The sequence below is a fragment of the Lineus longissimus genome, chromosome 6, assembly GCF_910592395.1.
Source record: "Lineus longissimus chromosome 6, tnLinLong1.2, whole genome shotgun sequence".
Classification (NCBI taxonomy): domain Eukaryota; kingdom Metazoa; phylum Nemertea; class Pilidiophora; order Heteronemertea; family Lineidae; genus Lineus; species Lineus longissimus.
In genome coordinates, this window is record NC_088313.1 from 4,620,328 (window position 1) to 5,753,643 (window position 1,133,316).

The following is a 1,133,316-nucleotide window of genomic DNA, read 5'->3' on the forward strand; positions in this document are numbered from 1 at the left end:
GGAGTTATATCGCAGCCGATGCACCAAAGCGGCGCAAGTTAGCTGTGCATATCGTCAGCCCCAACTAACGAGTCTGAGGCAGCAAAGACCGAGAATGACGAGGAGTTTAAAAAAATGTCCTAGGATAGAATGCCCGGGAAACAAAGGCTTCTATTATGCGCTTCAATCTCTGAGCTATTGAATCAGGGTCTCTATAGAACAATATTACAGAATACAATAGGGCCGGACACTTTTTCTAGGGGAGCATTTGTTACTGTTACAACGGCAATAATCTTTACCCTGTACCAACACAAAGGAGGTAAGAATAGCACTTAGCCAGTGCTTTGTATGGTCTATCATCGAGTTCGGACTTGCCCTCTGCCAGGTTACTGAATGGACTAATGGCGGGCCATTATGTGATGTATGAGAAAACGATTTATTGAATATAATATTTCAGAAAAGTGCAATGTGCAAAAAAATTTCTTTGGAGTACTGGGCAATATAAATGGTGCCATTTACAGCCTGCGATCTTATTTCAAGATCCAGTGATTCTACATTGTTTTATTTGCGTTTTCATGAGATGTGTCAGAATTTGAGATACGCGACCAAGTTTACTGCCTGTGCACATGTGAGAGTATATCTTTCCGCCCCTGAAAAACCTAGAAATCGATGTGAGTTCCTATACTATATTATATATATATATATTATATATTATATTCGATCCAAGAATGACCTAAATTCTGTGAGTTGATATTATTCAAAATGAAAAAGTCCAAAGTAATGTTTGCAAATCAAATAACTAACATTCCTGGCGGTATCTTGGCTCGGCGGGCTTTTTCCATCCAATTAGCGATTGTTTTCGTTCAACTTCGGATTGCCGCAGCATTCACCGATTTCCTACTCCATGAGGTATCTTTCGAGTTCTTCCTTTATCAGAGATAGATACTTTTCGGCCAGTTCATCGGACACAAACATCTTACTGTATGAGAGTTCCCAGTGAAACAGAGACGAAGAATTGAGACGATGAATGTCGTGAATAAACATAGTGGATCCCGTGGTACCAGTTATCAACTCTACCTCGTCTAAACTAACTTTTCCTTTTCCGGGAGAATTGGGCAATTTCCCGAAATTTGATATGTAGAATAGATCCTGTGCTGGGTAACCATCGTCACGATAATACGCTTGCCGGTCCGACATAAATTTCTTATGGAACTCGTTGTATCCCTTAATACTTCCCAGAGTCGGTTCGGGATCGGCTGTAAGTTCCCGAGTTTCTTTATGGATGGAGGCTGCGAGCTTCCAGAGTGCCTCTTTACTATTACAACTCGCCATTTTTGCCGGAATTATTATGTGGTTAGTGAATTCAGCTACCCAGACACCGGCGTGGGACCCAGGGAGTTTCGGTTTCGCATAAGGCCGCATGTCTGCCGCGAAGGGGGATTGCAGTGACCACCCCTGGTCAGAGAGGAGCCCTAAATCAATTTGCAACCTGTACAATGCCATTGCATGTGCAGCAACGCAAACACTGTTCAATGAAACATTATGTTGGGCCACCTCGTGCAGCAGTTGTGAATTCTGCTCCTTGTCCAAAACGAAACCTGTTATTCCCGAACAGGGTTGTGGGTGACTCGGCTTATGCATCTCAAGAAGTTTAATCAAAAGGTCTTTGTGAGTATTCCAGTCATTAGGCTTTAGATTGTTAGATCTGCTATCTGGATACTGATCTAAAAGGTCTTCGCGAACAGGAAGCATAGGCAGACTTTCTATGTTATCATCTCCGTCTTGAAGCAAGGCCTTTTCTAGAAAGTAAGCTAGATCAGTGAGCACATTCGCTTTCAGTGTCTTTCCGTCAAACGCACATGTTTGAGCGGCGATAATGACCGGATAGAGAAATCCACGGTCAGAAGTTTCAGGCGTAAGGACTTTAAATCGCATAAGCAGTTGCCCGTACGTAAATCTGTTTTGTTCCGCTCTTGCGATAACGGCTCTCCGATCCGAGGTCTGGAGAATCTCATAGTTAGGTGCATCGGCAACTTCGGCGAAATAGTTCTCACCATCCTTCAAGGTAACAACCAGGCGAAAGACTGCGTGTCGTTTCTGTAAGTTCTCAAACGCTTTCTTCATCTGTTCCGGAGTCAACTCCATCTCCGATCTAAAGACGGCACAACAACAGAAAGTGGACCATCCGTTCTCGCGTCCAGTTTCAAAAAGGAAATTTTCATAATTCCCGAGTTTCCGCCCGATTTTTGGTTCCAGACTGTCGTTACGTCGGTTGTTATTGGCTGTGGAACTCGCTAATAGACGAGCGGGAACGACTTGAGGTCTACGAGTTATATGCTGTCTCATGTTAACCTTAAACCCTAGCGGAGCCCATCTTGTGAAAGAGGTGGACGTCTTTGCCATCTTGGACATTGAACGAAACATTGCGGCAGGGTCCTGAAAAGAAAATATAACAAAATACAAGCCGATCGGCGTCAGGTTCACAATGGGATTGGTTTATAGGGCCCAGGCCACTGAAACTCGGCCTGAGTAAAGAAAAAAGGACAACAACAGAGCAACTCCCTTCTCAAACCCAAATGTCATAAAGTTTTCAGGAAATGTGTTATGGTGTACTTATTTCGTTTATGGCTACTGAATTATATGGTGAACGGTTAGTTAGACACTGGTAATTTAGACAACGGTAATTTAGACAAAGTGAATTAGACAACGGTATTCTAGACAATGATTATTTTAGATAATGGTAAATTAGGCAATGGTAATCTAGACAATGGTCGTTTTAGACAATGGTAAACTAGACACAGCGATAGTTAAATTAGACAATCCAATATCAAAGATTAGGGAAGATCTTCATTTTGGGAGTTGCATGATCTAAGGCCTATCATCACAAATTTGATTAATTGACTAATTTTTTATTGACTGTTATTTCTCAGGTAATTAAATTTAACACCTTCATAACAAGTTTTGCTTGGGTAATTGTGAAATTTTGCTTGGTGCAATTAAACTGCAATTGTAATCCCTATGGTTTTAGAGATGTATGGGAAAACCAGGGTGTAGCGAACGAGAAAGTGTTCTTGAGTGCCTTTAAACAGAGAGTGTATGATTGTTACCAATAATCATGGGAGATGGAAAGTCGAGGAATGAGTAGATTGAATTTGTTAGTAGAAACGAAAACTAGCTATGTTCTCTCAAATTATCTGAATGTTGTAAAAGACGAGAAACTTAGAATAGCTTTAACAAGGCTTAGATGCTCTGCACATAAGTTATATATTGAGAGTGGTAGGTGGCATAAGCCAAGACCTATACCTAGAGAAGCAAGAATATGTAAATTCTGCGACCTAAATGATCTCGAGGATGAATATCATGCTTGTCTTAGGTGTCCTTTGTATAATGATCTAAGAACCAAATGGATCCCGAGATTCTATAGAACTAGACCCAGTGTGTGTAAGTTTATTGAATTACTTAATTCGGACAATAAGAAAGTTTGCACTAATCTGGGAAACTTTGTATATCATTTGTTTAGAAGACGAGATAGCCTAAATTGATGGTGTATGTATCCTCACGCTGCCAAAATGATGTAACACACTTAATTACCTTGTACTCCTGTACTTTAGGCCGACAGGCCTTATAGTGTAATGAATAAATAAAATAAATAATAATCAGGGCCTACTATGTCCCCTTAGTCGAGAAGGGTGCTGATGCTTTGGGATACTCGCCATCTCCACGCATCACCATTATTGACTTTGAAGCTGCCGATCTGTCAGCTCTGCGAAATGTGCTTGGAGAAGACACTCAGGTCCGTCGGTGTTTCTACCATCTTTTACCCGAGTACATGGCGAAAAATACAAGCCTGACGATCATGCCAGCTCCAAAAATGAACATCTTTCCTAATCTTTGATATATTGGATTTGAACCTCTTCAAATTGTCAAATTTACCTATCCTTGTGTCTAGATTACCATTGTCTAATTAACTGTTGTCGAGAATAACCATTGTCTAATTTACTTTGTCTAAATTACTGTTGTCTAATTTACCGGTGTCTACTTAAACATTAACCTGGATTCGAATTACACATGCATATGTGACGCTGGTGGGCGCTGTTTAGGAGGACTGATAACGGAAAAAACAAAGGTAGATCCGCGGCATACTCATAGAAGTATTACGAAAATCAATGACGCGATTCAAAGAATTAATTTTTCGACGTCGAAATTATCCTCAAAAATAAGAAATGACTATACAAAACGTGCACACATGAATTAATCCTTGCGGCGCCGAATTTCCCAATTTGATGTCATCCCCAGTACAAATTCAATACATACCCTTTGTACAATTAAAATAGGGAGGGCGATATTTGCTCCAAGTTCAGCAAGTACGCTATCGTTTCAATAATCGAGTGTTCCAGTGTAATGTCACTACGTCCTTTTAAATGCAGTAATAAAGGACGCATATGTTTCATTATACTTGAAATATGCAGACAATAAATATCCAATGAATATAATCAAAATACTTGATATAACACTAACAGCAGATGGCGTCAACTATGCCATGTATTTTGAAAATGATGACTTGACTTATAAATTGTTGAAGTATATTTTTCAATGTTGAGATAAATTTGACAGAGTTGCAAGATTTTTTGCGTGTTGAAATAATTCCTAGGTCATGTGACTTTGTTTGGTCACGTGAATGTTGTTAGATTTTTCAGTGTTGAACAAAAAAAATGTTGCGAGATATTTTTGAAAGATGTTGGATGATTTTTTTGAAATTGTTGAACCATAATTTTGAAATTGTTGATATGTATTTTTGAAAAATGTTGCATGAATTTTTGAAATGTTGGATCATAATTTGAAATTGTTGAGATGTATTTTTGAAATTGTTGAACCATAATTTTGAAATTGTTGAGATGTAATTTTTTTAAGTGTTGCACGAATTTTTTTAAATTGTTGAACAATAGTTTTGAAATTGTTGCCACGTATTTGAAAATGATGACTTGACTTATAAATTGTTGAAGTATATTTTTCAATGTTGACATAAATTTGACAGAGTTGCACGATATTTTTGCGTGTTGAATTAATTCCGGTTTGGCTTGCCCGAGTCAACAGCTGTGATTGTGATTTCATTGCTATGATGATTTTTAGGTACAGTACAACCTCTCTATTGCGGACACCAATTGGACTTGGCGTTGGTGTCCATAATGCAGTGGTGTCCTTATCACATTGGGTGCTGAGCGTTTTTTCGCATTTTCGTCCGTTTGCTGAGGTTACACCCTTTTTTACTGTTTTTCAAAGAATTGATAAAAATAATAAAGATTTCTTCCTGGAACTTACTGTGTTGTTTCATGATGGAGATCTTCGTCATTCAGTACCCTAGCGTATATGTCATGGAGTGGCGGATATCTCCATTATTCAGCACCCAAGGTGTTTATAGGGAGATTATGCCATTATTGTCCGAAAAGTGGATTCATGTGTATTAACATGTTAGCCATGAACCCTGCATATTTACATATTCCATTTAAGTGCAAATATTAACGACATTTTGAATTCAAATTATTTAAGATTACTTTATTGTAGTACCTTATGGTATTTCTAGTCCAGCTAGGTCATATTAATTTGCCGACATTGATTAATGCAGGTTGTGTTCACACGCTACATACTGCATAGACAACGTACATCCTTAATTAGTTGTATAAAAGCATTTTATCCACCGACATATGTATTTTGAAATGTGCCGAAAGTGACTGTCGAAAACATGGCGAAACACCCAGGCTTCTACATATTAAGTACTTAACTGAAATTTAGCCCCATCTGATCCCCTCCCACCCATGGCCATGTTGGTTCCTGGTATGGATTACCAAGCCAAACCATTGTCCTCACAAGAGCGATAACACAAGATCGGGTAATGCACACAGTACAGTAGAACCTCCCTTAGTCGACACCTCTCTAATAAGGACACCCTCTCTATTAAGGACACTGGTTTTAGTTCCGAATTGGTTGTTACCATTCAATTTTACCTCTCTGATCAGGACACCTCTCTATTGAGGACAGTACTTTTCAGTCCCAAGGGTGTCCTTAATAGAGAGGTTCTACTGTATTTATCAAGATGCGAGAGATACAGATATTGCTATTGTGTTGTGTTGTTTTATAATATTATCAAATTCTCTTTCGCGTTAGTATACTATAGCTGCCCATAGCCCATTGATGTACAATGAAGCCCCCCTCCATCACTGCTATAATGGGCGTAGAGGTGTTTCTTATACTAGAATTTTAAAGACAGACCTTCTCCAGATACCACTTGGTGGAAGGCACTCGAGATGTCCGCTGTATGCAGTGATGCATTTCACCACTCGACCCAGATAACTCTCTGAATGTCATACTTTCAGAATCTGCTCCAGTGTATAAATTGACATGGTTTATTTTTCTTTGCAGCCTGTTCAGATAGAGAATGTACCAGCCTTCAAGCGTACTCTTGGATTGTTTCCCCTCCCCAAGCCACACATGGTTATAGGCGAGTCCTTCTGTAAGGCAAAGCTCTGAGAAGAACATGGAGCGTTTTTCGGTCAGGAAACAAATTCAGACACAAAGTGAAAATCGAAAGAGAAACCTGAAATAGATGACTAGGGCGGCCTTATGTCCCAAAATATCTTATTTCTGGCAGGGTTGGCGCTGGGATTTAATAGGCTAGCCACAGGCAATAATTGAGGAAATAAGTGAAATTGACACCAACATTTGTCTCTGTGGCTAAATGAAAAATTGAAAAAGAGAAGAATTTGACACATTTCTTTCACATTTCCAGTATCGGTGGCAAATTAGAATTTTGACCTGGCGCATGCCCTGTCTAGTATGGACATGTGGCAGTTTTGACCACTGTTTTTCCAGAATTTTGATAACTTTACATAGTTATAACTTTACACTGAAGTTTTGAATGTCTGTAGTTACTTGAAAGTTAATGGATAGCCTATTAGTTTGTGTGTGATTACAAAAAAAATAGGCTTGGTTGATGTATAATGAATGGTAGTTGTTCGGTAATTGTAACCCTGAAAATGTTGGTGGCAGTTGATGAAGCCAATGGCCTTCATCTGCTAAATAATGGAGCCTGAAATTGTCGGTGTGGGTCGGGAGTCTTGAATGCCACACTTTATACACCTTTCCAGAAATGGGGCGCCGAGTGTCCAAAATAGTGATGTCATAAGGTGAAACTAGGCCTTATGGTGGAGGGACAAACGAGATAGTCATGGTTGACCAACACACTGGAATGCCTTTAATGACGGACAAGGAGGAAAAAGTTAGTTCCAATGCAAGCCACCAATTGGGAAGCATGTATATGTGCAGGGCATTGTTCAATGCATTTACTATAGCGGGGCCTGGTTGGTCAAGTTTTGTCGCTGATACTGGTATTTTCTCTTAACTTATATAAAGTCTATTGACCTGGCACCAAGTAAAATTGGTGCCAGCCTTTGTTACAAAACCAACGCTGGCACCAAACAACTGAGCCCTGAACTGTCTATAAATCTTTTTTTCTGGATAGCTTTGTCTCGTTTTTTGTTATGGTTTCTGTCAAATGTATCTGAGGGTTCATGGCTTTGTATTTCTCAGTTTTGGGCGGAAATAATTAAGGGGCTTTCAAGGTGTTCTTCATGAGGTTGATCTCCTGCACATGATTCTGTTAGCAAAAATATATAAGGCGAGCTTGTACATTTTTAGCTCAGCTGACTAAGTCAGCCGAGCTTGTCAAATAAGTTGTTCAGTGGCGTCCGTCTGTCCATCCATCCATCCGTCCGTCCGTCCGTCCGTCCGTCCGTCCGTCCGTCCGTCCGTCCGTCCGTCCGTCCGTCCGTCCGTCCGTCCGTCCGTCCGTCCGTCCGTCCGTCCGTCCGTCCGTCCGTCCGTCCGTCCGTTAAACACATGGTGCACATTTTGTAACCGTAAGACCTAGAGACTTCAATTTTGCATTTCTGGATACTTCTGGTAAAACTCTACTTTCAAAACAAAATTTGTCGCCATTCGACCTACTTCCTGCGAGCGAGAGTGCATGAAGGAAACTGGCCTATATCGGCCTAGGAGCAGCAGAATTAGTCGAAATATGCTCTAATATTATGATAAAATTCTTGAAAATCTATTTTATTGAGAAAAAGTTCAAAATTTTAACAGGAGAGGGCGCTACCTGCCTTTTAATTATTTCTGCCGATTCAAATTCCCGCCCGATGACGTCAGCCATCAATGAAGTCTCCTATTTGCCAGTTCTCAAAACATGGCAGCTACACAACAAAAGCAGTAGCTCCAGGAATAAATCACTGTTCACTTCAGCTTCGTAATCGATTGTACCCCCACTTTATTGTGTTTTGTGTGGTGTTCCTATTCAATCAACGATGTAAGGCCTTATTATGTTGGTTTTAATTGAGAAGGTGCATTATAAGCGGCGTACGAAATACCGAAGCGGAGACAAAATGGCGGCATGTTGTTTACGCCATGTGCAATAATCTTATTTGGAACTCAATGACACTCAAGTACCCAATTTTCTGCTTAAAAAGGAGTCTGGTAGGCGATATGATCACTAGTTCGTTTCAGTGGTAGTCATAAGGTCTTTAGGGACTACTTTCAATCTTATTTGGAACTCAATGACACTCAAGTACCCAATTTTCTGCTTAAAAAGGAGTCTGGTAGGCGATATTATCACTAGTTCGTTTCAGTGGTAGTCATAAGGTCTTTAGGGACTACTTTCAGAAATTAGTTCTTGAAAATTTGGCCACATTTCTGTGAAAACGATATCGGAAGTGCATGCTCTGTTCGCGATGACATCGCCGATGTATTTTGAAGTGGAGAATTCCCACAGTATGTGCAGTGAATCGGCATGATTCTGTTCGCCTATTAAGTTTTAGTTCTACGATTCTTTCATGAGTAAAAAGTAGACATTCTAAGCAATACAATAATGTCACTCCCATAAAAATTGATTGGAAATTGAGGGAGCTACGGCATTCTGTTCGGCAACTGGCAGCGCTGAAAAAATATATTGCATACTGTACAATACCAAATGGCACATTTTAAAAAGCGCTCATTGGACAACGTAGGGAATCACCAGAAATGACGTCATCGCTGGTCTAAATAGAAAACTACGGTGGCGCAGTAGAGCACAAGAAAAGGTTTAGCATTAACTTCGTCATGCAAGCTTCAGCAACAAAACGATTTCTCATGAATGATTTATTTGATCATCATCAGCTTGTTTCCCCTGATAGAAAAAAAAATGATTTACAATTTCAATCAAAGTTTTCTATTTTGTGTATAGTCACATGTTATTTAACTGGCAAGGAGCCAAGCAGTTTTGAATATTCGCGGGAAAATACTTCGTACTTGTAAACGAGGCTATGACAATGAGTATCCTCATTCATGGCATAAACTTCATGTTTCGGTAAATATTTTCATACGATGATTTCACCCGAATTATGGTCAGGATTGAGGAATGAACAGTGGCATAATTATGTCAACCAAAAACATTGGTACCGTAGTGAACGCAAACGGATATCAAATACCATGGAGCATGCCATTTTCATGCATAATGAACTAAACACCGGGAAGCTATTAATGATATTAACTCAGCTGAGCGCCAGGCCCTTGGGCCTCTTGTTGCTATTAGTATCAGTCATGTTATATCAACCTGCCTAACACCAATTGTGTAAAGTGCTGCAGCGTCCAATAAAGATCAAGTCTGTTTGATTTTAACCACAGCTGTCTGCAGACAAGTGGGCCTTTTATCACTCATTGCAGTAGTAATCATAATTTAGATACAAACTGATCTTCTCTGGAGCACGTCAGGCGGTGACCGTCAGTTATGTCACAGGTCATATGGGCTGTGTAGTATGTCATATGGGCTGTGTCATAGGTCATATGGGCTGTGTCACAGGTCATAATGGGCTGTGTCACAGGTCATATGGGCTGTGTCACAGGTCATATGGGCTGTGTCACAGGTCATAATGGGCTGTGTCACAGGTCATATTGGCTGTGTCACAGGTCATATGGGCTGTGTCACAGGTCATATGGGCTGTGTCACAGGTCATAATGGGCTGTGTCACAGGTCATAATGGGCTGTGCCACAGGTCATATGGGCTGTGTCACAGGTCATATGGGCTGTGTCACAGGTCATATGGGCTGTGTCACAGGTCATATGGGCTGTGTCACAGGTCATAATGGGCTGTGTCACAGGTCAATGGGCTGTGTCACAGGCCATATGGGCTGTGTCATAGGTCATATGGGCTGTGTCACATCCCTAAACTCATGAAGCTTGACTTGTTAAACAGGACAAAGTGTCTTCTACGTATATGTTACTCTGTTCTCATATTGATTATCATGTAAAATATTGGAAGTATATCAACTTCAGTCCTACCCAGACTCGACCATGTAAGAAAAATTGTTATAATCTTTTATTTACAATTATTCTGTTATTTGATTTTAGTTGATTGTACAGTTCTGTTTTCTTTTGTGAATCTATTGGCGGGTCTAGAAATGTTAGATTGACTATATGATGTCAATAAGGGTAATGTTCCGTGACACATTGACCTGGATTTGTCCGTTATTGGCTCGATGTCAAGTGTAAACTATAAGTCGTGGTTTACATATGATTCATGTTGTTATTTCTCACGATTCACGAGTCACAAGGCACTTGTCACACACACGTTTGTTATATTGGCTTGAACACATGATGTGACAGAAGGATAACGACGACGAAAAGTGACATCATAAATCCCATTCAGCCTACTCTTTGGACATGTAGCATGTGACAATGTGAACTATAGTCGTATTTCCACCCATCAAATCCCCCATGTCTTTTGCGCTTACACCTATGAATTGCCGTGTCTAAATAGACCCGTGTGTCAAATCCCCGTGTCTATTAGGCACCTATTCCATAGAGCTATACCCTATACTATACTATACGCGAACAATAGTTTCATGGTCATGCACCCTTTGTGAAGCCATTGTTCGCGTATAGTGTAGTATACCGTATACCTCTATGGGGAACCATGAAACTATTGTTCGCGTATAGTATAGTATAGGGTATAGCTCTATGGAATAGGTGCCTTAGGCACCTTCCCCATAGAGGTATACGGTATACTACATTATACGCGAACAATGGCTTCACAAAGGGTGCATGACCATAAAACTATTGTTCGCGTATAGTATGGTATAGGGTATAGCTCTATGGAATAGGTGCCTTAGCCCCATCGAGCTCGATGGGGCTAATCAGGGGCTAATTTAGACGGGCGACAGATGGCGCGGTGGAACTACGACTTTAATGTAAATCAAGGGTTTACACTGGATTTACATATGATTCACATTATTACTCATTGTGATTCTACATGTAACAACGTGAGCTCTACGTGTATTCAGCCTAATTCAACCATGTACAGACCTTGACATCTCTTGATTACAACCAAATTCCCCATGAACCTGGGAAGCTATTAAGTAGCTCCAATTGCCTCCTAAAATTGTCATGGCTGGACCTTAATATTACTTTAGTCTGGTGTACTGATAACTCTATGTTCTGTCTCTGTCTTAGGTGGGTAATTTTACACTCGCTGTCATTAGCGAGGTTAAGATCGACCCGGACTCCGAGAATGTGGTGATTGCATTCAGTCTCCGACATCATCAGTTCAATGAGGTTACTCAATTTAAGACCAATGGAATGCGGGTCTTCAAATCGTAAGTGTCTTCTGACTATGATTTACTTGTACTTCCCACAGCAGTGAATATATATGCAACTGCAAATGTTCTTTGTGACTTCCGAGACTGACTTGGCATTCTTCTCCATTCTGGTTCTCGGAGTCAGGGCTGATCTTAACCTCCCAGTATTATGCTTGTCTTGTCAAAAATAAGAACAAAGGAATCAAATTAGTTCAAGGTTCATTATGTTCTATTTAGCTGTCTTATCTTATATGAAATAACAGTAGAATCTGATGAGGTGGTTAGGTTAGAAAGGTAATGGAGTATTTCTGTTTGCCTCCTAAACTGCAGTGATTGGGTGTAACTCTGCAGTCATGCGGAAGTGTTCTGTCTTTGTCTTGGGTGGTTTTCTTTCCGTTAACGTTACATAAGAGAGGTTGCACACCGTCCCAACTCCCATTGCTGACTCCAATTTCAAGTTGGAGTGGTTAAGGGAGTCAAAGAGCAGGTTGCGTTCATCCCATGAGAAGCGACTTGGAATGGCAAACTTTTGTCAACGTAATTGCATTTGTCCATGCCGCCACGTGTCAACAAAAGATGAGTTGCATAAAAACTTCCAAAATGAGGCAAATGGGAAGCGGTAGCGCAGTGGAAGAGAGTTGGCCTCATGATCAGGAGGTCGTGGATTCGACTCCAGGCCGAGTCACTGCTTGGTTCCCCTACTGGTCGAGTTCAAGTGAGCGCCTTGTGGTCATTGGGAAACCCCTGATTGATTTCTGTGGAGACTGGCGTAATAATGTGATATCCCACAGCGCTTTAACAGTTTCATTACCGAGGAGTTTATAAAAATCCGGGACATTATTATGATTATTATATGACGCATCAGGCAATGGGTTGGAGTCGGAAATCGCTTCAATGCTCAAGCTGTTTTCACAGGAAGTCTTGTCAACTGATGACAGAATATGCGAAAAGGGAGCCGCCTCAGAGTGGGAGGGTGTACAACCTCTGTATTATAATTGTCTTGACAAATAAGAAAATAACAACTCAATCAAATTATCAACTAGTTTTGCACAACTTCTTCCCGATTTCTCATATCTGCATGCATAATTCTCGAATACTGTATCTAGATTTCAGTTGTTCTCCATCTTGAAGTCCATGTCAGTAGACAGTGGACTGTATTTTAAATAACCTTTAACTTCTATAGTGTTATGTCTTATATTTGCATTCTACATGTATATCAAAATAACAGAGAATCTCATCTCCTGTTTAGAACATATCCAACTTGAATTTAATCGGTTTTTTTCTTGCCTATCAAAATGAAGTAAAACAATATAAATATACAGTAGAACCTCTCTTAGCGGACACCTCTCAATTAAGGACACTAGTTTTGGTCCCAAATTGATTGTTTCCATTCAATTTGACCTCTCTAATCAGGACACCTCTCTATTAAGGACAGCACTTGTCAGTCCAGTGGGTATTCTTAATAGAGAGGTTCTACTGTATATGGGTTAATACCTCTGCCACATTTCACCTTTTCCGTCCTAAATCATCAATCAATTGCGGCAATTTTAAACAAAATGAGTCCTGAGGAAAAGCTGACTTTGCTCATTATTGGCTCTTTAGACAATATGTTTGCGAGTTTTACTGAAGGAGGAAACCAGGCAAACCGTAGGAAACCTATGCTGTCGAAGAGACGCTTTGTCCATCATATGAGTACTTGGGAATCAAATTGAGGGTGCCAATGTTTTCATTGCGCGACTTCGACAGCCCTTAAAAAACGCCAATTGATTGGTCAGTGAACGGGCATTTAAAATTGATTACCAAATCGACGAAAAAACTTTTATTGCTTGTCCTATTCCTCAAAAGCGTTCTTGTTCATTGCCTCTTGATTGAGCGCTTCAGGTTGTAAAATGAAATCACCCGATACGATGTTCATGTGGCGACTTGTCGACGCTGAGTTGAGTGGATGTCATTGTGGGTGTGAAGAAAATGTGAAAGGAAACAAAAGAATATAATAATAAAAAATGTGTGAAAAAATAATGCCTTTTTTCATTTCTGTCATCTCGGGATATAATGTTGCTATGTCGAACAATGGACTTCTGGTGAGACTAGAGTATGGATGTAAACACTGATGGTAAGCCTGAATCAAATGCCTTTTTGCCTCAATTTTTGATCAGGAAAAGCGCTGGGATGTCCAATACATCTTCACGTGATCCTGGTTTGACCACCCCGGAGAATCGAAACTCTGAACTTGGAGCGTGCTAAATCCAGGTCCGGAATCATCTCGTATTCCTGAAGGCCGAGTGCCTTGATGGTGTGTCTAGGAACACAATGGGTGATTTCAAATCAGTTTTTAGATTTAGTTTTAAAACTAAATGGAACACTAAAACCCTTGATTAAGCCAGCATTGAAATGAAGTGGGTTTTATTTTCATCCTATTTTAAAGTCGGTGTTTGTTGGTGTTAGCATTATGCCCGGTTTTAGCTTAAAACTAAGGGATGGTTTTAGTGTCAAAAACTAACACCGGGACTAAAACTAAAACTCTTTACAACACCAGAAATGAAATCAGTTCTGGTGTTAGTTTTGACACTCAGATTTAGCATTATCCTATTTCAAATTAGGTTTTAGCTTCACACTGAAACCAATTGGAACACCGAGGTCTGATCTTAATCCCAGCTCGGTGTTATATTTGGTAGATTTGTAGTGCATTTTGTATTACCAATAAAACTATCACCTTAGGCATTAACACCGAGTGGATTTCAAAGTTGGTGTTGGTGTTAAGGAAAAAAAAGTCATGTTGTTCGTACCATTTCAAGAAGTAGTTGCTAGTATTTTGAACGCTGATGGGAATGATGATGGACGTGAAAGAAGATGACCAAATTTATATAGATCGGAAGCGGTTACAATAGGGAAACAACAGTAACAACGACAACAACATGCATGTTTGGTTTTTCCAAGGTTTTATCTCTGTACATTTTGGTGTTAGTTTTACCTGCAGAATAAAACTTATTCTTAGTTTCAGCCCAGGTTTTAGGTGTTTAGATAAAACCAGGTGTTGGTGTTAAACTAAAACCTCGAATTTGTCTTATCCAGACATAGGTTTTTAGGGGTAGCAATTAAGAATAAAACTGACACTAACACCCAACACTAAAACCAAAACCAACTTTGAAATCACCCAATGCCCCTCCCTTCAAAGAGACCCAATAAAATTCTGATTTAACGTGTGCAGTCAGATCTGGAGGGAATAATATGATAGTTGAAGTTTCACAATTAAGGCTCCAATAAGTGCTGTCCATGCTTGTTTTACAATCGTTTTCTTCCTCTCGCCGCCTTAGCAGAGATATGGTGCTTGAAATCAGTCCATAGTAGGCCCAGTATCTTTAGATCCAAATGTATATGTAATAGGCGTTATCGACCGATTTGCGCTATCGATTGATCGCGCAGCGCCATCTCTGGATCTGTCGTTTGTGCAAGCATCGGTCGATGGCTCAGCGCGATCTACCGATGGGTTGTATAATGGATACTGGGATTGGACAGGAGTGCGTGATGAGGGCCGTGCGTGGGTCTGCATGCGAGATGTGCTCGAGGGGCGGGGTAGGGGGTTAAAGTAGCGCCGCTGATTACTGAACACAGCATTCATTATGTGAGTGAGAAGATATCACTTTAATCAAAGGAGCGCCGCTGATTACTGAACACAGAATTCATTATGTGAGTGAGAAGATATCACTTTAATCAAAGGAGCGCCGCTGATTACTGAACACAGAATTCATTATGTGAGTGAGAAGATATCACTTTAAACAAAGGGGTGCCACAGCTGACTGATTACTTAACAAAGCAAAGATATCACGTTAAAAAAGCTAAAAACGACCTTGCAACTTGCAGTTATCTTCTTCTTTATTCTTGAAATTACCTTTTTTAATTTTTTTTTAAAATGCAGCAATTTATATTCATTTCATAAGAGTTGCCACGGGCACACAATCAGAATCTTGACTGAAAAGACCTCACATACAATGTAGAATAGGAAGCATGCCATGCAGTTCCGTCTTGTCTCATTTGCATCGGGGAAGGTATGCCATATCAATACCTCCATCCATGCCGTAGGGGGTAAAGTTGGGGCCAAAATACTCGTGCAATGTCAATACTCGTCAGGAGGACCATTCGTCGTTCGCGCAGCTCCATCGATCGATGCTTGCGCTATCTATCGATGCCCGCGCTAATTACCGATCCGTAGAAAGCGCAGCGCTATCGCTCGATGGCGCAGATCCACTGACAGCGCATAACATATACATGTACACATCAATTAAATACATGTACAGTACTCCCATATTGTGGTATGCCATGGGAGAGTCATTTTCCGGTATGCGAGGACACTTTTGTGAGACTCGGAATTCAGGAATATGAGAAAACTCGGAACATGGATTTGCTGTGTTACGCCCATCGTTCAAGAATTTCATGCCGACTTAATATCGGTGGTGAATATCAGTCCTGAAAGGCCTGAACTCACTGTCGCCTTTTTTACGCGGCGTTCGACGTTGCGTTAAAACGCCGCGATTAGCGCCACAAATGGTATCCCTTGAATTCCATAGATGTGTTACCACTTGGGCGAAGCGACAAAATACCTTGTTTCGACGCGGCGTTCCACGCGCTCGGGCAAAAGTACGTTGCAAAATTAGCAACCGAAGCGTATAATCGCCGCGAATTATAACATCACCGTGGGGTCTCGTGATATAAATTGTAAGGTTGACAGAGGTTTAAATTGTGGTACTAAGATAGGCATTTGTCACTGCAGTGCCGCGCCGGTACATGTGTGCAGTTAGGAATTGTCTCCCAAACCCATTGGCACCATGTCTTCAGACCTGATAGAGAGATTGATAATTCAAATCGAAAAACATCCTTCGATTTATGACAAATCCTTGTCAGAATATAAAGATGTTGACAAGAAGGAAGGTATCTGAAGAAAAACATTGCCTACGCTTTCTTTTTCTTTTCGCATACAGGTATGACACCATGATTTCGGCAAAATCCGAATCAGAGTCAGACATTGTTGCAACACGTCTGTGCCAGCTGTTTGGTATGGAAAGTCTACACCCTTGTCTGCACCCTTTCACCGCCAGCGATTATACGCTTCAGTGAGAACAGGTTACGAAATCTCTGTCGCAACGTTTTCCCGTCGCGTGAAATCGCAGCGTTTTTTCCAAGGCGTCAAAACGCGACAGTGAGTTCAAGCCTTTAGTGTTGTCGCGACATGGACGTGTGGGAAAGGAAGGGGATGCATGGAGACTACCGCTAAGTAACAACCCTTCCGACGGCCGATCAGGGGGAGTTATCGGCGGTGAAGGATGGATATACGCACAACGACGGTGGATCGTCATTATATAAATATTGCCCGCCACGGAGTGTAACATGCCGAATGTCGTCACGCCGGGAGACAGGGCAAAATGTCTACCGGCTGGATCGGGCAACATTGCGAATACCACACTGTCACGTGTGTCAGCCAATCATATTCACTGAATCTCACTTGAGGTATGAGATCTGTAATTGTTTCTCCAAGGTGTTAACATTCATGATGAATATTTAGTGGTTTGAAGACCCTGCACTCAGCACACAGCATCGCTCCTGGAAAGAACAGACAGTTTCATCTTGCAAGACACTCCTAGCCCTCACTACGGATATTTCAAAAGACCGACGCTGTAACACCCTGCTGAGATAACTGGTTTTATCTGCAGACAAGTAATCTATTTGTCACTCATCGCAGTGATAATTGTTGCAGCGACAAAAGTCATCATTTTGCGGAGCACATTGGCCTCTGGACCAGGCCGCCTCTTACTGTTTTCGAAAGGTGTGCGATAATGTTGTACCACAATGTTGTCCTTGAAATGACATAAAACTGACAACAGAAGGTTGTATTATAGAAGCTTTATTAGTATAACAAGATATTCTTGATGATTCAGAATTAATTTTGCATCCTATGCGTACCATACTTAATATCGCATCGGTTCACTCTTCTTTAAGGTTCAAAAACGTCGATAACGAGAGTATTAAAAGTATGTATTTGGGTAAAAGCACTATACACATGGATAATGAATGGGCAATCTAAGTTGAGTTGAAGCTAAATATCTTTTTCCCAAATTATAGAACATGAATGGATTTCATTTTAAATTTCTTCAGTGCTCCTTTTAGGATTTTGGAGCTGCGCCGCGGTTTCCAGGAGCTTGTATCTGCTGCAACACCTATGTACCCATGACAACATGAAGATTCTGATTGGAAAGTGACCGTCGAGTGGTTAAATCTGAATCACCCGACACGTTGTCACAGCTATGTCGCAGGTCGTCGTCATTAAAATTGGTAGTTTGCGGACGACATTTGCCTCTACGACTTGCAAATACTTTTGAAACACTCCTTTACCAACAGCAGATACAATGTATGTCAATATGTATAGAGAATATACCAAAAAAGCATATTTGTGTTATATGTTCATATGTGTAATCCATATTTACAAACCTCAATCACTACAATAATGGACGTAGAGCTGAAATAGTTTGTCACACATCTCCGTCAGTTCAGATCGGATGACCTCGAAACTTTTCCGGAAAGTCGTGGTTGATATGGAGATGGTCCTCGCCGGGTTAAATGGGTAAACTTTGCAGTGATCTCGGAGAAATAGCATTTTTGTTCTTTCTTTATATGGGCATACTTATTAACTTAAGGGGCCATTTCAGCAGGTTTGATTTTCATATGGGGCCATCTATTGAATCAAAAGTGTGGAATTATACAAAAATAAGCCGGGAAAGTATTGGGGCCACTATATGTTTTAAGCATTCATACATCACCGCAATTTTCCCCCTTTATTTTGGTCGTACTCTTTCACCTTACGTTGTTAATCGCTCTTAATTTTTCGAAGTACCGTATGGGAATTCATCACGTGATACACGTCACATAATAACAAACCCGCCTCACCCGACCCAAGCACTGGGCGCAAAGTAGCGCACAGCTCCCTATATGAATACACGTGACAAATATAAAATATAATATAAAATCCCGATTAACATTTCTTTACTGCGATAAAAACAGGCTAACCACTGCAGATTAACAAGTAAGTGAGTGTTCCGCAACGAGTGGAGTCCGTGCGGAAGATGTCGAAAAAACCCTAGGCGAACTACTTCCTCCGTCTGGTGCTGCCACCAACTGTGCTCGCGGCATTTGTTGTACTAAGTTCGTAACTTTTTCCGGTCACAACCCCTCAGACCAATCAACCCATATCACCCAGATTGTCCCAATCATCAAAATCAAGACAACATCACAACCCCCAGACATATCGTTTCATTTCACCCAAATTGCCCCAACCCCACAGTAAGCCAACACCATAAAACAACCCGCGCCACGGGTATTATGCTAGTAGCCTTAATAAACAGCTTGCATTGACAGCAATGACTATTCACAAAAACTTCTGCCTCGTCTCTTTCGAGACGTTCTTCACCCTGGAGAATGAATTCCCCTGATTACCGAGCATCTTATCAGGTCTTCCAACTCACAGAGCAGACTCCCCTTGATAGTGCTTGTTGAGGCCTGGGAGAATGGCTGCCTCATCAGAAAAACATCCAAAATGTGCACTCCTTAGTCAATTTTCTAAAATAAACTGTGTCCATCCGGTGACATGGACAATACGTCATCAATTTCACTAAATTTCGAGGTATAAAATTAACCAGCGGGTCTGCACTGTAGTGCACGCACAAAATCCATCCATGCATATACATGTACATGTATTTCACAATTTGTTCGCTTGCCATAGGTCAAACCAGCAGTGCATTTTTCTCTTTATGCAAATCATGCCTAAAGAAGCTTACCGCCAGGTGAACACAAAAATATTTTGTTGAAAGACCCAACAACGCAGTTTTTCTAACTTGATTAAATAAATTGTCCTTTACCAGGACAGGCAAGCTCGGGCAACTGGAAGGCCTGATAAGATGCTCGGCAATTTGGGGAATTGATTGTCCAGGGCTGCCGACAGCAGATATAAGTAAAAGAAGCAGAACATGCCAATGCAGAGAATATACCAAAAAATCACACATGTGTAATATTATATGTGTAATCCACATTTACAAATCTCAAAAGCCTTAATAAACAGCTTCACATTAATATCTTGCATTGACAACTAATGACTCGAATTCTTGAACAGCTGAAGAAGTTTTCTACACAACTTGCCAAATAATCAGAGCAAGACAACTTTAATAGGGGTGAGCATTCATCTGATTCTTCTTGTTTGAGTGGTTTATATGAAATGAAGTTGGGATACAAAAGTAAGCTGTATAGAGTGTAATTATTCTGAAGAACTTCAGAATCATGAAAAAGTTAATGTATGCCCGTGTTATTTCAAATGACGTCGAGGTAGAACATCTTCGAACTCTCACAAAGGTTGATGTTATGAAGTTCTATAAGGTGAGTAGGTTCCTGACATCTTTGTCAAGAATCACTTATTCATTAAAGAAACTACATGGACTACATTATCAGGACATTGGTCATTGAAAGTGTCTTTACACTTAAGGCTCTATCATGGCACTTGTAAAAGGGTGATCAGTTTCCAGGCTGTGGTCTTTAGACTTCGGGCTCTATCATGGCGTTTTGGATCACTGTAGGGGAGTCTATGCAACACGCTGTGTCCGTCGTCGTCGTCGTCATTGTCTGTATCCTGTTTAAAAAACAGTGGCACGATTCTTAACCGCTAGAGCTCTAAACTTAACTTTATACACTGGACCCCTCAGGTCAGGTGACCTCAGACAATGAAGTTTGGTCTGATCTGATTCTCGATGTTTCGGCGGACGAAAAGCCGAACGAAAAATATAATTTTATGATAAGTATAAATACCTTGAACGAATACTTGTTGCCAGCTCTACACGTCACTTGACATGATGACGTACCATCAAGGAATGGATTTTTTTCTCTTGCGATTAGGCGAACCACCAAACCAAACAAGGGCAATAATTATATAAGATTGTTTATGATGTTTAAATTTTGGTTCGAAGAACCGTTTATTATAAGCCCCCCTTTAGGAGGGGCTCTTTAGATACACGTGTGTGCGGGAGTATATAATGTAAATGAAGTGAAATAAAGAGAGTAACTATTGTATATCCAACAAACAATTTTTTTTGGTTTTTCAAAATGGCGCTGAATAAATAAATCAGACCAGTCGTAGCGCTGAATTATAAATCAGACCAGTTGTAACAGGTTACGAGAACATCTAATTTAAATCTTCATGGGAATTCGCTACATATGCCTAAGAAATTGGCCAATTATATTTTTTTTTTATTAGAGAAATATCCGTCCTAAATAATGACAGAAAAGGGTGGTTTATTTCAATTTTGTGTGGACATGGTCGAGGTCACGTGACATAAACAAAACAATCGCACACACACCCGTCCAAAAAAGGCACTTTAAGAAAAACAAATACGTTTTTCCTGCTTAAAACCACACTGACGACTAAGTTATTTTAGTCTACTACCCAAATCTGAAGTATCAAAATGAATTACAAACTAGAACTAGCTCTATTTAGCAAAAGTTGCGTGAGCCACATTCTGAACCCTAGCGGCCAATAATTAAACTACTTTCAGCCGTCTGCTCCGGTCTCGTTAGGGAGTTTTTCCCAAATGTACGCGATGATGACGTGCCCCATTAACAGGACGTAACATCTATTTTAAAATGCGTTTCCAAAGTGAATGCATGAGGACAATCCATTTAAGTGTCGTATATCACTGGAAACGCCCGATTCCCGTGAATAAGGACAATCACAACGTATTACATTACCAAAACAAAAATGTGTCGGAAGGAACTATATGGATGGTCCCATCGCACCCCCCCCCCCCTCCAGCAGTATGACACAGAAGGGCTAGTTGACTGTCCACCGGGGGGGGTTTGGGGGGAGCTTCCCCCCAACGCACTGGTAAAAACCTATGTCGACGGAGGGGGGTTTGGGGGGTGTCCCCCCATTGTAACAGATGTAGTTGTTAGAGCTTGCACTTAACATATGCTCGTAGGGGGGTTCGGGGGAGCTCCCCCGACCTAAAGGGGGGCTCACTAAGTCCTTGACTTTACATATTATGGCACTATAGTGTTGTAAAATGAACGAACTTTAACTTTAGACAAGTGCAAGCAATCATAAACTCGATTGCCGAACTATAACTAACGTGATGTAACGAGATACCAACATAATTCTTTTTGGCTTTTTACTTTTGGAATATTAATGATATATATTGGATTAACCAAAATGGCTTCTAATACTAAGTAATATGCAAGGCCAACTAGCAATTGTCTACCACAGAGAAGGGCGTCCTGGAACGGACAGACTGCGTTGCTCACGCTCAACCATCTGGGATGCAATTCACGGAGACAGTGCACTACCTGCGTCTTCTTTTGAACCGACGGATCAACTATTGACTATTGAGATTGACGAAAACCTCTCTGGCTGCAAGCAGCTAATGATTTAATAATAGATTGACGTGGTAACTTTGGATGTTCGTATCAATGTATGGCACTTGTATTTTTATATCAGTGTATAGTAAGCCGGCTTACGAATAAAACTTGTCTTAGTTTGTTGTATAAAATATGGCTGACCGGAAGTTGAAAGACTGATCATAAACATGGCGGTCAATACGATTATTATTATTATGGCATGTATGGTGGCGAAAGTCAGGTGAGCAAAATCGGCCAAATTCGGTCTCACCGACACCGGAACGTTAACACAGCCCTATAGTGGTTCGCCTTGTCTTTATGCCGGCCTTCCGAACTTCCCGGCTGCGCTGGGGCGTCAAAACTGTTCTTTTCTTCAAGAGCGGTTCCACTCGATGTTCACCCTCGTAGATCTCTGGTAAGAAGGGCCGTGTTGGTGCTTCTCGCCGAAAAATGACCCTACTTTCGGTCATCTGATCGAACTTCGTTATTCAGCGTAGTTCGCCACGCCACCGCCTCGTCTACGGCGTGTCTCATAAGAAAGGCCCGAACGGGAAAAATGGCGGACTACTTATCGCCAATATATTCTCCCCGTGACCGAACTACACGGCTGACTATACTCCTCTACTCCACTGGGTTGATACCAAGCGGTACCAACTTCGTGATGGGACGGGTGTAAATATTTCCTTGTACCTTCACCGTCACTTTTCGGACATGGCCGTCCTGACCCGGAAGATCAGTCTCCCGGCTGTTTTCTTTAGACTCCGGGCTCTATCATGGCGTCTGTGACTTGTGTGATGTCTTATAAAGTAATCGTCTTTCCTCTTCTAGAGTTATGTCGCAGCCGATGCACCAAAGCGGCGCAAGTTAGATGTGCATATCGAATCGTCAGCCCCAGCTGACGAGTCTGAGGCAGCAAAGACCGAGAATGACGAGGAGGATCCTGCCAAGGACGGTGTTTAAAATGTCCTAGGATAGAATGCCCGGGAAACAAAGGATTCTATTATGCGCTTCAATCTCTGAGCTATTGACGGTCAGGGTCAGGGTCACAATATTGCAGAATACAATAGGGCCGGACACTTTTTCTAGGGGGGCATTTGTTACTGTTACAACGGCAATAATCTTTTATCCTGTACCAAACACTAAAGGGGGTTAGAATAGCACTTAGCCAGTGCTTTGTATGGTCTTTCATCGAGTTCGGACTTGCCCTCTACCAGGTTTCTGAATGGAATAATGGCGGGCCATTATGAGATGTATGAGAAAACGATTTATTGAATATAATATTTCAGAAAAGTGCAATGTGCAAAAAAAATTTCTCTCTTTGGAGTACTGGGCAATATAAATGGTGCCATTTACAGCCTGCGATCTTATTTCAAGATCCAGTGATTCTACATTGTTTTATTTGCGTTTTCATGAGATTTGTCAGAATTTGAGACACGCGACCAAGTTTACGTGAGAGTATATCTTTCCGCCCCTGAAAAACCTAGAAATCGATGTGAGTTCCTATACTATATTACATATACATATATATATTATGTATTATATTCGATCCAAGAATGACCTAAATTCTGTGAGTTGATATTATTCAAAATGAAAAAGTCCAAAGTAATGTTTGCAAATCAAATAACTAACATTCCTGGCGGTATCTTGGCTCGGCGGGCTTTTTCCATCCAATTGGTGATTGTTTTCGTTTAACTTCGGATTGCCGCAGCATCCACCGATTTCCTACTCCATGAGGTATCTTTCCAGTTCTTCCTTTATCAGAGATAGATACTTTTCGGCCAGTTCATCTGACACAAACATCTTACTGTATGAGAGTTCCCAGTGAAACAGAGACGAAGAATTGAGACGATGAATGTCGACGTGAAGCGCCATTTTGAAAAACAAAAAAAATTGTTTGTAGGTATACAATAGTTACTCTCGTTATTTCTCATCATTATACTCCCGCACACGCGTGTATCTTAAGAGCCCCTCCTAAGAAGGGGGGCTTAATAATAGATTGACGTGGTAACTTTGGATGTTCGTATCAACGTATGGCACTTGTATTTTTATATCAGTGTATAGTAAGCCGGCTTACGAATAAAACTTGTCTTAGTTTGTTGTATAAAATATGGCTGACCGGAAGTTGAAAGACTGATCATAAACATGGCGGTCAATACGATTATTATTATTATGGCATGTATGGTGGCGAAAGTCAGGTGAGCAAAATCGGCCAAATTCGAACTCACCGACACCGGAACGTTAACACAGCCCTATAGTGGTTCGCCTGGCTTTATGCCGGCCTTCCGAACTTCCCGGCTGCGCTGGGGCGTCAAAACTGTTATTTTCTTCAAGAGCGGTTCCACTCGATGTTCATCCTCGTAGATCTCTGGTAAGAAGGGCCGTGTTGGTGCTTCTCGCCGAAAAAAGACCCTACTTGATATGATCGAACTTCGTTATTCAGCGTAGATCGCCACGCCACCGCCTCGTCTACGACGTGTCTCATAAGAAAGGCCCGAACGGGAAAAATGGCGGACTACTTATCGCCAAAACATTCTCCCCCGTGACCGAACTATCGTTCACAAGTCTACACGGCTGTCTATACTCCTCTACTCCACTGGGTTGATACCAAGCGGTACCAACTTCGTGATGGGACGGGTGTAAATATTTCCTTGTACCTTCACCTTCACTTTTCGGACATGGCCGTGCTGACCCGGAAGATCAGTCTCCCGGCTGTTTTCTTTAGACTTCGGGCTCTCTCAAAGCCTTTGTAACAGGATGATCAGTCTCCAATCCGGTCATTTATCTATACTTACCCTAATTTATTTCATACCTTCTAAGTTTTATGGCCAGCTGTCTGTGACTTGTGTGATGTCTCATAAAGTAATCGTCTTTCCTCTTCTGGAGTTATATCGCAGCCGATGCACCAAAGCGGCGCAAGTTAGCTGTGCATATCGTCAGCCCCAACTAACGACTCTGAGGCAGCAAAGACCGAGAATGACGAGGAGTTTAAAAAAATGTCCTAGGATAGAATGCCCGGGAAACAAAGGCTTCTATTATGCGCTTCAATCTCTGAGCTATTGAATCAGGGTCTCTATGGAACAATATTACAGAATACAATAGGGCCGGACACTTTTTCTAGGGGAGCATTTGTTACTGTTACCACGGCAATAATCTTTACCCTGTACCAACACAAAGGAGGTAAGAATAGCACTTAGCCAGTGCTTTGTATGGTCTATCATCGAGTTCGGACTTGCCCTCTGCCAGGTTACTGAATGGACTAATGGCGGGCCATTATGAGATGTATGAGAAAACGATTTATTGAATATAATATTTCAGAAAAGTGCAATGTGCAAAAAAATTTCTTTGGAGTACTGGGCAATATAAATGGTGCCATTTACAGCCTGCGATCTTATTTCAAGATCCAGTGATTCTACATTGTTTTATTTGCGTTTTCATGAGATGTGTCAGAATTTGAGATACGCGACCAAGTTTACTGCCTGTGCACATGTGAGAGTATATCTTTCCGCCCCTGAAAAACCTAGAAATCGATGTGAGTTCCTATACTATATTATATATATATATATTATATATTATATTCGATCCAAGAATGACCTAAATTCTGTGAGTTGATATTATTCAAAATGAAAAAGTCCAAAGTAATGTTTGCAAATCAAATAACTAACATTCCTGGCGGTATCTTGGCTCGGCGGGCTTTTTCCATCCAATTAGCGATTGTTTTCGTTCAACTTCGGATTGCCGCAGCATTCACCGATTTCCTACTCCATGAGGTATCTTTCGAGTTCTTCCTTTATCAGAGATAGATACTTTTCGGCCAGTTCATCTGACACAAACATCTTACTGTATGAGAGTTCCCAGTGAAACAGAGACGAAGAATTGAGACGATGAATGTCGTGAATAAACATAGTGGATCCCGTGGTACCAGTTATCAACTCTACCTCGTCTAAACTAACTTTTCCTTTTCCGGGAGAATTTGGCATTTTCCCGAAATTTGATATGTAGAACAGGTCCTGTGCTGGGTAACCAACGTCACGGTAATGCGCTTGCCGGTCCGACATAAATTTATTATAGAACTCGTTGTTTTCTTTTATACTCCCCAGAATTGTTTCGGGATCGACTGTAAGTTCCCGGGTTTCTTTCTGGATGGAGGCTGCGAGCTTCCAGAGAGCCTCTTTACTATTACAACTCGCCATTTTTGCCGGAATTATTATGTTGTTAGTGAACTCAGCTACCCAGACACCGCAGTGGGACTCCGGGAGTTTAGGTTTCGCATAAGGCCGCATGTCTGCCGCGTAGGGGGATTGCAGAGACCACCCCTGGTCAGAGAGGAGCCCTAAATCAATTTGCAACCTGTACAATGCCATTGCATGTGCAGCAACGCATACACTGTTCAATGAAACATTATGTTGGGCCACCTCGTGCAGAAGTTGTGAATTCTGCTCCTTGTCCAAAACGAAACCTGTTATTCCCGAACAGGGTTGTGGGTGACTCGGCTTATGCATCTCAAGAAGTTTAATCATAAGATCTTTGTTAGTATTCCAGTCGCTAGGCTTTAGATTGTTAGAACTGCTATCTGGATACTGATCTAAAATGTCTTCACGAACAGGAAGCATAGGCAGACTTTCTATGTTATCATCTCCGTCTTGAAGCAAGGCCTTTTCTAGAAAGTAAGCTAGATCAGCGAGCACATTCGCTTTCAGTGTCTTTCCGTCAAACGCGCATGTTTGAATACTGATAATGACCGGATAGAGAAATCCCCGGTCAGAAGTTTCAGGCGTAAGGAGTTTAGCTCGCATAAGCAGCTGCCCGTACGTAAATCTGTTTTGTTCCGCTCTTGCTATAACGGCTCTCCGATCCGAGGTCTGGAGAATCTCATAGTTAGGTGCATCGGCAACTTCGGTTAAATAGTTCTCACCATCCTTCAAGGTGACAACCAGGCGCAAGGCTGCGTGTCGTTTCTGTAAGTTCTCAAACGCTTTCCTTATCTGTTCCGGCGTCAACTCCATCTCCGATCTAAAGACGGCACAACAACTGAAAGTGGACCATCCGTTCTCGCGTCCAGTTTCAAAAAGGTAATTTTCGTAATTCCCGAGTTTCCGCACGATTTTTGGTTCCAGCCTGTTGTTACGTCGGTTGTTATTGGCTACGGAATTCGCTAATAGACGAGCGGGAACGGCTTGAGGTCTACGAGTTATATGCTGTCTCATGTTAACCTGAAACCCTAGCGGAGCCCATCTTGTGAAAGAGGTGGACGTCTTTGCTATCTTGGACATTAAACGAAACATTGCGGCAGTGTCCTGAAAAGAAAATATAACAAAATACAAGCCGATCGACGTCAGGTTCACAATGGGATTGGTTTTTAGGCCACAGGCCACTGAAACTCGGCCTGAGTCAAGACAAAAGGACAACAAGAGGCCCAAGGGCCTGGCGCTCAGCTGAAATGGATAGGTGAAGGCAAGGGCCAAGTGTGTGTCGGTACCGTTATTATGAGGCAACGTGAAGCTATAACGTCTAGCACGCAGAAGTGCTGATGCAAAAGACCTTCTTGCTATATCAGTGCATGCTGAAGTACTGAGTTGACGTCACCCTGGTATTATGACGTAAAGTCATTTCTATTGCCGTTGCAGTAGTGGGGTGTGTGATGACGTCAAGGAGTTGTGTGGTGACGTCAAAGAGTGGAGTCCTTGTCTTCATGCAGCGTAGGTGGAACTAATAACATGCACATGGACACAAGGTACATAATTATTACAGTGTATTTTGTGAGGTGGGGCCTGGTGCTTTACAATGGTCAAATGAACCGACTGTTGTCTGGACATTTATGAAGTGGATGCAGCCAAATGTTTGGGACGGTCTTTTTTGTATGTGAAGAAAAGAAGATAAAGAGTTGGTTAACAAAATGAACTTTATTGGTACGGCAGATATTTGATGCCTTTCGGCAGATATTTGAAGCGCCTTGCGGCAGATATTTGATAACGCTCTCCGGGAATGGAAAGCAGTAAAACGAGTAAGCACACCTTACTCTGAATGTGGGAACAGCAAGTGCTTTCCTGGACTTGAAATGTGCCAACGACTCCTCTTGCAATAACCAACAACAGTTGATCTGTAAAAAAGAGAAGAGAAATTAACACTGACTGAATAAAAAAGGGTGACATAGACGGGGAAATGTACACCACCGGATACAGTCTGTGCTTGATCAGGCATCGGTCAGATGATATCCTGAACAGGGCATCTATGGAAGCAAATCCAGAAAGAGACTTAACCTTCGAAGGGCACACTTATTACTCAGTGAAAAGTCATCCTGTGGGCTGTTTTCCAATTCAAAATAAAAGTGTAACCTCTTTAAATTAGTCTCACAGACTGAACCATAACACTCAACAGCCAACCGTGCCCACATGATGTGAGCCGAGAGCTGGGCTTAAAGATGAGCGAGTGGTGTACTACATTTTGAAAATTGTCTATCGTCTACGACATGTGACAGAACAGGATCTAGTGGACTTAATGATGAGGTACTATCAAATAAGGTGTCCATCAAATGAATCATGAGGGCCTGTTGAGTTATACTCTAAGCCTGTCCTATAGGGCTTGGCTATGGTTTTTGTCTTTTTTACAGCTACAGTACAGCCATGCACAGCGCAGTGTACAGACAGTACAGGATTGCAAACCAAAAACATGAGCATTGCTGCGTAACGAAACTGCAGTGGGATTCATACTACGATGTCATAATGTGACTTTCAAAATAATTGTAAACAAACGTAAATGGCGAAATTTGTTGCAAAATTGCCAGGACCGTAGCCAAAATGGCCGACGGCGAATTCTCCGGTCGCTAGCGCAGTCCATAAACAAGCATCAATTTTACCAACTTTGGGCGCAAGCTTGGTCATCAAAGTTACAGAACTGTTAGAAATACATCCAAACAACATATATATACAGTTAAAAGTGCATAAAAATCCCGTTTCAACCTCCGGGCGCTACCTTTTTTTCTCCGCCAGACGCCGGGCCCTACCGGTCGTTATTTAGTGCGACCGCCACCAGAGTGTTTATCACGATCTTTCGCCGTTTTAATTGCGCGTTTTAGGCAGATTAATCAATTATTACATGCATGCATTATATATCACCGAAATGATAATTGCGTAGGCTATTTGAAACTAAGTTCAGATATTATTTTTGATCTTTGAATTGAATTTAGGCGAGTGATTTTTGACACCCGGTCGACATATCAGGACTTGCAAAATTCACGCGAGATCGCTTGCTTCATCGGCACGTTTGAAAACCGAATTTCACAAATTCTACAAATATTTATCACATACCATATGTATCACCACAAAGGTAACTCTCTAGACTATTTGAAACCAAGTTCAGATACTTATTTTCACAAAAATTCGAAGCTATGCAAGCGATTTTTCAGCAGACTTCCCTCGCTTGAGTTTCGGAAGAATGTTCCATATCGCGCTAAGCTGACGACTGCTGACCATGACAGGCGTGCATTGGACTGGTACAGGTTGGAACTGAACATTGAATATGCTGGTGGTGACGCTTTCTGATGAGAAGTTGGTCGTGACTGATGCAGTATCCTTGGACTTGTCCACAGCATCGTTCAATCATTGCTCTCTGAGCTGCCTTGATTCTGTACTTACCCAAATACTAAGACCAAATGCCTCTTGACTGTGCTTTAAGAGAGACTGGCGCCATGCCTAGAGATATGACTGACCCCTATTGGCAAATTTGTATGACTTTATCTTGCCTACCTCGCTGCTGCCTATAGTCTCCCTTTAACTGCGGAACACTTCAAAGTCGATAAAATGCCATGTTCCACCTTTTAATGTGTTCAGACCGCCATTTTCAAAATAATCAAGTCAGGACACTGCCTTCTAGTCTCATAATAAATTTTGCTTTCCTCAATGATAACATTTCTTCTTCTTCAATGCTTTCATCATTCCAAACTTCTCCTCCTCTGACTTTTACAGGGGTACAGTCATGGCAATCAAAACCCAAATACTGAGACCAAATGCCTGTTGACTGTGCTTTAAGAGAGACTGGCGCCATGCCTAGTCTCTCTTAAAGCACAGTCAACAGACACCAACCCCCTCAGACTCAGAAACCACAAACGCCCAACCCTTCCTGCTACCTTAATACTTCTGGATTACCATTGTCTAAAATAACCATTGTCTAGATTATCGTTAATATACAAACTTCACACCTGCTACGTCTAATCGTTGATGTCCGTAATGTAGAGGCGTCCTTAATAGGGAGGTTATGCCATTATTGTCCAAAACGTGGATTCATGTGTATGAACACGGGGTCGTGAAGCCTACGTATTACACATTCCATTTTAATTTTGATTATCTATTTCAAATAATTTGGTGCCATTTATATGCGAACTTGAAATTACTTTATCGTAATACCTTATGGCATTTCTGGTGGCGGTCATATTAATTAGCCAACAATGATATATGCAGGTTGTGTTCGTACGCTACATACTCATAGACAGCGTACATCTTTAATTAGTTGTAGTTAACACTACACATCAAGCTTTATTCTTTGCAATTAGAGCACAAGGGGACAAACCACTCAATGAGCTGCAATTAATGTTAGAATATACAGTAGCTTGGCAATGTGATGCACAGTGAAGATAATTAATCGAAACATTCGGTTTTAATGAGGAGAGCAACGGACATCCAGTTCACTCCATCCTGTAATTAACTGAACACAGTGTCTAATTATGTTCATCAAATACGCAAACTTCACACTGTAAGGTCTAATCGACTAATGATTTCCATCTGCTGCGAGACTCGCTGCACCTTTGCAGATATGGTAGCCTTCTACCGAAGCAGCCCGTTACCAAATGACGACCATCACTCGTCAAATTTCATCGCCTCATGGCCAGCCACGAATGACTTCCATGTGATGCGAAACTCGCTACAACACCAAAGCACAGTGTAGCGCCTGTAAAGTGTACAGGAAGGTATACACAAATACGGCGATACTTACTAACAGCTCTGCACAAGCTCTGCACACCTCGGCGAACACACAATGAATGAAAAATGATCACTCGCTCGAGGGGTTTAAATACACTCAGGGTGTGGCAAAGTACATGTCATGCCAGCAGTGCTACAGAGTGAGCTAAACTGAACAGTTCGGAAAGATTGCGTCTAGGTAATAATTTTGACCAATGGAAATAAATTAGGTTCGCTTTTCGTCACACTTGAATACCCTCGATAAAACTGTCTGAGGCCGACAATTCTATTGAAATTCCCGATTGTTGGGATATACGTATCATAATTGGCATTATCATATAGCTCAATAAAAATGCTTTGCTTGATGAAGCCAGTTTTGCGAATAACGTTCTTTAAGACGAGTATGAAGGACAAATGCAACCAAAAAAACTTATCAAAGTGATTTTTGTCCGTCGTTGCTTGAAAGTTTGGTCCCTGCCAACGTACTGCCGAAGGTCTCTTGGAGTTTTCCTGGTTGCCTCCTAAAATTGCAGTGGTTGGGTGCAAATTTGCAGTCATACAGATGTGTTCTGTCTCTGTCCTAGGTGGTTTTCTTTCCGTTATCATTACATGAGAGGGGTTGCACAGCGCCTCAGCTCCCATTCCGACTCCTAGTTCAAGTGGGAGTGGTTAAAGGTAGTCGAAGAGCAGATTGCACTCTTCCCCATGAGAAGCGGTTTGGAAGTTGAGTTGAAGCTAAATATTTTTTTTCCCCAAATTATAGAACATGAATGGATTTCATTTTAAATTTCTTCAGTGCTCCTTTTAGGATTTTGGAGCTTCGCCGCGGTTACCAGGAGCTTGTATCTGCTGCAATACCGATGTACCCATGACAACATGAAGATTCTGATTTGAAAGTGACCGCCGAGTGGTTAAATCATAATCACTCGTCACGTTGTCACAGCTATGTCGCAGGTCGTCGTAATTAAAATTGGCCGGTCGTTTGCGGACGACATTTGCCTCTCCGACTTGCAAATGCTTTTGGAACACTCCTCTACCAACAGCAGATACAGCAGATACAATGTACAAGAAACTTAACATGTCAATATGTATAGAGAACATACCAAAAAAAACACATTTGTGTTATATGTTCATATATGTAATCCACATTTACAAACCTCAATAGCCTTAATAAACAACTTACATTGACAGCAATGGCTATTTACAAAAACTTCAGCCTGGTCTCTTTCCAGACGTTCTTCACCATTGAGGATGAGTTTTCCAAATTGCCGTGCATCTTATCAGGTCTTCCAACTCACCGAGCAGACTCCCCTGGATAGTGCTTGTTGAGGCCTGGGAGAATGGCTGCCTCATAAGAAAAACATCCAAAATGTGCACTCCTTAGTAAATTTTCTAAAATAAACTGTGTCCATCTGGTGACATGGACAATATGTCATCAAATGCACTAAATTTCGAGGTATAAAATTAACCAGTGGGTCTGCTCTGTAGTGCACGCACAAAATCCATCCATGCATATATTTTACAATTTGTTCGCTTTCCATAGGTCAAACCAGCAGTGCATTTTTCTCTTTATGCAAATCATGCCTAAAGAAGCTTACCGCCAGTTCAACACAACACACTCTTTGAATGACCCAACAACACAGTTTTTCTAACTTGATTAAATAAATTGTCATTTCCCAGGACAGGCAAGCTCGGGCAACTGGAAGGCCTGATAAGATGCTCGGCAATTTGGGGAATTGATTCTCCAGGGCTGCCGACAGCAGATACAAGTAAAAGAAACAGAACACGTCAACACAGAGAATATACAAAAAAGCACACATGTGTAATAATAATAATGTTATGTGTAATCCACATTTACAAATCTCAAAAGCCTTAATAAACAGCTTCACATTTATATCTTGCATTGACAACTAATGACACGAATTCTTGAACAGCCGAAGAAGTTGTCTACACAACATGCCAAATACTGGTCAGAGATATCTTCAGAGCAATACAACTTTAATAGGGGTGAGCATGGCAGAACTGGTCTTTCACCACATAGACGTTTTGGTAGTAAACCTTGTCTACCCAATGCAGAGCTTTTGTTGGGCCTCCAAATTATGCAATCTTTTGTTGGAAAGGTTGCTCATTTTCTCAGACTAGCAAAATGTAACTTACAACTAAAAAGCAGCGTGTATTTGCGGTAAGAGAGTGGTTGAGAACTGGAAGTCTCTAGCAAGTAGCATATGCATTTGGTGCGATCAACCGTGAGATTAAATTGCCACCAACGTCCCCTGACCTCAGCCCCTGTGATTTTTTTTGTGGGGACATCTTGAGAACCAAGTTAACAAGTCGCCTCCACAATATATCAATGACCAACGTGCCAGAATCGTCGCTGCAGTTGAGACCTCAAGAGGACACAGAGACGTAATCAGGAATGCATTGAGAGCAATGAGAACCATAGCTAATGTTTGTGTTGAAGGCGAGCGAGCTTCCAGAGTGCCTCTTTACTATTACAACTCGCCATTTTTGCCGGAATTATTATGTGGTTAGTGAACTCAGCTACCCAGACACCGCAGTGGGACTCCGGGAGTTTAGGTTTCGCATAAGGCCGCATGTCTGCCGCGAAGGGGGATTGCAGTGACCACCCCTGGTCAGAGAGGAGCCCTAAATCAATTTGCAACCTGTACAATGCCATTGCATGTGCAGCAACGCAAACACTGTTCAATGAAACATTATGTTGGGCCACCTCGTGCAGCAGTTGTGAATTCTGCTCCTTGTCCAAAACGAAACCTGTTATTCCCGAACAGGGTTGTGGGTGACTCGGCTTATGCATCTCAAGAAGTTTAATCAAAAGGTCTTTGTGAGTAGTCCAGTCGTTAGGCTTTAGATTGTTAGATCTGCTATCTGGATACTGATCTAAAATGTCTTCGCGAACGGGAAGCATAGGCTGACTTTCTATGTTATCATCTCCGTCTTGAAGCAAGGCCTTTTCCAGAAAGTAAGCTAGATCAGCGAGCACATTCACTTTCAGTGCCTTTCCGTCAAACGCGCATGTTTGAATACCGATAATGACCGGATAGAGAAATCCCCGGTCAGAAGTTTCAGGCGTAAGGACATTAAATCGCATAAGCAGTTGCCCGTACGTAAATCTGTTTTGTTCCGCTCTTGCTATAACGGCTCTCCGATCCGAGGTCTGGAGAATCTCATAGTAAGGTGCATCGGCAACTTCGGCGAAGTAGTTCTCACCATCCTTCAAGGTGACAACCAGGCGCAAGGCTGCGTGTCGTTTCTGTAAGTTCTCAAACGCTTTCCTTATCTGTTCCGGAGTCAACTCCATCTCCGATCTAAAGACGGCACAACAACAGAAAGTGGACCATCCGTTCTCGCGTCCAGTTTCAAAAAGGTAATTTTCGTAATTCCCGAGTTTCCGCACGATTTTTGGTTCCAGCCTGTTGTTACGTCGGTTGTTATTGGCTACGGAACTCGCTAATAGACGAGCTGGAACGGCTTGAGGTCTACGCGTTATAGGCTGTCTCATGTTAACCTGAAACCCTAGCGGAGCCCATCTTGTGAAAGAGGTGAACGTCTTTGCTATCTTGGACATTAAACGAAACATTGCGGCAGTGTCCTGAAAAGAAAATATAGCAAAATACAAGCCGAACGGCGTCAGGTTCACAATGGGATTGGTTTATAGGGCCCAGGCCACTGAAACTCGGCCTGAGTGAAGACAAAAGGACAAACACAACAGAGCAACTCCCTTCTAAAACCCAAATGTCATGAAGTTTTCAGGAAATGTGTTATGGTGTACTTATTTCGTTCATGGCTACTGATGGTATACGGTAAGTTAGACACCGGTAAATTAGACAACGATGATTTAGACACAGTAAATTAGACAACGGTAATCTAGACAATGGTCATTTTAGACAATGGTAAATTAGACAATGGTAAACTAGACACAAGGATAGGTAAATTAGACAATTGAAGAGGTTGTTCACCTCTTTAAATCCAATATCAAATATTAGGAAAGATGTTCATTTTGGGAGTTGGCATGATCTTAGGCCTATCAGCACAAATTCGACTAATTGACTGTTATTACTCAGGTAATTAAATTTAACACCTTCATAACAAATTTTGATTGGGTAGTTGTGCAATTTTGCTTGGTGCAATTAAACTGCAATTATAATCCCTATAATCATGGCCTACCATGTCCCCTTAGTCGAGAAATGTTCCGATGCTTTGGGATACTCGCCATCTCCACGCATCACCATTATTGACTTTGAAGCTGCCGACCTGTCAGCTCTGCGAAATGTGCTTGGAGAAGACACTCAGGTCCGTGGGTGTTTCTACCATCTTTTACCCCATTACAGAAAATACAAGCCTGACGAGCATGCCAACTCCAAAAATGAACAACTTTCCTAATCTTTTGTGACCGCGACATATTATGGGCGGGCAGGCGCCCCATAGATTGGAGCAAGGTGCGCAGGTCCGCGGAGTGATACTTTCTTCTTAAAGCCGGCGCGAAACTGTTTCTATTAGGTTTGTGTGTAATTAAAGCCCGTTGTCCGATTCAAGACGTCCCCTCATGAATACCCACAGCAGGAAAGCGTGGCGGAATATGAAAACTTCACACTGGCGCCCAACACATGAAGCAAAAAAACTGAATGCTAGTTCAGAAAAAGGGGGTTTTGTGATCGAATTTTCGGAGGCATTTTGATACACATGCAAACACACTGCAGTGCAAGCACTGCCGGACGCAATTGTGCATTTGTTTCGGCCCAAATCAAATAAGATATATTCGTAAATAATGATTGCATGCATATTACCAAGGCACTATAACTTAGGGGTTGCCAAGTTATTTGATCAGCTGCTTGGCTATGTTTTGGTCCTAAAGACACTGTTTTGGTAGGGTTTTTCCACCGACAGTGACGGTCACGTGATCTCGCACACTCCACGGTGTATGGGGTGCTGATCAGGTATTTATATTCATTAGTTGTTGCATCTATTTCTAAAAAACAGACATGGCAGCGGCACGCCCGAAACTCAATGTTTTTTCAGGGGGTCCTCCGAGGATTTTGTGATGTGGTTAAAGAGGTATGAACTCTTTCACCCCCCTGTACCTAACGATGCGGCCGTTGCGGTTCAGAGACGTCATCAGACGTTGCCTCTATTTCTAACCGGTCGAGCCTTCATGACGTATGATACCCTGCCCGCTGCGACCAAGGCTGACTATAACCTGACAAAGCAAGCCCTGAGGGACAGACTCGACCCTCAGGAACATGCCCTCCTGCGCCGCCAGGAGTTTATGACCCTGGTTCGTAAGTCTGATGAGGCAATCTCAGCATTCGAACTAAGGGTAATACGTAAGGCGGCTACGGCTTTTCCCCAAGTCCAGAGGGATCTCCTGTGTAAGGAGCAATTTATGAGAGGGGTCGAAGAGGCAGAACTCCAACTGCACCTTCTTACACACAACCCGGCCACACTCACAGGCGCTGTCCAGCTGGCGGAGCAGTACCTCCAGGTCCGTAAGGTCGGCCTTCCCCAACCGGGGCCTGAGGCCGCCGTCTGCCGAGTACGAGACCAAGAGGATGAAGGGGTTCCCTCTCCTCAAGGACAAATTGGCGAGATGGATGCCCTACGCCAGGACGTAAAGAAGTTAACCGAACAAGTTCAGAGTATGATGCTGCAGCAGCAAGGACGTGGACGTGGCCGTGCACGAGGCAGCCGAATGGAAAGCAGTAAAACGAGTAAGCACACCTTACTCTGAATGTGGGAACAGCAAGTGCTTTCCTGGACTTGAAATGTGCCAACGACTCCTCTTGCAATAACCAACAACAGTTGATCTGTAAAAAAGAGAAGAGAAATTAACACTGACTGAATAAAAAAGGGTGACATAGACGGGGAAATGTACACCACCGGATACAGTCTGTGCTTGATCAGGCATCGGTCAGATGATATCCTGAACAGGGCATCTATGGAAGCAAATCCAGAAAGAGACTTAACCTTCGAAGGGCACACTTATTACTCAGTGAAAAGTCATCCTGTGGGCTGTTTTCTAATTCAAAATAAAAGTGTAACCTCTTTAAATTAGTCTCACAGACTGAACCATAACACTCAACAGCCAACCGTGCCCACATGATGTGAGCCGAGAGCTGGGCTTAAAGATGAGCGAGTGGTGTACTACATTTTGAAAATTGTCTATCGTCTACGACATGTGACAGAACAGGATCTAGTGGACTTAATGATGAGGTACTATCAAATAAGGTGTCCATCAAATGAATCATGAGGGCCTGTTGAGTTATACTCTAAGCCTGTCCTATAGGGCTTGGCTATGGTTTTTGTCTTTTTTACAGCTACAGTACAGCCATGCACAGCGCAGTGTACAGACAGTACAGGATTGCAAACCAAAAACATGAGCATTGCTGCGTAACGAAACTGCAGTGGGATTCATACTACGATGTCATAATGTGACTTTCAAAATAATTGTAAACAAACGTAAATGGCGAAATTTGTTGCAAAATTGCCAGGACCGTAGCCAAAATGGCCGACGGCGAATTCTCCGGTCGCTAGCGCAGTCCATAAACAAGCATCAATTTTACCAACTTTGGGCGCAAGCTTGGTCATCAAAGTTACAGAACTGTTAGAAATACATCCAAACAACATATATATACAGTTAAAAGTGCATAAAAATCCCGTTTCAACCTCCGGGCGCTACCTTTTTTTCTCCGCCAGACGCCGGGCCCTACCGGTCGTTATTTAGTGCGACCGCCACCAGAGTGTTTATCACGATCTTTCGCCGTTTTAATTGCGCGTTTTAGGCAGATTAATCAATTATTACATGCATGCACTATATATCACCGAAATGATAATTGCGTAGGCTATTTGAAACTAAGTTCAGATATTATTTTTGATCTTTGAATTGAATTTAGGCGAGTGATTTTTGACACCCGGTCGACATATCAGGACTTGCAAAATTCACGCGAGATCGCTTGCTTCATCGGCACGTTTGAAAACCGAATTTCACAAATTCTACAAATATTTATCACATACCATATGTATCACCACAAAGGTAACTCTCTAGACTATTTGAAACCAAGTTCAGATACTTATTTTCACAAAAATTCGAAGCTATGCAAGCGATTTTTCAGCAGACTTCCCTCGCTTGAGTTTCGGAAGAATGTTCCATATCGCGCTAAGCTGACGACTGCTGACCATGACAGGCGTGCATTGGACTGGTACAGGTTGGAACTGAACATTGAATATGCTGGTGGTGACGCTTTCTGATGAGAAGTTGGTCGTGACTGATGCAGTATCCTTGGACTTGTCCACAGCATCGTTCAATCATTGCTCTCTGAGCTGCCTTGATTCTGTACTTACCCAAATACTAAGACCAAATGCCTCTTGACTGTGCTTTAAGAGAGACTGGCGCCATGCCTAGAGATATGACTGACCCCTATTGGCAAATTTGTATGACTTTATCTTGCCTACCTCGCTGCTGCCTATAGTCTCCCTTTAACTGCGGAACACTTCAAAGTCGATAAAATGCCATGTTCCACCTTTTAATGTGTTCAGACCGCCATTTTCAAAATAATCAAGTCAGGACACTGCCTTCTAGTCTCATAATAAATTTTGCTTTCCTCAATGATAACATTTCTTCTTCTTCAATGCTTTCATCATTCCAAACTTCTCCTCCTCTGACTTTTACAGGGGTACAGTCATGGCAATCAAAACCCAAATACTGAGACCAAATGCCTGTTGACTGTGCTTTAAAGCTCTGTACACACTGACAACATTTTGGGAAACATGTTGGCCAACATGTTGTCCAGGTGCGATGTTATCGAAAATTTTGCCCTGTATACACATGACAACATTCGACAACATGTTGGGCAACTTGTTGTCGAATGTTTCCGAGAAATGAGGATTTTTGAGGGAATATTTTTGAGGGAAATTCATAAACAATCGAAGATTCCAAGAAAAGAAGATGTATTGTCGGTGGCTCTGCCATAATTTTACGTATCCTGATTGAAAGACGGCGAAGAAGACGTAAAGATGAGAAAATCCGCGTTTTATAACAGCCGAGAAACGAGTGTGGACAAGACCATGGATTTATATGAGACACCAGCATGGGGCAAATTTTGTAGCTATTTCTAGAATAGCAGCTTTCTTTTTGTTCTTGTCTTTATATTCCCTGGATGTTACATCCCATAAACAGGCACAACTTTCTCATACTGCAATAAGTTGTTCAACTTCACTCATTAACCATTCCTTGCTTGAGGCTGCCATTTTGACTACATCACATGGCTTAAGGTAGATCATGTGATTTGTGGCCTATTTCTGATTGGATAAAACTCGACAACATCATTAGCATCTCGGCAACAAAATTGATTTTGTATTATTTCGACAACATTTGAGCAACATTTGGCCAACATGTTACCGAATGTTTCTGAACTGTACACACTGCCAACATTTTCGATAACATCGCACCTGGACAACATGTTGGCCAACATGTTTCCCAAAATGTTGTCAGTGTGTACAGAGCTTTAGAGAGACTGGCGCCATGCCTAGTCTCTCTTAAAGCACAGTCAACAGACACCAACCCCCTCAGACTCAGAAACCACAAACGCCCAACCCTTCCTGCTACCTTAATACTTCTGGATTACCATTGTCTAAAATAACCATTGTCTAGATTATCGTTAATATACAAACTTCACACCTGCTACGTCTAATCGTTGATGTCCGTAATGTAGAGGCGTCCTTAATAGGGAGGTTATGCCATTATTGTCCAAAACGTGGATTCATGTGTATGAACACGGGGTCGTGAAGCCTACGTATTACACATTCCATTTTAATTTTGATTATCTATTTCAAATAATTTGGTGCCATTTATATGCGAACTTGAAATTACTTTATCGTAATATCTTATGGCATTTCTGGTGGCGGTCATATTAATTAGCCAACAATGATATATGCAGGTTGTGTTCGTACGCTACATACTCATAGACAGCGTACATCTTTAATTAGTTGTAGTTAACACTACACATCAAGCTTTATTCTTTGCAATTAGAGCACAAGGGGACAAACCACTCAATGAGCTGCAATTAATGTTAGAATATACAGTAGCTTGGCAATGTGATGCACAGTGAAGATAATTAATCGAAACATTCGGTTTTAATGAGGAGAGCAACGGACATCCAGTTCACTCCATCCTGTAATTAACTGAACACAGTGTCTAATTATGTTCATCAAATACGCAAACTTCACACTGTAAGGTCTAATCGACTAATGATTTCCATCTGCTGCGAGACTCGCTGCACCTTTGCAGATATGGTAGCCTTCTACCGAAGCAGCCCGTTACCAAATGACGACCATCACTCGTCAAATTTCATCGCCTCATGGCCAGCCACGAATGACTTCCATGTGATGCGAAACTCGCTACAACACCAAAGCACAGTGTAGCGCCTGTAAAGTGTACAGGAAGGTATACACAAATACGGCGATACTTACTAACAGCTCTGCACAAGCTCTGCACACCTCGGCGAACACACAATGAATGAAAAATGATCACTCGCTCGAGGGGTTTAAATACACTCAGGGTGTGGCAAAGTACATGCCATGCCAGCAGTGCTACAGAGTGAGCTAAACTGAACAGTTCGGAAAGATTGCGTCTAGGTAATAATTTTGACCAATGGAAATAAATTAGGTTCGCTTTTCGTCACACTTGAATACCCTCGATAAAACTGTCTGAGGCCTACAATTCTATTGAAATTCCCGATTGTTGGGATATACGTATCATAATTGGCATTATCATATAGCTCAATAAAAATGCTTTGCTTGATGAAGCCAGTTTTGCGAATAACGTTCTTTAAGACGAGTATGAAGGACAAATGCAACCAAAAAAACTTATCAAAGTGATTTTTGTCCGTCGTTGCTTGAAAGTTTGGTCCCTGCCAACGTACTGCCGAAGGTCTCTTGGAGTTTTCCTGGTTGCCTCCTAAAATTGCAGTGGTTGGGTGCAAATTTGCAGTCATACAGATGTGTTCTGTCTCTGTCCTAGGTGGTTTTCTTTCCGTTATCATTACATGAGAGGGGTTGCACAGCGCCTCAGCTCCCATTCCGACTCCTAGTTCAAGTGGGAGTGGTTAAAGGTAGTCGAAGAGCAGATTGCACTCTTCCCCATGAGAAGCGGTTTGGAAGTTGAGTTGAAGCTAAATATTTTTTTTCCCCAAATTATAGAACATGAATGGATTTCATTTTAAATTTCTTCTGTGCTCCTTTTAGGATTTTGGAGCTTCGCCGCGGTTACCAGGAGCTTGTATCTGCTGCAATACCGATGTACCCATGACAACATGAAGATTCTGATTTGAAAGTGACCGCCGAGTGGTTAAATCATAATCACTCGTCACGTTGTCACAGCTATGTCGCAGGTCGTCGTAATTAAAATTGGCCGGTCGTTTGCGGACGACATTTGCCTCTCCGACTTGCAAATGCTTTTGGAACACTCCTCTACCAACAGCAGATACAGCAGATACAATGTACAAGAAACTTAACATGTCAATATGTATAGAGAACATACCAAAAAAAACACATTTGTGTTATATGTTCATATATGTAATCCACATTTACAAACCTCAATAGCCTAAATAAACAACTTACATTGACAGCAATGGCTATTTACAAAAACTTCAGCCTGGTCTCTTTCCAGACGTTCTTCACCATTGAGGATGAGTTTTCCAAATTGCCGTGCATCTTATCAGGTCTTCCAACTCACCGAGCAGACTCCCCTGGATAGTGCTTGTTGAGGCCTGGGAGAATGGCTGCCTCATAAGAAAAACATCCAAAATGTGCACTCCTTAGTAAATTTTCTAAAATAAACTGTGTCCATCTGGTGACATGGACAATATGTCATCAAATGCACTAAATTTCGAGGTATAAAATTAACCAGTGGGTCTGCTCTGTAGTGCACGCACAAAATCCATCCATGCATATATTTTACAATTTGTTCGCTTTCCATAGGTCAAACCAGCAGTGCATTTTTCTCTTTATGCAAATCATGCCTAAAGAAGCTTACCGCCAGTTCAACACAACACACTCTTTGAATGACCCAACAACACAGTTTTTCTAACTTGATTAAATAAATTGTCATTTCCCAGGACAGGCAAGCTCGGGCAACTGGAAGGCCTGATAAGATGCTCGGCAATTTGGGGAATTGATTCTCCAGGGCTGCCGACAGCAGATACAAGTAAAAGAAACAGAACACGTCAACACAGAGAATATACAAAAAAGCACACATGTGTAATAATAATAATGTTATGTGTAATCCACATTTACAAATCTCAAAAGCCTTAATAAACAGCTTCACATTTATATCTTGCATTGACAACTAATGACACGAATTCTTGAACAGCCGAAGAAGTTGTCTACACAACATGCCAAATACTGGTCAGAGATATCTTCAGAGCAATACAACTTTAATAGGGGTGAGCATGGCAGAACTGGTCTTTCACCACATAGACGTTTTGGTAGTAAACCTTGTCTACCCAATGCAGAGCTTTTGTTGGGCCTCCAAATTATGCAATCTTTTGTTGGAAAGGTTGCTCATTTTCTCAGACTAGCAAAATGTAACTTACAACTAAAAAGCAGCGTGTATTTGCGGTAAGAGAGTGGTTGAGAACTGGAAGTCTCTAGCAAGTAGCATATGCATTTGGTGCGATCAACCGTGAGATTAAATTGCCACCAACGTCCCCTGACCTCAGCCCCTGTGATTTTTTTTGTGGGGACATCTTGAGAACCAAGTTAACAAGTCGCCTCCACAATATATCAATGACCAACGTGCCAGAATCGTCGCTGCAGTTGAGACCTCAAGAGGACACAGAGACGTAATCAGGAATGCATTGAGAGCAATGAGAACCATAGCTAATGTTTGTGTTGAAAGGAATGAGGGGCATGTCGAAGGACACTGGAGTAAGGTTCAGACAGGAATAAGCACCCAGATGTTAAAACATTGAATAAAATCTTTGCTAAGGACACACTAGTCTTTCTTTTTTGTCGGAGTTCCACTGCGGTAAATCTAGTGCAAGACCAGTTCTGCCAGGGTTCATTGAACTGCTTAGTTCTCAGTCATCCGTGACAGTAAATTGGACTACATGATGTCCTAAGAAAGAGGACATCATTAGGTAATAAATGGTGGTTGCCAATTTCCAAAATATTAAGCCATGTCCAGGATATTAACAAATTAATCTCGGTTTCCTTTTTTTGAAACACCCTATACTATTCGATCCAAAATTGACCTGAATTCTATGAATTGATATCATTCAAAATAAAAAGTAATGTTTGCATATCAAATAACTAACATGCTAACTATGCTACATGCTACATGCTAACTATTACTAGCACGGCAGGCATTTTAAGCATTTTCGCCTCGGTTTTAGTCAACATTTTAGCTCCACCCAATTGGTGATTGTTATCGTTTGACTTCAGATTGCCGCAGCATCCACCGATTTACTACTCCATGAGGTATCTTTCGAGTTCTTCCTTTATCAGAGATAGATACTTTTCGGCCAGTTCATCGGACACAAGCATCTTGCTGTATGAGAGTTCCCAGTGAAACAGAGACGAAGAATTGAGACGATGAATGTCGTGAATAAAGATAGTGGATCCCGTGGTACCAGTTATCAACTCTACCTCGTCTAAACTAACTTTTCCTTTTCCGGGAGAATTGGGCAATTTCCCGAAATTTGATATGTAGAACAGATCCTGTGCTGGGTAACCATCGTCACGATAATACGCTTGCCGGTCCGACATAAATTTCTTATGGAACTCGTTCCATCCCTTAATACTTCCCAGAGTCGGTTCGGGATCGGCTGTAAGTTCCCGGGTTTCTTTCTGGATGGAGGCGGCGAGCTTCCAGAGTGCCTCTTTACTATTACAACTCGCCATTTTTGCCGGAATTATTATGTGGTTAGTGAACTCAGCTACCCAGACACCGCAGTGGGACTCCGGGAGTTTAGGTTTCGCATAAGGCCGCATGTCTGCCGCGAAGGGGGATTGCAGTGACCACCCCTGGTCAGAGAGGAGCCCTAAATCAATTTGCAACCTGTACAATGCCATTGCATGTGCAGCAACGCAAACACTGTTCAATGAAACATTATGTTGGGCCACCTCGTGCAGCAGTTGTGAATTCTGCTCCTTGTCCAAAACGAAACCTGTTATTCCCGAACAGGGTTGTGGGTGACTCGGCTTATGCATCTCAAGAAGTTTAATCAAAAGGTCTTTGTGAGTAGTCCAGTCGTTAGGCTTTAGATTGTTAGATCTGCTATCTGGATACTGATCTAAAATGTCTTCGCGAACGGGAAGCATAGGCTGACTTTCTATGTTATCATCTCCGTCTTGAAGCAAGGCCTTTTCCAGAAAGTAAGCTAGATCAGCGAGCACATTCACTTTCAGTGCCTTTCCGTCAAACGCGCATGTTTGAATACCGATAATGACCGGATAGAGAAATCCCCGGTCAGAAGTTTCAGGCGTAAGGACATTAAATCGCATAAGCAGTTGCCCGTACGTAAATCTGTTTTGTTCCGCTCTTGCTATAACGGCTCTCCGATCCGAGGTCTGGAGAATCTCATAGTAAGGTGCATCGGCAACTTCGGCGAAGTAGTTCTCACCATCCTTCAAGGTGACAACCAGGCGCAAGGCTGCGTGTCGTTTCTGTAAGTTCTCAAACGCTTTCCTTATCTGTTCCGGAGTCAACTCCATCTCCGATCTAAAGACGGCACAACAACAGAAAGTGGACCATCCGTTCTCGCGTCCAGTTTCAAAAAGGTAATTTTCGTAATTCCCGAGTTTCCGCACGATTTTTGGTTCCAGCCTGTTGTTACGTCGGTTGTTATTGGCTACGGAACTCGCTAATAGACGAGCTGGAACGGCTTGAGGTCTACGCGTTATAGGCTGTCTCATGTTAACCTGAAACCCTAGCGGAGCCCATCTTGTGAAAGAGGTGGACGTCTTTGCTATCTTGGACATTAAACGAAACATTGCGGCAGTGTCCTGAAAAGAAAATATAGCAAAATACAAGCCGAACGGCGTCAGGTTCACAATGGGATTGGTTTATAGGGCCCAGGCCACTGAAACTCGGCCTGAGTGAAGACAAAAGGACAAACACAACAGAGCAACTCCCTTCTAAAACCCAAATGTCATGAAGTTTTCAGGAAATGTGTTATGGTGTACTTATTTCGTTCATGGCTACTGATGGTATACGGTAAGTTAGACACCGGTAAATTAGACAACGATGATTTAGACACAGTAAATTAGACAACGGTAATCTAGACAATGGTCATTTTAGACAATGGTAAATTAGACAATGGTAAACTAGACACAAGGATAGGTAAATTAGACAATTGAAGAGGTTGTTCACCTCTTTAAATCCAATATCAAATATTAGGAAAGATGTTCATTTTGGGAGTTGGCATGATCTTAGGCCTATCAGCACAAATTCGACTAATTGACTGTTATTACTCAGGTAATTAAATTTAACACCTTCATAACAAATTTTGATTGGGTAGTTGTGCAATTTTGCTTGGTGCAATTGAACTGCAATTATAATCCCTATAATCATGGCCTACCATGTCCCCTTAGTCGAGAAATGTTCCGATGCTTTGGGATACTCGCCATCTCCACGCATCACCATTATTGACTTTGAAGCTGCCGACCTGTCAGCTCTGCGAAATGTGCTTGGAGAAGACACTCAGGTCCGTGGGTGTTTCTACCATCTTTTACCCCATTACAGAAAATACAAGCCTGACGAGCATGCCAACTCCAAAAATGAACAACTTTCCTAATCTTTTGTGACCGCGACATATTATGGGCGGGCAGGCGCCCCATAGATTGGAGCAAGGTGCGCAGGTCCGCGGAGTGATACTTTCTTCTTAAAGCCGGCGCGAAACTGTTTCTATTAGGTTTGTGTGTAATTAAAGCCCGTTGTCCGATTCAAGACGTCCCCTCATGAATACCCACAGCAGGAAAGCGTGGCGGAATATGAAAACTTCACACTGGCGCCCAACACATGAAGCAAAAAAACTGAATGCTAGTTCAGAAAAAGGGGGTTTTGTGATCGAATTTTCGGAGGCATTTTGATACACATGCAAACACACTGCAGTGCAAGCACTGCCGGACGCAATTGTGCATTTGTTTCGGCCCAAATCAAATAAGATATATTCGTAAATAATGATTGCATGCATATTACCAAGGCACTATAACTTAGGGGTTGCCAAGTTATTTGATCAGCTGCTTGGCTATGTTTTGGTCCTAAAGACACTGTTTTGGTAGGGTTTTTCCACCGACAGTGACGGTCACGTGATCTCGCACACTCCACGGTGTATGGGGTGCTGATCAGGTATTTATATTCATTAGTTGTTGCATCTATTTCTAAAAAACAGACATGGCAGCGGCACGCCCGAAACTCAATGTTTTTTCAGGGGGTCCTCCGAGGATTTTGTGATGTGGTTAAAGAGGTATGAACTCTTTCACCCCCCTGTACCTAACGATGCGGCCGTTGCGGTTCAGAGACGTCATCAGACGTTGCCTCTATTTCTAACCGGTCGAGCCTTCATGACGTATGATACCCTGCCCGCTGCGACCAAGGCTGACTATAACCTGACAAAGCAAGCCCTGAGGGACAGACTCGACCCTCAGGAACATGCCCTCCTGCGCCGCCAGGAGTTTATGACCCTGGTTCGTAAGTCTGATGAGGCAATCTCAGCATTCGAACTAAGGGTAATACGTAAGGCGGCTACGGCTTTTCCCCAAGTCCAGAGGGATCTCCTGTGTAAGGAGCAATTTATGAGAGGGGTCGAAGAGGCAGAACTCCAACTGCACCTTCTTACACACAACCCGGCCACACTCACAGGCGCTGTCCAGCTGGCGGAGCAGTACCTCCAGGTCCGTAAGGTCGGCCTTCCCCAACCGGGGCCTGAGGCCGCCGTCTGCCGAGTACGAGACCAAGAGGATGAAGGGGTTCCCTCTCCTCAAGGACAAATTGGCGAGATGGATGCCCTACGCCAGGACGTAAAGAAGTTAACCGAACAAGTTCAGAGTATGATGCTGCAGCAGCAAGGACGTGGACGTGGCCGTGCACGAGGCAGCCGAGGTAGTCGTCGGGGCAGAGGTGGTCGAGGACAGGATCGGCAGACACAGGGACGGCAGCCCGACCACCACGACTACGGTTCGCATGATCGTAGATACCATGACGACGGCAACTCAAGAAGTAAAGGAGCTCAGGCAAGGGGTTCCCTGCCTGATGCTCAACCCAATGGGCAGCATAATGACCGCTTCAATGGACACTGCTATAACTGTGGCCAGTACGGCCATAGGAGTGCTGACTGCTGGCAACCCCGGCAGTCGGAAAACTAATCTGTGCTGCTGATGAGGGTCGGCCGGCAGCCCGGTGTAACATCTGTGGTTGTTTCCCATGTGTCAGTGTTTCCAAACAATAGGCAGCTAGAGAGACCACGACTTTTCAAAAGGGGTGATACACAGAAAAACTTGTCAATCTATTTTTGAGCGTTCCCAAACAATGAGGGGAAACACTCAAAAACAGAAACACTCAAAAACATTACACCGGCATACCAAAAAGACTCAACAAATTATCCCCAGGGTTTTAGTGAGTGTTGGAGATCGGCAAGTCCCCATGTTGTTCGACACAGGTGCTGACATCTCACTTATGCGTGACGACGTATGGAGCTTGTATCCCCCAGATGAGAGAGGGCCGTTGGCCCCACGGTCAACAGCGATCTGTTCCGTGTCTGGAGACATGTTACCCGTTCAAGGACTGTCTAAAGTCCCAGTCATCCTAGGAGCCCTACGGTTACAACACTCTTTTCGAGTGGTGAGAGGCATAGATAGCCCTATCATTTTGGGATGGGACTTCATGCTTGAGTATGCCATGACTGTGAACCCTCAGAGAAAGGAGGTCACCATCCAGGGTGTCCCTTTCCCACTGCTTGAAGCGGCAAGATTGCCAAATGTCATCACGGCTAAAGCCCTCAAGTCAACAACGATCCCGGGAAGGGCTGAGGTGATCATCCAAGCCTATTTGCCGTATGGCCCCGAATTTCCAAATTTGAGCTATGAGGGTATTCTAGAACCGAACAATCCGTCAGGATTGGTCGTCTCGCTGATAGCAGCGACAGTGGAAAACTCCCTGATACCTGTTCGTATTATGAATCCGGAGTTCGAACCTTTAGAAATCGCCAAAGGGATTTGCCTTGGAGATTTCCATTGCCTGGCTGGAGACCAAGCCAATGTGGTGCGACGAACGTATGAGCTGATGGAGGAATTCCAGCTCGAAGAGCGAGAAGAAAGAGCTGAGGCAGTCGACAGTGAAGGGGTTCCCTCCGTCGATCTGTCTGGTTGCAAGCTCAAGAAGGGGCAAATGCCACGTTTGAAAACCCTGCTGAAGAAATATAACAACGTATTCAGCAAGACTCCAAAAGACAGAGGCCTCACGGACCTGGTGGAGCACCGTATCGATACGGGAGACGCACGGCCAATCAAGCAAGCAGCTCGTCGACAACCCTTCAACGTGAGAGACGAAATGGAGGAGCAAGTTGGCGACATGCTTAAGGATGGGGTCGTGGAGCCCTGCTCCGGCCCATGGTCGTCCCCAGTGGTCCTGGTGAGGAAGAAATCAGGAGCGTTCCGGTTCTGTGTTGATTACAGAAAGTTAAATGCCGTCACCAGAAAGGATGCTCGTCCGCTCCCTAGAATTGATGATTCGTTGGCGTCAATGTCTGGCGCGGCTTATTTCAGCAACCTAGATCTGACCAGTGGCTACTGGCAGGTCCCTGTAAACAAGGATCATTAGGGACAAGACAGTGTTTTCAGTGGGTAACAATCTGTACCGATTTACTCGGTTACCATTTGGTCTCTGTAACGCCCCGCCACTTTTCCAACGGATGATGGAACTGGCATTTGCTGGGATGAGCTGGAGAGTGATGCTGACTTACCTCGATGATCTGGCGATTTTCACCAAGACCTTCGATGAACATCTTGAAGTGCTTGAGGAGGTTTTCAAGAGACTGCAAAAGGCAGGGTTGAAGCTTCAGCCAAGTAAATGTCACTTGTGTAGGGATCAGATCATCTTTCTTGGACACCACGTGAGTCAGAAGGGAATCAAACCGGACCCGAATAATATTCAGAAGGTCCAAGACTGGCCTGTGCCGGAAACGGTCAAGCAGGTCCAAAGTTTTGTAGGTCTGGCCTCCTACTACCGTAGATTTGTAGAGGGATTTGCAAAGATTGCTAAACCCCTGATCCAGCTAACGGAGAAAAACACACCCTTTGTGTGGGAGGCAGCCTGCCAGGAGAGTTTTGAGACGCTGAAACAGAGATTGATATCACCGCCAATTGTGGGATTTCCAAGATGGGGTGAACCATTTATCCTTCACACCGATTTTGCGGTTGGATGTGTTCTTAGCCAGATCCAAGAAGGTGAGGAGCGCGCTATCTCCTACCATAGCAAAGCCCTCGGCGCCACAGAAAGAAACTGGTGCACGTATGACAAGGAGTTGTGGGCAATTGTCTGGGGTCTCTGGCAAACCCACATCTACTTGTACGGCTCGCAGTTCACCATAGAGACAAATCACAAGCCGTTACTGCAGCGAACCAAACTGCGCTGGGATGCGGACGTCACCCAAAAGAGGACCCGGTGGATGAACGAGCTCAGTACGTGGGGAGACGTAGAGATTAAATACCGTCCATGAGTCGACGCCACCCTGTGCAGACCAATGAGAAACTGGGGGATGTTATAAAGGCATTATTTGCCTCCCCTCCAAAGGATGATTCACTGGGGGATTTATCTCCAAAGGAGCCCAGATCTCCAGTGACTGACATTGACAAGGTAGCAAGGTTGACAAAGTCAGGGGTTCCCGCTTGTCCACCTCTTACCACAGGCGAGGGTGTTAGAGTAACTTTGCTTACACAATCTGCGGATCCGACCCGACCCGTGGAATCAATCCAGACTCAGCAGGAGTTGGACCCAACCATATCTCAAGTGTACCGATGGGTCACAACCACTGATAGGCCCGATTGGGATGCCGTCAAGGACGAAGGACGAGACCTACGGACCTATTGGCGAACGTTTGAGGATTTGGTAATTAAGGACGCCATTTTGTTAAAAAAGTGGACCCCTCCCAAGAAGAAACGAGTTATACTCCAGCAAATCGTGCCACCTGGACTGAGAGCTCAGATACTCGAAGAAGTCCACGCAGGTGTAACCTCAGCACACACTTCGGGAGGCGCAAGACACTGGCTAAAATGAAGGATCGGTTCTTTTGGCCAGGGCTAGTAACTGATGTGGAGGATTTCTGTCGCACATGCCCTCAGTGCGTTGCTCGGGCTAAACCCAATCCCAAGTTGAAAGCACCTTTACAGAGCATCTCGGCGACCACTCCTATGCAGTTAGTTGCGACGGATATCACCGAATTACCAGTCACACCCAGGGGTTTCCGGTACTGTCTGGTAATAGGTGATCATTTCATGAAATATGTGAACTTGTACGCAATGAAGGACCAAACGGCTAAAACTGTTGCCGACATTATCTTTCGTCAGTATGTGTGCCAGCATGGGATGCCTGAATCCATCCATTCTGATCAAGGGCGACAGTACGAGGCCGACGTTGTTCAGGAGTTGTGCACCATGCTCGGAATTGAGAAAACCAGGACAACTCCATACCATCCGGAAGGGAACGGTATGACTGAGAGGTTTAACGAGACTCTGAAGAACCAGATAGCCAAAGTAACAACAGAGCATGGCAAAGATTGGGATCTCCACTTGGGTCCCGTTCAGTTAGCGTACAATTCCAGTGTACATGAAACCACAGGGCTGACCCCGTTCTTCTTGAACCATGGAAGAGAACCACGCCTTCCAGCGGACGTGGTATACGGCTGTCCCTCACAGGACTACTGGAAGTCCGCTGGGGCATATTCGAGGAGTGTCCTCCAGGAGCTCCAAGACGCGTTCAAGGAGGCTAGACAAACGGCGGTTGTCAGCCAGGACCGTCAGAAAAAGGTCTACGACAAATGGGCACGGCACCACCCATACCAGGTGGGTGATAAAGTGTGGCTCCACACCCCAGTCTCCAAGGATCGACACAGGAAGTTGGCCTTGCCCTGGATTGGGCCATACATAATAGTGAAGCGGATGCAGGCGTCGAACGGGTTACCTGGAGTAACATACCGGATCCAGAGTGAGGATCCGACGAAAAGACTGCGCATCGTCGTGCATCATAATCGCTTGAAACCGTGCGTGCCACCAAGGATTCCAAGACCGTTGGTGGACAAGGACCTCGCCGATCCACCAGAGGAAATTATGCCCAAGACCGTTGCACCCCTGCCTCGCCGACACTATCAACCTTTGGGGCCTCTGGTCCCAAGAGGGGGAGGAGGTGGCATTGCGATACCTGCTGCGCCTGTACCGCACCCACCAGCACTCCCACAGGCCCAGGTAGACCGCGGTCATGTAGGAGGGGAACCTGGGGACGTCGAGGGTTTACCCGACGATGCCCAGGCTCCCGACGAGCAAGGACTTGCTGGTGCCCAAGAACCTGACGCTGACATGGGGTTACCTGCAGCTCAGCCTTTTGAGGCACCCATAGAAGAAACTGAAAGAGACGAAATGGAACTAGGAGTTCCCGACAATGCTCTGCTTCCCCAGGAGATACCTGCTGATGCTGCCGGAGAAGATGACATTGTCGAGGACGAACTGAGCGATGGTGAGTTATTAGCATTGCTTGACGCTGACCGACAAGAGGAGGACAATGATCCTGAACCGGCAGCGGAGTTTTTTTATGCTCATGATCAACTCCCTCGTGATTTGGAGGATGGTGCCGATTTGCAGCGTGACCAGCCGGAGGCTGATCTAATTCTGCCAGATGAAAGGGAGGATGCAGCGCCGGAACCGACAGTCACTAGAGGCGGACGTTCAACAAAGACGCCGACTTACCTCCAGGATTACGTCAGGAATGTGAACTTACGTTGGACTTATTTATAGGAAGTGCCAGCTGGATGTATACGAACATCTTTTAGTTTTTAGTGATTCTGTCAGGAATTAAGTGATTTTTACTTTAAGAGACTACTTCTGCGCCGCATGTTACGACCTATACTTTGGACATACTAGTATACGGTCTAATGTCTCTCGTGTTCAGAAAATGACTGAAATTGTAGCCGTGCTGCGCTACCCATAATGTATCCGAATTCAATGAGAGTGAATTCCTCTTCAGAGACTTATAGGACTGATGCCTCCTACATGTGTTTTGCATATCCAAACGTATTTGACTCCAGTAAAATGTGTGGCTATAACTCCCCAGAGACTAATGGACTGATATGGTTGAGCACACGAATTTCCGTAGTTTAGTTACATAGTTAAAGTTTTTTGATTTTATAAAATTCTGGATTAATAGGCGCTACGTGCTTAACTAGCTCGAGCTACTTCGTTATCTCAAGTAACATAGGTTAAATTGTCAACTCCTCCACCTGCTCGGAATTTTGGGAGCTGCCAGCGCCTATTTTTTAGTAACTATGGTACGGTACCTGGGTTTCTCTGGTATAACCCACCGCCTAGTCTCATCAGCCGGAGGCTTGACTTAGCGGGTGATTGGCTCTCCGTGCTTGGCCAGCACGTGGATTTGAGCCTAAGCCCTCATGCAGATCTGCGGAGAGGAACATATATTGTAATATTGTCGATGTGGGGCACATCTCCTCAAAGGAGGGACGTATGTGACGGTGACATATTATGGGCGGGCAGGCGCCCCATAGATTGGAGCAAGGTGCGCAGGTCCGCGGAGTGATACTTTCTTCTTAAAGCCGGTGCGAAACTGTCTACTGTTTCTGTTAGGTTTGTGTGTAATTAAAGCCCGTTGTCCGATTCAAGACTTCCCCTCATGAATACCCACAGCAGGAGAGCGTGGCGGAATATGCCAACTTCACACTTTGATATTGGATTTGAACCTCTTCAAATTGTCTAATTTACCTATCCTCGTGTCTAGATTACCATTGTCTAATTAACCATTGTCTAAAACGACCATTGTCTAGATTACCATTGTCTAATTTACCATTATCTAAAATAATTATTGGCTAGATTACCTTTGTCTAATTTACTTCGTCTAGATTACTGTTGTCTAATTTACCGGTGTCTAACTTACCTGGATTCGAATTATATATAAAGCTGGTGGACACTGTTTAGGAGGACTGGTAACGGAAAAAAACAAAGGCAGATCCGCGGCGCACTCATGGAAGTATTACGAAAATCAATGAGTGCACCGAAAATCAATGACGCAATTCAAAGAATAAATTTATCCTCAAAAATAAGAAATGAATTACAATAACCATACAAAACGTGCACATAATTAATCCTTTCGGCGCCAAAATTTTGCGGCGAAAGTCCCCGAATTAATACATACCCTTTGTACGATGAAAATCGGAGGGCGTTATTTGTTCCGAATTCAGCAAGTAAGCTATCGTTTCAATAATCGAGTGTTCCAGCGCAATGTCACTACGTCCTTTTATAGTTGCAGTGAATAGCCAATGAATAAAATCAAAATACTTGATATAACAGCAGATGGCGGCAACAGCTTTGATGATTTCATTGATATGATGATTTTTAGGTACACGTAATAAAAAATGTGTGAAAAAGTAACGCCTTGTTTTCATTTCTGTCATCTAGGGACATTACGTTGGTACATGTTTATCGAACAATGGACTTCTGGTGATACTGAAGTATGGATGCATAAACACTGATGTAAGCCTGAATCTACTGCCTTTTTATCTCCTCAAATTTTGATCAGGAAAAGCGCTGTGCATGGGATGTCCAATACATCTTTCAAGTCATCATGATTTCTCACGGTTTAAATTAACCACCCCGGAAAATCTAAATTCTGAACTTGGGGCATGACGCAAGGTGGATTCCGCGGTGACGTCACGGCTTTTCCAAGATGGCGCTGCAGATTGTAAACAAACTCGATGAGACAAGACCACAATTGATTTTTTAAGCCTTTTAGCAGTTAAATTGTCAATGTTTGACCGCGACGCATCAAATACTGCGTGGGGTTGTGAATCTGAAATTTTGATATGATATTCCGGACAGTCGGGCAAGTAAATGGTGAAAAATAAACTGATAGTTGACCACGGAATTTTTTTGATAATCGACAAATTAGACAGACATTGATATTTCCACTCTTTTCAGCCAACTGGCAGAAAAATCTCAAAACACGCCCCCTATTACCCAATTAGCAAAATTCGAAATTAATTTTTTCATCAATAGTGGTCTTGTCTCCAATGAGACAAGACCACTAATGAATATTCATAGGTTGGAGGGTCGAGGCCTATCAATTAGACGAGTGCATGTTTTTAACTCTCAAGTACATATTTAGAGAGGTATTGAAAAAATATTTGTTGTGGCAAGTCTACAGATATAAATAAATTATTTGATGAAAAAATTAATTTCGAATTTTGCTAATTGGGAAATAATTAAAAAAGATATGGTGCTTGAAATCAGTCCATAGCAGGTCCAGTATCTTTAGATTCAAATGTATACACATCAGTTAAATACTCCCATATTGTGGTATGGGAGAGTCATTTCCCGGTATGCGTGGACAATATTGTGAGACTCGGAATTCAGGAATATGAGAAAACTCGGAACCTAGATTTGCTGTGTTACGCCCATCGTTCAGGAATTGCATGCCTTTTTACTGAATATCGGTGGTGAATATCAGTTCTTAAGTCTCCTCCTTTCAACGCCGACACCAAGGGCCAGAAAATTCGTCGGACGCTCCATCACAAATGGGTGGCCAATCAAATTGCGCGACATAAAGTAATTGAATGGCGGCCTGAATATAGGCCTATTAGTGCCAACCTAAGGATTGACTTACCCTTCTTCTATACAATATGCACTGTGCATTTGGGTCAGGTCAGCATCCCTGAAACCGTTACTCATTGAACACCTGGTCTTCAATTATGATGGCTTTCAGGGTAGTTGATAAAGTATGGAATTAGTGAAACCTTGGAAACACTGATAAACCTTGTAATATTCAATGTAAACCATGGAATCACTGCGCAAATAGCGCGGGAAATCGGGTGCGTTCCTTCCACGATTTATACCCTCCCAACTGACAGTCTCGTCCCAGCTGACTTTATTGATAGCAATTTGCCAGTTAGTTCAGAAGCCAACATTTTTAATGTGGAGGATGACGTCATCAATTGGCAATGCGCTGTGGTCGTTAAAATATTTTATTTCTCTTCAATGGAAGCAAAAATTAGTTTTTATGATTGTTTTGTATTCCATAGACGATAAAGTATTATGCTCGGTACTAGATGCACGAGATCATAGGACAAACACATACGTGAATAAAAAAACCGCTTAGAACTGGTGACGTCACAAAGATCTCTGCATCCCTCGATGCGTACTGGAAGATGTAAGAAATCGCTCACGGCGAAGGAAATTTTCATCCGCAAACTTCGGTAATAAGACCCCCTTTAGGAGGGGCTCTTAAGATACACGTGTGTGCGGGAGTATATAGTGAATGATTAGAAATAAAGAGAGTAACTATTGTATATCCTACAAACAATTTTTTTTGGTAAATTTCTGAATTAACTCCGTTGAGTTTACCGATTTCTCCGCGATCTTCCGGTGGTGGTTGCTATCCCATTGGTTGAAATTAAGTTAAATTAAATTAAAATCTTCATGGGAATTCGCTACATCATATGCCTAAGAAATTGGCCAATTATATTAATATTTTTATTAGAGAAATATCCGTCCTAAATAATGACAGAAAAGGGTGGTTTATTTCAATTTTGTGTCGACATGGTCGAGGTCACGTGACATAAAAACAAAACAATCGCACACACCCGTCCAAAAAAAGCACTTTAAGAAAAATAAATACGTTTTTCCAGCTTAAAACCACACTGACGACTAAGTTATATTGGTCTACTGCCCAAATCCGAAGTATCAAAATGAATCACAAACTAGAACTAGCTCTATTTAGCTATAGTTGCGTGAAAAATTCGGGTGAGCGACGTACATTCTGTACCCTAGCGGCCAATAAATAAACTACTTTCAGCCGTCTGCTCCGGTCTCGTTAGGGAGTTTTTCCCAAATGTACGCGATGATGACGTGCCCCATTAACAGGACGTGACATCTATTTTAAAATGCGTTTCCAAAGTGAATGCATGAGGACAATCCATTTAAGTGTCGTATATCACTGGAAACGCCCGATTCCCGTGAATAAGGACAATCACAAAGTATTACATTAATTACCAAAAAAAAAATGTGTCGGAAGGAACTATATGGATGGTCCCATCGCACCCCCCCTCCAGCAGTATGACACAGAAGGGCTGGTTGACTGTCCACCGGGGGGGTTTGGGGGGAGCTTCCCCCCAACGCACTGGTAAAAACCTATGTCGACGGAGGGGGGTTTGGGGGGTGTCCCCCCATTGTAACAGCTGTAGTTGTTAGAGCTTGCACTTAACATATGCTCGTAGGGGGGTTCGGGGGAGCTCCCCCGACCTAAAGGGGGGCTCACTAAGTCCTTGACTTTACATATTAAGCCCCCCTTTAGGAGGGGCTCTTAAGATACACGTGTGTGTGGGAGTATATACTGATTTGATGAGAAATAAAGAGAGTAAATATTGTATATCCTACAAACAATTTTTTTTGGTATTTTTCTGAATTAACTCCGTTGAGTTTACCGATTTCTCCGCGATCTTCCGGTGGTGGTTGCTATCCCATTGATTGAAATTAATTTAAATTAATTTTAATCTTCATGGGAATTCGCTACATCATATGCCTAAGAAATTGGCCAATTATATTAATATTTTTATTAGAGAAATATCCGTCCTAAATAATGACAGAAAAGGGTGGTTTATTTCAATTTTGTGTCGACATGATCGAGGTCACGTGACATAAAAACAAAACAATCGCACACACCCGTCCAAAAAAGGCACTTTAAGAAAAACAAATACGTTTTTCCAGCTTAAAACCACACTGACGACTAAGTTATATTGGTCTTCTGCCCAAATCTGAAGTATCAAAATGAATCACAAACTAGAACTAGCTCTATTTAGCAAAAGTTGCGTGAAAAATTCGGGTGAGCGACATTCTGCACCCTAGCGGCCAATAAGTAAACTACTTTCAGCCGTCTGCTCCGGTCTCGTTAGGGAGTTTTTCCCAAATGTACGCGATGATGACGTGCCCCATTAACAGGACGTAACATCTATTTTAAAATGCGTTTCCAAAGTGAATGCATGAGGACAACCTATTTGTGTCGTATATCACTGGAAACGCCCGATTCCCGTGAATAAGGACAATCACAATGTATTACATTACCAAAACAAAAATGTGTCGGAAGGAACTATATGGATGGTCCCATCGCACCCCCCCTCCAGCAGTATGACACAGAAGGGCTAGTTGACTGTCCACCGGGGGGGTTTGGGGGGAGCTTCCCCCCAACGCACTGGTAAAAACCTATGTCGACGGAGGGGGGTTTGGGGGGGTGTCCCCCCATTGTAACAGCTGTAGTTGTTAGAGCTTGCACTTAACATATGCTCGTAGGGGGGTTCGGGGGAGCTCCCCCGACCTAAAGGGGGGCTCACTAAGTCCTTGACTTTACATATTAAACATACATGACTAGGCTTCTTTTATTCATCGTTTGTTATAAAATATCAGTCAATCATAGACAATTAGGCCTAGACATAGTCGTCAACCTTATCCATGCATAATGCATGACAGGCCCCAACTTCCCAAGCAACTCGTCTGATCGAAAAGGCCCCGCGTGGTGGTGGCGTATTTATAAGCGGAGCGCTATTGGTCCATATTATGGGTGTGTGGTGGGCGTGTCTTCCCATATCTGGGAGATCAGTACTGTACACTGGAGGCGAGGTACAACTGGGTTGTTTTAAAATATAGACTATTGAATCGGATATGCGACAGATTTCTAAATTACCATAAAATTCCGATCTGATCATGTAAGAATAAGCTCCAAATGTTGATTCGTAACCACGTTAGGTTCGAATGGCATTATTTCATGTTTTTATGCATTTTAAGGAGTGTTTCCAAGGTTTATCAGACGTGTGGAAAAGGAAGGAAATGCATGGAGATTACCGCTAAGGTAACGGCCCTTCCGACGGCCGATCAGGGGGAGTTATCGGCGGTGAAGGATGGATATACGCACAACAACGGTGGATCGGGATTATATAAATATTGCCGCCACAGAGTGCCACATGCCGTCACGCCGGGAGACATGGCAAAATGTCTACCGGCTTGCCGTGAGCGGGCAGCGAAATTTTTTCTGCAGGATGCTTCTGCCACAGTGTACATCTGACAGCCAATCACAATTGGCGCGATCTTTGGCGTCACACTGTTTATTTATGCATGATAATGCAAATACAATGGACGATACCGAGTCGCATGCCGAGTGCCACTTCAACTGTGAATGTGACAATAGTTCATTGTCTGACCCCAATTATGCTCAACTCAAGGTTTGTGTGTCGTAGTGTTTAGGAATGAATTGCACAGATTCATTGTAAAATTGATGATATTATGCGTACAAAAGAGGCATCAGCTGATCTGATCGCTACATTGCAGTGCATGCATTGATTTGTGAAATTTTAAGGGGCAGTGTGTATCCGATGTCTCGCGATTTGTGAAATTTTAAGGGGCAGTGACACTGACAGTGTTGCCAATGTTGATAATTATTAAAGGGACAGTGTATCCGATGTCTGGCGATTTGTGAAATTTTAAGGGGCAGTGACACTGACAGTGTTGCCAATGTTGATAATTATTAAAGGGACAGTGTATCCGATGTCTGCTGTTGATTTTGGTAGTTTGAACATTGTTGAAGGGCCATTGTATAAAACACATTTTGACAAGCAAACAAAATAAATTGAATGGTGGCGTCACCTATGCATATACAGCAGAACTAGTTACACGGTTGACAGATAAACATTCAACCTCGGCTATTTTGCCGAGCACAGTGCGCCTTTAACAGACAAGTCCAATAAATACAGTCCACTCGACAATGAAAATACATGTTAAGATACTGCAAATAAATATATTTTAGCTAATATACTCCTCTAACCATTTGCTAACTTGTTCTTTCCAAGATTATCAGAACACGTGGCATTGTTGACATTATTGCGCCATGTGGAAAGATGATGTCAACAAAGACACGTGCTTGCCTTGAATTCTGATTGGCTGTCAGATGTACACTATGCCAGAAGTATCCTGCAGAAAAAAATTTCGCGAGCGGGCAACATTGCGAATACTAGACGGTCACGTGACGTGTGTCAGCCAATCATATTCACGGAATCTCACTTGAGTTATGAGATCAGGAATTGTTTCTCCAAGGTGTTTTAACACCTTGGAGAAACAATTCATGATTTTCATCAAAACATTCATGATTTTCATCTTGGTCCGAGAAAGAAGATTTGGCGTAGAGCAAGGGCAAGAATATGTAGTGGTCTGAAGACCCTGAACTCCTGATTAACACATACGGCGGGCAGAAAATGCATGCTGCATACCGTCTGTTCTCATGATTCAATAGAATCTAAGGTCTGGAATTAGGGGACCATATCAGCAGTTGCTTTCAGCCAACTTCTGTATTAAAATTAAGATCTGGAATTAGGGGACCATCTCAACAGTTGCCATGTGATTTTCACACTAAAAAATAAGAGGCCATTTCAGGTATATGCCAAACGGTAGAACAAAGATTATCTAGGCCGTTGTGCAAACAGGCTTTGCGATACACCAGGAGTTGGGGTGTAGGCCTAAATTCCTTTAACTGTGAACCAAGTGCATCCACTGGCACGCTACATGTATGTGTGACTCGCAAGGATTTAGCACGTAGGGCCTACATGATGCTAATCAGCTAGGATGTATCTTGTGACCAGGACTGTAGTAATAAACATTTGCCTGAAAACATTTTTTATTTGGCCTAACAGCACCTGTTTAGAATGTCAAAGAGGCCGGTATTTTCACTTAACATCAAGAGACAGAGGAGAACTGTCAAGGTGGGTGTTTGATATACAATGGTTTTCTGTTCCCTGGGTTTCTTCATTCTGTTATTTTTTATTATATTAACCCATGTCATTCAGCTCTTTTTATCATGAAATGCTGCCTTTGAAACGAACCCAACCTTGCCGGCCAATCAATTACCAGGCGCACGAGGCACAACAGGCCGATACAATATACATGTTCTGTATTAAGTACGTCATCTGTCATGCACACCCAAAAAAATCTTCCTGCAAGATGATTCACAGGTAATTCAAATATAAGAAAACAAACTTTGAAAAAAAGTTGGCGCAAAGCAACTACTGATATGGTCCCCTAATTCCAAACCTTAGATTCTATTGACTCATGAGAAAACCCCCAGTCTGCAGACGGTATGCAGCATGCATTTTCTGCCCCGTGATTAACACATAGCATCTCTCCTGGAAGGAAGACAGTTTCATCTTGCAAGACACTCCTATAGCCCTCACTGCAGATATTTCAAATAACCGACACTGTAACCCCCTGCCAGAGATAACTGGTTTTACCTGTAGACAAGTGATCTCTTTGTCACTCATCGCAGTGATAATTGTTACAGCGACAAACGTCATCATTTTGCGAGGCACATTAGCCACTGGACCAGGCCGCCTCTTGCTGTTTTCGAAAGGTGTGCGGGAATGTGGTACCACAATGTTGTCCTTGAAATGACACAAAACTGACAATAGAATGTTTTATTATAGAAGCTTTATTAGTACATGTATAACAAGATATGATAACCAGAGTATTAAAAGTATTTTGGTGAAAGGACTATACACATGGATAATGAAGGGGCAATCTAAGTTGAGTTGAAGCTAAATATCTTTTTCCCAAATTATAGAACATGAATGGATTTCATTTTAAATTTCTTCTAAGCTCCTCTTAGGATTTTGGAGCTGCGCCGCGGTTACCTGCAGCTTGTGTCTGCCGCAACTCCAATGTACCCAACATGACGATTCTGATTGGAAAGTGACCATCAACTGGTTAAATCGGAATCACTCTTCACGTTGGCACAGCTATGTCGCAGGTTGTCGTGATTAAAATTGGTCGTTTGCGGACGACATTTGCCTCTCCGATTTGCAAATTCTTTTTGAACACTCCTTTACCCCCAGCGGATACAATGTATGTCAATATGTATAGAAAATATACCAAAAAAAGCACATTTATGTTATATGTTCAGATGTGTAATCCACATTTACAAACCTCAATAGCCTTCATAAACAGCTTGAATGACTATTTACAAAAAACTCTGCCTGGTCTCTTTCGAGACGTTCTTCACCCTGGAGAATGAATTCCCCAGATGCTCGGCAATTTGGGGAATTGATTCTCCAGGGGTGCCGACAGCAGATATAAAGTAAAAGAAGCAGAACACGTCAATACAGAGAATATACCAAAAAAGCACATTTGTGTAATATAATCTTATGTGTAATCCACATTTACAAATCTCAAAAGCCTTAATAAACAGCTTTTATATCTTGCATTGACAGTAAATGACTATTTACAAAAACTTCAGCTTGGTTTTTTTCGTCTCGTTCTTTAAAAAGTTTGGGCGTGTCTTTTACGAACTACAGTTGAGACTATCATCCTGACATCACACTTTACGTCCTGAAACCTACATGTATCGTGGACCTCAGATGAGCTGCTAAATCAGTACCACAACCAGAGCAATCTTGGTTTGGAAAGGCACTGTTAAACTTAAAGACCTGCCTGTGTCTCATGCTGACTGTGTGGTTTGGACAATCAGCCTCTTGACCACTAGCTGAGAGTCCGGCCATTGGACCAAAGTGGCCTCATACCAAAACAATATGCATAGACCTTAAAGGGGTATGCCGTTCGTAATTACTTGTGGTCCCTTTAAATAGAAATCCACTAATACACAATGCCGTAGTGCAGTTATTGTGAATGTAAGTTTGGTATTTATAGTAATTCTATATCGGTTTACACAACAGCAAAGTTGAAATTTATATTTAGTATGTATTTTCACAATTGGACATTTTAAAATTCAATTACAAATTCAAAATTTTTAACGAACGGCGTCGGCCTTTAATAAGGAGTTAGTACAAAAGCACATACATGTATGAGTAACATAATATTGTCTGTATTCATTGGTCGAATGCAAAGTTTCTACATGGGTACATACTTAAAAGGGAGACTATAGGTGAGGACAGAGAAGTCAGGTAGGCGGTCTCTAGGTGACTGATATGCGTAGTTAGGATACTTGGTCTGGTTTGGCATTGTGGTAAAGCGTGTCAGTGCATTCTGTTTAGGTATTGAGACACCAGCCAGTGACATCGTGTAACCTAATACAGTGGAACCTCCCTTCGCGGACACCTCTCTATCAAGGACAGTGCATTTGGTCCCAAAGTGATTGTTTCCATTGAAATGAACCCCTGTAATCAGGACACCTCTCAATTCAGGACAGCATTTGTCAGTCCCAAGGGTGTCCTTAATAGAGAGATTCTACTGTATAACCAAATTAACTCCTGCCGATAGTCTCCCCTTAAATCTTAATCCTGTAAATTGCAAAATCAATAACCAGTACAAAACAATGAGTGCTTAAAGTAATGATATATATTTGTATACAAAGTGCCAATAACCAGAATCCACTCCAACCAGTATTAACCTCTTGAATCCCAAAACTTGAAAATCCCGGGATCCCAGGGTGGTCACGTGGTTGCGAAATTGGGTCTGACTTTCACGATGTATAGCGCCCGCAAACAACCGCCAGAGTCTGGTACCGAGGCGCCATCTACCCAGGTATGCTCTAACTGACCCTACTGTACATCAAACATGCTAAAACAAGCAATAAACTAGCGTCCCAGCTCAAGGGAATGAAAATATCACGGAGACCGACTGGTCGGTCACCGGGATTCAAGAGGTTAAGGTTGGAAACCCAAACATGGCCATTGTCCATTTCTTCATTATTTATTCAAGAAGTCAATGGCAGCTTTGACGCACCGACCAGTGGCGACGTCTAGTGCGCTAACTTTGATCTCGGTGTCGCCAAACAGCATTCTCGCTTGGATTTCCCTCCGCTTCGGGAGCGTCTGATACTGAGTGTCCGTCAAATCTAAGATGAGCGTTCCGCAAATCTTGACGCCACGATCCGTGATGAATTCCGCGTTCTCTCGATCGGTGCAATAGATGTTGATGACGCTTTGCTTCTGACCCGATTTTGCTGGCGTGTAGCTACGTAGGACTGTGTCTCCGAGCGCGATTGCTTGATTCACGCAGACAAACTTATCAAAGATGTCTGTGCACCATTCGACTTTGTCTCGCTTAACGAGTTTTTCCTTTGGGTGCTTTTTGTTGTTGTAACGATTTAGCACACCGACACCATAGGTCAGGCGAGATTTGCGGAGGCTTACGATGGTTGGGTCAAGTCCAAAGAGTACTGCACCTGAAGATTAAAGGCAGAAAATCTACGTAGAATTCTGATGTTTCTTTTCAAATCCCACCTGAGGACTATTTTGAGAATTTGTGGAATTGTCCGAAGAATTGTTTCCTGATACAAAATGGCTACAATCAGAATCTGCTGATCAAAAGCCTTTCTAACAAAACTTCAACAAAAATAAGGTCTCCAGCTGCTGTTCATGTCCATTGTATTTTCGTGAGTCTCTGGTAAATACAAATTAACATTTCCGCAGAGCAGTTATCGTGAATGCAAATTCGCTGAAATTTTGCATTTATAGTGTTTTTACATGTTTATATAACGTCTACACCACAGCTTACCAGTTGTTGAAATTCATAATCATAAACTATTTAAACAATTGAATATTTTCATTTTCAATTTCAAGTTCAATTTCAAAATTTTTGAATGAAAAAATTTTATGTGTCCTGTTCAGATTTGTCAATCAGGCATGTTATAGAAAACCGTTATCAAAATTAAATTAAACTGACCTTTCAGGATTGTTAGGCCCATGTCTTGGGGAATAATCAGCTTCACAATGTGGCCAAACTCTTTCCTCAGGGCGTGCTGTAAAATTGGGGATTCTGCAAAACCTCCCACCAGGAACACATACTGCGTACCTAAAGAAATGTAGAAAAGTTCATGTCAAATCTGGAGTAAGATACAAATTCCTCGTGTGTTCCAAAATCTCATGGTAAATTTCAACGATTTTCATGAATAATGGGGGGGGGGTCTTGTTCACCCCCTCCCCTGGATCTGTGCCGGAGTATGTGCATAATATGCCTTTAGCACAACATTTGGGGAAGCAAAAATGTATACCGTTCGTAATTACTTGTGGTCCAGTCAAATAGAAATCCACTAATACACAATGCCGTAGTGCAGTTATTGTGAATACAAATTTGTTTAAACTTGGTATTCATAGTATTTGTATATCAGTCTACACAACGGCAATGCTGAAATTTATATCTGGTACGTATTTCCGCAATTGGACATTTTCAAATTCAATTACAAATTCAACATTTTTAACAAACGGCGTAGGCCTTTAGGGTTGAACATTACAAAGTCTGCAGGATGTACCTTTAGCGTCGGGGTGATTAAGGACTCGTCCGACGGCTTCCATAATCTTCTCAAGCGTTGGCTGAAACAGTCGCCGCATCGTCTCTGGGTTCAAACGCAGCATCCCCTGCGATGACCAACGCACGTCCTTGTCGTTATACTTCTCGTTGTAGCGTCGGACGGCGACGTCAACGGGACAACCCTGTGAATGTGGAAGCATCCGTCTCAGTGTCTGGGTGAGAGCCTGAAACAGGCCAAGTAGGCCTGTCAGTGCATTTGTTAGATGATGGGGGAGGTTAGGGCAGTGATAGGTTTGTTTCGTTTGAAGACAGATTGGAAAATGATTAAAGGGGTATACTGTTCGTAATTACTTGTGGTCCAGTTAAGTAGAAATCCACTAATACACAATGCCGTAGTGCAGTTATTTTGAATACAAATTTGTTTAAACTTGGTATTCATAGTATCTGTATATCAGTCTACACAACGGCAATGTTGAAATTTATATTTAGTATGTATTTCCGCAATAGGACATTTTAAAATTCAATTATATATTCAAATTTTTTAACGAACAGCGTAGACCTTTAAAGTTAAAATATCAAAGTAAACTCATTGTGGAATAAGGTGTACAGTCCAAATCACAAGTAACATCCCAGCGCGTAGGTTGAGCGTAATATATACGTGAAACAGAGATATGAGCACGTCACTGGTGTAATTGGCATGCAAGTTGGCACGTATGGGGGATGTCAATTGTGATTAGGACTGTATCAACGATAATTAAAGAAGGTGGTGGTTAATACACGTCTTTCCCCCCCCCCCCCCCCCCATTCACGGATGTCCCAGATCGTAGATCAAGTTTGCCTGTTTGTTAACACCTCTGTAGGCCTTTTTATGTTCCAATGTATTATAGTCACTTTAACCTGAACTCGAGAAAACAAAATCCAGGACAAAAAATCATTTACAAACCTTCGACTTCTTGTAGTAATCAATGAAGGAAAATGGAAGCGATACGTTTAGAGGATTCTCTTTGAATGGGCTGGCAGCTCTCTTGCGGGACTCGAAAGCAATCATCAGGTCCACGAATCCAGCGGGACGCTTGCACTTGAACTGATCAACGAAATCTTGACCGAATATCCTGATGAGAAGTCTCTCAAACTCTTGGTCAACCCCTGCATTAGATAGAGAGGTGTGTTCATGTATATTAAGTTTGAAGAATCAGCACTAAAGGGGAATGCCTTTCGTATTCAAAAATTAGAAATGCAGTTTTAGCAATGCCACTGTGCTGCTATCATCCATGCAAATTTGTTGAAACTTGGTAGACATAGTATTTCATTTCTGTCAACCCAACGGCAATGTAGAAATTTAGATTCAGTATAACAGTCCAAATCACAAGTAACATCCCAGCGCGTAGGTCGAGCGTAATATACGTGAAACACAGAGATATAAGCATTGGTGTCATTGGTGTCATTGGCATGCAAGTCGGCACGTATGGTGGATGTCAATTGGATAAGGACTGTATCAACGATAATTAAAGGAGGTGGTGGTTATTACACATCTCCCCCCCCCCCCCCCATATAACAGAATTAGGTATTTTCGGATTCAATTGCAAGTTTTAGATTTTTAACAAATGGTACAGGCCTTTAAAATGCAGACACTTATTTTGTTGTGATTTAGGCAAGACTTTTGATAGAACGCTGGCCTTGTGAGCGAGAAGTCGTAGGTTCAAATCTCAGCACTGTTTACAACAATTTCTTCTTCTTCTTCAGCATTCGTCCTGCGCTTGAAGGTGATTTTCTCCAGGGAGTATTCCTCCTCCAAGGTGGGATGAGCGTTTATGCGTGACACTACGGTTATGCGCCAATTGGGTTTTTTAGCCTTAAGTGAATCCGACTTTGGTGAGAGGTTGAGTCCATGCAAGCTACTCATGTTTTTCACTTGGTGGGGTCTTTAACCTGCCCTGGCATAGACACCAGTATAACCTTGGTTTTAAGTCTCATTCGAAGGACTGTGAAGAGCCAGGAATTTTATTTTCTTGAACAAGCCTCACCGGTTCATCCAGAAAGACAATCCTGGGTTCTCCCCGGGATCGAACCCAGGCCCTGTTGCGTGGTAGCCAGCAGTGTTAACCACTAGGCTTTGAAGCTCCCCATGACAATTTCATAACTGATATCGGGTGTCTAGAAAACTAAGACCTAAGACCTAAGACACTGGATACTATGAAACTAAAACCCACTAGGAAAATGATGAAATTTAAGAGGTTCCTATAATGCCTTCTTCTCATGTCTGACAGCAATGCACCAGGGTTGAGATGAACCTGTCCACTGCTGCTTGGTCAAATAATTAACCAAAGCTGAGATGGTGGTGGTTGGGTTGGGAGGGCTGGGAGGGGGTGGGGTAGTATTGCCCCTTAGCTATCCCTAAACACTTCCACTGCTGGTTCAGAAATGATGGAGATATCTTACCAACAGATCCATGTGGTCCTCCTGTAGCTTTGTGGAGTTCTCGAAGCTTTCCGGCACTCTCATCCAGCTGATGCACAGTGATATCCACTGTTCCTCCACCACAATCGACAACCATGTAACAGGTGCCTGAAAGTTACAAAAAACTTATGTTAACTATTTGAAACAAATTCTGAACCAATAGACCTAATTATTTGTTCTCTCAGCATACAGTAGAACCTCCCTGAGCGGACACCTCTCTATTAAGGACACTAGTTTTGGTCCCAAATTGGGTGTTTCCATTCAATCTAACCTCTCTAATCAGGACACCTCTCTATTAAGGACAGCACTTGTCAGTCCCGAGGGTGTCCTTAGTAGAGAGGTTCTACTGTACATGTTAGTGTCGCAACTGTGTCATGCCACCCATTCGTCAACTAACTACGCCAAACATACATTGCTTATCTTGATGGGGACGTCCGCACCAATCACAAGGCTATATAAAGCAATCCTCCATTTCCATTTTCAAACTTTATACTATGGAAATTAAGTGTCAACTTTCAGAAATTACAAGTTTAGGTCATGAAAAATCACCTGAGGAGATGCTTAATCATGACTCGGCAGTCCCCGATCACCATTCCCACTGTGTATTACTTCTCAAAAATGAATTATGGCAATATCAAGAATTGATAATTTTATTAATTCTTCTTGCTAATGTGCATAGTAAGGGGATCTAGGTCTGGATATCACCAAAAACACAGTATTTAAGTAATGTGTTTTTGACATCACCCTTCTATCCTTTGTCTGGTGTGAAAAGTGATTCTATTGATATCATAACAGATGAGAATTGCCTCGGTTCTCGAGTAAAATAAGTGCATATATGTATGTGAGGCAATCTAAATGTTACTTGGAGACGAGATTGATTGATTGATTGATTGATTGAGTGACTGTTTAATGGACGAGGTCCCGCCTACACTGATTCCAGGAGTTTCAGGCCAGCCAGCCCGTAGAATGGCTTAAAATAGTGCATGGGGGTCAAGGTGAGAGGAAGACATGCATAATGAAAATGAGGATAAAGGATAAGAAGCACTCAAAAATCTTTACAAACCTCGAACAATATTTTCTACCCGTTCTCCCTGTATTTTGCTTATATCATATTTGGCATAGTGGGTTAGATCTGAAAATAGCCCAAACCAGGACAGATATGGTAATTAAGCTTGAGAAAGGACTGGTGAAGCAGAGCTATGATATAACAGAAAGGCATGTTTAGTAAGAAAATGCATGGACATTTCAAAACATCTGAATAGATATCAGTCGCATATCAGTTGGTATAAGCAATATACAATTTGGTCATACATGTACTTCTATTGGCAAGAATAAAGCAAGATTAGGATCTTTGATAGAATGAGTCAAATGGATGACAAGATTCTTCATTAGAATAACAAAACTCTTTGATAGAAGACAGATTATTTGATAGAATGACACCATTCTTTGATAGAGTGACACCATTCATTGATAGAATGACACCATTCTTTCAGAGATTGACTGATTCTTTGATAGAATGACACCATTCTTTGATAGAATGACACCATTCTTTGACAGAATGGCACCATTCTTAAATAGAACGAATGATTCTTTGATAGAATGACACCATTCTTTGATAGAATGGCAGATTCTTTCATAGAATGACACCATTCTTTAATAGAATGAATGATTCTTTGATAGAATGACACCATTCTTTAATAGAATGAATGATTCTTTGATAGAGTGACACCATTCTTTGATAGAATGAATGATTCTTTGATAGAATGACACCACTCTTTCATAGAATGACACCATTTTTTCATAGAGTGGCAAGATTCTTTGATAGAATGACACCATTCTTTCATAGAATGAATGATTCTTCGATAGAATGACACCATTCTTTGATAGAATGAATGATTCTTTGATCGAATGACACCATTCTTTGACGGAATGGCAAGATTCTTTCATAGAATGACACCATTCTTTCATAAAATGACACCATTCTTTCATAGAATGAATGATTCTTTGATAGAATAAAATAGTACTCTGACAGACTTGCAAAGATTCAAACATCGTTTCAAATGCCACAATGATGATAATGACTGATTGCGGGGTGGTTAAGATATTATAAATAGTTCAGGATCAGGGTCTAAGATGACAAGAAAGCAGAAAATTTACATTTTTTACAAGTAGGAGTTGATATACCCTTCCCATGCACGTTGATAGGCTGCCTAAATTGTCCAACTCAGAGAAAGAGAGTATTAGGAGAGAACATTTTAGAGTGTTAAGGCCTGATTCCACTAGGGACTCTACCGCTGCTTGAAACTATGCTCAGCCCCAGTAGTACTTGACAATTCAAATTGGTAGGAAGTGAAAGTCTCATCAAAAGATGTGAAATGCACCAGCCAGTCATTTTCAATACTGCAACAGGGATCACAGGGCAGGAAAATGCCCTAGTGGAGACAGGCCTGACATCCATTGTGCCTGCAGTATTGAACGAAAAACTACCTTGTCGCAACTCCTCACAAACAAAGTCCATATTCATCGGCTCCTGGTTATCTTTTCTTGGCGATAGAGGGCGCTTCACAGGGGCCTCCGGTACAAGTTGATACATGCGTAGTCTGCGGCAGTAAATGGAGGCAGCCTCCGGTTCCAGGGCAATGAGGATCTGGTCGGGGAATTCAGGGTTCGCTATCCCTGCCTGAAAACGGAGGTGCATATATGAGAGTCAAAGGAGAAATTGAAATGTACATAAAAGCAATCGTCTGTCAGCTAGAGTATGATCCGAAGACACTATCATGATCAGCAACTAATTCTTTCCATAACTATGCAAAGAATTAGTTGTTTCAATACCTTATAGGCAGCCTGCCTCATGAACTGTTTGGCTGGTTGCTTCCAGATTGCTGGCACTGTGATCACCCATCGCACGTCCTCGTTAAGTATCTTAATCGTCGACTGGTCGCTCAGTTCCTGGAGAGCGTGCTCCTTGAAGAACATCAAGGAATGGGCAAAGACATTCACGGCTGGGACCTCCTTTCCATTGCTCGCGGGAATCATGGTTTTTTCATTCAATTCCTGGAAAATAAGTTACACAACTATTGTCTGAGTCAGATTATTTTATGAGAGGTGGGAGAGGGGGCGCCTGGTGATTCAACGTCTCGTTACAATAAAGGCACCGATATGAAATTAAGCCCTATCAAAATACAGAAGAACCTCTCTATTAAGGACACCCTCGGGACTGACAAGTGCTGTCCTTAATAGAGAGGTGTCCTGATTAGAGAGGTCAAATTGAATGAAAACAACCAATTTGGGACCAAAACTAGTGTCCTTAATAGAGAGGTTGCCCTTAATAGGGAGGTGTCTGCTAAGGGAGGTTCCACTGTATAATGAATTGCTTTTCCTGAATCCTGCTGAAATAATGGTATTCATCCCAATCCTGACAATATTTCAGCCCAACAGCATCCCAAAGAAGACCATTCCCTCTCTCATTACAACATGCAGTAGAACCTCTCTATTATGGACACCTTCGGGACTGACAAATGATGTCCTTAATAGAGAGGTGTCCTGATTAGAGAGGTTAAATTGAATGGAAAGTATCAATTTGGGACCAAAAATAGTTTCCATAATAGAGAGGTTGTCCTTAACAGAGAGGTGTCCGCTAAGGGAGGTTCCACTGTACATGTATAACACTTAACATATTATCATTATTTAGAAGGTTTTTTTCAACAAGGCTATTACTTGAAGACAAAATTAGCACTACACAATGGCTGATGTATGACATGTCCCCAATCCACAATTGATGGAGTACTATGCCCCCCCCCCCCCCCCATCCCCCATAACAAGATGCAGCAGAAGTGATTCGCACTCCAGCCTCTGATTGATTTTATGGTATCGCAAATCCAAAATCACAGAATGAAAGGGTTAACAACAATCAAAGTGTTAAAACACTACATTGAGGAAATGCACAATAAGTATAGGATGCTTATCTCTTCCAACACTCAAGGATGTACTGATACAGTTTCTTTCACCATATCAACCCAGATATCATTGTTAGAAAGTCAAGATATAACCTCGCCCTTTGTCTGACATTATCAGGTCCAGATCACATTGGTGGAATTCCAATTCCTACCAATGATGATATCATGTAGAAATGGTATACTTTGCAAAAATAGATTGCTTTGCCCTTTGGTATGCAAACTCATCTTGAGCTGCAATGTTTGAATAAAATAGCCAATGCATTCAGTCATTTAATAGTCACCAAATGTATGACTTAGGATTACATCACTGCCAGCAAGCTGAAGGATAAACTGACAATCTTAATGGCAGATAGCTATCTGCCATTAAGGGTTAGCTATCCCTGCCTGAAAACGGAGGTGCATATATGAGAGTTGAAGGAGAAATTGAAATGTACATAAAGCAATCGTCTGTCAGCTAGAGTATGATCCGAAGACACTATCATGATCAGCAATGACCATATAATGTCGTACTAAACTTAATAGGGAAAATCTCAGCTTTAAAGAGGGACAATAGGCAGGAGGAGAGGGGCTAATTTGGCCATCTTCAAGTGACTATAGGGTGCTTCCGAGATCCAGATTTAGAATGGAACAATCTCAGGGAATCCATGCATTGACATATGATTGAGAGTAAAGAATATTTTGACCAACTGTCTGTATGGCCACTGCACATAGGGTTCTACAGTTCCAAACTAGAGTGGTTGGGCTTGCCAACTTTATCGGCATAGTATAAAGTGGTTGTCCAACAAGTTGCTGTCATGCACTTAATGAGGAACCGGCGCGATTTATCCGCCGCGTGGCGATGCAATCGATCATACCAAAACTCTCCATTTCCAATGCATTATCATGTTATTTCTGAGCCCGAAAACGATCGCTTATTTTCGACCGATTTCGGCGACGTTTGCATCTTCCTGTTTTAAATCTATTGAGCTATCAGTTTCTTTAAGATAATTTTGCGGAAAATATGCGCGATGCTAGTTATTGGGCACGTTTTCTGTTGTTGAAATGCTGTGCAAAAATGTACGCAATGGTTTCCCGTGATTGACCTCATGCAACGTCAACAGACCAGAAAATGACGTCATGGCGTCAGAAGGTACGATCGATTGTGGCGCCGCCACTGGCAGTTATCTTAACGCCGGTTCCTCATTAGTATTGCAACAACTTTTTGCACTTAAAGCAACCAATATGTAGTTTTCCAAGGAATACCAAAAACCTGGTTAATGTTCTGTTTATTTTAGATTAGAACAACATCATTGTTTCTCTTAGAACTAAATGAAGAATTAGAATGAGGTCATTTACCCATTAAAAGCACAGACAGGCACTTTTTATCTCAGCAAAGTGTGATAATTATTGCATCCTACAAAAATTGGTTGTCTGCGGGGTCATCCCAACCTGCAACAAATGTCAAATCCAGCAATGACCACTTTTACCAACAGACAAGAAATCTTATCTCTCCATGCATCAACAGTAATGATTATTGCCAGTTGCGGTGATAAAAATTGCCTGTTTGCGGGGCACTTTGTGAAGAGAATCTACTCACCGGGTTGTGGTGGAGGAGCATCTTGAACTTCTCAAAATACAACCATTTCTTTGCCTCCTGGGGGTCAAGGTCATGGAAATGATCCCGGGCAGAAAATCCAAACGAGTGGAACCTTTCGTCGGGCGAAAGAAGAAGCGTCGTTGGTGTCTTCTGATTTATCACACCAGGGTCGCCACCTTCCCATTTACGCATCATGTGAACACTTGACGGATCCCTTGTAAAACTGAACGCGTATCCGCTATAGGTTGTTCCGAAATCGATGGCCACGACAACAAAATGTCCATGTTGGCGAGCTGGGTCTGAACTTAGCCCCGAATCGACTGAACTTTGACTACTGAGGGCTATTGCACTGTCCAAGGTGTCGATAGCATTGTGGATTTCCAAGCTGACGTTTGACGAGTTTGGAGACGGTCGTCGCAACACACTAGACGGATTAAACGAGCCGTTTGTTCTGATTGGTGAGCGCGGTGACCGTGCACCGTACAAACTGGTATCGGTGGAGGATGACCCCGTAGGACTGTACCGCCAATCCCCAGCTGTCATACCAGTTAAAGTGACACGCAGTGATGGATCACTGTCCGCATATGTCATATCCTCCATATGCCGGGGATGGCTAATGTCCCCAGTCGATTTAACATCATAACGATTCATCTTTTTGGCGTCCAAAGTCTGCGATTTATGACTTGGTGAGACTTTACGTAATCCAGTGAAGACGTCCCTCGTACCGGTAAACAAATTTGAAACCCCTGACTTTGGCCTCTGGGCCTTTGAAGGAACTATCTTGTCCTCCTTAACAACAGCAGATTTATCTGGTGTACTTCTCAATTTCAAACCCTCAAGAGATGCCTCTCTGCCCAACTTTTCAAAATATCGAAACGCCTCCCTTTTCTGCTCTTCCCGGTCAATACTATCATTCAAATTATCCTTCCTCGGCGATGTGGATTTATTCACAGCATCCACCTCCACGATAATCTTGCTCGTCGTGCGATCAATCTTTGTCACAACCTTCTCAGTGTCTTTGTCTTCAGTGCTGTCTATCTTCACAACCGTTTCAGTCCTCGTCTCGCACTCATTCCCATCATCCCCAACGATTTTCTCCGTCGTCACAATCTTTTCGTCGCCGTCCCATTCAGTCACCATCTGTTTGGTTGTCACAATGGTCTCTTCGTCACAACCATCAGCACTGACAATCGTCTCCGCTGTCACAATTGTCTCACCGTTGGAACAATCTGTCACAACCTCTTCAAGAGTTAGTGTCTTCGCGTCTTCTTCTCTTGTTGTTATCTCAATCTCTACAGTTGCGTCTTTCTCTGCAGTTTTTGTCGCAGTCTCTACTGTTTTTATCTTTTCATCGTCTTCACCACTGGCTCTGTCATGCACCACGCCAACTTGACCTGTAAGAAAATCAAGAACAAAGGTTACAAATATATCATAGCTTGATATAAAACATGCCTCATTAAGCATCTCAAAAATTCACATTCTACGAAACACAGTAGCTCCTTTTGATATACTTGTACAAAGCTTCTGGCAAGGAACTAAGACTTGATATCAACTCATACAAGTTCCTTTCAGTATAACTTTGCCAAAAAGTCCTGAACACAATATATCCACTCGAATATAACATGGAATGAAACATGGTAGCTCACATTCAATGTACAACAGCTTCCGGCAAAGTTAGTTCGAAACAATATTATCATAGACCTTTGAATTTATTTCAGTTTAACTTTGTAAAAAATCCCAGTACATAGTATGGCGAGTCACATGTAACATATACAATGAACTGCTGAATCCTTGCACCTGAACTTGATCTGAATTTGATAGAAAACATGTATTGCCTCTATGTGTAAGATTATGACCTTTTCTGGCATGAAACATTCCATCACGAATCAAAATGGCAGGAGGGCAAGATAAGGCGTCATTGGGATGGTGGTCGGTGTAACTCAAACTTGTATTGAGCTAATATTGTGATGTTGTTAAGGAGGAAGGGCTGCAAATGAAGTCATTTAATGTTTGGCTTTGTCCACTCCTTCAACCACATACAGTGTTGTTGTTGAGACTTTAAATGGTTTGACAATACTTTGTCAACTAGGAGGCAGTGGTATTTTTCTGGATGCCTTATGAATGCCCAAAAATGACAATCAGGATTTGGGATAGAGGAAAGTTTCCCTGGTGAAAATTGAGAAGTTACACCCAAAATATGGGTCTTAACCGGAAATATATTCTGTGCCAATGAGTCACCCCAGCATCCAGGGACTAATTTGTCCCTAAATAGGTTACCACAACATGGTGCTGCAAGTCTGGGCCATCATCAAAATTGTGTCTCCATCCTAAAACTAAAAATGTCAATTAATTCTCTCCAAAGTTAGGAATCGACCTTTTCGAAGAAGTTTGTTTGGGCACTGACCAGTCATGTGTTTCACTAAGAACAAAGGGTCACCTTGGCTTATGGCATTGTCGGAAGTCGGTTTTAAAATACTTAGGTGTTCTGACGTGTTCTGAGTGTGCGCATTTGATTTTTTGGGGCTCTTGATTCGTCTTCTTCACAAAGGCCTACTGGCTACAATGACACGGAGCCAACTTCAGCCTTGGTACAAATGCTGTCTAATCTCCCTAAAAGAGCCTGTATCAGTGAGGAGAGATGTTGACCCAACCAGGTTTAAATTAAGGCCGGGTCTATTTGGCAAGCCGCTCGCCGAACAGGCATCTTTTTTTGTCCTGTTTGGAGAGCCGCTTGCCAGACAGCACTAAAAAGCCACCCTGTTCGGCCAGCCGGGCTTGCCTAACAGGTAAAAATCTACCCTGTTTGGCGAGCTGGAGACTTTACTTTAATATTAATGAGTTCGGCTCTCCATTCAGGACAAGAAAAAGTCGCTGTTTGGTAAGCCGGGCTTGCCAAATAGTCACTTCCTTAAATTAAACCTTACCATTGATATTCCAAACACAAAAAAAGACAAGTACAGATGTCTAAACTGCTTGAAAGATGCAAGCATGCAGTCTTTGTTGTCAAGGCACTGGTTGAAAGCGCTTACAACATTGTATAGGCTGGACACCATGTGTTTTCCCTTCAGAGACAAAGTGAGAATATATACACAAGTCCAAATAAACCAAGGCAGAATGAGTCAGCTGTACTCTAATGCCCCACCCACTACCCTTTACTAGGCCTATACAATGTCCCTTTGATAATGTGAAAGAAACAGTACAGTAGGCTGAAAGGTTCTAAAGATTTTCAAACCACAGGGTTGAACATTAGACATATACATTATGTACACACATGCATCTGGTTATGAATTACCAAGTTCCTTTTTATAGGACTAAACTGGGTTTCGGATACACCACACCCTACAAAGGTGACAAAAAATCATGATCAAAGACCTGATAAAAAATGTATAGGCCTATTAAGGACATGATGTCAATTTCATTGGTGGATTTTTGGTGGATTGTTGGTAATATATATATATATAAAGTGTTATTCTCAATGAGACATTATGTTACTCGAGTTTCATTTTACCAAAACTTCACATTTCACGAAGACAAAAATTCAACAAATACCCCATTTTTCATAAAATCTTCTCAAACTAATGAAGTGATTTATTAGATTAATATCAAAATTCAATAACTCACCATTGTCAATGACAAGAACATCCATGCTTTATATACTCCTCAAGAGAACAATAGAAAACAATGAACGTTATCCCGTTTTGAGGTCCCAAGCCAGACTGATCTTCAACACATGCTTAAGATCAAACCGTCATTACAATTTCACTTGGCACACTAAGAAAATATATTTGTATCATAAATTAGTTCGCATTAATCAAAGATATTAGGTTACGAAAATATCACATTTTTATCTGGCAGGAGCAGGCCTATCCGAATTTTTTCCAAGTTGAGATTGTAGGCCTATGTACTGCATCATGACATAAGACACAGCACACTGATACTCAACCCTTACTATGCGTGGTCCAGAGTTCAAGTTTTGACATGAATGTTTAAAGGATGGCTTCGCTAACTGATTCTATCATCCTCTTTAGGTGGTTTTTGGTTTGCTTTCCTTCAAGCAACACGCTAAACCCAAAACAGCATCCTTCGCATGAGGTGTAAAACCTGGCCAAAAACAGGTCAGAAGTCCGATGAACCCAATACAGGGGAATGTCCCTTAAGACATTGTCTATTAAAGGTTGAGGCTGTTCATAAAAATGTTGAATTTGTAATTGAATATGAAAATTTTCAATTACATAAATACATACCAAATATAAATTTCAGCATCGTCTTTCTGTAGACAGATATACAGCAGAACCTCTCTATTAAGGACACCTTCGGGACTGGCAAGTGCTGTCCTTAATAGAGAGTTGTCCTGATTAGAGAGGTCAAATTGAATAGAAACTACCAATTTAGGACCAAAACTAGTGTCCTTATTAAATAGAGAGGTTGTCCTGATTAGAGAGGTGTCCGCTAAAGTAGGTTCAACTGCACAAATACTATGAATACCAAGTTTAAACAAATCTGTATTCACAATAACTGCACCACGGCATTGTGTATTGGTGGATTTCTATTTAACTGGACCACAAGTAATCACGAACGGTGTAGCCCTTAAGGACACCCTCTCAATTAATTAAGGACCATTTTCCTGGACCCAATTGGTTGTTTCCATTTAATACACTATCTTATCTTTCCTCGAGCCTGGCTAGTCTCAAGGTTGTCCTCGACAGAGCAGTTCCACTGCCTATATTGCTTTTTGGGTTCACTGCAACAGACGTTTAACAAATGGCATTGTTTTTTCAACCTCCCTGCAGCAGCCATCATATGTTATCACTCAGATGTTTTGAATTCCAAGTACCGGTATGATCTAATTATCATCACAATCACATGGTAACATATATAATGTTATGCATCTTATGCATGGATATTAAGTCAAACATGCCTGTATACATGATTTTCTATTGGTAATATGCTGTTCATTAAAATTTTGAATTTGGAATTGAATTTTAAAATGTCCAATTGCGGAAATACTTACTGAATATCGATTTCAACATTACCGTTGTCTAGACTGATATATAAATACTATGAATACCAAGTTTCAACACATTTGTACACATAATAACTGCACTACGGCATTGTGTATAGTGGATTTCTATTTAACTGGACCACAAGTAATCACGAACGGTGTACCCCTTAAGGACACCCTCTCAATTAATTAAGGACCATTTTTCTGGACCCAGTTGGTTGTTTCCATTTAATACACTATCTTATCTTTCCTCGAGCCTGGTTAGTCTCAAGGTTGTCCTCGACAGAGCAGTTCCACTGCCTATATTGCTTTTTGGGTTCACTGCAACAGACGTTTAACAAATGACATTGTTTTTTCAACCTCCCTGCAGCAGCCATCATATGTTATCACTCAGATGTTTTGAATTCCAAGTACCGGTATGATCTAATTATCATCACAATCACATGGTAACATATATAATGTTATGCATCTTATGCATGGATATTAAGTCAAACATGCCTGTATACATGATTTTCTATTGGTAATATGCTTTTTATTAAAATTTTGAATTTGTAATAGAATTTTTAAAATGTCCACCTGCGGAAATAGGTAAAAAATAAATTTCAACATTGCCGTTGTGTAGACTGATATACAAATACTATGAATACCAAGTTTCAACAAATTTGTATTCATAATAACTGCACTACGGCATTGTGTATTAGTGGATTTCTATTTACCTGGACCACAAGTAATTGCGAACGGTGTACCCCTTTAAGGTTTAATAGGCTGTGCAAAACAGCCAAGTTAGTTGCATTGTAACTCTTTATAGAGGTACGCCTTTCATTTAGATATATTCTGTGTTGGTCCAACTACAGTAGAACCTCTATATTAAAGGGAACTGGAACCGCCGAGCGATTTATTCAACTTTTCGACTTTCACCGCCCGAGAAAGTCAAACTTCCAACTTCCTATTCGAGTTCAGATTTGTAGCTCCGCCCCCAGTGCCCGAGCATGCGCAGTTCAATTTGTTATTATTGAGAATCATGTGAGAATCACGTGAGTCATGCGATCTTTCATTCATGAGTTTTCGTAGTAAATTCCATAGTAGTGACATCACTCAATGATTGACAGCTAGGCGCCTTTTTTCATTCATGCCTCGTTCTGATCACCCGATACGCGGGAAATGAAAACGAGGTCATACGAACTGGCTTGGCGGTTCCAGTTCCCTTTAAGGACACCCACAGGACTGACAAGTGCTGTACATAATAGAGAGGTGTCTTGATTAGAGAGGTCAAATTGAATGGAAGACCCAATTGGGGACCAAAACTAGTGTCCTTATTAGAGTAGGTGTCCTTAATAGAGAGGTGTCTGCTAAAGGAGGTTCTACTGTATATCTATTTCCTATTTCAAATACGAGACGACATGCATGCATATTCTTGCGTAATCTGTGAATAATTGGTGCGTGTATCAATTTTCCCGATCACTGCATGTTTATTTACGGTAAAAGCTCTGGGTTTATTATATCATTATGATAATACTAGGTTGGTGTATTGTTTCAATGACACTGTGAATCTGCCAAAAATTGCAAGTTTTCTCTGGTGCCAGCACTGCAATGGTGTGCATCATTTTCATGGAAACGACCACCAGAGTGTGAACAAATGGCGTATACACCCTTTAAAGGGAGGCAGGCAAGATAAAGTTACACAAAGCCGCCAATAGGGGTCTCTCACATCTCACAGTAGGTGGAAATGATTCATTCTTGCAAGAGGAATATATTTAGTGCCGAATCTGACATGACCAAGGGCCCTTACTGTGTATATTAGTCACCCTGAAGATGGCCAAATTAGCCCCTCTCCTCCTGCCTATAGTCCCCCTTTAAAACAGATTGCACAAGACAAACATAACACTTCTCATTTGCAAAATAATTGGAAAAAGTTGTCATTAATTTTACATTGTCATTATCATAACACCGAAATGAGTTTAAGGTTCACGCCATTTGTTATTTCTCGTGGTCCAGAAAAATAGAAAAGCAGTTATACACAATACCGTAGAGCAGTTATTATGTGCATGACTTGCTATAACTTGGTATTTTAGTATTTATAGTATTTGTATCAACTATCTACACAATGGCAAATTTAAAATTCATATTTACTACATGTACATGTACGTGCTTACGCAATTTGAAATTTACAAATTCATTTACAAATTTCAAATTTTCAACGAACTGCGTAGGGCTTTAAGAATGACTGTGCACATTTTTAATGCCCTTGTTACATTTTTACCCGCCTCATTCATAAAATGTATACAACTCGACCAGGTCAATCTGGATTAAAGGTCACAAAGCTAGGACACCAGACGGGCCACCAGCCAATCACGAACCAAAGAACCACAGATCCCAATTCCCAACCACTTCTCTGGTGACCAATATCAGCCAATTACTGACTAGTGGCATGTGTCCCCACTGCCGTCAACAATAATGTGACACAAACATTATAACGGTTTTTCCCAGTAAACGCGCCAAAATTTGTGAAAACTGCACACATCATTTCCAGCTATTTCTTTATGCGCATGTAATAATCTCGATACTTTACGACGAAATATCACTATAATTCTTACTATAATTCATTCATACAACTTGTATCAGGAATGCAACGTTGATGTATAATCAACCTGACAAAAACACGGATCGAGTGGGTTGGATTTGTATAGTGCTGCCTCCTGTATTTTTTTATGCAAACCAGTAAGAATGAAATTACCGCAAATAGCGCAAATACAGTAGAACCTCTACGCCCTCGGACTGACATGTGCTGTCCTTAGTAAAGAAGTGTCCTGATAAAAGAGGTCAAAATGAAAGGAAAGCACCAATTTGGGACAAAAACTAGTGTCCTTAATAGAGAGGTTTTCGCTAAAGTAGGTTCCATTGTATTTCAAGTAGAGCCAAGGTTAACCCCAATATGTTGGATGTGATGCATTTTGCGATTTGAGATGAAATATTTCATCTGTTCTTGTCGTGAGAAATGAAATCGCATCATTCATCCATATCGAGCTATTTTGCCCTGAAAATACACTGTTGTGTTGAGATTCATCCTGGCATGAAATGATATCCCCCAAATGCCAAAAGCATAATACAGTACTAGTGGAACCTCTGTTAGCAGACACCTCTCTATTAAGGACATTAGTTTTGGTCCCAAATTGGTTGTTTCCATTCAATTTGACCTCTCTAATCAGGACACCTCCCTATTAAGGACAGCACTTGTCATTCCCGATGGTGTGCTTAATAGAGAGGTTCTACTGTACAAATATACCAAAATACATGTACATGTACAAATATACCAAAATACATGTACATGTACTTTCAATGCGTCTATATAACACCATTGTGCCCCTAAATATGTCTTTGTAATTATGCCATTTCCAAAATCTAATTTCCATAATTACAAGATTTCAAACATTTACGCCGGGCCCTGAAGGATGAATACCAAGGAAGAAACTCAGTATGCAAAGAGCCATAGAATTAACTTTGGCACATCCTACATTATTAGAGAAATACAACGGCCAACCAAGTTCTGAGAACTTGTGTTAAGGGATCACTTTTCTGTTTCAGAATTTGTTACAGAAAATTCGTCCTTGGGGAGTGGTTCCCATGGACAGTTTTGTAAGATCGTGGAAACTTTCGAACCAACAATCACTGAACTTAACAGTGAGACGTATTGATAAGGGAGGTCAGATAGAATGGCATCACCCAATTACGGACCAAGACTAGTGTCCTTATTAGAGAGGTGTCCGCGAAGGGAGGCTCCACTGTACAACAGTAGAGTTGGCAAAAAAAACTCTCAACATACTCCGATACCAGACCATTTCAATATTATTGCAGTAAGTTCCCAACATAGCTATCTCAGGCAATTACTTTGTGATGTGCTACTTGAACCCAGTCATTCTCAATCGTACAATCTGATAATTACAGGGAAGAGGGTGAAGTAGTTTTGTTTTCTTGCTGGTTCAATGGGGTCAGCATTCCATACCTCTGATTGACAGAACAATTAGATTAGCATAAATGTGGCAACTCCTTTGTGGTTCATGTTTCTGTGAATTACTGTTATTTGTTACCAATGTGAAATCTTGAGACTATTTTTTAAAACATCAATTGTAAGTTGTTTTCAGTTTTTGTAATCTTTGTCAAAACTCTTGTCTCCCATATGGATTCGTCCTCAAAATATCAGGGTTAGTTGCATGCTCCTCCCCTCGCACATGTTACATGAGCTTGGTCAGTGGCACCTGGTGTTGCCCTGAAGTTCAGGATGATATGGATTCAGAGAAGATCATGGAAGTGTGATGGCGCATACAGTGAAAACGGCGGTGGATTGACTGGGTCAATCATGGCAAACTTGTGTCAAAACATCTCGACAGTTTCGACTGTTAAAATTAAGCTCTGCATTTCAGTATTGGTATCCAATGTCGGCACAAGATGGCGCATTCAGAAAAAGGGTTAAAGGGGGACTATAGGCAGGAGCAGTGGGGTTAAATTGGTCATCTTCGGGTGACTAATGTAAGGGCACTGGGTCATGCTAGATTCAGCTCTTAATATATTCATTGTACAAGCCTGAATAGTTTTGACGTACTGCGAGGTGGGAGAGACCCCTATTGGCGACATTGTGTAACTTTATCTTGCTTTCCTAGCAGCTGCCTATAGTGTCCCTTTAACAGACTTTCACAAAAAGTTCAAAAATATTACATAGTTTTGATAATAAACTCAATTGGCAATGATGGAAATTGAAGATAATTTTTCAAGTAGGTGAAAGTTCAGCAACAATACATACTATAAGATAAATAAAGTACATAGACTACATAGATTTAATGTTGATATTGAATGGTTTTATATGCATTAGCAGGTTACAGATGGAATACTGGAATATTAGAAAGGAGAGGGGCCTGTGGCTGCACAACACATCCTAATAATACTGCAACGGGCTTCCCCTAGGCCTAGTACTAGAAATGTTACACCTTCATATGTAACTTAACAACATCCGAGAAAAGGGAGCTATGACAAACTTTAGTGGAACCCTTTGGTAGACCAGTGTCATTATTCAATAAAAAGATCTTTATACCTGCCCACTTGAACAATTTGAACATCATGCCGACCCTTTGAACTGTTCACATCTCTTAGAGTTGTCAAGTGTGGGTTTTACCTTTAAAGATTTCTATTGAAATTACTGCAGGCGCTCAAATAAATTAGCAAGGACTCTGTGTTCTTTGCTTATTTTTTTTCTGAAATGAAGATGGATGGACTTCTTGTTTCAAAAGGACGCTCATCAACCAAAAGATGACAGTGATGACCACGAAGTTTTTTGGGGGATCGTCTCAAAATACTTAAACATAGCTTAACTTTTTGAGAAGATCCCTATCCAACCATATACAGTTGCAGTTGAAACACTCTATTAGGACACCCTTGGACTGATAAATACTCTCCTCAATATGGAGATGTCCTGATAACCAAAATGTATAAAAACACCCCTTTATAGGGACCAAAATCACTGTCCTTCCAACAGTGGTGTCCCTAAAGGGTGGTTCTACTGACACTATGTGTACAGGAACTGCCAAATCACAATTTAGTAAATATAGTAAAGAACTAATGTGCTACAGCACACTTGCTTCATGTCTGATGATATTTTTGGGCAATGTCACTGTGAGGCAAAAAGGAAATGTGCTAAAATGTGATAGTGAGGCTACAAGCAAATGTGACACAATGTGATTGTGAGGCAATATGAAAATGTGACACAATGTGATTGTGAGGCAATAAACAAATGTGACACAATGTGATGGTAAGGCAATATGCAAATGTGACAAAATGTGATTGTGAGGCAATAAGCAAATGTGACACAATCTGATTATGAAGCAATATGCAAATGTGACACAATGTGATTGTGAGGCAATAAGCAAATGTGACACAATCTGATTATGAGGCAATATGTAAATATGACACAATGTGATAGTGAGGCAATAAGCAAATGTGACACAATGTGATTATAAAGCAATATGCAAATGTGACACAATGTGATTGTGAGGAAAATAAGCAAATGTGACACAATCTGATTATGAGGCAATATGCAAATGTGACACAATGTGATTGTGAGGCAATATGCAAATGTGCTACAATGTGATGAATCAGCTATAATGGGCTGCCACTTGATTGTGACACAATGAAAAAAATGTTGCCACCTGATGGTGATACAAACAAATATGATGGCATTTGACTGTCACTCAATAGACATATGTGCTGCCACTTGATTGTGATACAACAGCATGTGCTGCCACTTGGTTGTGGCACAACAGCATGTGCTGCCACTTGGTTATGACACAATTAGCAAATGTGCTGCCAGTTGGTTGTGACACAATAAGCAAATGTGCTGCCACTTGATTGTGACACAGCAGCGTGTGCTGCTACTAGGTTGTGACACAATAAGCAAATGTGCTGCCACTTGGTTGTGACACAACAGCGTGTGCTCCCACTTGGTTATGGCACAATTAGCAAATGTGCTGCCAGTTGGTTGTGACACAATAAGCAAATGTGCTGCCACTTGATTGTGACACAACAGCGTGTGCTGCTACTAGGCTGTGACACAATAAGCAAATGTGCTGCCACTTGGTTGTGACACAACAGCGTGTGCTCCCACTTGGTTATGGCACAATTAGCAAATGTGCTGCCAGTTGGTTGTGACACAATAAGCAAATGTGCTGCCACTTGATTGTGACACAACAGCGTGTGCTGCTACTAGGTTGTGACACAATTAGCAAATGTGCTGCCATGTGACACAAATAGCAAGTGTGCTACCACTTGGTTGTGAGACAACAGCAAATGCTGCTACTTGGTTGTGACAAAAATAAGCAAATGTGCAGCGGATGCTAGTGTCCTAAGCAATATGTTGTAAATTATTTTACCTTGCTTACAATTAACCCTTCGCTTTGGTTCTCTGTCGTAGTGCGGGGAGATGGTCAATGGCCCACACGACACTGTTGAAATTCGTTTCCGTTGATTCGTCGAATTGACCCCAAGACGAGAAGGGTATGCTTGCCAAACATTGTCACCAATTTTCACCACGTTTTCCTGTTCTTTGTTTATGTACATGAAGATACTTGTATGGACCGGCTGCAACTGAATGTTTAACTTACTTTCAAATTTCGGGAGTTCGCTCACTTTTTCAACATCTCCAAGACTTACAGAACGCGGTCTCTGGGATTTGGCTGTGGTCTTGCAGTCAGTAGGAGCCAAGCTCGGCGGTAGGCTAAACCTCAGTTTTTTGGGCGAAACAGTAATTGTGGCATTATCCAGGTCCTTTTCACTAACTTCTGGCAGTGCCCTCAATTGTTGCTCCACAGTAAAGTCCTCTTCAGTGTGATGCAGCCTCCTAGTATCTGGTTTAACTTGCACTTCGTCCTGATATCTTACAGATCCAACCAACACAGAATCACTTCGATCCTCTATTCTTATTTCCCTCTCAATTTCACTTATCTCACTTTTCCAAAGACCTTCAATGTGACCTGTCTCCCTATTTTCACTTTTCTGCTGAACCTCACATTTGTCCCTTACTTCAAATATCCCATGCTCCAAACCATTCTTCCTTATTTTAACTTCCCCCTGGATCTCACTGTTGTCCTTTATTTCACCTTGCTGCAGAACTGGAACTGTCTTCCTTGTGTCACCTTCCCAACAACCTGGAACTGTCTTCCTTGTGTCACCTTCCCAATGAACTAAATTATCAGGATCTTTTATTTCACATTTCCCCTTAATAGGCCCAGTCTCCTTTATTTCATCTCTCCTATGAAAAGGATCCGTCTCCCCTTCTCCTTTCTCAATTCTTTTAACTGGACCTGTCTCCTTGTCACCTTTCCTCTGAACCCTCTCAGGCACCCTCTTATATTTCTGCTCAATGCCACATTCCCTTAAACATCCAACTTGAAAACTCTTCTCCTCCTCCCTTTCCTTTGATGTTCCACTCTTGATACCCTGAATCTCAGAATCGAACTGGTCCTGAAAAGAGGGCGTGTCCACACTGCTCTCCTTCAACTGATCAAAGAGATCCCCCTCAAAAATCCTCGACTTCGACACCCTGCTCTTCTTAGGGCCCGAGGCCTGATCCTGCGGTGGTGTATAACTTGAAGGTAGAGTCTTAGTACGGGCAGAGCTCGGGTCCTTCCGATGGAAACTGCTCTGGAAACGCCTCGGACACGTGGAGCTCCCATAGTCACACTGAAATGACTGGTACAGAGCATCACCGGGAGGGAAAGGGTTAAAATCGTCCGTTGTAACTCGGTAATGTTCAGGACTCACCGCTTTACTCATAGACGCTGCTCTCTTAACGTGATATTTTCTCCTTGATAACATTGTTGATGATAGCATATACACAGTCGAGAGCAAGTTGTAACTAACTGTCAACTCCGTGCATGAGAGTGTAGTTGACTATCGTCTGCTAACAAAAAGAGAAACGTAAGGGATTAGGATTTGAGAGATCAAACGGTCAACTCCTTGCACTTTCTTATTTCCTCTTCTTCTTCAGTTCTGCTTTTAGTCATCCTCTGACATCAATTCTACTGCACTTCTCAAGCAATTCTTTTCTTGTTCTGGTTCTTCTTCCTGCTTCAATTAATTTGCCTTTTTCAAATCTTTCTTGTTCAGTTCTGTCTTCAAAGTATTCTTCCTCAATTCCCATCTCCGTCAAATCATCATCTGTCCTTCAATTCTATCCTTCAAATCTGTCCTTGCTCATCGGTCCTTCAATTCTTTCTTTGCTCAATTCTGTTCCCTTCAAATCTGTCCTTGCCTAATTCTGTCCTTGCTCAATTCTATCTTTTAATTCTATCCTTCACATCTGTCCTTGCTCTATTCTGTCCTTCAAATCTGTCCTTGCTCAATTCTATCCTTCAAATCTGTCCTTGCTCAATTCTCTCCTTCAAATAATGTCCTTGCTCATTCTGTCCTTCAAATCGGTCCTTGTTCAATTCTGTCCTTCAAACCAGTCTCTGCAAATCTGTCTAATCCTGTCTTCTTCAAACCTGTCCTACATCAGTTCCTGCCTCCTTCAAAACTGTCTTCCTCTTTATCCGTCCTTCCTTCTTCAATTCTGTCGTCGCTCACTCCTGTTTGCCACAATCATATCTTCCTCAAATCTGTCCTTCCTCTGTCTTCTTCAAATGTTTTCTTCTTAAATCGAAATTTGCTACGATCGTGTCACATTTTCTTCACCAGTTCCTGTCACCTTCAAACCTGTCTTCTTCAAATATGCTCCTTTTTAATCTTGTGTTCTATAATTCTGCCTACTGTAAAGTTGCCTTTCCTCAATTCTGTCCCCTCCAAATATGTCGTCTTAAAATTTTTCGTCGCTCAATCCTGTCTCCTTCAAATTGCGAAAGGACATCTCTGATGGAGACAGGAAGGAGACCGCTTTGAAGGAGACGAGATTGAAGGAGACACAATTGAGGAAGAACCGATTTGAAGGCGACAGATTTGAAGGAGACATGTGTTCAGACATGGTTGTGGCAAACAGGATTGAGCGACGACAGGTTTGGAGGAGACAGAGGATTCTGTCCTTCCGATCTGTTAGTTCCATATTCTTATTAGAGATGGCGACACTGATTCGCAAATAACATGGCGGACGATGTTATGTTGATATTCCAAATGAAGTCTAAATTTCGCCGAAAAATACCACATTTGATCCTATTTTTTGCGTATTTCTTTTTATTTGTGTGTTTATTGACATTAGTAGACAGTGCTGGATTGTGTAGTCCCTCAAATTGTGTTCATGGGGAGTGTAACAATGACACTTGCGTTTGCTCTCCGGGCTGGATGGGGAAATCTTGCGATGCCTGCGGCGGAAGAGCGAAGTGAGTCAAAAAATTGGAATTTAAATCTCATTTGTCTGCCCAGTACATTCTATGTTGTACAACATATTTGAGTTTAACCTTAAATTGTACCTTTTGGGTCTTAAGTTTGGTAAAATCGCCTGCAGAAGTTGAGAAATTTAGAGTGATAGCTAAGAGGATACACTGTTTCAAATGTACTGGGATTGATGTGTATAAATGTATGTGGAATACAGAACAATGCATGTGGAATACACAACATGAAGCCAGTTTATCAAATTGATGCAAGAATTTATTCCAGCCTTACGTTTCATATGAAATAAATGTAATCGGTGGTACTCGGACAAAAATCCGTGATAGTAGGCCGGTTGACGCCCTGATATACCGGTACGAGTACCTGGAAATTGATTACGCACCAGTCCTTGCAGGAAGCTGTGATATAAGAGCCACAACAAACCAAACAAGCATCAGGCCCAGGACGGGATATGTACTAGAATGTCCACTGTATGCAGTATTAGTGATGTCTTATCATGAAACATCCCAAGATGCTTTTACATAAGCAACAAGGGTGTCACTGTTTGGAAAAAAAATGTCTTTGCTTCTTATTCCAGGTTGACCTCTTCCTCTGGCTTCATATCAGACGGTGCTTCCAACTACACTGTAAATGTCAAATGCACGTGGCTCCTTGACACGGGCAGGCCAAACAGCACACTCAGACTTCGGCTCCACGAGTTTGCTACTGAATGTGGCTGGGATCATCTCTATATTTATGATGGATCGTCAGTATTTGATCCCCTTCTTGCTGTATATAGGTAAGTTGGCTGTTTGAAAAAAGTTTTGTAGTCTTAAAATGACTAAAAACGTACAGTAGAACCTCTGTATTAAGGACACCCTTGGGACTGACAAGTGCTGTCCTTAATAGAGAGGTGTCTGGATAAGAGAGGTCAAATTGAATGGAAACAACCAATTTTGCACCAAAACTAGTGTCCTTCATAAGAGAGGGTGTTCTTAATAGAGAGGTGTCTGCATAGGGAGGTTCCACTCTTCTAACGTTGCTCTGCTTCACTGAAACTGAGACTAGAGAGCTTTGACCGTGGTGAGCAGAAGTTGGAACGAAATTTCGACCTTTTGTATCCTGTTACTGTAGTTACACATGTGCATAGCAAACTCTGCTACGGAACTCATTCATGTACATGCGTATCCCGGTACAAAATCGGGATACAGTGGAACCTCCCTTAGCGGACACCTCTCTATTAAGGGCAACCTCTCTAAGGACACTAGTTTTGGTCCCAAGTGGTAGTATCCATTCAATTTGACCTCTCTGATCAGGACACCTCTCTGATCAGGACACCTCTCTATTATGGACAGCACTTGTCACTGTCGGTCCCGAGGTTGTCCTTTTAATAGAGAGGTTCTACTGTATTTCTTTACTTCTGCTGGTCATGGCACAGATCCAATACCCTCATAGGAGTACAGTGATCTTTCCTATAACGTACATTGTGGGACAAATTCATAATTAATGGCAGTAGAATTTCACTGACTCTGACATGGAAAACTGACAAATGTTAGTGCATGAGACGAGTCCCTTGGGCCAAGAACGAGATGACTTTGGTCTGGAGATACTACAAATAAAAGTATTTAGTTGGCCTCCGAAGTGACAAAATAAGAAAGAGATGGCTAGCAAAAAAACGATGCTCTGGATGGAAGCTGAATTGACATGAATTCACTGTGCATGAGGGTCCCCTTGGTGTGATTAATGCTAATGGACTCCCTGACATTGACAATGAAATTAGCGTGGAATCCTATTGTCTGATTACCATTTTATCCAAAAATGACAGTTTGATTGGTTAATGGCTTCGACTTATATTTTTAAATAGGTAGTAAACCAGGAAGTTTTTTCAAATAATTCAGTCACCGGTCTTGGCATACTTGGAAAATCGCAATTTAAGTCTGCCTGTCGTTTACAATGTGACTGCCTTGTACAATCAGGAAGACGTAGAGGTGTTTTTTTTAAATCTAGATTTGACCTGTGCAAGTCACTATTCTTTTCGATGCAATATCCTTGACTTTGACCTGCTACTTGAAATTGAATTCTGACCACTTTAAATTTCAGTTTTATGGGCATTGTCAAATGTTTTATGGGCATTGTCAAATGTCTATTTTGCAATATTTGCTGCTCATGAAAGCCCTGATAACTTTCAATGAATGTCCCAATTTCATCTGAATACATTACATGTATGCCCTGGACTTGTGTATGAAGGTGGTTGACGTATATGAATGATACTGATACACATCTGTTGGCCATAAATCAAAACCCCTTTGTCATATTTGAGGCCATTCTATATGACATGCATGAGGAAAGTCTACTCATAATGTCTTGTGTATGATGATGCAGCATAATCTATTTTGTAATATTTTTAATCGTAATCATTTTGACATTGTGGGTGAACCACAGTCAATTATCTTACATTGTGTTGGCAATGGTCCTTGGCAACGGCAACAGTGTGTGATTCTGTGACGTTTGTGGTGTGTATGTACTATTAGGTTTAAACGTAACACGGCAAATAATTTAAAATTTCGTCGATCGATTTTTAATCCCGTCCATCAATCAATATCGCCATGTCAGGCCGAATGATACTGCCATGACTTTGCATTGGTCGATTTAGACTTTAGGTCATTGTCAATTGGCATCTTGCCAATTATATTTTGTTCAGCTGGTCTTCCTTCTTCACCAGCTGGTCTTCCTTCTTCACAAACAGTCCATTAATTTTCATTAAGCCTCTTCGGAGTCATATTGGCGCATAAGGCATCCACTCGAGCTCACCATCTCCCCCATCCTGAGCCAATGTGGTGATGTTGTCCCATGTCATTCCATTCCAAACCAGTCCTCCAAGATATTTTTCTTGAAAAGGGTGAAATATGTAGTTGCCGATAGGGCGACCTTGCTAGGTACTCAAAGTAGTTGCCCACCATGAAATTAGCGGGTAACGGGACCGATGCTAAAACCAAATCTTGGTGTGTGAACAGTCTTTTAAATTTTTACAAGACTATTTTTAGTTCTTGGAAGATCTTTTAACAAAGGGAGTTAAAACCAATTGTTATCAACAAGCAGCCGAACTGAGGTGCATGTTGGGGGGTGATGGTGTTCTTCTGGTGACCGAAATAAGCAGTATCATAAAGGAGTGTGTGTTAATTGTCTTTTCCTTAGACTAAGGCAATGAGTCCGAATAGGGACCAGCTACTGCTGTAATTCCACTGAGCAGTTTAAGAGCCAAATCAATGCCGATCAAGTTTGACCGTGTTTTTTTTCTTCTCACTCCTTTCAGTGGCCTTATACGCAAGAAATCTGCAAACGACAGCGCACCTCTTCCTGAAGTCAAAGCGACCTCTGGGCGCGCCTACTTGTACTTCTACAGCGACGCGGCATATAACATGAGTGGATTCAACATATCTTATTCGTAAGTATTACACCATGTACAAAAACGTGTCAACGTGTGATGTGTCGTAAAAAAGATGAGCCAACTCCATCCAGCTTGTCATTGGCAACATTGTTGATTTTTTTTTTCATATGCATGTACTTAATCACGTTGATGACAAACATTTATTGAAGAATTGTCTGAAAATGTTTCCTTCATCACCTTGTTGATCAAAGTTGTAACAGAAATATCCTGGTCATTCTTTGGTATTTATTATTTGTTTATTTAGTTTTACATGTAGCTCAAATATATTTGATTTGCTCAGTGAATCAGTGACTCAGTCTAGAATTTGTTTTGAAAGTTGACAAAAACAAGTCCACAAATACATCTACATGTTCATGTAGCTGAAGGTGGGACACTGACTAGGCACGATTCAAAAAGAGGTCAAGTCTATTCAAAGAATGTCATATTGTATTTTCAGAGGCCTTATGATATATAAAAATCATACGAGTGTCGCTATATTTAACAATTTCTAAAGTGGCTATTTCAATAACACATTGATTTTCACTCATTTGTATACCAGTCAGCCGACACAAGCAGTGCCAGGTAGTGCAGTGTCAACGTCAGTGTCAGTCGTGGCTCAGGTCCCAAATTTGATTTCCTCATGACAGAATACAGTGGAACCTCCCTTAGCAGACACCTCTCTATTAAGGACTAGCTCTCTATGAGGGACACTAGTTTTGGTCCCAAAATGGCAGTTTCCATTCAATTTGGCCTCTCTAATCAGGACACCTCTCTATTAAGGACAGCACTTGTCAGTCCCTGTTAGTCCCGAGGGTATCCTTAGTAGAGAGGTTCTACTGTACTTCTACTGTGTAATTGAGTTGGCATCTCACTTCTGCCCGAAATCATCAAATAATAGAGTTGTTTTTTTTCGTGAAATGGATAATAGAGAGCTTAATACATGCTCCTGGCTCAATATGATAATTTCAAATATTTTTTAAGGAAAACAAGTAAAATCTTGTGACACTGATTCTGTGTTCTAGGCTGTATACACAATGTAGCCTGCACCAAAGTTATCTATTACCCTCATTTAAATCAAGTTCTCTCAGACAAAATGAAAACGTGTTTGATTTATTTCAGTGTCAATACTTGCCCACTAAACTGTTCAAATAACGGCGTTTGTAACAATGCAAAAGGAGAGTGTGCTTGTCATGTCAATTTCAACGGACCGTCATGTGATATACCCAACTGCCCACACAGCTGTGCACCGAATGGGAACTGCGTGGATGGGAAGTGCCACTGTAAAACAGGCTTCACAGGTAAGGTTCAGCTCCAAAATCGCCCGAGTGCCGAAATTAAAAAATTTCAGACACTGGAATTGATCAATTGCCACCATATTGGATGTCAGCATCCTGTGATTCAGGGTTTTGTTAATCCTACGTCATAAACTGTGGTGTCGCCAGTTCAGACTGTAAATCTTATTCAGGCCGAATTAGTGCCACTTTTTAGCTCACCTCTTAGCAGAGGTGAGCTTATCCCATACCGTGGCGTCCGTCGTCGTCGTCGTCCGACGTCCGTTAGCAGGGCACGTTTCGTAACTGTTAGAGCTATTGAGTTGAAACTTGGTACACATGTACCCTTATGTAATGACACCTGGGAGACCAAGTTTCGGTCCGATTCGTTTCATGGTTTGGCCACAAGGGGGCCAAACGTTAAAAGTGAAAATATGCAATATCTCCCTTAATAGTAGTCGGGAAATTTTGAAAAAAATATGGTAGGTACTTCTAGCAAAGGTGCATCATATATCCTCCGGGTTTTTGATTTGACCTCCTTTTCAAGGTCACAGAGGTCAAATGGTGTAAATTGGCCGTTAGGATGTAACGATGGCACGTTTCTAAACTGCAATGACTATTGATACCAAATATGGTACACATTTACCCCTTAGTCAGGTGATCTCAGGGACCAAAGTTTGGTCCAATATGATTCACCACTTGACCACCAGGGGACAAAATCCAAAAACCTTAAAAATGTGATTATTCCTTAACTTCTTGCCCGATTGCCACCAATTTGATATCATGGGTACATCTAACCACCATACAGTATATGTCACACAGGTTTTTAATTTGACCTTCTTGTCAAGGTCACAGAGGTCAAATGGCATAAATTCGCCATCAGGCCGTAACTATGGCACGTTTCTTAACTGCAATGCCTATTGATCACAAATTAAGTACACATGTACCCCTTGGTCAGGTGATCTCAGGTACCGAAGTTTGGTGCGATCTGATTTGCCGTTTGGCCTCCAGGGAGGGGGCCAAATCCTAAATTCTTCAAAATGCCATTATACCTAGTAATGACTTGCCCGATTGGCACCAATTTTATATCATAGGTACATCTAATTCTAACAACCATTCAATGTGTCACCCGGGTCTTCTTTGATTTGACCTACTTTTCAAGGTCACAGAGGTCGAATGTACTGTAAATTGGCCATTTTGGGGAAATTGTAATTGCTTGGACCTACATCAAACCTAACACTACATGACACAATACCATGCTCTTTATCCATCTTTCCTCCACACGAGGTGAGCACAATGGCCCTGGCCATTTCATTCTGATAAAACGTTATATTTTATTAAAAAATAACAAAATACGATCTTTATAAATAAAATTTGACACTTGCTAGTGGGTTTTAAGATGATTGACGGAGAACTACAAATGCAGCGTAGGGCATCGCAAGCTTTGTTGTGATGCGATAGCCTCACAGCAAACAGAAAGATTCTTTCCCGATCTCCATCCACGGTACTGGCACTGCTTTTCAAGATCCAGATGGCAGCACCAGTACTAAAAGTTACACTTCCAGTGCATTTTCCATTAAAATTAAGTTTTGTTGATTTTCTCCCTAAAACTCATCAAAATAGAATTAAGGACCAATAAAACAACATTGTTGGTGCTATTTCTCCATGTAGAGTAATTAAGGGATGAAATATTTAATAATCTTTGACCCGAGAAATGGCTTTCTCATGACAACCATGATCCACTTGCCTGCAGGGCCCCCTATTGGCAGGTATTGTTGTGAAGGTTCCTTAATGGGTGATATGAATAAAGACTAGCAAATGCCTCTCTCAAAAACTCCATGTACATTTACACTAGGCCTTTCTGTATAAAATAGAAGTAAAAGCATTTGCTAGTCTTTATTCATATCACCCATTGACTTCCGTTCTTTTCCTTTCAGGCATCGGCTGCAATATTTCCTCCGAGGATGGCTCATGGTCTATGGCGCCTTCTCATCCCCTAGGGCCAGGTGGGCGGGCGTCACACAAGTCTGTCATCGACGGCACATGGATTTATGTCATAGGTGGCTATGATCTCAGCATGACAGGTCAAATGGACATATCAAGGTACAGAGGCAAAATGTCAAAATTATTTGAAGCAAAAAAGTTATCGCTGTTCATCCGGGAGGGGCTTGATGAAAGTGGCATCGCGTTGTAAATTTTGGAGGCAAACGCAAGCTTAGAAAGCTCAGAAATTTCACCTCTATTACATCATACATGTTATAGACCATCGGATTATCTAACGTTGATCGGTGAGTACAGAATCATGTGTGCAATAATAAATATCTGACATCTCTTATTTCAACGTGACTTGATAAGGTGATATGATGAGACTAATTCTTGGCCATGGGGTGTGTGCACTGCCTGGATGGGGAAGGAAAAATGTTTCATGAATGTAATTCCATCATTGTGGGCAGTGTTGACTGACCATTAGAAACTCATATTATACTGCCCCATATGATTCTACAGCAGATGTCTAATTTTCTTGCCCAAGTTGAGAGAACTGCCCAGGACAGGAGAAATCCCGTTGGCAATCTGTGCTCCACTTGGAGTAACAGGGTCTTATTCTAAGAAACCTATTGTCTTGTTTTTGCAACAGATAGGAAGCCAGGATGTTAGTGTGACCACTGCCTGGGGAGTTTCCAAGATGTTAGTGTGACCACTGCCTTGGGAGTGTAACAGATGTGAATTCTTGTCAAAAAAATGATAAGTCATCCTAATTTTAAATTTCAGGTTCCATGTGATAGACCAGCGATGGGAAAATGTGAGGACTATTGGGGAATTACCAGCCGCGAGATACGGTCACTCAGTTGTCTTATACAAGGTAGGCCTTTTAGTTCTTAGTATAGGCACATTTAGAAGGGTGTTGTGCCCTGTCACCCTTGAGGTGGCGCTAGTGTGCCCTTTTTAATTCCAAAATAATGCCCTACCCCCTAAAAACAGGCCAACCGCCTTCAACCCAGGCAGAATGGCTCAACCTCGACAAAGGTTCTAAGGAGAGGAATTTGTAAACAATGTTTGAAAGATAAATCTGGGCCCCGTCTGAGAAACAACAAAGCACTACCATTACAGGTGGGTAAGGAATCTCCTGCGACCTTACCTTTAAACATGTTAAATGATGATGATGATGATGAAGGATGATGAAGACAATCATGGATATGTCCCCCTCAACCTGTGATAACCAGAGGGAGACGTTATTTGCGTCAACTGTAGATGCTGTCCCAATTGGATTGTTGAAACTTCTGGCCAGCTTTCATTAAAATATTAATGTAAATACCATTACTGAGGTTTATTTCGTCCTTTTTAGAACAAGATCTACATGTTCGGTGGCGATGTGCTGACAGTGAACATCACTAATGAATTATGGGTATTTGACGTTCCGGCAAATACTGCAACGCCAATCTTGCCCGTCGCTTGGTCGCTGATCAATTCTTCCAGTGCAGATTTGCTTCCAATTGGCGTGGTCGGTCACACTGCTCATGTTGTTAATGATACGATGTATGTCATATTTGGATATAGTTCCTTGCTCGGATACACGAATACTGTCCAGGAGTATCGACTAGGTGAGTTTGTTTCCGCTCATTTTGTTTGCAGTATCCTTGTCCCGGCTCCCATCTCCTCCCTTCCAGCACACCGGGCAAGCCCTGAGGTCTCCTGAGGAACCCCAAGTATCACTTGGGAGACTGGAGTTGCAGGAGCTTCCTTGTCCAAGCAGACAGGCTTTGGAATCAGCGTGGTGTTGAAAATCATACGGCTAAACCTGTTGCCATATGACTAAGACTGTTGCCATATGGCTAAGACTTGCCATATGACTAAGACTGTCGCCTTATGGCTAAGACTGTTGCCATTTTCACCCACCTGTTCAGAGGATGTTTTCAGGCACCCCATTGGGGCAATTTTTAAAATTTTGCGCTATAGAAATTTAAATTAATTTCAGTCCTTGCTTGATCAGTTAGCACCAGTAGATGATAAACTTTATCTTAAAATTCTAAAAGTAAAAGCAGACAGTCAACCTTACTCATGTGCATATCATTTTATATTGAGAATAGTGGAACTTTCCTTGGTGGGCATCTCTGTTAGGAGGACACCCTCTCTATAAGGGACACTTAGTTTGGTCCCAAATTTCCACTCACTTTGACCCCTAATCAGGGGGACTATAGCCAGGAGCAGAGGGGCTAATTTGGCCTTCTTCAGGTGACTCATATACACAGTAAGAGTCCTGGGTCATGTCAGATGGAGCACTAAATATATTCATCGTACAAGCGTGAATCATTTTGACGTACTGTGAGACGTGAGAGACCTCTAGTGGCGAATTCGTGTTACTTTATCTTGCCTGCCTAACCGCTGCCTATATTGTCCCTTCAAGGACAAAACTTTTCAGTCCAGAGGTTGTCCTTATTAGAGAGGTTCTACTAATATATGACAACATGTTGTTATTATTTCCAGATGACCAGAAGTGGAGTCTTGCTCAAACCACTGGCGCTATTGTGAAAGGAGGCTACGCCCACTCCAGTGTTTACGACCTCACCACCGAGGCATTCTATGTTCACGCTGGTTACCTCTCGGGTAGTACCAACCACTATGTCCTGGCAGATACACTTTACTCCTATCAGCCAAAAAAGCGGAAATGGTAAGTTTTTTTTGCCAGATTCGTTACTCAGTCCTAGGAAAACCGCAACCATAAAGCAGTCCATTGCAAGCAAACTTGACCTAGAAACATGTTACTCAGTCCTAGGAAAACCGCAACCATAAAGCAGTCCATTGCAAGCAAACTTGACCTAGAAACATGTTACTCAGTCCTAGGAAAACCGCAACCATAAAGCAGTCCATTGCAAGCCAACTTGACCTGGAAACATGTTACTCAGTCCTAGGAAAACCGCAACCATAAAGCAGTCCATTGCAAGCAAACTTGACCTAGAAACATGTTACTCAGTCCTAGGAAAACTGCAACCATAAAGCAGTATATTGCAAGCAAACTTGACCTAGAAACATATGCATAGCTTCGTCTTGGCAGTGCTGATTTCGAGCTACTGGAATTCAGTAGGTTGATCTAGTTTCGGTTGACCAGACTACCTGTGTGTGCTCCAATGCCTCATGCCAACAGTGGTGTGATCAAGTCAGCATGTGACGGGGACAGACTGCTGTTGAAACTTCCTATGACAGTACTGTTACTCTTTCTTCTCTAATTTCAAGTTCAATACATGTAGTTCTTCTACTTGCATTCCTCATTCAACAAGGATGAGAGAAACTACCAGTTTTTGGAGGATTTCCGTGTACCCCCTTCTAAAAAGAGCCTGACGGTCAATATTCTTGCTTTCATGATTGCATGCCATGTACAAATCCTCAAAGACTGTTCTTAAAGTTCTGCATCAAATCAAGTTTGATCGAAATTGAAGCACTAAGTCCAGAGATATAGCAAATTAACTGTTTTGTTTACATGTTATGTCACAGCCTTGGTTTGGTTTCTAAGTAAGGTCAGCAGAAATCGGAAGCTCTAAGACACAGCTCTCAATAGAATAGCTCAGGGCCTGGTCACACAGTTGGTGTTAGCAGCTAAATATTGGCATTATTCCCAGCGCTAATATTGGACAGAAGAAGATACGCTTAGTGGAGCTAATAAATTCAATGCTGGTGTTTATCTCTAATGCTGATTGAGCAACTACGTGTAGGCCCAAAAGTATTTTGTGATGTGCATTCTTAACATTGTTCATATTGTTTCCAGGACGATTCTACACAGCAGTGGCCAGGTCAAGTATCTCCACAGCATCTTGAGCAACTGGGGTCCAAGTCTCAAAAGTATTCGGTGGTGTGCATTCTAATTCCTTTGTAATATTGTTTCCAGGACGATTCTGCACAGTAGTGGCCAGTTCAAGTATCTCCACAGCATCTTGAGCAACTGGGCCCAAGTCTCAAAAGTATTCGGTGGTGTGCATTCTAATTCCTTTGTAATATTTTTTCCAGGACAATTCTGCACAGCAGTGGCCAGTTTAAGTATCTCCACAGCGCTGCAATGATCGGTGATGTGATGCTGGTCTACGGAGGCAACCCACACAATGACACGCACAAAAGCTCTGGAGCAAAATGTTACTCAAGTGATTTCATGGCGTATGACATAAGTGAGTACGGCTTTTGGGTAACAAGTTATTAAAAGATGTATTACATAACCATAATTATTGTTGTGTCAACACACTAACTCTTGACGAAGATTGTTTTTGTCTGACCAGGATGTTAACCCCTTAACTGACACCGTCGCCGAATTGCGACGAGTGCCTATGCGTTATTTACCATTGAGTTTCATTGAAAAGAACGTCTGCTATGCAGTTTCCCCGCTTACTGATAGATGTCGTAAAGGTGATCGTTTCTACGGCGGTTTTGAGTAATCTTACTCTTCTTGGTTTCAAGCTACAGTCTTTTAAAAACAGCTTATCGGAAAATTTTTAAAAATATTCGACAGTTAAAGGGTTACAAGGTCTTTTGTGATAAGATGTTGAAACAACAATGATCTGTAAAGTAGTTTCTCATCGATTTAAAGGGACAATGTAGGCAGCCAAGATAAAGTTACACAAAGTCGCCAATAGGGGTCTCTCACATCTGACAGTACGTTGAAGTGATTCACGCTTGTCCTTAATAGAGAGGTGTCCGCTAAGTGAGGTTCCACTATACATCAATTAAGTTTACATTCTCAAAGAATTCTATTCATATCAGTTATCATTTCTGTCTTTCAGAATGTGATAAGTGGCACTTTCTTCCCAATCCTAAACTCCCTCAAGATGTCTCCCGGTTTGGTCACACGGCTGATGTCTACCAGGGAAAGTGAGTAAAAAATGTACTTTGTTATTAAAGTGAACTTCATACGAGCAACACAATGCCCTTACTGCGCCTCAGTGGGTATCAAATCAATTGATGCATCATCAAGTCATATGCAAGTTTCTGGTCGGAACCCCGAACCTTGCTAGCTATATTGTCCACATGTTCTTCAGGCCGAATTTAGCGTACTGATCTTCACTGGACTTGAAAACAGGAAATAAAAAGGTTCATTTTCACCACCCGAGAAAATGTAAAAAGCAGGCTGAATCATTGGTGTGCGAAATCCCCTTAAACTTGTTTCAAAATTATTTGACAGATTTGAAAAGTGGGCAGAAGGATACATAAGGTTAATCTTTATTCAGTGCTTTTCAGCAATATTCTTAACGTTGTTTATGCTCAGTGTTTTTGGTCTTTTTTCAGGACAAGCCGACAGATGTATGTATTTGGTGGTTTCAATGGGGTCATGCTGAACGATGTCCTGGTATATACCCCAGGTAAGCTTGCTTATTATTTTTTATTTATTTATGGAAGTCAGCATGACAAGTCTGTCAATATTATTGATAAAAATTCTAAAATACCTTGGTAACGTTAAGTCAACTTTTAAATGGAAAATGCATAAGCCTCGTTCTGAGAGCGGAGTGTTTTGGACACGCAACCAAGATGCTCTACCAAAGTTCCCTCGGGTTGCACTAAAATGTGGAAACCATGCACACAGCTCACTTCAGAAGTTTGAGGCTCTCAAAACACTGCTTCAAACACAAATCAGCCAAGGAAGCATCAACCACCCTAAGTTTTTTAATGAGCACTACACATATTTGCTTAGAAAAACGCTCCAAATAGCCCATTTGCGCGGATTTTAGCATCACTTGAGCGAGCCGATCCGGACTTCCTATACGCGCTGCCGTAACATAATGTAAACAACGGCGCTACCGGCGCTCCGGGCAGGCGATGGATGGAATTTGCAAAATTCGCACATATTCAAGTTATTTCGTGGCCTATCTTTTTAAGTTTGAGGTATTTTAGAATAGAAATTGAACCCTCGGCTTCGGACCTTGGTATAGTTACCAAGACACTCTCGGGTGGAGCTAAAATTTCGTCCAAACCCTCGCCTATCGGCTCGGGTTTGGACTGTATTTTAGCTCCACCCGAGAGTGTCTTGGTAACTCAACCAAGGTCCTCCGCCTCGGGTTCAATTCCTTAATTTAAGGTGCTTCAGTTAAACATTTGAACAACACACAGGGTGAATTCAACTTGAATCGTAGCATCTCAAAAGGTTGATGTCGTGTGATAAAGAAGAGATAATGGCAATGGTCTAGTGACTCGGGTGTATAGGCTATAGGTGTCAAAGGGTCCTTGGTACAAACCCCACTGTCAGCGTGAAACTCTGGGTGGGTCTCTTTGTATGTCTTGCCTCCCTTCCCCAGGAGAAACCAATTCAAGATAAACAAAGTCAGAATTATTGGCTGTTCTCCTCTTTAATTTCTAATGAAACTTTCATATCAATTTCCAGGCAACTGCCACCTATATGTCACTGAAGAAACATGTCTCGCAGCCCTCCCCGGCCAGAGCTGCGTGTGGGTCCAAGACCAGGGGTGCATGACCAAGACAGAGGCTCATGAACTCATTGGGAAGTCCATCACTCTTGATGATGTCAGTGAACGCACGTGTACACCACACAAAGGTAAAGCCAGATATTAACCCTTTGGCTGCGGCAGCCATTTTCAGCCAGCGCCGCCATGCGCTGACAGGTGTACCAATAATAAACACTGGAGCTAACTTTTAACTGAACGGTCGAAACCGTTCGAAAGTGTCACCATCAACATACAGTAGAACCTCTCTATTAAGGACACCCTCGGGACTGACAAGTGTTGTCCTTAATACAGGGGTGTACTGATTAGAGAGGTCAAATTGAATGGAAACACCCAATTTGGGACCACGACTAGTGTCCTTGATAGAGAGGGTGTCCTTAATAGAGAGGTGTCAGCTAAGGGAGGTTATACTGTAATACAACATCGACACACCACACTTCAGAAGGCCAAAGCCAACTTTGGACAATGGCATAAGCGACTGTGACCCTTTGTTCCAGGTAAAAGGCATGATTGGTCAGCGCCCAAACGAACTTCGTCGAAAAATCGTCCGTTGAAAATCATTTAACATCATCCTCGGGACAACAATGATGGAAAATGAGATGCGTCACTTGATCATGTTGATGACGTCTTATCTCCATTTCGTGAAATGCAATGGGTGTAGCTATTCAGAAAAGAACTAGTTAACTTTCTTGATAGAAATTAAGCTTGTTTTGACGTCTGATGATATTTTGTTTGCAGAGGACCTCAGTGACATCTGCCAGTATAGCACATGCCCTAGTTGTGTGACTACCACTTATCAATGTAACTGGTGCGACAGCCGGTGTTCCCATACGAAATGCAACAAGGATGAGGTGAGTTGGAGAAGATTCCAAATTGTTTGCTGCAACAGAAATCTTCCTTGAAGGCCCACGGAGGTGTGGATTTGAAGTCTCCAGAGGAGCATCAAGCTACCGATAGGAATCAAGATTGAAAACCTGTAGATGAAATAAAATTTTTAACTTTTAACTTTTCTGATCATAGCACTGTTCATTTTCAGGTGAAGACACTTGAGCAATGCCCAGCAAATGTCAGCCACAACTGCAGTATGCTGCACCAGTGCTCAGCCTGCCAGATAGAAAAGAACTGCAAGTGGGGCCACAAAGAAAAAAGCTGCATCTATGTCGGTCAGTATAATTCTTTTTCCGCATTCGGGTCTTAGTGAGAGTAACATTATTTAAATCCATGGGTCTAGACAACATTAACTGTTCACTGCAGGTCTTTGTCGTAAGCCCAGATGACTGCACATCTGCTTCAATTTTGTTGTCAGATCACATACACTGTGTCTGCCGTGCACACCCAGTACATTCCACACCTTAATAATAATAATACAGTGGAACCCCGGTAACACGACCACTCATGGGACCGTGGTCGGAGTGGTCGTGTTACCGGGGTGGTCGCGTTACCGGGTTGGGAATCCCCAGACGAAATACATGATTATTTTTCCCGCCAAAATTGCCGACTGCATGGCGTGTGTACGCTGTACTACCATAGCAACGCTGCCTGATTGAGATGATGCACGCTCCAAAGTTCTGTTATCATGCCTCGCAAGAACAGTTCGTCGATAAAATTACATGTTACATTCTCAGAATGAGTTAGAAAAGGTAATTTTGTAACTCATTTTATCCACAAAGTTTCATTATCTGCCCGACGTGACGCATTTGCGGGCAATTTGGTGAATCATCCTCCATGTACCCGACTGTTTGTGACGATTGAAGTAAACTTGTCGTATGATTCCACGTGAATGATGAGTTGAGTAATGCTACAGTTTTAATCAAATCTATTTTCAGTCAAAATATTTAAAGAAATATAAAATGATACTGTAGTAAATCAACCAAGTTCTCCATATCATAAAACATTCAAACGTCTCGCAAGCTTGTTATTGTCATAAGTGTGGTCTTCAAACTACCCGCCGTTTATTATAAGTTCATATGCAAATCACGTAAATCACATGATTTTGCTGCTGCTGCTGAGTGCGCATGTCTGGTACTGAACTGGCTCAGTGATGAAAACAAACCATGAAAACGTTAGAAAAAGGAAGTTTATTTATTCATTTACACTTATACAATTGATCATACCTGCAAAATCACATTGTATTTTTTGTTTTCATATGTATTCCCATGGCCATTGTCCCCGTCTCAACAAAGCTTGGCAGCGAGGTGCTAATTACTATGCCGCGGTCGCGACCGATTACGGCAATTAGGCCTGGTGGTCGGGTTAGCGGGGTTGATTTTCAGTTTGGGACCGGCCAAGCCAGTGGTCGCGGTCGGGGTACCGGGGTGGTCGTCTTAGCGGGGGTCTCTTAATGGTAATTAGAGAGGAAACCATTCGGGACCGGAGAATCGTGGTCGCGTTAGCGGGGTGGTCGCGTTACCGGGGTGGTCGCCAACCGGGGTTCCACTGTAATAATAATAATATTCATTAAATTAGAGTGCTACAATAACGAATAAAATCATTTCCTAAGCACTTTACAAAAGATAATATATATATAAAGACGTAAAATAAGTGTGACAGAAATAGAAGAAGTAGATTTTAGTACATTATAAAATACAATTTTTGATAAAAAAGTTTACTAGACATTACTAAAACATTTTATAAAAAATTGTCTGCTGGTGTGCTCCATCTTTTTAAGTTTTCGAAGTTCATATCGTGTTTTCAGTAACACCTTGGGTGCCCAATGACGCAACTCTATGTCATCAATCCCCAACTATTCGGTGCTTCTTGACGTCGATCCTCATTGTCAGACAGGCGGTCCAATCAACTGTGCCAGTCTTTTCCTTGAAACGATGTAAAATACGCAAACTTCATCTGATCAGCTAACCCTCAACCTACAGGTTTTCCTTACTTCATCATTCTCTGTGTGGATTGAAGAAATGGGGAGGGTTTGGGGTTCCGTTGGGGAATGAGGATATTTTGTGAAAGTTCACCCTGTTTGAAGATAATTTCGAAGATAACAGACACACTCTCCTCAAGGAAATAAACTTCTTCTTTTCCGAAAACTTGATTTCTGATTCTCAATTCTTATTCCTCAATTTGAATCGAGCCATTTCTATTTCATTTTATCAGTTACAAAAATGTAGATAATGACACCTACTGTATTCCTTTTGCAGCCAAGGATGACCATTATAATGACATCGAGCTGCTTCTCGAGCTTGAAACCAACACCTTACAAGGTGATGGCACTGCCCTCTATCTGATACTCACTTGAACTACACCAAACAGGCCTGTCGTTGGGTTTCATGACTTGTCCAATCCACCTTATTTTACTAATAAGTGTTTTTTGAGGGTTGTCCATAGGCCCAACCATTTTGGCTGGAAAACTTGAATTCCTAAAGCAATCGGAACTCTTTCAAAACAAAGCGAATACCAATTTCGAGGGTGGGAGTCTGTTCTTTGTTTTACAGAGAACAGCCTCCCAGGCTTTAAATGGGCATTCACCTCATTTTGCAGGAGTTCTAATGGCTTTAGGATTTCAAGCTCCAGCCAAAATGGTGGTCCCCATGGTCATCCCTTTACATATACTTGGGTTTGTCAAAGTAACTGTACCATTGCCAAGAAATCCTAAAAACATATTGATTTTTAGCTTGATAAAATTTCTCTTTATCACGAGCAAAAAGCATTAACTTTGTAAACATATCGTATTGTCACATGAGGTGTAGTTCCTCAGTACACTGACAGACGGAGGTGCCCTGAAAATCTCAGCTGACGTACATACCAGACTTTCTTCGAGGTCATTTTTGGAGAGAAATGAAATCACATAACCATTTTGAAATTTGCCTTTGAGAGTGCAAGCTGAATAGTACCAAGGTGGTGTTGTGGCGATTTCGCTTCTAGAAACGTACAGACGGGCCTGATCTGGTGTATTAAGAATAGACTTGTTTGGTTCTACTCGCAATTTCCTCTTAAGAGAAAGATGTTGTGCTATGAATTTGAACAAAACAAGTCTAGATCTGTCGTGAAAATGTGTTAAGGTTATCTGAAGCAGACTTCTAGCTCATTCCCTCGACTCTTTCTCGAGTCAGAATTCGATCCCATTTTATAGTAAAATATCATACCATTGCTTTGATGGAAATTTGCACGACAAAATATGAATGAGTCAAAATTCACTAAGGGTTGACATAGGTACCACCATTTTGGCTAGAACTTGAAATCCTAATGCAGTTCCAGTAGAACCTCTCTATCAAGGGTAACCCCTCGGGACTGACGAGTGCTGTCCTTAATAGAGCGGTGTCCTGATTAGAGAGGTCAAATTGAATGGAAACTCCCAATTTGGGACCAAAACTAGTGTCCTTAATAGAGAGGTTGTCCTTAATAGAGAGGTGTCCGCTAATTGAAGTTCCACTGTATAAGTCTTTCCACATGTTCAAAACGAAGTGAATGACTATTTGAAGGGTTGGAGTTCTTTGTTTTCCAGGTAAGAGCCTCCCAGGCTTCAAATGGGCATTCGCTTCCCTTTTGAAGGTGTTCTGTTGATTTCGGATTTCAAGCTCTAGCCAAAATTGTGATGCCTGTAGTCAACACTCAGTGCGCGCCCCTATTCGAACTAGAATCTGTCTTCACGCATGCTAAGTCTTAGCTAATGCATGTTTATTGATATTTATTTGTTTCCGCAATTGACAATTGTCATGCTGTTATCAAGTAGGTAGCGCCCCCTTCCACTAATCAGCAAGGGCCAATCTGTACTGATGATGTTGATGATGCAACCTCGCTATCTTTGTGCAGACATTTAACAACCCTGTTGATGACTAGCTTTCGTTTCAGTGTGTTGTTATGTTACGTTCTGCTGTGTTCATATATTATATTATGTTATGTTACTATTATGTTATGTTATGCTATTACTTGCCTTCCTAAACTTACCAACACAGGGTACTGGGTTAGAAGTAAAGTTTGTTTATTATTAAAAGTGTCACCCCTAATGAAAGGGCCAGCCAGGTTTGGCTTGCAAGAAGATCTTTACTCCCAGACTCCTATCTCTAATGCAAGGCGCCTGGCAAGAAGGCAGTTAGTACCCATTTACTAGTATAGTTTGCGGCTAACCAATTGTCCATTTTGTAACGAGTTACCCACGGGCTTGGAACCTTCGACCTTCCATTCACGAGGCAGAAACCTCAAACACTTTCACAGTAATGATTGTCTGACCTCTTTGGATGAAAAAGACACTTAGATTTGGCGATTCCTTATCTGAATAATCTGTTCCTATTTTAGGTCTTATAGAATATTAGTTGATGTCATCTGCTTACTTTAGTTGTCTGAACACTGAGTTGACGTCATCTACTTACTCTGGTTGTCTAAACACTGAATTGACGTCATCTACTTGCTCTAGTTGTCTGAACACTTGAGTTGACGTCACCTACTTTACTCTAGTTATCTGAACACTGAGTTGACATCATCTACTCACTAGTTGTCTGAACACTAGGTTGACGTCACCTTCTTACTCTAGTTGTCTGAACATTAAGTTGACGTCACCTACTTTACTCTAGTTGTCTGAACACTGAGTTGACATCATCTACTTGCTCTAGTTGTCTGAACACTGAGTTGACGTCATCTACTTACTCTAGTTGTCTGAACACTGAGTTGACGTCATCTACTTACTCTAGTTGTCTAAACACTGAGTTGACGTCATCTACTTACTCTAGTTGTCTGAACACTGTGTTGACATCATCTACTTACTCTAGTTGTCTGAACACTGAGTTGACGTCATCTACTTACTCTAGTTGTCTGAACACTGAGTTGACGTCATCTACTTACTCTAGTTGTCTGAACACTGAGTTGACGTCATCTACTTACTCTAGTTGTCTGAACACTGAGTTGACGTCATCTACTTGCTCTAGTTGTCTGAACACTGAGTTGACGTCATCTACTTACTCTAGTTGTCTGAACACTAAACAGAGGCCCGTATTCTCTACATAAGGGACGATACTTTGCTTTACCCTCTGCCTTTAAGGGATTTTTAGCCTTTCGAGGCCTTCCTGCACTATTAGTGAGATCATTTTACTACTTGTATGATCATTTAGATTGGCCCACTCATGACACAAGGTCCCGGTTCCCTTCAATAAAGAATGATTTCTTACTCTATCCAGGTGAAGGCAGTGGTATAAAACTTGATAAAACTTATAGTCAAACCTGCCCACCAAGCTGTGAGGTTAACACAGGATGTGAAGCCTGTACTAATGCCGGTTGTATGTGGTGTGCCAGCCAGGGGACTTGCGTGGGCTCAAATGCCTATGTGGCTACCTTCCCCTATGGCCAGTGCTTGGAGTGGACGACGCTGATCTCGAAGTGCTCTGGTAAGTTATGCCTACCCTTTTCATGTTTCAGTGTCTTAGACGTCATATCGTTATGTCATATTACCCGATTTTCACAGGGAATTGTGTCGTCACCCTGGCTAATGAGACAGCAATAGCGTTGTTTTTAGAGGTACATGTAGTTATGGTACACATGTATCAGCTCTCCCTTTGTCTGTTTCTTAAATTTGAATTTAAAGGAATTAAACCCAATGCATTGGGAATTTGTTCACTGAGATGCCGCATACCTCACTGGCGACTGAATCAGGAGCCTGTAGGGGTCAAAACCTTGTAAAAGTGTTTTTGTGAAAGAGGGAGTAAGATATCCAATCTTGAAGAGACCATGGGATCACTGTGCCCACTCTGTGGATCCCTTCTCCTTCTTTAACCCTTTATGGATATTTTATGTTTAACCCCTTACTGACCGGCCTTGATTCTGTGGCCTGTGAGCTGTAAATGATTTTAGTGAAAGTTAAATGCAATGAATTTTTGAACAGTGTTGATGTTGATTTAAAATTTCTGTCATGTCGGTGCCAATAGGCGGCAGCAGTTACTTCGTGATGGCTGTACTGTGGTACATTTGCCTTTAAGTATCATCATCTGATTTAAAAGATGAGTAATGCAAATCCCTGGTGATTCAACATGTTCACTGGTATCATATAAACTCTCTCCAGACACCCGATGTGAGGATGCCAGAATGTGTGAAGACTGCTTGAAGAATCCCATGTGTGGTTGGTGTTCCGATGGCAGTGACACCGGTCTAGGAAAATGCCACCAGGGCGGCGATAAAGGACCCTACAGCAAGAATACTGGCGGTGTTATGACCCTCAACCAGACCATGTGCCCGAACCGAAGGTGGCATTTCACCGAGTGTCCCGTTTGCCAGTGTAATGGTCACAGTACTTGCTACCCGGGGACAGATACCTGTGTCAACTGTGTGGATCTCACTCAAGGTAACAACATTTTGGGAGTGAGCTGAAGACAGTCACTGGACTAATAAGCCCAGAAGATCAATGTACCGGAGCACTATTGATTGATGCCAAGAAAGACTTTCGGGAAAAATCTGTGCGATCATGACGAATTTGCGACAGACACACAGTGTATAAGTTTGATGTAAAACTGGACACACGCGAGAATATAATTATCATCATTATCATTATGATTTCCTCCCAGTTTGATATCGTTTTCAAAATTTCAGGTGACAAGTGTCAGGAATGTCAAGATTGGTATTATGGAACAGCGACCAACGGTGGCAACTGCACCAGTAAGTTGACTGATTTTCTGACTCCGCCAAACATAATATTAAGCGTATTCTCTGCCTACAGTCCTAATCACAATGGACATCCCTTAAATTGCGTCAGTAGCGCATCACTAACTTGCTACCTACCATGTGTGAAATGTCGCGCGCAATCCCCGTGGAACTGAATCACTAGGGTGGTTTACCAGGGACATCGATCCGGATCAGACTCGACTGGTCTGCCGTCTAAACGTGCACGGATGTGATCTGGTCTGGTCTGGTCTGGTCTGGTCTGGTCTGGTCTGGTCTGGTCTGGTCTGGTCTGGTCTGGTCTGGTCTGGTCTGGTCTGGTCTGGTCTGGTTTGATGTACATACTTACATGTACGTCTTTCAGGATGCCGTGAGTGATGTGATCTGGTCTGGTCTGGTCTGGTCTGATTTGGTTTGATGTACATACTTACATGTACATCATTCATGACGCTGTGAGTGATGTGATCTGGTCTGGTCTGGTCTGGTCTGATTTGGTTTGGTACCAAGGAAACAGCCCTATTGTAAAAACATATTAAAAGATAAATCAGTGGGCTACACTTATCATAACTTAGCTCAGATAAGACTCTGGGAGGTGTGTCAATTTCACCCCCGAATGCTGTAGGTATATGTATTAACATAAAAAACTTGTTTACCATATATTGGGTGTTTAGACAATGTGGACAAAATCATCAATTATGACTCAACATTCCGTAATTGTCATTTACCACTGGTTGAACAAAAGCCAGACCTCAAAAGATAAAAGGCTATAACTTTCTGTCGTCGCAGCCCCAGGCTATTCTGATCGACTTATTTTCCGATGTGTTTTCCCTGCCTTAAGTTTCGGGTGTCAGGATGTGTAATCGTGGAAATTGTGGCTACACCCAAACGGTGAAATCACATGGTTGTAATCAATATTGATGTCAGGCCACACCGATTGAATTGTCTGTTTCCCTTTGTAAGTTCTGCACCTTAAGATTCAACTCTTAATTCGCTGGAGTTATACCAGTAGTGTAAAATGTGAAAAGCAGGGTGGGTAGTGTCAGGGGTGCTGTCTAAGAGTGACCCACACAGGAGAAATATTTGACAGTTTATCAGTGTTTCTCTGTTGGAGGTTGTCGTTTTTTTACATTGATACATTCCTCCACTGAATGGTGAGAAACTTAAAAATTATTACCGTTGAAGTGGTATTGATTGTATCGAATTGTAGTTATTCATGAATATCTTGTCAGTCATAATTTTGTCTGAGTCCTCAGATGTGCAAAAAGCACCAGGCAGATCTGAATTGAACATTTTCTGTGGAATATTTCAATTGGCTAAAAATGCATTCTTTAGGACTTCAGAAAATGTGTTCATGGAATTTTTCTATATTTTCGAATAATATAAGGATTGTTTATTTCAATTAAATGGATATGATTTCTCTTCTGTATAGTGTCTTCTTTGTAAAGGAATCGATTGATCATCAACGATTTAAATTATCAGATAAACTACAGTTAAAAAGCTGACATGAGTAGAGTCAGCAGTGATGTGACAATGGGTGATATGAATAAAGACTAGCAAATGCTTTTATCTAAAACTCCATGTACATTTACACAAGGCCTTTCTGTACAAAACTGAAGTAAAAGCATTTGCTCGATTTTATTCATATCAGCAAATGTTTGGTTGAATTTTTTGTCCTTTCATTCAGAACTCAAATGAAACTCTGATTGGAATTTAAAATTGGATTGAACAAAGACAAGGCATTTCAATGAGAAGAGAGGATAGTGATGTGACAATAAAAATCCTATTTATTCTATCATGACTTGGGTAAAATTGGATCAAGTCTCATGACTGCAATCGTCACTGACATCTCTAATGTGACTGGGTATGAAATGAACACGGGGCCAGGTCCACATCACATGATCATGGACCCAGACGAGGAAGAAATGTACCACTTCGGACGCTATCGTACTCTTGGTTGCTATATTCATTACTGTGTCTATTTGAATTTAACTTATTCAGGTGAGGTCTATATTCAGTACAGCTTGTGACATAAAAAAACTAGCTAATTTATACACTTTATACATTTTATACACAGATATGTCAAACTTTTGACCTCTCTGATGATTGTGACCCGTCACAGCAAAACCAGGCACATGTTGCTCTGAGCTTGGCAGGTTGAGACGGACTGGTTGTTCATTTCACTGTTGTCTGCCTCATGTGAAATCTGAGTACATCATTTTTTTCCGCTTCTCCTATTAAGGTCATATAGGTTCATCGTCTGAGCGACATATACCTCGTTTTTCAATGACGGGTCACAAATGCCAAAAACACGCTCCAAAACAGGTGATCAGTGGCATAGAGGATAGAGCACCAGCTCTTGATCAGGAGACTAGGGGGTTGACTGTGGCAAGGGCCACAGTTGTTTCATCTCCGTGTCCTCGAGCAAGACACCCCAGGATTATAAATAGGCCCCAGTTCTTTTTCAGAAATGTTCATGAATGCGAAAAATGAAGCTGCGCGAAAATCATATGACATGAGGCGCAGTATTTCACGGTTTTTATTTCAGATTATGCACATTTTAACATTTTCATCTGCTTTAAGATCTTAAGCATCTTTCTGTGTCTTTCAGTGTGCGAGTGCAACGACCAGGCTGATACATGCGACCGCTTCTCGGGAAAATGTAACTGCAGGACCAAGGGAGTCATTGGCAACAAATGCAACCTGTAAGTCTATAATGACAGTACCTCCCTATTAGGGACACCCTAGGACTGACAAAGTCAGTCGTCAATGGAGAGATGTCCTGATTACAAATGTCAACTTCAATGAAAATGACCAAATTGGGACCATGTCCTTCAAAGGGGGACTACAGGCTGTCGGACCCCGGAGAGGGACTAATTTGCCACTTCAAATGACTAATATACACAGTGAGGGCCCTGGGTCATGTCATACTTGCACTGAATACTCGCTCGTGCAAGCGTGAATCACTTCGACCTACTGTGAGATGTGAGAGACCCCTATTGGCGGCTTTGTGTAACTTTATCTTGCCTGCCTAGCTGCTGCCTATATTGTCCCTTTAAGAAGTTTCCTAAAAACTTTTTAAAAAAGATTTTTACGTCGATATTGACTCTGTTAAGCTAAACATGGTCACTTAAAGCGAACTGGAACCGCCGAGCGATTTATTCAACTTTTCGACTTTCACCGCCCGAGAAAGTCGAGTTCAGATTTGTAGCTCCGCCCCCAGTGCCCGAGCATGCGCAGTTCAATTTGTTATTATTGAGAATCATGTGAGAATCACGTGAGTCATGCGATCTTTCATTCATGAATTTTCGTAGTAAATTCCATAGTAGTGACGTCACTGGATGATTGACAGCTAGGCGCCATGTTTCATTCATGCCTCGTTCTGATCACCCGATACGCGGGAAATGAAAACGAGGTCATACGAACTGCCTTGGCGGTTCCAGTTCGCTTTAAGGTAAAGATACAGTAAAGCCTCTCTATTAAGGACACCCTCGGGACTGACAAGTGCTGTCCTTAATAGAGAGGTGTCCTGATTTTTACATCGATATTGACTCTGTTAAGCTAAACTTGGTCACTTAAAAAGAAGAAGGTAAAGATAGAGTAAAACCTCTCTATTAAGGACACCCTCGGGACTGTCCTTAATAGAGAGGTGCTGTCCTTAATAGAGAGGTGTCCTGATTAGAGAGGTCAAATTGAATGGAAACGACCATTCGGGACCAAAACTAGTGTCGTTAATAGAGAGGTGTCCGCTAAGGGAGGTGCCACTGTATAAGGCGTTTCAATGTCTTTTCAGTTGCAACGAAGAAGAGAAGTACTATGGAAATCCAAGAGGAGGCACGTGTTATTGTAAGTTGATATCATCGCATTTCCTCCTCTAAGAACCAAAAGTCTGTTCATATTTCTTTCACCCCACTTCGTTGATGTTCAATCAAGGTTCAAATAATCAAATCCTCATCCTTGTGTCCAACAAATGTTAAAAAACCTAGGATTAATATCGAGAAATCCTCGTCAGAAAATTTTCCTTGTGATACCAGCTTATTTCCCAGTGAGGATTATTTGCACTGAGCTATTTTTTAGGGTTTTTTAGGTAAACGCTATTGTCTGAGAATGATTTTCCAGTGATCTCTGGGGTTCAGACAGTCTATCAACAGTACTGTGTAAACACAATTCCTTTCCAATTGACACTGTTTTATGTCTGATCAAAAATGTTTTTGTATTAAATGAAAGTAGGCCAATTGTTGAAAAATTGCTGGGACATCTTGATTGAATTCCTAATATGATTATATATTTCCGTTCATGTTAATTGGCACATGATGTAAAAAGAGTGTTGACATTTTATACTCAGTGGGAGAGCAGTTAGCCAGTGACTACACTTGAAACAGTCTTTGGGAATACAGTACAGATCTAGATTTAAAAATAAGGCAAGATTTCAATTTGAAATTTCAAGTTGTCGTGCATGTAGCTTGCACGATCTTGAACTTAGTTCAAAATGAAATCGTCTTTTTCAGCTTTTGGATTTTCAGTGTTTGGGACTTCCAATCAAATCTTCAGCCCTTCTCGAGAAATTGACGTCACTCATTAGTTCTTCTTTGCCTCCACATAGCATGCCGTCGTGCTGTGCAGACAGGCAATTTTTATCACCGCAACCTGTGACATAGCCATCATGACAATTGATACATTGCAAACATTTGGTAGTTTGTAGTATGCAGCTGCAGTTTTTGGTCATTGGTCAATTTGTCTCAAAAATATTTATTCAATTCCTCTCCTTTTTCAGACAACTTGGCCACAGATTATCAATTCACATTCAACCTGTCCAAGAAGGATGATCGACATCTCACTCATATTAACTTTCTGAATATTCCTCACACGGTAAGTTTCCATCATTTGTGACCCGTCACAGCAAACCAGGCGCATGTCGCTCTGAGCTTGGCAGGTTGAGACGGACTGTTTATTCATTTATCTATTGTCTGCCTTTTGTGAAATATGAGCACATCAATTTCTTCCATTCCATTATCTCCTGGTGACATTTAGGCTCATCTTCTGTGCGACATGTGCCTGGTTTTGCTGTGACGGGTCACATTTATCATATCGATCGTTTTGACCAGGCCTATTTTGGCCTGTTGTTTGTGGCAATCCGCGTGTGCAGTTTGCTGGTGCATCGCAGTTTGCTACTGTGCATCCCCAAGCTCGAGGCATCCAAGTGACGATTCTAGTGGGATTGGATCTATCAACATCATCATCATGCCCAGCAGCCATGCAAACATTTTCACAACCCTGAGCTATTGACAATTGGTGATATGAATAAAGACTAGCAAATGCTTTTATCTAAATCTCCATGTACATTTACACTAGGCCTTCCTGTACAAAACCGGAGTAAAAGCATTTGCTAGTCTTTATTCATATCACCCATTGAGACACCATACCATTCTATCCTAAGCAAGACAGACCAGGTTTGTGGTGTTCAGTCCTGTCCAGTTCTTTACGTCTTCCATCCATGTTCACTTGGGCCGACCACGTCAGTGGTTTTCATGAATACAGTGTAACCTCCCTTAGTGGACACCTGTCTAATAAGGACACCCTCTTTATTAAGGACGCTAATTTTGGTCCCAAATTGGTTGTCTCCATTCAATTTGACCTCTCTAATCAGGACACCTCTATAAATACAGTGGAACCTCCCTTAGCGGACACCACTCTATTAAGGACAACCTCTCTATTAAGGACACTAGGTTTGGTCCCAAATTGGCTGTTTCCATTCAATTTGACCTCTCTAATCAGGACACCTGTCTATTAAGGACAGCACTTGTCAGTCCCAAGGGTGTTCTTAATAGAGAGGTTCTACTTTATAAAGACAGTGTAATTGTCAGTCCCGAGGGTGTCCTTTATAGAGAGGTTCTTCTGTTGCTTTATTTGCCATCAGTCCATCAAGGATCTTTGCATTTATGTCATCCTTCTTTCCTACACTTCTTTCCTTGTGTTTTCAGCCTGACCGTGATGTCGATTTCAGTATTAACTGTTCTGATGATGCTATGCTGAATGTTACTGTCAAAACAAGTAAGTCTCTCTGAAACTTATCCAAGAATAACCTAGTAGAATCTTCTTCAGTCTTTTCTAAGGGATTTTCAGTCAAACTAGTGTCACTTTTGAGTGAATTACTGAGGTGTTCCAACAGAAATATGATTTGCTTATCCGTGTATACAAGTTAGACTTAAACTCATGATGTCAAAAAGCAGATTGTACACAGAAACGGGGTTGGGGTTGACTTGACGGGATGCATCTCCAACTTGGCAGGAGGGAGTGTAATTTTGCCCCCCCCCCGACCGAAAAGCTAGCTATGCCCCTGTGTTATGAATGTATGAAAACCTCCATTTGTCCCTAATGTGATTTACTCCCCCTCCTCTGGTATGTAAGGTCACAGTTTTCTTTGATTATTACAGAGGATGATCCGGTGGAACACGTCATCATCAGCGACAAGCGATGCTACTTTTTGAAAGCCAAGTTTTCCCACTCGCAGTATTCCTTTGGCTCAGAGAAAAACACGACGTTTTTTGTTTATATTTACAATTTCAAAACTCCTGTTACTGTTAAGGTAAGTCAAGTTCCGCTTTTGAATAGTCCGGTGTTTTCGAAGTTATTTCAGCAGCTCCTTTAATTATTTAAAGGGGGACTATAGGTAGGATCTAGAGATTTGAATAGGCCATCTTCGGATGACGAATATACACCGTAAGGGCGCTGGGTCATTTTTGATTCCGCACTAGATATATTCCTCATACAAGCGTGAATAGTTTCAACGCACTTTGAGATAGAAGAGACCCCTATTGGCAACTACATTCAACTTTATCTTACTTCATTTTCAGATTTCATTTTCACAGTTTCCAAAAATTGACCTCATACAATTTTTTGTGACATTCTTTAGGTAAGTCTGTTTTGAAATTGCATAACTATTGTATGGTTTAAGTTTCTGAAACACCTTTGGTGCATAGCATAGCACACATTGTATAAAGCACTGTGCCTCGTTTTCATGGCAGCGGTCGTGGTTGGGCAGCCATTACTTCTTAGGTTGGTACAAAATATGGAAGTAAGTAAAAAAAGGCAGTCAAAGTCACGTTACAGTGTTTGTTTTGAGGTGTTTTAGAATAGACATTCACGCTTCATTGTCGGTACTTGCCGTTAAAAAAATTCTGCCTGGGTGGGGCAGCCATTTCCCCAAAAAAAGTTGGCTCGGTTTTAGCCAACATTTTATCTCCACCCCTGCGCATCCAGTCCGTCATCACTTCCTCAACAAACTACATTTTCGAAAAAAAATATTCGGCAGTTAAAGAGTTACGTAGCTTTCCTATATCTTTTGAGGCCTACAAGACTATAGAATAGGCATTGTGTTTTCTATCATTGATAATATGTGACCCGTCACAGCAAAACCAGGTGCATGTCGCTCTGAGCTTGGCAGGTTGAGATGGACTGTTTGTTCATTTCTCTATTGTCTGCCTTTTGTGAAATATGAGTACATCAATTACTACCATTATCTCCTGGTGACATTTAGGCTCATCTTCTGTGCGACCTGCGCCTCGTTTTGCTGTGACGGGTCACATATAGTATTCGTTGGATATTGTTATCACTACTTTTTCCCCTTCAGTTGTTTTCTCTCTCTGCTGCTCATTGCCGCCCTCTTTTGGAAGGTCAAGCAAAGGTATGATGCGTACATCCGACGTCAGGTAAGCAGTCTTGTCCAAACATTTTACAATTTGCCATCCCCGATTCTACAGCACTGCGCAGACAGGCAAGTTTTGTCGCTGCAACCTGCATCAGAGCTAAGACAATGTGACAAATGTGGTTGTGATGCGTTTCTGATTGGTTATAAATTGCAATTGCTTGTCGTGTTGTCATTACTTAGTCGCTGCGACTAAAACTTGTCTGCGCGATTCTTTGGTGCGACTGTCTCCAGCGACGGACAGAAATATGTGTATTCACTTCACCTTCCCAACTGAGTCATAATATGCGAAAATGAAGTTGACTAAAGACTTTGCATTCTGTGCTCCAAATTTTGGCAAAAGAATTTTCCTTTATAAAGTGCATTTCTGTTTGTCAGATGTCGTTAGCCTCATAGCATAATTGCCTAACTCATATTAATTTTGAAGGTTTTGAGAAAAATTAAAGAACCATTTTTTTAGACAACGCTTAGGAAATTTTTATTCGAACTTTAACAAAAACTTATAACAGATGTCTCAAAATTTTTAAAACCACTAAATAAGTAAACAATGCTTGAATAACACAGAAAAGTGACATAGACATAAAATTTTCACATTTTGGCCAAAATATGACTTAGGCAATTATGCTATGAGGCTATCGATGTGATATTCTTCTGCAGGGATGATGTCCTCATCCAACAGTTATGATGATGTCAGTAATAAGTTTTGAGCAAAAGTCCCAGACCAATTCTATGATGTCGCAATTGCAAAACTCTTCTGCTTGAAATACAGAAGAAATACAATGCGAATCTATCTGACGTGATCTTGTCTTTGTTTCAGCGTATGATTGTCGAGATGGAGCGTATGGTAAGCCGTCCATTTTCCAAAACATTGCTTGAAGTTCGTCAGTCTACTGACGACTCGGATGATAAAAAGGAACCTCCTGATATCAGGCGGAGGAAAAAGGTAGGCTTCATCCTCATGTTCCCGATTGAGCCTAACAACCGCGGCAGGACTGTTCCCTCGGTAGTGAAACGAAAGACCGCCTTCATTGCTGCTTCCAAGGGGATTTGAGGGGAGCTTTATCGAGTCTCTGGCACCACAGGCTCCTCAGTTGCATCAAAAACTCACCGTTTAAGGCAGTGTGCGCCCAAATTGGGGTTGCCAAAATAACAAGACCAAAAGTTGATTTTGTCTGTCTTGAAGTGTTTTCTGTAGGTACAAGTGGTCAAATCTGCTCTCAAACAGCTTAAAATGACATCAGACGTCAAGTTAGTCTCATGATGATGTAAAAAGGCCAATTTTTGTGCGAAAGACCAATGTTTTTCCACACAGAATTGTGTGATGGCATCGTGACCCAGGTCTGTGCTCTGTTGCCGAGTCAACCAGCATCACAGGAGCACAGGCCCGGTATCCACCAAAATAATAGATACAATGTTTTAAAGTAACTATCGGTTTCCTTTCCAGCTTTCTGATCATCCTAGTGCTATTGCTATTGAGCCTCTCCACAGCCAAAAGGCTGCCGTTCTTTCTGTGATATTACAGCTCCCAACTGGAGATGAGCAATTCCCACCGCCGAATCAGAGCGGTCTGTATATAGCTAGTGCGTTAGTTTCTTTAGGTAAGTGTAAATGCCTTCATGGAAATCTGACGTTTATATACGTCAAACGTACTAATTTGTTGCTAGAAGTTTGACGTTGAATAACGTCACATCTTATGACTTGGGGAAGTGGAAAACTATAAAATTTTGTGGCTACAGTGTTTCATTTTTATAAGGAAATATAATTAGCCTCATTAAGTGTGAATGCCTTCATGGAAATCTGACGTTTATCTACATCAAACGTACTAATTGGTTGCTAGAAGTTTGACGTTGAATAACGTCACATCTTATGACTTGGGGAAGTGGAAGACCATCAAATTTTGTGGCTACAGTGTTGAATTTTTATAACAAATTATAATTGGCCTCATTAAGTGTGAATGCCTTCCTGGAAATCTGACGTTTATCTACGTCAAACGTACTAATTGGTTGCTAGAAGTTTGACGTTGAATAACGTCACATGTTATGACTTGGGGAAAACCATCATATTTTGTGGATACAATGTTTCATTTTTATAATGAATTATAATTAGCTTCATTTTGGCCGCTGAGGTTTTGGTGAGATAACCATAACCTCCACTGCACTCACTTCAAATGTGACGTTAGAGGCAAAATTGATTTATGAGACAGATTCATAATTGTGAAATCCAAATTGGTACAATCGAATGGCTCTTGAATGAACTTAGTGTTGAACATCTGGCCGAATCCGGATGACGTCGGCAACATCCATGGCCAACAATGAGCAAGACAATTCCTGGTAGAGTTTTGTGATGCAGAAACAAAAATTTGAAGAAGATAGATTTTTCCAACTTTGCTTCTGATATGAATAGACTCTTTAGACTGTACCTGCTGTTGAACCTATGTGGATCTTCCAGGTCTTGTACATTACCTCTAAAATACGATTTACATACTTTCTCTTTGTTCTTTCAGGACATAATCGAAAGCAAAGCTTTGATAAATCTACAGATAAATTGAAACGAAAGTATGCTCCACGCTCTAATATGGACACATGTATATAGTACCAGCAATATAGCCGCCTAGTGCCTGGAGGCTACATTTTATCCACCTGTATTTAGATGCTCCTAATGTCGTCTGCTTTGTGTCACTTATATTTTCCTACTTTTATGGCTATTATTGTAAAGTGTTTTTCAGATAGATCTGGCCAAAGGTACAGTAGAACCTCTCTATTAAGGACACCCTCGGGAGTGACAAGTGCTGTCCTCAATAGATAGGTGTCCTGATTGGAGAGGTCGAATTGAATGGAAACTGCCAATTTGGGACAAAAACTAGTGTCCTTCATAGAGAGGTTGTCCTTGATAGAGAGGTTGTCCTTAATAGAGAGGTTGTCCTTAATGGAGAGGTGTCTGCTTAGGGAGGTTCCACTCTACTTTGCTGACCTCTTATCACTAAAATAATTGTGTGATCACAAATAGGAATGTTACACAGCCCTGGTCATATTGACAGGCTTAAGTTGACAACATGAAAGAGCATTGGTTTGGCCTTCCCTGAAAGAGCATTGCTTTGGCCTACCCTAAGGATAATCTGGTGTTGTGCAACACCACTATCTTTTGGTAAACGTGATCTGGTCACATTCCCGAGTAACTGAGTACCTTAGGCCAAAACGATATGAAAAACACTATAGCCAAGCTTTAGAACTTATTGAAACTCAGCCGAACATTTTTATCCAAATTTCTTTATACAGAGGTAATGAAAACTATCATTTGCTTCTGACAGAATGAATGGAGGGGATAGTGTCCTTGCTGTGATCATGTGGTTTTCTTATCAAGATTGCAACAGCACAATTTTTCTTGAACTAGAGGCTTTTTTCAGAAGAAAATGTCCACATCCTTTCGGTTCGCAGGATGAAACCTAACTTGCATCTCATTTGCAAAAGCGAACCTTTTAAGAAATCTGCCGAGTAGTTTTTGCACAGCAGCTCAAAAGGACGTGGACCTTTAAATTCTGAAAAAGCCTTTCGGGTTAAATCACCTGATTGAGTTTGGAAATCCCTTGTTTCTCGTGTCCCCTTGTTGAATGATATCTCCAGACATTTGTGACCCGTCACAGCAAAGCAGCCCCATGTCGCTCTGAGCTTGGCAGGTGAGATGGACTGTTTGTTCATTTCTCTGTTGTCTGCCTTTTGTGAAATAAGAGCACATCAATTTCTTCCATTATCTCCTGGTGTCATTCAGGCTCATCTTCTGTGCGACATGCGCCTGGTTTTGCTGTGACGGCTCACATTTATAAGTTTAATATTTAATAAATACGCTTATCTCTTAACCAGGCCATTTTACTCGAACTCACAAAGATGAAAAGACTTTTGAACGGAAAGTTACACGATGAATGAAGAATTTAGGCTGCGTCTGTAAATGCTTTATGACTGTTCCGTTGTGATTGTAGAAAGATGTTCGTCGTTCCTTCAGAATAGCTGAAAATGTGAGGTTGAAACTGAAAGAATTCCAAAATTGCCAAACTGATGTAATTATATTTATTTTCTGGGCTTGTCTGCCAAGTATGTTGTGGGGTCGGCTAAAGAAAGGCATCATTGATTGTGTGTGAGCAGGAAATCGGGTCGCAGCAGTAATTATATCAGGCTACTCTTTGTTTCTACCTAAACCTGCAGATATTTTCTGATATGTCATGTTCTCCAATAGATCTGACTGCCTTCTTGTATGTAGCTTACTGTCCTTGTCTATAAAAACATCTTTGAGCTTGTACAGTAGATTTCTAAGCTTGAAATATTTGCGAACATTTAAGGGATGACAACTTTGCATACATGTGCTTGACCATTAAGTTGGAGCTAAGGGGTCATAACGGTTTCAAGGCATTTAAAGCATGGAATTTGGCAGAAGTTTTCTGCTGTGTGTATTTACGGTGGTGTTATTGTGTGAAAGGTGATTAATTTGATGTGTATTTTAATAATTAGCGGAAGTTTGAAGGAACTGCATGTAAAAAGGAGAAATATTCGGTTTGGGAATTTCAGAAAGCAAGGCAAAAAAAAGAAATCATTGAAGGGTTTCAACATCTTGTAATTTAAAATGTGCTTTTAGGTTTCAGTTAAACAGAGGGGATTTTGCTCTATGTTACTGGTAGTAAATGGCCTGGAATACCGATGATGTACTTCCATTGAGATTTAATCCGTCAACAGTTTTAAGAAAATATCGATATGAACATATCACAATTTGAAAAAAATTGTGAATGTAGACCCTAAATAGTGTGGGCTATTCAATTAAATTATCTCTTGGTTCGGTCAGCACATGCCTTTGAACTTGTTTTCGTAAAATTTTAATTTTGGCTCCAGTTTAGTTTTGTCATGATGTACTGTCTGGGCAGAGCCTAGAAGAAGGGTACACTTGTACATTGTGAATACAATTGTCGTGTAGGATCTCTGGTAGAAAGGCGCGGGGTAGTTGATAAGGCAGTGGTTAAGTATGAAAGACTACACTCACTTTGGCTGTTCACGCCCAATACTTACTTACTTAATCCTTTTTTGAGCCATATTGCACATAAGGCATCCACTCGAGCTCACCATCTCCCCCTATCCTGGGCCAATGTGGTCTTCTCGAGTTTCAGTTTCCATCACGTTTGATTATTTTTACACGGCAGGGTTGTTGACCCTACGGGCAACCCCCAACCTGGAGGACCAGGAAACCTTTTTTGTCTGATCCCTCCCTCCCAGCCTGTTTGACATGGTGGACCTGTCAGGACCGAACTCCACTCCCTCTGGGTTCACGGGGTACACAAGCCATTGCACCGCCACACGGTATGGACTCACTGCAACAGCCAATACACACCCAATACTAATAGTAAATTTCCAACACTATTTCCACTATCATTGAATGCTTAATCTTTGGTCAAGTCGGGGGCCGTGGAAAGCTTGTGCCAAAAATGTAGTAAGTGTGGTGAGAATAGCCAAAGTGAGGCTTTCAAGGCAAAATCAATGCCAGGTTATCACATTCGAGGGACAACTTGAGCATGAGATGGGCCGGTTTTTCATGCAAATAGAGCCTCCAGTAGGATGGCGACTTATCAAAACAGGATCGTTGAATAATCCTCAAACTGTAATAGAGGCAATGCCAAAACGAAATTATCCTTGGCCTATCCGAAATATGCAAGCTATGTCAAAAACCAACTCACAACAAATGCAAAAATCATTACCGGTACTAGTGATCAGCAATTAGTGCGGTGCCTCATCAGGTCGCACATTGCCAATTTAACCTCTTGGTCACCTCAATCCCATGCCCAATTTGTCTCTTTAAGTGTTCATTTGAATGCCAAAGTAAGCCCTACTCTTTTCTTTCATCACTGATATCATTCGGAGTGTTCCAACATGCTTATTTTTCAAGGTGTCCATCAACCTGTTCAATCCTTAATTCTTTGAAGCCGGTCTGCTTGTCTGAGATGAGCAGTGACATTACCCATTGAATGTAGATCAGAATTAAAAAGTATTAAAGACTGGAAAAATATCTATGGTATTTGCTTGATCAAATATGTATCAATCGTATTTCTTCAGGTGGTTTTTCACAGCTTTCGGGAAACTAAATTGACTCCATTTTGCCAATCTAAGTAACACTAGAACACATTCAAAATCCACAAAATGGTATCTTAGGACGTTGTAACCTTTGGTCTCAATGGCCTCTGAACAACACATGGAAGTAACTTTTTCGTTGTTTGAAAGAATTCTGGTGTTATTTAGATTGTCAAATTGTAACACTATAGTTTCACCTTAACCTGTATGGATTCTGGCTCAGTAAGCAGGGTTTGTGATTGATCATCTTAAAGTAAAATCATTTTGGTGGGCCTTGCATGATATCCATGTTAAGAACTCTGTTCAGAGGTGTACATATTGTTAATTGATGCAGAGATATTTATGAATAACTTTTGTGATGAACCCTTTTATAAATCAAATAATAAATCCCATTTTGTGTAAAAAAGTTCCTCTTTGTCCCTACTCCAGACGACCAAATTCTGAAAGGCAGGGGACCATTCCTCCTGTTTCACCAGCCACACGATGTTAAAGACAGGGTATTACTCATCAAGCTACACCAGCCACCAGTTGTGAAAGACAGGCGACCAAGGTTTAAATGCTATGGACCATGTCACCTGCTTCACCAGCCACAGGTTATGAAAGGCTGGCGACCAAATTCCAAAAGGACAGGGGACCATTCCTCCTGTTACACCAGTCACACGATGTGAAAGACAGAGGACCACTCATCCAGCTACACCAGCAACCAGCTGTGAAAACAGGCGACCAAGGTTTAAATGCTATGGACCATGTCACCTGCTTCACCAGCCACAGGTTGTGAAAGACAGGCGACCAAATTTCTGCTATCAGCCACAGGTTGTGAAAGAGGGGAACATTCCTCCTGCTACGCCAGCCGCACACTATGAAAGACGGGACCACTTATCCAGCTACACCAACCACCAGTTGTGAAAGACATGCGACCGAATTCTAAAAGACAGGGGACTATTCCCTCTGCTACACCAGCCGTCATTTGTAAGAGACAGGCGACCAAGTTGTACCACGACAGGGGCCATTCCTCCTACTTTACCAGTCACAGGTAGTGAAAGACAAGAGACCAAGTTCCAAAAGGCAGGGTACCATGCTTCCTGTTACACCAGCCACACGATGTGAAAGACAGAGGACCATTCATCCAGCTACACCAGCCACCAGCTGTGAAAGACATGCGACCAAGGTTTCAAAGCTATGGACCATGTCACCTGCTTCACCACTTACAGGTTGTGAAAGACTGACAACCAAATTCTAAAAGAACAGGGGACCATTCCTCCTGTTACACCAGCCACACTTTGTGAAAGACAGGGGACCACTCATCAAGCTACACCAGCCACCAGTTGTGAAAGACAGGCGACCAAGGTTTAAATGCTATGGACCATGTCACCTGCTTCACCAGCCACAGGTTGTCAAAGACAGGCGACCAAATTCTGGGACCATTCCTCCTGTTACACCAGCCACACGATGTGAAAGACAGGGGACCACTCATCCAGCTACGCCAGCCACCAGTTGTGAAAGACAGGCGACCAAGGTTTTAAAGCTATGGACCATGTCACCTGCTTCACCACCCACAGGTTGTGAAAGTCAGGCGACCAAATTCTAAAAGGACAGGGGACCATTCCTCCTGTTACACCAGCCACACGATGTGAAAGACAGAGGACCATTCATCCAGCTACACCAGCCACCAGCTGTGAAAGACATGCGACCAAGGTTTCAAAGCTATGGACCATTTCACCTGCTTCACCACTTACAGGTTGTGAAAGACTGGCAACCAAATTCTAAAAGAACAGGGGACCATTCCTCCTGTTACACCAGCCACACTTTGTGAAAGACAGGGGACCACTCATCAAGCTACACCAGCCACCAGTTGTGAAAGACAGGCGACCAAGGTTTAAATGCTATGGACCATGTCACCTGCTTCACCAGCCACAGGTTGTGAAAGACAGGCGACCAAATTCTAAAAGGACAGGGGACCATTCCTCCTGTTACACCAGCCACACGATGTGAAAGACAGGGGACCACTCATCCAGCTACACCAGCCACCAGTTGCGAAAGACAGGCGACCAAGGTTTTAAAGCTATGGACCATGTCACCTGCTTCACCACCCACAGGTTGTGAAAGTCAGGCGACCAAATTCTAAAAGGACAGGGGACCATTCCTCCTGTTACACCAGCCACACGATGTGAAAGACAGAGGACCATTCATCCAGCTACACCAGCCACCAGCTGTGAAAGACATGCGACCAAGGTTTCAAAGCTATGGACCATTTCACCTGCTTCACCACTTACAGGTTGTGAAAGACTGGCAACCAAATTCTAAAAGAACATGGGACCATTCCTCCTGTTACACCAGCCACACTTTGTGAAAGACAGGGGACCACTCATCAAGCTACACCAGCCACCAGTTGTGAAAGACAGGCGACCAAGGTTTAAATGCTATGGACCATGTCACCTGCTTCACCAGCCACAGGTTGTGAAAGACAGGCGACCAAATTCTAAAAGGACAGGGGACCATTCCTCCTGTTACACCAGCCACACGATGTGAAAGACAGGGGACCACTCATCCAGCTACACCAGCCACCAGTTGTGAAAGACAGGCGACCAAGGTTTTAAAGCTATGGACCATGTCACCTGCTTCACCAGCCACAGGTTGTGAAAGACAGGCGACCAAATTCTAAAAGGACAGGGGACCATTCCTCCTGTTACACCAGCCACACGATGTGAAAGACAGAGGACCATTCATCCAGCTACACCAGCCACCAGCTGTGAAAGACATGCGACCAAGGTTTCAAAGCTATGGACCATTTCACCTGCTTCACCACTTACAGGTTGTGAAAGACTGGCAACCAAATTCTAAAAGAACAGGGGACCATTCCTCCTGTTACACCAGCCACACTTTGTGAAAGACAGGGGACCACTCATCAAGCTACACCAGCCACCAGTTGTGAAAGACAGGCGACCAAGGTTTAAATGCTATGGACCATGTCACCTGCTTCACCAGCCACAGGTTGTGAAAGACAGGCGACCAAATTCTAAAAGGACAGGGGACCATTCCTCCTGTTACACCAGCCACACGATGTGAAAGACAGGGGACCACTCATCCAGCTACACCAGCCACCAGTTGTGAAAGACAGGCGACCAAGGTTTAAATGCTATGGACCATGTCACCTGCTTTACCAGCCACGGGTTGTGAAAGACAGGCGACCAAATTCAAAAGGACAGGGGACCATTCCTCCTGTTACACCAGCCACACGATGTGAAAGACAGGGGACCACTCATCCAGCTACACCAGCCACCAGTTGTGAAAGACAGGCGACCAAGGTTTTAAAGCTATGGACCATGTCACCTGCTTCACCACCCACAGGTTATGAAAGACTGGCGCCCAAATTCTAAGAGAACAGGGGACCATTCCTCCTGTTACACCAGCCACACTTTGTGAAAGACAGGGGACTACTCGTCCAGCTACAAGAGCCATCGGTTGTGAAAGACAGGCAACTGAGCTGTAAAGGACATGGATCCTGAGTCCTGCTTCACCAGCCACAGGTTGTGAAAGACAGGCGACCAAATTCTTATTACATAAACTTAGCCTTTACGGTCTTACTGACTCTGCTCTAAATCTCATGAAAACTTATATATCCAACAGACGTCAATATGTTGATTTCTCTGGTTACACCTCCGACCATGCTGTCATTAAAACGGGTGTACCCCAAGGGTCGATCTTAGGGCCTCTCCTTTTTACCATTTACATCAATGATCTAAACAAAGCAAGTAAATTCTTCAATTTTATAATGTTTGCGGACGATACAACTTCACTTAGCGAATTACATTCTTTCTCTACCAAGGTAAACCACATATTAAACACCGAGCTATTAAACATAGCAAACTGGTTAAAAGCAAATAAATTATCTTTAAATATCTCAAAAACTAAATTTATGATCTTTGAACGAACACACAAAATTTTTAATGGCATCCTAGATTGTCATGTCTTGATCCTTGGAAGATATCAGATTTAGGAACTATAGATGGATTTCATAACAACAATAAACTGGTTTATTGGTGATTATACCGGAAGTTGTGACAAGCCCAAGATGGCTACAATACAAGCACATTTGTGCGACCACTACTGATATTATTATACAGGGTGTAACATAACACAGTATCCAACATTCCTCACCCCCAGAAGATGCCAGTCCATGATACGTGAGCTTGATCAAAACCTAATAACACTGTAACTGGAAACCCACTGACTAGGATAAGTCTATACACATAGTCTCTAAATAATCCAATTGTCTATAGGATTTGATTTACACTCGAATGTGCTAACACTATATTCAGTACACAGCAAATCTGCTCACTGCTGGAGGTAAGTATAATTATCTGGAATACCAACACTACAATTACTCAGTTATAAACGATTGCTTAACTCAACTGAACAATAATGAAAATGGAACACACAATATCCATATGCAATTACAAGTTCAACATAAGAATGATTAGGTACTCATATTGAATGAATGTCAAGAGCCACACTCGCAGCAGAATTAACAAAGGATTGACATACTAAGGCAGCGATCCGCCTACACCTTAGACGCCTATTGATTAGCGCTACAGGTCAAGCCTATCTGGCGGATGGCTGACCCGACTGGACCTACGAAGAGGTTGCTGTGGCGGTCCAGCAGATGGCGAAGGTGGGGCAACTACTGGTGGAGTAGCAGCCTGCGGTGTCCTAGTGACCACAGAATCGGAATCTCTCGAATTTCCCTGAATTTCCTCCCGTTGTGGAATGGGCACAACCTGCGGTGGTTGTGTCTCGTGTTCAACCGATGTGTCCTCCTGTGCCTCGTTGAGACGTATAGCATCCTGATGGCGGCGCCACACGCGACCATCCTTCAAACGAATAGTGTATGATACCGGTCCTGATCTTGATGTGATGCGTCCCGGATACCAGTTCAGACCACGATCAGCAAAGTTCTTAGCGAAAACTGCGTCACCAACGCTAAATTCCCTGGCTTTAGCCTTCGTATCATGACGCGATTTCATGGCAGTTTGACCACGTAACACAGATGATGACAGGTCTGGTACTGCCAAATCCAATCTAGAGCGAAGCTGACGATGCATGAGGAGCTCACATGGTGCCATGCCAGTGGTAGCATGGGGCGTTATACGATAACGGAAAAGAACCTCCAGGAGACGAGATTCCAGCGATTGCGATTTCGAAGACTTTGACAGTCCACTCTTGATAGTCTGAACAGCGCGTTCAGCGAGCCCATTACTGGCCGGGTGATAGGGTGCTGTGAAGATATGACGTATTCCGTTACTCTTGCAGAAGTCCCGGAACTCTTGACTAGTGAAATTCGAACCATTGTCCGAAACGATAATATGCGGTAATCCGTGCACTGCAAATGTTGCTTTCAGTTTGCCAATAGTGTTCAACGACGTTGCAGAGTTGAGCACATGAGCATCGATATACTTGGTATGTGCGTCTGCAATGATGAGAATCATTTTTCCCTCATATGGTCCAGCGAAATCGATATGAAGACGGAACCATGGTTTACCAGGCCATTCCCATGGGTGAAGCGGAGCGGCGGTTGGTTTCTTCACATGCTGTTGACAACTCTGACAATCTTTCACTTTCTGCTCAATGTCCTCATCCAAGTTTGGCCACCAGATATATGATCGAGCCAGTTTTTTCATCCTGACCATGCCTGGATGTGCCAAGTGCAACTCCTCCAGGAGCTGACGATGACCTTGTGGAGGCACGATGACCCGAGCACCCCACAAGATACAACCTTCGTGTAGAGTTAGTTCATTTCTACGATAGAAATATGGCTGATATTGCTTATCAACCCGCTTAGGCCATCCTGAAAGGATGAACTTTCGAACATTGGCCAACACAGGATGTCTGTTGGTCCAGGTGGCGATCATGGTGTGCGTAACGACAGTGGTGTCAATCTGATCCAATGCATGAATGAACTCTGCCGGTGGTGGAGAAGCTGGTTCAAGATTTAAAGTTTCTGTCCCTGTGCGCAGTCTATCGAACTCATCCTGACTCACAATGGTTTTTGAAGCCCCGGTGTCGACTTCAAACGTTATGTTCACGCCATTGATTATAGCATCGACGGTATATGGCGTGATAGGCGACTCTGCCCATGCCTGCTTTCTACGCTTAGGGAACTTGTTTGGATCCTCGGACTCCGTATTGAATAAGTTGTAAGTGTCCTCCCAAGGCCGGTTCTGATTATTGCTGTAACCGTACGTATCGTCATCACCAACATGATGCTGCTTGTGCCTTTGGCTGAATCTCGGTTTTGCTGATTGACCAGCCTGAGTTCCCTGTTTTGCCTGTTTCGATTTCCGGCAAACCCTAGCATAATGGTTCATGATACCACAGTTATTGCAGCTTTTCCCCTTTGCAGGGCATTCGTTCTCATGAGGGTACGGTCCCCCAAACAAGCCACAAGTTAAGTCTTTCGACTTCGGTTTTGCTTTGGGTACAAACTTTTTTGGTTTCGATCGATTGTTCTGTGACTCCACTTTCTTGATAACGGTTTCGTGTCCATCAACCATAGCCTTGGCCTGAACCCCGCTAGCCTCTCTAGCCCTAGCATAGGCTAAGAGTTGCTGTAAGGTGAGGTTGGGGTCCCGCAAAGCCTTTTGACGAACTTCAGAGTCACGACAAGTTTGTACGATCTGCGATTTAATCTCACGATCCACATCATGAAACTCACAATGAATGCTCAGTTTTCGGAGCCGAACATGATACTGGTCAGTCGATTCATCCGGCTTTGGCCGAGCCTGACGAAAGCTGTAGGTTTCGAATTCAACGTTCTTGGCTGGTTGAAAATATGCTTTGATTGCATTCTTGCACGCAGCGTAATCATCAGCAGCGCCTCGATCAGGGATATTTTCGAATATCGTGAACAGTTCCTCGCCCACACAGTGCAACAACATTGCCCTCTGGCGGATTTGATTGGTGATATTGGTTGCAACTAAAAAGTTATCAAAACGCTTGGTATATTGCTCCCAACGGGAGGCTGCCGTTTCTTTAGGCTCAAGAGGGAAATGTTCCAACTCTGCAAGCTTGGGTTTTATCGACATGATGATTGAAAGGTTATCCCGAAGCTACGATACGATGCACTGCACTGGCCGATACGATGTATGATGATGTGCGCAGAGCAACCGAGCAGGGTTCTGCCCCGATTCTACCTCGATTTATGCACAGATACACGCGAGATACCGCTTACGAAGTGATGTTGCCGAAAGTTAGTTTACCCTCGTCGCCAAATGTCATGTCTTGATCCTTGGAAGATATCAGATTTAGGAACTATAGATGGATTTCATAACAACAATAAACTGGTTTATTGGTGATTATACCGGAAGTTGTGACAAGCCCAAGATGGCTACAATACAAGCACATTTGTGCGACCACTACTGATATTATTATACAGGGTGTAACATAACACAGTATCCAACATAGATTTACAAATTGAAGGCACGAAACTCGAATGTGTTGAATCGTTTAACTTCCTTGGATTACTTATAAATAAGGATCTTACTTGGACTTCACATATAAATCATATTTCAAAAAAAATATCAAGGGCAACCGGCATTATCAATTACTTAAAACATTTTATTCCACAGAAAATTCTAATAACGATTTACCACTCTCTTATCTCTGCTCATCTCAACTATCAAATATTATCTTGGGGCTATGATCACAACGAAATTTTAAAATTACAAAAGAAAGCTATTCGTGCCATTACTCTCAGTCATCCTATTAGTCACACTGACCCTTTATTCATAAAGCTGAAACTACTCAAACTACCGGACTTACACAAATTAATTGAAATAAAATTTCTCTATAGATTTTTAAAAAAGGATTTACCAGTGTACTTCATGCACAATTTTTTCTCATTTAACAGTGATCTTCATAACTATCCCACAAGAATTAATGATAAATTTAAAATACCAAATGTAAGACACGAATATGCCAAAATGACACCACGATACAGTTTAACTAAATTATATAATTCTCTCTCAAAACAAACTCTAAACAAACTCCACTCAAATTTTAGCTTAAAATCCTTTTCAACATACTACAAAAATGAAATTTTGGGTTCCTATAATAAAAAGTGCCAAATTCGCAACTGCTATGTTTGCGACATTCGTTAAACTTTTTTCGTCTTATAACTGTTATTACTCACTCCTTCACTGTAAAATAGAACTGTCTTGTAAATTAAATTGTAAATCCTGTATATAATAATTAACATTGTACTACATGTAATTCATAAGGGAGCAGGCATTAAGCGGCCAATCTGGTCTTGTTCTGCTCCCGACCACAATCAATATCATGTATTTCATTAATGCACCTTGTAAATTTTGTTGGTCGAATAAATATTCATATTCATATTCATATTCATATTCTAAAAGACAGTGAAACAAGGGGTCCCTGTCCGTGGATAAGACCGTTTTGATTGAGCGTGACGTCATTACTGTTTCTTTACCGTTGCATTATCCTGACATTCTTGAAGAAAGAGGACCATTCCCGTACAAACCAGCAGCCAGTTGTAAGAGACAGGTGACCGAATTCTAAAAGACAAGGGACCATTCTCATTCCTCTTGTTTTACCAGCCATAGGTTCTGAAAGACAGGAGACCAAATTCCAAAACATGCTTCCTGGAAACTAGCCTTAAGTTGTGAAAGACATGCGACTAAATCAACAAGACAGGAACAATTCCTCCTGCTACACCAGCCGCACGCAGTAAGGCACTGGCGACCACGTTAAAACAAAACAGGAGCCATCTCTACTGCTCTACCAGCCACAGCTTGTGAAAGACAGGCGACCAAATTCTCAACGGCAAGGGACCATTCCTCCTGCTACACCACCCGCACGATGTCAAATATAGGAGCCCACTCATCCAGCTACACCAGTCACAAGTAGTGAAAGGTAAGCGACCAAGTCGTAAAAGACAAGGACCATGTCTCCTGCTTCACCAGCCACGGGTTGTGGAAAACAGGCGACTAAGTTCTACAAGAGAGGGAACCATTCTTCCTACTTCACCAGCCGCTATTTAAGAAAGACAGAGGACCACTCATCCAACTGCACCAGCCATCGCCTGTGAAAGACAGGCGACAAAGTTGTAAAAGACATGGACCACGTCTCCTGGAGACCAAATTCTAATAGGCAGGGGACCATTCCTCCTGCTTATATTTACACCAGCCGCCGGTTGTGATGAGAGACAGATCACGAAGTTGTAAAAGACTCTCATAACAGGCGTCTGGTGTATAAGAAGTGATGGCATCCTGCCTTTTAAACCTGTTTGAAATTGTCTTTCACAACTTGTACTTGGAGAAGCAGGAATCGTGGTGTAGTCGCCTGTCATTTGCAATTTGGCGGCCTGTCTCTTACAGCCGGCAGCTGTCCCTGTCTTTTAGAATTCGGTCGCCTGTCTTTCACAACTAGTGGCTGGTGTAGCTGGATGAGTGGTCCCGTCTTTCACTTGGTGCAGCTGGTGTAGCAGGAGGAATGATCCCCTGCCTTTTTGAATTCGGTCCCCAGCCTTTCACAACCGGTTACTGGTGTAGTTGGATGAGTGGTCCCCTGTCTTTCACATTGTACGGCTGGTGTAGCAGGAGAAATGGTCCCTTGTCTTTTTAGAAGTTGGTTGCCTGTCTTTCACAACCTGTGGCTGATGAAGCAGAGGAAGAATGGCCTACTCTCTTTAAAACTTGGTCGCCTGTCTTTCACAATCGGTGACTGGTGTAGCAGAATGAGTGCTCCCCTGTCTGTCGCAACTTGTGGCTGGTGTAGAAGGAGGAATGATCCCCTTTATTTTGGTCGCCCGTGTTTCACAACTTGCGGCTGGTGTAGCAGGAAGCATGGTACCCTGCCTTTTGGAACTTGGTCTCTTGTCTTTCACAACCTGTGACTGGTAAAGTAGGAGGAATGGCCCCTGTCGTGGTACAACTTGGTCGCCTGTCTCTTACAACTGACGGCTGGTGTAGCAGAGGGAATAGACCCCTGTCTTTTAGAATTCGGTCGCATGTCTTTCACAACTGGTGGTTGGTGTAGCTGGATAAGTGGTCCCGTCTTTCATAGTGTGCGGCTGGTGTAGCAGGAGGAATGTTCCCCTCTTTCACAACCTGTGGCTGATAGCAGAAACTTGGTTGTCTGTCTTTCACAACCGGTGACTGTTGTAGCAGGATGAGTGGCCCCTGTCTTTCGCAATTCGCGGCTGGTGTAGAAGGAGAAATGATCCCCAGTCTTTTGGTCGCCTGTCTTTCACAACTTGCGGCTTGTGTAGCAGGAAGCACGGTAAGCTGCCTTTTGGAACTTGGTCTCTTGTCTTTCACAACCTGTGACTGGTAAAGTAGGAGGAACGGCCCCTGTTTTATTACAACTTGCTCGCCTATCTCTTACAACTGGCGGCTGGTGTAACAGGGGGAATAGTCCCCTGTCTTTCAGAATTCGGTCGCCTGTCTTTCACAACTGGTGGTTGGTGTAGCTGGATGAGTGGTCCCCTGTCTTGTAGAATTTGGTCGCCAGCCTTTCACAACCCGTGGCTGGTAGATGAGGAGACATGGTCCATGCCTTTTACAACTTGGTCGTCTGTCTTTCACAATCAGCAGCTGGTGTAATAGGAAGTATGGCCCCCTGTCTTTCACGACTCGGGGCTGGTGTAGCAGGACGAATAGTTCCCTGTGTTTCAGAATTTGTTCGCCTGTCTTTCACAAGCGGTGGCTGGTGAAGCTCATCTTGCGCCTGGTGAAGCAAGATGAATGTCCTCCTACCTTTTAAAACTTAGTCGCCTGTCTCTCACAACCGGCAGCGGCTGGTGTAGCTCGATGAGTGATCCCAAGTCTTTCGCAACTTACAGCAGATGATGCAGGAAGAATTCTTTGTCGCCTGTCTTTCACAACCCGTGGCTGTTAAAGCAGGAGGAATGGCCCCTGTTTTTTTTTCAGCTTAGACGCCTGTCTCTTACAACTGGCGGTTGGTGCAGCAGGAGGAATGGCCACCTATCTTTCCCAACCGGGTCGCCTGTCTTTCACAATCGGTGTCTGGTGTGGCTGAATGAGTACTGTCATTCACATCATCCGGCTGGTGTAGCAGGAGGAATAGTCTCCTTTCTCTCCCAACTTGTCGCCTGCCTCTCGCAACTGGTAGCTGGTGGAGAAGAAGGATCAATTCTTGTATTCTACATCAACTTGGTCGCCTGTTTCTCACAACTGGCTGCAGGTGTAGTGGGAGTGCTGGGGTATTAATGTGATGCAATGCTGTTCCTTTAGTACCTGACAACAATCGCTGTCTCAGGTGCTCTGGTTGTTAAGCAGTACTTGAGAGCTACTGAGTGCTATGAAAGAGAAGCTCGTGGGATGGTCAGATATGGAATGTTACCAGAGACCAGATACTGGTCCTATCCGGACAGCAGTCAGGACCCGAGGACTTGATAGTCACATCCAGCACTACATCAACATTGGCTGATATGAATAAAGTCTAGCAAATGCTTTTACTTCAATTTTGTACAGAAAGGTGTAGTGTAAATGTACATGGAGTTTTAGATAAAAGCATTTGCTAGTCATTATTCATATCAACCAATATTTCTCGAGTTATGTTGGCACTTCAGTCCCGAATATGGCAACTGCCTTGCCATCTCTGGTGCATTGAGACCGTCCTCGAATGGATCACCTCCAGACGGGCATGACCATTGGCTCTCACCTGCTGATTGCCACTGCCATCTGAAGGATCCGCTCCAGTGAGAAGTCGAGGGCATCACGAAAGATTGGCACCTCCCCATACTGGTACATGAGAGACCCAAGGTCAAGCTCTTGAACCCACCATGATTTCCGATGGTGATTCGGACAAGACACCTCAAAGGGTTTAGAAGAAAGCAATGGAGCGAAAAATATCTCTCAAACACAATGACTTTTATTTCTTTTCATCTACAGATTCAATAGCAGGTGTTTCATGAGGAAAATAATCGCTAATTCAACACGCCACAAGGCACTACTTGGCTCAAGAGACCTTTAGAACATCATCACAAAAGGACTTGCAACTATCAAATGCAATATGTGCCACATCAAATAGATTGCCAATTTAAATAGATGCATTTCGTCCAGGTCCAGTGCCTGAATGGTACTACAGACACAATGGATTTGTGACCTAACAAATGGCTAATACATGTATGACTTATTATAAGGCATAACACAGAGGGTTATCTAACAATGCTTCAGGATTTCTCAATCAAAAATGCCACAGTTTGACACCTAAAATTCTTATCAGTACCCTAATAAATGCACATTTTAAACTATGTTCAAAGATAAATATGACATTATACTGGTCTCTTTTAAATGCAGCTCTAAATATTTCATTTCAAAGTTGTGAAAATGTAAACTTGATTTCATGTACCGATAATGATTTCGGAGATCAGCAGGAAAGTCAAGTTATTTGAAAGTTTTGAACGCAAAGACAAGTGCCTTAAATTAGCATTAGCACACAGGACTGGTTAAGCTAGGAGTACACAGAGAGAAATGTCTGCAAGATTATGCCACAAAGGTCTTAAAAATCTTATATCATTGACTAAAAGAAGGTTTGTTGTGTTCCTTATTCTGTAAAAGTCATTTGGGACATACATGTAATCTCGCAGCCCTATATCTATGTGTGCTCCGGGCTTTAAATTAAAAAATATTGAAGGCTTCAAAGAGTAAAGTGGAAAGTGACATTTTACTTGAAAACGAAAGACACTTTCTTTGTAATTTGTCCTTGATATTTATACAAGAATCAAGTAAGGGTTCAATCTTATCTACCCTTGCCAGAGTTTATAATATGCAGAAAAGCTAATTGTCATGGTTTGGTTGAATAATTTGGTTATAAGCAAGGGAGAACCAGACTCAGATCTGTATTGATCTGGGGTCTAATCCAGTGACAGCTGTATTTAGACAAATCCTTGAAGCCAACAAAAAGAAGACTCTCACTACCATAAAACAAAAATAAAATATCTAAATTACTAACTAATCTCATCTGAATCTGACTATTTCTAATACAGCAGGTGCTCTGTAGTTACAATGATATACGTGGAAGACTACGTCACAGCATGTCCCAAAATGAAAGTATTGCAGATGACATCTTCTGTTGACCTGTTCACATTGCAATTTGGTAGAAAGTCAACAAACCATCCAACTACCACCCTTTCTTGTTGAATTTAAGCAGAACTGGAGGCTTGGAAGTCTGTCACTCTGAAATGACTTACAAGGGGACACACTGAGTGGAGGCATGAATATTTAAAATGATGTGTCCAGGTAGCTGAAGTGTTCATTGCAGCCAAATACTGACAAATTTTCCAAGCTATTTTAGGCGTGTTATAATTGCTTTGCAATTTCTTCGTGAAATTAATTAATACAGTTAGTATCTTAGAGATAAATGATGAAATTTTGGCAAAGTTATCAAAATCTCACCACTAAATAGGACACTTGTAGCTACCTGAATCATGCCATTTATACATTATGCTTATTGTTAATAATTTGGAATGCATCGCTTGGTTAAATAAAACATTTACAATAACAGGCTCTTTCTTTTGACAACAATTCTAACACAAAGAAGTCACACTCTTTCACCATTAATAATCAATATTAAACAATATTTATCTTTTTCTCTGATAGACTTACTAAACTTCTATGCATAGTAACAACAATAACCATTTCTTATACTACTTTACTCTTTCCATGTCAGAGCACACACTAAACAACTCGGGGTGCATGTGCATCTGCACTAAACTCTGTCATCTAAGTACAGCATGGGCACTAGGGCTCAGACAAGCATGGTTTATGAGGCTCTGAACTCGGGGTGCATGTGCATCTGCACTATACTCTGTCATCTAAGTGCAGCATGGGCACTAGGGCTCAGACAAGCATGGTTTATGAGGCTCTGAACTCGGGGTGCATGTGCATCTGCACTAAACTCTGTCATCTAAGTACAGCATGGGCACTAGGGCTCAGACAAGCATGGTTTATGAGGCTCTGAACTCGGGGTGCATGTGCATCTGCACTAAACTCTGTCATCTAAGTACAGCATGGGCACTAGGGCTCAGACAAGCATGGTTTATGAGGCTCTGAACTCGAGGTGCATGTGCATCTGCACTGAACTCTGTCATCTAAGTACAGCATGGGCACTAGGGCTCAGACAAGCATGATTTACGAGGCTCCGATTAAATCTGCCCCTAAGTACGTAAGGAATTGTAACGGTACCTTCTTGTGATGTGACATACAGTACATGTACATGTACAGACATTTGACTACCAAAATGCTTGACATAGCGAACAATGATGATTACCAATGGATGACTCCAAGTTGGTTTTTAGCCCACAAGGTTTTTCCTTTTTTCTAAAAGGCATCTTTGGGGAGTATGTTGCATAATATCAAGAATTTAAAAAGACTATGATAAGAAACTTTATGAATTCTTGATATTATGAGTCTGTGCAGTCAAAATCCAGGAAAGCAAATTCCCAAACATCATCTAATATTTTCTCCTTTCTGAGGACAGACCAGCTCGGCAAGTTGGAATGCCTAGCTGATTGTCTGCAAGCTGGGGCATCATTCTCCAGGGTGACTCTAAAATGATATTTAAATCGCACTATAAATCTCATTGGACAATGCCAATTACTTCAACAGTAAGTGCTCTGTAAAAATATTAATAACAGTAACATTGATAAGGTGCGGACGCCTTTGAGAAAACAAGGAGAAACTTTGTGCGCTATAAAACTGTCAGAAATCCAAATAATCAGCTTTACAAAGGTTATTTACAGCTTGGATTTGAGTCCGAGAAGAAAAATGCCTTAAAGGGGACTATAGGCAGGAGGAGAGGGGCTAATTTTGCCATCTTCAAGTGACTAGTATACAAGGCAAGGATTGGTCATGTCAGACTGAGCACTGAATATATCCCTCGTACAAGCGTGAATCATTTTGACCTACTGTGAGATGTGAGAGACCCCTATTGGCAGCTTTGTGTAACTTTATCTTGCCTGCCTAGCTGCTGCCTCTATTGTCCCTTTAACAAAGAAGCGTTGAACACGCATAGTATATTTAAGCTTGATTAAAATAAGTTCTCTTTGTGGTCTTATAAAAATACATGTATATGGACACCAAAGCAATGACTAGAAGTGTCCAGTTTATCAACACAAAGGACTTCAGAACCATACACAATACGTTCAACATTGCACTTTCATGTTTGAGGTGTATGGTCTAATTAAATGTAATCAAGAAGAGTATTTGATATAGCACATACCCTTTCAGGACGACTCACGCAAAATTGCGAGCACCGCAATACCTCCGTTTTGGACGAGTCTCGCAGAAATGCGAGATCAATGATCTTTTCACTACATCGGTTTTCCAGTCATTTCTAATGCCGATCTGCATTTTTTAACTGCTCCAAGGGGATTCCCGACATCCTGGGGAATACCCTTTCTATTCATGCCAACTTCATAGCGATTCTTGCAAAGCTGGTATTTTGCTTTCAAAAACTTTCGATTTTGGACGAAAAAACTTGAAAAATATCCAGTCCAGAGAGGAGGTTTAGGAAACAAATATTCAGTCCTGGAAGGGTTAAGCTCTAGACTTTTCATTCTGAAAAACTACAAAAGCGTGCGGGGTACAGCCTTGGGACTTTTGCTTTTATTCAATCACAGGGACCCCTTGGAACATACACAAGCATCAATAGCTCACTACATGTTCTGTTATGATAAAAAATGTCGAAAAATTTTCAATCACTTTCAGTAAGATTCTTAAAACTATGAAGACATTTTTCTCAAAATGGTAAAAACGGATATTTACCACTTCTAACTTTGCCATTTTTGTTAAAATGCTAAAAACTTATCTATTTCGCTTTGTGAAATACTTTATATGATTTTCTCAAAATTCGATATTGTATAAATCTCACACTGAAAATCGTTGAACAGTTTGACAGCTAATCCAATGTGACCTCTATGACACTCTCTCACAGAGAGATGTTTTACAACAAACAAATCTATGTGACAGTATATGATATAGGATAATTACAATCACACAGATAGTACATGATCACACCTTACCGCTTCTAAAAATACTTGCGTAACGAATTAGAACTATGATTTCACGAGTTGTCATACAAAGTACATTCAGTTTTATCAAGATATGATTTTCCATCATACAGTGACAAATTTTTACATAATTTCCAGTAGTTTCTTTATAAAAATCAATATCCAAGTAGTTTTTCAGAAAAAAATAAGCAATGGAAGATCATTTTGAATGGAATTAAAATACATGTACATTTTACGCTATTTTAAGCCAAGCCTTAGCCACCCAGGCACCAAAAATTGTAATGCTGAAAGTGAGTTCGCTGTGGTTGAGGGACAGGTCATGTGGACAATTTTTTACTACAGCTTTTCGTTTTATTTCAGACTAGACAGGCCACATGGTCATTAGCAACTCAGTGGCCAAGGCTGACATAAACAGCGGGTGTATAAATGTCAAGGTTCATGATAATGCTGTATTATTGGTGGACTGACATGGAAGTGCTGGAATGCTGCAGTTAGGCAGGAATGTATTCGGTGACGCCCTCTTTGGTGATGAGCTGAACCAGACTACCGTTGGCGGGCCTCTCCTCGTTACCACTCCACTTCAGGAGCAACCTGTTGACAAATTCAAGGAATGAGCATTTAGCGATGGTGGTCCAATTTTTTTATTGTATACTAGGTTGAGTTTGAAGATAAACAAATGAATCAAAACCATTTTTGATTTTTATGACCTTCTTCGGATGGATTGAGGTCGAGGTGACAAAATTTTCAATGTTTAAAGGGGTACACTGTTTGTAATTACTTGTGGTCCAGGTAATTATAAATCCACTAATACACAATGCCGTAGTGCAGTTATTATGAATGCAAATTTGTTGAAACTTGGTATTCATAGTATTTGTATATCAGTCTACACAACGGCAATGTTGAAATTTATATTCAGTATGGACATTTTTAAATTCAATTACAAATACAAAATTTTAACGAACAGCATAGGCCTTTAAGCAACAAATTCAGAATTCAAGAGATAAATCATAAAAAAAGAAAATCAAACTTTTAGCCTTTTCATTTTCCAATTTTTCATAACTCATTTTAGGCGTTTCATAATTTATCTAAGGCCTTATCATTCAGAGTAAAAATTTCATTGATTTTTTTCTATTTTGTTGGAGCTGTCTTCGCTTCAACTTCTCTTCAAACAAACTTACTCTGCAACGGTCTCCAACCTCGTCCAGGCGGAATGGTCTGCATTTGGCATGAATTTGCGGTTCATTGGGGTGTCAAGTGTTACTCTGAAACAAGATATATATCAACATTGAAAAGGACGAAACAATGTCTTTAAAAAAAGGAAAAACTGTTTTACACTAAAAAGCAAAATTGTGACTCGCTCTACCAAAACTAGGCGCTTGTCGCATCTGAACTCGACAGGTTGATACGGACTTGTTGTTCATTTCCCTATTGTAGACCTTTTGTGAAATGTGACCAAATCAGTTTGTAATAGATTTCACAAAAGGTCTACAATAGGGAAATCAACAACAAGTCCGTATCAACCTGTCGAGTTCAGATGCGACAAGCGCCTAGGTTTGGTAGAGCGGGTCACAATTATCCTTTCTAAACATGCTCTTGGGGCAATACCAAGGGACCAAGAGCAGAAATAAAAAACACAGCTATTACAGCAATTTATGCTCTATAGGTAAATAGCCCATTTCATTAGAAAAATGGCATTCAGGTTGTTTGGGTTTTCACACAAAAAATGTGGAAGTTGAACAAAACACGGTATTTTATCAGAAACAATCCAAAAATACTTATTTTACCGGAATTGACAAATTTCATCGTGTTCTTATAGCATGTATTTTTTTCACCATACGGCATGTAAATATAAGTAGTAGCACTTACTTTGAGCATGTCTAAAATATATCCAAAGGAGGTTATGCAATTAGGTGCTTGTCCAGACTTGTCCAATAAAGTATGGTACTCAAAGTACATAAATACCCTAATAAGTACCCTTGAATGTACTCAAACTGTTTACAGATATTCTTAGAAAAGTACAAATCTTAGAAAACGTAAGTGCAAAGGAACTTTAGAATTTTTTTTGGAACGATAATAGATAACATCGGATCTTTACTCACGGAAGAATTGCTGCCACGAATGAATTGGCAGGCATCCCACTCTTATCCTCGGCCAAACTCTTCACCAACTGGTGAACTGCTGCCTTGGCCATACCATAACCGATCATCCCCGGTGTTCCCTTGACGGCTGGCTGAGCACCGGGAAGAACCAGGGTACCACCCTCCTTCAGGAACTTGTGCGCGAGTCTGGCAGAGATGGTCGACGGCCAGACGCTCTGCTTCCACATGGCATCTGCATTCTTTATCATGGCTGAAATAAATTATGAACATAGTACAGTGGAACCTCGCTTAGCGGACACCTCTATATTAAGGACACCCTCTCTATTAAGGACACCCTCTCTATTAAGGACACCCTCTCTATTAAGGACACCCTCTCTATTAAGGACACCCTCTCTATTAAGGACACCCTCTCTATTAAGGACACCCTCTCTATTAAGGACAACCTCTCTATTAAGGACACTAGTTTTGGTCCATTCAATTTGACCTTTCTTATCAGGACACCTCTTTATTTATTAAGGACAGCATATGACACTGACAGTCCGAAGGGTGTCCTTATTAGTGAGATTCTACTGTATGACATGCAAGGGAAGGATAAAATCCGAACCAAACTCTCATGTTACATCATACTCCCTTTCTAGAATATAAGCCCATGACCTTTTTGGATAGCAGTTTCTGTTTGTAACCAATATCAGTTCATTTCAAACAGACTTTGACTTTCTATGGTTGGGCATATAACAGTGTTCAGGTAGCCAGTAACAGTCTAACTCATGTGAATTTCTATCCCGGCCTAGCGTGATATGTCTATATACATAATTGGTCAAGTTTCCATCACGAATCCCCCCATTATTCATTATGATATCAAAAAAGTACTTCACAGAGTTTGAGGTTATGAGATTACATGTAGCCAATAAGAAATAATGGATACCTTTATTGGCTGCACTTCCTCCAGCCCATCCTCCTGCAACACAGAGAATTGCATCAACTTTTTCATCCTTCAAGGACTCCTCCACATCCTTTTCAACAGCTGCCTCCTGGTCGGTCCATGACAAGTCGCGCTGGACAACGAAGTTGGCATGGGCTTCTTCATTAGGAACCAAATCCAGACTACCAACCCACTGAAACGAAAAGGAATTTTTTTCTACTTTAGTGATGTCAATGAATCAGTCCACTCATCTGAGAAGGCCACTGGGCACTGGCTGGATACACTTACACTACAGTTACACCATCTCCTCAGACCTAAGGTCAGGACAACAAAACAACTTTGCAATATGTCTTCACGGTCAAATACGCCAGACAATTTCTCAATGAGCCAATGTATCTTCCCTCACAGCAAGGACAAGAAGCGGAACACCCCAGCCCAGCATGCAAGGAGTAAGCATCCATCATCATTCCATGACCATGCACTGCTAACGTTGCGCGATAAATATTGCATTGTATCGGCTATCGCCACTTCTGTGTAACTTATATCGCCATTTACATCATAACCTCAATTCCTATTAAAAAATGGTGATATAGCAATTCTATACAGCAAGTGGTGACATAAGTATTCTCACGACGTGGCGATACAATATCGCGCAACATTACTGCCATCGGCGTTGGGAACGTCATCATTGTGACCAGACGGCGGATTGTTTCCAGTTGACACGGCAGGTGGACATGAAGTGAGGGCACTACTGTTCTGACAGTTTAAGTTACGAAAGTTTAGAATCCCCGATCACACCCCAAAATGAAACGGCCAGGGGCCATTGTGCTCACCGTATACATCTTTTAGTAGGCAGGATCATGCTTAGTTTAGAGGTGAATATGGTGAACACAATCAGGCATGAAGACTTTTTTTAGATGTGTATTGATGTCAAGTAATAAGACAGGGCAGTATATATAAGTTTATGATCCAACCAATAATTGTCTATGACATCAACAAGATCAATATCGTGTGATTGCTAAGAGTCCCTGCAATAAAAAATTCATCGAAAAAAAGTCATTAATAAGCAAGATATTGCATGTCCTACTTTTTCAGTTTTGACCCCCTGGTGGCCAAATCAAGAATCAGATGAGGCCAAAATTCGGTGTCAGAGATTATCTGATGTAGGGGGTTACATGTACCAACTTTCAAGTTCATAGCTTCAGCAGTTAAGAAACGTGCCATAGTTACACTCTAATGGCCAATTTACGCCATTTGACCTCTGTGACCTAGAAAAGGAGGTCAAATCCAAAAATCGTAGGACATGTGGTGTATCCTTGCTAGAAGTCCCTGCCATAAAAATTTTATCGAAAACAATTCACTCAAATAAGCAAGATATTGCACTTCTTCCTTTTTCCATTATGGCCCCCTGGTGGCCGAATAAAGAATCAGATCAGGCCAAAATTCGGCATCAAAGGTTATCTGATGTAGGGGGTTATATGCACCAAGTTTCAAGTTCATAGCTTTACTGGTTAAGAAACGTGCCATAGTTTACACTCCAACGGCCAATTTACGCCATATGACCTCTGTGACCTTGAAAAGTAGGTCAAATTGAAAACCCGTAAGACATGTGATGTATTCTTCCTAAGAGTACCTACCATAAAAATTTTATCGAAAACAAGTCACTTATAAGCGATATATCACACTTTTTAGATATCCACTTTTGGCCCCCTGGTGGCAAAGTTGAGAATCAGATCAAACTGAAATTCAGCACCAGAGGCTATGTGATATAGGGGGTTATATGTACCAAGTTTCAAGTTCATAGCTTTAGTGGTTAAGAAACGTGCTATAGTTTACACTCTAACGGCCAATTTACGCCATATGACCTCTGTGAACTTGAAAAGTAGGTCAAATTAAAAACCCGTATGATATAGGATGTATATTTGCTATGAGTACCTACAACGCAAGTTTCATCGAAAACAAGTCACTAATAAGCGAGATATCACACTTTTTAGATATCGACATTTGGCCCCCTGGTGGCCAAGTTGAGAATCAGATCGGACCGAAATTTAGTGTCAGAGGTCACCTGACCTAGGGGGTGCTGTGTACAAAGTTTTAAGTTCATAGCCCTAGCGGTTAAGAAACGTGCCACTGTTTTTTAAATAGGATACGACGACGGACGACGGACACTGCGGTATTACATAAGACTCCCCTACGGTGAGCCAAAAATCAAGAAAATGTAAGATACAAGTCAGAAAAGACAAAAGGGAAAAGATAAAAAATAATAAAATAAAAAAATATTTTTGGCCGTCCCTGACCGGGGTTTGAACTCACGACCTTTGGATTGCCACAACACGAAAAACACAAAACATGCAATTTCGGCCATATCTGTGTCTGCGTTGTGACCTCTGTGACCTCGACAAGTAGGTCAAATTAAAAACCCATATGATATATGATGTATCCTTGCTATGAGTACCTACCACAAAAGTTTTATCGAAAACAAGTCATCAGTAAGCGAGATATCACACTTTTTAGATATCCACATTCGACCCCCTGGTGGCCAAATTGAGAATCAGATCGGACCGATATTCAGCACAAGAGGTTATCTGATATAGGGGGTTATATGTACCAAGTTTCAAGTTCATAGCTGTTGCGGTTGAGAAACGTGCCATAGTTACACTGAAACAGCCAATTTACGCCATTTGACCTCTGTGACCTTGAAAAGTAGGTCAAATTAAAAACCCGTATGATATATGATGTATCCTTGCTATGAGTACCTACCACAAAAATTTCATTCCAAACAAGTCATTAATAAGCGAGATATCACACTTTTTAGATATCTACATTCGGCCCCCTGGTGGCCAAATTAAGAATCAGATCGGATCGAAATTTAGTGTCACAGGTCATCTGACCAAGGGAGTCCTGTGTACAAAGTTACAAGTTCATAGGCTTAGCGGTTAAGAAACGTGCCACTGTTTTTGAAACAGGATACGACGACGACGACGGACGACGACAGACGACGACGGACGACGGACACTGCGGTATTGTAAAGACTCCCCTACGGTGAGCCAAAAAGGTCATCGGTTCACTAACCAAGCACCACTGTTCAATGGATTTATAGTTGAATGCGATCAAACTACGTTATTTCCGATCGGGGATTCTAAAGTTTAGCCTAAGTTACTTCTACATGATAGTGGTGCAAACAGAGGAAATCTTCCTCTGCTAATTAATCCCCACATTTCTCAAATACGTTTAAAACGCGCCCCCTGTGGTTGAAATATGGAACTAGCGTGAGCACTTCCGCACTTTCGAGGGCCGCAACCGACAGATGGGCGGTCACATAGCGGAAAAGTAAGGTAAATTAGATGAAGTGTTGTTCTATGAGTACTTACCCAGTTTTTGGCTTTGAATAGATCAACCAATTTGGAGCCAAGCGCTCCTTTTCCACCATAAACCAACACTCGACCGGCAATGGAAGCCATTTTGCAAATTAATGACCGGAAGTGATAAAAATTGAGAAATAAAATGCTTTAAAAAATTAATTTTTAATTGATTATCTGATTAATGGTCAATTTATGATATAATCTACCATATACATGAGGCATCTTTCTAAATAGATAGTTAGTTTTCAAGATTTTTAGTCACGTATTTGCGATATTGATCCGTGAAATGTCGAGATTTCATCATGACGTCATGCAGGGTCTTCCTTATTTCCAAGACGTGCATGAACAGCTTATTTGTTCGTTATTTTCTTAGTTTTTGAGGTTGATGAAATTACCAGAGGCTTGATGATAGCTTGTGTTAATACCACGGATCATTGCAGTCGGACAAATTTTCTTGTAAATCATTCAGGGAGCCTAGGATGTCCCGTCATGAAGGTTGGATTCTTCAGATTTTTTCACTATCATGGCTGCCAACTGCTGTACATTTTGGCATTTTTGTACAGCACTACACTTACAGGGCTGTCTACACACCTTGGCCCTTTCTCCATTTCACCCCCATGGAAATCATAAATATTTTCTTTATTTATCTATTTTGGTATATGTGAGTTGTAAATTATGTTACAAGCTTATCATCAACAAACTTGTTTATCTTATCTCCAACAATCAAAGATTTTTTAAAAGTGGTGAAAACCGACATGACGGATGACGGAAACTAGGCACGCGAACTGAAGACACGAAGCAGAGTGAATGAAACATCATGACATGTCCCACCAAGATTGTCACCTAGATTTCTTACGGATATGCGCAGTAGCTCCAAATGCGAGTTGCTCCAAGTCCAAACAGACCAAAAGGTGGCTGGTGAAAACAATCTGTACGACATGAATGATGATATTGGGCATAAGATGAAGCTTGGAGGAATTATACTTCCTCCAAGGATGAAGACAGGTCAGATATTTTTTTGCGGTTTCATGAATGTGCTGTCAAAAAAGAACCAGTGGTGTCAGTAGCTCATTTGTCATCAATCCCATATCTGAGTTTTGTTGTGAATCTGTTTCAGGTGTCAGCTGCGATTCCTGTTTGAAAGGCAACTTTCGAGGGAAGCGATACAAATGTTTGATCTGTTATGACTATGATCTCTGTGCCTCTTGTTACGAGTCTGGTGCCACTACAACAAGACATTCAACTGATCATCCAATGCAGTGTATATTAACTAGGACCGATTTCGGTAAGGAATACGCCCTTTTGCGAAAGCAAATTTGACAAGACTTGCCCCTAAATGGAGCCTTATGCTGACTGTTGGCAAAAGACATGCCAGGGACACAGAATTTGGAGAAGACCGCCCACATGAACATCGAATAAATTCTTTCTGAAATCAGCGCAGACGTGTTCTTTCACCACTCTTATTTCTCCCCAGTCAATCCATGTTATCATCATTGTAACCTGACATTGTATCTGGATGCTAATCATCTTTCATTTCATTTCAGATTTATATTATGGTGGCGAAGGGTTAACCCCTGAGCAGCCGCAGTCATTTACCTGCCCGTACTGTGGTAAGATGGGCTTTACGGAGGCATCTCTGCAGGAGCATGTGGCAGCTGAACATGCAGACTCTTCTGTGGAAGTGGTAAGTCGCTGTTACTGCATGTTTGCTCTCCTGCTAGCTTGGCGAACCGAACTGAAATGACGAAGTCAATCGGAGAGATGCAGACAGTTCCATTTCAGCTACATTCTCCGAGTCATCAGCCAGGACATGTCAATAGCTCAGCACACAATGACAATAGAAGCCCTCACGCCAGGTGGAGGAGGCCACTGAAGGCCACAACAAACAAGCAGCAAGCAAAAGACCGCATAGTCGCACACCACATGATCTTTTTTTCGTTGTGCCTATATTTAGGTTTGTTTGGGCCCGAAATGACTTCCTCCGCCTGGTTTAAAAAGGGTCTATGTGAATGGAGTTCTGAAACTGGGCCAGGAATTCATTCCACACCGTGATGGTCGTAAAATATTGAAAATTGATCTTCGAATTGCTTACTGACTGTGACTGACAGAATTTTCAATTCAGTCATGAAATCATTCAAGAATTTAGTAGCGTATTTTATACCACCCCACTGGTGGAGTGTTTTCTCATCTTGTTATGTAAATCTTTTAGGTGTGTCCAGTGTGCGCATCTTTGCCTGGTGGGGATCCAAACCATGTCACGGATGACTTCGCTGCCCACTTAACAATAGAGCATAGAGCCCCACGAGATTTCGATGAGGCATCAGGTATCCGGCATATGCGGCGGGTACCCCATTCTGGTCGAGGGGTTGGAGGGATGAGGGCGAGAAGGTCCAATATGCATTTTTCCTCTGCGAGCTCGGCACTAACTGGTCTTTCACCTAGTAGTAGAGAAAGCATGGATCCAATAGCGGGTACGTTTTGTTGACTTGCTGATCATAACATTCTTATTCCAAGTTTTGAACCGAGGCGTATGTTAGTTCTTCCATTTGATAAGTTTAAAGTATTGATTATTATCAGCAATTGCAAATGGAGCTGGAGTTCGAAAGTCACAAAATATGTGTACATGTCTGGGATAGGCTGTCCTGTAGTGCAAAGTCCATCAGATAGTCTCCAGTTGTGAAGTTCAAAACTGATTACAAAATCTAGGCCATGAAGCAGTGGATTTTTAAAGACAGTGACAATAAATTGCCTGCAGAAATTCAGCAGTTCACAGTCATCTTATTATCAAAACTGCTACATTTTCCGGAGAGGTACAAATGTGGAGGACTGTGTTCAGTTGCAGAAGAATCTTAGTTTAGCAAGTTTTTTGTTCCCTTCCAGAGCTACTCTCCCAGTTATCTAGTGTAAGAAGTCGAGCAGCTGCTGCTCAGAGTGTCTCATCACAGTTACAGCAATTAGAAATGCAGTTACAATCCACACGGTAAGCTGATAAAATAGTATTAACTGAGCTAATAAACTGATCTAAATGTCACATCTTGAAGGGCAGGTTTATACTTTCGACTAGAATTGGAGGACACCCTGGCATCATTTGTGACCCGTCACAGCAAAACCAGGCGCATGTCACACAGAAGATGAGCCTAAATGACACCAGGAGATAATAGAAGAAATTGATGTGCTCATATTTCACAAAAGGTAGACAATAGTGAAATGAACAATCAGTCTGTCTCAACCTGCAAGCTCAGAGCGACATGCGACTGGTTTTGCTGTAACGGGTCACATTTGCCTGTGATACTGTCGATTCCAGTTTTCCATTATTAGCTCACCTCTTAGCAGAGGTGAGCTTATCCCATACCGTGGCGTCCGTCGTCGTCGTCGTCGTCCGTCGTCCGTTAGCAGGGCACGTTTCGTAACTGTTAGAGCTATTGAGTTGAAACTTGGTACACATGTACCCTTATGTAATGACACCTTGGAAACCAAGTTTCGGTCCGATTCGTTTCATGGTTTGGCCACTAGGGGGCCCAACGTTAAAAGTGAAAATATGCAATATCTCCCTTAATAGTAGTCGGGAAATTTTGAAAAAAATACGGTAGGTACTTCTAGCAAAGGTGCATCATATATCCTCCGGGTTTTTGATTTGACCTCCTTTTCAAGGTCACAGAGGTCAAATGGTGTAAATTGGCCGTTAGGATGTAACGATGGCACGTTTCTAAACTGCAATGACTATTGATACCAAATTTGGTACACATTTACCCCTTAGTCAGGTGATCTCAGGGACCGAAGTTTGGTCCAATATGATTCACCACTTGACCACCAGGGGGCAAAATCCAAAAACCTTAAAAATGTGATTATTCCTTAACTTCTTGCCCGATTGCCACCAATTTGATATCATGGATACATCTAACCACCATACAGTATATGTCACGCAGGTTTTTAATTTGACCTTCTTGTCAAGGTCACAGAGGTCAAATGGCATAAATTCGCCGTTAGGCCGTAACTATGGCACGTTTCTTAACTGCAATGACTATTGATCACAAATTAAGTACACATGTACCCCTTGGTCAGGTGATCTCAGGTACCGAAGTTTGGTGCGATCTGATTTGCCGTTTGGCCTCCAGGGAGGGGGCCAAATCCTAAATTCTTCAAAATGCCATTATTCCTAGTAATGACTTGCCCGATTGGCACCAATTTTATATCATAGGTACATATAATTCTAACAACCATTCAATGTGTCACCAGGGTCTTCTTTGATTTGACCTACTTTTCAAGGTCACATAGGTCGAATGTACTGTAAATTGGCCATTTTGGGGAAATTGTAATTGCTTGGACCTACATCAAACCTAACACTACATGACACAATACCATGCTCTTTATCCATCTTTCCTCCACATGAGGTGAGCACAATGGCCCTGGCCATTTCATAAGCAAAACATATGTGGAAAACCAAAAAGGTTCCTGATTTTTATTAGAATATGTTTTAACATTATCACTTGTATACAGTGGAACCTCTCTATTACGGACACCCTCAGGACTGACAAGTGATGTCCTTAATAGATAGGTGTCTTGATTAGAGAGGTCAAATTGAAGGAAAACCTCCAATTTGGGACCAAGAGTAGTGTCCTTAATAGAGAGGTTGTCCTTATTAGAGAGGTGTCTGCTAGGGGAGGTTCTACTGTACTTGGAATGGTCCCTGGTCATGGCACCTCATTTGATTTTACTTATTTCATTAAATTCTGTTTCTTTATTATTTTATGTTTTCCTTGGATTTCCTTTCTAAAGAAAGACCTGGTTGATATAATTTTTTGTGGTGTACTATCTTTGTGTATACTGCTAATTTCATGTCTTGTGTGTAAGAATAAGATGTTTGTACTAAAATGGCTATTGATAAATCTTTTCTTTTGCTTTTTAGAGACAAAAATCAGAACAGGTATGTCCTTTCTCGATTCTATGTCGGTTTTTTCCTTAAACAAAATGTGTACATGTACAAAAAAGGAAATGGCATTAGCCCCTCCTACTAGCATACATTTTGTACGCTTTTAAAAATGTTGAACCACCCTGTATGTGATCATAGCATTGGAATCTTGTCCTAGGCTAGCCAGGTGGTTCCTACGTTTGACAGTGCTCAAGTGTAGTACATGGTGACTTAGTTCATCTCAAACAAAATGTCAAGGGACCCATGTTTTGGTGGAGTACTTACCGTAATGGTAGGAACTCCATGAATTTTTCTGAGTACTTTTAAACTTTAAAAAAAAAATTTAACAAATTGTTTTGCCCGATACTACAATGTACTACGCCTGGACGGAACCGCAACGAAGTTGTGATTGCTTTTCCTGAAGTTGTGAAATCTAATACTTACAAGTCGCTTTTTAAAAACGTTTTTTACCGACTATCTATTTTGATGTTGTGTTGCCTCTGTGCATGTATGTGTGAAATATTTTGTGGCTGAAAAAATTCATAATTACTTTAGTTGTGTACATACTGTTATTAGCAGACTGTGACACACTTTTCAGTTTACTACTGCCAGTTTATTGAGGAGGGGGTGGGGCTGTGTTTTGTTTTAGTGCTCAGGCGAATCTAAGTTTCTCTTAAACGTTGCATAGACCCTTTTGCATAGATCCGTCAAACTTTTGTACTGACAATCTTAACATTTTTGATTTGTCTCTAAAATTTCATGGAGTTTAATATCATTTTAGCCAGGTACTTCCTTGAGATTTTGTTACAAAACATACTTAAGCTAAGTTGAAGTTCCCCTGTTTGAAGATAGGTTTCTGCACCATTTCTTTAAGTTTCCCATAATGATTAGTCTAAGGTTCTTGTGATGATCATTTTGTATAAATAGCGAAATAAGTTTTTTAACCCATGGAACACTCTGTACCAAGATCTTTACATACTCAAAGTTCTCGGCAATTTTTATACAAAAAGGGAGGAGCACCCCTCTTAAAAATATTTTCCAAATTCACCCTCCTCTTGGACCCCCCCCCCCCCCTTTGATTTTGTAATGATTCTCTATTTGGAGCACCCCTCTTAAATTACTGAATACTGTAACCCCTCTTAAAAATAAAATTCCCACCTATGAGTATGACTGGTACTGTTTTCAGTGGAAAATTAGCCCTTTCCACCCCTCATATAGAAATTTCGGTGGAGGACACGGATACTATACTAGTTAATTACTACTGCATTCCAGTAAAATGTTCACCTCTTACTTCTGGGACTCACAGAAGTTTCTAAAGACTTACTTTTTTGGTGATTTGGTGCATCGCAAAATCCACCCAAATAAACGAATTCGAAGAAGTTTGTTTTGGCGCTGACCAGTCATGTGTGTCATCTTGAACAAAAGATCGCAAAAAATTGTCTCTCGGCATTGTCCGAAGTCAGCTTAGGCCTTCTGACTTGTTCTGAGTGTGTGCATTTGATTTGTTTTGGCACTGATTTGTCTTCTTTGAATGCGTCTATTAAAAAAACCGCTCTATGAAAGTTTTGCATTCTAGAGAACTAATTTTCTGTCGGATTGCACTTGCAGACAGCAGTTGGAAAGGTTACCACGCGGCCAAGTTGAGGCTGCCCGGCCTAATTCTAGTGGAGCCACGGCCTCTGTAGAACTTCCAAGCACTAGGAATACTTCGAATTCGAATTCACAGTTTTTGTTATCGAGGTAGGTTTTAAGCGAGTAGTTTTTATGGACATTGCCAGGCCACTTGGGTGGTGTGGTACTGGGAGGTACTGCTGCCCTCTACTTCCAGACCATCCTCTTGCAAACGCGACGCGACTTCTCCTTACGCATGTTTCCGAGGGAGTAAGTATGTATCGCGCGAAATGGCCTGATATTGTCAGGATGCTTCCAGACTGAAAACGATTGCAGCTATACCCACATCAAGGTCAACTTATTAATATCCATCCCTTCTGGTGAAGACTGAAGGGAATAGTCACCAATGAGTCAAAAAATACTTAGAAAATACTAAGGTCCATAGAAGTATGGCTATACACCTTTCCAGAAAAGGGGGCGCTGAGTGTCCGAAATAGTGATGTAATAAGGGGAAACTAGGCCTCATGGTGGAGGGACAAAGGAGATAGTCATGGTTGACCAACACACTTGAATGCCTTTAATGACGGACAAGGGGGAAAAAGTTAGTTCCAATGCAAGCCACCAATTTCGGGAAGCATGTATAAGCACTGTTGTTGAACTGTTGCATTATTACAAAAGTATACTTAGTATAATAGTACAGTAGAACCTCTCTATTAAGGACACCCTCGGGACTGACAAGTGCTGTCCTTCACAGAGAGTTGCCCTGATTAGAGAGGTCAAATTGAATGCCAATTTGGGACCAAAACTAGTGTCCTTAATAGTGAGGTTGTCCTTATATTATAGAGGCTAAGGGAAGTCCCACTGTATGTCTATATCTTTCGACACATCATCAATATTGTTAAAATTCATATTCTGTTCGCATTTACAAAAAAATTACAAAAATTTCAAATTTTTAACCATCGGTGCAGCCAACCTAGAACTGATTTCAGTTTATCTCTGTTGTTATGGGAATTGATGCTTGCTTTCAAAATTTCAAGTCGTCCTTGCAATTAACGGTTCGTCTTTTCTTCCTCAGAATAACGGAATCAACTCTGTCAGACAGCGAACAACAAGCTTTAGATATGGAGCGGGCCGACCGTAGCCTGTTCGTTCAGGAGATACTTCTTTCAACATTGTCGGAAAAGCTTCAACTCAGCAGTGATGATAGTGACGAAGACCTCCACCAGGGGTCACTGGGACTGTTTAATAGTGATAGGATATCGCATGACCATAGAAAAAAGGACAATAGAAAAAAGAACATGGTTAAACATGTAGGCGTAGATAATAAAAAATCGGACAAGGAGCCGCCTCCCCACTAACAATTAGTGATCAGGCTGGGCCATGGTTTGAAGTCGACAAACTGTGCTAGGTAGAAGCCTTTATATAGTGTTTATGTAGTAGGTGTACGTATCCTGAATTGGATTTGGAAAACCTAAAGGGGCTACTGTGGGATGCTAGCCACTGGGTCGCGACCCATGACTGCGGTGGTTTTGGACTCATGAATGACACTACGATGTTGATTTCTCTATAGCGTGGGTCAGTGCAGATATGATTTAACTCTTCAAAAGTTCTATGAATGAAATGGGGTGGCCGGCTTTGTTCTCATTGACATAGCATACTTCTCTGATCCCCACAACTGACTTGGCGTTAGACGGGGTGACACTGACCCAAAGTGGGGTGACATTGACCCACACAGTTTCCCCTTACAGCTTGAGTTGAACCATACATGGTGAATCTTTTATTTCAACTGAATCACTGTAGGAAGATATATTGAAAGATAACTCAGTTGGCTAAAGATAGTCCGGCCTAAATAATATTTTGGGAGGTGGGGCAAAGTCACCCCAGGGCCACTGTCACCCCACTGATGGTACATGTAATTGTAAGCACTGATGTCACGTACGTGTATCTTCAGGGTTCTCGGATCATGTCATTGGAAGAGGTTTTATAACCCCTTTTATAACCCCTTTTATTTCAGGACGATTAAATTGATTTGTAAAAAGTTACACTTTGCTCAATCTCTGGCCCAGAAAGGTTGAACTAATTGTCCTAAATTGATCCTGTTTCGGTTGCTTCGATTTTGTGATGTATTATTGAAATGTCAGATCATTCTAATTATTTCTTTTGAGTCCTTTTTGACATTTGTGTGTATAGTTGTTTAATTGTGGATGGTTGCGAAATTAATATTAACCCTTTAGTAATGTAATTCATGCACCAATCAATAAAAGTGCAAAGAAAACTACTGTGTAAATATTGCATTGGCTTCTCTCGTAATTTGGCCTCTGGAAAATATGGTTCCTATTTCCATGTGTCAATGTACAAGTAAGGGCACTCAGGAAAACCAGATCGTTCTGAAAGTAACATCTATATTTTCCAAAAGAACCTGATCTCTTGAGTCTTCATTTCTTAAAAAATTACCCTGTTCAATTTCAAGTCAACTCCCTCTCCGAGAGTATCAGATTGCATGAGTGATTATCAGGCTTTAGAAGTTCTCTACCAACAAGATTCTACTCATTTACCCCTGAAATCCTAAAAAAAGCAAGGCACTCTTACAATGTTTTAGTTAACAAACTGGTCTGTTCCTTGTTCCTGACCTACATCGGTGGACAGATCAGATGATGAACCAAATCAGCCATGAGGACCTCTAAATTTAAACCAAATGTTCCCTATTTGTTGAAAGGGCCACCTTTTGCCAGTACCTAACATTAATTCGTTTTGACATTACTGCACAGAAATTTCTTTGTAGAGCACAGGCATAAACAGGGTGTTTAGCAGTGTGAACAGCCCCCCCCCCCCATCGCAAAAAAATCCTTAGATGTTTGGAGAGTGCCTCTCCTTTGGGCAAAACAACCTCCCCTATAGAAAGCCTAGCTATGCCTATGTGCAGGCACTTGCCCTTTCCTTGTGTCTAGAATCAACTAATCTAAGAGATCATATAATATTCACATCGTCTAGTAAATATCCGAGAGTGTCGCATTGTTGACATATAACTGTTGTTTCGAAGTATTTAATTTCAAAAATTGTTCTAAAATATGCTGATTTCTCTTCAGACCTTTGACAACATATGTGGTCATTTCCTGCTAGAAACCTTGTGAACTAAAATGATATAGCATGAATATATCAGTGTAGCCTGGTTCTGTATTGTCTCATAACATGGCTAAGTGACATTGTCTACATTAATGGGATAACTGCGTACCCCATCTGTGCTCTCAATTGCACTCAATATACATTGTTAACCCTTTCAGGATGAGTCTTGCAAAATTGCGAGCACCGCAATACCAAGTTTATGGACCAGTCTCGCAGAAATGCGAGATCGACGATCTTTTCACATCCGTTTTCCAGTCATTTCTAATGCCGATCTGCATTTTTTAACTGCTCCAAGGGGATTCCCGACATCCTGGGGAACACCCTTTCTATTCATGCCAACTTCATAGCGATTCGTGCAAAGCCGATACTTTGCTTTCAAAAACTTTCAATGTTGGCGAAAAAACTTAAAAAATATCCAGTCCAGAGCAGAGGTTTAGGAAAAGAATATTCAGTCCTGAAAGGGTTAAAGGATGGTTAGTGCACCCAAAAAAGGTTTGGTTTTGGTTTTTGACCCTCCAAGAGCATTTTCTGATATCACCGGATAGCATCCTGAATCAAGCATTTGCGTCACCACTAGCGGGAGGCACAAAACCATGACAGATTCGATCAATTGTCCAAATTCGAAGCTACTTGCCTGGGCTTCTGACCTCAGTATCGCTGTAGCAGAACTAGAGCGAGGGTGGGGACCAGACAAAAACAGCACCTAGTCGGAAAATGTCAAGGTTTTTGGTGAGTGAATTCGCGATCTCAAAACATTGCGGGTTAAGATGCTGGATAGAGACACTGAATGTAAACTGGAAGAAACAAGTTTAATTTGATGTGTTCATTTTCTCGCACGATAACAAAATACATGAAGCTCGCTTGAACTATGATTGAAAAATCTGGACATGTTTCGATCGATTAATTGATGGTGTTGCCAATGATGAAAATGATAATATTGATTTTTTTCTGCAAGTTTCTAATTTTTTGCTGTTGATATGGTTAAAGACATTTCGGAGTAAAAAACATTAAAATAGGTTTCTGCGTCAGCTTGTGGCAGATCCACTCACAGATCAACTTGGTTGACCTTGACCCGTCTGTCTTATTTTGTCACAACTAGTCCCTGATATTTGCAATTTGAATTTCAAATGTAGATAGTAGAATTTGCATTTTGTTTCTGAGATTATCATAGTTTCATGAATTTTGTTCACAAAGAAATGTCTGAAGATAGGCATGTTCTTATTGGTAGCTTGTGTTGGACATCCTAAACAGTGTCCACAAGTTTAAAGTTGGGTATAAAGTCATTAAAATGAAATTTAGTACTCGTAAATGAAATAAGAAGACCATTCAACACATGTACTGAAAATTTTATAACATTTGAGTGTATGAAAAGGAAATTTTATTATAAAAACGTTGGCCATCCTAAACATTGTCCACAAGTTTAAAGTTGGGTATAAAGTCATTAAAATGAAATTTAGTACTCGTAAATGAAATAAGAAGATCATTCAACACATGTACTGAAAATTTTATAACATTTGGGTGTATGAAAAGGAAATTTTATTATAAAAACGTAAGACTCCTATGGTCTTGGCAAGCCCTATCATTTCCTCGAGGTTGCAACCAAAATGGCAGCCGACAGGCTGGTTGACCTTGATACATTCTACAGACAAACCACTTGCTCATCTCACATACAAATGTTATGAAATGCTCGGGTAATGTGGAAAATGTCCTGCTTATTTCATTTATGACAACTAGTTATTATTTTGGACTTTAAACTTAAGATGACCCTCTTGTGTCTTGTAAATAAAGCTTGCATCTGTGGCCTAATCAACTGCACATTTTGCATCAAATGGAAATTAATAATTGGGCACATGCTGATTTTTTGAAGATGTGAAAAACTTACTGTTGGGTAACGAAAATCGATAATTGGGCATTACTGATTCTCTTAACAAATGTCGCAAATGGAAATCAGTAATTGGGCATTTGCATTTGCTGATTCTTGAAGATGTTCAAAACTTTCTGTTTGGAAATGGCTACAGCTCATTAAAGCCCTGCTCTACTGAGCTGAGAGAATCTGTATTTTGCACGATGTGGTATACTTGTGCTTGCTGGCAAAGTCGTAAAATCAAATTGAACAATTTTTTGGGTTGATGTAATCAAAAAGGAATTTGTATTTCCAGTTGAAAAGACGATGGGCACCACATATTATGGGGACTGTGGTCTTGCGTAGTTGTAGTTGTTTTGGCTACCAGTATCACCTGCAGCACTGAGGTTGTGACGCGAGGCACATTTTGCGAAGGCGACGAGTTCAACTGTACAGGTAGCAAGGACATCTGGTTGCCCTGCGAGAAACTGAAAACTGCCTAAGTTTTGCTGGTGTTTTATTTTTGTGGATGGGCAAGTCATTTGGATTTGGAAAAATAAAAATTGCAAACAATCCTTTGAATAAAAAAAATAAGAAATTACCTATGAATCCATCAAACTAAATATTGGAAATTATTTTCCAGTTATGAGGCAAATCACAAGAAATTTGGCGGTTGACAGTCTAGGGTCATCAAAACACCAAGCCAACTGCCGCCAAGAATGTGCCCTCATCACTCTCTTGTGTCTCTACCATCAAATTCACAACCTTGTCTCATGAATTTAAGTGGCCTTTTCAGAATCAAGAGTCCAGGCTATTCAGTCGGTGTTGGCAGTTGTAATGGCATTAATGCTACTGATACAAGTGAAATTTACTGAAAGAGTTGCTCAGTTGAGCTGACTCTGGTGTTGGTCTCTCATGTCGATTGCGCAACTGGGCCCTGTTTTCATAATGTAGATTAAAGCTTGTGTCTTGTAATATATATTGGCAACTGGTGTGCTAATCCTGCTATGTTTGATTCTTTTTGTACATGTAAACTTGCATTCGTGTAACAGTAATCAGTAACCTATAGAGTGTGTATCAGACTTGTAAGATTTGGTCCCAATGCACCGTCTTGTCTTAGCCTCCTTTGATATGCAAGTTTGATTCTGTTCATGGATATTTTAAAACTGTAATATTTTGTACAAAATTTCAAATGTTATACTTGTACAGGGAGACATCGTCTGGCTTTGGAACCAGAAAAGTTCTGTTGACACTATATTGAAAAATTATTAAAACAGTGTTAAATGCATAAAGAACTTCTTTGCTATTTTTATATTTTATGGGTACTACTTGGTGTGTACTAGTCATTTCAAGATTCAGTGTCGGACTCAGTACATCGAAGGGAGACTATTGCACCTAGAAGTACCCTACATGTCCCGCTTAGTAAAAAATATTTTTAGGATTCTCAAATTTGACCAACTTGCCCAAATACGTATACATAGACGAAACCGTCTTTCAGATATAAACCACAATCAAAGTGCCCTCACAGGATGCTTTATCTCCAGTATGAATCCCTCCCTCCGATGACTTGGGGCGCTGAATTTTTCTCGCTGCCCTTGGAACAGGGCATGGGGACTGTGGCCATCTTGTTCCCTGTCGCCGAGTTGAGGAAAACCCAGGACTGGCACCATGGAACAAGAAATCTTGTCCCATGATGCGACGACTTGAGTGATTTGTTTTAGGTCGTTGCAGCGACTTGAGCGATAATTTTTTTCTAGGTCACCGCGTTGGGAACAAAAATCTTGATCCATTTATGGAGTGAAAGGCCCTGATGTTCAGGATGGATGGATTACGGACCTCAACAGGGACAGGCTGTATTTAGCGCTGGGGGGAGGGGGGCAGCAGATTTGGGCCTTTTATGCGACGGAAGGTGGTGTTCTGCCTTCCATAGGACCAACTGACCCCTCCCCTCATAATTATACAAGTCCATTTGTTTTTCCCAGACTGGTGATCTATTTTGGGGTTTGCATATTTTATGATAATGAACAAACTCCCTCGTTTGGTTCAGTTCACTGAAGAATAGTTTAAGTCGCCACTAAGCAAAGCTAGTGTTTTTATTGATTTGCGATACGAGGAAAATTTATTTCCATAATAAAACAAAATTATTTGATCATTAAAACCTAATCTTGATGTTTAAACTTCCTAAGCATGGAACTCATTTATTTCCTTCTGAAGCCTATTCATGGGCTATTTTAACCTTATCCGATTGGCTATGTCAATGAATAGCCAATTAAAGATGGCCGCGACCATTTGCAGACAATGTTCCCGAATTTTTCGGCAAAATGTATCAAAATTTGCCAATAAAACCCAATATATACAGCAGAATAGTGCATATTTCAAACAATCCAAAGTGTGTCTATCTAATCACACAAATAAATTCGTACCAAAAGCTTTCAAATGGAAGCAATATGCAAGTTTGCTTGGGATCGGAGCCGGTTTGGGGATTTTTTTGCAGCGCCATCTAGTCTCCTCTGAAGTACTGGCAGCTGAGCCTGTGGATGATGACACCAGCTTACCCCCTTCAAAGAGACTCAACTTTATTGCTGATGTGGTGGAAAAGGCTGCACCATCGGTCTGCTACTTAGAGATTCGTGGACCGTAAGAAAGAGTTTTGCTTTTATTGTTTCTTCCTTCCCGATCGATAGATATCCTCACAACCACTGTGACTGTACCACCAGTCGCCAGTCAGAGTTGGTTGTTTGAAGCCAATAACTAAGGCCACAATAAACAAAAGAACACATGTTGACTTGTTTGCTGCTGGTTTTTTGTGTCCTTCAACGGCTTTCCTCGGAGTCTGACTCTGACTGATGATTCTTGTATCACAATATTGAGCATAATCAGATAATGTACAATACGATGTAGAACAGAGATCAGCGTGTTAATCCAAACATGCCAAAAGAGCCTGACGGATAGTTTTGTCTGTGTCGGACAGAATGATAGATTTTGCAACCTACAACCTTAAATGAGATAGGCGTACTATCACAAGAGCCGTGCATCCCTCTGGTAAATGGATGTTAGGTTAAGAATGTATAATACTGTACTTCAATTTTCTATTCATTGTTTTGAATTATGTTAAATTTCTTTGAAAATTAGCGTTTAAAACCTTGGTGTTTTTTGATTGAAAAGCGTCCTCTTGATGTTTTATCAAAAGTGGTAAGTCTATGTTCAAATTAATCTTGATATTGATCTTTGCAGGCATCCCCTCAGCAGACAAATGACAACTCTTTCAAATGGTTCTGGATTCATTATTCGAGAGGATGGCCTTATTTTGACCAACGCTCACGTAGTTGCGCCTAAACAAAAACATAACCTCAAGCTGACAGTGGTTCTCGGTGATGGAAGGAAGTTTGATGGGGTTATTCAAGCCTTTGATCCAGTAACTGATTTGGCAACAATAAAAATCAAAGCTGTAAGTTTCCCGTATCTGGCGTCTCTTCTTGAAATGACATGCTTCGCCTAATAGTCTCATAGTGTTGTAGCTAGGGCAGAAAAAACCATGCGGACAGAAAGGGCAGCTTCCAGCTTCAAAAGGAAATGCATTGGCCATTGATGTCAGGTTTACCTTTGTTATTTATATCATATTTTGCTCCCTTAAAGCACCTTATATATCACTGCCACTTTATTTTACCATAATTGTATTACGACCAATTTCATTCAGTTTTACCTTGAATTAAATGGTAACTCGTGTCAAATTTCACCATATAATGTTTTAGCTGTTTTTGACAAATGACTACGTCACTTTCTCATAAATCGGTAAGGTTTTCGAATCGAAATGCACATTTTCTAGAAATTGATGGTTTAATCCCGCCCGGACAGCTCGCTTCGATGCCGTTTTCGTTGATGACGTCACAACATGAACATTTTCGCGGTCGCGGTGGTTTACATTCAGCGATTTTATAATAAATCTAATCAAAAATGGAAAATTTGAGCTTTACATTTGTGATCAACAATTAAAAACGGACGTATTTCCGCAAAGTTGTCAATCACATCATAGTATCACTGTAAATCTGCTCACTTTTTTTCTATAATCCATCTGAATTTTTAGTTATACCTCTTTGCAGAGTGGATTGCCTGTCCTAAAACTTGCTTCGTCTTCAAACATCCGACCAGGCGAATGGGTTGTGGCAATGGGAAGTCCATTGTCCTTGAGTAACACGGTCACTTGTGGTATAGTCAGCTCGATAAACCGTGGCTCGAAAGAATTGGGTATACAGAACAAGGATATGGAGTATATTCAGACTGATGCTGTTATAAATGTAAGTCAGAATAGCTGTGTACTATCAAAGATAGACTGGCTTATAATATACTCTAGTCTAAAACCTCGAATTCAAGGTCTGAGGCTCCGCCCCCCCCCCCCCATTCATTACAATGGTTTTGAATGGGGATGGGCCAATAATAAGTCGGGTATTATTCTTCAAATGGAGTCGCATGTGTTATATCATAATCACACTCTGATCTTGGCTGACATTGACAGTGAAATGAAATCAACATCACTGGTTATGGTAGGCCCATTTCTTCTAATACATATGTAGAAGCAACCCATTGTGTCGATTCTTTAGAATATTCGATTCTTTAGAATATATTCATATATTATTATTAGAATCTTTACAATATCTTTGATATTAGGGAAAACTAAATTCATCATGACTTGCTCCTTGAAACCTCGAGGTTTTAGAATCCCTCCATTGTAATGAATAGGGGCGGAGCCTCCGACCTTAGCTTCTATTCAAGGTTTTAGAGTATTTTTTGTACAATCCCATGCAGCACCCGGTAGTGTTATGGCTGATGAAATGACAAAATCATTCTAAACCATCAGTTAATCGGTCCGTTACCTCCCCTCATTGGTGTAACTGAGTCCGGATCGGCGGAGTGGATCCAAGGCTTGAGAGTCAAGATGGATGAAATGACAGTTAGAAAACTAATCAAAACTAATATGTGACGACCACGGCAAAATGGGTCGCATGTTGCACAGAAGATGAGCCTAAAATGACACCAGGGCATAATAGAAGAAATTGATACACTCAGATTTCACAAAAGGCAGACAATAGTGAAATGAACAATCAGTCTGTCTCAACCTGTCAAACTCGAAGCAACATCCGACTCATTTTGCTGTGGTGGGTCACATATTTCAATTGATACTGGTAGTGCGAATGAAACATCTATCTCTGTATTGAGAGAGAAGTAAAACATATGGCAGTTTAGGGTGTTTCACTTCTGTCATTCAATGCTAATCACCTACTTCATTCGCCTGTACACTGAAGATTGAATCAATTCTCTCTAAAACACTTCTGGACATCACTTTGTAGATGTCCGTTTTATGTGACACATTTATGTCATCCAACTTGGCAATTGTAATCACATCCGTCATGTCTTCTTTCAGTTTGGAAATTCTGGTGGTCCTTTAGTCAATTTGGTGAGTGTTGCATGGTATGTAGTATGTAGTACAGTGGAACCTCCCTTAGCAGACACCTCTCTATTAATAGTAGATACGCTAGCTAGTGCTGGTTTCCTGTTACCAGGACACCTCTCTATTAAGGACAACCTCTCTATTAAGGACACTAGTTTTGGTCCCAAATTGGTAGTTTCTATTCAATTTGACCTCTCTAATCAGGACACCTCTCTATTAAGGACAGCACTTGCCAGTCCCGAAGGTGTCCTTAATAGAGAGGTTCTACTGTATGTGGTATAGAAACTTAATCCATTTTTGGACCAAGACTAGTGTCCTTAATAGAGAGGTGTCCGCTAAGGGAGGTTCCACTGTAATAATGGCTATATTAATGAGAAAATCATTTTGGTTGCAAATGCGAGGCTAGGATCATTAAAAAACATACTCCAAAGCCGACCGGGTAATTGTTGCTCAAGAGCCCCAAACGGTTAGGACAAAACATTTACGAATGGATTTTTTATCCTATCAATTTCAGGATGGTGAAGCAATAGGTATCAACACAATGAAAGTAACGACTGGTATCTCGTTCGCTATACCTTCCGACTATGCAAAACAGTTCCTGGATAAAGCCGAGATTCTTGAGAAAAGGAGTAAGTTTTATGGCCTACAAAATGGCTTGCTTGTTCATTTTTGATACGCGTAAGACGTTCCAATATCAGAATTTTGTGGTTGTGGTTTTTCTGGTTGAACCTAATACATTTTTGTAAGTTAACATCTTTCTGGCACTGCTAGATTAACCCAGTACTTGGACTTTGTTCCTTCAAATGAGTGAGGTAAGAACTAAGTTACTACTAAGTCAATATCTTGGCGTTCAGAATTGTCAAACAAAAGTGTAATTTTGCTTCTCCTTAGCCATCTATTTACTTTATATGGTTCCTACAGAAGCAGGCCTATGTCTCTGATAAACCTGGTCTCTCTTAATCCCCAGAGCTTTGTCTCCATTGATGCTTGTTTTGGCTATGTGGCCAGTTTCTCAGTGTCCCAGAGTGGATAGTTCTGGAGTACATGGTAATGTGTGATCTTGTGCATTAAAGGGACAATATAGGCAGCAGCTAGGCAGGCAAGATAAAGTTACACAAAGTCGCCAATAGGGGTCTCTCACATTTCACAATACGTTGAAATGATCTAACAATACGTTGAAATGATTAACGCTTGTACGAGCAATATATTTAGTGCTGAATCTGACATGACCCAGGGCCCTTACTGTGTATATTAGTCACCTGAAGATGGCCACATTAGCCCCTCTCCTCCTGCCTATAGTCCCCCTTTAATGGGCACCTTCCAAGTTTTGCCTGAAGCCTCCACTGGCCTGTCCCGAGACAAAGGTGGTGGTTGCCTCTCTACTATCCATGTAATTTTGCTAAATACCCCAATGACAGAGATTGTGCCTTCGTGTGAAGTGCACTAAAAGGATTCTGTTTTCATATTTTCTTTCAGTTGCAGCTAGAGGATCAGGATGGTTTGGTTCGAGTAAACCAGCAGAGCCAAAGCGACGTTACATGGGTGTGACGATGCTGACCTTGACCCCAAGCATTGTCAGCGAGCTCCGGATGAGGATGACCTTTCCGTCTGTTGAGTCTGGGGTGTTGGTCCACAAGGTTGTGGTTGGTTCGCCAGCATATCAGTAAGTCTTCATTTAACCATTCGAACAAACCTCAAACTAAACAGTACCCATTGGAACAAAACATCCCACTGCCGTATTGATAATATTATTCACAATTAATCTCATCAAAGGTGCAGTTTTTAAAACGCTTTTCATCAGAGTACATTCTCACTACTGCATGTATCATAGACATTACTCGGTCAATCAATCAAAATCAATCAATCTGTCAGTTAAACTAAAGTATGGATCCTCAGGGTGCCGGACTCCACAAAAGTGATCTACGACACCTTACAATGATTAAAGGCCTACGCCGTTCGTTAAAAAATTTGAATTTGTAATTGAATTTAAAAATGTCCAATTGCGAAAATACGCACAAAATTATATATTTGAACATTGCCGTTGTGTAGACTGATATACAAATACTATGAATACCAAGTTTCAACAAATTTGTATTCATAATAACTGCACTATGGCATTGTGTATTAGTGGATTTCTATTTAACTGGACCACAAGTAATTACGAACGGTGTACCCCTTCATGATGCCTCAAGAAGACAGACATCCTCACGATTGGTCTTAAAGTGAAAACTTGGGGATGAGATATCTTGGTTATTCGTACAAAAATGGCTTCCTTCCAGTCGGAAGCAGGATTATTGAAAAATCATCGATTGAACTGCAATAAACAACACACTTTGAATGGCATGTAATCAAAGGCCTGTCTGAAATTCAAATGCCCTGCCCAAAACTACCTCGCAACACTGACGAAGAATCATCGTCATAAAAACTCAGTATTAGCGTGATACTTCAAGTAGCAGCAGTGCGTGGAGGCAAGCAGAGGGATTATCCTCCTTGCTGGGTTCATTCCGAGCCCAAGGTGTCCCTTTTTTGATGGATTTGCCTTTTTTTCAGCGGTGGTGTTCGTCCAGGTGACGTCATCGTGAAAGTTAATGGGAATCCTGTAAAATCAGCCACAGACATTTACAAGGCTGTGGAGTCGTCGCAGGACTTGGATCTGACAGTGCACCGTGGCGATGCAACAGTCAATTTGACCGTTGAGCCCGAAGATGTGGAATGAGATTCAAAGAATTGATATCAAGCAGTCAAGGACACTTGCCGCATCGGGAGGTAACCGTCTGATCAGGAGGTCAGATCCGCCCGATGCGGAATATTTTTGAATTAAAACCAAGTCACAATTGTTTCGAGTAGCATTTATTTCTGTCAAAAATTGTGTATGTACAGTTTGGGTGATTGTTTTGTTGTCTTTTTTATACAATAATGTGCTTCTTAATATATTTGTGTCATTTAACAACTGCCTTTCTTCACTTTGTCTGAACTCTTTGTATCTTTTCTAACCGGCAATGTGTTTTTATATTCACCTATAAGATTTACATGTACTAAAATAATTGCAGCTGACCTATTTAATATGATAATCATCTTACATATAAGTTCTAATATTCAAACAATGAATCATTTTTCCATTATGCATGTACACACAAGTAAACCGTGAATTCCTTGCACATTTCGAAACATTTCAAAACTGAATTCGCTAAAACGAATTCACCATCTCATAAACATACTGGGTAGAAATACATTTTCAGCGTCCTATTATGCAGTGTCAATACTTGCATTGTATTATCACTTTAAAGTTAGCCAATCAGTACTACATCCTTCCAAGCACTGTTGTGGTGATAATGGCAACAATGAGGGTTAACACTACAATGTTCGTACAGTGGAACCTCCCTTAGCGGACACCTCTCTATTAAGGACAATCTCTCTATTAAGGACACTAGTTTTGGTCCAAAAGTGGTTGTTTCCATTCAATTTGACCTCTCTAATCAGGACACCTCTCTATCAAGGACAGCACCTGTCAGTCCCGAGGGTGTCCTTAATAGGGAGGTTCTACCGCATCATCAGTCGAAAGAATTACCAGTCTGTGCTTGTACATCCTCACAAACAATGCGTGTTTGTACTTCTACATCCTCACAAACAATTTTTTTTTTGTACTACACATCCTCACAAACAATGTTTTTTTTGTACTACACATCCTCACAAATAATGTTTGTTTGTACTTCTACATCCTCACAATGTTTGTTTGTACTTCTACATCCTCACAAATAATGTTTGTTTGTACTTCTACATCCTCACAAACAATGTTGTCGTGATAATAACCACAATAATTGTGAACACCACAAACATGATGCGATCAAACACAGTAGCGATGTAAATCCACCTGGCACGGGCACTTGTCGGATTGGGCGTGGCGTTCCCCTCGGAATCCATCAAAGCGAAGGTGTCCGTCTTCGCCGAAGCTGTCGAAACGCACATGATTTTGCCAATTCCGCTGCAAGCCTGAAATGATGATGAAGGGAATTGTTTTAAAACCTTTCAATTCGAAGGTTTTGAACCTGTTTAAAATGCCTTGCAACACACCGGTACTTTTGGTCCAGAGCGTCATGTCGCATGCTACGGTGAACTGATACACCCGTCCTGACGCAATGTATTATGTCATGACGCGTTACAATTAACTGCTTGACGTTATGTTATCTCAACGAATGACTCCGTAAAAAATGCTAGCAAACTCTGGTATGTCCCATCACAAAGTGGTTAAAAATGTCTTGATAATCTATTATGGAATGATTACCATCCAAATTCAAGGTTGTCCAAGGTTGTTCAAATTCAAGCTTGTCCAATGTTGTTCGAGTTTGCTGTACCATTGGTAAGTTACTTTGGACATTCTACCAACTGTTTGCGTACATATTTGGATGCATTTTAGGAGCTTCCCTTGGCAGTAACTCCTTTCCTACGCTAGGGCGTTCATTCAATATTTGCAGATTTTGTAATGAAATTGCATGATTAGTACTGAATGTAAATTTTAACATTTCATTATGTAGACAGATATACAAATACAGTGGAACCTCTGTTAGTGGACACCTCTCTATTAAGGACAACCTCTCTATTAAGGACAACCTCTCTATTAAGGACAACCTCTCTATTAAGGACAACCTCTCTATTAAGGACAACCTCTCTATTAAGGACACTAGTTTTGGTCCCAAATTGGTTGTTTCCATTCAATTTGACCTCTCTAATCAGGATACCTCTATTCAGGACAGCACTTGTCAGTCCCATGGGTGTCCTTAATAGAGATTTTCTACTGTACTACAAATACTAAGCAATTTGCATGCAGAGTAACTGCAATACTCTTTCACCAGTCTCCTCCACTGTCTCATTACAGAGACTGGTACTTGACGGCATTTTCCTTGTCATGAATTTGGGGGCGTCGGCTTCCGGTGTCCAGTCATTGTCCATTCCCAAAGATGGGTAACCTCGAGCCAGGTGAATAACCTGGAACACCAGAGCGCTCAGTATCGACAGTGCATCCACTGTATGCACTGAAAATGTATGGCTCGGCTCAGGTGAATCAGCGAGGCCTCCTACGGTCCAGGTTACCTTGACTGAGTAACTGCACAATGGCATTGTGTATAACTGCATTTCTATTTTCCTGGCCCATCAGTAAATACGAACGATGTACCCCTTTAATCTTTCAGTATTTACCTGAAATATGCTGCTGGGCGGGGCCATTGTGCACCCGATGAAAATGTTGTTGATCAAGGTGGTGATGAAGAGTGAAATGCCAACCATGATGAAACTAATAACATAATAGTAAACTGAAACAATACAAAGAGATTAAGATAGACATTATTTGAAACCAAGAACATCATTTTTTAACCCTTTCACTACTGCAGATATTCTGAAGTGTACTATGCCCCTGACTAGGGCTACCTGGATCCAAACTTGGCTTAGGAAACGTTTCATTGTAAAATAGCAGCATTGCCCAATCTTAGGGACGAGGTCTGCTCAAAAAGCACTACAACCTGTGCATTTCTGACCATTGCTCCATTTATAAACCTGGATGGTGTATAGCAGGTTATACAAAAATGCCTGCCTAGAGTCTCACGCTGACCGGGGGGGGGGTTCAGCCAGCAAACTCTCGACCGCTGGCTGCAGTCGCAGCCACCAGGCCACAGCGACTCCATGTTGTCATTGACTGTTCACTATGACCGAGGGCTTTTAGAAAACCTTACCCAAAATTGGCATCAGCGTAGTGTAGAGAAACTCTTCAAGGAAAGCAATCATTATCAGAAGACATAACATGATGCAAAAACCTGCAAGGCAATTATACTATCTTTAGTGGGTAGGTCCTCTTATCATGTACCTGAGTGAGTGATCATCTGAGAGTGTTGTTCTAAATTTGCCAAAAAATATTTGAAATTGTTCATGAAATGTTGAACATTTAAAAAAGTCTTTGTGATTGACCAGGATTTTGTGTAAAGCTCTTTTTCTAATTGCTGGATCCATCCCTGGCTCTTGTGTACCCCCACATCAAATCATAAATCACCAGGGTTTTATTATAGTTTGGTGTTCTTGAGCTGATATCGATGTGTCAAAAAGACCTGGTGGTCACTGAGCTGCCAAAAGTCGTGTGAAATACACCAAGAACTAAAGAAAACTTATAGAAACCCCTGTGTTCCTCAACTTAAAGGGACAACTTGGGCACGAGATATGTTGGTTGTCCATACAAAAATGACTTCCAGCTGGGCCGTAACTTCTCCTAAGGGGACAACTGAAACCCACTAAACTGCACTGGTAAATAGAACATGAGTGTATTCGTAGGCCCGTCTGAAATTTGCAAGTCATGTCCAAAACAGTCTTGCAATACAGACACCCAGTGGTAAGAAATATTTGGTCAGATTCAAAGATTATGGTCTGGTGGTATGGTCTGGTGATAAATGTAAGTATTTCATTTTGGTCCGGTGATCCACCAGACCAAAATGGGCAGTGGAGAACACCGACTTAAATGACACCTACCCAGGGAGGTCTTGTCTCCAGTTCCATGAGGCATTAGGAAGACCAGTGGTATCAGGAAGGCCAGCAAGATCCCTGGTCCACAGTCCAATAGAAAAACTCCATTCCTCTTCAGAATGATTTTGTACGTTATGTCCGGGTAGGGTTCCTCACAGCATGGGTAGCGTTTCACGTGCTTTGTTGCTGGTGCATCTAGGATTGTCCATTGGCTGTCCGCTACATAGTCACTGAAGTCCATTTTCTCTTTGGCATCAAAGAAGACCAGATCAAGCTGAAAAGTAATGGAAATGACAAATTTGGTAATAAAATCAGTGTCCTTAAAGGGGGACTATAGGCAGGAGCAGAGGGGCTAATTTGGCCATCTTCAGGGTGACTAATATACACAGTAAGGGCCCTATGTCATGTCAGATTCAACACTCAATATATTCCTCGTACAAGTGTTAATCATTTCGATGTACTGTGAGATATAATGACTTCATGTAACTTGATCTTGCCTGCCTAGCTGCTGCCTATATTGTCCCTTTAATAGAATGTGTCTTGTTTTTACATCAGTGTTTGCTATTAGGGAGATCCCATTCCACCAGTATCAATCAGTACTAGAATTATATGATTATACTAATATCAGTACCATGCCGACTAATCGGCGGTGAATATCAGTCCTAAAGTCTCCTCCTTTCACCGCCGACACAAAGGGCCAGAAAATCAGTCGGACGCACCATCATAAACGGGTGGCCAATCAAATTGCTCGACACAAAGCAATTGAATGATGGTCTGAATTGATAGTGCCAACCTCCGGATCAGGTTACCCTTCTTCAATACAACATGCAGTGTGTATTTGGGTCAGGTCAGCATCCCTGGAACCGTTACTCATTGAACACCTGGTCTTCAATTACGATGGCTTTCAGTGCATGTCTCGTGCGACAACCACGAGTGAGTGTAATGTAAGTGTTGTCGCGACATGGACGTATGGAAGGAAGGGAATGCAGGGAGACGACCGCTAAGGTAACAGCCCTTCCGACGGCCGATCAGGGGGAATTATCGGTGGTGAAGGATGGATATACGCACAATGACGGTGGATCGGCATGTATCAGAACACACTATTGGTAGCATTTTAGTTAAGACTGCTTCCTCCTTTTTGATTCATACCTTGAAACCATCGAAGCTCCAGGACCCAAACTTGAAATGACATATCTGTTTGTCCCATGGGAAATACGTCAAGTCCATGGTGCAGCTGGCTTTGAAGAACATGTGTGGGATGTACAAGACGTTACCATTACTCACAACGATGGCATTTGTGTCCTCTAGGACCGGATTCATGCTCTGGGGTTCAGCACTGAAATGTTAAAGAAAACCAATCGAGAAACGCTTATCAAAAGTTATGAACGACCCGGCCAAAATCTGCGACGAACTTTTGAAAGGCACTCCCTTTAATTTCTTGCCAGGAAAAGTAACTATGAAAGGTCATATTTCAACTAGTCCTTGTTCAATTATCAAAATTTCACTATCTTACTATTCACAGTCGAGCCATCAAGTTCTTAGTGGACTTGATCTAGTTCTTAGTTGAATTGCGTGTTTCAAGTTTATAGTTGAACATTGAAATTCATAGTTGTGAGCTGTCAAGTTCATAAGTGAACTGTACATGTCCAGTTCGTAGTTGAACTATCAAGTTTTTAGTTGAACTATATCTAGTATCAATTTAGGATCTTCAGGAAATGGAATGTTACGCAATGTTCCGCAAAATACCACTATACCTAGAAATAAATACAGTAGAACCTCTCTATTAAGGACACCCTCGGGACTGATATGTGATGTCCTTAATAGAGAGGTGTCCTGATTAGAGAGGTCAAATAGAATGGAAACAGCCAATTTGGGACCATACCTAGTGTCCTTAATAGAGAGGTGTCAGCTAAGGGAGGTTCCACTGTAGTATTTTTGCAGAACAAACAGTTCACGCTGTGATCTCTTGTAATGACACCACAGTTGAGAAAATGTCCTAAGGCACGCTTGTTATACAACTTCAATAGAGTTAGAGACATGACAGACCATCGGATGTGATAGCCCTGGCCCTATGACCTGTTTTTATACTTCAACAGCTGAGAAAATAGCCTTGTCAACTCTTGTTCTGCTACTACAGCTCGGGACTTCTTCTCATTCCCCCACAACCGGGTAACCGGCCCTGGGGCCCACCTCTTGGGGACCTTCATCTTGACATACCATGACAGCTGGGTAGCAGCCTCTGGAACCATCATTGAATTGTCACTGAGAACCCAACTTGAACTTCAGGCCAACATTCGGTACTATCCGAGGGACAGGCCTTGTAACCTCTTGTCATGCCACCAGCCGAGGGACAGGCCTTGTAGCCCCTTTAATGTCACCAGCCGAGGGACAGGCCTAGTAACCTCTTCTTATGGCACTACAGCCTTGGGACAGGCCATGTGACATCTTATTATGCCTACTTATCAATCTCAGAAGCGAAATTGGCTTTATTCCGCAACATACTGTTACTTTTCATTACCACACTGACCGTGAGGCCTGGTATTTGGCTAGAGTGAAAAACAAACTGCATCTCTGGATGAGTCTGCGTTAAAGACATGCAGTCAAGTGAAAGGCCCCAATACTTGCCTGTTGTAAAGTGTGATATCTGGTCTCCAGATCTTGTCCCACCGAATCCGGATGTGGTCGACCCCGTCATATTTCGCTGGATCCCACAGAAACCTCTTGTCCACCCAGGCCTGCGGGGAAAAGCAACAAGTATAAAGGCCAGCACGAAATTGATGTGAGGGTGTAGGGGGGGGGGGGTGGGGGTGCTGTAGACCCCTTCCGTTTTGGAAAAATCTTTGAAATTTACCGGAAAATCCTTTGAACTGAAATAGATTATCTTACAGTGTGGTTTCTATTCCTTTCACTGCTGAAGGTGAATCAGAGTTTTTCAATAAATGTTTGAAAGACTAGTGGTGTAATGGAAAGTAGCCTTAGACATCTTTTTTATACGAAAGCCCAGAAGGCTCGTTCAATATTCAATATATCCAACAAATTTTGAAGTTTGAATTTTGAACTATGCTCTTCTCTGAATTCAAAATTCAAAATTCGAAATTCGAAATTTGAAAATACTTCTGAAAGCAACAAAGAATTGACAACCCTTCATTATAAATTAACTAATTTTTAAAATATTGAAATATTGAATTTTGAATTTTGAAGTCAACCAATTGTGCGACTTCAAAATTCAAAATTCAAAATTCAAAAATTTCATATTTTGAATTTACCTAGTTCTTCCAATGAAAATTCACCATCTTTTATAAAAAAACACGAACGACTTTTCACCACTGTACACAGTTATCTTCGTTGCTGCCATTTTATGCTGCAGTTGAGGCTCAGAGTAATGCCCCTATACTCCAGTGGTACCTCATGAGATCAATATTGTACAATTTTGAATTTTGAATTTTAAGTGGCACAATTGGTTGAATTCAAAATTCAAAGTTCAGTATTTGTTAAATTTTGAATTTTGAAGTCAAAGAAGAAGAGCATAGTACAAAATTCCGATTTCAACATTTGCTGAATTTTGAATTTTGAAGTAAAAAAAATAGCATTGTCCAAATTCAAAATTAAATTTGTTGAATTTTGAATTTTAAAGTCACAGAAGAACATAGTTCAAAATTCAAACTTCAATATTTGTTGAATTTTGAATTTTGAATATTGAATGAGCCTTCTGGGCTTTCGTATTTTTATGGCCAAATGTTAAAATCCCGTCGAGTCGGATGTTCTGGTCATAATGCAGGCCTGTTCAAATGCGGCATCCAGGTCCTTCAATAAAGTCGGAATACTTTGTATCATGTGTCTTTCGTATACTCGGGATTAGTCACGTCGCGGCATCCGACTCTTTTAATCACTGGATGTAGGCCTAATAGGTTAGACAGGACTGTTATACGTCATTTGATATTGCTCTTCATACTTACGTATCGCATCCAGCTGTTCAATGCAATCGATTCTTCCCTTGCATTCTGCAATCATAATTGGTTTAAAAGGTGATTACCTTGTTATTCTACATACCATTTTCACAAGATAGGCCTATAGTGTCCAAAGTCAAAACAATAAGGCGTATGTAACGTTCAGCTGGGTCCGGTTTATTTAAATCTCTCAACCACAACATTCCTTTGGATAGAGCCGCCAAATCATTAGATTTGACCCAGATCTACATGCAGTAAAACGTAAAATCCGCAGTTAGAATGAAACCGGATCTCTATCGAACGTAAAATCCGCCGTTAACCAAACCGGATCTATCTAGTCTTTAAGTACTCTATTAAGATCTAGTAGAACGTAACATCCGCCGCTTGAAATGAAACATTACCGGTACAGCGTGTTGTTTTGATCAGGTGGGAAAAATGTAATTTTTATATTTAAATATTCGGGGGCATAAAAATACATGCATAAAGTCACTTAAATGCCATTTGTTCTGGGACTCGTTTTCTTGGTAGATCGCAATTGAACCTATTTATTGACAAGAACAACGGATCACCCGCATCGCATCGCGCACTCCGAAGATTCCGTTGGCTAGATTTGCAATGCATAAATGGCTCCTTTACCTCATGCAACTCACCATCTTGACGACAGATATCGCTGCCAATCCAATTTTTACGGTAACTGTTTCAGATAAATTAGACACAGGTCGTATCCCTCTGTCATAATTCTTGAGCAGATCGGCCAAGAGACGGTGTTCAGCGTTGAAATACTCTTGCTGCTTTGGGGCCATCGTCGGTGGAACTGTCGCGCCTTGAACTTTCAGAAATAAGGAAAAACGTGTTGTATCGGCTTCATATTCACATTAGCGTCGAATATAATAACTCTAAAAGTGTGTTTTTCCCGCCATGTACATATTCTTGAAAACTATTCCTGGGCCCCCTAATAAAAAAAACCTACTACATGTACATGTTCATGTACTACTACTACTATACGTTTCTGTGAAATCCCCACTTTGATGAAAACCGCTCAACAAAATGTGACCTCGTGCACTCACTACACTCCGGAGACGATCAGTGTGACGAAATGTACTGCCCCGGGAGTCTATCTCGCACACACGGACTCCAGAGGTCCCATGTTGTACATTTCATTTCATCAAAGTCACATATATTTATAATTTACTGCAGCCATACAGGTCTGCTACTTCGTATGCAACGTTGCGAATTGCTGCGCCCGGCAATCATTAGTCTGCATGAGACCGGATTAACAGTCAAACATTTATCTAGATCAAAGACGATAATGTAAAGGTAGTTTACATAAAACTTGAAATCTTTAGCTCGAAAATAAAATGTCTTCCGTCCATTGCAACGCCCCCTTCCCCGGCTATCGATGGCCATCCGATCCAGTCTCTTCCAAAAGTCTATCAATAAACTTGGTATCGGATAAGGTCACAATGGTCTCCGTATTAAACGGCAAAATTTGTCACCTACCTTGGTTTGAACAAAAAATTGACACTGTCAGAAAACAAAGCAAAAGAAACCGAGGAAGTGATTGAACAACCATGTTTGCTGCCGGGCTACGGACATGTATATGCTATTCTACATCAGCGTTATAAAATTATCGCCTTGGCCCAGTTCTTCAATTGGGTTGGTGACATTTGATCTGAGCTTGGAAGACACCAACTACTTCAGCATCATCTGTGTTAACCCTTGCCTCATATCGTTGTTTAGGCTCCGTTTTTATGGCAATGGTGGTAAATGATATCGGTAAGGGTAAGCAACTCCAGGCTAATAGATGTAAGCCATCAATAGGCCCATCATTAACCACATTAGGGCCTACTTATAATTTTATAGATGTCACAGGCGTTTAATACTCTTCTACGTTTTGGCGAGGGCGTTGTTTTGAAACGACATCGCGAGTTACTGGCTGAATTAAAAACCGTTTTAGTTGAGCTATAACCAGCCCATCCGATAGGGGGTATGCAAAACTCGCCCTGTCTCCTGATATTTGCTATCTAGGTTCACAACGGAGGTTCCATAAGGCATAAGAGGCTATAATCATGGTCCAGCTGAAGTTATATTGCATCGTAAACTCGAAAAAACTCACGTGGCAAAGCCGTTGGTTGGTAATTGCCAATTTGGGGTTGGGGAGTTGGCAGAGTAACTGAAATGAGATTAATTTTTTTAATTTGTGAAATGAATTTCGATAGTCGGGCCTACAAGGGGCGTAGCTAACTTTTTGGGTGGGGGTGGGAGAGGGATGGCACCATTCGATATTTTTCGGCAAAACTTACGGTTAAAAACACATTTTGTGGTGATTTCTGGGGGGCATTCTCCCCCTGCCCCCCTCTTCCCGCTAGCTACGTCCCTGATTACGGTACCATTAAAACCCATCATTATGATAGATTTATGATAACCTTCTCTGGTACACGGCAACTTGTTTTTGCTTGAAACTCGGACACTCCGCCATCGCGGTGAGAGTATAGACACTGTATTTCACGGTGAGGCGCGGTCCACGCAGTTTAGTTGTAATGACGTTCCCGCGCTTGCAAAGTTAAAACTCGATGCACCGTGTATTAAACCGTCATGACCGTGGTTCGGCTTTTCATCCTGAGCGCGAATAAAGACCTACATATTATACAGGCTCCTAACTCGACGCCATGCTCCAAACAACATAATATTCAAGCAACAGAACGCCTCATCGCATTGCTTTATCACTGCGCCGAATTATAAGTGGAAGAGAGCTCCACCTTTCTAACCTGATGGGACTCCGTACACCTCCACTTCGCACAATGTCAGGGGTTGCCTCCTTGACTGGACAACTGCAACATACCGGCCTTGCTTCACACAAGGGAAGGTGACCACCGCTCCCTGTTGGATGGCGCCATTCTTGTGAAGACAAACCTCGGACGGGCTGTAAGCAAGCTTTTTGCCTGTTACTGGGACCGTGTCCGTCACCACGATGTCAAAGTTTTGTAATCTACTCCCTGAAAGTGATGAAGACATGGCAACTTGTATTATTGCATATGACAATATGTCGTCTATCTGTATAAGCAAGAAGTTTTAAAGACAAGTCTTTCTTAATTCTTGGTATCAAGTTTATATATGTTTTATCTGTAACAGCCCTATTATTGGGATCAAAAGTAATAAATTGAACATGAAATTGCCAAAGTCACATCTGAAGGTGCCAAAGTTTATTCGAAGGGGCGTACATGGCAACCTGCTGCCTTTAACTTAACTATAGGCACAGACAGAATCGACGCGGGCCGACTGATTCGATCAATAGGTTTTTCGAGAACTATGGACTGCATGGCCGGAGGAACGATGTCAAGACGAAACAGTGGTGAAATGTCGATGACCTAAACATTCGCGACAACCGCTGTGCCCTGAAAGTATGTTGCAGTCGTCAAACGCTAAGGAAAAGAAGGCAGCCGACGACCACGCCGATGTTGATTCTAAATCAACAACAGTACGAATCAAAAGTATAAGGGTTTGTTTCCAGCAGATGAGCCAACGCTTATGCATACTGTACCTACCGCAGCAGTCTCCGCGATTATAAAGCACAACCGATGAGACTGCCGTCTCCCTCTCGAGGTCCACCGACCACCAGTTATTGTTTCGGATGTCCGACGCATCGCTGCTTGTGTGCGTACAGCCAGATGCGTGGTACACCTGTCCTCGATTCCCATCAACTGCATTGCTAGATTTGCCATGATTAACATTCGCGTCATCGAATTGCTGTGTCGGTTTTTTCAGGGCAAGATTGTTAGCATGTGGCACTGCAGTAAGACAGTAAGCAGAAAGAATGCAATAGAACCTCTCTTTTAAGAACACCTTGGGACTGACCAATGTTGTCATTTATATACGTGTCCCGTTTACAGATGGACCAAAAAAGAATCGGGTTCTTGGTGTCCGCTATAAAAGAGAGGTACCACATTCATATTTTGTGACAATTCGAATTGGATACATCATATACCACCGCACGTTTCTCACGCTTTGAATCGGCGGTCCTCGGTCACTGCAGTTATCAACGTATTACATCAGGAATGTAAATTAAAGGATTTGGACCTCCAGAACTACAATTTAAAATCCCCCCCCCCCCCCCTCCCGAAATAGTGCCCTGCATCCCCTATATTACCAGATAACAGAATTTTATATCCCAGAGCTGATTTCCTTCCACACATCGGCTTTTATCTTTTTCATTTTCTTACCCGTTTGCGGAATCATATGATCGAAGACTTCTACCTCGCAGAGGGTAAGAAATAGCTTCCTTGGTTGGACGACAGCCACATATTGTCCGGTGAGGTTCGTACATGCATATCTGGCGATGCCGCCTTGTGGGACAGGAAGACCCTGGTGGGCGCACACCTCGTCCAGGGCGTACACAAACTTCTGGCCCGGAGTGGGTTCTTGATTTGTCACAACGATATCGAAATTAGCTAACCGATTGCCTGAAACAGATGTGTATCAATGTCATCATTATTAGGGAGGATTCCGCGTTCCGCTCTGCCCCGATGGATGTGATATACGTCCCACCCTGCCCCGATGGAAGTGATATACGTCCCGCCCTTCCCTGATGGAAGTGATATACGTCCCACCTTGCCCCGATGGAAGTGATATACGTCCCGCCCCGTCCTGCCCCGATGGAAGTGATATACGTCCCGCCCTGCCCCGATGGAAGTTATATACGTCCCGCCCCGTCCTGCCCCGATGGAAGTGATATACGTCCCACCCTGCCCTGATGGAAGTGGTATACGTCCCACCCTGCCCCGATGGAAGTGATATTCGTCCCACCCTACTGGAAGTGATATACGTATTTGGTCACTCCCTGCTATGGAAGTTATGTCTCCAGTCTCCAGATGGAAGTGATGTACGTCCCTAGTCACGCCCTGCCTAGATGGAAGTGACATACAACCCTGGTCACGCCAGAATTCTTTACAACGACAATGGCTGATTTGTTTGCGAAAAGTCACCCACTTGGACATTGCAGATGCGATGTGAGGAGACGGACGGGAGAACACCTGGATGTTAAGGGAAAAGGAAACCGACCGATGAAATGAATGTACACCTCCGGGGCGACAGGCGACTGATCGCCATCTTGATGTACGTTTCTACAAGAGTGTACCGTAATTAATAAGTGGCTGACTGCAACTAACTTTCCTTTTGAATAATATTAGTATTCTGATCTTACCGCAGCAGTCCGCTCGGTTGTATAAAACAACGCGCATGATCACCGTTTCTTCCCCAAGGTCAACTGCCCACCAGTTATTATTGCTGCTATCCGACCGGTCTGCATTGGTATGGGTGCAGCTGTTTGAGGAGTAGAACATATCCCTATTGCCATCAACTGCGCGGGACGCAGCAGCATTGTAAAACGTGTCAAACTGTAGAGTTCGCTTTTTAAGGGCGAGATTCGCAGCTGTAAAGGAATGTAATCGCGTTATTTTCCGTCAGCACTCTGTCATCTGCGGACAAAACTGCGAACTGCGCCTGGTTGTGCAACTATAATACATTAAAGACAATATACCTCAGTTGAACAGTGCCTTAAGTCACAAGAATCCAATACAATTGTTTATGTATGGTCCTCGTTTTCGAAGGGGACGAATTGTGCCTGGTTGTTCCTTTCGGTATAGAGCACGTCGAAGACAAAACGTGCGTAAGTCATGGTTGAGTAGAAACTCGGCAAATCATGAAAGATATTTGCAACCCGGCCGTTATAAATGACAAAATATACGCAATATCATGGCCTATACCTTGCTCTCGGACATCGACCTCGACCTCACATAACTCCAGAACTCCCCCGTTTGTTCTCCTCTGAATGCCGACATATCTACCGACCGTCTCGTTGCAAGATAGGGTGTAAACCTGGCCGTCCGTCGAGCTGCCGCTCTGGCTGTAGCAGATCTGACCACCAGCAGCCGCGAAAAATCCTGTCGGGGGTTGAGCCGTGGCGACGATCAAATCCCAATCAGCAAAAAGGTTGCCTTGAAGATAAAACTTCATCGTGTGAATGATAAAGGCTCCTCATAAGATATTGCCAATACGAAAAAAATACTTGATAAGAATAATCATGATATTCCATTTCTGCCGTGGTATGGGGTACTGTCAGTCTCCCTTTTTTTTTATCACCATCCAAAGACGAATTTGAATTACACTCTGGACGCAGTCCCACACGAGGCAGTATCGAAGAGGATGACGAAATGGGCTTCTCCGGGAGTCTTAATTTATATAGGCTAATATGTAAGTAAGTAAATGTCGACCAACCGGTCTTCAGTTTTTTTTGTGTACTTGGACAGAATGTTCCGGGCACAGCTGAGGAATACCTCTGAGGTGATGAAGGGCGCCGGAATGAAGATCATGGACTCCGTTGGTCCTTTAATCCGTCGCGTCACCATGCAATTAAAGGTGGCACTACACAGTGTCAAGGGCAGCGTCAAGTAGGCCCCGGGCAATCGACACGAGGTAGTTTTTCAGTTCCTGCTGAGGCCTACTCGTACATCACAGGCACCATAATCTGTACATTTCTGGGTTCGTATGAATCCAGAGAAGAAGTCTACAGCATTTTCATTGCATTTAATTCATAAGTGCACCGATAGGTGGCGCAACCTTTGACACCACTTGGATCCTGAAAATGGTAAATAATTGACCAAGAAATGGCATGATGTGCGCGATCTTCAAACGGGCCTCAATCGCTTCAAAATGAATGATTTGGGAATGCCATTACCACCGGCAGATAGCCAAATGCATCTAGATTCTTTATTTGATATGAAAACATGGGGTCATCTCGGCTTTTTTTTCGCTATATGGCCTAGAATTTGGACGAGCATAATTGACACTCGCACAACTACCCCCAACCTCGCGTGGCAAATTGAAGGTATGCTACATATTGAGGCCAAACTGGGGATTGAGACCCGCTTCAAATGGCACAGATTCTAGGCTCATAAAATCGCCAAAGATCCCTCTGCACATAGAAACTAAGACGAGGGCGTCAAAGTAAATAGTATTTGGAACAGGGTGGATCCATTCATGGACATGGAAACGGCCTCCGTCTTAAGAACTACATTTCTTTGGGGGGGGGGGGGAACGGACCCCGTCCCCACTGTGTAGTGCCACCTAAGGGCGGACACTCTTCCCAGGGGGTGGGGACTTTTAAGACTCGGACGTTTTCACCTGCTGTCCTTGCCGACGTTGCACACCGCGACCATACGGGTCCCTTCATTTTAGTTCAAAGTTAGCGGCATGATTGGTTTTGATTCTTACCATTACCTTCACCTCTGGCCACAATCTCCACCTCCCTGATCGGGTAATCCCTGAGCAAGTCCACATACCACCAGTGTTTTCCGGGCTCGTCAGGGACGGTGACGGCGCATGATGCATGTTGGTATAAGAGCGGACTTCTATTTCCGTCCACGGCCTTCCAGGACTCTCCCCTACTGTTGGTTGAACTCTGCTCAGTCGGTTTGTTCAATGCAATGTTACCTAAAATAACGGGTATTTAATTCGGTGATATATTTTGTAGATTGATGCAAAGAGAGTGCTAATAAATCCTCTCTTTTTGTAAGATGGGACATTTCACTGCAAAATCAACTCATATATTTTATACGAGGTCTGTGACGACATAATATGTCGTCACAGACCTAGTAAATCAGTCTGTTTAAGTTTTGACCAAAATGGACCAAAAAATAAAGCGTCCAAAGAAAGAAATAACCATTTTCCCAAAACAACCATGCTTCCAGTCAGAGTAGTCCTAGCTACACTAAACAATGATAGTATATATTAAGCACGGTATAATTTGTCAATACACGATTCTGATAAGACCACACAAGGATTTTATTTTTTATTCCAAATCCTACGTAGGGTCCTCTTTATTCTACAAATGAAGTGTAAACACTCAGGTCCCTTTGGCAATTTAGTTATAAGCAATAGCGCAATGCTTCACGGGGTGTTTACATGTAGGTAGAGTACCTTTAATAAAAACAAAAGAAAACAGTTTTCCGCTGTCAAGTGATATTGTCTAAGATGTGTACTTTTATTCTAGCATAAAGGATATTTGATGAATTGAAATATTGTGATAAAATGCTCAAAAGCCCTGTCGTGCCTTGATATTGCCTGGAATGGCCCGACTTGAGGATTCACTTAACGTTATGGGGGGGGGGGGGGGACAACTGGTTTTTCAGTTGATGAGCAGGGTATGATTTCTGTCCTCAGAGTGATGGCATTCCTACATGGCTGGTATTTGCCAGCCAACACAAAATAGTTCCAACCCCGAACCAATATGGGAGCATTACTCCCTCTGGATAGGATGCTGTTCATATGCATGCCGTCGTCATCAATCAAGAGGAATCGGAGATTGCCCGATCGTTTCCGATCATTACCGAATGGAATCATCTCCAATGCGATATGTGCCGGTGCTGGTGATGCCGACGCTGTTTCATGCCGTTATCCCCAAAGGGAATCGGAGACTTGATTGTTTCAATCTTTGTCAAATTCTCGCCTCGATTTTGTTGAAACCATGCACTGTCAGATAAATGACTATGTTTTCCTGAACAAGAATATATATGCTATTTTGCCTAGATATCATTCATCTTTGGAGAAAAAAATGGTGGGGTACGCTAACTGATCGGCAAAGCCGCGGCGATTCATTAAACGACGAAAACCAGGCGAGATCGACAAAAATGCCTTATCATTATAGCTCTAAAATCGTTATTTTTCAATCAATTTCAAAATTTAAAAGAGCTATTTGTGACAGATATACATTTGTTGGCGAACTGTTTCGTTCCCAAAAGCAACCCTGCACAATATTTTACCTTTTATTTCTTTAGTGGGTAGGAAATATGGCTCGAGATACACAAACTGAATGGCTTATCCCAAGGGTCACCTGGCCAATCTTGATAAAATGGACCCATAGAAAGTGCTCGAAATGGGAGTCCTTGCGGAAAAATCACCGAAAAATCATCGAGGGCAGAGAAACGTGATGGCGGAATGAAAATTGAAGCGAAATGATGTAATCCGGTAAGACTTGCCCGGTCTAAGGGACCCCCGTCGCCGGATGGCTCGATTTCTTTAGGCCACTGCGTCGGCCTATTTTGACTGCAAAACCAGAGTCTTTCAAATGAATTTATTTGAAAGACTCTGGCGAAACCTGATTTTCGAGGGGCGTTTTAGCTTTGTGGATTTCGCGAATATGACAGATTCGCAAAAATAAAAATTGCGAAAATCCTATTTTGATTAGAAAATTACGCGAATTGAAAATAAATTAGCGCGAAGATTTTCAGGTAGTATTTCGCATGATGTCCCAAACACTTCCCTCAAAGAGTGAACTCAACCGCCGGAAGGCTTGTTTATCTTTCCCCAGTGTGTCTGTGTTTCTAGTTGCATGGGAAACACTGAAAACAGATTGGAATCATTCCTTTGAACGCTGCAGAGAATTTTCCTGTTAGAATAATAAGATCTGGTGACTTTCGCTGGAATAATATTTATTGGATGAACATTTTTCAACACGATCCGGAAAATGTCTCGAGGGCGGATGATTGATATTGGCTCACAGTATTTATGTTTGAAAATACACGCATTATTGGTACTTTGCCATTTTCGCGATTGGCACTGAGCGAAAACAAATTTGACCTAGTTTGACTCAAAAACAATAGAGAGGTTGCGCGTTACGACTCCGAACGTAACTTTACTCAACTTGTAATTGCATTCGTTATCCCTGCCTGACCTATTCAATTCAACTGAGTTGATAAAGACGTTATAAAGACTTGTTTCTATTGATACTTCAATATTACAAATCGCTAAATAGCATTTGTAGAGAGGTAAGCGTTAAAGTGCCGTGCTACTTTCAAATCAGTTGTTCGAATGTATACATTCTTTACATTTTTGAATTGAGCAGAAACTGATTCTTATCATAATGTTGTTCAATAAGTGTACTGTTTTGTGCCATTCACAATGTTTACTACACAGGAAGATGGAATAAAAACCATGCATGAGGCAAACTGCTGATAGTATATACTATATGTATACATGTATATTGGGGTTTAGAAGCTGACCCTAAATTAGATTGACCAGAATTTATCACAACCAAATTCCAGTGACCGAGGTTGGGCAAATATAATCTTTTCAAAAAAAATTTTTAATGCCGTTTTGGGCTTCCGTGGTCGGTCAATCAGAGATAGGCCCATTGGTTTGCAATTGTCCACAAGTTATTAACTTGCGTTAAACGTTAAACGTTCGTTAAACGCAAGTGACCACACTCCACAGAATATATGAACAGCTCCTAGAGGCAGTGGAGGGAATTACGTGAATTACAATAACAAAAGTTGTATCGGGCGGTCGGCAAGCGATATTTTCAGATTTTTATTACAAGTTTTCTCTTTGATGGAGGGATAAACATGTATTTGACAAATTCTTTTTTTGTAAAATATAGCCATCAGTGCATTCCAGATCCCAACGATCGTGTTTTATTAAATATTTTGACGGCAATAGGCACTATTCAGAAAATTGTAAACCGATGCCTTTTAGGGCATTAATTTGTTTATACCAATTAAATGGAATGTATTTTTGGAAAAAACGGATCGTCAGCATGCACCTGTACGCACCATGCCTTGATGTGCGAGTCCAAATCTGAAACGGATGTGTCGCATCGTGAAGTCTGTAGGATTGTTCAAAACTCAAATTCTAATTAAAAGCTTAGCTCTATTCTAATCGGTCAAATTGATATTTTTTATGCAAATGGGAAGATAAACGTTGGAACTAAAACATACATTGAAATAAATAGATAGATACCCTTTTGTGAGTAATATGTTATAGATATTTTCATTGGAAGCGCACACTATAGATGTGTCATAGGTTTTAGAAACATCAAATGTAGGCCTTCCAGCTCTGGGAAACAATGACACTGGGTCAAGAGTCTATAGACTCTATCCCATAAAAAGTGAAAGTAACTGAGTACACAAACGTTTTGTTGACATTGTGCAGACTGGGACTGAGTCGGCAAAAACAGACCAGGTTACATTACTTATTGTATTCAGTTGAAAGAAATTGTTTTTTCCCGGCCAACTTTAACTATACGTCTGATGCTGAAAACAAAGGAATAATGTTAAGCCGCTATAGGTTTTGTGTTGTCACACAGCCAAGCTCACATTAATATCAACGCCGTCTCCCAAATTATACACAGAATTCATGCCATTTTAGCATTGTCAGAAATCTTGCTTTCTATAATCATGCATTATAGCAGGAGACAGTGTGAATACGAACGTTTTCTATCATGACGATTTGTCTATTTCAAAAGCTCTTACAAATGAAAACTGCAATAAAAGGTTTTTTAAATTTTTCTTTTAAACGGCTAATTAGATGATGAAAAACAGTATTTTTCAATCACGCCCCTGCCATGATGAGTGACAAGCAAACAATATATCCCTGACAGTATGCTAAAAACCACGCGTTGAATTTGGTGCATAAGTTTAAGATATCGCATGATAGGTCGCAGGTGTTGATATCAATATGCGCAAAAGGCATTATTAGAATGATGGCTCAAAGATTGCATAATTCTTCCAAACCCCTCGCCCTCCCCAAAGAAAAAAAGTTGGTGTGATCACTCACCCGATGTTGGTGTTAGCAGCAAGACCAAACAGAGCGAAAACGATAAAAATTTCGGAGACATCTCGTTGGCTTACAGGCCTGACGTCTCAGATCGGATGTTGAGCTGGTCTGCGGGACGCGAGGCCAAGAAGTGAGATCTTGATTCCGCCTTCTGGCCTATTTCCTAAGAATAATGTCAATGTCCTACTGCGCGGGGATAGACGAGAACTTTATTGTGCTAATACGCACTGAAGTTCTGTTGTGTGGACATATACAAATACATATGTAGCCTACTTCAAATGGTCCACTTCAAATGCCATGGCGGGTCCAGAAATTAGGCAAAGGGGCAGAGTCCCACCTAAAGAGAGGACCGAAGCTGCGATCTTGGGAACGAGGGGATCTGGGGACCGCACCCAGAAAAATGGACACTTATAGGGTAATGTGCCAACGCGTTTTCCTGGTATCCTGAGAGCTAAAATTTAATATACAATATGCAGTTCTTTTCTTCTTTGGTATAGAGGCACCTTTAAAAATCGTCAGTTGATCTCCACCAAAAAGGGGCACTCACATGCACCTCTTGTGCTACAGGTATTCCATTTGGTGCGAGCGTTCATAACGTTCATAAAAGAAGTGCCAGTGTGGCAATAGGAATGCAGTCTGAGGTCGAAAGCGCCGTCCAACAAGAGATCATGGTCAATTAAAGGGCCGGCAAGTTGGACATGAGATACTATATATTTTGGTTGTTCCTAGGAAAATGGCTTCCAGCTGGGCCGTGACTCCTCCAAACGGGATCACTGAAAACCCGCTAAACTGCACTAGTAAATAGAACATCCGCCTACCTGAAATTCGCAAGATAGTTCAGAATAGCCAAATGCCGCGTTTTGTCACAAATTCACCTTAATTCTGCAGAATAATGCAAGTATGTAAGTCTGATAAGCGATGGTCAAGATGACATCAACCCTGAATGAATGTCAATTCGAAGAATATTGCGCGCCTGTCATGCATTAGGCCTATTATATATAATAGGCTAATTTTCACTGACCAGAAGGATTAAACCAGGCACTTGCAGCGCAGGGTTACCCTTTGCTCATTGAGTAAATTTGGCATGGAAACTGAAATTGGAATTCAATTTGAATTATGAATAGGCTACCTGTCCCTGTGGTTTTCAATATAAGCTTACGGGTCCTCTCAATATTTTTTGGTGAAAAAAACCGGAATCTCAGGACGACTTTTTACTGGTCAAAGCTTGTTCAAGTTTGTCTTATTGGTTTGAGAGCAAATGTAAATCAATGTAAAAATTCATTCTCAAGCTTTGGGCCATAGCGAACAACAAAAGTTCAACTGCTCATTAAATATGCCCGCAAATATAATATTTTGAATTTCGGCGTCGGTGACGTCACTATGAATATTCATTAGCTACACCATTTGTACACACTACACACGGCTCACCAAAAAGTTACTTCCTGGTTCCGGTTTCATCAAAGTTTTAGTTTTTTAAATATTCTATTTTTGAAGGGCAAATGGCCATGGGCGGCTGCTCCGAATGTAGGGAGTGGGAAAGGAAATATGAAGCAGTTGAAAAAGAATTTAGATATGTGAAAAACCTCGCAAACAAAGGTATAAACAGGGTTTGAATCTGGCGGCTGCAAAACAGTCCGACTGTGATGCATGTGTGTGATGTATACAAATACACTGTAGTGTAGCTAGATACACATACAGGGTGTTACAAATTCATGGGGCTGTTGCAAAGTTAAATGAAATTTTGTTTAAAGTGACTTAGGCCTACTAAATGAGTATCATTGTGGATCTATAGAGAGCTCTGAGAATTTGTTTAATAGATAGGCATATCATTATCAATTATAATATCAATTATCATGAACACATGATGAACATTCAACTTCCCCCTTTTCTACCGCATTGAAACACAGGGCCAGGGGGGGTCATCCTGGCACTAGTCGTTCAATATACTCCGCCTCTCGATATTTTATATACGACGTAGGAGTAAAAAAAAGAAGCCTGATGTCAGTCAGGGGGGGAGGGGGGCACTGTCACTCACTCAGTACCTGCTTTTGCGCCTCTGGCTCTGCTAGTGAAGGCCATTCCCATGTCAGCCATGATGACCTTTTTTGTTCTTGATAAACAAATTCTTGTTTTCCGGTTAACATTCAGTCTAATTCGCAGTACTTAATGTTTATTCAAGGCCAGCCCCCCCCCACACACTCAGTCAAGCGGGGCCAGAGTTGCAGTGCTTGTACCCATAATTCAAAATGACCCGCCAGCTGTCTCTGTAACTTTCTTTAGACGGTTCTGCTGGAAGTCATTTTCGAAGGAAAAATACATAGGGCCTACTGCCTGTCCCTTTAAACACCTTTATTACTACAATGTTACAGTAGCTGCTAATGGTATGAATCTTGGAAAAGTAGATCACATGGTGGTATTTGGAAAGAAAATGCACCTCTTTTGAAAAGATGCAATGAGTTATTCTGAAAAAGTACCTCTTTTTTCATGGCTGCTTTCCTATTTCAGGTGTAATTGAGCATGAAGATTTGTTCTCGAAGTACGAGGAAAATAAAAGACAGGTAAATTAAAAAGTTACTCAAAGTCTTCAATAGGGGGACTCTCCTATCTCACAGTATATCAAAACTATTGAGGCTTGTGCGAAATACGTAATAATCACGGAATCGAACACAATCAATTCCGAACTACAGTGTACTTATAATTGGCCATGTATAATTAGCGGAATGAGCGGAATAAACGGAGTGAGCGGATTCCGAGCTGTAGCCTTGGTTTCATGTCAGTGTAGTTCCGCTGACTTTCTCTAGATGGCGTTAGGCTACCTACCATCCGCAGGCCGGTAATACAGCTCCGCGCACGGCTACCGACTGAACTAAACTGATCCTGCAGACCAGTTTTCGTGCCCTCGTTGCGAGTTGTGGCTTAACGACTGTAAAAAGCGATTTTCAAATAATCTTTGTGGCGTATCGAACAAATTATAGCTTAATCAATTATTTAAGTTCCATTTTATATGAAATTATATCATATTTTGTACAGAATCCGCTCATTCTGCTTATTCCGCTCATTCCGCTAATTATACATGGCCCTTATAATTCACCATAAGTCCATAAGTTTGACCCCATAGCCCCTTTTGCCTATAGTCCCCCGAGTCATTGTTAACATATGAGTATTTCTTCCAGTATGATGAGTTGTGCCAGACACTGGAGCAGAAGGACAGGGATATTGAAAAGCTTAGAAACAGTGAGTGTTTAGAAATAACGGGCAGATACAGTAGAACCTCTCTATTAAGGTCACCGTCAGGACTGGCAAGTGCTGTCCTTGATAGAGAGGTGTCCTGATTAGAGAGGTCAAATTGAATAGAAACTTCCAATTTGGGACCTAAACTAGTGTCCTTGATAGAGAGGGTGCCTCAATAGAGAGGTGTCCGCTAAGGGAGGTTCCACTGTATTGTGAAAATTTTTGTTGTGAAATGGATACAAGACCAGTCTTCTTACATGCGATTGGCAGTTACACATATGTAAATATTATGAAATGTTTTAAAAATCACACTTTTTGGGGTACCAAACACCACGGGGGGGGGGGGGGGGCACTTGTGTTTCATGGATGCAGTAATGCATCAGCTAACTCTATAGGCCGGCTCTAACCACTGCATAATCATCATTTCAGTTATTCAACCATTTGTGGCCGACTTCCGAGAGTTAGAAGTGAAGGCCGAAATCCAAACTGCATTGAGGCAAGATGCAGAGAACTATGCTCGTAAGGTAAGATCATCAGCATCAGCAGAGATGCAATCACAGACACAACCATCATCTCTCACAATCATAGGATGTATTTTGAGCATAATTCAAGCTCAAAGGATGTATTTTGAACTTTGAAGCTCAAAATAAGAATCGAGCTTAGAATCTGACTCATTACAGTAGAACCTTTCTATTAAGGACACCCTCGGGACTAACAAGTTCTGTCCTTAATAGAGAGGTGTCCTGATAAGAGAGGTTAAATTGAATGAAAACAGCCAATTTGGGACCAGAACTAGTGTCCTTAATAGAGAGGTGTCCGCTAAGGGAGGTTCCACTGTATTTATAATTCAGAACATGAATTAGCATAATGGATCCCTTCATCAAAGGATTTTACTGGATGCAACTTATTGCTTTAAGTGTCCTTTATTGCTCATAGTGATCTTCTGAGTCGTGCTTTGTATGAGAGCACCATAATCCTTTACAATCTTGTCATTGAATTTCAGGCTCACAAGCAGTACATGGACATTAAACGTAAAAGTTTGAACATGTGTCAGAAGTTTCAACTCTCGGCGGCTTCCATTGATGTTGATATTGATGCGGAGCCAGAGGCAGAGGTGGACAGAAGTGTGGCTGCTTTACAAGAGCGCATTGAAGGTACGCATGGATTCAATCTTCTCCTTCAGGGTTTCCTCTGCACTTGGAGGTGATTTTCTCCAGGGAGTATTCCTTCTCCAAGGCAGGATGAGCGTATGCGTGACAATTGGGGTTTCGGTCTTGTGAATCTGACTTCTGTGAGAGGTTGAGTCCACGAAAGCTACTCATATTTCTCACTTGGCGGGCTTTAACCTGCCATGGCATAGACACCAGAAACAAGGAACCTTGGTTTTAAGTCTCATTCGAAGGACTGTGAAGAGCCAGGAATTTTAGTTCTTTGAACAAGCCTCACCGGTTCATCCAGAAATACAATCCTGGGTTCTCCCCAGGATCAAACCTGGTCCCTATCGAACCTGGTCCCTTTTGAGTTGTAGCCAACAGTGTTAACCACTAGACTATGAAGCTCCTTTAGCATGGGTTAAAAAGTGTTTCACTTGCTCCAGACCTGTGGTCCACTACACTTATGTGACTGTAAAATGACAAATTTTCGAGTTTGTCTTTTGCCATATACGAAAATTCAAGAAAAGTTAGTAAAATGGATGTTTCTTTTTGGCAAATTGTTATTTTTTCTTTAAAAAATGTTTTTCGCACGAACATACAGCTTAGCAAAATGCAAGCTCCTCCCAAGCAGTGTTTGTTGAGAAAACCAAACCGCCAGTGATATATCAATTTCAATATATCCCATATTTTGTACCAACCCTAGCAGTAATACAGTAGAACCTCTCTATTAAGGACACCCTCGTGACTGACAAGTGCTGTCCTTAGAGGTAAAAATGAATGTAAATGACCTATTTGGGACCAAAACTCATGTCCTTAATAGAGAGGGTGTCCTTAATAGAGAGAGTGTCCTTAATAGAGAGGGTGTCCTTAATACAGAGGGTGTCCTTAATAGAGAGGGTGTCCTTAATACAGAGGGTGTCCTTAATAGAGAGGGTGTCCTTAATAGAGAGGGTGTCCTTAATAGAGAGGGTGTCCTTAATAGAGAGGGTGTCCTTAATAGAGAGGTGTCCGCTAAGGGAGGTTCTACTGTAGTTGCTAAATGTCAAAATGAGGCACAGTGGACATGTAGTGCATCATGCACTGTGAACTGTGGTTCATTGTGTTCAAGGTGTTTTAGAACATCTCATTGGGTTTTCAACCAATGTTGATCGTTGTTACAGATCTTGAGGAGACTGTGGAAGATCTCGCAAGTCAACTGGACCGGTGCAAGGAGGAGAGGGATGATGCGATTTGTAACGGTAAAACTTACGAGGATGAGGTGAGGACCGGTTAGCGTCATGGGAGGAAATAAAAGAATGCACTGAGGTTGCCTGTCTAAGCTATGGGCTGTATGACCCCCCTTCCCCATCTGCTGAGTGTTGTTAGTGACTTCAGGATGAGTCATCTTTGTCCGAAGGGGATAAGATGTACTGAAACCGCAGTTATTTGGCTCAGTTTAACCTGCCGGTCATGGAGGATTCTCTTTACGGCGGTGGTTGGTGCATTGGCCTCAAATCTGGAAATTAAGCTGCGTTGAGCGTGGTCTTGAACTATACAAGACATGACTGAGCATTGAAATATCTTAATTTTTAGTAACTGTGGGGTAATGCTTTCTCAAGTTGTTGTCATTCTTCATCGTCTGCTTTCAGAATTTTTGAGATGCACGCTTGACAGTCAGTCTGTTTTCAGTTACGAGGTTGGTCGTCTGAGAGAGTTCTGGCATAGACCTCTGTAGTTTTATAGTCAGCGTGGTGTCCTTTGGCCAGTTTTCCTCTCTTTTTCTTCGTAAGGGAGCAGGTCTGGCAGACATGAGCTAACAGATGGATACAGGAATTTTTTGTAAATCTACCGATGAGCACGGATTTTGGTTGTTTTTCTTGAGATGCACATGTTTTTACAGGACTCTCCCAGGCACCACTGCTCGATAAGTTGGAAGGCCAGCCTAAGATAGCCTAGATGTAGATGAGATTCTTTGAACTGATTCTCCAGGGGGATTGATTGTCCTATAAGTTCATCTTAAAAACTTGCTATGTTTAAATTTCAGTGTAACTCATTAAAAAGACAGAAAGCTGAGGTTGGTGAAGAGTTGACAAATTATCAAAAGATGACAGATAGCTTTAAAAGAGGTAAGCAGTTAGAAAAGAAAATGATATTGATAGAGAAATTAGTAACAGAGTATTGGTTGGGAATAAGGCCACATAAAAAAGATTACTTGTTTAGCATCCCCGCCTGACCTGAGAAAAATGGCCGACCTGGAAATTTTTTTTTTTTTCTCCAAAATTTGTCAAAATAAAACCTTAAAATGTGCATTCATCGGCTGACGAGTTTTAAAAAGTCTAATTCCAGCAAAGTTTTAAAAAATATTCATGATTTGATATGTTCTTCTTTCTGAAATTAAAACCCTGGTTTGACTCGGTCCGACTCCGCCCTCTGGTATGCCTTCTATCTAAAAAAAACAACAACAAAAAAGCCCCCTCCCTACCTTGAAAAATTGGAAGAGGTGGACACTAAACAAGTGATTTTTTTATGTGGCCTAAACCTTAGCATTTTGGACTGTCAGAGAGGTGCATTGGAAAATACCCTTTTTAACACGTTTTCTATTCGATGCGCCCCTTGAACTATGTCCAAGTTTGGGTCTGACCTTTTGATAATATTATCCTGTTTCGCCTAGATCTGGGCTATTTAGAATCAGAAAGTAAAATAGGTCATCACGACCTGGATTTTGAGTAAAATAGGCCTAAGTGTGAAAATCCAGGGTTTCAGAAAACAATGGCTTGTTTCAGTGCGAACAGGTCATTAAACTGAACTGTCTGTATCTGGAAGTATAAAATAAATCATTTTTCAAAATATTTATAAGTAAGCTATTCAGACTTATCTCAGGACACACCTATACCCCAAGCTGTATTATTATAGACCCCACATACAACAAATGTGGGGTCTATATTGAGATTACTAGGAGAAGGTACTAGGCTTCTGCATTCTTCCCAGGTTATATTATGGAGGTAGTCCAGCAAAACTGCTATTTCAACTGAAAAACTGTCACCCCTGTCCCATCAAACTAAACTCGATCTAGTGCACCTGGCAAAGATTTTTTCGAAATTCGGATAATTTTGATGACTTTGAAGCGTTTTTATGCGCCGATTTTCTGATTTGCTTTCAAATCTCCGACACGATTCTGTCAATCACACGTATATTAGCATAAGCTCCGCCCCGTAATGGTGACGTCATATCCTCATGCATCATGGCGGCGGTATCTGTTTGCCGAAGTGGTGAGCTGTCGAGTATTTTGAGCAAAGAACGACGGTTGACATGGTTGAATGAAGGAATAAAATAAAGGAATAGCCTTAAATGCTTATCGATGATCCACCCTGCCCATCTGAAAGGGTTAGGGTGCAGTTTAAATGTTACTGAGCGTGTGATTTTGAGAAAGCGCGAGCGTGTTTGTCCGGAAATAGATCATCCGCGAAACGGAATAGACTTCACTCCTCCATACGTGTACTGTGTGGGCCCGTGGGGGCTATCAAATTTGCTGACAAGCAAATTTCAAATTTCTAGTTTCAATACAAGTCTAAAAAAATACCCGTAGTTAAAAAGGATGCTTCTCTTATTGATACATGTACCTGGTTTACTCCAACCTCATCATCATCAACCTCTTCAAATGGTGGTATTGCCTCTAACACATGTCTAATACACTGTACAGCATGGACATGAAAAGAAGCACAAAATCATCATCAAATTTCACACCAATATGACTTTTTTTCAGTATCTTTTCTTGCGCTCGAAGAAATCACTGAACTGACGAAGAAATATGACATCGAGAAGACGTTTAGGGAAGAGGCATTGCAATTAGCACAAGGGGTAAGGAGGTCTTTGTTTAAGGGATTCATACCAAACTTTCAGTGTTGGTTTTTTCACCAAGTACCCCAGGGGTTGATCTTAAATGTGGGCCAAAACTGAGGGGCACTTTGCCGAGGTTTTGGGCAAAATGGCGTCTCCTCCCTCGCAGTGCTTGGTGAGACAACCAATACCAAAATTTAGGCCTCAATTTCGATTCTAAAACTCTTCGAACTAAACATCGATAAAGATTGTGACTGCCTCCATATTTTGCTACCCATAACTGCTGCCAGCAAAGTGAGATGCATAAAACACTGTGAATAGTAGTGATGCGTTGTAACCAAGGGGTTTAAGAATGTACGTTTTAAGAAGGCACATCCCCTCCCCTTGTACAAAGGTGTACGCTCAGCAGTACAACTCCCTCTTAGTACGTATGCACAGAGATTGTCAGAGTAGTGAAAACACTCAAATTACAGTAGAACCTCTCTATTATGGACACCCTTTGGACTGACAAGTGCCATCCGTTAGTAGAGAGGTGTCCTGATTAGGGAGGTCAAATTGAATGGAAACACCCAATATGGGACCAAAACCAGTGTCCTTATTAAAGAGGGTGTCCTTAATAGAGAGGTGTCCGCTAAGGGAGGTTCTACTGTATGTCGCATGGCGCTATCTCTGGACACGTTGCAAAGCTTTGTGTACTTATTGGCAACGCATGACTAAAAATGCTGTCAATTTTGTGAAAACCATTTTCCTACTGATATGGGGAATATCCAATGTGTTTTGATGACCAATTGGTCAACAGTGCGTCACAGTTGATAATGGACCAGATGAAGAGGTGTGTCAACGTGAAGAAGCATGTCTTGAGACTTTTCCTTCGTTGCATGCCTCATGCTTCAGTCCCGTAGTGGAGCAGTTACGACAACAACATTTGCTGTAGAGAATGCTTGCATTCAGCACCAAAATCATTGCGATGTTTATGTTGAACACGCGTCTGACACTCTGGTGTTTATGTTGAACACGTGTCTGACACTCTGGTGTTTATGTTGAACACGTGTCTGACACTCTGATGTTTATGTTGAACACGTGTCTGACACTCTGGTGTTTATGTTGAACACCGTCTGACACTCTGGTGTTTATGTTGAACACGTGTCTGACACTCTGATGTTTATGTTGAACACGTGTCTGACACTGGTGTTTATGTTGAAGACGCGTCGGACGCTTGGACTCTCGACTAGTGGTCAAGAGATCGCGGGTTCAATCCCCGCTGACGGCGGGAGACTGTAGGCAGGCCTCTTTGTCGTACGTGCCTCTCCACACCCAGGTGTATCAATGGGGACCGGTCAGAAATACTCGGATTGTAGAGCTGGTGGAGCAGCTCATCTGAGGTCTACTGAAAGGTTCGGATGATAACCTTATATCGTACATGTAGTTGATAACAGACTATAAACCTGACACTTTAACTTTTTTTTACCGTGATGATTTTCACATCTCTTGCATAGCTCCAAAAAGAGAAGAAGATCATCCAGCACCAAAGCCAAGCAGTCATGGCCTCTGCGTTCTCGGATGTGAAACTGCGGAATGCGCTGTTGCAAGTTGAGGACAAGACGCGTGAGAATGAAACGATGAGGGGAGATTATGACAAAAAGGTAGGAAAGGGGACCAGTGGTGACTATTGGGGTTGTGTTGGCTGTTTCATGCCAAGAAAGCCAATATCAAAGTGGCTTTGTGGCCCTTAGCCTCAAATCTAGCCTGGCAACTGGTACAAGTTGGGAATAGGTGTATGATTTTTAATTTTCAATGATTTTCTTTGATATGACGTACATGTACATGTATTAACTGTTGACTTTGAGTTTAATTCTATTTTGTTCTTGGAAGTATGATTTGATTTTCGAAATTCAATGATGAATAAGTGTAGCCAGGGCCGAGTCCCCGGGGAGGAAATAAACAGCAGTGGCTGTATAATTTAATGAATATTCAATACATGTTTTAAAGAGAAAAGAGGTTAGACATCTACAGGGTAATGAAAAAGAAACTTGGAAAACCTTTCGCTTTACGAGCCACCAAGCAACTCCTCTATAAGTTAAGCTGTGCGAGCAACAATTCTGTTGACTGTCGGGGTTAAAAATATTGAGAATGCCAATCACAATATCCAGCATGGGTTCCGCTGGGTCGTTTTTTCTTTAGCCCAATTTGCCAAGAAGATGGTATTTCCTTGTATGTTGCCATTTTAGATGAGAAATCCATTGTAAATTTTGGAGCCATTTCATTTATCCAGTAGCCAAATTATTAAAAAAATAGCAAATGGCTCCTTTTTGCTACTGCTGGCAGAAACCCTGATCCAGCAAGACATGTTGCTATTTTTAGTGCATCTTTTTTACTTCAGATTAGAGAATTAGAGAAAAAATGTTCCGAGTCTTTGACGCAAGAGAAGATAGCGCATCTCGAACGCTGCATTGAGGTTAACGAATTGGAGATAGAGCGTCTCAATAAAAGCATCAGTGAGCAAAAGAAGAAGATTGAAACAATGGACCACGATAGTAAGTGACCTCATACCTCAAGTGAGATGCCATGAATATGATTGGCTGACACACGTCACGTGACCGTGTGGTATTCGCAATGTTGCCCGCTCCAGCCGGTCGACGTTTCGCCATGTCTCCCGGTGTGACGACATTCGGCATGTTACACTCCGTGGCGGGCAATATTTATATTATATGCCAAGAGTGTGTGGTTTCTCGTTGCAAAATTGACAATGATACGTTACTGCCAAATACACACTGACATCACGAGCATTCCTGTCGAGTTTTGATCTCATATTATAAGTTGATATGTGCCGCGACCAGTGTTTTCTCCGACGTCGGTATCTACGTAAATAGCCGATATCAGCTGACGCGCCATCTTCTGGCTGATGGTGAAACTAGTGTGTCCGCCGCACCTGGTGTTTCTATTGCCTGAATAAGTGTAGGCCTATTCTTGAAATAAACAATGACTTTTGGTACGAGATAATAAATATTGCCCTACACGTCGGGTAATATTTATATAATGTGGGCCGTTTGCCAATTAAAAAGCTGTGATTTCTGACAAAATTTCATGGGCGAAGTAAAAATGCTCTTATCATGGCCAATGATGAGGTATAAATAACATCACATGATAATAAATTGCCTACAAGAATTAGAAAACGTTAACTGAACATTATGACATACGGACTTAATCATGAGAATATCCATGCGTTTTCTCGCAGTGAGTGATGAATGACCGCTGTGGTGTAGTGGCAGGGACTCTGGACTAGCGGTTAAGAGCTCCCTGGTTCGATCCCCACTGTCGGCGCGATTCTGTAGGCAGGTCTCTTTGTCTTGCTTGCGTCTCTGCACCCAGGTTTATCAGTCGGTACCAGTCAGAAATGCTCAGTGTGTAGAGCTGGTGGAGCAGCTCAGTGGAGGTCGACTGAAAGGTTACCAGACAGACCGGGGTTAATGTGTAAAGTCGGATGATTACCTATATCGTAGTTGATATCACTATAAACCGAAAAATATAACTTTAAACTTTTTTTAAACGTTGCACTTACTAATTGAGAGACTTTGATTAAACAAGGTTGGCACTGGGATTAGCAAAGTGAAGAAATTAGTGAAAGTGACACCCAAATTGACCAAAATTTGTCTCTGTGGCTAAAGGAAAAATTAAAAAAGAGAAGAATTTGACACATTTCTTTCCCATTTCCAGTATCGGTGGCAAATTAGAATTTGACCCAGCGCACACCCTGGATTTTATAGTTTTCTCTACAATACAACTGTCCAATCTCGTTTAACCTTCTTTTTCAGAGCGCTGTCTCCAGGAAAGGCTTGACATGTCTAATAAGATGAATCTTGGGGCAGCTCCTCCGCCGCCCCCTCCACCGCCTCCAATCAAGGCACCTGTGTAAGTGAAGTTCAATTCCATAGAGTCAGTAGATAGCATTTAACCCCTTGAGGACGGGTTTCTTTTCACGTCATTATATTGATTATATTGTCACATGAAATACGTCTGGTAGTTAAATCGGTAGTTCAAGGGCAAAAAATTACCTACGATAGAACCTCTCTATTAAGGACACCCTCTGGACTGACAAGGACTGTCCTTAATAGAGATTAGAATGATCAAATTGAATGGAAACAACCAGTGTCCTTTATAGTGTCCTTTATAGAGAGGTTTTCCTTAATAGAGAGGTGTCCGCTATGGGAGGTTTTACTGTATTTGTGACCGGAACTAGTGTCATTAACAGAGTGGGTGTCCTTCAACAGGTGTCTGCTAAGAGAGGTTCCGCTTATCAGTTGTGGTGATAATACAAAAATAGGCCTCTATTACCAAATTCTATTTCAGAAAATTCACCCTCTTCGGTCATAAAAAAAAGGTGCAAGCAGGAGCTGCTGCCGTAGATGCAAAGAAGAGTAAGCAAGATTTTTTTTGATATGATGTTAACAATCGTCTACTGATTGATTTCTGTAGTGCTATAGAACCTCTCTATTTTCATGCATGCAAATTAGCTGAAACTTGGCATTTATAATACCGGTATTTGTATTTCTTGTCTACACAACAGCAATGCAGAAATACTGTAGTATGTGCAAATTCATGTGATTGGAAATTTTCAAATTTAATTACAAATTACAAATGTTTAACGAACGGTGTTGGCATTGAAGGTCCCTAGAGGTACAGTAGAACCTCTCTATTAAGGACACCTTCGGGACTGACTAGTGCTGTCCTTAATAGAGAGGTGTCCTGATTAGAGAGGTCAAATTGAATAGAAACTACCAATTTGGGACCAAAACTGGTGTCCTTAATAGAGAGGTTGTCCTTAATAGAGAGGTGTCCGCTAAGGGAGGTTCCACTGTACATTGCAACGAGGTTCGACTGGACAAACTGTTCCAGAAGGAGACCCACAGCGGCGGATGTAGGATTGTGGGAAAGGTGGAGCCGCTGATCTTAAAGGCACAGCATGAACACAATGGAGCACTATTCTTAAGCATTTCACTCACTAGAAAAACCTAATTTTTTTCCGGGTTGGAAGAAAATTGGGGGGTCTGGGTCGGGTCGGGTCGCCCCCCCCCCCCTTAAATCCGCCCCTGATCCAACAAACATAACTACATTTGCTGTGTATGTCTCACAATGCCGTTGTGTATTTATTAGGCATACTAATTTGCTGAAACAGTCTGGTTGTTTGAAAGCATTTTAGCTCATAACATGACATGTTGTTTATGCACGTGCAGTGATGTACATGAAACAACATGTCTACATGATATTAAAGGTTCATGCTTTCTGATAACCGGGCCATGAAGTTTTAGTATTTGTTTATTTCATTATGCTTCTAGAGGTGGCAGTGAAGGGAAATGAGAATTATGATAAAGCTCTGGAAGAACTCATGAAGAGGATCAAAGAGAGGGCTCAGAAAGAGGAGGGCAGGTCTACTAGCTTGGTAAGAAAGGGGATGAGACATCCCGATTTTTTGAGGATTTCTGTTTTTCCCCTCTTGAAAGCTTTTGCTACCGCACCCGGCTATTACCGGGTCTGTACGATGTGTACTACTGGCCCGCAGTCGTCTTTTCTGCTAAATTTTCCCAAATTCTGTTGTTCAACCATCTTTGATTGGTTATCCAGGATGAAATGAGGTGGCAGCACTGCATTTAACTCAACACACACCTTCAGCGTGTACAATTACTAGCGCGGCGCTTGCGCGAGTAATGGCCAGTGCATTTTTTGGTACCCATCAAGGTCACTTCGATCATCTGACAAGAACCTCCTATCTGTGCCGCGTTCAAAGACTACATCATTTGGTGGGCGTGCCTTCAGTTTTCTGGCTCCCCAACTGTGGAACTCTCTAAGCTGTAATCTACGGGACACTCAGTCACTCCTTGCTTTCAGGAACACTCTAAAGACGGTCCTATTTCAGAAGTAATTTGCTCGCTAGGGGGCGCACTCGAACAGTTTAATTGCTGGATTTGAGCGCCTTACAAGTTTTTATTGTATTGTATTGTATTGTACTGCCACCTCATCTCGCGCCAGGCCGAAGTGAGCGACCCTGCAAGCGGGTTACTTAGACATAAAAAGTAGGCCTAAGATACCCAGAAACAACGCCAATTAATAGCCAAGGTAATCAGCTTTACAAAAATGTATGGTTTTATCAATCAAGGAGGCATAATGAAGGAGCTACAATATCTTGAAGTATTTTTACGTTATTTTGCATAAAACTGGTAAAAAATCTCAGTACATAGCGAGTAAGAGAGCTGGTCATCCAGTACATCGGGCGCCATGATAGCCTCCTTACCATTGCCAAGAAGAGAAAGCTGAGATGGTGCGGCCACGTCACCAGAGCCAAGGGAACGCTAGCCATTACCATCCTGCAGGGCACAGTAGAGGGGAACCAACGCGGCCGACCAAAGAGAATTTGGATAGACGATGTGAAGGACTGGACCGGAAGGAAGACCAGTGACCTGATCCGCCTCGCTGAAGACAGAACCATATGGTCCCGAATCGTCGATAAAACAGGGTCGCCCCCAATGGCCGCATGGCTGCGGGATATGATGATGATGATGATGATGACATAGCGTTACATTGGCCTCAGGAGCGAAGGGGTTAACGTATCCAGTTGATAATTTTCTCCATTTTCAGGATGCTTTAGTAAATAAAGACAAGAAGAGGAATTCACGGGTTGCCGAGATCAACAATGTTCTGGTGAGTCACCTTTTTTCAGTGTGTACACGTTGTGGCAGTGAGTGGTGATGGGTGCTTTTATTTCAGTTCTTGCCAAATTTGCCATTTCTTTGCCATCTACTGAAAAAAGAAACGCTGCCTTTTCTCTACACATGATGCAAATCATGCCTGACAAAGCTTATTAGTGAACGAAGACAACTTAATTTAGCTGAAAGACTATCACATGGACTTTTTAGTAGTAGTCCTTTAGTAGTAGACTATCACATGGCCTTTTTAATAGTGTTCGTGGCCAGAGTACCCTGGGTCGTTTTAAAACTGCACTAAAAACTCATATTTTTAAGAAATTCTTTTGAATCCTTTGCAGGTTTTCTTTAGTAATGACTTTTATTCTATCATGTATTAATGTTATGTTTTATTATAAATTGTAAAGCGCTTAGAAGTTTTAACAACGTTAAGCGCTATAAAAATGTTTTTAATAATAATAATAATAGTTTTTCCAACATTGTTGAAAAACCTTATCCTTTCGATGACAGGCTTACTCGGCAAGTTGGAGAAGGCCTGCCAGATTCTCAGCAATCTTGGGAACTTGGTGTGACTGATACCAAATTCCAATTATTCTGTTGCAGCATAGCTTGGGCCCTTCAAAACACCCGACCCGATCCCGCCCGGTAGTAGCGCAAGAGAAGACTGAGGTGATGACCGATTTTGAAAAGAAAATGAGTCAAAGAAAGAAGATAAGTGATGCTGGTCTGGTGCATGGGGTAGAAAACTAGTTCTAGGGATAAGAAATTTCCAATCTTTGGAGCATTTTCGTTTTTCCCATCCTAGAAATGCCGGAAAGGGCTTAAATCCAGAATGGAAATCGAAAGATCTGAATGCTCTTTAATCATGTAGGCACTGTTTGGTGCACTGAGAATAATTGAGTAGGGTTTATAAAGTAAACAGTGCTGCTCATAGCAGATCTGGTCAGGTATTGGATGATAAATACAGTAGAACCTCTCTATTAAGGACACCCTCGAGACTGACAAGTGCTGTCCTAATAGAGAGGTCAAATTGAATGGAAACAAAAAATTTGAGGCCAAAACTTGTGTCCTTAATAGAGAGGTTGTCCTTAATAGGGAGGTGTCCGCTAAGGGAGGTTCCACTGTACTGCCTGTAATAAATTGTTGGTGCTGATGATCTGTTGTGGACGGCTCTCACAACTACAGGTTCCTGGACTGTATATCATTCGGAAATGTTATGCCTGCATCATTTTGGGCTCTGGAGCTCAAATGACTTGTTGGATTCCTTTGAAGATTGATCTTTGGTTCAGAAAAAAACAGGATGTCGGGGTATTGGAATTTCGGTGCAAAAATAAATTCTTCAGCGAGGCCTAATGGTCATTCATTGGGTCATCTGGATAGGCCATATTTTCTTTCTAGGTATTTTTGATTCATTCTTGGTACATAAGTAGATGGACACAAAAAAAAATAACATGAAGACTACACCCCGATTGGTCTAGAAATGAACCATACAGAGTGAAAATGTCAAAATCCAACGCACTACGTCCTTGACGAATACATACAAAAATTCATTGCCATGGTTACTGACATTTAAAAATTCTATTTGCTTTTGAACCCCAGATCAATCAAAACCAAACTCCAGAGAAATCCCACCAGTAGTTTGCACTCCAGAGCCCGAATCAATCACACATGACATATACGCTGGACTATGATTAGATATAGAATGACCACTTTTTCATTGCGGCCATATTATTGTTATTCAAATTTTCAACATATCGTTAGGGGTCTCTCCTATCACAGAGTACATCAAAACTACTTGTGTTCATTGTACAAGTAATATATTTATTGCCAAATTACACCCCAAATCTTCTAAGTATGTGAATTTGTCGTCCGAAGATTTGACCTCCTCACTCCTGCCTATAGCCCCCCTTTGATAAATGTCTTCAATCTGGTGCATATTTATGTCATTCATGATTTGTTAGTTTATATAGTTTGGTAGTTTAGAGATTTGACAAAATAAAATCCACTGGCCCTCAGTTTGAGAGCTCAGTCTTTGTGTTTGCATTGTTAAAGGCCTAAGCCGTTCGTTAAAAATTTTGAATTTGTAATTGAATTTAAAAATGTCCAATTGCGAAAATACATACTCAATATAAATTTCAACATTGCCGTTGTGTAGACTGATATACAAATACTATGAATACCAAGTTTCAACAAATTTGTATTCATAATAACTGCACTACGGCATTTTGTATTAGTGGATTTCTATTTAACTGGACCACAAGTACATTTGTAATTACGAACGGTGTACCCCTTTAAGTCAGTTTAACTAATAGATGAAAATATATTCGTATGCTGTTCTGTAGAGGCTAAGAACTCCTTATGTACACTATATATGAAATTCTTTTAAAGCTGTGGACAATTTTCATTTTGATTTTGGCTCTGGGGTTGTTTATTTGACGGCCTCCTTTCTTGGCCGGGATTTCATCCATCCCGTTTAGGCCCCTAGTGAAAAAGTCTATCTGTGATACATTGTACATGTATAAGATCTGATAGTGTTCTCTGCACCAATTCAAAAAACGGCAGAGCACCCACCTTCAAAATGTTATTTAGCAATTTCCCCCTTCGACTTCCCCCCCCCCAAAAAAAAATTCAGATTGTGTAAAGGTTTTTCCATTGGAGCTACCCTCTTAAATCTCACTCCCACCCCTTTTGAAATTCCCACCAATGTTTCCTACAAAAAATCAGTCTTCTTCACCCATGGAGAACACTTGGTCTTCTGCCAACTTGTAGAATCAATAGAGAAAAGATTACTCTCCTGTGACTAAGTGTTCGTTTTATTTGTAAGTACAGTAGAACCTCTCTATTAAGGACACCCTCAGGACTGACAGGTGCAGCTGTCCTTGATAGAGAGGTGTCCTGATTAGAGAGGTCAAATTGAATGGAAAGTAGCAATTTTGGACAAAAACTAGTGTCCTTAATAGAGAGGTTGTCCCTAATAGAGAGGTGTCCGCTAAGGGAGGTTCCACTGTAACTGTTGTTAGTATAGTAAGAATTTGAAGTGTGAACTGTGAAATATGAACCGTTTATAAATCCAACCTAAGTTGATCTGCAGTATATTAATAGAACTTCTCTGTTAAGGACACCCTCGGACTGACAAGTGTTGTCTCTAATAGAGAGGTGCCCTGATTAGAGAGGTCAAATTGGAAGGAAACAACCAATTTGGGACCATAACTAGTGTCCTTGATGATAATAATAATAGTAATAATTATAATTATAATAATTATAAATTTATATAACACCGCTTTTAATCAAGTTGTCAGCGGTGATTTACATACATATAAAACCAATTTACCTAATTAAACGTTGACAATCTTCAAACATTAGTACCGGTAGTTAAAAGGTGTTAGAAGTCCTTATGAAAATATCATTTATAAAGATAAGTTTTGATCCTTTTTTATAAAGCTGCCATAGTATTAGTATTGCACGATCTTATATCTGCTGGGAGATTGTTCCCAGAGCTGTGGGGCGCTGACACTGTGAGCCCCGTCTCCAGCAGTCTTCTTCTTGGACTTGCACCAAGTGAGTCTGGGAGCCGTACCTGCCCTGGTAATTGTATGTGTGGAAAGAAGCGGCTGTCGATGATAGGCAGGGCCACCACCGTACGCAGCCCTGAAAGCAATAGTTGAAAGTTTGGACTCTATTCTGGTGCGGACTGGAAGCCAGTGAAGTTACCGCAGGACAGGTGTTGAATGGTCCCTCTTTTTTGTGTTGAGGACCAGCCGTGCTGCTTTGTTATGAATTTTCTGTAATCGATTGAGTTGATAGAGATTTTTCCGCTAAGGGCGTCTCCACTTTAAATGATGAGACCGGTTTCTCATACTTTTTGTATGAAGTGCATTGTCCTTTGCTACCTATATTTTGTATTCATGCTTTTTCACATGTATACATTCTATGTGATATTACAGAATATTTATACATAGCAGTTTAAGAGAGGTGCAGCAATATATATTTTCATATTATGTATTTTATTAGAGTCTTTTAAAAATGAATTACATGTCTAATGTTCAAATTTAAAATGTTGTTAATTTGGAGCTCTCTGGAAAGAGTTTCCATTCAGGAATTTTGTTGTGGGAAAAAGACCATTATTTGATGCAAGTTTTAGACAAAAAAACAACCTACGATAAGACAGGTTGACAATTGCTAACTGAATCGTACAAAAGTATGTGGTAAGATGACTCCGTTGGCTAAAGTATGTTCAATGTGTACAAGGGTAAGGCAGGCCCTCGGGGAATTGGCATGATATTTACCTAATGTTCGAACACTATTCTCCCACAGAGAAACTGGCTTAAGGAATTGATAACAAACTGGAGGTTTTGGTTGTGTGACCAAACACCGCAAGGTTGGAGCTAAAATGTCAACCAAAACCCAGGTGGAAGCGAAGGTTTTCCCAACTGACAGCTCCACAGACTGGTGTTTTTTGAGACACCCAATACCGACATTTAGGTATCAATTTCTTTTCAAAAACACTTTAACTATACAATGAAATGCGATTTTGACTCTGATTTTCACTGCCTCCATATTTTGCACCAACCCAAGCGGTTATGGTTGCCGGACCATAACCCCTACTGTCAAAACGAGATGCAGTGGACGCATAGTGCATTATACATTGTTGACTGTGGTACATAGTATCAATCAAGGTGTTTTAGAAATCAGCATTGAAATTTGGTGATTGAATCAATATTGCTAATACAAATTGTCAATTCAAAATTACAATCCTCTAAGCAAATGTTTGTTTTGATATGTTTTTTTTTGTTCCTTTCATTGTAATTGTAGGACATTTCAATAAATTCTGTTATTTCATAATGATGTCTTACATTTTTGATTTGTCTCGCATCATCACCTAATATCTAGCCCTCGGCATTCCTAGGCCCCCTTCCCCCAAAAAGCACAGGCTCTTATTGGGAAAATTGCAATAGTGTGTCCATTTGGTCAGACAGAGATATGTTGTGACGATGTCTCCAGGACCTTGACACTCTTCAGATCCTTTTCTGAGACATCCTGTATGGCCAAAAAGATGCTCCATTGAAACGTTTGGCCATATGGAGTGACAGAGCATGGTTGTGACGATGTCTTCAGTCCCTCGAGGCTCTACAGATCATTTTTGAGACATCCTGTACATAGCACAGATTATTACAATAGTGTATCTGTTAACTGGTGTGCATGGGATAGGCTGAGAGCATGACTTCATGCCTGGCATGGCATGGAGACATCACAGACACATCCTTTCTGATACATCCTGTATAGCAAGGAAGATTGCAACATTATGCCTCGCCCTCTCAGCTGATTCTTATGACAAGGACAATTGTAACAATATGGCAAACTGATCAGACAGGGCTAGGTTGTGATGTTGTCTTCATGTCTGATCGTTCAGATACATTTTAGAGACATCCTGTATATTGGCTGTGACGATGTCTTTCAACCCCTGGGGCTACTTTCTTTTCGAGATATCCTGTAAAGAACAAGGCTGAATAACACATACATGTAGTTTGATTTCGCGGACAACATACCCGACGGAAAGCCCTGGCACGAGAATAGCAAGACTCTCTCCCAAGTCCCGTCTCCCCGAGAAGAGACAAATAGAAAATAGCCGATTGGGTAGGTAAAATTCAAAACATGCATCATCTCCACCATCTGTAGCTGCCACGCACTTAAGAAGAATCACATCCACCATTTGTGACCTGTCACAGCAAAAAAGAAGGCGCATGTGGCTCTGAGCTTGGCAGGTTGAGACGGACTGTTTGTTCATTTCTCTACTGTCTGCCTTTTGTGAAATATGAGCACATCAATTTCTTCCATTATCTCCTGGTGTCACTTAGGCTCATCTTCTGTGCGAAATGTGCCTGGTTTTGCTGTGACGGGTCACATATATCACACCATCGGAGACAGTAACAACAGGTTAAACGGTAGGTAACAAACATTGAAGACAATTAATCACATTCGTCACATTAGTCCAGCATCAAAAGCTTTCGGTAAACGATGATGAAGACAGATGATATGAATTGCACCACAGCTCAGATACAGCAATAACAGGTGTAAAGTGAACAACACCCAAGTCGATCATATCAATTGCATCACGGCCTGGAGATAGACTTCTATGCAATGCATTTCGTCATCGTGATGATCTTTTCTGATCAAGCCCGACGACAGGACGCGGCCGCTCCATTGCGGAGAGTACCTGGAGACGGCCATGTCGATTTAACGGAATTGACGGACTCAACGGAAACAATGCTAACACTGCATAAAATCGCTTGACAATTAAAGAATGTTATTACTAACAATAAATACAACATTCCCAGGCTATTAGGATGTTATAAATCGCTATAGTTATCGAGAAGTAAATTTTTACAAGCCGGTCCGGGGATCAATTTACTTCTCGATAACTATAGCGATTTATAACACTCTAATACCCTAATGTTGTATTTATTGTTAGTAATAACATTCTTTAATTGTCACGCGATTGTATGCAGTTTTAGCATTGTTTCCGTAGAGTTTCCGTTGATTCCGTCGATCCCGTTAAATCGACATGGCCCCTGGAAACAAAACAGGCTGTAGGTGCCAATCACATTTGTTCCCACATCACAGCCCTGGCCGAAGACAAAAACTACAGGCAGAAGGTCCAGGTGTGACATAGCGGATCTACAGAAGGTTGTTGTCGATCGTGGCTCTCGGGCTGTGATGTGTTGGTTGAATTCGTCTTCAATGTCGTTCAACTACAACCTGTTCGTCGTTTCTCTAGGCTTTGGTGCATTAGGTCTTCTTCTTCGTAGCGTTCACCTCATACAGTCAATCCTGTTCGTCGGATGTACTCAGTCATCCTCGGCAATTCCACCCAGTCGCCATACAGTTGATCCTGCATGTTGGCACAATTTAGCCAGATTTATGTGGGCTTTGTGCAGAGGGCAGTCCCGTAGCACGTGGGTCGTTGTCATCGGTCCCGTATTGCAAGAACATTGGACGCCGGTGTCTCCTATTTTGTACTTGTGGAATAGGTGCTACCGCATCCTGTTATATGCCCGCTTCTCAGTCTGAAGATGGTGTCCTGTTCTGCCCTTGTCAGCTGATGATAGCTCTTCTGTCCGTCATGGTCCGGATGGTTCTGCTTCCATGCCTTCTTGTATGCTACTTTGACGTTGCATTTGGCATTGGGTAATATTGTTTTGTTCCATTTGACCTCAGGTGAGATTGTTGTTTTGAATGTCGAAGACAGTTGATGACGCCTCAGGACTCTGACGTGGTTGATGACAATCGTCACGATTGAGGACAGTGTAGCTGGCCTGTTGCACTTGCTGTCTCTGTCTTGTGCTATGGATGTGATTCATGCTGTGTTTGCACCAATGCCTGGCGTGATATCTATGGTTGTGCCAGCCTGCAGTTGCTGTGCATGTGCTGTAGGTGGTTGAGACTTGTCCTCAATGTGGTCAGCACAATCACCTATTGTTGCGTCCTCATGGGATGTCTTGTGGTGATGGGACGGGTCTCTAATGTGGCCTGTTCATGTCGGGCTGTGTTGGTGTGTTTGTGATACGGCTAGACGTGGACCACACCAAAGACTGGTTACCGTTTTCAATGCTGTCACCTACAACACCTTTTTGCTATCCCTTAAAGGGGGACTATAGGCAGGAGCAGAGGGGCTAATTTGGCCATCTTGAGGTGACTAATATACACAGTAAGGGCCCCGGGTCATGTCAAATGGAACACTAAATATATTCCTCGTACAAGGGTGAATCATTTTGACTTACTGTGAGACGTGAGAGACTCCTATTAGTGGCTTTGTGTAACTTTATCTTGCCTGCCTCGGATGTGATTCGTCTTCAATGTCATTCACCACTTTGTCTCTTTTGTGGTTTACTTTCAGAAGGTGGATGCAATCGTCTTCAGTGTTGTCCACCTACAACAGCATGCTATTGATGCAACGGCTTGAAGACAAATCATCGCATTAGCCGGGTGACAACGATAACAGTTCTCAGGTCGGACATAATCACATCAAAAGCATTTGTTGTCTTAATCATCAGCTGCGCACATTCTGGATATTCTGATATTAAAGAAAGAAGAGTTCTTTTGTCTCAATTAGTTCATTTATTAGTACAAGTAGGCCAAGACTGGCTTGTAATGTCATAAAACAAACAGGAGAACCTCTCTATTAAGGACACCCTCATGACTGACAAGTGCTGTCCTTAATAGAGAGGTGTCCTGATTAGAGAGGTCAAGTTGAATGGAAACAACCTATTTGGGACCAAAACTAGTGTCCATAATGGAGAGGTTGTCCTTAATAGAGAGGTTGTCCTTAATAGAGAGGTTGTCCTTAATAGAGAGGTTGTCCTTAATAGAGAGGTTTTCCTTAATAGAGAGGTTTTCCTTAATAGAGGTGGTCGCTAAGGGTGGTTCCACTGTATATCCAAAACTAATGCATCGTTTTCTCTGCAGTTTTCAAAAAGAATTCGAAATGATGAACCTTTTTAAAGGTTTTTTTAGAAGGTCAATGATATGATGAAGTACTTTCTGCATTCACATCCCTGCAATGTTGTATAATTGCCAAACAAAATGTGACAATATCCTGAAAATCGCATTGAATATGTTCATTAAGTATCGTATGACGTAAGTGTTGATATTAAGTAGCCCCTTAATGTAGCACCCTCATTCCAAAAAGGAAATTGCATGAATGGTATCAAGAGTTGATAAAGACTAGTCGTTATTATCACTTGATGCAAGTATGGGTTAAAGATTCTCTTATCTATACTTGCAACACACAGAAAAAGTCAATGGAAGATACGATAGGGAAGTCAATAGTACTGTAAGTGCCTTAGCCGTTACTGCCTTGAGGTATAAAAGGGGTCTTCAAACCCCATTCGAATAAGCCCAAAAAGTGCATATTTTTGGGATGTTAAAATGTACCGAACTACTTCCCGTTCCTTGACCAATTAGCCGAGCTGAGCACTATGACCATTGTTGTGACAGAAAGACTTACATGTTACATCCTTATCCCATGGCTGTGTAGCACGGAATGATACTCTGTTGAATTACTTAACATTCGTCCCAAATTGATCTTCCAAGACAAAGTCACAACCAGAATTCAGGCTAGATCTTAATACCAAGCTGGCAGTCCTTGGTTGTCCTATCAAGACTGCCGAGTCTACACCGAAAATGTCGACATATAAATGAGGCATCAGCTGAGGGTTTTGGACATAATTTGACGTCTAACAGAGCGGCCTTGATTAGACAAACAAGGACCAACAGAGAGGTACTAATTTCCATTCTAAAATGGATCATAGAGACATGCTTCATAAAAAATTAACCAAGTTGTCTTTGGTTGTGACACCAAAGACCACTGCAATCAAATCAAGACGTAATATTGCTTTCCATTAAAAAGATTGATTTCCATTACAAACGTTGTTTTCCATTACAAAGATTGCTTTCCATAACAAACTTTGCTTTCCATTACAAACATTGTTTTCCATTACAAAGATTGCTTTCCATAACAAACTTTGCTTTCCATTACAAACATTGTTTTCCATTACAAACATTGCTTTCCATTACAAACATTGCTTTCCATAACAACATTGCTTTCCATTACAAAGATTGCTTTCCATTACAAACATTGTTTTCCATTACAAACATTGCTTTCCATTACAAACATCACTTTCCATTACAAACATTACTTTCCATTACAAACATTGCTTCCCATCAAAACATTGCTTTCCATACAAACATTGCTTTTCATTACAAAAATTGCTTTCCATTACAAACATTGCTAATGTGGCCAACACCTTTTGGAACTGAGAGCACAACACGTAAATAAACTTGTATTGGAAGGTGAAACCATTAAATTTATTTAACACCCTTCCCTAGAAATCCAGGTACTATAAACTGTGTTTTATTTTCACTTTTTTTGTGAATACACTGTCAAGTATGAACTTAAAATAACAAAGCTGGAAAATTATATCTGTTATTCATACAAACAATCAAATTATGGCAGCAGATGTGATAATTCAGTTTACCGCCAATTGAAAACGAGCAAATCAGCCAAATTTTAGCTTTGCGAACATTTCATTGTTTACATTAATTCAAAACAGACAAGACAGCTACATAATGCAAATCAAATCAACATAGGGCTATTTTTGAGATTTCTAACAAACAGGTAACATCATTTTCAAACCTGCCTAGGCGTAATACTGTATACACGAAAATATTTGCGGCCTTTTATTTCACCGTTTTGCAAAATTGCTGATTTTGGGTACTCTAAAGCACAATCACAACGCTGTTAAAAGTACAGTACAGTAGAACCTCCCTTAGCGGACACCTCTCTCTTAAGGACACTAGTTTTGGTCCCAAATAGGTTGTTTCCTTTCAATTCGACCTCTCTAATCAGGACACTTCTCTATTAAGGACAGCACTTGTCAGTCCCGAGGGAGTCCTTAATAGAGAGGTTCTAATGTATGTAGGTTGTGACACTTTTGAATTAGATTTTCTTTTCGCTGCCATATTTTCTTGTGATTGTCTGTGAAGGTGGAAAAATGCGAAAATAAAAGGCATGTGCATTTTTCCGAGTTGACACATAGGCAGTGGAGTCAGGAAGAATGAAATAATATAAACATGACAAAAATATTCAACAGAACTTACGGTGATAATCTGTCTCGAAGAAGACACTTTTTCAATTGATCAACTTATAAAAATTCTTTTTGAACAACATGATTACCAAATAACAAAATCTACAATAAGGAACACTAGATTAATAATCACACAGTGAAGAGATAAACCTATTCACTCAAAAGGATAACTATTATGAATATGCAAGTTTCTAAAAGCTGATGCAGATTTTTTGATACACACAGTAGTCAAGAAACCCAGCATTCAGATTTTCTGCAACACTCAGTAGTCAAGAAACCCAGCATTCAAAGAGCTAACAACAACACAAATTATGTTAGTGAAAATACTACTATGACTGTCATTAAGTATGAAGCAAATAAATCATAACAATTAAATTATTTACAAATATATGAAAGGTTATTTTTTTTGATTAATTTCATTCAACAAAAGTACAAACAATAAATAGATAATTCATGAATTAAAGGGGGACTATAGGCAGGTGCAGAGGGGCTAATTTGGCCATCTACATGTGACTAATTTACACAGTAAGAGCCCTTGGTCATGTCAGATTCAGCACTAAATATATTCCTCATACAAGCGTGAATCATTTCGACTTACTGTGAGATGTGAGAGACCCCTATTGGCGACCTTTTTGTGACTTTATCTTGCCTGCCAAGCTGCTGCCTATATTGTCCCTTTAATTCAGGTGTGGATGCTGTTTATACATGTAAATGTAAATGATGTCTTATATAGCACATGTTCCAAGAAAGGTCCTGCTCACAAGCGCTTTTTCACAAATAACACTCTTGAAAGAGCAGGGTCTTCAGCCCTGTCTTAAAACCGAGGATTGAATCGCATTCACGTAGTGAACAGTCCAGACAGTTCCACAGTCTACTGGCCTGGACCGCGAAGGTCCGACCCCAAAAAGTATCGAGGCTATAGCGTGGTACAGCTGAAGGATCAATTTCTCATGCTAAAGGGACAACACAAATTGAGTGTAAGATATGTTGCTTTCATATGAAAATGGATTCCAGCTGGCCCATGACTTCTCCACACTAGATCTCTGAAACCCACTAAACGGTAATAAGCAGTGTACTGGAACAGAATGTACAGTGGAACCTCCCTTAGCGGACAACCTCTCTATTAAGGACACTAGTTTTGGTCCCAAATAGGTTGCTTCCATTCAATTTGACCTATCTAATCAGGACACCTCTCTATTAAGGACAGCACTTGTCAGTCCTAAGAGTGTCCTTAATAGAGAGGTTCTACTCTATATCTAGAGGCCTCCCTGACTTTCGCAAGCTAAGTACAAAACTGATGGGCAATTAAACGCAAGTCATTTATTTGAGGCCATCTTTAATGTGATAGATACTTCACGTAGTGGCAAATATCACCATCATCAATGAAAGCATCATGGTCCAAAATTGGACCTTTGCCTTATAGAATTTGCTGAGCGGCGCATGGGTCAGCAAATGGTGTAGGTAAGGCCATGGGAATGATTAATCCGGTTTACCGTCTGAGATATCAAAAAAGATGATGAGGCTTTTTTTCATTTTTCATTATTCATTATCAGTTTACAGTCTGATTTACTGGTCAAAACACGTGATTCGCGGGCAAGTTCCAGCGAATGGAAATCGGGTCAGTCATCAATATGAGGCATTGAAAAAATGTCATTATTATGGTGTGACCCTACCCTGTCACGTTTTAATGTGTTTTTCAATCAGTTTAGGTAAAGATGAACCACTGGAAAAAGATTGTTTGAATAAAAAATAATGGCAGCAATAAAAGAAATAGCTTTTTTCAAAAATAATGACAAATTTGAAGTATGCTCTGAACTCATGCGGGAGGTGGACGGTAAACCGGATTAATTACAGTGGAACCTCCCTTAGCGGACACCTCTCTAATAAGGACAACCTCTCTATTAAGGATACTTGTTTTGGTCCCAAATTGATTATTTCCATTCAATTTGACCTCTCTAATCAGGACACCTCACTATTAAGGACAGCACATGTCAGTCCCATGGGTGTCCTTAATAGAGAGGTTCTGCTGTGTTCCCATGGCCTAATGCTCCATTGAGTTTTTACAAGTGATAGTGTAGGAACAGATGCTATGGGTGTAGTGGTGCAGACAGGAGGGGTGATGCTAGGTGTTTTAATAAACGTGTGACTTGGCAAGGTTCGCATGGGAGCCAGAACATTTACCTGACATGGGTATTATCCTCCTGGCAAGCCCAAGTGACTGAATGAATGAATGAATATAAGAATTTCTATAGCGCCTGAATTAAAAGAAAAACTTAAATTCTCAGGCGCTTTACAAAGCAAAACACTCCCTGAAAAGGTGTTGTTTCAGGAGAGTTTTGAAAATGTCTATGGAACCAGCAAGCCTGATGTTGGAAGGTAGCTGGGTTAGTGCGAGGGACCACCAAAGTTGGAGCAATAACAGAGCGGAGATGGTAGGTGGAATGGTGCCTCAGTCTGACCATATCACACAGGTACGCAGGTGCGACTCCATGTATTGCCTTATATGTAAATAAAAGCACTTTGAAAACAATCCTGTATTTAACAGGAAGCCAATGGAGTCGCATGAGAACCGGTGTGATACGATCAAACCACGGTTTACCCTTTGGCTACCCTTGACACGGGAGCAGCAGAGGAATTGAACCCTGCACCGCAGACCCATGGAGCAGTGCAGACATTGTTTACTTTTTTCGATTTACGACGAGTCACAGTGCTTGAAGATTTGAACAATAACAAAGGCCTATCATTTACTAGATGCTTTCACATCATCAGAAAAGAGGTAGAAATAACCAAATACAGTAGAACCTCTCTATTAAGGACACCCTCGGGACTGACAAGTGTTGTCCTTAATAGAGAGGTGTCCTGATTAGAGAGGTCAAATTGAAGGAAACAACCACTTTGGTGGCAAAAGGCATGTCCTTAATAGAGAGGTTGCCCTTAATAGAGCGGTGTCCGCTAAGGGAGGTTCCACCTTATAGAAATAAGTTGCGTCTCTAAAATTTGTGAAATAAAGTTATTTCGATCTGATGTGGAGACCTATTTTTGGAACAATTATTATTTAACAAACAAACAATCACTCAAGCAATTATATGTATATAATACCAAATACAAACATCACCCAAACGTTGGCACGTGATTTAAACTATGGAAGGTGTAGGTGTGGTCAGTGCATGAAATTAATGGCCTCGCTTCAAAAATTGCAACAAAAGCATTTATTTGAGATTCAAATTGCAACTTTAAACCGGAGATAGCTTTTTAAAATTTGAACTTCTGCGTGATCCACTGCAATTACAAAACCTTGTAGTTGCGTTTTAGAGAAAGAGAGACACCTTAAGTTAAAGACAGACAAAGAGTGAATTATAATGACAATTGTTAGGATTTTCTAACGAGCTTCACAGCGAAAAAAAAATTATTTGGCAAAAGTAGCCAAAAAAGGAAAGGAAATCCTCTAATACATGTAACTAATCCCTCTTCTCTTTGACCATAATATTTCTAGTATATGTAGTAGAAAAATATTTCTCTGTATTGAACATGATAAAAGAGGTTCTGAAAACATTCATGCAACAAACAAAATTCAAAAAAAATATCAACACATTTTGGACAGCACGTTGTGAATAAATAATACACAGCCCAGCTTACATTTACAGTAGAACCTCTCTATTAAGGACACCCTCGGGACTGACAAGTGCTGTCCTTAATAGAGAGGTGTCCTGATTAGAGGATTCTAATTGAATGGAAACAACCTATTTGGGACAGTGGAACCTCCCTAAGTTGACACCTCTCTAATAAGGACAACCTCTCTATTAAGGACACTAGTTTTGTTTCCGAATCGGTTGTTTCCATTCAATTTGACCTCTCTCATCAGGACACCTCCCTATTAGGGACAGTACTCGTCAGTCGCGAGGGTGTCCTTAATAGAGAGATTCTACTGTATGATTGTCTGCAACGAGCTCCTCAGTAGCTGCTCGGACACACAGGTGGATGTAAATAGCCGAAAACGTTCAGTTCAAAAAGGCACGAGACTGCTGTGATGATGATGTACATGAACATGAGGACGACACCGTATGGCTTTGTCAGCCTCCAGCGATTGAGGTGGGTGGCGATGAGGAGGAAGACTACGGTCGATAGCAGCGTCACAGAGGCATAAATCAGACCTGCAACAGAATAAAACAATTTTGTTATGAGGCCGAGGTGAGAGAGAGCTCGGCCAATATCATCAAGTGTGTAGCACATAGGCACACAAACAATTGCTGGTCAGGCAGAGTTTTGGGTCATGTCAGTGGACCCTGTTCGACTTACAACCTCCCCCCTCCCCGAAAGCCTACAGGTATAATTTAAAGCACTGTATCCCCAGAAGCATACGACTTTTAGGTTTAAGTTATTGACCTGCACATATCAAGTCCAGAAAGACGATCAATTTGACCCGGGAGCTCCTGCCTAAAGTCCCCCTTAGAGGAGTACGCCGTTCGTAATTACTTGTGGTCCAGTTAAATAGAAATCCACTAATACACAATGCCGTAGTGCAGTTATTGTGAATACAAATTTGTAGAAACTTTGTATTTATAGCACTTGTATATCTGTCTACAGAAAGGCAATGCTGAAATTTATATTTAGCATGTAATTTTCAAATTCAATTGCAAATTCAAATTTTTTAACAAGTGGCATAGGCCTTTAATGTAAATTTCAAGCAACTGACTCAGATGACCTAGAATTTGGTCCGTTGTCCTATTCTCCTTCCTCTCTCAGGAAGCATGGCGTCATGGACATCAACACTCCAAGCATATTACACCCGTACTCCCCAATTGTTGAACTTACCAGCACTATACACTCGTACAGGCACCCCTGGTTGTGTCACTGATGTCCTCAACACCCACGGCAGACCAAGACAGAGAAGAATGTCAAATACGTTACTTCCGATGGCATTGGAAACGGCCATGTCACCAAAACCTGAAATGACATAAAATATTAAAAGGGCATAAACAGTGCATAAAATGCAGCTCAGTTTTAAAGATTTTCCCAAAAAAGGGGTCGTTTGCTATCCCGACCACCTTTCCTACACCTGTGCTATCTGTCAAATTGCCTAGCTCTCTCCTTCACGCCGTTCGTTAAAAACTTTGAATTTGTAATTGAATTTAAAAATGTCCAATTGCGGAAATACACACTAAATATAAATGTCAACATTGCCTTTGTGTGGACTGATATACAAATACTATGAATACCAAGTTTCAACAATTTTGTATTCATAATAACTGCACTACGGCATTGTGTATTAGTGGATTTCTATTTAACTGGACCACAAGTAATTACGAATGGCGTACCCCTTTAAAGACTTGAGTCAACAATAAAAGCAGTTCAGGCTGAGGAAAGTTAGCCTGAAATTCACTCCTTGATCACCATCGACACAGGTAGAGGTTCTCATAGTGCATCAGTCTTATGCATTATGGTATCATGCATTTATAGTAGCTACTCGGATTAGTCCTGTTGTCACCTGGCTATGATTCCCTGCCTTTAGCCACCCTGAAGAATCACTTGGCCATCTGACCATGATTCTTATCTTAATCATTCCTAATCTGTTTATAAATAGCTGCGCTTACACCACGAAATATTGGTGGACCAATTGCACGTACACCACCACATTGCCGCGACAAATTGGTTCTGCAATCCATTGCCGATACAAATTGCCGGGCGAATTTGTCCCACCAAGCTTGACGGTCCAAATTCGCCCGGCTTGTTAAAAGCTCGGCTTTGTCGTGGTGTACGTGCAAATGGATCGGCAATTAGCTAGTTAGATGGGTCGGCGACAGGCGGCGCTTTCGAAATGGCGCTTTCTGCTTATTGTTTGCGCGCCATCTGTAGCCGGATTTTATAACTAGCTGCAGCGCTGGTGTACACGCTAGGTGGATTTTCGATGGTGCGGCATTGGTTCGCGAACCAAGATTGGTGGTCCATTTTCAGGTGGTGTACGTGCGGCTTATGTCAAATTCGTGTTTGACCCTCTAGGGGTCCTAGATTAGGGGGTGAAGGAGAGAGCTAGGCTATTTGATAGTTAGCACATGCGTAGGAAAGGGTGGTCGGGATAGCAAACGACCCCTTTTTTGGGAAAATCTTTGAAACTGACTGTGGAAATCCTTCTAGCTGAAAGACATCTTTACAATTTGTCTGAAAAATTTTAAATTTTCGAAAGAATTTCTCTCTCTGGGAAACAACCTCCCCTCTATAGAAATAGATGTGCTGACTTTGCCTTTGATACACAGCCATATGAACGGACAACTTCATCTAATTCATCACTCCGATTTATACTAGTAGGTGTCTACGGCCAACTGTATGGCATGTCACCCACATTTGCGATGTTTTCAAGGTAGGCCTTCCAATTTACCGAGCAGTGGTGCCTGAAAGGGCCTTGGGGAATGTGTGAATCACAAGAAAAAACAGCCAAATGTGCGCTCACTGGTAAAATAACCTGTGTCCATTGGTAACTTGGACGCTTGGACATAATATGCATCAAAATTTGTGACAAATTGACCACCAGGTTTCTTTATAGTAAAAGCACATAAGCAGTCATGCAAACTTTGAAATTTGTTTGCTATAAACCTCTGGTGCCTTTTTCTCTATATGTGACCCATAATGGCAAAATGGGTCGCATGTCGCACAGAAGATGAGCCTAAAATGACACCAGGACATAATAGAAGAAATTGATACACTCAGATTTCACAAAAGGCAGACAATAGTGAAATGAACAACCAGTCCGTCTCAACCTGTCAGGCTCGAAGCCACATGCAACTCATTTTGCTGTGGTGTGTCAGATATGTGATGCAATTCATGCTTGAAGAACGTTATTAGCAGATGAGTACAACGTTATTTTATTGGGGGACTCCAACAACACATTTGTGACTTGCTCTACCAAAACTTGGCGCTTGTCGCATCTGAACTCGACAGGTTGATACGGACTTGTTGTTCATTTCCCTATTGTAGACCTTTTGTGAAATCTATTACAAACTGATTTGGTCACATTTCACAAAAGGTCTACAATAGGGAAATGAACAACAAATCCGTATCAACCTGTCAAGTTCAGATGCGACAAGCGCCTAGTTTTGGTAGAGCGGGTCACATTTTTTCCAACATTATTGAAAAAAATTTCAGGTCGGCTCGGCAAGTTGGAAGACCTGCCCCATTCTCGTCAAGCTGGGGTACCAATTCTCCACGGTGTTAATTAACTGCGCACACTGTCGGAAACACATCTTATGACTGACCTTTAAATGTTACCAGCAGTGAACAAGAAAGCAACAGATTAGTCTCAAAATAGCCAAGAGACGAGTCAACAGACAAAATCTGCTGATGAGTCAGGAATAATTAATTCAAACCATCACAGAGTACACCTACTCAAATTAGGCCACAGCTATTTACATGTATTCCGCAATGTGATGTTTTTTATACCAAAGGAAAGTGCGCTGACAATGACATGGTGTTGTTGACAACATGTTATGCCATTTTATAGTCTTGTGAGGGATTTGTTTTCATTTTTCCCCTCGTGTTCTATCCAACTTCCAAGGTGTTAAATTGGTGCGGCCTTATAGTAAACGAAACTAGCTAGGTTTCGAACTCCTGAGGACTGCAAGAGCCCCCCTGCACAATTTCCTCTTGGTCAAGTAATCTCTTATTACCAATGGACACCACCATTTGAAGAAAGAGGCAGCCGGTCTGGAATTGGAGACCGTTGAAATTTTCCTCCGATGAAAAAATGAAGTGAAACATTGAGAATACATGTACTTACCATCCTTGACAACAATAAGACTCGCAATGGCGTCGGGAACACTCACGCCTGCTGCCACGAAGGTCAAGGCCATCACAGTGTCGGGAATATTTAATGTGTAACCTGAAAATGTGAGGAGTAAATCAAGCTTAAAGGGGGACTATAGTAGTAGAACTTAGTTGAGCTGCTCATCAACCTGAGCAATTCCAACCTGAACCCATTTTACCTCTTGGGTGTAGTCGGACAAAAAGACCTGCCAGAGTCTCGTAACGTTACGTCACAGACACAACAGTGCAATACCCAGTCAGGGCCATGCAGCAGCGGCCATAGTTTCGCTGGTACCCTATCTACTACTCGGAGGTTTGCTGCAGCACGTGTATTTGGCGGTATGCGGTAAAAAAAGCAATGGAAAAAAGACAATGGAAAAAAAAGCCTGGTAAAAAAGACAACAGGTAAAAAAGGCAACAGTAAAAAAGGCAACGGAAAAAAAGATAACAGGTAAAAAAAGCAACGGTAAAAAAGACAACGGAAAAACCATACTTTATCTAAATTTGGTTACGCTATGAGCGAAATATCTGGCCAGAAATATCTATGGTGATACCACTTGAATGATTTAAGCCCGTTACCCGTTGTCTTTTTTACCTAGATGGTTGCCTTTTTCCGTTGCTTTTTTTACCTGTTGTCTTTTTTTCCGTTGTCTTTTTTACCCGTTGTCTTTTTTACCGTTGTCTTTTTTACCGGGCTTTTTTTCCTGTTGCCTTTTTTCCGTTGCTTTTTTTACCTAGATTCGTATTTGGCTGGCTATTCAGCACCTCAGAGCTGGAGCGTGCTTTTAGACATTGCAATTTACAATGCAAAGATTGAACTGTTCAGAAAGCTGTCCACTACCTTGAAATAGAAACTGTTCCTCGGTCAACATTATGCTCTCCTTACCTATAATTGTCATCATCCACACCATAACATAAGAAAAGCCCGATATCCACACGAGTGACATCGTGAAGGTCACCACGTACCACCGCGTCCATCTCGCCTTCCGACAATCCGGTATCGTAAAAAACATGCAAATTGTCAATGGTAACGAGATTATCCACATAAATTTTTTATAGCACCCGTCAGGAATAGAAAGTGGTGAACTCGGCTCATCCTTGCCTTCTGATGATTTCACTGTAACGAAAGAGATACGGATGATTAGATTAAGCAGGATGTGGAGGTGGAGAGGGCTATAAGATTTCATTCATATTGAGAAGACATCTCCAATGTAGTCATTGGCTTCGTTATTACTGGCGTCGTAACCCTACTGGATTTCTGCTGGAGGAAGGGAGTCCACTATAGGCTACTGTCCACCTATGTGGGATATTTTACTTGCCCTGTCATAGACACTCAGGTACAAGGGACCAGGGCTTGACCGACCCTGGAATATTCAAAACCTGTGTTGTGGACAGCTGGGAATTTTAGTTCCTTGAAAGCCACATTGATTCATCCAGGCATACAGTATCATGGGTTCTCCCGTGGTCAAGCCTTGGCCTGGTTGCATGGTAGAAGCCTCTAGTGTTAACCACTAGGAGGCTATGAAGTTACACATTGTAATTTCATAAATATGCATATTTTAGCATGGCACAAAACCGTTATCTGCTTTCTGGGCTAACTTTCATTGAGATTTTATTTCCATTGTCTCCACTCACATAAATAGTATGAGTACATGGATGTCTACAGCTCATACAGTCCATATCACAAATGACATCCATCCTGCTTCGCGTCATTGCCGTTCATCGTCCGGGCGAGTCGCGCGTCAATGACCCACCATATTTTGCGTATTTTAAGTGCAACCCACATGTACGCGATAGTTACGTGTGACGTACATGTACTTCACGCGATAGTTACGTGTGACGTATATGTACGTACTGGGTAGCGCGTCAATGACGGCCATTGACGTGATTTTAGGAATGACAATTGTGATTTGGACTGTAGCTCACCAGGTGCTTTATCAGTGCAGCGTTGCTCCTCAGTCCTAAAGCCTCTAGGAGGAAAAGACTTTGGAACATCGACGAAGCTCGGCATGATGGCTCACAGACCAAGCTTGCTGTAGAAGCTCATGCATTATTAGTACAGTGGAACCTCCCATAGCCGACACCTCTCTAATAAGGACAACCTCTTTATTAAGGACACTTGTATTGGTCCCAAATTGATTGTTTCCATTCAATTTGACCTCTCTAATCAGGACACCTCTCTATTAAGGACAGCACTTGTCAGTCCCATGGGTGTCCTTAATAGAGAGGTTCTACTGAACAGTGGAATCTCCCTTAGCAGACAATTCTCTATTGAGAACTCCTGTCTTTATTAACGACACAAGTTTCTGACACAAATTTGACCTCTCTAATCAGGACACCTCTCTATATTCGGAAGCACTTGTCAGGACAGAGGGTGTCCTCAATAGAGAGGTTCGTCTAAAGTATGTCCATTGAGTCCCAATAATGATAGAAAATTCAATCCACCATCTCTCACATTTAACTCAATCAATAATTCTTGTCACCAATCTATTGCACAGTTATAGAAAAAATATATTAGCAACCTACCCAATTCATTTTTGCTATAGTGCCCATTAGGCAAATAACCACATGATTTATTCACTTCTAATTGATACAAGGCCATTGCTTTCCACATAAAAATACATACTCATGCTAACAATACAATTATGAATGCATCAATGGAACAACTCTTGCAATGTAAAAAGAGCAATCACCAATTGTGGTATTTTGCACATTCTCGATTTGAATGGCATATTAACTGAGAAGCATGAATCAATTGAGCTGTTTCATAGCCCACTGGTTATTATAACACATGCACTGCTGTTTAACACACAATAGAGAGTTGGAGATTGGCAACTTATAGCAAAACTTATACGTAAACAGTTGAACCACCCTTAGCGGACACCTCTCTATTAAGGACAACCTCTCTATTAAGGACTCTAGTTTTTGTCCCAAATTGGTTGTTTCCATTCAATGTGACCACTCTAATCAGGACACCTCTCTTAAGGACAGCATTTGTCAGTTCTGAGGGTGTCGTTAATAGAGAAGTTCTACTGTACTTAAACTTTTGCCAAATACAGTAGAACCTCTCTATTAATGACACCCTCGGGACTGACAAGTGCTGTCCTTAATAGAGAGGTGTCCTCAAACTTTCCTCGGCCCATGAAACAGTAGAAACTGTACCAAGAAATATTAAGATGCTACACTCGTCGCGCTGCAAATTTAAGGAAAAAAGCTTGATCATACATTAGTAGCTTAGCATTCGTACAGCAGCCATTTAATAGCGGTCAGTCAATCATGCTGCTTTTCTTTTAGCCAATACCGTTTGAACTTTACAATTGTCGTAGATGTGCATCATTCCTATAAAACTAAAGTGGATACTGGTCTTTGTGCCGACCTATCAAAAATTTCAGCCCTATGGCCGGGATATCTCGGCAGGATGTTCATGTTCAAATCTCTTACGGCCGAGATATCTCGGCGGGCTCAATAGTCAAAGAAACATCGTTGATTGACAATCCCAAGCGATCGCCACGCCATCTGCAGCCGTTCTACATGAAACAGCTAGATCAGCAGACAATATTTAGTGTATAGAGTTGTTCATAGATGGTGTGTCGAGCATTAAGTGGGATTGCCAATGTATACTTTTACGGTTGAAAAAATCACCCAAGCTGTGGGCACTGCACGATCAAATAATTACCCAGGGCTGAAAGAGTTAAATCAAAGATGTTTTATAGTACCGGTACCTGAACTGAAAGAAGATCTAGGTATGAGCATGCACGCCATGAAGTTTGTCGATTTCTCTGCAGTCTATATAAATGAGCTTTAAAGGGATATGCCGTTCCTAATTACTGGTGGTCCAGGAAAATAGAAATGCAGTTATACACAATGCCATAGTGCAGTTATTATGCATAAGAAGATGCTGAAACTTGGTACAGTGTACAGTGGAACCTCCCTTAGAAGACACCTCTCTAATAAGGACAACCTCTCTATTAAGGACACTTGTTTTGGTCCCAAATTGATTATTTCCATTCAATTTGACCTCTCTAATCAGGACACCTCTCTATTAAGGACAGCACTTGTCAGTCCCGAGGGTGTCCTTAATAGAGGTTCTACTGTATTTGTACATCTGTCGACGCAACCGCAATGCTGAAATTTGTATCTAGTACATATTCATTTTTTACACAATTGGAAATTTTCAAATTTAAACGCAAATTTCAAATTTTCAACGAACAGCGTAAACCGTTAAAGACTTCAATTTGAACACTCTATACTAAGTTCAATGCATACTGTATGTACTGAGCCTGTTGTCAACACTAGGCATTAGATTGTGTTCTGGGAGCAACTCATCTTTTGTCAACAGTCTGGGTCAAGGGCCTAACTTATAGATTCAAGCCTCCCACTATATACCATACTGCTACGGGAACATCTAGGCCTAATACAGGCACAATTTTCGACAACAGCTTGTACGGATGACACGATACAAGGCTTATAAACCGCTTGTTCAATGTAAAATAAGTCTTTGATTGTGTATACTATACATGCTTCCCGAAATTGGTGGCTCGCATTGGAACTAACTTTTTCCCCCTTGTCCGTCATTAAAGGCATTCAAGTGTGTTGGTCAACCATGACTATCTCCTTTGTCCCTCTCCACTATAAGGCCTAGTTTCCCCTTATGATATCACTATTTCGGACACTCAGCGCCCCATTTCTGGAAAGGGGTATAGGCTGCAGCTACTCTTACAATGATCCCTAATGCATTATGCATACAAACTACTGGCTTTTCTTACAACGATCATTTACACCTTTTGGCCTTAATTTTCACCCTTATGTTTACCCTGACCCTGACCCTGACCCTTTAATACACCCAGCACTAACCCTAACCCTAACCCTTCTCTTACATTAATCTTAACTCCCCATTAAATCTTCAGTTTACTGTCTAACTGAATTTAAATTTTCCTGGAGCACCAGTAATTACAAAAGGGCGTATCACTTTTAGGACGAATTCAGACTTTTTATCATAATGTGTGCAGTCAGTTTGAGCTACACATTACAGAAAGAAGATTAAGGCGAAAAATATGACCGGCGACTGTGGTCACCAAGAGATAAGCCCTCAAAAATCATTGATTTTGTTCCGTTTCCAGCACATTGCCGCATTTTTATGACTTCCTCATAAATGACGACATTCCAAGCTATCGTTTGGTATTCGGCTGGTTAACATGTTCTAAAGGAAGTTTCCGGACAATTTTGAGCTGGAACTCCCGTTTTCGAAAATAAGAAATTTCAATTTTCTATTTTTCGACCAAAAGATACAGAATTTCAAGTAGATTTGTGTAAAATTTTATTGCCTGCACATCAATTTCAATACTAGCAGAAACAAAAAAGCTTTTAAAAAAAGGCTTTTTGGAGATTATTTCCACGGAATTTGTAAAAAATTACACGTTTCAGCACAATTTTACAGGAATTTACCCAAAAATAGAGCTAGCTATACACATGAAACTCACACATTCTGAAACTATAGGAAATCCTCTATGAACATTCCTACTACTCCAAAATAATTGGAAAACTCCTTCTTGTCTCTACAAGCCTTCAAAAATAGGTATGTAGAAAATTTGAAATTCCCGATTCTGGGTTTCCCCTAAGGGGGGTATTTCCATTCAGGCTTGACCCCAAAGGGTCAACTATCAAAGCAACAGTTAACTACATGAAACATTTAATTGCCTGCATTCCAGCTACTATACCTTTCGATGCGGCAGATGTAAAAATATCCCAATGACGTTCGGTTCACCTCGATAGCATGTCATTTCCCACATAAATGGTACGATAATTCATCAGCACTGATGCACTGACACACTCTGGGAACATGAGTTTCATCTCAATATCATAGATTGTGACAATTTTGAATATATTTTATATATTTTGACCCATTCAGATAAAAGTAAACTCAACTGCCCAGTTTTGGTATTCACAAGATGGCGCGGGCCAAAAAATGCCTGCCGCAGCGAAGGGTTGAAATATTTGCAAAGACATACGGTGGTACAGACAGTCGAAATGCACTCAAATTCTTCAATACCCAAGAAGACGAGAATTATACTAGTTTTACTCAGAGCAGGCCATGCAATCTTACCCCCTTGATGAAAATGACCATCCTCCTCCTCTGAAATTCAATAGCATATGTTAACCTAAAGGAATGGGTGGCTTTTTATTGCAGTATGTCTGTTATTCCTCTCATTCATCAGTAAACTATCTTTCTGAACGTGTGCGGTGCTTTTCCAATTTTGTTTCAGCTCTTAGATCAGTTCGGCAAACGTCAAAATTCGGCAGCGATGCCGTTCGAGGAATCCCCCGTTGCTGTTAACGGCAACGGTTGCTTTATACGGCATCCCTCGGATGCCTCACGCGGCATCCCTCAGCTTCGGGATAACTTCGGGGCCGAGCGCTGCCGATCGGGGGTTCCATTATAGATTAATAGGGGGCAGCTGGTATTGATCTAAATATTTACCCAAGGAAATGTAAGTCTATCCACGCATTTTTGAAAATTCTCAATTTTCAGAATGGCCTCCACTGAAATGTGGCGTCAAACCAACTGATGGAGGTTCAATTCTAATACACTTACTCAAATACAGCTAATTAATACGACCTGTCCCATGTCCCCGTCTTGTAAGCTCTGGCTCAGCAGACGACATGTACTGCAGAATATTCTGGCGCAAATTTGTGTGTAACATATGTGTTTTTCAATTCATTTCAGCAGTAACCAAAATGAAACGGCCAGGGGCCATTGTGCTCACCGTATACATCTTTTAGTAGGCAGGATCATGCTTAGTTTAGAGGTGAATATGGTGAACACAATCAGGCATGAAGACTTTTTTTTAGATGTGTATTGATGTCAAGTAATAAGACAGGGCAGTATATATAAGTTTATGATCCAACCAATAATTGTCTATGACATCAACAAGATCAATATCGTGTGATTGCTAAGAGTCCCTGCAATAAAAAATTCATCGAAAAAAAGTCATTAATAAGCAAGATATTGCACATCCTACTTTTTCAGTTTTGACCCCCTGGTGGCCAAATCAAGAATCAGATGAGGCCAAAATTCGGTGTCAGAGATTATCTGATGTAGGGGGTTACATGTACCAACTTTCAAGTTCATAGCTTCAGCAGTTAAGAAACGTGCCATAGTTACACTCTAATGGCCAATTTACGCCATTTGACCTCTGTGACCTAGAAAAGGAGGTCAAATCCAAAAATCGTAGGACATGTGGTGTATCCTTGCTAGAAGTCCCTGCCATAAAAATTTTATCGAAAACAATTCACTCAAATAAGCAAGATCTTGCACTTCTTCCTTTTTCCATTATGGCCCCCTGGTGGCCGAATAAAGAATCAGATCAGGCCAAAATTCGGCATCAAAGGTTATCTGATGTAGGGGGTTATATGCACCAAGTTTCAAGTTCATAGCTTTACTGGTTAAGAAACGTGCCATAGTTTACACTCCAACGGCCAATTTACGCCATATGACCTCTGTGACCTTGAAAAGTAGGTCAAATTGAAAACCCGTAAGACATGTGATGTATTCTTCCTAAGAGTACCTACCATAAAAATTTTATCGAAAACAAGTCACTTATAAGCGAGATATCACACTTTAGATATCCACTTTTGGCCCCCTGGTGGCAAAGTTGAGAATCAGATCAAACTGAAATTCAGCACCAGAGGCTATGTGATATAGGGGGTTATATGTACCAAGTTTCAAGTTCATAGCTTTAGTGGTTAAGAAACGTGCCATAGTTTACACTCTAACGGCCAATTTACGCCATATGACCTCTGTGAACTTGAAAAGTAGGTCAAATTAAAAACCCGTATGATATAAGATGTATATTTGCTATGAGTACCTACAACACAAGTTTCATCGAAAACAAGTCACTAATAAGCGAGATATCACACTTTTTAGATATCGACATTTGGCCCCCTGGTGGCCAAGTTGAGAATCAGATCGGACCGAAATTCAGTGTCAGAGGTCACCTGACCTAGGGGGTGCTGTGTACAAAGTTTTAAGTTCATAGCCCTAGCGGTTAAGAAACGTGCCACTGTTTTTTAAATAGGATACGACGACGGACGACGGACGACGACGACGGACGACGGACACTGCGGTATTACATAAGACTCCCCTACAGTGAGTCAAAAATCAAGAAAATGTAAGATACAAGTCAGAAAAGACAAAAGGGAAAAGATAAAAAATAATAAAATAAAAAAATATTTTTGGCCGTCCCTGACTGGGGTTTGAACTCACGACCTTTGGATTGCCACAACACGAAAAACACAAAACATGCAATTTCGGCCATATCTGTGTCTGCGTTGTGACCTCTGTGACCTCGACAAGTAGGTCAAATTATAAACCCATATGATATATGATGTATCCTTGCTATGAGTACCTACCACAAAAGTTTTATCGAAAACAAGTCATCAATAAGCGAGATATCACACTTTTTAGATATCCACATTCGACCCCCTGGTGGCCAAATTGAGAATCAGATCGGACCGATATTCAGCACAGGAGGTTATCTGATATAGGGGGTTATATGTACCAAGTTTCAAGTTCATAGCTGTGGCGGTTGAGAAACGTGCCATAGTTACGCTGAAACAGCCAATTTATGCCATTTGACCTCTGCAACCTTGAAAAGTAGGTCAAATTAAAAAATTGTACGATATATGATGTATCCTTGCTATGAGTACCCACCACGAAAGTTTTATTGAAAACAAGTTATTGATAAGCGAATTATCACACTTTTTAGGTATCCACATTCGGCCCCCTGGTGGCCAAGTTGAGAATCAGATCAGACTGAAATTCAGCACCAGAGGTTATCTGGTATAGGGGGTTATATGTATTAAGTTTCAAGTTCATAGCTGTGGAGGTTGAAAAACGTGCCATAGTTACACTGAAACAGCCAATTTATGCCATTTGACCTCTGTGACCTTGAAAAGTAGGTCAAATTAAAAACCCGTATGATATATGATGTATCCTTGCTATGAGTACCTACCACAAAAATTTTATTCCAAACAAGTCATTAATAAGCGAGATATCACACTTTTTAGATATCTACATTCGGCCCCCTGGTGGCCAAATTAAGAATCAGATCGGACCGAAATTTAGTGTCACAGGTCATCTGACCAAGGGAGTCCTGTGTACAAAGTTACAAGTTCATAGGCTTAGCGGTTAAGAAACGTGCCACTGTTTTTGAAACAGGATACGACGACGACGACGGACGACGACAGACGACGACGGACGACGGACACTGCGGTATTGTAAAGACTCCCCTACGGTGAGCCAAAAACGGAATTAATCGAACGATGCTCACATGATTTTCAATGCTGTGGTGTCAATTTTCACCGGAAGTGTCACTTTACGGCAACGGTTGCCTCAGACAGCATCGCTGCCGAATTTTGACGTTTGCCGAACTGAGATAGAAGAAAAACGTGTTATTCATTATTACTAGTACGCACAAGACCTGGCGCGAAAGACCTTGCCCGCCACGTGAGTGCATGCCATGATTCGAGTTCACGTCACCCATCAAGCGCCATCAGCATGACGTCGGAAAAATCGATATCAGCACCAAGACGTCACAGGGTAGATCCAAACTCCAGGAAACGCCTTACTAGTGCATCGTTCCACGTGGAAAGGGTCGACGTATGGAGAGCTAACTCAGGTCAAATCGTAGTCAACATCGAAAAAGCGTGATAATTCAGTCAGATTTTGATTTTTTCCTTTTTTGTGCAATATGTTGATGGAAACTACTTATGTAGAATAGGAGGTGACTGGGCAGCCGACAGCGGCTTGTTGTATTCGACTCGATGACACGACGACGCGATGACTCGATGACGCGATCCGGTTGGAATCTTTTTAAAGAATATCACTGCTTGGACTGTAATTTATACATAGAATCATAAGTGGAGGAAAATAAAAAAGAACCGATCATTACCAACCCCTTTCCAGCTGTTTTCACCGTATCTAATCCGACCATTTTTCGTTTCCTACAAGTTCGCATTTTTGATAAAACCATGCGCCATGTTGCTATACAAGCCACTGGTATCTTACCGTCAATACAGCTAATACACCTAAATATAGCTGGTTCAGATCAACCTCCTACCCAGGTTCTTTACGAGCAGAAATTCCAATGTTAAAATGACACGCGATTTCCTGGAGACAAGGTTGGCTCTGGATATCCGTTCAGCACGGCAATATTAAATGTCCTATACACCTTTCCAGAAATGGGGCGCTGAGTGTCCGAAATAGTGATGTCATAAGGGGAAACTAGGCCTGTGGTGGAGGGACAAAGGAGATAGTCATGGTTGACCAACACACTTGAATGCCTTTAATGACGGACAAGGGGGAAAAAGTTAGTTCCAATGCAAGCCACCAATTTAGGAAAGCATGTATAGGGGCTGATGTATGGGGGGGGGGGGGGCAGATGTCAAGGGACAGAAGAGGGACTGAGTGACTGAGTCTAAAAAACTGTACATATGCGAAATTCCGATTCTTGACAGACTACCACATGACATCTGACATTGGCCACTAGAAGCTTGTTTGTCAATTAAATCTCCGGTCATTTTGCGTGCTATGAAACTTCCACGAGTCCTTTAAATATCAAAATCAATCGCGGGGACCAATCTTCAGTGGCCATCGCTGGGGGGGGGGGGGGCACATCCTTCCACATACCGTAGCTGGGTATGTGAAGGCCGAGCTAAAACCTCTGCTGTTGCAGCGGTAGCCCGGAGACCAGGATCATGGGATTCCGTATTTTAGCAAAATCCATAGCAACGATCGCGTCATCGAGCCATCGCGTCGTCGAGTCATCGAGTCGAATACCACAAGCCGCCGACAGCTTGGTAATTCTGCCCTTGATAATGCCACTGGTCCTTTAAGGAACTGATCCCGAGCTTGAGGTTGGTTGTTTCACCAAACAATGCTTGGGAGGAGCTCAGTTTTGGTTGACATTTTAGTTCCACCCCATGCAATGCAGCAGTGTCTGCTGAGACAACCGAAACCGACAACTAGGACATTAGTTTATACTTGATAAAAAATATTTGGTGTGGAAATGAAAAGTAGGAGGAAACCCAAGACGTCATAGGAAACCTATGATGTATCCCATGAGTGTACCGGGACTGAACAGAAATCGAACCTAGGACTGACCAGAAATCAAACCCGGGACTGACCAGAAATCAAACCCGGGACTGACCAGAAATCAAACCCGGGACTGACCAGAAATCAAACCCGGGACTGACCAGAAAGCAAACCCGGCACCTCATTGGTCATCCTCAACAGCATCCATCAGCATCCACCAGGTTTAAAGTCGGGTATAAAGTCATCAAAATAAAATTTAGTAGCCATATACGTAATAAGTACGCCATAAAACACATTTCCCGAAAATTTCATGACATTTGGGTGTAAGATGAGGGAGATGTTGTCATATTTCGTTTAAGACCCTTAGATTTTATTTTGATAATAAATGATTACCGTTGTATGACCAACTCGGCCTGGGTTATAAATCATTGGTTTATTGGCATAAGTTTTTCTTATATTTTGTTTGTTTTTTGTTGGTATATATAGGCCTACTATGTATTCATTCCTGTTGGAAATTTGAAGAAAATTCATTGGGATTTGAAGGAGAAATCCATGAAATAACGGCGGCGAGTGTGGGAATGTCGCGGTAGCACTCCAAATGCACATTCATGACTGTGATTTCATGGATTTCTCCTCCAAATCTCGATGAATTCTCTTCAAATTTTCACCAGGAATGAATAAATAGTAGGCCTATATATATAGCATATAGCAACAAAAAAAAACAATATAAGGAAAACTTATGCCAATAAACCAATGATTTATAACCCAGGCCGAGTTGGTAATAGGCCGAGTTGCCCCGTAACCCTTTAAATATGCTCTTAAACCTGGTGGACGCTGTCTAGTGTGACCTGACTGTAACATCCAAAGTCATCAACCTGTATACCTAATTACTCTTACCCCTAATGGGTAAATAGCCCAGCCCAAGTATCAGGCTCTGAACCAACTAACACTCGGTAATGAAAGAAACAACCAATCAGCACACAGCTGTATCGATCTAAGATTACCACAGGGCCTAGGGCAGGGGCCTAGTAACCAGGTGCTCATCAGAAAGTTCATAAAAGGGGTCAAACAGCTTAACAGATAGATATTAGTTGCGCGTACACCACGAAATATTGGTGGACCAATTGCACGTACACCACCACATTGCCGCGACAAATTTGTTCGGCAATCCATTGCCGGTACAAATTGCCGGGCCAATTTGTCCCATCAAGCTTGATGGTCCAAATTCGCCCGGCTTGTTAAAAGCTCGGCTTTGTCGTGGTGTACGCGCAAATGGATCGGCAATTAGCTAGTTAGATGGTTCGGCGACAGGCGGCACTTTCGAAATGGCGCTTTCTGCTAATTGTTTGCGCGCCATCTGTTGCCGGATTTTATAACTAGCTGCAGCGCTGGTGTACGCGCTTGGTGGATTTTCGATGGTGCGGCATTGGTTCGCAAACCAAGATTGGTGGTCCATTTTCAGGTGGTGTACGTGCGGCTATTATAAAACAATGGAAAGGATCAATTAAGAAGAAAGGTGTTAAACTCACAGCGGGTAACGATCCTGGGTGTCTGGGTTTGCCGACAGCCAGAGAGAAACACAGAATAATAATCATCGCCACAATACAAAAGACAAAACTCATAAACGATTGCCAATAAAAGCTAGGCGAGATCTATTAATCAATCTTTGAGTGCCACCGGCAAATAACACGATCAATCATCAAATAATACACAGCAAGTACAATATGACACAAATACAAATTTGATTCAAGATGGTTTAACTGAGGACCCTTTTTCATCATTTTGTATAGCTTAAAGGGTAATTCTTACAACGAGAATGCCCTTCCCGCACCTGATGTAATGCATGTCATTTGCAGTGGATATGGGGAGAACTGTTTCTGGCTAGTTTCACCAGTTTTGATTCCAATGTGCTCAATGGCACAAAAGACAATTACCGGTACCATGTCTAAGTATAGCATTCTGGTTATAAAGTTGACTGAATTTCAGGGTTATTGAAGAGTGCACATGTGACATGGAAATTGGTTGACATCTGTCAAACAGTTTAGGAGTAATAGGACTTCGTTGGATTTTCAAGATGGCGGCCTGGGGGCCATATTTGTCGTAGGATTTGACTAAAAATTAGGGATATTGATAAGAATACATAGATACATAATCACATGAAGTTTGGTTGCAATCCAATCATTAGTTTCGGAATAGAACTTTGTTTAATTTTCAAGATGGCCGCCTGGCGGCCATATTGGTCAATTGATTTGACTGACAATCAGGGTTGTGGTAGAAAGTACATAGATATACAATCACTTGAAATTTGGTTGCAATCCGACTTTGTTTAATTTTCAAGATGGCCGCCTGGTGGCCATATTTGAAGTCCGAGCGGAACAAATTTTTGGCGTAGAATAGAGGGTCTCTAGATACATGTCCTCACAAGTTTAGAACCTTCTAACTCAAATAGAAACGAAACGTGCCACCAATCGGTGATTTAGTGAACTTTGACCTCTGTGACCTTGAAAAATAGGTCAACTCAAAAAACCCGGGTGATATGTCATTTAACCTTATTAGTTACACCCACCATAAAAAATCGTCACTCTACGTACAACCATTAGCTTCAAAAAGGCAAAAGCCAATTTCCAAGATGGCCACCTGGAGGCCAGAAAGTAGGTCATATCGCGAAGAAGAAAAATATATCTGGGCATATTGCCTAAAGCTACCATCACACCAAGTTTTAGCCATCTAGCCCTAGCGGTGACGAAACGTGCTCCGCTAACAGACGACGACGGACGCGACTGTGTCAAGCTCCCCAGAGGTGAGCTAAAAAGTAGGCAGAATCGTTGGTGTGCGAAATTGCCTTTAACCTCTTAAGTACCGCCGACGACAAGTCGGTCGTTCTCAGATAAGGTTTTTTACCAGCGACCGACAAGTCGGTCGCAAATGAATTTGTTTCTCTCGAGCCTGGTACGTTGAACTATTGCTTGTTTTACCGTGTTTGATGTTCGTTAGGGCCAGTTAGACCTTTGTCTGGATAGATGGCGCCCCGGTTCCGGGTTTTGGCGGCTGTATGCCAGCTCTATACACAGTTATATACAGTGCAAGTCAAACCAATTTTACCGCGTGGTGAAACATTTTCGATCCGTAATCGATATGCAACCTATCACCTGTTGATCAGACCTATCAATAATTGATTCTTTGTTCAGGAAGGAATAAAAGAAGTCATAGTTTACCAAAAAAATCATTGTTTTATTATGAAAATCACAAAAATCAAAAAAACAATCAATCGATATTGGTAATTGATCACCAATTTACAGATAAGAGCTAGCAACCAATACCAATCGATAGCCCCATCTTTCCCCTTTCTGAAAATGTATACTTTATTGGGTCTATCTCCAAAGACTTCGTTGCTACGGATTTTACAAACAAACTACATCAAATCTTGAAAAATGCAAAAAATACCCTGGTATTCTGGGGACATTTAGCCCTATTACTGAAGAGGTTAAGGACAAAAGTCATTGAACTTGTCAGCTCCTAAATGGCCAGGTTGTGACCATACATAACTCAAGGTCCCAGAAGGCTAAATTTGTTAATATTACATTTCAAGAAGCTCACCTTCGACTCTGAAGTGATCTGTTTCTTCATTCTGTTCTGGCCGTTGACTTTCATCCAATAATGGAACACTGACACCATTTGACTCTTTTTCGGGGATGTCTAGAGAGAAAAGAAAGGAGTGATAAAGGAGTGAAAAACGATATGATATAGACTAATTGAAAAAATCAGTACAATGAAAAGTATATACAGTAGAACCCCCCTTATAGTGGACACCTCTCTATTAAGGACACCCTCTCTATTAAGGACACCCTCTCTATTAAGGACATCCTCTCTATCAAAGACACCGTCTCAATTAATGACACTAGTTTTGGTCCCAAATTAGGTGTTTCCATTCAATTTGACCTCTTTAATCAGGACACCTCTCTAATAAGGACAGCACTTGTCAATCCCAAGGGTGCCTTAATAGAGAGGTTCTACTGTATATGAATTTTGATATTTCCTCTCACACCTTTGACATAACATTTTTTCACACCATGCACATTATATATTAAGCAAGCCAAACCAAAACTTTGACCATGAATATACTCGCAATAGATTTCCTTAAAGAGTAAGTAGAAAGCCTTTAAAATTGTTTGAATATAATATAGCCGCGAGGCATTAACTCGATATATCACAACTGACCAAATTTCCCTGCCGAAATATTGCCACATGACCTATATCGGGGATTTAAATCGGCTGTTCAAGGGGCAAATATCTCGGCGCCAAGAACAGACGTCGGTCATGTTTTGGAAAATAACGTCATACCATGTACAATCTGAGGACGTCCTCGTGTTGCCTACAGGTCGGGTACTTGCGAAATTTGCGCACCCGGCACAATAGAGGTTGATATGACGTAACATACCATTTTGCTGCATCATATGATGTAAATGGTGGCCTCCATGAACCAGTGCGGGTTTTTTGGCAGGAATGGCCAGCCAAACGTAAATGAGTCCATAGAAGTCATATACGACCTGTTATCCGCTCAGAAGTTTCTGGGTCGTTTTAAATGCTCGCTGTGACTGCAGTAATGAAAAGCAGTGTGGCTCTAATCTACTTACTCTTAGATAAAAAGGTTCAACTTTCAGAGCTTTTAGTAAACACCAGTAAACTTCCCTTGGCATCCGGCTATGGTGGTTCAGGCACAAATCCAGGAGTCAGTGCATCACACTCAAATACTGGTCTATTTGAGTCAAAGATTTCTTCAAACTTTCAAAAATTTCATGGTAAATTTCAACAATTTTTCAAAACTTCTGAAATTTCATGGTCAATTTCTGACTTGAGGGTGTGTGCACACTTTGCATCCCTCTTGTATCAACTCCAGTGGAACCAAGTAACTAAGTGAACTACGCACTGGTCTGACACAACATTTTAACATCAAGTAGGTAAACAAGATCAGAGCTACACTGCAACTCAATTGAGCAAATGTCAAATCATGTGACTAACATTGCTAAAATGATCCCTGTATCAAAAACCTCAGCAAATTTCAAATCATGTGGCGATGCAACATCACTATAATGATACCTGCATCAAACTCATTCATCCTGACCAAGTAAGCCATGTTTGCTAAGCCATTAATTGGATCAATTTTCTGAGCTTTTAGCAAATAGACTTCCATCCACATCGTGTATGCGGTGGTCGACTGGAGTCTAAGCAATAACACGTTCAAATGACTAGACGAAACCTTTTGACATCTTGCAGATAGGCAATTAGCATATTTCACATATTTCACATGATGTAATGCCTTTTATTGTTTTAAAACCATATTTATTAGGTTTCATTGCCTCTAAGTCCATTGGGTTAGACTCATAAATTGTCACAAAAGGAGAATTTTTGACAAAAATTACTAATATCAAGATTTCTTAGAAAATCGGCAAAAATTGGTGACTAATTAACATATTACCCACGATCCAACATATTTTTTCTCGTCAAGAATGGTTTCATTGATTTCCTTGATACTGAAAACATATGATTAGACACCTTGATTGACTAATTTGGATGATTTTGGACAAAAATAATTGTTTCCTTATATTTGGCTACTAATTAGCATAAATTAGCATATTTGACCCCTTCCCCTATTTGGATTCATTGAGATTTTTAGTATGGTGTTTAGGGGGTCATTCCTGAATGAATACAGGTGGAATCGTTTCTTTTGCAATTTGTGGTGGGTCAACCTGCTAATTTGACTGGCCTAATACTGATTCATATTTTTGACGTGGCAATGCGATGAGATGCGACCAGCTTGGCCTGTGTGACCATTGTGTGACCTAATACTGATTCAAGGTAAAATCTATTGCAGAAGCATTTATGTGTAGCTGATAACCACAACCACTGGGTCCAACCCATTCATCACATCCATGCAAGTCATGTTTGCCAAGCAATAAAATTGAATCAATTTTCTGAGCTCTTAGCAAATTTATGGACCTCTATCTGCATCGTGCCATGTGGTCGTTGATTGGAAACCAAACTAACTACATGTATATGTACACAACATACTGCACGTGATGGGATAAAGCAATTACATTTGGCAGCATGATTCTTGACTCGGGTTTAAATTCCTATCAGCGTAAAGCTTTGTGTCAACTACAGGGCCAAAGTGGGAAATTGTGCAGCTCTCACGAGAAAGCATGTTAGCTTAACATCATGTTGACATGTTTTTTCATGTACAGTAGAACCTCTCTTAGCGGACAACTCTCTATTAAGGACACCCTCTCTATTAAGGACACTAGTTTCGGTCCCAAATTGGTTGTTTCCATTCAATTTGACCTCTCTAATCAGGACAGCACTTGCCAGTCCCGAGGGTGCCCTTAATAGAGAGGTTCTATTGTAAATGTAAGCTGGGCTATAATTACCTGAGGATCGAACAGCTCAGGGTTCTGTAGCATTAAGCAGCTAAGGGTATCACTCTCCCTTGAAAGGATGCTAGTCCATCGCAGGCTAACATCTCAGGCAAGTCTCACACCCACTTTAACACCTGGGTGGAGTACAGTAGAACCTCTCTATTAAGGACACCCTCGGGACTGGCAAGTACTGTCCTTAATAGAGAGGTGTCCTGATTAGAGAGGTCAAATTGAATGGAAACAACCATTTTGGGATCGAAACTAGTGTCCTTAATAGAGAGGTGTCCGTTAAGGGAGGTTCTACTGTAGCATTATGTGCCTTGTTCAAGGACACAAAAATAAAACAGCGTCGATCCTTCCGAGAGTCAAACCCACCACCTCCTGAGTATGAACCCAGCACCTTAACTGCTCACTCGCGGCCACCTCGTACCTACCCTCTGGAGATTCGTCTGAGCTGCCATCCATATCTAATTGTGTATGCGGTACTTTTTGTCGAGGTCCATTCCCATTGTGATTAATCATCGGCATATGATGCGCTTCTTCCTTTTTACGCACAGGACAACACGTAAATGTCGCCACCATAAATTTTTCTAAGCGTGGATTGAAGAACATGAGGATGATGTAGAGGAAGTACAGGATCAGAAGGGCCCAAGCTTCATACCTGCAACCAGAAGACAGGTCCATTCAATCAAGCCGAAACGGTAGATGTCGTCCTGGGTATACCTAAACACTACCCAGGACCAACCTGGATAATCCTAAAAATTACCCAGGATCGTCCTGGGTAATTTTTAGCACACTAAACATGACCCAGTTTGAAACTCGCGCATTTTTTCAACCTGCGGGTGAGGTCGAAATTGGTATGTTTTCAGTGCAGGAAGACACGAAATCATGTGCTCTGGCGACATTCATGACATTGATCTGTTTTGCCCCCTCGCGGAGTTTAAATTCACCACTCACGACTTCAATCAATTTCTTTTTAATTTCTCTGCCTTTAGATATTGGCCTCTCTAGCGACGGGATTGATGCTCAATATGCTTTTAAATCATCAACAGAAACTTCGACAGCCACTTCGATAAATGTTATAAATTCGTGCACTGCAAAAAAGCTAAAGTACCGTTTTCAAGAACCTCGCCCCGCAGGTTGAAAAAATGCGCGAATTTCAAACTGGGTAACGTTTAGTGTCCTAAAAGTTACCCAGGACGATCCTGGGTAACTTTTACCTGGGTAACTTTTACCCAGGTTGGTATTGTTTAGGTATACCCAGGATGACATCTACTGATTCAGCTTCAATCAAAGAGAGAACAGGTATACATCCCGACAACATTCTCCTCCCAGCCCGACAGCAAGAATTGGGAAAATGTTCTCAAAAACTTATCTGGGATCTGAGAGCACTTAAAAATCTACAGACTATACTAATCGAGAAATCAGTTATTTCTGGCCTTACGGTTTACTGTTTCAAATGCCAGCCCAATCAGCAGGGGAGTGCTAGATATCTCTATTATTTACAACGTCAACTTACCACTGGACATATTCATCATATATTGATACGGTTAAGGCAATGATGCTAATCAAATAAAATATGCTATCCCTGAAAAGTGGCCACCAGTGCAGATACACTACCTGAAAAGACACAGACATACAAAAACATAAGCCGCACGTACACCACCTGAAAATGGACCACCAATCTTGGTTCGCGAACCAATGCCGCACCATCGAAAATCCACCTAGCGCGTACACCAGCACTGCAGCTAGTTATAAAATCCGGCAACAGATGGCGCGCAAACAATAAGCAGAAAGCGCCATTTCGAAAGCGCCGCCTGTTGCCGAACCATCTAACTAGCTAATTGCCGATCCATTAGCGCGTACACCACAACAAAGCCGAGCTTTTAACAAGCCGGGCGAATTTGGACCATCAAGCTTGATGGGACAAATTCGCCCGGTACAAATTTGTATCGGCAATGGATTGCCGAACCAATTTGTCGCGGCAATGTGGTGGTGTACGTGCAATTGGTCCACCAATATTTCGTGGTGTACGCGCAGCTATAGAATTAGAGGGAAATATGGAGTGTTGTAATGTCAAAATGGCAAAGCTGTATTATGCAGACACAATGCCAAAATGGGGTGGATGATGATGACATAAGAATACAAGACTCCAGTCCTCCTATTTCCGGACTCCATTTTTGTCTGGGGTGGGGTGGTGAAAGGTGTTCAACTCTCAACTCAAGGGTCATGGGTTCAAACCCTGGGCTGGTGACCCTGTTGTAATTGTCATGACAGGTCGGGCTCCAGTGAATGCTGAAGAGAGTAACGGCTGTTACTTGAGCCGAATCAGTAGATGTCGTCCTGTCGACAGATGGTACCCAGGTTCGAGATCGACTGGACAATAAGCACCCTGGGTGCCATTACACTAGACAAACAGCACCCAGTTTCTTCTTCTACACTTTTTCTATACCTACAACCGAGGTTGGCCCCACGCTCACGGAGGTCACGTGTCACGATAACCATCAAGAAAAATACGCAGCAAATTCATTCATTAATCATTTTGTCATCACACAATTTTCATTCTCTGAATATATCCCTCCTACATACCCTTTCTGAATAAATCATCCGAAATGTGCTTTCAAAGACCTATAGGCCTAAACGCATTTTTTTCTGTTTATCTGTTCTTTTTATTTCGCGCACTGCTAATGCCGCAAGTACCACGGCACGAGATAAAACGAGATTGCAAGAAACGTCCTCGTCCCTAAGATCCGTAAGCCAGGCAAAAAGAAGCTGGGTGCTGTTTGTCTAGTGTAATGGCACCCAGGGTGCTTATTGTCCAGTCGATCTCGAACCTGGGTACCATTTGTCTGCACCCAGGACAACATCCACCCTTTCAGCGTAACTGCAAGATGTCTGTAACGACACCATGCTCCCAGCCATCTGCTAGAAAGGAAGCATCAAATTCATATCTGCACCAAAAGGTGTGCAGGTCAATTACTACAAACCTGCATTAAAAATGAGAAGCCCACATATTCTGTTTTCATAACAATATCTCATACTGAGTCTTCACAGGATCAATATCCAGATCATATCCGCCAGGATTTTATATCTTATTCATAACAATTGTGATTGCAAATTATCCATAGGGGGCATGCAGTGATGCATGTCTGGGAACCATGCTGCCAGGCATTAGGAGGCCATGTAGAATTAGCGGAATGAGCGGAATATGTGGAATAAGTGGAATGAGCGGATTCTGGACTTCAATCACCTGGAAAAGCCAGTATTTGTCTCGATGATCGTCGCCATGCCTGAACTCTGAAGACGAAAGGAGGTACGGTAATACAGCGCTGAGTACGGCTACCGACTGAACTAAACTGTCCCTACAGACCAGTTTTCATGCCCTCATTGCGAGTCATGGCTTAACAACTGTAAAAAGCGATATTCAAATAATCTTTGTGGCGTATCGAATAAATTAAAACTTAATGAATTCATTAAGTTCAATTTTGTATGAAATTATATCATATTTTGTACAGAATCCGCTCATTCAGCTACTTCCACATGGCCGCATTAGGATGCTTGATGGACAAGCTGTAGCCCGATTAAAAAGGGGCAACATGGGTGTGGGATTTTAGCCAGGAGGATAATATCCGTACTTGCCACCATGTACCGCCACCTGTGGTATCAGGCAAATGCTGATCTCGAAATATTATTTTCAGCAGTGTTACGAAGCAGTTTTTCACACAGCCTGTGAATTTCAGGCAGGCCCAGGTTCACCCTCACTGCATTGTTACTGCAGCTCAATGATTTTTCAATTTTCCTGCTTGGAGAAATCGCGGTCCAGCCGGAAGCTTAAGTTATCAGCCTGATGCAGTTTCTACATGTCGTCAACAGTATCGTCATGCACTCATTGTCAGAAGTCATACCTTGAACAACCTGTACCAGTATGTGGCAAACTACAGTAGAGCCTCTCTATTAAGGACAACCTCTGGACTGACAAATGCTGTCCTTAATAGAGAGGTGTCCTGATCAGAGAGGTTGAATTCAATGGAACCAACCACTTTGGGACCGAAACTACTGTCCTTAATAGAGAGGTTGTCCTTAATACAGAGGTGACCATTAAGAGAGGTTTCACTGTATAAAGATACCTTTGCTTCCATTTTGCTTTTATACACAAAAATTGAATGACATCTTACTGAATCCCATGGTGCAGCTGTTTGCCTGGGCCCCCAGTTGTTCAAAGGTACAAACGACTTTTGAGCAGGAATTTTAGGTACATTTTTAACGCACGGGAAAAAGTACGGTAAACGGGGGCTGAATCGGCTGTAGTAATGGCAAAGTCCGCTTTAAGCTTGAGTTATCGAAGGCTCTTTCTTGAATTGCATGTCCCCCGCTGCAAGTTTGTTTCATTTCGTAATAAGTACACAAAAACACTTCAACAGAATGTTTGACAGCATAAAATCGATGTCAATTGAAGAATCAAAACGTTAGGACCATGTTTATTGTGTTATAGACCCTTTGCAATGACGTCACGATGTCGGCCATGTTGGGGGCCAGATATAACATGATGACGTCGGCTTTCTTCTTTTCAGGACTTCGCGTCATGACTTGCGCAAAGCGTCACAACATAGCGTAGCGCTCTTGACCGCACTGTTCGCGGCCATCTTGGGGGGCAATGTGACGCATATTGCAAAGCGTCTATACCACCAATCTGAACATAAACTCTTCAAAGTGTGTGAAGTAATCGGAACAGCTATCCTTCCCAGCAGATTGCACTGGTTTTTTCTCAGGGTTTTGTATACGAGGTAGGCGTATAGCAAAAACCTGATCTCAGGATGTTAAAGGGGTACCATGTTTGTAAATACAATTTCAAATTTTGGGCGAGTGGTCTATGCCTTTAAAGACAGTGTGTCATTCATGTCATTGGCAGAGGATGGACCTTTACCCTTTTTGACAGCACAAGTTATTTGACATTTACATGAATTTCGTTTACATTAATTTCACCATTTATCATTAGTTTATCATTAGCAGTTTATCATTAGTAGTTTATCATTAGTAGTTTATCGTTAGTAGAGGATTTTCAAACAAGATATTTAAATGGCCGCGACCTGCAATTATTCCTGATGTGCCAACAAAAAATCTCTCATCTGCAGACAATACTAGTAATCGCTGAGTTTAATATTAATTGCAGGTCCCTGTTAAATCACCGGTCGCAAGCACCTGGGATGACCATTGCAAACAAGCGATTTTGTTGCATGTAATAATGACTGCAGGCCGAAGTGATTTAAATCACTCGTTTGCTCTTAAGGAGTTTTTATAAACAAGAACTTTTGATAAATGAATCGACTCACCATTCCAGCAAATAGTGCACAGACACTTATCACAAACATGATGTTAAAAATAGCAGAGCCGACCACTGCGCCAAGGCCTATATCGTCCTGAAAAGACAGTCACGTTTTGAGAATTAACATACATAATACCAGCAAATTACCAAGAATGAAGAAAATTATGCTCTTTAGTACAGTGGTACCTCTCTACTAAGGACACCCTCGGGACTCACAAGTGCTGTCCGTAATAGAGAGGTGTCCTGATCAAAGAGGTCAAATTGAGTGGAAAAAAACAATTTGGGACAAAAACTAGTGTTCTTAATTGAGAGGTTGTCCTTAATAGAGAGGTTTATAAGGGTAGATTGATGAGAAAGGGAGATTTTTCTGGTCGTTATTCATGATACACTTTTTTGTTTCCTAATTCATAATTCCAATTTACTTTATACTTCTTCTCGGTTAAATGCATTGATAAAATTGGGTTAAGATGCCAATTGACGGTTCAGATGGCTTGGGAAGACAACCTGTACTAGTAGGCATGGCCAAAGGTACTGACTTTTGAGTGTTACTGTTCTGAGGCGGCAGTGAAAAACTCGTTATAATTTTCATAACATCATTCATGCAAATGCCACAATGTTATGACCCAATATCAGAATAATGGTACCATATGCTCACAATGGGCCTGAAATTACAGAAATAAGCAGTAATGATAATGGCAATGGCTTTTTCATTGCTGCATATAATCAATGTTTTATCACTAATTGTTGTAACCGTCAAACTGTTTAGGGAAGTGATACCACTATACAATAAGCATTGGAGCAAAGGAATAAACGGACTTGCCCCTGCTGACATTTCCAGCTGAGACAAGACCACTAATGAATATTCATAGGTTAGAGGGTCGAGGCCTATCAATTAGACGAGTGCATGTTTTTAACTCTCAAGTACATATTTGGAGAGGTACTGAAAAAATATTTGTTGTGGCAAGTCTACAGATATAAAGAAATTATTTGATGAAAAAATTTATTTCGAATTTTGCTAACTTGGTAATAGGGGGCGTGTTTTGAGATTTTTCTGCCAGTTGGCTGAAAAGAGTGGAAATATCAATGTCTGTCTAATTTGTCGATTATCAAAAAATTTCCGTGGTCAACTACCAGTTTATTTTTCACCATTTACTTGCCCGACTGTCCGGAATATCATACAGCAGTATTTGATGCGTCGCAGTCAAACATTGACAATTTAACTGCTAAAAGGCTTAAAAAATCAATTGTGGTCTTGTCTCAGCTCCTCCCATCCTGTGACTCCAGGGCAATTCCTGAGCCGCCAAAGCTGCAGCCTTGAGGACTGCCCTAGAGACACAGAAAGAGGAGATTGAAAGAGAAGAAAAGTTACAGAGAATAGGGTTGGAAGAGTCGAAACGAAGAGCACAAGAAGAGGCCGCGGAAAAGACCAGGAGGGCAGAGGCGGAAGCCAGACTTGTCACGATGCGGTGAGAGATCGACCACCAGAAGATGGTAAAAGAACTGGGAATGGAAGAAGCGCGACTCCAGGTGTATGATGAGAATTGTAGGTGTCCAAATCCAATTATGGGGCCAATCGTGTATCAAACGTCACCGCCGATCACCACAGTACAGACTGACGAATTCAACATTCCAAGGAGAACTATGGAGCCGCCGCCAGCCCATTCCCACTAGCCGGAACTATTGCCAAAAGGTACCAGATGTGATGTACACAAATCAAGATAGGAGACAGCCACCTCAGAGACGGAACCTAAAACTAAGGGAGAGCCCACACCACCCTCAAGATCAGAGGCTGCTACATTCATGCTGACCCCAAAGAGCGACTACGTAGCATGGTTTGGAATAAGCTTGTGTTGACATTCAAAATGTTAAAGGGAACTGACACTGCCCAGCGGTTTAGCCAACCTCTTCGACTTTCACCGCCCGAGAAAGTCAAACTTCCAACTTCCTGTTCGAGTTCAGATTTGTAGCTCCGCCCCCCAGTGCCCGAGCATGCGCAGTTCAATTTGTTATTATTGAGAATCATGTCGAAAGTTCGCGTAATGGGGCGACCAAAAAAGGTCTTAAAAGCCGATCAGCGGCTATGGATTTCACGTGAGACGCTGGCGATATGGAAAGTAATACGGAAGGAGTTGAATTTGAAGACAAATGATGAAGTTGCCCAACATTTGGCCGACTTGTACTCCGAGAAAACAGCCGTGAGTCATGAGATCTTTCATTCATGAGTTTTCGTAGTACATGTAAATTCCATAGTAGTGACGTCACTCAATGATTGACAGCTAGGCGCCATATTTCATTCATGCCTCGTTCTGATCACCCGATACGCGGGAAATGAAAACGAACTGGCTGGGCGGTGTCAGTTCCCTTTAAGAAGATTGTTGCCATTTTCAGGCGAGGGCTAAAACCCACCTGTCATTCCTGTTCAGAAACCGTTTTCGAACCGCATGAGAACAATTTTTGGATTTTGCTGTGTACAAATGTCAATTTCATACACTCATTTCAACTTGCAGTTCAAGTCATCATCAATCACCATGTCCTATTTGTCAGAACCAATCAAATCAGTAGTAATTAGTTCCTGAACTTAGCACACCTCAACTTATATTTAACCTTTCAATCATGTCCCTGCAATCCCAGATTTGATGACTGGCATCACGCCGGGAATGATTTTCCAATTTTCTTTTGGTGGCACAGTGAGTTCAGTGGAACAGTAGGCAGTGATTTGAAGTTTCATGCATTGTAACAACAATTCTCCAACAAAGATATTTGACTCTGACACAAAACTTTTTTCTTTGGTGCGAGGGATATAAATCATTCTCCAATGCCGTCAAACAGATAGGAATCCGTCATTTCAATGTCAAAATGAGTAGGATTAATCCACATTGCTGAAAACATTGCAGTGTTCATATTACTTTAGCTGTTGTTCATGTTTACCTGTTCCAGAGGTAGTGTTGTATAATAGTTATCTGGTCTACATCTTACAAATTTGCGTAACCTCTCTAATGTGTATTTACCAACTTTGCACTTAGTGATCTCCCGCCTTTTCTTGTTATTCTTGAACCTTTGTCATTGAGGCCATTGAGGTCGTTTCTATGACAACGCATGTGCACCATCCATTCAATCATAATTTAATCAATTAATAGTTTGCCTTGTGATTGGCCAGGGACTACTTTCTTTCATAATCCACCAATCACAGAGTAGCTTGGTCACGTGGTGACGCCCCACTTTTGAGGTGCGGGGCTTCTAAAAATCACTTGCCTGGGACACAAGCGGATGGTAACAACTCGTTGATTTTCTGTGCTATCCTTCAGAGTTCCCCAAGTCAGGGGTTCGTTTTCTTGAACCTTTAGCCGTGTCGTAAATCAAGTACTGAAACATTTACCCTCTGTATGCCAGCTGGCATACCCTAGACGATGTAACACGTAATGGAGAAATAAACGTATAAAAGACATATCTGTGTTCTGGTTCAACTGCTGATCATCACGTGGATGTTCTAACAATCTTTCGCAGGAGACACTCACTCGATGGAATATAACAGTAGTTTACACAAAAATGTCATTGGCGATGTTTTACATTTTTACCACTCAGCAAGGGTTAACCCCTTCCCTACCAAGGTCAGTGGTATGATGTGTCCCACAACAGCGCCATCTACGTGTTACAACGGGCATTACCTAGTTACAATGAGTCATGTAATATAGCCCAACTGCACCATCGGCAAACGAAAAATAAAGCTACCACACTCTTGAGACTCTCGTAATACCAAGCTGAAACAGTACACTATACCACAGTTTCTACTGAAATCTTCTTTAACATGTATAGTAGAACCTCTCTTAGCGGACACCTCTCTATTAAGGACACCCTCCCTATTAAGGACATCCTCTCTATCAAGGCCACCCTCTCTATTAAGGACATACTCTCTATTAAGGACACTAGTTTTGGTCCCAAATTGTGTGTTTCCATTCAAATCAACCTCTGTAATCAGGACACCTCTTTATTAGGGACAGCTTTTGTCAGTCCCGAGGGTGTCCCTAATAGAGAGGTTCTACAGTATGTCCTCTCTTACATTATACCAGACATCATTTTCGTGTACAACATATTGTTTATAAGGGTAGTGAAGGTGTAAACAACTTGTTCTTGGCCTTAGGGAAAAGATGCATAGAAAAACAATCGTTAGATCCAGTTTATCTTTTCTTTCAGCTCACCTTTGCAATGAACACCCCTATCACAGCTGTTGCAAGTTCTGGTGCCGAGCTGCCTGCAGCCATGAATGTGGCCCCTGCTACATCGGACTGGAGGTCAAGCGCTGAAAGTAAACGAATCATGAATTAAAGTCAGTTTTTTTCTTGGCCTGGTCATTAGGGTGGGGTCCCCTCTATCGCATTCTGAACCATCAGAGGTAATCAGACTGTTACCTCCCCGTCATTGGTGTAACGGAGTCCGGGTCGGCGGAGTGGACCCAAAACTTGAGGGTCAAGATGCTATACCGCAGAGAGCAGTGATCCTTCCGAAAGTCAAACTGACATGAACCTCCTTTTCCTAATTGAGACCTACTCCAGCAAAAGCAGGCATTTGGAGATGACTCCAGCCCACACATTATGCGATAGCAGACTTCTTTGAAAATTAGACACAGGATACATCAGCACTCTCAGACTCCCTAATTAATTGATGGTGAACCCAAGCTTACAATGATGTACCCAGCATCACGTGGCTACAAAATTATTCTCGACACGACACCCATGATCAAAGTGAATTACGAGTAACCCACCCAGTGACCATGGCCTTTCATATCTCTTTCCATAACATATTGATACAAATCATCCACTTTACTAACAATAAGCGCCATTTGTAGCAATGGAGACTGCATATTACCAAATATTGGCTCGTTTTATCGTCTATTATCTTTGCAGTATTGGATGTGATCAAGTCATTTGCCGCAGGCGTACCCTGCCTTACTATGATAAATGAAAGGATGGGCCATCCTGAACCTCATGGTCTAAACCTAGCTTGGATATAGCCCATGAAATACATCCTGAGGAAATCAGAGGTTAGACGAGACTTTTTTTATTTGTTGGTGTTCGGATCCGCCGACCTCCCGATGTCCGAAATAAGAAAAAAAATAAAATTTTTATATCTAGCCAGTCTCGGATCCGCAGTAGATATTATGACGAGAACCAGTCTATTGTTATGATTCTGACTGCTGACTGTTCAATGTGTGAAAATGCACTACCTTTTTTAGGAACATTTTTTATTTTTATCCTTCCCTCCGACTTTGAGAAATCCTATCATTTTTTCAAGACCATGAAATCTTTGAAAAAAAACACTTTTTTTGTTTTTGTTTTTCGTCCTCCTCAAAAATATATTCCTCCAAAAATCCGAGCACCAACTAATAAAAAAGTCTCGCTTTAATGTTCCCTTCTCCGGCCGTGCACACAAATCCTGAGACATTTGCCTTCATTTGGTGAAGTACAGACGTACATCACCTTTAAGTCAGCACCGAAATTAAACTATCAACCTCGGTTCTTGTAACGTACTTCTATGATTTGTATGAATGAAAACCGCACTCAGATCTCTTAGAATCGAGGTTGCAGTGCACACCTCGAAGGAGACGCGGCTCTCGCGTTGTCGGCATGATCAAATGCGAGTCATTCTCCAAAGCAGCGATAACGTTCAAGCATACTGTAGGACTACTATCACTACTAACCACTGCACCGGAGAATGAATGCCAGTTTGGTTATCGTTCTTGAAAATCCTAGACTCAAATGTAAGCGACGCTCTGCTCGGGCCCACTTACTTCTGCGCTGGCACTTAACCAAATGACGGCAAATGTCTCCGGGGTTTGTGTGCAGGGCCAGAGAAGTGAACATTAACCCCTTTCCTCAGGATGATGAAATATTCCATTGTAATTTCTGTTTTTTCCAGTTTCATGCACACCTGAACTTAGTGTGCCGTGCATACAACAGTACTCAGGTAGCCAGTAACACACATCAATTCCTATGCTAGCCTCACCGAAAATGGTTCTTCATTTTTGGCCAAGTTTCCATTGCCAAAGCTCCCTTATTATTCATCCAATCAGAAAAATTCTTCTCAGAGTTTGAGATTATGATCTTCTCTCGAAGACGTAGCCTTTGAAAAAGATATAAGTCGTAGTTCCACCTATCATAAAACCCTGTGTTTTTTCAAGACCCGTGTCTTCGCCGTGTGTCAAAAAACCTGGGGCGCACTTATTCGTGGTGTTAGATAATGGTTAATAGAACCGGCGACAGGTGTGCTGTAGGTATGGAGCTCGCCTGTGTTTCTTTCCCGTTGGAGGGGGCGCAATACCGAGGCAACAACACCGCGCCACCTGTCGCCGGATCTTAGAACTTGCAATTGCCGTGTCTATTCAGATTCCACCTATCAAAAAACCCAGTTGAACACGGGTCTAAATTAGCCCCCGAATCGCCCCATCTAGCTCGATGGGGCTAGTAGACACGGGGATTTGACACACGGGTCTATTTAGACACGGCAATTCATAATAGGTGTAAGCGCAAAAGACACGGGGATTTGATAGGTGGAAGTACGACTATAGGGTCCAGGGGCCCTATGCCAAGGTTTTAATCTTGATATGATGCAAAAACCTTGGTACTCAAGATGGGATGGGCATCATACACAACATGGTTGTCTTGTATTATAAAGTAGACTGCCAATGTTCCTTGGTAAGACACAGAAGTTGTTTCCATGCCCTCACATCACCATGATGAAAATGAAATAAGGACACCCTATCTGATGATACAATGACTTTGGTTCCAAATTGGCTATTTCTACGCAATTTGACCTCAGTAATCAGGACATCTCTCTATAAAGGACAGCATTACATCGAACTCAATGGAATTTGTAATTGAATATGAAAGTTTCCAATTGTGTTAATACATACACAATATAAATTTCAACACTGCCATTGTGTGGACAGATATCGAAATACTATTATACGACGTTTCAGCTAAGTTGCATGTATGATAACTATTCGTGGCAAGTTGTGTATTTCTGTTTTCCTGACCATTATACAGTACAACCTCCCTTAGTGGACACCTCTCTATTAAGGACACTAGTTCTGGTCCCAAATTAGTTGTTTCCATTCAATTTGACCTCTCTTATCAGGACGTACACCTCTCTGTTAAGGACAGCATTTGTCAGTCCCGAGGTGTCCTTAATAGACAGGTTCTACTGTATATATGAATGGCGTACCGCTTTTAGCCACAAAATTACGTCAAAACTCCATTTAAAGAGTTAAAAGAAATGACCACAAATTAATGGACCTGGCACTTGCCAGTGGAGGAGATGAGATTTGCGTCGGAACACACCAGCTCTGGACAATTTATAGGATAAATTAATCTCCAGACTACAATTGATGTATAAAGCTCGTTGATAAGAAAATCAGATCAAGAATTACAGTGGAACGTCTTATTGGACAAGTGAATAGGACAAGACTTGAATCTGTCCTTCTCTTTCCATTGATCGGTGGGGGCATAAGTGGCCGAGTTATAATCAAGTATGGTAGGACCCCTCTTAAAGGACACCCTTGAGACTGAGAAGTCCTGTCCTTAATAGAGAGGTGTCTGCTAAGGGAGGTTCCACTGTGTTAACCTGGCATGCTCTCAACCTGTTGCTCAAAGACAACAAACCGAACAGCATCAAGATAGTCGAGATACCTGATGTGCATACAGTCCGCACACATGATATCATCCCACCTGGGAATCAGAGTAGGTTTGCTGGCTTGAAAATGTTTCGATAAGGATCATGTATTTATCATGTTTTAAAACAGAACAGGGCACTCAATAACACTATACACCACAATCTAACGGTGTGTGCGCCCAAATTAGAGAGGTCAGAATTTGAAAATAATCGACACTCCTTCAAAAATCAGAAATGTCTCATCCGCGATACTCACCGTCACTAATCCTCTCCAAAGAAGGAACAAAATAATCATCACAGGCAAGGGCAAGGGCCAAGAACATGTATAACGTCAAAACCACATGTATAGTCAAACCGCCTTTTTGGCGCTGGTCCTTCGTCATGAGACCCTTAGGAAACTGTTCAATGGCGGGTGGGGTACAATTTGGCAAGTTGTAGAGCAAATGTCTTGATTTGAAGCCGAATTCTGAAAATAGAAATCAGACAAAGAGAACATTAGCAACAGAGTTCAGTTGAACATGTATCAAATCAATATTTAAATACAACAATGATGAGAAAATCGCTCCCTGACAGGCCTGAAAAACAAGTACTGTACTCTGTGAGGCCAGGCTTTTTTTATTCCATGTTTCGTGGATCCGCCAATGGTGATTTTTGGGAAATGAAAAACAAAATTTTTTAATTTGTTCTCTGCCCGCCGATGTACAAAGCCAATTTCACCATGACATTTTTTTATTTGTATTCATATTTTTTCTCTGCCATATGCCATTGTTTCTGTGTCACATCAGCTGTGTGTCTTCAACTGATGATGTTGGTCTATTTATTTTGCCAACACATGGTCCATTGGTATGATACTGATTTGAAGTGGTCAACCGGATGGTCCATGTATAACAAAATAGTGAGTCAATAAATATAGTTAGTCAATAACTTTTTTTTAGAAAAAGTTTTTACATGTATTTCTACAGAGGAACCTCCCTTAGCGGACACCTCTCTCATAAGGACAACCTCTCTATTAAGGACACTTTTTTTGGTCCCAAATTGATTATTTCCATTCAATTTCACCTCTCTAATCAGGACACCTCTTTATTAGGGATAGCACTTGTCAGTCCAGAGGGTGTCCTTAATAGAAGGGTTCTACTGTATTTCTATTTTCGACTTGCATCATCTGTGCATTTTCTCCGAGAAAACAAAAACAGCCTAAACAAATAATTTTTTTCAATTTTTTTCCTCTCTCCGGTTCTGATTCTTCAGAAGAGATGTCCGAGAAACAAGGAATAAAAGAAGCTGGCCGGAGATAGAAAGAATTATAGATGATTGCAAGGGCGTAATGGAGCAACGACGTAGGGTCGCACACACAGGAGGGTGCCAAGTGGGGGCGAATTCCGGCAGAGAGTGGAGAACTCGCATCCCCAGGTGAAACCACCTTGGTGATGAAACGTGGTGGTCGGACTCAGGGACTGGGAATCATATATTACACCACAAAGTGACATAGGGTTGCCTCTCTTTCAGAAAATTCTTGGAGACTGATACTAGGAGAGGGCAGCAGCGAGACTGCGCCATTATGGTTGCCAAAGATTATCATTTTACAGTAGAACCTCTCTATTAGGTACACCCTCGGGACTGACAAGTGCTGTCCTTAATAGAGAGGTGTCCTGATTAGAGAGGTCAAATTGAATGGAAACAACCAATTTAGGACCAAAACTGATGTCCTTCATAAGACTAAGAGAGGTTGTCCTTGATAAAGAGGTGTCCGCTAAGGGAGGTGCCACTGTATATAAAGTTTCATGCCTACTCAAAAATTCAAGACTATACATGTGGATTGAAACACATGGTCCATGGCATCTAACTGTACGTAACCTAGTGCTGGACTGTTACATGTAGAAAGCTGGGAATATTCTCACAGTGTTGGAGAGGTGTTATTTCATCAGTACATTTGTGTACCCAACACACTTTGAATTCAAGACAAGCTGCTACTTCAGTAGGGCCATAAACCAATGTTTATTCGCTTCAGGCACCACTAAGAAAGCCTCGAGCATGCGTTCTGGTAGTGGTACAGGTGTTTCAGTGCAAGCGCAGTTGGTTTCCCCATATAGGGAATTATTTAAAAATTCCTTTAGTCAAAATATGTTCATTGTGACCCATGACGCTAAGAATAACAGTAAAAGTGAACTTTTTCAAATTTCAAGACCCGTTCCTCTGTCAAATAACTTATAGACGAATTCGAAGAAGACGAATCAGCGCCAAAACAAATCAAATGCGCACACTCAGAACACGTCAGAAGGCCTAAGCCGACTTTTGACAATGCCTATGAGACAAGGCCATCCTTTGTTCAAAGTGAAACGCATGACTGGTCAGTGCCAAAACAAACTTCTCCCAATTCGTCTATTACCAGATGACATGTCGGACAGAGTGTTACTCTGTGATCAACTCCATGATTGAATGGCGCCTCACAAAGACAAACCCTAACTGTAGAAAGGAACAACGAACAACAGAACACCTAGGATGAGACCTCATCACTGTTATAATTCTTTTCTGCTGGTTTGCTGTGGCCCTCATTGGCTTCCTCAGACTGGTGCGATGTCAATCACGGAGTTGCTGATCCAATTGGAATGCAAAAAAATCCTGCGAATTGCATAATGCAATAGGCCCTTTCCCAGATACGCCGGTACCACCTAGGGTCGGGAAAACAAACCATCTTTACAATAACGTTTCACGGGCAAACACGCCTATGGGAAAGGGCCTATGGCGCGCGGACGGGTAAGGCAGTCACATAATGACGTCGTTACACGACTGCATAGGAGTTCGAACATCACGGGACCACACAACTTACCACTATCTCTCGAAAGAAGGTTCCCCACATCCTTGAGGATGCTGGGGTGAAATTGATGGTCAACAGCATTTTGGACAGAATCAGGATCAGCAACAAAATATTCCCACACAAGAACACAACATAATCCGACACCTAAAATGACTCCTTGGACCTTCCGAGCCCCTTTCCTATTCATTCTAAGCATTGTCTAAGATCATTCTCCCCATGAACCCCAGTGTCGGCAGGATTATGACAGCTAGCTCCACAAGAACCAGGAAGTGACTTTAATTCCACGTTGTTCTGTTTATCAATGGACTTCGTCAATCATCTTCAGGGATGTCCATTTTGGACAATTCTTGCAGGGTGGAAAGCTAGTTGATGCCAAAACTTGAATCTTCCAAATAATGTTTAAATGAGAATAAACTAGACACATTTCATAGTTCAGCCTTGAACAATTGAATAATTTTTGAAATTTATACAATTTAATGAAAAACATTTACTCTGCTTGTAATGCACAATTACACTAATTGACTCCTACCCTACAAATTGTGGGATAACCCAGTTTAGTTTAATCAATTACCGCATGGTGCGCTAACTTGCGCAGAACCAATGCGCAATCGTCCTAGCTACGAAAATAACAATATGGCGGTCGTGTTCTCAAAATTTGACAGTTTTTGTCAAAAAAGGATTGCTGTAAGCCGCAAGTTATGAATTAGGCCTCATATACGGGATTCGGTGACTTCTGCACCATCATATATCATGTAAGATTTAACTTTCAAACGTGTGGTTGCTTGATTCAATAAAAAGTATCATCTGCTGAAATATGTTGTCTGACAAACGAATAGGACCTAGCCAGCCCTTAACTTGGCTAAGAGCTAGGCCTAGGCCTAGATCGGAATAGGGCCTAGGCCTACTTCGATAATCAAGGTAGCCTAGCCTGCTCATTGTCATGTCGGACTATTAAGTGCATCTGCTTGCTGTTGGTTGTCCTTTAAACGTCGGTTAAAAGTATTGGCACTTTGGTGGATGGGACCAATAGGGTAGGCTACCTATGCGTATAACTGATAGGTAATTAGTAGGCCTAATAGTGCTACCTGCATGCTAGGCCTAGGCCCTAATCATCATGCATGTGCTGTCTTGTCTTGGACTTGGACTTCTGTGTCATGACTGTGTGTCCTTGACCTTGTGACTCCGATATCTGACACTCACTGTGACTGATTGTGACAGTCACAGTGACAGATGTGAGAAAAATTGATCGAGAGAAAAAATATGAGTGTTCACCGCTGGATCTGCCTCCTGACCTTGTAGTTGTAGAGAGTACATATCATCAGCATTGCGGGGTCGTTATTTATCTGAAGCTAGTATCAGTATCACAATCACCTCTCAGTCAGTCTCGTTAGTTGCACGATCTGTAGTGTACTGTAAGGTCAGGTCAGAGTCGAGCCCTTATGCAGGGCTTCATTTTAATCTATAGTGACTAGTCACTGCTCCAATGGCAGTCCATGCCCTCCGAAATGGCCGTCATGCCCTCTCAAATCTTCTTTCATATTACAATCCTTTAAGAATGGCTCTGAAGGTGAAATCGGTGCCTTAATAATTTTCTAATTCAGACCTGCTTAATATTCATTGGTGTGTTTATACCATCATCATAATGATAATGCCCATTCTCCTTTCAGAAAAAAATGGAAAACTTAAAGCATCCCCAACTGTTCCCTTGTGCCTCGAGAGTACAGATTCCTCACGTCGGGGCAGACGAGCGAGACTACCATGATGCTACGGTTCTTCCGGAAGTAATCCGCCTTAAGGGAAGAAGGTTCCATGCTGATGTAACAGATGGCTATCTAAAGAATGTCAGTGAGAGTTTGGCTTTTGATGAAGATGTTGTCAGGGATCGTTGTTTTCATCTCTTGCCCTACAGTGATAAGTATTTCCTCGAAGCAGTTGATCCTTCAAGTGTCGTCAAACCTCGGCCTAAACCCACTGGACCTACTGGACGCTGTGACAAGAGGGGAACTGATAATAGACACATGCCATGCCATATAAAAAAGACAGTTGCTCATAAATTGAAACCTATGCGGAGAAGAATTATGGAAAGGGCTGTTCAAATGCACAAAGATGCCATGTTGAAGGAATTCCAAGAATCTGTTGAGCAAGTTGAAGATACCATCGTCAAACCGTCTGCTTTTTTGACTGAGGTTAAGGACGCGGTGCAGTTGACGAAGAAGAAGCCTAAAAGGAAGGTGGACTGGGATGACGTCTTGATATCGAGGTTGAGTAGGAATACAGCGCAGTGGCTCGTGCACCACAAAATGTCTCCGTACGATCCAAAGTATCAGAAGTTTGAGCGGTTGTTGCACGATTGGTATGGCGAGGCAACGAATACTGAACTTGTCCGAGATAGTGTGAGTGAGGCTGACTTTGCCTTGCCCAAGAAGAAGGACGAGAAGACGAAAGCTGATGAGAAAAGTCCTTGGAAAGCAAAGAAAGAACAAGAGTAAGTATGATAAGATGTCATGTCATAGATGCACACTATGTCTGAGGTCTTACAAGTTACATATTTCACCCTGGAGAATCAAAATACTGACCTCCGGGCAATTCGTGCCGAGTCCGGATTCTGTGTCATCTGGTATTCCTGAGTTCCGAGTCTCACGATTGGTCGTCTTGGAAAACAGCGCTCCTTTCCTTCAAATCAAAGACGTGATAAAGTTCTTATTCAACTTGTGCATTCAGATCTTGGGGAACACAATAGTTGAAGTTTCATATCAAAGGCTGCATCTAAAGGGCTACAAAAAAGGAAAAGCTTTTGTTTTTCATGCTTGCTTATTGATCTTTTGCTTCGTCACGCCGTCTTAGCAGAGATAAGGTATTTGAAATCAGTCCATAGCAGGTCAAGTATCTCAAGATCTGAATGTATGCATCAGTTGAATACTACTATACAGTAGAACCTCCCTTAGCGGACACCTCTCTAATAAGGACACCCTCTCTATTAAGGACACTGGCTTTGGTCCCAAATTGGTTGTTACCATTCAATTTTACCTCTCTGATCAGGACACCTCTCTATTAAGAACAGTACTTTTCAGTCCCAAGGGTGTCCTTTTAATAGAGAGGTTTTTATTAAGGTATGCCATGAGAGAGCCTTTTTTTTTAAGGAATATACCGAGGGACTCGGAACTCAGGAATACCAGATGACTCGGAATCTGGACTTGGCACGAATTGCCCGGTGTTCAGGATTTTGATTCTGCGGGTTGTATAAATGGTCGACACTGACTGCAGGTGAAATTTTTGAAAAATACTATATTTCTCATTACATTTGAATTAACATTCGCAGGGTCATGCCTCGTGATTTAATCTGATTGAATATTTAGCAGAGATTTTCTTAATATACATGAACCGGCAAATGTTATTTGAAAACTTCATAATAGTAATACATATATGATGAATATGGTAATAAATATTACTGTAGTGCCATAACATCTGTGTGTTCTGTTAAATCCAGATGGCAATCCCATTTTCAGAGAGAACTGACAATTATCAGCTCACACTCACAGCAGGTGGCTTTTACATTGTATAGCCTGTAGATTCATGATTTTTTATAACAAATCCAGTCACATTTAACGCGATCTATCACTAATGTCAAACCTTGGGAGCCCGAGGAGAATCAACTTGTGCGATCAGTTGACTCGGGGACACTGGCAGTATTCTTATTTTATCATGCATTATATCGCAACCTGGCCTCGAAATGTCTTTGTCTTCTGATGATCAAATTGGAAGAAACTTGCCTTGCCGGTGCGACAGGCTGAATTAAAAAAAAATTATTGGTTGAACACTTGGACAAGGCTACTTCTCTTCTTGACTTAGGCCTACCGATGAATATTGATAATGTGCATGTTGGCTTGCCTAAGAAAAAAAAGATGCTTTGTTTGAAGATACTGATCATTCTGATTGTTTCTTCTAGATTACTTGAACAAATTCGCATGCAGGCAAGAGATTCAGACCGACCGACAGATCCATATTCTGACGACACTTCAGCTGCATTCTATCGTCTCCCAACTGGTATCAGGAAGCAACAAAAATACAAGGATAAGGTAGAAGCAGGTCAGTGTCATGGTGGCTGATTCAAATCGTGGACATCTCCAAACAGGATCATTGAAAAATCAATAAACTGCATCATAAACTGTACTAGAACAGAATGTGCCCGTAGGCTAACCTAAAATGTGACCCGCTCTACCAAAACTAGGCGCTTGTCGCATCTGAACTTGACAGGTTGATACGGATTTGTTGTTCATTTCCCTATTGTAGACCTTTTGTGAAATGTGACCAAATCAGTTTGTAATAGATTTCACAAAAGGTCTACAATAGGGAAATGAACAACAAGTCCGTATGAACCTGTCAAGTTCAGATGCGACAAGCGCCTAGTTTTGGTAGAGCGGGTCACAAATAGGCAAGTCAGATTCAAACTGCCTTGCAGTACTAGTGAAAATCATTTATAAGTGGTCAACATTAGTGTGGTATTGCTGCAGTGCATGTGATGGCACTTGGTGTTGAGTTGGCACATTTTCCCCCTGGCCATTTCAATCCATTCATGAGAAAATCATCATCTTTAGTATCACTCTTTGCTTTGTCTGACCTGTATGTCAATTTCAATGTGAATTTCACTCTTTTCGTGTCCTCTGGTTCACATGATCCATCAAGGCCTAATCATTACTCATATCCATCTTTGTTGTGAAATTGAAAATATGAAAATAGTGCAATTTTCAAATTCAATTACTAATTTCAAATTTGCAATTAAGGGCATAGACCTTTAACTTTGATGCCACAGCGGTGTTCTCTGTAACCCTGTGGTTTACATGATCCATCAGGGCCTATCATAACTCATATCCATCTTTGTCGTAAAATTGAAAATATAAAAATAGTGCAAATCAATTTTAAAGATTATTGACTTTGCTGTTCTTAGGTTTCTCTGAAAGTGATCTAAAATCTGGTAGGTGGCCTGGCAACTTAGGTTGAACTGAAGTCATTTCTATCCATAGTTTTCGTAAAAATGTCATGATATGAAAAGGAGAAGTCCCTAGAACTTCTGTCGGTCATGAATTACCGGCTGAGCTCCTGCAGAAAGAGAAGTTCTTAAACAAGTGGTATGCTGTTCATAAATTACTGGTGGTCCGGGAAATAGGAATGCAGTTTTACACAATGACGTAGCGCCATTATTATACATACAAATTTGCTGAAACTTGGTATTCATAGTACATGTATTTGTATATCTATATACACACCAGCTATGTTGAAATTTATATTCTCTACATATTTCTACAATTGGCAATTTTCAAATTCAATAACTAAGTTCAAATTTGCAATGAACGGCATAGACCTTTAACTTTGATGCCACCGTGTAACCCTGTGGTGCTGTCTATATGGTCTGCTGTAGGTTTAATAGTAGTTCCAGCGACTTCTTCTTTTAACTAAATGATGACAAATGATTACATCAATAGAGATGTTGAAAGTTGGCTGCACTACAGTTTTGATAGAAACTCGTCACCGGTATTGGTTATGGTAGATTTATGCACTGTATGAAGCAGAAAAGTTTCAACTTGATTTCAGTCAATGAATAGTTAAATCTGGTTGTTCACTGTACATGTTTTTGCACTGCGTCTTTCAGCTTGGGGAAGAGGTACCGTATAATTCTACTCATCTAGAATTCAAGCCTAATTGCTTCCTTTAATTTAAAGGGGGACTATAGGCTGGAGCAGAGGGGCTAATTTGGCCATCTTCAGGTGACTTATATACACAGTAAGAGCCCTGGGGTAATGTCAGATTCAGGACTAAATGTATTCCTCGTACAAGCGTGAATCATTTCGGCGTACTGTGAGACGTGAGGGACCCCTATTGGCGACTTCGTGTAACTTTATCTTGCCTGACTAGCTGCTGCCTATATTGTCCCTTTAAATTTGATCGAGATTGTCCAAACATTTGAACAATCTCTGTTGTAATGGTAACTGCTAGATCTGGCAATTTTTTATTGGTAGGTAGTGGTACCTGGGTGTAAACAAGCATGGATTTCAATGAGGACAACATTACCGGCACTGGCGGTACACACCAGTAGTTTAACGGTCCCATACCCACCGGGTACACAATAAATTTCCTGCCCACAATTTGTCAATATCACAAAAGTTTCGGTATCGTATTGGACTGATGACTACTATTACTTTTATTAACTACCACCTGTTGGCAATAAAGTCCCTCATGCTAGTACAGTAGAACCTCTCTATTAAGGACACCCTTGGGACTGACAAGTGCTGTCCTTGATAGAGAGGTGTCCTGATTGGAGAGGTCAAATTGAATGGAAACAACCAATTTGGGACCAAAACTAATGTCCTTAATAGAGAGGTTGTCCTTAATAGAGAAGTGTCCACTAAGAGTGGTTCTACTGTAATTCCATGCTTTTGTAGATGAGCTTCAACAATATTCTAGTCTTTTTTTCAGTGATGTGAATGACCTGTAAACTAATTTTCTGGATATTTGTTTAACTATATACAGTAGAACCCCTCTATTAAGGACACTCTCGGGATTGACTGGTGCTGTCCTTGATAGAGAGGTGTCCGGAGTAGAGAGGTCAAATTGAATGGAAACACCCGATTTGGGACAACTATTGTCCTTAATAGAGAGGGTGTCCTTAATAGAGAGGTGGTTCTTTCTACTGTACATGTACATGTAGTTATTAAATGCTTATTCCCAATATCAAATTCACCAATTAGTAATGATACACGTATTCCTAACATTATTAGGCCTACATTGTATAGATTATAGCTTAATAGCTTAATCTCTCATCGTCAAGAAATGTACATGCAACTAGGGCCGGAATATCATTTTGATTGAAAATGATTAATGAGATATTCAACACAATTTTCCTCTGACTTCAGATTTGAAGGGTCACTCACTGCAAGAACTCGGTAATAAAGGGGTACGCCGTTCGTAATTACTTGTGGTCCAGTTAAATAGAAATCCACTAATACACAATGCCGTAGTGCAGTTATTATGAATACAAATTTGTTTAAACTTGGTATTCATAGTATTTGTATATCGGTCTACACAACAGCAATGTTGAAATTTATATTTAGCATGTATTTTAATACGTAATTGAAAATTTTCAAATTACAAATTACAAATTCAAATTTTTTAACGAGCAGTGTAGGCCTTCAGCCAACATTTTGGTTCAAAAACCCGTTTTTTGTTTGCATTTACTGGGTCGCACAAGTACCGGTCAAATTTATAAATGTAGGGAAACTTAATCCCAGTGAAATTGCTGTTTATGGGGAATTTTCCTCATCTCAAAACTGATTACTTGTCAATGTCAGTAGAGCAATGCCTTTGATTTCAGTCAATCGAGGGCAGTCTGACAGAACAAAATGATACCAATAACTCAATTTCGTCAAAAATTTTGGTAAGTGGGTTGGTGCACTGAACCTTTCATTTGTCTAAGAGACACATTCTAATTCAATCTTTCGACTTTTGTTTTTAGGTGCTATCAACAAGACCGCCCATGCGATCGAAGTCAAACCACGCCAGTTCTCGCCACCTCCCACTCTTCGTGACCACATGAATGAGCACATCGGGGACAAAGCACTCGATACCGACAACTTATTTCAACAGGAAAGGCTCACAGGTAGGTTGAGTCTACAATGCTTAAAGGGGTAGTTACGACGAATCCATTGTTGTGTCACAACTTGCTAGCTCTTTTAGCTGGTACCGCGTTTAGTCGTGTGACGTCATTTACGTCATCAGCAGCAGACTTTATCATAGCGTTGCTTGCAGAGGCCTTAAAAGGATACACGCCATCTACTGTACAGGGATTTATAAAAAGGGTATACCGTTCGTAATTACTTGTGGTCCAGTTAAATAGAAATCCACTAATACACAATGCCGTAGTGCAGTTATTGTGAATACAAATTTGTTTAAACTTGGTATTCATAGTATTTGTATATCAGTCTACACAACGACAATGTTGAAATTTATATTTAGTACGTATTTCCGCAATTGGACATTTTTAAATTCAATTACAAATTCAAAATTTTTAACGAACGGCGTAGGCCTTTACAGAAGTCTTTTCAAAAAGACTTTTTCGGAAGATTTCAAGTCAACCCATTCAGCAATGACCTAACAATATGATTTTATGTTACCCTGGTTTCGGGTTACTAATCCTTTCGTCACTGACTAAAAATAATGTGGAATCAAGGATATCGTGGATTCTGAATTTGCCAAGGTGCACCTGCTCGGGTGGTTCTGTGACCCTAAGGGCTGGCTGGAGTCCTGGCTCCTGCCAGACAGGTCTGAGGCAAGGGTCCAGATCAGTTGGATCGGGCATTGGTGAAGACATTCAAGAATGCAGCCCCTCCACATTTGCTGGGCATATTCGGCAGTTATGGGCCAACAACTCATACAGAAGTGAGTTTTGTAGTACAGCCCAAAAATTGAAATTTAAGTCTACTTCTTCTCCTGTTTGTTACTAGTGTGTATTGCTGCAGTTTCTACTAAAGCACAATGCCAGTGCATGCATATCAGTCCAGTCCTTTACTGGCTTTAGTCAAGCCCCGGTCCCTTCAGCCAAGAAATGCTCTAATTTGAGTTTATTTTTCAGGTAAAAATCAGATCCACAATCTCGATGGACCCGATGACATCATCCTGATGGAGACGAACAATAAATACAGGAAGCATCTCCAGCAGCAATATCCTCAGGAGCCAGAAGGATGGTACAGCGAAGGAGAGGATGATAAAAAGATTGATGCCAAGAAGAAAGACGAGAAGAAGGGCGGGAAACGCATCGAGAAGGGGCTTCATCGGTGGAGGGAGCTACCAGAGTTGATTGACGTAAGAAATGCTCTTTGTAACCTTGGGCAAGACGGTTAACTGCAAATGCCAAGTTGAGTTTAACATACTCAGATATTCCTTTCTGTATCGCTTTCTGTTTCAGAATTCTTGCACCAAATCTTGTAGATCTTAAGCAAACCACTTTCAGAACAATTTGTATCTTTGCTGCCTTTTTCAGGAGAGTGCTGATGTGCTCTACAAACTAGGTCCAGGGAATGAGATCGACTATCAGAAGATATCAGACCCATCCACGAGAAAGAAGGCAAGAAGCAATTTGTCTCTGGTTAAAATCAGTAAGTACATGCACATGGATCTCAATTCTGTTCATAATTTTTTCTGCACCTGACCTCCAAAATGTCACATTGGAGAACACATGCCCCTGTGAAATTCGAGTAGAAATTGTCGGCAAAAGCCAGGATTTTCCAGCTAATTCCAAAGCCAAGGATTTTTCCTTGCCAGAAGGTTGCAGTCCAAACCGGATTCGAACCCACAACCCACTGGTTGACATGACAAGTACAGTAGAACCTCTCTATTAAGGACACCCTTGGGACTGACAAGTGCTGTCCTTAATAGAGGTGTCCTGATTAGAGAGGTCAAATTGAATGGAAACAACCAACTTGGGACCAAAACTAGTGTCCTTAATAGAGAGGTCGTCCTTAATAGAGAGGTGTCCTGATCAGAGAGGTCAAATTGAATGGAAACAACCAACTTGGGACCAAAACTAGTGTCTTTAATAGAGAGGTTGTCCTTAATAGAGAGGTGTCCTGATTAGAGAGGTCAAATTGAATGGAAACAACCAACTTGGGACCAAAACTAGTGTCCTTAATAGAGAGGTCGTCCTTAATAGAGAGGTGTCCGCTAAGAGAGGTTCTACTGTACTTCGACTGAGCTAAAGGGAATCGCCGGCAAGCTCGAACTTGTAGTAGTGTCTCAGTATTCTTAAGCCGAGGACAGACTACCGTCTATTGCTCACCAAGATCAAAAACAGATGTAGGGTCACCTGGCAAGTCACTCTTGCTGGCCTCAACAACTGTGCGTTCATACCAATGTCAGGCCCAGACAGTTTTAGCTACCTGTACCTGTCTGTGCATTGCATAATCATCATGATCATCTGATGCACAGCTTACTTATGAGACCCATTGCTGTCTTTGCTCCTGATTAATCAGGTATATACCTGTAGTTTTATAGGCCCATGGACATTCTCAAAACAGCCAACCATCTTCAAAGTACGGGTTTACATGTCAAAAACATATAATCGGAACTCCACCTTGAAATGTAGACTCAAATAGCTAAAAAAGCTGGTGCCTAGTAACATGAATTCATTTTTTCTTGGTGTAAAGGGCTTGAAAGAGTTAAAAACAAAACCTCTTGTTTACATTTTCCTTGCTCGAAACAGTTGGTGAACCATTCACACACGACAATTCTACCTGAAGTAGCCCCCCTGTGGTGGCAATCTTGGCGAAAATATAGAACTCCCCACCAACTCACCAAGACTGGGTGAGAGTATCTAATTTCATTGGCCAAGTGAATTGCCGGACCGTTCACATATGACAAGACATCTGCAGTCAATTAAATTAATCACCATTGGCCAATTTTTCTTGGTAGTCTGTCCTCGGCTTTACACACAACAAAGTCAATTTGAACCTATTTCAAATTGTTGTCTAATCATCGACAATGTATACATATTTATGATAGCTTTATTACAATGAGAATTAAATAACAGCTGTAGGTGAGAGATTTTCATTTGAAATATTTAGCTTTGTCATCAGCAGCTGCTTCAAATTAAGATGTACATATCATATTGTAATGAATCGAATAACATAGATCTACATGTAAATTGATAAATAACGGGGTAAACAATTTGATTGTATAAATCACTTGATTTCATCTCAAGTGTAGAATTGCACTTCCCTGTGGATGTGGTGATAACACTTACTATCAGTCCAGGTTTCGCATTTGAAACATTTAAGACCCACTCAATTCAGTCAATTGCACTTCCCTGTGGATGTGGTGATAACACTTACTATCAGTCCACGTTTCGCATTTGTCAATTCAATTCAATTCAGTCAAATATTTGAACATTTAATTCGAATTAGGAAATTTCGAATTGTGTTCATGTAGCCTTTTAGAACCTAAATCTATAGCCTTGTTTTGACCACAGAAGTTTTAGTGAGACAGCCATAACCTCTTGGGCTGGTATAAAATGATTCTTGATGAATTATGCCAAGGATATATCAAGTTCGAGGTGTTTAGATGATAGAAGTTGATATCTCAAACACAGGTGGCAATATCATTTCTCCCTACTTTGGTTTTTGCATATATTTTAGCTCCACCCTCAGTCATAGTGTTAAAAACAGCCAAAACAGTAGAACCTCTCTATTAAGGACACCCTTGGGACTGACAAACGCTGTCCTTAATAGAGAGGTGTCCTGATTAGAGGGGTCAAATTGAATGGAAACAACCAATTTGGGTCTAGAACTGGTGTCCTTAATAGAGAGGTTGTCCATAATAGAGAGGTGTCCGCTAAGGGAGGTTCCACTGTACCTCAAGTTTGGCATCGGTTCTCTAATTGAAAATCAAAGGATTCAGATTAAGTCGAAAAAAATGTCAACCGTAAAATTTATTTTGTTGTTCATTTTTCAGTCGATGACTGGAGAGGCAAGTGGTTTCTGAATCAACGATTTGCCGATGCGACCACATCTGACCTCATACGCGACATGGGCGATATCCATTCACATATACGACTGAAAGCCATCATGACTGTCGCCAGGGCAGCTGATTACCGCCCTCCGCCGGAGATGGGGATAAATTTGGAGAAAACGGACGAGATCGACTTCATTGAACAGCTTCCCGATAGGCTGGTCAAGGCAATACGATGTCTCCTCACTGATGATCATCCGAGGGTCCGTCTTGCTGCTGCCATTACGCTCTTCACTATCAAGAAACCTCATCCAAAGGTACATTATATTCAGGGGCGAAACATTTCCAATTTTTGGTGGATTAACGGCTTAATTTGACAACAGAAATTAAAAGATCTCGGCCGCAGCTCTACGTAGAAATTTGATGTTTTTCGGGATTGGACAAAAAGTAATCATTTGATTTAGAATGTACATGAAGTTTAAGTTTAATATCATTATTCAGAACCTTAAAAATTCCAATCAAAATTTCATTTCCAGACTACTCCAAAACCACATTTTCAAATCATGCATCTTTCAGCCTTGACTACCACTCGTACAGTGGAACCTCCCTAATAGTGGACACCTCTCTATTAAGGACAACCTCTCTATTAAGGACAACCTTTCTATTAAGGACAACCTTTCTATTAAGGACAACCTCTCTATTAAGGACAACCTCTGTATTAAGGACACTAGGTTTGGTCCCAAATTGGTACCTTCCATTAAATTTGACCTCTATAATCAGGACACCTCTCTATTAGGGACAGCACTTGCCAGTCCCAAGTGGGTCCTTAATAGAGAGGTTCTACTGTACTTAGTAAATCTCTAACTCGACCATTTTTAGGCAGAGGAGTTGTTACGTACAGCCCTCAGAAGCAACAGTACCGTTGACCGATGGGCGGCTTCTCAGTGCCTAGCACACTGTGGGGTGTGTGACTCGGAAGTGGCGGGGGAGCTTATCAATCAGTTGATGACGTCCGAAGATGCGATCCGTCATGAGCAGGCCACGCATCTTCTGGCTTTGCTAAGCCAAGATATCGCTAACTCAGTGAGTACATTGTATCAATATCTGAAGAAAAAAACCCTCAATGACTGTAACTCGTTGGGGGGGGGGACTATAAGCACTAGATAGGGGGTTAAATTTGTGGTCTTTATGTGACTAATAATGCAAGGTTAGGAGACTTGGATTTATGAATGATAAATATATTCCTGGTGCAGGTGTGAAGATTTCAATATCTGTGTGTACAGAGAGACACCTATTGGCGATTTTGTATAAATTAATATTGCCTACCTGGCTGCAGTGCTTAGTCTCTCTTAAAGGAATGGACGGCTTTTTAATAATTCCAATGGTCCTTTAAACAAAAGTGTGCGAATTCAACCATTATATATCATAAAATATATTGACGTTTAAGTCAAATGACATTTTTATACTTTTCAAATCAATCCAGCTTGACCACCTCCATCTAAATGTGAAATAATAGAGACACATTTCAGAGAGTTTTCAAATTTTTTTCAGCAACTTGTTTACTCGATGTTGGCTGAACAGCTCAACAGCAGCAGCTGGCGTCACAAGGTGATTGCCTGTAAAGCCATCCCTGTCCTTAATGGAACTATAAATAAGGTAAATATGAAGAACATGAATCGAGCATCCGATGGAGTATTACCTGAGACCACATTTAAAAAATATTTATTTGATTACGAATCCGCTGGGGGTCATTTTCTGAAAAGCGGAGAAAAAAAAGTCCAGACGACTGTTTTTGACGCTTTTTTTTCTTCTCCCAGTCCCAGACCATAAAATAGTGAGAAATGAAAAAAATATTTCCCGACGACCAATTTCAACCAATTTAAATTTTTTGGGGTCCCCTTGTTTGATCAGAGACATGGTTTTATTTTATTTCCCCCGCCCCACATAGATTTTGCGTCTGATGGAAAAAATGTTATTCCCGCCCCACAAAGGTTTTGAGATTGAAGAAAAATATGTTTTTATATTTTTTAAAATTCCGCCCCACCCACTTAGGTTTTGGATCTGAAGTTTTGTAATCCAACTTATCAAAAAAGTGTGGCCTAAATATGAAGAATATGAAGTTAGGATCTGGTAGTAGTATTATCTTTGTAAACATTAAATGAGGAGGGGCCATGCAGTGGCAGAGTGGTTAGAACGCCAGGTCCAGGTTCGACACTTGAATGGATCAGCACTGTTACATCTTTGTGTCCTTGGGCAAGGCAATTAATCCCACTTGCTTCTCGCCACCTTGGAGTAGGTGGGTGCCAGGCTTGCCTGGGAAGTTAATTTGTAATAGTCCAGCACCCTATCCCGGGGGAGTGATACACCTAGTTGCTTTATGCTGTGGAAACTGGGATATACTCTGGCCGGATGAGTCCAGCAATAACCATAGCAATAGCCCATTAAACTTAACATTTAATTTCTTTTAGTTTAATATGATTCTTTATTTAAAGGGTAACTCGTGTCAAATTTCACCATATAATGTTTTAGCTGTTTTTGACAAATGACTATGTCACTTTCTCATAAATCGGTAAGGTTTTCGAATCGAAATGCACATTTTCGAGAAATTGATGGTTTAATCCCGCCCGGATGGCTCGCTTCCATGCCGTTGAAATTGCGCTACGCCGACGACGTTTTCGTTGATGACGTCACAACATGAACATTTTCACGAAGCGGTGGTTTACATTCAGCGATTTTGTAAAAAATCTAATCAAAAATGGAAAATTTGAGCTTTACATTTGTGATCAACAATTAAAAACGGACGTATTTCCGCAAAGTTGTAAATCACATCATAGTATCTCTTTAACTTCTATATCAAATTACACAGTGATAAACTTCTCAGGGCTGAAGCAAACCATTAGTAGCCCTGGGAATTTCAAATGGTGCACAGTGTCCGCCTAGATGAATTTGGGCAGAGGTGGGGAAATATCATCCCCAGGGCCAATTCACCCCACATTACGGTGCACAATACTTTCAGGACATAGCCCACAAGCTTGCTGAAGTCATGTGGTATGACTGGCATGGTGAGGTAAAGAAAGCTGCTGCCCAGTGTCTTGGGAAGACAGGTCACGGCAAGGAGGTCCACGATGACCTACAGGAGCGCATCATAAAGGGTGGAGAAAGAGTTCGCGCCGATGCTATTGGTCGTCTCGGGCATTTAGGTAAGAATACTTCGCTGCCAAGTTGTAACTCGCTCTACCAAAACTAGGCGCTTGTCGCATCTGAACTTGACAGGTTGATACGAACTTGTTGTTCATTTCCCTATTGTAGACCTTTTGTGAAATCTATTACAAACTGATTTGGTCACATTTCACAAAAGGTCTACAATAGGGAAATGAACAACAAGTCCGTATCAACCTGTCAAGTTCAGATGCGACAAATGCCTAGTTTTGGTAGAGCGGGTCACAGTTGCTCAATCGGTGTTAAAAAAACACAAGCTGAGCGTTATCACTTTCATTTACAGTCGTAAGTTACTGCTAACCCAGACTGAAGAACCGAGTCCTGTAATATTCGTCATCAATTTGACATCATGGCCGTGGACGGGACAATTTCTGCATTGTAGGCCTACTAGACACCAATGCGTAAACCAAGCGATATGAATGTTTCAGTCAGTACTAATCTAGTGGCATTTATTGGCAGAGATAATATGTGACGCGCCATGACAAAACAAGTCGCATGTCGCTCCGACCTTGACAAGTTGAGACGGACTGGTTGTTCATTTCACTGTTGTCAGCCTTTTGTGACATCTGAGTAGATCAATTTCTTCTATTATTTCCTGGTGTTATCTAAGGCTCATCTTCTGTGCGACGTGCAACTCATTTTGTTGTGGTGGGTCACATATATTCAACCAATTATAGACTTTTCGTGAATGTTTTGTCCGCATAATTGGAGCTCTGGAGGGCAAACTACTGGATTTCTTTAAAGTTTGGTTCTATATTAATCTTGGCTTCGATTTTTTTTAGGTATTATGACAGCAAAACTCTTGCCGATCTTCCTGAGGTGTTTTGAGGACAGCTACGTGTCCGTGAGAGAACAATGTTGCATAACATGTAGCAATCTAAAGATAAAGGACGACGCCGTGCTCTCTAAATTGGTGGATCTCGCCAGCTTTGATCCGATATGGAAAGTCAAGGCGTTAGCTTTGCAGGGTAAGCATCAAGGAGGGTTACTGCTAGAGGGTACCTTTGACGGACCCCAAAGAAGACAACAGGCTATGCGATGTCAATAATTCAAAATGCCATCTTGTTTTTGTTCTTGGGTCAAGATCTGAACCTCCAAATGTCTAACACTTATCCTGTGCAAAGTTGACTTCCGGAGGCCTATTTTGACTTTTGAATTTCAAGCTGTTTAATTTAATTTGTTCCTTCTTTATAAACTAGAGGACCACACCTATGCGTATCTGATCATCGTCATGACTGAATAAATCATTGCATTGTCATAATATTTGTCACTTAAAGGCAGCAGCCAGGCAGCCGAGATAAAGTTACACGATGTCATTAATAGGGTCTCTCACATCTCACAGTACGTTGAAATGATTCACGCTTGTACGAGGAATATATTTAGTGCTGAATCTGACATGACCCAGGGCCCTTACTGTGTATATGAGTCACCTGAAGATGGCCAAATTAGCCCCTCTACTCCTATCTATAAAGGCTCTTCACATCTGACGTCACAACGTGACGTTTTGACGCCCACCTGCCAATGCATTTCCTTTACGTCCTGACTACGTGCGACGGCCAGTATGGCAGTGCAAAACAATTGGCAACGTCATCATGTGACGTCAGTGAAGAATCTCTATAGTCCCCTTTAATGCAAAGGTCTTTTAATTATTTGGCCATTCAGATACATGTACGTAGTTGTCTTTTCATTTCAGCTCTTGGTAAAATTGATGTACTAAACGACGAGATTCGGGAATGCTTGCTGTGGGCCCTGCGTTATGAAACTGAGGCGGCAGTGCGGGCCGAGGCATGTCACGCCATCACCGCCCTTGACATGCGTGAGGAGGAGACGGCAGAGATACTGCAAGAGAGATACCTTGTCGAGTGTAGTCAGCTGGTCAAAGAGTACGTACAGTGGAACCTCCCTTAGCGGACACCTGTCTATTAAGGACAACCTCTCTATTAAGGACACTAGTTTTGGTACCAAAATGGTGGTTTTCATTCAATTTGACCGCTCTAATCAGGACACCTCTCTATTAAGGACAGCACTTGTCAGTCCCAAGGGTGTCCTTAATAGAGCGGTTCTACTGTATTTGAATGTTGCATTTCGACTAAACACAGGGATGTCCCTTAAGTCAATTGCCATTCATTACATTGCTTTAATTTGATGACTGACACACCTGTTAAACAATAAAGGTCGTTTTCCAAGGCCTGGTCATTTTGCTAAGTGAATAAAACAAGATTCCTTCCCTTTTACTAGGGAAAGACCCAAAGGGAGAAACTAGAGCAAGCTTGTTATTTAGGCCTACTTATCCTCCTCAGTCAAAGTGCAGTCTTTAGATGCAAAATACCCTGTGCACAGTTGAAATTTGAAAAAGCAAATATCTGATCGCTATAATTTATTTCCTCAGTATTATGATGATGTTCTGTTTCTCTTGCAGGGAAATCACTGAAGCTCTGAAAATGTTTGACATCAGCCCAACTGAAGACATGGACACAGTCGCCCAGATTAAGGAGGAGGTCCGCAAGCTCTGCACGCGAAACAACATCTGTGCTCAGATCACTACTAATGAACAAAATGAAGAACATGAAGAGAACTTGAAGAGGTTGATCCACCGGCCGAAATCTGGCGAGAAGGTAATTTGATAATGTGGATTACCTCGCTTAACTTTGATGATAAGATGAAGTCGTTTTGATGGGAACGGCTCGACGGGATGAAAACCAGTCTAGGAGAAGGAACTATCTATACATGCTTCCCGAAATTGGTGGCTTGCATTGGAACTAACTTTTTCCCCCTTGTCCGTCATTAAAGGCATTCAAGTGTGTTGGTCAACCATGACTATATCCTTTGTCCCTCCACCATAAGGCCTAGTTTCCCCTTATGACATCACTATTTCGGACACTCGGCGCCCCATTTCTGGAAAGGTGTATACCAGCATTTGTGAACTGTGAAGTCAGTAGATGCAATAATTCGAGACATTTCCATCAACAGAGTGAATATAAGCTTGTTATCATTGAACTCGATAGGGATATCATTCATGTAAATGTCAAATTATTGCCCTGAGAGAAATCCTCTGGTGGGTTTAGCTGTGCCTTGTATACTGGATGGTCCATAGGCCCTGATTGTAGCTGAATGCAGCCTATATACAATGTAGCCAGTCTCGACTGTTACATGTAGCACTGTGTATAGTAGAACCTCCCTTAGCGGACACCTCTCTATAAAGGACACCCTCTCTACTAAGGACACTAGTTTTGGTCCCAAATTGGTTGTTGCAATTCAATTTGACCTCTCTAATCAGGACACCTCTCCATTAAGGACAGCACTTGTCCACCCCGAGGGTGTCCTTAATAAAGAGGTTCTACTGTATATTCATAGCTATTCCCAATATTCTTAGCGTTTATCTTATCTCCTTTGTTCTGATTTTCAGAAGGACGATTCTCAATCAGCAACCGCAACATCAGGCAGCACAGGCAGCACAGGCAGCCCAAGTTACAAAGTGCGCTCCGCAGGAAGTAGAACACCCGAAAGCATTCGAGAGGGCAACGTCTTCACGCCAACTGCAGAAAACGAGTTGGAAGCCATCTTGGAAAAAGACGAAACCATAGAATCGGAACCGAGCAAGTCACCTATGTCGCCACTTGATGTTGACGAGCCTGAAGTATTTGGAAGGGAGACGCGGTCAAGGGAGACCAAGTCACGTCCGTTAACGACCTCAACAGAAATGACAATTTCGGAGACACCAACTGATGGTGCCGATTACTCGGACTCCGAGTCACTCTATCGGCCATTTTCTGGCGTTTCCACATCAGGGAAGTCGCACGACTCTGACCAACAGGTTGATCCTGACAGGCAGAGCAGCAAACTTCAGTTCGTTCAGTCCTACATTGAAGCCGGGACGCCCGGTGGTTTTGGGCGGCGTTCGAGATTTTTGTCGTCTTTGACACCTAGGGGTTCCACGAGGGAACGGAATACCCCAAAGAAGACTGTGTTACACTTTCGTTATGATATGGAGAATGTGGATAGTTTGGTAGGGATAGATCTGTCTGACCCAAACGCACCGCAGAAAACTCCAACACCTACCAAGGCAGGAAAACCTGCAATGATTGATCGAAGTCTCCCCAGATTTGATCCTGGGGCGGCTGATGAGATTGTTCAAGTTGACAGTGAGGGTTCTAGTGTGCCGTCCAGCGTAGATGATCCGAGTGAGGTCATAGCCGAACCACAGAATGACATCGATGAACTCATTGCTGATGTTGTTCTTCGTGCAGTGGAGAGTTTGCAAGACAGTAATGCAGCATCAGAGGATATGAATGCTGGGGAGAAATCTGAACTGGAACAAATTCAGTTCGATCAACAGACAAGAGCATTAGAAACTGAATCGAATGAGGCATCCGAATTGAAATCGGACGAGAAACCATCCGAAACAATGGATGCTCCACCATCCGACACAAAAATGGATGGAAATTCTGACACTGGTTCTGCTGTAGAAGTTGGAGACGAAAATGGCACACTGGTTGAAGGGATTGGAGAGGGTATGAGTCAATCTGATGGGGACGCTTGTCTGTCAGAGTCGAAGAAAGACAGAGAGTCAACGAGGCGTGTCCCAGAAAGATTGAAATCTGAGATTACTGTGATTCTTGAAGATACCGAGGGTAAAACCGACATCATTGTGTAGGTTGTTTCAGAAAGAATCTACTCATGTGTCTGTCCTTTTTAAATATATCTATCTGTAACATGTAACTGTAAGTGCCTTGAGAATGAGATGTTGATAATTTAGGGATCGTGACAGAAGATATTGATATTTTTGTTTCTGATCTTTTTGAATTGTGCCTGAAATATTTTGACATCTTTATGTCTTTTGATTAAAAAATCTGCAGCTTAAACCATATCCGTCCTAAATTAATGATAGAATAGAAACATTAAATTATGTCGTGCAGCGATATGTTTGAATGGTAAGTGCTTTATGAAGAGCTTAATTTTGTATATTTGTTTTATTTTTTAGTGTATATTTTGTAAATACATATATTAAACATAAAAATAATATCTTGTACAAAACAGGAGTACGTAAATTGAATAAATGGAGACAATTTAATGTAAATTTAAGATTTGATTCGTCATTTTATGTTCAGACTACAGAGACCGTCATGAAGAGAAACTATGGGACATCAAGTTTTGCAGAACTTACTGAAACTGGAAGCAGTACAGGTAATCACTGGTAGAAGAACTGTTGTGTGCAGAATGCAAGTTTGGTCGATTATCATCACACTAATAACATAAGTGCCTAAATCATTTTTTGTACTTTTCAGAAATTAAAGAAAACCTATTCAAATTTTCAAAAACTTGTGTTTATTTTCAATTTACCTTACAAAAGTACTTAATAACAGTACAAAAATGATACGATAACTGATTTTGCCAAATGTGGCTTACATAAGGCCTGAACTGACATAGGCATAAATGCAACTAACAGTAATTTGACATAGGCACTTTCCATCATTGACTTGGGCATTTTCCCATGGACGTAATGATACATAGGCAGTTGTGCATGTGGAATATTACCTGTCGCAGAAAAATGCCAGTGTCCGAGAGAAAAATGCCTATGTCAAAAGCTTGAGTTAGGCGAAAATGCTTTTTCTAGGTAATCAGCTTTGTGATTGGTTGTTTGACTTATGCATATAGTTCAGATTGTGTGGCTTACTATGGGGAGCCATTTCTTTAAAAAATCTCGATTTGGCCAAAAATTGAGTTAGGCACTTGTGTTTTAGTAGTCCTTGGTATAGGTGGCGAAGGCCCTCTTGCTTGGTTATGGTCCAGAGTCATTCCAGTCCTTGCATTGTGATAAGATCGGTAAAACCTCTCCATTAAACGTCATATGTGACCCGTTCCAGCAAAACCAGTCGCATGTCGCTCTGAGCTTGGCATGTTGAGACAGACGGACGGTTTGTTCATTTCACTATTGTCAATTTGACCTCTAATCAGGGCACCTCTATATTAAGGACAGCACTTGTCAGTCCCGAGGGTGTCCTTAATAGAGAGGTTCTACTGTACACCAATTCAATATATATTATCAGTACAGAGTCCAGGCAATTATTGAACCACCTGCAATGGACACATCCACCAGGAAGACCTCCTTATCAAGGACAGCACTAGTCAGTCCCAAGGGTGTCCTTAATAGAGAGGTTCTACTGTACCTTTGTACAAGACAGATCAAGGTTAAAAAAACCACTCAGAAAGTCTCACATTGTCATCGATAATTTTATTTCATATTTTAAACAATTATTATTTAATAATATTATCATAGTATACTTGAGCCAAATAAAAGCACAGGCATTGTATAAATCACTTAAAGGGACAATATTGGCAACAGCTAGGCAGGCAAAATAAAGTTACAGAAAGTCGCCAATAGGGGTCTCTCACATCTCACGATACGTTGAAATGATCTAACAATATGTTGAAATGATTCACGCTTGTACAAGCAACATATTTAGTGCTGAATCTGATATGACCCAGGACCCTTACTGTGTATATTAGTCACCTGAAGATGGCCAAATTAGCCCTTCTGCTCCTGCCTATAGTCCCCCTTTAACACAAGGTTCCCCGGAAGACAACTGTGTCAAAAGTCTAAAACATGCGGAGAAATCGTCCTGTATCATGACCAGGCCTCTACCTGATATCGTTTCGTCTTTTCCAAATCCTTGACGTATCTCTCAGCTTCGTCCTCAGTCATTGATCCTTCTTTCATGATCACTTGCTGCATTATTGCCTTCACGTCATCTGGCATCCTCTTGGCATTGCTGAAAAGTGACAAAGTTTAATAGATGGTTTGCGAAAATACAGTGGAACCTCTCTACTACGGACACTTGTCTGTGCTGTCCTTAATAGAGAGGTGTCCTGATTAGATGGGTCAAATTGAAGGGAAACCTCCAATTTGGGACCAAAAGTAGTGTACTTCATAGAGATGTTGTCTCTAATAGAGAGGTGTACGCTATTAAAGGGAGGTTCCACTGTATTTTTTGGTCATCTTTTTAGATCAATATGAGACTTTCCTTAATTGAGAGGTGTCCTGATTAGATGGGTCAAATTGAAGGAAACCTCCAATTTGGGACCAAAAGTAGTGTCCTTCATGGAGAGGTTGTTCTTAATAGAGAGGTGTACACTAAGGGAGGTTCCACTGTATTTTTTGGTCATCTTTTTAGATCAATATGAGACTTTCCTTAATAGAGAGGTGTCCTGATTAGATGGGTCAAATTGAAGGGAAACCTCTAATTTGGGACCAAAAGTAATGTAATTCATAGAGAGGTTGTCCTTAATAGAGAGGTGTACGCTATAGGGAGGTTCCACTATATTTTTCGGTCATCTTTTTAATCGCCTTTCCACAGGTACCTGAAGTTTACCACAACATAAAATTAAAGTTAAAGTTTTTAGGGTTTATAGTCTGATATCAACTACAATATAGGTTATAATCCGACTTAACACTTCAACCCCGATCTGTCCTGAAACCTTTCAGTAGACCACAGATGAGCTGCTCAACCAGCGCTATAATCTGTGCATTTCTGACCGGTACCCATTTATACACCTGGGTGCAGAGAGGCAAGTAAGACAGAGAGACCAGCCTACAGTCTCACACCGACAGTGGGGATCAAACCCGGGACCTCCTGACCGCTGGTCGTGAGTCCAAGCCACTACACCACAGCGGCTCCCTGTACATGTAAAGTAACAAGAGACAAACTTATTCAATAGTTTGCAAATCTCTAACCTGGAAATTGTGTTGGGGGCCAAAAGTAGATTGAAGAAAAACGAAATTTTGAAGAAATCGCCCCAGTGGTTTTTGCACAGCGGTCCAAAAGAAAGGTGACATTTATTTATAAAAAGCCTATAAGCCATACAGTGCACCAACAACAAAGAATTGGACCCTGCATCTTACCCTGCAACAAAGAACCAAGCTTTTTGATTCTCAATCAGATCCCAGATGAGACCAGCCTGTTCGAGTATCCTGTCCTGGACGTAGATTTTCTCCTCTTGGTCACGAGAAAATGCTGTGAACACCCTGAGGAGGCCGCCATCTATCGAAGGTTCCCACTCTGAGGAGCAATAGAAGTCCTTGGTGGCGCTCCGACAGCCAAAGAATAGCACCAAACCCCCATGGTCCCTGGAAACACGATCTTGAATGAAACTTCTGAACGGAGCAAGCCCAGTGCCTGGAAAAAAGCCAACCAGACATAAAAATACAGGTTGTTTGAGCAGAATGAGTAATAGCTCAAGCTTTTGGAAATATAGGTTCACAGCAATCCAGATTTTTGGAACAACGCGTGGCCGGAGTCTGTTCCTCCTCACTGGTCCATTGATACTCCTAACTTACTTTCCAAATACTAAGTCCAAATTTCGTCAGAGACTTCCTTCATGACCTTCAGTCACTTACTGAGTCCGTTTGAAGCCAGAGGACTAGTATTTGAAAAGTAAGTGACTGAAGGTCATGAAGGAAGTCTCTGACGAAATTTGGACTTACCAAACCATTGATTAGGAGGCCTAAGTATTGTTACTCTACTTGTGGGTTCTGCTTTGAGGTTGAAGTGCACACACTGGGTTTTGGAGCACGGGCCACAAGAGGCCTAGGCCCAGTGACGACAGACTTGGGCATTGGCAGGACTCAATGAATTAACCGTTTAAGTAATGTACTCGCCTGGGCCCACCATAATCACAGGAGTGTCATGGTTTGTCGGGAATGTTATTGTCCCCCGCTTGATCCAGACAGGAATGCGGATGTCATCTGAAGTGAAAAAATGAATTGGTAGAAAGTTTGATAACCAAAAAGCTAAGCATAGGTCACTGTCACAGAGAGTTTCGTACTTTCTCTGAACTACTCCCCTCCCCAAAACAAGTACACAGTCCTGGGCAGCCAGTGTCAGAGTTGACAGGATTTTGTTGACACCGTGAAGATGCGGAGTATACTCTTCAGCATTGCTTTGGCCTACCCTAAGGATAATCTAGTGCTGTGCAACACCACTATCTTTTGGTAAACGTGATCTGGTCACATTCCCGAGTTGAACTTAAAGTGATACTATGATGTGATTTACAACTTTGCGGGAATACGTCCATTTTTAATTGTTGATCACAAATGTAAAGCTCAAATTTTCCATTTTTGAATAGATTTATTATAAAATCGCTGTTTTAATCGAATGTAAACCACCGCGACCGCGAAAATGTTCATGTTGTGACGTCATCAACGAAAACATCGTCGGGGTGGCGCAATTTCAATGGCATCGAAGCGAGCCGTCCGGGCGGGATTAAAACCATCAATTTCTAGAAAATGTGCATTTCGATTCGAAAACCTTACCGATTTATGAGAAAGTGACATAGTCATTTGTCAAAAACAGCTAAAACATTATATGGTGAAATTTGACACGAGTTACCCTTTAATACCTTTGGCCAGGACGATATGAAAAAAACTTTAGCAAGATGCACTTTGACAATTAGGTACAAGTATTACCTGTATCGGGATGAAGGTTGGCCATCCATGTAGAACACACACCTCTCCTTGGCTTCTGCAGTTTGGTAGTGTACTCCACTACTGCCATTAGAATCTGAACCTCGTTCGGATGAGCCTGAAATACCATAACTTGTACTTCCGAGCATCACCAAACCGGCATAAAGCATGTGCCAAACCGGCAGTTGCGTTCCGCGGACCAGGGCCTCTTGTCTGTGCCAAGGACTCGCACTAAAAGATACAGCTCGACAAGTTGCTCCTGGTCTGTGGAATGCACTGCCGGCAACGATCAGAGGGTCACCAAGTGTTCAATCTTTTAAGGGTCGTTTAAAGACACATCTTTTTAGACAACATTATTGTATTTCTTAACTTTCGGAGCTGTATTTTTATATTTCGTATGTCATGTCTGTGATGAATGAATGTTTTAAATGTAAAGCGCCTTAGAGCATTGCTTTTATGAATAGGGTGTATAGAAATGTTTTATAATAAAAAAATGATAATCACTCTAAACTTGGAGAGGAATTGCCTCTTGCACTTGATGTTTAGAACATGGAAAATATCCATTGGTGCTCGTGAATGCACTGATTGTTCTTTCAATGAGAATTTGTAAAGATCAAAATCAAAATTCGTTAGAAAAACTGAAAAAATTTCGTGATTTGCTAGAATGAAATTGTGAAATTGTGAATTTTTATAGATTTTTGAGAACTGCCAGAATGAATAGGAGGTTTTATGGTAATGTGAACTGATATATAGGCCACATAATCTTGAAAGAATGAAAATTTACGGGAATCATGTCAAATCTGAACTTACCAGGAGAGAACTTGCAATGGAGAAAGCCCTAGGTTGCATAGCTGGGATGAGGTCAAAGAGATAGTCGATTGGCACCAGGCTGGCAGCACCAGGGAAATCTTGAAGCGTCTCGAGCGTGGTACGACGAACTCGGTTGCAGTATGAAAACAAATCTTGCTGGAAAAGCAATATGAGTCAATTTTGAGTTAGGACCACATGTAGTACTACACCATTTCATTTTGGTCAAGACATAGCGTACGGTTGTGATGGCCAGTACTACTGGATCATGTGCCAATTTAACCTTGGTGCTTGCTTATACCAGCATGGTACAGTAGAACCTCTCTATCAAGGACACCCTCGGGACTGACAAGTGCTGTCCTTAATAGAGAGGTGTCCTGATTAGAGTGGTCAAATTGAATGGAAACAACCAATTTGGGACCAAACCTAGTGTCCTTAATTGAGAGATTGTCCTTAATAGAGAGGTGTCCGCTAAGGGAGGTTCCACTGTATATCCAAAAGAAGGGGTATGCACATTCATGTCCGTGGACATTTTTTTAATGATGAAAATGATTGAAATTGCGAAAACTGTCATTGCAGAAATCACAAGTCTTGATTACAAAACAAAGTCAGCAAAAGAATGAAACACACCCGCAATTCAAGAATAATCCCAGTTTTAGGGAATTAAAAGCCCAGTTTTTCCAGAAATTCAAGAAACCCATTGCTTTTTGAGTAAGTTTAGCAAAATCCAAGAAGTTCAAGGAAGCTTATGACCACTGCATACCTGTCCCTCTGCTGATGCAAACTCTCTGAGTTTGAAACGTTCCAGCTCACTGTCCTTGGCAAAATGTGAGAGAAGTTCAAAGAAGTATCGTCTAGGTATACAGTTGATATCGAGATAACTTTCTACGAGGTATTGGATCGAGCATGGCTGGGGTAAATTCGGTGGTAAAGGGTAGTCTGAAATTAATCACAAAACATGCAAAATGTAAAGTGGAACCTCCCTAAGTAGACGCCTCTCTTTTACGGACACCCTCTCTATGATATAAAATTGGTGCCAATCGGGCAAGTAATTACTAAGAATAATGGCATTTTGAAGAATTTAGGATTTGGCACCCTCCCTGGAGGCCAAACGGCAAATCAGATCGCACCAAAGTTCAGTACCTGAGATCACCTGACCAAGGGGTACATGTGTACTTAATTTGTGATCAATAGTCATTGCAGTTAAGAAACGTGCCATAGTTACGGCCTGACGGCCAATTTACGCCATTTGACCTCTGTGACCTTGACAAGAAGGTCAAATTAAAAACCTGTGTGACATATACTGTATGGCGGTTAGATGTACATATGATATCAAATTGGTGGCAATCGGGCAAGAAGTTAAGGAATAATCACATTTTTAAGGTTTTTGGATTTTGCCCCCTGGTGGTCAAGTGGTGAATCATATTGGACCAAACTTCGGTCCCTGAGATCACCTGACTAAGGGGTAAATGTGTACCAAATTTGGGATCAATAGTCATTGCAGTTTAGAAACGTGCCATCGTTACATCCTAACGGCCAATTTACACCATTTGACCTCTGTGACCTTGAAAAGTAGGTCAAATCAAAAACCCATATGATATGTGATGTATCCTTGCCAGGAGTACCTACCATGAACATGTTATGAAAATCAGACCACTATTAAACGAGCAATCAAACATTTTAACTTTGGACATTAAATTTGGCCCCCGGGTGGCCAAACTAAGAATTTTTCAAGATGCCCGCCTTGCCCCCATATTGGCTATCACATTTGATAAAAAATCAAGGATTTAGTAGAGAGTACATAGATATACATCCAGATCAAATTTGGTTGCAATCCGATCATTAGTTTCGGAGTAATAGTACTGTGTTTATTTTTCAAGATGGCTGCCTGGCAGCCATATTTGATGTCCGAACGGCCGAACATTTTAGGGGTGGAATAGAGAATCCCCAGATACATGTCCACACTGGTTTAAAACCTTCTAGCTAAAATAGATAGGAAGCATGCTACTGTTCAGTGAATCAGCAAACTTTGACCTCTGTGACCTTGAAAAGGAGGTCAAATCAAAAACCCGGAGGATATATGATGCACCTTTGCTAGAAGTACCTACCATATTTTTTTTAAAAATTTCCCGACAACTATTAAGGGAGATATTGCATATTTTCACTTTTAACGTTTGGCCCCCTGGTGGCCAAACCATGAAACAAATCGGACCGAAACTTAGTCTCCAAGGTGTCATTACATAAGGGTACATGTGTACCAAGTTTCAACTCAATAGCTCTAACAGTTACGAAACGTGCCCTGCTAACGGACGACGGACGACGACGACGACGACGACGACGACGACGACGACGACGACGACGGACGACGGACGCCACGGTATGGGATAAGCTCACCTCTGCTAAGAGGTGAGCTAAAAAACGTGTAAAATGTAAAGTGGAACCTCCCTTAGTGGACGCCTCTCTTTTACGGACACCATCTCTATTAAGGACACTACATCATTAAAAAACATGCAAAATGTAAAGTGGAACCTCCCTTAGCGGACGCTTCCCTTTTACGGACACCCTCTCTATTAAGGACACTACATCATCAAAAAACATGTAAAATGTAAAGTGGCCCCTCCCTTAGTGGACGCCTCTCTTTTACGGACACTCTCTATTAAGGACACTACATGTAGTATGGGACTCAAATTGGTTGTGTTTACATTCAATTTGACCTGCCTAATCAGGACACCTCCCTATTAAGGACAGCACTTGCCAGTTTTAGGGTGACCTCGATAGTAATGTTAGCAGAGAGGTTCTCCTTCAGTATCATCAACCAACTACGAAACGAAACTGAGCTGATGTAAATATCTTCATGAATATGGTATAAATAAAACTGATATTCATATACTGAACTGACCAGCCTCATCATTTGGCATTGCTACAGTAAAGTACGATATATCACACTTTTGAAAGAACAGTGTGATCTCTTCCTGTTGGCTTTAAAAACCTGCAATGTTTTTTTCAAGAAAACCATCCCGAGAAGCAGTGCGGAAGCAGCTACATGAAACAAGTATGGTTGCAGGAAGTTATCTTAAACTCCTCCATGAATCTCAATTCATTTTACTCACCTGGGTCATTTTGCTTCAATAAAAACATTTTCTCAGAATGTAGATTAAACATCTCCAGAAATGTTGTGACGGTGTCGGGCTGATTTTTTGGGTGGATCATGAGGACATCACCAGGGCTGTGGCTGTAGGAGAGAACATGCACACTGTATCAGATATGCTGTTCAAGTTCAGAATTTTAGGCAAGAGTGGGATTCAAATCAAACCCAGGACATTTTGGAAATTGTAGCCGACGTAATTTCCCAGTGTAATGATATTTTTAATTCCGGACTGGACCTGTGCATAAGGTGGGAATAATGAAGTTGTATACCAAGTTGTGGTGATAGCCTGCGACTTGGTTAACCGCTCTGTTATGACTGTCTCACACACAGGTCAAATTTGGAATTCAAAATGTTATACAGAGTGGCTCAATAAAAATGTAACACTTACAAAATGATTAATATCTATTATAATTTTGGCATTTACCTCAAACATACATATGTACTTGAAGAGCAAGCTCTCTCAATCAATTTGACACCAGCAGATTCAAAATCGTTCCCTGGTTGACTGCGCAGGACATGTTTTATTGACTCATGTGAAATCTGACTTGCACCAACCTTTCAGTTTCAGTGGTTGAACAGGGCAAAGGACAAAGAGGAAGCAATCTTTAACATTTTAAATTTTATTCACAGTTGAAGATTGACATTTAACAGATTCATTTTGTAATTTTCCTATTTGTCTTTTACTGTGAATAAATTAAATGTTGAGAATGCTTCCTCTTTGTCCTGTTTAATCACTGAGAAGTTGGCGCAAGTGATATTTCACATGAGTCAATAAAATCTGTCCTGTGCAGTCAACCATTGAAGGATTATGATTCTGCTGGTGTCAAATTAATCGAGAGAGCTTGCTCTTCAAGAACATATGTATGTTTGAGGGTAGATACCAAAATGATATTGACCATTTTGTATGTGTAGCACTTTTATTGAGCCACTCTGTAGTCTGTAGTTAAGGATGCAAGTGGAATGACAATATCATCATCATAGATGGCATCATGGCCCGTACATGGACCCAGGCCAATATGGAAATGCTCATCAATGAGGAACCTGCACAACTAAAAAATCCAGATGGCAGCACCAGTACAAAAAGGTACACTTCCAGTGCATTTTCCATTAAAATTAAGTTTTGTTGATTTTCTCCCAAAAACTTTAACAAAATAGAATTAAGGCCCAATAAAACAACATTGTTGGTGCTATTTCTCCATGTAGAGTAATTAAGGGATGAAATATTCAATAATCATTGACACGGGAAATGGCTTTCTCATTACAACCATGGTCCACTTGCCTGCAGGGCTCCCTATTTGCAGGTTTTGTTGTGCAGGTTCCTCATTATTTCAAATTGAATCTATCTACATAACAGTCATTTGACCACAGAGATGAAGTCGGCGTGGGATGCAGAATGGTGCGCTGCCATTCTAATAGTAACAACGACTGTCCTACCTCATGTTTGATCCGTCAATATCCAGCCTAATTAGCCGAACATCCTGGAAGTGATCTGAAGCAGTCATGCGAGCATTTGATAGGAGTTTAGCATGGTGCGGACAAGTTCTGTTCGGTACTTGATTCTGGTTTTGAATCCTTTGACTTGTTGGTAGTTCAGCTGTGCTGTCCAAATATTCAACCCTGTATCTTGCAGCAGGTCTGAAAATAATATCAATTGAGGTGTCAGGTTCACTCGTCACAATTTATACTTGTGCACAACTGTGGCAGGCTGAGCACCATTGCTGATTTCTTAAAGGGGGACTATAGGCAGGAGCAGGGGGTTAAATTGGCCATCTTCAGGTTACTTATATACACAGTAACGGCACGATACCGCGTTTGATTCAGCACTAGATATATTTCTTGTAGAAGTGAGAATAGTTTTGACGTTCTGTGAGGTGTGAGAGACCCCTATTGGCGACTTTGTGTAACTTTATCTTGCCTGCCTAGCTGCTGCCTATATTGTCCCTTGAAGGTTGCACACATACACATCTCCCTGCATGATGGATCCAAAATAGATCCAAAACATCATGCTCTGAAGCTATTATAACGCATGTTTTCGATTCAAGATCAACTAATATCATCAAAACAAAAATTTTAAAATTCACGTGGAAGAAATTGTCCTTAAGGCCGAAGTTACATAGACCTCATTCGTTCATTTACCACGAGTCACTTTCCGGGTTTTTCTTTCATTCCTCGGTGAATGCACGCCACAAGGCCGTGCTTTTACAGGGGAACGAAAGCAAAAGGGGAAAATGAGTCCTGGGAAATGAACGAATGAGGTCTATGTAACTTCGGCCTTAGATTACTGTCGACGTCAAAAACATAATATTGAACTATCACAGAGGTGATGGCTTGTCAAATGAGTGTGGCCCGCTGTGAGAGATCATTACCAAGTTTTTTGTCGTGATTTAACAGTTTATATGGAGGTTTTGGCATGCAGTGTTCTCCACAAGGCTATTTGTCAGGGTGGCCCACCCTACCTTGGCAGCTTACCACCCTACCTTGGAAGAGCCACCCTACCTTGCTCTAGAACTTTGTAGAGGGTTCCTATAGGGCCAACCTACCTCAAATTGCTGACCACCCTACCTTGTGTTGCACACTGGTAAAACGTCATGAAAATCAAGGGTATCACCCTACCTTGAGAAAACCCTGTGGAGAACACTGAGAATGTGCATACCGATATTACAATGAAAGTGAATAACTAAATCACTTGAACTACAATGCAGTCTCTATGATAATAACTTACAAGATATTGCCACTTATTATTTGCTTCCCGAGAGGTAATGGATACTTTTCAAGAATGTCCGCCCAGAAACTTTGTAACCACGGGTCGATTATGGCATCTTGGCTGAAAACATGAGCAGGTATTAATAGTTAGATATGCCCTTGCCGGTATGGCGGTTATATGTGTACAAATGCTTCAGCGCAAAATATACAAAATGTCAAATGTAGCTCCTAACCGGTACTAGAAGTTTGTGGACTTAAAGGAAACCTACAGCGAAACGCTTATAAAAATGGGGAGTTTTGAACGGCCCGGTAAAACCTAAGGCGGGAATAAGTTTCCATTGATAAATGTTAGCAGTTTCAAGTTCCCCTCAGGTAGTTGATTATGTAGCCAATGAGCTGCATGAGAGGTAGTAATTACCATAGTTATTTTTACCATGTTCAGCTAGTCTAAATAAAGACTTGTGCCACGACTGGATCTCTTTAATTATGATGGTCAATGACTTGAGAAGCAACTGCCATATTAGGACACTTCGAAAGAAAATCTTTTCTTTCAGGCTTGGTTATGATGGTCATTGACTATAAAAGTGACATTACTTTTAGAAACTTTGAAAGAAAAAACTTTTCTTTGTAGTCCTAAAAAGACCAGAATTTACTGGTAGACATTATTCTGCAGTAGTCAAATACCTTTGAGTTACTTTGGAATTAGAAACTTTCGATCAATCAGTGATGTAAATAGAATTATGATTTACCCTAAGTCATGCTGTTCATCACTAAGTGCAGGATTCAAAATGGCGGATCCACCCAACTGGCGCAAGCGTTTATGTAATATTTTGGCAATAAAGTTGAATCTGAAATTGTAAAGAAAATAGAGGAACTAACATACATGTAGATTATCTAACTTACTACTTCAGCTATTTAACAGTTGTTATTTATGTGAAAATTATAACAATATGTCAAATTCAGATTATATTGGATCTTTGGTGACGGACATCAAACATGTCAAAACTAGCTTGACAAGCACCAATCATACTCTGCTTGACAAATTTTAACTGTAGTGTCTATTAAAGTATTAAAGGGAACATTTTCCTCATGACGATGTTAGGCACAAACGGGTAAGACTAAGACAAACGGTTTTTTATGGCTTGATACAACTAACGTACATCATCATTACCGCATGATTGTGAATGCCTTCTCAACATATTTGCAAAAACGAATGCAGATTTTGGTAAACTCCTCTCTGAGAAATGACACTTACTTCTGATAGGATGAGTCGCCAAGCCCTAAGACAGCAAACTGCAGAGTCTTCAAGGAGTTCAATGGTAAATTCTTCCGTAGAATGAACCTCCAGAAAATCTGAAAGAATTTTTGAAGACTGTGAGAGATATTGTAAAAAAAGTATTTATGGCTTGCTTATATATTTTTGATTTTACTTAAGCTGAAGTGGTCATCAATCAAGACTTACAGCAAAATTCGTCACATACCAACAATCGGGACAATTTCCTTAGATTTTCAAATTAATCTTAAAATCTTCAAAGAACTACAGTGGACCCCCTTAGCAGACACCTCTCTATTAAGGACACTAGTTTTGGTCCCAAATTGGGTCTTTGCATTCAATTTGACCTCTCTAATCAGGACACTTCTCTATTAAGGGTGTCCTTAATAGAGAGGTTCTACTGTATCTTAAAACCAAACCACAACCAGGTCACCCAAGGACAGTCACTTAATCGAAACTTTGAATAACTATGAACCAGAAAATATCCACTGCGCAAAAAAGTAATGAAACATTTCAAACCTTCATATTATCAGGTGGGTCGCCTTGGCCAGTTGTAGAACACACAAACACCACTAACTTCTCATGAATCAGCTGTGCCTGCAAATATTTAAGGAAGTTATTGCTTTGTAATTAACTTGTTGTTGTTAATCAAGTTGTACATTGAAACACTATGGTACTCAGATCTTTGTTACTGTCAGCTCCACTTTGCCATAACTTTTTTTCCGAATGGCTTTTAGCGACTTTTGAATCTGCACTCTTCAACTTCTTTCCTGACTGTTATTCTTTTTACCTTCTTTCCTCAAATAAGAGTTTCATTTTTCTTCCACAATACAACGTCAGTAGCATTTTTGTCATATTCATTGTTGATGCAAGAGTTGTGAGTTTGGTTGCAAAGTTTGACCATATTTCCTGTATACTGGTTCACCTGCACTGGCTACCAGTCAAGCTCAGGATCCAGTGCATGATTCTGCTCTTGGACTGAGTTCAAGTGCTTGACTGGGGAGGCTCCAGGATATCTCAGATCCATGATTCAGTTAAGAATGATCAATCGCCAAAGCCTTAGATCAGGATCTGCGATGTTCCTAGAGGTTCCTCGGTTCAAGTATCAGACTCTTGGTGGTCGTTCCTTTGCGGTAGCTGCTTCAAAACTGTGGAACCAGCTGCCGCAAAAGCTCCGTAACATTGATTCCCTCCAGACTTTCAAGTCCCTCCTAAAGGCCCACCTTTTTGCAGTTGCCTTTGGGGAAAAAGCACTGCAGAATACCCACTCGCTGAGTAATTGGAGCGCTTTACAAATGCCAACATTGATTGATTGATTGATTGATTGACTGATGTTGTTCAGTATTTACTAACCACAGGATAACTATCAAGGTCAGATAGGAAAATGGAAAAATGTCGTTGTTTTGCCTCCCTTGCCAGTCTTTCAGCAACATCTTGGGCAGTGCCTGTCTGGCTACCATAAAGAATCACTACCTTTCGTTCATCCATCCTGCTGTCAATGGCGACAGTGTTTTGCCGTTACAGATTCCAAGAAGATTTCTGGAAGTGATGGTACATTGTATATATTAATTAGTATTAGGAAGGGACATGAAAGTAATGGCGTAGGGCCTATACTAATTAAACGGCTGATTTAGGGGGTGGCTTTTGAGGTGTCCGCCCCCTTTTGGAGAGGAATGATTTTTAAGGGTGCCTCTCCCTAACAATTACAAGCCAACTTTTTTGCCCAAAGATACCTGGAAATTGCAAGGCGCACAGAGAGAATAAATAACACATTCAATACTGGAGTGCCTACTGGAGCACATATTTGACCATAGACAGCAAATTGATTTTGTCAGCACAACAGTCAACACGACACAGCTTGGATTCGAAATGTCACACCGTCCATGGGCAGAGCTGTTTAACAATACAATATAATCGTGTTTACCATCCAAGACGATGTTTTTCATCATGTTGTCCAATAATGAGATGACGTAATCTGCACGTCACGTATAACCTTTCTTAAAAATTAACAGCATATGTCCGACAATAAATACTGCAGATACACACACATCTCTCTATCCGGAATTCGGTAACAAAATTACTGACCGAAAAAACCCTTCTAATGCAGAAATGGCACCAAAACAATAATTACTGTCAAGCTTCTTTACATCTCTTTCTTAGTTCTGATTGATATATATTGTCTATTTGATGACAGATGATTGAAATTTGATGATATTAGTGATTTTATGGTGAGAGAGTCATTCCCTTTCGTAAGACGATTGGGGAATAGAGGGCGCTGAAAATGAACTTCCGGTTTATTGATAAAGGACAGATTTCCTGATCGTTTCTTCACGAATAGTCGAAAATGACACCTCAAAATACATTCTAAAGTACACACGTTGATGCAGAAGGTATCATTAGAGTATACTGCAGTATTTTCAGTAGTAATTAGCTCTCAGATGTGCAGAAGTTGTGAAATTCGACACCTCTATCTGGTGATGTTTTTGGACCTTTGTACTTGTCACATACATTAGGCCTGTACAGTTATACATACAGTGTATCACACACACACATGACATACACATCATGTGTGTGTGACATGTCATCATGTCACACATGAAATGTATGCAGTGGCCAATTGTATTGACGATTTTGAAGAAGTTTGTTTTGGCGCAGCCATGCGTTCCACCTTGAACAAAGGATTGCCGTGTCTCTAAGTATTGTCCGAAGTCGACTTGGGGTAGGCCTAGGCCTTCTGAGTGTGCGTCTTCTTCGAAGAGACCTAGGCTATTCATGCATGTCGCTGTCATCTAAACCATCAGACCTAGTTAGCTGGAGAAAAAGTTGTGAGTTTCCTTCCTCAATCAACTCACGGGCAAAACTCGGCACCTCGCAACCAGAGGTCACGGAATTCTGATTTGTGAACTGAATGTGAGGGTACATTTGTCACCCACCCGTCTACCAAGTACTATTTTTTGTACAACTTGTTAATGTTGGTTATTATGGATGACCACATAGAAAATGAGAGCTCATTGTGTGCATTATAGGAATGACAATGTTGGCTATTGTTACCGGTAGATGTTACAATAAAAATGATGTTTTTCCAGGTGCTAGTATGAGGGGCAAGGGTGGTGAGAAAAAGGTGAGGCTAAAACACGTAAATCCTCACATCACATGTGGGTTGTGTCGAGGTTACCTCATTGATGCTACAACCATAACAGAATGTTTGCACACATGTAAGTACCAGTATATACTTAAATAGAACCAGGGCTCGAGATATGTCCCCCCCAAATTCATGAAAAGCATGAAAATTGGTCCAGGACCGACCTTTGAAGTCCTTAAAGGGGTACGCCGTTCGTAATTACTTGTGGTCCAGTTAAATAGAAATCCACTAATACACAATGCCGTAGTGCAGTTATTATGAATACAAATTTGTTTAAACTTGGTATTCATAGTATTTGTATATCACTATTATCAGTCTACTTAACGGCAATGTTGAAATTTATATTTAGTACGTATATTTCTGCGATTAGACTTTTAAAATTTCTATTACGAATTCAAAATTTTTAAGGAATGACGTAGGCCTTTAACTGAAAAATCTGTAAGGGCCTACAGGACCCCCATGGTTCTGTCAAGACTTTAGTTTGAATTCAAATCATATCAAGAAAGTCTTGCTCGAACCCTGTACTTTCATTCATGTCATTACACAGGACAGATGGAAGGAAACAAAGGAGCGATGACTCAACTGCACATGTAATGTCATACAGAAATGAGGGACAAGATTCTGTGTGTCAAAGAGCAGACTGTATTCTGAAACTTGCTGATCTGTTGTAAAAAGATAGATTGTTTTGCCAAGATTTGTATGACAAGACTTGCAGTCTTTCCAAAAGGTTAAAAAAATGTGGAAGTTAAGATTTCCTAAGGTTGTGACAGTCATCGCCATAGAGACCTGAGAGAGTTATCAACGTGGGCCTGATACGTCATCTTAGCTCCGGTTGTGATAGTCCTGTCACATTCTTTGGATGCAGGCTGTGACAATATTATCAATGTCCAATTTACATGATTTAAGCAATAACTCGCTCATGAATAAGCTGCATGTTTCCTTTCCTTTTGCCACTCGAGTTATCTAAAATCTAATCGTTCAAATTCTTCGGTTTTTGCCCTAAACATAGTCGCAAGAAGTTTTTTCTTGTCAATTTTTTAAAAGAGTGTTTTGATATCATAATACATGTATGTCGTCTTGAGTCTGATTTTGGTTAACTTTGTTTCAGTCTGCAAGAGTTGTATAGTGAAGTACCTTGATAAGCACAATTCATGTCCAAACTGTGGCCTGGTTATTCATCAGAGTTATCCCAAGAATTATATCAGGTTAGTAGAGGGTACTGTACATGTTAGTGTCTCTTCAAGTTCAAGAACTTTGGAAGGGCAGGCATTTTGAAAATACTTTAGGCACAGGAAGGGGAAAGGTGAATGAGAAAAAGGGCAGGGGTAGTGCCCTACTGTATTACTAAAAGTGCATGAGCTTTTCTTAAAGAAGGCAGGGAACACATTTAGAAGGGAAGGGTGTTGCACCCTTTTATTTTATCGAGGAGAAATACTTTTGTATTTGGACTGTTTACATGTAGTGTATTTGATAAAATATACAGTGGAAACTCACTTAGCGGACACCTCTCTTATTAAGGACAGCACTTGTCAGTCCTGAGGTTGTCCTAAATAGAGAGGTTCTACTGTAGTGTTTAAAATGTCTATCGGTAGTCATAAAGCTAAAATGTGGGTTGAATATTGCATAATACTTTGGCATGAATCATCAGAACAGTAGAGTAGTAAATTGGGAATGATTTTTTCCATGTCCCTGATATTTTGCTTTGGTTAAGCATGGGATTGCCAATCAAAATAGTGTAAATTCTTTTTTAGTGTCCTGTTGTATTATAGGGACTATAGGCAGGAGCTAGGGGGGGGGGCAATGTCACCTTCAAGTGTCGAATATACGCAGTAAGGGGACTGTTCAGTTGGATAGTGTAGCAAGAAAAAAACCAAATATTGCAAAAAAGCCCAGTAGTTTTTAGCACATACATTTGTAGGTCCAAGAGGACAGTGACCTGACAGTCAAACTCAAAGGTTTAGGGATTAGTTTGCATGGGGCACTTTCATCATTTACGAAGTTCAAAAGTAATTTGGTTCACAGGTGTTTCATGACGTACCTCTGTTTCTTTCAGCCATGATCGAACAATGCAAGATATCGTTTACAAGATTGTGGCAGAATTACAAGAAAGTAGGTGAAATTATGGCATACATGTACCAGTACCTGTGGTATACAATGAGTTGGCTATTTTTTGTTAATTTTTCGGAGGGGCCTGGATTTGATAATATGGTAATAGAGTTAGAGTGCTGCATTGATACCAAGAGGTCATGCCTCTCGGAAGGATCACAGCTGTTTCATCCTCAAGCAAGTCATAAAAATTGACTTGCTTCTCTCCACCCAGGAGTAGGGTACCCAGCTGGCAGATGGAGCCATGAATATTGCGTCCTCACACTGAGCGGTACGAGAAAAGTATACACCCCTGGGAATTGAGCTTGAACAAACATGTACAGGCCTGTTTAGGTTTAGCTAGGGTAATAATATGGAAAGACACTCGTGAGTTAAAGCAGATGTGACTCTATTTATTATAGAGACTCTTGAAATCAAACTAATATTTTGTTGCCAGCTATGCGTTCAATGAAGAACAAAAGTTCTGTACTTATACATGTACTTGTATTTACTTTTAAGCCATTGAAACTTTTCTGTAACATCATCATTTTCAGAGGAGGAGAAAAGGGAGAGAGACTTCTACGATTCCAGAGGAATACTGCCACCAAGGGCAATAGCTGGTAAGACTATTCTGTGAAAAATTTCAATATGAGAGAACTCATTTTACATGTAGTTGTGTTTTGTTGATTTAGACTTGTGCAGGACTGAGCAGGCTCATATACCAAACAATGAGAAATTTGGAAAGATCAGTGGCGTAGTTGTTAAAGCACCGGGCTCATAATCGGGAGGCCGTGGGTTCGATTCTTGAAAGGGTCACCGCTGTTTGTGTCCTTGAGCAAGATGCTTTACCCTACTTGCTTCTCTCCACCCAGGAGTAAATGGGTACCTAGCTGGCAGAGATGGCAAACTGTGAATGTTGGTTCCGAGCGCTGCATAGCTGCATTGGACCTGTGATACTCCCAGAGAGTAGAGCTTGAACCACGAAAGTACAGGCCAATAGCTAGGGGTAACAGTGTGAAGCGCTTTGAGTGACTGAAGCCAGTTGGATTTAGCGCTATATAAGTCTCATGATTATTATTATTAATAAGAGGTTGGAGGAGGAAGCTTGGGGCCAAGCTGTCCTGAAGATTTCTGTCTCTATCCTGACCTTTATCGAATTGGCCAAGGAATCGAAGCCCCTTGTCAGCAACAAGAGCAGATTTGAATATGTTGTGTCAATTTCACCTTCAGTGCCAGTCCGATAGTTTAAACAACTGCCTTTTCTATGACATAGCCATTTGAAGACAAATTACATACTGTTCTCCATTACCCGCGTTGTTATTTTAAACTGTGATGAAATTTTGTTCCAGATAATGAAGTTGAAAAGCAGCAACCTCCTGTCCCCAAAGTGGACCAGGATGTAGACTATCATCGCAAGGATGAACAAGTGAATATATGCCTGGAATGTAGCGGCACCCAGCTGAAGGGACTCAAGAAACGCTACATCAGGTGTTCCTCCCAAGCTACTGTGACGCATATCAAAAAATTTATCGCCTTAAAAATATATCACACCCCAGACAGATTTAAAGACGTAAGTCCGTTTTATACCTGGATCTACTGGTATATGTAGTACCTTGTTGATTTCAATCAGGTATATTTGTAGCATATCTGAAGTCTAATGAATCCGCTTGACTTGTTTGCTAAATAATTTATGCTGGTAAAATAAGTACAGTGGAACCTCTGTTAGCGGACACCTCTCTATTAAGGACAATCTCCCTATTAAGGACACTAGTTTTGGTCCCAAATTGGTTGTTTCCATTCAATTTGATCTCTCTAATTAGGACACCTCTCTATTAAGGACAGCACTTGTCAGTCCAATGGGTGTCCTTAATAGAGAGGTTCTACTGTAAGTGAAACATTTTTGCAGCTCGACTTAGATCTCCAAAATAAATCTTAAACCCCTTTAATAAATCCCTGTACCCCTTTAATAAATCCCTGTTCAATAGATGGTGTAGCGTGCGTTGACCTTTTTAAGGCCTCTGCAAGCAACGCTATGATAAAGCCTGCTGCTGATGAGGTAAATAACGTCACACGACTAAACGCGGTACCAGCTAAAAGAGCTAGCAAGGACACAACAATGGCTTCAACTTCAGTAGACGTGATTGCATTTGGTTTTGGCATGGTTGTTTCATCTTGTTCGTTGCTTTTCTGGTATCAAAATTTACCTCCTCATGAGCCTTGAAAAGACACACGAGTGAAAGTGCCACCTATTGGACTCAATAAAACACGGCGTCTTACTCTTGAGGGTCGATGCAAAAGAAAATGAACAAATGTTACAAAAGAACACCAAAACAAATAATATTGCATTTTTGAATAAATGATGTTTTCGTATTTTGTGGTTTGAACAGTCAAGAAGGGGATGGAAAGCCGTCCATCCTCTTCTAGACTTTTGAACAGTCTAGAAGGGGATGGAAAGCCATCCATCCTCTTCTAGACTTTTGAACAGCCTAGAAGGGGATGGAAAGCCATCCATCCTCTTCTAGACTGTTGAATATTTTCTATGATGTCTCCTTTTCCAGGTTGATGTGTTATGTAATGAAGAGATTCTAGGAAAGGACCACACGTTGAAGTTTGTCGTTGTTACCAGGTGGGGATTCAAAGTGAGTAAAAGTTGAACTCGAGGTAGATTCCTGGCCTTTCGATTAATACATCTGTTTGACTACACAGTCTATTTTTCAACCTTAAAGGGGTACACTGTTCGTGATTACTTGTGGTCCAGTAAAATAGAAATCCACTATATACACAATGCCGTAGTGCAGTTATTGTGAATACAAATTTGTTTAAATTTGGTATTCATAGTATTTGTATATCAGTTTACACAACGACAATGTTGACATTTGTATTGAGTATGTATTTCCGCATTTGACAATTTTCAAATTCAATTACAAATTCAATTTCTTTAACGAACAGCGAAGACCTTTAATTTGGGCACTGAATTATGACTTATATATATCATTGCAATTCTAAAGTCCAACCAGCTTTGTTTTTGCCTTATGTTCCTTATAAAAGGACAGTGTGCTTGATTTAAGTGTAAGTTAAACAAATTTGGAAGAATACTTTTGAGAATTTATGCATATATTTGGTGGGGGTCATTTTGGGCCCATGCTGGTCATACTACACCATCAAGGGGCATAGTCAAAGTGCAATCGAGTGGCCTGCATTCTTTGAAGTGGACCAACACCATCTTTGTAAAACTAAATCACCAAATTTTTTTCATGTGTAACCTCGATTTGGCCTGAAAATGAAATAAAGGCAACTTAATAGTACCCATTGGGATGGACCCTGCAGCTGCTTGGCTCAGTTCTTCTTAGCCTTGCACGTGTCTGAAGACAATTAAAATCACCCTCTCTTCTCTTTTTCAGGACTGTCCCTTACTACTGCAGTACAGACCAAGACTAGAAATCAGCTGAGAGTAAATTCCTTTTTACTGAATTTTCCATGTTTTTAAAAATTGTGTATACATTGTACATGTGCATTGTATAATGTAGTAGCGTCACATGTAGGCCTGTTATGTAGCAAGTGCTAAGACTTACACTGATTGTTTTATATTTTCTGCTAATTGACAAATTGACTGTACAGTAGAACCTCTCTATTAAAGACACCCTTTGGACTGACCATATCTGCCCGTGACAAAGAGATGTCCTGATTACAGAGTCAGAGTCAATTCGAATGGAAATGACCTGTTTGGGAATAAAACCAGTGTTCTTGATAAAAAGGGTGTCCTTAATAGAGAGGTGTCCGCTAACAGAGTTTCTACTGTATGTTATATATATATGTTGGACGGATATCAGAACCTGAGGTCATCCAAATGATTACTATTGTTTAAAGAAAAGCTTTTTTTTGAGGCGCACTGTAATGTATGCGTTGACACTCACATCTTTGTGCACATTGGTGAGAAAATCCAATGATACGGACCACAGTGTCGAGGATCCCTGTGCGTCCTCAAGTTTCAAGTTCACCAAAAAGAAAGCTTATAAACAACACTAAAGAGCATTGTCTGGAGATCATGTACTTCTTAGCAATGTCAATGCAATCGTAGCAGCATGGTTTTGTGAGCCTGTGGCCAAGTGATTGGTGGGAGATGGCTCTGTCATCAGACCTTCTATTTTACCATGATTATTGTAAACATTGTATGCTGACAAATCAGGATGTTGACCAAATCAAGGGGAGGAGGTGATACTTATTTTCGTTTTTAACCTGGTTTACAGCTTACTGCAAGCTGTAGAATGGGAAATATTTTAGAAATTGTGAGGACGGCCACATCCTTTCAAGTTCCTATAGAACCTCCATGCCAACACGTGTCTCCCATGGTAGACATTTTATGTGAAGAAAGAATGTTTTTTATTTTGTTGGTCATGTAATTTGTCCTTCTGAATCATGTGATTGAATACAATAATTGTTTTACGAATCAATGTTTTTCCTTTAGAAATCTTTTGGCTACTTTGTGGATTTTAATCTGTTTGGCAGAAAAATTATGTAAAATTTTGTAACATGATTGGTCATGTTGAAGACGATTCTTGTATTTTGGTAACTTTTGAATCACGTGGCAAGTTAATACTCACTTTCAATCACTGTTAAATTCCTGTAATTTCTACTAAGAAAGAAAATCAAAATTGCATTAAACAACTTTGGCTTGATCAATATATTTTGACCAAGAATAAGGGGCTGTCCATAAAGTTCACACGCACCAGGACAAGGGAATTGGTACCAGAGTGTACAAGGTGTGTCCAGGTGGGGGGACGGGGGTCCATCCCTAAGTGTACCATGCGTCTTTGCAGTTGAGAGTTGTCTGTGTCGCTTTCTTGCGATATTGTGTCTGCGCACTGCATACTTTGTGCAGGATTTGATTCCAGTTAGTGGCCAGTCAATACCAGGTCAAGTGCGAGTACTGGGACTATTAAAGAGAAAATATAGGCAGCAGCTAGGCAAGATAAAGTTACACAAAGTCGCCAATAGGGGTCTCTCACATCTCACAGTACGTCGAAATGATTGACGCTTGTACGAGGGATATATTTAAAGCTGAGCCTGACATGACCAAGGGCCCTTAATGTGTATACTAGTCACTTGAAGATGGCCAAATTAGCCCCATACTCCTGCGTATAGTCCCCCTTTAAAGTGATGCCTGGCAGCAGCTGATCAGCTTTAAATTCTGGCATAAAAAGAAACTGTTTCTTATGGCAAGGTGATTGATACAAAGAGTGGAAAGTATGATGACAAAGGTCAAATGCATCAAAATTCTACCGATGTACATTGTTGAATGTATGGCTTACTAATGTGTACCAGACAGAGAGTAGGGGAGCTATGGCCATAGGGGGGCAGAAAATCGGTGGTTAGGTGCGTATGTACTCTATGGACGGCTCAGTGTCTGTAAATGTTGCTGAAACATTGTTTTAAACACTTTGTATGTTACCCAGGGTTATTGTACTTTGAAGGGATCTCTGCAAGAACCAGGTAACCAAAATCGCCGCGCTGCTTTGTCTGCACCAATCAGGGAGGCAACGTTCATGCGTCTCCATCCAATGAGGAGCCGCATCAACACTGACGTAATTGAAATGTTTTACAATTACTATACAACACTTTGTATCAATGTGTTCGTCATTGTCCTCCATTGACTGAAATCAAAAGTATTACTATACATGGTACATGTACAAGTTTTAAGATATTGAAAATGCCCTCAAAAGCAATATGCTGTAAACAGGAGTTTTGCTGAGAGGAAGAACCCAGTAAGTGTAATGATGGAAATGTCAGTTACTCAAGGCTTCCTCCTATTGGTGCTTTGACCTACAAAACATTCTCCTGGATGTGTTCACTGCTAAATCTGTCGTCCCCCTGTCGATGTCGTCATTGGTGCCATTTTTTCTTTGGTACGACACAGGAAGTGAAATATCCAAAATATTGGTAAACAAGTTTTTGCAGTGGCCCCTTCAATTGTCCTGTGACTTTCTATAATCATCAAAAGAGTCTACTATTGTTTAAACGTTTTTAAATAAACAAAAAATAAGACATATTACTTTGTTTTGTTTTCTCACGCTGCGATGACAATTGTCCCTTGTCTCAACCAAAGACAGTGTGTCCTACTTCAGCGAAAGGACACCAGTTACAGGGGCTCCATATTTCGGCACATCCCAATATCAGCAATACTCCACCAAAAATGTAAAGGACATATCATTTGTCTTGTCACAACCAAGTTTCGTTCGTTTGTCCAAGCTATGCTTCATGGAGTCCATCATCACGTCACAAGCAAATTTCCTCCTTGTGTCCTGCAGTGCTGCAAGATATGGCGGTATGGACTCCATGTCACAGCAAACTATTGGCAGTGCTGTTGGCTTAAAGGGACAATATAGGCAGCAGCTAGACAGGCAAGATAAAGTTACACGAAGTCGCCAATAGGGGTCTCTCATATCTCGCAATACGTCGAAATGATTCACGCTTGTACGAGGAATATATTTAGTGCCAAGTCTGACATGACCCAGGGCCCTTACTGTGTATATTTGTCACCTGAAGATGGCCAAATAAGCCCCTCTGCACCTGCCTATAGTCTCCCTTTAACATATTAACGGCTCAGTGATGCCACTGGCATAGGCCGTCGAAGACCAAATCACAACGAAATACTGGTAGTGTGGCCGAGTGACAACACGCGGTTTAGGGACTCTATCGCGTCACGACCAAGTTATCGCAGTGTGGCGTAACACGGCTCAAGAACCCCTATGCAGTCGATTTCGTCATCCTGGTCGTCTTTCCGGCGACAGGACGAGGCCGGCCCGGCGTGTATATATATATACATGTACCTTTGGATGCGTGGTGTTACTTTTTACTAACTTATATCCCCTGGAGTGCTATTTAAAAGATAGACACTCGCATGATTTACTTTTTTCACCTATTGTCGTCACCAGTCGCGACGTGGGGACAACAATCAATATTAGTATTTCGTTCTGTCTATTTTTACCACACTCTTGTAATATTCGATGGAATTTTCATTCAGAACGGCTCATTGATAACTGATATCGACATTCTTTCTTCAGATTTCTATTTTAGGAAGTATGTAAAGTTTAAAAATTGTCCATGTCCGTATCGTGAATGGGGTCGGTCATCGCTGGCCTAGATTCCACGGGGTTGGTTGCAGTATTTTGACAAGATTTCAATGAAAGGTTAACCATACTTGCATGAACATTGATCTCTATATCTGCTGACAATTGCATTTTACCGTGATAATAATTGCACAACCCATTTAAGTGGCACAATGGTAGAGGAAGAATCTGGCTATTTTCTTTTATGATGTAAGCAAATATTACAAAAATCGTGTTTTGAATCACGACTTGATGCTCAGAAATTGGCGTGGCAGAAATTAGTGTGGTAATTACTTCCAAGTGTCTTCGATATTGAGTTGGCCTGCGCATGCTTATTAAGAACAGCTTAAATTGTTACCTGTATGAATGAGAGACTTCTCAATATTCTGTAAGCCCAACGGTTCATAACTCGTGAGATTATGTGACACAGGTGTAGAAGTTGGAAATGTCCTTGGGTAGAATGTCCGGTCAAAAAAGGATTCTATTATGGTCTTTAATCTCTGAACTATTGACGGTCATGGCATCAGTAAAACCATATACCACAATCCGTCCGAATACAATGGGACCGGACACTTTTTCCAGGGGTCATTTTCTACCTCTACACCGGCAAGCACATTTATAAATGGGACAACGCAAAATCTCAAATCGGTTGATAGGATTTTTGGTCTTTGTGAAAACAAACTCTTCAAATCATGAAATATAGGTTTGTAGGAAATCAGGTTCTTTGAACAAAATTGATCCTTAGAAAATGAATGTACTACAAAGCTAATGCCTTTCTGTGCAATGAAAGTCCCAGTGATTGAACTGGTGAGCAATCAGTGAGTCGTTGAACTGAGAGAAAGAGGCTTAGCCTATTAGAGCGGATAAACAATTAATTCAAATATATACTTTGATTTAGATGTCAAATCTAGGTAAGACCGGAATATCGGGACCCAAGGAGAGCGATACACTGTCAAAGTTGATATTTCCAGGTCTTGTAGGACATCGATTTTTGTTTGGTTGCTTGATGATGTTAAGACAGCGCGGGTGCGGCTAGACATAAACATGCGTAGCCACGCTCGATCAGCCGCGCTCTTCGCCATCCTATCCAGTGTTTCAAAGAATTCAATAACAAAATTATCCATCAGTTTCAAGATTCGAGTTTTTTAACTCTTGATCAAAGCATGAGTAGATATCTCTTTTTCTCTCAGCATCCTCCAGCTCAAACACAAGATGCGGAGGCGTCTGCCGTGATAGAAATAAACGTAAAGGTGTCTTCAGAATCAGGCTAATTCAGTCGCAGCCGCTTGAGGCGTCAAAGCAACTGCCACGCTATAGTCAAACCAATCTTCCGTAATTAACCATGCTCTTGTTGGCCGTGTTCCATGAATTTGAATTATATTCTATACTAGAACGTTAATTGGATCAAACGCCTGGAAATGAAACGTATTTACGGTTGGCGATAGTCGGGGATATGGTGACGCTTTTAAACACAAGACTTAGGCCTACACATATATTTTGTCGCTCGAAATTGATTGATTGATTCTGCATGGAACGTGTGGGCAGAGGCGAATTGCCGATTTATTGTGATAATACGGTGTGATAATGTGATATACATGTACATGTAAACAATTTCTGTAGGAGAAAACTGAAGCCACCAGAAAGTGAACTGCTGGTACCAGGGTTGGGCAACATTTGGTCTTGCCCGTTGGTACCGACGTTGGTACCAGCGTTGGTATACCAGCGGACCCATGTTGTCAAGCAGTTCCAACACTTGCAAGCACTTCCAAGTCCTGGTTTTCGCGTTCATTCCGGCCTGAACACGAGACGATTGAAAGATTCAAAAGAGAATCTCAGTAAGAATATTTCCAATCTCGATTTTAGAATGAACGAATTGATTTGCCGTTATGATAAACACCAGTTTGTGATGGCGAAGTCCTACGAGCCATACAAAAGCGTCTTGCGACAGAAGACTACAACTTTACAGTTTAAAGAAGAAAGCATCCACTGCATGCGTAGAGATACATTTGCACATTTGCAACGAGAAAATATAAAAATGTTATCGCGCTTTCATCGCTAAAAGGTATTTTCATGTTGATCAATTAGCGGTATATCTTCGGCAACTGTCACAGCCGGCGTTCCCGGAACCTTTTTTCTTTCGACCTGGCGAATACATGTACAGATACATTGCTTTTCGAGTGAAAGCTGGCGAAGCGAACTGCATGGGCGATCCTGTCGATGAACTATTGGGGTGGTAAATTAGGACCTCGGGATTAGGAGTCTGATCCGTCTATTAGCTATATAGGGTTACGACCTCATACCCTCATTGGCTGACAGAGGCTTATTTCCCAATGGGCATGGCAAGTGGAATGTTCGCCCGAATTTTGGTATCAATGGCAATCGATATGACTCGTCCTTTTAATATTGTAGGCCTATAGTCAGCCGCGAAATGTTGATTAAGACACCGCAGTTTCCGCTACCAGATTCCGCCAAATCGTCACGACTACGACAGGCTGGGCGGACGAGTTTCACGTAAATCATTGTCGAACATGGCAGTCCCAGACAGAAAACGGACCTGAAACCGATACGTACATCGTATTATGTCAAATAACACAGACGTATTTACCTTGTAAACCGCCACATAGCAAAAACTAACATGGTATTGGTAGTTAAAAAAGACGCGTCAGTAAAAAGGACAAAGGTGGTTAAAAAAAGATTCGACAAGGAAAATTGAATTTCTGCTTCACCGCTTTCGTAGAGCTTTCGGGAAATCAAAAAAACACACGTTAGCTATTTTTTATATCCAAACTCAACTCAATTATTTTAATGCTAATTTTCGGAATGAAGGAAAATATGTTGGAAAGAAAATAATGGTATCATCAGTGTTGCAAACAGCCTTTACCAATTTCAATTGAACACGCCCAGGCTAATCTCCGAACTGACATTGCAATGTTTGATATATGGAGAGGCGGAGTAAATCGAAGAAAACTGGTTACATACGAGGATGGCGTATTCCCCGTACACCCTGGAGGCAATGGATGCGGGGCCAGTATCGCAGTGGATTCTCATACATGATGTTGCGTGTCCATGATGAACAGTCCTACCAGAAAGTAAATGTCCACAGGTTTTTTGATATCAGAGATAGGATAAGATAATTGAATGCGGTTTTCAGCAGAGAATGGTATATTTAGTTGGTCATGTATCTGTTGTATTTGGACCCAACTAATCCTGTCTCTTCATTTAATGTAACAGGCAATTTAAAAAATGTCCAAAAGATAACTTTTTTATTTTATTTTATTTTCGTTTATTTTCAAAATGTATGTATGTATGAACTATGATGCAACAAAGGTTTTCTGCTTTCATTACTAGAAAATTCCTCCTAAATTCTTTCATTTTGAAAATTAGTTTTAGATCGCAACAGGTGATTGTTTTTTTCAGACAGCTGGTGACCTTTGAGAACACCCCGCATAGTAATAGCGATGCAGTCAGTCAGGGTCTTTATGGCCAACTCAGCTCATACATGAAGGATTGAGGGTCTTTATCAAAGGTTATGGAAGAGATTAAAAAATAACATAAAAATCCTGAACAGAAATGTGCATTTGTCATGACTATCGAACACACTCTATGGAATTGCAAGTGCCAAAAAATGATGGTGATAAAGCACAGTTCATGGGCTCATTTGAATATTTGAAAAGGCACATGAAATAATTTTTTTTGGATTTTTGGACCTTTTTTGAAATGTTTGTTACATAATGAAGGGATGGAATTAGGTGCATCCAAATAAAACAGATATATGACCAACTATACTCTGTTAAAAACCGCATTCAAATAACTTATTTTATCTCTACGATATTTAAAAAAACGGTCGACATTTACTTTCTGGTAGGACTGTACATGTGACCTGCTCCTGGTGTAGAAGAAGAAAATGTCCCCCTAGAAAACGTAGTGGGCCCTATTGTACTCTGGCGGATTAGGGTACATGTACATGTATAATGGGGTTCCAGACGAGACGTGTTTAAAATAACGTTGGTGAAGAAATCAAAAATTGTGTCTGAACAATTTTCCCCTTCATTCGTTATAAAAAGTGTTTTTCTTCTAAATTTGAAATTACACTACATTGTTTCAAGAATCAAAATAAAAAGTATTCTTCATTAATTCTTCAGATTCATCACGCTGTAAGAGTGAAGAAACTTGCCAAAACTGTCGAAAGTCTGGACATTTTTAGTCACCGCATGCTAGGGGAATCACTGTCTTTCCAGTGACCTTAATAGCAGTTAAAATGATCCGGATGATACGGCAAGCATGGATAGGCAGAGATACTTTATAGGCGTCAACAAGACCCGCCTTCTCACAAACAACCCTTATTGATCGAGATCTCCAAATCATTGAACACTTGGGAACCTTGGTTAGCTATAGAGTGGACCTCCTCGCACAATGAAATAAATAGAAATGGTGTAAACAGGTCATCCTTTGTGATATATAGTTTCGCATAGTTATATACGGGAATAGAAAGACCTACCGGAGCTCCTCTCTCCGATATATTGGACGCGACAGTCTACTGCCTGGCTCTGTCACCTGCAGTTATTGACAACGTGCTTTCGTGAAAGTACGAGTTCTCTTTTGGATTTTACTTCCAGTTCGGGTAGAAAGGTAGGAGGTTCTTCGACACCTCGATTTTCATTGTAGATGCTTACTTTTAGATAGTTTGATGTTCTTCTAGATAGTTCTTTTGACTTCTTTTTTTATATGTTACTTGCCACTTATTCATTGTTGTATATTTCATCGACGACTGATTGTGACAATAGATTCCTATGTCTGTGCGACAATTTGGATTGTACATAATTGCGACTGATGCGAGTGTTTCGCTCGTAACAAGGATATTTGGTGAAAGGAAATTATAATCGAGAATTCCTCGGCGCTGTATTTTTTTTCGCGCGATTCATAATCAATAATATTACTTTGTAATCAGTAATCCTAATCTTTTTCTTCTACTTTGGTTTCTCTGGTTGAACTTCGCCATCCCTGCTGTCGACAGATTGGTTGGTTGGCAGAAATTTAACGAACTGGAATACGTGTAAAATTGTTTCGCTAACGTTGCTTTTTCGAAAAATGTCCAGTAATCGTATATGCATTCTTGATGACATCTTATTTGTTTTAGGTTGTCAATTGGTCCTTGGTTTTGATTATTTAGCCCTGATTACAAATGAAGACAGGTAATCGATTAATAATTGACTTCTCAGTGTTAGGTATACATGTTCACGTAGGCCTATTTGCTTTTAAAACGAATGTTTAATGAAAATGTCTTGGTCAAGGTTAGTGATTTCTACATGTACTTCGAGTTTGTTTACTTTTAACAAAATTTGATAATGGTTGCTTTACGTTATAACTACTAACTTTCTGCCCGGGCGTCAAGGCAGCCACCATACCCATACCATGGAAAGTTCCCTTTCCATCCAATGTTATGCGGGACATTCTATGGCAACCGTATTGATATGCCTGTGTCCACTAGGGCCACCTTCTTGACTGACTTTTTTGGTTAATCAGCCATCTGGCTATGATTTTGATAGCTTCATTGCATTCCTTAAACCCTAAAACCTGGGTGTAGACACCAAAACCATGGCTCTGGAGTGATTAATAACCAAGATATGCCTTTTTTCATTGTCGCGGCGGCCATTTTGGATTTCTAGTTGACCCAGTCACATGACAGTAAATTTGATGGCACCATTGGTTTCTATGACCCCAAAAACATGGGTATAGACACCAAAACATTGGCTGTACAATTGATAATAAGGGAGATATGTCCATTTTTTGTTAATGGCAGCCATCTTGGACGCCATCTTGAAAAAAAAACGATTTCGGGGGGTCGGACTTTGGTAGACTTTTTATATGTTATTCTCCACCATTGATAGGACCAAAAACCGTTGAGAACACTTTTGTTTCAATTTCTTTGGGGTAAGGGGGTATTTTTTCACATATTGACACGACTATTAAGAATTTGTTTGGTTTTATTGGAATGCACTTTAGACCCACGTCAAGGTTTATAATGATTTCTACATGCACTGCAAGTTTGATTACATTTAACAAAATTTGATAATGGTTGCTACACGTTAAGCATTTGTTAGGTTTTATTGGAATGCACTTATAGACCCACGTCAAATATTCGTCGTGTACACACACGTACAACAAAATATACTCATATTTGTATATACAGTGTGTTTCAAAAAAAGGAAACCGAGATTAAATTGTTAATTTCTTGGACATGGCTAAATACTTTGGAAATTGGCAACCACTATTTATTACCTAGTGATGTCCTCTTTCTTATTTCACCAAGAAATCCAATTTACTGTCACCGATGACTGAGCACGAAACAGTTCAATTAGCCATGTCTGAACTGGTCTTGCACCAGATACATGTAGATGTTTTGGTAATGAACCGTGTCTGCCTAGTGCAGGGCTTTTTTGAGCCTCCAAATTATGCAATCCTCTGCATCTTTTTTCATTGCACACTGCTTAAAAGTTGGAAAGGTTGCTCATTTTCTCCGACCAGCAAAATGCAGCTAGCAACTGAGCAGCGTGTGTTTGTCATAACAGTGTGGTTGAGGACTGGAAGCCTCCAGCAAGTAGCAGATGCATTTGGTACAATCAACCACGAGATTAAATGGCCGCCAAGGTCCCCTGACCTCACCCCCTGTGGATTTTTTTTATGGGGACATCTTAAGAACCAAGTTTACAAGTCGCATCCACAAGATATCAATGACCTACGTGCCAGAATCGTCGCTGCAGTTGAGACCTTAAGAAGACAGAGAGACTTAATCAGGAATGCATTGAGAGCAATGAGAACCAGAGCTGAAGTTTGTGTTGAAAGGAATGAGGGGCATGTCGAAGGACACTGGAGTTAGGTTGAGACAGGAAGAAGAACCCAGATGTTAAATCAATGAATAAAATCTTTGCTAAGGGCACACTGGTCTTTCTTCTTTGTCGGAGTTACGTTACGGTAAATCTGGTGCAAGACCAGTTCTGACATGGTTGATTTAACTGCTTCGTGCTCTGTCATCTGTGACAGTAAATTGGATTTATTGGCGTCAAAAGAAAGAGGACATTATTAGGTAATAAATGGTGATTGCCGATTTCGAAAATATTTAGCCATGTCCAAGAAATTAACAAGTTAATCTCGGTTTCCTTTTTTTTGAAACACACTGTATTGCAAATATTATTGCATACCACAAGAGCTTCTTGGGTGCAAGCCTTTCAGGTTCTTTTTGTTGGGGCCTACTATAGCAAGACGTGTCAATAGAGATTAATTTAGGTTGGGCTTTTTCTGATTTGATTTGCACAGCGCCGGGCTCAATACATTTTTGGCTTGTCATGGGTGTTGTTTGGCTTTTATTGACACTGGTGATACTAGTAATATAACACTAATGCATTTAAACCACATGTTCAAGTGCACTCTGTGTCATTGAAAGGGGGTGACTCGATATGTATATATTCAGTTTTTTTCATTTTCTTTTTGTTAAAGTGTCATCTTTTGATAAATAATTGTCTAGACGTGCCAGCATAATTACAGTACATGTATTCTAAATCAGATTCTTCCCGATTTCTGGCTAATTTCATAAACAAAAAACAAACAAAATACATGTATCTCGAATTTGATTGTTGGAGTTGCATCATGTGATTATGGTTATAGGTTCAAATGAAAGAAAGGGTAACTGTTTTGTAGTGGTCGATCATTTTCTCAATTAACCATGACTATTATCAAGAATTCATAAAGTCTTTTTGAATTCTTGCTATTCACGTGATGCCAACTAACCAATAAAAATGCGCTTTTTTGAATATCTCGGCTTTCCGAACTTTAACGAGTATCGCCGAGTACAGGCGAAGATGACGTCAAGTGAGAAGGGGATCAGATGACTTCATCACCCACTCAAAAGCTACATTGACCATCAGCTAATTCATCATAAATCCGTTTTGTTTCGGGCATTTCTCGGGGGCATTCCCATCATTAAGTTAATCACTAGGGGCACTGTACATGTACATGGACAGCGGTTCATCTGCCTAGATCCCATATGGATTTCTTTGTATCATGGAGATATGATTACATGTACATATAACAGAATTGGTGCGTAATAGGCCCAAAGAAAATTCTTCAAACCATAAACGCGTGTTATTTCTTTTTAATGAAAAGTTACCGTCCGACAATTTCCCAAACAAATCCCACACAGAGCATGCATTGACCTTAAAAATGGTTAGATTTCTTTTGGTATTTTCAGTCCACTTTAGGCTCACGTCAGCGCTCGGGATAACTTCTTCAGAACTGCAACCGGATTAGCCATACTAATCCACCTTGATTCAGACTATAGGTCGAGTTCTGCCCTTGAAAACGGACCAAATTTACTCGGGTCGGAAGACACGGTCCTAAAAATCCTTAAGGATTGCCGACCTGAACCCACCGATTGGTAGTATGACACGGAGGCCTGAACCTTTTTCCATGACTGCATGGGCAGGCTCCGAGGTGTTACACAGCGCGTGAGCCCATGCATGCAGTTTAACTCCTGGCTCGAGAACACACGATATGTGGAAACGTGAAAGAAAAAAAACAACTAAAAAAATAGAAGAAGCATAGTCTTTGAACGGTGATTCATCTCAAATTCTGGCCTAATGAAATATAACTGTCGGTACATAAAATTATCAAGAATCATTCATGCACTAAACACAGTTTCATCGTAGATGGACACTGACCCTTCAACAGCCTACCCCTTACAAGATAACTCACGTCATCATTAAACGCGAACGCCACTAATAAACTTGATAAATGTTTGGTACCTTTGCTATTGAAAAGGGAACTGATTAATCAGTTATACCAAAAAATATATGGCGAGGTTATATATATTTTTGGTTAACATCTACACGTATGTGGTATACGTTACGACCATTCCGATCGAATTCTTTTAGCATATAGTTCACGATGTCGAACTGAAACAGAAGAAATGCATTACATGTACGTGTATAAGCCTACATGTATGTCATACCCAGTCGTGGAAGATATTATGTTTCTGTATAATTTTTCAGTTGCGAAAGCAATGCATGATATCATGCGGAGTCTTTTTAATATACTTATATTCAACAATAACAAAACCTAAACCATGAACCTATACATGAAGGCATGGAAACCGCAAATTACCTAATTGAAAATAAAATGTACATTTAACACGTTTTTCCTCTTCCTGAAGATAACCAACTTCGATGTCGGAATGCATTACGGTATTGGATATGCCGGCTTTTTTGGTTTTTAATGCAAATATGGCTTCCATACAGTAGGAACGAGTCTACTGCTCCAAACAGGATTAGTGATTAAACCGCAGTAAACACTTCACCAGAACAGAGTCTAACCACCTGAAATTCGCAAGCTACATGTACTGTACATGAAAGTCAAACCGCCTTGCTGCACTGACGAAAATAATGAGAAGAGGACAGCTTTAGCGTGACAGTACATGTGGCAGTGCATTATGGCGACTAGACAGTCCTTAATCTCACGCACAAGTTGTATACATTACCTTTAATAATTATGATGGCCGTATATTGGTCTTTAAAGATTTGCCACTGCACGCTAATTTCTAATCGATTATGTCTGCGGTAGTCTAGTCTTTCAAGACTCTGGTCGAGTATTCTCCAAATCAAGTCCTTTGCTTTGTCTGTCATGAAGCCTATACCACCTGGCTTCGGCCTTGGCTTTCCCTTTTGCATGTTTTGATGTTGGAAAACTTCAATACGAAGTATTGTACATGTACAGCATATGAATCAGGGTAAATTAGACAACGGTATTTTAGACAAAGTAAATTAGACAATGGTATAAACAATAGTCATTTTAGACCATGGTAGATTAGAAAATGGTAATGTTGACAATGGTCATTTTAGACAATGGTAAATTAGACAATGATACATGTAAACTAGACATAAGGATAGGTAAATTAGATCTAAACGTAACCCTATTCCTAACCCTCAACTTTACCTAAGATCATGCATAAATTGCATGCATTTAGTTATCAAATCAGAACTCGTTCTACTATAGTATAACCATGGCGCACCCTGTATACATGCCATGAAAAGCCAATTTAGTTTCATGATATGAACATACACGTACTAACAAGGTTCGGTTTCTGGGGTTGGTTTTCCATTTCATGAAGTTAGTTTCAAGATGAAATATTGAATTCTAAGAATTTATAGAATCAATGATCTGTTTCTCATGGAATAATCGATTTTCCTATTAGCTTTCGATGATTTCCGGCGATGCAGACAGCATTGCATCCAAGGTCGAATCCGTACTAGCTGTTATGACTGTCATAAATTTACGCGAAGACACGGTGCAAAAATAGTCCAATGCGTGCAGGCCCGAGGCTAGCCTTTAGGTGATGCCCCTCAAATAACCTCTAAAGCTACGGTCCTGTGATGGCAAGACCGTCTTGTACTAGTCATCTCATCATCATCAGCAACAGGAAAGGTATCGTGTAGTCTTGGTGATATCAGACAACGACCAGAATACTACATTATGATTTGGATTATCTTCCCCTGTTAATACAAAGATATATTTACTCTTTTTGGAGTTATATATCATCATCATCATCATCATCATCATCATCATCATCATCATTACCGGCGTCGTAACCCTATTGGAGTTTGCCAGAGGTTTATGGCGTACACTGTATACAGGGTGGTGCAGAAAAAAAGCAACCGGATACTTCCACTACCAGGGGTTAAAACAATTTATATCATTGGATGGGGAATCTTTCCAGGAGAGGAATGATAAAAAGATCGACCGATTCGGTTCAGTATAGTTTTTGGTGTAGAGCGTATTTTGTGAAGCACAGACAGGCTTCATTCGCGTTTAGGAAAAGTCGAACTGTGCCAGTAATTTGAACTTAGTAAGTATGTGGATGAAATGTTAGGTAATAATACTGATATGAGATAATGTCGACAAGGCTTCTAGTGACCATTTACAACTGAGTAGAGGTCGTGCTAGTGTGGCCAGGCGTCAGCACACCACAGAGATGTTTGTAACCTACAACAGAAGCGTTGTGTTTTTCTGCATTGAACCCGGCTTAGGGACTCCAACCTTGCTTCACAAAAACGTCTCTACAACAAAAACTACCAAACGGAATCGGTCGATCTTGGTATCATTCTTCTTCTTGAAAGATTCCCTATCCACTGGTATCAACCCCCTGGTAGTGGAAGTATCCGGTTGCGTTTTTTCTGGACCACCCTGCATATATAAAAAAAGGCTAGGCCTACTGCCCACCTATGTTAGATCTTTTTATACATGTACTTGCACTGGTATAGGCACTCAGGTTCTAACACTAGTGTCCAGTGCCAAATCGTCGGAGCCAATCAGATTGATGGGTTAGGGGTTAGGGTTAGGGTTAGGGTTAGGGTTAGGGTTAGGGTTAGACATATATTAGTGTATATCATACATGCAATACCCGTCCGAAGATTTGGCACGCGACGGACATCCTAGCAAGGACAACAAGGGATCATGCTATAGGCCTACTCAGTCAAAGCAATTTGAGGTACACGCGCATGTAAAACTGTTTGTCGTGTACTTTCGAATCTTCACTTATTTACCACCTGTCTATGCTTACTTTACATGTAACTAAAGCAACTTTTTCTTGACCAGTGTCCTTCATTGTACAAACATGCGTATTGAGCAATTTAATGTACACGCTACAGCATATACTGACAGTCAGATCAACGCCATATTTTAAAATTTCTGGAACTTTTCCGATTTTCGGCGAACAGGTAGATATTAAAGATCACTGCTGCGTGCCATGATGAAATATAATACTAGTCTTCTCACTACTCTTATATTCTCACAACGGTTGGAGTTTTGATAAATAATTTGCGATTACTTTGCAATCTTGTTGCAAATGTGATGACCGAGATCGCCAAATGTCCACTGCAGTATACCTTCCATTATTTTACGTGTGTTGCCAGTCGGTGTGTTCGGGGGCTATTGAGATCTTATTTCCACGTGCCTGTGCCAATACCTCTACAGGATAACGGCAGGACACTAATGGTCGAGTGACATTCAAAAGGGTTTTCAACAATAGCGATATTCTTCAAAGTGGTTCTCATTATCAAAGAGGATTTTGGTGAATACAGAGACATGAATAAAGTACTAAATTTCGCTTGTTGTGATATTTAGCAAGGCATGTCAAATGTATCTTGGCCCTCAAGCCTTGGATCCACTCCCGTTAATAGCATCCCGCGGAGTTACTATTTATAGCTCACAAGGTCATTTGCATAAGATATTGATGACGTTTTAGTCACGTGACAGTCGGACATCGACACTTATTTCTACGCATTTGAGCTTATTTCAAAGTCAATTATCTTTGACCCTGCATTGTTTTTAGCATGAATGATACCATAGAGTCAGAGAGAGAAATATTCAGAACAATTATGTAGTATTTCCAACACTCGGACATGTGCCAGATTGAATCTAACTGCTCTAGTTAGAAAGCCTGAATCCATTACGGAACCGCATGTTTGTCCGACATTGCCTGTAATTCAGCGATGGGGAAATAGAGGGCAGCAGCTGCAGTGACGTCATCTCCGCGGAATGCTATTCAAAGCTATCTCAAAGTTAGTTCTCTATGCCTAAGTTGAGTTGTACTACGATTGAATAATATATTCTTCTTACCAGCATAAGAATTGTACAGCGAGGCCAGGGAATTCATTACAGCTTCCTGCTTCTTCTTTAATTTCTGCGTTCGGAGATATTATCTGCAACCTGTCACAATTACATTGGACACTCGAGCAGGTTTACAATCTTCTAACCTTGCTTGCCATCACTGCAAATCGCGCCTTTGGGAAATCCAGGTATATTAGACCAAATGAAATGTTTACCCTGTAATAGTCTGCAGAAATTGGCTATTTTCACGCTGCCATTTCGCACGACGAACCTAATTTGCGGTATCATGAACTTAACATTGAACACTTCTAATACAATTAATTTTGGATGGCTTACGTTTACTGTTTAATAATAAAGTCAGTGTTACAGATATTCTAATGGAATTATTGTTCCATCGGGCTCTAGTGGATACTAACAGTTAGAGAGTCTTTATACCCATATATTTAAATCTTCCTGAAAAGTGCAAGGGCTGCAATAACTGCTTCCTGTCCCTTTCTAGCTGAGCACAATAACCAGTCAGCCTCCTCGTTCCAAGTCATTGCGCCTCCGCCAATTCCTGAAGCACTGTTGGATCGTAGCTACCGGAGCGACCGACCACGCAAATATTACGAGATTTCGCAGGGAGGCGTGCGGTTTACCAGGTTTAATAATCAGTGTTGCAATTGAAAGCCATTAAATTACTGCTGTCATTGCTGTGTTGCGGGGAAAGAGATTCCGTGGGGCATAAATAAAGTACATTTGTCCCAAATATTGGTCATTTGTAGACAAAGTCATAACCAGAATGTAGGGAGAAGTTTGCTTTGGGGTGTCGTCCATGGATACGAGACAATTCTAATCGAACATATTCAAATTCAAACAATACATCTCGCTGACACAAAAAGAATATCTCTGTGACATTTCTTTCACAAACAATTCTGTCGTATCCTCATCCCAGTAAACATCTGCTCCCTCGGTAGACTGAGTCTTCGAGATTCTTTGGGAAGCCAAGTGATCTTCTCCTTGAGGCAGAGACTTGCACAGTTACGGAACTCAATCTGATTCGATAAAAATATTCTTTAACAAAGCATGAGCACACTGCCGACTGTACTGTGAGATAGTAGCTATACCTAGCTATCTGCAACTTCTTGTGACTTAATCTTAATACCCCCCTCTTGTTCCTGCCTATATGTTAAGTTTCTTTACGTACATGTAAAACATTATCATCGCCGCCTTTTCGTCAGTAGAGGTATTTAAAAGATGTCATCCACGTGGGTGACAATGGCTAGGCAACGAGGTGGTTAACCCTCTTAGGAAATGCCTATATACAGTATATCACCCCTTAAGCTTGCCGGTTTTTGTGTTAAGCTTTCGTGCTGATTAGATGAGAACTGAAAAGGCCTATCCTACTGGGATTGGCATTCCAATTGTGCGATGACTTTATCCAAAGTAAAGTACTTTTTTATTTGTAACTATCGCGTTGAAAAAGCTCTCAGGCACGAGGACTGGCGGGTTAGAAAAACATTAAGAAGCAGAACTGTACCTGTACTTCCGAAACGGGGGCATTCTTCTGGCGCATATTGGCCTAGGCCTACATATAGCAATTTGCATGGAATATCACCAAAAAGAATGAAAGCCTCAAAAGAATGTTCGTGTGGTACATTCGAAGGGTCATAATGTTCGCATTCCTTGATTTTGTTTTGGCAAGATGGCCCGGAGTAACCTCAGGTTTACATGGAGGAGTTCCTATCCCCATCTTGTAACTTCTTCTCTTTTTAACAGGTCTGTATAGCCCAAGAATACATCACGTGTATCTTCCACTGCTTCTTTTCCTTACTTTTACTTTAGCACGCACGATGCAGTTGCTGAACACCAGTAAAAACAATTAGTGGTGTCACAAGGTTATATTCCTGAGCCCATCGGATGCAAACGGAGTTACAGTCTTTAGGCAAAGCATCAGCGAAAATTCGTCACAATAAAGTAATCGGCAACCAGTTAAATATATGCCTATACGTACATGTAGGTCTATTTTTCATTATTGCTGCGCATTTAGCTGATTCTAGTCCCATAAAGAGTTTTTGGTACCACACGCTAATGAAGGTGGTAAAATTGGAATAATTGGACTATCGCTTCTTTGACGCACACCACAGGTGATAGCTGGTACGGGTACACGAATAAAAAAATAATACACTTAAATCTATACCACTGTTAAACCGTAGTGGCCAATGCTCTTTTTGCCCCGATCATCCTCCACAGTTCCCTATAGTAATCTTCTCCGTAATTTCAGTGCCTCATGATTGTCATCGATTCTACAACTTGTCAAAGTTGCTTTCAACGCAAATATCAATCTCACTTAAGACACTGTATCAAATCAACAAATAGCCCTGCTTGTTCACTGTGAGGGAAACTGAGTGCAGCAGCACGAAAGGAGAGCCCAATACGTATTAATCTGAAAAAGAAACAACTTAGCGTAAAACTGCGTTCATTTGTCTCGTACGTAATCTATCTAAAAGGTTTTTCTATCAATAAAACCTTTTTAAGATGGACGTGAATCTGATTCATTTCGGATTAGACATGATAGATTTGGATGGTTATAACCGTAATTTGGACATATCACATGAAGATGCCTTCAGTAAGTTTTCATTACATCAAGATTGTTTTTTTACTAAATTAATCTATGCTTTAACAACGATACCATTCCTTACTGATTTTACTAATGCTTCCATCGGAAAATGGATGCACACAATGTTATCAGGTTTGGTCTTTTGGTCCTTTTTTGCTATTTATTCCAAAACACATGCGCTTGAGGGAAGTTTTCCCCCAAACACAAGCCATTGAAGCATACGTGTATTGTATATCATTATAGTAGTTACAACTTAAAGTTACATCATTCAATGTGCTAAACGTAGGAGTACGTTTAGTTGCTGCATGTTGTGCAGACGATACCAGATCGGATGTTAACTTATTTTTGTTTAAACAATATACATGCAATAGGCACGATCAGCAAACACAGTTGATACCACCTTGCTCTTCAGTTTCACGTACATGTAATGCGTCATTGCACCTATACATGTAATCAAGCGTGGCTTATAAACAACTCTGTAACACGAAAGGACGACATGTTTGTTTAACCAAAATTTTATCCTCAAATCTTAGTGGTTTACAGTACACTCCGCTCTCAATATTTAATTTGTTTCATATACAGTATATTATGACGTAAAAGTGAAAAACCTGATTCTCAGGAAGCCATAATTTTGGTACATGTACATGCAAGATGTAACCTGGACCCCGAAACGTGTGTGCAACCTATTTGTGTTGTAATGTACGGGGATCTGCCACGGATTCCATTGGCAGTCATTATTATCCGAATTGGCTATCAACCACACCGCGGACTGAGAATAACCTTTTTAAGATTCAGCTCGACCTCTCCCATCATATTTATCATCATGTCATGCATCACGAACTAGTCATAATAAAATAGCCATTACGTTAAAATGATTGATGGTCATCGAATGGGTCCAAGAATTGATCCCTGGGGTACTCCACTAATAGTTTCAATACTGAGCTTGCAAATATGAATCGATACTGATATATATATATACACTATGAGTAATGGTCTTTAACACGTACCATATGTTGTGTATTTCGCCTGTACTCAACTAATTGAACACCTTTTAAATAGAAGCAAGGTTTAGCAGGGACATCGGCATCCTCCCCTTGCATGACCGAGACCTATTTGATGATGTCGCTCCATCCCCGATTGCATTGGCCTTCATATCAATAGTCCTTTGGCGCCTCTATAGTCACGCGAAAGTTTGAGATCGAATAGTGCAAGAACATTTTGGTCGAAACTACATGTATATGCTTCAAACGATGTTACTTGCCCTGAGACAGGTACATGACTATATCTGTGGCTATCTTTCGGTCCAATTACTATGTGTGAAATAAACATGGTGGCCAATATGGCAGAGAGAATATTATGCTTGAACATTATGTCTTGTTTGAGAATGGGGCACCAGGACGGCCAGTAACGGTATATTCTTGACACTCTATATCTGTGAGCATTAGGTCAGACAAAGACAGAACTGGTCTGCTAGCTGACATCTAAGGTCGCACAAAGACAATCCTTTTTATTTGTTTTCTTCTGTCTCGGAGAATCCTTTTCCATACTCCGCTATCGGTGCATGCTGTAGGTAGCCCTCAGCCAGCGCGTCGAGCCACCTCGAAATGCTTGCAACCTTTGATATGAGCCGGTTGGGTGAACCCGTTGGCCTCTCTTCCACCGGCCCTGCGGCATTGCGAGGAAGGAAGGAGTCCCCTGTCATATCTGTGTGTAAATGCTTATTAAGTTAACAGCAACAGGTTTTAGGCGACAATTAAGAAGTACACATTGAGCAGTGCAAATCGATTGATTTCATGGCATCACAGTAATTTTGGTCATTGTTTCTCTGTATAACATCACTACCAGCGTAAGACCGATGTATATCAGTTGTATCATGTTTTATTGACTGAATTACTTAATATACCGCGTTTCCTAAGTTTCTTCATCAGCAGTAATTGTCAAGGCGGACATTGTCTGATGTATCATTGGAAAGACACTATAGATGGGAGGAAAAGGTGCACATTGACAGTGTCTTAAATTTGAAAGCTTATTATCATATTCTCCTAGTTAGAAATGAACTACATATTGGATTAAAATATTATGTGTGTTGAGATTCTCGTAACATTATTGCGGAATTCCCATTCAGGGAATCCTCTGCGAAAAACCTTTCAAAACTTTTTTAGATTGGGGGCAAATTAAGTGGAAATTTACTTATATAAGGTATACATGCACTACTACGATACATTGCTCGTAATAGATTGGTGCAAATAACACCAGGCCAACTCGGCGAACATTCTCCAGCCCCTTTCGTGAGTGTCAGGTATTAGCGAGTTTCCGCATCGCTTACGATTACGATTACGATTACGATTTGTGTTTGACGTCATCGATTTTTGGTGCTACGTCGTCCCCAGCGAAATCGTCGATGGTACTTTCGTCTCGTTCTTACGAGGATTCCGGCTGATCTTCGGAAGTAGAAAAACGATTACATGGATTAGCGAAAAGCCTATTTTCCACGCTACATATCAAATTCAAGGTGAAATATTCATTGAAGAATACTTTAGAACATATCTGTCAAACATAGGAACTGCATTTAATGTGATCAACGGCGATTTTGATCATGTTTTAGCGCCGAGAAAAGTTCACCCAGAGCATGAGAGCAGAGTATAGGGCCTATACTATAGTACACCAAGTCGTTGGTGTGAATGCGGAAACAAAATTTCTGGTTCATGCCGGTTTGAGAGTATTACGATTACGACTTTGAAATCGTAATCGTAATCGTAATCGTGAGCGATGCGGAAACTCCCTATTAATACACTTTGTCCAAATAAGAACCATGCATTTCCAATAATCAAACGCCTTACAGGCGTTGCTCGTCGTGTTCTCTTTACGACATGGCCTACTAGGTGTGCCAAAGAATCGACCTGCCAGCATCACCAAATTACGCCAGTGCTGATCACCCCCGATGGAGGGCTGTGGCGGAATTTATACTAAGATGAACGCGAGCACAGGCGTCTGGTCGACGGTGTCAGGTCAATCGCACTCCCCGACCTAAACTTGCACGGTAATCGGGCGTATTTCAAAAGTGGTCATCACCAACATTTAGCCAGCGCAAGAACCTTTTATTTTACAAAAATGATGAAAAGGCACTATATAGTAAACATTCTTAACATCATATCTATTTATCTGAGGAAGATAGTGAATGCTATATATTGTGAGAAATATGATTAACACAATTTTAGTTGGTAATTTTCACAGAAACTATCGTTCCGTCCGACACAAATACTGCTTTCTACTGCCAGGCTTAAAATATTGATTAATGGTTTGAGGACAATGAAGAATATGATTTCACAGAAAGACATTTCTGGTGGTTTGTTGACAGTAAAACGTATCAAAAGTACAAAAGGATTATATCGGACAGGAAACGGCGTTGGCAACCATTGTGTGAGGGCAAAGGCGTAAATTAGACTTAATGTGCCTGTCATCGGACATGGCCTTATAAGACCAAGCATCGAAGAAATATCAAATACCAAGTGCCTGCGGATCCAATGGACTTTAGAAAATTGAGGAGATTTTGAACAAGTACACTTCTGACGGTTTCACATCTAGCCTAAGGCATTGCCGAGGATGGGGTTTTTACATCTTCATGATACATCGCGACTTGCACCTAACAACATAATAGTATCAATCAACCAAACTTCTGATACTGATACCATGTTTTGCGATCAAAACTTAGAACTCCTTTGAAACAGTTATATTATTTCAAAATGCCAATATCTTGTAACGACATGTTATTGAAAAACACACGAAAGGCGCTGCGAAACACGAAACCGAGATGATGCAACGTGTTGTAATGTGAAATAACACCATGCAGCCTACATGAAAAGAGCTATGTATAATCTAAATTGCCGCACCAGCAAGTGGTTTTAGTCGTTGCGACCAGCGACAGAGTCATCGTAACATGATGAGTGATTGAAATTCAGCAAATCGCCGGCCGCAATCCAAACACAGTCTTCATTTTATTGTGTCTCAGGTCGCAGCAGCACCCCGAAAACGAGTGATTTTTGTAAGAGCGACACCAATTTGGATCGCTGGTACATGCATGTTGGGGGGAGAGAGATCTATCTTCCGCGGGTAAAACCGGTAATCACTTCAATGAAATATTTATTGAAAGATTCTGGTTCGCATCGCAGGTCGAAGTGATCACAAATTCTTGTCGCATGCACTGTTGATGATCACCACAAACGGGCGAAAAACCGCTCGTTGTCGAAAAGCTTTAAAAGCTTCTACATTATCCGATTGTTGTGCCTCCGTGGGAAACCTGTTCCTCTTCACAGGAGGGAGAGGGCGTAAATTTTTACCGGAGGCGTAGGCCACATATCTCTAAACGTTACGCATTTTAGGATAGGCCGAAACCTATAGCAGTATTATCGGATTTCCTCTCGTCCGAGAATTCGCCAAGATTTCTGGGAGACACCTCTGCCATAAACATGAGTCATGTTTATAACGAAGCTCTCTCCCTGAAATCTCGGTGAATCTGGGAGAGGAAGTCATTGGCAGAAGGGAGGTTGTTATTGATAGCAATGTGCAATTTCCATGTGTAAGGTGCAGATGTTTGGTTATGTAAGTATAGGCAGGGCGACAAGCCCACAGATTGTTCACAGGGGATACCACAGGCCTCCATTTGAACAGCAAGAGCGATTGTTAACAAATATTTACTCAAGCCGACCAGCTTGCTAGGTACCTTTAAAGAGTTTAACCCTAACCGTAGTTCCTAAAAAATGTTGGATTTCCTGCTGCCTATTATATTTAGCACTGAACAAGCACCTGTACGAGTTGGGACATGCCATGCAAAGTTTCTGAAACCGGATTCACTGACACTGTTCAATAGATTGGTGTAAGAATAAAGACATTATCGTAATGATGGCAGCGTACGTCATCACTGGATTGGAGTGTGTATTGATCGGGTGATCAGCTGTTGTGTGTTTTTCCTGCTTTGGACAAAAATTAAAATATTTCGAAAATGAGCAGACCTAAATACATTTTTGTCGCATTTTTCTCAAGCATTGGCGAGAGAGCTTGACTTGAAAACGGGCATTTTTGGATTTACCTGTAAGAATTTTTTTTTAAATCTCAGTTTTAAGTGATTTTGGGGTCTGGTTTGACATTTTTAGTTTGTGGTACTCGGAGCCAATCCTGCGCTGATTACTGACTTGTATTCATTAAATAAATGAGATGAGTTCGCGTAGAAAGAGGATATCACGGTCTTTCCAGTGCATGGTGTATAGCACCAATTGGTCATTCTTTAAAAGCGCCAACAAAACGCATTCTGAAATGGGTGTCATTTGCAATTGAGAGGACATCCTGACGTCACGCACTTTCGGGAAAACTGTTAAGCGTGACCTCAGCATGAAGCACCCCCATTGATAAAGATATGGAGACCAACCTGACGAATATTGCAATTGCGGTTGATAGTACACTGCAGGGGACGAGCTGAAAGGACATCAACAATGCACCAAACGACCGTGACATATACTATCGGTTATGCTATCGGTATGATCGATGATATCTAGCCCATTAAAATAGGCTTCGATCCGCTATGATGTAGTGGGGTGGGCCAGCGCCGGTCTAGATATCAAACATTCCTTCAAGAGCATTAATACATGTACATTGAAGTCGCTCAAAGAACAGCCCTTCCGACCGATCCCATCCTTGGAAAATATGCGGGGAGATGATGAATTTTTAGTGAAATTTTGTATGTTTTTTTCGTGCACGATCCCAAAAGGATTGTATTCATCAAAGGTGACGTGCGATTCTGAGAAAATCAGTTTGTAAAGCTATGGCAAGTTTGTTGATCACTTGAATACTAAACCCGATTGAAAATATGAGCATGTCCAGCCACGTGAAATTGTATGCGTATGCGCGGTGGGTGCGGAATTTGAGACGTCGTTGTGAGCTAAGAAGTCAACAGGGTTTCTTCCGCCTACGCTGAATATGATGATGACGAAGACGACGACGACGACGACGACGACGATGAATGAAGTAATCGAGCCTGACCATAAAGTATATTACTTTTATTTCTATATGGCGTGACACTTGACGTGTTCTGCGCGCATGTCCCCGACACCCGGTAGCTGTATCTTATTGTCATGACTGAGGCTAGACATCACAACATCTCCTATACACTTTGTACTAATAAACCCATTACGAGATCAGGCAACCATGGCCTTATAAGGCATTCTCACCTCACATCACTGAAGTCCTCTCCTCAATAACCTCTATCTATCTATCTATGTATCACATTTATATAGCGCCCTTATCAGTCCTATAATGGGCCGTTCAAAGGCGCTTAACAAAAACAGAGTCTCTATAAGAAGTATATAGTCTTTGACAACAATAAACAATTCTAATGTTCGTAATGTTGTTGAAAAAGGTGGGTCTTCAGGAGTGTCTTAAAAGTTGTGATGGAGTCCGCATTTCGAATATTACTAGGGAGGTCATTCCAGAGTGCTGCTGCGGCACACTGGAATGTACGCTCGCCAAATCTAGTCTTTGTGCGCGGGAGCACTAGCGAGATGGTATCTGCTGATCGAAGTACTCGCCGTGACTTACGGATCTCTAAAAAGTCAGACAGGTACTTGGGGGCCTGTCCTCGCATGGCTTTGAAAGCTAGCAGAAGTATCTTAAAATTTACCCGACTGACAATGGGCAGCCAATGCAGTTCACGTAAGACTGGCGATATGTGGGCGAATTTCGCAGTACGCGTGATTATCCTCGCGGCGGTATTTTGGGCACGTTGCACCTCCCAGATTCTTCCATTTTTGTTGCTGAACTAATATTAATTTGGTTTTAATAAAGAAGATTCATCATTTTCCAAAGGTTATCCAGGACATACAAACAATAACGGCACCTCGCAGGATGTATTTTTTATTATATTTCCGTCTTTGAACTGAAAAACGTGGTCAAAGTGATTATTTTTGGTTTGCCATGGGCAAATTTTCTCATAAGACTTAGACATCTTTCTCTGGTGAGTGGCCAACTCCCTACGATGTCATTTGACCCTGCATTTCAATACCTATGGATTAGTGATTCTGACCGGTAAAGTTTGACAAGGATATTCATTCTAAATATACATGTATTTAGACAGTATCCTAAATTTGGAGACGAATTGGCAATCAAAGCTCGTCAACTTGAATATATCAGATCGTTAGATTTTCGTGTTGTATTTCATGCTTATAAAAATGAATGTACGAGTTGTAGCACAACCGTATCGATAATCATCTGTCTTCGTGATTTTAAGAACTATTAGACTGATTATTTCAAAATGTATAATAATTTTGATACCTCTATTCTACAACTAATATTCCTTCTGTGATGGTGTGTGAGAGCTGCCAATAACAGACTGGCCATTGGGCGGTGAGTGTATATGGTAATCTTGGGAAACCTTACACCAGCAAAGAGAACGCGAATATATATCAATTGCATGGAGGAGGTGTTAAGAGGATTCCGATAATCGTATCTGATCTGGTTTACTTGGCAGCTATTGTATGCCAAGGCACACTTGCTCACACCTTCTTACTGGTCCAGTGGGAAAAACTCCACAAGGGATGGTTCATCCCTGGATTTGACTGAATTGGTGGCGCATTTCTCGCTAATTGGTTTGCCGTTCAAGCAGTGTGGTTGTCGGGGATCCAAACCATGGAAATGGTGGATACCCCTTATACCATGAGAAAAATCTTATCACATAATGGACAATGCATCCACTTGATGATTTGGCATGCTATAGCTTTTTTTCATGATGTAGGAAGCATACAATCATGTAGATCAGACGGAAAAGTAATTTTTTTAGCTCTGTGTAACCAATGTCACATTATTCTTCTCGCTAACTCCAACTATACCTGAAAAAGCTCCATCATTGAGTGCCATGTCCCCTGGATGTGCTTCAGGGAGTACGTTAACATGCAGATGAGGTCCAATATGGGAAAGGACACTTTCGTATTTCATACAGTCTAGTACATAAAAATCTGATAGCAACTTTTTGTGTCTGAAAGGAAATAATTTTTCTGGTGAAGATATATAGGCCTACTTTTTAACGAGATAGGCAAGTTGGCCTGGTGTATTCCTGTTTCGCCTATTCCTGTTCCGCCTATTCCTGTTTCGCCTAATTCCTTATTCGCCTATTCCTGATTCGCCTACTTCCTGTTTCGCCTAATTCCTGTTTCGCCTATTCCTGTTTCGCCTATTCAAATGTATTGCTAACCTCCCCACAGACGTAGGAATATGAACCGTCCCTTACTATAGTCGAAGAGCAAGATTTATATGTGATTCATATTGATAGTACACGTACGTGGATATGTACTGTCCTAAAGAATTCACTAATTCGAATGATAATCCTTAAGTTTTGTTCTATTTGTCATTGTACTACGCCCTTTGGTGCGACAATAATTGGTCTGATGAATGACCATATCGTCATAAGCTGCACGTGAAATCATATATCATGATATGTATTTTCAACCTTGTTTGACTTGATATGTGCTGTACCTACATGTATATTATGACATGGGTTTTACAGCTGATTTTTTATCAAATAATTATGAGAATGTACAATATTATGTATTTTTACTCATGAATTCCTGTTTTTATAAAATAAACGACTGCTTTACCCTACTTAATCTATAGTTTTTACTGTGTGTCAGTATGGTCCTATGGTCTAATAAGTCCCGGACTGTCCCCGGTTGCAAGGTGACTCTTTCAAAACGGTCATGGCATGGTTTGTTAACAAAGTTGATGGCATTTGGTTAGTCAAATTGTCATCACATCGTCAACATCATCCAATTGTCCCCTCACATTTTCCCCATAAAATGGACATGCATCCCTAAGGTTCCCCGTGGGAGAGTCGATTTATAGTAGGGGTACTGGAAAGTAGGCGAAACAGGAAGTAGGCGAAACAGGAAAAGGCCAAACAGGAAATAGGCAAAAAGGAAATAGGCCAAACAGGAATAGGCCAAACAGGAATAGGCGGAACAGGAATAGGCGAAACAGGAATAGGCGGAACAGGAATAGGCGAAACAGGCATAAACCGTTGGCCTATCGGAAACTTATTTTATACACGTGGTACTTAGTATATATATACAACATTTTTGCCAGATTCCAAAGGTATCTGGGCACACTACACACAATCGATCGATCGAGATAAACAACTCGATGGCCGGAGATAAATATCTCGATCGCCCGAGATAATATGTCCATCGATGGAGATATTTCATGAAAAACAAATTTTGATGTTGAAAAAAAAAATCATGAGATGTCCTTTACCAGTCACCGTATGAAACAATTCCAATGTCAAATGGGCGTTTTGTTTACTTTAGTATCACGTAAACGTGTCTGTGTACATTGATCTACCTGGCCCAGCACGCCTGCAAATGAGGCTTAATAGCCTTAATGACACAAACACGGAAACCCATCAATAGATACCGTTAGAATGCGTTCCACCATGAAATTGACTTCTATTTGTTCTTCAACCATTTGTTTACAAATTTGCCGTTTCAGTGCTTGTATCCTTGGTTGGCTATCCAGTGCCTTGGGTTCAGAGACCAGGCTATTCTCAGCATAATGCAATCTAACTTGGTAAAGGTATACGTGTGTATACATAGTATACATTGCACTGCAGGTCGATGTATAGTACAGCTGCAATGGTTCTATAATGGTTGGCAAATATATGTCTAAAAACAGCTATTATGTCACAAGAGTATTTCGTCAGCACTTTAAATAGATAAAATCGTACGAATTACATGCAACACGTACATGCAATGCACACACAACTTTGGCTGCAACCGCACTGTAAGTACATGAAATATTCTTCAACTTTAATGTTTTGATGTCTTATACACTAAGTACTTGAAGCTGATTTCCACTTCCAATTTTTTCCATTTTGACTTTTAGGAGTTTTATTTAAATGAAACGCTTCTAACCAACCCTTGGTGTAACGATCGCCGTAAGTGAATGGCTCTTCCTTACACCATATCAAATTAATGATTTATGTTCAAACTGGAACTCCTTCGTCCTTTTAAATAGATTTCAAGATCGAATTTTCCTCTCCACGGGATCGTTATTATTCAAACCTGATACCCAATAGTTTTTTTTCCAATAAAATCAAGAATGGAGATTTCCAACCAATATTAATTTAAAATCCAAAGGGTTCTATTTCTCTAAAATGATTAACTTGTCCGTGTGAACGTGGTAGAACACACTGGTTTCTTGGTGGCACAGATTTTTTTTGGTAAGCTTACGGTCAACATGAAGATTTTCGTGCCCATTTATTTTTGCGATTTACGAATTTTAGAAAATTTGGATCTCATTAAGTGTCGAATTTTTTCAGTACAGATACAGATACGCTACATACAATGTTTTTTTTCTTCAGGGTTTACACTAGTAATAAAATTCTAATGCATTAACCAGTTAATTTGGCGACATCTGGCGGCTCATAACTTTTTCAAAGACGTTCCCGGCGGTCTAATAGACCGATGGCAGTTCTTCAACCGATAACATTTTCGTTTTGGGTTGACCGTGATAATTTCAGACCTTGGGGGTCTGAAGTTTTGGGGGTCATTTTTGACCCGTGAATCGACCGCAATGGGTTAATTTGATCCCTAGACATCAATTTCAAGCTACTGAACTGAAACTTCATCATTATTTTCCTTTTTCAGTGAAGAAATTCACAATTCATAAAAAATATATGCATTTATAATGGAAAACACATCCATACTGGTGACTGAGACCATGTATCAAATTCAATAAGAAGTCTCGCGCACTGAATTACTAGTGTGTAACCTTCAACGGTATGATTACATCATGAATGATCATGGTAATATGAACTAACAAACTAACTTTTAAAAAAAGTCAAATTTGTAGAGGCAACGAATATCGATTTACTCGAAGTTAGTTAATATAATGAGAGTGGTCACTGAGATAAGTATTCAGACTGCTAATGTACTCGAGTGTTATACTGAAGTTCCAGCGGTATTGCCTCCGTAACCTCCGCCCATTTTGACGCGTGTTGTCTGGAAGCTGAGCAATGTCAATACATTGAGGGTCCGGCGAGATTGAGTGTTATTGCAAATTCTGACTGTAAATTCCAATGATTACCGACACCAGAAATGAAAATAAATTCATTTTCGTCTCCCATATTGTACTTGTTGACTCTGATAGAGCAAAATTAATCTAATTTCGGATACCTTTTAACAGCTAACGAAAATTATCATTTTGCTTCAACGATGTACCCGCTCAAATATAGTCAGAAATACAGTTCGTTATATTCCAATATCTGTCTAACATTATCATAAGGTTGATATAAAGTATAACAATGTGAGACAGATATTGGACATGAGACGGATATTGTACTCCAAAGTATGAAAAATTCGTGACACTGTACAATTGTAAAATAAATTGTAGTGCCGAGGGGCCCTTGACTAGTGTCAGCTAGATGCGTCATGTCTGTGTTTCTGAAGTGTACTTACAGACCATAATGGAATGTTTTAAGACTTGATATTGCCAAAACCTTTTTAGCTTTGTTTAATTGTACTCGAGATTCGTACACAGCAGAAAGCAAATATACGTTTTCTATATCTTAACTTTTAAGTAAGAAAACATTGAGATCGCCGGCCGCGGTTGAGTGTTTGTTTTCGATAACAATATGTATTACAGTATTTCTCCATTTCGATGGGTTCCTACGAGTAAGACTGTCGTCAATAAATTCGCTTGGTGCATGTTTACTAGGGAAAGTCTCATTACAGGTTTTAGTCAAAACACTGTAGACTCACAAGCCGATAGATTCTTAAGATTAGGTGTATTGTGTATTATACATGTAGTTAAACTGTATTTGTTTCGACTTTTCTTCTTTTCGCTTGCAGCATGTTTACGAGGGAAAATCTCACAGGTTTTTGTAAAAAATAGACTCTTGGACAGATAGATTCTAAAGTTTAGGTGTAATGTACATGTAGTTAAACAATTGTTTTGACTGAATACCATCGGAGACAGAAAATACTTATATGCTCGGCTGTTTGACTTTCAGAGTGTTACACGTACGTGACGCCGGCCACGGTTGATAAAAATGCTAACCAGTCAGTTGGTTGAGCCTTTGGAAGAGTACGGAATTTACTGACCATGTAATAACTCGACCTGTTATTTTTGATGGTGACTAAGTAAACTATTCTATTCTATTCAATAAGTTATCTTCTTCTCTGCCCTTCCCCGTACAATGTACTGTACATGTACATGTACATGCATACAAAAATAGGAATTCCCAAAAAGCCAATAAACACGCTATCGCATTGTTGGCGGTTTCTCCAACAGTATACATAATAATGAAAATCTTCTCCATGATATATATAAGGCAAGGCGATACAATTATCGCCCAGTTTAGTACAGTTTAAACACTGTATATAACCATTGTGTGCACTTTATAAGTGTGTACTACATGTACCAGCTGTTTTCTACAATGTTGGGTCTATTTTTACTGGCGCTATAATTGTACCACTCTCCATATATTTCGAAGTGTTACCCTTCAGTAGTAACAGTCGTCACAACCAAACTGCGCGAGTCGAGATTATCAGGTTTTCTTTGAAATCATAAACGAGGGTGGCATATCCAATACTGTAGTAACTAGACCAGTTCATTTTCACGCTATTCTGTCTGTTCGCTGTTCGAATTTACAGCATCGGAATGGTCATACATCTGTAACACCAACAGGAAAAATAACATTCCTCTAGATATAATATTTCACAAATATGTCAAATATAGGTCATGAGTTGCTTGAGACGGTTCTGTCATACAAACAATAGAGAATAGGAAGATGCCGCGTCGATCAAGATGAACAATATCAGAAAGAGAGTGTAAGATAACATCATTTTTTGTAGATCGACATAGGATTTTGTTGAGACTAGCTTTCAACTACCGTGTCTTCTTCGAGGTCTGAATATATTCAGTTGGATATGTTTTCATAACGGAAACAATGTAATTGCTAGTCGTTAACCTGATACATTACAAAGCCTTTTAACATGCGTCATGATGGACGCGTGGTTTGTTTATCGTAATTGCATCATGTCTGTATGTTTAACTACTGTCAGTGAACCTTCTTTCTCCAATCTTCATTCTCCAAATATGGTAATCCGCAAGCAAAATATAAGGCACTCTATTTAAACTCGTGTTTAATGTCATGTCCAAATGGAGCAGGTTATAATATTGCATATTTGGAACACGCGCTATAGTCTTTCAATGGCCGGAAGTTTCTTCCGTGTTGGTGATAAAATCTTCAGAAAATCTTCAAAGAATTTACAAATTGTAATGGTTGAAGCCTTTTGAATAAAATTCAATGATGATGGGTATGGATGTAAATGTTTCCTGTCCATTATTTCCCAAACGAATCGAAAAACGGAAGCGAAATATTAGACCGGAAGCTTAACATATCCTGACATCTGCGTATTCTTGACACGTGCCCTCGTTTTATAGGTGTCAACAAAAATGAACAGTTGTTCGGCTTCACGGCGAGTTTATTCACAACTTATGCCTTTGTAAATGCTTTAAATACTTTCACGGTGACTACCTGCTTATTGATCACATCTAAAAGCCAATCCTAATCGAATGTGCGCCGATTTCGTTGACATTTTCACGGAGAGGAAAGTGTGTGATAGCTCGTTGGATATACAGATAGGCAAGTAAGATCGTGCTCTAATCCCGTTAGATTACTACGAATGCTCTTGATAAGAGAGACATTCACCGCAAGTTCAAGTTATAACATTTATCAAAGTTATAAGATTTTTTGATACATTTTTCTTTACTTGAGTAGAGCCTCATAGCCTAGTGGTTAACACTGCTGGCTACCACGCAATAGGGCCCGGGTTCGATCCCGGGGAGAACCCAGGATTGTATTTCTGGATGAACCGGCGTGGCTTTCAAGGAACTAAAATTCCTGGCTCTTCACAACACGTACGTTAACGTATGAATACTCGAGGGTCTGTCGGATGAGACTAAAAGCCGTGGTCCCTTGTACCTGAGTGTCTATGCCAGGGCAAGTAAAAGATCCTACATAGGTGGACAGTAGCCTATAGTGGACTCCATACCTCCGGCAAAAATCCAATAGGGTTACGACGCCGGTAATGATATGATGATTGAACCTGTTCGCTTAGTTTCGTCAAGCATGCAATTACCATGTTTCAGGGCACACGTATCTGTAAAAATATTTTTTGTCGTCCTTACTTGGTTTCAGTCTCATCTGACGTGGCAATCGTTAAAAGTGTCATGTTGTTTTCTCTCTTCGAGAACTAGATTTTTTATCGTCGTCTGCCAACCATCACGTAACAAATCTCCTAGAAATAAAGGTTTTCGAACTTTTGAAGAATCTTTACACCTACATGTATGCACTCCCGGCGTAGATGGTTTTTCATGGCAAGGATGGAAAACCCAAAGTGGTTTTTGAGAGGAGTTTATGCATCTTGCCGAAAACCTCTTACGGGTTGAATATTTGGGTTGGCCGAAAAACCTTTAAAGGGTTTTCAAAAGCTCAAAAACTCGATGTCTAAGAGTGCACCTCATCTAGTAATCTAACACGTGCACGGTGGTTAAAGGCATCGGTTTACCTTTACAACACAACAGCAACCGAGCTCTATTCTGGTGTTTGAGGGGAGATAATGGCGTATGGCCGCACGCAACTGAAAATGAAGTAGCGTTTTGTTTTTTTTCGTTGTGTCATCATTTCCTCGCAAAGGTAAGCACGTATTTCAAAGGTAAACCAATACCTTTGTCCACTGTGAAGTACAGCTAAGATTTAATTTGCCATTGGAATCCTTGGCGATGCGGTAACCGATATGAACTGATAAGAAACGCGCAATCTCTGATGCTTAACTGATTGTTGAAATAAAAGAGTGATCGAGGAAAATATCAGCTTTCGGAGTAATCGAAAGTGTTTGGTGTTTATAGGGACGATCAAAATGGGCTTATTTCATGAGTGATTCAGGTAATTTCGATCAAGATGTATCTATTTGAAGCGTGAATGACAATTTGCTGCGTTGCGTATTCCGGTATGAAGGTTTGATTTGGTTTCACCAAGAATTATTGGGCGACGAATAATTTGAAACTTCAAACTGGCCAAAAGCTTTTCCTTCTTAAAAATGCAGTTACTATTCTCAGACTGTTATTTTTATTATTTTACTTGATAGGCTTAAATCAGGACAAACAAAATGATATCTCAGTTTGCTCTGAAATCCTAAAGATGACAGGATGATTCGTCACTGTGCGAAATCCTGCTGGCCTGTGCTTCGATAGTTGGAAGTACTCGCATGTCGTAAAGGGGTTTTAGAACCTCATTAAAACCCCATTTCCTTATTAGCTTGTTAAGCACCACTATGTATGTTGTGACAAAACTTAAGCAACACCCAGCTAATATGACCAATAGTCATCTAAATCGGGCACGGGATTTTAAATTTCTGTCGATTCCGATGATGCACTCATTGGGCATTTCTTGGTGCATGCATAAGCACTGAGAGTTTATCCAGAACAAGCAAAGCGAGGATCACATTTGCGGTAGATTTACACCAGTGGAGGTCAACTAATTGCCTTCAAGGTGGACAGATAACAATTACTGTAATTCGGATTCCGCTGCTGTCCTTGAGATGGCTCGTCTGCATGTGTACATTATAGTCTGAAATGGTCAATATGATAATCTTCCCCCTCCCCTGTTAATTACTTCTTCGTTAACATTTCGAAAACAAATATCTAACGCTGTTGCTTTGAAAAAAGGGCAAGGTCCGTCAATGAAATGTTTACAACCTCCTGGCATTATATACCAAGGAATGTTCGAGCTTGAAGGTCAAAGTTGTTTCCATTGTGGCAACAACGAAATTTCATATCAAATTTAACATTTTCGAGAATTTGATTTTTGGCATTTCTTCCAGTACAAACAAATATCAAGATCACATATCATTTGCTCCATCAATGTGACGTTATTCAGAGATTTCAAATTCAGTAATTTTTTTCAAGATTAGGCCTACTCCAAACAATTGAGAAATGACAAACATCGAGGCCAAGGCTTGATATATAAAGTTTCGAGCTCAAGTTCGTATCGGGTGTATCATATGCCATTGGGCCACTCTATTGCTGCCTTCCGTTAGCCATAATTAGGCTTGTCGATTCTGTTAATGACAATAGGCAGGTTTCGCAACCCCCATAAGAGCTAACGACGTCTAGTTTTATGTATGCAAAAGTGTTTTATCGACAAAGGATATTGAACAGTTTATACCCGATCCCTTGTGCGACTACATTATTTACTACTGTTGCGAATTCGCGCAGGACTTAATGGCAACACAGACCTACGTACTTCGTACTTCGTACGTCGTCGTTCGTACATGTACATGTATACATGTATAAGAGTAGAACACCCTGCCTATTGAAAATGACAGTGAAATTATATTCAGCGCGACGATCGGCCCAACAGCAAGTTTCGACAAATCTAAATTTATATTTTCAAAGATGTTGTTGAGACCTGTTGACAGTGGATCTAATATAGCCAACCATGCTGCAGCGCCTATTCACTAAGAGCTCTATGTAAAAGTAGACAATTTATATTTCATTTAGAAGAAAATATTCTGCCGCGAATATATCCATCGTTCGGCATTCGCGAAAATTTTATGCCGCGAAAAATTTCCGTTCTACAGTATGTACATTGTATATATGTGACAGGTACTCGGAGGTGTGTAGGTTATTGTTCGATGTAGGCCTAATTAAAACCCATTTCCTGCTGTTTGGTCCAGAATCAGCTAATTCATAATAGGGCTAATCATCTAGGGCATGTCATCGGCCCTAACGTTGAGCAGGCACTCATTGATGAGGCTATACGGAACTGCCGCATTAGTCAGCGCATTTGGCCGTTGCGACATTGATGTAAAATATCGCCTATTTAAAACTTATGTCATGTGTTTGTACATCCTGACGTAATCAGTGGTTTCAAATATACCCCGCCTCTCGATATTTCAAACCCCTGATGAAATCCATGCCTTTCTGTGGGGAGGAAAGCGCCAAATCAGATCGTCGCTCTGTATTAAAAGCGGATTTCGCTCGAGCAATATGCACAATGCCCTTCCCGCACCAAAATCATTATCAAAGCGATCTTAGAATAACTGTCATCAAGTCAAACGAGAGTTTCTGAGTGGAAGCCTGTTGTCAATATGATCTTTCCTCGTTAGAGTAACTGATCTGCACCAGAATTTTGAACAGGAATTAAGTAGGTACATTTTTTTAACGCCCGGGAAAAAGTACAGAGGTTGAATCGGCTGTAGTATGGCGAAGTCCGCTTTTAAGCTTGAGTTATCGAAGGCTCTTTCTTGAATTCGTGGCCTACGCTGCAAGTTTGTTTCATTTCGTAATGAACACACAAAAACACTTTTGACAGCATAAAATATCACTTTTGACCGCATAAAAACTGTTTGACAGCATAAAATCGATGTAGATTGAAGAATCAAAACGTTAGAAACGTGTTTATTGTATTATACCGCTAATCTGAACATAAACTCTTCAAGGTGTGTAATCGGAACAGCCACCCTTCCCAGCGGATTGTACTGGTTGTACACGATGCATCAAAAACCTGTTTGAGCAAAATGACATCGGCAGTGTGTTCAGGGATCTTCTGCTGTTGACGGACAGAGATGACTATCGTCTGTCTGAGGATCGAGCAAGATGCTATTACTTAGCTAGCATGCTCGTGATAGGTGGGCATGATGTCCTCCTGCAGCGGTGGGATCATGTGGCTGAATTTGTGAACCAATGGGAGTGATAAAGGCAACCAGGTGGATCGCTTCACCTTAAAGGAAAAAGGAGACGAATAATCGAGTGATGATGGTTAAGCGAACCAGGTTCAAAGGGAAAAAGGGGATGAAAATCAAGAAGAAATGTGCCAAAAAACTGTTTTACCTCGGACCAATGACTGCGCTTCTGCAGCCAGTTTTCCGGGTACATGGCAAATACAGTGGGCTATTGTGGTGCCACACCAAGGCCGCATGGTAAACATTAATCTGGCCCACAAAGAAAGAATGAATGAATGTCGATGGACAATTGTAAATCGAAAAGCTTTAATAACATGAACTACGAGATGTGCCTGATCAAATGTAGATTGCAACACATCAACACTGGATGGTAAACATGGTATAACCCTTATGAGCTGACATTTGTCTCACGTCTCGGAACTCACAACATGTATCTACGTATAGTGAAATACCAGTAAAAAAAACCTTGTAACGACAACGCATGAAAGTCTTATCTTGATAGGTCTATGTAATTTTACATTGTTGCCTTCAGAGTGTCTGATTTTAACAAAGTGACTACTAGTATAACCTATGAGCCATACTACTTTCGAGTAGCAAATTGCTAGTATCACTGGCAGAGTTGGATCAAATTCTTTAGGCCCATCTCCCGGAAGATGCACAATGCTGGACAATTTACGCTGTTTTCTGCTGCGGTGGTAGCACGAATAATACAGCCCTTCTTGCTGTAGGTCCCACAAGCTCGAACGCACGTTTCGTGGAACCAGTTGCGACAATTAGGGCATCTGACTCACCCTTCACCAATTAGTGGCTCGGCCAGATCACCGTATTCAAAATTACAATTGTGACAGGTATCCTGCGTCTCCGACATTTTCTCGACCATATTTTTGTCTTTTGTCTTTCGAGTAACTTTCTTACGCGTGAAACGAATTTTTGGTGTTTAACTTAAAGAGGTACACCATTTGTATTTATTGGTGGTCCAGGAAATAGAAATACATGTACATGTAGATTCATACACGATTCCGTGATGCACTTATCATGCATCATAATTTGCTGAAACTTGGATTTTGTAGTACAGAAAATACCTCTCTATTAAGGACACCCTTAGGACTTACAAGTGCTGTCCTTAATAGAGAGGTGTCCTGATTAGATAGGTCAAATTGAATGGAAATAGCCAATTTGGGACCAAAACTAGTGTCCTTAATAGAGAGGTGTCCGCTAAGGGAGGTTCCACTGTATTTGTATTTGTCTACTGGACATGTACACAATGGTAGTGTTAAAATTCAGAACGGAATACGCAATTCAAATTCAGTTACAAATTAATTTTTTTACTAACGGTTCAGGCCTTTAATGGTTGGTCCAAAGAAACAAATTAAATGTTTACTATCCAATAATAATATTATTCATTGCAAGATAGTTCTGAATTGTTCGATTTAATTGTCAGAATTCGTCGCCGGCATGCTTCACAGAAAGCAAAACATTGCTCTACTCAGTCGGTCATGAGTTTTCTTGATGATATCAAGAATTAATAAAGTCTTGATAATACTATGTTATTTAGTAGTTTATTCGTAGATACATGTACATAGCAATGTAAAACATAACATAATCGATACAGTGAATAAAATGCACTTGTAAAAATATAGATTGGTAAAAATACACGCACCACTGGCAATCATACAGGTCACAATGACCTTTTCAATGGCACCAAGAAAGGACAACAGAACGGATATTCCAGATGATGACGACATGTGCATCAGCTAGTTGGGTCGGCAATTTGAAGCAACGACAAAAGCTGAAGAAGGTACACATGTTGTCAACAGCCAGACGATACATTCTGTCTACATAAAACAGGTCTTAAAATATCTTTTTTTCTGACTCCTGAGTTCAAGAGCAAAAGGTTCCATAACTTTGGAAATCTAATAAAATAAGAGTTGTTGTACTGAACGCGTTCTCATCAGACTTCCGAGATAGCATCTGTACCTAATCACCCCGTTAATGATCTACGGTAGCAGATTTTATCATATATAAAGGGTTCAATATAACGAGTGCGAAAAAAAATGTATTTGGTACTCCGAGGCATCCACCTGCTAAGATCGATAGATTTTGAGATATTGTCCAATATTGCAAAGCCTGGCTCACGACGCTGACCGTACCAATACGCCAGATGTAGCCTATCCTAGATATAGATTCCCTATAGTATCAGACACTTGGGAAAATGCGTTCTCGGCAAAAACGTCCCGGGAAAAATGAATTTTATTGCAAAATCTTCACCGATGATAAATCCCCGAAACAGCCATTTGTTTAACTTACATCATCTTCGAACAGTTTTCTATTCGGCCCTTACATGCACTCTCTTTCAAGGACTGAATATACAGTGTATTTACTTTCACACAGAGTTGACATTCTCCTATCACACCAGAGCTGACATTTCTATCACAGCAGAGTTGACATTCTCCTATCACACCAGAGTTGATATTCTCCTTAAAACACTCATGAAATAGAAACCACATGGTCAGTGCTAGTGAACCTAAAATATAAAGAGCACCAGAAACTATACAAGGGACTGCCAAGCAGCTCTATCGATACTTCCTTAGCACGGGCTAACTAAGGTTGTCAATATCGGAAATAGATGTTTTCAGACACATTGAATTCTTTGTGTGCTTTCTTTTTGCTAATGGTGGTGATAACGTATAAACAATGTGGGGCTATTGGTGTGCTAACTGTGTAATGGACAGGTGCAGTTTGACATTCTGTCGCATTGATCCATCATGCGGAAGATTGTTGGATGTGATCGTATTTGCTTCGTCGTCATTTGGAATCGAATCACTGGTACGCCGCATAGTGTTGGAATAATGTTGGAATCGACTATCACTATATTGTCCAAATAATGGTGGTAAGGAACACATTATTAGAATTGCAATGGACGAAAAACTACTCTACGGCAGAATCATCATATTAAGCATTCCTACAAAATATTTGAACCGTCGACACGATACCCAAAGGGAACAAAATTGCCAGATTTCGTATCTGGTTTATACGCATGCGCATGAATGGGTTAGTTGTACACCTTATTTTGCACGTGCGCAACCGCATTCAAAATGTGGAAATTTGTTCCAACTTTTGCAGCGGTATTCATTGTAAAAGCTAAGCTTGAAAGCCCTCTGTCGGTTGCTGCACCCATAACCTATTAAGATAGTTCACACCAGTAAACCATACCAGCGATTGAAAAATTCGCCGGGCTACCTGCGATTTAAATCACATGTGACGACACAGCAGTGGTTATAACAACAGGACGCAGCGATTAGATTTAAATTGCTCGTTTGTGCCCGAGGTGTGATGTCTGGCCCGAAATATAGATGAAAAAGATCACGTGTTAAAACCCACACATCGCTAGACAAAGAAAATTTAATTTTGCTTTTGTGGTAACGATGTCAATTTCCTTAAATGTTTGATGAACTTTGATGTGATTTTGAGTGTCTTTAATGTATTCGAGGAAGTGGCAAAATTTAGATAAACAATTTTCGAAGTGATTAACCTTTTGGGTGTGTGGCTGTGATGAAGCTTTCAACAGGACGTTGAGGGCATGAGACATATAAACCGAGGAAGTTTTCATCCGTTTTTAAAACTCTGATAAGGTTCTAATAGGTATACTGTCAATTTCTTAACAAGGTCTTCATCAATTCTGATCAAATTTCTTGGGAGGAGATCTCAACAAGATCTTACAAGAGGCTGGTATTCAGTAGGGGCGCTACTGATGTATTTTAAAGCACATATGCGATGATGTCAGACCACCATGCGAAGAATCTGGTAAGAATCGTGACAGTATGTGTGTAAGATTCCTATTTAGATTAGAATAAGAAATCATACAACGAGTTTCTGACATACATGACAGATTCTCGTTGGTAAATGGGTATGCACGTAAGACTTTTGGAACATCCGGTATATTTAGTAATTTATTCCTCAAAATGCATCATGCTATGTGATGGCTCCAATTACCCGCGATCGTATCGCCGCAAAGATTGAGAATGTTGTGTTATTTGTCGGAAAACTAGCAACACAGTCCGTGCAACCCAGTCGATCGCGCCACCCATGTTAACGGTTGACCGTAGTCACCATTTTGGCAAGAACTTTAATTCCTCAAGCCATTAGAACTCCTTCAAAATGAAGTGAATGCCCTTTTAAAACGTAGAGGGCTGATCTCCGGAAAGCCAAGAACAGCCTTCCACCATTGAAATTGGCATTAACATCATTCTGAAATGCTTTAGAAGTCCTAGTTCAAATGATGGTGCCTATGGTCAACCCTTAATTTATCATCGCATGTTCGAAAAAACATCGTCTACACCACTGTCGCCAAAACGAAGCGTACATGTATTTTACAAACCAATTGTACATTCAATGCAATCGGATGTGGGTAGATTTGTCTCTTCAACGAACCTTCCAGTCCTTTCTTCTATATTTGGATCGCCGGCAAAATGGAGTACATTGTCGTACATCGTCGACAGATATTTGAACTACGTAAATATGTGTTTCAATAGAAGTATAAAAACCGTGATGTATACCGAAGTGTTCACAAATTCCTGACATGTTTTATCAACCGTCACTATCTCTTTTAGGAAACCAGTCATTCATGAAACATGTGTACTCTCTGTCCTCGACTTTCTATCGCAGTCTGGCATTGCTGGCACCATTTACAATAATATTAAAACAACCTATTTAATAACACCTATTTTCGGAATATCATTGATATAACCTTGAAGAAAAATCTTCTCAGTGTTTGGCAGTATACACGTAAAGTACATGTACAACATCAAATGTTAGTGCAATGAAGCAGAGAAAATGTATTGTGACGAATAATACTCATACTTGCAATTGAATCACTTGAATTCTTTCTGTGAGGTCACAAATTCGTGGTAGGGGGTCGAATTCAATTAGTCACCAATGCACTTCTACATGTAGGGCCTACATGTATTTTCTGGGTATGTTTAACGCGACGCCGCCAACATTTTGTGCCACCCAGTAGCAGATTACATTTGTACAAAACTATCAAATAACAATATTTACAATCATAACAATATGTTTATAAAGCATTTGGACCTCCTCCTATGAGTCAAATATATAAATATCAGGGTGTGTTACCTCTGTCGACAAAAGCAAAATAAGATGATGGTAATGATATAATCCATAGGTGAATAAACATAAAAATTCTATACAAATCATAAATCGTGATTTTATTTGACATAACGACAAATGTGATCATCACGAAGCACCTTCAGATTCGAAAATTACAGACATCAGTTCCTCTTCATAACCCCTGAGGCAGTCGAAAGTTATTACACCAGTAATGATTTTATAATGACAGGTACTGCACATGTATTGTACGTAAACGTTTGGTCCTCCCAATATCGATTTGACATGACAGAAAGTTACCTTTTTATTGTTTTAAAGCTTTGTAATCCACCTGAGTTTGGTAAAAGGTCAGAAACGCCTCCGGACACATTTCTTTTATGGACGTCTGAGCACCATAGGCCGGGAATTGATATTATCCGCTTATGCCCTTCCCTTAACGGACATAGGGTGCGGTTTTTAAGCGATCGTCAATCAACTTGACCTTTTGCAGCGTTTATTTCCGTGCTCAAGGATAGCATTATGACCGTTATCTAATTTAGGACATGTCCAATTTAAGAAAGGGCAGAGTCACTTTGACTTTGGCTTCGCGTACCAGGGTCTGTTGAATGCCCCCTCTCCCTCCCCCTCTTGGAGAAACCGTTTAGAACTCAGGAATAAGCCACATACTGGGTTGATAACAGCATGCACTGGTAACAGTTCCGTAACCCTCACACTGGTACCCTTTACGCACGCTGGATGAGTTGAACCAGCAGGACTCAGTACACAGTTAATTCTGATATAGGGTCTGTGTACATGTTGTGTAAATACATTTTCGTGATTTAAAAAAAATTCAATGCTGCGATTTTCATCAAACTTTGCAGAAGTGTAGTCTTATATCTTGTCAATGTCAGAAGTGAATTTTAGAAAGTTCCAATGATTCTAAATTGTTTTATTAACGTTTTCGTGAGACATGCCAGAATATGACACGACGCGGGGCCGTGTTTATTGCCTGTGAGAGAATATCTTTCCGACCCCGTAGAATCTAGAAAAGGAGTTCCTATTTCAAAAGCGACCTGAATCCTGTTGGTTGATATCATCCAAAATAAAAAAAGCCTAAAATGATGTTTGTAAACCAAATAACTAACATTCCAGGCAGTATTTAGGCATGACAGGGCTTTTTAAAATTTCATCACATTTACAGTTAATTGTGATATCAGCCCAGCAGCGTATCATTGGAGGCACTTGGAGATAATGGCATTTCTCAATGTGATAATCACTGAGAGAGTAACTAACTTAGAAAGTCAATCACCGCCAATGTAAGACCCTAAATGCTCTCAATTATGCAGTTCTTGCAAAGGTCAAATTGTGGGGTAATTGAGCACTTCGCCTGGCATAATAGCCAACACAACCACTGATTGAGATAATGATGGACAAATGACTCTAGGTAATACGTTTCTTTGTGATGTCTGGTGGTTAACTGATAGTTAATGTCGATTTCTGACGATTTAGTAAGACCTATATAATATAAAAGCACTAAGCTGAGATGTCTAACTATTTTCTTATTTTAGATTTTTTTGGTATTTTGGTATTTTTGTATTTTTTAACCAGGTTAACACATACAAATACATTGAATCGGATAACAATGGGTGATGTAACTATAGGACCTTCTTTTTAAGCGGCATTTGATAAGCTGACTAGCCTTGTATAAAAGTTTGATCGTAGGCACTCAAGATTGCACTTTTACGGCATTTGGCCGATCTGCCTTTTTTATTGGTCTTTTCTACGGATGCTTCATCATAATTAAACACAAAAAGCCTCTAACTTACTTGTAGTGTTACACTCTTAAATGTCTTTTTATGTTTGACTGCACACCTGAAAGTTTTTTAGAGGACGAAAAGTGTACATGACAGACCTTACGGTACCTGTTTTGTATATACACAGTGGGCAGTCGTGTGGATAAGTGATATAGTTTGTCACAGTCTAATTGTCACGCGATTGTCCAATGTGGCTCGAAACTTGGTGTGTTTGGGGTCAGTGTCGGCCTAGCTTCGCTATGGCATTGTGTACATGAAGTATGGCAACATCTACGCGCTGTCATGTTGAGGACTATATTTCTAAAGTGTCCTGTAAGCCTGTCAATCCTGGCTATCATACTATACAGATGACACTCAAATAAACAGCAAATAAATAATAAAATATAAAAAAAGTATCTGAGCTTTTCATTTTCCTTGAAAAAGTTTTAATGGGTTGGATATTTGATGACGCCAAAAAGCCTTTTATGTTAAGATTTTTCAAAGGCTCCAAAGTCTTTATGAGCAATGGCGATGATAACTAAGCATTAGACAACCCGGTCGTGAAAAAAAGAAAAAATACAAAATCACGCTATTCCGTGCCGATTTCAATCCCGACTGAACCATGTAGACGGAAACTCCCCAAAAAACAAAAAGCAAAATAACAGTGAGCAGCAGTCTTTACTTATTCGAGACTGTAGGACTCAAGTGCTGTTAGGAAACAAGGAAACGCACTCAGCTTTGCCAATTGTACGACTTCGAACTTACGTACATAACATTAAAAAAACTTTTTTTGAATATTTGAATTTGGGTTGAATGCGAATTGCGGGCAAATTCTCGCTCGATACGCAGACGGATTTCGGAGCCATAGTGAACTTGGCGCTCGATGCGCCGCTGTCAGACGCAGATGCCTTCAGTAAAATCTCTATCTAAAACGAGCTAAATCGAATCAGTATCTTTTTTAATAATGCTAAATCTAATTTAATGACTTGAGAAGAAACTGCGCTATTCCATCTCAATATTTTTACCGTTTTTGAAATGAGTTGTCTATTGGGTTTTATTGCATCGTTGGTTTTGTAGTGCATTCTCTGTCAGTTTACCTCAGTTGTTCAGTCTGTGTTTTGCTCCATGTACATGTACACTATACTGCACCATTCCGAAAACAATCCTAAAGTAAACAATGAACTATTTGTCTACCAAACAAACTTAACAGTGTACCATATATATGTAGCAACATTTCGACCTTGACCTTATTTCCAAGGTCAGATACGTCAGACTCTAAAATTTCACTGATAGCGGCTTGTTGTCCCAGACATATATTAGTCCTTCCTACATACTGACAACAATTTTTGTGAACGTGACGTACTTTTTAGGTCAAAGTTCGTCATGGTCATATTATCTCAAGAAACCTTCACTGTGTGTGATCTTCTAATATATCACATTTGTTCAACCAAACAAGCTTTACATATTGAACTTGTCATGATTTTTAAAGTCCGCTGTGTACAGTCCTCCACCTTTAACTGAATACAAACAAAGAAATACTAAATGTGAGAGTAAGGAGCATTCGTTCAGTCACAACTGTGTTTTGTTGCCCCATGCGAGCTCAATGTCCCTGGTGCATTTCATTATACCTTATTTAGACTCTACCTTGCCAATGAGTGAACTAATGAGTATGTGAGAGACTGGCCGCGGTGAACAAATACAATACTGTTTGAGATACTCAAGTAGATTTATTTCCATGTAACCTACTGAAGTAGAGATCAGATACCCAATACTCATTATACGCGTTGGTGTGTTGTTGATTTCCTCAATCTCTGGAAGTCCTTAGACCCTTAGACGTGTGTGCCTTCTCTCCTTATGTTACCAGCAGCGCCCGTACCCCGTCGGAACATTTTAACATGATACAGTCTCCAAACTAATGATATTTACGAAGTTCTGCTACATGTAGTCCAACAAGGAGTTGAGGTAATTGTACTCATGTTTGGACCCTTAAAACTCTTAAAGGCTCTATCGTATTTTCTTGTACATTGTAGCTCAGGTAGATAGGAATAAACAGTGCCTACGAGCAGTTATTGTGAGGCATGCGTTGGCATTTATAGCATTTGTTTATCACTTTACACAATGGCATTGTTGTATTTGAAATTCAATACTGATGCGCACAATCGGATATTTTCATATTTGAGTTCAAATTCAGTTATTTTAACGAACGAAATCAACCTTTATGCAAAAGGTCCCTTCTCCTGAGGAAATGTACTAGTTTGTTATTCGCGTCAGGTGACTATTAACAAGTTGTACTGACGTAGAAGCTATAGCTGGCGGAAGATAGATAACATCACCTAATTAGCTATTGTGCCGGTCTAATTGAAGCCATACTCGTTGCAGTGAATGTCAGTTGCTGATGGTGATATTTGTATCTCGCTGGTATTAAGCGAGATTTCGTTTCTGCATGAGTCAGCACACCAAAAGACGACTCCACCAACGAGTAAGGTGCATAAATTGATTGTTTTCAAATACGGTATCGTCATTTGTTTTTATGTCATTGAGTCCAATAAGCAAGCCGTTGGATGCGGTTAAAGGTTATTGACTCGATACGACAATTCGGAATCGAATGATCAATAACGTTCCTTCTCAGTAAACCGATCTTTTAACGACACTGCGAATATCATAGTTACTTCCTGTGTACATCACAATGCGATCTTTAGATGGTGACTTTTGGAAGGAGTTTAAATCTGGCAGCAAGCACATAATTGTGTCAGTCAATATATGAAGGATCGGGTGGTGTCTACCGTATCGAAGTACATATTCGTGTTTCACCGATCGAAGACCACGGTTCAGAATATTCAGTTAACAATTATTCAAGATGGCGTTTGGATGCCGCTCAATTTGTTCAATTCAGATACATTTACTAAATAGCCGACTATGGGTTGACGACGCAAATTAATTAACAACTGTCTCATTTTATAACCCATATCACAAATTTTCGCGTGACTAGAGGTCTTTAAAGTCTTTTGATATAAAAAGGCCAAGTCGAGGCATGTATTTCATCAAATTAAGTGCTAAAAATAAATTTCTGTCAAACTTTTTTGGTGACCTCTCCGTGTCATATGTTCCGCCTTCTTCAGTCTTTGTTTTATAGACACCCGTAGCCAGAGCATCCGATTGGACAGCACTAGTGTCCAGTGCCAAATCGTCGGAGCCAATCAGATTGCTGGGTTAGGGGTTGGGATTAGGGTTAAGGTTAGGGTTAGGTTTAGGGTAAGGGTTAGGGTTAGACATTTATTAGTGTATATCATACACGTAATACCCGTCCGACGATTTGGCACGCGACGGACCTCACAGTAACCATTGATACTTAAACAAACCTATCAATCAAATATTCAAACTAAAATAAATATATATCATTTGCAAGATCGTGAGCGAAAATCCAACTCTAACATGGTGATCGAATTATAGTATTTTTTATCTAAATATCACCACACCTGCAGTAAAATGGCACCCGCGTTCATTAACGCAAGGCTACGCGTAATTGCATTTGTTAGGAATTTTATTTCATTGTTAAAAGGTTGGATTCTCCGTGACGTACCACCTGCCCGCCTCCCTGAACTGTTACAGGGAAGATTTCCTCGAAAGATCATCACTGATGCGGTGGAGAGAAAAACGTCCCTCACGAAACCAATGTACAGCTGTTTAGTAATGTGTTTACGAATATCTACCAAATACGACACTTAAGAAGTTGGCCCGGAAGTGGCGACGGTACGGTTTAACACTGGGAGACTGCTAAAATGTGGAATCTGCCAACTGGCAAAGCGAGGATGCAATCATTCCCGATTCCACATTTAAGCAGTCTCCCTTTGTCTAAACCGTACCGTCGACACTGCCGGGCCAACTTCTTAAGTGTCACATTGAATCATCAATTGAACCAATTCCGTTAATCTCGGTTTCCTCCGAAGCCCACAGACGATTTTCATTTATTGATTCAAAGCCTTCACACCACATAAACCCATCTCCTAATTAAATATAGGTATGTGTGAATTGTTTGCGCGTCCTTTCGTCCGTGCACTGACGCTTCGGAAAATATGGGCTTGAATTCATTGAAGGAAGATGAAACGAAGTCAAAGTAATTACTAACGAGGATGGCGTGAGGGTGAATACAAACTACTGTGGAGATGTAAGAGAATTTCATGCCCAGACATTGTTGAGAGAAGAATGAAAGAGTCAAGTGGGCGGTTGGTCTTTTCGCAGACAACGTATTGTTGTTATTTGTTTTGATGCAATAAAGGAGGAAGGGCCATAGATCTAAAAATGTGATGACACACTGATGAGAACAAAAGTTTGACCCATTGTCCATGTAGTGGTCGGTCTGTTCTTTTTGCAACATAGGTAATATTTCGTTCTTGTCACTGTTATGATAAAAGGAACGAATAAGGTCAGCGACTCTGGAGAGAAAGATGACACACTGGCGTCAGTACAATGATCAACACATTTTCTACTTTTATGGTCTGGTTTTGTGGTCTTTTGTTGTTATGATTCAGAGAAGGAAGGAAGGGTCGTGGATCTGAGAAATGCGATGACACACTAACCATTCACCGGTGATAGTAATGACCCATATTGGTTGATATGCTATAATCTGAAAATAGTTTTGTTTTCCGTTGGGCTTTTGCTGTTGTTTTGAGCAAAAAGTTTTTTTGAAGTACTCAAACTTGATGTTGCAAAGTGTTTTCTCGCCATCATAGGCCTATATATGTATTTGCCTCATTGCTTTAGAACGCAGATGTAAAATTATTACGAAAAATATATTTTATGGATTACGCCTGGCCCATAAAACTCCTCTTACCTTTAATTCCCTCTTGATGAACACAAGCTTCTGTAGTAAGTTGTCAATTTTCGAGGTTTTAGTAGACAGCTTCTATATGTATGTCAGGTGATGCTACAGACATGCCAGAAGTTATTTTACATAACATCATTATTAGTGTCTGAGGTTGGGAAACTGGACTACGCTTGAGTATGCTGACCACATCATATTAAAGGGACAACTTGGGAATGAGATATGTTGGTTTTTCATACAAAAAAGGCTTCCAGCAGAACCGCAACTTCTCCTAACAGGATTAAGGAAAACTCTTTGAACTGCAATAATCAATGCACCACGGGGTGTAACCTTAGACCTGCCTGAAATTTGCAAGCCATGCCCATAACTGCCTTCCAATACTGGTGAAAATCGTTATCAGAGAACGGCATCAGTGTAATACTACCAGTGGCGGCGCATGGTGTTAAGTTGGCACATTATCCTCCTGTCTAGGTAAATCCCACGCCCAAGTTGTCGCTTTAAGTACATGTAAAAAATCGCAAATATCAAGATAATTTTTTCCAAGGAGAAAGATTAGTAGCAAGTCATCTCACTTAAGTAAAACACACATGTCCCACCCAGTTATCCTTTCACCTTAAATAGTATGGTCATTAGTTCCATGGATCTTAGGATTGCATCCTGCGGACCTAAGGTTGCCGCTATTCTAATGTATACACAATACACACCAAGAGGTGAAAGAAAAATTGAACCAAAACTACCTCATGCACTTTAGTGACAATAATGATGGAAGTCTTATCTTAAGCCTTAATAAAGGCTTTTTTCGGTTGTAACGTTATCCGCTTAACTGATACGCCAGTGCTATATGAATGCAGCAAAGGCATGATTTAGCTAAAATTGAACTTTAAAGAGTCAAATCCGTGCTTAAAACGCTTGTAGTAGGATGACGATCAATTTGGCGCATTCCAAGAACCTTTCACTCTTTTTGTTTAACGGAATAATCGAAAAGAGAACGTTGTAACACGAGAATGGAAACGTTGCTCTTTGGAAAGAATATTTTAGCAAAAATCCGGCAAGGATATTTGAAGTGGATTATACCGATTTAATGCTTTACAACGATCAATTCGATTAAGGGTACTTCTGCTTTGAGGCACGGATGTTGTGCTATACATCTGTGTTTGAGGTGATGCAGGTGATGCATGTTCCCGCAGATCCAGGGGCAAAAATTCGTTTGAGGAATATAACTCGGGTCGTATTTAGCGGGGGGAGCGATTCTTTTTTCCTACGAACTTTTTGTCCACATTTACATATGCGCATGCGCACTCTAGTCAAACATCCACTTGGCCGCATCGCATTGACAGTGACAATGGAAGAACTCGACCGTGATAGTTTTCTCGTTGAATGCGAGCATTGTTCGCCATCCTCTATCAATAAAGTTCTTTTGGCGGTAGGTTTTGATGGCAGAGAAACCAACTGTTTGATCAATCTGTCAGTAGCCTAGATCATTGTTATTTGATCCAAATCGCCGTAATTGACTCAACAGACTGAGCTACGTTTCCACAGAGATTTAGCCTATAGGCTACATACATCATGTATACATGATACACATGTATTAAGATCCAAGTTCTTTTCACTGTCAATGCGGCAAAGTGGATGTTTGACTAGAGTGCGCATGCGCGTATGCAAATGAGGACAGAAAGTTCGTAGGAAAAAAAAAATTCGCTGGCGGGGGGGGGGGCGGCACATGTCTTTCATGCAGATTTGTGACCTTGTGGGACTAAAAGTGGTGTTCTGCCCCCCCCCCCCCCCCCATCACAAAAAGCCTATACTACATCCCCCCCCCCCCCCGAACTAAAAAGTTAAATACGACCCCAGCCGATACTGTATTTTTGGCCTGCAAGTACATTTGACGCATCTATGCACCACCGCGACAGATGAAATGTAACAGAGGGAATTAACATTTCATAATTCCTGTGACATCATAGGCTTTGCGATTCTTGCAAAATTCCGTCAGTCTTAGAGTACGTAAATAATCACTGCATGCTACATGTAGAAGGACATTCGATTCCACTCTCCTCACATAACTTGATGTTTGCTAATAGCTGCTGTTGGAGTTGACGACAGCCGAACGCCTCTTCGGGCATGAAATCATAGTCAAGTTGGTGATCGCCATGTCACTGGTGAAACCATTCTTGCTCTCAGGATATTCCCGGAGGGCGTATGAGATCTTGGAGCTTGACGGTCAGGATAGTAGCCATATCTGGTATTGATGTTCGATCGTGATTTCATGGTTCGATGGGGTGTTTGGTGGATCTCAGCGATATTCACTTCATTCACATCGGTCGAACGGGTACCGAGAGGACGGTTGATGAAGGAACCCGATCGACCGCGACAAGGCTCGCGGTGAGGAATCGCCCAAATTTCTTTATGCCAGGTCTACACACTGGAGGCAATCGCTGAGTAACGTGCACATCCCTAGGTGCAAATAAATCAGACCCTCTTCCCGAATGAAATGAGCACTACATGCATATTTATAATACATGTACATTTGATACTCGATATCCTCAGACTAATTTTAGGCTTTTTCCGCCGTGGAATTTTCCGCAGATTCCGCAACATAGTCATGGCCGGAGGAGTGGCAATCGAGGACCCGGGAAAAAATAACGTGATTGTTGAATATCTTTCCGAAATAAATCACCCGCCTTGCGATGTAAGGGGTCATTTGTTTTCCATTCCGCCGGACCTTTGTTCTGATTAACAGGAATGCTCTGGCAGGGAAGAGGAGAATTAGTTTCCTCGGGCACAACTGGGGCGTATCAAAGTCCAGCGGTGCTGATTTACATGAATCACAGTGTTTCATCGCCAAGCACGATGCCCACCACAAGGGGTCACTGGTCCAGCAGTCTAACAATTCATTAGAAAATTGTCTACTGACCTTTAGATGCGTCTCTTTGCACCGACGTCGGGGGTCATTCTTAGAAAAACCTCCTCAGAAGATTTTGTTGACAACTCCCTGGCCCGAAACACTTAGGAAGATTGAACTGCTCTCGCACGACACACGCAGTTGGTATTTCATGCTGCAGTGAAGTCGACCAGACAATGCGATTGAAGTCCAAGGTTGACATTTAGACTAAAAAACCTTTTGAAATGAACTAAGTTGTGTAAAAGATGCTGTTCAGAACTAAATCCCATTATCATAATTGAGTGGTGCGTGACTTTGAAATGTGTTAGACACCAGACGGGAGTTTTCTTTCTGTATGATTAAAAGGACAGCTTTATAAAGTGACTTTGTTCTCCGTAGTAGCATTCCATTGTATTGAAGTTTTACCTTGGCCACATCTTATAGTTCTTCAAGGCTACGATGATCATCTGATTTTCGAAATATGGTCTTTGGATCTAATACATCATTCATGGCGGGCGTATAAGGCTGAGTTTATCACCATTATGCATGTTTCGCAGCCCCCCTCCCGAACGGCGAACTACGAACTACAACACATACAAAGGTCTGTGATATTATCAAGGCCCGAGAAAATCCATTTTTGCGACAGTCGTAAATTATCTTCGATATATATTATACTGATGTCTACATGTATAATTAAAAACCATGCCTCTGCATACCCCGTACTTAAACAGAAAGCATATTTAGCCGTGTTTTAATTTTTTTCATCGTTGTTATTCATATCTGATAGCTTTATATCGGCCTGTGCATTAATGAACTGATGTACACTTATTGTTCTAAAAATCCGCCTCAATAGAGTTACGAGCCCTCGGAAGGTTCCCGCAGAAAAGGGAGTTCCTATACAAAAAATCAATAAGTTGCGCTAAAATATTTTATTAATGTTGTTTTATTCTTTTGTGTATATGTATGTTCTATGATTTTCGTTCCAACTGAAAATGTGGTCGATCGACAAAAAATGTACTGTTTCATTTTGTATATATTTTTTCGTTGCAGATAATTGTTGATAAACCTTTGGAATAACGTGTTCTGATCTGTAAAGTAGGTAAGTAGTATGCCCTTTCAATGAGACATTTTGACAGGTTTCTTTTGCGAATTCCTTCATCACATCAATGACTTTGAACCTTCGCCGTAGAACACCCTTAGAAATGAAGGCTTTTTGGCTTTTGGGCTTTTAAAAAAACCTTTGAAGTTTCCGGCCGACACAAGTATGCACTCTACATGTATCAGCGATGAGAACGGCCCTCAGGGGCTTTTACGATCTCGGAATGTTCTGACCTCGTACTTTCCTCGAAACATTGGTAAAAGGAACAATTTTTATCTTCAGTGTGTGTATATAGCACCTCACTAGTAAAAATACCGGCCCCAAATACGATAACCCAAAATATCTCGCGTTTTGCTAAAGTTCTCATTTCATGGTACAGAAATCATGCTAAAGTCTATGTCGCGACAAATAACATGCTAAAATAGCTCTGTTGACGCATTGGAGGTGGTCAACAATGTCTTGTCGCTGAAACCGCAAAGGATTTTTTGCTGTAATCTCATAACGGGATTACTGTGACATTTCTCACAATCACCTTTGCGAGAAATGAGATTACTTGTTTTTGATGACCAGTTCTGTGAGCATCTTCGCACTTTCCATTGTACAAAAATAAATTGTATCCGGATAATTAGACCACCATTCTACTAAGATAGACCATAAAATCTAACACTATTCTTTTCCCCCTGGATCCAGTTATACGCCATCCTGGCATAACCAGTAGTTTTCAATATCTATACTCCGCCTGTCGATATTTTGTATATGGCGAAAGTGTAAAAGCCTGATCTCAGGATGGTTATACGCCTTACACTATTAAAGGTTGTATAATATGGAGTTATCTTGACCTTATCTAAATAAATTTTCATGATATTCATTTTGGCGGAATACAAAATTTCTTTCCGTTTTTCAATTAAAAATTGATTTTCGCGAATCTAGTTTTTTTTCGTGAGATCTCAAAAAAGCGCCCGCGACGACTTGGCGGTTTACATGTACAGTGATGCTGCTCCACGATCCAGGGACAATTATTAGCGTTATGTAAAGGAAGACGCGTGACACTATGAAATACCTCTACTCTTAGATGTTTGGGTATTCTTTCAAATCGGTAATTTGCCATGCTACACCTGTTATTCCTTTGTTCATGTGTGGGAATATTCTTCATTTATTTCGAATTTTAAAAGGGAACGAAAGCTGTTAAAGGGACAACTTGGACGTGGTAGTTACCTGGCCAGGAGGATAATAACTCTGCTTGCCACCATGCGCCGCCACCAGTATAGTATCACACAGATGCTGAGTTCTAATAATGATTTTGGACGGTGTTGCGAGGCAGTTATGGACACGGCATGTGAATATATATATGTATATATATCTGTTCATTCCTCCTTCAGTAAGAAGACAAAAAATATGAGAACAAAAGATCGCCGTGTGTCGAGGCATTGTCCGAAGTCGGCTTAGGCCTTCGGACGTGTTCTGAGTGTGCGCATTTGATTTGTTTCGGCGCTGATTCGACTTCTTCGAAAAAAACTATTTCAGGCAGGCCTATGGTTACACCCCGTTCGGGTGCATTGTTTATTGCAAATAAATGACTTTTCAATTATCTAGTTTGGAGAAGTTACGGTCCGGCTGGAAGTCATTTTTGTATGAAAAACCAACATATCTCATGCCCAAGTTGTCCCTTTAAAACGCGGAAGAAAATGCTGAGCATTGTATTCGATTTTACTGCGAAACCAAAACTGGCGCGTCAGAACGCTTTGCGCTCAGATCGTTTGAATTAGGCGAACGATGGACCAGCACAAACACACTGGGTGTTAACTCTCACTAAGTAACATGTACGAAGAAATTCTTCTGGCAAAGTATTGCATGGTGCTGTGTGTATGCTCTCCTGAAAATGTTTAAAAATCTGTTGTGAATTATTTTTGAGATATTTGATTTCTTGTTTACTGTACATTTTCATGTACATATGTACAACTTATGTAATGTAAATGCATGTATTTTTCATTTAATAATCTATCGGAAGTTTTGGCACCTAAAACATCATTAAAAACGTGTTCAGTGAACCTTAACATGGAGCGATCATGCCCTCAATGAAATCAGAGTCTGACTCTGATGAAATCAACAGCTTAAAAAATTTGAAACTTTATAGGGGTGTTCTGTTTCTAAAGTTCATCCTGGCATAACCAGTGGTATCTAATATACTCCGCCTCGGGATTGAGTGAAAAACTCTGAATCTCAGGATGCGAAAGTTGGTAAAATATCAGTACGTGTATATCTGGTTTAAGTCCATGCAACCCGAGGTGCTCAGAGCATTGCTGATTACTGATTTCCTAGTTAAGATCAGAATCTTTGCTTAATTAGTAAATCCAGCGAAATATGTATCGTATGCAGTTTTAGTGTCGGAAATGAATAAATACATGTACATGCATTTCCTGTATATTATTGTACTTGAAAATGTAGAGGAATCCCAAAAAATTTAATACCTCGTCATTGGAGAGTGTGACTCTGTCTTAACCTCGTGTATGCACGAGAGACCTGCACTTGTAAATATTTCAACATTGATAACTCATTCAGTGACTTTTGATATAATTAGATGTGCATGTAAGTTCCTCGTTATTCTCTTGATTAAAAAGAACCCACCTCTATATATCATGTGAGCTTTCATTCGGTCACTTCAGTAACACGCAAACCGGCTTTTATGACGATTTTGGCGTACTTAGATTTAAATATTAAAACACCCTTCAGACCAACTCAAACTTGTTATATATCTACGATAGTCATGGAATAAACCTATTTAACAATGTATTTGTATCATTTATGGTACCAAGAGTTTTGCTCCTTTATCCAGTTGTTGTTACATGTGGTTTTGTGGCGTTCCGAACGCGTGAAATTAGGGCCGTTTACAGACTACAAAACGAAACAAGACCAGAGCAGAACACATCACTCATGTATGACGTAATCACTGAAATATGTACAATGTGCCGCGTTTTATACACGACATGCACAACCACAACAGCGTGGACTAAAAGTAGAGAATGTTATTGACCTTTTCGACCACATCGAACCAGACCAGACCAGACCAGACCAGATCATATTAGCGCGCGTTTACGCAACACGGCAGATCAATATATAGACCGATCCAGATTGGTCCAGGTAGGTCTAGATAGGTTTGGTCAAGGGTAAAAGGCCCAATATTTGAAATACCTCTACTTTTCTATATTTGAGTATTCTTTTATTTTCATCGAAATCTACACCGCTTAATTTTGACAAAATGTAGGTTCTCTTGTGTTGATACGTGTACATGTTTGTATGTACATGACGAAAAATAAGCAATATAGATGCACTTACTTTAAATATTATAAGGCAATTACCGTGTACTTTACATTTGCCCATTTCTGAAGTATCACATACCATTTTCATTTTAGGGGACATTAAATCACTACCAGTAAAACCATCGTCCTTGATATTTATAATGTACATGTCTAAGAGTGGAAATATTCAAAATTGTTTCCATAAAAGCTTTCTGTTTTAGATATAAATTACACTTAACCTTCAAATAATGGAAGGGTCTATTAGATGTCTATTACATGTAGGGTACATGTAATCCCTCCACATTACTGTTATGTAGTAAGATGTAGAACCCGTTAACTTAGTATCGGCGACCCCCGTTATGAGCCTCCTTACATGAGGTAAGAGGTCAAGGTCAGGGGAAGGATACGGGGTCGCCGGGATGAGGAAAATGGATAGTGAATGATACGATAAATTGCTGCCGCAATAAGCTCAATTGTTACACACAATCCGTAAAGTCAGATTTGATAACGTTTATTTAATCTTAAACTACTAACAATTGAGCTTATTGCGGCAGCAATTTATCGTATCATTCACTATCCATTTTCCTCATCCCGGCGACCCCGTATCCTCCCCCTGACCTTGACCTCTTGCCTCATGTAAGGAGGCTCATAACGGGGGTCGCCGATACTAAGTTAACGGGTTCTACATCTTACTACATAACATTACTCGTAACTGTAAATACTATCATGATATTTGTTTCTGTCTGAAGAAATATGCGATCATATACACCTTTCCAGAAATGGGGCGCTGAGTGTCCGAAATAGTGATGTTATAAGGGAAAACTAGGCCTTATGGTGGAGGGACAAAGGAGATAGTCATGGTTGACCAACACACTTGAATGCCTTTAATGACGGACAAGGGGGAAAAAGTTAGTTCCAATGCAAGCCACCAATTTCGGGAAGCATGTATACTGGATCCACTCACCAATAATATCCCAAGCCCGACAATACCTGATTTCTACTACCGCCTCGATGGGTAGAACCTAAACAACCGGGCATAATGGTACGCCTTTCGCAGCCATAAAGGGGGAGGGATATCTTGTCTTTGTTTCTTCCTAGTGGTCTTTAATTGTCAAATGAAAAGTTCCGCTGTAGAGAGTCATGACTATTCATGACGATTACGTTGTTAACCCTTGAATTAAGGAATTGAACCCGAGGCGGAGAACCTTGCTTGAGTTACCAAGACACTCGAGGGTGGAGCTAAAATACAGTCCAAACCCGAGCCGATAGGCGAGGGTTTGGACGAAATTTTAGCTCCACCCGAGAGTGTCTTGGTAACTCAACCAAGGTCCGAAGCCGAGGGTTCAATTTCTATTCTAAAATACCTCAAACTTAAAAAGATAGGCCACGAAAATAACTTGAATATGTGCGAATTTGGCAAATTCCATCCATCGCCGGCCCGGAGCGCCGGTAGCGCCGTTACGGCAACGTTACAGAAAATGAGACATGTACATTTTGTACAGCGCGCATAGGAAGTCCGCATCGGCTCGCTCGATCAAGTGATGCTAAAATCCGCGCAAATGGGCTATTTGGAGCGTTTTTCTCGGCAAATATGTGTAGTGCTCATTAAAAAACTTAGGGTGGTTGATGCTTCCTTGGCTGATTTGTGTTTGAAGCAGTGTTTTGAGAGCCTCAAACTTCTGAAGTGAGCTGAAATTCCATACGGGGTGACGTGTGCATGGTTTCCACATTTTAGTGCAACCCGAGGGAACTTGGTTGCGTGTCCAAAACACTCCACTCTCAGAACGAGGGTGGAGGACCTTGGTTGAGTTACCAAGACACTCGAGGGTGGAGCTAAAATTTCGTCCAAACCCTCGCCTATTGCTCCACCCTCGAGTGTCTTGGTAACTCAACCAAGGTCCGAAGCCGAGGGTTCAATTTCTATTCTAAAATACCTCAAACTTAAAAAGATAGGCCACGAAAATAACTTGAATATGTGCGAATTTGGCAAATTCCATCCATCGCCTGCCCGGAGCGCCGGTAGCGCCGTTGTTTACATTATGTTACGGCAGCGCGTATAGGAAGTCCGCATCGGCTCGCTGAAGTGATGCTAAAATCCGCGCAAATGGGCTATTTGGAGCGCTTTTCTCAGCAAATATGTGTAGTGCTCATTAAAAAAATTAGGGTGGTTGATGCTTCCTTGGCTGATTTGTGTCTGAAGCAGTGTTTTGAGAGCCTCAAACTTCTGAAGTGAGCTGTGTGCATGGTTTCCACATTTTAGTGCAACCCGAGGGAACTTTGGTAGAGCATCTTGGTTGCGTGTCCAAAAGACTCCACTCTCAGAACGAGGCTTATGCATTTTCCATTTAAAAGTTGACTTTACGGTACCAAGGTATTTTAGAATTTCCATTTAAAAGTTGACTTTACGGTACCAAGGTATTTTAGAATAGATATCCCACTCCTTTTATGGCTGCGAAAGGCCTACTATTGTGTTCGGCTGTTTAGACTCTACCCACCGAGGCGGTGGTACAAATCGGGTATTGTCGGGCTTGACATCTTATTGGTGAGTGGATCCAGTAGATGAACATCACTGACACTCCCTTTCTAAAAAGTGAATTTTACACTTTTTGTAGTTATCATCACTGGCCCAGTAAACAAAAATTGTGACATTACAACCAGTAAGAGTAAGCGTTCACTCTTAACCTTTTAGATAGAACTCAGTCGTACATAGAAAAAATTGTTTTGAACACTGTAGTTGTCAACACGTTTCCCTGTGTGAGGTACGCGGTTACAGGGTGGATCAATAAAAAGGTTATCCTGAAACAAACAGCTTTTATATGATAAATATTAATGCCATGGATATTTCTCTTGTAACCATGGCCGGGTCCTCCCCACGAAGAATTCAGCAGGAGGTGGACATTCTTCGTGCGGACCCGGCCATGGTTTGAAGAGCAATTCAAGACATGCGACGTCGTTGTGAACTCTGTTTCCAAAGTTGAAGGTGTTGGCGCTTAATAAACTGATAATCTGGTAAGACACTTTTCTTTCACATTCATATCCGTACTCATCAAAATGCACCGGGGATACGCCTGCATAACACTTGGAACAGCGACTTGGAAAAAATAGATTTCTGCATGTCATTCTCAAGACAATGGTGTGCAGTCATCCATGGCGAATGGGTGATATGAAGACATCAATGGAAAGAGCCTAGCTCCTACTTTATCATATATGCAATGAAATAGCCATGGCCGTTTGTTTCAGGATTACCTTTTTATTGATCCACCCTGTACAACGTATACATATCCATCCCAAAAACGTGCATGCACAATTAGCAAGAATCGTTTCCGCTGAGTCAACTACAAATATCACGCTGTTTTTTGCAGCTCATTGAAATACTGACACGTCAGTGCTAATGATAGATACTTCGTACACGATATATCGATTTCTCTGAATGGTCGAGTTCCTTCCGTTTGCAACGGACACAACCAATCATGCCTAAGATTACAAGTATTCAAGAGGAGCGTTGGCGAGGTGGGCAAAATGGCATATGAAAAAGAACTGACGCTAGAGCATTTTCACACTCGTCATTAGTTGATAGGTCGATCAGTAGCTTACAAAAGGAAGATGATTAAGAGGCAACTCCGTGATAAGTGGATAAAGGGCGGACGTACGACACACTTATAGCCGATAACTTTGTTCCTCAAAGCTCATCGACACCTTTCCCGGCATTCGTTAATGACTTACATCACGGCATTCCGATAGTTTTTTAACATTACGTTTAGTATCAATGCTACTCTATTTGTGGCATATTGAGCCTCATTGAGTGGCTTTTTCGTCTTTTCGCCTCACGTACAAAACATACAGCACCAGTACGTGAAGTGCTTCTTCAAAGCCACACGGCCGTGGAGATACATTGTACAGCATCTATGCACGCACATAGACACCCTCGTTTCGGAGAACGAGTATCCCAATATCAATTATCACAAATACACCAGGTTTTGGTGAAAGAATCTAATTACTGCATTTCCGGTATCAGCATTGAAAACCAATGTAAACGGAAGCAGGCAAACCGTATCTTTATAGCCGCCCGAAACCAATTAAGACTGCTTCCTTTGAGTGGAAGGGGAAATGAAGTTCTGGATGACCATTTAAAGTTCGATGTCGTGTTTTAGTGCACAAAAAAATCCTGCTGTAACAAAACTAACAGAGCGGATGGTTGCGAATGGGGTTGACAGGTTTTTTTATAGAGATTTATGTCGGCGTTATTTTCTTCGGTTTCCGTCTTGCGAATTATTTTCTTGAACGATTAACATCCAGAGATCGTACGTACTCTGCAGTAATCCAATGATCAGTGATGCTGCATCATCAAAATCATGAAACGAATTGGAAGGTGGAAGAGGGGAAGGAATTTTGCAAGATGATCGGTACACAAAGGTAACCTATGGGACCGCACAACCCCAAAGCTTTTTGACCCTGTGATAAACCTAAAAGGGTTATGGCCAAATTCATAAAGGGGGTTTAGCTTAAAACAGCGTTTAATTACTGAATAGACAGATTCTGGCCCCTCATGCAAATCTTCACAGAATATGAATAGGCCCTGAAACTGATAAGAGAGAAGTTGTACATGTCTAACACTTAAACGCCCTTTATGAATTTGGGCCTTAATTTTTAATTTTCCTGAAAAAGCTCGACGGGATGCATACTTCTGTTTGCTCAATAACCCTGAAAAGTTTTTCAGAAGCTCAAAACCTTTATTTCCAAGAGTGAAGATACCGACATACATTCACCTGAAAATCGTTTATGTATAACTTTGACTGATATGTTACATTCATATACACATTTAGGAAGATTCTGAGCTATTGAAAAATCTTAAAATTTTTTTCCGGCTGTCAACATGGGTTGCATAATTATTTGTGTTGGCCGAACAATCTTTGAAGATTTTCAAAAGCTCAAAAATCTTTTTTCAATCATTGTATTATTAGAAAAGACGCGGCTAAATCTTGGAGCAACTCGTATCTGGCTATACGGCGGGCACGACTTGGACACGAGGGCCGCAGTCTATCTGCGGGTGTGAAGGGCGAAACTCCCCTAATAGGCGACTACTAGCAAAACAATGATCTTTGCCTGACTGGTCACACTGAGGTGTCAGGCGTGTGGGTCAAAAGTGATAACTACTCGTCGCTAACGCGTTTGGTCATTATAGTTCAGATTCGAAGACATGCGACTGCAGCTGCTCAATAATTATGAGAAGTGTTACGGTGTCATTAGGAAGGATCGTGGTAGTCCGTGTTGGTTTAACGACGGCAAATGAAGTAAACAGTTATTCATCTGAAAGGTCACCCTTTAGTTATTTTAACTTCAAATTCAAATTACCATATAAAAATGTAGTCACCATATAAAAATGTATTTTACATAGGTACACGACATATAAAGTATAATAGTATAATGTACATCATACATGATACAGGCATTTTTAAGCTTAACATCAATTAATTAATAAGTAAACTAGCTTAATCAAATGCATTTAAAAAACAACCAACCAAATAACTTCTTGTGATAAAGGAATCAAAATCCCCCCCCCCCCCATTTTGTCAATTTCACAATTTCCCCCCTCACATCATGACCCAGTAAACAGTATGTAAAGATCTGTTTACTGTCAAACCCCCGAAAAAGGCCATTAATTAATTTCAATTCCTCCAGAGCTTTAGCCCGAATTTCTTTCATATCATGTCTGGTACATTCCATTATCACATGAAACTCTTACCCTATCTCACCTGAGGTACACAATGAACATACCCGTTTTTCCCTCGGGATATTTCTCCTTCTCCCAGACTCAATATCAAAGCTATGATCTGACACACGAATCTTTGAAATTGCTCTCCTTAAGTTAGCGTTAACCACTGACTCTAAACATCGTTCTCTTCCGAAATTGACCTTAAGAGAAGAATGCAACTCCAACTTACTTTTGCATTTAAGTTTACCAATCAAAGTACGTTCTAACGAGTCCCTATAAATCTTCAACCTCATTTTCTCCACAAAAGTTGATTGCATTTAAATCTAAATCTACCAAGTCAATCCCTATTAACATAAGTATACTAGCTGGAAAGTCAAAATACCTCGATATTCCACATTGCAAATTCTTAAACTCTGCTCTCATAGCTAACTGAGCTAACACATTATTCTTTGATGTTGTATGATGTATAAAATTTAAAACTGATACAAAATAGTATAAGATAAAGTAAGACGTCCCAACTCAGCAAGAATATCAACATTACACGTTTGACGCCGGACTTCTAGAACTGACTTACAAAACCTCATATGAACCAATTCATGGACAAAACGCCCACCAAATACCTGCTTTTATGGTCAACTGTGGGCTTGCGACAAAGATAAACACTCCGAACTTCCGAACCATACAGAAGTTGTGGTTTTATTAAATAATCAAATAAACTGAGGAGTGTCTTTACTTGTGTACCCTGTTAAATGTTTAAAATGATTATTCAACCGGTAAACTGCCTGCTTTGCTTTGATTGTTGATGTTTGCTCTGCTTTCATAAAGGATCTATTACCCAAAAAAATTAAACCAAGATACTCGACAGATTCAACAAAATCAATGCCCGCATCACCAACTCTGAGGGAAAGTTGGTGAGATGTGGATGTGTAAAATCTAAAGGGTACGCTGTTCGTATTTTACGGTGGGGCTAAGGAAAAAAGAGCACATATACATGTCTTAATTGACTTCAAATAGAAACCACAGCGATACGCACGTTCGTCAAGTATGAACGCACGACACGGGCATGACGGGCACGGGAAATTGGCGCGATGTTGTTAACTGGCTGCTAAAATAATATACATGCATCTTATTGTTATCCTCGCTCACCTCCAAAGAACCCGCAAAACTGGTCTAAAAGGTTAACACCTTCGTTATCCATCGGCATTTTAGGAAAAAGGAGACCGTATCTTTTGTCATTGACGCATTTTAACACGGGAAGACTAAAAAACCGACCAAGTCTTTGCCCTGAACATTTACAGGGCAGTGCATTTACAACTATCAGCCATATTTCTCATGACTGTGTTATGGACAAGTTCATCTGAAAGGAAGAAAAAAATGTCTGCTGTCATTGTTTGTTTCTATGAGAGAAAAAACCCACACTACCTTTGTAGTTTATCAGGATTTGGTTGATAATAATATCGCCAACACGACTAGAAATATACATACTAGTATATTTATTCGTACACATTGGTACAATTAAAGTGCAGGGGTACATTACAGTTGGTCGTGCTTTACAAACTACAGATGACTAATCAATTTACAGTATTCGTATAGCCTACTATATAAAGAGATAACCGTGGCATACCAACTACAAATTTACAAGTAATTTGCAGTCCTAGTATTCTATTATAGAGAGATCACCGTGGCTCACCAATTCATAATACATGTATAAGTTAGCCAATCTCTACCTGAGATTACATTGCGTCGGCTCATTCATTTCAAACTTCTCCAAAGCTTCTTCAAGGTTAACTTCAATGACCAAAGAGGTCCGCGAATGTCTGACTCAAATGTACCTGACTTGGCTTTCAAAGGGCACTGCGTCAACGTCGTTGTCGCTACTGAACTTACCCTGCGGTGTTGGATGGATTCCTTTACTGAAGGGAGGTCACTGATGCTTTTGAGTCTTCCAGTCAGAAGTGATTCTTTAACCAAGGGAAGGTCTTAGGAACAAAAGAATGGGATACCAGACGTGAAAACGTTCTTCAACCGTCCATTACCATGATTACCGACTTCATTGTGTCGGTAACAAAAGAGCGAATACACACTTCCAGATTGGGCTAACATTAGGCTTACAGTAAGTCGTACTGTACCCGCCGTTCCTCGCACATAAGTTACTTTGTGATGGATTTGATCCATTCCTACATGTATACATGAATCTAAAGAAAATTAATGGCGTCTTAAACAGACTGTCCAGCTGCAGGTCATAAAGAGGTAAAGTCAAAGGGGAAAAGAGAATGTCATTTACGACAGTGAAACGTTCCTTCAACCATGATTATTCAAACCTTACTCAAAATAGAACAAATAGCAGGAGAGGTTAATTTTTTTGCACTTGCTGGTCGAGGCGACCTTTGAATTGGTGTAGGCCCCTACAGTCACTCAGTTCTAGAGTTACAGAACGTGCTAAGTGATTATTTTGATCCATACTTGTAATTCCATTTAATACATGTAAGAAAAATCAGTTGATGTGACGTATTTCGTCTGGTGGCAGAACCAGTGATCATGTTTGAAAATGGGAAGGTCCAAAGAACAAAGAAATGCCACCATTTACGTAGGAACGTCCCCCACCCACCAATAACTCTTAATTGTTTCAGTCACAATATCGCGAAAAACATAACTTTATAGAATTGATGAGCAGCTCGCTGTCTTTCGTCAGCCAGACCAGATCCTTGTAGGCCTACAGATGCTACTCTGAGATGGTTTGGTCCATTCATCAATTTCAGGAATATCGGTGTGGCCTTTCGTGCTAAATGCTCAGTGTTGCATCAGTCTTGCGTCCTATAGGAAAAACCCACAGTATAAGTATAGGTGACACCCATTGGCTCTAAGAACCACCCTACAAAATAAAGATCACCCTATTGCTTCTGAGAAACAACCTACAAGATATTGATTACACCCATTGCTTCTGAGAAACAACCTTCAGAATATGGGTAACCCTCTTGTTTCTTAGAAACAGCTTACAAAATATAGGTCACACCCATTACTTCTTAGAAACAACCTACAAAATAGAGGTAACCCTCTTGGTTACCCTATTGCTTCTGAGAAACAACCTACAAGATCTAGGTCACACCCAGTTCTTCTTAGAAACAACCTACAAAATATAGGTAATCCTCCAGTTACCCCTTTTGCATCATCAAGAACTGCAGATAATTGCCCTGTTACAAAATGCACAGTTTAATGTCAGTCACAACTGCTCCGGATTAAAATTCGGGGCGTCTGTAATAAAGCAAGAAATAAGAAATCAAGATATATAATAGAAATGAAATAGAAACGAAATAGAAATGGGTGTTTATAGAAAGTGGAATCAGCATAGACGGCATTTGGGCCTTGGGTCTTCCTTGTTCATCCCTTTGACTTTGTCCGCTCTTGAAAAAATATGAACGCTGAACTACAATATCATCCACTTCCAGGCCCTTGGTCTGCTCTTGTTGAAATTGCATGTGGGGATCGCCAGCTCAGGTAACGGTCAAGGTCTGCGATATGACCCACGTCATGACTGGGAAATGTGGCACTAATAGCCAATATATTGCAGCAATGCTCACTACTCTTCTCCGCTGATTGTTTACTGTGTCAGTATGCCTAACATCCAACCTTGGAAGTGTCATAAATCGATCATGAAACAAAGTACGCACCGAATCAATGTTGAGGCACACACCGACCTCACGCACATGGCCTTCCATCTTTTAGTCGGAAATTAGCGTGACCTAGTAATTTGCAGTATGGACCACTTCTACGCCAACCGTCTTGTGAAATGAGGAGGCTGCAGACCAGAATTCGCTGACCCGCTCAAGTTCTGGTTTTCATGCAACCCAATATCTGCAGGCCAGAATCCGCCACGGGGCTCTATTTCTATTTCATTTCTATTTCATTTCTTGATTTCTGATTTCTTGCTTTCAGACGCCCTAAAATTCGACACCCTGGCATATCGATTCATGGTGACACTGCGCACGAAACGGAAATATCACAAGAAAATAAATATTTTCAATTTGTTTACACCAACCACATTGAAACAACATTGTGCCATCTGCTTCAATCAATACAATACAATGGATATTGGCTGATATGACTAGCACAGTTTAGATGTGTGTCACATCTACTTGGCAGCGAGTGGTCATTTACGAGTATGAAACTCAAAGCGATTTTTGGCCAGAGACCTCATTACACACCGTGTACATTACGTGTACATTGCTAGTCATACATGTAAGTTTTGGTAAAAACGTACGCCTAGGGACATTCGATCCTCACCAAATTTTATAGGTGTTTAGAAAAATCCTTCACCAATATCATAATAAAGTTTTACAATATTCCAACACCACTTGCCTGAGAAAAAATTAATGACGTCTGTACAGCCTATCCGTCAAATTGACTCCGCGCATTGATATATTGCTCTATCAAAATAAGAGTTCTCAACTGACCAGTGAGACTACATTTCTTAAATATACAGTATTGTCAAAACGCATATTTCTGTGATGGCCTGACTCTGAAGATTTAGTATCAACCACAGATTGGGAATTAATTCCACTTTGATCCATCCCAGCGAAGTATATACCACAACTTGACATTTTAATAAGCTCTATGCGACTGCACTTCCGATCGTGGATGAATACATGTCTCTGCTCTTTTATAACGACTTGTTTTTTTATATTTTTCATCGTCTAGACTATCAGGTACTCTATTGCATGTTGTATCATCGTCTGGGAATTTGGCACCGGTTTGAAAGTGAATTAGGTCCCTCTGCTGAATGGCACCCCTAATGGTTAATGGATTTTGGGGAATGACACGTGGCTGAATGTACTGCGACACATATAAGAATATATGCGATATCTCGCTAAATCTTACCGATTGTCAACTGGTGTAGAAAGAAAATTGGGAATTTTTCATTGAAATTAACGAAGACGGGCGCAGATGTGTGTTCTTTTGCGTGTACCTTTTTTAGAAATGACAAGGGTTAAAGCGAGAGTGTGGTCTGGATACCAGATAAGGCGAGAGTCAATTTGACGATTATACAAAATGTAGATAGCTTTTTTGCAAAAGAAACCACTGGTTTACATGCTCTAATAGAATAAAAGTTCTAATGTCAGATCATGACGGGATCATGATGGGATTGACAACATGTTGACTACAAGTTGTGGGTGTTGAGATGAGGGATGATAAATGAATTGCCTATAACAAAAATGTGTGAAATGGTTACAAATGTGCTCAACCTAACATGTGAGTGGCGAAGCAGTATTGAGAGCGGTATCATACATACATGTCTACACCTACATCTACTACATAAACACAGTAAAATATGATACAAAAAAGGTATCGTATTTCATTCGAACTGTCTGCATACCACCGCACCGAAAGACAATGAATCGAGAAAGGTCATGGAGAAGTAATGGCTAAATCCTGAAGCCAATATCTGTAAAGGGAGCACACTCAAGTCTTAGCCGTGTTTGCCTCGAGTATGTATTGTCAAGATGCCATGGAGGTTTTTTTCTTTACAAAACAAATGTGCAGAGAAATTCCGTGCACCATCTCCAAACAATAGGTATCAGCATGGATCAGATGAACCATACTGAACTTGCAGCGCTATTGCCTCCGCAGCCTCCGCCCATATTGGACGCGCGTTGTCCGTACTGAAGCTTAGCAATGATGATGATGAAGGTGCGCGTAAATACAGCAGTATTTCGGTACATTCGGTCTTGAAGTCTTCATTTAGCACGTACAGTCGACACAATGGCCAACGCCCAGTTTCTCAATCGACGTTAGAGCCAAATGCCAGCGTTACCTCCTTGCCGGGGTGAATATTTTTTTCACATCTAAAAAATCCGCCATCTTGGATTGGTAATAAGCATGGAGGGGAATCTCCAGATGGCGTCATTTCATAAGGAATACCCTCGGAATTGCCTCCACGGCGTGTGTATGCATTTATGGCGTATTTATGCGTACACTTTCATGATTCTGCCGGTATTTGAGATCCTCAAAAACCTTGCATGTACCAAGGCATGTTCTCGATTTTATCTTGCCGTTCAGCTTGGCTTGTCAGAGTTAGGCCTATTAGGTCCGCCTGTTTAGCTTGTGTTCAGTGTGTTGGCTACTATGTACACTGTAGTGTATACAGCCTATAGGCCTATGGTCATGTCAAACTAGCATCTGTTGGTATTTAATTTTTTTGGCCAGAATACTATCCCTTTAATAAAGTGTTGTGTATTGGTTATGTTTACCATACATGTATAAGAATCATAAACTTTTTGTATGAAGATTATATTAAATGATGTTTAGCAAAAGCATCATCAAGATTGATAAAGTGTTGTTTTTAGCAATTAACTGCCTTGGGTGATTCATTTATAAGGGATTTGTGAGCCAAAAATTTGTGAATGTGAAAGGAGAAGTGAATGAGGAAATTCCAGCCTAAATTCCCTGAAAGACTAAAAAGGAGCTCCAAAATTGAAGAAAACTCTTCAATTTGCCTTTGTCTTTTTCATCTTAACATTTCAGGGAAAATTTACTAAACCCTCTCCTATCCTCTAAAAGAGTAGGAATGAATGCTTTTCTACTGGTGCCAAGCCTTTGTTTTGCTTCAGTTACCATGATACTACAGTAAAATTTAATGCAAGTTGCCAAGAGAAGCATCCAAGTTAATGTCAACAAACGCACGTGGAGTGCATGGCTTAAAATAGAACAAAATCGACTAATGGCGTCAAATGGAGATTCCTCCATGCTTATTACCAATCCAAGATGGCGGATTTTTTAGATGTGAAAAAAATATTCGCGACTGACCAAAATTGACGTCACGACCACCAGACAAAATGGCGTCGTCGACCCGTTGTCTATCCAAAATTGAACATTTTGAGAAGCAGGCGAAAAATCAAGGCCTGTCATGAATATTCAGAAACGGTCGTAGATCGACAAAATCTGTCTGCTTTAAAAAAAGGTGTTCAAATTTGAGCGACAGCTGGAAGTGGAAATGGATGAGACGCGCTAATTCTAGACAGATATTGGCGTCGAAAAATACTATAGAGATATATATAAACGAAAAAAAGAAAACTTGAAATGACATTTTCCAATAGTATGTAAGAAATATTGGTTTTCGAACCTGCTGGGCTAACTGAGCCAAGGATTAAATAAACACATATCTATGTAAACTTATAGTCCTATTCGAAGAACGCGTTTTTTTCAGCAGTTCAGTCGAGACTGTGTAGTGTTACTTGATTCAGCGTTTTCGAATAGCCTATATTATTACTGCCCCAGGGAGTCATTCAACATTTTCAACATTACATGCACAAAAGTAGAAAGAGTACTTTCTTCTCAGACCCCCCCCCCCCTTCCTCCGAAAGAGTTCTAATAAGACTGCATATAAAATTTTGATTTATACCTCTCGACATTTTCACTTGTGCACCAGAGCGTGCAATGCTGCAACCCCATCCCCCAAGCGTATCCGGGCGAGTTTCAAAAATTTTGCCCGACATTGTTTTTACACTTCAATTAAAAAAATACATGTAGCTAAAAATCTGTCCAACTGAAGACTTAAAATCTAAAAAACTAAGTGTTTTTTGTTGTGTTGGACGGAAAGAAAGGTTCCCTCTTACGAACTTTTTCTCATACCTGTAGTTTTCACAAGACGCAATGCACTATCTCCCTCGGATGAATTAATCTGATTATAAGGAATGTATATTTCAAGTAACATTGTAAACTATGCTACATTTCTTCAAAATTAGACTTGGGTTTGACAAATATTTGGTGATGGCCACTTTTGAAAAGCACTTACTCTTTGTGATCTTGACCCTCAATGTATTGACATTGCTAAGCTTTACAGACACCGCGCGTCTACTATGGGCGGAGGTTACGGAGGCAATACTGCTGAAAGTTCAGTATGAATCTTTTTATATATACTTGGAAAAATGTTGAAAATAGTGAATTAGCCCATTGTCATGAACAACATTTACCCAATGCATATATTCACTGATTTGACTTTTAGTAGCGAGTGTGATTACAAAGTTCACCTCTTGTAAAATCACAACATGGAACCTTACTTTAATATAGACATTGCCAAATGACTTAATTATAAGACACTTTATTCATTTGGAGCAGAAAACCGAATTATATTTCCGATATTTCGATAAGTGCAACCGAACAGACCTTTTAAAGCGAACTGGAACCGCCAAGCCAGTTCGTATGACCTCGTTTTCATTTCCCGCGTATCGGGTGATCAGAACGAGGCATGAATGAAACATGGCGCCTAGCTGTCAATCATTCAGTGACGTCACTACTATGGAATTTACTACGAAAATTCATGAATCAAAGATCGCATGACTCACGTGATTCTCACATGATTCTCAATAATAACAAATTGAACTGCGCATGCTCGGGCACTGGGGGCGGAGCTACAAATCTGAACTCGACTTTCTCGGGCGGTGAAAGTCGAAAAGTTGAATAAATCGCTCGGCGGTTCCAGTTCGCTTTAAGCTTTTGATAAATGTTGATAATTACATCGCTCCAGGCTAGAGACATCTAAAACCTTAAAAAGCGATTTCGGTTGTTTTAAGGGAGCTATTTTTTGCATTGACAAGTGGGCGAAATTGAGGTTTAAATATTTCTACTAATGCTTTGAACTATAGCCCAATGTTTCCATATCGAATTTTTTAATTTACTGAAACTGTGATCGGCGCACTGATAGATTTACGCACAGGAAATAATTATTTAATCATATGTACTTTGAGAAACATTCACAAAAATGACGACTAACAATGGGATAAATGAATTTCGTTTATTATACTTGCCAATATACACTATTGTTCGAAGAATAACATACATTTAAAAAAAACATTTGACATTTGACACTTGACACGAACATGGAGACATTCCATAATATTTTACGGAAAGTCAATAATTCAGTCGTTATTTTATGGCCCAACATTGTGAAAAACTCCATTCAGCATTGGCCATTCGGATTTCCTGTTCTTAACCAATGGTTTGATAAAGTGCCCCTCTCTGGGTTAAAAAAACACGCTGAAGACATGTGTACCTTTCACTAGCAATATTTTAACATACTTAAGCCTATACATACACTTGATGATGTTAAATGTACTAGAAAAAGAAACAACACGATCGAAAATATCCTTCCTTCCTGTTGCGATAGAGAGTAGAGTAGGGATTCTGAGAAACTCTTTGTTTCATTGTCGCTTTTTTGGTGTCGAAATACAGTTGGCAGGAGTTCGTGCAGCTCGAAGCTCTCGTGATGTTGTCGATATTGAGGACTTGCACTTGATAAATGATGAAGAGTGCTCAAGTCACGCAATCTGACCACAACAGGAAGGTGGTGGCGTGCAGATGAATACTTTTGGTACGTGAGAATTGAAGGCTGCAGAGTTAAAACCTGAAATATCGTGAGTGTATCGAGTCTTAGCAAAGAACTGCATTTGTCTGGATTGGCGGACCCAGAGAGCATTACAACTGAGCTACAAGTTGTCCTTCGTCTGAGAACCAAGGGGTTTTAGCCTAAAAAATAACCCTATCCTTTTAACATCTTTTAATTACACTGAAAGCGATCGGATCAGAAAAAGAAGTTTCCATACATTCCGATGAAAATGGAAAATAACATTACATCCATCCAGAGAGGCAATATAACGCTCCAGTGACATACATGTACACTACAATGTATCAACTAGCAGGTTAAAGTGTTGGCATGGTACTACTGCTGGAATTGGATAGTAGGCTACATATAAATCAGATAACTTAGCGAAGACGCAATTTGTGTCACTTATATGACTTATAACGCAACACATTACGTAAAATACATGTACATGTTGCTAAATCGCGTATATGAAAAGCCGAAAGTGGACCCGAGGAAATATAAGTTGTTTCTACATTAAAAACAACGTTATTCATGTTTTGAGTTCCTGAGTTGAAACTACTTGAGAATACCACACAGTCATATCAAGAGTGCTTGAGGGCCGTAAAGGAAGTTGACAGGGTACATGTCCTGAAAATGACCCTCCAAGATGTTGTTTTTTTCGCAACGGCCATACTTGACCAATGACCTTTTGTTCCCCGATCGTTGCGTCGAGGCGTCATCGAGGTTGAAGGCATCAATGATTGGTAACTTCTGTGAATTTTTTGTCATACATGGACATACAAGCCACCTGTGTGCATTGTACGTGTACTATCATGTCATGCGCATGATTATGGCGCCGTGAAAGGATGACATCATATGTTTTGACCGCACCTTGTCTTTCAAAAATCAAGTCAACGAGACAATCAAAACACGAGACAGACAGACAAATGGTTTTCTTGGCAGGATTCGCCATTTCTTTCATCCGTTACTTTTCTTTATTCTCTGAACTTCTGTGACCTTTAACACGGTAAATGCCATGTTGACGAGACGAAAAACATGTCACGGTAATGGCTGAGGATATTCCTCGGTTGGGCGCAACACTGCTTTGACCATTATAAAGACCGTGTATGGATTCTTTGAGAAATCTTTGATAGATGTCAGTGATAGGTAACATGTAGTACTACCATTTTAAATCTTCTTCAGTACGCTGGTTACATGGCGGCAATTTTTTTTTAAACGATGACCATAAAGCAAAACGCATCTAAATACGTATATCGAATACATGTTTACAGGCCATTTACATGTAACTTACGACGCATGCTAGGTCTACTTGAGGTCTGGTGAGAAACATTGGTTAAATAATGGCATAAAAACAGTAAACAATGAAAAAATATACAAGAATTACAAGGCATTTACTGTTACATGTACTTTATATACTGTATTTGTATCGTTGAGTTTTGCCATTTTTTTCAGGAAAACAATATTTTTCACTATAGACCTGAAGAAGAACTTATAGTACATCAAAAAGAAGGTGTTTCGAAACATTTTAGGATCGTTGAGTCACAAGAATGTTAGAGATAACTTTCCAGAATGGGCCTGGATTACAGAAAAAACCCAACAGACAACAGAATTGACGCACCCCACGGGGGCCCCGGTCTGCTCGAATTCTTTTTGTATTTTCTTTTATTTCATGGACAATACGGTAACTGTCTTGAAATTGCATTTTATATTATTGTATGGTTTGTCAAATGCGACACATGAAATTGTGCCAGTGGATATTGTTTATGAAAGTATCCGAAGACATCGTTATAAAAAAATTAGGACAAATTCTGCGGTTCTCCCACGCAGTTCCTCGCACCATTAGTAATTTTCTCATCGTTCTGTCAAAGATTCAGAAACAATACCGAAAAACATATCGAGTTCCTGTTTGATAGACGTTTATTCGACGATTAAATAAATAGCCTATCACTAAAAGCCGCTAGGTCTTGTTCTCACCACTAATTAAAAAACTAATGTCTTGATATGGTTGATATTATGGATTCTCATGCTATTATAGGCCTACTTTGTAAATCTTAATCGTACATTCCAGGCTTATGGCAATGTGCGCCATGCATAGAAAATTCCCTCGCCTTTTTACCCTGTGCTGGCGTAGTAATCTAGGAACGTCTGAATGATTACACGTTATTAAGGCTACTTTATACAACCTCGACCGGACCTTCCATAATACAGGTGCGTGACTTAAAGGGTAATTCGTGTCAAATTTCACCATATAATGTTTTAGCTGTTTTTGACAAATGACTACGTCACTTTCTCATAAATCGGAAAGGTTTTCGAATTGAAATGCACATTTTCTAGAAATTGATAGTTTAATCCCGCCCGGACGGCTCGTTTCGATGCCGTTTTCGTTGATGACGTCACAACATGAACATTTTCGCGGTCGCGGTGGTTTACATTCAGCGATTTTATAATAAATCTAATCAAAAATGGAAAATTTGAGCTTTACATTTGTGATCAACAATTAAAAACGGACGTTCCGCAAAGTTGTAAATCACATCATAGTATCACTTTAAAGTCCCCAACTGAGTATATAAAACGCAACAGATATTGTCTCAAGGAAACATTTACCTTGCCTCCAGTTTTCGAAACATTTTTGATAAAAATAACTTCCAACGTCACTTTCTTAATTACAGTAGAACCTCTCTATTAAGGACACCCTCGGGACTGACAAGTGCTGTCTTTAATAGAGAGGTGTCCCGATTAGAGTGGTCAAATTGAAGGGCAACACCCAATTTGGGACCAAAACTAGTGTCCTTAATAGAGAGGGTGTCCCAAATAGAGTGGTGTCCGTTAAGGGAGGTTTTACTTCTACGTCGATAAACAGCGGATTGGAGCCTACCAGTATTTTGATTGGCTGATTACGTATCCGGAAATAAAACGGATTAACAGAACATCACATTGATGTGGTCAAAAGCCGAAAATAACCTTCAAATGCATATCGAAATAGATGACACGGACCATTTTGAGGTCCATTACTAGCGTCTAAAATTACTCGGTGATTATCCCTTGGAGAACGAATATCTCCTAATTGACCATTCCGATTGACGAATTCAAAATAGACTTCTGCGGATGCATTATTCATAGCATGGGCATCTGCCCCCAACAACCCATAATGGGTCGAAAAAACATAAATATATAAAAACAATACACAAAAGTGCACACCACTGACTGAGCACATACGTAATTACGTACTATTACCGATTATCAAAAGAAGGACAGAATATATAGCCACCCTTTCGCCTGGATGCCGGAGACTGATTAAGATGAACTGCGCTATGTTGATATTGTTCTAAACCTAATTGAGGTTGTAACATTAAAACAGTCTTCACATGGTGTTAAGTGAAGACAAGTTGAACTGAACCAAATGATACTTTTCAATCTCCAGCGAAAGGCGAGTTCAATCCTCCCACGCTCTTTAAACCTCCGCCGCCGGAGAGCTGGCCGCCGCGCGTCAATATAAAGCGCTGCACCGCGCACATGTTTTCATTGTGTCGACGAAGCTCATTGGCGAAGGATGTTTTAGTTAAGCAGCTCATGCTCCATCGTGAAAGGAATGTTTGATACTTGGAAAACTATGACACTAACTGTTACGTGCAAGGTTCCTGGATATACGTGAAACAGTGATTGAAAAAGAGAACAAGACAGGCGCTACGAATTACTTCTCAAGAAGTTTCTTCTGCACTCAAAAGGTAAGGGATGTCCAGTTTAATACCATCTTCGTCACCAAGGTCGCCGACTGCACGAAGCATTTTTACATGTAGATACAAAAGTCTCTTCGCCCAAAACAAATATGCAGCCCGAAGGTATTTATGTAAACTGAACAACCACTAGGTTTTCGAGAGTCCGAAAAAAACCACTTAGTATTTTTCATTGCGATAAAAACCTCTTTGCGGCATATTAAATTTGTGTTGGTGAAAAACTATTACAGGCTTTTCAAAAGCCCAAATAGTTTATTTCTAAGAGTGTTCTTGCCATATACATGTATACATTCAGATTACAATTTGTATCGTCTTACCGACTGCATCTTTGCCGATTTGTACCTTTGTATACAATGTAGGCCTAATATGAATATTTTAAGCTATTTTCTGGTTTCAAATTTGGTTACTTATGAATTGTGTCCCGTGACCACTTTAATTGCAAATGTAGACACATATAGATAACAATAGTAATGAAGTAATGTATAAAGTAAGGTAATAACTATAGAATCAAAAGATAATAAGCCATGAATCGAAAACATTTTTTCTTAATTGCTAATGGCATTTTAATATTGATCGCAAAAGCCAATAAAAGTAATGAGATTATCTTAAAAAGGAACTCTTGCGAAAATAATTATATCAATTGAAATTAATCTTGAATGCTATAAAATCACGACTGATTTAACTTTTTAATAAAACTGCTGCTAAACTCGCTCGATTCATTTGATCAAGTGTGCTTGTCTTTTCGTTCATCATCTGGATTCAACATTAACACGGTAACAACAAAAAGAGAAAAGCTGCTTTTCTTGTGTCGCATCGCTATTTCGCATCAATGTCTTTTTTAAAGATTATTTTCGAAGGTTGGATGATTTATAGATCAGTGTAAATTTGTTTCAACGCCTTTAAATACATCATATATGTACGTCTTTCATGTCTTTAAAAAGCTTTAGCTTTGACTCGACATGTACTTTTTCACAATAACGTCATCCATTGTCCAACCATTTTGCTGTTTGCTTGTTTTTCCTTCAAGGTTACAGTGTGAAATTGTGTTTGATTTGGTTTAAAATAATACAGTATCTTTGGCACCTGCTGACATGGCTGATCGAGTAGTCAAGCCCCCGCCAAGCAAATATGCTCTACTGCGCATCTAAATATTGCAGACGCACGAACACTCATAGAAATGAAGGTTCGGCCGAAAAAATTATGCACCCCGTAAAGGTTTTCAGCGATGAAAAACCCTTAGTTTTTTTTCATAATCACAAAAAAAACCATTGGAGTTTTTCATTTTACGATAAAACCCCTCCGGGGTGCATATTTGGGTTGGCCGAAAAACCTTTAATAGGATTTCTGGAGCCCAAAAGCCTTTACATGTATTTTTAGGAGTGACGGGTCGATCAGACTTGCCACAAAAAGTAAGTACAAACTTCTCCAAAATCATGGAAAGTATCTGCAAGGAATACCTTTGCTTTAAAATGAAATCTATTTTATCATGGCACACAGCAGTAGGCCTAATCTTTGATATTTACTGCAGTGCTGTGTGCCATAACAAATAAATACAGTTAAATAGTACATTATATTCGTGCCTAATCACATAAACCTAACCTTGAAAACCATTAATTAATCAATATCATCAATAATTAATTATAACTAGTCTTTATTACTGGGTATCATCGATTTTTACATGTACACGTGCAATTAGGGATAGATTACATTCCTTAAAGTTTGACGCAAGTCCGAATCACCAAATTCCGAAATAGATGAAAATTCCCCTTCTGACTAACACTGTGTAACCTTTCTCTCTTACAAAACCCGAATAACTATGAGTTTTATTTAGTAGTAATTACACATTACTCCCTTGGGATTTTTCGAAAGTGCTTTCTGCATAATATATTATTCGCTCATTGTGTTTAAAAATAAATTGCATTGACTATAGTAATCAATAGCAAGGCCTCCACAATTTCAATGATAATTGTTTTTTTACATTGGCATCTGATTTGTCTATGCCACTAATTCACTACTATCAAAAGTACTAAAAACAAGAAATCGATACATATTTATTTTGTAATTTTACACATGCTCGTGTAATTAAGTGAATCAGGCTGAAATAATGCTACAGAAGATTAATATACCATCTTGCATGTCTCGTGTTTGAACTGAAACCCTAAATAACCCAGACATCGATGTGTTTTTCAACTGCCAACCCACCACGAAACAATTTTATACATTTTATATACGTATTTGTTCCTATACAGGGTGTCTCATAAAAAATGTAATCCCAGCAAAATGGGTTGATATTTTAAAAACATACTTTAGAAGCTATGAGCTTTGTGTTGATACCATTGCGACGTCCAACCTATTATGCATGGCTGAGCACCATGGTTATAAAAAAGACATGCAGAAATCACCTTGTTCCAAGTAGGGAAATTCAAGCTTGACATTAAGCCACATTACGTGGCTGAGAATGAAAGCATGTTTGATGATCAACAACACATCACTTTCTTTCAGGTCAATCTTATCCACATGAATTCAACATTTTTACAGTTTAAGCCCCGACACCCTCCACGTCACTCTCTCCTCTTTGGATGCATTTGACAACGTCGACAGTTATCCTGTACCATCTCTGGATTTTCCCTCAACTCATCGACCTCCTGAATTATGCGAGCTCTCACTTCTGCTAGTCTCATAAACCTTGTTCTTGAGGTACCCCAAAGAAAAAAAATCACAGGGAATCAAATCTGGTGACCTTGGTTTCCACTCCACTGGGCGGTTCAGCGCGATTACTCGTTCTCCGAACAAAGCAGTGGCCGTCAAGGTTTCCTGAACTGCGCGATTAAGGCAATGTGCTGGCTCACCATCCTGTAGCGCCTGAAAATACACCTTCCAGTTATGGCATAACACTCTTAATTTAATGAACCATTGACAATGAACCATGTTTGACGACAACTGCATGGAATTTCCCAACTTGGAACAAGTTCATTTCTGCCTGTCATTTTAAATAACATGGTGGTCAGTCATGCGTGACTGCATGGGCGTCACAATGGTATCAACACAAAGCTCATAGCTCCTACTTTACTGTGCTGCAACGTCAATGGTTTAAAACTATTAACCAATTTCGCCCGGATTACCTTTTTTATGAAACACCCTGTATAATACACCAAGAAAGTCCATGCCGACTTACCGGCAGTGAATGTCAATCATGAAGTCTCCTCGGATAGACGCAAAACGGCGGTATCGGATCAGCATGAGAAAGTCACCCGCATGAGGTTTACAAACGGACAAGACGGCTGTTGTTTGTTTATTAACGGTGTACCCGTTCTTCATGTTGAAATGAGAATTTGTAGGACATTTTAATGTTCAAAGTAGGAGACAATCAATGAAAAAACGAAACAATTATATCTTAACTTTATTATATCCGACACTCCTTCTACATTTGATACTAATTCACTCATGGGGTTTGAGATAACGTGTCGATACTATTACTTTAGTTTATTGAACCACGTGAGTGGGGAAGAATTGTCGGATACACATATGATAGTTAGGATACGTGTAATTGTTCGCGTTTTATATATCCCTATGTCCCCTAACTACTTTTATCATAGTAACGTGAGCAGATTGGCAGTTTTCTACGGTGGCTGGGAAAGGACATCATGCAATGTTATTTTTTCAAAATAATCTCGGAAATCCGACTTTTATTTTGAAAAAATAAAATTGCATCATGAGATAAAAAGTCGGAATTCCGAGAAAAAAAGTCGGAATTCCGAGATTATTTTGAAAAAATAAAATTGCATGATGTCCTTTCCCAGCCACCGTAGTTTTCCGATTTTCAATGCTCAGTGCATTTTGCAATACTCTAATTTCTGGGAAGAAAGTTGATAGCGTAAATGATGCCTTTGAAGTATGGCAAGATAAGCAATGTTCGATTGCACTGCGTTATCTTACAGAAATCTGCATCATTTTGAAAGGGAAGGTGAGATGGTTTACTACGTTTAACCTCAGGACAAATATGGCGAGGTCTCGTATGAAACTTGTGAGCATTGCATGTAGCAGTTAATACAAAGATAGCGAGCAAAAAACTTACTGTCAGATAATTTATAGCAGTCACATCTGCGTATGATCATAATGAAAATGATACGATGGCAAGTTATTAAGTTATGAGGGTCTAATAAATTCTGCTGAAACTACTCCCACCTTCTTTTGTGTCAGAACTTTGATCAACATTGCCCCCAGATATTGGATAATTGCTGCAATGACGTTAGTGTTTTCAGTGAGAAGACTGAAATGATCAAGTCTAGTCAATTATCGACTGCCGATATACATGTACATGTATCATCTTCCAGGATGAATTTGATTTGAAATTCTGCCACCGATGACAAAAATCCTGTTTTTATCCTAATCTAAGATTCAGATTCTTAGCTAAGATTCTTATGATATTCTGCTTTCTCTCATGGAGAGCTCTTTGGCAAAAGTAGAAAATTAATTTTACAACCCATTTGTGCAAGTGAGGTTTTGACTGCCTGTATATTTTCTTCTCTGCACTCCGTGTCACGAGAATGAGCACAGTGATTTCACAGCGGAGTTAAACACTATTTCATATTTCATCTTGAACATGATTGTCCGCATATCTCAAAATATCTTCTTTGCCAGAATCGGCCACAACATGATAAAGGACGAACTATTTGAAATACTGCAAAGTATTTTCTCAGCAATTTTAGGGATTGTATCAATTGTATTGTATTGCGGTGCATGCAGTGTTATTTTCTCGGGAAATTGAGTGTAGAATGAATTTGCCTTCTCTATATATTTCAAATTTCATCTGGAACTTCATTGTCTGCAGTGTCTCAAAATGTCTTCTTTGCCTGAATCGAACACAGCATGACAGAGAACGAGCCGTTTGTATAAGGGCCATTTATACGGCCGGCAAAAAAACTGATGCTATCCGATCGAACCACAACCAGGTTTCAAAAATTGTGCGCATTTAGACGATCAGCGCACTGCGATCTCATCTGGACGCATTTCTGTAGATGTGGAACTCTCCAATACCTGTTGCTTGTGGAGGTGTAAAGCAATACGTTAGTGCGCATGAGCCCAGGTAAAAGGAATCCGGATTCGGTATCCATTTGGGTTTAGACGACGCTTTTGATCCGGATGCATCCGGATGCATGAAGATGCATCTAGATTAAAACTACCTCGATCGATGTTTTTTTCTTAAATCCGGATGGGACCACATTGATTCGGATCATTTTGCATTTAGACGAAATCAATTTAAACCACATTCGGATTCAATCGGATCGCATGTGGCTTTTTTCCTGTCGACTAAACGGCCCTATAGTATTGCGTTGTGTGCAGTGTGCTTTTCTCAGGAAATGGAGTGTAGAAAGAATTTGCCTTTTCATGCTCTCTTAATAGTTTGATAACATATAAGACTACCATTCGTTACTGCAGGAATACAAATTGTCCCCTTATAGCTTCGATCAACGAGTAAGCCTCAGTATTTGATTCCGTGTTTTATTTTATGTGACCCGTCACAGCGAAACCAGGCGCATGTTGCTCTAAGCTTGACAGGTTAAGATGGACAGGCTGTTCATTTCACTTTTGTCTGCCTTTTGTGAAATCTGAGGACATAGTTTCTTCCATTAATAACTCCTGGTGTCATTTAGGCTCATCTTCTGTGCGACATGCGCCTTGTTTTGCTGTGACGGGTCACATTATATAGATAAAATGTAGTCTCCTACTCTTTTGCTGCCAACAACTGGCCTTTTTAGAGAGATGCACCAAAGCATCACTTTTACAAAGCGCCGATTTCTCTTCTGAACGTACCCGCAAAGCAGGCTATTAACTCCTTGACCCGAGGGCTAATCATGCTTATGATGCGCAAAAATGATGGTTGATTACGAAAGAGTGTCGACGCCGTCCTTTTTGGACATGCAGGGGAAGCAGACTGAGAACTAATTTACGCGGAAACATGCGGCCTCATTTACTTCAGCGGATTTCCTTTCTCCTTGTTTTCCAGGTAATGGTAGTAATTCACATCGGCCAGGGCTGAATTTTGCAAGGGTTGACGTCTAACGTGTCTATTACCCATGAATTATTTGGCACAGGTTTCGCAATGCGTATAATGACGAAGTACGAAGTCCAAAGGTCTGCAGTGTCGGCAAGTCCTGTGCTAAAGTCATTTTCGCGATAGTTAACTCGTAAATCATATAGCGTACTTAAATGGTTATAGGAAAAATAGGGGTCATTTTCAATGATAAATTGCCGATAAAATTCACTTATGTACTCCTTCTTCAAGGCTTGCGAAACTCTTCTTATTCCCCAACCAATTCCGGGCGTCGTTGCAGCAGTCTCTTCAGGAGTTATCCATATTCCGGTCACGTGCCTGTATTAAACCAACCAGCTCAGTTTGAGATGAATGCGTGGTCTCACTATTGAATATGGCAATTTCCATTTAAAATATAGTTCTTCTTGAAATTGTTTATAAGGTGTGTTTGAAATGAAGAAAATGAGGAAGTTTCAGTCCAATTTGCTTACTTATGTTGTTTTGAGACTCTTTACAACCCGTTGTGATGAAAAAGCTGACTCGCGTGTTAAAAACCGCCAAAAATCACCCCCCCCTAACTTCAGACCCCCAAACTCTGAAATTATCGTACATAACGTACAAAGAAAATTTCATGATTTTTTGACGGACTAGGACACATGTTGGGCTATTCGGCTGTGAAAGCGTTCCTCCCTGATTACATCTCGGAAAAAGTTATGAGCATCTAGAAAGTACCATTTGAAAGGGAAAACGGCTTAAAACTTTATTACAGGTACCTGACCTTCCATGCAGACAACATTTCCGTACCACCGGAGGTGTCTCACTTATCGGAAGAGTGCATGTCTTATTATCGGCGGTGAATATCAGTCCTCAAGTCTCCTCCTTTCACCGCCGACATCAAGGGCCAGGAAATCCGTCGGACGCACCATCATAAACGGGTGGCCAATCAAATAGCTCGACACAAAGTAATTAAATGACGGCCTGATTGACAGTGCCAACCTCAGGATCAGATTACCCTTCTGCTATACAATATGCACTGTGCATTTGGGTCAGGTCAGCATCCCTAGAACCGTTACTCACTGAACAATGTTGGATTTCAGTGCGTGTTTCGTGCGACAACCACGAGTGAGTGTACTGTTAGTGTTGTCGCGACATGGACGCGTGGGAAAGGAAGGGAATGCAGGGGGACTACCAACAAAGTAACAGCCCTTCTGACGGCCGATCAGGGGGAGTTATCGATATATGCACAACGACGGTGGATCGGCATGGGAAGAGTGAAGCTGCTGGCTGGTTGGTTCTCCTGCGGATGTCTGTATTCTGGATGTGCTGGAACCATCTCAGTCGAATCGGGACTGATCGGGCGGGATTACTCGCGAAAAAACCCTCACGGTTTACAATGATCGACATCTTCTTGTTTTAATGGGACGCTCGATGTCTGAAAGTGAATGTTTCGTTTATTATTGACCCCTCTTTATTGATACACCCGGTATATACAACTTACCAGAACATATAGGACTGGTCATCTCTTTCACGTACTCATGCCATTTTTCAACGAAGTTGTCTCGATTATAAGGTTGATAAGCCTTTGCGACGCATGAATCAAGATGCACATTATATCCTTATCTATTGCGTTGACCCTTGATGATATTCATGGTGGTTTGAGAATGTATCAGAGTGGGATACTACAGTATATCATGAATATCATTCGTGGATAAATACAATATCCGAGTGGAATACATGTACTTTCTGAGACACCCCGTATGGAATAATCTGAGAGACATGTCCGAGTGGAACTCTGATTGCAATCATCGTATATTTTCAGTTCAGGTCGATAACATGATAAAATGTTATGATATCTCTTCGATTTATGAAAATGCAAACATCGTTATGAAATGTAATACTTCGTTCAGTGTGATAATATTCATAGTTTTTATGGTACCGTTGAGTCATGTTACAAAAGGAAAAATTGATTTCATTCATTTCCGAAACAATTCACTGAAGCAGTGCTAGGTACACATTATTCATGTTATTTAGGTAGAGAGCAATTTTTAGAATGTTTATAATGCTATTTCCATTCCCGCTAAAAAACAATCGGCTCCAAACGCCGTCTGTGAAAGACCAAAAGTTAACCCCCTCTTGGGAATCAGTCCAACCCTAACAAGGCATGATTCATAGCTAGAGAGACCATGTCGCTTCCTATGATTATGATAAAACAGTAGACTCAGTTGGCCGGTTTAATGTATGTTCTCGCCAAAAGACGCAGGAGAAGAAGATTGACGAAGAATCCGGCCGGCATCGGCAAAGAGAAACCTTGACTTTCGAAATTGTCATATATATCATTGAAATGACAACTTGGGCTTGGGACTTTGGTGGCCAGAAGGAATACACCCCTTCATCGCCGGCACCATGCGCGCCACATGTCGTGTCACACTTATGCAGATATAATACTAACGTGGACTTTCGCCAGGGGTTGTGAGGCTGCTTTGGACATGCATGGCTTGCGAATTTCATATGGGCTTACATACGCTTACATTCCGTTCGTATGCACTGTTTTCTTGCACTCCGATTTTGCTGTCATCCTGTTTGGAGAAGCGACGGTCCTGCCAGAAGCTTTTTTCGTATGAAAAACCAACATATCTCATGCCTAAAAGCCCCCTTTATCACGTACCTTCTCTTCTTTCGTTTCAGATATAAAATGCAAGATATGTATCGTTTTGTTCCGGCCGTTGTTGTCATTCTGTGTATAATAGTGACGTCATCACAAGGTCAAATCTTACGAACACGTTATGAGAAAAAAGGAATCGTCCAACCTAATTCAGAAGCACAGGTAGCAACAGAGGTAAGCAGTAAAAGATAAATAGTACAGGCCTCTAGTATGGTCAATGTCTCCGAGACACATACATGTAATTCGAACAGCTTGGATTCTAGACTGACCAATTATGCCTGTGAACTTGAGAAGGGCACTTTACTGCGATTGCCTCGTCCCTAAACACCCTAGCACCAGTGGTTTTCAATATATTCCGCCTCTCGATATTTTCTAAACGAGGAGGAGTATCGAAAACCTGAATCTCGGGATGCATCCCTTAAACGTAGAGTGACCGTGATTCTCTGTATCCGAATCTTTCTATGAATTTTATAGAAAATTCTGGTCGGGGCAAGCTGGAGGTTAAACTCTGATACGAGCTACTTTTGATGGACTCCTTATCCCAAGGACAGTGAACATAATTTGCACCCATTCGAGGTCGAACCCAATAACCGTTCACGAGAGAACGCTGGAAAAAGAACTATGCCTGCAGTAAAACGGCTTTCTGTCGAAGTAATTCTGGATTTGAAAGACTGCTAGGGCCCTCTAGCATTAGTTGTCAACACATTCTTTTGCTTTGAACGCTTGCGATAGGAAATCCTAAGAACCTTTGATACAAAGAGCATTGAGGCCTTTTTATTTTCCTGGACCTACAGTAATTACGAACGGCGTACCCCTTCAAGACATGTTCACTCCCTTGACTGTATCATCTTGCCTTTTTGTTGTTTCTGCATTATTTGCTCCCTTTTATTACTAGTTTTGTTGAAGTTTTCATTAGTCTTGAACAAGAAACGGTTTAGTGTCGCGTCGCAAGCTGGCATTGGCTCATTAAGATCCAAGTGATCGAGAAAACATTGTTGCCACGTTCCTCCTTCCAATTAATCTTCACTCTGATCAACATGACGTTATCAATTATTTCTAACTAATTAAATGTCTCTTTGATATTACAGTGTCGGCAATGCTTTAATGGGGAAGGCTACTGTGTGGGTCATGGAGTCTGCTGCTTAAAGAATAACTGCATCATAGGGACTATAGCAGCCAAAGAATGTTTTGGGCAAACTACGCAATGTCGTGTACCTGGTGATCATAAGCCCTGCGGAGCGAGTGGTAAATGCTACGCGGAAGGAGTCTGCTGCGAAAAAGGTGAGTCTGGAATCTGAGCATCTGATGGCTGGTGTAGTCATTACAGTCATGTACGTTTGTCACTTTACCCATCCTGAGGAAATTAGGGGTTAATGTTCGCTTCCCCGGCCCTGTACACAAACCCCTGAGACATTCGCCCTCATTCGATGACGGAAGTAGTTATTCGTGTTTGAGCGTCTACACATGTCACTGAATCAAACACCCTAGTTCCCTACTGTGCCTACTGGTCATATGAAAACTACCATAAAAAATGAGTTAGCCTTATTTCGATTGTCATGCTAACTCAATGTTTTTCTTTGCAGATGGTTGTAAAATGGATGATACGTGCTCAAATCAGAACGAAAAGCTCATCGACTTGTTAAAGCGATTGCTGAGTTATGAAAGACCCAACAGGAGATAATTAATTCATAAAGTGGATATGAGACTTCTTGCTGTGTAATGCAAATATGAATCCACGAACTGACAGATTTTCCATTGGGACAGCTATAGTAGACCGAGGCAGTTAAGCCCTGACTGAAAGTGTAGCTTAAGAGGTTTATTAGAAAACACTACTTCAAGTGCACAGCTGTGAGAATAATGGCTGTTTGTCATTGTAAGTGTGGTTTATCTGCAGCATACTGACATACTGTAGACCATTTTTATCAAAATATAGATAACTTATTCAGATAGGACATGCCTTTCCCTTGGTGAGATTGGTACCCAGTCTACTGACCGGAAGAAATCAGTGGACGCGGTCACGGTCGCCATTTTGAACTTCATGACCAGTCAGAGTGCTTCTGTTTTCGTCAGGAAGACGGACGAAGCGTACAAGGGCGTTCATGTATTCACTGCTTCATAATGGCAGGCATGACTGATCTGCACATTTCGTCCTGCCATCTATGAGCAGATTGGGTAGCGATTTACAGGCAGGTGGAATACCCGGTGGAATGAAACGAAACGCCAGTGAGTATAACCACACTTGCAATGAACACAGCTTCTTTCGTGAACGGCACGGTGTAAATGAACCACTGCAGAGACAACAATTTCGACAGATGCGAGGGGTTCACACTGACACGGACCTTAATACAATTACATGCATACCAAATTGTTTTGTGATACGCCCTACGCTGAATAGGAATCCCAGGATAAATGTATGATTGTCTATATGTACAGTGGTCTTCTCGAAATGCTTTACGCTTTTGATAGGTAAGAACCGATCTTTGAGAAATAGTTTTTCCAAAATATAATGTACATCTTATACCATTTGCTCCGCAGCGTATGTTTGTCCAAAACGCATATACCTTGATGTACGTATGTACGTGCGTATGTTTGTTTACCAAGCTCATTCACTGAACTGTTATCATGAAGTTCCAGCGATAGAAATATCCCAAGTTGACAGATCATTCCTTCGCTGTTGTAGCGGGCACACCACATAGGCCAGACTGCATTTATCTGTGTATAATGTGGTCACCACAGCGCCCCTTCCTGTCGGAGCGCGGAAGTCTATGTCGTTGGCAGAACTGGAGACTCTTCCATTCAATCTCGTTCCTTCGCTCCACTAACAAACCTAAGGGATGGGTTGGACCAAAATAGTTTTGAAAAAAATCGTTATCACAATGTATTAAATCCCCGTACACCATTGAAGAATCTCATTGTTTTTCTGCCAGATATTAACCTACTACCTGTAGTTAGTATATGTTCCTACTTAAAATTAGACCGATTAAATGTATGAAAAACCATTCAATATAAAAAAAATAAGTAAATATACATGTAATTATTATAACACTATAAAGTATATCAATCAAATCATATCTCCTCTTATTGGTGTAATGAAAATGATTGAACACATGTTACGCGTCGGTTTGAAACGAAGTTCAGGTTTTTATCCGAGAACGGGAAGATTTCTCTGAATGACGTCATCAAGTCAATTGTATTGTATTATTGTTTATAGGCTTACCAGGCATTAACACACTCTTTCATTGCATTTCCGACATCAGGCAACGCGAAATCCGCTGACGAAATATTGTCACTTCGTTCTTGGATCAAAAATCTTAACTTCTCTATTCTCGGCTGTGACACGCCCAATACAGAATTCTTAGTAAAAAAGGTATACAATGGAAAGTGTACGTGCATGTACATGTAAGCAGACGCTGCATATGTTTTGCGTATACCTGCAACAGCCGCAGTGGTCAAACTGTACCCCTCTGGAGTGAGTAATGGACAAATGTATAGTATTTTTATAATTGGAAATAAACTATAGACTTAAACAAATTTTGTTTCATTCTCCTTGTTGTAATCTCAATTATCGTCTTCGCCACCCTTTCCGGTCGAAGGACACACCCTGCAGTGCGTATAGTCAGCCTGCCAACGGATCAACTACATGCATGAACATGAAGGGCGGTACCCCGAGACGGTAACTTGCTAAAACTCTGTGTCACAAAGTGGTGCATATGTCGCCAACAATATCTTTCCCCTTCCTCCTGTCCTCATCTTGACCCTCAATGTATTGACATTACTCAGCTTCCAGACAACGCGCGTCAATACGGGCGTAAGCTAAGGTGGCAATACCACTGGAAGTTGAATATGTCTTTCCTGGGCCGTTCTCTCAACGTGGGTCCAGTTCTTCCCTATCGCTCTAGCCACGTGTTCTGTCGGTCGTCGCTACGTGGTCTTTGGCCTGCCTGGGCGCCGCTTGCCATTCGGGTTCCACCTGAGTGCGCTTGCCTGGGGATGTTGTTCCTAAGCTGTCTTAGGGTTTGGCCCAGCTAGTTCCACTTCTTCCGCAGCATGCGCACAGTTCTATCTGCTCTTAGTTTCCTTGCACCCCAGGGCGGCACGGGGACCCCGCAACGTATCACGTATCCGCGACCGGATCCTTACTTACAAACTGGGGCTACAATCTAGAGGGTTGCTCGTTTACAATACGTCGCTCTCCGTGCTATCAGGAGCCCATGCAAAACACGCTTCAATTGTAGACGGCGTCAATTCTATGTCGATCTGTCGTCGATCCCTGAAAGGGGTGATACCGGGTTTGCCCGCTGCATAAGTCGGGCCGAGATATACCACGACCAGATTACATCTGTCATGGGTGGGTGTTGAGCTATCGAACATCTTTCCTCCAAGACAATTCAAGTTATACTGTCAGGCTACCGATCACCTAGTAATTCAACCCACAAAATTGATACAAGTGGCCCAGATTAAATGCTCACTAACAAGTGAAGCAAAAAGGTCGTTTCATACGCATTGTTTGTGGTTAAAAATCGCCACTTTCTGGAGAGTAAAAAGGTCATGGGAGGTGTCCCACCCGCCGACAACCATTCCACCTACGCAGCCGCGTCTTCAGCTGCTCAGAGTTCCACATGCTGGGATGTTTCACCTGCAGCAGACGTTTTATAACCAACGAAGGATACATATATAAAATACCATGTCGTCGATTACATCGTTCAGTTGCTTCAGATCTTGAGACCAGCTACCATGGGAGTGAATAACACCACCAGCCTTTCCCTAGGGGTAAGTTGAAACTGAGTTCACTTTGTAGTCGGTAACCCGTGATACGGGTAGATTTAGTCGCCCTTTTACTTCGTCCCTATTGAAGACACTAACGACCCAATGCCACTGACGCCTTATTCGCTCACTTCCGTAATTCAACATCAGTTGTGCGGATGCCCTTTCCTAGTAGTGGAGATCAGAGTACCCAGTCTTCCTTAAACTAGCTCACACTCTTAGAAATAAAGGTTCCTGAGCTTCTGAAAAACCTTTCATGATTTTTTCGGCTAACACAAATATGCATACCGTAGCAATTTTTCAGCGAAGTGAAGTTAGAGGTTTTTCACGATCCCAAAAACCATTTCGTTGGGTTTTTCATTTTACCAAAACCCTCTACGGGTACAAAATGGTGTTTATTGGTTTTTCAGAAACTTAAAAACCTTTTTATTTCTAAGAGTGCTATAGCTGAAATTGGGCCTAGTCTTATTTATCGATGACACAGCTTTATCTGTAACATATCATATAGCATAATGCACTTCTTTTGCAGCAGAACAATTCCGCATCGGAGAGAATGGCACCACAAGTGAATCACACGATCAGCAATGCTGCAATCGGTCTAGGTTCCATTGTTTGTGTTGTAAATGGTTATATAATTTACCATCTGAGGAAGAAAAAAGGACTGATCGGAAGCGGCCTAGGTATGTATGTAATAATAAAAGTCCAATTTTAGCTCACATCAGCCACCTATCATCTCATCCCAATAAGTCAAATCCCCACCTTTATATACAGCAGGCAGCTCGTTACAGGGGCTGCGCGATCTCTTAGCCGTGTGTGTCAAGATGTCACCGGATCGGCGCTATAGAGTCTGTTAAAGTCCTCAATGAGATTCTTCCCTTTGGCAGTGGCTCCTTGTACAATGTGGTGTTTCTGTTACTGTCATCATCCAATAACCGCGGCATGGCTGCGGCCAATTTTGGCATATCGTCAAAAGATGGCGCAGCTAACGGCCAGTTTCCTCCGATAGACTTATCAAAAACCTCAGTACAGGGGTATCAGCCGTCGCTGCCGTAAGCCACTTTTTAATTGGCTATAGCATGTAAAGAACATGTACACTGTACATTTGGGTACACACTTGATGCGGTATCTTCATTTTAGATGATCGAACTCGGCTAATTTTATCAGATTCTGTAATGAATTGTTTGTTGGTTTGAGCGGGTCTCACGGCGAATTCCTTGGCGGCGAGTCCCAGAATCAGTCATCTAGACACCCAATGTTGACATTGGTCAGCTTCCAGACAACGCGTGGCGCAGGCTACGGCGGATATATCGCTGGAAGTTCAGTATGAGAATCAGTCTGTTCACCGCCATCTGGTCGCGATGATATAGTTTCTGACCCATTTGGAGCAGTTTCCATGCGTGGGGAAATTCGTCGGAATAAGCGAGGAGAAACCGCAGGTGAGTTGAATGCTCGGAAGTCCAGGCCACACTGGGAGTTGGTGCGAGGCCATGTGTGGGGTGTGATGAGTACCGGTATTCTAGAACCGCGAAAAGGCGGTTAAGGGGTCGTCTTGGCTAAGCCCAGTCACCACCAGGGGCCAGGGGAGGGGGTCTAAACCCACGCATTAGGACGTTTCGAGAGGCAATGTCAATCTTGACACTAGATTCGTTTCCTGTAATTTCGTTCCCTACAACGCAATTTCGGCACGGGGGCGATTTGAGGCAATGTGTGAGATGTGTGAGGTGTGATGTAGCGGATATTCTAGAACGTCGCCAGGCGATGCAGTTACGTATCAAAATGAAATTCCTGGTTTACATGTAGCTAAGGGCTCGTTTTGGCCAAGCCCATCAAGGCGTCAGCAGAGGATCTGCCCATGGATGGGAACCGAATAGGGTTTTTTTAATAAGGATGGTTCGAATCGGCGACTGGAAGTATCGTGACTAATGTATGTGTTAGGTGAAGAGTATTCAAGAACGTCGACAGTAAGGGCTGGCGCCACGGCAACCTGGGGATCTGTCCATGTTGTGAGGCCTGATGAGTATTCTATGAAAGGCAGCTGCGTTGACGTATACATGTATTAGAATGCCATAAAATTTGATTAAATTAGATAAAATCAAAATAGAATTCGGCGGCCGCTGGAATGAGCCCGTGTGTAGAAGCGTTCTGGGGGTCTGACCATGGCCGCACCGGATTAGACGGCTGATGATTGAACACCAGCATATACCGGTAACTGCAGAACTTGACGAGAAGAAACAAAGAGTTTTGATGTATTCGGGTACTGAGATGGACCATTTCTCGAACGGGAGTCTTGGGGCCCTCTTCAAAAAAATTTTGAAAATGTCAAATTTTAATTCTCAGAGATCTGTTTCACGATACAATCATTGATGATAGTCCTCTTACTAAAAATCACAAAGTCATTCTCTGTTGGTTATATGGATTTTCGTACCATTTCTATCCGCAAAGGGCTAACCCGCAATGTCGATGGTTACTGGCATTTTTTTTTTTTTTACAAAGAGTTTATTCGGTTTATATTGCACATTTTTTTTACAGTTAAAAGCCGAAGGCTTAAACTACTGCAAAATAAAAATATATGCAAATAGTTACATAAGTTTATGAAGATACGAATAGTGACATAAGTTTTTTAAAGATAATTTGAAGAGATATACAGAATATATAATTGAGAAACATGTGAAGTTGATATGTAGTGAATTTCGCAAAAAAGAGAAAAAAAAAGGATAGATAGTTTGGAAAGTGCAGGGGGGCGGGGGTGCAAGAGTTAGGAATGATCATACGAGTTTGGGGTTGGCGGAAACGGAAAAGAGGGGGGGGGGTCAGATATTTTTCTTTGAGTTAGATTGGAAAACGATTTGTGGATGAAATGAATTTTAGGGTTGATTTGATAAGGAGAGCATTTTCGAGGTTGGAGAAAGATGGATGGCCGTTGAGAAGGATGTTTGAGTTTAGAGTTGCATTATGGATGTGTGTTATTTGGAGGGTATTGGCGATTAGGGAGTTGCGTTGGTTTTCGTACTTAGGACAGTCGAGAAAAAAGTGTGAAGAGGTTTCTGGAACATGCATTGGGCACATGAGGCAAGTGGGGGTTTCCGAGACGTGGTTTAGGTATAGGTCAGATGTTAGTCCGCTGCAGTTGTTTCGCATACGTGTGAGAATGATGTTAAGTGGGCGAGGGCCGATGTCTAGCCAGGAGGGGATTGGTTTGATAGAGAATTCTGGCAGTTTGGTTAGGGAATATTTGTAAGAGTTTAGAGTTGGTTTCGCACGTATAGAAAGGTCGAGAGCATTCCAGTCACGGATTGTAGAAGGGAAGAAGCTTGAGTAGAGGCTATTTGTGCGGCAAAGGAAAGGTGTTATATTGTTGTTTGTAGCTAAACGTGTGTTATGGTAGTGACTATCGACGGTTAGTTCTGGGATGAGGTCTTTGAGGTAGGTTGGTGCAAGTCCGTTTAAAATTTTGTAGAACATTACGAGGCGATGGAATTTCCTGCGCTTTTCGAGTGGTAGAAGGCCAGATTCTCTGTAAAGGTCGCGGTGGTGAGAGCTGATTGTTAATCCTGTTATACATCGCATTGCATTGATTTGAGTTTTTTCCAGTTTTGCTGCTAAGTTCTGGGGGAGTCCGTCCCATACTACGTCTGCGTATTCGAGCTTGCTTCTGACAAATGTCTTGTAGAGCGTTAGTAAAGTTTGTTTATCCGTTTTGTATTTGATGTTTTGTAGTATGCCAAGTCTGCGGTTTGCGGTCGTAACGATTGACTGGATATGGTCTTCCCAGGTTCCTTTGTCGTTGAAAGTTAATCCGAGGTGCTTGTGTGACTTGGCTTGATCAATTGCGACGTTGTTGAGATGACAGTGGATAACAGAGGGTTGTCTCCGCCTGCTCGTAATCAGATACAGCGTTTTTGTTGCGTTGTAGGTGATGGCCCATTTCATTGCCCATGCGTAAAGTTTGTTTATATCCTGCTGGATTTCGGGCGTGCATGCTATGAGGTTTCGTGATGCGAATGCGTTTGAAGTGTCGTCGGCAAACAGTCTCGTTCTGCCGTTGGTTTCCTCCGTGACGTCGTTTATGTAGACCAGGAACATCAGTGGGCCTAGGATAGATCCTTGGGGGACGCCAGCGTTGACTCGAAGCCACTCTGAGGATTTTCCGTTGATTACAACCCGTTGTTGCCTGTCTTGGAGGTAGCTCTTGAACCATTATAGCAGGTTTCCTCTGATGCCAAACTGGTAAAGTTTCGATGCGATGCCTTTATGAGAAGTCTTGTCAAAGGCTTTGGAAATGTCACAGAATAGTGAGAAAACTTCCTTCTGTTCGTCGAGGTCCATTAGTAATTGATGGTTTATTTCAAGGAGTTGGGTAACTGCAGAGTGGTTAGCCAGGAATCCAGATTGGTTCTTCGAGATGAGCAAACGGAGATGGTTGTAGACATTTCTGTGGACAATTTTTTCGAAAAGTTTTCCTATGACACTGAGGAGGGAAATGGGTCTGTAGTTGGATTTATCATGCCTGTCACCTTTCTTGAATATGGGGGTAATGTTTGCTTTTTTCCATGTTTCTGGGAATATGTTTTCATTCAGGGATCTGTTGAAAAGGATGTGGAGCGGTTTGGTCAATTGGAGCGTCAATGAATGAACTATGCGAGGGCTGATGCCGTCTGGGCCGATGGCCTTGTTAGTGTCCATGATGGCGATTTGATCGGCGATATCCTGCTCTGTGATTATGATGTCGTTGAGCTCGTTGTTGGTGAGGTTTGGGAGTTCTCCTTGGGCGGGTATGTTTGTCTCATCTACGTTGCAGATTTTGGCAAAGTGAGCGTTGAGGATGTTGGCCTTGGTTGTAGGGTCGTCTACGGATAACCCATTGACATTTAGTGAAGGAGTTGTGTTGTTTTTGCTTTGACCGCAGATGCTTTTGGCGAGTTTCCACCAGTCTTTATCCTTTCTTCCATTTTTCAATTTGTCCGTTATCGACGAAAGGTGGGAATCCTTTGCCTTCTTGATCAGTGAGATAACGTGGTTTCGTTGTTTTTTGAAAATATCATAATCGATGTTAGAACCGGATTTCTTTGCTTTTCCAAAGAGCTTGTTTCTTTTGTTGATTTCTATTTTGATCTCGGCGGTTATCCAGTTCTTATCGTTTGAAGAGAATTTGATCCGCTGGAAGGGGATGAATCTTTTACTTGTCTCAAGTAGGGTGCTGGTGAAGACTTCTACCGCTACATTGAGGTTGGCCGTGTGTAGAAGGTTGTCCCAATCCACGCTTGACATTTCTTGTTTGAGGTCATTCCAGTTTGCCTTGCTGAACTGCCAGATCGGGCGCTTGAATGCTGCTTTGGGGTTGGTTTGGGGTATGTCGACTACCACGGGACAATGGTCGCTGATGCCCTGAGGGAGGACGTTTACATCGGAGAAGAAGTCGGGCTGACCTACAATTATTGGATCAATGAGGGATTGGTTGTGAGAAGTGAAGTGGGTCGGAGTATTGACGAGTTGGAACATGTTGAGGGAGTCTATGATGAGTGATAGGTGACCTGGGTTGTCTTTCAGTAGGTTTTGGTTGAAGTCTCCAACGAGCATAACCGTTTGCTGACCAAACAAGCCGACGACGTTTGAAACGTTAGCATAAAGTTTGTCCCAGTAGGCGACGGGGAGTGCCGGATTTCTGTAGCCCACACCGATGATCAGGTGGCCCGTTTGGTGGGTCACCTTGACCCATAGCAGTTCCAGTTCTGGTTCTTCGAGGTGATCTAGGCGTTCGCCGATGAGGGTGTCGGAAAGCTGGAGGCAGACTCCACCACTTGCAATGGTCAGATCCTTTCGGAATACGTCATGGAAGCTTGGTACTAGGATATCCTGGTCTGTGATGGAGTTGTCTAGTCTGGTTTCGGATATGCATAATATGTCGATGTCAGGTGGAAGTTCCGCGTAGAGGTTGTCAATTTTGTTGCGTAGGCTGTCGATGTTGATAGAGAAAAGTTTGGGCCCGGGATTTAATTCCACGTCTCCTGATAAGAGGATTAGATTTGAAAAGTTGAAGTGTGTGGTTGGGATTGTCGTGACGCTAGTCCCAGCATGTTCCGATGGAGAAGTGATGGCGAGTAGAATGCAATGTACGGAGAAAGCTAGCGAAGCTAGGAGTAATATATACAGAATGTACGAGGGCATGGTGTCAGGGGATGTGTTACACCTGTTTGTGCTCAATTTCCAATTTAGTTTTAAGGATAGTGCCTTGATGTTGCGTTTCGAAGAGATGAACGAAAACGATATTTGTTGGAGGGTGATGTAGGACTGGATTGAGAAGGGGTTAAAACGGTTAGCTTCAGGCGCGTGCCTGGATGAAGTGTGGTGCATTGGTGCATGAATGACAAAAAAAACGAAGAAGTAGAAAGCAGAGCGTCTAAGCATAGCCCTGTATAGGGCGAGACAGTTTATGAGTGGCGAAAGTGATCGTGGTGAGTGGGCCGGTAGGCCTTGTCGGGTGGATTAAATGGATAACGATTTTAATGTTGTGGTGGGATGAAATTGATTGTGATGACGGATAAGTTGAACAATGATGATAGAGCATGTTTTTGGTAAACATGGAATTGGTACATGTAATTGTGGTTGAGGTAGGATGTGCTTATTTTTGGAGGATTAAATGAATGAATGGTGAGGTCCTGTGGTAATGTATAGTGAATAGGAGACGATATCTATAATGATATAGAATTGTGTGGAATTAGTGGCTGCTGGGTTCAAGATAGTTTCTATCAGGGTGACAACTGGGGGTACTGAATAGGTGTTGGCTGATGGTACTGGTAGCAGTTTTGGCTAATGAGAGTCAAAAAGGAATCGTGCTGAGGATGGGCCAAGAAGGCCAAAGATCTTATGAGTTGGTTTGAAGTTTTTAATAGCCGAGGAGAAGAGTTTAGTTGGGTCGCTAGAAGGAAAAAAAAGTTTCAAAAGTTAAAGGGGCAGGTCGGAGAAACGTTACGATTGCTACATTGTTGGCTACGATAAAGAGAGATATTGATATGGCGTCACATACGTGATTTAGCCCCCATGAAAGGCCATAGATACAAGTGTTACAGTTTTGACTGCTATAATGATAGATGTTTGGTGTGGCGCCACATTCATAAATTAAGCCAAGGGCAGGCCACAGATACTAGTGTTAACAATACTGTCTGCGATAATGAGATATATTGGTGTGGGGTCACATTCATGATTTAGCCTGGGGAAGGCCACAGATACAAGTGTAATCAATTTCTGACTGCGATGATGAGAGATATTGGTATGGCGTCACATTCATGATTTGGCCAAAGGAAGGCCACATTATGCATGTGAAGTACAAAGGTGTATGACTAGGTCTTCTGTACGGGTCGGCTGATATTTGCCACAGAGCTATTTACAGGTTGAAATGTACCTGGATTAATCATGCCTTATACATGCATGGCGAGTGGGAGGTTTGATTTCAGTAAGATTTATCAGCATGTAACTATGAAAAATAAAGAATTACTTGCACAGAACTTAGATCAGAGGGTCAGACATGGGTGATGATAATACCCTTGGACATGAGACATTCATGCGACATCACAGTATTTATACAACAGTACTGATTGAGAAATATTCGAATGTTTTAGTCAGTGTGGAAAAAATGTGGAAATGTGAGCACTTGTTTATAGTCACTATGTAGGGTCTCTTTCGTGGTTCAGCATGGTGTTCACTAAGTACAATTACGATTTAACCAGTAAGATACACGGCTGGATTAAAAGGAGTAGGACTTGGTAGCCTTGCGGATAAATTTTGGCACAGTGCCAAATATTGATTTGTGTATGTTTTAAATCCTAACCCTTTAAAGTCATTGAACCATGTTTCTTGACAAGGAGAGATACTCACATTGTGTGTTGACAAGTAATCCAGGTTTTCGAGTTATTTTCACGTGAACGGTAGAAGATTTTGAATATATATGATATCACTTAAGGTTATCCGATAAAGTTCAGAGAAGTAGATGCGCCACGGATTGTCTTGCCGAGGCAATTCCGTGAGGAACTGTCATGGGTCTGATTAGTAGCAAAAGCAAAGTAAGCACAGAAGAGTCCAAAGAACACGGAAGAGTCAAACGAAGGCACTAAGTGTCCTCGGGGGGCCGTTCATCCATGGGCTCGGAGTCCTGGTTGATGTTGACTGTTGGTTCCTCCTGGCGCTGGTCAGCAGACAGGGACAATGGTACTGGTTGGGAGAAGGATGAGGGCAGCTCTGTCTGAACCATTGACTTCGGTTTGGCTTTGGCTGGGGCACTGTCATTAGATGATTCAGCTGTTTCCTTTGCTGGAGTGGATTGGAGCGATGGTACGCTGTCGATCACGTGGATCTGTGACGGGACCCAGGCAGTTGATGTAGCCGGTGTTTCCGCTGGATTTGATGGCATTCACAACACGCATTGGCCAATAACCTTTAAAATGTCAGTTTCATCTTCTTCTCTTTTCAGGGATGCAATTCACGCACTACCTGGCTTGTTTGACGCTACGAATCATGTTTTCGATCTCGACCATGGTCCCCTCAATCGTTACTGACGGTTCGGTTGGAGGTGATGCCTGGTGCCAGGTAGCAGCGCTGCTTACCAGCGGCTTCCGGCACACGATGGCTGTGTTCACCATTGCCTTGCTCGTCGATCGGTAGGTTACATATTTAAAAGGACACATCTAATTTTAACTTCCACCAGTGAGAGTTTCTGGTTTAACTCGGTATGAAGAATCTGCTGCTGATCGGCCAGAGCGCCAAAACCAAATCCGAAATGGCCGCTTTGGAAGCCATGGCAAAAATAGACTCCGAGGACAGTTCATTGTGCCATCCTAATTGGATCTTCGGGCGAGGGACGAGGCTGGTCCACTGCATCCGGGCAAAAACGGCTGGTTTTTCTTCTTATCTCACTGTTTACTAATAGCAAAGTCCAAAATGGCTGCTCCGGGCAGGATGAAACATGTTGGAGCAGAGGGGAAGCGATAGCGATCTTGAAAGCTGCTTTGCGTTTGGCTGACCTTTGATGCGTGTCGAGGTAACTGAATCCATCCCCAGAAAACCCCAATAATTAGAAAAGAAAATGCATTATCTCAATTATTTTTCAGGTATTTGCGACTCACATACGGCGAGGTGTATGACGATATCATGACTAGCACGAAGACGTACCTTATCATTGGATTCTGCTGGTTTCAGGGATGTAAGTATGGCTATCACCACGAATTACATAGGAAAAAATTGAACTGACCGGGGTAGATCTACTAGAGAGGTTTTTCAACCCTCGAAAAGGACGAAGCACGACGTTTGTACTTACTTTAGAAAAAAAGAATATATACGACATCAAAATTACAAAAAATTAAGTTATTTGTTTGGGTGTTACAAGGGTATTTACACCACGTTGGCCAAAAAATGGAAATAATCTTGAAACAAATTTATTGAACGGTTATTTTGTTTGATTCCAGTTGCACTCGCAGGCCTCCAGTTCCTCTTCCTGCATTCCGACTTCTACATCCGGGGAATGTTCCAGTGTGACGTCATGCTCTTTAAGGAAAACATCTCACCCACACTGCTTAACGGATTCCTTTGCGTAACGATGATAGTATGTTCTGTTCCACTGCTAGTAAGCATAATGAAAGTGGGTCGTGGATCGGGAGATGGCACTTGGGACCATGTCACCGATCTCCCGGATTCCTATCGTGGTAATATGGCGTCGGCGAACCAAATCAATGGGGCCAGAACTGTGGCATGTTGGAGCATTGCCGCCATGTTGGAGGCTGTGATCTTCCTTGTATTCCAGAAAATAGTTCATGAAATAAACAATGACATTAGCTTTCTGTTCACCATTCTGTTCAGCATTCACAGCATATGTATCCCTGTCATATTTCTTGTCTGCAACTCTCGTAACCAGATGGTCAAATTCCGTAATATCTCGGTCTTCCCGTGCATTCCGAGAGATCCAGAAATGGGTGATGTGGTCAATACACCCAGAGCACCAAGTATCATAAGCTTCGCACCGTTTCCGTTAACTCCAGCAATCACAATAGATCCTCCAACGCAGCAGGATAAGAAAAAACAAACCATCAAAAATGTATTTTTCTCGGCTGATTACGAATCTGTTAAAGGTCGCGTTGAGTTTAACAACCGTCAAAACTATTTACTGTCTTCGCAATCGATGCCCAAGCAGCAGCAGAAGCAGTGCCAGACCTCGGCTTTCGGGAGGGCTGATCTGTACGCCATTGATTCCTCCTGCAGGTTTGAGGCACCACCAACACACCCTAACGGAGGGCATGCCGCGAAACAAGCCATACCTGTTCAACCCAAGGAATCAGCAACAAAATTCATACATGTCGGTTCAAGTCAAAATTCATACAGGTACCAACCAAGCACACCAAACGCGGTGCTGGATTTTAGAAATTGCATTGTGTACCTTATGGACAAAAATGGTGATATCAGGCGAGTTGTCCAACCAAACACTCCACATAACCTACAGCAGGTTGACGATATACCAAATCCTTGTTTAGCAATTGGAGACGGCCAAACAACTTATGACACCCATATTGAGAGTTTGGATTTAGATTTATCGCAGTCGTCTCTTGGGACAAGACGGTTGACCTCACCAACGGACAAAAAACTACTGCCAAAAAACGTCCATGGCATTGACAATATACATGTACATGTATAAGCGTAACCATCTATACTGATAACACTGTACATACTCCCAAAAGTGTGGTTCCAAGCTGGTCCTACGTCGGCCACATAATGCACCGACCGGGTATTTGAAATGGACTTGTCGAGGCCTTTGTCCAAGCAACTGCTCAGCTATGTGAGGTACACACACAATGACATATCTGACCCCTACAAAAATGCTTTGGGCGCCGTATCTATATTGTCGCGTTGCATCAGCGTGGTTTGACAGTCTTTATGCAAATTGCTAAATTTTGCAGTTTGTCAGTGATGTTTTGGCAGCATGTCAATTATGTAGCTGGGGGCTAAGGGGATTCTGAAAATGTCTTCAAATCAACTTTATATGTAACATAAACTTCACGGAAAACGCAATATATCTGAACTGTTATGATGTTTGTTACGATAAATGTACATTATTAATTACGCCACCTTATTTCTGAGTAAAACACTTGGTAATCTATATCGTTTTTTCTTTTTTTGCCGCATTTTCGCGCGCACTTGGAAACCTTTTCCCATCAAAATGGTTGTACAGTGTAGATCCTATTAATATCAACTTCTAGACTTCATACGATATTAATATGAGCCAGGCTGTATCAGTCATTGTACGTACATGTACTATACATGTTCAGGTGGCAATGCTTTAGAGACAGTATCCATCTGCTTATACTTGCAGATCTGCTTTGAGGAACACGATATACTACTGTCTATGACCTAATCAGCCATTCTCCTTTTATAAACTCCACTAACAGTTTATCTTGAATGGCCAAGCCTGAATCGTGGCACCAGTAATCTATTTGTATCTCGACCTGGCCAAAGTCGGGGAGCTTTGTCGAATGGCAATGTACTTGGTGTCCGTAAGATTGTGTGGAGTTGTGAAGCAGCAGGTCAGGCATGTACGTGAATGCTACCTGGATGCTGATGTCAAGTTGCACACCACATGTATTTTACTCCTTTGAGGACCTCCAATAATCAGCGCCACAAACGGAAGAAGTTCGATATTCGTATCTAGATACGCAAGCGTGTCAACGTCCTCAAAGGTGCTAGATAATGTTATCGTTGGTGATATTGAAGCATAAATACCGTTATGTTACAATAATGAAATGTACATGTATTGCTTTTAATGAAGTGTAATTTGAAAATATCTGAGTCTCTTAGTTGGAACTACTGTATAATCATGTGAAGGCCTACATACATGGCGTGTTCTCTTCTTAGAAAAATATTATTCACGGACGAGGTTTTACAGTGAGAAAAATCTCACATAAGTAAAACTTCATTCGTAGGCGAGATCCAGGGGCGAAACTAGCTTTTTGGTCTTCGTGTGGGGGGAGGGGGCAAAAGGACACTTCTTCGGGAAGGGCCCAACGACGGAACAATTCGGGGGGGGGGGGGGGGCGCGAACATTTCTAAAGTGAAAATAGCGCATTATAAATGTAACTTTAGTTATTCCACAAAGTACTCTTTTTGAAAATGATTTTCTCGCCTACACTCGAGTTTTGAAATAAAAAAGAATCCCCTTCCCCGCCGAGAAATCGAGAACACGCACGCGGCTTCTGATTGGGCATCCTTGAATACCATCGGTTATTGGCACCGAGTGATGCACGGAAGTTCCGAATGCTGACTGGCGGGCCGGGCTGAAACATCAGCGGCGAGACATGTGCGGTCAGCCGCACGATGCCGACCACATTGGGGCTCGATGCTGTAGACCTTTCCAACGGGTGGAAGTCAGATCCTCTCCGGGGTTGCTGTCCTGAGGTACCCCAGGAGGCAACGGTAAAAAATGAAGCGAATAAAAAACTTGCGTAAGAAATTGCACACTGAATTAAGGACTTCTTGTCAGGTGACAGGTTTTGACCAATTAAAACCCCCGTGAGCAGGGCGGTACTGCCGTCAGTGCCGAACAATTGTCGTTGAACGGGACGGGCCAGGCCGATCAACAGTCGGCGCGTCATCTTTCGGACACATTCGTCAACTCGTTTCCCCAAACGAAATTGGTGGGACTGAGACTGATTGAAAAGGTTGATGTTGATCACTGTCATGTTTTACTGTTGGTTACACGAATATAATTCAGTAAGCGAGACTGAAAAAAAAGAATTTGAATTTCTGATAGGAGATTAAGATGTTTCAGGTCAGTAACCTAAGCAATGTAGCCTCAGGATCAAATTCACCCGTCACGACCGAATATTAAGGTTGGATCACAGGTCAAAGATGGTCCAAACCCTTAGTGAAAATGTATATATATACGCCAGCATAATAGGCCTAATACGTATGAACTGACTGTAAACTAATACTGATACCATTAACTCAACTATCACGATAAAAAATTTGTCAATTTTTTCAGTCGTCATTTGTCGTCATTGTCATGTGCTGCCACCTAAGCTAAGAAATGGGTACTAGACTTTGAATAAAATCAAAAAATTCGCGCCCGTTTTTACGACGGGGGACGATTTACAGCGGCTAGAACCCCTGATTGTCTCCACTGAATGTCAATGACATTTACAAAAACTTGTAAAACTTTATCCAGCCAAAATATGACATTTTGCCGGGATAGAAAATTTCAAAATGTTCTAAAACTAATATTCCAACTTTAAGAATCAACAAATTTTAGGAATATTAATGCCTTTGAAGAACAATTTTGATTGCACTATTTGCACTGTTGCGCAAGGCTGTATGATTCGCGGCAGGCGCCAAGAGTGAAGCGGATAAAATGGAATTACACGTTCACTATTATGGCTGATTCCGGCTATTTCCGACTCACATTTTAGAATAACCGGTCTTACCAATTCAAACGAACCAATCAGCACGTAGCCTTGATGGGTGGCGTCTCCCATGAAGTAATCATTAGTGCAGAGGAGACATAATCCAACACCTAAAGGATCTTTATATCCAGGACAACCTAACGATACAGCAAAGGCGATTTTGCGGGATGGCAACAATGTGATTGTGCGGCATATACTAGGCTCAATGTGAGCAAAATAACATTAAAGGGGGACTACAGGCAGGAGCAGAGGGGCTAATTTTGCCATCTTCAGGTGACTAATATACACAGTAAGGGCCCTGGGTCATATCAGATACAGCACTAAATATATTCCTCGTACAAGCGTGAATCATTTCGACCTTTTAGTGAGACAAGAGAGACCCCTATTGGTGCCTTTTTGTAACTTTATCTTGCCTGCCTAGCTGCTGTCTATATTGTCCCTTTAAAGCTATAAACTCACTACTGTCCGAGACTATGGGCGGTTATTACCTCAAAAAACGTGGTCTTTGACCTGCCTGGGCGCCGCTTGCCATTCGGGTTCCACCTGAGTGCGCATGCCTGGGGATGTTGTTCCTAAGCTGTCTTAGGGTTTGGCCGAGCTAGTTCCACTTCTTCCGCAGCATGCGCACAGTTCTATCTGCTCCTCGTTTCCTTGCACCCCAGGGCGGCACGGGGACCCCGCAACGTATCACGTATCCGCGACCGGATCCTTACTTACAAAATGGGGCTACAATCTAGAGGGTTGCTCGTTTACAATACATCGCTCTCCGTGCTATCAGGAGTCCAAGCAAAACACGCTTCAATTGTAGACGGCGTCAATTCTATGTCGATCTGTCGTCGATCCCTCAACGGGGTGATACCGGGTTTGCCCGCTGCATAAGTCGAGCCGAGATATACCACGACCAGATTACATCAGTCATGGGTGGGTGTTGAGCTATCGAACATATTTCCTCCAAGACAATTCAAGTTATACCGTCAGGCTACCGATCACCTAGTAATCCAACCCACAAAATTGATAATATGTAAAGAGCAAGCTCTAGTGAACTCACACAACTGTTTGACATGGGGGAGGGGAGCCCCCCAAACCCCCGTCCTTCTGACATATTTAGCCAGTACATTGAGGGATGAGTCCCCCAAACCCCCTCCCCTGTTCTCTAAAAGTGACAGGTTTTATAGTAAGTACATTGGGGGAAGGCCCCCCAAACCCCCCCCCCCATTGGACTCTAAAGATAGAATTCCTTGGAGACGCTGAACAATAAGGCCCCATAAAAATAGTCCCCGCCCCGGTAGCTGTCTCATATCTGCTGACAGAAGCAGCTCTTTGTTATTCAGAACGAAATGTATAATATTTGGGGTTTTTCGTGATTGTCCGGCCCAATTGGCAATATTGCCATTTGGGATGGTGAACAGAGCTAGGAGCAAATGCGACGCTTATGATTTATTTAAAGAAATAAAATGCCCGATTTAACATCCTGCAGAATCAGGGGAATCGGGCGTTTCCAGTGATATACGACACAAATGGATTGTCCTCATGCATTCATTTTGGAAACGCATTTTAAAATAGATGTTACGTCCTGTTAATGGGACACGTCATCATCGCGTACATTTGGGAAAAACTCCCTAACGATACCCTAGCAGACGATTTTTAAATACATGATGTCCCACACCCGCACTTCAGTGGCGCCGGTGTGAATAAATCTACTTGCGTGAATGGTCAATGGCTCATGACGTCATGAAATAATTGCGTCACGAGGAAGGAAACAATGGGAATCACGTCCGACGTGGTAACTGTGGGTGCAGGGCGTCGTGAATGCAGGATCGGCCAACGCGCGGCCCGTATGGAATGCGACAGACTGTACCGGAACCAGAATTGTCATGGGTCTGCACAATTTTTTTTCAGATTCGATGGACATGATGGATATATGAATTTTGTTTACACTTTATACATACGTAACCATTACACTCACTACGTTGTGTGAGTGACAAGTGGCCCAGATTAAATGCTCACTAACAAGTGAAGCAAAAAGGTCGTTTCATACGCATTGTTTGTGGTTAAAAATCGCCACTTTCTGGAGAGTAAAAAGGTCATGGGAGGTGTCCCACCCGCCGACAACCATTCCACTTACACAGCCGCGTCTTCAGCTGCTCAGAGTTCCACAATCTGGGATGTTTCACCTGCAGCAGACGTTTTATAACCAACGAAGGATACATATAAAATACCATGTCGTCGATTACATCGTTCAGTTGCTTCATATCTTTAGACTAGCTACCATGGGAGTGAATAATACCACCAGCCTTTCCCTAGGGGTAAGTTGAAACTGAGTTCACTTCGTAGTCGGTAACCCGTGATACGGATAGATTTGGTCGCCCTTTTACTTTATCCCTATTGAAGACACTAACGACCCAATGCCACTGACGCCTTATTCGCTCACTTCCGTAATTCAGCATCAGTTGTGCGGATGCCCTTTCCTAGTAGTGGAGATCAGAGTACCCAGTTTTCCTTAAACTAGCTCACACTCTTAGAAATAAAGGTTCCTGGGCTTCTAAAAAACCTTTCATGATTTTTTCGGCCAACACAATTATGCATACAGTAGCGGTTTTTCAGCGAAGTGAAAATAGAGGTTAGAGGTTTTTCACTATCCCAAAACCATTTCGTTGGGTTCTCATTTTACCAAAACCCTCTACGGGTACAAAATGGTGTTTATTGGTTTTTCCGAAACTTAAAAACCTTTTTATTTCTAAGAGTGCTATAGCTGAAATTGGGCCTAGTCTTATTTATCGATGACACAGCTTTATCTGTAACATATCATACAGCATAATGCACTTCTTTTGCAGCAGAACAATTCCGCATCGGAGAGAATGGCACCACAAGTGGATCACATGATCAGCAATGTTGCAATCGGTCTAGGTTCCATTGTTTGTGTTGTAAATGGTTCCATAATTTACCAGCTGAGGAAGAAGAATGGACTGATCGGAAGCGGCCTAGGTATGTATGTAATAATAAAAGTCCAATTTTAGCTCACATCAGCCACCTATCATCTCATCCCAATAAGTCAAATCCCCACCTTTATATACAGCAGGCAGCTCGTTACAGGGGCTGCGCGATCTCTTAGCCGTGTGTGTCAAGATGTCACCGGATCGGCGCTATAAAGTCTGTTAAAGTCCTCAATGAGATTCTTCCCTTTGGCAGTGACTCCTTGTACAATGTGGTGTTTCTGTTACTGTCATCATCCAATAACCGCGGCATGGCTGCGGCCAATTTTGGCATATCGTCAAAAGATGGCGCAGCTAACGGCCAGTTTCCTCCGATTGACTAATCAAAAACCTCAGTACATGGGTATCAGCCGTCGCTGCCGTAAGCCATTTTTTAATTGGCTATAGCATGTAAAGAACATGTACACTGTACATTTGGGTACACACTTGATACGGTATCTTCATTTTAGATGATCGAACTCGGCTAATTTTATCAGATTCCGTAATGAATTGTTTGTTGGTTTGAGCGGGTCTCACGGCGAATTCCTTGGCGGCGAGTCCCAGAATCAGTCATCTAGACACCCAATGTTGACATTGGTCAGCTTCCAGACAACGCGTGGCGCAGGCTACGGCGGATATATCGCTGGAAGTTCAGTATGAGAATCAGTCTGTTCACCGCCATCTGGTCGCGATGATATAGTTTCTGACCCATTTGGAGCAGTTTCCATGCGTGGGGAAATTCGGCGGAATAAGCGAGGAGAAACCGCAGGTGAGTTGAATGCTCGGAAGTCCGGGCCACTCTGGGAGTTAGTGCGAGGCCATGTGTGGGGTGTGATGAGTACCGGTATTCTAGAACCGCGATAAGGCGGTTAAGGGGTCGTCTTGGCTAAGCCCAGTCACCACCAGGGGCCAGGGGAGGGGGTCTATACCCACGCATTAGGACGTTTCGAGAGGCAATGTCAATCTTGACACTAGATTCGTTTCCTGTAATTTCGTTCCCTACAACGCAATTTCGGCACGGGGGCGATTCGAGGCAATGTGTGAGATGTGTGAGGTGTGATGTAGCGTATATTCTAGAACGTCGCCAGGCGATGCAGTTACGTATCAAAATGAAATTCCTGGTTTACATGTAGCTAAGGGCTCGTTTTGGCCAAGCCCATCAAGGCGTCAGCAGAGGATCTGCCCATGGATGGGAACCGAATAGGGTTTTTTAATAACGATGGTTCGAATCGGCGACTGGAAGTATCGTGACTAATGTATGTGTTAGGTGAATAGTATTCAAGAACGTCGACAGTAAGGGCTGGCGCCACGGCCACCTGGGGATCTGTCCATGTTGTGAGGCCTGATGAGTATTCTATGAAAGGCAGCTGCGTTGACGTATACATGTATTAGAATTCCATAAAATTTGATTAAATTAGATAAAATCAAAATAGAATTCGGCGGCCGCTGGAATGAGCCCGTGTGTAGAAGCGTTCTGGGGGTCTGACCATGGCCGCACCGGATTAGACGGCTGATGATTGAACACCAGCATATACCGGTAACTGCAGAACTTGACGAGAAGAAACAAAGAGTTTTGATGTATTCGGGTACTGAGATGGACCATTTCTCGAACGGGAGTCTTGGGGCCCTCTTCAAAAAAGATTTGAAAATGTCAAATTTTAATTCTCGGAGATCTGTTTCACGATACAATCATTGATGATAGTCCTCTTACTAAAAATCACAAAGTCATTCTCTGTTGGTTATATCGATTTTCGTACCATTTCTATCCGCAAAGGGCTAACCCGCAATGTCGATGGTTACTGGCATTCACAACACGCATTGGTCAATAAGCTTTAAAATGTCAGTTTCATCTTCTTCTCTTTTTAGGGATGCAATTCACGCACTACCTGGCTTGTTTGACGCTACGAATCATGTTTTCGATCTCGACCATGGTCCCCTCAATCGTTACTGACGGTTCGGTTGGAGGTGATGCCTGGTGCCAGGTAGCAGCGCTGCTTACCAGCGGCTTCCGGCACACGATGGCTGTGTTCACAATTGCCTTGCTCGTCGATCGGTAGGTTACATATTTAAAAGGACACATCGAATTTTTAACTTCCACCAGTGAGAGTTTCTGGTTTAACTCGGTATGAAGAATCTGCTGCTGATCGGCCAGAGCGCCAAAAACAAATCCAAAACGGCCGCTTTGGAAGCCATGGCAAAAATAGATTCCGGGGGCAGTTCATTGCGCCATCCTAATTGGATCTTCGGGCGAGGGACGAGGCTGGTCCACTGCATCCGGGCAAAAACGGCTGGTTTTTCTTCTTATCTCACTGTTTACTAATAGCAAAGTCCAAAATGGCTGCTCCGGGCAGGATGAAACATGTTGGAGCAGAGGGGAAGCGATAGCGATCTTGAAAGCTGCTTTGCGTTTGGCTGACCTTTGATGCGTGTCGAGGTAACTGAATCCATCCCCAGAAAACCCCAATAATTAGAAAAGAAAATGCATTATCTCAATTATTTTTCAGGTATTTGCGACTCACATACGGCGAGGTGTATGACGATATCATGACTAGCACGAAGACGTACCTTATCCTTGGATTCTGCTGGTTTCAGGGATGTAAGTATGGCTATCACCACGAATTACATAGGAAAAAATTGAAAATAATAATTCTTGCTGTCACAAATTACCGACACTTTTTCTATGAGGGCCTCAATTGATAATAGTCTTAAACTGACCGGGGTAGATCTACTAGAGAGGTTTTTCAACCCTCAAAAAGGACGAAGCACGACGTTTGTACTTACTTTAGAAAAAAAGAATATATACGACATCAAAATTACAAAAAAATTAAGTTATTTGTTTGGGTGTTACAAGGGTATTTACACCACGTTGGCCAAAAAATGGAAATAATCTTGAAACCAATTTATTAAACGGTTATTTTGTTTGATTCCAGTTGTACTCGCAGACCTCCAGTTCCCCTTCCTGCATTCCGACTTCTACATCCGGGGAATGTTCCAGTGTGACGTCATGCTCTTTAAGGAAAACATCTCACCATCACTGCTTAACGGATTCCTTTGCGTAACGATGATAGTATGTTCTGTTGCACTGCTAGTAAGCATAATGAAAGTGGGTCGTGGATCGGGAGATGGCACTTTGGACCTAGTCACCGCTCTCCCGGATTCCTATCGTGGTAATATGGGGTCGGCGAACCAAATCAATGGGGCCAGAACTGTGACATGTTGGAGCATTGCCGCCATGTTGGAGGCTGTAATCTTCCTTGTATTCCAGAAAATAGTTCATGAAATAAACAATGACATTAGCTTTCTGTTCACCATTCTGTTCAGCATTCACAGCATATGTATCCCTGTCATATTTCTTGTCTGCAACTCTCGTAACCAGATGGTGAAATTCCGTAATATCTCGGTCTTCCCGTGCATTCCGAGAGATCCTGAAATGGGTGATGTGGTCAATACACCCAGAGCACCAAGTATCATAAGCTTCGCACCGTTTCCGTTAACTCCAGCAATCACAATAGATCCTCCAACGCAGCAGGATAAGAAAAAACAAACCATCAAAAATGTATTTTTCTCGGCTGATGACGAATCTGTAAAAGGTCGCGTTGAGTTTAACAACCGTCAAAACTATTTACTGTCTTCGCAATCGATGCCCAAGCAGCAGCAGAAGCAGTGCCAGACCTCGGCTTTCGGGAGGGCTGATCTGTACGCCATTGATTCCTCCTGCAGGTTTGAGGCACCACCAACACACCCTAACGGAGGGCATGCCGCGAAACAAGCCATACCTGTTCAACCCAAAGGATCAGCAACAAAATTCATACATGTCGGTTCAAGACAAAATTCATACACGTACCAACCAAGCACACCAAACGCGGTGCTGGATTTTAAAAATTGCATTGTGTACCTTATGGACAAAAATGGTGATATCAGGCAAGTTGTCCAACCAAACACTCCACATAACCTACAGCAGGTTGACGATATACCAAATCCTTGTTTAGCAATTGGAGACGGCCAAACAACTTATGACACCCATATTGAGAGTTTGGATTTAGATTTATCGCAGTCGTCTCTTGGGACAAGACGGTTGACCTCACCAACGGACAAAAAACTACTGTCAAAAAACGTCGATGGCATTGACAATATACATGTACATGTATAAGCGTAACCATCTATACTGATAACACTGTACATACTCCCAAAAGTGTGGTTCCAAGCTGGTCCTACGTCGGCCACATAATGCGCCGACCGGGTATTTGAAATGGACTTGTCGAGGCCTTTGTCCAAGCAACTGCTCAGCTATGTGAGGTACACACACAATGACATATCTGACCCCTACAAAAATGCTTATGGCGCCGTATCTATATTGTCGCGTTGCATCAGCGTGGTTTGACAGTCTTTATGCAAATTGCTAAACTTTGCAGTTTGTCAGTGATGTTTTGGCAGCATGTCAATTATGTAGCTGGGGGCTAAGGGGATTCTGAAAATGTCTTCAAATCAACTTTATATGTAACATGAACTTCACGGAAAACGCCTTATATCTGAACTGTTATGATGTTTGTTACGATAAATGTACATTATTAATTACGCCACCTTATTTCTGAGTAAAACACTTGGTAATCTATATCGTTTTTTCTTTTTTTGCCGCATTTTCGCGCGCACTTGGAAACCTTTTCCCATCAAAATGGTTGTACAGTGTAGATCCTATTAATATCAACTTCTAGACTTCATACGATATTAATATGAGCCAGGCTGTATCAGTCATTGTACGTACATGTACTATACATGTTTAGGTGGCAATGCTTTAGAGACAGTATCCATCTGCTTATACTTGCAGATCTCCTTTGAGGAACACGATATACTACTGTCTATGACCTAATCAGCCATTCTCCTTTTATAAACTCCACTAACAGTTTATCTTGAATGGCCAAGCCTGAATCGTGGCACCAGTAATCTATTTGTATCTCGACCTGGCCAAAGTCGGGGAGCTTTGTCGAATGGCAATGTACTTGGTGTCCGTAAGATTGTGTGGAGTTGTGAAGCAGCAGGTCAGGCATGTACGTGAATGCTACCTGGATGCTGATGTCAAGTTGCACACCACATGTATTTTACTCCTTTGAGGACCTTCAATAATCAGCGCCACAAACGGAAGAAGTTCGATATTCGTATCTAGATACGCTAGCGTGTCAACGTCCTCAAAGGTGCTAGATGATGTTATCTCCCATAAGTAAAACTTCATTCGTAGGCGAGATCCAGGAGCGAAACTAACTTTTTGGTCTTCGTGTGGGAGGAGGGGGCAAAAGGACACTTCTTCGGGAAGGGCCCAACGACGGAACAATTCGGGGGGGGGGGGGCGCGAACATTTCTAAAGTGAAAATAGCGCATTATTAATGTAACTTTAGTTATTCCACAAAGTACTCTTTTTGAAAATCATTTTCTCGCCTGCACTCGAGTTTTGAAATAAAAAAGAATCCTCTTCCCCGCCGAAAAATCGAGAACGCGCGTGTAACGCGCACGCGGCTTCTGATTGGGCATCCTTGAATACCATCGGTTATTGTCACCGAGTGATGCACGGAAGTTCCGAATGCTGACTGGCGGGCCGGGCTGAAACATCAGCGGCTAGACATGTGCGGTCAGCCGCACGATGCCGACCACATTGGGGCTTGATGCTGTAGACCTTTCCAACGGGTGGAAGTCAGATCCTCTCCGGAGTTGCTGTCCTGAGGTACCCCAGGAGGCAACGGTAAAAAAATGAAGCGAATAAAAAACGTGCGTAAGAAATATATTGCACACTGAAATTAAGGACTTCCTGTCAGGTGACAGGTTTTGACCAATTAAAACCCCCGTGAGCAGGGCCGTACTGCCGTCAGTGCCGAACAATTGGCGTTGAACGGGACGGGTCAGGCCGATCTACAGTCGGCGCCTCCACTTTCGGACACATTCGTCAACTCGTTTCCCCAAACGAAATTGGTGGGACTGAGACTGATTGAAAAGGTTGATGTTGATCACTGTCATGTTTTACTGTTGGTTACACGAATATAATTCAGTAAGCGAGACTGAAAAAAAAGAATTTGAATTTCTGATACATGGTCTCAGTCCCCAGCATGGATATGTCTGCCATCATAAACACATATTTGTTTTTATGAATTATGAATTTCTTCTGTATAAAAGGAGATTAAGATGTTTCAGGTCAGTAACCTAAACAATGTAGTCTCAGGATCAAATTCACCCGTCACGACCGAATATTAAGGTTGGATCACAGGTCAAAAATGGTCCAAACCCTTAGTGAAAATATATATATATACAGTACGCCAGCATAATAGGCCTAATACGTATGAACTGACTGCAAACTAATACTGATACCATTAACTCAACTATCATGATAAAACATTTGTCAATTTTTTCAGTCGTCATTTGTCGTCATTGTCATGTGCTGCCACCTGAGCTAAGAAATGGGTACTAGACTAGATAAAATCAAAAAATTCGCGCCCGTTTTTACGGCGGGGGACGATTTACAGCGGCTAGAACCCCTGAACCAACTCCTGCAGATCCGTCATACATCAAGTCAAAGCAAGCATGAACCTGGTTTAATCAGCAGTTTACCTTACTAACCTACAAACATACCACGACGTTTGGACAAAGTTTTGCAAGTTTCTTGTAAATGTCAACTTGCAAAACTTTATCCAGCCAAAATATGACATTTCAACGTGATAGAAAATTTCAAAATGTTTTAAAACTAATATTCCAACTTTAAGAATCAAAAAAATTTGAGCAATATTAATGCCTTTTAAGAACAATTTTGATTGCACTATTTGCACTATTGCGCAAGGCTATATCATTCGCGGCAGGCGCCAAGAGTTAAGCGGATAACATGGAACTACACGTTCGCTATTATGGCTGATTCCGGCTATTTCCGTCCCTTTAAAGCTATAAACTCACTACCGTCCGAAACTATGGGCGGTTATTACCACAAAAAAGGACGAGCAGACGAAAACAAGGACAGACCATAACGAAGACGTTATGAAGTAGAACGAAGACATTATGTACTAAAACAAAGATGTTGAAAAGTGAAACGAAAACATTGTATCTTTAAAAACAAGGACATCCATACACCATGCTTAAGACCTACATGACATCGTATCTTTCAAACATGTCAAAATAAGGACATCAACAAGACACGAAGACATCAACACAACACGAAGACGTCGACACGACGCGGAGACATCATACAACACGAAGACAACAGATGGCGCTCGCGTACTGTATTTTTGTTATTGCTGTAAGCGACGCAGCATAAAATGGCGACTGAAGGCCAAGTACCTGTAATAAAGTTTTGAGCCATTTTCCAGTTAAATAGCTCATAACTTTTTCCCAGACGTAATCTGGGAGGAACGCTTTCACAGGCAAATAGACCTATCCTAGCCTGTCAAACCATGGAATTTTCGTTGCACGTTATGCATGATAAATTCAAGGTTTGGGGGGTCTGAACATAGGGGGCGCTTTTTTCCAATCATTTTCACCGTCGACCTACTTTTTGGAGGGTATGGTTCCAACATATTCACATGAACCTTTGGGATTGCGTAATAATCTAAAAATGTCAAAAAGTTTGGCCCCACATATCATACTAAATTCTAAAATTATTTTTAAAAACATTTATAAATGAATTAAGGCCAGAGTCCTCTATTAAAACATGTGTACATTACGTGTACATTGTTGTGCATAGGTTTTGGTAAAAAAACTACTCATTGGACCAATCAATCTGCACAAAATTTTATATGTGTCAAGAAGAACCCTTTGCCAATAGCATAATAAAGTTTAAAAAAATTCCAATACCGATTGCCTGAGAAAAAAAGATTTCCGTACACCATATCCATCAAAACGTCGCTGGCGCATTGATATGGCCCTGTCAAAGTACAAGTTTTAAACTGACCAGTGAGACCAAATTTTCTTAAATATATTATCAAAAAGCATATTTCTGTGATGGCCTGACTCTGTAGATTAAGAATCAACCACAGATTGAGAATTAATTCCACTTTGGTCCATCCCAGCCATGTATTTACCACAACTTGACATTTTGATAAGCTCTATGTGACTGTGCCACACTTCCGGTCGTGGATGAATACAGGTCTCTGCCCTTAAGGGAATTAAATTTTTTTAAAGGGACTATTTTCAACCTCGACCGGACCTTTAATTACAGGTACGTGACCTACAGCTGCAAGCATGTCAAACCATGAAATTTTCGTTGCACACAATGTGTGATAATTTCAGTGTTGGGGGGGGGGGAGGGGAGGGATGATTTTTGACGGACTTTATCCCGCGAATCACCTCTTTGACCACACCGGTTAATTTGAATCCCAAAACCACACAAGCAAGCCAATTTGACTGAAACTTAATCATTTTCATCACTTTAAACACACCTTATTCTCAATATAAGAAGAAGTATATTTGAAATGGAAAATAACATTCAGCTGGTAAGGTGAGACCACGCATTCGTCTCAAACGGAACTATTTTCGTCTACAACCGCGAGCTGATTGGTTAAATACAGGTGCGGGACCTCCAGGCCGGCCCCCTGGCTGCCATTTCCATTTCGAAAAATTCGATGCCTAAAACTTAACGTGGCCTACATTTTCATTTTAACAATCGTACAAGGGAAGAACAAACAAAATGATTGGGACATGAAGAGAAAAAAGTCTACAACATGCGGTATTCCGAGGCGGTCACCCATCCACGTGCTAACCACGCTCGACGTTGCTTGGCTTCGGTGATCGGACGAGAACCGGTGTTTTCAACGTGATATGGTCGTAGACATTAGAGGCGGCGATGCGTAGGTTACTTATAATATCACTGCGCCTACCATAATGCGTCATTATTTGGGGTCAGAGGCATTATGTATGCCTACGTCACAGCTTCGTCGCATTGCAGATGTGGTTGGGGCGCCCCTTACACGACGGAGTCTACGCGTAGACATACAGTTCACGCAGGCTCGCACTGAAACATACACGGACGCACATTCAAGAACTGCACGCAGATCAACATCGGAAGAAGAGAGTGCCGACTGGACATCAAAGACGCCAACGGTTGGCAAGGTGTCTCATCACTAGGAACGGAACGTGACGTCACGAGCTCTGACGTCACGAGCAGACTACTCCGAGGCTCCCTGACGTCATGAGAGACGCCAGCGCCATCTCCCGAATCAAAACGAAACTAATGTGTCTAAAACGTCATCGGTTGGCATGACGGCACCACGGGTATGACGTCACGAGGACTGACGTCACTAGCAGCAACTTCCAGGCCGTAAACTGTTCCTGGGCGACACCATTGGTCTCCTGCTCTTCACCATGGGAAGTATTGGGGAAAGAACAGATCTATCCACAGCGAAGAGAGGGAACCATGGACACCTCAGGTCCAAGGGAGGGAGGGGGGGGGGGACAACCTTCTGCTCAATAAACAGCGGCCCCTCCAGCATACAACTGCTTCTTCTTCAAAACACCTGACACTCCCTCTTCCAGATCTCCTACCCTCTATCATCCAAGAAGAAGAGGCTGGTTCAAAGCGAGGTCGCCTGGTGTCACTCAGGACGTTAACTGTTCCTGGGCGACACCATTGGCCTCCTGCTCTTCACCATGGGAAGTATTGGGGAAAGAACAGATATATCGAGCAAATCACTACCATGTCCTATTATACACACAGAAATGACTACACAGATACCTCTCCCACTCCCAATACCCCTATCACTCTCCCAGAACTTCCAACAACTGATGCCAACACAAATATAAACAAATAATTTTATTAAAACCTTAAATCCATCAGAAAATAAAATTTCATTATAAAATAAACTTTATGAACACCGTAGAATCTTTCTACACTATAATGTCTGCATAGTAACCGAAAAAACTCAACACTGCCACAGAAAACATCAGAAAATCGTTCTACCAAATAACACACATACTATTATGGCACAGCATATCGCGTACTATATCATATGTACTAATATATCGACATTATGTATCAACCTTGACACTTGAAGAAACGAAAAATGGTACACACAATTGAACTACACCCGTAATCTACATAACATCAGAACTTACAATAGTAGCTACATGTAGGGTTAACTGGGAACATTTTCCCAATACAAATACACTTACGTGAAGAAGGAGACAAAATCTGAAACATACCCCTTGAGACAGCATCACAACCATACTCTAGAGACAACAAGGCGACTCATATTACAACCAAGCACAATATCTCTAGATTGCATTCTGCAAGCCTGAAGTAACATGTTGAAAAAACAAAGTTTCAACTTCCGCTGACCTTGTGGCGGCCTGAGCCAACTTGTCTGCCACAACAGCCGCATCAGAGAATTGCCTAGCCCTTGTGTAATACAGGGCAGACTAGTCAGTTGCCCACCCAACATGACTCATGATCTCCTCAACCGAGTCGACTGCACCAGACATACCCATCAAGATGAAACATCCAGCTCTCAGGCTATGTAGCGTCTCCCCTTCATACAAATGCAAAGTAACCAGGTACTCCACAAACCTTGAATACATAGTACAGTAAGAAACCGGCTTGTTGAGAACTCTGCCAGACTCATCAACTAACCTGAACAAATGTGACATGTGACTTCGCTTGCTCCAAAGCTATGTGCTTGTAGTAATCTTTTACACAAGGAGCACAAGCTGGGTTTCCACTACACCTCTTAACTTCCCACAATCTACCTCGCCCTGCTGATTCAAAAATACGAACCATTTTCTGAATCAGACCATCAACAGTAGAAGCAGCCAGTCTGACCGGACAATGACATTCAACCTCAGACTGCGATTGCTGACCTAAATTTACGCACTCCACTCTATGGACCTTTGTCTTACCAAAGGAATCCTTCCAAATCAAAAACTTAATGACATCATAGGGGTCACAAGTTGTCAAATCAGGTTTATGACTCAATTGTGCCAAAAATAGTTCCAAACTATTGGCTATACTAGACTTCCTCCTTGCATTATTCGAATTCTTCCACACACTGTGTATCTGAGCAAGCCTGCCCTCGATGGCCTCGATATTGATAGGCAGCTGAGCCTGGAATACAGATGTACAAGAGATAAAAGACTACTCACTGACAACAGGCTGGAAAACAAACCTATAGGCCATCAAAGACCCAGCCAAACCCTTTCGATCTGCAACAAACCCCTTCTTGGAGGGCACCAAAACCACATAACGCTGACCCCTTCTACCCAGAATCTGCTCTGATACAGCATACAACTTGACGATCGGCATCCACAAGGGTGCTGAATCAGATACTTGTACCACCATGGTACACTTCTCAACCCGCTGCTCAACAAGAAACGTCAACACTGAGAGAACCATGGAAGCAGGTGGAAATACATAAGGGTTAGACTCTGCTGAAATATCCCGTGCAAACAAATTGACACCATATGTTAACGGACTCGGTGCTGGGGTAAAATGTCTCAAGACGACACCCTGACTATCCTTCATAGCATTACTATCAAGGGCCATCAAGTCCACAGAATGGGGCCCATATGCATCTTCCACCTGCTTCCAGACATGGGCAGCTAACATGACATCAGTAGCGACACTAACACTTCTAGACGGTGCATCAGCCAGGTTGTCCTTCGAAGGTACATATGACATATTCAAATGAATCTTCTTTACATACACCAACTGAAAAATCTGTTTTACAATATCTGTCAACGAACGATCTCTACCCCCCTGGTTTTGCCAGGAACAGAGAAGGGCCTGGTTATATGTCAACAAATCTACCCTGTGGCCCGCTATACGTGGTAGGAGGGACTCCAACGCAAAGAGCACAGCCTGCGCCTCCTTCAGATGAATCGGCCGATCGTCATCAGCTTGCCAGAAATCAGAGAATTGCATACCCTCATGTTCACCAGATAGAACCACTGCACCACACTTATACAGCGATGAATCCGTTGCAAGACCAATCTGCTTATGGCATTCTAACTTCCATGGCATAAAACCATCCCAATCATCCAGAAAACGCCAATGCTCAATCTCTGTTCTGAGATCAGTAGAGATCTTAGCAGTACAATCATTCCTAATACAAAAATATATCGCCCTATTGACTTCCCTCGTATACAAGGATGCCGCTGGAACCACCAAGGCCATTGAAATACACTTACCAGCAAACCTCTGCAGCGTCCTTACGTCAACCTCATTGGCCGCAAGGATCTGCTCCCTAAGTGCAATGAACCTATCCAGTTTTTCTCTTGGCAAAAGATAGGCCTGCTTGGATTGGATGAATCAACGAAAAAACCCAAATGCTTCAACAAGGTAGTGCCATCCAACACACTCTTGTGAAGGGCCAAACAATACCCCAAACGCGTCAACAGTTCAAGGAGAGCATAACACGTCTTGTCAACGCTAACTATCACCTGAGAAGTAACCTTGTTCCTAGCCTCAGTACCAAACCTATCACCAATGTACTGCGTAACTGCCAGACCAAAACTTCTTAAATATGTCGTAGGGACCATTCCCAAAGTCTGGTATACATATGGTGCCAATTTCAAACCAAACGGCAGCGTATTATAAGCCATCACATAGCCTGAAAACACTATGCCAAAAAAGGTTCTGGACTCTTTTGACAACGTTATATGATTATACCCAGATTTGTCATCGCAAGACACCATAAGAGAATCCTTAGCCACCAACCGGTGAAGATCCTTCAGGGTCTCCAACTGAAATGGGCAGTCCCTCACCCACAGATTCACATAACGGTTATCATGACATAAACGCGGTTTCGATGGCTCAACTGTGGCTCAACATGACTACTCTCGGCATCTGGCACTCCCCCACCTTCCCTAGGACAGTAATAGCTCCAGTACCAATCATGTTTTCCAACCCAGACGCCACAAAGGCAGCATGATTCAGACAACTAGGGGAGTTGGGGAAATACGCAGCCGGAGGAGAGTAGAGGAATCATACACCTTCTTCTTAAACTTGCCCTTAAATGGCTTGAAATAATGAGTAACATCCACACCATTAGAGAGCCAAGATCTAATATCATCAAGAGGCAAAACACTACCCTCGAAAGATGACAACACCTTTTCCCACTCATTCAACTGGTTATGAACTTGCCCTGAGACAGGGTCCCTAAGAGGCAAAGACCGTGTATCAAATGCTGCGTCCCTCAACAACACATCTTCAAACGGTATAACAACACAGAGAGGGGATCGATGGCCCTCTCCATCCAACGTAGTCCACTGCCGCACTGATGCCATAGCTCTGACCGGGTCAAACCCCGACCGTAACTCCCAGTCTGGAGTATAAATCTTGAATTTACTGGCAGGCAACAGAAATCAATTAATACGAAAAAACTAAGAGAATAGACGCTGGACTACAAGACGGAAAGAGCCCTCAACCCCCATCCGTGTAAGCAAAGCCTACTAGGGAAAAAGATTCCCTGGGCAAAGGTTTTGGGCACCCAAATGATAGACCCTGGTCTACTTATCTCTAGACTTCTTCATCTTGTCACAATCTTTGATATAATGATCACCATCACAAAACCAACAAGTAGCGGACTGTAGAAATCTTGGGTAAATTTCTTATCAGAAAAATGACTACCCCATCCTGTTGTCCTGTTCCCAGCGTCCCTGAGGTTAACGAACATCCCTCAAGAGACCTGGTGCCGTAGACCGATGCTGAACTTGCAGACATACTAACTTAGCAGAGAATGAACTCGGAAGTCAGGAGTAATCATATAATAGTTTATTTGTACTTACTTGATTTAGGAGTTTCTGATTTAGCTAGACACTATTGGATGCAAGCTGGGCCGCCCAAGAGAGGAAAGAGAGAGAGAGAGCCGGCGTGCCCAGTACTTAAATACCCAGACGCCAAGTCACGAGCTCAGAGTCCAGGATTACGGAAGACGAATACTAATTAAAGGAGCAACCCGGTCCAGGGTACGAGGCCGTCCAGAGAGAGACCTAACAATGTCAAGTGCCTCCCCCTGGTAGCTAAATACCATTGGGAAGCTATGATTGGACGCCTCGTACCAGGTGACTATGATCGGAACGTTAACTGTGCCAAGATCACCGGCCATCCCTTTAAGGACATACTGCTGTCACCGCAATCCTCCGACTTGGAACCGCGTGACTCGAACCCCTGGACTCACTGCTTATATTGTATATTCTAAAAGGCCTTAGTCACAGTATATCATTGTTTCTCATACAAAATACATTACGCCTCGTTTTGATCGGAGCGGTCTTGGTATCGTAACCAATGACCGCCTGGGTAGGTATAAAATTCTGAATTTTAGCAGACGAATTATTTTCACCAAGAAGCAACGACTCAGCCCCACAAAACAATGTCAAGAACACGTGATTTTGAAGTATTCACCGATATATTGGGATTTGTGAAGTAGGGAGGATACCCGAGGACTCTTTCGAGGTCGTCAATCAAGACCGCTCGGGTTTGACCTCAAATTACGTCCAAACCCTCGGCGAAGCGCCTCGGGTTTTGGACTGCATTTTCGGTCTACCCGAGCGGTCTTGATTATACAACCAATGACCGCCAGCTCGGTATTAATTCCTTAAATTATATTAATCAAGGCTAAGAACAATGACGAATAGCCTGATAAGGCACGTTCGGTAGACTTCAAACGAATTGAGTTAACCCTATGAACACCGTGAAGCCTACCTTTTAAGGGCTTCACGGTACAGTCCATTCCACCTTTTATACACACCCAATCTACCCTTTTGTCCTTACCTCACCAGTAGTTCAAAATTTGTTTCAAGGTGAGCAATAATTTTGCTATATTTTACACTCCCCTCAATCAGAATTCAGTCCCTGATTTGACCTGCAGAAATTCAATATACAGTGTCCCTTTAAACACATTAGCATTACAGTACTATCCTGGATTTAAGATCACATTTTGTGGTTTAAGTCTGAAATGTCAAATGTATTGACCTCCCGAGTATCGTTTTGGAGTTTACAGTATAACATGTTTGTGTACACTGGCCATGCATACGTGCATGTTGAGTATTGATTTTTCATGTGTACCGTTGCGTCGTGAGGTTCGCATCTCTAAAAGTACTCCTAAAGTTGTAAACACCTGGAAAAAAAAGTCTAAATTATGCTTGAATCTGAAAGAGATGCACTAATTTTAATCATGTACTATTGGAGTACGATCTTGTCTTCTTTTCCGTAACCATTGTGGTCTGAAATATTAACTTTGAAGCGAATTATCGAACTTTGATTGAAGTCCGATGTGTCCGAGTTTGATTCTGCACGGCGCTATGCGTCCCACGGTAACGATCTTTCGGAGCTTGAAAGATCACACTTCACGTCAATATCATGAGTTAGTAATGCATCCATTAGGTTAAATATACATATATTTGTCTTAGGTATTAGTATGAGCATGATTCATGTACGAATTCTAACCTTTTTACGCGAAAATCCAAGGCCTGTACGATGTCAACACTGCGATCTCCGTCAATATGGCCGCACGTGGTTTGGAACCACGCCTTCTGTGTTCTGCATCGGTGATTCATAGGCCGATTATTCATAAACTGTACATACGAATCCTCTTATATTTTGATATAATGTGCTCCGATGATTGACGAATATGATGTATGTATCCATTTGTGGGTGTCGAACTTAGAAATCGGGAAACTTTGAGAAAGTTTGCGGACTTTTTGAGAGCGTGTCTTCACGTGGCCGGCAGCCGCGATGCAGGGACGTTGTAGTACAAAATGTACGGGGCGCTAATCGCGCATAAATTAACAAGGTTTCGAAAACGAAAGTGGTACGACTTTTGTGTTTTCTCCAAAACGTTACATACGAATTTCGTCAAACTTCGGGAACTTAATCTTTGATCTCTTATGAACTTAGTTGTGTTTGTGTGATTAGGGTGTCGAACCTGTGACTTTGAGAACTTTGAGCCGATTTTTGGGTGTGGCCCTTCGCGTTCTCCGTTCCGACGCCCAACGTCGTTGCTAGTGTATTTACACGTGGATTCTCCATGTATCGTAAAGTGCGATACGGCCCCGGTCTTGCACATCATGTGTAGAATATTTCTCATAACTTTTTTTGCAAATCCGACACCCTATACGCATTTTGTATGTATAATATTTGATATCTTACGATGTGGATATCCAAATTTGAGAAAAATCGTATGTGTGGAATCGAGATATCTGCCTGTAAACTTGGGCAAAATACTGTAAATTCGCACTTTTTGCGACGAAATGCGCGGAAACGATCCATCGAAATCTTGGAAATTTTGCCTTCAAAGTCCTGTTTAGCCAAATCTGTACATACGAAATTTGATTTAATCCTTCCATTATACCTTTTGGATTGTACGGATTCTGAAATTATATACCTCATTAGGGTGTCGCACTTTGTTCTGGGCGAAATCACAGTTTTAATTCAGCATTCGTCTCAAAATTTGGGGACATTTAGGGTTTTTTGGCATCACGTGGTCGATTTCCGGGCACCTCATTGGCCCTCGCCGCGATCTCAGGACCTGGCTGAAGGTATATAAGCAGGGCTCGGATGGAGGATTTCATTCTTGATCTTGGTATCAAACTGGTCAGATCGTTCTATCAGCAAGGTACGCAGCTCAGCCTTAGCGGCCGCCCGGGCTTGGCCGGTGCGGCTCGCGTGTAGACCAATGCGTTATGCAATCCGCATAAGCCTTTCCACCATGTCGCAGCGATGTGATGCCTTTACACTGATACCATCTAGATTAATTCCTTACCATCCTTTGATCAAGAGTCACACCATCCTATCCATCCGTCGCCCGGTTTAAAGCTGAACTGCCTGATAAATGTTGTGTTATGTATTGCCGCATATACACTGCTTCTACCATGATTTGACTGTCAGCTTACCATTACCAACCACCCGCCGAGTTCCATTGGGATAGCCATGCCCAGCCTACCATGAGATGACCAGTTTAAAGCTGAACTGCCTGTTTTCCGAAGCATGCCTACGTGGTATCATAGCTTTACTGTTTAAAAAAAAGAAAAACTTAACCAAGCTGATTTATGTAATCTTTTTCCGAGTAGAATAGCTGGGTTACACTTGGGATTTTCTTCGCCATGTAAATAACTTTGAAGAGATGTGAGGAAATATGTCTGGAAAGATGAAAATAATGAATTAGTTCTTTTTACATCTTACTTATGTTGGCCATTATTTCACGACGAACCCTAACCTTTGTAGCGTCGCCCTTATCGACGCCTATCTGAAGAGAGTCTGTCACCATTTCTATGTGAAACGCGAGGTGCATTTAATAATAGTTGAAGTTCTCTGTGGACTATTGCCATGCCATACCAGTCCAACTTGCCTGTAACCAGCCAGCTTCACCAAGTCCCATACCTGCTTCCAAGGTTAATAACAGAGCCGCACACTTACCATGCCGGGTGTCGCCATGACCTTCAATCCATATCCAGGCTGTTACTAAGCCTTTCCGGGTGTGAACTGTGCCGTCCCCAGGCAGTAATCCAGGCTGTTACCAAGCCTGCCCGGATGTGAACCGTACCGTACCCATGCAGGCCTGCCTGACTCAGATCATCCCTGATCTATCCATAAACCAGACCAGATTTAGTCATGCTTAACCCAGCACCTACCACATGGTGACCATTCCAGTACCAGCCCGACCTTGGACCAGCACCAGAGTGCAGAACTGACGGTTTCATACAGACCAATTATGTCAACAGAGAACAATAATGTCAACTTTAGGGATACCAGTGTCTATCAAATGAAAGCACATCAGGAACCTCGCATTTCGAACCATCTGACGACAGACTCACTTCCATTATTGTCAGTAGTAAAATGATGAACCATTCCAACGTCCTTTCCACTTCCCTGCTACCCCGAGTGTACCAGGCCATGGACACACGTTAAATACTGAGTGAGAATCGCTACAGGACTTTCCCCCACGATAACCTTTTCCATAGCCACCTCTACCATAACCTCGACCCAGAGAAGGGTAGTACGAACCAGGATACCCTGGGTAAAAGGGCATAAACGACATATTGGATGGACTTTGATACAAATTCTCAAGAGGAGAGGCTGACCTCCCTGGGGACGGACTCACTTTCTTCTCAACTTTGGGAGACTTTGGTGCAGGGGGCTCCCTCTTCATATATTTCGCCAATGCCTTTGAAACTACGTCACATACTCCGCCACCTAACACTGGACAACTCAATGCGTCCTTGATTCATTCTGGCCTGCCTCGCCAATTCCGAGAAGACCATCGCATCCTTATCCGCCGTAGCAGTAGCCACCCTGGCCAAATCATCGAGGTAGAGTAGCATAAGACTCTCACTGGGCTCATTCTGAGTCGCGAGAGACCTCACCTTGTCCTTGAGGTCCTGTACAGCAGATCCCACCAGAACCCCAGCAGGTGGAACAGGGTTGACGACCATCTCGTTCACAACACCTTCCTGAATACACACCCTCTTCGGGAGTGGCCCAGCACCAGAAGTACCCTGGAAAAACAACAACATACCTAAAATAACAATAACCACGGCACATAGCGCCACACCCACATATAACCTAAAGACCCAACCCCAGAAAGAAAAAACCCAACATGCCATACAAGAAAACAACAGGCGAAGCAAAAAACTTAAACCAAACCTATCTCAAAAACCTTAACATAACATCTTATCTCTGCATGACCACCATGCCAACACGATGACTTACCTGAGAAGGCTCTGTCAACTTTTGGGCCCCTGGCTGACCCTCCTCATTTGCATACACTATCGCTAAACTAAGGAGCATCCGGCAGTTTGACATATTCGTTTCCCGATCGGCCAGCTCCATCACTTCTGCCACAGGCATGACTTTACAATCCCCCACACTATGATATAGTTCCTTCCGCGTAAGTTTTTTGATTTGTGATGCGGTTCGTGAGCCGGTGTCGATTCAGCGCATCAAAACTCGCGCGCGAAAATCTCTCTTCAGTTTGCGCGTACTGTGAACTTCACCGGCTTCACCAGCATCACCGGCGCGGCGCAATAGGCCTACTTCACCGGCATCATCGGCGGCACGTCAAGCGTCAGTCATGCGTCATTTACAAAAATCTGTTGTCTTTTTAAAATTCTCATTCTGCTCTTGTTCGTCCTCTGGTCAAGATGTCTAATTTATACAAGAAGATACACGTTCCGTCGATTGATCAAGTTTTAGCCGAAGATATACCATGGGAATTAAGTTACCAAACGTCAAGAGTCTCCGATGGTTGGTTAACTCACACAGATTTGGTTACTCGTATTCTTAAAGACAAACGATCAACTTTGAGTTGGTGCATGGAAAGGAATTTAATTTCCAGCTCTAGAAACTGTCCCGAGTGCAGTTTTCCCGAAACATGACGACGAGCCGGTGGCCGGTGAAGCCGGTGGAGCCGGTGGCCGGTGACGCCGGTGGAGCCGGTGGCCGGTGGAATACACCTAGGCTCATCAGAACCATATCGGGGCGGTGGCCGGTGGAGCCGGTGTAAGATTTACAGAGCCTCATCAGAACCATATCGGGTCGGTGGCCGGTGTAGCCGGTGTAAAATTGACTGCCATAAAGCATAAAGCCGGCAGACGGTGAGCCGGTGGTCGGTGATTCGACGTTGTCCATGCTTGCAAAAGAAGTCCCATGTCAATCATTCACCTATTTGCATAATTAATACGCGTAGTAATCACTTCGGACAACGCTTCATGTCGTAGAATTGTGGGGGATTGTAAAGTCGCTCCCTGCCATATTCCGTCCCGCCACCCGTCGGAATTCCTCCGCCAACTCACTTGCGGTCAATTTTTCCGTCAGACGGTCCAAGGACACCGACGCAAAATCCTTAAAATCATTTATCGAGGCAGCCCTGAAGCGCTTTAGCAGTGGGAGGGGGTCCACCCCCACCAACGAGTGCCGTCTTTTTAACACTGTAGGAAGCACCATGTCTAACACCAGCGGTAGCAGGCAGAGCTCGGAAAACTAAAAACAACAAACAGCAGACTTAAACACAGGCTGGAACATGACTTTTCTCCGATCTGATTGCCCCCCGACACAAAAACCAGATCGTTGCCGTTGGTCACCACACCTCTGCAGCGTAGGAATATAGGCCTAGGGCACACAAACCGGACATAAACACAACTTGCACATAACATACACTCATGTCACTCAACCACCCTGCAGGCTGCACCCCTCCAGCAGGAAGACAACCAAGCCACACTGACTGATATTGAACTAATTGTAGGCCTAAACAACTTGACCTAGCACCCAGCCTACCACTGTAACTTGATGCAAAAAGAGAAAAACCTCTTCCCCGTACTATAAAACTACTTGTACACATCACAATCATGGAATACACACTACAGACTCATGCACCAGACTGGGAACAACGTTTACATGACGTAGTGTTGGCCGTCGTCACGTCACCATGCATTTTACATTACTGTAACGTGACGAGACGCGACGTTTACGCAAAACGCTGGTCCCAATCAAGTGCATGGATCAAAGCCATGCACACACGTGTATCCCTCGATGCATTCCTCTACCCTATGCACACCACGTGCCTCGAGCAATACATCGTGCCGTACATTCTGCATACCGCCAAGATGGCGCCCATCCCGCGGCAACACGCGCCGGTACAAAAAACACTATAATCTCGCCAAATGTTTACCCTACACGTTAAAAAACCCTTACTCAGTTTGACTATAGTCCTTGCTCGACCATATTAAGCCCTTCACGACTTGCCCTTCTCGGCGAAATACGAGATATTTACCTAAACGTGGCGACACGAACCGACCACACCCTCGACACACACGTTGCGGTCAAAGAGGTGATTCGCGGGTTAAAGCCCGTCAAAATTCATCCCTCCCCCTCTCCCCCCCCCAACACTGCGCAGGCCTACTAGCGTCCAAGCGTTTATACTAGGACGCTTTTTGAGTCCAGTCTGGCCTGGAAGTTGCTGCTAGTGACGTCAGTCCTCGTGACGTCATACCCGTGGTGCCGTCATGCCAACCGATGACGTTTTAGACACATTAGTTTCGTTTTGATTCGGGAGATGGCGCTGGCGTCTCTCATGACGTCAGGGAGCCTCGGAGTAGTCTGCTCGTGACGTCAGAGCTCGTGACGTCACGCTGCGTTCCTAGTGATGAGACACCTTGCCAACCGTTGGCGTCTTTGATGTCCAGTCGGCACTCTCTTCTTCCGATGCCGGTCTGCGTGCAGTTCTTGAATGTGCGTCAGTTTCTGTTTCAGTGCGAGCCTGCGTGAACTGTATGTCTAAGCGTAGACTCCGTCGTGTAATGGGCGCCCCAACCACATCTGCAATGCGACGAAGCTGTGACGTAGGCATACATAATGCCTCTGACCCCATAATATGACGCATTATAGTAGGCGCAGTGATATTATAAGTAACCTGCGCATCGCCGACTCTAATGTCTACGACCATATCACGTTGAAAACACCGGTTCTCGTCCGATCACCGAAGCCAAGCAACGTCGAGCGTGGTTAGTACGTGGATGGGTGACCGCCTCGGAATACCGCGTGTTGTAGACTTTTTTTTCTTCATGTCCCAATCATTTTGTTTGTTCTTCCCTTGTACGATTGTTAAAATGAAAATGTAGGCTGCGTTATGTGGTGGCCATCGAATTTTGCGAAATGGAAATGGCAGCCAGGGGGCCGGCCTGTAGGTCCCGCACCTGTATTTAACCACTCAGCTCGCGGTTATAGTTCCGTTTGAGACGAATGCGTGGTCTCACCATACCAGTTGAATGTTATTTTCCATTTCAAATATACTTCTTCTGATATTGAGAATAAGGTGTGTTTAAAGTGATGAAAATGATTAAGTTTCAGTCAAATTGTCTTGCTTGTGTTGAAGGGAGCTGCACTGCTCCACCTTCAAACTAAGACGAGTTGTTGTCCTTTCCCAGACCGATGGAAGATCTGGGACGAACTAACAATGCAGCAGGAGTGAACAGCCTCTAGTTTATTGATAACGAGAACTGGGATTGATGATGAGTCGGACTATCTAGTATCGAGCCGGAAATCCGTACCTTCCACTTGGACTGCTATTCCAGAACTGTCTTAAACATGTTAAAGTACACGTACATATAATATTAGATCGCCTAGCAACTGCTCACAAACAAATGGTCAAAGCGTAATAATTAATGACATTATCTGGCTAGGCCTATGCTGTACTTATACATTAGGCCTTGAGAATGTATGCATGCACGTGTACAATTTGTATATACGAGGACTACTGGGAGGCCTAATGTTGTTGACTTGACATAAGAACGTCGGAACTACACACCCAATATTCAGAGCAGGTCTCTGTAACAGCCTCCCCCTTAGGAAGAGAATCGTCCCGATTCTTGCCAAAAAATATAAAATTTCTATATAATACTACTGAAACACCCACATTGCCGAAATTTTCCAGACATTCCCCATCAGAAAACAATTCCACACCCAACCTTCGCACAACAAAACGAGCCAATGTATATGGGAAAAACGAAGTAGTGTTGCCGTTATGATGCAGCACGTATTCGATAATTATAATAATTAACTTAAAATATACATTAGTCATCGAAGAGCAAAATGTCATCCTCTGTGGAAATGTTTTGTGTACTTCAGGAGTGCCTCAAATCAATACGCTAAATTCAACATATGCTCAACTCAACTCAACTCAACATACGCTAAACTCAATACGCTAAACTCAACATAATGTTTTGATAATATGGCCATCCTGGTTGAACATCCTTCTTATCCAAGGAGGAGTAAACAAATATATATAACCCTTATCATTGACAACCCATAAAATAACATAACATATAGGGATAGGCTTCAAATTAGTTTGTTGTTGCAAGATATTATGATAGTGGGAAATTCTTTGATCCTTTTTTTCCTTTAGTTTCCTGAACACAGTGGCCAATTTTGAAAATAAGGTACACCGAAGATGGTGTATACATGCCTACAGTTAACATAGTTAATTTTCCAAGTTCTAAATTATGGCTACTGAATTTATATTCCTCTGTGTCCGCCTCATCCATGTCCTCCCGCTTCCACCAGACAGAAATCTTATCCACTGCCGACCGGGAGTTCTTTCCCCATTTTGTCCTGGCATATTCCCAGACACAATAATCAATGGTTGCTTTTCTATCCATTCGTAATATAGCTCCTGGTGCCAATACGTCTGGGCTTGAGACGGCCTCTATATTAACCTCGAGCATATCTGGGGTGAAGTATGGTTCTGAAAAATCCTCGTTCCGGGTGGTTTCCGGATTATCACTTTGGTTTTTCATTTCCCTGAGATGAGTATCGGTAGTCATACTTCTCAATTGTGCCGAGTCAGTCTCAACTGCGTGTCGGGGATGCCCAGGTTCTAAGGGAATCACGACCACCCAGTTCTATGTAAAAACTTCAACTGATTTATTACTAGACTCGAGTCAGAATGAACATGTGATATAGTTACATAATTCAGAAATACATGTTTCTAAAAGACATTCAATAACTCCAATAGACCAGCTATTGGCGGCGACTATAATCTGTTCCCAACATTACTCCCGGGCGGGAAGTGACTGGAACATAAACTAATAATTGGGTGAAACGTACATCAAAATACAATGATGTTATGAAATGGCAAACTATTTTTTTGATTTTCTCAAACATACAAACATTGAATAAATCGAATTAAGTGACTAGATTCAAACGCAACCAAATGTGAAAGAATGATTAAAACCATCGAAGTATGTAGCAAAGATGAAATGCGTAAACAACAGATAAAATGAATCAAAATATTAACACCAGAAACAGTTGACTGTTTAAGATTATGTCATGTCATCAAAACACTTAGGTCAGTATTCAAAATGTTCAGCTCAATAAAGGCATGAAATCCATTTACGGATCGGACATAAGTGCAATGCGTCGGCGCGCTTCAATGGCGGCTAGTCTAACAGGCCTGTGCTCAGCTGCACACTCGGAATTGTCTGACAAAGGAACACGCGAGTTGTGTTCAATAGGCCTCGATAATGTCTCGCCATTGTTGGTTTCCAAAGGATACAATTTGGTTATCGGGCGGTTTGTCTGACCACGGCTTGTTTTGATGTCTACAGAACGCACTAAACCATCATTACCGCGATTCAATCTCAACACACGCGCAAGTTGCCACTTTACACGTGGTACGCAGTCTTCATGAATGAGCACTATGTCCCCAACTTGAATCTGATTTTGCGTAATGCCCTTACCACAATTGCGATCTCTTTCACGTAAAGCCGCTAGGTACTCTTGTGACCACCGGTTCCAAAACTGTGCTTGCACACTGGCCATCAACACAGCGCGTCGTTGCAATTCTGACTGACTGCCAAACGTTGGGTCACGCAACTCATCAGTATCGTACAACTCATGAGGAACAGTAGACAGTGGTCTACCATGTAAAAAATGCGATGGCGTAAGCGGTTGTAAATCATCAGTATCTGAGGACAGGTATGTGATCGGTCGGTCATTGAGTATGGCCTCAATCTCGGTGAGGACAGTCTGTAACTCATCAAGCGTTAAGAAACGGCGGCCTAGCACCTTTTTCAAGGCTGTTTTTGTCAACCCAATCAACCGTTCCCAAAAACCACCGTACCAAGGTGCCCGTTTCGGTATGAACAACCATTCAACACGGCGGTTAGCTAAATAGGTTTTAACTGATTCAGATTCAAACAACTGCTTGAGTTCTGCAGCCGCAGAGAGATAGGTTGACGCATTGTCAGAAATCATTTTGCTCGGAAGCGATCTCCGGGCGGCAAAACGTCTGAACGCACGAAGGAATGTTCCAACTGAGAGATCAGTAACAAGTTCTAGATGAACGGCTCTGATAACGGCGCATGTAAAGAGGCACACGTACGCCTTCGATTCTGAGTGTTCGTTTCGTATGAATAAAGCACCACTGAAATCTACACCAGTCACAGTAAATGGGGTGCCTTAAGTAGTCTCGACGCTTGTAATGGTGGTGGAATAGGTGACCTATATGGTTTCCCCATAACCCTCTTGCAAGTGACACACTGCCGTAACAACGATTTTACGCGCTGTCTAATGTTGGTAATCCAGAAACGCTGGCGAATATGCGTGATAGTAGATTGTAATCCTGAATGAAGAACGTTCGTATGTGCATTCCAAATGATAAGTTCCGCGAATCGATGTCTAGATGGAATCAGAATCGGAAATTTCGTTCCGTAGTCAATAGGCGCGTTATGCAATCGTCCGCCTGCGCGTAATATTCCATCGTTGTCAAGAAATAACCGAAGTTGTTTCACGAGTGGACCTGCTGTCCTACGTTTTGACATTAACGTCTTGATCTCATCTCCGTAGCTCTGACGTTGAACATGTTTAATCCACATTGTTTCTGCGTCTTGAATTTCACCTGCCGTGAGCGGTCCAACGTTTTGTAGTTGGGGATTTTTTTTCGCATTTGCAACAAATCTGAGTACGAGAGCACTGATGCACAACAGTTTCGTATACGAACTGTAACGTTCGGGGTCGATTACGTTGGTGATGCGCATGTCTACATCAGGTTCACCGACTGCGTTGGTTACAATGACGACCGGATCATGATCAGCGTTGTCAGTATCCATTGTATGCGATTTACCATCGAATAGCTCGCATTGTGGCCACTCAGAAGTTCTAAGCCAGTGTGGACCGTTCCACCAGAGTATGGCGTTTTGAAGATCTGATGCATTCATTCCCCGAGTAAGAATATCGGCAGGGTTATCCTTTGTGGGACAGTATTTGAATCTGGTTATGACTTGGCAAGCACGTATTTCTCTTACACGGTTCTCAACGAATAAAGGCAGCTTTTTCTCACTGTGTATCCAGTGTAGAACTATCTGACTGTCCGACCAAAGGAATGCATGTTCAATGTTGATCAGTGGTTTGAAGTTTCTGTGAAGATAGTTCAGTAAACGTGATCCGATTAAAGCGACCATTAGCTCTAATCTAGGCAGCGAGATGGGTTTGATCGGCGCAACCCGAGTTTTTGCCATCACAAGTGAAGTGCATCCGCCACATTTCAAATATGCAACAGCCCCGTAGGCCTTTGGGCTCGCGTCTGCAAATACATGAAGCTTATACAAATCGTTGCTAGTGTTTTGACAATCGAAGTATTTGCGATCAATGGCACATGATTGTGTCACGGTTGACAGCTCCTGACTCAACCTTCTCCAAGTATGGTTAAGCTCGTCCGGCAGCGGTTCGTCCCAATCTAACTTGTGTGTCCATAGCTCTTGTATAAATATCTTAGCCATAACATGTACTGGAGACAGAAGTCCAGGTGGATCGTATATACTGCTAGTAACTTGAACAACTTCACGTTTTGTCACCAGATTGTCTATTGAAGGTTCAATTTTCCGCTTTGAATATCGCAGAATGTCCTGTTCAGTATCCCAGTCTAGTCCAAGCACATTGGCAATTCGATCTGGGTTGTAAACGTTGTCTGCTTCAGCCAATTTCCGAAGTTCTGGGCAATTGGACGACCATGCTCGGAGATTGGCTGAAGCCCAATAGCCCAGGTTCGATTCCTGGTCATGGCACCAAAATGTCGGGGATGCCCAGGTTCTAAGGGAATAACGACCACCCAGTTCTATGTAAAGACTTCAACTGATTTATTACTAGACTCGAGTCAGAATGAACATGTGATATAGTTACATAATTCAGAAATACATGTTTCTAAAAGACATTCAATAACTCCAATAGACCAGCTATTGGCGGCGACTATAATCTGTTCCCAACACTGCGATCGATGGTTTCATATTAACTACCCTCGGTAATGTTACGTCAGTGTCCTTACAGAGATCATCGGATATCGTAGATGAATTGATACATGGCTCTGAACTCTAAGTCTCTGGTACGGCCTCGAACACGTAATCGGCATTCCGCTCAAAAGACAACCCTTGGGCCAAGGATTCCAACTGTACCAAAGCTAAATCAAGATCAAAGAAGAGATTGCCATCCGTGGGTTTAGTCACCTGTGGTGTTCCCGAAACAGCCAAGCGTTTCCTTTCAATGAACGCGACCAAGCGTTTACGATCCCATTCCTGTCTTCGAAAAGACTTCTTTTTCACAAAATTAGGGATGACACCTCCAAATGATTCCGAAGTTGGTTTGTTCCATGGTCAATGTCCACTTCGCAGCTGATTCCTGGAGGCTCCATGCAGACTGAAGTAATTGCAGTCGCAAAGAACGTAGGGAGAACTCAAGGTCCGGATGAAGTTGCACCGTCATGACGATGAACACGAGTTGAAAGTCTTCTAGGCGCTATCCTTACTTTGTCTTCTGCTGCATTGAAAATATCCTGTCACGGGGCACCATGTTGAAGTGAGCTGCACTACTCCACCTTCAAACTAAGACGAGTTCTTGTCCTTTCCCAGACCGATGGAAGATCTGGGACGAACTAACAATGCAGCAGGAGTGGAAATATACTAAAACTAAAACATCAAAGGTTGATTCCAAGTATTTATTTATTAAGTAGCACTTACGTTCTGATCTGCATTCATCAAAGTCTGCTAACCAAAGAGAGCCCGGATAAGTCCCAGGCCTAGCATATTCCAAAAACTATCAACCCAACCCCAACTTAGCCAATCACTGGTTAGATTCCAGATCAGCTGACCTGACCGGAGTTCCAACCAGACCGATACTTAGCTCACCGGAGACTCCTTTCTTAACCAATGGAACCATTTTTAAAATCTAAACACCAGAGATTGGTATCACTTGTGTGGTTTTGGGGCTCAAATTAACCGTTGCGGTCAAAGAGGTGATTCGCGGGTTAAAGCCCGTCAAAAATAATCCCTCCACTTCTCCCCCCCCCCCCCCCAACACTGCGCAGGCCTAATAGCGTCCAAGCGTTTATACTAGGACGCTTTTTGAGTTCAGGCCGGCCTGGAAGTTGCTGCTAGTGACGTCAGTCCTCGTGACGTCATACCCGTGGTGCCGCCATGCCCAGCGATGACGTTTTAGACACATTAGTTTCGTTTTGATTCGGGAGATGGCGCTGGTGTCTCTCATGACGTCAGGGAGCCTCGGAGTAGTCTGCTCGTGACGTCAGAGCTCGTGACGTCACGCTGCGTTCCTAGTGATGAGACACCTTGCCAACCGCTGGCGTCTTTGATGTCCAGTCGGCACTCTCTGTTTCCGATGTTGGTATGCTTGCAGTTCTTGAATGTGCGTCCGTTTCTGTTTCAGTGCGAGCCTGCGTGAACTGTATGTCTACGCGTAGGCTCCGTCGTGTAATGGGCGCCCCAACCACATCTGCAATGCGACGAAGCTGTGACGTAGGCATACATAATGCCTCTGACCCCAATATATGACGCATTATAGTAGGCGCAGTGATATTATAAGTAGCCTACGCATCGCCGCCTCTAATGTCTACGACCATATCACGTTGAAAACACCGGTTCTCGTCCGATCACCGAAGCCAAGCAACGTCGAGCGTGGTTAGTACGTGGATGGGTGACCGCCTCGGAATACCGCGTGTTGTTGACTTTTTCTCTTCATGTTCCAATCATTTTGTTTCTTCTTCCCTTGTACGATTGTTAAAATGAAAATGTAGGCTACGTTATGTGGTGGCCATCGAATTTTGCGAAATGGAAATGGCAGCCAGGGGGCAGGCCTGTAGGTCCCGCACTTGTATTTGACCAATCAACTCGCGGTTATAGTTCCGTTTGAGACGAATGCGTGGTCTCACCAAACCAGTGGAATGTTTTTTGGCCGGGTCTTTTTGGCAAGCCGCTCGCCGAACAGGCATCTTTTTTTGTCCTGTTTGGAGAGCTGCTTGCCAAACAGCACTAAAAAGCCACCCTGTTCGGCCAGCCGGGCTTGCCAAACAGAGCAAAATGTCTTTCCTGTTTGGCAAGCCGATGAATAAACCACGCCTACTCATGAATATGCATAATAGCGTATTGATCTAAAAATGGTCTGTTACTGCGGATTTTCCTTTAGAGTAACCAAATTCTTCTGAAGCGAAATGACGGCAATGGCACTCGATTGCCGAGTGCGTACGTTCGATTATAGAAGTTTTGTGCATAACCTGAAAACCCTTTTATGCATAATCTGAAAATACTGACAGATGCACACGGTCTCAGATAACTGAATGGCCCCGGTGTCAGCAACCTCGTCCCCAGGGATTCTCGTGTCATTTTACATCGGGATTTCTGCTCATGTGTTACACTGGGTACGAGGTTACAGTGTTACTAACTTATGAATATTAATTGGGCATTTATAAATATTAATGAGTTCGGCTCTCCATTCAGGACAAAAAAAGTCGCTGTTTGGTAAGCCGGGCTTGCCAAATAGTCACTTCCTAAATTTAAATGCGTGTATAATTCGGTTCCGTATGATGATGATGAAATGGAGGCACTCATGCACGATATTGATACAGGTGTGCACAAAAAAGTGTACCCGATGATGACGGTAAGGTTACCTTGCGATGGTGAGAGTGTAAAACTAAAATCAACCTTTATTCAAAGTCTCACCTGGTACATTTCCTTCTTACTTGATCCAAAAGGATATTATATTTATAAACATTATCCGGCCAACAAACCGATGCATGTGATGCGCGTTGTCCCTAATACATACTGAGAGACAAAGTACAAGAACATATACATGTATGCCGAATGTTATCAACATGTCAGTATTCGAACAAATTTCATTCTCCATCGTCTACACACAAAATCGTTCCAATGTACAGGGTAGCCCGTAAAAAGGTCAACCATACTTTTACCAATTACAAATCCAGAAGTAGTTTTGCAATTGTTCGAATTCAGTTATTTCGGCAGCCTTGCTTCTCGTAACAAAATTGGCTCTAGATATCTTCGTGTCATTTTTCTCGAGAGTGATTCTCCTTCCACTGCTTGTGCAGGTGCTTTGAGTTTGAGAGATGTGGAAAAATGCTTTCCAGTTTTTTGCCCACCCTGGACAGATGATGGGAGTGACACAACATTACGGTATAGATTGGTCAACAGCCGTCCATTTGATAGCACACTCAGTTATCCTTAGTTACTGCAGAAACGTGCACGCCTCCTCATGACGTTAGTTATCTCGTCGATGATGGCACGTTTCACTGGACGGGGAACTGCTATGAAATGCTATCAACCGCGACAGAGATGGCCAGCCTAGGAAGGTGCATCCAGAGATTTTAGTGAAATCTGGTTTTGTAAAACTTCGGTATTATTTTGACTTCAGCTTTTTTAAAAATGGTCCCTCATGGGAATCAGCAATACATTTTGTCGGTTGGTGTGTACAGGTGTTTGTCATGAAGCATCAAACAGTTAACACGGCCAACGTATGAGACTTACATATTTCAATCAGAAATTGCTAAATCTCCCAGCTCTCACTGAGACACCCCTCACAATGGTTTATGCCTGTTTCGCCTATTCCTGTTTCGCCTACAAAATTCCTGTTTCGCCTATTCCTTTTCCGCCTATTCCTGTTTCGCCTATTCCTGTTCGGCCTATTTCCTGTTTGGCCTATTTCCTGTTTGGCCTATTCCTGTTTCGCCTACTTCCTGTTTCGCCTACTTTCCAGTACCCCTACAATAAATCGACTCTCCCAGGGTGAACCTTAGGGATGCATGTCCATTTTATGGGGAAATGTGAGGGGACAATTGGATGATGTTAACAATGTGATGACAATTGACTAATCAAATGCCACCAACTTTGTTAACAAACCATGCCATGACCGTTTTGAAAGAGTCACCTTGAAAGCGGGGACAGTCCGGGACTTATTTGACCATATGACCATACTGACACACAGTAAAAACTTATAGATTAAGTAGAGTAAAGCAGTCGCTTATTTTGTAAAAACAGGAATTCATGAGTTTTTGATAAAAATACATAATACTGTACATTCTCATAATTATTTGATCAAAATCAGCTGTAAAACCCATGTCATAGTAAAGAACTGTGTAGCTATAGGTATTCTTTCTATTACGAAGCCAGTTACTGACTAAGACAAAAGAAAGAGAGTCCACAATATAAAATGCAGGCCCAAGAAACCTTTCTCAAATCTAATGAAAGGGTAAAACTTTCTTACTATTTTATTTCTTGCCTTTTAAAATAAGCTAAAACATAAGCCGATGTAAGCTATGTATAATTTTCCAAAGTTATTCCGAATAATACTGAAATAATTGACATGTCGCTGAATCCATTATTTCAGACTTTATTCTTAATGATAGCCTTTAACACTATAGTAAGGGACGGTTCATATTCCTACGTCTGTGGGGAGGTTAGTCATACATTTGAATAGGCGAAACAGGAATAAGCGAAACAGGAATTAGGCGAAACAGGAAGTAGGCCAATCAGGAATAGGCGAATAAGGATTAGGCGAAACAGGAATAGGTGGAACAGGAATAGGCGGAACAGGAATAGGCGAAACAGGAATACACCCTCACAATATCAATGATGAATATGCTCACCATAACCATACTATGTGTATTACAATTTTTCACACTCCATGCACAGTACCAAAAAAAGATAGTTTTTGTTACGATATCAATCAAGAGGGATCGATTATTGCATGGAAAAACTGCACAACGAAACAAAAACAGTTAATACTGGCCACGTTTTGCACAATAACAAGGAACATTTGTATTCCACAGATGCACAGGAATATATTGAAAGGTTCATTATACTAGATTAAGAACTTGATGGTTTTGAAAGCAATGACAACATTGACCACATTTACTGCATTGTCTCCAGTTTGATTTTGCTCACTGTCGTGTAGACATGGACTGTTTTGGAACATCCTTAATACTTACCGTGCGGCTGTAGTAGGCAATGCATGTTCTTTTTAAGATTTTTGAAAATCGAGACATCTATTGCATCTATGAGACCGCAGAGGGACGTTGCGCCGGATCTCAAAGTCTTGTGTGTCATCATGATGCAGAGCTGGATACATCGAGATAAAGCGTAGATACAGCGATTCGACTGTTCCCGGGCTATAGTTTGCCGTTTCGCTCTCTGGCAACTCCTTCGCGGGTAGCAGACAGATAGAGAAAAAAACTTAAACGGACATGTATGAGCTTATATTTGGAATTAAAGATGTTTACATGACGTGTTTAGTATATGTTGTTCTTTTATGGTTATGCATCTTGCTAGTACTCATAATTGTAGTACTTTATGTACATGTACGTGTATATTGCGTGTTTTAACATAACGTCTTATTAACTGCTTTGAGTCTGATGCTGGAACTTCTTTATTGTAGGCCGGGTACCTACCTATAAGAAGGTATGAATAAGCTTGTTCATTGCACTGTCTACGAATTTACTTAAATGTTTGAAATAGTGGGCCAATATGATAATCTACAGTCGTCAGCGATAACATACGGTAGAGCACAAACCCGGGTGCACAAACCACTGGCCAGGCTCGTTGGCATCAACAAAAAATGATGAATTGTCAGAATCCGAATGCCAATGGCATAAAGAGGCTACCATGTGAGTTTACTATCCAGGAGACTCAGTTGACGCAAAGCTACGTTTCACTGAACGTGAGCTCTTACGGCGTGAACTTATATTGCCGCAAATCTGTCGTAGTTGTCTCCAAGATAGAATGTGTGCTTCTCTGTGTTATGGCAAATGTTCTTGCATTAATATACATACCAAGTTCTTACAGACAGTGCCTTCTTCAGGCCACCGAAGGTTCGATATGTGGGAGACGCATTCCCCTCGAGATCGGAAGTACATGTAGGTTGATGGTCAATAAGGTGAGGCAGTTTTGCTATTTTCTTAAATGTGACAGCAGTTTTTTTGAATATGGAGCTGCCACCTGTGTTTGTGTTGATTATGAGAGTGTCCGATCAGCGCTCTTTACTCAACTGCCAAACCCTCTCTCAGAATAATTCAATCATTTAGGACTTCTCGGTTAAATCTCGGTAAATAATGGTAAATTCTTTAACTTCACTCCAACGTATTGTCCTAAAGAACCGTGTCATGATTTTACAACTAGTGTTAAAGAGAACCCATGGACTCGCGATCGAATCTCATGTTTGAGGTAGTATATCTACGCGCAGGAGTCGGCATAATTCGTGAGGACATCATGCATATCTTCCACAAATCTTAACTGTTCATAACGACAGATTTCTTTATCTTCTCTCTATCACTGCAGGCAGTTCAAGGTAAACACACGGCAGTGAATGGTGATCACTGCCATAAGATATAACTACATGTATATTGGTTATCAAGAATTAAGCTGCGTCACTCTTTTCGCTCTTGATATCCCCGATTCCTTCCATTTATGCAAAAAATGATAAGACACATTTCATATCAATCTATTGTGTCTCCTTTCTGAAGAAAATAATCACTTCGAATATGAGATGAAATAGATTGCTTTTGCATGTACGCTTTTGATATTATGTCAACGGGTCTTCAGGTACGATATAGGCAACCACGCAAAAGTCGTCTTTCACGTATAAATTTCTGGCTCAAACGTTATCACGTCTAGACCTCCTCTTCCTAGCAAGCACTTTTGACTTCTATACCCTTTTCTTACTTTTGAAGAAAAAAAGCCGGGGTTTCTCTTAAAGATGAAGCCGGCCAAAAATATTTTCAGCATCATTGGAAAACAGTTCACTGAAAGTGATATAAACCTCAATGAAATAGAGAATGAGTATGTTATGTACTTCAGAAGCAGGGGTGCTCATGCTATGACTATTGTAATTGGTTGTAAAGTGACTAGGGAAGGGGGAGAGGACAAATGGTTTATCAGGCATCTCCTCTCAGTAAATGGTTATTGCTACCTAAATATGTTCCACGGACACACTTTAACTGGACGAATGAGGCACCATTGGATGATGTTCAGCACAAAAGGTAAACACAAGGTTACTTTGAAAGCGATTTGCCTCAAACCGCCATGTTCGAAAGACCGTACTAAACATTTATCGGCTTTTGAGGACGCTGACAATTTAGAAAGGGGCCACATCGTCGCGATTATCAAAGATAAAAAGAAATCAAGAAGTTGGCCGGATGCAGAAAAATACATGTTATATGTTATAGTAGGGCGATATAGTGGTTTTGTGAAAGGAAGGTTTAAAATTGAACGACGGGAAGATATCATTGAAGTGCACCTAGACAAACGGTTTGATTCGAGATGGCGTTCGATTTCTATGATAGACAACGGTCTCGGGATATCTATATATTGGTGTTACGATCACGGTCATTGAAACTTTACCGCTTGTCCCGTATAGGCGACTTCTACCGAAAGGTAGGTGAGCCTTTGACAGTAAATGAAAGGTTTGAAACACTTGATAAGATGTACTTGGACAGTTTCACCAGCACATTATTCATTCATGGGAAGAAAAGGAAGAAAGTGTACCCGATGATGACGGTCAGGTTACCTTGCGATGGTGAGAGTGTAAAACTCAAATCAACCTTTATTCAAAGACACACGTATTACATTTCTTTCATACTTGATCCAAAAGGATATTATGTTTATAAAAAATATCCGGGCAGCAAACCGATGCATGTGATGCGCGTTGTCCCGAATACATACTGAGAGACATAGTACATGAACATGTACAGCATTCGGCTCTAGATATCTTCGTGTCATTTTTTCTCGAGAAAGATTCTCCTTCCACTGCTTGTGCAGGTGCTTTGAGTTTGAGAGATGTGGAAAAATGCTTTCCAGTTTTTTGCCCACCCTGGACAGGTGATGGCAGTGACACAACATTACGGTGTAGGTTGGTGAAAAAGCCTTCCATGCAATAACACACCAAGTTATCCCTTTCTGCAGTAACGTGCATTCATCCTCATGACTTTTGTTATCTGGTCGATGATGGCAAGTTTCACTGGACGGGTTAACTGCAATGAAATGCCATCAACCGCGACAGAGATGGCCAGCCTAAAAAGGTGCATCCAGGGATTTTGAAAACTTCGGTATTATTTTGACTTCAGATTTTTTGTAAAAGATCCCTCATGGGAATCAGCAATACATTTTGTTGGTTGGTGTGTACAGGTGTTTGTCATGAATCATCGAACAGTTAGCACGGCCAAGGTATGGCCCTTACAGATTTCAATCAGAAGTTGCTAAATCTGATATTGCTAAATCTCCCAACTCCCACTGAGACACCCCTCACAATAATGATCAATGATGAATATGCTCACCGTAACCATACTATGTGGATTACAATTTTTCATACTCCATGCACAGTACCAAAAATGTAGTTTTTTTATAATATCAGTCAAGAGGGATCGATTATTGCATGGATACACTGCACAATGAAATAAAAACGGTGGATATTGGCCACGTTTTGCACAATAAAAAGGAAAATTAGAATTCTGCAGATGCACAGGAATATATTGAAAGGTTTATTATACAAGATTAAGAACTTGATTGAAAGCAATAACAACATTGACCAACTTTACTGCATTGTCTCCAGTTTGATTTTGCTCACTGTCGTATAAACATCGGCTGTTTAAGAAACTCCTTAATATTTACCGTGCGGCTGCAGTAGCAATGCAGTTTCTTTTTAAGATTTTCGGAAATCGAGACATCTATGCAATTCTTGGACGTTGCGCCGGATCTGAAAGTATTGTGTGTCATCATGATGCAGAGCTGGATACATCGAGGTAAAGCGTAGATGCAGTGATCCAGCCTCGTGTAGTGACTATTCGGCTGTTCCCGGGCGATAGTTTGCCGCATCGTTCTCAAGCTACTCCGTCGCGGGTAGCAGACAGAGAGAGAAAAAAATTTAAAGGACATGTATTCATCTTGCCAGTATATACTCATAATTGAAGTACTTCATGTTCATGTACGTGTATATTGCGTGTTGTAACATAACGTCTTATCAACTGCTTTGAGATTGTTGCTGGTACTTCTTCTGTAGGCTGGATATCTATAAGAAGGTAGGAATAAGCTTGTTCATAGCACTGTCTACGAATTTGATGTTTGATATAACCAATCATTAGACAGCAAGTTGGATATTTTAAATACGACGATCTAACAGTCGTCAAGTTGTATCATACGGTAAAGCACACACCCGGGTGCACGTGTACACAAAGTCCATAGATACGGGGTATCCAGAAACCCTGCTGCCGTATAGACCGGCTGAACTTGCAAATATACCAACTACTGGTAGAAGGGTTTATGCCTGTTTCGCCTATTCCTGTTTCGCCTACAAAATTCCTGTTTCGCCTATTCCTGATTCGCCTATTCCTGTTCCGCCTATTCCTGTTCCGCCTATTCCTTTTTCGCCTATTTCCTGTTTGGCCTATATCCTGTTTGGCCTATTTCCTGTTTCGCCTATTCCTGCTTCGCCTACTTTCCAGTACCCCTACAATAAATCGACTCTCCCACGGGGAACCTTAGGGATGCATGTCCATTTTATGGGGAAAATGTGAGGGGACAATTGAATGATGTTAACGATGTGATGACAATTTGACTAATCAAATGCCATCAACTTTGTTAACAAACCATGCCTATTTGACCATAGGACCATAGGACCATACTGACACACAGTAAAAACTAATAGATTAAGTAGAGTAAAGCAGTCGTTTATTTTATGAAAACTGAATTCATGAGTTTTTGATAAAAATACATAATATTGTACATTCTCATAATTATTTGATCAAAATCAGCTGTAAAACCCATGTCATAATATACATGTAGATACAGCACATATATAGTCAAACAAGGTGGAAAATACATATCATGATATTATGTCAGACAAGGTAACTGATGGCATCAACGTAACTCATTATGTCCCTCTCTCCATTGACGTATTGTTCTTTGAGGCGTAACATGCGTTCGTCAATGCGTACATATGTGGCTCTCCTCGGGTTTGGTCGGTCAGTAAGGGACGGTTCATATTCCTACGTCTGTGGGGAGGTTAGCAATACATTTGAATAGGCGAAACAGAAATAGGCTAAACAGGAATTAGGCGAAACAGGAATAGGCGAAACAGAAATTAGGCGAAACAGGAATAGGCGAAACAGGAATAGGCGGAACAGGAATAGGCGAAACAGGAATACACCGGTAGAAGATGAAGCCGGAGGCAAGGGTATTAATAAGTATGGTTTATTCGTAATTTCAATCACAATCAGTTTGTAGTCCTGAACAAGGATAACAACATGGCGGACTGAAAGGATCGCTCGGTGGATCGGTAGACTTTTTCTCGAAGTTTGAGCAGTTTCAGGAGCAGCAGAACATTACTTGCTGATGCTAGTTGAGGGTGTAAGTGACAGTGTGCACTTGGTCTAAAGTAAGGTATAATTCCAGACGTAGTTTGTCAGGAAAAACCGTATCTTTAACAACATTTCGTGCATGTACATCAATAACTACATTTCGTGCATGTACATAGTATATGGGTATACAGTGATCGTCACGCATGAGTGAACCGAAGGGATTAAAGGAAAGGGAGCAGTGTGCTAGTATGACGCAATCGTCGATAAAGGACCTTTTGACACCTCAGGTCGATGGTGGTGAGCGAAAACGTAAATCGAAGGATCGCTCACCGAAGGACAAGAACAGTCCGGATTCTAAGATAATTAGGCATAGCGGCTCCGACGATGAATGGGAAAGTGATGATGACGTGGAAAAAACATGTGCGCGAGATGAGGCCACAGGTGACCACGGGATGAAAGACTGTGAGCAGAGGGACGCGGTGACACTACAACCGGTGTAAGCCTACATGTGGTTCGGTTTACAATTGGGAACGAATGAACAGGTCAAGAATGCTGTACTTGACTTTTACACGAGGAGTCAGATCTTGACCGCGAAGAAAGTTCTATGGGAGAAAGTTGGTGATGAAGTGATTGGTAGGATGGTTTCCAGACAAACTACCAATCTCAAAAAGGTGGAGGAATCGAACACGATTGATATCATAAACGCGTTGAATGCTTTGGATAATGGAAACAAGATGTCGATGCTGGCAGTTCCGGCGACTGAACTAAATTCGGTACCTCGGGCGCATCCAAAGGAAATAAACAGCATCTCTATCGTGGAGAGGCTCTGCAAACTTGAAGAACAGCTTGGTTCCATTGAGGGCAGAACTGTGAAAAATAGTTTGGATATAAACGATATAAAGGTGAATCGTAATAGGAGGAGTAACGGTGCAGACGTGGGGAGTGGGTCCTCTCTTCCTGCAGTAAGTGGGGAGAAGGAGTTATCTTCGTGGGCGGACGTCAAAATCGACGAATGGAGAGATAGCTCATGGGACTTATCAGAGAAGCAGAAGGACATGATGAGCTATGCTAAGAGTGTTGGGTCAAAGTCGGAGTTTGCAGATACAAACCGAATGGTTAGTGTTCGTGGAGGACGTGGTGGCCGTGGCGGAGGAAGGGGTCCAACAAGGGAACAGTCCAACCTTGCGGTTCCACATCAATCAGTGTTGCGGCTGAGGGGTAGCAATTGCTCCTTGATTTCGAAAGGATCTGATGGTTTCACCTTAGTGAACAGACAGAAGGTGAATCGGAGAAAGGTGACCATGGGAAGCAGGTCAAAAACAGGATGTGCTCTTAAGAGAGCTCCTGAACCTAATAGAGATATGTTCATCTTCAGGTTAGATCCGGATACAACGGATGAGGAACTCCGGAACTACATAGTAGATAAGGATATTGTTGTAAAGGAGCTAGAACTAAAATCGAACGCGAATGCCAGTTTCAAGTCGTATAGACTTAGTGTGCCGAAGTCGCAGTTTGCGAAGCTATTAGATGGGGACATGTGGTCAGAAGGTGTGGGTGTGAGAAAATTCTTTGTTCCTTCTAAACAACAGTGATGTTGATGTCCGGACTTACTCTACTTCTGATCATGAGTATCATGAACTTAACTTCATATAACAGCTGTGGACTTGGGTCGGGACGAAAAGAATACATAAAGGACTTGTTACCTGAACGTACATTCTGATTGCTTCAGGAACATTGGATGTTTGATCAGCAGCTTGTTAAGTTAAAGGCGGACTTGGGCAAAGGTATCATGTTGCACGGGGTTTCCGGTATGGAGAACACTTCATTGTTAAGCGGGCGTCCGTATAGAGGCATTTTCCATTTTAAATATACTTCTTCTTATATTGAGAATAAGGTGTGTTTAAAGTGATGAAAATGATTAAGTTTCAGTCAAACTGGCTTGCTTGTGTGGTTTTGGGGCTCAAAATAACCGTTGCGGTCAAAGAGGTGATTCGCAGGTTAAAGCCCATCAAAAATCATCCCTCCCCTCTCCTCCCCCCCCCCCCCCCCAAACTGCGCAGGCCTACTAGCGTCCAAGCGTTTACTAGGACGCTTTTTGAATTCAGACCGGCCTGGAAGTTGCTGCTAGTGACGTCAGTCCTCGTGACGTCATAACCGTGGTACCGTCATGCCAACCGATGACGTTTTAGACACATTAGGTCTCATTAGGGAGTTTTTTTTGTTATTCATGCGCGGCCAACCCCTAACCGTAGTTCCTAAAATCATTGATTTCTCGGTCCTTACAGTATGTCAGCGTTGATTCAGCAGTTGTTTTGGCAAAGACATGTTTTTTTGGAGTTTCTGAAACCTATAGCGCTACTCAATAGGCGACTAACAAGAAACTACGCATTTATACTGTTGTTGCCGACGTATGTGTACACTGAACTTGGGATGTGCGTCGGCCCCGTGTTAAAATGCCGTCCAGTGCCAGTTGGTGCGTTTTTCGCTGATTTGTGCAAAATTCAACATATCTCAAAAGTTCAATGGTTGACCCTCGATTTTTTTTTGATTTTTGTGTAGCGTAAGCAACTGTCTTTCATGGGAGAATGGTCTCTGTAAGAATTATTCAGGAAGAAATGTATAATATTTGGGGTTTTTCGTGATTGTCCGGCCCAATTGGCAATATTGCCCATTGGGATGGTGAACATAGCTAGGAGCAAATGCGACGCTTATGATTTATTTAAAGAAATAAAATGCCCGATTTAACATCCTGCAGAATCAGTGGAATCGGGCGTTTCCAGTGATATACGACACAAATGGGTTGTTCTCATGCATTCACTTTGGAAACGCATCTTAAAATAGATGTTACGCCCTGTTAATGAGGCACGTCATCATCGCGTACGTTTGGGAAAAACTCCCTAACGAGACCTTAGTTTCGTTTTGATTCGGGAGATGGCGCTGGCGTCTCTCATGACGTCAGGGAGCCTCGGAGTAGTCTGCTCGTGACGTCAGAGCTCGTGACGTCACACTGCGTTCCTAGTGATGAGACACCTTGCCAACCGTTGGCGTCTTTGATGTCCAGTCGGCACTCTCTTCTTCCAATGTTGGTCTGCGTGCAGTTCTTGAATGTGCGTCCGTTTCTGTTTCAGTGCGAGCCTGCGTGAACTGTATGTCTACGCGTAGACTCCGTCGTGTAATGGGCGCCCCAACCACATCTGTAATGCGACGAAGCTGTGATGTAGGCATACATAATGCCTCTGACCCCAAAATATGACGCATTATAGTAGGCGCAGAGATATTATAAGTAACCTACGCATCGCCGTCTCTAATGTCTACGACCATATCACGTTGAAAACACCGGTTCTCGTCCGATCACCGAAGCCAAGCAATGTCGAGCGTGGTCAGTACGCGGATGGGTGACCGCCTCGGAATACCGCGTGTTGTAGACTTTTTCCTCTTCATGTCCCAATCATTTTGTTTCTTCTTCCCTTGTACGATTGTTAAAATGAAAATGTAGGCTACGTTATGTGGTGGCCATCGAATTTTGCGAAATGGAAATGGCAGCCAGGGGGCCGGCCTGTAGGTCCCGCACCTGTATTTAACCAATCGGCTCGCGGTTATAGTTCCGTTTGAGACGAATGCGTGGTCTCACCATATCAGTTGAATGTTATAATCCATTTCAAATATACTACTTCTTATATTGAGAATAAGGTGTGTTTAAAGTGATGAAAATGATTAAGTTTCAGTCAAATTGGTTTCTTTGTGTGGTTTTGGGTATCCGATGTGGTGTGACGTCGAGAACACGTGATAACCTCAGTTGGTTTTGAAATCCGACCGTGACGGACGTGCTGTTGGGCAGCTCTTGTGTTCGACATGGTTGGTTTTGGAATCAGCGCTACCATAGTGGATTGTGCACTATAGTAGTAGTTTGCACTTGACTCGGTGAGTTAGTGCATAGCTGGGGAGTAACCCTTCTTGGGAAGGGTAGGCTCAAGGCTGCCGGAATGCTTGATTCGTCAGGATGGCCGAGCGATATGCCGGGGAGTAACTCTTCTTGGGAAGGGTAGGCTTAAGGCTGCCGGAATGCTTGATTCGTCAGGATGGCCGAGGTGATAAGCCGGGGAGTAACTCTGCTTGGGCAGGGAAGGCTCAAGGCTGCCGGAACGCTTGATTCGTCAAGATGGCCGAGGAAATATGCCGAACGTGACCTTGTTGGGCAAGGTGGGCCAGGCTGCCGGAAGGCTTGATTCGTCAAGATGGCCGAGGCAATAAGCCGGAGGTGACCTTGCTTGGGCAAGGTGGGCCAGGCTGCCAGAAGGCTTGATTCGTCAAGATGGCCGAGGCAATAAGCCGGAGGTGACCTTGCTTGGGCAAGGTGGGCCAGGCTGCCGGAATGCTTGATTCGTCAAGATGGCCGAGGTAATAAGCCGGAGGTGACCTTGCTTGGGCAAGGTGGGCCAGGCTGCCGGAAGGCTTGATTCGTCAAGATGGCCGAGGTGATAAGCTAGAGGACCGACTCTGATGAAGTAGTAAATAGCGAGTTATCCTGTTGGGTCGGGTTAGGCCGAGGGCAGGCCATGCTAGTTTGCCCGGATGAGAGTTGGGTAGTAGAATGGTGGCACAGGAGCTGTTGGAGCTGGTGCAGGGTAATGTAGGGAAAGTATTGAGGAACCAAAGTGAGGAGTTGTCAGCCCTGGTGCAGTTGGGTTAAGAGCGTCAGTTGGGAAATAAGTTTGGTGTCTGCTATTGGATTTGTGGTTAAGTGTTCGAAGTAGGAAGTGGATGGCGCTGATCCGAGTGGGTGGTTTAGTGGTATAATTATGTAAGTGAGTTCACCGTATCGATCTTAGTGCATAATGTGTAGTGCATTCGCATGTATGCTCAAGACTATATAGGTTATTGATATACCGAGGCCAACTCGGGCAGGTACACGTGTCGATGGTACAAATTACAGAATACAGTGTTGGTGGGGGGGGGGGGGGGGGGGAAGGGGAGGGATGATTTTCGACGGGCTTTAACCCGCGAATCACCTTTTTGACCGCAACGGTTAATTTGAGCCCCAAAACCACACAAGCAAGCCAATTTGACTGAAACTTAATCATTTTCATCACTTTAAACACACCTTATTCTCAATATAAGAAGAAGTATATTTGAAATGGAAAATAACATTCAACTGGTATGGTGAGACCACCCGTTCGTCTCAAACGGAACTTTAACCGCGAGCTGATTGGTTAAATACAGGTGCGGGACCTACAGGCCGGCCCCCTGGCTGCCATTTCCATTTCGCAAAATTCGATGGCCACCACATAAGGTAGCCTACATTTTCATTTTAACACTCGTAAAAGGGAAGAAGAAACAAAATGATTGGGACATGAAGAGAAAAAGTCTACAACACGCGGTATTCCGAGGCGGTCACCCATCCACGTACTAACCACGCTCGACGTTGCTTGGCTTCGGTGATCGGACGAGAACCGGTGTTTTCAACGTGATATGGTCGTAGACATTAGAGGCGGCGATGCGTAGGTTACTTATAATATCACTGCGCCTACTATAATGCGTCATATTTTGGGGTCAGAGGCATTATGTATGCCTACGTCACAGCTTCGTCGCATTACAGATGTGGTTGGGGCGCCCATTACACGACGGAGTCTACGCGTAGACATACAGTTCACGCCGGCTCGCACTGAAACAGAAACGGACGCACATTCAAGAACTGCACGCAGACCAACATCGGAAGAAGAGAGTGCCAACTGGACATCAAAGACGCCAACGGTTGGCAAGGTGTCTCATCACTAGGAACGCAGCGTGACGTCACGAGCTCTGACGTCACGAGCAGACTACTCCGAGGCTCCCTGACGTCATGAGAGACGCCAGCGCCATCTCCCGAATCAGGACTGACGTCACTAGCAGCAACTTCCACGCCGGTCTGAACTCAAAAAGCGTCCTAGTATAAACGCTTGGAAGCTAGTAGGCCTGCGCAGGATTGGGGGGGGAGGGATTATTTTAACGGGCTTACGGTTAATTTGAGCCCCAAAACCACACAAGCAAGCCAATTTGACTGAAACTTAATCATTTTCATCACTTTAAACACACCTTATTCTCAATATAAGAAGAAGTATATTTGAAATGGAAAATAACATTCAACTGGTATGGTGAGACCACCCATTCGTCTCAAACGGAACTATAACCGCGAGCTGATTGGTTAAATACAGGTGCGGGACCTACAGGCCGGCCCCCTGGCTGCCATTTCCGTTTCGCAAAATTCGATGGCCACCACATAAGGTAGCCTACATTTTCATTTTAACAATCGTACAAGGGAAGAAGAAACAAAATGATTGGGACATGAAGAGAAAAAGTCTACAACACGCGGTATTCCGAGGCGGTCACCCATCCACGTACTAACCACGCTCGACGTTGCTTGGCTTCGGTGATCGGACGAGAACCGGTGTTTTCAACGTGATATGGTCGTAGACATTAGAGGCGGCGATGCGTAGGTTACTTATAATATCACTGCGCCTACTATAATGCGTCATATTTTGGGGTCAGAGGCATTATGTATGCCTACGTCACAGCTTCGTCGCATTACAGATGTGGTTGGGGCGCCCATTACACGACGGAGTCTACGCGTAGACATACAGTTCACGCAGGCTCGCACTGAAACAGAAACGGACGCACATTCAAGAACTGCACGCAGACCAACATCGGAAGAAGAGAGTGCCGACTGGACATCAAAGACGCCAGCGGTTGGCAAGGTGTCTCATCACTAGGAACGCAGCGTGACGTCACGAGCTCTGACGTCACGAGCAGACTACTCCGAGGCTCCCTGACGTCATGAGAGACGCCAGCGCCATCTCCCGAATCAGGACTGACGTCACTAGCAGCAACTTCCACGCCGGTCTGAACTCAAAAAGCGTCCTAGTATAAACGCTTGGAAGCTAGTAGGCCTGCGCAGTGTTGGGGGGGGGGGGGGGGGGGAGAGGGGAGGGATGATTTTCGACGGGCTTTAACCCGCGAATCACCTTTTTGACCGCAACGGTTAATTTGAGCCCCAAAACCACACAAGCAAGCCAATTTGACTGAAACTTAATCATTTTCATCACTTTAAACACACCTTATTCTCAATATAAGAAGAAGTATATTTGAAATGGAAAATAACATTCAACTGGTATGGTGAGACCACCCATTCGTCTCAAACGGAACTATAATCGCGAGCTGATTGGTTAAATACAGGTGCGGGACCTACAGGCCGGCCCCCTGGCTGCCATTTCCATTTCGCAAAATTCGATGGCCACCACAAAAGGTAGCCTACATTTTCATTTTAACAATCGTACAAGGGAAGAAGAAACAAAATGATTTGGACATGAAGAGAAAAAGTCTACAACACGCGGTATTCCGAGGCGGTCACCCATCCACGTACTAACCACGCTCGACGTTGCTTGGCTTCGGTGATCGGACGAGAACCAGTGTTTTCAACGTGATATGGTCGTAGACATTAGAGGCGGCGATGCGTAGGTTACTTATAATATCACTGCGCCTACTATAATGCGTCATATTTTGGGGTCAGAGGCATTATGTATTCCTACGTCACAGCTTCGTCGCATTACAGATGTGGTTGGGGCGCCCATTACACGACGGAGTCTACGCGTAGACATACAGTTCACGCAGGCTCGCACTGAAACAGAAACGGACGCACATTCAAGAACTGCACGCAGACCAACATCGGAAGAAGAGAGTGCCGACTGGACATCAAAGACGCCAACGGTTGGCAAGGTATCTCATCACTAGGAACGCAGCGTGACGTCACGAGCTCTGACGTCACGAGCAGACTACTCCGAGGCTCCCTGACGTCATGAGAGACGCCAACGCCATCTCCCGAATCAGGACTGACGTCACTAGCAGCAACTTCCACGCCGGTCTGAACTCAAAAAGCGTCCTAGTATAAACGCTTGGAAGCTAGTAGGCCTGCGCAGTGTTGGGGGGGGGGGGGGGAGAGGGGAGGTACGATTTTCGACGGGCTTTAACCCGCGAATCACCTATTTGACCGCAACGGTTAATTTGAGCCCCAAAACCACACAAGCAAGCCAATTTGACTGAAACTTAATTATTTTCATCACTTTAAACACACCTTATTCTCAATATAAGAAGAAGTATATTTGAAATGGAAAATAACATTCAACTGGTATGGTGAGACCACCCATTCGTCTCAAACGGAACTATAACCGCGAGCTGATTGGTTAAATACAGGTGCGGGACCTACAGGCCGGCCCCCTGGCTGCCATTTCCATTTCGCAAAATTCGATGGCAACCACATAAAGTAGCCTACATTTTCATTTTAACAATCGTACAAGGGAAGAAGAAACAAAATGATTGGGACATGAAGAGAAAAAGTCTACAACACGCGGTATTCCGAGGCGGTCACCCATCCACGTACTAACCACGCTTGACGTTGCTTGGCTTCGGTGATCGGACGAGAACCGGTGTTTTCAACGTGATATGGTCGTAGACATTAGAGGCGGCGATGCTTAGGTTACTTATAATATCACTGCGCCTACTATAATGCGTCATATTTTGGGGTCAGAGGCATTATGTATGCCTACGTCACAGCTTCGTCGCATTACAGATGTGGTTGGGGCGCCCATTACACGACGGAGTCTACGCGTAGACATACAGTTCACGCAGGCTCGCACTGAAACAGAAACGGACGCACATTCAAGAACTGCACGCAGACCAACATCGGAAGAAGAGAGTGCCGACTGGACATCAAAGACGCCAACGGTTGGCAAGGTGTCTCATCACTAGGAACGCAGCGTGACGTCACGAGCTCTGACGTCACGAGCAGACTACCCCGAGGCTCCCTGACGTCATGAGAGACGCCAGCGCTATCTCCCGAATCAGGACTGACGTCACTAGCAGCAACTTCCACGCCGGTCTGAACTCAAAAAGCGTCCTAGTATAAACGCTTGGAAGATAGTAGGCCTGCGCAGTGTTGGGGGGGGGGGGGGGGGGGGGGAGAGGGGAGGGATGATTTTCGACGGGCTTTAACCCGCGAATCACCTTTTTGACCGCAACGGTTAATTTGAGCCCCAAAACCACACAAGCAAGCCAATTTGACTGAAACTTAATCATTTTCATCACTTTAAACACACCTTATTCTCAATATAAGAAGAAGTATATTTGAAATGGAAAATAACATTCAACTGGTATGGTGAGACCACCCATTCGTCTCAAACGGAACTATAACCGCGAGCTGATTGGTTGAATACAGGTGCGGGACCTACAGGCCGGCCCCCTGGCTGCCATTTCCATTTCGCAAAATTCGATGGCCACCACATAAGGTAGCCTACATTTTCATTTTAACAATCGTACAAGGGAAGAAGAAACAAAATGATTGGGACATGAAGAGAAAAAGTCTACAACATGCGGTATCCCGAGGCGGTCACCCATCCACGTACTAACCACGCTCGACGTTGCTTGGCTTCGGTGATCGGACGAGAACCGGTGTTTTCAACGTGATATGGTCGTAGACATTAGAGGCGGCGATGCTTAGGTTACTTATAATATCACTGCGCCTACTATAATGCGTCATATTTTGGGGTCAGAGGCATTATGTATGCCTACGTCACAGCTTCGTCGCATTACAGATGTGGTTGGGGCGCCCATTACACGACGGAGTCTACGCGTAGACATACAGTTCACGCAGGCTCGCACTGAAACAGAAACGGACGCACATTCAAGAACTGTACGCAGACCAACATCGGAAGAAGAGAGTGCCGACTGGACATCAAAGACGCCAACGGTTGGCAAGGTGTCTCATCACTAGGAACGCATCGTGACGTCACGAGCTCTGACGTCACGAGCAGACTACCCCGAGGCTCCCTGACGTCATGAGAGACGCCAGCGCTATCTCCCGAATCAGGACTGACGTCACTAGCAGCAACTTCCACGCCGGTCTGAACTCAAAAAGCGTCCTAGTATAAACGCTTGGAAGCTAGTAGGCCTGCGCAGTGTTGGGGGGGGGGGGGGGGGGGAGAGGGGAGGGATGATTTTCGACGGGCTTTAACCCGCGAATCACCTTTTTGACCGCAACGGTTAATTTGAGCCCCAAAACCACACAAGCAAGCCAATTTGACTGAAACTTAATCATTTTCATCACTTTAAACACACCTTATTCTCAATATAAGAAGAAGTATATTTGAAATGGAAAATAACATTCAACTGGTATGGTGAGACCACCCATTCGTCTCAAACGGAACTATAACCGCGAGCTGATTGGTTGAATACAGGTGCGGGACCTACAGGCCGGCCCCCTGGCTGCCATTTCCATTTCGCAAAATTCGATGGCCACCACATAAGGTAGCCTACATTTTCATTTTAACAATCGTACAAGGGAAGAAGAAACAAAATGATTGGGACATGAAGAGAAAAAGTCTACAACACGCGGTATCCCGAGGCGGTCACCCATCCACGTACTAACCACGCTCGACGTTGCTTGGCTTCGGTGATCGGACGAGAACCGGTGTTTTCAACGTGATATGGTCGTAGACATTAGAGGCGGCGATGCGTAGGTTACTTATAATATCACTGCGCCTACTATAATGCGTCATATTTTGGGGTCAGAGGCATTATGTATGCCTACGTCACAGCTTCGTCGCATTACAGATGTGGTTGGGGCGCCCATTACACGACGGAGTCTACACGTAGACATACAGTTCACGCAGGCTCGCACTGAAACAGAAACGGACGCACATTCAAGAACTGCACGCAGACCAACATCGGAAGAAGAGAGTGCCGACTGGACATCAAAGACGCCAACGGTTGGCAAGGTGACTCATCACTAGGAACGCAGCGTGACGTCACGAGCTCTGACGTCACGAGCAGACTTGTCCGAGGCTCTCTGACGTCATGAGAGACGCCAGCGCCATCTCCCGAATCAGGACTGACGTCACTAGCAGCAACTTCCACGCCGGTCTGAACTCAAAAAGCGTCCTAGTATAAACGCTTGGAAGCTAGTAGGCCTGCGCAGTGTTGGGGGGGGGGGGGAGAGGGGAGGGATGATTTTCGACGGGCTTTAACCCGCGAATCACCTTTTTGACCGCAACGGTTAATTTGAGCCCCAAAACCACACAAGCAAGCCAATTTGACTGAAACTTAATCATTTTCATCACTTTAAACACACTTTATTCTCAATATAAGAAGAAGTATATTTGAAATGGAAAATAACATTCAACTGGTATGGTGAGACCACCCATTCGTCTCAAACGGAACTATAACCGCGAGCTGATTGGTTAAATACAGGTGCGGGACCTACAGGCCGGCCCCCTGGCTGCCATTTCCATTTCGCAAAATTCGATGGCCACCACATAAGGTAGCCTACATTTTCATTTTAACAATCGTACAAGGGAAGAAGAAACAAAATGATTGGGACATGAAGAGAAGAAGTCTACAACACGCGGTATTCCGAGGCGGTCACCCATCCACGTACTAACCACGCTCGACGTTGCTTGGCTTCGGTGATCGGATGAGAACCGGTGTTTTCAACGTGATATGGTCGTAGACATTAGAGGCGGCGATGCGTAGGTTACTTATAATATCACTGCGCCTACTATAATGCGTCATATTTTGGGGTCAGAGGCATTATGTATGCCTACGTCACAGCTTCGTCGCATTACAGATGTGGTTGGGGCGCCCATTACACGACGGAGTCTACGCGTAGACATACAGTTCACGCAGGCTCGCACTGAAACAGAAACGGACGCACATTCAAGAACTGCACGCAGACCAACATCGGAAGAAGAGAGTGCCGACTCGACATCAAAGACGCCAACGGTTGGTGAATGATATCTGCCGTTACGTGGAGGGATAAATCAGACTCAGATATGATGTTGGCTATCACTTTTATTCCATGTTTCTCATCAACTCGAACGTGTGTACATCAAGCCATTACAGCGAAGTTCGACATCTGGCCGTGGCGGCGCTATCGTCCGGTGTCTCCGGGATTGCGCGGGAAGGGGATCATACAGGGTGATACCATACATCACCCCCCTCCCGAGCGTATGATAGCTCCCGCCATACGCCAAAACATTCAAAATACAAAAAACCCTATCAAAATACAGAAAATAATATACATGAAGGTCGCCAGTCACAAAACGTGACAAAAAAATGAGTGAGGATGATGGATGAAACATCCAAACCTTACCCTCACAACACCAAAACACCCAAATTATCGTCAGGTAGAGTTCCAATAATCAAGAGGAGTCCCAAGTGATGGCATAGATGGAGCAGCATGGGTGCAATGACAGGACCGACTATGTGAGTAACGATCCCACACGCCTGTCCCAGCACGGCAACCGCACCAACCCCATCAATACCCCAAAAAAGAAAGTATCATAATCATTAGAATGACAAAACTCCATACATGTATGGTGACAAGATGGAAAACCATACCCAAAAATCTCAAATTAAACCAGATCTCATTACAAATCACACACACATTCACACAGAGATTCACAAGCCATTCACCCCAGCAGGTGCTTAAGCTGCTGTACATTCAAACAGAGATCAGCTATAACCAATTATAAATGAAGGGAAAAGGTACATGTACAATGTAGGTTAGGAATAGAACTCCACTGACAACATCATAAGAAAAAAACCAACAGTTAACAAGCTACCGTTGCAATATGTAAACCTTTGCCAATCGCTGGCAAAAACCTGTGACTGTCCACATCAAAACAGTATGAACAAACATGAATCATAATGAAAACTAGTCAAGAAAATTACTATTGTCTTAATAATACAAAATCGTACTGCAACTCCGCAAGTGAAATGCTGTCAAAAACACTTCTCTATACAAATATAACCAAGAGAAAAGTGCAGCGCACTTGGTCACCTTGACACGAAGCATCCTAGTATGCAGTTCTGGCATCGCACATAATGCTCCAAAGACACATTTTACATTCCAAACAGGTACAATGACTAAATGAAACTAGTGAGTAGTCCAACTTTCAGGTGAGGCAAAATTTAGCCCTATGACATCTATGACCACAAGAACAGTTGGATAAAAATGCCTAGTCATAGACGGTACCAACCTAAAATTTACACAAAAATCAGTTACACAAGTTAACATAAAACACAAAAAGACGTGCACTTGGTGCATAATGCGAAAATTACTTAGCCAACCAGACTAAAAGCACAAGAACTGAAGTGCAAAATGGAGCCCTATAGTTACTCATCCTCAAAAGGGATAGACTAAGAGCAGATTACATAGAAGAGCACGCCTGCCAATACAGTAAAGCGTCTCAACACCTGGGCCATAAAAAGGACCCATAGGCCTACTTCCTACACACTGTGGTAGTATCATAGGATACAAACTGGAAACATGACCAAGTACCAAATAGCAATGTAACTTCTAGTACCCTCAAGTCCAGAGGTAGTAAAATGTAACAAGGCACTCCACAACTTCATTCAGTCCAAATGTATCATCAAATATATCATGGTATTCTAAACAGTCCCAATATTTACTTTTAGTAAGTTGAAAACAAAACAAAAGTGTCCGATTCACGTGACATCATATAGGGAATATATGGAATCCTCCGCAAGTGTCTCTTAGCACAGCAAAACGAAATCCTCACTGAGAGCTGGCCAGTAACGGTCAGTCTCCCCAGTATATAATCCTCTAAACATTGTCTCTAATGTCCACAAGTTGCAAATAACCTTCCCTGCGAGCTGGCCAGTAACGATCCAGTCAGGCTACTCAGAAAAAGCTACTAGTCCCAATGCAACTTATTGAAGTAATCAGCACAACCTGCTATCCAGGAACACACTAGGCACTTACTAGTACACAAATCCAGGTGGTGGTATAACGTGGGTAGGCCTAAGAAATATAGTTTGACCAAATAACATAACGAAGCAGTAGGTCCTAGATTTACAACGAACAGTATAGGAGCAACATGCTCAAAGACCTTCAAGCAACTTCGCTTGGAAAAAATAGTTAGAGGACACAAGGCGTTCAGGACTGTTCAGTTATGATAACCACACAACGCACACGAACACACAACGTGTCAATGTAACATCCATACCCATACTGTACAAGCAGGAAGATACAAAAACACAGAAACATTCACACTCGCATTCATAAAACAAACAGCCTTATCACCTCCATCACTCACACACCAGTGTTACAAGGGTCACAGTTATCGAACACTGACCACACACCAACGTGCATCACCCCCAGGAAAAGTAGCAGAGTGAACCCTTGCAGCAAGCAGACTACCAACCCTCAACTACCGAATCCTGAGCAATACGTAACTTATCCGCGTGTGTCCGCATGGTGGTCCCTTCCTTATCGATCTGTAGGAGCACTGTGAAGTCTTCATGCAGTTCCTTGACCTTATACGGACCCAACCAGGGCTGATGCCTATCCCCCTTGAAACATCTCCTTGGGTTAAAATACCACACAGCACTTCCTGGCTGCAGAGCTTGATATTTCGGAGATGACGTTTCGTACTGTCGCTTCTGTACTCGTTGTACAGTCTTAAGCTTGTTCCTGACAATGGCGTAAGCTTTGGTAAACTTAGCCTCAAGGTCAGCTACATAGGATGGAACATCAGCTGACTTCTCGGACGGAGCCTTGTAGAGGAGATCCAGTGGCAGACGCATTTCACGGGCTGTAAGCATGAAGTGTGGTGTCTCGCCCGTGCTGGAATGGACCGACGAACGATATGCCATCAGGAAGATGGGCAACATCAGGTCCCAAGACCCGACACTCTCCCTGTGTTCCTCGACATACGTCTTCATGATCGACTTGATGACCTTGTTAAAATTCTCAATCAAACCGTTGCTCTTCGGATTGTAAGCTGTAGTGAGCGTTCTATCAACCGACAGTTTCCGCATTAACGAAGCATAAAGCTCTGATGTGAACTGAGCCCCACGGTCTGAATGGATCAGGTACATGCAGCCAAACCTGGACACCAACTCCCTAATGATAGCTGTACAAATTTCTTCGGTCTCCATCGTTTTGAGGGGAGCAGCCTCCACCCACTTGGTGAAGTTATCCTCCATGGTGACTGCATAGCGATAGCCTCTTGGTGTCTCCTTGAGAGGACCGATCAGGTCTATGCTGATCCTCTCGAATGCCTCCCCGAAAAGTTGTTGCGTCAGAGGTGTATGCTGCCGTCTGTGAGGTCTCTTCCTGATGTTACATGCGCGACACTTTGTGACAAACCGCATCACATCCTTCCGCCAACCAACCCAATAGAAGCGTTCTTTCACTCTCTCCTGCGTCTTATACGTGCCCAAATGACCTGCTGTTGGTTCAGAATGCAGATGATGTAGTACTTCACCGTGAAAGTTGCGAGGCAAAACCAATTGAACCCTAGTATCCTTCTCCGGTACAACTAATTTCCTGTAGAGAATCCCACCATCAACAAAAAGGTTCCTCCAGTGCTGTCGTAAGACTTTCACACCGAGACTTTCAGCTGATATCGATCGGAAGGTAGGGTACTCCGCATCGGCAAGTTTTAGTTGAAGTATAGGAGAGATATTGGGGTCGCTAAGTTGAGCTGTCTTGATCAGATGGAGCCAATCATCCTTGAACTCAAAGGCAGACTGGTCCTGTTGGAAAGCTGGTGCCTCCTGTTCCTTTTCTGCTGCAGCAGCCTTTGCCCTGGAACGTGTTGTGACCGCATAACACGCAATCATCAAGTCTTCGACCGCATCCTCAATGGCAGTGTCATCAGTGGCAGTGTGACGACAGGGGGGTACGTCTGATGGTATGGTCCTGTGAACTCGGCGCGGCTTCCCACTGTAAGGTTTTTCAGGCAGTTCTTCATCCTCACGTCCACATTGTAAACAAGGCATCCGGCTCATAAAGTCCGCATTCACGTGTTTGTTCCCTGGCCTATGGACAAGATCGTATTTAAAGGATGACATGAAGAGCTGCCACCGCTGAATTTGCTCATTGCAATCTGTCAAAGTGAGAAGGTGGCTGACAGCGGCATTGTCTGTGCGAATCATGAATCGCTGTCCATAAAGATACGGCTTGAAGTGTTCCACAGACCTAACAACAGCAAGAAACTCACGCTTTGTGATACAATAATTGCGTTCTGTATCTGAGAGCAACCTGGAGAAGTAGCCAATGACAGTCTCATGGCCAGACTGGACCTGGCTGAGCACAGAACCAATTCCACTAGACGAAGCATCCGTGTCAAGTACGAAGTTGGTACCCTTGACATCAGGGAAGGACAAGACCGGAGCAGAAGTCAAGGCTGCTTTGAGGCGCAGGAAAGATTCCTCGCATTCTAAAGTCCAAATCAATGGGCTATTGGCCTTTGTCAATGCATACAAAGGACTTGCTAGCTGAGACATATTGCGAATGAAACGCCTATAATACGACACTAAACCGAGAAATCGCTTCACTTCTGTCTTGAGCTTGGCATGGGGAACGTTGGCCAGAGATGGCCAATTCTGGACAACAGCAACTTTGCTTGAGAGAGGTGATATGCCCTTCTTGGAGATGGCGTGACCAAGATACTCAATTGAATCCTGCATCAGGAGACATTTGCTGGGTTTCACCTTTAAGTTAGCCTTCTGTAGAGCTGTGAGAACCAACTCCAAGTTGTTCAGGGTCTCAGAAAACGACCTACCATATACTAGGACATCATCCAAATACACTAGGCATTTGTCCCACTGTAGGGTACGCAAGACCGACTCCATGAGACGCTCGAAGGTCGACGGAGCATTACAGAGTCCGAATGGCAGTACTGTGAAATGGTAAGCACCAGATTTAGTGAGAAAAGCTGTTTTCTCCTGATCTTCCTTGGAATTCAACGGCACCTGCCAGTAGCCTGACTGGAGATCCAAACTGCAAAAATGAGTGCTACCAAAGAGAGAATCAACACATTGGTCGAAGCGGGGAATTGGATAGGAATCCACCTTAGTTAGAGAGTTGACGCGACGAAAATCTATGCAGAAGCGAGCCGTCCCATCCTTTTTGAAGACAATTACAGGCGCACTGGCCCAAGGACTAGAGGACTCCTCTAAGATTCCACGCTGAAGACCATCCTTCACAGCAGTTGCAATCTCCTGCTCCTTTCGCCATCCATGACGCCGTAAAGGTACTCTGACAGGCTTGGCATCCCCTGTGTCTATACTATGTCCAATCACAGCTGTCTTCCCAATATCAGTTGGTGAAGTCGAGAAAGTGTCACCGTATTTGCTGAGAACTGCTGCCAATTGCTTCTTTTCCTCCACAGTCAAATTTGCCGCTGATTTTGCATAAAGATCCTCTAAATGATCAGGGACCCTATCCTCCATCTCGACCAAGGAGACAGAACTCAAGGAGGGTGGAGGTGAAGAAGGCGAAGAGACCTGAGGAGCACAAGCATTCACTGAAGAACAAGCACCTTCTGCCGTGTGATTCGCCTGCTCTTGGACATCTCCAACAGGAAACATATAACCAACCGTCGTACCTTTTGGGATACAAATAACCTCCTTGGTTGGATTATAAAATTGAACAACAGTCCCTTTGCGTTTCTTATTTTGGACACTGACAGACTTGGCTGGCATAACTCCATACTGCTGAACGAAATGACCACTAGGTTCCAAAGTTGCATGCTGCTTTGTACGAAACGCGCTACGCAACATAGCAGATGCAACTACCTCACAACCTGGCTGGATGGAAAGCGACTGAGAAAGGGCTACAGAATGTGGCAGAATATCATGCCGGCAAGTGACGAGTGGATACTCCTTTCCATTAAAGGCAAAAACAGAAGAACTCATCTTCAGATCACACCCAAAGCGTCGCCAGAAATCCAGGCCCCAGAGGCCATCCATCTGATCCATTTTCGACACAAACATTTTGAAGGTGAATTGGGTATCATGAACCCTAACTGGCATGTGAACTTCCCCTAAGATGTGAAGTGACGCTTCTCCATCAGCCATGTGAACCTGCATGCCAGTCTTCTGAAGAGGTGGACGAAATTTCTGAGGAATCTTGTAGTACACCTTTGAAGACAGAAATGTACTAGCAGAACCAGAGTCCAACAAGAAAGATGTCGGCAAACCATTGAGATAGGTTGTGAGATAAGCTTGTATCGGAGGGTGAGTAATATTAGCAACAGGGTCATGACCAGCCCTCACCTCGAAGGCATGACCTACTAGTTTGACGGCTCAGAGTTGGCCTCAAACTTTTGCCTGAAATGATCTTCTACTTGAGAGCAGTCCTTCCAAATATGCCCCTCTTGCTTACAAATCCAACAAGTCACAGTGGACCGCCTGTCGTTCTGTCCGTAGCGAGTCCTCATGTTGTTTTCTGACGAACCAGGAGCAGCATCCTCTCTGTCCCCGTTGTTCCCAGTATCTCTACGCTGTCCAGCATCACCACCACCATGGGCCCCTCTGCCGAAAGCACCACCCCTATTGGATGCATTAGGGTTGTTTCCTCTGTCAAACAGTCCACGGCCACGCCCACGTCCACGTGATGATTGTCTGTCTGTTCCACTCTGTGCACCATACTGTGGGGGTTGGCTAATAGCAGCGACACTGCCTGCTATGGTCGACTGGTTGGTGGCCAGCAGGTGGCTTTCATAAGACTTAGCCTGACGGAGCACTTCTTCAATCGGTTTGTCCTTGTATTGGTACAGTTTATCCCCCAAGGGAGTATCACGGAGTGATAGATATAACTGTAGCCCAAGGTCACACATTTGCCTTCCATATGCTCGCTTACTGTAGAGACACAGCCTGAATGCCAAATCATCCAATGACTCTTCCGGTTCCCTCTTTACATCGCGCAGGCGGGCTGCCCACTCCGAGCGCTCACCAATGGGTGTATACAAAACCAAGACCTAAGACATAAGACCTAAGACCTAAGATCCCCCGAAGTACAAAACTAAGACCCAGGTACAAAACTAAGATCCCCGAGGTACAAAACTAAGACCCGGGGAGGCCAATTCCAAACTAAAATTTTGAAGAAAATATCAGAGTCTTAGTTTTGTACATCAGGGGATCTTAGTTTTGTACGTACAAAACTAAGATCCCCCGAGGTATAAAACTAAGACCCAATTCCAAACTGAAATTTTGAAGAAAAATATCAGAGTCTTAGTTTTGTACATCAGGGGATCAGGAGATGGAGGCCGTATATGCTAGAGTATATGCTAGAGTGATGACCGGTCGTGCCTGCATAGTGCATATGGAGGTAGTATTCAGATGGAGCAACTGCATGCATCTCAAAGGTGATATTACTACATCAAAATGAATTCGAAAGAGGGGCAGAATTTGGAAACTAAGATCCCCTGATGTACAAAACTAAGACTCTGATATTTTTCTTCAAAATTTTAGTTTGGAATTGGCCTCCCCGGGTCTTAGTTTTGTACCTCGGGGATCTTAGTTTTGTACCTGGGTCTTAGTTTTGTACTTCGGGGGATCTTAGGTCTTAGGTCTTATGTCTTAGGTCTTGGTTTTGTATACACCCCTCACCAATGAAGTGGGTGTCCAGGGCCTTAACTAGGCCATCAAAGGTGACACTTGTACCCTGGAGATCCATACTAGCCAACACCCTACTCGCGCGTCCTTGTAGCTTGATACGCAAAAGCTCTAATTTCTCCTCCTTTGTCCAATCCAGTGTCACTGCATTAAAGTTTGCGAGGTAAGCCTCCCAATCCACTTTGGATTCATCAAACACTTTGATATTTGGTGGTTTGTGACGAGGTTTTGTCTGCGGAGTTTTGGTGGAACCGCCAAAAGAACAGTTGTGGTAGTTATTCACAACTGGTGCCTCAAATTTACTTGTGTTCGTGACATCCCCCTTAGTGCTGGCAACCGGTAACGATCCAGTGCCTGCAGGAGGGAGAGACGCAGACGCTGGTGGGGCCTGTCCCCGAGTAGTGGGCAAGCTGTGTGACGTGTGTGTGTTCGCTACTGTGGCTGGCAGCCATTGGTCCCCAGCAGCGGCCGGTAACGATCCAGACACCACAGGGTGACCAGGCGGTGGGCAAGGCTGAAGCTGACCAGCTGAAGTGGTAGATGCAAGACTAGTTCCAGAAGTAAGTGTGGCCATGCTCGAATGAGCTGCCACTGGACTGTTCAATGATAGGCATGAACATGGCATAGCCTGGTGGGTACCACTAACAGGCATATCAGTCGATTTGACCGCTTGAAAAGCAAGGGAATCCTGTGCTATCACCTGCTGGTGAGCTGCAAGATGAGGTTGGTCCTCCGTCTGCGTGGTCCCTGTCCTTAGCGAAATTGGCTCCGGAGCTGATGTTGTAAGCTCGGGAGCAGAGGTATGATGTGTCCCAGGAAAACTAACTGACGCCTCAGGTGGCTGGGGGTCAGAGGGCAACTCAGGCCATGGAATGCCTCCTGCTTGCCTCAAGGTGGTGTGACCCTGCCAAGAAAGAGTGGGTGGCCCTGGTGAATGTACAGAGTGATATGGCTGAGTGGGAGGAGCCATTGGAGTGGAGTGCATGGGTGGCATGCAGGTTTCCTCCATTGGAGTGTTGTCATAAGATGTACCGTCCATATCAAGGGAGATGGCTGAAAAAGATCAGACAAACGCTTCCTAACAGTGCCAAAAAACCCAAGTGACTCCCTGGACCTGGTAACATCTGGAGACTCAACAATAGCCTGCGCTGGTATACGTGGAATAGCTCCTTGGAGCTGCCGACCTCGCAGCTGCATCCCTTGGTTTGCCGCCATGCTGCAAGTATTCACTCTGCCTTAAAGGAGGATCAGCACCCTGCTATGTAGAAATAAAGCCCTGTATACGATCAAGCACACAGAACCAACATGCACTCATCAGCAAGTATCATATACATGCATGCAATCTGCAACTAAACATGCAATATCAAGTTACATGTGAGGAAAAATAAATCACATACTAATACATGCATTAGCAAAATACAACCATTACCTGGAAAAAAAAATGCATTAGGTACATTCATCCATGCATCGACTACCATGAAAAACATGTGAAACATGTAAATCAATAAAGCATGTGACACAATCAACCATGTGAAACTATGAATGCAATTAGGTAGGCCTAGTTCAAACCTGTGTACAAAATGCAACAATGTGCAAATCACACTGGATAGCAGGTGTGAAAATCAGCCCCAGTGATATCCATGCATGAAAGTTCTTTACATCTGCGCATCCTCTTGTCGCATCACCTGCAGGCCTTGGGTGATCGCCCTCCTAATGCTAAAGTGATACAAGTCCAGCCCTCTGTGTGATGTAAAGTGGATATTATCTCCACTTACGCTTGTGGCCAGATTCACAAGGATCGATCGATCATGTTTGTATCGCACAATTAGCTTAGAATATTGTTCCTCGCGACACTTCAGGAGCAGCTTCTCATTGAAAGATTTCCTCCTTGCATCAAAATGTTCTGCCGATGTGTTTCTGCACCGTTTCCTATTAACAACTTGGCACAGGATGATTTTTCGCAAAACTTGGCAGCTCTCCTTCAACTGCTTGCACAAAGTAACCAAGGTGCCAAGGACATTCTCCGTCAGCTGTTCGTCTGGTATGTGTGGGCTAGCCACTAAATCATTAGTGCCCAGTTCCAGAATAAGCAGGTTCGGCTGTACCCTCGTCACAGCATTTTGTACAAAAGCACGACCGGCCTCATCACATTGCAGGCCCCCCAGGCCAGCAAGGTTCCCAGTCTCCTCCGGCAAGCCTAACTTTGCTGCAAAGTTAAAGGTAATAGGCACCGAAGCTGGCGCACCCAGCTCCTCCAGCAGAAATCGCCTGTAGCGGGCAACAAAAGAGTGTCCCGTAACAAGAATCCTCATCCCCACTTGGCAATGTATAGTAATGTTACACAAAGTACATACCGGTACACACGCTGACGCAATACATATCCGTGTAGATTCCCGTCCTGTTCCCGGCCTTCTCAAAAACACCCGAATAAAGTCAATCAGAAGATTCCATGATAGTCCGAAAAGGAAGGTCGCCAATGAATGATATCTGCCGTTACGTGGAGGGATAAATCAGACTCAGATATGATGTTGGCTATCACTTTTATTCCATGTTTCTCATCAACTCGAACGTGTGTACATCAAGCCATTACAGCGAAGTTCGACATCTGGCCGTGGCGGCGCTATCGTCCGGTGTCTCCGGGATTGCGCGGGAAGGGGATCATACAGGGTGATACCATACAGTTGGCAAGGTGTCTCATCACTAGGAACGCAGCGTGACGTCACGAGCTCTGACGTCACGAGCAGACTACTCCGAGGCTCCCTGACGTCATGAGAGACGCCAGCGCCATCTCCCGAATCAGGACTGACGTCACTAGCAGCAACTTCCACGCCGGTCTGAACTCAAAAAGCGTCCTAGTATAAACGCTTGGAAGCCAGTAGGCCTGCGCAGCGTTGTGGGGGGGGGGGGGGGGGAGGGATGATTTTCGACGGGCTTTAACCCGCGAATCACCTTTTTGACCGCAACGGTTAATTTGAGCCCCAAAACCACACAAGCAAGCCAATTTGACTGAAACTTAATCATTTTCATCACTTTAAACACACCTTATTCTCAATATAAGAAGAAGTATATTTGAAATGGAAAATAACATTCAACTGGTATGGTGAGACCACCCATTCGTCTCAAAAGGAACTATAACCGCGAGCTGATTGGTTAAATACAGGTGCGGGACCTACAGGCCGGCCCCCTGGCTGCCATTTCCATTTCGCAAAATTCGATGGCCACCACATGAGGTAGCCTACATTTTCATTTTAACAATCGTACAAGGGAAGAAGAAACAAAATGATTGGGACATGAAGAGAAAAAGTCTACAACACGCGGTATTCCGAGGCGGTCACCCATCCACGTACTAACCACGCTCGACGTTGCTTGGCTTCGGTGATCGGACGAGAACCGGTGTTTTCAACGTGATATGGTCGTAGACATTAGAGGCGGCGATGCGTAGGTTACTTATGATATCACTGCGCCTACTATAATGCGTCATATTTTGGGGTCAGAGGCATTATGTATGCCTACGTCACAGCTTCGTCGCATTACAGATGTGGTTGGGGCGCCCATTACACGACGGAGTCTACGCGTAGACATACAGTTCACGCAGGCTCGCACTGAAACAGAAACGGACGCACATTCAAGAACTGCACGCAGACCAACATCGGAAGAAGAGAGTGCCGACTGGACATCAAAGACGCCAACGGTTGGCAAGGTGTCTCATCACTAGGAACGCAGCGTGACGTCACGAGCTCTGACGTCATGAGCAGACTACTCCGAGGCTCCCTGACGTCATGAGAGACGCCAGCGCCATCTCCCGAATCAGGACTGACGTCACTAGCAGCAACTTCCACGCCGGTCTGAACTCAAAAAGCGTCCTAGTATAAACGCTTGGAAGCCAGTAGGCCTGCGCAGTGTTGGGGGGGGGGGGGGAGAGAGGGGAGGGATGATTTTCGACGGGCTTTAACCCGCGAATCACCTTTTTGACCGCAACGGTTAATTTGAGCCCCAAAACCACACAAGCAAGCCAATTTGACTGAAACTTAATCATTTTCATCACTTTAAACACACCTTATTCTCAATATAAGAAGAAGTATATTTGAAATGGAAAATAACATTCAACTGGTATGGTGAGACCACCCATTCGTCTCAAACGGAACTATAACCGCGAGCTGATTGGTTAAATACAGGTGCGGGACCTACAGGCCGGCCCCCTGGCTGCCATTTCCATTTCGCAAAATTCGATGGCCACCACATAAGGTACCCTACATTTTCATTTTAACAATCGTACAAGGGAAGAAGAAACAAAATGATTGGGACATGAAGAGAAAAAGTCTACAACACGCGGTATTCCGAGGCGGTCACCCATCCACGTACTAACCACGCTCGACGTTGCTTGGCTTCGGTGATCGGACGAGAACCGGTGTTTTCAACGTGATATGGTCGTAGACATTAGAGGCGGCGATGCGTAGGTTACTTATAATATCACTGCGCCTACTATAATGCGTCATATTTTGGGGTCAGAGGCATTATGTATGCCTACGTCACAGCTTCGTCGCATTACAGATGTGGTTGGGGCGCCCATTACACGACGGAGTCTACGCGTAGACATACAGTTCACGCAGGCTCGCACTGAAACAGAAACGGACGCACATTCAAGAACTGCACGCAGACCAACATCGGAAGAAGAGAGTGCCGACTGGCCATCAAAGACGCCAACGGTTGGCAAGGTGTCTCATCACTAGGAACGCAGCGTGACGTAACGAGCTCTGACGTCACGAGCAGACTACTCCGAGGCTCCCTGACGTCATGAGAGACGCCAGCGCCATCTCCCGAATCAGGACTGACGTCACTAGCAGCAACTTCCACGCCGGTCTGAACTCAAAAAGCGTCCTAGTATAAACGCTTGGAAGCCAGTAGGCCTGCGCAGTGTTGGGGGGGGGGGGGGGGGGAGAGGGGAGGGATGATTTTCGACGGGCTTTAACCCGCGAATCACCTTTTTGACCGCAACGGTTAATTTGAGCCCCAAAACCACACAAGCAAGCCAATTTGACTGAAACTTAATCATTTTCATCACTTTAAACACACCTTATTCTCAATATAAGAAGAAGTATATTTGAAATGGAAAATAACATTCAACTGGTATGGTGAGACCACCCATTCGTCTCAAACGGAACTATAACCGCGAGCTGATTGGTTAAATACAGGTGCGGGACCTACAGGCCGGCCCCCTGGCTGCCATTTCCATTTCGCAAAATTCGATGGCCACCACATAAGGTAGCCTACATTTTCATTTTAACAATCGTACAAGGGAAGAAGAAACAAAATGATTGGGACATGAAGAGAAAAAGTCTACAACACGCGGTATTCCGAGGCGGTCACCCATCCACGTACTAACCACGCTCGACGTTGCTTGGCTTCGGTGATCGGACGAGAACCGGTGTTTTCAACGTGATATGGTCGTAGACATTAGAGGCGGCGATGCGTAGGTTACTTATAATATCACTTCGCCTACTATAATGCGTCATATTTTGGGGTCAGAGGCATTATGTATGCCTACGTCACAGCTTCGTCGCATTACAGATGTGGTTGGGGCGCCCATTACACGACGGAGTCTACGCGTAGACATACAGTTCACGCAGGCTCGCACTGAAACAGAAACGGACGCACATTCAAGAACTGCACGCAGACCAACATCGGAAGAAGAGAGTGCCGACTGGACATCAAAGACGCCAACGGTTGGCAAGGTGTCTCATCACTAGGAACGCAGCGTGACGTCACGAGCTCTGACGTCACGAGCAGACTACTCCGAGGCTCCCTGACGTCATGAGAGACGCCAGCGCCATCTCCCGAATCAGGACTGACGTCACTAGCAGCAACTTCCACGCCGGTCTGAACTCAAAAAGCGTCCTAGTATAAACGCTTGGAAGCCAGTAGGCCTGCGCAGTGTTGGGCGGGGGGGGGGGGAGAGAGGGGAGGGATGATTTTCGACGGGCTTTAACCCGCGAATCACCTTTTTGACCGCAATGGTTAATTTGAGCCCCAAAACCACACAAGCAAGCCAATTTGACTGAAACTTAATCATTTTCATCACTTTAAACACACCTTATTCTCAATATAAGAAGAAGTATTTTTGAAATGGAAAATAACATTCAACTGGTATGGTGAGACCACCCATTCGTCTCAAACGGAACTATAACCGCGAGCTGATTGGTTAAATACAGGTGCGGGACCTACAGGCCGGCCCCCTGGCTGCCATTTCCATTTCGCAAAATTCGATGGCCACCACATAAGGTAGCCTACATTTTCATTTTAACAATCGTACAAGGGAAGAAGAAACAAAATGATTGGGACATGAAGAGAAAAAGTCTACAACACGCGGTATTCCGAGGCGGTCCCCCATCCACGTACTAACCACGCTCGACGTTGCTTGGCTTCGGTGATCGGACGAGAACCGGTGTTTTCAACGTGATATGGTCGTAGACATTAGAGGCGGCGATGCGTAGGTTACTTATAATATCACTTCGCCTACTATAATGCGTCATATTTTGGGGTCAGAGGCATTATGTATGCCTACGTCACAGCTTCGTCGCATTACAGATGTGGTTGGGGCGCCCATTACACGACGGAGTCTACGCGTAGACATACAGTTCACGCAGGCTCGCACTGAAACAGAAACGGACGCACATTCAAGAACTGCACGCAGACCAACATCGGAAGAAGAGAGTGCCGACTGGACATCAAAGACGCCAACGGTTGGCAAGGTGTCTCATCACTAGGAACGCAGCGTGACGTCACGAGCTCTGACGTCACGAGCAGACTACTCCGAGGCTCCCTGACGTCATGAGAGACGCCAGCGCCATCTCCCGAATCAGGACTGACGTCACTAGCAGCAACTTCCACGCCGGTCTGAACTCAAAAAGCGTCCTAGTATAAACGCTTGGAAGCCAGTAGGCCTGCGCAGTGTTGGGCGGGGGGGGGGGGGGGGGAGAGAGGGGAGGGATGATTTTCGACGGGCTTTAACCCGCGAATCACCTTTTTGACCGCAATGGTTAATTTGAGCCCCAAAACCACACAAGCAAGCCAATTTGACTGAAACTTAATCATTTTCATCACTTTAAACACACCTTATTCTCAATATAAGAAGAAGTATTTTTGAAATGGAAAATAACATTCAACTGGTATGGTGAGACCACCCATTCGTCTCAAACGGAACTATAACCGCGAGCTGATTGGTTAAATACAGGTGCGGGACCTACAGGCCGGCCCCCTGGCTGCCATTTCCATTTCGCAAAATTCGATGGCCACCACATAAGGTAGCCTACATTTTCATTTTAACAATCGTACAAGGGAAGAAGAAACAAAATGATTGGGACATGAAGAGAAAAAGTCTACAACACGCGGTATTCCGAGGCGGTCCCCCATCCACGTACTAACCACGCTCGACGTTGCTTGGCTTCGGTGATCGGACGAGAACCGGTGTTTTCAACGTGATATGGTCGTAGACATTAGAGGCGGCGATGCGTAGGTTACTTATAATATCACTTCGCCTACTATAATGCGTCATATTTTGGGGTCAGAGGCATTATGTATGCCTACGTCACAGCTTCGTCGCATTACAGATGTGGTTGGGGCGCCCATTACACGACGGAGTCTACGCGTAGACATACAGTTCACGCAGGCTCGCACTGAAACAGAAACGGACGCACATTCAAGAACTGCACGCAGACCAACATCGGAAGAAGAGAGTGCCGACTGGACATCAAAGACGCCAACGGTTGGCAAGGTGTCTCATCACTAGGAACGCAGCGTGACGTCACGAGCTCTGACGTCACGAGCAGACTACTCCGAGGCTCCCTGACGTCATGAGAGACGCCAGCGCCATCTCCCGAATCAGGACTGACGTCACTAGCAGCAACTTCCACGCCGGTCTGAACTCAAAAAGCGTCCTAGTATAAACGCTTGGAAGCCAGTAGGCCTGCGCAGGGTGGGGGGGGGGGGGGAGAGAGGGGAGGGATGATTTTCGACGGGCTTTAACCCGCGAATCACCTTTTTGACCGCAACGGTTAATTTGAGCCCCAAAACCACACAAGCAAGCCAATTTGACTGAAACTTAATCATTTTCATCACTTTAAACACACCTTATTCTCAATATAAGAAGAAGTATATTTGAAATGGAAAATAACATTCAACTGGTATGGTGAGACCACCCATTCGTCTCAAACGGAACTATAACCGCGAGCTGATTGGTTAAATACAGGTGCGGGACCTACAGGCCGGCCCCCTGGCTGCCATTTCCATTTCGCAAAATTCGATGGCCACCACATAAGGTAGCCTACATTTTCATTTTAACAATCGTACAAGGGAAGAAGAAACAAAATGATTGGGACATGAAGAGAAGAAGTCTACAACACGCGGTATTCCGAGGCGGTCACCCATCCACGTACTAACCACGCTCGACGTTGCTTGGCTTCGGTGATCGGATGAGAACCGGTGTTTTCAACGTGATATGGTCGTAGACATTAAAGGCGGCGATGCGTAGGTTACTTATAATATCACTGCGCCTACTATAATGCGTCATATTTTGGGGTCAGAGGCATTATGTATGCCTACGTCACAGCTTCGTCGCATTACAGATGTGGTTGGGGCGCCCATTACACGACGGAGTCTACGCGTAGACATACAGTTCACGCAGGCTCGCACTGAAACAGAAACGGACGCACATTCAAGAACTGCACGCAGACCAACATCGGAAGAAGAGAGTGCCGACTGGACATCAAAGACGCAAACGGTTGGCAAGGTGTCTCATCACTAGGAACGCAGCGTGACGTCACGAGCTCTGACGTCACGAGCAGACTACTCCGAGGCTCCCTGACGTCATGAGAGACGCCAGCGCCATCTCCCGAATCAGGACTGACGTCACTAGCAGCAACTTCCACGCCGGTCTGAACTCAAAAAGCGTCCTAGTATAAACGCTTGGAAGCCAGTAGGCCTGCGCAGTGTTGGGGGGGGGGGGGGGGGGGAGAGAGGGGAGGGATGATTTTCGACGGGCTTTAACCCGCGAATCACCTTTTTGACCGCAACGGTTAATTTGAGCCCCAAAACCACACAAGCAAGCCAATTTGACTGAAACTTAATCATTTTCATCACTTTAAACACACCTTATTCTCAATATAAGAAGAAGTATATTTGAAATGGAAAATAACATTCAACTGGTATGGTGAGACCACCCATTCGTCTCAAACGGAACTATAACCGCGAGCTGATTGGTTAAATACAGGTGCGGGACCTACAGGCCGGCCCCCTGGCTGCCATTTCCATTTCGCAAAATTCGATGGCCACCACATAAGGTAGCCTACATTTTCATTTTAACAATCGTACAAGGGAAGAAGAAACAAAATGATTGGGACATGAAGAGAAAAAGTCTACAACACGCGGTATTCCGAGGCGGTCACCCATCCACGTACTAACCACGCTCGACGTTGCTTGGCTTCGGTGATCGGACGAGAACCGGTGTTTTCAACGTGATATGGTCGTAGACATTAGAGGCGGCGATGCGTAGGTTACTTATAATATCACTGCGCCTACTATAATGCGTCATATTTTGGGGTCAGAGGCATTATGTATGCCTACGTCACAGCTTCGTCGCATTACAGATGTGGTTGGGGCGCCCATTACACGACGGAGTCTACGCGTAGACATACAGTTCACGCAGGCTCGCACTGAAACAGAAACGGACGCACATTCAAGAACTGCACGCAGACCAACATCGGAAGAAGAGAGTGCCGACTGGACATCAAAGACGCCAACGGTTGGCAAGGTGTCTCATCACTAGGAACGCAGCGTGACGTCACGAGCTCTGACGTCACGAGCAGACTACTCCGAGGCTCCCTGACGTCATGAGAGACGCCAGCGCCATCTCCCGAATCAGGACTGACGTCACTAGCAGCAACTTCCACGCCGGTCTGAACTCAAAAAGCGTCCTAGTATAAACGCTTGGAAGCCAGTAGGCCTGCGCAGTGTTGGGCGGGGGGGGGGGGGGGGAGAGAGGGGAGGGATGATTTTCGACGGGCTTTAACCCGTGAATCACCTTTTTGACCGCAACGGTTAATTTGAGCCCCAAAACCACACAAGCAAGCCAATTTGACTGAAACTTAATCATTTTCATCACTTTAAACACACCTTATTCTCAATATAAGAAGAAGTATATTTGAAATGGAAAATAACATTCAACTGGTATGGTGAGACCACCCATTCGTCTCAAACGGAACTATAACCGCGAGCTGATTGGTTAAATACAGGTGCGGGACCTACAGGCCGGCCCCCTGGCTGCCATTTCCATTTCGCAAAATTCGATGGCCACCACATAAGGTAGCCTACATTTTCATTTTAACAATCGTACAAGGGAAGAAGAAACAAAATGATTGGGACATGAAGAGAAAAAGTCTACAACACGCGGTATTCCGAGGCGGTCACCCATCCACGTACTAACCACGCTCGACGTTGCTTGGCTTCGGTGATCGGACGAGAACCGGTGTTTTCAACGTGATATGGTCGTAGACATTAGAGGCGGCGATGCGTAGGTTACTTATAATATCACTGCGCCTACTATAATGCGTCATATTTTGGGGTCAGAGGCATTATGTATGCCTACGTCACAGCTTCGTCGCATTACAGATGTGGTTGGGGCGCCCATTACACGACGGAGTCTACGCGTAGTCATACAGTTCACGCAGGCTCGCACTGAAACAGAAACGGACGCACATTCAAGAACTGCACGCAGACCAACATCGGAAGAAGAGAGTGCCGACTGGACATCAAAGACGCCAACGGTTGGCAAGGTGTCTCATCACTAGGAACGCAGCGTGACGTCACGAGCTCTGACGTCACGAGCAGACTACTCCGAGGCTCCCTGACGTCATGAGAGACGCCAGCGCCATCTCCCGAATCAGGACTGACGTCACTAGCAGCAACTTCCACGCCGGTCTGAACTCAAAAAGCGTCCTAGTATAAACGCTTGGAAGCCAGTAGGCCTGCGCAGTGTTGGGCGGGGGGGGGGGGGGAGAGAGGGGAGGGATGATTTTCGACGGGCTTTAACCCGCGAATCACCTTTTTGACCGCAACGGTTAATTTGAGCCCCAAAACCACACAAGCAAGCCAATTTGACTGAAACTTAATCATTTTCATCACTTTAAACACACCTTATTCTCAATATAAGAAGAAGTATATTTGAAATGGAAAATAACATTCAACTGGTATGGTGAGACCACCCATTCGTCTCAAACGGAACTATAACCGCGAGCTGATTGGTTAAATACAGGTGCGGGACCTACAGGCCGGCCCCCTGGCTGCCATTTCCATTTCGCAAAATTCGATGGCCACCACATAAGGTAGCCTACATTTTCATTTTAACAATCGTACAAGGGAAGAAGAAACAAAATGATTGGGACATGAAGAGAAAAAGTCTACAACACGCGGTATTCCGAGGCGGTCACCCATCCACGTACTAACCACGCTCGACGTTGCTTGGCTTCGGTGATCGGACGAGAACGGGTGTTTTCAACGTGATATGGTCGTAGACATTAGAGGCGGCGATGCGTAGGTTACTTATAATATCACTGCGCCTACTATAATGCGTCATATTTTGGGGTCAGAGGCATTATGTATGCCTACGTCACAGCTTCGTCGCATTACAGATGTGGTTGGGGCGCCCATTACACGACGGAGTCTACGCGTAGACATACAGTTCACGCAGGCTCGCACTGAAACAGAAACGGACGCACATTCAAGAACTGCACGCAGACCAACATCGGAAGAAGAGAGTGCCGACTGGACATCAAAGACGCCAACGGTTGGCAAGGTGTCTCATCACTAGGAACGCAGCGTGACGTCACGAGCTCTGACGTCACGAGCAGACTACTCCGAGGCTCCCTGACGTCATGAGAGACGCCAGCGCCATCTCCCGAATCAGGACTGACGTCACTAGCAGCAACTTCCACGCCGGTCTGAACTCAAAAAGCGTCCTAGTATAAACGCTTGGAAGCCAGTAGGCCTGCGCAGTGTTGGGGGGGGGGGGGGGGGGGGAGAGAGGGGGGGGATGATTTTCGACGGGCTTTAACCCGCGAATCACCTTTTTGACCGCAACGGTTAATTTGAGCCCCAAAACCACACAAGCAAGCCAATTTGACTGAAACTTAATCATTTTCATCACTTTAAACACACCTTATTCTCAATATAAGAAGAAGTATATTTGAAATGGAAAATAACATTCAACTGGTATGGTGAGACCACCCATTCGTCTCAAACGGAACTATAACCGCGAGCTGATTGGTTAAATACAGGTGCGGGACCTACAGGCCGGCCCCCTGGCTGCCATTTCCATTTCGCAAAATTCGATGGCCACCACATAAGGTAGCCTACATTTTCATTTTAACAATCGTACAAGGGAAGAAGAAACAAAATGATTGGGACATGAAGAGAAAAATTCTACAACACGCGGTATTCCGAGGCGGTCACCCATCCACGTACTAACCACGCTCGACGTTGCTTGGCTTCGGTGATCGGACGAGAACCGGTGTTTTCAACGTGATGTGGTCGTAGACATTAGAGGCGGCGATGCGTAGGTTACTTATAATATCACTGCACCTACTATAATGCGTCATATTTTGGGGTCAGAGGCATTATGTATGCCTACGTCACAGCTTCGTCGCATTACAGATGTGGTTGGGGCGCCCATTATACGACGGAGTCTACGCGTAGACATACAGTTCACGCAGGCTCGCACTGAAACAGAAACGGACGCACATTCAAGAACTGCACGCAGACCAACATCGGAAGAAGAGAGTGCCGACTGGACATCAAAGACGCCAACGGTTGGCAAGGTGTCTCATCACTAGGAACGCAGCGTGACGTCACGAGCTCTGACGTCACGAGCAGACTACTCCGAGGCTCCCTGACGTCATGAGAGACGCCAGCGCCATCTCCCGAATCAGGACTGACGTCACTAGCAGCAACTTCCACGCCGGTCTGAACTCAAAAAGCGTCCTAGTATAAACGCTTGGAAGCCAGTAGGCCTGCGCAGTGTTGGGCGGGGGGGGGGGGAGAGAGGGGAGGGATGATTTTCGACGGGCTTTAACCCGTGAATCACCATTTTGACCGCAACGGTTAATTTGAGCCCCAAAACCACACAAGCAAGCCAATTTGACTGAAACTTAATCATTTTCATCACTTTAAACACACCTTATTCTCAATATAAGAAGAAGTATATTTGAAATGGAAAATAACATTCAACTGGTATGGTGAGACAACCCATTCGTCTCAAACGGAACTATAACCGCGAGCTAATTGGTTAAATACAGGTGCGGGACCTACAGGCCGGCCCCCTGGCTGCCATTTCCATTTCGCAAAATTCGATGGCCACCACATAAGGTAGCCTACATTTTCATTTTAACAATCGTACAAGGGAAGAAGAAACAAAATGATTGGGACATGAAGAGAAAAAGTCTACAACACGCGGTATTCCGAGGCGGTCACCCATCCACGTACTAACCACGCTCGACGTTGCTTGGCTTCGGTGATCGGACGAGAACCGGTATTTTCAACGTGATATGGTCGTAGACATTAGAGGCGGCGATGCGTAGGTTACTTATAATATCACTGCGCCTACTATAATGCGTCATATTTTGGGGTCAGAGGCATTATGTATGCCTACGTCACAGCTTCGTCGCATTACAGATGTGGTTGGGGCGCCCATTACACGACGGAGTCTACGCGTAGACATACAGCTCACGCAGGCTCGCACTGAAACAGAAACGGACGCACATTCAAGAACTGCACGCAGACCAACATCGGAAGAAGAGAGTGCCGACTGGACATCAAAGACGCCAACGGTTGGCAAGGTGTCTCATCACTAGGAACGCAGCGTGACGTCACGAGCTCTGACGTCACGAGCAGACTACTCCGAGGCTCCCTGACGTCATGAGAGACGCCAGCGCCATCTCCCGAATCAGGACTGACGTCACTAGCAGCAACTTCCACGCCGGTCTGAACTCAAAAAGCGTCCTAGTATAAACGCTTGGAAGCCAGTAGGCCTGCGCAGTGTTGGGCGGGGGGGGGGGGGGAGAGAGGGGAGGGATGATTTTCGACGGGCTTTAACCCGCGAATCACCTTTTTGACCGCAACGGTTAATTTGAGCCCCAAAACCACACAAGCAAGCCAATTTGACTGAAACTTAATCATTTTCATCACTTTAAACACACCTTATTCTCAATATAAGAAGAAGTATATTTGAAATGGAAAATAACATTCAACTGGTATGGTGAGACCACCCATTCGTCTCAAACGGAACTATAACCGCGAGCTGATTGGTTAAATACAGGTGCGGGACCTACAGGCCGGCCCCCTGGCTGCCATTTCCATTTCGCAAAATTCGATGGCCACCACATGAGGTAGCCTACATTTTCATTTTAACAATCGTACAAGGGAAGAAGAAACAAAATGATTGGGACATGAAGAGAAAAAGTCTACAACACGCGGTATTCCGAGGCGGTCACCCATCCACGTACTAACCACGCTCGACGTTGCTTGGCGTCGGTGATCGGACGAGAACCGGTGTTTTCAACGTGATATGGTCGTAGACATTAGAGGCGGCGATGCGTAGGTTACTTATAATATCACTGCGCCTACTATAATGCGTCATATTTTGGGGTCAGAGGCATTATGTATGCCTACGTCACAGCTTCGTCGCATTACAGATGTGGTTGGGGCGCCCATTACACGACGGAGTCTACGCGTAGACATACAGTTCACGCAGGCTCGCACTGAAACAGAAACGGACGCACATTCAAGAACTGCACGCAGACCAACATCGGAAGAAGAGAGTGCCGACTGGACATCAAAGACGCCAACGGTTGGCAAGGTGTCTCATCACTAGGAACGCAGCGTGACGTCACGAGCTCTGACGTCACGAGCAGACTACTCCGAGGCTCCCTGACGTCATGAGAGACGCCAGCGCCATCTCCCGAATCAGGACTGACGTCACTAGCAGCAACTTCCACGCCGGTCTGAACTCAAAAAGCGTCCTAGTATAAACGCTTGGAAGCCAGTAGGCCTGCGCAGTGTTGGGCGGGGGGGGGGGGGGGAGAGAGGGGAGGGATGATTTTCGACGGGCTTTAACCCGCGAATCACCTTTTTGACCGCAACGGTTAATTTGAGCCCCAAAACCACACAAGCAAGCCAATTTGACTGAAACTTAATCATTTTCATCACTTTAAACACACCTTATTCTCAATATAAGAAGAAGTATATTTGAAATGGAAAATAACATTCAACTGGTATGGTGAGACCACCCATTCGTCTCAAACGGAACTATAACCGCGAGCTGATTGGTTAAATACAGGTGCGGGACCTACAGGCCGGCCTTCGGGCTGCCATTTCCATTTCGCAAAATTCGATGGCCACCACATAAGGTAGCCTACATTTTCATTTTAACAATCGTACAAGGGAAGAAGAAACAAAATGATTGGGACATGAAGAGAAAAAGTCTACAACACGCGGTATTCCGAGGCGGTCACCCATCCACGTACTAACCACGCTCGACGTTGCTTGGCTTCGGTGATCGGACGAGAACCGGTGTTTTCAACGTGATATGGTCGTAGACATTAGAGGCGGCGATGCGTAGGTTACTTATAATATCACTGCGCCTACTATAATGCGTCATATTTTGGGGTCAGAGGCATTATGTATGCCTACGTCACAGCTTCGTCGCATTACAGATGTGGTTGGGGCGCCCATTACACGACGGAGTCTACGCGTAGACATACAGTTCACGCAGGCTCGCACTGAAACAGAAACGGACGCACATTCAAGAACTGCACGCAGACCAACATCGGAAGAAGAGAGTGCCGACTGGACATCAAAGACGCCAACGGTTGGCAAGGTGTCTCATCACTAGGAACGCAGCGTGACGTCACGAGCTCTGACGTCACGAGCAGACTACTCCGAGGCTCCCTGACGTCATGAGAGACGCCAGCGCCATCTCCCGAATCAGGACTGACGTCACTAGCAGCAACTTCCACGCCGGTCTGAACTCAAAAAGCGTCCTAGTATAAACGCTTGGAAGCCAGTAGGCCTGCGCAGTGTTGGGCGGGGGGGGGGGGGAGAGAGGGGAGGGATGATTTTCGACGGGCTTTAACCCGCGAATCACCTTTTTGACCGCAACGGTTAATTTGAGCCCCAAAACCACACAAGCAAGCCAATTTGACTGAAACTTAATCATTTTCATCACTTTAAACACACCTTATTCTCAATATAAGAAGAAGTATATTTGAAATGGAAAATAACATTCAACTGGTATGGTGAGACCACCCATTCGTCTCAAACGGAACTATAACCGCGAGCTGATTGGTTAAATACAGGTGCGGGACCTACAGGCCGGCCCCCGGGCTGCCATTTCCATTTCGCAAAATTCGATGGCCACCACATAAGGTAGCCTACATTTTCATTTTAACAATCGTACAAGGGAAGAAGAAACAAAATGATTGGGACATGAAGAGAAAAAGTCTACAACACGCGGTATTCCGAGGCGGTCACCCATCCACGTACTAACCACGCTCGACGTTGCTTGGCTTCGGTGATCGGACGAGAACCGGTGTTTTCAACGTGATATGGTCGTAGACATTAGAGGCGGCGATGCGTAGGTTACTTATAATATCACTGCGCCTACTATAATGCGTCATATTTTGGGGTCAGAGGCATTATGTATGCCTACGTCACAGCTTCGTCGCATTACAGATGTGGTTGGGGCGCCCATTACACGACGGAGTCTACGCGTAGACATACAGTTCACGCAGGCTCGCACTGAAACAGAAACGGACGCACATTCAAGAACTGCACGCAGACCAACATCGGAAGAAGAGAGTGCCGACTGGACATCAAAGACGCCAACGGTTGGCAAGGTGTCTCATCACTAGGAACGCAGCGTGACGTCACGAGCTCTGACGTCACGAGCAGACTACTCCGAGGCTCCCTGACGTCATGAGAGACGCCAGCGCCATCTCCCGAATCAGGACTGACGTCACTAGCAGCAACTTCCACGCCGGTCTGAACTCAAAAAGCGTCCTAGTATAAACGCTTGGAAGCCAGTAGGCCTGCGCAGTGTTGGGCGGGGGGGGGGAGAGAGGGGAGGGATGATTTTCGACGGGCTTTAACCCGCGAATCACCTTTTTGACCGCAACGGTTAATTTGAGCCCCAAAACCACACAAGCAAGCCAATTTGACTGAAACTTAATCATTTTCATCACTTTAAACACACCTTATTCTCAATATAAGAAGAAGTATATTTGAAATGGAAAATAACATTCAACTGGTATGGTGAGACCACCCATTCGTCTCAAACGGAACTATAACCGCGAGCTGATTGGTTAAATACAGGTGCGGGACCTACAGGCCGGCCCCCTGGCTGCCATTTCCATTTCGCAAAATTCGATGGCCACCACATAAGGTAGCCTACATTTTCATTTTAACAATCGTACAAGGGAAGAAGAAACAAAATGATTGGGACATGAAGAGAAAAAGTCTACAACACGCGGTATTCCGAGGCGGTCACCCATCCACGTACTAACCACGCTCGACGTTGCTTGGCTTCGGTGATCGGACGAGAACCGGTGTTTTCAACGTGATATGGTCGTAGACATTAGAGGCGGCGATGCGTAGGTTACTTATAATATCACTGTGCCTACTATAATGCGTCATATTTTGGGGTCAGAGGCATTATGTATGCCTACGTCACAGCTTCGTCGCATTACAGATGTGGTTGGGGCGCCCATTACACGACGGAGTCTACGCGTAGACATACAGTTCACGCAGGCTCGCACTGAAACAGAAACGGACGCACATTCAAGAACTGCACGCAGACCAACATCGGAAGAAGAGAGTGCCGACTGGACATCAAAGACGCCAACGGTTGGCAAGGTGTCTCATCACTAGGAACGCAGCGTGACGTCACGAGCTCTGACGTCACGAGCAGACTACTCCGAGGCTCCCTGACGTCATGAGAGACGCCAGCGCCATCTCCCGAATCAGGACTGACGTCACTAGCAGCAACTTCCACGCCGGTCTGAACTCAAAAAGCGTCCTAGTATAAACGCTTGGAAGCCAGTAGGCCTGCGCAGTGTTGGGCGGGGGGGGGGGGGAGAGAGGGGAGGGATGATTTTCGACGGGCTTTAACCCGCGAATCACCTTTTTGACCGCAACGGTTAATTTGAGCCCCAAAACCACACAAGCAAGCCAATTTGACTGAAACTTAATCATTTTCATCACTTTAAACACACCTTATTCTCAATATAAGAAGAAGTATATTTGAAATGGAAAATAACATTCAACTGGTATGGTGAGACCACCCATTCGTCTCAAACGGAACTATAACCGCGAGCTGATTGGTTAAATACAGGTGCGGGACCTACAGGCCGGCCCCCTGGCTGCCATTTCCATTTCGCAAAATTCGATGGCCACCACATAAGGTAGCCTACATTTTCATTTTAACAATCGTACAAGGGAAGAAGAAACAAAATGATTGGGACATGAAGAGAAAAAGTCTACAACACGCGGTATTCCGAGGCGGTCACCCATCCACGTACTAACCACGCTCGACGTTGCTTGGCTTCGGTGATCGGACGAGAACCGGTGTTTTCAACGTGATATGGTCGTAGACATTAGAGGCGGCGATGCGTAGGTTACTTATAATATCACTGCGCCTACTATAATGCGTCATATTTTGGGGTCAGAGGCATTATGTATGCCTACGTCACAGCTTCGTCGCATTACAGATGTGGTTGGGGCGCCCATTACACGACGGAGTCTACGCGTAGACATACAGTTCACGCAGGCTCGCACTGAAACAGAAACGGACGCACATTCAAGAACTGCACGCAGACCAACATCGGAAGAAGAGAGTGCCGACTGGACATCAAAGACGCCAACGGTTGGCAAGGTGTCTCATCACTAGGAACGCAGCGTGACGTCACGAGCTCTGACGTCACGAGCAGACTACTCCGAGGCTCCCTGACGTCATGAGAGACGCCAGCGCCATCTCCCGAATCAGGACTGACGTCACTAGCAGCAACTTCCACGCCGGTCTGAACTCAAAAAGCGTCCTAGTATAAACGCTTGGAAGCCAGTAGGCCTGCGCAGTGTTGGGCGGGGGGGGGGGGGGAGAGGGGGGAGGGATGATTTTCGGCGGGCTTTAACCCGCGAATCACCTTTTTGACCGCAACGGTTAATTTGAGCCCCAAAACCACACAAGCAAGCCAATTTGACTGAAACTTAATCATTTTCATCACTTTAAACACACCTTATTCTCAATATAAGAAGAAGTATATTTGAAATGGAAAATAACATTCAACTGGTATGGTGAGACCACCCATTCGTCTCAAACGGAACTATAACCGCGAGCTGATTGGTTAAATACAGGTGCGGGACCTACAGGCCGGCCCCCGGGCTGCCATTTCCATTTCGCAAAATTCGATGGCCACCACATAAGGTAGCCTACATTTTCATTTTAACAATCGTACAAGGGAAGAAGAAACAAAATGATTGGGACATGAAGAGAAAAAGTCTACAACACGCGGTATTCCGAGGCGGTCACCCATCCACGTACTAACCACGCTCGACGTTGCTTGGCGTCGGTGATCGGACGAGAACCGGTGTTTTCAACGTGATATGGTCGTAGACATTAGAGGCGGCGATGCGTAGGTTACTTATAATATCACTGCGCCTACTATAATGCGTCATATTTTGGGGTCAGAGGCATTATGTATGCCTACGTCACAGCTTCGTCGCATTACAGATGTAGTTGGGGCGCCCATTACACGACGGAGTCTACGCGTAGACATACAGCTCACGCAGGCTCGCACTGAAACAGAAACGGACGCACATTCAAGAACTGCACGCAGACCAACATCGGAAGAAGAGAGTGCCGACTGGACATCAAAGACGCCAACGGTTGGCAAGGTGTCTCATCACTAGGAACGCAGCGTGACGTCACGAGCTCTGACGTCACGAGCAGACTACTCCGAGGCTCCCTGACGTCATGAGAGACGCCAGCGCCATCTCCCGAATCAGGACTGACGTCACTAGCAGCAACTTCCACGCCGGTCTGAACTCAAAAAGCGTCCTAGTATAAACGCTTGGAAGCCAGTAGGCCTGCGCAGTGTTGGGCGGGGGGGGGGAGAGAGGGGAGGGATGATTTTCGACGGGCTTTAACCCGCGAATCACCTTTTTGACCGCAACGGTTAATTTGAGCCCCAAAACCACACAAGCAAGCCAATTTGACTGAAACTTAATCATTTTCATCACTTTAAACACACCTTATTCTCAATATAAGAAGAAGTATATTTGAAATGGAAAATAACATTCAACTGGTATGGTGAGACCACCCATTCGTCTCAAACGGAACTATAACCGCGAGCTGATTGGTTAAATACAGGTGCGGGACCTACAGGCCGGCCCCCTGGCTGCCATTTCCATTTCGCAAAATTCGATGGCCACCACATGAGGTAGCCTACATTTTCATTTTAACAATCGTACAAGGGAAGAAGAAACAAAATGATTGGGACATGAAGAGAAAAAGTCTACAACACGCGGTATTCCGAGGCGGTCACCCATCCACGTACTAACCACGCTCGACGTTGCTTGGCTTCGGTGATCGGACGAGAACCGGTGTTTTCAACGTGATATGGTCGTAGACATTAGAGGCGGCGATGCGTAGGTTACTTATAATATCACTGCGCCTACTATAATGCGTCATATTTTGGGGTCAGAGGCATTATGTATGCCTACGTCACAGCTTCGTCGCATTACAGATGTGGTTGGGGCGCCCATTACACGACGGAGTCTACGCGTAGACATACAGTTCACGCAGGCTCGCACTGAAACAGAAACGGACGCACATTCAAGAACTGCACGCAGACCAACATCGGAAGAAGAGAGTGCCGACTGGACATCAAAGACGCCAACGGTTGGCAAGGTGTCTCATCACTAGGAACGCAGCGTGACGTCACGAGCTCTGACGTCACGAGCAGACTACTCCGAGGCTCCCTGACGTCATGAGAGACGCCAGCGCCATCTCCCGAATCAGGACTGACGTCACTAGCAGCAACTTCCACGCCGGTCTGAACTCAAAAAGCGTCCTAGTATAAACGCTTGGAAGCCAGTAGGCCTGCGCAGTGTTGGGCGGGGGGGGGGGGAGAGGGGAGGGATGATTTTCGACGGGCTTTAACCCGCGAATCACCTTTTTGACCGCAACGGTTAATTTGAGCCCCAAAACCACACAAGCAAGCCAATTTGACTGAAACTTAATCATTTTCATCACTTTAAACACACCTTATTCTCAATATAAGAAGAAGTATATTTGAAATGGAAAATAACATTCAACTGGTATGGTGAGACCACCCATTCGTCTCAAACGGAACTATAACCGCGAGCTGATTGGTTAAATACAGGTGCGGGACCTACAGGCCGGCCCCCGGGCTGCCATTTCCATTTCGCAAAATTCGATGGCCACCACATAAGGTAGCCTACATTTTCATTTTAACAATCGTACAAGGGAAGAAGAAACAAAATGATTGGGACATGAAGAGAAAAAGTCTACAACACGCGGTATTCCGAGGCGGTCACCCATCCACGTACTAACCACGCTCGACGTTGCTTGGCGTCGGTGATCGGACGAGAACCGGTGTTTTCAACGTGATATGGTCGTAGACATTAGAGGCGGCGATGCGTAGGTTACTTATAATATCACTGCGCCTACTATAATGCGTCATATTTTGGGGTCAGAGGCATTATGTATGCCTACGTCACAGCTTCGTCGCATTACAGATGTAGTTGGGGCGCCCATTACACGACGGAGTCTACGCGTAGACATACAGCTCACGCAGGCTCGCACTGAAACAGAAACGGACGCACATTCAAGAACTGCACGCAGACCAACATCGGAAGAAGAGAGTGCCGACTGGACATCAAAGACGCCAACGGTTGGCAAGGTGTCTCATCACTAGGAACGCAGCGTGACGTCACGAGCTCTGACGTCACGAGCAGACTACTCCGAGGCTCCCTGACGTCATGAGAGACGCCAGCGCCATCTCCCGAATCAGGACTGACGTCACTAGCAGCAACTTCCACGCCGGTCTGAACTCAAAAAGCGTCCTAGTATAAACGCTTGGAAGCCAGTAGGCCTGCGCAGTGTTGGGCGGGGGGGGGGGAGAGAGGGGAGGGATGATTTTCGACGGGCTTTAACCCGCGAATCACCTTTTTGACCGCAACGGTTAATTTGAGCCCCAAAACCACACAAGCAAGCCAATTTGACTGAAACTTAATCATTTTCATCACTTTAAACACACCTTATTCTCAATATAAGAAGAAGTATATTTGAAATGGAAAATAACATTCAACTGGTATGGTGAGACCACCCATTCGTCTCAAACGGAACTATAACCGCGAGCTGATTGGTTAAATACAGGTGCGGGACCTACAGGCCGGCCCCCTGGCTGCCATTTCCATTTCGCAAAATTCGATGGCCACCACATGAGGTAGCCTACATTTTCATTTTAACAATCGTACAAGGGAAGAAGAAACAAAATGATTGGGACATGAAGAGAAAAAGTCTACAACACGCGGTATTCCGAGGCGGTCACCCATCCACGTACTAACCACGCTCGACGTTGCTTGGCTTCGGTGATCGGACGAGAACCGGTGTTTTCAACGTGATATGGTCGTAGACATTAGAGGCGGCGATGCGTAGGTTACTTATAATATCACTGCGCCTACTATAATGCGTCATATTTTGGGGTCAGAGGCATTATGTATGCCTACGTCACAGCTTCGTCGCATTACAGATGTGGTTGGGGCGCCCATTACACGACGGAGTCTACGCGTAGACATACAGTTCACGCAGGCTCGCACTGAAACAGAAACGGACGCACATTCAAGAACTGCACGCAGACCAACATCGGAAGAAGAGAGTGCCGACTGGACATCAAAGACGCCAACGGTTGGCAAGGTGTCTCATCACTAGGAACGCAGCGTGACGTCACGAGCTCTGACGTCACGAGCAGACTACTCCGAGGCTCCCTGACGTCATGAGAGACGCCAGCGCCATCTCCCGAATCAGGACTGACGTCACTAGCAGCAACTTCCACGCCGGTCTGAACTCAAAAAGCGTCCTAGTATAAACGCTTGGAAGCCAGTGGGCCTGCGCGGTGTTGGGCGGGGGGGGGAGAGAGGGGAGGGATGATTTTCGACGGGCTTTAACCCGCGAATCACCTTTTTGACCGCAACGGTTAATTTGAGCCCCAAAACCACACAAGCAAGCCAATTTGACTGAAACTTAATCATTTTCATCACTTTAAACACACCTTATTCTCAATATAAGAAGAAGTATATTTGAAATGGAAAATAACATTCAACTGGTATGGTGAGACCACCCATTCGTCTCAAACGGAACTATAACCGCGAGCTGATTGGTTAAATACAGGTGCGGGACCTACAGGCCGGCCCCCTGGCTGCCATTTCCATTTCGCAAAATTCGATGGCCACCACATAAGGTAGCCTACATTTTCATTTTAACAATCGTACAAGGGAAGAAGAAACAAAATGATTGGGACATGAAGAGAAAAAGTCTACAACACGCGGTATTCCGAGGCGGTCACCCATCCACGTACTAACCACGCTCGACGTTGCTTGGCTTCGGTGATCGGACGAGAACCGGTGTTTTCAACGTGATATGGTCGTAGACATTAGAGGCGGCGATGCGTAGGTTACTTATAATATCACTGCGCCTACTATAATGCGTCATATTTTGGGGTCAGAGGCATTATGTATGCCTACGTCACAGCTTCGTCGCATTACAGATGTGGTTGGGGCGCCCATTACACGACGGAGTCTACGCGTAGACATACAGTTCACGCAGGCTCGCACTGAAACAGAAACGGACGCACATTCAAGAACTGCACGCAGACCAACATCGGAAGAAGAGAGTGCCGACTGGACATCAAAGACGCCAACGGTTGGCAAGGTGTCTCATCACTAGGAACGCAGCGTGACGTCACGAGCTCTGACGTCACGAGCAGACTACTCCGAGGCTCCCTGACGTCATGAGAGACGCCAGCGCCATCTCCCGAATCAGGACTGACGTCACTAGCAGCAACTTCCACGCCGGTCTGAACTCAAAAAGCGTCCTAGTATAAACGCTTGGAAGCCAGTAGGCCTGCGCAGTGTTGGGCGGGGGGGGGGGGGAGAGAGGGGAGGGATGATTTTCGACGGGCTTTAACCCGCGAATCACCTTTTTGACCGCAACGGTTAATTTGAGCCCCAAAACCACACAAGCAAGCCAATTTGACTGAAACTTAATCATTTTCATCACTTTAAACACACCTTATTCTCAATATAAGAAGAAGTATATTTGAAATGGAAAATAACATTCAACTGGTATGGTGAGACCACCCATTCGTCTCAAACGGAACTATAACCGCGAGCTGATTGGTTAAATACAGGTGCGGGACCTACAGGCCGGCCCCCTGGCTGCCATTTCCATTTCGCAAAATTCGATGGCCACCACATAAGGTAGCCTACATTTTCATTTTAACAATCGTACAAGGGAAGAAGAAACAAAATGATTGGGACATGAAGAGAAAAAGTCTACAACACGCGGTATTCCGAGGCGGTCACCCATCCACGTACTAACCACGCTCGACGTTGCTTGGCTTCGGTGATCGGACGAGAACCGGTGTTTTCAACGTGATATGGTCGTAGACATTAGAGGCGGCGATGCGTAGGTTACTTATAATATCACTGCGCCTACTATAATGCGTCATATTTTGGGGTCAGAGGCATTATGTATGCCTACGTCACAGCTTCGTCGCATTACAGATGTGGTTGGGGCGCCCATTACACGACGGAGTCTACGCGTAGACATACAGTTCACGCAGGCTCGCACTGAAACAGAAACGGACGCACATTCAAGAACTGCACGCAGACCAACATCGGAAGAAGAGAGTGCCGACTGGACATCAAAGACGCCAACGGTTGGCAAGGTGTCTCATCACTAGGAACGCAGCGTGACGTCACGAGCTCTGACGTCACGAGCAGACTACTCCGAGGCTCCCTGACGTCATGAGAGACGCCAGCGCCATCTCCCGAATCAGGACTGACGTCACTAGCAGCAACTTCCACGCCGGTCTGAACTCAAAAAGCGTCCTAGTATAAACGCTTGGAAGCCAGTAGGCCTGCGCAGTGTTGGGGGGGGGGGGGGGGGGGGGGGGGGGGGGAGGGATGATTTTCGACGGGCTTTAACCCGCGAATCACCTTTTTGACCGCAACGGTTAATTTGAGCCCCAAAACCACACAAGCAAGCCAATTTGACTGAAACTTAATCATTTTCATCACTTTAAACACACCTTATTCTCAATATAAGAAGAAGTATATTTGAAATGGAAAATAACATTCAACTGGTATGGTGAGACCACCCATTCGTCTCAAACGGAACTATAACCGCGAGCTGATTGGTTAAATACAGGTGCGGGACCTACAGGCCGGCCCCCTGGCTGCCATTTCCATTTCGCAAAATTCGATGGCCACCACATAAGGTAGCCTACATTTTCATTTTAACAATCGTACAAGGGAAGAAGAAACAAAATGATTGGGACATGAAGAGAAAAAGTCTACAACACGCGGTATTCCGAGGCGGTCACCCATCCACGTACTAACCACGCTCGACGTTGCTTGGCTTCGGTGATCGGACGAGAACCGGTGTTTTCAACGTGAGATGGTCGTAGACATTAGAGGCGGCGATGCGTAGGTTACTTATAATATCACTGCGCCTACTATAATGCGTCATATTTTGGGGTCAGAGGCATTATGTATGCCTACGTCACAGCTTCGTCGCATTACAGATGTGGTTGGGGCGCCCATTACACGACGGAGTCTACGCGTAGACATACAGTTCACGCAGGCTCGCACTGAAACAGAAACGGACGCACATTCAAGAACTGCACGCAGACCAACATCGGAAGAAGAGAGTGCCGACTGGACATCAAAGACGCCAACGGTTGGCAAGGTGTCTCATCACTAGGAACGCAGCGTGACGTCACGAGCTCTGACGTCACGAGCAGACTACTCCGAGGCTCCCAGACGTCATGAGAGACGCCAGCGCCATCTCCCGAATCAGGACTGACGTCACTAGCAGCAACTTCCACGCCGGTCTGAACTCAAAAAGCGTCCTAGTATAAACGCTTGGAAGCCAGTAGGCCTGCGCAGTGTTGGGGGGGGGGGGGGGGGAGAGAGGGGAGGGATGATTTTCGACGGGCTTTAACCCGCGAATCACCTTTTTGACCGCAACGGTTAATTTGAGCCCCAAAACCACACAAGCAAGCCAATTTGACTGAAACTTAATCATTTTCATCACTTTAAACACACCTTATTCTCAATATAAGAAGAAGTATATTTGAAATGGAAAATAACATTCAACTGGTATGGTGAGACCACCCATTCGTCTCAAACGGAACTATAACCGCGAGCTGATTGGTTAAATACAGGTGCGGGACCTACAGGCCGGCCCCCTGGCTGCCATTTCCATTTCGCAAAATTCGATGGCCACCACATAAGGTAGCCTACATTTTCATTTTAACAATCGTACAAGGGAAGAAGAAACAAAATGATTGGGACATGAAGAGAAAAAGTCTACAACACGCGGTATTCCGAGGCGGTCACCCATCCACGTACTAACCACGCTCGACGTTGCTTGGCTTCGGTGATCGGACGAGAACCGGTGTTTTCAACGTGATATGGTCGTAGACATTAGAGGCGGCGATGCGTAGGTTACTTATAATATCACTGCGCCTACTATAATGCGTCATATTTTGGGGTCAGAGGCATTATGTATGCCTACGTCACAGCTTCGTCGCATTACAGATGTGGTTGGGGCGCCCATTACACGACGGAGTCTACGCGTAGACATACAGTTCACGCAGGCTCGCACTGAAACAGAAACGGACGCACATTCAAGAACTGCACGCAGACCAACATCGGAAGAAGAGAGTGCCGACTGGACATCAAAGACGCCAACGGTTGGCAAGGTGTCTCATCACTAGGAACGCAGCGTGACGTCACGAGCTCTGACGTCACGAGCAGACTACTCCGAGGCTCCCTGACGTCATGAGAGACGCCAGCGCCATCTCCCGAATCAGGACTGACGTCACTAGCAGCAACTTCCACGCCGGTCTGAACACAAAAAGCGTCCTAGTATAAACGCTTGGAAGCCAGTAGGCCTGCGCAGTGTTGGGCGGGGGGGGGAGAGAGGGGAGGGATGATTTTCGACGGGCTTTAACCCGCGAATCACCTTTTTGACCGCAACGGTTAATTTGAGCCCCAAAACCACGCAAGCAAGCCAATTTGACTGAAACTTAATCATTTTCATCACTTTAAACACACCTTATTCTCAATATAAGAAGAAGTATATTTGAAATGGAAAATAACATTCAACTGGTATGGTGAGACCACCCATTCGTCTCAAACGGAACTATAACCGCGAGCTGATTGGTTAAATACAGGTGCGGGACCTACAGGCCGGCCCCCTGGCTGCCATTTCCATTTCGCAAAATTCGATGGCCACCACATAAGGTAGCCTACATTTTCATTTTAACAATCGTACAAGGGAAGAAGAAACAAAATGATTGGGACATGAAGAGAAAAAGTCTACAACACGCGGTATTCCGAGGCGGTCACCCATCCACGTACTAACCACGCTCGACGTTGCTTGGCTTCGGTGATCGGACGAGAACCGGTGTTTTCAACGTGATATGGTCGTAGACATTAGAGGCGGCGATGCGTAGGTTACTTATAATATCACTGCGCCTACTATAATGCGTCATATTTTGGGGTCAGAGGCATTATGTATGCCTACGTCACAGCTTCGTCGCATTACAGATGTGGTTGGGGCGCCCATTACACGACGGAGTCTACGCGTAGACATACAGTTCACGCAGGCTCGCACTGAAACAGAAACGGACGCACATTCAAGAACTGCACGCAGACCAACATCGGAAGAAGAGAGTGCCGACTGGACATCAAAGACGCCAACGGTTGGCAAGGTGTCTCATCACTAGGAACGCAGCGTGACGTCACGAGCTCTGACGTCACGAGCAGACTACTCCGAGGCTCCCTGACGTCATGAGAGACGCCAGCGCCATCTCCCGAATCAGGACTGACGTCACTAGCAGCAACTTCCACGCCGGTCTGAACTCAAAAAGCGTCCTAGTATAAACGCTTGGAAGCCAGTAGGCCTGCGCAGTGTTGGGGGGGAGGGGGGGAGAGAGGGGAGGGATGATTTTCGACGGGCTTTAACCCGCGAATCACCTTTTTGACCGCAACGGTTAATTTGAGCCCCAAAACCACACAAGCAAGCCAATTTGACTGAAACTTAATCATTTTCATCACTTTAAACACACCTTATTCTCAATATAAGAAGAAGTATATTTGAAATGGAAAATAACATTCAACTGGTATGGTGAGACCACCCATTCGTCTCAAACGGAACTATAACCGCGAGCTGATTGGTTAAATACAGGTGCGGGACCTACAGGCCGGCCCCCTGGCTGCCATTTCCATTTCGCAAAATTCGATCGCCACCACATAAGGTAGCCTACATTTTCATTTTAACAATCGTACAAGGGAAGAAGAAACAAAATGATTGGGACATGAAGAGAAAAAGTCTACAACACGCGGTATTCCGAGGCGGTCACCCATCCACGTACTACCCACGCTCGACGTTGCTTGGCTTCGGTGATCGGACGAGAACCGGTGTTTTCAACGTGATATGGTCGTAGACATTAGAGGCGGCGATGCGTAGGTTACTTATAATATCACTGCGCCTACTATAATGCGTCATATTTTGGGGTCAGAGGCATTATGTATGCCTACGTCACAGCTTCGTCGCATTACAGATGTGGTTGGGGCGCCCATTACACGACGGAGTCTACGCGTAGACATACAGTTCACGCAGGCTCGCACTGAAACAGAAACGGACGCACATTCAAGAACTGCACGCAGACCAACATCGGAAGAAGAGAGTGCCGACTGGACATCAAAGACGCCAACGGTTGGCAAGGTGTCTCATCACTAGGAACGCAGCGTGACGTCACGAGCTCTGACGTCACGAGCAGACTACTCCGAGGCTCCCTGACGTCATGAGAGACGCCAGCGCCATCTCCCGAATCAGGACTGACGTCACTAGCAGCAACTTCCACGCCGGTCTGAACTCAAAAAGCGTCCTAGTATAAACGCTTGGAAGCCAGTAGGCCTGCGCAGTGTGGGGCGGGGGGGGGAGAGAGGGGAGGGATGATTTTCGACGGGCTTTAACCCGCGAATCACCTTTTTGACCGCAACGGTTAATTTGAGCCCCAAAACCACACAAGCAAGCCAATTTGACTGAAACTTAATCATTTTCATCACTTTAAACACACCTTATTCTCAATATAAGAAGAAGTATATTTGAAATGGAAAATAACATTCAACTGGTATGGTGAGACCACCCATTCGTCTCAAACGGAACTATAACCGCGAGCTGATTGGTTAAATACAGGTGCGGGACCTACAGGCCGGCCCCCTGGCTGCCATTTCCATTTCGCAAAATTCGATGGCCACCACATAAGGTAGCCTACATTTTCATTTTAACAATCGTACAAGGGAAGAAGAAACAAAATGATTGGGACATGAAGAGAAAAAGTCTACAACACGCGGTATTCCGAGGCGGTCACCCATCCACGTACTAACCACGCTCGACGTTGCTTGGCTTCGGTGATCGGACGAGAACCGGTGTTTTCAACGTGATATGGTCGTAGACATTAGAGGCGGCGATGCGTAGGTTACTTATAATATCACTGCGCCTACTATAATGCGTCATATTTTGGGGTCAGAGGCATTATGTATGCCTACGTCACAGCTTCGTCGCATTACAGATGTGGTTGGGGCGCCCATTACACGACGGAGTCTACGCGTAGACATACAGTTCACGCAGGCTCGCACTGAAACAGAAACGGACGCACATTCAAGAACTGCACGCAGACCAACATCGGAAGAAGAGAGTGCCGACTGGACATCAAAGACGCCAACGGTTGGCAAGGTGTCTCATCACTAGGAACGCAGCGTGACGTCACGAGCTCTGACGTCACGAGCAGACTACTCCGAGGCTCCCTGACGTCATGAGAGACGCCAGCGCCATCTCCCGAATCAGGACTGACGTCACTAGCAGCAACTTCCACGCCGGTCTGAACTCAAAAATCGTCCTAGTATAAACGCTTGGAAGCCAGTAGGCCTGCGCAGTGTTGGGGGGGGGGGGAGAGAGGGGAGGGATGATTTTCGACGGGCTTTAACCCGCGAATCAACTTTTTGACCGCAACGGTTAATTTGAGCCCCAAAACCACACAAGCAAGCCAATTTGACTGAAACTTAATCATTTTCATCACTTTAAACACACCTTATTCTCAATATAAGAAGAAGTATATTTGAAATGGAAAATAACATTCAACTGGTATGGTGAGACCACCCATTCGTCTCAAACGGAACTATAACCGCGAGCTGATTGGTTAAATACAGGTGCGGGACCTACAGGCCGGCCCCCTGGCTGCCATTTCCATTTCGCAAAATTCGATGGCCACCACATAAGGTAGCCTACATTTTCATTTTAACAATCGTACAAGGGAAGAAGAAACAAAATGATTGGGACATGAAGAGAAAAAGTCTACAACACGCGGTATTCCGAGGCGGTCACCCATCCACGTACTAACCACGCTCGACGTTGCTTGGCTTCGGTGATCGGACGAGAACCGGTGTTTTCAACGTGATATGGTCGTAGACATTAGAGGCGGCGATGCGTAGGTTACTTATAATATCACTGCGCCTACTATAATGCGTCATATTTTGGGGTCAGAGGCATTATGTATGCCTACGTCACAGCTTCGTCGCATTACAGATGTGGTTGGGGCGCCCATTACACGACGGAGTCTACGCGTAGACATACAGTTCACGCAGGCTCGCACTGAAACAGAAACGGACGCACATTCAAGAACTGCACGCAGACCAACATCGGAAGAAGAGAGTGCCGACTGGACATCAAAGACGCCAACGGTTGGCAAGGTGTCTCATCACTAGGAACGCAGCGTGACGTCACGAGCTCTGACGTCACGAGCAGACTACTCCGAGGCTCCCTGACGTCATGAGAGACGCCAGCGCCATCTCCCGAATCAGGACTGACGTCACTAGCAGCAACTTCCACGCCGGTCTGAACTCAAAAAGCGTCCTAGTATAAACGCTTGGAAGCCAGTAGGCCTGCGCAGTGTTGGGCGGGGGGGGGGGGGGGGGGGAGAGAGGGGAGGGATGATTTTCGACGGGCTTTAACCCGCGAATCACCTTTTTGACCGCAACGGTTAATTTGAGCCCCAAAACCACACAAGCAAGCCAATTTGACTGAAACTTAATCATTTTCATCACTTTAAACACACCTTATTCTCAATATAAGAAGAAGTATATTTGAAATGGAAAATAACATTCAACTGGTATGGTGAGACCACCCATTCGTCTCAAACGGAACTATAACCGCGAGCTGATTGGTTAAATACAGGTGCGGGACCTACAGGCCGGCCCCCTGGCTGCCATTTCCATTTCGCAAAATTCGATGGCCACCACATAAGGTAGCCTACATATTCATTTTAACAATCGTACAAGGGAAGAAGAAACAAAATGATTGGGACATGAAGAGAAAAAGTCTACAACACGCAGTAATTCCGAGGCAGTCACCCATCCACGTACTAACCACGCTCGACGTTGCTTGGCTTCGGTGATCGGACGAGAACCGGTGTTTTCAACGTGATATGGTCGTAGACATTAGAGGCGGCGATGCGTAGGTTACTTATAATATCACTGCGCCTACTATAATGCGTCATATTTTGGGGTCAGAGGCATTATGTATGCCTACGTCACAGCTTCGTCGCATTACAGATGTGGTTGGGGCGCCCATTACACGACGGAGTCTACGCGTAGACATACAGTTCACGCAGGCTCGCACTGAAACAGAAACGGACGCACATTCAAGAACTGCACGCAGACCAACATCGGAAGAAGAGAGTGCCGACTGGACATCAAAGACGCCAACGGTTGGCAAGGTGTCTCATCACTAGGAACGCAGCGTGACGTCACGAGCTCTGACGTCACGAGCAGACTACTCCGAGGCTCCCTGACGTCATGAGAGACGCCAGCGCCATCTCCCGAATCAGGACTGACGTCACTAGCAGCAACTTCCACGCCGGTCTGAACTCAAAAAGCGTCCTAGTATAAACGCTTGGAAGCCAGTAGGCCTGCGCAGTGTTGGGCGGGGGGGGGGGGGAGAGGGGGGGGATGATTTTCGACGGGCTTTAACCCGCGAATCACCTTTTTGACCGCAACGGTTAATTTGAGCCCCAAAACCACACAAGCAAGCCAATTTGACTGAAACTTAATCATTTTCATCACTTTAAACACACCTTATTCTCAATATAAGAAGAAGTATATTTGAAATGGAAAATAACATTCAACTGGTATGGTGAGACCACCCATTCGTCTCAAACGGAACTATAACCGCGAGCTGATTGGTTAAATACAGGTGCAGGACCTACAGGCCGGCCCCCTGGCTGCCATTTCCATTTCGCAAAATTCGATGGCCACCACATAAGGTAGCCTACATTTTCATTTTAACAATCGTACAAGGGAAGAAGAAACAAAATGATTGGGACATGAAGAGAAAAAGTCTACAACACGCGGTATTCCGAGGCGGTCACCCATCCACGTACTAACCACGCTCGACGTTGCTTGGCTTCGGTGATCGGACGAGAACCGGTGTTTTCAACGTGATATGGTCGTAGACATTAGAGGCGGCGATGCGTAGGTTACTTATAATATCACTGCGCCTACTATAATGCGTCATATTTTGGGGTCAGAGGCATTATGTATGCCTACGTCACAGCTTCGTCGCATTACAGATGTGGTTGGGGCGCCCATTACACGACGGAGTCTACGCGTAGACATACAGTTCACGCAGGCTCGCACTGAAACAGAAACGGACGCACATTCAAGAACTGCACGCAGACCAACATCGGAAGAAGAGAGTGCCGACTGGACATCAAAGACGCCAACGGTTGGCAAGGTGTCTCATCACTAGGAACGCAGCGTGACGTCACGAGCTCTGACGTCACGAGCTCTGACGTCACGAGCTCTGACGTCACGAGCTCTGACGTCACGAGCAGACTACTCCGAGGCTCCCTGACGTCATGAGAGACGCCAGCGCCATCTCCCGAATCAGGACTGACGTCACTAGCAGCAACTTCCACGCCGGTCTGAACTCAAAAAGCGTCCTAGTATAAACGCTTGGAAGCCAGTAGGCCTGCGCAGTGTTGGGCGGGGGGGGGGGGGGGAGAGAGGGGAGGGATGATTTTCGACGGGCTTTAACCCGCGAATCACCTTTTTGACCGCAACGGTTAATTTGAGCCCCAAAACCACACAAGCAAGCCAATTTGACTGAAACTTAATCATTTTCATCACTTTAAACACACCTTATTCTCAATATAAGAAGAAGTATATTTGAAATGGAAAATAACATTCAACTGGTATGGTGAGACCACCCATTCGTCTCAAACGGAACTATAACCGCGAGCTGATTGGTTAAATACAGGTGCGGGACCTACAGGCTGGCCCCCTGGCTGCCATTTCCATTTCGCAAAATTCGATGGCCACCACATAAGGTAGCCTACATTTTCATTTTAACAATCGTACAAGGGAAGAAGAAACAAAATGATTGGGACATGAAGAGAAAAAGTCTACAACACGCGGTATTCCGAGGCGGTCACCCATCCACGTACTAACCACGCTCGACGTTGCTTGGCTTCGGTGATCGGACGAGAACCGGTGTTTTCAACGTGATATGGTCGTAGACATTAGAGGCGGCGATGCGTAGGTTACTTATAATATCACTGCGCCTACTATAATGCGTCATAGTTTGGGGTCAGAGGCATTATGTATGCCTACGTCACAGCTTCGTCGCATTACAGATGTGGTTGGGGCGCCCATTACACGACGGAGTCTACGCGTAGACATACAGTTCACGCAGGCTCGCACTGAAACAGAAACGGACGCACATTCAAGAACTGCACGCAGACCAACATCGGAAGAAGAGAGTGCCGACTGGACATCAAAGACGCCAACGGTTGGCAAGGTGTCTCATCACTAGGAACGCAGCGTGACGTCACGAGCTCTGACGTCACGAGCAGACTACTCCGAGGCTCCCTGACGTCATGAGAGACGCCAGCGCCATCTCCCGAATCAGGACTGACGTCACTAGCAGCAACTTCCACGCCGGTCTGAACTCAAAAAGCGTCCTAGTATAAACGCTTGGAAGCCAGTAGGCCTGCGCAGTGTTGGGCGGGGGGGGGAGAGAGGGGAGGGATGATTTTCGACGGGCTTTAACCCGCGAATCACCTTTTTGACCGCAACGGTTAATTTGAGCCCCAAAACCACACAAGCAAGCCAATTTGACTGAAACTTAATCATTTTCATCACTTTAAACACACCTTATTCTCAATATAAGAAGAAGTATATTTGAAATGGAAAATAACATTCAACTGGTATGGTGAGACCACCCATTCGTCTCAAACGGAACTATAACCGCGAGCTGATTGGTTAAATACAGGTGCGGGACCTACAGGCCGGCCCCCTGGCTGCCATTTCCATTTCGCAAAATTCGATGGCCACCACATAAGGTAGCCTACATTTTCATTTTAACAATCGTACAAGGGAAGAAGAAACAAAATGATTGGGACATGAAGAGAAAAAGTCTACAACACGCGGTATTCCGAGGCGGTCACCCATCCACGTACTAACCACGCTCGACGTTGCTTGGCTTCGGTGATCGGACGAGAACCGGTGTTTTCAACGTGATATGGTCGTAGACATTAGAGGCGGCGATGCGTAGGTTACTTATAATATCACTGCGCCTACTATAATGCGTCATATTTTGGGGTCAGAGGCATTATGTATGCCTACGTCACAGCTTCGTCGCATTACAGATGTGGTTGGGGCGCCCATTACACGACGGAGTCTACGCGTAGACATACAGTTCACGCAGGCTCGCACTGAAACAGAAACGGACGCACATTCAAGAACTGCACGCAGACCAACATCGGAAGAAGAGAGTGCCGACTGGACATCAAAGACGCCAACGGTTGGCAAGGTGTCTCATCACTAGGAACGCAGCGTGACGTCACGAGCTCTGACGTCACGAGCAGACTACTCCGAGGCTCCCTGACGTCATGAGAGACGCCAGCGCCATCTCCCGAATCAGGACTGACGTCACTAGCAGCAACTTCCACGCCGGTCTGAACTCAAAAAGCGTCCTAGTATAAACGCTTGGAAGCCAGTAGGCCTGCGCAGTGTTGGGCGGGGGGGGGGAGAGAGGGGAGGGATGATTTTCGACGGGCTTTAACCCGCGAATCACCTTTTTGACCGCAACGGTTAATTTGAGCCCCAAAACCACACAAGCAAGCCAATTTGACTGAAACTTAATCATTTTCATCACTTTAAACACACCTTATTCTCAATATAAGAAGAAGTATATTTGAAATGGAAAATAACATTCAACTGGTATGGTGAGACCACCCATTCGTCTCAAACGGAACTATAACCGCGAGCTGATTGGTTAAATACAGGTGTGGGACCTACAGGCCGGTCCCCTGGCTGCCATTTCCATTTCGCAAAATTCGATGGCCACCACATAAGGTAGCCTACATTTTCATTTTAACAATCGTACAAGGGAAGAAGAAACAAAATGATTGGGACATGAAGAGAAAAAGTCTACAACACGCGGTATTCCGAGGCGGTCACCCATCCACGTACTAACCACGCTCGACGTTGCTTGGCTTCGGTGATCGGACGAGAACCGGTGTTTTCAACGTGATATGGTCGTAGACATTAGAGGCGGCGATGCGTAGGTTACTTATAATATCACTGCGCCTACTATAATGCGTCATATTTTGTGGTCAGAGGCATTATGTATGCCTACGTCACAGCTTCGTCGCATTACAGATGTGGTTGGGGCGCCCATTACACGACGGAGTCTACGCGTAGACATACAGTTCACGCAGGCTCGCACTGAAACAGAAACGGACGCACATTCAAGAACTGCACGCAGACCAACATCGGAAGAAGAGAGTGCCGACTGGACATCAAAGACGCCAACGGTTGGCAAGGTGTCTCATCACTAGGAACGCAGCGTGACGTCACGAGCTCTGACGTCACGAGCAGACTACTCCGAGGCTCCCTGACGTCATGAGAGACGCCAGCGCCATCTCCCGAATCAGGACTGACGTCACTAGCAGCAACTTCCACGCCGGTCTGAACTCAAAAAGCGTCCTAGTATAAACGCTTGGAAGCCAGTAGGCCTGCGCAGTGTTGGGCGGGGGGGGGGGGGAGAGAGGGGAGGGATGATTTTCGACGGGCTTTAACCCGCGAATCACCTTTTTGACCGCAACGGTTAATTTGAGCCCCCAAACCACACAAGCAAGCCAATTTGACTGAAACTTAATCATTTTCATCACTTTAAACACACCTTATTCTCAATATAAGAAGAAGTATATTTGAAATGGAAAATAACATTCAACTGGTATGGTGAGACCACCCATTCGTCTCAAACGGAACTTTAACCGCGAGCTGATTGGTTAAATACAGGTGCGGGACCTACAGGCCGGCCCCCTGGCTGCCATTTCCATTTCGCAAAATTCGATGGCCACCACATAAGGTAGCCTACATTTTCATTTTAACAATCGTACAAGGGAAGAAGAAACAAAATGATTGGGACATGAAGAGAAAAAGTCTACAACACGCGGTATTCCGAGGCGGTCACCCATCCACATACTAACCACGCTCGACGTTGCTTGGCTTCGGTGATCGGACGAGAACCGGTGTTTTCAGCGTGATATGGTCGTAGACATTAGAGGCGGCGATGCGTAGGTTACTTATAATATCACTGCGCCTACTATAATGCGTCATATTTTGGGGTCAGAGGCATTATGTATGCCTACGTCACAGCTTCGTCGCATTACAGATGTGGTTGGGGCGCCCATTACACGACGGAGTCTACGCGTAGACATACAGTTCACGCAGGCTCGCACTGAAACAGAAACGGACGCACATTCAAGAACTGCACGCAGACCAACATCGGAAGAAGAGAGTGCCGACTGGACATCAAAGACGCCAACGGTTGGCAAGGTGTCTCATCACTAGGAACGCAGCGTGACGTCACGAGCTCTGACGTCACGAGCAGACTACTCCGAGGCTCCCTGACGTCATGAGAGACGCCAGCGCCATCTCCCGAATCAGGACTGACGTCACTAGCAGCAACTTCCACGCCGGTCTGAACTCAAAAAGCGTCCTAGTATAAACGCTTGGAAGCCAGTAGGCCTGCGCAGTGTTGGGCGGGGGGGGGGGGGGGGAGAGAGGGGGGGGATGATTTTCGACGGGCTTTAACCCGCGAATCACCTTTTTGACCGCAACGGTTAATTTGAGCCCCAAAACCACACAAGCAAGCCAATTTGACTGAAACTTAATCATTTTCATCACTTTAAACACACCTTATTCTCAATATAAGAAGAAGTATATTTGAAATGGAAAATAACATTCAACTGGTATGGTGAGACCACCCATTCGTCTCAAACGGAACTATAACCGCGAGCTGATTGGTTAAATACAGGTGCGGGACCTACAGGCCGGCCCCCTGGCTGCCATTTCCATTTCGCAAAATTCGATGGCCACCACATAAGGTAGCCTACATTTTCATTTTAACAATCGTACAAGGGAAGAAGAAACAAAATGATTGGGACATGAAGAGAAAAAGTCTACAACACGCGGTATTCCGAGGCGGTCACCCATCCACGTACTAACCACGCTCGACGTTGTTTGGCTTCGGTGATCGGACGAGAACCGGTGTTTTCAACGTGATATGGTCGTAGACATTAGAGGCGGCGATGCGTAGGTTACTTATAATATCACTGCGCCTACTATAATGCGTCATATTTTGGGGTCAGAGGCATTATGTATGCCTACGTCACAGCTTCGTCGCATTACAGATGTGGTTGGGGCGCCCATTACACGACGGAGTCTACGCGTAGACATACAGTTCACGCAGGCTCGCACTGAAACAGAAACGGACGCACATTCAAGAACTGCACGCAGACCAACATCGGAAGAAGAGAGTGCCGACTGGACATCAAAGACGCCAACGGTTGGCAAGGTGTCTCATCACTAGGAACGCAGCGTGACGTCACGAGCTCTGACGTCACGAGCAGACTACTCCGAGGCTCCCTGACGTCATGAGAGACGCCAGCGCCATCTCCCGAATCAGGACTGACGTCACTAGCAGCAACTTCCACGCCGGTCTGAACTCAAAAAGCGTCCTAGTATAAACGCTTGGAAGCCAGTAGGCCTGCGCAGTGTTGGGCGGGGGGGGGGGGGAGAGAGGGGAGGGATGATTTTCGACGGGCTTTAACCCGCGAATCACCTTTTTGACCGCAACGGTTAATTTGAGCCCCAAAACCACACAAGCAAGCCAATTTGACTGAAACTTAATCATTTTCATCACTTTAAACACACCTTATTCTCAATATAAGAAGAAGTATATTTGAAATGGAAAATAACATTCAACTGGTATGGTGAGACCACCCATTCGTCTCAAACGGAACTATAACCGCGAGCTGATTGGTTAAATACAGGTGCGGGACCTACAGGCCGGCCCCCTGGCTGCCATTTCCATTTCGCAAAATTCGATGGCCACCACATAAGGTAGCCTACATTTTCATTTTAACAATCGTACAAGGGAAGAAGAAACAAAATGATTGGGACATGAAGAGAAAAAGTCTACAACACGCGGTATTCCGAGGCGGTCACCCATCCACGTACTAACCACGCTCGACGTTGCTTGGCTTCGGTGATCGGACGAGAACCGGCGTTTTCAACGTGACATGGTCGTAGACATTAGAGGCGGCGATGCGTAGGTTACTTATAATATCACTGCGCCTACTATAATGCGTCATATTTTGGGGTCAGAGGCATTATGTATGCCTACGTCACAGCTTCGTCGCATTACAGATGTGGTTGGGACGCCCATTACACGACGGAGTCTACGCGTAGACATACAATTCACGCAGGCTCGCACTGAAACAGAAACGGACGCACATTCAAGAACTGCACGCAGACCAACATCGGAAGAAGAGAGTGCCGACTGGACATCAAAGACGCCAACGGTTGGCAAGGTGTCTCATCACTAGGAACGCAGCGTGACGTCACGAGCTCTGACGTCACGAGCAGACTACTCCGAGGCTCCCTGACGTCATGAGAGACGCCAGCGCCATCTCCCGAATCAGGACTGACGTCACTAGCAGCAACTTCCACGCCGGTCTGAACTCAAAAAGCGTCCTAGTATAAACGCTTGGAAGCCAGTAGGCCTGCGCAGTGTTGGGCGGGGGGGGGGGGGGAGAGAGGGGAGGGATGATTTTCGACGGGCTTTAACCCGCGAATCACCTTTTTGACCGCAACGGTTAATTTGAGCCCCAAAACCACACAAGCAAGCCAATTTGACTGAAACTTAATCATTTTCATCACTTTAAACACACCTTATTCTCAATATAAGAAGAAGTATATTTGAAATGGAAAATAACATTCAACTGGTATGGTGAGACCACCCATTCGTCTCAAACGGAACTATAACCGCGAGCTGATTGGTTAAATACAGGTGCGGGACCTACAGGCCGGCCCCCTGGCTGCCATTTCCATTTCGCAAAATTCGATGGCCACCACATAAGGTAGCCTACATTTTCATTTTAACAATCGTACAAGGGAAGAAGAAACAAAATGATTGGGACATGAAGAGAAAAAGTCTACAACACGCGGTATTCCGAGGCGGTCACCCATCCACGTACTAACCACGCTCGACGTTGCTTGGCTTCGGTGATCGGACGAGAACCGGTGTTTTCAACGTGATATGGTCGTAGACATTAGAGGCGGCGATGCGTAGGTTACTTATAATATCACTGCGCCTACTATAATGCGTCATACGTCACAGCTTCGTCGCATTACAGATGTGGTTGGGGCGCCCATTACACGACGGAGTCTACGCGTAGACATACAGTTCACGCAGGCTCGCACTGAAACAGAAACGGACGCACATTCAAGAACTGCACGCAGACCAACATCGGAAGAAGAGAGTGCCGACTGGACATTAAAGACGCCAACGGTTGGCAAGGTGTCTCATCACTAGGAACGCAGCGTGACGTCACGAGCTCTGACGTCACGAGCAGACTACTCCGAGGCTCCCTGACGTCATGAGAGACGCCAGCGCCATCTCCCGAATCAGGACTGACGTCACTAGCAGCAACTTCCACGCCGGTCTGAACTCAAAAAGCGTCCTAGTATAAACGCTTGGAAGCCAGTAGGCCTGCGCAGTGTTGGGCGGGGGGGGGGGGGAGAGAGGGGAGGGATGATTTTCGACGGGCTTTAACCCGCGAATCACCTTTTTGACCGCAACGGTTAATTTGAGCCCCAAAACCACACAAGCAAGCCAATTTGACTGAAACTTAATCATTTTCATCACTTTAAACACACCTTATTCTCAATATAAGAAGAAGTATATTTGAAATGGAAAATAACATTCAACTGGTATGGTGAGACCACCCATTCGTCTCAAACGGAACTATAACCGCGAGCTGATTGGTTAAATACAGGTGCGGGACCTACAGGCCGGCCCCCTGGCTGCCATTTCCATTTCGCAAAATTCGATGGCCACCACATAAGGTAGCCTACATTTTCATTTTAACAATCGTACAAGGGAAGAAGAAACAAAATGATTGGGACATGAAGAGAAAAAGTCTACAACACGCGGTATTCCGAGGCGGTCACCCATCCACGTACTAACCACGCTCGACGTTGCTTGGCTTCGGTGATCGGACGAGAACCGGTGTTTTCAACGTGATATGGTCGTAGACATTAGAGGCGGCGATGCGTAGGTTACTTATAATATCACTGCGCCTACTATAATGCGTCATATTTTGGGGTCAGAGGCATTATGTATGCCTACGTCACAGCTTCGTCGCATTACAGATGTGGTTGGGGCGCCCATTACACGACGGAGTCTACGCGTAGACATACAGTTCACGCAGGCTCGCACTGAAACAGAAACGGACGCACATTCAAGAACTGCACGCAGACCAACATCGGAAGAAGAGAGTGCCGACTGGACATCAAAGACGCCAACGGTTGGCAAGGTGTCTCATCACTAGGAACGCAGCGTGACGTCACGAGCTCTGACGTCACGAGCAGACTACTCCGAGGCTCCCTGACGTCATGAGAGACGCCAGCGCCATCTCCCGAATCAGGACTGACGTCACTAGCAGCAACTTCCACGCCGGTCTGAACTCAAAAAGCGTCCTAGTATAAACGCTTGGAAGCCAGTAGGCCTGCGCAGTGTTGGGCGGGGGGGGGGGGGGAGAGAGGGGAGGGATGATTTTCGACGGGCTTTAACCCGCGAATCACCTTTTTGACCGCAACGGTTAATTTGAGCCCCAAAACCACACAAGCAAGCCAATTTGACTGAAACTTAATCATTTTCATCACTTTAAACACACCTTATTCTCAATATAAGAAGAAGTATATTTGAAATGGAAAATAACATTCAACTGGTATGGTGAGACCACCCATTCGTCTCAAACGGAACTATAACCGCGAGCTGATTGGTTAAATACAGGTGCGGGACCTACAGGCCGGCCCCCTGGCTGCCATTTCCATTTCGCAAAATTCGATGGCCACCACATAAGGTAGCCTACATTTTCATTTTAACAATCGTACAAGGGAAGAAGAAACAAAATGATTGGGACATGAAGAGAAAAAGTCTACAACACGCGGTATTCCGAGGCGGTCACCCATCCACGTACTAACCACGCTCGACGTTGCTTGGCTTCGGTGATCGGACGAGAACCGGTGTTTTCAACGTGATATGGTCGTAGACATTAGAGGCGGCGATGCGTAGGTTACTTATAATATCACTGCGCCTACTATAATGCGTCATATTTTGGGGTCAGAGGCATTATGTATGCCTACGTCACAGCTTCGTCGCATTACAGATGTGGTTGGGGCGCCCATTACACGACGGAGTCTACGCGTAGACATACAGTTCACGCAGGCTCGCACTGAAACAGAAACGGACGCACATTCAAGAACTGCACGCAGACCAACATCGGAAGAAGAGAGTGCCGACTGGACATCAAAGACGCCAACGGTTGGCAAGGTGTCTCATCACTAGGAACGCAGCGTGACGTCACGAGCTCTGACGTCACGAGCAGACTACTCCGAGGCTCCCTGACGTCATGAGAGACGCCAGCGCCATCTCCCGAATCAGGACTGACGTCACTAGCAGCAACTTCCACGCCGGTCTGAACTCAAAAAGCGTCCTAGTATAAACGCTTGGAAGCCAGTAGGCCTGCGCAGTGTTGGGCGGGGGCGGGGGGAGAGAGGGGAGGGATGATTTTCGACGGGCTTTAACCCGCGAATCACCTTTTTGACCGCAACGGTTAATTTGAGCCCCAAAACCACACAAGCAAGCCAATTTGACTGAAACTTAATCATTTTCATCACTTTAAACACACCTTATTCTCAATATAAGAAGAAGTATATTTGAAATGGAAAATAACATTCAACTGGTATGGTGAGACCACCCGTTCGTCTCAAACGGAACTATAACCGCGAGCTGATTGGTTAAATACAGGTGCGGGACCTACAGGCCGGCCCCCTGGCTGCCATTTCCATTTCGCAAAATTCGATGGCCACCACATAAGGTAGCCTACATTTTCATTTTAACAATCGTACAAGGGAAGAAGAAACAAAATGATTGGGACATGAAGAGAAAAAGTCTACAACACGCGGTATTCCGAGGCGGTCACCCATCCACGTACTAACCACGCTCGACGTTGCTTGGCTTCGGTGATCGGACGAGAACCGGTGTTTTCAACGTGATATGGTCGTAGACATTAGAGGCGGCGATGCGTAGGTTACTTATAATATCACTGCGCCTACTATAATGCGTCATATTTTGGGGTCAGAGGCATTATGTATGCCTACGTCACAGCTTCGTCGCATTACAGATGTGGTTGGGGCGCCCATTACACGACGGAGTCTACGCGTAGACATACAGTTCACGCAGGCTCGCACTGAAACAGAAACGGACGCACATTCAAGAACTGCACGCAGACCAACATCGGAAGAAGAGAGTGCCGACTGGACATCAAAGACGCCAACGGTTGGCAAGGTGTCTCATCACTAGGAACGCAGCGTGACGTCACGAGCTCTGACGTCACGAGCAGACTACTCCGAGGCTCCCTGACGTCATGAGAGACGCCAGCGCCATCTCCCGAATCAGGACTGACGTCACTAGCAGCAACTTCCACGCCGGTCTGAACTCAAAAAGCGTCCTAGTATAAACGCTTGGAAGCCAGTAGGCCTGCGCAGTGTTGGGCGGGGGCGGGGGGAGAGAGGGGAGGGATGATTTTCGACGGGCTTTAACCCGCGAATCACCTTTTTGACCGCAACGGTTAATTTGAGCCCCAAAACCACACAAGCAAGCCAATTTGACTGAAACTTAATCATTTTCATCACTTTAAACACACCTTATTCTCAATATAAGAAGAAGTATATTTGAAATGGAAAATAACATTCAACTGGTATGGTGAGACCACCCGTTCGTCTCAAACGGAACTATAACCGCGAGCTGATTGGTTAAATACAGGTGCGGGACCTACAGGCCGGCCCCCTGGCTGCCATTTCCATTTCGCAAAATTCGATGGCCACCACATAAGGTAGCCTACATTTTCATTTTAACAATCGTACAAGGGAAGAAGAAACAAAATGATTGGGACATGAAGAGAAAAAGTCTACAACACGCGGTATTCCGAGGCGGTCACCCATCCACGTACTAACCACGCTCGACGTTGCTTGGCTTCGGTGATCGGACGAGAACCGGTGTTTTCAACGTGATATGGTCGTAGACATTAGAGGCGGCGATGCGTAGGTTACTTATAATATCACTGCGCCTACTATAATGCGTCATATTTTGGGGTCAGAGGCATTATGTATGCCTACGTCACAGCTTCGTCGCATTACAGATGTAGTTGGGGCGCCCATTACACGACGGAGTCTACGCGTAGACATACAGTTCACGCAGGCTCGCACTGAAACAGAAACGGACGCACATTCAAGAACTGCACGCAGACCAACATCGGAAGAAGAGAGTGCCGACTGGACATCAAAGACGCCAACGGTTGGCAAGGTGTCTCATCACTAGGAACGCAGCGTGACGTCACGAGCTCTGACGTCACGAGCAGACTACTCCGAGGCTCCCTGACGTCATGAGAGACGCCAGCGCCATCTCCCGAATCAGGACTGACGTCACTAGCAGCAACTTCCACGCCGGTCTGAACTCAAAAAGCGTCCTAGTATAAACGCTTGGAAGCCAGTAGGCCTGCGCAGTGTTGGGCGGGGGGGGGGGGGAAAGAGGGGAGGGATGATTTTCGACGGGCTTTAACCCGCGAATCACCTTTTTGACCGCAACGGTTAATTTGAGCCCCAAAACCACACAAGCAAGCCAATTTGACTGAAACTTAATCATTTTCATCACTTTAAACACACCTTATTCTCAATATAAGAAGAAGTATATTTGAAATGGAAAATAACATTCAACTGGTATGGTGAGACCACCCATTCGTCTCAAACGGAACTATAACCGCGAGCTGATTGGTTAAATACAGGTGCGGGACCTACAGGCCGGCCCCCTGGCTGCCATTTCCATTTCGCAAAATTCGATGGCCACCACATAAGGTAGCCTACATTTTCATTTTAACAATCGTACAAGGGAAGAAGAAACAAAATGATTGGGACATGAAGAGAAAAAGTCTACAACACGCGGTATTCCGAGGCGGTCACCCATCCACGTACTAACCACGCTCGACGTTGCTTGGCTTCGGTGATCGGACGAGAACCGGTGTTTTCAACGTGATATGGTCGTAGACATTAGAGGCGGCGATGCGTAGGTTACTTATAATATCACTGCGCCTACTATAATGCGTCATATTTTGGGGTCAGAGGCATTATGTATGCCTACGTCACAGCTTCGTCGCATTACAGATGTGGTTGGGGCGCCCATTACACGACGGAGTCTACGCGTAGACATACAGTTCACGCAGGCTCGCACTGAAACAGAAACGGACGCACATTCAAGAACTGCACGCAGACCAACATCGGAAGAAGAGAGTGCCGACTGGACATCAAAGACGCCAACGGTTGGCAAGGTGTCTCATCACTAGGAACGCAGCGTGACGTCACGAGCTCTGACGTCACGAGCAGACTACTCCGAGGCTCCCTGACGTCATGAGAGACGCCAGCGCCATCTCCCGAATCAGGACTGACGTCACTAGCAGCAACTTCCACGCCGGTCTGAACTCAAAAAGCGTCCTAGTATAAACGCTTGGAAGCCAGTAGGCCTGCGCAGTGTTGGGCGGGGGCGGGGGGAGAGAGGGGAGGGATGATTTTCGACGCGCTTTAACCCGCGAATCACCTTTTTCACCGCAACGGTTAATTTGAGCCCCAAAACCACACAAGCAAGCCAATTTGACTGAAACTTAATCATTTTCATCACTTTAAACACACCTTATTCTCAATATAAGAAGAAGTATATTTGAAATGGAAAATAACATTCAACTGGTATGGTGAGACCACCCGTTCGTCTCAAACGGAACTATAACCGCGAGCTGATTGGTTAAATACAGGTGCGGGACCTACAGGCCGGCCCCCTGGCTGCCATTTCCATTTCGCAAAATTCGATGGCCACCACATAAGGTAGCCTACATTTTCATTTTAACAATCGTACAAGGGAAGAAGAAACAAAATGATTGGGACATGAAGAGAAAAAGTCTACAACACGCGGTATTCCGAGGCGGTCACCCATCCACGTACTAACCACGCTCGACGTTGCTTGGCTTCGGTGATCGGACGAGAACCGGTGTTTTCAACGTGATATGGTCGTAGACATTAGAGGCGGCGATGCGTAGGTTACTTATAATATCACTGCGCCTACTATAATGCGTCATATTTTGGGGTCAGAGGCATTATGTATGCCTACGTCACAGCTTCGTCGCATTACAGATGTGGTTGGGGCGCCCATTACACGACGGAGTCTACGCGTAGACATACAGTTCACGCAGGCTCGCACTGAAACAGAAACGGACGCACATTCAAGAACTGCACGCAGACCAACATCGGAAGAAGAGAGTGCCGACTGGACATCAAAGACGCCAACGGTTGGCAAGGTGTCTCATCACTAGGAACGCAGCGTGACGTCACGAGCTCTGACGTCACGAGCAGACTACTCCGAGGCTCCCTGACGTCATGAGAGACGCCAGCGCCATCTCCCGAATCAGGACTGACGTCACTAGCAGCAACTTCCACGCCGGTCTGAACTCAAAAAGCGTCCTAGTATAAACGCTTGGAAGCCAGTAGGCCTGCGCAGTGTGGGGCGGGGGCGGGGGGAGAGAGGGGAGGGATGATTTTCGACGGGCTTTAACCCGCGAATCACCTTTTTGACCGCAACGGTTAATTTGAGCCCCAAAACCACACAAGCAAGCCAATTTGACTGAAACTTAATCATTTTCATCACTTTAAACACACCTTATTCTCAATATAAGAAGAAGTATATTTGAAATGGAAAATAACATTCAACTGGTATGGTGAGACCACCCGTTCGTCTCAAACGGAACTATAACCGCGAGCTGATTGGTTAAATACAGGTGCGGGACCTACAGGCCGGCCCCCTGGCTGCCATTTCCATTTCGCAAAATTCGATGGCCACCACATAAGGTAGCCTACATTTTCATTTTAACAATCGTACAAGGGAAGAAGAAACAAAATGATTGGGACATGAAGAGAAAAAGTCTACAACACGCGGTATTCCGAGGCGGTCACCCATCCACGTACTAACCACGCTCGACGTTGCTTGGCTTCGGTGATCGGACGAGAACCGGTGTTTTCAACGTGATATGGTCGTAGACATTAGAGGCGGCGATGCGTAGGTTACTTATAATATCACTGCGCCTACTATAATGCGTCATATTTTGGGGTCAGAGGCATTATGTATGCCTACGTCACAGCTTCGTCGCATTACAGATGTGGTTGGGGCGCCCATTACACGACGGAGTCACCGCGTAGACATACAGTTCACGCAGGCTCGCACTGAAACAGAAACGGACGCACATTCAAGAACTGCACGCAGACCAACATCGGAAGAAGAGAGTGCCGACTGGACATCAAAGACGCCAACGGTTGGCAAGGTGTCTCATCACTAGGAACGCAGCGTGACGTCACGAGCTCTGACGTCACGAGCAGACTACTCCGAGGCTCCCTGACGTCATGAGAGACGCCAGCGCCATCTCCCGAATCAGGACTGACGTCACTAGCAGCAACTTCCACGCCGGTCTGAACTCAAAAAGCGTCCTAGTATAAACGCTTGGAAGCCAGTAGGCCTGCGCAGTGTTGGGCGGGGGGGGGGGGGAGAGGGGAGGGATGATTTTCGACGGGCTTTAACCCGCGAATCACCTTTTTGACCGCAACGGTTAATTTGAGCCCCAAAACCACACAAGCAAGCCAATTTGACTGAAACTTAATCATTTTCATCACTTTAAACACACCTTATTCTCAATATAAGAAGAAGTATATTTGAAATGGAAAATAACATTCAACTGGTATGGTGAGACCACCCATTCGTCTCAAACGGAACTATAACCGCGAGCTGATTGGTTAAATACAGGTGCGGGACCTACAGGCCGGCCCCCTGGCTGCCATTTCCATTTCGCAAAATTCGATGGCCACCACATAAGGTAGCCTACATTTTCATTTTAACAATCGTACAAGGGAAGAAGAAACAAAATGATTGGGACATGAAGAGAAAAAGTCTACAACACGCGGTATTCCGAGGCGGTCACCCATCCACGTACTAACCACGCTCGACGTTGCTTGGCTTCGGTGATCGGACGAGAACCGGTGTTTTCAACGTGATATGGTCGTAGACATTAGAGGCGGCGATGCGTAGGTTACTTATAATATCACTGCGCCTACTATAATGCGTCATATTTTGTGGTCAGAGGCATTATGTATGCCTACGTCACAGCTTCGTCGCATTACAGATGTGGTTGGGGCGCCCATTACACGACGGAGTCTACGCGTAGACATACAGTTCACGCAGGCTCGCACTGAAACAGAAACGGACGCACATTCAAGAACTGCACGCAGACCAACATCGGAAGAAGAGAGTGCCGACTGGACATCAAAGACGCCAACGGTTGGCAAGGTGTCTCATCACTAGGAACGCAGCGTGACGTCACAAGCTCTGACGTCACGAGCAGACTACTCCGAGGCTCCCTGACGTCATGAGAGACGCCAGCGCCATCTCCCGAATCAGGACTGACGTCACTAGCAGCAACTTCCACGCCGGTCTGAACTCAAAAAGCGTCCTAGTATAAACGCTTGGAAGCCAGTAGGCCTGCGCAGTGTTGGGCGGGGGGGGGGGGGGAGAGAGGGTAGGGATGATTTTCGACGGGCTTTAACCCGCAAATCACCTTTTTGACCGCAACGGTTAATTTGAGCCCCAAAACCACACAAGCAAGCCAATTTGACTGAAACTTAATCATTTTCATCACTTTAAACACACCTTATTCTCAATATAAGAAGAAGTATATTTGAAATGGAAAATAACATTCAACTGGTATGGTGAGACCACCCATTCGTCTCAAACGGAACTATAACCGCGAGCTGATTGGTTAAATACAGGTGCGGGACCTACAGGCCGGTCCCCTGGCTGCCATTTCCATTTCGCAAAATTCGATGGCCACCACATAAGGTAGCCTACATTTTCATTTTAACAATCGTACAAGGGAAGAAGAAACAAAATGATTGGGACATGAAGAGAAAAAGTCTACAACACGCGGTATTCCGAGGCGGTCACCCATCCACGTACTAACCACGCTCGACGTTGCTTGGCTTCGGTGATCGGACGAGAACCGGTGTTTTCAACGTGATATGGTCGTAGACATTAGAGGCGGCGATGCGTAGGTTACTTATAATATCACTGCGCCTACTATAATGCGTCATATTTTGTGGTCAGAGGCATTATGTATGCCTACGTCACAGCTTCGTCGCATTACAGATGTGGTTGGGGCGCCCATTACACGACGGAGTCTACGCGTAGACATACAGTTCACGCAGGCTCGCACTGAAACAGAAACGGACGCACATTCAAGAACTGCACGCAGACCAACATCGGAAGAAGAGAGTGCCGACTGGACATCAAAGACGCCAACGGTTGGCAAGGTGTCTCATCACTAGGAACGCAGCGTGACGTCACGAGCTCTGACGTCACGAGCAGACTACTCCGAGGCTCCCTGACGTCATGAGAGACGCCAGCGCCATCTCCCGAATCAGGACTGACGTCACTAGCAGCAACTTCCACGCCGGTCTGAACTCAAAAAGCGTCCTAGTATAAACGCTTGGAAGCCAGTAGGCCTGCGCAGTGTTGGGCGGGGGGGGGGAGAGAGGGGAGGGATGATTTTCGACGGGCTTTAACCCGCGAATCACCTTTTTGACCGCAACGGTTAATTTGAGCCCCAAAACCACACAAGCAAGCCAATTTGACTGAAACTTAATCATTTTCATCACTTTAAACACACCTTATTCTCAATATAAGAAGAAGTATATTTGAAATGGAAAATAACATTCAACTGGTATGGTGAGACCACCCATTCGTCTCAAACGGAACTATAACCGCGAGCTGATTGGTTAAATACAGGTGCGGGACCTACAGGCCGGCCCCCTGGCTGCCATTTCCATTTCACAAAATTCGATGGCCACCACATAAGGTAGCCTACATTTTCATTTTAACAATCGTACAAGGGAAGAAGAAACAAAATGATTGGGACATGAAGAGAAAAAGTCTACAACACGCGGTATTCCGAGGCGGTCACCCATCCACGTACTAACCACGCTCGACGTTGCTTGGCTTCGGTGATCGGACGAGAACCGGTGTTTTCAACGTGATATGGTCGTAGACATTAGAGGCGGCGATGCGTAGGTTACTTATAATATCACTGCGCCTACTATAATGCGTCATATTTTGTGGTCAGAGGCATTATGTATGCCTACGTCACAGCTTCGTCGCATTACAGATGTGGTTGGGGCGCCCATTACACGACGGAGTCTACGCGTAGACATACAGTTCACGCAGGCTCGCACTGAAACAGAAACGGACGCACATTCAAGAACTGCACGCAGACCAACATCGGAAGAAGAGAGTGCCGACTGGACATCAAAGACGCCAACGGTTGGCAAGGTGTCTCATCACTAGGAACGCAGCGTGACGTCACGAGCTCTGACGTCACGAGCAGACTACTCCGAGGCTCCCTGACGTCATGAGAGACGCCAGCGCCATCTCCCGAATCAGGACTGACGTCACTAGCAGCAACTTCCACGCCGGTCTGAACTCAAAAAGCGTCCTAGTATAAACGCTTGGAAGCCAGTAGGCCTGCGCAGTGTTGGGCGGGGGGGGGGGGGGGAGAGAGGGGAGGGATGATTTTCGACGGGCTTTAACCCGCGAATCACCTTTTTGACCGCAACGGTTAATTTGAGCCCCCAAACCACACAAGCAAGCCAATTTGACTGAAACTTAATCATTTTCATCACTTTAAACACACCTTATTCTCAATATAAGAAGAAGTATATTTGAAATGGAAAATAACATTCAACTGGTATGGTGAGACCACCCATTCGTCTCAAACGGAACTATAACCGCGAGCTGATTGGTTAAATACAGGTGCGGGACCTACAGGCCGGTCCCCTGGCTGCCATTTCCATTTCGCAAAATTCGATGGCCACCACATAAGGTAGCCTACATTTTCATTTTAACAATCGTACAAGGGAAGAAGAAACAAAATGATTGGGACATGAAGCGAAAAAGTCTACAACACGCGGTATTCCGAGGCGGTCACCCATCCACGTACTAACCACGCTCGACGTTGCTTGGCTTCGGTGATCGGACGAGAACCGGTGTTTTCAACGTGATATGGTCGTAGACATTAGAGGCGGCGATGCGTAGGTTACTTATAATATCACTGCGCCTACTATAATGCGTCATATTTTGTGGTCAGAGGCATTATGTATGCCTACGTCACAGCTTCGTCGCATTACAGATGTGGTTGGGGCGCCCATTACACGACGGAGTCTACGCGTAGACATACAGTTCACGCAGGCTCGCACTGAAACAGAAACGGACGCACATTCAAGAACTGCACGCAGACCAACATCGGAAGAAGAGAGTGCCGACTGGACATCAAAGACGCCAACGGTTGGCAAGGTGTCTCATCACTAGGAACGCAGCGTGACGTCACGAGCTCTGACGTCACGAGCAGACTACTCCGAGGCTCCCTGACGTCATGAGAGACGCCAGCGCCATCTCCCGAATCAGGACTGACGTCACTAGCAGCAACTTCCACGCCGGTCTGAACTCAAAAAGCGTCCTAGTATAAACGCTTGGAAGCCAGTAGGCCTGCGCAGTGTTGGGCGGGGGGGGGGGGGGAGAGAGGGGAGGGATGATTTTCGACGGGCTTTAACCCGCGAATCACCTTTTTGACCGCAACGGTTAATTTGAGCCCCCAAACCACACAAGCAAGCCAATTTGACTGAAACTTAATCATTTTCATCACTTTAAACACACCTTATTCTCAATATAAGAAGAAGTATATTTGAAATGGAAAATAACATTCAACTGGTATGGTGAGACCACCCATTCGTCTCAAACGGAACTTTAACCGCGAGCTGATTGGTTAAATACAGGTGCGGGACCTACAGGCCGGCCCCCTGGCTGCCATTTCCATTTCGCAAAATTCGATGGCCACCACATAAGGTAGCCTACATTTTCATTTTAACAATCGTACAAGGGAAGAAGAAACAAAATGATTGGGACATGAAGAGAAAAAGTCTACAACACGCGGTATTCCGAGGCGGTCACCCATCCACGTACTAACCACGCTCGACGTTGCTTGGCTTCGGTGATCGGACGAGAACCGGTGTTTTCAACGTGATATGGTCGTAGACATTAGAGGCGGCGATGCGTAGGTTACTTATAATATCACTGCGCCTACTATAATGCGTCATATTTTGGGGTCAGAGGCATTATGTATGCCTACGTCACAGCTTCGTCGCATTACAGATGTGGTTGGGGCGCCCATTACACGACGGAGTCTACGCGTAGACATACAGTTCACGCAGGCTCGCACTGAAACAGAAACGGACGCACATTCAAGAACTGCACGCAGACCAACATCGGAAGAAGAGAGTGCCGACTGGACATCAAAGACGCCAACGGTTGGCAAGGTGTCTCATCACTAGGAACGCAGCGTGACGTCACGAGCTCTGACGTCACGAGCAGACTACTCCGAGGCTCCCTGACGTCATGAGAGACGCCAGCGCCATCTCCCGAATCAGGACTGACGTCACTAGCAGCAACTTCCACGCCGGTCTGAACTCAAAAAGCGTCCTAGTATAAACGCTTGGAAGCCAGTAGGCCTGCGCAGTGTTGGGCGGGGGGGGGGGGGGAGAGAGGGGAGGAATGATTTTCGACGGGCTTTAACCCGCAAATCACCTTTTTGACCGCAACGGTTAATTTGAGCCCCAAAACCACACAAGCAAGCCAATTTGACTGAAACTTAATCATTTTCATCACTTTAAACACACCTTATTCTCAATATAAGAAGAAGTATATTTGAAATGGAAAATAACATTCAACTGGTATGGTGAGACCACCCATTCGTCTCAAACGGAACTATAACCGCGAGCTGATTGGTTAAATACAGGTGCGGGACCTACAGGCCGGCCCCCTGGCTGCCATTTCCATTTCGCAAAATTCGATGGCCACCACATAAGGTAGCCTACATTTTCATTTTAACAATCGTACAAGGGAAGAAGAAACAAAATGATTGGGACATGAAGAGAAAAAGTCTACAACACGCGGTATTCCGAGGCGGTCACCCATCCACGTACTAACCACGCTCGACGTTGCTTGGCTTCGGTGATCGGACGAGAACCGGTGTTTTCAACGTGATATGGTCGTAGACATTAGAGGCGGCGATGCGTAGGTTACTTATAATATCACTGCGCCTACTATAATGCGTCATATTTTGTAGTCAGAGGCATTATGTATGCCTACGTCACAGCTTCGTCGCATTACAGATGTGGTTGGGGCGCCCATTACACGACGGAGTCTACGCGTAGACATACAGTTCACGCAGGCTCGCACTGAAACAGAAACGGACGCACATTCAAGAACTGCACGCAGACCAACATCGGAAGAAGAGAGTGCCGACTGGACATCAAAGACGCCAACGGTTGGCAAGGTGTCTCATCACTAGGAACGCAGCGTGACGTCACGAGCTCTGACGTCACGAGCAGACTACTCCGAGGCTCCCTGACGTCATGAGAGACGCCAGCGCCATCTCCCGAATCAGGACTGACGTCACTAGCAGCAACTTCCACGCCGGTCTGAACTCAAAAAGCGTCCTAGTATAAACGCTTGGAAGCCAGTAGGCCTGCGCAGTGTTGGGCGGGGGGGGGGGGGAGAGAGGGGAGGGATGATTTTCGACGGGCTTTAACCCGCGAATCACCTTTTTGACCGCAACGGTTAATTTGAGCCCCAAAACCACACAAGCAAGCCAATTTGACTGAAACTTAATCATTTTCATCACTTTAAACACACCTTATTCTCAATATAAGAAGAAGTATATTTGAAATGGAAAATAACATTCAACTGGTATGGTGAGACCACCCATTCGTCTCAAACGGAACTATAACCGCGAGCTGATTGGTTAAATACAGGTGCGGGACCTACAGGCCGGCCCCCTGGCTGCCATTTCCATTTCGCAAAATTCGATGGCCACCACATAAGGTAGCCTACATTTTCATTTTAACAATCGTACAAGGGAAGAAGAAACAAAATGATTGGGACATGAAGAGAAAAAGTCTACAACACGCGGTATTCCGAGGCGGTCACCCATCCACGTACTAACCACGCTCGACGTTGCTTGGCTTCGGTGATCGGACGAGAACCGGTGTTTTCAACGTGATATGGTCGTAGACATTAGAGGCGGCGATGCGTAGGTTACTTATAATATCACTGCGCCTACTATAATGCGTCATATTTTGTGGTCAGAGGCATTATGTATGCCTACGTCACAGCTTCGTCGCATTACAGATGTGGTTGGGGCGCCCATTACACGACGGAGTCTACGCGTAGACATACAGTTCACGCAGGCTCGCACTGAAACAGAAACGGACGCACATTCAAGAACTGCACGCAGACCAACATCGGAAGAAGAGAGTGCCGACTGGACATCAAAGACGCCAACGGTTGGCAAGGTGTCTCATCACTAGGAACGCAGCGTGACGTCACGAGCTCTGACGTCACGAGCAGACTACTCCGAGGCTCCCTGACGTCATGAGAGACGCCAGCGCCATCTCCCGAATCAGGACTGACGTCACTAGCAGCAACTTCCACGCCGGTCTGAACTCAAAAAGCGTCCTAGTATAAACGCTTGGAAGCCAGTAGGCCTGCGCAGTGTTGGGCGGGGGGGGGAGAGAGGGGAGGGATGATTTTCGACGGGCTTTAACCCGCGAATCACCTTTTTGACCGCAACGGTTAATTTGAGCCCCAAAACCACACAAGCAAGCCAATTTGACTGAAACTTAATCATTTTCATCACTTTAAACACACCTTATTCTCAATATAAGAAGAAGTATATTTGAAATGGAAAATAACATTCAACTGGTATAGTGAGACCACCCATTCGTCTCAAACGGAACTATAACCGCGAGCTGATTGGTTAAATACAGGTGCGAGACCTACAGGCCGGCCCCCTGGCTGCCATTTCCATTCCGCAAAATTCGATGGCCACCACATAAGGTAGCCTACATTTTCATTTTAACAATCGTACAAGGGAAGAAGAAACAAAATGACATGAAGAGAAAAAGTCTACAACACGCGGTATTCCGAGGCGGTCACCCATCCACGTACTAACCACGCTCGACGTTGCTTGGCTTCGGTGATCGGACGAGAACCGGTGTTTTCAACGTGATATGGTCGTAGACATTAGAGGCGGCGATGCGTAGGTTACTTATAATATCACTGCGCCTACTATAATGCGTCATATTTTGGGGTCAGAGGCATTATGTATGCCTACGTCACAGCTTCGTCGCATTACAGATGTGGTTGGGGCGCCCATTACACGACGGAGTCTATGCGTAGACATACAGTTCACGCAGGCTCGCACTGAAACAGAAACGGACGCACATTCAAGAACTGCACGCAGACCAACATCGGAAGAAGAGAGTGCCGACTGGACATCAAAGACGCCAACGGTTGGCAAGGTGTCTCATCACTAGGAACGCAGCGTGACGTCACGAGCTCTGACGTCACGAGCAGACTACTCCGAGGCTCCCTGACGTCATGAGAGACGCCAGCGCCATCTCCCGAATCAGGACTGACGTCACTAGCAGCAACTTCCACGCCGGTCTGAACTCAAAAAGCGTCCTAGTATAAACGCTTGGAAGCCAGTAGGCCTGCGCAGTGTTGGGCGGGGGGGGGAGAGAGGGGAGGGATGATTTTCGACGGGCTTTAACCCGCGAATCACCTTTTTGACCGCAACGGTTAATTTGAGCCCCAAAACCACACAAGCAAGCCAATTTGACTGAAACTTAATCATTTTCATCACTTTAAACACACCTTATTCTCAATATAAGAAGAAGTATATTTGAAATGGAAAATAACATTCAACTGGTATGGTGAGACCACCCATTCGTCTCAAACGGAACTATAACCGCGAGCTGATTGGTTAAATACAGGTGCGGGACCTACAGGCCGGCCCCCTGGCTGCCATTTCCATTTCGCAAAATTCGATGGCAACCACATAAGGTAGCCTACATTTTCATTTTAACAATCGTACAAGGGAAGAAGAAACAAAATGATTGGGACATGAAGAGAAAAAGTCTACAACACGCGGTATTCCGAGGCGGTCACCCATCCACGTACTAACCACGCTCGACGTTGCTTGGCTTCGGTGATCGGACGAGAACCGGTGTTTTCAACGTGATATGGTCGTAGACATTAGAGGCGGCGATGCGTAGGTTACTTATAATATCACTGCGCCTACTATAATGCGTCATATTTTGGGGTCAGAGGCATTATGTATGCCTACGTCACAGCTTCGTCGCATTACAGATGTGGTTGGGGCGCCCATTACACGACGGAGTCTATGCGTAGACATACAGTTCACGCAGGCTCGCACTGAAACAGAAACGGACGCACATTCAAGAACTGCACGCAGACCAACATCGGAAGAAGAGAGTGCCGACTGGACATCAAAGACGCCAACGGTTGGCAAGGTGTCTCATCACTAGGAACGCAGCGTGACGTCACGAGCTCTGACGTCACGAGCAGACTACTCCGAGGCTCCCTGACGTCATGAGAGACGCCAGCGCCATCTCCCGAATCAGGACTGACGTCACTAGCAGCAACTTCCACGCCGGTCTGAACTCAAAAAGCGTCCTAGTATAAACGCTTGGAAGCCAGTAGGCCTGCGCAGTGTTGGGCGGGGGGGGGGGGGGGAGAGAGGGGAGGGATGATTTTCGACGGGCTTTAACCCGCGAATCACCTTTTTGACCGCAACGGTTAATTTGAGCCCCAAAACCACACAAGCAAGCCAATTTGACTGAAACTTAATCATTTTCATCACTTTAAACACACCTTATTCTCAATATAAGAAGAAGTATATTTGAAATGGAAAATAACATTCAACTGGTATGGTGAGACCACCCATTCGTCTCAAACGGAACTATAACCGCGAGCTGATTGGTTAAATACAGGTGCGGGACCTACAGGCCGGCCCCCTGGCTGCCATTTCCATTTCGCAAAATTCGATGGCAACCACATAAGGTAGCCTACATTTTCATTTTAACAATCGTACAAGGGAAGAAGAAACAAAATGATTGGGACATGAAGAGAAAAAGTCTACAACACGCGGTATTCCGAGGCGGTCACCCATCCACGTACTAACCACGCTCGACGTTGCTTGGCTTCGGTGATCGGACGAGAACCGGTGTTTTCAACGTGATATGGTCGTAGACATTAGAGGCGGCGATGCGTAGGTTACTTATAATATCACTGCGCCTACTATAATGCGTCATATTTTGTGGTCAGAGGCATTATGTATGCCTACGTCACAGCTTCGTCGCATTACAGATGTGGTTGGGGCGCCCATTACACGACGGAGTCTACGCGTAGACATACAGTTCACGCAGGCTCGCACTGAAACAGAAACGGACGCACATTCAAGAACTGCACGCAGACCAACATCGGAAGAAGAGAGTGCCGACTGGACATCAAAGACGCCAACGGTTGGCAAGGTGTCTCATCACTAGGAACGCAGCGTGACGTCACGAGCTCTGACGTCACGAGCAGACTACTCCGAGGCTCCCTGACGTCATGAGAGACGCCAGCGCCATCTCCCGAATCAGGACTGACGTCACTAGCAGCAACTTCCACGCCGGTCTGAACTCAAAAAGCGTCCTAGTATAAACGCTTGGAAGCCAGTAGGCCTGCGCAGTGTTGGGCGGGGGGGGGAGAGAGGGGAGGGATGATTTTCGACGGGCTTTAACCCGCGAATCACCTTTTTGACCGCAACGGTTAATTTGAGCCCCAAAACCACACAAGCAAGCCAATTTGACTGAAACTTAATCATTTTCATCACTTTAAACACACCTTATTCTCAATACAAGAAGAGGTATATTTGAAATGGAAAATAACATTCAACTGGTATGGTGAGACCACCCATTCGTCTCAAACGGAACTATAACCGCGAGCTGATTGGTTAAATACAGGTGCGGGACCTACAGGCCGGCCCCCTGGCTGCCATTTCCATTTCGCAAAATTCGATGGCCACCACATAAGGTAGCCTACATTTTCATTTTAACAATCGTACAAGGGAAGAAGAAACAAAATGATTGGGACATGAAGAGAAAAAGTCTACAACACGCGGTATTCCGAGGCGGTCACCCATCCACGTACTAACCACGCTCGACGTTGCTTGGCTTCGGTGATCGGACGAGAACCGGTGTTTTCAACGTGATATGGTCGTAGACATTAGAGGCGGCGATGCGTAGGTTACTTATAATATCACTGCGCCTACTATAATGCGTCATATTTTGGGGTCAGAGGCATTATGTATGCCTACGTCACAGCTTCGTCGCATTACAGATGTGGTTGGGGCGCCCATTACACGACGGAGTCTACGCGTAGACATACAGTTCACGCAGGCTCGCACTGAAACAGAAACGGACGCACATTCAAGAACTGCACGCAGACCAACATCGGAAGAAGAGAGTGCCGACTGGACATCAAAGACGCCAACGGTTGGCAAGGTGTCTCATCACTAGGAACGCAGCGTGACGTCACGAGCTCTGACGTCACGAGCAGACTACTCCGAGGCTCCCTGACGTCATGAGAGACGCCAGCGCCATCTCCCGAATCAGGACTGACGTCACTAGCAGCAACTTCCACGCCGGTCTGAACTCAAAAAGCGTCCTAGTATAAACGCTTGGAAGCCAGTAGGCCTGCGCAGTGTTGGGCGGGGGGGGGGGGGGAGAGAGGGGAGGGATGATTTTCGACGGGCTTTAACCCGCGAATCACCTTTTTGACCGCAACGGTTAATTTGAGCCCCAAAACCACACAAGCAAGCCAATTTGACTGAAACTTAATCATTTTCATCACTTTAAACACACCTTATTCTCAATACAAGAAGAGGTATATTTGAAATGGAAAATAACATTCAACTGGTATGGTGAGACCACCCATTCGTCTCAAACGGAACTATAACCGCGAGCTGATTGGTTAAATACAGGTGCGGGACCTACAGGCCGGCCCCCTGGCTGCCATTTCCATTTCGCAAAATTCGATGGCCACCACATAAGGTAGCCTACATTTTCATTTTAACAATCGTACAAGGGAAGAAGAAACAAAATGATTGGGACATGAAGAGAAAAAGTCTACAACACGCGGTATTCCGAGGCGGTCACCCATCCACGTACTAACCACGCTCGACGTTGCTTGGCTTCGGTGATCGGACGAGAACCGGTGTTTTCAACGTGATATGGTCGTAGACATTAGAGGCGGCGATGCGTAGGTTACTTATAATATCACTGCGCCTACTATAATGCGTCATATTTTGGGGTCAGAGGCATTATGTATGCCTACGTCACAGCTTCGTCGCATTACAGATGTGGTTGGGGCGCCCATTACACGACGGAGTCTACGCGTAGACATACAGTTCACGCAGGCTCGCACTGAAACAGAAACGGACGCACATTCAAGAACTGCACGCAGACCAACATCGGAAGAAGAGAGTGCCGACTGGACATCAAAGACGCCAACGGTTGGCAAGGTGTCTCATCACTAGGAACGCAGCGTGACGTCACGAGCTCTGACGTCACGAGCAGACTACTCCTAGGCTCCCTGACGTCATGAGAGACGCCAGCGCCATCTCCCGAATCAGGACTGACGTCACTAGCAGCAACTTCCACGCCGGTCTGAACTCAAAAAGCGTCCTAGTATAAACGCTTGGAAGCCAGTAGGCCTGCGCAGTGTTTGGCGGGGGGGGGGGGGGGAGAGAGGGGAGGGATGATTTTCGACGGGCTTTAACCCGCGAATCACCTTTTTGACCGCAACGGTTAATTTGAGCCCCAAAACCACACAAGCAAGCCAATTTGACTGAAACTTAATCATTTTCATCACTTTAAACACACCTTATTCTCAATATAAGAAGAAGTATATTTGAAATGGAAAATAACATTCAACTGGTATGGTGAGACCACCCATTCGTCTCAAACGGAACTATAACCGCGAGCTGATTGGTTAAATACAGGTGCGGGACCTACAGGCCGGCCCCCTGGCTGCCATTTCCATTTCGCAAAATTCGATGGCCACCACATAAGGTAGCCTACATTTTCATTTTAACAATCGTACAAGGGAAGAAGAAACAAAATGATTGGGACATGAAGAGAAAAAGTCTACAACACGCGGTATTCCGAGGCGGTCACCCATCCACGTACTAACCACGCTCGACGTTGCTTGGCTTCGGTGATCGGACGAGAACCGGTGTTTTCAACGTGATATGGTCGTAGACATTAGAGGCGGCGATGCGTAGGTCACTTATAATATCACTGCGCCTACTATAATGCGTCATATTTTGGGGTCAGAGGCATTATGTATGCCTACGTCACAGCTTCGTCGCATTACAGATGTGGTTGGGGCGCCCATTACACGACGGAGTCTACGCGTAGACATACAGTTCACGCAGGCTCGCACTGAAACAGAAACGGACGCACATTCAAGAACTGCACGCAGACCAACATCGGAAGAAGAGAGTGCCGACTGGACATCAAAGACGCCAACGGTTCGCAAGGTGTCTCATCACTAGGAACGCAGCGTGACGTCACGAGCTCTGACGTCACGAGCAGACTACTCCGAGGCTCCCTGACGTCATGAGAGACGCCAGCGCCATCTCCCGAATCAGGACTGACGTCACTAGCAGCAACTTCCACGCCGGTCTGAACTCAAAAAGCGTCCTAGTATAAACGCTTGGAAGCCAGTAGGCCTGCGCAGTGTTGGGCGGGGGGGGGGGGGGGGAGAGGGGAGGGATGATTTTCGACGGGCTTTAACCCGCGAATCACCTTTTTGACCGCAACGGTTAATTTGAGCCCCAAAACCACACAAGCAAGCCAATTTGACTGAAACTTAATCATTTTCATCACTTTAAACACACCTTATTCTCAATATAAGAAGAAGTATATTTGAAATGGAAAATAACATTCAACTGGTATGGTGAGACCACCCATTCGTCTCAAACGGAACTATAACCGCGAGCTGATTGGTTAAATACAGGTGCGGGACCTACAGGCCGGCCCCCTGGCTGCCATTTCCATTTCGCAAAATTCGATGGCCACCACATAAGGTAGCCTACATTTTCATTTTAACAATCGTACAAGGGAAGAAGAAACAAAATGATTGGGACATGAAGAGAAAAAGTCTACAACACGCGGTATTCCGAGGCGGTCACCCATCCACGTACTAACCACGCTCGACGTTGTTTGGCTTCGGTGATCGGACGAGAACCGGTGTTTTCAACGTGATATGGTCGTAGACATTAGAGGCGGCGATGCGTAGGTTACTTATAATATCACTGCGCCTACTATAATGCGTCATATTTTTGGGTCAGAGGCATTATGTATGCCTACGTCACAGCTTCGTCGCATTACAGATGTGGTTGGGGCGCCCATTACACGACGGAGTCTACGCGTAGACATACAGTTCACGCAGGCTCGCACTGAAACAGAAACGGACGCACATTCAAGAACTGCACGCAGACCAACATCGGAAGAAGAGAGTGCCGACTGGACATCAAAGACGCCAACGGTTGGCAAGGTGTCTCATCACTAGGAACGCAGCGTGACGTCACGAGCTCTGACGTCACGAGCAGACTACTCCGAGGCTCCCTGACGTCATGAGAGACGCCAGCGCCATCTCCCAAATCAGGACTGACGTCACTAGCAGCAACTTCCACGCCGGTCTGAACTCAAAAAGCGTCCTAGTATAAACGCTTGGAAGCCAGTAGGCCTGCGCAGTGTTTGGCGGGGGGGGGGGAGAGAGGGGAGGGATGATTTTCGACGGGCTTTAACCCGCGAATCACCTTTTTGACCGCAACGGTTAATTTGAGCCCCAAAACCACACAAGCAAGCCAATTTGACTGAAACTTAATCATTTTCATCACTTTAAACACACCTTATTCTCAATATAAGAAGAAGTATATTTGAAATGGAAAATAACATTCAACTGGTATGGTGAGACCACCCATTCGTCTCAAACGGAACTATAACCGCGAGCTGATTGGTTAAATACAGGTGCGGGACCTACAGGCCGGCCCCCTGGCTGCCATTTCCATTTCGCAAAATTCGATGGCCACCACATAAGGTAGCCTACATTTTCATTTTAACAATCGTACAAGGGAAGAAGAAACAAAATGATTGGGACATGAAGAGAAAAAGTCTACAACACGCGGTATTCCGAGGCGGTCACCCATCCACGTACTAACCACGCTCGACGTTGTTTGGCTTCGGTGATCGGACGAGAACCGGTGTTTTCAACGTGATATGGTCGTAGACATTAGAGGCGGCGATGCGTAGGTTACTTATAATATCACTGCGCCTACTATAATGCGTCATATTTTGGGGTCAGAGGCATTATGTATGCCTACGTCACAGCTTCGTCGCATTACAGATGTGGTTGGGGCGCCCATTACACGACGGAGTCTACGCGTAGACATACAGTTCACGCAGGCTCGCACTGAAACAGAAACGGACGCACATTCAAGAACTGCACGCAAACCAACATCGGAAGAAGAGAGTGCCGACTGGACATCAAAGACGCCAACGGTTGGCAAGGTGTCTCATCACTAGGAACGCAGCGTGACGTCACGAGCTCTGACGTCACGAGCAGACTACTCCGAGGCTCCCTGACGTCGTGAGAGACGCCAGCGCCATCTCCCGAATCAGGACTGACGTCACTAGCAGCAACTTCCACGCCGGTCTGAACTCAAAAAGCGTCCTAGTATAAACGCTTAGTAGCCAGTAGGCCTGCGCAGTGTTTGGCGGGGGGGGGGGGAGAGAGGGGAGGGATGATTTTCGACGGGCTTTAACCCGCGAATCACCTTTTTGACCGCAACGGTTAATTTGAGCCCCAAAACCACACAAGCAAGCCAATTTGACTGAAACTTAATCATTTTCATCACTTTAAACACACCTTATTCTCAATATAAGAAGAAGTATATTTGAAATGGAAAATAACATTCAACTGGTATGGTGAGACCACCCATTCGTCTCAAACGGAACTATAACCGCGAGCTGATTGGTTAAATACAGGTGCGGGACCTACAGGCCGGCCCCCTGGCTGCCATTTCCATTTCGCAAAACTCGATGGCCACCACATAAGGTAGCCTACATTTTCATTTTAACAATCGTACAAGGGAAGAAGAAACAAAATGATTGGGACATGAAGAGAAAAAGTCTACAACACGCGGTATTCCGAGGCGGTCACCCATCCACGTACTAACCACGCTCGACGTTGCTTGGCTTCGGTGATCGGACGAGAACCAGTGTTTTCAACGTGATATTGTCGTAGACATTAGAGGCGGCGATGCGTAGGTTACTTATAATATCACTGCGCCTACTATAATGCGTCATATTTTGGGGTCAGAGGCATTATGTATGCCTACGTCACAGCTTCGTCGCATTACAGATGTGGTTGGGGCGCCCATTACACGACGGAGTCTACGCGTAGACATACAGTTCACGCAGGCTCGCACTGAAACAGAAACGGACGCACATTCAAGAACTGCACGCAGACCAACATCGGAAGAAGAGAGTGCCGACTGGATATCAAAGACGCCAACGGTTGGCAAGGTGTCTCATCACTAGGAACGCAGCGTGACGTCACGAGCTCTGACGTCACGAGCAGACTACTCCGAGGCTCCCTGACGTCATGAGAGACGCCAGCGCCATCTCCCGAATCAGGACTGACGTCACTAGCAGCAACTTCCACGCCGGTCTGAACTCAAAAAGCGTCCTAGTATAAACGCTTGGAAGCCAGTAGGCCTGCGCAGTGTTGGGCGGGGGGGGGGGGGAGAGAGGGGAGGGATGATTTTCGACGGGCTTTAACCCGCGAATCACCTTTTTGACCGCAACGGTTAATTTGAGCCCCAAAACCACACAAGCAAGCCAATTTGACTGAAACTTAATCATTTTCATCACTTTAAACACACCTTATTCTCAATATAAGAAGAAGTATATTTGAAATGGAAAATAACATTCAACTGGTATGGTGAGACCACCCATTCGTCTCAAACGGAACTATAACCGCGAGCTGATTGGTTAAATACAGGTGCGGGACCTACAGGCCGGCCCCCTGGCTGCCATTTCCATTTCGCAAAATTCGATGGCCACCACATAAGGTAGCCTACATTTTCATTTTAACAATCGTACAAGGGAAGAAGAAACAAAATGATTGGGACATGAAGAGAAAAAGTCTACAACACGCGGTATTCCGAGGCGGTCACCCATCCACGTACTAACCACGCTCGACGTTGCTTGGCTTCGGTGATCGGACGAGAACCGGTGTTTTCAACGTGATATGGTCGTAGACATTAGAGGCGGCGATGCGTAGGTTACTTATAATATCACTGCGCCTACTATAATGCGTCATATTTTGGGGTCAGAGGCATTATATATGCCTACGTCACAGCTTCGTCGCATTACAGATGTGGTTGGGGCGCCCATTACACGACGGAGTCTACGCGTAGACATACAGTTCACGCAGGCTCGCACTGAAACAGAAACGGACGCACATTCAAGAACTGCACGCAGACCAACATCGGAAGAAGAGAGTGCCGACTGGACATCAAGGACGCCAACGGTTGGCAAGGTGTCTCATCACTAGGAACGCAGCGTGACGTCACGAGCTCAGACGTCACGAGCAGACTACTCCGAGGCTCCCTGACGTCATGAGAGACGCCAGCGCCATCTCCCGAATCAGGACTGACGTCACTAGCAGCAACTTCCACGCCGGTCTGAACTCAAAAAGCGTCCTAGTATAAACGCTTGGAAGCCAGTAGGCCTGCGCAGTGTTGGGCGGGGGGGGGGGGAGAGAGGGGAGGGATGATTTTCGACGGGCTTTAACCCGCGAATCACCTTTTTGACCGCAACGGTTAATTTGAACCCCAAAACCACACAAGCAAGCCAATTTGACTGAAACTTAATCATTTTCATCACTTTAAACACACCTTATTCTCAATATAAGAAGAAGTATATTTGAAATGGAAAATAACATTCAACTGGTATGGTGAGACCACCCATTCGTCTCAAACGGAACTATAACCGCGAGCTGATTGGTTAAATACAGGTGCGGGACCTACAGGCCGGCCCCCTGGTGCCATTTCCATTTCGCAAAATTCGATGGCCACCACATAAGGTAGCCTACATTTTCATTTTAACAATCGAACAAGGGAAGAAGAAACAAAATGATTGGGGCATGAAGAGAAAAAGTCTACAACACGCGGTATTCCGAGGCGGTCACCCATCCACGTACTAACCACGCTCGACGTTGCTTGGCTTCGGTGATCGGACGAGAACCGGTGTTTTCAACGTGATATGGTCGTAGACATTAGAGGCGGCGATGCGTAGGTTACTTATAATATCACTGCGCCTACTATAATGCGTCATATTTTGGGGTCAGAGGCATTATGTATGCCTACGTCACAGCTTCGTCGCATTACAGATGTGGTTGGGGCGCCCATTACACGACGGAGTCTACGCGTAGACATACAGTTCACGCAGGCTCGCACTGAAACAGAAACGGACGCACATTCAAGAACTGCACGCAGACCAACATCGGAAGAAGAGAGTGCCGACTGGACATCAAAGACGCCAACGGTTGGCAAGGTGTCTCATCACTAGGAACGCAGCGTGACGTCACGAGCTCTGACGTCACGAGCAGACTACTCCGAGGCTCCCTGACGTCATGAGAGACGCCAGCGCCATCTCCCGAATCAGGACTGACGTCACTAGCAGCAACTTCCACGCCGGTCTGAACTCAAAAAGCGTCCTAGTATAAACGCTTGGAAGCCAGTAGGCCTGCGCAGTGTTGGGCGGGGGGGGGGGGAGAGAGGGGAGGGATGATTTTCGACGGGCTTTAACCCGCGAATCACCTTTTTGACCGCAACGGTTAATTTGAGCCCCAAAACCACACAAGCAAGCCAATTTGACTGAAACTTAATCATTTTCATCACTTTAAACACACCTTATTCTCAATATAAGAAGAAGTATATTTGAAATGGAAAATAACATTCAACTGGTATGGTGAGACCACCCATTCGTCTCAAACGGAACTATAACCGCGAGCTGATTGGTTAAATACAGGTGCGGGACCTACAGGCCGGCCCCCTGGCTGCCATTTCCATTTCGCAAAATTCGATGGCCACCACATAAGGTAGCCTACATTTTCATTTTAACAATCGTACAAGGGAAGAAGAAACAAAATGATTGGGACATGAAGAGAAAAAGTCTACAACACGCGGTATTCCGAGGCGGTCACCCATCCACGTACTAACCACGCTCGACGTTGCTTGGCTTCGGTGATCGGACGAGAACCGGTGTTTTCAACGTGATATGGTCGTAGACATTAGAGGCGGCGATGCGTAGGTTACTTATAATATCACTGCGCCTACTATAATGCGTCATATTTTGTGGTCAGAGGCATTATGTATGCCTACGTCACAGCTTCGTCGCATTACAGATGTGGTTGGGGCGCCCATTACACGACGGAGTCTACGCGTAGACATACAGTTCACGCAGGCTCGCACTGAAACAGAAACGGACGCACATTCAAGAACTGCACGCAGACCAACATCGGAAGAAGAGAGTGCCGACTGGACATCAAAGACGCCAACGGTTGGCAAGGTGTCTCATCACTAGGAACGCAGCGTGACGTCACGAGCTCTGACGTCACGAGCAGACTACTCCGAGGCTCCCTGACGTCATGAGAGACGCCAGCGCCATCTCCCGAATCAGGACTGACGTCACTAGCAGCAACTTCCACGCCGGTCTGAACTCAAAAAGCGTCCTAGTATAAACGCTTGGAAGCCAGTAGGCCTGCGCAGTGTTGGGCGGGGGGGGGGGGGGGGGGGGGGAGGGATGATTTTCGACGGGCTTTAACCCGCGAATCACCTTTTTGACCGCAACGGTTAATTTGAGCCCCAAAACCACACAAGCAAGCCAATTTGACTGAAACTTAATCATTTTCATCACTTTAAACACACCTTATTCTCAATATAAGAAGAAGTATATTTGAAATGGAAAATAACATTCAACTGGTATGGTGAGACCACCCATTCGTCTCAAACGGAACTATAACCGCGAGCTGATTGGTTAAATACAGGTGCGGGACCTACAGGCCGGCCCCCTGGCTGCCATTTCCATTTCGCAAAATTCGATGGCCACCACATAAGGTAGCCTACATTTTCATTTTAACAATCGTACAAGGGAAGAAGAAACAAAATGATTGGGACATGAAGAGAAAAAGTCTACAACACGCGGTATTCCGAGGCGGTCACCCATCCACGTACTAACCACGCTCGACGTTGCTTGGCTTCGGTGATCGGACGAGAACCGGTGTTTTCAACGTGATATGGTCGTAGACATTAGAGGCGGCGATGCGTAGGTTACTTATAATATCACTGCGCCTACTATAATGCGTCATATTTTGTGGTCAGAGGCATTATGTATGCCTACGTCACAGCTTCGTCGCATTACAGATGTGGTTGGGGCGCCCATTACACGACGGAGTCTACGCGTAGACATACAGTTCACGCAGGCTCGCACTGAAACAGAAACGGACGCACATTCAAGAACTGCACTCAGACCAACATCGGAAGAAGAGAGTGCCGACTGGACATCAAAGACGCCAACGGTTGGCAAGGTGTCTCATCACTAGGAACGCAGCGTGACGTCACGAGCTCTGACGTCACGAGCAGACTACTCCGAGGCTCCCTGACGTCATGAGAGACGCCAGCGCCATCTCCCGAATCAGGACTGACGTCACTAGCAGCAACTTCCACGCCGGTCTGAACTCAAAAAGCGTCCTAGTATAAACGCTTGGAAGCCAGTAGGCCTGCGCAGTTTTGGGCGGGGGGGGGGAGAGAGGGGAGGGATGATTTTCGACGGGCTTTAACCCGCGAATCACCTTTTTGACCGCAACGGTTAATTTGAGCCCCAAAACCACACAAGCAAGCCAATTTGACTGAAACTTAATCATTTTCATCACTTTAAACACACCTTATTCTCAATATAAGAAGAAGTATATTTGAAATGGAAAATAACATTCAACTGGTATGGTGAGACCACCCATTCGTCTCAAACGGAACTATAACCGCGAGCTGATTGGTTAAATACAGGTGCGGGACCTACAGGCCGGCCCCCTGGCTGCCATTTCCATTTCGCAAAATTCGATGGCCACCACATAAGGTAGCCTACATTTTCATTTTAACAATCGTACAAGGGAAGAAGAAACAAAATGATTGGGACATGAAGAGAAAAAGTCTACAACACGCGGTATTCCGAGGCGGTCACCCATCCACGTACTAACCACGCTCGACGTTGCTTGGCTTCGGTGATCGGACGAGAACCGGTGTTTTCAACGTGATATGGTCGTAGACATTAGAGGCGGCGATGCGTAGGTTACTTATAATATCACTGCGCCTACTATAATGCGTCATATTTTGTGGTCAGAGGCATTATGTATGCCTACGTCACAGCTTCGTCGCATTACAGATGTGGTTGGGGCGCCCATTACACGACGGAGTCTACGCGTAGACATACAGTTCACGCAGGCTCGCACTGAAACAGAAACGGACGCACATTCAAGAACTGCACGCAGACCAACATCGGAAGAAGAGAGTGCCGACTGGACATCAAAGACGCCAACGGTTGGCAAGGTGTCTCATCACTAGGAACGCAGCGTGACGTCACGAGCTCTGACGTCACGAGCAGACTACTCCGAGGCTCCCTGACGTCATGAGAGACGCCAGCGCCATCTCCCGAATCAGGACTGACGTCACTAGCAGCAACTTCCACGCCGGTCTGAACTCAAAAAGCGTCCTAGTATAAACGCTTGGAAGCCAGTAGGCCTGCGCAGTGTTGGGCGGGGGGGGGGGGGGGGAGAGGGGGGAGGGATGATTTTCGACGGGCTTTAACCCGCGAATCACCTTTTTGACCGCAACGGTTAATTTGAGCCCCAAAACCACACAAGCAAGCCAATTTGACTGAAACTTAATCATTTTCATCACTTTAAACACACCTTATTCTCAATATAAGAAGAAGTATATTTGAAATGGAAAATAACATTCAACTGGTATGGTGAGACCACCCATTCGTCTCAAACGGAACTATAACCGCGAGCTGATTGGTTAAATACAGGTGCGGGACCTACAGGCCGGCCCCCTGGCTGCCATTTCCATTTCGCAAAATTCGATGGCCACCACATAAGGTAGCCTACATTTTCATTTTAACAATCGTACAAGGGAAGAAGAAACAAAATGATTGGGACATGAAGAGAAAAAGTCTACAACACGCGGTATTCCGAGGCGGTCACCCATCCACGTACTAACCACGCTCGACGTTGCTTGGCTTCGGTGATCGGACGAGAACCGGTGTTTTCAACGTGATATGGTCGTAGACATTAGAGGCGGCGATGCGTAGGTTACTTATAATATCACTGCGCCTACTATAATGCGTCATATTTTGTGGTCAGAGGCATTATGTATGCCTACGTCACAGCTTCGTCGCATTACAGATGTGGTTGGGGCGCCCATTACACGACGGAGTCTACGCGTAGACATACAGTTCACGCAGGCTCGCACTGAAACAGAAACGGACGCACATTCAAGAACTGCACGCAGACCAACATCGGAAGAAGAGAGTGCCGACTGGACATCAAAGACGCCAACGGTTGGCAAGGTGTCTCATCACTAGGAACGCAGCGTGACGTCACGAGCTCAGACGTCACGAGCAGACTACTCCGAGGCTCCCTGACGTCATGAGAGACGCCAGCGCCATCTCCCGAATCAGGACTGACGTCACTAGCAGCAACTTCCACGCCGGTCTGAACTCAAAAAGCGTCCTAGTATAAACGCTTGGAAGCCAGTAGGCCTGCGCAGTGTTGGGGGGGGGGGGGAGAGAGGGGAGGGATGATTTTCGACGGGCTTTAACCCGCGAATCACCTTTTTGACCGCAACGGTTAATTTGAGCCCCAAAACCACACAAGCAAGCCAATTTGACTGAAACTTAATCATTTTCATCACTTTAAACACACCTTATTCTCAATATAAGAAGAAGTATATTTGAAATGGAAAATAACATTCAACTGGTATGGTGAGACCACCCATTCGTCTCAAACGGAACTATAACCGCGAGCTGATTGGTTAAATACAGGTGCGGGACCTACAGGCCGGCCCCCTGGCTGCCATTTCCATTTCGCAAAATTCGATGGCCACCACATAAGGTAGCCTACATTTTCATTTTAACAATCGTACAAGGGAAGAAGAAACAAAATGATTGGGACATGAAGAGAAAAAGTCTACAACACGCGGTATTCCGAGGCGGTCACCCATCCACGTACTAACCACGCTCGACGTTGCTTGGCTTCGGTGATCGGACGAGAACCGGTGTTTTCAACGTGATATGGTCGTAGACATTAGAGGCGGCGATGCGTAGGTTACTTATAATATCACTGCGCCTACTATAATGCGTCATATTTTGTGGTCAGAGGCATTATGTATGCCTACGTCACAGCTTCGTCGCATTACAGATGTGGTTGGGGCGCCCATTACACGACGGAGTCTACGCGTAGACATACAGTTCACGCAGGCTCGCACTGAAACAGAAACGGACGCACATTCAAGAACTGCACGCAGACCAACATCGGAAGAAGAGAGTGCCGACTGGACATCAAAGACGCCAACGGTTGGCAAGGTGTCTCATCACTAGGAACGCAGCGTGACGTCACGAGCTCTGACGTCACGAGCAGACTACTCCGAGGCTCCCTGACGTCATGAGAGACGCCAGCGCCATCTCCCGAATCAGGACTGACGTCACTAGCAGCAACTTCCACGCCGGTCTGAACTCAAAAAGCGTCCTAGTATAAACGCTTGGAAGCCAGTAGGCCTGCGCAGTGTTGGGCGGGGGGGGGGGGAGAGAGGGGAGGGATGATTTTCGACGGGCTTTAACCCGCGAATCACCTTTTTGACCGCAACGGTTAATTTGAGCCCCAAAACCACACAAGCAAGCCAATTTGACTGAAACTTAATCATTTTCATCACTTTAAACACACCTTATTCTCAATATAAGAAGAAGTATATTTAAAATGGAAAATAACATTCAACTGGTATGGTGAGACCACCCATTCGTCTCAAACGGAACTATAACCGCGAGCTGATTGGTTAAATACAGGTGCGGGACCTACAGGCCGGCCCCCTGGCTGCCATTTCCATTTCGCAAAATTCGATGGCCACCACATAAGGTAGCCTACATTTTCATTTTAACAATCGTACAAGGGAAGAAGAAACAAAATGATTGGGACATGAAGAGAAAAAGTCTACAACACGCGGTATTCCGAGGCGGTCACCCATCCACGTACTAACCACGCTCGACGTTGCTTGGCTTCGGTGATCGGACGAGAACCGGTGTTTTCAACGTGATATGGTCGTAGACATTAGAGGCGGCGATGCGTAGGTTACTTATAATATCACTGCGCCTACTATAATGCGTCATATTTTGTGGTCAGAGGCATTATGTATGCCTACGTCACAGCTTCGTCGCATTACAGATGTGGTTGGGGCGCCCATTACACGACGGAGTCTACGCGTAGACATACAGTTCACGCAGGCTCGCACTGAAACAGAAACGGACGCACATTCAAGAACTGCACGCAGACCAACATCGGAAGAAGAGAGTGCCGACTGGACATCAAAGACGCCAACGGTTGGCAAGGTGTCTCATCACTAGGAACGCAGCGTGACGTCACGAGCTCTGACGTCACGAGCAGACTACTCCGAGGCTCCCTGACGTCATGAGAGACGCCAGCGCCATCTCCCGAATCAGGACTGACGTCACTAGCAGCAACTTCCACGCCGGTCTGAACTCAAAAAGCGTCCTAGTATAAACGCTTGGAAGCCAGTAGGCCTGCGCAGTGTTGGGGGGGGGGGGGGAGAGAGGGGAGGGATGATTTTCGACGGGCTTTAACCCGCGAATCACCTTTTTGACCGCAACGGTTAATTTGAGCCCCAAAACCACACAAGCAAGCCAATTTGACTGAAACTTAATCATTTTCATCACTTTAAACACACCTTATTCTCAATATAAGAAGAAGTATATTTGAAATGGAAAATAACATTCAACTGGTATGGTGAGACCACCCATTCGTCTCAAACGGAACTATAACCGCGAGCTGATTGGTTAAATACAGGTGCGGGACCTACAGGCCGGCCCCCTGGCTGCCATTTCCATTTCGCAAAATTCGATGGCCACCACATAAGGTAGCCTACATTTTCATTTTAACAATCGTACAAGGGAAGAAGAAACAAAATGATTGGGACATGAAGAGAAAAAGTCTACAACACGCGGTATTCCGAGGCGGTCACCCATCCACGTACTAACCACGCTCGACGTTGCTTGGCTTCGGTGATCGGACGAGAACCGGTGTTTTCAACGTGATATGGTCGTAGACATTAGAGGCGGCGATGCGTAGGTTACTTATAATATCACTGCGCCTACTATAATGCGTCATATTTTGTGGTCAGAGGCATTATGTATGCCTACGTCACAGCTTCGTCGCATTACAGATGTGGTTGGGGCGCCCATTACACGACGGAGTCTACGCGTAGACATACAGTTCACGCAGGCTCGCACTGAAACAGAAACGGACGCACATTCAAGAACTGCACGCAGACCAACATCGGAAGAAGAGAGTGCCGACTGGACATCAAAGACGCCAACGGTTGGCAAGGTGTGTCATCACTAGGAACGCAGCGTGACGTCACGAGCTCAGACGTCACGAGCAGACTACTCCGAGGCTCCCTGACGTCATGAGAGACGCCAGCGCCATCTCCCGAATCAGGACTGACGTCACTAGCAGCAACTTCCACGCCGGTCTGAACTCAAAAAGCGTCCTAGTATAAACGCTTGGAAGCCAGTAGGCCTGCGCAGTGTTGGGCGGGGGGGGGGGAGAGAGGGGAGGGATGATTTTCGACGGGCTTTAACCCGCGAATCACCTTTTTGACCGCAACGGTTAATTTGAGCCCCAAAACCACACAAGCAAGCCAATTTGACTGAAACTTAATCATTTTCATCACTTTAAACACACCTTATTCTCAATATAAGAAGAAGTATATTTGAAATGGAAAATAACATTCAACTGGTATGGTGAGACCACCCATTCGTCTCAAACGGAACTATAACCGCGAGCTGATTGGTTAAATACAGGTGCGGGACCTACAGGCCGGCCCCCTGGCTGCCATTTCCATTTCGCAAAATTCGATGGCCACCACATAAGGTAGCCTACATTTTCATTTTAACAATCGTACAAGGGAAGAAGAAACAAAATGATTGGGACATGAAGAGAAAAAGTCTACAACACGCGGTATTCCGAGGCGGTCACCCATCCACGTACTAACCACGCTCGACGTTGCTTGGCTTCGGTGATCGGACGAGAACCGGTGTTTTCAACGTGATATGGTCGTAGACATTAGAGGCGGCGATGCGTAGGTTACTTATAATATCACTGCGCCTACTATAATGCGTCATATTTTGTGGTCAGAGGCATTATGTATGCCTACGTCACAGCTTCGTCGCATTACAGATGTGGTTGGGGCGCCCATTACACGACGGAGTCTACGCGTAGACATACAGTTCACGCAGGCTCGCACTGAAACAGAAACGGACGCACATTCAAGAACTGCACGCAGACCAACATCGGAAGAAGAGAGTGCCGACTGGACATCAAAGACGCCAACGGTTGGCAAGGTGTCTCATCACTAGGAACGCAGCGTGACGTCACGAGCTCTGACGTCACGAGCAGACTACTCCGAGGCTCCCTGACGTCATGAGAGACGCCAGCGCAATCTCCCGAATCAGGACTGACGTCACTAGCAGCAACTTCCACGCCGGTCTGAACTCAAAAAGCGTCCTAGTATAAACGCTTGGAAGCCAGTAGGCCTGCGCAGTGTTGGGCGGGGGGGGGGGGGGAGAGAGGGGAGGGATGATTTTCGACGGGCTTTAACCCGCGAATCACCTTTTTGACCGCAACGGTTAATTTGAGCCCCAAAACCACACAAGCAAGCCAATTTGACTGAAACTTAATCATTTTCATCACTTTAAACACACCTTATTCTCAATATAAGAAGAAGTATATTTGAAATGGAAAATAACATTCAACTGGTATGGTGAGACCACCCATTCGTCTCAAACGGAACTATAACCGCGAGCTGATTGGTTAAATACAGGTGCGGGACCTACAGGCCGGCCCCCTGGCTGCCATTTCCATTTCGCAAAATTCGATGGCCACCACATAAGGTAGCCTACATTTTCATTTTAACAATCGTACAAGGGAAGAAGAAACAAAATGATTGGGACATGAAGAGAAAAAGTCTACAACACGCGGTATTCCGAGGCGGTCACCCATCCACGTACTAACCACGCTCGACGTTGCTTGGCTTCGGTGATCGGACGAGAACCGGTGTTTTCAACGTGATATGGTCGTAGACATTAGAGGCGGCGATGCGTAGGTTACTTATAATATCACTGCGCCTACTATAATGCGTCATATTTTGTGGTCAGAGGCATTATGTATGCCTACGTCACAGCTTCGTCGCATTACAGATGTGGTTGGGGCGCCCATTACACGACGGAGTCTACGCGTAGACATACAGTTCACGCAGGCTCGCACTGAAACAGAAACGGACGCACATTCAAGAACTGCACGCAGACCAACATCGGAAGAAGAGAGTGCCGACTGGACATCAAAGACGCCAACGGTTGGCAAGGTGTGTCATCACTAGGAACGCAGCGTGACGTCACGAGCTCAGACGTCACGAGCAGACTACTCCGAGGCTCCCTGACGTCATGAGAGACGCCAGCGCCATCTCCCGAATCAGGACTGACGTCACTAGCAGCAACTTCCACGCCGGTCTGAACTCAAAAAGCGTCCTAGTATAAACGCTTGGAAGCCAGTAGGCCTGCGCAGTGTTGGGCGGGGGGGGGGGGGGAGAGAGGGGAGGGATGATTTTCGACGGGCTTTAACCCGCGAATCACCTTTTTGACCGCAACGGTTAATTTGAGCCCCAAAACCACACAAGCAAGCCAATTTGACTGAAACTTAATCATTTTCATCACTTTAAACACACCTTATTCTCAATATAAGAAGAAGTATATTTGAAATGGAAAATAACATTCAACTGGTATGGTGAGACCACCCATTCGTCTCAAACGGAACTATAACCGCGAGCTGATTGGTTAAATACAGGTGCGGGACCTACAGGCCGGCCCCCTGGCTGCCATTTCCATTTCGCAAAATTCGATGGCCACCACATAAGGTAGCCTACATTTTCATTTTAACAATCGTACAAGGGAAGAAGAAACAAAATGATTGGGACATGAAGAGAAAAAGTCTACAACACGCGGTATTCCGAGGCGGTCACCCATCCACGTACTAACCACGCTCGACGTTGCTTGGCTTCGGTGATCGGACGAGAACCGGTGTTTTCAACGTGATATGGTCGTAGACATTAGAGGCGGCGATGCGTAGGTTACTTATAATATCACTGCGCCTACTATAATGCGTCATATTTTGTGGTCAGAGGCATTATGTATGCCTACGTCACAGCTTCGTCGCATTACAGATGTGGTTGGGGCGCCCATTACACGACGGAGTCTACGCGTAGACATACAGTTCACGCAGGCTCGCACTGAAACAGAAACGGACGCACATTCAAGAACTGCACGCAGACCAACATCGGAAGAAGAGAGTGCCGACTGGACATCAAAGACGCCAACGGTTGGCAAGGTGTCTCATCACTAGGAACGCAGCGTGACGTCACGAGCTCTGACGTCACGAGCAGACTACTCCGAGGCTCCCTGACGTCATGAGAGACGCCAGCGCAATCTCCCGAATCAGGACTGACGTCACTAGCAGCAACTTCCACGCCGGTCTGAACTCAAAAAGCGTCCTAGTATAAACGCTTGGAAGCCAGTAGGCCTGCGCAGTGTTGGGCGGGGGGGGGGGAGAGAGGGGAGGGATGATTTTCGACGGGCTTTAACCCGCGAATCACCTTTTTGACCGCAACGGTTAATTTGAGCCCCAAAACCACACAAGCAAGCCAATTTGACTGAAACTTAATCATTTTCATCACTTTAAACACACCTTATTCTCAATATAAGAAGAAGTATATTTGAAATGGAAAATAACATTCAACTGGTATGGTGAGACCACCCATTCGTCTCAAACGGAACTATAACCGCGAGCTGATTGGTTAAATACAGGTGCGGGACCTACAGGCCGGCCCCCTGGCTGCCATTTCCATTTCGCAAAATTCGATGGCCACCACATAAGGTAGCCTACATTTTCATTTTAACAATCGTACAAGGGAAGAAGAAACAAAATGATTGGGACATGAAGAGAAAAAGTCTACAACACGCGGTATTCCGAGGCGGTCACCCATCCACGTACTAACCACGCTCGACGTTGCTTGGCTTCGGTGATCGGACGAGAACCGGTGTTTTCAACGTGATATGGTCGTAGACATTAGAGGCGGCGATGCGTAGGTTACTTATAATATCACTGCGCCTACTATAATGCGTCATATTTTGTGGTCAGAGGCATTATGTATGCCTACGTCACAGCTTCGTCGCATTACAGATGTGGTTGGGGCGCCCATTACACGACGGAGTCTACGCGTAGACATACAGTTCACGCAGGCTCGCACTGAAACAGAAACGGACGCACATTCAAGAACTGCACGCAGACCAACATCGGAAGAAGAGAGTGCCGACTGGACATCAAAGACGCCACCGGTTGGCAAGGTGTCTCATCACTAGGAACGCAGCGTGACGTCACGAGCTCTGACGTCACGAGCAGACTACTCCGAGGCTCCCTGACGTCATGAGAGACGCCAGCGCCATCTCCCGAATCAGGACTGACGTCACTAGCAGCAACTTCCACGCCGGTCTGAACTCAAAAAGCGTCCTAGTATAAACGCTTGGAAGCCAGTAGGCCTGCGCAGTGTTGGGCGGGGGGGGGGGGGGGAGAGAGGGGAGGGATGATTTTCGACGGGCTTTAACCCGCGAATCACCTTTTTGACCGCAACGGTTAATTTGAGCCCCAAAACCACACAAGCAAGCCAATTTGACTGAAACTTAATCATTTTCATCACTTTAAACATACCTTATTCTCAATATAAGAAGAAGTATATTTGAAATGGAAAATAACATTCAACTGGTATGGTGAGACCACCCATTCGTCTCAAACGGAACTATAACCGCGAGCTGATTGGTTAAATACAGGTGCGGGACCTACAGGCCGGCCCCCTGGCTGCCATTTCCATTTCGCAAAATTCGATGGCCACCACATAAGGTAGCCTACATTTTCATTTTAACAATCGTACAAGGGAAGAAGAAACAAAATGATTGGGACATGAAGAGAAAAAGTCTACAACACGCGGTATTCCGAGGCGGTCACCCATCCACGTACTAACCACGCTCGACGTTGCTTGGCTTCGGTGATCGGACGAGAACCGGTGTTTTCAACGTGATATGGTCGTAGACATTAGAGGCGGCGATGCGTAGGTTACTTATAATATCACTGCGCCTACTATAATGCGTCATATTTTGTAGTCAGAGGCATTATGTATGCCTACGTCACAGCTTCGTCGCATTACAGATGTGGTTGGGGCGCCCATTACACGACGGAGTCTACGCGTAGACATACAGTTCACGCAGGCTCGCACTGAAACAGAAACGGACGCACATTCAAGAACTGCACGCAGACCAACATCGGAAGAAGAGAGTGCCGACTGGACATCAAAGACGCCAACGGTTGGCAAGGTGTCTCATCACTAGGAACGCAGCGTGACGTCACGAGCTCTGACGTCACGAGCAGACTACTCCGAGGCTCCCTGACGTCATGAGAGACGCCAGCGCCATCTCCCGAATCAGGACTGACGTCACTAGCAGCAACTTCCACGCCGGTCTGAACTCAAAAAGCGTCCTAGTATAAACGCTTGGAAGCCAGTAGGCCTGCGCAGTGTTGGGCGGGGGGGGGGGGGAGAGAGGGGAGGGATGATTTTCGACGGGCTTTAACCCGCGAATCACCTTTTTGACCGCAACGGTTAATTTGAGCCCCAAAACCACACAAGCAAGCCAATTTGACTGAAACTTAATCATTTTCATCACTTTAAACACACCTTATTCTCAATATAAGAAGAAGTATATTTGAAATGGAAAATAACATTCAACTGGTATGGTGAGACCACCCATTCGTCTCAAACGGAACTATAACCGCGAGCTGATTGGTTAAATACAGGTGCGGGACCTACAGGCCGGCCCCCTGGCTGCCATTTCCATTTCGCAAAATTCGATGGCCACCACATAAGGTAGCCTACATTTTCATTTTAACAATCGTACAAGGGAAGAAGAAACAAAATGATTGGGACATGAAGAGAAAAAGTCTACAACACGCGGTATTCCGAGGCGGTCACCCATCCACGTACTAACCACGCTCGACGTTGCTTGGCTTCGGTGATCGGACGAGAACCGGTGTTTTCAACGTGATATGGTCGTAGACATTAGAGGCGGCGATGCGTAGGTTACTTATAATATCACTGCGCCTACTATAATGCGTCATATTTTGTGGTCAGAGGCATTATGTATGCCTACGTCACAGCTTCGTCGCATTACAGATGTGGTTGGGGCGCCCATTACACGACGGAGTCTACGCGTAGACATACAGTTCACGCAGGCTCGCACTGAAACAGAAACGGACGCACATTCAAGAACTGCACGCAGACCAACATCGGAAGAAGAGAGTGCCGACTGGACATCAAAGACGCCAACGGTTGGCAAGGTGTCTCATCACTAGGAACGCAGCGTGACGTCACGAGCTCTGACGTCACGAGCAGACTACTCCGAGGCTCCCTGACGTCATGAGAGACGCCAGCGCCATCTCCCGAATCAGGACTGACGTCACTAGCAGCAACTTCCACGCCGGTCTGAACTCAAAAAGCGTCCTAGTATAAACGCTTGGAAGCCAGTAGGCCTGCGCAGTGTTGGGCGGGGGGGGGGGGAGAGAGGGGAGGGATGATTTTCGACGGGCTTTAACCCGCGAATCACCTTTTTGACCGCAACGGTTAATTTGAGCCCCAAAACCACACAAGCAAGCCAATTTGACTGAAACTTAATCATTTTCATCACTTTAAACACACCTTATTCTCAATATAAGAAGAAGTATATTTGAAATGGAAAATAACATTCAACTGGTATGGTGAGACCACCCATTCGTCTCAAACGGAACTATAACCGCGAGCTGATTGGTTAAATACAGGTGCGGGACCTACAGGCCGGCCCCCTGGCTGCCATTTCCATTTCGCAAAATTCGATGGCCACCACATAAGGTAGCCTACATTTTCATTTTAACAATCGTACAAGGGAAGAAGAAACAAAATGATTGGGACATGAAGAGAAAAAGTCTACAACACGCGGTATTCCGAGGCGGTCACCCATCCACGTACTAACCACGCTCGACGTTGCTTGGCTTCGGTGATCGGACGAGAACCGGTGTTTTCAACGTGATATGGTCGTAGACATTAGAGGCGGCGATGCGTAGGTTACTTATAATATCACTGCGCCTACTATAATGCGTCATATTTTGTGGTCAGAGGCATTATGTATGCCTACGTCACAGCTTCGTCGCATTACAGATGTGGTTGGGGCGCCCATTACACGACGGAGTCTACGCGTAGACATACAGTTCACGCAGGCTCGCACTGAAACAGAAACGGACGCACATTCAAGAACTGCACGCAGACCAACATCGGAAGAAGAGAGTGCCGACTGGACATCAAAGACGCCAACGGTTGGCAAGGTGTCTCATCACTAGGAACGCAGCGTGACGTCACGAGCTCTGACGTCACGAGCAGACTACTCCGAGGCTCCCTGACGTCATGAGAGACGCCAGCGCCATCTCCCGAATCAGGACTGACGTCACTAGCAGCAACTTCCACGCCGGTCTGAACTCAAAAAGCGTCCTAGTATAAACGCTTGGAAGCCAGTAGGCCTGCGCAGTGTTGGGCGGGGGGGGGGGGGGAGAGAGGGGAGGGATGATTTTCGACGGGCTTTAACCCGCGAATCACCTTTTTGACCGCAACGGTTAATTTGAGCCCCAAAACCACACAAGCAAGCCAATTTGACTGAAACTTAATCATTTTCATCACTTTAAACACACCTTATTCTCAATATAAGAAGAAGTATATTTGAAATGGAAAATAACATTCAACTGGTATGGTGAGACCACCCATTCGTCTCAAACGGAACTATAACCGCGAGCTGATTGGTTAAATACAGGTGCGGGACCTACAGGCCGGCCCCCTGGCTGCCATTTCCATTTCGCAAAATTCGATGGCCACCACATAAGGTAGCCTACATTTTCATTTTAACAATCGTACAAGGGAAGAAGAAACAAAATGATTGGGACATGAAGAGAAAAAGTCTACAACACGCGGTATTCCGAGGCGGTCACCCATCCACGTACTAACCACGCTCGACGTTGCTTGGCTTCGGTGATCGGACGAGAACCGGTGTTTTCAACGTGATATGGTCGTAGACATTAGAGGCGGCGATGCGTAGGTTACTTATAATATCACTGCGCCTACTATAATGCGTCATATTTTGTGGTCAGAGGCATTATGTATGCCTACGTCACAGCTTCGTCGCATTACAGATGTGGTTGGGGCGCCCATTACACGACGGAGTCTACGCGTAGACATACAGTTCACGCAGGCTCGCACTGAAACAGAAACGGACGCACATTCAAGAACTGCACGCAGACCAACATCGGAAGAAGAGAATGCCGACTGGACATCAAAGACGCCAACGGTTGGCAAGGTGTCTCATCACTAGGAACGCAGCGTGACGTCACGAGCTCTGACGTCACGAGCAGACTACTCCGAGGCTCCCTGACGTCATGAGAGACGCCAGCGCCATCTCCCGAATCAGGACTGACGTCACTAGCAGCAACTTCCACGCCGGTCTGAACTCAAAAAGCGTCCTAGTATAAACGCTTGGAAGCCAGTAGGCCTGCGCAGTGTTGGGCAGGGGGGGGGGGGAGAGAGGGGAGGGATGATTTTCGACGGGATTTAACCCGCGAATCACCTTTTTGACCGCAACGGTTAATTTGAGCCCCAAAACCACACAAGCAAGCCAATTTGACTGAAACTTAATCATTTTCATCACTTTAAACACACCTTATTCTCAATATAAGAAGAAGTATATTTGAAATGGAAAATAACATTCAACTGGTATGGTGAGACCACCCATTCGTCTCAAACGGAACTATAACCGCGAGCTGATTGGTTAAATACAGGTGCGGGACCTACAGGCCGGCCCCCTGGCTGCCATTTCCATTTCGCAAAATTCGATGGCCACCACATAAGGTAGCCTACATTTTCATTTTAACAATCGTACAAGGGAAGAAGAAACAAAATGATTGGGACATGAAGAGAAAAAGTCTACAACACGCGGTATTCCGAGGCGGTCACCCATCCACGTACTAACCACGCTCGACGTTGCTTGGCTTCGGTGATCGGACGAGAACCGGTGTTTTCAACGTGATATGGTCGTAGACATTAGAGGCGGCGATGCGTAGGTTACTTATAATATCACTGCGCCTACTATAATGCGTCATATTTTGTGGTCAGAGGCATTATGTATGCCTACGTCACAGCTTCGTCGCATTACAGATGTGGTTGGGGCGCCCATTACACGACGGAGTCTACGCGTAGACATACAGTTCACGCAGGCTCGCACTGAAACAGAAACGGACGCACATTCAAGAACTGCACGCAGACCAACATCGGAAGAAGAGAATGCCGACTGGACATCAAAGACGCCAACGGTTGGCAAGGTGTCTCATCACTAGGAACGCAGCGTGACGTCACGAGCTCTGACGTCACGAGCAGACTACTCCGAGGCTCCCTGACGTCATGAGAGACGCCAGCGCCATCTCCCGAATCAGGACTGACGTCACTAGCAGCAACTTCCACGCCGGTCTGAACTCAAAAAGCGTCCTAGTATAAACGCTTGGAAGCCAGTAGGCCTGCGCAGTGTTGGGCGGGGGGGGGGGAGAGAGGGGAGGGATGATTTTCGACGGGCTTTAACCCGCGAATCACCTTTTTGACCGCAACGGTTAATTTGAGCCCCAAAACCACACAAGCAAGCCAATTTGACTGAAACTTAATCATTTTCATCACTTTAAACACACCTTATTCTCAATATAAGAAGAAGTATATTTGAAATGGAAAATAACATTCAACTGGTATGGTGAGACCACCCATTCGTCTCAAACGGAACTATAACCGCGAGCTGATTGGTTAAATACAGGTGCGGGACCTACAGGCCGGCCCCCTGGCTGCCATTTCCATTTCGCAAAATTCGATGGCCACCACATAAGGTAGCCTACATTTTCATTTTAACAATCGTACAAGGGAAGAAGAAACAAAATGATTGGGACATGAAGAGAAAAAGTCTACAACACGCGGTATTCCGAGGCGGTCACCCATCCACGTACTAACCACGCTCGACGTTGCTTGGCTTCGGTGATCGGACGAGAACCGGTGTTTTCAACGTGATATGGTCGTAGACATTAGAGGCGGCGATGCGTAGGTTACTTATAATATCACTGCGCCTACTATAATGCGTCATATTTTGTGGTCAGAGGCATTATGTATGCCTACGTCACAGCTTCGTCGCATTACAGATGTGGTTGGGGCGCCCATTACACGACGGAGTCTACGCGTAGACATACAGTTCACGCAGGCTCGCACTGAAACAGAAACGGACGCACATTCAAGAACTGCACGCAGACCAACATCGGAAGAAGAGAGTGCCTACTGGACATCAAAGACGCCAACGGTTGGCAAGGTGTCTCATCACTAGGAACGCAGCGTGACGTCACGAGCTCTGACGTCACGAGCAGACTACTCCGAGGCTCCCTGACGTCATGAGAGACGCCAGCGCCATCTCCCGAATCAGGACTGACGTCACTAGCAGCAACTTCCACGCCGGTCTGAACTCAAAAAGCGTCCTAGTATAAACGCTTGGAAGCCAGTAGGCCTGCGCAGTGTTGGGCGGGGGGGGGGGGGGGAGAGAGGGGAGGGATGATTTTCGACGGGCTTTAACCCGCGAATCACCTTTTTGACCGCAACGGTTAATTTGAGCCCCAAAACCACACAAGCAAGCCAATTTGACTGAAACTTAATCATTTTCATCACTTTAAACACACCTTATTCTCAATATAAGAAGAAGTATATTTGAAATGGAAAATAACATTCAACTGGTATGGTGAGACCACCCATTCGTCTCAAACGGAACTATAACCGCGAGCTGATTGGTTAAATACAGGTGCGGGACCTACAGGCCGGCCCCCTGGCTGCCATTTCCATTTCGCAAAATTCGATGGCCACCACATAAGGTAGCCTACATTTTCATTTTAACAATCGTACAAGGGAAGAAGAAACAAAATGATTGGGACATGAAGAGAAAAAGTCTACAACACGCGGTATTCCGAGGCGGTCACCCATCCACGTACTAACCACGCTCGACGTTGCTTGGCTTCGGTGATCGGACGAGAACCGGTGTTTTCAACGTGATATGGTCGTAGACATTAGAGGCGGCGATGCGTAGGTTACTTATAATATCACTGCGCCTACTATAATGCGTCATATTTTGTGGTCAGAGGCATTATGTATGCCTACGTCACAGCTTCGTCGCATTACAGATGTGGTTGGGGCGCCCATTACACGACGGAGTCTACGCGTAGACATACAGTTCACGCAGGCTCGCACTGAAACAGAAACGGACGCACATTCAAGAACTGCACGCAGACCAACATCGGAAGAAGAGAATGCCGACTGGACATCAAAGACGCCAACGGTTGGCAAGGTGTCTCATCACTAGGAACGCAGCGTGACGTCACGAGCTCTGACGTCACGAGCAGACTACTCCGAGGCTCCCTGACGTCATGAGAGACGCCAGCGCCATCTCCCGAATCAGGACTGACGTCACTAGCAGCAACTTCCACGCCGGTCTGAACTCAAAAAGCGTCCTAGTATAAACGCTTGGAAGCCAGTAGGCCTGCGCAGTGTTGGGCAGGGGGGGGGGGAGAGAGGGGAGGGATGATTTTCGACGGGCTTTAACCCGCGAATCACCTTTTTGACCGCAACGGTTAATTTGAGCCCCAAAACCACACAAGCAAGCCAATTTGACTGAAACTTAATCATTTTCATCACTTTAAACACACCTTATTCTCAATATAAGAAGAAGTATATTTGAAATGGAAAATAACATTCAACTGGTATGGTGAGACCACCCATTCGTCTCAAACGGAACTATAACCGCGAGCTGATTGGTTAAATACAGGTGCGGGACCTACAGGCCGGCCCCCTGGCTGCCATTTCCATTTCGCAAAATTCGATGGCCACCACATAAGGTAGCCTACATTTTCATTTTAACAATCGTACAAGGGAAGAAGAAACAAAATGATTGGGACATGAAGAGAAAAAGTCTACAACACGCGGTATTCCGAGGCGGTCACCCATCCACGTACTAACCACGCTCGACGTTGCTTGGCTTCGGTGATCGGACGAGAACCGGTGTTTTCAACGTGATATGGTCGTAGACATTAGAGGCGGCGATGCGTAGGTTACTTATAATATCACTGCGCCTACTATAATGCGTCATATTTTGTGGTCAGAGGCATTATGTATGCCTACGTCACAGCTTCGTCGCATTACAGATGTGGTTGGGGCGCCCATTACACGACGGAGTCTACGCGTAGACATACAGTTCACGCAGGCTCGCACTGAAACAGAAACGGACGCACATTCAAGAACTGCACGCAGACCAACATCGGAAGAAGAGAATGCCGACTGGACATCAAAGACGCCAACGGTTGGCAAGGTGTCTCATCACTAGGAACGCAGCGTGACGTCACGAGCTCTGACGTCACGAGCAGACTACTCCGAGGCTCCCTGACGTCATGAGAGACGCCAGCGCCATCTCCCGAATCAGGACTGACGTCACTAGCAGCAACTTCCACGCCGGTCTGAACTCAAAAAGCGTCCTAGTATAAACGCTTGGAAGCCAGTAGGCCTGCGCAGTGTTGGGCGGGGGGGGGGGGGGGAGAGAGGGGAGGGATGATTTTCGACGGGCTTTAACCCGCGAATCACCTTTTTGACCGCAACGGTTAATTTGAGCCCCAAAACCACACAAGCAAGCCAATTTGACTGAAACTTAATCATTTTCATCACTTTAAACACACCTTATTCTCAATATAAGAAGAAGTATATTTGAAATGGAAAATAACATTCAACTGGTATGGTGAGACCACCCATTCGTCTCAAACGGAACTATAACCGCGAGCTGATTGGTTAAATACAGGTGCGGGACCTACAGGCCGGCCCCCTGGCTGCCATTTCCATTTCGCAAAATTCGATGGCCACCACATAAGGTAGCCTACATTTTCATTTTAACAATCGTACAAGGGAAGAAGAAACAAAATGATTGGGACATGAAGAGAAAAAGTCTACAACACGCGGTATTCCGAGGCGGTCACCCATCCACGTACTAACCACGCTCGACGTTGCTTGGCTTCGGTGATCGGACGAGAACCGGTGTTTTCAACGTGATATGGTCGTAGACATTAGAGGCGGCGATGCGTAGGTTACTTATAATATCACTGCGCCTACTATAATGCGTCATATTTTGTGGTCAGAGGCATTATGTATGCCTACGTCACAGCTTCGTCGCATTACAGATGTGGTTGGGGCGCCCATTACACGACGGAGTCTACGCGTAGACATACAGTTCACGCAGGCTCGCACTGAAACAGAAACGGACGCACATTCAAGAACTGCACGCAGACCAACATCGGAAGAAGAGAGTGCCTACTGGACATCAAAGACGCCAACGGTTGGCAAGGTGTCTCATCACTAGGAACGCAGCGTGACGTCACGAGCTCTGACGTCACGAGCAGACTACTCCGAGGCTCCCTGACGTCATGAGAGACGCCAGCGCCATCTCCCGAATCAGGACTGACGTCACTAGCAGCAACTTCCACGCCGGTCTGAACTCAAAAAGCGTCCTAGTATAAACGCTTGGAAGCCAGTAGGCCTGCGCAGTGTTGGGCGGGGGGGGGGGGGGAGAGAGGGGAGGGATGATTTTCGACGGGCTTTAACCCGCGAATCACCTTTTTGACCGCAACGGTTAATTTGAGCCCCAAAACCACACAAGCAAGCCAATTTGACTGAAACTTAATCATTTTCATCACTTTAAACACACCTTATTCTCAATATAAGAAGAAGTATATTTGAAATGGAAAATAACATTCAACTGGTATGGTGAGACCACCCATTCGTCTCAAACGGAACTATAACCGCGAGCTGATTGGTTAAATACAGGTGCGGGACCTACAGGCCGGCCCCCTGGCTGCCATTTCCATTTCGCAAAATTCGATGGCCACCACATAAGGTAGCCTACATTTTCATTTTAACAATCGTACAAGGGAAGAAGAAACAAAATGATTGGGACATGAAGAGAAAAAGTCTACAACACGCGGTATTCCGAGGCGGTCACCCATCCACGTACTAACCACGCTCGACGTTGCTTGGCTTCGGTGATCGGACGAGAACCGGTGTTTTCAACGTGATATGGTCGTAGACATTAGAGGCGGCGATGCGTAGGTTACTTATAATATCACTGCGCCTACTATAATGCGTCATATTTTGTGGTCAGAGGCATTATGTATGCCTACGTCACAGCTTCGTCGCATTACAGATGTGGTTGGGGCGCCCATTACACGACGGAGTCTACGCGTAGACATACAGTTCACGCAGGCTCGCACTGAAACAGAAACGGACGCACATTCAAGAACTGCACGCAGACCAACATCGGAAGAAGAGAGTGCCGACTGGACATCAAAGACGCCAACGGTTGGCAAGGTGTCTCATCACTAGGAACGCAGCGTGACGTCACGAGCTCTGACGTCACGAGCAGACTACTCCGAGGCTCCCTGACGTCATGAGAGACGCCAGCGCCATCTCCCGAATCAGGACTGACGTCACTAGCAGCAACTTCCACGCCGGTCTGAACTCAAAAAGCGTCCTAGTATAAACGCTTGGAAGCCAGTAGGCCTGCGCAGTGTTGGGCGGGGGAGGGGAGAGAGGGGAGGGATGATTTTCGACGGGCTTTAACCCGCGAATCACCTTTTTGACCGCAACGGTTAATTTGAGCCCCAAAACCACACAAGCAAGCCAATTTGACTGAAACTTAATCATTTTCATCACTTTAAACACACCTTATTCTCAATATAAGAAGAAGTATATTTGAAATGGAAAATAACATTCAACTGGTATGGTGAGACCACCCATTCGTCTCAAACGGAACTATAACCGCGAGCTGATTGGTTAAATACAGGTGCGGGACCTACAGGCCGGCCCCCTGGCTGCCATTTCCATTTCGCAAAATTCGATGGCCACCACATAAGGTAGCCTACATTTTCATTTTAACAATCGTACAAGGGAAGAAGAAACAAAATGATTGGGACATGAAGAGAAAAAGTCTACAACACGCGGTATTCCGAGGCGGTCACCCATCCACGTACTAACCACGCTCGACGTTGCTTGGCTTCGGTGATCGGACGAGAACCGGTGTTTTCAACGTGATATGGTCGTAGACATTAGAGGCGGCGATGCGTAGGTTACTTATAATATCACTGCGCCTACTATAATGCGTCATATTTTGTGGTCAGAGGCATTATGTATGCCTACGTCACAGCTTCGTCGCATTACAGATGTGGTTGGGGCGCCCATTACACGACGGAGTCTACGCGTAGACATACAGTTCACGCAGGCTCGCACTGAAACAGAAACGGACGCACATTCAAGAACTGCACGCAGACCAACATCGGAAGAAGAGAGTGCCGACTGGACATCAAAGACGCCAACGGTTGGCAAGGTGTCTCATCACTAGGAACGCAGCGTGACGTCACGAGCTCTGACGTCACGAGCAGACTACTCCGAGGCTCCCTGACGTCATGAGAGACGCCAGCGCCATCTCCCGAATCAGGACTGACGTCACTAGCAGCAACTTCCACGCCGGTCTGAACTCAAAAAGCGTCCTAGTATAAACGCTTGGAAGCCAGTAGGCCTGCGCAGTGTTGGGCGGGGGGGGGGGGGGGGAGAGGGGGGGGGTGATTTTCGACGGGCTTTAACCCGCGAATCACCTTTTTGACCGCAACGGTTAATTTGAGCCCCAAAACCACACAAGCAAGCCAATTTGACTGAAACTTAATCATTTTCATCACTTTAAACACACCTTATTCTCAATATAAGAAGAAGTATATTTGAAATGGAAAATAACATTCAACTGGTATGGTGAGACCACCCATTCGTCTCAAACGGAACTATAACCGCGAGCTGATTGGTTAAATACAGGTGCGGGACATACAGGCCGGCCCCCTGGCTGCCATTTCCATTTCGCAAAATTCGATGGCCACCACATATGGTAGCCTACATTTTCATTTTAACAATCGTACAAGGGAAGAAGAAACAAAATGATTGGGACATGAAGAGAAAAAGTCTACAACACGCGGTATTCCGAGGCGGTCACCCATCCACGTACTAACCACGCTCGACGTTGCTTGGCTTCGGTGATCGGACGAGAACCGGTGTTTTCAACGTGATATGGTCGTAGACATTAGAGGCGGCGATGCGTAGGTTACTTATAATATCACTGCGCCTACTATAATGCGTCATATTTTGTGGTCAGAGGCATTATGTATGCCTACGTCACAGCTTCGTCGCATTACAGATGTGGTTGGGGCGCCCATTACACGACGGAGTCTACGCGTAGACATACAGTTCACGCAGGCTCGCACTGAAACAGAAACGGACGCACATTCAAGAACTGCACGCACACCAACATCGGAAGAAGAGAGTGCCGACTGGACATCAAAGACGCCAACGGTTGGCATGGTGTCTCATCACTAGGAACGCAGCGTGACGTCACGAGCTCTGACGTCACGAGCAGACTACTCCGAGGCTCCCTGACGTCATGAGAGACGCCAGCGCCATCTCCCGAATCAGGACTGACGTCACTAGCAGCAACTTCCACGCCGGTCTGAACTCAAAAAGCGTCCTAGTATAAACGCTTGGAAGCCAGTAGGCCTGCGCAGTGTTGGGCGGGGGGGGGGGGGGGGAGAGAGGGGAGGGATGATTTTCGACGGGCTTTAACCCGCGAATCACCTTTTTGACCGCAACGGTTAATTTGAGCCCCAAAACCACACAAGCAAGCCAATTTGACTGAAACTTAATCATTTTCATCACTTTAAACACACCTTATTCTCAATATAAGAAGAAGTATATTTGAAATGGAAAATAACATTCAACTGGTATGGTGAGACCACCCATTCGTCTCAAACGGAACTATAACCGCGAGCTGATTGGTTAAATACAGGTGCGGGACATACAGGCCGGCCCCCTGGCTGCCATTTCCATTTCGCAAAATTCGATGGCCACCACATAAGGTAGCCTACATTTTCATTTTAACAATCGTACAAGGGAAGAAGAAACAAAATGATTGGGACATGAAGAGAAAAAGTCTACAACACGCGGTATTCCGAGGCGGTCACCCATCCACGTACTAACCACGCTCGACGTTGCTTGGCTTCGGTGATCGGACGAGAACCGGTGTTTTCAACGTGATATGGTCGTAGACATTAGAGGCGGCGATGCGTAGGTTACTTATAATATCACTGCGCCTACTATAATGCGTCATATTTTGTGGTCAGAGGCATTATGTATGCCTACGTCACAGCTTCGTCGCATTACAGATGTGGTTGGGGCGCCCATTACACGACGGAGTCTACGCGTAGACATACAGTTCACGCAGGCTCGCACTGAAACAGAAACGGACGCACATTCAAGAACTGCACGCAGACCAACATCGGAAGAAGAGAGTGCCGACTGGACATCAAAGACGCCAACGGTTGGCAAGGTGTCTCATCACTAGGAACGCAGCGTGACGTCACGAGCTCTGACGTCACGAGCAGACTACTCCGAGGCTCCCTGACGTCATGAGAGACGCCAGCGCCATCTCCCGAATCAGGACTGACGTCACTAGCAGCAACTTCCACGCCGGTCTGAACTCAAAAAGCGTCCTAGTATAAACGCTTGGAAGCCAGTAGGCCTGCGCAGTGTTGGGCGGGGGGGGGGGGGGGGAGAGAGGGGAGGGATGATTTTCGACGGGCTTTAACCCGCGAATCACCTTTTTGACCGCAACGGTTAATTTGAGCCCCAAAACCACACAAGCAAGCCAATTTGACTGAAACTTAATCATTTTCATCACTTTAAACACACCTTATTCTCAATATAAGAAGAAGTATATTTGAAATGGAAAATAACATTCAACTGGTATGGTGAGACCACCCATTCGTCTCAAACGGAACTATAACCGCGAGCTGATTGGTTAAATACAGGTGCGGGACCTACAGGCCGGCCCCCTGGCTGCCATTTCCATTTCGCAAAATTCGATGGCCACCACATAAGGTAGCCTACATTTTCATTTTAACAATCGTACAAGGGAAGAAGAAACAAAATGATTGGGACATGAAGAGAAAAAGTCTACAACACGCGGTATTCCGAGGCGGTCACCCATCCACGTACTAACCACGCTCGACGTTGCTTGGCTTCGGTGATCGGACGAGAACCGGTGTTTTCAACGTGATATGGTCGTAGACATTAGAGGCGGCGATGCGTAGGTTACTTATAATATCACTGCGCCTACTATAATGCGTCATATTTTGTGGTCAGAAGCATTATGTATGCCTACGTCACAGCTTCGTCGCATTACAGATGTGGTTGGGGCGCCCATTACACGACGGAGTCTACGCGTAGACATACAGTTCACGCAGGCTCGCACTGAAACAGAAACGGACGCACATTCAAGAATTGCACGCAGACCAACATCGGAAGAAGAGAGTGCCGACTGGACATCAAAGACGCCAACGGTTGGCAAGGTGTCTCATCACTAGGAACGCAGCGTGACGTCACGAGCTCTGACGTCACGAGCAGACTACTCCGAGGCTCCCTGACGTCATGAGAGACGCCAGCGCCATCTCCCGAATCAGGACTGACGTCACTAGCAGCAACTTCCACGCCGGTCTGAACTCAAAAAGCGTCCTAGTATAAACGCTTGGAAGCCAGTAGGCCTGCGCAGTGTTGGGCGGGGGGGGGGGGGGGGGGGGGGGGGGGGGGGATGATTTTCGACGGGCTTTAACCCGCGAATCACCTTTTTGACCGCAACGGTTAATTTGAGCCCAAAACCACACAAGCAAGCCAATTTGACTGAAACTTAATCATTTTCATCACTTTAAACACACCTTATTCTCAATATAAGAAGAAGTATATTTGAAATGGAAAATAACATTCAACTGGTATGGTGAGACCACCCATTCGTCTCAAACGGAACTATAACCGCGAGCTGATTGGTTAAATACAGGTGCGGGACCTACAGGCCGGCCCCCTGGCTGCCATTTCCATTTCGCAAAATTCGATGGCCACCACATAAGGTAGCCTACATTTTCATTTTAACAATCGTACAAGGGAAGAAGAAACAAAATGATTGGGACATGAAGAGAAAAAGTCTACAACACGCGGTATTCCGAGGCGGTCACCCATCCACGTACTAACCACGCTCGACGTTGCTTGGCTTCGGTGATCGGACGAGAACCGGTGTTTTCAACGTGATATGGTCGTAGACATTAGAGGCGGCGATGCGTAGGTTACTTATAATATCACTGCGCCTACTATAATGCGTCATATTTTGTGGTCAGAAGCATTATGTATGCCTACGTCACAGCTTCGTCGCATTACAGATGTGGTTGGGGCGCCCATTACACGACGGAGTCTACGCGTAGACATACAGTTCACGCAGGCTCGCACTGAAACAGAAACGGACGCACATTCAAGAACTGCACGCAGACCAACATCGGAAGAAGAGAGTGCCGACTGGACATCAAAGACGCCAACGGTTGGCAAGGTGTCTCATCACTAGGAACGCAGCGTGACGTCACGAGCTCTGACGTCACGAGCAGACTACTCCGAGGCTCCCTGACGTCATGAAAGACGCCAGCGCCATCTCCCGAATCAGGACTGACGTCACTAGCAGCAACTTCCACGCCGGTCTGAACTCAAAAAGCGTCCTAGTATAAACGCTTGGAAGCCAGTAGGCCTGCGCAGTGTTGGGCGGGGGGGGGGAGAGAGGGGAGGGATGATTTTCGACGGGCTTTAACCCGCGAATCACCTTTTTGACCGCAACGGTTAATTTGAGCCCCAAAACCACACAAGCAAGCCAATTTGACTGAAACTTAATCATTTTCATCACTTTAAACACACCTTATTCTCAATATAAGAAGAAGTATATTTGAAATGGAAAATAACATTCAACTGGTATGGTGAGACCACCCATTCGTCTCAAACGGAACTATAACCGCGAGCTGATTGGTTAAATACAGGTGCGGGACCTACAGGCCGGCCCCCTGGCTGCCATTTCCATTTCGCAAAATTCGATGGCCACCACATAAGGTAGCCTACATTTTCATTTTAACAATCGTACAAGGGAAGAAGAAACAAAATGATTGGGACATGAAGAGAAAAAGTCTACAACACGCGGTATTCCGAGGCGGTCCCCATCCACGTACTAACCACGCTCGACGTTGCTTGGCTTCGGTGATCGGACGAGAACCGGTGTTTTCAACGTGATATGGTCGTAGACATTAGAGGCGGCGATGCGTAGGTTACTTATAATATCACTGCGCCTACTATAATGCGTCATATTTTGTGGTCAGAGGCATTATGTATGCCTACGTCACAGCTTCGTCGCATTACAGATGTGGTTGGGGCGCCCATTACACGACGGAGTCTACGCGTAGACATACAGTTCACGCAGGCTCGCACTGAAACAGAAACGGACGCACATTCAAGAACTGCACGCAGACCAACATCGGAAGAAGAGAGTGCCGACTGGACATCAAAGACGCCAACGGTTGGCAAGGTGTCTCATCACTAGGAACGCAGCGTGACGTCACGAGCTCTGACGTCACGAGCAGAATACTCCGAGGCTCTCTGACGTCATGAGAGACGCCAGCGCCATCTCCCGAATCAGGACTGACGTCACTAGCAGCAACTTCCACGCCGGTCTGAACTCAAAAAGCGTCCTAGTATAAACGCTTGGAAGCCAGTAGGCCTGCGCAGTGTTGGGCGTGGGGGGGGGGAGAGAGGGGAGGGATGATTTTCGACGGGCTTTAACCCGTGAATCACCTTTTTGACCGCAACGGTTAATTTGAGCCCCAAAACCACACAAGCAAGCCAATTTGACTGAAACTTAATCATTTTCATCACTTTAAACACACCTTATTCTCAATATAAGAAGAAGTATATTTGAAATGGAAAATAACATTCAACTGGTATGGTGAGACCACCCATTCGTCTCAAACGGAACTATAACCGCGAGCTGATTGGTTAAATACAGGTGCGGGACCTACAGGCCGGCCCCCTGGCTGCCATTTCCATTTCGCAAAATTCGATGGCCACCACATAAGGTAGCCTACATTTTCATTTTAACAATCGTACAAGGGAAGAAGAAACAAAATGATTGGGACATGAAGAGAAAAAGTCTACAACACGCGGTATTCCGAGGCGGTCACCCATCCACGTACTAACCACGCTCGACGTTGCTTGGCTTCGGTGATCGGACGAGAACCGGTGTTTTCAACGTGATATGGTCGTAGACATTAGAGGCGGCGATGCGTAGGTTACTTATAATATCACTGCGCCTACTATAATGCGTCATATTTTGTGGTCAGAGGCATTATGTATGCCTACGTCACAGCTTCGTCGCATTACAGATGTGGTTGGGGCGCCCATTACACGACGGAGTCTACGCGTAGACATACAGTTCACGCAGGCTCGCACTGAAACAGAAACGGACGCACATTCAAGAACTGCACGCAGACCAACATCGGAAGAAGAGAGTGCCGACTGGACATCAAAGACGCCAACGGTTGGCAAGGTGTCTCATCACTAGGAACGCAGCGTGACGTCACGAGCTCTGACGTCACGAGCAGACTACTCCGAGGCTCCCTGACGTCATGAGAGACGCCAGCGCCATCTCCCGAATCAGGACTGACGTCACTAGCAGCAACTTCCACGCCGGTCTGAACTCAAAAAGCGTCCTAGTATAAACGCTTGGAAGCCAGTAGGCCTGCGCAGTGTTGGGCGGGGGGGGGGGGGGGAGAGAGGGGAGGGATGATTTTCGACGGGCTTTAACCCGCGAATCACCTTTTTGACCGCAACGGTTAATTTGAGCCCCAAAACCACACAAGCAAGCCAATTTGACTGAAACTTAATCATTTTCATCACTTTAAACACACCTTATTCTCAATATAAGAAGAAGTATATTTGAAATGGAAAATAACATTCAACTGGTATGGTGAGACCACCCATTCGTCTCAAACGGAACTATAACCGCGAGCTGATTGGTTAAATACAGGTGCGGGACCTACAGGCCGGCCCCCTGGCTGCCATTTCCATTTCGCAAAATTCGATGGCCACCACATAAGGTAGCCTACATTTTCATTTTAACAATCGTACAAGGGAAGAAGAAACAAAATGATTGGGACATGAAGAGAAAAAGTCTACAACACGCAGTATTCCGAGGCGGTCACCCATCCACGTACTAACCACGCTCGACGTTGCTTGGCTTCGGTGATCGGACGAGAACCGGTGTTTTCAACGTGATATGGTCGTAGACATTAGAGGCGGCGATGCGTAGGTTACTTATAATATCACTGCGCCTACTATAATGCGTCATATTTTGTGGTCAGAGGCATTATGTATGCCTACGTCACAGCTTCGTCGCATTACAGATGTGGTTGGGGCGCCCATTACACGACGGAGTCTACGCGTAGACATACAGTTCACGCAGGCTCGCACTGAAACAGAAACGGACGCACATTCAAGAACTGCACGCAGACCAACATCGGAAGAAGAGAGTGCCGACTGGACATCAAAGACGCCAACGGTTGGCAAGGTGTCTCATCACTAGGAACGCAGCGTGACGTCACGAGCTCTGACGTCACGAGCAGACTACTCCGAGGCTCCCTGACGTCATGAGAGACGCCAGCGCCATCTCCCGAATCAGGACTGACGTCACTAGCAGCAACTTCCACGCCGGTCTGAACTCAAAAAGCGTCCTAGTATAAACGCTTGGAAGCCAGTAGGCCTGCGCAGTGTTGGGCGGGGGGGGGGGGGGAGAGAGGGGAGGGATGATTTTCGACGGGCTTTAACCCGCGAATCACCTTTTTGACCGCAACGGTTAATTTGAGCCCCAAAACCACACAAGCAAGCCAATTTGACTGAAACTTAATCATTTTCATCACTTTAAACACACCTTATTCTCAATATAAGAAGAAGTATATTTGAAATGGAAAATAACATTCAACTGGTATGGTGAGACCACCCATTCGTCTCAAACGGAACTATAACCGCGAGCTGATTGGTTAAATACAGGTGCGGGACCTACAGGCCGGCCCCCTGGCTGCCATTTCCATTTCGCAAAATTCGATGGCCACCACATAAGGTAGCCTACATTTTCATTTTAACAATCGTACTGTTTCTACGGACGCTGCCCCGCCATGTTTTGTCATTTCACTTGCTGTAAGCAGTTCCGGTGCGCGCACTGCTTGTCGGGTAGGCGGGCCGGGACTTTGAAATTAATATTATTACTTTGTTCTGGTTGAGTGAATATTTGGGCGTTATCCCAGTCGACCATATTTCGTGGAGTTGAGGAGACGTTTTTACTGCACTGCCGTGTTCGTTTGGTGTTGTCCTGTTTTTGTGCAGTCCTGTTTTGTGAGCGTGATGTGGATTTTATTCTAAAGGATTTTTTAATGGGTCGCTACAGGTGCCTTGCGGCACTGTAGTCTTCTTGAAGGACCGCGATAGGCCTATTCTGTCCGATAGGCCTCACCTTTGTAAGTAGTTTTTTATGGTTGGTTTAATTCAGAACTTCAAGCACATCGTTGACGTTACGTATTTATAAAACCCAAAAAATAGTTACATAGAGAATAGATTTATGTTTCGAAACGTGATATAGTTTTATGTGTGTGATGTATTACCCTCCGTTATTAGAGGGCTGTGTTAGATTGTTGTTGACATAGAGGAGGGGGTTAGAGTCATAGGCCAAGAATTGATTGGAACGTGCTATCTAGGATACCGACACTGTGTCTATTCGTGAGAGTAGTATCACCCTGGCTTTATCGAGGTTTGCTGCAACATATAGTCGATAGATGGCGTCCGTGATGTCTGGATCGCTGCGTGTATATAGATGAGTACTGTTAAGAGTCTCGCTTTTAGGACGTCCACTTATTTATAGATGAGAATAGTCTCGCCCTTTTGACGTCCGTTCCGTTGTTGCAGAATATATTTCCAGAACTACTCTTTGACACTAATAGTATCACTTTGCCAGCATTGACTTCGTCATCGTTTCGTTTGGTCTAGTGATAGGCTAACCCTCTGTAATTATGCAACAACCCGTTATATATATATCAATTATGTGTGTGAAGCACTACGTGCTGCTTATATTGGCTTAACGCCACAATTTACCGAACTCGACACTGATCTTAAAAATCTTGCCCTCTGGGCGTATAATCCAGAGTGTTACCAATCAGAGGATATAGTGCTGCTCCACGCCTGATGTCGTGACTTGTGTACGTTGAAGCCGTCTTGCCGAGGGGACTTCCGTGTTCGATCGTCACTACTTGACTACAGGGGGTTGGAAACGGGTGCCGTCTGGCGAGGTCCAATAGCAGCAGATCGACTTCCGATTCGGTGAGTAAAAACCTAATTATCTCACCTTTCGTCATCGTAAAAACATGGTCTCTCCGACCGGATTAATTGTATTACCAGGAGCAAGATTGTTTGAGTGAATCGGGAGAGATCGTATATTATTCTTCACCGTCGTATTTTAGAATTCGTTTGTCTTACTGTAAAGATTTGTTTGTTCGTCGTAAATCGTTTAGAGAGTCCTAGGTTGTAATGGCCAATGTTAGACGTTCCGCGCGTACCAGGCGACCCCCACCATATCTCAAGAGTTTTGTGACGGGACCTATGCGTGGATCACAGGCCCATCCTGGTCAAGCCGACCGGTCCGTCAGCTGGTTCCAGAGTTTAGAGGAGGAGGCTGCCGTTGATGAAGAGGGTGAGGTTTTAGTCCAAGCTAGCAGCAAGGATGATGTGGAGGCCTGGCTCGAGGGGGAGTCTCTTGCCTTGATGGAGGAGATCGAGAGCGAACGGAGAAAGGTTGACGCTCTGCTGAGGTCACGGGGGAGCCGCACCGGCATGCTGAGGATGGTCGACAGAATGCGGGCCAGTTTCGAGGAGTTACGAAGAGTCATCGATCGCCTAGTGAGCTCGTACACCAGTGTCGATAAGATGAAAGAGTTGGGAGGTGTATAAAGATCAAGATCCAGGACACGGAGGACGAGGTGGATGCCCAACTCACCGAACGGGAGGAAGAGGCGCAGTCGATGGGCCAAGCGGTAGATAAGCCGGATGAGAAGTTGCCTGAGGCTTGTGACGGCAACCATGATGAAGAGGAGGATGCCGGTAGTGAGTTGAGCCATGAGAGTCAGCAGTCTCAGCGTTCGTTGAAGTCTCAATCTGCACAGATCAAGGCCGAGGTTGCCTCAATGAGAGTAGGGCAAGAAAAGAGAAGATATGCGGCGGAACTGGCTGTTAAGGAGGCTCAACACAAGATGGCAATCGCCGAGGCCGAGGATGAGGCGGCTCGAGCTAGGCTAGAGGCTAAGTTGTGGTCCGAGGACCCAGCGCGACACGTGAGGTTACCCATGACAGTTATAACGAGCAGGTCACCAGCTGAGATGAAGACGCCGCCACAGCCTGAGCAAGAAGTACCGGATGAGAGTCATGAGGATCCGTTAGGGAGATTGGTGCATTCGATTACTTCTTCCCATCTGCCTAAACCTGCGCACAGCTCTACTCCGGCCCGGGCGGTTGGTGGCCAGAACTCTACTGGATCCAGAGAGGTTGGAAAGTTCTTCCAAGGTATCGCTAAGCCTCACCTACCGAAGTTTGATGGTAATCGAGATCTTTACGAGGATTGGCGGGCACAGTTTGAAGTTTTCGTGGAGCAGGCTGAAGTCCCGATCAGATTTAAAATGATCATGCTTAAGAACGCCCTGATAGGACGCGCCGGCAAGCTGGTCGAGAATCTCGGTTTTACCGAAGCCCAGTACTCTATGGCCCTCTTTAAGTTAGATCAGCGCTATGGCGGAGAGTCAAGGATCTTGAAGAAATACATCGACCAGTTGATGGCACTCAACGAGGTCAGCGAACAGGATTTGAAGGGATTGGAGGATCTGGCGAACCATTTATGCGATGTAGTGTCGAAGTTAGCAGATACAGACCATGCCCAGGAGTTAGTTGGACAGAACACGTTGTATGCTCTCGTGAGGCGGAAGGTGCCCGTTTCCCTTTTGGTAAAATACGCAGAGTCGAACACTTCGACGAGGATAGATGGGTTGGCAGTATTCGCCAAATGGTTCAACCATCATGTATGTTTGATGATTGAAATGACTGACTTGAGGGAGTCACGCCGCAAGGGACCAAGCCAGACTAGTGCTAACAAGTTGGTGAAACGACCAGACAAGAGCACAGCCTATGCTTCGACAGCGACCGCTTACTCCAGGACGACGTCTAAACCAGCTGACGCAGAAAACCAGTATTCCTGCCCTTTGTGTAAGGCCGCACATCACATCGTCAAGTGTGACAGATGGACACCTACTACTACTAGCCAACGTTGGGACATTGCTAAGGAGAAGGCCCTGTGCTATAGATGCCTGTGTAGCAACCATATGGGCAAGGATTGCCAGAAGGGATCCCGCAAGTGTGGGATTGACGGCTGTCAGAAGAACCATCATCGTCACTTGCACAGAAGGAAGCCGAAGACAGATGTGTCGGTCGAGCCTAAAGACCATGCCAACAACATGTTTGGAGTCGCCAAGGATGGAAGAGTTTATCCAAGCAAGGTCGCCCTACGAGTCATCCCAGTTTATGTAGTTGGGAGTCGAGGACAACGTCAACAACTGAACGCGCTGTTGGATGATGGCTCTGATTCAACATATATAACCAGATCTGCAGCAGAAGCCTTAAACACCCCTGTGCAGGAACAGGCCTTGAGTGTGTCTACTTTAACTGACCCTAAGAAGTCCCTACGTAGTGGCCTGGCGGTGATGACGATTGAAAGCTTGAGCGGCGAGATAACGGCCAAGGTGGGAGCGCGAGTTCTTGACAGGTTGTGTGAGAATCTACCGCCGCAAAATTGGCAGCATCTACGAGATCGATGGTCTCATTTGAAGGGAATCGAGTTCCCAAGAGTAGATGGGTGCAAGACCGTCGATATTTTAATTGGTGCTGATCACCCGGAATTGACGTTAGCATTGGAGGAGCGACCGGGCCAACTGGGAGAACCGGTGGCAAGGCTGACACCTCTGGGATGGACATGCACAGGTTCCATTGAGGTGGTCACTCCTTTGACCAGCAATTCTGTTACGACTGCAAATACTTATTCAACAATTACGGATCGTCAGTTGGACGAGAGCCTCCGATCATTGTGGAACATGGATGTGTTCACAACTACATCAGAGACCAACTTCACTCCAGAAGAGCGGGCGATCATCAAGAGGATTGAGGCCTCCAAGGTGTACACAGACAATCGCTATGAAGTTTCGATTCCGTGGGTTGGCGACACCCCTGACTTACCAAACAACTTTCAGGAAGCTCGGCGCCGCCTGTTGTCTATAGAGCGTACTCTCCTCAAGAAACCACACTTACCAAAAAGTACTGCGACTGGATGAGGCAGAATATCCAGAAGGGGTATCTGCAAGAGATTGAAGCTGCAAAAGCCAGCAGAGGTAGTCAGTGACAACGGCAGCAATTTTGTTGGAGCAGAGCGAGTCCTTCGAGAGTTAGTTCAAGGATTGGAACAAGAACGAATCCTAGAGTCCGCAACCAATCAGGGCATCAAGTGGAGGTTTAACCCGCCATACGGGTCACACCATGGTGGTGTGTTCGAATCACTTATTAAGTCTGCCAAGCGGTCACTTTATGCAATTTTTGGTGAAGCCCACCTTACTGATGAGGAACTACTGACGGCGATCGTGGAGGTGGAGGGGCTCTTAAACTCTCGCCCCCTGGCATACTGCAGTTCCGATCCATGTGATGAGGAGGTGTGAACACCAAACCATTTTCTGGTTGGGCAGTGTGGCGGTCCTCTAGCGCCTCAACGAATAGAGGAACTGCCGTTCAACCCGAGGAATCGTTGGCGAGTCGTTCAAAGTTTGCTGGGCAAATTTTGGACACGATGGTCCAAGGAGTACCTTTCCATCCAGGAACCTAGCAAGATACGTGGCAGTTGGCCATTGGCACGTGTAGTCGAGGTTTTTCCCAGCAGTGATAGTCATACACGAACAGTGAAGGTCCTTTCGAGAGGAAAGGAGTATATCAGACCGATCACGAGATTAGTTCCGTTGGTCGTTTCAAGAGATAATTTGGAAGTGACCCGGAAAGACTAGTTCCGGTCACAGAGGGGGGTGTTTCTACGGACGCTGCCCCGCCATGTTTTGTCATTTCACTTGCTGTAAGCAGTTCCGGTGCGCGCACTGCCTGTCGGGTAGGCGGGCCGGGACTTTGAAATTAATATTATTACTTTGTTCTGGTTGAGTGAATATTTGGGCGTTATCCCAGTCGACCATATTTCGTGGAGTTGAGGAGACGTTTTTACTGCACTGCCGTGTTCGTTTGGTGTTGTCCTGTTTTTGTGCAGTCCTGTTTTGTGAGCGTGATGTGGATTTTATTCTAAAGGATTTTTTAATGGGTCGCTACAGGTGCCTTGCGGCACTGTAGTCTTCTTGAAGGACCGCGATAGGCCTATTCTGTCCGATAGGCCTCACCTTTGTAAGTAGTTTTTTATGGTTGGTTTAATTCAGAACTTCAAGCACATCGTTGACGTTACGTATTTATAAAACCCAAAAAATAGTTACATAGAGAATAGATTTATGTTTCGAAACGTGATATAGTTTTATGTGTGTGATGTATTACCCTCCGTTATTAGAGGGCTGTGTTAGATTGTTGTTGACATAGAGGAGGGGGTTAGAGTCATAGGCCAAGAATTGATTGGAACGTGCTATCTAGGATACCGACACTGTGTCTATTCGTGAGAGTAGTATCACCCTGGCTTTATCGAGGTTTGCTGCAACATATAGTCGATAGATGGCGTCCGTGATGTCTGGATCGCTGCGTGTATATAGATGAGTACTGTTAAAAGTCTCGCTTTTAGGACGTCCACTTATTTATAGATGAGAATAGTCTCGCCCTTTTGACGTCCGTTCCGTTGTTGCAGAATATATTTCCAGAACTACTCTTTGACACTAATAGTATCACTTTGCCAGCATTGACTTCGTCATCGTTTCGTTTGGTCTAGTGATAGGCTAACCCTCTGTAATTATGCAACAACCCGTTATATATATATCAATTATGTGTGTGAAGCACTACGTGCTGCTTATATTGGCTTAACGCCACAATTTACCGAACTCGACACTGATCTTAAAAATCTTGCCCTCTGGGCGTATAATCCAGAGTGTTACCAATCAGAGGATATAGTGCTGCTCCACGCCTGATGTCGTGACTTGTGTACGTTGAAGCCGTCTTGCCGAGGGGACTTCCGTGTTCGATCGTCACTACTTGACTACAGGGGGTTGGAAACGGGTGCCGTCTGGCGAGGTCCAATAGCAGCAGATCGACTTCCGATTCGGTGAGTAAAAACCTAATTATCTCACCTTTCGTCATCGTAAAAACACGTACAAGGGAAGAAGAAACAAAATGATTGGGACATGAAGAGAAAAAGTCTACAACACGCGGTATTCCGAGGCGGTCACCCATCCACGTACTAACCACGCTCGACGTTGCTTGGCTTCGGTGATCGGACGAGAACCGGTGTTTTCAACGTGATATGGTCGTAGACATTAGAGGCGGCGATGCGTAGGTTACTTATAATATCACTGCGCCTACTATAATGCGTCATATTTTGTGGTCAGAGGCATTATGTATGCCTACGTCACAGCTTCGTCGCATTACAGATGTGGTTGGGGCGCCCATTACACGACGGAGTCTACGCGTAGACATACAGTTCACGCAGGCTCGCACTGAAACAGAAACGGACGCACATTCAAGAACTGCACGCAGACCAACATCGGAAGAAGAGAGTGCCGACTGGACATCAAAGACGCCAACGGTTGGCAAGGTGTCTCATCACTAGGAACGCAGCGTGACGTCACGAGCTCTGACGTCACGAGCAGACTACTCCGAGGCTGCCTGACGTCATGAGAGACGCCAGCGCCATCTCCCGAATCAGGACTGACGTCACTAGCAGCAACTTCCACGCCGGTCTGAACTCAAAAAGCGTCCTAGTATAAACGCTTGGAAGCCAGTAGGCCTGCGCAGTGTTGGGCGGGGGGGGGGAGAGAGGGGAGGGATGATTTTCGACGGGCTTTAACCCGCGAATCACCTTTTTGACCGCAACGGTTAATTTGAGCCCCAAAACCACACAAGCAAGCCAATTTGACTGAAACTTAATCATTTTCATCACTTTAAACACACCTTATTCTCAATATAAGAAGAAGTATATTTGAAATGGAAAATAACATTCAACTGGTATGGTGAGACCACCCATTCGTCTCAAACGGAACTATAACCGCGAGCTGATTGGTTAAATACAGGTGCGGGACCTACAGGCCGGCCCCCTGGCTGCCATTTCCATTTCGCAAAATTCGATGGCCACCACATAAGGTAGCCTACATTTTCATTTTAACAATCGTACAAGGGAAGAAGAAACAAAATGATTGGGACATGAAGAGAAAAAGTCTACAACACGCGGTATTCCGAGGCGGTCACCCATCCACGTACTAACCACGCTCGACGTTGCTTGGCTTCGGTGATCGGACGAGAACCGGTGTTTTCAACGTGATATGGTCGTAGACATTAGAGGCGGCGATGCGTAGGTTACTTATAATATCACTGCGCCTACTATAATGCGTCATATTTTGTGGTCAGAGGCATTATGTATGCCTACGTCACAGCTTCGTCGCATTACAGATGTGGTTGGGGCGCCCATTACACGACGGAGTCTACGCGTAGACATACAGTTCACGCAGGCTCGCACTGAAACAGAAACGGACGCACATTCAAGAACTGCACGCAGACCAACATCGGAAGAAGAGAGTGCCGACTGGACATCAAAGACGCCAACGGTTGGCAAGGTGTCTCATCACTAGGAACGCAGCGTGACGTCACGAGCTCTGACGTCACGAGCAGACTACTCCGAGGCTCCCTGACGTCATGAGAGACGCCAGCGCCATCTCCCGAATCAGGACTGACGTCACTAGCAGCAACTTCCACGCCGGTCTGAACTCAAAAAGCGTCCTAGTATAAACGCTTGGAAGCCAGTAGGCCTGCGCAGTGTTGGGCGGGGGGGGGGGGGGGAGAGAGGGGAGGGATGATTTTCGACGGGCTTTAACCCGCGAATCACCTTTTTGACCGCAACGGTTAATTTGAGCCCCAAAACCACACAAGCAAGCCAATTTGACTGAAACTTAATCATTTTCATCACTTTAAACACACCTTATTCTCAATATAAGAAGAAGTATATTTGAAATGGAAAATAACATTCAACTGGTATGGTGAGACCACCCATTCGTCTCAAACGGAACTATAACCGCGAGCTGATTGGTTAAATACAGGTGCGGGACCTACAGGCCGGCCCCCTGGCTGCCATTTCCATTTCGCAAAATTCGATGGCCACCACATAAGGTAGCCTACATTTTCATTTTAACAATCGTACAAGGGAAGAAGAAACAAAATTATTGGGACATGAAGAGAAAAAGTCTACAACACGCGGTATTCCGAGGCGGTCACCCATCCACGTACTAACCACGCTCGACGTTGCTTGGCTTCGGTGATCGGACGAGAACCGGTGTTTTCAACGTGATATGGTCGTAGACATTAGAGGCGGCGATGCGTAGGTTACTTATAATATCACTGCGCCTACTATAATGCGTCATATTTTGTGGTCAGAGGCATTATGTATGCCTACGTCACAGCTTCGTCGCATTACAGATGTGGTTGGGGCGCCCATTATACGACGGAGTCTACGCGTAGACATACAGTTCACGCAGGCTCGCACTGAAACAGAAACGGACGCACATTCAAGAACTGCACGCAGACCAACATCGGAAGAAGAGAGTGCCGACTGGACATCAAAGACGCCAACGGTTGGCAAGGCGTCTCATCACTAGGAACGCAGCGTGACGTCACGAGCTCTGACGTCACGAGCAGACTACTCCGAGGCTCCCTGACGTCATGAGAGACGCCAGCGCCATCTCCCGAATCAGGACTGACGTCACTAGCAGCAACTTCCACGCCGGTCTGAACTCAAAAAGCGTCCTAGTATAAACGCTTGGAAGCCAGTAGGCCTGCGCAGTGTTGGGCGGGGGGGGAGAGAGGGGAGGGATGATTTTCGACGGGCTTTAACCCGCGAATCACCTTTTTGACCGCAACGGTTAATTTGAGCCCCAAAACCACACAAGCAAGCCAATTTGACTGAAACTTAATCATTTTCATCACTTTAAACACACCTTATTCTCAATATAAGAAGAAGTATATTTGAAATGGAAAATAACATTCAACTGGTATGGTGAGACCACCCATTCGTCTCAAACGGAACTATAACCGCGAGCTGATTGGTTAAATACAGGTGCGGGACCTACAGGCCGGCCCCCTGGCTGCCATTTCCATTTCGCAAAATTCGATGGCCACCACATAAGGTAGCCTACATTTTCATTTTAACAATCGTACAAGGGAAGAAGAAACAAAATGATTGGGACATGAAGAGAAAAAGTCTACAACACGCGGTATTCCGAGGCGGTCACCCATCCACGTACTAACCACGCTCGACGTTGCTTGGCTTCGGTGATCGGACGAGAACCGGTGTTTTCAACGTGATATGGTCGTAGACATTAGAGGCGGCGATGCGTAGGTTACTTATAATATCACTGCGCCTACTATAATGCGTCATATTTTGTGGTCAGAGGCATTATGTATGCCTACGTCACAGCTTCGTCGCATTACAGATGTGGTTGGGGCGCCCATTACACGACGGAGTCTACGCGTAGACATACAGTTCACGCAGGCTCGCACTGAAACAGAAACGGACGCACATTCAAGAACTGCACGCAGACCAACATCGGAAGAAGAGAGTGCCGACTGGACATCAAAGACGCCAACGGTTGGCAAGGTGTCTCATCACTAGGAACGCAGCGTGACGTCACGAGCTCTGACGTCACGAGCAGACTACTCCGAGGCTCCCTGACGTCATGAGAGACGCCAGCGCCATCTCCCGAATCAGGACTGACGTCACTAGCAGCAACTTCCACGCCGGTCTGAACTCAAAAAGCGTCCTAGTATAAACGCTTGGAAGCCAGTAGGCCTGCGCAGTGTTGGGCGGGGGGGGGGGGGAGAGAGAGGGGAGGGATGATTTTCAACGGGCTTTAACCCGCGAATCACCTTTTTGACCGCAACGGTTAATTTGAGCCCCAAAACCACACAAGCAAGCCAATTTGACTGAAACTTAATCATTTTCATCACTTTAAACACACCTTATTCTCAATATAAGAAGAAGTATATTTGAAATGGAAAATAACATTCAACTGGTATGGTGAGACCACCCATTCGTCTCAAACGGAACTATAACCGCGAGCTGATTGGTTAAATACAGGTGCGGGACCTACAGGCCGGCCCCCTGGCTGCCATTTCCATTTCGCAAAATTCGATGGCCACCACATAAGGTAGCCTACATTTTCATTTTAACAATCGTACAAGGGAAGAAGAAACAAAATGATTGGGACATGAAGAGAAAAAGTCTACAACACGCGGTATTCCGAGGCGGTCACCCATCCACGTACTAACCACGCTCGACGTTGCTTGGCTTCGGTGATCGGACGAGAACCGGTGTTTTCAACGTGATATGGTCGTAGACATTAGAGGCGGCGATGCGTAGGTTACTTATAATATCACTGCGCCTACTATAATGCGTCATATTTTGTGGTCAGAGGCATTATGTATGCCTACGTCACAGCTTCGTCGCATTACAGATGTGGTTGGGGCGCCCATTACACGACGGAGTCTACGCGTAGACATACAGTTCACGCAGGCTCGCACTGAAACAGAAACGGACGCACATTCAAGAACTGCACGCAGACCAACATCGGAAGAAGAGAGTGCCGACTGGACATCAAAGACGCCAACGGTTGGCAAGGTGTCTCATCACTAGGAACGCAGCGTGACGTCACGAGCTCTGACGTCACGAGCAGACTACTCCGAGGCTCCCTGACGTCATGAGAGACGCCAGCGCCATCTCCCGAATCAGGACTGACGTCACTAGCAGCAACTTCCACGCCGGTCTGAACTCAAAAAGCGTCCTAGTATAAACGCTTGGAAGCCAGTAGGCCTGCGCAGTGTTGGGCGGGGGGGGGGGGGGAGAGAGGGGAGGGATGATTTTCGACGGGCTTTAACCCGCGAATCACATTTTTGACCGCAACGGTTAATTTGAGCCCCAAAACCACACAAGCAAGCCAATTTGACTGAAACTTAATCATTTTCATCACTTTAAACACACCTTATTCTCAATATAAGAAGAAGTATATTTGAAATGGAAAATAACATTCAACTGGTATGGTGAGACCACCCATTCGTCTCAAACGGAACTATAACCGCGAGCTGATTGGTTAAATACAGGTGCGGGACCTACAGGCCGGCCTCCTGGCTGCCATTTCCATTTCGCAAAATTCGATGGCCACCACATAAGGTAGCCTACATTTTCATTTTAACAATCGTACAAGGGAAGAAGAAACAAAATGATTGGGACATGAAGAGAAAAAGTCTACAACACGCGGTATTCCGAGGCGGTCACCCATCCACGTACTAACCACGCTCGACGTTGCTTGGCTTCGGTGATCGGACGAGAACCGGTGTTTTCAACGTGATATGGTCGTAGACATTAGAGGCGGCGATGCGTAGGTTACTTATAATATCACTGCGCCTACTATAATGCGTCATATTTTGTGGTCAGAGGCATTATGTATGCCTACGTCACAGCTTCGTCGCATTACAGATGTGGTTGGGGCGCCCATTACACGACGGAGTCTACGCGTAGACATACAGTTCACGCAGGCTCGCACTGAAACAGAAACGGACGCACATTCAAGAACTGCACGCAGACCAACATCGGAAGAAGAGAGTGCCGACTGGACATCAAAGACGCCAACGGTTGGCAAGGTGTCTCATCACTAGGAACGCAGCGTGACGTCACGAGCTCTGACGTCACGAGCAGACTACTCCGAGGCTCCCTGACGTCATGAGAGACGCCAGCGCCATCTCCCGAATCAGGACTGACGTCACTAGCAGCAACTTCCACGCCGGTCTGAACTCAAAAAGCGTCCTAGTATAAACGCTTGGAAGCCAGTAGGCCTGCGCAGTGTTGGGCGGGGGGGGGGGGGGAGAGAGAGGGGAGGGATGATTTTCGACGGGCTTTAACCCGCGAATCACCTTTTTGACCGCAACGGTTAATTTGAGCCCCAAAACCACACAAGCAAGCCAATTTGACTGAAACTTAATCATTTTCATCACTTTAAACACACCTTATTCTCAATATAAGAAGAAGTATATTTGAAATGGAAAATAACATTCAACTGGTATGGTGAGACCACCCATTCGTCTCAAACGGAACTATAACCGCGAGCTGATTGGTTAAATACAGGTGCGGGACCTACAGGCCGGCCCCCTGGCTGCCATTTCCATTTCGCAAAATTCGATGGCCACCACATAAGGTAGCCTACATTTTCATTTTAACAATCGTACAAGGGAAGAAGAAACAAAATGATTGGGACATGAAGAGAAAAAGTCTACAACACGCGGTATTCCGAGGCGGTCACCCATCCACGTACTTACCACGCTCGACGTTGCTTGGCTTCGGTGATCGGACGAGAATCGGTGTTTTCAACGTGATATGGTCGTAGACATTAGAGGCGGCGATGCGTAGGTTACTTATAATATCACTGCGCCTACTATAATGCGTCATATTTTGTGGTCAGAGGCATTATGTATGCCTACGTCACAGCTTCGTCGCATTACAGATGTGGTTGGGGCGCCCATTACACGACGGAGTCTACGCGTAGACATACAGTTCACGCAGGCTCGCACTGAAACAGAAACGGACGCACATTCAAGAACTGCACGCAGACCAACATCGGAAGAAGAGAGTGCCGACTGGACATCAAAGACGCCAACGGTTGGCAAGGTGTCTCATCACTAGGAACGCAGCGTGACGTCACGAGCTCTGACGTCACGAGCAGACTACTCCGAGGCTCCCTGACGTCATGAGAGACGCCAGCGCCATCTCCCGAATCAGGACTGACGTCACTAGCAGCAACTTCCACGCCGGTCTGAACTCAAAAAGCGTCCTAGTATAAACGCTTGGAAGCCAGTAGGCCTGCGCAGTGTTGGGCGGGGGGGGGGAGAGAGGGGAGGGATGATTTTCGACGGGCTTTAACCCGCGAATCACCTTTTTGACCGCAACGGTTAATTTGAGCCCCAAAACCACACAAGCAAGCCAATTTGACTGAAACTTAATCATTTTCATCACTTTAAACACACCTTATTCTCAATATAAGAAGAAGTATATTTGAAATGGAAAATAACATTCAACTGGTATGGTGAGACCACCCATTCGTCTCAAACGGAACTATAACCGCGAGCTGATTGGTTAAATACAGGTGCGGGACCTACAGGCCGGCCCCCTGGCTGCCATTTCCATTTCGCAAAATTCGATGGCCACCACATAAGGTAGCCTACATTTTCATTTTAACAATCGTACAAGGGAAGAAGAAACAAAATGATTGGGACATGAAGAGAAAAAGTCTACAACACGCGGTATTCCGAGGCGGTCACCCATCCACGTACTAACCACGCTCGACGTTGCTTGGCTTCGGTGATCGGACGAGAACCGGTGTTTTCAACGTGATATGGTCGTAGACATTAGAGGCGGCGATGCGTAGGTTACATATAATATCACTGCGCCTACTATAATGCGTCATATTTTGTGGTCAGAGGCATTATGTATGCCTACGTCACAGCTTCGTCGCATTACAGATGTGGTTGGGGCGCCCATTACACGACGGAGTCTACGCGTAGACATACAGTTCACGCAGGCTCGCACTGAAACAATACGGACGCACATTCAAGAACTGCACGCAGACCAACATCAGAAGAAGAGAGTGCCGACTGGACATCAAAGACGCCAACGGTTGGCAAGGTGTCTCATCACTAGGAACGCAGCGTGACGACACGAGCTCTGACGTCACGAGCAGACTACTCCGAGGCTCCCTGACGTCATGAGAGACGCCAGCGCCATCTCCCGAATCAGGACTGACGTCACTAGCAGCAACTTCCACGCCGGTCTGAACTCAAAAAGCGTCCTAGTATAAACGCTTGGAAGCCAGTAGGCCTGCGCAGTGTTGGGCGGGGGGGGGGGGGGGGAGGGGGGGGGGATGATTTTCGACGGGCTTTAACCCGCGAATCACCTTTTTGACCGCAACGGTTAATTTGAGCCCCAAAACCACACAAGCAAGCCAATTTGACTGAAACTTAATCATTTTCATCACTTTAAACACACCTTATTCTCAATATAAGAAGAAGTATATTTGAAATGGAAAATAACATTCAACTGGTATGGTGAGACCACCCATTCGTCTCAAACGGAACTATAACCGCGAGCTGATTGGTTAAATACAGGTGCGGGACCTACAGGCCGGCCCCCTGGCTGCCATTTCCATTTCGCAAAATTCGATGGCCACCACATAAGGTAGCCTACATTTTCATTTTAACAATCGTACAAGGGAAGAAGAAACAAAATGATTGGGACATGAAGAGAAAAAGTCTACAACACGCGGTATTCCGAGGCGGTCACCCATCCACGTACTAACCACGCTCGACGTTGCTTGGCTTCGGTGATCGGACGAGAACCGGTGTTTTCAACGTGATATGGTCGTAGACATTAGAGGCGGCGATGCGTAGGTTACTTATAATATCACTGCGCCTACTATAATGCGTCATATTTTGTGGTCAGAGGCATTATGTATGCCTACGTCACAGCTTCGTCGCATTACAGATGTGGTTGGGGCGCCCATTACACGACGGAGTCTACGCGTAGACATACAGTTCACGCAGGCTCGCACTGAAACAGAAACGGACGCACATTCAAGAACTGCACGCAGACCAACATCGGAAGAAGAGAGTGCCGACTGGACATCAAAGACGCCAACGGTTGGCAAGGTGTCTCATCACTAGGAACGCAGCGTGACGTCACGAGCTCTGACGTCACGAGCAGACTACTCCGAGGCTCCCTGACGTCATGAGAGACGCCAGCGCCATCTCCCGAATCAGGACTGACGTCACTAGCAGCAACTTCCACGCCGGTCTGAACTCAAAAAGCGTCCTAGTATAAACGCTTGGAAGCCAGTAGGCCTGCGCAGTGTTGGGCGGGGGGGGGGGGGGGGAGAGAGGGGAGGGATGATTTTCGACGGGCTTTAACCCGCGAATCACCTTTTTGACCGCAACGGTTAATTTGAGCCCCAAAACCACACAAGCAAGCCAATTTGACTGAAACTTAATCATTTTCATCACTTTAAACACACCTTATTCTCAATATAAGAAGAAGTATATTTGAAATGGAAAATAACATTCAACTGGTATGGTGAGACCACCCATTCGTCTCAAACGGAACTATAACCGCGAGCTGATTGGTTAAATACAGGTGCGGGACCTACAGGCCGGCCCCCTGGCTGCCATTTCCATTTCGCAAAATTCGATGGCCACCACATAAGGTAGCCTACATTTTCATTTTAACAATCGTACAAGGGAAGAAGAAACAAAATGATTGGGACATGAAGAGAAAAAGTCTACAACACGCGGTATTCCGAGGCGGTCACCCATCCACGTACTAACCACGCTCGACGTTGCTTGGCTTCGGTGATCGGACGAGAACCGGTGTTTTCAACGTGATATGGTCGTAGACATTAGAGGCGGCGATGCGTAGGTTACTTATAATATCACTGCGCCTACTATAATGCGTCATATTTTGTGGTCAGAGGCATTATGTATGCCTACGTCACAGCTTCGTCGCATTACAGATGTGGTTGGGGCGCCCATTACACGACGGAGTCTACGCGTAGACATACAGTTCACGCAGGCTCGCACTGAAACAGAAACGGACGCACATTCAAGAACTGCACGCAGACCAACATCGGAAGAAGAGAGTGCCGACTGGACATCAAAGACGCCAACGGTTGGCAAGGTGTCTCATCACTAGGAACGCAGCGTGACGTCACGAGCTCTGACATCACGAGCAGACTACTCCGAGGCTCCCTTACGTCATGAGAGACGCCAGCGCCATCTCCCGAATCAGGACTGACGTCACTAGCAGCAACTTCCACGCCGGTCTGAACTCAAAAAGCGTCCTAGTATAAACGCTTGGAAGCCAGTAGGCCTGCGCAGTGTTGGGCGGGGGGGGGGGGGGAGAGAGGGGAGGGATGATTTTCGACGGGCTTTAACCCGCGAATCACCTTTTTGACCGCAACGGTTAATTTGAGCCCCAAAACCACACAAGCAAGCCAATTTGACTGAAACTTAATCATTTTCATCACTTTAAACACACCTTATTCTCAATATAAGAAGAAGTATATTTGAAATGGAAAATAACATTCAACTGGTATGGTGAGACCACCCATTCGTCTCAAACGGAACTATAACCGCGAGCTGATTGGTTAAATACAGGTGCGGGACCTACAGGCCGGCCCCCTGGCTGCCATTTCCATTTCGCAAAATTCGATGGCCACCACATCAGGTAGCCTACATTTTCATTTTAACAATCGTACAAGGGAAGAAGAAACAAAATGATTGGGACATGAAGAGAAAAAGTCTACAACACGCGGTATTCCGAGGCGGTCACCCATCCACGTACTAACCACGCTCGACGTTGCTTGGCTTCGGTGATCGGACGAGAACCGGTGTTTTCAACGTGATATGGTCGTAGACATTAGAGGCGGCGATGCGTAGGTTACTTATAATATCACTGCGCCTACTATAATGCGTCATATTTTGTGGTCAGAGGCATTATGTATGCCTACGTCACAGCTTCGTCGCATTACAGATGTGGTTGGGGCGCCCATTACACGACGGAGTCTACGCGTAGACATACAGTTCACGCAGGCTCGCACTGAAACAGAAACGGACGCACATTCAAGAACTGCACGCAGACCAACATCGGAAGAAGAGAGTGCCGACTGGACATCAAAGACGCCAACGGTTGGCAAGGTGTCTCATCACTAGGAACGCAGCGTGACGTCACGAGCTCTGACGTCACGAGCAGACTACTCCGAGGCTCCCTGACGTCATGAGAGACGCCAGCGCCATCTCCCGAATCAGGACTGACGTCACTAGCAGCAACTTCCACGCCGGTCTGAACTCAAAAAGCGTCCTAGTATAAACGCTTGGAAGCCAGTAGGCCTGCGCAGTGTTGGGCGGGGGGGGGGGGGGGAGAGAGGGGAGGGATGATTTTCGACGGGCTTTAACCCGCGAATCACCTTTTTGACCGCAACGGTTAATTTGAGCCCCAAAACCACACAAGCAAGCCAATTTGACTGAAACTTAATCATTTTCATCACTTTAAACACACCTTATTCTCAATATAAGAATAAGTATATTTGAAATGGAAAATAACATTCAACTGGTATGGTGAGACCACCCATTCGTCTCAAACGGAACTATAACCGCGAGCTGATTGGTTAAATACAGGTGCGGGACCTACAGGCCGGCCCCCTGGCTGCCATTTCCATTTCGCAAAATTCGATGGCCACCACATAAGGTAGCCTACATTTTCATTTTAACAATCGTACAAGGGAAGAAGAAACAAAATGATTGGGACATGAAGAGAAAAAGTCTACAACACGCGGTATTCCGAGGCGGTCACCCATCCACGTACTAACCACGCTCGACGTTGCTTGGCTTCGGTGATCGGACGAGAACCGGTGTTTTCAACGTGATATGGTCGTAGACATTAGAGGCGGCGATGCGTAGGTTACTTATAATATCACTGCGCCTACTATAATGCGTCATATTTTGGGGTCAGAGGCATTATGTATGCCTACGTCACAGCTTCGTCGCATTACAGATGTGGTTGGGGCGCCCATTACACGACGGAGTCTACGCGTAGACATACAGTTCACGCAGGCTCGCACTGAAACAGAAACGGACGCACATTCAAGAACTGCACGCAGACCAACATCGGAACAAGAGAGTGCCGACTGGACATCAAAGACGCCAACGGTTGGCAAGGTGTCTCATCACTAGGAACGCAGCGTGACGTCACGAGCTCTGACGTCACGAGCAGACTACTCCGAGGCTCCCTGACGTCATGAGAGACGCCAGCGCCATCTCCCGAATCAGGACTGACGTCACTAGCAGCAACTTCCACGCCGGTCTGAACTCAAAAAGCGTCCTAGTATAAACGCTTGGAAGCCAGTAGGCCTGCGCAGTGTTGGGCGGGGGGGGGGGGAGAGAGGGAAGGGATGATTTTCGACGGGCTTTAACCCGCGAATCACCTTTTTGACCGCAACGGTTAATTTGAGCCCCAAAACCACACAAGCAAGCCAATTTGACTGAAACTTAATCATTTTCATCACTTTAAACACACCTTATTCTCAATATAAGAAGAAGTATATTTGAAATGGAAAATAACATTCAACTGGTATGGTGAGACCACCCATTCGTCTCAAACGGAACTATAACCGCGAGCTGATTGGTTAAATACAGGTGCGGGACCTACAGGCCGGCCCCCTGGCTGCCATTTCCATTTCGCAAAATTCGATGGCCACCACATAAGGTAGCCTACATTTTCATTTTAACAATCGTACAAGGGAAGAAGAAACAAAATGATTGGGACATGAAGAGAAAAAGTCTACAACACGCGGTATTCCGAGGCGGTCACCCATCCACGTACTAACCACGCTCGACGTTGCTTGGCTTCGGTGATCGGACGAGAACCGGTGTTTTCAACGTGATATGGTCGTAGACATTTGAGGCGGCGATGCGTAGGTTACTTATAATATCACTGCGCCTACTATAATGCGTCATATTTTGTGGTCAGAGGCATTATGTATGCCTACGTCACAGCTTCGTCGCATTACAGATGTGGTTGGGGCGCCCATTACACGACGGAGTCTACGCGTAGACATACAGTTCACGCAGGCTCGCACTGAAACAGAAACGGACGCACATTCAAGAACTGCACGCAGACCAACATCGGAAGAAGAGAGTGCCGACTGGACATCAAAGACGCCAACGGTTGGCAAGGTGTCTCATCACTAGGAACGCAGCGTGACGTCACGAGCTCTGACGTCACGAGCAGACTACTCCGAGGCTCCCTGACGTCATGAGAGACGCCAGCGCCATCTCCCGAATCAGGACTGACGTCACTAGCAGCAACTTCCACGCCGGTCTGAACTCAAAAAGCGTCCTAATATAAACGCTTGGAAGCCAGTAGGCCTGCGCAGTGTTGGGCGGGGGGGGGGGGGGAGAGAGGGGAGGGATGATTTTCGACGGGCTTTAACCCGCGAATCACCTTTTTGACCGCAACGGTTAATTTGAGCCCCAAAACCACACAAGCAAGCCAATTTGACTGAAACTTAATCATTTTCATCACTTTAAACACACCTTATTCTCAATATAAGAAGAAGTATATTTGAAATGGAAAATAACATTCAACTGGTATGGTGAGACCACCCATTCGTCTCAAACGGAACTATAACCGCGAGCTGATTGGTTAAATACAGGTGCGGGACCTACAGGCCGGCCCCCTGGCTGCCATTTCCATTTCGCAAAATTCGATGGCCACCACATAAGGTAGCCTACATTTTCATTTTAACAATCGTACAAGGGAAGAAGAAACAAAATGATTGGGACATGAAGAGAAAAAGTCTACAACACGCGGTATTCCGAGGCGGTCACCCATCCACGTACTAATCACGCTCGACGTTGCTTGGCTTCGGTGATCGGACGAGAACCGGTGTTTTCAACGTGATATGGTCGTAGACATTAGAGGCGGCGATGCGTAGGTTACTTATAATATCACTGCGCCTACTATAATGCGTCATATTTTGTGGTCAGAGGCATTATGTATGCCTACGTCACAGCTTCGTCGCATTACAGATGTGGTTGGGGCGCCCATTACACGACGGAGTCTACGCGTAGACATACAGTTCACGCAGGCTCGCACTGAAACAGAAACGGACGCACATTCAAGAACTGCACGCAGACCAACATCGGAAGAAGAGAGTGCCGACTGGACATCAAAGACGCCAACGGTTGGCAAGGTGTCTCATCACTAGGAACGCAGCGTGACGTCACGAGCTCTGACGTCACGAGCAGACTACTCCGAGGCTCCCTGACGTCATGAGAGACGCCAGCGCCATCTCCCGAATCAGGACTGACGTCACTAGCAGCAACTTCCACGCCGGTCTGAACTCAAAAAGCGTCCTAGTATAAACGCTTGGAAGCCAGTAGGCCTGCGCAGTGTTGGGCGGGGGGGGGGGGGGGGGGGGAGGGGGGGGGGATGATTTTCGACGGGCTTTAACCCGCGAATCACCTTTTTGACCGCAACGGTTAATTTGAGCCCCAAAACCACACAAGCAAGCCAATTTGACTGAAACTTAATCATTTTCATCACTTTAAACACACCTTATTCTCAATATAAGAAGAAGTATATTTGAAATGGAAAATAACATTCAACTGGTATGGTGAGACCACCCATTCGTCTCAAACGGAACTATAACCGCGAGCTGATTGGTTAAATACAGGTGCGGGACCTACAGGCCGGCCCCCTGGCTGCCATTTCCATTTCGCAAAATTCGATGGCCACCACATAAGGTAGCCTACATTTTCATTTTAACAATCGTACAAGGGAAGAAGAAACAAAATGATTGGGACATGAAGAGAAAAAGTCTACAACACGCGGTATTCCGAGGCGGTCACCCATCCACGTACTAACCACGCTCGACGTTGCTTGGCTTCGGTGATCGGACGAGAACCGGTGTTTTCAACGTGATATGGTCGTAGACATTAGAGGCGGCGATGCGTAGGTTACTTATAATATCACTGCGCCTACTATAATGCGTCATATTTTGTGGTCAGAGGCATTATGTATGCCTACGTCACAGCTTCGTCGCATTACAGATGTGGTTGGGGCGCCCATTACACGACGGAGTCTACGCGTAGACATACAGTTCACGCAGGCTCGCACTGAAACAGAAACGGACGCACATTCAAGAACTGCACGCAGACCAACATCGGAAGAAGAGAGTGCCGACTGGACATCAAAGACGCCAACGGTTGGCAAGGTGTCTCATCACTAGGAACGCAGCGTGACGTCACGAGCTCTGACGTCACGAGCAGACTACTCCGAGGCTCCCTGACGTCATGAGAGACGCCAGCGCCATCTCCCGAATCAGGACTGACGTCACTAGCAGCAACTTCCACGCCGGTCTGAACTCAAAAAGCGTCCTAGTATAAACGCTTGGAAGCCAGTAGGCCTGCGCAGTGTTGGGCGGGGGGGGGAGAGAGGGGAGGGATGATTTTCGACGGGCTTTAACCCGCGAATCACCTTTTTGACCGCAACGGTTAATTTGAGCCCCAAAACCACACAAGCAAGCCAATTTGACTGAAACTTAATCATTTTCATCACTTTAAACACACCTTATTCTCAATATAAGAAGAAGTATATTTGAAATGGAAAATAACATTCAACTGGTATGGTGAGACCACCCATTCGTCTCAAACGGAACTATAACCGCGAGCTGATTGGTTAAATACAGGTGCGGGACCTACAGGGCGGCCCCCTGGCTGCCATTTCCATTTCGCAAAATTCGATGGCCACCACATAAGGTAGCCTACATTTTCATTTTAACAATCGTACAAGGGAAGAAGAAACAAAATGATTGGGACATGAAGAGAAAAAGTCTACAACACGCGGTATTCCGAGGCGGTCACCCATCCACGTACTAACCACGCTCGACGTTGCTTGGCTTCGGTGATCGGACGAGAACCGGTGTTTTCAACGTGATATGGTCGTAGACATTAGAGGCGGCGATGCGTAGGTTACTTATAATATCACTGCGCCTACTATAATGCGTCATATTTTGTGGTCAGAGGCATTATGTATGCCTACGTCACAGCTTCGTCGCATTACAGATGTGGTTGGGGCGCCCATTACACGACGGAGTCTACGCGTAGACATACAGTTCACGCAGGCTCGCACTGAAACAGAAACGGACGCACATTCAAGAACTGCACGCAGACCAACATCGGAAGAAGAGAGTGCCGACTGGACATCAAAGACGCCAACGGTTGGCAAGGTGTCTCATCACTAGGAACGCAGCGTGACGTCACGAGCTCTGACGTCACGAGCAGACTACTCCGAGGCTCCCTGACGTCATGAGAGACGCCAGCGCCATCTCCCGAATCAGGACTGACGTCACTAGCAGCAACTTCCACGCCGGTCTGAACTCAAAAAGCGTCCTAGTATAAACGCTTGGAAGCCAGTAGGCCTGCGCAGTGTTGGGCGGGGGGGGGGGGGAGAGAGGGGAGGGATGATTTTCGACGGGCTTTAACCCGCGAATCACCTTTTTGACCGCAACGGTTAATTTGAGCCCCAAAACCACACAAGCAAGCCAATTTGACTGAAACTTAATCATTTTCATCACTTTAAACACACCTTATTCTCAATATAAGAAGAAGTATATTTGAAATGGAAAATAACATTCAACTGGTATGGTGAGACCACCCATTCGTCTCAAACGGAACTATAACCGCGAGCTGATTGGTTAAATACAGGTGCGGGACCTACAGGCCGGCCCCCTGGCTGCCATTTCCATTTCGCAAAATTCGATGGCCACCACATAAGGTAGCCGACATTTTCATTTTAACAATCGTACAAGGGAAGAAGAAACAAAATGATTGGGACATGAAGAGAAAAAGTCTACAACACGCGGTATTCCGAGGCGGTCACCCATCCACGTACTAACCACGCTCGACGTTGCTTGGCTTCGGTGATCGGACGAGAACCGGTGTTTTCAACGTGATATGGTCGTAGACATTAGAGGCGGCGATGCGTAGGTTACTTATAATATCACTGCGCCTACTATAATGCGTCATATTTTGTGGTCAGAGGCATTATGTATGCCTACGTCACAGCTTCGTCGCATTACAGATGTGGTTGGGGCGCCCATTACACGACGGAGTCTACGCGTAGACATACAGTTCACGCAGGCTCGCACTGAAACAGAAACGGACGCACATTCAAGAACTGCACGCAGACCAACATCGGAAGAAGAGAGTGCCGACTGGACATCAAAGACGCCAACGGTTGGCAAGGTGTCTCATCACTAGGAACGCAGCGTGACGTCACGAGCTCTGACGTCACGAGCAGACTACTCCGAGGCTCCCTGACGTCATGAGAGACGCCAGCGCCATCTCCCGAATCAGGACTGACGTCACTAGCAGCAACTTCCACGCCGGTCTGAACTCAAAAAGCGTCCTAGTATAAACGCTTGGAAGCCAGTAGGCCTGCGCAGTGTTGGGCGGGGGGGGGAGAGAGGGGAGGGATGATTTTCGACGGGCTTTAACCCGCGAATCACCTTTTTGACCGCAACGGTTAATTTGAGCCCCAAAACCACACAAGCAAGCCAATTTGACTGAAACTTAATCATTTTCATCACTTTAAACACACCTTATTCTCAATATAAGAAGAAGTATATTTGAAATGGAAAATAACATTCAACTGGTATGGTGAGACCACCCATTCGTCTCAAACGGAACTATAACCGCGAGCTGATTGGTTAAATACAGGTGCGGGACCTACAGGCCGGCCCCCTGGCTGCCATTTCCATTTCGCAAAATTCGATGGCCACCACATAAGGTAGCCGACATTTTCATTTTAACAATCGTACAAGGGAAGAAGAAACAAAATGATTGGGACATGAAGAGAAAAAGTCTACAACACGCGGTATTCCGAGGCGGTCACCCATCCACGTACTAACCACGCTCGACGTTGCTTGGCTTCGGTGATCGGACGAGAACCGGTGTTTTCAACGTGATATGGTCGTAGACATTAGAGGCGGCGATGCGTAGGTTACTTATAATATCACTGCGCCTACTATAATGCGTCATATTTTGTGGTCAGAGGCATTATGTATGCCTACGTCACAGCTTCGTCGCATTACAGATGTGGTTGGGGCGCCCATTACACGACGGAGTCTACGCGTAGACATACAGTTCACGCAGGCTCGCACTGAAACAGAAACGGACGCACATTCAAGAACTGCACGCAGACCAACATCGGAAGAAGAGAGTGCCGACTGGACATCAAAGACGCCAACGGTTGGCAAGGTGTCTCATCACTAGGAACGCAGCGTGACGTCACGAGCTCTGACGTCACGAGCAGACTACTCCGAGGCTCCCTGACGTCATGAGAGACGCCAGCGCCATCTCCCGAATCAGGACTGACGTCACTAGCAGCAACTTCCACGCCGGTCTGAACTCAAAAAGCGTCCTAGTATAAACGCTTGGAAGCCAGTAGGCCTGCGCAGTGTTGGGCGGGGGGGGGGGGAGAGAGGGGAGGGATGATTTTCGACGGGCTTTAACCCGCGAATCACCTTTTTGACCGCAACGGTTAATTTGAGCCCCAAAACCACACAAGCAAGCCAATTTGACTGAAACTTAATCATTTTCATCACTTTAAACACACCTTATTCTCAATATAAGAAGAAGTATATTTGAAATGGAAAATAACATTCAACTGGTATGGTGAGACCACCCATTCGTCTCAAACGGAACTATAACCGCGAGCTGATTGGTTAAATACAGGTGCGGGACCTACAGGCCGGCCCCCTGGCTGCCATTTCCTTTTCGCAAAATTCGATGGCCACCACATAAGGTAGCCTACATTTTCATTTTAACAATCGTACAAGGGAAGAAGAAACAAAATGATTGGGACATGAAGAGAAAAAGTCTACAACACGCGGTATTCCGAGGCGGTCACCCATCCACGTACTAACCACGCTCGACGTTGCTTGGCTTCGGTGATCGGACGAGAACCGGTGTTTTCAACGTGATATGGTCGTAGACATTAGAGGCGGCGATGCGTAGGTTACTTATAATATCACTGCGCCTACTATAATGCGTCATATTTTGTGGTCAGAGGCATTATGTATGCCTACGTCACAGCTTCGTCGCATTACAGATGTGGTTGGGGCGCCCATTACACGACGGAGTCTACGCGTAGACATACAGTTCACGCAGGCTCGCACTGAAACAGAAACGGACGCACATTCAAGAACTGCACGCAGACCAACATCGGAAGAAGAGAGTGCCGACTGGACATCAAAGACGCCAACGGTTGGCAAGGTGTCTCATCACTAGGAACGCAGCGTGACGTCACGAGCTCTGACGTCACGAGCAGACTACTCCGAGGCTCCCTGACGTCATGAGAGACGCCAGCGCCATCTCCCGAATCAGGACTGACGTCACTAGCAGCAACTTCCACGCCGGTCTGAACTCAAAAAGCGTCCTAGTATAAACGCTTGGAAGCCAGTAGGCCTGCGCAGTGTTGGGCGGGGGGGGGGGGAGAGAGGGGAGGGATGATTTTCGACGGGCTTTAACCCGCGAATCACCTTTTTGACCGCAACGGTTAATTTGAGCCCCAAAACCACACAAGCAAGCCAATTTGACTGAAACTTAATCATTTTCATCACTTTAAACACACCTTATTCTCAATATAAGAAGAAGTATATTTGAAATGGAAAATAACATTCAACTGGTATGGTGAGACCACCCATTCGTCTCAAACGGAACTATAACCGCGAGCTGATTGGTTAAATACAGGTGCGGGACCTACAGGCCGGCCCCCTGGCTGCCATTTCCATTTCGCAAAATTCGATGGCCACCACATAAGGTAGCCTACATTTTCATTTTAACAATCGTACAAGGGAAGAAGAAACAAAATGATTGGGACATGAAGAGAAAAAGTCTACAACACGCGGTATTCCGAGGCGGTCACCCATCCACGTACTAACCACGCTCGACGTTGCTTGGCTTCGGTGATCGGACGAGAACCGGTGTTTTCAACGTGATATGGTCGTAGACATTAGAGGCGGCGATGCGTAGGTTACTTATAATATCACTGCGCCTACTATAATGCGTCATATTTTGTGGTCAGAGGCATTATGTATGCCTACGTCACAGCTTCGTCGCATTACAGATGTGGTTGGGGCGCCCATTACACGACGGAGTCTACGCGTAGACATACAGTTCACGCAGGCTCGCACTGAAACAGAAACGGACGCACATTCAAGAACTGCACGCAGACCAACATCGGAAGAAGAGAGTGCCGACTGGACATCAAAGACGCCAACGGTTGGCAAGGTGTCTCATCACTAGGAACGCAGCGTGACGTCACGAGCTCTGACGTCACGAGCAGACTACTCCGAGGCTCCCTGACGTCATGAGAGACGCCAGCGCCATCTCCCGAATCAGGACTGACGTCACTAGCAGCAACTTCCACGCCGGTCTGAACTCAAAAAGCGTCCTAGTATAAACGCTTGGAAGCCAGTAGGCCTGCGCAGTGTTGGGCGGGGGGGGGGGGGAGAGAGGGGAGGGATGATTTTCGACGGGCTTTAACCCGCGAATCACCTTTTTGACCGCAACGGTTAATTTGAGCCCTAAAACCACACAAGCAAGCCAATTTGACTGAAACTTAATCATTTTCATCACTTTAAACACACCTTATTCTCAATATAAGAAGAAGTATATTTGAAATGGAAAATAACATTCAACTGGTATGGTGAGACCACCCATTCGTCTCAAACGGAACTATAACCGCGAGCTGATTGGTTAAATACAGGTGCGGGACCTACAGGCCGGCCCCCTGGCTGCCATTTCCATTTCGCAAAATTCGATGGTCACCACATAAGGTAGCCTACATTTTCATTTTAACAATCGTACAAGGGAAGAAGAAACAAAATGATTGGGACATGAAGAGAAAAAGTCTACAACACGCGGTATTCCGAGGCGGTCACCCATCCACGTACTAACCACGCTCGACGTTGCTTGGCTTCGGTGATCGGACGAGAACCGGTGTTTTCAACGTGATATGGTCGTAGACATTAGAGGCGGCGATGCGTAGGTTACTTATAATATCACTGCGCCTACTATAATGCGTCATATTTTGTGGTCAGAGGCATTATGTATGCCTACGTCACAGCTTCGTCGCATTACAGATGTGGTTGGGGCGCCCATTACACGACGGAGTCTACGCGTAGACATACAGTTCACGCAGGCTCGCACTGAAACAGAAACGGAAGCACATTCAAGAACTGCACGCAGACCAACATCGGAAGAAGAGAGTGCCGACTGGACATCAAAGACGCCAACGGTTGGCAAGGTGTCTCATCACTAGGAACGCAGCGTGACGTCACGAGCTCTGACGTCACGAGCAGACTACTCCGAGGCTCCCTGACGTCATGAGAGACGCCAGCGCCATCTCCCGAATCAGGACTGACGTCACTAGCAGCAACTTCCACGCCGGTCTGAACTCAAAAAGCGTCCTAGTATAAACGCTTGGAAGCCAGTAGGCCTGCGCAGTGTTGGGCGGGGGGGGGGGGGGAGAGAGGGGAGGGATGATTTTCGACGGGCTTTAACCCGCGAATCACCTTTTTGACCGCAACGGTTAATTTGAGCCCCAAAACCACACAAGCAAGCCAATTTGACTGAAACTTAATCATTTTCATCACTTTAAACACACCTTATTCTCAATATAAGAAGAAGTATATTTGAAATGGAAAATAACATTCAACTGGTATGGTGAGACCACCCATTCGTCTCAAACGGAACTATAACCGCGAGCTGATTGCTTAAATACAGGTGCGGGACCTACAGGCCGGCCCCCTGGCTGCCATTTCCATTTCGCAAAATTCGATGGCCACCACATAAGGTAGCCTACATTTTCATTTTAACAATCGTACAAGGGAAGAAGAAACAAAATGATTGGGACATGAAGAGAAAAAGTCTACAACACGCGGTATTCCGAGGCGGTCACCCATCCACGTACTAACCACGCTCGACGTTGCTTGGCTTCGGTGATCGGACGAGAACCGGTGTTTTCAACGTGATATGGTCGTAGACATTAGAGGCGGCGATGCGTAGGTTACTTATAATATCACTGCGCCTACTATAATGCGTCATATTTTGTGGTCAGAGGCATTATGTATGCCTACGTCACAGCTTCGTTGCATTACAGATGTGGTTGGGGCGCCCATTACACGACGGAGTCTACGCGTAGACATACAGTTCACGCAGGCTCGCACTGAAACAGAAACGGACGCACATTCAAGAACTGCACGCAGACCAACATCGGAAGAAGAGAGTGCCGACTGGACATCAAAGACGCCAACGGTTGGCAAGGTGTCTTATCACTAGGAACGCAGCGTGACGTCACGAGCTCTGACGTCACGAGCAGACTACTCCGAGGCTCCCTGACGTCATGAGAGACGCCAGCGCCATCTCCCGAATCAGGACTGACGTCACTAGCAGCAACTTCCACGCCGGTCTGAACTCAAAAAGCGTCCTAGTATAAACGCTTGGAAGCCAGGAGGCCTGCGCAGTGTTGGGCGGGGGGGGGGGGGGAGAGAGGGGAGGGATGATTTTCGACGGGCTTTAACCCGCGAATCACCTTTTTGACCGCAACGGTTAATTTGAGCCCCAAAACCACACAAGCAAGCCAATTTGACTGAAACTTAATCATTTTCATCACTTTAAACACACCTTATTCTCAATATAAGAAGAAGTATATTTGAAATGGAAAATAACATTCAACTGGTATGGTGAGACCACCCATTCGTCTCAAACGGAACTATAACCGCGAGCTGATTGGTTAAATACAGGTGCGGGACCTACAGGCCGGCCCCCTGGCTGCCATTTCCATTTCGCAAAATTCGATGGCCACCACATAAGGTAGCCTACATTTTCATTTTAACAATCGTACAAGGGAAGAAGAAACAAAATGATTGGGACATGAAGAGAAAAAGTCTACAACACGCGGTATTCCGAGGCGGTCACCCATCCACGTACTAACCACGCTCGACGTTGCTTGGCTTCGGTGATCGGACGAGAACCGGTGTTTTCAACGTGATATGGTCGTAGACATTAGAGGCGGCGATGCGTAGGTTACTTATAATATCACTGCGCCTACTATAATGCGTCATATTTTGTGGTCAGAGGCATTATGTATGCCTACGTCACAGCTTCGTCGCATTACAGATGTGGTTGGGGCGCCCATTACACGACGGAGTCTACGCGTAGACATACAGTTCACGCAGGCTCGCACTGAAACAGAAACGGACGCACATTCAAGAACTGCACGCAGACCAACATCGGAAGAAGAGAGTGCCGACTGGACATCAAAGACGCCAACGGTTGGCAAGGTGTCTCATCACTAGGAACGCAGCGTGACGTCACGAGCTCTGACGTCCTGAGCAGACTACTCCGAGGCTCCCTGACGTCATGAGAGACGCCAGCGCCATCTCCCGAATCAGGACTGACGTCACTAGCAGCAACTTCCACGCCGGTCTGAACTCAAAAAGCGTCCTAGTATAAACGCTTGGAAGCCAGTAGGCCTGCGAAGTGTTGGGCGGGGGGGGGGGAGAGAGGGGAGGGATGATTTTCGACGGGCTTTAACCCGCGAATCACCTTTTTGACCGCAACGGTTAATTTGAGCCCCAAAACCACACAAGCAAGCCAATTTGACTGAAACTTAATCATTTTCATCACTTTAAACACACCTTATTCTCAATATAAGAAGAAGTATATTTGAAATGGAAAATAACATTCAACTGGTATGGTGAGACCACCCATTCGTCTCAAACGGAACTATAACCGCGAGCTGATTGGTTAAATACAGGTGCGGGACCTACAGGCCGGCCCCCTGGCTGCCATTTCCATTTCGCAAAATTCGATGGCCACCACATAAGGTAGCCTACATTTTCATTTTAACAATCGTACAAGGGAAGAAGAAACAAAATGATTGGGACATGAAGAGAAAAAGTCTACAACACGCGGTATTCCGAGGCGGTCACCCATCCACGTACTAACCACGCTCGACGTTGCTTGGCTTCGGTGATCGGACGAGAACCGGTGTTTTCAACGTGATATGGTCGTAGACATTAGAGGCGGCGATGCGTAGGTTACTTATAATATCACTGCGCCTACTATAATGCGTCATATTTTGTGGTCAGAGGCATTATGTATGCCTACGTCACAGCTTCGTCGCATTACAGATGTGGTTGGGGCGCCCATTACACGACGGAGTCTACGCGTAGACATACAGTTCACGCAGGCTCGCACTGAAACAGAAACGGACGCACATTCAGAACTGCACGCAGACCAACATCGGAAGAAGAGAGTGCCGACTGGACATCAAAGACGCCAACGGTTGGCAAGGTGTCTCATCACTAGGAACGCAGCGTGACGTCACGAGCTCTGACGTCACGAGCAGACTACTCCGAGGCTCCCTGACGTCATGAGAGACGCCAGCGCCATCTCCCGAATCAGGACTGACGTCACTAGCAGCAACTTCCACGCCGGTCTGAACTCAAAAAGCGTCCTAGTATAAACGCTTGGAAGCCAGTAGGCCTGCGCAGTGTTGGGCGGGGGGGGGGGGAGAGAGGGGAGGGATGATTTTCGACGGGCTTTAACCCGCGAATCACCTTTTTGACCGCAACGGTTAATTTGAGCCCCAAAAACCACACAAGCAAGCCAATTTGACTGAAACTTAATCATTTTCATCACTTTAAACACACCTTATTCTCAATATAAGAAGAAGTATATTTGAAATGGAAAATAACATTCAACTGGTATGGTGAGACCACCCATTCGTCTCAAACGGAACTATAACCGCGAGCTGATTGGTTAAATACAGGTGCGGGACCTACAGGCCGGCCCCCTGGCTGCCATTTCCATTTCGCAAAATTCGATGGCCACCACATAAGGTAGCCTACATTTTCATTTTAACAATCGTACAAGGGAAGAAGAAACAAAATGATTGGGACATGAAGAGAAAAAGTCTACAACACGCGGTATTCCGAGGCGGTCACCCATCCACGTACTAACCACGCTCGACGTTGCTTGGCTTCGGTGATCGGACGAGAACCGGTGTTTTCAACGTGATATGGTCGTAGACATTAGAGGCGGCGATGCGTAGGTTACTTATAATATCACTGCGCCTACTATAATGCGTCATATTTTGTGGTCAGAGGCATTATGTATGCCTACGTCACAGCTTCGTCGCATTACAGATGTGGTTGGGGCGCCCATTACACGACGGAGTCTACGCGTAGACATACAGTTCACGCAGGCTCGCACTGAAACAGAAACGGACGCACATTCAAGAACTGCACGCAGACCAACATCGGAAGAAGAGAGTGCCGACTGGACATCAAAGACGCCAACGGTTGGCAAGGTGTCTCATCACTAGGAACGCAGCGTGACGTCACGAGCTCTGACGTCACGAGCAGACTACTCCGAGGCTCCCTGACGTCATGAGAGACGCCAGCGCCATCTCCCGAATCAGGACTGACGTCACTAGCAGCAACTTCCACGCCGGTCTGAACTCAAAAAGCGTCCTAGTATAAACGCTTGGAAGCCAGTAGGCCTGCGCAGTGTTGGGCGGGGGGGGGGGGGAGAGAGGGGAGGGATGATTTTCGACGGGCTTTAACCCGCGAATCACCTTTTTGACCGCAACGGTTAATTTGAGCCCCAAAACCACACAAGCAAGCCAATTTGACTGAAACTTAATCATTTTCATCACTTTAACACACCTTATTCTCAATATAAGAAGAAGTATATTTGAAATGGAAAATAACATTCAACTGGTATGGTGAGACCACCCATTCGTCTCAAACGGAACTATAACCGCGAGCTGATTGGTTAAATACAGGTGCGGGACCTACAGGCCGGCCCCCTGGCTGCCATTTCCATTTCGCAAAATTCGATGGCCACCACATAAGGTAGCCTACATTTTCATTTTAACAATCGTACAAGGGAAGAAGAAACAGAATGATTGGGACATGAAGAGAAAAAGTCTACAACACGCGGTATTCCGAGGCGGTCACCCATCCACGTACTAACCACGCTCGACGTTGCTTGGCTTCGGTGATCGGACGAGAACCGGTGTTTTCAACGTGATATGGTCGTAGACATTAGAGGCGGCGATGCGTAGGTTACTTATAATATCACTGCGCCTACTATAATGCGTCATATTTTGTGGTCAGAGGCATTATGTATGCCTACGTCACAGCTTCGTCGCATTACAGATGTGGTTGGGGCGCCCATTACACGACGGAGTCTACGCGTAGACATACAGTTCACGCAGGCTCGCACTGAAACAGAAACGGACGCACATTCAAGAACTGCACGCAGACCAACATCGGAAGAAGAGAGTGCCGACTGGACATCAAAGACGCCAACGGTTGGCAAGGTGTCTCATCACTAGGAACGCAGCGTGACGTCACGAGCTCTGACGTCACGAGCAGACTACTCCGAGGCTCCCTGACGTCATGAGAGACGCCAGCGCCATCTCCCGAATCAGGACTGACGTCACTAGCAGCAACTTCCACGCCGGTCTGAACTCAAAAAGCGTCCTAGTATAAACGCTTGGAAGCCAGTAGGCCTGCGCAGTGTTGGGCGGGGGGGGGGGGAGAGAGGGGAGGGATGATTTTCGACGGGCTTTAACCCGCGAATCACCTTTTTGACCGCAACGGTTAATTTGAGCCCCAAAACCACACAAGCAAGCCAATTTGACTGAAACTTAATCATTTTCATCACTTTAAACACACCTTATTCTCAATATAAGAAGAAGTATATTTGAAATGGAAAATAACATTCAACTGGTATGGTGAGACCACCCATTCGTCTCAAACGGAACTATAACCGCGAGCTGATTGGTTAAATACAGGTGCGGGACCTACAGGCCGGCCCCCTGGCTGCCATTTCCATTTCGCAAAATTCGATGGCCACCACATAAGGTAGCCTACATTTTCATTTTAACAATCGTACAAGGGAAGAAGAAACAAAATGATTGGGACATGAAGAGAAAAAGTCTACAACACGCGGTATTCCGAGGCGGTCACCCATCCACGTACTAACCACGCTCGACGTTGCTTGGCTTCGGTGATCGGACGAGAACCGGTGTTTTCAACGTGATATGGTCGTAGACATTAGAGGCGGCGATGCGTAGGTTACTTATAATATCACTGCGCCTACTATAATGCGTCATATTTTGTGGTCAGAGGCATTATGTATGCCTACGTCACAGCTTCGTCGCATTACAGATGTGGTTGGGGCGCCCATTACACGACGGAGTCTACGCGTAGACATACAGTTCACGCAGGCTCGCACTGAAACAGAAACGGACGCACATTCAAGAACTGCACGCAGACCAACATCGGAAGAAGAGAGTGCCGACTGGACATCAAAGACGCCAACGGTTGGCAAGGTGTCTCATCACTAGGAACGCAGCGTGACGTCACGAGCTCTGACGTCCTGAGCAGACTACTCCGAGGCTCCCTGACGTCATGAGAGACGCCAGCGCCATCTCCCGAATCAGGACTGACGTCACTAGCAGCAACTTCCACGCCGGTCTGAACTCAAAAAGCGTCCTAGTATAAACGCTTGGAAGCCAGTAGGCCTGCGAAGTGTTGGGGGGGGGGGGGAGAGAGGGGAGGGATGATTTTCGACGGGCTTTAACCCGCGAATCACCTTTTTGACCGCAACGGTTAATTTGAGCCCCAAAACCACACAAGCAAGCCAATTTGACTGAAACTTAATCATTTTCATCACTTTAAACACACCTTATTCTCAATATAAGAAGAAGTATATTTGAAATGGAAAATAACATTCAACTGGTATGGTGAGACCACCCATTCGTCTCAAACGGAACTATAACCGCGAGCTGATTGGTTAAATACAGGTGCGGGACCTACAGGCCGGCCCCCTGGCTGCCATTTCCATTTCGCAAAATTCGATGGCCACCACATAAGGTAGCCTACATTTTCATTTTAACAATCGTACAAGGGAAGAAGAAACAAAATGATTGGGACATGAAGAGAAAAAGTCTACAACACGCGGTATTCCGAGGCGGTCACCCATCCACGTACTAACCACGCTCGACTTTGCTTGGCTTCGGTGATCGGACGAGAACCGGTGTTTTCAACGTGATATGGTCGTAGACATTAGAGGCGGCGATGCGTAGGTTACTTATAATATCACTGCGCCTACTATAATGCGTCATATTTTGTGGTCAGAGGCATTATGTATGCCTACGTCACAGCTTCGTCGCATTACAGATGTGGTTGGGGCGCCCATTACACGACGGAGTCTACGCGTAGACATACAGTTCACGCAGGCTCGCACTGAAACAGAAACGGACGCACATTCAAGAACTGCACGCAGACCAACATCGGAAGAAGAGAGTGCCGACTGGACATCAAAGACGCCAACGGTTGGCAAGGTGTCTCATCACTAGGAACGCAGCGTGACGTCAACGAGCTCTGACGTCACGAGCAGACTACTCCGAGGCTCCCTGACGTCATGAGAGACGCCAGCGCCATCTCCCGAATCAGGACTGACGTCACTAGCAGCAACTTCCACGCCGGTCTGAACTCAAAAAGCGTCCTAGTATAAACGCTTGGAAGCCAGTAGGCCTGCGCAGTGTTGGGCGGGGGGGGGGAGAGAGGGGAGGGATGATTTTCGACGGGCTTTAACCCGCGAATCACCTTTTTGACCGCAACGGTTAATTTGAGCCCCAAAACCACACAAGCAAGCCAATTTGACTGAAACTTAATCATTTTCATCACTTTAAACACACCTTATTCTCAATATAAGAAGAAGTATATTTGAAATGGAAAATAACATTCAACTGGTATGGTGAGACCACCCATTCGTCTCAAACGGAACTATAACCGCGAGCTGATTGGTTAAATACAGGTGCGGGACCTACAGGCCGGCCCCCTGGCTGCCATTTCCATTTCGCAAAATTCGATGGCCACCACATAAGGTAGCCTACATTTTCATTTTAACAATCGTACAAGGGAAGAAGAAACAAAATGATTGGGACATGAAGAGAAAAAGTCTACAACACGCGGTATTCCGAGGCGGTCACCCATCCACGTACTAACCACGCTCGACGTTGCTTGGCTTCGGTGATCGGACGAGAACCGGTGTTTTCAACGTGATATGGTCGTAGACATTAGAGGCGGCGATGCGTAGGTTACTTATAATATCACTGCGCCTACTATAATGCGTCATATTTTGTGGTCAGAGGCATTATGTATGCCTACGTCACAGCTTCGTCGCATTACAGATGTGGTTGGGGCGCCCATTACACGACGGAGTCTACGCGTAGACATACAGTTCACGCAGGCTCGCACTGAAACAGAAACGGACGCACATTCAAGAACTGCACGCAGACCAACATCGGAAGAAGAGAGTGCCGACTGGACATCAAAGACGCCAACGGTTGGCAAGGTGTCTCATCACTAGGAACGCAGCGTGACGTCACGAGCTCTGACGTCACGAGCAGACTACTCCGAGGCTCCCTGACGTCATGAGAGACGCCAGCGCCATCTCCCGAATCAGGACTGACGTCACTAGCAGCAACTTCCACGCCGGTCTGAACTCAAAAAGCGTCCTAGTATAAACGCTTGGAAGCCAGTAGGCCTGCGCAGTGTTGGGCGGGGGGGGGGAGAGAGGGGAGGGATGATTTTCGACGGGCTTTAACCCGCGAATCACCTTTTTGACCGCAACGGTTAATTTGAGCCCCAAAACCACACAAGCAAGCCAATTTGACTGAAACTTAATCATTTTCATCACTTTAACACACCTTATTCTCAATATTAGAAGAAGTATATTTGAAATGGAAAATAACATTCAACTGGTATGGTGAGACCACCCATTCGTCTCAAACGGAACTATAACCGCGAGCTGATTGGTTAAATACAGGTGCGGGACCTACAGGCCGGCCCCCTGGCTGCCATTTCCATTTCGCAAAATTCGATGGCCACCACATAAGGTAGCCTACATTTTCATTTTAACAATCGTACAAGGGAAGAAGAAACAAAATGATTGGGACATGAAGAGAAAAAGTCTACAACACGCGGTATTCCGAGGCGGTCACCCATCCACGTACTAACCACGCTCGACGTTGCTTGGCTTCGGTGATCGGACGAGAACCGGTGTTTTCAACGTGATATGGTCGTAGACATTAGAGGCGGCGATGCGTAGGTTACTTATAATATCACTGCGCCTACTATAATGCGTCATATTTTGTGGTCAGAGGCATTATGTATGCCTACGTCACAGCTTCGTCGCATTACAGATGTGGTTGGGGCGCCCATTACACGACGGAGTCTACGCGTAGACATACAGTTCACGCAGGCTCGCACTGAAACAGAAACGGACGCACATTCAAGAACTGCACGCAGACCAACATCGGAAGAAGAGAGTGCCGACTGGACATCAAAGACGCCAACGGTTGGCAAGGTGTCTCATCACTAGGAACGCAGCGTGACGTCACGAGCTCTGACGTCACGAGCAGACTACTCCGAGGCTCCCTGACGTCATGAGAGACGCCAGCGCCATCTCCCGAATCAGGACTGACGTCACTAGCAGCAACTTCCACGCCGGTCTGAACTCAAAAAGCGTCCTAGTATAAACGCTTGGAAGCCAGTAGGCCTGCGCAGTGTTGGGCGGGGGGGGGGGGAGAGAGGGGAGGGATGATTTTCGACGGGCTTTAACCCGCGAATCACCTTTTTGACCGCAACGGTTAATTTGAGCCCCAAAACCACACAAGCAAGCCAATTTGACTGAAACTTTATCATTTTCATCACTTTAAACACACCTTATTCTCAATATAAGAAGAAGTATATTTGAAATGGAAAATAACATTCAACTGGTATGGTGAGACCACCCATTCGTCTCAAACGGAACTATAACCGCGAGCTGATTGGTTAAATACAGGTGCGGGACCTACAGGCCGGCCCCCTGGCTGCCATTTCCATTTCGCAAAATTCGATGGCCACCACATAAGGTAGCCTACATTTTCATTTTAACAATCGTACAAGGGAAGAAGAAACAAAATGATTGGGACATGAAGAGAAAAAGTCTACAACACGCGGTATTCCGAGGCGGTCACCCATCCACGTACTAACCACGCTCGACGTTGCTTGGCTTCGGTGATCGGACGAGAACCGGTGTTTTCAACGTGATATGGTCGTAGACATTAGAGGCGGCGATGCGTAGGTTACTTATAATATCACTGCGCCTACTATAATGCGTCATATTTTGTGGTCAGAGGCATTATGTATGCCTACGTCACAGCTTCGTCGCATTACAGATGTGGTTGGGGCGCCCATTACACGACGGAGTCTACGCGTAGACATACAGTTCACGCAGGCTCGCACTGAAACAGAAACGGACGCACATTCAAGAACTGCACGCAGACCAACATCGGAAGAAGAGAGTGCCGACTGGACATCAAAGACGCCAACGGTTGGCAAGGTGTCTCATCACTAGGAACGCAGCGTGACGTCACGAGCTCTGACGTCACGAGCAGACTACTCCGAGGCTCCCTGACGTCATGAGAGACGCCAGCGCCATCTCCCGAATCAGGACTGACGTCACTAGCAGCAACTTCCACGCCGGTCTGAACTCAAAAAGCGTCCTAGTATAAACGCTTGGAAGCCAGTAGGCCTGCGCAGTGTTGGGCGGGGGGGGGGGAGAGAGGGGAGGGATGATTTTCGACGGGCTTTAACCCGCGAATCACCTTTTTGACCGCAACGGTTAATTTGAGCCCCAAAACCACACAAGCAAGCCAATTTGACTGAAACTTAATCATTTTCATCACTTTAAACACACCTTATTCTCAATATAAGAAGAAGTATATTTGAAATGGAAAATAACATTCAACTGGTATGGTGAGACCACCCATTCGTCTCAAACGGAACTATAACCGCGAGCTGATTGGTTAAATACAGGTGCGGGACCTACAGGCCGGCCCCCTGGCTGCCATTTCCATTTCGCAAAATTCGATGGCCACCACATAATTTAGCCTACATTTTCATTTTAACAATCGTACAAGGGAAGAAGAAACAAAATGATTGGGACATGAAGAGAAAAAGTCTACAACACGCGGTATTCCGAGGCGGTCACCCATCCACGTACTAACCACGCTCGACGTTGCTTGGCTTCGGTGATCGGACGAGAACCGGTGTTTTCAACGTGATATGGTCGTAGACATTAGAGGCGGCGATGCGTAGGTTACTTATAATATCACTGCGCCTACTATAATGCGTCATATTTTGTGGTCAGAGGCATTATGTATGCCTACGTCACAGCTTCGTCGCATTACAGACGTGGTTGGGGCGCCCATTACACGACGGAGTCTACGCGTAGACATACAGTTCACGCAGGCTCGCACTGAAACAGAAACGGACGCACATTCAAGAACTGCACGCAGACCAACATCGGAAGAAGAGAGTGCCGACTGGACATCAAAGACGCCAACGGTTGGCAAGGTGTCTCATCACTAGGAACGCAGCGTGACGTCACGAGCTCTGACGTCACGAGCAGACTACTCCGAGGCTCCCTGACGTCATGAGAGACGCCAGCGCCATCTCCCGAATCAGGACTGACGTCACTAGCAGCAACTTCCACGCCGGTCTGAACTCAAAAAGCGTCCTAGTATAAACGCTTGGAAGCCAGTAGGCCTGCGCAGTGTTGGGCGGGGGGGGGGGGGAGAGAGGGGAGGGATGATTTTCGACGGGCTTTAACCCGCGAATCACCTTTTTGACCGCAACGGTTAATTTGAGCCCCAAAACCACACAAGCAAGCCAATTTGACTGAAACTTAATCATTTTCATCACTTTAAACACACCTTATTCTCAATATAAGAAGAAGTATATTTGAAATGGAAAATAACATTCAACTGGTATGGTGAGACCACCCATTCGTCTCAAACGGAACTATAACCGCGAGCTGATTGGTTAAATACAGGTGCGGGACCTACAGGCCGGCCCCCTGGCTGCCATTTCCATTTCGCAAAATTCGATGGCCACCACATAAGGTAGCCTACATTTTCATTTTAACAATCGTACAAGGGAAGAAGAAACAAAATGATTGGGACATGAAGAGAAAAAGTCTACAACACGCGGTATTCCGAGGCGGTCACCCATCCACGTACTAACCACGCTCGACGTTGCTTGGCTTCGGTGATCGGACGAGAACCGGTGTTTTCAACGTGATATGGTCGTAGACATTAGAGGCGGCGATGCGTAGGTTACTTATAATATCACTGCGCCTACTATAATGCGTCATATTTTGTGGTCAGAGGCATTATGTATGCCTACGTCACAGCTTCGTCGCATTACAGATGTGGTTGGGGCGCCCATTACACGACGGAGTCTACGCGTAGACATACAGTTCACGCAGGCTCGCACTGAAACAGAAACGGACGCACATTCAAGAACTGCACGCAGACCAACATCGGAAGAAGAGAGTGCCGACTGGACATCAAAGACGCCAACGGTTGGCAAGGTGTCTCATCACTAGGAACGCAGCGTGACGTCACGAGCTCTGACGTCACGAGCAGACTACTCCGAGGCTCCCTGACGTCATGAGAGACGCCAGCGCCATCTCCCGAATCAGGACTGACGTCACTAGCAGCAACTTCCACGCCGGTCTGAACTCAAAAAGCGTCCTAGTATAAACGCTTGGAAGCCAGTAGGCCTGCGCAGTGTTGGGCGGGGGGGGGGGGAGAGAGGGGAGGGATGATTTTCGACGGGCTTTAACCCGCGAATCACCTTTTTGACCGCAACGGTTAATTTGAGCCCCAAAACCACACAAGCAAGCCAATTTGACTGAAACTTAATCATTTTCATCACTTTAAACACACCTTATTCTCAATATAAGAAGAAGTATATTTGAAATGGAAAATAACATTCAACTGGTATGGTGAGACCACCCATTCGTCTCAAACGGAACTATAACCGCGAGCTGATTGGTTAAATACAGGTGCGGGACCTACAGGCCGGCCCCCTGGCTGCCATTTCCATTTCGCAAAATTCGATGGCCACCACATAAGGTAGCCTACATTTTCATTTTAACAATCGTACAAGGGAAGAAGAAACAAAATGATTGGGACATGAAGAGAAAAAGTCTACAACACGCGGTATTCCGAGGCGGTCACCCATCCACGTACTAACCACGCTCGACGTTGCTTGGCTTCGGTGATCGGACGAGAACCGGTGTTTTCAACGTGATATGGTCGTAGACATTAGAGGCGGCGATGCGTAGGTTACTTATAATATCACTGCGCCTACTATAATGCGTCATATTTTGTGGTCAGAGGCATTATGTATGCCTACGTCACAGCTTCGTCGCATTACAGATGTGGTTGGGGCGCCCATTACACGACGGAGTCTACGCGTAGACATAAAGTTCACGCAGGCTCGCACTGAAACAGAAACGGACGCACATTCAAGAACTGCACGCAGACCAACATCGGAAGAAGAGAGTGCCGACTGGACATTAAAGACGCCAACGGTTGGCAAGTTGTCTCATCACTAGGAACGCAGCGTGACGTCACGAGCTCTGACGTCACGAGCAGACTACTCCGAGGCTCCCTGACGTCATGAGAGACGCCAGCGCCATCTCCCGAATCAGGACTGACGTCACTAGCAGCAACTTCCACGCCGGTCTGAACTCAAAAAGCGTCCTAGTATAAACGCTTGGAAGCCAGTAGGCCTGCGCAGTGTTGGGCGGGGGGGGGGGGGAGAGAGGGGAGGGATGATTTTCGACGGGCTTTAACCCGCGAATCACCTTTTTGACCGCAACGGTTAATTTGAGCCCCAAAACCACACAAGCAAGCCAATTTGACTGAAACTTAATCATTTTCATCACTTTAAACACACCTTATTCTCAATATAAGAAGAAGTATATTTGAAATGGAAAATAACATTCAACTGGTATGGTGAGACCACCCATTCGTCTCAAACGGAACTATAACCGCGAGCTGATTGGTTAAATACAGGTGCGGGACCTACAGGCCGGCCCCCTGGCTGCCATTTCCATTTCGCAAAATTCGATGGCCACCACATAAGGTAGCCTACATTTTCATTTTAACAATCGTACAAGGGAAGAAGAAACAAAATGATTGGGACATGAAGAGAAAAAGTCTACAACACGCGGTATTCCGAGGCGGTCACCCATCCACGTACTAACCACGCTCGACGTTGCTTGGCTTCGGTGATCGGACGAGAACCGGTGTTTTCAACGTGATATGGTCGTAGACATTAGAGGCGGCGATGCGTAGGTTACTTATAATATCACTGCGCCTACTATAATGCGTCATATTTTGTGGTCAGAGGCATTATGTATGCCTACGTCACAGCTTCGTCGCATTACAGATGTGGTTGGGGCGCCCATTACACGACGGAGTCTACGCGTAGACATACAGTTCACGCAGGCTCGCACTGAAACAGAAACGGACGCACATTCAAGAACTGCACGCAGACCAACATCGGAAGAAGAGAGTGCCGACTGGACATCAAAGACGCCAACGGTTGGCAAGGTGTCTCATCACTAGGAACGCAGCGTGACGTCACGAGCTCTGACGTCACGAGCAGACTACTCCGAGGCTCCCTGACGTCATGAGAGACGCCAGCGCCATCTCCCGAATCAGGACTGACGTCACTAGCAGCAACTTCCACGCCGGTCTGAACTCAAAAAGCGTCCTAGTATAAACGCTTGGAAGCCAGTAGGCCTGCGCAGTGTTGGGCGGGGGGGGGGGGGAGAGAGGGGAGGGATGATTTTCGACGGGCTTTAACCCGCGAATCACCTTTTTGACCGCAACGGTTAATTTGAGCCCCAAAACCACACAAGCAAGCCAATTTGACTGAAACTTAATCATTTTCATCACTTTAAACACACCTTATTCTCAATATAAGAAGAAGTATATTTGAAATGGAAAATAACATTCAACTGGTATGGTGAGACCACCCATTCGTCTCAAACGGAACTATAACCGCGAGCTGATTGGTTAAATACAGGTGCGGGACCTACAGGCCGGCCCCCTGGCTGCCATTTCCATTTCGCAAAATTCGATGGCCACCACATAAGGTAGCCTACATTTTCATTTTAACAATCGTACAAGGGAAGAAGAAACAAAATGATTGGGACATGAAGAGAAAAAGTCTACAACACGCGGTATTCCGAGGCGGTCACCCATCCACGTACTAACCACGCTCGACGTTGCTTGGCTTCGGTGATCGGACGAGAACCGGTGTTTTCAACGTGATATGGTCGTAGACATTAGAGGCGGCGATGCGTAGGTTACTTATAATATCACTGCGCCTACTATAATGCGTCATATTTTGTGGTCAGAGGCATTATGTATGCCTACGTCACAGCTTCGTCGCATTACAGATGTGGTTGGGGCGCCCATTACACGACGGAGTCTACGCGTAGACATACAGTTCACGCAGGCTCGCACTGAAACAGAAACGGACGCACATTCAAGAACTGCACGCAGACCAACATCGGAAGAAGAGAGTGCCGACTGGACATCAAAGACGCCAACGGTTGGCAAGGTGTCTCATCACTAGGAACGCAGCGTGACGTCACGAGCTCTGACGTCACGAGCAGACTACTCCGAGGCTCCCTGACGTCATGAGAGACGCCAGCGCCATCTCCCGAATCAGGACTGACGTCACTAGCAGCAACTTCCACGCCGGTCTGAACTCAAAAAGCGTCCTAGTATAAACGCTTGGAAGCCAGTAGGCCTGCGCAGTGTTGGGCGGGGGGGGGGGGGGAGAGAGGGGAGGGATGATTTTCGACGGGCTTTAACCCGCGAATCACCTTTTTGACCGCAACGGTTAATTTGAGCCCCAAAACCACACAAGCAAGCCAATTTGACTGAAACTTAATCATTTTCATCACTTTAAACACACCTTATTCTCAATATAAGAAGAAGTATATTTGAAATGGAAAATAACATTCAACTGGTATGGTGAGACCACCCATTCGTCTCAAACGGAACTATAACCGCGAGCTGATTGGTTAAATACAGGTGCGGGACCTACAGGCCGGCCCCCTGGCTGCCATTTCCATTTCGCAAAATTCGATGGCCACCACATAAGGTAGCCTACATTTTCATTTTAACAATCGTACAAGGGAAGAAGAAACAAAATGATTGGGACATGAAGAGAAAAAGTCTACAACACGCGGTATTCCGAGGCGGTCACCCATCCACGTACTAACCACGCTCGACGTTGCTTGGCTTCGGTGATCGGACGAGAACCGGTGTTTTCAACGTGATATGGTCGTAGACATTAGAGGCGGCGATGCGTAGGTTACTTATAATATCACTGCGCCTACTATAATGCGTCATATTTTGTGGTCAGAGGCATTATGTATGCCTACGTCACAGCTTCGTCGCATTACAGATGTGGTTGGGGCGCCCATTACACGACGGAGTCTACGCGTAGACATACAGTTCACGCAGGCTCGCACTGAAACAGAAACGGACGCACATTCAAGAACTGCACGCAGACCAACATCGGAAGAAGAGAGTGCCGACTGGACATCAAAGACGCCAACGGTTGGCAAGGTGTCTCATCACTAGGAACGCAGCGTGACGTCACGAGCTCTGACGTCACGAGCAGACTACTCCGAGGCTCCCTGACGTCATGAGAGACGCCAGCGCCATCTCCCGAATCAGGACTGACGTCACTAGCAGCAACTTCCACGCCGGTCTGAACTCAAAAAGCGTCCTAGTATAAACGCTTGGAAGCCAGTAGGCCTGCGCAGTGTTGGGCGGGGGGGGGGGGGGGAGAGAGGGGAGGGATGATTTTCGACGGGCTTTAACCCGCGAATCACCTTTTTGACCGCAACGGTTAATTTGAGCCCCAAAACCACACAAGCAAGCCAATTTGACTGAAACTTAATCATTTTCATCACTTTAAACACACCTTATTCTCAATATAAGAAGAAGTATATTTGAAATGGAAAATAACATTCAACTGGTATGGTGAGACCACCCATTCGTCTCAAACGGAACTATAACCGCGAGCTGATTGGTTAAATACAGGTGCGGGACCTACAGGCCGGCCCCCTGGCTGCCATTTCCATTTCGCAAAATTCGATGGCCACCACATAAGGTAGCCTACATTTTCATTTTAACAATCGTACAAGGGAAGAAGAAACAAAATGATTGGGACATGAAGAGAAAAAGTCTACAACACGCGGTATTCCGAGGCGGTCACCCATCCACGTACTAACCACGCTCGACGTTGCTTGGCTTCGGTGATCGGACGAGAACCGGTGTTTTCAACGTGATATGGTCGTAGACATTAGAGGCGGCGATGCGTAGGTTACTTATAATATCACTGCGCCTACTATAATGCGTCATATTTTGTGGTCAGAGGCATTATGTATGCCTACGTCACAGCTTCGTCGCATTACAGATGTGGTTGGGGCGCCCATTACACGACGGAGTCTACGCGTAGACATACAGTTCACGCAGGCTCGCACTGAAACAGAAACGGACGCACATTCAAGAACTGCACGCAGACCAACATCGGAAGAAGAGAGTGCCGACTGGACATCAAAGACGCCAACGGTTGGCAAGGTGTCTCATCACTAGGAACGCAGCGTGACGTCACGAGCTCTGACGTCACGAGCAGACTACTCCGAGGCTCCCTGACGTCATGAGAGACGCCAGCGCCATCTCCCGAATCAGGACTGACGTCACTAGCAGCAACTTCCACGCCGGTCTGAACTCAAAAAGCGTCCTAGTATAAACGCTTGGAAGCCAGTAGGCCTGCGCAGTGTTGGGCGGGGGGGGGGAGAGAGGGGAGGGATGATTTTCGACGGGCTTTAACCCGCGAATCACCTTTTTGACCGCAACGGTTAATTTGAGCCCCAAAACCACACAAGCAAGCCAATTTGACTGAAACTTAATCATTTTCATCACTTTAAACACACCTTATTCTCAATATAAGAAGAAGTATATTTGAAATGGAAAATAACATTCAACTGGTATGGTGAGACCACCCATTCGTCTCAAACGGAACTATAACCGCGAGCTGATTGGTTAAATACAGGTGCGGGACCTACAGGCCGGCCCCCTGGCTGCCATTTCCATTTCGCAAAATTCGATGGCCACCACATAAGGTAGCCTACATTTTCATTTTAACAATCGTACAAGGGAAGAAGAAACAAAATGATTGGGACATGAAGAGAAAAAGTCTACAACACGCGGTATTCCGAGGCGGTCACCCATCCACGTACTAACCACGCTCGACGTTGCTTGGCTTCGGTGATCGGACGAGAACCGGTGTTTTCAACGTGATATGGTCGTAGACATTAGAGGCGGCGATGCGTAGGTTACTTATAATATCACTGCGCCTACTATAATGCGTCATATTTTGTGGTCAGAGGCATTATGTATGCCTACGTCACAGCTTCGTCGCATTACAGATGTGGTTGGGGCGCCGATTACACGACGGAGTCTACGCGTAGACATACAGTTCACGCAGGCTCGCACTGAAACAGAAACGGACGCACATTCAAGAACTGCACGCAGACCAACATCGGAAGAAGAGAGTGCCGACTGGACATCAAAGACGCCAACGGTTGGCAAGGTGTCTCATCACTAGGAACGCAGCGTGACGTCACGAGCTCTGACGTCACGAGCAGACTACTCCGAGGCTCCCTGACGTCATGAGAGACGCCAGCGCCATCTCCCGAATCAGGACTGACGTCACTAGCAGCAACTTCCACGCCGGTCTGAACTCAAAAAGCGTCCTAGTATAAACGCTTGGAAGCCAGTAGGCCTGCGCAGTGTTGGGCGGGGGGGGGAGAGAGGGGAGGGATGATTTTCGACGGGCTTTAACCCGCGAATCACCTTTTTGACCGCAACGGTTAATTTGAGCCCCAAAACCACACAAGCAAGCCAATTTGACTGAAACTTAATCATTTTCATCACTTTAAACACACCTTATTCTCAATATAAGAAGAAGTATATTTGAAATGGAAAATAACATTCAACTGGTATGGTGAGACCACCCATTCGTCTCAAACGGAACTATAACCGCGAGCTGATTGGTTAAATACAGGTGCGTACAGGTGCGGGACCTACAGGCCGGCCCCCTGGCTGCCATTTCCATTTCGCAAAATTCGATGGCCACCACATAAGGTAGCCTACATTTTCATTTTAACAATCGTACAAGGGAAGAAGAAACAAAATGATTGGGACATGAAGAGAAAAAGTCTACAACACGCGGTATTCCGAGGCGGTCACCCATCCACGTACTAACCACGCTCGACGTTGCTTGGCTTCGGTGATCGGACGAGAACCGGTGTTTTCAACGTGATATGGTCGTAGACATTAGAGGCGGCGATGCGTAGGTTACTTATAATATCACTGCGCCTACTATAATGCGTCATATTTTGTGGTCAGAGGCATTATGTATGCCTACGTCACAGCTTCGTCGCATTACAGATGTGGTTGGGGCGCCCATTACACGACGGAGTCTACGCGTAGACATACAGTTCACGCAGGCTCGCACTGAAACAGAAACGGACGCACATTCAAGAACTGCACGCAGACCAACATCGGAAGAAGAGAGTGCCGGCTGGACATCAAAGACGCCAACGGTTGGCAAGGTGTCTCATCACTAGGAACGCAGCGTGACGTCACGAGCTCTGACGTCACGAGCAGACTACTCCGAGGCTCCCTGACGTCATGAGAGACGCCAGCGCCATCTCCCGAATCAGGACTGACGTCACTAGCAGCAACTTCCACGCCGGTCTGAACTCAAAAAGCGTCCTAGTATAAACGCTTGGAAGCCAGTAGGCCTGCGCAGTGTTGGGCGGGGGGGGGGGGGGGAGAGAGGGGAGGGATGATTTTCGACGGGCTTTAACCCGCGAATCACCTTTTTGACCGCAACGGTTAATTTGAGCCCCAAAACCACACAAGCAAGCCAATTTGACTGAAACTTAATCATTTTCATCACTTTAAACACACCTTATTCTCAATATAAGAAGAAGTATATTTGAAATGGAAAATAACATTCAACTGGTATGGTGAGACCACCCATTCGTCTCAAACGGAACTATAACCGCGAGCTGATTGGTTAAATACAGGTGCGGGACCTACAGGCCGGCCCCCTGGCTGCCATTTCCATTTCGCAAAATTCGATGGCCACCACATAAGGTAGCCTACATTTTCATTTTAACAATCGTACAAGGGAAGAAGAAACAAAATGATTGGGACATGAAGAGAAAAAGTCTACAACACGCGGTATTCCGAGGCGGTCACCCATCCACGTACTAACCACGCTCGACGTTGCTTGGCTTCGGTGATCGGACGAGAACCGGTGTTTTCAACGTGATATGGTCGTAGACATTAGAGGCGGCGATGCGTAGGTTACTTATAATATCACTGCGCCTACTATAATGCGTCATATTTTGTGGTCAGAGGCATTATGTATGCCTACGTCACAGCTTCGTCGCATTACAGATGTGGTTGGGGCGCCCATTACACGACGGAGTCTACGCGTAGACATACAGTTCACGCAGGCTCGCACTGAAACAGAAACGGACGCACATTCAAGAACTGCACGCAGACCAACATCGGAAGAAGAGAGTGCCGACTGGACATCAAAGACGCCAACGGTTGGCAAGGTGTCTCATCACTAGGAACGCAGCGTGACGTCACGAGCTCTGACGTCACGAGCAGACTACTCCGAGGCTCCCTGACGTCATGAGAGACGCCAGCGCCATCTCCCGAATCAGGACTGACGTCACTAGCAGCAACTTCCACGCCGGTCTGAACTCAAAAAGCGTCCTAGTATAAACGCTTGGAAGCCAGTAGGCCTGCGCAGTGTTGGGCGGGGGGGGAGAGAGGGGAGGGATGATTTTCGACGGGCTTTAACCCGCGAATCACCTTTTTGACCGCAACGGTTAATTTGAGCCCCAAAACCACACAAGCAAGCCAATTTGACTGAAACTTAATCATTTTCATCACTTTAAACACACCTTATTCTCAATATAAGAAGAAGTATATTTGAAATGGAAAATAACATTCAACTGGTATGGTGAGACCACCCATTCGTCTCAAACGGAACTATAACCGCGAGCTGATTGGTTAAATACAGGTGCGGGACCTACAGGCCGGCCCCCTGGCTGCCATTTCCATTTCGCAAAATTCGATGGCCACCACATAAGGTAGCCTACATTTTCATTTTAACAATCGTACAAGGGAAGAAGAAACAAAATGATTGGGACATGAAGAGAAAAAGTCTACAACACGCGGTATTCCGAGGCGGTCACCCATCCACGTACTAACCACGCTCGACGTTGCTTGGCTTCGGTGATCGGACGAGAACCGGTGTTTTCAACGTGATATGGTCGTAGACATTAGAGGCGGCGATGCGTAGGTTACTTATAATATCACTGCGCCTACTATAATGCGTCATATTTTGTGGTCAGAGGCATTATGTATGCCTACGTCACAGCTTCGTCGCATTACAGATGTGGTTGGGGCGCCCATTACACGACGGAGTCTACGCGTAGACATACAGTTCACGCAGGCTCGCACTGAAACAGAAACGGACGCACATTCAAGAACTGCACGCAGACCAACATCGGAAGAAGAGAGTGCCGACTGGACATCAAAGACGCCAACGGTTGGCAAGGTGTCTCATCACTAGGAACGCAGCGTGACGTCACGAGCTCTGACGTCACGAGCAGACTACTCCGAGGCTCCCTGACGTCATGAGAGACGCCAGCGCCATCTCCCGAATCAGGACTGACGTCACTAGCAGCAACTTCCACGCCGGTCTGAACTCAAAAAGCGTCCTAGTATAAACGCTTGGAAGCCAGTAGGCCTGCGCAGTGTTGGGCGGGGGGGGAGAGAGGGGAGGGATGATTTTCGACGGGCTTTAACCCGCGAATCACCTTTTTGACCGCAACGGTTAATTTGAGCCCCAAAACCACACAAGCAAGCCAATTTGACTGAAACTTAATCATTTTCATCACTTTAAACACACCTTATTCTCAATATAAGAAGAAGTATATTTGAAATGGAAAATAACATTCAACTGGTATGGTGAGACCACCCATTCGTCTCAAACGGAACTATAACCGCGAGCTGATTGGTTAAATACAGGTGCGGGACCTACAGGCCGGCCCCCTGGCTGCCATTTCCATTTCGCAAAATTCGATGGCCACCACATAAGGTAGCCTACATTTTCATTTTAACAATCGTACAAGGGAAGAAGAAACAAAATGATTGGGACATGAAGAGAAAAAGTCTACAACACGCGGTATTCCGAGGCGGTCACCCATCCACGTACTAACCACGCTCGACGTTGCTTGGCTTCGGTGATCGGACGAGAACCGGTGTTTTCAACGTGATATGGTCGTAGACATTAGAGGCGGCGATGCGTAGGTTACTTATAATATCACTGCGCCTACTATAATGCGTCATATTTTGTGGTCAGAGGCATTATGTATGCCTACGTCACAGCTTCGTCGCATTACAGATGTGGTTGGGGCGCCCATTACACGACGGAGTCTACGCGTAGACATACAGTTCACGCAGGCTCGCACTGAAACAGAAACGGACGCACATTCAAGAACTGCACGCAGACCAACATCGGAAGAAGAGAGTGCCGACTGGACATCAAAGACGCCAACGGTTGGCAAGGTGTCTCATCACTAGGAACGCAGCGTGACGTCACGAGCTCTGACGTCACGAGCAGACTACTCCGAGGCTCCCTGACGTCATGAGAGACGCCAGCGCCATCTCCCGAATCAGGACTGACGTCACTAGCAGCAACTTCCACGCCGGTCTGAACTCAAAAAGCGTCCTAGTATAAACGCTTGGAAGCCAGTAGGCCTGCGCAGTGTTGGGCGGGGGGGGGGGGGGAGAGAGGGGAGGGATGATTTTCGACGGGCTTTAACCCGCGAATCACCTTTTTGACCGCAACGGTTAATTTGAGCCCCAAAACCACACAAGCAAGCCAATTTGACTGAAACTTAATCATTTTCATCACTTTAAACACACCTTATTCTCAATATAAGAAGAAGTATATTTGAAATGGAAAATAACATTCAACTGGTATGGTGAGACCACCCATTCGTCTCAAACGGAACTATAACCGCGAGCTGATTGGTTAAATACAGGTGCGGGACCTACAGGCCGGCCCCCTGGCTGCCATTTCCATTTCGCAAAATTCGATGGCCACCACATAAGGTAGCCTACATTTTCATTTTAACAATCGTACAAGGGAAGAAGAAACAAAATGATTGGGACATGAAGAGAAAAAGTCTACAACACGCGGTATTCCGAGGCGGTCACCCATCCACGTACTAACCACGCTCGACGTTGCTTGGCTTCGGTGATCGGACGAGAACCGGTGTTTTCAACGTGATATCGTAGACATTAGAGGCGGCGATGCGTAGGTTACTTATAATATCACTGCGCCTACTATAATGCGTCATATTTTGTGGTCAGAGGCATTATGTATGCCTACGTCACAGCTTCGTCGCATTACAGATGTGGTTGGGGCGCCCATTACACGACGGAGTCTACGCGTAGACATACAGTTCACGCAGGCTCGCACTGAAACAGAAACGGACGCACATTCAAGAACTGCACGCAGACCAACATCGGAAGAAGAGAGTGCCGACTGGACATCAAAGACGCCAACGGTTGGCAAGGTGTCTCATCACTAGGAACGCAGCGTGACGTCACGAGCTCTGACGTCACGAGCAGACTACTCCGAGGCTCCCTGACGTCATGAGAGACGCCAGCGCCATCTCCCGAATCAGGACTGACGTCACTAGCAGCAACTTCCACGCCGGTCTGAACTCAAAAAGCGTCCTAGTATAAACGCTTGGAAGCCAGTAGGCCTGCACAGTGTTGGGCGGGGGGGGGGGGGGGGGGGGGGGGGGGGGTGATTTTCGACGGGCTTTAACCCGCGAATCACCTTTTTGACCGCAACGGTTAATTTGAGCCCCAAAACCACACAAGCAAGCCAATTTGACTGAAACTTAATCATTTTCATCACTTTAAACACACCTTATTCTCAATATAAGAAGAAGTATATTTGAAATGGAAAATAACATTCAACTGGTATGGTGAGACCACCCATTCGTCTCAAACGGAACTATAACCGCGAGCTGATTGGTTAAATACAGGTGCGGGACCTACAGGCCGGCCCCCTGGCTGCCATTTCCATTTCGCAAAATTCGATGGCCACCACATAAGGTAGCCTACATTTTCATTTTAACAATCGTACAAGGGAAGAAGAAACAAAATGATTGGGACATGAAGAGAAAAAGTCTACAACACGCGGTATTCCGAGGCGGTCACCCATCCACGTACTAACCACGCTCGACGTTGCTTGGCTTCGGTGATCGGACGAGAACCGGTGTTTTCAACGTGATATGGTCGTAGACATTAGAGGCGGCGATGCGTAGGTTACTTATAATATCACTGCGCCTACTATAATGCGTCATATTTTGTGGTCAGAGGCATTATGTATGCCTACGTCACAGCTTCGTCGCATTACAGATGTGGTTGGGGCGCCCATTACACCACGGAGTCCACGCGTAGACATACAGTTCACGCAGGCTCGCACTGAAACAGAAACGGACGCACATTCAAGAACTGCACGCAGACCAACATCGGAAGAAGAGAGTGCCGACTGGACATCAAAGACGCCAACGGTTGGCAAGGTGTCTCATCACTAGGAACGCAGCGTGACGTCACGAGCTCTGACGTCACGAGCAGACTACTCCGAGGCTCCCTGACGTCATGAGAGACGCCAGCGCCATCTCCCGAATCAGGACTGACGTCACTAGCAGCAACTTCCACGCCGGTCTGAACTCAAAAAGCGTCCTAGTATAAACGCTTGGAAGCCAGTAGGCCTGCGCAGTGTTGGGCGGGGGGGGGGGGGGAGAGAGGGGAGGGATGATTTTCGACGGGCTTTAACCCGCGAATCACCTTTTTTGACCGCAACGGTTAATTTGAGCCCCAAAACCACACAAGCAAGCCAATTTGACTGAAACTTAATCATTTTCATCACTTTAAACACACCTTATTCTCAATATAAGAAGAAGTATATTTGAAATGGAAAATAACATTCAACTGGTATGGTGAGACCACCCATTCGTCTCAAACGGAACTATAACCGCGAGCTGATTGGTTAAATACAGGTGCGGGACCTACAGGCCGGCCCCCTGGCTGCCATTTCCATTTCGCAAAATTCGATGGCCACCACATAAGGTAGCCTACATTTTCATTTTAACAATCGTACAAGGGAAGAAGAAACAAAATGATTGGGACATGAAGAGAAAAAGTCTACAACACGCGGTATTCCGAGGCGGTCACCCATCCACGTACTAACCACGCTCGACGTTGCTTGGCTTCGGTGATCGGACGAGAACCGGTGTTTTCAACGTGATATGGTCGTAGACATTAGAGGCGGCGATGCGTAGGTTACTTATAATATCACTGCGCCTACTATAATGCGTCATATTTTGTGGTCAGAGGCATTATGTATGCCTACGTCACAGCTTCGTCGCATTACAGATGTGGTTGGGGCGCCCATTACACGACGGAGTCTACGCGTAGACATACAGTTCACGCAGGCTCGCACTGAAACAGAAACGGACGCACATTCAAGAACTGCACGCAGACCAACATCGGAAGAAGAGAGTGCCGACTGGACATCAAAGACGCCAACGGTTGGCAAGGTGTCTCATCACTAGGAACGCAGCGTGACGTCACGAGCTCTGACGTCACGAGCAGACTACTCCGAGGCTCCCTGACGTCATGAGAGACGCCAGCGCCATCTCCCGAATCAGGACTGACGTCACTAGCAGCAACTTCCACGCCGGTCTGAACTCAAAAAGCGTCCTAGTATAAACGCTTGGAAGCCAGTAGGCCTGCGCAGTGTTGGGCGGGGGGGGGGGGGGAGAGAGGGGAGGGATGATTTTCGACGGGCTTTAACCCGCGAATCACCTTTTTGACCGCAACGGTTAATTTGAGCCCCAAAACCACACAAGCAAGCCAATTTGACTGAAACTTAATCATTTTCATCACTTTAAACACACCTTATTCTCAATATAAGAAGAAGTATATTTGAAATGGAAAATAACATTCAACTGGTATGGTGAGACCACCCATTCGTCTCAAACGGAACTATAACCGCGAGCTGATTGGTTAAATACAGGTGCGGGACCTACAGGCCGGCCCCCTGGCTGCCATTTCCATTTCGCAAAATTCGATGGCCACCACATAAGGTAGCCTACATTTTCATTTTAACAATCGTACAAGGGAAGAAGAAACAAAATGATTGGGACATGAAGAGAAAAAGTCTACAACACGCGGTATTCCGAGGCGGTCACCCATCCACGTACTAACCACGCTCGACGTTGCTTGGCTTCGGTGATCGGACGAGAACCGGTGTTTTCAACGTGATATGGTCGTAGACATTAGAGGCGGCGATGCGTAGGTTACTTATAATATCACTGCGCCTACTATAATGCGTCATATTTTGTGGTCAGAGGCATTATGTATGCCTACGTCACAGCTTCGTCGCATTACAGATGTGGTTGGGGCGCCCATTACACGACGGAGTCTACGCGTAGACATACAGTTCACGCAGGCTCGCACTGAAACAGAAACGGACGCACATTCAAGAACTGCACGCAGACCAACATCGGAAGAAGAGAGTGCCGACTGGACATCAAAGACGCCAACGGTTGGCAAGGTGTCTCATCACTAGGAACGCAGCGTGACGTCACGAGCTCTGACGTCACGAGCAGACTACTCCGAGGCTCCCTGACGTCATGAGAGACGCCAGCGCCATCTCCCGAATCAGGACTGACGTCACTAGCAGCAACTTCCACGCCGGTCTGAACTCAAAAAGCGTCCTAGTATAAACGCTTGGAAGCCAGTAGGCCTGCGCAGTGTTGGGCGGGGGGGGGGGGGAGAGAGGGGAGGGATGATTTTCGACGGGCTTTAACCCGCGAATCACCTTTTTGACCGCAACGGTTAATTTGAGCCCCAAAACCACACAAGCAAGCCAATTTGACTGAAACTTAATCATTTTCATCACTTTAAACACACCTTATTCTCAATATAAGAAGAAGTATATTTGAAATGGAAAATAACATTCAACTGGTATGGTGAGACCACCCATTCGTCTCAAACGGAACTATAACCGCGAGCTGATTGGTTAAATACAGGTGCGGGACCTACAGGCCGGCCCCCTGGCTGCCATTTCCATTTCGCAAAATTCGATGGCCACCACATAAGGTAGCCTACATTTTCATTTTAACAATCGTACAAGGGAAGAAGAAACAAAATGATTGGGACATGAAGAGAAAAAGTCTACAACACGCGGTATTCCGAGGCGGTCACCCATCCACGTACTAACCACGCTCGACGTTGCTTGGCTTCGGTGATCGGACGAGAACCGGTGTTTTCAACGTGATATGGTCGTAGACATTAGAGGCGGCGATGCGTAGGTTACTTATAATATCACTGCGCCTACTATAATGCGTCATATTTTGTGGTCAGAGGCATTATGTATGCCTACGTCACAGCTTCGTCGCATTACAGATGTGGTTGGGGCGCCCATTACACGACGGAGTCTACGCGTAGACATACAGTTCACGCAGGCTCGCACTGAAACAGAAACGGACGCACATTCAAGAACTGCACGCAGACCAACATCGGAAGAAGAGAGTGCCGACTGGACATCAAAGACGCCAACGGTTGGCAAGGTGTCTCATCACTAGGAACGCAGCGTGACGTCACGAGCTCTGACGTCACGAGCAGACTACTCCGAGGCTCCCTGACGTCATGAGAGACGCCAGCGCCATCTCCCGAATCAGGACTGACGTCACTAGCAGCAACTTCCACGCCGGTCTGAACTCAAAAAGCGTCCTAGTATAAACGCTTGGAAGCCAGTAGGCCTGCGCAGTGTTGGGCGGGGGGGGGGGGGGGGAGAGGGGGGGGGGATGATTTTCGACGGGCTTTAACCCGCGAATCACCTTTTTGACCGCAACGGTTAATTTGAGCCCCAAAACCACACAAGCAAGCCAATTTGACTGAAACTTAATCATTTTCATCACTTTAAACACACCTTATTCTCAATATAAGAAGAAGTATATTTGAAATGGAAAATAACATTCAACTGGTATGGTGAGACCACCCATTCGTCTCAAACGGAACTATAACCGCGAGCTGATTGGTTAAATACAGGTGCGGGACCTACAGGCCGGCCCCCTGGCTGCCATTTCCATTTCGCAAAATTCGATGGCCACCACATAAGGTAGCCTACATTTTCATTTTAACAATCGTACAAGGGAAGAAGAAACAAAATGATTGGGACATGAAGAGAAAAAGTCTACAACACGCGGTATTCCGAGGCGGTCACCCATCCACGTACTAACCACGCTCGACGTTGCTTGGCTTCGGTGATCGGACGAGAACCGGTGTTTTCAACGTGATATGGTCGTAGACATTAGAGGCGGCGATGCGTAGGTTACTTATAATATCACTGCGCCTTCTATAATGCGTCATATTTTGTGGTCAGAGGCATTATGTATGCCTACGTCACAGCTTCGTCGCATTACAGATGTGGTTGGGGCGCCCATTACACGACGGAGTCTACGCGTAGACATACAGTTCACGCAGGCTCGCACTGAAACAGAAACGGACGCACATTCAAGAACTGCACGCAGACCAACATCGGAAGAAGAGAGTGCCGACTGGACATCAAAGACGCCAACGGTTGGCAAGGTGTCTCATCACTAGGAACGCAGCGTGACGTCACGAGCTCTGACGTCACGAGCAGACTACTCCGAGGCTCCCTGACGTCATGAGAGACGCCAGCGCCATCTCCCGAATCAGGACTGACGTCACTAGCAGCAACTTCCACGCCGGTCTGAACTCAAAAAGCGTCCTAGTATAAACGCTTGGAAGCCAGTAGGCCTGCGCAGTGTTGGGCGGGGGGGGGGGGAGAGAGGGGAGGGATGATTTTCGACGGGCTTTAACCCGCGAATCACCTTTTTGACCGCAACGGTTAATTTGAGCCCCAAAACCACACAAGCAAGCCAATTTGACTGAAACTTAATCATTTTCATCACTTTAAACACACCTTATTCTCAATATAAGAAGAAGTATATTTGAAATGGAAAATAACATTCAACTGGTATGGTGAGACCACCCATTCGTCTCAAACGGAACTATAACCGCGAGCTGATTGGTTAAATACAGGTGCGGGACCTACAGGCCGGCCCCCTGGCTGCCATTTCCATTTCGCAAAATTCGATGGCCACCACATAAGGTAGCCTACATTTTCATTTTAACAATCGTACAAGGGAAGAAGAAACAAAATGATTGGGACATGAAGAGAAAAAGTCTACAACACGCGGTATTCCGAGGCGGTCACCCATCCACGTACTAACCACGCTCGACGTTGCTTGGCTTCGGTGATCGGACGAGAACCGGTGTTTTCAACGTGATATGGTCGTAGACATTAGAGGCGGCGATGCGTAGGTTACTTATAATATCACTGCGCCTACTATAATGCGTCATATTTTGTGGTCAGAGGCATTATGTATGCCTACGTCACAGCTTCGTCGCATTACAGATGTGGTTGGGGCGCCCATTACACGACGGAGTCTACGCGTAGACATACAGTTCACGCAGGCTCGCACTGAAACAGAAACGGACGCACATTCAAGAACTGCACGCAGACCAACATCGGAAGAAGAGAGTGCCGACTGGACATCAAAGACGCCAACGGTTGGCAAGGTGTCTCATCACTAGGAACGCAGCGTGACGTCACGAGCTCTGACGTCACGAGCAGACTACTCCGAGGCTCCCTGACGTCATGAGAGACGCCAGCGCCATCTCCCGAATCAGGACTGACGTCACTAGCAGCAACTTCCACGCCGGTCTGAACTCAAAAAGCGTCCTAGTATAAACGCTTGGAAGCCAGTAGGCCTGCGCAGTGTTGGGCGGGGGGGGGGGGGAGAGAGGGGAGGGATGATTTTCGACGGGCTTTAACCCGCGAATCACCTTTTTGACCGCAACGGTTAATTTGAGCCCCAAAACCACACAAGCAAGCCAATTTGACTGAAACTTAATCATTTTCATCACTTTAAACACACCTTATTCTCAATATAAGAAGAAGTATATTTGAAATGGAAAATAACATTCAACTGGTATGGTGAGACCACCCATTCGTCTCAAACGGAACTATAACCGCGAGCTGATTGGTTAAATACAGGTGCGGGACCTACAGGCCGGCCCCCTGGCTGCCATTTCCATTTCGCAAAATTCGATGGCCACCACATAAGGTAGCCTACATTTTCATTTTAACAATCGTACAAGGGAAGAAGAAACAAAATGATTGGGACATGAAGAGAAAAAGTCTACAACACGCGGTATTCCGAGGCGGTCACCCATCCACGTACTAACCACGCTCGACGTTGCTTGGCTTCGGTGATCGGACGAGAACCGGTGTTTTCAACGTGATATGGTCGTAGACATTAGAGGCGGCGATGCGTAGGTTACTTATAATATCACTGCGCCTACTATAATGCGTCATATTTTGTGGTCAGAGGCATTATGTATGCCTACGTCACAGCTTCGTCGCATTACAGATGTGGTTGGGGCGCCCATTACACGACGGAGTCTACGCGTAGACATACAGTTCACGCAGGCTCGCACTGAAACAGAAACGGACGCACATTCAAGAACTGCACGCAGACCAACATCGGAAGAAGAGAGTGCCGACTGGACATCAAAGACGCCAACGGTTGGCAAGGTGTCTCATCACTAGGAACGCAGCGTGACGTCACGAGCTCTGACGTCACGAGCAGACTACTCCGAGGCTCCCTGACGTCATGAGAGACGCCAGCGCCATCTCCCGAATCAGGACTGACGTCACTAGCAGCAACTTCCACGCCGGTCTGAACTCAAAAAGCGTCCTAGTATAAACGCTTGGAAGCCAGTAGGCTTGCGCAGTGTTGGGCGGGGGGGGGGGGGAGAGAGGGGAGGGATGATTTTCGACGGGCTTTAACCCGCGAATCACCTTTTTGACCGCAACGGTTAATTTGAGCCCCAAAACCACACAAGCAAGCCAATTTGACTGAAACTTAATCATTTTCATCACTTTAAACACACCTTATTCTCAATATAAGAAGAAGTATATTTGAAATGGAAAATAACATTCAACTGGTATGGTGAGACCACCCATTCGTCTCAAACGGAACTATAACCGCGAGCTGATTGGTTAAATACAGGTGCGGGACCTACAGGCCGGCCCCCTGGCTGCCATTTCCATTTCGCAAAATTCGATGGCCACCACATAAGGTAGCCTACATTTTCATTTTAACAATCGTACAAGGGAAGAAGAAACAAAATGATTGGGACATGAAGAGAAAAAGTCTACAACACGCGGTATTCCGAGGCGGTCACCCATCCACGTACTAACCACGCTCGACGTTGCTTGGCTTCGGTGATCGGACGAGAACCGGTGTTTTCAACGTGATATGGTCGTAGACATTAGAGGCGGCGATGCGTAGGTTACTTATAATATCACTGCGCCTACTATAATGCGTCATATTTTGTGGTCAGAGGCATTATGTATGCCTACGTCACAGCTTCGTCGCATTACAGATGTGGTTGGGGCGCCCATTACACGACGGAGTCTACGCGTAGACATACAGTTCACGCAGGCTCGCACTGAAACAGAAACGGACGCACATTCAAGAACTGCACGCAGACCAACATCGGAAGAAGAGAGTGCCGACTGGACATCAAAGACGCCAACGGTTGGCAAGGTGTCTCATCACTAGGAACGCAGCGTGACGTCACGAGCTCTGACGTCACGAGCAGACTACTCCGAGGCTCCCTGACGTCATGAGAGACGCCAGCGCCATCTCCCGAATCAGGACTGACGTCACTAGCAGCAACTTCCACGCCGGTCTGAACTCAAAAAGCGTCCTAGTATAAACGCTTGGAAGCCAGTAGGCCTGCGCAGTGTTGGGCGGGGGGGGGGGGGGGAGAGAGGGGAGGGATGATTTTCGACGGGCTTTAACCCGCGAATCACCTTTTTGACCGCAACGGTTAATTTGAGCCCCAAAACCACACAAGCAAGCCAATTTGACTGAAACTTAATCATTTTCATCACTTTAAACACACCTTATTCTCAATATAAGAAGAAGTATATTTGAAATGGAAAATAACATTCAACTGGTATGGTGAGACCACCCATTCGTCTCAAACGGAACTATAACCGCGAGCTGATTGGTTAAATACAGGTGCGGGACCTACAGGCCGGCCCCCTGGCTGCCATTTCCATTTCGCAAAATTCGATGGCCACCACATAAGGTAGCCTACATTTTCATTTTAACAATCGTACAAGGGAAGAAGAAACAAAATGATTGGGACATGAAGAGAAAAAGTCTACAACACGCGGTATTCCGAGGCGGTCACCCATCCACGTACTAACCACGCTCGACGTTGCTTGGCTTCGGTGATCGGACGAGAACCGGTGTTTTCAACGTGATATGGTCGTAGACATTAGAGGCGGCGATGCGTAGGTTACTTATAATATCACTGCGCCTACTATAATGCGTCATATTTTGTGGTCAGAGGCATTATGTATGCCTACGTCACAGCTTCGTCGCATTACAGATGTGGTTGGGGCGCCCATTACACGACGGAGTCTACGCGTAGACATACAGTTCACGCAGGCTCGCACTGAAACAGAAACGGACGCACATTCAAGAACTGCACGCAGACCAACATCGGAAGAAGAGAGTGCCGACTGGACATCAAAGACGCCAACGGTTGGCAAGGTGTCTCATCACTAGGAACGCAGCGTGACGTCACGAGCTCTGACGTCACGAGCAGACTACTCCGAGGCTCCCTGACGTCATGAGAGACGCCAGCGCCATCTCCCGAATCAGGACTGACGTCACTAGCAGCAACTTCCATGCCGGTCTGAACTCAAAAAGCGTCCTAGTATAAACGCTTGGAAGCCAGTAGGCCTGCGCAGTGTTGGGCGGGGGGGGGGGGGAGAGAGGGGAGGGATGATTTTCGACGGGCTTTAACCCGCGAATCACCTTTTTGACCGCAACGGTTAATTTGAGCCCCAAAACCACACAAGCAAGCCAATTTGACTGAAACTTAATCATTTTCATCACTTTAAACACACCTTATTCTCAATATAAGAAGAAGTATATTTGAAATGGAAAATAACATTCAACTGGTATGGTGAGACCACCCATTCGTCTCAAACGGAACTATAACCGCGAGCTGATTGGTTAAATACAGGTGCGGGACCTACAGGCCGGCCCCCTGGCTGCCATTTCCATTTCGCAAAATTCGATGGCCACCACATAAGGTAGCCTACATTTTCATTTTAACAATCGTACAAGGGAAGAAGAAACAAAATGATTGGGACATGAAGAGAAAAAGTCTACAACACGCGGTATTCCGAGGCGGTCACCCATCCACGTACTAACCACGCTCGACGTTGCTTGGCTTCGGTGATCGGACGAGAACCGGTGTTTTCAACGTGATATGGTCGTAGACATTAGAGGCGGCGATGCGTAGGTTACTTATAATATCACTGCGCCTACTATAATGCGTCATATTTTGTGGTCAGAGGCATTATGTATGCCTACGTCACAGCTTCGTCGCATTACAGATGTGGTTGGGGCGCCCATTACACGACGGAGTCTACGCGTAGACATACAGTTCACGCAGGCTCGCACTGAAACAGAAACGGACGCACATTCAAGAACTGCACGCAGACCAACATCGGAAGAAGAGAGTGCCGACTGGACATCAAAGACGCCAACGGTTGGCAAGGTGTCTCATCACTAGGAACGCAGCGTGACGTCACGAGCTCTGACGTCACGAGCAGACTACTCCGAGGCTCCCTGACGTCATGAGAGACGCCAGCGCCATCTCCCGAATCAGGACTGACGTCACTAGCAGCAACTTCCACGCCGGTCTGAACTCAAAAAGCGTCCTAGTATAAACGCTTGGAAGCCAGTAGGCCTGCGCAGTGTTGGGCGGGGGGGGGGGGGGAGAGAGGGGAGGGATGATTTTCGACGGGCTTTAACCCGCGAATCACCTTTTTGACCGCAACGGTTAATTTGAGCCCCAAAACCACACAAGCAAGCCAATTTGACTGAAACTTAATCATTTTCATCACTTTAAACACACCTTATTCTCAATATAAGAAGAAGTATATTTGAAATGGAAAATAACATTCAACTGGTATGGTGAGACCACCCATTCGTCTCAAACGGAACTATAACCGCGAGCTGATTGGTTAAATACAGGTGCGGGACCTACAGGCCGGCCCCCTGGCTGCCATTTCCATTTCGCAAAATTCGATGGCCACCACATAAGGTAGCCTACATTTTCATTTTAACAATCGTACAAGGGAAGAAGAAACAAAATGATTGGGACATGAAGAGAAAAAGTCTACAACACGCGGTATTCCGAGGCGGTCACCCATCCACGTACTAACCACGCTCGACGTTGCTTGGCTTCGGTGATCGGACGAGAACCGGTGTTTTCAACGTGATATGGTCGTAGACATTAGAGGCGGCGATGCGTAGGTTACTTATAATATCACTGCGCCTACTATAATGCGTCATATTTTGTGGTCAGAGGCATTATGTATGCCTACGTCACAGCTTCGTCGCATTACAGATGTGGTTGGGGCGCCCATTACACGACGGAGTCTACGCGTAGACATACAGTTCACGCAGGCTCGCACTGAAACAGAAACGGACGCACATTCAAGAACTGCACGCAGACCAACATCGGAAGAAGAGAGTGCCGACTGGACATCAAAGACGCCAACGGTTGGCAAGGTGTCTCATCACTAGGAACGCAGCGTGACGTCACGAGCTCTGACGTCACGAGCAGACTACTCCGAGGCTCCCTGACGTCATGAGAGACGCCAGCGCCATCTCCCGAATCAGGACTGACGTCACTAGCAGCAACTTCCACGCCGGTCTGAACTCAAAAAGCGTCCTAGTATAAACGCTTGGAAGCCAGTAGGCCTGCGCAGTGTTGGGCGGGGGGGGGGAGAGAGGGGAGGGATGATTTTCGACGGGCTTTAACCCGCGAATCACCTTTTTGACCGCAACGGTTAATTTGAGCCCCAAAACCACACAAGCAAGCCAATTTGACTGAAACTTAATCATTTTCATCACTTTAAACACACCTTATTCTCAATATAAGAAGAAGTATATTTGAAATGGAAAATAACATTCAACTGGTATGGTGAGACCACCCATTCGTCTCAAACGGAACTATAACCGCGAGCTGATTGGTTAAATACAGGTGCGGGACCTACAGGCCGGCCCCCTGGCTGCCATTTCCATTTCGCAAAATTCGATGGCCACCACATAAGGTAGCCTACATTTTCATTTTAACAATCGTACAAGGGAAGAAGAAACAAAATGATTGGGAAATGAAGAGAAAAAGTCTACAACACGCGGTATTCCGAGGCGGTCACCCATCCACGTACTAACCACGCTCGACGTTGCTTGGCTTCGGTGATCGGACGAGAACCGGTGTTTTCAACGTGATATGGTCGTAGACATTAGAGGCGGCGATGCGTAGGTTACTTATAATATCACTGCGCCTACTATAATGCGTCATATTTTGTGGTCAGAGGCATTATGTATGCCTACGTCACAGCTTCGTCGCATTACAGATGTAGTTGGGGCGCCCATTACACGACGGAGTCTACGCGTAGACATACAGTTCACGCAGGCTCGCACTGAAACAGAAACGGACGCACATTCAAGAACTGCACGCAGACCAACATCGGAAGAAGAGAGTGCCGACTGGACATCAAAGACGCCAACGGTTGGCAAGGTGTCTCATCACTAGGAACGCAGCGTGACGTCACGAGCTCTGACGTCACGAGCAGACTACTCCGAGGCTCCCTGACGTCATGAGAGACGCCAGCGCCATCTCCCGAATCAGGACTGACGTCACTAGCAGCAACTTCCACGCCGGTCTGAACTCAAAAAGCGTCCTAGTATAAACGCTTGGAAGCCAGTAGGCCTGCGCAGTGTTGGGCGGGGGGGGGAGAGAGGGGAGGGATGATTTTCGACGGGCTTTAACCCGCGAATCACCTTTTTGACCGCAACGGTTAATTTGAGCCCCAAAACCACACAAGCAAGCCAATTTGACTGAAACTTAATCATTTTCATCACTTTAAACACACCTTATTCTCAATATAAGAAGAAGTATATTTGAAATGGAAAATAACATTCAACTGGTATGGTGAGACCACCCATTCGTCTCAAACGGAACTATAACCGCGAGCTGATTGGTTAAATACAGGTGCGGGACCTACAGGCCGGCCCCCTGGCTGCCATTTCCATTTCGCAAAATTCGATGGCCACCACATAAGGTAGCCTACATTTTCATTTTAACAATCGTACAAGGGAAGAAGAAACAAAATGATTGGGACATGAAGAGAAAAAGTCTACAACACGCGGTATTCCGAGGCGGTCACCCATCCACGTACTAACCACGCTCGACGTTGCTTGGCTTCGGTGATCGGACGAGAACCGGTGTTTTCAACGTGATATGGTCGTAGACATTAGAGGCGGCGATGCGTAGGTTACTTATAATATCACTGCGCCTACTATAATGCGTCATATTTTGTGGTCAGAGGCATTATGTATGCCTACGTCACAGCTTCGTCGCATTACAGATGTGGTTGGGGCGCCCATTACACGACGGAGTCTACGCGTAGACATACAGTTCACGCAGGCTCGCACTGAAACAGAAACGGACGCACATTCAAGAACTGCACGCAGACCAACATCGGAAGAAGAGAGTGCCGACTGGACATCAAAGACGCCAACGGTTGGCAAGGTGTCTCATCACTAGGAACGCAGCGTGACGTCACGAGCTCTGACGTCACGAGCAGACTACTCCGAGGCTCCCTGACGTCATGAGAGACGCCAGCGCCATCTCCCGAATCAGGACTGACGTCACTAGCAGCAACTTCCACGCCGGTCTGAACTCAAAAAGCGTCCTAGTATAAACGCTTGGAAGCCAGTAGGCCTGCGCAGTGTTGGGCGGGGGGGGGGGGGGGGGGGAGAGAGGGGAGGGATGATTTTCGACGGGCTTTAACCCGCGAATCACCTTTTTGACCGCAACGGTTAATTTGAGCCCCAAAACCACACAAGCAAGCCAATTTGACTGAAACTTAATCATTTTCATCACTTTAAACACACCTTATTCTCAATATAAGAAGAAGTATATTTGAAATGGAAAATAACATTCAACTGGTATGGTGAGACCACCCATTCGTCTCAAACGGAACTATAACCGCGAGCTGATTGGTTAAATACAGGTGCGGGACCTACAGGCCGGCCCCCTGGCTGCCATTTCCATTTCGCAAAATTCGATGGCCACCACATAAGGTAGCCTACATTTTCATTTTAACAATCGTACAAGGGAAGAAGAAACAAAATGATTGGGAAATGAAGAGAAAAAGTCTACAACACGCGGTATTCCGAGGCGGTCACCCATCCACGTACTAACCACGCTCGACGTTGCTTGGCTTCGGTGATCGGACGAGAACCGGTGTTTTCAACGTGATATGGTCGTAGACATTAGAGGCGGCGATGCGTAGGTTACTTATAATATCACTGCGCCTACTATAATGCGTCATATTTTGTGGTCAGAGGCATTATGTATGCCTACGTCACAGCTTCGTCGCATTACAGATGTGGTTGGGGCGCCCATTACACGACGGAGTCTACGCGTAGACATACAGTTCACGCAGGCTCGCACTGAAACAGAAACGGACGCACATTCAAGAACTGCACGCAGACCAACATCGGAAGAAGAGAGTGCCGACTGGACATCAAAGACGCCAACGGTTGGCAAGGTGTCTCATCACTAGGAACGCAGCGTGACGTCACGAGCTCTGACGTCACGAGCAGACTACTCCGAGGCTCCCTGACGTCATGAGAGACGCCAGCGCCATCTCCCGAATCAGGACTGACGTCACTAGCAGCAACTTCCACGCCGGTCTGAACTCAAAAAGCGTCCTAGTATAAACGCTTGGAAGCCAGTAGGCCTGCGCAGTGTTGGGCGGGGGGGGGAGAGAGGGGAGGGATGATTTTCGACGGGCTTTAACCCGCGAATCACCTTTTTGACCGCAACGGTTAATTTGAGCCCCAAAACCACACAAGCAAGCCAATTTGACTGAAACTTAATCATTTTCATCACTTTAAACACACCTTATTCTCAATATAAGAAGAAGTATATTTGAAATGGAAAATAACATTCAACTGGTATGGTGAGACCACCCATTCGTCTCAAACGGAACTATAACCGCGAGCTGATTGGTTAAATACAGGTGCGGGACCTACAGGCCGGCCCCCTGGCTGCCATTTCCATTTCGCAAAATTCGATGGCCACCACATAAGGTAGCCTACATTTTCATTTTAACAATCGTACAAGGGAAGAAGAAACAAAATGATTGGGACATGAAGAGAAAAAGTCTACAACACGCGGTATTCCGAGGCGGTCACCCATCCACGTACTAACCACGCTCGACGTTGCTTGGCTTCGGTGATCGGACGAGAACCGGTGTTTTCAACGTGATATGGTCGTAGACATTAGAGGCGGCGATGCGTAGGTTACTTATAATATCACTGCGCCTACTATAATGCGTCATATTTTGTGGTCAGAGGCATTATGTATGCCTACGTCACAGCTTCGTCGCATTACAGATGTGGTTGGGGCGCCCATTACACGACGGAGTCTACGCGTAGACATACAGTTCACGCAGGCTCGCACTGAAACAGAAACGGACGCACATTCAAGAACTGCACGCAGACCAACATCGGAAGAAGAGAGTGCCGACTGGACATCAAAGACGCCAACGGTTGGCAAGGTGTCTCATCACTAGGAACGCAGCGTGACGTCACGAGCTCTGACGTCACGAGCAGACTACTCCGAGGCTCCCTGACGTCATGAGAGACGCCAGCGCCATCTCCCGAATCAGGACTGACGTCACTAGCAGCAACTTCCACGCCGGTCTGAACTCAAAAAGCGTCCTAGTATAAACGCTTGGAAGCCAGTAGGCCTGCGCAGTGTTGGGCGGGGGGGGGGGGGGGAGAGAGGGGAGGGATGATTTTCGACGGGCTTTAACCCGCGAATCACCTTTTTGACCGCAACGGTTAATTTGAGCCCCAAAACCACACAAGCAAGCCAATTTGACTGAAACTTAATCATTTTCATCACTTTAAACACACCTTATTCTCAATATAAGAAGAAGTATATTTGAAATGGAAAATAACATTCAACTGGTATGGTGAGACCACCCATTCGTCTCAAACGGAACTATAACCGCGAGCTGATTGGTTAAATACAGGTGCGGGACCTACAGGCCGGCCCCCTGGCTGCCATTTCCATTTCGCAAAATTCGATGGCCACCACATAAGGTAGCCTACATTTTCATTTTAACAATCGTACAAGGGAAGAAGAAACAAAATGATTGGGACATGAAGAGAAAAAGTCTACAACACGCGGTATTCCGAGGCGGTCACCCATCCACGTACTAACCACGCTCGACGTTGCTTGGCTTCGGTGATCGGACGAGAACCGGTGTTTTCAACGTGATATGGTCGTAGACATTAGAGGCGGCGATGCGTAGGTTACTTATAATATCACTGCGCCTACTATAATGCGTCATATTTTGTGGTCAGAGGCATTATGTATGCCTACGTCACAGCTTCGTCGCATTACAGATGTGGTTGGGGCGCCCATTACACGACGGAGTCTACGCGTAGACATACAGTTCACGCAGGCTCGCACTGAAACAGAAACGGACGCACATTCAAGAACTGCACGCAGACCAACATCGGAAGAAGAGAGTGCCGACTGGACATCAAAGACGCCAACGGTTGGCAAGGTGTCTCATCACTAGGAACGCAGCGTGACGTCACGAGCTCTGACGTCACGAGCAGACTACTCCGAGGCTCCCTGACGTCATGAGAGACGCCAGCGCCATCTCCCGAATCAGGACTGACGTCACTAGCAGCAACTTCCACGCCGGTCTGAACTCAAAAAGCGTCCTAGTATAAACGCTTGGAAGCCAGTAGGCCTGCGCAGTGTTGGGCGGGGGGGGGGGAGAGAGGGGAGGGATGATTTTCGACGGGCTTTAACCCGCGAATCACCTTTTTGACCGCAACGGTTAATTTGAGCCCCAAAACCACACAAGCAAGCCAATTTGACTGAAACTTAATCATTTTCATCACTTTAAACACACCTTATTCTCAATATAAGAAGAAGTATATTTGAAATGGAAAATAACATTCAACTGGTATGGTGAGACCACCCATTCGTCTCAAACGGAACTATAACCGCGAGCTGATTGGTTAAATACAGGTGCGGGACCTACAGGCCGGCCCCCTGGCTGCCATTTCCATTTCGCAAAATTTGATGGCCACCACATAAGGTAGCCTACATTTTCATTTTAACAATCGTACAAGGGAAGAAGAAACAAAATGATTGGGACATGAAGAGAAAAAGTCTACAACACGCGGTATTCCGAGGCGGTCACCCATCCACGTACTAACCACGCTCGACGTTGCTTGGCTTCGGTGATCGGACGAGAACCGGTGTTTTCAACGTGATATGGTCGTAGACATTAGAGGCGGCGATGCGTAGGTTACTTATAATATCACTGCGCCTACTATAATGCGTCATATTTTGTGGTCAGAGGCATTATGTATGCCTACGTCACAGCTTCGTCGCATTACAGATGTGGTTGGGGCGCCCATTACACGACGGAGTCTACGCGTAGACATACAGTTCACGCAGGCTCGCACTGAAACAGAAACGGACGCACATTCAAGAACTGCACGCAGACCAACATCGGAAGAAGAGAGTGCCGACTGGACATCAAAGACGCCAACGGTTGGCAAGGTGTCTCATCACTAGGAACGCAGCGTGACGTCACGAGCTCTGACGTCACGAGCAGACTACTCCGAGGCTCCCTGACGTCATGAGAGACGCCAGCGCCATCTCCCGAATCAGGACTGACGTCACTAGCAGCAACTTCCACGCCGGTCTGAACTCAAAAAGCGTCCTAGTATAAACGCTTGGAAGCCAGTAGGCCTGCGCAGTGTTGGGCGGGGGGGGGGGGGGAGAGAGGGGAGGGATGATTTTCGACGGGCTTTAACCCGCGAATCACCTTTTTGACCGCAACGGTTAATTTGAGCCCCAAAACCACACAAGCAAGCCAATTTGACTGAAACTTAATCATTTTCATCACTTTAAACACACCTTATTCTCAATATAAGAAGAAGTATATTTGAAATGGAAAATAACATTCAACTGGTATGGTGAGACCACCCATTCGTCTCAAACGGAACTATAACCGCGAGCTGATTGGTTAAATACAGGTGCGGGACCTACAGGCCGGCCCCCTGGCTGCCATTTCCATTTCGCAAAATTCGATGGCCACCACATAAGGTAGCCTACATTTTCATTTTAACAATCGTACAAGGGAAGAAGAAACAAAATGATTGGGACATGAAGAGAAAAAGTCTACAACACGCGGTATTCCGAGGCAGTCACCCATCCACGTACTAACCACGCTCGACGTTGCTTGGCTTCGGTGATCGGACGAGAACCGGTGTTTTCAACGTGATATGGTCGTAGACATTAGAGGCGGCGATGCGTAGGTTACTTATAATATCACTGCGCCTACTATAATGCGTCATATTTTGTGGTCAGAGGCATTATGTATGCCTACGTCACAGCTTCGTCGCATTACAGATGTGGTTGGGGCGCCCATTACACGACGGAGTCTACGCGTAGACATACAGTTCACGCAGGCTCGCACTGAAACAGAAACGGACGCACATTCAAGAACTGCACGCAGACCAACATCGGAAGAAGAGAGTGCCGACTGGACATCAAAGACGCCAACGGTTGGCAAGGTGTCTCATCACTAGGAACGCAGCGTGACGTCACGAGCAGACTACTCCGAGGCTCCCTGACGTCATGAGAGAAGCCAGCGCCATCTCCCGAATCAGGACTGACGTCACTAGCAGCAACTTCCACGCCGGTCTGAACTCAAAAAGCGTCCTAGTATAAACGCTTGGAAGCCAGTAGGCCTGCGCAGTGTTGGGCGGGGGGGGGAGAGAGGGGAGGGATGATTTTCGACGGGCTTTAACCCGCGAATCACCTTTTTGACCGCAACGGTTAATTTGAGCCCCAAAACCACACAAGCAAGCCAATTTGACTGAAACTTAATCATTTTCATCACTTTAAACACACCTTATTCTCAATATAAGAAGAAGTATATTTGAAATGGAAAATAACATTCAACTGGTATGGTGAGACCACCCATTCGTCTCAAACGGAACTATAACCGCGAGCTGATTGGTTAAATACAGGTGCGGGACCTACAGGCCGGCCCCCTGGCTGCCATTTCCATTTCGCAAAATTCGATGGCCACCACATAAGGTAGCCTACATTTTCATTTTAACAATCGTACAAGGGAAGAAGAAACAAAATGATTGGGACATGAAGAGAAAAAGTCTACAACACGCGGTATTCCGAGGCGGTCACCCATCCACGTACTAACCACGCTCGACGTTGCTTGGCTTCGGTGATCGGACGAGAACCGGTGTTTTCAACGTGATATGGTCGTAGACATTAGAGGCGGCGATGCGTAGGTTACTTATAATATCACTGCGCCTACTATAATGCGTCATATTTTGTGGTCAGAGGCATTATGTATGCCTACGTCACAGCTTCGTCGCATTACAGATGTGGTTGGGGCGCCCATTACACGACGGAGTCTACGCGTAGACATACAGTTCACGCAGGCTCGCACTGAAACAGAAACGGACGCACATTCAAGAACTGCACGCAGACCAACATCGGAAGAAGAGAGTGCCGACTGGACATCAAAGACGCCAACGGTTGGCAAGGTGTCTCATCACTAGGAACGCAGCGTGACGTCACGAGCTCTGACGTCACGAGCAGACTACTCCGAGGCTCCCTGACGTCATGAGAGACGCCAGCGCCATCTCCCGAATCAGGACTGACGTCACTAGCAGCAACTTCCACGCCGGTCTGAACTCAAAAAGCGTCCTAGTATAAACGCTTGGAAGCCAGTAGGCCTGCGCAGTGTTGGGCGGGGGGGGGGGGGAGAGAGGGGAGGGATGATTTTCGACGGGCTTTAACCCGCGAATCACCTTTTTGACCGCAACGGTTAATTTGAGCCCCAAAACCACACAAGCAAGCCAATTTGACTGAAACTTAATCATTTTCATCACTTTAAACACACCTTATTCTCAATATAAGAAGAAGTATATTTGAAATGGAAAATAACATTCAACTGGTATGGTGAGACCACCCATTCGTCTCAAACGGAACTATAACCGCGAGCTGATTGGTTAAATACAGGTGCGGGACCTACAGGCCGGCCCCCTGGCTGCCATTTCCATTTCGCAAAATTCGATGGCCACCACATAAGGTAGCCTACATTTTCATTTTAACAATCGTACAAGGGAAGAAGAAACAAAATGATTGGGACATGAAGAGAAAAAGTCTACAACACGCGGTATTCCGAGGCGGTCACCCATCCACGTACTAACCACGCTCGACGTTGCTTGGCTTCGGTGATCGGACGAGAACCGGTGTTTTCAACGTGATATGGTCGTAGACATTAGAGGCGGCGATGCGTAGGTTACTTATAATATCACTGCGCCTACTATAATGCGTCATATTTTGTGGTCAGAGGCATTATGTATGCCTACGTCACAGCTTCGTCGCATTACAGATGTGGTTGGGGCGCCCATTACACGACGGAGTCTACGCGTAGACATACAGTTCACGCAGGCTCGCACTGAAACAGAAACGGACGCACATTCAAGAACTGCACGCAGACCAACATCGGAAGAAGAGAGTGCCGACTGGACATCAAAGACGCCAACGGTTGGCAAGGTGTCTCATCACTAGGAACGCAGCGTGACGTCACGAGCTCTGACGTCACGAGCAGACTACTCCGAGGCTCCCTGACGTCATGAGAGACGCCAGCGCCATCTCCCGAATCAGGACTGACGTCACTAGCAGCAACTTCCACGCCGGTCTGAACTCAAAAAGCGTCCTAGTATAAACGCTTGGAAGCCAGTAGGCCTGCGCAGTGTTGGGCGGGGGGGGGGGGGGAGGGGGGAGGGATGATTTTCGACGGGCTTTAACCCGCGAATCACCTTTTTGACCGCAACGGTTAATTTGAGCCCCAAAACCACACAAGCAAGCCAATTTGACTGAAACTTAATCATTTTCATCACTCTAAACACACCTTATTCTCAATATAAGAAGAAGTATATTTGAAATGGAAAATAACATTCAACTGGTATGGTGAGACCACCCATTCGTCTCAAACGGAACTATAACCGCGAGCTGATTGGTTAAATACAGGTGCGGGACCTACAGGCCGGCCCCCTGGCTGCCATTTCCATTTCGCAAAATTCGATGGCCACCACATAAGGTAGCCTACATTTTCATTTTAACAATCGTACAAGGGAAGAAGAAACAAAATGATTGGGACATGAAGAGAAAAAGTCTACAACACGCGGTATTCCGAGGCGGTCACCCATCCACGTACTAACCACGCTCGACGTTGCTTGGCTTCGGTGATCGGACGAGAACCGGTGTTTTCAACGTGATATGGTCGTAGACATTAGAGGCGGCGATGCGTAGGTTACTTATAATATCACTGCGCCTACTGTAATGCGTCATATTTTGTGGTCAGAGGCATTATGTATGCCTACGTCACAGCTTCGTCGCATTACAGATGTGGTTGGGGCGCCCATTACACGACGGAGTCTACGCGTAGACATACAGTTCACGCAGGCTCGCACTGAAACAGAAACGGACGCACATTCAAGAACTGCACGCAGACCAACATCGGAAGAAGAGAGTGCCGACTGGACATCAAAGACGCCAACGGTTGGCAAGGTGTCTCATCACTAGGAACGCAGCGTGACGTCACGAGCTCTGACGTCACGAGCAGACTACTCCGAGGCTCCCTGACGTCATGAGAGACGCCAGCGCCATCTCCCGAATCAGGACTGACGTCACTAGCAGCAACTTCCACGCCGGTCTGAACTCAAAAAGCGTCCTAGTATAAACGCTTGGAAGCCAGTAGGCCTGCGCAGTGTTGGGCGGGGGGGGGGGGGGAGAGGGGAGGGATGATTTTCGACGGGCTTTAACCCGCGAATCACCTTTTTGACCGCAACGGTTAATTTGAGCCCCAAAACCACACAAGCAAGCCAATTTGACTGAAACTTAATCATTTTCATCACTTTAAACACACCTTATTCTCAATATAAGAAGAAGTATATTTGAAATGGAAAATAACATTCAACTGGTATGGTGAGACCACCCATTCGTCTCAAACGGAACTATAACCGCGAGCTGATTGGTTAAAAACAGGTGCGGGACCTACAGGCCGGCCCCCTGGCTGCCATTTCCATTTCGCAAAATTCGATGGCCACCACATAAGGTAGCCTACATTTTCATTTTAACAATCGTACAAGGGAAGAAGAAACAAAATGATTGGGACATGAAGAGAAAAAGTCTACAACACGCGGTATTCCGAGACGGTCACCCATCCACGTACTAACCACGCTCGACGTTGCTTGGCTTCGGTGATCGGACGAGAACCGGTGTTTTCAACGTGATATGGTCGTAGACATTAGAGGCGGCGATGCGTAGGTTACTTATAATATCACTGCGCCTACTATAATGCGTCATATTTTGTGGTCAGAGGCATTATGTATGCCTACGTCACAGCTTCGTCGCATTACAGATGTGGTTGGGGCGCCCATTACACGACGGAGTCTACGCGTAGACATACAGTTCACGCAGGCTCGCACTGAAACAGAAACGGACGCACATTCAAGAACTGCACGCAGACCAACATCGGAAGAAGAGAGTGCCGACTGGACATCAAAGACGCCAACGGTTGGCAAGGTGTCTCATCACTAGGAACGCAGCGTGACGTCACGAGCTCTGACGTCACGAGCAGACTACTCCGAGGCTCCCTGACGTCATGAGAGACGCCAGCGCCATCTCCCGAATCAGGACTGACGTCACTAGCAGCAACTTCCACGCCGGTCTGAACTCAAAAAGCGTCCTAGTATAAACGCTTGGAAGCCAGTAGGCCTGCGCAGTGTTGGGCGGGGGGGGGGGGAGAGAGGGGAGGGATGATTTTCGACGGGCTTTAACCCGCGAATCACCTTTTTGACCGCAACGGTTAATTTGAGCCCCAAAACCACACAAGCAAGCCAATTTGACTGAAACTTAATCATTTTCATCACTTTAAACACACCTTATTCTCAATATAAGAAGAAGTATATTTGAAATGGAAAATAACATTCAACTGGTATGGTGAGACCACCCATTCGTCTCAAACGGAACTATAACCGCGAGCTGATTGGTTAAATACAGGTGCGGGACCTACAGGCCGGCCCCCTGGCTGCCATTTCCATTTCGCAAAATTCGATGGCCACCACATAAGGTAGCCTACATTTTCATTTTAACAATCGTACAAGGGAAGAAGAAACAAAATGATTGGGACATGAAGAGAAAAAGTCTACAACACGCGGTATTCCGAGGCGGTCACCCATCCACGTACTAACCACGCTCGACGTTGCTTGGCTTCGGTGATCGGACGAGAACCGGTGTTTTCAACGTGATATGGTCGTAGACATTAGAGGCGGCGATGCGTAGGTTACTTATAATATCACTGCACCTACTATAATGCGTCATATTTTGTGGTCAGAGGCATTATGTATGCCTACGTCACAGCTTCGTCGCATTACAGATGTGGTTGGGGCGCCCATTACACGACGGAGTCTACGCGTAGACATACAGTTCACGCAGGCTCGCACTGAAACAGAAACGGACGCACATTCAAGAACTGCACGCAGACCAACATCGGAAGAAGAGAGTGCCGACTGGACATCAAAGACGCCAACGGTTGGCAAGGTGTCTCATCACTAGGAACGCAGCGTGACGTCACGAGCTCTGACGTCACGAGCAGACTACTCCGAGGCTCCCTGACGTCATGAGAGACGCCAGCGCCATCTCCCGAATCAGGACTGACGTCACTAGCAGCAACTTCCACGCCGGTCTGAACTCAAAAAGCGTCCTAGTATAAACGCTTGGAAGCCAGTAGGCCTGCGCAGTGTTGGGCGGGGGGGGGGGGGAGAGAGGGGAGGGATGATTTTCGACGGGCTTTAACCCGCGAATCACCTTTTTGACCGCAACGGTTAATTTGAGCCCCAAAACCACACAAGCAAGCCAATTTGACTGAAACTTAATCATTTTCATCACTTTAAACACACCTTATTCTCAATATAAGAAGAAGTATATTTGAAATGGAAAATAACATTCAACTGGTATGGTGAGACCACCCATTCGTCTCAAACGGAACTATAACCGCGAGCTGATTGGTTAAATACAGGTGCGGGACCTACAGGCCGGCCCCCTGGCTGCCATTTCCATTTCGCAAAATTCGATGGCCACCACATAAGGTAGCCTACATTTTCATTTTAACAATCGTACAAGGGAAGAAGAAACAAAATGATTGGGACATGAAGAGAAAAAGTCTACAACACGCGGTATTCCGAGGCGGTCACCCATCCACGTACTAACCACGCTCGACGTTGCTTGGCTTCGGTGATCGGACGAGAACCGGTGTTTTCAACGTGATATGGTCGTAGACATTAGAGGCGGCGATGCGTAGGTTACTTATAATATCACTGCGCCTACTATAATGCGTCATATTTTGTGGTCAGAGGCATTATGTATGCCTACGTCACAGCTTCGTCGCATTACAGATGTGGTTGGGGCGCCCATTACACGACGGAGTCTACGCGTAGACATACAGTTCACGCAGGCTCGCACTGAAACAGAAACGGACGCACATTCAAGAACTGCACGCAGACCAACATCGGAAGAAGAGAGTGCCGACTGGACATCAAAGACGCCAACGGTTGGCAAGGTGTCTCATCACTAGGAACGCAGCGTGACGTCACGAGCTCTGACGTCACGAGCAGACTACTACGAGGCTCCCTGACGTCATGAGAGACGCCAGCGCCATCTCCCGAATCAGGACTGACGTCACTAGCAGCAACTTCCACGCCGGTCTGAACTCAAAAAGCGTCCTAGTATAAACGCTTGGAAGCCAGTAGGCCTGCGCAGTGTTGGGCGGGGGGGGGGGGAGAGAGGGGAGGGATGATTTTCGACGGGCTTTAACCCGCGAATCACCTTTTTGACCGCAACGGTTAATTTGAGCCCCAAAACCACACAAGCAAGCCAATTTGACTGAAACTTAATCATTTTCATCACTTTAAACACACCTTATTCTCAATATAAGAAGAAGTATATTTGAAATGGAAAATAACATTCAACTGGTATGGTGAGACCACCCATTCGTCTCAAACGGAACTATAACCGCGAGCTGATTGGTTAAATACAGGTGCGGGACCTACAGGCCGGCCCCCTGGCTGCCATTTCCATTTCGCAAAATTCGATGGCCACCACATAAGGTAGCCTACATTTTCATTTTAACAATCGTACAAGGGAAGAAGAAACAAAATGATTGGGACATGAAGAGAAAAAGTCTACAACACGCGGTATTCCGAGGCGGTCACCCATCCACGTACTAACCACGCTCGACGTTGCTTGGCTTCGGTGATCGGACGAGAACCGGTGTTTTCAACGTGATATGGTCGTAGACATTAGAGGCGGCGATGCGTAGGTTACTTATAATATCACTGCGCCTACTATAATGCGTCATATTTTGTGGTCAGAGGCATTATGTATGCCTACGTCACAGCTTCGTCGCATTACAGATGTGGTTGGGGCGCCCATTACACGACGGAGTCTACGCGTAGACATACAGTTCACGCAGGCTCGCACTGAAACAGAAACGGACGCACATTCAAGAACTGCACGCAGACCAACATCGGAAGAAGAGAGTGCCGACTGGACATCAAAGACGCCAACGGTTGGCAAGGTGTCTCATCACTAGGAACGCAGCGTGACGTCACGAGCTCTGACGTCACGAGCAGACTACTCCGAGGCTCCCTGACGTCATGAGAGACGCCAGCGCCATCTCCCGAATCAGGACTGACGTCACTAGCAGCAACTTCCACGCCGGTCTGAACTCAAAAAGCGTCCTAGTATAAACGCTTGGAAGCCAGTAGGCCTGCGCAGTGTTGGGCGGGGGGGGGGGGAGAGAGGGGAGGGATGATTTTCGACGGGCTTTAACCCGCGAATCACCTTTTTGACCGCAACGGTTAATTTGAGCCCCAAAACCACACAAGCAAGCCAATTTGACTGAAACTTAATCATTTTCATCACTTTAAACACACCTTATTCTCAATATAAGAAGAAGTATATTTGAAATGGAAAATAACATTCAACTGGTATGGTGAGACCACCCATTCGTCTCAAACGGAACTATAACCGCGAGCTGATTGGTTAAATACAGGTGCGGGACCTACAGGCCGGCCCCCTGGCTGCCATTTCCATTTCGCAAAATTCGATGGCCACCACATAAGGTAGCCTACATTTTCATTTTAACAATCGTACAAGGGAAGAAGAAACAAAATGATTGGGACATGAAGAGAAAAAGTCTACAACACGCGGTATTCCGAGGCGGTCACCCATCCACGTACTAACCACGCTCGACGTTGCTTGGCTTCGGTGATCGGACGAGAACCGGTGTTTTCAACGTGATATGGTCGTAGACATTAGAGGCGGCGATGCGTAGGTTACTTATAATATCACTGCGCCTACTATAATGCGTCATATTTTGTGGTCAGAGGCATTATGTATGCCTACGTCACAGCTTCGTCGCATTACAGATGTGGTTGGGGCGCCCATTACACGACGGAGTCTACGCGTAGACATACAGTTCACGCAGGCTCGCACTGAAACAGAAACGGACGCACATTCAAGAACTGCACGCAGACCAACATCGGAAGAAGAGAGTGCCGACTGGACATCAAAGACGCCAACGGTTGGCAAGGTGTCTCATCACTAGGAACGCAGCGTGACGTCACGAGCTCTGACGTCACGAGCAGACTACTCCGAGGCTCCCTGACGTCATGAGAGACGCCAGCGCCATCTCCCGAATCAGGACTGACGTCACTAGCAGCAACTTCCACGCCGGTCTGAACTCAAAAAGCGTCCTAGTATAAACGCTTGGAAGCCAGTAGGCCTGCGCAGTGTTGGGCGGGGGGGGGAGAGAGGGGAGGGATGATTTTCGACGGGCTTTAACCCGCGAATCACCTTTTTGACCGCAACGGTTAATTTGAGCCCCAAAACCACACAAGCAAGCCAATTTGACTGAAACTTAATCATTTTCATCACTTTAAACACACCTTATTCTCAATATAAGAAGAAGTATATTTGAAATGGAAAATAACATTCAACTGGTATGGTGAGACCACCCATTCGTCTCAAACGGAACTATAACCGCGAGCTGATTGGTTAAATACAGGTGCGGGACCTACAGGCCGGCCCCCTGGCTGCCATTTCCATTTCGCAAAATTCGATGGCCACCACATAAGGTAGCCTACATTTTCATTTTAACAATCGTACAAGGGAAGAAGAAACAAAATGATTGGGACATGAAGAGAAAAAGTCTACAACACGCGGTATTCCGAGGCGGTCACCCATCCACGTACTAACCACGCTCGACGTTGCTTGGCTTCGGTGATCGGACGAGAACCGGTGTTTTCAACGTGATATGGTCGTAGACATTAGAGGCGGCGATGCGTAGGTTACTTATAATATCACTGCGCCTACTATAATGCGTCATATTTTGTGGTCAGAGGCATTATGTATGCCTACGTCACAGCTTCGTCGCATTACAGATGTGGTTGGGGCGCCCATTACACGACGGAGTCTACGCGTAGACATACAGTTCACGCAGGCTCGCACTGAAACAGAAACGGACGCACATTCAAGAACTGCACGCAGACCAACATCGGAAGAAGAGAGTGCCGACTGGACATCAAAGACGCCAACGGTTGGCAAGGTGTCTCATCACTACGAACGCAGCGTGACGTCACGAGCTCTGACGTCACGAGCAGACTACTCCGAGGCTCCCTGACGTCATGAGAGACGCCAGCGCCATCTCCCGAATCAGGACTGACGTCACTAGCAGCAACTTCCACGCCGGTCTGAACTCAAAAAGCGTCCTAGTATAAACGCTTGGAAGCCAGTAGGCCTGCGCAGTGTTGGGCGGGGGGGGGAGAGAGGGGAGGGATGATTTTCGACGGGCTTTAACCCGCGAATCACCTTTTTGACCGCAACGGTTAATTTGAGCCCCAAAACCACACAAGCAAGCCAATTTGACTAAAACTTAATCATTTTCATCACTTTAAACACACCTTATTCTCAATATAAGAAGAAGTATATTTGAAATGGAAAATAACATTCAACTGGTATGGTGAGACCACCCATTCGTCTCAAACGGAACTATAACCGCGAGCTGATTGGTTAAATACAGGTGCGGGACCTACAGGCCGGCCCCCTGGCTGCCATTTCCATTTCGCAAAATTCGATGGCCACCACATAAGGTAGCCTACATTTTCATTTTAACAATCGTACAAGGGAAGAAGAAACAAAATGATTGGGACATGAAGAGAAAAAGTCTACAACACGCGGTATTCCGAGGCGGTCACCCATCCACGTACTAACCACGCTCGACGTTGCTTGGCTTCGGTGATCGGACGAGAACCGGTGTTTTCAACGTGATATGGTCGTAGACATTAGAGGCGGCGATGCGTAGGTTACTTATAATATCACTGCGCCTACTATAATGCGTCATATTTTGTGGTCAGAGGCATTATGTATGCCTACGTCACAGCTTCGTCGCATTACAGATGTGGTTGGGGCGCCCATTACACGACGGAGTCTACGCGTAGACATACAGTTCACGCAGGCTCGCACTGAAACAGAAACGGACGCACATTCAAGAACTGCACGCAGACCAACATCGGAAGAAGAGAGTGCCGACTGGACATCAAAGACGCCAACGGTTGGCAAGGTGTCTCATCACTAGGAACGCAGCGTGACGTCACGAGCTCTGACGTCACGAGCAGACTACTCCGAGGCTCCCTGACGTCATGAGAGACGCCAGCGCCATCTCCCGAATCAGGACTGACGTCACTAGCAGCAACTTCCACGCCGGTCTGAACTCAAAAAGCGTCCTAGTATAAACGCTTGGAAGCCAGTAGGCCTGCGCAGTGTTGGGCGGGGGGGGGGGAGAGAGGGGAGGGATGATTTTCGACGGGCTTTAACCCGCGAATCACCTTTTTGACCGCAACGGTTAATTTGAGCCCCAAAACCACACAAGCAAGCCAATTTGACTGAAACTTAATCATTTTCATCACTTTAAACACACCTTATTCTCAATATAAGAAGAAGTATATTTGAAATGGAAAATAACATTCAACTGGTATGGTGAGACCACCCATTCGTCTCAAACGGAACTATAACCGCGAGCTGATTGGTTAAATACAGGTGCGGGACCTACAGGCCGGCCCCCTGGCTGCCATTTCCATTTCGCAAAATTCGATGGCCACCACATAAGGTAGCCTACATTTTCATTTTAACAATCGTACAAGGGAAGAAGAAACAAAATGATTGGGACATGAAGAGAAAAAGTCTACAACACGCGGTATTCCGAGGCGGTCACCCATCCACGTACTAACCACGCTCGACGTTGCTTGGCTTCGGTGATCGGACGAGAACCGGTGTTTTCAACGTGATATGGTCGTAGACATTAGAGGCGGCGATGCGTAGGTTACTTATAATATCACTGCGCCTACTATAATGCGTCATATTTTGTGGTCAGAGGCATTATGTATGCCTACGTCACAGCTTCGTCGCATTACAGATGTGGTTGGGGCGCCCATTACACGACGGAGTCTACGCGTAGACATACAGTTCACGCAGGCTCGCACTGAAACAGAAACGGACGCACATTCAAGAACTGCACGCAGACCAACATCGGAAGAAGAGAGTGCCGACTGGACATCAAAGACGCCAACGGTTGGCAAGGTGTCTCATCACTAGGAACGCAGCGTGACGTCACGAGCTCTGACGTCACGAGCAGACTACTCCGAGGCTCCCTGACGTCATGAGAGACGCCAGCGCCATCTCCCGAATCAGGACTGACGTCACTAGCAGCAACTTCCACGCCGGTCTGAACTCAAAAAGCGTCCTAGTATAAACGCTTGGAAGCCAGTAGGCCTGCGCAGTGTTGGGCGGGGGGGGGGGGGGGAGAGAGGGGAGGGATGATTTTCGACGGGCTTTAACCCGCGAATCACCTTTTTGACCGCAACGGTTAATTTGAGCCCCAAAACCACACAAGCAAGCCAATTTGACTGAAACTTAATCATTTTCATCACTTTAAACACACCTTATTCTCAATATAAGAAGAAGTATATTTGAAATGGAAAATAACATTCAACTGGTATGGTGAGACCACCCATTCGTCTCAAACGGAACTATAACCGCGAGCTGATTGGTTAAATACAGGTGCGGGACCTACAGGCCGGCCCCCTGGCTGCCATTTCCATTTCGCAAAATTCGATGGCCACCACATAAGGTAGCCTACATTTTCATTTTAACAATCGTACAAGGGAAGAAGAAACAAAATGATTGGGACATGAAGAGAAAAAGTCTACAACACGCGGTATTCCGAGGCGGTCACCCATCCACGTACTAACCACGCTCGACGTTGCTTGGCTTCGGTGATCGGACGAGAACCGGTGTTTTCAACGTGATATGGTCGTAGACATTAGAGGCGGCGATGCGTAGGTTACTTATAATATCACTGCGCCTACTATAATGCGTCATATTTTGTGGTCAGAGGCATTATGTATGCCTACGTCACAGCTTCGTCGCATTACAGATGTGGTTGGGGCGCCCATTACACGACGGAGTCTACGCGTAGACATACAGTTCACGCAGGCTCGCACTGAAACAGAAACGGACGCACATTCAAGAACTGCACGCAGACCAACATCGGAAGAAGAGAGTGCCGACTGGACATCAAAGACGCCAACGGTTGGCAAGGTGTCTCATCACTAGGAACGCAGCGTGACGTCACGAGCTCTGACGTCACGAGCAGACTACTCCGAGGCTCCCTGACGTCATGAGAGACGCCAGCGCCATCTCCCGAATCAGGACTGACGTCACTAGCAGCAACTTCCACGCCGGTCTGAACTCAAAAAGCGTCCTAGTATAAACGCTTGGAAGCCAGTAGGCCTGCGCAGTGTTGGGCGGGGGGGGGGAGAGAGGGGAGGGATGATTTTCGACGGGCTTTAACCCGCGAATCACCTTTTTGACCGCAACGGTTAATTTGAGCCCCAAAACCACACAAGCAAGCCAATTTGACTGAAACTTAATCATTTTCATCACTTTAAACACACCTTATTCTCAATATAAGAAGAAGTATATTTGAAATGGAAAATAACATTCAACTGGTATGGTGAGACCACCCATTCGTCTCAAACGGAACTATAACCGCGAGCTGATTGGTTAAATACAGGTGCGGGACCTACAGGCCGGCCCCCTGGCTGCCATTTCCATTTCGCAAAATTCGATGGCCACCACATAAGGTAGCCTACATTTTCATTTTAACAATCGTACAAGGGAAGAAGAAACAAAATGATTGGGACATGAAGAGAAAAAGTCTACAACACGCGGTATTCCGAGGCGGTCACCCATCCACGTACTAACCACGCTCGACGTTGCTTGGCTTCGGTGATCGGACGAGAACCGGTGTTTTAAACGTGATATGGTCGTAGACATTAGAGGCGGCGATGCGTAGGTTACTTATAATATCACTGCGCCTACTATAATGCGTCATATTTTGTGGTCAGAGGCATTATGTATGCCTACGTCACAGCTTCGTCGCATTACAGATGTGGTTGGGGCGCCCATTACACGACGGAGTCTACGCGTAGACATACAGTTCACGCAGGCTCGCACTGAAACAGAAACGGACGCACATTCAAGAACTGCACGCAGACCAACATCGGAAGAAGAGAGTGCCGACTGGACATCAAAGACGCCAACGGTTGGCAAGGTGTCTCATCACTAGGAACGCAGCGTGACGTCACGAGCTCTGACGTCACGAGCAGACTACTCCGAGGCTCCCTGACGTCATGAGAGACGCCAGCGCCATCTCCCGAATCAGGACTGACGTCACTAGCAGCAACTTCCACGCCGGTCTGAACTCAAAAAGCGTCCTAGTATAAACGCTTGGAAGCCAGTAGGCCTGCGCAGTGTTGGGCGGGGGGGGGGGGGGGAGAGAGGGGAGGGATGATTTTCGACGGGCTTTAACCCGCGAATCACCTTTTTGACCGCAACGGTTAATTTGAGCCCCAAAACCACACAAGCAAGCCAATTTGACTGAAATTTAATCATTTTCATCACTTTAAACACACCTTATTCTCAATATAAGAAGAAGTATATTTGAAATGGAAAATAACATTCAACTGGTATGGTGAGACCACCCATTCGTCTCAAACGGAACTATAACCGCGAGCTGATTGGTTAAATACAGGTGCGGGACCTACAGGCCGGCCCCCTGGCTGCCATTTCCATTTCGCAAAATTCGATGGCCACCACATAAGGTAGCCTACATTTTCATTTTAACAATCGTACAAGGGAAGAAGAAACAAAATGATTGGGACATGAAGAGAAAAAGTCTACAACACGCGGTATTCCGAGGCGGTCACCCATCCACGTACTAACCACGCTCGACGTTGCTTGGCTTCGGTGATCGGACGAGAACCGGTGTTTTCAACGTGATATGGTCGTAGACATTAGAGGCGGCGATGCGTAGGTTACTTATAATATCACTGCGCCTACTATAATGCGTCATATTTTGTGGTCAGAGGCATTATGTATGCCTACGTCACAGCTTCGTCGCATTACAGATGTGGTTGGGGCGCCCATTACACGACGGAGTCTACGCGTAGACATACAGTTCACGCAGGCTCGCACTGAAACAGAAACGGACGCACATTCAAGAACTGCACGCAGACCAACATCGGAAGAAGAGAGTGCCGACTGGACATCAAAGACGCCAACGGTTGGCAAGGTGTCTCATCACTAGGAACGCAGCGTGACGTCACGAGCTCTGACGTCACGAGCAGACTACTCCGAGGCTCCCTGACGTCATGAGAGACGCCAGCGCCATCTCCCGAATCAGGACTGACGTCACTAGCAGCAACTTCCACGCCGGTCTGAACTCAAAAAGCGTCCTAGTATAAACGCTTGGAAGCCAGTAGGCCTGCGCAGTGTTGGGCGGGGGGGGGGGAGAGAGGGGAGGGATGATTTTCGACGGGCTTTAACCCGCGAATCACCTTTTTGACCGCAACGGTTAATTTGAGCCCCAAAACCACACAAGCAAGCCAATTTGACTGAAACTTAATCATTTTCATCACTTTAAACACACCTTATTCTCAATATAAGAAGAAGTATATTTGAAATGGAAAATAACATTCAACTGGTATGGTGAGACCACCCATTCGTCTCAAACGGAACTATAACCGCGAGCTGATTGGTTAAATACAGGTGCGGGACCTACAGGCCGGCCCCCTGGCTGCCATTTCCATTTCGCAAAATTCGATGGCCACCACATAAGGTAGCCTACATTTTCATTTTAACAATCGTACAAGGGAAGAAGAAACAAAATGATTGGGACATGAAGAGAAAAAGTCTACAACACGCGGTATTCCGAGGCGGTCACCCATCCACGTACTAACCACGCTCGACGTTGCTTGGCTTCGGTGATCGGACGAGAACCGGTGTTTTCAACGTGATATGGTCGTAGACATTAGAGGCGGCGATGCGTAGGTTACTTATAATATCACTGCGCCTACTATAATGCGTCATATTTTGTGGTCAGAGGCATTATGTATGCCTACGTCACAGCTTCGTCGCATTACAGATGTGGTTGGGGCGCCCATTACACGACGGAGTCTACGCGTAGACATACAGTTCACGCAGGCTCGCACTGAAACAGAAACGGACGCACATTCAAGAACTGCACGCAGACCAACATCGGAAGAAGAGAGTGCCGACTGGACATCAAAGACGCCAACGGTTGGCAAGGTGTCTCATCACTAGGAACGCAGCGTGACGTCACGAGCTCTGACGTCACGAGCAGACTACTCCGAGGCTCCCTGACGTCATGAGAGACGCCAGCGCCATCTCCCGAATCAGGACTGACGTCACTAGCAGCAACTTCCACGCCGGTCTGAACTCAAAAAGCGTCCTAGTATAAACGCTTGGAAGCCAGTAGGCCTGCGCAGTGTTGGGCGGGGGGGGGGGGGGGGAGAGAGGGGAGGGATGATTTTCGACGGGCTTTAACCCGCGAATCACCTTTTTGACCGCAACGGTTAATTTGAGCCCCAAAACCACACAAGCAAGCCAATTTGACTGAAACTTAATCATTTTCATCACTTTAAACACACCTTATTCTCAATATAAGAAGAAGTATATTTGAAATGGAAAATAACATTCAACTGGTATGGTGAGACCACCCATTCGTCTCAAACGGAACTATAACCGCGAGCTGATTGGTTAAATACAGGTGCGGGACCTACAGGCCGGCCCCCTGGCTGCCATTTCCATTTCGCAAAATTCGATGGCCACCACATAAGGTAGCCTACATTTTCATTTTAACAATCGTACAAGGGAAGAAGAAACAAAATGATTGGGACATGAAGAGAAAAAGTCTACAACACGCGGTATTCCGAGGCGGTCACCCATCCACGTACTAACCACGCTCGACGTTGCTTGGCTTCGGTGATCGGACGAGAACCGGTGTTTTCAACGTGATATGGTCGTAGACATTAGAGGCGGCGATGCGTAGGTTACTTATAATATCACTGCGCCTACTATAATGCGTCATATTTTGTGGTCAGAGGCATTATTTATGCCTACGTCACAGCTTCGTCGCATTACAGATGTGGTTGGGGCGCCCATTACACGACGGAGTCTACGCGTAGACATACAGTTCACGCAGGCTCGCACTGAAACAGAAACGGACGCACATTCAAGAACTGCACGCAGACCAACATCGGAAGAAGAGAGTGCCGACTGGACATGAAAGACGCCAACGGTTGGCAAGGTGTCTCATCACTAGGAACGCAGCGTGACGTCACGAGCTCTGACGTCACGAGCAGACTACTCCGAGGCTCCCTGACGTCATGAGAGACGCCAGCGCCATCTCCCGAATCAGGACTGACGTCACTAGCAGCAACTTCCACGCCGGTCTGAACTCAAAAAGCGTCCTAGTATAAACGCTTGGAAGCCAGTAGGCCTGCGCAGTGTTGGGCGGGGGGGGGAGAGAGGGGAGGGATGATTTTCGACGGGCTTTAACCCGCGAATCACCTTTTTGACCGCAACGGTTAATTTGAGCCCCAAAACCACACAAGCAAGCCAATTTGACTGAAACTTAATCATTTTCATCACTTTAAACACACCTTATTCTCAATATAAGAAGAAGTATATTTGAAATGGAAAATAACATTCAACTGGTATGGTGAGACCACCCATTCGTCTCAAACGGAACTATAACCGCGAGCTGATTGGTTAAATACAGGTGCGGGACCTACAGGCCGGCCCCCTGGCTGCCATTTCCATTTCGCAAAATTCGATGGCCACCACATAAGGTAGCCTACATTTTCATTTTAACAATCGTACAAGGGAAGAAGAAACAAAATGATTGGGACATGAAGAGAAAAAGTCTACAACACGCGGTATTCCGAGGCGGTCACCCATCCACGTACTAACCACGCTCGACGTTGCTTGGCTTCGGTGATCGGACGAGAACCGGTGTTTTCAACGTGATATGGTCGTAGACATTAGAGGCGGCGATGCGTAGGTTACTTATAATATCACTGCGCCTACTATAATGCGTCATATTTTGTGGTCAGAGGCATTATGTATGCCTACGTCACAGTTTCGTCGCATTACAGATGTGGTTGGGGCGCCCATTACACGACGGAGTCTACGCGTAGACAAACAGTTCACGCAGGCTCGCACTGAAACAGAAACGGACGCACATTCAAGAACTGCACGCAGACCAACATCGGAAGAAGAGAGTGCCGACTGGACATCAAAGACGCCAACGGTTGGCAAGGTGTCTCATCACTAGGAACGCAGCGTGACGTCACGAGCTCTGACGTCACGAGCAGACTACTCCGAGGCTCCCTGACGTCATGAGAGACGCCAGCGCCATCTCCCGAATCAGGACTGACGTCACTAGCAGCAACTTCCACGCCGGTCTGAACTCAAAAAGCGTCCTAGTATAAACGCTTGGAAGCCAGTAGGCCTGCGCAGTGTTGGGCGGGGGGGGGGGAGAGAGGGGAGGGATGATTTTCGACGGGCTTTAACCCGCGAATCACCTTTTTGACCGCAACGGTTAATTTGAGCCCCAAAACCACACAAGCAAGCCAATTTGACTGAAACTTAATCATTTTCATCACTTTAAACACACCTTATTCTCAATATAAGAAGAAGTATATTTGAAATGGAAAATAACATTCAACTGGTATGGTGAGACCACCCATTCGTCTCAAACGGAACTATAACCGCGAGCTGATTGGTTAAATACAGGTGCGGGACCTACAGGCCGGCCCCCTGGCTGCCATTTCCATTTCGCAAAATTCGATGGCCACCACATAAGGTAGCCTACATTTTCATTTTAACAATCGTACAAGGGAAGAAGAAACAAAATGATTGGGACATGAAGAGAAAAAGTCTACAACACGCGGTATTCCGAGGCGGTCACCCATCCACGTACTAACCACGCTCGACGTTGCTTGGCTTCGGTGATCGGACGAGAACCGGTGTTTTCAACGTGATATGGTCGTAGACATTAGAGGCGGCGATGCGTAGGTTACTTATAATATCACTGCGCCTACTATAATGCGTCATATTTTGTGGTCAGAGGCATTATGTATGCCTACGTCACAGCTTCGTCGCATTACAGATGTGGTTGGGGCGCCCATTACACGACGGAGTCTACGCGTAGACATACAGTTCACGCAGGCTCGCACTGAAACAGAAACGGACGCACATTCAAGAACTGCACGCAGACCAACATCGGAAGAAGAGAGTGCCGACTGGACATCAAAGACGCCAACGGTTGGCAAGGTGTCTCATCACTAGGAACGCAGCGTGACGTCACGAGCTCTGACGTCACGAGCAGACTACTCCGAGGCTCCCTGACGTCATGAGAGACGCCAGCGCCATCTCCCGAATCAGGACTGACGTCACTAGCAGCAACTTCCACGCCGGTCTGAACTCAAAAAGCGTCCTAGTATAAACGCTTGGAAGCCAGTAGGCCTGCGCAGTGTTGGGCGGGGGGGGAGAGAGGGGAGGGATGATTTTCGACGGGCTTTAACCCGCGAATCACCTTTTTGACCGCAACGGTTAATTTGAGCCCCAAAACCACACAAGCAAGCCAATTTGACTGAAACTTAATCATTTTCATCACTTTAAACACACCTTATTCTCAATATAAGAAGAAGTATATTTGAAATGGAAAATAACATTCAACTGGTATGGTGAGACCACCCATTCGTCTCAAACGGAACTATAACCGCGAGCTGATTGGTTAAATACAGGTGCCATTTCCATTTCGCAAAATTCGATGGCCACCACATAAGGTAGCCTACATTTTCATTTTAACAATCGTACAAGGGAAGAAGAAACAAAATGATTGGGACATGAAGAGAAAAAGTCTACAACACGCGGTATTCCGAGGCGGTCACCCATCCACGTACTAACCACGCTCGACGTTGCTTGGCTTCGGTGATCGGACGAGAACCGGTGTTTTCAACGTGATATGGTCGTAGACATTAGAGGCGGCGATGCGTAGGTTACTTATAATATCACTGCGCCTACTATAATGCGTCATATTTTGTGGTCAGAGGCATTATGTATGCCTACGTCACAGCTTCGTCGCATTACAGATGTGGTTGGGGCGCCCATTACACGACGGAGTCTACGCGTAGACATACAGTTCACGCAGGCTCGCACTGAAACAGAAACGGACGCACATTCAAGAACTGCACGCAGACCAACATCGGAAGAAGAGAGTGCCGACTGGACATCAAAGACGCCAACGGTTGGCAAGGTGTCTCATCACTAGGAACGCAGCGTGACGTCACGAGCTCTGACGTCACGAGCAGACTACTCCGAGGCTCCCTGACGTCATGAGAGACGCCAGCGCCATCTCCCGAATCAGGACTGACGTCACTAGCAGCAACTTCCACGCCGGTCTGAACTCAAAAAGCGTCCTAGTATAAACGCTTGGAAGCCAGTAGGCCTGCGCAGTGTTGGGCGGGGGGGGGGGGGGGGGAGAGAGGGGAGGGATGATTTTCGACGGGCTTTAACCCGCGAATCACCTTTTTGACCGCAACGGTTAATTTGAGCCCCAAAACCACACAAGCAAGCCAATTTGACTGAAACTTAATCATTTTCATCACTTTAAACACACCTTATTCTCAATATAAGAAGAAGTATATTTGAAATGGAAAATAACATTCAACTGGTATGGTGAGACCACCCATTCGTCTCAAACGGAACTATAACCGCGAGCTGATTGGTTAAATACAGGTGCGGGACCTACAGGCCGGCCCCCTGGCTGCCATTTCCATTTCGCAAAATTCGATGGCCACCACATAAGGTAGCCTACATTTTCATTTTAACAATCGTACAAGGGAAGAAGAAACAAAATGATTGGGACATGAAGAGAAAAAGTCTACAACACGCGGTATTCCGAGGCGGTCACCCATCCACGTACTAACCACGCTCGACGTTGCTTGGCTTCGGTGATCGGACGAGAACCGGTGTTTTCAACGTGATATGGTCGTAGACATTAGAGGCGGCGATGCGTAGGTTACTTATAATATCACTGCGCCTACTATAATGCGTCATATTTTGTGGTCAGAGGCATTATGTATGCCTACGTCACAGCTTCGTCGCATTACAGATGTGGTTGGGGCGCCCATTACACGACGGAGTCTACGCGTAGACATACAGTTCACGCAGGCTCGCACTGAAACAGAAACGGACGCACATTCAAGAACTGCACGCAGACCAACATCGGAAGAAGAGAGTGCCGACTGGACATCAAAGACGCCAACGGTTGGCAAGGTGTCTCATCACTAGGAACGCAGCGTGACGTCACGAGCTCTGACGTCACGAGCAGACTACTCCGAGGCTCCCTGACGTCATGAGAGACGCCAGCGCCATCTCCCGAATCAGGACTGACGTCACTAGCAGCAACTTCCACGCCGGTCTGAACTCAAAAAGCGTCCTAGTATAAACGCTTGGAAGCCAGTAGGCCTGCGCAGTGTTGGGCGGGGGGGGGGGGAGAGAGGGGAGGGATGATTTTCGACGGGCTTTAACCCGCGAATCACCTTTTTGACCGCAACGGTTAATTTGAGCCCCAAAACCACACAAGCAAGCCAATTTGACTGAAACTTAATCATTTTCATCACTTTAAACACACCTTATTCTCAATATAAGAAGAAGTATATTTGAAATGGAAAATAACATTCAACTGGTATGGTGAGACCACCCATTCGTCTCAAACGGAACTATAACCGCGAGCTGATTGGTTAAATACAGGTGCGGGACCTACAGGCCGGCCCCCTGGCTGCCATTTCCATTTCGCAAAATTCGATGGCCACCACATAAGGTAGCCTACATTTTCATTTTAACAATCGTACAAGGGAAGAAGAAACAAAATGATTGGGACATGAAGAGAAAAAGTCTACAACACGCGGTATTCCGAGGCGGTCACCCATCCACGTACTAACCACGCTCGACGTTGCTTGGCTTCGGTGATCGGACGAGAACCGGTGTTTTCAACGTGATATGGTCGTAGACATTAGAGGCGGCGATGCGTAGGTTACTTATAATATCACTGCGCCTACTATAATGCGTCATATTTTGTGGTCAGAGGCATTATGTATGCCTACGTCACAGCTTCGTCGCATTACAGATGTGGTTGGGGCGCCCATTACACGACGGAGTCTACGCGTAGACATACAGTTCACGCAGGCTCGCACTGAAACAGAAACGGACGCACATTCAAGAACTGCACGCAGACCAACATCGGAAGAAGAGAGTGCCGACTGGACATCAAAGACGCCAACGGTTGGCAAGGTGTCTCATCACTAGGAACGCAGCGTGACGTCACGAGCTCTGACGTCACGAGCAGACTACTCCGAGGCTCCCTGACGTCATGAGAGACGCCAGCGCCATCTCCCGAATCAGGACTGACGTCACTAGCAGCAACTTCCACGCCGGTCTGAACTCAAAAAGCGTCCTAGTATAAACGCTTGGAAGCCAGTAGGCCTGCGCAGTGTTGGGCGGGGGGGGGGAGAGAGGGGAGGGATGATTTTCGACGGGCTTTAACCCGCGAATCACCTTTTTGACCGCAACGGTTAATTTGAGCCCCAAAACCACACAAGCAAGCCAATTTGACTGAAACTTAATCATTTTCATCACTTTAAACACACCTTATTCTCAATATAAGAAGAAGTATATTTGAAATGGAAAATAACATTCAACTGGTATGGTGAGACCACCCATTCGTCTCAAACGGAACTATAACCGCGAGCTGATTGGTTAAATACAGGTGCGGGACCTACAGGCCGGCCCCCTGGCTGCCATTTCCATTTCGCAAAATTCGATGGCCACCACATAAGGTAGCCTACATTTTCATTTTAACAATCGTACAAGGGAAGAAGAAACAAAATGACTGGGACATGAAGAGAAAAAGTCTACAACACGCGGTATTCCGAGGCGGTCACCCATCCACGTACTAACCACGCTCGACGTTGCTTGGCTTCGGTGATCGGACGAGAACCGGTGTTTTCAACGTGATATGGTCGTAGACATTAGAGGCGGCGATGCGTAGGTTACTTATAATATCACTGCGCCTACTATAATGCGTCATATTTTGTGGTCAGAGGCATTATGTATGCCTACGTCACAGCTTCGTCGCATTACAGATGTGGTTGGGGCGCCCATTACACGACGGAGTCTACGCGTAGACATACAGTTCACGCAGGCTCGCACTGAAACAGAAACGGACGCACATTCAAGAACTGCACGCAGACCAACATCGGAAGAAGAGAGTGCCGACTGGACATCAAAGACGCCAACGGTTGGCAAGGTGTCTCATCACTAGGAACGCAGCGTGACGTCACGAGCTCTGACGTCACGAGCAGACTACTCCGAGGCTCCCTGACGTCATGAGAGACGCCAGCGCCATCTCCCGAATTAGGACTGACGTCACTAGCAGCAACTTCCACGCCGGTCTGAACTCAAAAAGCGTCCTAGTATAAACGCTTGGAAGCCAGTAGGCCTGCGCAGTGTTGGGCGGGGGGGGGGGAGAGAGGGGAGGGATGATTTTCGACGGGCTTTAACCCGCGAATCACCTTTTTGACCGCAACGGTTAATTTGAGCCCCAAAACCACACAAGCAAGCCAATTTGACTGAAACTTAATCATTTTCATCACTTTAAACACACCTTATTCTCAATATAAGAAGAAGTATATTTGAAATGGAAAATAACATTCAACTGGTATGGTGAGACCACCCATTCGTCTCAAACGGAACTATAACCGCGAGCTGATTGGTTAAATACAGGTGCGGGACCTACAGGCCGGCCCCCTGGCTGCCATTTCCATTTCGCAAAATTCGATGGCCACCACATAAGGTAGCCTACATTTTCATTTTAACAATCGTACAAGGGAAGAAGAAACAAAATGATTGGGACATGAAGAGAAAAAGTCTACAACACGCGGTATTCCGAGGCGGTCACCCATCCACGTACTAACCACGCTCGACGTTGCTTGGCTTCGGTGATCGGACGAGAACCGGTGTTTTCAACGTGATATGGTCGTAGACATTAGAGGCGGCGATGCGTAGGTTACTTATAATATCACTGCGCCTACTATGATGCGTCATATTTTGTGGTCAGAGGCATTATGTATGCCTACGTCACAGCTTCGTCGCATTACAGATGTGGTTGGGGCGCCCATTACACGACGGAGTCTACGCGTAGACATACAGTTCACGCAGGCTCGCACTGAAACAGAAACGGACGCACATTCAAGAACTGCACGCAGACCAACATCGGAAGAAGAGAGTGCCGACTGGACATCAAAGACGCCAACGGTTGGCAAGGTGTCTCATCACTAGGAACGCAGCGTGACGTCACGAGCTCTGACGTCACGAGCAGACTACTCCGAGGCTCCCTGACGTCATGAGAGACGCCAGCGCCATCTCCCGAATCAGGACTGACGTCACTAGCAGCAACTTCCACGCCGGTCTGAACTCAAAAAGCGTCCTAGTATAAACGCTTGGAAGCCAGTAGGCCTGCGCAGTGTTGGGCGGGGGGGGGGGGGGAGAGAGGGGAGGGATGATTTTCGACGGGCTTTAACCCGCGAATCACCTTTTTGACCGCAACGGTTAATTTGAGCCCCAAAACCACACAAGCAAGCCAATTTGACTGAAACTTAATCATTTTCATCACTTTAAACACACCTTATTCTCAATATAAGAAGAAGTATATTTGAAATGGAAAATAACATTCAACTGGTATGGTGAGACCACCCATTCGTCTCAAACGGAACTATAACCGCGAGCTGATTGGTTAAATACAGGTGCGGGACCTACAGGCCGGCCCCCTGGCTGCCATTTCCATTTCGCAAAATTCGATGGCCACCACATAAGGTAGCCTACATTTTCATTTTAACAATCGTACAAGGGAAGAAGAAACAAAATGATTGGGACATGAAGAGAAAAAGTCTACAACACGCGGTATTCCGAGGCGGTCACCCATCCACGTACTAACCACGCTCGACGTTGCTTGGCTTCGGTGATCGGACGAGAACCGGTGTTTTCAACGTGATATGGTCGTAGACATTAGAGGCGGCGATGCGTAGGTTACTTATAATATCACTGCGCCTACTATAATGCGTCATATTTTGTGGTCAGAGGCATTATGTATGCCTACGTCACAGCTTCGTCGCATTACAGATGTGGTTGGGGCGCCCATTACACGACGGAGTCTACGCGTAGACATACAGTTCACGCAGGCTCGCACTGAAACAGAAACGGACGCACATTCAAGAACTGCACGCAGACCAACATCGGAAGAAGAGAGTGCCGACTGGACATCAAAGACGCCAACGGTTGGCAAGGTGTCTCATCACTAGGAACGCAGCGTGACGTCACGAGCTCTGACGTCACGAGCAGACTACTCCGAGGCTCCCTGACGTCATGAGAGACGCCAGCGCCATCTCCCGAATCAGGACTGACGTCACTAGCAGCAACTTCCACGCCGGTCTGAACTCAAAAAGCGTCCTAGTATAAACGCTTGGAAGCCAGTAGGCCTGCGCAGTGTTGGGCGGGGGGGGGGGGAGAGAGGGGAGGGATGATTTTCGACGGGCTTTAACCCGCGAATCACCTTTTTGACCGCAACGGTTAATTTGAGCCCCAAAACCACACAAGCAAGCCAATTTGACTGAAACTTAATCATTTTCATCACTTTAAACACACCTTATTCTCAATATAAGAAGAAGTATATTTGAAATGGAAAATAACATTCAACTGGTATGGTGAGACCACCCATTCGTCTCAAACGGAACTATAACCGCGAGCTGATTGGTTAAATACAGGTGCGGGACCTACAGGCCGGCCCCCTGGCTGCCATTTCCATTTCGCAAAATTCGATGGCCACCACATAAGGTAGCCTACATTTTCATTTTAACAATCGTACAAGGGAAGAAGAAACAAAATGATTGGGACATGAAGAGAAAAAGTCTACAACACGCGGTATTCCGAGGCGGTCACCCATCCACGTACTAACCACGCTCGACGTTGCTTGGCTTCGGTGATCGGACGAGAACCGGTGTTTTCAACGTGATATGGTCGTAGACATTAGAGGCGGCGATGCGTAGGTTACTTATAATATCACTGCGCCTACTATAATGCGTCATATTTTGTGGTCAGAGGCATTATGTATGCCTACGTCACAGCTTCGTCGCATTACAGATGTGGTTGGGGCGCCCATTACACGACGGAGTCTACGCGTAGACAAACAGTTCACGCAGGCTCGCACTGAAACAGAAACGGACGCACATTCAAGAACTGCACGCAGACCAACATCGGAAGAAGAGAGTGCCGACTGGACATCAAAGACGCCAACGGTTGGCAAGGTGTCTCATCACTAGGAACGCAGCGTGACGTCACGAGCTCTGACGTCACGAGCAGACTACTCCGAGGCTCCCTGACGTCATGAGAGACGCCAGCGCCATCTCCCGAATCAGGACTGACGTCACTAGCAGCAACTTCCACGCCGGTCTGAACTCAAAAAGCGTCCTAGTATAAACGCTTGGAAGCCAGTAGGCCTGGGCAGTGTTGGGCGGGGGGGGAGAGAGGGGAGGGATGATTTTCGACGGGCTTTAACCCGCGAATCACCTTTTTGACCGCAACGGTTAATTTGAGCCCCAAAACCACACAAGCAAGCCAATTTGACTGAAACTTAATCATTTTCATCACTTTAAACACACCTTATTCTCAATATAAGAAGAAGTATATTTGAAATGGAAAATAACATTCAACTGGTATGGTGAGACCACCCATTCGTCTCAAACGGAACTATAACCGCGAGCTGATTGGTTAAATACAGGTGCGGGACCTACAGGCCGGCCCCCTGGCTGCCATTTCCATTTCGCAAAATTCGATGGCCACCACATAAGGTAGCCTACATTTTCATTTTAACAATCGTACAAGGGAAGAAGAAACAAAATGATTGGGACATGAAGAGAAAAAGTCTACAACACGCGGTATTCCGAGGCGGTCACCCATCCACGTACTAACCACGCTCGACGTTGCTTGGCTTCGGTGATCGGACGAGAACCGGTGTTTTCAACGTGATATGGTCGTAGACATTAGAGGCGGCGATGCGTAGGTTACTTATAATATCACTGCGCCTACTATAATGCGTCATATTTTGTGGTCAGAGGCATTATGTATGCCTACGTCACAGCTTCGTCGCATTACAGATGTGGTTGGGGCGCCCATTACACGACGGAGTCTACGCGTAGACATACAGTTCACGCAGGCTCGCACTGAAACAGAAACGGACGCACATTCAAGAACTGCACGCAGACCAACATCGGAAGAAGAGAGTGCCGACTGGACATCAAAGACGCCAACGGTTGGCAAGGTGTCTCATCACTAGGAACGCAGCGTGACGTCACGAGCTCTGACGTCACGAGCAGACTACTCCGAGGCTCCCTGACGTCATGAGAGACGCCAGCGCCATCTCCCGAATCAGGACTGACGTCACTAGCAGCAACTTCCACGCCGGTCTGAACTCAAAAAGCGTCCTAGTATAAACGCTTGGAAGCCAGTAGGCCTGCGCAGTGTTGGGCGGGGGGGGGGGGGAGAGAGGGGAGGGATGATTTTCGACGGGCTTTAACCCGCGAATCACCTTTTTGACCGCAACGGTTAATTTGAGCCCCAAAACCACACAAGCAAGCCAATTTGACTGAAACTTAATCATTTTCATCACTTTAAACACACCTTATTCTCAATATAAGAAGAAGTATATTTGAAATGGAAAATAACATTCAACTGGTATGGTGAGACCACCCATTCGTCTCAAACGGAACTATAACCGCGAGCTGATTGGTTAAATACAGGTGCGGGACCTACAGGCCGGCCCCCTGGCTGCCATTTCCATTTCGCAAAATTCGATGGCCACCACATAAGGTAGCCTACATTTTCATTTTAACAATCGTACAAGGGAAGAAGAAACAAAATGATTGGGACATGAAGAGAAAAAGTCTACAACACGCGGTATTCCGAGGCGGTCACCCATCCACGTACTAACCACGCTCGACGTTGCTTGGCTTCGGTGATCGGACGAGAACCGGTGTTTTCAACGTGATATGGTCGTAGACATTAGAGGCGGCGATGCGTAGGTTACTTATAATATCACTGCGCCTACTATAATGCGTCATATTTTGTGGTCAGAGGCATTATGTATGCCTACGTCACAGCTTCGTCGCATTACAGATGTGGTTGGGGCGCCCATTACACGACGGAGTCTACGCGTAGACATACAGTTCACGCAGGCTCGCACTGAAACAGAAACGGACGCACATTCAAGAACTGCACGCAGACCAACATCGGAAGAAGAGAGTGCCGACTGGACATCAAAGACGCCAACGGTTGGCAAGGTGTCTCATCACTAGGAACGCAGCGTGACGTCACGAGCTCTGACGTCACGAGCAGACTACTCCGAGGCTCCCTGACGTCATGAGAGACGCCAGCGCCATCTCCCGAATCAGGACTGACGTCACTAGCAGCAACTTCCACGCCGGTCTGAACTCAAAAAGCGTCCTAGTATAAACGCTTGGAAGCCAGTAGGCCTGCGCAGTGTTGGGCGGGGGGGGGAGAGAGGGGAGGGATGATTTTCGACGGGCTTTAACCCGCGAATCACCTTTTTGACCGCAACGGTTAATTTGAGCCCCAAAACCACACAAGCAAGCCAATTTGACTGAAACTTAATCATTTTCATCACTTTAAACACACCTTATTCTCAATATAAGAAGAAGTATATTTGAAATGGAAAATAACATTCAACTGGTATGGTGAGACCACCCATTCGTCTCAAACGGAACTATAACCGCGAGCTGATTGGTTAAATACAGGTGCGGGACCTACAGGCCGGCCCCCTGGCTGCCATTTCCATTTCGCAAAATTCGATGGCCACCACATAAGGTAGCCTACATTTTCATTTTAACAATCGTACAAGGGAAGAAGAAACAAAATGATTGGGACATGAAGAGAAAAAGTCTACAACACGCGGTATTCCGAGGCGGTCACCCATCCACGTACTAACCAGGCTCGACGTTGCTTGGCTTCGGTGATCGGACGAGAACCGGTGTTTTCAACGTGATATGGTCGTAGACATTAGAGGCGGCGATGCGTAGGTTACTTATAATATCACTGCGCCTACTATAATGCGTCATATTTTGTGGTCAGAGGCATTATGTATGCCTACGTCACAGCTTCGTCGCATTACAGATGTGGTTGGGGCGCCCATTACACGACGGAGTCTACGCGTAGACATACAGTTCACGCAGGCTCGCACTGAAACAGAAACGGACGCACATTCAAGAACTGCACGCAGACCAACATCGGAAGAAGAGAGTGCCGACTGGACATCAAAGACGCCAACGGTTGGCAAGGTGTCTCATCACTAGGAACGCAGCGTGACGTCACGAGCTCTGACGTCACGAGCAGACTACTCCGAGGCTCCCTGACGTCATGAGAGACGCCAGCGCCATCTCCCGAATCAGGACTGACGTCACTAGCAGCAACTTCCACGCCGGTCTGAACTCAAAAAGCGTCCTAGTATAAACGCTTGGAAGCCAGTAGGCCTGCGCAGTGTTGGGCGGGGGGGGGGAGAGAGGGGAGGGATGATTTTCGACGGGCTTTAACCCGCGAATCACCTTTTTGACCGCAACGGTTAATTTGAGCCCCAAAACCACACAAGCAAGCCAATTTGACTGAAACTTAATCATTTTCATCACTTTAAACACACCTTATTCTCAATATAAGAAGAAGTATATTTGAAATGGAAAATAACATTCAACTGGTATGGTGAGACCACCCATTCGTCTCAAACGGAACTATAACCGCGAGCTGATTGGTTAAATACAGGTGCGGGACCTACAGGCCGGCCCCCTGGCTGCCATTTCCATTTCGCAAAATTCGATGGCCACCACATAAGGTAGCCTACATTTTCATTTTAACAATCGTACAAGGGAAGAAGAAACAAAATGATTGGGACATGAAGAGAAAAAGTCTACAACACGCGGTATTCCGAGGCGGTCACCCATCCACGTACTAACCACGCTCGACGTTGCTTGGCTTCGGTGATCGGACGAGAACCGGTGTTTTCAACGTGATATGGTCGTAGACATTAGAGGCGGCGATGCGTAGGTTACTTATAATATCACTGCGCCTACTATAATGCGTCATATTTTGTGGTCAGAGGCATTATGTATGCCTACGTCACAGCTTCGTCGCATTACAGATGTGGTTGGGGCGCCCATTACACGACGGAGTCTACGCGTAGACATACAGTTCACGCAGGCTCGCACTGAAACAGAAACGGACGCACATTCAAGAACTGCACGCAGACCAACATCGGAAGAAGAGAGTGCCGACTGGACATCAAAGACGCCAACGGTTGGCAAGGTGTCTCATCACTAGGAACGCAGCGTGACGTCACGAGCTCTGACGTCACGAGCAGACTACTCCGAGGCTCCCTGACGTCATGAGAGACGCCAGCGCCATCTCCCGAATCAGGACTGACGTCACTAGCAGCAACTTCCACGCCGGTCTGAACTCAAAAAGCGTCCTAGTATAAACGCTTGGAAGCCAGTAGGCCTGCGCAGTGTTGGGCGGGGGGGGGAGAGAGGGGAGGGATGATTTTCGACGGGCTTTAACCCGCGAATCACCTTTTTGACCGCAACGGTTAATTTGAGCCCCAAAACCACACAAGCAAGCCAATTTGACTGAAACTTAATCATTTTCATCACTTTAAACACACCTTATTCTCAATATAAGAAGAAGTATATTTGAAATGGAAAATAACATTCAACTGGTATGGTGAGACCACCCATTCGTCTCAAACGGAACTATAACCGCGAGCTGATTGGTTAAATACAGGTGCGGGACCTACAGGCCGGCCCCCTGGCTGCCATTTCCATTTCGCAAAATTCGATGGCCACCACATAAGGTAGCCTACATTTTCATTTTAACAATCGTACAAGGGAAGAAGAAACAAAATGATTGGGACATGAAGAGAAAAAGTCTACAACACGCGGTATTCCGAGGCGGTCACCCATCCACGTACTAACCACGCTCGACGTTGCTTGGCTTCGGTGATCGGACGAGAACCGGTGTTTTCAACGTGATATGGTCGTAGACATTAGAGGCGGCGATGCGTAGGTTACTTATAATATCACTGCGCCTACTATAATGCGTCATATTTTGTGGTCAGAGGCATTATGTATGCCTACGTCACAGCTTCGTCGCATTACAGATGTGGTTGGGGCGCCCATTACACGACGGAGTCTACGCGTAGACATACAGTTCACGCAGGCTCGCACTGAAACAGAAACGGACGCACATTCAAGAACTGCACGCAGACCAACATCGGAAGAAGAGAGTGCCGACTGGACATCAAAGACGCCAACGGTTGGCAAGGTGTCTCATCACTAGGAACGCAGCGTGACGTCACGAGCTCTGACGTCACGAGCAGACTACTCCGAGGCTCCCTGACGTCATGAGAGACGCCAGCGCCATCTCCCGAATCAGGACTGACGTCACTAGCAGCAACTTCCACGCCGGTCTGAACTCAAAAAGCGTCCTAGTATAAACGCTTGGAAGCCAGTAGGCCTGCGCAGTGTTGGGCGGGGGGGGGGAGAGAGGGGAGGGATGATTTTCGACGGGCTTTAACCCGCGAATCACCTTTTTGACCGCAACGGTTAATTTGAGCCCCAAAACCACACAAGCAAGCCAATTTGACTGAAACTTAATCATTTTCATCACTTTAAACACACATTATTCTCAATATAAGAAGAAGTATATTTGAAATGGAAAATAACATTCAACTGGTATGGTGAGACCACCCATTCGTCTCAAACGGAACTATAACCGCGAGCTGATTGGTTAAATACAGGTGCGGGACCTACAGGCCGGCCCCCTGGCTGCCATTTCCATTTCGCAAAATTCGATGGCCACCACATAAGGTAGCCTACATTTTCATTTTAACAATCGTACAAGGGAAGAAGAAACAAAATGATTGGGTCATGAAGAGAAAAAGTCTACAACACGCGGTATTCCGAGGCGGTCACCCATCCACGTACTAACCACGCTCGACGTTGCTTGGCTTCGGTGATCGGACGAGAACCGGTGTTTTCAACGTGATATGGTCGTAGACATTAGAGGCGGCGATGCGTAGGTTACTTATAATATCACTGCGCCTACTATAATGCGTCATATTTTGTGGTCAGAGGCATTATGTATGCCTACGTCACAGCTTCGTCGCATTACAGATGTGGTTGGGGCGCCCATTACACGACGGAGTCTACGCGTAGACATACAGTTCACGCAGGCTCGCACTGAAACAGAAACGGACGCACATTCAAGAACTGCACGCAGACCAACATCGGAAGAAGAGAGTGCCGACTGGACATCAAAGACGCCAACGGTTGGCAAGGTGTCTCATCACTAGGAACGCAGCGTGACGTCACGAGCTCTGACGTCACGAGCAGACTACTCCGAGGCTCCCTGACGTCATGAGAGACGCCAGCGCCATCTCCCGAATCAGGACTGACGTCACTAGCAGCAACTTCCACGCCGGTCTGAACTCAAAAAGCGTCCTAGTATAAACGCTTGGAAGCCAGTAGGCCTGCGCAGTGTTGGGCGGGGGGGGGGGAGAGGGGAGGGATGATTTTCGACGGGCTTTAACCCGCGAATCACCTTTTTGACCGCAACGGTTAATTTGAGCCCCAAAACCACACAAGCAAGCCAATTTGACTGAAACTAAATCATTTTCATCACTTTAAACACACCTTATTCTCAATATAAGAAGAAGTATATTTGAAATGGAAAATAACATTCAACTGGTATGGTGAGACCACCCATTCGTCTCAAACGGAACTATAACCGCGAGCTGATTGGTTAAATACAGGTGCGGGACCTACAGGCCGGCCCCCTGGCTGCCATTTCCATTTCGCAAAATTCGATGGCCACCACATAAGGTAGCCTACATTTTCATTTTAACAATCGTACAAGGGAAGAAGAAACAAAATGATTGGGACATGAAGAGAGAAAGTCTACAACACGCGGTATTCCGAGGCGGTCACCCATCCACGTACTAACCACGCTCGACGTTGCTTGGCTTCGGTGATCGGACGAGAACCGGTGTTTTCAACGTGATATGGTCGTAGACATTAGAGGCGGCGATGCGTAGGTTACTTATAATATCACTGCGCCTACTATAATGCGTCATATTTTGTGGTCAGAGGCATTATGTATGCCTACGTCACAGCTTCGTCGCATTACAGATGTGGTTGGGGCGCCCATTACACGACGGAGTCTACGCGTAGACATACAGTTCACGCAGGCTCGCACTGAAACAGAAACGGACGCACATTCAAGAACTGCACGCAGACCAACATCGGAAGAAGAGAGTGCCGACTGGACATCAAAGACGCCAACGGTTGGCAAGGTGTCTCATCACTAGGAACGCAGCGTGACGTCACGAGCTCTGACGTCACGAGCAGACTACTCCGAGGCTCCCTGACGTCATGAGAGACGCCAGCGCCATCTCCCGAATCAGGACTGACGTCACTAGCAGCAACTTCCACGCCGGTCTGAACTCAAAAAGCGTCCTAGTATAAACGCTTGGAAGCCAGTAGGCCTGCGCAGTGTTGGGCGGGGGGGGGAGAGAGGGGAGGGATGATTTTCGACGGGCTTTAACCCGCGAATCACCTTTTTGACCGCAACGGTTAATTTGAGCCCCAAAACCACACAAGCAAGCCAATTTGACTGAAACTTAATCATTTTCATCACTTTAAACACACCTTATTCTCAATATAAGAAGAAGTATATTTGAAATGGAAAATAACATTCAACTGGTATGGTGAGACCACCCATTCGTCTCAAACGGAACTATAACCGCGAGCTGATTGGTTAAATACAGGTGCGGGACCTACAGGCCGGCCCCCTGGCTGCCATTTCCATTTCGCAAAATTCGATGGCCACCACATAAGGTAGCCTACATTTTCATTTTAACAATCGTACAAGGGAAGAAGAAACAAAATGATTGGGACATGAAGAGAAAAAGTCTACAACACGCGGTATTCCGAGGCGGTCACCCATCCACGTACTAACCACGCTCGACGTTGCTTGGCTTCGGTGATCGGACGAGAACCGGTGTTTTCAACGTGATATGGTCGTAGACATTAGAGGCGGCGATGCGTAGGTTACTTATAATATCACTGCGCCTACTATAATGCGTCATATTTTGTGGTCAGAGGCATTATGTATGCCTACGTCACAGCTTCGTCGCATTACAGATGTGGTTGGGGCGCCCATTACACGACGGAGTCTACGCGTAGACATACAGTTCACGCAGGCTCGCACTGAAACAGAAACGGACGCACATTCAAGAACTGCACGCAGACCAACATCGGAAGAAGAGAGTGCCGACTGGACATCAAAGACGCCAACGGTTGGCAAGGTGTCTCATCACTAGGAACGCAGCGTGACGTCACGAGCTCTGACGTCACGAGCAGACTACTCCGAGGCTCCCTGACGTCATGAGAGACGCCAGCGCCATCTCCCGAATCAGGACTGACGTCACTAGCAGCAACTTCCACGCCGGTCTGAACTCAAAAAGCGTCCTAGTATAAACGCTTGGAAGCCAGTAGGCCTGCGCAGTGTTGGGCGGGGGGGGGGGGGGAGAGAGGGGAGGGATGATTTTCGACGGGCTTTAACCCGCGAATCACCTTTTTGACCGCAACGGTTAATTTGAGCCCCAAAACCACACAAGCAAGCCAATTTGACTGAAACTTAATCATTTTCATCACTTTAAACACACCTTATTCTCAATATAAGAAGAAGTATATTTGAAATGGAAAATAACATTCAACTGGTATGGTGAGACCACCCATTCGTCTCAAACGGAACTATAACCGCGAGCTGATTGGTTAAATACAGGTGCGGGACCTACAGGCCGGCCCCCTGGCTGCCATTTCCATTTCGCAAAATTCGATGGCCACCACATAAGGTAGCCTACATTTTCATTTTAACAATCGTACAAGGGAAGAAGAAACAAAATGATTGGGACATGAAGAGAAAAAGTCTACAACACGCGGTATTCCGAGGCGGTCACCCATCCACGTACTAACCACGCTCGACGTTGCTTGGCTTCGGTGATCGGACGAGAACCGGTGTTTTCAACGTGATATGGTCGTAGACATCAGAGGCGGCGATGCGTAGGTTACTTATAATATCACTGCGCCTACTATAATGCGTCATATTTTGTGGTCAGAGGCATTATGTATGCCTACGTCACAGCTTCGTCGCATTACAGATGTGGTTGGGGCGCCCATTACACGACGGAGTCTACGCGTAGACATACAGTTCACGCAGGCTCGCACTGAAACAGAAACGGACGCACATTCAAGAACTGCACGCAGACCAACATCGGAAGAAGAGAGTGCCGACTGGACATCAAAGACGCCAACGGTTGGCAAGGTGTCTCATCACTAGGAACGCAGCGTGACGTCACGAGCTCTGACGTCACGAGCAGACTACTCCGAGGCTCCCTGACGTCATGAGAGACGCCAGCGCCATCTCCCGAATCAGGACTGACGTCACTAGCAGCAACTTCCACGCCGGTCTGAACTCAAAAAGCGTCCTAGTATAAACGCTTGGAAGCCAGTAGGCCTGCGCAGTGTTGGGCGGGGGGGGGGGGGGGGGAGAGAGGGGAGGGATGATTTTCGACGGGCTTTAACCCGCGAATCACCTTTTTGACCGCAACGGTTAATTTGAGCCCCAAAACCACACAAGCAAGCCAATTTGACTGAAACTTAATCATTTTCATCACTTTAAACACACCTTATTCTCAATATAAGAAGAAGTATATTTGAAATGGAAAATAACATTCAACTGGTATGGTGAGACCACCCATTCGTCTCAAACGGAACTATAACCGCGAGCTGATTGGTTAAATACAGGTGCGGGACCTACAGGCCGGCCCCCCTGGCTGCCATTTCCATTTCGCAAAATTCGATGGCCACCACATAAGGTAGCCTACATTTTCATTTTAACAATCGTACAAGGGAAGAAGAAACAAAATGATTGGGACATGAAGAGAAAAAGTCTACAACACGCGGTATTCCGAGGCGGTCACCCATCCACGTACTAACCACGCTCGACGTTGCTTGGCTTCGGTGATCGGACGAGAACCGGTGTTTTCAACGTGATATGGTCGTAGACATTAGAGGCGGCGATGCGTAGGTTACTTATAATATCACTGCGCCTACTATAATGCGTCATATTTTGTGGTCAGAGGCATTATGTATGCCTACGTCACAGCTTCGTCGCATTACAGATGTGGTTGGGGCGCCCATTACACGACGGAGTCTACGCGTAGACATACAGTTCACGCAGGCTCGCACTGAAACAGAAACGGACGCACATTCAAGAACTGCACGCAGACCAACATCGGAAGAAGAGAGTGCCGACTGGACATCAAAGACGCCAACGGTTGGCAAGGTGTCTCATCACTAGGAACGCAGCGTGACGTCACGAGCTCTGACGTCACGAGCAGACTACTCCGAGGCTCCCTGACGTCATGAGAGACGCCAGCGCCATCTCCCGAATCAGGACTGACGTCACTAGCAGCAACTTCCACGCCGGTCTGAACTCAAAAAGCGTCCTAGTATAAACGCTTGGAAGCCAGTAGGCCTGCGCAGTGTTGGGCGGGGGGGGGGGAGAGAGGGGAGGGATGATTTTCGACGGGCTTTAACCCGCGAATCACCTTTTTGACCGCAACGGTTAATTTGAGCCCCAAAACCACACAAGCAAGCCAATTTGACTGAAACTTAATCATTTTCATCACTTTAAACACACCTTATTCTCAATATAAGAATAAGTATATTTGAAATGGAAAATAACATTCAACTGGTATGGTGAGACCACCCATTCGTCTCAAACGGAACTATAACCGCGAGCTGATTGGTTAAATACAGGTGCGGGACCTACAGGCCGGCCCCCTGGCTGCCATTTCCATTTCGCAAAATTCGATGGCCACCACATAAGGTAGCCTACATTTTCATTTTAACAATCGTACAAGGGAAGAAGAAACAAAATGATTGGGACATGAAGAGAAAAAGTCTACAACACGCGGTATTCCGAGGCGGTCACCCATCCACGTACTAACCACGCTCGACGTTGCTTGGCTTCGGTGATCGGACGAGAACCGGTGTTTTCAACGTGATATGGTCGTAGACATTAGAGGCGGCGATGCGTAGGTTACTTATAATATCACTGCGCCTACTATAATGCGTCATATTTTGTGGTCAGAGGCATTATGTATGCCTACGTCACAGCTTCGTCGCATTACAGATGTGGTTGGGGCGCCCATTACACGACGGAGTCTACGCGTAGACATACAGTTCACGCAGGCTCGCACTGAAACAGAAACGGACGCACATTCAAGAACTGCACGCAGACCAACATCGGAAGAAGAGAGTGCCGACTGGACATCAAAGACGCCAACGGTTGGCAAGGTGTCTCATCACTAGGAACGCAGCGTGACGTCACGAGCTCTGACGTCACGAGCAGACTACTCCGAGGCTCCCTGACGTCATGAGAGACGCCAGCGCCATCTCCCGAATCAGGACTGACGTCACTAGCAGCAACTTCCACGCCGGTCTGAACTCAAAAAGCGTCCTAGTATAAACGCTTGGAAGCCAGTAGGCCTGCGCAGTGTTGGGCGGGGGGGGGAGAGAGGGGAGGGATGATTTTCGACGGGCTTTAACCCGCGAATCACCTTTTTGACCGCAACGGTTAATTTGAGCCCCAAAACCACACAAGCAAGCCAATTTGACTGAAACTTAATCATTTTCATCACTTTAAACACACCTTATTCTCAATATAAGAAGAAGTATATTTGAAATGGAAAATAACATTCAACTGGTATGGTGAGACCACCCATTCGTCTCAAACGGAACTATAACCGCGAGCTGATTGGTTAAATACAGGTGCGGGACCTACAGGCCGGCCCCCTGGCTGCCATTTCCATTTCGCAAAATTCGATGGCCACCACATAAGGTAGCCTACATTTTCATTTTAACAATCGTACAAGGGAAGAAGAAACAAAATGATTGGGACATGAAGAGAAAAAGTCTACAACACGCGGTATTCCGAGGCGGTCACCCATCCACGTACTAACCACGCTCGACGTTGCTTGGCTTCGGTGATCGGACGAGAACCGGTGTTTTCAACGTGATATGGTCGTAGACATTAGAGGCGGCGATGCGTAGGTTACTTATAATATCACTGCGCCTACTATAATGCGTCATATTTTGTGGTCAGAGGCATTATGTATGCCTACGTCAGCTTCGTCGCATTACAGATGTGGTTGGGGCGCCCATTACACGACGGAGTCTACGCGTAGACATACAGTTCACGCAGGCTCGCACTGAAACAGAAACGGACGCACATTCAAGAACTGCACGCAGACCAACATCGGAAGAAGAGAGTGCCGACTGGACATCAAAGACGCCAACGGTTGGCAAGGTGTCTCATCACTAGGAACGCAGCGTGACGTCACGAGCTCTGACGTCACGAGCAGACTACTCCGAGGCTCCCTGACGTCATGAGAGACGCCAGCGCCATCTCCCGAATCAGGACTGACGTCACTAGCAGCAACTTCCACGCCGGTCTGAACTCAAAAAGCGTCCTAGTATAAACGCTTGGAAGCCAGTAGGCCTGCGCAGTGTTGGGCGGGGGGGGGGGGGAGAGAGAGGGGGGGGATGATTTTCGACGGGCTTTAACCCGCGAATCACCTTTTTGACCGCAACGGTTAATTTGAGCCCCAAAACCACACAAGCAAGCCAATTTGACTGAAACTTAATCATTTTCATCACTTTAAACACACCTTATTCTCAATATAAGAAGAAGTATATTTGAAATGGAAAATAACATTCAACTGGTATGGTGAGACCACCCATTCGTCTCAAACGGAACTATAACCGCGAGCTGATTGGTTAAATACAGGTGCGGGACCTACAGGCCGGCCCCCTGGCTGCCATTTCCATTTCGCAAAATTCGATGGCCACCACATAAGGTAGCCTACATTTTCATTTTAACAATCGTACAAGGGAAGAAGAAACAAAATGATTGGGACATGAAGAGAAAAAGTCTACAACACGCGGTATTCCGAGGCGGTCACCCATCCACGTACTAACCACGCTCGACGTTGCTTGGCTTCGGTGATCGGACGAGAACCGGTGTTTTCAACGTGATATGGTCGTAGACATTAGAGGCGGCGATGCGTAGGTTACTTATAATATCACTGCGCCTACTATAATGCGTCATATTTTGTGGTCAGAGGCATTATGTATGCCTACGTCACAGCTTCGTCGCATTACAGATGTGGTTGGGGCGCCCATTACACGACGGAGTCTACGCGTAGACATACAGTTCACGCAGGCTCGCACTGAAACAGAAACGGACGCACATTCAAGAACTGCACGCAGACCAACATCGGAAGAAGAGAATGCCGACTGGACATCAAAGACGCCAACGGTTGGCAAGGTGTCTCATCACTAGGAACGCAGCGTGACGTCACGAGCTCTGACGTCACGAGCAGACTACTCCGAGGCTCCCTGACGTCATGAGAGACGCCAGCGCCATCTCCCGAATCAGGACTGACGTCACTAGCAGCAACTTCCACGCCGGTCTGAACTCAAAAAGCGTCCTAGTATAAACGCTTGGAAGCCAGTAGGCCTGCGCAGTGTTGGGCAGGGGGGGGGGGGAGAGAGGGGAGGGATGATTTTCGACGGGATTTAACCCGCGAATCACCTTTTTGACCGCAACGGTTAATTTGAGCCCCAAAACCACACAAGCAAGCCAATTTGACTGAAACTTAATCATTTTCATCACTTTAAACACACCTTATTCTCAATATAAGAAGAAGTATATTTGAAATGGAAAATAACATTCAACTGGTATGGTGAGACCACCCATTCGTCTCAAACGGAACTATAACCGCGAGCTGATTGGTTAAATACAGGTGCGGGACCTACAGGCCGGCCCCCTGGCTGCCATTTCCATTTCGCAAAATTCGATGGCCACCACATAAGGTAGCCTACATTTTCATTTTAACAATCGTACAAGGGAAGAAGAAACAAAATGATTGGGACATGAAGAGAAAAAGTCTACAACACGCGGTATTCCGAGGCGGTCACCCATCCACGTACTAACCACGCTCGACGTTGCTTGGCTTCGGTGATCGGACGAGAACCGGTGTTTTCAACGTGATATGGTCGTAGACATTAGAGGCGGCGATGCGTAGGTTACTTATAATATCACTGCGCCTACTATAATGCGTCATATTTTGTGGTCAGAGGCATTATGTATGCCTACGTCACAGCTTCGTCGCATTACAGATGTGGTTGGGGCGCCCATTACACGACGGAGTCTACGCGTAGACATACAGTTCACGCAGGCTCGCACTGAAACAGAAACGGACGCACATTCAAGAACTGCACGCAGACCAACATCGGAAGAAGAGAATGCCGACTGGACATCAAAGACGCCAACGGTTGGCAAGGTGTCTCATCACTAGGAACGCAGCGTGACGTCACGAGCTCTGACGTCACGAGCAGACTACTCCGAGGCTCCCTGACGTCATGAGAGACGCCAGCGCCATCTCCCGAATCAGGACTGACGTCACTAGCAGCAACTTCCACGCCGGTCTGAACTCAAAAAGCGTCCTAGTATAAACGCTTGGAAGCCAGTAGGCCTGCGCAGTGTTGGGCGGGGGGGGGGGGGGGAGAGAGGGGAGGGATGATTTTCGACGGGCTTTAACCCGCGAATCACCTTTTTGACCGCAACGGTTAATTTGAGCCCCAAAACCACACAAGCAAGCCAATTTGACTGAAACTTAATCATTTTCATCACTTTAAACACACCTTATTCTCAATATAAGAAGAAGTATATTTGAAATGGAAAATAACATTCAACTGGTATGGTGAGACCACCCATTCGTCTCAAACGGAACTATAACCGCGAGCTGATTGGTTAAATACAGGTGCGGGACCTACAGGCCGGCCCCCTGGCTGCCATTTCCATTTCGCAAAATTCGATGGCCACCACATAAGGTAGCCTACATTTTCATTTTAACAATCGTACAAGGGAAGAAGAAACAAAATGATTGGGACATGAAGAGAAAAAGTCTACAACACGCGGTATTCCGAGGCGGTCACCCATCCACGTACTAACCACGCTCGACGTTGCTTGGCTTCGGTGATCGGACGAGAACCGGTGTTTTCAACGTGATATGGTCGTAGACATTAGAGGCGGCGATGCGTAGGTTACTTATAATATCACTGCGCCTACTATAATGCGTCATATTTTGTGGTCAGAGGCATTATGTATGCCTACGTCACAGCTTCGTCGCATTACAGATGTGGTTGGGGCGCCCATTACACGACGGAGTCTACGCGTAGACATACAGTTCACGCAGGCTCGCACTGAAACAGAAACGGACGCACATTCAAGAACTGCACGCAGACCAACATCGGAAGAAGAGAGTGCCTACTGGACATCAAAGACGCCAACGGTTGGCAAGGTGTCTCATCACTAGGAACGCAGCGTGACGTCACGAGCTCTGACGTCACGAGCAGACTACTCCGAGGCTCCCTGACGTCATGAGAGACGCCAGCGCCATCTCCCGAATCAGGACTGACGTCACTAGCAGCAACTTCCACGCCGGTCTGAACTCAAAAAGCGTCCTAGTATAAACGCTTGGAAGCCAGTAGGCCTGCGCAGTGTTGGGCGGGGGGGGGGGGGGAGAGAGGGGAGGGATGATTTTCGACGGGCTTTAACCCGCGAATCACCTTTTTGACCGCAACGGTTAATTTGAGCCCCAAAACCACACAAGCAAGCCAATTTGACTGAAACTTAATCATTTTCATCACTTTAAACACACCTTATTCTCAATATAAGAAGAAAGTATATTTGAAATGGAAAATAACATTCAACTGGTATGGTGAGACCACCCATTCGTCTCAAACGGAACTATAACCGCGAGCTGATTGGTTAAATACAGGTGCGGGACCTACAGGCCGGCCCCCTGGCTGCCATTTCCATTTCGCAAAATTCGATGGCCACCACATAAGGTAGCCTACATTTTCATTTTAACAATCGTACAAGGGAAGAAGAAACAAAATGATTGGGACATGAAGAGAAAAAGTCTACAACACGCGGTATTCCGAGGCGGTCACCCATCCACGTACTAACCACGCTCGACGTTGCTTGGCTTCGGTGATCGGACGAGAACCAGTGTTTTCAACGTGATATGGTCGTAGACATTAGAGGCGGCGATGCGTAGGTTACTTATAATATCACTGCGCCTACTATAATGCGTCATATTTTGTGGTCAGAGGCATTATGTATGCCTACGTCACAGCTTCGTCGCATTACAGATGTGGTTGGGGCGCCCATTACACGACGGAGTCTACGCGTAGACATACAGTTCACGCAGGCTCGCACTGAAACAGAAACGGACGCACATTCAAGAACTGCACGCAGACCAACATCGGAAGAAGAGAGTGCCGACTGGACATCAAAGACGCCAACGGTTGGCAAGGTGTCTCATCACTAGGAACGCAGCGTGACGTCACGAGCTCTGACGTCACGAGCAGACTACTCCGAGGCTCCCTGACGTCATGAGAGACGCCAGCGCCATCTCCCGAATCAGGACTGACGTCACTAGCAGCAACTTCCACGCCGGTCTGAACTCAAAAAGCGTCCTAGTATAAACGCTTGGAAGCCAGTAGGCCTGCGCAGTGTTGGGCAGGGGGGGGGAGAGAGGGGAGGGATGATTTTCGACGGGCTTTAACCCGCGAATCACCTTTTTGACCGCAACGGTTAATTTGAGCCCCAAAACCACACAAGCAAGCCAATTTGACTGAAACTTAATCATTTTCATCACTTTAAACACACCTTATTCTCAATATAAGAAGAAGTATATTTGAAATGGAAAATAACATTCAACTGGTATGGTGAGACCACCCATTCGTCTCAAACGGAACTATAACCGCGAGCTGATTGGTTAAATACAGGTGCGGGACCTACAGGCCGGCCCCCTGGCTGCCATTTCCATTTCGCAAAATTCGATGGCCACCACATAAGGTAGCCTACATTTTCATTTTAACAATCGTACAAGGGAAGAAGAAACAAAATGATTGGGACATGAAGAGAAAAAGTCTACAACACGCGGTATTCCGAGGCGGTCACCCATCCACGTACTAACCACGCTCGACGTTGCTTGGCTTCGGTGATCGGACGAGAACCGGTGTTTTCAACGTGATATGGTCGTAGACATTAGAGGCGGCGATGCGTAGGTTACTTATAATATCACTGCGCCTACTATAATGCGTCATATTTTGTGGTCAGAGGCATTATGTATGCCTACGTCACAGCTTCGTCGCATTACAGATGTGGTTGGGGCGCCCATTACACGACGGAGTCTACGCGTAGACATACAGTTCACGCAGGCTCGCACTGAAACAGAAACGGACGCACATTCAAGAACTGCACGCAGACCAACATCGGAAGAAGAGAGTGCCGACTGGACATCAAAGACGCCAACGGTTGGCAAGGTGTCTCATCACTAGGAACGCAGCGTGACGTCACGAGCTCTGACGTCACGAGCAGACTACTCCGAGGCTCCCTGACGTCATGAGAGACGCCAGCGCCATCTCCCGAATCAGGACTGACGTCACTAGCAGCAACTTCCACGCCGGTCTGAACTCAAAAAGCGTCCTAGTATAAACGCTTGGAAGCCAGTAGGCCTGCGCAGTGTTGGGCGGGGGGGGGGGGGAGAGAGGGGAGGGATGATTTTCGACGGGCTTTAACCCGCGAATCACCTTTTTGACCGCAACGGTTAATTTGAGCCCCAAAACCACACAAGCAAGCCAATTTGACTGAAACTTAATCATTTTCATCACTTTAAACACACCTTATTCTCAATATAAGAAGAAGTATATTTGAAATGGAAAATAGCATTCAACTGGTATGGTGAGACCACCCATTCGTCTCAAACGGAACTATAACCGCGAGCTGATTGGTTAAATACAGGTGCGGGACCTACAGGCCGGCCCCCTGGCTGCCATTTCCATTTCGCAAAATTCGATGGCCACCACATAAGGTAGCCTACATTTTCATTTTAACAATCGTACAAGGGAAGAAGAAACAAAATGATTGGGACATGAAGAGAAAAAGTCTACAACACGCGGTATTCCGAGGCGGTCACCCATCCACGTACTAACCACGCTCGACGTTGCTTGGCTTCGGTGATCGGACGAGAACCGGTGTTTTCAACGTGATATGGTCGTAGACATTAGAGGCGGCGATGCGTAGGTTACTTATAATATCACTGCGCCTACTATAATGCGTCATATTTTGTGGTCAGAGGCATTATGTATGCCTACGTCACAGCTTCGTCGCATTACAGATGTGGTTGGGGCGCCCATTACACGACGGAGTCTACGCGTAGACATACAGTTCACGCAGGCTCGCACTGAAACAGAAACGGACGCACATTCAAGAACTGCACGCAGACCAACATCGGAAGAAGAGAGTGCCGACTGGACATCAAAGACGCCAACGGTTGGCAAGGTGTCTTATCACTAGGAACGCAGCGTGACGTCACGAGCTCTGACGTCACGAGCAGACTACTCCGAGGCTCCCTGACGTCATGAGAGACGCCAGCGCCATCTCCCGAATCAGGACTGACGTCACTAGCAGCAACTTCCACGCCGGTCTGAACTCAAAAAGCGTCCTAGTATAAACGCTTGGAAGCCAGTAGGCCTGCGCAGTGTTGGGCGGGGGGGAGAGAGGGGAGGGATGATTTTCGACGGGCTTTAACCCGCGAATCACCTTTTTGACCGCAACGGTTAATTTGAGCCCCAAAACCACACAAGCAAGCCAATTTGACTGAAACTTAATCATTTTCATCACTTTAAACACACCTTATTCTCAATATAAGAAGAAGTATATTTGAAATGGAAAATAACATTCAACTGGTATGGTGAGACCACCCATTCGTCTCAAACGGAACTATAACCGCGAGCTGATTGGTTAAATACAGGTGCGGGACCTACAGGCCGGCCCCCTGGCTGCCATTTCCATTTCGCAAAATTCGATGGCCACCACATAAGGTAGCCTACATTTTCATTTTAACAATCGTACAAGGGAAGAAGAAACAAAATGATTGGGACATGAAGAGAAAAAGTCTACAACACGCGGTATTCCGAGGCGGTCACCCATCCACGTACTAACCACGCTCGACGTTGCTTGGCTTCGGTGATCGGACGAGAAGCGGTGTTTTCAACGTGATATGGTCGTAGACATTAGAGGCGGCGATGCGTAGGTTACTTATAATATCACTGCGCCTACTATAATGCGTCATATTTTGTGGTCAGAGGCATTATGTATGCCTACGTCACAGCTTCGTCGCATTACAGATGTGGTTGGGGCGCCCATTACACGACGGAGTCTACGCGTAGACATACAGTTCACGCAGGCTCGCACTGAAACAGAAACGGACGCACATTCAAGAACTGCACGCAGACCAACATCGGAAGAAGAGAGTGCCGACTGGACATCAAAGACGCCAACGGTTGGCAAGGTGTCTCATCACTAGGAACGCAGCGTGACGTCACGAGCTCTGACGTCACGAGCAGACTACTCCGAGGCTCCCTGACGTCATGAGAGACGCCAGCGCCATCTCCCGAATCAGGACTGACGTCACTAGCAGCAACTTCCACGCCGGTCTGAACTCAAAAAGCGTCCTAGTATAAACGCTTGGAAGCCAGTAGGCCTGCGCAGTGTTGGGCGGGGGGGGGGGGGGGGGAGAGAGGGGAGGGATGATTTTCGACGGGCTTTAACCCGCGAATCACCTTTTTGACCGCAACGGTTAATTTGAGCCCCAAAACCACACAAGCAAGCCAATTTGACTGAAACTTAATCATTTTCATCACTTTAAACACACCTTATTCTCAATATAAGAAGAAGTATATTTGAAATGGAAAATAACATTCAACTGGTATGGTGAGACCACCCATTCGTCTCAAACGGAACTATAACCGCGAGCTGATTGGTTAAATACAGGTGCGGGACCTACAGGCCGGCCCCCTGGCTGCCATTTCCATTTCGCAAAATTCGATGGCCACCACATAAGGTAGCCTACATTTTCATTTTAACAATCGTACAAGGGAAGAAGAAACAAAATGATTGGGACATGAAGAGAAAAAGTCTACAACACGCGGTATTCCGAGGCGGTCACCCATCCACGTACTAACCACGCTCGACGTTGCTTGGCTTCGGTGATCGGACGAGAACCGGTGTTTTCAACGTGATATGGTCGTAGACATTAGAGGCGGCGATGCGTAGGTTACTTATAATATCACTGCGCCTACTATAATGCGTCATATTTTGTGGTCAGAGGCATTATGTATGCCTACGTCACAGCTTCGTCGCATTACAGATGTGGTTGGGGCGCCCATTACACGACGGAGTCTACGCGTAGACATACAGTTCACGCAGGCTCGCACTGAAACAGAAACGGACGCACATTCAAGAACTGCACGCAGACCAACATCGGAAGAAGAGAGTGCCGACTGGACATCAAAGACGCCAACGGTTGGCAAGGTGTCTCATCACTAGGAACGCAGCGTGACGTCACGAGCTCTGACGTCACGAGCAGACTACTCCGAGGCTCCCTGACGTCATGAGAGACGCCAGCGCCATCTCCCGAATCAGGACTGACGTCACTAGCAGCAACTTCCACGCCGGTCTGAACTCAAAAAGCGTCCTAGTATAAACGCTTGGAAGCCAGTAGGCCTGCGCAGTGTTGGGCGGGGGGGGGGGGGGGGGGAGAGAGGGGAGGGATGATTTTCGACGGGCTTTAACCCGCGAATCACCTTTTTGACCGCAACGGTTAATTTGAGCCCCAAAACCACACAAGCAAGCCAATTTGACTGAAACTTAATCATTTTCATCACTTTAAACACACCTTATTCTCAATATAAGAAGAAGTATATTTGAAATGGAAAATAACATTCAACTGGTATGGTGAGACCACCCATTCGTCTCAAACGGAACTATAACCGCGAGCTGATTGGTTAAATACAGGTGCGGGACCTACAGGCCGGCCCCCTGGCTGCCATTTCCATTTCGCAAAATTCGATGGCCACCACATAAGGTAGCCTACATTTTCATTTTAACAATCGTACAAGGGAAGAAGAAACAAAATGATTGGGACATGAAGAGAAAAAGTCTACAACACGCGGTATTCCGAGGCGGTCACCCATCCACGTACTAACCACGCTCGACGTTGCTTGGCTTCGGTGATCGGACGAGAACCGGTGTTTTCAACGTGATATGGTCGTAGACATTAGAGGCGGCGATGCGTAGGTTACTTATAATATCACTGCGCCTACTATAATGCGTCATATTTTGTGGTCAGAGGCATTATGTATGCCTACGTCACAGCTTCGTCGCATTACAGATGTGGTTGGGGCGCCCATTACACGACGGAGTCTACGCGTAGACATACAGTTCACGCAGGCTCGCACTGAAACAGAAACGGACGCACATTCAAGAACTGCACGCAGACCAACATCGGAAGAAGAGAGTGCCGACTGGACATCAAAGACGCCAACGGTTGGCAAGGTGTCTCATCACTAGGAACGCAGCGTGACGTCACGAGCTCTGACGTCACGAGCAGACTACTCCGAGGCTCCCTGACGTCATGAGAGACGCCAGCGCCATCTCCCGAATCAGGACTGACGTCACTAGCAGCAACTTCCACGCCGGTCTGAACTCAAAAAGCGTCCTAGTATAAACGCTTGGAAGCCAGTAGGCCTGCGCAGTGTTGGGCGGGGGGGGGGGGAGAGGGGAGGGATGATTTTCGACGGGCTTTAACCCGCGAATCACCTTTTTGACCGCAACGGTTAATTTGAGCCCCAAAACCACACAAGCAAGCCAATTTGACTGAAACTTAATCATTTTCATCACTTTAAACACACCTTATTCTCAATATAAGAAGAAGTATATTTGAAATGGAAAATAACATTCAACTGGTATGGTGAGACCACCCATTCGTCTCAAACGGAACTATAACCGCGAGCTGATTGGTTAAATACAGGTGCGGGACCTACAGGCCGGCCCCCTGGCTGCCATTTCCATTTCGCAAAATTCGATGGCCACCACATAAGGTAGCCTACATTTTCATTTTAACAATCGTACAAGGGAAGAAGAAACAAAATGATTGGGACATGAAGAGAAAAAGTCTACAACACGCGGTATTCCGAGGCGGTCACCCATCCACGTACTAACCACGCTCGACGTTGCTTGGCTTCGGTGATCGGACGAGAACCGGTGTTTTCAACGTGATATGGTCGTAGACATTAGAGGCGGCGATGCGTAGGTTACTTATAATATCACTGCGCCTACTATAATGCGTCATATTTTGTGGTCAGAGGCATTATGTATGCCTACGTCACAGCTTCGTCGCATTACAGATGTGGTTGGGGCGCCCATTACACGACGGAGTCTACGCGTAGACATACAGTTCACGCAGGCTCGCACTGAAACAGAAACGGACGCACATTCAAGAACTGCACGCAGACCAACATCGGAAGAAGAGAGTGCCGACTGGACATCAAAGACGCCAACGGTTGGCAAGGTGTCTCATCACTAGGAACGCAGCGTGACGTCACGAGCTCTGACGTCACGAGCAGACTACTCCGAGGCTCCCTGACGTCATGAGAGACGCCAGCGCCATCTCCCGAATCAGGACTGACGTCACTAGCAGAAACTTCCACGCCGGTCTGAACTCAAAAAGCGTCCTAGTATAAACGCTTGGAAGCCAGTAGGCCTGCGCAGTGTTGGGCGGGGGGGGGGGGGGGGGAGAGAGGGGAGGGATGATTTTCGACGGGCTTTAACCCGCGAATCACCTTTTTGACCGCAACGGTTAATTTGAGCCCCAAAACCACACAAGCAAGCCAATTTGACTGAAACTTAATCATTTTCATCACTTTAAACACACCTTATTCTCAATATAAGAAGAAGTATATTTGAAATGGAAAATAACATTCAACTGGTATGGTGAGACCACCCATTCGTCTCAAACGGAACTATAACCGCGAGCTGATTGGTTAAATACAGGTGCGGGACCTACAGGCCGGCCCCCTGGCTGCCATTTCCATTTCGCAAAATTCGATGGCCACCACATAAGGTAGCCTACATTTTCATTTTAACAATCGTACAAGGGAAGAAGAAACAAAATGATTGGGACATGAAGAGAAAAAGTCTACAACACGCGGTATTCCGAGGCGGTCACCCATCCACGTACTAACCACGCTCGACGTTGCTTGGCTTCGGTGATCGGACGAGAACCGGTGTTTTCAACGTGATATGGTCGTAGACATTAGAGGCGGCGATGCGTAGGTTACTTATAATATCACTGCGCCTACTATAATGCGTCATATTTTGTGGTCAGAGGCATTATGTATGCCTACGTCACAGCTTCGTCGCATTACAGATGTGGTTGGGGCGCCCATTACACGACGGAGTCTACGCGTAGACATACAGTTCACGCAGGCTCGCACTGAAACAGAAACGGACGCACATTCAAGAACTGCACGCAGACCAACATCGGAAGAAGAGAGTGCCGACTGGACATCAAAGACGCCAACGGTTGGCAAGGTGTCTCATCACTAGGAACGCAGCGTGACGTCACGAGCTCTGACGTCACGAGCAGACTACTCCGAGGCTCCCTGACGTCATGAGAGACGCCAGCGCCATCTCCCGAATCAGGACTGACGTCACTAGCAGCAACTTCCACGCCGGTCTGAACTCAAAAAGCGTCCTAGTATAAACGCTTGGAAGCCAGTAGGCCTGCGCAGTGTTGGGCGGGGGGGGGGGGGGGAGAGAGGGGAGGGATGATTTTCGACGGGCTTTAACCCGCGAATCACCTTTTTGACCGCAACGGTTAATTTGAGCCCCAAAACCACACAAGCAAGCCAATTTGACTGAAACTTAATCATTTTCATCACTTTAAACACACCTTATTCTCAATATAAGAAGAAGTATATTTGAAATGGAAAATAACATTCAACTGGTATGGTGAGACCACCCATTCGTCTCAAACGGAACTATAACCGCGAGCTGATTGGTTAAATACAGGTGCGGGACCTACAGGCCGGCCCCCTGGCTGCCATTTCCATTTCGCAAAATTCGATGGCCACCACATAAGGTAGCCTACATTTTCATTTTAACAATCGTACAAGGGAAGAAGAAACAAAATGATTGGGACATGAAGAGAAAAAGTCTACAACACGCGGTATTCCGAGGCGGTCACCCATCCACGTACTAACCACGCTCGACGTTGCTTGGCTTCGGTGATCGGACGAGAACCGGTGTTTTCAACGTGATATGGTCGTAGACATTAGAGGCGGCGATGCGTAGGTTACTTATAATATCACTGCGCCTACTATAATGCGTCATATTTTGTGGTCAGAGGCATTATGTATGCCTACGTCACAGCTTCGTCGCATTACAGATGTGGTTGGGGCGCCCATTACACGACGGAGTCTACGCGTAGACATACAGTTCACGCAGGCTCGCACTGAAACAGAAACGGACGCACATTCAAGAACTGCACGCAGACCAACATCGGAAGAAGAGAGTGCCGACTGGACATCAAAGACGCCAACGGTTGGCAAGGTGTCTCATCACTAGGAACGCAGCGTGACGTCACGAGCTCTGACGTCACGAGCAGACTACTCCGAGGCTCCCTGACGTCATGAGAGACGCCAGCGCCATCTCCCGAATCAGGACTGACGTCACTAGCAGCAACTTCCACGCCGGTCTGAACTCAAAAAGCGTCCTAGTATAAACGCTTGGAAGCCAGTAGGCCTGCGCAGTGTTGGGCGGGGGGGGGAGAGAGGGGAGGGATGATTTTCGACGGGCTTTAACCCGCGAATCACCTTTTTGACCGCAACGGTTAATTTGAGCCCCAAAACCACACAAGCAAGCCAATTTGACTGAAACTTAATCATTTTCATCACTTTAAACACACCTTATTCTCAATATAGGAAGAAGTATATTTGAAATGGAAAATAACATTCAACTGGTATGGTGAGACCACCCATTCGTCTCAAACGGAACTATAACCGCGAGCTGATTGGTTAAATACAGGTGCGGGACCTACAGGCCGGCCCCCTGGCTGCCATTTCCATTTCGCAAAATTCGATGGCCACCACATAAGGTAGCCTACATTTTCATTTTAACAATCGTACCAGGGAAGAAGAAACAAAATGATTGGGACATGAAGAGAAAAAGTCTACAACACGCGGTATTCCGAGGCGGTCACCCATCCACGTACTAACCACGCTCGACGTTGCTTGGCTTCGGTGATCGGACGAGAACCGGTGTTTTCAACGTGATATGGTCGTAGACATTAGAGGCGGCGATGCGTAGGTTACTTATAATATCACTGCGCCTACTATAATGCGTCATATTTTGTGGTCAGAGGCATTATGTATGCCTACGTCACAGCTTCGTCGCATTACAGATGTGGTTGGGGCGCCCATTACACGACGGAGTCTACGCGTAGACATACAGTTCACGCAGGCTCGCACTGAAACAGAAACGGACGCACATTCAAGAACTGCACGCAGACCAACATCGGAAGAAGAGAGTGCCGACTGGACATCAAAGACGCCAACGGTTGGCAAGGTGTCTCATCACTAGGAACGCAGCGTGACGTCACGAGCTCTGACGTCACGAGCAGACTACTCCGAGGCTCCCTGACGTCATGAGAGACGCCAGCGCCATCTCCCGAATCAGGACTGACGTCACTAGCAGCAACTTCCACGCCGGTCTGAACTCAAAAAGCGTCCTAGTATAAACGCTTGGAAGCCAGTAGGCCTGCGCAGTGTTGGGCGGGGGGGGGGAGAGAGGGGAGGGATGATTTTCGACGGGCTTTAACCCGCGAATCACCTTTTTGACCGCAACGGTTAATTTGAGCCCCAAAACCACACAAGCAAGCCAATTTGACTGAAACTTAATCATTTTCATCACTTTAAACACACCTTATTCTAAATATAAGAAGAAGTATATTTGAAATGGAAAATAACATTCAACTGGTATGGTGAGACCACCCATTCGTCTCAAACGGAACTATAACCGCGAGCTGATTGGTTAAATACAGGTGCGGGACCTACAGGCCGGCCCCCTGGCTGCCATTTCCATTTCGCAAAATTCGATGGCCACCACATAAGGTAGCCTACATTTTCATTTTAACAATCGTACAAGGGAAGAAGAAACAAAATGATTGGGACATGAAGAGAAAAAGTCTACAACACGCGGTATTCCGAGGCGGTCACCCATCCACGTACTAACCACGCTCGACGTTGCTTGGCTTCGGTGATCGGACGAGAACCGGTGTTTTCAACGTGATATGGTCGTAGACATTAGAGGCGGCGATGCGTAGGTTACTTATAATATCACTGCGCCTACTATAATGCGTCATATTTTGTGGTCAGAGGCATTATGTATGCCTACGTCACAGCTTCGTCGCATTACAGATGTGGTTGGGGCGCCCATTACACGACGGAGTCTACGCGTAGACATACAGTTCACGCAGGCTCGCACTGAAACAGAAACGGACGCACATTCAAGAACTGCACGCAGACCAACATCGGAAGAAGAGAGTGCCGACTGGACATCAAAGACGCCAACGGTTGGCAAGGTGTCTCATCACTAGGAACGCAGCGTGACGTCACGAGCTCTGACGTCACGAGCAGACTACTCCGAGGCTCCCTGACGTCATGAGAGACGCCAGCGCCATCTCCCGAATCAGGACTGACGTCACTAGCAGCAACTTCCACGCCGGTCTGAACTCAAAAAGCGTCCTAGTATAAACGCTTGGAAGCCAGTAGGCCTGCGCAGTGTTGGGCGGGGGGGGGGGGGGAGAGAGGGGAGGGATGATTTTCGACGGGCTTTAACCCGCGAATCACCTTTTTGACCGCAACGGTTAATTTGAGCCCCAAAACCACACAAGCAAGCCAATTTGACTGAAACTTAATCATTTTCATCACTTTAAACACACCTTATTCTCAATATAAGAAGAAGTATATTTGAAATGGAAAATAACATTCAACTGGTATGGTGAGACCACCCATTCGTCTCAAACGGAACTATAACCGCGAGCTGATTGGTTAAATACAGGTGCGGGACCTACAGGCCGGCCCCCTGGCTGCCATTTCCATTTCGCAAAATTCGATGGCCACCACATAAGGTAGCCTACATTTTCATTTTAACAATCGTACAAGGGAAGAAGAAACAAAATGATTGGGACATGAAGAGAAAAAGTCTACAACACGCGGTATTCCGAGGCGGTCACCCATCCACGTACTAACCACGCTCGACGTTGCTTGGCTTCGGTGATCGGACGAGAACCGGTGTTTTCAACGTGATATGGTCGTAGACATTAGAGGCGGCGATGCGTAGGTTACTTATAATATCACTGCGCCTACTATAATGCGTCATATTTTGTGGTCAGAGGCATTATGTATGCCTACGTCACAGCTTCGTCGCATTACAGATGTGGTTGGGGCGCCCATTACACGACGGAGTCTACGCGTAGACATACAGTTCACGCAGGCTCGCACTGAAACAGAAACGGACGCACATTCAAGAACTGCACGCAGACCAACATCGGAAGAAGAGAGTGCCGACTGGACATCAAAGACGCCAACGGTTGGCAAGGTGTCTCATCACTAGGAACGCAGCGTGACGTCACGAGCTCTGACGTCACGAGCAGACTACTCCGAGGCTCCCTGACGTCATGAGAGACGCCAGCGCCATCTCCCGAATCAGGACTGACGTCACTAGCAGCAACTTCCACGCCGGTCTGAACTCAAAAAGCGTCCTAGTATAAACGCTTGGAAGCCAGTAGGCCTGCGCAGTGTTGGGCGGGGGGGGGGGAGAGAGGGGAGGGATGATTTTCGACAGGCTTTAACCCGCGAATCACCTTTTTGACCGCAACGGTTAATTTGAGCCCCAAAACCACACAAGCAAGCCAATTTGACTGAAACTTAATCATTTTCATCACTTTAAACACACCTTATTCTCAATATAAGAAGAAGTATATTTGAAATGGAAAATAACATTCAACTGGTATGGTGAGACCACCCATTCGTCTCAAACGGAACTATAACCGCGAGCTGATTGGTTAAATACAGGTGCGGGACCTACAGGCCGGCCCCCTGGCTGCCATTTCCATTTCGCAAAATTCGATGGCCACCACATAAGGTAGCCTACATTTTCATTTTAACAATCGTACAAGGGAAGAAGAAACAAAATGATTGGGACATGAAGAGAAAAAGTCTACAACACGCGGTATTCCGAGGCGGTCACCCATCCACGTACTAACCACGCTCGACGTTGCTTGGCTTCGGTGATCGGACGAGAACCGGTGTTTTCAACGTGATATGGTCGTAGACATTAGAGGCGGCGATGCGTAGGTTACTTATAATATCACTGCGCCTACTATAATGCGTCATATTTTGTGGTCAGAGGCATTATGTATGCCTACGTCACAGCTTCGTCGCATTACAGATGTGGTTGGGGCGCCCATTACACGACGGAGTCTACGCGTAGACATACAGTTCACGCAGGCTCGCACTGAAACAGAAACGGACGCACATTCAAGAACTGCACGCAGACCAACATCGGAAGAAGAGAGTGCCGACTGGACATCAAAGACGCCAACGGTTGGCAAGGTGTCTCATCACTAGGAACGCAGCGTGACGTCACGAGCTCTGACGTCACGAGCAGACTACTCCGAGGCTCCCTGACGTCATGAGAGACGCCAGCGCCATCTCCCGAATCAGGACTGACGTCACTAGCAGAAACTTCCACGCCGGTCTGAACTCAAAAAGCGTCCTAGTATAAACGCTTGGAAGCCAGTAGGCCTGCGCAGTGTTGGGCGGGGGGGGGGGGGAGAGGGGAGGGATGATTTTCGACGGGCTTTAACCCGCGAATCACCTTTTTGACCGCAACGGTTAATTTGAGCCCCAAAACCACACAAGCAAGCCAATTTGACTGAAACTTAATCATTTTCATCACTTTAAACACACCTTATTCTCAATATAAGTAGAAGTATATTTGAAAGGGAAAATAACATTCAACTATTATGGTGAGACCACCCATTCGTCTCAAACGGAACTATAACCGCGAGCTGATTGGTTAAATACAGGTGCGGGACCTACAGGCCGGCCCCCTGGCTGCCATTTCCATTTCGCAAAATTCGATGGCCACCACATAAGGTAGCCTTCATTTTCATTTTAACAATCGTACAAGGGAAGAAGAAACAAAATGATTGGGACATGAAGAGAAAAAGTCTACAACACGCGGTATTCCGAGGCGGTCACCCATCCACGTACTAACCACGCTCGACGTTGCTTGGCTTCGGTGATCGGACGAGAACCGGTGTTTTCAACGTGATATGGTCGTAGACATTAGAGGCGGCGATGCGTAGGTTACTTATAATATCACTGCGCCTACTATAATGCGTCATATTTTGTGGTCAGAGGCATTATGTATGCCTACGTCACAGCTTCGTCGCATTACAGATGTGGTTGGGGCGCCCATTACACGACGGAGTCTACGCGTAGACATACAGTTCACGCAGGCTCGCACTGAAACAGAAACGGACGCACATTCAAGAACTGCACGCAGACCAACATCGGAAGAAGAGAGTGCCGACTGGACATCAAAGACGCCAACGGTTGGCAAGGTGTCTCATCACTAGGAACGCAGCGTGACGTCACGAGCTCTGACGTCACGAGCAGACTACTCCGAGGCTCCCTGACGTCATGAGAGACGCCAGCGCCATCTCCCGAATCAGGACTGACGTCACTAGCAGCAACTTCCACGCCGGTCTGAACTCAAAAAGCGTCCTAGTATAAACGCTTGGAAGCCAGTAGGCCTGCGCAGTGTTGGGCGGGGGGGGGAGAGAGGGGAGGGATGATTTTCGACAGGCTTTAACCCGCGAATCACCTTTTTGACCGCAACGGTTAATTTGAGCCCCAAAACCACACAAGCAAGCCAATTTGACTGAAACTTAATCATTTTCATCACTTTAAACACACCTTATTCTCAATATAAGAAGAAGTATATTTGAAATGGAAAATAACATTCAACTGGTATGGTGAGACCACCCATTCGTCTCAAACGGAACTATAACCGCGAGCTGATTGGTTAAATACAGGTGCGGGACCTACAGGCCGGCCCCCTGGCTGCCATTTCCATTTCGCAAAATTCGATGGCCACCACATAAGGTAGCCTACATTTTCATTTTAACAATCGTACAAGGGAAGAAGAAACAAAATGATTGGGACATGAAGAGAAAAAGTCTACAACACGCGGTATTCCGAGGCGGTCACCCATCCACGTACTAACCACGCTCGACGTTGCTTGGCTTCGGTGATCGGACGAGAACCGGTGTTTTCAACGTGATATGGTCGTAGACATTAGAGGCGGCGATGCGTAGGTTACTTATAATATCACTGCGCCTACTATAATGCGTCATATTTTGTGGTCAGAGGCATTATGTATGCCTACGTCACAGCTTCGTCGCATTACAGATGTGGTTGGGGCGCCCATTACACGACGGAGTCTACGCGTAGACATACAGTTCACGCAGGCTCGCACTGAAACAGAAACGGACGCACATTCAAGAACTGCACGCAGACCAACATCGGAAGAAGAGAGTGCCGACTGGACATCAAAGACGCCAACGGTTGGCAAGGTGTCTCATCACTAGGAACGCAGCGTGACGTCACGAGCTCTGACGTCACGAGCAGACTACTCCGAGGCTCCCTGACGTCATGAGAGACGCCAGCGCCATCTCCCGAATCAGGACTGACGTCACTAGCAGAAACTTCCACGCCGGTCTGAACTCAAAAAGCGTCCTAGTATAAACGCTTGGAAGCCAGTAGGCCTGCGCAGTGTTGGGCGGGGGGGGGGGAGAGGGGAGGGATGATTTTCGACGGGCTTTAACCCGCGAATCACCTTTTTGACCGCAACGGTTAATTTGAGCCCCAAAACCACACAAGCAAGCCAATTTGACTGAAACTTAATCATTTTCATCACTTTAAACACACCTTATTCTCAATATAAGTAGAAGTATATTTGAAAGGGAAAATAACATTCAACTATTATGGTGAGACCACCCATTCGTCTCAAACGGAACTATAACCGCGAGCTGATTGGTTAAATACAGGTGCGGGACCTACAGGCCGGCCCCCTGGCTGCCATTTCCATTTCGCAAAATTCGATGGCCACCACATAAGGTAGCCTTCATTTTCATTTTAACAATCGTACAAGGGAAGAAGAAACAAAATGATTGGGACATGAAGAGAAAAAGTCTACAACACGCGGTATTCCGAGGCGGTCACCCATCCACGTACTAACCACGCTCGACGTTGCTTGGCTTCGGTGATCGGACGAGAACCGGTGTTTTCAACGTGATATGGTCGTAGACATTAGAGGCGGCGATGCGTAGGTTACTTATAATATCACTGCGCCTACTATAATGCGTCATATTTTGTGGTCAGAGGCATTATGTATGCCTACGTCACAGCTTCGTCGCATTACAGATGTGGTTGGGGCGCCCATTACACGACGGAGTCTACGCGTAGACATACAGTTCACGCAGGCTCGCACTGAAACAGAAACGGACGCACATTCAAGAACTGCACGCAGACCAACATCGGAAGAAGAGAGTGCCGACTGGACATCAAAGACGCCAACGGTTGGCAAGGTGTCTCATCACTAGGAAGACAGCGTGACGTCACGAGCTCTGACGTCACGAGCAGACTACTCCGAGGCTCCCTGACGTCATGAGAGACGCCAGCGCCATCTCCCGAATCAGGACTGACGTCACTAGCAGCAACTTCCACGCCGGTCTGAACTCAAAAAGCGTCCTAGTATAAACGCTTGGAAGCCAGTAGGCCTGCGCAGTGTTGGGCGGGGGGGAGAGAGGGGAGGGATGATTTTCGACGGGCTTTAACCCGCGAATCACCTTTTTGACCGCAACGGTTAATTTGAGCCCCAAAACCACACAAGCAAGCCAATTTGACTGAAACTTAATCATTTTCATCACTTTAAACACACCTTATTCTCAATATAAGAAGAAGTATATTTGAAATGGAAAATAACATTCAACTGGTATGGTGAGACCACCCATTCGTCTCAAACGGAACTATAACCGCGAGCTGATTGGTTAAATACAGGTGCGGGACCTACAGACCGGCCCCCTGGCTGCCATTTCCATTTCGCAAAATTCGATGGCCACCACATAAGGTAGCCTACATTTTCATTTTAACAATCGTACAAGGGAAGAAGAAACAAAATGATTGGGACATGAAGAGAAAAAGTCTACAACACGCGGTATTCCGAGGCGGTCACCCATCCACGTACTAACCACGCTCGACGTTGCTTGGCTTCGGTGATCGGACGAGAACCGGTGTTTTCAACGTGATATGGTCGTAGACATTAGAGGCGGCGATGCGTAGGTTACTTATAATATCACTGCGCCTACTATAATGCGTCATATTTTGTGGTCAGAGGCATTATGTATGCCTACGTCACAGCTTCGTCGCATTACAGATGTGGTTGGGGCGCCCATTACACGACGGAGTCTACGCGTAGACATACAGTTCACGCAGGCTCGCACTGAAACAGAAACGGACGCACATTCAAGAACTGCACGCAGACCAACATCGGAAGAAGAGAGTGCCGACTGGACATCAAAGACGCCAACGGTTGGCAAGGTGTCTCATCACTAGGAACGCAGCGTGACGTCACGAGCTCTGACGTCACGAGCAGACTACTCCGAGGCTCCCTGACGTCATGAGAGACGCCAGCGCCATCTCCCGAATCAGGACTGACGTCACTAGCAGCAACTTCCACGCCGGTCTGAACTCAAAAAGCGTCCTAGTATAAACGCTTGGAAGCCAGTAGGCCTGCGCAGTGTTGGGCGGGGGGGGGGGGGAGAGAGGGGAGGGATGATTTTCGACGGGCTTTAACCCGCGAATCACCTTTTTGACCGCAACGGTTAATTTGAGCCCCAAAACCACACAAGCAAGCCAATTTGACTGAAACTTAATCATTTTCATCACTTTAAACACACCTTATTCTCAATATAAGAAGAAGTATATTTGAAATGGAAAATAACATTCAACTGGTATGGTGAGACCACCCATTCGTCTCAAACGGAACTATAACCGCGAGCTGATTGGTTAAATACAGGTGCGGGACCTACAGGCCGGCCCCCTGGCTGCCATTTCCATTTCGCAAAATTCGATGGCCACCACATAAGGTAGCCTACATTTTCATTTTAACAATCGTACAAGGGAAGAAGAAACAAAATGATTGGGACATGAAGAGAAAAAGTCTACAACACGCGGTATTCCGAGGCGGTCACCCATCCACGTACTAACCACGCTCGACGTTGCTTGGCTTCGGTGATCGGACGAGAACCGGTGTTTTCAACGTGATATGGTCGTAGACATTAGAGGCGGCGATGCGTAGGTTACTTATAATATCACTGCGCCTACTATAATGCGTCATATTTTGTGGTCAGAGGCATTATGTATGCCTACGTCACAGCTTCGTCGCATTACAGATGTGGTTGGGGCGCCCATTACACGACGGAGTCTACGCGTAGACATACAGTTCACGCAGGCTCGCACTGAAACAGAAACGGACGCACATTCAAGAACTGCACGCAGACCAACATCGGAAGAAGAGAGTGCCGACTGGACATCAAAGACGCCAACGGTTGGCAAGGTGTCTCATCACTAGGAACGCAGCGTGACGTCACGAGCTCTGACGTCACGAGCAGACTACTCCGAGGCTCCCTGACGTCATGAGAGACGCCAGCGCCATCTCCCGAATCAGGACTGACGTCACTAGCAGCAACTTCCACGCCGGTCTGAACTCAAAAAGCGTCCTAGTATAAACGCTTGGAAGCCAGTAGGCCTGCGCAGTGTTGGGCGGGGGGGGGGGGGGAGAGAGGGGAGGGATGATTTTCGACGGGCTTTAACCCGCGAATCACCTTTTTGACCGCAACGGTTAATTTGAGCCCCAAAACCACACAAGCAAGCCAATTTGACTGAAACTTAATCATTTTCATCACTTTAAACACACCTTATTCTCAATATAAGAAGAAGTATATTTGAAATGGAAAATAACATTCAACTGGTATGGTGAGACCACCCATTCGTCTCAAACGGAACTATAACCGCGAGCTGATTGGTTAAATACAGGTGCGGGACCTACAGGCCGGCCCCCTGGCTGCCATTTCCATTTCGCAAAATTCGATGGCCACCACATAAGGTAGCCTACATTTTCATTTTAACAATCGTACAAGGGAAGAAGAAACAAAATGATTGGGACATGAAGAGAAAAAGTCTACAACACGCGGTATTCCGAGGCGGTCACCCATCCACGTACTAACCACGCTCGACGTTGCTTGGCTTCGGTGATCGGACGAGAACCGGTGTTTTCAACGTGATATGGTCGTAGACATAAGAGGCGGCGATGCGTAGGTTACTTATAATATCACTGCGCCTACTATAATGCGTCATATTTTGTGGTCAGAGGCATTATGTATGCCTACGTCACAGCTTCGTCGCATTACAGATGTGGTTGGGGCGCCCATTACACGACGGAGTCTACGCGTAGACATACAGTTCACGCAGGCTCGCACTGAAACAGAAACGGACGCACATTCAAGAACTGCACGCAGACCAACATCGGAAGAAGAGAGTGCCGACTGGACATCAAAGACGCCAACGGTTGGCAAGGTGTCTCATCACTAGGAACGCAGCGTGACGTCACGAGCTCTGACGTCACGAGCAGACTACTCCGAGGCTCCCTGACGTCATGAGAGACGCCAGCGCCATCTCCCGAATCAGGACTGACGTCACTAGCAGCAACTTCCACGCCGGTCTGAACTCAAAAAGCGTCCTAGTATAAACGCTTGGAAGCCAGTAGGCCTGCGCAGTGTTGGGCGGGGGGGGGGGGGGGGAGAGAGGGGAGGGATGATTTTCGACGGGCTTTAACCCGCGAATCACCTTTTTGACCGCAACGGTTAATTTGAGCCCCAAAACCACACAAGCAAGCCAATTTGACTGAAACTTAATCATTTTCATCACTTTAAACACACCTTATTCTCAATATAAGAAGAAGTATATTTGAAATGGAAAATAACATTCAACTGGTATGGTGAGACCACCCATTCGTCTCAAACGGAACTATAACCGCGAGCTGATTGGTTAAATACAGGTGCGGGACCTACAGGCCGGCCCCCTGGCTGCCATTTCCATTTCGCAAAATTCGATGGCCACCACATAAGGTAGCCTACATTTTCATTTTAACAATCGTACAAGGGAAGAAGAAACAAAATGATTGGGACATGAAGAGAAAAAGTCTACAACACGCGGTATTCCGAGGCGGTCACCCATCCACGTACTAACCACGCTCGACGTTGCTTGGCTTCGGTGATCGGACGAGAACCGGTGTTTTCAACGTGATATGGTCGTAGACATTAGAGGCGGCGATGCGTAGGTTACTTATAATATCACTGCGCCTACTATAATGCGTCATATTTTGTGGTCAGAGGCATTATGTATGCCTACGTCACAGCTTCGTCGCATTACAGATGTGGTTGGGGCGCCCATTACACGACGGAGTCTACGCGTAGACATACAGTTCACGCAGGCTCGCACTGAAACAGAAACGGACGCACATTCAAGAACTGCACGCAGACCAACATCGGAAGAAGAGAGTGCCGACTGGACATCAAAGACGCCAACGGTTGGCAAGGTGTCTCATCACTAGGAACGCAGCGTGACGTCACAAGCTCTGACGTCACGAGCAGACTACTCCGAGGCTCCCTGACGTCATGAGAGACGCCAGCGCCATCTCCCGAATCAGGACTGACGTCACTAGCAGCAACTTCCACGCCGGTCTGAACTCAAAAAGCGTCCTAGTATAAACGCTTGGAAGCCAGTAGGCCTGCGCAGTGTTGGGCGGGGGGGGGGGAGGGAGGGGAGGGATGATTTTCGACGGGCTTTAACCCGCGAATCACCTTTTTGACCGCAACGGTTAATTTGAGCCCCAAAACCACACAAGCAAGCCAATTTGACTGAAACTTAATCATTTTCATCACTTTAAACACACCTTATTCTCAATATAAGAAGAAGTATATTTGAAATGGAAAATAACATTCAACTGGTATGGTGAGACCACCCATTCGTCTCAAACGGAACTATAACCGCGAGCTGATTGGTTAAATACAGGTGCGGGACCTACAGGCCGGCCCCCTGGCTGCCATTTCCATTTCGCAAAATTCGATGGCCACCACATAAGGTAGCCTACATTTTCATTTTAACAATCGTACAAGGGAAGAAGAAACAAAATGATTGGGACATGAAGAGAAAAAGTCTACAACACGCGGTATTCCGAGGCGGTCACCCATCCACGTACTAACCACGCTCGACGTTGCTTGGCTTCGGTGATCGGACGAGAACCGGTGTTTTCAACGTGATATGGTCGTAGACATTAGAGGCGGCGATGCGTAGGTTACTTATAATATCACTGCGCCTACTATAATGCGTCATATTTTGTGGTCAGAGGCATTATGTATGCCTACGTCACAGCTTCGTCGCATTACAGATGTGGTTGGGGCGCCCATTACACGACGGAGTCTACGCGTAGACATACAGTTCACGCAGGCTCGCACTGAAACAGAAACGGACGCACATTCAAGAACTGCACGCAGACCAACATCGGAAGAAGAGAGTGCCGACTGGACATCAAAGACGCCAACGGTTGGCAAGGTGTCTCATCACTAGGAACGCAGCGTGACGTCACGAGCTCTGACGTCACGAGCAGACTACTCCGAGGCTCCCTGACGTCATGAGAGACGCCAGCGCCATCTCCCGAATCAGGACTGACGTCACTAGCAGCAACTTCCACGCCGGTCTGAACTCAAAAAGCGTCCTAGTATAAACGCTTGGAAGCCAGTAGGCCTGCGCAGTGTTGGGCGGGGGGGGGGGAGAGAGGGGAGGGATGATTTTCGACGGGCTTTAACCCGCGAATCACCTTTTTGACCGCAACGGTTAATTTGAGCCCCAAAACCACACAAGCAAGCCAATTTGACTGAAACTTAATCATTTTCATCACTTTAAACACACCTTATTCTCAATATAAGAAGAAGTATATTTGAAATGGAAAATAACATTCAACTGGTATGGTGAGACCACCCATTCGTCTCAAACGGAACTATAACCGCGAGCTGATTGGTTAAATACAGGTGCGGGACCTACAGGCCGGCCCCCTGGCTGCCATTTCCATTTCGCAAAATTCGATGGCCACCACATAAGGTAGCCTACATTTTCATTTTAACAATCGTACAAGGGAAGAAGAAACAAAATGATTGGGACATGAAGAGAAAAAGTCTACAACACGCGGTATTCCGAGGCGGTCACCCATCCACGTACTAACCACGCTCGACGTTGCTTGGCTTCGGTGATCGGACGAGAACCGGTGTTTTCAACGTGATATGGTCGTAGACATTAGAGGCGGCGATGCGTAGGTTACTTATAATATCACTGCGCCTACTATAATGCGTCATATTTTGTGGTCAGAGGCATTATGTATGCCTACGTCACAGCTTCGTCGCATTACAGATGTGGTTGGGGCGCCCATTACACGACGGAGTCTACGCGTAGACATACAGTTCACGCAGGCTCGCACTGAAACAGAAACGGACGCACATTCAAGAACTGCACGCAGACCAACATCGGAAGAAGAGAGTGCCGACTGGACATCAAAGACGCCAACGGTTGGCAAGGTGTCTCATCACTAGGAACGCAGCGTGACGTCACGAGCTCTGACGTCACGAGCAGACTACTCCGAGGCTCCCTGACGTCATGAGAGACGCCAGCGCCATCTCCCGAATCAGGACTGACGTCACTAGCAGCAACTTCCACGCCGGTCTGAACTCAAAAAGCGTCCTAGTATAAACGCTTGGAAGCCAGTAGGCCTGCGCAGTGTTGGGCGGGGGGGGGGGGGGGGGAGAGAGGGGAGGGATGATTTTCGACGGGCTTTAACCCGCGAATCACCTTTTTGACCGCAACGGTTAATTTGAGCCCCAAAACCACACAAGCAAGCCAATTTGACTGAAACTTAATCATTTTCATCACTTTAAACACACCTTATTCTCAATATAAGAAGAAGTATATTTGAAATGGAAAATAACATTCAACTGGTATGGTGAGACCACCCATTCGTCTCAAACGGAACTATAACTGCGAGCTGATTGGTTAAATACAGGTGCGGGACCTACAGGCCGGCCACCTGGCTGCCATTTCCATTTCGCAAAATTCGATGGCCACCACATAAGGTAGCCTACATTTTCATTTTAACAATCGTACAAGGGAAGAAGAAACAAAATGATTGGGACATGAAGAGAAAAAGTCTACAACACGCGGTATTCCGAGGCGGTCACCCATCCACGTACTAACCACGCTCGACGTTGCTTGGCTTCGGTGATCGGACGAGAACCGGTGTTTTCAACGTGATATGGTCGTAGACATTAGAGGCGGCGATGCGTAGGTTACTTATAATATCACTGCGCCTACTATAATGCGTCATATTTTGTGGTCAGAGGCATTATGTATGCCTACGTCACAGCTTCGTCGCATTACAGATGTGGTTGGGGCGCCCATTACACGACGGAGTCTACGCGTAGACATACAGTTCACGCAGGCTCGCACGGAAACAGAAACGGACGCACATTCAAGAACTGCACGCAGACCAACATCGGAAGAAGAGAGTGCCGACTGGACATCAAAGACGCCAACGGTTGGCAAGGTGTCTCATCACTAGGAACGCAGCGTGACGTCACGAGCTCTGACGTCACGAGCAGACTACTCCGAGGCTCCCTGACGTCATGAGAGACGCCAGCGCCATCTCCCGAATCAGGACTGACGTCACTAGCAGCAACTTCCACGCCGGTCTGAACTCAAAAAGCGTCCTAGTATAAACGCTTGGAAGCCAGTAGGCCTGCGCAGTGTTGGGCGGGGGGGGGGGGGAGAGAGGGGAGGGATGATTTTCGACGGGCTTTAACCCGCGAATCACCTTTTTGACCGCAACGGTTAATTTGAGCCCCAAAACCACACAAGCAAGCCAATTTGACTGAAACTTAATCATTTTCATCACTTTAAACACACCTTATTCTCAATATAAGAAGAAGTATATTTGAAATGGAAAATAACATTCAACTGGTATGGTGAGACCACCCATTCGTCTCAAACGGAACTATAACCGCGAGCTGATTGGTTAAATACAGGTGCGGGACCTACAGGCCGGCCCCCTGGCTGCCATTTCCATTTCGCAAAATTCGATGGCCACCACATAAGGTAGCCTACATTTTCATTTTAACAATCGTACAAGGGAAGAAGAAACAAAATGATTGGGACATGAAGAGAAAAAGTCTACAACACGCGGTATTCCGAGGCGGTCACCCATCCACGTACTAACCACGCTCGACGTTGCTTGGCTTCGGTGATCGGACGAGAACCGGTGTTTTCAACGTGATATGGTCGTAGACATTAGAGGCGGCGATGCGTAGGTTACTTATAATATCACTGCGCCTACTATAATGCGTCATATTTTGTGGTCAGAGGCATTATGTATGCCTACGTCACAGCTTCGTCGCATTACAGATGTGGTTGGGGCGCCCATTACACGACGGAGTCTACGCGTAGACATACAGTTCACGCAGGCTCGCACTGAAACAGAAACGGACGCACATTCAAGAACTGCACGCAGACCAACATCGGAAGAAGAGAGTGCCGACTGGACATCAAAGACGCCAACGGTTGGCAAGGTGTCTCATCACTAGGAACGCAGCGTGACGTCACGAGCTCTGACGTCACGAGCAGACTACTCCGAGGCTCCCTGACGTCATGAGAGACGCCAGCGCCATCTCCCGAATCAGGACTGACGTCACTAGCAGCAACTTCCACGCCGGTCTGAACTCAAAAAGCGTCCTAGTATAAACGCTTGGAAGCCAGTAGGCCTGCGCAGTGTTGGGCGGGGGGGGGGGGGGGAGAGAGGGGAGGGATGATTTTCGACGGGCTTTAACCCGCGAATCACCTTTTTGACCGCAACGGTTAATTTGAGCCCCAAAACCACACAAGCAAGCCAATTTGACTGAAACTTAATCATTTTCATCACTTTAAACACACCTTATTCTCAATATAAGAAGAAGTATATTTGAAATGGAAAATAACATTCAACTGGTATGGTGAGACCACCCATTCGTCTCAAACGGAACTATAACCGCGAGCTGATTGGTTAAATACAGGTGCGGGACCTACAGGCCGGCCCCCTGGCTGCCATTTCCATTTCGCAAAATTCGATGGCCACCACATAAGGTAGCCTACATTTTCATTTTAACAATCGTACAAGGGAAGAAGAAACAAAATGATTGGGACATGAAGAGAAAAAGTCTACAACACGCGGTATTCCGAGGCGGTCACCCATCCACGTACTAACCACGCTCGACGTTGCTTGGCTTCGGTGATCGGACGAGAACCGGTGTTTTCAACGTGATATGGTCGTAGACATTAGAGGCGGCGATGCGTAGGTTACTTATAATATCACTGCGCCTACTATAATGCGTCATATTTTGTGGTCAGAGGCATTATGTATGCCTACGTCACAGCTTCGTCGCATTACAGATGTGGTTGGGGCGCCCATTACACGACGGAGTCTACGCGTAGACATACAGTTCACGCAGGCTCGCACTGAAACAGAAACGGACGCACATTCAAGAACTGCACGCAGACCAACATCGGAAGAAGAGAGTGCCGACTGGACATCAAAGACGCCAACGGTTGGCAAGGTGTCTCATCACTAGGAACGCAGCGTGACGTCACGAGCTCTGACGTCACGAGCAGACTACTCCGAGGCTCCCTGACGTCATGAGAGACGCCAGCGCCATCTCCCGAATCAGGACTGACGTCACTAGCAGCAACTTCCACGCCGGTCTGAACTCAAAAAGCGTCCTAGTATAAACGCTTGGAAGCCAGTAGGCCTGCGCAGTGTTGGGCGGGGGGGGGGGGGAGAGAGGGGAGGGATGATTTTCGACGGGCTTTAACCCGCGAATCACCTTTTTGACCGCAACGGTTAATTTGAGCCCCAAAACCACACAAGCAAGCCAATTTGACTGAAACTTAATCATTTTCATCACTTTAAACACACCTTATTCTCAATATAAGAAGAAGTATATTTGAAATGGAAAATAACATTCAACTGGTATGGTGAGACCACCCATTCGTCTCAAACGGAACTATAACCGCGAGCTGATTGGTTAAATACAGGTGCGGGACCTACAGGCCGGCCCCCTGGCTGCCATTTCCATTTCGCAAAATTCGATGGCCACCACATAAGGTAGCCTACATTTTCATTTTAACAATCGTACAAGGGAAGAAGAAACAAAATGATTGGGACATGAAGAGAAAAAGTCTACAACACGCGGTATTCCGAGGCGGTCACCCATCCACGTACTAACCACGCTCGACGTTGCTTGGCTTCGGTGATCGGACGAGAACCGGTGTTTTCAACGTGATATGGTCGTAGACATTAGAGGCGGCGATGCGTAGGTTACTTATAATATCACTGCGCCTACTATAATGCGTCATATTTTGTGGTCAGAGGCATTATGTATGCCTACGTCACAGCTTCGTCGCATTACAGATGTGGTTGGGGCGCCCATTACACGACGGAGTCTACGCGTAGACATACAGTTCACGCAGGCTCGCACTGAAACAGAAACGGACGCACATTCAAGAACTGCACGCAGACCAACATCGGAAGAAGAGAGTGCCGACTGGACATCAAAGACGCCAACGGTTGGCAAGGTGTCTCATCACTAGGAACGCAGCGTGACGTCACGAGCTCTGACGTCACGAGCAGACTACTCCGAGGCTCCCTGACGTCATGAGAGACGCCAGCGCCATCTCCCGAATCAGGACTGACGTCACTAGCAGCAACTTCCACGCCGGTCTGAACTCAAAAAGCGTCCTAGTATAAACGCTTGGAAGCCAGTAGGCCTGCGCAGTGTTGGGCGGGGGGGGGGGGAGAGAGGGGAGGGATGATTTTCGACGGGCTTTAACCCGCGAATCACCTTTTTGACCGCAACGGTTAATTTGAGCCCCAAAACCACACAAGCAAGCCAATTTGACTGAAACTTAATCATTTTCATCACTTTAAACACACCTTATTCTCAATATAAGAAGAAGTATATTTGAAATGGAAAATAACATTCAACTGGTATGGTGAGACCACCCATTCGTCTCAAACGGAACTATAACCGCGAGCTGATTGGTTAAATACAGGTGCGGGACCTACAGGCCGGCCCCCTGGCTGCCATTTCCATTTCGCAAAATTCGATGGCCACCACATAAGGTAGCCTACATTTTCATTTTAACAATCGTACAAGGGAAGAAGAAACAAAATGATTGGGACATGAAGAGAAAAAGTCTACAACACGCGGTATTCCGAGGCGGTCACCCATCCACGTACTAACCACGCTCGACGTTGCTTGGCTTCGGTGATCGGACGAGAACCGGTGTTTTCAACGTGATATGGTCGTAGACATTAGAGGCGGCGATGCGTAGGTTACTTATAATATCACTGCGCCTACTATAATGCGTCATATTTTGTGGTCAGAGGCATTATGTATGCCTACGTCACAGCTTCGTCGCATTACAGATGTGGTTGGGGCGCCCATTACACGACGGAGTCTACGCGTAGACATACAGTTCACGCAGGCTCGCACTGAAACAGAAACGGACGCACATTCAAGAACTGCACGCAGACCAACATCGGAAGAAGAGAGTGCCGACTGGACATCAAAGACGCCAACGGTTGGCAAGGTGTCTCATCACTAGGAACGCAGCGTGACGTCACGAGCTCTGACGTCACGAGCAGACTACTCCGAGGCTCCCTGACGTCATGAGAGACGCCAGCGCCATCTCCCGAATCAGGACTGACGTCACTAGCAGCAACTTCCACGCCGGTCTGAACTCAAAAAGCGTCCTAGTATAAACGCTTGGAAGCCAGTAGGCCTGCGCAGTGTTGGGCGGGGGGGGGGGGGGAGAGAGGGGAGGGATGATTTTCGACGGGCTTTAACCCGCGAATCACCTTTTTGACCGCAACGGTTAATTTGAGCCCCAAAACCACACAAGCAAGCCAATTTGACTGAAACTTAATCATTTTCATCACTTTAAACACACCTTATTCTCAATATAAGAAGAAGTATATTTGAAATGGAAAATAACATTCAACTGGTATGGTGAGACCACCCATTCGTCTCAAACGGAACTATAACCGCGAGCTGATTGGTTAAATACAGGTGCGGGACCTACAGGCCGGCCCCCTGGCTGCCATTTCCATTTCGCAAAATTCGATGGCCACCACATAAGGTAGCCTACATTTTCATTTTAACAATCGTACAAGGGAAGAAGAAACAAAATGATTGGGACATGAAGAGAAAAAGTCTACAACACGCGGTATTCCGAGGCGGTCACCCATCCACGTACTAACCACGCTCGACGTTGCTTGGCTTCGGTGATCGGACGAGAACCGGTGTTTTCAACGTGATATGGTCGTAGACATTAGAGGCGGCGATGCGTAGGTTACTTATAATATCACTGCGCCTACTATAATGCGTCATATTTTGTGGTCAGAGGCATTATGTATGCCTACGTCACAGCTTCGTCGCATTACAGATGTGGTTGGGGCGCCCATTACACGACGGAGTCTACGCGTAGACATACAGTTCACGCAGGCTCGCACTGAAACAGAAACGGACGCACATTCAAGAACTGCACGCAGACCAACATCGGAAGAAGAGAGTGCCGACTGGACATCAAAGACGCCAACGGTTGGCAAGGTGTCTCATCACTAGGAACGCAGCGTGACGTCACGAGCTCTGACGTCGCGAGCAGACTACTCCGAGGCTCCCTGACGTCATGAGAGACGCCAGCGCCATCTCCCGAATCAGGACTGACGTCACTAGCAGCAACTTCCACGCCGGTCTGAACTCAAAAAGCGTCCTAGTATAAACGCTTGGAAGCCAGTAGGCCTGCGCAGTGTTGGGCGGGGGGGGGGGGGGGGGAGAGAGGGGAGGGATGATTTTCGACGGGCTTTAACCCGCGAATCACCTTTTTGACCGCAACGGTTAATTTGAGCCCCAAAACCACACAAGCAAGCCAATTTGACTGAAACTTAATCATTTTCATCACTTTAAACACACCTTATTCTCAATATAAGAAGAAGTATATTTGAAATGGAAAATAACATTCAACTGGTATGGTGAGACCACCCATTCGTCCCAAACGGAACTATAACCGCGAGCTGATTGGTTAAATACAGGTGCGGGACCTACAGGCCGGCCCCCTGGCTGCCATTTCCATTTCGCAAAATTCGATGGCCACCACATAAGGTAGCCTACATTTTCATTTTAACAATCGTACAAGGGAAGAAGAAACAAAATGATTGGGACATGAAGAGAAAAAGTCTACAACACGCGGTATTCCGAGGCGGTCACCCATCCACGTACTAACCACGCTCGACGTTGCTTGGCTTCGGTGATCGGACGAGAACCGGTGTTTTCAACGTGATATGGTCGTAGACATTAGAGGCGGCGATGCGTAGGTTACTTATAATATCACTGCGCCTACTATAATGCGTCACATTTTGTGGTCAGAGGCATTATGTATGCCTACGTCACAGCTTCGTCGCATTACAGATGTGGTTGGGGCGCCCATTACACGACGGAGTCTACGCGTAGACATACAGTTCACGCAGGCTCGCACTGAAACAGAAACGGACGCACATTCAAGAACTGCACGCAGACCAACATCGGAAGAAGAGAGTGCCGACTGGACATCAAAGACGCCAACGGTTGGCAAGGTGTCTCATCACTAGGAACGCAGCGTGACGTCACGAGCTCTGACGTCACGAGCAGACTACTCCGAGGCTCCCTGACGTCATGAGAGACGCCAGCGCCATCTCCCGAATCAGGACTGACGTCACTAGCAGCAACTTCCACGCCGGTCTGAACTCAAAAAGCGTCCTAGTATAAACGCTTGGAAGCCAGTAGGCCTGCGCAGTGTTGGGCGGGGGGGGGGGGGGAGAGAGGGGAGGGATGATTTTCGACGGGCTTTAACCCGCGAATCACCTTTTTGACCGCAACGGTTAATTTGAGCCCCAAAACCACACAAGCAAGCCAATTTGACTGAAACTTAATCATTTTCATCACTTTAAACACACCTTATTCTCAATATAAGAAGAAGTATATTTGAAATGGAAAATAACATTCAACTGGTATGGTGAGACCACCCATTCGTCTCAAACGGAACTATAACCGCGAGCTGATTGGTTAAATACAGGTGCGGGACCTACAGGCCGGCCCCCTGGCTGCCATTTCCATTTCGCAAAATTCGATGGCCACCACATAAGGTAGCCTACATTTTCATTTTAACAATCGTACAAGGGAAGAAGAAACAAAATGATTGGGACATGAAGAGAAAAAGTCTACAACACGCGGTATTCCGAGGCGGTCACCCATCCACGTACTAACCACGCTCGACGTTGCTTGGCTTCGGTGATCGGACGAGAACCGGTGTTTTCAACGTGATATGGTCGTAGACATTAGAGGCGGCGATGCGTAGGTTACTTATAATATCACTGCGCCTACTATAATGCGTCATATTTTGTGGTCAGAGGCATTATGTATGCCTACGTCACAGCTTCGTCGCATTACAGATGTGGTTGGGGCGCCCATTACACGACGGAGTCTACGCGTAGACATACAGTTCACGCAGGCTCGCACTGAAACAGAAACGGACGCACATTCAAGAACTGCACGCAGACCAACATCGGAAGAAGAGAGTGCCGACTGGACATCAAAGACGCCAACGGTTGGCAAGGTGTCTCATCACTAGGAACGCAGCGTGACGTCACGAGCTCTGACGTCACGAGCAGACTACTCCGAGGCTCCCTGACGTCATGAGAGACGCCAGCGCCATCTCCCGAATCAGGACTGACGTCACTAGCAGCAACTTCCACGCCGGTCTGAACTCAAAAAGCGTCCTAGTATAAACGCTTGGAAGCCAGTAGGCCTGCGCAGTGTTGGGCGGGGGGGGGGGGGAGAGAGGGGAGGGATGATTTTCGACGGGCTTTAACCCGCGAATCACCTTTTTGACCGCAACGGTTAATTTGAGCCCCAAAACCACACAAGCAAGCCAATTTGACTGAAACTTAATCATTTTCATCACTTTAAACACACCTTATTCTCAATATAAGAAGAAGTATATTTGAAATGGAAAATAACATTCAACTGGTATGGTGAGACCACCCATTCGTCTCAAACGGAACTATAACCGCGAGCTGATTGGTTAAATACAGGTGCGGGACCTACAGGCCGGCCCCCTGGCTGCCATTTCCATTTCGCAAAATTCGATGGCCACCACATAAGGTAGCCTACATTTTCATTTTAACAATCGTACAAGGGAAGAAGAAACAAAATGATTGGGACATGAAGAGAAAAAGTCTACAACACGCGGTATTCCGAGGCGGTCACCCATCCACGTACTAACCACGCTCGACGTTGCTTGGCTTCGGTGATCGGACGAGAACCGGTGTTTTCAACGTGATATGGTCGTAGACATTAGAGGCGGCGATGCGTAGGTTACTTATAATATCACTGCGCCTACTATAATGCGTCATATTTTGTGGTCAGAGGCATTATGTATGCCTACGTCACAGCTTCGTCGCATTACAGATGTGGTTGGGGCGCCCATTACACGACGGAGTCTACGCGTAGACATACAGTTCACGCAGGCTCGCACTGAAACAGAAACGGACGCACATTCAAGAACTGCACGCAGACCAACATCGGAAGAAGAGAGTGCCGACTGGACATCAAAGACGCCAACGGTTGGCAAGGTGTCTCATCACTAGGAACGCAGCGTGACGTCACGAGCTCTGACGTCACGAGCAGACTACTCCGAGGCTCCCTGACGTCATGAGAGACGCCAGCGCCATCTCCCGAATCAGGACTGACGTCACTAGCAGCAACTTCCACGCCGGTCTGAACTCAAAAAGCGTCCTAGTATAAACGCTTGGAAGCCAGTAGGCCTGCGCAGTGTTGGGCGGGGGGGGGGGGGGAGAGAGGGGAGGGATGATTTTCGACGGGCTTTAACCCGCGAATCACCTTTTTGACCGCAACGGTTAATTTGAGCCCCAAAACCACACAAGCAAGCCAATTTGACTGAAACTTAATCATTTTCATCACTTTAAACACACCTTATTCTCAATATAAGAAGAAGTATATTTGAAATGGAAAATAACATTCAACTGGTATGGTGAGACCACCCATTCGTCTCAAACGGAACTATAACCGCGAGCTGATTGGTTAAATACAGGTGCGGGACCTACAGGCCGGCCACCTGGCTGCCATTTCCATTTCGCAAAATTCGATGGCCACCACATAAGGTAGCCTACATTTTCATTTTAACAATCGTACAAGGGAAGAAGAAACAAAATGATTGGGACATGAAGAGAAAAAGTCTACAACACGCGGTATTCCGAGGCGGTCACCCATCCACGTACTAACCACGCTCGACGTTGCTTGGCTTCGGTGATCGGACGAGAACCGGTGTTTTCAACGTGATATGGTCGTAGACATTAGAGGCGGCGATGCGTAGGTTACTTATAATATCACTGCGCCTACTATAATGCGTCATATTTTGTGGTCAGAGGCATTATGTATGCCTACGTCACAGCTTCGTCGCATTACAGATGTGGTTGGGGCGCCCATTACACGACGGAGTCTACGCGTAGACATACAGTTCACGCAGGCTCGCACGGAAACAGAAACGGACGCACATTCAAGAACTGCACGCAGACCAACATCGGAAGAAGAGAGTGCCGACTGGACATCAAAGACGCCAACGGTTGGCAAGGTGTCTCATCACTAGGAACGCAGCGTGACGTCACGAGCTCTGACGTCACGAGCAGACTACTCCGAGGCTCCCTGACGTCATGAGAGACGCCAGCGCCATCTCCCGAATCAGGACTGACGTCACTAGCAGCAACTTCCACGCCGGTCTGAACTCAAAAAGCGTCCTAGTATAAACGCTTGGAAGCCAGTAGGCCTGCGCAGTGTTGGGCGGGGGGGGGGGGGGGGAGAGAGGGGAGGGATGATTTTCGACGGGCTTTAACCCGCGAATCACCTTTTTGACCGCAACGGTTAATTTGAGCCCCAAAACCACACAAGCAAGCCAATTTGACTGAAACTTAATCATTTTCATCACTTTAAACACACCTTATTCTCAATATAAGAAGAAGTATATTTGAAATGGAAAATAACATTCAACTGGTATGGTGAGACCACCCATTCGTCTCAAACGGAACTATAACCGCGAGCTGATTGGTTAAATACAGGTGCGGGACCTACAGGCCGGCCCCCTGGCTGCCATTTCCATTTCGCAAAATTCGATGGCCACCACATAAGGTAGCCTACATTTTCATTTTAACAATCGTACAAGGGAAGAAGAAACAAAATGATTGGGACATGAAGAGAAAAAGTCTACAACACGCGGTATTCCGAGGCGGTCACCCATCCACGTACTAACCACGCTCGACGTTGCTTGGCTTCGGTGATCGGACGAGAACCGGTGTTTTCAACGTGATATGGTCGTAGACATTAGAGGCGGCGATGCGTAGGTTACTTATAATATCACTGCGCCTACTATAATGCGTCATATTTTGTGGTCAGAGGCATTATGTATGCCTACGTCACAGCTTCGTCGCATTACAGATGTGGTTGGGGCGCCCATTACACGACGGAGTCTACGCGTAGACATAGAGTTCACGCAGGCTCGCACTGAAACAGAAACGGACGCACATTCAAGAACTGCACGCAGACCAACATCGGAAGAAGAGAGTGCCGACTGGACATCAAAGACGCCAACGGTTGGCAAGGTGTCTCATCACTAGGAACGCAGCGTGACGTCACGAGCTCTGACGTCACGAGCAGACTACTCCGAGGCTCCCTGACGTCATGAGAGACGCCAGCGCCATCTCCCGAATCAGGACTGACGTCACTAGCAGCAACTTCCACGCCGGTCTGAACTCAAAAAGCGTCCTAGTATAAACGCTTGGAAGCCAGTAGGCCTGCGCAGTGTTGGGCGGGGGGGGGGGGAGAGAGGGGAGGGATGATTTTCGACGGGCTTTAACCCGCGAATCACCTTTTTGACCGCAACGGTTAATTTGAGCCCCAAAACCACACAAGCAAGCCAATTTGACTGAAACTTAATCATTTTCATCACTTTAAACACACCTTATTCTCAATATAAGAAGAAGTATATTTGAAATGGAAAATAACATTCAACTGGTATGGTGAGACCACCCATTCGTCTCAAACGGAACTATAACCGCGAGCTGATTGGTTAAATACAGGTGCGGGACCTACAGGCCGGCCCCCTGGCTGCCATTTCCATTTCGCAAAATTCGATGGCCACCACATAAGGTAGCCTACATTTTCATTTTAACAATCGTACAAGGGAAGAAGAAACAAAATGATTGGGACATGAAGAGAAAAAGTCTACAACACGCGGTATTCCGAGGCGGTCACCCATCCACGTACTAACCACGCTCGACGTTGCTTGGCTTCGGTGATCGGACGAGAACCGGTGTTTTCAACGTGATATGGTCGTAGACATTAGAGGCGGCGATGCGTAGGTTACTTATAATATCACTGCGCCTACTATAATGCGTCATATTTTGTGGTCAGAGGCATTATGTATGCCTACGTCACAGCTTCGTCGCATTACAGATGTGGTTGGGGCGCCCATTACACGACGGAGTCTACGCGTAGACATACAGTTCACGCAGGCTCGCACTGAAACAGAAACGGACGCACATTCAAGAACTGCACGCAGACCAACATCGGAAGAAGAGAGTGCCGACTGGACATCAAAGACGCCAACGGTTGGCAAGGTGTCTCATCACTAGGAACGCAGCGTGACGTCACGAGCTCTGACGTCACGAGCAGACTACTCCGAGGCTCCCTGACGTCATGAGAGACGCCAGCGCCATCTCCCGAATCAGGACTGACGTCACTAGCAGCAACTTCCACGCCGGTCTGAACTCAAAAAGCGTCCTAGTATAAACGCTTGGAAGCCAGTAGGCCTGCGCAGTGTTGGGCGGGGGGGGGGAGAGAGGGGAGGGATGATTTTCGACGGGCTTTAACCCGCGAATCACCTTTTTGACCGCAACGGTTAATTTGAGCCCCAAAACCACACAAGCAAGCCAATTTGACTGAAACTTAATCATTTTCATCACATTAAACACACCTTATTCTCAATATAAGAAGAAGTATATTTGAAATGGAAAATAACATTCAACTGGTATGGTGAGACCACCCATTCGTCTCAAACGGAACTATAACCGCGAGCTGATTGGTTAAATACAGGTGCGGGACCTACAGGCCGGCCCCCTGGCTGCCATTTCCATTTCGCAAAATTCGATGGCCACCACATAAGGTAGCCTACATTTTCATTTTAACAATCGTACAAGGGAAGAAGAAACAAAATGATTGGGACATGAAGAGAAAAAGTCTACAACACGCGGTATTCCGAGGCGGTCACCCATCCACGTACTAACCACGCTCGACGTTGCTTGGCTTCGGTGATCGGACGAGAACCGGTGTTTTCAACGTGATATGGTCGTAGACATTAGAGGCGGCGATGCGTAGGTTACTTATAATATCACTGCGCCTACTATAATGCGTCATATTTTGTGGTCAGAGGCATTATGTATGCCTACGTCACAGCTTCGTCGCATTACAGATGTGGTTGGGGCGCCCATTACACGACGGAGTCTACGCGTAGACATACAGTTCACGCAGGCTCGCACTGAAACAGAAACGGACGCACATTCAAGAACTGCACGCAGACCAACATCGGAAGAAGAGAGTGCCGACTGGACATCAAAGACGCCAACGGTTGGCAAGGTGTCTCATCACTAGGAACGCAGCGTGACGTCACGAGCTCTGACGTCGCGAGCAGACTACTCCGAGGCTCCCTGACGTCATGAGAGACGCCAGCGCCATCTCCCGAATCAGGACTGACGTCACTAGCAGCAACTTCCACGCCGGTCTGAACTCAAAAAGCGTCCTAGTATAAACGCTTGGAAGCCAGTAGGCCTGCGCAGTGTTGGGCGGGGGGGGGAGAGAGGGGAGGGATGATTTTCGACGGGCTTTAACCCGCGAATCACCTTTTTGACCGCAACGGTTAATTTGAGCCCCAAAACCACACAAGCAAGCCAATTTGACTGAAACTTAATCATTTTCATCACTTTAAACACACCTTATTCTCAATATAAGAAGAAGTATATTTGAAATGGAAAATAACATTCAACTGGTATGGTGAGACCACTCATTCGTCCCAAACGGAACTATAACCGCGAGCTGATTGGTTAAATACAGGTGCGGGACCTACAGGCCGGCCCCCTGGCTGCCATTTCCATTTCGCAAAATTCGATGGCCACCACATAAGGTAGCCTACATTTTCATTTTAACAATCGTACAAGGGAAGAAGAAACAAAATGATTGGGACATGAAGAGAAAAAGTCTACAACACGCGGTATTCCGAGGCGGTCACCCATCCACGTACTAACCACGCTCGACGTTGCTTGGCTTCGGTGATCGGACGAGAACCGGTGTTTTCAACGTGATATGGTCGTAGACATTAGAGGCGGCGATGCGTAGGTTACTTATAATATCACTGCGCCTACTATAATGCGTCACATTTTGTGGTCAGAGGCATTATGTATGCCTACGTCACAGCTTCGTCGCATTACAGATGTGGTTGGGGCGCCCATTACACGACGGAGTCTACGCGTAGATATACAGTTCACGCAGGCTCGCACTGAAACAGAAACGGACGCACATTCAAGAACTGCACGCAGACCAACATCGGAAGAAGAGAGTGCCGACTGGACATCAAAGACGCCAACGGTTGGCAAGGTGTCTCATCACTAGGAACGCAGCGTGACGTCACGAGCTCTGACGTCACGAGCAGACTACTCCGAGGCTCCCTGACGTCATGAGAGACGCCAGCGCCATCTCCCGAATCAGGACTGACGTCACTAGCAGCAACTTCCACGCCGGTCTGAACTCAAAAAGCGTCCTAGTATAAACGCTTGGAAGCCAGTAGGCCTGCGCAGTGTTGGGCGGGGGGGGGGGGAGAGAGGGGAGGGATGATTTTCGACGGGCTTTAACCCGCGAATCACCTTTTTGACCGCAACGGTTAATTTGAGCCCCAAAACCACACAAGCAAGCCAATTTGACTGAAACTTAATCATTTTCATCACTTTAAACACACCTTATTCTCAATATAAGAAGAAGTATATTTGAAATGGAAAATAACATTCAACTGGTATGGTGAGACCACCCATTCGTCTCAAACGGAACTATAACCGCGAGCTGATTGGTTAAATACAGGTGCGGGACCTACAGGCCGGCCCCCTGGCTGCCATTTCCATTTCGCAAAATTCGATGGCCACCACATAAGGTAGCCTACATTTTCATTTTAACAATCGTACAAGGGAAGAAGAAACAAAATGATTGGGACATGAAGAGAAAAAGTCTACAACACGCGGTATTCCGAGGCGGTCACCCATCCACGTACTAACCACGCTCGACGTTGCTTGGCTTCGGTGATCGGACGAGAACCGGTGTTTTCAACGTGATATGGTCGTAGACATTAGAGGCGGCGATGCGTAGGTTACTTATAATATCACTGCGCCTACTATAATGCGTCATATTTTGTGGTCAGAGGCATTATGTATGCCTACGTCACAGCTTCGTCGCATTACAGATGTGGTTGGGGCGCCCATTACACGACGGAGTCTACGCGTAGACATACAGTTCACGCAGGCTCGCACTGAAACAGAAACGGACGCACATTCAAGAACTGCACGCAGACCAACATCGGAAGAAGAGAGTGCCGACTGGACATCAAAGACGCCAACGGTTGGCAAGGTGTCTCATCACTAGGAACGCAGCGTGACGTCACGAGCTCTGACGTCACGAGCAGACTACTCCGAGGCTCCCTGACGTCATGAGAGACGCCAGCGCCATCTCCCGAATCAGGACTGACGTCACTAGCAGCAACTTCCACGCCGGTCTGAACTCAAAAAGCGTCCTAGTATAAACGCTTGGAAGCCAGTAGGCCTGCGCAGTGTTGGGCGGGGGGGGGGGGAGAGAGGGGAGGGATGATTTTCGACGGGCTTTAACCCGCGAATCACCTTTTTGACCGCAACGGTTAATTTGAGCCCCAAAACCACACAAGCAAGCCAATTTGACTGAAACTTAATCATTTTCATCACTTTAAACACACCTTATTCTCAATATAAGAAGAAGTATATTTGAAATGGAAAATAACATTCAACTGGTATGGTGAGACCACCCATTCGTCTCAAACGGAACTATAACCGCGAGCTGATTGGTTAAATACAGGTGCGGGACCTACAGGCCGGCCCCCTGGCTGCCATTTCCATTTCGCAAAATTCGATGGCCACCACATAAGGTAGCCTACATTTTCATTTTAACAATCGTACAAGGGAAGAAGAAACAAAATGATTGGGACATGAAGAGAAAAAGTCTACAACACGCGGTATTCCGAGGCGGTCACCCATCCACGTACTAACCACGCTCGACGTTGCTTGGCTTCGGTGATCGGACGAGAACCGGTGTTTTCAACGTGATATGGTCGTAGACATTAGAGGCGGCGATGCGTAGGTTACTTATAATATCACTGCGCCTACTATAATGCGTCATATTTTGTGGTCAGAGGCATTATGTATGCCTACGTCACAGCTTCGTCGCATTACAGATGTGGTTGGGGCGCCCATTACACGACGGAGTCTACGCGTAGACATACAGTTCACGCAGGCTCGCACTGAAACAGAAACGGACGCACATTCAAGAACTGCACGCAGACCAACATCGGAAGAAGAGAGTGCCGACTGGACATCAAAGACGCCAACGGTTGGCAAGGTGTCTCATCACTAGGAACGCAGCGTGACGTCACGAGCTCTGACGTCACGAGCAGACTACTCCGAGGCTCCCTGACGTCATGAGAGACGCCAGCGCCATCTCCCGAATCAGGACTGACGTCACTAGCAGCAACTTCCACGCCGGTCTGAACTCAAAAAGCGTCCTAGTATAAACGCTTGGAAGCCAGTAGGCCTGCGCAGTGTTGGGCGGGGGGGGGAGAGAGGGGAGGGATGATTTTCGACGGGCTTTAACCCGCGAATCACCTTTTTGACCGCAACGGTTAATTTGAGCCCCAAAACCACACAAGCAAGCCAATTTGACTGAAACTTAATCATTTTCATCACTTTAAACACACCTTATTCTCAATATAAGAAGAAGTATATTTGAAATGGAAAATAACATTCAACTGGTATGGTGAGACCACCCATTCGTCTCAAACGGAATAATAACCGCGAGCTGATTGGTTAAATACAGGTGCGGGACCTACAGGCCGGCCCCCTGGCTGCCATTTCCATTTCGCAAAATTCGATGGCCACCACATAAGGTAGCCTACATTTTCATTTTAACAATCGTACAAGGGAAGAAGAAACAAAATGATTGGGACATGAAGAGAAAAAGTCTACAACACGCGGTATTCCGAGGCGGTCACCCATCCACGTACTAACCACGCTCGACGTTGCTTGGCTTCGGTGATCGGACGAGAACCGGTGTTTTCAACGTGATATGGTCGTAGACATTAGAGGCGGCGATGCGTAGGTTACTTATAATATCACTGCGCCTACTATAATGCGTCATATTTTGTGGTCAGAGGCATTATGTATGCCTACGTCACAGCTTCGTCGCATTACAGATGTGGTTGGGGCGCCCATTACACGACGGAGTCTACGCGTAGACATACAGTTCACGCAGGCTCGCACTGAAACAGAAACGGACGCACATTCAAGAACTGCACGCAGACCAACATCGGAAGAAGAGAGTGCCGACTGGACATCAAAGACGCCAACGGTTGGCAAGGTGTCTCATCACTAGGAACGCAGCGTGACGTCACGAGCTCTGACGTCACGAGCAGACTACTCCGAGGCTCCCTGACGTCATGAGAGACGCCAGCGCCATCTCCCGAATCAGGACTGACGTCACTAGCAGCAACTTCCACGCCGGTCAGAACTCAAAAAGCGTCCTAGTATAAACGCTTGGAAGCCAGTAGGCCTGCGCAGTGTTGGGCGGGGGGGGGGGGGAGAGAGGGGAGGGATGATTTTCGACGGGCTTTAACCCGCGAATCACCTTTTTGACCGCAACGGTTAATTTGAGCCCCAAAACCACACAAGCAAGCCAATTTGACTGAAACTTAATCATTTTCATCACTTTAAACACACCTTATTCTCAATATAAGAAGAAGTATATTTGAAATGGAAAATAACATTCAACTGGTATGGTGAGACCACCCATTCGTCTCAAACGGAACTATAACCGCGAGCTGATTGGTTAAATACAGGTGCGGGACCTACAGGCCGGCCCCCTGGCTGCCATTTCCATTTCGCAAAATTCGATGGCCACCACATAAGGTAGCCTACATTTTCATTTTAACAATCGTACAAGGGAAGAAGAAACAAAATGAGTGGGACATGAAGAGAAAAAGTCTACAACACGCGGTATTCCGAGGCGGTCACCCATCCACGTACTAACCACGCTCGACGTTGCTTGGCTTCGGTGATCGGACGAGAACCGGTGTTTTCAACGTGATATGGTCGTAGACATTAGAGGCGGCGATGCGTAGGTTACTTATAATATCACTGCGCCTACTATAATGCGTCATATTTTGTGGTCAGAGGCATTATGTATGCCTACGTCACAGCTTCGTCGCATTACAGATGTGGTTGGGGCGCCCATTACACGACGGAGTCTACGCGTAGACATACAGTTCACGCAGGCTCGCACTGAAACAGAAACGGACGCACATTCAAGAACTGCACGCAGACCAACATCGGAAGAAGAGAGTGCCGACTGGACATCAAAGACGCCAACGGTTGGCAAGGTGTCTCATCACTAGGAACGCAGCGTGACGTCACGAGCTCTGACGTCACGAGCAGACTACTCCGAGGCTCCCTGACGTCATGAGAGACGCCAGCGCCATCTCCCGAATCAGGACTGACGTCACTAGCAGCAACTTCCACGCCGGTCTGAACTCAAAAAGCGTCCTAGTATAAACGCTTGGAAGCCAGTAGGCCTGCGCAGTGTTGGGCGGGGGGGGGGGAGAGAGGGGAGGGATGATTTTCGACGGGCTTTAACCCGCGAATCACCTTTTTGACCGCAACGGTTAATTTGAGCCCCAAAACCACACAAGCAAGCCAATTTGACTGAAACTTAATCATTTTCATCACTTTAAACACACCTTATTCTCAATATAAGAAGAAGTATATTTGAAATGGAAAATAACATTCAACTGGTATGGTGAGACCACCCATTCGTCTCAAACGGAACTATAACCGCGAGCTGATTGGTTAAATACAGGTGCGGGACCTACAGGCCGGCCCCCTGGCTGCCATTTCCATTTCGCAAAATTCGATGGCCACCACATAAGGTAGCCTACATTTTCATTTTAACAATCGTACAAGGGAAGAAGAAACAAAATGATTGGGACATGAAGAGAAAAAGTCTACAACACGCGGTATTCCGAGGCGGTCACCCATCCACGTACTAACCACGCTCGACGTTGCTTGGCTTCGGTGATCGGACGAGAACCGGTGTTTTCAACGTGATATGGTCGTAGACATTAGAGGCGGCGATGCGTAGGTTACTTATAATATCACTGCGCCCACTATAATGCGTCATATTTTGTGGTCAGAGGCATTATGTATGCCTACGTCACAGCTTCGTCGCATTACAGATGTGGTTGGGGCGCCCATTACACGACGGAGTCTACGCGTAGACATACAGTTCACGCAGGCTCGCACTGAAACAGAAACGGACGCACATTCAAGAACTGCACGCAGACCAACATCGGAAGAAGAGAGTGCCGACTGGACATCAAAGACGCCAACGGTTGGCAAGGTGTCTCATCACTAGGAACGCAGCGTGACGTCACGAGCTCTGACGTCACGAGCAGACTACTCCGAGGCTCCCTGACGTCATGAGAGACGCCAGCGCCATCTCCCGAATCAGGACTGACGTCACTAGCAGCAACTTCCACGCCGGTCTGAACTCAAAAAGCGTCCTAGTATAAACGCTTGGAAGCCAGTAGGCCTGCGCAGTGTTGGGCGGGGGGGGGGGGGGGAGAGGGGAGGGATGATTTTCGACGGGCTTTAACCCGCGAATCACCTTTTTGACCGCAACGGTTAATTTGAGCCCTAAAACCACACAAGCAAGCCAATTTGACTGAAACTTAATCATTTTCATCACTTTAAACACACCTTATTCTCAATATAAGAAGAAGTATATTTGAAATGGAAAATAACATTCAACTGGTATGGTGAGACCACCCATTCGTCTCAAACGGAACTATAACCGCGAGCTGATTGGTTAAATACAGGTGCGGGACCTACAGGCCGGCCCCCTGGCTGCCATTTCCATTTCGCAAAATTCGATGGCCACCACATAAGGTAGCCTACATTTTCATTTTAACAATCGTACAAGGGAAGAAGAAACAAAATGATTGGGACATGAAGAGAAAAAGTCTACAACACGCGGTATTCCGAGGCGGTCACCCATCCACGTACTAACCACGCTCGACGTTGCTTGGCTTCGGTGATCGGACGAGAACCGGTGTTTTCAACGTGATATGGTCGTAGACATTAGAGGCGGCGATGCGTAGGTTACTTATAATATCACTGCGCCTACTATAATGCGTCATATTTTGTGGTCAGAGGCATTATGTATGCCTACGTCACAGCTTCGTCGCATTACAGATGTGGTTGGGGCGCCCATTACACGACGGAGTCTACGCGTAGACATACAGTTCACGCAGGCTCGCACTGAAACAGAAACGGACGCACATTCAAGAACTGCACGCAGACCAACATCGGAAGAAGAGAGTGCCGACTGGACATCAAAGACGCCAACGGTTGGCAAGGTGTCTCATCACTAGGAACGCAGCGTGACGTCACGAGCTCTGACGTCACGAGCAGACTACTCCGAGGCTCCCTGACGTCATGAGCGACGCCAGCGCCATCTCCCGAATCAGGACTGACGTCACTAGCAGCAACTTCCACGCCGGTCTGAACTCAAAAAGCGTCCTAGTATAAACGCTTGGAAGCCAGTAGGCCTGCGCAGTGTTGGGCGGGGGGGGGGGGGGGAGAGAGGGGAGGGATGATTTTCGACGGGCTTTAACCCGCGAATCACCTTTTTGACCGCAACGGTTAATTTGAGCCCCAAAACCACACAAGCAAGCCAATTTGACTGAAACTTAATCATTTTCATCACTTTAAACACACCTTATTCTCAATATAAGAAGAAGTATATTTGAAATGGAAAATAACATTCAACTGGTATGGTGAGACCACCCATTCGTCTCAAACGGAACTATAACCGCGAGCTGATTGGTTAAATACAGGTGCGGGACCTACAGGCCGGCCCCCTGGCTGCCATTTCCATTTCGCAAAATTCGATGGCCACCACATAAGGTAGCCTACATTTTCATTTTAACAATCGTACAAGGGAAGAAGAAACAAAATGATTGGGACATGAAGAGAAAAAGTCTACAACACGCGGTATTCCGAGGCGGTCACCCATCCACGTACTAACCACGCTCGACGTTGCTTGGCTTCGGTGATCGGACGAGAACCGGTGTTTTCAACGTGATATGGTCGTAGACATTAGAGGCGGCGATGCGTAGGTTACTTATAATATCACTGCGCCTACTATAATGCGTCATATTTTGTGGTCAGAGGCATTATGTATGCCTACGTCACAGCTTCGTCGCATTACAGATGTGGTTGGGGCGCCCATTACACGACGGAGTCTACGCGTAGACATACAGTTCACGCAGGCTCGCACTGAAACAGAAACGGACGCACATTCAAGAACTGCACGCAGACCAACATCGGAAGAAGAGAGTGCCGACTGGACATCAAAGACGCCAACGGTTGGCAAGGTGTCTCATCACTAGGAACGCAGCGTGACGTCACGAGCTCTGACGTCACGAGCAGACTACTCCGAGGCTCCCTGACGTCATGAGAGACGCCAGCGCCATCTCCCGAATCAGGACTGACGTCACTAGCAGCAACTTCCACGCCGGTCTGAACTCAAAAAGCGTCCTAGTATAAACGCTTGGAAGCCAGTAGGCCTGCGCAGTGTTGGGCGGGGGGGGGGGGGGGAGAGAGGGGAGGGATGATTTTCGACGGGCTTTAACCCGCGAATCACCTTTTTGACCGCAACGGTTAATTTGAGCCCCAAAACCACACAAGCAAGCCAATTTGACTGAAACTTAATCATTTTCATCACTTTAAACACACCTTATTCTCAATATAAGAAGAAGTATATTTGAAATGGAAAATAACATTCAACTGGTATGGTGAGACCACCCATTCGTCTCAAACGGAACTATAACCGCGAGCTGATTGGTTAAATACAGGTGCGGGACCTACAGGCCGGCCCCCTGGCTGCCATTTCCATTTCGCAAAATTCGATGGCCACCACATAAGGTAGCCTACATTTTCATTTTAACAATCGTACAAGGGAAGAAGAAACAAAATGATTGGGACATGAAGAGAAAAAGTCTACAACACGCGGTATTCCGAGGCGGTCACCCATCCACGTACTAACCACGCTCGACGTTGCTTGGCTTCGGTGATCGGACGAGAACCGGTGTTTTCAACGTGATATGGTCGTAGACATTAGAGGCGGCGATGCGTAGGTTACTTATAATATCACTGCGCCTACTATAATGCGTCATATTTTGTGGTCAGAGGCATTATGTATGCCTACGTCACAGCTTCGTCGCATTACAGATGTGGTTGGGGCGCCCATTACACGACGGAGTCTACGCGTAGACATACAGTTCACGCAGGCTCGCACTGAAACAGAAACGGACGCACATTCAAGAACTGCACGCAGACCAACATCGGAAGAAGAGAGTGCCGACTGGACATCAAAGACGCCAACGGTTGGCAAGGTGTCTCATCACTAGGAACGCAGCGTGACGTCACGAGCTCTGACGTCACGAGCAGACTACTCCGAGGCTCCCTGACGTCATGAGAGACGCCAGCGCCATCTCCCGAATCAGGACTGACGTCACTAGCAGCAACTTCCACGCCGGTCTGAACTCAAAAAGCGTCCTAGTATAAACGCTTGGAAGCCAGTAGGCCTGCGCAGTGTTGGGCGGGGGGGGGGGGGGAGAGAGGGGAGGGATGATTTTCGACGGGCTTTAACCCGCGAATCACCTTTTTGACCGCAACGGTTAATTTGAGCCCCAAAACCACACAAGCAAGCCAATTTGACTGAAACTTAATCATTTTCATCACTTTAAACACACCTTATTCTCAATATAAGAAGAAGTATATTTGAAATGGAAAATAACATTCAACTGGTATGGTGAGACCACCCATTCGTCTCAAACGGAACTATAACCGCGAGCTGATTGGTTAAATACAGGTGCGGGACCTACAGGCCGGCCCCCTGGCTGCCATTTCCATTTCGCAAAATTCGATGGCCACCACATAAGGTAGCCTACATTTTCATTTTAACAATCGTACAAGGGAAGAAGAAACAAAATGATTGGGACATGAAGAGAAAAAGTCTACAACACGCGGTATTCCGAGGCGGTCACCCATCCACGTACTAACCACGCTCGACGTTGCTTGGCTTCGGTGATCGGACGAGAACCGGTGTTTTCAACGTGATATGGTCGTAGACATTAGAGGCGGCGATGCGTAGGTTACTTATAATATCACTGCGCCTACTATAATGCGTCATATTTTGTGGTCAGAGGCATTATGTATGCCTACGTCACAGCTTCGTCGCATTACAGATGTGGTTGGGGCGCCCATTACACGACGGAGTCTACGCGTAGACATACAGTTCACGCAGGCTCGCACTGAAACAGAAACGGACGCACATTCAAGAACTGCACGCAGACCAACATCGGAAGAAGAGAGTGCCGACTGGACATCAAAGACGCCAACGGTTGGCAAGGTGTCTCATCACTAGGAACGCAGCGTGACGTCACGAGCTCTGACGTCACGAGCAGACTACTCCGAGGCTCCCTGACGTCATGAGAGACGCCAGCGCCATCTCCCGAATCAGGACTGACGTCACTAGCAGCAACTTCCACGCCGGTCTGAACTCAAAAAGCGTCCTAGTATAAACGCTTGGAAGCCAGTAGGCCTGCGCAGTGTTGGGCGGGGGGGGGGAGAGAGGGGAGGGATGATTTTCGACGGGCTTTAACCCGCGAATCACCTTTTTGACCGCAACGGTTAATTTGAGCCCCAAAACCACACAAGCAAGCCAATTTGACTGAAACTTAATCATTTTCATCACTTTAAACACACCTTATTCTCAATATAAGAAGAAGTATATTTGAAATGGAAAATAACATTCAACTGGTATGGTGAGACCACCCATTCGTCTCAAACGGAACTATAACCGCGAGCTGATTGGTTAAATACAGGTGCGGGACCTACAGGCCGGCCCCCTGGCTGCCATTTCCATTTCGCAAAATTCGATGGCCACCACATAAGGTAGCCTACATTTTCATTTTAACAATCGTACAAGGGAAGAAGAAACAAAATGATTGGGACATGAAGAGAAAAAGTCTACAACACGCGGTATTCCGAGGCGGTCACCCATCCACGTACTAACCACGCTCGACGTTGCTTGGCTTCGGTGATCGGACGAGAACCGGTGTTTTCAACGTGATATGGTCGTAGACATTAGAGGCGGCGATGCGTAGGTTACTTATAATATCACTGCGCCCACTATAATGCGTCATATTTTGTGGTCAGAGGCATTATGTATGCCTACGTCACAGCTTCGTCGCATTACAGATGTGGTTGGGGCGCCCATTACACGACGGAGTCTACGCGTAGACATACAGTTCACGCAGGCTCGCACTGAAACAGAAACGGACGCACATTCAAGAACTGCACGCAGACCAACATCGGAAGAAGAGAGTGCCGACTGGACATCAAAGACGCCAACGGTTGGCAAGGTGTCTCATCACTAGGAACGCAGCGTGACGTCACGAGCTCTGACGTCACGAGCAGACTACTCCGAGGCTCCCTGACGTCATGAGAGACGCCAGCGCCATCTCCCGAATCAGGACTGACGTCACTAGCAGCAACTTCCACGCCGGTCTGAACTCAAAAAGCGTCCTAGTATAAACGCTTGGAAGCCAGTAGGCCTGCGCAGTGTTGGGCGGGGGGGGGGGGAGAGAGGGGAGGGATGATTTTCGACGGGCTTTAACCCGCGAATCACCTTTTTGACCGCAACGGTTAATTTGAGCCCTAAAACCACACAAGCAAGCCAATTTGACTGAAACTTAATCATTTTCATCACTTTAAACACACCTTATTCTCAATATAAGAAGAAGTATATTTGAAATGGAAAATAACATTCAACTGGTATGGTGAGACCACCCATTCGTCTCAAACGGAACTATAACCGCGAGCTGATTGGTTAAATACAGGTGCGGGACCTACAGGCCGGCCCCCTGGCTGCCATTTCCATTTCGCAAAATTCGATGGCCACCACATAAGGTAGCCTACATTTTCATTTTAACAATCGTACAAGGGAAGAAGAAACAAAATGATTGGGACATGAAGAGAAAAAGTCTACAACAAGCGGTATTCCGAGGCGGTCACCCATCCACGTACTAACCACGCTCGACGTTGCTTGGCTTCGGTGATCGGACGAGAACCGGTGTTTTCAACGTGATATGGTCGTAGACATTAGAGGCGGCGATGCGTAGGTTACTTATAATATCACTGCGCCTACTATAATGCGTCATATTTTGTGGTCAGAGGCATTATGTATGCCTACGTCACAGCTTCGTCGCATTACAGATGTGGTTGGGGCGCCCATTACACGACGGAGTCTACGCGTAGACATACAGTTCACGCAGGCTCGCACTGAAACAGAAACGGACGCACATTCAAGAACTGCACGCAGACCAACATCGGAAGAAGAGAGTGCCGACTGGACATCAAAGACGCCAACGGTTGGCAAGGTGTCTCATCACTAGGAACGCAGCGTGACGTCACGAGCTCTGACGTCACGAGCAGACTACTCCGAGGCTCCCTGACGTCATGAGCGACGCCAGCGCCATCTCCCGAATCAGGACTGACGTCACTAGCAGCAACTTCCACGCCGGTCTGAACTCAAAAAGCGTCCTAGTATAAACGCTTGGAAGCCAGTAGGCCTGCGCAGTGTTGGGCGGGGGGGGGGGGGGGGGAGAGAGGGGGGGGATGATTTTCGACGGGCTTTAACCCGCGAATCACCTTTTTGACCGCAACGGTTAATTTGAGCCCCAAAACCACACAAGCAAGCCAATTTGACTGAAACTTAATCATTTTCATCACTTTAAACACACCTTATTCTCAATATAAGAAGAAGTATATTTGAAATGGAAAATAACATTCAACTGGTATGGTGAGACCACCCATTCGTCTCAAACGGAACTATAACCGCGAGCTGATTGGTTAAATACAGGTGCGGGACCTACAGGCCGGCCCCCTGGCTGCCATTTCCATTTCGCAAAATTCGATGGCCACCACATAAGGTAGCCTACATTTTCATTTTAACAATCGTACAAGGGAAGAAGAAACAAAATGATTGGGACATGAAGAGAAAAAGTCTACAACACGCGGTATTCCGAGGCGGTCACCCATCCACGTACTAACCACGCTCGACGTTGCTTGGCTTCGGTGATCGGACGAGAACCGGTGTTTTCAACGTGATATGGTCGTAGACATTAGAGGCGGCGATGCGTAGGTTACTTATAATATCACTGCGCCTACTATAATGCGTCATATTTTGTGGTCAGAGGCATTATGTATGCCTACGTCACAGCTTCGTCGCATTACAGATGTGGTTGGGGCGCCCATTACACGACGGAGTCTACGCGTAGACATACAGTTCACGCAGGCTCGCACTGAAACAGAAACGGACGCACATTCAAGAACTGCACGCAGACCAACATCGGAAGAAGAGAGTGCCGACTGGACATCAAAGACGCCAACGGTTGGCAAGGTGTCTCATCACTAGGAACGCAGCGTGACGTCACGAGCTCTGACGTCACGAGCAGACTACTCCGAGGCTCCCTGACGTCATGAGAGACGCCAGCGCCATCTCCCGAATCAGGACTGACGTCACTAGCAGCAACTTCCACGCCGGTCTGAACTCAAAAAGCGTCCTAGTATAAACGCTTGGAAGCCAGTAGGCCTGCGCAGTGTTGGGCGGGGGGGGGGAGAGAGGGGAGGGATGATTTTCGACGGGCTTTAACCCGCGAATCACCTTTTTGACCGCAACGGTTAATTTGAGCCCCAAAACCACACAAGCAAGCCAATTTGACTGAAACTTAATCATTTTCATCACTTTAAACACACCTTATTCTCAATATAAGAAGAAGTATATTTGAAATGGAAAATAACATTCAACTGGTATGGTGAGACCACCCATTCGTCTCAAACGGAACTATAACCGCGAGCTGATTGGTTAAATACAGGTGCGGGACCTACAGGCCGGCCCCCTGGCTGCCATTTCCATTTCGCAAAATTCGATGGCCACCACATAAGGTAGCCTACATTTTCATTTTAACAATCGTACAAGGGAAGAAGAAACAAAATGATTGGGACATGAAGAGAAAAAGTCTACAACACGCGGTATTCCGAGGCGGTCACCCATCCACGTACTAACCACGCTCGACGTTGCTTGGCTTCGGTGATCGGACGAGAACCGGTGTTTTCAACGTGATATGGTCGTAGACATTAGAGGCGGCGATGCGTAGGTTACTTATAATATCACTGCGCCTACTATAATGCGTCATATTTTGTGGTCAGAGGCATTATGTATGCCTACGTCACAGCTTCGTCGCATTACAGATGTGGTTGGGGCGCCCATTACACGACGGAGTCTACGCGTAGACATACAGTTCACGCAGGCTCGCACTGAAACAGAAACGGACGCACATTCAAGAACTGCACGCAGACCAACATCGGAAGAAGAGAGTGCCGACTGGACATCAAAGACGCCAATGGTTGGCAAGGTGTCTCATCACTAGGAACGCAGCGTGACGTCACGAGCTCTGACGTCACGAGCAGACTACTCCGAGGCTCCCTGACGTCATGAGAGACGCCAGCGCCATCTCCCGAATCAGGACTGACGTCACTAGCAGCAACTTCCACGCCGGTCTGAACTCAAAAAGCGTCCTAGTATAAACGCTTGGAAGCCAGTAGGCCTGCGCAGTGTTGGGCGGGGGGGGGGAGAGAGGGGAGGGATGATTTTCGACGGGCTTTAACCCGCGAATCACCTTTTTGACCGCAACGGTTAATTTGAGCCCCAAAACCACACAAGCAAGCCAATTTGACTGAAACTTAATCATTTTCATCACTTTAAACACACCTTATTCTCAATATAAGAAGAAGTATATTTGAAATGGAAAATAACATTCAACTGGTATGGTGAGACCACCCATTCGTCTCAAACGGAACTATAACCGCGAGCTGATTGGTTAAATACAGGTGCGGGACCTACAGGCCGGCCCCCTGTCTGCCATTTCCATTTCGCAAAATTCGATGGCCACCACATAAGGTAGCCTACATTTTCATTTTAACAATCGTACAAGGGAAGAAGAAACAAAATGATTGGGACATGAAGAGAAAAAGTCTACAACACGCGGTATTCCGAGGCGGTCACCCATCCACGTACTAACCACGCTCGACGTTGCTTGGCTTCGGTGATCGGACGAGAACCGGTGTTTTCAACGTGATATGGTCGTAGACATTAGAGGCGGCGATGCGTAGGTTACTTATAATATCACTGCGCCTACTATAATGCGTCATATTTTGTGGTCAGAGGCATTATGTATGCCTACGTCACAGCTTCGTCGCATTACAGATGTGGTTGGGGCGCCCATTACACGACGGAGTCTACGCGTAGACATACAGTTCACGCAGGCTCGCACTGAAACAGAAACGGACGCACATTCAAGAACTGCACGCAAACCAACATCGGAAGAAGAGAGTGCCGACTGGACATCAAAGACGCCAACGGTTGGCAAGGTGTCTCATCACTAGGAACGCAGCGTGACGTCACGAGCTCTGACGTCACGAGCAGACTACTCCGAGGCTCCCTGACGTCATGAGAGACGCCAGCGCCATCTCCCGAATCAGGACTGACGTCACTAGCAGCAACTTCCACGCCGGTCTGAACTCAAAAAGCGTCCTAGTATAAACGCTTGGAAGCCAGTAGGCCTGCGCAGTGTTGGGCGGGGGGGGGGGGGGAGAGAGGGGAGGGATGATTTTCGACGGGCTTTAACCCGCGAATCACCTTTTTGACCGCAACGGTTAATTTGAGCCCCAAAACCACACAAGCAAGCCAATTTGACTGAAACTTAATCATTTTCATCACTTTAAACACACCTTATTCTCAATATAAGAAGAAGTATATTTGAAATGGAAAATAACATTCAACTGGTATGGTGAGACCACCCATTCGTCTCAAACGGAACTATAACCGCGAGCTGATTGGTTAAATACAGGTGCGGGACCTACAGGCCGGCCCCCTGGCTGCCATTTCCATTTCGCAAAATTCGATGGCCACCACATAAGGTAGCCTACATTTTCATTTTAACAATCGTACAAGGGAAGAAGAAACAAAATGATTGGGACATGAAGAGAAAAAGTCTACAACACGCGGTATTCCGAGGCGGTCACCCATCCACGTACTAACCACGCTCGACGTTGCTTGGCTTCGGTGATCGGACGAGAACCGGTGTTTTCAACGTGATATGGTCGTAGACATTAGAGGCGGCGATGCGTAGGTTACTTATAATATCACTGCGCCTACTATAATGCGTCATATTTTGTGGTCAGAGGCATTATGTATGCCTACGTCACAGCTTCGTCGCATTACAGATGTGGTTGGGGCGCCCATTACACGACGGAGTCTACGCGTAGACATACAGTTCACGCAGGCTCGCACTGAAACAGAAACGGACGCACATTCAAGAACTGCACGCAGACCAACATCGGAAGAAGAGAGTGCCGACTGGACATCAAAGACGCCAACGGTTGGCAAGGTGTCTCATCACTAGGAACGCAGCGTGACGTCACGAGCTCTGACGTCACGAGCAGACTACTCCGAGGCTCCCTGACGTCATGAGAGACGCCAGCGCCATCTCCCGAATCAGGACTGACGTCACTAGCAGCAACTTCCACGCCGGTCTGAACTCAAAAAGCGTCCTAGTATAAACGCTTGGAAACCAGTAGGCCTGCGCAGTGTTGGGCGGGGGGGGGGGGGAGAGAGGGGAGGGATGATTTTCGACGGGCTTTAACCCGCGAATCACCTTTTTGACCGCAACGGTTAATTTGAGCCCCAAAACCACACAAGCAAGCCAATTTGACTGAAACTTAATCATTTTCATCACTTTAAACACACCTTATTCTCAATATAAGAAGAAGTATATTTGAAATGGAAAATAACATTCAACTGGTATGGTGAGACCACCCATTCGTCTCAAACGGAACTATAACCGCGAGCTGATTGGTTAAATACAGGTGCGGGACCTACAGGCCGGCCCCCTGGCTGCCATTTCCATTTCGCAAAATTCGATGGCCACCACATAAGGTAGCCTACATTTTCATTTTAACAATCGTACAAGGGAAGAAGAAACAAAATGATTGGGACATGAAGAGAAAAAGTCTACAACACGCGGTATTCCGAGGCGGTCACCCATCCACGTACTAACCACGCTCGACGTTGCTTGGCTTCGGTGATCGGACGAGAACCGGTGTTTTCAACGTGATATGGTCGTAGACATTAGAGGCGGCGATGCGTAGGTTACTTATAATATCACTGCGCCTACTATAATGCGTCATATTTTGTGGTCAGAGGCATTATGTATGCCTACGTCACAGCTTCGTCGCATTACAGATGTGGTTGGGGCGCCCATTACACGACGGAGTCTACGCGTAGACATACAGTTCACGCAGGCTCGCACTGAAACAGAAACGGACGCACATTCAAGAACTGCACGCAAACCAACATCGGAAGAAGAGAGTGCCGACTGGACATCAAAGACGCCAACGGTTGGCAAGGTGTCTCATCACTAGGAACGCAGCGTGACGTCACGAGCTCTGACGTCACGAGCAGACTACTCCGAGGCTCCCTGACGTCATGAGAGACGCCAGCGCCATCTCCCGAATCAGGACTGACGTCACTAGCAGCAACTTCCACGCCGGTCTGAACTCAAAAAGCGTCCTAGTATAAACGCTTGGAAGCCAGTAGGCCTGCGCAGTGTTGGGCGGGGGGGGGGGGAGAGAGGGGAGGGATGATTTTCGACGGGCTTTAACCCGCGAATCACCTTTTTGACCGCAACGGTTAATTTGAGCCCCAAAACCACACAAGCAAGCCAATTTGACTGAAACTTAATCATTTTCATCACTTTAAACACACCTTATTCTCAATATAAGAAGAAGTATATTTGAAATGGAAAATAACATTCAACTGGTATGGTGAGACCACCCATTCGTCTCAAACGGAACTATAACCGCGAGCTGATTGGTTAAATACAGGTGCGGGACCTACAGGCCGGCCCCCTGGCTGCCATTTCCATTTCGCAAAATTCGATGGCCACCACATAAGGTAGCCTACATTTTCATTTTAACAATCGTACAAGGGAAGAAGAAACAAAATGATTGGGACATGAAGAGAAAAAGTCTACAACACGCGGTATTCCGAGGCGGTCACCCATCCACGTACTAACCACGCTCGACGTTGCTTGGCTTCGGTGATCGGACGAGAACCGGTGTTTTCAACGTGATATGGTCGTAGACATTAGAGGCGGCGATGCGTAGGTTACTTATAATATCACTGCGCCTACTATAATGCGTCATATTTTGTGGTCAGAGGCATTATGTATGCCTACGTCACAGCTTCGTCGCATTACAGATGTGGTTGGGGCGCCCATTACACGACGGAGTCTACGCGTAGACATACAGTTCACGCAGGCTCGCACTGAAACAGAAACGGACGCACATTCAAGAACTGCACGCAGACCAACATCGGAAGAAGAGAGTGCCGACTGGACATCAAAGACGCCAACGGTTGGCAAGGTGTCTCATCACTAGGAACGCAGCGTGACGTCACGAGCTCTGACGTCACGAGCAGACTACTCCGAGGCTCCCTGACGTCATGAGAGACGCCAGCGCCATCTCCCGAATCAGGACTGACGTCACTAGCAGCAACTTCCACGCCGGTCTGAACTCAAAAAGCGTCCTAGTATAAACGCTTGGAAACCAGTAGGCCTGCGCAGTGTTGGGCGGGGGGGGGGGGGAGAGAGGGGAGGGATGATTTTCGACGGGCTTTAACCCGCGAATCACCTTTTTGACCGCAACGGTTAATTTGAGCCCCAAAACCACACAAGCAAGCCAATTTGACTGAAACTTAATCATTTTCATCACTTTAAACACACCTTATTCTCAATATAAGAAGAAGTATATTTGAAATGGAAAATAACATTCAACTGGTATGGTGAGACCACCCATTCGTCTCAAACGGAACTATAACCGCGAGCTGATTGGTTAAATACAGGTGCGGGACCTACAGGCCGGCCCCCTGGCTGCCATTTCCATTTCGCAAAATTCGATGGCCACCACATAAGGTAGCCTACATTTTCATTTTAACAATCGTACAAGGGAAGAAGAAACAAAATGATTGGGACATGAAGAGAAAAAGTCTACAACACGCGGTATTCCGAGGCGGTCACCCATCCACGTACTAACCACGCTCGACGTTGCTTGGCTTCGGTGATCGGACGAGAACCGGTGTTTTCAACGTGATATGGTCGTAGACATTAGAGGCGGCGATGCGTAGGTTACTTATAATATCACTGCGCCTACTATAATGCGTCATATTTTGTGGTCAGAGGCATTATGTATGCCTACGTCACAGCTTCGTCGCATTACAGATGTGGTTGGGGCGCCCATTACACGACGGAGTCTACGCGTAGACATACAGTTCACGCAGGCTCGCACTGAAACAGAAACGGACGCACATTCAAGAACTGCACGCAGACCAACATCGGAAGAAGAGAGTGCCGACTGGACATCAAAGACGCCAACGGTTGGCAAGGTGTCTCATCACTAGGAACGCAGCGTGACGTCACGAGCTCTGACGTCACGAGCAGACTACTCCGAGGCTCCCTGACGTCATGAGAGACGCCAGCGCCATCTCCCGAATCAGGACTGACGTCACTAGCAGCAACTTCCACGCCGGTCTGAACTCAAAAAGCGTCCTAGTATAAACGCTTGGAAGCCAGTAGGCCTGCGCAGTGTTGGGCGGGGGGGGGGGAGAGGGGAGGGATGATTTTCGACGGGCTTTAACCCGCGAATCACCTTTTTGACCGCAACGGTTAATTTGAGCCCCAAAACCACACAAGCAAGCCAATTTGACTGAAACTTAATCATTTTCATCACTTTAAACACACCTTATTCTCAATATAAGAAGAAGTATATTTGAAATGGAAAATAACATTCAACTGGTATGGTGAGACCACCCATTCGTCTCAAACGGAACTATAACCGCGAGCTGATTGGTTAAATACAGGTGCGGGACCTACAGGCCGGCCCCCTGGCTGCCATTTCCATTTCGCAAAATTCGATGGCCACCACATAAGGTAGCCTACATTTTCATTTTAACAATCGTACAAGGGAAGAAGAAACAAAATGATTGGGACATGAAGAGAAAAAGTCTACAACACGCGGTATTCCGAGGCGGTCACCCATCCACGTACTAACCACGCTCGACGTTGCTTGGCTTCGGTGATCGGACGAGAACCGGTGTTTTCAACGTGATATGGTCGTAGACATTAGAGGCGGCGATGCGTAGGTTACTTATAATATCACTGCGCCTACTATAATGCGTCATATTTTGTGGTCAGAGGCATTATGTATGCCTACGTCACAGCTTCGTCGCATTACAGATGTGGTTGGGGCGCCCATTACACGACGGAGTCTACGCGTAGACATACAGTTCACGCAGGCTCGCACTGAAACAGAAACGGACGCACATTCAAGAACTGCACGCAGACCAACATCGGAAGAAGAGAGTGCCGACTGGACATCAAAGACGCCAACGGTTGGCAAGGTGTCTCATCACTAGGAACGCAGCGTGACGTCACGAGCTCTGACGTCACGAGCAGACTACTCCGAGGCTCCCTGACGTCATGAGAGACGCCAGCGCCATCTCCCGAATCAGGACTGACGTCACTAGCAGCAACTTCCACGCCGGTCTGAACTCAAAAAGCGTCCTAGTATAAACGCTTGGAAGCCAGTAGGCCTGCGCAGTGTTGGGCGGGGGGGGGGGGAGAGAGGGGAGGGATGATTTTCGACGGGCTTTAACCCGCGAATCACCTTTTTGACCGCAACGGTTAATTTGAGCCCCAAAACCACACAAGCAAGCCAATTTGACTGAAACTTAATCATTTTCATCACTTTAAACACACCTTATTCTCAATATAAGAAGAAGTATATTTGAAATGGAAAATAACATTCAACTGGTATGGTGAGACCACCCATTCGTCTCAAACGGAACTATAACCGCGAGCTGATTGGTTAAATACAGGTGCGGGACCTACAGGCCGGCCCCCTGGCTGCCATTTCCATTTCGCAAAATTCGATGGCCACCACATAAGGTAGCCTACATTTTCATTTTAACAATCGTACAAAGGAAGAAGAAACAAAATGATTGGGACATGAAGAGAAAAAGTCTACAACACGCGGTATTCCGAGGCGGTCACCCATCCACGTACTAACCACGCTCGACGTTGCTTGGCTTCGGTGATCGGACGAGAACCGGTGTTTTCAACGTGATAATTATGGTCGTAGACATTAGAGGCGGCGATGCGTAGGTTACTTATAATATCACTGCGCCTACTATAATGCGTCATATTTTGTGGTCAGAGGCATTATGTATGCCTACGTCACAGCTTCGTCGCATTACAGATGTGGTTGGGGCGCCCATTACACGACGGAGTCTACGCGTAGACATACAGTTCACGCAGGCTCGCACTGAAACAGAAACGGACGCACATTCAAGAACTGCACGCAGACCAACATCGGAAGAAGAGAGTGCCGACTGGACATCAAAGACGCCAACGGTTGGCAAGGTGTCTCATCACTAGGAACGCAGCGTGACGTCACGAGCTCTGACGTCACGAGCAGACTACTCCGAGGCTCCCTGACGTCATGAGAGACGCCAGCGCCATCTCCCGAATCAGGACTGACGTCACTAGCAGCAACTTCCACGCCGGTCTGAACTCAAAAAGCGTCCTAGTATAAACGCTTGGAAGCCAGTAGGCCTGCGCAGTGTTGGGCGGGGGGGGGGAGAGAGGGGAGGGATGATTTTCGACGGGCTTTAACCCGCGAATCACCTTTTTGACCGCAACGGTTAATTTGAGCCCCAAAACCACACAAGCAAGCCAATTTGACTGAAACTTAATCATTTTCATCACTTTAAACACACCTTATTCTCAATATAAGAAGAAGTATATTTGAAATGGAAAATAACATTCAACTGGTATGGTGAGACCACCCATTCGTCTCAAACGGAACTATAACCGCGAGCTGATTGGTTAAATACAGGTGCGGGACCTACAGGCCGGCCCCCTGGCTGCCATTTCCATTTCGCAAAATTCGATGGCCACCACATAAGGTAGCCTACATTTTCATTTTAACAATCGTACAAGGGAAGAAGAAACAAAATGATTGGGACATGAAGAGAAAAAGTCTACAACACGCGGTATTCCGAGGCGGTCACCCATCCACGTACTAACCACGCTCGACGTTGCTTGGCTTCGGTGATCGGACGAGAACCGGTGTTTTCAACGTGATATGGTCGTAGACATTAGAGGCGGCGATGCGTAGGTTACTTATAATATCACTGCGCCTACTATAATGCGTCATATTTTGTGGTCAGAGGCATTATGTATGCCTACGTCACAGCTTCGTCGCATTACAGATGTGGTTGGGGCGCCCATTACACGACGGAGTCTACGCGTAGACATACAGTTCACGCAGGCTCGCACTGAAACAGAAATGGACGCACATTCAAGAACTGCACGCAGACCAACATCGGAAGAAGAGAGTGCCGACTGGACATCAAAGACGCCAACGGTTGGCAAGGTGTCTCATCACTAGGAACGCAGCGTGACGTCACGAGCTCTGACGTCACGAGCAGACTACTCCGAGGCTCCCTGACGTCATGAGAGACGCCAGCGCCATCTCCCGAATCAGGACTGACGTCTATAGGGCCGTTTAGACGACAGGCGAAAAGACCGCATTCGGATCGAATCTGGATGAATCCGGATTAAAACCACCCAAGGCGATGGTACCTTTTTAGTCCGGATGCAACCACATTGATCCGGATCTTTTTGCGTTTACACGACGAAAAATTAATCCGGATTCGGGACGCATCCGGATTTTTTCGCGTCGTCTAAACGGCCCTATTAGCAGCAACTTCCACGCCGGTCTGAACTCAAAAAGCGTCCTAGTATAAACGCTTGGAAGCCAGTAGGCCTGCGCAGTGTTGGGCGGGGGGGGGGGGGGGGGGGGAGAGAGGGGAGGGATGATTTTCGACGGGCTTTAACCCGCGAATCACCTTTTTGACCGCAACGGTTAATTTGAGCCCCAAAACCACACAAGCAAGCCAATTTGACTGAAACTTAATCATTTTCATCACTTTAAACACACCTTATTCTCAATATAAGAAGAAGTATATTTGAAATGGAAAATAACATTCAACTGGTATGGTGAGACCACCCATTCGTCTCAAACGGAACTATAACCGCGAGCTGATTGGTTAAATACAGGTGCGGGACCTACAGGCCGGCCCCCTGGCTGCCATTTCCATTTCGCAAAATTCGATGGCCACCACATAAGGTAGCCTACATTTTCATTTTAACAATCGTACAAGGGAAGAAGAAACAAAATGATTGGGACATGAAGAGAAAAAGTCTACAACACGCGGTATTCCGAGGCGGTCACCCATCCACGTACTAACCACGCTCGACGTTGCTTGGCTTCGGTGATCGGACGAGAACCGGTGTTTTCAACGTGATATGGTCGTAGACATTAGAGGCGGCGATGCGTAGGTTACTTATAATATCACTGCGCCTACTATAATGCGTCATATTTTGTGGTCAGAGGCATTATGTATGCCTACGTCACAGCTTCGTCGCATTACAGATGTGGTTGGGGCGCCCATTACACGACGGAGTCTACGCGTAGACATACAGTTCACGCAGGCTCGCACTGAAACAGAAACGGACGCACATTCAAGAACTGCACGCAGACCAACATCGGAAGAAGAGAGTGCCGACTGGACATCAAAGACGCCAACGGTTGGCAAGGTGTCTCATCACTAGGAACGCAGCGTGACGTCACGAGCTCTGACGTCACGAGCAGACTACTCCGAGGCTCCCTGACGTCATGAGAGACGCCAGCGCCATCTCCCGAATCAGGACTGACGTCACTAGCAGCAACTTCCACGCCGGTCTGAACTCAAAAAGCGTCCTAGTATAAACGCTTGGAAGCCAGTAGGCCTGCGCAGTGTTGGGCGGGGGGGGGGGGGAGAGAGGGGAGGGATGATTTTCGACGGGCTTTAACCCGCGAATCACCTTTTTGACCGCAACGGTTAATTTGAGCCCCAAAACCACACAAGCAAGCCAATTTGACTGAAACTTAATCATTTTCATCACTTTAAACACACCTTATTCTCAATATAAGAAGAAGTATATTTGAAATGGAAAATAACATTCAACTGGTATGGTGAGACCACCCATTCGTCTCAAACGGAACTATAACCGCGAGCTGATTGGTTAAATACAGGTGCGGGACCTACAGGCCGGCCCCCTGGCTGCCATTTCCATTTCGCAAAATTCGATGGCCACCACATAAGGTAGCCTACATTTTCATTTTAACAATCGTACAAGGGAAGAAGAAACAAAATGATTGGGACATGAAGAGAAAAAGTCTACAACACGCGGTATTCCGAGGCGGTCACCCATCCACGTACTAACCACGCTCGACGTTGCTTGGCTTCGGTGATCGGACGAGAACCGGTGTTTTCAACGTGATATGGTCGTAGACATTAGAGGCGGCGATGCGTAGGTTACTTATAATATCACTGCGCCTACTATAATGCGTCATATTTTGTGGTCAGAGGCATTATGTATGCCTACGTCACAGCTTCGTCGCATTACAGATGTGGTTGGGGCGCCCATTACACGACGGAGTCTACGCGTAGACATACAGTTCACGCAGGCTCGCACTGAAACAGAAACGGACGCACATTCAAGAACTGCACGCAGACCAACATCGGAAGAAGAGAGTGCCGACTGGACATCAAAGACGCCAACGGTTGGCAAGGTGTCTCATCACTAGGAACGCAGCGTGACGTCACGAGCTCTGACGTCACGAGCAGACTACTCCGAGGGTCCCTGACGTCATGAGAGACGCCAGCGCCATCTCCCGAATCAGGACTGACGTCACTAGCAGCAACTTCCACGCCGGTCTGAACTCAAAAAGCGTCCTAGTATAAACGCTTGGAAGCCAGTAGGCCTGCGCAGTGTTGGGCGGGGGGGGAGAGAGGGGAGGGATGATTTTCGACGGGCTTTAACCCGCGAATCACCTTTTTGACCGCAACGGTTAATTTGAGCCCCAAAACCACACAAGCAAGCCAATTTGACTGAAACTTAATCATTTTCATCACTTTAAACACACCTTATTCTCAATATAAGAAGAAGTATATTTGAAATGGAAAATAACATTCAACTGGTATGGTGAGACCACCCATTCGTCTCAAACGGAACTATAACCGCGAGCTGATTGGTTAAATACAGGTGCGGGACCTACAGGCCGGCCCCCTGGCTGCCATTTCCATTTCGCAAAATTCGATGGCCACCACATAAGGTAGCCTACATTTTCATTTTAACAATCGTACAAGGGAAGAAGAAACAAAATGATTGGGACATGAAGAGAAAAAGTCTACAACACGCTGTATTCCGAGGCGGTCACCCATCCACGTACTAACCACGCTCGACGTTGCTTGGCTTCGGTGATCGGACGAGAACCGGTGTTTTCAACGTGATATGGTCGTAGACATTAGAGGCGGCGATGCGTAGGTTACTTATAATATCACTGCGCCTACTATAATGCGTCATATTTTGTGGTCAGAGGCATTATGTATGCCTACGTCACAGCTTCGTCGCATTACAGATGTGGTTGGGGCGCCCATTACACGACGGAGTCTACGCGTAGACATACAGTTCACGCAGGCTCGCACTGAAACAGAAACGGACGCACATTCAAGAACTGCACGCAGACCAACATCGGAAGAAGAGAGTGCCGACTGGACATCAAAGACGCCAACGGTTGGCAAGGTGTCTCATCACTAGGAACGCAGCGTGACGTCACGAGCTCTGACGTCACGAGCAGACTACTCCGAGGCTCCCTGACGTCATGAGAGACGCCAGCGCCATCTCCCGAATCAGGACTGACGTCACTAGCAGCAACTTCCACGCCGGTCTGAACTCAAAAAGCGTCCTAGTATAAACGCTTGGAAGCCAGTAGGCCTGCGCAGTGTTGGGCGGGGGGGGAGAGAGGGGAGGGATGATTTTCGACGGGCTTTAACCCGCGAATCACCTTTTTGACCGCAACGGTTAATTTGAGCCCCAAAACCACACAAGCAAGCCAATTTGACTGAAACTTAATCATTTTCATCACTTTAAACACACCTTATTCTCAATATAAGAAGAAGTATATTTGAAATGGAAAATAACATTCAACTGGTATGGTGAGACCACCCATTCGTCTCAAACGGAACTATAACCGCGAGCTGATTGGTTAAATACAGGTGCGGGACCTACAGGCCGGCCCCCTGGCTGCCATTTCCATTTCGCAAAATTCGATGGCCACCACATAAGGTAGCCTACATTTTCATTTTAACAATCGTACAAGGGAAGAAGAAACAAAATGATTGGGACATGAAGAGAAAAAGTCTACAACACGCGGTATTCCGAGGCGGTCACCCATCCACGTACTAACCACGCTCGACGTTGCTTGGCTTCGGTGATCGGACGAGAACCGGTGTTTTCAACGTGATATGGTCGTAGACATTAGAGGCGGCGATGCGTAGGTTACTTATAATATCACTGCGCCTACTATAATGCGTCATATTTTGTGGTCAGAGGCATTATGTATGCCTACGTCACAGCTTCGTCGCATTACAGATGTGGTTGGGGCGCCCATTACACGACGGAGTCTACGCGTAGACATACAGTTCACGCAGGCTCGCACTGAAACAGAAACGGACGCACATTCAAGAACTGCACGCAGACCAACATCGGAAGAAGAGAGTGCCGACTGGACATCAAAGACGCCAACGGTTGGCAAGGTGTCTCATCACTAGGAACGCAGCGTGACGTCACGAGCTCTGACGTCACGAGCAGACTACTCCGAGGCTCCCTGACGTCATGAGAGACGCCAGCGCCATCTCCCGAATCAGGACTGACGTCACTAGCAGCAACTTCCACGCCGGTCTGAACTCAAAAAGCGTCCTAGTATAAACGCTTGGAAGCCAGTAGGCCTGCGCAGTGTTGGGCGGGGGGGGAGAGAGGGGAGGGATGATTTTCGACGGGCTTTAACCCGCGAATCACCTTTTTGACCGCAACGGTTAATTTGAGCCCCAAAACCACACAAGCAAGCCAATTTGACTGAAACTTAATCATTTTCATCACTTTAAACACACCTTATTCTCAATATAAGAAGAAGTATATTTGAAATGGAAAATAACATTCAACTGGTATGGTGAGACCACCCATTCGTCTCAAACGGAACTATAACCGCGAGCTGATTGGTTAAATACAGGTGCGGGACCTACAGGCCGGCCCCCTGGCTGCCATTTCCATTTCGCAAAATTCGATGGCCACCACATAAGGTAGCCTACATTTTCATTTTAACAATCGTACAAGGGAAGAAGAAACAAAATGATTGGGACATGAAGAGAAAAAGTCTACAACACGCGGTATTCCGAGGCGGTCACCCATCCACGTACTAACCACGCTCGACGTTGCTTGGCTTCGGTGATCGGACGAGAACCGGTGTTTTCAACGTGATATGGTCGTAGACATTAGAGGCGGCGATGCGTAGGTTACTTATAATATCACTGCGCCTACTATAATGCGTCATATTTTGTGGTCAGAGGCATTATGTATGCCTACGTCACAGCTTCGTCGCATTACAGATGTGGTTGGGGCGCCCATTACACGACGGAGTCTACGCGTAGACATACAGTTCACGCAGGCTCGCACTGAAACAGAAACGGACGCACATTCAAGAACTGCACGCAGACCAACATCGGAAGAAGAGAGTGCCGACTGGACATCAAAGACGCCAACGGTTGGCAAGGTGTCTCATCACTAGGAACGCAGCGTGACGTCACGAGCTCTGACGTCACGAGCAGACTACTCCGAGGCTCCCTGACGTCATGAGAGACGCCAGCGCCATCTCCCGAATCAGGACTGACGTCACTAGCAGCAACTTCCACGCCGGTCTGAACTCAAAAAGCGTCCTAGTATAAACGCTTGGAAGCCAGTAGGCCTGCGCAGTGTTGGGCGGGGGGGGGAGAGAGGGGAGGGATGATTTTCGACGGGCTTTAACCCGCGAATCACCTTTTTGACCGCAACGGTTAATTTGAGCCCCAAAACCACACAAGCAAGCCAATTTGACTGAAACTTAATCATTTTCATCACTTTAAACACACCTTATTCTCAATATAAGAAGAAGTATATTTGAAATGGAAAATAACATTCAACTGGTATGGTGAGACCACCCATTCGTCTCAAACGGAACTATAACCGCGAGCTGATTGGTTAAATACAGGTGCGGGACCTACAGGCCGGCCCCCTGGCTGCCATTTCCATTTCGCAAAATTCGATGGCCACCACATAAGGTAGCCTACATTTTCATTTTAACAATCGTACAAGGGAAGAAGAAACAAAATGATTGGGACATGAAGAGAAAAAGTCTACAACACGCGGTATTCCGAGGCGGTCACCCATCCACGTACTAACCACGCTCGACGTTGCTTGGCTTCGGTGATCGGACGAGAACCGGTGTTTTCAACGTGATATGGTCGTAGACATTAGAGGCGGCGATGCGTAGGTTACTTATAATATCACTGCGCCTACTATAATGCGTCATATTTTGTGGTCAGAGGCATTATGTATGCCTACGTCACAGCTTCGTCGCATTACAGATGTGGTTGGGGCGCCCATTACACGACGGAGTCTACGCGTAGACATACAGTTCACGCAGGCTCGCACTGAAACAGAAACGGACGCACATTCAAGAACTGCACGCAGACCAACATTGGAAGAAGAGAGTGCCGACTGGACATCAAAGACGCCAACGGTTGGCAAGGTGTCTCATCACTAGGAACGCAGCGTGACGTCACGAGCTCTGACGTCACGAGCAGACTACTCCGAGGCTCCCTGACGTCATGAGAGACGCCAGCGCCATCTCCCGAATCAGGACTGACGTCACTAGCAGCAACTTCCACGCCGGTCTGAACTCAAAAAGCGTCCTAGTATAAACGCTTGGAAGCCAGTAGGCCTGCGCAGTGTTGGGCGGGGGGGGGGGGGGGGAAGAGGGGAGGGATGATTTTCGACGGGCTTTAACCCGCGAATCACCTTTTTGACCGCAACGGTTAATTTGAGCCCCAAAACCACACAAGCAAGCCAATTTGACTGAAACTTAATCATTTTCATCACTTTAAACACACCTTATTCTCAATATAAGAAGAAGTATATTTGAAATGGAAAATAACATTCAACTGGTATGGTGAGACCACCCATTCGTCTCAAACGGAACTATAACCGCGAGCTGATTGGTTAAATACAGGTGCGGGACCTACAGGCCGGCCCCCTGGCTGCCATTTCCATTTCGCAAAATTCGATGGCCACCACATAAGGTAGCCTACATTTTCATTTTAACAATCGTACAAGGGAAGAAGAAACAAAATGATTGGGACATGAAGAGAAAAAGTCTACAACACGCGGTATTCCGAGGCGGTCACCCATCCACGTACTAACCACGCTCGACGTTGCTTGGCTTCGGTGATCGGACGAGAACCGGTGTTTTCAACGTGATATGGTCGTAGACATTAGAGGCGGCGATGCGTAGGTTACTTATAATATCACTGCGCCTACTATAATGCGTCATATTTTGTGGTCAGAGGCATTATGTATGCCTACGTCACAGCTTCGTCGCATTACAGATGTGGTTGGGGCGCCCATTACACGACGGAGTCTACGCGTAGACATACAGTTCACGCAGGCTCGCACTGAAACAGAAACGGACGCACATTCAAGAACTGCACGCAGACCAACATCGGAAGAAGAGAGTGCCGACTGGACATCAAAGACGCCAACGGTTGGCAAGGTGTCTCATCACTAGGAACGCAGCGTGACGTCACGAGCTCTGACGTCACGAGCAGACTACTCCGAGGCTCCCTGACGTCATGAGAGACGCCAGCGCCATCTCCCGAATCAGGACTGACGTCACTAGCAGCAACTTCCACGCCGGTCTGAACTCAAAAAGCGTCCTAGTATAAACGCTTGGAAGCCAGTAGGCCTGCGCAGTGTTGGGCGGGGGGGGGGGGGGAGAGAGGGGAGGGATGATTTTCGACGGGCTTTAACCCGCGAATCACCTTTTTGACCGCAACGGTTAATTTGAGCCCCAAAACCACACAAGCAAGCCAATTTGACTGAAACTTAATCATTTTCATCACTTTAAACACACCTTATTCTCAATATAAGAAGAAGTATATTTGAAATGGAAAATAACATTCAACTGGTATGGTGAGACCACCCATTCGTCTCAAACGGAACTATAACCGCGAGCTGATTGGTTAAATACAGGTGCGGGACCTACAGGCCGGCCCCCTGGCTGCCATTTCCATTTCGCAAAATTCGATGGCCACCACATAAGGTAGCCTACATTTTCATTTTAACAATCGTACAAGGGAAGAAGAAACAAAATGATTGGGACATGAAGAGAAAAAGTCTACAACACGCGGTATTCCGAGGCGGTCACCCATCCACGTACTAACCACGCTCGACGTTGCTTGGCTTCGGTGATCGGACGAGAACCGGTGTTTTCAACGTGATATGGTCGTAGACATTAGAGGCGGCGATGCGTAGGTTACTTATAATATCACTGCGCCTACTATAATGCGTCATATTTTGTGGTCAGAGGCATTATGTATGCCTACGTCACAGCTTCGTCGCATTACAGATGTGGTTGGGGCGCCCATTACACGACGGAGTCTACGCGTAGACATACAGTTCACGCAGGCTCGCACTGAAACAGAAACGGACGCACATTCAAGAACTGCACGCAGACCAACATCGGAAGAAGAGAGTGCCGACTGGACATCAAAGACGCCAACGGTTGGCAAGGTGTCTCATCACTAGGAAAGCAGCGTGACGTCACGAGCTCTGACGTCACGAGCAGACTACTCCGAGGCTCCCTGACGTCATGAGAGACGCCAGCGCCATCTCCCGAATCAGGACTGACGTCACTAGCAGCAACTTCCACGCCGGTCTGAACTCAAAAGCGTCCTAGTATAAACGCTTGGAAGCCAGTAGGCCTGCGCAGTGTTGGGCGGGGGGGGGGAGAGAGGGGAGGGATGATTTTCGACGGGCTTTAACCCGCGAATCACCTTTTTGACCGCAACGGTTAATTTGAGCCCCAAAACCACACAAGCAAGCCAATTTGACTGAAACTTAATCATTTTCATCACTTTAAACACACCTTATTCTCAATATAAGAAGAAGTATATTTGAAATGGAAAATAACATTCAACTGGTATGGTGAGACCACCCATTCGTCTCAAACGGAACTATAACCGCGAGCTGATTGGTTAAATACAGGTGCGGGACCTACAGGCCGGCCCCCTGGCTGCCATTTCCATTTCGCAAAATTCGATGGCCACCACATAAGGTAGCCTACATTTTCATTTTAACAATCGTACAAGGGAAGAAGAAACAAAATGATTGGGACATGAAGAGAAAAAGTCTACAACACGCGGTATTCCGAGGCGGTCACCCATCCACGTACTAACCACGCTCGACGTTGCTTGGCTTCGGTGATCGGACGAGAACCGGTGTTTTCAACGTGATATGGTCGTAGACATTAGAGGCGGCGATGCGTAGGTTACTTATAATATCACTGCGCCTACTATAATGCGTCATATTTTGTGGTCAGAGGCATTATGTATGCCTTCGTCACAGCTTCGTCGCATTACAGATGTGGTTGGGGCGCCCATTACACGACGGAGTCTACGCGTAGACATACAGTTCACGCAGGCTCGCACTGAAACAGAAACGGACGCACATTCAAGAACTGCACGCAGACCAACATCGGAAGAAGAGAGTGCCGACTGGACATCAAAGACGCCAACGGTTGGCAAGGTGTCTCATCACTAGGAACGCAGCGTGACGTCACGAGCTCTGACGTCACGAGCAGACTACTCCGAGGCTCCCTGACGTCATGAGAGACGCCAGCGCCATCTCCCGAATCAGGACTGACGTCACTAGCAGCAACTTCCACGCCGGTCTGAACTCAAAAAGCGTCCTAGTATAAACGCTTGGAAGCCAGTAGGCCTGCGCAGTGTTGGGCGGGGGGGGGGGGAGAGAGGGGAGGGATGATTTTCGACGGGCTTTAACCCGCGAATCACCTTTTTGACCGCAACGGTTAATTTGAGCCCCAAAACCACACAAGCAAGCCAATTTGACTGAAACTTAATCATTTTCATCACTTTAAACACACCTTATTCTCAATATAAGAAGAAGTATATTTGAAATGGAAAATAACATTCAACTGGTATGGTGAGACCACCCATTCGTTTAAAACGGAACTATAACCGCGAGCTGATTGGTTAAATACAGGTGCGGGACCTACAGGCCGGCCCCCTGGCTGCCATTTCCATTTCGCAAAATTCGATGGCCACCACATAAGGTAGCCTACATTTTCATTTTAACAATCGTACAAGGGAAGAAGAAACAAAATGATTGGGACATGAAGAGAAAAAGTCTACAACACGCGGTATTCCGAGGCGGTCACCCATCCACGTACTAACCACGCTCGACGTTGCTTGGCTTCGGTGATCGGACGAGAACCGGTGTTTTCAACGTGATATGGTCGTAGACATTAGAGGCGGCGATGCGTAGGTTACTTATAATATCACTGCGCCTACTATAATGCGTCATATTTTGTGGTCAGAGGCATTATGTATGCCTACGTCACAGCTTCGTCGCATTACAGATGTGGTTGGGGCGCCCATTACACGACGGAGTCTACGCGTAGACATACAGTTCACGCAGGCTCGCACTGAAACAGAAACGGACGCACATTCAAGAACTGCACGCAGACCAACATCGGAAGAAGAGAGTGCCGACTGGACATCAAAGACGCCAACGGTTGGCAAGGTGTCTCATCACTAGGAACGCAGCGTGACGTCACGAGCTCTGACGTCACGAGCAGACTACTCCGAGGCTCCCTGACGTCATGAGAGACGCCAGCGCCATCTCCCGAATCAGGACTGACGTCACTAGCAGCAACTTCCACGCCGGTCTGAACTCAAAAAGCGTCCTAGTATAAACGCTTGGAAGCCAGTAGGCCTGCGCAGTGTTGGGCGGGGGGGGGGGGGGGGAGAGAGGGGAGGGATGATTTTCGACGGGCTTTAACCCGCGAATCACCTTTTTGACCGCAACGGTTAATTTGAGCCCCAAAACCACACAAGCAAGCCAATTTGACTGAAACTTAATCATTTTCATCACTTTAAACACACCTTATTCTCAATATAAGAAGAAGTATATTTGAAATGGAAAATAACATTCAACTGGTATGGTGAGACCACCCATTCGTCTCAAACGGAACTATAACCGCGAGCTGATTGGTTAAATACAGGTGCGGGACCTACAGGCCGGCCCCCTGGCTGCCATTTCTATTTCGCAAAATTCGATGGCCACCACATAAGGTAGCCTACATTTTCATTTTAACAATCGTACAAGGGAAGAAGAAACAAAATGATTGGGACATGAAGAGAAAAAGTCTACAACACGCGGTATTCCGAGGCGGTCACCCATCCACGTACTAACCACGCTCGACGTTGCTTGGCTTCGGTGATCGGACGAGAACCGGTGTTTTCAACGTGATATGGTCGTAGACATTAGAGGCGGCGATGCGTAGGTTACTTATAATATCACTGCGCCTACTATAATGCGTCATATTTTGTGGTCAGAGGCATTATGTATGCCTACGTCACAGCTTCGTCGCATTACAGATGTGGTTGGGGCGCCCATTACACGACGGAGTCTACGCGTAGACATACAGTTCACGCAGGCTCGCACTGAAACAGAAACGGACGCACATTCAAGAACTGCACGCAGACCAACATCGGAAGAAGAGAGTGCCGACTGGACATCAAAGACGCCAACGGTTGGCAAGGTGTCTCATCACTAGGAACGCAGCGTGACGTCACGAGCTCTGACGTCACGAGCAGACTACTCCGAGGCTCCCTGACGTCATGAGAGACGCCAGCGCCATCTCCCGAATCAGGACTGACGTCACTAGCAGCAACTTCCACGCCGGTCTGAACTCAAAAAGCGTCCTAGTATAAACGCTTGGAAGCCAGTAGGCCTGCGCAGTGTTGGGCGGGGGGGGGAGAGAGGGGAGGGATGATTTTCGACGGGCTTTAACCCGCGAATCACCTTTTTGACCGCAACGGTTAATTTGAGCCCCAAAACCACACAAGCAAGCCAATTTGACTGAAACTTAATCATTTTCATCACTTTAAACACACCTTATTCTCAATATAAGAAGAAGTATATTTGAAATGGAAAATAACATTCAACTGGTATGGTGAGACCACCCATTCGTCTCAAACGGAACAATAACCGCGAGCTGATTGGTTAAATACAGGTGCGGGACCTACAGGCCGGCCCGCTGGCTGCCATTTCCATTTCGCAAAATTCGATGGCCACCACATAAGGTAGCCTACATTTTCATTTTAACAATCGTACAAGGGAAGAAGAAACAAAATGATTGGGACATGAAGAGAAAAAGTCTACAACACGCGGTATTCCGAGGCGGTCACCCATCCACGTACTAACCACGCTCGACGTTGCTTGGCTTCGGTGATCGGACGAGAACCGGTGTTTTCAACGTGATATGGTCGTAGACATTAGAGGCGGCGATGCGTAGGTTACTTATAATATCACTGCGCCTACTATAATGCGTCATATTTTGTGGTCAGAGGCATTATGTATGCCTACGTCACAGCTTCGTCGCATTACAGATGTGGTTGGGGCGCCCATTACACGACGGAGTCTACGCGTAGACATACAGTTCACGCAGGCTCGCACTGAAACAGAAACGGACGCACATTCAAGAACTGCACGCAGACCAACATCGGAAGAAGAGAGTGCCGACTGGACATCAAAGACGCCAACGGTTGGCAAGGTGTCTCATCACTAGGAACGCAGCGTGACGTCACGAGCTCTGACGTCACGAGCAGACTACTCCGAGGCTCCCTGACGTCATGAGAGACGCCAGCGCCATCTCCCGAATCAGGACTGACGTCACTAGCAGCAACTTCCACGCCGGTCTGAACTCAAAAAGCGTCCTAGTATAAACGCTTGGAAGCCAGTAGGCCTGCGCAGTGTTGGGCGGGGGGGGGGGAGAGAGAGGGGAGGGATGATTTTCGACGGGCTTTAACCCGCGAATCACCTTTTTGACCGCAACGGTTAATTTGAGCCCCAAAACCACACAAGCAAGCCAATTTGACTGAAACTTAATCATTTTCATCACTTTAAACACACCTTATTCTCAATATAAGAAGAAGTATATTTGAAATGGAAAATAACATTCAACTGGTATGGTGAGACCACCCATTCGTCTCAAACGGAACTATAACCGCGAGCTGATTGGTTAAATACAGGTGCGGGACCTACAGGCCGGCCCCCTGGCTGCCATTTCCATTTCGCAAAATTCGATGGCCACCACATAAGGTAGCCTACATTTTCATTTTAACAATCGTACAAGGGAAGAAGAAACAAAATGATTGGGACATGAAGAGAAAAAGTCTACAACACGCGGTATTCCGAGGCGGTCACCCATCCACGTACTAACCACGCTCGACGTTGCTTGGCTTCGGTGATCGGACGAGAACCGGTGTTTTCAACGTGATATGGTCGTAGACATTAGAGGCGGCGATGCGTAGGTTACTTATAATATCACTGCGCCTACTATAATGCGTCATATTTTGTGGTCAGAGGCATTATGTATGCCTACGTCACAGCTTCGTCGCATTACAGATGTGGTTGGGGCGCCCATTACACGACGGAGTCTACGCGTAGACATACAGTTCACGCAGGCTCGCACTGAAACAGAAACGGACGCACATTCAAGAACTGCACGCAGACCAACATCGGAAGAAGAGAGTGCCGACTGGACATCAAAGACGCCAACGGTTGGCAAGGTGTCTCATCACTAGGAACGCAGCGTGACGTCACGAGCTCTGACGTCACGAGCAGACTACTCCGAGGCTCCCTGACGTCATGAGAGACGCCAGCGCCATCTCCCGAATCAGGACTGACGTCACTAGCAGCAACTTCCACGCCGGTCTGAACTCAAAAAGCGTCCTAGTATAAACGCTTGGAAGCCAGTAGGCCTGCGCAGTGTTGGGCGGGGGGGGGGGAGAGAGGGGGGGGATGATTTTCGACGGGCTTTAACCCGCGAATCACCTTTTTGACCGCAACGGTTAATTTGAGCCCCAAAACCACACAAGCAAGCCAATTTGACTGAAACTTAATCATTTTCATCACTTTAAACACACCTTATTCTCAATATAAGAAGAAGTATATTTGAAATGGAAAATAACATTCAACTGGTATGGTGAGACCACCCATTCGTCTCAAACGGAACTATAACCGCGAGCTGATTGGTTAAATACAGGTGCGGGACCTACAGGCCGGCCCCCTGGCTGCCATTTCCATTTCGCAAAATTCGATGGCCACCACATAAGGTAGCCTACATTTTCATTTTAACAATCGTACAAGGGAAGAAGAAACAAAATGATTGGGACATGAAGAGAAAAAGTCTACAACACGCGGTATTCCGAGGCGGTCACCCATCCACGTACTAACCACGCTCGACGTTGCTTGGCTTCGGTGATCGGACGAGAACCGGTGTTTTCAACGTGATATGGTCGTAGACATTAGAGGCGGCGATGCGTAGGTTACTTATAATATCACTGCGCCTACTATAATGCGTCATATTTTGTGGTCAGAGGCATTATGTATGCCTACGTCACAGCTTCGTCGCATTACAGATGTGGTTGGGGCGCCCATTACACGACGGAGTCTACGCGTAGACATACAGTTCACGCAGGCTCGCACTGAAACAGAAACGGACGCACATTCAAGAACTGCACGCAGACCAACATCGGAAGAAGAGAGTGCCGACTGGACATCAAAGACGCCAACGGTTGGCAAGGTGTCTCATCACTAGGAACGCAGCGTGACGTCACGAGCTCTGACGTCACGAGCAGACTACTCCGAGGCTCCCTGACGTCATGAGAGACGCCAGCGCCATCTCCCGAATCAGGACTGACGTCACTAGCAGCAACTTCCACGCCGGTCTGAACTCAAAAAGCGTCCTAGTATAAACGCTTGGAAGCCAGTAGGCCTGCGCAGTGTTGGGCGGGGGGGGGGAGAGGGGAGGGATGATTTTCGACGGGCTTTAACCCGCGAATCACCTTTTTGACCGCAACGGTTAATTTGAGCCCCAAAACCACACAAGCAAGCCAATTTGACTGAAACTTAATCATTTTCATCACTTTAAACACACCTTATTCTCAATATAAGAAGAAGTATATTTGAAATGGAAAATAACATTCAACTGGTATGGTGAGACCACCCATTCGTCTCAAACGGAACTATAACCGCGAGCTGATTGGTTAAATACAGGTGCGGGACCTACAGGCCGGCCCCCTGGCTGCCATTTCCATTTCGCAAAATTCGATGGCCACCACATAAGGTAGCCTACATTTTCATTTTAACAATCGTACAAGGGAAGAAGAAACAAAATGATTGGGACATGAAGAGAAAAAGTCTACAACACGCGGTATTCCGAGGCGGTCACCCATCCACGTACTAACCACGCTCGACGTTGCTTGGCTTCGGTGATCGGACGAGAACCGGTGTTTTCAACGTGATATGGTCGTAGACATTAGAGGCGGCGATGCGTAGGTTACTTATAATATCACTGCGCCTACTATAATGCGTCATATTTTGTGGTCAGAGGCATTATGTATGCCTACGTCACAGCTTCGTCGCATTACAGATGTGGTTGGGGCGCCCATTACACGACGGAGTCTACGCGTAGACATACAGTTCACGCAGGCTCGCACTGAAACAGAAACGGACGCACATTCAAGAACTGCACGCAGACCAACATCGGAAGAAGAGAGTGCCGACTGGACATCAAAGACGCCAACGGTTGGCAAGGTGTCTCATCACTAGGAACGCAGCGTGACGTCACGAGCTCTGACGTCACGAGCAGACTACTCCGAGGCTCCCTGACGTCATGAGAGACGCCAGCGCCATCTCCCGAATCAGGACTGACGTCACTAGCAGCAACTTCCACGCCGGTCTGAACTCAAAAAGCGTCCTAGTATAAACGCTTGGAAGCCAGTAGGCCTGCGCAGTGTTGGGCGGGGGGGGGGAGAGAGGGGAGGGATGATTTTCGACGGGCTTTAACCCGCGAATCACCTTTTTGACCGCAACGGTTAATTTGAGCCCCAAAACCACACAAGCAAGCCAATTTGACTGAAACTTAATCATTTTCATCACTTTAAACACACCTTATTCTCAATATAAGAAGAAGTATATTTGAAATGGAAAATAACATTCAACTGGTATGGTGAGACCACCCATTCGTCTCAAACGGAACTATAACCGCGAGCTGATTGGTTAAATACAGGTGCGGGACCTACAGGCCGGCCCCCTGGCTGCCATTTCCATTTCGCAAAATTCGATGGCCACCACATAAGGTAGCCTACATTTTCATTTTAACAATCGTACAAGGGAAGAAGAAACAAAATGATTGGGACATGAAGAGAAAAAGTCTACAACACGCGGTATTCCGAGGCGGTCACCCATCCACGTACTAACCACGCTCGACGTTGCTTGGCTTCGGTGATCGGACGAGAACCGGTGTTTTCAACGTGATATGGTCGTAGACATTAGAGGCGGCGATGCGTAGGTTACTTATAATATCACTGCGCCTACTATAATGCGTCATATTTTGTGGTCAGAGGCATTATGTATGCCTACGTCACAGCTTCGTCGCATTACAGATGTGGTTGGGGCGCCCATTACACGACGGAGTCTACGCGTAGACATACAGTTCACGCAGGCTCGCACTGAAACAGAAACGGACGCACATTCAAGAACTGCACGCAGACCAACATCGGAAGAAGAGAGTGCCGACTGGACATCAAAGACGCCAACGGTTGGCAAGGTGTCTCATCACTAGGAACGCAGCGTGACGTCACGAGCTCTGACGTCACGAGCAGACTACTCCGAGGCTCCCTGACGTCATGAGAGACGCCAGCGCCATCTCCCGAATCAGGACTGACGTCACTAGCAGCAACTTCCACGCCGGTCTGAACTCAAAAAGCGTCCTAGTATAAACGCTTGGAAGCCAGTAGGCCTGCGCAGTGTTGGGCGGGGGGGGGGAGAGAGGGGAGGGATGATTTTCGACGGGCTTTAACCCGCGAATCACCTTTTTGACCGCAACGGTTAATTTGAGCCCCAAAACCACACAAGCAAGCCAATTTGACTGAAACTTAATCATTTTCATCACTTTAAACACACCTTATTCTCAATATAAGAAGAAGTATATTTGAAGTGGAAAATAACATTCAACTGGTATGGTGAGACCACCCATTCGTCTCAAACGGAACTATAACCGCGAGCTGATTGGTTAAATACAGGTGCGGGACCTACAGGCCGGCCCCCTGGCTGCCATTTCCATTTCGCAAAATTCGATGGCCACCACATAAGGTAGCCTACATTTTCATTTTAACAATCGTACAAGGGAAGAAGAAACAAAATGATTGGGACATGAAGAGAAAAAGTCTACAACACGCGGTATTCCGAGGCGGTCACCCATCCACGTACTAACCACGCTCGACGTTGCTTGGCTTCGGTGATCGGACGAGAACCGGTGTTTTCAACGTGATATGGTCGTAGACATTAGAGGCGGCGATGCGTAGGTTACTTATAATATCACTGCGCCTACTATAATGCGTCATATTTTGTGGTCAGAGGCATTATGTATGCCTACGTCACAGCTTCGTCGCATTACAGATGTGGTTGGGGCGCCCATTACACGACGGAGTCAACGCGTAGACATACAGTTCACGCAGGCTCGCACTGAAACAGAAACGGACGCACATTCAAGAACTGCACGCAGACCAACATCGGAAGAAGAGAGTGCCGACTGGACATCAAAGACGCCAACGGTTGGCAAGGTGTCTCATCACTAGGAACGCAGCGTGACGTCACGAGCTCTGACGTCACGAGCAGACTACTCCGAGGCTCCCTGACGTCATGAGAGACGCCAGCGCCATCTCCCGAATCAGGACTGACGTCACTAGCAGCAACTTCCACGCCGGTCTGAACTCAAAAAGCGTCCTAGTATAAACGCTTGGAAGCCAGTAGGCCTGCGCAGTGTTGGGCGGGGGGGGGGAGAGAGGGGAGGGATGATTTTCGACGGGCTTTAACCCGCGAATCACCTTTTTGACCGCAACGGTTAATTTGAGCCCCAAAACCACACAAGCAAGCCAATTTGACTGAAACTTAATCATTTTCATCACTTTAAACACACCTTATTCTCAATATAAGAAGAAGTATATTTGAAATGGAAAATAACATTCAACTGGTATGGTGAGACCACCCATTCGTCTCAAACGGAACTATAACCGCGAGCTGATTGGTTAAATACAGGTGCGGGACCTACAGGCCGGCCCCCTGGCTGCCATTTCCATTTCGCAAAATTCGATGGCCACCACATAAGGTAGCCTACATTTTCATTTTAACAATCGTACAAGGGAAGAAGAAACAAAATGATTGGGACATGAAGAGAAAAAGTCTACAACACGCGGTATTCCGAGGCGGTCACCCATCCACGTACTAACCACGCTCGACGTTGCTTGGCTTCGGTGATCGGACGAGAACCGGTGTTTTCAACGTGATATGGTCGTAGACATTATAGGCGGCGATGCGTAGGTTACTTATAATATCACTGCGCCTACTATAATGCGTCATATTTTGTGGTCAGAGGCATTATGTATGCCTACGTCACAGCTTCGTCGCATTACAGATGTGGTTGGGGCGCCCATTACACGACGGAGTCTACGCGTAGACATACAGTTCACGCAGGCTCGCACTGAAACAGAAACGGACGCACATTCAAGAACTGCACGCAGACCAACATCGGAAGAAGAGAGTGCCGACTGGACATCAAAGACGCCAACGGTTGGCAAGGTGTCTCATCACTAGGAACGCAGCGTGACGTCACGAGCTCTGACGTCACGAGCAGACTACTCCGAGGCTCCCTGACGTCATGAGAGACGCCAGCGCCATCTCCCGAATCAGGACTGACGTCACTAGCAGCAACTTCCACGCCGGTCTGAACTCAAAAAGCGTCCTAGTATAAACGCTTGGAAGCCAGTAGGCCTGCGCAGTGTTGGGCGGGGGGGGGGGGGAGAGAGGGGAGGGATGATTTTCGACGGGCTTTAACCCGCGAATCACCTTTTTGATCGCAACGGTTAATTTGAGCCCCAAAACCACACAAGCAAGCCAATTTGACTGAAACTTAATCATTTTCATCACTTTAAACACACCTTATTCTCAATATAAGAAGAAGTATATTTGAAATGGAAAATAACATTCAACTGGTATGGTGAGACCACCCATTCGTCTCAAACGGAACTATAACCGCGAGCTGATTGGTTAAATACAGGTGCGGGACCTACAGGCCGGCCCCCTGGCTGCCATTTCCATTTCGCAAAATTCGATGGCCACCACATAAGGTAGCCTACATTTTCATTTTAACAATCGTACAAGGGAAGAAGAAACAAAATGATTGGGACATGAAGAGAAAAAGTCTACAACACGCGGTATTCCGAGGCGGTCACCCATCCACGTACTAACCACGCTCGACGTTGCTTGGCTTCGGTGATCGGACGAGAACCGGTGTTTTCAACGTGATATGGTCGTAGACATTAGAGGCGGCGATGCGTAGGTTACTTATAATATCACTGCGCCTACTATAATGCGTCATATTTTGTGGTCAGAGGCATTATGTATGCCTACGTCACAGCTTCGTCGCATTACAGATGTGGTTGGGGCGCCCATTACACGACGGAGTCTACGCGTAGACATACAGTTCACGCAGGCTCGCACTGAAACAGAAACGGACGCACATTCAAGAACTGCACGCAGACCAACATCGGAAGAAGAGAGTGCCGACTGGACATCAAAGACGCCAACGGTTGGCAAGGTGTCTCATCACTAGGAACGCAGCGTGACGTCACGAGCTCTGACGTCACGAGCAGACTACTCCGAGGCTCCCTGACGTCATGAGAGACGCCAGCGCCATCTCCCGAATCAGGACTGACGTCACTAGCAGCAACTTCCACGCCGGTCTGAACTCAAAAAGCGTCCTAGTATAAACGCTTGGAAGCCAGTAGGCGCAGTGTTGGGCGGGGGGGGGGGGAGAGAGGGGAGGGATGATTTTCGACGGGCTTTAACCCGCGAATCACCTTTTTGACCGCAACGGTTAATTTGAGCCCCAAAACCACACAAGCAAGCCAATTTGACTGAAACTTAATCATTTTCATCACTTTAAACACACCTTATTCTCAATATAAGAAGAAGTATATTTGAAATGGAAAATAACATTCAACTGGTATGGTGAGACCACCCATTCGTCTCAAACGGAACTATAACCGCGAGCTGATTGGTTAAATACAGGTGCGGGACCTACAGGCCGGCCCCCTGGCTGCCATTTCCATTTCGCAAAATTCGATGGCCACCACATAAGGTAGCCTACATTTTCATTTTAACAATCGTACAAGGGAAGAAGAAACAAAATGATTGGGACATGAAGAGAAAAAGTCTACAACACGCGGTATTCCGAGGCGGTCACCCATCCACGTACTAACCACGCTCGACGTTGCTTGGCTTCGGTGATCGGACGAGAACCGGTGTTTTCAACGTGATATGGTCGTAGACATTAGAGGCGGCGATGCGTAGGTTACTTATAATATCACTGCGCCTACTATAATGCGTCATATTTTGTGGTCAGAGGCATTATGTATGCCTACGTCACAGCTTCGTCGCATTACAGATGTGGTTGGGGCGCCCATTACACGACGGAGTCTACGCGTAGACATACAGTTCACGCAGGCTCGCACTGAAACAGAAACGGACGCACATTCAAGAACTGCACGCAGACCAACATCGGAAGAAGAGAGTGCCGACTGGACATCAAAGACGCCAACGGTTGGCAAGGTGTCTCATCACTAGGAACGCAGCGTGACGTCACGAGCTCTGACGTCACGAGCAGACTACTCCGAGGCTCCCTGACGTCATGAGAGACGCCAGCGCCATCTCCCGAATCAGGACTGAACTAGCAGCAACTTCCACGCCGGTCTGAACTCAAAAAGCGTCCTAGTATAAACGCTTGGAAGCCAGTAGGCCTGCGCAGTGTTGGGCGGGGGGGGGGAGAGAGGGGAGGGATGATTTTCGACGGGCTTTAACCCGCGAATCACCTTTTTGACCGCAACGGTTAATTTGAGCCCCAAAACCACACAAGCAAGCCAATTTGACTGAAACTTAATCATTTTCATCACTTTAAACACACCTTATTCTCAATATAAGAAGAAGTATATTTGAAATGGAAAATAACATTCAACTGGTATGGTGAGACCACCCATTCGTCTCAAACGGAACTATAACCGCGAGCTGATTGGTTAAATACAGGTGCGGGACCTACAGGCCGGCCCCCTGGCTGCCATTTCCATTTCGCAAAATTCGATGGCCACCACATAAGGTAGCCTACATTTTCATTTTAACAATCGTACAAGGGAAGAAGAAACAAAATGATTGGGACATGAAGAGAAAAAGTCTACAACACGCGGTATTCCGAGGCGGTCACCCATCCACGTACTAACCACGCTCGACGTTGCTTGGCTTCGGTGATCGGACGAGAACCGGTGTTTTCAACGTGATATGGTCGTAGACATTAGAGGCGGCGATGCGTAGGTTACTTATAATATCACTGCGCCTACTATAATGCGTCATATTTTGTGGTCAGAGGCATTATGTATGCCTACGTCACAGCTTCGTCGCATTACAGATGTGGTTGGGGCGCCCATTACACGACGGAGTCTACGCGTAGACATACAGTTCACGCAGGCTCGCACTGAAACAGAAACGGACGCACATTCAAGAACTGCACGCAGACCAACATCGGAAGAAGAGAGTGCCGACTGGACATCAAAGACGCCAACGGTTGGCAAGGTGTCTCATCACTAGGAACGCAGCGTGACGTCACGAGCTCTGACGTCACGAGCAGACTACTCCGAGGCTCCCTGACGTCATGAGAGACGCCAGCGCCATCTCCCGAATCAGGACTGACGTCACTAGCAGCAACTTCCACGCCGGTCTGAACTCAAAAAGCGTCCTAGTATAAACGCTTGGAAGCCAGTAGGCCTGCGCAGTGTTGGGCGGGGGGGGGGGGGGGAGAGAGGGGAGGGATGATTTTCGACGGGCTTTAACCCGCGAATCACCTTTTTGACCGCAACGGTTAATTTGAGCCCCAAAACCACACAAGCAAGCCAATTTGACTGAAACTTAATCATTTTCATCACTTTAAACACACCTTATTCTCAATATAAGAAGAAGTATATTTGAAATGGAAAATAACATTCAACTGGTATGGTGAGACCACCCATTCGTCTCAAACGGAACTATAACCGCGAGCTGATTGGTTAAATACAGGTGCGGGACCTACAGGCCGGCCCCCTGGCTGCCATTTCCATTTCGCAAAATTCGATGGCCACCACATAAGGTAGCCTACATTTTCATTTTAACAATCGTACAAGGGAAGAAGAAACAAAATGATTGGGACATGAAGAGAAAAAGTCTACAACACGCGGTATTCCGAGGCGGTCACCCATCCACGTACTAACCACGCTCGACGTTGCTTGGCTTCGGTGATCGGACGAGAACCGGTGTTTTCAACGTGATATGGTCGTAGACATTAGAGGCGGCGATGCGTAGGTTACTTATAATATCACTGCGCCTACTATAATGCGTCATATTTTGTGGTCAGAGGCATTATGTATGCCTACGTCACAGCTTCGTCGCATTACAGATGTGGTTGGGGCGCCCATTACACGACGGAGTCTACGCGTAGACATACAGTTCACGCAGGCTCGCACTGAAACAGAAACGGACGCACATTCAAGAACTGCACGCAGACCAACATCGGAAGAAGAGAGTGCCGGCTGGACATCAAAGACGCCAACGGTTGGCAAGGTGTCTCATCACTAGGAACGCAGCGTGACGTCACGAGCTCTGACGTCACGAGCAGACTACTCCGAGGCTCCCTGACGTCATGAGAGACGCCAGCGCCATCTCCCGAATCAGGACTGACGTCACTAGCAGCAACTTCCACGCCGGTCTGAACTCAAAAAGCGTCCTAGTATAAACGCTTGGAAGCCAGTAGGCCTGCGCAGTGTTGGGCGGGGGGGGGGGGGGGAGAGAGGGGAGGGATGATTTTCGACGGGCTTTAACCCGCGAATCACCTTTTTGACCGCAACGGTTAATTTGAGCCCCAAAACCACACAAGCAAGCCAATTTGACTGAAACTTAATCATTTTCATCACTTTAAACACACCTTATTCTCAATATAAGAAGAAGTATATTTGAAATGGAAAATAACATTCAACTGGTATGGTGAGACCACCCATTCGTCTCAAACGGAACTATAACCGCGAGCTGATTGGTTAAATACAGGTGCGGGACCTACAGGCCGGCCCCCTGGCTGCCATTTCCATTTCGCAAAATTCGATGGCCACCACATAAGGTAGCCTACATTTTCATTTTAACAATCGTACAAGGGAAGAAGAAACAAAATGATTGGGACATGAAGAGAAAAAGTCTACAACACGCGGTATTCCGAGGCGGTCACCCATCCACGTACTAACCACGCTCGACGTTGCTTGGCTTCGGTGATCGGACGAGAACCGGTGTTTTCAACGTGATATGGTCGTAGACATTAGAGGCGGCGATGCGTAGGTTACTTATAATATCACTGCGCCTACTATAATGCGTCATATTTTGTGGTCAGAGGCATTATGTATGCCTACGTCACAGCTTCGTCGCATTACAGATGTGGTTGGGGCGCCCATTACACGACGGAGTCTACGCGTAGACATACAGTTCACGCAGGCTCGCACTGAAACAGAAACGGACGCACATTCAAGAACTGCACGCAGACCAACATCGGAAGAAGAGAGTGCCGACTGGACATCAAAGACGCCAACGGTTGGCAAGGTGTCTCATCACTAGGAACGCAGCGTGACGTCACGAGCTCTGACGTCACGAGCAGACTACTCCGAGGCTCCCTGACGTCATGAGAGACGCCAGCGCCATCTCCCGAATCAGGACTGACGTCACTAGCAGCAACTTCCACGCCGGTCTGAACTCAAAAAGCGTCCTAGTATAAACGCTTGGAAGCCAGTAGGCCTGCGCAGTGTTGGGCGGGGGGGGAGAGAGGGGAGGGATGATTTTCGACGGGCTTTAACCCGCGAATCACCTTTTTGACCGCAACGGTTAATTTGAGCCCCAAAACCACACAAGCAAGCCAATTTGACTGAAACTTAATCATTTTCATCACTTTAAACACACCTTATTCTCAATATAAGAAGAAGTATATTTGAAATGGAAAATAACATTCAACTGGTATGGTGAGACCACCCATTCGTCTCAAACGGAACTATAACCGCGAGCTGATTGGTTAAATACAGGTGCGGGACCTACAGGCCGGCCCCCTGGCTGCCATTTCCATTTCGCAAAATTCGATGGCCACCACATAAGGTAGCCTACATTTTCATTTTAACAATCGTACAAGGGAAGAAGAAACAAAATGATTGGGACATGAAGAGAAAAAGTCTACAACACGCGGTATTCCGAGGCGGTCACCCATCCACGTACTAACCACGCTCGACGTTGCTTGGCTTCGGTGATCGGACGAGAACCGGTGTTTTCAACGTGATATGGTCGTAGACATTAGAGGCGGCGATGCGTAGGTTACTTATAATATCACTGCGCCTACTATAATGCGTCATATTTTGTGGTCAGAGGCATTATGTATGCCTACGTCACAGCTTCGTCGCATTACAGATGTGGTTGGGGCGCCCATTACACGACGGAGTCTACGCGTAGACATACAGTTCACGCAGGCTCGCACTGAAACAGAAACGGACGCACATTCAAGAACTGCACGCAGACCAACATCGGAAGAAGAGAGTGCCGACTGGACATCAAAGACGCCAACGGTTGGCAAGGTGTCTCATCACTAGGAACGCAGCGTGACGTCACGAGCTCTGACGTCACGAGCAGACTACTCCGAGGCTCCCTGACGTCATGAGAGACGCCAGCGCCATCTCCCGAATCAGGACTGACGTCACTAGCAGCAACTTCCACGCCGGTCTGAACTCAAAAAGCGTCCTAGTATAAACGCTTGGAAGCCAGTAGGCCTGCGCAGTGTTGGGCGGGGGGGGAGAGAGGGGAGGGATGATTTTCGACGGGCTTTAACCCGCGAATCACCTTTTTGACCGCAACGGTTAATTTGAGCCCCAAAACCACACAAGCAAGCCAATTTGACTGAAACTTAATCATTTTCATCACTTTAAACACACCTTATTCTCAATATAAGAAGAAGTATATTTGAAATGGAAAATAACATTCAACTGGTATGGTGAGACCACCCATTCGTCTCAAACGGAACTATAACCGCGAGCTGATTGGTTAAATACAGGTGCGGGACCTACAGGCCGGCCCCCTGGCTGCCATTTCCATTTCGCAAAATTCGATGGCCACCACATAAGGTAGCCTACATTTTCATTTTAACAATCGTACAAGGGAAGAAGAAACAAAATGATTGGGACATGAAGAGAAAAAGTCTACAACACGCGGTATTCCGAGGCGGTCACCCATCCACGTACTAACCACGCTCGACGTGCTCGACGTTGCTTGGCTTCGGTGATCGGACGAGAACCGGTGTTTTCAACGTGATATGGTCGTAGACATTAGAGGCGGCGATGCGTAGGTTACTTATAATATCACTGCGCCTACTATAATGCGTCATATTTTGTGGTCAGAGGCATTATGTATGCCTACGTCACAGCTTCGTCGCATTACAGATGTGGTTGGGGCGCCCATTACACGACGGAGTCTACGCGTAGACATACAGTTCACGCAGGCTCGCACTGAAACAGAAACGGACGCACATTCAAGAACTGCACGCAGACCAACATCGGAAGAAGAGAGTGCCGACTGGACATCAAAGACGCCAACGGTTGGCAAGGTGTCTCATCACTAGGAACGCAGCGTGACGTCACGAGCTCTGACGTCACGAGCAGACTACTCCGAGGCTCCCTGACGTCATGAGAGACGCCAGCGCCATCTCCCGAATCAGGACTGACGTCACTAGCAGCAACTTCCACGCCGGTCTGAACTCAAAAAGCGTCCTAGTATAAACGCTTGGAAGCCAGTAGGCCTGCGCAGTGTTGGGCGGGGGGGGGGGAGAGAGGGGAGGGATGATTTTCGACGGGCTTTAACCCGCGAATCACCTTTTTGACCGCAACGGTTAATTTGAGCCCCAAAACCACACAAGCAAGCCAATTTGACTGAAACTTAATCATTTTCATCACTTTAAACACACCTTATTCTCAATATAAGAAGAAGTATATTTGAAATGGAAAATAACATTCAACTGGTATGGTGAGACCACCCATTCGTCTCAAACGGAACTATAACCGCGAGCTGATTGGTTAAATACAGGTGCGGGACCTACAGGCCGGCCCCCTGGCTGCCATTTCCATTTCGCAAAATTCGATGGCCACCACATAAGGTAGCCTACATTTTCATTTTAACAATCGTACAAGGGAAGAAGAAACAAAATGATTGGGACATGAAGAGAAAAAGTCTACAACACGCGGTATTCCGAGGCGGTCACCCATCCACGTACTAACCACGCTCGACGTTGCTTGGCTTCGGTGATCGGACGAGAACCGGTGTTTTCAACGTGATATGGTCGTAGACATTAGAGGCGGCGATGCGTAGGTTACTTATAATATCACTGCGCCTACTATAATGCGTCATATTTTGTGGTCAGAGGCATTATGTATGCCTACGTCACAGCTTCGTCGCATTACAGATGTGGTTGGGGCGCCCATTACACGACGGAGTCTACGCGTAGACATACAGTTCACGCAGGCTCGCACTGAAACAGAAACGGACGCACATTCAAGAACTGCACGCAGACCAACATCGGAAGAAGAGAGTGCCGACTGGACATCAAAGACGCCAACGGTTGGCAAGGTGTCTCATCACTAGGAACGCAGCGTGACGTCACGAGCTCTGACGTCACGAGCAGACTACTCCGAGGCTCCCTGACGTCATGAGAGACGCCAGCGCCATCTCCCGAATCAGGACTGACGTCACTAGCAGCAACTTCCACGCCGGTCTGAACTCAAAAAGCGTCCTAGTATAAACGCTTGGAAGCCAGTAGGCCTGCGCAGTGTTGGGCGGGGGGGGGGAGAGAGGGGAGGGATGATTTTCGACGGGCTTTAACCCGCGAATCACCTTTTTGACCGCAACGGTTAATTTGAGCCCCAAAACCACACAAGCAAGCCAATTTGACTGAAACTTAATCATTTTCATCACTTTAAACACACCTTATTCTCAATATAAGAAGAAGTATATTTGAAATGGAAAATAACATTCAACTGGTATGGTGAGACCACCCATTCGTCTCAAACGGAACTATAACCGCGAGCTGATTGGTTAAATACAGGTGCGGGACCTACAGGCCGGCCCCCTGGCTGCCATTTCCATTTCGCAAAATTCGATGGCCACCACATAAGGTAGCCTACATTTTCATTTTAACAATCGTACAAGGGAAGAAGAAACAAAATGATTGGGACATGAAGAGAAAAAGTCTACAACACGCGGTATTTCGAGGCGGTCACCCATCCACGTACTAACCACGCTCGACGTTGCTTGGCTTCGGTGATCGGACGAGAACCGGTGTTTTCAACGTGATATGGTCGTAGACATTAGAGGCGGCGATGCGTAGGTTACTTATAATATCACTGCGCCTACTATAATGCGTCATATTTTGTGGTCAGAGGCATTATGTATGCCTACGTCACAGCTTCGTCGCATTACAGATGTGGTTGGGGCGCCCATTACACGACGGAGTCTACGCGTAGACATACAGTTCACGCAGGCTCGCACTGAAACAGAAACGGACGCACATTCAAGAACTGCACGCAGACCAACATCGGAAGAAGAGAGTGCCGACTGGACATCAAAGACGCCAACGGTTGGCAAGGTGTCTCATCACTAGGAACGCAGCGTGACGTCACGAGCTCTGACGTCACGAGCAGACTACTCCGAGGCTCCCTGACGTCATGAGAGACGCCAGCGCCATCTCCCGAATCAGGACTGACGTCACTAGCAGCAACTTCCACGCCGGTCTGAACTCAAAAAGCGTCCTAGTATAAACGCTTGGAAGCCAGTAGGCCTGCGCAGTGTTGGGCGGGGGGGAGAGAGGGGAGGGATGATTTTCGACGGGCTTTAACCCGCGAATCACCTTTTTGACCGCAACGGTTAATTTGAGCCCCAAAACCACACAAGCAAGCCAATTTGACTGAAACTTAATCATTTTCATCACTTTAAACACACCTTATTCTCAATATAAGAAGAAGTATATTTGAAATGGAAAATAACATTCAACTGGTATGGTGAGACCACCCATTCGTCTCAAACGGAACTATAACCGCGAGCTGATTGGTTAAATACAGGTGCGGGACCTACAGGCCGGCCCCCTGGCTGCCATTTACATTTCGCAAAATTCGATGGCCACCACATAAGGTAGCCTACATTTTCATTTTAACAATCGTACAAGGGAAGAAGAAACAAAATGATTGGGACATGAAGAGAAAAAGTCTACAACACGCGGTATTCCGAGGCGGTCACCCATCCACGTACTAACCACGCTCGACGTTGCTTGGCTTCGGTGATCGGACGAGAACCGGTGTTTTCAACGTGATATGGTCGTAGACATTAGAGGCGGCGATGCGTAGGTTACTTATAATATCACTGCGCCTACTATAATGCGTCATATTTTGTGGTCAGAGGCATTATGTATGCCTACGTCACAGCTTCGTCGCATTACAGATGTGGTTGGGGCGCCCATTACACGACGGAGTCTACGCGTAGACATACAGTTCACGCAGGCTCGCACTGAAACAGAAACGGACGCACATTCAAGAACTGCACGCAGACCAACATCGGAAGAAGAGAGTGCCGACTGGACATCAAAGACGCCAACGGTTGGCAAGGTGTCTCATCACTAGGAACGCAGCGTGACGTCACGAGCTCTGACGTCACGAGCAGACTACTCCGAGGCTCCCTGACGTCATGAGAGACGCCAGCGCCATCTCCCGAATCAGGACTGACGTCACTAGCAGCAACTTCCACGCCGGTCTGAACTCAAAAAGCGTCCTAGTATAAACGCTTGGAAGCCAGTAGGCCTGCGCAGTGTTGGGCGTGGGGGGGGGAGAGAGGGGAGGGATGATTTTCGACGGGCTTTAACCCGTGAATCACCTTTTTGACCGCAACGGTTAATTTGAGCCCCAAAACCACACAAGCAAGCCAATTTGACTGAAACTTAATCATTTTCATCACTTTAAACACACCTTATTCTCAATATAAGAAGAAGTATATTTGAAATGGAAAATAACATTCAACTGGTATGGTGAGACCACCCATTCGTCTCAAACGGAACTATAACCGCGAGCTGATTGGTTAAATACAGGTGCGGGACCTACAGGCCGGCCCCCTGGCTGCCATTTCCATTTCGCAAAATTCGATGGCCACCACATAAGGTAGCCTACATTTTCATTTTAACAATCGTACAAGGGAAGAAGAAACAAAATGATTGGGACATGAAGAGAAAAAGTCTACAACACGCGGTATTCCGAGGCGGTCACCCATCCACGTACTAACCACGCTCGACGTTGCTTGGCTTCGGTGATCGGACGAGAACCGGTGTTTTCAACGTGATATGGTCGTAGACATTAGAGGCGGCGATGCGTAGGTTACTTATAATATCACTGCGCCTACTATAATGCGTCATATTTTGTGGTCAGAGGCATTATGTATGCCTACGTCACAGCTTCGTCGCATTACAGATGTGGTTGGGGCGCCCATTACACGACGGAGTCTACGCGTAGACATACAGTTCACGCAGGCTCGCACTGAAACAGAAACGGACGCACATTCAAGAACTGCACGCAGACCAACATCGGAAGAAGAGAGTGCCGACTGGACATCAAAGACGCCAACGGTTGGCAAGGTGTCTCATCACTAGGAACGCAGCGTGACGTAACGAGCTCTGACGTCACGAGCAGACTACTCCGAGGCTCCCTGACGTCATGAGAGACGCCAGCGCCATCTCCCGAATCAGGACTGACGTCACTAGCAGCAACTTCCACGCCGGTCTGAACTCAAAAAGCGTCCTAGTATAAACGCTTGGAAGCCAGTAGGCCTGCGCAGTGTTGGGCGGGGGGGGGGGAGAGAGGGGAGGGATGATTTTCGACGGGCTTTAACCTGCGAATCACCTTTTTGACCGCAACGGTTAATTTGAGCCCCAAAACCACACAAGCAAGCCAATTTGACTGAAACTTAATCATTTTCATCACTTTAAACACACCTTATTCTCAATATAAGAAGAAGTATATTTGAAATGGAAAATAACATTCAACTGGTATGGTGAGACCACCCATTCGTCTCAAACGGAACTATAACCGCGAGCTGATTGGTTAAATACAGGTGCGGGACCTACAGGCCGGCCCCCTGGCTGCCATTTCCATTTCGCAAAATTCGATGGCCACCACATAAGGTAGCCTACATTTTCATTTTAACAATCGTACAAGGGAAGAAGAAACAAAATGATTGGGACATGAAGAGAAAAAGTCTACAACACGCGGTATTCCGAGGCGGTCACCCATCCACGTACTAACCACGCTCGACGTTGCTTGGCTTCGGTGATCGGACGAGAACCGGTGTTTTCAACGTGATATGGTCGTAGACATTAGAGGCGGCGATGCGTAGGTTACTTATAATATCACTGCGCCTACTATAATGCGTCATATTTTGTGGTCAGAGGCATTATGTATGCCTACGTCACAGCTTCGTCGCATTACAGATGTGGTTGGGGCGCCCATTACACGACGGAGTCTACGCGTAGACATACAGTTCACGCAGGCTCGCACTGAAACAGAAACGGACGCACATTCAAGAACTGCACGCAGACCAACATCGGAAGAAGAGAGTGCCGACTGGACATCAAAGACGCCAACGGTTGGCAAGGTGTCTCGTCACTAGGAACGCAGCGTGACGTCACGAGCTCTGACGTCACGAGCAGACTACTCCGAGGCTCCCTGACGTCATGAGAGACGCCAGCGCCATCTCCCGAATCAGGACTGACGTCACTAGCAGCAACTTCCACGCCGGTCTGAACTCAAAAAGCGTCCTAGTATAAACGCTTGGAAGCCAGTAGGCCTGCGCAGTGTTGGGCGGGGGGGGGGGGGAGAGAGGGGAGGGATGATTTTCGACGGGCTTTAACCTGCGAATCACCTTTTTGACCGCAACGGTTAATTTGAGCCCCAAAACCACACAAGCAAGCCAATTTGACTGAAACTTAATCATTTTCATCACTTTAAACACACCTTATTCTCAATATAAGAAGAAGTATATTTGAAATGGAAAATAACATTCAACTGGTATGGTGAGACCACCCATTCGTCTCAAACGGAACTATAACCGCGAGCTGATTGGTTAAATACAGGTGCGGGACCTACAGGCCGGCCCCCTGGCTGCCATTTCCATTTCGCAAAATTCGATGGCCACCACATAAGGTAGCCTACATTTTCATTTTAACAATCGTACAAGGGAAGAAGAAACAAAATGATTGGGACATGAAGAGAAAAAGTCTACAACACGCGGTATTCCGAGGCGGTCACCCATCCACGTACTAACCACGCTCGACGTTGCTTGGCTTCGGTGATCGGACGAGAACCGGTGTTTTCAACGTGATATGGTCGTAGACATTAGAGGCGGCGATGCGTAGGTTACTTATAATATCACTGCGCCTACTATAATGCGTCATATTTTGTGGTCAGAGGCATTATGTATGCCTACGTCACAGCTTCGTCGCATTACAGATGTGGTTGGGGCGCCCATTACACGACGGAGTCTACGCGTAGACATACAGTTCACGCAGGCTCGCACTGAAACAGAAACGGACGCACATTCAAGAACTGCACGCAGACCAACATCGGAAGAAGAGAGTGCCGACTGGACATCAAAGACGCCAACGGTTGGCAAGGTGTCTCATCACTAGGAACGCAGCGTGACGTCACGAGCTCTGACGTCACGAGCAGACTACTCCGAGGCTCCCTGACGTCATGAGAGACGCCAGCGCCATCTCCCGAATCAGGACTGACGTCACTAGCAGCAACTTCCACGCCGGTCTGAACTCAAAAAGCGTCCTAGTATAAACGCTTGGAAGCCAGTAGGCCTGCGCAGTGTTGGGCGGGGGGGGAGAGAGGGGAGGGATGATTTTCGACGGGCTTTAACCCGCGAATCACCTTTTTGACCGCAACGGTTAATTTGAGCCCCAAAACCACACAAGCAAGCCAATTTGACTGAAACTTAATCATTTTCATCACTTTAAACACACCTTATTCTCAATATAAGAAGAAGTATATTTGAAATGGAAAATAACATTCAACTGGTATGGTGAGACCACCCATTCGTCTCAAACGGAACTATAACCGCGAGCTGATTGGTTAAATACAGGTGCGGGACCTACAGGCCGGCCCCCTGGCTGCCATTTCCATTTCGCAAAATTCGATGGCCACCACATAAGGTAGCCTACATTTTCATTTTAACAATCGTACAAGGGAAGAAGAAACAAAATGATTGGGACATGAAGAGAAAAAGTCTACAACACGCGGTATTCCGAGGCGGTCACCCATCCACGTACTAACCACGCTCGACGTTGCTTGGCTTCGGTGATCGGACGAGAACCGGTGTTTTCAACGTGATATGGTCGTAGACATTAGAGGCGGCGATGCGTAGGTTACTTATAATATCACTGCGCCTACTATAATGCGTCATATTTTGTGGTCAGAGGCATTATGTATGCCTACGTCACAGCTTCGTCGCATTACAGATGTGGTTGGGGCGCCCATTACACGACGGAGTCTACGCGTAGACATACAGTTCACGCAGGCTCGCACTGAAACAGAAACGGACGCACATTCAAGAACTGCACGCAGACCAACATCGGAAGAAGAGAGTGCCGACTGGACATCAAAGACGCCAACGGTTGGCAAGGTGTCTCATCACTAGGAACGCAGCGTGACGTCACGAGCTCTGACGTCACGAGCAGACTACTCCGAGGCTCCCTGACGTCATGAGAGACGCCAGCGCCATCTCCCGAATCAGGACTGACGTCACTAGCAGCAACTTCCACGCCGGTCTGAACTCAAAAAGCGTCCTAGTATAAACGCTTGGAAGCCAGTAGGCCTGCGCAGTGTTGGGCGGGGGGGGGGGAGAGAGGGGAGGGATGATTTTCGACGGGCTTTAACCCGCGAATCACCTTTTTGACCGCAACGGTTAATTTGAGCCCCAAAACCACACAAGCAAGCCAATTTGACTGAAACTTAATCATTTTCATCACTTTAAACACACCTTATTCTCAATATAAGAAGAAGTATATTTGAAATGGAAAATAACATTCAACTGGTATGGTGAGACCACCCATTCGTCTCAAACGGAACTATAACCGCGAGCTGATTGGTTAAATACAGGTGCGGGACCTACAGGCCGGCCCCCTGGCTGCCATTTCCATTTCGCAAAATTCGATGGCCACCACATAAGGTAGCCTACATTTTCATTTTAACAATCGTACAAGGGAAGAAGAAACAAAATGATTGGGACATGAAGAGAAAAAGTCTACAACACGCGGTATTCCGAGGCGGTCACCCATCCACGTACTAACCACGCTCGACGTTGCTTGGCTTCGGTGATCGGACGAGAACCGGTGTTTTCAACGTGATATGGTCGTAGACATTAGAGGCGGCGATGCGTAGGTTACTTATAATATCACTGCGCCTACTATAATGCGTCATATTTTGTGGTCAGAGGCATTATGTATGCCTACGTCACAGCTTCGTCGCATTACAGATGTGGTTGGGGCGCCCATTACACGACGGAGTCTACGCGTAGACAAACAGTTCACGCAGGCTCGCACTGAAACAGAAACGGACGCACATTCAAGAACTGCACGCAGACCAACATCGGAAGAAGAGAGTGCCGACTGGACATCAAAGACGCCAACGGTTGGCAAGGTGTCTCATCACTAGGAACGCAGCGTGACGTCACGAGCTCTGACGTCACGAGCAGACTACTCCGAGGCTCCCTGACGTCATGAGAGACGCCAGCGCCATCTCCCGAATCAGGACTGACGTCACTAGCAGCAACTTCCACGCCGGTCTGAACTCAAAAAGCGTCCTAGTATAAACGCTTGGAAGCCAGTAGGCCTGCGCAGTGTTGGGCGGGGGGGGGGGGGAGAGAGGGGAGGGATGATTTTCGACGGGCTTTAACCCGCGAATCACCTTTTTGACCGCAACGGTTAATTTGAGCCCCAAAACCACACAAGCAAGCCAATTTGACTGAAACTTAATCATTTTCATCACTTTAAACACACCTTATTCTCAATATAAGAAGAAGTATATTTGAAATGGAAAATAACATTCAACTGGTATGGTGAGACCAACCATTCGTCTCAAACGGAACTATAACCGCGAGCTGATTGGTTAAATACAGGTGCGGGACCTACAGGCCGGCCCCCTGGCTGCCATTTCCATTTCGCAAAATTCGATGGCCACCACATAAGGTAGCCTACATTTTCATTTTAACAATCGTACAAGGGAAGAAGAAACAAAATGATTGGGACATGAAGAGAAAAAGTCTACAACACGCGGTATTCCGAGGCGGTCACCCATCCACGTACTAACCACGCTCGACGTTGCTTGGCTTCGGTGATCGGACGAGAACCGGTGTTTTCAACGTGATATGGTCGTAGACATTAGAGGCGGCGATGCGTAGGTTACTTATAATATCACTGCGCCTACTATAATGCGTCATATTTTGTGGTCAGAGGCATTATGTATGCCTACGTCACAGCTTCGTCGCATTACAGATGTGGTTGGGGCGCCCATTACACGACGGAGTCTACGCGTAGACATACAGTTCACGCAGGCTCGCACTGAAACAGAAACGGACGCACATTCAAGAACTGCACGCAGACCAACATCGGAAGAAGAGAGTGCCGACTGGACATCAAAGACGCCAACGGTTGGCAAGGTGTCTCATCACTAGGAACGCAGCGTGACGTCACGAGCTCTGACGTCACGAGCAGACTACTCCGAGGCTCCCTGACGTCATGAGAGACGCCAGCGCCATCTCCCGAATCAGGACTGACGTCACTAGCAGCAACTTCCACGCCGGTCTGAACTCAAAAAGCGTCCTAGTATAAACGCTTGGAAGCCAGTAGGCCTGCGCAGTGTTGGGCGGGGGGGGGGGGGAGAGAGGGGAGGGATGATTTTCGACGGGCTTTAACCCGCGAATCACCTTTTTGACCGCAACGGTTAATTTGAGCCCCAAAACCACACAAGCAAGCCAATTTGACTGAAACTTAATCATTTTCATCACTTTAAACACACCTTATTCTCAATATAAGAAGAAGTATATTTGAAATGGAAAATAACATTCAACTGGTATGGTGAGACCACCCATTCGTCTCAAACGGAACTATAACCGCGAGCTGATTGGTTAAATACAGGTGCGGGACCTACAGGCCGGCCCCCTGGCTGCCATTTCCATTTCGCAAAATTCGATGGCCACCACATAAGGTAGCCTACATTTTCATTTTAACAATCGTACAAGGGAAGAAGAAACAAAATGATTGGGACATGAAGAGAAAAAGTCTACAACACGCGGTATTCCGAGGCGGTCACCCATCCACGTACTAACCACGCTCGACGTTGCTTGGCTTCGGTGATCGGACGAGAACCGGTGTTTTCAACGTGATATGGTCGTAGACATTAGAGGCGGCGATGCGTAGGTTACTTATAATATCACTGCGCCTACTATAATGCGTCATATTTTGTGGTCAGAGGCATTATGTATGCCTACGTCACAGCTTCGTCGCATTACAGATGTGGTTGGGGCGCCCATTACACGACGGAGTCTACGCGTAGACATACAGTTCACGCAGGCTCGCACTGAAACAGAAACGGACGCACATTCAAGAACTGCACGCAGACCAACATCGGAAGAAGAGAGTGCCGACTGGACATCAAAGACGCCAACGGTTGGCAAGGTGTCTCATCACTAGGAACGCAGCGTGACGTCACGAGCTCTGACGTCACGAGCAGACTACTCCGAGGCTCCCTGACGTCATGAGAGACGCCAGCGCCATCTCCCGAATCAGGACTGACGTCACTAGCAGCAACTTCCACGCCGGTCTGAACTCAAAAAGCGTCCTAGTATAAACGCTTGGAAGCCAGTAGGCCTGCGCAGTGTTGGGCGGGGGGGGGGGGGGAGAGAGGGGAGGGATGATTTTCGACGGGCTTTAACCCGCGAATCACCTTTTTGACCGCAACGGTTAATTTGAGCCCCAAAACCACACAAGCAAGCCAATTTGACTGAAACTTAATCATTTTCATCACTTTAAACACACCTTATTCTCAATATAAGAAGAAGTATATTTGAAATGGAAAATAACATTCAACTGGTATGGTGAGACCACCCATTCGTCTCAAACGGAACTATAACCGCGAGCTGATTGGTTAAATACAGGTGCGGGACCTACAGGCCGGCCCCCTGGCTGCCATTTCCATTTCGCAAAATTCGATGGCCACCACATAAGGTAGCCTACATTTTCATTTTAACAATCGTACAAGGGAAGAAGAAACAAAATGATTGGGACATGAAGAGAAAAAGTCTACAACACGCGGTATTCCGAGGCGGTCACCCATCCACGTACTAACCACGCTCGACGTTGCTTGGCTTCGGTGATCGGACGAGAACCGGTGTTTTCAACGTGATATGGTCGTAGACATTAGAGGCGGCGATGCGTAGGTTACTTATAATATCACTGCGCCTACTATAATGCGTCATATTTTGTGGTCAGAGGCATTATGTATGCCTACGTCACAGCTTCGTCGCATTACAGATGTGGTTGGGGCGCCCATTACACGACGGAGTCTACGCGTAGACATACAGTTCACGCAGGCTCGCACTGAAACAGAAACGGACGCACATTCAAGAACTGCACGCAGACCAACATCGGAAGAAGAGAGTGCCGACTGGACATCAAAGACGCCAACGGTTGGCAAGGTGTCTCATCACTAGGAACGCAGCGTGACGTCACGAGCTCTGACGTCACGAGCAGACTACTCCGAGGCTCCCTGACGTCATGAGAGACGCCAGCGCCAACTCCCGAATCAGGACTGACGTCACTAGCAGCAACTTCCACGCCGGTCTGAACTCAAAAAGCGTCCTAGTATAAACGCTTGGAAGCCAGTAGGCCTGCGCAGTGTTGGGCGGGGGGGGGGGGAGAGAGGGGAGGGATGATTTTCGACGGGCTTTAACCCGCGAATCACCTTTTTGACCGCAACGGTTAATTTGAGCCCCAAAACCACACAAGCAAGCCAATTTGACTGAAACTTAATCATTTTCATCACTTTAAACACACCTTATTCTCAATATAAGAAGAAGTATATTTGAAATGGAAAATAACATTCAACTGGTATGGTGAGACCACCCATTCGTCTCAAACGGAACTATAACCGCGAGCTGATTGGTTAAATACAGGTGCGGGACCTACAGGCCGGCCCCCTGGCTGCCATTTCCATTTCGCAAAATTCGATGGCCACCACATAAGGTAGCCTACATTTTCATTTTAACAATCGTACAAGGGAAGAAGAAACAAAATGATTGGGACATGAAGAGAAAAAGTCTACAACACGCGGTATTCCGAGGCGGTCACCCATCCACGTACTAACCACGCTCGACGTTGCTTGGCTTCGGTGATCGGACGAGAACCGGTGTTTTCAACGTGATATGGTCGTAGACATTAGAGGCGGCGATGCGTAGGTTACTTATAATATCACTGCGCCTACTATAATGCGTCATATTTTGTGGTCAGAGGCATTATGTATGCCTACGTCACAGCTTCGTCGCATTACAGATGTGGTTGGGGCGCCCATTACACGACGGAGTCTACGCGTAGACATACAGTTCACGCAGGCTCGCACTGAAACAGAATCGGACGCACATTCAAGAACTGCACGCAGACCAACATCGGAAGAAGAGAGTGCCGACTGGACATCAAAGACGCCAACGGTTGGCAAGGTGTCTCATCACTAGGAACGCAGCGTGACGTCACGAGCTCTGACGTCACGAGCAGACTACTCCGAGGCTCCCTGACGTCATAAGAGACGCCAGCGCCATCTCCCGAATCAGGACTGACGTCACTAGCAGCAACTTCCACGCCGGTCTGAACTCAAAAAGCGTCCTAGTATAAACGCTTGGAAGCCAGTAGGCCTGCGCAGTGTTGGGCGGGGGGGGGGGGGGGGGAGAGAGGGGAGGGATGATTTTCGACGGGCTTTAACCCGCGAATCACCTTTTTGACCGCAACGGTTAATTTGAGCCCCAAAACCACACAAGCAAGCCAATTTGACTGAAACTTAATCATTTTCATCACTTTAAACACACCTTATTCTCAATATAAGAAGAAGTATATTTGAAATGGAAAATAACATTCAACTGGTATGGTGAGACCACCCATTCGTCTCAAACGGAACTATAACCGCGAGCTGATTGGTTAAATACAGGTGCGGGACCTACAGGCCGGCCCCCTGGCTGCCATTTCCATTTCGCAAAATTCGATGGCCACCACATAAGGTAGCCTACATTTTCATTTTAACAATCGTACAAGGGAAGAAGAAACAAAATGATTGGGTCATGAAGAGAAAAAGTCTACAACACGCGGTATTCCGAGGCGGTCACCCATCCACGTACTAACCACGCTCGACGTTGCTTGGCTTCGGTGATCGGACGAGAACCGGTGTTTTCAACGTGATATGGTCGTAGACATTAGAGGCGGCGATGCGTAGGTTACTTATAATAAGCCCCCCCTCTTAGGAGGGGCTCTTAAGATACACGTGTGTGCGGGAGTATATAATGTAAATGAATGATGAGAAATAAAGAGAGATTGTATATCCTACAAACAATTTTTTTTGGTATTTTTCTGAATTAACTCCGTTGAGTTTACCGATTTCTCCGCGATCTTCCGGTGGTGGTTGCTATCCCATTGGTTGAAATTAATTTAAATCTTCATGGGAATTCGCTACATCATATGCCTAAGAAATTGGCCAATTACATTAATATTTTTATCAGAGAAATATCCGTCCTAAATAATGACAGAAAAGGGTGGTTTATTTCAATTTTGTGTCAACATGATCGAGGTCACGTGACATAAAAACAAAACAATCGCACACACCCGTCCAAAAAAGGCACTTTAAGAAAAACAAATACGTTTTTCCAGCTTAAAACCACACTGACGACTAAGTTATATTGGTCTACTCCCCAAATCTGAAGTATCAAATTGAATCACAAACTAGAACTAGCTCTATTTAGCTATAGTTGCGTGAAAAATTCGGGTGAGCGACGTACATTCTGTACCCTAGCGGCCAATAATTAAACTACTTTCAGCCGTCTGCTCCGGTCTCGTTAGGGAGTTTTTCCCAAATGTACGCGATGATGACGTGCGCCATTAACAGGACGTAACATCTATTTTAAAATGCGTTTCGAAAGTGAATGCATGAGGACAACCCATTTGTGTCGTATATCACTGGAAACGCCCGTGAATAAGGTCAATCACAATGTATTACATTACCAAAACAAAAATGTGTCGGAAGGAACTATATGGATGGTCCCATCGCACCCCCCCCCCTCCAGCAGTATGACACAGAAGGGCTAGTTGACTGTCCACCGGGGGGGTTTGGGGGGAGCTTCCCCCCAACGCACTGGTAAAAACCTATGTTGACGGAGGGGGGTTTGGGGGGTGTCCCCCCATTGTAATAGCTGTAGTTGTTAGAGCTTGCACTTAACATATGCTCGTCGGGGGGTTCGGGGGAGCTCCCCCGACCTAAAGGGGGGCTCACTAAGTTCTTGACTATACATATTATCACTGCGCCTACTATAATGCGTCATAATTTGTGGTCAGAGGCATTATGTATGCCTACGTCACAGCTTCGTCGCATTACAGATGTGGTTGGGGCGCCCATTACACGACGGAGTCTACGCGTAGACATACAGTTCACGCAGGCTCGCACTGAAACAGAAACGGACGCACATTCAAGAACTGCACGCAGACCAACATCGGAAGAAGAGAGTGCCGACTGGACATCAAAGACGCCAACGGTTGGCAAGGTGTCTCATCACTAGGAACGCAGCGTGACGTCACGAGCTCTGACGTCACGAGCAGACTACTCCGAGGCTCCCTGACGTCATGAGAGACGCCAGCGCCATCTCCCGAATCAGGACTGACGTCACTAGCAGCAACTTCCACGCCGGTCTGAACTCAAAAAGCGTCCTAGTATAAACGCTTGGAAGCCAGTAGGCCTGCGCAGTGTTGGGCGGGGGGGGGGGAGAGGGGAGGGATGATTTTCGACGGGCTTTAACCCGCGAATCACCGTTTTGACCGCAACGGTTAATTTGAGCCCCAAAACCACACAAGCAAGCCAATTTGACTGAAACTAAATCATTTTCATCACTTTAAACACACCTTATTCTCAATATAAGAAGAAGTATATTTGAAATGGAAAATAACATTCAACTGGTATGGTGAGACCACCCATTCGTCTCAAACGGAACTATAACCGCGAGCTGATTGGTTAAATACAGGTGCGGGACCTACAGGCCGGCCCCCTGGCTGCCATTTCCATTTCGCAAAATTCGATGGCCACCACATAAGGTAGCCTACATTTTCATTTTAACAATCGTACAAGGGAAGAAGAAACAAAATGATTGGGACATGAAGAGAGAAAGTCTACAACACGCGGTATTCCGAGGCGGTCACCCATCCACGTACTAACCACGCTCGACGTTGCTTGGCTTCGGTGATCGGACGAGAACCGGTGTTTTCAACGTGATATGGTCGTAGACATTAGAGGCGGCGATGCGTAGGTTACTTATAATATCACTGCGCCTACTATAATGCGTCATATTTTGTGGTCAGAGGCATTATGTATGCCTACGTCACAGCTTCGTCGCATTACAGATGTGGTTGGGGCGCCCATTACACGACGGAGTCTACGCGTAGACATACAGTTCACGCAGGCTCGCACTGAAACAGAAACGGACGCACATTCAAGAACTGCACGCAGACCAACATCGGAAGAAGAGAGTGCCGACTGGACATCAAAGACGCCAACGGTTGGCAAGGTGTCTCATCACTAGGAACGCAGCGTGACGTCACGAGCTCTGACGTCACGAGCAGACTACTCCGAGGCTCCCTGACGTCATGAGAGACGCCAGCGCCATCTCCCGAATCAGGACTGACGTCACTAGCAGCAACTTCCACGCCGGTCTGAACTCAAAAAGCGTCCTAGTATAAACGCTTGGAAGCCAGTAGGCCTGCGCAGTGTTGGGCGGGGGGGGGAGAGAGGGGAGGGATGATTTTCGACGGGCTTTAACCCGCGAATCACCTTTTTGACCGCAACGGTTAATTTGAGCCCCAAAACCACACAAGCAAGCCAATTTGACTGAAACTTAATCATTTTCATCACTTTAAACACACCTTATTCTCAATATAAGAAGAAGTATATTTGAAATGGAAAATAACATTCAACTGGTATGGTGAGACCACCCATTCGTCTCAAACGGAACTATAACCGCGAGCTGATTGGTTAAATACAGGTGCGGGACCTACAGGCCGGCCCCCTGGCTGCCATTTCCATTTCGCAAAATTCGATGGCCACCACATAAGGTAGCCTACATTTTCATTTTAACAATCGTACAAGGGAAGAAGAAACAAAATGATTGGGACATGAAGAGAAAAAGTCTACAACACGCGGTATTCCGAGGCGGTCACCCATCCACGTACTAACCACGCTCGACGTTGCTTGGCCTCGGTGATCGGACGAGAACCGGTGTTTTCAACGTGATATGGTCGTAGACATTAGAGGCGGCGATGCGTAGGTTACTTATAATATCACTGCGCCTACTATAATGCGTCATATTTTGTGGTCAGAGGCATTATGTATGCCTACGTCACAGCTTCGTCGCATTACAGATGTGGTTGGGGCGCCCATTACACGACGGAGTCTACGCGTAGACATACAGTTCACGCAGGCTCGCACTGAAACAGAAACGGACGCACATTCAAGAACTGCACGCAGACCAACATCGGAAGAAGAGAGTGCCGACTGGACATCAAAGACGCCAACGGTTGGCAAGGTGTCTCATCACTAGGAACGCAGCGTGACGTCACGAGCTCTGACGTCACGAGCAGACTACTCCGAGGCTCCCTGACGTCATGAGAGACGCCAGCGCCATCTCCCGAATCAGGACTGACGTCACTAGCAGCAACTTCCACGCCGGTCTGAACTCAAAAAGCGTCCTAGTATAAACGCTTGGAAGCCAGTAGGCCTGCGCAGTGTTGGGCGGGGGGGGGGGGGGGAGAGAGGGGAGGGATGATTTTCGACGGGCTTTAACCCGCGAATCACCTTTTTGACCGCAACGGTTAATTTGAGCCCCAAAACCACACAAGCAAGCCAATTTGACTGAAACTTAATCATTTTCATCACTTTAAACACACCTTATTCTCAATATAAGAAGAAGTATATTTGAAATGGAAAATAACATTCAACTGGTATGGTGAGACCACCCATTCGTCTCAAACGGAACTATAACCGCGAGCTGATTGGTTAAATACAGGTGCGGGACCTACAGGCCGGCCCCCTGGCTGCCATTTCCATTTCGCAAAATTCGATGGCCACCACATAAGGTAGCCTACATTTTCATTTTAACAATCGTACAAGGGAAGAAGAAACAAAATGATTGGGACATGAAGAGAAAAAGTCTACAACACGCGGTATTCCGAGGCGGTCACCCATCCACGTACTAACCACGCTCGACGTTGCTTGGCTTCGGTGATCGGACGAGAACCGGTGTTTTCAACGTGATATGGTCGTAGACATTAGAGGCGGCGATGCGTAGGTTACTTATAATATCACTGCGCCTACTATAATGCGTCATATTTTGTGGTCAGAGGCATTATGTATGCCTACGTCACAGCTTCGTCGCATTACAGATGTGGTTGGGGCGCCCATTACACGACGGAGTCTACGCGTAGACATACAGTTCACGCAGGCTCGCACTGAAACAGAAACGGACGCACATTCAAGAACTGCACGCAGACCAACATCGGAAGAAGAGAGTGCCGACTGGACATCAAAGACGCCAACGGTTGGCAAGGTGTCTCATCACTAGGAACGCAGCGTGACGTCACGAGCTCTGACGTCACGAGCAGACTACTCCGAGGCTCCCTGACGTCATGAGAGACGCCAGCGCCATCTCCCGAATCAGGACTGACGTCACTAGCAGCAACTTCCACGCCGGTCTGAACTCAAAAAGCGTCCTAGTATAAACGCTTGGAAGCCAGTAGGCCTGCGCAGAGTTGGGCGGGGGGGGGGGGAGAGAGGGGAGGGATGATTTTCGACGGGCTTTAACCCGCGAATCACCTTTTTGACCGCAACGGTTAATTTGAGCCCCACAACCACACAAGCAAGCCAATTTGACTGAAACTTAATCATTTTCATCACTTTAAACACACCTTATTCTCAATATAAGAAGAAGTATATTTGAAATGGAAAATAACATTCAACTGGTATGGTGAGACCACCCATTCGTCTCAAACGGAACTATAACCGCGAGCTGATTGGTTAAATACAGGTGCGGGACCTACAGGCCGGCCCCCTGGCTGCCATTTCCATTTCGCAAAATTCGATGGCCACCACATAAGGTAGCCTACATTTTCATTTTAACAATCGTACAAGGGAAGAAGAAACAAAATGATTGGGACATGAAGAGAAAAAGTCTACAACACGCGGTATTCCGAGGCGGTCACCCATCCACGTACTAACCACGCTCGACGTTGCTTGGCTTCGGTGATCGGACGAGAACCGGTGTTTTCAACGTGATATGGTCGTAGACATTAGAGGCGGCGATGCGTAGGTTACTTATAATATCACTGCGCCTACTATAATGCGTCATATTTTGTGGTCAGAGGCATTATGTATGCCTACGTCACAGCTTCGTCGCATTACAGATGTGGTTGGGGCGCCCATTACACGACGGAGTCTACGCGTAGACATACAGTTCACGCAGGCTCGCACTGAAACAGAAACGGACGCACATTCAAGAACTGCACGCAGACCAACATCGGAAGAAGAGAGTGCCGACTGGACATCAAAGACGCCAACGGTTGGCAAGGTGTCTCATCACTAGGAACGCAGCGTGACGTCACGAGCTCTGACGTCACGAGCAGACTACTCCGAGGCTCCCTGACGTCATGAGAGACGCCAGCGCCATCTCCCGAATCAGGACTGACGTCACTAGCAGCAACTTCCACGCCGGTCTGAACTCAAAAAGCGTCCTAGTATAAACGCTTGGAAGCCAGTAGGCCTGCGCAGTGTTGGGCGGGGGGGGGGGGGAGAGAGGGGAGGGATGATTTTCGACGGGCTTTAACCCGCGAATCACCTTTTTGACCGCAACGGTTAATTTGAGCCCCAAAACCACACAAGCAAGCCAATTTGACTGAAACTTAATCATTTTCATCACTTTAAACACACCTTATTCTCAATATAAGAAGAAGTATATTTGAAATGGAAAATAACATTCAACTGGTATGGTGAGACCACCCATTCGTCTCAAACGGAACTATAACCGCGAGCTGATTGGTTAAATACAGGTGCGGGACCTACAGGCCGGCCCCCTGGCTGCCATTTCCATTTCGCAAAATTCGATGGCCACCACATAAGGTAGCCTACATTTTCATTTTAACAATCGTACAAGGGAAGAAGAAACAAAATGATTGGGACATGAAGAGAGAAAGTCTACAACACGCGGTATTCCGAGGCGGTCACCCATCCACGTACTAACCACGCTCGACGTTGCTTGGCTTCGGTGATCGGACGAGAACCGGTGTTTTCAACGTGATATGGTCGTAGACATTAGAGGCGGCGATGCGTAGGTTACTTATAATATCACTGCGCCTACTATAATGCGTCATATTTTGTGGTCAGAGGCATTATGTATGCCTACGTCACAGCTTCGTCGCATTACAGATGTGGTTGGGGCGCCCATTACACGACGGAGTCTACGCGTAGACATACAGTTCACGCAGGCTCGCACTGAAACAGAAACGGACGCACATTCAAGAACTGCACGCAGACCAACATCGGAAGAAGAGAGTGCCGACTGGACATCAAAGACGCCAACGGTTGGCAAGGTGTCTCATCACTAGGAACGCAGCGTGACGTCACGAGCTCTGACGTCACGAGCAGACTACTCCGAGGCTCCCTGACGTCATGAGAGACGCCAGCGCCATCTCCCGAATCAGGACTGACGTCACTAGCAGCAACTTCCACGCCAGTCTGAACTCAAAAAGCGTCCTAGTATAAACGCTTGGAAGCCAGTAGGCCTGCGCAGTGTTGGGCGGGGGGGGGAGAGAGGGGAGGGATGATTTTCGACGGGCTTTAACCCGCGAATCACCTTTTTGACCGCAACGGTTAATTTGAGCCCCAAAACCACACAAGCAAGCCAATTTGACTGAAACTTAATCATTTTCATCACTTTAAACACACCTTATTCTCAATATAAGAAGAAGTATATTTGAAATGGAAAATAACATTCAACTGGTATGGTGAGACCACCCATTCGTCTCAAACGGAACTATAACCGCGAGCTGATTGGTTAAATACAGGTGCGGGACCTACAGGCCGGCCCCCTGGCTGCCATTTCCATTTCGCAAAATTCGATGGCCACCACATAAGGTAGCCTACATTTTCATTTTAACAATCGTACAAGGGAAGAAGAAACAAAATGATTGGGACATGAAGAGAAAAAGTCTACAACACGCGGTATTCCGAGGCGGTCACCCATCCACGTACTAACCACGCTCGACGTTGCTTGGCCTCGGTGATCGGACGAGAACCGGTGTTTTCAACGTGATATGGTCGTAGACATTAGAGGCGGCGATGCGTAGGTTACTTATAATATCACTGCGCCTACTATAATGCGTCATATTTTGTGGTCAGAGGCATTATGTATGCCTACGTCACAGCTTCGTCGCATTACAGATGTGGTTGGGGCGCCCATTACACGACGGAGTCTACGCGTAGACATACAGTTCACGCAGGCTCGCACTGAAACAGAAACGGACGCACATTCAAGAACTGCACGCAGACCAACATCGGAAGAAGAGAGTGCCGACTGGACATCAAAGACGCCAACGGTTGGCAAGGTGTCTCATCACTAGGAACGCAGCGTGACGTCACGAGCTCTGACGTCACGAGCAGACTACTCCGAGGCTCCCTGACGTCATGAGAGACGCCAGCGCCATCTCCCGAATCAGGACTGACGTCACTAGCAGCAACTTCCACGCCGGTCTGAACTCAAAAAGCGTCCTAGTATAAACGCTTGGAAGCCAGTAGGCCTGCGCAGTGTTGGGCGGGGGGGGGGAGAGAGGGGAGGGATGATTTTCGACGGGCTTTAACCCGCGAATCACCTTTTTGACCGCAACGGTTAATTTGAGCCCCAAAACCACACAAGCAAGCCAATTTGACTGAAACTTAATCATTTTCATCACTTTAAACACACCTTATTCTCAATATAAGAAGAAGTATATTTGAAATGGAAAATAACATTCAACTGGTATGGTGAGACCACCCATTCGTCTCAAACGGAACTATAACCGCGAGCTGATTGGTTAAATACAGGTGCGGGACCTACAGGCCGGCCCCCTGGCTGCCATTTCCATTTCGCAAAATTCGATGGCCACCACATAAGGTAGCCTACATTTTCATTTTAACAATCGTACAAGGGAAGAAGAAACAAAATGATTGGGACATGAAGAGAAAAAGTCTACAACACGCGGTATTCCGAGGCGGTCACCCATCCACGTACTAACCACGCTCGACGTTGCTTGGCTTCGGTGATCGGACGAGAACCGGTGTTTTCAACGTGATATGGTCGTAGACATTAGAGGCGGCGATGCGTAGGTTACTTATAATATCACTGCGCCTACTATAATGCGTCATATTTTGTGGTCAGAGGCATTATGTATGCCTACGTCACAGCTTCGTCGCATTACAGATGTGGTTGGGGCGCCCATTACACGACGGAGTCTACGCGTAGACATACAGTTCACGCAGGCTCGCACTGAAACAGAAACGGACGCACATTCAAGAACTGCACGCAGACCAACATCGGAAGAAGAGAGTGCCGACTGGACATCAAAGACGCCAACGGTTGGCAAGGTGTCTCATCACTAGGAACGCAGCGTGACGTCACGAGCTCTGACGTCACGAGCAGACTACTCCGAGGCTCCCTGACGTCATGAGAGACGCCAGCGCCATCTCCCGAATCAGGACTGACGTCACTAGCAGCAACTTCCACGCCGGTCTGAACTCAAAAAGCGTCCTAGTATAAACGCTTGGAAGCCAGTAGGCCTGCGCAGTGTTGGGCGGGGGGGGGGGGAGAGAGGGGAGGGATGATTTTCGACGGGCTTTAACCCGCGAATCACCTTTTTGACCGCAACGGTTAATTTGAGCCCCACAACCACACAAGCAAGCCAATTTGACTGAAACTTAATCATTTTCATCACTTTAAACACACCTTATTCTCAATATAAGAAGAAGTATATTTGAAATGGAAAATAACATTCAACTGGTATGGTGAGACCACCCATTCGTCTCAAACGGAACTATAACCGCGAGCTGATTGGTTAAATACAGGTGCGGGACCTACAGGCCGGCCCCCTGGCTGCCATTTCCATTTCGCAAAATTCGATGGCCACCACATAAGGTAGCCTACATTTTCATTTTAACAATCGTACAAGGGAAGAAGAAACAAAATGATTGGGACATGAAGAGAAAAAGTCTACAACACGCGGTATTCCGAGGCGGTCACCCATCCACGTACTAACCACGCTCGACGTTGCTTGGCTTCGGTGATCGGACGAGAACCGGTGTTTTCAACGTGATATGGTCGTAGACATTAGAGGCGGCGATGCGTAGGTTACTTATAATATCACTGCGCCTACTATAATGCGTCATATTTTGTGGTCAGAGGCATTATGTATGCCTACGTCACAGCTTCGTCGCATTACAGATGTGGTTGGGGCGCCCATTACACGACGGAGTCTACGCGTAGACATACAGTTCACGCAGGCTCGCACTGAAACAGAAACGGACGCACATTCAAGAACTGCACGCAGACCAACATCGGAAGAAGAGAGTGCCGACTGGACATCAAAGACGCCAACGGTTGGCAAGGTGTCTCATCACTAGGAACGCAGCGTGACGTCACGAGCTCTGACGTCACGAGCAGACTACTCCGAGGCTCCCTGACGTCATGAGAGACGCCAGCGCCATCTCCCGAATCAGGACTGACGTCACTAGCAGCAACTTCCACGCCGGTCTGAACTCAAAAAGCGTCCTAGTATAAACGCTTGGAAGCCAGTAGGCCTGCGCAGTGTTGGGCGGGGGGGGGGGGGGAGAGAGGGGAGGGATGATTTTCGACGGGCTTTAACCCGCGAATCACCTTTTTGACCGCAACGGTTAATTTGAGCCCCAAAACCACACAAGCAAGCCAATTTGACTGAAACTTAATCATTTTCATCACTTTAAACACACCTTATTCTCAATATAAGAAGAAGTATATTTGAAATGGAAAATAACATTCAACTGGTATGGTGAGACCACCCATTCGTCTCAAACGGAACTATAACCGCGAGCTGATTGGTTAAATACAGGTGCGGGACCTACAGGCCGGCCCCCTGGCTGCCATTTCCATTTCGCAAAATTCGATGGCCACCACATAAGGTAGCCTACATTTTCATTTTAACAATCGTACAAGGGAAGAAGAAACAAAATGATTGGGACATGAAGAGAAAAAGTCTACAACACGCGGTATTCCGAGGCGGTCACCCATCCACGTACTAACCACGCTCGACGTTGCTTGGCTTCGGTGATCGGACGAGAACCGGTGTTTTCAACGTGATATGGTCGTAGACATTAGAGGCGGCGATGCGTAGGTTACTTATAATATCACTGCGCCTACTATAATGCGTCATATTTTGTGGTCAGAGGCATTATGTATGCCTACGTCACAGCTTCGTCGCATTACAGATGTGGTTGGGGCGCCCATTACACGACGGAGTCTACGCGTAGACATACAGTTCACGCAGGCTCGCACTGAAACAGAAACGGACGCACATTCAAGAACTGCACGCAGACCAACATCGGAAGAAGAGAGTGCCGACTGGACATCAAAGACGCCAACGGTTGGCAAGGTGTCTCATCACTAGGAACGCAGCGTGACGTCACGAGCTCTGACGTCACGAGCAGACTACTCCGAGGCTCCCTGACGTCATGAGAGACGCCAGCGCCATCTCCCGAATCAGGACTGACGTCACTAGCAGCAACTTCCACGCCGGTCTGAACTCAAAAAGCGTCCTAGTATAAACGCTTGGAAGCCAGTAGGCCTGCGCAGTGTTGGGCGGGGGGGGGGGAGAGAGGGGAGGGATGATTTTCGACGGGCTTTAACCCGCGAATCACCTTTTTGACCGCAACGGTTAATTTGAGCCCCAAAACCACACAAGCAAGCCAATTTGACTGAAACTTAATCATTTTCATCACTTTAAACACACCTTATTCTCAATATAAGAAGAAGTATATTTGAAATGGAAAATAACATTCAACTGGTATGGTGAGACCACCCATTCGTCTCAAACGGAACTATAACCGCGAGCTGATTGGTTAAATACAGGTGCGGGACCTACAGGCCGGCCCCCTGGCTGCCATTTCCATTTCGCAAAATTCGATGGCCACCACATAAGGTAGCCTACATTTTCATTTTAACAATCGTACAAGGGAAGAAGAAACAAAATGATTGGGACATGAAGAGAAAAAGTCTACAACACGCGGTATTCCGAGGCGGTCACCCATCCACGTACTAACCACGCTCGACGTTGCTGGCTTCGGTGATCGGACGAGAACCGGTGTTTTCAACGTGATATGGTCGTAGACATTAGAGGCGGCGATGCGTAGGTTACTTATAATATCACTGCGCCTACTATAATGCGTCATATTTTGTGGTCAGAGGCATTATGTATGCCTACGTCACAGCTTCGTCGCATTACAGATGTGGTTGGGGCGCCCATTACACGACGGAGTCTACGCGTAGACATACAGTTCACGCAGGCTCGCACTGAAACAGAAACGGACGCACATTCAAGAACTGCACGCAGACCAACATCGGAAGAAGAGAGTGCCGACTGGACATCAAAGACGCCAACGGTTGGCAAGGTGTCTCATCACTAGGAACGCAGCGTGACGTCACGAGCTCTGACGTCACGAGCAGACTACTCCGAGGCTCCCTGACGTCATGAGAGACGCCAGCGCCATCTCCCGAATCAGGACTGACGTCACTAGCAGCAACTTCCACGCCGGTCTGAACTCAAAAAGCGTCCTAGTATAAACGCTTGGAAGCCAGTAGGCCTGCGCAGTGTTGGGCGGGGGGGGGGAGAGAGGGGAGGGATGATTTTCGACGGGCTTTAACCCGCGAATCACCTTTTTGACCGCAACGGTTAATTTGAGCCCCAAAACCACACAAGCAAGCCAATTTGACTGAAACTTAATCATTTTCATCATTTTAAACACACCTTATTCTCAATATAAGAAGAAGTATATTTGAAATGGAAAATAACATTCAACTGGTATGGTGAGACCACCCATTCGTCTCAAACGGAACTATAACCGCGAGCTGATTGGTTAAATACAGGTGCGGGACCTACAGGCCGGCCCCCTGGCTGCCATTTCCATTTCGCAAAATTCGATGGCCACCACATAAGGTAGCCTACATTTTCATTTTAACAATCGTACAAGGGAAGAAGAAACAAAATGATTGGGACATGAAGAGAAAAAGTCTACAACACGCGGTATTCCGAGGCGGTCACCCATCCACGTACTAACCACGCTCGACGTTGCTTGGCTTCGGTGATCGGACGAGAACCGGTGTTTTCAACGTGATATGGTCGTAGACATTAGAGGCGGCGATGCGTAGGTTACTTATAATATCACTGCGCCTACTATAATGCGTCATATTTTGTGGTCAGAGGCATTATGTATGCCTACGTCACAGCTTCGTCGCATTACAGATGTGGTTGGGGCGCCCATTACACGACGGAGTCTACGCGTAGACATACAGTTCACGCAGGCTCGCACTGAAACAGAAACGGACGCACATTCAAGAACTGCACGCAGACCAACATCGGAAGAAGAGAGTGCCGACTGGACATCAAAGACGCCAACGGTTGGCAAGGTGTCTCATCACTAGGAACGCAGCGTGACGTCACGAGCTCTGACGTCACGAGCAGACTACTCCGAGGCTCCCTGACGTCATGAGAGACGCCAGCGCCATCTCCCGAATCAGGACTGACGTCACTAGCAGCAACTTCCACGCCGGTCTGAACTCAAAAAGCGTCCTAGTATAAACGCTTGGAAGCCAGTAGGTCTGCGCAGTGTTGGGCGGGGGGGGGAGAGAGGGGAGGGATGATTTTCGACGGGCTTTAACCTGCGAATCACCTTTTTGACCGCAACGGTTAATTTGAGCCCCAAAACCACACAAGCAAGCCAATTTGACTGAAACTTAATCATTTTCATCACTTTAAACACACCTTATTCTCAATATAAGAAGAAGTATATTTGAAATGGAAAATAACATTCAACTGGTATGGTGAGACCACCCATTCGTCTCAAACGGAACTATAACCGCGAGCTGATTGGTTAAATACAGGTGCGGGACCTACAGGCCGGCCCCCTGGCTGCCATTTCCATTTCGCAAAATTCGATGGCCACCACATAAGGTAGCCTACATTTTCATTTTAACAATCGTACAAGGGAAGAAGAAACAAAATGATTGGGACATGAAGAGAAAAAGTCTACAACACGCGGTATTCCGAGGCGGTCACCCATCCACGTACTAACCACGCTCGACGTTGCTTGGCTTCGGTGATCGGACGAGAACCGGTGTTTTCAACGTGATATGGTCGTAGACATTAGAGGCGGCGATGCGTAGGTTACTTATAATATCACTGCGCCTACTATAATGCGTCATATTTTGTGGTCAGAGGCATTATGTATGCCTACGTCACAGCTTCGTCGCATTACAGATGTGGTTGGGGCGCCCATTACACGACGGAGTCTACGCGTAGACATACAGTTCACGCAGGCTCGCACTGAAACAGAAACGGACGCACATTCAAGAACTGCACGCAGACCAACATCGGAAGAAGAGAGTGCCGACTGGACATCAAAGACGCCAACGGTTGGCAAGGTGTCTCATCACTAGGAACGCAGCGTGACGTCACGAGCTCTGACGTCACGAGCAGACTACTCCGAGGCTCCCTGACGTCATGAGAGACGCCAGCGCCATCTCCCGAATCAGGACTGACGTCACTAGCAGCAACTTCCACGCCGGTCTGAACTCAAAAAGCGTCCTAGTATAAACGCTTGGAAGCCAGTAGGCCTGCGCAGTGTTGGGCGGGGGGGGGGAGAGAGGGGAGGGATGATTTTCGACGGGCTTTAACCCGCGAATCACCTTTTTGACCGCAACGGTTAATTTGAGCCCCAAAACCACACAAGCAAGCCAATTTGACTGAAACTTAATCATTTTCATCACTTTAAACACACCTTATTCTCAATATAAGAAGAAGTATATTTGAAATGGAAAATAACATTCAACTGGTATGGTGAGACCACCCATTCGTCTCAAACGGAACTATAACCGCGAGCTGATTGGTTAAATACAGGTGCGGGACCTACAGGCCGGCCCCCTGGCTGCCATTTCCATTTCGCAAAATTCGATGGCCACCACATAAGGTAGCCTACATTTTCATTTTAACAATCGTACAAGGGAAGAAGAAACAAAATGATTGGGACATGAAGAGAAAAAGTCTACAACACGCGGTATTCCGAGGCGGTCACCCATCCACGTACTAACCACGCTCGACGTTGCTTGGCTTCGGTGATCGGACGAGAACCGGTGTTTTCAACGTGATATGGTCGTAGACATTAGAGGCGGCGATGCGTAGGTTACTTATAATATCACTGCGCCTACTATAATGCGTCATATTTTGTGGTCAGAGGCATTATGTATGCCTACGTCACAGCTTCGTCGCATTACAGATGTGGTTGGGGCGCCCATTACACGACGGAGTCTACGCGTAGACATACAGTTCACGCAGGCTCGCACTGAAACAGAAACGGACGCACATTCAAGAACTGCACGCAGACCAACATCGGAAGAAGAGAGTGCCGACTGGACATCAAAGACGCCAACGGTTGGCAAGGTGTCTCATCACTAGGAACGCAGCGTGACGTCACGAGCTCTGACGTCACGAGCAGACTACTCCGAGGCTCCCTGACGTCATGAGAGACGCCAGCGCCATCTCCCGAATCAGGACTGACGTCACTAGCAGCAACTTCAACGCCGGTCTGAACTCAAAAAGCGTCCTAGTATAAACGCTTGGAAGCCAGTAGGCCTGCGCAGTGTTGGGCGGGGGGGGGAGAGAGGGGAGGGATGATTTTCGACGGGCTTTAACCCGCGAATCACCTTTTTGACCGCAACGGTTAATTTGAGCCCCAAAACCACACAAGCAAGCCAATTTGACTGAAACTTAATCATTTTCATCACTTTAAACACACCTTATTCTCAATATAAGAAGAAGTATATTTGAAATGGAAAATAACATTCAACTGGTATGGTGAGACCACCCATTCGTCTCAAACGGAACTATAACCGCGAGCTGATTGGTTAAATACAGGTGCGGGACCTACAGGCCGGCCCCCTGGCTGCCATTTCCATTTCGCAAAATTCGATGGCCACCACATAAGGTAGCCTACATTTTCATTTTAACAATCGTACAAGGGAAGAAGAAACAAAATGATTGGGACATGAAGAGAAAAAGTCTACAACACGCGGTATTCCGAGGCGGTCACCCATCCACGTACTAACCACGCTCGACGTTGCTTGGCTTCGGTGATCGGACGAGAACCGGTGTTTTCAACGTGATATGGTCGTAGACATTAGAGGCGGCGATGCGTAGGTTACTTATAATATCACTGCGCCTACTATAATGCGTCATATTTTGTGGTCAGAGGCATTATGTATGCCTACGTCACAGCTTCGTCGCATTACAGATGTGGTTGGGGCGCCCATTACACGACGGAGTCTACGCGTAGACATACAGTTCACGCAGGCTCGCACTGAAACAGAAACGGACGCACATTCAAGAACTGCACGCAGACCAACATCGGAAGAAGAGAGTGCCGACTGGACATCAAAGACGCCAACGGTTGGCAAGGTGTCTCATCACTAGGAACGCAGCGTGACGTCACGAGCTCTGACGTCACGAGCAGACTACTCCGAGGCTCCCTGACGTCATGAGAGACGCCAGCGCCATCTCCCGAATCAGGACTGACGTCACTAGCAGCAACTTCCACGCCGGTCTGAACTCAAAAAGCGTCCTAGTATAAACGCTTGGAAGCCAGTAGGCCTGCGCAGTGTTGGGCGGGGGGGGAGAGAGGGGAGGGATGATTTTCGACGGGCTTTAACCCGCGAATCACCTTTTTGACCGCAACGGTTAATTTGAGCCCCAAAACCACACAAGCAAGCCAATTTGACTGAAACTTAATCATTTTCATCACTTTAAACACACCTTATTCTCAATATAAGAAGAAGTATATTTGAAATGGAAAATAACATTCAACTGGTATGGTGAGACCACCCATTCGTCTCAAACGGAACTATAACCGCGAGCTGATTGGTTAAATACAGGTGCGGGACCTACAGGCCGGCCCCCTGGCTGCCATTTCCATTTCGCAAAATTCGATGGCCACCACATAAGGTAGCCTACATTTTCATTTTAACAATCGTACAAGGGAAGAAGAAACAAAATGATTGGGACATGAAGAGAAAAAGTCTACAACACGCGGTATTCCGAGGCGGTCACCCATCCACGTACTAACCACGCTCGACGTTGCTTGGCTTCGGTGATCGGACGAGAACCGGTGTTTTCAACGTGATATGGTCGTAGACATTAGAGGCGGCGATGCGTAGGTTACTTATAATATCACTGCGCCTACTATAATGCGTCATATTTTGTGGTCAGAGGCATTATGTATGCCTACGTCACAGCTTCGTCGCATTACAGATGTGGTTGGGGCGCCCATTACACGACGGAGTCTACGCGTAGACATACAGTTCACGCAGGCTCGCACTGAAACAGAAACGGACGCACATTCAAGAACTGCACGCAGACCAACATCGGAAGAAGAGAGTGCCGACTGGACATCAAAGACGCCAACGGTTGGCAAGGTGTCTCATCACTAGGAACGCAGCGTGACGTCACGAGCTCTGACGTCACGAGCAGACTACTCCGAGGCTCCCTGACGTCATGAGAGACGCCAGCGCCATCTCCCGAATCAGGACTGACGTCACTAGCAGCAACTTCCACGCCGGTCTGAACTCAAAAAGCGTCCTAGTATAAACGCTTGGAAGCCAGTAGGCCTGCGCAGTGTTGGGCGGGGGGGGAGAGAGGGGAGGGATGATTTTCGACGGGCTTTAACCCGCGAATCACCTTTTTGACCGCAACGGTTAATTTGAGCCCCAAAACCACACAAGCAAGCCAATTTGACTGAAACTTAATCATTTTCATCACTTTAAACACACCTTATTCTCAATATAAGAAGAAGTATATTTGAAATGGAAAATAACATTCAACTGGTATGGTGAGACCACCCATTCGTCTCAAACGGAACTATAACCGCGAGCTGATTGGTTAAATACAGGTGCGGGACCTACAGGCCGGCCCCCTGGCTGCCATTTCCATTTCGCAAAATTCGATGGCCACCACATAAGGTAGCCTACATTTTCATTTTAACAATCGTACAAGGGAAGAAGAAACAAAATGATTGGGACATGAAGAGAAAAAGTCTACAACACGCGGTATTCCGAGGCGGTCACCCATCCACGTACTAACCACGCTCGACGTTGCTTGGCTTCGGTGATCGGACGAGAACCGGTGTTTTCAACGTGATATGGTCGTAGACATTAGAGGCGGCGATGCGTAGGTTACTTATAATATCACTGCGCCTACTATAATGCGTCATATTTTGTGGTCAGAGGCATTATGTATGCCTACGTCACAGCTTCGTCGCATTACAGATGTGGTTGGGGCGCCCATTACACGACGGAGTCTACGCGTAGACATACAGTTCACGCAGGCTCGCACTGAAACAGAAACGGACGCACATTCAAGAACTGCACGCAGACCAACATCGGAAGAAGAGAGTGCCGACTGGACATCAAAGACGCCAACGGTTGGCAAGGTGTCTCATCACTAGGAACGCAGCGTGACGTCACGAGCTCTGACGTCACGAGCAGACTACTCCGAGGCTCCCTGACGTCATGAGAGACGCCAGCGCCATCTCCCGAATCAGGACTGACGTCACTAGCAGCAACTTCCACGCCGGTCTGAACTCAAAAAGCGTCCTAGTATAAACGCTTGGAAGCCAGTAGGCCTGCGCAGTGTTGGGCGGGGGGGGGGGGGGGAGAGGGGAGGGATGATTTTCGACGGGCTTTAACCCGCGAATCACCTTTTTGACCGCAACGGTTAATTTGAGCCCCAAAACCACACAAGCAAGCCAATTTGACTGAAACTTAATCATTTTCATCACTTTAAACACACCTTATTCTCAATATAAGAAGAAGTATATTTGAAATGGAAAATAACATTCAACTGGTATGGTGAGACCACCCATTCGTCTCAAACGGAACTATAACCGCGAGCTGATTGGTTAAATACAGGTGCAGGACCTACAGGCCGGCCCCCTGGCTGCCATTTCCATTTCGCAAAATTCGATGGCCACCACATAAGGTAGCCTACATTTTCATTTTAACAATCGTACAAGGGAAGAAGAAACAAAATGATTGGGACATGAAGAGAAAAAGTCTACAACACGCGGTATTCCGAGGCGGTCACCCATCCACGTACTAACCACGCTCGACGTTGCTTGGCTTCGGTGATCGGACGAGAACCGGTGTTTTCAACGTGATATGGTCGTAGACATTAGAGGCGGCGATGCGTAGGTTACTTATAATATCACTGCGCCTACTATAATGCGTCATATTTTGTGGTCAGAGGCATTATGTATGCCTACGTCACAGCTTCGTCGCATTACAGATGTGGTTGGGGCGCCCATTACACGACGGAGTCTACGCGTAGACATACAGTTCACGCAGGCTCGCACTGAAACAGAAACGGACGCACATTCAAGAACTGCACGCAGACCAACATCGGAAGAAGAGAGTGCCGACTGGACATCAAAGACGCCAACGGTTGGCAAGGTGTCTCATCACTAGGAACGCAGCGTGACGTCACGAGCTCTGACGTCACGAGCAGACTACTCCGAGGCTCCCTGACGTCATGAGAGACGCCAGCGCCATCTCCCGAATCAGGACTGACGTCACTAGCAGCAACTTCCACGCCGGTCTGAACTCAAAAAGCGTCCTAGTATAAACGCTTGGAAGCCAGTAGGCCTGCGCAGTGTTGGGCGGGGGGGGAGAGAGGGGAGGGATGATTTTCGACGGGCTTTAACCCGCGAATCACCTTTTTGACCGCAACGGTTAATTTGAGCCCCAAAACCACACAAGCAAGCCAATTTGACTGAAACTTAATCATTTTCATCACTTTAAACACACCTTATTCTCAATATAAGAAGAAGTATATTTGAAATGGAAAATAACATTCAACTGGTATGGTGAGACCACCCATTCGTCTCAAACGGAACTATAACCGCGAGCTGATTGGTTAAATACAGGTGCGGGACCTACAGGCCGGCCCCCTGGCTGCCATTTCCATTTCGCAAAATTCGATGGCCACCACATAAGGTAGCCTACATTTTCATTTTAACAATCGTACAAGGGAAGAAGAAACAAAATGATTGGGACATGAAGAGAAAAAGTCTACAACACGCGGTATTCCGAGGCGGTCACCCATCCACGTACTAACCACGCTCGACGTTGCTTGGCTTCGGTGATCGGACGAGAACCGGTGTTTTCAACGTGATATGGTCGTAGACATTAGAGGCGGCGATGCGTAGGTTACTTATAATATCACTGCGCCTACTATAATGCGTCATATTTTGTGGTCAGAGGCATTATGTATGCCTACGTCACAGCTTCGTCGCATTACAGATGTGGTTGGGGCGCCCATTACACGACGGAGTCTACGCGTAGACATACAGTTCACGCAGGCTCGCACTGAAACAGAAACGGACGCACATTCAAGAACTGCACGCAGACCAACATCGGAAGAAGAGAGTGCCGACTGGACATCAAAGACGCCAACGGTTGGCAAGGTGTCTCATCACTAGGAACGCAGCGTGACGTCACGAGCTCTGACGTCACGAGCAGACTACTCCGAGGCTCCCTGACGTCATGAGAGACGCCAGCGCCATCTCCCGAATCAGGACTGACGTCACTAGCAGCAACTTCCATGCCGGTCTGAACTCAAAAAGCGTCCTAGTATAAACGCTTGGAAGCCAGTAGGCCTGCGCAGTGTTGGGCGGGGGGGGGGGGGGGGGAGGGGGGGGGGGGATGATTTTCGACGGGCTTTAACCCGCGAATCACCTTTTTGACCGCAACGGTTAATTTGAGCCCCAAAACCACACAAGCAAGCCAATTTGACTGAAACTTAATCATTTTCATCACTTTAAACACACCTTATTCTCAATATAAGAAGAAGTATATTTGAAATGGAAAATAACATTCAACTGGTATGGTGAGACCACCCATTCGTCTCAAACGGAACTATAACCGCGAGCTGATTGGTTAAATACAGGTGCGGGACCTACAGGCCGGCCCCCTGGCTGCCATTTCCATTTCGCAAAATTCGATGGCCACCACATAAGGTAGCCTACATTTTCATTTTAACAATCGTACAAGGGAAGAAGAAACAAAATGATTGGGACATGAAGAGAAAAAGTCTACAACACGCGGTATTCCGAGGCGGTCACCCATCCACGTACTAACCACGCTCGACGTTGCTTGGCTTCGGTGATCGGACGAGAACCGGTGTTTTCAACGTGATATGGTCGTAGACATTAGAGGCGGCGATGCGTAGGTTACTTATAATATCACTGCGCCTACTATAATGCGTCATATTTTGTGGTCAGAGGCATTATGTATGCCTACGTCACAGCTTCGTCGCATTACAGATGTGGTTGGGGCGCCCATTACACGACGGAGTCTACGCGTAGACATACAGTTCACGCAGGCTCGCACTGAAACAGAAACGGACGCACATTCAAGAACTGCACGCAGACCAACATCGGAAGAAGAGAGTGCCGACTGGACATCAAAGACGCCAACGGTTGGCAAGGTGTCTCATCACTAGGAACGCAGCGTGACGTCACGAGCTCTGACGTCACGAGCAGACTACTCCGAGGCTCCCTGACGTCATGAGAGACGCCAGCGCCATCTCCCGAATCAGGACTGACGTCACTAGCAGCAACTTCCACGCCGGTCTGAACTCAAAAAGCGTCCTAGTATAAACGCTTGGAAGCCAGTAGGCCTGCGCAGTGTTGGGCGGGGGGGGGGGGGGGAGAGAGGGGAGGGATGATTTTCGACGGGCTTTAACCCGCGAATCACCTTTTTGACCGCAACGGTTAATTTGAGCCCCAAAACCACACAAGCAAGCCAATTTGACTGAAACTTAATCATTTTCATCACTTTAAACACACCTTATTCTCAATATAAGAAGAAGTATATTTGAAATGGAAAATAACATTCAACTGGTATGGTGAGACCACCCATTCGTCTCAAACGGAACTATAACCGCGAGCTGATTGGTTAAATACAGGTGCGGGACCTACAGGCCGGCCCCCTGGCTGCCATTTCCATTTCGCAAAATTCGATGGCCACCACATAAGGTAGCCTACATTTTCATTTTAACAATCGTACAAGGGAAGAAGAAACAAAATGATTGGGACATGAAGAGAAAAAGTCTACAACACGCGGTATTCCGAGGCGGTCACCCATCCACGTACTAACCACGCTCGACGTTGCTTGGCTTCGGTGATCGGACGAGAACCGGTGTTTTCAACGTGATATGGTCGTAGACATTAGAGGCGGCGATGCGTAGGTTACTTATAATATCACTGCGCCTACTATAATGCGTCATATTTTGTGGTCAGAGGCATTATGTATGCCTACGTCACAGCTTCGTCGCATTACAGATGTGGTTGGGGCGCCCATTACACGACGGAGTCTACGCGTAGACATACAGTTCACGCAGGCTCGCACTGAAACAGAAACGGACGCACATTCAAGAACTGCACGCAGACCAACATCGGAAGAAGAGAGTGCCGACTGGACATCAAAGACGCCAACGGTTGGCAAGGTGTCTCATCACTAGGAACGCAGCGTGACGTCACGAGCTCTGACGTCACGAGCAGACTACTCCGAGGCTCCCTGACGTCATGAGAGACGCCAGCGCCATCTCCCGAATCAGGACTGACGTCACTAGCAGCAACTTCCACGCCGGTCTGAACTCAAAAAGCGTCCTAGTATAAACGCTTGGAAGCCAGTAGGCCTGCGCAGTGTTGGGCGGGGGGGGGGGGGGGGGAGGGGGGGGGGGTGATTTTCGACGGGCTTTAACCCGCGAATCACCTTTTTGACCGCAACGGTTAATTTGAGCCCCAAAACCACACAAGCAAGCCAATTTGACTGAAACTTAATCATTTTCATCACTTTAAACACACCTTATTCTCAATATAAGAAGAAGTATATTTGAAATGGAAAATAACATTCAACTGGTATGGTGAGACCACCCATTCGTCTCAAACGGAACTATAACCGCGAGCTGATTGGTTAAATACAGGTGCGGGACCTACAGGCCGGCCCCCTGGCTGCCATTTCCATTTCGCAAAATTCGATGGCCACCACATAAGGTAGCCTACATTTTCATTTTAACAATCGTACAAGGGAAGAAGAAACAAAATGATTGGGACATGAAGAGAAAAAGTCTACAACACGCGGTATTCCGAGGCGGTCACCCATCCACGTACTAACCACGCTCGACGTTGCTTGGCTTCGGTGATCGGACGAGAACCGGTGTTTTCAACGTGATATGGTCGTAGACATTAGAGGCGGCGATGCGTAGGTTACTTATAATATCACTGCGCCTACTATAATGCGTCATATTTTGTGGTCAGAGGCATTATGTATGCCTACGTCACAGCTTCGTCGCATTACAGATGTGGTTGGGGCGCCCATTACACGACGGAGTCTACGCGTAGACATACAGTTCACGCAGGCTCGCACTGAAACAGAAACGGACGCACATTCAAGAACTGCACGCAGACCAACATCGGAAGAAGAGAGTGCCGACTGGACATCAAAGACGCCAACGGTTGGCAAGGTGTCTCATCACTAGGAACGCAGCGTGACGTCACGAGCTCTGACGTCACGAGCAGACTACTCCGAGGCTCCCTGACGTCATGAGAGACGCCAGCGCCATCTCCCGAATCAGGACTGACGTCACTAGCAGCAACTTCCACGCCGGTCTGAACTCAAAAAGCGTCCTAGTATAAACGCTTGGAAGCCAGTAGGCCTGCGCAGTGTTGGGCGGGGGGGGGGGGGAGAGAGGGGAGGGATGATTTTCGACGGGCTTTAACCCGCGAATCACCTTTTTGACCGCAACGGTTAATTTGAGCCCCAAAACCACACAAGCAAGCCAATTTGACTGAAACTTAATCATTTTCATCACTTTAAACACACCTTATTCTCAATATAAGAAGAAGTATATTTGAAATGGAAAATAACATTCAACTGGTATGGTGAGACCACCCATTCGTCTCAAACGGAACTATAACCGCGAGCTGATTGGTTAAATACAGGTGCGGGACCTACAGGCCGGCCCCCTGGCTGCCATTTCCATTTCGCAAAATTCGATGGCCACCACATAAGGTAGCCTACATTTTCATTTTAACAATCGTACAAGGGAAGAAGAAACAAAATGATTGGGACATGAAGAGAAAAAGTCTACAACACGCGGTATTCCGAGGCGGTCACCCATCCACGTACTAACCACGCTCGACGTTGCTTGGCTTCGGTGATCGGACGAGAACCGGTGTTTTCAACGTGATATGGTCGTAGACATTAGAGGCGGCGATGCGTAGGTTACTTATAATATCACTGCGCCTACTATAATGCGTCATATTTTGTGGTCAGAGGCATTATGTATGCCTACGTCACAGCTTCGTCGCATTACAGATGTGGTTGGGGCGCCCATTACACGACGGAGTCTACGCGTAGACATACAGTTCACGCAGGCTCGCACTGAAACAGAAACGGACGCACATTCAAGAACTGCACGCAGACCAACATCGGAAGAAGAGAGTGCCGACTGGACATCAAAGACGCCAACGGTTGGCAAGGTGTCTCATCACTAGGAACGCAGCGTGACGTCACGAGCTCTGACGTCACGAGCAGACTACTCCGAGGCTCCCTGACGTCATGAGAGACGCCAGCGCCATCTCCCGAATCAGGACTGACGTCACTAGCAGCAACTTCCACGCCGGTCTGAACTCAAAAAGCGTCCTAGTATAAACGCTTGGAAGCCAGTAGGCCTGCGCAGTGTTGGGCGGGGGGGGGGGGGGGGAGAGAGGGGAGGGATGATTTTCGACGGGCTTTAACCCGCGAATCACCTTTTTGACCGCAACGGTTAATTTGAGCCCCAAAACCACACAAGCAAGCCAATTTGACTGAAACTTAATCATTTTCATCACTTTAAACACACCTTATTCTCAATATAAGAAGAAGTATATTTGAAATGGAAAATAACATTCAACTGGTATGGTGAGACCACCCATTCGTCTCAAACGGAACTATAACCGCGAGCTGATTGGTTAAATACAGGTGCGGGACCTACAGGCCGGCCCCCTGGCTGCCATTTCCATTTCGCAAAATTCGATGGCCACCACATAAGGTAGCCTACATTTTCATTTTAACAATCGTACAAGGGAAGAAGAAACAAAATGATTGGGACATGAAGAGAAAAAGTCTACAACACGCGGTATTCCGAGGCGGTCACCCATCCACGTACTAACCACGCTCGACGTTGCTTGGCTTCGGTGATCGGACGAGAACAGGTGTTTTCAACGTGATATGGTCGTAGACATTAGAGGCGGCGATGCGTAGGTTACTTATAATATCACTGCGCCTACTATAATGCGTCATATTTTGTGGTCAGAGGCATTATGTATGCCTACGTCACAGCTTCGTCGCATTACAGATGTGGTTGGGGCGCCCATTACACGACGGAGTCTACGCGTAGACATACAGTTCACGCAGGCTCGCACTGAAACAGAAACGGACGCACATTCAAGAACTGCACGCAGACCAACATCGGAAGAAGAGAGTGCCGACTGGACATCAAAGACGCCAACGGTTGGCAAGGTGTCTCATCACTAGGAACGCAGCGTGACGTCACGAGCTCTGACGTCACGAGCAGACTACTCCGAGGCTCCCTGACGTCATGAGAGACGCCAGCGCCATCTCCCGAATCAGGACTGACGTCACTAGCAGCAACTTCCACGCCGGTCTGAACTCAAAAAGCGTCCTAGTATAAACGCTTGGAAGCCAGTAGGCCTGCGCAGTGTTGGGCGGGGGGGGGAGAGAGGGGAGGGATGATTTTCGACGGGCTTTAACCCGCGAATCACCTTTTTGACCGCAACGGTTAATTTGAGCCCCAAAACCACACAAGCAAGCCAATTTGACTGAAACTTAATCATTTTCATCACTTTAAACACACCTTATTCTCAATATAAGAAGAAGTATATTTGAAATGGAAAATAACATTCAACTGGTATGGTGAGACCACCCATTTGTCTCAAACGGAACTATAACCGCGAGCTGATTGGTTAAATACAGGTGCGGGACCTACAGGCCGGCCCCCTGGCTGCCATTTCCATTTCGCAAAATTCGATGGCCACCACATAAGGTAGCCTACATTTTCATTTTAACAATCGTACAAGGGAAGAAGAAACAAAATGATTGGGACATGAAGAGAAAAAGTCTACAACACGCGGTATTCCGAGGCGGTCACCCATCCACGTACTAACCACGCTCGACGTTGCTTGGCTTCGGTGATCGGACGAGAACCGGTGTTTTCAACGTGATATGGTCGTAGACATTAGAGGCGGCGATGCGTAGGTTACTTATAATATCACTGCGCCTACTATAATGCGTCATATTTTGTGGTCAGAGGCATTATGTATGCCTACGTCACAGCTTCGTCGCATTACAGATGTGGTTGGGGCGCCCATTACACGACGGAGTCTACGCGTAGACATACAGTTCACGCAGGCTCGCACTGAAACAGAAACGGACGCACATTCAAGAACTGCACGCAGACCAACATCGGAAGAAGAGAGTGCCGACTGGACATCAAAGACGCCAACGGTTGGCAAGGTGTCTCATCACTAGGAACGCAGCGTGACGTCACGAGCTCTGACGTCACGAGCAGACTACTCCGAGGCTCCCTGACGTCATGAGAGACGCCAGCGCCATCTCCCGAATCAGGACTGACGTCACTAGCAGCAACTTCCACGCCGGTCTGAACTCAAAAAGCGTCCTAGTATAAACGCTTGGAAGCCAGTAGGCCTGCGCAGTGTTGGGCGGGGGGGGGGGGGGAGAGGGGAGGGATGATTTTCGACGGGCTTTAACCCGCGAATCACCTTTTTGACCGCAACGGTTAATTTGAGCCCCAAAACCACACAAGCAAGCCAATTTGCCTGAAACTTAATCATTTTCATCACTTTAAACACACCTTATTCTCAATATAAGAAGAAGTATATTTGAAATGGAAAATAACATTCAACTGGTATGGTGAGACCACCCATTCGTCTCAAACGGAACTATAACCGCGAGCTGATTGGTTAAATACAGGTGCGGGACCTACAGGCCGGCCCCCTGGCTGCCATTTCCATTTCGCAAAATTCGATGGCCACCACATAAGGTAGCCTACATTTTCATTTTAACAATCGTACAAGGGAAGAAGAAACAAAATGATTGGGACATGAAGAGAAAAAGTCTACAACACGCGGTATTCCGAGGCGGTCACCCATCCACGTACTAACCACGCTCGACGTTGCTTGGCTTCGGTGATCGGACGAGAACCGGTGTTTTCAACGTGATATGGTCGTAGACATTAGAGGCGGCGATGCGTAGGTTACTTATAATATCACTGCGCCTACTATAATGCGTCATATTTTGTGGTCAGAGGCATTATGTATGCCTACGTCACAGCTTCGTCGCATTACAGATGTGGTTGGGGCGCCCATTACACGACGGAGTCTACGCGTAGACATACAGTTCACGCAGGCTCGCACTGAAACAGAAACGGACGCACATTCAAGAACTGCACGCAGACCAACATCGGAAGAAGAGAGTGCCGACTGGACATCAAAGACGCCAACGGTTGGCAAGGTGTCTCATCACTAGGAACGCAGCGTGACGTCACGAGCTCTGACGTCACGAGCAGACTACTCCGAGGCTCCCTGACGTCATGAGAGACGCCAGCGCCATCTCCCGAATCAGGACTGACGTCACTAGCAGCAACTTCCACGCCGGTCTGAACTCAAAAAGCGTCCTAGTATAAACGCTTAGAAGCCAGTAGGCATGCGCAGTGTTGGGCGGGGGGGGGAGAGAGGGGAGGGATGATTTTCGACGGGCTTTAACCCGCGAATCACCTTTTTGACCGCAACGGTTAATTTGAGCCCCAAAACCACACAAGCAAGCCAATTTGACTGAAACTTAATCATTTTCATCACTTTAAACACACCTTATTCTCAATATAAGAAGAAGTATATTTGAAATGGAAAATAACATTCAACTGGTATGGTGAGACCACCCATTCGTCTCAAACGGAACTATAACCGCGAGCTGATTGGTTAAATACAGGTGCGGGACCTACAGGCCGGCCCCCTGGCTGCCATTTCCATTTCGCAAAATTCGATGGCCACCACATAAGGTAGCCTACATTTTCATTTTAACAATCGTACAAGGGAAGAAGAAACAAAATGATTGGGACATGAAGAGAAAAAGTCTACAACACGCGGTATTCCGAGGCGGTCACCCATCCACGTACTAACCACGCTCGACGTTGCTTGGCTTCGGTGATCAGACGAGAACCGGTGTTTTCAACGTGATATGGTCGTAGACATTAGAGGCGGCGATGCGTAGGTTACTTATAATATCACTGCGCCTACTATAATGCGTCATATTTTGTGGTCAGAGGCATTATGTATGCCTACGTCACAGCTTCGTCGCATTACAGATGTGGTTGGGGCGCCCATTACACGACGGAGTCTACGCGTAGACATACAGTTCACGCAGGCTCGCACTGAAACAGAAACGGACGCACATTCAAGAACTGCACGCAGACCAACATCGGAAGAAGAGAGTGCCGACTGGACATCAAAGACGCCAACGGTTGGCAAGGTGTCTCATCACTAGGAACGCAGCGTGACGTCACGAGCTCTGACGTCACGAGCAGACTACTCCGAGGCTCCCTGACGTCATGAGAGACGCCAGCGCCATCTCCCGAATCAGGACTGACGTCACTAGCAGCAACTTCCACGCCGGTCTGAACTCAAAAAGCGTCCTAGTATAAACGCTTGGAAGCCAGTAGGCCTGCGCAGTGTTGGGCGGGGGGGGGGGGGGGGGAGGGGGGAGGGATGATTTTCGACGGGCTTTAACCCGCGAATCACCTTTTTGACCGCAACGGTTAATTTGAGCCCCAAAACCACACAAGCAAGCCAATTTGACTGAAACTTAATCATTTTCATCACTTTAAACACACCTTATTCTCAATATAAGAAGAAGTATATTTGAAATGGAAAATAACATTCAACTGGTATGGTGAGACCACCCATTCGTCTCAAACGGAACTATAACCGCGAGCTGATTGGTTAAATACAGGTGCGGGACCTACAGGCCGGCCCCCTGGCTGCTATTTCCATTTCGCAAAATTCGATGGCCACCACATAAGGTAGCCTACATTTTCATTTTAACAATCGTACAAGGGAAGAAGAAACAAAATGATTGGGACATGAAGAGAAAAAGTCTACAACACGCGGTATTCCGAGGCGGTCACCCATCCACGTACTAACCACGCTCGACGTTGCTTGGCTTCGGTGATCGGACGAGAACCGGTGTTTTAAACGTGATATGGTCGTAGACATTAGAGGCGGCGATGCGTAGGTTACTTATAATATCACTGCGCCTACTATAATGCGTCATATTTTGTGGTCAGAGGCATTATGTATGCCTACGTCACAGCTTCGTCGCATTACAGATGTGGTTGGGGCGCCCATTACACGACGGAGTCTACGCGTAGACATACAGTTCACGCAGGCTCGCACTGAAACAGAAACGGACGCACATTCAAGAACTGCACGCAGACCAACATCGGAAGAAGAGAGTGCCGACTGGACATCAAAGACGCCAACGGTTGGCAAGGTGTCTCATCACTAGGAACGCAGCGTGACGTCACGAGCTCTGACGTCACGAGCAGACTACTCCGAGGCTCCCTGACGTCATGAGAGACGCCAGCGCCATCTCCCGAATCAGGACTGACGTCACTAGCAGCAACTTCCACGCCGGTCTGAACTCAAAAAGCGTCCTAGTATAAACGCTTAGAAGCCAGTAGGCATGCGCAGTGTTGGGCGGGGGGGGGGAGAGAGGGGAGGGATGATTTTCGACGGGCTTTAACCCGCGAATCACCTTTTTGACCGCAACGGTTAATTTGAGCCCCAAAACCACACAAGCAAGCCAATTTGACTGAAACTTAATCATTTTCATCACTTTAAACACACCTTATTCTCAATATAAGAAGAAGTATATTTGAAATGGAAAATAACATTCAACTGGTATGGTGAGACCACCCATTCGTCTCAAACGGAACTATAACCGCGAGCTGATTGGTTAAATACAGGTGCGGGACCTACAGGCCGGCCCCCTGGCTGCCATTTCCATTTCGCAAAATTCGATGGCCACCACATAAGGTAGCCTACATTTTCATTTTAACAATCGTACAAGGGAAGAAGAAACAAAATGATTGGGACATGAAGAGAAAAAGTCTACAACACGCGGTATTCCGAGGCGGTCACCCATCCACGTACTAACCACGCTCGACGTTGCTTGGCTTCGGTGATCAGACGAGAACCGGTGTTTTCAACGTGATATGGTCGTAGACATTAGAGGCGGCGATGCGTAGGTTACTTATAATATCACTGCGCCTACTATAATGCGTCATATTTTGTGGTCAGAGGCATTATGTATGCCTACGTCACAGCTTCGTCGCATTACAGATGTGGTTGGGGCGCCCATTACACGACGGAGTCTACGCGTAGACATACAGTTCACGCAGGCTCGCACTGAAACAGAAACGGACGCACATTCAAGAACTGCACGCAGACCAACATCGGAAGAAGAGAGTGCCGACTGGACATCAAAGACGCCAACGGTTGGCAAGGTGTCTCATCACTAGGAACGCAGCGTGACGTCACGAGCTCTGACGTCACGAGCAGACTACTCCGAGGCTCCCTGACGTCATGAGAGACGCCAGCGCCATCTCCCGAATCAGGACTGACGTCACTAGCAGCAACTTCCACGCCGGTCTGAACTCAAAAAGCGTCCTAGTATAAACGCTTGGAAGCCAGTAGGCCTGCGCAGTGTTGGGCGGGGGGGGGGGGGGGGGAGGGGGGAGGGATGATTTTCGACGGGCTTTAACCCGCGAATCACCTTTTTGACCGCAACGGTTAATTTGAGCCCCAAAACCACACAAGCAAGCCAATTTGACTGAAACTTAATCATTTTCATCACTTTAAACACACCTTATTCTCAATATAAGAAGAAGTATATTTGAAATGGAAAATAACATTCAACTGGTATGGTGAGACCACCCATTCGTCTCAAACGGAACTATAACCGCGAGCTGATTGGTTAAATACAGGTGCGGGACCTACAGGCCGGCCCCCTGGCTGCTATTTCCATTTCGCAAAATTCGATGGCCACCACATAAGGTAGCCTACATTTTCATTTTAACAATCGTACAAGGGAAGAAGAAACAAAATGATTGGGACATGAAGAGAAAAAGTCTACAACACGCGGTATTCCGAGGCGGTCACCCATCCACGTACTAACCACGCTCGACGTTGCTTGGCTTCGGTGATCGGACGAGAACCGGTGTTTTCAACGTGATATGGTCGTAGACATTAGAGGCGGCGATGCGTAGGTTACTTATAATATCACTGCGCCTACTATAATGCGTCATATTTTGTGGTCAGAGGCATTATGTATGCCTACGTCACAGCTTCGTTGCATTACAGATGTGGTTGGGGCGCCCATTACACGACGGAGTCTACGCGTAGACATACAGTTCACGCAGGCTCGCACTGAAACAGAAACGGACGCACATTCAAGAACTGCACGCAGACCAACATCGGAAGAAGAGAGTGCCGACTGGACATCAAAGACGCCAACGGTTGGCAAGGTGTCTCATCACTAGGAACGCAGCGTGACGTCACGAGCTCTGACGTCACGAGCAGACTACTCCGAGGCTCCCTGACGTCATGAGAGACGCCAGCGCCATCTCCCGAATCAGGACTGACGTCACTAGCAGCAACTTCCACGCCGGTCTGAACTCAAAAAGCGTCCTAGTATAAACGCTTGGAAGCCAGTAGGCCTGCGCAGTGTTGGGCGGGGGGGGGGGAGAGAGGGGAGGGGTGATTTTCGACGGGCTTTAACCCGCGAATCACCTTTTTGACCGCAACGGTTAATTTGAGCCCCAAAACCACACAAGCAAGCCAATTTGACTGAAACTTAATCATTTTCATCACTTTAAACACACCTTATTCTCAATATAAGAAGAAGTATATTTGAAATGGAAAATAACATTCAACTGGTATGGTGAGACCACCCATTCGTCTCAAACGGAACTATAACCGCGAGCTGATTGGTTAAATACAGGTGCGGGACCTACAGGCCGGCCCCCTGGCTGCCATTTCCATTTCGCAAAATTCGATGGCCACCACATAAGGTAGCCTACATTTTCATTTTAACAATCGTACAAGGGAAGAAGAAACAAAATGATTGGGACATGAAGAGAAAAAGTCTACAACACGCGGTATTCCGAGGCGGTCACCCATCCACGTACTAACCACGCTCGACGTTGCTTGGCTTCGGTGATCGGACGAGAACCGGTGTTTTCAACGTGATATGGTCGTAGACATTAGAGGCGGCGATGCGTAGGTTACTTATAATATCACTGCGCCTACTATAATGCGTCATATTTTGTGGTCAGAGGCATTATGTATGCCTACGTCACAGCTTCGTCGCATTACAGATGTGGTTGGGGCGCCCATTACACGACGGAGTCTACGCGTAGACATACAGTTCACGCAGGCTCGCACTGAAACAGAAACGGACGCACATTCAAGAACTGCACGCAGACCAACATCGGAAGAAGAGAGTGCCGACTGGACATCAAAGACGCCAACGGTTGGCAAGGTGTCTCATCACTAGGAACGCAGCGTGACGTCACGAGCTCTGACGTCACGAGCAGACTACTCCGAGGCTCCCTGACGTCATGAGAGACGCCAGCGCCATCTCCCGAATCAGGACTGACGTCACTAGCAGCAACTTCCACGCCGGTCTGAACTCAAAAAGCGTCCTAGTATAAACGCTTGGAAGCCAGTAGGCCTGCGCAGTGTTGGGCGGGGGGGGGGGGGAGAGAGGGGAGGGATGATTTTCGACGGGCTTTAACCCGCGAATCACCTTTTTGACCGCAACGGTTAATTTGAGCCCCAAAACCACACAAGCAAGCCAATTTGACTGAAACTTAATCATTTTCATCACTTTAAACACACCTTATTCTCAATATAAGAAGAAGTATATTTGAAATGGAAAATAACATTCAACTGGTATGGTGAGACCACCCATTCGTCTCAAACGGAACTATAACCGCGAGCTGATTGGTTAAATACAGGTGCGGGACCTACAGGCCGGCCCCCTGGCTGCCATTTCCATTTCGCAAAATTCGATGGCCACCACATAAGGTAGCCTACATTTTCATTTTAACAATCGTACAAGGGAAGAAGAAACAAAATGATTGGGACATGAAGAGAAAAAGTCTACAACACGCGGTATTCCGAGGCGGTCACCCATCCACGTACTAACCACGCTCGACGTTGCTTGGCTTCGGTGATCGGACGAGAACCGGTGTTTTCAACGTGATATGGTCGTAGACATTAGAGGCGGCGATGCGTAGGTTACTTATAATATCACTGCGCCTACTATAATGCGTCATATTTTGTGGTCAGAGGCATTATGTATGCCTACGTCACAGCTTCGTCGCATTACAGATGTGGTTGGGGCGCCCATTACACGACGGAGTCTACGCGTAGACATACAGTTCACGCAGGCTCGCACTGAAACAGAAACGGACGCACATTCAAGAACTGCACGCAGACCAACATCGGAAGAAGAGAGTGCCGACTGGACATCAAAGACGCCAACGGTTGGCAAGGTGTCTCATCACTAGAACGCAGCGTGACGTCACGAGCTCTGACGTCACGAGCAGACTACTCCGAGGCTCCCTGACGTCATGAGAGACGCCAGCGCCATCTCCCGAATCAGGACTGACGTCACTAGCAGCAACTTCCACGCCGGTCTGAACTCAAAAAGCGTCCTAGTATAAACGCTTGGAAGCCAGTAGGCCTGCGCAGTGTTGGGCGGGGGGGGGAGAGAGGGGAGGGATGATTTTCGACGGGCTTTAACCCGCGAATCACCTTTTTGACCGCAACGGTTAATTTGAGCCCCAAAACCACACAAGCAAGCCAATTTGACTGAAACTTAATCATTTTCATCACTTTAAACACACCTTATTCTCAATATAAGAAGAAGTATATTTGAAATGGAAAATAACATTCAACTGGTATGGTGAGACCACCCATTCGTCTCAAACGGAACTATAACCGCGAGCTGATTGGTTAAATACAGGTGCGGGACCTACAGGCCGGCCCCCTGGCTGCCATTTCCATTTCGCAAAATTCGATGGCCACCACATAAGGTAGCCTACATTTTCATTTTAACAATCGTACAAGGGAAGAAGAAACAAAATGATTGGGACATGAAGAGAAAAAGTCTACAACACGCGGTATTCCGAGGCGGTCACCCATCCACGTACTAACCACGCTCGACGTTGCTTGGCTTCGGTGATCGGACGAGAACCGGTGTTTTCAACGTGATATGGTCGTAGACATTAGAGGCGGCGATGCGTAGGTTACTTATAATATCACTGCGCCTACTATAATGCGTCATATTTTGTGGTCAGAGGCATTATGTATGCCTACGTCACAGCTTCGTCGCATTACAGATGTGGTTGGGGCGCCCATTACACGACGGAGTCTACGCGTAGACATACAGTTCACGCAGGCTCGCACTGAAACAGAAACGGACGCACATTCAAGAACTGCACGCAGACCAACATCGGAAGAAGAGAGTGCCGACTGGACATCAAAGACGCCAACGGTTGGCAAGGTGTCTCATCACTAGGAACGCAGCGTGACGTCACGAGCTCTGACGTCACGAGCAGACTACTCCGAGGCTCCCTGACGTCATGAGAGACGCCAGCGCCATCTCCCGAATCAGGACTGACGTCACTAGCAGCAACTTCCACGCCGGTCTGAACTCAAAAAGCGTCCTAGTATAAACGCTTGGAAGCCAGTAGGCCTGCGCAGTGTTGGGCGGGGGGGGGGGGGAGAGAGGGGAGGGATGATTTTCGACGGGCTTTAACCCGCGAATCACCTTTTTGACCGCAACGGTTAATTTGAGCCCCAAAACCACACAAGCAAGCCAATTTGACTGAAACTTAATCATTTTCATCACTTTAAACACACCTTATTCTCAATATAAGAAGAAGTATATTTGAAATGGAAAATAACATTCAACTGGTATGGTGAGACCACCCATTCGTCTCAAACGGAACTATAACCGCGAGCTGATTGGTTAAATACAGGTGCGGGACCTACAGGCCGGCCCCCTGGCTGCTATTTCCATTTCGCAAAATTCGATGGCCACCACATAAGGTAGCCTACATTTTCATTTTAACAATCGTACAAGGGAAGAAGAAACAAAATGATTGGGACATGAAGAGAAAAAGTCTACAACACGCGGTATTCCGAGGCGGTCACCCATCCACGTACTAACCACGCTCGACGTTGCTTGGCTTCGGTGATCGGACGAGAACCGGTGTTTTCAACGTGATATGGTCGTAGACATTAGAGGCGGCGATGCGTAGGTTACTTATAATATCACTGCGCCTACTATAATGCGTCATATTTTGTGGTCAGAGGCATTATGTATGCCTACGTCACAGCTTCGTCGCATTACAGATGTGGTTGGGGCGCCCATTACACGACGGAGTCTACGCGTAGACATACAGTTCACGCAGGCTCGCACTGAAACAGAAACGGACGCACATTCAAGAACTGCACGCAGACCAACATCGGAAGAAGAGAGTGCCGACTGGACATCAAAGACGCCAACGGTTGGCAAGGTGTCTCATCACTAGGAACGCAGCGTGACGTCACGAGCTCTGACGTCACGAGCAGACTACTCCGAGGCTCCCTGACGTCATGAGAGACGCCAGCGCCATCTCCCGAATCAGGACTGACGTCACTAGCAGCAACTTCCACGCCGGTCTGAACTCAAAAAGCGTCCTAGTATAAACGCTTGGAAGCCAGTAGGCCTGCGCAGTGTTGGGCGGGGGGGGAGAGAGGGGAGGGATGATTTTCGACGGGCTTTAACCCGCGAATCACCTTTTTGACCGCAACGGTTAATTTGAGCCCCAAAACCACACAAGCAAGCCAATTTGACTGAAACTTAATCATTTTCATCACTTTAAACACACCTTATTCTCAATATAAGAAGAAGTATATTTGAAATGGAAAGTAACATTCGACTGGTATGGTGAGACCACCCATTCGTCTCAAACGGAACTATAACCGCGAGCTGATTGGTTAAATACAGGTGCGGGACCTACAGGCCGGCCCCCTGGCTGCCATTTCCATTTCGCAAAATTCGATGGCCACCACATAAGGTAGCCTACATTTTCATTTTAACAATCGTACAAGGGAAGAAGAAACAAAATGATTGGGACATGAAGAGAAAAAGTCTACAACACGCGGTATTCCGAGGCGGTCACCCATCCACGTACTAACCACGCTCGACGTTGCTTGGCTTCGGTGATCGGACGAGAACCGGAGTTTTCAACGTGATATGGTCGTAGACATTAGAGGCGGCGATGCGTAGGTTACTTATAATATCACTGCGCCTACTATAATGCGTCATATTTTGTGGTCAGAGGCATTATGTATGCCTACGTCACAGCTTCGTCGCATTACAGATGTGGTTGGGGCGCCCATTACACGACGGAGTCTACGCGTAGACATACAGTTCACGCAGGCTCGCACTGAAACAGAAACGGACGCACATTCAAGAACTGCACGCAGACCAACATCGGAAGAAGAGAGTGCCGACTGGACATCAAAGACGCCAACGGTTGGCAAGGTGTCTCATCACTAGGAACGCAGCGTGACGTCACGAGCTCTGACGTCACGAGCAGACTACTCCGAGGCTCCCTGACGTCATGAGAGACGCCAGCGCCATCTCCCGAATCAGGACTGACGTCACTAGCAGCAACTTCCACGCCGGTCTGAACTCAAAAAGCGTCCTAGTATAAACGCTTGGAAGCCAGTAGGCCTGCGCAGTGTTGGGCGGGGGGGGGGAGAGAGGGGAGGGATGATTTTCGACGGGCTTTAACCCGCGAATCACCTTTTTGACCGCAACGGTTAATTTGAGCCCCAAAACCACACAAGCAAGCCAATTTGACTGAAACTTAATCATTTTCATCACTTTAAACACACCTTATTCTCAATATAAGAAGAAGTATATTTGAAATGGAAAATAACATTCAACTGGTATGGTGAGACCACCCATTCGTCTCAAACGGAACTATAACCGCGAGCTGATTGGTTAAATACAGGTGCGGGACCTACAGGCCGGCCCCCTGGCTGCCATTTCCATTTCGCAAAATTCGATGGCCACCACATAAGGTAGCCTACATTTTCATTTTAACAATCGTACAAGGGAAGAAGAAACAAAATGATTGGGACATGAAGAGAAAAAGTCTACAACACGCGGTATTCCGAGGCGGTCACCCATCCACGTACTAACCACGCTCGACGTTGCTTGGCTTCGGTGATCGGACGAGAACCGGTGTTTTCAACGTGATATGGTCGTAGACATTAGAGGCGGCGATGCGTAGGTTACTTATAATATCACTGCGCCTACTATAATGCGTCATATTTTGTGGTCAGAGGCATTATGTATGCCTACGTCACAGCTTCGTCGCATTACAGATGTGGTTGGGGCGCCCATTACACGACGGAGTCTACGCGTAGACATACAGTTCACGCAGGCTCGCACTGAAACAGAAACGGACGCACATTCAAGAACTGCACGCAGACCAACATCGGAAGAAGAGAGTGCCGACTGGACATCAAAGACGCCAACGGTTGGCAAGGTGTCTCATCACTAGGAACGCAGCGTGACGTCACGAGCTCTGACGTCACGAGCAGACTACTCCGAGGCTCCCTGACGTCATGAGAGACGCCAGCGCCATCTCCCGAATCAGGACTGACGTCACTAGCAGCAACTTCCACGCCGGTCTGAACTCAAAAAGCGTCCTAGTATAAACGCTTGGAAGCCAGTAGGCCTGCGCAGTGTTGGGCGGGGGGGGAGAGAGGGGAGGGATGATTTTCGACGGGCTTTAACCCGCGAATCACCTTTTTGACCGCAACGGTTAATTTGAGCCCCAAAACCACACAAGCAAGCCAATTTGACTGAAACTTAATCATTTTCATCACTTTAAACACACCTTATTCTCAATATAAGAAGAAGTATATTTGAAATGGAAAATAACATTCAACTGGTATGGTGAGACCACCCATTCGTCTCAAACGGAACTATAACCGCGAGCTGATTGGTTAAATACAGGTGCGGGACCTACAGGCCGGCCCCCTGGCTGCCATTTCCATTTCGCAAAATTCGATGGCCACCACATAAGGTAGCCTACATTTTCATTTTAACAATCGTACAAGGGAAGAAGAAACAAAATGATTGGGACATGAAGAGAAAAAGTCTACAACACGCGGTATTCCGAGGCGGTCACCCATCCACGTACTAACCACGCTCGACGTTGCTTGGCTTCGGTGATCGGACGAGAACCGGTGTTTTCAACGTGATATGGTCGTAGACATTAGAGGCGGCGATGCGTAGGTTACTTATAATATCACTGCGCCTACTATAATGCGTCATATTTTGTGGTCAGAGGCATTATGTATGCCTACGTCACAGCTTCGTCGCATTACAGATGTGGTTGGGGCGCCCATTACACGACGGAGTCTACGCGTAGACATACAGTTCACGCAGGCTCGCACTGAAACAGAAACGGACGCACATTCAAGAACTGCACGCAGACCAACATCGGAAGAAGAGAGTGCCGACTGGACATCAAAGACGCCAACGGTTGGCGAGTTGTCTCATCACTAGGAACGCAGCGTGACGTCACGAGCTCTGACGTCACGAGCAGACTACTCCGAGGCTCCCTGACGTCATGAGAGACGCCAGCGCCATCTCCCGAATCAGGACTGACGTCACTAGCAGCAACTTCCACGCCGGTCTGAACTCAAAAAGCGTCCTAGTATAAACGCTTGGAAGCCAGTAGGCCTGCGCAGTGTTGGGCGGGGGGGGGGAGAGAGGGGAGGGATGATTTTCGACGGGCTTTAACCTGCGAATCACCTTTTTGACCGCAACGGTTAATTTGAGCCCCAAAACCACACAAGCAAGCCAATTTGACTGAAACTTTATCATTTTCATCACTTTAAACACACCTTATTCTCAATATAAGAAGAAGTATATTTGAAATGGAAAATAACATTCAACTGGTATGGTGAGACCACCCATTCGTCTCAAACGGAACTATAACCGCGAGCTGATTGGTTAAATACAGGTGCGGGACCTACAGGCCGGCCCCCTGGCTGCCATTTCCATTTCGCAAAATTCGATGGCCACCACATAAGGTAGCCTACATTTTCATTTTAACAATCGTACAAGGGAAGAAGAAACAAAATGATTGGGACATGAAGAGAAAAAGTCTACAACACGCGGTATTCCGAGGCGGTCACCCATCCACGTACTAACCACGCTCGACGTTGCTTGGCTTCGGTGATCGGACGAGAACCGGTGTTTTCAACGTGATATGGTCGTAGACATTAGAGGCGGCGATGCGTAGGTTACTTATAATATCACTGCGCCTACTATAATGCGTCATATTTTGTGGTCAGAGGCATTATGTATGCCTACGTCACAGCTTCGTCGCATTACAGATGTGGTTGGGGCGCCCATTACACGACGGAGTCTACGCGTAGACATACAGTTCACGCAGGCTCGCACTGAAACAGAAACGGACGCACATTCAAGAACTGCACGCAGACCAACATCGGAAGAAGAGAGTGCCGACTGGACATCAAAGACGCCAACGGTTGGCAAGGTGTCTCATCACTAGGAACGCAGCGTGACGTCACGAGCTCTGACGTCACGAGCAGACTACTCCGAGGCTCCCTGACGTCATGAGAGACGCCAGCGCCATCTCCCGAATCAGGACTGACGTCACTAGCAGCAACTTCCACGCCGGTCTGAACTCAAAAAGCGTCCTAGTATAAACGCTTGGAAGCCAGTAGGCCTGCGCAGTGTTGGGCGGGGGGGGGGGAGAGAGGGGAGGGATGATTTTCGACGGGCTTTAACCCGCGAATCACCTTTTTGACCGCAACGGTTAATTTGAGCCCCAAAACCACACAAGCAAGCCAATTTGACTGAAACTTAATCATTTTCATCACTTTAAACACACCTTATTCTCAATATAAGAAGAAGTATATTTGAAATGGAAAATAACATTCAACTGGTATGGTGAGACCACCCATTCGTCTCAAACGGAACTATAACCGCGAGCTGATTGGTTAAATACAGGTGCGGGACCTACAGGCCGGCCCCCTGGCTGCCATTTCCATTTCGCAAAATTCGATGGCCACCACATAAGGTAGCCTACATTTTCATTTTAACAATCGTACAAGGGAAGAAGAAACAAAATGATTGGGACATGAAGAGAAAAAGTCTACAACACGCGGTATTCCGAGGCGGTCACCCATCCACGTACTAACCACGCTCGACGTTGCTTGGCTTCGGTGATCGGACGAGAACCGGTGTTTTCAACGTGATATGGTCGTAGACATTAGAGGCGGCGATGCGTAGGTTACTTATAATATCACTGCGCCTACTATAATGCGTCATATTTTGTGGTCAGAGGCATTATGTATGCCTACGTCACAGCTTCGTCGCATTACAGATGTGGTTGGGGCGCCCATTACACGACGGAGTCTACGCGTAGACATACAGTTCACGCAGGCTCGCACTGAAACAGAAACGGACGCACATTCAAGAACTGCACGCAGACCAACATCGGAAGAAGAGAGTGCCGACTGGACATCAAAGACGCCAACGGTTGGCAAGGTGTCTCATCACTAGGAACGCAGCGTGACGTCACGAGCTCTGACGTCACGAGCAGACTACTCCGAGGCTCCCTGACGTCATTAGAGACGCCAGCGCCATCTCCCGAATCAGGACTGACGTCACTAGCAGCAACTTCCACGCCGGTCTGAACTCAAAAAGCGTCCTAGTATAAACGCTTGGAAGCCAGTAGGCCTGCGCAGTGTTGGGCGGGGGGGGGAGAGAGGGGAGGGATGATTTTCGACGGGCTTTAACCCGCGAATCACCTTTTTGACCGCAACGGTTAATTTGAGCCCCAAAACCACACAAGCAAGCCAATTTGACTGAAACTTAATCATTTTCATCACTTTAAACACACCTTATTCTCAATATAAGAAGAAGTATATTTGAAATGGAAAATAACATTCAACTGGTATGGTGAGACCACCCATTCGTCTCAAACGGAACTATAACCGCGAGCTGATTGGTTAAATACAGGTGCGGGACCTACAGGCCGGCCCCCTGGCTGCCATTTCCATTTCGCAAAATTCGATGGCCACCACATAAGGTAGCCTACATTTTCATTTTAACAATCGTACAAGGGAAGAAGAAACAAAATGATTGGGACATGAAGAGAAAAAGTCTACAACACGCGGTATTCCGAGGCGGTCACCCATCCACGTACTAACCACGCTCGACGTTGCTTGGCTTCGGTGATCGGACGAGAACCGGTGTTTTCAACGTGATATGGTCGTAGACATTAGAGGCGGCGATGCGTAGGTTACTTATAATATCACTGCGCCTACTATAATGCGTCATATTTTGTGGTCAGAGGCATTATGTATGCCTACGTCACAGCTTCGTCGCATTACAGATGTGGTTGGGGCGCCCATTACACGACGGAGTCTACGCGTAGACATACAGTTCACGCAGGCTCGCACTGAAACAGAAACGGACGCACATTCAAGAACTGCACGCAGACCAACATCGGAAGAAGAGAGTGCCGACTGGACATCAACGACGCCAACGGTTGGCAAGGTGTCTCATCACTAGGAACGCAGCGTGACGTCACGAGCTCTGACGTCACGAGCAGACTACTCCGAGGCTCCCTGACGTCATGAGAGACGCCAGCGCCATCTCCCGAATCAGGACTGACGTCACTAGCAGCAACTTCCACGCCGGTCTGAACTCAAAAAGCGTCCTAGTATAAACGCTTGGAAGCCAGTAGGCCTGCGCAGTGTTGGGCGGGGGGGGGGGGGAGAGAGGGGAGGGATGATTTTCGACGGGCTTTAACCCGCGAATCACCTTTTTGACCGCAACGGTTAATTTGAGCCCCAAAACCACACAAGCAAGCCAATTTGACTGAAACTTAATCATTTTCATCACTTTAAACACACCTTATTCTCAATATAAGAAGAAGTATATTTGAAATGGAAAATAACATTCAACTGGTATGGTGAGACCACCCATTCGTCTCAAACGGAACTATAACCGCGAGCTGATTGGTTAAATACAGGTGCGGGACCTACAGGCCGGCCCCCTGGCTGCCATTTCCATTTCGCAAAATTCGATGGCCACCACATAAGGTAGCCTACATTTTCATTTTAACAATCGTACAAGGGAAGAAGAAACAAAATGATTGGGACATGAAGAGAAAAAGTCTACAACACGCGGTATTCCGAGGCGGTCACCCATCCACGTACTAACCACGCTCGACGTTGCTTGGCTTCGGTGATCGGACGAGAACCGGTGTTTTCAACGTGATATGGTCGTAGACATTAGAGGCGGCGATGCGTAGGTTACTTATAATATCACTGCGCCTACTATAATGCGTCATATTTTGTGGTCAGAGGCATTATGTATGCCTACGTCACAGCTTCGTCGCATTACAGATGTGGTTGGGGCGCCCATTACACGACGGAGTCTACGCGTAGACATACAGTTCACGCAGGCTCGCACTGAAACAGAAACGGACGCACATTCAAGAACTGCACGCAGACCAACATCGGAAGAAGAGAGTGCCGACTGGACATCAAAGACGCCAACGGTTGGCAAGGTGTCTCATCACTAGGAACGCAGCGTGACGTCACGAGCTCTGACGTCACGAGCAGACTACTCCGAGGCTCCCTGACGTCATGAGAGACGCCAGCGCCATCTCCCGAATCAGGACTGACGTCACTAGCAGCAACTTCCACGCCGGTCTGAACTCAAAAAGCGTCCTAGTATAAACGCTTGGAAGCCAGTAGGCCTGCGCAGTGTTGGGCGGGGGGGGGAGAGAGGGGAGGGATGATTTTCGACGGGCTTTAACCCGCGAATCACCTTTTTGACCGCAACGGGTAATTTGAGCCCCAAAACCACACAAGCAAGCCAATTTGACTGAAACTTAATCATTTTCATCACTTTAAACACACCTTATTCTCAATATAAGAAGAAGTATATTTGAAATGGAAAATAACATTCAACTGGTATGGTGAGACCACCCATTCGTCTCAAACGGAACTATAACCGCGAGCTGATTGGTTAAATACAGGTGCGGGACCTACAGGCCGGCCCCCTGGCTGCCATTTCCATTTCGCAAAATTCGATGGCCACCACATAAGGTAGCCTACATTTTCATTTTAACAATCGTACAAGGGAAGAAGAAACAAAATGATTGGGACATGAAGAGAAAAAGTCTACAACACGCGGTATTCCGAGGCGGTCACCCATCCACGTACTAACCACGCTCGACGTTGCTTGGCTTCGGTGATCGGACGAGAACCGGTGTTTTCAACGTGATATGGTCGTAGACATTAGAGGCGGCGATGCGTAGGTTACTTATAATATCACTGCGCCTACTATAATGCGTCATATTTTGTGGTCAGAGGCATTATGTATGCCTACGTCACAGCTTCGTCGCATTACAGATGTGGTTGGGGCGCCCATTACACGACGGAGTCTACGCGTAGACATACAGTTCACGCAGGCTCGCACTGAAACAGAAACGGACGCACATTCAAGAACTGCACGCAGACCAACATCGGAAGAAGAGAGTGCCGACTGGACATCAAAGACGCCAACGGTTGGCAAGGTGTCTCATCACTAGGAACGCAGCGTGACGTCACGAGCTCTGACGTCACGAGCAGACTACTCCGAGGCTCCCTGACGTCATGAGAGACGCCAGCGCCATCTCCCGAATCAGGACTGACGTCACTAGCAGCAACTTCCACGCCGGTCTGAACTCAAAAAGCGTCCTAGTATAAACGCTTGGAAGCCAGTAGGCCTGCGCAGTGTTGGGCGGGGGGGGGGGGAGAGAGGGGAGGGATGATTTTCGACGGGCTTTAACCCGCGAATCACCTTTTTGACCGCAACGGTTAATTTGAGCCCCAAAACCACACAAGCAAGCCAATTTGACTGAAACTTAATCATTTTCATCACTTTAAACACACCTTATTCTCAATATAAGAAGAAGTATATTTGAAATGGAAAATAACATTCAACTGGTATGGTGAGACCACCCATTCGTCTCAAACGGAACTATAACCGCGAGCTGATTGGTTAAATACAGGTGCGGGACCTACAGGCCGGCCCCCTGGCTGCCATTTCCATTTCGCAAAATTCGATGGCCACCACATAAGGTAGCCTACATTTTCATTTTAACAATCGTACAAGGGAAGAAGAAACAAAATGATTGGGACATGAAGAGAAAAAGTCTACAACACGCGGTATTCCGAGGCGGTCACCCATCCACGTACTAACCACGCTCGACGTTGCTTGGCTTCGGTGATCGGACGAGAACCGGTGTTTTCAACGTGATATGGTCGTAGACATTAGAGGCGGCGATGCGTAGGTTACTTATAATATCACTGCGCCTACTATAATGCGTCATATTTTGTGGTCAGAGGCATTATGTATGCCTACGTCACAGCTTCGTCGCATTACAGATGTGGGGCGCCCATTACACGACGGAGTCTACGCGTAGACATACAGTTCACGCAGGCTCGCACTGAAACAGAAACGGACGCACATTCAAGAACTGCACGCAGACCAACATCGGAAGAAGAGAGTGCCGACTGGACATCAAAGACGCCAACGGTTGGCAAGGTGTCTCATCACTAGGAACGCAGCGTGACGTCACGAGCTCTGACGTCACGAGCAGACTACTCCGAGGCTCCCTGACGTCATGAGAGACGCCAGCGCCATCTCCCGAATCAGGACTGACGTCACTAGCAGCAACTTCCACGCCGGTCTGAACTCAAAAAGCGTCCTAGTATAAACGCTTGGAAGCCAGTAGGCCTGCGCAGTGTTGGGCGGGGGGGGGAGAGAGGGGAGGGATGATTTTCGACGGGCTTTAACCCGCAAATCACCTTTTTGACCGCAACGGTTAATTTGAGCCCCAAAACCACACAAGCAAGCCAATTTGACTGAAACTTAATCATTTTCATCACTTTAAACACACCTTATTCTCAATATAAGAAGAAGTATATTTGAAATGGAAAATAACATTCAACTGGTATGGTGAGACCACCCATTCGTCTCAAACGGAACTATAACCGCGAGCTGATTGGTTAAATACAGGTGCGGGACCTACAGGCCGGCCCCCTGGCTGCCATTTCCATTTCGCAAAATTCGATGGCCACCACATAAGGTAGCCTACATTTTCATTTTAACAATCGTACAAGGGAAGAAGAAACAAAATGATTGGGACATGAAGAGAAAAAGTCTACAACACGCGGTATTCCGAGGCGGTCACCCATCCACGTACTAACCACGCTCGACGTTGCTTGGCTTCGGTGATCGGACGAGAACCGGTGTTTTCAACGTGATATGGACGTAGACATTAGAGGCGGCGATGCGTAGGTTACTTATAATATCACTGCGCCTACTATAATGCGTCATATTTTGTGGTCAGAGGCATTATGTATGCCTACGTCACAGCTTCGTCGCATTACAGATGTGGTTGGGGCGCCCATTACACGACGGAGTCTACGCGTAGACATACAGTTCACGCAGGCTCGCACTGAAACAGAAACGGACGCACATTCAAGAACTGCACGCAGACCAACATCGGAAGAAGAGAGTGCCGACTGGACATCAAAGACGCCAACGGTTGGCAAGGTGTCTCATCACTAGGAACGCAGCGTGACGTCACGAGCTCTGACGTCACGAGCAGACTACTCCGAGGCTCCCTGACGTCATGAGAGACGCCAGCGCCATCTCCCGAATCAGGACTGACGTCACTAGCAGCAACTTCCACGCCGGTCTGAACTCAAAAAGCGTCCTAGTATAAACGCTTGGAAGCCAGTAGGCCTGCGCAGTGTTGGGCGGGGGGGGGGGAGAGAGGGGAGGGATGATTTTCGACGGGCTTTAACCTGCGAATCACCTTTTTGACCGCAACGGTTAATTTGAGCCCCAAAACCACACAAGCAAGCCAATTTGACTGAAACTTAATCATTTTCATCACTTTAAACACACCTTATTCTCAATATAAGAAGAAGTATATTTGAAATGGAAAATAACATTCAACTGGTATGGTGAGACCACCCATTCGTCTCAAACGGAACTATAACCGCGAGCTGATTGGTTAAATACAGGTGCGGGACCTACAGGCCGGCCCCCTGGCTGCCATTTCCATTTCGCAAAATTCGATGGCCACCACATAAGGTAGCCTACATTTTCATTTTAACAATCGTACAAGGGAAGAAGAAACAAAATGATTGGGACATGAAGAGAAAAAGTCTACAACACGCGGTATTCCGAGGCGGTCACCCATCCACGTACTAACCACGCTCGACGTTGCTTGGCTTCGGTGATCGGACGAGAACCGGTGTTTTCAACGTGATATGGTCGTAGACATTAGAGGCGGCGATGCGTAGGTTACTTATAATATCACTGCGCCTACTATAATGCGTCATATTTTGTGGTCAGAGGCATTATGTATGCCTACGTCACAGCTTCGTCGCATTACAGATGTGGTTGGGGCGCCCATTACACGACGGAGTCTACGCGTAGACATACAGTTCACGCAGGCTCGCACTGAAACAGAAACGGACGCACATTCAAGAACTGCACGCAGACCAACATCGGAAGAAGAGAGTGCCGGCTGGACATCAAAGACGCCAACGGTTGGCAAGGTGTCTCATCACTAGGAACGCAGCGTGACGTCACGAGCTCTGACGTCACGAGCAGACTACTCCGAGGCTCCCTGACGTCATGAGAGACGCCAGCGCCATCTCCCGAATCAGGACTGACGTCACTAGCAGCAACTTCCACGCCGGTCTGAACTCAAAAAGCGTCCTAGTATAAACGCTTGGAAGCCAGTAGGCCTGCGCAGTGTTGGGCGGGGGGGGAGAGAGGGGAGGGATGATTTTCGACGGGCTTTAACCCGCGAATCACCTTTTTGACCGCAACGGTTAATTTGAGCCCCAAAACCACACAAGCAAGCCAATTTGACTGAAACTTAATCATTTTCATCACTTTAAACACACCTTATTCTCAATATAAGAAGAAGTATATTTGAAATGGAAAATAACATTCAACTGGTATGGTGAGACCACCCATTCGTCTCAAACGGAACTATAACCGCGAGCTGATTGGTTAAATACAGGTGCGGGACCTACAGGCCGGCCCCCTGGCTGCCATTTCCATTTCGCAAAATTCGATGGCCACCACATAAGGTAGCCTACATTTTCATTTTAACAATCGTACAAGGGAAGAAGAAACAAAATGATTGGGACATGAAGAGAAAAAGTCTACAACACGCGGTATTCCGAGGCGGTCACCCATCCACGTACTAACCACGCTCGACGTTGCTTGGCTTCGGTGATCGGACGAGAACCGGTGTTTTCAACGTGATATGGTCGTAGACATTAGAGGCGGCGATGCGTAGGTTACTTATAATATCACTGCGCCTACTATAATGCGTCATATTTTGTGGTCAGAGGCATTATGTATGCCTACGTCACAGCTTCGTCGCATTACAGATGTGGTTGGGGCGCCCATTACACGACGGAGTCTACGCGTAGACATACAGTTCACGCAGGCTCGCACTGAAACAGAAACGGACGCACATTCAAGAACTGCACGCAGACCAACATCGGAAGAAGAGAGTGCCGACTGGACATCAAAGACGCCAACGGTTGGCAAGGTGTCTCATCACTAGGAACGCAGCGTGACGTCACGAGCTCTGACGTCACGAGCAGACTACTCCGAGGCTCCCTGACGTCATGAGAGACGCCAGCGCCATCTCCCGAATCAGGACTGACGTCACTAGCAGCAACTTCCACGCCGGTCTGAACTCAAAAAGCGTCCTAGTATAAACGCTTGGAAGCCAGTAGGCCTGCGCAGTGTTGGGCGGGGGGGGGAGAGAGGGGAGGGATGATTTTCGACGGGCTTTAACCCGCGAATCACCTTTTTGACCGCAACGGTTAATTTGAGCCCCAAAACCACACAAGCAAGCCAATTTGACTGAAACTTAATCATTTTCATCACTTTAAACACACCTTATTCTCAATATAAGAAGAAGTATATTTGAAATGGAAAATAACATTCAACTGGTATGGTGAGACCACCCATTCGTCTCAAACGGAACTATAACCGCGAGCTGATTGGTTAAATACAGGTGCGGGACCTACAGGCCGGCCCCCTGGCTGCCATTTCCATTTCGCAAAATTCGATGGCCACCACATAAGGTAGCCTACATTTTCATTTTAACAATCGTACAAGGGAAGAAGAAACAAAATGATTGGGACATGAAGAGAAAAAGTCTACAACACGCGGTATTCCGAGGCGGTCACCCATCCACGTACTAACCACGCTCGACGTTGCTTGGCTTCGGTGATCGGACGAGAACCGGTGTTTTCAACGTGATATGGTCGTAGACATTAGAGGCGGCGATGCGTAGGTTACTTATAATATCACTGCGCCTACTATAATGCGTCATATTTTGTGGTCAGAGGCATTATGTATGCCTACGTCACAGCTTCGTCGCATTACAGATGTGGTTGGGGCGCCCATTACACGACGGAGTCTACGCGTAGACATACAGTTCACGCAGGCTCGCACAGAAACAGAAACGGACGCACATTCAAGAACTGCACGCAGACCAACATCGGAAGAAGAGAGTGCCGACTGGACATCAAAGACGCCAACGGTTGGCAAGGTGTCTCATCACTCGGAACGCAGCGTGACGTCACGAGCTCTGACGTCACGAGCAGACTACTCCGAGGCTCCCTGACGTCATGAGAGACGCCAGCGCCATCTCCCGAATCAGGACTGACGTCACTAGCAGCAACTTCCACGCCGGTCTGAACTCAAAAAGCGTCCTAGTATAAACGCTTGGAAGCCAGTAGGCCTGCGCAGTGTTGGGGGGGGGGGGGGAGAGAGGGGAGGGATGATTTTCGACGGGCTTTAACCCGCGAATCACCTTTTTGACCGCAACGGTTAATTTGAGCCCCAAAACCACACAAGCAAGCCAATTTGACTGAAACTTAATCATTTTCATCACTTTAAACACACCTTATTCTCAATATAAGAAGAAGTATATTTGAAATGGAAAATAACATTCAACTGGTATGGTGAGACCACCCATTCGTCTCAAACGGAACTATAACCGCGAGCTGATTGGTTAAATACAGGTGCGGGACCTACAGGCCGGCCCCCTGGCTGCCATTTCCATTTCGCAAAATTCGATGGCCACCACATAAGGTAGCCTACATTTTCATTTTAACAATCGTACAAGGGAAGAAGAAACAAAATGATTGGGACATGAAGAGAAAAAGTCTACAACACGCGGTATTCCGAGGCGGTCACCCATCCACGTACTAACCACGCTCGACGTTGCTTGGCTTCGGTGATCGGACGAGAACCGGTGTTTTCAACGTGATATGGTCGTAGACATTAGAGGCGGCGATGCGTAGGTTACTTATAATATCACTGCGCCTACTATAATGCGTCATATTTTGTGGTCAGAGGCATTATGTATGCCTACGTCACAGCTTCGTCGCATTACAGATGTGGTTGGGGCGCCCATTACACGACGGAGTCTACGCGTAGACATACAGTTCACGCAGGCTCGCACTGAAACAGAAACGGACGCACATTCAAGAACTGCACGCAGACCAACATCGGAAGAAGAGAGTGCCGACTGGACATCAAAGACGCCAACGGTTGGCAAGGTGTCTCATCACTAGGAACGCAGCGTGACGTCACGAGCTCTGACGTCACGAGCAGACTACTCCGAGGCTCCCTGACGTCATGAGAGACGCCAGCGCCATCTCTCGAATCAGGACTGACGTCACTAGCAGCAACTTCCACGCCGGTCTGAACTCAAAAAGCGTCCTAGTATAAACGCTTGGAAGCCAGTAGGCCTGCGCAGTGTTGGGCGGGGGGGGGGGAGAGAGGGGAGGGATGATTTTCGACGGGCTTTAACCCGCGAATCACCTTTTTGACCGCAACGGTTAATTTGAGCCCCAAAACCACACAAGCAAGCCAATTTGACTGAAACTTAATCATTTTCATCACTTTAAACACACCTTATTCTCAATATAAGAAGAAGTATATTTGAAATGGAAAATAACATTCAACTGGTATGGTGAGACCACCCATTCGTCTCAAACGGAACTATAACCGCGAGCTGATTGGTTAAATACAGGTGCGGGACCTACAGGCCGGCCCCCTGGCTGCCATTTCCATTTCGCAAAATTCGATGGCCACCACATAAGGTAGCCTACATTTTCATTTTAACAATCGTACAAGGGAAGAAGAAACAAAATGATTGGGACATGAAGAGAAAAAGTCTACAACACGCGGTATTCCGAGGCGGTCACCCATCCACGTACTAACCACGCTCGACGTTGCTTGGCTTCGGTGATCGGACGAGAACCGGTGTTTTCAACGTGATATGGTCGTAGACATTAGAGGCGGCGATGCGTAGGTTACTTATAATATCACTGCGCCTACTATAATGCGTCATATTTTGTGGTCAGAGGCATTATGTATGCCTACGTCACAGCTTCGTCGCATTACAGATGTGGTTGGGGCGCCCATTACACGACGGAGTCTACGCGTAGACATACAGTTCACGCAGGCTCGCACTGAAACAGAAACGGACGCACATTCAAGAACTGCACGCAGACCAACATCGGAAGAAGAGAGTGCCGACTGGACATCAAAGACGCCAACGGTTGGCAAGGTGTCTCATCACTAGGAACGCAGCGTGACGTCACGAGCTCTGACGTCACGAGCAGACTACTCCGAGGCTCCCTGACGTCATGAGAGACGCCAGCGCCATCTCCCGAATCAGGACTGACGTCACTAGCAGCAACTTCCACGCCGGTCTGAACTCAAAAAGCGTCCTAGTATAAACGCTTGGAAGCCAGTAGGCCTGCGCAGTGTTGGGCGGGGGGGGGGAGAGAGGGGAGGGATGATTTTCGACGGGCTTTAACCCGCGAATCACCTTTTTGACCGCAACGGTTAATTTGAGCCCCAAAACCACACAAGCAAGCCAATTTGACTGAAACTTAATCATTTTCATCACTTTAAACACACCTTATTCTCAATATAAGAAGAAGTATATTTGAAATGGAAAATAACATTCAACTGGTATGGTGAGACCACCCATTCGTCTCAAACGGAACTATAACCGCGAGCTGATTGGTTAAATACAGGTGCGGGACCTACAGGCCGGCCCCCTGGCTGCCATTTCCATTTCGCAAAATTCGATGGCCACCACATAAGGTAGCCTACATTTTCATTTTAACAATCGTACAAGGGAAGAAGAAACAAAATGATTGGGACATGAAGAGAAAAAGTCTACAACACGCGGTATTCCGAGGCGGTCACCGATCCACGTACTAACCACGCTCGACGTTGCTTGGCTTCGGTGATCGGACGAGAACCGGTGTTTTCAACGTGATATGGTCGTAGACATTAGAGGCGGCGATGCGTAGGTTACTTATAATATCACTGCGCCTACTATAATGCGTCATATTTTGTGGTCAGAGGCATTATGTATGCCTACGTCACAGCTTCGTCGCATTACAGATGTGGTTGGGGCGCCCATTACACGACGGAGTCTACGCGTAGACATACAGTTCACGCAGGCTCGCACTGAAACAGAAACGGACGCACATTCAAGAACTGCACGCAGACCAACATCGGAAGAAGAGAGTGCCGACTGGACATCAAAGACGCCAACGGTTGGCAAGGTGTCTCATCACTAGGAACGCAGCGTGACGTCACGAGCTCTGACGTCACGAGCAGACTACTCCGAGGCTCCCTGACGTCATGAGAGACGCCAGCGCCATCTCCCGAATCAGGACTGACGTCACTAGCAGCAACTTCCACGCCGGTCTGAACTCAAAAAGCGTCCTAGTATAAACGCTTGGAAGCCAGTAGGCCTGCGCAGTGTTGGGCGGGGGGGGGGGAGAGAGGGGAGGGATGATTTTCGACGGGCTTTAACCCGCGAATCACCTTTTTGACCGCAACGGTTAATTTGAGCCCCAAAACCACACAAGCAAGCCAATTTGACTGAAACTTAATCATTTTCATCACTTTAAACACACCTTATTCTCAATATAAGAAGAAGTATATTTGAAATGGAAAATAACATTCAACTGGTATGGTGAGACCACCCATTCGTCTCAAACGGAACTATAACCGCGAGCTGATTGGTTAAATACAGGTGCGGGACCTACAGGCCGGCCCCCTGGCTGCCATTTCCATTTCGCAAAATTCGATGGCCACCACATAAGGTAGCCTACATTTTCATTTTAACAATCGTACAAGGGAAGAAGAAACAAAATGATTGGGACATGAAGAGAAAAAGTCTACAACACGCGGTATTCCGAGGCGGTCACCCATCCACGTACTAACCACGCTCGACGTTGCTTGGCTTCGGTGATCGGACGAGAACCGGTGTTTTCAACGTGATATGGTCGTAGACATTAGAGGCGGCGATGCGTAGGTTACTTATAATATCACTGCGCCTACTATAATGCGTCATATTTTGTGGTCAGAGGCATTATGTATGCCTACGTCACAGCTTCGTCGCATTACAGATGTGGTTGGGGCGCCCATTACACGACGGAGTCTACGCGTAGACATACAGTTCACGCAGGCTCGCACTGAAACAGAAACGGACGCACATTCAAGAACTGCACGCAGACCAACATCGGAAGAAGAGAGTGCCGACTGGACATCAAAGACGCCAACGGTTGGCAAGGTGTCTCATCACTAGGAACGCAGCGTGACGTCACGAGCTCTGACGTCACGAGCAGACTACTCCGAGGCTCCCTGACGTCATGAGAGACGCCAGCGCCATCTCCCGAATCAGGACTGACGTCACTAGCAGCAACTTCCACGCCGGTCTGAACTCAAAAAGCGTCCTAGTATAAACGCTTGGAAGCCAGTAGGCCTGCGCAGTGTTGGGCGGGGGGGGGGGGAGAGAGGGGAGGGATGATTTTCGACGGGCTTTAACCCGCGAATCACCTTTTTGACCGCAACGGTTAATTTGAGCCCCAAAACCACACAAGCAAGCCAATTTGACTGAAACTTAATCATTTTCATCACTTTAAACACACCTTATTCTCAATATAAGAAGAAGTATATTTGAAATGGAAAATAACATTCAACTGGTATGGTGAGACCACCCATTCGTCTCAAACGGAACTATAACCGCGAGCTGATTGGTTAAATACAGGTGCGGGACCTACAGGCCGGCCCCCTGGCTGCCATTTCCATTTCGCAAAATTCGATGGCCACCACATAAGGTAGCCTACATTTTCATTTTAACAATCGTACAAGGGAAGAAGAAACAAAATGATTGGGACATGAAGAGAAAAAGTCTACAACACGCGGTATTCCGAGGCGGTCACCCATCCACGTACTAACCACGCTCGACGTTGCTTGGCTTCGGTGATCGGACGAGAACCGGTGTTTTCAACGTGATATGGTCGTAGACATTAGAGGCGGCGATGCGTAGGTTACTTATAATATCACTGCGCCTACTATAATGCGTCATATTTTGTGGTCAGAGGCATTATGTATGCCTACGTCACAGCTTCGTCGCATTACAGATGTGGTTGGGGCGCCCATTACACGACGGAGTCTACGCGTAGACATACAGTTCACGCAGGCTCGCACTGAAACAGAAACGGACGCACATTCAAGAACTGCACGCAGACCAACATCGGAAGAAGAGAGTGCCGACTGGACATCAAAGACGCCAACGGTTGGCAAGGTGTCTCATCACTAGGAACGCAGCGTGACGTCACGAGCTCTGACGTCACGAGCAGACTACTCCGAGGCTCCCTGACGTCATGAGAGACGCCAGCGCCATCTCCCGAATCAGGACTGACGTCACTAGCAGCAACTTCCACGCCGGTCTGAACTCAAAAAGCGTCCTAGTATAAACGCTTGGAAGCCAGTAGGCCTGCGCAGTGTTGGGCGGGGGGGGGGAGAGAGGGGAGGGATGATTTTCGACGGGCTTTAACCCGCGAATCACCTTTTTGACCGCAACGGTTAATTTGAGCCCCAAAACCACACAAGCAAGCCAATTTGACTGAAACTTAATCATTTTCATCACTTTAAACACACCTTATTCTCAATATAAGAAGAAGTATATTTGAAATGGAAAATAACATTCAACTGGTATGGTGAGACCACCCATTCGTCTCAAACGGAACTATAACCGCGAGCTGATTGGTTAAATACAGGTGCGGGACCTACAGGCCGGCCCCCTGGCTGCCATTTCCATTTCGCAAAATTCGATGGCCACCACATAAGGTAGCCTACATTTTCATTTTAACAATCGTACAAGGGAAGAAGAAACAAAATGATTGGGACATGAAGAGAAAAAGTCTACAACACGCGGTATTCCGAGGCGGTCACCCATCCACGTACTAACCACGCTCGACGTTGCTTGGCTTCGGTGATCGGACGAGAACCGGTGTTTTCAACGTGATATGGTCGTAGACATTAGAGGCGGCGATGCGTAGGTTACTTATAATATCACTGCGCCTACTATAATGCGTCATATTTTGTGGTCAGAGGCATTATGTATGCCTACGTCACAGCTTCGTCGCATTACAGATGTGGTTGGGGCGCCCATTACACGACGGAGTCTACGCGTAGACATACAGTTCACGCAGGCTCGCACTGAAACAGAAACGGACGCACATTCAAGAACTGCACGCAGACCAACATCGGAAGAAGAGAGTGCCGACTGGACATCAAAGACGCCAACGGTTGGCAAGGTGTCTCATCACTAGGAACGCAGCGTGACGTCACGAGCTCTGACGTCACGAGCAGACTACTCCGAGGCTCCCTGACGTCATGAGAGACGCCAGCGCCATCTCCCGAATCAGGACTGACGTCACTAGCAGCAACTTCCACGCCGGTCTGAACTCAAAAAGCGTCCTAGTATAAACGCTTGGAAGCCAGTAGGCCTGCGCAGTGTTGGGCGGGGGGGGGGGAGAGAGGGGAGGGATGATTTTCGACGGGCTTTAACCCGCGAATCACCTTTTTGACCGCAACGGTTAATTTGAGCCCCAAAACCACACAAGCAAGCCAATTTGACTGAAACTTAATCATTTTCATCACTTTAAACACACCTTATTCTCAATATAAGAAGAAGTATATTTGAAATGGAAAATAACATTCAACTGGTATGGTGAGACCACCCATTCGTCTCAAACGGAACTATAACCGCGAGCTGATTGGTTAAATACAGGTGCGGGACCTACAGGCCGGCCCCCTGGCTGCCATTTCCATTTCGCAAAATTCGATGGCCACCACATAAGGTAGCCTACATTTTCATTTTAACAATCGTACAAGGGAAGAAGAAACAAAATGATTGGGACATGAAGAGAAAAAGTCTACAACACGCGGTATTCCGAGGCGGTCACCCATCCACGTACTAACCACGCTCGACGTTGCTTGGCTTCGGTGATCGGACGAGAACCGGTGTTTTCAACGTGATATGGTCGTAGACATTAGAGGCGGCGATGCGTAGGTTACTTATAATATCACTGCGCCTACTATAATGCGTCATATTTTGTGGTCAGAGGCATTATGTATGCCTACGTCACAGCTTCGTCGCATTACAGATGTGGTTGGGGCGCCCATTACACGACGGAGTCTACGCGTAGACATACAGTTCACGCAGGCTCGCACTGAAACAGAAACGGACGCACATTCAAGAACTGCACGCAGACCAACATCGGAAGAAGAGAGTGCCGACTGGACATCAAAGACGCCAACGGTTGGCAAGGTGTCTCATCACTAGGAACGCAGCGTGACGTCACGAGCTCTGACGTCACGAGCAGACTACTCCGAGGCTCCCTGACGTCATGAGAGACGCCAGCGCCATCTCCCGAATCAGGACTGACGTCACTAGCAGCAACTTCCACGCCGGTCTGAACTCAAAAAGCGTCCTAGTATAAACGCTTGGAAGCCAGTAGGCCTGCGCAGTGTTGGGCGGGGGGGGGGGGGGAGAGAGGGGAGGGATGATTTTCGACGGGCTTTAACCCGCGAATCACCTTTTTGACCGCAACGGTTAATTTGAGCCCCAAAACCACACAAGCAAGCCAATTTGACTGAAACTTAATCATTTTCATCACTTTAAACACACCTTATTCTTAATATAAGAAGAAGTATATTTGAAATGGAAAATAACATTCAACTGGTATGGTGAGACCACCCATTCGTCTCAAACGGAACTATAACCGCGAGCTGATTGGTTAAATACAGGTGCGGGACCTACAGGCCGGCCCCCTGGCTGCCATTTCCATTTCGCAAAATTCGATGGCCACCACATAAGGTAGCCTACATTTTCATTTTAACAATCGTACAAGGGAAGAAGAAACAAAATGATTGGGACATGAAGAGAAAAAGTCTACAACACGCGGTATTCCGAGGCGGTCACCCATCCACGTACTAACCACGCTCGACGTTGCTTGGCTTCGGTGATCGGACGAGAACCGGTGTTTTCAACGTGATATGGTCGTAGACATTAGAGGCGGCGATGCGTAGGTTACTTATAATATCACTGCGCCTACTATAATGCGTCATATTTTGTGGTCAGAGGCATTATGTATGCCTACGTCACAGCTTCGTCGCATTACAGATGTGGTTGGGGCGCCCATTACACGACGGAGTCTACGCGTAGACATACAGTTCACGCAGGCTCGCACTGAAACAGAAACGGACGCACATTCAAGAACTGCACGCAGACCAACATCGGAAGAAGAGAGTGCCGACTGGACATCAAAGACGCCAACGGTTGGCAAGGTGTCTCATCACTAGGAACGCAGCGTGACGTCACGAGCTCTGACGTCACGAGCAGACTACTCCGAGGCTCCCTGACGTCATGAGAGACGCCAGCGCCATCTCTCGAATCAGGACTGACGTCACTAGCAGCAACTTCCACGCCGGTCTGAACTCAAAAAGCGTCCTAGTATAAACGCTTGGAAGCCAGTAGGCCTGCGCAGTGTTGGGCGGGGGGGGGGGGGAGAGAGGGGAGGGATGATTTTCGACGGGCTTTAACCCGCGAATCACCTTTTTGACCGCAACGGTTAATTTGAGCCCCAAAACCACACAAGCAAGCCAATTTGACTGAAACTTAATCATTTTCATCACTTTAAACACACCTTATTCTCAATATAAGAAGAAGTATATTTGAAATGGAAAATAACATTCAACTGGTATGGTGAGACCACCCATTCGTCTCAAACGGAACTATAACCGCGAGCTGATTGGTTAAATACAGGTGCGGGACCTACAGGCCGGCCCCCTGGCTGCCATTTCCATTTCGCAAAATTCGATGGCCACCACATAAGGTAGCCTACATTTTCATTTTAACAATCGTACAAGGGAAGAAGAAACAAAATGATTGGGACATGAAGAGAAAAAGTCTACAACACGCGGTATTCCGAGGCGGTCACCCATCCACGTACTAACCACGCTCGACGTTGCTTGGCTTCGGTGATCGGACGAGAACCGGTGTTTTCAACGTGATATGGTCGTAGACATTAGAGGCGGCGATGCGTAGGTTACTTATAATATCACTGCGCCTACTATAATGCGTCATATTTTGTGGTCAGAGGCATTATGTATGCCTACGCCACAGCTTCGTCGCATTACAGATGTGGTTGGGGCGCCCATTACACGACGGAGTCTACGCGTAGACATACAGTTCACGCAGGCTCGCACTGAAACAGAAACGGACGCACATTCAAGAACTGCACGCAGACCAACATCGGAAGAAGAGAGTGCCGACTGGACATCAAAGACGCCAACGGTTGGCAAGGTGTCTCATCACTAGGAACGCAGCGTGACGTCACGAGCTCTGACGTCACGAGCAGACTACTCCGAGGCTCCCTGACGTCATGAGAGACGCCAGCGCCATCTCCCGAATCAGGACTGACGTCACTAGCAGCAACTTCCACGCCGGTCTGAACTCAAAAAGCGTCCTAGTATAAACGCTTGGAAGCCAGTAGGCCTGCGCAGTGTTGGGCGGGGGGGGGGAGAGAGGGGAGGGATGATTTTCGACGGGCTTTAACCCGCGAATCACCTTTTTGACCGCAACGGTTAATTTGAGCCCCAAAACCACACAAGCAAGCCAATTTGACTGAAACTTAATCATTTTCATCACTTTAAACACACCTTATTCTCAATATAAGAAGAAGTATATTTGAAATGGAAAATAACATTCAACTGGTATGGTGAGACCACCCATTCGTCTCAAACGGAACTATAACCGCGAGCTGATTGGTTAAATACAGGTGCGGGACCTACAGGCCGGCCCCCTGGCTGCCATTTCCATTTCGCAAAATTCGATGGCCACCACATAAGGTAGCCTACATTTTCATTTTAACAATCGTACAAGGGAAGAAGAAACAAAATGATTGGGACATGAAGAGAAAAAGTCTACAACACGCGGTATTCCGAGGCGGTCACCCATCCACGTACTAACCACGCTCGACGTTGCTTGGCTTCGGTGATCGGACGAGAACCGGTGTTTTCAACGTGATATGGTCGTAGACATTAGAGGCGGCGATGCGTAGGTTACTTATAATATCACTGCGCCTACTATAATGCGTCATATTTTGTGGTCAGAGGCATTATGTATGCCTACGTCACAGCTTCGTCGCATTACAGATGTGGTTGGGGCGCCCATTACACGACGGAGTCTACGCGTAGACATACAGTTCACGCAGGCTCGCACTGAAACAGAAACGGACGCACATTCAAGAACTGCACGCAGACCAACATCGGAAGAAGAGAGTGCCGACTGGACATCAAAGACGCCAACGGTTGGCAAGGTGTCTCATCACTAGGAACGCAGCGTGACGTCACGAGCTCTGACGTCACGAGCAGACTACTCCGAGGCTCCCTGACGTCATGAGAGACGCCAGCGCCATCTCCCGAATCAGGACTGACGTCACTAGCAGCAACTTCCACGCCGGTCTGAACTCAAAAAGCGTCCTAGTATAAACGCTTGGAAGCCAGTAGGCCTGCGCAGTGTTGGGCGGGGGGGGGGGAGAGAGGGGAGGGATGATTTTCGACGGGCTTTAACCCGCGAATCACCTTTTTGACCGCAACGGTTAATTTGAGCCCCAAAACCACACAAGCAAGCCAATTTGACTGAAACTTAATCATTTTCATCACTTTAAACACACCTTATTCTCAATATAAGAAGAAGTATATTTGAAATGGAAAATAACATTCAACTGGTATGGTGAGACCACCCATTCGTCTCAAACGGAACTATAACCGCGAGCTGATTGGTTAAATACAGGTGCGGGACCTACAGGCCGGCCCCCTGGCTGCCATTTCCATTTCGCAAAATTCGATGGCCACCACATAAGGTAGCCTACATTTTCATTTTAACAATCGTACAAGGGAAGAAGAAACAAAATGATTGGGACATGAAGAGAAAAAGTCTACAACACGCGGTATTCCGAGGCGGTCACCCATCCACGTACTAACCACGCTCGACGTTGCTTGGCTTCGGTGATCGGACGAGAACCGGTGTTTTCAACGTGATATGGTCGTAGACATTAGAGGCGGCGATGCGTAGGTTACTTATAATATCACTGCGCCTACTATAATGCGTCATATTTTGTGGTCAGAGGCATTATGTATGCCTACGTCACAGCTTCGTCGCATTACAGATGTGGTTGGGGCGCCCATTACACGACGGAGTCTACGCGTAGACATACAGTTCACGCAGGCTCGCACTGAAACAGAAACGGACGCACATTCAAGAACTGCACGCAGACCAACATCGGAAGAAGAGAGTGCCGACTGGACATCAAAGACGCCAACGGTTGGCAAGGTGTCTCATCACTAGGAACGCAGCGTGACGTCACGAGCTCTGACGTCACGAGCAGACTACTCCGAGGCTCCCTGACGTCATGAGAGACGCCAGCGCCATCTCCCGAATCAGGACTGACGTCACTAGCAGCAACTTCCACGCCGGTCTGAACTCAAAAAGCGTCCTAGTATAAACGCTTGGAAGCCAGTAGGCCTGCGCAGTGTTGGGCGGGGGGGGGGGGGGAGAGAGGGGAGGGATGATTTTCGACGGGCTTTAACCCGCGAATCACCTTTTTGACCGCAACGGTTAATTTGAGCCCCAAAACCACACAAGCAAGCCAATTTGACTGAAACTTAATCATTTTCATCACTTTAAACACACCTTATTCTCAATATAAGAAGAAGTATATTTGAAATGGAAAATAACATTCAACTGGTATGGTGAGACCACCCATTCGTCTCAAACGGAACTATAACCGCGAGCTGATTGGTTAAATACAGGTGCGGGACCTACAGGCCGGCCCCCTGGCTGCCATTTCCATTTCGCAAAATTCGATGGCCACCACATAAGGTAGCCTACATTTTCATTTTAACAATCGTACAAGGGAAGAAGAAACAAAATGATTGGGACATGAAGAGAAAAAGTCTACAACACGCGGTATTCCGAGGCGGTCACCCATCCACGTACTAACCACGCTCGACGTTGCTTGGCTTCGGTGATCGGACGAGAACCGGTGTTTTCAACGTGATATGGTCGTAGACATTAGAGGCGGCGATGCGTAGGTTACTTATAATATCACTGCGCCTACTATAATGCGTCATATTTTGTGGTCAGAGGCATTATGTATGCCTACGTCACAGCTTCGTCGCATTACAGATGTGGTTGGGGCGCCCATTACACGACGGAGTCTACGCGTAGACATACAGTTCACGCAGGCTCGCACTGAAACAGAAACGGACGCACATTCAAGAACTGCACGCAGACCAACATCGGAAGAAGAGAGTGCCGACTGGACATCAAAGACGCCAACGGTTGGCAAGGTGTCTCATCACTAGGAACGCAGCGTGACGTCACGAGCTCTGACGTCACGAGCAGACTACTCCGAGGCTCCCTGACGTCATGAGAGACGCCAGCGCCATCTCCCGAATCAGGACTGACGTCACTAGCAGCAACTTCCACGCCGGTCTGAACTCAAAAAGCGTCCTAGTATAAACGCTTGGAAGCCAGTAGGCCTGCGCAGTGTTGGGCGGGGGGGGGGGGGAGAGAGGGGAGGGATGATTTTCGACGGGCTTTAACCCGCGAATCACCTTTTTGACCGCAACGGTTAATTTGAGCCCCAAAACCACACAAGCAAGCCAATTTGACTGAAACTTAATCATTTTCATCACTTTAAACACACCTTATTCTCAATATAAGAAGAAGTATATTTGAAATGGAAAATAACATTCAACTGGTATGGTGAGACCACCCATTCGTCTCAAACGGAACTATAACCGCGAGCTGATTGGTTAAATACAGGTGCGGGACCTACAGGCCGGCCCCCTGGCTGCCATTTCCATTTCGCAAAATTCGATGGCCACCACATAAGGTAGCCTACATTTTCATTTTAACAATCGTACAAGGGAAGAAGAAACAAAATGATTGAGACATGAAGAGAAAAAGTCTACAACACGCGGTATTCCGAGGCGGTCACCCATCCACGTACTAACCACGCTCGACGTTGCTTGGCTTCGGTGATCGGACGAGAACCGGTGTTTTCAACGTGATATGGTCGTAGACATTAGAGGCGGCGATGCGTAGGTTACTTATAATATCACTGCGCCTACTATAATGCGTCATATTTTGTGGTCAGAGGCATTATGTATGCCTACGTCACAGCTTCGTCGCATTACAGATGTGGTTGGGGCGCCCATTACACGACGGAGTCTACGCGTAGACATACAGTTCACGCAGGCTCGCACTGAAACAGAAACGGACGCACATTCAAGAACTGCACGCAGACCAACATCGGAAGAAGAGAGTGCCGACTGGACATCAAAGACGCCAACGGTTGGCAAGGTGTCTCATCACTAGGAACGCAGCGTGACGTCACGAGCTCTGACGTCACGAGCAGACTACTCCGAGGCTCCCTGACGTCATGAGAGACGCCAGCGCCATCTCCCGAATCAGGACTGACGTCACTAGCAGCAACTTCCACGCCGGTCTGAACTCAAAAAGCGTCCTAGTATAAACGCTTGGAAGCCAGTAGGCCTGCGCAGTGTTGGGCGGGGGGGGGGAGAGAGGGGAGGGATGATTTTCGACGGGCTTTAACCCGCGAATCACCTTTTTGACCGCAACGGTTAATTTGAGCCCCAAAACCACACAAGCAAGCCAATTTGACTGAAACTTAATCATTTTCATCACTTTAAACACACCTTATTCTCAATATAAGAAGAAGTATATTTGAAATGGAAAATAACATTCAACTGGTATGGTGAGACCACCCATTCGTCTCAAACGGAACTATAACCGCGAGCTGATTGGTTAAATACAGGTGCGGGACCTACAGGCCGGCCCCCTGGCTGCCATTTCCATTTCGCAAAATTCGATGGCCACCACATAAGGTAGCCTACATTTTCATTTTAACAATCGTACAAGGGAAGAAGAAACAAAATGATTGGGACATGAAGAGAAAAAGTCTACAACACGCGGTATTCCGAGGCGGTCACCCATCCACGTACTAACCACGCTCGACGTTGCTTGGCTTCGGTGATCGGACGAGAACCGGTGTTTTCAACGTGATATGGTCGTAGACATTAGAGGCGGCGATGCGTAGGTTACTTATAATATCACTGCGCCTACTATAATGCGTCATATTTTGTGGTCAGAGGCATTATGTATGCCTACGTCACAGCTTCGTCGCATTACAGATGTGGTTGGGGCGCCCATTACACGACGGAGTCTACGCGTAGACATACAGTTCACGCAGGCTCGCACTGAAACAGAAACGGACGCACATTCAAGAACTGCACGCAGACCAACATCGGAAGAAGAGAGTGCCGACTGGACATCAAAGACGCCAACGGTTGGCAAGGTGTCTCATCACTAGGAACGCAGCGTGACGTCACGAGCTCTGACGTCACGAGCAGACTACTCCGAGGCTCCCTGACGTCATGAGAGACGCCAGCGCCATCTCCCGAATCAGGACTGACGTCACTAGCAGCAACTTCCACGCCGGTCTGAACTCAAAAAGCGTCCTAGTATAAACGCTTGGAAGCCAGTAGGCCTGCGCAGTGTTGGGCGGGGGGGGGGGGAGAGAGGGGAGGGATGATTTTCGACGGGCTTTAACCCGCGAATCACCTTTTTGACCGCAACGGTTAATTTGAGCCCCAAAACCACACAAGCAAGCCAATTTGACTGAAACTTAATCATTTTCATCACTTTAAACACACCTTATTCTCAATATAAGAAGAAGTATATTTGAAATGGAAAATAACATTCAACTGGTATGGTGAGACCACCCATTCGTCTCAAACGGAACTATAACCGCGAGCTGATTGGTTAAATACAGGTGCGGGACCTACAGGCCGGCCCCCTGGCTGCCATTTCCATTTCGCAAAATTCGATGGCCACCACATAAGGTAGCCTACATTTTCATTTTAACAATCGTACAAGGGAAGAAGAAACAAAATGATTGAGACATGAAGAGAAAAAGTCTACAACACGCGGTATTCCGAGGCGGTCACCCATCCACGTACTAACCACGCTCGACGTTGCTTGGCTTCGGTGATCGGACGAGAACCGGTGTTTTCAACGTGATATGGTCGTAGACATTAGAGGCGGCGATGCGTAGGTTACTTATAATATCACTGCGCCTACTATAATGCGTCATATTTTGTGGTCAGAGGCATTATGTATGCCTACGTCACAGCTTCGTCGCATTACAGATGTGGTTGGGGCGCCCATTACACGACGGAGTCTACGCGTAGACATACAGTTCACGCAGGCTCGCACTGAAACAGAAACGGACGCACATTCAAGAACTGCACGCAGACCAACATCGGAAGAAGAGAGTGCCGACTGGACATCAAAGACGCCAACGGTTGGCAAGGTGTCTCATCACTAGGAACGCAGCGTGACGTCACGAGCTCTGACGTCACGAGCAGACTACTCCGAGGCTCCCTGACGTCATGAGAGACGCCAGCGCCATCTCCCGAATCAGGACTGACGTCACTAGCAGCAACTTCCACGCCGGTCTGAACTCAAAAAGCGTCCTAGTATAAACGCTTGGAAGCCAGTAGGCCTGCGCAGTGTTGGGCGGGGGGGGGAGAGAGGGGAGGGATGATTTTCGACGGGCTTTAACCCGCGAATCACCTTTTTGACCGCAACGGTTAATTTGAGCCCCAAAACCACACAAGCAAGCCAATTTGACTGAAACTTAATCATTTTCATCACTTTAAACACACCTTATTCTCAATATAAGAAGAAGTATATTTGAAATGGAAAATAACATTCAACTGGTATGGTGAGACCACCCATTCGTCTCAAACGGAACTATAACCGCGAGCTGATTGGTTAAATACAGGTGCGGGACCTACAGGCCGGCCCCCTGGCTGCCATTTCCATTTCGCAAAATTCGATGGCCACCACATAAGGTAGCCTACATTTTCATTTTAACAATCGTACAAGGGAAGAAGAAACAAAATGATTGGGACATGAAGAGAAAAAGTCTACAACACGCGGTATTCCGAGGCGGTCACCCATCCACGTACTAACCACGCTCGACGTTGCTTGGCTTCGGTGATCGGACGAGAACCGGTGTTTTCAACGTGATATGGTCGTAGACATTAGAGGCGGCGATGCGTAGGTTACTTATAATATCACTGCGCCTACTATAATGCGTCATATTTTGTGGTCAGAGGCATTATGTATGCCTACGTCACAGCTTCGTCGCATTACAGATGTGGTTGGGGCGCCCATTACACGACGGAGTCTACGCGTAGACATACAGTTCACGCAGGCTCGCACTGAAACAGAAACGGACGCACATTCAAGAACTGCACGCAGACCAACATCGGAAGAAGAGAGTGCCGACTGGACATCAAAGACGCCAACGGTTGGCAAGGTGTCTCATCACTAGGAACGCAGCGTGACGTCACGAGCTCTGACGTCACGAGCAGACTACTCCGAGGCTCCCTGACGTCATGAGAGACGCCAGCGCCATCTCCCGAATCAGGACTGACGTCACTAGCAGCAATTTCCACGCCGGTCTGAACTCAAAAAGCGTCCTAGTATAAACGCTTGGAAGCCAGTAGGCCTGCGCAGTGTTGGGCGGGGGGGGGGGGGAGAGAGGGGAGGGATGATTTTCGACGGGCTTTAACCCGCGAATCACCTTTTTGACCGCAACGGTTAATTTGAGCCCCAAAACCACACAAGCAAGCCAATTTGACTGAAACTTAATCATTTTCATCACTTTAAACACACCTTATTCTCAATATAAGAAGAAGTATATTTGAAATGGAAAATAACATTCAACTGGTATGGTGAGACCACCCATTCGTCTCAAACGGAACTATAACCGCGAGCTGATTGGTTAAATACAGGTGCGGGACCTACAGGCCGGCCCCCTGGCTGCCATTTCCATTTCGCAAAATTCGATGGCCACCACATAAGGTAGCCTACATTTTCATTTTAACAATCGTACAAGGGAAGAAGAAACAAAATGATTGGGACATGAAGAGAAAAAGTCTACAACACGCGGTATTCCGAGGCGGTCACCCATCCACGTACTAACCACGCTCGACGTTGCTTGGCTTCGGTGATCGGACGAGAACCGGTGTTTTCAACGTGATATGGTCGTAGACATTAGAGGCGGCGATGCGTAGGTTACTTATAATATCACTGCGCCTACTATAATGCGTCATATTTTGTGGTCAGAGGCATTATGTATGCCTACGTCACAGCTTCGTCGCATTACAGATGTGGTTGGGGCGCCCATTACACGACGGAGTCTACGCGTAGACATACAGTTCACGCAGGCTCGCACTGAAACAGAAACGGACGCACATTCAAGAACTGCACGCAGACCAACATCGGAAGAAGAGAGTGCCGACTGGACATCAAAGACGCCAACGGTTGGCAAGGTGTCTCATCACTAGGAACGCAGCGTGACGTCACGAGCTCTGACGTCACGAGCAGACTACTCCGAGGCTCCCTGACGTCATGAGAGACGCCAGCGCCATCTCCCGAATCAGGACTGACGTCACTAGCAGCAACTTCCACGCCGGTCTGAACTCAAAAAGCGTCCTAGTATAAACGCTTGGAAGCCAGTAGGCCTGCGCAGTGTTGGGCGGGGGGGGGGGGGGGGAGAGAGGGGAGGGATGATTTTCGACGGGCTTTAACCCGCGAATCACCTTTTTGACCGCAACGGTTAATTTGAGCCCCAAAACCACACAAGCAAGCCAATTTGACTGAAACTTAATCATTTTCATCACTTTAAACACACCTTATTCTCAATATAAGAAGAAGTATATTTGAAATGGAAAATAACATTCAACTGGTATGGTGAGACCACCCATTCGTCTCAAACGGAACTATAACCGCGAGCTGATTGGTTAAATACAGGTGCGGGACCTACAGGCCGGCCCCCTGGCTGCCATTTCCATTTCGCAAAATTCGATGGCCACCACATAAGGTAGCCTACATTTTCATTTTAACAATCGTACAAGGGAAGAAGAAACAAAATGATTGGGACATGAAGAGAAAAAGTCTACAACACGCGGTATTCCGAGGCGGTCACCCATCCACGTACTAACCACGCTCGACGTTGCTTGGCTTCGGTGATCGGACGAGAACCGGTGTTTTCAACGTGATATGGTCGTAGACATTAGAGGCGGCGATGCGTAGGTTACTTATAATATCACTGCGCCTACTATAATGCGTCATATTTTGTGGTCAGAGGCATTATGTATGCCTACGTCACAGCTTCGTCGCATTACAGATGTGGTTGGGGCGCCCATTACACGACGGAGTCTACGCGTAGACATACAGTTCACGCAGGCTCGCACTGAAACAGAAACGGACGCACATTCAAGAACTGCACGCAGACCAACATCGGAAGAAGAGAGTGCCGACTGGACATCAAAGACGCCAACGGTTGGCAAGGTGTCTCATCACTAGGAACGCAGCGTGACGTCACGAGCTCTGACGTCACGAGCAGACTACACCGAGGCTCCCTGACGTCATGAGAGACGCCAGCGCCATCTCCCGAATCAGGACTGACGTCACTAGCAGCAACTTCCACGCCGGTCTGAACTCAAAAAGCGTCCTAGTATAAACGCTTGGAAGCCAGTAGGCCTGCGCAGTGTTGGGCGGGGGGGGGAGAGAGGGGAGGGATGATTTTCGACGGGCTTTAACCCGCGAATCACCTTTTTGACCGCAACGGTTAATTTGAGCCCCAAAACCACACAAGCAAGCCAATTTGACTGAAACTTAATCATTTTCATCACTTTAAACACACCTTATTCTCAATATAAGAAGAAGTATATTTGAAATGGAAAATAACATTCAACTGGTATGGTGAGACCACCCATTCGTCTCAAACGGAACTATAACCGCGAGCTGATTGGTTAAATACAGGTGCGGGACCTACAGGCCGGCCCCCTGGCTGCCATTTCCATTTCGCAAAATTCGATGGCCACCACATAAGGTAGCCTACATTTTCATTTTAACAATCGTACAAGGGAAGAAGAAACAAAATGATTGGGACATGAAGAGAAAAAGTCTACAACACGCGGTATTCCGAGGCGGTCACCCATCCACGTACTAACCACGCTCGACGTTGCTTGGCTTCGGTGATCGGACGAGAACCGGTGTTTTCAACGTGATATGGTCGTAGACATTAGAGGCGGCGATGCGTAGGTTACTTATAATATCACTGCGCCTACTATAATGCGTCATATTTTGTGGTCAGAGGCATTATGTATGCCTACGTCACAGCTTCGTCGCATTACAGATGTGGTTGGGGCGCCCATTACACGACGGAGTCTACGCGTAGACATACAGTTCACGCAGGCTCGCACTGAAACAGAAACGGACGCACATTCAAGAACTGCACGCAGACCAACATCGGAAGAAGAGAGTGCCGACTGGACATCAAAGACGCCAACGGTTGGCAAGGTGTCTCATCACTAGGAACGCAGCGTGACGTCACGAGCTCTGACGTCACGAGCAGACTACTCCGAGGCTCCCTGACGTCATGAGAGACGCCAGCGCCATCTCCCGAATCAGGACTGACGTCACTAGCAGCAACTTCCACGCCGGTCTGAACTCAAAAAGCGTCCTAGTATAAACGCTTGGAAGCCAGTAGGCCTGCGCAGTGTTGGGCGGGGGGGGGGAGAGAGGGGAGGGATGATTTTCGACGGGCTTTAACCGGCGAATCACCTTTTTGACCGCAACGGTTAATTTGAGCCCCAAAACCACACAAGCAAGCCAATTTGACTGAAACTTAATCATTTTCATCACTTTAAACACACCTTATTCTCAATATAAGAAGAAGTATATTTGAAATGGAAAATAACATTCAACTGGTATGGTGAGACCACCCATTCGTCTCAAACGGAACTATAACCGCGAGCTGATTGGTTAAATACAGGTGCGGGACCTACAGGCCGGCCCCCTGGCTGCCATTTCCATTTCGCAAAATTCGATGGCCACCACATAAGGTAGCCTACATTTTCATTTTAACAATCGTACAAGGGAAGAAGAAACAAAATGATTGGGACATGAAGAGAAAAAGTCTACAACACGCGGTATTCCGAGGCGGTCACCCATCCACGTACTAACCACGCTCGACGTTGCTTGGCTTCGGTGATCGGACGAGAACCGGTGTTTTCAACGTGATATGGTCGTAGACATTAGAGGCGGCGATGCGTAGGTTACTTATAATATCACTGCGCCTACTATAATGCGTCATATTTTGTGGTCAGAGGCATTATGTATGCCTACGTCACAGCTTCGTCGCATTACAGATGTGGTTGGGGCGCCCATTACACGACGGAGTCTACGCGTAGACATACAGTTCACGCAGGCTCGCACTGAAACAGAAACGGACGCACATTCAAGAACTGCACGCAGACCAACATCGGAAGAAGAGAGTGCCGACTGGACATCAAAGACGCCAACGGTTGGCAAGGTGTCTCATCACTAGGAACGCAGCGTGACGTCACGAGCTCTGACGTCACGAGCAGACTACTCCGAGGCTCCCTGACGTCATGAGAGACGCCAGCGCCATCTCCCGAATCAGGACTGACGTCACTAGCAGCAACTTCCACGCAGGTCTGAACTCAAAAAGCGTCCTAGTATAAACGCTTGGAAGCCAGTAGGCCTGCGCAGTGTTGGGCGGGGGGGGGGGGGAGAGGGGGGAGGGATGATTTTCGACGGGCTTTAACCCGCGAATCACCTTTTTGACCGCAACGGTTAATTTGAGCCCCAAAACCACACAAGCAAGCCAATTTGACTGAAACTTAATCATTTTCATCACTTTAAACACACCTTATTCTCAATATAAGAAGAAGTATATTTGAAATGGAAAATAACATTCAACTGGTATGGTGAGACCACCCATTCGTCTCAAACGGAACTATAACCGCGAGCTGATTGGTTAAATACAGGTGCGGGACCTACAGGCCGGCCCCCTGGCTGCCATTTCCATTTCGCAAAATTCGATGGCCACCACATAAGGTAGCCTACATTTTCATTTTAACAATCGTACAAGGGAAGAAGAAACAAAATGATTGGGACATGAAGAGAAAAAGTCTACAACACGCGGTATTCCGAGGCGGTCACCCATCCACGTACTAACCACGCTCGACGTTGCTTGGCTTCGGTGATCGGACGAGAACCGGTGTTTTCAACGTGATATGGTCGTAGACATTAGAGGCGGCGATGCGTAGGTTACTTATAATATCACTGTGCCTACTATAATGCGTCATATTTTGTGGTCAGAGGCATTATGTATGCCTACGTCACAGCTTCGTCGCATTACAGATGTGGTTGGGGCGCCCATTACACGACGGAGTCTACGCGTAGACATACAGTTCACGCAGGCTCGCACTGAAACAGAAACGGACGCACATTCAAGAACTGCACGCAGACCAACATCGGAAGAAGAGAGTGCCGACTGGACATCAAAGACGCCAACGGTTGGCAAGGTGTCTCATCACTAGGAACGCAGCGTGACGTCACGAGCTCTGACGTCACGAGCAGACTACTCCGAGGCTCCCTGACGTCATGAGAGACGCCAGCGCCATCTCCCGAATCAGGACTGACGTCACTAGCAGCAACTTCCACGCCGGTCTGAACTCAAAAAGCGTCCTAGTATAAACGCTTGGAAGCCAGTAGGCCTGCGCAGTGTTGGGCGGGGGGGGGGGGAGAGAGGGGAGGGATGATTTTCGACGGGCTTTAACCCGCGAATCACCTTTTTGACCGCAACGGTTAATTTGAGCCCCAAAACCACACAAGCAAGCCAATTTGACTGAAACTTAATCATTTTCATCACTTTAAACACACCTTATTCTCAATATAAGAAGAAGTATATTTGAAATGGAAAATAACATTCAACTGGTATGGTGAGACCACCCATTCGTCTCAAACGGAACTATAACCGCGAGCTGATTGGTTAAATACAGGTGCGGGACCTACAGGCCGGCCCCCTGGCTGCCATTTCCATTTCGCAAAATTCGATGGCCACCACATAAGGTAGCCTACATTTTCATTTTAACAATCGTACAAGGGAAGAAGAAACAAAATGATTGGGACATGAAGAGAAAAAGTCTACAACACGCGGTATTCCGAGGCGGTCACCCATCCACGTACTAACCACGCTCGACGTTGCTTGGCTTCGGTGATCGGACGAGAACCGGTGTTTTCAACGTGATATGGTCGTAGACATTAGAGGCGGCGATGCGTAGGTTACTTATAATATCACTGCGCCTACTATAATGCGTCATATTTTGTGGTCAGAGGCATTATGTATGCCTACGTCACAGCTTCGTCGCATTACAGATGTGAATGTGCGTCCGTTTCTGTTTCAGTGCGAGCCTGCGTGAACTGTATGACTACTCCGAGGCTCCCTGACGTCATGAGAGACGCCAGCGCCATCTCCCGAATCAGGACTGACGTCACTAGCAGCAACTTCCACGCCGGTCTGAGGTCTCGTATAAAGTGAGTTTTCCCAACTGTATGCGATGATGACGTGCCCCATTAACAGGACGTAACATCTATTTTATAATGCGTTTCCAAAGTGAATGCATGAGTACTACCCATTTGTGTCGTATATCACTGGAAACGATCGATTCCCCTGATTCTGCAGGATGTTAAATCGGGCATTTTATTTCTTTAAATAAATCATAAGCGTCGCATTTGCTCCTAGCTCTGTTAACCATACCAAATGGCAATATTGCCAATTGGGCCGGACAATCACGAAAAACCCCAAATATTATATCCTTTTCTTCCTGAATAATTCTTACAGTGACCATTCTCCCATGAGAGACAGTTGCTTACGCTACACAAAAATGAAAGAAAAATCGAGGGTCAACCATTGAACTTTTGAGATAATATGTTAAATTTTGCACAAATAAGCGAAAAACGCACCAACTGGCACTGGACGGCATTTCAACACGGGGCCGACGCACGTCCCAAGTTCATTGTACACATACTTCGGCAACAACAGTATAAATGCGTAGTTTCTTGTTAGCCGCCTATTGAGTAGCGCTCTAGGTTTCAGAAACTCCAAAAACATGTCTTTGCCAAAACAACTGCTGAATCAACAATGACATACTGTAAGGACCGAGAAATTAATGATTTTAGGAACTACGGTGAGGGGGGGGGGGGCGCATGAATAAAAAAAACAACTCCCTAATGAGACCTGAACTCAAAAAGTGTCCTAGTGTAAACGCTTGGACGCTAGTAGGCCTGCGCAGTGTTGGGAACAGGAGCCATATTGGATAAATGGAGTAAGATCTAAAAGTGAAAAGTAAGAAGTTGCTTCGTCCTTAAATAAATGCCTGTTTTTCAGTTACTTTTCTTCCAGTGAATATTCAAAATGACTTTTTTCGAGTAAATTATCTAGTGCCATGTGTCAAAAATAAATCTACGCCTATTTATTGAACATTTTCCTCCTCTGTTGAATGAAAAGTGATATGGCTGAGCGATCCATCATTATTTTCAGCATTGTGCACTAGTTAGCCGAATGTCGTGAAAATGTTAAAATTAATTAAGACGAAACACCTTTGATTCTTGAAGGATCATAATTTATTAAAGACTACTGGACTTATACTGTTTGTACAACTGCTTTTACTTCATGTACGATATATTTATAAAATTATGAGTAAAACATTGGCCAAACCACACACTTGAATAAGAACATGTACCTTGAATAGTAAAAATGACATAGTTTTGTGAATAGACTTTCTCAATGAATATCTAGAGGGATGATATATTTATTTGAAAAAAGACCACTTCTCAATTGCAAGAAAAAGGAGTAATTTTTTTTAATTCCATTTTTCCGATCCGAAATATTTTGTTTGAGAAAAGACCAGTCTTAATACTACAGAAACAAGGTAATTTTTTATAGATAATTTCATTTTTCAAAAACCATTTTTTTTCGTGAAAAGACTTTCCTTGATCAATGTAGAGAAAAGAATAAATTTTAGCTAATGTCATTTTTCAAATCCCATTTTTTTTGTGAAAAGACTTTTCTTACAATAAAGTTACAGCAGTAATTTTCTGTAAAATTTCATTTTTTAACCCCCCCCCTTTTCGTTTCGCGAAACAGAAAAACAGAGACAGGAGCAATTTCAAGAAAATGTTCAAATCCCAATTTTTTTTTCGGGAAAAGACTTTTTCATCACTATAGAGACGGGAGCAGTTATGAAAATTAAATTTTTCAAATCCCGGGTTTTTTTTCGTGAAAAGGCTTTTTCATCACTATAAGAGACGGGAGCGATTTTAAGAAAATTAAATTTTTCAAATCACAATATTTTTTTCGTGAAAAGACTTTTCCTCAAATATATTTTCAGAGATGAGGTCTTTAAAAAATGTCTTTTACAATTGTACCAAGATTCAAATCATTACCTCTAACAGTCAAAGTTCAAGATGCATGAATTAATCCTGGCCGGTCAAGGAGTGCAAGCTGTGATTGGCTTAAATTAAATGGTCCATGGACCATGTGCTCACGTTTGTGTTCAAACAGGTTTAGCTTACAGCACTGTTTAGGACATTGGTATAAAGCAGTGTGTATCACTTTTTTGTCATGCTTTCAATGAATAGGACTTCATTTGATTTTCAAGATGGCCACCTGGCAGCCATACTTACTGTCTTAACAGACCAAGATTTAGGGTATGAATAGAGGGTCCCTAGATGGTTTAGAACCTTCTAGCTCAAATAGAAACAAAACATGCTACCATTCGGTGATTTAGCTAGCTTTGACCTCTGTGACCTTGAAAAGAAGGTCAAATAAGAAACCCATTAGTTACATGATTCCCCCTGGCTAGAAGTGTCTGCCATAAAAATCTCGTGAAAATTATAACTTTTGACGTTTTGCCCCCTGGTGGCCAAACTGTTTACTATAAAAGATCGCAGTTCGGTCTATGAGTCAGGGCCACCAAGTGATACTTTTGTGCCAAGTTAGGGATCAGTAACTTAAGCAGTTACAAAACGTGCCGGCATTGTAAAATGCCATAGGTAAAAACTGACTTCTGCGACCTAGAAAAGTAGGTCAAATAAAATAAGAAAACCAAACGAGTGTGTTTTTTGAGCTGAAATATCACGCGAGTGGTTGTCTTGTCTATGCAGCTGGCCTGATACAGATTTCAACAATTGATACATACATGTTCGCCTCATAAGTGAATTGTACATTCTTATGTAACAGCTGCCTAACAAACAATATACTGTGTCTACTCTATTAAGCCGGTTAAGTTCCGGTAGGCCTATCACACGTCATGTAGGCTTTTTCCACAGGTACTGTTCAATCGGCTTAATAGCGTCTCCACAGTATGTACCAGTAACTCTTGACAGATAACAAAATACTGTAACATGCCTACTGCTACAGATATTGGATCACTCTGCCAGGTACTCCTTATATACACTGTTATGTAATTGATGAATGTACTTATTACTTATCATACTCACATATGTCAGAGCCCTCCCCCCCCCCCGCCAAACACACACGCACTCCATCAATTTAAGTGTCGGACAGTGCTCGTACTGGTAGTCTATAATGACCTCCTTTTCTTATGAATTTTGATCGCCTTGCTCAGGTACTTTTTGGTTAAAAAAATCACCTTTTTAACCCATATATTTTCTCTCATTCTCATTTTCATGATTTTTCATACTGAACGGAAAACAAGAGACCGGTTGTTCAAAGCAAATTTTGTCACTAACGCTGACGTAAACTTAACTTGGTGTTAAGTCTAAAGGTTTAACTGAAGGAGATACATGTATGGCCAAACTAAGTTGACACCAGCATTAGTGGCAAAACTTGTTTTGAACAACCGGGCCAAGGCCAAATAAGTCAAGTTTTCACACATTTTGATGAAAAATCACCCCTTTTAACGAGTTACAAGAAATCTTTCTGAAAAAGGACCCCTTTTTGCCCTTTTCTTTGACACCCTAGATTTGACCACGGACTAACCCCCGTTCCCCTATAGAAAACTGGATCACACACGCAGCCCCCTAATCTATCTGGGGGGGGGGGGGGGGTGGTGTCAGAGTCACTTATCATATAACAAAGGCACTGTTCTTTGACCTAATGTACTGTAATCTTGGATACAAGGTACTTTCTAAATACACAAAGATAGGAATGGGAATTGATAGTAACCCCTATCACTGACTGACCAATGTACGGGTCTTTGCTTATTATCACAAACTACATTTTACATTAGCATCCCATCATAGATTCTAATATGTAAAGTCAAGAACTTAGTGAGCCCCCTTTTAGGTCGGGGGAGCTCCCCCGAACCCCCCTACGAGCATATGTTAAGTGCAAGCTCTAACAACTACAGCTGTTACAATGGGGGGACACCCCCCAAACCCCCCTCCGTCGACATAGGTTTTTACCAGTGCGTTGGGGGGAAGCTCCCCCCAAACCCCCCCGGTGAACAGTCAACTAGCCCTTCTGTGTCATACTGCTGGAGGGGGGGGTGCGATGGGACCATCCATATAGTTCCTTCCGACACATTTTTGTTTTGGTAATGTAATACATTGTGATTGACCTTATTCACGGGAATCGGGCGTTTCCAGTGATATACGACACAAATGGGTTGTCCTCATGCATTCACTTTCGAAACGCATTTTAAAATAGATGTTACGTCCTGTTAATGGGGCACGTCATCATCGCGTACATTTGGGAAAAACTCCCTAACGAGACCGGAGCAGACGGCTGAAAGTAGTTTAATTATTGGCCGCTAGGGTACAGAATGTACGTCGCTCACCCGAATTTTTCACGCAACTATAGCTAAATAGAGCTAGTTCTAGTTTGTGATTCAATTTGATACTTCAGATTTGGGCAGTAGACCAATATAACTTAGTCGTCAGTGTGGTTTTAAGCTGGAAAAACGTATTTGTTTTTCTTAAAGTGCCTTTTTTGGACGGGTGTGTGCGATTGTTTTGTTTTTATGTCACGACTCACGTGACCTCGATCATGTCGACACAAAATTGAAATAAACCACCCTTTTCTGTCATTATTTAGGACGGATATTTCTCTGATAAAAATATTAATATAATTGGCCAATTTCTTAGGCATATGATGTAGCGAATTCCCATGAAGATTTAAATTAATTTCAACCAATGGGATAGCAACCACCACCGGAAGATCGCGGAGAAATCGGTAAACTCAACGGAGTTAATTCAGAAAAATACCAAAAAAAATTGTTTGTAGGATATACAATCTCTCTTTATTTCTCATCATTCATTTACATTATCTACTCCCGCACACACGTGTATCTTAAGAGCCCCTCCTAAAGGGGGGCTTATTATTGCCAATGGTAGATCCACTGATGGCCCATGGGCCATCCATTGATAGTAGTTCAGTCATAGGACAGTTGGTCTCATAAAAATTAATGTAAGCAGCAAAGTACAAGAATGTAATATGTAAAGTCAAGGACTTAGTGAGCCCCCCTTTAGGTCGGGGGAGCTCCCCCGAACCCCCCTACGAGCATATGTTAAGTGCAAGCTCTAACAACTACAGCTGTTACAATGGGGGGACACCCCCCAAACCCCCCCGGTGGACAGTCAACTGGCCCTTCTGTGTCATACTGCTGGAGGGGGGGTGCGATGGGACCATCCATATAGTTCCTTCCGACACATTTTTGTTTTGGTAATGTAATACATTGTGATTGTCCTTATTCACGGGAATCGGGCGTTTCCAGTGATATACGACACAAATAGGTTGTCCTCATGCATTCACTTTGGAAACGCATTTTAAAATAGATGTTACGTCCTGTTAATGGGGCACGTCATCATCGCGTACATTTGGGAAAAACTCCCTAACGAGACCGGAGCAGACGGCTGAAAGTAGTTTAATTATTGGCCGCTAGGGTGCAGAATGTCGCTCACCCGAATTTTTCACGCAACTTTTGCTAAATAGAGCTAGTTCTAGTTTGTGATTCATTTTGATACTTCAGATTTGGGCAGAAGACCAATATAACTTAGTCGTCAGTGTGGTTTTAAGCTGGAAAAACGTATTTGTTTTTCTTAAAGTGCCTTTTTTGGACGGGTGTGTGCGATTGTTTTGTTTTTATGTCACGTGACCTCGATCATGTCGACACAAAATTGAAATAAACCACCCTTTTCTGTCATTATTTAGGACGGATATTTCTCTAATAAAAATATCAATATAATTGGCCAATTTCTTAGGCATATGATGTAGCGAATTCCCATGAAGATTTTAATTAATTTAAATTAATTTCAATCAATGGGATAGCAACCACCACCGGAAGATCGCGGAGAAATCGGTAAACTCAACGGAGTTAATTCAGAAAAATACCAAAAAAAATTGTTTGTTGGATATACAATATTTACTCTCTTTATTTCACTTCATTTATATTATATACTCCCGCACACACGTGTATCTTAAGAGCCCCTCCTAAAGGGGGTCTTATTATATACTCCCGCACACACGTGTATCTTAAGAGCCCCTCCTAAAGGGGGTCTTATAAACCGTGTCTTTATACATTCTTTGTAAAAAGTATTCAGACCTTTTGAAATTAATAATGTTAACCTAATTTCTTTGATGGCCTGTTAAAACAAATTACAGCATATTCCATACATGGATCTAATATGTAAAGTCAAGGACTTAGTGAGCCCCCCTTTAGGTCGGGGGAGCTCCCCCGAACCCCCCTACGAGCATATGTTAAGTGCAAGCTCTAACAACTACAGCTGTTACAATGGGGGGACACCCCCCAAACCCCCCTCCGTCGACATAGGTTTTTACCAGTGCGTTGGGGGAAGCTCCCCCAACCCCCCCCCCCCCCCCCCCCGGTGGACAGTCAACTAGCCCTTCTGTGTCATACTGCTGGAGGGGGGGTGCGATGGGACCATTCATATAGTTCCTTCCGACACATTTTTGTTTTGGTAATGTAATACATTGTGATTGTCCTTATTCACGGGAATCGGGCGTTTCCAGTGATATACGACACTTAAATGGATTGTCCTCATGCATTCACTTTTGAAACGCATTTTAAAATAGATGTCACGTCCTGTTAATGGGGCACGTCATCATCGCGTACATTTGGGAAAAACTCCCTAACGAGACCGGAGCAGACGGCTGGAAATAGTTTATTTATTGGCCGCTAGGGTACAGAATGTACGTCGCTCACCCAAGGAGGATACCGCGGTGACGTCACGGCTTTTCCAAGATGGCGCTGCATATTGTAAACAAACTCGATCCACGGCCAAGGGAAAATCAAGTCATCAAAAAAGTTAGATATTTCGCATCAAGTCAGAGTTATTAGTACTTTTCTGCTATGAAATAAGTCTTCAGACAATAAGCTATCATTTGAATAATGAAAAGTGCTGTTTTGATGGGGAAAAATAAGGTTTTTTAAACCAAATAGCCGGCACCGATCTTCCAAAATTAGCGATGGTTTCAAAACAGTCTCCCAGATATGGGGCAATCTCTTCATTATCATAATGGGATGTGGAGGCATGTTTACAGATTTTACAAGTTCGAGACCTGTAATACCTAAAACTCGCATAGATCCCCATAGATCCCCTCTATTTGTCGAGTTAGCGCCCCTGTAAGATCATGCATTTTCGGACACTAGAACGAAATCTTCCTGCGGATATCGCGGTTTCGGTGATGATTTAAGGAGAAATTGACTGTTCTTAGAGTTGTATGGGACAGAAATGAGTTCATACTTCATGAATACATGAATATATTATGATATGGGCGGCCTTCTAAGTCAAAACAATAACAAACTCAACTGCATCTCTACTGTATATTGCGTAGTGTATTGCCTAGTGTATTTCGTAGTGTATTTTAGCGGAGACATTATTTCCGCACTTTGGCCACGCCAAACGTCTTTTTTATTCGTGGAAGTTAATCTGCTCTGTAAATTTTATTTTACACAGGAAGAATCCACACTAGGTATTGCAATATTTCATGTCTATTGGTGTTTTTGTGTACAGGAGCGCACCAGACAGTGAGACATGGAGATGTGTTCAGTGCTGGTGCTGTCAGTAGACTGATTCTGATTGGCCATAGCGATCACTAATATGGGTCGGGATCACGTGATGTGACGTCACCGCGGTATCCTCCTTGTCGCTCACCCGAAATTTTCACGCAACTATAGCTAAATAGAGCTAGTTCTAGTTTGTGATTCATTTTGATACTTCAGATTTGGGTAGTAGACCAATATAACTTAGTCGTCAGTGTGGTTTTAAGCTGGAAAAACGTATTTATTTTTCTTAAAGTGCCTTTTTTGGACGGGTGTGTGCGATTGTTTTGTTTTTATGTCACGTGACCTCGACCATGTCGACACAAAATTGAAATAAACCACCCTTTTCTGTCATTATTTAGGACGGATATTTCTCTAATAAAAATATTAATATAATTGGCCAATTTCTTAGGCATATGATGTAGCGAATTCCCATGAAGATTTAAATTTAATTTAACTTAATTTCAACCAATGGGATAGCAACCACCACCGGAAGATCGCGGAGAAATTGGTAAACTCAACGGAGTTAATTCAGAAAAATACCAAAAAAAATTGTTTGTAGGATATACAATTGTTACTCTCTTTATTTCTAATCATTCACTATATACTCCCGCACACACGTGTATCTTAAGAGCCCCTCCTAAGAGGGGGGCTTAATATGTAAAGTCAAGGACTTAGTGAGCCCCCCTTTAGGTCGGGGGAGCTCCCCCGAACCCCCCTACGAGCATATGTTAAGTGCAAGCTCTAACAACTACAGTTGTTACAATGGGGGGACACCCCCCAAACCCCCCTCCGTCGACATAGGTTTTTACCAGTGCGTTGGGGGGAAGCTCCCCCCAAACCCCCCCGGTGGACAGTCAACTAGCCCTTCTGTGTCATACTGCTGGAGGGGGGGGGGGGTGCGATGGGACCATCCATATAGTAATTATAGTTCCTTCCAACACATTTTTGTTTTGGTAATGTAATACATTGTGATTGTCCTTTTTCACGGGAATCGGGCGTTTCCAGTGATATACGACACTTAAATGGATTGTCCTCATGCATTCACTTTGGAAACGCATTTTAAAATAGATGTTACGTCCTGTTAATGGGGCACGTCATCATCGCGTACATTTGGGAAAAACTCCCTAACGAGACCGGAGCAGACGGCTGAAAGTAGTTTAATTATCGGCCGCTAGGGCTCAGAATGTCGCTCACCCGAATTTTTCACGCAACTTTTGCTAAATAGAGCTAGTTCTAGTTTGTAATTCATTTTGATACTTCAGATTTGGGTAGTAGACTAAAATAACTTAGTCGTCAGTGTGGTTTTAAGCAGGAAAAACGTATTTGTTTTTCTTAAAGTGCCTTTTTTGGACGGGTGTGTGCGATTGTTTTGTTTATGTCACGTGACCTCGACCATGTCGACACAAAATCGATATAAAACCACCTTTTCTGTCATTATTTATGACGGATATTTCTCTAATAAAAATATCAATATAATTGGCCAATTTCTTAGGCATATGTAGCGAATTCCCATGAAGATTAAAATTAGATGTTCTCGTAGCCTGTTACAACTGGTCTGATTTATAATTCAGCGCTACAACTGGTCTGATTTATTTATTCAGCGCCATTTTGAAAAACCAAAAAAAATTGTTTGTTGGATATACAATATTTACTCTCTTTATTTCACTTCATTTACATTATATACTCCCGCACACACGTGTATCTTAAGAGCCCCTCCTAAAGGGGGTCTTAATATGTAAAGTCAAGGACTTAGTGAGCCCCCTTTAGGTCGGGGGAGCTCCCCCGAACCCCCCTACGAGCATATGTTAAGTGCAAGCTCTAACAACTACAGCTGTTACAATGGGGGGACACCCCCCAAACCCCCCTCCGTCGACATAGGTTTTTACCAGTGCGTTGGGGGGAAGCTCCCCCCAAACCCCCCCGGGTGGACAGTCAACTAGCCCTTCTGTGTCATACTGCTGGAGGGGGGGTGCGATGGGACCATCCATATAGTTCCTTCCGACACATTTTTGTTTTGGTAATGTAATACATTGTGATTGTCCTTATTCACGGGAATCGGGCGTTTCCAGTAATATACGACACTGAAATGGATTGTCCTCATGCATTCACTTTGGAAACGCATTTTAAAATAGATGTCACGTCCTGTTAATGGGGCACGTCATCATCGCGTACATTTGGGAAAAACTCCCTAACGAGACCGGAGCAGACGGCTGAAAGTAGTTTATTTATTGGCCGCTAGGGTACAGAATGTACGTCGCTCACCCAACGCTCACCCGAAATTTTCACGCAACTATAGCTAAATAGAGCTAGTTCTAGTTTGTGATTCATTTTGATACTTCAGATTTGGGCAGAAGACCAATATAACTTAGTCGTCAGTGTGGTTTTAAGCTGGAAAAACGTATTTGTTTTTCTTAAAGTGCCTTTTTTGGACGGGTGTGTGCGATTGTTTTGTTTTTATGTCACGTGACCTCGATCATGTCGACACAAAATTGAAATAAACCACCCTTTTCTGTCATTATTTATGACGGATATTTCTCTAATAAAAATATCAATATAATTGGCCAATTTCTTAGGCATATGTAGCGAATTCCCATGAAGATTTAAATTAGATGTTCTCGTAACCTGTTACAACTGGTCTGATTTATAATTCAGCGCTACAACTGGTCTGATTTATTTATTCAGCGCCATTTTGAAAAACCAAAAAAAATTGTTTGTTGGATATACAATAATTACTCTCTTTATTTCTCTTCATTTACATTATATACTCCCGCACACACGTGTATCTTAAGAGCCCCTCCTAAAGGGGGTCTTATAATCCTAGATACGACTATGTCATGAGTTTAATCCATGGATCTATCACGGGGATTTTCCATTAGCCATCCATGTATGGAATGTTCATGATCAATCACCATCAGCCATGCCTAGCTGTGGACAGGAACTTTTTTCTGTATAGCTGGAAGTGATTTGTCTGTAAACAACTTAGACAATCATTTAACAATAGATGCAATAGGTTAACAAGATTATTTCAATTTAGAGGCCAAGACACATCTTATACAATGTACTAATGATGATAGTTTCAAGAGACACTTCAGCATTTCATGATGTGCAACAGTAATTTAGCCCGAAATTAAATGGAACAAACAAGATGAAGATGAAGAAGATACTAGCACTCCAAGATGGCAAAACTTTGAACTTTGCAGTCCACATGAGTACAAAGAGGCTAAGACACATCTTATGTACCCATCAATCAGCATCTTAAACCCCCCTCAAGCTTTACCCAAAACAAATAATTAAAATTTGATGCAAAGGCGGAAAAGCGCTCGTCTCAGTATTAACCACCACTTTCAACAAGCATCCCAGGTTTTTAGTTGAAGATTCACATCATTGTGAAACTGTAAACAAATTCAATGAACTATCATAATGATCTTCTGCTGCCTGGTGTAGTGGTGGTGAATCCCTAAAGCAACCTGGTGGAGACTTTGTTGGGGGTTTTGTTATGTGATGCCAGTCTAGGATATCCCATCGCTGATCTCAAAACATCCCAGATCATTGAGTTGCTGAAGCCTATGCACTGCTTTCCACTGCCTCAAAAAGTTAAAGTTTGTCTTTTTTGTTTGTTGCTGCTTTGCTTACTGCTTGACCATGCTGCATGCTCTGTTGAAATCTTCACTAACATCATCCTAGGGATGTCATGCTTGACTCTGTGTTATAAATCAGATCAATGGATTGGTGGCCAACACCTAGTGTTGGCCATGTCGGACATTGGGAAAGAATTTGGGGGGGAATATAAAAGAAGTCTGTGGGGTAATGTGTATTGCGGTTTAACCGATGAAGAAGCGATGGTGGCCTCCCACAACCACAACATGGTAGGAGAGGCCAGGCTCAAGATGTCATTCTATGACAAGGTCAGTACTTTGTAATAAATGAATTACAAACAACAAACAATGGCATATAACAGATGAGGAACCTTTGAAACTATTTTCCTTATGACAACACATCTATCATCGGATTTAAGCCTAGCAAAATAATTGTAATTTCAGGTTAGATTCTGTCGAGGGTGGAGGAAAGAGTTCGAAAATGATGTCGCTTGGAAGGAATCTTGTAGAAAGCTTCATGCTGATGAAAAGGTAAAATTTGATTAAAAAAGAGAAAAATAGGTCAGTGGTAGTTAAAAACATCTGCAGTGCCAAACATTCATTTTTGGTACTAATACTAATAGTAATAGTATGTTTTATGAAATGTCAAAAAGCTTGTTTTGCTATGTCATCTTTGGCAGCTATGGGAAAACGGCTCGAGTGGCTGATCCAAGTATACAAGTGTATCATTCATAAAGATCATATCTTTTTATCAATTTTCAGACAACAATAGACTTGGCCATGCGGTTGGCATTATTTCCTGAAGATATGTTCAAGATGCTGATGGAGGTTGTTCGCTCTATACGAGGATGGGGCGACAAAAGACCAGCAGCTCAAAGCAAAAGATCTAAAAAAACCAGATCTGCAACATGCCTGTTTCAGTGCTATGGTGCACCTCCACAATGAGGACATTGAATGGCTTTTGCAGAAAATAATGAACAAGGATCTTTCTATCGCCGAAATGAAAAAAAAAGCGAAGGAATTAAAAGGCCTTCAGGTGAATTTATGAGTACATGCAGTTTTAACGGTATATAAGCTTATTACACAGTGACAAAAACTTTGGACAACATCATTTTAAGTAGCTGACATGAAGGGCTAAATTTTCAATCTAGTTTTGAAATAATTCGCCATGGTAGCCAAGTTCAGTTTGAATATTATAAATGATTTGTGATAGCCCAATCTGGTCATGCAATGGATATAACATTAAGACAAATATGTTCATCTCGTCATAATTTATTTCACATAATTAGACACTTGAGAGTGATTTTTTTCACTAACCTGTGACCAGGAGAATATATTCACAAATCTTGATTTGTTACCTTTTTAAATACATGTAACAATTCATTTGAATCTGTTACAGAAGGTGAAACGTGCCTTCCTGATTGGTGTCGGCAAGGCTACATGGGAGGAAGCAACAAGTGCCTTTCCAGAGGAAACAAAGGATGAATTGCTTTCAAACTGGAAAGATTATTCTTTCAGTGGGGGCTCTGTTCCTGAGTCGTTTAGGTAAGCTGTTGTGTATTTTTCTTCTCCTTAGCCATTTGGAATTTTGAAAAAGCGATGGGAAAGATTCCCAACAAAGAGCCACAGAGCTTTTGGTCCGGATGGTGCCCTCTCGCCAGTATTCCAACTGTCATTGAATAGGGAAAAACAAGGTCTATTGTCTTTATTTCAGTGCGTTCATCAGTAGAACAATGGCAGTGAACACAAATGACAATGTGTCTAAGGTGAACTTCCTCAAACTTGGAAAAAATGACATAAGTCCAGATGTAGTGAGTAAAGCAAGCCAACTGGTGATTTGCAAGGTAATTTCAACTAATTAGTGAGTTTCTGCATTGCTCACGAACAACGCTTACGATTATGATTTCTTTGTAATTGAACAGATTACATGCACTTATACAAAGAAATCGTAATCGTTGTTCGTGAGCAATGTGGAAACTCACTAATATGTAGCAAGAACGGATGCGACTTTGAAAAGTAAGGTGGTGCTATGAGGAGATGAAGACTTTGTTGCCTTACTTGCTGTAAAAACAAATAGTTTGCAATTGCAAGCTTGAATAGAAAATAACCTGTGTCATCTGGTGACTCCAATTAGCTCACCATGATGTTTACCTACTATACCATGCAAAGGGTTAACAACAAAGTAAGGGTTGTAGACATGAGACAATGCATTTTGCATATAAAACAACGTTTATCTTAAAATGTTATTCAAATAGCTTAAGGAGCTTCTTGCATTTCAATTCATCTTGTGACAAATTGTAGTCTCATACCGAAAGTGAGAAGCAGTGAACATGATTGGCTAAGACACATCACGTTGCCCGCTCCAGCCAGTCAACATTTTGCATAAATTTTTAAATTGCAGTTCGCATTATTTTCGTATTGGTTTTTCAGGCCAGTTCCACAACACTAAAGAATGTCTCCTTGGCTACAAGAGCAATCAACGTAACCCACGGCTGTACTTTGTACCGGCTTTTGGCCATGGCCGACACAGTCGAGGAGGCCTTAAAAGCAAAGGACTTACTAAGTGGCCAAAATTGGACCGGAATAGACCTTGGGTTCTGGTACAACCCAGATGTAAATAAACGTAAGGTTTTAAATAAACTGTTTAGTTCATTCATCTACATGTAGCAGTCAGTTGTAATAGCAATACCGTACAGCAGTAAGTGTGCTTTACCAATGAAGTAACAGTAACAAACTTTACATCTAGTGGAGCACTTCGTCTACGGTTCGCTTACAATAGAATAACAGTTAATTAAGACATTTTAGTCTTCAGTTTTTAGGCTGGGAAAAATACTATTGCAACATCTGTGCATTTTTCTTATTGTTTTGTTCGTATAAAAGTGCCTCTGAGTTACTCGATTACATTGATGTTGCCATGTGATGTGCTGAGCAAAGGCAAGTCTCAGAGAGAGATTTATTCTGAAAATATAAATCGCATTAAGGCAATCGATGTCTGTAAGCAAGATTTTAGCCCACCAATCGATCTAACCAATTCATATCATTATTATATGTATCATCACTAAAATGGCAATGATTATACTTCCAGCACAACAAATTGGACAAATGAGGGATAAGGTAACAGCATTCGTGGTAGCTTACTGGACACCGAATGGGAAAACGAATCAGGACTTCACAATGATTGACATTGATAACTGTTGGAAGTTGAAATCTGAGGCAGCCTTCTTCGATAGAGTTATTCAAGTATTTTCGTGTGAAACAGATCATGTGATGAGCTGTTTCTTTTCAAGTAATGGTAAGCTAAATGGGAATGTACTATTAAGAAAAAACACTCTGTTTGTCCTTGTGTAGATGGCTATCAGCCTATTCAGCTAGCTTGATGATTATTTTTCAATATTGTTTAAGATTTTTTCCCAAACAGTCAACTCACCCGTGAATATGATATTCATACCTCAAATGAAGCGCAAAACAACAATGACAATGAATAATCAGTATGTAAAATTTATAGTTCTTTCATACGTTTTATTACAGGAAATGCTACATTGGCGGCAAGACGTCAAGGGAGAGAGGTTACCTGCATTCGTGAAACCGAAATGCAACTCGATGATGTCAGGTGCATCCTCAGTGTGGAAGAGTAGATAGTTGTATTCATCCAAGCTTTCAATTTTCCTAGCCAATCCAAGCAGTCAGAGTCACGTTATGAAGTGAGGTATGCGTCCTCCGATCCCGCACCAGCAGTCAATTGGGCCTGTTAACATGTGATGCTGTCCTTATTAGCAGGTATCAGCAGATATCAGTTGCTGTGAACTAACTGTTTCATTTTCAATGGTTTAGATATTCTTCAAAAACTCATTTCATAGGACTCAAAATATATTTATACCTCAACGGTTAGAACTATAAAAATGAATACATTTTCAATGACTGATAAGCAAAACATATTGTATGTTTGTAATTTGAATGCTAAGGTACCATTCATCTACATGTTAGTAGAGTTTTGCCTGTACAGAAGCTAAGCCATCTACAATGGAGTATTTCAACTGAATAGGCAATTTGAAATGCTTGAAGAAAGTACACTTTACATGCATCAGTGCTTGCATGAATGCTTACTATCACTTGTAGACACTTTTTCAATTTAGAATAACAGAGTGACTTGATTATTGTAATTTCAAAACCCAGGGACTCACAAAATCATAAACTAATTTGGGTGGATTGTGTATTCATATGCTATAGACTGTTTTCAATATGCAGCACGGTGCCCAACAAGACTAACACAGCGCAGTCTCTAAAAGAACCAGGTTGACGTCATCTGCACCAAAGTTGGCCGTCATTGTGACGTCACTGCAAAGGGTCTATTCCGATTTTCCATATCAGATTTTAAATGTAATGCAATATGTTCTTGAAGACATATATGACAATGACTGAGGGTCTATGATTTTGTGGGTTTCGGCTCTATTGTTATTTGTTATGGTGCACCCTTCATTGTGAGCCTACTGTGTTACTTTAAAGGGACTCTATAGGCAGCAGCTAGGTAGGCAAGATATAGTTACACACTCAAATAGGGTTATCTCACAGGACACCAAAACTATTCATGTCTGTAAGAGGAAAATATTTAGTGGTGATTCAAATACAACACGGTGCATATAAGTCACCAGAAGATGTGCAATTTAACCCCACTGGTACTGACTATAGTCCCCCTTTAAACACAGCAACCCTATTGGGTTTTTCAACCTGGGCAATGAAGATCTGTGCACAAATTTAATTTGAAACAAAAATCAACAAATGGCAAAGCACTGTCATATAAACTTAAAACAGTTGTTAGTAATAAGTATTGCGCAAAAAAAGGCAAACAGAGACTGGTGCGTTTATGTAGCTACATTTGTATGCAAAGCATGTTATCAAGTACATGTCTATGTACATGTACCATGTATACAGTCTGGCTCATAATAATATCAATACTCCTCCGCGGTGACAGTAGTGTGATTTTGAATATTAACTCTGCTTTTGGAGATTGAATAATATCAACACCTACTTCAAACCATATCTCCCAAATTAGGGCACCAAATACAATGCGGTTCTTATCATTGCAATTGTTTACCCGGGTTTCTTTTCGGGTAAAGAGAAAAAGTTGCATCAACAAAAATTGCATGTTTCTTGTGATTTGCTATTGTTGACACAAATGTCTTTTCACGGGTTTTTTTTCGGGTAAAGGGAAAAAGTTTAGTCAACAAAAATTGCATGTTTCTTGTGATTTGCTATTGTTGACACAAATGTCTTTTTCCGGGGTTTTTTTCGGGTAAAGGGAAAAAGTTTAGTCAACAAAAATTGCATGTTTCTAGTAGTTGGCTATTGTTGACAAAAATGCATTTTCTCAGTTATTTTTTTCGGGTAAAGGGAAAGAATCATTTGATGAACAGTTGCTTTTTTTTGCTTGGATGTTATTAAGGGCAAGTCTTCTGGTATTTTCAAAGTTGTTGTTGTTTTCAAATGGTTAGAGGTGACTTATTGCTTATTTATATCATTGATAGTATAAATTAGATGATAAATGCAAACACCACTTGGAATTTTTCATATTAACGTCATTCATTAGGTTTTTCGTGAAACATTCATTGTTTACGGAAAATGTATGTAATTAATTTGATAAGTGTTGTATAAATTATATATGTATGTATGAATATTTAGTATATTTTGATTTTTAAAAATAAATAATAAGAATGTTTTATAAATTTCATAGTTGATCAAATTATTCTTCATATTTAAACGGTTTAGAAGGATATCATTCGTATAGTTCAGATTGAGTGGCTAAGCAGAATCATCATGTGCTTTGTCCTCAAATCAGCCATGTTTACAGCAAGAACCTAAAATATGGAACAATATTAGGCTCTTGGTGATACATGATTGAATATTAATAACAAGAGCACATGGGAAGCAGTAAAGGAATTTGGCTATGTCAATCCCTACTGACATGATTTCAAAATTCTAATCAAGATAAGGGGCATGGTAAATAGCATATTTTTATAAGCTGTTCAAATTTAGTAATTAATTTCTAACTTGGTTGCTGCAAGAAAGACCTGGAGTGTAGATTGAATCAATTTATCTAATATTTCAATTAAAAAATGACCTTTTGGGTGAAGAATGGGTGTTTTTATTGAAACGAAGCAACTTCTTACTTTTCACTTTTAGATCTTACCTCATTGATAGCTCTACAGGCCACGTACCTGTAATAAAGTTTTAAGCCATTTTCCAGTTAAATAGGCAATATCCAGCTCATAACTTTTTCCCAGGCGTAATCTGGGTGGAACACTTTCACAGGCAAATAGACCTATCCTAGCCTGTCAAACCATGAAATTTTCGTTGTACGTTATGCATGATAAATTCTAGGAAACAGGCAACTTATATGAATTTCATATAGGCTCCTATAGGCCTACCTGGAATAGATTATCACAGCGTTTGACATCCTGACATAACCTACTCCGCCTCTCGATATTGATTTAGGAGTATCAAAAACCTGTATCTCAGAATGGGCGTTTGGAGGCAAAGTCCGTAAGGCTGGCTGACTTTGCGTGGAAATTGGGTAACTGTCCTAAAAGACAGATATCTCACTATGCTTGTGAACACAGGTACAGTACATTAGGTCTAAAACCTGGCCCGTCTCTTTCCACAGGCACCAGGCACCTACTGGTACTGCCTTAGACTGAGTTATCATTTCACTAGGTTTGTGAATATGCGGTTAGGCTACAACCTACCGGCCGTCTATTCTATACCGCATGCAGGCACCAATGCAGGCACCAATATGCTTGTGATGACTGGTACAACCAGGCCGTCTCCTCGGTAGTTGATAAAGCTTGGAATCAGTGAAACCTTGGAACCAGTGATAAACCTTGGAATCAGTCCTAAAAATGCATAAAAACATGAAATAATGCCATTCGAACCTAACGTGGTTACGAATCAACATTTGGAGCTTATTCTTACATGATCAGATCGGAATTTTATGGTAATTTAGAAATCTGTCGCATATCCGATTCAATAGTCTATATTTTAGAACAACTCAGTTGTACCTCGCCTCCAGTGTACAGTACTGATCTCCCAAATATGGGAAGACACGCCCACCACACACCCATAATATGAACCAATAGCGCTCCGCTTATAAATACGCCACCACCACGCGGGGCCTATTTGAACTACGGATCGGTCTGTTCATACAGGGTGATACAGAGAAAATTGGGGGCCTGTCATGCATTATGCATGGATAAGGTTGACGACTATGTCTAGGCCTAATTGTCTATGATTGACTGATATTTTATAACAAACGATGAATAAAAGAAGCCTAGTCATGTATGTTTATTACCGAAGTTTGCGGATGAAAATTTCCTTCGCCGTGAGCGATTTCTTACATCTTCCAGTACGCATCGAGGGATGCAGAGATCTTTGTGACGTCACCAGTTCTAAGCGGTTTTTTTATTCACGTGTGTGTTTGTCCTATGATCTCGTGCATCTAGTACCGAGCATAATACTTTATCGTCTATGGAATACAAAACAATCATAAAAACTAATTTTTGCTTCCATTGAAGAGAAATAAAATATTTTAACGACCACAGCGCATTGCCAATTGATGACGTCATCCTCCACATTAAAAATTTTGGCTTCTGAACTAACTGGCAAATTGCTATCAATAAAGTCAGCTGGGACGAGACTGTCAGTTGGGAGGGTATAAATCGTGGAAGGAACGCACCCGATTTCCCGCGCTATTTGCACAGTGATTCCATGGTTTACATTGAATATTCCAAGGTTTATCAGTGTTTCCAAGGTTTCACTGATTCCAAGCTTTATCAACTACCCGTCTCCTCCCTTAGGAAAAATGTATTTCATTTTCATCATTGGGACGGTGAAATATTCATGGTATACACCTTTCCAGAAATGGGGCGCTGAGTGTCCGAAATAGTGATGTCATAAGGGGAAAGTAGGCCTTATGGTGGAGGGACAATGGAGATAGTCATGGTTGACCAACACACTTGAATGCCTTTAATGACGGACAAGGGGGAAAAAGTTAGTTCCAATGCAAGCCACCAATTTCGGGAAGCATGTATAAACTCCGATTTCGCGGCCATGGTGAAACGCTGAATTTATGCTAAATCCCTGATCATTTTCGTGACGTAAGGGAAATGACCCCCGGACGAACCCCAATTACACTTCAATCCCCCCCCCCCAAAAAAAATTACTATGGTCAATCCCACTGGAACACATGAGCCGCAAACTCTTGTTACATTTCTGGTATTTCGTTGTTTTGGTACATATCATGAGCCTTCGCCGTGCCGTATTTCCCGATCCATGTTTTCTAACAACCATCTCGTCGATGGGGAAAATGTAACATGGCGGCCAGTCGTCGAACCCTGGTTCACAATGACATTTCTCAGTCGCATTCTGACCCAGGGAGAGAATTATTTGAGGCCTGTAGGAATGGAGACCTCAATAAAGTGAAAAAGCTAGTTACTACACATAATGTAAACGCAAAAGATACTGCGGGTAGGAAGTCCTCGCCGCTTCATTTTGCTGCTGGTAAGGGCACTGGCGAAATCTGGGTGCACAATGTTGCCTATTTGTTTTTATTATTTTCACCGTTCCCTTAATCTGTGGTTAGTCTTAATTGTTCAAGTTAGTAGATGTAGTAAGAATGGGCTATTGAATCTCTCATTTTTCCACGTTTGCCTTCCTCTAGACTAGAGGAACTTGTGGAATGTAACCATCCACGGCCACGGCGTAGGCAAGGCTGTGTTAAAGGCAAGGCCTGGGTCCAGGGACTGAGGGAGGGTAGGGCATTATTAGGGTGACGGACTCTTTCACTGATTCAGTCATCCTAAACAAGGTCAATCAACATTGCACGATTTTGTGTTGCCATGTCCTGAGCACAGACGAATAGACAACCTGCGTAATTAATTTTGGTAGTCGAATAAACCACAGACGTAGGCTATATTGGCTGAGACAATCGGATTTACGCCATATATACATCGATGCAAGGATATCAGAAATACCGCGTAGATGAAAGCACGTGGAAATGTACATTTGCATATCAAAGAACCCGGAAAAACGCTACGACTATGTGCAAATTTTATAAAAAGTGAACATGTATCTACAGAATCTACCAAATTAATGTATTCTTTATGTAGCTGTACAGTGTTTATGTGCACCAAATTCGAAATCAACTAAGAAATAAAGTCATATTTAGACATTATTGACGAGAAAATCGCAAAGCCGGCATCGTCCACAGTCAATATTATTGTCACGTGCAGTAATCAATCTCCACAACAGAAAGTTGTTCTTTTACCCAAGTCTTTCACCCCTGGCAGCAATATGTGAGGGGGTGACCGATAACGGTTGAATAAAAACAAAAATTACATCAAATTTCTCAATAGGGTCATTCCATTGGTGATTGATAATATTCTTTTGTAATTTCAGAAAGACAAAAAAATATATCTTGATGCTCTTTTTTCGTCACGGCAATTTTGATGATGTTAAAAAGTGCGCCATTTTGCACAAAATGGCGCCATTGTTGTCAGAGGTTTACACATGTAACATGCAATGACATGTTTTCGCGAGGAGATGTAATCTCTAAACCTATTTTTAGACTGTCTGAAACGAGCTGTCTTTGAAATCAAGTTGGTTTCGAAACGGCCTCCAAATTCACTTGAGATTTTTACCAATTTCTGTCTATGGATTTGGCTTTAAAATATGTTTTTCATCAACCGCGAAGGGTAGTTGTTAACATGGTCGTGTTTTAAAAGCAATTCATGTTATTGTTTAAGCGCATGCAGTGTGTTTATGACATACTCAGTTCGACTACGTCTTTTCTGACTAATGGCCGCTGTTGAGAGAGTTAAGACGGTACTAAAAGAAGCTTCTTTGAAGAATTTTTTTCTTTTATCGTCTTAAGTTTTAAGACTATAATTTTGGCCATTTTGAAAAGTCCCTTTTCACACATAGTCATAGGCCTAGCCTATAATTAATATGACTCATATATATATGCTTGGGGGCCCAGCCTACCATGGAAAAAAATAAAAATATACAAGCTTATTCAAGCAATTTACTTGAAGTTTTGATCACCATCTCATGATCTTTATGAAGTTTTATCAGAGTTATGATAAAAGACTTTTTAGAATATTTAAAAAAAAGAAGTTTTTCTTATCATTTGAGGTTTTGGAAGAAAAGATGTTGTGGAACATCTCCTCCAATGTGGTGCTAATGTCCATGCGAGGGATGATGGAGGTTTAATCCCGCTTCACAATGCATGTTCGTTCGGGCATGCTGAGGTAGTGCAGTTGTTGCTACGCCATGGTGCTGATGCCAATGCCAGGGATAACTGGAACTACACCCCTCTCCATGAAGCGGCCATCAAGGGCAAAATAGACGTCTGCATTGGTAAGTTTATCCATCAGTGTTCTCCATGGAAATTTCTATACCCGTAGGAGGGGTGGAAAATTCTGATTTCGGTTGCCTAACCGTAACCGCTGACTTCAAAACAAGGCTTCATTGGTGCATAGCGCATTTACACTGTAAACATGCAGTTCATTCCAAACCCAAGTGTTTTGGAATTGATGTCTCACTCTTGTCACTGTGGTTGATAAAGACAATATAAGCATGGACTTGACAAATTTGTTTATTCAAATACCTCCTGGGACAAATTGAAAAGAAAGTTTGCTATTTCTTTTTGTCACAGGACGTGCCTATCACTAATGCGTGGAACAATATTCATATTTTATGAAAAATAATTTCCAGATAGTGATGTGGGATTATTTTCAATTCCATATTTCAAACATTTTCTTGATACTACATTTTCAGTTCTACTCCAACATGGTGCTGACCCTAACATCAGGAACACAGACGGAAAAACTGCACTTGACCTAGCTGACCCATCGGCTAAGGCTGTTCTCACTGGTGAGTGATGTTTTGCTGTCTTTGATGTATTGGGTTAATATGCTTTTTTGGGCAATTTGTAATTTGAACCCCAAACAGGGTTTGCTATAAGGGTTTTCTCAAGGTAGGTGGTACCCTTACAAGAAGTTTTGCCTGTGTGCACCATACGATAGGCAGGCCAGCAATTTAAGGCAGGGTGGGCCGGCCCTATGGAAACCCTTGGCAAATTCCAGAGAAAGGTAGGGCTACTCTTCCAAGGTAGGGTGGGCTGCCCTGACAAATGGTCTAATGGAGAACACTGTACTTTTTGAATTTCATTCATTTTCAGGAAGATTTAGTCCTTCTGTTTGCACTATTGGGCAGAACAATTGATTTATTTCTTTAATGAGAATTACTGGTATTTAAAAAAAATATTTGAATTAGACCAAATTCCAATTTGATGCCTTTCGAGTCGGGGTACCCCTCAAGCACATGATCCCCACTGGCAGAGTTCGACTGTAACCCGAGGTTGGACTCGGTCGGGTCGAGCTCCAGTCGAACTTCATTTTTTCCGCGGGTACCGACCCGAGTGACGTCATATCTGACCTAGTTAGCTACTCGGGCTCAACCCTCGATGGCATGAGCGTTGAACTCAGCAGACTCGACAAAAACCACGTGACAAAATGGCGGCCTCGAAAACGTAAGGGATAAATTCGTGATTTTTACATTGTTATATCCAATATTGTGTACTCCTGTAATAACGCTGTTGATAAATATTGATAGCTGTTATGTGAAGCCATTATTATCGGGTGAAATAAACCAGAAATAATGAGAAATTCTGTACCACCGACATGTTCGGAAACCAGATCGGGATAAAGTTCGGTCAAAGGTGTCTCGAACACCCCCCTTCCAACTCTGAAGTGGGCTCTGAAGTCCTGCAAACTGAATTGCGGGATAACATTTTCTGCAAATCCAGTTATTTTGGGCACCCATTTCCTTCTGGCGAACAAACATAGTGTCCATAAATGTTCTTGACTTGTCAGCTCTACATCTATTGTACTATTGGGAAAAATGAAGTCTAAAAATTCATATATTGCCGCTATATCCGCCATGTTTAAACAAACCAAATCAACCCGAACCGACTCGACTGCGTTCGCGTGCTACCCCTACTCGACATGCGCATTTAAGGCATGATGTCATCGCCTGAGGAACTCTAAGCCGACCCTAGAGTTACAGTCGAACTCAGCCACTATTATCGGGTGAAATAAACCAGAAATAATGAGAAATTCTGTACCACCGACATGTTCGGAAACCAGATCGGGATAAAGTTCGGTCAAAGGTGTCTCGAACACCCCCCTTCCAACTCTGAAGTGGGCTCTGAAGTCCTGCAAACTGAATTGCGGGATAACATTTTCTGCAAATCCAGTTATTTTGGGCACCCATTTCCTTCTGGCGAACAAACATAGTGTCCATAAATGTTCTTGACTTGTCAGCTCTACATCTATTGTACTATTGGGAAAAATGAAGTCTAAAAATTCATATATTGCCGCTATATCCGCCATGTTTAAACAAACCAAATCAACCCGAACCGACTCGACTGCGTTCGCGTGCTACCCCTACTCGACATGCGCATTTAAGGCATGATGTCATCGCCTGAGGAACTCTAAGCCGACCCTAGAGTTACAGTCGAACTCAGCCACTGTGGCTTTCTAGTGTTTCAGCTAAAGCAGAATAGAAGGGCGTCGTGCCCTACCCTCGCCAGGGGTCGCCCTGTCGCCCTTTTTTCCAAAAAAATAAAAAATCTATTTTTAGTTTTTAGTTTTAATGATTAGTAGAAGGGATATTTATGTGTTTTAAAATACACAATTGGCTCCATAAAATCGTTTTTGTATCATAAAAATATAAAAATTGTCAATTTTTGGCTCACCTGTGAGCCTTTACCATCACGCAGCGTCCGTCGTCGTTAGACATGGGTGGCACGTTTTGTTACCGCTAAAGCCACTGAACTGAAACTTAGTACACATGTACCCCTTGGTGACCACTACTCAGAGACCAAAACGCGGTCTCATATGTTTCACGGTTTGGCCACCAGGGGGCCAAAGGTAAAAAATGTAGAAATGCGTTTCTCCCTTATTACTGGTCCGAAAAATTTGAAAAAAATATGGTAGGTACTTCTACTAATGGGACATCACATATCCTACGGGTTTTTGATTTGACCTAATTTTCAAGGTAAGATAGGTCAAAGTTCGCCGACGGCACCGCTGTTAGTCAATGGTGGCACATTTTGTAACCGCTGAGGCTATTGAACTCAAACTTGTTACATATATACCCTTGGGTGACCTTTACTCAGAGACTGAATTGTGGCGTCATACGATTTACGGTTTGGCCAATAGGGGGCCAAAGGTCAACAACTGATTACCACACCAAATTAGACCTTGTATTTACAAATGCACATCATGTGCACCATACAGGGATCATTGACAATTGCTGGTCTGACCATAAAATGATATATACAGCTTTACCAATGTCAGAATCACTGACTCCATAGCCTCCCCTTCGACACAGGTGAGCACATGGTCCCTGGACCATTTCATTCAATTAAAAGTAGAAATTGCTGCGATGAAAAATGCCCTTTTTTGGATGAGAATTGCTCCTGCCATACATGCCTTTTCAGAGTCCGAAGTTGCCCGCCTTTTTGAAATCCTGCCTGAAACACTACTTTCATACACTCAAAATCAGTGTACAGATATTTTTGTGTGATTTGATACTATAAAAATCATCTCTTCAGGTGAATATAAGAAAGATGAGTTGCTAGAAGCCTCGAGGAGTGGCAATGAAGAAAAGATGATGACGTTACTTACACCACTTAATGTCAACTGTCATGCGAGTGATGGGAGAAAGGTAAGCCAGTACCCCTGACTTTTTGCATCATAATTTCTTAATTGCATCATGCAGCATCAGCCTTGAAGAGTGTGACTCTGGAGGAAAAAGTACATTTACATATACTAGGGGTGTAGCTAGCCCTTTGGTTGGGGGCAAAACACTTTCTGGGGGTGGGGCAAAATTACTCTTCGAAATTTTTCGGCCAATATCATGGTCCAAAATACATTTTTTGTGACTTCTGGGAGGGAGGGGGGGGGTGGGGAATTCGCCCGCTGCCTCCCTCTAGCCACCTGCATACGATAGATAAAATTGTTGCCTTAGTCCTACCAGTAAGGCAGTATGAAGGAATTGCCAATTTAACAAAAGAACCTGTGGTCGCAGATCTGATCTTGAAAGTACCCGTACACCACCTTTTAACTTTTCTAAATGATAAAGATCTACATGTATTAAAGTACAGTTACCACTTTTATTCAAATCTCTAACTCAAGCTTATCAGATGCTCTGCATGTTCGTTTTGGATATACTTTGAATGATCAGATAAAATCATAGAATCTCAAAAAGCAATCTGCTACGATTCGTCTTGTTTATACCGTGTCCGGTCTATTTTTCAGTCGACGCCCTTACACCTATCCGCAGGATACAATCGCACCAAAATCGTACAACTTTTGCTACAGCATGGAGCTGATGTACATGCCAAGGACAAAGGGTAAAGTGAACTCTTTTAGCCCGTAACTCGTTTTGTGTGGTTTGATTTGAAAACCGAGGCGAATTTCAGAAAATCCGATTTTCAAAATCGGCAGACGATAGCACAGATTGCATCGCTATCTGATGACTACCAGTCCGACTATATATCGATTGAAAAGATCGTCAACGCTTTGTCATATGTTGCTTGAGTCACCACAAGTGTATTTTGGCAAAGGCATCGTGTGACAGTGCGGGAAGTTTGAATTTGAAAAACCGTGAGTATACGGTCTACGGTTGTGAAATCAAACATGGCATGGGCTGAAAGTGTTAAATACATACAAGACCTCCTTATAGCATTTTTAACTCATAGGCCCAGAGGCTACCACTCTACAAGAGAAGCAATCCAAACAACAAGGCAAATCCTGTCCAAATACAACATTTCCACCTTTTGAAGGAACATCTTTTTTCCCTTCTTTGAAAGGGCTTAATCCGACAGCAGAATTGGAAAGGTGTGTGCCTAAGCTCTTGGTAGAACTTTGAATTTTTGAAATCGGATGAAAAATAACCATTTTAGAGGCATATTTTCAAGTTTAAAGGCAGTTCCAGGGCAGCATTTTCACATGAAAAAAGTGTTCAGTTTTTTTGCAATGGATTTTTGCACTGGAGACTCCCTCCTCCCTGCGTCTGGACTAAGTGCACACCACTAACAGTCGTGGCTTTGTGAAAAACTGAAAGATTTTATCACAGAAGTGCCTGCCTTGTGTTGAGTGCGATATAAAGTGACAAGCTTCGACCAATTTAGACAAAGTGCAACTGCTGTTTGATTAAGAGACTCACAAATGATATTTGAAATTGAATTCCCTTGTTTGCAGAGGTCTTGTGCCCTTACACAATGCTTGCTCCTATGGACATTTCGAAGTAACAGAGCTCTTGCTCAAGGTGAGTTTCAACCATGTGTTTGGTGTGCTGGGCTCCTGAGGCCAATGTTGTGAGTTTGAGTCCTATCAGAGTGACTGGTCAAGTTCAAGTGAGCGCCTTCTGGTTGCTCCTTGAAACCCCTGATTGATTTCTGTGGAGGCCGGGGAAATACTGTGATATCCCACAGCACTTTAACAGTTTCATTACTGAGGAGTGCTTTATAAATTCGTCACATTATTAATTATCATTATTATAAGGTTGTTCTCTTTTTCTGCTTGAGAACAATAGAATGTTTAGTCTCTTTGGGTCTGATTCATCAAAAGCCATTGAAATCACTGAAACATACAACAAAAATCTTGTCATCTATTTCAGCACGGTGCCAGCGTCAATGCCATGGACCTGTGGCAGTTTACACCATTGCATGAAGCAGCCTCCAAGTCCCGCATTGAAGTTTGCTCTCTCCTACTGGCGCATGGCGCTGACCCGACCCTCGCCAATTGCCATTCTAAAAGTGCTATCGATGTGACACCGACGAGGGAACTACAGGAAAGACTACAGTGTGAGTTCAAACAAGTTTTTCAGCAGGCCTCCGGCATCATAGCTGAAGCCGCAATGCCCTGGGTGCGATTGTTAGAAAGCGTGTTAGCTCATAACACCATGCTGAGATGTTGTTACATACATGTATGCATTGATGTACAACAAATGAAATGAAATAACTTGTCAACATGATGTTATAAGCTAACATGCTTACTAACAACTGGGCCCAGGATGATTTCATCATTGCTCTTGTGCCCTAAAGTTTAGACTTAATAAGAGGCAAACATGACCTTCTTCTGGACTATTTTGGTGCCCTCTGATTTTACAATACAGTTACAGTAGAACCTCCCTTAGCGGACACCTCTCTATTAAGGACACTAATTTTGGTCCCAAATTGGGTGTTTCCAATCAATTTAACCTCCCTAATCAGGACACATCTCTATTAAGGACAGCACTTGTCAGTCCCGAGGGTGTTCTTAATAGAGGTTCTACTGTAGTTACTACTGCAAGGCAATTATCATGTCTTAATTGCCTTTTAGTTTGACTCCTAGAGCTTTGTTGGTATTGTCTTCACACATCAAAGACATCTAGACTGCCCTTATCACAAACTGACAGCATTTCTGCATTTTCCACCATGGCACTGACAGTACTTCTTATTGCCCCTATCAAAGTAGATTTTGCCTTGCCCTCAAAATCCATTGCAAGAGGCCTGTTTGTGGTTTTTTATGCAAAAAGATATAGCTATGTATAAGAAAACTTAAGTAATCAGAATGCAACTGTTCTGACATCTCCAATGGGACTGGATTGATGACACAGAAAAATGGGGGCATGTGAGACAATAAAATCAAATGTTTTGCACTCGAGCCTTTTCATTTGTGCAGCTACTTCTTCACATGAACTTGACGTCAAGATAATCGAACTATGTAACATTACTTAATATTGTGTACGGTTATGAGATTAGGAGCAATACCCTGTACTGTTAGAACACTTTGAATGGCAATTATGCGTAATTAAACATTACTTCGATGCTGGTCTTGTGTACAGTGTAAATGCATATGATTCTGTACAAGTAGGTATCGTATTGTTTCATGTCGCATGGTACATTTAGAATATTTTGTGGATAAACCAAATCATGGTGCACAACAATTTCTTCTACTGTGAAAATGTGGACTATGCTTGCTTTTGAAAACAAATGGGGTGTGACATTTTACCATTGGCTCATAAACAATATAGGTAGGTCCAATTAGGTGAGACTTTTTTTATTTGTTGGTGCTCGGATCCGCCGACCTCCCGATGTCCGAAATAAGAAAAAAAATAAAATTTTTATATCTAGCCAGTCTCGGATCCGCCGATTCGAACATTACCGATTTTACAAAAAAAAAAGTTTTTTATTTTATTTTGAGCTCCGACACCCGACAGTAACTTAAAAGATCAAAAACATTTTTTTCAAAATCAAAATTCAACATGATTGAATTAAAATTAGCTTCGTCGGATTGATCATTCGAATCGAAAGTGCAAATGCCAGACCAGCTCTGCCAGACCTAGACTGGTTCTTGTCCTTTCCTAATGCATCCACAGTAGATATTATGACGAGAACCAGTCTATTGTTATGAGTCTGGCTGCTGACTGCAGACTGTTCAATGTGTGAAAATGCACTACTTTTTTTAGGAAAAAAAAAAATTTTTATCCTTCCCTCCGACTTTGAGAAATCCTATCAATTTTTCGAGACCATGAAATCTTTGGAAAAAAACATTTTTTTTTTGTTTTTGTTTTTCGTCCTCAAAAATATATTCCTCCAAAAATCCGAGCACCAACTAATAAAAAAAGTCTCGCCTTACTTTCTGAAAATAGGTTCAGCAGGCGCATGTCGCTCTGAGCTTGGCAGGTTGAGACGGACTGTTTGTTCACTTCTCTGTTAATTGTCCGCCTTCTGTGAAATATGAGCACATCAATTTCTTCCATTATCTCCTGGTGTCAATTAGGCTCATCTTCTGTGTGACATGCACCTGGTTTTGCTGTGACGGGTCACATGCACTTGGGCCACTTGATATTGGAAATATAATAAATTCTTAGCTACTTTTGGACCGCATTTGCTGCTGAAATCTAATGGTTTTGCATTAGAAGCTTTAAGTTCGCATTTATTTTGCAAAAAAAATTTAACGCTTTGAATGAAAATTGGACGGTTTACATTACAGTGGTCAAGAAGCTAAAATGAAAGTAGGACAAGATGTAATTTCCGGATCTAGAGTCAAATTGGATGATTTCGACCCTCTGTACAGTATTGACACGTAGTCTCATGTATTTTCAGATGAGTACAAGGGCCACTGTCTTCTTGAGGGGGCAAGACAAGCTGATCTCGCCAGGCTGAAGAAGCATCTGTCGTCTGACATGGTCAACTTCAAACATCCACTCAATGGTGACAGTCCACTGGTAAGTTGTTCTGCTTGTTACATTCCATGAGAACATTTTTTAGCTGCTTCCCTGAATCATGTCTGACTATTCAAAGTCTCACGCCCTGATGATTATTGTACCATGCAGATGCCCTTCAATTCAAAACTTTCAGGCTTTTACTCTCTCCCTGCATGTGACTTTCATAGCCAGTCATGTATATTTCCCCATGTCGTACGGGGACATGCATAGCATGTCATGCCCTACTAAAGCAGCCTCTCTAAAAAAAACCAACAACTTGGGAATGATTACTTTCATCCTTATAGTAAAGATGGCGACACTTTTGAATATTTTGACCATTCACATGAAAATAACCTCTACAGTACTGTTCATTATTGGTATTCGCTGTCAGCACCAGATTGCGCTGGCCAAAAATAACATCTGTGAATTTGTTGAAGAAGTGTCAGTGATACAAATTTGTGTTTTGGACGCCCCACTACTTTATATAAATATTGCCCGCCACGGAGGGTAACGCCGCCGGGATGCAATGTTTCCCGAGGCTTTGCGAGCAAAAGTTATTGTTTATTTTAAGAATAGGCCTACACTTAATCGGATAATAGAAACACCAGGTGCGGCGGGCACACTAGTTTCACCATCATCCAGGAGATGGCGCGTCAGTTGATATCGGCTATTTACGTAGAGATGCTGACGTCAGAAAAAACACTAGTTGCGGCACATATCAACTTATAATATGCGATTAAAACTCGACAGAAATGCTGGTGATGTCAGTGTGTATTTGGCAGTAACGTATCATTGTCAATTATGCCACGAGAAATGACACACTCTTGGCATATTGTATAAATATTGCCCGAGATTTCCCATTATCAGTGATGAAACTTTTCCCGATGTGAATTTTATGTTACACATGTTGTAGGGGTCAAGGACAGTGGTCGACTTCCTACAGGCTTATATCATACTAGGTTAACTTAATAGCTGGTTATGTTTACACAATGACTACGGAGTCCGCTACCCTCATGTGTTGCATTATTCTTCAACTTTAGTATACATACTATTATAAAATGTACATGTTATGCACTTCAGTACTACAGGGTGGCCCAGAATTATTTTCCCTCACACAAAGGATACACAGTAGAATTCTATTGTCAAATCAAAAGGAAAATAATTCTGGGCCACACTGTAGTATATAGTGTTACCGTAGCAAAGGTTGTCACCAAACTGAATATGAGTGCTGTCCTTAATAGAGAGGTGTCCTGATTAGAGAGGTCAAATTGAATGGAAAAAACCAATTTGGGACCAAAACTAGTGTCCTTGATAGAGAGGTGTCCTGATTAGAGAGGTCAAATTGAATGGAAACAACCAATTTGGGACCAAAACTAGTGCCCTTAATAGAGAGGTTGTCCTTAATAGAGAGGTTGTCCTTAATACAGAGGCGTCCGCTAAGGAAGGTTCCACTATAAATCATTCCATGATCTATCTCCAGCACTGTGCGGTAGCGTCTCCATTCCCCAAAAGGAAGCAAGTGGCTGAAGCGTTGATCCGGAAGGGGGCCAACCTGAATGACAAGAACAAGGAGTAAGTTTGAAACACAAATAATCAAATCACCTATGCCAGCATTGATGATCTGAGCATCAAGTTATGATCATGCTGAACTTAGCCTTGATGATGAAAATAAACATTTTAGAATGTAAATGGGTAGCACAATGCATCGAAATGTGTTTTGAACAAGTATCTTTTTCTTTAACCTCTTGAATCCCAAAACTTGAAAATCCCAGGATCCCGGGGTGGTCACGTGGTTGCGAAATTGGGTCTGACTTTCACGATGTATAGCGCCCTAATAAAACCGCCAAAGTCCAGTACCGAGGCGCCATCTACCCAGGCATGCTCTAACTTACCCTACTGTACATCAAACACAAACAAGCAATAAACTAGCATCCCAGCTCAAGGGAATAAAAATATCACTGAGACCGACCTGTCGGTCGTTAGGAAAAAACATTATTTCAAAATGACCGACTGGTCGGTCACCGGGATTCAAGAGGTTAAAATCCAGTGAATTTTTTAACCATTTTGGTGTCCCTTTAATACATTCTTATCAATAAAATTGTTTTCTTTTGCCAGATTTTTGACACCACTTCATGTTGCCGCCGACAAATCCCATTATGACGTGATGGATGTATTGCTCAAACATGGAGTAAAAGTAAGTTAACGGGCTATCAGTCCCCAGACAATGTTTCCTAGAGGAGGCAACTCATGGACTAAAAATCATTTCATCAGTTCAGGGCAACTACATGTATGTCAATATATATCTGGTTAAGAAGCAGCTGTTTTTTCAGGAAAAATTTTGTGTTATGTGAAGATAAACACCTTACTTATCACAATAAGACTAACGTTTTGTTTGTTATATATGTAGTGTCACCCCTAATGAAAGGGCCAGCCAGGTTGGGATTATGAGACACTCTTTACTTGCAAACTCCTCTCTCTAATGCCAGGCGCCTGGTGAGAAGGCAGTGTAGTAGCCTGTATTTAACTAGCTGGCAGCTTACCAAACATCTGCATCAGAAAGAGGTTACCAGCGGGCGTCGAACCTTCGACCTTCTGTTCGCGAGGCGGACGCCTTAGCCATAGGCCATCGGGATCGGTAGAGTAATTTTACGCTAGCCTTTCATGTTTTCATGAATTCAAAAACTACATGTAAGCCTCTTTTTGGATTCAGTCCACTTTTGGTTTTGCTCAAAACAAGTTTCCTTTCTCGCAGGTGAATTCCCTGGATGGCCTTGGACAGACTGCTCTACACCGCTGTGCTCAACAAGGCAACGTGCAAGCGTGTCGTCTCCTCATCACCCACGGCATAGATACAACCATCGTCTCTCTCCAAGGATACACGGCCGCCCAGCTTGCGACGGATAATGTCCAAAAGGTGTTGAGGGAGGACCCACCTACTGGTGGCACTGATGTTGACATACAGCTTCTGGAAGCAGCCAAGGCAGGCGATTTGGAAGTCGTGAAGGTAATTTTGATCTTTGGCATAACAAAAAGGCCGCGGCTATTCTTACGACGATCCCTAATGCATTTTACATACAAACTACTGGTTATTCTTACGACGATCATTTTCACCTTTTTGGGCCTTAATCCTAACCCTGACGCTCACCCTGACCCTAACACTTACTCCTAGCGCCAATCCTAACCCAAACCCTTCCTTTACACTAGTCTTATCTCCCTAGATACTCAGTTTAATCTCTGAAATCGCATAAATCCTAAGTTACGACTAGTCGTAAGAATAGCCACTTTGTAACAAAAAATACTGTAGAACCTCTCTATAAAGGACACCCTCGAAACTGACCAGTGCTGTTCTTTTAGAGAGGTGTCCTGATTAGAGAGGTCAAATTGAATGGAAACAACCAATTTGGGACCAAAACTAGTGTCCTCAATAAAGAGGCTGTCCTTGATCATTTCAATAGAGAAGTGTCTGCTAAGGGAGGTTCCACTGTATACTGAAATGATGAAAATAAAGTTTGCCCCTTATTGAATCGGCTGAAGATTAATGATGAGAAGTAAAAGGGCTGAAGTACGACATCTGTCCCTCCGCTCTGGCATCACCAAGATGGCGTGCTGATTGGTCAATCTGTGATGTCAAAGGTCGATGTCATGGTTACCACATGCATACATTATAAGCTCCACTAACCAGATGATGGTTGCAGACTTGACTATTGTCCTCTGATGGAGCTGACAGCCTGAGGGGTGGGGTTGAAGCTTGACTGGAGGTGTTCATAGCGTAGGGTTCGGTAATAGTACGTCCATGATCAGAAAACGAATCTGAAATCTTCAGCTGCAAACTTGATCATTTTCGGCGGCGACTCATCCTATAAAAGTCTCCCTCTTCTTTTTTTCATGTTAGAGAAAAAATGGCGGTGTTGTTTGGGTATTTCCATTTAAGTCCTGCCAGTCACTGCCATAACTGCACATACATGTATAGGCCAAGTTTGCTAAAATGTTTGACTGGTAAAATGTTTAGACCAATACTTGGCAGCATGCTTTCATGTACATGTATGCCCTATCACTTGAAAATGGATACTGTACGCATCATTGTACACTAATGTACAGGACGGCTTGCTATACGCTGTATACAAACAGACACACATTGACTTTGATTGGGGTAAGAAAATTATACTAGATATAATCCAACCACAGGTAAATAGAAATTCTGGTGCAGATCTGCAAACGGACAGCAAAGTCTCTGTAAGTGTGTTGTACATGTATGCCTGTACTTTGTATTTTTAGAAACTTATTTCCTCGCATCCTGAAGCTGTTAATTGCCGTGATCTTGACGGGCGACACTCAACGCCATTACACTTTGCTGCCGGGTACAACCGAGTGGCAGTTGTTGAGTATCTCCTGCAGCATGGAGCAGACGTCCATGCAAAAGACAAGGGGTAAGTAGTGATTGATGATAACTTGGGCTGTTTTGAGAAAATTTCTTGATTTTTTATCAAAAATTGAAATATACCAGGGCAGAAATGTAAACCATTGACTGATTGAGGTCTCATCAAGTACTTTCCAATCAACAGTCATGTAGTTTTGACAATCTTTCAAATATCGAATGCGAAGTTTAGTTTAAAGGCCTACTCCGTTCGTTAAAACATTTGAATTTGTAATTGAATTTAAAAATTCCAATTGCGGAAATACATACTGAATATAAATTTCAACATTGCCGTTGTGTAGACTGTTATACAAGTACTATGAATACCAAGTTTAAACAAATTTGTATTCATAATAACTGCACTACGGCATTGTGTATTAGTGGATTTCTATTGAACTTGACCACAAGTAATTACGAACGGTATACCCCTTTAACATTTGAGCTGTTTGTAATTTGCCAACTTTTTCACCTCGCAAGCATTTCACGGTTAACAAAACACAATGAGTAAACTATGTTTTTTTCCATTTGATTCTAGTGGCTTAGTACCGCTGCACAATGCATGCTCGTATGGGCATAGCCATGTGGCAGAGTTACTGGTGAAGCACGGTGCCTGTGTCAACGTTGCCGACCTCTGGAAGTTCACACCACTCCATGAGGCTGCAGCCAAAGGCAAATTTGAGATATGCAAACTCCTCTTGAAGGTTGGTGTAATAACACTTGTTCATTGCTTTAATAATTTTCTGGGGATTCTCTTGTATGCTTTGGAAACTTTGCCCTGGGGGAGATGGGCTTCCTTAGACTAGGTAGGTAACTTTCCGAACAACAAACCTGGGTAGGTATGGCCTGTTGGCCTTGGATGGCAACACATCTAGGGAAAAGAGAAGGAGTCTGAAATCAAACCCGGCTGCAGAAATCGACAGAGACCAGTCAATTTGCGGTAGAATAAAAACCAGTTCCCTATGCCAAACCACGGAACGAGATTATTCCAAATGCCGAAGAAGAAGGATGCTTATACTCTTGAGGCTACATCTAAAAGGATTGACCTGTACCTCTGTTGTTGAGCATTTCTTAGTTAGAAACTTTGAAAGGTCAACTTATTGCGTTCTTGAAATACTTTGTTGTGTCAGTATTGCCAATTTCCATTCGGCCAGTGTGAGTTTCGTTCATGAGTTAAGGACAATATCCAATAAGAAATCTCTTGGTTTCTCAGCAACACACTGCTTTTCATTACTGTGGTCACAGCGAACATTTAAAACGACCCAGAAACGTCTGAGCGGATAACAGGTCGTATATGACTTCTATGGACCCATTTACGTTTGGCTGGCCATTCCTGCCAAAAAACCCGCACTCATTTATGAAGGCCGCCATTTACATCATATGACGACACAAAATTGTATGTTACGTCATATTGACTTCTATTGCGCCGAGGTGCGTAAATTTCGCAAGTACCCGACCCGTAGGCATCACAAGGACGTCCTTGGATTGTACATGGTATGACGTCATTTTCCAAAACATGGCCGACGTCTGTTTTTGGCACCGAGATATTGCCCCTTGAACGGCCAATTTAAATCTCCGCTATAGGCCATGTGGCAATATTTGGCACAGAAATTTGGTCAGTTGTGATATATCGAGTTATTGTCTCACGGGTAAACTGTATTTCGAACGATTTTAAATGCTTTCTGCTTACTCTTTAATCCTCCGATATATTATCTGTACAGCATGGCGCTGACCCACACAAGAAGAACCGTGATGGAAACACGCCGCTGGACTTGGTGAAAGAGGGCGACACTGATGTCCAGGACCTCCTCCGGGGTGATGCCGCCTTACTTGAGGCAGCAAAGAAGGGCAATCTTGCTCGTGTCCAGAAACTTGCTACAACTGAGAATATCAACTGTCGCGATTCTCAAGGAAGGAATTCGACACCTTTACATTTAGCAGGTGAGAAATATTTGTTGATTTCACTTCGGGATCTCACCAGATGACATTGTGGTGTAGTGGTTTAGGTCGCAGCTGTATGATCAAAGGGTCATGGGTTCGAAGCCCAGTGCTGCCATGCTTGTTTGCAACTTCATGAATAAGTTGCTTTACATCGATGGCTTTGTTCTTTGAATGAGATGTAAGGCGGAGATTTCTTCTATAGGGCAACTAAAAGACCCCATCCTTGTTGAAAGTAGCATGTGGTCTCTTCCTCTGTCTGAAACAGAATTCTAAGTGACCAGGCCAATAATCCCAATTAGTGGGCAATCTCCAAATGCAGAAGGAGTAGGAGCGTGCAACAATGTATGAACACACAAAATGCTTACCTCGCTTTGGAGGAGAAATATTCTTTTGGGTTGATTTTGTGGAGTAATCATGTCTTGTGCTTTTCAGCTGGCTACAATAATGTGGAAGTGGCCGAGTTCCTTTTGGAGAATGGTGCAGACGTGAATGCACAAGACAAGGGCGGCTTAATCCCACTGCACAATGCGTCATCATATGGGGTGAGTCTATTGGATTAGGGCCATGAATGCCCAAGTGTTGGCCCTTGGTATCAGAACAACAGCACTGGCTCAGGCTAGATGCAGTGCTCTAAGGCATTGATGTATCCCAAAGTCATCCACTGCCTGGCCTCATTCTCAGGTGACACTTTGCCTGACAAGCATTGAGTGTCAAAATCAAGTCTGGGGTATGCCGTTTGTCTTGGTATTTTTACTAGTACAGTAGAACCTCTCTATTAAGGACACCTTCGGGACTGGCAAGTGCTGTCCTTAATAGGTGTCGGATTAGAGAGGTCAAATTGAATAGAAACAACCAATTTGGGACCAAAAGTAGTGTCCTTAATAGAGAGGTTGTCCTTAATAGAGAGGTGTCCGCTAACAGAGGTTCCACTGTATTTGTATATCTGTCTACACAAGGACAATATTGAAATTCATCTTCAGTACGCATATGAAAATTTTCCAATTTATTACAAATTTCTGATTTTTAATCGCGGACAAATGCCTTTATGTAAGTTGAGGACATCTCCTTAACCTACAGTCATACTAGCGTGATCCATTCAGTAATAAACTTTCCGTTTCCTCTTGCAGCATGTGGACATAGCTGCGTTACTGATCAAGTTTAACACGTGTGTGAATGCCGTGGATCGCTGGGGCTTTACGCCGCTTCATGAGGCCGCCCAGAAAGGACGCACACAGCTCTGTGCTCTATTAGTAAGTCTTGAGAGGAACGCCTTTCAGAGATGGACACTTTTTAAAGACTGTCACCTTTCAAAAGTTATTTCTGATGGTTCTTATTCTTGTTAGGCTGACCCAAATTATATGTCTATGACTGTATGTATGTGAATGACTGTGAAGAGCCAGTAATTTAGTTCCTCTTGAAGCCAGTTCATCCAGAAATCTAGTCCTGCAGTCTTCCCAGGATTAAACCCAGGCCCCATTGCGTATCAGTGTTCACCGTTAGGCTATGAGTCGCCTAACCTATTATTGGATTTACATGTACTTATAATATTTTACAATTCCTCACCAGCTTGCCCACGGTGCCGACCCAACCATGAAGAATCAGGAAGGCCAGACTCCACTCGATCTTGCACAGGCCGAGGATGTTCGTGCTCTGCTTACAGATGCCATGCCACCTCATCTCCTTGCTGCTGCAGCTGCTTCCTCAACGTCGAATCTCTCATCTAGCAACGCTTCGTCGAACAGGTGAGTCAAAATTCTAAATAAGTGTGGCAAAACTTCTTCAAACATCATTGATGCCAAATCTGCTCTAGAGGAACTTTTAGCAATAAGATTTCGTCTCTGATCTCCCTCCTGCTGAGTACTCTTGACTGATCACCTTGATAGCTGGGGGAATTCTGTTGTGGTAATCTTATGAAATGTGCCTTCGGTCTGGGAGTGGGAGACGTTGCTACTGCCCAGCACTGCCAAGATGATATCATCGCCCCGATTGCTGACAACTTGTAGAATGGACCTAGAATTATTTCCCTGTGGAATTAGTGGAAATGTGCAGAATCTCAGGCAGAAACAGTTTTTAGCCCTCTAGCGTAGATTTGCTGCATTGATAAAAACCTTCTTCCTGAGCAGGGAGAAGAATCTTTTGGTTAATTCAAGTGTGCGTACAGTTCAAAGGTCAATTCTAATCTGAGTCTCGAAAAAAATGCTTGTTTCCGCAAGCGTACTGGCTTCATATGGAGTCACCCGAAGATTTCTTGGCTCATGTCTGATACTACCTGAAGAATTCACGGCTCATGTCAACTTCTCATTTTCATTAACAGTAGTCTTGCAACCAACTTAGACGCTCCGGGTGCAGTAGGAGGCATGGGTATCAGCCAGGCAGGCGACGGCTGCATTGACCGAGGTGGATGCGAGGGCGAGCGGACGTCTATAGAAAATCTCAGCATCAGTTCGTTCTTGAGCAGTTTGAGCTTAGATCAGTTGAGGGAAATCTTCGAGAAGGAACAAATCACCATGGATATTCTGATCGAGATGGGCCATGATGAGCTGAAGGACATCGGGATCAATGCCTATGGTCACCGGCATAAGATACTTAAGGCCGTCGAGAAGCTGATGACATCACATGGTATGTATAAATTCGTCTGTTGTCTGTTTGTGTTTTCAGGGGGGTGGGGGGGGGGGGCACACAGACTTTTCAACTGCTTGTTAGAAAGAAGAGTCAGTTTGATGAATAAAAAAGACATTTTTTTCAACTTGCAAGACTCGTGGCAAAAGATGGCAAACATATCAGACCTGCTGCCTTTCCCTGGGCAGCTACAAGTGGCTGTGGACTTTTGAAGTCACAAGTCACTGCCTTAAGGGGCCAAAGTTGGCATTTACCAAAAGTTTTTAAGCAAAAATCAATCAAGAGCTTTACATGTATTCATCGATTCTTAGCTAATATCAAGTCGCAAATCGAATCACTCAACAAACTGTTCATTTCCATGTACAGTAGAACCTATCTATTGAGGACATCCTCGGGACTGACAAGTGCTGTCCTTAATAGACAGGTGTCCTGATTAGAGAGGTCGAATTGAATGGAAACCACCAATTTGGGACCAAACCTAGTGTCCTTAATTGAGAGGTTGTCCTTAATAGAGAGGTGTCCGCTAAGGGAGGTTCCACTGTATCCCCTTCAACTAGAACTTTATAATGTTTGTGATGGTGATTTCCAAATTATCTCATTCAGGTGGTCCATCATTCTTCTACGCCCAGCCAGGCCAGGGTACACTCCTTTTAGATTTGGCTCACGAAGATCAAGAATATATCACAGTAGAAGAACAGGTAAATGACGACAAATTTCTAGTACATGTACAGTCTTGACACTTCCTGACAGTACATTATAACTTACTCCTTTAATAGTCCATATGTTTGCCCTAACTCTCTTGAATTCGAACTCTTAGAGTTGAAACTGAACTCTGTGGCAAGCCTGAATGAGAGACCATGATCCATGTTTTCTGTTGTTAAAGTTATTGCGATAATTCTAAGGCAGATCGATACTTGAAAATTTGCATCAGAGCTAATCACCTCTGAATCGATTACAAGTGGCACCACCTCTGCGTGAGTGTTGAAAGGGGTCTGGGCAACGCCCTTTGACAATGTTGATTTTATCATCATCATCATCATCATCATCTGAGCGTCATGACCCAGAATTAAGCCCTACCGTTGCTAACCACCGAATTCTTTATTTCGTTAATGTCTTGTCTTCAGATGCAGAGCTCTATAAGAGAACATAAAGACTGCGCTGGTGGTATCTTCAATCGTTACAACATTATCAAAGTAAGTAGTTTTGCTGCTGCAGTGAATACCTATGACGAAATTCAGATTTTCTGAAGGATTTTCAATTTTCTCCTCTTGAAAACGGCTTCATTTTTGAATCAAAGTTGCTGAATTGTAACACCCTGCTATGTGATATTCAGTGTCCTTTTTGCCAAAGAATTTTGTTCTGAAAAACATTCACATCTGTTTTCTTTATATTTGTATTAAAGGAAACCTATAGCAAAACGCTTATAAAAATTGGGAGTTTTGAACGGCCCAGTTAAAAAGGCGGGAATAAGCTTCCATTGATTAATGTTAGCAGTTTCAAGTTCCCCGCAGGTAGTTGATCATGTAGCCAATGAGCTGCATGAGAAGTGATCACCAGTTTAGTTGTTTTGACAACGTTCAGCTTGTCTAAATAAAGACTTGTGCCACGACTGGATCTCTTTAAAGCAGCTTCTGTCTGTGAGACAATACCACCAATGAATATTCATAGGTTGGAGGGTCTATCAATTAGACGAGTGCATGTTTTTAACTCTCAAGTACATATTTGGAGAGGTATTGAAAAAATATTTGCTGTGGCAAGTCTACAGATATAAAGAAATTATTTGATGAAAAAATTAATTTTGAATTTTGCTAATTTGGCAATAGAGATTTTTCTGCCAGTTGGCTGAAAAGAGTTGAAATATCAATGTCTGTCCAATTTGTCGATTATCAAAAAATTTCCGTGGTCAACTACCAGTTTACTTTTCACCAGTTACTTACCCGACTGTCCGGAATATCATATAAAAATTTCAGATTCACGACCCCACGCAGTATTTGATGCGTCGCGGTCAAACATTGACAACTTAACTGCTGAAAGGCTTAAAAAATCAATGGTGGTCTTGTATCCTGTGCTTGAATCGTTCTCGCTCCATCCCGTTCCAGAAAAATAACAAATACCATTCAAAATTTCAGATCCAGAAAGTCCGTAACAAACGGTTGTGGGAACGCTATGGCCACCGTCGTAAGGAAGTGGGTGAAGAAAACCACAGCCATGACAATGAGCGCTTTCTGTTTCACGGATCACCGTTTATTAATGCGATCGTTCATAAGGGCTTTGACGAGAGACACGCCTACATTGGTGGAATGTTTGGAGCTGGTAGGTTGACTATAGACACCATGCATCCAGCAAAGGAGCTGGACATCCTTTCATCAGTAGCGTTTCTACAAATAATTGACTATGGATATCCCTGATTTAGAGCAATTCGATATACAGTAGAACCTATCTATTATCGACACCCTTGGGACTGACAAGTGCTGTCCTTAATAGAGAGGTGTCCTGATTAGAGAAGTCAATTTGATTGGAACCAACCTATTTGGGACCAAAACTAATGTCCTTAATAGAGAGGTTGTCCTTAATAGAGAGGTGTCTGCTAAGGGAGGTTCTACTGTACATTTCAGAATTCCTCAAAAACGAAGATAGGAATGGGACGATATTTGAAGGAAACTTCATAATATTTCAACCATCTGAACAATATTTCAATTTTTTTTGGGGGGGGAAGACTGCCATTTTACCTCTGCCAAATTAGACTGTTTTGTGCTCAATTTCACGAAAAATTGCAAAAGAGTACAAGCCTACATGTAAGATGGCTCAGAAAATTTGTCAGTTTTGTGTCAAGTGGCGGATTCTTAGTCATGCCTTGTCCGATTCTGGCATAGTAAGTACAGTAGAACCTCTCTATTAAGGACACCCTCGGGACTGACAAGTGCTGTCCTTAATATGGAGGTGTCCTGATCATAGAGGTCAAATTGAATTGAAAAACCAATTTCGGACAAAACCTAGTGTCCTTAATAGAGAGGTGTCTGCTAAGGGAGGTTCCACTGTATTTGTAGATACTTTGGACTTTGTGCATAACCACATATCTAAGATACTGATTCATTTTAAAAAGTTCCCGATTCATTTTTGGCTCACCGTAGGGGAGTCTTTACAATACCGCAGTGTCCGCCGTCCGTCGTCGTCTGTCGTCGTCGTCGTCCGTCGTCGTCGTCGTATCCTGTTTCAAAAACAGTGGCACGTTTCTTAACCGCTAAGCCTATGAACTTGTAACTTTGTACACAGGACTCCCTTGGTCAGATGACCTGTGACACTAAATTTCGGTCCGATCTGATTCTTAATTTGGCCACCAGGGGGGCTGAATGTAGATATCTAAAAAGTGTGATATCTCGCTTATTAGTCTCCGCCACGGCACGTAGTGGCCGTGAGAGGAGACTCTTGGGTTAGCTAGGAAACTTTCTCGGCAAAATCAACCTCGGCCTAGGGCGCCGATGTGCCTATGCGTGTGTACACGTTGTAGTGCTTGTGGGTGGATTTCAATTGTCGCAATTTTGTCAAGATTTGACACGAAGTTTCGAGAAAACCGCACATTGATAAAATATTCTGCTCTTACGTACGGCGAGTTCATTTATTATTCCAAGTCCACGTCGGCAGTACGTCGTTATTCGAGCACTTTGAGCACGGAATACATTGTAGTTTCGTAGATTGTTTTTGCGGCAATGAGCACTCGGAACGTTACTCGCACGTCTTGGTTCCCTCGGCTGTTCCTAGAGGGCAGGAATAGCACGCCTCCTAGGAACAGCCGAGGGAACCAAGACGATGTTCGCACTGACTGCACATGCGCATTCAGAACGCCGTGGCGGAGACTTCAGAGTATGCCTGCAGACTCAACTGACAATTCTAGTTAATGACTTGGTTGGAATGAAATTTTTGTGGTAGGTACTCATAGCAAGGATACATCATATATCATACGGGTTTTTAATTTGACCTACTTTTCAAGGTCACAGAGGTCAAATGGCGTAAATTGGCTGTTTCAGTGTAACTATGGCACGTTTTTCAACCTCCACAGCTATGAACTTGAAACTTAGTACATATAACCCCCTATACCAGATAACCTCTGGTGCTGAATTTCGGTCTGATCTGATTCTCAACTTGGCCACCAGGGGGCCGAATGTGGATATCTAAAAAGTGTGATAATTCGCTTATTGATGACTTGTTTTCAATAAAACTTTTGTGGTAGGTACTCATAGCAAGGATACATCATATATCATATGGGTTTTTAATTTGACCTACTTGTCGAGGTCACAGAGGTCACAACGCAGACACAGATATGGCCGAAATTGCATGTTTTGTGTTTTTCGTGTTGTGGCAATCCAAAGGTCGTGAGTTCAAACCCCGGTCAGGGACGGCCAAAAATATTTTTTTATTTTATTATTTTTTATCTTTTCCCTTTTGTCTTTTCTGACTTGTATCTTACATTTTCTTGATTTTTGGCTCACCGTAGGGGAGTCTTATGTAATACCGCAGTGTCCGTCGTCCGTCGTCGTCGTCCGTCGTCCGTCGTCGTATCCTATTTAAAACGTTTCTTAACCGCTAGGGCTATGAACTTAAAACTTTGTACACAGCACCCCCTAGGTCAGGTGACCTCTGACACTGAATTTCGGTCTGATCTGATTCTCAACCAGGGTGCCAAATGTCGATATCTAAAAAGTGTGATATCTCGCTTATTAGTGACTTGTTTTCGATGAAACTTGTGTTGTAGGTACTCATAGCAAATATACATCTTATATCATACGGGTTTTTAATTTGACCTACTTTTCAAGTTCACAGAGGTCATATGGCTTAAATTGGCCGTTAGAGTGTAAACTATGGCACGTTTCTTAACCACTAAAGATATGAACTTGAAACTTGGTACATATAACCCCCTATATCACATAGCCTCTGGTGCTGAATTTCAGTTTGATCTGATTCTCAACTTTGCCACCAGGGGGCCAAAAGTGGATATCTAAAAAGTGTGATATCTCGCTTATATTAAGTGACTTGTTTTCGATAAAATTTTTATGGTAGGTACTCTTAGGAAGAATACATCACATGTCTTACGGGTTTTCAATTTGACCTACTTTTCAAGGTCACAGAGGTCATATGGCGTAAATTGGCCGTTGGAGTGTAAACTATGGCACGTTTCTTAACCAGTAAAGCTATGAACTTGAAACTTGGTGCATATAACCCCCTACATCAGATAACCTTTGATGCCGAATTTTGGCCTGATCTGATTCTTTATTCGGCCACCAGGGGGCCATAATGGAAAAAGGAAGAAGTGCAATATCTTGCTTATTTGAGTGAATTGTTTTCGATAAAATTTTTATGGCAGGGACTTCTAGCAAGGATACACCACATGTCCTACGATTTTTGGATTTGACCTCCTTTTCTAGGTCACAGAGGTCAAATGGCGTAAATTGGCCATTAGAGTGTAACTATGGCACGTTTCTTAACTGCTGAAGCTATGAACTTGAAAGTTGGTACATGTAACCCCCTACATCAGATAATCTCTGACACCGAATTTTGGCCTCATCTGATTCTTGATTTGGCCACCAGGGGGTCAAAACTGAAAAAGTAGGACGTGCAATATCTTGCTTATTAATGACTTTTTTTCGATGAATTTTTTATTGCAGGGACTCTTAGCAATCACACGATATTGATCTTGTTGATGTCATAGACAATTATTGGTTGGATCATAAACTTATATATACTGCCCTGTCTTATTACTTGACATCAATACACATCTAAAAATCAATACACATCTAAAAAAAGTCTTCATGCCTGATTGTGTTCACCATATTCACCTCTAAACTAAGCATGATCCTGCCTACTAAAAGATGTATACGGTGAGCACAATGGCCCCTGGCCGTTTCATTTTAAAGCTTCTTAGCTCACCTCTTAGCAGAGGTGAGCTTATCCCATACCGTGGCGTCCGTCGTCCGTCGTCGTCGTCGTCGTCGTCGTCGTCGTCGTCGTCGTCGTCGTCGTCGTCGTCGTCGTCGTCGTCGTCGTCGTCGTCGTCCGTCGTCCGTTAGCAGGGCACGTTTCGTAACTGTTAGAGCTATTGAGTTGAAACTTGGTACACATGTACCCTTATGTAATGACACCTGGGAGACCAAGTTTCGGTCCGATTCGTTTCATGGTTTGGCCACCAGGGGGCCAAACGTTAAAAGTGAAAATATGCAATATCTCCCTTAATAGTAGTCGGGAAATTTTGAAAAAAATATGGTAGGTACTTCTAGCAAAGGTGCATCATATATCCTCCGGGTTTTTGATTTGACCTCCTTTTCAAGGTCACAGAGGTCAAATGGTGTAAATTAGCCGTTAGGATGTAACGATGGCACGTTTCTAAACTGCAATGACTATTGATACCAAATTTGGTACACATTTACCCCTTAGTCAGGTGATCTCAGGGACCAAAGTTTGGTCCAATATGATTCACCACTTGACCACCAGGGGGCAAAATCAAAAAACCTTAAAAATGTGATTATTCCTTAACTTCTTGCCCGATTGCCACCAATTTGATATCATGGGTACATCTAACCACCATACAGTATATGTCACACAGGTTTTTAATTTGACCTTCTTGTCAAGGTCACAGAGGTCAAATGGCGTAAATTCGCCGTCAGGCCGTAACTATGGCATGTTTCTTAACTGCAATGACTATTGATCACTAATTAAGTACACATGTACCCCTTGGTCAGGTGATCTCAGGTACCGAAGTTTGGTGCGATCTGATTTGCCGTTTGGCCTCCAGGGAGGGGGCCAAATCCTAAATTCTTCAAATGCCATTATTTCTAGTAATGACTTGCCCGATTGGCACCAATTTTATATCATAGGTACATCTAATTTTAACATCCATTCAATGTGTCACCCGGGTCTTCTTTGATTTGACCTACTTTTCAAGGTCACAGAGGTCGAATGTACTGTAAATTGGCCATTTTGGGGAAATTGTAATTGCTTGGACCTACATCAAACCTAACACTACATGACACAAGACCATGCTCTTTATCCATCTTTCCTCCACATGAGGTGAGCACAATGGCCCTGGCCATTTCATTTTTATCTTACCGTAGGAATCTACTTCGCCGAGAACTCAAGTAAGAGTAACCAGTACGTGTATGGAATAGGAGGTGGTACGGGATGCCCGGTGCATAAAGATAGATCGTGCTACATTTGCCACAGGTATGTACAGACTTTGTTGGAATTTTTTTTAATCATCTACAGTGGAACCTCTCTATTAAGGACACCCGCGGGATTGACAAGTGCTGTCCTCATTTGAAAGGTGTTTTGATTAGTGAGGTCAAATTGAATTGAAACAACCACTTTGGGTCAATAACTTGTGTCCTTAATAGAGAGGTTGTCCTTATTAGAGAGGTGTCCGCTAAGGGAGGTTCCACTGTTTATTCTATTGAGGACACCCGCAGGACTGACAAGTGCTGTCCTCATTTGAGAGGTGTCCTGATTAGAGAGGTCAAATTGAATGGAAACAACCACTTTGGGATCACAACTTGTGTCCTTGATAGAGAGGTTGTCCTTATTAGAGAGGTGTCCGCTAAGGGAGGTTCCACTGTATATTCAGTCAGTGTTGGAATAATAACAGCTGTGCCTCAAACCAGGGACTTCATTGGTTTTCTCAAAATTTTGAGGATTTCTTGGTTTTAAATAATTATATTATAATTTTTGTTCATTATGTTTTTCTTACAGACAACTAGTGATGTGTCGTGTGACTTTGGGCAAGTCATTTTTACAGTTCAGTGCTATGAAGATGGCCCACTCTCCACCGGGACATCACTCTGTGATTGGTCGGCCTAGTGTCGGAGGGTTAACGTTTGCCGAATATGTGATCTATAGAGGGGAACAGGTGAGGAGAGAAGAGAAATTTTAATAACAGCTTCGTTAGAATGACAGTTTTAAAAAGTTATTTTGTCACAAGGAGAAATTTATTCCAAATATTTCATTTTGACCTGATAGCTGTCATCAGTGGACTAAATGTCCAGTTTGTTTTGACATCAAGGGGTAGAATTTGGTATTGACCTTGACCCTACTTGTAGAGATGTCAAATGTCCGATTTTAGGCAGATTTCAGTATTTTTCCTCACTAAATGCGAAATATGATACATGTAGCTGGAATGGAAAGATCTCTGTATTTCAACTCAGGAGATCTTTGAAGTTTAAAAAAATGGACCAAAAAAATTGGCTTTTAGTATTAGAGGACTTTTTATGCAAGTGAGTGCTTAAATCAAAGGATATGATTTTTATCAAAAACATTTCCGACTTTTTACCTTGGGTCATTGGCAACCCTACACTTGTGACCTGAAATTTTGAATCTTTTACCTAATTGCACCCAATTCAAAATTGTATTGGGTCCTGAAGGGTTGATGTCTACAAGTATTTCTGTTGGTTGTAAAGGATTGACCCTTGTACTGTAATTTTCATCTTCAGTTTCTCATATTTGTCTTTTTACTGATTACAGGCGTATCCTGAGTACCTTATAACCTACCAAATCGTAAAACCGGAAGAGGGCCAGGACGGAGCCAAGAGCACGTAACTAAGTTGCGATTCGTCACGGAGAGAAGACATCACACGATACACGAGACTTTGTTCGCACATTCACCAGGTGGTGACCATCGGTTACGTCAAGAACGCCAGCAGGGAACTACAACTTAGGGGCTATAGCAAAATTAAAGTGAAGCCAAAAGAAATGAAAAATTTTCATTTGGGGAGGGGGTCAGGGGGTTATTACGTTATTTTTCCAAAAAGAGCCTCAACCCCCCCAAATTTCTTTAGGAGTACATATTTATGACCTTTCCTAAAGCTTTTTCTGGCCCTCAAAATGCCCAAATCTGCTCCTAAATGCCCGGTAGCCTCCTACTTGTCCTTGGTAGCCTGTTACTACCAGAACGTTTTAACCACTTGTTCTCAAGCAGATTAGGATCCAGCCTTGAAGTATGTCCCAAAGTGCCTAAAGTCAAAGGAGGTGCAGCACAAGGATATGAAAGTGAAGCCAAAAATCATAATTACTTGGTTTCTGAGGGGGAGGGGGTTGGAGGAGAAACTAAAATATTTCGTTTCTATTGGCTTCACTTTAATTTTGATACAGCCCCTTAGGAATGTAGGCAATGTATTACAAAGCTACTCTATTGAAGAGACATAGGACTTTTTGCTGCCTCCAATCATAATACTTATTCATCTGTGAAAATTTCATGACTATGTCTCTTGAAGAAAGGGATCAAATCCACCGAGAAAGAAATTCCATTTGTAAAAATAATGTGTAGAGGAATTTTGCGGCCGTGGCGGAGTCTCACGATGATCAAAGCTGGTCTGACATAACCGATGTAAACCTGCACTAGGACATGGCGTTATTTTTTGTGGCGTAAGAATACAGAAATGAGGAATCGAAAAAGGGGGTGCTGTGAACTTTTGTTCTGTCTCGGGACAAGTACAGGCATGTTCTGTACAAGAAAAAAGACTACAGATGATGTAAAACAATGATGTTACATCATTTTGTTACTAGTGAGAATTTTGTGGGACCATTGGAATTTTGGAGTTCTTTGGAATTCTTGAAGAAAGAATCAATTTTTGGATCTTTTTGTATAAATCGTGGGTCATTTTATTTGCGTGTGTTGGTGTGAACTGTGTTGGGGAGATGTTTTGTTTACTTTGGAGGACATTGTAATTGTGTTCAGTAGTACAGTAAATCCGTTGGGTCATGGGAAGTGCAGTGGCTCAGTGGAGTAGTACAGTAAATCCCTTGGGTCATGGGAAGTGCAGTGGCTCAGTGGAGTAGTACAGTAAATTCCTTTTGGTCATGGGAAGTGCAGTGGCTCATTGGAGTAGTACAGTAAATCCCTTGGGTCATGGGAAGTGCAGTGGCTCAGTGGAGTAGTACAGTAAATCCTTTGGGTCATGGGAAGTGCAGTGGCTCAGTGGAGTAGTACAGTAAATCCCTTGGGTCATGGGAAGCGCAGTGGCTCAGTGGAGTAGTACAGTAAATCCTTTGGGTCATGGGAAGTGCGGTGGCTCAGTGGAGTAGTACAGTAAATCCCTTGGGTCATGGGAAGTGCAGTGGCTCAGTGGAGTAGTACAGTAAATCCCTTTGGTCATGGGAAGTGCAGTGGCTCAGTGGAGCAGTACAGTAAATCCCTTGGGTCATGGGAAGTGTGGTGGAGTAGTGCAGTAAATCCCAGCAATTGCCACATGGTATTTTACTGGCTTGAAATGGCCAGGTGTGCAGTACATGTACAAGCAGTGTACATTTGGGTAAATGGGGAAAAAATTATTTGAATTGGTTTTAACATGATCAATGGCTTATTTTGTTTGCACAGTGCATAAAATGCACTTGGGAAAAATACGATGTAATAATTTTATTTATTGTAAATTTTGTTTGTATACATAACCCTGTAAGCAGACAAAGCCATCATCTAGCGATTTGAATCCGGAAGTACTGGTATGCTGACATCACTGTGTTCCCAAATAATTGATCTGTCTGCTGCCGCCATGAGGCTTTCTGAGATGACCCATGTCCAAAGAGTCTGTCAGAGTCTGTGTCTGGTTGGTCGTTATTATTAGGTACACTCAGTATGTGCAGGCTGCCAGACCAAGAGATTTTGCTAGTGTTAGATATTTTTAAGATACTGCCTTTATAGCCATCCATTACACCCTGGAGAATGAGTTCCCCAGATTGCCGAGCATCTTATGAGCCTTCCAACTTTCCGAGCAGACTGCCCTGCATAGTGCTTCTTGAGGCCTGGGAGAATGGCTGCCTCACAAGAAAAACATCCAAAATGTGCACTCCTTGGTAATTGAAGAAAAAAAAACTGTTTCCATCTGGTGACATGGACAATATGTCATCATATGCACTAAATTTCGAGGTAAATAAACCGGGTTACTCTGTGGTGCATGCACAAAATCAATCCATGCATAATTCACAGTTCGTTCGCTTTCCATAGGACAAACCAGCAGTGCATTTTTCTCTATATTTGATGCAAATCATGCTTTAAGAACCTTATTACCAGATAAACACAACAATATTTCATTGAAAGACCAAACAACACATTTTTTCTAACTTGATTAAAAAATAAATTGACCTTTCCCAGGACAGGCAAGCTCGGCAAACGGGAAGGCCTGATGAGATGCTCGGCAGTGTGGGGAATTGATTCTCCAGGATGGATTAATTGCTGGGCTTATGATCAGCTTCTTGTATGACTGATCACTTGTGACTGTGAAGTGCCAGTGGTGCTTATTTTGGCTCCAGCATACATGTATATCGGCTTCTCTGTGTCCTAATTAGTGGTTTTGCATGGCTTTAAAATACACTAGCTGGAGCATACCCATGATGTGCAGACGGTCAATAGCGTTTACCAGACCAATGGGATTTGTAGAAATTCATGAAATTGAATTGGCAACCACAATCTTGATGTAATTTTCACAATTCAGGGTTGGAATAAAAGAAAATTGGTGAGGGGCATAGTGAAATTGTGGGACACCCTTGTATATTGTTTCTGTACACTTTTGGCAATTCTTTTTAGAGCCTAATGATTTTTAATGAAATGCTGGATTTCTGGGTAGGTCATTCTGATGTAATACAGCGGACGAAATTTCAAATTTGGTATTTTGGCTCCGAAGGGTTAGACAGTCTGCAAATCTTTGTACCAGTGCTGCTATAACAATTGTTGTAAATAAATGTATCTCTTAACCTAGATATTAGAAATGGATGGTTAACATATGAATAAACCATTTCAGTGATGTAAATCATGGGCGCTCCTTGTTTCATTCCACTGCATTTTATTATATCGTCATGCCGATCCACCGTCGTTGTGCGTATATCCATCCTTCACTGCCGATAACTCCCCCTGATCGGCCATCAGAAGGGCGGTTACTTTAGCGGTAGTCTCCCTGCATTCCCTTCCTTTCCCATGCGTCCATGTCGCGACAACACTAACATTACACTCACTCGTGGTTGTCGCACGAGACATGCACTGAAAGCCATCATAATTGAAGACCAGGTGTTCAATGAATAACGGTTAGGGCCTCAGGGATGCTGACCTGACCCAAATACACAGTGCATGTTGTATTGAAGAAGGGTAACCTGATCCGGAGGTTGGCACTATCAGTTCAGACCATCATTCAATTAAATACTTTGTGTCGTGCAATTTGATTGGCCACCCGTTTATGATTGTGCGTCCGACGGATTTCCTGACCCTCGATGTCGGCGGTGAGAGGAGGAGACTTTAGGACTAATATTTACCGCTGATAAGTCCTATTTACCGCGGATAAGTCTGATGTGTATCATCAGTGTTGCGACACTCGACGCCCCACCAGAGATTACTCGGAATAATTAAACTGTTTGATCTTTTGCTGTATACATTTACATGTACAGTAGAACCTCTCTATTAAGGATACCCTTGGGACGGACAAGTGCTGTCCTTAATAGAGAGGTGTCCTGATTAGAGAGGTCAAATTGAATGGAAACAACCACTTTGGGGACAAAACTAGTGTCCTTAATGGAGAGGTGGTCCTTAATAGAGAAGTGTCCACTAAGGGAGTTTCCACTGTAATTGAGTTGGTACTTCCATGGTGTCGAACATTTACCCTAACCGGTTTGTCTGTTGAGGTTCCCAGATCTGTTCCCTATCTGTATGCCTGATGGTGTGCTTTCACTGCTTGGTTCCCCTACTAGTCAAGTTCAAGTGAGTGCCTTCTGGTTGCTCCTTGAAACCCCCGATTGATTTCTGTGGAGGCTGGGGAAATACTGTGATATCCCACAGCGCTTTAACAGTTTCATTACCGAGGAACGCTATACAAATCTGTGACATTATTATTATTATTATTATTTAGATCATGAGTATTCTAAAACATGGTTGGCTGATGTAAAGATGAATTTTGAATGTCAAAGAAGGGATGCTTTCATTTAGTACCAAAGACTGTTTTTAGCAAGTTGCTAAGTATTGATGCTTGCAATCGAATTGAACACAATTAGTATTAAAGTCATTACTTATTGTGTTCAGTTTGGTTGCAGGAGTCGTCTTGGCTTGTTGGGTTCAGTCTGGTTACAGGCTTTAGGTGTCTTTGCTATTGGGTACAATTTAGGTACAAGCATTATGCAGGTTCCTTAATACTGATTGGGTTCAGTGTCGTTGCAAGCATCTTGCGTCTGCAGGTCTAGGTGTCTTTGCTAAATAGGCTCCATGTGGTAGAAGGATCTTGTATCTGCAGGTCTAGGTGTCTTTGCTAAATAGGCTCCATGTGATAGAAGAATCTTATCTGCAGGTCTAGGTGTCTTTGCTAAATAGGCTCCATGTGATAGAAGAATCTTGTATCTGCAGGTCTAGGTGTCTTTGCTAAATAGGCTCCATGTGATAGAAGAATCTTGTATCTGCAGGTCTAGGTGTCTTTGCTAAATAGGCTCCATGTGGTAGAAGGATCTTGTATCTGCAGGTCTAGGTGTCTTTGCTAAATAGGCTCCATGTGATAGAAGGATCTTGTATCTGCAGGTCTAGGTGTCTTTGCTAAATGGGCTCCATGTGGTAGAAGGATCTTGAATCTGCAGGTCTAGGTGTCTTTGCTAAATGGGCTCCATGTGGGAGAAGAATATTGTATCTGCAGGTCTAGGTGTCTTTGCTAAATAGGCTCCATGTGATAGAAGGATCTTGTATCTGCAGGTCTAGGTGTCTTTGCTAAATAGGCTCCATGTGGTAGAAGGATCTTGTATCTGCAGGTCTAGGTGTCTTTGCTAAATAGGCTCCATGTGATAGAAGAATCTTGTATCTGCAGGTCTAGGTGTCTTTGCTAAATGGGCTCCATTTGATAGAAGAATCTTGTATCTGCAGGTCTAGGTGTCTTTGCTAAATAGGCTCCATGTGATAGAAGGATCTTGTATCTGCAGGTCTAGGTGTCTTTGCTAAATGGGCTCCATGTGGTAGAAGAATCTTGTATCTGCAGGTCTAGGTGTCTTTGCTAAATGGGCTCCATGTGGGAGAAGAATATTGTATCTGCAGGTCTAGGTGTCTTTGCTAAATGGGCTCCATGTGGTAGAAGAATCTTGTATCTGCAGGTCTATGTGTCTTTACTAAATGGGCGCCATGTGGTAGAAGGATCTTGTATCTGCAGGTCTAGGTGTCTTTGCTAAATAAGCTCCATGTGGTAGAAGAATCTTGTATCTGCAGGTCTAGATGTCTTTGCTAAATAGGCTCCATGTGATAGAAGAATCTTGTATCTGCAGGTCTAGGTGTCTTTGCTAAATAGGCTCCATGTGATAGAAGAATCTTGTATCTGCAGGTCTAGGTGTCTTTGCTAAATGGGCTCCATGTGGGAGAAGAATCTTGTATCTGCAGGTCTAGGTGTCTTTGCTAAATAAGCTCCATGTGGTAGAATAATCTTGTATCTGCAGGTCTAGGTGTCTTTGCTAAATAGGCTCCATGTGATAGAAGAATCTTGTATCTGCAGGTCTAGGTGTCTTTGCTAAATAAGCTCCATGTGATAGAAGAATCTTGTACCTGCAGGTCTAGGTGTCTTTGCTAAATAGGCTCCATGTGATAGAAGAATCTTGTATCTGCAGGTCTAGGTGTCTTTGCTAAATAGGCTCCATGTGATAGAAGAATCTTGTATCTGCAGGTCTAGGTGTCTTTGCTAAATAGGCTCCATGTGGTAGAAGAATCTTGTATCTGCAGGTCTAGGTGTCTTTACTAAATAGGCTCCATGTGATAGAAGAATCTTGTACCTGCAGGTCTAGGTGTCTTTGCTAAATAGGCTCCATGTGATAGAAGAATCTTGTATCTGCAGGTCTAGGTGTCTTTGCTAAATAGGCTCCATGTGATAGAAGAATCTTGTACCTGCAGGTCTAGGTGTCTTTGCTAAATAGGCTCCATGTGATAGAAGAATCTTGTATCTGCAGGTCTAGGTGTCTTTGCTAAATAGGCTCCATGTGATAGAAGAATCTTGTACCTGCAGGTCTAGGTGTCTTTGCTAAATAAGCTCCATGTGGTAGAAGAATCTTGTAACTGCAGGTCTAGGTGTCTTTGCTAAATAAGCTCCATGTGGTAGAAGGATCTTGTATCTGCAGGTCTAGATGTCTTTGCTAAATAAGCTCCATGTGGTAGAAGAATCTTGTACCTGCAGGTCTAGGTGTCTTTGCTAAATCGGTCCCATGTGGTTAGAAGAATCTTGCAGGTGAAGGCGTCTGCTCTTCACGTTAGTCTTTGTTCATTATGCAGTTCTGGCGTCTGCATTTATTGAAAGTTCAACAAGATGGCTTCCTCAAGATTGTCAGCCACTGCAGCGAGTGTTGGTTTCGAACTACTATTGTTGCCATCGGAAAGATACGTCACTATTTGACCGCGGATTGCGAAATCGCCAGTGCTGATGATGCTGATTGGTTGATAGACATCGTTAGCCGGTGCTTGCTTTATTAGTTCTAGGACGATCAGGAAATGTTCCCCTGAACCTAATGACGATGGCGTATCAATTGTTGCCAATTTTAGTTTACATATTGCTCCAACTGATTTCATTCCAACGATTATCTTGTAAGTGTCCGTGGCGTTGACTGGGGTCTGAACCATCAGATTCGATGTGAAAATCAATTCGCATTTGGGAAAAATGTTCTCGCCGAAAAATACTGTCGCGCTTAGTTCTTTTGTTATATAGTTGAATCGCGTGATTGCACCATACTTTCTCGAATATAACCAGATATAAAACCCATGTTCGTGCGTGGCGAGATAATCTGACGAAATATCGTCAGCGTACTGCGTAGAAAACGAAGCTTCGTACGATGCGTTCCATCCATTGTCTATGATGTCGTAAAAGTTATACCAAGTCAGGTTTCTCCAATCTTGCTTCATAACAAAAACATGGCTGTACGCTGCGGCTATTACTCTCGGTGTACTTGTCAATGGAATGTCTTCTTCTTTAGCGTCCCGGGCTTCCTTTCTTTCGTTCTTGTCTGTCGCCATGTTGAACTCCGTATCGGACCATTTGTGATCCTCCCGACGTTTTTCCGGGTTTTTCCTCCGTGCTGCAGGGATAGGAGTGAGGTCGATGAACCATGTGATGTTCATCCTAGGCGCGGCGATTCGTAAAATATCCACGGAATAGAGACGAGGACCAACGTCTTGGACCTAAAAATATACAGTGGAACCTCTCTTAGCGAACACCTCTCTATTATGGACAACCTCTCTATTAAGGACACTAGATTTAGTCCCAAATTGTTTCCATTCAATTTAACCTCTCTAATCAGAACACCTCTCTATTAAGGACAGCACTGGTCAGTCCCGAGGATGTCCTTAATAGAGAGGTTTTACTGTAGTTTTGATAATGAGGATATTCATATATTCCAAAATCTTTGAGAAGTCAGACTTGAGACAATTGCTTGGTACCACAAGAATATGTACTTGGTCAATTGGGTTTGACAATTTATATCTTTTGAGGACAAAGAGTAAGTGTCTGGTTCAAGGACACAGATTAGTACTGTCTGCAGAGGGACTAAAACCTTTTAGTTACATGCCAGGTGGTCCAACCACTAGAGTTTGCATCCCGTAGTTACATACCTTGTTCTCCCAACCACTACAGTCTGCAGACAGCTTAAGACCTCTTGGGCCCGGTTGTTAGAAAGCATGTTAGATCATAACATCATGTTGACATGTTGTTTCATGTACACCAATGCACAAATTCTTCTTTTTGCTTGCCCGGTCCTCGAACCATCACAACTCTGATCTGCCCAAACATGGATTCTTACCTTAACCTTGTCTGATGCATCCTGGGGCACGAACTCAGTCAACACATACGCCCTGTGTCCGCTGAGAACTGGCTGAGCAATAGGATTGTAAGTGCCATTGACTCCATTAATAGTTGTATTCAGTAAACATGGAGGCATGGACCACACCATCTGAAAAAGGTCTCAGTGCATTTATTGCATTTTAAACGTTGCTGTGTCGTACAGTAGAACCTCTCTAATAAGGACAACCTCAGGACTGACAAGTGCTTTCCTTAATAGAGAGGTGCCCTGATCAGAAAGGTCAAATTGAATGGAAACAACCAACTTGGGACTAAAACTAGTGTCCTTAATGGAGGGGTTGTCCTTGATAGAGAGGTGTCCACTAAGGGAAGTTCCACTGTATTTGAAATTTGCGGAAAAAAATATTTCTTCCATGGACATTATCGGCAGGTAAAGTCCAGCAAGTGCAATAACGTACTATCTGAGGAGTGTCTGAAATTAACATTCTCTGTTTGAGAATATCTCCGTATACTCGATAAAGCAATTGGAAGATGTGTGAGGGAAGACTTGCGTTGAACATGGTGGTCGTTGCCACTGTTTTATGAGCGTAATATTTCCATATCTGCAAGCAGGTTTTCTTCTCAATATCATGATGATGAAAAAGACTACTAGCACTAAAAGACAGTTCGGTGCAATTTTCTTTTGAAATGCCATCAACTCTAAAAGTCCTTCACGTGCGCCTCTGTGTACTGATGTGAATCATGAAATATGTAATGATAGTTTTAGACGTGTTTATACTTACCCGAAAGATATGTCAGAAGCATCCCGTTGCCTGACACCATCAACATGACATTGTTATCCGTCATCATAATACTATAGGTTGGTTTAAGCGACTGCCGGAATCTAATGACTGGGTCGACAACGTCGCCATTTTCCTTGACGAGGGCGAGGATGTTGCCATCACATCCGATGATGTCACCTTGGGTGTCCATCATGGGTAATGTTGGATAATGGAAGATACCGTCTGCCCAGGTCCGGTGGCCAGTCGTCGCATCATAGCTCGCATAGCCTCTGAACCGATAAGAATACAGATGGTTATGAAATGCCCTATGACCAGTCTAGTCATTTATCAAAACCACCATTTACTGTTTTTTAGACCCCTGTGGCACTCTATTTCGTCATGTTTTCATCCTTTCTTTATTGTGGGGAAGGACGAGGCCAACTGCATCCGGAGTGTATGTTTCACAAATAGCGACAATTGTCAAAGCTAAGGTAATTGGTAAATGGGAACTATCATAATGGACACCTCAGATCACCTTGCAACAACTTATCATTTGTCATCTCGTGGAGACTGATTTATACCAAAATATCAACACGATGAAAATGCTTCCAGAGACAAACATGATCATCAGCACTCTAAACAATGAATTCAGGTTATTGTGACGCCCTGTACTCCATTCTTTGTCAGGTTGTGACAGGGTACTCTGTCACGAGGACAGGTTATGACAGGGTATTCTACCATGAAGACAGGTTGTGACAGGGTACTCTGTCACGAGGATAGGTTATGACAGGGTATTCTACCATGAAGACAGGTTGTGACAGGGTACTCTGTCACGAGGACAGGTTATGACAGGGTATTCTACCATGAAGACAGGTTGTGACAGGGTACTCTGTCACGAGGACAGGTTATGACAGGGTATTCTACCATGAAGACAGGTTGTGACAGGGTACTCTGTCACGAGGACAGGTTATGACAGGGTATTCTACCATGAAGACAGGTTGTGACAGGGTACTCTATCATGAGGACAGGTTGTGACAGGGTACTCTATCACGAGGACAGGTTGTGACAGGGTACTCTATCATGAGGACAGATTGTGACAGGGTATTCTATCATGAGGACAGGTTGTGACAGGGTACTCTATCATGAGGACAGGTTGTGACAGTGGCCATCAGTTGGTCCAACAGTATTAGTACTGTGGGACCTCTCTCAGCAGACATGTCTATTTAGCACGACACCTGCTCTGTTATGGAAACTGCTTTGGTCCCAAATTGGTCGTTTTCATGCAATTTCACATCTGTAATCAGGACACCTCTCTATTAAGGACAGCGATTGTCAGTCCCGAGAGAGTCATCAATAGAGAGTTCTTCTGTCTTGGTTTTGACACTAGGTCCAGGGCAGGGGTCTGAGCCTGCACCCAGTTAAAGGCTTACGCAGTTCGTTAAACAATTTGAATTTGTAATTGAATTTGAAAATTCTCAATTGCTTAAATACATACCAAATATAAATTTCAACATTGCCGTTGTGTAGACTAATATACAAATACTATGAATACCAAGTTTAAACAAATTTGTATTCATAATAACTGCACTACGGCATTATGTATCAGTGGGATTTCTATTTAACTGGACCACAAGTCATTACGAATGGTGTACCCCTTTAAGGAACATAGCGTTCATCTTGTTGAAATAAATCACAATGCAAGGACGGTAAAGACGCACACTGGTGTAAGTGGTGTAATTCCAGGTGAATAATTACAGTAGAACCTCTCTATTAAGGACACCCTCAGGACTGACAAGTGCTGTTCTTAATAGGGAGGTGCCCTGATTAGAGAGGTCAAATTGAATGGAAACGACCAATTAGGGACCAAAACTAGTGTCCTTAATAGGTCAAATTGAATGGAAACCACCAGTTTGGGACCAAAATTGGTGTCCTTTACAGAGAGGTTGTCCTTAATAGAGAGGTGTCCGCTAAGGGAGGTTCCACTGTATACTTAAAGGAGGAGGGAGGCCATCTAAACTAGTAACTTACACAACTGATGGAGTGTTCACAGGAACCACAATACTCTGTCCCTGGTTCGCCACACAGCCATACGTAGTCAACTCGGGCAATGGATAACCAAGTTTGGCAATCCATTTTGTGTTCACATCGGGTCCTATCGGAATTGGATTCGGGAGTGAAAATGATCCCCGCGGATTGCAGCCGTAGGATGGACACCCATTGAGGACTTCTATCTGGGCTCGTGCAGAGGATAGAATAAAGCAGGCCAGCAGCAAGACCCGTGTCGACACTTCCATTTTGTTCAAACTATAATTCAAGAAAATGTTATGAAGTTTTATGTTTTGATACGAAATTATCGAGATTGTCACAAAAGTTTAGAAGATTAGATAATGATTCGAAGACTTAATATTGGCCTAATTTAAACTTAAGGGACCATTTCAAGATTTTATTGATAAGAAAACTACAGTAGAACCTCTCTATTAAGGACACCATTGGGACTAACAAATGCTGTCCTTAATTGAGAGGTGTTTTGATATAAAGGTCAATTTCAATGGAAATTACCAATTTTGTACCAAATCAGGTGTCCTTATAGGGAGGGTGTCCTTAATAGAGGGGTATCCACTCAGGGACGTTCAACTGTACATAAATCGCATGTGAATGTCCCAAGACAGCGCTCTCGACATAAGGGACCTTTTAATCCCTCAAGTGATTGTCCTCACTCCTATTGAAGACAGGTATAGTGCGCCACCTGGAGGCGACTGTCCTCACTTAAGTTGTCTCGAGATCTGCAGAAACTGACAGAGATGGTATATGAGCAGATTATATAGCTGGAACAGCTCTTGGTGTCATAGTGTAAAGTGCCTGCCCAAAATGCAATGTACGGGCCCCAAGTATTACAACTGCAATGCGATCTAGTCTGAACGGTGTGTGAATGATTACATCACAGAAGGTCACAATCTAATCAATATCGGTAAAAGAAAGAAGAACCCAACGTCCATTATCAGTATATTTGATTGCTTGCCCTTATCCAATTGTAATAAATACATGTACTCCCTAACCAAACCAAGCATATTTTGGAGCAGTATGACTGAGCCAGCAACTGGACCGACAAGAGATCAAATAACAAATTGCAATTGTCCATTCTACCATATTCTATTGTGTGACCTGGATAGGCCCTCATTGCCATAGATTTATGAACAATTATGACTCGTCACAGCAAAACCAGGCGCGTTTCGCTCTTAGCTTGGCTGGTTGAGACGGACTGTTTGTTCATTTCTCTATTGCCTGCCTTTTGTGAAATATGAGCACATCAATTTCTTCCATTATCTCCTGGTGTCATTTAGGCTCATCTTCTGTGCGACATGCGCCTGGTTTTGCTGTGACGGGTCACAATTATTATTATCACAATCGATGGCTGTTTGCAGGTTGTGACATTGTCCAACGTGAAGAAATTCATGTGGCAGACAATACACATCCTGAGGCTGGTAGATTTTCACTTATTACTGCCATTTACTCTAAAATGTCATGCCAATGTAATCTGATGACCTGTCCCAGCCAATGTCACAACCATGCCGTCAGATCTGCCAATATCACAATCAACTTCCACATCCAGCAAGTGCTCTTTCGTCTGCAAAGTGGCCATGACCAATGCGTTGTCCCGTCTGGTGAGACATCCTGATGACCTGCCTCAGTCGCCATTGTTATAACCGAGCGGTCACATCTGCCAAGAGGCTCTGATGACCTGTCGCATATGGTAAGAGATCCTGCTGACCTGTCGTAACTAGAATGGATCCCTGGTGACCTGTCCCTGCCACAAGTCACAATCGAGCAGATCACAGAGCCTCTGTCTGCCAAGAGGGCCCCTCAGGTTGTGAAAGACATTTGTTTGTACATCCTAATTCACCAGTCCAAATGTGTGAAAGACTGGGGACTATTCCTCATGCTACGTACCATTGATAGGTTTGGAAAGACGGGGGACTCATGGAAGATGTGACAGCACGGTCGCGAAACAATCGGCGAGAGCCATTGATGATATTTTCCAACCAATGCCCGAGCTAATGTCTCTATCGTGCTGTCAGATTTGGCAAGAAATCCTCTTGATCTGTCCCAACCGCCAATTTCACAATCGGGCTGTCCCGTCTTACAAGAGACCAGTCCAACGTATCAACCTCCAAAAGACGCGGGACTATCTTTTCTGTTACACAAGCCGTCTGTTGGGAGATACAGGGAACTGACACTACTATCTCCTGTTTCACCAGCCACAGGTTGTGAGACCCCTGAGCCATGTTTAGAAAGACAAGCGACATTTTCTCTGCTACACAGGCCACCGTTTTTGACGGACATGAGACGATGCATCATGATTCGCCAGCTAGGCTGTGAAAGGCATGAGACCATGCTGTGAATGAAGTACAGGGACTATTCCCCTTGCAGCACCAGCCGATAGTTGATGCAGACAGGGGACTCCCCTACAACATGTTGTGAAGACGGAGGTTAATACCTTGGTTAATACATGAACCTCCTGCTGATTCACCGACCATAAGTTGTGAAAGACTGGGGACTACTTCTCCTGCTACACCAGTCACAAGGAAAGACAGGGTGTGACTGCACGGTAGAGACACAACTGGCGAGCACAACTGGCAACTGGCGAGCTGGTGATCTACGAGCCGCAGGCTTGAGAGACATGGACTGTGTTTTGAGAAAAGGGTGAGATTTTGACGTACTGGAGACCCGACATCATGCTTCGCCAGCTACAGGCTGGGATGGGATCGAGGCTGGTGGAGCAGGGCGAAAAGTCATCTGTCTTTCACAAACATTGGCTAGAATGGCTGGAGGACTTGTCCCCCGTCTTTCAGTACCTGGTCTCCTGTCTCTCACAACCTACACCTGATGAAGCAGGAAGCGGGTATGATCCCGTCGCTCACAACATGTGACTGGTGATACATAAAATGTGGGTGTTGCAGTAGGACCTCTCCCTTCTCATTCCGATCTTGTGGTTGGTGTAGTAGGAGGCAAGAAATACGTACTCTCCGGTCTTTCAGAAGTAGTCTCTGACGTAGTGTAGCAAGAGTTAGGGTACCCTGTCTCTTGAACTTGTGGCTGGTGCAGCCGGAGGTTAGTCCCTTGCCTCATACAATCTGCAGCTGGTGAAGCAGGGGGCATAAGCCCTGTGGTTTTCACAACAGTCCCCTGTGCCTGGTGAAATAGGTGGAATAGTCCCCTGCCTTTTACGACTTGCAACCAGTACAGCAAGAGGTAGAGAGTCGCCCGTCTTCTCAACCTGTGGGTGGTGAAGAAGGACCCCGCTCTTTCACAGCCGGTGATACTATACAATCCCGTATCTCAGCTAGCGGCTGGTGTAGCAGGAGGAATAGTCCCCAAGTTTCAATCACAACTTGGTCTCCTGTCTCTCACAACCTGTAGCTGGCGAAGCATGAGGTAGTTTCCGGTCTCTGAAATGGTGGCAGGTGTAGCAGAAGATATAGTCCCCTCTCTATCAAACATGGTCCCTCTCTCTTACAACCTGTGGCTGGTGTAACATGAGGTATTAGTCCTCGGTTTTTCACAACCAGTGGCTCATGTAGTAGGCTGTACTTCCCCGTCTTTCAAAGCTCGCAATAGGTGTAATAGGAGAAATAGTCCCCAGTCTTTCACACCTTTTGGGTCGTGAATCAGAGGCAAGCCAACCTACTATGACTGGTAATGTAGCAGGAGGTATATAGTCCCGTCTCTCACAACCCATGGCTGTTGAATTAAAGAGTATCAAGTCCGGTCTTTCACAGCTAGTGGTATTCTTCCCTTTCTGTCACAACTAGCAGCTGGTGGAGTAAGAAGAATTGTCCCCTGTCTCTCACAACTTCAACTGGTTACAGGAGTATGGAGTTCGATTTAAATCAAGATAAAAACAACCAGACTGTGTCTGAATACCGTGTCAAGATCCCTGGTCCCATCTATTGGTGTTAACAGTTACTAGATATCATGAACATTTTGGTGTACATCTTGGATGCAGTACACCGGACTGGTTGTGACTTTGCCCAGCAAGATCGTTATTAGACCTCAGATATCGAAGGAACACCAAAACTCAGAAATATTTTTACATCAATTTTATTATTTTTCATTTTTGTATAGAATACTACTCTATGTAATGTATGAAGTACAGTGGAACCTCCCTTAGCCGACACCTCTCTACTAAGGACAACCTCTCTGTAAAGGACACTAGTTTTGGTCCCGATTGGTACATTCCATTCAATTTGACCTCTAATCAGGACACTTCTCTATTGAGGGCAGTACTTGTCAGTCCCGAGGGTGTCCTTAATAGAGAGGTTCTACTGTACATACATGTATATGAATGCATGATATCTGACATGAAACTAAAGTGCGTCACAGACCAGCAATTTTGATAGTAGCTTTCTCAGCATGTGAAAAAAATCAACTGTCCCTAGGGGTCACTGTATTTACTGTTGAAGGTGCTCGCATTAACACCAAGGAGAATCAATTCCCCAGCCTCCCGAGAATGAGAGGGGCCTTCCAACCTGGTGAGCTGGTCTGTCCGGGAAAAGGAGAAAGCTTTTGATAACGTTGGGAAAACTGAGTCGTTGAAGCCTTCCAACGAAATAACGTTGTGTTCATCTGGTATTAATAAGCTGCTGCCTGTTTGTCCTGCTGATAGCGAGGCGATATTGCAAAGCATGCATGAAGCATATAGACTAACCTGCTGGTTAATTTATTTCAAGAAAAATTCAAAATTCAGTGCATACATGTATGATGTCAAATGGTTCAAGTAACTACATGTAGATAGAGACAGGTTATTTTAGTAAATTTACAAAGGAGCACTGACATTTTGGCTGTTTTTCTTGTGGACACATTTCCCCAGCCTCTCTCAGAGGATGCTGCTTGGTAAGTTGAAAGGCCTGCCTTGAATTCACAAGATCAAGATGAGATTCCCGGTCAACTGGGCAACTGATTCCAGGATGAATATTCATGAGCAACAGTCTCCGCTGCGATGTGCGATAAAATCATTTACATTTTAGGTCAACTCATCGGAACATGATCAAACATTAGTATTTTGATATGACTGCTCCATTTTTGTAACCCTAAGTGGAGGTAGACTTGAGATTTTTAGAAATGAAATGGCCAGGGCCATTGTGCTCACCTCATGTGGAGGAAAGATGGATAAAGAGCATGGTATTGTGTCATGTAGTGTTAGGTTTGATGTAGGTCCAAGCAATTACAATTTCCCCAAAATGGCCAATTTACAGTACATTCGACCTCTGTGACCTTGAAAAGTAGGTCAAATCAAAGAAGACCCGGGTGACACATTGAATGGTTGTTAGAATTAGATGTACCTATGATATAAAATTGGTGCCAATCGGGCAAGTCATTACTAGGAATAATGGCATTTTGATGAATTTAGGATTTGGCCCCCTCCCTGGAGGCCAAACGGCAAATCAGATCGCACCAAACTTCGGTACCTGAGATCACCTGACCAAGGGGTACATGTGTACTTAATTTGTGATCAATAGTCATTGCAGTTAACAAACGTGCCATAGTTACGGCCTGACGGCGAATTTACGTCATTTGACCTCTGTGACCTTGACAAGACGGTCAAATTGAAAACCTGTGTGACATATACTGTATGGTGGTTAGATGTACCCATGATATCAAATTGGTGGCAATCGGGCAAGAAGTTAAGGAATAATCACATTTTTAAGGTTTTTGGATTTTGCCCCCTGGTGGTCAAGTGGTGAATCATATTGGACCAAACTTCGGTCCCTGAGATCACCTGACTAAGGGGTAAATGTGTACCAAATTTGGTATCAATAGTCATTGCAGTTTAGAAACGTGCCATCGTTACATCCTAACGGCCAATTTACACCATTTGACCTCTGTGACCTTGAAAAGGAGGTCAAATCAAAAACCCGGAGGATATATGATGCACCTTTGCTAGAAGTACCTACCATATTTTTTTCAAAATTTCCCAACTACTATTGAGGGAGATATTGCATATTTTCACTTTTAACGTTTGGCCCCCTGGTGGCCAAACCATGAAACGAATCGGACCGAAACTTGGTCTCCAAGGTGTCATTACATAAGGGTACATGTGTACCAAGTTTCAACTCAATAGCTCTAACAGTTACGAAACGTGCCCTGCTAACGGACGACGGACGACGACGACGACGACGACGGACGACGGACGACGGACGCCACGTTATGGGATAAGCTCACCTCTGCTAAGAGGTGAGCTAAAAAGGTCATTCATGAAAATTTATCTATAGTCGTTGTTTACAAAATGTACACCAGATTTAATGGTGCACTGAACCTACATTATACAATGTCAGCTGCAATTTAAACAGCTTGTCTGCAATGCATTCAAAGCACAATGCAGACAACTGAATTTCATCACATAAAAGAGATTTTTATTGCATTTGACAAAAGTCTGCCGTATGACATGCAGCTAAAATTGGATATCAGTCTGTTGCCACTGCTTTGATTAGCTACAGGACAAGTTAAAGGGGGACTATAGGCAGGAGCAGAGAGGCCATCTTCAGGTGACTAATATACACAGTAAGAGCCCTGGATCATGTCAGATTCAGCACTAAATATATTCCTCGTACAAGCGTGAATCATTTCGACGTACTGTGAGATGTGAGAGACCCCTATTGGCAGCTTTGTGTAGCTTTATCCTTCCTGCCTAGCTGCTGCCTACAGTCGCACTTTAAAGCACAATCATCACATGATAGAGATTTATTACATTTAACAAAAATCTACCGTATGACATGCAGCGAAAATTGGATATTAGTCGGATGCAGCTGCTTTGAGCAGCTACTGGACAAGTTAATACGTATAAACACGTTAGGACAAATCAATTTGCGATTACAATAAATAATTCACACATGTAAATAGCACATGTTTTTGTCATGGCACAATAACCAAACAAAAATATTTTATATTCTTGGATATTTGAGAAGTGTTGTATTCAAAGGAGGTCCATGCTGACAAAATTTGGGCCAAATTACCCCCATGTTTACCCTAGAATACCTAATAATACCTCACAGTACCCTAGTCAAGGGTAAGTTTTTTTTGATTAGGGTAATAATTCAAGGATAAAATACTTGTAAACCCAAAATATTCATGGCCATTTAATATTACGCAGTTTTGTGAAATACAATGTAGATGTGGACTTGGTGTACCTTAAAGGCGTACACCGTTCGTTAAAAAATGTTGAATTTGTAATTGAAATTGAAAATTGTCAATTGCGTAAATACATACTAAATATAAATGTCAACATTGCCGTTGTACAGCAGCAGATTAGTGCCATAAAAAATAAAATATTTTCTCGTTATTACGAGATCTTTTCTCGTTATTACGCGATCTTTTCTCGTTATTACGAGATGTTATCTCGTTATTACGAGATCTTTTCTCGTTATTACGCGATCTTTTCTCGTTATTACGAGATGTTATCTCGTTATTACGAGATCTTTTCTCGTTATTACGAGATGCGAAAGTGCACGCAACATCGAGGATTAAAGCTCAGGATCAAGCGCGGGAAAGGTCCGTACTTTATAGACCCATATACCATCGTCGTGTCCTAACATGCCTAATATGAGGGAACTTCTTGTACGGTTCTATTTCAATCTTGGACTGAACAATGGTGAAAATAACGAGAAAAACATCGCATAATAACGAGATAACATCTCGTAATAACGAGAAAAGATCGCGTAATAACGAGAAAAGATCTCGTAATAACGAGATAACATCGCGTAATAACGAGATAACATCGCGTAATAACGAGAAAAGATCTCGTAATAACGAGATAATATTTTATTTTTTATGGCACTAATCTGCTGCCGTACCGTTGTGTAGACTGATATACAAATACTATGAATACCAAGTTTAAACAAATTTGTATTCACAATAACTGCACTACGGCATCGTGTATTAGTGGATTTCTATTCAACTCGACCACAAGTAATTACCAACAGTGTACCCCTTTAAAACATAGTGTTTTGACAACCTTGTTACAAGTACTTCTATTAGATTTTTCTTTCTAAGGCCATTTGGTTCCACAATTTAACCGTAACAGGAAAAAAAGGCAGACCGACATCTCTAGATTAACAGTGTTATAGAATTGAAAACCTAGTTATCAAGAAGGAGAAGTATTGAATGCTTGGCCAGCACTAAAGGTATACCTTATGCAGAATAAGGTAGTTATAAGGTAAACAATTCTTTGTAGACACCACTGGTGATTTACATTTGAAAGTGAACAAAAAGGTCTTGTGGAATGTTTGCTTTACAGTTCATCCTGACCCGCAATGTTTTGAGATCACCAATTCACTCACCCAAACCCTTGACATTTTCCGCCCAAGAAGCTGTTTTTTAGCCCAGGCAAGTAGCCTCGATTTTGAACCAATCAGAACATATCTAACGGAACGATCTCAGCAACTGCAGTAGTATCCGACAACCTACAACCCTGTGCCCATTAAGCGGATTCATAAAATGCACTAAACTTGCATTAGTTGGACTGTTGCCGAAACAGGCGACGAGGTGAACACCTGCAATCGGCGTTGACCTTTGCCCTCTTTAAGTTCTCATATCAGCGCTGTGATGGAGCACGCGCTGAGAGCGCGCCGAAAAAACAGGAAAATCGATGGAATCCGTCATGGTTTGTGGATCTCGATAGTGGTGATACAAAAGGGTAAGGATGCCTGTAGAGTTACATTCTTTGTCGACACCACTAGTGATTTACATTCGAAAGTAAACAAAAAATGTCTTGTGGAATGTTTGCTTATAGTTCATAGGGCCGTTTAGACGACAGAAAAAAGGCCCGATGAGATCCGATCGAATCCGAATGCGGTCTAAATTTCCCTGGTGTAAACGCAAACCGATCGGGTCTCATGTGGTCCCATCGGGTCTTCAAGTGGTCCACCTCTTTTGCTGGTTCCATCGGGGCTAATCCGGATGCATCCGGATCAAATTGGGTCGTCCAAACGCGATCGGGCCTAATGCGGTCTCATCTGGACTAATTTATTTTCATGCGTATTGGATTTGGTACTTCGGCAATACTTCCTTTCATTATAAACACGTGTATTTTCACGAGAATTAATGTCGTTTTGATTGTCAGTTTTATAGTATTTTCTCTTGGCTTATTTTCATTATTCCAATATGGTGAAGGATAAGTTCACGGACACGGTTGTTTTCGATCTCATACATATTTGGAGCGATCAATCCATTCAGCGGAAGCTAGACAGCAGCTACCATAAGAACGAGCTTGCCTAGTACCATTACAACCCGCATTCTGGCGCTAAATCGGTGACGCCACCGCGACATCCTGCGGATTATTGGTGGAACCAAAAGAAATAAGTCCACATCAGTCCTCATTGCCGTTGAGCGTCTAAATGGGTACATTAAAATGAGACCACATCCAGTCTGGAATGGGGTTCGATCGGATCGGATCGGAATGCAGTCTTATGCGGTCTTTTTGGAAAGCGTCTAATCGGCCCTTATATGTTGCTGAAGCATCCAATACCTGATGTACTCTTTACAAAATGTGACCCGCTCTACCAAAACTAGGCGCTTGTCGCATCTGAACTTGACAGGTTGATACAGACTTGTTGTTCATTTCCCTATTGTAGACCTTTTGTGAAATGTGTATTGGTGGCCCGGCAATTAATACCGTGGAACCTCCCTTAGCGGACACCTCTCTATTAAGGACAACCTCTCTATTAAGGACAACCTCTGTATTAAGGACAACCTCTCTTTTAAGGACACTACTTTTGGTCCCAAATTGGTTTCCATTCAATTTGACCTCTCTAATCAGGACACCTCTCTATTAAGTACAGCACTTGTCAGTCCCATGGGTGTCCTTAATATAGAGGTTCTACTGTACTTGATGTAGTCTATAAAGCACAATACATGTAGTGCTGACCTGACAATTGACCATACTTGATGTACATGCACTCTATAAAGTACAATATATGTATTGGTGGCCTGGCAATTAACACTACTTGCTGAACACTATAAAGCACAATACATGTAGTGCTGATCCGACAATTAACAATACTTGATGTAATCTAAAAGTACAATACATGCTTTGCTGGCCTCGCAATTGATACTACTGATCCTTTTACTGGGCAACCTCATCCAATGGTTTGAGTCTGTCTGATCAACCAATCGTAAACATCCATCTTGCCTTGTTTCTTGAGCTCGTCACCAACGACCGTTCGACATTGTTCATGGTAGTCGTTGATCCAGTCGATCTGAAAAAGTTATATTAGGTCAGCGTTTTCCGGGCGGCTTTCAGATTACCGCCCAACAATCAGGCACCAAGGTTTAGCAACGGTTTACTGCATTACATCATATCAATCTGGCTACCTTCTCTCATCTGATAGTGTTAAGTATTAAAGGTGCTCACTATTTAACATAATTTTTGTCCAGGATTCTCCCGCCATGTCTCTTAATTATGCTTTTTTATCTAAACGGATCGCTGGTTGGGTTTGTGTGCAGGGCACCCTGCTGGACTCGATAATTTCTGTCGGCCTTTCGCCAACTAAACTGGCTCTTTCTCCGTGGAGCCCCTCGCTGTGCCCGCTGGTTGTCCCCGCTGCAGAGGACGGGATCGTGGACTCCTCCTCAGCAGGAGGCACAACAGGGTGAGCACTCGATGGTGAAACTTTTGACCCAGGCCTTTTAAATTAACTGCGCTGCACAGTGTTGTGTGTATTGTTTTTGCTATCTATGTGCATTTCATCTAATGTAATGTTGTATATACATGTATATATGATATTTTTATATGCTATCTCTCCCCTGCGGATGCAACAATAAATAAATAAATCTAAATAGGTCTGGTTACCATATGGTCATACTTGCAGTTGCCACAAAAATTTGACTTGAAAATAGCCAGCATCTAAGCACATGTGGGTAAACTATACCTCCTTTTCTGTTAGTAACTCCGGCACAAGCATCTTCTGCTGAAGAGGCACAAGGGTGATGGTGTCGAATGTGAGGAAGCCTTTGTTCTTGAAGTTATGCTGGAATAGAGACGGGAATTTTTATGTCAGGGGCTCTGACAACACTTTGGTATCAGAGATGTAACAGTGCCCAGAGCGAAAATATTGATACATTTCCTTTGAAAATGCTGGCCTTAGAACTTCCTAAACTTGCAAAATATGCTTATCTTTTTGTTCGAATTTGAAAATGTTCATAGATTTTTCCATTTTGCTGTCAAATTTACCAGTAAGCCATTAGGAGGCGAAAAAATTAAATCGTCCAAAAATGGGAAATGTCTCATCATTATATTAACTATTTGTTTACGAGGCCAAATATCCAATTTCCTCACTCCTGAAAAAATTAAATCGTCCAAAAATGGGAAATGTCTCATCATTATATTGACTATTTGTTTAGGAGACCAAACCACATCCCATTTCTTCACTGATATACATGTCTTTAGGCCAAACAAAGTTAATGTTATGTTTCTGGTTTCATGGTCAACTGAAAATGGATGCGTTCATGCGGGGTTTTTTTTTCTGTGATAATTCTTATTACGTTTAGTAAGCTTATTTGGCAATATCCAATCTAATATTTATAACACAGAGGTAAAAACAGCACAGATTTAGAAAGAATGAAAATTAGCTGCCATGACGTAATGAAATGCTCGCGTGGGGTGTCCCTACTCACACCCCTAGCGGCATGTGGCCAAACAATGCTGAATAATGTGTACACATCAATGCACGCCTAGAGGGAAATTCCAACGATGAGTCGTGCGTATAAGAGGGTAGTTCAAATAAACACCAGGTGGTGCTCAGGTGTAGGATATCGTCTGCTGGCTACTGAATGGAAAAATTAAAAGATATTGACGCACGGGGGTTGGAATTGACGCGGGCGGAAACCAGAAAGATAACATTAACTTGTTTTGGCCTTACCTCGGTGTCTGCCTTCTCCACTACGACAAGATTTTCGATGCGAATTCCGAAGCTGCCATCTTCATAATATCCTGGCTCTGAAATAGATGACAAAAAACATATTTACGATCCCAAAAATTGTCAAAAGAGATATCAGGTTTTCAGCCCAGTCCCTTCTCCTACTTCTGCATTGGCTCTTATTAAAGGCCTACGCCGTTCGTTAAAAATTTTGAATTTGTAATTGAATTTAAAAATGTCCAATTGCGAAAATACATGCTAAATATAAATTTCAACATTGCCGTTGTGTAGACTGATATACAAATACTATGAATACCAAACAAATTTGTATTCACAATAACTGCACTACGGCATTGTGTATTAGTGGATTTCTATTTAACTGGACCACAAGTAATTACGAACGGCGTACCCCTTTAAATAGTATCTGTTGCTAGCTGCCACTGTTGGACAGCACTTTAGCTGAAAGGTCTAGTAACTCCTTTCTTAGCTGGAATGCAGGGCGACCTTTTTTTGTCTAGTTTAAAGCCTGTAGCGGCGATTTGCGAAAAGCATAAGTGATATGCTTCTGGTATTAAAGACTCCAGTCGTCTTCAAGATGCTCGAGTATACAGTAGAACCTCTCTATTGAGGACACCCTTGGGACTGAAAAGTGGTGTCCTTATCAGAGAGGTGTCCTGATTAGAGAGGTCAAATTGAATGGAAACAACCAATTTGGGACCAAAACTAGTGTCCTTTATAGAGAGGTGTCCGCTAAGGGAGGTTCCACTGTACATGTAATTAGTCCGACACTCAGTCCTTGATCACCACTAAGACCACAAAAGGAAATTCCCATAGTGCATCAGCCTTATGCATTAGCAAGCTACCTGGATGAGACATGTGTTGCCATCAGGCAGCGATTCCCTACCTCTGAACCCAACACAAAAACACTAATAGTAAATAATAATAACATAAACATGGCAATTAACAAACACTCGCAAAGGTTCATAAACAATGTGTTCTTGTCAGAAAGGAACCAATGATGGTAGCCTTCCAACACCTTATTTAACCATTAGAACCCCTCCCTCTCCCCTCCCCCTCCCCTCCCCACGTTGAGCATCAGGTCATAACTTACCATCAGAGAGTATCATGCCTTCCTTCAAACCTATTTCGCTGGCAGTGACCTTTGGACTGATGCGACATGGACCTGCAAAGGAAGGTTATTCAGATCTTTATTCGAAACCAAGGGTCAACCACAGACTATTGCTCAGTATCCACAGCATGAACCAGGGTTTGACGTTGTTCGGTTGTTGGTCAAATAGGACCTGAGTTAATTATTTTGTTACAACATGTATGGTGCTGGCTTGTGGTGGACGCCATCAAGAGACTTGTTTACAAACACAGTTTATTTTAGGCCTATGCACTTACCTTCTTACGTAAGTGCATAGGTTCATTTTCTCGAAAGATTCTCGAAAGGGTCATCGCTGCTTGGTCTTTGTGTCCTTGAGCAAGGCACTTTACCTTACTTACTTCTCTCCACCCAAGAGTAAATGGGTACCTAGCTGGCAGAGATGGCAAACTATGAATGTTAGTCCTGAGTGCTGTATAGCTGCAGCTCGGACCTGTAATACTCCCAGAGAGTAGAGCTTGAACCAAGAATGTACAGGCCAATAGCTAGGGGTAATAATGTGAAGCGCTTTGAGCGACTGAAACCAGTTGGATTAAGCGCTACAGAAGTCTCATGATTATTATTATTATTTAGCGGAACATGGTAAAAATAGCTAAATTGGTGATTACTTCTTATGCAGATCACTGGCTACATAATCAACTACCAGAGGGGAACTCGAAACTGCTAACATTTATCAATGGAAGCTTATTCCCGCCTTAGGTTTTAACCGGGCCGTTCAAAACTCCCCATTTTTATAAGCGTTTTGCTATAGATTTCAATTAATCTGACCCACATGGCTCCTAAAGTTGTCCTTTAACCTGTTAACCGCGTAATTATTTATTTGTTAACCACGTCACATTGCGTAATTACTTAGCTTACACTCATCTAACAGCCGCTTCTTCTTGCATGCTGTAGCCTTGATCAGCTCAAAAACTGGTGCCAGTGGTGGCCCGTAGTGTTCTGAAACTAAACTACACTGTGCTGACGATCTAAGGGAATTCCCATCGAGTTTCTCAGTGTTGCCTGGGCTTAGGCAAATCACAAACATAGGACGCCATATAACGTCTTACGCAATGCACGGCCTTTAGGCCAGGACGTCATATGACGTCTTACGCAGTTAACAGGTTAATATGACAGGTCAACATTGCCAACCCGGCCTTACCTTCATGGACATTAAGGAAAGCTCCAACACCATGTCCCGTCCCGTGTAAATAATCGAGACCAATATCCCATAAATGCGTCCTCGCTAACGTGTCCAACATCAATCCCTTTAGACCATTCGGGAATATGGCAGCAGCTAACTGGATGACTCCTTTCAGGACCCGAGTAAAACATTTCTTCTGGTGGTCGGTCGGCGTTCCAAAATGCATCGTTCTTGTCACATCGGTGGTGCCATCTCTGGAGAAATAGTAAAATGATAAAAAGGTTTTTTAGAAAGCATCCAACGTTTTACAGGTTCCTTTTTGGCTTAAATATGCCGCGATGGTTTACAGTGCCTTCTAATGCGTAGTAACTCTCATGCATGTACAGTGGCTTTCGATTAAAGCAAAAAAAACTTATCAATATTGCGTGACACAGTGCGGAATGAATTTTTGGAGGAGTCAGTCAGACACAATCTGGGTTTGGGGGTCCAATGGTGTACACTGTAGTTGGGCTGCCTCACAGTAACTTTCAGCCGAGTTTATGAAAACATCATTCCAGTAGCACTTCTCTCGAGTACTTCCCTTAATATGAAAAGGTCACTATGAAAACTTGTTAAAGGGGAACTACACACAAGAGTTTATTGGGGGCTAAACTGGCCATCTTCAACAAGAGGTTCATCTCTTGAACGAACCATTTAATAGTGCACCTGTCAAAAAGCATGTTGACCCCAACCCCCCAGGCATCGACACGGATTCGGCGTTGGTGTGAATCAATGGTGAATCCTGACCATATTTTACATGTTTGGTTGTGAATCAAGGGTGACCTAATTGCTTTTTTGCTAAAGTGAATACAGGGCGAACACTTGAGGGGGGGTCAAGATACTTTTTGACGGGTGCATAAATGCATGACGTATCTCATGAAGCAATATTTGGGCACAGAAATTTTGGTCAGTGGTAATTTATCTTACAAGTGTCTCACAGTTTAACCATATTTTGGATGATTTCAAATGCTAGCTCCTAACTCTAAAAATAAACAGGCTTACTTGTACTGTCCACCAGAATCACAGAGGTAGAGTTCATCGGTTGAAAGTGGTCGATCTGTTTCTGGCGTAACTCTGAAAAAGATTGTAAAAAACTGTTTGATTTTCCGCCAAGTGTTTTTATAGCTGTACGGGTCATAAAAGTACAAAATCTGTTGCACCACATCAAGGTAAAATGACTCAATAGTATTAAAGGGACAATGTAGGCAGCAGCCAGGCAGGCAACATAAAGTTACACAAAGTCGCCAAGAGGGGTCTCTCACATCTCAGAGTACGTCGAAATGATTCACACTTGTACGAGGAACATATTTAGTGCTGAATCTGACATTACCCCAGGGCTCTCACTGTGTATGTTAGTCACCTGAAGATGGCCAAATTAGCCCCTCTGCTCCTGCCTATAGTCCCCCTTTAAGAAAGCTTATTAGGGGTAGTTTTTGTACCTTATATCTGTAATAATGAACAAAAAAGAATGTATTTTGAGCATAAAAAGTTCGCTGACAGTAGAGGTTGTTGTATCACAGTTGATGGTTGGTTGGCAGCGGATTGACGATTTCACATGCTCTCTACAAACGAGAGTCAACACAACTTACTTATAATGAATGACGGCACCATGTGGACCACTGCTTGAGATTGTATCAAAACTGAGGCTGACGAAGTCTTCCTGTCGGCTGGAGGAAGAGAAAAGTGACTATGATATTAAATCTGAACCCAAAAGATAACTGTACACTGTAAGGTAAAGGTGGTACAATTATAGGCCCAAGACTAGTACAGTGGAACCTCCCTTAGCAGACACCTCTCTATTAAGGACAACCTCTCTATTAAGGACAACAGTTTTGGTCCCAAATGAGTTGTTTTGATTCAATTTGACCTCTCTGATCAGGACACCTCTCTATTAAGGACAGTACTTGTCAGTCCTGAGGGTGTCCTTAATAGAGAGGTTCTACTGTATACCCTCATTATTGTGCACTGTCAGCTATTTTCAACACTGAATGGGCCATAATTGTACCAGGGTCATAACTGTACCAGTTTGCTTTATAAAAACATCACACTGGCTACAACCGACTGACAATTGCTGTCCTTGATAATGCTGGCCTGACTAGGGAGGCCCAAGTGAAGGGAAACAACCAATTTGGGACCAAAACTAGTGTCCTCACTAGAGAGGGTGTCTTTAAAAGACAGTTGTCCGCTAATGACGGTTCCATTGTATTTGGATTTAGTGCACCTGCAGTCCGGCAGAGGGCATTCAATATACAGTGGAACCTATCTATTAAGGACACCCTCGGGACTGACAAGTGTTGTCCTTGATAGAGAGGTGTCCTGATTAGAGAGGTCAAATTGAATAGAAACAACCAATTTGGGACCAAACCTAGTGTCCTCAATTGAGAGGTCAAGGGAGGTTCTACTGTATTACTCTTAATAATAATAATGATATAAGAATTTCTATAGCGCTGCTTTAAAGTAAGTTGACAGCGGTGATTTACATACAGTAGAACCTCCCTTAACGAACACCTCTCTATTAAGGCCACCCTCTCCATTAAGGACACTAGTTTTGATCCCAAAATGGTAGTTTCCATTCAATTTGACCTCTCTAATCAGGACACCTCTCTATTAAGGACAGCATTTGCCAGTCCCGAGGGTGTCCTAAATAGAGAGGTTCTACTGTACATATAAAACCAATTTACCTTATAAAACATTGACAATCTTAAAACATTGGTAGTTAAAAGGTGGTAGAAGTCCTATTGAAAATATTATTTTAAAAGATAAGTCTTAATTCATTTTTCAAAAGCTGCCAGGTATTGCACGATCTTATATCTGCTGGCAGATTGTTCCCAGAGATGTGGGGCGCTGACACTGTGAGCCCTATCTCTAATGTCTGGGTGTAGAACTTATTCAATGCGCATGGGAATGGATTGTTTTGATGGAATGCTCAGGCACACACTGCTATAAGGATCAAGATGACTTACCTCCTGAGTTCCTCCAGATAATCTGATGCCGTGAGTTCTGTTAGGTTTCCTTTTGGCACCTGAAAATTAAACAGGAGATTGGTCGTGATAAAAGTAACTAAAGCTTACACCAATCCTCGATTTTCTATTTACTGATTGATTGGTCATGATAAAAGTAACTAAAGCTTATACAGTACACCAATCCTCGATTTTCTATTTATTGTTTGATTGGTCATAATGAAAGTATTAACTTAGCATACACCAATCCTCGATTTTCTATTCACTGATTTTTTAGGTGCTGGTTGAGGCTGTGCACTCTGACAACGAAGCAAAATATAATGGCGTTTAACCCTTTGTGTCCTGAGCCACTACCCACCAGGGACACGAGAGCACTTTTCCCATAATTGTATTTACCTGTGAAAAACGCCGTGAGTACTCGCCATTGTGTAGTTCTAATGGCCGCCGAATGTTTGTACTGGCAGCGTGAATCATTAGAGTAGTTACAAAAGTTGTTAGCAGATGGCAGTACTATGCATTCACTTAAAACACAAATTTTTTATGAGGCGTACCCAGTACGCGTGACGTGTCCTCAGATAGCAAATTACTGCATATGGGGTACGCACTATGTAGGCAAAGGGTTAAAGCCACATAAATCTAAATTCTTCTTCATAATTAGCATGTTTGAATCCTCGTGTCATGCCTCGCGTGTCAGTGCCGTGTTTGTTTACACCTGTGATGTCACAACGAGGGCCTGTAGCCTCTGGCAGATGTACCACCGACTCACCCAGCAGGCTACTTCTGATAAATTTTGTATTCATAATTTGCAATAGGAGGCACAACTTCATTAAAGGCCTACGCCGTTCGTTAAAAATTTTGAATTTGTAATTGAATTTAACTAGAGCCTGGCAGCTATGATATATTCGCTTGGTGGACAGTTACAGTGTGTCAGACATGTCAATCAGATTGCTTGCTACAAACTTATTTAATTGACGTCCTGATTTGATTTCATGATCAGGTTGCGGTTCTTTGATACATAATACCATACGCAACAAGTGCACTCGTCTCAGGTCAGCATGGTCTGGAATAAGCCATATCACCTGCAGGTTATTTAGGTCATTTATAATCAAACGAGCCGGGCGTTCAGTGTTAGTCTCGTGCGTAACCCATGAGTCTAACATTAGTGCAACTCACGATGTATACACGTGGGAAGGAACGGAATAAACGGAGACTACAACAGCTCTTCTATTCTCTGTACGTCCGCCTTCTATATAACGATATAGTGCAAAGCATGTAGTGGAAAGGCCAGCAGCAGAGGTGAACGCGGCAGAAGTTTCATTCATGCACGCAAACACCGCATGTTTTTTGGGGAATACCTCGAATGACGTCATGTATTTTGAAATTTAGCGCCCTAAAAAAGTAAAGATCGAGGGCTTTCCGGTGATAAGCGGATGAACCATCAATGCACTTTTCCGGCATCCGCCATTTTTTCTCGATTTCATTTTTCACTCTGGATTTTATTACCAAATTGGACAGGTTAGGATAATCGATTCGAGACTTTAGACCTGCATATTAGAAGTATTTAACTTTGTAATCATTAAGTTTTAGCTTACGCGGGATCAAGCACTATATATCCGTGCGCATGAACACATTTTATTGCAGGTTCGTACGTTGGCAGAGAAAAAGATACTACGCGTCATCTATGTACATGCAGCTGTATGTAAACTCCGTCTTCGGGGTGATCAGGTTATCCTACATGATTTTCGGCATACTACTTTCCTAATGGTTTCAACGATAGAAAGACTGTATGCGATAAGCTTCGCTGGCAATTAAAAATTGCTAGCGAAGCTAAAAATGTCCAATTGCGGAAATACATACTAAATATAAATGTCAACATTGCCGTTATGTAGACTGATATACAAATACTATGAATACCAAGTTTAAACAAATTTTTATTCACAATAACTGCACTACGGCATTGTGTATTAGTGGATTTCTATTTAACTGGACCACAAGTAATTACGAACGGCGTACACCTTTAATTGTGAGACTTCATATATTCGCCTCAAGTCTTCATATACTGACCTCTTTCTCCAGCCAGAGGAAGTATTCACACAATGCGACAGCATCCCTGATCTGTAAATGATAAACTGAGACATTCAGGTGAGCTGGCAAATGACCACAAAGCTGAAGATATTTTGATGGTGGACGCAGATCCCAGACTGATGCAGTACAACAGATGATGTTTGGAGTTGTGACTTTAGCTTGGAGGCTTTAGAGACAGAGGCTAAATGAATCAGGGTGTGGATTTCTACCAGGAACTTCTTCCTCTTCAAACTGATTCGGACAAACCTATACAGTATTGAGTATGAAAATGAAGAAACAACTGCCATTAGAGTTAAAGTTGATTAGACATGCTGAATAAAAAGATAAACACTAAAGAAATTAGTACTCATTCATCTATCCTTCAAAAATCCGAGAAATCCTTCCCAATAAAAGTAAAGTATTATTTAGTATAGTGTCACCCCTGATCAGCTGATGAAGGGGCCAGCCAGCTTTGGCTTCTGGGACACTCTTTACTTCCAAACTCCTATCTCCAATGCCAGGTGCCTGGTGAGAAGGCAGTTTGTACCCCATATTTCACTAGCTGGCAGCTAAACAACCGGCTGCATTGGAAAGAGGTAAACAGCGGGCCTCGAATCTTTGACCTTCCATTTACGAGGCGGACACCTTAACCAGTAGGCCATCATAAACAATGAGCCATGGCTCTAGTTCTGGAAGAAATTTTTTTTCCAACACAGAATAAGCAAACAAATTTCGAACTTACATGGGCTTTTCTCATGCATTTGATTTCAGTCTCATTCTTAACCGCCTTCATGACTGCCACTGGACTCTGTACCTCGCACCGACGGGTTTTAGGAATGATATTAAACAAGGCGGTACTTGAACTCCGGCTTATCTGGAAGAGGAGAAAGACAACGCATTTTAGCCTGTTTCAAAAGGACGTACAGTGGAAGCTCTCTTAGCGGACACCTCTCTATTAAGGACACTAGTTTTGGTCCTAAATTGGTTGTTTCCATTCAATTTGACCTCTCTAATCAGGATGCCTCTCTATTAAGGACACATGTGTCAGTACCGAGGGTGTCCTTAATAGAGAGGTTCTACTGTAAATAGAAATTGTTCCATTAGACTTGAAACGTTTGCAAAAAGGAATCTAATGACATAGCCATTTGTTGGAAAGAAATAACGAGGGGGTCCCTAGTTCGATACCCGGCCAGTGCCACTTGGTAACTCTCAACTCGAACGTCCTTGCATGCACTCGATTGTGGCGGCCCGTGGTGCATCAGAAAGATTTCTGGATAGGCTGGGTAATGATGTTTGCAATTGTAAAGTGCTTTGGACAGACAATAATACAGTGAAAGTGTGATACAAAAACTCAATGTTATCATCATTGTTATCATGTATTTGGTAATCGAATCAACACACACCCAAATTTTCTGCTTTTCTTTTGCGACTAATTGTGCAATCACTTCTTTGACCGCTTCGTACGGCTGAAGTGTGACTTTTAAAGCACCTTCAGATGTATTGTTGACGTTCAGGTGATCTTGGACGGCTGGGTCATCGACCTTATCTTCATCTATAAACAACCTTGAAAGAGAGAAACGAACAGCGATGTTATCAACCGGATACAGAACATCTTGACATTGACTTACTTAGGCCTCTTCGTCCCTGGTGCTGGGGCATAAGGCCTTAACCTCTTGAATCCCAGTGACTGACCAGTCGTTCATGTTGAAATAACATTTTTTCCCAATGACCGACAGGTCGGTCTCAGTGACATTTTTATTCCCTAGAGCTGGGACGGTAGTTTATTGCTTGTTTTAGCGTGTTTGATGTACAGTAGGGTCAGTTAGCACATGCCTGGGTAGATGGCGCCTCAGTAACAGACTTTGGTGGTTGTATGCGGGCGCTATACATCGTGAAAGTTAGACCTAATTTCGCAACCACGTGACCACCCTGGGCTCCCGGGATTTTCAAGCTTTGGGATTCAAGAGGTTAAAAATATATCTTGCCGTCCAGAGTAGTCAACCATGACATTATCTGTTACCTGAGTCTACTCATTTTCTTTCACTAATCCCAAGTATCGCATCATTTCCTTGGTAACCTGGGCTGTTCTTGACTAGTCATAGAGTGTGAGCACGTTCCATGTCCCAACCAGGTCATGGTTTTGGCCCCAAGGAGGTTCCCCTTGACGGTCCCAACTTCCGGATGACTTTGACTGGGGTCCGTCATAGTGTTGGATATCCAACCGGAAACTCCTGTTCGCCCCGGTCCCACATTTGAAATTCTGTTAATGGTTCTGGTTTCTGTAGTGATTGGTTGGTTTCTACCTGTCAGGGTTACTGGCCCCAAGCATAACCCCCAACATGGAGGACCAGGAGTCTACCTTTAGTCTCGCCGCTCTCCTCCTTCCTGTCTGACATGGTTGAACCTGCCAGGAGTAATACTCCAAACAGCATGGCCTTCCGGGTTGCTAAGGTACCAAGCTGTTACACCTCGGCAAGGTAGTAGACTCACAGTAACAGCCATTTAACCCTTTAAGGACGGGATTAATTTTTGGTAAAAATCTACTTTTTTTGTTTTTTAGTACCACACCTGGACGGGATTAATTTTGGTAAAAATCTACTTTTTTTTTAGTACCACACCGTTATTCTTGCCTACAATTGTGAGCAAGTGATATATAAGGTATAGGAAATCGTTTTTCTAATTGAATTTAGCCTTTTTGCCTAATTTTTAGCCTTTTTTATGCGTTTCCGGGTAAATTACTTTTACCCAAAATAATAATATGTTATGTATCATTTTGCATTAATTTGTAAGTAGATGCATGCATAGGTATGATAAAAGAAGTAAAAAACACTTACATTCCTCTTGAGAAGTCGTTTCGACTTTCGAGAATCTGCCACTTTTTGCATGCAAAATGCATGTGTACAGAACCGCGCAATTCAGTATAAGGCAGACGACCTATCGACCTGTGCTGCCGTCTGGGCTTAGCTAAGGATACCAACTATCATTAGAAACCGTTGCCAGGGGCGGGGGTTTACCCGTTCGAGAGCTAGAATAGTTGCATTGACGGGTACGTGTGCGGCTATAGCCGTCATCTGCCACTTGGGCTTGGAAAAAGTTGCGGCTATGACCGTCATCCGTCCTTAAAGGGTTAAGGTTTAAGGTTTTGATACACCAGCCGATGCATGTACAAACTCTTGACCAAAAGAGCTACATGCAGACACTGTCTATAAACATCAGTGGAATGCTGGGTAGCGTATGAGAATTAAAGGGCAATGATTATTTATTAACATTCAGATCATCTTTTCACTGACGATCTTATGCAAGGTATTGATACACTGGCCAACCGATGAGAAAACCCTATACCACTGTGTATGAATAGCAATTGAATGCACAAGTACAGTTTTCCCTTAACGGACACCTCTCTATTATGGACACCCTCTCTATTAAGGACACTAATTTTGATACCAAAATGGTTGTTTCCATTCAATTTGACCTCTCTTATCAAGACACCTCTCTATTAAGGACAGCACTTGCCAGTCCCGAGGGTGTCCTTAATAGAGAGGTTCTACTGTACTATACTGTAAACCAAGATAACTTTCAGAGTAATTCATTTTCACAGTGTTGTGTACAATCTTACAGCAGGGCTACTACATGTAGTATTCAGTCACTCTCTGGAATGCCGGGACTTTTTTATGAGGCAATTATAAATCTAGGTTAGATGTCTGTCAGGGTTGTGGCGATGTTTAAAAGTCTGACAGATGACGTGGCCATGCTAGTGATGATGACATTCCTCCACTTTTTTTAATGCAGCCAGATACACGTGTATTGCCTGCACATAAACTGAAGACATGCATACAGCAAATAGGCCTAACTCCCCTGCAACTGGCATAATGGCCTTGTTGCCATTCGCTGTCATTTAGGTCTGCCTGCCTATAAAAACACAACTGGTTTGACACAGTTGAAACTTTATCTTAACCTCTTGAATCCCAGTGACCGACCAGTCGGTCATTTTGAAATAACATTTTTTCCCAACGACCGACAGGTCGGTCTCAATGATATTTTTATTTCCTTGAGCTGGGACGCTAGTTTATTGCTTGTTTTAGCGTGTTTGATGTAGAGTAGGGTCAGTTAGAGCATGCCTGGGTAGATGGCGCCTCGGTACCAGACTTTGGCGGTTGTATGCGGGCGCTATACATCGTGAAAGTCAGACCCAATTTCGCAACCACGTGACCACTCTGGGATCCCGGGATTTTCAAGCTTTGGGATTCAAGAGGTTAAAGAGACTTGACGTGGTGGACAGAGCCCTGTTAGGTGCGAGCATGCCAACCATACTCCAGCCCACATACTGCAGGATTGCCCTGAATTCTTAGAGAATTTCACCAGTCTCCTCCATTCACTCATTACAGAGATTAGTACTTGACACAATTCACTCGGCATGAACTAGATTTGGGGGCGTAAGCTTCCGGTGTCCGGTCACATGATTTTCTGTAGGATGGGTATAACCTCAATCCAAGTGAATAATCTGCAATACCAGAGCGCTCGGTATGACAGTGCATCCACTGTATGCACTGAAAATGTATGGCTCGCCTTGGGTAAATCAACGAGGCCTCCTCGACCCTCCGCTGCGTGGCGGATAGGGTCAAGGTTACCTGGACTAACGAATTCTCAGCCCAACATAACTGAGCATAACTGAAGACCAAGCTGTGAGGGTCGTTTGATAACCTTGCCCATACCGTCACCTTGCAACTACTACAGCGAAAGTATGATGCCCAACATCAAGCGCAGAAGAATCGATTGGACTTACCAGATGTTTTCAAGGCCAACGATTGCATATGACAAGAAAACTGGGTTGAACTGAATATCTGAGCCACGTAGGTTGAACAAATCTGCAACAAAACAAAACAACATCAGCAGAATAAACCTAACACAACAACACATTCAACTCGACAGAGTTTGATTCAAAAACAAGATATTTTCACAGGCATTTGCAAGTCAATTCCAAACCAAAATGGGAAAAAGGATCTTCCGGTTGACAGTACTTTTAACTCTTTCGCTAACGTAGGCTTTTGGCAGTGTCCCGTACCCCTGGCCCACGCCTGGAATAGCCCGGGCAGCCTGCATCCCAACTTGGCTTTGGAAAGTTTCATTGTACCTGTATTAAACCAATCAGCACGCGGTTGTACACGAAAACAGTTCAGTTTGAGATCAATGCGTGATCTCACTATAGCAGTTGAATGGTATTTTCCATTTACGATATAATTTTTCTAAAATTGAGAATAAGGTGTGTTTAAAATAAAGAAAATGATGAAGTTTCAGTCCAATTGGCTTACTTATGTGGTTTTGAGGCCCCATTCAACCCGTCGGGGTGAAAAAGCTGACTTGCGGGTTAAAAGCGGTCAAATATCACCCCCCTAACTTCAGACCCCCCAAACCCTGAAATTATCATGCATAACGTACAACGAAAATTTCATGGTTTGACAGGCTAGGATAGGTCTATTTGGCTTTGAAAGCGTTCCTCCCGGATTACATCTCGGAAATAGTTACGAGCATGTAGAAAGTACCGTTTTAAAGGGAAAACGGCTTAAAACTTTATTACAGGTACGTAGACTGTAAAATAGCTAGCATTACCCGATATTAGGGACGAGGTCTGTATTGGATTGAGTGCAGTACTGCCGTCTCGTTTTTCAATCAATCAATCAAATTTACATTTCTTAGGCGCAATTTCCACTCAGGAAATTGAATGTTCAAATGCGCCCCCCACACAGAGTCACTGAAAGTATTTCCTGTATAGAATTGTCTTTAGTCCTTTTCTAAAACAATCTAATGAGTCACTGTTTCTGAGGTCCATGTTAAGTGCATCCCACAGAGTTGGTGCTAGATTCTAAAATGCACCACCCCAAAAGTTAGCAGACTTGAAACGCGGAGTACAGAGCAGGTCCTTTTCCGCCGACCTAAGAGCACGGGCTGATTGATTAAGGAATTGAACCCGAGGCGGAGGACCTTGGTTGAGTTACCAAGACACTCGAGGGTGGAGCTAAAATACAGTCCAAACCCGAGCCGACAGGCGAGGGTTTGGACGAAATTTTAGCTCCACCCGAGAGTGTCTTGGTAACTCAACCAAGGTCCGAAGCCGAGGGTTCAATTTCTATTCTAAAATACCTCAAACTTAAAAAGATAGGCCACGAAAATAACTTGAATATGTGCGAATTTGGCAAATTCCATCCATCGCCGGCCCGGTCGGAGCGCCGGTAGCGCCATTGTTTACATTATGTTACGGCAACGTTACAGAAAATGAGACATGTACATTTTGTACAGCGCGCATAGGAAGTCCGCATCGGCTCGCTCAAGTGATGCTAAAATCCGCGCAAATGGGCTATTTGGAGCGTTTTTCTCGGCAAATATGTGTAGTGCTCATTAAAAAACTTAGGGTGGTTGATGCTTCCTTGACTGATTTGTGTTTGAAGCAGTGTTTTGAGAGCCTCAAACTTCTGAAGTGAGCTGAAATTCCATTGACGTGACGTGTGCATGGTTCCACATTTTAGTGCAACCCGAGGGAACTTTGGTAGAGCATCTTGGTTGCGTGTCCAAAACACTCCGCTCTCAGAACGAGGCTTATGCATTTTCCATTTAAAAGTTGACTTTACGGTACCAAGGTATTTTAGAATACATGTTCAGCAGTTCTGCTATGTATACCGGGGCCTGCCCATGAAGGCATTTGTACACAGTTGTCAGCACCTTGAACTCCACACGAGCTTTGATTGGCAGCCAGTGAAGGTTCATGAGGACGGGTGATATGTGGTCGCGCTTCCGAGTACGTGTAACAAGACGAGCGGCATTGTTTTGGACCATCTGCATCTTCGTTTTTCCTTGTGTAACCAACCAAAAACTTCTTGGGACTGTGGTGACGATAGAACTTGGGGAAAATTTGGCAGTATGGATTACTGCTGGCTAGTATAGTAGTACGCAGTGCATGAGCCCGGTATGCCGGGTGTGGTGCGAAAGAATCGACAGTGTTTCATTCAAAAGGAGTCTAAGTTCAACTCCAGCAACTTCACAATCTGATTGTTAGCTTTATTATTATTGATGACACTTTAATGCCAGGTGACACTTACATGCGACTTCATCCAAAGCTGTCAGGACCAAGGCACAACAATCTTTCTCCTTCATTTTCACTCTCATCTCGGCCACTTTGTCTTGCCATGACATTCCTGAAACAAACAACAATTCTATCATACAATTCTATCATTAGGAAATATTTTTGGAGTGAGGTTCTTTGGATATAAAGATAATTCCCAGGATGAAATGGCAGAATGACGTCAAGAATAAGGTTGCTTCAAATACGAAGGTGGTTGCCAGGTTGGGGCACTTTTTGTGATGTCTGACTGTGAGAATTCAAGTCAAACTTCGCCAGCCAGGTCAAATAATCATGGAGATTAACCTCTTGAATCCAAAACTTGAAAATCCCGGGATCCCAGGGTGGTCACGTGGTTGCGAAATTGGGTCTGACTTTCACGATGTATAGCGCCCGCATTCAACCGAGGCGCCATCTACCCAGGCATGCTCTAACTGACCCTACTGTACATCAAACACGCTATAAACTAGCGTCCCAGCTCAAGGGAATAAAAATATCACTGCGACCGACCTATCGGTCGTTGGAAAAAACATTATTTCAAAATGACCGACTGGTCGGTCACCGGGATTCAAGAGGTTGAACATGGCAGCACTTCGAATCACAACGTAGCAAGGTCTTGTTCAGAAAATCACTTACTTATAATTTCTCCAAAAGTACTATTTATAATGACTCATATCGTGGGTACTAAATATTGAATATGTTCGTGGGTACTAAATATTGAATATGTTCGTGGGCACTAAATATTGAATATGTTCGTGGGTACTAAATATTGAATAAGTGCAAAAAATGATGACATTAGCAGTTTTGTGCTAACTCCGGCCCTTATATCAAATGCAACGAACCCATATCTTACCTGTGTATTTTGTGGAGAGAACCATCAGACCATTATTTGGTGGTGGTGGCTGGTCCTCCCAAATTAGATCAATCAGATTCTGATTGACAAGTGCCATCTGGTGGCCACCTGTTTTCAGCTGTTTGTACAATGGTTGCCATACATCTGAAATCATTCAAAAAGCACTGTGGAACTTCTGACTGAGGCAAAAAGAGATTGCTATTCAAAAACCTGACTATAAAGTAGCTTTAACAAGCAAGATCCACAAAATTTATGTTAGGATGATTTAGGATAAGCTGTAGGCACAAGATCGCCAGAGGTTCCCGGAAAAATATGTTCAGGAATCTGACCACTGCAGTGAGCCAGGCCTTTTACCCTCAAGACATTGATATGACGGATGCAATAGTTTGCATGAAACCTTGGGTAAGGCACTTCACCGGCCCCTTTTGAGTTTCAAGAAATTCTTACCAAATGACACGAGCAAAGGATCAAATCCAACTCGTCCTCCATTGGGCAAAATCTGCAAAGATGTGGAAGTGAAATACAGTCGTTATATAATCCCTCCTACTGTTGTAAAATCACTTTCAAATACATTGTACCATTATTTGTACATTAAAAAGTTTGGTTGTTGGAAAACTAAGCTTGAGGGGCAAATCCTCCCATTACCGTACATGCATTATTATATGGGATTCATACATAGCTGAAGGACTTCAGAAGACCGGATGCATTTGCAAGGCCGATAATGGTTTCTCCAAATAAACACTCAGCAGAATGATTGATCTCATTGGGGATGAACTTGAACAGAACCAGTTCTCATGATTTAGCGCCAAGGTTTAGTATTTTTTATAGAATCTAATGGGAATTCTCATTGGACAGCTGGGCCTCCCTACCAAGAACATAAAATGAGCCTAACCTTTTTCAACCAGTCTGCCTGACTTGGCGTTTCTGGCAGACCATCCTTCATCAGCGTCCAGTTCTCGTCCATCTGCTCTGTTGCCTGTAGGAAGTAGCGACCGTCTGTCCACAGTGCTGCGTGGTCCTCGGTGACAATGACCGTCCCTGGAAAATAACCGAAATTATTTCATACAATGTTTTCTCTGGGCCCTAATAGGTTAAAATGGATCCAACGTCTTAGGACCTGTATGGTTTCACAGACAATATCTTGTAGCCTCTATACTCTTATTTGCACACACATGACAGACATATGCAGAGTTGTATTCACAATCTTTGGCAAAAAGAAGACAGCAGGCAAATGATGCAAAGAGTGCCTGAGTGTGTCAGTGAGAGAATAAGGGCAAGCCTTACCTGCAGATCCGGTGAATCCACTGATGAAAGACCGTCTGTTGTCATGAGGTGCGATATATTCACTCTGGAAAAATTTCAGAATCATAACAGAATAGAGAGAATCAGAAGGCCGATGCCAGGTTATCACAAGTGTATGAAGTGTCCTAAACGACTGATGATGCCAATTTCACTCGAGCATGTCAAATGTGGCTGAGGTGCATTTTATAAGAAATATTTCCCACACATCATTTTTACAATGTCAGGTTTCCTATTAAAAGCCAATGATTTTCTAAATAAACGTCATGACGCAATTTGTCTTTTTTGTCAAATTTGTCAATTTGTCTGAAGTTGTGGTGTCATGAGGATGAACTGGTGTGCTACGATGATGAAAGGAAGAAGTGATCTATCTTTCGAACGATCCAAGCATCTCAGGCAACACTGATGCTTCTCCTGCCATGTGATCTACCGTCGTTGTGCATCCGTCCTTCACCACCGATAAACTTCCCCCTGATCGGCCATCAGAAGGGCTGTTACTTTAGCGGCAGTCTCCTGCATCCCCTTCCTTTCCCACACGTCCATGTCGCCACAACACTAACATTGCACTCACTCGTGGTTGTCACACGAGACACGCACTGAAAACCATCGTAAGGGAAACCAGGTGTTCAATGAGTAATGGTTCCAGGGATGCTGACCTGACACAGAATGCACTTTGCGTGTGTTGTAAAGAAAAAGGGTAACCTGATCCTGATAATTCAGGCCGTCATTCAATTACTTTGTGTCGAGCAATTTCATTGGCCACCCGTTTATGAGCATGCGTCTGACAGATCTCCCACCCTACTGAGTCGGTAGTGAAAGGAGGAGACTTTAGGATTGACATTCACTGCCGATAAGTCGGCATGTCTCCTGCCGACATAGGCCTACGTGTAAAAGGAACGAAGTATTTTCAAACCTGGTGTGCGTCTCCTGATGGTATTATGTAGGCATGAATTGGCTCCGTCACATATTTCTTATTTTTCATCAACGCCCGAAGCTGAAGCAACTTCGTCCCAGTTTTTGTGCCGGACATTTTCCCTATAGCTGAAATATAAAGGATGTAGATCATACGTACACCAAATACCGGTATCAAGGAAGGGAAGAAGCATGTTATTTGTCCCACCCTAGTTTGCTCGAATGCATGAAGGACTATTGCATGGATTCGTATTTGGGAAGGGCTCAACATTTTTTTTTTTCATTTGAATTGAAGACCCAAGAATAGCGCGGTAAGCCCCGATTTCGAAACAAAAAACTGCTTGGCCAACTTCGAAATTAGCACTGTCACCGGGCAAATTATACTTAACTCACCCTGCTAATAGGGCAGGGGTAGAAAAATTGTTTTCAAGTTTAAGACTAGTCCCAAGCTGTGAATCTCAAAGTCAGGACTAGCTCTTACAGTAAATCCTTAGTTTGCCTGATGGTAGGCTAGCCCAACTATCAAAGTCACTAGTCCCGGGCTAGGGACTAGTGAATTTTTCGTCCCCTGAAGGGATAGTGGATTAAAGCTGTTAACCCTTGGCATGATGTGGATACACCCTCTTAGATAGTGACCCACCGGAAAAACTAAGCCTTAAAAATTACAATGGGTGAGGTCAAATGTTTGAGTGAATGAAAGTGTTAGTACAGTAGAACCTCTCTATTAAGGACACCCACGGGACTGAAAAGTGCTGTCCTTAATACGGAGGTGTCCTGATTAGAGAGGTCTGATTGAATGAAAAGATCCAATTTGAGACCAAATCAAGTGTCCTTAATAGGGAGGTTGTCCTTAATAGAGAGGTGTCTGCTAAGGGAGGTTCCACTGTAATAGTTTCAGTGTTAAGTGTTTTTAAAAATCAGTGAATGAAGTAAACAGTAAGTCATGTATTGGCAGTTAAATGTACTACCAACTTGTCACTTTCGTTTTAACTCAACTTTCAAACAGGGAAATGGGAAAGTTTTATACACAGGTTTCCAGAAATTCCTCCCTGCCTGTCCAATACATTTGTCATCAAAGACATCCCAGACCACTTGGTTTCGCAGTGACAGAGAAAGTGATTGATGCAGTTTAGTTGATGTTCAGAAGCTGGTCACGTGCTATTTTTATCACCAGCTAATTAAATTGTTTGTCTTGGTCACATTCCGGGCTATGGTGATGCACAGCCAATCTTTTCGAGATGCCATAAATATCAGTCTGACCTAAATGGCTCAAGTTGAGCAAGGCAAATGCGAAACCAAGTGGTCTGATCCAGAAAAGTAGCATTTTTGTGTCTTATTCAAAAACCACAATATCCTTTGCGTTGAAACTTACGCAGTGTCTAGAGAAGATTGAAAGGGCAAACCCTGTGAAGTTATTTTGAAATCCAGCTCATATCAACAGCGCAGCGGCCATGGAAAGTGAGGTCTGTGTGATTGAAAAACTGGTTCACCATATGCTGCTTTATGTACCGCATAGAGATAGTGTACAATGCATACGGCAGAATTAGCTCAAATTTGGGTGAGGTGCACAGTAAAGTGAGGCGTATGATATACAGGAAAATGACACATACAGTAGAACCTCTCTATTAAGGACACCCTCGAGACTGACAAGTGCTGTCCTTAATAGAGAGGTGTCCTGATTAGAGAGGTCAAATTGAATGGAAACAACCAATTTGGGACCAAAACTAGTGTCCTTAATAGTGAGGCTGTCCTTAATAGAGAGGTTGTCCTTAATAGAGAGGTGTCCGCTAACAGAGGTTCCAACTTCCACTGTATTTCTTCAGTGATATGGGCGGAGGTAACAGAGGAAATACTGCTGGAAGTTCAGTATGATTGAATGCTCTTGCTATGGACACCACACCTTTATGCTGTCAAGCTGCAGGTCTTTCAATTGCCTCAAGAGATTGACACAAATATCACCCCCCCCCCCCCCCTGCAATTTGGGCTCATGTCATATCATGCTATTTCTGCCCAATCAATTATCCATGAAAAAAGTATTTAATAAAAAAAGGTAATAAATTATCTAAATTATTGTCTCTCTCCGCAAGTGACAAGTGGCCTCATTCTACCGACACAAAAAAAAAGAAGTTCGACACTCTTTTGTTAAAAATTAGAAGTTTTTATTCATATTTACTAAATTGAGATTATAACGCTGATGAATTTTATCAGTTTGAACATGTTGAATGAGAGCATATCTGCATACACTTTGGTAAATGAGGCATGTAAACTAAACCGAAAGTGCAGACTTTCATGAAAGTCATATCACAGACTGACAGAGCAAATCTATGTTATATATTCAACTAGTTAGCAGCTAGATAAACAAGAAAGCTGAAGGACCTGCTACCACACATGACCCCATGACAGAATTAGACAGGCTAGAGCATGAATGATACATCGAATGCTGTTTAGCATATTGAAAGTAGTCTTATCTAAAGTTTACTCAAACCTTCAATTCATTGCTATCCACAAGTCAGGAAGTCACAGGGCAGCCAACCCAAGCACTTTCACTTTACTATTTGCATGTAGTTCTGAAATTTATAGGATTTTTTAAAACAGTGGGAAAGCAACCAAAATAGTTTTTCAACAATCCATGAAATGAAGATCACCAATATTTTGGTGAGAGTTACTGAAGAATGAAAGTGAAAGCAACCAAAATTGTCCTTCAATAGTCCATCAGGAGTACTGACGATCTTGCGCATTGATAGAGCTGCTCGAATTCTTTACTCCATAAAATTTTCAACCAGTTCCACCAATCAAGCCAATCTCTGCATTTTTTGCAACATGTTTTGCCAACCAGAGGATGGCACATGCTTGATGTTTTGACATCATATTGCTCAGCACTGTGTTGCAATCTAACGACGCGCACAACGTTACATCATGAAAGTCAAGTAGTATATAGGCCTGGCTGGCTGTCCGGCTCCAACAAATTGAATTTAATCCGGGAGGGACCCTCGACTCTTCTAAAACTTACGTGTGAGAAAATTTTATGTTCGATGCATTGGCAGGATGGTATGACATCCTCATAAAAGCATTGCATTGAGAAGCATTTGACAAAATTCGCGAAACAGACATGCATTTCGACTATACGTTTACGCAGAAGTTGACATAACTAAACCTCCCTATTTAATACTACAATCAAGATGTACAGACCGGGGGAGCTGGCGGTACGTACCCATAAGTCTTTGCGGTAGTCTCGCGCGTACCGGATATAACCTATCAAGCTTTTCTCCTTCAGAGAAATACTGCGTTGCGCTCAACTGCCAATTATGCATTAGTCTGGTGGACACGAGGTTGGCCTTGAAATTATCATATTCATAAAGTGCTTTCGTCATCTTCGGTACCTGTCGGCACATATTTCGGCATGTTCCGTAGTGATACGTCGAGCGGGATGCAGCACGTGCTGTTCTGACACACCTGTTTAGAATTTAGAGCTCTGTTATGTCATCGAAGTGCATGGGGTTAGCCGAGTGTATCATATCATGGCCTACTGTTATCGATAGTGTATAGTGTATATGGTATAGGCCCCAGTGATTTGATTTACCATCACACGGTACTGGCATGTGACTAAAAAATGTATGTTTGATGACAAATTTGTATCTGTAGCCTCTATTAAATTAGAAAATTCTTGTTCACATTGAAAATAAAATGCGTACTATGAATCATTTTTTTGTTGCTTCTTTTGCTACACTGGCCTCATATTTTCATCCCGGGCCAAATTTCTTCATTCCTAAACGTACATTTCAAGATATATCACAAACACGATGGAAAATGATTCTGATACCCCCGATTTGTCTCTGGATTCAATTAAACATTGGTCTGTAAAGTCGTAATAAAAGATTACTTGGTAAAAAGAGGTCTTAGAGTCGGTGGTAACAAGGAGGACCTGGTAGCACGTGTTTTTGTGGTCCACGAGCTCGGCCTCCCTGTTGTACCAGATTCCAATGAAAAACTTTGCCTGGCTCGGAAAGAGTACTTCGAGCTACTGACATTGGACAATGGCACGAAGCTTCCAGATCCACTCTCAGTCCGAACTGGTTGGATTGGGGAGGCGGATGGCCTTAAGAAGTGGCCTCCTATATTTTATCATGACATTTGTGTTTTTCTGATGTTGGATCAACCGGGGAATCGTGATCTAAGTCACAGAATTTTGAATGATTATAAAGAGGGCAAAGCCTACCGCTATTATCATCCACTTGCCTCGACTCGTGTTGACTTCGGGTTGTAGATGGAGTAACTACGGATGAATCATTGCGCTCATTCTTGCCGCTGCCCAAATTCAGAGTTGGTTTTGGATTTCCGTCAGTGGGAGCACCATCCACGAAATGCAAGGAACAAATGTGTGATCTCACGTTAGGGGACCAACCCGGTTTACCATTCACAGTTCGCACGATGTCGATCCACTCCGCCCTTGCTTTGGCATATTCTTCTCGCGGAAACTTGATGAATTGAAATGGAAACCCACAGTCACACTCCGGTCTCCCAAATGTCACCCCATGCTTCGAACAAGGACGACGGCGCAGTAATTGGATTACCGTGAAGGTACTGGAACAGCCATCTATGACGCACTTCGGTGTCCCAGGCATGGCAGTGTCTCTCAACCCACAACCTGCATAGAAACAAGCACAAATATTGAGGGGCTTGTATAAGACTACACAACAGGCAACATATTTCCACAAGAAAATTATCCAGGAAAACTAAAAATAGTTCAGAGCAGCTTTGGGTGGTGGGGACTGACTGTTCTAGTACTTTCGTAGGGGGGGGGGGGGGGGCGTATTGAACACTTGAGAACAGTAAAAAAGAGAGTTTATTAGTGGCTGAACTTTAGTTCTTGGGGGGGGGGGGTCAGCAGGCCACGCTGAAGGCAACACCAAAACCTAAGGAAGCATGTGCACATTATTTTCCAAATTTCAGGACCCCCTCTCCCCCCCCATATGGTTTATGCAAAACATAATGAAGTATTTGTATAAATCATAGGGGGGGGGAGGAGAGAGGGGTCCTGAAATTTGGAAAATAATGTGCACATGCTTCCTTAGGTTCTGTTGCAGTATAGCTTTTGAAGCCGATATAGTGACTCAAAATTTTCAAAGGGGGAGTAAGAAATGATTGTTATTTCAAGGGCATGCCGTTATAAAATATGTAGGGCCGTACAGCCGGGCCCTCCCCTGCAGGGCTAACCATGTGGAAGTCACCGAACCATGGGAGTGTATACACATAATACAGCATAAAAAATGTTACCTAGATACATTCAGCCCCGGGATTCAGCCAAGTAATGAAGATGACACACTGAGTAAAGAAGAAAACGAGGTCAACTTACGGTAATCAATTCAAACCTCAGGGAACTCGAATGATTAAACTTGCTTGAAATCGAAAATTTGGACAACACACGTGTACTACAGCGCAAACGGCAGCATTCTGACATATAGAAACATGTGGTCTGATTCTATTTTTACTTGTCACTAAGTGATCACGCGTCCAACCTCGTATGCAGGGTAATGTGGCTTTCTCATTGGTCGAACGTTAATTTTGTTCACAGCCTTTTATAAGGCAGTTGAGCGCAACGCAGTATTTCTCTGAAGGAGAAAAGCTTGATGGGTTATATCCGGTACGCGCGAGACTACCGCAAAGACTTATTGGTAGCAGGTCCAGGACAGATTGCTGCGAAAATTTATAAATAGCTTGGAAAACACCATGTTGACGTCTTCACGGAATTACCATATCTCCCGCCTTTTCAGTTGCAATATTCTTCAAAGTCCGAAAGTTGTGCTACTCTATACCGAGCATTATTTGCGCATTTTACTGGAAAATGCTTGGAATAAAATAAATAAAAAATAAATTTTAAATTATAAATTTTCGCGGCAATCTGTCCTGTACGGCAGCAGATTAGTGCCATAAAAAATAAAAAATATTATCTCGTTATTACGAGATCTTTTCTCGTTATTACGCGATCTTTTCTCGTTATTACGCGATCTTTTCTCGTTATTACGCGATCTTTTCTCGTTATTACGAGATGTTATCTCGTTATTACGAGATCTTTTCTCGTTATTACGCGATGTTATCTCGTTATTACGCGATCTTTTCTCGTTATTACGCGATCTTTTCTCGTTATTACGAGATGTTATCTCGTTATTACGCGATCTTTTCTCGTTATTACGCGATCTTTTCTCGTTATTACGCAATCTTTTCTCGTTATTACGAGATGCGAAAGTGCACGCAACATCGAGGATTAAGGTCTCATTAGGGAGGGGTTTTTTTTATTCATGCGCGGCCAAGCCCTAACCGTAGTTCCTAAAATCATTGATTTCTCGGTCCTTACAGTATGTCAGCGTTGATTCAGCAGTTGTTTTGGCAAAGACATGTTTTTTTGGAGTTTCTGAAACCTAGAACGCTACTCAATAGGCGACTAACAAGAAACTATGCATTTATACTGTTGTTGCCGACGTATGTGTACACTGAACTTGGGATGTGCGTCGGCCCCGTGTTGAAATGCCGTCCAGTACCAGTTGGTGCGTTTTTCGCTGATTTGTGCAAAATTCAACATATCTCAAAAGTTCAATGGTTGACCCTCGATTTTTTTTTGATTTTTGTGTAGCGTAAGCAACTGTCTTTCATGGGAGAATGGTCTCTGTAAGAATTATTCAGGAAGAAATGTATAATATTTGGGGGTTTTCGTGATTGTCCGGCCCAATTGGCAATATTGCCATTTGGGATGGTGAACAGAGCTAGGAGCAAATGCGACACTTATGATTTATTTAAAGAAATAAAATGCCCGATTTAACATCCTGCAGAATCAGGGGAATCGGGCGTTTCCAGTGATATACTACACAAATGGGTTGTCCTCATGCATTCACTTTGGAAACGCATTTTAAAATAGATGTTACGTCCTGTTAATGGGGCACGTCATCATCGCGTACATTTGGGAAAAACTCCCTAACGAGACCTAAAGCTCAGGATCAAGCGCGGGAAAGGTCCGTACTTTATAGACCCATATACCATCATCGCGTAATAACGAGATAACATCTCGTAATAACGAGAAAAGATCGCGTAATAACGAGAAAAGATCGCGTAATAACGAGAAAAGATCTCGTAATAACGAGATAACATCGCGTAATAACGAGAAAAGATCTCGTAATAACGAGATAATATTTTATTTTTTATATTTTTTATGGCACTAATCTGCTGCCGTAGTCCTGGACCAGCTCCCCCGGTCTGTACATCTTGATTGTAGTATTTAGGCCTCATAAATTTGCAAAGCAACCCTTCTTCAAAGCAAACACCAAGATATTCTCAATATAGCAGCATATTTTAATGTTATTACAATAAACCGAGTCATTGAATATAGGTTCAAATTACTTACAAAAAAATTGCTTGAAGATAAGACACCTAAATTTGATGTTTGTTTTCGAAAAAATCCCAGAAATATGAGAAAGATTTTTGAGCAGCGTCATCTAGCGGGATGATGTGGAGACGAATTTAGTCTCTGTGATTGATAAAAGTAATTTCTACCAATCAAAAGCTCAAAATTAAATACTTTATTGATAATAATACTTTAGTAAATAATTATTAAATCGGAAATTATTATGTCTATATGAATTTTCATCAGATTAACTTTTTAATTGCCATAAATATTTGAAGACCTAACACGGAGCACGTGTTTTTTAAACATGGCTGGCAAAGCCGGAAAAGTTGCCCGATCTGCTCGTAAAAGTGTCTCAAAAGGCCAGAAAAAAAGATGGAAAAAAGGCCAGAGCAGCAGTAGTAATCCAGAGAACAAAACGCATCGCTCACTTGCAAAGAATAGGTTTTTCAATGTAGATTTAGGTAAATAAACTGATAAAGAGCCACCTGCCATTCCAAAATTATGAACTCTGATGCTAGGTCTCAAATTTGAGATTCAAATTCTAAATTACAAACCCAGAACAAACCTGCTTCACTTCAGATTTACCAGATGAAATGTATGACCAATACTTCCCGGTTCAGACATGTCAGAGTTCTTTGGCTGGCATGTTCTACTTCTAGTCTACGGTAGCTAGGCCCACTTGGAACTTGCTAACTCTGCATTTACTGAGTTTAGCCTTGCTAACGGCCCTGGCGCGGCCCTCCCCCCAGGCCCCACCGAAGGCGAACGCAACATACGTGAACATCTGTATTGCTGTATACCATTGTTTACCGGGTATTAATGGGCCGGTTATGGTATTTATATCGAATGTCTTCTTCCAGGGAAAGATAGTGACCTGACACAGGATGCGCTCGCTAAACATGACCAAGTCACCAGGGATGGAGATGAGGATGGTGATGCAGCCATGTCTGAGGGAGATGCTCAAAGTATCGGAGGGGGCACATTCAATACCTGGGCGACTAACTGGACCGATTGCACTAACGCCACATTTGGAAAAGTTCAAAGATACTGGGCTTCAAACTCTGCGTTGCACAAGGAGGTGAGACTAGAATTAAAAACTAATCTGTTACTGTTAGTTCTTTCAGGAATGACACAACTTCTCTGTTACTCCCAGTACCAGGTTGCATAAATTTGTAGTCGTCAGGCGTAAAATTGTAGTTGTCAGTTTCAAAGTAAAGACAAGCAACAACATGGGATTTCACCAGTTGTGTTATTCAAGTTATTCCAGTCACAACTTCCTATTTCAGATTCTAGCGGTGCTGGCTGCAGTGACAGAAGTCATCAAATCAAAGGGTGGGAAAGAAACGGAAACTGAATATTTTGGTGCTCTTGTAAGTGTGTGATGACCTAAGGATATTTTCCTGGCCGAAATCTACAAAAATTTCCTCTGAATTAAAAGCATAGGTGTTTATATGCAGAGACTTGGTTTGTCATACTGTCAAGTATTACCACTGTATAGACGCGCCTACCTTTTGGAGCAAAGATTGATTTAGTGACGTACTACCCTAGCAGGGTTTTCTCAAGGAAGGCTGGTATCCTTGATATTCAATACATTGTGCCAGTGTGCAACACAAGGTAGGGTGACCCTATAGAAACCCTTTATGAAATTTGAGAGCAAGGTAGGGTGGCTCATCTAAGGAAGGCTGGCTCATCCAAGATAGGGTGGGATGCCCTGACTAATTACCTTCTTGAAAACACTGCCCTAGGCTGACTGGAGGCAATTATGTAGCAAATAGGAAGGCAAATGCCAGCTTGGTTTCTGAGTACATGTAAAAACCTTCTACTCCTATCGCGTTGTTGAGAATAAAAGAACTACCCAAGCTAGTATCACTGTCAGCTCCCCTAAATGTTGGCAATGCAAGCCCTTAACTTAAAAAAGTTCTGCTATCATTATATTTTGCCCTTATTTTCGTACACCAGACTTCTAGTGCTCAAACTTTATGGTCTTATCCCATTGCCTTGGTCGTGTTAGTACTAATGCATGTGCGTATAAATCAATTTCATTCATGAATATTTACTACTATTTTCCAGTTGACTGCAGCAGAAACGATGGACTCTGAAGAATCACTGACTGCAGTTGTGTACCTGTTAAGTGTTGTGATCAAGAGAGTTCCTGTCTCCGTCTTGAAGAAAAAATTCTCGGATGTGGCCAAATATTTCATTAATTTATTGGGTGTCCATGAAGAAAGTGATTCGACGTCATTATTAAAATCTGTAAGTTTTTGTTCTGTATCATCAAGATATGCAGACATATGTACTTCCAGACCTTCTGTTGAAAAATACCTAGGTGCGCAAATATTTACTCGCCTAACTTTTATTTTCATAGCCTAGGCGCGTAATTCTTGAAAGTCGCTGTTTGCGACTTGTGCTCGGCGACCATGATTGATAATAATGAGAATCACGGATTCCCATGCTAGGAGCGATTCCATTGGTTGGCCTTCCGAGTGACCCCCGACATTGACCAATGGCGTGCACTGTTACAGTCTGTGATGTAGTTACAATAATATGCCTATCGGCGGTGCTGCAGTCGGGATATCCAGGTGCGCGAATTTTAAAACTTTTTGAAGAGCTAGGCGCGCAGTTCCATGCACGGCCAAAATGACAATTTGGCAGTGCAAAGGCGCGCAAGCGCAAATGCGCGCCTTTCAGCAGAAGGTCTGGCTGCTACCAGTACCAGTAAAGCCTTCTGATGCCTATAGTCTTTTTCAAAAGTAAATGTTACTGATGCCTATAGTCTTTTTCAAAAGTAAATGTTACTGTTCTTTTTGATGCTGTGCAAAAACTACTGGGCCAATTTTTTCAAAGCTCTTGTCATTCTTTTCAGTTGTTAAAGTGTGTTGCATCATTATTAAGAATACAAGAGCCAGCAATATGGAATGACTCTTCAACGCTGCATGTCTACAATGGACTACTCATGTTCACAGTACATCATAAGCCGAAAGTAAGTGATCCTCATTACAAAAACATTGTGAGATGTCGATTTTAACGACATTCTTTGATGACAGATGAAGTTTGAAAATGTGCCACTTCTTTAAATCCGTTGGAAGAGAGTAAAAATCCTCCATATGACTGTATTTTAAAACTCCATATGGCCACCTGAGCCCTGAAATCTACAGACCCATGTAGGCAGATGTTTTACATGTTATTTACTAAAATACAAGAGAAAAAGGTCATAACACAGCTCTCTATTGGTGAGAAGAAGATACTCACTTTAAATATTTCTGCTTTGGTTTCAGGTGCGCAAGGCTGCCCAGATGGCAGTGTGCGTCATACTGAAGGGAAGTACATTCATGACTGAGGGTGATCCACCGGCCCATCACCCTGCCGCCCCGTCAACGGCCAAGTTTTGCATACAGCAGATAGAAGAACATGGAGGTAACTAATCTTCCTCCATTTGGTCTTCATGCTTAGCATGGTGCTGAGGAGGCCCAGTGACTCTGTCTTTTTTGTTGATTAAGGTCAGTCAGTCTTGAATTTGATGAAATTCTCAAATTTGCTAGATGAAATGTCTCACTTATTACCAATCATATGGGTTCCATTGAAAATGAAGTGCTTTTGTAGTTCGCACACAGGGTCTTCTTTCTTCTTCAGTGTTCAGTCTGTACTTGGAGGTGTTATTCTCAAGGGGAAATTCCTCCTCCATAGCAGGATGAACATTTACTTGCCACTACAGTTTGACATCACTTGGGTTTATTGGCCTTGCGACTCCGTCTTTGGCCAGCAGTTGGGGTCCATGCAAGCTACTCCTATTTCTCACTTGGTGGGGTCTTTTGGTAGCTTTGGTATAGAAACCAGATACGAAGAACCTCGGTTTTGCATCTCATTTGAGGGACTGTGAAGAGCCTGAGATTCTAGTTCCTTGAAAGCCACACCGGTTATTCCAGAAATGCAATCATGGGTCTCCTCGGGATCGAATGCGACCCGTATTGTGTGATACCCGAAGTATTTACCACGTGGCTATGAGACTCCTCACATGATAAGGTAACATCTGATCCCAGTGAGCAAGTGAATAGCTACCGTCCAGTAGGGGAGTAACCCGTACCAGTAGTACTACATGTAATACAATGCACTACTCACACTACTAGGACACCCCTGTCTGGCAAATGGTTTTGCCCGTTTGGTGTTATGCCTTCAATTGATACTGGAAAAATCTTGTTTAGCTTTTTCTTCGAACTGATTCATTATATTGTTCTGTGCATTTCAGCTGGAAAGGATGCAACCACTACGTTGCATGTGCTGAGTTTTTTGAAGGAGATCCTTGGCTGTTTCCCACAGAACAGCCTTAAGTCGGCTTGTGAAACTATCCTTCGACTCATGACACTCAGTAATGTTGTAAGTACAGTGGCACCTCCCTTAGCGGACACCGCTCTTTTAAGGAAAACCTCTCTATTAAGGACACTAGTTAGTCTCCGCCATCGGCTGAGACTTTTGTACTAGGGTATTATTCTCCTCAATAAATTATTCCAGCAAACTCTCGTCCCCAGGTGAAAGCTTCATATGTACATGAACACGGCAATTCATTGCAAAACATCGATAAAACGAGGGTGTCCATGAACTAAGAAGTCAATCTGGGTTACAGCCGCGAAAGTGCTATGGGCATGCATAGCGCAATACATGTAAATTTTTAACCAATAAACCTCGCCATCCCGGCACACCGCGTTATGTGTATTACATATTGGCTGCACATATGGAGGAACGTAATGGATAGTCTACACCCAAGGAGGATACCGCGGTGACGTCACGGCTTTTCCAAGATGGCGCTGCATATTGTAAACAAACTCGGTCCACGGCCAAGGGAAAATTAAGTCATCAAAAAAGTTAAATTTTTCGCATCAAATCAGAGTTATTAGTACTTTTCTGCTATGAAATAAGTCTTCAGACAATAAGCTATCATTTGAATAATGAAAAGTGCTGTTTTGATGGGGAAAAATAGGTTTTTTTAACCAAATAGCCGGGCACCGATCTTTCAAAATTAGCGATGGTTTCAAAACAGTCTCCCAGATATGGGCAATCTCTTCACTATCATAATGGGATTTGGAGGCATGTTTACAGATTTTACAAGTTCGAGACCTGTAGGACCTAAAACTCGCATAGATCCCCCATAGATCCCCTCTATTTGTCGAGTTAGCGCCCCTGTAAGATCATGCATTTTCGGACACTAGAACGAAATCTTCCTGCGGATATCGCGGTTTCGGTGATGATTTAAGGAGAAATTGACTGTTCTTAGAGTTGTATGGGACAGAAATGAGTTCATACTTCATGAATACATGAATATATTATGATATGGGCGGGCTTCTAAGTCAAAACAATAACAAACTCAACTGCATCTCTACTGTATATTGGGTAGTGCATTGCCTAGTGTATTTCGTAGTGTATTTTAGCGGAGACATTATTTCCGCACTTTGGCCACGCCAAACGTCTTTTTTATTCGTGGAAGTTAATCTGCTCTGTAAATTTTATTTTACACAGGAAGAATCCATACTAGGTATTGCAATATTTCATGTCTATTGGTGTTTTTGTGTACAGGAGCGCACCAGACAGTGAGACGTGGAGATGTGTTCAGTGCTGGTGCTGTCAGTAGACTGAATCTGATTGGCCATAGCGATCACTAATATGGGTCGGGATCACGTGATGTGACGTCACCGCGGTATCCTCCTTGGTCTACACCATCGAAGCATTTTTCTATAATACCTAATATATTATTTGGAGTTTATGGGCTATGAAATAAGAAAAAACGGCAGTGAATTAAAGCAGCTGAGTTTCAAGTGTGTTCTTCCCTTCTGGACACTTTATGTTGCCTTGATCAGTCGTATTTCGCACATAAACCATCGCTCCGCTGAAGTGAAAGTGCGATGTTTTTGTTTTGTTTTTGTCAACATGCATGGCTGTGTGCATATGAGGCGGAGACTCCAGAGTCTGCTAAGACTCAACTGACAATTCTAGTTTAGATCCTAAATTGGTTGTTTCTATTCAATTTGACCTCTAATCAGGACACCTCTCTATTAAGGACAGCACTTGTCAGCCCCAAGGGTGTCCTTAATAGAGAGGTTCCACCTCCAGGTTTATTTAGTCAAGACTACAAAAAGGGGAAACATTCCTAGTTGACATGATAACATACATGTAGTTAATTGACATGTAGTGATTAACATTACAATAACACATTTTGCTTCAGAAGACATGGAATTTGTAATCACCTGGGAATTATGTAGAGCAGATTTGAAAGTCGCATCAAAAACAAATATGAAAGAAAAACTTACTTTGAAGAATAACATAGCTTGTCAATTGCTTATCAAAGATTTGGTAATGGAGTGTTATTGCTGTTGAGGTGTCATGATTACTTCAGTTTGACCAACACTTATGTTTCAGATGATAACATCATTGTGCATGCAAGCCCTTCACGGTATGTTCGTGACAAGTCCTAAATCGACCACCATGCCCTCGGAGCTGAATGCACAGATAATCACAGCCCTGTACGATTTCCAGCCGGGCGACAGTGACAGTCAGCTAATGGCTGCTTGGTTGGCGGTCATGGAGAAAGCCCACATCAACTTGGCAAGGTCAGTATTCTGTTCCAAGTTTTGAGTTGAATGTTAAACCCTTTGAAGACTGAAGGTTACAAAACGATACCTCGCTCGTGGCATGAACGATTTTGGACGTGGAGGGAAATCTTTTTTGAATCACCACACTGTATTCACTTGGAAATTAAAGTCTTGTTGGAATTATTTTTTAAGCGTACTTCATTGCATATTAATCGTGACTTGCCTTTTGTTATAATAATCCAGATTGAACGTGCGACTGTGCATCAGCCATCTGCCACGCCTCTTCACAACCTGCGTGAAGTGCTTCCAGGCGGAGAAACAAGAAGTCCATGTCACAGCCGCGTCGACTCTGAAATCAGTCCTACAGCATTGTATCGCACCAAATTTAGACGTCGTGCAGACTCTATTGGACTCTACTCCCGAGGGAACCAAGAGCCCTATTCATAAGATGTTCGCGTCGTTGGAGGGTGGCTTGAGCTATCAGTACCACGCATCTTGGGGGCACATCATACAGATGCTGGCGGTGTTCTTCTCAGTGTTGGGGAAGAATTGTCACAAGATGACGTTTAAAGTAAGTTCATGAAGGTTGATGTGTGGATGTGTGTTATATAACAAGTTCAAACCTAGAGTGGGTTGGAGCACCAGGGGTTACAGCTATGTTATATAACGAGTTCAAATCTAGAATGGGCTGGAGCACCAGGGGTTACAGCTGTGTTATATAGCAAGTTCAAATCTAGAGTGGGCTGGAGCACCAGGGGTTACAGCTGTGTTATATAACAAGTTCAAATCTAGAGTGGGCTGGAACACCAGGGGTTACAGCTGTGTTATATAACGAGTTCAAATCTAGAGTGAGCTGGAGCACCAGGGGTTACAGCTGTGTTATATAGCGAGTTCAAATCTAGAGTGGGCTGGAGCACCAGGGTTACAGCTGTGTTATATAACAAGTTCAAATCTAGAGTGGGCTGGAGCACCAGGGGTTGCAGCTGTGTTATATAACGAGTTCAAATCTAGAATGGGCTGGAGCACCAGGGGTTACAGCTGTGTTATATAGCGAGTTCAAATCTAGAGTGGGCTGGAGCACCAGGGGTTACAGCTGTGTTATATAACAAGTTCAAATCTAGAGTGGGCTGGAGCACCAAGAGTTACAGCTGTGTTATATAGCGAGTTCAGATCTAGAGTGGGCTGGAGCACCAGGGGTTACAGCTGTGTTATATAACGAGTTCAAATCTAGAGTGGGCTGGAGCACCAGGAGTTACAGCTGTGTTATATAATGAGTTCAAAACTAGAGTAGGCTGGAGCACAATGAGTTACAGTTGTGTTATATAAGGAGTTCAAAACTAGAGTGGTTTGGAGCACCAGGAGTTACAACTAAGGGGTACTTGTAATAATTGTGTAGTTCCTATTTAGAGTCCAATACAGATGATGCATCTTAATGTGAAAAAAAAAAGTTCTGCAGAATACATGTTGTAACTTGTACATGCACCTCTTTTAAACTACCTTTTGTACACTAGTTAGCCCTGACAACCTTTCTCATGAAACTCTCGTCTCTTGTAATTTTTTTCAGTGCCTGAAGTCTTTGTGTGATCTGAGGGACAGTCATCGGTTTGCCTACAAACCAGAGGTGGACCGAGCAATAGGCATGGCAGTCACTAAGATGGGACCAAAAGCCATACTTTCTGCTGTTCCGTTACAAATCACTGGAGATGAGTAAGTCAGGATTGTGAGCTTCTTCTTCTTCACTGCTCAAGGTGGAGAGTGTGTGTCGTTGTGGTTTCTGTGTTGTGGAAATTATGGCCAAATGAATGTGACTTGGCTTCATTACTTGAGAGAAAATTTTTTTTTCTAGAATTGGTCATATTCTTCATGCACGGTTGTTCTGTTGCAGGAGTGCATGTCACTGTGGTTGCTATGTCGGGCCAATGATGATACTTTGATTTTGACGATGGCAGGGATCTTCATCTGAATATTCTGCTTAATTGCATTTATTTCTTCTTGAATATTGGTACTTGCTTCGATATGAATATTCCTTTCACATACCCAGTTGCTCTTTCCTTCTTTCCTTTTGTTGCTGCTCATCATTTTGAAACGTTGCTGTCATTTCACATTGGAAATAGCACTTGAAATTATGAGCAATGGTAGACCTCATACTGGGTAGGGCTTTGCCTGTAGTGCAACTGTTAACCTGTCTTCATTTTTTCCAGAATGGAAAATTTCGAGTTCCCAAGGGGTTGGCTGCTGCCGGTCTTGCGTGACAACATCAAGGAGACAGAGCTCGCGTTCTTCACATCGTATTTCTTGCCATTGTCTGCGAAACTCCGGACGCGATCTGCGGCATTACGGAGCGAGGGTCAAATAATGAAAGCCAAGTTATACGAGACACTACAGAACCAGATCTGGGCTTTGCTGAGTGGATTTTGTAACAGACCTACAGATCTTGCCAAGGTGTGTGGTTTTAGAGACTTATAAAGAGTGTGCCAACACACATGTTGCAGTGGTTTGGCTGTTTGTTAACCCTGTGGCAGCCATTTTGCGGCCGGCGCCATCTTGGCTGAGAGTGGTGAATTATTATTTTAGCTGGGCATGACGCGCTATGTATGTTGTCCGCACATCGCGGGGCCATGTACAGCACGTCACCTGCAATGAAAGGGTTAAAAGCTACAAAGAAGTTAGCTGCTGGAACCTTCTTTGAATTGTAGCAGCTGTAGAACTCCGGCTGGTGGAACCAGGCTAACACCCCTTCCATACAACACGTGTTCTCACAAGGAACTATTGTCTTGGGGTGGGGTAAATATATTATTTGAGTTTTGGGAGGGACTTGACATGTCCACTTAGCCATAGGAAAATGGCAACTAAAAAGAATTTCATTTTGAACAGAAATGTGTATTTACATGTGTAATCATTTGACCGCCTGATGAGGACCGATATAGGTCGAAATCGATTGTAATGATCTATGGTGTAAAAATGTAAATACACATTACTGTTCAAAATGAAATTCTTTTTAAGTGCCGTTTTCCTATGGCTAAATATATTATTGTGGCATCGTCTTGTAGTTTCATTGATATCATATTGATACCTTTCCTAATTTCTATGGTAAAGTTTTTTGTTGTTGTTTTTTCAGTCCTTCCCGACCTTGGCCAAAGTCTTGGGATCTGCCCTCACCGAGCGACCCGAGCTGCGCATGGAGGTCATGAGTGCATTACGAAAATTAATCCTCCATAACTTAGAAAATGAAGAAAACAAAAAGGAATTGGCTAGATTTGCCAAGAACTATTTACCAATTCTGTTCAATTTGTATACAACTGAATCTACTGAGAATACGCACGATCCGGCCCGACCTGCTGCTTTAGAAACTATCAAAATATACCTCCAGATTGCAGATAAAGAGGTATGTTTGTAAATTCCTTCTTGAAGTAAGATACGAATACAATGAAAACATCTTAGCAACTCAGAATCCTCCCAGAATCCTTTGTTGACAGATTTTCGAGGGTTTTCCACCCTCAATTCCGACTAGCCACAAAGGATTCCAGTCTAGTGTCTATTTCTGGTGAGTTCCGGCATATGAATTTTTAACGCAATGATGTTAGAAATTGATTTGTTATTGATGACATTTGCATCATGCAAAAAGGTGCTCTTAGTACAACTTCTTACAAGCCTTGAAATAGGGTGCCAGTCAAGTACATTGTCAGGCACCAAATTGTGATTTTAGAGGTTTTGACAGGTACACATGAGTTGCTATCTAACTCTTTTACCCTGTACAAACTGCCAGTTTTTACAACAATAATCCATTACATGTCGGACAGCAAATTCCTGTGTGACAGGCACAAAATCATCTCTTGTCTGACACTTTGTCGGGTACACTAATTCCTGGTTTTTGCATGTTCTTAACCATTTGCCTACGTAATGCGTACCCTGTACGCAGTAATTTGCTATCCAAGGACCCTTCACGTGTATCGGAGACGCCTTAAAAAAATTGCGTTTTAAGTGAATGCTTAGTACCGGCATCTGCTAACAACTTTCGTAACTACTCTAATGATTCGTGCTGCCAGTACAAACATTCGGCAGCCATTAGAACTACAGAATGGCGAGTTCTCACGGCGTTTCTCACAGCTAAATACAATTATGGGAAAAAGTGCTCTCGTGTCCCTGGTGGGTAGTGGCTCAGGAGACAAAGGGTTAATACCGCTTCTATAGCTCTTGTGCTGTATCTCTGTGCCATTGACATCCGTGCTGCACATGTCGTCCCTCTCCAAGCAAAAGTGCCCAGGAAATTTGGATTGCTGTTCAGAGAATGACAAACGTGTAATATAAAAACTATTTACTTTCAGTTAACCAATTCATTATTTGACAAGTGTTACGGCCGATTATTGGACAAGGACTCTACAGCCTTACGGCGTCATAACCTTCTTGATCTGATAAATGCCTTCATACCGTACATAGACAAAGCAAGGTTGAAGAAGTTGAGTGAATTAGTCGTGCCAAGATTAAATGTAAGTAAAAAGAATTCCCGGTAATCTATTACCGTGGGAATGTCTATATTGCTCCGAATGAACTGTCTTTAAAAATGATAAGTGGAAACGGTCTTATGTTCAAGACTACAGAAAGATACATGTATGTACAGGCAAGATTTCCACATTTATCTTGCCTTATCTTGTCAAAGAAATATGTGACCTGCCATTGAGAAACGTCGGTAGGGACCAGATTTTCAGTTTGGAGTAAGTGGTGCCAATGTTAAGCTGTGAATGGGTAGTTTCCATAGATCCTTCCCACCATGATCGTCTCTTGCACGGAGATGCTCTGTAGCTCACTGCACTGGGTGGAAGCATTGTTGAATCTTCCACCCAGCGGACGGCACACGAGTTGCAGAAGTTCAAGAGCCTGTTGGTTTCCTGATTATGGAGGTTGCCGCTTCGTAGAGTTTCGCAGTGTAATCTAGCCTGTGTATGTAGGCTCTGAAGCACCTCGCTGATTCAGAAGTCGCATCCATCCTGACATCATGAAAGCTTGAATGCTGTGGCTTGTGAACAGGATATTCATATCGTCATGACTCAAAAGTCACTTTGTCAACTTGAGGTCCTTTTGACATCATTGAAAGCTTGAACTTTGTGACTTGTGAACAGGATATTCATATCGTCATGACTCAAAAGTCACTTTATCAGCTTGAGGTCCTTTTGACATCATTGAAAGCTTGAACGTTGTGACTTGTGAACAGGATATTCATATCGTCATGACTCAAAAGGCGCTTTATCAACTTGAGGTCCTTTTGACATCATTGAAAGCTTGAACGTTGTGACTTGTGAACATGATATTCATATCATCATGACTCAAAAGTCGCTTTGTCAACTTGAGGTCCTCATTGAAAGCTTGAACGTTTTGACTTGTGAACAGGATATTCATATCGTCATGACTCAAAAGTCGCTTTATCAGCTTGAGGTCCTTTTGACATCATTGAAAGCTTGAACGTTGTGACTTGTGAACAGGATATTCATATCGTCATGACTCAAAAGTCACTTTATCAGCTTGAGGTCCTTTTGACATCATTGAAAGCTTGAACGTTGTGACTTGTGAACAGGATATTCATATCGTCATGACTCAAAAGTCACTTTATCAGCTTGAGGTCCTTTTGACATCATTGAAAGCTTGAACGTTGTGACTTGTGAACAGGATATTTATATCGTCAGGAGTCAAAAGTCGCTTTATCAACTTGAAGTCCTTTTGACATCATTGAAAGCTTAAGGATATCATATCGTCAGGACTCAAAAGTCACTTTATCGACTTGAAGTCCTTTTGACATCATTGAAAGCTTGAACATTGTTGTTACTTGTGAACAGGATATTCATATCATCATGACTCAAAAGTCGCTTTGTCAACTTGAGGTCCTTTTGAGTAAACAGTCTTTTTCAGCTGTAGTAACTGTAATGGTTTTTGCATTGAAAAGTTATCTTTTTAGATGATTTATTATGAGATCCTTGCGGTCTGCATTGCAAGGGTTTGGTACCAAGATCAGACGTACCATCTGCTACGCCTTGTTAAAGTTTCATGTATAAATTTTTTTTTCTTGAATGGGCTAAATTGTATAGCGACTTTTGCATCTAAACTCTTCATGTGATGTGCTACCTTTCCAGGATAAAGACCGTACCACACAAAAGAAATCCTACAGAGCCCTGGAAGAGATCTGCAGTTCAAAGTCGGAAAACTGTCGGAATTATGTTGCCACACATCTGAGTGAATTGCAGTCTGTGTTGATAAATTCTTTGTCCAGTTCTAGTCCTTCTTCAAAAGCAGTGAGTATCGGTGATGGGTTAATGTTGACTTTGATGTTAAATTTTAGGAGGATTGTGTACTTTGCCCAGCTTCTATAGAGAATGGCATTTTGAAATAGAAGTCAATGAAACTCGAGCATTTTTCGGTGCCACAGGATAAATTAATCCCCTGTTTTTAAACTGCAACTGTAATAACTTAGTACCGTATTTATGCGTATTTAGGCGCACTGCGCTTATATCCAGGGTGCCCTTAATCTCCCAAATATTAGCGCATGCGCATAACAATGGGCAAAAATTAATCCAAGGTTACGTTCCGAACTTGTACTCTTAATCGTTCAAAATACACAAGAGTGGTTATATTCTTCTAAGTATCTGCTGTTTACTATGCATAAAGTACACAGTTCAGCTGGATTCTGACCAATATCGCACTGACTGGTGCAAGGCAGACGAATTATCTAACTTTCCTTGCGCTATATCATGATATGCGGCCTCAGATCGCGGTGACCTGAGCCTATCAACAACCGTACGCACCGATCGTAAAATACTCATTCATCACCATAAATTTATAGGTACATGCGCTTAAGAACGGCAAATTTCGATCAGGTAAAGTAGGATAAAAACAACCAATTTGCGTTTATATGCGCATGCGCCTAAATACGCATAAACACGGTAACTTGAATTTTTTTAGTTTGTTGGCATATTTCGGCACCGATTTCTTCATTGGAATTGGAAGGAATCTAGGTTAGTTCAAGTATAAATCTGTTTGGATTCCAACTGGGACTTGCACTAAAGAAGTGCACTGAGATATTCAGAATGAATGGAGGATGGCTTGGATTTGTCTGTTTTGGCCTATTTTTCAAGGACAGGTTAGATCCCAGTAAAGGTAAAGTGGTGCAATTATAGCCCCAGTACAGTTATAGCCGATACAGTGTTAAAAAAGGTTTGTAGTACACATCAATGCACCCTGATGCTATAGTTGTACTGGGGCTACAATGAGGAACCTGCACAACAAAACCTGCCAATAGGGGGCCCTGCAGGCAAGTGGACCATGGTTGTCATGAGAAAGCCATTTCCCGGGTCAATGATTATTGAATATTCATCCCTTAAATACTCTATATGGGGAAATAGCACCAAAAGTGTTGTTTTTTTTTTGTCCTTAATTCTATTTTGATGAGTTTTAGGGAGAAAATCAACAAAACTTAATTTCAGTGGAAAATGCACTGGAAGTGTACCTTTTAGTACTGGTGCTGCCATCTGGATTTTTAGTTCTGCAGGTTCCTCATCGTACCACTTTACCTTATACTTCCATAGCCGTTCTGTGCCTTTTCCAGCCTCGATTACGGTGTCTGATTCACATCTTCCGCCAGCTGTCCGACGACCAGCGTGATTTCCTAATGGCAGTTGTACCAGAGGTAAATATAAGAAGTTCTTATACGTGATCCTTTAAGTTTAAATATTGAGTTTGTGAATGCTTGCAGATATCTAGAGAAGTATTTTCTTTCACCATTAATCATTGGCTTTTACCTGTGCATGCACTAGTAGCGTATTTGAATATCTATCAATGAGTTTTGGCGCTTTGTTTGATATGAACAGTTGATTGGCAGAGATAACTCCTGTTCCGAATAGGTCTTGGTATCCAATTGCCTTTAAGATAAAAAACATGAGTAGTGTTCTATATTGGTGATTTTTGGATGTGCTTCCACGAAGTCTTGCTTATCATCAATGCTGTCCATCCTTTATGATGACAGCTTCAGTCGATGAGCAGAGATAAACTCCCATTCCGGATAGGTCTTGGTATCCAATTGCCTTTAAGATAAAAAACATGAGTAGTGTTCTATATTGGTGATTTTTGGATGTGCTTCCACGAAGTCTTGCTTATCATCAATGCTGTCCATCCTTTATGATGACAGCTTCAGTCGATGAGCAGAGATAAACTCCCATTCCGGATAGGTCTTGGCATCTAATTGCCTTGGCTTAACTTTAAAATGGGAAACACATATTGTGTTCAATCAATAGTTTTAGGATGTGTGTTTATAAAGTCTTGCTTATCAATCATGCTGTTATACATTATGATGACAGCTTTAGTTGATGAGCAGGATAAACTCCCATTCCGGATAGGTCTTGGCATCTAATTGCCATGGCTTAACTTTAAAATGGGAAACACATATTGTGTTCAATCAATAGTTTTAGGATGTGTGTTTACAAAGTCTTGCTTATCATCAATGCTGTCCTTCTTTTATGATGACAGCTTTAGTCGATGAGCAGAGATAAACTCCCATTCCGGATAGGTCTTGGTATCTACTTGCCTTGGCTTAACTTTAAAATGGGAAACACATATTGTGTTCAATCAATAGTTTTAGGATGTGTGTTTACAAAGTCTTGCTTATCAATCATGCTGTTATCCTTCATGATGACAGCCTTAGTTGATGAGCAGAAATAAACTCCCATTCCGGATAGGTCTTGGCATCTAATTACCTTGGCTTAACTTTAAAATGGGAAACACATATTGTGTTCAATCAATACTTTTAGGATGCACGTTTACAAAGTCTTGCTTATCAATCATGCTGTTATCCTTCATGATGACAGCTTTAGTTGATGAGCAGAGATAAACTCCCATTCCGGATAGGTCTTGGCATCTAATTGCCTTGGCTTAACTTTGAAATGGGAAACACATATTGTGTTCAATCAATACTTTTAGAATGTGTGTTTACAAAGTCTTGCTTATCAATCATGCTGTTATCCTTCATGATGACAGCTTCAGTCGATGAGCAGAGATAAACTCCCATTCCGGATAGGTCTTGGCATCTAATTACCTTGGCTTAACTTTGAAATGGGAAACACATATTGTGTTCAATCAATACTTTTAGAATGTGTGTTTACAAAGTCTTGCTTATCAATCATGCTGTTATCCTTCATGATGACAGCTTCAGTCGATGAGCAGAGATAAACTCCCATTCCGGATAGGTCTTGGCATCTAATTGCCTTGGCTTAACTTTAAAATGGAAAACACATATTGTGTTAAATCAATAGTTTTAGGATGTGTGTTTACAAAGTCTTGCTTATCAATCATGCTGTTATCCTTCATGATGATAGCTTTAGTTGATGAGCAGAGATAAACTCCCATTCCGGATAGGTCTTGGCATCTAATTGCCTTGGCTTAACTTTAAAATGGGAAACAATTTATATTGTTCTGAATTTTGCAAGATATCCCACCTCAGTTCAGGAGCTGCTGATATCCTGATATCATGTTGACATGTTGTTTCGTGTACATCAATGCACATGTGACAACATGTCAGCATGATGTTATGAGCTACATGCTTTCTAACAACCGAACCCCGAGTTCCAAGCCCCCTATTCCGTGTCTTGGTGAAACCTGCCCAATTCAGTTCTTGGGCATTTGGAATGGGGATCTTTAGGAACCCAATGGTCAAAGTTGCACAACAAAATCTCCAATGTAGGGCTTCGTCTGAAGTTGAAGTCTAATTCTGTTTTCCAGGCTATTCTCTGTACGAAGGAAGTAGCTGAGAGGGCAAGGACAGCAGCGTACACCCTACTGGTGGAAATGTGTGAGGCGCTAATCCGGTGGACAGACAAGCCAAAGCAGGAGGTGATATTCGAATACTTTCAAAGGATAATGGCAGGATTTGCTGGGGATTCTCACATGATTAGCGCCACAACCCATGCCTTGACCCGAATTTTACATCAGTATAAAGGTTCGTACTTTGTTTTTTGTTGGTGATGTGTTTTCGTTTCATAAAACCATTTCTGTACGCCTCATTGCACCATCTACAGGAATTCATCCACGGTCGGCAAACATGACCCGCTATCCTAAGGTCCATCATGATAGATGGCAATCGTGGTGCCTTCCTCTGTCACGTATTGGTCTATCTTTATCTCTTTGAAGCAGATTTAAGCTCTCGTATCATTGATTGAACTGGTACAGAGACTGGAGTCAATAATACATGTCAGTGAATTTCTAATTCTAAATACAGTGGAACCTCCCTTAGCAGACACCTTTCTATTAAGGACAGCCTCTCTATTGAGGACACTAGTTTTGGTCCCAAATTGGTAGTTTCTATTCAATTTGACCTCTCTAATCAGGACACTTCTCTATTAAGGACAGCACTTGCCTGTCCCGAAGGTGTCCTTAACAGAGAGGTTCTACTGTAATGGTTTGACGCATTATCAGTTGGTCTGCTCAATTGATTTCAGGTGATGTCAATGGAGCCCTTCTTGATGTCTTGATGGACCAGGCCAGCCTTCTCCTCTCCTCCAAGGCAAGGGAAGTGGTCCAAGCCGCTCTCGGTTTCGTCAAAGTCCTCCTCAGCGCGTTCAAGGACGTCGAGCTGGCAAAATATTTGGAAAATCTCATCTCGAGTTTGGTCTCGATGAAGGAGGACAACAAGCACCACTTTCGATTCAAAGCGAAGGAATTATTCGAACGACTGATCCGAAAGTTTGGCTTTGTGGCAATTGAAAAGATGGTTCCAGCAAGTCATAGTAAACTCTTACAGAATATCCGTAAGACCCAGGAGAGATTAAAACGCCAACGGAAGGCAGAGAAAAAATCGAGAGAGGATGGTGACTCGGATGACGATGAATTTAAGTTTAAGTCAATACCTGAAAGGTAATGCCCTTGGGATTCAGTGGTGCTTGAATTACATATTGTGATGGAACACAAATGGCAGTGGGTTGAGTGCAAAATTACCCGAGGTTCCAAGACAATATTTTGTGATCCACTGAAAAATCAAATTCAAAGAAGTTCTTCTTTAGAAATATTTGCGATTTGTGAAAATAAAAACTTCACAGAATCTTTTGGGATTCTCAGTGTTCAGGTATAGGTTTGGTGGTACATGTTGGTGTCTTCTATTTTCTTCGTGTTGAAATGTACATTGAGGTGCCGTGAACTGAGGTCATCAAGTTTAGTTTATTTCTAGGCATATCAGACATTTACCCTTTCGCTGCACAACCCAAAATTTCTATTGTTCTGTACGATTCTAAATCCTTCATTAGCAGTGATGGAGGAAAACTCATAAACGAAACACTATTGCCATCTATTGGACATCTATAGAACTGCATAGTAGTCAATAGTCGTACTTCCACCTATCAAATCCCCGTGTCTTTTGCGCTTACACCTATGAATTGCCATGTCTAAATAGACCCGTGTGTCAAATCCCCGTGTCTATTAGCCCCATCGAGCTCGATGGGGCTAATCGGGGGCCAATTTAGACCCGTGTTCAACACAGGTTTTTTGATAGGAGACAAGACCACTAATGAATATTCATAGGTTGGAGGGTCGAGGCCTATCAATTAGACGAGTGCATGTTTTTTACTCTCAAGTACATATTTGGAGAGGTATTGAAAAAATATTTGCTGTGGCAAGTCTACAGATATAAAGAAATTATTTGATGAAAAAATTAATTTCGAATTTTGCTAATTGGGTAATAGGGGGCGTGTTTTGAGTTTTTTCCGCCAGTTGGCTGAAAACAGTGGAAATATCAAAGTCTGTCTAATTTGTCGATTATAAAAAAATTACCGTGGTCAATCACCAATTTCCATCGCACCAGTTACTCGCAAGACTAACCCGTATATCATATCCGAATTTCAGTTTCACTACTTGACGCGTTCTTTGATGCGTCGCGGTCAAACATTGACAATTTAACTGCTAAAAGGCTTAAAAAATCAATTGTGGTCTTGTCTCATAGGTGGAATCTGAATAGACACGGCCATTGCAAGTTCTAAGATCTGGCGACAGATGGAGCAGTGTAGTTGCCTCGGTATTGCCCATGCGAAATTCCCTTCCAACGGGAAAGAAACACAGGAGAGCTCCCTACCTACAGCGCACCTGTCGCCGGGGCTGTTAACCATTATCTAACACCACTGATAGGTGTAAGTGCGCCCCAGGTTTTTTGACACACGGCGAAGACACGGGTCTTGAAAAAACACGGGGTTTTATGATAGGTGGAACTACGACTTTAAACGCATAGGAATCAAGATAGGCGAAGTCACCAAACGGCATACGGCGGCACGGTAGACATTTTTATTTGAGTCGCCAATTAGCGTACGTCCGCAGCAAAGGGTTAAAGGGGGGCTATGGTGTATATTAGTCTTCAAAAATCCTTGTTTTTGGATCAACATCTGAACCTCTGTTCTATCCAATTATTTCCAGTGTTGATGAACTGCTTAGAGACACCGACTCTGAATTAGACGAAGATGACAAAGCGAAGCCGGGCAAAAAAGGTGCTAAGAAGTCGGCCAAGAAGGAGAGGCCAGGTGCAGCATGGCTGAAGGAGAGTAATGATGATGACATCGTCGACTTCCTGGATACGTCTGCTTCAAAGAAAGTTCTGGGTAAGACCTGTTTTGTCAATTTGTTTGGGTCGGGGAAGGACAAAATCAAGGCGACGGCCGAGTCGAAATGTGAGGTCATGACCATGAGATATATATTGTCCAAGTCAAACTAGGCCTGATCAAGGCACTACACAACCAGAAGTGATCGTGAAACAAACAAGCGACTTTTTAAATGTGGGTGTTTGGAGAGTTTCAGATGCTGGGGAGACCATTTCACTGCTCGGAAGCTCAGGATGAGATGCCGTGATCTTGAAAAAAACTACACGTTCTCCTTTAATACAGAAAGTTGGACAAGGTTTGAAAATTGCGTGCGCCCTGGATTATTCTTTGGTCATAGTGTGCCATTGAAATACTCTATAAATGTTCATCTCTATGAGCAGTTCCTCCCATGCTCTAGCACATCGCACTGAAACCTTAAAGGGGGACTATAGGCAGGAACAGAGGGGCTAATTTGGCCATCTTCAGGTGACTAATATATACAGTAAGGGCCATGTCAGATTCAGCACTCAGTGTATTCCTCGTACAAGCGTGAATCATTCCGACGTTCTGTGAGATGTGAGAGACCCCTATTGGCGACTTCATGTAACTTTACCTTGCCTGCCTAGCTGCTGCCTATATTGTCCCTTTAAACTTCTACTTTATGCTCCAAGAGGCTGCACTTTAGCAGCACTTTATACATACATGTACTAACCTGGGTCTATTTTTAAGCACTTTATAAAAGCTGCTGCTATTCTAATAGTTCTCGACAGAGGCACTCTGAAGGTATCAAATTGGCTGCAGCACTTCAGTTTCTGACTGTATTCAGGTAATGATATATACATGTATCTATCCTTTCAGCAACTAAACCGCAAGTTAAACCGGGAACATCCGGCATCCAGCATGATTTCAAGTTGACTCCAGACGGTCGCCTCATCATCACGGGAGACAAGGAAGAGGAGATGCCTAAGCCAAGTAAGGAGGAAGCAATGGATGACTTGGAGGATCTGCTTGATGCCTTCGAAGGCCCGACAAAGGTATATCTTCTCATTTTGATAGTTTTTGTACGCAGTGCGGCATTTACATTCTGTATTTTGGTTGCCAAGCCTATTCTTGGATGTCTGGTGTTGGCTTTTTAGCTCACCTCTTAGCAGAGGTGAGCTTATCCCATACCGTGGCGTCCGTCGTCCGTCGTCGTCGTCGTCGTCGTCGTCGTCGTCGTCGTCGTCGTCGTCGTCGTCGTCGTCGTCCGTCGTCGTCCGTCGTCCGTTAGCAGGGCACGTTTCGTAACTGTTAGAGCTATTGAGTTGAAACTTGGTACACATGTACCCTTATGTAATGACACCTTGGAGACCAAGTTTCGGTCCGATTCGTTTCATGGTTTGGCCACCAGGGGGCCAAACGTTAAAAGTGAAAATATGCAATATCTCCCTTAATAGTAGTCGGGAAATTTTGAAAAAAATATGGTAGGTACTTCTAGCAAAGGTGCATCATATATCCTCCGGGTTTTTGATTTGACCTCCTTTTCAAGGTCACAGAGGTCATATGGTGTAAATTGGCCGTTAGGATGTAACGATGGCACGTTTCTAAACTGCAATGGCTATTGATACCAAATTTGGTACACATTTACCCCTTAGTCAGGTGATCTTAGGGACCGAAGTTTGGTCCAATATGATTCACCACTTGTCCACCAGGGGGCAAAATCCAAAAACCTTAAAAATGTGATTATTCCTTAACTTCTTGCCCGATTGCCACCAATTTGATATCATGGGTACATCTAACCACCATACAGTATATGTCACACAGGTTTTTAATTTGACCTTCTTGTCAAGGTCACAGAGGTCAAATGGCGTAAATTCGCCGTCAGGCCGTAACTATGGCACGTTTCTTAACTGCAATGACTATTGATCACAAATTAAGTACACATGTACCCCTTGGTCAGGTGATCTTAGGTACCGAAGTTTGGTGCGATCTGATTTGCCGTTTGGCCTCCAGGGAGGGGGCCAAATCCTAATCTCTTCAAAATGCCATTATTCCTAGTAATGACTTGCCCGATTGGCACCAATTTTATATCATAGGTACATCTAATTCTAACAACCATTCAATGTGTCACCCGGGTCTTCTTTGATTTGACCTACTTTTCAAGGTCACAGAGGTCGAATGTATTGTAAATTGGCCATTTTGGGGAAATTGTAATTGCTTGGACCTACATCAAACCTAACACTACATGACACAATACCATGCTCTTTATCCATCTTTCCTCCACATGAGGTGAGCACAATGGCCCTGGCCATTTCATTTTAATTCTCAATTTCATATCATGTTTGTTTATATCAGGCATCCAACGTCATGTTCCCAACAAAGGTTGTGAAACTTTAGCAACTTCGAATAACCGACCTGCTTCAAGAGCTTCCACACTTCCTATCAGTCTTCCGAGGACAACTGTGGCCAGCTCAAATTTTCTGTCCTGCCCTCTATCTTTTATTAAAGGGAGCGTGTATTGCATAGGGAAAAAAGGGAGAAAAAGTTGAAAAATTTGGTTCTGCCTGTTTTTTACTTTAGGAAAATGATTGTTAAAAGGTCATATGAACCAGCTTGTTTTTTAAAGCTGTTTGAAGGCTGCGACTGCTTAGTTAATAATCAGGTCTAACAGAGTAAGTGTTGTGTTTCTAGAATCAGGGGCTTTTGGGAGGGTTTTCAAACAGAGTAACTTTTCTTCAGTATGCATTTTTTGCACAATGAAAACTTGAAAAAAAATTGTGCGTTCTGAAATGCCTATATCTCAAACAATTCTCAATTTTGTGCACAATCACCCCCATTACAGTAATTTCAATATCTGTCAGTGACCCCAAGAGGCTTGTTTTGGCCGATTAGGTCACAAACGTGTCCTTGTGATCAAACAGTTATCACGTCAGCTGTGTATGTGGACAACTCCACAGGCAGATAATCCATCTTCTACCAAAAAAACCCTGGTCAAGGCCAAGAGACACAGGGGGCTGGGGGTTGGGGGACAAACAGATTTCTCTTCCTAGCCACGAATCAGTTCTGAGATGATCTTTTCCTCTTCTTCAGAAAAGCAAGAAGCGTCGCTTTGATGATGACGAAGATGACGAGCACGATGACCGACCAGCAAAATATCGTGCCGGCGGTGGTGGTATTCATCGTCCCATTGCTGTCGCCAAGCGGGAAACGGGAAAGACTGGAGGAGAATATCGAGCTAAGGTAATGACTTGTTATTCACGTTATAGATGTTATACAATTCTGATTATGCACAAGGGAGTGGCAGGGCTTTCTATCACCTTTAAGCTACACTTGTTGAATGGTGTATCCCAATTCAGGGGCAGAACAGTGTTGCACAAATTTACCCGCTAAAGCATTCTCTGGTTGTTAAAATCCTCTAAGTTTCTTAAAAGTACTTCATGCATACCTTTTAAAAAACTGAGATCCTGAATCAACAGAGTCACATACTCCTGCAAAAAAGCCAGATTTTTGCTGCGAAGCGATGAAGTTATGGAAAACTAAGCGCAGATAAGTGTGATTGTGTCTGGGTGTGTCCTGAATTTGGGATTGAAAGCCCTGGGGCAGACTGGGGGCGTGAATATAGATTTAAGACCCCTTAACCCTTTAACTGCCACTGTCGCTAAATTGCGACGAGCGGCTATGCGTATTCACCATTGACTTGACTGAGTTTTATTGAAAAGATCGTCTACATAGTTTTCCCGTCTACTGATAGATGGTGTGCAGGTACATAGTAGATCGCTTCTATGGCAGTTTCGAGGAATCTATCTCTTCTCTATTCAAGCTACAGTCTTTGAGTTCGACAGGTTATGAAAATTTGAAAAATATTTGGCAGTTAAAGGGTTAAAAATAAGTCTTATACTTTGTGTGTTGTGTGGGATTCGTGTACATGACAGCTACACAATAATAATTGGCCTAATACATGTACATGTACATCAACTGGGGATCAGCGGCAGAGTGGTTTAAGCGCCAGGCTTTATAACCAGGAGGTCATAGGTTGGACACTCGGACGGATCAGCACTGTTTCATCTTTGTGTCCTTGGGCAAGGCACTCAACCCTACTTGCTTCTCTCCACCCAGGAGTAAATGGGTACCAGATTTGCCTGGGAAGTTGACCTGCGATAGACCAGGGTCCTATCCAGGGGGAGTATTACTCCTGGTGGGCTAATGCTCAAGAAACCGGGTAAAGCTCCGGCCGGATGGGCTGTTTTCGGCTCGGGCAGTAGCTGACTTGAACTTAACTTGTACATCTGCAGCAGTTGCCACAGTTTCAGTCACAGTATCCGATCCGATGTACTGTTATGTGCAAGATTTGATGCATCCATGCCGTCAGAGCGTCAGATTAGTCTGGTAGATGAAGCTGCTTTTTGAACGGCTGTCTCATCTTCGAGTTCTTCCATGCGTAAGTCATCAGGTTGAGTATGCTGTTGAAACGCGCTAAGGTAAACGTCACGAGGAGCACCGTGCGATTTAATAGTCAGCCGAATGTCTGCGTACATAATTGTCAGAACCAAAGTGATAGGGAGCCAGCAAGTTAAAAATCCACCCACTACCAGCAAAAACATTTTTACCGCCCTGTAGTCTGATTTTGCATTTTGTGCTTGGTCTGGAGCCTGCGTTCCTTCTTGAATCCTATTTTGCTGCCGATGTGCTATCACATACAGTTGAGTATATACATGTAGGACGACTTGGAAGATGGACATCACGTATAGATAACCGATAATGAAAAGCTTATATCCTGGATGGTGGAAATCTTTGTAGGTGCATGTTTTAATCTTCCAATCTTTTCTCCCTGCAAATTGGCAGTGGCCCTTTGATATCGAGCGTCCGCAACTTGCGATTAGAATGGCAGTGCCTTTTCGCGAGGTCATGTCTTGGCTGAATGCAATGCCACCTTTCAAGAGCTCGAGATCTTCATATCCTCCTCAACATCCTTGTTTTTGAGTTTTCTGACCTGAAACGTAGGAAACACACCACTGTTAGCCAGGAGTCATCTTCATGTACCTGTGCTTCTGAGCAGGTGTGGCTCAACTCTAAAACCTGAGTACACGTATGTCCGCAGTTCAGTATATATTCAGGGTGATCCACAAAAAAAAATTTTCTGCAAGGATTTTTTCTGCAAGGGGTGGGGTAGTGTTGTATACATTTTGGCTGTCAAAGCATTTTTTTAAGGCCACTTTATTCCTCATGACTAGGTATCTTCAATTTTCAGAATGTTCACTTTTCTCCTCACCTTTAAAAGCTTGTATTTATGGAAAAATGGACGAGAGATATATATCTCCGTACACTTGCACACGACACATTTGTGTTATTTACTCGGTTACTGATGCCATGAAACATCATGTTTTATTTTTCAAAACAACCATTCACGTTGAAATGTGCCTCATTTAATACTGAACAGAAGAATGTCAAAAGTGGGGGAAAAATGTCATCATGAAATCAAACAAAATAATAATTGAAAGAAGTTCAGAAAAAGGGATTTAAAAAAAAATCTTTTTACTACCAAAATGTACAATGCTCCCCCACCCTGGCAGAATTACAATATTTGTAGAAATCAAAGCAAATTATAATTGCACACCTCTTTGTCAACTACCCTGTATGTATGCAATTCGGCATGCATTCCATTAGTACTCCTCATACTTGTTCTATTATCGAACAAGTTTGCTGGCGTTGATGATTTTGGCATCACATGACGTCTGAATAACACAGTACCAATTGCACACAGAATCAAGTAAGAAATATATCATATATCTCCAAAATGCAGTTTAAAATGTCAAAAAGGGAACTATTTAAAAACATGTCAAAAAGGAAACAGTAAGACATGTCAAAAAGTGTGGATGGAGCACTTACATGTACCACTGGAAATTTTTCAACCTTTCCTTTGCCCCTTATTTGGCATCATCTTGGTTCAAGTGTTTTTTCTGCCATGCAAATATTAACCAAAAGACTACTCCTGGAGGGCTATTCAGATGATACCATTTCTTCTTGCTTCTTCAGTATTGTTAGTTTCCGTTCAAATGACACAAAATTTGTATGAATAACAGTCATTCCTGCACGTCAGTGAGTCCATTGCTAACCGCCATCTAAATATTCTTGTTTGCTGTGAAAATGATATCTCCTTCTTCTTGTTTCTCAAGTTCTTGTCCAAGAGTTATCATTCGCTCCTTCCTCCGGGACAATCGAATTGTTCCTGAGGTGCAGCAACTTTTTGAATGCTCGTCGCATCTGAGTGTTCCGGCACGCATAAATCATCGGGTTGAGCGCGCTACTCAAGCAGGCAATGGCGTAGGTGACAACAAACTCAGTACGACGGCTGACTTCGGGCTTGATGAGATATATTGCCATTACGATTATCAATGGGAGCCAACACATTATAAACAGTCCAACGACGGTCGCGAACATCTTGATCGACTTGTTGTTGGTCTTTATATTCCCTGGAATGGCTTGATTCTGGCCCCCCATGGCAGCAATCCTTTTTATCTGACGTTGAGAGATGATGACTAACTGAGTGTACAGAATGACCTGAATAATGGACATTGAGGCCATGTAAAGTAGGGCATAAATTTTGTACCCCCACATGTAAATCACTTGATAATTACATATCTCAATTTTCCACTCTGTTCTACCGGCGAACATGCAAAGGGCGGTCAATATCGAAAATGCCCAGATACCGCTAATGATAATTGTCACGTTGCGTGGCGTCATGTAGAGATGATAGCGTAAAGGGTGGTTAACCGCAAGCGAGCAATCCACTGCAATGCACGCAATGTTCAGGAGAGTGCAGTAGATGGATGTAGCGATTAGAAAATGAACAACTAAGCAAATGACAATGTTCGACATTTTGAACTTGAAGACCAGATTACTAATGGTGAAGATCCCGATGGCGATCCCCACCAAGATATCAGCGACTGCTAAGTTACACATGAATATGTACATATTAGTGCGCAATGATTGAAATTTGGCGACGGCAGCTATGACGAGACTATTGCCAAACAGAATGGACAGGCACATGAGTAAGTTGATAACTGATAGCGCTACAGGCATTGTCCCTAGGCCTCCACCCATTATGTCGTCAAAGTTTGTGTTGTTGTTCAGGAGTGACTCGTTCATCTTGAAGTTGGTCGATCCTTGCTTTGTGCATCGAATTCTATTTGAGGCGGTGCATTTTGTGTGAATTCCAGTTGGAACACGCTTAGGGTTAATTTATCTATTTAAGTGTTCCTTGACCTTGTATTCTTCGTGGAAGATGGCCAACTTGGAAGTCCTGGAAAAAAATTTAAAAATGTATTAGAGATCTAGTAAATTCTTTTTGTAATGTCCAGTTGTATCACAGAGACTATAAGCAAGAGCTAGGGGATCAAACTTGTCTCCTTTAGGTGTCTGTTATGCAGAATTATAGGACTTGGCAATATTTGGTTCTGCATATATTCTTCATGCAAGTTTGAATAATTTCGATGTACTGTGAAATAGAAGTGACCCCCTATTGGCGATTTTGTTTAACATAAACTTACTGATGTGGCCCCACCTTTATCGTCCCTTTAAGACAGTTAAAGTGTCTTGCCCAAGGTCTTACATACTTTAGTCCTCTTCTAAGTTTGTAAGTATATAACCTTGGACCAAGTTATTCACTGATAGGATCAGACAATGTTTAGTTAAAGTAACAGATGCAAACCCTTAAAGGGTACCTAGCGAAACGCTTACAAAAATGGGGAGTTTTGAACGGCCCGCTTAAAACCTAAGGCGGGAATAAGCTTCCATTGATAGCAGTTTTCGAGTTCCCCGCAGCTAGTTGATTATGTAGCCAATGAGCTGCATAAGAAGTATTCACCAATTCAGTTATTTTTACCACATTCAGCTAGTCTAAATAAAGATTTGTGCCATGACTGAATCTCTTTAAACCAGCTGCTTTATGCAACTGAAACCAGTAGTTGGATGTCTCATTAGAATCATTATATTCTACGTGTAAATACAAAAAGCAAAAAAATTTAAAAAACCTGAGAAAGTGAAATTAAGGTTACCTAGTTTGAAATATTGCGGCAACCAATTTTAAAGCACCGCCAAGAAGAGCAAATTTTAATGCAGGTACCCCCTCTCTATCAGTGGTTGTCTATTAGTTGCTTGTCCAAGGTCACAATCAAATGTTATTTACTGATGGCGTCCATCACATAATTTCAATTTTAACAGGTTAACTCTTATCCCAGCTGCCTAGAAGGCGAAATGACAGTTTTAAACGTTTTTAAGTTGATACGATAAAAATGAAAACCATTACACTAACACGATTCATAAAAGTCTTTGATACTTATAGTCACCCAGGAATGATGACATCATAACTAGGATGTCCTATGGCTGTCTTTATAAGCCATAACACTGAAAGATTTTTCTTGTCGCAGAAATTTAAATCATTCCCTCAATAAAGACTCCTTTGGCATTGTCTACAAATATATTGAGGACAAAATCAGCTCAAAAATCTTATTTCAATTGTAATGGTTAGTATTGTTATCAGACATTCGTTATTTCTTTTTTTTATTTCATAAATGCAGAAGCGACTTATCATCCATCAACCTAAAAATGGTTTAAGCAGTAAGTTTACCTTTCAGCAAATTAAAGTTGGATGTATCCTGATTATAATCAAAACAATTGAGAAAGATGAATTCAGGCTACTTACCTTGGAATATTGCTGCGGCCTAAAAGCATTCTATATTTCTCCTCACTCTACATTGCAGTCTGAGCAAATTCTAATGCTGATCACTGGGCAACAATGAAATCTGTATCTGTAAGTTTCCTCAAAATACGAAAAACTAAGTGTGGCTTTCGGCATTGAATATATTGCATAAATACTGTGGGGATAATTATCACCTTCCAATGAAATTGGGTAATTAGAGTTAATCCTACCGCAGAATATCCCCAGCCTGTTGCAAAGGTGTTAATTCATTTCGTAATGTCCTGTTGACGCTACACACAGGTGATGGACGGAAGGAACTGTTTCCCCTGGCAGAAATTTAGCACAGTTCGACTTAAATTCTTCTCACCAGGGGGCTAAAGGCGTAAATTACAAATACATTTTTGCTCGCTTTATTCCAATAGATAGAGGCTTGAAATATAGTTGAGGAAGTAGGTTTTGATATAAAATTGGAATAGTTTGATTGATACTACCAGTTGGCGTTACTGAGCAAAAATCTTTGTTGACCTAATTTTAACTTGATTTGAATTTCCCGCTCTTGTAATTCCGAAGGTTGTGGGTTTGATCTCAATTCAGGACAAGATTCCCTTTTCACAGGGTAAAATTCCTTTTTCATCTGTACATTACATTTTCTTTATTTTTATAACAATTTGGCTGGCCGCCATCTGGAAATCATATTTTGCCATTTTAAAGCGTTTGGCTGTAGCTAGAGTGACTAAATGGTTCGTGTGTCTGATAAGTCTCCATTACATGTCACCCATGTTTTCGATGTGACCTTCTTTCAACTCTTCAAGGTCATAGGGCTCAAGCTCTTAAATTTCACTAATGAGTGGCACGTTTTGTCATTCTTGGTACAGTAGAACCTCTCTAAGGAAAACCTTGGGACTGAAAAGTACTGTCCTTAATAGAGAGGTGTCCTGATCAGAGAGGTAAAATTGAATGGTAACAACCTATTTGGGACCAAAATCAGTGTCCTTAATAGAGAGGGTGTCCTTATTAGAGAGGTGTACGCTAAGGGAGGTTCTACTGTATATATGTGTCAATATGTTTACAAAATTGAGGTTGAAAGAGACCTACCAGGTGCTTTCCATTTTTGGTACATTGTACCCAAGGTGTTTCAGCTGAGCGCCAGGCCCTTGGGCCTCTTGGTAAATTGGAATATTACATCATAACAATAGTGGCAAGAAAATGATAATACTCGTGATCAGTCCTGTTGCAAAACATCACATTATTATCCAGTGCTAATTAAGTGCTAACTAATGGATTTCTCTCATAGTGCTATTTATTTCTGAAATTAACAGCTGACAGATACTCTTCAAAAATGTTGCATAATGCATAATTGTTATCAACTTATTGTTATTTCTGAACTATGAAATGAGCTGCGATGACATGGGTATCTTATGGTATAGTGGCTTGGGTATCTTATGATATAGTGGCTCAGGTATCTGACTAGCTGTCATGAAGTCCCAGGTTTCGTCCGACTGTCGGCGTGAAACAGGCAGGCCTCTTTGCTTTGCTGCAGCCAGGTATATGAATGCGAGTACCATGAAAAAAAGCTCAAGTCGTAGTTTTAATCCTTATTGAGCAGCTCGTCTGAGTTCTCCTGATTGGTTTCATGATAGACCCAGAAGTATTGAGGCAGCAGGAAGGGGTGGGCGTTTGTGGTTTCTGAGTGTGAGGGGGTATAGTGGTGTCTGTTGACTGTGCTTTAAGAGAGACTAGGCATAATGCCAGTCTCTCTGTGCTTTAAGAGAGACTAGGCATGATGCCAGTCTCTCTTAAAGCACATTCAACAGAGATGTGGTTTCAGTATTAGATCTTTCATTGTAGCATTGTGAAAATGTAAGAAATTTTGGTTACGTCCGTCAGTTATATGACCAAGTAGCTTCTAGAGTGACTCAACCACTCTCTTGATTACAGCGGACGCCTCAGCGCCACCACGCGGGGCCTAATGGTATCAGGCTAAGTAGCTTCGTGCGATATGCATCATTCTGGGAAAACTCAATGAGGAAGTATGCTCATTAGCATAATCTATTCTTAGCTGCAGCTCGAGGTAATCTTGCGCATTGTTTCTTCAGCCCTGATAGATTGAGGTGGAAAACGTCTAGGTCTAGTACAAACAACGTCTGGCTTGTGCCAGACTAATAAATGAAGAAGGTCTGGCTGCGCGAGGCATTTTAATGAGAATCACCTATAGCGTTCTGTCTATTTGACAGGTTTTAAGTGCCAAGATCTGTACATATTTTGTAACAGCAAAGGACTCTTGTTAATTTTATTCTGTCTCCCACTCCCTCTAGGCATCAGCAGTTACCATGGTAACTGTATAAACGTAACTTGTGTAACTTTTTTACACCCACTTGCCCTCTTTCTCTATAATAAATAATAATAAAATACCAGATATTATAGTGCTTCAATCATGCATTGCATGCTCCGAAGCACTTTACATAAAAGTTAAAGGATTATGTATATATTATTTAAAAGAAAAAAAGAAACATTGATGATAAAAGATTATATAAAACAGTAGGCCTAGATGAGGAGATAAAAAAATATAAACACAAGTAAGAGCGACTGTCCAATAAAATATGTCTAAAGAATTGACCAGATACCATAGGTGTTCTTAAAAAGAAAAGTTTTCAAAGCACGTTTAAAAGGTCCTATGTCGTAAATATCTTTTAAGTAAGATGGAAGGGAGTTCCACAGTTTTGGGCCAGCCACCCGGAAAGACCTGTCGCCATACAGCTTTGTTTTGGACCGTGGAACAGATAAAACAACGGAGTTGGAAGATCGTAATGATCTGGTTGGTTTTAAAATGTCGATCATGTCGATGATGTAACCAGGTGCCTGATGATGTATGGCACGGAAAGTGTGTAAAATCAGTTTAAAATCAATACGTGCTTTAACCGGGAGCCAGTGTAAATTAACCAAAGCAGGTGTAATATGGTCTCGACGCTTAGTCCTAGTAATGATCCGAGCGGCAGTATTCTGAACACGACGGAGACGATTGATTGTAGTATCATGGAAACCATAGAGTAGAGCATTACAATAGTCCATTCGCGATGTGACTAGAGAGTGTACCAGTGTCTTTACAGCATCATCAGGTAGGAATCTCCGAAAACGTCCAATGTTTCTTAGATGCATGTAACATGACCGTGTAGTGCAGCTTATGTGTTTGTCCATAGTCAATGACTGGTCAAGGACCACACCCAAGTTCCTCACAGATGATGCAAATGCAATATTTGTTCCACCAACGGTAACGCTGCAATCAGATGCGTCCTTTTAACGAAGTGTTGAGAATAAGATGGTTTCCGTTTTGTCACCATTTAACTTGAGCATGTTCGTATCCATCCACGACTGAATATCAACCAGACATGATTCAAGACGCTGGATAGCAGATATCACCTGTCATTGCATAACCTCTGAGAAAACTCAATGTGACAGTATGCTCATTAGCATAATCTATTCTTAGCTGCAGCTCGAGGTAATCTTGCGCAGTGTTTCTTCGGCCTAGATACACTGTAGTGGAAAACGTCCAGGTCTAGTACAATGAGCGCCTGGCTTGCGCCAGACTAATAAGTGAAGAAGGTCTGGCTGCGCGAGACTTCTGAGATAAAAATGACCATTGCAGAGACTCTGTGAAGAAGGCAAATACTTTCTACAATTAAAAATGCTCTCAAAACACAATAAGGAATGATTATTTATTAACATTTCCTGAACTATATACCTTCTAATTATCACTTCACATAAATAGGTTGGTGTTAGGTCGCGTGCTTTTCTTTCCTCGTGACAATATACATCAAAATAATTACAACCCCATAATCGGGCTATAAGTCCTTAATGAGGTCACGGTGACCCGTTATAAATGTTTCGCCAGCTTTGCTATTTTGCCGCTACGCAGCGCGTTGGGTCCTTGCGTCTTGAATAAAATGGTTCAGGGACCATGTGCTCACCTGTGTCAAAGGGGAGACTATGGAGTCAGGGGTGGGGTCAGGGGTGGGGTCAGGGGTGGGGTCAGGGGTGGGTGGGTCGGGGGGGGATGAAAAGGGGCAGGTGAGCCAAAAAATGAGTGCGGAGGATATATGATGTAACACTGCAAGAAGTACCTGCCATATTTTATTCAAATTTTTCAGACGTAGGCGAGTAATCGCATATTTTCATTGTTGACCTTTGGCCCCCTATTGGCCAAACCGTAAATCGTATGATGCCACGATTCAGTCTCTGAGTGAAGGTCACCCAAGGGTATATATGTACCAAGTTTGAGTTCAATAGCCTCAGCGGTTACAAAACGTGCCACCATTGACTAGCAGCGGTGCCGTCGGCGAACTTTGACCTATCTTACCTTGAAAATTAGGTCAAATCAAAAACCCGGAGGATATGTGATGTCCCATTAGTAGAAGTACCTACCATATTTTTTTCAAATTTTTCGGACCAGTAATAAGGGAGAAAACGCATTTCTTCATTTTTTACCTTTGGCCCCCTGGTGGCCAAACCGTGAAACATATGAGACCGCGTTTTGGTCTCTGAGTAGTGGTCACCAAGGGGTACATGTGTACTAAGTTTCAGTTCAGTGGCTTCAGCGGTAACAAAACGTGCCACCCATGTCTAACGACGACGGACGCTGCGTGATGGCCGGTAAAGGCTCACAGGTGAGCCAAAAATGTGTCCTTTTATGTCGCATTTTCAAAACCGTCATAAATTGTCCTTTTGGGAATATTTGCATGGCAGAGGAGGAACACTTTGACGTAGACAGTGGCCAAATACCTACATATCTAGGTAGGTCATTTTACCTTCCAGATATTCAAATCCACCAGGAGCACTCATCAATACTTACATGTAGAATCAAAATTGACTTCACCAGGATCTGTGTCCAGTACTCAATATCAAAATTTCACACTTTGAGTAAAGGCTAATACGCAATATCAAAATTACATTAAAAGTCACCAATGTCCGATACTCGGTATCAAAATTGAATACACAATGAGCAAATGCCAGTACTCACTTTCAAAATAAATCGAATTGATATCCAATACTCTGTTTCAAAATTTAATTAACCAAGAGGGTTGTCCAATACCCAGTATCAAAATTGAATTCACCTGGAGCATTTTTGGCTCACTGTAGGGGAGTCTATACGATACCGCAGTGTCCGTCGTCGTCGTCGTCGTCGTCGTCCGTCGTATCCTAGTTCAAAAACAGTGGCACGTTTTTTAACCGCTAGGCCTATGAACTTAAAACTTTGTACACATGACCCCCTAGGTCAGATGACCCGTGACACTAAATTTCTGTCCGATCTGATTCTCTATTTGGCCACCAGGGGGCCAAATGTGGATATCTAAAAAGTGTGATATCTCGCTTATTAGTGACTTGTTTTCGATAAAACTTTTGTGGTAGGTACTCATAGCAAGGATACATCATATATCTTACGGGTTTTTAATTTGATCTACTTTTCAAGGTCGCAGAGGTCAAATGGCGTGAATTGGCCGTTTGAGTGTAACTATGGCACTTTTCTCAACCACCAAAGCTATGAGCTTGAAACTTGGTACATATAACCCCCTATATCAGATAACCTCTGGTGCTGAATTTCAGCCTGATCTGATTCTTGACTTTGCCACCAGGGGGCCAAAACATAAAAAGTAAGAAGTGCAATAGCCTGCTTATTAGCAAATTGTTTTTGATGAAATTTTTATGGCAGGGACCCCTAGCAAGGTTACCTCAGATGTTGCACGATTTTTCGGATTTAACCTACTTTTTAAGGTCGCAGAGGTCAAATGGCGTAAATTTGCCGTTTGAGTGTAACTATGGCACGTTTCTCAACCGCAACAGTTATGAACTTGAAACTTTAAACAAATGACCCCCTAGGTCAGTTGACCTTTTACACTGAATTTTGGTTCGGTCTGATTATTGACTTGGCCACCAGGGGGCCCAAACTCAAAACTCAAAAAGTGTGATTTCTCGCTTATTACTGATTTGTTTTTGATAAAAGTTTCATGGTAGGTACTCCCAGCAAGGATACATCACATATCTTACGGGTTTTTGATTTGACCCACCTTTCAAGTTCACAGAGGTCAAAGTTGAAAACTTTACCGTTCTTGGTACGTTTTGTCGTTGTTCAATGTAAAGAGTTTTAATTTTGTGTAATGATGCATCTAAGAAGCCACTATTTGTATGCCAAGTTTCAGCCAGATCGGAATTCAAATATGGCCGAAATTGCATGTTTTGTGGGTTTTTCCTCGTATTGTGGCAATCCAAAGGTCGTGAGTTCAAACCCCGGTCAAGGATAGCCAAAAATATTTTTATTTTTCATCTTTTCCTTTTTTCTTTTCTGAGTTCTATCTTACATTTTCTTCATTTTTTGATTTATTTGGTGCCATAGATTTAATTAGGCGGCCATCTTGGAAATCATTTTTTGCCGATTGCTGTAGTGTAACGAGTGATGAAATTGTCATTGTCAGGTGGATGTGTCTACATCACATATCACCCTGGTTTGTTATTTGACCTACCTGTCAGGGTCACTGAGGTCAAAGTTAAAAAATATATTCACCATTGTCATGGAGCGGCACGTTTCTTCAGTATCATTTTCACCTAGACTCTACAAGCTTGGAACCACAAGTCTCGGATTCACCACTTGGCCAGGGCCGGCTCTGAACTGGTCACAGATGCATGTATAAATTATGAGAGGCCTACATACTGTAGCACTTTCTGTAACTGTCTACTAAAAATACTTACGGTGAGCACAATGGCCCCTGGCCGTTTCATTCAATACTCAATTAGATTTAAATTCATCTGGAGACTCACTTCTCAATGCTCAGTATGAAAATTAAATTCACCCGGACCATATTTCATCTTGAGGGCTTTACAATGCTCAATTGGAAAATTAAACATATTAAAATGATAATAATAATTGTGTCAATGGAGAAGAATTTAACCGGCATTGAAATCTTTTCACTGAGTAATGAATAGGCCAATCTTGTTCTAAAAGTGTTATTCTGTACTGTTCACCTATTAAAAGCGTTAAAGAAGGAAAAAAATTATTGGGTCAAAAGATAAATAGGCATGCAATTCCTGCAAAATAAAAATATTGATGAATTGATTTTTTTGCATTAGTGTAAAATGTCATGACAATATTATCGTTGAACATTTGAAATCCAATGCCTTTCACCCCTTGCGAAGAATATTCTCTTATTTCCGTCTTGTCTGGGATTGTCCACATTGTCCGATTGAGTTTCCCGGCTGACTCTTGAAGTGTTATTCTGGTGCTCTTGTTGCCACAGTATGTCGCTGGCTGACATCACTGGTCAATATCAAGTGGTGAGGGATGGTATCAGTAGATCACGTGGTGGTGTGCTTGATTGTAGTAGTTTTGAGACAGCTGACAGCTCTTACGAGATAATAAGACAACCAACTGAGTGACCGGTCCGAATCGCTGGATCAGCACAAGATTATTTTCTATGGCCTGAAGGCTCGAGACCACAGGTTACTGAGAGATATTTTGAGATATGTAACTGACAGCTATTGAAATGTATTAACTCTTGACTTTTGTTTGGTTTTTGATTGACCAACCGTTATCAGATCACTGAAACAAGAGATGATATATATATCCATTCATATAAATCCTAGTAACATTGGGTTGTCTGGTAATGTGTTGATATCATGAATCCTCACGATTTTCTCTTTATTGGATTTTACAGAAAGCTGGTGGTGACATAAAGAAGAAAGGAAAGCCAGATCCATATGCGTATGTTCCGCTCAATCAACAAGTTCTTAACAAGAGGTAGGAATATTTTCATATGCTGTGTTGGTACTCCGTCTTTCATTTACAGACAGCCACTGGCCCATGTTTTCTTCCCGTAGGAACAATCAACTACAATGTTTAGGCATGGGTCACTGCACTTTTTTTATTGGATGATGATATGTACACGGCATGCTGTATATGCAACAGACAGTTGTTTTATGTTCACAGCGTTTGATATTAATATTCATTAGGCTCATCATAAAGCCCCGCCTCCAATTTTATGCTACCTGCTGTGAATCCTAGCAACATTTTCTCTTGAATACACAACATGCTGTGTATACAATGTTTAGGCACACGCACTGTCTAGAGTACTCAGCAGATTTCACTGGCTGGAGAAAACTGTTTTGGTCATATGGCACACATGCCATCCAAAAACCGGGGCTCCAGACGCCTTAGATTTACTTGGGGTCATAGCCAGATGGAGAATTTTTTTGATGCTCGGAGATGCGTTTTCAGACTAATTTTGACGCTGTGCACACTGTTTCCCGTTCCTCTGAAAGAAAGTTTAAGGGACTTTCATATGATAATTTCTAAACTTCAAATCACAAGAATTCAACTTTATCTTTAAACTTTAAAGCATGGTGTTTTTGTTCTTAATCATCACATGGCCGGGAACCTGCCACATTGGTCATCTTAAGTGATCTATTTCAGAACAACACAGGGATGAACAGCATTATTGAACTTATCAACCGACACATTATTCAGTGATTTCTTTCTTCCAGGAAAACTGCCAAGTTGAAGGGTCAGTTCACTCACTTCGTAAAGGGAGCAAAGAAAGGGGCATCTCAAGGAAGGAAAGCACGAGTGAAGAAATCGGGCAGAAAGTGACCGTCAGCTTGATATGATGATTGCAGCAGATTATATTGCCCCAAAGTTTAAACATGAACGAAAAAGATTTCAAATAATGGCTTGGACATTCTAACCACATGTTGCTTTGGGTCGTCAGAAATGCAGTGTCTTATTCCCTCTGATATTCTTTTTCCTTCAGTCAGTGTCCTTTAGTCAGTGTTTCTCTGATAAAGGTACTGATCCATTGGATACTGTATGTATATACTACTGACTGCAAAATTTATTTCACAAAGCCTTAAAATGTGATTAAGAAATCTAATTGGTCATTTTCATTTAAGGAATTGAACCCGAGGCGGAGGACCTTGGTTGAGTTACCAAGACACTCGAGGGTGGAGCTAAAATACAGTCCAAACTGTATTTTGGACGAAATTTTAGCTCCACCCGGGAGTGTCTTGGTAACTCAACCAAGGTCCGAAGCCGAGGGTTCAATTTCTATTCTAAAATACCTCAAACTTAAAAAGATAGGCCACGAAAATAACTTGAATATGTGCGAATTTGGCAAATTCCATCCATCGCTGGCCCGGCCGGAGCGCCGGTAGCGCCATTGTTTACATTATGTTACGGCAACGTTACAGAAAATGAGACATGTACATTTTGTACAGCGCGCATAGGAAGTCCGCATCGGCTCGCTCAAGTGATGCTAAAATCCGCGCAAATGGGCTATTTGGAGCGTTTTTCTCGGCAAATATGTGTAGTGCTCATTAAAAAACTTAGGGTGGTTGATGCTTCCTTGACTGATTTGTGTTTGAAGCAGTGTTTTGAGAGCCTCAAACTTCTGAAGTGAGCTGAAATTCCATTGACGTGACGTGTGCATGGTTCCACATTTTAGTGCAACCCGAGGGAACTTTGGTAGAGCATCTTGGTTGCGTGTCCAAAACACTCTGCTCTCAGAACGAGGCTTATGCATTTTCCATTAAAAAGTTGACTTTACGGTACCAAGGTATTTTAGAATCGTAAGCACTGACAGTCTTTGAAAATTATTATGACTTGCTTGCATTGCCTCTGGTTTAAAAAATGTGAGCCAATTTTCAAAAGGTTTGAATTGTTGTAACTCTCATTGATAAGGTGGTTGATATGAACTTTCGTACATGTAAGATCTGATATTGGCTCAAGAAACTTCAAAAACCTCCACGTTATGTATTAGGTTCAACAGTTAAACAGTTACATGTGTTGTATAAAATGCTTCATTTGAAGACAAAAAGTTGGGGTTTATAAATGGCACTGAGAATATTTCTGGTAGGTAGCTTTCAATGAAAATACAAATTAAAATTAAAATTAAAATATAGTTTATTGTGTCTGTATAAAAGATGCCTTTTCCCTAAACTGTGCAGTGGGATAGATCAGAGAGAAAGTCAACAGAGATCTGTCTGGGGAAATGTACCCTGATGACTTGAATGAAGGCCTACTAGTATTCGGAAGTGCAATTTTAAAACATACAAGCATTATTAATGAAGCATTGATACAACACAATCTATTGCAAACATGAAATATCAGAGTTACACAGAGAAAGGAAGAAAGTTTGCATGCAGGTTACAATTTCTTGTCAGAATAAACGAATTTTAACAAAGAAACTTTGTTGTTGTTTTGTGCCTTGTGGGTAAAGAATAAATAAGTTTATTTCCGATAAATTTCGTTGTTCATTGTATTTTCCACCGTGAGGAGATTGACAACACCCCTCTGGCCCCAATTGGTGCACTGTGCAATTCCTTTTACTGAACTGCTTTCCTCCGCCAAATTGGCTGTTGCATTGATCGTAGTGGGAGGGAAAATGAGGGAAGGTGTAAACTGCTGATGAAAATGCTGATGCGGCTCTCTAACAGTCTAAGTTTGGTGACATGACCTTTCTTTGTTTTTCAATATTTTGCAATGAAATTGCGGTATATTCTACTCTAGAACCATTTTATGAGGTGGTAAAAAGGAAGAGCAAAAACTGTCTATATGAATTGGTGTTCTTGATCAAAGAGTGGAGGGCATTTTTTGAAGTTTTCGAGGTGTTGATCCAAGATGGCGCATCGTCTATCAGAGTGAGATTAGGGTCACCATCAGCCTTTTCATCAGCAGTTTACACCTTCCCGGAAAAATGACTTATGTAAGAGCTACAGCGGAAGCATGATATCTAAACAAATAGTTGGTGAAAATTTAAAATAATAAAAATATTGACTGCTGAATCATCAAGGGCAAGGACAACAAGAGCTTGGACTCGAAAAACAAGTTTTGAAGAGGCAAAATTTGTCATTGAATCTGCACAATCACAATCCGTGACAATGCATGGACCTTTTCGTAGAAGTTGTTTGTTTGGGCAGTGACAAGTCTTTTACCTCATGATCATCCTAGTACACTATAAAGAGCGGCCTTCAAATTGACGGATAAATCAATTACTAGTTAAACATTGTACTTGGCTGTCCGGATGCATTCCATTAGCCTGGGGGGGGGGGGGGGGGGTATATATAGTCTTGCGTTCATACGCAACCAAGAACCGTTTTCTGAACATATTAGAAAATGTTTTCAGATAGATTACCGTGATAATCAAGGGAATCATACTGGTATTGCACATGAGGCCGGAATGAACTTGACTGGGTTCTGATGTCACCCCACTCACGAGGTTTATAGCTGTTTCCCGGGCCGTTTTCCCCCACAGCGTGTGTGCCATGTCGGCGTTAATGCGCAGTTCGCCCTAGAGACATCTTGAGGAAATCGGGGGTTAATGTATGGTCCTCTCTCCGGCCCTGCACAAAAAACCCCCGAGACATTCGCCCTCATTTGGTGAAGTAGCCAGCGCAGAAGTAAGTGCGCCTAAGCAGAGCGTCGCTTATATTTGAATAAGGAATACACTAGGAATTTCAAAAATTGTCCAAACTCGCATTCATTCTCCGGCGCAGTGGATAGTAGGGATAGTAGTCCTACACTATGCGTCAATGTTATCGCTGCTTTGGAGAATGACTCGCATTTGATCACGCCGACAACGAGAGAGCGGCTTCTCCTTCGAGATGTGCACTGCAACCTCGATTCTAAGAGATCTGAGTGCAGTTTTCATTCATACAAATCATAGAAGTACAGTACTAGAACCGAGGTTGATAGTTTAATCTCGGTGCTGACTTAAAGATGATGTACGCCTGTAAATGAGGGCGAATGTCTCAGGGGTTTGTGTGCAGGGCCGGAGAAGCGAACATTAACTCCTGAGTTCCTCGCGATGCCTAATAGCTGACACCAATACTTCTTCCCCAAAAGGGACGAAGCGCGAGGTGCCTATTGCGAAAATGATTGGTTGACAAAACAATGGCCAGATTGGTTTGCTAGCCTTGTGACGTCAAACTATTTTTACACCGAGGGGTTTTCCTTGGACTGGAATAACTGGCTTTTTTCGAGGTAGCACATAGGCTCGATGTACAGCGGATCGAGACTATATAATGGGCTTACCAATCACTGGCTAGGTCTAGAAGGCGCTGATCATACTTAACAGACACCCTCTGACATTGCTTAGTGCGCGCCATCTTGAAAAGCAGTTCGCCAGCGGAGGAATAGGCAGAATTTCTTCTGTTTGCTATAAGAGGCGGCCAAATCACCGGTATGGACGGTTATTGCCGCAAATAAAGACAAAGCAAAGCACAGACACTGCAGAAATATCAAGGACATCAAGGATTCATACAATATAGACGCTAAACAATGCCGATGTGTAGACAAAAGGGTAGAGCGTAGCGGATCGAGGGTACATAATGGGCTATATACTGGGCTAGCCAATGTGCTGCTATACTGGCTTAAAATACTAATGTATTTTAATTACCGGTATGCATCTTCATTTTCATTCAGAAAACATTGAATGGAAACTCACATTCACACTACATCTGTCGAGATGGTTGCTTTTGTTTCATACAGCACAGGTAAGAAAAGACCACAACCTCACTGGACCATCAACGGGACAATGTCACATTCACAATACAAACATGCTTATTTAATTTCCGACGCTGAAAGGGTGGATGTCGTCCTGGGTGCCGACAAATGCTACCCAGGTTCGAGATCGACTGGACAATAAGCACCCTGGGTGCCATTACACTAGACAAACAGCACCCAGCTTCTTTTTGCCTGGCTTATGGATCTTAGGGACGACGTTTCTTGCAATCTCGTTTTATATCGCGCCGTGGTACTTGTGGCATTAGCAGTGCGCGAAATAAAAAGAACAGATAAACAGAAAAAAACGCGTTTTTTTCTGTTTATCTGTTCTTTTTATTTCGAGCACTACTAATGCCGCAAGTACCACGGCGCGAGATAAAACGAGATTGCAAGAAACGTCGTCCCTAAGATCCATAAGCCAGGCAAAAAGAAGCTGGGTGCTGTTTGTCTAGTGTAATGGCACCCAGGGTGCTTATTGTCCAGTCGATCTCGAACCTGGATACCATTTGTCGGCACCCAGGACGACATCCACCCTTTCAGCTTTAACGAAGTAGCTATGTACAGTTCAAACTGCTGTATACGCAGGAACAAGAGGCGAATTGACATAACCGCGTCATCAATGACGTCTGCTGGAGAAAAAAAATGGCGGTGGCGGTGGAAGAACTCCCCGCTTCCCTTCAAGTTGGGGCCAAATTCTCATTCTTTCCCGCCTTCCAAACAGCTCTCTTTCGGTATCAGGAGCAACACAATGTTGCCTTTGTAATACGGCACTCTAGAACCACCGACAAACAAAAAAGAGTCTCAAAAATGATGGGAAAATTCCACGCAGCATGTTGTGTATTCAAGAGAAAATGTTGAGCAGGACTCACAGCAGGTAGCATCAAATCGGAGGCGGGGCTTTATTTAATGAACCTAAAGAATATTAATATAAAACGCTGTGAACATGAAACTACTGTCTTGCATACATAGCATGCTGTGTACATATCCTCTTCCTAATCTTAATTCAACGTACTATATTTTACGCGCCGGCGAACTATCGATGGGCCAAGTGATGCGGTCGACCTAACAAAATCTACATCGGCAGCGTAGTTAATCACATACATGTACAATGTAGTGTTCGTCACAACAGGATGTTTGTATTTACTCGAGATTCTGTGATTCTATTTTGCATCCAGTAGTCGGCTTCCAAAAATATTATTGATTTGAAAACTAATAAACAACGCTCCTGATTGCTCGGGTATTGACCTACAAAATTAGCATTCAAGCTAGTTATTTTATAGAACAATCACCGTTTAGACGCCATACCAGCCTCAATGCGCATCCAGAATCAGTAAAAAATGCCGAAATGCTTCACTTGCCACGAATACCCGACCCCATCCACCAAATGCGGGACTTGCACTTGCAGTAACGGTTTGACAAAGTCAGAATAATGTTAACAATGGTTAAAGAGGTGGGACTTCCTTAAAATAAATGGAGAAATTTCGCTTCACGCATCACATTTTACATATTACATTTTTCGCAGAACCAAAAAATGTGATGCATATTTGTTCATTTTAAAAACATTATAGATTTCCTGAAAATACCAACCTTTTATTTGATTAATTTTTTTGGTAAATGTCTTTTTCGCATCGTTATACTTGAAAACAGGGACCGCCGCGAATTTCGTTTTGCGTCGATTTTACCCTGTTATGTTCCCAGCAGATGGTATTTCGCTTTCAAACAGAAGAACCGTTTGATATGTTGCGACAAAATAGCCTAAAGGTAGGTTTCCACTGAAGGCGATTGGATGCGATTTCAAATGCATTTCACAACGAATGCGATATTCGGATTCATTCTTTGGGTGTAATATCGCGTGAAATCTACATCTACCACGAGAGGAAAATTCACACCTGCCTCAACACATGCCTATTAACAACTGTCACCTGCTATCTTATTTTATCACCAACGACTTCCTACGATAGTGTGATTTAAAAACGTGCTAATACTTGCTTCCTGTAGATGATTTCACACACACTTGTTTAGTATTTATCTTTACCTTTGTCGACTGAAACTGTAGGCCTGGAGTTTTTCTATAAAGAAGGCCAAAAATTTTTATCATAAACATCACTCGGAACGATTGCCTTTCTATTAATCGATCTCATAATCACCGCAACGACTTGTAGATGGCGTTCAACATCCAATGCAAAATATTTCAAACTTACAGAAAACCTATAGCTCCAATTTCGTAGTTCGGTTACTCATTCTGAACTGCTTTTGGAAAGAAGTGCCATGGACCTTTGCCAGCACAATCAATGTCACCCCACACGGTGCCAAGCCAGTTTTTTCCCGGGAAGCAGCGCATGCGTAATGTAACTCTGATCGAACCGTGGAGTGGCGCAGATGCCGTGACCATACGCGATGATGTTTACCAGCACGTGGACGAGGATTTTCTTTTGTTCTTAATTTTACCTGAACGCTGAAGGTTGGAATGGAGTTTAGCGAATCCGATGTGGTGGAGTCAAGGGACGAAGGTGAGTCGTTCGAAGGGGGGGTGTTCGATATGGGATGTGGCTTGTAAATATAGGCCTATGATATTCGGCACGGCGAATGTCTGAAAATCTATTGCATTTCCCAGGGTTTTTCGAATTCGTTGATCCTTAGGCATACATGTATGCATGTCATAGTGCCAGTGTTGTCGAGTTTGTGACCATCGGGATCGTCTCCATCAGGGATTGTGTCTAGCTTTCTTTGAATTTTGTAACGACGGTTCTGATTGGGTGCATTTAGTTTTGCGCCTGTTCAGGCAGTGATGGGATGTTTCTAAGGGGTTCGTGAGCAGCGTCGTAGAAACGAACATTAAACCCCTGATATCCTTAGGATTGATTATTGTATGTGTATCGTTGTAAGATCATTGACGTACATAACTTTTGTAGTCTACGTGTAGTTTTTGCTTTTTGAGCTGGGAAATGCGTGCTGTAAATTAATGCTAAATGTTGTAGCATACATCGCGTACGGCGGCTAATACTCATCCAAACGTTGATGAATTGCAAATAATCTAATGCCCTGCACGTGTAAATCAACCGACCACCCTTTAACTTGCCGTTAGTTTTTTCTCATCGTACTAAAGTCACTTCATTTCGTAGGCCCTACGTTCATAACCCATTTTGACTGTTAATCAGCTGTGTAAACAACACTTACCCCTGCGATAAAGTTACTATACCTTAACGCAACTTCTCCAAACTAAACTTAAACATGCATTTGCAAATGTCAACAATTCATATGGACCACTGGATCTTCAAGTTACCTTGAAGCTTTTATGTAGTATTTGGAACTTTGATATAAAAACGTTACTTCTGATTGCCCCCGACCTTGTGTGGTCTATTTGTCTTGATTTTTCTCAATCAGTGGATGGGAAAGTTTTACACATATGTCTGCAATGGCTGAACACTCCATGCATTGTGACCGCAATAGGGTTACCATGGAAACGCGATCATCAATTCATCATCCTTGCCCAACAATGGCTACTTGATATTGTGTGTCCATTTATGAAAGTTTAAAACTCTTCACACGAAATACACCTTAACACGTCTCGATGACGAATGTAGGTGATAAAGGCACTGGAAAAAAGGCACTGGAAAAAAAGGTACGGAAAAAAGGCACTAGGTAAAAAAGGCACTGGAAAAAAAGGCACTAGGTAAAAAAGGCACTAGGAAAAAAGGAACTAGGAAAAAAGGCACTATGTAAAAAAGGCACTGGAAAAAAAGGCAATGGAAAAATGGCACCAAAAAAAATGTATGGGAAATCTCTGAGAAATCGCTACATAGATAAAAATAAAAATTTCTATGTGCATTTCTATGTGTAGTTTTTTTCTACATCAACAGAATACTAGGTGGTCCAAAAAAATGGAACAGCCTGTTTTTAGTACCCTCCAACCAGAAAAACCAGCTTGGATAGGCAGGGAATCCTTATAAAAAATAATACAAAGATCATCCGATTTGGTCCAGTAGTTTAATCAAATTAGATTCAGGGTTCCCTCACCAATAACCTATTTCTACAAGATACAATAGTTTCACAAGAGTGGCTATTGACATCTAGCAAAACATTCTTGATGAGTCTCATTGCAGTTTTATTGGTGAGAAAGACTTGGAAGCACATTACACATAGCACATTACACATATAGAAATGCACGGGGGGGGGGGCACCCCAAATGAATTTTTAACCTAGAGATTTCCTGGTGCCTTTTTTTCCAGTGCCTTTTTTACCTAGTATAGCGATTTCCTGGTGCCTTTTTTTCCAGTGCCTTTTTTACCTAGTGCCTTTTTTACCCAGTGCCTTTTTTCCTAGTGCCTTTTTTATCTAGTGCCTTTTTTCCAGTGCCTTTTTTACCTAGTGCCTTTTTTCCGTACCTTTTTTTCCAGTGCCTTTATTACCGCCTACCCTCGGTGACAGTATATATCTGCTCAGAGGTTGACCGTTGTGTTTATTTTCTCCATAGCAATAGCAGTTCATTAGCACATCAGGCTCGGCTTACTAATTAGCTGGTATTTTATTCTGTCAATAGCTGTCATGATTTTTGATAGGGCCGGGCAAAGTTCATCTTGACCCGCAAACGCATGAGAGTCAGGATGGGCCAAGTTTTTATCACCATAATTACGAATAGCAGTCTCCAAAATGTACATGCTCTGTGCCCTTCATAATGCCAGATGATCTAAGGATGAAGCCATCCTCTCGTAGCATACATTTGTAAAGTGAGCCTGTGGTGCTAGTGTTGGATATAAAGGCCTGATAAGGGCTTATAAGATGCCACCATTTATGTCATGTATTGGTACCTGTACATATTTCCATGCACCCTTTATTGATCAGCGAAATGATATAATGAAAATGAAATCGCGAGAAATCGTGATAAGGCACAGTCACATTTAATCAAAAGGTTAAACAATCGATGTTTTTCGTTTTATGTTCGAAAATAAATGATTCATATCAAATGGCACAATATTAAATGCTGCTTTCCGTAAAATGTTCCATTCCAACATGATTTTTCATTTCAAATTCTGTAGATACGCAGTGTTATTTAATATTATTGCCGTGTATACGGATAGAAAAACCACATGCTTGCCACATTATCGCGCTTGCTGGTGTCATCACTACAATAAGGACAGTGTTTATTTCCTGCTGGCAAGATGATGATAGCGTACCCAAACGTACCTGGCCTTTAATCAAGTGTTGGCCATCGCCCTTGACATTTACACACAGAGTGACGTGGAGGGGTGGGGCGGTCTACTTCAGTGTCATCGAGCCGGAATCATAAATAAAAAAACCCGTTGATTTAACCGGGGCGGATCTATCACCTTACTGTAATGAGACAAGTTGGTTGATTTACCCTAAGTGCCACGTCCGTTGTGTTAGACGTAATCCTGAGATGCCCTGGTTCTGGTGCCGAGACAACCATATACCCCAAATAAGAGCACTAAAGTGACTTAAATAACGTAGAGGCAGGAATTCGAACTATAGGGGAGTCAAGTTAGTAACCCAGGCCGTTGACAAGTGAAATTTGAAATTTATTTGCCAAACACAAGATTTTGTATCAGGCTTGTAAGATAGTATACAAAATGTATATGTACAATAAATTACAAGTGTTCACATGTACACATGTGGGGACCTTTATTGTGTATGACTCAATAACAATACAAGCGTTAATTATTACATTCGATGTACTGTATATCAGTGAGACAGGAGAGACACCGACTGGCAATTTCATGTATGTTCACATCAGGCTCACTTATTAGTCATTCGCGTTTACATCATTCCATGGAAACCCCGCATGTCCGTTGCTGCAGAAATGAATCAGAAGAAGGACCGCGACCGGAACCACCGATTTGTCCGGAAGTCAGTACTTGTGGGTGGGAGTAAGGTCATCCTGCACATTGTACAATCTGCTCGTCTCATCGCGACCTTCCAAGTCCTTTGACATCGCAAGAAGGCCCATCTGCTCCTATTAGTCACATAAACCACAAGGAGCCTGAATGCTCTTGTCTGAACCTTGAATCTTTCAATCCTTTCTGGGCTTTAGTCCTATCATTCATGGTCAACCAAGGAAAGGGTTTTATAGGGTCGACACTTATTCGAAAGACTGATCTTCATGCCGCAGGAACAATATTCTTTCACTGGAGTGGTCGGAGTAGGCTTTTTGATTGACGAAAGGGTTTGGATGATTTCCGTTAACTGCATTGTGAAGTATAGGGCTTTGGATGGGTCTAACGTTAAACTTTCATGTAAGGTGTTTTCATTTATGAATCTTGTTTCAGAGGCATTAATTTTGCCTGGAAAACGCGCCATATAGAAATTGTGGAATATCTGATCACGGGTTGTCCTTGGTGTCCCTGGAAGGGTTCAGATTTCGATTCAAGAACGAGAACGAGATGGCAGTTTTGCGGCGGATATCGCGTTGCCTGTTGTCAGAGTCCGTATAGCCTACTAGAACACAAAATACAAAACCATCCACCTCGTTTGTCAACACGAGTGAACCAAAGAAAATGATCACCTCGTTTTCGTCCACGTTCCCGGATCAAAATCTGAACCTCTCTATTGTCTCGAGGTTGATTTATCTAAGGGCTAACTTACATGTAGTTGACAGTCTTATCACTGCAGTTAGTTGCTATTGCCATTATTGCCACACAACATGGTTGCATTAAACCAGTCTACAGAGGCATTCACAGCAGTATGTACCCTGGAGGCAAAATATTTGACCACAGGTTGGTATGAAATACCAGTTGTAAGTCATTTACTGAACAATACACCTATAATGTTATTGATTAACTGTTAGCTCAGGTGCCATATTGACTTGATATTGTGGAATCATTATTGTGTCCATAAATCGATGTCAGGCCAAACTGGTATAAAGCCGAGTTACTTGCTTGATGCCAGCTATAGGGCGAGTGTAGTCATCCCTTTGTTGATATGTTCTTGGTTCAGAGTTCTATGCCATATGTTCCCCTATGTGGGTCCTATGTTCCCCGTGTTCTATTTTCGGGAAACATGAGCAGATGTGGTCCACCCTGGTGGAGGGGTATCGTTTGTAAAGAAATCCGTTGGGAAGCCCAGCGTATAGGATCGTCGAGGAGGAAGATCATGTCTTGTCGTCAAAATGTAATACATATGTATTACTAATTTTACCGAAACTCGCCTTCACACATGCAATAAGACAGCACAACAAGAATATAATACAAATCATGGCATTTCCTTCTTTCCCCTATTCAATACATTTTGTATGATTCATTCTCTTTCATGTTCTCCTCTATGACTTGTTCCGTGGATATCCACATTGCTGTCCGTAAAGTTTTATCGTCGTGCCACTCAGTGCAAAATCATGAGGCGATGTCCACTAATCAAACACATGAGATTTTATGAGAATGAAGTGGCTGCTACGAACGCAAGTCGTTCCCGACCTTCATACAGCTAGTTGGGTGCGGTCAGTGGGGTTGAACTGATATAGGAACAAGATTCATAACATCATGTTGAGTATAATTATAATGCAATTACATTGTAAGGAAAAGGTTAAAGTAGTGCTATACAGGCTCGAACTATTGAAAGGCGGCATCTAAAACCCTTAGGTCTAATGAAATGCATTGTTTTCAATGTATGATACCACGGACCTATAACAAAGAAAGGTGCCTTTAAAATCCGCGAAAACACGTAGCTCCTTCTTTGGTGCCGAAACCATGACCGGTGTCCCGCTAAGAATTCTGACATAACTTGGCGCTTATTCATTTGATATCAAAATCAGCCCCATGGTGCGGTACTCAATACTGTCTTTTCTTTGATTTCAGATGATAACCGGTCACTCCAGGACCAATCCATTGCCTACCAGGCGGCGGCCATGGGCGACACGGACGCACTGGTGGCGGCCGTCAAGAATGACCCATCAATTCTGGAGACGCCCGACACGGAAGGTAAATAATTGGCCGTGGCGTAGGTTTTAGTACCCCTCTAGGTTTTTTTTGGCAAGGATCCTCGAACTCGCCAGAACGACTGAGCCATTCCGGATCCGCGCTCCGCGCCCGCCGCTTCCACTTCCGCCTACAATGTAGTCTGTAAATCTTATCCTGACCGGACTCTCGCTATTACACGTGTCATTTCTTAAAGGGGTACGCCGTTCATAATTAGTAGTGCAGTTATTGTGAATGCAACTTTGTTTAAACTTGGTATTCATAGTATTTGTATATTAGTCTGCACAATGGCAATGTTGAAAATTATTTTTAGTATGTGTTTTCGCAATTGCCGAATTTCTGCGCCCTAGCGGACAACGAATTAACTACGGTCTGTGAAGGGAGTTATTATACTATCCTGTCTCTCTTGAGCATCATTGAACCAATTTGCCATGATTGGAACAAACAAATAGGAACTACTTTTAAAAACTGGAGGGAAAGAATGGTGAACAATCTGCCTGGCTGCAAGGCCAAAATGGGGGGTGCGGGGGTGTCCCCCCTAATTATATATAAGAGTGGCTTACACTCACTAAGGACAATGTATTACCAAAACAAAAATGTGTCGGAAGGGACTATGGATGGTCCCAACATGGGGGGTTGGGGGGGAGGGGGTTCCCCTCCATTGTACTCGGTAAAAAAGGTTACGCTATCGTAGGGGGTTTCGGGGGTGCTTCCCCGATCTACCTAAAGGGGGGCGCACTATAAGTCCTTGACTTTTCATATTAATAGTGATGATGTTGGCGTAAAAAGGCGCACAACTGCGCTTGTACACCGTTGTTGAGTCGAACATGTCTACTTTCTTCTACGCCAGGAGACTTGCATAGACTGGCATAAAAGAAAGTAGTGACGATAGCAAGAATGAGCGACAACTTCTTCTTCTAGGATCCTTGCCTGATTGTTTACAAGCCCTTGGGGGAGTTAGATATTTCCACAAGATATATGCAACTGACTTTGTTTCCATCGGATGACAGAATTTGTTCATGTATGGTTCCTTCTTGTGCAAAAAGGAAAGAACTGGGAAACCATCAATCCATGCTGGGTTGTACATAGCACTTCTTCAGTATTAACGTTGGCTGCAGATTTTAGCGACAAGTGCCCCCCTCCCCCATCCTGCTTATAAATTCAATGCTGTACATTCTGCACTCCATATAAATGTTTTGAATATTACCATTCTGGTCTAGGACTTACACCCCTTGGTCATGCCGTTATGGCCCAGCAGCTGGAGTGCATGAAGATACTAGTCAAGATCGGTGCAAACATCAACGCCCAAGACAACTTTGGCCGAAGTTTTCTCTCAATCGTGGCCTACCAGGGCTGGTATGATGGGCTAATGTTCCTCCTAAGGAACGGCGCGAATCAGCAGACGGTGGATAAATCAGGGAGGTCGGCGCTGCATGCGGCGACTTATGACACAAATGTGAGGTGAGCAGTCACGACGGGCCTGAACCATCCCCGGTTGCAAGGATTGCCGCCGGAATACATTCTTCACAAACGTGTTACCAAAGTATTGGCCAACTGGTCTTTCAGCCAGCCAAATATAGTCCGATAGGAATTACTACGAATATTTGACCATTCAATCATCTGTTGATGATTAAATCTTAATAATTTGCGGAGTGATCTGTCTTTGTGATTGCCTCCAACATTGATTGATGTGGTTGTAAGTAACGCCGCATGTGATGACGGAATATCACAAGATCCATCCATGGCCGTATTCAATGTTAGTGTCATTGATTATTCGCTTTAAAGACGGGCGTAGTAAATGCCCCTCCCCCGAATTCACCAAAAATGTGTTTTTTCCATGATTTTTAAAAGTGCCATTTTGCCCCCCTCCCTTCGAGAGCCTTTTGATCCCCTCCCCCCAACACCAAAAGCTAGTTACGCCCCTGTTAGATTATCAGTCAAGGCATTTGAATGATTGAATAATCTAGATAATAGTTCCCAATCCCGTAGTTTCTTGATGTCATGCAAACTTTATCTTTTTCTTTCAGAATAATCAAAGCATTGCTCCAAACCCTGGCTATTGAGGACATAAACCTAAAGGATAATGAGGTGGGTGCATTGCATGTTTATGATGAAAATGATAGCAGACACCCTGTGCAAAATACGCACATGCACATTCTTTCAGTGCGGCCATCTTGCGATTAGAATTGGTAATTGGTACTTCCAAGCGTTAGGCAACAGCAACAATAGCGACTTTCAGCACCGTCAAAACGTATCACGAATCCGTATGGAAAATACGTACCGGTATGGCGCCTACGGGTAGGTGATACGATGGTAGGACATAAAATGAGCTTCAGCATCGATAGTTCATCCGTGTGCAATTTGTGAACAGCTGAAGAGATAAGTGGCAATGAAAACACCTCTGATTTCTCCCAAAAAAACATACCTCACAAACGAAAACATCATCAATGTAATCTATATTAATTCTCAAACAATGATACAAAGATGGAAAGATGATAGAAGTCTCAATTTAGCAGCAAATGCGAGTTAAATTGTTCAATATCATGCGTATTGCTTACCGCATGGAATACAGTTCTTGCGTTTTACCGTAGACATGTACTTACGGGGTTCCACTTATCGTCGAAACTACACACCCTGATGACGTCGTACGCAAATACGGGCCGCAGATTAGACGTTGCTGGAAGTCTCTAATGCTTATGTCTCTGGACGTGACTAGTTTGGTGTGGTCTCCATCGCCTAAAGTTAGTTTTGTCTGCATCTCATCCTCTCGCCAGGTCGTTTTGCGTTAGACAGCAAACTGAGGCTTATCCCTGTGTTCCTCGGGTCCTTCTAAAAAGAGATACAATCAGCCATGTCTTCATGCTGTTGAAAATGACAGGGTATGATAATAATGACGAAACACACCTAGGGAAACATCGGACACGGGGAACGTACTACCCGGGCATTATAGAACATCGGGAAAACATAGAACTTGGGAACAAAGACTCGGGGCAACATAGAAACGCATCCGGGGAGTATACATGTAGATACGCATCCGGTTAGCATACTGATCTCCCAGCGGCATTGCCTCCGTAGCCTCCGCCCATACAACGCTTGATGTACGCTCGAACTTGACGCGCGTTGTCTGGAAGCTGAATAATGTCAGTACATTGCGAGTAAAGATGGGGGTTAGGGGCTAAGCGTAGTATAAGTTCTCCTCGTTTCGGGATTGGAAGGCTTTCACGTATTAATAATGCCAAGGACTTTTCATTATCATTATTTTTCTGTTCCATCTAGGGCATGACAGCGTTACACTGGGCCTCCTTCCACAACCGACCAGAATATGTCCAGTTATTGCTACGCAAAGCTGCTAATCCCATGATGCTTGATATTGATGGGAAGACTGCCCTTCATTGGGCGGCACAGGTCAGTTCATGTCCTTGCCAGCAGATGGAAGCACGCGGAACTTCCAGTCTGTCTCACCCATCTGCCAACCCTAGTCCCAGGGCTCTTACTATTGGCATGATTTGTGGCCCCGAGTTGGTCATAATCCAACACGTTGAATATTGTTGTTCCTTACATCTTCCTGTCTTCATCACTGCTCGGAATGAATCAAAACTAACATGTGGAATTTTCTTGTTTCGCAATCTCTTGTTCATCGTACGAAAGCGAACGTGTCATCACAGAAACTAGCGAGGAAAATCACTTATACCTCCACACTGACGGCATTATCTTTTGTTCTGTCTTGGCTGCTGCCATGGTATATGCGATGGTCCGGTTCGAAGGACAATTCGTACTCAGTTATAACATTAGTACTAGTGTGTCACAAAAAGATGGCGGAGAAGGTGTTTTGCCGAATATGGCCTTCTTAATGTACGTTTTTGTACATCATCCTACATGTAAAAAGAGTAGTTTTAAAACTGTAAAATTAATGTACGGGTCGGGTTTAGTTTACCCAAGACGTGTGATGTAAATTACACCAGTCGTGAAACCCAATAGACGTTGTCAATACTGATAGGTTCCTTATGCGACGTCACACAGGGGATACGATTTTTTGTTTTCTCCCTGTCATTTCAGACGGGATCGCTTAATTGCAGTCGCCTTCTCGCCAACTGTCCGAAGGCAACTGACTCCGTAAATCTGATGGACGCCTCTGGGAAGACACCTGTCCATTTCGCAGCCGCTGCTGGACACAAAGCTGTGATCAACCTGTTGGCAAAGATCCCCGACGTTGACTTAGAGGCCGAGGATCCAGATGAAAGGTAGGCTGGTCATCGGACTTATGATATAGGTTCTATTGCCTGGATGAAGAAGCGCTAACTACAATGTACTTATTTCAAGGTTCTATAGTAACTTTCAGTGTGATCGTTTTAAAGGAAGTGCCCCTCGGACAATGCAGGCTTAACACCTCTCTCATATGTTCTACCTTGTTATTCACGTGGATACCAAATCGAGAGATCTTCCACAACAAATCAGCGTTTCTTAATGAGTTATCTTGGGCATGGCTTCGTTGCTCTTTTGAAGAAGCCGGCGAGAATATTGTGGGTTCATTGTAAACCTAAGGGCATTGCATCTTAGCTTTATTTTGTTAAGCCTGGGGACGGCACTTATTTCATCTGGTTGTGGTTTGATTCGCATTTTTACTTAGTTGTATTTAGAGCTATTCAACTTTCTATATAATAGTTCTTCAAGTAAAGTATCTTCATTCTATCGAAAATTCAAGCATCGCAAGAAAGATGCGCAGATTCTGTACATGATGTAACATGATAATTTTACTACGACGATTACCAAATGTTGGAAATGTTTTTTCCTTTTAGAACACCCTTACACTGGGCAGCAGCTAGTGGTAGTTCGACAACTGTAACCGCCTTACTTGAACTTGGAGTAAATGCATGTCCCGTTGACATGGACGGAGGTACCCCTCTCGACTATGCCAAACAGTCAGGTCATAAAGGTAACTGTGCTACCTAAAATCGTACGCCACCAAATGACGTCACTCACGTCAAAGCCAACTGTAGACATCCCCTGGGACAAGGGGTCAGATGGACCCAGTCAACTCACTATTTCTCTTTTCAATAACCATTGGTCATAATTTCTTAATCATTTCCGCTCGATAGAACAATTGTGTGTTTTGATATTGTTTTATTGATCTCTAATATGTGATAAGCCTTTACCAACATGGTAAAATATATTTTGCTCTCAGCAAGCAAGCGAAGTATTGGACTTAGTCGGGCCACAACAAATTAGCTCTCCCCATTGACTCAGTTTCTGTGCCTTTTTCGTAGTTCTCGTTCTTGCGGATATATGAACCGTGGCCTTAACTTCTTTTCCGAATTCTTGTAAAGTGGTGATCATCGTTAATGCTGGAATATACTGTGGAAGTGTGTAATATTTTGTCACAGGTATATAATAGAAAATGATTGATACAAATAAATTTCCAGGCATCGCATAAATCATTGTAGCAAGCGAGCTTCTTTGAAACAGGAAAGGGATGTTGTGAGCTTGTAGCTGTAAACCTTGGCACAGCAAGAGTGCAATGCATTCTATCTGATATATGACAGTCTGTGAAGTGATCATATGAACTATGCCTGACCAATCCCATCGTGAACTTGACGCCGATAGGCTTGTATGGTTTTGCTTTCGTTTTGAAACGTTTCTTGCCTTTTCAGATTGTGTAAAAGAACTTGAAGATCGTCTTGGCATTCATCCAATACCAGAGGGGCAGAGAGCATCCTCATCCGGTAATGATCGAGACAAGCGATCAAACCTGGGCCTTCTTTCCGGTCTTTTCAAGCGAAAAAAGAAGAAGAAGAAAAAAGACATCAATAGTGAAATATCGAGTGAGAACTTAGACACTCTTTGTAAATCATCTTGCGAGAGCAGTCGAACCGGATCTGACGTTTTGGGCGCATGTGCAGAGGATACAAAGAAGCGTACAAGACGAAATAGTAAACCGAACAAGGTGTCGATTGCGCCGACTGATGGTAGCGTTTTGGCTGTAGCAGAAGTGCATCAGAATGGAGACTCCAACCCGGATATTGTCAAAACATTCCAAGATTCGAGTGAAAGTTTAGCACTTAATAGTTTTGCGGAAATCAAAAAGAGTCCGCCAGAAAATGTGGCACTCTCTGGTTGTATTCCAAATCAACAGTTGCCACCTCTGGTGACGAAATCGACTGCTCACAACATCTCGAATAAAGACTTAGAAAAAATGGCGGAGGAATGGAAAAAATCTAAGTTATCTGAAGTCGATAGTAAAAAAATACATGGAACTTTGAACAAACCGTCATTGGTTGCTGGAACTGTGAATAAGTCAGTATCTGTTGACGATGTTAGTAACGGTGTTGGAAATGGCCGGAGGCTGGTGCACAGCCCACCAAATACATCCCAGTCTAACCCAGAAAGAAAAATAGGACAGACTGACCTCGCACCGCTCAAAGTACCAAGGGCCAAATTGAGTAAGTACATGTATTGTGTTAAATCTCGCATCCGAGATGTGTACATGAGAAGCAAACCGCACAATCTCGGCAACTGCGTTGCCGGCGAATCGGTCGGCTCTTATATTAGTCGCTTCTGATATAGTCAGGCTTTACCTATCACCAACCGTCTAAGATTGTGTGAAGCCATGACCACTTTGGTTAACAATTTTGTACTAGCTGTTTTCATTGATCATTACCAGCTGGGTAATTTACCCTGGGTTTGCGAACTATTGGCTGCAGTTTTATTGGCCTCCAGCTCCATTTGTTACACTTACGAAAATCTCCGTTGAAAAAATCATTATCATTGATCACATTTTTGTCTTCTGCAGAATCGACAGATCTCCAGCCTGGACCACCACCGATTAGCATGAACCTGAAGGTTGCAGAACTCCGCTTGGACCGAGGTGGTTTGAACCGGACACCCACCCCGCCCCACTGGGAGAATTCTCTCGGGGAAAGACGGCTAAAGCCGATATCTCAAACTAGGTAAGCTCTTAATGGTGGTTGCCTTTTTGTAAGGTTTACTGTTGCAATATATATGAAGCCGCCTGATTCCATTGCAGTGTTTGGCTGCCGGATTTCCAACGTTGATACAAATTTCGAATGCAAAACTGGCAAACCGTGTTTTCCTGGTACAGTACTGCCAAAACGAACTGGGACCTCATTTGGCGACAGGGCTTTCTCTGCCTGCGCTCCATCTCTTTGTAATCAACTCTCATCTCATATTCAGGATGCTTCAGATGTCCTTAAATTCAAATGTCAGTTAAAGACCTGGCTGTACGCGAGGCACTTTGAGGGGGCAGCGCCTTGAGCACGATTTGTTCGGTGGAAAGGCGCCCCACACAAATTTTATAATGTAATGTAATGTAAAAGTAGGGCGGGCCTTCAGAGACTAAACAGTCTACTAAAATTTGGAGAATCTAAAACAATCTTGGTACCCAGTTTGCATGGGCTCACGCCTATCAAAAAGCCAGCAAGAACATTGATGTCCTGTCAAGAACGCATCCCGGTAATTTTTTTTACAACTCGCAGAGACATTCGACGGATGCCAGTCTTGGTGGAAGGTCGCCAGATGTATTGGTCACCGATCCAAAGGTTGACCGCGCTCAACGTTGCCAACGAGCCAACCACTGGGCCATAAAGGAATTCCCTCATGGCCAGCGGGTTAAGCCGTGCCAAATACCTGGGGGTACTATACACTTGGGTTGTGTGTCAGTTTTGACTTGCACAGGACACAGTTTAGCTGGTACTTTTTGTCTGAAGACATGTCACGAGTGCTTCTTCGTCTAACCTATTATACAAATGTTATGCTTTTCAGTGGGATTGCCCAGGATGTTGAAAGGTACAGAGAGTTGACTCAACATCATGCGTTACCACCGAACGATACAGAGAAGCATCGAGAGAAAACAGATAGACGGAAAAAGAAAGGACAGAAACCGAGAATTCCCTCAACAGATTATGCCCATGTTGAAGACAATGCTGAAAACAAACCACATAGGGTGTCACCTGCGGATATAGGAGGCTCCTGCAATAACATTCCAGAATATCAGGAAGAACGCCGAGCTCTGGACAAGGGTTTGAATAGATTACTACGGTAGCGAAGTCAATTTTCAGATTGGGTTTCTACAGGGGCACAGGCTGTGCCTTGTTAAAACATGCATCGCAACTTTGGTGTGGTCGTTGGACCATAAGAATTACATAATTGTTATATTTACATGTACATGTACCTTCTCATATATCAATTATTACTCTTTATTATCAAACTGTGGTTGTTCAGTCATTTTGGGTGTGTCTTTCTATAAATTCAGTAACAGGTGGCAGAAACATTGTTGATCCATGATCCATTATACACTATGGTGTAGCTTCTTTGAGAGTCTCTGTACTTTTCCGGCCAGTGGTTTTCTAGGAATTCATTGGTCACTAAGACGAGGAAAGCATTGACCTTAGGGCTCCCCCCCCCCCCCCAACCCAGTCACGACCACTTATAATACTTTCTCTCATTGTCAGGGAACGCATAAAAAGAGAGTGACTCGTTTCTCTGTATGACCCCATTGCCACATCATGGCTTAATCCATCAGTTGGTGTACATGCTGATCGAGGAACGCTTATAAATACAATATAATTAGGTAAAACCGAAAACGTTACACCGCTGTATAAGATCTCTTAGTGTTTCCGTATTGACCAGTACTACATGTAGTATATATTGTAACCCTCTCTATCTCGGGTAACGCTGGGTAACATAACGGCCATTATCTTTAATAATGTATGAAGGCACGCGTTATCGTCTTTGATGGAACTTTAAAAAGCCATTTAAACACCTACATGTACTGTAGTATATCTGATATAGTGAGCGAGTTCACCAGCCTATACCCCAATATACCAGTTCAGAAGCTTGTACGTGATATATTCAACCTCCTTTGGTAGCTATAAATATTGGCAAATGTCTGACAAAACAAGAGTTCCCATAAACTTGTCGCTGTAGGATCAATGAACGTCATCTGGATATTCTTACCCCTTCCCGTGTTAAAGATTGTTAATTTTGTTATATCTACTCGGATCCTACACAAGACGTGTGTGTCTGCCAGGACACAAACACCGAGAACACTTCTGTTGTTTATTGCAGTTGCGTCCACTTGGGAGCAAATGTTTTTTCGGTTCGTTATATCCGCGGACTGCGCTATCCGAGACTATACCCTAGTTAAATACTAGGCTAAACGCTAACTGCACGCGCGGCACTCTGCTGTACGCAGATTCAGTTGAAGCGACTGTTGATTGTAAGTTGGCGTACTAAAAGAGGAGCGCCAGGAAATGCTTGTTTTCTGCCATAGCCAAGGGGGCATCATTCATTAGCAGCGTACACCTACGCCTGTGATTTTATAGGATTACAGGGTACGACAGATGGTCAGCCACGGTGTTGAAGGATGTATCAAAGCTAATAATCTCGCATTCTTGCCAAATTTATTTTTGTACCAGTACTTCCGGTGATTTTCTAACTTTTATAGGTTTTTATTCCGTCCGCCTTCCTCATAAACGCCGGCTCACATTTTACATGCCACAAAGCATTGCTTCATTTTGTGAATTAGCTTTTTTTCACGGAAAAGGAATATCATTTAATGAAAACATTTCCTTGAAATGAGAGTGAACACTGAACGTAAGAACGATTAGTCTTTTGAATCGACACGACGTGAGAAGGAATGGGATAACAAGGTTTTATCACATATTACCGTCAGCAGATTACTATTCGTACTTCTGAAGAAAGCTGATTAGTCACTCGGCAGATTTCATGAGTTTGTTGGAGGAATGACGTTGGCATAGAGAAGGCCTTACGGAGACATTAATTTCTGCAGCTATAAGAAATCAGGATTATGATTGAACAGCAAAGAATATTCGCGGTTCTCCTGATGATGGTTGCTGTTGGGACGCCGCAGAATACCACAGGTACGTAAACCTTTTCAAGGAGGAGGTTGGAGGGGTCCTCTGTAATTCGGCAAAAACGTTGCTTCATGATAATGATATATCGGGTGGCCCAAAAAAGAGGCTCAATGCAATTTTTGCATCAAATCGAACACGATTCATCAATCTTTTGTTTCCCTGGTGGTTTCCAGCCTGCTTCGCCGCATGGCAGGTGTAGCAGTCTTACATTTTAAGGTATGGTTCAGTAGTGATCCATGCGTAAGACCTTCGATACGTCAGAAATTAAAAGAGCATAAAAGTGCTTTCCTCTCTGGACACTCTCTACAAGGACATTTAAGACTATAACACCTCTCATGCCTCTGCCGATAGCGTTTTACAAGCATTTGTTTGAGCGTTCCCACATTAATAATAGTAATTATTATAAGTCGATATCTCCGGTATACCATCTTTGAAGCAACCTTGGTTGGTATTTAATCAATGCATGCATTTTAGAGATCATCTGCATGCTGGAGTCTAAACAGGGCATGATGCAAAGAAAATAATAATAATAAATAGTAATAAAAATTGACTTCTTAGCGCTTTTCCATGTTTGCCTGATCAAAGCGCTTTTGGGATATATTATTACTACCCCGGTCTCCACAGAAATCAATCGGGGGTTTCAAGGAGCAACCAGAAGGCGCTCACTCGAACTTGACCAGTTGGGTAACTAAGCAGTGACTCGACCTGGCGTCGAACCCACGACCTCCTGATCATGAGGCCGACTCTCTTCCACTGCGCTATCGCTGCCCCTATAAAAGATGAATAAAAAAATGTCAACCAGAAATTTCTTCAAAAATCGTCATACATGTATCTAGCATGACTGAGGCCGCTAGGTTAAAGAAAATTATCATTAGAGATGTTTAGGTTATGGTCAAGATATGACCTATGTCAGAGATGTTTAGATTTAGTTAATTCTGACAGCACAGTGAAAAGGCTAACTCCGTCAAACATGAGGTCGTAAATTGATTAACAGACGCTTGGGATTATTATGCATACAATGTGTAAGGCGATTATACTTTCGGGGTAAATGTATACTACAGAGTGTCTCAATAAAAATCCTTCCATGGTTGACTGCGCAGGACAGATTTTATTGACTCGTGTGAAATCTGACTTGCGCCAACCTTTCAGTTTCAGTGGTTGAACAGGACAAAGGACAAAGAGGAAGCAATCTTGAACATTTTAAATTTTATTCACAGTTAAAGATTGACATTTAACAGATTCATTTTGTAATTTTCCTATTTGTGTTCAACTGTGAATAAAATGAGATGTTGAGAATACTTCCTCTTTGTCCTGTTCAACCACTGAGAAGTTGGCGCAAGTGATATTTCACATGAGTCAATAAAGTATGTCATGCGCACTCAACCAATGGAAGGATTATGATTCTGCTGGTGTTAAATTAATTTGGAGAGCTTGCTCTTCAAGTACATAATTATGTATGTTTGAGGGTAAATGCCGAAATGATTAAAGATATCAACCAGTTTGTAAGTGTAACATTTTTATTGAGCCACTCTGTATAGTTGCTATCAGTTCGTTTACTTCTGGAAAGTTGCAACACGAAAATGATATAAGTGTTATTGGAAGACCATGTTTCGGCTAAGGGTCCTCAACAGAATTAACAAAAGCCGTTGCCATTTGTTGTGAAATGGCAGCTTTGAAAAAAATCGGGAAAAGAAACACACTTGCATATTTGTTGCATCCATACTGTAAGATCAACCAAGTTGGGATATTACATGTACGTGCATACAATGCGCAATATACAATTCTAGTGAATTGTACGGAAAATGTGTATAGAATGCATAGGGCGGTAAATTCAATACATACCATGACAAGTGGATCATGGAGTAGTTTTGACTTGCATACGAGTTTTCCTAGTTAACCATTGGGGCACTATGAAGTACTTCTGTGAGTTATCGACATCTGCCTAAAAACCTGGAAATATTCGCTATAAATTCTGATGAATTTTTTATGTGAGTTTCATTTTGTGCGCGTACATATACTGTTTATATATTATGTTGCTAAAGTTTTAGAATAAACTAGACAACATCGAGTTTCGGCTACTGTCTGGTTTGTTTTTGAATATCTTTTCAAAATGGAAACCTCCTTTTTCAGGTACACCTAACGTCGAAAATAAGGTCCTTCGTATGCTATTGAAATTATTTGTTGTTTGTATTTCAGGAAATACCAATATTTCCACAACCACCGGGGTAACAGAAGCCACAAATTCAACAGAAAGCGCTTCAAACGCAACGGCAGATGGAGCCGGAAACGACGATACAGCAGACAGCAATTCTACGGCGAGCGCCACTACAACGTCACCTTCGATTACAAAAACATCACTCGTCCCAACGCCGCCGAAATCAACCAAGATGCATTTTTATGAGGGCGAACCCCAGCCAGATAATTTCCTTGAGAAGATTTTAGTTACTGCTATAAGCGTCATTGTTGTTGTTCCGTCAGTTTGCATGATCCTCTGCTGCATAAAAGCTGCGTGTGAAGTGCGAAAAACTAAAAATGTCGGGGTGCTTGGGTCAGAGACTACGAAAGGGATTGACACTTAGCTACAGGCATAACGCACAGCTGGACGACCGTGGTTCATAATACTCATTGGAGTCCAACGCACGTTGCGACGCACGTTCACAGCGTCACGTGTTTCTGTGAGACCAGGGCTGAGTTGTTCAAAACCACGTTAGCTTTTAAATAACAACGTGAACATTTTAATGAGTTTAACTGAAAGAGAAAACGTCCTTACTTAACGTAACCGTTAGGGATATTAAACGTGACTTCTGTGCTTTTGAACAACTGGGCCCAGCAGATTTATCTGAATTCGCCTATCTCGTGTTTCACATGGATAGGATGACAACAATTAAAAGATAAACTTAATTCCTTTTTTGCTCAGATGGTACATTTATGAATATTTCACGTTACTGTACAGCTTGGTTTTGAAAATCAACGAATTCAGTAACCTGATACATGTATATCGAAACTAATCGCTGAGTAAGGGAATCCGGAATGCGGCACAATGCGAACTCTACTGCCGACGTCTGGCGCATTTCACACAGTATTTCCATTGATCTCCATATAAATAAACGTGCGGATGAAATCAACAAACGAGGTTAATTGGGGAAGGGGGGATCTTTGGTACTGTATATATGCCGGGTGGCCATAAAAAACGTCCTGAACAATACAGTTAATAACTTAAAACATGTAAAATGTTGGTTTTTGACGTACTTATGGATGATATTGGTATATGTACCGAATGTTTCACGAGTCTAGCTTGAACAGTTAATGTTTTTATCTAAAACTAAAACAATACGTCGAAATTTTGCCATATCCAACTTAGCCGAAAAATTGTCACTGTAAGTTTGAAAGTTCCTAAACCTTAAATGTTTATAGTTTTCAAAAGTACCGTTCACGACATTGCATGAAAATGTGCTCAATAATACTCTCTTCGCTGTTATGGATATCCATAAATTTCTGCCCTGTGTTATTGGTTACCATGTAAAAAACACGCCGTTGAAATATTCTGAAACGATGGTCGATCTGTGGAATAAAGTAAGCATTTTTATTTTGTGCTAGTCTTGGGTCAGAAATCAAAATTCACCAATATTGAGCACAAAATAGGGGATGTCTGTCTAGTTGATAAGATTTTTGATTTTCTGAACAAAACTAGTCGCAATACTAAACTGACTCACCGGATATTCCGCGTTTGGACTTGCATTTTTAGTTTATAATAGTATACATGTATGAAAAAGTTTCCCAACGTAATGCATAAGGCCTACGCCGTTCGTTAAAAATTTGGAATTTGGAATTGAATTTAAAAATGTCCAATTGCGAAAATACATGCTAAATAAAAATTTCAACATTGCCGTTGTGTAGACTGATATACAAATACTATGAATACCATGTTTAAACAAATTTGTATTCACAATAACTGCACTACGGCATTGTGTATTAGTGGATTTCTATTTGACTGGACGACAAGTAATTAGGAACGGCATACCCCTTTTAGCTCGATCTAGCAGTATTCATATCATAGTGTGCCCCTAATTTCTTCAACTAATTATGAGAAGTGTGGAGTTATTGACATTTATAGTGGAGGACATTTTTTTATGTACAGTCGTACGATATACCTGTACAGAATCATACATGTATCACTACATTTTTGAGTGTCACATACATGTATAAATAGTCTCGGCCTACGTTTTTTCTGCCTATCATAACTCTGTGATTCTTGTAAATATTTTTCTCATATGTTGATGTTGTTAATGCAGTAATTTCACGTTTTATATTGTACTACATCTTCTTAACATTTTGAATATTATTGAATGTCAGACTTCAATCATTGAGAGCGAATTTTGTCTTTTATTATTTCATTGCAGCGCTTATTACGGCTGCCTGTCACATCATATTACTGGATGTCATATGTGACTGTATCCTTTGAAATAAAGTCATACATGTACAGTCTAGCTCATATTGATATCAACACCTGTGACTTGTGATATCTTGTAAAATACCAGACCGATTTCAATGTGGTTTTCACAGGGTTGTCACAAATCTTGTTGTCCATAATATGAACATTCTGATTACAGTGAAATGCCTTATTGTCTTCATTATGTGATCGCCCATTTAAAAAAGGTTCAGAAAAAACTTTTTCATTTCGGAAAATACCACTCCACCAAAGAATCACTAGTGTTTATAATAAAGATATCATCTTGACCACCAAGGTTTTTGCACCGGCTACGTTCAAAGGAAGTACAATGTATAAGACAATGAGGTTCAGGACGTAAACATATTCACAGTGCCAGGTAAATTTCGACTCAATCGGAATTCAATGCGCTTGAATAACGTTTTTAAATGTTTTCCGTTTCTGGATGTTTCACCTCCTAGAACATTTCCGGTCACACTTTAAGTTTGAAATGTCCTCAGATAAAATGTCCAGAAAACAAAGGATTCTATAAAAATGCGCTTTAATCTCTTAGCTATTGACATTCATCATTGCTTGTATAATACCATTTTTCCGTTAGAAAACCATAGGGCTGGACACTTTCCGGGGGGGGGGGGCATTTTTGCCCTCTTCACCGGCGATTTTGTGTTGTGCACACCTTCCAGGCAATCTCGCTACCCAACTTATGATATAACCCACAACAGGAGAGTTCACGTAATATTGCAAAACACTCGCAACAAAAAAGGTCAACAAGAAAATAATTATTATTATCCATTTGCAAAAGGGTTCATTGTATGCGTGTCGTGCCTGTGCAATACCAGAAAAAGGTTTCCGAAACCTCAGAAGTCTCACTAAATCACAGACCTTAGGTCCCTGGTGAAATGGAATTTTTTAGGGTGCTGGCAAGGGGGTGCTGGTGTGGTTATAAGAATCAGGAGAGTTTTTCGACAAGCCCTGCATGCAAGAGGTGTATTGAACCGATGTGGACGAGACTGACGGCGTATAATATTGGACATACCAGCCAGATTTGTGTACAATTTCACTCTTGATAGTACACGTATGGCCAATATACAGCAAAAAATATACAGCAAAAAGGAAAACGACTAAACGGCCGATCAACCGATTAGCAAACGTTTTGATACAATAGGCTATTACCAATGAAGTGTAAAACCCGTGCGCACGACTATGGTGGCCATGGTTTCGAGACGCCTGCACATGCCGCGCTATCGATTGTGTGAGAAAATAAAGGTAAACATCTACACCGTGACCGTGGTTCGCTGTCGGCGGCGTGGAACAAGCCTTCTTTTATATAGGGGGATTTACGTGTATGTGGACCCACTGTGTATGTCCCTTTGCAACACACACACCTTAGGACCTATGAAAAGGTAGGTGGCATAAACTCCTACTTGTTCTGTAGGAGGATATGGTGTATATTTTTATTTGATGTTTGCCACTTTGGTATGCCAATGAATACCATTAAAGGGCATATTATATCTGTATATACCGCGGATTTGCTGTTGCCCTACTTCGGTATCCCAATGAACAAGGTTAAGCCTACCCTAAGGGCATATCATATATCTGCATATCTGCATGTACTGCAGATTTGCTGCTGCCCATGATTGATGGTTCTCTATGCAATAGGGAGTTTCGCAAGGCTCCCAAATCCCCAACGCGAGCGCCCATTTGGATATGCATCAATACAGATTGATACTTAGTCGAATGAACCATCGACATATATTTGCTGAGACAATCGGGTTTACGCCATATATAAGTCGATGCATGGATATCAGCAAAACCGCGTAGATGAAAGCACGTGGAAATGTACAGTTGCATATTAAAGAACCCGGAAAAAAACGCTACTACTTTGTGCAAATTTTATAAACAGTGAACATGTATCTACAGCATCTACCAAATTAATGTATTCTTTATGTAGCTGTACAGTGTTTTATGCACCAAATTCGAAATCAACTAAGAAATAAAGTCATATTTGGACATTATTGATGAGAAAATCGCAAAGCCGGCATCTTCCGCCATCAATATTATTGTCACGTGCAAAAAACAACAAGGGGGACAAATGAGAAGTACACATGCATGATCTGACACAATTAGCAACAATTACGTTTGTTTTCCACAACCTATCGAACCATGTGACTTGGGTCAATGCGTTAAAATGCCTAGACGAGTGTGGATATTCCGCCAGTCAGTATATTTCGCCAGTCACCAGTCACCAGTCACCAGTCATATTTTAAAAACTTATAAATTCGGCACTAAAGTGCCAAAACTTATGATTGAAGGTAAAATCAAATACTTTTTATAACTAACGAGTTTGCTATGCAATACGATGGCCTGTAAGGAACACATATATATTTATATTGTACATTCATATTTAATTGTACAGACGCAATATATTAATTATTTTGATAAATTATGATGGTATGATCAGATTTTCTATTTCTTTACCCTATCTCCATCATAGGGATTTGTTCCTGATAGTGTTACTGTTATCCTCTGGAATGGCGGGGGAGGGGTTCCACTTTGTTTATTCTGAGAAAGTTAAAAGGGCAGCCCTCCCCCCCTCCCCCATATAGCTACTTACATGAGCAGAAATCAGAGCAAAGCAATGCCTATCTGTACGGTTTGCAGTAAATAGGGTCACGTGTGGGAATTGTGTGATGAGGCCCCATTGGGTTTTGGTACCTTTAAGCAACTAATCTTTTCAGCTATACCACCATCTCATATTCTATGTGTGTTTCCAATTCTTATCTGATTAACATAACTGCCAGCTATAGGCCTACGTTAAATACCAAGTTTATTCCCTATATACTTATCAAAAACTTTAAAATTCTTCGAATATGCCATATGCCTAATAGGCCACCGTATAATGTTTTAAACGCCTAGTGACTGGTGAATGGTGACTGGCGAAATAAAATGCGAAAAATCCACACTCTGCCTATACATGCCTCATTGCCGCTCATGCATTTGCATCACCACTATCGAGGTGAGTGGTTTGGCGATCACAAAACATTGCGGTTCAAAATGGCCTATACAAAGTTTCAGTTGTTTTTCAAGACACACTTGTAGTAGTAAAAATGAATTGCATGTATCCATACAAAAACATCCATGTGGGAGAGTTTCAATCAATATTGGCGTGTATCCGGATGGAAGCAGCGCATTCGACCTCGTGATAACGATGCGTTCGCTTTGACGTTTAGGGGGCTAAACGAACAAGTCGGGAGTTTTTGCAATGCTACCGAAATGTGAAGGCCTATACCTGATCGCAATGTCGACCAATGGAATGGCCATGTAGAATTAGCAGAATGAGCGGAATAAGGGGAATGAGTGGATTCTGGACTTCAATCACCTGGAAAAGCCAGTATTTGTCGCGATGATCGTCGCCATGCCTGAGCTCTGAAGACAAGGAGGTACGGTAATACAGCGCTGCGCACGGCTACCGACTGAACTAAACTGTCCCTGCAGACCAGTTTCATACCCTCATTACGAGTCATGGCTTAACGACTGTAAAAAGCGATTTTCAAATAATCTTTGTGGCGTATCGAACAAATTAAAACTTAATGAATTCATTAAGTTCCATTTTGTTTAAAATTATATCATATTTTGTACAGAATCAGCTCATTCCGCTAATTCTACATGGCCCAATCATGGAATAGGCGCTTGCGTTGACCTTTCGGGGGAGGGGAGGGGGCTTGGGAAAACTCCCTCCTTATGTTCCGATCGCAGTTTGAAAGAAATGGTAGTTCTGGCGAAAGATGGGCACACCACTCTGACTGTCAACATCTATGATCTCAGCACTCTATGTGTATGTGGATAGGCCTATCGGATCGGCTAAATACATGTAATGCCTGCTTGGTCAACACTCCTTGACTGTTTCAGAGGATTCGAGCATTTTATAACGGGTGTCTCACAAGAGATCGATCCCCAATGAAGGTTCAATGTGACGACACTATGGACTAAGGACAAGTGAATTAATTATTACAATGTATCATGCACTCGGAGCAGCACTCAAGTTGGCATAAATTATCATTTTTTTCGGACTGTGTTCTTTTTCCTGAATATATAAATTCATAAGTGCATTGACTTATTACCTCCAAATATTAGTCGTGTCCTCGTGGTTATCAACGGATCACTGGTGTTTCCTCGCAATGACTCTTCTTTTGTTTATTCTGCAGGATACCAGCTGTAGTGTAACAGCGACTGGGGCACCAAGTGAGTGGCCAGCGTCCACTTCCTCACACCTATGATGAACAATCCAATTTTGTCCGTTTTCCCGAGATACCTTCTTCAGCGACGGATCATCTTGGTTCTTATTGTCTTCTTTGTGTTTTTAACAGTTCTTAAACTCACCGAAAGGTGGCCTAGTTTCGAGGCTGTTCACGTGACCTCACTTCCGCCTGGTGCCATCGACACAAAACTACAGATGACAGTCGTGTCTGAGGTAGTGCTAAAGCCAGTGAATGAAGAAAACCCTGGTTCGAATTTCACATCGAAAGCTCCACATATTATCCACACGGCCCCAGGACAGGTTGTGCCAAAGATTGTCCATTTTTGTTGGTACGGAGGAATCGGAAAAATGGCAAAAATGAACTTTCGTTTCCATCACTACATCGGATTATTAGCTGTTCACAAACACATAAAACCTGACAAAATCATGTTTTGGTACGAGAAGAAACCTGTTGGGGACTTATGGAAAGAAATCAATTCAAAAGTGACGAATATTGAGATGGTTTACCGGAAACCACCCAATTCAATTCTGGGAAGGTCGGTAAGAATTCCCGAGCATCAATCAGACGTGGTGAGACTAGAAGCTGTGATAAAATATGGTGGCATTTATTTGGACCTTGATGTCATCGCACTGAAATCATTTGACCCAATTCTGAAGTATGACGTCACCATGGGTCTCCAATCTGACAATGGACTGTGCAACGGGGCTATTATCGCGAAACCAGGAGCGGAGTTCTTGAAAATCTGGCATGCAGAGTACAACACGTTTTCAGATAAAGAGTGGGCATACCACTCTGTTTATTTGCCATTTAAACTTTATGAAAAACACAAAGATCTAGTGCACGTAGAGGAGAGGACTATACACAGACCAAGCTGGTTCGAACGCCAGTGGATTTACGAGGAGGGAAAACTGTACGACTGGAGTAAAAACTACGCTATGCATTTATGGTACAGAAAATATAACAAAGATTTGACACCGGACTCGATACGAAAATTAAACACGACTTTGGGGCAGATCTTTAGATATATTTATTACGATTCGTGGGATTTGATGTGATGTTCTTCCTTGTCTAATCAGTGTCTGAAACATTCATACTGATCTTATTTTAAACACTGCCGTGTCCCATTCATCCGCACGTATTAGATAAGTTCGACATGCTATGAACATTCATACAAGACTATGAAAACGTTGTGAGAAGGTAACGTTCATAGCTGTTACACCGGCCTCAAGTCCGCCCGACGATCGTTCTGATCAGGCACATTACAAACTCTTGTAAGGTAAAATGGGGTATTCGTAGCCCCGGTTTAATTGTAACCCCTGGCAATGTTTTTGATTCATATTCCGGTAACCATGGAATTATTCAGACAACCCAAGCATGGAAATGGAAGAAGTGACTCTTGAGTATCACAACAAAAATAGTTTTGGATTATGCAACATGTTATGTATTAAGAGCTTTGGCTTTAAGAAGAAAACAAATCAGACACTTGCAGACAAAAAGTTGGGATCGAACTTTTTGCAAGGATGAATTTTCCACACTTATAGAATATTGATGTATTTGAAACTTGATTCAGGTGATCAGTATTGAGTGTAGAGAATGTTGTATGCGGCATTTGAGGTCATTATTAAAAGCAAATTTTTCAGAGACACTTTTCTGACCAAGGTACATATACATGTACTGGTGTAAAACACAAAGTTCTATTTACCACCCTTATTTTACATTACACCTTGTGTCAGACAACCGTTTGTGATATTCTGGGTATATCCTAAACCTCAGGGTAAATGTAGCCCGTTGGATCGGGGTATTTGTAGTCCCTACAAATAGCTCGATATATCTTGTCATAAATCATTAAAGATACTTTTAAATTTCTTCATTCTTATACCTGAATTATATTATTTGATCATAAACCTATCTGATTTAGATACAATGTTAATCCTTTATGTACCAACAATGATACATTTGAGGTTTCATACTAGTTTATCTAGCATTATTTCAAAATAAAATATTTTCAAAGTTACTGGTGTCTCTAGTTAAACCCACACCATTGACTTGATAGCAGCATTTCTCATGGTACATTGCATTACCATTAAGTGGTGTCAGCTATAGTTGGGGTTGATACATGACCAATAACTGAAAGTACAGATTTTAATGGCGCAAGACAAGACCGTCAGTCAATTCAGAATGTCACAAGATGTTGTCTGACACAAGGTGTAGTATACAACAGAGGCAATAAATAGAACTTTGTGTTTTTACACCAGTTTAAACTCCGTCTGATTTGCCACTATATTGTTTAAATTGTTAAGTGATTGCACCGAACATCACTTAATGTATTCAATAAATATCGTTTGATACCAGCAAAATCTCGTCGTCAACCTAGATTGGAATAATATTGAAAGCTTTATCACTTACTAATAAAGACCATAATGAAAAAAATGTTCTCAAACATAAAAAAAACATGCAATTTTGAAATTTTAGTCAGGGGCTATAAATACCCCAAGGCCATGGGGTATTTGTAGCCCCTGATCACGAGTCTTGTATTGTCTCTCAGAGGTATTGGTTTAGATTAAGTGCCCTAAATTGCAGGCTGTAAAATTGGAAGAGGGCCACTTCAAGATGCTGGCCAGTTTTAGTGAATCTGCCTGGAAATCTCTTTCGTACTCAAAGTTATAGGTTAAAAGGGGCTACAATTACCCCATTTTACCTTATACGTAGTCGGCACTAAACGTGTTAAAATATGATTACATGTATTACCATTTGATTATATCTGATTCAGCTGACCCTGATGACTTTGGCCTATTTCCACTGATAACAATTATATGGAGGTTTCATGATACTGAACAAGAGCTACGAACGACGAAAAACAAAGTGGATGAATTTATTGACGACGTTTTTGAACTGAGAGATCCCTGAAATGTTGCAAATTCGTCTAAGCACGAACCGGACACTATGGAAGTGTGACAGCTGGCCAAAGGAAGCTGGTCTATCCCACCCAAAAGCAGTTCATATGATATGCCGCAGACTTGCAGCGTCAAAGAGAAATGTATATACGACCACGCCCATTCCAGACCTGACGAAATAGAGGTTCATTTTAAAGAATAGCATCCCGTGAAGTTACTATTTATAGCTCACAAGGTCATTTGCATAAGATATTGATGACGTTTTAGTCACGTGACAGTTGGACATCGACACTTATTTCTACGCATTTGAGCTTATTTCAAAGTCAATTATCTTTGACCCTGCATTGTTTTTAGCATGAATGATACCATAGAATCAGAGAGAGAAATATTCGGAACAATTATGTAGTATTTCTAACACTCAGACATCAGATTGAATCTAACTGCCATCGTTAGAAAGCCTGAATCCATTACGAAACCGCATGTTTGTCCGACATTGCCTGTAATTTAGGGATGGGGAAATAGAGGGCAGCAGCTGCAGTGACGTCATCTTCGCGGAATGCTATTCTCCAGTCACGAAAGGGTTATGAAATATTCGCGCAGGGCTTGTGGATGACAGCACATATCTTTGTACTTCGTACCTCGTCGTTCATCAGCCTAATATAAACGTATAATTTGTTGTTTCATTGCGATGCCACTGCCTGCCCATGACCTACTTGATCGACATCAAACATTATATGTGAGCTATTAGGATCATATCATATCGTTCTGATTCACACTAACGATGTGCGCGTAGGTCTAGTGCTGCTGTGCAAAGATGGTCATGCCCGCATGGTACAGGTTTTTCACCTTTTTTGTTTTTGTGGTGTCACCAAGCTCTGGCCAAGATCCCTTCGCAGCTGTGGTAATGCCACTCGTTTTTGATGGCTACATTGCTGCAGCCTCTGTCTTTCATGATCTATTGAATGCGACCCGCCTCAATGTTACTGAGCGCTGTTTGGAGGAAACCACCATTCTTCTGGAAGGTATCATAAGCAGGCAGATATGGGCGCTGAACGGTGAGTAGAATGTATGTTTTCATTCCTACTGTGGAGTCTGATGGCCAAGCGGGTAACTACGCTGCTTTACGGTCACTTGCAAAAGCTTAGTGGGTGAGGATTGGGTGTGAAGTCCACCCAGATCCAAGATGTCAGTTAAAGGACAAAGGGCACTATTACCAAACTGTCGGATTCCCAGCCACCTTCTAGTTGACATCAACAATTTGTGCATAATATGGAAAAATTCTAAAGCTGACTGAATCGTCACACTGTTCCGTTGTTGACTCCGACTGGACCAGAGTTAGCTCTCCGTGCAGAAATCCTCCCAATCTTGAGCGATGCACTAAAGTAAGGCCGAATCGGTAGACGTCGTCCTGGGTACCCTAAAAGTTACCCAGGACGATCCTGGGTACCTTTTAGGACACTAAAAGTTACCCAGTTTGAAATTCGCGCACTTTTGAAACCTGCCGACGAGGTTCTTGAAAACGGTACTTTAGCGTTTTGCAGTGCACGAATTCATTGGAATTTCGACACCTGTCAAAACACACGTGGTCAAAATGCGAGTTTCTGCCGATGATTTAGATGGCTATTTACAATCTCGTTGAGGGGTCGGGTAGCACAGTAACATACTTGGAGATAGTACGCTTGTTTTTTACGAGTTCAACACCTGGCAAATTCTTTGCGAGGAATTCTTCTAAGCCACCTACAGCACACTGCATCTCAAGCATGTCATCCTTGAGATGCGAAACCCGACCCCTACGGTGGCCCATAGAGGACATGCGTTTATTTTCAATATATTGGAATATTTTTCTTATTACAATGCGTTTTTTCTCTCTCGAATTACAACCGCCGTCGGATTTATTTCTCACCGCCGAAAAAATAATTTCCACCGCCGGGTAAAAAATAATAATTCCCACCACCGCGGTGGAAATTAATATCGACCGCGGTGGAAATTAATATCGACCGCGGTGGAAATTAATATCCACCGCGGTGGGAAATAATATCCACCGCCGTGAAAATAATATCCACCGCGGTGAGAAATGTTTACAAACACGATTGTGGCTGGACTAGTATCAGGTCACGGAGAGTAACAACATAAGAAAGATCGGAGCGGGAGCTAATTCGTTATTGACATCGCAAGGATGAAGACAATTGAAGAGGCAGGTCATTGACATTGTATTATTCAGGTCTACTGCCACAAGCTACTAAATCAAAGCAGGTCCTATCATACAAAGAGCCGGCATCTTCACAGCACAGGACATAGCCTAGCCTAGTAGCTGACCTACCTCTTCAATTATCTTCATCCTTGCGATGTCAATAACGAATTAGCTCCCACTCCGATCTTTCTTATGTTGTTACTCTCCTTGACGTGATACCAGTCCAGCCACAATCGTGGTTGTAAACATTTCTCACCGCGGTGGATATCATTTTCCACCGCGGTGGATATTATTTTCCACCGCGGTGGATATTATTTTAACCGCCGCGGTGGGTATTATTTCCACCGCGGTGGATATTATTTCTTACCGCGGTGGGTATTATTTTCCACCGCGGTGGTGGGAATTATTATTTTAACCCGGCGGTGGGAATTATATTTTTTCGGCGGTGAGAAATAAATCCGACGGCGGTTGTAATTCGAGAGAAAAAAATCGCATTGTAAAAAGAAAAATATTCTAATATATTGAAAATAAACGCATGTCCTCTATGGGCCACCGTAGACCCCTCAACGAGAATGTAAATAGCCATCTAAATCATCGGCAGAAACTCGCATTTTGACCACGTGTTTTTTGACAGGTGTCAAAAATTCCAATGAATTCGTGCACTGCAAAACGCTAAAGTACCGTTACCAAGAACCTCGTCGACAGGTTTCAAAAGTGCGCGAATTTCAAACTGGGTAACTTTTAGTGTCCTAAAAGGTACCCAGGATCGTCCTGGGTAACTTTTAGGGTACCCAGGACGACATCTAGCGATTCGGCTAAAGTAAGGCCCTGCCTGGAGCCGTGCATCTACACCGAGACGTCACGCTATAGATATCGATTTTGCCTTATGCCATATAGCGATTCCTGGGATAGCCCCAATCAACCTCGGTGGCGGATGACTTTATTTGCTATTGCTTTTTTACACATGAAAATGCACTGTGTACATTGGTCCCTTTCCCTGAATTGGCTTCAGAAAATAGGAAAAATAGGAAAGAAAATGCTTAATTTGCAAGGATTCTAGCTTACCAACTCTTCAGCTCCGGTGACCAGGGTTTTCGAATACCCGTCGACATGCCTTTAGTCATTATTTCAGACTTTTTTGGCGTGCAAATATTTTGATTCGCCACATAAACCTTTCAGTTCTAGACTCTTTCGGAAAGCCACCATCAGGTATAAACGAGGGCAAGAAGGTATGGCTTGGGTCGTACGACCAATGCAGAGCAGCAAAGATGAATGACCGAAACATAACGGATGGCGCCCTGGTCGAAAAATTGAAGCACCAGTATTGCCTCGCTACTATGACCTTCTCCAGCACGCCGGGGAGACCTGTAAGTGACCGCTGTTACCATGGCCTTACACCATTATGTCCCACGTGTGATGCTGATTGGCCTCTGAAGGTGGGCCTAATTTTAAACGTTATCCGCGACAGGATACTTCTATATCTTCATTCGATTATTGGCTATTACGAAGAACAGTTTTGGAAACTGATATCTGAAGTAAGGTGGCACTTTTCAATTGCAAGAGCCTTTAAAGCAAAGAAGCAAGATGAATAAAATTCCGGGTATTCGAAAAAGCTGGATCGTTGGACTGCTGGATTCCCTGGATGACTCATGGATCACCAGGATTGGGGATCATTCGGAAAATGGGATATCATAATTATGTGTATAAAAATTGGTTGCTCATCCCGACGCTCAAGTGCACCATGTTGCAAAAATCACAATAATCGGACTCAAGTACATTATCATTCAAGTTCTTCAGCAACAATAAAAACCTTCTGTCAGCTTAGTAGCTCGACGATTTTTCTGGTGAATGGTGGTCTGAGACTGAGAAATCTATGTTGGCAGTGCCAGTGTGTGTACCTGAAGCACATGGTGGGAAATGTTAGGGATTTGGAATTCGGGCAATCAATCCAGGCGGTGGTGATCCATCAGTCACAATCCAGTAAATACTGGTGTCCAGTGATCCAGCCTTTTCGAATACCCTAAAATTCTTCCCCTGGTCACACGAAGGTCCGCCTTTCCTGCCGAGCATTCCAATTCATGAATTACCTAATATTCTAGTATTTAGTATTTATTGTCTGAAGCCACCCTCTTTTCATCCAGAAATTAGAGATTGGCATATGTGTCCCAAGCAGTTGCACGAGAGAAGATGCCAAAGTCTTGACTGGTGTCGGGATAGCCTCATTGGAGGGGAAGAACGTCTCCGACAACACCACTATGATATTATCGGATGTCAAGTGTGCAAAGAACGTTCCTATCTCCACGCCTGCAGTTATTGTTATGTACGTACACCAGAGAGTGTATTATAATAGGCATAGGCAGTTTCCGCAACCTTTTCGAACGATGAAGTACGAAGGCCCGTGGTGTAATCAAGTCATGCACGAATTCATCAACGTGACACGAATGCTGAGCAATAGACATATCCGCGGCAGAATATTTTCGCGACTCAAGAATTCTTTACCAACAAATTTAGAATCGCCTAATTATGACATCGAATAGGCGCTGTAGTGAAGATGTCTACTGTACTCTACTAAAATCCACTATCGATTGGGTTCAATGTGAGGACTAATTAAGCCTACAGCACTCAAACATGTCAAATTTGAGCATTAATTAGACAAGGGGAAATAAGCAACTCTGAAAACCGTCTTCGAAAACATACACACTTTGTACTTTGCCTCGTGATCGTAACTGACGAAATACTCAAAAAGCCCTGTCGTGCATAAATTCCGCCTGGAATGTTGGTCATTTGGTTTGCAAAGATCATTTTGAGCTCTTTTTTATTTTGAATAATTGTCTCAAATTCTGACATGTCTCATGAAAACGCTAGAGTAGGTCTTCATCTTAGTTTGAACTTTACACGCACATGACGCAGGGGAGACAGGTTTTGCCACAAGGACTCTCTGATACGCAGGAGAGAAAGTTTCTGATAAGGGACTCTCTGCGGATAATGAGATATGAATTGTTTCTGATCTGCCACATTAAGAATTTGTTCAATACTTCCTCATATTGTATACAAAGTTCTTTATGGATATACACTTCAAATAATAAAGTCTCCAATGTTCGAAGTGTTTCTTCTTCGTCTTCTGGCGTCGGAATGGCACTCCTTGTGAGTGTGTGAAACCATGTACAAGTACATGTATGTGAATAGAGTTTGGTATGCCCTAGGAATGTCAATCCTTTATCTCTATTTGCAGACTTTATTATTTGAAGTGTATATCTATTAAGAACTTTGTATACTGTATCACACTTCAAAAATGCCAATCAAGAAGTTCTTCATATTGACTTTTCAGAATCATTCTTTGCCTCTATGGCATCCTCATGTTAAGCGCAACATGCTACGACATCAGATTGACTCGCCAAAAGGAAGGTCGTGGATGTTTGTGTTTTAAGGCCAGGAGAACCTCGAGCATAGAATTGAAAGATCCGATCAAAGATGGCGGCATATCTCAGCTTGATGGCGCTGCCGACAATCAAGTAGATGGTCAGATGTGTGGGGGCAGCAAACCCGTACCGCTGATTGCCCGCGCTGACGAAGGCAAATATGAGATCGATGAAAGTCCTGGACACGAAGAAAGAATGACCCAAGAAAGTCAGGATGGATCACGAAGTAAGAGTGAATTCCACGCCGAATCACTCCTTTTTTTCCCGCACCTTCTTCGATTTTGATAAATTTGTCATGCAGGCGGGCATCAAAGAAAGACCGCGACACACCACATTTCAGCTCGTTCAAATCAATTCTTTTGCGTATCTTCGATTAGCACTTTTACATTTTTCTTGAAATAACCTTTAAAAGGTCATGACCTACACTTACACAATCTAGATCTTTGGACCTATCCAATGGTACCAAACTTGTGTCAATAAAGCCTCGGTTGATGAATAGACTGCTCTGATTAAATGTGGGCTTGGGGTATTAGGATATAAATGAAGAAGACAAAATATACTTCTTCTGACCACTTTATATAGTGTGATGAGTTGATCATGCATTCTGTGGGCAGAACGCCAATGGGTGGTAACACCAGATTTGTCCAAAATATCTGACTGAGGGTGGGCCCATGTAATCTACAGTAGAACCTCTCTATTAAGGATACCCTAGGGACTGACAAGTGCTGTACTTAATAGAGAGATGTCCTGAATACAGAGGTCAAACTTGAATGGAAACAACCAAAATGGGACAAAAACTAGTGTCCTTGATATAGAGAGGCTGTTCTTGATAGAGAGGGTGTCCTTGATAGAGAGTTGACGGCTAAGGGAGGTTCGACTGTATGTTTTTCTTTCTCTCCAGGTCTACCCAGCAGGCTGTTGATAGCTTTCTCCGCGTACACTAACGGAAAGAAGTTACTGAGCACTGACCAGCCGGACGATACCCTCCCTGTCCTCCATGGCATCCGCTTCCTCAGTATGACATGGATAATATCAGGCCATGCACTTTTTTGGGTTTTAATCACTGGTGGCTACGGTAAGTGAGCCCACGTAAATGCATCCATATTTTTGTCTCCGTCTCCAGATCTGGTTCGACTGTTGCTCAAATGTACTGAGTACGGAGTGAAAGGCGGATATATTTTAGTAAACCCAAAAGTATGTGTCCAGTTCCTAGGTTTAGCATGGATTATATCATGCAATGAACTCTTCGGGGTTGCTTAACTGGCGGCGTTGATCGGTGATGAGTGCGCCTTCAGTAAATCTGTGCAAGTTCCTGAGTGTTCTTGTCTCTCGTCTGAAGACATTCGGTAAACGCCGGGTGTATGACGTTAATTGTATGGCAAGCCAAAGCGGAAAAAATGCAGGACTTCATTTGTACGTATAAGAACACACATTTAACGTCAGGACCTTTCATTTTCTTATCTAAATCTCCTTTTTTCCATACTTTAAAACAAAATCGTATCATAAAATTTTTTTAAAAGGGCTTTTTATTCATCATGGCTTCATATTTTCATATCTGTACACTATCATCGATCATGTCAAAAATATTTCGTTCTGTAAAAAGATTTTTCATATTAATTTTTTTTTCGTTTAGTAAAGACATTTTTTATATACAGAAAAATGTTTATCATACAAATATTTTTATCATATCAGAAAGTTTTTCGTTCAGTAAAAACATTTTCATACCAGGAGCAAAAACTGATGACGTTTGGTACTATTGTCGTGTTGCAAAAATGATTCCATGCTTCATATTGTAATCCTCCTGTATCATTCAATTCCTCCCGAAATCTAAGTCGTGTACCAATAATATACATGGTATAAAGATGAAAAAACTTTAATTCTATGGTAGGCTCTTCAATTTTTTTATGATATGATTTTTTTAAGTATGGAAAAAGGAGAATTTAGATAAAAAATTAAAGGTCCTGACGTTAAATTTGTGTTCTTATACGTTCAAATGAAGTCCTGCATTTTTTCCGCTTTGGCTTGCCATATAATTGGCACTCAAATATGAGGCACTTTGCCGTTGAACCTGGGGACGATCATCACATCGACCGTTTTAGGAGTTCACTAAAGATATTCCTTTTAAAAAGTTGTATTTCTTAAATGGGTGAAATTCTGGATATACGTTTATTTAGTGGAATAGTATTTAGCTTTAATTAATTAATTTATTTATTTATTCGTGTAAAATACATGTACAATATTTGATATAACATGACAAGACATTGGATTATGAACAAAATAAAACGTACATGCATTACACTGGTAACCATGTAGGTCGAGACCTATTATATGGCACCAGATAATATGGGTTGTGTCGTCGGGGTGCCGGCGACATGCGCACTAAGTGGGCCGACAGTTTGCACAACGGCAGAAAGTGACGAAAGTGCACATGTCGTCGACATCCAAACGATCCAACCTGTCAAAATAATAAACATTAAGGGACGATTTAAAATGCATTTTTTTCAAATTATGTAATTGGACCGGGAGGCTGTTCCACAGCTTCTGTGTCCTCACCCAGTATGAGGCACCGAACGTCTCCGAGTGGAATCTCGGCTGCGCCAGTCGTAAACCGTCGCCCCTTACAGCCGGGGTTATATAAAAACGTGCATTAAAATCCAGGACATTATAATAAGAATCGTGCATAAAAACTAGATCCTTGATTTCCCGACGGTACGACAGGGGCAGCAGAGACAACGCTCGCAGACGCTCCACATATGGCATATCAGGGCCTAAAATGTGACGAGTCACCCTCCGCTGGACACGCTCTAAAGTTTCAAGATCACGTCGCACATGTGTGTCGAATACCACCGTACCATATTCAAGGCGACTACGCACAAGTGATTTATACAACATGATATTCAAATTAACGTCTGCAGTACGCCCGCATACACGCCTGATCATACCCCACATTCTACTTGCACTGCTTGCAATACCATTGACATGAGATGACCATGACAGGTCCGAAGAAAAGACAATACCAAGATCATATGCCTATTGACTATCATGAGCGCCATTGAAAGTTATTTATTTCGGTGGAAAGGGTGCCTTATACATATTATCTACATTTTTCACGGTGGGTTAAGGTTTCGGTTTGCCTTTACAAAAATACGTGCTTACCTGGAGAGGAAGTGACAACACAAAAGAAATCAACAAAATATCAGCTTATTTTAAGGGGCGTGAGGCCGACATTTATTGTTTTTATCCGTTTATATCCCTCCAACACTGTAATGGAACGGCCTTGGTTCTATTGTGTTACGAAAGTAAACCAATACCTTTAACACCGTGATTTTTATCATATCTTCTACGGTGTTAGGTTCCTCCTGACCATGACGAATCATATCAGACCGGGAATTCCCAGAGTCCAATAATGGACTTAAAGGACAATTGCCATTATCATTGCAGTATCTTTGTTCTTCTGTTGGTTCATCAGTCAACTATTTTTTAAACGCGTTTGATGCTTTTCCGAATTTGTTTCAGCTCTTAGATAGTAGAACAATGCGTTATTCGTTATTTCTATTGCGCACAAGTCCTGGCGCGAAAGACCTTTCCCGCCACGTGAGTGCACGCCGCGATCCGAGTTCACGTCACCTCTTCTATCAAGATGCAACGTCATATCCATTTATCGTCGCAGTTGCGGGGTAATCAAGCGGCATCAGCGTAATGTCGGAAAAATCGGTATCAGTACCATGACCTCAAGGGGTAGATCCTAGCTCCAGGAAAAGGCCTCACTAGTTCATTGTTCCACGTGGGAAACGTCCATGCGTGGAGACCTAACTCGGGTAGGAGAGGCTAAGATTTTCGATCCGAGAACGAGAATAATAATAATAATAATAATAATTTATTATATTAAAAGTGCTTTTGAATGAAAATCATTTGCAAAGCACTGTACAATTTAAAAAACCACACATAGTAAAAGAGAAAAATTGTACATAGAGATTAAAACATTCATAGAGATTAAAACATTTAGGTGCTGGTGTCGAAGTGTTCAATAAAAAGGTGAGTTTTGAGATGTTTTTTGAAGGCGTTGGTGCCAATGGGATCACGCATCCAGGCCGGAAGTGAGTTCCACAGCCTTGGCGCCAAGTTCCCCAGGCAACGGTCTCCGAAGACGCCCCTTGTCCGTGGTATGGAAAGGAGCCAATGGTCCTCGGAAGACCGAAGCCTGCGGTCCGGGGCACGAAGACTGAGGAACTCCTTGAGGTACTCCGGGCTTTGGTCATTATGTAAGACCTGATGCGTCAGCAGCAGCACTTTATACTGGATACGTGATCTCACTGGCAACCAGTGCAGCTCCTTAAGTACAGGGGTGATGTGTTCCCTCTTTTTGGTCTTACTTAGAAGCCTAGCAGCTGCATTCTGAACTTTTTGTAGTCTTGAAAGTTCACACTCCGGTAGTCCTAATAGTAAACTGTTTTGAAAATCTAATCTTGATGTTACAAGGGCATTAATTACACGGGCACAAGTTTTATTGTCAAGGTGTCTACGGATCTTTGAGATTTTGTGAATTTGAAAATAAGCACCCTTGACAACCTTTGACACTTGTTTAGACATTTCCATATTTTCATCGAAAATTGCTCCCAGGTTCCTGACCAGGGCAGAAGCCTGGATAGCGGATGGTCCAATGTTAATGACCGGCAGTGGCTTGAGCTTCGACAGTTTACGTTTTGAAGCAACGATAAGAAATTCTGTCTTCTCATCATTGCCCTTGAGGTGGTTTAGGCCAAGCCACTTGCGTACATGGGGTGGTATTTTGACGATAGATACCGTATTGCCTGTTGTCAGAAATGAACTGAAACAGTGTGTTTGCCTAAAACAGTAATAATACAAAACAATCAGTTTGACTTGATGACGTCAACCAGATAAAAAAAAACACCTAGTTCTCGGATCAAAATCTTAACATCGGAAAAGCGCGATAATTCATGAAGTCAGATTTTTTATTTTTCCTTTTTTTGTGCAATTTGTTGATGGAAACTACTTATGTAGAATAGGAGGTGACTGGGCAGCCGACAGCTGGGTAATATTGCCCTTAGTAATGCCAATGCTCCTTTAAAAAGCTATCTGCATCTATTATTGCCTCTACGCTATTTGTTCAGGTTCAACAGTAGTACGCGCAGTGTTTTTTTGGGGAGGCAAAATATCGTAGTCTTGTCCACCAACCAACTACGACAATGGAATATACGCGCCTTTAAAATCGTCTTCACATTGACTTTTTCAGATAATTTCAAGGAATTTTACGGAATGATGCTGACAGGAAAGTATTTGGGACTCATTTCTGGGAAATTCGCGGTTGCCACATTCTTCCTATTAAGGTAAATGAACTTTGCAGTTCAGGTGGGCGAGTTTCAAAAAGTTAATTCCGTCCGATTTTTTTATTGTTCAGTTCCGTCGCTATCTGTAAAAAAATCGGCCCAACTAAAATCATGGAAAATTGTGTCTAGTATGGCTTGAGGAGTATATCAATGTTTTAACCCAATAACGCCTGACAACACGTGCAGTTTTGAGTAGACGGAACGATAGCTTTCGCCAAAAACTTAAAGGGACAATATAGGCAGCAGCTAGGCAGGCAAGATAAAGTTACACAAAGTCGCCAATAGGGGTCTCTCATATATCACAGTACGCGGAAATGATTCATTGAGACAAGACCACCATTGAATATTCATAGGTTTGAGGATTCAGACGTATCAATTAGACGCGAGTATGTTTTTTAACTGTCAAGTGCATATTTGGAGAGGTATTGAAAAGATATTTGGTGTGGCAAGTCTACAGAAATAAAGAAATTATTTGATGGAAAATTTTGCTAATTTGTTTTGAGATTTATCTGCCAGTTGGCTGAATAGAGTGGAAATATCAACGTCTGTTCAATTTGTTGATTATCAAAAAATGTCCATGGTCAACTACCAGTTTACCTAGAGGGTCTTCAGCAGGTCTGAGGCAATGACATTAAAAGTACAGGCTTACAGCATGGGATTAAAACATTATACAAACAACACAAGGTCTACTGAAAGGTTTCAGGACAGATCGGGGTTAAAGTGTTAAGTCGGATGATAACCTATATTGTAGTTGATATCAGACTATAAACCCTAAACTTTGAACTTTAATTGGAAGACTCTAAATGAAAGGCACATCCGGTATAGTGAGTTTTCGCAAATCCCCCGAAACGACGACGCGAACGCCTGTCCTATTGTTCAACATCGTGATCAGGAGCTCGAACAATGGGATAGGCGTTCGCGTTAGCGTTTCGGGGGCTTTGCGAAAGCACCCGTCAGCCATTTACTGCTGAAGCCTTTGAGGCACAACATTTTTTTTTCATTTTCACAAAAACAATCATCCTATTGCATTGCAGGATAGATATGAATGCTTTGCATTGAAAATGATAATGATTTTCATCACATTTTGCGTTCTAAATTTTTCACAAATTTTTAGTGGGGTCCTCTGCTGGGAACCCCTGACGTCACTGAAAAATTTCCAGAAAAATGAGAAGTACAGTCAACCTTAAGGAAACCTCCAGACTGACAAATGCCACCCTGGTTGTAACACAGATGTCAAATTAGAGACCGAAATCACTGTCCCGAATAGAAAGGATGTCCTGCTTACGAGGTAACCTTAAGTTGTCTTCTCTCTGCAGTGGTACTCTGTTATCATACCACTTTCTGCCTTTAATGAGGGAACTTGGCGGACCGAGAAGAGTGAATTGGTGCTACTATTTCTTTCATCGCTGGTGGAGGTGAGTGACAATGACACCATGCCTTGTGTTATGGATCGTATGAGGTATGGGTGACTTTTGCGCTTTTTGGATCTAGCTGTCAAAGATATGATCCCCAATATAAAATAAAGACATGGTAATTCCTAAATCTAAAACAAACACGGTAAGAGCCATGGTTAGAACACAAAAATACATTGTGTGTTATTCTAAAACATCTAGATTTATAATGAACCGCAGTTTACAGTGTAAATGCACTATGCGCCTACGGTGCCACGTTTTATTTTCAGCGGTGATGGTTGGGCAACCATAACCGCTTGGGTTGGTGCAAAATATGGAAGCAGTCAAAAAGCATTTAAAACTACATTAAACGTTATCTAATTTGAGGTGTTGTAGAATAGAAATTGACACCTCGCTGTCGGCATTGATTGTCTCACCAAAACCGCTTGGGTGGAGCTAACACGTTGGCCAAAACCGAGGCGTACATTTTAGCTCCAACCTCACTGTTTTGGTGAGACAACCGACACCTCCAGTTCGGTATCAATTCCTTAAACCCAGTTAGATACGAATTTACACACCCCAGTACAACATGCGCTGCAGACCTGCTACATGTATGAGTGAGGTTCAGGTGAACTCTCGCCTTTCTGATGCAGCGGTCAATCAGATGTCTGTACCCCCCCCCCCCCGGGGTCAGCGGTCGACACGCACTCGACGTCGAGTTTGTGTCGAGTGCTGTGGTGCCTGATTATTTTCAAACGTCGAGTTTCTGGCGAATGGGATTGGGAAAGGTGTCGAAAATTCGACGAATGTCTGGGGTAGCCGGATTTTGCAAATGTCGAGTTTCTGTCGAGCGATAAACCACAAGAAATAAAAATTAAAAGAAAATGCGGATCGTCGGCTGACGCACATGTTACGCACAGAACCGGAAAGATGGCTGCCGGCAGCAAAAGGTTGCTGGTAATTTTTTCGTTCGGAACCAGTCTCATTCATTCACATTACTGAGACTGGTATGTCACGACATTTCTCTCGTCACGAACTATAGATTTGGGGGCGTTGGCTTCCGGTGTCTGGTCACGTGGTTTATCGAGTTTTTCAAATAAAACAGTAATTTCAAAACCGATTTCGACAAAAGAATATTAGCTTACTTAATCTGTAATGATGAAATCGACCAAAAAACTCTAGTACTTACTCCAAATATTTATTGTGAAAACAAACTCCTTTTTGAAAATGAGAAGGGGATTCCCATAAAAATCCTCGTGCCTACAGAATACCAGAGCGTTCAGTATTGCTCAGTGCAGTGTACATCAGCTGTACATTGGGCTTCCTTCCTTATAGTGAATCGACGCATCCCCCTCGACCCTCCGCTAGCGCGCCGTAGGGTCCAGGTTACCTGGACTGATTTTTGTAGTGTTTACGACGGTTTTTTACAAAATATGTTGCTCTAACAATGAAATGTGAATAGACTTAATGTCTGTTCTCCCCTTCGGGCATGGTGAAAAAATAGTGAACTCTGGTCTCAATTGATTTGGTGAAAAGTGAGACCCTGATGAAATAATGCTTGGCAATTAGTGAGAAAGTGTCGAGTTCTGACCGTCACTTTTTTTCCAAGGGGTGAATAGGTGTCGAGTGTCTGACCCCCGGGGGTACAGACATCTCATTGGCCGCTGCATGACTCGATAACGGCCATTGTGTGACATCTTCAAATTCGACTGAGTACACGAACGCTTTGACATTGATGTAATGCCACTAGATGTCCCCAGCTACTCAAACATGTTTTACATGTATATGGTTTCGCTGGCCTCACGGTGGATAACTGCATCCAGTGTGGGGATTCGGAAGCAAATCACTGTCCGCTGGTGTCACCGAAGCGGCTAGCAGACGACACCAAATAAATTGAAAGCAGGCAGATTCAACCGGAAAAATATCCTGTTCTATGGCACTCGACGTGGATTTGCTTGTTGGTATTTCTAGATGATAGCTTAAACGCACCTGTTTATGATAGATTTTATTGATGATGCTATCCTGAATAAGTAGATAAATCGGTGTTTTCCAAGCTCTATGCCAAATTAATTGCACAATTTGCGCTTATTTCTACCATAATTGCCTGAGTTGTGGAGATTATTGCACGGGCTGTGTTGTGTAGCATATTCACCAGAATAAGATGATGTGATAACAAGCACTTGGCTCTAAGTATTTTCATAACGTGACCAAAAATACCACTATGGTTACATGTGGACACTTTCATGACTGCGATAGATTATACGAATTCATTGAAAATTGCCCTTCAATGGACTTGACACCCGGACAGGGTATTTTTTAGACTGTCAATGATTGACAGATGCCATGAACTAGCAGCTGCATGGCATGATCATGATGAAGGTCACATTGTGCATCTCTGACATTGCATTTTTTGAGATGCTGTTTTGAATTTGACAATGACTGCGATAGATTATACGAATTCATTGAAAATTGCCCTGCAATGGACTTGACACCCGGACAGGGTATTTTTTAGACTGTCAATGATTGACAGATGCCATCAACTGGCAGCTGCATGGCATGATCATGATGAAGGTCACATTGTGCAACTCTGACATTGCATTTTTTGAGATGCTGTTTTGAATTTGACAATACTCAAAATATTCTATAAAGTGACTTAAAATGCAAAAATATGCGACAGACTGTCCACTATGGCTATCTCTGTGCACCTCTGTGACTGTCAGCTATGGTTATACCATTAACATAATCTATCGCTGAGAAAATACTTTTCAAAAAGCGGTTCACTTTTTGGGGCACCCGATGTATATACATTTGGACTGAGACCGACCCCAGGGACGCCCAGTGATTGTGCAGAGTGAGGCAGTCATTTTATTTCGCCAGTCAATACGATGGCCTATTAGGCATATGGCATATTCGAAGAATTTTGAAGTTTTTCATAAGCATAGGGATTAAACTTGGTATTTAACGTAGGCCAATAGCTGGCAATTATATCAATCAGATTAGAATTGGAAATACACATAGAATATGGGATGGTGGTACAGCTTTGTTAAATGTATTCATTTAAGAAAAAAACAAGTATTTTCGTAATTTGCACTGTTGAGTAAAGGTTTTATAGTATCCCTTAACACTGCATCTCTTTGCCTCTTCCCAATTCCTGGCCTGTATAAAAGCTAAGGTGTGTAGTTAGGGTGCGGGGGGGGGGGGGCATTTGCCTGCCCTTTTTACGTTCTCAGAATAAACAGAGTGGACCCCCCCCCGTCATGCCAGAGGATAACAGTAACACTATCAGAAACAAATCCACATGATGGAGACAGGGTGATTTTCAAGTTAGCCTACGCCGTTTGTAAAAATGTTCGAATTTGTAATTGAATTTAAAAATGTCCAATTGCGGAAATATGTACAAAATATAAATTTGTGTAGACTGATATACAAATGCTATGAATACCAAGTTTAAACAAATTAGTATTTACAATAACTGCACTACGGCATTGTGTATTAGTGGATTTCTATTTAACTGGACCACAAGAATTACGAACGGTGTACCCCTTAAAAGCCTGGGATTAACCCCACATAATGGGAAGGCCCGAAATACCATTCATGGCAGCCCAAAATACACAGTTGAAGAAATAGAAAGTTTGATTACACCATAATAATTTATCAAAAGAATCAATGAATTTCATTAAATATAAAATGTACAATACAAATATACATGTGTACGTTACAGGCCACCGTATAAATCATAGCAAACTCATCAACTCCGAAATTCCTTTCGGTTTTTCCTCGCATTATCAATATATGCTGGAATCATACATGTCATGCTGCCAAATACGTCACAATCTCTATTTGTAAAAAGTATTTGATTTTATCTTCAATCATACGTTTTGGCACTTTTGTTCCGAATTTACAAGTTTAAAAAAAATGACTGGTGACTGGTGACTGGTGACTGGTGACTGGTGACTGGCGAAATAAAATGACTGGCGGAATATCCACACTCGATTTTACAATGCACTTCTTCTTCAGATTGACCCCAACGATGTTCCTGGTGATGGTCCCGTACATCTATCTCTTCCCATACTGGGTAGATGGACCAATTTCCCTTCTGTTTGGGACCAAGGATCAACCAGACCAGTGTATGAACCATATATCATTGATTTGGAAGAACTTTTTCTACCTAAGCAACTATTTTTATCATGATTCGGTAAGCTGTATTAACTAAAGCGCCAGTCACACCTTACCCGAGGCTTTTTCGACATCCTCACGGTTTCTCCAACTTTTTCCTGATTTATCCGACAAAAGTCCGACATTATCAGACTTTCCCTAAAAGGTCGGATTTTTTTTTAAAAACCACTCAGAGTGACCCAAAGTGTAAATGCTTATTACATGATATGTAGCTCAATTAGGTCCCATATTTTTTAATGGACTTTGTCTTTTATTTTGATATCACAGTAATTGATTACCAGTCTTAGATCACTGAAACTAGAGTATTACTTGAAGTAATTACTTTTCGGCGAAAAAACTTTTACAATAAGCCGGTATTTATCACTCTTAAGGGACTTGATTCCACTTTTGGGTTACCCGCTTCGGTCACCGGCGGGGCAAAACAACACTTGAGATTTACAAATTACTCTCTAAAAACAAACGAGTGAATTCTCTCTCTTTAAGAGCGAATTCTCGCTCTTTGAAAGAGCTGTATTAGTGATCGCTCTTCACAGAGCGAAATTCGCTCTTATGAAAGAGTGAAACTATTCGCTCTTTTAAAGAGCTAAAACCGAGCGAAATTCGCTCGTTGAAAGAGTGAAAGCATTCGCTCTTTTAGGAATGGTCCCGAGTGATAAAAGTTTCCATTCGCTCGTTAAAAGAGCGGTCATGCACTTCAAACGAGTGAAATTATTCGCTCGATAATTCGCTCGGGCCCTTCCTCAAAAAAAATCCCCAATAACATTAATAGAAAATGAAAGATTTGAAAAATATGGGTCCGCCTCTTCCGAGGATCGAACCCACTCCACCCAGACTCAAAGTGCAGACACCCACTGTCTTCCTGATTGAGCTACGTCCCCGGCGTACACCTACGTCGGTTATGCGACAATTATAATTCTTGACACCAGTTTTTATTGCCTATTGCAGTAAAATAAGTGTTATATCCCGTCAGCAAATGAATAAAGGACTCTTTTATGAAAAGAATTGGTAAGAAGCCAGGAGCACAGTGCAATGTACATTGTAGCCTGCGGCTGCCCTCCTCCTAACATCATTACGCCCTGTCGCGAGGGCCATCACCAGGGGCCAAGCCTCCAATGGCTCCATCCATGAGGGCCTAGCAGACGACGGCGGCTGGATTATGCAAAGCCATAGTTGGTTCTTATTCAAAATTAGAAGAGGACATGGAAATGCCCAGGGGAATGGCTGTTTTAGGCCTACATGGCCTACGTGTAAGATGTACAGCAGATGGCTGTCGTCTGAAATCTTCTGAGCCCGCCACAGAAATCGGGTCCAAAACTGTACACGGAATCAAAATTAAGATGAGTTTTGCAGCTAACTTTGTTCTACATTGATAATATGTGGATAATAATTCAGTAATTACCCTTTATAAATCCTTTAAAAATCGAAACCGGTAGAAATTTGGTCCGATCAGTGACAGTGGCCGCTTCAGTGATGGCGAATGTCATGGGTTCAGTTCGCTCTTTCATGTCAATTTGTTTACGGGATTGTTGAAATGCGCGCCATTTTTTCGCTCGTTTGCCGACTGACGCGCGAAAATCCGCTCGTTGTCCCCGCTCTTATTCTCCGCTCTTTTGAAAGAGTGGATTGGTCACCCAAACAGCGAGGGCCTAGAATAATCAGATAAATTTCACTCTTTTTGAGCGAAAAGCTATTAGCTCTTTTGAAAGAGTGAGAAATTCACTCGTTTGTTTTAAGAGAGTACCTGCAAGCTAGCGCATCTGGAGGAGTGGACATAATCGATTCGCCAACTGCACGTGCGGGTGGTTATTGGTTAAATTTAGTAAGCTTTTTGCAGCTGGGGCGACTAAAGTGGCTAGCAACTCTTATAGTGGAATCAGCCTTTTAATAGAGAGTTTTCGCAAATCCCCCGAAACGTCCATGGGAACGCCTATCCCATTGTTCGACTCCGTTATCAGAAGACCAAACAATGAGATAGGGGTTCACGTAGGCGTTTCGGGGAATTGCAAAAACTCCCTAAGTCTTCAATGACGCCTATATATCATGCTTGCAATACAATGAATAAGAATTGGCCAATATTTCAATTTTGCAGTGTATGGGCTGGACGTGGTACCTAGCTTGTGAATGGCATTTCTACTGTCTCGCGCCAGTTGTGCTAATACTCTTTAACAGGTGAGCGTATTCTTCCGTTAAAATGGAGCTGCGATACGTTCCACTGATAGGAGTTCCAACATAGGCCCAATGACGGTGGGTCCAATAAAAATGAACGTATGCAGCAAAGTCCAAACCCCTTTGTGTAACCGACTTCAGAAGTCTGATAAATAAGAATAGTTCCCTAATTCTAATATAAATTATTTGATGTACCATCCAAAAATTTATGACAGGTTCCATCCATGGATCAATGATGGGCCCATGGAAGATACGACCATGAGTTCCATCCATGGATCTATATACGGGATACTCCATCATATATCTATGGATGGCCCATTGATGGAACGTTGATGATTAATCCCCTGTCATGCATGGACACTTTTGCCTGTGTGTTGTATCGTGTCTTTTTACTATAACAGGAGCTGGAAGGCCGGGCTTGGTGCGGTCATCTTCTGTGTAATAATGCAGTTCACGAGTACAGTTGCGGCTACTCTTGTGAGAAGTTACGTGTATGGTTTGCCACATGAGGATGACATCACCTACTTCTGGAGTGTGTTTCGGTTCGCAGATTATGCGATTGGTCTTGGCCTAGGTTATATGTTAAGGGACGCGAAAGGACGGAAGATAAAATTTAGCCGGGTAGGTGCTCAATGAATACAATGGGATGGTGACACAGAGCGCAATTGAATAGCAATCAGTGCAACAATGCAGTTTTGGTCCACCTCAGATCGAAATAAATCGGGTTTATCAATGAAAACTAAATTAAATAAATAATTATAAATAACACTTAATATAGCGCCTTTTCACTGAAACAATGTTCAAAGGCGCTCACAAAAGTCAGAAATATGTCACTCGCAAAATTGTCTCATGTTAAAGTACCGTGTCTTGAGCAACGTCCTAAAACTGTCGATGGTATTGTCAGTTCTTATGTTTATCGGTAGAGTATTCCACATTCCGGGCGCCACTGTCACGAATGCCCTTCCCGAATGTCTTCAGCTTAAAACTTGGAACTAGCTAATTAGTACATGTATTCACCCTTAGGGTCACTCTGAGCTTTGGCTCAAACTGCATTAACCCCATTTAGCATAGGCATTTGATCTCTAATGCCTTATTTTGGGAAGCCCTTAGTATTTTTCAAAAGTCTTCTAGAAATCCTACCTTCAGGAAAAAGTTGGACTTTTGCCGGATAAAATCAGGAAAAGGTTAGAGCAACCGTTAAGAAGTCGGGGAAAGCCTCCTACTGGTCATTTCATGAAAATAATGTTCGTTCTTCTTCGTTTCACAGTGTAAGAATATAATCGCGACCATCTGCATGATATTTCTCTGGTTTCCGATTATTTTCCCCCTGGATGAAGTCTTTAAAACAAACCCAGTTGTGGTGGGTGTCTGGCGTGGTCTGAAGAGATGGTGGTGGAATGTCGGAGTTGCCTGGATCATCTATGCATGCAGTACTGGCAATGGAGGTGAGTAAACATTACAATCGTGTCATACAACTTGGAAGTAAACACTGTGGGTAAAGGTATTGGTTTGCCTTTGTAACACGATAGAAGCAAGGCGCTCCGAATATTTTGAGGGGTACAGTCGGATAAAAAATCATAGATGCGGGCCTTGACACCCCCAAAAATGATCTATTTTTTATCCACTGTGGTAAAGAATTCCCCCGAGGGTAGCACCAATCATGAGTAAAACTGTAATGACAGCAGAAGTGCTAGTTGAGCGCTTTGCAGTAAATTGTCATGCTGTAGCTTTTATGAATTTTATCAAAAATGATATTGGTTTCCTTTTTTTGGGTCACCTTGTATAGTTTTGCTGTAATTTTGTAATTTCTTTCGCTTTTAGAAACATCAGAATACGCTAACAATCGAAAAGCCTTGGAAGAAGGCTGATTTGTAGTCGTTGGAAGTAAGACTTGGTTTTGTCATTATGCCATATAAAGGTGACCCAACAATATATTCCTAATTACTAAGGTCTCCACTAAAGATTTGATACATATCATCATCAGTTAATGCATGACCTTCACACAAAGTTTCAAGCCCCGGGGTCAAACAGTCTTAGCCGTATGTGATTCTTCTTTACAAACTCTTAAATGCCATTTGTGAAATTTTGACGATTCTTTCCAAAATTGCACACCACCTGAAGCATAGTGCGAAGGTCGTGAATCAGGCCTCATTTGATATCGTGCATCTCTCCTGATTCCCCTGCAGCAGGCTGACCTTCTGTGCCTATCTCATCCATCCTATCAATTTAGGTTGGATGCCTTTCCTTCCTGGCGAGCGCTGATTCCCCTGCAGCAGGCTGACCTTCTGTTCCTATCTCATTCACCTTATCATTACAGGTTGGATCACAACCTTTTTATCCTGGCGAGCGCTATTTCCACTCAGCAGACTGACCTCCTGTGTCTATCTCATCCACCCTATCATTCCAGGTTGGATGAAAGCCTTTCTATCACGGCGAGCGCTGATTACACTCAGCAGGCTGACCTTCCGTGCCTATCTCATCCACCCTATCATTTCAGGTTGGATCACAGCCTTTCTTTCCTGGCGAGCGCTGAATCCCCTGCAGCAGGCTGACCTTCTGTGCCTATCTCATCCATCCTACCATTTCAGGTTGGATGACAGCCTTTCCTTCCTGGCGAGCGCTGATTTCGCTACAGCAGGCTGACCTTCTGTTCCTATTTCATCCACCCTATCATTCCAGGTTGGATCAAAGCCTTTCTATCCTGGTGAGCGCTGATTCCACTCAGCAGGCTGAACTTCTGTGTCTATCTCATCCACCCTATCATTCCAGGTTGGATGAAAGCCTTTCCTTCCAGGCGAGTGCTGATTCCACTCAGCAGGCTGACCTTCTGTGCCTATCTCATTCACCCCATCATACCAGGTTGGATCACAGCTTTTCTTTCCTGGCGAGCGCTGATTCAATTCAGCAGACTGACCCTCTGTACCTATTTCACCCACCCTATCATTCCAGGTTGGATGACAGCCTTGCTTTCCTGGCGAGCGCTGATTCCACTCAGCAGACTGACCTTCTGTGCCTATCTCATCCACCCTGTCATCATGTTCGTCTACCAGTACGGACGCAGGACACTTTTTCATGCTACAGAATTCTCAATCGTAAGTACTGTTAAAGCGTTTAACCCGGGCAATTGTTTCATTTTTTCATCATCGCGAAAATATATATAATAACTGCTTACGTACCTTCTATGGTTTTTATACGCCCGTCGCAAGAGGTCAAAGTTTTTTAAGGTCACAGAGGTCAAAGTTCATGTCAAAATATGGTAACCACTGCAGCTATTGATCCCAATCTCTGTCAAGATTTGTTTTCGTGACCCTTTGATAAGACAGTAGAACAATGGGAATCTAAGCCTAAGTGCGAGAGGGTTTTCTTCAAAGACGATCACCCCGGAGAATCAAAATCCTGAACTCCGGGCATTAAGTGCCAAGTACTGGTTCAGAGTCATCTGGTATACCTGAATTCCGAGTCCCTTGAGCGATTGAGCGTCTAGGGAAACAGCACTCCCTTCCTTCAAAGACGCGATAAAGTTCTAATTCAACTTGTGCATTCGGATCTAGGTATCTTGGGGAACACGATAGTTGAAGTTTCACATTAAAGGTTCCGTAGTATGGGCTGCGATAAGTGAAAAGCTTTTGACGTTCATGCTCACTTTACGTTATTTTGCTTCGTCACGCCGCCCAAGCAGAGGTGTGATGCTTGAAATTAGCCCATAGCAGGCCCAGTATCTCTTGATCCGAATGTACGCGTCGATTAAATACTTCTACTTGTATATTTAGGTATGCCGTGGGAGAGCCATTATTGCGAGGAAACCATTGAAGGACTCGGAATTCAGGAATACCAGACGACTCGGAACCTGTTCTTGGCACTCAATGCCCGGAGTTCAGGATTTTGATTCTCCGGGTTGACGATAGACCGTGCATTGGACTAGGGCTGAATTCTTTTTACTGCAATGACGTTATGATTATCTATTGTTCCTTGCAATATTTTCAGTACTACCTAATGATAGGCCACATCGTGGTGACGTACATCCTCTCTTTCCCTGTGTACTTGGCATTCGAGGCGCCAATCATCGGCATAGACAAGGCATTCAAGGCAGGCGGCTGCACGTGGTGGAGACGAAGGAAGGCCAGCCAGCGCCAAGGGGGAGATGGCAATGGACAAGGGAATTCGGAGGAGAACCACAAAGATTAGAAAAGTGTCGATAAGGGTGACAGTCAGTGCGGCACTTCAAGCCATGAACTTCCGCATGCATGTACTTTATTATACAGAATATCTATTACTATCTATTACTCTGAAACTAATGATCGGATTGCAACCAAATTTCATGTGATTATGTATCTATGTACAAATCCCCAATTTTCATTCTAATCCGATGACAAATCGCCATCTTGAAAATTCAGCGAAGTCCTATATTACTCCTAAACTGTTGAACAGATGTCAATGAATTTCCATGTGACATGTACATGTACATTCTACAATACAATTACCCTGAATTTCATAAACAATATGGCCGTCAGGTGGTGGCCATCTTTCAAGAAAATCTTATTATGCCTAAATTAATGATTGACAATGTGTCTATTTTACTCTCTACGATTATCCCTGAAATTCAGTCAACTTGCTATACGTTGTCGTCGGCGTATGTTAGCGCGGCATGTATGTTGGCGTATGCTAGCGTGGCACCATCAACCAATATTGCCGCCAGGTGGCCATCTTGAAAATTAAACAAAGTCTTATTACTCCGATACTGATGATCTGATTGCAACCAAATTTCATTTGATTATGTATCTATGTACTCTCAACAATATCCCTAATTTTCAGTCTTAATCCGATGACGACCGCCAGGCCGCCAGCTTGAAAATTAAACAAAGTCCTATTACTCTAAACTGATGATCAGATTGCAACCAAATTTCATGTGACTATATATATATGTTTTCACCACAAAACCTTTGATTTCCAGTCAAGTCCGATAACCAACACGGCCACCAGAGGGCCATCTTGAAATTAAACAAAGTCCTTATACTCTGAAACTAATGATCGGATTGCAACCAAATTTAAGGTGATTATGTATCTATGTACTCTCGACAATATCACAAATTTTCAGTCGAATCCGTAAACCAATATGGCCGCCAGGCGGCCATCTTGAAAATTAATAGCCCTGCCCAGGCTGATATTTGAATTCTCCATTAAACCTGCACTACCTTACCACTCCCTCTAAGATCGCAAAATTGACATCAATGACCAAGACTGTTCTCCCCATATCGACTGCAATTGACATGCATTGTCTTAAACTGCAGCTATTGAACTATCTTCAGTTTAATTGGAGAAATAAGACTAGATTTTCACGAATAGTTGAAAAAATGAAAAACTAGCAAAAAATTGTGAAAAATTGTGAAAAGTACATTATTGGTGTGATAAATCTAATCGCATGGAATACCTTAATTTCCACTTTTAAGGTTTAACCCTTACCGATTTACAGTTTTCCGAGAAAAACTGACTTTGTAATGGCCAGGGCGTGCCAGTAAAGGTTAATCTCATGTACCTACGTACGTCAGATATCGGGGTGGAACCTGATCACAGTTCCCCCATACTTCTTTATCACATGAGAAGGAATCCTCACTTTATCACAACTCATTTTGAGATGAATTTTGTTTCATAGCTGTACCAATGTCTCCATCCAGACCCCAGAGCTAGATTTGCGCTAATGTCCCTGAGTTCTCTCGATCTCCTTACTGCTTATTTCTCAACTAATCATGATGAAAGGTTCATGTTGGTTTTTTATGTGTTGATCAACTCCTGTGCCAAGTATGATTGCAAAAATCCAGTCAAATATTTGATCTATCCAGGTGATCTCCCAAATGACCATTCATTATCTTTATCGTTTCTGCATTATCTTTAGGCGCTCGATCAGAGTTAAATAATATGGTATCTTTTTGCGAGACGTTTTGTCCTCATCGTTTGTGGCTCTGGAACGCAAATTAATGATCGAATTTTTTTACTTTTAATTTTTATCGAATCTTGTTTCGAGAACAAATTCAATGGGATATTCTCATTTTAGTGACAACCATTTTTTTACGTATGTTTGTACATTAAGGTATTTTGTACATTGAGTTCCGTCCGAGGTTCTCGATAGAACCAGAGTCTTTCAAATAAAGAGTCAGGCAACTAGGAAACATATGGTTTCAACATCAAAGCCACCGACCATTCCGAAAGACGCGCGTTGGGACAGAACTCTCACGTGGTACACCCAAGCCAATTCCGCACAACTGGACTTTGAACAATTCTTCGATCAGCTGAACTTGGCCGTTACAAACACAGCCCGTTTTAAAGCAAACGCCTGCTTTAAAGTCACTGATCTCTATTAAACTATTTAGAAATAATGTCAAAGATAACATTTATATGAAAAGCGATATGTTTCGCATTATGCTTTTCGACAGTTCTGAGGAGAAGTGATGGCACGGGTTCTTTGTTGTCATCTAGTGGAATAATATTATTAATTTTGACCGCCTACAACTAGTTTTATAGCAGGTTTAAATTCGCGTTCGCGGTAAAAAAGAAAAAAGCATGAAAAAATGCAAAACGTCTCGTTTTTTGTGGTAAGATGTTCACATGTTTAGAAATCCCATATCATGTCTATCAGAGTTTTTCTGATTTAATGTAACTGTCATTTAATGAGATATTTGATAGTTCTGTGATTTTGAAGCCCAGTTTCAAGTTTGTTTAGATTAGAAAACGGTTCGTTTCCCATCGATGAGCTTGTTTTGGTACACAGATAAGCGCAAAGTTGTGTAAGGTATACCGTTCCCATATTGTTTAACACGCAATTTGACTTAAACCTTACAAACATTTATGATGTGTACAGCAATAGAGCCACCTCATAAGAAACAATTTACAGTACATGTATATGTTACCATTAATTACAACCTAGTTATGGATTTTTTTATAACAAATTGCAAAGAGATGTGAGTGCATGCAGCTTAATTCTGGTTTTATTATTGTTTTGTTTGGCAATTAGTAGCTAATCAACACATCTGCCTAAATTCTTTATATATCGTTCTTATCAATATAATTCATATTGTATGTCTTTGTAACCCGATAAATCATATGTGTACCTCATGTAAAAATCTTTCATTGAATATTGGTCGTTCCAACATTGTTTTGCACCTCGGTTCAGTTTGTAGCTGAATTAAAAGGGCTTCATTATGGTTCCATGCAGTTGTCTTAACACATGGTTCATTGTCAACGGTTCATAAATTTAAGAGTGTTATGTTAAAACTGGGAGGGTTACTTTCAAGCGGTTATGGTGGCACAGGATGGTGCTCCAGCACTTCGCCTTCGCGCAGTTCATGAAACCTTGACGGCCACTGCTTTGTTCGGAGAACGAGTAATCGCGCTGAACCGCCGAGTGGAGTGGCCACCAAGGTCACCAGATTTGACTCCCTGTGATTTTTTTCTTTGGGGGTACCTAAAGAACAAGATTATGAGACTAGCAGAAGTGAGATCTCGCATAATTCGGGAGGTCAATGAGTTGAGGGACAATCCAGGATGGTGACATGGGCTGTTCAGGATATGTGTCGACGTAGTCAAATGCATCCAACGAGTGTTGTGTTGTTGATCATTAATCATGCTTTGATTCTCAGCCACGTAATGTGGCTTAATGTCAAGCTTGAATTTCCCTACTTGGAACAAGGTGATTTCTGCATGTCTTTTTCAAGACCATGGTGCTTAGTCATGCATTACAGGTTGAACGTCGCAATGGTGTCAACACAAAGCTCATAGCTTCTACTTTACTGTGCTGCAATGAGAGAAGTTGAAGAAAGCATGGTTTAAAAATATTAACCCATTTTGCTAGGATTTTTTATGAGACACCCTGTATTAAACATTTTCCCTATTGTGGAGTGAAACTGAACCTGTGGTTTCTCAGTTCTAAAATCGCGACAGCATTCTAGCCAACTCCTAGCAAGCAACTACAATGTTGTTAGAATGATTCATAAAATCGTTTTATGGAATGTAATTTAGTTGATTTCTGACAAGTACCCAACTAGGCATTTTGAATCGTAATTGCGATGTAAGGATATGTTAAGTGTACTTCTTCTGCTGCACTTGTTCAACTCTGCAACATACTTTCAGAGTCATATTTTGCAAGTAGATTTGAGTATTGTGTACAATCCTAGAAGTTTAATACAAAAACAACTGTTCATGGTATTCAACATACATGTAGGCATTGGTATGTATTATGCATGTAAATACTGTAAATCATACAGTTCAGTACATCTGCCATCAACATTTCTTGAATTTATCGAAGGTTTTATTCTTATGCTTTTCAAGTAACGCCCATTTTTGTAAAAGTCTACCCTGCTTGAACATGGAGTGGGCCAACCCAGATGCATCCATGTGTGAATTTTTTCTTCTACACATGGCCAACCCTGCGTTGCCTTTTCCGAGCCAGGATATTCCTAATGTGTTCGTCAAAGTAGACACCAATAACAACCGCGCGGCCAACGACCGGGAAAAAACATAACTTAGAATGCTGCCTTCTAAGAAAATATTATGTGGCATGGAAGGTCCCAAGGAGAGGAGCTAATTAGTATTCACACCTTGGGTCAGTCTCATCGCAACACATCTCATTTACCATTCAACGAAGGCCTTTGATCTAGTTTGGGAAGCCCTATCATTTTACACAGGTTTTCTGAAAATCCGACCTCTTAGACAAAGTCGGACCATGGTAAAAGTCAAAAATACCTGCGAGGGTGAAATATTACTTTGATAATTCTTCTGGCGTGACATTGCCCTTATTTATACATGTACTTTGCCTGCTCCTTGGTTCGATTGTTAGAAAGCATGTAGCTCATAACATCATGCTGACATGTTGTTACATGTCCAGTGATGTACATGAAACAACATGTCAACATGATGTTATAAGCTAACATGCTTTCTAACAACCGGGCCCAGGACTGTCTCCTTGTGACTTTGCCTAGGCATATTCTTTCAGTTTGAAGATCAATGATGGCATTCTTAGGGTCCTCACGGTCTAAGGTAGGGGGTCCCAGGGGTCTGGCTGGACCGACTCGATTTCTGACCTACACCTGCTTGCTTATTTCTCCATGCCAAGGTTTTTTTTATCAGATTTCTGCCTAATATATCATGTTCTTATGTTAGGTGAAGTCATTTATGAATGAAATATACATAAATAACTCACTGGGGCCAACATTTGAGTAAAATTTGAAATAGAAAGTTTGATGATGAGCGTTTGAAGCGAGACCGCTTGACGGTCAAGAAATGTGGAGAAAAATTGTATTTTTTTCCAATGAACACCAAACATTTTTATTTCTTAATATTTTCGATGAAAATGCTTCAAATAAAAATGCTTTAAAATAGGTGTATGTTCATAAAAAGACTCAAACCTTGAAACTATCAGCTGTAGACCATTTAAAAAGACGAAGGGGGGGGGGGTGTACGAAGCCAGCGAATGATGGAAATGATATTGAGAATATGTGCATGCATATCACTTCATTTTATTTAGGAAATGATACACTTTTTAATACATTTTGAAGATGAGAAAAAAGATGTTTTGGGTGCGTACGCACGCAAGCCTTAGAACCCCCTCCCCATGTACGCACCCTGTACTCTCAGCTGTGGGCTCACCATCCGCCTCGATAGTGTACGTACTTTATGGACGGTACCTTACTTGGTTCAAAAGTCTCACAGCGGTGGTCAATTTTGTCAGTCTCTGGGCAATACAAATATAATTATCAAATGTGTTAGCTCGTGTTGTTTCTTGAAAGAAGATGTAAGCAGTAATATATCTGAAGGTTCTGGTTAGTTTATGTAGCAGTCTGTCGTATAGTATGTTAAAGGTTGATGCCTTATTCCCAAGAGTGTTTCATGAGCTGTAAATAAAAATGGAACAGAATCTTTAGACACATCATACTGTCGTCTCAGTAAAGTGACACAGCTAATTTCGAACCTGGTCAGGTATTTATTACCCAAATTAAATGACATAATTCCTAATCAGTTTAAATGGCGCGTTTGAAGGGAGGGGCAGTGAGTTAGTGGTTACACGACCTCCTACGGTACTTTCGAGTTTTCATGCATACTATAATAGCTAGCAATAATTTGCAGAATAAATGTGATAGTGCAGAGGCGGATCCAGGATTTTAGGAAGGAGGGGCTGCAACCTTTATAAAAAGGCACTACTTTGCCAGCACCGAAGGCGCGAAGCCTGATGGGCGGGGGGGGGGGGGGGGTGGGCTCCCCAAGAAAATTTCAAAAAGTGCTTAGATGCGTTTTCCTGGCATCTGGAAATGAGATACCATGTATGTCTTGGTTGCAAAAAAGAATGTTGTGTTACCAACATTTTATTTGACCTCATGTAGTGACAAACTTTCAAAATTCTTGCGGACTTTCGCTTTTTTGTCGGCATCTTGGATTATACGCGTACCGAACGTCAAACAGGCGACCGCACAGTGGCGCCTTGCTAACATCATCATTTAAAGACCTAGACTGGTGACACATTTCTAACTGTGAATTCTTGGCGAATTGAAAAATGAACACTTTATAAAACACCGCATTGTTGTCATTTATCCAATAAAGTAATGTTATTGCAATAAAAACATACTTTTAATGCGGCATCGATCGGTCCCACCCGAACGCGACTGAAGTGGACGCTGTTCAACTGGCAGTGATTGCAGCCGCAATGGAACCTGTGCCAGAGATCGACTTTTCCGTCTTAGAAAATTGGTAAGTCACCACATTATCTTACGGAAGTAGGCTCTCTCGGCAGGGAATGAGCTGATGAGAATATTAGTCAAGTGTCAACCTTACCATAGATATCAGAATCGGTGCAATTTTCTTGACTACTGCGAGATGGTTACAAATGTACATCCAGTATACAAGGCAGTGTCAGTGAGTAGTCAAGACGTCCATGTCCAGCTGTGCATCAATCAGAATGACCAACAAAAGAAAATATTTGCTTTCTCCAGAGTGTTTTATCGTCACTTTCTTTTATATAACGCTCATGAACTACAAAACATGTTTTGAATAAATATGATAACAATAATTGAAATGCATGATTGATAAAGATGATTGACAGGACCGAAATTATACAATGTTACAAGTAAGTTGGTTGTTGGAGTCTATTATATTACTCCAAGCATGTTGAAAATGTAAGTTGGCCATACAAGGCCTATTTTAGAACAGTATTGGTACCCTATAGTTAGTACTGGCTCTAGTATGCATCAACCAGAAATCGTCACATTATTCTAATTCTCAATGTTCTATCTTACAGGTGCACCTGCGACAACTGCCAAGTTCTACATCAAGTGTCAACATCATGGAAGACGACAGCTTCAGCAGCGATTCATCGTCAGATTTATTGGATTATTCAGCATCAGACAGCGATGGATCAGAATCATTTTTTCATGTGGGGAAACCATCCAATGCATCTTGAAGTGTCTGTAAATATGTAAAATCTCATGAAAGATTCAGCCACAAGACCCTGTACCAGACACAACTTTGCAGTAATTAGTCTCACCTCTAGAACGGATGAATTACTCCCGAGGAAAAATACAGTAAAACTACAAGATGTTTACCAATCTCTGACAAGTTAACTCTACAGATAGTACAGTACCAGTGCCTAACCCTGCAATGAATGAACGCCCAACTTACTCTTATATGCTCTTTTCTGTCCTTATAAACTGACTGACGCGATCTCTTCACTTGCGATGGTCCAAATTCCATGTTTGCTGGTGGTGGTGGCCCACATTCATGCTCTGTGCGACTTGAATCAAATACTGTTGGTACAGCATCATCATTTCTTTTCCAAAGTCTAAAAGTGAAAAGAGTAACATAAACATCTCTGACTCTGGACAGCTTGAGCTTGACTTGTAATTTGTATGGACGTTAGTTAAGGTGAAACCTAACTCAGCTCAGTTGGCCAGAGTCTAGAATTGCATTTCAAAGAATACATGAGTTTGGGGCAAAATTCATATACCACATGAATCTGTGCCTTTTATAAGTACAAAAAATGTCATTCAAAACTTTGTGCATTGTATTGTTTTAGAGTAATTAGCAAAGCTTTTGTTTGAACTTTAGTGCACCAGAACTCAAGTTAGGCATGCTCAAGACATTCGAAATTGGGTGCTTCAGGTAAACAAAAGAATTGGGAAGGTCCTCCGAAGCATGAATTTGCCCATTTTGCCACCCAAGTCTCAGAAATTAGACTTTTGTACATCAAAATGGCGGCCTTGTGTTGAAATCAAAATCCAAGATGGCCGAATCATGAATTTGCCCATTTTGCAGAGCATGCTCCGCACAAAACAGTGAACTCTTCACTGTCTCCATTTTCCACTTACACAGTAGACAGTTCACAGTTGGCCAGATGCTTTCGCCGTCTATTATCCGCTTCTTGAATTAACAATGAGTGGGCCCATACGTGCGACAAAAAGTTACCAGATTGTGACTCGTGGCTGTGAATGATAGGACCCCGACCCCTGATCACTGCCAAACTTTATATGTGAGACAAAAAAATTCCTGATTGTGACTTACGGCTTGGAATGATGGGACCCCGACCCATGACCACTGCCAAACTTTATATGTGAGACAAAAAGTTACCAGATTGTGACTCGTGGCTGTGAATGATAGGACCCCGACCCATGATCACTGCCAAACTTCATACGTGAGACAAAAAGTTACCAGATTGTGACTCGTGGCTGGGAATGATAGGACCCCGACCCCTGATCACTGCCAAAATTTATATGTGAGACAAAAAGTTACCTGATTGTGACTTACGGCTGGGAATGATGGGACCCCGACCCATGACCACTGCCAAACTTCATACGTGAGACAAAAAGTTACCAGATTGTGACTCGTGGCTGGAAATGATAGGACCCCGACCCCTGATCACTGCCAAACTTTATATGTGAGACAAAAAGTTACCTGATTGTGACTTACGGCTGGGAATGATGGGACCCCGACCCATGACCACTGCCAAACTTCATACGCGAGACAAAAAGTTACCAGATTGTGACTTACGGCTGGGAATGATAGGAGCCCGACCCCTGATCACTGCCAAACTTCATACGTGAGACAAAAAGTTACCAGATTGTGACTCGCGGCTGTGAATGATAGGACCCCGACCCATGATCACTGCCAAACTTCATACGTGAGACAAAAAGTTACCAGATTGTGACTCGTGGCTGGGAATGATAGGACCCCGACCCATGATCATTGCCAAAATTCATACTTGAGACAAAAATTTACCAGACTGTGACTGGCAGCTGGGAATGAGAGGACCTAACCACCCCAACCCCTCATACTCCTGGCACATAGGGGAAAAAGGTCTCTTATTGTGACATGTTGTTGGAAATGATACCGCCTGTAGCCGCCCATCCTCACTGCTAAAATGAAATAAAAGAGTCAAAATTTCAAATTCAAATTGATTTATTGATTTATCATCTATTCGGCTACAGTCAAAAACTATATATAGTACAAATTAAAAACACGTGGTCATTCAACAATATTCCAGATTATCATACCTCATTAGTATGTGAGCCAATCACGTCGCGTCATTCACGACCACGTGCCATGCGATAATTTTGACTATTCCACGGCATTATTCCACGGCTGACGTCATCGATGACGCGATATTGCAAATGGCGGCCATTAAGGTTTCGACGAAATCGGCGATAAAAAACAGCATATTTACGGCGTTTTAAGCCAGGAAGTTGCACAGTGATACTGTCAGGGTCTTGAATTACACCCACAAAGTAGGTAGGTTGCATTGGGTGGGACTGTTACATCCACGAACAGAAAGTACAAGGCATTCAAGTTGGGCCTGGACTCGCTTCAAACAAACATCGTCTGCTAATGTAAACACACACTGTCTACAGTACATAATGTACACGTCTTGGCGCCATACATGATTTGCGTATCCGCCGATTAAAAATCACTTTGACAGTGGTTTGGGTCGCTGTGCAAAACCTGCTGGGCCGATTTCTTCAAGGTTTGGTTTAAAGCCTCGTGAAATAATTTTTGACCTGACAAATAATTTTGACTATTCTATGGCTTGACATGCAATATTTATATAATATTCAATGGTATTCTTCGTTGCGCAGATTATGTGCGCAAAAGCAAACACACAGTAGAATGTTCACTGTTTAATGCGATATCGACAACAGTGAAATGCTCTACTGTGGTATAGTAGAGAGTACGTTGCATTTTGCCACCCAAGTCTCAGAAATTAGACTTTTGTACAACCAAAATGGCGGCCTTGTGTTGAAATCAAAATCCAAGATGGCGGCGTTGTGTTAAATTTCAGAATTTCTCCAGTTGTGTGCCAAAATAAGCCAAATAAGGACTGGGAGGACCTTCATATTGCTCTTGTTTACCAAAATAATCCAGTTCTGGATGTGTCAATCATGCCTAACTTGAGTTCTGGTGCACCAAAGTTCAAACAAAAGCTTTGCTAATTACTCTAAAACAATACAATGCACAAAGTTTTGAATACTATTTTTCGTACCTCTAAAAGGCATAGATTCACATGGCACACACATTTTGCCCAAAACTCATGTATTCTTTGAAATGCAATTTTATGGCCAACTCACCAGGTGTCACTTAGGTTTACTCTTAAGAAAAACAAATAAATTTCTCTTGAATCATGACATGGTATCATGCAACTTTGGGTATAATTCCATTAAATACATTAAAAGGCCTATTTCAGATCGGTTAAAATTTACAATCTCCAATCGGAAATGACGTAGTTTGATCGCATTCAACTATAAATCCATTGAACAGTGGTGCTTCGTTAGTCAACGATGACATTTTTTGGGGTGTGATCGGGGATTGTAAACTCGTTCCTTTCAGATCCAATCCAAGGCAAAGAATCATTCCAGAAAAATGTGGTCAGTTTTTTAGTGACACCCTTTTTTGCGCTTGGGTTCAGTGTTGGCCTATTACTTACTTGACCATATAGTACATGATTTAGGCCTTCACACTGACACACTCACAGTGACAGACACAGCATATTTAGCAGCATCCTTAGAGTTATTGTCCAGATTCTCATTTTGCCTACCTTTCCTCACGATATCCTTTTTCAGCAGCATGGTCCGTGATCAACTTGACTGTCGAATGGTAGCAATCCCTGATAAAATGCGAGGAACAAATCACCGAACCACTCGACGGCGTCACAAAATCCTTCCGTTTGAAACACACAAAACGAACCCACTGTGAGCGTAAACCTTCATTTGATGGAAACTTGTGCACCATTATACCTTTCGCCGGGTCTGGAACATTATCACAATTCCCACAAACGCATCGATTAGGCATTTTTTCAAGAAGATATATCGAGACACAAAGTTTCCAAATTGCACTGATACTGTAAGTGTAACGCGATGTACACAATGGCACTTAGCGCGACGAACAGACTTCGGAGCCGGTTCCTCCGCATGTCACGAACGGAAATTACCGAAGTGTTCCGAATGGGAGTTGCTAGTTTTTATTTCCAAGCAGACGATGATGAGACCGTTCACAAAAACATGAAAAAAAGTTTTAGTAGAATCATTTATAAAATACCAAGCCGTAAATTAACTTTATATAGTATCAAAGTTTCTACAGTGTTGAGCTTTACTGCGATAATTCTAGGTCTTTAAGAAAGGTAGGGGTTACGGTTAGTTTTGGAACTAGATTTTTCCGATATCATCCGGTCCGATGTGTAAAATACTTGTAAGGATACAGGCCGAGCGGCATAATTGCGAGTGTGTTTCCAGCAACAGGACGGCAAAACATACCATATTTAGATAAGGCAACTTTAGCAAAAATGGCACTTTGCGTGGGAGGGGGGGGGATGCGCACCCTGCACCTCCTGGATCCGCCCTTGTAGTGTGCCGAAGCTATTTAACCGGTTGAGGGACAAACCTGTAATATTTTTTTATTAATTTATTTATTCGTGTAAAATACATGTACAATATTTGATATAACATGACAAGACATTGGATTATGAACAAAATAAAACGTACATGCATTACACTGGTAACCATGTAGGTCGAAACCTATTATATGGCACCAGATAATATGGGTTGTGTCGTCGGGGTGCCGGCGACATGCGCACTAAGTGGGCCGACAGTTTGCACAACGGCAGAAAGTGACGAAAGTGCACATGTCGTCGACATCCAAACGATCCAACCTGTCAAAATAATAAACATTAAGGGACGATTTAAAATGCATTTTTTTCAAATTATGTAATTGGACCGGGAGGCTGTTCCACAGCTTCGGTGTCCTCACCCAGTATGAGGCACCGAACGTCTCCGAGTGGAATCTCGGCTGCGCCAGTCGTAAACCGTCGCCCCTTACAGCCGGGGTTATATAAAAACGTGCATTAAAATCCAGGACATTATAATAAGAATCGTGCATAAAAACTAGATCCTTGATTTCCCGACGGTACGACAGGGGCAGCAGAGACAACGCTCGCAGACGCTCCACATATGGCATATCAGGGCCTAAAATGTGACGAGTCACCCTCCGCTGGACACGCTCTAAAGTTTCAAGATCACGTCGCACATGTGTGTCGAATACCACCGTACCATATTCAAGGCGACTACGCACAAGTGATTTATACAACATGATATTCAAATTAACGTCTGCAGTACGCCCGCATACACGCCTGATCATACCCCACATTCTACTTGCACTGCTTGCAATACCATTGACATGAGATGACCATGACAGGTCCGAAGAAAAGACAATAGCAAGATCCTTGAATTTATCAACCCGAGACAATGCAAAACCATTGATATTGTAAAAGAAGTGGGTCGGATTTAACTTCCTAGTAACACTCATGACCATGCATTTGCTTGGGCTAAATGTCATGCCCCACCGTTTACTCCAAGCGTACAATTTATCAAGGTCGGTCTGAAGTAGCAGACAGTCGGTTACAGACTCTATCTCCCTACACATTTTGGAATCATCAGCGAAAAGATCCATGGCAGTACCGTCACTAACGACCTCAGCAATATCATTTACGTACAATAAGAATAAAAGAGGGCCTAAAATTGACCCTTGCGGCACACCAGACAGTACATCTAAAAGTGATGACTCCGAGCCATTAATCACAACTCTCTGCTTCCTATTTGTAAGATACGACGTTAACCAACTCAGAAGACGTCCACAGATTCCAAAGGAACGAATCTTATGTAATAAGAGGCAATGGGGAACGGAATCGAAAGCTTTAGCAAAATCCAAATATATAACATCAGTTTGACCCCCACTATCTAAGACCTGGCCCAGTCTATGCTGGAACTGAACAAGCTGAGTGGCCGTTGACCGCCTGTTACAGAAGCCATGCTGGCCTTTATAGACTGACGGACTTAAGACTGGATAGATACTGTTATAAATGCAACGTTCCATTACTTTAGAAACCACAGATAGGAGAGACACGGGTCTATAATTTGAAATCAAATGCTTGTCTCCCTTCTTGTACACTGGCACAACGTTAGCGATTTTCCAATCGTTTGGTAAAACACCTGTCTGCATTGAAACGTTGAATAAAAATGCGAGTGAAGAACACAGTGTAGAGGCACACTCCCTCAGAACACGATTAGAGACCCTGTCAGGCCCACAGGCCTTAGTCTTGTCCAGCCTGTTTAATACCGATTTCACCTCAACTGCTGTAAAGTTAACAGAATCAAGGTTATAATTATCATACATGGTAACATCAGGTTTTCTCAAGTCGTTGTGATGAGAAAAATTGGAATAAAAATAACCATTGAAGGCATTTGCCTTGCGCAGAGGAGTCACAAAAGACTCATTGCCCAGCTTCGCTGTCTCTGGTACAGAGTTTGATTTGGTTTTTGCGTGATAGAAGTTCCAAAAACGTTTTGGGTTTCTACGCACTTCTGATCCAAGATTGTTTACATTCGCTTTGTATTTGTCACGGGTCAAATTTCTGAGTTCATTGCGCAGGCGCCGGTATTTCCTCCAACTAGAGTCACTGTTCCTGTTTTTTGCGCAGCGGCGGGCAGCATTCACTTTTGTTGACATGCGTCTCACTTCGCAGTCAATCCATGGCGGATAGCTTTTGTCACGAATAGTTTTCCGCGGAATAAAGCGGTCTAATCCAGTGTTATACACACCTAGCCACTCTGATCACAAATTGTCAATGCCGTCCTGGCCATTTTGCAAACAGAAATCAGAGTTGGGACCAAGCTCGTCACAAAGGAATGACCTTAGACCTGTGTAGTCCGCACGCGTAAAGTCATAAACAACGCGCGAAATTCCAACACGACGGGGCATTCTAGTACGGAAATTCGACACTACGGGAAAATGATCAGAATCGTACATTCCTGGCCATGTTTCCGTGTCACTGAATCGCTCTGGTTGATTTGTCAGGATTAAGTCGAGTATGTTTCCATGCTTATGAGTAGGGTTGAGGACGAGCTGTGTTAACGAGAAATCGTTCACGATATTACAAAACTCCCCAGACACATGAGAGCCATTGACACTAGACACAGTGTCCCAATTGATGCTCGGAATGTTTAGGTCGCCTGAGAGACAAATATTGCTGAATTCTCCCTCACAACTTTTGAGAACGTCCCTGAGGTCCCCCAGGAACGCCATCTGCTCATCGACATTATCCGGTGGATTATAGCACACAATAAGAGCAAAAGGCTCGTCAGAATCTGGTTTGACCTCGCACACAAGAATCTCGGAGTTTTCTTTTTCCAGATCAGTTCTACGGTACGACGGCATGTCCGATCTACATGCCATTAGAACGCCGCCACCACGTTCTTGTTCCTGCGAGTTGCGGTCCCTTCGATGGATGGTGTACGAAGGCGGCAGTATTTCACCGTCTGCTACCTCTGCGTTTAACCAAGTCTCCGAAACACACACGAAATCAAACTGATTACAAAGCACCAACTGCTGGAATTGCGCCAGCTTATTTTTCGACCGATTTACAGTTTTTAGACTACGAGCGTTCAGCAACATAAATGAGTGGCCATCCCTGACTGCATGTTCTCCAGCGGAGTTGTCTCGACACATTGCGTCATCCTAGCGGTTTGCATTCGCTCCACGGTTATATCCTTCCTGGCGGTTGTTCGTGTTTCGTGTTTCTGTTTGGTTTCCCTGAGGTCGATTTCGGCTATTCATTTTATCGTTTCGATTATTCTCGTTGGGGACATATTTCTGTTGCTTGGCGACCACTCGCGAGCCTTTGACCTCAAGCACGTCGCCAGCGCCTGGGAGATTTTTCACAATTGTCCGTATATTATTCTCGGCGATTCTCTGTGACAGAGGCTTATCGTTCGAAATATACACATTACTGTACTGACGACACTCCTTAAGCGATTGTTTAGCGTCCATTATCAGAGATATGTCCTCATACGACCGGCACGTGGCAATAATCAGGCCTGGGCGGTCATTGTATGAGCGTTTGCGTTCGACTTTTTGAAAAGACAAGTCCTTCAGCTTTAGCCCTTCCCGCAAAAGGGCTTGTGTCTTGTTTGCGACATTTTCATTCTTTCCCTCCTGTAGATTTCGAATCACAATATTCAAAAACTCCGCGGAGTCATCCGACTTTCTTCTAAGAGCAGCCACCTGAGCTTTCACTTCTGCCACTTCCACTTTTACTTTCTCACTAACGATGTCGTTCACCTTGCGTAACACAGATTCCTCAATTGTCCGCTCAAGCGTATTAATCTGGTCCGTAAGCTTTCTCTCTATATCATTGACGTTGCCCGTAAGGTTAAGTATAGCATTCATAATGTCCTTGTTACTGAACGTTTTCTGACCTGGGTTTTTCGGCGTCTTTGTCGCAGCCGTTGCACGAATCGGTGAAGACCCCCCCGGCGGCGTTAATACAGGAGGGCACTGGTGATGAAACATCATCTGAAGAACCGGTAACGTCAGAACAGCCTACAGCTCCACAAACACTCACATCGGCAAGGACCGTCATATCACTTTCACCTGACACCTTTCGCCATTTTAGAAGCGACCCTATGTCTGTTTCACACAGGGTCTTAGACCGACCACGCTTATTTGCGCGTACGGGTGCATGCTTTGTCGTGCTTTGTGTTTGGTCTTTGATCGACGCCATCTTGTTATATTCCCAACTCACCAACGACAGTGATTAAGTCCGCCTTTTTCACAGAATAACAACACGTTAACCGACTGAAGCCAAGATATTCCAAACGTGCTGTTCCTTAGTTGATTTATGAGACCCCTGAAAGACTAGTTTGTGCACGTAAAATCGTTGTAAAGTTCGAAAATTCAGGAGCTCCAAAAACTTTCAACTGTTGTTGTTGTCGTTGTTGTTGTTCCTCTTGTTCCTCTTCCTCTAATAGGCACCTGTGGAACAGACGCTCCAAAATGCTATAAATAGCGTCATCACATTATATTCGACATTCAAATTTTAGATCTCGTTGTTGTGTGGCTCTGACAAAAGTCTTATACCTTTCTCTATTTCGTCGTCTTCCCCATAAACAGGGCTTTTTCGTGTTCTTCAGCTGTTTTCCTATTTTCTTCCGACATTGGTCCATCTTCTTCGATGATTGCCAGTTTTCTTCCGATATTTGCCTGAGCCTTAACGCCCTTGAATGAACAACTCAATTTTGCGGTTTAGACGATCGACTTGACTGAAATCTACCAGTCTAGACTAAACTCGCATTTGGGCGAACCACAATCTCCACACCCCAAGGAACGGAATACCGCTTACTGTTGGGGGCCAGTGTCAATCTCTTGAAGAATCACAGTGTTCATTAATGATCACATGGGATATGCATCACAAATCGATTCAGGTGTGAAAGCTGGGCAATTATCTCTCACCTCACTTGGCGCTTCATTTTAACAATTCAATTGGCATCCTACCCTAATTCCCGTATGCAATATGTTCAAGAAGTCACCAACACCCAGTAGTCATAAACAAAATAATACAATCTGTCTCCGCGTGGTGCGCCGAATGTCTCCTCCTTCCCCCAACTTGCTGGGAAGCATTACATTACATTTTACAAGGTACATGTACATGCCAGTCATTCAATGTCATGTGGTCCCCAAAGATATTCGTCAACAGCCATGCCAGGCAGACAGTCATATAATATCAGACAAGTTTTGTCTCCTGCGTGTCAGCCAAATTTTGCTGGGAATGGTCTTTTAATTTGAGCTCATAAAAATCGGTGTGTGTCTCTTTTTTAAGGGCCATATAAACGTTATCGGTCGGGGTGGGTAGGTGGGGCACATGCACCTTTAATTCGCTAAACAGGGCCCTGGTTTTGGGAGAAGCATTGACTTCTCGGACAATAGACTGTAGATCAATATTCGAAGATGCGCTTTTGTTCAGCTTATGCTGGTCACAAAATAAATGGGCGGATTACTCGACCTCATAACGGGCCATAGATGCAAACTGTAGACATTTCATAGCTTTGAGCTAATTCAAGGCCTTAAGTTGGTGTATGAAACAAACAATCATTCGAGGTATTCTTAAAGGCTGTTTGCATGCATTATTATTGTTTCCAGTTATAACTTGTCCTGGTTTAACTCAGCTCAGCACCATCAAAGTGGGTTATTTTGGTGGTACATTCTTATTCAGATATGCGATTAATCACGCAAACTGCGGCGCACATGAAGTTGATAAGTGATTTTGTAATGCTGCAGCATATTGCACACATGGCAGAACAGATGAATTTATTCAGTCACGGAGATCGCTTTGGTTTTTCGAAGTAGGTGGAAACAAACAAGCGTACTACGTGAGACTGTTGGATGCTGGCTACCGCAAGATGACGCATACGACCCTCGGCTCCTATATGAAGGGCTTCAAGGTAAAACGACCATGGTTGCTTTTCCTTGCATCCCTTCATGTATTCCCAAGATCATTGACTTCCAATATTAAGACGAATCTATTTGCCACAGGTTCACTGTGTTCCCGGCGGCCCAGCATTAACCCGATCATTTTCCACAGCCGATGTCTTTCATAGACAACATTTCTAACGACCGAACCAATTTATGTAGGGTACAGGAAAATCTAGATTCAGAGCTTAACTGGAGCTTGCTTTCCTCGTGACTGATCAGTGTTGGTGCACTTTAATACCACAAGTTGCATGAATAAAAGTCTTGGTCAAATGTTGTGTAGGATGGATTTCTATGCTGGTAATTCGTCTTCAACTGCTGCCGGACAGCTGCCTTATGGTATCCGCACTCTCCAACTCATTCTGACCACTCTTTCCCAATACACTCTCCTGGTGTCTGTCATCCTGGGGGTCCCCGGCAATTTCCTATCCCTACTCGTTGCCAATAGACCACAGAACAAGAACCTCTCCCCATGTGTCTCCATGACAGGCATGGCAGTTGCTGATACCATTTTTCTCCTAGAGGTGGCCTGGTTTTATTCTACATTCTTTTTACATGTTGGAGTTCTAGATGCTGATATTGATTCCTTCAAGCAGGCGGAGACTCTATACCAGTCTGTATATTGCTTGCTTCATGTTTTCATATATGATCAACTGTGACCCATCACAGCAAAACCAGGCCCACATCGCACAGAAGATGAGCGTGAATGGCGACAGGGGATAATTGAAGAAATCAATGTAATCATATTTCACAAAAGGCGGACAACAGTGAAATAAACAAGCAGGCTGTTTCAACCTGCCAAGCTCACAACAACATGGGCCTGGTTTTGCTGTGACAGGTATGAGAATTTCATGCGCTGGTATCCATGAGGAACGACCAGCTGTCTTCTCTACGTATTTCTCATGAACTGATCGAGCAAATTATTATAGTACCTGTCAGAACAATTTGATGCTGTGTCTGTATCTTGTATCTATCGGGAACTTGTCGCACTTGGAAGACTCAAGAACTGAATGGCATTCCCATGAGCAAAGACGTCATCTGAATATTTCAAAATGAGGATTAACTTTTTTTAGATATGGGCAGTAATCCATGGACAGTTTTGTGACAGTCATGAGAAGGAGTAGACAAGAAAACATGCAGTTTGACTACATTTTCAGTCAAGAAATAATGAGAGCGAATGTATTTCTCGCGGCGTAGAATCAAGACAAATTAATATATTTGGCACCTCATCAAAGTAGATGAACTGATTAAACAACTTTTATTGTTTATCTACAATGTCTTACAAACGGCTTATTCCTCATTTTTAAAAAGTTGAATTGTTTTACAAGAAAACAGTAGGGCGTAGACGAAAGCCATTTGTAAGACATTGCACTACATTTTGTATTGTTGTTGTGTAATCAGTTCACCTTCTATACTGCTTTCAAATTTCTTAAATCTGTGCAGCCAGAAATTCTATTGCTTTCATAAAATAGTGACTTAAGTCTATTCTAACTCTTTCTCATTACTCGAACCAACTACGTGACTGTTGATTACTACCAATTTTCTTTATTTAATCATCTTTTAAGAAAGATAATAAGTTAGTCGGTCTCTGGCCCTTCAATTACTCTTCCATCCTGACCTCTCATGCAGTTGCGTCACCACTATCGAGATCCACTAACCAATGACGGATTCCGTCAATTTTCCTGTTTTTTTCTCGGCACGCTCTCAGCGCGTGCTCCTATCACAGCGCTGATATGAAAACTTAAAGAGGGCAAAAGTCAACGCCAATCGTACATCCAACTAATGCGTATTTTTAGAATCCGCATAATTTGCACAGGGTTTTAGGCAGAAATTCGTTCTCCTGTGCCTGATTAAGACAAAAACCAGCTTAACTCCACAAATTCTGAAGTACTTTTTTCATCTACCTGTTTTCCCTGTGCCATGGCAAAACATGAATTATCACAATTTTGAATCGTATTTTCGTGGAAATAACGCTCCGAACCAGATATTTACTGCAGCCGAGACCGTTCCGAGATGTTCTGATTGGTCCAAATTCGAAGCTACTTGCCTGGGCTACTGACCAAACTATCACTGTAGTCGAATTAAACCGAGGGTGGGGACCGAACAAAAAACAGCTTCTGAGGCTCTGAGTGAGTTAAAACATTACGGGTCAAGATGCGACTCTTTTAAAACGAGGTCAAGTGTAGGTAGGCACTAGTTTTGCGCTCAGCCCACGACACGCGACCTTACTTATGTTACTTTGGCAAATCACGTGATTGAAATCTCGCTTTCATTTTTAGATGTCATATTTACGTGCTCTACACAAGCTCTATGCTGTCAGGTCTTTTTCTGACCGGTATGTCTTTGGATCGTCTGGTCGCCGTGACGTCACCAATGAAGGTCTCGCGTCTGTGCACGGCAGCACGCGCCAAGTCAATCGTTTTAGTGACGTCAGTCGTTATCACTGCAATCAATGTTCATCTTTTTTATGTCGTGGAATACGTCTTTGACGCCAAAACAGGTAAACACGCGTTACAAAATCTTGATGTGTTTTCTACTGAGCTTTATACCTGACATATAACTTGAAACAGAATGGTTGCAGCAATGAAGTATCGAAATCATAATCTATGAATGTTCTGTTGCGTCTCGTTTTCGCTGCAGCGGGTGTGGTGTTGCAACCAAAAACGCTTGGTTAAAAAGGTGGTAAAAAATATGAAGGTGTTTAAAAATAGTTTATAAAAACAAATTTCTATGTTTTATTTGAGGTGTTTTAGGAGAGAAATCCGCTACTAGAGCTCCCCTCTCGCCAAAAACTGAGGTGAGGTACGTCGGTTTTGGCCTGCATTTTAGCATGTTACTCGATGCTCGCTTGGTGAGACAACCGATGTTTCTTGTTTAAGATCACTCCCCTTATGCAGCGGTCAATAAGATGTCTATACCCCCCCTCCCCTCCCCGGTCAGACACTCGACACGTATTCACTCTTTGAAAAAAAACTGAGGGTCAGAACTCGACACTTTTCTACCGATTGTTGAACATAATTTCGTCAGGATATCACTTTTCACCAAATCAAGGGATACCAGGGTTCACTATTTTTTCACCATGCATCGAAAGGGAGGACAGACCCAATTTTTTTTCTTCTATCTAATTCACTTGAATATTGTAGCCTATGTGTTTTGTAATATTACAAGGAAATATAAAGTAACTCATTTTACAGAGGTCTTCATCTCATATTTTTCACCAGGACTGCAGGCAGGAACCATCCGAAAGTCCTATAGCGACAAAGAAAGCAATGACATGTCCTTGTTCGCAGTGTCCAGTGATCACCGTTTCATTCATGAACAGATTATAGATTCCTCGAGATGGATCAGGGCTGGATGCAAGCTGTCCCTTACTGAAAATGTACATCAGGAGAGATCACCACCACTGAATAAAGCTATTTCTCATGTGTGCAGACGGGTGCTGCTAATCGTGAAAGTTGTGATCTCTCCCGATGCACACTACAGTAATTCAGAAACTATAAAAGGGAAGGGCTCCGTCTCCTCTACTAGGATGGCTGGATACATCTGCTGTTTTCTAGGTAGTCAAATCTGCACAACCATAGTTAGAGCAATATAATCGTAAAAGAACTTAGAAAACTGTAAAAAAGTGTACCACTAACCTTTTACCGCTGGATGCCATGTTGACAGATCTGCGTAAAAACGTGCGTCAGCCGACGATCGACACTTTTTTAATACTTTATTTCTTGTGGTTTATCACTCGAGAGAAATTCGACATTTGCAAAAATTGACTACCTAAGGTATTCGTTGAATTTTCGACACCTTTCCAAGGCCCATTCACCAGAAATTCGACGTTGGGAAATAATCAGCAACCTCAGGACTCGACACGAATTCGGCGTCGAGTGCGTGTCGAGCGCTGACCGGGGGGGGGGGGGGTACAGACATTTTATTGACCGCTGCATTAACCAAGGGATGTTGCAAATGCTATGATATGTTAATATCCATATTTGCACCATGCCTGCGATTTTTTTCGATTTTTTTGCTACTTTCTTTAAGGCACCCGAGTTATCAACAAAGTTCACGAAATCAAGACTTTCGAAAGGTTTTCTTATTATTTCAACATACTGTTTGGGACAGTTGTACCTTTTCTCACAATATTTGGCAGCAACGTCATTATCATTATCACACTTAACCGGGCTGCAAGTCAAAGAAGGAAGATGCTTGAAAATAGTCAACAAGACAAATTCCAAAAGGGAACACAGCACTTAACGGTCATGTTGATATTGGTAAGCGTTGCTTATATCGTGACTTCACTTCCCTACCGAACTTATGTCCCGATATTGAAACTTGCAGAATTTTATGCAATGAGATCAAATTACCTTCGGTTGAGTTATGTTGTTGGTGCATATCTTACACTGAATCTATGGTTTTGTAATTATGGCGTAAATTTTTACCTCTACATTTGTGGCGGTGGGAGGCGTTATCGCGAAGATACTGCAGAGGTCCTAAAGCAGTGCTTAACTCTTTCACTGCCAGATATTTTTTCGATAAATACCCCTAGTTTGCCAGGAATTGCTGTATTTTGACCATTTTTGTGAAATAAAAATGAAATAGAAATAAAGAAGATATACCAATGAAACATGTCTTATTTTCTTTGTCTATGCTTCCTCTTCATGAAACAATTCAATAATACTTTCTTTCTGAGTGGTATACATTGAAACATTCATCTGGACAAAGGGTAACTTTGCACTTTACACAAAAGTAGCGAGAATCGCGCCTTTTTCCCTTTTTTTGACATACTCTACATTTCTTCTGCTTATGCTTCTTTCCCTCCCCAGCAGGGAACATAGCCTTCTTGTGGACTTTAAACCCACCAATGAGCCTACCTTGGGGGTCATGAATGGGTGCTCTACGGGGTGGTTGGGGTGCTGGAGGGGGGTTCTCATCATCTGAGCTGGACGGCATTTCCTCATCAGTTTTGCATAATTCTTTGATTATTGATAGCTGAAAGTCCAGTAATGACAACTTGTCATTTGGGTTATTGTCATTGTAAATGACATGGGCATTGTGTAAGGACAGTTCTAACAAATATAATACAAGTTTCTTGGTCCACTTGATTGTTTTTCTCACAGAGGGGTAGTACGAAAGCATCTGGTCAATGCGGTCAACCCCATTCATATTCTCATTATAATCTATGACACACACAGGTTTGTTCACATTGGTACGAGCGCCACCCCTTCCCCTGATCTGAATTTCTCTCATTGCATTGTCATGCTTTGTACTTATAACTCTCACAGTTCGATTGTCCTGCCAAGCCATTATAAGGCAACGTCCATTGTCTCTGGCAATAGTATCTCCTTTCTGAAGAGCGTGTCCACGAGTCCCAGCTTCACGAATCTCCAGTGGCTCTCCACGGTTTTTCCTCAGTGTACCAACAACATAGGTGTTCCTATCAAGTAATGTTTCACTCAGAGCAACTGAATTATAAAAGTTATCCATATAGAGTGAGAAGAAGTGTCCCAGTAGTCTGCCACAAAGAGCCATTACTATCTCCCGAAGTGTGTTTCGAGTTCCATCATAGATCTGCAAGTTCCAGCAGTACGCTGTATGAGAGTCTGCAAGGATGTAACTCTTTATACCGTACTTGATTGGTTTCATAGGGTTATAAACCCTGAATGCTAGCCTCCCTTTCCAACGGAGCATACCTTCGTCTATGGATATGTGCTCATTCGGAGTGTAATAAGCACGAAACTTAGGAAGTAATGCGTCCAGGACAGGCCTTATTTTATAAAGCTTGTCTGCGTTGTCAGCAGGCATCGCTGCATTATCGTTGAAATGCAGGAACTTCATCAACAGCTGAAACCTGTTTCTAGACATAGTGTTATTGAAGAATGGGGTGGCGAGCACTTCATCAGTAGACCAGAACATAGATAACTCAGGCTTTTTCGTGATACCAGTCAGCATGAGCAACCCGAGTAGTTTTTTCAACTCATCCATAGTCATAGCATCCCACTTTCGAACTCGTGAATGAGGGGAGGGAATAGCATTCAGACCAGTGAAGTATTGATCTGCATACCTGTTTGTTTCATTTACGATACCTTCCAAGACATCGTCATCAAAAAACAGGCGGAAATGATCGAGTGGGTTATTCCCTAGGTTGCGTGCAGGCCCTCTAGGCCCAGGGTTCCCGTCACAGGGCTGCACCACTGGCTGACGTCCAGCAGGCCCAAATGGATTAGGGGGAAGAACTTGTGGTCTCCCTCTGCCTCTCCTGGCTCTTGCAGGTCCTCCACGATTCTGTTGGCCCCGGGCATGATTTGGTTGACCTCTACCTCGATTTTGTTGACCTTGGGCCCCTCTCCCCCTTCCTTGGTTCCCTCGTCGACCTCTACCTCGTCTACGTCCCCTGCCCTGTCCCCTAGGAGTAGCAACTGGTGCTAGAGGCCCACCATCACTATCTGAATCACCTGAGGCATTCCCTGCATCACTCCCGGAAGTGTCCATGCGGGCTGGACTATGGCCATGGCGTGCCCTTATTCTAGCACCACGGCGTACAGCCCCACGACCCCTAGCTGCATTAGTAGTAGTACTAGGCCCTGGTAAAGGTTCATTATCAACAGTGCTACCATCGTCACTATGTATATCTATATCTAAATCAGGCCTATTACTGCCGAGAGCATCGCCACTTTCACTGTCACTTTGATACACAGGCACATAGTCATTGTCTCTACCATTATCGTTATCAGAGTCAACATCTGGGCCACCAAAATCGCCATCAACAGACTCAACAGCTCTCTCACCTGTATCAAGGCCTTCCTCAACATCACAATCATATTCAGTGTCTGAATCATCGCCAAAAGGATCGCTTTCCGAACCAGAATCAGCGCAAATCTCAGCGACTTCTTCCACAGTGAAAGTTTTCCCTCTCCTGCCCGCCATTTTTGGCCAATGACGTCGCCTCGTAATGCTTACGCACACTTTCGATCGTCTGCTTGATGCCACATGAGTCATACATTGATTCTATGAGCTCAAATCGCCACGCCATCTGCTATAAGACCTTGAACTAAAAAAACGTTGATCGACGTCCTTTGGCAGTCAAGTGATTTATAGCAAAAACGTCGAACGACGTCCTTTGGCAGTCAAAGAGTTAAACTATCCATGGAGACACTAGACATTTTTCAAGCGCGCCATAGCCAAGACTATGTTTAGTCATTTGAGACATATAAGTAGAGGAAACGGACAGCTCAGCATGTGAGGAAATGTCTAGGAGGAGAATTTTAGTGGAGCCAATAAAAATCGGTATAGTTTCCTGTTTTTAGGGCTATATATGCATTATCGGTCGGGGGGGGGGGGCATAGGCTCTCTGGTTTGACTGCACACAATAGGCATCCAATATCTTAATGAAAAACACGTTTCAAGACATCTGGTGGCCCACAATAGCCCCCGGCCTGCACCCCACTTTAATAACATATGTCCCTATTTTCAGGAAAAGCATGGACTTATTGGACGTTGTATACTAGAATACTGTTGTAAGAAAAAAAAGTGAAATTTTCTCAGATTTTGCTGGTGATCAGTAGTGTCAACTGTAGATATTTCAGATTTTTCAACTAATTTATGGCTTCAAAGTTGGCGTATGAAATACACTGTAATTCGAGTTATTCTTAGGCTGTTTGCATGCAATATTATTGTTTCCATTTATAACCCGTCCAGGTTTAACTCAGCTCAGCATCATCAAAGTGGGTTATTTTGGTGGTATATTCTTATTCAGAGAGACGTAATTAATCACGCAAACTGCGGACCACATGAACTTGATAAGTCATATTGTAATGCTGCAACATATTGCACACATGGCAAAACAAATGAATTTAGTCAGTCACGAAGATCGCTTTGGTTTTTCGAAGTAGGTGGAAACAAACAAGCGTACTACGTGAGACTGTTGGATGCTGGCTACCGCAAGATGACGCATACGACCCTCGGCTCCTATATGAAGGGCTTCAAGGCAAAACGACCATGGTTGCATTTCCTTGCATCCCTTCAAGTATTCCATTGTCATTTTGGCTTCCGATATAAACATGAATCTATGTGCCACAGGTTCACCATGTTCCCGGCGGTCAAGCATTAACCCGATCATTTTCCACAACCGATATCTTTCAAAGACAACATAAAACTGTATTTTCACAAGGTATTTTATAGTGAAGAAACAAGGAACTGGGAATATAGGAATGTTCTCCCATCGGCAAGCACACGACTACTGCAACTGATCGGCACACTGCTATACCACGATGAACATTTCTAACTACCAAACGAAGTTTATATAGGGTACAGGAAAATCTAGATTCAGAGCTTAACAGGAGCTTGCTTCCCTGATGACTGATCAGTGTTGGTGCACTTTAGTACCACATTCATGAATAAAAGTCTTGGTCGAATGTAGTGTAGGATGGATTTCTATACTTATAAAAATTCCTCTTCAACTGCTGCTGGACAGTTGCCTCAAGGTATCCGCACTCTCCAACTCATTCTGACCGCTCTTTCCCAATACACCGTCTTGGTGCCTGTCATCCTGGGGGTCCCCGGCAATTTCCTATCAATACTCGTTGCCAATAGACCACAGAACAAGAACCTCTCCCCATGTGTCTACATGACAGGCATGGCAGTTGTTGATACCATTTTTCTCCTAGAGGTGGCCTGGTTTTATTCTACATTTTATGTTGGAGTTCTAGACGGTGTTATTGTTTCCTTTAAGCAGGCGGAGACTCTTTACCAGTAGGTATATTGCTTTCTTCTTGTACTCATATAATGATCAACTTATGTGACCCATCACAGCAAAACCAGGCATGAGCGTGAATGACGACAGGGGATAATTGAAGAAATCGATGTAATCATTATTTCAAAACAGGTAGACAACAGTGAAATAAACAAAAAACAGCCTATCTCAACCTTCAAAGCTCAGAACAAGATGGACCTGGTTTTGCTGTGACGGGTATGAAAGTTTTATCCGATGGTATCCATGAGGAACGACCAGCTGTCTTCTCTACGTATTTCTCATGAACTGATCGAGCAAATTATTATAGTAACTGTCAGAACTTTTTGATGCTGTATCTGTATCTTGTATCTGTCGGGAACTTGTCGCACTTGGAAGACTCCAGAACTGAATGGCATTCCCATAATCAATGGCGTCATCTGAATATTTCTGTGATAAGAGTCAGGAGAATGAGTAGACATGAAAACGTGCAGTTTGACCACATTTTTAGTCAAGAAATAATGAAAGCGAATGTATTTCTTGCGGCGTAGAATCAAGACATAGGAATACATTTGGCACATCATCAATAGATGAACTGATTAAACAACTGTAACTACAATGTCTTACAAACGGCTTAGTCCTCACTTTCAAAAAGTTCTCTTGCAACTCAGAGGGCATGCAGGCCGAATTAATTAGAAAAATTGTGAAGTTATTTTAAAAGAAAACGGTTGGGCGTAGACGAAAGCCATTTGTAAGATATTGCACCGGTTGTTGTGTAATCAGTTCACCTACTATTCTGCTTTTAAATCTTGTTTTCGTCTTTAATCTGTGCAGCCAAAAATCCTGTTGCTTTCATTAATTAGTGAGTACAGTGTATTCTTACTCTTTCTCTTTTCTGCAACCAAGAATGAGACTATCGATTACTACCAATATTTGTTTTTCATGTAATCATCTTTTTAAGAAGAACAGCAAGTAAGTCCTTCTCTCGACCTTAAATGGCTCTTTTAAAAACGAGGTCAAGTGTTGCTAAGCATTAGTCTTGCGCTCAGCCCACGACACGTGACCTTACTTATGTTACTTTGCCAAATCACGTTATTGTAATCTCGCTTTCATTTTTAGATTTCATATATTTGTACTCTACACAAGCTCTATGCTGTCGGGTCTTTTTCTGACCGGTATGTCTTTGGATCGTCTGGTCGCCGTGACGTCACCAATGAAGGTATCGCGTCTGTGCACTGCAACACGCGCCAAGTCAATCGTTTTGGTGACGTCAGTTGTTATCACTGCAGTTAATGTTCATCTTTTTTATGTCATGGAATACGTCTTCGACGCCAAAACAGGTAAATAAAGAGGTTTTTTTAATAAATATGATCGCATTTTGATGCGATTTCGACTGAGCTTACCTGACATATATCTTGAAATGGAATGGTTGCAATCTATGAAGTATCAAAACCGTAATCTATGAATGTTACATTGCGTCTCATTTTCGCTGCAGCGGGTGTGGGGTCACAACTATAAACGTTTGGTTAAAAGGTGATACAAAATATAGAGGGAGCCCAAAAACAATAAGACACTTTCCAATGTTTTTTTATGTGTTTTACAGTATAGAAGAGAAATCGGGTCGAGTGTCCCTCTACCAAAAGGTCTGCATTTTAGCACGTAACACTCCTCGCAGTGTTTGGAGAGACAACCGATACCTTTTGTGTAACATCACTCCCCTTAACCAACGGCTCTTGCAGATGTAAAAGATGTTGTCCATATTTTTACCATGTATAGAACCTGGGTAACAGTTTCTGCATTGGTAAAGGTCGCGAATGGTTAGAAAGTAACAGTGGACCACTAGATTTTCGCGGGCATTTTTCGCGACTGGCTCAAGTATAACCACGACTCGAGAAAGTTACTATCATAAAATACATTTAATTCATCGGAAAAAACTGAAATTTTTTTCATTATTGCACCAAGAAAATAAAAAGCGTGATTTTTTTCTGATATCTTTGCTACTCGCAAAATGAAAAGGCGCAACAATTTTGTGGTCTTGATCAAGTATGGCTTTATTTCTTTCTTTCAGGAACCCGCGTCATCAACATAGTTCACGAAAACAAGACTTTCGAAAGGTTTTCTTATTATTTCAACATACTGTTTGGGACAGTCGTACCTTTTCTCACAATATTTGGCAGCAACATCATTATCATTATCACACTTAACCGGGCTGCAAGTCAAAGAAGGAAGATGCTTGAAAATAGTCAACAAGACAAATTCCAAAAGGGAACGCAGCACTTAACGGTCATGTTGATATTGGTAAGCGTTGCTTATATCGTGACTTCACTTCCCTACCGAACTTATATCCCGATTTTAAAACTTGCCAAAGTCTATGCAATGAGATCAAATTACCTCCGATTGAGTTATGTTGTTGGTGCATCGGCTACACTGAATCTATGGTTTTGTAATTATGGGGTAAATTTTTACCTCTACATATGTGGCGGTGGGAGGCGTTATCGCAAGGATACTGCAGAGGTCCTAAAGCAGTGCTTAAACTATCCATGGAGACACTAGACATTTTTCAAACGTGCCATAGCCAATACTGTGTTTAGTCATTTGAGACATATAAGTAGAGGAAAAGGACAGCTCAGCATGTGAGGAAATGTCTAGGAGGAGAATTTTAGTGGAGCTAATAAAAATATGGGCTCTCTGGTTTGACTGGACACCATAGGCATCCAATATGTAAATGAAGAACACTTTACAGATATCTGGTGCTGTTGGCCAACAATAGCCCCCGGCCTGCTCCCCACTTTAATAATATATGTCCCTTTTTTTAGGAAAAGCATAGACTTATTGGACGTTCTACTAGAATAAAATTGTAAGAAAAAAAGCGAAATTTCCTTAGATTTTGCTGGTTATCAGTGATGTCAACTGTAGATATTTCAGATAATTTATGGCTCAAAGTTGGCGAATAAAATACACAGTAATTCGAGTTATTCTTAGGCTATTTGCTTGCAATATTATTGTTTCCATTTATAATCCGTCCAGGTTTAACTCAGCTCAGCATTGTCAAAGTTGGTTATTTTAGTGGTACATCTTCATTCAGAGAGACGTAATTAATCACGCAAACAGCGGAGCGCATGAAGTTGATAAGTCATATTGTAATGCTGCAGCATATTGCACACATGGCAAAACAAATGAATTTATTTTGTCACGAAGATCGCTTCGGTTTTTCGAAGTAGGTGGAAACAAACAAGCGTACTACGTGAGACTGTTGGATGCTGGCTACCGCAAGATGACACACGTCCCTCGGGACCTATATGAAGGGCTTCAAGGCAAAACGACCATGGTTGCATTTCCTTCTATCCCTTCAAGTATTCCATGGTCATTTTGGCTTCCGATATAAACATGAATCTATGTGCCACAGGTTCACCATGTTCCCGGCGGCCCAGCATTAACCCGATCATTTTCCACAACCGATATCTTTCAAAGACAACATAAAACTGTATTTTCACAAGGTATTTTATAGTGAAGAAACAAGGAACTGGGAATATAGGAATGTTCTCCCATCGGCAAGCACACGACTACTGCAACTGATCGGTACACTGCTATACCACGATGAACATTTCTAACTACCAAACGAAGTTATATAGGGTACAGGAAAATCTAGATTCAGAGCTTAACAGGAGCTTGCTTCCCTGATGACTGATCCGTGTTTGTGCACTTTAGTACCACATTCATGAATAAAAGTCTTGGTCAAATGTAGTGTAGGATGGATTTATATACTTATAGTAATTCCTCTTCAACTGCTGCCGGACAGTTGCCTCAAGGTATCCGCACTCTCCAACTCATTCTGACCGCTCTTCTCCAATACACTGTCTTGGTGCCTGTCATCCTGGGGGTCCCCGGCAATTTCCTATCAATACTCGTTGCCAATAGACCACAGAACAAGAACCTCTCCCCATGTGTCTACATGACAGGCATGGCAGTTGTTGATACCATTTTTCTCCTCGAGGTGGCCTGGTTTTATTCTACATTTTATGTTGGAGTTCTGGATGGTGTTATTGTTTCCTTTAAGCAGGCGGAGACTCTTTACCAGTAGGTATATTGCTTTCCTTCTTGTTTTCATATATGATCAACTTCGACTCCAGAACTGAATGGCATTCCCATAAGCAATGGCGTCATCTGAATATTTTAAATATGAGATTATAATTTTTTTAGATATGGGCAGTAATCCATAGACAGTTTTGTGACAGTCATGAGAAGGAGTAGACAAGAAAACGTGCAGTTTGACCACATTTTCAGTCAAGATATAATGAGAGCGAATGTATTTCTTGCGGCGTTCAATCAAGACAAATGAATTCATTTTGCACCTCATCAAAGTAAAATGTAGATGAACTAATTAAACAACTATATCTACAATGTCTTACAACCGCCTTAAAAAAAAAAATTCTTGCAACTTAGAGGGCACGCATATGGCCAGCCGTGTGTCCAATAATTCAGAAAACCTAGTGTCATGGACCTAGTGTCTTGCATCAAAACTTAGTTTGATGCAAGAAAACCATGTTTTTTTCAATGAAACTTGGTAGCAGAATTAAACCGAAAGTGGGGAATAAAAAAAAAAACAGCTTCTCAGGCGGAACATGTCAAGGTTTTGGAGGAGTGATTTAGTGATCTCAAAACATTGCGGGTCAAGATGTAACTCTTTTAAAACGAGGTCAAGTGTTGCTAAGTATTAGTTTTGCGCTCAGCCCACGACACGAGACATTACTTACTTAACGTTGGAAAATCACGTCCTTGAAATCTCCCTTTCATTCTTAGATTTCATATATTTGTACTCTACACAAGCTCCATGCTGTCGGGTCTTTTTCTGACCGGTATGTCTTTGGATCGTCTGGTCGCCGTGACGTCACCAATGAAGGTCTCGCATCTGTGCACGGCAGCACGCGCCAAGTCAATCGTTTTAGTGACGTCAGTCGTTATCACTGCAGTCAATGTTCATCTTTTTTATGTAATGGAATACGTCTTTGACGCCAAAACAGGTAAATAAAGAGTTTCAAAATCTTGATGTGTTTTCTACTGAGCTTTATACCTGACATATACATGTAACTTGAAACAGAATGGTTGCAGCAATGAAGTATCGAAATCATAATCTATAAATGTTACGCTGCGTCTCGTTTTCGCTGCAGCGGGTGTGGGGACGCAACCATAAACGCTTGGTTAAAAAGTTGGTACAAAATATGGAGGGGGCAAAAATAGTTTTAAAAAAACCATCTCTTTGTTTTATTTGAGGTGTTTTAGGAGAGAAATCGGGTACTAGAGCTCCCCTCTCGCCAAAAACAGAGGTGAGGTACGTCGGTTTTGGCCTGCATTTTAGCATGTTACTCGATCCTCGCATGGTGAGACAACCGATGTCTCTTGTTTAAGGTCACTCCCCTTATAAACCAGGGGATGTTGCAAATGCTATGAGATGGTGATTTCAATATTTGCACCATACCTGTGTGTTTTTTCGATTTTTGCTACTTTCTTTCAGGAACCCGCGTCATCAACATAGTTCACGAAAACAAGACATTCGAAAGGTTTTCTTATTATTTCAACATACTGTTTGGGACAGTTGTACCTTTTCTCACAATATTTGGCAGCAACATCATTATCATTATCACACTTAACCGGGCAGCAAGTCAAAGAAGGAAGATGCTTGAAAATAGTCAACAAGACAAATTCCAAAAGGGAACACAGCACTTAACGGTCATGTTGATATTGGTAAGCGTTGCTTATATCGTGACTTCACTTCCCTACCGAACTTATATCCCGATTTTGAAACTTGCAGGGTTTTATGCAATGAGATCAAATTACCTTCGGTTGAGTTATGTCGTTGGTGCATCTGCTACACTGAATCTATGGTTTTGTAATTATGGGGTAAATTTTTACCTCTACATTTGTGGCGGTGGGAGGCGTTATCGCAAGGATACTGCAGAGGTTCTAAAGCAGTGCTTAAATTATCCATGGAGACACTAGATATTTTTCAAGCGCGCCACAGCCAAGACTGTGTTTAGTCATTGGAGACATATAAGTAGAGGAAGCCGGACAGCTCAGCATGTGAGGAAATGTCTCGGAGGAGAATTTTAGTGGAGCCAATAAAAATCGGTGTAGTTTCCTGTTTTTAGGGCTATTTATTATGCATTATCGGTAGTGTCAATTGTAGATATACTGTAGATATTTAAGATTTTCAGGTAATTTATGGCTCAAAATTGGCGTATAAAGTACACAGTAATTCGAGTTATTCTTAGGCTATTTGCATGTAATATTATTGTTTCCATTTATAACCCGTCCAGATTTAACTCAGCTCAGCATTGTCAAAGTCGGTTATTTTGGTGGTACATTTTTATTCAGAGAGACGTAATTAATCACGCAAACTGCGGAGCGCATGAAGTTGATAAGTCATATTGTAATGTTGCAGCATATTGCACACATGGCATAACAGATGAATTTATTCAGTCACGCTGATTGCTTTGGTTTTTCGAAGTAGGTGGAAACAAACAAGCGTACTACGTGTGACTGTTGCTGGCTACCGCAAGATGACGCATACGACCCTCGGCTCCTATATGAAGGGCTTCAAGGCAAAACGACCATGGTTGCATTTCCTTGCATCCCTTCAAGTATACCCATGGTCATTTTGGCTTCCGATATAAACATGAATCTTTGTGCCACAGGTTCACCATGTTTCCGGCGGCCCAGCATTAACCCGATCATTTTCCACAACCGATATCTTTCAAAGACAACATTAAACTGTATTTTCACAAGGTATTTTATAGTGAAGAGACAAGGAACTGGGAATATAGGAATGTTCTCCCATCGGCAAGCACACGACTACTGCAACTGATCGGTACACTGCTATACCACGATGAACATTTCTAACTACCAAACGAAGTTTATATAGGGTACAGGAAAATCTAGATTCAGAGCTTAACAGGAGCTTGCTTCCCTGATGACTGATCAGTGTTGGTGCACTTTAGTACCACATTCATGAATAAAAGTCTTGGTCGAATGTAGTGTAGGATGGATTTCTATACTTATAGTAATTCGTCTTCAACTGCTGCCGGACAGCTGCCTCAAGGTATCCGCACTCTCCAACTCATTCTGACCGCTCTTTCCCAAAACACCGTCTTGGTGCCTGTCATCCTAGGGGTCCCCGACAATATCCTATCAATGCTCGTTGCCAATAGACCACAGAACAAGAACCTCTCCCCATGTGTCTACATGGCAGGCATGGCAGTTGTTGATACCATTTTTCTCCTCGAGGTGGCCTGGTTTTATTCTACATTTTATGTTGGAGTTCTGGATGGTGTTATTGTTTCCTTTAAGCAGGCGGAGACTCTTTACCAGTAGGTATATTGCTTTCTTTTTGTTTTCATATATGATCAACTTCGACTCCAGAACTGAATGGCATTCCCATAAGCAATGGCGTCATCTGAATATTTCAAATATGAGATTATAATTTTTTTAGATATGGGCAGTAATCCATAGACAGTTTTGTGACAGTCATGAGAAGGAGTAGACAAGAAAACGTGCAGTTTGACCACATTTTCAGTCAAGATATAATGAGAGCGAATGTATTTCTTGCGGCGTTCAATCAAGACAAATGAATTCATTTTGCACCTCATCAAAGTAAAATGTAGATGAACTAATTAAACAACTATATCTACAATGTCTTACAACCGCCTTTTAAAAAAAATTCTTGCAACTCAGAGGGCACGCATATGGCCAGTCGTGTGGCCAATAATTCAGAAAACCTAGTGTCATGGAAGAAAACCTTGTTTTCCTCTTTCAAAACTTAGTTTTATGCAAGAAAACCATGTTTTTTTCAATGAAACTAGGTAGCAGAATTAAACCGTAGGTGGGGAATAGACAAAAAACAGCTTCTTAGGCGGAACATGTCAAGGTTTTGGAGGAGTGATTTAGTGATCTCAAAACATTGCGGGTCAAGATGTAACTCTTTTAAAACGAGGTCAAGTGTTGCTAAGCATTAGTTTTGCGCTCACGACACGAGACCTTACTTACTTAACGTTGGCAAATCACGTTATTGAAATCTCCCTTTCATTCTTAGATTTCATATATTTGTACTCTACACAAGCTCCATGCTGTCGGGTCTTTTTCTGACCGGTATGTCTTTGGATCGTCTGGTCGCCGTGACGTCACCAATGAAGGTCTCACGTCTGTGCACGGCAGCACGCGCCAAGTCAATCGTTTTAGTGACGTCAGTCGTTATCACTGCAGTCAATGTTCATCTTTTTTATGTAATGGAATACGTCTTTGACGCCAAAACAGGTAAATAAAGAGTTTCAAAATCTTGATGTGTTTTCTACTGAGCTTTATACCTGACATATAACTTGAAACAGAATGGTTGCAGCAATGAAGCATCGAAATCATAATCTATAAATGTTACGCTGCGTCTCGTTTTCGCTGCAGCGGGTGTGGGGACGCAACCATAAACGCTTGGTTAAAAAGTTGGTACAAAATATGGAGGCAAAAGTAGTTTTTAACAAGAGGCCCAAGGGCCTGGCGCTCAGCTGGATGACCTAATAACATAGGACTGAGGGTGTAAAGTAGTAAATATCAGCTTTATACTACTGTTTGAAGGTCAAGAGAACACGTTATACCACTAAGATTTCCAATGCAGAGCTGCCAGCTGGATGAAATATGATTGAACTAATCAGCCATGGTATGCAAATATTACAGGAGGCAACGGAAGATATCCCTAGTTCAGTATGTTGTATCGGTAGCTTTACAGAAAAGAAGTGTCAGAGAGGATGAGACTTCTCCATGGACAACTGTGGTATGTCCAGGCTTGGTTGTACAGCACAAGGATACAAAATGCTGTCTGTAATTGAGAGGTATCCTGATTTAACAGAGGTCAAAATAAATAGAAATGACCAGTTTGGGACTAACACCACTGTCTTTTTTTTGATAAGGTAGAGATTACAGGAGTCAACAAAATTAATTTTATTGAGAGAAATTGACCTGTCCTGCAGGTGATTGGAATTTACAATACAAAGGGTCGTTTTCATATTTGAAAATCCCTTCATAATCAAGGGCTACCTCTGACTAAAACAGCATCCATGAACAATAGACCACCAATTTGACCCCAGCTCCTAACTGCGGGAAAACCCAAGTCCAGCAACCAAAAGTACCAAAAATACATTTTTGTTTACATTTGAACTGCACACATGCGTTTGTTTACAATTTCCCGCGAAATCTCGAAAATCAGGTGACCTGCAATCATGGATTGAAAATAACATTTATCTGGGTTCAGCAGGTCAGCAGGTATACCGGCTGTTCCAATCATCCCCCTACAGCCAGCTGTTCAAAAGGTAATGTTATTCACCCCACAGGGAGTGCAGGTAATTGATTAAGCCCCTGCATAACTTAACAGCAATGGCTTGGCTTCTGTGAGTGGTAAGGAGAATTGACAGTGTCCGATTAAAAATCCCTCATTTCTGCTCCGCTGAAGTAAATTTTTGAATAAAACCAAGACGTTGCATCAGGGTAAGGTGTCACCACCATTCATGCAAAATTTCAAGGCGATCCAACGCCTCTAAGTGTGACTTTATTCGTCCCCCTTCTAATATTATTATATAGAAGATTTAGACCAGCGATGACGTCATTTCTGGTGATTCCCTACGTTGTCCAATGAACGCTTTTTAAAGTGTGCCATTTGGCATGCATTAGCATGCAATGTATTTTATCAGCGCTGACAATTGCCGAACAGAATGCCGTAGCTCCGTCAATTTGCAATCAATTTTTATGGGAGTAACATTATTGTGTTGCTTAAAACGCCTACTTTTTACTCATGTAAGAATCGTAGTACTAAAAACTAATATGCAAACAGAATCATGCCGATTCACTGCACATACTGTGGGAATTCTCCACTTCAAAATACATCGCGAACAGAGCGTGCACTTCCGATATCGTTTTCACAGAATTGTGGCCAAATTTTCAAGAACTAATTTCTGAAAGTATTCCCTTAAGACCTTATGACTACCCACTGAAAGGAACTAGTGATAATATCGCCTACTTGACTACTTTTTAGCAGAAAATTGGTTACTTTTTGCAAAATCAATCTTCCATCTTTACACTCAATACACTGGTCACAGTGGCTATGCTGAAATATAGCCTGGTTCCCTGGCCAATTCAATGCGCAGAATACAACTGCGCAACTATACGTCATAACCCGGGCTTTTGAATCGTCAAAAAATCTGTCAAATGTGCCTGTAGCGCCAACTGGCGGTGAAAACTAAACTAATTCCATTACAAGTCAAAATGAAAAATTATTAAAAAATATTCGGCCAGATTTGAAAACAATATTTCCTCTGTGGCCCGAGGTATAAAGGAAAGAAGTTTAAACTTCCCGATGACCTCATTCGCCGAATGTAGGTCGGATCGCGCTGATTTTTGGTTTCTGAGTTCCCCTTGGGCTACTCCTAATTTAGCAGCGTCAACAAAGTGCCTAGGTCTTACGGTTACAAAATGCCCAAAATTGACATGGAAGGATGGCAGGAAGGACGGACACCATTCCCTTAGTAATATTACCAGCTTCGCTGACTTTGTCAGCTGAGCTAAAAAAACCATCTTTATGTTTTATTTGAGGTGTTTTAGGAGAGAAATCGGGTACTAAAGCTCCCCTCTCGCCAAAACAGAGGTGAGGTACGTCGGTTTTGGCCTGCATTTTAGCATGTTACTCGATCCTCGCATGGTGAGACAACCGATGTCTCTTGTTTAAGGTCACTCCCCTTAACCATGGGATGTTGCAAATGCTATGAGATGGTAATTTCCATATTTGCACCATACCTGTGTGTTTTTTCGATTTTTGCTACTTTCTTTCAGGAACCCGCGTCATCAACATAGTTCACGAAAACAAGACATTCGAAAGGTTTTCTTATTATTTCAACATACTGTTTGGGACAGTTGTACCTTTTCTCACAATATTTGGTAGCAACGTCATTATCATTATCACACTTAACCGGGCTGCAAGTCAAAGAAGGAAGATGCTTGAAAATAGTCAACAAGATAAATTCCAAAAGGGAACACAGCACTTAACGGTCATGTTGATATTGGTAAGCGTTGCTTATATCGTGACTTCACTTCCCTACCGAACTTATATCCCGATTTTGAAACTTGCAGGGTTTTATGCAATGAGATCAAATTACCTTCGGTTGAGTTATGTCGTTGGTGCATCTGCTACACTGAATCTATGGTTTTGTAATTATGGGGTAAATTTTTACCTCTACATTTGTGGCGGCGGGAGGCGTTATCGCAAAGATACTGCAGAGGTCCTAAAGCAGTGCTTAAACTATCCATGGAGACACTAGCTATGTTTTAAAAGCGTCTTTAACCGTAACAAAGACAACGATGAGATATTTGAAACAGTGTGGGAGGAAACAGACAGCTCAGCATTTGAGGTATTCTGGGAGGTGACCTAATATTCATAAATCGATTCTTCAATCCGTCAATCAAAACGGAGTTGACCCACGGAAATGCTCGCGATTTAACAAATTTAATACTTGTTACTATTTGATGCATGTACCGTAAAGTGCAGTTGATTATTATAAATGCAACTTTGCTAAAACTATATTGTATATACGTAGGCCTATATACATCACTACACAAGGACAGTGTTGAAATCTATTCGGTAGGTTGCGCAATTTGAAAATTTATAATTCTATAACGCATTTGAATTTTTTACGCACGTCATATTGGCCTTCAAAGACTACGTCGTATGAAACCGAAGTTACCCTTTTACTGCATAAACGAGTTTAAGCTTACCTAAGCTTTCAACTCTATCCAGAGCCTTCATCAGAGTGTGACGTCACTTCTCTTTCGGACATGCCTTACGCATGCCCGAAAGTAGATTGTCCCAGATTTCCGGAAGATCCCTGTCGAGAGTCCTTACGCCACGTTTAAACCAGTCAGGATCCTGATCCAATATTATTTTTCGCATTGTCCAGTGCTCAGCAAAGGACTTAATTTTACGGTGACTCTGCGGAAAGTTCCGGTTCAGGAAATCATCGTGGCTGCTGAATGTGCGAGCCGTTCTTTGAGTGTCAGTGACAATAATGAGCTTAGGTAGCGTGTTCCTTCTGAGATGAAACGCTCCCAATCGCGGAAAATTGAACGGTAACACGGAACACCACGTCAAAATCTCAAAGCATTTTTGTGAAGCGACAAGGTTCCTGGTGACTATTTGCAACTGAGTAAAGGTCGTGTTAGCATGGCCAGGCCTCAACGCATCACCGTGATGTTTGTAACCTACAACAGAAGAGTTCTGTTTTTCTGCACAGAACCTGGCCAAGGGACTCTAAACTTGCTTCGCAAAAACGTCTCCACAACAAAACCTACTGAACAGAATCGGTCGATCTTGGTATCATTCTTCTTCCAGAAAGATTCCCAATCCACTGGTATCAATGGTTTTAACCCCCTGGTAGTGGAAGTATCCGGTTAGGTTTTTTCTGGAACACCCTGCACCCTTTAACTTAGAATAATTCAAAAAGCATCGTACCTATAACTTTGATATTTTACAGGTGGTAATTATATTTGAAAACTGCACCTCAAATTGCAGGCCCGTAGCTATGGTAGTAGGTATAAAATAGCATGAGTTCCAAAACAAATTCTCAAATCATGTTTTGCCGGACATGGATGTACGTGGACGCACCTTTCAGACGGGGACACGCCGTTGCGTCTAGACGCATGGCACCTGTCAATCAAGTGCCGTGTGTCAAAATATTTGTCAACATTGACCCTGGGCTGGTCAGGACAAGACCCTGCTCATTTTGGATTTGATGCCTTTCTGTGGATGCTGAAGCCGACAACGCTGTCATTGAGGCCTGTTTCAGTGAAAAAGGCTGGGGAACAAGGAGAATCGTTCGTGAATTTCCTTGTAAAGGATGAAATATTTCTTCGGTGCATTTCCTCATCAAAAGAATTAAAGAGACTGGATTAATAAAAAGAAAGCCAGGGAGTGGTAGGAAGCGCACTGTAACGACAGATGAAAACAAGAGTTATGAATAGATATGACTTCTCAGACCGTTTTTTCTGGGCCACCCGATATAGTTTTATGAAAAATATCATCAACAGACTATACGACTTTAAAGGAAAACTAGCTGCAATTTAGAACATCCTAACAACCTATGTCCAGCTTCTTGCTGTGCAGGCATCTGAATGTTGTAAACGAGTAGGTGCATGTGTATAGAAACCATGTAACCTTATAAAGGACAATATAATTTGCGACAAAGCTCAACTTTTTTTTCTTATGATAGTACATGTACAGTGATTGAGACGTTTTTTTCCCGACACATCTTTGATAGATTTATTTTTTATTCATTTTTTATATTTGCAGCTAAGCATCCTCAAAACCTCCTCGCGATAGAAAGGCAAGGTACTTCCGTAGATAATAAAGTTAATGCAATAGTTTAACATGCCGAACTGTATCAAAATCTTTCCCAGATTGTAAAGAAACGTGGTGCGGTCCTCAGAGCGGCTATTAAACATATATGAAGCCACTGTCGAGTAGGGCAGTAGGAGAGTCACATAGAGAGTAGAGACTAGCATTAGGGATACAAGTACTCTACCCTCACTCATATGTTTATTCTTGTTAGCTCGCCCAACGTCCTTGTTTCTAGATCTTTTTATCAGTGCCGCAATTATAACACTATTTGCAAGAAATATAAACACGCATGGAATATAATTGTAGAGAGATACATCAAATTGGTATAGAATCCCTGCCGCATTGGTTCCTATTGACAGGTAGAAACACAACTTAGGGCTTGTAGGTGTGACGTCTAAAAGAAATAAGCGATGTACAGACATCAACAACATCACCGAGCAAACGGAGCAAATGACATAAGTTCTTGTGGTGGTTGTGATATCATTGCGCTTTAGAGGAAATACAACAACGTAAGCTCTCTCCACGGAAAATGAGACTATGAGCCATGCCGAAAGTGTCATGAATAACTGTTGAAAGAAACCAACAAGCTTGCACGTAATGGAGCTGAAATTCATAAGATTGACGGACACTGACCCGTCTGTGAGGTACCCCAATCCGAAATTGATCCACTCGACCACCCCTCGTACTATTATTACTCCAGTATCGGAGAATGCTAGGCAGCTGAGATACTGAACACACGCATCTGCTCGTTTTCTTGACCGGAAAAAGACGACGAAGGATCCGACGTTTCCAAATATGCCGATCGCGAGAACCACTGACATAACGTAACTGTTGATAAAACCGATGGCCTGCTCGACCATCAAGACCAATGGGAGATCAGTAGCGTGGATTTCCGTGAACGCCTGCATTCTGACCAATCAATGTATCGCCGTAGGTAGAACTAGAATTTGCAAAAATTGTCAATCGGGGGGGGGGGGGGGGAAATTCACAATTTACTAAGGAATGCAAGATTTTAAAAGTTCTTAGCGCCAATGTATGATGACGTTTTAGGCATGTGAGGGATTCGTGTGACTGTTAGGCCAACACGACGCAGTTGCTCGCTTAATATCATTAACTTGCACAGTAACATGAGACGATCATCCCTTCGATCGAAAAAGATACCGTTGAAATATATTAATCGAAATTCCACAATTATCGTGTGATGAACTGACATCAAAGGATCACAGGTGGCTTGGGCGGGGCCTCAGCGAATTGACGAAACGAAATGGACTGAAATGGCTGGGACGTCAGACTCTCGGGGCAGTTGATGATGTGACTTATCCGAACGCGACCAACAGATAATAGATATTCACACATCTATTTGTGAGCAGGCCAATCAAAGAATTCGTCTATTTGTTGAATGACTTTGCAATGTTATACATTCTTTGTGGTGGTGTAGTGCTTTGTTGTGATTATTGGTACGACTCTTTTGGATTTTTAAAATCCTGTACATGTGGAGTGGCCAACCCGTTCATCAGGGTGACCAGTGTAGGGCAACTGCGATGGGAAATGGAGATTTATGCAAGGCTGAATTCTTCAACTCCACTCTGTGATGAATGCCCTGAAGTCAGCCTCATCACCTACCACGTTCGGTTGAACATTCCCGCGCGTGGCCCAGATTTTAATCGATCCCGGCCTGTATACTTTTTTTGCATTAAAAACTCCCAAACAGTTCCAGTCCAATCCGTTCCGCAAATTCGAAAAGGCCAACTGCGTTTCATATTACTGGAGGCGAGATTGATTGAATGCAGGTGGTGCAATCAAATGATGCAAAACCCAGCGTCCAGCGTCCAGCGTCCAGAGTCCAAAATCTGAGTCCAGCTTTTACCAACTACATGTACCATGTAACACCGCCGGGTACGCAAATACGACGAGCAAGATTAATGCAATCCTGAAAATGCCTGATGTGTTTTCTCCGTCAATTTCTATCGCCAGGAAGAGTCCAACGGCATTTCATCATAAACCAAGAGTGTCTGATTTGTGATGTTCACACGAACAGGCTATTTCCGATGTCAAATCAGTCATTTCTAAAATACATCCGCTGTTGAACCGCGAACATGGTATTTTGAGACATCAAAAGGCGATTGATACCATCAACTACATGTATTTGTATCACTACTAATAATTCGTTTCAATGAGGAACACTATTAATTTACATTTCAACATTTCTGTTTTCTATTGAGTCGATTCTTGTGCATAGTGGTTTCCTTGTCTCAAGTCACGACTGCTCGAACTGATTTTCTGCCAGGGGAAAAGCCTAAACTAATCAAAGCAAGCCCGTTGGCTTCGAGGGTCGCAGCTAGTGAGGCTGGTGATGGTTAAGGAGAAATAAAAGGGGTAAAACACGAACTAAAACTCACCAAGGCAAAAATTCGATCACGAGGTTAAAAATGGGGAAGAGGAATCCCCAACAATGCAATGCGCAGCGTGTTAGTACTTATCACCGTACGAAAAAAAATTCATGCTCTAGATTTCTGCCCTAAGGCTTATACACGGTCACAAGGTACACTGTAATAAATAAGAAAATGTCAAAAAGCCTCTAAGATTTCCAATAGAAATACTTAAAATGTCTCTCAAACTGAGTTATTCGCATCAACACTAGACATTGTGAGGTTTTAGAATCAATGTCAGACCAGTCCGTGTATAATTTCATTTGCTCATTTAGACATGTAGGCCTCCTCAACAAAAGTGAAAAACGAAACGGATAGGCTATGCGTCAAAAGCCATAATATGGATACCTGCTGACCAACTGATGACGTAGTATAAACATCATAAACCATGTGAGAGCCATGTGATGTATGCTGCTGCTACCCCTTACAACAATTTCCCTCATGGCCCAGTCCAGCCTCTATTTAAATATTAAAGTCATGAGTGCACAGCAATTTACGTCTCTGCCATGTTGGTTTCGTCGTGCACCGCGCGAGTCGAAGGGTACACGTCAAGGAGGATACCGCGGTGACGTCACGGCTTTTCCAAGAAGGCGCTGCATATTGTAAACAAACTCGATCCACGGCCAAGGGAAAATCAAGTCATCAAAAAAGTTAGATTTTTCGCATCAAATCAGAGTTATTAGTACTTTTCTGCTATGAAATAAGCCTTCAGACAATAAGCTATCATTTGAATAATGAAAAGTGCTGTTTTGATGGGGAAAAATAGGGTTTTTTAAACCAAATAGCCGGGCACCGATCTTCCAAAATTAGCGATGGTTTCAAAACAGTCTCCCAGATATGGGGCAATCTCTTCATTATCATAATGGGATTTGGAGGCATGTTTACAGATTTTACAAGTTCGAGACCTGTAATTCCTAAAACTCGCATAGATCCCAATAGATCCCCTCTATTTGTCGAGTTAGCGCCCCTGTAAGATCATGCATTTTCGGACACTAGAACGAAATCTTCCTGCGGATATCGCGGTTTCGGTGATGATTTAAGAGGAAATTGACTGTTCTTAGAGTTGTATGGGACAGAAATGAGTTCATACTTCATGAATACATGAATATATTATGATATGGGCGGGCTTCTAAGTCAAAACAATAACAAACTCAACTGCATCTCTACTGTATATTGCGTAGTGCATTGCCTAGTGTATTTCGTAGTGTATTTTAGCGGAGACATTATTTCCGCACTTTGGCCACGCCAAATGTCTTTTTTATTCGTGGAAGTTAATCTGCTCTGTAAATTTTATTTTACACAGGAAGAATCCATACTAGGTATTGCAATATTTCATGTCTATTGGTGTTTTTGTGTACAGGAGCGCACCAGACAGTGAGACGTACACTTGGGTACACGTCGGCATGGTCAGTAAACACCACAATGTTTGCCATGGCAACGTTATTAGTCTATGTAACGTAATGAGACCAGCATATGACCAGCTGGGAGATTCCTTCAAAATGAGGGGGGTTTGTTTCCAGTAAAAAAACCCAACTTTCCACTGCGGGAAGGGAGGGGGCACCCAGGAAAAGGGGGCATGGCGTAATACATGTAATATTAGGCGTCAGGTTGCATGCATGATAAAATGGTGGTAAGTACCGGCGGTGAAGTGCCGACCGCTTAGCACAAGATGTGGGTACCAACTGGAGACTCCGCTGTCAGTGAGCTGATCGCGCCGAGGCTGTCTCCGAGATGCTGTGTTGTCTGCTACAGTCCTGTTAATTAGCTGGTCAACCTGTTAATTTGCCAAGACATCGTAAAAAAAAAGACCAGACCGGTATTATAAAATTTATGATCATTTATCTCTTGTTCAGGGCTTAAAGGAAAGGGTGGCTTTTTACTGCAGTATGTTTGCCCATTATCGTCGCAGTAGCGGGGTAATTAAGCACCATCAGCGTGATGTCGGAAAAATCGATATCTACACCAAGACGTAGTCACAGGGTAGATCCATGGCCCCAGGAAGCGCCTTCCCAGTACATCGTTCCACATGGAAAGGATCGACGAATGGAGGGTTAACTTAAAACAAACGGCACAAGCGCCAAGCAACAAATTATTACCATCATAATATGATGCAATTTCAACTCGCAATACAGCTTTACTGGTCAATTCACTTTTTTTAGGTAAAAATTGCTATTTTACAGAAGAGCTGTGAATATATCGGCGAGTAAAGCCGTCTGTGATATTGCATAATGTTATAACGATAATAATTTTGGGATGCGGCAAGTGCCAGTTTTTTATTTAAAAGAACATCACCTCATCAACTGTAAAAGTTTAATGCCTGTATCCACCTCACCTCACTGTCAAAATGCAGTGGTTAGAGTGACAGGTGTTCCCATGAGCAATGCAGGTTTTACCCCCTGGCTAATATTCACTATGACTCAGTCTCATGGCCAAGCCAAGCGCTGCTACTTAGCACGCTACACAGTATAGTGTGTGAGAAATGAGTATAAAGAGCCGGTAAAATAATGTCAGAATTACAACATAACATGATATACATGCATGTTCACATGGAGTACATGTGCTTTGCAGAGCTTGAACTAGTGGAGGTTCCTCTCGGAGAACTACTAGGCCTGGATTACAGGCAAGCTGATTTCGCCCAAGATTGAAATGGGTTTTTGTACCAATATCATGGCAACCAGAAGTATTAAAGGGGTTGTGTGAATTAGGGGTCCAAAACAGGAATTTTGTCTTCATGAGGCCGGATATATCCAAAGCGAGGTTAAGTTACGGAAAAAATATGTATAATGATTTTTTTTCGAAAATGACCGTAAGTTTCGAATTTTCCGCCAAATGTCCTTATTACGTCATAGTGTACCGGCTTGCGAGCCAGCGGCAGCGCGAACAATCAACGAAGATTTGCCGTTTTGCCACAGGAAGTACCGTTTAGTAATAAACATGGCTGCTTTCGCATTAGGCGACAATTCAAGGCAGAACATTGCCGAGGCATTCTAGTCTTTGTTTTGTTTTGTTATGGTTAGCCTACGTCAGACATGTCAGACGCGATCGATCGATGTGCGAATGACCACATATCGACTGAGTCATCGCCGAATGCATTCTGCTCCACAATGATACCACGCATGCGCGAACTTCAAATTTGCGCGGGAAGTTGCGGAGAGACTCGTCAACAGACATGTGGTTTCAGTATTAGGTCTTTCATTGTAGCAATTCGAAAATGTAAGTAATTTTGGTTAGGTCCGTCCTTTGTTATGTCCTTTGTTATGTAGCTTCTAGAGTTACTGAACCACTCATTCTCTTGACTAGCATAATACCCGTGGCGCGGGTTGTTTTAGGGTGTTGGCTTACTGTGGGATTTGGGCAATTTGGGTGAAACGAAATGATATGTCTGGGGGTTGTGATGTTGCCTAAACTCCACCACTCTTCAAAGTGGTATCGAGTTATTTTGACGAACTATTTCGCGAATGGTGAAGAGGCAATGGCGTGAAGTTACGAACTTAATACAACAAATGCCGCGAGCATAGTGGGTGGCAGCTAGGGTTTTTCCGACACCCACCGCACGGACTCCACTCGTTCCGGAACACTCACTTGTTAATCTGCAGTGGTTAGCCTGTTTTTATTGCAGTAAAGAAATGTTAATCGGGATTTTATATCATATTCTATATTTGCCCCGGGTATTCATATAGGGAGCTATGCGCTACTTTGCGCCCAGTGCTTGGGTCGGGTGAGGCGGTTTTGTTATTATGTGACGTGTTTCACGTGATGAATTCCAATACGGTACTTCGAAAAATTAGCGTAATCTATTCTTAGCTCCAGCTCGAGGTAATCTTGCGCAGGCCAGATACATTGTGGTTGAAAACGTTTAGTACAAAGAACGCCTGGCTTGCGCCAGACTAATAAGTGAAGAAGGTCTGGCTGCACGAGACTACTGTGATAAAAATGACTATTACAGAGACTATGTGACGTAGGCATATACTTAATAGAAGAGACATGCCGTCCCGAGCTTCGTGCGATATTGACCATTCTGGGAAAACTCTATGTGGAAGGTATGCTCATTAGCATAATCTTTTATTAGCCCCTGATCGAGGTAATCTTGCGCAGTGTTGCTTCTGGCCACATACATCGTGCTGGAAAACGTCTCCTACAAAGAAGGTCTGGCATACGCCAGACTAATAAGTGAAGAGCTTCTGGCTGCGCGAGAGTTCTGTGATAAAAATGACCATTACAGAGACTCTGTGACGTAGGCATATATTTTTACTATTAAAAATGCTCTCAAAAGACGATATAGAATGATTTTTTATTAACATTTCCTGAACTATATACCTTCTAATTATCATTTTACATAAATAGGTTGGCGTTAGGTCGCGCGCTTTTCTTTCCTCGTGACAATATACAGCAAAATAGTTACAACCCCACAATTGCGCTATAAGTCCACGGTGACCCGTTATAAATGTTTCGCCAGCTTCGCTATTTTGCCGCTACGCGGCGCGTTGGGTCCTTGCGTCGGGGTTGGTCAAACGAAGTTGGTCGTCTGCGATCCAAATGCAACACTACTACAGAGGGGACAGAGGGGTCAGAGGTAGAGTTTATGTAACCCCCAAAATAAAAACCGTGACATAGATTGTACAAATAATGTGTTCCAAAGCTCATACTACTAATTAATACGACCAAAATCCCGAACAAATATCGAAGCATAGGGCCAAACAGGGCCTAAATCATCTCCCTAAATTTTACTACTAATACACTCTCATCTCAAAAATAGATCCACTCATCCATGACTCCCATATATCTGTAGCTCACTTAAATAACTTCATTGTCTTGCAATCTGATAACAGCGCTCCTCTGGTGAGTTTGCATAAAACAATAGCCTATATTTTGACCTCAAACAGTACTGTGTGCATCAACTGATAGCAATTTGCTAATGTTGTTACAACAGCATAAAAAATGAAGAATAACGCGATATATGAATCTCAATTATGGATAATGATACATTTTTCTACCAGTGCATTAATTTAGCTTAATTTCGGTAGCGTCTTTCAAATAAAGAGTCTGGTCACGGCAAGTTTCCTTTGATCACACCGCTCACTCAAGCCAAGTTACAGCTACAAACTGAGCTGAGGTGCAAAACAATGATAGAACGACCAATAATTCGAGGAAAAAAATATATTGAGTCACGAAGATATTCTCCGCGAATATGTCCATCGCTGGGCATTCGCGAAAATTTCATGCCGCGAAAATCTTCTGTTCTACAATACGTAGACGTATACAGATCCACATGTACATTTCTTCTGCGTTTGTCCCGATTTCAGCGAAAATCGAGATTATTCTGGCAACGACTTGAAAGTGAATGTTCCGCTTTTGTCATCGCCGCACTCTGGAACATGGATGATTCCGAACTCTCAGCAACCCTTCTTGGGAAACAAGTTGATCATCTTGACTACAGCGATAACATTCATATGCTGAAAATTGATGCAGAATGCTGGATGGTATACTAACTAGCTACATAGTATACGACCCTAACTAGTACATGTAAATGTAACACTTTGCACATAATGTCATTTCATTTAACTTTCATTTCTAAGCGTTTATGCTATTCATTGTAAATTTTGTCTTCTTATCTAAGGAGGAATAAACAAATATATGAGACGACACAAAAATAATGTACATAATATCATAAAACATATCTACGGTTTAAGCCAAATAAAAGGGCGTTTCCAGCAATTCATTGGCGCTCCTCTGCAATCACCTTATACGGTTGTGGCAAGATTTGTAGCATTTTGTTTTGAAAGGACAGATCCCGCGTGCGGCCTTCTTCAAATCTGAAGCCGAATCTTTGCAACAAGGCTGTATATATCATAAAGACTTCTGGCCTTGCGATGGCCTCCCCTAAACAAGCTCTCTTGCCTGACCCAAAGGGTAGAAAACTTCTTGGTTTCAGGAGCTCGCCGTTTTCATTAAGGAAGTTGCTAGGATTGAAATCATTGGGATATTTCCACTCTTTTGGATCCCTGTGGAGGGCGTGATGGTTTATCATGACGATTGTGTCTTTAGGAATGTCATAGCCACCTGCAAAACAAAATAGTTTAGACCCATAAAGAAGATTTCGGGAAAATAATGGCGAAACTCCCATTTTTTAAACTGTCTAAATTTCGCACTCAGCTGTTTGTACAATACGCCAATCTGTTTTATAATACGATTTTGTTTTGTTTTTCAAATTGACAGTATTTTTCGTGATTGTTATCGCAGATTCAGATTGTTCGGTTTACTCCGCTCGGAAATTTGATCGAATCTAATTAGCAATTAGCAACTTGAGTACGCGTCTGTTGCGGCATGGGCGTTATACCTACCAAGAGAGGTGTCGCACATGGCTCTATGAGGAACGCCTAATGGAACAGTGGTGGCAAATCTCATGCATTCATACATCACGGCTTCACTGTAGGGCATTTTCGGCTTGTCTGCAGTCCCCGGAAGGCGGGATAAACCTAAACAATTATATGTAGTGATCAACTGAAATCATGAAGTGCTGTTTTAGCTGTCATACTATTTGATAGCGAAATTTTCATACAATAGTATTAAAATCGATAGTCCTACAATAAGAGGGCAAATTCATCATGTACGAACTTGTATATTATTTTTAAATTATATTAATCATTATTCATATTTATCAATATATTAGCTCAATACTTTTGTTTAAGGAATTGATTCCGAACTGGAGGTATTGGTTGTCGCACCCAAACCGCGAGGGTGGAGCTAAAATGTAGACCAACACCGAGGCGTAGGCGAGGTGTTGGCTCCAACCGAGCGGTTTGGGTGCGACAATCAATACCGACAGTGAGGTATCAATTTCTATTCTAAAATATCTGAAATTAAATATCGAATAATGTGGTTTTAAATGCTTTTGAAATGCTTCCACATTTTGCACCAACCCAAGCGGTTTGGGTTGTATCACCCAAACCTCTGTGGTGAAAACGAGGCTATATACATTATCCATTATGAAAAAAATACATTTCACTCGGGTGTTTTAGAATATGGTACCATATGATAGCAGCTAAATGCTACAATGACGTTACACGTACATTGTGTAACCTTAAGATATGACGGATGCAAAAATGGAAGGATAACTTTTGTAAAAGCGATCTTATCCCGCTTTCCTTTTATAAATGATTTTGTATAAACGGAAATTAACGATGGAACGTAGAATAGTGTTCGTCTTCTAAATGATTCTAATAAATTCCTAATCTACATTTATCCTTATTTCTAATCTACATCTATCAGATTATTCAGGAAGAAAACGGCCAGTTTTTTTCCCCAAGTTGTATATCCGAGAAATGGACGCACAGAAAGAATTAAAAAAATTTACCAACTATTACCTACCAACGACCTCGTCTATTTCCTCTTGAACCTTTGACTGAACATCTGGGAACTCAGCCAATAGAAACAGGATCCATAGCAATGTTGAAGAAGTGGTCTCAGAACCCGCTGGAAAAAGGGATTGGAGGATCTTGCTTTACAGAAAATAGCTGGTTGTGTCCATTAAGACACTTTTGTAAAACTATCAGAGATACATCAAGTAACTAGATGGACCTCAAATAGAGATGATTTATGTAAATTGACTTTAAAGAGTTTCAGTGGATTCAACCGCCTTGTAACCCCTAACCGTATAATAGTAGTACCTAAAAAAATTAGGATTTCCTTCTGCCTATTATATCTAGCACAGAACCAGCACCTGTGCGAGTTGGGACATGTCACGCGGAGTTTCCGAAACGGGTTCACTGTTCAATAGACTGGTATAAAGAATGTAGACATTATCGTTATGATGGCGGCGTAAGCGTTCACTGAATTGGAGTGTGTGCGTCGGCCGGGTGATCAGCTGTTGCACTGTCTAGTTTTGTGTGTTTTTCCTGTTTTGGACAAAATGAAAACATTTCGAAAATGAGCAGACTAAATTACATTTCTTTTCGCATTTTTCTCGAGCATTGGCTATATGGTACTTCACGTGAACACCGGTATTTTTGGATTTACCTACCAGAAAAGTTTTTTTTTAAATCGCGGTTTTTAGTGATTTTGGGGTCTGGTTTGAAATTTGTACTTCGGGGTGGCCTCAAGTGTTCGGAGCCAATCCTGCGCTAATTACTGACTTGAATTCATTAAATAAATGAGATAAGGTCGTGTAGAAATAGGAGGCCACGGCCTTTCCAGTGGTGTACAGCACCAATTGGTCATTCTTTGAAAAGCGCCTTCAAAACGCATTTTGACATGGGTGACATTTGCAATTGAGAGAACATCCTGGCGTCACGCAATTTCGGGGAAACTGTTGAGCGTGACCTAAGATGGTACATGTAGTTTCAAATCTGATTAGCGTAGCTTCAAATGGGCATGGCACAGACAACCGGGAATTTCTGTGTGTCTGATATTATTCGCCCCATCAGGCCACAATTTGAAGGTCATCTATACGATGTATCCAGAGGCAAAATAATTTACTTAAAAGTGTAGGACAGTCTATTTATATGCAGTGGGTACTCGTCTTTGCTAGAATTTACTTAGTCAAGATTAGTGGGGCTCGGAAGGGGACTAGGCCGAGGAAATAAGCCCAGTTTACAATAACGAGTGAAACATAGACCTTACAGACAATGAGCATACATTTTAGCCTTGTTGTGCCCAGTGGTAAGTCATGAAATCAGTGATGTCTGTTTCAACTTTTTCATGGTTCCTTCTAGGATATCAACACTTTCTCTTATACCCCGTTGTGGTCCTAAAATGCATATTATAATGAAGAAAACTGACATGCCAAAGGTAATGGACGGTGGTGCTACCTAAGCCCGGCACCAGGGCTCTAGATGAAATATCGCCCCGTAATATCTCGGAATCCTTGTGGTCTAATGATAAAGACACTGGCGATACACGCCAGCGTCCAGGTTTCGAAAACGCAGCTGTCAATTTTTGTTTTTTATTTTTTCTTTGTTTTCTTATAATTTTTGAGTGAATACATATATATTGGTGGATCACACTTTCTGTAATAAGCAAAAATTTGCAAAATATGACTGTTCTGATAGCGCAGATTTTTCGCTTTATACGTACTGTCTCATTAAATTTGAGTATGGAATTCGACTACGTTTTAAGTGCATAAGTGCCGTTAAAACCAGATAAATCGTACTTTTAAGACGAAGAAAATACCATGACACGCGCGCACTGCCTGTTGTTAAGTAAAGGGATCACTACAACTCCGAAACGGACAACTTAAAGCTCATATGCATGCATAAAAACCACATTTCAGGGTTGCGGTTAGGCATCAGTAAATGTTCCTCAAGCGCTAACTCGGCCAAAAATCGGCGAACAGAGTCTAGGCAATTATGATTCATTATATTACACTCCAATGGGTAGCTTGGTATGTGCTTGCCATGGGAAAAACCCCTCGACTATAGATCAACCTCAAAGAAATCCCGTAGCCAACTAAATGCATGCATTCAATCACATTTCAACTCAACAACACCTTTCGTACGCCCAACATATGAAAACACCCAAATTCATAGCATACCTCTTGCCTCAACACCGTGCGGAGCACGGGTATTTGCTTGTACATTGTAATATAAATACCTTATTATACACTAATGACGAAGAAAGTTATGTGAAGCTTTGAATTTTTATAAAAAACTTTCAAAGTTGAAACATTTCCCTGTGTATTTAACTTGGTAGGTGATAAAGTATGGAATTAGTGAAACCTTGGAAACACTGATAAACCTTGGAAACACTCCTTAAAATGCATAAAAACATGAAATAATGCCATTCGAACCTAACGTGGTTACGAATCAACATTTGGAGCTTATTCTTACATGATCAGATCGGAATTTTATGGTAATTTAGAAATCTGTCGCATATCCGATTCAATAGTCTATATTTTAGAACAACCCAGTTGAACTTCGCCTCCAGTGTACAGTACTGATCTCCCAAATATGGGAAGACACGCCCACCACACACCCATAATATGGACCAATACCATCCATGCAATGTAATTCAGGTTATCGCATCCGTGCGTACAGACAGCGTACAGACAGCGTACAGGTCATGAGGTGCATCATCAGCCATGGCCATGGCCATGTCTTGCTTTTAGATCAGACGAGTTGCTAATTGTCTATGATTGACTGATATTTTATAACAAACGATGAATAAAAGAAGCCTAGTCATGTATGTTTATTACCGAAGTTTGCGGATGAAAATTTCCTTCGCCGTGAGCGATTTCTTACATCTTCCAGTACGCATCGAGGGATGCAGAGATCTTGTGACGTCACCAGTTCTAAGCGGTTTTTTTATTCACGTGTGTGTTTGTCCTATGATCTCGTGCATCTAGTACCGAGCATAATACTTTATCGTCTATGGAATACAAAACAATCATAAAAACTAATTTTTGCTTCCATTGAAGAGAAATAAAATATTTTAACGACCACAGCGCATTGCCAATTGATGACGTCATCCTCCACATTAAAAATGTTGGCTTCTGAACTAACTGGCAAATTGCTAATATGTAAAGTCAAGGACTTAGTGAGCCCCCCTTTAGGTCGGGGGAGCTCCCCCGAACCCCCTACGAGCATATGTTAAGTGCAAGCTCTAACAACTACAGCTGTTACAATGGGGGGACACCCCCCAAACCCCCCTCCGTCGACATAGGTTTTTACCAGTGCGTTGGGGGGGAAGCTCCCCCCAAACCCCCCCCCCCCCCCGTGGACAGTCAACTAGCCCTTCTGTGTCATACTGCTGGGGGGGGGGGGGGGGGGTGCGATGGGACCATCCATATAGTTCCTTCCGACACATTTTTGTTTTGGTAATGTAATACATTGTGATTGTCCTTATTCACGGGAATCGGGCGTTTCCAGTGATATACGACACAAATAGGTTGTCCTCATGCATTCACTTTGGAAACGCATTTTAAAATAGATGTTACGTCCTGTTAATGGGGCACGTCATCATCGCGTACATTTGGGAAAACCTCCCTAACGAGACCGGAGCAGACGGCTGAAAGTAGTTTAATTATTGGCCGCTAGGGTGCAGAATGTCGCTCACCCGAATTTTTCACGCAACTTTTGCTAAATAGAGCTAGTTCTAGTTTGTGATTCATTTTGATACTTCAGATTTGGGCAGAAGACCAATATAACTTAGTCGTCAGTGTGGTTTTAAGCTGGAAAAACGTATTTGTTTTTCTTAAAGTGCCTTTTTTGGACGGGTGTGTGCGATTGTTTTGTTTTTATGTCACGTGACCTCGATCATGTTGACACAAAATTGAAATAAACCACCCTTTTCTGTCATTATTTAGGACGGATATTTCTCTAATAAAAATATTAATATAATTGGCCAATTTCTTAGGCATATGATGTAACGAATTCCCATGAAGATTTAAATTAATTTAAATTAATTTCAACCAATGGGATAGCAACCACCACCGGAAGATCGCGGAGAAATCGGTAAACTCAACGGAGTTAATTCAGAAAAATACCAAAAAAATTGTTTGTAGGATATACAATAGTTACTCTCTTTATTTCTCATCAAATCAGTATATACTCCCACACACACGTGTATCTTAAGAGCCCCTCCTAAAGGGGGGCTTATCAATAAAGTCAGCTGGGACGAGACTGTCAGTTGGGAGGGTATAAATCGTGGAAGGAACGCACCCGATTTCCCGCGCTATTTGCACAGTGATTCCATGGTTTACATTGAATATTACAAGGTTTATCAGTGTTTCCAAGGTTTCACTAATTCCATACTTTATCAACTACCATTTAACTTGGCGTCTGGTTAATCGAATGGAATTTGCTTTATTCTTGAAAACTTTTTTCTGGGTGTTCGAAGACCGCAATGATTAAAATCGTGTTATGTCGGTAAGAGATCAAGCATTGCTCTTACCGAGGAATATATCATGAACCATTTGTTTGTAGTGAACTTCATCCAGGGCGATCGTCTTGTCTCCCTCATCCTCCGCCTCTTTTTCTACCTTCAACATGTGATCAATGAAGTCTTTCAAGTTGTCTGAAGGTAATAGAAAAAAAGAACATCGTGAAACGACGGCATAGCAGATGATATCAAATGCGATTTGGAAATGAACGCGATGTATATTCTCGTATGACTCTCTATATTTACCATTGTGCGGAATGTTTCTCTTTGATATCTAAATATTTCTAAAACTTTTTACTGACCAACAAACATGTAATAGCATACCAGCATATTGTACGTATACACAGAGTCTTTCAAAACAAGGGTCAGGCAACTTGGGAACATATGGTTTCAACATTAGAGCCGCCGCCCATTCCGAAAGACGCGAGTTGGGACAGAGCTCTCTCGGGTCACGCGTTGACCCAATTCCGCACAACTGGAATTTTTAACAATTCTTCGATCAGCTGAACGTACACATTACAAATGCTCAGTTTTAAAGCAATCGCCGGCTTCAAATTCACTGATTTTTATAAAACCATTTAGATATAGTGTCAAGGACAACATTGATATGAAAAGCGATATGTTTTGTCGTTGACCTTTCGCCAGTTTTGAGAAGTAGTGATGACACTGATTTGAGAATAATTTTCGAAATGCGTTTTCTTACTCCACATCGTCACATTTTTTTGTGGTTAGCAGTTTAGTATGTTGTCGGTTCTAAATGGACCATCTAAGGGTATTATATGGTTCCATTTGTTGTCATCTAATGGGATATTCATATCTTATCAATTTTGACCGACTACAAAGAGTTTTATAGCAGGTTTAATTTCGCGTTGTTTATTTTAATGACATTTTTCCAATTTAATGTCACTGTTATCTAATGGGAAATTTGATTCCAATGTGCATGTGCAGAGTACATCTTTTTTCGTCGAATTTTCGGTCGTTCTATTATTGTTTTGCACCTCAGGTCAGTTTGTAGCTGAATGAAAATTGACTCCATCGTGGCTTCCAGATAATTGCCGGAGAGAGCTGTGGGATCAAATGAAACTTGACCTGACTCTGGTATACATAATGGTATAGATACCAGTATAATTATTATACAATCTTAACTTAGTCGTAAAAAAGGAAACGTCCTAAGCTTTTTCTTTTTTACTTTATCCCGCTCTCCCCTCCCCTGCCAGTGCTCCTTCTTCAACCCCATCACAACCAACAACGACGCCATTTGCTGTATGTCCCACTCAGACTTGGCTGTAAAAAGCCAACAGACTTCTATTTAAAGGGATCCAGTCGCGACTCTAGTCTTTCTTTTGACTAGCTGAACGTAGTAAAAATAACTAAATTGGTGATTAATACCTCGATGCAGTTCATTGACTGGAGTCAGTAATGTTATGCATAGTTATGCAATGTTACCCAGATGCCCAGCTCACAAAATCAACTACCTGGGGGAACTCGAAACTGTTAATATCTATAAATAGAAGCTTATTCCTGCCTTTCAACCGGGCCGTTGAAAACTCCCAATTTTTACAAGCGTTTCGCTACAGGTTTCCTTTCCTCCAGGAGAAACTAATAATGATTGGTCCCACTTTTGCCATGTGGAGTGTTATACATGTAATGTGCTCTTGGTGTGAAAGTGTTTTGCTTGTGAAAGTGTTGTGTTTGTTTCGTGTCAATCTTTAAGAAACACCAGTTCTCACTTTAACCCTTGTCTACCCTGAAATCTACGTATGCCTCAAATAAGCAGCTTCTTATTGAGAGGAAAACCTGATCAATTTCGACTGTTACCAATTTAATTACCTGGCCGGGGGGAATGAAAATGTAGCGCAACACATTCAACTGAATCCAACAATCCGACCACTGATTAACACCTCAAAGCACCATTGGTAGCCAAAAAGCCATTGACTCAATGCTTTTTAAGGCTGGGGTTTACTTATGACACATCCATTGTGCGCTTAGAACGAACAGATACTAACATATTGATCATAAAAGGTTACCTATTTGTTTCAAAGTATGTTTCAGTTTTAACCTTTATCTTTCAATTCTGCAGAAAAAATATTAATTTTGACCAATTAGAATAGAGTTAATTAGCTTTTAATAAGAGGTCATCATTTGAGTTTTGAACAATCCTGCAGACTTCGCGATGCGACATATCCGTTTCAGAAATGGACTGTCACATCGAGGCATGGTGAGTGCAGGTATATTGCATTTAATTGGTAAAAACAAATTAATACCCTAAGAGGCTTGGTTTACAACTTCCTGAATTATTGCCCTTTTTCCGCCCAAATATTAAGATAAAGCGGTCGTTGCTATCTTGCATGCACGGGTGGCTATAATGATCGTAAAAAACAAATTTTAAATATATCCATCCATAAAAGAGACCGCCCGTTACAGCTTTGTTATTGTAATTCACTTCATTCCCGCCACTGCCTCTAGCTGTTCGGATATTCTGTGGTCACCTGTATGTGGTCAACTGCAAACCAGATCAATGGGTCTATCTCTGACTGACCGACCATGTAAGCCAAAAACTGCATTAAAAAAAATAAACTCCTGAAAATACTATATCTGCACAACGAAAGGAATTAGGGAGTTTTCGCGAGGCCCCCGAAACGTCAACGTGAACGCCTATCACTTTGTTCGACATCGTTATCATGAGCAATGAGATACAGTAGGCGCTCACGTCGGTGTTTCGGGGTATTTGCGAAAACTCCCTATTTTGCATGTACAACCAACAACGACGCCATTTGCTGTATGTCCCACTCAGACTTGGCTGTGAAAAGCCAACAGACTTCTATTTAAAGGGATCCAGTCGCGACTCTAGTCTTTCTTTTGACTAGCTGAACGTAGTAAAAATAACTTAATTGGTGATTACCTCGATGCAGTTCATTGACTGGAGTCAGTAATGTTATGCATAGTTATGCAATGTTACCCAGATGCCCAGCTCACAAAATCAACTACCTGGGGGAACTCGAAACAGGTTTCCTTTCTTCCAGGAGAAACTAATAATGATTGGTCCCACTTTTGCCATGTGGAGTGTTATACATGTAATGTGCTCTTGGTGTGAAAGTGTTTTGCTTGTGAAAGTGTTGTGTTTGTTTCGTGTCAATCTTTAAGAAACATCAGTTCTCACTTTAACCCTTGTCTACCCTGAAATCTACGTATGCCTCAAATAAGCAGCTTCTTATTGAGAGGAAAACCTGATCAATTTCGACTGTTACCAATTTAATTACCTGGCCGGATGGAAGGAAAATGTAGGGCAACACATTCAAATGAATCCAACAATCCGACCACTAATTAACACCTCAAAGCACCATTGGTAGCCAAAAAGCCATTGACTCAATGCTTTTTAAGGCTGGGGTTTACTTATGACACATCCATTGTGCGCTTAGAACGAACAGATACTAACATATTGATCATAAAAGGTTACCTATTTGTTTCAAAGTATATTTCAGTTTTAACCTTTATCTTTCAATTCTGCAGAAAAAATATTAATTTTGACCAATTAGAATAGAGTTAATTAGCTTTTAATAAGAGGTCATCATTTGAGTTTTGAACAATCCTGCAGACTTCGCGATGCGACATATCCGTTTCAGAAATGGACTGTCACATCGAGGCATGGTGAGTGCAGGTATATTGCATTTAATTGGTAAAAACAAATTAATACCCTAAGAGGCTTGGTTTACAACTTCCTGAATTATTGCCCTTTTTCCGCCCAAATATTAAGATAAAGCGGTCGTTGCTATCTTGCATGCACGGGTGGCTATAATGATCGTAAAAAACAAATTTTAAATATATCCATCCATAAAAGAGACCGCCCGTTACAGCTTTGTTATTGTAATTCACTTCATTCCCGCCACTGCCTCTAGCTGTTCGGATATTCTGTGGTCACATGTATGTGGTCAACTGCAAACCAGATCAATGGGTCTATCTCTGACTGACCGACCATGTAAGCCAAAAACTGCATTAAAAAAAATAAACTCCTGAAAATACTATATCTGCACAACGAAAGGAATTAGGGAGTTTTCGCGAGGCCCCCGAAACGTCAACGTGAACGCATATCACTTTGTTCGACATCGTTATCATGAGCAATGAGATACAGTAGGCGCTCACGTCGGTGTTTCGGGGTATTTGCGAAAACTCCCTATTTTGTATGTACTGGGTGCGGAGGAAGCATTGGTTCAAAGAATCGCCGCTTGTCAATAGGGAGAGGCTAGATCATCAACGATCCGAGTAGATGTTATGGCGGGATCCGGAGTTCTAGAAGCACGTGTAGTATTAGCCACATGACTCCTACGTCATTGGCGGGTGAAAGTAAACACGGCCGACACGGCGTGAGTCGTCAAGTCAGAGAAGAATGGTGGGTTTTCTGGTAGTTGATAATGAATGCAACCAGAACCAATGAAATTTGGGGGCATAAATGTCCGTAACAGGACTGACACAAAATCAGCTAGAAGTTGACAAGGATCAGAGATAAATGGTGTTGTAGTTCTATTCTCTGCAGATGGGTTACCCCCAGACAGAAGTTAGGAAGAAAGTACCTTCAAGATATAGCAAAGTCAAAATGTACGAGAATACAACTAGACTGGCACTGGGAGTGCAGTGGGACTCACCTCCCCCCTGAATCCCCTACCCGCTTGACGCATCAACCCAGAAAATTATCAGACATCACTGACTTGACCCTAATATATCATGATTACGATATCTCCGTCATGAATGCCACTGCCGAGAAATAAGTGTCAACAAATAGCACGTGGTATTGTTTACTGCAGCCTAAATATAGAAATAAACAATGACACGTGGTATCTAAACACATGCGCAATCGATGACATGTTTTTAATTCAGCGCATGCGCAATACATCGACTCGGATCGTTGATAATCTAGCCTCTCCTTTGGCAATAGTCCTGACGCCTATATCATAAAGATTTTTAATGAGGTTCCATTGTGGTATTATGGAAGGATTTAAGTCCACAGTAAGCCATGTCATTTTAAATACTTTCATATAGCGTTTTTATCGTGTCATTCCATTAACTTTAGCAGGCCTTCGAATCTAAGGTGTACCATTAAAAATCATAAAAATCTGTTCAAACGTGGGTTGGGATTTTGTGCTTGTACCGTAATTAACGGATCTGGATGTAGGAAAATGAATGAACTATTGTAGGTAAAATGTTACAGCTCGATAGAATGATTCCTCGATATAACATCGAGTAGCTGAGACCACCCTGGCGCTATGGCTGTTGGCAAGTAGTAAGCGTAATGATACTAAACATGTACCCGTCTACCACGATATTTTTACGTGAAATTACTAAGCTCTATTTTTTTTAACCGAAGCAACCGATAGATGAAAAATCTCAGTGCAACAGAAATTTGGTGACAGACATTTTGATACTGAGTGGTGAACTCTGTTTCAAAACGACCTTCTGCATTGTGTCCTGTCTGAGATTAAGAATAGCAAGGCACAGACGGCTATGGACCCTTTTTAGAATAGACATGCAAGCACTGAGTTATTATTAATCAAATACAAACAAACTTTGAACAAGATGTAATTTGTTGGCATAGACTGCAAGGAAATTGAAAATAGCAAAGGAAAAGAAATCATCCAGATGTTGTGGGCAACGCTAAACTGGTTCTAGTTTAATTACATTCCTTCTAGAATGTCAATAATGAAACTAACAAATAGATCAATAATATTTTTTAGCCAATTTAATTACTAGTAAATTTTAGAATGATTTAGGAAACGACTTAATCAATTATTTGGAACCAACTGAAATTTATTCAGATATATCAACAAGTGTATTTTGTAAATTCGTTCCTGTCCCGTCTATAACTGACCAAGATAAATACTATTAAATATTCTACCCGAGTAATGACAATAAACTTACCTTTGCCTGCCCCGACTGACCCCACACCAACATAAACTCAGATTGCCGCTTTTTACGTCTTTTAGCCGTACAACTGCTGTTACAATAATATGTAAACCGTTTTTCAGGCGTCCACGATAGTCTCCACGTTTCAGATGCTGACCCTCGCATCGAAAATCCAGTCTTTGGGTCGACTAAAGGAACCCCAATCTTCCATTTAAGGTACCTTCTTGATATGCCCTGCTCTTAAAGTGACCGTCATCAAGATGCCATTAGCACTAATGGAGCAATATTATGCTTTATGAAATAGGCGCCTGGCTGTGAACTCCAACCATACGAGGCTTTTTACTATTAAACATACCAGGGTCAAACGATGCTTTATGTTTCTGAACCTCTCCAATAATGTGTCTCGAGAGAAATTCCAGCAACTCCAGTACCCTCTTGAAGGCTTTTGTCCGAGGCAGGTATCTCGCTGGTGGGAAGACATCAACCATTAACCCGGAAGAAAAGATGTCCGTAGCCTCGCTGTTAGCCTTGTAAAGAGTCTGGAACTCTTCATCTTCAAGCTCGAAACTGCAACCAGACAAATGTCATAAGGAAGAGATACAATCCATCACAGCATTGCGTGACCATGTTTATGTCAATTGCAGGAGACGATGCCCTCGCAAAAACAGAGTACCCCTCTCCCCATCTCCTTTCTCGAAGGAATGAGACCTCCAGTTGCCTCAACAGGGAAACTAAAATATTAACAATCTCCTGAGTTCTAACTGCAAGAATTGAGGAGCAACAAGACGACGTGGTACTTACTTTTTATCAAAACACATGGCGCATATGACATTGTAAACTTGTAATGTCAGAAGCGGACGAGGATCAAATGCTTCCTTACTCCTTGCTCTACCCCGAAATACTTTCATACCCTTTTCGACGCTCGCGTGGACCAACGTTTCAAGCCGTCCTCCCAAAAGAAGGTTTCTGCAAGTAAGATACATGTACTTTACATTCTTGAAAAGGGTTTGATTACACATTTTAGTACGCAATCATGCATGTATCTAACTTGAAATGTGCAAGCTTTCGATCGAAAGTCAACTTTTTAGTTGTTTGATCGTATTTCCTTTATCAGGTTAGTAGTATATAGGGTAGATGGGGACATTTTTTTTTATTTTTTAAATTTAAATTTGATTAAAATGTGGACCTTTTTCTCGTCCTGTAATATGAGGAAATGTATACTTTGGTAGCCATGTTGATTACTTGTAAAAACATTGTTTCAAGTGTTTGTTAATCCTTTGCGGTGTTGTTCTTTGTTGTATAAATATGCTTTAAGTGTGGCAATGTTGATTTGTGGCCACTTGGCTTGTTTTTGATGTGAGAGGGTCATTATTTTAACTTGCCTCGATTGTTTTTTTGTAACCATTTGAGTTGTTTTGTCGGTTGTTGTGTGATGTCTTTCAACAGGTTAGCTAGACAGGCCAGGTGTAGTTTTCTTAGGGTTTTGACCAGCTTATGGCGGAGATAGTTTTGTGGTCAACCTGTTGCCCTGGCCAACTCATGAGTACAAAATATGAGTTGTTTTGATGGATTCGATTGCTGTGTGATGTCTTTTAACACTGTTTGCAAGGCGAATTGTAGTTTTCTTGGGTTTTGAACAGCTTGTGGCGGTGATAGTTTTGTGGTCGATGTGTTGCCTTGGCCAACTAATGAGTACACAATAGTTGTCTAGGCAAATGCAGGCCATTACTTCGAAATAATTTGCAATGGATGATGAATGGTCGACAATATGGAATCTAAATATGGAAGGCCGGACCACCTTGGGGCATCAGGGTTTGTGCCTGCTCTGATTGCTTGCATGACAACACATAACGTGTGCGCGTTATTACCACAGCCATTCCGACCGATCTCATTCTTTGAAAATCTGCAAATTTAAGATCTTGATTTCAAAGTCGGGGAGGGGTCAGATGAATTGCTGATGTTATCAAAAATTTTCCAATGTTTTTTTGGTGCACGATCATAAAACGCCAATGTATTAGAAACAGTCTGCATTGATCGTTCTGTCAGGGATTTGTGCGTTGTACAGAATGAAGCTCAGAAATAATCCAATAACTATGCTTTGCATCTAAAAAATCTGGTTTATTCCTAAAAATTTTCAATAACTTAAGCCAATACAAATTATTGTGGCTTTTTTGTGTATTCCTTATGATCAAGGTTCAAGAAAGGCTCAGAAAAGCCATTTTTACAATCTTGCAATATACACATGTCTTGAAAATACATTTTTAACTGAGTGTCCTTTTTCATAGTGCCAATTACTAATGGTACAACTTAAATTTGTTGCCGGATATAGTTCGGAAATCCCACTGGTTCGTTGAAATTTCGATCTTACCGTAGAGCACTTTCTAGCTATTTTCTGCATCTGACATTTCTTCGTCAGACTCCACGTCTGAGGGTATCATTCGGTACAAAATATATTTTCGATGAGACAGTGCAGAGCGTACGGCCTCATCTCGATCAAAGTCATCATCTTCCAGCTCTCTTGCCTTCGTCATTCATGTCATTATTGCCTTGTAAATCGGGTATTTGCGCAACATTTGCATATTTAGTAGAAAGTTCTGAAAAAAATCTAACGAAGACTTTTTCGATATTTTGGTAGGAGTTCCTCATGCACCCATTCTGCAGCATCTCTCTTGTCCATCCCCTCTCCAATAAGTTCTGAAAATTTTCGGTCTTTTTCATCCCTGTGTACAGCATAGACTTTCGCAATCATACTGTCAAAAACAGTCGATTTTATATCCTTGGTCATATTCGTACTCTCACGGTTAGTATCACCATCATCTGATGAGACGGGAGCATACCTATGTTCCCCGAAGAGGCACCTATCTTCCCCGATGAGGTACCTATGTTCCCCGGTACCTATATTCCCAGTACCTATGTCCGCAAAGAAAAGTGTGTTTTTTGTGATACGGTTTGTTTCCACAAATTCCTGGAAAGACCTCACAGAATGAACTCACTGAATTCCAGGAAATTGCAATTCCCAGAAATCCCCCAAAAAGCAGAGTTTCAGTATTTTTTTTGTTTGTATTAAAAGACATTTTTACTCAGCATAGATTCATTGTTTCGTGACTTAAAGGCCAAGGTGCACGCGCCTTTGCTTTAAATTGGTACAGACACTGTATCATAAAAACTATATGGGGGAACATAGGTACTGGGGAACATAGGTACCTCTTGGGGGAGCATAGGTACCTCTTGGAGGAACATAGGTACCGGGAACATAGGTACCAGGGAACATAGGGATGACCCCGATGTGACCTCCATGGACGAGTCGCTCTCAGATTCATTCCTGCTATAACCGGACACAATGCTTTCTTTATCGCTATCATCAGGAGCATCAACTCGATGCTTTGTCATACGATGTCGTTTCATGCTGAAATAGCTAGAGAAAACTTTGGTGCACTCCTCGTGGCTTTATGCTTTGGGCCTGAGATTAAAGTACCAGTCGACTTTTTGTTGCAGTATGCTTGTTCTTCTTCTGGTTCATCAGTAAACTATTTTTCTGAACGTGTTTGATGTTTTTCCAACTTTGTTTCAGCTCTCAGATGATAGAAAAACGCGTTATTCTTTTCAGCACGCGCAAGTCCTGGCGCAAAAGACCTTTCCCGCACGTGAGTCGAGTGAACGCCGAGATCCGAGTTCACGTCACCTCCCTATTAAGACGCAACGTCATTTCCATTTATCGTCGTAGTTGCGGGGTAATCAAGCGCCATCAGCGTGACGTCGGAAAAATCAAGGGGGAGATCCTAGCTCCAGGAAACGCCTTACTAGTGCATCTTTCCACGTGCGGGAAGAGTCGATACGTGGAGAGCTTACTCGGGTCAAATCTGATTCAACAGAGAGGTTACGATTTCGATCCGAGAACGAGAACGAGAACGAGGTGTTTTTTTTGGTAGTTGATAAAGCTTGGAATTAGTGAAACCATGTAACCAGTGATAAACCTTGGAATAGTCAGTACTAAACCGTGGAATCACTGTGCAAGTACCGCGCGAAATCGGGCGTGTTCCTTCCACGATTTATACCCTCCCAACTGCCAATCTCGTCCCAGCTGACTTTATTGATAGCAATTTGCCAGTAGTTCCAGAATCAACCTTTTTGTGGAGGATGACGTCATCATTGAATGCATTGGAAATGTGTTGTTGTCGTTAAAAATAAACTTATATTCATGACGGACCGCCATTTGCAAATATCTAATTATTGCTCTTCGATGAAAGCAAAAGTAAGCTTTTGTGATTGTTTTGTTTTCCATTTACTAAAATAAAACGTTTTATTAGAAGAATCATTTTGTATATATAATGCTTTGATAAAGCTCAGTAGATATGACGAACATGCACACGGGAATCACTAAAAAATGTGTCCGCTTAGAACTGGTTACATCACGAAAATATCTCTACATCCCTCGATGTGTACATGAATATGTACGAAATCACTCACAGCGAAGGAATTTATTCACATTTTTCATCTCCAAACACCTTCGGTAATAAACCTTCATCTACGTTTCTACGGATAAGTGCCAGCCGGTACTGCATGATGTAGTCAATCTTCTCTGTATCATTCTGTATGATCACGCCGCTCCGTAGTTCAAATAGGCCCCGTGTGGTGGCGTAGTAAGCGGAGCGCTGATTGGTCCATATTATGGGTGTGTGGTGGGCGTGTCGTGACGTGCATGCCTATATTTGGGAGATCAGTAATGTACACTGGAGGCGAGGTATGACTGGGTTGTTCTAAGATATAGATTATTGAATCGGATATGCGACTGATTTCTAAACTACCGTCAAATTCCGATCTGATCATGTAAAAATAAGCTCCAAATATTGATTCGTAACCACCTTAGGTTCAAATGGCATTATTTCATGTTTTTATGCATTTTTAGGACTGATTCCAAGGTTTATCACTGGTTTCAAGGTTTCACTGGTTCCAAGCTTTATCACCTACCGTTTTTTTTCTCTGGTGGGCGTCATCAAGTCAAACCGATTGTTTGGTATTATCGTTTTGAGGCATACCAGGCATTATAAACTCACTGTTTCATTTCGTTTCTGCCAACTGGCAATACGGTATCTATCGTAAAAATACCACCTCGTTTTCGTTCTCGTTCTCGAATCAAAACTCTTAACCTCTCTAATATCGGAAAAGCGCGATAATTCAGTCAGATTTTGATATTTTTCCTTTTTTTGTGCAATTTGTTGATGGAAACTACTTATGTAGAATAGGAGGTGACTGAAGTCACGCGATTAGGAAGAATTTTTGTTTAACGTCCTCGTTTTGGCAAAGGCTTTATGTTCTCGGCGAGGAAAGGTGAAAAGACAACCAGGGAAGCCACATTTTAGAGGGTTCATTCCTTACCCGTTACCTAAGCTGTGTTCTCACTGAATCCGATCTGAAGTCGTTCTCCGTAAAACGTCCGACGGAAAACGTTTTAGCAAAAACGCACAGGCCACACTAGATTTTAAAAGCGTTCTCAAAGCGTCTTCAAAACGTTTTGAGCGGGTCACACTGAAGTCGTTCTGGTTGTAAGTTGACTGGCCTACCATCTAAGGTCGGATTATGGAAGGGTCTTGTCCCCAGCACCTCATCCAGTATAGTAAACTCCTCATTCGCCAAAATGTTCCGTGAACCAGTCCCAGAACGTTGCAAATTTGCTTTCGTTTTGTCATAATCATGCTTTAGGGCCTTAATCTTGCGGCGACACTGTTCAGGAGTGCGCTCCCACCCCTGATCAGACATGAGCTCAGCCAGCCTGGCGTAAATACCGTATTTGACGGTGTATAAGTCGCACCTATTTACATTAAAAAATCCCTCAAAAGTGAGGGGTGCGACTTATATATGGAAGTGCGACTTATACACAAAAAGCCCCAGTGAATGACGAAAATGATAATACACCCAAACCTAAAACATTGACCACTCTTACATGTACACGCATACAGCTGTACCCAAGCATAATTACCGGTAATTTTCATTTGACCTCGATTCCTGAAAATTCCCACCGTTTCACCAATCAAAACCTCACAGACTTCGTTAGTATTTATTTTCTAGTAGTTTTGCTACGCCAGACGGCGAACCATTGTTTCAATGATCGTCTGCTCGAGGGTGAAAATGGCGCCGGCGCGAAGATTGTCACTCCAACAGACACTGCAATAACGTGGTTTCGTTGTGTTTCTCGGCTGCTGTTCTCCACTACTAACATATTAAGCCAGGGCGTTCAACGTTTTTTGGCCTTCTACCAATGATTTATTTATCATGGCATGACTGGGAAAGGATTTATGCCTGGAATGCAGCGAGACGCTCGAGTTGCCTAGGCTCGGCAGTGCGTGCATCAGCCGGATGTACGGGCCACTCCCGCCGCCAGACAAGATAAGATGACGCACATCTTGTTGTATTCAATGAAAAATCATCATCAGGCAGGCCCAAGATTACTTGAATCTTGTTGTATTCGATGAAAGAAATGTTCTTCAGACGACAAGCCCGAGGAAATCGTTATAGGTGTGCTAAGGGCTAAAAAACTTTTTACATCAACTTTTTGCGCCAAAGTCGGGGGTGCGACTTATACACCCATGCGACTTATACACCGTCAAATACGGTAGGAGTATTTCTATGAACGTTTTGCATCTGCCCCTCTACGTCCTCGTCCCTCCACAGGCCCAGGAGGCAAGAACTTCAATCCTGGCCCACACATTACCTCGCCCAGCCATTTTAAGCAAAGCAAGCACAAAATAAATGAAATGTCAGACAGACGCAGCATCCAGGCTTCAGAACGGAAGTAAAGTAAAAATCACTAATGCGCATGCGTACAACGCATTGATAGCACCACATTCAAAACGCCACAGAACCGTTTTAGCTGAAACGGTTTCAAGACGACTTGAAAGCGCATCATGAACCGTTCTCGTTAAAACGGTTTCAAAACGTTTTAAGGACCCTCTAGTGTGGCACCCTAAACCGTTTTACGTGCCTGTCGATGGCACAGAAATGTGACGCGACCTTATTGGTATGAAGTATGGTTGGAAACCTACAACGCCTCATTATCTAGGCCCGTCATTTTGCTTCTTGGCCAGCTGATATTGGTGAATGATAATAAACCTCCGCCTAACAAATATGCAGGGGGGTTGGACATGCATATCACGGATCGGTCTTATACAGCAGAAGATACGGTATGTCCATTCGATAACGAGAAAACGTGTAACAAAAATATGAAAATATCACCGACCGCCAATTACAGCTTTGTTACTGTAGTTCATTAGGTGAATCGCAAACCAAGTCAATGGGCCTATCTCTGACGGACCACAAGACTGGGTTGCATTAGGTAACTGAAAATAGTATATCTGCGCTAAGGGAACTAATCTGCATGCAAACGACTGGTCGAATGACATGTGTACAAAGCATCGGTTCCGAGCATCGCTGAAAGCTGACGGGTTAATTATATACACTCCCCAGTATAGGGCAGTTGGAGCAGCCATGCAGGAATGTTCGTGGCTTTGAGGAATGATGATGAGATAACAAAATTACAATGACACAATAGATATATTAGCTGAAGAGAAATCTGTAAAAGCTTATCTTAAGACCATATTACACAATTTGGAAGTATTTCAGGGCAAAAACTAAACAAACTGAAAGCAGAAGCAGCTTTGTTGGGTGCATACAGAAATCAAAAGGATAAACCTTTAGGATTAGCTTGGCCGAGCCAACCACTCAGATTCCTTGGTGTCTGCATATGATACGATGAGGAAGAATGTAAAAATATCAATTTTGGTGACCGTTTAGAAAAATGTAAAAAAATACTGATTAATTGGAAAAGTAGAAACGTGACCATAATTGGAAAGACACAAATTATCAAAACATTTACACTTTCGTATTACATACGAGTATTGTGATTTGGTGTCATTGGAAGATCGCCGTCGCACCCGGTGAAGGCCTATTGTGTCATGCAATTGGCGTGCATAACTTTGACGACACTGTATTGGACGTTTGCTATTGTCAGTCGACCGACTCATCAGTTTCAATGTCTCTTTACACTGGCTGAGGCGGTCTAACCATGTCATTTCATGTAGGCTTTTTTGCCGGCTTGGCTGCATGAATGTGGCTGGCAGGGTCTAGGGTGTACTCTAAATATTCGTGGTTAGAATTAGACAGGTCTAAGGCACCTATTCCATAGAGCTATACCCTATACTATACTATACGCGAACAATAGTTTCATGGTCATGCACCCTTTGTGAAGCCATTGTTCGCGTATAGTGTAGTATACCGTATACCTCTATGGGGAAGGTGCCTAAGGCACCTATTCCATAGAGGTATACGGTATACTACACTATACGCGAACAATGGCTTCACAAAGGGTGCATGACCATGAAACTATTGTTCGCGTATAGTGTAGTATAGGGTATAGCTCTATGGAGAAGGTGCCCCAGGCACCTTCTCCATAGAGCTATACATAGGGTATAGCTCTATGGAGAAGGTGCCCCAGGCACCTTCTCCATAGAGCTATACCCTACACTACACTATACGCGAACAATGGCTTCACAAAGGGTGCATGACCATGAAACTATTGTTCGCGTATAGTATAGTATAGGGTATAGCTCTATGGAATAGGTGCCTCAAGGGCACACGTCCCATGGCACGAGTCAAATGTCACGGAATTGTGTTGAAATCGCCAACATCAACAGACTTAGGACAATTATCAATTCTTATTGTGACACAAGTACCGTTGACAAAACACAGAAAAAGACGCAAGTTCGCAAGAAAAGAATATTTAATACTCTACACTAGTCATCAACATCGGAGAGGGGCAAAAACTCGAGACCCTCGCCCTCTTCTTCCTCTTCAACAACTAGATCATTGATGTCTATTTCTACATCATTATTTTGTACTAATCTGCTCGCTTGCCAGGCAAGGCTAACTGCTTCCTCCGTAATTCGACCCCAAGCAAGGCCTATCATACGGAGGACCTCTCGACTGGAAATTGGTGGGCAGGTCCCATCCTCTTCTGTATTGCCCACTTTCCAGGCTTTCCATATTGCCCTTAACCTGCATTTAAATGCATACATGATTGTCAGGTCAAGTGGTTGCACGAGCGATGTACAACCCCCTGGCACATAGTCCATGCGTCCACCAAGGTCCCCAACAGCCTCCTGGAAGCGTTCATATAGGTGGGCCGGGTATCTATCCACAATAAGGATGAATTCTTCTTCATCATTAACAAATTCAACCAGTACAGTTTCTATCCATTGAATCAATGAATCAATTCGTGCCCATCCATTTGGACTTGAAGTTACCTGGAAAGAAATTGAAACTTTTTATAACCCAACGCTTGCGATGAAGAATGGGAGAAAGTAAAACAAGTTTTTGTGCTCAGTGCGGGAATAGGTCGATACCATTGTGAACAATAATGCGTCAGCTATTGTTTACACGATATTCGTTGGACATCATGTAAGGAATACGATATTAATCACAAAGCATTCGTCATTTAACATGGTAGTACAAGCCACACTTACCCGTACATTCTCCGGTGCATGTTCCCTATGTTCTGCTACGACTGCCCCATGTTCAACCAGTCGAGGGAAGTTCACTTCAGCTCGGCCTTTGCTCCCATCAGCCGCAATTAAAAGGGTGACTGTGCATCCTTCCTTCGGGTTTCCTCTCGATGTTTTTATTTCGCCGTCGCGGTTACCTGTGTTATCCATCGAATAATAAAGGGAGAAATCATATCGCACAAATGTCTGGTTCATGTTAAAAAGACGTCGTTTAGAATAGTTCCTCTCTTCCACTCTTCGTTGAACAACATCCCGAAAGTCGGCTACCAGGTGAGCAGCGTTTTCAGGAATTTTCTTAGAATCCCTTGTACATCTTCTATACTTCTATAGCTGATACGATGTCTGAAATATGAAATGATCAGTTTCAAAGAAAAAAGGAAATGCGGATGTGGAAGTAGTTTTAGGTGCTCTAGAAGAAGCCGCATAATGGTACCCCAAAAAAATGAATACCATTGATTATCGATTTGTCCATCACTAGTCGTACTAATGGTTAACGTATGGCTACGCGGTAGAATATGATGAATCAGTGAGGTTGTTGTTTTCAATTACACCCATGCGTAGAAGTAAAATGTAACATTGCACTGTTTATTCACATTTCAGTCAGTGATGTACTTGATGTTCATTTTCTTGACATTTCCCCTTACCTTTTCATAAAATGTTCAAGCCAGTGTGGAGAGGCTCTGAAATCAAAACGCCGAGGTCGAGACATTTCCAACTGCGCCCTCTCATCTCCAGGGATATTGTCCACCCATCGTCGGAAATCCCTATGGGCTTGGTCCTTTAAGTCTTGTGCAGAGACTGACAACCCAAAGTCTCTCCTTCCACGATACCATTCAACTGTGGAATCTTCCATTTCTGGCCAAAGACCTGAAATGATAAAAGGTGTTATTAAGAGCTTCTGTACCACCATTCATGAATGCTGGAGGACAACACATTTTATCAAACCGTTTACATTCACCTTACCCGACCCCCCCCCAAAAAAAAACCTAACAAAATTCAGAGTTCAATCCATGCTGTATACTGTGTACGCATCCACATAAGCCACCTGGCCTGCAAAATTAGGCCTAGGCCAAGGCGAGTACAATACATCGAAGGTAAACAATGACTTATAACCATTTCATTGAATTAACTGTCGGCTGACTTTCGCAAGTGGTCTATTACGAGTGCATACGGTTCGAACCCAGCTTCGGCTCCAAAGTATGGTTCCACTGCAAACTGAGTTGATGCCGAATTTGGTAGGCCTATATGCAGTGACAGTGACATCCCTGTAATTCTAGAGCGTTAGATTCAATAAAAAGGCGGTCGACGCTCACCGTTCCCCAATTGACGGTACCGTATCATCCGTCTTCGCCGTTGACATTCTTCATGTGCACCCCTGATGTCATCCTCGTTACGAATCCAGTGGCGGAATGTATTAACTCGAATGTTACGAAACCTGGCAAAGTCAGCGGGAGTACGCCCTTTGTCGTGTCCTTCAAGATGAGCCAGCCAGTACTCGTCCATATACCGGATATTTTGCTCCAACGAATAGGCCTGGAGTCGGCGCCTTGGAGGCGCAGGATCCACATCCATCGCCATGCAGATACATGCGCAATGTCAGGCGACGAATAAAAAGAAAAAAATAGAATCTCGCCTTGCATTTTAAATTTTAGTCTTCAGACTGTTGAACGCAACTTTCGGAAGCTCAGTCAATGCCATGAATGCGACAAAATTCTGTGTAAAGGCCTCCATACACTGCATGACAAAAGTCATTTTGTGGCTTGTTTCCAAAAAAATGTTGCAATGTGTATATGAGAATGTCTTTTGTCGAAGGTGACTTTTGTAGCAGCTGATTTCTACTTTTGTCATGTAGTGTATGAAGGCCTTTAGGCCTCTCGATGCGATGTCGTAATCATCGTTTATGGGAAACGCCGTGGAAAGAATACCCTGTGCTAGAGAAAGGCCCATTTAACCCTGCGTTCATGTAATACTATTGACAATGGCTATTCAATTGAAATCACTCTGACCCTGGCACCGGTCCGAAAAACTTAGAAAATTTCGATTGACATTTTATCTACGGAGGCTCATCAGGGACCTAAACTATGGAAAACATCTTTGTCATTGTTTCACTCTGTTCCCTCCATCTGACCAGATTTGATTGTCCAAATTGATAGGAATTGCACAATTGGGTAATTTCTCACTGCTTGCATACCTAATATCGCGTATTGCCCCCACGGGCTGCAATGAGCGCTGCAATTCGTCGGGACATGCTTGTAACGAGGCTTTGTATCCTTCGTTGGGGGATTTCGCCCCAAATACGGACAATTGCATCACCAAGGTCGGCAAGGTTCTGAGGCTGAGGGTCCAAATTTTCGAGTTCTCTATGGTCCCACAGGTGCTCTATGGGGTTCATATCCGGGCTGTAAGGAGGCCAGTCCAGACGGTTGACGTCTTGTTCGTGCAAGGAATTGTTCACTATTGCTGCTCTGTGGGGTCTGGCGTTGTCGTCTGCTAGTGTCCAGTTGTTGCCGAAGTGGGCCCTTGCTTCTGGCAGCACGTGATCTCGGAGGATCTCCAAGTAGAAGAGACCGTTTACATTTTGCTCTAGGACGCGGACTGCAGTTTTTCCATGATAATGAATGGCGCCCCAGATATGGACTGAACCACCTCCAAATGGAACACGCAGGCCTACGCAGTCTTCCCGAAGCTGCTCGCCTGGTAATCGACGAACTCTGACCCTGCCATCAACACGGAACAGCAAGAAACTAGAGGGACTCGTCACCAAAGACGATGTGGCGCCACATTTCGTCCGGCACGTCAGCATGCGCTCTCGCCCACAGAAGCCGTCGACGTTTTGCCGCATCTGTCAATTTTGGACAGACTACCTGCCTTCTTGCATGATACCCGGCAGCAATCAGCCTCCGGTTTACCGTTGTCCGACTAGCGTCAACATTATCCAGGTTGTGCCAGTCATTGCGCAGCTGTGTCGTCGTTTTCTTACGATCTGCACGGCAACGACGCAAGAGATGACGGTCGTCTCTTTCATTAGAGATGCGAGGACGACCAGTAGATCTCCCAACGTTAACATAACCGTCCTGTCGCCACTTCGAAATCCACCTTTGCACCGTCCTTTTCGAAAGTCCCATCGCGGTTTTTACAATTATGCCTAATTAATACAATTTCACTTAATGCCAAACGTGTCCAATCTTATGGCCCGTTCACACCAGAACCGCACCGCGGGCCGCGACTGCGACTGACGCGCGTTCACCGCCGCGAAAATAACTTCAATAGATTTTCGATCAAAAGGCCTCACCAAAGGTGCGCGGAAAAAACTCGCTGCCCGAAATAACTTTTGTAGTTATTTTTGCGCGCGCCGCAGCGGTTTTTCTCACTGCGCATGCTCAGTCAGTAAGCGAGTTGAAGAGAGGGTGCGGTCATTTACCGGTATGTTCATCTACACGGCGTCATTTCAGCTATTTCAAATGCTGGACCCCCGGCTGGACAATGCCGAAAGCAAAAGCAAAGCGTTTTGCCCTAGTGGGCGACCAAAGCATGATTTGTTAGTTCTAAAGGAAATTTCGATTTTAGAAGTCGTAAAGAATCAGATTTTGTACGATGAGAGCAACCCAGATCATACAATAATCGATTTTAAGGAGGACGCATGGCAAATAATAGGAAAATGCATTGAAACGGATGGAAATTATGGATTTATTTCCCCTTGAAATGCGCTTACCCGTAACGTTCCACGCGTAAAGCCCGCTCACACCAAAACCGCGCCGACGGCGAAAAATGGCGCGCGTTCACCGCCGCGAAAACAACTTCAATAGATTTTCAATAAACAGGCCACACCTAAAGCCGCGCGGCAAAACTGACGCGCGGTCGCCGCCGCGTCGCCGCCGCGTCGCCGCGTCGCCCCCCCCCCCCCCCGAAGTAACTTTTGTAGTTATTCAGTGCGCTTGCCGCGGTGGTCTTTCTCACTGCGCATGCTCAGTCTGCAGATGGTGTGGAACACCAGCCTCCCTCATAAGTACCACTTTAGAGTATGATACATCATACACTGGCACTTTCACACAACTAATGTACAGGCACCGCTATGTGCGTGTAGTACCGTTGACTGTTCGTTTTAAAGCACCGAGAAAACGTATGTTCGCGATTTCATTTTTATTGTTTCGAATTTATTTTTATCAATTTAATATTTGTCTCAGTGTACGACCAGGAGGGTCGCAGAGAAGAATCCGTGCAACGAAGATGCCCTTGTACCCTTGATACAAGTTTTAGAAGAATAAAATGTTATTATGGCCGAATTTTATTGTAATTGCATAAATCACAGAAATGTGTGATGTGTTGCGTTCACTCTTCATCTTTAAGTTGCAACGATTATTGCACAAACAAATATTTGGTTAATTAATGTGTGGTTCATAAATATTGTTACAAGAAACTGAATGATCGAGTCTTTAATTTCTCTTACCTCAAGCAAATGGCCAGCCGTTCCCTAGTGGTGTTTGCCTCGCGATAATTAGTGTCGGACCTATTTATGTCGTCAGCATCTATGAGAGCAAGGACATGTTCAAAATGCCATGGGGTCATTCTGAAGTACTCAAAGAATTGTCTTCGTAGGAGTACAGACTTTTCACCAAGTGATGATATTCGCCAAGTTTCTTTCTTTTTTGGAATATATCAGGCACCCGAATCGAACGTTGCCCTTTGCGTTTTCTATGCTTTAGATAGGCATAAAATGCCAAAATATCACAGATGTCCTCTTCTGACTCCATTTTGATAACCATATGGACTAATTTCTCGCTTGAAATGTGCGCTTCTCGCAGCGTTTCGCACGTTGGTGTGACCCCTGTGTGACCCATGTATGTGGGCGGAAACCCTTCAGACAGGACGAGTGTCGTAAGTTTGTCTCCGAAAGTAATTAAAGAAAAATGGCTGTTAATGCACTTGATCAAGTGATTACTTTCATGCTGTCATTTACCTACGTTAATAAACCCGGCTTTGGAATCCAGCGGACTGTATCTGTCCTTCAATGCGGGATAACATGTGCGATTGCTCAGGACTGCCAGGCATTCTCCATCATGGGTCATGTTTGTCTCTGGGTTATCCCATTAAACAAAGCAGCATGGAACTGTAGCCAGGGGAAAACTGGAGTGAAATACCGGTATTGGGAAAAAAAGGTATTTTTTCGATTCAGGATGTCTCTTTGTAGTAGAGACAACGTCCACCACAATACATTATGCTTCCACAGTATCGCTCGGTTGAAGAATCAGGTTTAGCGGATGCTGTATAGTCTCGGGGATTACTATTGTATATAAACATCTTTTTAAACTTATTTTTCGTACTCTATTGTCTTAACTGATAACAGTGGACACGAAAAACGAGTTTCTGAGTTTGAGGATTTTCGGAACCAAACAATAATGCATCATTATTTCACGAAGGCCCTTGTTTTTGGTGTCTTGACAGGAGACGCAAGAATAAAAATAACAAATGAATACGAGTTATTGTTTTAACCCTATTTCTTGATCATTGCTTTATGAGGCACTCTTTCTACCCTAAAATAGCTTGCCTAGCTAAATTAGTGCGCGCGTTTTGAGCTGCTTAATTTGTCAAAGTTTTGATAGTATCGTACTCTATTCACGGTCTTCCTTCATTTTATTTTTCATACTTTACTGCAGATGGACTATGAACTAATAACTGTACTACTTCTCACCTCCAGAAATACCAGCACAGCTACAGTCTAAGTATCAAAGGGCAATTTCCGGTCTGGAAATCCAAGTGGCATTACCACTTGAAGCTGAAGTGCGTTGTAGGTATAACTCCCATCCGCGACATAGTGTCGTCTACCCTCAATGTTTATGTCTTTTCGCAAGACGGGAATAAATCGCCCTATGCATTAAAGCATAATTTCTTTGTACCTGAACTCGTGGCCATTGCTGGCGATTATGAAGATGGGATTATCGGTATTTGTCAGCAAGACGCACGCGAGTGGCCAAAGCATGACCTAAGTGCCCTTGCAATAAGTTTGGATGGACGCACTCGTCGACAAATATTGCTACCGTATAAGCAATTCAGGAGTAATCGTGGCCCCAGCAATTCAATATTTAGATACCTCAGGTTTGCAGCTCATAGTAATATAGTCGTTTTTGCAATCACTCATCTTCTTATTTCCAAATCAATCAAAAAGTATGTTACTTTTAGTAACTTGTTCAGTATAAGAAAGCTCGGTATTGTACTTAAACTTGAGTTTTTCAAATCTCTCGAAGGTGAAAAGTATTCACCAGTATTGGTGCATCATATTCCCATCCCGCTTAGTAATCCTCAGTTTGACGCTGAAGGAAATCTTTTCCTGTTTACATTTAAACCTTTCAAAATGACCATAGCTGAAAGAAAACATATGTACAAGAAGACGAGAACGTTTGAATTTGAAGAGAATCGGTTGAGAACTATTATTTATGCCAGGATATTTGGAACCAATATCATTTCCGTTGCTTGGAACAGAACTTATGGCTACTCCTACCGAGAGACTGACGAAGTTTACCCATCCCAAACGTTGTACCATATGTATGAAGCGGATTCGTGCAGGGACAAGTCATCACCAGCAGTTTCCATCAGAAGCAGATTTCGATTAATCTCTAACGTCGTTGGCCAACCTAAGTCTGCCTTTTTCGTCGTCGACAGATCTGGAATAAATCGCCTGATGGTTTGGCCGAAGAAATATAAATTCAGGAAAGGTCATACACCGAGTGCGAACATTTACATCTAACACAAAGAGAAATTTGTACATTATCAATTGGAGTTATAAGAACAATACCAGTCACGATCAGCCACCACGACCATAACTTCCACCTCATGCCGTGCATGCAGAGATCTAGGTAATTGAGCCTGCGTGTTTGAGTGAGGTTAAAGGGTAACTCGTGTCAAATTTCACCATATAATGTTTTAGCTGTTTTTGACAAATGACTACGTCACTTTCTCATAAATCGGTAAGGTTTTTGAATCGAAATGCAAATTTTCTAGAAATTGATGGTTTTAATCCCGCCCGGACGGCTCGCTTCGATGCCGTTGAAATCGCGCTACGCCGACGACGTTTTCGTTGATGACGTCACAACATGAACATTTTCGCGGTCGCGGTGGTTTACATACCCGCGAGAAAAAAAATCTCATTCGCTTATTCACAACTGCCATTGACCATTGACATTCCATCCTGTCCTTACACAATATATACACGATAAGAACTGAAGATTATGGAGAAGAAGAAGGCAAGGGTTGTCGGGTGGCGTTGTCCGGCAAAACTGAAGGTGTTGGGGTTTTCCGCTGGCCTGACCCTATCAAAGAACTGGGCCGTCACCATGAAGTTCAAGGCAAGAGGTCACCAGCCGGTGGTTCCTCCTGATGCTCCGCCGAAACACAACTTCGAGAACCAACTCCAAATTCGTCTGCCGTTGGGGGTCTACCAGCACATTTGGAAAAAATCTCGAAGTAACGAAGTAAGGGAAGGGACGGCCCCTCCCCACAAGTCCACAGTCCTAGTCATTTCATCATAAATTTCCTAAGTCCAACCAGGAAATTCCATCGCTGACGTCATAATAATGGTATTCCTAAAACTATTTTTAGACCTCATTTAATATTCATTAGGTTTTCCTGAGCGTACGCGAACTACTGCGGATATAGCTTCTTCCTAGAGCGAATAGGAAATACTCGACGGTCTGACTTGTTCATGTTGTGACGTCATTACGTCACGTGACTTAGTGCGGGTTTTTCAAAACGTCTTCGGCAGTTGGCCAGTCTGACGCGATTAAAACAGCGATTTTATAATAGATCTAATCAAAAATGGAAAATTTGAGCTTCACATTTGTGATCAACAATTAAAAACGGACGTATTTCCGCAAAGTTGTAAATCACATCATAGTATCACTTTAACATCAACTGCAGTTTTTTGTGGTAGAAAGGAGGTTAATCACATCTTACTCTATTAGATACGCAGTTTGTGTCATCCGCAACTACACTACTTTGTTTTCAATCCCATCTTTGGCACCGGAGGTTCTACTTGAGTGTTTTAACATCTGGAAAACGTGCATTGGTCAGATGAGCGAGGCTGTGTGATAATGAGGATGCGCCACAACTTGGTTTCGAGAAATTTTGTTCATTTTGTAAAGCATATAAGGATGTGAAAGGGTTACCCAATGCACATTGTTGTATGAAATTGATATCTGAGTGATGTCATTTTTTCGGAGGTTTCGGCTGCAGATCACATGGTGTTTTTTTGTTGTTGTTGGTAGAACCACGTGGTGTGAAAATACATGTAGTCACTTTACTCAGAGTCTTTCAAATAAAACGAAAGACTCTAATTTACTATAGTTATAGCAACAGCGAAACAACGTAATTTACCTTACAATGCTGAACCAAAACCTTGCTATAGTACATCTGAAGTTTGGTATACATGTAGTGTACTTTCTACTGTTTTTTTTTGTTTTGGAATAAAAATTATATCATACTTATTTAAGGTAGCGTTAATAGTTAGCTACTGATGGCCAACGTGAAGTAATAGAAGACTCCGAGGTTGTCCCCCACAACAAGATTAAACGAAAAATTTGATGATTTACCCTCATTTTAGATCAAAATCCGACGATTTACCATCATTTTAGGTCTTATTTTCCGACTTTCCATGATCAAATGGGACATTTGACCCTGCAGTCTGCTATTACTCAAACTTTTAGTCGAAAAACACCTCATTCCTCAAACCTAAAATTCTCAAAAAACGTACCAAAAACGTACCAAATCAGCCGCAAAACCTAAAAAGCCCAAAAAACATATAAAAAAAGGACCAAAAACCGCCACTTTTCATTTCTCCGAAAACGTACCAAATCAGGCTCCAAAACCATTTCCAGCCCCCCCAAAAAAAATCTCCTGGTTATCGCTAATCTTGCAATATCACCGACTTTTCCAACAAAACACACCTAAGTCAGATATTTCACTAAAAACCCAACACCTATCACTCAACAGTAATATCAAAGGTGAAAATTCTCTCAACAACAGAAACTTGACCTCTATGGATGTGTGACTCAATCTACCTGGTGGGACTCGCCATCTCCAGGAATGTACCTAGGGGATTTCCCCAAAGTAGTTTCACTTCTCACATTCAAAGCTAACACCTTCCTGAGAAGTAGTTTTCCAAGTTAAACCAAGTGGCAATCTCTTAAAGGATGGTAGAGGATTTACTAGACCCAGTGCATCCCCGCTTACAACGCGAAATAGCTTTATCATCTTTCACTTGATCTTAACAAATGAAACATCTCCGGAAAGGTCATGACGAGGACTATCACTAACCACCCTTAAAAATGTTATAGGGGGCGTCACTGTTGAAATAACTGGCATAATTAATGTAAACTTTGACAGCTCATAACTCTCCTATTTCTTGTTCTATCTTCACAAACGAAATATCATTGGAAAGATCGCGACGAGGACTATCAGCTACACTACGTGGCACCAAATCTTCGCCACTTTCATTCCATGATTGTAAGATTAGAAACACCTTGAAATTGAGGGACCTTCTCCAGCGGGTGCCGACGCTCCACAGTTTTTTCAACACGGTGTGGTTTCCTTCTTAATTGGATCACGTGTCTTGAACTGTCTGCAGAATTGCAGCAACCAGTGCCGTTGAAATGACAACCCACAAACAATTAACGTTAACCCCGGATGTGGTAACTGGTTCACTTACCTCATCTGATTGAGAGGGTTTGCGAAGCCTTCGGTGGAAGTTCTTTAAGAAGTTTACCATTAATAAGATCTCTCTTGCGTTTTTAAGATCATTCGAACGACGTCCCGATTCTCTCGACCAAGCGAGCTGTTTCTCCGATCTTTTTCTTTTTGGGAGTATTGTAACCTTCAGATCATCATTTAGAGAATCCTTAGGAGAATCATTAGGAGAATCCTTCAGAGTGAAATTTGTTCACCTTTCTCGTGGTTCACGGGTGTCGAGATCTCTGGCATTTATATCTGGTAAATTCGAGCTTGTGCAATTACTAAGTGTAATAAGACTAATTGTGGCCACAGCCATCGAATTTCCCATTTTTAAACTCAGAACACCTGTCCACCTTTCCAATTCATTCATCACGATATACACTGTTGGGCAAAATGGTTGTCACCCCTGCGATGGCAGTATGATTTCATATCCATTTTTAATTTATTTTGATATGGTAAACATTAATGAGTGGAAACTTTGCAGTTGTACACACATGGTATTAGCGGGTGTTTTTGGACCACAAACTTGCACATGTTTGCCATCAATTGCTTATTAGTTGACATTTCATCTACGGAGGCTCATCAGGGACCTAAACTATGGAAAACATCTTTGTCATTGTTTCACTCTGTTCTCTCCATCTGACCAGATTTGATTGTCCAAATTGATAGGAATTGCACAATTGGGTAATTTCTCACTGCTTGCATACCTAATATCGCGTATTGCCCCCACGGGCTGCAATGAGCGCTGCAATTCGTCGGGACATGCTTGTAACGAGGCTTTGTATCCTTCGTTGGGGGATTTCGCCCCAAATACGGACAATTGCATCACCAAGGTCGGCAAGGTTCTGAGGCTGAGGGTTCAAATTTTCGAGTTCTGTGCCGATATGGTCCCACAGGTGCTCTATGGGGTTCATATCCGGGCTGTAAGGAGGCCAGTCCAGACGGCTGACGTCTTGTTCGTGCAAGAAATTTTTCACTATTGCTGCTCTGTGGGGTCTGGCGTTGTCGTCTGCTAGTGTCCAGTTGTTGCCTAAGTGGGCCCTTGCTTCAGGCAGCACGTGATCTCGGATGATCTCCAAGTAGAGGAGACCGTTTACATTTTGCTCTAGGACGCGGACTGCAGTTTTTCCATGATAATGAATGGCGCCCCAGATATTGACTGAACCACCTCCAAATGGAATACGCAGGCCTACACAGTCTTCCCGAGGCTGCTCGCCTGGTAATCGACGAACTCTGACCCTGCCATCAACACGGAACAGCAAGAAACGGGACTCGTCACCAAAGACGATGTGGCGCCACATTTCGTCCGGCACGTTAGCATGCGCTCTCGCCCACAGAAGCCGTCGACGTTTCGCCGCATCTGTCAATTTTAGACAGACTACCTGCCTTCTTGCATGATACCCGGCAGCAATCAGCCTACGGTTTACCGTTGTCCGACTAGCGTCAACATTATCCAGGTTGTGCCAGTCATTGCGCAGCTGTGTCGTCGTTTTCTTACGATCTGCACGGCAACGACGCAAGAGATGACGGTCGTTTCTTTCATTAGAGATGCGAGGACGACCAGTAGATCTCCCAACGTTAACATTACCGTCCTGTCCCCACTTCGAAATCCACCTTTGCACCGTCCTTTTCGAAAGTCCCATCACTTCGGCGATGGCGCCCGGACCTTGCCCGCTGCGCCACCTACCAATGGTCTCACCTCGCTGAATTTGGCTGTACGGGCCGGGCATGACAAGTTCTGCATTGGCTGGTCAAGAAAATCCAACAGGATTGCGTTGGTTAATAGGAGAATGCACGAACACGTAGTCGGCTGTGGACTGGGCATAGGACGGAAAGGACATGGTCAGCAGAAACACTCCTTTTATAGTGTCTTATCACATTACACGACTGCCATACCCTGTGACGAAATTGAATTAGGTCACTCATGTCAATTTCAATCTAAGAATGAAAGAAACCTGACCATGATTGTGGAGAAATATGGATATAAACCTGAAACTCACAATTTTCTATAGGGGTGACAACCATTTTGCCCAACAGTGTAATTTTAAGCAGCGAATGGTGTTGAAAAAAATCCACAATGTAATCAGTTTTAAACAGAGAAAGTGGTTGGGAAAATATATTGATTTCAACACGAAACAGAGTATGGGTGGCTAAAACAGACTTTTGAAAGACTTCTTCAAATTAATGAACAACGCTTTCTATGGAAAAACCTGTGAAAACAAAAGGAAAAGGAAGGATGTTGTGTTGGTCACAAACCACGACGTTGCTTTGAGGATGCACGCCAATCCTAAGTTCGACTCGGAAGTTATATTCGATGAGGAATTGGTTGCAATTCTGATGAGAAAAACAAGTATGGTGTTCGATAAACCAATTTACATTGGGGCTACAGTTCTAGAACTGTCCAAGTTATTAATGTGCAATTTCTACTACGAGACTCTGCCACACCACATTTCGGTGAGAAAAACATAGACTTACTCTATCTTGATACTGACAGTTTTGTCTTAAAGTTAAAGACTGATGATTTAACGAAGGACCTGACAACTCTTAAGGAACATTTTGATTTCATTAACTATCCAAAAGACCACACCCGATGTATGACAATAGCATGGTGAAAGTTCCGGGGTGTTTTAAAGACGAGTTGGCGGGGGATGAAATAACAGAATTTATTGCTTTAAAAAGTAAGATGTATGCCTACAGAACTAAATCCTCCGAGTTCAAGGGAATAAGTAGCAATGTGGTGAAAACCAATATTTCATTCGATGACTACTACAGTTCGTTCGTTGATAGAAAAACATGGTAACATGATATGAGGGTGTTAAGATCTGATAAGCACAGTACGTTTGTGGATGAGGTTAATCAACGCAGTTTAAATCCATTCGATGATAAGAGATATATTTTAGACGATGGAATTTCAACGGTTCTAGGTAATAAAGGTACAGGAAAAAAAGGTACAGGAAAAAAGGTACGGAAATAAAGGTACAGGAAATAAAAGTACAAGAAATAAAAGTACTGGAAATAAAGGTACCGGAAAAAAAGGTACTGGAAATAAAGGTACACAAAATGGCATAAATAGGTAAAAAAAGGTACACAAAGGTGGCGCATCTGGCATCCTACCTTGCATTTCACATTAAGATTTTTCGCCAATTTCCCTATATAGCTTGTTTTTGGTCTTAAATCTAATAATTTGTCTGTTAAGACCTAATTGGCCAGGCAAATTCTAAATTGGGTCCAGTTCTATGATGAATGTTATTTGATTAATTGCAAGTTAATGAGTTTAATGCGAAACAACATAGAATGAGTTTAATCATATTCAGATTTATGTCCAGGGGTTGCTGATAGAACTCCTCCTTACAGTTCAACTTTAAATCACATGGTTTCTTGTGCAATACATGGTTTCTTGTGCAATATTTCTATTCTCTTAGTTTACAATGTCTTCACCACATTATTGGAAAAAAGGGATTCCAGTTGGACTAATTACTGATCCGCCCCTGATAAGAATATGACACGAGTATTTTAAAATTTAAAAGAACATGTTGAAGGTCAGCTCCCCCAACTTCTTCCATAACAAAATTGTCCGCAATGTATTAAACTATTTTAAGGCACCACCTTAGTCACAGAAGAAGGAAAATGGGCAAGAAAAGAAAAAGGCATAGGCCGAATCTGAACCAGTTGAAGAACATAAGATTCTAAAAAAATTGTGTACTTTTTTACCTATTTATGCCATTTTGTGTACCTTTATTTCCAGTACCTTTTTTTCCGGTACCTTTATTTCCAGTATTTTTATTTCCTGTACTTTTATTTCCTGTATCATGTAGGAGCCAGTTTTTGCGGGTCTTATCACCAAGTGCAGATTTACTAGCTTCCAGCGATTCCATACACGCAAAAGCTTATTTATTACGAAATTTGAGATCAATAACGAAATATCTGGGGTGCTGCGTGGATGTTTTAAGCGTGAATTAATCTTGAAATCGCTCACTGAAAGATCGATGCAGACCAAAACAAATCCGAAGCGGCTCCCCATTTTCGCGGGTATTGCGCATGCGCGACTGATTGTTGTGTTTCTGTGTGTAGTGCATGATCCTAGGTATTGACCCAGTGTTTTGAACGTAATTAGAGAATTGCTTGCCTGTTTAGGACGCATTTTGGGCGCTTTCTTTGCGGAACGAAATGAAAATCAAAAATCAGAAAATTTCTTCTCTGGAAACGAAGTGACGCGCGAGAAAACGGGAAAAAACGGGTTTTCGCGAAATTGGGGATGACTCGAAATTTGGGAGCAGCACCATACCTTTATTTCCGTACCTTTTTTCCTGTACCGTTATTACCGTATACCAATTTCAACAGTACCATATGGGCACCACACTATAAGTGAGTAAAACGTCTGTTTGATAAAAAAAATAGTTAATAAATGGGACAGCAAAAAGGGAAACAAGCAGTGAAACCAACAGTGAAACCAACAGTGAAACCAACAGTGAAACAAATTGAAAGCACGAAAGGGGTCTCAGATGTGGTAGTTGTGCCAGGACCACTAAATGAATGGAGAAACTATAATGGGAAAAATATGCTGGAATTAATGAACAAAAAACGGAAACATAGATTTTCAGTTGATGGCATTGGAAACAGCTTTTAGAAATAATCACACAGCAGATCCTAAAAAACAATTATTTCGGAAAGAAGTATTTTCTCAACACATCAGATCTTTTTGCAATTGCACTTGCACTTTAGGAATTTAAATCGTAAGCAGATTCAGAAGTTAGAGGATGCATTTTCCAAGCACTATACAGTTATGTGTGATACTGGTAAACTCCCTGATTTTATAATTTATCTTCAAACAGACCCAAAAGTTTGTTATGGAAGAATGCAAGAAAGAAACCGTGGAAAAGAAAATTCTATTACTTTAGAGTACCTGCAACATCTTCACAATCTTCACGAAAATCTATTCATTGAAGAACCGTGGGACTTCCGGGGGAAAATTATTGTTTTTAATGGGAATGAAAGAGCTGAAGATGTTAGAAAGGAATTTATTAACTTCGTACAAACTCTTAAATCCAAATACTGTGTAAAATGTGAAACCAGAAAACCTTATGATTATTATTTTAAGAATCGTAAATCTGCAGATGAGTTACAAGGTTACTGTATCGATTGTAGTCGAGAAAATTGTAAGAGTTATATGAGAGAAAAATACAAAGACCCAAAGTTTGATGAACTTCAAAAAATGCGTAATTCTATGAGTCATGCTGAAACAGAATCTGCACTTAAAAATTATATTTGTTGAACTAAACAGTTTTTTAATGTTTGGTTGGATTGGCAGAAAGGAAATCAAAAAGTCAATGAGAGTGAAGAACTACACCATGTTTTGCCAGTGGTCCATTTCGGGGACGTTCCAGAAGTATGTTTGCATTGGACAAATATAAAAACGATCAGTAGGGAGGAAAATCGTAGGAAGAGTTCAAATGTAGATCACAATCTGTACATGATACAGCTAGCAAAGGCCTGTGATTTTCTGAGTAGTTATAAGTTCCCAAGTGAAGAAGAAATGAACGAAACTTTGAAGCAATTAGATGCTGTTGAAAAACAATCTAAAGTGATTTTATATCGGTTATAGGTAACCGCTCATTGAATTTTTCTTAATAACCTTTCCACTCAACTAAACCACAATTTTCACCCTTAACTGTTTTGTAGCATAAAACCTTTTCAATCTTGAATTCAATTTGTTCTGGGCTCGGAACGTAGCTGAGCTCTTCTGTGTAAAAATAACCGTCTACAATTTCTGATTGATAATCCACGAGTTGGTAGACAATGGGTTTTGTGAAAATTATCTGTTTTATTTTGAAAACTTTTTCAATAAAATTAGGAAGGTAACCTTTAGTAAATATGGTTTGTGTTTTGGTTTACTATAATCTTTCAGTAGAAATGCACCATAAAGATTGTACCAGACAGTACCAGCATTTTCTTCCTTCCTGGCTTCAACGGGTTTCATTCCAATGGATGCGTGAAATGTTTGATTGTAACCATTCACTAGATCATCCAACACCCATAACCATTTGTAAGTCTCTTTTGCAGTGAAATATTTCCACAATCTTGATTTTAAAGTCCGGTTAAATCTTTCCACATCAGCTGCTTTCTTACTAGAGAAAGTTTAGAACCATTCGATGTTGTTTTTCTCCAGTATTCTTTCAGAAACGTGTTGTAGAATTCTTTACCATCATCAAACTGTAATTTCTCTGGTTTGGTTTCTTTGAAAATAGTGACAAATTAATCTTTCACTTCTTCCCCCTTCTTAGTCTTGAGAGGTAAAGCCCATGCATAATGACTGAATAAATCAATGGCAGTTAAAATATATCTGAAGTTTTTATTTTCTTTTTGATACTTCCGTAAATCCACTAAATCAGCTTGCCATTGCTGATCCACGCCAGAGACCATTGTTTTTCGGAAGGTGAATTTTCGTTGATTGGTTTAGGCAATTGGTAGGTTGGTAAATTGGCAAGGAAATCTTTTATTTCTCTGCACTTGATAAGTGGAGCTTGCGGAACCCTTAGTTTTCCAGCAGGAGCTCGCGCTCCATCACATTTATTATTATCAGATATTTTATTTTTCTCCAAAGTTGGCTTGCATTTGTATAAGCCACAGTGCTTTGGGGGTTAAAGTACAAGTCCCTCAGATACTGTTCTTTTGAAACATCTTTCTCTGAAGGTTTAACCATTTCTTAAAATTTCATTTTCTCACAGTTTGTAAATGGCTACTTTGACATGAGAGTTAGGAACAACATTTTCTGCTGGGATTCGTGGATGGCTCAGAAGAGCGTTTACAGTAATATTATGCACAAAAACTATGATATGACTGCTGTGTCTTTTCCTGCCCGAAGACGGGATGGTTCGGAGCGTCCTCCGGCGGAGGTGAAAATGGGCCCATTTACATCAACGCTTTCGCCATTTTTTGTCTTCCCGAAACCAGTTTGGTTTCGTTTGTCCGGAACGCTTTTGTGGGTTTTAGAGCGCCAGGCTCTATATATTGTTCGTAGCAGTATGGACAATAATGTGATGTAAGTATAGATGCCATAGTAAGCATCTTTTACGCGTCTTGATCAATATGGATCATATATTCTGGTTGCTAACAGCCACGCCACCTCCACTCCTGACAGATCTTCCCGGTCTTTTGGTCACGTGACCTTTTTGCATGCTCCCTTAAAGTGATTATAAAACCTTTTCTACTTGTCTTAGGACACACTACAATCCACATGGATGAAGTACTATAGTATACTCAAGTAGTTGTTTATGTTTAAAAGTTTGGGGGTAGCTAATGTTTTTGAAATTTTCTTGTGAAAAGATTGACAGCACATCTTAGTACTTTGTTCATAGGGTAAAATATGCCTGCCTGAAAAAGCCTAGGCCCTGGCCCTAGCCCTGGCCCTAGCATTGACAGCATATCAGAGCCAGTCAAAATTCATGTCAAAGTGCTGTGCATGATACAGCATAGCCTACATCGATGATCCCGACACGACCAATACTGATGAAGTTCTTCGGGACTTCGAGACGACAAATAACGCAAAATTTGTGGCCTACTCCCAAAGTGGTACATGGGACTTTGAAGGTAGCCTGCTGAACTTCATATTTTAACAACATGTTATTGTTGTGTATGTAATGCACAACGATGATGTACACAGACACAAGGGGCAAGTTCATGTATGCTATGCTGTATCATGCACATCACTTTGACATAAACAACTACTTGAGTATACTATAGTACTTCATCCATGTGGATTTCTAAAAATACCAGTTACAAGAATCATGTGACATTGTGGATGTAAACAAACTGTCTCTAGATGCTAACTTTGCACCGTTTCTGATAGACGGCACATCATGGTGAAAGAAAACCAAAGCAGTTCCCCTTCGTGGTTTCAAAAATGATCGAGTGACTGTACAGGAAAGCAAAAGGTGCACCGCAGAGCAAAAAGCCAGTCAGTTAGAGTTAATGTTGGGTCACCTTTGACCCGACGAGCGGCCCGAGGACCTTTATCAGAAGTTAACGGCGTTCGTCGATAACAACCTTCTCAAGGCCAATGGGATTATGCACCACGGGGAACAAGTTGCCGAGGACGAAGTTCTCAGCCGTACCCTTGAAAACGTTGTCGTTCTTACGTGGCTGAGACTGATTCACCCGGATATCTTTGCACCAAAGAAACATCAAGCTTATCCTAATAGGTCTGACCGAAAATTGACAGCATCCTCCTCACAAAATGACATTATGGTTTCGATTTCTGAACTCAGATTCAGCGCCTTTTAGAGGGAATGGAACCGTCATGCTTTCTACCTTTATTCGATCATGGTGTTCTGATCATCCGATCATCGGATAATTTCCCAAATACATCTTTTTTCATCCGCAGTGAGTGATTTGTGTGTCAGAAGCACAACAACTTCCACACAGGTCAGTGCATGCCTTTCACATTCCAGCTCCTTTTCCACGGATAAAACATATTATCTGTTCCTAATTTTCCCATCATGACCCTCAATGTATTGACATTGCTCAGCTTCCAAACAACGCGCGTCAATATGGGCTTCAGCTTCACATATCACTCGCAACTTCGAAGGGAAGTGCTATTTACCCGTCTTTGCGTTTGGTTCGGATATTTCCAATGATTACCGAAGCCATTGACCAATGAGAGGGTTTGTTTTCATTAACATCAAGCATGTCGCCTAGAAATCACGTGTTTGGGAAAATGTAATTGAATCAAGTTTTTTGAAGCGAGAATACGCCCCTAAAAACCTGTGCCTAATCAAGATTTAATTGAGATCCCGGATACGCCAAGCCATCCCAATTCAGCATAAATCAGATAAAGAAGAACTTGTCAAAGAAAGTGGATAACATTTTTGTTGAATAGGATGGCTTGGCGTACAGAGCTGAAATTTGGAGGACAACTATCCACCGCCTTGCAAATTCCAAGTGAATAGGACAAAGCATTCCCTCTCAACGCCCCCTCACGTTTTGCTTAATTTTTCTCAACTCATGATTGGATTATAGGTATAAAAGGGGCAACAGGGCTGAACCCCACCAAAATCTTTATAGGACTGTTAGAATACATACAGGGCTATCTGGTAAAAAGATTTCATCCAAAGGTGATGAGAGCGCAATGAGATATTGGACTCCAGAAAGCACTGATTTCAACGTTTTCAACCACTTCGAAGCCACTTATTCCCCTCGCGCCTTCATTATCCCACAAAATGTTTAAGTGGCATAGTATTGGACAAGCTAATGGAATCCTTTCATGCACAAACTAGTTAGGGATGTTGAGGGCGCAGTCTTGGACTGCCTGAAATACATGTGTTATTTCAGAAAAAGTACTGTTTTGCAGTGCCTCCTACAGACCGCGCTCTCAACTATCCACGGAAACTTTTCCATTTTCTGCACCTCCTTCCAACATAGATCGACATCTGTCAAAATAAAGCTGGGCAGTCATCGGCGCATTGAGATATTTCAACTTCAAAAGCAATTTTTTTAAGAAGTCCAATATTGACCCTCAAAAGAGTGACCGTTCCAGAGGCCCTAGAAAAGAAACTGTTTGTTTTAGGGACCTGGAATTTCAGGATTTTGCTATCTACCCATTGGCATATCACCAAAAAATTCAGGCAAATCTGAGACGGTCATATATCACCCACTATCTGCTTCTTATAAAAACTGGCTCTTCACGCTAAACATGTTATGTCGTTTTAGGATTGATGTGTTGGCAGAATACTGTGCAACTATGACGTTAAAGCGCTGGTTTTGAACAAGTTCTTAACTTTCTGAAACCATTAACTACATACTCCCTGCAAAAAAATATGCATACTTTATGCGAACTATATGCATAATTTTCCGTGGAATTGTGAAATCTTAGCTACGCCATTGACCCAAATTCAACTTTATTCTTACTCTAGTCATCCTCTTGCAACAGGGCCTACAACATTTTGACTCCTGCTTACGCATAAGTATGTATTGAGTGAAATTGCCTGATATTGCCAGGATTAAGCGAGATAAGCCTTTTTTCAAACAAAGCCGATCCGCACCCTGAATAGAGGTCAAATCACGCTGATTTTAAAATGACCATAAATTAGACATCAAATTGAAATCTCTACGTCTTACGGTAATTAAAAATAAAAAGCGTGCATCCCATGTTGACGGGTGGACGGACAGATAGAATTCGAACATTTATTTTACAAAATTCGCTTACCTCGTCAGCTGAGTTAAAAATGAAAATCATTTTCATATCAAACAATATTCAGTGATTTGTTTCGGAAAATTGACAAGTAAACTAAGGATCTCATGCTTTATGAGATTTCTAATAGTCAATAACCACTCTGCCAGAGATCAACGGCACCGATTGAAATGTGTCTATTTTGTTCGCATGCCTTGGTAATTAATTATTCATGCCTTGGTAATTATATTTCAAAAAATGTATTGTTTATTGGGTATCTCCAATTAAAGTATTTTTTAGTATTAAGGTTTTGTGGATGTCGTGTCATGAACTAAAATGATGCACTGTTATTGTGGTCTGAGAGTTCAATCGTTGACCAATTACACCAATTTTGTTCCGTTCGGGTGCTAAGAGTCTAAATAATTATGTATGACTATTTCTCTTTAAAGTATTGGGTCGAGAGCACTTGAGCCAAAGCGCACCATGGGCTCTTCGACCATATTTGGGCGATTTGTACTGGATGAGGAGTGAACGAACGGGAGAAATCAGTCCTACACTGTCGAAGAGAGTCGCCCTCTCTATAACATGACAACATCGCAACCGACCGGGAATTGAACCTGTCTCTCAGAGGTGACAGGCAACGTAATTCCACTGCGCCACTCCGACAGCATGACTATGACTACTGAGTAAAAACTCATGCAGGTTATGACAATCTGGAAACAAATCCGATCTACATCTTAATGATGTAGATTTTTGAGTGTCAAATATTTGCAATAGATTGCACTAATGGACAGTGCAATCAATGTATGCTTATGCATTTACCTCAGTGCGGAGCCGGCAATTCTTCTCTGGTACTTAACTCGATCGGAATAGTCGGCAAAACCAATATCCTTCCGACCGTCGGTCATGATGTCCACTGAAATGATACAATCGGCGCGTGCTGATTTAATGGTGATTGAGTTAAAAACTCAAGTGAGAAGTGAATTACTTTGTTGAAACGTATTCCCTGAGCGTGCAAATGCAGTTTCCGAAAAAAAACCCCTAGAAACCGTAATACTTCAGCTACCTGCTTTGAATATATCAGATGGGGGTCGGAATTTCGAAGTCGCAATACTTCGTGCATTCCTCACACAACTATTCATATTTACCATGATATTGGCTAACCACTACCGTGATTACGTCTGTTTGCGACTGCCGGTTAGGTCTGTCGCCCGCATGAAAACTTAATTGTGTGTGTGGGGGGGGGGGGGGGGGGGAGGGGCTGATATTGTCAAGATTTGCCCTGATAACCCTTTGATAAGACAGTAAAATAACGGGAATTTAGGTCAAGGTGCTAGATACGTGTAAGGGGGAGAGAAAAACAAGAAGAAAGATGATCTTAACTTTTAAAGTTCTTATACGAATCGTGTCTAGATGTTTACCCTAGATATACAAACCTTTGTGTAATTCAATTAAGCTTTCAACATTTCTTGCAATTTTCTCCAAGTTCGGATGCAAAAAAATGCAACTGTACTGTAATACTTTAGCTTATGCAGCGGCCAATGTAAACCCTGTTCAGTCCCCCGCCGATCAGGCAATCGACACGTGGTCGATCAAGGATTCAAATATTTATCACCCACCCAAGGAAGGAGGTTTACTGTTCATAACAAAATTCAGCCAACTCTCTAATCCTGTGTGAGCACGATTCGTTTCCAAATCACACCAGCGGAAAAGATGAATGCATGATGATCACTTTCACCACCATTGAGTGAAGTGATTACTTAAATCATTCGGATGAGACACCAACAAAATAACGCCTAAATACGTAATACCGTATTGACTTTCTCATAGGCGAAGCGTTGCTGAAAATCTGGGCTTGAACTTTCTCTGGCAGAGTCTTGCAGTATTTTAGACTGATCATTTTAACAACATTTCATCATCATTGTTTGCAAAAGAATTGTATTCACAAAATGAATGACGGAGAAAAGTTGGGCGCTGAACAGACCAACGGGGACGCAGTGGAGTTTTGAACTGGCCAAGGGGAATTGCGGTTTTGCAATGATCGCTGTATTAATCGTAGTTGGCGACTGTACAAACTAATGAACATACTCGTGTGGAAGTGCATCCGTCCAGCCATGTCTGACGACCTGGTGACGTCGGTCGCCTCATTGATTTCATTGATGATAATCATATCCCCCATAACTGCAAGAAAGTACAGATACATTTAGCTGGTATTATTTTAAAGTTATACATAGCTGAAAGTGCCCCCATCCTATCCTACTGGCTGTGGCTTGGCCCTCCCAAGACCGAGCTTGGTTTGATAAGATATAATGACGATTTTATTTTCCAAATTCCAGTTTTTTTGGCCAAATCTCGATCAGATAAAATGCAATATCCTATTAAAAAGTGCTTCAGTCTCGCACTTTATTCTGAAACGTACTGATACATACTCTAAGATGAAAAAAAACCCCTCTTTTTTAAACAATTCTCAAAATGTTAAAGCGTGAGTAGATTAGAGCCACACTGCTTTTCATTACTGTAGTCACAGCGAGCATTTAAAACGGCCAAGAAACTTCTGAGCTGATATCAGGTCGCATATGACTTCTATGGGCCCATTTACGTTTGGCCGGCCATTCAAGCCAAAAAAAACCCACCGGATCCATGGAGGCCGCCACTTACATCATATGACGTCACAAAATTGTACGTTATGTCATATCGACCTATATTGCGCCGAGGTGCGTAAATTTCGCAAGTGCCCGACCCGTCGGCGACACGAGGACTTCCTTCTTGGATTGTACATGGTATGACGTCATTTTCCAAAACATGGCCGACGTCTGTTTTTGGCGCCAAGATATTTGCCCCCTTGAACGGCCGATTTAAATCTCCGATATAGGTCATGTGGCAATATTTCGGCACGAACATTTGGTCAGTTATGATATATCGAGTTAATGTCTCACGGGTAAACTGTATTTCGAACGATTTTGAAGCTTTCTACTTACTCTTTAATAACGTTTTGACCCAATTTCTGCCATTGATAGCATTGACAAATACTATTTTCATCCCATAATTTATATCTTTTGCGAAATTTTGAGCAAAAGTCAGTGGTCAACAACATAATTATCAGACAACAGGTTCAAACCATGACAAGCATGACCGATATCAAAACAATAACAGATCACATTATTATTTTGGCCTGATATTGGTTTGACATAACCAATGATAGAAGGACAAAAAACTTGTTCTGGTGCAGAAGTGTCAGGAAATGAAAATGCTGTTTGCTTTATAGCTAATGCAGACAATAATATCAAGAATCAAAACACTCACTCCATTTAACTCTAATGATGCTCCCATATTTCTGACTCCAGTCCAAAAATTGCTGGAATATTTTCAGGCCATGTTTTGATCTCATCAACTCTGAAACATAAAGAATAAGTCAATAGTTGTCATTATGTTTTAAGAACTTTCACATTGTCTGAAAAAGACACTGATTTGAGCTATCAATTAGGAGTCACTGTGTTACAACATTATCGCAATATACAAACTCAGAGAAGAAAAAGTGGCCTTAACTTTTTACATGTATTGTGAAAGCAAGGTTATCTTAATAACCTTAAATGCATTGGCGCATTTTTATTGCAGGATGCTGTTTCTCTTCTGGTTCATCAGTAAACTATTTTTCTGAACGTGTTTGATGCTTTAGATAGTAGAAAAACGCTTTATTCGTTATTTTCAGTACGCGCAGGTCCTGGCGCGAAAGACCTTTCCGCAACGTGAGTGCACGCCGAGATCCGAGTTCACGTCACCCCGTTATTACGACGCAACGCCATTCCCATTATCGACGCAGTAGCGGGGTTATCAAACGCCATCACCGTGACGTCGGAAAAATCGTCATCAGCGCCAAGACGTCACAAGGGTAGATCCATGGCTCCAGGAAGGGCCTAACGAGGTCAAATCGGAGTCAACATTGGAAAAGCGTGATAATTCCGTCAGATTTAGAATTTTTCCTTTTTTTGTGCAATTTGTTGATGGAAACCACTTATGTAGAATAGGAGGTGACTGGGCAGCCGACAGCTGGGTAATTCCCCTTAATAATGCCAATGGTCATTTAAAAGATTAATAATATTGTCAGGGTCACTCTAGATCTACTTTAAAGGAATGACGGGCTTTTTACTACTACAGTATGTTGTTCTTCTTCCAGTTCATCAGTAAACTATTTTTCTGAACGTGTTTGATAATTTTCCAATTTTGTTTCAGCTCTTAGATATAGAAAGACACCTTATCGGTTATCATTAGTACGGACAAGTCCCGGCGCAAAAGACATTTCCCGCCGCGTGAGTGCACGCCAAGATCCGAGTTCACGTCAACCCGCTATCACGTCGCAACGTCTTTTCCATTATCGTCACAGTAGCGGGGTAATCAAGCGCCATCAACGTCGAAAAATCTCTACATCTCTACGTGCGTCGATCCACATGGAAAGGATCGACGCATGGAGAGCTAACTGTGGTTAAATCAATCGGAGTCAACATCGGAAAAGCGAGATACATGTAATTCCGTCAGATTTTGAATTTTTCCTTTTTTGTGAAATTTGTTGATTGAAACCACTGCCCAGTCACTTTCTATTCTACATTAAAATGAAGAATAGAAAGTGACTGGGCAGCCGACAGCTGGGTAATATTGCCCTTAATAATACCAATGGTCCGTTAAGAATCTTGTTATCAAACGGTGCTCGAGTGAAGAGTGCAAGTACTGAATACCTTCCTTTGGTCGAAACGACGTAATTATGTGGTGTCCTTTGTTCTAGCCTCTTCCCCGTTTTAGTTTAGTTTAGTTTAGTTTATTCGTGGATACATGCACAATAAAAAAAACATTACATAATTGAAACAGTCAATAAAATTCGCGTTTAAAAATATTCATTGGTGAAAATGCATGCACATCAACCCCTGGTAACCATACAGATCATGGCACCAAGAAAGAGGGCCGACCGCAATGAGGTCGGCATTTGAAGCAAAGACTAAAAGCTGACGAAGGTACACATGTTGTCAGCATCCAAATCGTCGTCCCTTCTAATAACAGGGTTTATTAAACATTTCTACAATTTCATTTCTCTGAACAGGTCTTAAAATATCTTTTTTTCTGACTTCTGATCCGAGTTCAAGAGGTAAAAAGTTCCATAACTTAAGAATTCTGATAAGATAAGCGGAATCTAACGTTTCCGAATGAAATCTCGGCTGCCCAAGTAGTAAATCGTCGTCCCTACTAGGGGTTTATAAAACTGTGCGTATCAAAATCTAAAACATTATCAAAACAATCGTGCATAAAGGTCAAATCTTTACTTTCACGACGGTACGACAGGGGCAGCAGAGACAACACTCACTAACGTTGCTTTCTATCAGTGAGGTAAGATGTAAACCAAGATAACGGACGTTCACAGATACCAAATGAGTGAATCGTATGAAGCAGGGATACAGGCCTATATACATGTAGTTTGAGATCAAATGCTTATCACCCTTCTTAAATACTAGTACAATATTCGCAACTCTTCCACCTCGTAAACGCTGGTGTATCACACAGTGAAGAAGCACATTCTTTAAGCCCGCAGCACACTAGCCGCCAACTTGGCGACAAGAAGCGTTTAGCTGACGCATCTCGACGCCAAAGTTGGCGGCCAGTGGATCTCGGTCAGAGCACACCTGCCCAGAATCGGCGTCCAGTAGCGTCTTTTCCGCCACTTTAGGGTGCCATTTTGAAATCATGTGACATCAAGACGCAAGCTGATTGGCCATAGCCTCGACGCCGACGCCAATTCAGGCGGCCATCCGTAGCACACCTGGCTTCTTCTTGCGTTCAAACGCGGCGACACGCGTCAAAAATCAAACATGTTAGATATCGCCGTTCGTAGAAGACTAGGGATTTTTCAGGCGTTCAGGACTCTTGCGGCAAAAAACGCCAGTGAACGCCGAAGTTGGCGGCTAGTGTGCTGCAGGCTTTAGGAACACATGTTGAAACTCTGTCAGGCCCACTAGCTTTAGATTTGTCAAGTTTTTGTAATACTGATTTTACGTCATCTGGTATTAAAGCAATAGACTCAAGATTATAATTAGCATATGGGTACAGTGTTGGCATGACTAGAAAAGTTCTAATAGAAATAACCATTGAAGGCATTCGCCTCGCGCTGAGGAATCTACATGTATAATGTTTCAGTGCCCAATTTTACTGTCTCTGGGACCGAGGTTGATTTAGTTTTTGCATGTTAGAAGTCCCAAAAGCGCTTCGGGTTTCCGCGCACATCTGAACCCAGACTATTCACATAGGCCCTGTACTTATAATATCGCTAGTCATGTTTCTATCAGTTCATTGCGCAACCGTCGGTAAGTTAGTGTTTCTGGCCTTAGCACTTTACTTTTACAGGCAGCAGGTGCCTCACGTCTCGATCAATCCAGCGAGGACAGCTTTTGTCCAAGATAGTTTTCCGTGGAACAAACGTGTCAACACCCTCGGTATAGACAATAAGCCACTCTGACCACATAGTGTCAGTGTCCCCACCTTCCTGAAGATGGCGCACACAAAAGTCAGCCTCGACGGTGAGGCATTTTGGTTCGCAAGTTTGACACCACTTGGAAGTGATCTGAATCATGCATTCCTGGCTATGTCTTAGTATCACTAAAACGTTCCGGTCAGTTAGTTAAGATTAAATCCGGTATGTTTCCGTGCTTGTGGGTTGAACTGTTGACTAACTGCGTAAACGAGAAATCATGCACAATGTTACAGAATTCCCTGGTCACGTGACGACCGCTGGCACTTGTCACCCTATTAGGTTGTTAAAAGGCGGACACAGACTACCATCTATCTAAAGTGTTTTAATTGATACCATTCCTTCAGGTAACTTCCATGGCAGTGTGTCTGGTCCACAAACCTTTCTTTGCAAAGTAATTTGATACCGGGGAGGTACTTTGCCAAGTGTTGGCCGCTGAGGGAGACTGCTCTATTCTCACCAAGCAATTTGTTTATCTTGGCCTGTAGTTGACAGGTGTGTTGGTATCTAAACTGAGTTGGTCAATGGTAATGACATCAAAATAGGTCTATTTCTGGTGTTTTGAGTGATACCAGATTGCATTCCTGTGTCTGAAGATGCTGTATATGGGCATTTGGTCAGTAGTATCCTGTATACTGAATAGAAGAAGAGCTCTGGTAGATACTTGTAACACTATCAATGGGGGAAACCCTCAAGTTCATAGAGCTGGTACAGGATCGACCAGGGATATGGGATGTCACGTCAGAAGAAGACAAGAACAAGCATATCAAATCCCTAAATAAAATCGAAATTGCCCTTCTCTTCCTCTGGACAAGCACTGTCAGCATATTAACAGTAGCCATCTTTGTATTTTCCCTCCAGAATCATCAAGGTCAAGGGGATTTTATTCTTGGGTAGCCAACCACAGATGCATGGATTCAATTAAAATAGAGAGTTAGATGTTAGTCTGTCCGTGCACTGTTTAGATACTTGACCAACTTGGCCACATCTGCCTTCAATACTTGGTGACCTAGAACTTTAAACAGTGTGTAGTTTGTGTCTGCCTAAAGTCACCCGAGAGACAACTATGACAGAATTGCCTCCGACAGTTCGTGAGAACATCCCTGAGATCACTCAGATCACTCAGGAATGCCATCTGCTGATCAACTAGCTTTCTCGCACGGCCGAAGAATAGAGTAACTTACCTATAGTGGCACCAATGACGGGCCAGTTGGTTGGTCCAGGAGGGAGCCTGAACTTCTTCCGTGGGTATAAAACCCATACCACAATTAGAACTCCCAGGAACACCGCCACTGTGTTCGGGTCAGTTATCATACTTCCGATGAAGCCAGTCATACCTGGATGAATTCAAAACCAGGATACTGCAACTTTTAATTTCCTACAGCTGACAACTTGAATTCTTGCGGTTATCTCGTCTAGCATTCAACTGTTCACAACACAGTAAAGTTACATATATGTCATCAAAGACTTTGTAAACAAGGTTAATGTGTCATTATACAAATACACGTATGCCGCAATGTGCTATTAATCAACTGCAGTTAGGCCTAAATGCGTGAAAATAGGCCAATCCGTCTCGATCGCGAATTGTGAAGGACATATTCAGTGTTTCCAAAGAAAAAAACGCCTTTCCTATGCTCAGTATGCATGTCCAAAATAAAGGGACAATGTGAAAAGCTGATTTGGTTCAGCCACGGAGCACGGTTTGAGATATACAGGAGTGTTAATTCTGTTTGACACCACACCTCAGCACAATCATTTTGGGTAATACTGGTGTTTTGATATAAGAAAAAAGACTTTTCGGCCAGAGAACAGTGGCACATTACCAATATTTTCGATCGACAGTAATACCAACCAAAACTTTTGACCCAATTTTAAACCGCGTGATTTCGTTTAAGTCAAAGTTACAACTGGTTTTGATTCTAATGTGGCAAGAGTTTGTTGCAGGGGCGAACATTACCCTTGGCGGATTAGGCATTCAGACACCTACGAAACGCGTTTCAAGGGGAATGTCGGTGTTAATAAGACTTGGGGGGGGGGAGGGGGGCTACACCGGCACAGCCCTGGAGTGGTTCCAGTCATATCTCCAGTCTGTGAGAACTGTACACTAGTAAAAAAGAGATAGGGCAAGACGCCAGCGCATTCTGCCGTTTGTATACACCTTTCCAGAAATGGGGCGCTGAGTGTCCGAAATAGTGATGTCATAAGGGGAAACTAGGCCTTATGGTGGAGGGACAAAGGAGATAGTCATGGTTGACCAACACACTTGAATGCCTTTAATGACGGACAAGGAGAAAAAGTTAGTTCCAATGCAAGCCACCAATTTCGGGAAGCATGTATATAATGTTCAGCAACTGCATGTAACTCTCACGGCTAATTAACGCTGCTCATTTGCCTAATATTCTTACGATACTTATACCAAGGTCCCTCACTGTTAATACGGCTAGACAGATTGAAGTGCCATCAATCATTACTATGACATTTGGTGGAGGTTGTCCGCGCCTAAACGAAAAAAAGCGTAATCTCATTTTTTCACCGTTACTTTCAGGAGGGTCGTCTACATCGATGTGCCCTTTTCCTCGATAGACATTTTATTGGAATCTCCTGACTGTTTTTACAATTAAAATATGGTACATCTGGGTATCATGAGCGTTAAAGTGATACTAGTAGTCAAGTTCATATCCTGTATACACGGTGTAAAAAAGATTATGGTCCCAGAACGGAGTCTCGAGGTACACCACAATTGAGTAATGGCGGAGAGAAATGTTCATTGGCATTAGGACTGTCCGGACATGGTGAATTCAAATGATTTCCAGCAAGAAGATGTTAAATTGACAAATGGTATCCCAGAATAGACGATTGTGTCGAAATATGCATGAAATCGACGTAGCGTTGCTGAAAGTCTGGAAAGGTCAGGCATGAGAAATTCAGAATTTGGTTCATTTGCGCTATGCTATATCTGGTTGTCGGTAACTTGGCAATCAAGGTCACGAGACATGCTTATTCGATAATAATTGACTATTTCTCTGGTTGTGACTAAGATACCAGGCATGAACATCTTTGGTTGTGATGAGGTATGATGCCGGATCGGAACAGGCAAGTGATGAAACAAACCCGAGCATCATATCGGCGTGTAGAATGTACGTACGTATACCTGACAGCGACAACATGATATTGGTGAACATAACAATTTTGATGAAATCTTGTCTTTTGAGGTAAGTCAAGGTAGACAAGCAAGAAACCGGCATAGTTGGTATCAAGTGGTCCCAGACATCACTCTGACACTGATGGGACTCAGATGACGATGGGTCAGTGTTCTTTATCAAGACACCAAAGACAATCACAATAACCAAGCCTAGAATCGATGGAGAGATCTTCACATCCCTGAGACCTGAGACGTGAGAGACCTGCACTTAGGCATAATATTTAGTCAAAGTTGATATTCACATATCATTTTCAAGTCTCATAAGGAAATAATAACTACGTTGTACTAGAAACAAGGTATGACGAACCTAAATTGTAGAAAGTATCACAGACAGCAACGCCTTAATTAATTTTGATGGAGGGATATTTATAAAACTTTTAAAACAGATTATATCACCTGGTAAAGACCCAAATAAAATTATGATCAGTTGGAGTGTACATGTGGGTCCAGGACGAAATAGACAGTCAAAATCACAACCGTGTCTGAAGTAAGCGGGGACACACTGCATTTCAAAACAAGGTCACATCGTCAGTAGATGCATAGTCAATCTATTGTAATACGTCTGATTTGGCCTATACTTTAATACCTTGCGAATAAGAACCAGCGGCCATTTTTGTCTGGGCAGATCCACCAATGTCATAATGCATACGACAGCCGCCCTTGCCATTCATGTGCATATAGGCGAGACCACGCCTAGCACCAGTTATTGCGTGACACAATCTGTGGTTTCTTCTGTGATGCAATGAGACATGTTAGTTACTGAAATGCTGAAATGGTTATGTGGACCAGGATGAGAATAAAAGGAAGGGTAATTCTGGGATTGTCTGTCTGCACTATGGCTGAACATCCTAGAAGACGCAGGCGCTACACTCTGCGCGAAAAAGTAAAGCTTCTCGCTGACTTCCATGCCGGTAATGAAACCGTGGGAGCGTTTGCCATCACAAACCGTTTGCCAAAATCTACAATGATGAAATGGTTAATGAGTGAGGATGACATTCATCATCATAGAGCATCGTCAAAAGCCAAGGGTTCAGAATTAGCGTGGAGAGAACGTGGCACTGGTAAGTCTAGGGAACCATGGCAAAGCCCCCTGAACATTAAGGGTACAGCTAAAGTGAAGGGAAACTGAAGGATGCATTTTTGCATGGAATGTGGCAAAGAACAAATTTAGTGATTTGCTGACAGAGTAAAATGAACTGTTATCTTTTAGGCCTATACGAAGAGATGGAGGCAGACCTAGCTGATTGGCTGGATGAGAGGCGTGCCCTGGGAATGGCGATATCACATCACAACATCAAAGATGCATCGAGGGAACTGTATCAACAGTGGTGGGTTGGATTGGCTATTGCAGAACAGACCCGTATATTGAACGATTACCCACGGAAATCTCACTTTACAGCATCAAATGGCTGGTTATCAGGGTTTAAGAAAAGGTACAGCAGCTGACGCCCTAGTAGCTGCATTTAGGGAAAGCGTGCATGAACAGCATGAACATTATGAAGATTATCAAGTGGCAAATGTAGACGAGGTTTTCACCCTTTTTGACAACCATGGCAGTTATACCTACAACCGAACAGGGGCAACGCAGATTGATATCAAATCTTCGTGGGGCAATCCTAGGCTGGGATGTACCGTCACTTTAGCAGTCACAATGGCAGGGGGAAAATTACCCCCGCACATCACCTTCAGACGTCCAACTGCAGCCGCATGGCAAGAGCTTCAAGACAATCTGCCTGAAGATGTAGTCGTGGCACAATCACCAACGGGGTGGATGAGAGCAAATATTATGTTAGATTACCTCGGAGAGGTGTTCATCCCCTTCATGCATCAGGACCAGGACGACCAGGAAGACGGGTATCTACCTTTCCTTCTCATATGGGATCGCTGCCGTGTGCATCTTACAGAAGAAGTTGCCCTTCTCATCATTGAGAATGGCGGTGTTATTGAGTTTATTCCACCAGGTTGTACCCCCATTGCGCAGCCCTTGGATGTTTCTGTCATCCACAGCTTCAAAGTCCGTCTTCGGCTGCTATGGAGATTGTGGAAACAGGAACACACGACGCCGGATGGAAATTGTCCAAGGATTTCAATTTTAGAAGTGACACGCCTTGTCCGAGACGCATGGCAGGAAGTACCCGAACAGGTGGTGCAAAATTCATTTCATGCTGCTGGTATTGGGCGTGGGGTTCCACTGGTTGGGGCAGAAGATCTCGAACAACCTGCTGGGGACGTCGATGAGGGACTAGAATTTTTTAACCTGCCAGAGGAAGACCTTGTCGAGGACCCTGATGAATAACAGGACCTGCAGGCTTCTTGAAGCCGTCTCATGCCATTACCTTTTTTGGGCTACCCTGTAGAAGTGTTCATTTTGCCATTAAATGACCACATCAAATCTTGTTTCTTGCAGGCATCCGCAAAACTTGCTTTTTTATTAGAGGTTAAAATGCATTCAAAATTCCTTCACCGACGTCACCCTGCCGAGCATAAAATTGAAACAGTGTGTAACCATCTTTCCCATTATGGTATACTAAGGGTTAGCATGGTGGGATTTGACCACAAGTCAACGACATCGATAAAGAATTCCCCTTTATGTCAATTCCCGAAGCCTATTCATGTAGTCAAATCAAGCACGCCTACTCACATGTCGTGGGCGGGACAAGTTAGGCCTCACTGGTGGCCAGGATCGGTTCTTATTCGCAAGGAATTAAAGTATATGATCTTTATGCATTGTCAGTTTTATCTGTATCATAATACTATAAGGCGGCTCGCTAAAGTGCCATTTGGGGGTCGTGTTTCGTCTCGAAATTTTGCACGTTTGCAGGTGATATGTTATCCTGATGCAACGTCATGTTTATTTTCGGAAATTTACTTCAGCGGAGCAGTAATGAGGGATTTTTAATCGGACACGGTCAATTCTCCTTATCACTCACGGAAGCCAAGCCATTGCTGTTCAGTTATGCAGGGGATTAATGAATCACCTGCACTCCCTGTGGGGTGACTAACACTACCTGTTGAACGGCTGGCTGTAGGGGGATGATTGGAACAGCCTGTACGAGTGTTGACCTGCTGAACCAAGGTTAATGTTATTTTCAATCCACGATTGTAGGTCACCTGATCTTCGAGATTTCGCGGGAAAGAAATTGTAAACAAACGCATGTGTGCAATTCAAATGTAAACAAAAATGTATTTTGATACTTTTGGTTGCTGGACTTGGGTTTTCCCGCAGTAAGGAGCTGGGGTCAAATTGATGGTCTATCGTATATTGGTACTGTATTAGCCAGAGCTAGCCCTTGATTATGAAGGGATTTTCAAATTAAGGTTACAATGGTATGTTTATGTGCTCACCACAGCTTTCAAAACTTGATGTATCTGAAGAGGCACTCTGAACTTGGCATGGCCTTATCAAGGAGCTGCTCACGGTGCTGAACTTCTAGCTTGCCTGTCGACTAAGTGCCTTGCCCGAGATCATGCTACATGTAGGAGGAGCACGCATTTTAAAGTTTTAGTAGTGATAGTGCAATTGGTCCGAGCCATTTGGAGGCCGACATGTGAAGGCCTATCTGGGTTCTCCTTCATCTCCGTATAAAAAGGGGCATATTGCTGACTAAAGAACGAGGTATATTCACATTGCCTCATCATCTCATTCGGACCAATTGATTTACTTTTATATGCACACATACAGCACGCCACAGGGTCCGAGTCTGTGGACAAATGGTTGGTTTAATTTGTCTCTTCGATATTGCTCCTTTATTGCATTATATTTTCATTGCAATTCAATCTATTCAAGGTATAGCCCATTTGAACCTGCCTGCGCCACGGGTACAATGCTAGTGATAATATATTACACAATCATGCATTTCCTTCCTCGACGATAGTGTGGACAACCGCCTTTTAATGTCTCTGGTTCTATTCAACGCCGTCAGATGTCAACCCAATCGTCAGCGTGTTTTCTGGTGATGATGGCCGGCTGGGAATGCCTGGCAGACATGGAATTGAATGAAAAACCATCATTCCCCATTCATTGGCTTATCTGCGTTCTAATACAAAAATTTACTCAAATGATGGTTATGTGGCATTGATATGTCATGTTAGCTTTTTTGATATGGAGGGAGCGGGCAATTGTATAATATTTTCTTTCCAATTCTTTTCAACATCATTGACAATCCAGATTCATATCTATAATTTCATGAAGTAGCCTTACATATTGGTTCAATCCCATGCAAGGGGCACATAAGCATGATATATGTAAATGTTAAATCAGGACGTTTTGTGGACGGCGAGACAGTGCGATTTGTTGAATTTCTAGTCCCCGTCTGTACTTCTTTATTCATATTCTGTTCGTACGCGTGTAGTGTTGGTTTGTGTTTCATCCCTAGCAGAATTGATAGAGGGCATGGGTCGGAATAAAACATTATTGTGCTCGGCAGTATCTCCGTTGTTTTGCTCATCTCTTTCCTCTTTCGTATGAATGTGTATATTGCAAGTTGTAATGTTGATGGTTCCCTCTTTCTCTAATACCCCTGCTGACCAAAGTATGGAGGGTACTTGAGTGTACAAAGACTAGTTTTGGTTTGGTTGCGACTGGTAGTGTAAAGCGACTGAGAGATGGAAACATTCAACAACAAGAGGCCCAAGGGCCTGGCGCTCAGCTGGATGACCTAATAACATAGGACTGAGGGTGTAAAGTAGTAAATATCAGCTTTATACTACTGTTTGAAGGTCAAGAGAACACGTTATACCACTAAGATTTCCAATGCAGAGCTGCCAGCTGGATGAAATATGATTGAACTAATCAGCCATGGTATGTAAATATTACAGGAGGCAACGGAAGATATCCCTAGTTCAGTATGTTGTATCGGTAGCTTTACAGAAAAGAAGTGTCAGAGAGGATGAGACTTCTCCATGGACAACTGTGGTATGTCCAGGCTGGGTTGTACAGCACAAGGATACAAAATGCTGTCTGTAATTGAGAGGTATCCTGATTTAACAAGAGGTCAAAATAAATAGAAATGACCAGTTTGGGACTAACACCACTGTCTTTTTTTTGATAAGGTAGAGATTACAGGAGTCAACAAAATTAATTTTATTGAGAGAAATTGACCTGTCCTGCAGGTGATTGGATTTACAATACAAAGGGTCGTTTTCATATTTGAAAATCCCTTCACAATCAAGGGCTACCTCTGACTAAAACAGCACCCATAAACAATAGACCACCAATTTGACCCCAGCTCCTAACTGCGGGAAAACCCAAGTCCAGCAACCAAAAGTAGCAAAAATACATTTTTGTTTACTTTTGAACTGCACACATGCGTTTGTTTACAATTTCCCGCGAAATCTCGAAAATCAGGTGACCTGCAATCGTGGATTGAAAATATCATTTACCTGGGTTCAGCAGGTCAGCAGGTATACCGGCTGTTGTAATCAACCCCCTACAGCCAGCTGTTCAAAAGGTAATGTAATTCACCCCACAGGGAGTGCAGGTAATTGATTAAGCCCCTGCATAACTTAACAGCAATGGCTTGGCTTCTGTGAGTGGTAAGGAGAATTGACAGTGTCCGATTAAAAATCCCTCATTTCTGCTCCGCTGAAGTAAATTTTTGAATAAAACCAAGACGTTGCATCAGGGTAAGGTGTCACCACCATTCATGCAAAATTTCAAGGCGATCCAACGCCTCTAAGTGTGACTTTATTCGTCCCCCTTCTAATATTATTATATACTAGCATAACCCGTGTAGTGGGCATAATTCGGGTGGTAGCTAGAGTTGAAAGGCAGGCCTATATTATCATAGGTTGTGCCACTGACTGTGTTTTGTTTGTCATCCGTTCAGTATGTACACACATTTTTCCAATTTGTTAGATACCCCCCCCGTGTACGCATAGGTGATACAAAGTAATGTACAGCAAATTAATGTATTAGAGTACGCAAAATGGCCCCTATATCGTAACCATGGTTACTGAAATATAAAAACCAAACTTTGAAGAAATCGGCCCGGTAGTTTCTGGAGTCACCCAAAAGGCCAGGTGTGGGGGCGTTGCCGGACACGCATTTATTTCTTTATTGACTTTTGTCTTTTGCATGATAGGACCCAGCCGGCTACCACCACCCTCGGCTAGGCCTATGAATATGATTATGATAGGACCCAGCCTACCACCACCCTCGGCTAGGCCTACCTATTTCCGGACAATATCACTGAACGAACATACGAACGTAAATGAGTGCAACCTTTGTACATGTAAGTTGCTGGGCGACTGGCGTTGGTTGACAATGACACGCTGATCATTGCTGATGGATTGGTGCTTGGCCGTTGGCATTGGTGGTGTAGGGCGCGCGATCTATTGGGCCAGGCGGTATGCTAGGCCTACACCGCGCCGTCGCGACTCAACTTGTCGGCGCGGCGGTGGGTCGATCAGATATTCCGGCATGCAGTCATTATTTGTGGGAAATTTCCTTTTTAGAACGACAAAATTGCTCAACATGCAGTCGACAAATTCAACTTGGACAATCTCGCAAATTCGCACGAACGGTGTGATTCTCTCTGTGATGACGTCATTAGCAACGCGTAGAGAAACTTCCAGCGAAATCGCAAATGAGTGCTTTAGCAAGTGAGTTCTTGCGTTTTCCTGACAAATGCAAGAATAAATTGGCCGCTGACTTTGACAAATGGTGCCGAGGAAGCAAGTTTAAAAATGCATGTCGAATCGTATAGTCGAATCGAGGGCTTAAAAAGAAGTTGCAAAATGGTCGATCTTCAAAAATTTACTGACACTTGCTGCGAAAACATGGTGGTCGGAGTAAGACTGAGACGGGAAAAATCTATATAAAATCTTTAAATTTTAATACTTTTCATGTATGATTAGCGATTTGAACTATACGTTGCATCAGGAGAGTATATTCCAAACAACCATGCCGAATTTCGAGGCAAAACAACATCGGCAAGTGTGAGTTTATTCGTCCCCCTTCCAGTATTATTATATAGATCCCCCTTCCAGTATTATTATATAGATATAGAAGATTTAGACCAGCGATGACGTCATTTCTGGTAATTCCCTACGTTGTCCAATGAACGCTTTTTAAAGTGTGCCATTTGGCATGCATTAGCATGCAATGTATTTTATCAGCGCTGACAATTGCCGAACAGAATGCCGTAGCTCCGTCAATTTGCAATCAATTTTTATTGGAGTAACATTATTGTGTTGCTTAAAACGTCTACTTTTTACTCATGTAAGAATCGTAGTACTAAAAAGTAATATGCAAACAGAATCATGCCGATTCACTGCACATACTGTGGGAATTCTCCACTTCAAAATACATCGCGAACAGAGCGTGCACTTCCGATATCGTTTTCACAGAATTGTGGCCAAATTTTCAAGAACTAATTTCTGAAAGTATTCCCTTAAGACCTTATGACTACCCACTGAAAGGAACTAGTGATAATATCGCCTACTTGACTACTTTTTAGCAGAAAATTGGTTACTTGTTGCAAAATCAATCTTCCATCTTTACACTGGTCACAGTGGGTATGCTGAAATATAGCCTGGTTCCCTGGCCAATTCAATGCGCAGAATACAACTGCGCAACTATACGTCATAACCCAGGCTTTTGAATCGTCAAAAAATCTGTCAAATGTGCCTGTAGCGCCAACTGGCGGTGAAAACTAAACTAATTCCATTACAAGTCAAAATGAAAAATTATTAAAAAATATTCGGCCAGATTTGAAAACAATATTTCCTCTGTGGCCCGAGGTATAAAGGAAAGAAGTTTAAACTTCCCGATGACCTCATTCGCCGAATGTAGGTCGGATCGCGCTGATTTTTGGTTTCTGAGTTCCCCTTGGGCTACTCCTAATTTAGCAGCGTCAACAAAGTGCCTAGGTCTTACGGTTACAAAATGCCCAAAATTGACATGGAAGGATGGCAGGATGGCAGGAAGGTCGGACACCATTCCCTTAGTAATATTACCAGCTTCGCTGAATTTGTCAGCTGAGCTAAAAAGCTCCGTGCATTTGCGACTGGCACACAGAGAAGAATACATCAGAAATAGACTTTTGCTAGCCTGGATGTCCGTGGAAACATCGGCGTTTTCAAACGGACCTATATGGTGTGATGTAGTGCAGGTGATCATGATCCACTGTGGTTCTACAATATTCTATATTTTCGCCCCTCCCCCCCCCCCCCCTCTCAACCGTAGCATCAAATGGCATGATTGCATTAAGCCTGATACTTGCAGGTCAGTTAAGGTACCAAAAGATATACACACCAGCAATGTTGTAACTAGCGGCTACGCAGTACCGTAAAAAACATTGTGAGACAAGACCACAATTGATTTTTTAAGCCTTTTAGCAGTTAAATTGTCAATGTTTGACCGCGACGCATCAAATGCTGCGTGCGGTTGTGAATCTGAAATTTAGATTATGTTATTCCGGACAGTCGGGCAAGTAAATGGTGAAAAATAAACTGGTGGTTGACCACGGAAATTTTTTGATAATCGACAAATTAGACAGACTTTGATATTTCCACTCTTTTCAGCCAACTGGCAGAAAAAACTCAAAACACGCCCCCTATTACCCAATTAGCAAAATTCGAAATTAATTTTTTCATCAAATAATTTCTTTATATCTGTAGACTTGCCACAGCAAATATTTTTTCAATACCTCTCCAAATATGTACTTGAGAGTTAAAAACATGCACTCGTCTAATTGATAGGCCTCGACCCTCCAACCTATGAATATTCATTAGTGGTCTTGTCTCTTGTCTTTTTATATACATGTACTGCAGGTAGCAAATCTTGGGGGCTACTACATTACAATATTCACCCATTCCATTCCATAAGCAAAGTAAGCCAGGGTTGTAGAGTACAAACAACATTGGACCTTGCTTCGGGTCAGATATAAATGGCTTTGACCGGGTATGCTGCAACTAAAACCAGAAAATTTAGGCGTGGCTTGACTAACATATCATGTGAGCATGGTCAGGGGTTGATTTGAACAAACTCTGCCGAATATTCTTATTTCATACTGCCGCCGAGCGAGATGAGGAGGCAACCTCCCACCCACATGAAGAAGGTTTATCGATATTCAACACAAATGAAAAAACTAGATGGGGCGAAAAAAAGCGATGCACAACAGTCAGAAAATGTACTGGAGTTTTCGTAAGATTAGTATCGCGTGCAGGCTTAGTAGCTTATACTTTGGGTGATTTCACAATCCAGTGTGTGTTAGGTGTTGATGTGTTAGTGTAACAGATCTGTGAAACAGATCTGTAACAGATCTGTTACACTAACACTGGGTTCTGAAATCGATACAAACACCGGTGTCACACTAGTGTTAGTGTCATGATAGTGTGACAGATATGTTTAAAATAGCAAAATTTCAACAGAGCTGTCACACTAACACGAACACCTCACAGATATGTAACATGAGGTGTTGACTTAATCTCAGCAACCTGAAATCTGTTAAGCGAGTTTTTCTTCTAATTTCAATATTTCTTAAGATAATTTCATTATCTCTCATTTAATGTTTTTAGCGAATCACTATGTTTCAATGTAGATAAATACCTTGCACTTTACTTGACAAATACAAACTTTAGGAAAATCTTTCAACACTAACCTCTAGAGGTTAAGGAGGTGTAACACCGTCATGATTTAACAACTCGGTGTTCTGTTAGCGGCCATTTTCTTTAGAAGTGAAGAAGTTTGCTTTCTTTGTCAAAATGATGTTCGAGCCAATTCTCCAAGCCATAGCCACCAACAGGGAAGAAAAGCATGTGAGGACAGCAGCTACCAGCACAAAGCCTACAGAGAAACACATGAGGCTAACATAGCCCCAAGTTAAGGAGCTGGCGGATGAATTTCATGCCTGGACAGACCGAGGACAGGCTCGCCACGACGTATATAGAAAAATGATAGAGACATTTTTGCATTATGTGTCGTCTGGGGGGTACTACAGGCTGGTCGGATTTGCATTTGGTCGTGCAACCTCCACATCATTTGCTGATATTCGACAGGTTGTATCATTCTTCATGCACATCGCCCCGCAGCACATATCTCTACCAGGACCAGATGAATTCGATGAACTTGCTCAGGATCTTGAGGATGTTGAGGGTCGCGTTAGACGTGTGATTCTGTTGATTGATGGGGTCATCATTCGCATTCAAAGGCCGGACCATGCAGGAAATGCTTATTTTTGTGGTCGCAATGGAAAAAGTTGTGATGCCACAGTAGCAGTGATTTTTACACATGCAGTTTCATTGAATGATTACCAGGTAATCTAAAAAAAACTTTTTTCTCAACACCCTGTTAACACCGTGTTAACACCCTGTTAACAGCCTGTTGAATCTGAGCACCGTTTGAGGAGCCCAGATTAGCGAATCTGTTAACAGATCTGTTACAGATCAGTAACACTAACACCCAACACCTAACACACACTGGATTGTGAAATCACCCATTGGGTGAGGTCAGAACTCCGTGTATGTTATGTGTTACGTGTTAGTGTTACAGATCTGTTAACATCCATGTTAACCTGAACCACCAAACATGCAGTTCTGGCTAACAGCCTGTTAACATTATGTTAACAGGCTGTTAGCAGCATGTTAACAGGCTGTTAGCAGCCTGTTAACATGGTGTTAGCAGTGTTCACTCGGCAGCAGTTTTATCATGAGTGGCACCACTTATTCCGCTAATCACATGGCGAATACGAGCATGCTTATCAACTAAATACTGCAAATTCAAGGAATCGCAGCTTTTTCCATTTCTACCACAGAAGTACGCATTTCCAGCGTGATCTGGCCTCTGAATCCTAATAATCACACCATCGATGTATAGCAGAACTCGGCGAATATCCCCATTGATATCAATTAAATCACGACAGAGTTCATCGAATTCAGCAGGCTGGGGAAAAAACACATGCTGAGGCGCTATGTCCATGAAAAATCTGGCTACAAGATGAAGATTTGCGATAACTGTTGGCTTTGCCTTGCCCACAGCATACCCAACCTGTCTGTAATATCCACCAGATGCGATATACATGAGAAAAGTTTCCATCATTTCCTTTGAGGTGGTAAGAAGGGCTCTGCCTTGATTTCTCCAGGCATGGAATTCGTCCACTAACCCGTTAAGCTGCTCTTCTGTGAGTCGTATGTGCCTCTCTGTAGGTTCTGTGCTACTAGCAGGTGTGCGGACAAAGTTTTCAGCTCTCTGAACAGCAACAACTTGCAAATCTGGCTCGAAAATCATCTTTCAGGATTAAACAAACCAATCAAAGATGGCTGCTAACACTATCACTAACAGGCAGTATTCTGACCTCCAGAACGTTTAACAGATCCTTAACCACCTAGTGGTTAAAGTTTCTAAAATCTACCACAATTAGAATACATTACTGACAAGATGTTTGACAGTAAGAATAGTTATTTCGAACAAATTTAGTGAAAACCCCTAGCTGATTCGTCTGGAAACAAAAAAGTTATTCAAAAAACAAGCTTAACAGATTTCAGTTTGCTATGATTAACTTAACATGTCCTGTTACAGATCTGTTAGGTGTAACACCGCATGTTACAGGAGCTGTTAGAATGTATGATTTTTAACAGATCTGTAACACTAACAGCAGTGTCACACCGGTGTTTATCTCGAGGTCAGAATTGGTGGTTAGTGTTACAGATCTGTGACAGATCTGTAACACTAACACGTAACACATAACATACACGGAGTTCTGACCTCACCCATTGTATTCAGTTCTCGAGCCTATATCTTACCTTAGAAGAAGCCGAAGAAACAGTCCGGATGAGGAAAATGACCGAAGCAACTTTTTTCTGGATCCGCTGACCGTGTGTATGCATTCTTACAGGCCTTCCGTTGATTATTTATGCCCTGCGGTTCCAATGTGAGATGCTCTGCATTTACACACAAGGAATTCCCACACAAATGAGAAACACATAACCCTTTCGCATTGATTTCAGCTCGGTTTATGCAATTAGTCTTTACCATGTATGCTAGCCGATGCACATACGTGAAAGTGGGGACCTTGTCGCCAGGAAGCTTGACTTTACACACACCGTATCTTCCATCGCTATGCTTTGCCTTCTGCCATATTTTGCAGCAACCATTGGAGGAGAGTGTAGTCCGCGCGTTGAGATAAGCAAGATATTTTTCCATTTGTTTTTCTGTTAAAAAGCGATTTGCAAGGTCTACCTTTTTGTCTTCTTCGAACCTTTAAAATGGTTTTGAAAGGCGACGGTGGATCCTGGTGTCGCTTTTCGCGTGTCCGTTAATTCGAATATAACATTAGCATACTGGTGTAAATTGTGTATAGCAGCGGGCAACTTGAAACTCCGCTATTTGGCAAAACTTAAAACTGGCAGCAATGATCCCGGGACGCCAAAGGCGGGAAATTCAATCGAGGGTTATTTTGGATCGTGATGTCACGTGACCTATTCTTAAAACGCGTAGTATATCGAATATGGTGCGAGAGAAAGGGGCCCCATATCGACAAAGGACGCCAATTCATGAGCAGTTTTCGCCCGGGATCTAAACTTCGACCTTATAAAATGCGGGGATCAGTGGCGTTGTTTTCGCCAAAAATTCATCTTTAGTAGTAAAAGGTGATTTAAAAGAGATACCCAGAAACTGCCACGTCACAGAAGTGGTGTACTGCTCTCCGGCAGCGGCGGTCTTTGCTCTGAAGAGTGCGGAGAATGTCAAGGTCAACGACCTCGTCTACAGGATTGTGTTCTTCATACTCATATCCCTAGGACCACGTACTTCATTATATCCTGCCACCGAGGTTCAGGCCATGTTGATATTCAGCTGTCAGGCTGGTGTGTTTGAAAATGGCTTACTGTATTTAGCGCAATATTACGCCTATTTAGCGCAATATTACGCCTCGGGAGCAATCATTATTTTCTGACACTAAAAAATACAATGGAACAAGGGTAGATGTCAGTTATCATATCATCTCATAGATGGCGCGCCTATTGATCTACTATTATATACTAGTAGTAGTACATGGTAGTACATGCGAGTGACTGAACTCATTGACATTGATTGAACAGAGCACAGAAGTGTGTCTTTCACGGAAGAAAATCGCCTATCAAACCTATCCAATCATTCCGGGGATGACACATATCAGGTTTATCAGGTCAAAATCTACTTACACCACTGAATGCAGACAAAAATCAACACTATTACGTTAACGTACGAAATACCACCCTGTGTACTGTACAGTTCGGGACGGGTGCCGGTTGGCTGGTCGAGGAACTAAGTCTACCTACCACCCTGCCATCTTACGACGATTATGGAACCAAGGTAAACACAAACTCACACTCGCGAAAGTCGTCGACCTAACAGTACCCGTACTTCAGTTTTTTGTTATTGGATTAGTAGTGTTAGTATACATCGAAAATATCGGAGCTACAGGTCCGTCCTCGAACGTTTATCCATGGTAAATCATCATGTGTGGGTAAATGTATTAAACCAAATAATGAACACTCCCTAAGCGGAAGTAGTTGATCTCGTGCCCTATGTCCAATTACATGCATTTCATCGTGTTTCTCAATAGGCAGAGAAATAGGTACCACATTTTGGGTTTTCCCCCATTCATTGCGCTAAGCGTAATGATTGCGCTAAATACAGAAAGCCTTTGAAAATAGGTTAAAAGAGGAGTAGGATCTAAGGTGAATGGGTCGATGACCGAGCTGAACGGTGCATCGACAATGTATTGTAACGCTTGACCCACAGCGAGTTTTTTACCCTATTTTGCCCGTTTTTGTAATAAGAAACGCGATCAGAGCAGCTGGTCAGAACACAAACACGTTTCTCTCCATTTACTTTGTCTCAATTGTATTTGACTCGAATGGGGCATTTGAATGCGATCAATGGTTGTTCTTTGGTGCAATAATTATATTTCCAAGCTACTATGATGCATCTCACATCCTATTCATTGGCGAAGTCTTATGAGTTGCGATTATGGTGATGACAATAGAATGGTACTATTATTATTGAAAGTCTCAAACACTCGGCACTCTCTCGTACAAACGGCAACACCGTCTCCAATGTTTGGCAAAATCACCACTTTTATACCAGAACACAGGACTATTTTGTGACAAAATTGTCTACCAAATCATCGCCTCCTTCACTTATTTCACACTGCACTAGATACATGTACGTGTAATTCTCGTATTGGCGCCATTTCAGAATTGTTTTTCATTTGCGTTAATCTATACTACCGGACATGCGCTAGCTTTTCGGAATACACCAAGACTGCACATACAACTTACAAGCATTAACAGTGTAAACGATTGATCTCTTTTTAAATATTTGATATAATCCTGCATTTACAATGGCCTTTTTAAAGGCCACAGTATACTCGGGTTTCGCACGCCCACCGTCCACTGCAATAAGCCAGTGTATGTGTTCATTTTTGAAGGGCCACGACGAAAGTAAGTGTCTTGATTGATTGACCAGCAGCATCAATGGCAATAGTGGCTTGAATAGAAGGCCTAAAATTCCCCTCCATTACGGGCCTAGAAATGTGTACTAAGATTAAAGAAAAGATCTGGCTGGACGTTAGAGTATTTAAAAAAAAAGAGATAATCGTTACCACACTGTTTCGCTTGTAAATAACCAATACCCTGCCAATAATATTTGAGAAAGGCCCAGTACCCTCCCCAATTCCCAGGGTGCGATATATAAAATAGGCCAAATGCGCCTGTGCAGTAATCCTGCATTGTCGCATCTCGTATACCGGTATACATTTAGCAGGAAAAAGTACATTTCCATATCAGCTGCATATATAGTCAATTTAGCCTAGTCTCCAATCCAAAATTTTATAGTGTTAAGTGTGTAAAGTGTACAGCATGTAGCATACATACATGGTATAGGTCCAGGCATCGTGTACAGGTATGCATGTAAATGGCAAGCATAAAATTGTCGAGATTTTCAAAATCGGGTCTTCGTTATGGATTTTATGATTTTGTATCGGCGCTAGACTGAACAAAGAGATGGATCTTTGATATTTATTTGCCAAATGCAAATGGACTGAGAAACATGGGATCTGTCCTGGGGACTCGGAACAATATATTCGGTTCGGGAACGAAACATATTAAAGGTAAAGCAATCTGTGGAGACGGGTTATACACATTTTTAGCATTACTTTACAAGCTGTACAATCGTGACCGAAAGACCCCTTTGAAATATAGTTGGCCCTGAGAAGGGCCCTTTCTTTACATTAAAATTAGAACTTGACTTAAGCTCTCTCTCCACGGACACGACGAGCCAGCTGGATGTCCTTGGGCATGATCGTCACACGGTCGTTTGGCTTGGATGGCGCAGAGATTGGTGTCCTCGAAAAGTCCGACGAAAGGCCTCGCTAGCCTCCTGGAGGGCCATGACTGCTGAGCTCTAGAATCGCAGGTCGGTCTTGAAGTCCTGGGCAATCTCACGGACAAGACGCTGGAAGGGCAATTTCCTGATGAGAAGTTCGGTGCTCTTCTGGTAACGACGGATCTCTCGGAGAGCGACGGTTCCTGGCCTGTAACGATGGGGCTTCTTGACTCCACCAGTAGCTGGGGCACTCTTCCTGGCTGCCTTGGTGGCCAATTGTTTCCTCGGGGCTTTTCCTCCGGTTGACTTACGAGCGTCTGCTTGGGTCTTGCCATCTTTACACTTACAGTATGAATACCATATAGAATGATGGCGATTTGGGGGGGGGGGGGAGGATATTTTGAAGGGCGGCTAGCATAAAGCCATGTTCAGCCCTGCATGTGGAGAAGGTTAACTTTGAAGATTGGAAGTAGTACAGTCTGGACAGTGGCAAAGGAGGCAAAAGGCTTGGTGTGTCAATGTATGTATAAGCAATTTGTAAATGTGCGTATTTGCATTGAAGTCTTTCCCCATTGTTTAATATGTTGTATTTACTTTGTGGTTTGTTATGATAGTGTTTGGCTGTGTTTTTTATTTATTTCTTTTTATTTTATTTTTTTTTATTTTTATTTTAATTTTAATTTTATAATACCACTGAGAGATGTAATAAGCTGTGTGAATGATGATTGCATTGGTGTGTTGTATTTACTTTGTGGTTTGTTATTGTAGTGTTTGGCTGTGTTTATGTAACGGATTGTGTAATGTATACAGTGGAGACCAGTAACCGGCAAAACGAACGAATGCACTCCTCGTCCCCACTGAGAGATGTAATAGGCTGTGTGTGAGTGATGATTGCATTGGTGTGATGAAGGTATTAACCTGGTGACTGGCAAAACAATCCAATCAACCAGTTTCCCTGAAATGAGTGCTATTTTTTAATCCATGAGTAGTGCTTTTCCAATTAGTGTATGGCGCAGTGGATCGCGGAGTTTGAATGGAAGTCTGTCTTTAGCTTGATTGATGAGGGCTTGAATTGACGGCGCGCGTTTGTTGTTATTCACGTACTTTTTGGCGAGATGTTCGATTCGGGCCTTTGGCGTTTCGTTTGTTGGCATAGAATCTGCGACGTATCGACTGTGAAATGATTTTGGGATACCGTATGCGATTTTATAACTCATAGTACGTAGGTTTTCAAGCCTGCCGTACTCGTCGTTATCGAAGAAAGTAAGTGCAGTTGGACAATACTCCATGATTGGCCTGATCATAGTTTTATAAACACGTAGAGTTATCTCAGGTGGCGCGCGTGGCTTGTAGTATGAACCGGCGATGGCTTTCAGGAGTGGAATGCGTTTGCAGACTCGGTCGTACATCAGCTTGAAGTGTGGTCTCATGGTGAGCCTCTTGTCTATGGTGATGCCGAGGGCGATGACAGTGTCTGTAGCATTAATGCGCACGTTGCGGACGTAGATGTAGGCGGCGTTTGGATTTTGGAGTTCACGTTTTGATATAGCGATGAATTGCGTTTTAGCGGCGTTGTATGTAGTCCTCCACTGGTCACTCCAGACGGCGATTTGATCGTTTTGTTCTTGGAGCATGTCCCTAGCAATGAAGTATTCTTTATGAGCGGCCCATGCGGTTAAATCATCGGCGTATTGTTCCTGACCGTTGTTACCTGGCGGTGGTGATGGAATGTCATTGACCCAGAGAAGAAATAGCGTAGGTGAGAGAACACTTCCCTGAGGTGTCCCGGCTGGAATCGGGAGTCTAGCGCTATGATGTTGTGCTACTCTAAATCTAGTTGACCGATTTGTGAGAAAGTTTCTGAGGAGACGTATTAGACCAGTGGAGAAATTTTCATTTGCGCGTAGTTTATAAATTAGGCCATCGTGCCAAACTTTGTCAAAAGCCTTTTCTACGTCATAAAACGCAGCCATGACGGTGTTTCCGCGGTGGACATGATGACTGGCATGTTGTAGGAATCTCGTGATTGGATCTGCTGTGCTGCGGCCGTTGCGGTATCCCGATTGATATTCATTTAGTTTACCATTGTCCTCCAGGTGTTGTCGGAGCCTGATGTTTATTATGCGTTCTAGTGTTTTGCCTAATGCCGGGAGGAGTGTGATTGGACGATAGTTCTTAGGGTTTGAGTGGTCTTTGTTTGGTTTTGGTAGGAGGATGGTTGTGCCTTGTTTCCACAGTGTTGGGAAATATTGTGTTTGTATGCATGTTTGATATATTTGAGCGAGGAAGCGTAGTGCATCTAGCGGCAGATTTTTGATGTGCGAGTAGTAGAGACCATCTTCGCCCGGTGCTGTATTTCGCGTGCTTTTGATGGCTGTCAGAACGTCTGCTGGAGTAACCGTGGTGCTGAATTCCGTTATCTTGCAGTGTTCAGCTCTTGTTGTGTTCAGCGAGTTGATGAACATCTGGACATCCTGGTTGAGTTGTTCTGAGCCCGGCCTTGGATCTGGGATGCTGTGTATATCTTTGTAGAGGTCATAGAAACAGTTAGACTGTTCCTCTGGTGTGGTGAATGTATTGTTGTTGTGATGTAGAGTTTGAGTTGCTGGGTGTTGTTCCTTTTTCATGAATTTACGGACTGTGTTCCAGAAAGTTTGAGGGTTTTTGTGTGTGAGATTTTTCCAGCGATTTTCTTCTGTGATTTCTCGATATTTGTTGATTTCGTCGTGAATCAGGGATCTGAGTTGGTTGATACGTTTCTTTAGGGCTCTATCGTGATGTAGTTGGAACCTTCGTTTGAGATCTTTGCGTTCTTTGATGAGCTTGACAATGTGGGCTGGGATAGGTTGTCGACGGCGTTGGGACGTCTTTGGGATGTGGTTTTTGTCCGCGGTTTTGATGATGTCTGTGAGTGAGCGAGTTGAAGCATCAACTGAGTCTCTGGTTTGGTTGACAGGTGGAAGTAATCGGATTTTTTCTGAGATCCCGCGTTTGTAGGCATCCCAGTCTGCTTTGTCGAATCTTGGCTTTGGTTTGTAGGTGGCGCTCGGCTTGAAGGGGGCTGTGGTGATGTTTGCAAGTATTGGACGATGATCACTGGCAACTGGACCCAGAACCTTGAAGTCCGTTATACGTGGGTAGGTATCGTTTGTCCCAATGATGAAATCAAGCACTGATGCGATTTGCTTGTCACATTGTGAGTACCTGGTGGCTTGACCTGGGTTGACGCTGTGGATGATGTTATCCAAGTGGAGGTAGTTGAGGTAGCGGCCATTTTGGTTGACTGTGCTATCACCGAATGTAGGATGGCGGGCATTAAGGTCGCCAGTGAGAACTGTATTTGGGTGGTTTGCGAGTTGTGTGCTGAGGAAGCTATATGGGAGTTTAGCCTCTTGGGCATAGTGTGTTATGATGCGTAATGGTGTTGGTTTGGATATGAGGAGATCTACAATGATGCAGTTTGGAGGGTAGTTTGATGGTATGTCTGTACTGGTGAGACGTCTGGCTGGAATATTTGATTTGACGAGGAGTGTTGTCCCAGCTTCGCCGTTGTAGTTTCTTGGTACGTGGTGGGCGGTGTATCCCTGGTACTGTGGTTGGGATGGACCTTGTCGCCGTGTTTCCTGGAGGCTGACGATATCTGGTTCGTGTTCCTGGATGAGTAGGTCCACATCGGGTTTCGCTGTTGAGAATCCCTGGCAGTTGAGGTGGAGAAGACTAATCGAGTCCTTCATGATGTATTAGCTTCTGTTTGGTGTAGGTGTTGTGATATGAGTTGGTGTTGTGATATGAGTTGATGTAGTTTACTTGGATGGGGCTTTGGTGAAGTTAGCAGTGGCTTTGCTTGAGACGTTTAGTTTTGCTTGTTTGCTCCTTGATGATGTTATATCTGGGGATCTATGTGCGGGTCGCTTGGCCGGGTTGGGTGTGGGGTCTCTTGATGATGTTGTTGCTTTGGGAGTTTCTGTGGATGTTTCTTTTCGTTTACCAATCCCCATATGCTCCATGATGGCTTCTAGGGCGGATGTTGTGTTTTTCTGGAATTCCTTTAGTTCCTTAATTTGAGAGAGTGCTGGGAGGACGTGCTTGGCGAATATTGATTCCACTGTTTTATTCATTTTAGCTTCGAGCGTTGGGAGTTCTGTTTTAATTTCTTCTTTTAGTTCGAGACGAAGATCTTGGATGTCGTCCTTGACCTTGGCAATATCGCACATGGTGGCGGCGTTGACGGATTCACCTTCGACTCGTATGGTGAGTTGTTCGTGGCTGGCCTGGAGAGATTCAATTTGAGTGTGGTTTTGTTGTTTGATGGCGATTTCCACTCTGCATACTCTTTGTACTAGGACGTTGCCGAATTCGACGCGCCTCATTGGCTGCTCTACTCGCGCTTTCGTGAATGTACGCGCGCTGATTAGTCAATTTCGCGAAATTCATCTTATTTGCATATCATAACATCGTGTACAGAATTCATTGTGAGATATGTGGCCGTATGCTGGCTGTACGTTTTGCATGTATTTTGAAAATGTTCTCCTTTTGTGTGTATTTGTATGAAAACTGGCCGGGAAGATGAGGAGAAATGAACACACATTATTTGACAACATTTTGTTAATATTATGGAACCGGTCGCGTTCAACAAATGAACAAGTGTGTTCATTGCATTTGTTTCTTTGTTATCCAGAAACGTGGCAGTGCATTTGTTTCTGTGTTATCCAGAAATGTGTCAATGCATTTGTTTCTGTGGTATCCAGAAATATGGCAAAATGTGGCTATCTATAGGTCTTTTAGCTGACGTCTTAATGGAGACAATTGACGGCGATGGGTAGGCCAAATGTTGAAATATTTTTGATGCATGATCTCCTACTTCGTGCTTTTTTCTATACCGTCGGAAGATTGTTGAGGAGGACGGATATTATAATATTTCATCGACACGTTTGTAAATACATATATATATATAGGCCTATACAGCCTATCCACAAGAGGTCTGCATGCAAAGACCCATCAGACTTACTTTACAACTTATTTTCATTAAGCCGACCAATGACTATTGCGGCCCGCCTACGATCGTTTCTGAAAACTGCACTAGTGTTGCTGAAAGGGTGGATGTCGTCCTGGGTGCCGACAAATGGTGACCAGGTTCGAGATCGACTGGACAATAAGCACCCTGGGTGCCATTACACTAGACAAACAGCACCCAGCTTCTTTTTGCCTGGCTTACGGATCTTAGGGACGAGGACGTTTCTTGTAATTTCGTTTTATCTCGCGCCGTGGTACTTGCGGCATTAGCAGTGCGCGAAATAAAAAGAACAGATAAACAGAAATAAGAGGGTGTAAAGTAGTAAATATCGGCTTTATACTACTGTTTGAAGGTCAAGAGATCACGTTATACCACTAAAATTTCAAATGCAGAGCTGCCAGCTATATGAAATATGACTGAACACATCATCCATGGTATGTAAATATTACAGGAGGCTAGTCGAATGAACCATCGACGTATATTGGCCGAGACAATCGGATTTACGCCATATATACGTCGATGCAAGGATATCAGAAATACCGCGTAGATGAAAGCACGTGGAAATGTACATTTGCTTATCAAAGAACCCGGAAAAACTATGTGCAAATTTATAAAAAGTGAACATGTATCTGCATAATTTACCAAATTAATGTATTCTTTATGCAGCTGTACAGTGTTTATATGCACCAAATTCGGAATAAACTAAGAAATAAAGTCATATTTGGACATTATTGACGAGAAAATCGCAAAGCCGGCATCTTCGACCGTCAATATTATTGTCACGTGCAGTTATCAATATCCTCACCAGAGAGTCGTTCTTTACCCAAGTCTTTCACCCTTGGTAGCAATATGTGACGAGGTGACCGATGACGATTGAATAAAAACAAAAATTACATCAAATTTCGCAATAGGGTCATTCCATTGGTGATTGATAATATTTTCAGAAAGATAAGAAAATAAATCTTGATGCTCTTTTTTCGTCACGGTAATTTGACGAGGTTAAAAAGTGCGCCATTTTGCACAAAATGGCGCCGTTGTTGTCAGCGGTTTACACATGTAACATGCAATGACATGTTTTCGCGAGGAGATGTAATCTCTGAACCTATTTTTAGACCGTCTGAAACGAGCCGTCTTCGAAATCAAGTTGGTTTCGAAACGGCCTCCAAATTCACTTGAGATTTTTACTAATTTCCGTCTATCGATTTGGCTTTAGGGAACTTGTTAACATGGTAGTGTTTTAAAGCAATTCATGTTATGGTTTAAGCGCATGCACTGTGTTTATTACGTACTCGATACGAACACGTTTTTTCTGAGTAATGGCCGCTGATGAGAGAGTTATGACAGTAAAAGAAGCTTCTTTGAAGTATTTTTTTCTTTTATCGTCTTAAGTTTCTTTGAAGTATTTTTTCCTTTTATCGTCCTAAGTTTTAAGACTAACAGGAGGCAACGCAAGATATCCCTAGTTCAGTATGTTGTATCAGTAGCTTTACACTAAGAAGTGTCAGAGAGGATGTGACTTCTCCATGGACAACTGTAGTATATCCAGTCTGGGTTGTACAGCACAAGGATACAAAATGCTGTCTGTAATTGAGAGGTATCCTGATAACAGAGGTAAAAAAACCCAGTAATGACCAGTTTGGGACTAACACCACTGTCTCTTTTTTTTAATAAGGTAGAGATTAATACAGGAGTCAACAAAATTAACTTTTTTGAGAACCTGTCCTGCAGCCGAATCGGTAGATAACCTGGGTACCCCTAAAACCTTTTAGGACATTAAAAGTTACCCAGTTTGAAATTCGCGCACTTTTGAAACCTGCCGACGAGGTTCTTGAAAACGGTACTTTAGCGTTTTGCAGTGCACGAAATCAGGCTTGTGTCAAGCTAGCACCAAATTTCTATACCCAAATCAAGCTAGCCCCATATTTCCAGCACCAAGTTTACTCGGGTCTTACTCGAACTTACTCGGGTAAAGTGTCAAGCTAGCACTAAATTTCCAGCCCCATTTTTGGAGTTTTTGCGTTACATTTTAGTAGGCACAACACCAGAATAAAAACAAAAAGTTGACCCTGGGGTGGCGTGGGTTAATACAAAGGTAATCAAGAAAAATATTGATTTGAATTATAGACTAGTATTATAGACTAGTATTCAATCTTTCATAAAATATTGATTTCAGTTCTATGGTCCCCCGAGTATTTTCAGGAGGGCAGCACCAGTAAGGGGTTCATTTCTGGAGACAAGCATCTTGGAAAGTGAGAATCTGAGAATAGGATTTTCTCTAGATTTTCGTGGTGAACCCTATACGCCATTGCAGTGAGGGATGTCCCAGTCCCACCCCAAGCTCAAAACCACTTGGAGATGGCACTTTTTTCGATTGTTCCTCGACCAGACCACATGTGTACGGTCGGGGACGATGCCCCGCATAGCCTCATACCACTCTCGTTCCTAGGTGTGACCCGAATTTTTCAAAAATATTTTTAAAGTAAATTTTCCATTTTTTTTCTTACCACCCCAAGCAAGGTAAATTTGGTGGTATGAGGCTATGT

The 1,133,316-nt window shown here is 44.2% G+C and overlaps 23 protein-coding genes, 2 long non-coding RNA genes, 361 other non-coding genes and 6 pseudogenes across 398 annotated transcripts; 16 read left to right on the forward strand and 376 right to left on the reverse strand.

Annotated features, from left to right (window-relative positions):
- Positions 1 to 380: 380 nt before the first annotated feature.
- Positions 381 to 5,347, reverse strand: LOC135489534 (uncharacterized). 2 transcript variants are annotated; one of them, XM_064774927.1, is made up of 2 exons: positions 5,299 to 5,347; positions 381 to 2,415 (listed from the first exon to the last, which is right to left on the reverse strand). In XM_064774927.1, exon 2 carries the CDS (start codon positions 2,401 to 2,403, stop codon positions 877 to 879), a length of 1,527 nt encoding a protein of 508 aa, XP_064630997.1. In that variant the 5' UTR covers positions 2,404 to 2,415; positions 5,299 to 5,347; the 3' UTR covers positions 381 to 876. The 2 variants fall into 2 exon arrangements, with proteins under 2 accessions (XP_064630997.1, XP_064630996.1); XM_064774926.1 differs by lacking the exon at positions 5,299 to 5,347 and adding an exon at positions 4,294 to 4,368.
- Positions 5,348 to 42,369: 37,022 nt separating this feature from the next.
- LOC135489641 (uncharacterized) lies at positions 42,370 to 53,525 on the reverse strand. The gene is made up of 2 exons (XM_064775077.1): positions 53,440 to 53,525; positions 42,370 to 45,032 (listed from the first exon to the last, which is right to left on the reverse strand). Exon 2 carries the CDS (start codon positions 45,018 to 45,020, stop codon positions 43,494 to 43,496), a length of 1,527 nt encoding a protein of 508 aa, XP_064631147.1. The 5' UTR covers positions 45,021 to 45,032; positions 53,440 to 53,525; the 3' UTR covers positions 42,370 to 43,493.
- A 7,219-nt stretch (positions 53,526 to 60,744) lies between these two features.
- Positions 60,745 to 84,610, reverse strand: LOC135488974 (heat shock 70 kDa protein 12A-like). 2 transcript variants are annotated; one of them, XM_064774006.1, is made up of 10 exons: positions 84,444 to 84,610; positions 72,528 to 73,921; positions 69,828 to 70,049; positions 69,483 to 69,675; positions 68,059 to 68,127; positions 66,978 to 67,103; positions 65,482 to 65,684; positions 64,540 to 64,720; positions 63,954 to 64,082; positions 60,745 to 63,453 (listed from the first exon to the last, which is right to left on the reverse strand). In XM_064774006.1, exons 2-10 carry the CDS (start codon positions 73,665 to 73,667, stop codon positions 62,975 to 62,977), a joined length of 2,742 nt encoding a protein of 913 aa, XP_064630076.1. In that variant the 5' UTR covers positions 73,668 to 73,921; positions 84,444 to 84,610; the 3' UTR covers positions 60,745 to 62,974. The 2 variants fall into 2 exon arrangements, with proteins under 2 accessions (XP_064630076.1, XP_064630074.1); XM_064774004.1 differs by lacking the exon at positions 84,444 to 84,610 and adding an exon at positions 76,149 to 76,234.
- Positions 84,611 to 87,145: 2,535 nt separating this feature from the next.
- Positions 87,146 to 204,093, forward strand: LOC135488935 (attractin-like protein 1). 3 transcript variants are annotated; one of them, XR_010447080.1, is made up of 29 exons: positions 87,146 to 87,383; positions 87,971 to 88,171; positions 90,686 to 90,817; positions 91,919 to 92,097; positions 94,008 to 94,173; positions 94,840 to 94,930; positions 95,414 to 95,669; positions 96,553 to 96,736; positions 98,068 to 98,222; positions 98,832 to 98,919; positions 99,334 to 99,407; positions 100,424 to 100,594; positions 101,241 to 101,353; positions 101,539 to 101,665; positions 103,649 to 103,711; positions 106,619 to 106,825; positions 107,497 to 107,775; positions 108,021 to 108,086; positions 110,698 to 110,791; positions 111,880 to 111,932; positions 112,861 to 112,955; positions 114,068 to 114,137; positions 114,521 to 114,672; positions 114,941 to 114,999; positions 115,717 to 115,795; positions 116,609 to 116,734; positions 117,236 to 117,389; positions 118,295 to 119,464; positions 203,975 to 204,093. XR_010447080.1 is itself a non-coding variant. In XM_064773908.1 (28 exons), exons 1-28 carry the CDS (start codon positions 87,148 to 87,150, stop codon positions 118,381 to 118,383), a joined length of 3,759 nt encoding a protein of 1,252 aa, XP_064629978.1. In that variant the 5' UTR covers positions 87,146 to 87,147; the 3' UTR covers positions 118,384 to 122,298. The 3 variants fall into 3 exon arrangements, 2 of the variants coding, with proteins under 2 accessions (XP_064629978.1, XP_064629979.1); XM_064773908.1 differs by lacking the exon at positions 203,975 to 204,093 and having other exon boundaries at positions 118,295 to 122,298; XM_064773909.1 differs by lacking the exons at positions 103,649 to 103,711; positions 203,975 to 204,093 and having other exon boundaries at positions 118,295 to 122,298.
- LOC135489041 (dihydropteridine reductase-like) lies at positions 133,788 to 144,436 on the reverse strand. Its single transcript, XM_064774126.1, has 5 exons — positions 144,339 to 144,436; positions 140,971 to 141,160; positions 140,046 to 140,295; positions 139,125 to 139,208; positions 133,788 to 138,537 (listed from the first exon to the last, which is right to left on the reverse strand). Exons 1-5 carry the CDS (start codon positions 144,426 to 144,428, stop codon positions 138,438 to 138,440), a joined length of 714 nt encoding a protein of 237 aa, XP_064630196.1. The 5' UTR covers positions 144,429 to 144,436; the 3' UTR covers positions 133,788 to 138,437.
- Positions 144,637 to 154,361, forward strand: LOC135489036 (E3 ubiquitin-protein ligase KCMF1-like). Its single transcript, XM_064774116.1, has 8 exons — positions 144,637 to 144,824; positions 145,447 to 145,614; positions 145,874 to 146,013; positions 146,539 to 146,800; positions 147,210 to 147,309; positions 149,236 to 149,253; positions 150,847 to 150,978; positions 151,925 to 154,361. The coding sequence occupies exons 1-8, from the start codon at positions 144,809 to 144,811 to the stop codon at positions 152,205 to 152,207; spliced, it is 1,119 nt and encodes a 372-aa protein (XP_064630186.1). The 5' UTR covers positions 144,637 to 144,808; the 3' UTR covers positions 152,208 to 154,361.
- On the forward strand, positions 154,687 to 164,111 carry LOC135489469 (serine protease HTRA2, mitochondrial-like). Its single transcript, XM_064774835.1, has 8 exons — positions 154,687 to 154,701; positions 158,310 to 158,452; positions 159,050 to 159,263; positions 159,916 to 160,110; positions 161,235 to 161,267; positions 161,776 to 161,890; positions 162,738 to 162,924; positions 163,812 to 164,111. Exons 1-8 carry the CDS (start codon positions 154,687 to 154,689, stop codon positions 163,975 to 163,977), a joined length of 1,068 nt encoding a protein of 355 aa, XP_064630905.1. The 3' UTR covers positions 163,978 to 164,111.
- Positions 164,096 to 183,423, reverse strand: LOC135489122 (uncharacterized). The gene is made up of 16 exons (XM_064774307.1): positions 183,317 to 183,423; positions 178,979 to 179,197; positions 177,472 to 177,702; positions 176,910 to 177,137; positions 175,930 to 176,169; positions 175,255 to 175,497; positions 174,478 to 174,705; positions 173,826 to 173,882; positions 172,360 to 172,538; positions 171,719 to 171,763; positions 170,388 to 170,497; positions 168,912 to 169,098; positions 167,769 to 168,036; positions 166,985 to 167,065; positions 166,455 to 166,567; positions 164,096 to 165,251 (listed from the first exon to the last, which is right to left on the reverse strand). Exons 1-16 carry the CDS (start codon positions 183,375 to 183,377, stop codon positions 165,036 to 165,038), a joined length of 2,706 nt encoding a protein of 901 aa, XP_064630377.1. The 5' UTR covers positions 183,378 to 183,423; the 3' UTR covers positions 164,096 to 165,035.
- Positions 184,763 to 203,037, forward strand: LOC135488937 (shootin-1-like). Its single transcript, XM_064773913.1, has 15 exons — positions 184,763 to 184,912; positions 185,822 to 185,874; positions 186,490 to 186,550; positions 186,977 to 187,071; positions 187,551 to 187,701; positions 188,862 to 188,959; positions 189,725 to 189,806; positions 191,444 to 191,538; positions 193,014 to 193,160; positions 193,898 to 194,051; positions 195,330 to 195,426; positions 195,865 to 195,932; positions 196,851 to 196,954; positions 198,148 to 198,210; positions 198,816 to 203,037. The coding sequence occupies exons 1-15, from the start codon at positions 184,816 to 184,818 to the stop codon at positions 198,960 to 198,962; spliced, it is 1,512 nt and encodes a 503-aa protein (XP_064629983.1). The 5' UTR covers positions 184,763 to 184,815; the 3' UTR covers positions 198,963 to 203,037.
- Positions 204,094 to 206,675: 2,582 nt separating the features above from the next.
- Positions 206,676 to 250,243, reverse strand: LOC135488936 (sodium/potassium/calcium exchanger 3-like). 2 transcript variants are annotated; one of them, XM_064773911.1, is made up of 12 exons: positions 249,970 to 250,243; positions 247,399 to 247,608; positions 243,674 to 243,774; positions 239,485 to 239,571; positions 235,674 to 235,774; positions 234,589 to 234,815; positions 231,339 to 231,437; positions 222,753 to 222,782; positions 217,536 to 217,766; positions 216,624 to 216,725; positions 213,668 to 213,799; positions 206,676 to 213,006 (listed from the first exon to the last, which is right to left on the reverse strand). In XM_064773911.1, the coding sequence occupies exons 1-12, from the start codon at positions 250,151 to 250,153 to the stop codon at positions 212,807 to 212,809; spliced, it is 1,704 nt and encodes a 567-aa protein (XP_064629981.1). In that variant the 5' UTR covers positions 250,154 to 250,243; the 3' UTR covers positions 206,676 to 212,806. The 2 variants fall into 2 exon arrangements, with proteins under 2 accessions (XP_064629981.1, XP_064629982.1); XM_064773912.1 differs by lacking the exon at positions 222,753 to 222,782.
- A 335-nt stretch (positions 250,244 to 250,578) lies between these two features.
- On the forward strand, positions 250,579 to 269,781 carry LOC135488933 (HEAT repeat-containing protein 4-like). 3 transcript variants are annotated; one of them, XM_064773905.1, is made up of 15 exons: positions 250,579 to 250,709; positions 251,625 to 252,442; positions 253,904 to 254,043; positions 254,903 to 254,929; positions 257,465 to 257,608; positions 258,581 to 258,810; positions 258,989 to 259,103; positions 261,454 to 261,767; positions 262,330 to 262,533; positions 263,002 to 263,106; positions 264,467 to 264,650; positions 265,452 to 265,637; positions 266,363 to 266,552; positions 267,089 to 267,284; positions 268,076 to 269,781. In XM_064773905.1, exons 2-15 carry the CDS (start codon positions 251,631 to 251,633, stop codon positions 269,321 to 269,323), a joined length of 4,095 nt encoding a protein of 1,364 aa, XP_064629975.1. In that variant the 5' UTR covers positions 250,579 to 250,709; positions 251,625 to 251,630; the 3' UTR covers positions 269,324 to 269,781. The 3 variants fall into 3 exon arrangements, with proteins under 3 accessions (XP_064629975.1, XP_064629976.1, XP_064629977.1); XM_064773906.1 differs by lacking the exon at positions 254,903 to 254,929 and adding an exon at positions 255,605 to 255,616; XM_064773907.1 differs by lacking the exon at positions 254,903 to 254,929.
- Positions 269,782 to 270,895: 1,114 nt separating this feature from the next.
- LOC135489161 (NADPH-dependent diflavin oxidoreductase 1-like) lies at positions 270,896 to 284,318 on the reverse strand. 3 transcript variants are annotated; one of them, XM_064774374.1, is made up of 14 exons: positions 284,192 to 284,318; positions 283,414 to 283,599; positions 282,580 to 282,657; positions 282,043 to 282,140; positions 281,537 to 281,635; positions 280,807 to 280,908; positions 279,519 to 279,719; positions 278,047 to 278,168; positions 275,700 to 275,875; positions 274,940 to 275,095; positions 274,133 to 274,247; positions 273,326 to 273,412; positions 272,570 to 272,843; positions 270,896 to 271,439 (listed from the first exon to the last, which is right to left on the reverse strand). In XM_064774374.1, exons 2-14 carry the CDS (start codon positions 283,546 to 283,548, stop codon positions 271,295 to 271,297), a joined length of 1,788 nt encoding a protein of 595 aa, XP_064630444.1. In that variant the 5' UTR covers positions 283,549 to 283,599; positions 284,192 to 284,318; the 3' UTR covers positions 270,896 to 271,294. The 3 variants fall into 3 exon arrangements, with proteins under 3 accessions (XP_064630444.1, XP_064630445.1, XP_064630446.1); XM_064774375.1 differs by having other exon boundaries at positions 284,146 to 284,318; XM_064774376.1 differs by lacking the exon at positions 284,192 to 284,318 and adding an exon at positions 283,985 to 284,073.
- A 31-nt stretch (positions 284,319 to 284,349) lies between these two features.
- LOC135489567 (polycomb group RING finger protein 3-like) lies at positions 284,350 to 293,312 on the forward strand. Its single transcript, XM_064774966.1, has 8 exons — positions 284,350 to 284,450; positions 285,147 to 285,275; positions 286,311 to 286,407; positions 287,256 to 287,311; positions 287,842 to 287,907; positions 288,637 to 288,857; positions 289,846 to 289,926; positions 290,689 to 293,312. The coding sequence occupies exons 2-8, from the start codon at positions 285,155 to 285,157 to the stop codon at positions 290,734 to 290,736; spliced, it is 690 nt and encodes a 229-aa protein (XP_064631036.1). The 5' UTR covers positions 284,350 to 284,450; positions 285,147 to 285,154; the 3' UTR covers positions 290,737 to 293,312.
- A 110,479-nt stretch (positions 293,313 to 403,791) lies between these two features.
- On the reverse strand, positions 403,792 to 403,910 carry LOC135490474 (5S ribosomal RNA; annotated as a pseudogene).
- A 12,587-nt stretch (positions 403,911 to 416,497) lies between these two features.
- LOC135490052 (5S ribosomal RNA) lies at positions 416,498 to 416,616 on the forward strand. The gene has a single exon (XR_010447268.1). It is a non-coding gene; the product is annotated as a 5S ribosomal RNA (ribosomal RNA).
- A 6,838-nt stretch (positions 416,617 to 423,454) lies between these two features.
- Positions 423,455 to 423,573, forward strand: LOC135490440 (5S ribosomal RNA). Its single transcript, XR_010447642.1, has one exon. It is a non-coding gene; the product is annotated as a 5S ribosomal RNA (ribosomal RNA).
- An 11,938-nt stretch (positions 423,574 to 435,511) lies between these two features.
- LOC135490452 (5S ribosomal RNA) lies at positions 435,512 to 435,630 on the forward strand. The gene has a single exon (XR_010447654.1). It is a non-coding gene; the product is annotated as a 5S ribosomal RNA (ribosomal RNA).
- A 1,934-nt stretch (positions 435,631 to 437,564) lies between these two features.
- LOC135490054 (5S ribosomal RNA) lies at positions 437,565 to 437,683 on the reverse strand. Its single transcript, XR_010447270.1, has one exon. It is a non-coding gene; the product is annotated as a 5S ribosomal RNA (ribosomal RNA).
- An 852-nt stretch (positions 437,684 to 438,535) lies between these two features.
- Positions 438,536 to 438,654, reverse strand: LOC135490055 (5S ribosomal RNA). Its single transcript, XR_010447271.1, has one exon. It is a non-coding gene; the product is annotated as a 5S ribosomal RNA (ribosomal RNA).
- Positions 438,655 to 439,553: 899 nt separating this feature from the next.
- Positions 439,554 to 439,672, reverse strand: LOC135490432 (5S ribosomal RNA). Its single transcript, XR_010447634.1, has one exon. It is a non-coding gene; the product is annotated as a 5S ribosomal RNA (ribosomal RNA).
- An 895-nt stretch (positions 439,673 to 440,567) lies between these two features.
- Positions 440,568 to 440,686, reverse strand: LOC135490449 (5S ribosomal RNA). The gene has a single exon (XR_010447651.1). It is a non-coding gene; the product is annotated as a 5S ribosomal RNA (ribosomal RNA).
- A 902-nt stretch (positions 440,687 to 441,588) lies between these two features.
- Positions 441,589 to 441,707, reverse strand: LOC135490468 (5S ribosomal RNA; annotated as a pseudogene).
- Positions 441,708 to 442,606: 899 nt separating this feature from the next.
- Positions 442,607 to 442,725, reverse strand: LOC135490451 (5S ribosomal RNA). The gene has a single exon (XR_010447653.1). It is a non-coding gene; the product is annotated as a 5S ribosomal RNA (ribosomal RNA).
- Positions 442,726 to 443,618: 893 nt separating this feature from the next.
- On the reverse strand, positions 443,619 to 443,737 carry LOC135490534 (5S ribosomal RNA). Its single transcript, XR_010447725.1, has one exon. It is a non-coding gene; the product is annotated as a 5S ribosomal RNA (ribosomal RNA).
- An 11,222-nt stretch (positions 443,738 to 454,959) lies between these two features.
- On the reverse strand, positions 454,960 to 455,078 carry LOC135490056 (5S ribosomal RNA). The gene has a single exon (XR_010447272.1). It is a non-coding gene; the product is annotated as a 5S ribosomal RNA (ribosomal RNA).
- An 896-nt stretch (positions 455,079 to 455,974) lies between these two features.
- On the reverse strand, positions 455,975 to 456,093 carry LOC135490057 (5S ribosomal RNA). The gene has a single exon (XR_010447273.1). It is a non-coding gene; the product is annotated as a 5S ribosomal RNA (ribosomal RNA).
- Positions 456,094 to 456,991: 898 nt separating this feature from the next.
- On the reverse strand, positions 456,992 to 457,110 carry LOC135490058 (5S ribosomal RNA). Its single transcript, XR_010447274.1, has one exon. It is a non-coding gene; the product is annotated as a 5S ribosomal RNA (ribosomal RNA).
- An 898-nt stretch (positions 457,111 to 458,008) lies between these two features.
- On the reverse strand, positions 458,009 to 458,127 carry LOC135490421 (5S ribosomal RNA). The gene has a single exon (XR_010447624.1). It is a non-coding gene; the product is annotated as a 5S ribosomal RNA (ribosomal RNA).
- A 903-nt stretch (positions 458,128 to 459,030) lies between these two features.
- On the reverse strand, positions 459,031 to 459,149 carry LOC135490422 (5S ribosomal RNA). Its single transcript, XR_010447625.1, has one exon. It is a non-coding gene; the product is annotated as a 5S ribosomal RNA (ribosomal RNA).
- An 895-nt stretch (positions 459,150 to 460,044) lies between these two features.
- LOC135490545 (5S ribosomal RNA) lies at positions 460,045 to 460,163 on the reverse strand. Its single transcript, XR_010447736.1, has one exon. It is a non-coding gene; the product is annotated as a 5S ribosomal RNA (ribosomal RNA).
- A 901-nt stretch (positions 460,164 to 461,064) lies between these two features.
- On the reverse strand, positions 461,065 to 461,183 carry LOC135490059 (5S ribosomal RNA). The gene has a single exon (XR_010447275.1). It is a non-coding gene; the product is annotated as a 5S ribosomal RNA (ribosomal RNA).
- Positions 461,184 to 462,085: 902 nt separating this feature from the next.
- Positions 462,086 to 462,204, reverse strand: LOC135490060 (5S ribosomal RNA). Its single transcript, XR_010447276.1, has one exon. It is a non-coding gene; the product is annotated as a 5S ribosomal RNA (ribosomal RNA).
- A 900-nt stretch (positions 462,205 to 463,104) lies between these two features.
- Positions 463,105 to 463,223, reverse strand: LOC135490456 (5S ribosomal RNA). Its single transcript, XR_010447657.1, has one exon. It is a non-coding gene; the product is annotated as a 5S ribosomal RNA (ribosomal RNA).
- A 902-nt stretch (positions 463,224 to 464,125) lies between these two features.
- Positions 464,126 to 464,244, reverse strand: LOC135490460 (5S ribosomal RNA). Its single transcript, XR_010447661.1, has one exon. It is a non-coding gene; the product is annotated as a 5S ribosomal RNA (ribosomal RNA).
- An 898-nt stretch (positions 464,245 to 465,142) lies between these two features.
- Positions 465,143 to 465,261, reverse strand: LOC135490431 (5S ribosomal RNA). The gene has a single exon (XR_010447633.1). It is a non-coding gene; the product is annotated as a 5S ribosomal RNA (ribosomal RNA).
- Positions 465,262 to 466,161: 900 nt separating this feature from the next.
- LOC135490436 (5S ribosomal RNA) lies at positions 466,162 to 466,280 on the reverse strand. The gene has a single exon (XR_010447638.1). It is a non-coding gene; the product is annotated as a 5S ribosomal RNA (ribosomal RNA).
- Positions 466,281 to 467,181: 901 nt separating this feature from the next.
- LOC135490061 (5S ribosomal RNA) lies at positions 467,182 to 467,300 on the reverse strand. Its single transcript, XR_010447277.1, has one exon. It is a non-coding gene; the product is annotated as a 5S ribosomal RNA (ribosomal RNA).
- Positions 467,301 to 468,199: 899 nt separating this feature from the next.
- LOC135490062 (5S ribosomal RNA) lies at positions 468,200 to 468,318 on the reverse strand. Its single transcript, XR_010447278.1, has one exon. It is a non-coding gene; the product is annotated as a 5S ribosomal RNA (ribosomal RNA).
- An 896-nt stretch (positions 468,319 to 469,214) lies between these two features.
- On the reverse strand, positions 469,215 to 469,333 carry LOC135490063 (5S ribosomal RNA). The gene has a single exon (XR_010447279.1). It is a non-coding gene; the product is annotated as a 5S ribosomal RNA (ribosomal RNA).
- An 899-nt stretch (positions 469,334 to 470,232) lies between these two features.
- On the reverse strand, positions 470,233 to 470,351 carry LOC135490065 (5S ribosomal RNA). Its single transcript, XR_010447281.1, has one exon. It is a non-coding gene; the product is annotated as a 5S ribosomal RNA (ribosomal RNA).
- Positions 470,352 to 471,251: 900 nt separating this feature from the next.
- Positions 471,252 to 471,370, reverse strand: LOC135490437 (5S ribosomal RNA). Its single transcript, XR_010447639.1, has one exon. It is a non-coding gene; the product is annotated as a 5S ribosomal RNA (ribosomal RNA).
- Positions 471,371 to 472,266: 896 nt separating this feature from the next.
- LOC135490066 (5S ribosomal RNA) lies at positions 472,267 to 472,385 on the reverse strand. The gene has a single exon (XR_010447282.1). It is a non-coding gene; the product is annotated as a 5S ribosomal RNA (ribosomal RNA).
- Positions 472,386 to 473,281: 896 nt separating this feature from the next.
- LOC135490438 (5S ribosomal RNA) lies at positions 473,282 to 473,400 on the reverse strand. The gene has a single exon (XR_010447640.1). It is a non-coding gene; the product is annotated as a 5S ribosomal RNA (ribosomal RNA).
- Positions 473,401 to 474,297: 897 nt separating this feature from the next.
- Positions 474,298 to 474,416, reverse strand: LOC135490067 (5S ribosomal RNA). Its single transcript, XR_010447283.1, has one exon. It is a non-coding gene; the product is annotated as a 5S ribosomal RNA (ribosomal RNA).
- Positions 474,417 to 475,311: 895 nt separating this feature from the next.
- Positions 475,312 to 475,430, reverse strand: LOC135490068 (5S ribosomal RNA). Its single transcript, XR_010447284.1, has one exon. It is a non-coding gene; the product is annotated as a 5S ribosomal RNA (ribosomal RNA).
- Positions 475,431 to 476,329: 899 nt separating this feature from the next.
- On the reverse strand, positions 476,330 to 476,448 carry LOC135490069 (5S ribosomal RNA). Its single transcript, XR_010447285.1, has one exon. It is a non-coding gene; the product is annotated as a 5S ribosomal RNA (ribosomal RNA).
- A 903-nt stretch (positions 476,449 to 477,351) lies between these two features.
- LOC135490442 (5S ribosomal RNA) lies at positions 477,352 to 477,470 on the reverse strand. The gene has a single exon (XR_010447644.1). It is a non-coding gene; the product is annotated as a 5S ribosomal RNA (ribosomal RNA).
- An 899-nt stretch (positions 477,471 to 478,369) lies between these two features.
- LOC135490070 (5S ribosomal RNA) lies at positions 478,370 to 478,488 on the reverse strand. The gene has a single exon (XR_010447286.1). It is a non-coding gene; the product is annotated as a 5S ribosomal RNA (ribosomal RNA).
- An 895-nt stretch (positions 478,489 to 479,383) lies between these two features.
- On the reverse strand, positions 479,384 to 479,502 carry LOC135490071 (5S ribosomal RNA). Its single transcript, XR_010447287.1, has one exon. It is a non-coding gene; the product is annotated as a 5S ribosomal RNA (ribosomal RNA).
- Positions 479,503 to 480,399: 897 nt separating this feature from the next.
- LOC135490051 (5S ribosomal RNA) lies at positions 480,400 to 480,518 on the reverse strand. Its single transcript, XR_010447267.1, has one exon. It is a non-coding gene; the product is annotated as a 5S ribosomal RNA (ribosomal RNA).
- An 895-nt stretch (positions 480,519 to 481,413) lies between these two features.
- Positions 481,414 to 481,532, reverse strand: LOC135490072 (5S ribosomal RNA). The gene has a single exon (XR_010447288.1). It is a non-coding gene; the product is annotated as a 5S ribosomal RNA (ribosomal RNA).
- Positions 481,533 to 482,426: 894 nt separating this feature from the next.
- Positions 482,427 to 482,545, reverse strand: LOC135490073 (5S ribosomal RNA). Its single transcript, XR_010447289.1, has one exon. It is a non-coding gene; the product is annotated as a 5S ribosomal RNA (ribosomal RNA).
- A 905-nt stretch (positions 482,546 to 483,450) lies between these two features.
- On the reverse strand, positions 483,451 to 483,570 carry LOC135490467 (5S ribosomal RNA; annotated as a pseudogene).
- Positions 483,571 to 484,467: 897 nt separating this feature from the next.
- LOC135490075 (5S ribosomal RNA) lies at positions 484,468 to 484,586 on the reverse strand. The gene has a single exon (XR_010447290.1). It is a non-coding gene; the product is annotated as a 5S ribosomal RNA (ribosomal RNA).
- A 946-nt stretch (positions 484,587 to 485,532) lies between these two features.
- On the reverse strand, positions 485,533 to 485,651 carry LOC135490077 (5S ribosomal RNA). The gene has a single exon (XR_010447292.1). It is a non-coding gene; the product is annotated as a 5S ribosomal RNA (ribosomal RNA).
- An 895-nt stretch (positions 485,652 to 486,546) lies between these two features.
- LOC135490078 (5S ribosomal RNA) lies at positions 486,547 to 486,665 on the reverse strand. Its single transcript, XR_010447293.1, has one exon. It is a non-coding gene; the product is annotated as a 5S ribosomal RNA (ribosomal RNA).
- Positions 486,666 to 487,561: 896 nt separating this feature from the next.
- On the reverse strand, positions 487,562 to 487,680 carry LOC135490079 (5S ribosomal RNA). Its single transcript, XR_010447294.1, has one exon. It is a non-coding gene; the product is annotated as a 5S ribosomal RNA (ribosomal RNA).
- An 899-nt stretch (positions 487,681 to 488,579) lies between these two features.
- Positions 488,580 to 488,698, reverse strand: LOC135490462 (5S ribosomal RNA). The gene has a single exon (XR_010447663.1). It is a non-coding gene; the product is annotated as a 5S ribosomal RNA (ribosomal RNA).
- Positions 488,699 to 489,600: 902 nt separating this feature from the next.
- LOC135490424 (5S ribosomal RNA) lies at positions 489,601 to 489,719 on the reverse strand. Its single transcript, XR_010447627.1, has one exon. It is a non-coding gene; the product is annotated as a 5S ribosomal RNA (ribosomal RNA).
- Positions 489,720 to 490,618: 899 nt separating this feature from the next.
- On the reverse strand, positions 490,619 to 490,737 carry LOC135490448 (5S ribosomal RNA). Its single transcript, XR_010447650.1, has one exon. It is a non-coding gene; the product is annotated as a 5S ribosomal RNA (ribosomal RNA).
- A 900-nt stretch (positions 490,738 to 491,637) lies between these two features.
- LOC135490080 (5S ribosomal RNA) lies at positions 491,638 to 491,756 on the reverse strand. The gene has a single exon (XR_010447295.1). It is a non-coding gene; the product is annotated as a 5S ribosomal RNA (ribosomal RNA).
- An 869-nt stretch (positions 491,757 to 492,625) lies between these two features.
- On the reverse strand, positions 492,626 to 492,744 carry LOC135490081 (5S ribosomal RNA). Its single transcript, XR_010447296.1, has one exon. It is a non-coding gene; the product is annotated as a 5S ribosomal RNA (ribosomal RNA).
- Positions 492,745 to 493,644: 900 nt separating this feature from the next.
- Positions 493,645 to 493,763, reverse strand: LOC135490082 (5S ribosomal RNA). The gene has a single exon (XR_010447297.1). It is a non-coding gene; the product is annotated as a 5S ribosomal RNA (ribosomal RNA).
- An 898-nt stretch (positions 493,764 to 494,661) lies between these two features.
- LOC135490083 (5S ribosomal RNA) lies at positions 494,662 to 494,780 on the reverse strand. The gene has a single exon (XR_010447298.1). It is a non-coding gene; the product is annotated as a 5S ribosomal RNA (ribosomal RNA).
- An 898-nt stretch (positions 494,781 to 495,678) lies between these two features.
- Positions 495,679 to 495,797, reverse strand: LOC135490084 (5S ribosomal RNA). Its single transcript, XR_010447299.1, has one exon. It is a non-coding gene; the product is annotated as a 5S ribosomal RNA (ribosomal RNA).
- An 899-nt stretch (positions 495,798 to 496,696) lies between these two features.
- Positions 496,697 to 496,815, reverse strand: LOC135490085 (5S ribosomal RNA). The gene has a single exon (XR_010447300.1). It is a non-coding gene; the product is annotated as a 5S ribosomal RNA (ribosomal RNA).
- An 898-nt stretch (positions 496,816 to 497,713) lies between these two features.
- Positions 497,714 to 497,832, reverse strand: LOC135490086 (5S ribosomal RNA). The gene has a single exon (XR_010447301.1). It is a non-coding gene; the product is annotated as a 5S ribosomal RNA (ribosomal RNA).
- An 898-nt stretch (positions 497,833 to 498,730) lies between these two features.
- Positions 498,731 to 498,849, reverse strand: LOC135490088 (5S ribosomal RNA). Its single transcript, XR_010447303.1, has one exon. It is a non-coding gene; the product is annotated as a 5S ribosomal RNA (ribosomal RNA).
- Positions 498,850 to 499,746: 897 nt separating this feature from the next.
- On the reverse strand, positions 499,747 to 499,865 carry LOC135490089 (5S ribosomal RNA). Its single transcript, XR_010447304.1, has one exon. It is a non-coding gene; the product is annotated as a 5S ribosomal RNA (ribosomal RNA).
- A 900-nt stretch (positions 499,866 to 500,765) lies between these two features.
- Positions 500,766 to 500,884, reverse strand: LOC135490090 (5S ribosomal RNA). The gene has a single exon (XR_010447305.1). It is a non-coding gene; the product is annotated as a 5S ribosomal RNA (ribosomal RNA).
- An 896-nt stretch (positions 500,885 to 501,780) lies between these two features.
- Positions 501,781 to 501,899, reverse strand: LOC135490091 (5S ribosomal RNA). The gene has a single exon (XR_010447306.1). It is a non-coding gene; the product is annotated as a 5S ribosomal RNA (ribosomal RNA).
- A 901-nt stretch (positions 501,900 to 502,800) lies between these two features.
- Positions 502,801 to 502,919, reverse strand: LOC135490092 (5S ribosomal RNA). The gene has a single exon (XR_010447307.1). It is a non-coding gene; the product is annotated as a 5S ribosomal RNA (ribosomal RNA).
- Positions 502,920 to 503,819: 900 nt separating this feature from the next.
- On the reverse strand, positions 503,820 to 503,938 carry LOC135490093 (5S ribosomal RNA). The gene has a single exon (XR_010447308.1). It is a non-coding gene; the product is annotated as a 5S ribosomal RNA (ribosomal RNA).
- Positions 503,939 to 504,838: 900 nt separating this feature from the next.
- On the reverse strand, positions 504,839 to 504,957 carry LOC135490094 (5S ribosomal RNA). Its single transcript, XR_010447309.1, has one exon. It is a non-coding gene; the product is annotated as a 5S ribosomal RNA (ribosomal RNA).
- Positions 504,958 to 505,856: 899 nt separating this feature from the next.
- Positions 505,857 to 505,975, reverse strand: LOC135490095 (5S ribosomal RNA). Its single transcript, XR_010447310.1, has one exon. It is a non-coding gene; the product is annotated as a 5S ribosomal RNA (ribosomal RNA).
- Positions 505,976 to 506,864: 889 nt separating this feature from the next.
- LOC135490096 (5S ribosomal RNA) lies at positions 506,865 to 506,983 on the reverse strand. The gene has a single exon (XR_010447311.1). It is a non-coding gene; the product is annotated as a 5S ribosomal RNA (ribosomal RNA).
- Positions 506,984 to 507,878: 895 nt separating this feature from the next.
- Positions 507,879 to 507,997, reverse strand: LOC135490097 (5S ribosomal RNA). The gene has a single exon (XR_010447312.1). It is a non-coding gene; the product is annotated as a 5S ribosomal RNA (ribosomal RNA).
- A 901-nt stretch (positions 507,998 to 508,898) lies between these two features.
- Positions 508,899 to 509,017, reverse strand: LOC135490099 (5S ribosomal RNA). The gene has a single exon (XR_010447314.1). It is a non-coding gene; the product is annotated as a 5S ribosomal RNA (ribosomal RNA).
- Positions 509,018 to 509,912: 895 nt separating this feature from the next.
- On the reverse strand, positions 509,913 to 510,031 carry LOC135490101 (5S ribosomal RNA). The gene has a single exon (XR_010447315.1). It is a non-coding gene; the product is annotated as a 5S ribosomal RNA (ribosomal RNA).
- Positions 510,032 to 510,931: 900 nt separating this feature from the next.
- On the reverse strand, positions 510,932 to 511,050 carry LOC135490102 (5S ribosomal RNA). Its single transcript, XR_010447316.1, has one exon. It is a non-coding gene; the product is annotated as a 5S ribosomal RNA (ribosomal RNA).
- A 901-nt stretch (positions 511,051 to 511,951) lies between these two features.
- LOC135490103 (5S ribosomal RNA) lies at positions 511,952 to 512,070 on the reverse strand. The gene has a single exon (XR_010447317.1). It is a non-coding gene; the product is annotated as a 5S ribosomal RNA (ribosomal RNA).
- Positions 512,071 to 512,970: 900 nt separating this feature from the next.
- On the reverse strand, positions 512,971 to 513,089 carry LOC135490425 (5S ribosomal RNA). Its single transcript, XR_010447628.1, has one exon. It is a non-coding gene; the product is annotated as a 5S ribosomal RNA (ribosomal RNA).
- An 897-nt stretch (positions 513,090 to 513,986) lies between these two features.
- Positions 513,987 to 514,105, reverse strand: LOC135490426 (5S ribosomal RNA). Its single transcript, XR_010447629.1, has one exon. It is a non-coding gene; the product is annotated as a 5S ribosomal RNA (ribosomal RNA).
- An 898-nt stretch (positions 514,106 to 515,003) lies between these two features.
- On the reverse strand, positions 515,004 to 515,122 carry LOC135490450 (5S ribosomal RNA). The gene has a single exon (XR_010447652.1). It is a non-coding gene; the product is annotated as a 5S ribosomal RNA (ribosomal RNA).
- Positions 515,123 to 516,021: 899 nt separating this feature from the next.
- LOC135490104 (5S ribosomal RNA) lies at positions 516,022 to 516,140 on the reverse strand. Its single transcript, XR_010447318.1, has one exon. It is a non-coding gene; the product is annotated as a 5S ribosomal RNA (ribosomal RNA).
- Positions 516,141 to 517,037: 897 nt separating this feature from the next.
- LOC135490105 (5S ribosomal RNA) lies at positions 517,038 to 517,156 on the reverse strand. Its single transcript, XR_010447319.1, has one exon. It is a non-coding gene; the product is annotated as a 5S ribosomal RNA (ribosomal RNA).
- Positions 517,157 to 518,054: 898 nt separating this feature from the next.
- On the reverse strand, positions 518,055 to 518,173 carry LOC135490106 (5S ribosomal RNA). Its single transcript, XR_010447320.1, has one exon. It is a non-coding gene; the product is annotated as a 5S ribosomal RNA (ribosomal RNA).
- An 899-nt stretch (positions 518,174 to 519,072) lies between these two features.
- Positions 519,073 to 519,191, reverse strand: LOC135490107 (5S ribosomal RNA). Its single transcript, XR_010447321.1, has one exon. It is a non-coding gene; the product is annotated as a 5S ribosomal RNA (ribosomal RNA).
- An 896-nt stretch (positions 519,192 to 520,087) lies between these two features.
- Positions 520,088 to 520,206, reverse strand: LOC135490108 (5S ribosomal RNA). The gene has a single exon (XR_010447322.1). It is a non-coding gene; the product is annotated as a 5S ribosomal RNA (ribosomal RNA).
- A 902-nt stretch (positions 520,207 to 521,108) lies between these two features.
- Positions 521,109 to 521,227, reverse strand: LOC135490109 (5S ribosomal RNA). Its single transcript, XR_010447323.1, has one exon. It is a non-coding gene; the product is annotated as a 5S ribosomal RNA (ribosomal RNA).
- An 895-nt stretch (positions 521,228 to 522,122) lies between these two features.
- On the reverse strand, positions 522,123 to 522,241 carry LOC135490111 (5S ribosomal RNA). Its single transcript, XR_010447325.1, has one exon. It is a non-coding gene; the product is annotated as a 5S ribosomal RNA (ribosomal RNA).
- Positions 522,242 to 523,139: 898 nt separating this feature from the next.
- On the reverse strand, positions 523,140 to 523,258 carry LOC135490112 (5S ribosomal RNA). The gene has a single exon (XR_010447326.1). It is a non-coding gene; the product is annotated as a 5S ribosomal RNA (ribosomal RNA).
- Positions 523,259 to 524,154: 896 nt separating this feature from the next.
- Positions 524,155 to 524,273, reverse strand: LOC135490113 (5S ribosomal RNA). Its single transcript, XR_010447327.1, has one exon. It is a non-coding gene; the product is annotated as a 5S ribosomal RNA (ribosomal RNA).
- Positions 524,274 to 525,170: 897 nt separating this feature from the next.
- Positions 525,171 to 525,289, reverse strand: LOC135490114 (5S ribosomal RNA). The gene has a single exon (XR_010447328.1). It is a non-coding gene; the product is annotated as a 5S ribosomal RNA (ribosomal RNA).
- A 900-nt stretch (positions 525,290 to 526,189) lies between these two features.
- LOC135490115 (5S ribosomal RNA) lies at positions 526,190 to 526,308 on the reverse strand. The gene has a single exon (XR_010447329.1). It is a non-coding gene; the product is annotated as a 5S ribosomal RNA (ribosomal RNA).
- A 900-nt stretch (positions 526,309 to 527,208) lies between these two features.
- On the reverse strand, positions 527,209 to 527,327 carry LOC135490116 (5S ribosomal RNA). The gene has a single exon (XR_010447330.1). It is a non-coding gene; the product is annotated as a 5S ribosomal RNA (ribosomal RNA).
- Positions 527,328 to 528,224: 897 nt separating this feature from the next.
- On the reverse strand, positions 528,225 to 528,343 carry LOC135490117 (5S ribosomal RNA). The gene has a single exon (XR_010447331.1). It is a non-coding gene; the product is annotated as a 5S ribosomal RNA (ribosomal RNA).
- A 901-nt stretch (positions 528,344 to 529,244) lies between these two features.
- LOC135490118 (5S ribosomal RNA) lies at positions 529,245 to 529,363 on the reverse strand. The gene has a single exon (XR_010447332.1). It is a non-coding gene; the product is annotated as a 5S ribosomal RNA (ribosomal RNA).
- An 899-nt stretch (positions 529,364 to 530,262) lies between these two features.
- On the reverse strand, positions 530,263 to 530,381 carry LOC135490119 (5S ribosomal RNA). The gene has a single exon (XR_010447333.1). It is a non-coding gene; the product is annotated as a 5S ribosomal RNA (ribosomal RNA).
- An 898-nt stretch (positions 530,382 to 531,279) lies between these two features.
- On the reverse strand, positions 531,280 to 531,398 carry LOC135490120 (5S ribosomal RNA). Its single transcript, XR_010447334.1, has one exon. It is a non-coding gene; the product is annotated as a 5S ribosomal RNA (ribosomal RNA).
- A 900-nt stretch (positions 531,399 to 532,298) lies between these two features.
- LOC135490122 (5S ribosomal RNA) lies at positions 532,299 to 532,417 on the reverse strand. The gene has a single exon (XR_010447336.1). It is a non-coding gene; the product is annotated as a 5S ribosomal RNA (ribosomal RNA).
- Positions 532,418 to 533,316: 899 nt separating this feature from the next.
- LOC135490123 (5S ribosomal RNA) lies at positions 533,317 to 533,435 on the reverse strand. Its single transcript, XR_010447337.1, has one exon. It is a non-coding gene; the product is annotated as a 5S ribosomal RNA (ribosomal RNA).
- Positions 533,436 to 534,332: 897 nt separating this feature from the next.
- On the reverse strand, positions 534,333 to 534,451 carry LOC135490124 (5S ribosomal RNA). Its single transcript, XR_010447338.1, has one exon. It is a non-coding gene; the product is annotated as a 5S ribosomal RNA (ribosomal RNA).
- A 901-nt stretch (positions 534,452 to 535,352) lies between these two features.
- Positions 535,353 to 535,471, reverse strand: LOC135490125 (5S ribosomal RNA). The gene has a single exon (XR_010447339.1). It is a non-coding gene; the product is annotated as a 5S ribosomal RNA (ribosomal RNA).
- Positions 535,472 to 536,369: 898 nt separating this feature from the next.
- LOC135490126 (5S ribosomal RNA) lies at positions 536,370 to 536,488 on the reverse strand. Its single transcript, XR_010447340.1, has one exon. It is a non-coding gene; the product is annotated as a 5S ribosomal RNA (ribosomal RNA).
- A 901-nt stretch (positions 536,489 to 537,389) lies between these two features.
- On the reverse strand, positions 537,390 to 537,508 carry LOC135490127 (5S ribosomal RNA). Its single transcript, XR_010447341.1, has one exon. It is a non-coding gene; the product is annotated as a 5S ribosomal RNA (ribosomal RNA).
- A 900-nt stretch (positions 537,509 to 538,408) lies between these two features.
- LOC135490128 (5S ribosomal RNA) lies at positions 538,409 to 538,527 on the reverse strand. Its single transcript, XR_010447342.1, has one exon. It is a non-coding gene; the product is annotated as a 5S ribosomal RNA (ribosomal RNA).
- Positions 538,528 to 539,423: 896 nt separating this feature from the next.
- On the reverse strand, positions 539,424 to 539,542 carry LOC135490129 (5S ribosomal RNA). Its single transcript, XR_010447343.1, has one exon. It is a non-coding gene; the product is annotated as a 5S ribosomal RNA (ribosomal RNA).
- A 900-nt stretch (positions 539,543 to 540,442) lies between these two features.
- LOC135490130 (5S ribosomal RNA) lies at positions 540,443 to 540,561 on the reverse strand. The gene has a single exon (XR_010447344.1). It is a non-coding gene; the product is annotated as a 5S ribosomal RNA (ribosomal RNA).
- A 902-nt stretch (positions 540,562 to 541,463) lies between these two features.
- LOC135490131 (5S ribosomal RNA) lies at positions 541,464 to 541,582 on the reverse strand. Its single transcript, XR_010447345.1, has one exon. It is a non-coding gene; the product is annotated as a 5S ribosomal RNA (ribosomal RNA).
- Positions 541,583 to 542,484: 902 nt separating this feature from the next.
- LOC135490133 (5S ribosomal RNA) lies at positions 542,485 to 542,603 on the reverse strand. Its single transcript, XR_010447347.1, has one exon. It is a non-coding gene; the product is annotated as a 5S ribosomal RNA (ribosomal RNA).
- A 903-nt stretch (positions 542,604 to 543,506) lies between these two features.
- LOC135490134 (5S ribosomal RNA) lies at positions 543,507 to 543,625 on the reverse strand. The gene has a single exon (XR_010447348.1). It is a non-coding gene; the product is annotated as a 5S ribosomal RNA (ribosomal RNA).
- An 896-nt stretch (positions 543,626 to 544,521) lies between these two features.
- LOC135490465 (5S ribosomal RNA) lies at positions 544,522 to 544,639 on the reverse strand. Its single transcript, XR_010447666.1, has one exon. It is a non-coding gene; the product is annotated as a 5S ribosomal RNA (ribosomal RNA).
- Positions 544,640 to 545,537: 898 nt separating this feature from the next.
- On the reverse strand, positions 545,538 to 545,656 carry LOC135490135 (5S ribosomal RNA). The gene has a single exon (XR_010447349.1). It is a non-coding gene; the product is annotated as a 5S ribosomal RNA (ribosomal RNA).
- A 901-nt stretch (positions 545,657 to 546,557) lies between these two features.
- LOC135490439 (5S ribosomal RNA) lies at positions 546,558 to 546,676 on the reverse strand. The gene has a single exon (XR_010447641.1). It is a non-coding gene; the product is annotated as a 5S ribosomal RNA (ribosomal RNA).
- A 7,171-nt stretch (positions 546,677 to 553,847) lies between these two features.
- LOC135490136 (5S ribosomal RNA) lies at positions 553,848 to 553,966 on the reverse strand. The gene has a single exon (XR_010447350.1). It is a non-coding gene; the product is annotated as a 5S ribosomal RNA (ribosomal RNA).
- An 896-nt stretch (positions 553,967 to 554,862) lies between these two features.
- Positions 554,863 to 554,981, reverse strand: LOC135490137 (5S ribosomal RNA). The gene has a single exon (XR_010447351.1). It is a non-coding gene; the product is annotated as a 5S ribosomal RNA (ribosomal RNA).
- A 901-nt stretch (positions 554,982 to 555,882) lies between these two features.
- On the reverse strand, positions 555,883 to 556,001 carry LOC135490138 (5S ribosomal RNA). Its single transcript, XR_010447352.1, has one exon. It is a non-coding gene; the product is annotated as a 5S ribosomal RNA (ribosomal RNA).
- An 894-nt stretch (positions 556,002 to 556,895) lies between these two features.
- Positions 556,896 to 557,014, reverse strand: LOC135490139 (5S ribosomal RNA). The gene has a single exon (XR_010447353.1). It is a non-coding gene; the product is annotated as a 5S ribosomal RNA (ribosomal RNA).
- A 901-nt stretch (positions 557,015 to 557,915) lies between these two features.
- On the reverse strand, positions 557,916 to 558,034 carry LOC135490140 (5S ribosomal RNA). Its single transcript, XR_010447354.1, has one exon. It is a non-coding gene; the product is annotated as a 5S ribosomal RNA (ribosomal RNA).
- A 900-nt stretch (positions 558,035 to 558,934) lies between these two features.
- On the reverse strand, positions 558,935 to 559,053 carry LOC135490141 (5S ribosomal RNA). The gene has a single exon (XR_010447355.1). It is a non-coding gene; the product is annotated as a 5S ribosomal RNA (ribosomal RNA).
- Positions 559,054 to 559,955: 902 nt separating this feature from the next.
- On the reverse strand, positions 559,956 to 560,074 carry LOC135490461 (5S ribosomal RNA). The gene has a single exon (XR_010447662.1). It is a non-coding gene; the product is annotated as a 5S ribosomal RNA (ribosomal RNA).
- Positions 560,075 to 560,970: 896 nt separating this feature from the next.
- Positions 560,971 to 561,089, reverse strand: LOC135490142 (5S ribosomal RNA). Its single transcript, XR_010447356.1, has one exon. It is a non-coding gene; the product is annotated as a 5S ribosomal RNA (ribosomal RNA).
- An 899-nt stretch (positions 561,090 to 561,988) lies between these two features.
- LOC135490144 (5S ribosomal RNA) lies at positions 561,989 to 562,107 on the reverse strand. Its single transcript, XR_010447358.1, has one exon. It is a non-coding gene; the product is annotated as a 5S ribosomal RNA (ribosomal RNA).
- A 902-nt stretch (positions 562,108 to 563,009) lies between these two features.
- Positions 563,010 to 563,128, reverse strand: LOC135490145 (5S ribosomal RNA). Its single transcript, XR_010447359.1, has one exon. It is a non-coding gene; the product is annotated as a 5S ribosomal RNA (ribosomal RNA).
- Positions 563,129 to 564,028: 900 nt separating this feature from the next.
- Positions 564,029 to 564,147, reverse strand: LOC135490146 (5S ribosomal RNA). The gene has a single exon (XR_010447360.1). It is a non-coding gene; the product is annotated as a 5S ribosomal RNA (ribosomal RNA).
- Positions 564,148 to 565,048: 901 nt separating this feature from the next.
- LOC135490147 (5S ribosomal RNA) lies at positions 565,049 to 565,167 on the reverse strand. The gene has a single exon (XR_010447361.1). It is a non-coding gene; the product is annotated as a 5S ribosomal RNA (ribosomal RNA).
- Positions 565,168 to 566,065: 898 nt separating this feature from the next.
- On the reverse strand, positions 566,066 to 566,184 carry LOC135490148 (5S ribosomal RNA). Its single transcript, XR_010447362.1, has one exon. It is a non-coding gene; the product is annotated as a 5S ribosomal RNA (ribosomal RNA).
- Positions 566,185 to 567,084: 900 nt separating this feature from the next.
- Positions 567,085 to 567,203, reverse strand: LOC135490419 (5S ribosomal RNA). Its single transcript, XR_010447622.1, has one exon. It is a non-coding gene; the product is annotated as a 5S ribosomal RNA (ribosomal RNA).
- Positions 567,204 to 568,107: 904 nt separating this feature from the next.
- Positions 568,108 to 568,226, reverse strand: LOC135490149 (5S ribosomal RNA). The gene has a single exon (XR_010447363.1). It is a non-coding gene; the product is annotated as a 5S ribosomal RNA (ribosomal RNA).
- An 895-nt stretch (positions 568,227 to 569,121) lies between these two features.
- LOC135490150 (5S ribosomal RNA) lies at positions 569,122 to 569,240 on the reverse strand. Its single transcript, XR_010447364.1, has one exon. It is a non-coding gene; the product is annotated as a 5S ribosomal RNA (ribosomal RNA).
- An 899-nt stretch (positions 569,241 to 570,139) lies between these two features.
- LOC135490151 (5S ribosomal RNA) lies at positions 570,140 to 570,258 on the reverse strand. The gene has a single exon (XR_010447365.1). It is a non-coding gene; the product is annotated as a 5S ribosomal RNA (ribosomal RNA).
- Positions 570,259 to 571,153: 895 nt separating this feature from the next.
- Positions 571,154 to 571,272, reverse strand: LOC135490152 (5S ribosomal RNA). Its single transcript, XR_010447366.1, has one exon. It is a non-coding gene; the product is annotated as a 5S ribosomal RNA (ribosomal RNA).
- Positions 571,273 to 572,170: 898 nt separating this feature from the next.
- On the reverse strand, positions 572,171 to 572,289 carry LOC135490153 (5S ribosomal RNA). The gene has a single exon (XR_010447367.1). It is a non-coding gene; the product is annotated as a 5S ribosomal RNA (ribosomal RNA).
- Positions 572,290 to 573,187: 898 nt separating this feature from the next.
- Positions 573,188 to 573,306, reverse strand: LOC135490155 (5S ribosomal RNA). The gene has a single exon (XR_010447369.1). It is a non-coding gene; the product is annotated as a 5S ribosomal RNA (ribosomal RNA).
- Positions 573,307 to 574,205: 899 nt separating this feature from the next.
- On the reverse strand, positions 574,206 to 574,324 carry LOC135490157 (5S ribosomal RNA). The gene has a single exon (XR_010447370.1). It is a non-coding gene; the product is annotated as a 5S ribosomal RNA (ribosomal RNA).
- Positions 574,325 to 575,224: 900 nt separating this feature from the next.
- On the reverse strand, positions 575,225 to 575,343 carry LOC135490158 (5S ribosomal RNA). Its single transcript, XR_010447371.1, has one exon. It is a non-coding gene; the product is annotated as a 5S ribosomal RNA (ribosomal RNA).
- Positions 575,344 to 576,243: 900 nt separating this feature from the next.
- On the reverse strand, positions 576,244 to 576,362 carry LOC135490159 (5S ribosomal RNA). Its single transcript, XR_010447372.1, has one exon. It is a non-coding gene; the product is annotated as a 5S ribosomal RNA (ribosomal RNA).
- An 897-nt stretch (positions 576,363 to 577,259) lies between these two features.
- Positions 577,260 to 577,378, reverse strand: LOC135490160 (5S ribosomal RNA). The gene has a single exon (XR_010447373.1). It is a non-coding gene; the product is annotated as a 5S ribosomal RNA (ribosomal RNA).
- Positions 577,379 to 578,276: 898 nt separating this feature from the next.
- LOC135490162 (5S ribosomal RNA) lies at positions 578,277 to 578,395 on the reverse strand. The gene has a single exon (XR_010447375.1). It is a non-coding gene; the product is annotated as a 5S ribosomal RNA (ribosomal RNA).
- Positions 578,396 to 579,293: 898 nt separating this feature from the next.
- On the reverse strand, positions 579,294 to 579,412 carry LOC135490163 (5S ribosomal RNA). Its single transcript, XR_010447376.1, has one exon. It is a non-coding gene; the product is annotated as a 5S ribosomal RNA (ribosomal RNA).
- Positions 579,413 to 580,310: 898 nt separating this feature from the next.
- LOC135490164 (5S ribosomal RNA) lies at positions 580,311 to 580,429 on the reverse strand. The gene has a single exon (XR_010447377.1). It is a non-coding gene; the product is annotated as a 5S ribosomal RNA (ribosomal RNA).
- Positions 580,430 to 581,324: 895 nt separating this feature from the next.
- Positions 581,325 to 581,443, reverse strand: LOC135490443 (5S ribosomal RNA). The gene has a single exon (XR_010447645.1). It is a non-coding gene; the product is annotated as a 5S ribosomal RNA (ribosomal RNA).
- Positions 581,444 to 582,340: 897 nt separating this feature from the next.
- LOC135490165 (5S ribosomal RNA) lies at positions 582,341 to 582,459 on the reverse strand. Its single transcript, XR_010447378.1, has one exon. It is a non-coding gene; the product is annotated as a 5S ribosomal RNA (ribosomal RNA).
- Positions 582,460 to 583,354: 895 nt separating this feature from the next.
- Positions 583,355 to 583,473, reverse strand: LOC135490166 (5S ribosomal RNA). Its single transcript, XR_010447379.1, has one exon. It is a non-coding gene; the product is annotated as a 5S ribosomal RNA (ribosomal RNA).
- Positions 583,474 to 584,371: 898 nt separating this feature from the next.
- LOC135490168 (5S ribosomal RNA) lies at positions 584,372 to 584,490 on the reverse strand. The gene has a single exon (XR_010447381.1). It is a non-coding gene; the product is annotated as a 5S ribosomal RNA (ribosomal RNA).
- Positions 584,491 to 585,387: 897 nt separating this feature from the next.
- Positions 585,388 to 585,506, reverse strand: LOC135490169 (5S ribosomal RNA). Its single transcript, XR_010447382.1, has one exon. It is a non-coding gene; the product is annotated as a 5S ribosomal RNA (ribosomal RNA).
- An 899-nt stretch (positions 585,507 to 586,405) lies between these two features.
- Positions 586,406 to 586,524, reverse strand: LOC135490170 (5S ribosomal RNA). The gene has a single exon (XR_010447383.1). It is a non-coding gene; the product is annotated as a 5S ribosomal RNA (ribosomal RNA).
- An 898-nt stretch (positions 586,525 to 587,422) lies between these two features.
- On the reverse strand, positions 587,423 to 587,541 carry LOC135490171 (5S ribosomal RNA). The gene has a single exon (XR_010447384.1). It is a non-coding gene; the product is annotated as a 5S ribosomal RNA (ribosomal RNA).
- Positions 587,542 to 588,440: 899 nt separating this feature from the next.
- LOC135490172 (5S ribosomal RNA) lies at positions 588,441 to 588,559 on the reverse strand. Its single transcript, XR_010447385.1, has one exon. It is a non-coding gene; the product is annotated as a 5S ribosomal RNA (ribosomal RNA).
- An 899-nt stretch (positions 588,560 to 589,458) lies between these two features.
- On the reverse strand, positions 589,459 to 589,577 carry LOC135490173 (5S ribosomal RNA). The gene has a single exon (XR_010447386.1). It is a non-coding gene; the product is annotated as a 5S ribosomal RNA (ribosomal RNA).
- Positions 589,578 to 590,477: 900 nt separating this feature from the next.
- On the reverse strand, positions 590,478 to 590,596 carry LOC135490174 (5S ribosomal RNA). The gene has a single exon (XR_010447387.1). It is a non-coding gene; the product is annotated as a 5S ribosomal RNA (ribosomal RNA).
- Positions 590,597 to 591,497: 901 nt separating this feature from the next.
- On the reverse strand, positions 591,498 to 591,616 carry LOC135490175 (5S ribosomal RNA). Its single transcript, XR_010447388.1, has one exon. It is a non-coding gene; the product is annotated as a 5S ribosomal RNA (ribosomal RNA).
- Positions 591,617 to 592,512: 896 nt separating this feature from the next.
- LOC135490176 (5S ribosomal RNA) lies at positions 592,513 to 592,631 on the reverse strand. Its single transcript, XR_010447389.1, has one exon. It is a non-coding gene; the product is annotated as a 5S ribosomal RNA (ribosomal RNA).
- Positions 592,632 to 593,536: 905 nt separating this feature from the next.
- Positions 593,537 to 593,655, reverse strand: LOC135490178 (5S ribosomal RNA). Its single transcript, XR_010447390.1, has one exon. It is a non-coding gene; the product is annotated as a 5S ribosomal RNA (ribosomal RNA).
- Positions 593,656 to 594,556: 901 nt separating this feature from the next.
- Positions 594,557 to 594,675, reverse strand: LOC135490180 (5S ribosomal RNA). Its single transcript, XR_010447392.1, has one exon. It is a non-coding gene; the product is annotated as a 5S ribosomal RNA (ribosomal RNA).
- An 894-nt stretch (positions 594,676 to 595,569) lies between these two features.
- On the reverse strand, positions 595,570 to 595,688 carry LOC135490181 (5S ribosomal RNA). Its single transcript, XR_010447393.1, has one exon. It is a non-coding gene; the product is annotated as a 5S ribosomal RNA (ribosomal RNA).
- An 894-nt stretch (positions 595,689 to 596,582) lies between these two features.
- LOC135490182 (5S ribosomal RNA) lies at positions 596,583 to 596,701 on the reverse strand. The gene has a single exon (XR_010447394.1). It is a non-coding gene; the product is annotated as a 5S ribosomal RNA (ribosomal RNA).
- Positions 596,702 to 597,601: 900 nt separating this feature from the next.
- Positions 597,602 to 597,717, reverse strand: LOC135490475 (5S ribosomal RNA; annotated as a pseudogene).
- A 901-nt stretch (positions 597,718 to 598,618) lies between these two features.
- Positions 598,619 to 598,737, reverse strand: LOC135490183 (5S ribosomal RNA). The gene has a single exon (XR_010447395.1). It is a non-coding gene; the product is annotated as a 5S ribosomal RNA (ribosomal RNA).
- Positions 598,738 to 599,638: 901 nt separating this feature from the next.
- Positions 599,639 to 599,757, reverse strand: LOC135490184 (5S ribosomal RNA). The gene has a single exon (XR_010447396.1). It is a non-coding gene; the product is annotated as a 5S ribosomal RNA (ribosomal RNA).
- Positions 599,758 to 600,657: 900 nt separating this feature from the next.
- LOC135490185 (5S ribosomal RNA) lies at positions 600,658 to 600,776 on the reverse strand. The gene has a single exon (XR_010447397.1). It is a non-coding gene; the product is annotated as a 5S ribosomal RNA (ribosomal RNA).
- An 899-nt stretch (positions 600,777 to 601,675) lies between these two features.
- LOC135490186 (5S ribosomal RNA) lies at positions 601,676 to 601,794 on the reverse strand. Its single transcript, XR_010447398.1, has one exon. It is a non-coding gene; the product is annotated as a 5S ribosomal RNA (ribosomal RNA).
- A 902-nt stretch (positions 601,795 to 602,696) lies between these two features.
- Positions 602,697 to 602,815, reverse strand: LOC135490187 (5S ribosomal RNA). The gene has a single exon (XR_010447399.1). It is a non-coding gene; the product is annotated as a 5S ribosomal RNA (ribosomal RNA).
- Positions 602,816 to 603,713: 898 nt separating this feature from the next.
- Positions 603,714 to 603,832, reverse strand: LOC135490188 (5S ribosomal RNA). Its single transcript, XR_010447400.1, has one exon. It is a non-coding gene; the product is annotated as a 5S ribosomal RNA (ribosomal RNA).
- An 899-nt stretch (positions 603,833 to 604,731) lies between these two features.
- Positions 604,732 to 604,850, reverse strand: LOC135490189 (5S ribosomal RNA). The gene has a single exon (XR_010447401.1). It is a non-coding gene; the product is annotated as a 5S ribosomal RNA (ribosomal RNA).
- An 899-nt stretch (positions 604,851 to 605,749) lies between these two features.
- On the reverse strand, positions 605,750 to 605,868 carry LOC135490191 (5S ribosomal RNA). Its single transcript, XR_010447403.1, has one exon. It is a non-coding gene; the product is annotated as a 5S ribosomal RNA (ribosomal RNA).
- Positions 605,869 to 606,769: 901 nt separating this feature from the next.
- Positions 606,770 to 606,888, reverse strand: LOC135490192 (5S ribosomal RNA). The gene has a single exon (XR_010447404.1). It is a non-coding gene; the product is annotated as a 5S ribosomal RNA (ribosomal RNA).
- Positions 606,889 to 607,787: 899 nt separating this feature from the next.
- Positions 607,788 to 607,906, reverse strand: LOC135490193 (5S ribosomal RNA). Its single transcript, XR_010447405.1, has one exon. It is a non-coding gene; the product is annotated as a 5S ribosomal RNA (ribosomal RNA).
- Positions 607,907 to 608,806: 900 nt separating this feature from the next.
- On the reverse strand, positions 608,807 to 608,925 carry LOC135490194 (5S ribosomal RNA). Its single transcript, XR_010447406.1, has one exon. It is a non-coding gene; the product is annotated as a 5S ribosomal RNA (ribosomal RNA).
- An 896-nt stretch (positions 608,926 to 609,821) lies between these two features.
- On the reverse strand, positions 609,822 to 609,940 carry LOC135490195 (5S ribosomal RNA). Its single transcript, XR_010447407.1, has one exon. It is a non-coding gene; the product is annotated as a 5S ribosomal RNA (ribosomal RNA).
- An 895-nt stretch (positions 609,941 to 610,835) lies between these two features.
- On the reverse strand, positions 610,836 to 610,954 carry LOC135490196 (5S ribosomal RNA). Its single transcript, XR_010447408.1, has one exon. It is a non-coding gene; the product is annotated as a 5S ribosomal RNA (ribosomal RNA).
- Positions 610,955 to 611,859: 905 nt separating this feature from the next.
- On the reverse strand, positions 611,860 to 611,978 carry LOC135490197 (5S ribosomal RNA). The gene has a single exon (XR_010447409.1). It is a non-coding gene; the product is annotated as a 5S ribosomal RNA (ribosomal RNA).
- An 895-nt stretch (positions 611,979 to 612,873) lies between these two features.
- Positions 612,874 to 612,992, reverse strand: LOC135490198 (5S ribosomal RNA). The gene has a single exon (XR_010447410.1). It is a non-coding gene; the product is annotated as a 5S ribosomal RNA (ribosomal RNA).
- Positions 612,993 to 613,893: 901 nt separating this feature from the next.
- On the reverse strand, positions 613,894 to 614,012 carry LOC135490199 (5S ribosomal RNA). The gene has a single exon (XR_010447411.1). It is a non-coding gene; the product is annotated as a 5S ribosomal RNA (ribosomal RNA).
- An 897-nt stretch (positions 614,013 to 614,909) lies between these two features.
- Positions 614,910 to 615,028, reverse strand: LOC135490200 (5S ribosomal RNA). The gene has a single exon (XR_010447412.1). It is a non-coding gene; the product is annotated as a 5S ribosomal RNA (ribosomal RNA).
- Positions 615,029 to 615,928: 900 nt separating this feature from the next.
- On the reverse strand, positions 615,929 to 616,047 carry LOC135490441 (5S ribosomal RNA). Its single transcript, XR_010447643.1, has one exon. It is a non-coding gene; the product is annotated as a 5S ribosomal RNA (ribosomal RNA).
- Positions 616,048 to 616,927: 880 nt separating this feature from the next.
- On the reverse strand, positions 616,928 to 617,046 carry LOC135490202 (5S ribosomal RNA). The gene has a single exon (XR_010447414.1). It is a non-coding gene; the product is annotated as a 5S ribosomal RNA (ribosomal RNA).
- An 899-nt stretch (positions 617,047 to 617,945) lies between these two features.
- Positions 617,946 to 618,064, reverse strand: LOC135490204 (5S ribosomal RNA). The gene has a single exon (XR_010447415.1). It is a non-coding gene; the product is annotated as a 5S ribosomal RNA (ribosomal RNA).
- An 898-nt stretch (positions 618,065 to 618,962) lies between these two features.
- Positions 618,963 to 619,081, reverse strand: LOC135490205 (5S ribosomal RNA). Its single transcript, XR_010447416.1, has one exon. It is a non-coding gene; the product is annotated as a 5S ribosomal RNA (ribosomal RNA).
- An 898-nt stretch (positions 619,082 to 619,979) lies between these two features.
- On the reverse strand, positions 619,980 to 620,098 carry LOC135490420 (5S ribosomal RNA). Its single transcript, XR_010447623.1, has one exon. It is a non-coding gene; the product is annotated as a 5S ribosomal RNA (ribosomal RNA).
- Positions 620,099 to 620,996: 898 nt separating this feature from the next.
- Positions 620,997 to 621,115, reverse strand: LOC135490206 (5S ribosomal RNA). The gene has a single exon (XR_010447417.1). It is a non-coding gene; the product is annotated as a 5S ribosomal RNA (ribosomal RNA).
- An 899-nt stretch (positions 621,116 to 622,014) lies between these two features.
- On the reverse strand, positions 622,015 to 622,133 carry LOC135490207 (5S ribosomal RNA). The gene has a single exon (XR_010447418.1). It is a non-coding gene; the product is annotated as a 5S ribosomal RNA (ribosomal RNA).
- Positions 622,134 to 623,031: 898 nt separating this feature from the next.
- Positions 623,032 to 623,150, reverse strand: LOC135490208 (5S ribosomal RNA). Its single transcript, XR_010447420.1, has one exon. It is a non-coding gene; the product is annotated as a 5S ribosomal RNA (ribosomal RNA).
- An 898-nt stretch (positions 623,151 to 624,048) lies between these two features.
- On the reverse strand, positions 624,049 to 624,167 carry LOC135490209 (5S ribosomal RNA). Its single transcript, XR_010447421.1, has one exon. It is a non-coding gene; the product is annotated as a 5S ribosomal RNA (ribosomal RNA).
- Positions 624,168 to 625,062: 895 nt separating this feature from the next.
- Positions 625,063 to 625,181, reverse strand: LOC135490210 (5S ribosomal RNA). The gene has a single exon (XR_010447422.1). It is a non-coding gene; the product is annotated as a 5S ribosomal RNA (ribosomal RNA).
- Positions 625,182 to 626,076: 895 nt separating this feature from the next.
- Positions 626,077 to 626,195, reverse strand: LOC135490211 (5S ribosomal RNA). Its single transcript, XR_010447423.1, has one exon. It is a non-coding gene; the product is annotated as a 5S ribosomal RNA (ribosomal RNA).
- An 897-nt stretch (positions 626,196 to 627,092) lies between these two features.
- Positions 627,093 to 627,211, reverse strand: LOC135490212 (5S ribosomal RNA). Its single transcript, XR_010447424.1, has one exon. It is a non-coding gene; the product is annotated as a 5S ribosomal RNA (ribosomal RNA).
- A 901-nt stretch (positions 627,212 to 628,112) lies between these two features.
- Positions 628,113 to 628,231, reverse strand: LOC135490214 (5S ribosomal RNA). The gene has a single exon (XR_010447426.1). It is a non-coding gene; the product is annotated as a 5S ribosomal RNA (ribosomal RNA).
- Positions 628,232 to 629,127: 896 nt separating this feature from the next.
- LOC135490428 (5S ribosomal RNA) lies at positions 629,128 to 629,246 on the reverse strand. The gene has a single exon (XR_010447631.1). It is a non-coding gene; the product is annotated as a 5S ribosomal RNA (ribosomal RNA).
- Positions 629,247 to 630,147: 901 nt separating this feature from the next.
- On the reverse strand, positions 630,148 to 630,266 carry LOC135490215 (5S ribosomal RNA). Its single transcript, XR_010447427.1, has one exon. It is a non-coding gene; the product is annotated as a 5S ribosomal RNA (ribosomal RNA).
- An 897-nt stretch (positions 630,267 to 631,163) lies between these two features.
- On the reverse strand, positions 631,164 to 631,282 carry LOC135490216 (5S ribosomal RNA). The gene has a single exon (XR_010447428.1). It is a non-coding gene; the product is annotated as a 5S ribosomal RNA (ribosomal RNA).
- Positions 631,283 to 632,184: 902 nt separating this feature from the next.
- LOC135490217 (5S ribosomal RNA) lies at positions 632,185 to 632,303 on the reverse strand. The gene has a single exon (XR_010447429.1). It is a non-coding gene; the product is annotated as a 5S ribosomal RNA (ribosomal RNA).
- An 895-nt stretch (positions 632,304 to 633,198) lies between these two features.
- On the reverse strand, positions 633,199 to 633,317 carry LOC135490218 (5S ribosomal RNA). The gene has a single exon (XR_010447430.1). It is a non-coding gene; the product is annotated as a 5S ribosomal RNA (ribosomal RNA).
- An 897-nt stretch (positions 633,318 to 634,214) lies between these two features.
- LOC135490219 (5S ribosomal RNA) lies at positions 634,215 to 634,333 on the reverse strand. The gene has a single exon (XR_010447431.1). It is a non-coding gene; the product is annotated as a 5S ribosomal RNA (ribosomal RNA).
- Positions 634,334 to 635,199: 866 nt separating this feature from the next.
- On the reverse strand, positions 635,200 to 635,318 carry LOC135490220 (5S ribosomal RNA). The gene has a single exon (XR_010447432.1). It is a non-coding gene; the product is annotated as a 5S ribosomal RNA (ribosomal RNA).
- A 903-nt stretch (positions 635,319 to 636,221) lies between these two features.
- On the reverse strand, positions 636,222 to 636,340 carry LOC135490221 (5S ribosomal RNA). The gene has a single exon (XR_010447433.1). It is a non-coding gene; the product is annotated as a 5S ribosomal RNA (ribosomal RNA).
- An 898-nt stretch (positions 636,341 to 637,238) lies between these two features.
- LOC135490222 (5S ribosomal RNA) lies at positions 637,239 to 637,357 on the reverse strand. The gene has a single exon (XR_010447434.1). It is a non-coding gene; the product is annotated as a 5S ribosomal RNA (ribosomal RNA).
- An 896-nt stretch (positions 637,358 to 638,253) lies between these two features.
- LOC135490223 (5S ribosomal RNA) lies at positions 638,254 to 638,372 on the reverse strand. The gene has a single exon (XR_010447435.1). It is a non-coding gene; the product is annotated as a 5S ribosomal RNA (ribosomal RNA).
- Positions 638,373 to 639,269: 897 nt separating this feature from the next.
- Positions 639,270 to 639,388, reverse strand: LOC135490225 (5S ribosomal RNA). Its single transcript, XR_010447437.1, has one exon. It is a non-coding gene; the product is annotated as a 5S ribosomal RNA (ribosomal RNA).
- A 900-nt stretch (positions 639,389 to 640,288) lies between these two features.
- Positions 640,289 to 640,407, reverse strand: LOC135490226 (5S ribosomal RNA). The gene has a single exon (XR_010447438.1). It is a non-coding gene; the product is annotated as a 5S ribosomal RNA (ribosomal RNA).
- An 898-nt stretch (positions 640,408 to 641,305) lies between these two features.
- LOC135490227 (5S ribosomal RNA) lies at positions 641,306 to 641,424 on the reverse strand. Its single transcript, XR_010447439.1, has one exon. It is a non-coding gene; the product is annotated as a 5S ribosomal RNA (ribosomal RNA).
- An 894-nt stretch (positions 641,425 to 642,318) lies between these two features.
- On the reverse strand, positions 642,319 to 642,437 carry LOC135490228 (5S ribosomal RNA). Its single transcript, XR_010447440.1, has one exon. It is a non-coding gene; the product is annotated as a 5S ribosomal RNA (ribosomal RNA).
- An 899-nt stretch (positions 642,438 to 643,336) lies between these two features.
- Positions 643,337 to 643,455, reverse strand: LOC135490229 (5S ribosomal RNA). The gene has a single exon (XR_010447441.1). It is a non-coding gene; the product is annotated as a 5S ribosomal RNA (ribosomal RNA).
- An 895-nt stretch (positions 643,456 to 644,350) lies between these two features.
- Positions 644,351 to 644,469, reverse strand: LOC135490454 (5S ribosomal RNA). Its single transcript, XR_010447656.1, has one exon. It is a non-coding gene; the product is annotated as a 5S ribosomal RNA (ribosomal RNA).
- An 896-nt stretch (positions 644,470 to 645,365) lies between these two features.
- On the reverse strand, positions 645,366 to 645,484 carry LOC135490230 (5S ribosomal RNA). Its single transcript, XR_010447442.1, has one exon. It is a non-coding gene; the product is annotated as a 5S ribosomal RNA (ribosomal RNA).
- An 895-nt stretch (positions 645,485 to 646,379) lies between these two features.
- Positions 646,380 to 646,498, reverse strand: LOC135490231 (5S ribosomal RNA). The gene has a single exon (XR_010447443.1). It is a non-coding gene; the product is annotated as a 5S ribosomal RNA (ribosomal RNA).
- Positions 646,499 to 647,394: 896 nt separating this feature from the next.
- On the reverse strand, positions 647,395 to 647,513 carry LOC135490232 (5S ribosomal RNA). The gene has a single exon (XR_010447444.1). It is a non-coding gene; the product is annotated as a 5S ribosomal RNA (ribosomal RNA).
- An 895-nt stretch (positions 647,514 to 648,408) lies between these two features.
- Positions 648,409 to 648,527, reverse strand: LOC135490233 (5S ribosomal RNA). Its single transcript, XR_010447445.1, has one exon. It is a non-coding gene; the product is annotated as a 5S ribosomal RNA (ribosomal RNA).
- Positions 648,528 to 649,422: 895 nt separating this feature from the next.
- Positions 649,423 to 649,541, reverse strand: LOC135490234 (5S ribosomal RNA). The gene has a single exon (XR_010447446.1). It is a non-coding gene; the product is annotated as a 5S ribosomal RNA (ribosomal RNA).
- Positions 649,542 to 650,441: 900 nt separating this feature from the next.
- On the reverse strand, positions 650,442 to 650,560 carry LOC135490236 (5S ribosomal RNA). Its single transcript, XR_010447448.1, has one exon. It is a non-coding gene; the product is annotated as a 5S ribosomal RNA (ribosomal RNA).
- A 904-nt stretch (positions 650,561 to 651,464) lies between these two features.
- On the reverse strand, positions 651,465 to 651,583 carry LOC135490237 (5S ribosomal RNA). Its single transcript, XR_010447449.1, has one exon. It is a non-coding gene; the product is annotated as a 5S ribosomal RNA (ribosomal RNA).
- Positions 651,584 to 652,480: 897 nt separating this feature from the next.
- On the reverse strand, positions 652,481 to 652,599 carry LOC135490238 (5S ribosomal RNA). The gene has a single exon (XR_010447450.1). It is a non-coding gene; the product is annotated as a 5S ribosomal RNA (ribosomal RNA).
- Positions 652,600 to 653,494: 895 nt separating this feature from the next.
- LOC135490240 (5S ribosomal RNA) lies at positions 653,495 to 653,613 on the reverse strand. Its single transcript, XR_010447451.1, has one exon. It is a non-coding gene; the product is annotated as a 5S ribosomal RNA (ribosomal RNA).
- An 899-nt stretch (positions 653,614 to 654,512) lies between these two features.
- LOC135490241 (5S ribosomal RNA) lies at positions 654,513 to 654,631 on the reverse strand. Its single transcript, XR_010447452.1, has one exon. It is a non-coding gene; the product is annotated as a 5S ribosomal RNA (ribosomal RNA).
- An 899-nt stretch (positions 654,632 to 655,530) lies between these two features.
- LOC135490242 (5S ribosomal RNA) lies at positions 655,531 to 655,649 on the reverse strand. The gene has a single exon (XR_010447453.1). It is a non-coding gene; the product is annotated as a 5S ribosomal RNA (ribosomal RNA).
- Positions 655,650 to 656,550: 901 nt separating this feature from the next.
- On the reverse strand, positions 656,551 to 656,669 carry LOC135490243 (5S ribosomal RNA). Its single transcript, XR_010447454.1, has one exon. It is a non-coding gene; the product is annotated as a 5S ribosomal RNA (ribosomal RNA).
- Positions 656,670 to 657,570: 901 nt separating this feature from the next.
- LOC135490433 (5S ribosomal RNA) lies at positions 657,571 to 657,689 on the reverse strand. Its single transcript, XR_010447635.1, has one exon. It is a non-coding gene; the product is annotated as a 5S ribosomal RNA (ribosomal RNA).
- Positions 657,690 to 658,585: 896 nt separating this feature from the next.
- On the reverse strand, positions 658,586 to 658,704 carry LOC135490244 (5S ribosomal RNA). Its single transcript, XR_010447455.1, has one exon. It is a non-coding gene; the product is annotated as a 5S ribosomal RNA (ribosomal RNA).
- An 899-nt stretch (positions 658,705 to 659,603) lies between these two features.
- On the reverse strand, positions 659,604 to 659,722 carry LOC135490245 (5S ribosomal RNA). Its single transcript, XR_010447456.1, has one exon. It is a non-coding gene; the product is annotated as a 5S ribosomal RNA (ribosomal RNA).
- An 893-nt stretch (positions 659,723 to 660,615) lies between these two features.
- LOC135490464 (5S ribosomal RNA) lies at positions 660,616 to 660,734 on the reverse strand. Its single transcript, XR_010447665.1, has one exon. It is a non-coding gene; the product is annotated as a 5S ribosomal RNA (ribosomal RNA).
- A 903-nt stretch (positions 660,735 to 661,637) lies between these two features.
- Positions 661,638 to 661,756, reverse strand: LOC135490246 (5S ribosomal RNA). The gene has a single exon (XR_010447457.1). It is a non-coding gene; the product is annotated as a 5S ribosomal RNA (ribosomal RNA).
- A 904-nt stretch (positions 661,757 to 662,660) lies between these two features.
- LOC135490248 (5S ribosomal RNA) lies at positions 662,661 to 662,779 on the reverse strand. The gene has a single exon (XR_010447459.1). It is a non-coding gene; the product is annotated as a 5S ribosomal RNA (ribosomal RNA).
- An 896-nt stretch (positions 662,780 to 663,675) lies between these two features.
- Positions 663,676 to 663,794, reverse strand: LOC135490249 (5S ribosomal RNA). The gene has a single exon (XR_010447460.1). It is a non-coding gene; the product is annotated as a 5S ribosomal RNA (ribosomal RNA).
- Positions 663,795 to 664,697: 903 nt separating this feature from the next.
- Positions 664,698 to 664,816, reverse strand: LOC135490250 (5S ribosomal RNA). The gene has a single exon (XR_010447461.1). It is a non-coding gene; the product is annotated as a 5S ribosomal RNA (ribosomal RNA).
- A 901-nt stretch (positions 664,817 to 665,717) lies between these two features.
- LOC135490251 (5S ribosomal RNA) lies at positions 665,718 to 665,836 on the reverse strand. The gene has a single exon (XR_010447462.1). It is a non-coding gene; the product is annotated as a 5S ribosomal RNA (ribosomal RNA).
- Positions 665,837 to 666,731: 895 nt separating this feature from the next.
- Positions 666,732 to 666,850, reverse strand: LOC135490252 (5S ribosomal RNA). Its single transcript, XR_010447463.1, has one exon. It is a non-coding gene; the product is annotated as a 5S ribosomal RNA (ribosomal RNA).
- An 896-nt stretch (positions 666,851 to 667,746) lies between these two features.
- LOC135490253 (5S ribosomal RNA) lies at positions 667,747 to 667,865 on the reverse strand. The gene has a single exon (XR_010447464.1). It is a non-coding gene; the product is annotated as a 5S ribosomal RNA (ribosomal RNA).
- Positions 667,866 to 668,765: 900 nt separating this feature from the next.
- Positions 668,766 to 668,884, reverse strand: LOC135490254 (5S ribosomal RNA). The gene has a single exon (XR_010447465.1). It is a non-coding gene; the product is annotated as a 5S ribosomal RNA (ribosomal RNA).
- Positions 668,885 to 669,781: 897 nt separating this feature from the next.
- On the reverse strand, positions 669,782 to 669,900 carry LOC135490256 (5S ribosomal RNA). The gene has a single exon (XR_010447466.1). It is a non-coding gene; the product is annotated as a 5S ribosomal RNA (ribosomal RNA).
- Positions 669,901 to 670,797: 897 nt separating this feature from the next.
- Positions 670,798 to 670,916, reverse strand: LOC135490257 (5S ribosomal RNA). The gene has a single exon (XR_010447467.1). It is a non-coding gene; the product is annotated as a 5S ribosomal RNA (ribosomal RNA).
- Positions 670,917 to 671,811: 895 nt separating this feature from the next.
- LOC135490258 (5S ribosomal RNA) lies at positions 671,812 to 671,930 on the reverse strand. The gene has a single exon (XR_010447468.1). It is a non-coding gene; the product is annotated as a 5S ribosomal RNA (ribosomal RNA).
- Positions 671,931 to 672,825: 895 nt separating this feature from the next.
- Positions 672,826 to 672,944, reverse strand: LOC135490260 (5S ribosomal RNA). The gene has a single exon (XR_010447470.1). It is a non-coding gene; the product is annotated as a 5S ribosomal RNA (ribosomal RNA).
- An 893-nt stretch (positions 672,945 to 673,837) lies between these two features.
- Positions 673,838 to 673,956, reverse strand: LOC135490261 (5S ribosomal RNA). The gene has a single exon (XR_010447471.1). It is a non-coding gene; the product is annotated as a 5S ribosomal RNA (ribosomal RNA).
- Positions 673,957 to 674,855: 899 nt separating this feature from the next.
- Positions 674,856 to 674,974, reverse strand: LOC135490262 (5S ribosomal RNA). The gene has a single exon (XR_010447472.1). It is a non-coding gene; the product is annotated as a 5S ribosomal RNA (ribosomal RNA).
- Positions 674,975 to 675,874: 900 nt separating this feature from the next.
- LOC135490263 (5S ribosomal RNA) lies at positions 675,875 to 675,993 on the reverse strand. The gene has a single exon (XR_010447473.1). It is a non-coding gene; the product is annotated as a 5S ribosomal RNA (ribosomal RNA).
- Positions 675,994 to 676,895: 902 nt separating this feature from the next.
- Positions 676,896 to 677,014, reverse strand: LOC135490264 (5S ribosomal RNA). Its single transcript, XR_010447474.1, has one exon. It is a non-coding gene; the product is annotated as a 5S ribosomal RNA (ribosomal RNA).
- An 897-nt stretch (positions 677,015 to 677,911) lies between these two features.
- LOC135490265 (5S ribosomal RNA) lies at positions 677,912 to 678,030 on the reverse strand. The gene has a single exon (XR_010447475.1). It is a non-coding gene; the product is annotated as a 5S ribosomal RNA (ribosomal RNA).
- Positions 678,031 to 678,927: 897 nt separating this feature from the next.
- Positions 678,928 to 679,046, reverse strand: LOC135490266 (5S ribosomal RNA). Its single transcript, XR_010447476.1, has one exon. It is a non-coding gene; the product is annotated as a 5S ribosomal RNA (ribosomal RNA).
- A 903-nt stretch (positions 679,047 to 679,949) lies between these two features.
- LOC135490267 (5S ribosomal RNA) lies at positions 679,950 to 680,068 on the reverse strand. The gene has a single exon (XR_010447477.1). It is a non-coding gene; the product is annotated as a 5S ribosomal RNA (ribosomal RNA).
- Positions 680,069 to 680,967: 899 nt separating this feature from the next.
- On the reverse strand, positions 680,968 to 681,086 carry LOC135490268 (5S ribosomal RNA). Its single transcript, XR_010447478.1, has one exon. It is a non-coding gene; the product is annotated as a 5S ribosomal RNA (ribosomal RNA).
- Positions 681,087 to 681,987: 901 nt separating this feature from the next.
- Positions 681,988 to 682,106, reverse strand: LOC135490269 (5S ribosomal RNA). The gene has a single exon (XR_010447479.1). It is a non-coding gene; the product is annotated as a 5S ribosomal RNA (ribosomal RNA).
- An 899-nt stretch (positions 682,107 to 683,005) lies between these two features.
- LOC135490271 (5S ribosomal RNA) lies at positions 683,006 to 683,124 on the reverse strand. The gene has a single exon (XR_010447481.1). It is a non-coding gene; the product is annotated as a 5S ribosomal RNA (ribosomal RNA).
- An 898-nt stretch (positions 683,125 to 684,022) lies between these two features.
- LOC135490272 (5S ribosomal RNA) lies at positions 684,023 to 684,141 on the reverse strand. Its single transcript, XR_010447482.1, has one exon. It is a non-coding gene; the product is annotated as a 5S ribosomal RNA (ribosomal RNA).
- A 900-nt stretch (positions 684,142 to 685,041) lies between these two features.
- On the reverse strand, positions 685,042 to 685,160 carry LOC135490273 (5S ribosomal RNA). The gene has a single exon (XR_010447483.1). It is a non-coding gene; the product is annotated as a 5S ribosomal RNA (ribosomal RNA).
- Positions 685,161 to 686,063: 903 nt separating this feature from the next.
- LOC135490274 (5S ribosomal RNA) lies at positions 686,064 to 686,182 on the reverse strand. Its single transcript, XR_010447484.1, has one exon. It is a non-coding gene; the product is annotated as a 5S ribosomal RNA (ribosomal RNA).
- Positions 686,183 to 687,082: 900 nt separating this feature from the next.
- On the reverse strand, positions 687,083 to 687,201 carry LOC135490275 (5S ribosomal RNA). The gene has a single exon (XR_010447485.1). It is a non-coding gene; the product is annotated as a 5S ribosomal RNA (ribosomal RNA).
- Positions 687,202 to 688,100: 899 nt separating this feature from the next.
- On the reverse strand, positions 688,101 to 688,219 carry LOC135490277 (5S ribosomal RNA). The gene has a single exon (XR_010447487.1). It is a non-coding gene; the product is annotated as a 5S ribosomal RNA (ribosomal RNA).
- Positions 688,220 to 689,119: 900 nt separating this feature from the next.
- Positions 689,120 to 689,238, reverse strand: LOC135490278 (5S ribosomal RNA). The gene has a single exon (XR_010447488.1). It is a non-coding gene; the product is annotated as a 5S ribosomal RNA (ribosomal RNA).
- Positions 689,239 to 690,140: 902 nt separating this feature from the next.
- On the reverse strand, positions 690,141 to 690,259 carry LOC135490279 (5S ribosomal RNA). Its single transcript, XR_010447489.1, has one exon. It is a non-coding gene; the product is annotated as a 5S ribosomal RNA (ribosomal RNA).
- Positions 690,260 to 691,157: 898 nt separating this feature from the next.
- On the reverse strand, positions 691,158 to 691,276 carry LOC135490280 (5S ribosomal RNA). Its single transcript, XR_010447490.1, has one exon. It is a non-coding gene; the product is annotated as a 5S ribosomal RNA (ribosomal RNA).
- An 896-nt stretch (positions 691,277 to 692,172) lies between these two features.
- LOC135490281 (5S ribosomal RNA) lies at positions 692,173 to 692,291 on the reverse strand. The gene has a single exon (XR_010447491.1). It is a non-coding gene; the product is annotated as a 5S ribosomal RNA (ribosomal RNA).
- Positions 692,292 to 693,186: 895 nt separating this feature from the next.
- LOC135490283 (5S ribosomal RNA) lies at positions 693,187 to 693,305 on the reverse strand. Its single transcript, XR_010447493.1, has one exon. It is a non-coding gene; the product is annotated as a 5S ribosomal RNA (ribosomal RNA).
- An 898-nt stretch (positions 693,306 to 694,203) lies between these two features.
- On the reverse strand, positions 694,204 to 694,322 carry LOC135490284 (5S ribosomal RNA). The gene has a single exon (XR_010447494.1). It is a non-coding gene; the product is annotated as a 5S ribosomal RNA (ribosomal RNA).
- Positions 694,323 to 695,220: 898 nt separating this feature from the next.
- On the reverse strand, positions 695,221 to 695,339 carry LOC135490285 (5S ribosomal RNA). Its single transcript, XR_010447495.1, has one exon. It is a non-coding gene; the product is annotated as a 5S ribosomal RNA (ribosomal RNA).
- Positions 695,340 to 696,234: 895 nt separating this feature from the next.
- On the reverse strand, positions 696,235 to 696,353 carry LOC135490286 (5S ribosomal RNA). The gene has a single exon (XR_010447496.1). It is a non-coding gene; the product is annotated as a 5S ribosomal RNA (ribosomal RNA).
- Positions 696,354 to 697,252: 899 nt separating this feature from the next.
- LOC135490287 (5S ribosomal RNA) lies at positions 697,253 to 697,371 on the reverse strand. Its single transcript, XR_010447497.1, has one exon. It is a non-coding gene; the product is annotated as a 5S ribosomal RNA (ribosomal RNA).
- An 897-nt stretch (positions 697,372 to 698,268) lies between these two features.
- On the reverse strand, positions 698,269 to 698,387 carry LOC135490288 (5S ribosomal RNA). Its single transcript, XR_010447498.1, has one exon. It is a non-coding gene; the product is annotated as a 5S ribosomal RNA (ribosomal RNA).
- Positions 698,388 to 699,286: 899 nt separating this feature from the next.
- LOC135490289 (5S ribosomal RNA) lies at positions 699,287 to 699,405 on the reverse strand. Its single transcript, XR_010447499.1, has one exon. It is a non-coding gene; the product is annotated as a 5S ribosomal RNA (ribosomal RNA).
- Positions 699,406 to 700,306: 901 nt separating this feature from the next.
- On the reverse strand, positions 700,307 to 700,425 carry LOC135490290 (5S ribosomal RNA). Its single transcript, XR_010447500.1, has one exon. It is a non-coding gene; the product is annotated as a 5S ribosomal RNA (ribosomal RNA).
- Positions 700,426 to 701,326: 901 nt separating this feature from the next.
- On the reverse strand, positions 701,327 to 701,445 carry LOC135490291 (5S ribosomal RNA). The gene has a single exon (XR_010447501.1). It is a non-coding gene; the product is annotated as a 5S ribosomal RNA (ribosomal RNA).
- A 900-nt stretch (positions 701,446 to 702,345) lies between these two features.
- On the reverse strand, positions 702,346 to 702,464 carry LOC135490292 (5S ribosomal RNA). The gene has a single exon (XR_010447502.1). It is a non-coding gene; the product is annotated as a 5S ribosomal RNA (ribosomal RNA).
- Positions 702,465 to 703,360: 896 nt separating this feature from the next.
- LOC135490294 (5S ribosomal RNA) lies at positions 703,361 to 703,479 on the reverse strand. Its single transcript, XR_010447504.1, has one exon. It is a non-coding gene; the product is annotated as a 5S ribosomal RNA (ribosomal RNA).
- An 898-nt stretch (positions 703,480 to 704,377) lies between these two features.
- Positions 704,378 to 704,496, reverse strand: LOC135490459 (5S ribosomal RNA). The gene has a single exon (XR_010447660.1). It is a non-coding gene; the product is annotated as a 5S ribosomal RNA (ribosomal RNA).
- Positions 704,497 to 705,399: 903 nt separating this feature from the next.
- LOC135490295 (5S ribosomal RNA) lies at positions 705,400 to 705,518 on the reverse strand. Its single transcript, XR_010447505.1, has one exon. It is a non-coding gene; the product is annotated as a 5S ribosomal RNA (ribosomal RNA).
- Positions 705,519 to 706,414: 896 nt separating this feature from the next.
- LOC135490296 (5S ribosomal RNA) lies at positions 706,415 to 706,533 on the reverse strand. Its single transcript, XR_010447506.1, has one exon. It is a non-coding gene; the product is annotated as a 5S ribosomal RNA (ribosomal RNA).
- Positions 706,534 to 707,429: 896 nt separating this feature from the next.
- On the reverse strand, positions 707,430 to 707,548 carry LOC135490297 (5S ribosomal RNA). Its single transcript, XR_010447507.1, has one exon. It is a non-coding gene; the product is annotated as a 5S ribosomal RNA (ribosomal RNA).
- Positions 707,549 to 708,448: 900 nt separating this feature from the next.
- LOC135490298 (5S ribosomal RNA) lies at positions 708,449 to 708,567 on the reverse strand. The gene has a single exon (XR_010447508.1). It is a non-coding gene; the product is annotated as a 5S ribosomal RNA (ribosomal RNA).
- Positions 708,568 to 709,466: 899 nt separating this feature from the next.
- On the reverse strand, positions 709,467 to 709,585 carry LOC135490299 (5S ribosomal RNA). Its single transcript, XR_010447509.1, has one exon. It is a non-coding gene; the product is annotated as a 5S ribosomal RNA (ribosomal RNA).
- An 898-nt stretch (positions 709,586 to 710,483) lies between these two features.
- On the reverse strand, positions 710,484 to 710,602 carry LOC135490300 (5S ribosomal RNA). The gene has a single exon (XR_010447510.1). It is a non-coding gene; the product is annotated as a 5S ribosomal RNA (ribosomal RNA).
- Positions 710,603 to 711,501: 899 nt separating this feature from the next.
- LOC135490301 (5S ribosomal RNA) lies at positions 711,502 to 711,620 on the reverse strand. The gene has a single exon (XR_010447511.1). It is a non-coding gene; the product is annotated as a 5S ribosomal RNA (ribosomal RNA).
- An 895-nt stretch (positions 711,621 to 712,515) lies between these two features.
- Positions 712,516 to 712,634, reverse strand: LOC135490302 (5S ribosomal RNA). The gene has a single exon (XR_010447512.1). It is a non-coding gene; the product is annotated as a 5S ribosomal RNA (ribosomal RNA).
- An 898-nt stretch (positions 712,635 to 713,532) lies between these two features.
- On the reverse strand, positions 713,533 to 713,655 carry LOC135490473 (5S ribosomal RNA; annotated as a pseudogene).
- An 896-nt stretch (positions 713,656 to 714,551) lies between these two features.
- LOC135490303 (5S ribosomal RNA) lies at positions 714,552 to 714,670 on the reverse strand. The gene has a single exon (XR_010447513.1). It is a non-coding gene; the product is annotated as a 5S ribosomal RNA (ribosomal RNA).
- Positions 714,671 to 715,777: 1,107 nt separating this feature from the next.
- LOC135490305 (5S ribosomal RNA) lies at positions 715,778 to 715,896 on the reverse strand. Its single transcript, XR_010447515.1, has one exon. It is a non-coding gene; the product is annotated as a 5S ribosomal RNA (ribosomal RNA).
- An 899-nt stretch (positions 715,897 to 716,795) lies between these two features.
- Positions 716,796 to 716,914, reverse strand: LOC135490306 (5S ribosomal RNA). The gene has a single exon (XR_010447516.1). It is a non-coding gene; the product is annotated as a 5S ribosomal RNA (ribosomal RNA).
- An 894-nt stretch (positions 716,915 to 717,808) lies between these two features.
- On the reverse strand, positions 717,809 to 717,927 carry LOC135490457 (5S ribosomal RNA). Its single transcript, XR_010447658.1, has one exon. It is a non-coding gene; the product is annotated as a 5S ribosomal RNA (ribosomal RNA).
- An 894-nt stretch (positions 717,928 to 718,821) lies between these two features.
- On the reverse strand, positions 718,822 to 718,940 carry LOC135490307 (5S ribosomal RNA). Its single transcript, XR_010447517.1, has one exon. It is a non-coding gene; the product is annotated as a 5S ribosomal RNA (ribosomal RNA).
- Positions 718,941 to 719,834: 894 nt separating this feature from the next.
- LOC135490308 (5S ribosomal RNA) lies at positions 719,835 to 719,953 on the reverse strand. The gene has a single exon (XR_010447518.1). It is a non-coding gene; the product is annotated as a 5S ribosomal RNA (ribosomal RNA).
- An 895-nt stretch (positions 719,954 to 720,848) lies between these two features.
- Positions 720,849 to 720,967, reverse strand: LOC135490309 (5S ribosomal RNA). The gene has a single exon (XR_010447519.1). It is a non-coding gene; the product is annotated as a 5S ribosomal RNA (ribosomal RNA).
- Positions 720,968 to 721,868: 901 nt separating this feature from the next.
- On the reverse strand, positions 721,869 to 721,987 carry LOC135490310 (5S ribosomal RNA). The gene has a single exon (XR_010447520.1). It is a non-coding gene; the product is annotated as a 5S ribosomal RNA (ribosomal RNA).
- Positions 721,988 to 722,887: 900 nt separating this feature from the next.
- On the reverse strand, positions 722,888 to 723,006 carry LOC135490312 (5S ribosomal RNA). Its single transcript, XR_010447521.1, has one exon. It is a non-coding gene; the product is annotated as a 5S ribosomal RNA (ribosomal RNA).
- Positions 723,007 to 723,901: 895 nt separating this feature from the next.
- LOC135490313 (5S ribosomal RNA) lies at positions 723,902 to 724,020 on the reverse strand. Its single transcript, XR_010447522.1, has one exon. It is a non-coding gene; the product is annotated as a 5S ribosomal RNA (ribosomal RNA).
- An 898-nt stretch (positions 724,021 to 724,918) lies between these two features.
- On the reverse strand, positions 724,919 to 725,037 carry LOC135490314 (5S ribosomal RNA). The gene has a single exon (XR_010447523.1). It is a non-coding gene; the product is annotated as a 5S ribosomal RNA (ribosomal RNA).
- Positions 725,038 to 725,939: 902 nt separating this feature from the next.
- On the reverse strand, positions 725,940 to 726,058 carry LOC135490315 (5S ribosomal RNA). The gene has a single exon (XR_010447524.1). It is a non-coding gene; the product is annotated as a 5S ribosomal RNA (ribosomal RNA).
- Positions 726,059 to 726,953: 895 nt separating this feature from the next.
- LOC135490317 (5S ribosomal RNA) lies at positions 726,954 to 727,072 on the reverse strand. The gene has a single exon (XR_010447526.1). It is a non-coding gene; the product is annotated as a 5S ribosomal RNA (ribosomal RNA).
- Positions 727,073 to 727,971: 899 nt separating this feature from the next.
- On the reverse strand, positions 727,972 to 728,090 carry LOC135490318 (5S ribosomal RNA). Its single transcript, XR_010447527.1, has one exon. It is a non-coding gene; the product is annotated as a 5S ribosomal RNA (ribosomal RNA).
- An 897-nt stretch (positions 728,091 to 728,987) lies between these two features.
- Positions 728,988 to 729,106, reverse strand: LOC135490319 (5S ribosomal RNA). The gene has a single exon (XR_010447528.1). It is a non-coding gene; the product is annotated as a 5S ribosomal RNA (ribosomal RNA).
- Positions 729,107 to 730,000: 894 nt separating this feature from the next.
- LOC135490320 (5S ribosomal RNA) lies at positions 730,001 to 730,119 on the reverse strand. The gene has a single exon (XR_010447529.1). It is a non-coding gene; the product is annotated as a 5S ribosomal RNA (ribosomal RNA).
- An 896-nt stretch (positions 730,120 to 731,015) lies between these two features.
- Positions 731,016 to 731,134, reverse strand: LOC135490321 (5S ribosomal RNA). Its single transcript, XR_010447530.1, has one exon. It is a non-coding gene; the product is annotated as a 5S ribosomal RNA (ribosomal RNA).
- Positions 731,135 to 732,030: 896 nt separating this feature from the next.
- Positions 732,031 to 732,149, reverse strand: LOC135490323 (5S ribosomal RNA). Its single transcript, XR_010447531.1, has one exon. It is a non-coding gene; the product is annotated as a 5S ribosomal RNA (ribosomal RNA).
- Positions 732,150 to 733,045: 896 nt separating this feature from the next.
- Positions 733,046 to 733,164, reverse strand: LOC135490324 (5S ribosomal RNA). Its single transcript, XR_010447532.1, has one exon. It is a non-coding gene; the product is annotated as a 5S ribosomal RNA (ribosomal RNA).
- An 899-nt stretch (positions 733,165 to 734,063) lies between these two features.
- On the reverse strand, positions 734,064 to 734,182 carry LOC135490325 (5S ribosomal RNA). The gene has a single exon (XR_010447533.1). It is a non-coding gene; the product is annotated as a 5S ribosomal RNA (ribosomal RNA).
- An 894-nt stretch (positions 734,183 to 735,076) lies between these two features.
- Positions 735,077 to 735,195, reverse strand: LOC135490326 (5S ribosomal RNA). The gene has a single exon (XR_010447534.1). It is a non-coding gene; the product is annotated as a 5S ribosomal RNA (ribosomal RNA).
- An 892-nt stretch (positions 735,196 to 736,087) lies between these two features.
- On the reverse strand, positions 736,088 to 736,206 carry LOC135490327 (5S ribosomal RNA). Its single transcript, XR_010447535.1, has one exon. It is a non-coding gene; the product is annotated as a 5S ribosomal RNA (ribosomal RNA).
- A 901-nt stretch (positions 736,207 to 737,107) lies between these two features.
- On the reverse strand, positions 737,108 to 737,226 carry LOC135490329 (5S ribosomal RNA). Its single transcript, XR_010447537.1, has one exon. It is a non-coding gene; the product is annotated as a 5S ribosomal RNA (ribosomal RNA).
- Positions 737,227 to 738,127: 901 nt separating this feature from the next.
- On the reverse strand, positions 738,128 to 738,246 carry LOC135490330 (5S ribosomal RNA). The gene has a single exon (XR_010447538.1). It is a non-coding gene; the product is annotated as a 5S ribosomal RNA (ribosomal RNA).
- An 894-nt stretch (positions 738,247 to 739,140) lies between these two features.
- LOC135490331 (5S ribosomal RNA) lies at positions 739,141 to 739,259 on the reverse strand. Its single transcript, XR_010447539.1, has one exon. It is a non-coding gene; the product is annotated as a 5S ribosomal RNA (ribosomal RNA).
- Positions 739,260 to 740,153: 894 nt separating this feature from the next.
- LOC135490476 (5S ribosomal RNA) lies at positions 740,154 to 740,281 on the reverse strand (annotated as a pseudogene).
- An 897-nt stretch (positions 740,282 to 741,178) lies between these two features.
- On the reverse strand, positions 741,179 to 741,297 carry LOC135490332 (5S ribosomal RNA). The gene has a single exon (XR_010447540.1). It is a non-coding gene; the product is annotated as a 5S ribosomal RNA (ribosomal RNA).
- Positions 741,298 to 742,193: 896 nt separating this feature from the next.
- LOC135490447 (5S ribosomal RNA) lies at positions 742,194 to 742,312 on the reverse strand. The gene has a single exon (XR_010447649.1). It is a non-coding gene; the product is annotated as a 5S ribosomal RNA (ribosomal RNA).
- Positions 742,313 to 743,205: 893 nt separating this feature from the next.
- On the reverse strand, positions 743,206 to 743,324 carry LOC135490333 (5S ribosomal RNA). Its single transcript, XR_010447541.1, has one exon. It is a non-coding gene; the product is annotated as a 5S ribosomal RNA (ribosomal RNA).
- Positions 743,325 to 744,221: 897 nt separating this feature from the next.
- On the reverse strand, positions 744,222 to 744,340 carry LOC135490334 (5S ribosomal RNA). The gene has a single exon (XR_010447542.1). It is a non-coding gene; the product is annotated as a 5S ribosomal RNA (ribosomal RNA).
- Positions 744,341 to 745,237: 897 nt separating this feature from the next.
- Positions 745,238 to 745,356, reverse strand: LOC135490335 (5S ribosomal RNA). Its single transcript, XR_010447543.1, has one exon. It is a non-coding gene; the product is annotated as a 5S ribosomal RNA (ribosomal RNA).
- Positions 745,357 to 746,255: 899 nt separating this feature from the next.
- On the reverse strand, positions 746,256 to 746,374 carry LOC135490336 (5S ribosomal RNA). Its single transcript, XR_010447544.1, has one exon. It is a non-coding gene; the product is annotated as a 5S ribosomal RNA (ribosomal RNA).
- An 894-nt stretch (positions 746,375 to 747,268) lies between these two features.
- Positions 747,269 to 747,387, reverse strand: LOC135490337 (5S ribosomal RNA). Its single transcript, XR_010447545.1, has one exon. It is a non-coding gene; the product is annotated as a 5S ribosomal RNA (ribosomal RNA).
- An 897-nt stretch (positions 747,388 to 748,284) lies between these two features.
- On the reverse strand, positions 748,285 to 748,403 carry LOC135490339 (5S ribosomal RNA). The gene has a single exon (XR_010447546.1). It is a non-coding gene; the product is annotated as a 5S ribosomal RNA (ribosomal RNA).
- Positions 748,404 to 749,302: 899 nt separating this feature from the next.
- On the reverse strand, positions 749,303 to 749,421 carry LOC135490341 (5S ribosomal RNA). The gene has a single exon (XR_010447548.1). It is a non-coding gene; the product is annotated as a 5S ribosomal RNA (ribosomal RNA).
- Positions 749,422 to 750,320: 899 nt separating this feature from the next.
- Positions 750,321 to 750,439, reverse strand: LOC135490342 (5S ribosomal RNA). The gene has a single exon (XR_010447549.1). It is a non-coding gene; the product is annotated as a 5S ribosomal RNA (ribosomal RNA).
- Positions 750,440 to 751,339: 900 nt separating this feature from the next.
- On the reverse strand, positions 751,340 to 751,458 carry LOC135490343 (5S ribosomal RNA). The gene has a single exon (XR_010447550.1). It is a non-coding gene; the product is annotated as a 5S ribosomal RNA (ribosomal RNA).
- Positions 751,459 to 752,356: 898 nt separating this feature from the next.
- On the reverse strand, positions 752,357 to 752,475 carry LOC135490344 (5S ribosomal RNA). The gene has a single exon (XR_010447551.1). It is a non-coding gene; the product is annotated as a 5S ribosomal RNA (ribosomal RNA).
- A 903-nt stretch (positions 752,476 to 753,378) lies between these two features.
- Positions 753,379 to 753,497, reverse strand: LOC135490345 (5S ribosomal RNA). Its single transcript, XR_010447552.1, has one exon. It is a non-coding gene; the product is annotated as a 5S ribosomal RNA (ribosomal RNA).
- Positions 753,498 to 755,452: 1,955 nt separating this feature from the next.
- On the reverse strand, positions 755,453 to 755,571 carry LOC135490346 (5S ribosomal RNA). The gene has a single exon (XR_010447553.1). It is a non-coding gene; the product is annotated as a 5S ribosomal RNA (ribosomal RNA).
- Positions 755,572 to 756,466: 895 nt separating this feature from the next.
- LOC135490444 (5S ribosomal RNA) lies at positions 756,467 to 756,585 on the reverse strand. The gene has a single exon (XR_010447646.1). It is a non-coding gene; the product is annotated as a 5S ribosomal RNA (ribosomal RNA).
- Positions 756,586 to 757,486: 901 nt separating this feature from the next.
- LOC135490347 (5S ribosomal RNA) lies at positions 757,487 to 757,605 on the reverse strand. Its single transcript, XR_010447554.1, has one exon. It is a non-coding gene; the product is annotated as a 5S ribosomal RNA (ribosomal RNA).
- An 898-nt stretch (positions 757,606 to 758,503) lies between these two features.
- Positions 758,504 to 758,622, reverse strand: LOC135490348 (5S ribosomal RNA). Its single transcript, XR_010447555.1, has one exon. It is a non-coding gene; the product is annotated as a 5S ribosomal RNA (ribosomal RNA).
- Positions 758,623 to 759,521: 899 nt separating this feature from the next.
- Positions 759,522 to 759,640, reverse strand: LOC135490349 (5S ribosomal RNA). The gene has a single exon (XR_010447556.1). It is a non-coding gene; the product is annotated as a 5S ribosomal RNA (ribosomal RNA).
- Positions 759,641 to 760,535: 895 nt separating this feature from the next.
- LOC135490445 (5S ribosomal RNA) lies at positions 760,536 to 760,654 on the reverse strand. The gene has a single exon (XR_010447647.1). It is a non-coding gene; the product is annotated as a 5S ribosomal RNA (ribosomal RNA).
- An 896-nt stretch (positions 760,655 to 761,550) lies between these two features.
- LOC135490350 (5S ribosomal RNA) lies at positions 761,551 to 761,669 on the reverse strand. The gene has a single exon (XR_010447557.1). It is a non-coding gene; the product is annotated as a 5S ribosomal RNA (ribosomal RNA).
- An 898-nt stretch (positions 761,670 to 762,567) lies between these two features.
- Positions 762,568 to 762,686, reverse strand: LOC135490352 (5S ribosomal RNA). The gene has a single exon (XR_010447559.1). It is a non-coding gene; the product is annotated as a 5S ribosomal RNA (ribosomal RNA).
- Positions 762,687 to 763,586: 900 nt separating this feature from the next.
- On the reverse strand, positions 763,587 to 763,705 carry LOC135490353 (5S ribosomal RNA). The gene has a single exon (XR_010447560.1). It is a non-coding gene; the product is annotated as a 5S ribosomal RNA (ribosomal RNA).
- Positions 763,706 to 764,602: 897 nt separating this feature from the next.
- LOC135490466 (5S ribosomal RNA) lies at positions 764,603 to 764,720 on the reverse strand. Its single transcript, XR_010447667.1, has one exon. It is a non-coding gene; the product is annotated as a 5S ribosomal RNA (ribosomal RNA).
- Positions 764,721 to 765,616: 896 nt separating this feature from the next.
- On the reverse strand, positions 765,617 to 765,735 carry LOC135490355 (5S ribosomal RNA). Its single transcript, XR_010447561.1, has one exon. It is a non-coding gene; the product is annotated as a 5S ribosomal RNA (ribosomal RNA).
- Positions 765,736 to 766,630: 895 nt separating this feature from the next.
- LOC135490356 (5S ribosomal RNA) lies at positions 766,631 to 766,749 on the reverse strand. The gene has a single exon (XR_010447562.1). It is a non-coding gene; the product is annotated as a 5S ribosomal RNA (ribosomal RNA).
- An 896-nt stretch (positions 766,750 to 767,645) lies between these two features.
- Positions 767,646 to 767,764, reverse strand: LOC135490357 (5S ribosomal RNA). The gene has a single exon (XR_010447563.1). It is a non-coding gene; the product is annotated as a 5S ribosomal RNA (ribosomal RNA).
- Positions 767,765 to 768,659: 895 nt separating this feature from the next.
- LOC135490358 (5S ribosomal RNA) lies at positions 768,660 to 768,778 on the reverse strand. The gene has a single exon (XR_010447564.1). It is a non-coding gene; the product is annotated as a 5S ribosomal RNA (ribosomal RNA).
- Positions 768,779 to 769,672: 894 nt separating this feature from the next.
- LOC135490359 (5S ribosomal RNA) lies at positions 769,673 to 769,791 on the reverse strand. Its single transcript, XR_010447565.1, has one exon. It is a non-coding gene; the product is annotated as a 5S ribosomal RNA (ribosomal RNA).
- Positions 769,792 to 770,685: 894 nt separating this feature from the next.
- On the reverse strand, positions 770,686 to 770,804 carry LOC135490360 (5S ribosomal RNA). The gene has a single exon (XR_010447566.1). It is a non-coding gene; the product is annotated as a 5S ribosomal RNA (ribosomal RNA).
- An 899-nt stretch (positions 770,805 to 771,703) lies between these two features.
- On the reverse strand, positions 771,704 to 771,822 carry LOC135490361 (5S ribosomal RNA). Its single transcript, XR_010447567.1, has one exon. It is a non-coding gene; the product is annotated as a 5S ribosomal RNA (ribosomal RNA).
- An 894-nt stretch (positions 771,823 to 772,716) lies between these two features.
- LOC135490362 (5S ribosomal RNA) lies at positions 772,717 to 772,835 on the reverse strand. Its single transcript, XR_010447568.1, has one exon. It is a non-coding gene; the product is annotated as a 5S ribosomal RNA (ribosomal RNA).
- A 903-nt stretch (positions 772,836 to 773,738) lies between these two features.
- Positions 773,739 to 773,857, reverse strand: LOC135490364 (5S ribosomal RNA). Its single transcript, XR_010447570.1, has one exon. It is a non-coding gene; the product is annotated as a 5S ribosomal RNA (ribosomal RNA).
- A 901-nt stretch (positions 773,858 to 774,758) lies between these two features.
- LOC135490365 (5S ribosomal RNA) lies at positions 774,759 to 774,877 on the reverse strand. The gene has a single exon (XR_010447571.1). It is a non-coding gene; the product is annotated as a 5S ribosomal RNA (ribosomal RNA).
- A 901-nt stretch (positions 774,878 to 775,778) lies between these two features.
- Positions 775,779 to 775,897, reverse strand: LOC135490366 (5S ribosomal RNA). Its single transcript, XR_010447572.1, has one exon. It is a non-coding gene; the product is annotated as a 5S ribosomal RNA (ribosomal RNA).
- Positions 775,898 to 776,796: 899 nt separating this feature from the next.
- LOC135490367 (5S ribosomal RNA) lies at positions 776,797 to 776,915 on the reverse strand. The gene has a single exon (XR_010447573.1). It is a non-coding gene; the product is annotated as a 5S ribosomal RNA (ribosomal RNA).
- Positions 776,916 to 777,817: 902 nt separating this feature from the next.
- LOC135490453 (5S ribosomal RNA) lies at positions 777,818 to 777,936 on the reverse strand. Its single transcript, XR_010447655.1, has one exon. It is a non-coding gene; the product is annotated as a 5S ribosomal RNA (ribosomal RNA).
- Positions 777,937 to 778,831: 895 nt separating this feature from the next.
- On the reverse strand, positions 778,832 to 778,950 carry LOC135490368 (5S ribosomal RNA). The gene has a single exon (XR_010447574.1). It is a non-coding gene; the product is annotated as a 5S ribosomal RNA (ribosomal RNA).
- An 898-nt stretch (positions 778,951 to 779,848) lies between these two features.
- On the reverse strand, positions 779,849 to 779,967 carry LOC135490369 (5S ribosomal RNA). The gene has a single exon (XR_010447575.1). It is a non-coding gene; the product is annotated as a 5S ribosomal RNA (ribosomal RNA).
- Positions 779,968 to 780,862: 895 nt separating this feature from the next.
- LOC135490417 (5S ribosomal RNA) lies at positions 780,863 to 780,981 on the reverse strand. Its single transcript, XR_010447620.1, has one exon. It is a non-coding gene; the product is annotated as a 5S ribosomal RNA (ribosomal RNA).
- A 901-nt stretch (positions 780,982 to 781,882) lies between these two features.
- LOC135490430 (5S ribosomal RNA) lies at positions 781,883 to 782,001 on the reverse strand. Its single transcript, XR_010447632.1, has one exon. It is a non-coding gene; the product is annotated as a 5S ribosomal RNA (ribosomal RNA).
- Positions 782,002 to 782,897: 896 nt separating this feature from the next.
- LOC135490418 (5S ribosomal RNA) lies at positions 782,898 to 783,016 on the reverse strand. Its single transcript, XR_010447621.1, has one exon. It is a non-coding gene; the product is annotated as a 5S ribosomal RNA (ribosomal RNA).
- A 901-nt stretch (positions 783,017 to 783,917) lies between these two features.
- On the reverse strand, positions 783,918 to 784,036 carry LOC135490371 (5S ribosomal RNA). The gene has a single exon (XR_010447576.1). It is a non-coding gene; the product is annotated as a 5S ribosomal RNA (ribosomal RNA).
- Positions 784,037 to 784,933: 897 nt separating this feature from the next.
- Positions 784,934 to 785,052, reverse strand: LOC135490372 (5S ribosomal RNA). Its single transcript, XR_010447577.1, has one exon. It is a non-coding gene; the product is annotated as a 5S ribosomal RNA (ribosomal RNA).
- An 899-nt stretch (positions 785,053 to 785,951) lies between these two features.
- Positions 785,952 to 786,070, reverse strand: LOC135490373 (5S ribosomal RNA). The gene has a single exon (XR_010447578.1). It is a non-coding gene; the product is annotated as a 5S ribosomal RNA (ribosomal RNA).
- Positions 786,071 to 786,964: 894 nt separating this feature from the next.
- On the reverse strand, positions 786,965 to 787,083 carry LOC135490374 (5S ribosomal RNA). Its single transcript, XR_010447579.1, has one exon. It is a non-coding gene; the product is annotated as a 5S ribosomal RNA (ribosomal RNA).
- An 899-nt stretch (positions 787,084 to 787,982) lies between these two features.
- Positions 787,983 to 788,101, reverse strand: LOC135490376 (5S ribosomal RNA). Its single transcript, XR_010447581.1, has one exon. It is a non-coding gene; the product is annotated as a 5S ribosomal RNA (ribosomal RNA).
- An 894-nt stretch (positions 788,102 to 788,995) lies between these two features.
- Positions 788,996 to 789,114, reverse strand: LOC135490427 (5S ribosomal RNA). The gene has a single exon (XR_010447630.1). It is a non-coding gene; the product is annotated as a 5S ribosomal RNA (ribosomal RNA).
- Positions 789,115 to 790,010: 896 nt separating this feature from the next.
- On the reverse strand, positions 790,011 to 790,129 carry LOC135490377 (5S ribosomal RNA). The gene has a single exon (XR_010447582.1). It is a non-coding gene; the product is annotated as a 5S ribosomal RNA (ribosomal RNA).
- Positions 790,130 to 791,023: 894 nt separating this feature from the next.
- LOC135490378 (5S ribosomal RNA) lies at positions 791,024 to 791,142 on the reverse strand. The gene has a single exon (XR_010447583.1). It is a non-coding gene; the product is annotated as a 5S ribosomal RNA (ribosomal RNA).
- Positions 791,143 to 792,038: 896 nt separating this feature from the next.
- On the reverse strand, positions 792,039 to 792,157 carry LOC135490379 (5S ribosomal RNA). Its single transcript, XR_010447584.1, has one exon. It is a non-coding gene; the product is annotated as a 5S ribosomal RNA (ribosomal RNA).
- Positions 792,158 to 793,054: 897 nt separating this feature from the next.
- On the reverse strand, positions 793,055 to 793,173 carry LOC135490380 (5S ribosomal RNA). Its single transcript, XR_010447585.1, has one exon. It is a non-coding gene; the product is annotated as a 5S ribosomal RNA (ribosomal RNA).
- An 895-nt stretch (positions 793,174 to 794,068) lies between these two features.
- Positions 794,069 to 794,187, reverse strand: LOC135490381 (5S ribosomal RNA). The gene has a single exon (XR_010447586.1). It is a non-coding gene; the product is annotated as a 5S ribosomal RNA (ribosomal RNA).
- Positions 794,188 to 795,086: 899 nt separating this feature from the next.
- On the reverse strand, positions 795,087 to 795,205 carry LOC135490382 (5S ribosomal RNA). The gene has a single exon (XR_010447587.1). It is a non-coding gene; the product is annotated as a 5S ribosomal RNA (ribosomal RNA).
- Positions 795,206 to 796,100: 895 nt separating this feature from the next.
- LOC135490383 (5S ribosomal RNA) lies at positions 796,101 to 796,219 on the reverse strand. Its single transcript, XR_010447588.1, has one exon. It is a non-coding gene; the product is annotated as a 5S ribosomal RNA (ribosomal RNA).
- An 898-nt stretch (positions 796,220 to 797,117) lies between these two features.
- LOC135490384 (5S ribosomal RNA) lies at positions 797,118 to 797,236 on the reverse strand. The gene has a single exon (XR_010447589.1). It is a non-coding gene; the product is annotated as a 5S ribosomal RNA (ribosomal RNA).
- An 891-nt stretch (positions 797,237 to 798,127) lies between these two features.
- Positions 798,128 to 798,246, reverse strand: LOC135490434 (5S ribosomal RNA). Its single transcript, XR_010447636.1, has one exon. It is a non-coding gene; the product is annotated as a 5S ribosomal RNA (ribosomal RNA).
- An 897-nt stretch (positions 798,247 to 799,143) lies between these two features.
- On the reverse strand, positions 799,144 to 799,262 carry LOC135490385 (5S ribosomal RNA). Its single transcript, XR_010447590.1, has one exon. It is a non-coding gene; the product is annotated as a 5S ribosomal RNA (ribosomal RNA).
- Positions 799,263 to 800,156: 894 nt separating this feature from the next.
- LOC135490388 (5S ribosomal RNA) lies at positions 800,157 to 800,275 on the reverse strand. The gene has a single exon (XR_010447592.1). It is a non-coding gene; the product is annotated as a 5S ribosomal RNA (ribosomal RNA).
- Positions 800,276 to 801,170: 895 nt separating this feature from the next.
- LOC135490389 (5S ribosomal RNA) lies at positions 801,171 to 801,289 on the reverse strand. The gene has a single exon (XR_010447593.1). It is a non-coding gene; the product is annotated as a 5S ribosomal RNA (ribosomal RNA).
- Positions 801,290 to 802,185: 896 nt separating this feature from the next.
- Positions 802,186 to 802,304, reverse strand: LOC135490390 (5S ribosomal RNA). Its single transcript, XR_010447594.1, has one exon. It is a non-coding gene; the product is annotated as a 5S ribosomal RNA (ribosomal RNA).
- Positions 802,305 to 803,201: 897 nt separating this feature from the next.
- LOC135490391 (5S ribosomal RNA) lies at positions 803,202 to 803,320 on the reverse strand. The gene has a single exon (XR_010447595.1). It is a non-coding gene; the product is annotated as a 5S ribosomal RNA (ribosomal RNA).
- Positions 803,321 to 804,216: 896 nt separating this feature from the next.
- On the reverse strand, positions 804,217 to 804,335 carry LOC135490463 (5S ribosomal RNA). The gene has a single exon (XR_010447664.1). It is a non-coding gene; the product is annotated as a 5S ribosomal RNA (ribosomal RNA).
- An 897-nt stretch (positions 804,336 to 805,232) lies between these two features.
- On the reverse strand, positions 805,233 to 805,351 carry LOC135490392 (5S ribosomal RNA). Its single transcript, XR_010447596.1, has one exon. It is a non-coding gene; the product is annotated as a 5S ribosomal RNA (ribosomal RNA).
- An 898-nt stretch (positions 805,352 to 806,249) lies between these two features.
- On the reverse strand, positions 806,250 to 806,368 carry LOC135490394 (5S ribosomal RNA). Its single transcript, XR_010447598.1, has one exon. It is a non-coding gene; the product is annotated as a 5S ribosomal RNA (ribosomal RNA).
- An 896-nt stretch (positions 806,369 to 807,264) lies between these two features.
- On the reverse strand, positions 807,265 to 807,383 carry LOC135490395 (5S ribosomal RNA). Its single transcript, XR_010447599.1, has one exon. It is a non-coding gene; the product is annotated as a 5S ribosomal RNA (ribosomal RNA).
- An 897-nt stretch (positions 807,384 to 808,280) lies between these two features.
- LOC135490396 (5S ribosomal RNA) lies at positions 808,281 to 808,399 on the reverse strand. Its single transcript, XR_010447600.1, has one exon. It is a non-coding gene; the product is annotated as a 5S ribosomal RNA (ribosomal RNA).
- Positions 808,400 to 809,299: 900 nt separating this feature from the next.
- On the reverse strand, positions 809,300 to 809,418 carry LOC135490397 (5S ribosomal RNA). Its single transcript, XR_010447601.1, has one exon. It is a non-coding gene; the product is annotated as a 5S ribosomal RNA (ribosomal RNA).
- An 899-nt stretch (positions 809,419 to 810,317) lies between these two features.
- On the reverse strand, positions 810,318 to 810,436 carry LOC135490398 (5S ribosomal RNA). Its single transcript, XR_010447602.1, has one exon. It is a non-coding gene; the product is annotated as a 5S ribosomal RNA (ribosomal RNA).
- An 896-nt stretch (positions 810,437 to 811,332) lies between these two features.
- Positions 811,333 to 811,451, reverse strand: LOC135490400 (5S ribosomal RNA). Its single transcript, XR_010447604.1, has one exon. It is a non-coding gene; the product is annotated as a 5S ribosomal RNA (ribosomal RNA).
- An 897-nt stretch (positions 811,452 to 812,348) lies between these two features.
- On the reverse strand, positions 812,349 to 812,467 carry LOC135490401 (5S ribosomal RNA). Its single transcript, XR_010447605.1, has one exon. It is a non-coding gene; the product is annotated as a 5S ribosomal RNA (ribosomal RNA).
- A 900-nt stretch (positions 812,468 to 813,367) lies between these two features.
- Positions 813,368 to 813,486, reverse strand: LOC135490403 (5S ribosomal RNA). The gene has a single exon (XR_010447606.1). It is a non-coding gene; the product is annotated as a 5S ribosomal RNA (ribosomal RNA).
- An 899-nt stretch (positions 813,487 to 814,385) lies between these two features.
- On the reverse strand, positions 814,386 to 814,504 carry LOC135490404 (5S ribosomal RNA). Its single transcript, XR_010447607.1, has one exon. It is a non-coding gene; the product is annotated as a 5S ribosomal RNA (ribosomal RNA).
- Positions 814,505 to 815,400: 896 nt separating this feature from the next.
- On the reverse strand, positions 815,401 to 815,519 carry LOC135490405 (5S ribosomal RNA). Its single transcript, XR_010447608.1, has one exon. It is a non-coding gene; the product is annotated as a 5S ribosomal RNA (ribosomal RNA).
- An 898-nt stretch (positions 815,520 to 816,417) lies between these two features.
- Positions 816,418 to 816,536, reverse strand: LOC135490406 (5S ribosomal RNA). Its single transcript, XR_010447609.1, has one exon. It is a non-coding gene; the product is annotated as a 5S ribosomal RNA (ribosomal RNA).
- Positions 816,537 to 817,431: 895 nt separating this feature from the next.
- Positions 817,432 to 817,550, reverse strand: LOC135490407 (5S ribosomal RNA). Its single transcript, XR_010447611.1, has one exon. It is a non-coding gene; the product is annotated as a 5S ribosomal RNA (ribosomal RNA).
- Positions 817,551 to 818,449: 899 nt separating this feature from the next.
- LOC135490408 (5S ribosomal RNA) lies at positions 818,450 to 818,568 on the reverse strand. Its single transcript, XR_010447612.1, has one exon. It is a non-coding gene; the product is annotated as a 5S ribosomal RNA (ribosomal RNA).
- Positions 818,569 to 819,470: 902 nt separating this feature from the next.
- LOC135490409 (5S ribosomal RNA) lies at positions 819,471 to 819,589 on the reverse strand. The gene has a single exon (XR_010447613.1). It is a non-coding gene; the product is annotated as a 5S ribosomal RNA (ribosomal RNA).
- Positions 819,590 to 820,484: 895 nt separating this feature from the next.
- Positions 820,485 to 820,603, reverse strand: LOC135490410 (5S ribosomal RNA). Its single transcript, XR_010447614.1, has one exon. It is a non-coding gene; the product is annotated as a 5S ribosomal RNA (ribosomal RNA).
- An 896-nt stretch (positions 820,604 to 821,499) lies between these two features.
- LOC135490412 (5S ribosomal RNA) lies at positions 821,500 to 821,618 on the reverse strand. Its single transcript, XR_010447616.1, has one exon. It is a non-coding gene; the product is annotated as a 5S ribosomal RNA (ribosomal RNA).
- An 899-nt stretch (positions 821,619 to 822,517) lies between these two features.
- On the reverse strand, positions 822,518 to 822,636 carry LOC135490414 (5S ribosomal RNA). Its single transcript, XR_010447617.1, has one exon. It is a non-coding gene; the product is annotated as a 5S ribosomal RNA (ribosomal RNA).
- An 898-nt stretch (positions 822,637 to 823,534) lies between these two features.
- Positions 823,535 to 823,653, reverse strand: LOC135490415 (5S ribosomal RNA). The gene has a single exon (XR_010447618.1). It is a non-coding gene; the product is annotated as a 5S ribosomal RNA (ribosomal RNA).
- A 9,364-nt stretch (positions 823,654 to 833,017) lies between these two features.
- On the forward strand, positions 833,018 to 840,676 carry LOC135488912 (uncharacterized). Of its 2 annotated transcripts, XM_064773842.1 has the most exons (8): positions 833,018 to 835,328; positions 835,464 to 835,550; positions 835,782 to 836,055; positions 836,419 to 836,564; positions 836,734 to 836,863; positions 837,450 to 837,642; positions 838,105 to 838,311; positions 838,548 to 840,676. In XM_064773842.1, exons 3-8 carry the CDS (start codon positions 835,945 to 835,947, stop codon positions 838,652 to 838,654), a joined length of 894 nt encoding a protein of 297 aa, XP_064629912.1. In that variant the 5' UTR covers positions 833,018 to 835,328; positions 835,464 to 835,550; positions 835,782 to 835,944; the 3' UTR covers positions 838,655 to 840,676. The 2 variants fall into 2 exon arrangements, with proteins under 2 accessions (XP_064629912.1, XP_064629913.1); XM_064773843.1 differs by lacking the exon at positions 835,464 to 835,550.
- A 2,700-nt stretch (positions 840,677 to 843,376) lies between these two features.
- Positions 843,377 to 874,082, forward strand: LOC135488911 (poly [ADP-ribose] polymerase tankyrase-1-like). Its single transcript, XM_064773841.1, has 24 exons — positions 843,377 to 843,569; positions 845,202 to 845,426; positions 845,847 to 845,942; positions 848,689 to 848,801; positions 849,395 to 849,489; positions 850,340 to 850,406; positions 850,758 to 850,944; positions 853,231 to 853,352; positions 854,812 to 854,903; positions 855,447 to 855,525; positions 856,084 to 856,335; positions 857,607 to 857,758; positions 858,281 to 858,446; positions 859,464 to 859,683; positions 860,116 to 860,225; positions 860,811 to 860,933; positions 861,250 to 861,425; positions 861,998 to 862,302; positions 862,906 to 863,000; positions 863,427 to 863,495; positions 864,432 to 864,615; positions 869,406 to 869,514; positions 870,037 to 870,193; positions 870,805 to 874,082. Exons 1-24 carry the CDS (start codon positions 843,383 to 843,385, stop codon positions 870,877 to 870,879), a joined length of 3,456 nt encoding a protein of 1,151 aa, XP_064629911.1. The 5' UTR covers positions 843,377 to 843,382; the 3' UTR covers positions 870,880 to 874,082.
- A 2,663-nt stretch (positions 874,083 to 876,745) lies between these two features.
- Positions 876,746 to 882,098, reverse strand: LOC135489685 (uncharacterized). Its single transcript, XM_064775167.1, has 4 exons — positions 881,849 to 882,098; positions 879,842 to 880,110; positions 879,061 to 879,210; positions 876,746 to 878,443 (listed from the first exon to the last, which is right to left on the reverse strand). The coding sequence occupies exons 3-4, from the start codon at positions 879,208 to 879,210 to the stop codon at positions 877,559 to 877,561; spliced, it is 1,035 nt and encodes a 344-aa protein (XP_064631237.1). The 5' UTR covers positions 879,842 to 880,110; positions 881,849 to 882,098; the 3' UTR covers positions 876,746 to 877,558.
- A 3,805-nt stretch (positions 882,099 to 885,903) lies between these two features.
- On the reverse strand, positions 885,904 to 918,733 carry LOC135489656 (xaa-Pro aminopeptidase 1-like). 2 transcript variants are annotated; one of them, XM_064775103.1, is made up of 20 exons: positions 918,650 to 918,733; positions 915,473 to 915,901; positions 911,258 to 911,385; positions 910,330 to 910,393; positions 909,938 to 910,083; positions 909,493 to 909,544; positions 909,046 to 909,189; positions 908,173 to 908,268; positions 905,865 to 905,946; positions 902,485 to 902,644; positions 901,824 to 901,955; positions 901,082 to 901,132; positions 899,021 to 899,079; positions 897,647 to 897,724; positions 897,060 to 897,131; positions 896,037 to 896,272; positions 894,842 to 894,913; positions 893,734 to 893,810; positions 892,744 to 892,842; positions 885,904 to 892,071 (listed from the first exon to the last, which is right to left on the reverse strand). In XM_064775103.1, exons 2-20 carry the CDS (start codon positions 915,876 to 915,878, stop codon positions 891,952 to 891,954), a joined length of 2,274 nt encoding a protein of 757 aa, XP_064631173.1. In that variant the 5' UTR covers positions 915,879 to 915,901; positions 918,650 to 918,733; the 3' UTR covers positions 885,904 to 891,951. The 2 variants fall into 2 exon arrangements, with proteins under 2 accessions (XP_064631173.1, XP_064631174.1); XM_064775104.1 differs by lacking the exon at positions 915,473 to 915,901.
- A 253-nt stretch (positions 918,734 to 918,986) lies between these two features.
- Positions 918,987 to 956,282, forward strand: LOC135489655 (RRP12-like protein). Of its 2 annotated transcripts, XM_064775101.1 has the most exons (22): positions 918,987 to 919,113; positions 919,513 to 919,730; positions 919,939 to 920,022; positions 920,723 to 920,905; positions 921,516 to 921,632; positions 921,928 to 922,066; positions 922,896 to 923,023; positions 925,058 to 925,248; positions 925,474 to 925,801; positions 926,795 to 926,937; positions 927,432 to 927,672; positions 928,349 to 928,615; positions 929,556 to 929,717; positions 931,353 to 931,511; positions 932,822 to 932,902; positions 934,987 to 935,203; positions 935,703 to 936,117; positions 937,660 to 937,841; positions 938,679 to 938,854; positions 940,890 to 941,039; positions 954,198 to 954,280; positions 955,024 to 956,282. In XM_064775101.1, exons 2-22 carry the CDS (start codon positions 919,596 to 919,598, stop codon positions 955,127 to 955,129), a joined length of 3,687 nt encoding a protein of 1,228 aa, XP_064631171.1. In that variant the 5' UTR covers positions 918,987 to 919,113; positions 919,513 to 919,595; the 3' UTR covers positions 955,130 to 956,282. The 2 variants fall into 2 exon arrangements, with proteins under 2 accessions (XP_064631171.1, XP_064631172.1); XM_064775102.1 differs by lacking the exons at positions 918,987 to 919,113; positions 919,513 to 919,730; positions 919,939 to 920,022; positions 920,723 to 920,905 and adding an exon at positions 921,146 to 921,231.
- Positions 943,968 to 944,906, reverse strand: LOC135489376 (octopamine receptor Oamb-like). Its single transcript, XM_064774715.1, has one exon. It carries the CDS (start codon positions 944,898 to 944,900, stop codon positions 943,968 to 943,970), a length of 933 nt encoding a protein of 310 aa, XP_064630785.1. The 5' UTR covers positions 944,901 to 944,906.
- A 5,164-nt stretch (positions 956,283 to 961,446) lies between the features above and the next one.
- Positions 961,447 to 975,144, forward strand: LOC135489545 (ankyrin repeat domain-containing protein 55-like). Its single transcript, XM_064774942.1, has 10 exons — positions 961,447 to 961,548; positions 966,844 to 966,966; positions 968,184 to 968,424; positions 968,991 to 969,051; positions 970,240 to 970,368; positions 971,020 to 971,204; positions 971,760 to 971,896; positions 972,612 to 973,400; positions 973,751 to 973,907; positions 974,740 to 975,144. Exons 1-10 carry the CDS (start codon positions 961,506 to 961,508, stop codon positions 975,017 to 975,019), a joined length of 2,145 nt encoding a protein of 714 aa, XP_064631012.1. The 5' UTR covers positions 961,447 to 961,505; the 3' UTR covers positions 975,020 to 975,144.
- A 14,115-nt stretch (positions 975,145 to 989,259) lies between these two features.
- LOC135489632 (nose resistant to fluoxetine protein 6-like) lies at positions 989,260 to 1,016,741 on the forward strand. Its single transcript, XM_064775067.1, has 13 exons — positions 989,260 to 989,508; positions 991,824 to 992,011; positions 992,786 to 992,964; positions 993,973 to 994,289; positions 994,965 to 995,138; positions 999,318 to 999,411; positions 1,000,728 to 1,000,826; positions 1,004,820 to 1,004,997; positions 1,007,068 to 1,007,147; positions 1,007,546 to 1,007,765; positions 1,008,412 to 1,008,589; positions 1,010,094 to 1,010,236; positions 1,011,129 to 1,016,741. The coding sequence occupies exons 1-13, from the start codon at positions 989,268 to 989,270 to the stop codon at positions 1,011,327 to 1,011,329; spliced, it is 2,292 nt and encodes a 763-aa protein (XP_064631137.1). The 5' UTR covers positions 989,260 to 989,267; the 3' UTR covers positions 1,011,330 to 1,016,741.
- Positions 1,016,742 to 1,037,473: 20,732 nt separating this feature from the next.
- On the forward strand, positions 1,037,474 to 1,040,048 carry LOC135488924 (uncharacterized). The gene is made up of 3 exons (XR_010447078.1): positions 1,037,474 to 1,037,705; positions 1,038,802 to 1,039,022; positions 1,039,751 to 1,040,048. It is a non-coding gene; the product is annotated as an uncharacterized LOC135488924 (long non-coding RNA).
- Positions 1,040,049 to 1,041,573: 1,525 nt separating this feature from the next.
- LOC135489715 (uncharacterized) lies at positions 1,041,574 to 1,043,789 on the forward strand. Its single transcript, XR_010447199.1, has 3 exons — positions 1,041,574 to 1,041,759; positions 1,042,483 to 1,042,703; positions 1,043,195 to 1,043,789. It is a non-coding gene; the product is annotated as an uncharacterized LOC135489715 (long non-coding RNA).
- A 14,698-nt stretch (positions 1,043,790 to 1,058,487) lies between these two features.
- On the reverse strand, positions 1,058,488 to 1,108,686 carry LOC135489051 (cytochrome P450 2C42-like). Its single transcript, XM_064774144.1, has 10 exons — positions 1,108,432 to 1,108,686; positions 1,104,043 to 1,104,132; positions 1,102,828 to 1,102,920; positions 1,101,562 to 1,101,655; positions 1,072,102 to 1,072,266; positions 1,071,656 to 1,071,867; positions 1,065,418 to 1,065,540; positions 1,060,900 to 1,061,004; positions 1,059,873 to 1,060,007; positions 1,058,488 to 1,059,591 (listed from the first exon to the last, which is right to left on the reverse strand). The coding sequence occupies exons 1-10, from the start codon at positions 1,108,580 to 1,108,582 to the stop codon at positions 1,059,248 to 1,059,250; spliced, it is 1,512 nt and encodes a 503-aa protein (XP_064630214.1). The 5' UTR covers positions 1,108,583 to 1,108,686; the 3' UTR covers positions 1,058,488 to 1,059,247.
- On the reverse strand, positions 1,080,116 to 1,083,268 carry LOC135489647 (uncharacterized). The gene is made up of 4 exons (XM_064775087.1): positions 1,082,168 to 1,083,268; positions 1,081,499 to 1,081,721; positions 1,080,816 to 1,081,196; positions 1,080,116 to 1,080,596 (listed from the first exon to the last, which is right to left on the reverse strand). Exons 1-3 carry the CDS (start codon positions 1,082,430 to 1,082,432, stop codon positions 1,081,118 to 1,081,120), a joined length of 567 nt encoding a protein of 188 aa, XP_064631157.1. The 5' UTR covers positions 1,082,433 to 1,083,268; the 3' UTR covers positions 1,080,116 to 1,080,596; positions 1,080,816 to 1,081,117.
- Positions 1,108,687 to 1,133,316: the final 24,630 nt, after the last annotated feature.

Coding starts and splice junctions, on each gene's coding strand:
- LOC135489534 (XM_064774927.1), bottom strand. CDS start 2,403: ATGTTTCGTTCAATGTCCAAGATGGCAAAGACGTCCACCTCTTTCACA.
- LOC135489641 (XM_064775077.1), bottom strand. CDS start 45,020: ATGTTTCGTTTAATGTCCAAGATAGCAAAGACGTCCACCTCTTTCACA.
- LOC135488974 (XM_064774004.1), bottom strand. CDS start 76,173: ATGGATGTTCTTGTCATTGACAATG. Junction 64,721..65,481: donor ATTACTACAAGAAGTCGAAG/GTTTGTAAATGA, acceptor CCACATTCACAG/GGTTGTCCCGTTGACGTCGC. Junction 64,083..64,539: donor TAATCACCCCGACGCTAAAG/GTACATCCTGCA, acceptor ACATTTCTTTAG/GTACGCAGTATGTGTTCCTG.
- LOC135488935 (XM_064773908.1), top strand. CDS start 87,148: ATGGCGGACGATGTTATGTTGATATTCCAAATGAAGTCTAAATTTCGC. Junction 98,920..99,333: donor GCTGATGTCTACCAGGGAAA/GTGAGTAAAAAA, acceptor GTCTTTTTTCAG/GACAAGCCGACAGATGTATG. Junction 106,826..107,496: donor GCTGATCTCGAAGTGCTCTG/GTAAGTTATGCC, acceptor AACTCTCTCCAG/ACACCCGATGTGAGGATGCC.
- LOC135489041 (XM_064774126.1), bottom strand. CDS start 144,428: ATGGCTTCCATTGCCGGTCGAGTGTTGGTTTATGGTGGAAAAGGAGCG. Junction 140,296..140,970: donor AGGAAGTGCAGCCAATAAAG/GTATCCATTATT, acceptor AATTTATTTCAG/CCATGATAAAGAATGCAGAT. Junction 139,209..140,045: donor TTCGTGGCAGCAATTCTTCC/GTGAGTAAAGAT, acceptor ATCTTGTTTCAG/AGTAACACTTGACACCCCAA.
- LOC135489036 (XM_064774116.1), top strand. Junction 145,615..145,873: donor ATTAACTAGGACCGATTTCG/GTAAGGAATACG, acceptor ATTTCATTTCAG/ATTTATATTATGGTGGCGAA. Junction 146,014..146,538: donor CAGACTCTTCTGTGGAAGTG/GTAAGTCGCTGT, acceptor TAAATCTTTTAG/GTGTGTCCAGTGTGCGCATC.
- LOC135489469 (XM_064774835.1), top strand. Junction 158,453..159,049: donor TACTTAGAGATTCGTGGACC/GTAAGAAAGAGT, acceptor TGATCTTTGCAG/GCATCCCCTCAGCAGACAAA. Junction 161,268..161,775: donor GTGGTCCTTTAGTCAATTTG/GTGAGTGTTGCA, acceptor TATCAATTTCAG/GATGGTGAAGCAATAGGTAT.
- LOC135489122 (XM_064774307.1), bottom strand. CDS start 183,377: ATGTCTCCGAAATTTTTATCGTTTTCGCTCTGTTTGGTCTTGCTGCTA. Junction 177,138..177,471: donor GGTCGATGTCCGAGAGCAAG/GTATAGGCCATG, acceptor ATTCCTTTACAG/CTGCGAATCTCGCCCTTAAA. Junction 168,037..168,911: donor GGAGCTTCGATGGTTTCAAG/GTATGAATCAAA, acceptor ATTACTTTTCAG/CTTGATCTGGTCTTCTTTGA.
- LOC135488937 (XM_064773913.1), top strand. CDS start 184,816: ATGGCCATGGGCGGCTGCTCCGAATGTAGGGAGTGGGAAAGGAAATAT. Junction 186,551..186,976: donor TATTGAAAAGCTTAGAAACA/GTGAGTGTTTAG, acceptor TCATCATTTCAG/TTATTCAACCATTTGTGGCC. Junction 188,960..189,724: donor GTAAAACTTACGAGGATGAG/GTGAGGACCGGT, acceptor TTTAAATTTCAG/TGTAACTCATTAAAAAGACA.
- LOC135488936 (XM_064773911.1), bottom strand. CDS start 250,153: ATGCTTAGAATGAATAGGAAAGGGGCTCGGAAGGTCCAAGGAGTCATT. Junction 234,816..235,673: donor TATGATGAATATGTCCAGTG/GTAAGTTGACGT, acceptor TTCTGGTTGCAG/GTATGAAGCTTGGGCCCTTC. Junction 213,800..216,623: donor TCTTATTGTTGTCAAGGATG/GTAAGTACATGT, acceptor ATGTCATTTCAG/GTTTTGGTGACATGGCCGTT.
- LOC135488933 (XM_064773905.1), top strand. CDS start 251,631: ATGGAAAACTTAAAGCATCCCCAACTGTTCCCTTGTGCCTCGAGAGTA. Junction 261,768..262,329: donor TCAAGAAACCTCATCCAAAG/GTACATTATATT, acceptor GACCATTTTTAG/GCAGAGGAGTTGTTACGTAC. Junction 263,107..264,466: donor TTAATGGAACTATAAATAAG/GTAAATATGAAG, acceptor CAATACTTTCAG/GACATAGCCCACAAGCTTGC.
- LOC135489161 (XM_064774374.1), bottom strand. CDS start 283,548: ATGGATGAACGAAAGGTAGTGATTCTTTATGGTAGCCAGACAGGCACT. Junction 275,096..275,699: donor TTGCATCAGCAGAGGGACAG/GTATGCAGTGGT, acceptor TTGCTTTTCCAG/CAAGATTTGTTTTCATACTG. Junction 272,844..273,325: donor TGTGATTATGGTGGGCCCAG/GCGAGTACATTA, acceptor GCTTTTTTCCAG/GCACTGGGCTTGCTCCGTTC.
- LOC135489567 (XM_064774966.1), top strand. CDS start 285,155: ATGAGGGGCAAGGGTGGTGAGAAAAAGGTGAGGCTAAAACACGTAAAT. Junction 287,312..287,841: donor TGTGGCAGAATTACAAGAAA/GTAGGTGAAATT, acceptor CATCATTTTCAG/AGGAGGAGAAAAGGGAGAGA. Junction 288,858..289,845: donor CCCCAGACAGATTTAAAGAC/GTAAGTCCGTTT, acceptor CTCCTTTTCCAG/GTTGATGTGTTATGTAATGA.
- LOC135488912 (XM_064773842.1), top strand. CDS start 835,945: ATGGTGCACCTCCACAATGAGGACATTGAATGGCTTTTGCAGAAAATA. Junction 836,565..836,733: donor TCTGTTCCTGAGTCGTTTAG/GTAAGCTGTTGT, acceptor TCTTTATTTCAG/TGCGTTCATCAGTAGAACAA. Junction 838,312..838,547: donor CTGTTTCTTTTCAAGTAATG/GTAAGCTAAATG, acceptor GTTTTATTACAG/GAAATGCTACATTGGCGGCA.
- LOC135488911 (XM_064773841.1), top strand. CDS start 843,383: ATGGCGGCCAGTCGTCGAACCCTGGTTCACAATGACATTTCTCAGTCG. Junction 849,490..850,339: donor GTACATGCCAAGGACAAAGG/GTAAAGTGAACT, acceptor CCTTGTTTGCAG/AGGTCTTGTGCCCTTACACA. Junction 870,194..870,804: donor TGATCTATAGAGGGGAACAG/GTGAGGAGAGAA, acceptor TACTGATTACAG/GCGTATCCTGAGTACCTTAT.
- LOC135489685 (XM_064775167.1), bottom strand. CDS start 879,210: ATGGTGTGGTCCATGCCTCCATGTTTACTGAATACAACTATTAATGGA. Junction 878,444..879,060: donor ATGCATCAGACAAGGTTAAG/GTAAGAATCCAT, acceptor GTATATTTTTAG/GTCCAAGACGTTGGTCCTCG.
- LOC135489656 (XM_064775103.1), bottom strand. CDS start 915,878: ATGCCTGGGACACCGAAGTGCGTCATAGATGGCTGTTCCAGTACCTTC. Junction 910,394..911,257: donor CATCAGGAGACGCACACCAG/GTTTGAAAATAC, acceptor AAATTTTTCCAG/AGTGAATATATCGCACCTCA. Junction 897,725..899,020: donor TATCTGGAGGAACTCAGGAG/GTAAGTCATCTT, acceptor CTCTTCCTCCAG/CCGACAGGAAGACTTCGTCA.
- LOC135489655 (XM_064775101.1), top strand. CDS start 919,596: ATGTCTGAGGGAGATGCTCAAAGTATCGGAGGGGGCACATTCAATACC. Junction 919,731..919,938: donor ACTCTGCGTTGCACAAGGAG/GTGAGACTAGAA, acceptor TTCCTATTTCAG/ATTCTAGCGGTGCTGGCTGC. Junction 925,249..925,473: donor GCCCACATCAACTTGGCAAG/GTCAGTATTCTG, acceptor ATAATAATCCAG/ATTGAACGTGCGACTGTGCA.
- LOC135489376 (XM_064774715.1), bottom strand. CDS start 944,900: ATGGGTGGAGGCCTAGGGACAATGCCTGTAGCGCTATCAGTTATCAAC.
- LOC135489545 (XM_064774942.1), top strand. CDS start 961,506: ATGGAGTTTAGCGAATCCGATGTGGTGGAGTCAAGGGACGAAG. Junction 966,967..968,183: donor GGAGACGCCCGACACGGAAG/GTAAATAATTGG, acceptor ATTCTGGTCTAG/GACTTACACCCCTTGGTCAT. Junction 968,425..968,990: donor ACTTATGACACAAATGTGAG/GTGAGCAGTCAC, acceptor TTTTTCTTTCAG/AATAATCAAAGCATTGCTCC.
- LOC135489632 (XM_064775067.1), top strand. CDS start 989,268: ATGGTCATGCCCGCATGGTACAGGTTTTTCACCTTTTTTGTTTTTGTG. Junction 989,509..991,823: donor GCAGATATGGGCGCTGAACG/GTGAGTAGAATG, acceptor TAAACCTTTCAG/TTCTAGACTCTTTCGGAAAG. Junction 1,000,827..1,004,819: donor TTCTTTCATCGCTGGTGGAG/GTGAGTGACAAT, acceptor CTTCTTCTTCAG/ATTGACCCCAACGATGTTCC.
- LOC135489647 (XM_064775087.1), bottom strand. CDS start 1,082,432: ATGGCGATGGATGTGGATCCTGCGCCTCCAAGGCGCCGACTCCAGGCC. Junction 1,081,722..1,082,167: donor GTACCGTCAATTGGGGAACG/GTGAGCGTCGAC, acceptor TTATCATTTCAG/GTCTTTGGCCAGAAATGGAA. Junction 1,081,197..1,081,498: donor CTTGAACATTTTATGAAAAG/GTAAGGGGAAAT, acceptor TTCATATTTCAG/ACATCGTATCAGCTATAGAA.
- LOC135489051 (XM_064774144.1), bottom strand. CDS start 1,108,582: ATGACTGGCTTCATCGGAAGTATGATAACTGACCCGAACACAGTGGCG. Junction 1,102,921..1,104,042: donor CATCATTAGAGTTAAATGGA/GTGAGTGTTTTG, acceptor ACTTTCTTGCAG/TTATGGGGGATATGATTATC. Junction 1,065,541..1,071,655: donor TAAAGCATCGTTTGACCCTG/GTATGTTTAATA, acceptor TATTACCTTCAG/ACAACTTGAAAGACTTCATT.